The sequence below is a fragment of the Loxodonta africana genome, chromosome 9, assembly GCF_030014295.1.
Source record: "Loxodonta africana isolate mLoxAfr1 chromosome 9, mLoxAfr1.hap2, whole genome shotgun sequence".
Lineage (NCBI taxonomy): Eukaryota > Metazoa > Chordata > Mammalia > Proboscidea > Elephantidae > Loxodonta > Loxodonta africana.
Window position 1 is genome coordinate 50,244,251 of NC_087350.1, and position 1,153,433 is coordinate 51,397,683.

At 43.3% G+C, this 1,153,433-nt stretch overlaps 15 protein-coding genes, 3 long non-coding RNA genes and 2 pseudogenes across 41 annotated transcripts; 9 read left to right on the forward strand and 11 right to left on the reverse strand.

Annotated features, from left to right (window-relative positions):
* Positions 1-21,734: 21,734 nt before the first annotated feature.
* Positions 21,735-25,975, forward strand: HSPA5 (heat shock protein family A (Hsp70) member 5). The gene is made up of 9 exons (XM_003407736.4): positions 21,735-21,857; positions 21,941-22,160; positions 22,251-22,482; positions 22,908-23,045; positions 23,358-23,470; positions 23,566-23,956; positions 24,057-24,294; positions 24,552-24,719; positions 25,068-25,975. Exons 2-9 carry the CDS (start codon positions 22,039-22,041, stop codon positions 25,628-25,630), a joined length of 1,965 nt encoding a protein of 654 aa, XP_003407784.2. The 5' UTR covers positions 21,735-21,857; positions 21,941-22,038; the 3' UTR covers positions 25,631-25,975.
* A 1,925-nt stretch (positions 25,976-27,900) lies between these two features.
* Positions 27,901-45,398, reverse strand: RABEPK (Rab9 effector protein with kelch motifs). Of its 3 annotated transcripts, none has more exons than XM_003407737.4 (8): positions 45,338-45,398; positions 44,128-44,192; positions 39,736-39,893; positions 36,854-37,006; positions 33,012-33,173; positions 30,327-30,476; positions 28,493-28,642; positions 27,901-28,219 (listed from the first exon to the last, which is right to left on the reverse strand). In XM_003407737.4, the coding sequence occupies exons 2-8, from the start codon at positions 44,178-44,180 to the stop codon at positions 27,921-27,923; spliced, it is 1,125 nt and encodes a 374-aa protein (XP_003407785.1). In that variant the 5' UTR covers positions 44,181-44,192; positions 45,338-45,398; the 3' UTR covers positions 27,901-27,920. The 3 variants fall into 3 exon arrangements, with proteins under 3 accessions (XP_003407785.1, XP_010585932.1, XP_010585933.1); XM_010587630.3 differs by lacking the exon at positions 45,338-45,398 and adding an exon at positions 45,033-45,142; XM_010587631.2 differs by lacking the exon at positions 33,012-33,173.
* A 6,850-nt stretch (positions 45,399-52,248) lies between these two features.
* Positions 52,249-85,215, forward strand: PPP6C (protein phosphatase 6 catalytic subunit). Its single transcript, XM_003407740.4, has 7 exons — positions 52,249-52,411; positions 69,918-70,013; positions 76,739-76,804; positions 78,023-78,164; positions 81,011-81,090; positions 81,252-81,461; positions 82,544-85,215. The coding sequence occupies exons 1-7, from the start codon at positions 52,337-52,339 to the stop codon at positions 82,790-82,792; spliced, it is 918 nt and encodes a 305-aa protein (XP_003407788.1). The 5' UTR covers positions 52,249-52,336; the 3' UTR covers positions 82,793-85,215.
* A 3,318-nt stretch (positions 85,216-88,533) lies between these two features.
* SCAI (suppressor of cancer cell invasion) lies at positions 88,534-276,083 on the forward strand. Of its 3 annotated transcripts, XM_064291433.1 has the most exons (18): positions 88,534-88,683; positions 89,406-89,450; positions 164,059-164,190; positions 191,601-191,696; positions 192,249-192,335; positions 193,496-193,594; positions 201,573-201,669; positions 202,874-202,972; positions 203,123-203,275; positions 209,204-209,305; positions 209,556-209,657; positions 210,360-210,438; positions 212,557-212,656; positions 214,126-214,207; positions 247,875-247,947; positions 251,101-251,274; positions 251,464-251,564; positions 266,209-276,083. In XM_064291433.1, exons 1-18 carry the CDS (start codon positions 88,631-88,633, stop codon positions 266,353-266,355), a joined length of 1,821 nt encoding a protein of 606 aa, XP_064147503.1. In that variant the 5' UTR covers positions 88,534-88,630; the 3' UTR covers positions 266,356-276,083. The 3 variants fall into 3 exon arrangements, 2 of the variants coding, with proteins under 2 accessions (XP_064147503.1, XP_064147504.1); XR_010323020.1 differs by lacking the exons at positions 251,464-251,564; positions 266,209-276,083 and adding an exon at positions 248,668-248,810 and having other exon boundaries at positions 251,101-251,206; XM_064291434.1 differs by lacking the exon at positions 89,406-89,450.
* A 154-nt stretch (positions 276,084-276,237) lies between these two features.
* Positions 276,238-331,791, forward strand: GOLGA1 (golgin A1). Of its 11 annotated transcripts, none has more exons than XM_064291436.1 (23): positions 276,239-276,780; positions 277,185-277,234; positions 278,086-278,387; positions 287,623-287,713; positions 289,726-289,800; positions 290,749-290,846; positions 292,345-292,377; positions 295,013-295,141; positions 295,446-295,615; positions 296,116-296,227; positions 300,363-300,488; positions 302,344-302,439; positions 312,757-312,870; positions 313,810-313,959; positions 315,027-315,122; positions 321,642-321,731; positions 322,551-322,653; positions 322,758-322,918; positions 323,354-323,497; positions 328,346-328,405; positions 329,004-329,174; positions 329,704-329,790; positions 330,377-331,791. In XM_064291436.1, exons 3-23 carry the CDS (start codon positions 278,253-278,255, stop codon positions 330,455-330,457), a joined length of 2,322 nt encoding a protein of 773 aa, XP_064147506.1. In that variant the 5' UTR covers positions 276,239-276,780; positions 277,185-277,234; positions 278,086-278,252; the 3' UTR covers positions 330,458-331,791. The 11 variants fall into 11 exon arrangements, with proteins under 11 accessions (XP_064147509.1, XP_064147508.1, XP_064147511.1 ...); XM_064291435.1 differs by having other exon boundaries at positions 276,239-276,705; XM_064291437.1 differs by having other exon boundaries at positions 276,239-276,705; positions 312,775-312,870.
* Positions 319,099-321,646, reverse strand: LOC111749825 (ubiquitin-conjugating enzyme E2 variant 1-like; annotated as a pseudogene).
* A 1,671-nt stretch (positions 331,792-333,462) lies between the features above and the next one.
* Positions 333,463-341,269, reverse strand: ARPC5L (actin related protein 2/3 complex subunit 5 like). Its single transcript, XM_064291446.1, has 4 exons — positions 341,001-341,269; positions 336,364-336,435; positions 335,218-335,394; positions 333,463-334,007 (listed from the first exon to the last, which is right to left on the reverse strand). The coding sequence occupies exons 1-4, from the start codon at positions 341,148-341,150 to the stop codon at positions 333,945-333,947; spliced, it is 462 nt and encodes a 153-aa protein (XP_064147516.1). The 5' UTR covers positions 341,151-341,269; the 3' UTR covers positions 333,463-333,944.
* Positions 341,270-345,312: 4,043 nt separating this feature from the next.
* RPL35 (ribosomal protein L35) lies at positions 345,313-349,663 on the forward strand. The gene is made up of 4 exons (XM_010587632.2): positions 345,313-345,416; positions 345,814-345,950; positions 347,227-347,308; positions 349,481-349,663. Exons 1-4 carry the CDS (start codon positions 345,414-345,416, stop codon positions 349,628-349,630), a joined length of 372 nt encoding a protein of 123 aa, XP_010585934.1. The 5' UTR covers positions 345,313-345,413; the 3' UTR covers positions 349,631-349,663.
* A 196-nt stretch (positions 349,664-349,859) lies between these two features.
* WDR38 (WD repeat domain 38) lies at positions 349,860-354,096 on the reverse strand. Its single transcript, XM_064291447.1, has 9 exons — positions 353,663-354,096; positions 353,108-353,228; positions 352,098-352,214; positions 351,889-351,986; positions 351,388-351,468; positions 350,946-351,077; positions 350,664-350,813; positions 350,204-350,251; positions 349,860-350,103 (listed from the first exon to the last, which is right to left on the reverse strand). The coding sequence occupies exons 1-9, from the start codon at positions 353,729-353,731 to the stop codon at positions 350,020-350,022; spliced, it is 900 nt and encodes a 299-aa protein (XP_064147517.1). The 5' UTR covers positions 353,732-354,096; the 3' UTR covers positions 349,860-350,019.
* A 40,899-nt stretch (positions 354,097-394,995) lies between these two features.
* Positions 394,996-426,419, reverse strand: OLFML2A (olfactomedin like 2A). The gene is made up of 8 exons (XM_003407744.4): positions 426,318-426,419; positions 416,386-416,649; positions 410,532-410,639; positions 407,367-407,576; positions 404,493-404,742; positions 401,538-401,768; positions 400,307-400,492; positions 394,996-398,862 (listed from the first exon to the last, which is right to left on the reverse strand). The coding sequence occupies exons 1-8, from the start codon at positions 426,417-426,419 to the stop codon at positions 398,258-398,260; spliced, it is 1,956 nt and encodes a 651-aa protein (XP_003407792.1). The 3' UTR covers positions 394,996-398,257.
* Positions 426,420-434,199: 7,780 nt separating this feature from the next.
* NR6A1 (nuclear receptor subfamily 6 group A member 1) lies at positions 434,200-707,372 on the forward strand. The gene is made up of 10 exons (XM_064291448.1): positions 434,200-434,436; positions 474,837-474,878; positions 669,588-669,830; positions 676,051-676,106; positions 679,764-679,918; positions 681,725-681,949; positions 683,302-683,556; positions 695,344-695,465; positions 696,953-697,105; positions 698,812-707,372. The coding sequence occupies exons 1-10, from the start codon at positions 434,337-434,339 to the stop codon at positions 698,898-698,900; spliced, it is 1,440 nt and encodes a 479-aa protein (XP_064147518.1). The 5' UTR covers positions 434,200-434,336; the 3' UTR covers positions 698,901-707,372.
* LOC104845635 (uncharacterized) lies at positions 539,590-540,236 on the reverse strand. The gene is made up of 2 exons (XR_775610.3): positions 539,938-540,236; positions 539,590-539,781 (listed from the first exon to the last, which is right to left on the reverse strand). It is a non-coding gene; the product is annotated as an uncharacterized LOC104845635 (long non-coding RNA).
* On the reverse strand, positions 571,516-573,044 carry LOC100657808 (leucine-rich repeat-containing protein 57-like; annotated as a pseudogene).
* Positions 707,373-716,500: 9,128 nt separating the features above from the next.
* On the forward strand, positions 716,501-738,284 carry NR5A1 (nuclear receptor subfamily 5 group A member 1). Its single transcript, XM_003407745.4, has 6 exons — positions 716,501-716,602; positions 716,768-716,909; positions 718,594-719,219; positions 726,298-726,417; positions 728,342-728,489; positions 737,422-738,284. Exons 1-6 carry the CDS (start codon positions 716,501-716,503, stop codon positions 737,667-737,669), a joined length of 1,386 nt encoding a protein of 461 aa, XP_003407793.1. The 3' UTR covers positions 737,670-738,284.
* Positions 738,285-743,658: 5,374 nt separating this feature from the next.
* ADGRD2 (adhesion G protein-coupled receptor D2) lies at positions 743,659-763,111 on the reverse strand. Its single transcript, XM_064290837.1, is given in 21 exon segments — positions 743,659-743,721; positions 744,448-744,492; positions 744,619-744,660; positions 747,326-747,446; positions 748,376-748,491; positions 748,578-748,711; positions 749,428-749,581; positions 749,890-749,992; positions 750,274-750,377; positions 751,643-751,795; positions 756,068-756,173; positions 756,631-756,754; positions 757,282-757,416; positions 758,146-758,257; positions 759,549-759,830; positions 760,108-760,193; positions 760,554-760,652; positions 761,144-761,785; positions 762,072-762,284; positions 762,653-762,689; positions 763,076-763,111. Coding segments are annotated over 21 exon segments (2,907 nt in total).
* Positions 763,112-793,720: 30,609 nt separating this feature from the next.
* On the forward strand, positions 793,721-863,819 carry PSMB7 (proteasome 20S subunit beta 7). 3 transcript variants are annotated; one of them, XR_010323021.1, is made up of 9 exons: positions 793,721-793,833; positions 794,254-794,347; positions 796,573-796,670; positions 800,357-800,497; positions 803,624-803,739; positions 831,086-831,144; positions 858,645-858,796; positions 860,406-860,526; positions 862,566-862,678. XR_010323021.1 is itself a non-coding variant. In XM_003407747.4 (8 exons), exons 1-8 carry the CDS (start codon positions 793,772-793,774, stop codon positions 862,675-862,677), a joined length of 834 nt encoding a protein of 277 aa, XP_003407795.1. In that variant the 5' UTR covers positions 793,721-793,771; the 3' UTR covers positions 862,678-863,819. The 3 variants fall into 3 exon arrangements, 2 of the variants coding, with proteins under 2 accessions (XP_003407795.1, XP_064147521.1); XM_003407747.4 differs by lacking the exon at positions 860,406-860,526 and having other exon boundaries at positions 862,566-863,819; XM_064291451.1 differs by lacking the exons at positions 860,406-860,526; positions 862,566-862,678 and adding an exon at positions 859,160-860,397.
* A 91-nt stretch (positions 863,820-863,910) lies between these two features.
* On the reverse strand, positions 863,911-951,562 carry NEK6 (NIMA related kinase 6). 7 transcript variants are annotated; one of them, XM_010587635.3, is made up of 11 exons: positions 951,443-951,557; positions 940,590-940,725; positions 906,212-906,330; positions 895,482-895,622; positions 894,098-894,160; positions 889,912-890,022; positions 885,211-885,319; positions 883,990-884,097; positions 875,681-875,775; positions 868,618-868,731; positions 863,911-865,442 (listed from the first exon to the last, which is right to left on the reverse strand). In XM_010587635.3, exons 2-11 carry the CDS (start codon positions 940,681-940,683, stop codon positions 865,332-865,334), a joined length of 1,065 nt encoding a protein of 354 aa, XP_010585937.1. In that variant the 5' UTR covers positions 940,684-940,725; positions 951,443-951,557; the 3' UTR covers positions 863,911-865,331. The 7 variants fall into 7 exon arrangements, with proteins under 7 accessions (XP_010585937.1, XP_023400700.1, XP_010585938.1 ...); XM_023544932.2 differs by lacking the exon at positions 951,443-951,557 and adding an exon at positions 948,023-949,540 and having other exon boundaries at positions 940,590-947,814; XM_010587636.3 differs by lacking the exon at positions 940,590-940,725 and having other exon boundaries at positions 951,443-951,562.
* A 23,099-nt stretch (positions 951,563-974,661) lies between these two features.
* Positions 974,662-998,487, reverse strand: LOC135232438 (uncharacterized). The gene is made up of 3 exons (XR_010323023.1): positions 989,563-998,487; positions 981,576-981,668; positions 974,662-978,294 (listed from the first exon to the last, which is right to left on the reverse strand). It is a non-coding gene; the product is annotated as an uncharacterized LOC135232438 (long non-coding RNA).
* A 37-nt stretch (positions 998,488-998,524) lies between these two features.
* LOC135232437 (uncharacterized) lies at positions 998,525-1,014,161 on the forward strand. The gene is made up of 3 exons (XR_010323022.1): positions 998,525-1,006,395; positions 1,012,758-1,012,894; positions 1,013,806-1,014,161. It is a non-coding gene; the product is annotated as an uncharacterized LOC135232437 (long non-coding RNA).
* Positions 1,014,162-1,110,618: 96,457 nt separating this feature from the next.
* LHX2 (LIM homeobox 2) lies at positions 1,110,619-1,134,167 on the reverse strand. 2 transcript variants are annotated; one of them, XM_064290884.1, is made up of 6 exons: positions 1,134,080-1,134,167; positions 1,133,014-1,133,042; positions 1,132,331-1,132,533; positions 1,131,019-1,131,426; positions 1,124,826-1,125,024; positions 1,110,619-1,111,290 (listed from the first exon to the last, which is right to left on the reverse strand). In XM_064290884.1, exons 1-6 carry the CDS (start codon positions 1,134,165-1,134,167, stop codon positions 1,111,003-1,111,005), a joined length of 1,215 nt encoding a protein of 404 aa, XP_064146954.1. In that variant the 3' UTR covers positions 1,110,619-1,111,002. The 2 variants fall into 2 exon arrangements, with proteins under 2 accessions (XP_064146954.1, XP_064146953.1); XM_064290883.1 differs by lacking the exon at positions 1,133,014-1,133,042 and having other exon boundaries at positions 1,124,826-1,125,031; positions 1,131,023-1,131,426; positions 1,134,048-1,134,167.
* Between the last annotated feature and the right edge of the window lie 19,266 nt (positions 1,134,168-1,153,433).

Consider the following 1,153,433-nt stretch of genomic DNA (forward strand, 5'->3'; position numbering starts at 1 on the left):
AATGTGATCTTATCTACTTTGCCACACAGTTCGGGAAAGAATATACTTTGAAATTGTAGTACACACATGGCTGTGGAAATTCACAGCCATGTGGATTGATCTTAGTGTCTCATCTGAAAGAGCCGATTAAATGATAGACTGGGAGATAAGTAAATATAACAAAAACATAAATAGAAACCAATACAGCAGAGAATTCATAATTTTACCATGAAAGAACTCTGAGGCTATGTTTTCAACTGCAAAATAGATGTCACCAACCCTATCTATTCCATTCAGTTGTTATAAGGATATGATCAAAGGATGCAGTTCAAAACTCTGTTTACTTTAAAGCAATACACAAATGTAAGCTATTATACTGTGACATGGTTCGAACTCAAACAGCAGGCAGACATTTGAAACATTCACTGCTAAAGGCTAACTTAAACCATTTTTATTTCCCTTTCTTTTTTTTTTTTAATCTTCCCGTCGTGTGTGTGTGTGCGCACGCGCATTTTTGGTGAAAGTTTACAGCTCAAGCTAATTTCTCATTCAAAAATTTATATACATATTGTTCTGTGACATTGGTTACAATCCCCACAATGTGACAGCATGTTCCCTCTTTCCATCTCGGGTTCCCTGTGCCCATTCATCCAGTTCCTGTCACCTTCTGCTTTCTCATCCTGCTTTTGAACAAGAACTGCCCATTTTGTCTCATATGTTTGATTGAGCTAAGAAGCACATTTCCGTGTGTGTTATTGTTTTGTTTCATAGGCCTGTCTAATCTTTGTTTGAAAAGCAGTCTTTGGGAATGGTTTCAGTTGTGGTTTAGCAGAGCATCCAGGGCCATAGTTTTGGGGGGTTTTCCAGTCTCTGTTAGACCAGTGCGTCTGTTTTTGTTTGTTTTGTGAATTTGAGTTCTATTTTATATTTTAATCCCACTCTGGGTGGGACTCTGTTGTGATCACTGTCAGGACGGTTGTTGGTGGTAGCTGTTTTTCCCTCTTTTTGAAATTTATTTTCAACCAAAAAAAAAATACAAGAATACATTCTTATTTTTTTTTAAATGTATACAATACAAATAAGTCAAAAGTTCCCCTTGATTTCCATCCAGTTCTACCCAAAAGGAGCTACTCTTGTCAATTTGGTAGATATTTATCCAGACAGATACAAATAGGATCACATTATACATACTGTTCTGTTACTTGCTTTTTTCATTTAACAGCCTTTGGCATCTTTCCATATCAGTACATAAAATCTATGTCATTGTTTTCCAACTCTGTACGATATTTTCATAATATAGTCTACCATTGTATATTTAATATTCTGTAATGATGGACAATGAATAAGGAAGACCGAAGAAGAACTGATGCCTTTTAATTATGGTGTTGGTGAAGAATATTGAATATACCATGAACTGCCAAAAGAATGAAAAAATCTGTCTCAGAAGAGGTACAACCAGAATGCTCCTTAGAAAGAAGGATGGTGAGACTGCATCTTATGTACTTTGGACATGTTGTCAGGAGGGATCAGTCCCTGGAGGAGAACATCGTGCTTGGCAGAGTACAGGGTCAGCGGAAAAGAGGAAGACCCTCAAGAAGGAGGATTGACACAGTGGCTGCAACAATGAGCTCAAGCATAACAATGATTGCAAGGATGGCTCAGGACCGGGGCAGTGTTTCCTTCTGCTGTTTGTAGGGTCACTATGAGTCAGAATCGATTCAACGGCACCTAACAACAACAATAACGATGGGTATTTAACTCTGGTGTTGCAGTAGTTAAGAGCTCGGCTGCTAACAAAAATGTTGATAGTTCAAATCCACCCTCCACTCCTTGGAAACCCTATGGGGCAGTTCCTCTCTGTCCTATGAGGTTGCTATGAATTGGAATCGACTCAACGGCAACAGGTTTGGTTTTGGGTTTAATGATAGATATTTAGGTTGGCTCATCATATTCTGAATAACAAAAAATACAAATAAGTTAACTGTATGTTATTCTTTGAAAAAATTCTTTGAAGGAGCAATTTTTTCTAAAGCTGAGAATCCTGTACAAGAAAAAAAAAAAAAAACCAGAAAGGCATGCATGGAAGCTATCCTATGCCCAAGTGGTAGAAAGTATACCCTCATAAATTACTTTTGGTGCTTTTGAACAATCCAATTGAAAGTAAAGGGCAGGACTCAGTTATCACTTTAGTTCATGTTCTGGTGCCTTTGTTGTCCTGTACTGGCCCCCACTGGCAAGCTCTGAAATAGTGGTACTGAGAGGCCAATTTATCATGAAGCTGATGTAGCTTATGATTTAGGTCCCCTCACTTGCCTGGGCATATGGTTTTGTAACAACTGCCAAGGATTACTGGCTAAATTGTGGACAACAAATAAAAGCCTAAAACATGAGAGGACTAAAAATGTGGAAAGTGACTTCTGTAGAACAGGGTCATAAATTGTCCAACTCTCCTAACTCAGTCTAATAAAATCTATAGTAAACATTATTTTTCTACCAGTATCAAGGACGCTTAAACTGTTAGAAGCTGTAATACTAATGCAACATAAAAAATTGGTACATTAACTGTATTTACCTTGATTTGAATTTAGCCCTTGATTGATTATAATGTTTAAAATATCTTCGTGTCATTAGGTGCCGTTGAGTTGATTTAGACTCATAGCGACCCCATGTGACAGAGTAGAACTGCCCCATAGGATTTCATGGCTGTAATCGGTATGGAAGCAGTTCTTTCTACCGAGAAGCCAGTGGGTAGACTCCAAACTGCCAACATTTGGGTGACCAGCCGAGTGCTTAACCATTTGCGCCACCAGAGCTCCTTTGAAATGTCTTTTTTTTTTTTTTAATTCTGCTTTCAGTGTAAGTTTAGAAATCAAGTCAGTCTTTCATACAAAAGCTTATATATACCTTGCTATGCACTCCTGGAAACCCTGGTGGCGTAGCGGTTAAGAGCTATGGGTGCTAACCAAAAGGTAGGCAGTTTGAATCCACCAGGTATTCCTTGGAAACTCTATAGAGAGGCAGTTCTACTCTGTCCCATAGGATCGCTGTGTCGGTAATCGACTCGACAGCAGTGAGTGAGTTTTTACGCACTCCTAGATGGTCTCCCCCTAATGAGACAGCACACACCTCCTCTCCACCCTGTATTCCCTGTGTCCATTCATCCAGCTCCTGTCCCCCTCTGCCTTCTCATCTTGCCTCCAGACAGGAGCTGCCCACATAGTCTTATCAAAGATTTATCCGTATGACTCAAACAAATAGAGAGCAGCAAAAGAAGCCCTTGGGCACCAGAAGAAAGCAAATAATAAAAATTAGAGCAGAATTCAATGAAATAGAGAATAGAAAAACCTGGTTCTTTGAAAAGATCAACAAAATCGATAGACAATTGGCCAAACTGACAAAAGAAAAATGGAAGAGGAAGCAAATAACCCAAATGAGATGAGTGATATCACAACAAACCCAACTGAAATCAAAAGAATCATAACAGAATGCTATGAAAAATTGTACTCTAACAAATTTGAAAAGCTAGAGGAAATGCACAAATTTCTAGAAACACATAACCTACCTAAACTAACACAAACAGAAGTAGAACAACTAAATAAACCTATACAAAAGAAGAGATTGAAAAGGTAATCCAAAAACTCCCAACAACAACAAAAAAGCCCCGGCCCTGGTGGCTTCACTGGAGAATTCTATCCAAATTTCAGAGAGGAGTTAACACCACTATTACTAAAGGTATTTCAGAGCATAGAAAAGGATGGAATACACCCAAACTCATTCTATGATGCCAGCATATCCCTGATACCAAAACCAGGTAAAGACACCACAAAAAAGAAAATTACAGACCAATATCCCTCATGAACTTAGATGTAAAAATCCTCAACAAAGTTCTAGCCAATAGAATTCAACAACATATCAAAAAAATAATCCACCATGACTAAGTGGGATTTATACCAGGTATGCAGGGATGGTTTAACATTAGAAAAACAATCAAAGTAATCCATCACATAAATAAAACAAAAGACAAGAATCAGATGATCTTATCAATTGAAGCAGAATTTGAGAAAGTCCCACACCCATTCACGATAAAAACTCTCAGCAAAATAGGAATAGAGGGCAAATTCCTCAACATAATAAAGGGCATTTATACAAAGCCAACAGCCAACATCATCCTAAATGGAGACAATCTGAATGCATTCCCCTTGAGAAGGGGAACCAGATAAGGATGCTTTTTATCACCACCTTTTTAAAATTATTATTAATTTTTACTGTGCTTTAAGTGAAATTTATAAATCAAGTCAGTCTTTCATATAAAAATTTATATACATCTTGCTATATACTCCTTCTTTCCACTCTCTATTTTCATGTCCATCTGGCCAGCTTCTGACCCCCTCTGCCCTCTTATCTCCCCTCCAGGGAGGAGACACCCACATAGTCTCATGTGTCTACTTGATCCAAGAAGCTCACTCCTCACCAATATTATTTTCTATCCTGTAGTCCAGTCCAATCCCTGTCTGAAGAGTTGGCTTTTGAAATGGTTCCTGTCTTGGGTTAACAGAAGGTCTGGGGACCATGACCGCCGGGGACTCTTCTAGTCTCAGTCAGACCGTTAAGTCTGGTCTTTTTACAAAAATTTGAGGTCTGCATCCCACTGCTCTCCTGCTCCCTCAGGGGTTCTTTGTTGTGTTCCCCGTCAGGGCAGTCATCGGTGGTAGCCAGGCACCATCTAGTTCTTCTGGTCTCAGGCTGATGTAGTCTCTGGTTTATGTGGCCCTTTCTGTCTCTTGGGCTCATAATACCTTGTGTCTTTGGTGTTAGTCTCCTTCGCTCCAGGTGGGTTAAGACCCATTGATGCATCTTAGATGGCCGCTTGCTAGCGTTTAAAACCCCAGACACCACTCTCCAAAATGGGATGCAGAATGCTTTCTTAATAGATTTTATTATGCCAATTGACCTAGATGTCCCCTGAAACCATGGTCCCCAAACCCCCACCCCTGCTACACTGGTCTTTGAAGCATTCAGTTTATTCAGGAAATTTCTTTGCTTTTGGTTTAGTCCAGTTGTTTATCACCACTCTTATTCAACATTGTGCTGGAGGTTCAAACCAGAGCAAAGAGCCTAGAAAAAGAAATAAAAGGTGTCCAAATTGGTAAGGAAGAAATAAAATTATCACTATTGGCAGGTGATATGATCTTATACAGAGAAAATCATGAAGAATCCACAAGAAAACTACAGGAACTAATAGAAGAGCTTAGCAAAGTATCAGAATACAAGATAAACATACAAAAATCAGTTGGATTCCTCTACACCAACAAAGAGAACATTGAAGAGGGAATCACCAAATCAATACCATTTACAATAGCTCCCAAGAAGATAAAATACTTAGAAATAAATCTTACTGGAGATGTAAAAGACCTATACAAAGAAAACTACAAGACACTACTGCAAGAAACCAAAAGAGACCTACATAAGTGGAGAAACAAGTGTTGCTCATGGATAGAAAGACTCAACATTGTGAAAATGTCTATTCTACCCAAAGCAATCTGTAGATACAATGCAATCCCGATCCAAATTCCAATGACATTTTTTAATGAGATGGAGAAACAAATTACCAACTTCATATGGAAAGGGAAGAGGCCTCAAATAAGTAAAGCATTACTGAAGAAGAAGAACAAAGTGGGAGGCCTCATTTTATCTGATTTTAGAACCTATTATACCGCCACAGTAGTCAAAACAGCCTGGTACTGGTGCAATAACAGATACAAAGACCAATGGAATAGAATTGAGAATCCAGACCTAAATCTACCCACACATGAGCAGCTGCTATTTGACAAAGGACCAAAGCCTGTTAAATGGGGAAAAGACAGTAGCTTTAACAAATGGTGCTGGCATAACTGAATATCCATCTGCAAAAAAATGAAACGAGACCCATACCTCACATCATGCACAAAAACTAACTCAAAATGTATCAAAGACCTAAATATACAATCTAAAATGATAAAGATCATGGGAGTAAAAATAGGAACAATGCTAAAAGCCCAAATACACGGCATAAACAATGTACAAAATATAACTAACAATGCACAAACGCCAGAAGAGAAACTAGATAACTGGGAGCCCCTCAATAAAACTGTTAAAAAAATTTTTTTTTATTGTGCTTTAGATGAAGGTTTACAGAGCAAATCACTTTCTCATTGAACAATTAATTCAGATATTGCTTTGTGACACTGGCTGCCAACCCTGAGACATGGGAACACTCTCCCCTTCTTGACCTGGGCTTTCCCAATTCCATTCATCTACCTTTCCTGTCCCCTCCTGACTTCTTGTCCTTGTCCCTGGGCTGGTGTGTCCATTCAGTCTCATATACATGGTTGAGATATGTGTATTAATGTTTGTTTTATGGGCCTGTCTAATCTTTGGCTGGAGGGTGAACCCCAGAAGTGACTTCAGTACTGAGTTAAAAGGGTGTCCAGGGACCATACTCTTGGGGTTTCTCCAGTGTCTGTCAGAACAGCAAGTCTGGTCTTTTTTTGTGAGTTAGAATTTTGTTCTATATTTTTCTCCAGCTTTGTCTGGGACCCTCTATTGTGATCCCTGACAGAGCAGTCAGTGGTGGTAGCCAGGCACCACCTAGTCGTGCTAGACTCAGTCTGGTGGACGTCGTGGTAATTGTGGTCCATTCGTCCTTTTAACTAATCTTTCCCTTATGTCTTTTATTTTCTTCATTCTCCATTGCTCCAGACAGGGTGGAACCAATGTAGTATCTTAGATGGCCGCTCAAAAGCTTCTAAGACCCTAGACACCACTCTCCACAGTCGGATATAGAACATTTTATTTATAAACTATGTTACACCAATTGAGCTAATTATCCCCTGAGACTATGGTCACCAGCTCTTAGCCCAGTAAGCCGGTCCCTCAGGGAGTTTGGATGTGTCTATGAAGCTTCCATGACTTTGCCTTGGTCAAGTTGTGCTGACTTCCCCAGTATTGTGTATTGTCTTACCCTTCTCCAAAGTTATCACTTACCTAGCATCTAGTTAGTGTTTTTCCATGCCCACGCCTCCCCTCCCTCATACTCATCAAGGATTGTTTCTTTCTGTGTGTAAACCTTTTCATGAGTTTTTATAATAGTGGTTGTCTTAGTCATCGGGTGCTGTTCTAACAGAAATACCACAAGTGGACAGCTTTAACAAATAAAAATTTATTTTCTCACAGTCTAGTAGGCTAGAAGTCCAAATTCAGGGCGTCACCTCCAGGGGAAGTCTTTCTTCCTTTGTCGGCTTTGGTGGAAGGTCCTTGTCATCAATCTTCCTGTGGGCTAGGAGCTTCTCTGGGCAGGAACCTCGGGTCCAACGGACAGGCTCCACTCCTGGCTTTGCTTTCTTGGTAGTATAATGGTCCCCACTCTCTGCTTGCTTCCCTTTCCTTTTCTCTCTTGTAAGATAAAAGGTGGTGCAGGTCACACCCCAGGGAAACTCCCCTCACATTGGATCAGGGATATGACATTACTAAGGGTTTTACAATCCCACCCTAATGTCTTTAACATAAAATTACAATCACAAAATGGAGGACAACCACACAATACTGGGGATCGTGGCTTAATCAAGTTGACACATATTTTGGGGGGTACACAATTCAATCTTTGACATTCCACCATTTGACCCCCCAAAATTCACACATTCACCCCATCGTATCATAGCAAAAGTCTTAAATCAACTCCAAGTCCAAAATCCAAAAATTCATCTGTAAAATCTAGAATACAAGTTATCTGCTTCCAAAGTGCAATGGCAGAACAGGCACAAGTTAGACATTTCTATTACAAATGGGAGAAACTGGAGGGAAAGAAGGCATAACAGGCACTGGGAAGTCAGCAGAACGTGTTACATTAGCCCTCAAGGTTTTGAAAATAATCCTCTGTTCTGAGACGATTTGCACAACTGCCCTGCCTTCCAGACTAGGTATTCGCCACACTCTCTGGGTTCTGAGTAGAGGGCCCTCGTCTCTAGGCTTCAGCTCCACCTTCCAGGCTGTCTGAGACGGCAACTCTGCTCCCTTGGCTTTAGTCACACCATTCTCCTGGTCCATCTGTGTGGCAACTCCACCCTTAGAAACACCAGAGGCCATGGCTCCACCCTTTGAAACCCCAGAACTCAGGGCCATACCTTTTGAGACTGAGGTAGCTTAGCTTCATGTGTTCCTTGTCTCTTCAGCTTCTGCTTCCTAGTTCCTTGGCCTCTTTGCCCCTCAGGCCTATCCACCCACATCTGCCCTACTGGGGCAAGTGTTCTAAAGCTCTATAGCTCCAATGATAAGTGCTTGAAGGCACCCCACTCCGACAGTTAACTTTAACTGGAAGGCACTCAGCTTTCTTGCTGCCAGTCCTCTGCTGCTTCTAGCTGTCTACATCATCTCTAGTGCAAAAGCTCTCCTTATTCCCTTCTGAGTCCTCTACCCATTCACAGTTTCAAAACCACTTCCACATTTTAGATATCTGTTAGAGCAGCACCCCATTCTTGGTATCAAATTCTGTCTCAGTCATCTAGTGCTGCTGTAACAGAAATACCACAAGTGGATGGCTTTAACAAAGAGAAATTTATTTTCTCACAGTCTAGTAGGCTAGAAGTCCAAATTCAGGGCATCAGCTCCAAGGGAAGGCTTTCTCTGTCAGCTCTGGAGGAAGGTCTTTGTCATCAACCTTTCCCTGAACTAGAAGCTTCTCTGAGCAGGAACCTTGGGTCCAAAGAACACACTCTGCTGCTGGCATTGCTTGCTTGATGGTATAAGGTACCCCACTCTCTGCTTGCTCCCCTCTCCTTTTATCTCTTGTAAGATAAAAGATGGTACAGGTCACACCCCAGGGAAACTCCTTTTACATTGGATCAGGGATGTGATGTTAGTAAGGCTGTTGTGATCCCACCCTAATCCTCTTTAACATAAAATTATAATCACAAAATGGAGGACAACCACACAATACTGGGAATCATGGGCTAACCAAGTTGATACATTTTTTTAAAATAATTTTTATTGTGCTTTAAGTGAAAGTTTACAAATCAAGTCAGTCTCTCACACAAAAACCCATATACACCTTGCTACACACTCCCAATTTCTCTCCCCCTAATTTTTTTTTTTAATGACACAGCCTGCCCTCTCCCTCCTCTCTCTCTTTTCGTGTCCTTTTCGCCAGCTTCTAACCCCCTCCACCATCTCATCTCCCCTACAGGCAGGAGACGCCAACATAGTCTCAAGTGTCCACCTGATCCAAGAAGCTCACTCCTCACCAGCATCCCTCTCCAACCCATTGTCCAGTCCAAACCATGTCTGAAGAGTTGGCTTCGGGAATGGTTCCTGTCCTGGGCCAACAGAAGGTCTGGGGGCCATGACCACCGGGGTCCTTCTAGTCTCATTCAGGCCATTAAGTCTGGTCTTATTATGAGAATTTGGGGTCTGCATCCCACTGCTCTCCTGCTCCCTCAGGGGTTCTCTGTTGTGTTCCCTGTCATAGCAGTCATCGGTTGTAGTCAGGCACCATGTAGTTCTTCTGGTCTCAGGATGATGTAATCGCTGGTTCACGTGGCCTTTTCTGTCTCTTGGGCTCATAATCACCTTGTGTCCTTGGTGTTCTTCATTCTCCTTTGATCCGGGTGGGTTGAGACCAATTGATGCATCTTAGATGGCTGCTTGCTAGCGTTTAAGGCCCCAGACGCCACCCTTCAAAGTGGGATGCAGAACGTTTTCTTAATAGATTTTATCATGCCAGTTGACTTAGATGTCCCCTGAAACCATCGTCCCCAGACCCCTGCCCCTGCTACGCTGGCCTTCGAAGCATTCAGTTTACTCAGGAAACTTCTTTGCTTTTGGTTTAGTCCAATTGTGCTGACCTCCCCTATACTGTGTGCTGTTTTTCCCTTCACCTAAAGTAGTTCTTCTCTACTATCTAATTAGTAAATACCCCTCTCCCACCCTCCCACCCTACCCCCTCTTGTGACCACAAAAGAATGTTTTCTTCTCAGTGTAAACTGTTTCTCAAGTTCTTATAATAGCGGTCTTATACAATATTTGTCCTTTTGCAACTATTTTCACTCAGCATAATGCCTTCCAGGTTCCTCCTTGTTATGACAAGTTGACACATATTTTTGGGGACAGAAAATTCAGTCCATGACAGTGGTCTCCTATGGTATTTGTCCTTTTGTGATTGGCTTATTTCACTCAGCATAATGCCCTCCAGATTCATCCATGTTGTGAGTTGTTTCACAGATTCATCATCGTTCTTTATCATTGTGTAGTAGTCCATTGTGTGTATGTACCATAGTTTGTTTATCCATTTATCTGTTGACAGGTACTTAGGTTGTTTCCGTCTTTTTGCTATTGTGAATAATGCTTCAATGAACACGGGTATACATGTCTATTCATGTGATGGCTCTTACTTCTCTAAGATATATTCTCGGAGTGGGATTGCTGGATTGTATGGTATTTCTATTTCTAGCTCTTTGAGGAAGCACCATATCATTTTCCAAAATGGTTTTACCATTTTGCATTCCCACCAGCAGTGCATAAGTGTTCCAGTCTCCCTGTAGCCTCTCCAATGTTTATTATTTTCTGTTTTTTAATTTGTGCCAGTAATGTTTGGGTGAGATGGTATCTCATTGTGGTTTTGATTTGCATTTCTCTAACGGGCTAATGATCACAAGCATTTCCTCATATGTCTGTTAGCCACCTGAATGTCTTCTTTGGTGAAGTGTCTGTTCATATCCGTTGCCTGTTTTTTAATTAGATTGTTTGTCTTTTTGTTGTAGAGGTGTTGGATTTTCCTGTAGATTTTAGAGATTAAGCCTTTGTGGGATATGTCATAGCCAAAAATTTTTTCCCAGTCTGCTGGTTCTCTTTTAACTCTCTTGGTGAAGTCTTCAAATGAGCATAAGTGTTCAATTTTAGAAGATCCCAATTATCTAGTTTATCTTCTGGTGTTTGTGTATTGTTAGTTGTGGTTCGTATCCTATTTATGCTGTGTATTAGGGCCTCTAGCAGTGATCGTATTTTTTCTTCTATGATCTTTATAGTTTTTGTTTTTATATTTTGGTCTTTGACCATTTTGAATTAGTTTTTGTGTATGGTATGAGGTATAGGTGCTGTTTCATTTTTTTACAGATGGACATCCTTTTTTGCCAGCACCATTCGTTAAAAAGACTGTCTTTCCCCCTTTTAATGGACTGCGGGCCTATGTTGAAGATCAGGTGACCATGGCTGGGTGGATTGACATCTGGGTTCTTGACTCTGTTCCACTGGTCAATGTGTCTTTCATTGTACCGTTAACAGGCTGTTTTGACTACTGTAGCTGTATAGCAGGGTCTGAGTTCAGGTAGTGAGAGTCCTTCCACTTTACTTTTCTTCTTCAACAGTACTTTTCTTATCCGGGGCCTCTTTCCTTTCCGTACAAAGTTAATGATTAGTTTTCCATCTCGTTAAAGAATGCTGTTGGTATTTGGATCAGTATTGCATTGTTTTTGTAGATTGCTTTGGGTAAAACTGACATTTTCACAATGTTGAGTCTACTCATCCATGAGCATGTGTGTTTTTCCATTTAGTAGGTCTCTTTTGGTTTCTTGCAGTAGTGTTTTTTAGTTTTCTTTGTATAGGTCTTTTGTGTCCCTGGTTAGATTTACTCCTAAGTATTTATTTTATTAGGGGCTATTATAAATGATATTGCTTTCCTGGTTTCCTTTTCATAGTTCTCTTTATTGGTGTATAGGAATTCAACTGATTTTTGTATGTTTGTCTTGTATCCTGCGACTCTGCTGACTCTATTAGTTCCAGTAGTTTTCTTGTGGAGGCCTTTGGTTCTCTATGTATAGAATCATATCATCCACAAATGGGGATAGTTTTAATTCTTCATTACCAATTTGGATGCCCTTTATTTCTTTTTCTTGCTTTATTGCTCTAGCTAGGACTTCCAGTACTGTTAAAAAATTTTAAAATAATGGCTTACAACATCAACTAGGATTTATAACAATCAACATTCCAACACAATAGTTGACCTATTAGTAAGATTTGTCACAAATTTCTGTGACAGTCTCAATTTAACAAAAACAAACTTAGAATTGTTTGCTGCCATCAAGTTGGCCTTGACTCATGGCTACCTCACGCACATTGGAACAAAACACTGCCTAGTCCTGCTCTATCTCCATAATCAGTTGCGGGTTGGATTGTTTTGATCCACACGGTTTTCATTGCCTGATTTTTTGGAAGTAGACCACCAGGCATTTCTTCCCAGTCTACCTTAGTCTGGAAGCATTGCTGAAACCTGTTCAGCATCATAGCAACACACAAGCCTCCACTGACAGATAAGTGGTAGCTGCACATGAGGTACATTGGCCAGGAATCAAACCCAGGTCTCCCACATGGAAGGCAAGAACTCTACCACTGAACAACGAATCTCCACATAATTTATAATGTAAGATTTAAAATATGTAAAACATCCAGCACATAGTAGGTGCTCAATTAAGGCTAGCTACTATTTTTTTATTGTGGTAAATATATATGTAACATTTGCCATTTCAACTTTTTTTTTTAATTTATTGTGTTTTAGGTGAAAGTTTACAGCTCCAGTAAATTTCTCGTACAAAAATTTATACACACAGTTATGTGACCCTAGTTGCAATCCCTATAATGTGACAGCACATTCCCTCTTTCCACCCCAGGTTTCCCATGTCCACCCAGCCAGCTCCTGTACCTTTCTGCCTTCTCATCCTGCCTTCAGTCAGGAGCTGCCCATTTAGTCTTGTGTATCTACTTGAACTAAGAAGTACACTCTTCTAGTCCAGTCTAACCTTTGAAGAATTGTGTTCAGCAATGGCTCCAGCTCTGGGTTAACGGAGAGTCTGGGGACTATGTCTTCTGGGGTTCCTCTAGTCTCAGGCAGACCATTAAGCATGGTCTTTTGACTAGAATTTGAGTTCTGCACACTACTTTCCTCCATCTCCATCAGGGACTCTGTTGTGTTCCCTGTTAGAATGGTCATTGTTGGTAGCTGGGCATCATTTTGTTGTTCTGGTCTCAGGCTGATGAAGTCTCTGGTTTATGTGGCCCTTTTGTCTCTTGCGGTAGTATTTTCCTTGTGTCTCTGATGGTCTTCACTCTCCTTTGTTCCAGATGCATTTTAGATGGCCACTGGCAAGCTTTTAAGACCCCAGATGCCACTTACCAAAATAGGATGCAGAACATTTTCTTAATAAACTTTGTTATGCAAATTGACCTAGATGTCCCCTAAAACCATGGTCCCCAGACCCCTGCCCCTGCTACTCTGTCCCTTGAAGTGTTTGGTTGTGTTCAGGAAACTTCTTAGCTTTTGGTTTAGTACAGTTGTGCTGACTTCCCCTGTATTGTGTGCTGTCCATCCCTTCACATAATTCTAACCTACAATCTAGTTAGTGAATTCCCGTCTCCCTCCCTCCTCACCCTTGTAACCATCAAAGAATGTTTTTTTCTGTGCTTAAACATTTTCTTCAGTTCTTACAATAGTGGTCTCATACAATATTTGTCCTTTTGTGACCAACTAATTTTACTCAGCATAATACCTTTCTGGTTCATCCATGTTGTGAGATAATTCACAGAGTCATCATTGTTCTTTACCATTGTGTAGTAGTCCATTGTGTGTATGTACCATAGTTTGTTTATCCATTTATCTGTTGACAGGTAGTTAGGTTGTTTCTGTCTTTTTGCTATTGTGAATAATGCTGTGATGAACACGGGTATATATATGTCTATTCATGTGATGGCTCTTATTTCTCTAGGATATATTTTCAGAGTGGAATTGCTGGATCATATGGTATTTCTATTTCTAGCTTTTTAAGGAAGTGCCATATCATTTTCCAAAATGGTTTTTCCCATTTTGCATTCCCACAAGCAGTGCATAAGTGTTCCAGTCTTCCTGCAGCCTCTCCAATGTTTGTTATTTTCTGTTTTCTAATTTGTGCCAGTAATGTTTGGGTGAGATGGTGTCTCATTGTAGTTTTGACTTGCATTTCTCTAATGGCTAATAATGGTGAGCATTTCCTCGTGTATTTGTTAGCCACCTGAATGTCTTCTTTGGTGAAGCACCTATTCATATCCTTTGCCCATTTTTTAATTGGGTTGTCTTCTTGTTGTTGAGATGTTACAGTATCTTGTAGATTTTAGAGATTAGACCCTGATCAGATATGTCGTAGCCAAAATTTTTTTTCCCGTCCATAGTTTGTCTTTTTAATCTTTTGATGAGTTTAAATGGTTGATTTTTAGGTGCTCCCACTTATCTACTTTCTCTTCTGGTGTTTGTTTGTCATTAGTTATATTTTATATTCTGTTTATGCCATGTATTAGGGTTCCTAGCATTGTTCCTATTTTTTCTTCCATGATCTCCATCATTTTGGATTTTATATTTGGGTCTTTGATCCATTTTGAGTTAGTTTTTGTGCATGATATAAGACACGGGTCTTGTTTCATTTTTTTGCAGGTGGATATCCAGTTATGCCAGCACCACTTGTTAAAGAGACTGTCTTTTCCCCATTTAGGGGATTTTGGACCTTTGTCAAATATCAGCTGCTCATAGGGGGATGAATTAACATCTGGGTTCTCAATTCTGTTCCATTGGTCTATGTAGCTGTTGTTATACCAGTACCTTGACTTTTTTTTAATTGTGTTTTAAGTGAAAGTTTACAAATCAGGTCAGTCTCTCATACAAAAATTTACATTTTTTTGCTATACACTCCTAATTGCTCTCCCTCTGATGAGATAGCACAGTACTTCCCTCCCCTCTCTTTCCTCCTGTACATTTGGGTAGCTTCTGGACACTTCTGTCCTCTCATCTCCCCTCCAGACAGGCGACGCCAAGATAGCCTCATGTGTCTACTTGATCTAAGAAGCTTGTTCTTCACCAGTCTCATTTTCCATCCCCTATTCCAGTCCAATCCCTGTCTGAGGAGTTGGCTTTGGGAATGATTCCTGCCCTGGGGTAACAGAAGGTCTGGGGTCCATGGCCTCCGGGGTTCCTCCAGTCCAGTCTGACCATTAAGTCTGGTCTTCTTACGAGATTTTGGGGTCTGCATCCCACTGCTCTCTTGCCCCCTCAGGGTTTCTCTGTTGAGTTCCCTGTCAGGACAGTCATCGGTTGTGGCTAGGTACCATCTAGCTCTTCTGGTCTCAGGTTGATGTAGTCTCTGGTTTATGTGGTCCTTTTTGTCTCTTAGGCTCATAATTATTTTGTGCCTTTGATGTTCTTCATTCCTCCTTGTTCCAGGTGGGTTGAGACCCATTGATGCATCTTAGATGGCCACTTGTTAGCGTTTAAGACCACAGTCGCCACTCTCCAAAGTGGGATGCAGAATGTTTTCTTAATAGATTTTATTATGCCAATTGACTTAGATGTTCCCGGAAACCATGGTCCTCGAACCCCCGCCCCTGCTATGCTGGCCTTTGAAGTGTTCAGTTTTTTAAGGAAACTTCTTTGGTATTGGTTTAGTCCATTTATGTCGACCTCTCCTTTATTGTGTATTGTCTTTCCCTTCACCTTAAATAGAACTTATCTACTCTCTAATTAGTGAATACCCCTCTCCCTCCCTCCTGCCCTCCCCGTCTCGTAACCATCAAAGAGTATTTTCTTCTCTGCTTAAACTATTTCTCCAGTTCTTATAATAGTGGTCTTATATAATATTTGCCTTTTTGCATTTGACTGATTTCACTCAGCATAATATCCTCCAGATTTCTCCATGTTAAGAAATGTTTCATGGATTCAACACCATTCTTTATCAATGCATAGTATTCCACTGTGTGAATATCCATAGTTTATCCATGCATCCGTTGATGGGCACCTTGGTTGCTTCCAACTTTTTGCTATTGTAAACACTGCTGCCGTGAACATGGGTGTGCATATATCTGTTCGTGTAAAGGATCTTATTTCTCTAGGATATATTCCAAGGAGTGGAATTGCTGGATTGTATGGTAATTCTATTTCTAGTTTTTTAAGCAAGCACCAAATGAATTTCCAAAGCAGTTGTACCATTTTGCATTCTCACCAGCAGTGTGTAAGTGTTCCAATCTCTCCACAACCCCTCCAACATTTATTATTTTGTGTTTTTTGGATTAATGCCAGCCTTGTTGGGGTGAGATGGAATCTCATTGTAGCTTTGTTTTGCATTTCTCTAATGGCTAATGATGGTGAGCATTTCCTCCTGTGTCTGTTAGCCGCCTGAATGTCTTCTTTAGTGAAGTGCCTGTTCATATACTTTGCCCATTTTTTAATTGGGTTGTCTTTTTGTGGTTGAGTTTTAGCAGAATCATGTAGAGTTTAGAGATTAGGCGCTGGCCGGAGATGTCATGGCTGGAAACTTTTTTCCAGTCTGCAGGTGGTCTTTTTACTCTTTTGGTAAAGTATTTGGATGAGCATAGATGCTGGATTTTTAGGAGCTCCCAGTTATCTGGTTTGTCTTCGACATTTTTAGTAATGTTTTGTATACTGTTTATGCCATGTATTAGGGCTCCTAGCGTTGTTCCTATTTTTTCTTCTGTGATCTCTATCGTTTTGGATTTTATATTTAGGTCTTTGATCCATTTTGAGTTAGCTTTTGTGCATGGTGTGAGATATGGGTCTTGTTTCATTTTTTTGCAGGTGGATATCCAGTTATGCCAGCACCATTTGTTAAAGAGGCTGTCTTTTCCCCATGTAGTAGATTTTGGACCTTTGTCAAATATCAGCTGCTCATAGGGGGTTGAATTTACATCTGGGTTCTCAATTCTGTTCCATTTGTCTATTTATCTGTTGTTATACCAGTACCTCAACTTTTTTTATGTTGAAGTTATGTTATGGATGGCAAGACTTCATCTATGTACTTTGGACATGTTATTAGGAAGGACCAGTCTCTGGAGGACATCATGCTTGGTAAAATAGAGGGCCAGCAAAAAAGCGGAAGACCTTCAACGAGATGGATTGACACAGTGGCTGCAACAATAGGCTCAAGCAGAACGACTGTCCTGATGGCACAGGACTGGGCAGTGTTTTGTTCTATTATAATAGGGTTGCTATGAATCAGAACTAACTGACAGGATCTAACAATGATAATGATGTTAATTGTGTTGTTCAGCTACCACCACTATCTGTTTCCAATTTTTTTCCATCACCTTTAACAGAAGCTTAGTGTCCTCTAAGTAATGGCTTCCTCTCCTTCCCTCCCACTCCTGAACTATTAATAAACTTTGGTCTTTATATATAAGCAGGATCATACAATATTTTTTTCTTTTGTAACTGACTTGTTTCACTCAGCATAACGTTTTCAAGGTTCATCAAACATGTTGTAGCATGTTTTAGAACCTCATTTGTCTTTGTTGCTGTGTAATATTCTGTTGTATATATGTAGCACATTTTGTTTATCCATTCATCTTTGGCTAGACATTTGTTTCTGCTTTTGGGCTATTGTGAGCAGTACACAATGAACACTGGTGTACAAAAGAATAGCTACAATTGACATATTAAAAAAAAAGCAGCAGCTCTGTAGGTACTGATATGGGACAATCTCCAAGAAATATAGTGAAGTGAATAAAGAAGCAAAACTCTGTGTATAGTATGCCCATCACCGGTTTTAAAACAGGGAATACAGAGAGAGAGAGAGAAAAGAAAGTGGTAATAGTAGTTACTTGTACCAGTTTATGGGAAACTGGGCTGGACACTTAGTGGTAGGGGGATTATTTTCATTGTATATGTTTGCACCCTTTGAATTTCATATCATTTACATATATTTCCTACTAAAAAATTTAGAAATTTAAGATATAGGTCAAATAGTATCATTTAAATTCTATAGAGGTATCCTTTTATACTTGGCAGTTTATTTTACTTAAAAGGAAATTTTAAGACAGAAGAAACAACAATTAAAAGCTAGCATTTTATGTATGAAATTAACTGCCTTACAGTTAAAAAAAAAACTTTTACATATATTACCTTATTTAATCATAACAGCCTTGTAAGGAGGCAGAATTATATTCACTTTACAGACTACTAAATAGAGCCTCTGGGAGGTTAAGTGACTTGGCCTAAGTCACATAGCTAGTGACAGAACTCAAACTCACATACCGTTTTTCTCCTTCCAAAGGCCATAATATTTCCCCTTTCACTCTATCTGACACAGAGTGCCCTCCTCAGTGCTTTCCAACAACAACAGAAATATGTGAAGAATAGAAAATGCATTATATGTTACTTTTTCTTTTGTGTGTGGGGAAGCAAAAGTTCTTTTTTAATTATAGAATTCACTTTTAAAAATTGAAAACGAAAAAGGTGATTTACACAAAAAACAATGATTTATACCAAGTATTGTTCCTAGTTCAGGTATTAGGGAGACACTTTTATTTTACTCCAATGTTGTTTAGTGAAGGTTAAGGAAGTTAATTAATTATTCCCAGTCCCTTAATAAAATAAACATCTACATGATCAACACAAGAGAATAAATATAGCACTTCTAAAAACATTTCCAAAAATCTTTGTCAGATTCAAAGTAATCATCAAATTCTTTTTATTTCCCATTGAAAGAAATATTTGAAAATTGACTCTCAAGTGGTGGTTTACTTCAAGAGCTCCTAAAATTTCTTTTCATTGTATATTTCTGTTATTGACATTACCACTACTCTACAACTTTCAACATGCTTTCACATAGAACATCTCATCTGATTTTTGAAACAACCCAGTAAGATAGGCAGGACAGAAACCTCTGCTGTTTAATAGATGAAGAAACTAAGGTTTGGGAGGTTGGTTTTTTTCAAAGTCATATGTCCTTCTATCTTCTACCTGAATGTTCCCTCCAACAAGCCTTGTAGTAAGATCTCAATTATCTGGGTCTCAATATTCAATTTTTAATTACATACGTTCTTTTCCTTCCTGTTGTATGCCTTTCGATTATTTATTAATTCCTCTTTCAGAAAGGAAGACTTAGAAGCTAAGTCATATTCATTCCTAATCAGTCCTAACTCTTTTCAGCTTTCTGAGATCAGATGGGAAGCGGAAATCTATTTTCTTACGCATAGGAGCACAAGTGAAATGAACTGGCTTAAATTACTGGATAAAATCTACATTTGCCTCTTGCCTATTATCAAAATATTCATAAAATATATAATTACTCTATATCCTAAAACAAAATATAAGTCCTATAAACCCAAAGGAGCCCTGGTGGCACAGTGGTTAAGAGCTCAGCTGCTAACCAAAAGATCAGCAGTTTGAATCTACCAGCCGCTCCTTGGAAACCCTATGGGACAGTTCTGCTCTGTCCTACAGGGTCACTATGAGTTGGAATGAACTTGACAGGCAACAGGTTTGGTTTTTTTTTTTTTTTTAAATAAACCCAAAACTCAAGATGACAACTTAGACAATACAAGTTAAAAATCAAACTGCCAACACTCAAATCCTGGCTCCACATCTCCTCAGCTGTGTGACCTCCTGGTCAAGTTTCTTTATCACTTGGGGCTTCAGATTCCTCAGCTCTAAAGTAGGTATAAAAAAACACATTCACTAGGATTAAAATAGATAATGCACATATGGTGTTTGGTACAGTATCTGGTACTTGGTTAAGTATTGATAACTTGGCACTGATATTATTATAGGCACTTAACATTTAGTAAACTAGGTTTGCCTACGCATTTCCCTGTTCAATCCATTTCTATACTTTATATGAGAAACATATTAATGATCACACTTTGGAATATTTAGCATAAAATACTTGGTTTTAAACAAATGTTGCAACCACCAACACAATCTTCTTTGGAAGTTCACCAGATATCACTTTTATGGATTTAGAAAGAGAGTTCCAAAAGGTTACCACAATCAATTAAGGGTGAGGGTGAAACTGAGAGCTTTGTTTTTCAATGGAAATGAACTTCAATATATACATAAAATTTGCTTGAAATGACATGAACTTTTAATGTGGCCAAACTGTGATTTCTACCTTGATACTGGGCTGATGCAACCCAAAGGGTCAGTGTTGTGGTGGTATTACAAGCCCTGACGAGATGGATGATGCAACCACTATAGTAAGAATGGAGTCAACTCTGAGTCACCAGCATAAACTTTGAGGAGCACTAAAGGAGAAGGGAAAATTCTTGAGAACTGACTCATCATCTTAGTGAACTGTGTGTGAGATGTTTCAGTGCAATATGGACACTGTATTGCAAGTACCCATGAGTATCAAGGGTACATTAAGATGCCCAACATAGTGGGAAAAATATTGGGGTCATCAGTTCCTCACTATGATAATGCCCCTAGTATTTTCTGTAAGAATCTCAAAAATTTTATATCAGAGCTTTGGCCTACTTATAGTAGGTTATTCAAAAACATTTGTTGAATGAATGAATAGAACGAATGAGGAAGTTAAACGCACTGGCTATGGATTTAAGCAGATCTGGATATCAATCCGATTTAACTTTAACCCGTTATTAATCTTTTTCTGTCTCAGTTTTCTCAACTGCAAAATGGGAAATGCCTACCAAGTACTTAATGGTAAAGGCCAAACAAATCAGAAATAGCACATAGAACAATGCTTGGAATATGTTCTTGTTGCGTGCCATGGAGTCAATTCCTACTCATAGCAACCCTATAGGACAGAGTAGAGCTGGCCCACAGGGTTTTCAAGGCTGTGAACCTTTATGGGAGCAGACTGCCACATCTTTCTCCTGTGGATCAGTTGGTGGGTTCCAACCGCCACCTTTTATTAGCAGCTGAGTGCTTTAACCACTGTACCACCAAGACTTCTGCTCGGAATATTGTAAGCCTTTAAGTAAACAGTAGCCTCTTATTTCTTGCTGAAGGATGTTATACAAGAACAAGACACTATCAAGACTCCTTTTGTCTGTCAAATGCTTTTAGCACAATCAGACCTTTTCCAGAAGAATGAAGAGAGTTAAGACATCAAAAACAAGGGATGAGGAAGACCTTGTAAATGATACCCGGAACCACAAAAGGAAAGGATGGGTAAGGGAGAAGGGGTTACAAGCTATTAAGAGTGATATATCCAGGGTGGGGGCGGATAGCTTTAATAAGCTCTTTTTTTTTCTGGAGAGCGCTACCATAGTGGGGACTCAGGGCATGGAGGCAACTACTTTGGCCAGGTCGGTGCTGTGACTTACCGTGGGGCAGAGCAATTTTGAAAGGCCTGGTATAGACAAAGATACTGGGCAGGGGTAAAGCGAACATACAACTTTCTGAGAGGAGCCGTTATTAGCGGCCAGACAGAGCCCAGACCAGGATACGATGATCAACACTCTGGACCCGGCAGTGGCTGTGAAGGACAGAAGCACTGGACTGTTCTGATGTGAACCCAACATCTACCCTGAGACCCCGCAGTCTAGGACAAGATTGAGGCGGGGGAGAGGAGGGGACCTTTTGCGGCTTCTAGCTGAGACGGAGGAGCGGAGAGAGGGCAGCGGAAGAGGGAAGGCCTCAAGGCTCATAGCCCCGGGGGATCCCGCACTCCGGACAATCGCCTATCCCCTGGGGCCCAGCGTAAAGGCGGGACCTCAGCGGCGGAAACGGCCCTAGAGTGAGAGGTCGCGCGAGGGACAGGCAGCTGTTGAGCCAATGGTTCCCGCTCAGGGGGCGGATATTGCCGCCCATTGATGGTTAGTGGAGAGACATGCGGCCAATGAAACTGCCCAGGAGGCGTAACAGTGACGTTAATTGCGGAGGAGGCCGCTTCGAATCGGCGGTGGCCAGCTTAGTAGCCTGGGCCAATCAGCGGCCTCCAACGAGCAGCGCCTTCGCCAATCGGCGGCCTCCACGACAGGGCTGGGGGGAGGGTATATAAGGGGAGTCGGCGACGGCGCCGTCGACGCCGACCGAGACATCACTGACTGACCGATTTGGGTGTTTTGAGAGTGCCGGGGTAAGCGCCGCGGCCTTCTTCTCCAGCCTTATCTTTCGCTTCGGCACCTACGCCTCCTCACCTCAGGCTCCGGTCTTTTTCAGGTCGGTAATTCTCGTGCGCTTCCGTGCTGCGCCCTGTGAGTGAATTGCCAGCGACGTCCTGCCTGCCTGCTGACCGACTGGCCGACTGCGCCGGCAGAATGAAACTCTCCCTGGTGGCGGCGGTGATGCTGCTCCTCGGCGCGGCTCATGCCGAGGAGGAGGACAAGAAGGAGGACGTGGGCACGGTGGTCGGCATCGACCTGGGGACTACTTACTCCTGGTAAGTAGAATTTGTGGAAGGAGAGAATGGGGTGTGGCCTCCTGGGGTGGTGTGAGAAGTGCGGTGCTGATTTTGGTCGTTTTCCGTCAGCGTCGGGGTGTTCAAGAACGGCCGCGTGGAGATTATCGCCAACGATCAGGGCAACCGCATCACGCCGTCTTATGTGGCTTTCACCCCGGAAGGGGAGCGTTTAATCGGCGATGCAGCCAAGAACCAGCTAACTTCCAACCCTGAGAACACGGTCTTCGACGCCAAGCGGCTCATTGGCCGCACTTGGAACGACCCTTCTGTGCAGCAGGACATCAAGTTCTTGCCTTTCAAGGTCCGACCAGCTTTTTCTTTTTCGGAGAGAGGCTAGGAGGTGGTGGTGGTGGTGAAGAAGTAACTGAGGAAGTGTTGAGACAGCAAAAAAGGTCATAAAAACGGTCTATACAACTTTAAAACGACTTTTCTCGACAGTGTTCTTTAGTCCTTGAAGTTTTAATTAGTATGTTACAAAACATAAAACAGAGTAGTAGGGAAACAAAAAGAATTTAACACACATCTGTGTCTACAAAGTTTGAGACAGGTTAAAACTGAATACGTTTGTCTCTGTGGCACCTACCTAGGCTCTTTAGTAATCCTGGTCAATTTTCAGCTCCAAGATAAATCACACTATGAGGGGAGGAAATGAGTGTCAGACAGTCCTCTTTTTAGGGTTCAGAATGTCTTTGGTCTGTGTCTTAAAATTGTTGTTCTTTAAAATAGGTGGTTGAAAAGAAAACTAAACCATACATTCAAGTTGACATTGGAGGTGGGCAAACAAAGACCTTTGCTCCTGAAGAAATTTCTGCCATGGTTCTCACTAAAATGAAGGAAACTGCTGAGGCTTATTTGGGAAAAAAGGTAAATACTTCTAGAACAGTGTTAGGATTCCCTCCCCTCTTGGTTGACTGTTATGTATAGATGCCGTCATGATTTTAATATTTTTTGAATGACATCATTCAGGAAATATTTTCTGAATTACTGTATGCCAGACATTTTTCATGTGTAATCATTTAGTGCTTTCAGTTACGTGTTTAGAAATAAATGTAATTTCATACCCATCTTGGAAATAAACTAGCTTAGAGACTAAATTGATGGTTTATTTGTAATTTAAATAAAGGTTAAACCATCATGTGACAAGATATACCTAATAATCTTGTGTTACTTTCTTAGGTTACCCATGCAGTTGTTACTGTACCAGCCTATTTCAATGATGCCCAGCGCCAAGCAACCAAAGATGCTGGAACTATTGCTGGACTGAATGTTATGAGGATCATCAATGAGCCGTAAGTATTAAATTCATGGGTGTGGCATGTTTACCAAATCAAAGAAACGTGAACTTGACTAAGCATTTTTCTTTTTCCTTTTATCCACCTAACAGTACAGCAGCTGCTATTGCTTATGGCCTGGATAAGAGGGAGGGTGAGAAGAACATCCTGGTGTTTGACCTGGGTGGTGGAACCTTCGATGTGTCTCTTCTCACCATTGACAATGGTGTCTTTGAAGTCGTGGCCACTAACGGAGACACTCATCTGGGTGGAGAAGACTTCGATCAGCGTGTCATGGAACACTTCATCAAGCTGTATAAAAAGAAGACTGGCAAAGATGTTAGGAAAGACAACAGAGCTGTGCAGAAACTCAGGCGTGAGGTAGAAAAGGCCAAACGGGCCCTGTCTTCTCAGCATCAGGCAAGAATTGAAATTGAGTCTTTCTATGAAGGAGAAGACTTCTCTGAAACCCTAACTCGGGCCAAATTTGAAGAGTTAAACATGGTATGTTGTTTTTTTCTTTGCTAATGAGGATTAGTTATACTCTGAATTTAGGACAGTGCATCCAGGTGTCACAGGTATCATATTGTGTCTCTTTTTCTAGGACCTGTTCCGTTCTACCATGAAGCCTGTCCAGAAAGTGTTGGAGGATGCTGATTTGAAGAAGTCTGATATTGATGAAATTGTTCTTGTTGGTGGTTCTACCCGAATCCCGAAGATTCAACAACTGGTTAAAGAGTTCTTCAATGGCAAAGAGCCATCCCGAGGCATAAACCCAGATGAGGCTGTGGCATATGGTGCTGCTGTCCAGGCTGGTGTACTGTCTGGTGATCAAGATACAGGTAGGTCAATGTCACAGCATGTTCCATAATGGCTTCAGCAGCAATAGAATGTGAGCAGCTTGTCCAAGGTTACGTAGCTAGTAAAAACCTGTGGCAATCTTGGGAGACTTTACCTTACTGTGTGTATTGCACTGCCTCTAACACATAACCGAGTGGCAAAGAGATGGTGAACTCTTACACAGTTCATAGGGAGGTTGCTTAGTAGTGCTCCTTTGATTCTTGAATTAGAGCTTATCTTGGTTAACTTATTTTTGCAGGTGATCTGGTGCTGCTTGATGTATGTCCCCTTACACTTGGTATTGAAACTGTGGGAGGTGTCATGACCAAACTGATCCCAAGAAACACTGTGGTACCCACAAAGAAGTCTCAAATCTTTTCTACAGCTTCTGACAATCAGCCAACTGTTACAATCAAGGTCTATGAAGGTAATTACTTACATTTGTTAATACCGTGGTATACTTTAGAAAACATGATTTCTTTAATATACTGTACTGAAATGGCTAGGAAAGTATCTGCTAATTTTAGGTGAGGGTCTTACTTTGATTAGTGTGGGGTTTTGTGGTCAGCACTGAAATCTTCTCATTAAAAGTAACTTCTGAGTTGGCTTAGAATATAAGAATGAGATGAAATTCAGTTAAGTCCCAGTTGGTGCTTCTCGTAGTCTAGTAAGACCGAGCCACTTCTAGCTTGATATAGAGTGTCCTTGCCTCCTATACACTGTCAGGATTCAGATCTACCAATGTTTGTCAATAACAAGATTTTGTAACTTCTAGGTGAACGACCCCTGACGAAAGACAATCATCTTCTGGGTACATTTGATCTGACTGGAATTCCACCTGCTCCCCGTGGGGTCCCACAGATTGAGGTCACTTTTGAGATAGATGTGAATGGCATTCTTCGAGTGACAGCTGAAGACAAGGGTACAGGGAACAAAAATAAGATCACAATTACCAATGACCAAAATCGTCTGACACCTGAAGAAATTGAAAGGATGGTTAATGATGCTGAGAAGTTTGCTGAGGAGGACAAAAAGCTCAAGGAGCGAATTGATACTAGAAATGAATTGGAAAGTTATGCCTATTCTCTAAAGAATCAGATTGGAGATAAAGAAAAGCTGGGGGGTAAACTTTCTTCGGAAGATAAGGAAACCATGGAAAAAGCTGTAGAGGAAAAGATTGAATGGCTGGAAAGTCACCAAGATGCTGACATTGAAGACTTCAAAGCTAAAAAGAAGGAGCTAGAAGAAATTGTTCAGCCAATTATCAGCAAACTCTATGGAAGTGCAGGCCCTCCCCCAACTGGCGAAGATGAAACAGCAGACAAAGATGAGTTGTAGACACTGTTCTGCTAGTGCTGTAATATTGTAAATACTGGACTCAGGAACTTTCGTTAGGAGAAAATTGAGAGAACTTAAGTCTCGAATGTAATTGGAATCTTCACCTCTGAGTGGAGTTGAAAATGCTATAGCCTAAATGGCTGTTTACTGCTTTTCATTAGCAGTTGCTCACATGTCTTGGGGTGGGGGGAGAGAAGGAATTGGCAATCTTAAAACACTGGGTAAAAAACAATGGGTTGGGAGTGTGCTCACCTCGGAAATGTTCTATTTAACAATTGGGTCATGTACATCTGGTGTAGGAACTTTTTTCTACCATAAGTGACACCAATAAATGTTTGTTATTTACACTCGTCTAATTTTTGTGATAAGCTTTCATTAGGTTATCTATTTTAGGAATATAGCCAAAATGTAAGGTTATATTTTTTTTTGGAGGGGGTGGTAGATGCTTGGGACACTTGGGGATGGGATAAGGAAACATTTCTATTCGATACTTTAAAAGGCTTTGCCTGTCCTTGCGGAGGGGAGGTTCATCCACATCCTTACTTAGGCAAGGACTGTTTCACGGTGTCCATAAGTACTTTTCTGAAACCATTTGAAATTTTCTTTCTCCTTAAAACTCATTCTGGTGGCCTTCTATTTATAGCTGCTTGAATTCTTCTGTCTTAAGAATTGGTGGAGTGATTGCCCATGTTAACTTGACGTGTTGTCAGGTGCTGTGGAGTAGCTTCTGACTCAGTAACCCTACATTCAACAGAGCAGTGCCCTGTCCTGTGCCATCCTCATAATCGTTTGCTATGTTTGAGCCTATTGTGGAGCCACTGTGTTAATCCATCTTGTTGAGGGTGTTCTTTTTTGCTGACCCTCTACTAAGCATGATGTCCTCCAGCAACTGGTGACTGGTCCCTTCTGATAACATGCCCAAAGTACATGAGATGAAGTCTTGCCATCTTCATTTCTAAGGAGCACTCTGGCTGTATTTCCAAGACACATGTGTTCATTCTGGCAGTTCATGGTATATTCAATATTTTTTGTCAATGCTGTAATTCAAAGGCATTGATTTCACTGTCCAACTTTTGCATGCATATGAAAAAAACCCCCAAAGATCCGTTGCCATCGAGTTGATTTTGACTCATAGTGACCCTATAGAACACAGTAGAGCTGCCCCATATGGTTTCCAAGGACTACCTGGTAGATTCAAACTGCTGACCTTTTGGTTAGCAGCTGTAGCTCTTAACCACTATGCCAGGAGAATTTTTGCATGCATATGAAGCGATTGAAAATACCATTGCTTGGGTCAGGTGCTCCTTAGTCCTCAAAGTGACATCTTTGGTTTTTAACACTTTAAAGGAGGTCTTTTGCAGCAGATTTGCGTAATGTGCAATATGTACTGGGATTTATAATTTTAGGATGTTGTGTATTTTCAACCCTAGTTGTCAGAGTCTTTATCACTGGAATTTCATTGGTGGTAGTGGGGGGGACCCAGGATGATAACCATGAAACTACACTAAACCCCACTACAATTTTGGATTAAAGGCAGAGGTTTATATAAAAACAGGTTTATGATTACTTGGGTTGGCTTCCTAAGGAAGGGTGGTATAGGTGAGTCACTATGATCAGTGAAGGTTAGGCTATCGGATGGTAACTTGAAATCTGATATTGCCTGAGGGGTGGATACTACTTCATAGATAAATTTGATAAAGATGGTAGAATTGGGACCTAACACCAAGTTTGTCTTAATCTGAGGCCTGGACCTCTGTCTTACTGCCACAAAAGCATTTGGGCACCTGGAGCTTAGAACATTAGGTCTTCAGGCCAAGCTTAATACAAATAAAATTAACCTGACTGCCTTGTGCCCTGGGGCAGTGGGGTTGGCTTGGAAATGCAAAGGGCAGCCTTCAGCCCTATCTCCAATGACTGTCATTACCTTGTACCAAGACTCTGCACCTCTTTCTGAAGAGCAGATACTGAATATTAAAAAGATAGACTTCAACCTGCAAATGTCCACTCCCTGATTTCTCCATCTTCTGTTGTATCTAGCAATTGTGATTCTGCAACCTTTTGGTGATCGGTGTTCATAACAATCACACCTAGGTTGTATTGCTAGTAAAGCCCTTTAGATAAAGATCTTTTTTTCACTGGGCTATCCAGTTTATTTCTACACCTACCAAAGTGGATAAGAATAATATGGATAGATAGTCCAGAAAATATTTCAAAGGTATAAAACAGCTGAAGTGTCATTTAACTTTTCTGAAAGTAATTGATGCTTAAAAGTAATAAAACGTGGGTTTTATTAGTCAACTACAGTTACAATACAATCATCATAGATTTCTCCTTCTGTATTCATGCCACCAAACACAAAACAGAGGAGTATGTCAGCCTGTGATGTCAGTATGTCACTTTCCTGTGAGTCATCACTTTGGATCACTCCTTTGTCAGCAAAATCTTTTTCAGCTTCACAGTTCAGAGGAACAGAATTTGAATCTTCCTTTTCAGAAGATGTCACTGGCCATGGAATGATACACATGGAATGGTCCAATCGTCCAGGGGGTAGAAAAGTATCAAATTTAAGCAAAGTCCAAAGCTGCTTTTCTATGTTGGGGAAAAAGAAAACAAAGGTTTCATATTAAGAACCTTCCAGAAATGCTCAGTGATTTATTGTATCAGCTGAACTTTAACAGAAACAGAGGACCAAAGGAAAAAAGACTAACAGCAATATCACTGCTTTGATGATGTCATTCCCTACAAATCTGGCTATTCCTTTGGATTTGGATGTAGAGGGGCCAGTTTCAAAAACCAAACCAACTATCATTTCTAATCTGAGTGGTCACATTTGTTTGAAGATCCAAGGTGATACTTGCTTACCTATGTGGTATTGGTACATTGTGTCCAGTGCTCCTGTGGGAGCCATTCCTCCAAAGATATACACATGTTTCCCCACAGCCACAGCTGAATGGGCAGCACAGCCTGTGGGAGCAGCCCCAGTGGGACTTAGCTTCTGCCACCTCATGTCACCTGCCAAGAGAAAGGAAGTGTTTTGGCACAACATGGGCTAAAATGTGGTTTCAAACTTATCTTGTCAACTCTGCTGTAGCTTGCAAACCAGAGATAATACAGCAAGGTTTAGTGTGCAAAAGAATTACCTGGGGGAGCTTGAAATTCTAATTTGGTAATTCACAGAGGGAGGGGCTAAGTAACCTATAGTTCTAACAAGCATTCCAGGTGATTCCGAAGTAGGTAGAGCACACTGAAAAATGTGCTGTAATCTTTGTTGACCATCACCATTAACTGCTCTGAAACCCATAAGTGAGATTCTCTGTGTGTGTGTGGGTGGGTGGGTGTGCGCCCACACACATGCACACGCTTGTTTTAATACGAAAGCTTCCTTAGAAAGCAACTTTGTGGAATGCTGGCTGTACAACATTAAATACCTTACTTCACTTAATTGTCATAAGAGCCTTATGAAATTGCTATTACTTCTGCCTGCCTGCTTTCTTACAGATGAGGAAACTGAGGATTAGAGAGGGAGAGACTTGTCCTGCGATGCCACAGTTAGTAAGTGGCAGGGCTAGAATTGTACCTAAGTCTGACTCCAAAGCCTGTATTCTCTACACCATAAATGTGCTGCTTCAGTGACTACTCCCAATCTATTTTTGCAGGGAATGAGGCAGGATATCATTGGATTTTAGGTTTAGAGAACTACTTGGGTAGGCAAGAAAAACAGCTAGGAAGTAGTTCCTCAGCACAAGAGAAAAAAACTTTACTTTCTAAAAAGAAACATTATAACCCCATTGTTGGTGTAGGTTTTGCTGTGTATATTTTCGCTAAAAAAAAAAATTACACAAAAACATATATTTGACTGCCTGCAAGGAACATTTCATTGAAGATAGTTTCCATTTGTATTGGCAAGGAGGGAGCCCAGCATCGCAGAGGTGGAAGGGAGGATCACCCAGTCCAGCCAAAATTCTCGCCAATGTAGGAATCCCAGCCAGCATCACCTGGCCTAAGATGTCACCAAGCCAGAGAATCCACCGCTTGGCAAGGTACCACAGCAGTTCCCTGTGCCTTATGACCACTATTCCAATTTCTGAAGTCTGCAGCACTGTAGGACGTGCTCATTTGTTCATTCATCTGTCTACTCACTCATCCGAAAGACATGTACTTACCATCTATCTGCCAGACATTGTGCTAAGTGCAGGAAATACACTGGGGAACAAAAAAGACAAAGTCCTGTCTTAATGGAGCTCAGTCTGAAGGGCTGACAGATACTGAGTCCAGGCCCTACAGGGCACATTAGTCCTTCAGTGATGATTCTCATGTTATCCCTAACCCTCCTCTTCCCCAGTATTTTCAACCATGTTTGGCATGCAATTCTAGTCACCAATCTCAAAACACACTCTAGTAGTTATCCATGTTCCTCACAGCTCATGCCTGAAAGAAATCCACTTGGAGAATACAAAGAATAATGGATATTAAAGACAAGTTGTTGGGATAATCAAAGATAATGCTTGGACACATAGCAGGTGCTCATGAAATGTCTGCATTTATTGCTATTATTATTATTATTCAGGCCACACTTGACAGAACCCAGTGAAGAAATCTACAACCTTGTCAAGTTACCCACACCTATAAGCGTGGCTATATTCTATCAGAGCACATTCCATTTAATTTTAAGCTGATAAGCCCCTACTTTACCTACTTATATCAATACAATGGAGATCATCATAGAATTTGTCCCCTGCTAAGCCTCCATGGATGAAGAGCTTTGTCCCTGCTGCCACCATCACATGACCATGCCGGGGCGATGGGGGTTTTCCAAGTGTCTCTGGCTGTGACCAGGTCAGAGTATCTAGAAAAGTAAATTCATTGGCATTAGATGGCAAAGCCATGAAGCAAGAACATGAGAAATACATCCAAGCTTCTTTACCACTTGTCAGCAGAGGTGCTCCAAGCAGGAAGGGACTTTGCCGTCATTCGCTCAAACTCACCAACCCAATCCAGGCTTCCCTCCACAGCCTCTATAGCCTGGACAGCCTCTGCTTGGACACTTCCAGGGCTGGAGAGCTTATTTATTAACAGGCCTGCCCCTTCTTCTGGGCATTAGGAAGTCATTCCTTGCTTTGAATTAAAGAAGACCTCCCTTCAGCTTCAACCTACAACCGCCCCAAAGTTAAAAAGAATGAGTAGCCGTCATCTGTAACGGGCGTTTAGTTTTCCTTTTTAAAAGGATAATGTCTTTAATTGCTTTGTTAAAAGAATAAGGGGGGGGGGGAAGAATGAGAAAAAAATAGGTAACTATTAAAGTTAACAAGACTGCCACTGGGTTAGGGTTAGGGTTAGGTAATGGTTGGAACGAGGGCTTTGAAGTTTGAAATCTGGTTCTCTGACTAAATAACTATGTGGCCTTAGGCCAGTTTTTCTATAAACTGTATTTTCTACAGCTATAAAATGGGGATACAACAATACCTGAAAATACCTGCCTCTAAGGATTGAGGTGTAGATTAAAGGAGATAACACATGAACAAAGGTATTCAATAGATGAATTATTAATATTGCTATTATTCTAACAGTGCATTCTACTGTAGGCAGCTCTTCATATCTTCAAAGTTGTACATGTACAGAATTCTGGTAAATCAATGAATCATTTCAACATACCAGAAAAGTTTTAAAGGAGTGCTGCAAAAACTATTTGAGACAAAGACCTTCTAAACAATAAACAATTTACCTTTGAATTACCATTTATGACATGCCTGTTGGTTGTTCAAGGAGGCCTCCCCCCTCCATGTTCCAAGGAATACAATTTAAAATAATCTGAAAAGGTTTATACATAAATATATTTATCATAATGTTGTTGGTAATAGAGAAGAGTTGGAAATAGCGTAGGTCCAACAACAGGTTATCGGTACAGACACAATGAAATAGTATGCATTTATTAAAAACGTTAGTTTAGACTTTGTGATCGTATGAGGAAATGCTTAAATGAAAAATGTAAGATACAATTATTACGTATGGGATTATCTCTGCTATGTTAAAAAAAAAAGACTGGAAACGCTCTGAGATGTCAGTAATAAGCCCTGGTGGTGCAGTGGTTAAGCGTTTGGCTTCTAATCAAAAGGTCAGCAGCTCAAATCCACCAGCCGCTCCTTGGAAACCCTATGGGGAAGTCCTGTCGTGTCCTATACGGTCATGATGACTTGGAATTGACTCATCGGCAACAGGTTCATTTTTTTTTATGTATCTGTCTATACATGTATATACACACACACGTACAAACATATACATACACACATATTTATTTACTTCTTCCTTATAGTTTCATATATTTAAAGCCACTATCATCTAAATTTTTTTTCTTTTAATAATTTTTATTGAGCTTTAAGTGAACGTTTACAAATCAAGTCAGTCTGTCACATATAAGCTTATATACACCTTACTCCACACTCCCACTTACTCTCCCCCTAATGAGTCAGCCCTTCCAGTCTCTCCTTTCGTGACCGTTTTGCCAGTTTCTAACCCCCTCTATCCTCCCATCTCCCCTCCAGGCAGGAGATGCCAACACAGTCTCAAGTGTCCACCTGATGCAAGTAGCTCACTCTACATTAGCCTCTCTCTCCAACCCATTGTCCAGTCCCTTCCGTGTCTGATGAGTTGTCTTCGGGAATGGTTCCTGTCCATCTAAATTTTTTTAAAAACTGCTTTAGAAGAACCACAAAGTTCATTCTTTCTAGAGAGAGAAGAGTTTGACTGTGAAGTGTCTTAATTCTTCCAATTTTATACTGCAAGTATGAAATTTTGCTTAATGCATTTCCTCAAGACAAGTTGCATTTTACTGCAAAACAAATGAAAAGCATTTTTGTCAGATATTTTTTATAAAACATTATTTATAAATGCCCACTAGTAAGAGAAGGAGCCCTGGTGGTGCAGTGGTTAAGAGTTCGGCTGCTAACCAAAAGGTGGGCAGTTCGAATCTACCAGCTGCTCCTTGGAAACCCTATGGAGCAGTTCTACTCTGTCCTACAGGGTCGTTATCAGCAGGAATCCACTCAACAGCAATGGGTTTGGTTGGTTTTTAACAGTGTTTACCTCTGTCTGGGGAGCGGAAAGGAAAGGCTAAAAGGAAAACTTTTACTTTATAAACTTCATTGTTTAAACGTTTTAAAAATTTGATCATTTATACCTTTCTTAAATGCAAATTTTTTTTTTAATGTAAATTTTACTGTGTGAGGGAAGGTATCAGCCAAGGCATGTATCAAAGAAGTCTAGAATTGAGACACTCAATCAGGGTTTCATTTTCTAACCTCTGCTTCCTGCACCAAGTAAGCCACAAGCCAGTTGGCCCTGACCAGGTTAAAGTGGCAGCCCCAAGGTGCCTGCCAGTCCATACTTGCGTCAAACACGTGCAGCTTCACATCCTGTACAGGCTGGGCGCCTCTCTCTCCCCCTCCAAAGACATACAGCTGGTTTCCGATGGCTGCTGATGATGTGTGGAATGTTCTTGGGGATGGTGGGGGGCTGGTTACCTCTGGCGTGGTCCAGGTCCTGGTTTCTGGTCCAGAAGGAAGGCAAACACCTAAAACATCTGGGCTCAGAAGCCTCTGACCTTGACGCTGGGGCCGGGTAGGGTCACCTTCCAAACCCCAATCCCTAAGCCGTATCAAAGTCCCCAAGGTTGAAAAGCCACAGGTACAATTAAGAATGTGGTCAATCTGTTTTCAGAGGCCTTCAAGCACCCTTTCTAAACCCTCTTCCACTTTGCTGACTACCCTGCCCCAGGCCCATTCAGAAGAGTCCAACATCTTCTAAAAAAATTCATTCCCACTAGAAGCCACAGGCCAAATTTCCCAGGATATGTAGTCATTAACACAAAAGCAGGCAATGTTATTGCAGTTTTAAGCAAATAAGTGCTCAATAAATAGTAGCTTCCTCATTTTAGAGATAAGGAAACTAAAGATAGATTAGGTCACTTCTATTATAAGGTGTTACGGCTAGTAAACAGCTGAGATTGGTTTCAAACCCTGTTTTGATAACAGCAAGATCTCTGTATTTTCCATTCATCTGACCTGAGAATAAAATTTCACCAGCCGAATAGGCATATAGAAGATTATTTCTTCTAAGAATGAAACACAAATTGTTGAGATGGCATATATTTGCTAAGTATATTTTCATCACAACTAAAAACAAAAAAAGAATGAAGAATTTTATGGAAACAGATACTTTTATTGAGCACTTTCCTTGTACTGAATCATGTCCTGAGAACTCTTCCATCCTCACTATCCTCACTCACCCCTGGGAGTTGAGGGGCAAGTATTCCCATTTTGCAGATGAGAGAACTAAAGCTCAGAAAAATTATATCCTTTCCTCTGGGTCTCATTGCTGTGAGTAGCAGAGTAGAAATTTGGACTCATATCTCTTCAACTCCCATATTCACTATACCACACCACATCAGGAATTACTTCTTGCCTAGGAAGTTCTGTGTCTTACATATAGGTCTTCACTGGATGTACAAAGTGTCACATGAAGCATTTATACTATGTGTGGAACTCAAATACCTACCTGGAGATGAAACAAGTCTCAGTCTATATCTAAAACAAAATATAATCGTTTCTCTAGCTACAGATCTTGGAGAGCTTTTGGACCTTACGGGGGGTACCCAGGGTCAGAAGATCTTGGGTTTGTGTTGCTGCCAAGTCAAACACCAGCACAAATAACCACAAAGGAGTTCTAAGCCCTTTGAGGGATTTGCCTTAATAACACAAGTGACTAACGATTTCACTTACATTTTTCCTATTTCTTAGGCATGGGGTCAAACTATACTTTTTAGGAGAGAAAAAGAATCTAGTGGAAAATCAATTCCTTTGACAGAGGTTTCCAAATTTTCACTGTCTATATTTTATTCAAATGGATGCCATCACTGAAAATCAAAAGGGCAGGATCCCAGAGCTGATTTCCATTTGCTGAGCCATAAGCGTATCAGCCACAATGACTAATGATTACTGGACATTAACTATGTGCCAGACAGGCAATAAACAAATAAATCAAATTAATAGATACTTTTAAATACTATGAAGAAATTTAAACACCCGACACATAGGAAAATTCATTTCTATCTCCTGAAGGACCAATTGTCAAGCAAATGTATTGCTGCAATGAGTTCTGACACCAACTACCTGGAGTTAGGCTAAACTTCACAGGTTACAGGCGTAGTCCACAAGACTTTTCTCACTTCAGACAACAGCTGTAAGTTAAGGGGTTCCCAAACCACCTTCACTTCTGACCAGCTGGCTACAAATTGGGGAGTTCTCATTAGCTCCCTCAGGTTTGATAATTTATAGAACAGCTCATAGAACTCAAGAAAGCGTTATACTTACGTTTACAGTTTTTTTTTTTTGTAGCAAAATGATACAAATCAGAACCAGCCAAAGGCGAGACCCATAGGATGAGGTCTGGGCGGGTCTGAAATGGGAAGCTTCCATTGTCCTCTCTCAGTGGAGTTAGGATGTGTCACCCTCCGAACACCTCGATGTGTAACAATACACAATATTGCCAACCATAGAAGCTCCCCCAAGCTTTCATGTCCAAAGCCTTTTTGGGGTTTCCTTATGTGGGCTTGGTTGATTAAATCATAAGTCACATAACTGAACTCGATCTCCAGCCCTCTCTCTTCTTCCTCAGGTCGGCTGATGTCAAAACTCCAACTCTAATCATGTGGTTGGTCTTTCCAACATTGCCAGCTAAATTCCTTATCTCAAAGGTTTAGAGGTTACCTTCCAGGAACTGGGGATGACAAAGACCAGTCAAATTCTTTACTACACAATTGTTGGTAGAGGGAACTGGTCAAGAGTTGACTGACATGTGAAAAATCTCCAAGTTATTAGTAATTAACAAAATGCATATTTAAACAAATAGATGATTTTTTTTTGCCTATCAAATTTTCAAAGTGTTTAAAAATGATAGATCCAATGCTAGCCAAGGCAGAGTGAAACAAGCACTATCAAACACAGCTAGAGAGGGAATAAATTGGAAAAATCTTTCTGGAGAGCAACTTGGTAGCATGTACCAAAAACCTTAAAAAGGTTCATAATATTTTACCTAGTCTTTTTAATTTGGAGCATGAATTCTAAGAGAATAATTTGAAATACAGTCAGTGACTTCCGAACAATCATGTTCACGGCTTTGTTATTCACAACGGTAAATATTTGAAAACCTAAATGTCCAACTATAGGGGAATTATGGTATCATTATAAAATAGAGTAGTATACAGCCATAAAAAATGGTGTTCAAAGTATTGTTAATAGAAAGTAACTTCTGTAGTAACTACGAAATTGAAGGGAAAAGGGCACAAAACTGCATTTAGAGTATGCTCTCAGGCTGGTTAAAATACAGAGAAAAGACAGAAAGGAAGTACAAAGAAATGCTGTCAATAGCCTTAGCATAGTAGAATTGTAGATGACTTTTGTCTACTTATTTATACTTTACAAATATTTTACAATGAATATAAATTATATTTACAAAGAGAAGACAAAAACAAACTTTTTAAAATGACAACAAAGTAAGCCCACTTCCCAAACGTGGTTTAGCAATATCATCTCAGTAGTAACTACTAGTCCCCAAATTGCTTCTTTATTTTATGATAAAATTCTCTGTAAGACAAGAACCTTGCATTCTCCTGGCTTAATAAAAAACATACCAAGAAAATCTGGGTCAGGGTTTCTCAACCTCAGTATTTATTGACATTTTAGATTAAATCATTTGGTGGCTGACTTGTGTGTTCTAGGATTTTTAGTAGCATCCCTGGCCTATACCCACTAGGTGCCAGTATTATCCCTCCAGATGTGACAACCCAAAATGTCTCCAGATATTGCCAAAAGTCCCCTGGGGGGCAAAATTGTCTCTGTTTGAAAACGACTGATCTAGATGACTTGGGTTCGAGCTTGGCTCAGTCACTGACTCCTTGATAACTTTAAGTAAGTTACATCCCCTTGCTGGACCTGAGTTTTCCATATGACACAGCTGTTCTCTGAAGTCCCTTCCAGCTTTGGTATTTAAGAAGTTGATAACTGTACGTTACCTGAGGCGGGGAGGGGTAAATCTGTTATTCTCAGTTTCTGCTACAAGTTAAAGTTCCTATTTTCGGTGAGGTCGACAAAGTTAATAATCAGTACAATTCACAAATTGGATTGGACTTATTTACTTATTTAGGTAAATAAAATAACTTTAGTTACTTACCAGGATTCAGCACTTGTAGACAATTTCGATTTCCTGACTGATCGGCACCTCCAAACACCCAGATGCTGTCAGGTGTGCAAGAAGGAATGAAGCTGGCATGCTCATACCTGGGCAACAGGCCCTCCCAGGTGGCTAAATCCCATTGGTGTGTACCTAGAAAACATTTCACTCAGTTCCTCAATTGGGGTTGCCTCCTGCTTACAGTGATTGACAAACTTGGGGAGGGTAGTGAGAACAGGGTCAAAAGCATAAATGAACCACCAACCAATCACTTAAAGGGAATGTGGTCAACCTCCAAAAAGTTCCACTTAGTGGGCTATCCGCCCAGTCTATCACCCCTTTTCTATGAAAACAGCCCCACTCTCTAACCACAGGGCCAGATTCCAGAAGACTGTTTGTACTACAACACCTTGACTTTCTAGCCTTAGCTGATTGGGTCAGAGGTGGCCACTTGACCCAAGCTAGGCCAGTTGGGTCCTTCCTCTCAAGCATTTGCAATTCAAACAGATTTCTGGATTTGGATGGTCATCTTACACGATGTGTGGAGAAGCAGAGAAAGCCAAAATACAGAACAGAGAAGAATGAAACAGATCTGCATAAAGAAAGAAAGAGAGAGGGAGGAGACAGAAGGTTTTTGACAGCTTTCCAATACCTGCTTCTACTCTCTCCTGAGGCTGTATTTCTTTCCCTTGGATTCTGTGACACACCCTTGTATCTGTATAAATACATTCCCCTTTTTTGCTGGTTTAATTTGGTTTGTGTTACCTGAAACTAAATGATCTCTGACTAAAACAGGTTCACAGAATAATACTGAACCCATTCATTATTTTAGTTAGCAAGGCACTTACACAGGACTTTAAGGGCATTATCTTGTTAGATCATTATAAATGCCAAGTGAAGCAGGTTATTATTCCTATTTTACAGGACAGTGAGGCTCAGACAGTTTAGATGGTTTGGCCAGGATCACAGAGCTAGCAATAGGTGGCAATAAAGATGTAACTGAACTATATAGTGAGTTCTTGAAGAGTGGTGGGGACTGTTGCAAATTGAAGAATGACAGCCCCACTGATAGGTGGCAGCTACCACTCAGTTCTAAATCATCGTGGCCATATGTCAGATCTTCCAAAATCATCAAGAGAAGCCAAACCATTTCAATATTTATGTTGAAGCCTTCTGCACATTTAGTTGGCAGATTAAAACAGTAGCAACGTTATATGAATGTATCTAACAAAACATGCATGTGGGTCACCAGTTTTCAACTTCTGCTCTGGTGTGTAGTACACAGTAGTCACTCATTCATTTGTTCATTCATTCATTCATCAAAATACTTATAAAGCACCTATTCTGTGCCAGGTGCTGTGGTAGTAGTTAGGGATACAATGATAAGGAAAATAACCAGTTTCCCATTTTCAAGAAGCTTATACTTTTGTGGGGCAAACAGACAAGAAACAATCACGTGCAATAAGGGGAATAAGGATGGGAAAGTACAGGGTACTACAGAAATACAGCCATGTCCTGTATAACTTCCCTTTGGGCAATGTTGAACTGCATATACGGCCGTGGTCCCATACAGCTTTACTAAGTAAATACAGTATACACAGCTTAGTATATATACGGTTAAGTATATACACTGGACCCAAGAAGAAAGGGGCAGAGGAAGGAAGAAGGGAAAAAGGAGGGCGGGCAGGGAGTCCTGTGCAAATGTGGGGACAAGTTCATTGAAGGTCAGTGAACCTTGACAAGTCAGACTGAGTGGCTCCCTTACTCAGCAGAACCTCTGCAGCTGCTCTTCTGAATTGAGTTAGTGCAGCCGTGTTCCAGCAGGATGCGCAGTTTGGGAAGATGCGCATACTAGGGAACCGACCAAGAGGCAGGGGCAGCCAAAGGACTTAGGAAAGGGCATAGAGTGGGGGATCTGGGGCCAGAAAAGAGGAATCAGAGAGGTACCTGGAGAAGCCACTGAACTTGGGGAACTAGGAACAGAGGCAGAGGCTGAGGAAACATATATACTTTGCTGAGTAGTATGGTGTTCATACAACATCCAAATCACTTAACGTCTTATTTTATAGGACATTAAGCAATGCATGACTGTATAGGGCAGGGATGCCTAAACTATCCTAGGAGTATCAGGGAAAACTTCCCCATGAAAATGACATTTAATCTGGGATATGAAAGATGAATAGTGTACAGATGATAAGGAAAGTGCTTTCCAGGCACAGGGAACAGTATGTAAAGGCTTGAAGGACAAAGAGTACAAAGTGTGGTGTTCAAGGAACTGAAGGGTATTCAGTGTAGCAATTGAGAGTTGGGAACAGCCCAGAAATGATGTTGGGGGAGGTTTCAAACAAGGGAGTGACACAGTCTCATTTGTATTTCAGATAATACCCTCTGGCTAAATATGGATATTTGACTATATTGGCAGTAAACTTGGATTCAGGAAGAGAAGTGAGGATGCTATGGCAGTCTAGCTGAGAGATAATGGTGGCTTAGCCTATGGCAATAGCAGTGGAAGTGGTCAGACATAAATGAAGATAATACATATTCAGGACTTGGTGATGAATTACATGTGTGGATGAGGGAGAGAGGGGAAGTCATCAATGTTGCCCAGAGAAATATTTGATGAATGAATGCGTGGATGGCCAGGGCTCCATACACAGGCTCTTCCCCTCAAATCCAGGAGGTATCAGTGTGGTGGATGTGCTCCAGGATGTCAGCTGAGACCTTAGGGTCCTGTGAGTGATATGCATTTTTTTAGAGGAAAACCCTGCTGTCTGGTCTGAGCTGACGTTCTTGGGAATGCTCTAGTCATGGCGAGCAGCACAAAGCCCTGCTCTCTGGCCACAGGGTGCAAGCTCCATCACTCCCACCACTCCTAGTCTTACCCAGATCCATGGCATGCACATCCGAGAAGCTCCTGTTTGGATTTGCTCCCCCAACAATGAAGACTTTCCCTCTCTTGGCATCACCAACTGGGGGTAAATATGAGCAGCTATGGCCAACTCGAGCACAAGGGCTGTCTCCAGGGGGAGTTAAGGTGTACCTGCCAAAGGAAGGATATGTTCAGGAGGCCTGAGCATAGACCAAATCCAACAGTGTGTTCTTTCCATTCCTCATAAAATTCACCAGAATGAAGGATTTTACCCATATACAGACACTCATCCATTTGCACAGAATCTTTGGCTTTTCAAGTTTGTCACTACTTTCATTTCACAGTAATCAGTGGGGCTGGATTGGGCTCGTAATTGTCCCCATTTTCTAAACAGGGAAACTAAGACCCAGAAATGTTCAATGGCATGTCCAGGGGTAGGATAGTGGTTATCAGGGAAACTAAGACCCAGAAATGTTCAATGGCATGTCCAGGGGTAGGATAGTGGTTATCAGGGAAACTAAGACCCAGAAATGTTCAATGGCATGTCCAGGGGTAGGATAGTGGTTATAAGCATGGTTTGTGAATTCAGATAGGCCTGGTTCAAGTCCCAGCTCAGCTACTGTCTACATGTGTAAACTTTTGGAAGTCACTTCTAATCTTTCTGAACCTTAAAAAAAACAAAAAAACCCAGCGCCATCGAGTTGATTCTGACTCATAGCGACCCTATAGGACAGAGTAAAACTGCCCCATAGAGTTTCCAAGGAGCGCCTGGCGGATTCTGAACCTTAGCTTCCTCATTTCTAAAGTGAGGATGGCAATAATTCTTACCTAAAAAAGTGGTTGTAAAAACTAAGACTGATAACAGTGGATGGCAGGACTCAGTGAGTGGTGACTGGAGCTTTATGTGCACTCATATAGAGACCCCAAGGCCCTTGTCAATAGCCAGAGATGCTTCTCCCTGTCAATAAATAATCTCTTGAATTTATCGATTTTAAAAGTCTTTCCAGATTATTCAAAAAGTTCAATGAGATAGAAAGGCAAAGCTAGGACTCTGAAGAATAAAATACAGCATCTATTTATTCCTCTCTCTGAAGTTACTCTCAATGCTGATTGAGAGCTTCCTGATGGGAAAAGAAAATTCCCTAGCCATTTTCCAAGTCCTGTCACATTTGGGAGCCCTGGTGGTGCAGTGGTTAAGAGCTACGGCTGCTAACCAAAAGGTCAGCAGTTTGAATCCACCAGCTGCTCCTTGGAAACACTTTGGGCAGTTCTACTCTGTTCTATAGGGTCGCTATGAGTCAGAATTGACTGGATGGCAACGGATTTGGTTTTGTCTTATTTGACCTCTCTGGCATTTTGTACTCCTGACCCCTCGCTCCTTCCTGTACCTTTCTCCTTACCTGGCTTCCCCACACCCTTCTGTTTTAGTTTTCTATATACCTTTCTAGCTCCTCTTTCTGTTGTCTTCTCTGACTCCTTTCCTGTCAGTCTCCTCCTAACTCTCAGCGTCCTTGGAATTCTCTTCTCTTTTCTTCAGTCTATGTTTGGTTACCTGATCAATTTTACCTATACTGAGGGCTTCAATTACCACTCATCTATATACTTATCATTGATTTCCAATTCTCTATTTCTTGTCCAGGTCTCACTCCTTATATCCAAACTCACATATCCGATTACCACCTGAATAACTGTTAACAATGTACCAGGCATGCTGCTAACTATGCTTAGTCGACACAAAACCCCTTTGAGGATAGTACTATTACCATCATGGAATTTCACAACTGAGGAATTAGGGCTTTGAAATGTTAAATAACAAAACCACGAGAAGAGAACCATCTAGATACATGGTGAACAAGACAAAAAAGTCCATGCTTTCACGGCCCTTGCTGAATCTCTGGTAAGAGAGATATTAAACAGATAATTTCACAAATTACCTGTCTCATTTCACTTGTGCTATAAAGGAGAACAGGATATGTATAGTATGAGAATATCTCACAGGGGGATCTTACCCTGTAAGGAGAGGTGAGGTGGTGGTGGTGGGGTGGTCAGAGAAGGCTTCCTGAAGAAGCACCATTTGAACTGAGATCTGAAGTATGAAGAGAAATTAGCTACGCAAAGAGAGGGATAAAAGACAGAGGCAAAAAGTGATTCAGGTAAGGACTAGCATGTACAGTTCGTAAGTGGGATGCTGAAACGCATGCTAAAGGAACAGAAAGAAAACAAAAGAATGAGTGAGAAAATTTGAGGTTGGAAAGACAGGCAGGAATAGATTATGCAGGGCCCAGTGGGTCACTTTAAGGAGCTTGGTTTTATCCTAAGATCATGGGGGTGGCATGAAGGGTTTTTTTTTTTTAGCTATTTTTATTGTTGTAAAAATAGAGGCAACAAAACGGATGCCAATTCAACACATTTTGCTGGTACAATTCAATGAAAACAGTTAAATCAAGCATATTGTGCAACCGTCACCAACATCCACTACCATATTTTCCATTCCTGCAGACAAAAATTCAGTGCTAGCTAAACAAACATTCCCCTCTTTCCCCTTCTCTCCCAATCTGGTAACCGCCGTTTAATCTCTATACATTTGCCTATTCTGTTACATATTGGTGAGATCGTAAAATATATATATATACATACATATTTTTTTCTTTTTGTGATTGACTTATTTCACTCTGCATAGTGTATTCAATATTCATCTATGTTGTGGCATGTATCAAGACTTCATTTTCCTTATGGTTGAGTAATATTCCACTGTGTGTATATACCACATTTTGTTTATCCATTCATCTGCTGATGGACATTTCAGTTGTTTTCACCTTTCTGCCATTGTGAAGGCTGCTTGCAGTAAACTTTGGTGTGCATGTGCCTGTTGGTGCCCCTACTTTCATGTATCTTGGGTATATAACTAAGAGTGGCATTGCTCAGTCATATGGCCGTTCTATTTTTAACTTTTCAAGGAACCGTTTTCCACAGAGGCTATGCCATTTTGCATTCCCCTCAGCAAAAGATGAGATTTTTTATATCTCTACATTCTCACCAATATTTGTTATTTTCAACTTTTTTGATCTTAGCCGTACTAGTAGGAGTAAATTAGTATCTCCTTATGGTTTTAGTTGCATCTCCCTAATGGTGGTGCAGTGGTTAAGAGCTTGGCTGCTAACCAAAATATCAGCAGTTTAAATCCACCAGTCACTCCTTGGAAACCCTGTAGGGTAGCTATGAGTTGGAATCCACTCCATAGCAATGGGTTTAGTTCTTCATTTTTTAATACTTCTTTTATAGCATCGGAGCCCTGGTGGCACTATGGTTAAAAGCTATGATTGTTAACCAAAAGGGTGGCAGTTTGAATCCACTAGTCGCTCCTTGGAAACCCCATGGGGCAACTCTACTCTGTCCTAAAGAGTTGTTATAAGTCGGAATCAACTTGATGGCAATGGATTTGGTTTTAAGTTTTTATAGCATCCAGATCTAGTGTAATTTCTGTTCTTATGTTCTTATCTGAGATTAATTACAGTTCTTTTTTGAAAAAGTTCTCTTGTTCCTTGTGAACTCTATTTTTCCTTTTCCTCACCTTTCCCCCTTCCCCATTTTATTATCTTGGTTTCTGTCTTTTACTTTAAAAAAATTTTTTTTGAGTGAAAGTTTACAAATTCAAGTCAGTCTCTCATACAAAAATTTATACACACTTGCTATACACTCCTAATTGCTCTCCCCTTAATGAGACAGCACACTTCCTCCCTCCACTCTTTCTCCTCATGTCCATTCAGCCATGAAGGGGTTTTAAGGTAGGGCAGGTCATGGTCAGATTTGTGTTGGGTACAGAACAAGAATGGATGCAGGGAAATCAGAATGGAGGCTTCCTTCCGTGGTCCTGCAGAAACATTGCCTTCTCTCTACAGCCTTCCCTTAGCCCTGCTTCAGCACTGATCACATTTCATCACACTCATCTGCTTAGTCTGTCTCCCCCAGTACAGAGAGTATTCCCCTCTGCACCTCCAACACCTACACAGCAGCTGCTCACGTCAGGCCAGGGTTAGCTGTTGAGGGTTGGCTGAGCAAGTGGCTGAGAAACACTGAAGCCAGTTTAATCCAAATCCAATTCCCTGAAAATCTTAAAAATTGGTCATATCTTGGGGGAAGTCACTGTGTTGGAGAGGTTGCCAGATGGTCAGTGCTTTCCTCTTCCTGGTAAATGCATTTTAATAAAATCAACATCTGCTCTGTGATAATTATTGCCTCACTAGCTTTCCTCTGAAGACCTTCTCAGACAGTTTGGTTTAATTACCAGAAACTGCAGACAGTTTCATCTCTACTCTTTTTGTTGATGATAAAATATGTTAGTAAACGTCTTATAAATGAGACAAAAACTCATGTTTTTCTGTGTCTGAATCCTTTCCTTACAGACCATGTTGCTTTCCTGGGCTTGTCTCCAGGCTCCAAGACAGGCAGCAGCTTCATGGTGTCCTATGCCTAAAAAAAAAAACAGCACTTTTTAGACATTTACTTTTATCTTCTTCCTAAAACAAAGAACAAACCAGGTCACTCCTCTCCTTAAAACCTTTCTTGTTAAATGTATCAGTTTCATTTGAATAAGCACCAGTAACTTTTTGATAGAATCTCATATTTGGGAGGACAAGTCCTTAACACAACTACAGGAAATGTTTTTTTTTTTAGCTAAAGTTCTCTGTGTATCTGTGCTTCTCATGGGGGAAATGGCACATATCAAAATAAATTTTCAGAGATCACAAGATGTTTATCAAAAACAAAACATTTTAAAAGGCAGAAAAATAGTAAACTCTAGGATAAATCCTGGCCTCAGCATTGCATTCAAGGCCTTCTGGTCTCAACCTTCTTTCCATGGAAACACCTCCATAATCTCTTGCTATATTAAGCTTTTTTCTGTTCCTCTAACATGGCAGCCCCTTCATAACTTGTAATCTGTGCGGCTTCCCCTACTTGCAATCTCCCATCCTCCCTCGTCAACTCCTAGTCAATCTCCAAAGCCTACTTAAAATATCCCCTCCTCAGTGAGGTCTCACTTGATTTGTTACTTTTCCCTTCCACTCCCAAGTTACTTCCTTCTCCTTCTGGGCTCTGAAGGGCTCTAGTAAGCAATCATCATTTCAGGGATCAGTCTAGAGGAGATTCTAGACTACTTTCCGCTATCCTAAATTCCAAGAGGGCTAGGCCTGTCAGATTCAACCAGCTATCTCCAGAACCTACCCACGGGCCAGACAAAGTGTAGAAGAGAGAGAACGATGAATGAATAAAGAAAAGGGATTAATGGACAGACGAATGGACAAGTCTGACCTTCGGCCTAGGCCACTGACCGCCGTCCCCAAGGGCCAGAGGTCAGCCGGTGGGCTTCGCGTGGGCGGAAATCTCCCCCAGCCAACACTTTCCAGACCCATCACCGCAGCGCTTGCGGGGAAGGAGACAGGGTCGCAGGAGAACAGGCTGGCTCCTTTCCGTCCATGTGGCTGGGCCGGAACCGAGGAGCTCCTTCCCAGGCCCTTCCACCGGACCGGGCCCACTCCTCCAAAGGACCCGGCCACCCCTGCCCGGAATCGAGCCAGACCCTCGGCCTGGAGGGCCCCAGCACCGCACCTCCTTACCTGCGGCAGCTTGGCCCAGTTCCGGGCCCTGGCTCCGCCTCCTGGCGGGGGCGGAGTTGAGCCCGCGCCTCTCCCCCAGGCCCGGAAGGCGTCCCGGGCCAACCGCCCCTCAATTCTGTCCCCTCCGCCCGGCCCCAGAGCGAGGGCGCGGCCGTGGAAGGAGATGGGGAAGGGGCGCTACCGGCTTGGCGTGTGCATTTCTGGAGAACCAAACGAGACTGGCCGTCCCTGGTGTCCTCACTCCCCGGCGGAGTAAATAAGCCAGGGCTACTTAGGAACGATTTACACGCGGAACGCCTTGGTGGTTGGGCGTCTCTTCGGCTGACCCAAATTATTTCAGCTGAGAAACACCGAAGCCAGTTTAATCCAAATCCAATTCCCTGAAAATCTTAAAAATTGGTCATGTCTTGGGGGAAGTCACTTTGCTGGAGAGGAGGATGCCAGAGGCTAGAGAGGCTAACAATTCGTTTTTCAGTTATAGTGGTTGTTAGAACTGGTGTCTGAAGGCGAGAATTAACGGTGCTTTCCTAGGTGTGAAATCGCTCTCTGCAGTCCTTAGGGCCAGTTCAAGTTTTAAAAAAAAAAGCTAATTCCATAATTACCGTTGTGAGCGCCTGCTCAGTGCCAGGCACTGTACTGAACAAGACAAACATGGCCTCTGGCCTCCTGAAGGTTACAGCCTATAAAATATTAAACAAACACACAAAACCCCCAGATAACTAGATACAATTGTAAAAAGTGCAAGGGATAGAAAGTTCACGGATAAGAGTATCTATCTTGGTGAAGTTACTTTATGACTAAACGTCCTCCATCTGTAAAATGGACAGAATAAGCTATATCTCACAGGGAGTGGTGAGGCATCCCTGAAATAATGTATATAAACGGCTCAGTGCCCAGCAGCTAATGCCGAGTTGTCCTTCTGTAAAGGTGGGATATTGTTGGCTATGAAGTTGTTGTTGTTATGTGCCCTTGAGTTGGTTCCAACACATAGCCACCCCCGCCCCCCCACAGGACAGGGTAGAACTGCCTCATAGGGTTTCCAAGGAGTGGCTGGTGGATTTGAACTGCCAATCTTTTGGTTAGCAGCCAAGCTCTTAAGCACTGTGCCACCAGGGTTCCAGCTGTGGAGTTAGACATGTTCATCTGCATTATGTCTGGCTAGTTCATAACCACAGGCTCCCTGTGGCTTTCCTGCAAATAAAGGGGAGGCTCACCTATGTGTGTTTCACAGTCACCACTTATGAGAGCTGAGGCCAGTCATTGTGTCCTAGGAAGTAGGGGAAAAACCCAACGGCTGAAGATGGAAATCACAGGAGCTCCTGGAGTACAAAGCTGAAGTGAAGTACTATTGGGAGAGGCAGTCAGGCATAAACCTCCAAAACCAAACCCGTTGCCATCAAGTCAATTCCAACTCACAGCCACCGTACAGGACAGAGTGGAACTGCCCCACAAGGTTTCCAAGACTATAAATCTTTATGGAAGCACACTGCCACATCTTTCTCCCATGAAGCAGCTGGTGGGTTCAAACTACGGACCTTTTGGTTAGCAGCCCAGTACTTAACCACTACGTTGTCAAGACACTGGGGCTCAAATCCAGGCTCCAGCAGTAGTCATCCAACTCTATGACTTTTGGCAAGTTCATTACCTTCTCTGAGCCCTAGTTTCCTCATCTATAGAATGGGGATAGTAATACCTACCTTGCAGAGAGAGCTGTTGCGAGGATTTGATAATACAGGTGAAAGGCTAATCTGGTAAATATTTTTGCTACTGGAACCATGACAAAAATTTATTGACAAAATGGAATTTGAGGTCTGCAGGTCTCCTCACTGCTCAAATATCCTATTTCAAACACCAGGAATCTTTGTGAGTTCCCATGTTAATGGGAAAGTCCCCATTAACTGTCTGCCAAAGAGTTTAGGAGTAGTCATTCTGATCTCCTTCAGTAAAGAAAACCAAGGCCAGCTTGGCTCTGCCATGTATCCACATGCATCATAATGGAGATTTTTGCCCAGAGCTATAGAATGCTTTGATGCCCCCTGTGTTTTTTGGCTAGGTCTACTTCAAGGTGCTATGCTGGAGTCCCACATAAATGAGAAAAACTGGAAGAGGTTTGTGGGAGAAAATAGAAACCAATTTTCATTGCCCCCTGTGTTTTTTGGCTAGGTCTACTTCAAGGTGCTGTGCTGGAGTCACATATAAATGAGAAAAACTGGAAGAGGTTTCTGGGGGAAAATAGCAACCAATTTTCATCATAGGACCTATGCTTTTAGCCTAGAAATCACATTTAAGAAAGTGATGGAAACCAAAGCCCAGAGAAAGGAAAATGACTTAGCCTTGTAAGTGGCAGAACCAGGAGCCTGTAACCCCAGCTTTGGGCAAGGAACACTAAGAATGCATTCTAGTCACCAAGCTCTACACAATGTCTCCATGCCACAATACCAGATGTGACTATCACTTTTTGCAAGGACTCACCCAACAGTCCCGAGGATGCTTTTTTCTTTCCTTTCCATTGTGGATGTCAGGAATGAGGTTTGCTCAGTGAGATGGGTCAGCAGGAGGGAACGTCTTGCTTCCAGTTTGGTAACGTGATGACTGCCACCTATTTTTCACTAGAAGGGGATACCACCAGCTTTCATTACCTATCTGTTCACAGACCCATTAGCAAAGGAAGACAATGATGCTGGTGACACTTTCCTTTTAAGCACTTTACAGTCTATAAAGAATGTTCACATCCATCTCTCTATTTGCCCAGACGTTTAGAGATGAAAAGTGAATTGCCAGATCTCCAAAGAGGACTGTAATAAAATCAAACAACAGGAGCAACAAAAATTTCCAAATGGGGACATTTTTCTCCAAGAAACTCTTAGTATATTAGCTCTCTTAAATTCCTCAGTCTTAAATGTTACCTCATCTGAAGGACCTTCCTTCCCACCTAATACTCAGACCTAACACTCAAATTGTACTCTGTGCAAAACACTTTTAAGTACATATTAACTCTACTAAACCTCAATACTAGTCTCTTCATAAGAGGCTGGTACTATTATCCTCTCTATATTGAAGCTGAGAAAATTAAAGCATAAAGAGGATAAATACATTGCCCAAAATCACACAGTAATTGGTAGAGTCAGGATTTGAAATCAGGCCATTTGGTGTTAGAGTCTGTATACTTTATGTCTACCATATTGCCAACCTAAATTCGGTCTCTTCTACTCCATTTTTCTTACTCGCAATATCCCTTTTTTCCCTTTTTAGCAGTAATCATAATTTGCAATGAAATATTTGCTCATTTATTTGCTTATTATTTGTCTTCTAGAAAACTCTAAACTCCACAAGGGCAGGGACCATAGCTGTCTTATTCACATCATGGGCATTATATAACTATTTGTTTTATGAATGAAGAAATGAATGCTTATGGGCAGCATTCATTCTGCAACAACATTTATTTATTTCTTGTATAAGCTTCATTTCTATTAATCCAAATTAGTTTTTTTTTTTTTTTGAACTTTAGATGAAGGTTTATGGAACAAACTAGCTTCTCATTAAACAGTTAGTACACATACTGTTTTATGACATTGGTTAACAACTCCATGATGTCTCAACACTCTCCCTTCTTGACCTTGGGTTCCCTATTACCAGCTTTCCTGTCCTCTCCTGCCTTCTAGTCCTTGCCCCTGGGCTGGTGTGCCTCTTTAGTAATGTTTTGTTTTATGGGCCCATTTAATCTTTGGCTGAAGGATGAACTTCAGGAGCGACTTCACTACTGAGCTAAAAGGTTGTCCGGGGGCCACACTCCTGCGGTTTCTCCTGTCTCCCTCAGATCAGTAAGTCTGGTCGTTTTTTGTGAGTTAGAATTTGTTCTGCATTTTTTCTCCAGCTCTGTCTGGGGCCCTCTATTGTGATCCCTGTCAGAGCAGTCAGTCGTGGTAGATGGGCATCATTAGTTGTACTGGGCTCAGGCTGGTGGAGGCCATGATAGTTGTGGTCCGTTAGTCCTTTGGACTAATCTTTCTCTGTGTCTTTAGTTTTCTTCAATCTCCCTTGCTCCGAAGGGATGAGCCCAGTGGAGTATCTTAGATGGCTGCTCACAGGCTTTTAAGACCCCAGATGTTCCTCACCAAAGTAGAATGCAGAACATTTTCTTTATAAACTAAACAACACTTATTTTTAAAATTAATTTTATTTTGAAACAACTTCAAATTTACAGAACAGTTGGAAGAATAATACAAAGAACTTCACGCAGAGACCTCATTAAAGTTTACCTAATTGTACCAAAAATATACTTTAGAGCATGAGGATCCAGTCCAGGGTTACTTTAACAAGAAATACTCACTGAATACTACTGTATTATGTAACAGTCTTCTAACTGGTCTCTCAGCTGTAACCATTGCTCTCTACATTTTCATACAGCAGCCAGAGTGAGCCTTTAAAAAAACAAGTTAGATCATGTTATTCCTTTGCTCAAAGCCCTGCAATATTTTCCATTCCATTAAAAGTAAAATCAATGTTCTCCTTTCCTCCATTCCTCTGATCTTCTCTCCTACTCTTGCTCCGAGCACACACTTCCTGTTTCCCAAAGACTCTCGATACACTCTTGTCTTAGGGCTTCTGCACTAGCTCTTCCTATGAATTCACCGAAGTAGCTGCATGGCTAACTTCCCATCTCTTTGTTGGCTCTAAAAATACAATACTCTATCTCCCTTACCCTGTTTGTTTCTCCTCTATAGTACTTATCATTTTTTTTATAGTTATTTATTATGTTTATTGTTTATGTTCTGTTTTCCTCTGCTAAAATGTTGAGGGTAGGGATCTTTGTCTATTTTGTTCACTGAATATCCCAAACACCTACAACCCTACTGTTCTTGGTGCTAGGGATTAAAAAAAAAAAAAAAATATACACACACACACACACACACACACACACACATATATAAGCATGTGCTATGTCATGCATCATATATATATTATATACACACACATATACACATAGCCGTGAACCGTATAATGTCTGTTTGGGCAATGTTCAACCATATATATGCCCGCGGTCCCATAAGGTTATAATAGAGTTCAGAAATCCTGATTGTAGAACAGAACATTGTAGTGAATGCAATGGCTTCCAGTACATAACACATGTATCTCATGTCTCTTGTATACAACGCAATTGCTCTGCTAAGTGTATAATGGTACAGTACATACATAACATACAATATGTCTTGATAGTCATAGTAAACACCTGTTAATGGCTTATGTATGTACTGTACTTCCTATTGTCATTTTAATGTGAAGTTTCCCTACTTAGCAATAAAAACTTTATTATATAACATTGTATGCTTCAACTTGTAGGCAGCAGCATCCGATCTCATGTATCACACATCTCTGGAGTGTTGTACTGTTATCTGTTTAATTTTGTTTCAAAAATATTACCACACAGTGCATCATGGCTCCCAAATGCAACAAAACCAGTGCTAGTAATGGCAGCAGTAAGAGGCAAAGGAGAAGTATTGATTTGGAAGTGAAATAAAAGGTTACTTAACAACAACATTAAGGTGGAAAATCAGTGAATGCTCTTGCTCACGATTTAGCCATGTTGCTCTCAACAATCATGACGATCCTCACAAATAGAAAAAATTCTTCAAGCTGTTAAAGAATCAGTTCCACCGAAAGCTACAAGGCTAAAGAAAACGCAAGAGGGATCTACATCAGATATGGAAAAATTGCTAATGACATGGATTGAGGACCAAACACAAAAGTGAACCCCCCAGCACACTGATGATCACTGCTAAGGTACAAAGTTTGTTCGAGATGCTTAACGAAAAAGCAGGACCAGACTACAATGCTGAGTTTAGTGCTGGCTCTGGGTGGTTCACGTGCTTCAAACAATGGTTTTCGCCGCATAGTGTTAAAGTGAATGGTGAGTCTGTGAGTGCTGATACAAAGGCAGCAGAAGAATTTGTTGAAACCTTAGATAAACTAATAGTACAGGGAGGTTATTTGCCCCAGCAAAATTGTATTATGGACAAAACCTCTTTATTCTGGAAGCAAATGCCTGAATGGGCTTTCATCCTTAAGGAAACCAAGTCAGTGCCAGGCTTTAAGGTTTTTAAAAACAGAGTGACAGTATATAAAATGGTGTCTGCATGTCTAAATCATATAATGTGCTATTCCACAGAATGTACGGTGGACATTAAGCGATGAGTGACTCTCTGTATATATCTGTCCCTGCCCTCCTGAGACTCACACTGAAGTATGTTTAAGCCAGCAGACCTATTTTTCAATCTCGGCTCTGGCAGGTATTCCCTGTGCCATTTTGGGAAGGTTCCTTAACCTCTCCTGTTTCCTATGAATCATTATGAGGATTCAGTGGAATAACAGCATCTGTAAAGCATTTAGCATAAGAAATATTTGAATATTTTTTTTCCATTCTTCCAGGAAGGGAAGATTGGGAGCCTGACATCTCTGCCACAGGTTTAGGCAAGGTTTTCACAAGGCCTCGGAAAGGTGCAAACAGGTTACCATGGCTAAGCTTACCCAATTTTTAACTGGAGATGTTCTGGTAAGACAGAGAGGCAAGTACTTAGAATGGTCGGAATGAGAAACCAGGAAATGGATAGGGAAGCTTACTTTGCCGTTTTTCATTGGAAAATCCTTGCCGGGTACCCAGAGGTGAAAGTCTAGAGGGAGAGACGGGAAAGAAAAGAGGAATAGATGGTCACAAATACAAACTACAAACCCCAGCATTCCCCGCGGCAGACAACTACAACCCGGGCCACTTTCGGTCGCCGGGCCGGGGGCTCTAAGGTCCTGCAGCCTGCGTGCAGCCAGAGAGGGCGTGAGCCGTGCCCAGGCAGCAGGAGGAATCAGGTCGAGCTTTAACGTTGCTGCGCAGACGCCGCTCTCACGGCCGGACGTGACGTAGAAGAGTTCCGGCTTCGGCCTCTGCCGCTGCCGCCGCTGCTACAGTCGCCGCTGCCGCCGCCGCCTTTGCGGCTTCTTTTTTCTAAAATGGCGCCCCTAGACCTGGACAAGTATGTAGAGATAGCGCGACTGTGCAAGTACCTGCCGGAGAACGACCTGAAGGTGAGTCTGGCCAGGGCGGGAGCCCTGCTTGCGGGGCTCGCCCCTTCCGGCAGTGGGGCTCCCGCCGTCCCGCCCTTCCTCCGCGGTACACTGCCGGGTATCCCGTCCCGTCGCTGTGGACGGCCCGGTGCCGTACAAAGCTGCTCGGTTCGACCTGGCGTCACGCGGAAAGCCCAGGAGCCCAGGTCCCTCGAATGCCGTCCTGGTTCCCTCAGCAGGAATCCCGAGGGAAGTCGCGGCTCCTGCCCCAGAGTCACCCCTTCTGGCACCAGGGCTACCCCAGGACTCCGAGCCCTAACAGCCTTGTTTAGAAGACGGTTCCCCCCGACCTCCACCCCCGGGTTTCCCGGAGTCCGAACCGAGCCCTAGCCGGCAGTGTTCTCGGAATGGGGTCGTCTTTACTAGAGGTGACAGGAGCCCGGGGTGACTGGTGTTTGACGGGAGATACCGCCGGCGTCCCGGAACGCAGTCCTGGTGTGTTTAGGTTACTGAAGAGTGGGAAGGCGATTGGCCAGAGCGGTTTGGTACCGATGTGAGGGAACGTCAAGTTGTCCTCCATTCCAGTTGCTGTTTAGGAGTGTTGGTTTTGTTGTACTAATTCAAATGCGAATTAGGTTTATGAGTATATTACTGAGCTAAGTTAAGAGTTATCCTTAGTTGAGGTAGTAGGACCTCAGTAAATACAAGTACTTTTCTGTCCTTTAAGTCATTCGCCCACAATCTCCTTTTAACTCAAGATCTCATTTTCTTTGTTTTCTAAAGGAGGTGAGTTGTTCTTGTTAACTGCCCAGTCCTAGTAAGTAAGAGTAAAGGAATGAATGTCAAAGTAGAGGAGTATAAGTCTTTGTTGTACTGGTTTTTAAAAAAGTGTTTCTATGTGCTTGCTAAAATAAAACCAATACTTCGGTGTCTAGAAGTTATTTACCTGTTAGTGCTAATACCTGTTTTATTTGTTCACTAAACTTTGATCTCTTATGTGGTAAGGGGGTAGATAAATTGTTGGTCGTTTGAGTTCTTTTTATTCTTTAAGCTATGGGTTTAAAGCAATTTATCTCTGTTTTTGAATTCTTTATCGTAAAGAAGAGATTACTGTCTTTTTCTTCTGTTGTCTCCCTTGGTACAGAAAATTGATATTTAACATAACATCAATCAAACAAGTATGCAAAATGTTTAAGGTCACTTGTGCTGTTGGGAATGTACTTACGAAAACCAAACCCATTGCCCTCTGAGTTGATTCTGACTCATAGCAATCCTATAGGACAGAATACAACTGCCCCATAGGGTTTCCAAAGAGTGGCTGGTGGATTCGAACTGCCTACCTTTTAGTTAGCAGTCAAGCTCTTAACCACTGTGGCCACCAGGGCATGTTAATCATATATGCCATATGATAGAATTGTGGTGTTAGCGAAGAATACTACATATACCACGGACCGCCAAAAGCACGAAGAAATCTGTCTTGGAAGAAGTACAACCAGAATGTGCCTTAGAAGCAAGGATGACAAGACTATGTCTCACATACTTTGGACATGTTATCAGGAGGGATCAGTCCCTGGAGAAGGACATCACACTTGGTAAAACAGAGGGTCAGCAAAAAAGAGGAAGACCCTCAATGAGATGGAGTGACACAGTGGCTGCAACAAGGGACTTAAGCATAACAACGATTGTGAGGATGGTGCAGGACCAGGCAGTGTTGCACGACCAGTCAGTGTTTTGTTCTGTTGTGCATAGGGTCACTATGAGTCAAAACCAGCTCGATGGCAACAACAACAACATGATAGAGGAGTCATTCTTGTGTATTTTTTCCCTTTTTAATAGGACTGTTTAATTTAAATGAGAACAAAGCAGATATTAGTAGTGTAGCTTTCATGCTAATCAGAGTCCTTCAGATATTAGCTTTGTGACTTCTTTCTGCTATATGCTTTTTTGGGAAACAAGAATATAACCAACACTGGGACCCAATTTATGGGAAACTAAAAAAAAAAAAAAAAAAAATTTTTTTTTTTAACCATACCTCTTTTGGTAGTATTGTTAATCCCATAGCTGAAGTTGATCGTTGCATATCAATGAATTGATGTGAAATTTTGTTTTCTTTTTATTAATCATACTGGAAGTGTTTTAAACTTTGTGTCTATAAGAAGTGTTGTCTTTTATTAGGAAAATGTGTCTTAATATTGACTTGAAATTGGATACTAAAATGATTTGAAAAATAATCAGTTGGATTTTCTTTAGGCCTCTTAGTTTGATAAACATTAGCTTTTCTTCTCACTTAGGAAATAGTAAGCCATTTCATTTTCTTTAAAAAAAAATTGACAGCAACGAATTTCATTTTTTTTTTTTTTTTTTGGTTTGGTACTTAGCTTGCATGTTTATAAATAAACTTTTTTTTTTTTAATTTTGAATCTTCTGAGCAACTACTGAGGAAAAAGAACCTTAATTTTTCCATATAAGTAGAGGATTTCCATCTTTGTCTTGGTGTATTTAAGGAAATTTGATTTTATTTTTGTTTCTTGGCATGAAGTGCAAACCAAAATTAGTCTGACTAAGAAAGTATTTCAGGAGCACCTTTTCTTAGGCTTCAAAGCCAAGATACAAGATTCTGTCAGAGGAGGGAAAGAAGTTATGAGGGCCACTTAATGATCTTAATGGAAAAGATTTGTTCTAGTAAAAAAGAAAATAATGGAAATTTACCTGTATTAATTTTAGATTGACTAGAAGTTGGAGGTACTAATGAAATAGTAAACGCATAGCATGTTCTAGATCTGAGATTTCTCTTTAGCTAAATTGGAAGTGGTTATATCACTAGTACTGGATCAAATCTACAAAGAGATCCTGTGATTCTCAGCCAAAAGAAAGATTTCAGAAAGGACCTTAGAAGGTACAGATCACATATCTGACCAAGTGGGAGAAAGAATAATAAAAGGAAGGTTTACTGGGTACTTAAACTTTACTGGGTTTTTGGGGAAAGGATTCTATAGCTTGGAAATTGTCTGATCTCTTGGACAGTTCTTAAAAGTGATATCTAAGTTAAGTGCTCAACTGCTAACCGAAAGGTTGGCAGTTCAAACCTACCTGACAGCTCCACTGGAGAAAGACCTGGTGATCTGCTGCCATAAAGATTAAAAATCAAACCACCAAACCCAGTGCTGTCGAGTCAATTCCGACTCATAGTGACCCTATAGGACAGAGTAGAACTGCCCCATAGAGTTGCCAAGGAGTGCCTGGCAGATTCAAACTGCCGACCCTTTGATTAGCAGCCATAGCACTTAACTACTACGCCACCAGGGTTTCCCCATAAAGATTACAGCTTAGAAAATTCTGTGGGGGCAGTTCTACTCTGTCGCATGGGGTCGCTATGAGTCAAAATTGAATCTGTGGCACCTAACAAGTAAAGAAATTACAAAGCGAGTTAGAGCTTGGTGTTCAGTTTTTTACTGAGGAGCTGAAGGCAGTTATTGTAGAAGGGGTTGGGAGAATACTGGTGTCTACCTTAAAAATTAGCGATGCAACACAAGAAATTGTATAATTCTATAGTGACTACTTTTATGGATTAATAAATAATGTAATCTTTTTGGAACCTACTTTCATATTCAGTCTGAACTATCTCTGAGTTTTTCATGTAAGACTGCCTGCTCCGGAAAGTTGTACTTCTGTCTGAAATCCCTTCGTAAAACTTCAAAGAATTTGCCTTTGCTGTTTTATGAGATTTGGTGAATGGCCTTTTGCACCTCCTCATCGAGCTTCTATCTGATTTTATAAACTCTCCTTATATGTGGTAGTCTTTGTCTTTTCAGACTTGAAGCTTGTTTGTTTTGTCTCTTATTGCTTATCTTGTTCATCATTTGGAAACCCTGGTGGTGTTGTGGTTAAGTGCTACGACTGTTAACCAAGAGGCCGGCAGTTTGAATCCGCTAGGCGCTCCTTGGAAACACTATGGGGCAGTTCTACCCTGTCCTGTAGGGTCACTATGAGTCGGAATCGACTCGACGGCAGTGGGTTTTGCTTTTTGGGTTCATCATTCTACCTAGTACTGGATGGAATCTACCTAAATGTTTTGAAGGAGTAGGGATGAAATATGTGAAAGTGAGTGGACCAAAGTGCAACCTTCCATACAAAGAGTTTATGTGATTCTCATGAGTATTATATTTACCTGAGTTGTTTGGCTTTGGACTGTATCTTTCTTGAGGTACTGCAAGGAAATCTGAAAACAGTACAGCAATTTGGGACACACCATGGCTTTGTATAGTTCTAGAAGAGTGTTTTCAAGACCATTTCTGATAATGTCTGGCATTTTATTTTGTCCTTTTGGCCACAGAATAACATTCTCCTTTGTCTTCTGAAAATAGTCTATAATAGTACTGCCAGTAGAAATATAATGCTCGCAAAATGTGAGCTACAGATTTTCTGGTAGCCATATTAAAAAAAGGTAAAAAACAGGTGAAATTCATTTTAATAATATTTTGTTTAACCCAGTGTATATTTAAAATATTATCCTTTCAACATGCAATAAATGTAAAACTACTAATATAATGTTTTGAGCTTGTTTTTGTACTAAGTCTACAAAATTTAATGTGTGCAGCACGTTCAAGTTTGGATTAGCCATATTTCAGGTGTTCATTAGCCACATGTGGCTGGTAGCTACTGAATGCAGGTCTCTAATGACTCCCCAGCCCCTTTTTCTAGAATTTCAGAGCTGGAAGAGTATCAGAGTTCATGTAGTTCGGTATCCTTCATATTTTACTGAAAGGGAAACTGATCTTCACAGAGTTTATGATCTGCCTGAGAATGTCCAGCTGTCAATCACAGTCAGAACTAAGTTGGAAAGCCTCCCCGTGCAGGGCTCTTTCTGATATAGTTAATGGCCTTTTTAGCATGGCTAATAGCATGCTTTTTTTTTTTTCAATTGTGCTTTAAGTGAAAGTTTACAAATCAAGTCAGTCTCTCATACAAAAATTTATATACACCTTGTTATGTCCTCCTAGTTGCTCTCTCCCTAATGAGACAACACACTCCTCCTATCCACCCTGTATTCCCCGTGTCCATTCAGCCTGTTTCTGTCCCCTTTGGCCTTCTCATCTCAACTCTAGATGGGAGCTGCCCACACAGTCTCATTTGTCTACTTGAGCCAAGAAGTTCATTCCTCACCAGTATCATTTTCTGTCTTGTAGTCCAGTCTAATCCCTGTCTTAAGAGTTGGCTTTGGGAATGGTTCCAGTCTTGTGGTAACAGAAAATCTGGGGACCGTGACCTCCGGGGTCCTTCTAGTCCCATTCAGCCCTTTAAGTCTGGTCTTTTTACGAGAATTTGCGGTCTGCATCCCACTGTTCTCCTGCTCCATCAGGAATTCTGTGTTGTGTTTCCTGTCAGGACAGTCATCGGTTATAGCCGGCCACCATCTAGTTCTGGTCTCAGGCTGATGTAGTCTCTGATTTACGTGGCCTGTCCTGTCCCTTGGGCTCATAATTACCTTGTATCTTTGGTTTTCTTCAGTCTCCCTTGCTCTAGGTGGGTTGAGACCAATTGATGTATCTTAGATGGCTGCTTGCTAGGGTTTAAGACCCCAGGCGCCACTCACCAAAGTGGGATAGCATGCCTTTTTTGACCTAAGCACTTTGGTATCCTCTTCTGACAACATGCCCTGGACTTTCCTGATTCTCTGCTTTCATTCATTCAGCTTGGCACCTACTTACATAATTCACAACACAAATATTAATTCATTTACTATTCATAACAACCCTGTGAGGTGGGTACTGTTAGTTGCCCCATTTTACAGATGGGTAACTGAAGTACAGAGAGATTAAGTAACTTTCCAAAGTCATTCAGTTAGTAAGTAAGTGGAAGAGTTTGGATTCAAACCTAGGCAGCCTGGCTGAAGCATCCACATTCATGTCCACCACCTGTACTTCCTCTATAGTAGAATACCCTGTGTGGTGGTGGTGTTGTTAGGTGCCGTCAAGTCAGTTCCGACTGATAGTGACCCTGCGCACAACACAACAAAACACTGCCCGGTCCTGCGCCATCCTTACAATTGTTGTTACGCTTGAGCTTATTATTGTAGCCACTGTGTCAGTCCACCTCGTTGAGGGTCTTCCTCTTTTCCGCTGACCCTGTACTTTGCCAAGCATGATGCCCTTCTCCAGGGACTGATCCCTCCTGACAACATGTCCAAAGTGTCTAAGACACAGTCTAGCCATCTTTGCTTCTAAGGAGCATTCTGGTTGTACTTCTTCTAAGGAGCATTCTGGTGGTGCTTCTTCTAAGACAGATTTGTTCATTCTTTTGGCAGTCCATGGTATATTCAGTGTTCTTTGCCAGCACCGCAATTCAAAGGTGTAAGTTCTTTGGTTTTCCTTATTCATTGTCCAGCTTTCACATACATATGATGTGTCTGAAAATACCATGGCTTGGGTCAGGTGCACCTTAGTCTTCAAGGTGACGTCTTTGCTCTTCAACACTTTAAAGAGGTCCTTTGCAGCAAATTTACCCAGTGCAATGCGTCTTTTGATTTCTTGACTGCTGCTTCCATGGATGTTGATTGTGGATCCAAGTAAAATGAAATCCTTGACAACTTACATCTTTTTCTCCGTTTATCATGATGTTGCTCACTGGTCCAGTTGTGAGGATTTTTGTGTTCTTTATATTGAGATGCAATCCATACTGAAGGCTGTGGCCTTTGATCTTCATTAGTAAGTGCTTCAAGTCCTTTTCACTTTCAGCGAGCAAGGTTGTGTCACCTGCATAATGAAGGTTGTTAATGAGTCTTCCTCCAATCCTGATGTCCTGTTCTTCTTCATATAGTCCAGCTTCTTGTAATATTTGCTCAGCATACAGATTGAATAGATATGGTGGAAGAATACAACACTGAAACACACCTTTCCTGACTTTAAACCAATCAGTACCCCCTTGTTCTGTCTGAACAATTGCCTCTTGATACGTGTAAAGGTTCCTCATGAGCACAATTAAGTATTCTGGAATTCCCATTCTTCTCAATGTTATCCGTTATTTGTTATGATCCACACAGTTGAATGCCTTTGCATAGTCAATAAAACACAGGTAAACATCCTTCTGGTATTCTGTGCTTTCAGCCAGGATCTGTCTGATATCAGCAATGATATCCCTCTTCTGAAACTGGTCCAAATTTCTGGCAGTTCCCTGTCGATATATTCCTGCAGCCGTTTTTGAATGATCTTCAGCAAAATTTTGCCTGAGTGCTCGCTAATATCTCCCTCTTGAGCTCAGCCCAGGTACCGCTTTCATTCAGGGCTCCTGAATTCCACAGCCAGAGTTGTTCATAAAGCCTAGAATTTACATAGCTATTTACAGTTTTCAGAGCACCTTCATGTCCATTTTTTCATTTATACAATCCTTGTGATAGAACAGATATCAGAGCCATGACTTGGTGAGGTTTGAGTGACCCAGCAGAGTATATATCTGATTTTTATTTACCAGTTTTAAATTTCCATTATCTCTTTTCCACACTGACATTGTTTTGCCACGTAACGCTTTATTGCTCCATTTTACCACTTAAGAGTGTGTTTTTTTGTATGATAGCAAATATACGTTTCTCCACGATTAGATTGTAAGCTTTTTGAGGGCCAGGATCATGTTTATTTTTTGTATTCTCCACGATCTCCACTACCTTGTAGTGGTAGACAATAAAGGTTTGTTGAACTGAATAGTATACTGCTTTACAGCACACATTTCCTTGAATGGCTTCTTGTGTTAAGTCCTATTCCCAGTGGGTACCAGGGATAGAGTCAGATACTTCTCTCTGTTTTTGAGGGGCTATCAGTATCGTAAAGGAGATGGAGAGGTAAACAAATGATCATTATGAGTGTAGTGAGTGCTATAACCCAAGGTGTTGGGGAACGTTGAAGTAACATTTAACTCAGGAGTTAAAGATGGTTTCACAGTGGGAGGATGAGGAGAGTTTGTTCAGGTAGACAAAAGGGGAAGGAGAGAACATACAGACAGAATAAATACCACGTGCAATGGTATAGCTTAATCTGAAAGAAAATGACTGAGGGAACTTGATGTAGTTCAGGGAACTGGTGGTGTTGCTGGGAAGACAGGCAGAGGCCATATCATGGAAGACTAAGCCAGTAAACTTGGATTTTTATCTTTTACATGGGTAAACACTTTGAAATGTTTTTGTATTTTAGGGAAAAACAAATCACATCATAATTTTGCTATATTGTTTAAAATGCAACTAACTAAAAAAAAGTAGATTAAAAAAAAACTAAAGATTGACTGCTATATGTGGTAGAAATACGACAAAACCATAAGGATGGTATCTGAGTGGAGTTTAGTGTCTTTAGTTTCCTTGGGCTGTCATAACAAAATACCATAAAGTGGGTGGCTTTAAAGAACAGAAATTTATTTTCTCACAGTTCTAGAGGCTAAAAGTCTGAATTCAGGGTGTCGGTATAGTTATGCACTTTCTCTGTGGGCTCTAGGGGAAGACCCTTGTCTCCTTCAGTTTCTGGTAGCCCTGAGCATTTTTTGGCTTGTAGATGGAGCCTCACATGCTGTTTCCCCCATGTATGACTCTCTTTCCATGTCTGATCGCCCCTTTTGTAAAACCCTACTCAAGGAATTAGGAATAGGACCCACCCTACTCTAGTCTGACTTACTGCAATCTTCAAAGAAAGACTCCATTTCCCCAAACAAGATAACAGTCACAAGAACAGGGGTTAGGTCTTCAGTATATTTTTTGAGGGGCAGGGGGGCACTATTCAATCCATAACATTTGAAAACGCTACCATAGACAGAGGAGTCCTCTTGAGTGATTTTTTTCTCATGAAAATATTGTTTTATTGTGATAAAATATACACAACATAAAATTTACATTTTAGCCATTTTCAGGTTTATAATCCAGTGGCTTTAATCACACTTAGAGTATTGTGCAACCATCACCACTATTTGTTTCCAAAGCTTTTTCAATCTCAAAAGATTTTAAGGAGTGATGATAGGTTTCAGATATATTATTCTGGTAGCATTGTAGACCATGGATTGAAATGGGACAAAAATGTCATAGGAGCAATAGGCCAAGTGACACATTATGAGGGCCTGAAGTAAGGCAGTGACAAGTGAATCTGATGTAAGAAAGGATACGAAGGAGGAATAGCTGTTGACAGATTAGATTATGAAGGAGAGAGAAGTGTTCAGCATGTTCTCTTAGTCTCTAGCATGGATTACTTAGTAAGTAGTATACCTAGATTAAGGAATGCAAGGGAGTTTAGATTGGGTCTCACTGAGTTTGAGATGCTTCCAAGGGAAGACACAGAAGTATAGATGTTCAGAAAACTGTTGGATACACAGGTCAGTTAGGCAAAATATATTGGGGCCAAATGTGCTCCACATGCTGTTTTAATAATATTAAAGCTCAGGCAAGAAGAGGTCGAGTCCATTGGTTCTCAGTCAGGGCAGTTTTGCCCCTTGGGGGGACATTCGGCTATGTCTGGAGGCGTTTTGGACCCCTGCTGGCATACTGGTTAAGAGCTTGGCTGCTAACCAAAAAGTCAGCAGTCACCAGCTGCTCCTTGGGCACCCTATGGGACGATTCCACTCTATCCTATAGGGTTGATGTGAGTCTGATTCGGCTCAACTGCTATAGGCATCTAGTTGATGGAGAGGCCAGGGATGCTGCTAAACATCCTGAAATGCATAGGATAGCAGCCCCTCAAAATCAAGAATTACCAGTTCATGTTGTGGTTGAGAAACTCTGATACAGACTGAAGGCACAGATAATATTACCTTCTGGATTGTGAAGGTATGAATGGCATTGTCATGTCAAATCCCCACTCATTATTCCCAGTGTTTTGCATTATCGTACAAAGACTGTAAGATATAATTTTAAATAGGTTTTTATTTCTTAAGCTAAGGATATTTTGTAAATACCAGTGTGTAGAAGTAAAGAAAGAACATACTTGTTTTAGATAGCAAGATCAACTAAACAAAGAATTACAAAAGTTTAGAATCCAGGAGATTTGAGGGACAGGAGGGAACAGGGAGACAGGATGCAGTGAATGGAATGGAACTATGAGCAAATATCTTGAAAAAGGATAGAAATAGGGGCTGCTAAGAATGGGGGCCTTGAGAGTGCTCCTGATTCAAGGGTTGAGAATTAATTGGGCAAGGTGATGTGTGCAGTTTGACCTAAATTCAGGATAAGGTTGAGAATCTTGCTTTAGTGACTGTTTGAAGCCCTAAGAGAAGCCGTAAGGCTTTCTTACAAATTAAGCAGCAAAACAAGGCTGGAAAGGGGTTGGGAGGACTGGGGCATGTGTCTTGTCCATGGCAATGCTGGGCTCTGTGGAGGGCACTCTATGTGTGTAGTTGGCTGACCTACATGGAGTTTATACTGAGATTTCATAGGCTTTTCTTATTTGTGTGTGTGCTTGATTAGAATTTATAAGCTGCTGCTAAACTGAGGAGATGAGGGACAAGGGCTCTAGTTTAGAGACATACCTCTCCAAATCCTCTACTGGGATCTGCAGAAGTAGCAGTCATAGCAGGGGGCAGTTGCTATTTTACTCTAGTTATTGTGCCTGGGCTCAGGTAGAAGGATGCTACCTAAGTCGTTTATGTATGTTCTCCAGATACTCACCGGCCTTTGAGAGTGACAGGGTTTCACAGTGATGTTCTTCACCTTATGGTCCACTGTCATTTTCACATAATCCCCAGGGATGATGGGCCGGTCAAAAAGCTGACTTGCAGTTCAGGAGGCTATGGGCGGAGGTTTTTTTTAATTTTTTTAATTGTCCTTTAGATGAAGGTTTACAGAACAAACTAGTTTCTCATTGAATGGTACACATACTTTTTTATGACATTGGTTAACAACCCCACGACAGGTTAACACCTTCCCTTGTTGACATTGGGTTCTCTATTACCAGCTTTTCCGTCCCCTCCTGCCTTCTAGTCCTTGCCCCTGGGCTGGTGTGCCCCTTTAGTCTTGTTTTATTCTGTGGGCCTTTCTGATCTTTGGCTGAAGGGTGAACCTCAGGAGTGACTTCATTACTGAGCTGAAAGGGTGTCCGGGGGCCATACTCTTGGCGTTTCTCCAGTCTCTGTCAAGCCAGTAAGTCTGGTCTTCTTTTGTGTGAGTTACAATTTTGTTCTACGTTTTTCTCCAGCTCTGTCCAGGACCCTCTACTGTGATCCCTGTCAGAGCAGTCAGTGCTGGTAGCCAGGTACCAGCTAGTTGTACTGGACTCAGACTGGTGGAGGCCATGGTAGTTGTGGTCCATTAGTCCTTTAGACTAATCTTTCCCTTGCGTTTTTAATTTTCTTCATTCTCCCTTGCTCCCAAAGGGGTGAGACTAGTGGTGTATCTTAGATGGCCACTCACAGGCTTTTAAGACCCCAGATGCTACTCTATGGGTGCAGATTTTGGCAGGTTCACATATGGGAATCATGGAGTCCCTCAGGACTCTGTGCTGCAGTTAGTTTCAGAATGCAAATTAATTGATAACTCACTTTGTTCCAAAAAGCATATGGGGTGGTTTACCAAGATGTATTCAGTTTGGCAAGATAAGTTACATTTAGAATAAGTAAGAAAAATGAGATAAAGAGAAAGTAAAGATAGGAAACCAAGATGGAGCCAGCAGTTAAAGCAAGAATAGCATATAAAGTAAAAGCCATGATGACCAGGTTACTTCTTAGATATTAGACCCTAAGCTTTCCAGGAGCCTACAAAAAGATGGAAACAGATCAGTTTAAAAATTCAGAGTCTGAAAGGTGATAAAAACAAACTAGCTTCTCAGGGAAATCTCGTTTATACCTGAAAGAGGGAGCAAAGAGACGTCCCTCCTCTGGGTTCTCCTTGAAGGATATTGTTTAATCACAGTATCCTCTGTATCTTGTTTATAGTCTACACAGTGAAAAGCTCAGCAGAAGACTCTTCCTTATAATGTCCCCCACTGCAGATAGATGGCATGACATTAAGGTGCAATTTGGGAAAAAACAACTGGGGAGAGAGGGCAGTATAATTAAAGTAGGGTGAAGTCACGTCCCTTTAGAGGACCAAACCTGTTGCCATCGAGTCGATTCCCACTATAGCGACTCTCTAGGACAGAGTAGACCTACCCCCTAGGGTTTCCAAGGAGCAGCTGGTGGGTTTGAACTGCCGACATTTTGGTTAGGCTGTTTTAAACCACTGCGCCACTAGGATGCCCTCTAGAGGACAGTCTGCTTAATTCAGGATGGACTTTACAGTGGGTTTATTCTTTGGGTAACATTTTGATAATAGATCATTATAAAGAAGTGTACACAGTGGAACCCCCAAGTTTATAGGAAACACAGTTTCCTGAGAGTGGGCAAGTTGAGAGAGCAACAGTGTGAGAAATAGAGAACATTTCTTCTTCAGAGATGCAGTGTGGGAAGAAGAATGGAAGATGAGTTCCTTTGGTGGCTTGTATCAGAGAATATGTTAGGGGGGAAGTATACAAATGACATTCATGGTGTGATGGGCACAAACCCTCACTAATGGAAGTTAAGCATCTTCTTAAAAGATGTAAAGTCTGAAAGGTAGTGCAGATAGGACAAATGCTAACTAACAACATGCAGGTCTTATAGGCAATGGACTGGAAACAAAGCAGAAAACACTGCCCACCCTTGTACAAATTACAGCAAAGCACTTGTACAAACTCCACGGTGGAACTAGAACTAGAACAGTGGAGTAGAACTGCTCTTTAACACAAAGGGTTGCCGTGAGTTGAAATTGACTTAACAGCAGCTGGTTTTGTTTTTTTAGTATCAGAGAAGAAAAATATTTTCAAAATATTTGTGGCGGGTCTATGAAGCTAACCAAAAAGAACAGCACTCTTCATTTTGGGAAGATGGGGAGAGGGGAGGTTAGACTGTGATGAAAAATTATAATTAATACAGGCCAAATATAGAATTATTTTCTGGTTCCTGGCATACTTGTTCTTTGGAACTAACCTTAAACTAGATAGAAGGGAGTTAGGGTTACAGAAATAGCAGATTGTGAACTTTGAAACTAATTACTTTAAAAATAATAAATTGTATATCCTGACCTAATGGATTTTTAGCGGAAATAGGATGCTATACAAAGGTGATCTTTTTTTTTTAATCTTTATATCATAACAAAATTTATCATTTGAACTATTTTTGAGTGTACAATTCAGTGGCATTGTTTTTTCACAATGTTGTGTAACTGTCATTACCATCTATTTCCATATTTTTTTAATCATACCAAACAGAAACTGTACTCATTGAACAGTAACTCCTGTTTGCCCCCTCCCCGGAGCCCCTCTAGCCTGTTTTCTTTCTGTGTGAATTTGCCTATTCTAGATACCTCATGTAAGTGGTATCATACAATATTTGTCTTTTTGCAACTGGCTGATTTCCCTTACCATACTCTCTTCATGGTTCATCCATGTTGTAGAATATATCAGGATGTCATTCCTTTATATGAATGAATAATATTCCATTGTATGGATATACCATATTTCGTTTATACGTTTATCTGTTTAATGGACACTTAGGTTGTTTCCACCCTTTGACTATTTTGAATAATGCTGCTATGAACATTGGTATACAAGTATCTGTTTGAGTCCTTTCTTTCATTTCTTTTGGGTATACTCTTAAGAGTGGAATTGCCGGATTGTAATTTATGTTTAATTTTTTGAGAAACCACCAAACTTTTTTCTATAGTGGCTGCATGATTTTACATTTCCAATGCATTAGGGTTCCAATTTCTCCACATCCTTGTCAACACTTGCTATTTTTTTCTTTTTTTTAATAATTGTTGCCAGTAGGTGTGAAGTGGTATCTCATTGTGATTTTGATTTGCATTTCCCTAATGACTAATGATGTTGATCATGTTTTCACGTGCTATTTGATCATTTGTGTATCTTCTTTGGAGAAATATCATTCAAGTCCTTGCCTGCTTTTTAATTGGGTTATTTGTTTTTTTCTTCTTGAGTTATAGAAGCTCTCTATTCTGGATATTAATCCCTTGTCAGAAACATGATTTGTGAATATTTTCTCCCATTTTGTGGATTGTCTTTTCATTTTTTTGATAGTATCCTTTGAAGCACAAATGTTTTTAATTTTCATAGTATCCTATTTTTTTTCTTTTGTCAGTTGTGCTTTTTGTGCCTCATGTAAGAAATCATTGCCTAATTCAAGATCACAAAGATACTCGTGTTTTCTTCTAAGAGTTTTATAGTTTCAGTGCTTACGTTCAGGTCTATGATACGTTTTGAGTTAATTTTTATAGTATATGGAGTGAGATAGGGAGGGGTCCAACTGTGTTTTTCCCAGCACCATATGTTGAATTTCCCTACTGAATTGTCATGACACTGTCGTGGAAAATCAGTTGACCACAAGTGTAAGTTCTTAGTTATCTAGTGCTGCTGTAACAGAAGTACCACAAGTGGATGGTTTTAACAAACGGGTGTTTATTTTCTCACGGTTTAAACCAAACCCACTGCCATCGAGTTGATTTCGATTCATTGCAACCCTATAGGACAGAGTAGAACTGCACTGTAAGGTTTCGTGGCTGTAAATCTTTATGGACTGCCACATTGCTTTCCCGTCGAGCAGCTGGTAGGTTCAAACCACCGACCTTTTGGTTAGCGGCTGAGCACTTTAATCACTGTACCATCAGGGCTCCTTTATTCACAGTTTAGGCTAGAAATCAGAATTCAGGGAGCTGGCTCCAGGGGAAGGCTTTCACTCTCTGTCAACTCTGGGAGAGAAGGTCCTTGTCTCTTCACTTCTGTTTCCTGGTTCATTGGAGATCTCTGTGTGGCTTGGCACCTATCTTCCCCCATCTCTACTAGCCTAATCTGCTTCTTTTATATTTGTAAGAGATTGACTCAATACACACCCTACACAGGTCCTGCCTTATGAACGTAGCAAAGACAGCCCATCCCCAAATGGAATTATAACAACAGGCATAGAGGTTAAAATTTGCAGCACATATTTTTCGTTTATTTCTGGACTCTCAGTTCTGGTCCACTGAAATATTTGTTCTGACACCAGTACCGCACTGTCTTAATTAGTGTAATTTTGTACTAAGTTTTAAAATTGGAAAGTGTGAGTTCTCCAGCTTGGTCTCTTTTTTCAAGATTGTTTTGACTATTCTGGTTCTTTGCATTTTCATATAATTTTTAAATCAACTTGTCAGTTTCTGCAAAATTTCCTGGAATTTTGATAGGAATTGCATTGAATATATAGATCTATAGGTTTCACACACACATACACATGTATATTTTTTATTGTGGTGAAGTACATATAAAACAAAACATTTGCCATTTCGGCCTTTTTAATGTGTTCTTATTGCACAAGTGGTTAAGTATTCTATTGTTAACTGAAAGGTCGGTGATTCAGACCCACCCAGCAGGTCCAAGGGAGAATGACCTGGCAACCTGCTTTTGGAAGATTGTTATTGTCATGTGCCATTGAGTTGATTCCAGTTCCTCCAAGAAAACTATGCAGTCGTTCTGCTCTGTCACGTGGGATCACTATGAGTGAAAATCAGCTTGATGGCACCTAACAACAACAACGTGTAGAATAACCAAAAAAACCAAACCCATTGCCATTGAGTTGATTTCAACTCATAGCAACCCTATACAACAGAGTAGAACTGCCCCATAGGGTTTCCAGGGAGCACCTGGTGAATTCAAACTGTCGACATTTGGATTAGCAGCTGAACCCTTAACCACTACGCCACCAGGGTTTCCAGGTGTAGAATAGGTAGTATATTTTTAATAATTATTTTTGTATAGGCAATACAATCACGAGGTTCCAAACTTAATAAGTGTAAAAGACTAAGTGTTAAGTCTCTCTTCCATTCCTGTCCCCAGACACTGAGTTCTCTTCTTCATGTTGATAGCCAGTGTTCATTTCTTATGGAACCTTACAGAAGCAACAGTTCAGGCACGTACAAGTAAATGTAAGCAAGTATTTGTATGCGTGTGTATGGATATATATATGTTTTTTTCTTTTATACAAGTGGTAGCATATCATATATATTATTCTACATATTACATTCTGTCAGCTAAGGCTGTTTTATAGTTTCAGAACAGCATTTATTAAAAATTTTTAATGTAACTACAGAAAAGTATGAAGAATAACTTAATAACACATCTATAATTCCTTCCACCAAGAATCTAATTTTTCATGCTTTTTAACAAAGGTAAAAGAAATAAACAGAAATGAAATTGGAGTCCAATTTGTTTGACATCACTAGCAGCTACTATGACAGTTTTAGTGTATTTCCTTCTAAGCCACCTGGTATCAGATAGAAGGTTCCCCCTCTAGTTCCCTGTGCATAGCAGGGATGTATACTTCATACTCCAGAGCACTGTTATGAGACTCATTTGCTTGCTATGAAATCTTTTGATTTGAGCACTTTGAGAGGGCAAATATTTTTGAAATGCAAACGTTTAGAGTTCATTTTTAAAGAACAACTTTAGGTTTAGATTTTATAATTATTTATTTACTTAAATGAACCTTTTTATTTTGAGGTAATCATGGATTCACATGCAGTTGTAAGATATAATACAGAGAGATCCCATTTACCCTTTACTCAGTTTTGCTAATAGTAATATCTTGCAGAACTATAATATAGTTTCACAACCAGGATGTTGATACTGATATAATCCAAGATCTTGTTTCACATTTCTCCACATTTACTTGTACTTATTTGTGTATGTGTATTTAGTTCTCTGCTGTTACCACAAGGATTCCTCATACTACCTTTCTATAACCACACCCACCTCCCTCCTGCCACCCCTGGCCTGTGAAGCCCTGGCAACCTCTAATCTGTTCTCCATTTCTATAATTTTGTTATTTCAAGAATGTTACATAAATGGAATCATACAGTATGTAATTTTTGGGGATTGGCTTTTTTTCACTCAGCGTACTTCCCTCGAGATTCATCCAGGTTGTTGTGTGTCAATAGTTTGTTTCTTTTTATTGCCGAGTAGTAATGCATGGTACAGATGTATCACAAATTGTTTAACCATTGACTCGTTGAAGGACATCTGACTTGTTTCCAGTTTTGGCTGTTGTGAGTAAAGCCATCATGATCACTCATGTGCAGATTTTTATGTGAACATAAGTTTTCATTTGTCTGGGATAAATACCCAAGAGTGCAATTGCTGGGCCATATGGTAAGTGCATGGTTTACTTTTAAAATTAACAGATAAGAACCTTTTCCTGGTATAATTATTTATTCTTACATTTGTTACAGTGAAAAGCATCATTTCTCAGTCTTTGTAAAGCTATCTTTGTCCTACCTAAGTGGAGGAAACCTGTTTTCTGTGTGGTGAGGGAGTTTGAATTTTGGAGTAATTATTGTGTCGTTCTTACGCATTATGAACTATAGGTGAAAGCTGACAGAAATCTAGCCCCAGAATCATCATAGGATAATCTTTTCTCTCTTAGTCTTTCCAATTATTAGTTTTTTGTAATTTTTGCGTTTGATGCTTATTTTAATATTGTAGTAAAAGTTTGCATTTTTCTCTTGTTACAGCGGCTTTGTGACTATGTTTGTGACCTCCTCTTGGAAGAGTCAAATGTTCAGCCAGTATCGACACCAGTAACAGTGTGTGGAGATATACATGGACAGGTAAAATTTTGTGAGCAGATTTTTAGCTTTTGTACTGTCTATGGCCCATGTGTGTTTTGACTGTGTTGCAAAGTATACAAAAAAGAGTTTCAAAGCAGGCACACTTGTCTTTAGATTCTCACTGTCAGTATTCAGCCTAGTTGGAAACATTAGGTGTAGAAATTTTTTCACTGGCAAATGAGAGTTGAACAGAGCACTCATAGCATGTAACATGCATACAGTGTAGTTGGGGCTATAAAACGTATAAAAAAGTTAGTGAACAGCATAGCATTTATGGATGCCAGCAGGACTTACTATCATCTATGCAATTTCTTTGCCATATAAATGCCTAAAGGAGTAGACATTTGTGTAAATTGGCTTTGAATGAGGGCTGCTCCATGAGTTAAGTTCTGTTTTTAGCTACTCAGAGGGCTGTTTTCCTTTTGCTTTTTCAACCTGTTCTCTTGATGGTTGAAACTACAATAAATCTGACATCTACATGTTATCAACCTCTAAATACAGGCCCCATTATGTCATCTTTGATCTGTTAAAGTTATAGTTCCCTGAAGTAGACTTTAGCAATGGATTTCTCAAAATTTCCATGTAACTTCTCTCCAAAAAAAATAATAAACATTTGTATTTTGCTAATATAAAGGATATTGGGATAAGCAGTGCCTTAACACATTGCAGAAAACTGGAATAAAACTGGTTATAATATTAAAATTTAGGAGTTACCAGTGGAATCAAGGACTTTTCAATATATAAATCATAGTTGTAATCAAAGGTCAGGAAGTTAGAGACAACTTCAAATTACTGAAATTAACTAAAATTTTAAAATTGTACTTCTGTACTGTATATATCTTCAGTCAAATGTACTACTCTTGCTGACATTTATCTTGTGTTTTGAGGTTAACGAAGTTCTTTTTCACATGTACCATATCAATAACTTTTTCAAAAGCCTTATGAGATAGAACTGTTTTGTAGAGACGGAAACTGAGGCTGAAAGTGTGCAAAATTAGCCCAAACTCTCATAGCTACTAAGGGGCAGAGTAGAAATTTGAAACTCATTTTTGAGTTCCTGTGGCCCGTGGTATTTAAGACTACCACCAAATTGTAAACATTGTCTTGTACTTGACCCTTAAAAATAAGTGGACTTAAGGATGAGAAGGCAAGCGGGACAGGGAAGCCAGATGAATAAAAACATAACAGCCAAAATGGAAATAACAGGAAAGCTGATATATTGTGAAAAATGTAACCAATGTCACTGAACAGTATGTATATCCGTTGCCGTTGAGTCGATTCTGACTCATAGTGACCCTGCAGGACAAAGTAAAACTGCCACCTAGGATTTCCAAGGAGTAGCTGGTGGATTTGAACTGCTAACCTTTTGGTTAACCTTAACCACTACACCACCAGGGCTCCAACAATATGTATAGAAATTGTTAACAGAGAACCTTATTTCCTGTGTAAACTTTCCCCCCAAAATGCAACGAAATATTAAAAAACAAAAAGAAAACAACTAGTGGACTTGAAGAGCTTCTAAACATCTACTGACTGATTAAATCAAACCTATGATGTATACTTTGGGACTTGTACAGTTGTCTTGCCCTTGGAATTGCAGGATTGGGTTATGAATATGAATAAACGTGTTGGCATGCATGTAGTCTTGAGAAGCATTGAAGCATGGTAATCCAGTGAGGAGAATATAGACTTCAGCTTCAGGGTGTGATTTAAGTCCTGGCTTGGCCGCGTACTAGCTGTTTAGCAGATCATTTCAACAAGTTCAGGAGTTCTCTAAGTATGGTCCACAGACCCCTGAGCGTCCTTTAGGTGGTACAGAAGCCTTAGCACGTATAAGAGGAGTGGCACAAAACTATGCTGATCATTATTGTATTCTTCACCAGTTTGCACACCCTGTAAAAAAAAATGCAAGTTTCTCAAGAACATCCTTGATTAAGCAGTAAGGGTTATTAGCTTTCAACCCTTGAATATATCCATTTTTTTAATATTCCGTGTGATGAAATGGGAAGTATATATAAAGTATATCTGCTGGCTACTGAAGAAAGTTGGTTTACACAAGGAGAAATACTTGGGCAATTCTTTGAGTCACGAGCTGAAGTAGCCGCTTTTTTAATGGAACACCATTTTTACTTGAGAGAACAAATGACAAACTATTGTTATTCAGACTTGGATATTTGGCAGTCATTTCTGTGAAAATGAAGGAAGTGAGCCAGTCATTTCAAGGAAAACAATTGCTAGTGTTTGTTCCAGTGGTAAAAATTGAGCTTTCAGGTGAAAATTGAAATCTACCAAAATTTGAGTCGACCACCTTGAGCGAAACAGCTTCTAATACCTAAAAACTTTTCTGTTGAGATGGGTGGTGGTTATTAACAAATACAGTTTTTTGATGTTGTATAGTGAGATGGCATTTCCATTTTCCAAATGATCAATGTATCATCCACTCAAAGTGCAAGACAGATCACTGTGGCAGAGGATGAAAGATCATTGATGTGGTTTCAGATTTCACATTGCGACTAACCTGTAAGGTTCTTACACTACCACTTGTTGAATTTTGGTGTAATATTAAAGAAGAATACCGTATACACGATTATCTGAGAAGGCTATTAAAATACTACTCCCTTTTGCAACTGCATGTCTGTGAGGCTGAGTTTTCTTCATATACTTCAATTGGCATATCCCAACAAATTGAATAAAGAGGCAGGCATGAGAATCCAGCTGTATTCTATCTAAGCAGACATTAAAAAAAAAAAGAGACCTGCAAAATGTGAAATAATACCACACTTCTTATTAGATATTTTTGTTTTGTATTGAAAAAAAAAATAGTTTACTTTTCACTAAAAATACATGTTATTATTTAGTGGGTTTATTGTATTGATATTTTTAACTAATTTAAATATTTAAATTTTCAGTTTTAGTTTCTATTATGGTAATAGAATTGACTTAACTTCTATAAACAAGCTTTTTGGGGACTTCTAATTTTTAGGAATATGAATAGGTCCTCAAACCAAGAAGTCTGGGAACTATTGAGCTAGCTGTATCTTTGCCTCTAATGATGAAATAAAATCTACTTCTGAGGATTGTTTTTGGTTTAAAATGAGAACATATGCAGTGCGTCTGAGATAAGAGAAACATACTAATGGTAAATACTGTTTGTGAAAGATGATTTGAGCTGCCAGTAATGTAGGATAAGGATAATCGTCTACACACATTCCTAGTAAATGTTTATGATACGAATAAATTTTGGAAAAAAAATCCAATATGAACTAAGGGTCATGGAAACAGATTTAATCACCTAGCTATTAAGTATATTTGGATAAATGGAACCATAAGGAGTTTATTCAATGACAGATTTCTATAAATATCGATAGGAAAGTTTAAGGACTGTTGCTCTTCCATCACAGTTTTATATGCTGAGTAGATTATATACTGTCCTTTCCTCATATTCGTTGCTGTTGATTTTGTTTCTGTTGAGTTTCTCTTTTCTTCTTGTATTTTATTTTGATGAGTAGGATAGTTTGTCTCCGATGTGGTTACCTTATTATTTGCCCCTATTTTTCTAAGTTTAAACATAACTTTTATTTCTTTGTATTGCCGTATCTTGCTCTCCATATGGAAGGTCTATGATTACATTTCTTAGTCCCTCTTTATTGTTTTAATTTTGTCTTCTTTTATGTAATAACATTGCTGTTACCCTGTTCTGAGCTTTTTTTTTTTTTGATCTTTGTTTTTTTTATTTCCCTGTCTGGGTTGACTTCTGATTGCTCTGCCAAGTGTCCTAGTCTTGGGTTGATACGTGACATTATTGATTTTCTAACTGAAGAACTCCCTTCAGCATTTCCTGTAGTTTTGGTTTGGTTTTTATGAATTCCCTTAACTTCTGTTTATCTGGAAATGTCCTAATTTCACCTTCATATTTAAGAGACAGTTTTGCTGGATATATGATTCTTGGCTGGCAATCTTTTTCCTTCAGTTTTTTAAATAAGTCATCCCATTGCCTTCTTGCCTGCATAGTTTCTGCCGAGTAGTCCGAGTTTTTTCTTATTGACTCTCCTTTGTGGGTGACTTGTTTATCCCTAGCTGCTCTTAAAATTCTCTATCTTTGGTTTTGGCAAGTTTGATTATAACATGTCTTGGTGACTTTCTTTTAACATCTACCTTATGGGGAATTCGATGAGCATCTTGGATAGATATCTTCTCATCTTTCACGATATCAGGGAAGTTTTCTGCCAGCAAACCTTCAACATTTCTCTCTGTATTTTCTGTTATCCCTCCCTGTTCTGGTACTCTGGTCACTCATAGGTTATTTCTCTTGATAGAGTCCCACATGATTCTTAAGGTTTCTTCATTTTTTTAAAATCTTTTATCTGATTTTTCTTCAAATATATTAGTGCCAAGTGATTTATCTTCAAGTTCAGAAATTCTGGTTTCTACTTGCTCAATTCTGCTCCTCTGACTTTCTACTGAGTTGGCTACTTCTGTAATTTTATTGTTAATCTTCTGAATTTCTGATTGCTGTCTGTCTATAGATTTTTCCAGCTTACTGAATTTTTCATTCTGTCCCTGAATAATCTTTCTAATTTCTTCAGTTGCTTTATCTGTGTGCTCCTTGGCTTGTTCTGCTTATTGCCTCATTTCCTTCCTGATATCTTGAAGGGTTCTGTATATTATACTTTTGTATTCTGCCTCTGGTAATTCCAGGAATGCAGTTTCATCTAGAAGATCCCTGGATTCTTTGTTTTGAGAGCTTGTTCAGGTGATCATGGTCTGTTTCTTTATGTGAGTTGATATTGACTGTTGTCTCTGAGCCATCTGTAAATTATTGTATTAGTTTATGCTTGCTTACTGTGTTGTAGCTTCTTGCTTTGTTTTGTTTTGATATGTCCAGATGGGTTGCTTGAGTGAGCTAGCTTGATTATTTTCGCCTTTGGAGCTCTGAGGTCCTGTCCCCAGCTGGCTAGAGCTGTGATCAGGTATATCAGTCTAGGAGTCCATTCAGTTTTCTTGTATGAATTCAGCTCAGGTGTTCCAGGTAGCTGATCATCAAGTATGTGGTACAAGCTCTGTCCTATAGTCTTAGAGGGGCCTTCGCAGTTTTATAAAAGCAACTGTTTTATAAACTTTTTAAATGTTTCCTTCCTGACTTTATGTGTATACACACTCAATTTTTAAACAGTAAATTTTGTAGTTATATAGTTTGTGTTCCATTTTTTTCCCTAATTATTTTTTTCATTTTGCTACAGAATTTAGTCAGTCATGAGGGTTATTTCTTTTGTTATTATAAATAATGTTGTAATACATTTTTTTATAGTTTATATAACATTTGAGGTACATGTATATGCATATGTATATATTTTGCCTTTGGGCTATAGTCGTAGAAGTGGAATTACTAGGCCAGAGTTTAAAAACATTTAATAGGTCTACAAATGTTTTAACAGATTGCTTTCTAAAAAGATTATATATTATGGGAAGGTATATGTATATATGTGAATATATCTGTGTGTATATATTTCTTTCTACTGCTCATACTGTATATGTTATATATATGTGTGTGTATATATATATGAATGATAAATGATATACACACATTGTATATACATCAGTGGGGTGGGAAGTATCTTGCCCCAGGGAGGGCACCAGAGACTTCACCTAGAACAAAGAAGCAGCAAATATTTTTAACAAATAATAGTCTACCTCTTGACTGAGATTGAACATGTTTTGTTTATTTGCTTGCCAATTTTTTTAGAAGGTTGTAAAAATTTGTTTTAAATTTCCTGAAGTGTTTTTTTAATCTGAGCAAGTTGTGAGTGTTTAGGTTTATGGAACATTGTTATAAAGGGTATTGGTTCATTTCTGTCAGTAGTTAACATTTAAATGTCAGTTTTGTTTTTTTACTCTTAAGATTCCTCTACTGTTTTGTCTTAAGTGTTAGAAGTTTATGTTAATTTTATTTTCAAGTTTAAAAGATAAATGTTTTGGAAATTATTATTTGTTGTCATTACGGTGAATTTCCTTAATCTAAAATCCTTTTTCAGAAAAACAGTATTTACCTTGAATGACAGGCGATTAGAATAATCTAGTTGACTGACATTTACCAAATATACAGTTTGTCAATTACCAATTTTCAGTCAAACACAATATAATGAAATATACAATTCTTCTTTTTTACTGATTACTTCAGTGATTATTAAGAAGACACTCCACGTTTATGGAGCCTTAGGGTACATACTATGAATATCACTTCTCCGACACTAGAGTGTAAGAGGGTAGGTTGATCTGCAATGGCACTATGAAGTGTTATGTAAGTTCATTTTTGGAAAAAAAAAATCTTATCTATTTGTTTACTTTTGTCTTATTAAAATAGGTGCCGAATATAAGGGGGTGGTTAGCTTAATGAGAAGTTAGATAACTGATAAATTTATTTCAAAATTCTCAGGATATAGATGGTGAAATCTATGAAAGAAATTTGAGAGAGAGAGAGAGAAGAGCATATAACATTAATGATCTAGGAGCAACTTAATGGTAACTGTGTGAGTTTTATTTAGTGTTTTCTTTAGGCTTGGAAACTGTTGTGCTTTGCAGTATTGCTTATACTTTATTTCTTTTTATAAACGGGAATATTTGGAGTCCTCTTAATTAGCTACTTCTTTACAGATTTCACTCTCAATTTTGTTATTTTACTTCTTAACAGGAATTTGTAATCATCATATATTGCCTTTCTTTTATAGTTTTATGACCTTTGTGAACTATTCAGAACTGGAGGTCAGGTTCCTGACACAAACTACATATTTATGGTATGTAAACAGGAGTGATATCAGGTGCTTATTTATTGAAAGGATATGACTTACTACATGTAAATTGCATAATTTATTGCTATATGACAATTACTGTTTAAAATATGAAGAGATGACACTCAGTGGGCAGTGGAAGGCTTTTTTTAAAGAAAAATTTTTTTTGTAAGATTATACTTTTCTCCATTTTGCTTTGTCCCCTAGTTAAGAATCATTGCTTTAGTAGACTACTGTAGTGACGGGACTGGGTTGTAACCTTCAGTAATGATGGGGCAGAAAAATAGCCCAGAACCACTGGTTTAAGGCGTACATCTTCAGTTTACTGTTATTTTATCAAACTTTTTGAGCATTCGTTTTCATCTCGTACAGTATTAATCTGTGTCATTTGGTATTAAGGTGGATGTTTGCTTACTTTCTTTTTATAATGAAATGTTACTGTTGAACTTTTCCTGAATCCTCCTATCCTTTTTTTTTTTTTTTTTTTCTGAAAGTTTCTGGGTTACCTTCTTTTAGCTGTTTTCTTATTGGCCTAATATTGGCCCAAGTAAAACATTAATTGAAAATGCAAATATTTAAGTCATCATATGCTGTTATTAAATAGAAAGCAAAGTCTAGAGAATTGTTTTAATTTTGGTAACTGCTTTACAAAACTATATTCTTCAAGTAGGCAGCTTTTCTGATATAGTTAAGATGATTTTTAAAATTTAAAATTGATTTAAAAAACTTTGATTCACACGTGACCTTTTAGGAACTTCTAACGTAGTTAATGGAAACCCTGGTGGTGTAGTGGTTAAGTGCTATGGCTGCTAACCAAAGGGTCGGCAGTTCGAATCTGCCAGGTGCTCCTTGGAAGCTCTGTGGGGCAGTTCTACCCTGGCCTATAGTGTCGCTGTGAGTCGGAATCGACTCGACGGCACTTGGTTTGGTTTTTGGTTTTTGAACGTAGGTAATAGGATTTGAAAATGGTGGTTTTGCAGGGGAAATCCTTGAGAGAATTGCACAAGTTTCTTGTAAGCTTCTCCAGAACAAGACTAACACAAACATTTAGTAGAAACAGCTTATTTACTTCTGTTTGAATTTTTTGTTGAAACATAATTTGCAAGTAATTCAGTGTGTAATTCTTTATTGTTATTTTGGGCTATCTCTTGAGTTTATGCAGTTTGGTATAATTTTAAAAGAATAATTTGGCTGTTGTTTATAACTATAAATTTTGCCTTACAGGGTGATTTTGTAGACAGAGGTTACTATAGTTTGGAGACCTTCACTTACCTTCTTGCACTAAAGGCTAAATGGCCTGATCGTATTACACTCTTACGAGGAAATCACGAAAGTAGACAGATAACACAGGTGTATGGATTTTATGGTAAGACCTTCTGTTGTCTGATTCTGAGTATTTTCTTTTCCTCTTTGGAGAAAAAAGCTGCATAAGTTATGTGCTTTATAGTAAAATTAGAAAATACAGATAATCTTTTTCCATTTTTTTTTTTACCTCTTAACTACCGTATGTCCCCCAGTCAATTGAAAATCTTACCAGGGAGAGAAAACCACTGTTAGCTTTTTGGTGTAATTCTCAGTTCAGCTGTATTGAATCACCTGGAGTGCTTGTTAAAAGTGTAGATTGCTGTGCCCCACTGCAGACCTACAAATCCCAGGATCTGCTGAAGGTGAATGTTTTGCCAACATAAGTTTGAGAATCTGTCCTAATGTAATTCATTCACTCGCACACATACACACACACACACACACATACACACACACACACGCTACCATGGAGTCATGCTGTGATGTGCCTGCCTTTTTTTACTTCATTGACATTTTTATAGCTGCATCCTGTAACAGTGTATGATTGTACCATAGTTGATTTAACCAGTCCTTATTTATCATTGGAGTTGTTGTAAAGTTGCTGTTACGAACATAGCTGAGTGAGTATCTTTTTACATTTATCTTTTGCCCAAGAGAATGCCTGGATTGGAGGGGTCAGAAGCAGAAGAACTAAATCATTAAAAGCAAAGTAGCTGCTTCTATAAAACTTCCTTGCTCGAAAGTAAGAAAATGAGATTAAGAAGTTCTATGAAGGAAATAGAAGAACTGATGAGATTATGAATATAAATACTCCCTGAGCACAGTTGAGCCAGATAGTGTGAGATTTGCAAATATCGCTGTCAGAACCCTTTAGTTTTTAGAAGTTTTGTTTTGATATATCTTGTGTTATAGAGATAGGCTGCACTCTCTTACTCTTTAATTTGTCAACCATTACCAATTTATTAAATTGAGATATATTGATAATTTACTGTTTCAGTATAACTTTCTTATTATTAATTGCTATAGTAGATAATTCATATTTGTCTCCTTTCCATAAGTTATTATTTTCATTCACAATACTATATACCATTTGAAATACAAATTTTGATCCTTTTGCAAAATAATGTTTTGGATAACACGTTATGATGTGGTGCTTGAGCTCTGTAAAAGCAGCTAGCTCCAACTCTCTAAGAATGGTGTTTTACATATAATTTTACCCCAGAATTTGACCATATTTATCAGGGCAAAAGGAAAAGAATAGGGAGAGGAAGGAGAACGTTTTAATCAAGAAACCTTGACAGAGGGAAATGACAATAGCATGAAATCTAGTATTGAATTTTCTTGAACAAATTCAAAGCTCTGCTCACCTAGTGATTTTATGATTTGTTTTAGTAAAAGGAAGCCTATAGCATCTCAGGAAGGAGATAAATTTAGTAATCATAGGACTTTACGTTGATTTTAAAATAATAAAGATGTCCATATATGGTTATTTATTATATTGGCCCTTCAGTCCCAACTGACATTTACTGGACAGTTATTAACTAAGTGCTTTGCATATGTAATGAGGAAAAGGACAGGTTTCCTGCCAAGCAGAGATCAGCGTTAGAGTTCTTGAAACAAAAGTTTATGCAGGACACTGCTTCACAAAGAGATATAATTCAGAAAATCATAAGAATTGACCATGCCCCATAGTTTTCTTTCCTCTGTCAGTTTCAGCTACACTTGGGACAACAGTGAGATGTCAGTTTTTTCAAAAAATCGGGAGAAGCCAAAGAGCAGAACTTCATGGTGTTCACTGAAAGAAGAAATGTGTACCCTATTAATTGTGTAAACAGCAGAAAAAGTTTCTGTCCTCAGTGATGACTACAAACATCGGAGCTGAAGTATTTAGTTGTACAACTTGTGGAAAACCTCAGAAGAGACAACCTAGGCCTGAGAAATGTTGAGATAGGAATTACCCATGCTCCTATAAGTAAGGGTCCTCTAATTTGTTTGATTTGATTATCCTGCTAGGATAAGGAGTTGTTGTGACTCATAGAAGCCCTATAGGGCAGAGTAGAACTGCCCTATAGGGTTCCCTAGGCTGAAATCTTTATAGAAGCAGACTGCCACATCTTTCTCTTGCAGAGCAGCTGGTGGGTTTGAACTTCAGACCTTTTGATTGGCAGCTGAGTGCTTAACCATTGTGCCACCAGGGCTCCTAGGATAAGGTAGACACATTAAATAATCAGTTTGATAGAACTACCTAGTATCCATAACATAGTAAAGTCCTTAGGTAGCATAAGTGGTTTGCGCTTGGCTGCTAATCTAAAGGTTGGTGATTTGAACTCACCCAGCAGTACTGTGGAGGAAGAGTCCTGGTGATTTGCTTCCTTTAAAGTTATAGTCAGGAAAACCCAACGGAGCAATTCTGCTCTGAAACACATGGTGTTGCCATGAGTCACAATCAACTTGATGCATCTAACAACAGCAATAGCATAGTGGCCAAAAGCATTTGTTTTGGGTTGTGTCGAATTCCTACGTAGGTCTTCCTGATGGTAACATTTTGGCCAGTGATTTCAGTTGCTCCTTAGGACCACTCCTGGAATGAAAAGAAGGACCACATCCTTAGTGTGTGTATATGTGTGTGTATACACATACGTACACATACACACACACACATGCATAGTATGCGTCGGAATTGACTCAACGCCAGTGAGTGAAATGTATATATATATAGTGAGACACTAGTCTCCTTTTGACTTTACTTCATGGACCTGCCAGGGCTAAATATGTGTCATAACTTGCCATCCTAGTTGAAGCTGAGTTTCTGTTATCCTGAAGGCTGCTCTAGTATTGGGTGTATTATTTATTTTCATTTGCAGATTCAGAACTTCATTAATGAGAATACTTCTATTTCTTTCACAGATGAGTGCCAAACCAAATATGGAAATGCTAATGCATGGAGATACTGTACCAAAGTTTTTGACATGCTCACAGTAGCAGCTGTAAGTTTATATGAATCTTTTTTAATACCTCAAGTATTTTCCTGCCAATAACACAGTGCACCTTTTTATCTAATTGACATCTCAGTTATCTTGGGATCTTTAGCATTCATTGATGAATTTGAATATGACTGAGTTCAACTTGTTATCCTTTTTTTCCGCAGTTAATAGATGAGCAGATTTTGTGTGTTCATGGTGGTTTATCTCCTGATATCAAAACACTGGATCAGATTCGAACAATTGAACGGAATCAAGAAATTCCTCATAAAGGAGCATTTTGTGACCTGGTGTGGTCAGATCCTGAAGATGTGGATACTTGGGCAATCAGTCCTCGAGGAGCAGGCTGGCTTTTTGGGGCAAAGGTCACAAATGAGGTAAATTCACCAATTTTGAAAAGTGGTTTGTTGGTGCTCATGGATTGCATAAAGAACTATGGTGGCCATAGATAACACACTTTGTCTAGTTTACTCGAACAATTGTGGGCACGGATATCAAATTTCCAGTCTAGTTTACTTAAATATGTCTTTACTTAATGGTTAAATGTGATCATATAGTGAAAGCACCTATTCCAGCATCCATTTGGTAATATGTGTAAAATAAACGTTCCTTTCCTTTCCAAATACTGCTGTTAAATAACAGAATAGGAAGGGCAAGATAGGCAACTTTTTGAGGTTCAGTTATTTTCAGTTAACAAAAAAGTACACACGTGTACACAAATGTAGGGATGAGCTTGTATTGGGAAGTGATCCAGTATAATGTAGTCAAAGAACTGGGTTCTGATTCCACCGGTGCAACTTGGGTATATTATTTATCCTATTTGAACCTTTGTTTCTTTAAGTTGCAAAAGAAGGATAATAAATCTCTTTCAGAATTATTGCAAAAACTGCACATACTGAACCACTAAACATTCACTGAATGCTAGATGGAGCCCCTGGGTGTCGTGCAGTTAACACACTCAGCTACTAACCAAAAGGTTGGAGGTTTGAGTCCACCCACAGTCTCCTTAGAAGAAAGGCCTGACTTTCACTTCCAAAAAAATCAGCCATTGAAAACTTTATGGAGCACAGCTCTACTCTGACACAGCATGGGGTCACCATGAATCGGAATCTGCTGGGTGGCAGTGGTGTAAATGCTAGATATTAATAGTATTTATCTTTATTATTAAACTTAAAAAAAAAAAGAAAACTTTGTTTTATATCTCGATAATATTTACAGAACACTTTTCTTCCCAGAAATGTCTAATTATGTGACTCTATGATTTGATTGCTCTATCATTGAGTCAGGCCAGAGTGATTTGATTTGCTATTGAATTTACTGGCAATAACTGTAAAAAGGATTTTATAATCATGAGAACTTTAATCGTCAATAGAACTTGACATTTTATTTAAATGGTTGTTTCTATAGGCTGATTTTTTTTTAATGTGCTGGATTCTTACAAAGCTTTTCTAAATTACAGTTTGTTCATATCAACAACTTAAAACTCATCTGCAGAGCACACCAACTAGTGCATGAAGGCTATAAATTTATGTTTGATGAGAAGCTGGTAACAGTATGGTCTGCTCCTAATTACTGCTATCGTTGTGGAAATATTGCCTCGATTATGGTCTTCAAAGATGTAAATACAAGAGAACCAAAGTTATTCCGGGCAGTTCCAGATTCAGAACGTGTTATTCCTCCCAGAACAACGACGCCGTATTTTCTTTGAGGCCTTCGCCCATCCTGCTGACCTGTTTTCCAGCCCTCTTCTTACCCCAACTTTTCGTGTATTACCTTCTATAATATACTTTTTATTGAGCACTTTGCTGCTGAAATGCTGCCTCTTGCCTTTTTTTTATTTTAAATTATCTAAATTTATTGTTTGTTATGGTGTTTATAGCAATGTTTTTCTATCAGTTTTCTCCCCATCCCATCCCCACCTGGACTCATTTGAGAAGACTTGAGAAATGTCTTAATAACACTGCTGCATGTAGCTCTTGCTTATTTACTGGTCTGGGGGAAACAGGATATGTTTCCTTTGTTTAAAAAGCCAATTGACAGAACAGTCTACACCGAAATATTCCTCCTTTTGTATCATTCAGCTTTTTGTTTTAGTTTGGTAAGTTTTAAGAAATTTCAGCAGCAAAGTTGTTATTCAGTGGGCACGATGGACTGCAAATGCCTCGAGTTATGTATACCTGTTTCAGCTGTAAACTTCATTGTCCTTTGTTGGATGAGATTTTAAATGGATATAAAATAAATTGGTCTAAAGGGCTGCCCTCCTTGTTGTGTTTTTAAATTTTAGTTAAAAACTGCTACAGCTTATGACTTTGTACATTAAGATAATTGTACTGATCTTTTTTCAGATTTCTTGTATTTTTTAATAAAGTAATCTTAAACCCAGATAGGTTAAGTGATAGAAATTTTAAACAGCTTACATTGTTAGCTTAAAATGATTCTCTTTTTTTTCTTTCCTAATCAGAGTTCTTGACCCTTTGGTTATTGAGTTCAAAACTTCAATTGAAATTCAGCAGTATTTGTTTAAAAACAAAATCACTGAACTGTGCCTAAAGAACATAACTGCCATATTAATGTTTTGGTTTATATCCTCTATAGTAATAGGAAAACATTTAATACTTGTAATGCTGTCCTGTTCATTTGATACCAGTTGGGTAGAATGTGATCAATCCAGTTTACAATCTATCATGAATATCATTAAGTAAAATCTATGTATTTTTCAATAGGAGTCATTTCTTCTCTTGTTGTAACACTTGACCTTAACTTTTACAAAGTGTTCATTTTTTAACTACAACTGGAAAGGTTGAAAAGTCAGGCCTCTTGTATTTGTGAACTGTACTCTGAAACAGATTTTTAAAAGTGTAGAAAGAAACAAATTGTCCTTTTTATAAAGGCCTGTGATACCATGTTTCGGCTTTGTGTAAGTAATTTGAATGTCCAAAGGGTTGTGATGATCAGTTCTTGATATGCAACTGTCCGTTTAATAAGGACAAGCATTCCAGTATCTCTTACGACTGTGGTCATAAATGATGTTGGAATTTCACATTTTTTGAAATAGTTGGTATCCCTTTACTATGATTTTTATCATTCCAGGAAATCCTTGTGAAGCCAGCCAATTAATAAAGCACTTTAGCATCTGTTCAGGTAGTTTTGAAAACCAACTTTTCACCTTCAGGATAAGAACTTGCAGGTTACCTAAAAATGCAATAAAATCCTTAAAATCTAAGCTTCTCGGCACATAATTTTTCATCAGGGTTTGCTTTCATTAAATGAGCACAATACTGTTTTTATTTTATTTTTTTTTCCTTAACATCCAGCTTCTTGTGTAGTTTTTGATTGTATAGCTATGTGAAAGAAGAGGCTAAGACTCTTGCTGCACACACTTGAACTAATGTTGGGTCAGTAGCTTCATGTTAATGCCCTGATCCCAGTGTAATTCAGGGGGAAAGATATTTTTATCTTACAGGGATATGTAGCTGTGTATTTTACTAATTGTGAAACACTGGAAATTAATGATGCAGACAACTTGGTGTGGTCTTTGAACAGCTCTCTATGGTCTTTTTTCCGTTACCATAATTGTATTTAAGTGCTTGCTCTCCACCGCTTTTAAGTTGTACCAATAAAACTGGTAACCTTCAGCCCACTCTTCCCATTTGACATTCCTTAGCTTAGGCTGATGTAGTTGTTTTAGTTATCCCTGTAATGTGACTTTTAAGTCGTAGTATACTGCATTTGTTGTTACTAGTTGGGCACATGCCAATAATATTCTGTCCATTCCTTAACTGCCATCTGTTTTGCCTGATTTCTCTTCAACTGAATAATGACTTTTTGCATGGAAAAAAATAGTTTTTACTCTTAGATGTGTAAAGGGAAGAGAGAGTGAATGTATTGGACTTTGTAAGCCTAAGAGGAATATTTGGATCCCTCTAATAAATAAGGGCTATGTACTATGTAGCATAATCATGTGGTGGAAGATACTTGCAAGTCATAGATACGTAGGCAGGAGGATTTGTCATTCCCTGTACCTAGGCTGAATGTAAAATCCCTTATGTTGTATTAATGGGGGAGGCGGTAACTATTTTTATTTGCCTATGATATACTTGGTTTCTAATAAAGTGTCCTAGGCTCTAGTGAGTACTGCCTACTTTTAATTGCCATTTACTCCCTTTCCTCACTTGCCTGATATGCTCTTGGCTAGCTTTTTATAGCTTATTGCTTTTCCCTGAAAAATCTCACTACTTTAAATGTGCTCATCTGAGTGTGATCCTAAAAAGCCTGAATCAAGAGTGCGTACATCTAATATGCAACGTGCATCAGCTCCTACTCCATCTGGATGTCTAGAACTGTTGGAAGATTTTGACGTCTTAAACCCTGGGCTTTACTTTTGAAATAAGGTTTGAAATATTGTTAATTGCATTAAAATATGTATGTTTTTGCTTTGTAAGCCCAGAACCAGGTTTTGGAAAATACTTGTATTGTGAAAACAAAATGGGACTCTTTCTGAGCCTCTTCACTGTCAGGAATAGAATCACTTTCCATCAGCTTCCAGAAGTTGTATACCTGGAGTTGAAGAGATTTAACAGCAAGAATCCAGATTTTTTAATGTAATTGTTTTCTAAATGCTAATGTTTGTAAAGCACCTTCAGTTCTTTGGATGAAAGGTGCTATATATCCTCAGTGTAAATTAATAAAAAGATTATAGGAAGTTTGTGAAAGATAATTTTATCTAATGCAAAGTCTGTAGTATGTCTTGAAAAGAAGTTAGCTGTTTATATAACAATTTAAATTAAAAAATGTGTATTCCTTCACTTGGTTGCTTGACTTTGGTAAACAAAACTGAAATTTTTTGTAGTTCTCCATTTGACTCTGAGAGCCAAAGTATTCCAATCCTTTAAAGTCAACCAGTAGTCATTGTTACGCCCTGCATCCAGCATCCAGAACCATGCATCATGAGGTCGTCAAAATCTTTCAATTGTGTGTGTACAGCGTGCGGTGGTGCTGACAAAATATACAGTAGTAGAAAAACACCACATACACAAAAATCGTAAAGTCCCCTAACATGATGCCAGACACAGAGCAGATGCTCTGAGGAGGCTGATTCCTTATTCCCCTATTCCTGGTTTCCTATTGCCTTGTCAATCAGTTGGTGAATATGTACCTTTCTTACCCTCATGACGGTAAGCTTATGCTGGCTTGGATCATTCAGGTGTTTTCTTAATACAAAAAATGTGTGAAATTTATAGACGATTGTTTTTTTATATCAACAAACTTTATTACAAAAGCGTATTTCCACTCAGTCCCTGGGCACCCACTGTTCTCAGCCCTCTACTTTTGAGTATAAATAGAAAACGGAGTATAAAAGACTGCATGGAGACATGGAATAGTGGAAAGAATACAGGTTTTGGAATGAGATCTGATATAAAACACAGCTTTGTCATGCAATAATAGCAGCGAACCTGTATTGAGCATACTTAGCTATGCTGTACATGTCCTATTTTGTGAATGCTTACTGTGACCCTATAGTATCTTTTTCTTCAGATGAGGAAACAGGATAGTATAACTTGCTCAAGGTTGCACAAATGAACTGAAACTTTGAACCCCTAGGGGGCACACAAGAGTGCATCTTAAGCCCTTAAACTTAAGCGGTGTTGGTTATTGTAGCTGTATGACCCTGAGCAAATTGGATTCTCTGAGTTTTAAATTTCTTATGTATCAAATAAGAGCTAATACTATAAAGGGTTGTTCTCAGGACTAAAAATAGTGTACAGTCCGTGGCCCAAATGTGCCACTCACTGAGGGCTCATGCATATCATTTGCCAAATTCAGTGTAGTTGGAGAAGTAATAAAGAATATGTAATTACTAACAGTGTAGCATATGTAAGTACAACGGAAATTTGGAGAAGATAATGTTCAATGTAGGATGGAGTAAGTGAGGGAAGACTTTAAAGAGAAAGTGTGAATTAAACTTGGAATGGAGGTCTTTGCGCTTCTTACATAGGAAAAGCACAGAAGCAGAGGTTACTAGAATTTGTACACATACAGACTTTAGATAAGACTTGAGGGTACTTCTTGGGAAGACATGAGAAATAAATAGGTGCAGGTCTATAGGCAGAGTATCTACCATGTATCAGACATTGCGCAAATTAATGAAGACCTTGAAAATTAGGCAGAAGATCTTAATGTTTTAAGAAATGGGTAACAAGTGATATTTCAAGATTAGTCCGTTAGTGAGTTGATGATCCTTGCCCATTAGGACTCTTCCCTCCGTTCAGTCTTGTCTGATGCAAAGTACTCTGAGATTCTTTCCCCTTTCTGGTTTGGTGATGATAAGGGTGGATATTACTAGTTGGGATTGAGGTTTGTGGTTCTGTGACCTTGAGACTGCATAAAATATTAATTCGGAGGGCAACAGAAGTTTGGCGGCATTTTTTTCTTGGTCATAGCCATTAAAAAAATGTCACTACGATTTACCTCCTCACAGCTCCAAACATATGTTAAGGATCTACCAACAAAAACTACCTATACAAGGACTAGAGATGTAAAGAGGTCGAAAGGGTACACCTTGCAGGAAAAATTTTTAGAATATATTAATGAGCTGTGCCTTATTTCAAGGATAGTTTTGTATGTTTAGCTCTATCAACAACCACCAAAAAATGCAGTAAAGTTTATTTTAAAATTGATTAGCTGACAAAAATGGCAGTTATCTACAGTATACAGGACGGTTAGCGTACGCGGGGATCAATTCTGTTTAGGCCTTTCAAAATGGAACACTTGTTTTCAGTTATGGCATCAATTCTGTTTGCAGTGTTGATTTTTCTTTCATGGTGAAAATTTGAATCTGCCAAGAGGAAGTCTGCACTGAAGCTTGTGATCTTTCCTGCAGAGGGTTGGGAATCCAATCCAGGCTTTATTTTGGTGAATTTTTACAGTTTTCTGGCTGTGTCTTCCACGAAGAGTAGCTGTGAGCTGTGAGACCATTTCAGCTATGATGTAGAGAAACACATCGCATTCGAGGTGGTTCAAACGGAAGCTCGATTGGGAGAGTTGCCTCCCTGTCGCATCTGCCAAAGGAGTTTGGGAAATTACAGTGCTTGGGCTTTCCATCCCGGTGTGGTGCAGTAGTGCTGGTGGTGGTGCCAGCAGGTGTGTGGGATTAAGGACGCAGAACCTGGAGGACCTGTGGGCAGGTGTCTGGCGCCGCGCTGCAGTTCCTGCTTTCGAGCGCACGGTGGCACTTAGGCTACCCCGGTACTGCTAGCAGCCTCTCTAAAGCACCTCCGCCGCCACCTGCAGTCTCAACCAAACCTCTGGGTGGGTAGCGCGGAATATGACAGCCGGAGTGTCCAGTCGGATGCCAGGTTTCCGGCCACATACCGGCTCTAGCCAATCGGAGACGAGGAGAGGCGCGAAGGAGGCGGGCCCGCGGCAAGTCTTGCAGAGGCGCGAGGCCCTCCTCCCGCCCCTCCGCCTACTCCAGCCTCCGCCGCCTCAGCTTTCCGAGCGAGCCCTGCGGCCGCCGGAGCAGCTCCCGCGGCGGAGCCGGAGCCGGATGGTCAGAGGAGCCCGGCAGCAGCAGCAGCCGCGGAGTCGCCTGGTCCCCAGGTGGGGCGGGGGTTGTGTAGAGGTCGGGGACGCGGATGGGGCCGAGCGGGGCGGAGGGAGAGGGCCCAGAGGCAGCGGCTTGGGGCCGTGAAGCTTTCGGGGAGCCCAGACTGGAGGGGCGGGGGTACAAGCTGTGCGGGGCCTGGGGGGCGCCGAGGGTTGGGGGTGCAAGCTGCGTGGCGATCGCATCCGTGTGGCCAGACGAGTGGGGCGTGTTAGGGAAGGGGCGCCGAGGGGTGAGGCTGGGGGCGCTGGGCCGGGAGGGGCAGGGCGCGGGCGCCCCGCGGAGGGGCCGTGGACTGCGGGGAGCGCCAGGTCTGGAGGGGCGGGGTTCGGATGGGCAGTTCATGTTTGGGAGGGGGTGGTCATGGGAAAAAAAAGGTCAGAGGGGCTTGCGGAGGTGATGAGGCAAACAATGAGTAGGTGGAGGTGGGTGGCTTTGGGGAGGTGGCCTGGGACGAGTAGGGGCTTATAATAGGGTGAAAGACTAGCAGGAGGCAGAGCAGGTTTTGGACTAAGAGCATTAGAGAAACAGTGAGTCCCAGGGTTGCTTAATCTTGGTAAATAAGGGAAACCGGGCATAAGGCATTTGTAAGGTAAGGCATGGACTTAGCCTGTAATCCCAGAGTATGGTACCTTTCGTTCTAGATTGGTACAGTAGGTTCCAAAGATGTGTTCTTGTGAAGTACTTTTGGTTACTGTCTTATCTGTTCGGTCTGTAGACTGAGTGGCACAGTGGAGAAACCACCTCGAAAACGGAAAAGCAGGTAAGGCAAATGCCTTCCTAGTTTTCTTCGTGTTTTTCTGTTTGGCTGCACCTGTGTCATACTGCATAATCGTATTGTACGCTCTGTCAGTAGATGAAGTTGTTTATTTAGCTCCTTTGTTAATGAATATAACTACATGCAAGACCTTTCTTTTGAGGACATCAAAGTACTACCTATACACGTTTTTTAAAAATCTAATAGAATGTTGGCAAGAGACATGGATAATTGAAAAATGCTAGTTTTTTATTTACTTCGGCCATACTCTCACCAGCTCTGTTTAAAAAGCAAATATTTGTTGAACATCTACTATATGCCAGGTGCCAGTTGATTTATACGTATTATTTTATGTAATCCTTAAAGCATCTGAAGAAAGTATGTACCATCATCGCTATTTTTGAGAAGAGGAAACTGAGGCACAGAGAGGCCAAGTAATATCCCAAGATCACACAATTGATAGATGATAGAACCAGGATTTGAATCCAAGCAGTCTACTCCAGAGCTTAACCATTATGTATTTCCTCCAATAAACCATCGAAGATAGGTTTTCTTATTGCTTTTTCTTTCTTCGCTGTATTTGTTGGTGTGTGCCGTCAAGTCAGTTCTGGCTCATAAAAAACTTACATGACAGAGTAGAATTGTCCCGTAGGGTTTCATTGGCTGAAATCTTTATGGGAGCAGATCACCAAATTTTTTCTTCCAGAGCAGCTGATGGGCTTGAACCTGACCTTTCAGTTAGCAACTGAGCACTTAACCATTGTGCTGCTAGGGTTCCTTCATTGTATATAGAGTCTAATAAACAATGAAATGGCTGAACAGTAGGAAAGCAGAGAGAAACAAAGACCTTAAGTAGTCCACAAACTAGTGAATTATTCTTTGAGTAGTGAAGAAGAGCATATTTTCATTCCACAAACATTTTTGGTGCATTCCATGTGCCAGGTGCCTCACAGCAATTCTGTGTAGTCATTCGTTTTCACAGGTGTAGGCACTGGCCTAGAGAAAGTAAGCTACAGTAGTTAGGATGTGACCAACAGGGCTGCTGTCACAGTTATACTTGATAAGTTATTGCTGAAGGAGCCCTGCTGATGCAGTGGTTAAGCAAGCACTTGGCTGCTAACTGAAAGATCAGCCCACCAGCTGCTCCTCAGGAGAAAGATGGGGCAGTCTGCTTCTGTAAAGATTACAGCCTTGGAAACCCAGTGGGGCAGTTCTGTTCTGTCTTACAGGGTCACTGTGAGTTGGAATCGACTCGATGGCAGTGGGTTTGGTTTTTTGGTTTTAAGTTATTGCTGTTAGTACACAGAAAACTTCAACAGTACATAGATATGAAATGCTGATGGTGAAAGTGCCAACAGCTAAAAATGCCTTTGTCACTCTTGAGGCCTGTACTATCCAATATGGTAGCCACATGTGACTATCTGTCAAGACTGAGGAACTGAAACTTTAATTTTAAATCTAAATTTAAAAACTGATCCTCAGTTTAGTTACTGGAAAACATTAAAGTATGTTTGGAACAACTTAGGTATGGGAATTTATGTTTTCATTTGTAAATTTTATGAAATCTTAAATATAGATAGACCAAATATTTCCAATAAAAATTTAATGTCCAAATTAAGATGTGCTGTAAGTATAAAATACATACTGGATTTCAAGTTAGCACAAGAAAATGTAAAATTTCTCATTACTGATTTTTTATATTGATTACATGGTGAAATAATATTTTGGTTATGTTGGGTTAAATAAAAATATTACTAAATAGAATTAATTTAACGTGACTACTTTTTGTGACTACTAGAAATTTTTTTTAATGTGACTACTAGAAAATTTAAAATTTCATGTATGGTTTTGCATTATATTTCTTTTGGACAGCACTGGTTTAGCTCTCATTATTCCACTGCCATAGTCTTGCAGTAACCTCCTGACTGGTTTCCTGGCCTCCAATCTAATGTCTTGTAATTCATTTACTATTACTGTGCAAGTTGATCTTGTAATTCTCATTCTTAAGATCTTTCTATGATTCTCTGTTGCTTTTTGGACATAATTCAGACTTCTTAGCCTAGTCATATAAAAGGACTGCCTTTTTTTCACTCTGACCTACCTTTCTAAACAGTTGAGTACTGTGGTCATAGACTTCTTGATAATGGACCTGTTAAATATCTAATTTTAAATGATGTGATTTCCTGGTGAACCATTCAAGATGAAATGTAACTCTGTGTTTCATTTGCCTTTGCCTAAACTTTTTACATTCTCTCTTTGGTTTGGGTTTTTGCATACAATTTCTGTTTCTCTCTGGAGTACTTTCTCCTTGCTTCTTGACAACTCCCTCTTTTAAAACTCAGCTCCAACGTCATATCTTTAGTGAGGGCTTTTGCACCCTCTTCTCCTTCCCATATTTTACCTTGTTTACTCCCATGATAGCCTGTATATAAACTATGCGTAATGGTTTGGGCCGAATTTGAATCCCAGATCTTTAAATACTGGTTGTGAGATCATATGCAAGTTCATTAACCTCTCTGAGCCTCAGTTTCCTCATCTATGTAATGGAAATAGTAATAGTCCAATTCTCATAGGGTTGTAAAGTACTTAGTACACTGCCTGACATGTAGAAAGTAGTCAATAAATTTTAGGTTAAAAAGCATCCATCAAGGACCTTTTATTTCCCATCTTGTATATGCAGTGTAGGAGATTAAAAATAAAGATACTATAGCAAAGAAAAATGAGAAAAGAATAATATAATTAAACCAGTGGCAAAATTAGTATGTAGACCAGAAAGTACTTCACCGTTATTAATGGTGAATTCCGTATTTGGCTGAGTTTCTTAGAGCAAAGAAGAAAGTAATGCTCAGTTATCAGATTCATAGTGTTTATAAAATTAAACACATGTTGTTCAAGAGAAGCACGACTTTTTAAAACTGTTCAATTTGAGAGAAATATATCTCTCTGGTATTCATAATGGGGATACTGTGTGCTTTCGTGGACAAAATCTCAATGATAGAGTAGTAAGTTTTTTTAAGATTGCTTCTTCTAATGCTTCTCAATCCAAGTTGATTAAATGCCAGTGAAAATTCTCCAAAAGCCTAAGGTATACATCTGTGGTTTAGATATACATAGCTCTGATGGTTTGGCTTGGTTTAGAGGTAAAGAGTAAAGAATAAGCTACAGGGACTCTATTCGTTGTTTATCCCCAGCACCTAGAATAGTGCCACTTGGAAAGACAGTTATTGAATAAGGAGGCCTTAACTCTCCATGAGTACTATTTCTTGAGTAGTAAGTTTTGGTAAGTGCCAGGCAGCAGTGAGTTTAATATTCTCGGTCAGGAGTCATGAGGGCATGTATCTGCTTGTATGTTTCAGGTCAGACCTTGATCAGGTCCGGACTTTGACCTGAATGGACATTTAGTGTACATCTCTAAAGAGATCTTGTAGGCAAGATTTTCCTCAGCAAACAGTTCTGGGATTGCTGTTGGGGCATGGGGGAAGGCCCGTTAAGACTCTAAAAGTGGATTCTGGAGAAAGGGTGTAATGGTTGTAGACAGAAATTTTTACAGCGGTTATTACCAGTTTCATACTGTGGCCATAGAAATTCCTAGTATCAAATAGATAAATGATACAACTTTGAAATGAACTCTTCAAGATGAATTAATTGCTGAATATAGCCTTAAGTATCAAATCAAGTTGGGCTGCTGTATAGAGTTGTTGACTATAATATATCCTATTACATTTTGGAAAATAATTGCCAAAAGTATGACTTTGATTTCGGTGTAGTTAATGTCAAGTCATTCTTTCTGGTAGATGTTAGTGGCTGAATTATCTTTTGAGAGCATTGCTAGTGCAGACTTAACTGTAAGACAGTTGAGATAAGCACCTCTCTTCTACTGTTAGTATTTTTTTGTGTGTCTTTTTATTCCTTGAGGGCAGGAATGGTGTCTTCATTCATCTTTCTACCTGTAGTACTGAGGGGGTGCTCAATAAAACTATAATGAACCAGTAAATGAATTGGTGGCAAGAGGGAGTTAGTGTGGAATGGGGCTTTGGTGATTAAAAATAACGTAGTATTGTTTAATACTCTTGATAAACTGTACTAGATGACAAGAATTTTAAGATTAGGAAACTTGATATCTGTGTGGTTTTGGGAAATTCTGAAGACTTAAGTATGTCTATTAATAATGTTTGGGTTATGAGTTAGGGAATCTTTTCAGGTCCTATTATGAACAAGACTCATTTGGTTAGGATTCACGTTGATTAATGCTTTACCGTGCCATTTAGTTTTTTTTTTTTTTTTTTTGGTGATGTGTTTAAAGCAAGGGGTCCAGGCATTTTGGTGGCATATGTAATTTGTTTAAGAAACATTTGAATGCTTTCTAGTTCTGGGTACTAGGGATACAGATGTGAGTAAGATATGGCCTTTACTATGAAAAAGCTTATGTATTAGTGGGAATGACAGACACTAAAATATGAGACAGTGTAATGACTTTGTATATATACAAAGGTTTATACAGTATATACAAATGGTTTATAGTAATTCTGCATACCGGGAGTGAGGGAGGTTTCCAAGACATTTTATTTAGGTCTTGAAGATTTTGAAGATTAATTTTGGCAGTGGTGTGACTGTCAGAATGATAGGGAGTCTGGCTCTAGATGCACTAATTATGAGATCTTAGGTGAGCTACATTCAAGACCTGAACAAGGGCGGTGTCAGGTGTGGAGAGATATCTTTAAGAGCTTGGGCTATGATGTCAGACTAAGCAGTGGTTCTCAGCTGGGGCCAATATTGCTTTCCAAGGGACATTTGGCAATGTCTGGGAACAATATTGGTTGTTATAACTGGGAGCCTTTACTGGGTAGAGGCCAGGGATGCTGCTAAACCTCCTGCAGTGCACAGCACAACCTCCTAAAACAAAGAATTCTCTAGCTCAAAATCTCAATAGTGTTAAGGTTGAGAAATCCCGGACTGGAGTTTGAATCTCAGCTCTTCCGAATATGAGTTTTGGGCTCTAGGACAAAATATTTGAACTTTCAGTCTGTTTACTCTTCTGCAGAATGCTGTAATGTTAGCACCTACCTTGTAGGATTATTACTCTTCTGTAATAGAATGTTAACTCCTTGAGCGCAGAAATTTTTGTCTGTTTTGTTCACTACTATATTTCCAGCACCAAGCCAGTGCCTGACATCTAATAAGTACTCAATAACTGTTCGTTAGATGATTCAATGAATGGCTTATTGAGAGGATTCAATGAAATAATGTGCATACAGTACGTGGATTTCATTTTACTTGGATCCACAATCAACACCCCATGGAAGCAGCAGTCAGGAAATCAAATGACACATCGAATTGGGCAAATCCGCTGCAAAAGACCTCTTTAAAATGTTAAAAAGCAAAATGTCACCTTGAAGACTAAGGTATACCTGACGCAAGCCGTGGTGTTTGCAGTCTCCTCTTGTGCACGTGAAGGCTGAACAGTGAGTGAACAAGGAAGGTAGAAGAATTGATGCCTTTGTATTATGGTGTTAGTGAGGAATATTGACTGTATCATGGACTGCCAAAAGAATGAACAAATCTGCCTTAGAAGAAGTACAGCCAGAATGCTCCTTAAAAGCAAGGATGGCAAGACTACATCTCACATAGTTTGGACATATTATCAGGAGGAATCAGTCTGTGGTGAAGGACATGATACTTGATAAAGTAGAGGATCAGCAAAGAAGAGGAAGACCCTCAACGAGGTAGGTTGACACAGTGGCTGCAACAATGGGCTGAAGCATAACAACGATTGTGAGGACTGCATGGACTGGGTAGTGTTTCGTTCTGTCGTACATAGGGTCTCTGTGAGTTGGAACCAACTTGACGGTACCTAACAACAACAACACTACATGATACAGGTACCTAACACACAGTAAGGACTCAGTAAATGTAAAACTGTGACTAGATGGCACAGTGGTTAAGAGCTATAGCTGCTAACCAAAAAGGTCAGCAGTTCGAGTCCACCAGCCATTCCTTGGAGACCTGATGGGGCATTTCTGCTGTGTCCTGTAGGGTTGCTATGAGTCGGAACTGACACGATGGCAATGGGGTTATCATTAGTTTGGAGCCCTGGTGGTGCAGTGGTTAAGAGCTACTGCTGCTAACCAAAAGGTCGGCTGCTAACCAAAAAGGTCAGCAGTTAGAATGCACCGGCTGCTCCTTTGAAGCTGTTTGGGGCAGTTCTACTCTATCCTATAGGGTTGCTGTGAATTGAAATTGACTTGATGGCAACGGGTTTGCTTTTTTTTTCCTCTATTATTTTTTTCTTTTCTTTCTAGTCTTTTAATCTTGATTTATTTTTGTAATTTCTCTATCTGGCTTGGTATCTGGTTGCTCTGTCCTGTGTTGTAGCCTTGAGTTGGTATCTGGTATTAGTGATTTTCTAACCAGAGAACTCCCTTTAGTATTTCTTGCAGAATTTTGTTTTGGTTTTTACAAATTCCCTAAAGTTCTATTTATCTGGAGATGTCCTAATTTCATCTTCATATTTGAGAGACAATTTTACTGGATATGTGATTCTTGTCTGGCAGTTTTTTTCATTCAGTGCTTTATATAAGTTATCCCATTGCTTTCTTGCCTTCGTGGTTTCTGCCAAGTAGTCTGAGCTTATTTTTACTGACTCTCCTTTGTAGGTGACTTTTCATTTATCCCTAGCCGCTCTTAAAATTCTCTCTATATCTTTGGTTTTGACAAGTTTGATTCTAATATGTCTTGGTGACTTTCTTTTGAGATCTACCTTTTGTGGAGTTTGGTGAGCATCTTGGATAGATATCTTCTCATCTTTCATGATATCAGGGGAGTTTTCTGCCAACAAATCTTCAACAATTCTCTCTGTATTTTCTGTTGTCCCTCCCTGTTCTGGTACTCCAATCACTCGTAGGTTATTTTTCTTGATAGAGTCTCACATTATTTTTAGGGTTTCTTCATTTTTTAAAAAATTCTTTTATCTGATATTTCTTTGAATATATTGGTGCCAAGTGTTTTTATCTTCACTTGCCCTAATTCTGCCTTCCAGTTCCTATATTCTGCTCCTCTGACATTCTGTTGAGTTGTCTAATTCTGTAATTTTATTGTTAATCTTCTGAAATTTTTTTTTATTGTGCTTTAAGTGAAAGTTTACAATTCAAGTCAGATTCTTATACAGAAACTTATATACACATTGTTGTGACCCTAGTTGCTCTCCCTGTAATGTGACAGCACACTCCTCCACCCTCCTGTGTCCATTCAACCAGCTCCTGTCCCCCTCTACCTTCCATCTTGCCTCTGGACAGGAGCTGCCTGTGTAGTCTCACGTGTCTACTTGAGCTAAGAAGTGCACACCAGTATCATTTTATGTTTTATAGTCCAGCCTAATCTTTGTCTGAAGAGTTTGCTTAGGGAATGGTTTTGGTTTTGGGCTAACAGAGAGTCCAGGGGCCATGTCCTCTGGGGTCCCTCCAGTCTCAAACCATTAAGTCCGGTCTTTCTACTAGAACTTGAGATCTGTATCCCACTTTTCTCCTGCTCCATCAGGGATTCTCTGTTGTGTTCCCTGTCAGGGTGGTCATTGGTGGTAGCTGGGCACCGTCTAGTTCTTCTGGTCTCAGGCTGATAGAGTCTGTGGTTTATGTGGCTGTTTCTCTCTCTTGGACTCATATTTTCCTTGTGTCTTTAGTGTTCTTCATTCTTCTTTGCTCCAGATGGGTTGAGACTATTATAATCTTCTGAATTTCTGATTGTTGTCTCTCTATGGATTCTTGCAGCCTATTGAAATTTTAATTATGTTCTTGAATAACCTTTTGTATTTCTTTAGCTGCTTTATCTGTGTGTTCCTTGGCTTATCTATGTTTTGCCTGATCTCTTTCCTGATCTCTTGAAGAGTTCTGTATGTTAATCTTTCATATACTACATCTGGTAATTCCAGGACTACATCTTCATCCAGAAGATTTCATGATTCTTTGTTTTGAGAGCTTGTTGAAGTGATCATGGTCTGCTTCTTTATATGATTTGATATTGACTGTTCTCTCCAAGCCATTTATAAGTTATTGTGTTAATTTATGTTTGCTTACTGTATCCTAGCTTCTTGCTTTGTTTTGTTTTGATATGCCCAAATAGGCTGCTTGAGTGAGCTAGCTTGACTGTTTGTGCCTTTCAAGCTCTAACGTCCTGTCACCAGGTATATGAGCCTAGGAGTCTATTTGCTTTTCTTGTGTGGATTCAGCTCAGGTGTCCAGGTAGTTGGTCATCAAGTGTGTGGTACAGGCTCTGTCCTGCAGTCTTAGAAGGGCAGGGGTGATTGGTGTAGGCACAGGTATCTGCAGCAGGGAGGTCATGTTCTGAACAAGGCAGGGAGCTGACAACCATCCCCTGAGTGTCTGTGAGAAAAGCACATCCCTGTTTCCTAGAGCACATGGGTGGGTTCTGCAGCCAGACCATGGGCACCCAATGCTTTTGGTTGTAAAGACTGGGAGGCATCATTTATCCTTGGACCCCTGTTGCTGGTGGCTAGGTGACGTGGGTGGAGCCCCCAGTCCTCAGCCCCTGATGTGGGTAAGTGAGGACCCCGTTTAATAGGCAAAGTGGTATCAAATATCAAAAACCCACCTCTCCACCACACAGCTGAAGCAGTTGAAGTCAGATCTGAAGCACATACACCATTGCAGTCTGCCAGCAAGGGCCTAACGTACTGAAAGGGGCCCACACAGGTCCATGCAAGGGTGAAAGGTATTCAAAGTCTGGACCATTTATGCCTGGACAGGAGCCACTTCTGTCTTGAGCTCCCTAGCTTAGTGGAGGTGGCAGATTATCTTGTCCTCCAGTTGTTAATTTATTCTTTCTTCAAGGCCCGGAGAATGACTCAGGATGTGCAGCAGGACCTGTCTCAGGCCCAGGGAAATTGACAGCCACCGAAGCCGGTTTGGGGGCTGGGGGAGCGGAAAAATAAATGCAAGTACTTAGCTTTTGCCAAGAGCGCTGTTCTCCTCTGATTCTGGAGATGTGGGTAGACTGTGGCTTGCTGTTCCTCCCTGAAGAAACTGCGTCCAGGATGCTATCACCAGCCCCACCGTGATCACTCCAGAGGATCATGCTTGAGGCACCGGTTCTTGCGGGGTCAGGTCCGGCAGCTCCTCGCCACTTCTGAACTGTCTCTCTATCCCCCTGCCACTCAGTCCAATTTCCTAGCTTTGCCTTTTTGATGTTCAGGGTTCCTAGCTTGTCGTATATATAATTGTTTCACTTGTTTTGTTGCGTCTTTGTTGTAAGAGGGATCACCGGAAGCATCTGACTACTGTCTTGGCCCTGACTCTCCAGTCTTTTTAAAAATCAGCTCTATAGAGGTATTATTCACCGAATACAATCATGGTACAGAACATTGCCATCCCTGCCACCCTCACCCCCAAATAGTCTTGTATTCCCTTGCTTTCGTGGTCCATGGCACTGATCTTTTTTCTGTCACTATTGTTTTGCATGCTCTTGAATTTCATATATGTAGAATCACATATTATACAGCCTTATCATGTCTAGGTAGGTACCCTTGGCATAATGTTTTTGAGATTCATTCATGTTACTGCATGTAGCTGTAGTTAATTCCTTTCTGTTGCTGAGTCGCATTCCATTGTTTTTACCACAAATTGTTTATTCATTCACCAGTTGATGGGCATTTGGCTTGTGTCCACTTTTTGGCTGTTATGAATACTACTGTTATGAACATATGAGTACAAGTCTTTGTGTGGATGTATGTTTTTACTTTTCTGGAATAAATACCTAGGAGTGGACTTGCTGGGTCTTATGGTAAGTGTGTATTTAACTTTTTAAGGAATTACCAACTATTTTCCAAAATAGTTTACCATTTTGCGTTCCCACAACCACTGTCTGAGGGTTCTGTTTTCTCTACATTCTTGCCAATAGTTGGTATTGTCATTCTTTTTTTAAACAGCTTTATTGAGGTATAACTGACATACAATAAACTACACACATTTCAAGTTTACAGTTTGATAAGTTTTGACACACATGCACACCTTTGAAATCATCACCATTGTCATCCTTTTTAATGTTTGCTCTTCTATGTATGTATAATGATATATATCATTGTGGCTTGGAGCCAAGAAAAGAGATTAGGGCTTAAGATATAGATTTAGAAGTCATCAGCAAACATTTGCTTATTGAAGTCATGAAAATGTGAAGAGGACAATAGGATGATACAATAACACCTTGTGGAAAAAGACCAAACTGCTTTCTGTCTTTTGTGACTTCTCTTAGCAGGGTATTATCCCTTTCTTTGCAGTCTTATCCACTGCAGGGCCTTTCTGCAAGTAGCCATCAGACAGGTAGTGTTTATCTCTAGGAGACAGATCGGCTGTACTCCTTGGTGAGAAACTGACATTCTGGAGATAATTACGTGGAAAATTAGGGGAAGGGTTGCCATTTTTTAATAGAACACAGGAATATTCTCTAGTTACAGAGTTTCTTTATGATAGCGTTTGCAACATCTCTACAGCAAATACGCTGGTTTTGGTAAAGCTGTTTCTTGTATACGTGTCAGTGAAAACCTAGGGCATGATGCCAAATTCAATTCTTTGAAAGCAGATCCTGCAGGGGGCTGAGATAGCATGGGCGAAGTATTCAGCATTTTGATGGTAGTATTTTATTCAAGAGTAAAGCCTAGGATAGCTGGAGCAGTGATTTTCAAGGGTGTTCAAAAAGCGCAAAGGTTCCTTGGGTCTAATTTAGGGCCTCTGGAGGATGAGATGCCAGGAGTAGCCAGGGGGAGTTTAGCGTCTGAGGCTCTGGTTCTGTCTGTCTGTCCATCTATCTGTCTGTTTTTTAGTAGGTGAATTTTGAAATACAAACTTAGCATACTGCAATGAACCTGAATTATTCAGCTCCCAGATTCAACAATTATCAACTTAATCCTATTTCATCTATATGTCTTTTACTCCATCTGATGCATATTTCCATACATCGTATTATTCATCTGTAAATATTTCAGTATGTACTGCTGAAAGTTGAGGACTCTTATTTTTCTTGGCTGTAACCTTTATTTATTTATTATCTTATTTTTTAAGGACCCTTAGAAAACATAACTACAATACCAGTAACAATAACCTCAAAATTAATAATATCCTCTCAATATCATCAGATATCTAGTCAGTTTTCAGATTTTCCCGGTTGGTTAATCATTTAAAAAAAAAAAAAAATTTTTTTTTTCCAAGTCAGGATCTAGATAAGGTTCATACCTTGTACTTAGTTGACTAGATACTAAGTCTTTTTTTAATGTATAGTTTTCCCACTCCATCTCTTTTTTCTCATGTTATTTGTTTGATGAATAAAGCACATTTTCGACAATTTTCCACAGTCTGAATTTTTAATACCTTTAAAAAAATTGAAATATAGTTTACATACAGTAAAATTTACCTATTTTATTGTACAGTTCTGTGAATTTTGACAGATGCATACACTTACATTATCATCACTATAGTCATAACATAGAACAGTTGTATCACTCCCCAAAATTTCTTTCTGTCCCTACAGACCAGTTGACAGCCATAGATCAAATTTTCACAAAGTCTGTATTTTCAGATTCTGTCCCCATGTACCATTTAGCATGTTTCTGTATTCCCTGTGTGTCTTGTAAATTGGTAGTTAGATCTAGTTCTACAGACTTGATGAGATTCTGTTTTTGTTTGGTGTTTTTTTTTTTTTTTGGGAAAGAATACTTTTAGGGGATAGTGTGTAAGGCTCTCTCTTTTTTTTTTTTTATATATTAGCATCCCATAGTAATCAGTATCTAGGTTTATAATTTCATTAGGGGTTACAAATGGTAATTTTTAATTCTCTCATTCCTTTCTTATAGGCTGGAATATTTCTGTAAAGAGAAATTTCCCTTGCTGACTTTTTATTTTTAAAATTAACATATAGTAAAATTGACTTTTTTGTGTGTACAGTTCTATGAAATTGAACACATGTATAGATGCACCACTGCAACAAGGGTACAAAACATTTCTGTCACCCCAAAACACTCGTTTGGACTGTCCCATTGCAGTCACATCCTCCCTACACCCTTAGCCCCCTGGCAGAGTGATCTGTTCTCTCTCCCTTCATCGACTATTTGATTATCTTGAGGCACAGTTTGGAAAAGCAGGATAAATATTTCTTTTTCCTCCTTTGTTTAATAGTTTTTAATATAGATTGGTTCTATAGAATGCTCGAAAAACTACTGGCTTGCTTTCATCTTTGTCTTTTTTTTTTAATAATATTATCTGCTCATTGATTAAACGTATTTAGTGAGTTTCAGCCCATTATAATTATAATTCTTATTGATGCTCATATTAACCTAGTTTTGGTCAGTGGAAGCCTCTTCAAGTTGGCTCTGGAATCTTTTAGACACAATCTCAGTAGACTTTGATAGCTTTCTTCTGGGTTCGACAAGGTATCCCAGGCTCATCTGTACATTTTTTGCTCAGACTCGGAATTGGCCATTTCTCCAAGGAGACCTGTTCTTTTTAGCATCACCCTGGTTCTAACTAGAAAAATTCCATATGTGTCTGTTTTGTATCCTGAGGTTCTGTTTGTCTAGGATTTTGTTTGAAACAAAGGATTGTGGACAACTGAAAAGTAGGTTTTGAAAGCAACAAATCTAGAAGAATGAATGAATTATACTATGTTACTCAGTAACTATTATAAATGTAATTTCTTTTATGGAGTTTTGATAAAAGCTGAGTAATATGCAGTTGGGAGTTATATTTTTTGATAAAATCCTGTAATGCTGATTATGGCTGCATGTATTGAGAGATCAAGTGGCCAGGTGGTTGAATTTATTTTTTCTTTTTCAAGGAAATTGTGGATCCCTACCAAAAATTCTTGCCTAAATGAATGGCTTTCCTGCAAAGCCAAGATTTTTCTGGGTAGGAGAAAAACAGCCCAGTTGGATATACATGTGTATATGACAAATTGCTTAACTTTCTATACATTAGGAGAGTAAAGCCTGGAATATTTTGGGGGTAAAATGTTACTGATGAAAAAATCTTGATGTTTTCATGGAGCAGCTTTTTTGGAACTTTCTGTGAAACCACCAGGATTAATTAGTTGCAAAAGGTATCTGTGAGTAAGCAAATTAATTGACCATATAGCAAGTATGAATCTTACCCCACAAAAGCAAGAAGTATTATGGTATTTTATTTCCTTTAAATGAAATTAAATCCAACCTGAGACACTCCCCCTAATTTCACCAAACTGAGAAGAATTCAGTTTCTATGATTAATAATTCTTATATAACCACTTCTTGGGGTTATATAAGAATCTGAGAGGCTTATGAGGAACCAGGAGAAGGGTGGAAGGTTAATTTTCAGTTCATTGTGCCTGTGACTGATATTCTTATTGTCCAAAAGGATGTGCTTCCTTGAAGTTAGGTGGCTATGTTAGTTACGGCCAAGCTTGGGGACAAGATCTTTGCCAGATGTATGGGTTTTGGTATTCAGGTTTCAGCTTTCCATACCCATCCTCCTCTAAGGTCTTGCCATTGATCTAGAGCACTACTAAGAAGTGCCATGAAATTTAAAAAAGCTGTCTTCGGTGATTCACATGACCAGTCAAGTTCCGAAACCTCTGATCTGGCTTCCTCTCCTTAATGCTGGTGATTCTCAAACTTTTTTAAATGCCCCACCCAGGGGGGATGTACCATGATGCTACTGAAGCTTAAACTCCCAGTGCTTCCCAGATTATTCAGCCCCTGTCAAGGGCCTGGGAACTGTGTTCTTACGGTTATATGTTCTTGAAAAATCGTAAGAGTTAGCTATTTTAATCACAATTTCCAAACTGTAGAATTATCATGTATAGATTTTTGGAAAGGATCTGCCAAAAATAAACAGTTTAGATATATAGAATAGTTGCCATTAAGCCTGTCTTTCCAACAATAGATAGGCAAGTCATTTATCTAATGAGACAGCTCCTGGTTTGTAATAGTAAAATTGTCTTCAATAAATAGGAGGACTGTTACTTTTTTTATTAGACAGGAATATACACCTATATTGCCCAGAACCAGGTTTAAATAATTAAGATTTAAGTTAAAAAGAATAAAATGTTTTTCATCATTGATAAGAAAATTGTAGAGTCTGTGTTGGAAGAAGCTGATTATTGAGTCCAACTGCAAGCACAGCATAAGAAGTCCTAGTACTTTTTCTAGTGTAACATACCTGAAAAGGAAATGAGTAAAAATTTCTTAGTCTTTTCAAATATAATTTATTAACATTTTTGGTAGTCTAAAAAAAGTCCATTGCCCTTGAGTCAATTCTGCCCCGTAGAACTGCCCTATAGGGTTTCCAAGGAGCAACTGGTGGATTCAAACTGCCAACCTTTTGGTTGAGCACCAGGGCTCTGGTTGTTTGGTAATAACTTATGTATATTCAGTGCTTCATTAGAATTTTATCTAAATTGAATGCCTCACATACATACTATTGAATATAAATGTCCTTGTACGAACAAAATACAAATAACGTTTAGTAGAGGTATTATTGAATTCATGGTAGCTTCTGTCATTTCTCAATAATTTGATTATTTTTTCAATAATCAGATAATAAAATCACAGTTGTCATATGAATGTCCACAGAATTTTTTACTATTAGAAATTCTTCTACTTGAAAGTGTTGGAAACCCCTGGAGTCTTTTCTAGCTCTAGTATTTAAAACTGGAAAAAAAGACTGTGGTTTAAAGGTGAAGTCCTTATATGTGGACTTGTGTTTAAAGAGCATATTAGCATAGCATACTGGTGAAATCCCCAGAGCTTTGGCTGCTTCCTAGTCACGCCTTTTCTTTTCTCTACAGGCCCCAGGGATTTAATTCATCTTTTTTCCAACACCCATTGTGTAACCTGTTGTTCCTTTCTGCGCATAAACCTTTCTTTGAAACAGGTGCAGGTGCTTCAGCTTTTCCCTTACCTTGTTAACGTAGAGTATTTCATGCTTTCTCATTTTTAAGGGTTTTTCCTGCTAGTAACAATAGAGAAGGAAATGAATGAATAAAAATTTATACATTTTAGATTTTTACTAAAAAGTAAGAGCTTTCTCTGACCTTCCCTGAAAGGTAAATAAGAAAAGTTCAGTTTTCTAGTAGTTGCTGGAACAAAAGAAGTAGACTAAGTGATGTCAAAATTTTCTTCCAACTCTAATACTGTTTAATTTTTAGTGAATGATCACTAATTTTTCTTATTTTATCATACTTTTATTCTGGGAAGTACCTAACCATCCTTTCTCCTCTTCTTTTTCCCTGGCTCTTGAATTCAGTTCATCACAGAGAGGAAAACAGGTTACTGTCTCCAGCCTCTTTAGCCCTTGCTTTTTATAGGAAATGTCTACTTGAAAATCAATGAACACTATTAAAGAAAGTCACCTTAGGTATATTCTGACACATAACCATTCCATTGGTGTGACAGATTGTATTTTCCAAAGATGTCTACAACAGTATCTTTCATTGCGGATATTCTATTTACAATGTGACCTTGACACTCTGCCCATCTAGTGGTGAGGTCTGCTCTTAGTTAGGGCAGGCCTTTGTAACTGCCTTGACCGGAAGAGCATGGCTCAAGCGACACTATGTGATTTCTGGGGCCAGGTCATAAAAATGCCATGAACTTCCACCTTCCTCACTTTTGGAACCTAGCTACCATGCTGTGCTGTGTGGAGCCCAAGCAACTCATGAGAGGCCTGTGTAGAGAAGAACTGAAACTCCTGGCCCATAGCCCCAGCTGAGCTTCCAACTGACGTCTAGCATCAATCTGCCAGCATGTAAGTGAGCCATCCAGAAAGTGGATCCTAATCTTCTAGATCCCATCGAGCTGCCCCAGTGGATGCGCATGTGGAGCAGAGATGAGCTGTGCCTGCCATGCCCTCTCAATTTGTAGATTCATGAGCACAAAAATGATAGATGTTTTAAGCCACTAAATTATCCACCAATAGAAAACCAGATTGGTATTCCATTTTGCCAGAGCATAGAGTGAGACCATATTAAACCGCCTTAGCTTTGAGAATAAGATGTGTTTCTGCCATCAGGACTAGTTAGTTTCATAAAAGAAGAAAAGCAGATTCTTTGTTCTCATCCCTTATAAATTCTTCTTTTGTTGACTTTCATTTTACATATTTATTAAATTTTTTTTTTTTAATTGCAGCATGGTACAAAACAAGAAAGCAAATATTGAACAATACTATCCCTTTGTAGTTAACTCTATTCTAAAGTACTTCTAATTTAGAAGGCTGTGCATGTGTTAGTGGAGCCCTGGTGGTACAGTGGTTAAGAACTCCGTTTCTAACCAAAAGGTCAGCAGTTCAAATCCACCAGCTGCCCCTTGAAAACCCTATGGGGCAGTTCTACTCTATACTGTAGGGTCGCTAGGAGTTGGAATTGACTCAGTGGCAGTGGGTTTGGTTTCAGTTTGGTACATGTTAGTGAAGAGCAGTGACTTTCGAATGATATGGGGTAGGTGTGTGACTTTGGAAAGCAGCAGCCTCTTTGTAAGTCCGTTTCTTCATCTATAAAATGTTATGTACTTCATAGGGTTGTTGTGAGACTTCAGTGATATATACATATAAAATGTTTAGATAGTACCTGTCACAAAATGTTAGCTGTTCATTACTACTTTTCATCACTACCGCTACTGCTGCTACTATTAATTACTCTTACTGGCATTTTTTAAGGGGAAGGATAACCAGCAGAAAGGTTGCAATCTGAAATTGTGGAGGAAATATTCCTGAGAAGTTAAAGAGAGAAGAATATTGGAAAAGCTGAAGGAATAAGGAGTTAACAAACATGTTTTAGATCTTTCTAAACCTTTTGAGGCTAAAGGTTCACCTAAGAGGTGAAGACCAGGAATGACCTCTTTGGGAAAAAGGATTGGGAAGAAGGTGATGGAGAAATTTCAGAACCGTGGTGAGAGTGGGCTGGTGCTGGTTTCTGAACTTCTTGATAATGAGTGGGATTTACTGTGTCATAGAAGTTTAACAACGTTTATTGGTAAATGATAGATTAGGCAGTGATGTCTCAAATAAATTACCTGTTGTTTCTGTTTTTTTTTTTTTAGATCAACAAGCCCTTTAAATTTCTTAATGAATACTTTAGATGCAATAAAATGTATAAATCTTAAGCGTTTAGTTCACTATGAATTTTTATAAATTCTTAATTGTTTAATGTTCAGGCTGCTTGTACAGAATAGTGTATTAGCAGACATCAGACTAAATGGAAGGAGGGGACCAAGGGAGAATCACTTAATTCCCAGGTTACTGGTGTTTATAAACAGATGAAGTTTATATTTGTTACCTCATTAGAAGGCAGGTGGTATTATTTTCATTTTACAAGCAGAAATACTGAGGCTTAGGAAAGTGAATTGACTTTCCCAAAGTAACACAGCTAGGAAGTGGCATAATTAAGACAAACACAGTTTTGCCTGACTCTATAAAATTTTTTCTATTACAGGCTAAAATAATGACATCAAAATTATTAAAAAAAATTTTTTTTGTAGCAGTGATTTCCTATGAGGGCTTATTAAGGGCTCTCCAAGTGAAATAAAAACAGCCTTTAATAAGAATGTCTTCTGGTTTCAAATGCAGAACTTCTTCAAGGTACGAAAACCATTATTTTCAATTTCTTGACCAACTTCTGCAACTGAGGTAACGTAGTTTCATTAAACATATCTGTCTGATGGCTCAGGTGATTAGGTAAAAGTAGTTGTTTTGGATAATCTAGGTGCATTTTTACTGTTAAGTATCAGAGAAAATGATGATCATTAAGAATGTGAAGAATTTTGTTTCTAGGCAGTTCATGTTCTTGCGAGTGTTATAGATCGAAGATTTAACAGCACAGATGTAAGTAATGCGACTTAAATTTGCCGGATAACAAGCCACATACTTGAGACTCGATGAGGGACATGTGATTTGAAGTGTTGCTGAGTGGAGAACGTCTGCAGGTGCAGGAATGCAGTCTGATTCAGTCAGCACAGTCTTCTGAAGGCTGCAGATTTTCCTTTCTTCTCTCATATTTCAGATTCCTTTCTCCTTTGCAGTAGGGGAAAAAAAAATTTGTCTGTTTCAAAACTGACACCAGATAAAGAGATAACTGTAATAGATGAAAGGAGAAATGAAAATACATTTATATATGTTCTTTTTAAACATTTGTTTCTTCATTGTATAAAATGCTAGCTTAGAAAATGAGATAATCAAGACAGATTTTCGTGTGGAAAATAATAATTTGTTCAACAGATTTTTTTAAGCATCTAGATATACTGTTTTTTAAAATACATCTTGCAGACTTTTGGTGGATAATCTACTGGACATTTTCAAGAATACCGAAAGCAGAAAATAGCTTTCTCTTAATACCTTGTCGAAGGTTTCATCTTTTAGGTTTTTCCTAGTTTCTCATTAAACTGGTAAAAATCTAAGAGTTCTTATTTGTATAAAAATTTTATTTGTAGTAGAAAATGTAATCATCTAAAATTAAATTCAGTAAATATTTCATATTACAGTCTGCCCTGTACCCCTGATAGCATTTTCCCTGCTCTACTTCTTTTTTAAAATAAAAAGTATATAGATACATATGTATTTTTCCCATTTATTCACTTTAGTTTTTGCTTTCTGTCTTCCTTTCCCTGCTAGAATATAGGCTCTATGGCGGCAAAGATGTTTCTCTGTTCATAAAGTATTCTAAGCACAAGAAAATATCTGAAACACAGTAGGTGCTCAGTAAATATTTTGTTGAATGAATATTTTTATTTGATCATTTTTAGATGAAATATATCGTATATATGAAAAAAGCGTATTTAACACATGTATATTCTAAAGAATAGTAAAATAAACATCTTTGTTCCCACCAGTCAACTTAAAAAAAAAAAGGTACATTATCAATACCGTTAAAGTTCGATGTATGCCCCTCTCTCTTCTATGACATTCATCTCCTTTCCTCCCTGTCAGAGGAAAGCACTACTTTGACATTTTTTCATTCCATTATGTTCTTCTCATATGGTTTTGCAATATATGGATATAACTAGATATATTATCTAGTTTTAGATTTGTTAAATTACATGTATGTGAAATAATACTGAATGTATCCTTCTGCAGTTTGCTTTATTCATTCAGCATTAGGTTTTTGAGATTCGTTCATGTTGATGCATTTGGATGTGGTCCATTCGTTTTCACTGTTACGTAGTATTCTTATATGATTATGTCACAATTTATCTATTTTATCTATGGGTAATTGAGTTGTTTCTGAATCACAAACAGTATAGCCACAAACATTATTTGTATCTCCTCATGTACATGTGCAAGAGTTTTTTTAGAGCGTATGTCTAAAGAATTTCCGGATCATATAAAATGGGTATTGTCATCTAAATATTGACAGTTGTTTTTTTGAAGTGATTGTATCAGTTTGCACTCCCATCAGGTACTCGTGTGAGAGTTCCAGTTTCTCTGCTTCCTTGCCAGCACTTGGTATTTTTTAATTTTAGGCTTTCTGGTAGGTATATGGAAATCCTGGTAGCATAGCGGTTAAGTACTATGTCTACTATCCAGAAAGTTCGCAGTTTGAGTCTACCAGGCATTCCTTGGCAACTCTATGGGGGAGTTCTACTCTGTTCTGTAGGGTTGCTATGAGTCGGAATCACTTGATGGCAACGGGTTTGGTGTTTTTTTTTTTTTTGGTAGATGTATAATAATGTCACTATTTTTTTTAAGAAAAAAATTTTTTTTTTTTTTATTTCATTCCCCAATAACACAATTACTTATTAGTAAAATATGTGTTGGGTACTGCACAACTTCTCAAATCATATTAGACACCATTACTGCATTTCCTGTACCACAGTGATATGAGCCGTGGTGGCACAGTGGTTAATAGCTTGGCTGCTAACCGAAAGGTTGGCAGTTCGAACCCACAAGCCGCTCCCTGAATGAAAGTTGTGGCAATCTACTTCCGTAAAGATTACAGCCTTGGAAACCCTGCGGAGCAGCTCTGTTCTGTCCTGTAGGGTTGCTATGAGTTGGAATCGACTTGATGGCAGTGGTTTATATATATACATAATTAACTGAATGTATATATTATTAACTGAAGTCTGTACTTTATTCTGATTTCCATAGTATTTACCTCATGTTTCAGGATCCCATCCAGGATAATACATTACATTTAATTGTCTTATTTCCTTAGGCCTTTTTGGACTGTGACATTTTCCTTGTTTTTCAAGACCTTGACAGTTTTGAGGAGTATTGGCTAAGCATTTTATAGGATGTCCCTCAGTTAGGATTTGTCTGATGTTTTTCTCAGGATTAGACTGGGGTTGTGGATTTTATGCCTTTTCTGTCCTAGATATTTCATATAAAAAATCAAAAGCAAACCTGTTGGTGTCGAGTTGATTCCGACTCATAGCGACCATATAGGACAGAGTAGAACTGCCTCATAGGGTTTCCAAGTAGTGGTTGGTGAATTTGAACTGCTGGCCTTTTGGTTAGCAGCCGTAGCTTTTAACCATGTCACCACCAGGGCTCCAGATACTTCAAATAAGGGGGGTTATATGATATTTTCTCTTATGTGTTTGACATATTTCACTCAGCATACTATTTTCAAGGTTCATCCAGTCATAGCATGTATCAGAAGTTCATTTCTCTTTATGGCTGAATAATAATTCATTGTGTGTATATACCGCGTTTTGTTTATTCATTCATCTGTTGATGCACACTTGAGTTGGTGCCAGCTTTGGGGTATTGCGAATAATGCTGCAGTGAGCATTGTTGTGGAAGTGCCTGAGTCCCTGCTTTCAAGTCTTCTGGGTATATACTTAGGAGTGGAATTGCTGGGCCATGTGATAATTCTACGTTTAACTTCTTGAGGAACTACCAAACTTTTTCATAGCAGCTGTACCAGTTTACAGTCCCCTCCCAGAAGTGGATGAGGGTTCCAGTTTTTCCACCTCATCGCTAACACTTGTGATTTTCTGTTTTTCTGATAGTAAACGTCCTAGTGGGGGTGAAGTAGTAGCTCTTTGTGATTTTGATTTGCATTTTCCTAATGACTAACGAGAAACCCTGGTGGCATAGTTGTTAAGAGCTACAGCTGCTAACCAAAAGGTTGGAAATTCAAATCCATCAGGTGCTCCTTGGAAACTCTATGGGGCAGTTCTGCTCTGACTTACAGGGCTGCTATGAGTCAAAGTCAACTCGATGGCAATGGATTTTTTTTGAATGACCAGTGTGGTTGAGCATCTTTTCATATGCTTATTGGCCACTTGCATATCTTCTTTGGAGAAATGTCTATTAAAATTCTTTGCCCAGTTTTTGAATGAGTTGTTTATCATTTTCTTGTTGAGTTGTAGCAGTTCTTTATATATTCTGGATATTAAACCCTTATCAGATATGTTGTTCTCAAGTATTGTCTCCCATTTTGTAGGTAGTTTCTTCACTTCCTTGATTAAGTCCTTTGATGCACAAAAATTTTTTATTTTGATGTAGTCTAATTTATTGATTTTGTCCTTTATTGCTCATGCATTTGGTATGACATCTAAGAATCCATTTTTGAAAACTAGGTCCCAAAGCATTACTCCTGTTTTCTTCTAAGAGTTTTTTGGTTATAGTTCTTACATTTAGGTCTTTGATCCATTTTCAGTTAACTTTTATATATGGTGTGAGGTATTGGTCCAACTTCATTTTTTTTTTAAAGTGGAGATCCAGTTATCCCAGCACCATTTATTGAGGAGACTATTCTTTCCCTATTGGATGGACTTAGCACCCTTTTCAAAAAATCAGCTGATCGTAGATGTATGGGTTTGAGGGAAATTTAATGAATATGTAGCATTTTAATACAATAAATTTGTTCCTTTTTGTTATAGAAAACTTATTCACACGTTAGGGAAGAATGTGGACCTGAGTGGAGAGGGTTCAACTGAAGGTCTGTTTCTATAAAGTATGTAGTTTATTGCCAAAAGAAATATTACCTAGCAGCAGTTTACATGTGCCAAGAGAGGCCAGCGAAGTCTTGTAGTAGAAGTTGTACAGAGGAGTTGTCAAACTGGATCTCTGAGGACATCAGACAGGAAATAGAACTTAAGATAAATGTTACTGGATGGCCAGACCATTGAAAAATAATCATCTGATGCTTGTGTTTTTTACTATGCTTTATGTTGAATAGACAGTTACTTACACTTACATAATTTAAACTGTTTTTACAATTTTAAGCCAAAATTTTAAGAAATTTTCTAGGATCATATTGACTAAGTATTGACTCATTTCTTTTTCCTAGAAAGTGTTTATCCTCTGAGATTAAGATTTGAAAATTTATAAGAAGTGAGACTTTATGTTCTTAATAATAAAATACAGTTATTTAAGCAGTTTCCTTTCCATGACAAAAATGGGAATATAGAAAAAGTATACTAGCAATTGTGCCAGTCTGTCATTCTCTTTATTTTAAAAATGTAACATTTCCCATTTCTACTATACATGTTTGAATATAGATGGAATATACATAGAGTTACAGAATTATAGGGATTTTGAGCTTCAAGAACTTTTTTCGTTTTATTTTAGTAAAATATATATAACAGATGTTTGCCATTTTAACCGTTTTTAAGTGTACAATTCAGTGACATGACTCACCACTGTCTATCTCCAAACATTTCCCATCACCCTAAACAGAAACTTGGTACTGCTTTCCCAATAACTCCCATTCTCCCCTTCCCCTAGTTCCAGTAACCACTACTAAACTTTTGTCTCTCTGTTTGCCTATTGCAGACATATAAGTGGGATCATACAATATTTGTCCTTTTGTGTCTGACTTACTTTACTCAGCATAATGTTTTCAACGTTCATCTATGTCATAGCATGTATGAGAACTTTGTTTCTCTTTATGGCTGGATAATATTTCATTGTACGTATATATCATATTTTGTTTATCCATTCATCTGCCAATTCACACCTGGCTCGTTTCCTCCTTTTGAGCATCGCAAATAATGCTGCAATGAGCATTGGTATACAAGTAGCTGTTTGAGTCCCTGCTTTCAAGTCTTCTGGGTATACACCTAGGAGTGAGGCATATGGTGATTCTATGTTTTAACTTTTTGAGAAATTGCCAAGTGTTTTCCACAGCAGCTGCACCATTCCATCCCACCAACAATGGATGAGGATTCCAATTTCTCCATATCCCCTCCAGCACTTGTTGTTTTCTGTTTTTCTGATTATCGTCATCCTAGTGGGGTTTTTATTGTGGGGTGGCTATGACTCAGAATCCACTGGACAACAGTGGGTAGAAGTGAAGTGGTATCTCATTATGGTTTTAATTTGCATTTCCCTAATAACCAGTGACACTGAGCATCTTTTCATGTGCTTGTTGGCTATTTGCGTATCTTCTTTAGTAATACTTCTATTCAAGTCCTTTGCCCATGGGTTGTTTGTCTTTTTGTTGTTGAGTTGGAGTTCTTTATCTATTCTGGATTAAAAAAAGCAAACAAACTCATTGCTATCAAATCGATTCTGACACATGGCAACCCCACGTGTTACAGAGTAGAACTGCTCCATAGGCTTTTATAATCTTTACAGAAGCAGATCACCATGCCTTTCTTCTGTGGTGCCTCTGGTTGGTTTTGAACTGCCAGCTTTTAGATTACTAGTCAAGCGTGAACTGTGTGCACCCCCTAGGGGCTTCATATGTTATGGATATGAAACCCTTATTAGAGATGTGATTCTGTGTTGGATTCAGTCCAATTCTGCTGTTTTTCTGTTTCACATCTGTTCTGATACCAACTGCACATGTAGTACTTCTTCCTCTGATTCTAACCACCAGAGCTAGGTCATATCTCACAAATTAAAAGGACACACTCCTTTAGACTGCCTAGTCTGCCCAAGGCCTCAGATGCTGGCTACAAGCTCAGAGGTCCCTGTAACACCCTCACTTCTACCCTGCTGTCTACAAATTTGGAGGTTTCTCACTACCCCTCAGGATGCTAGCTGTGAGCTGGGGGGTTTCCAGGGCTCCTCTCACTTCTGACTTACTGGCTCCCACTATATCCTCAGCTTTGATAATTTGTTGCTAGAACAACTTAACAGAATTCTGGAAAGCTCTATACTTATAATTATAGTTCATTATAACAAAAAAGATACAAGTGAAGAGACATGCAGGGTGAGGTCTGGGAGGGTCTGATGCAGACCTTCCACATCCCAAAAAATGAACACGTCTTCATCCCGAGCACTGGTTGGACTTGCTCCAACCCAGAAGTCCATGGAACTTCTGTTTCCAGAGCCTTTATTGGGCCCTCATTACATAGGCATTGATTGAATCATTGCCTCATGTGGTTGAACTCAACCTTTGGTGCTCCACCCTCTTCTGAGGCCTGGTTGATATCAAATGGTGGATATTTCTGTCGTGGCCTACCCAAGAGTCATCTCATTCACATAAACCCTCAGATGTGATATGGAGTCCTCATAGATAAAAGACCCGTTAATCACTGGATAAATTCTAAGATTTTAGAGGTTATCTCTCAGGAATCAAGGACAAAGACCAAATTCTTTGGGTAAGTTAATTGTAGATCCCACAGATTCCCAGATATTTTCTCCCATTCTGTAGGTTGTCTCTTCGCTTTCTTGAAAAAGCTTTTAATGTACAAAACCTTTTTAATTTGATGAAGTGCAGTGTTTTTCCTTTTGTTGCTCATGCTTTTGATGTTGTATCTAAGAATCCATTGCCAAAAACAAAGTCTTCAAGTTTTATCCCTGTTTTCTTCTAAGAGTTTTATGGTTTTAGGTCATTGATCCACTTTGAGTTAATTTTTTAATATGGTGTAAGGTTTGAGTCCAACTTAATTATTTTACATGAAGCTCTCCAGTTTTCCCAGCACTTTTTATTGAAGAGACTGAAGGACTGTTAAAGAACATCTATTTAGATCCTTTTGTTTTGGGAGGAAGGGAAATGAGGCGGGTAAGGTTGAGATACAAGTAACTTTTCCAGTGTCATGAAGGGAATAGGCGCAGATTTAGCATTTGGGGAAATAAAACCTTTCCTTAATTACTGTTGCATTAGTGAGTTATGTGAAATTTACATATATGGTGATGACCTTAGTTTTCTCACTACCAAAGGAGTTAGAAAAGTTGGTGTATCAGCTTTTAGTTCACTGCCAACAAAAGTAAAAACTGTCAAACCCCTTTGAAGACCATTATAATTCAGGAAATAAAACAGTATGAATATTTTAAATATGAATAGCTTCAGTTTCTCAGAATTGAGAGAAAATTGTTATTGTTCAATTATTGCTTAATTATTCGATTTAAGCCTACTGGACTGCTTCTACATCTATTTGCTGTGCTCCTTAAAGTTCATAAATAATGCTTTAGACTGATGTTATTCAACTCTAGAAGAAGTAGTGTCCTGCCATTTCAGTTATATGCAGTCCTTTTAACTCTGCTGCATGTTGAAGCCTTCTGTAAGGTAAGACTACAAATTAATCAGTTTCGTTCACTTCTGGGTGATAAAATGTTGATAATAAAAATGAGTATAATTCATTACAGGAAAACCCAGTGGCAAAGTGGTTAAGAGCTATGGCTGCTAACCAAAAGGTCGGCAGTTAGAATCCACCAGCTGCTCCTTGGAAACTCTATGGGGCAGTTCTATTCTGTCCTATAGGGTCACTATGAGTCGGAATCAGCTCTGCAGCAATGAGTTGGGTATAATTCATTCAGCATTAAAGAACTATTTGAAGAAGCAAAAGAAGTTGCCACATACTTTGAGAAAAATGTCTTTTTACAGAAAAATTTTATTCTGAATTTAGATTGTATTCATCTCTAAAATGGGAATAATAATAGTGTAATATAATATACTTGATAATATAATTAATACATGGGAAGTGTTTAGAATAGTGCTTAACATGTGGTAAGTAATGAATAAGTGTTAATAATTGTTGTTGTTATAACATGTAAAATCTTCCTATAAAACTGTTACGAGAAAACAGGACTCAATGTTTGAGACCTTGGATTAGGCAGTGGTTTCTTAGATATGACACTAAAAGCATAAGCGACAAAAGAAAAAAATAGATAAATAGGTCTTAATCAAAATTATAAACTTTTTTGCTTTAAACCTTTAGAGGATACCATAAAGAAACTGAAAAGACAGCCCACTAAATAGGGGAATATATTTGAAATGATATATCTGATAAGGGACTTATATCCTGAATATATGAAGAATTCTTAGAACTCAACAATAAAAAGGCAAACCAATTTAAAAAGGAGCAAAGGATGTGAATAGACATTTCATAAACACATGATAAGATATTCAACATTATTATTCATTAGGGAAATGCAAATTAAAACTGTAATGAGACATCACTCCCACTTGGATGTCTGTAATCAAAAAGACAGACAATAACAAACATTGGTGAGGATGGTTGGTGAGAATGGGGAGAATTTGGAACCCTTATACGTTACTGGTGGCGTTATAAAATGGTGTAGTCTCTTTTGAAATAGTTTGGCAGTTCCTCAAAAAGTTAAACATAATGTTACCATAAAAACCAAACCTGTTGCTGTGAAGTCAATTCCAACTCATACCCTCGTACCAACCTTATATGACGGAGTAGAACTGCTCCATGGAGTTTCCAAGGAGCAACTGGTAGATTTGAACTGCTGACCCTTGGCTAGCAGCCAAGCTCTTAACCACTGAACCACCAGGGCTCCGGTGTTTGTTTTTTTTTAATGTTACCATGAACCAAAAAACCAAACCCTTTCCTGCCAAGTCAATTCTGACTCATGATGACTCTAGAGGACAGAGTAGAACTGCCCCGTAGAGTTTCCAAGGAGCACGTGGTGGATTCGAACTGCTGACCTTTTGGGTAGCAGCCGTAGCACTTAACCACCACGCCACCAGGGTTTCCAAATGTTACTGTATCACCCAGCAATTCCACACCTATATACTTAAGAGAAATGAAAACACATGCCCACTCAAAAATTTGTGCATGAGTGTTTTTAGCAATGTTATCGTCGGCAGTGGGTTATCTATGATAGCAAAAAAATAGAAACAACCCAAATGGGTAAACAAAATGTGATATATCCATACAATGTATGGGAATATTTTTTGGCCATAAAAAGAAATTAAATACTGATACATGCTACAACAAGGATGACCCTTGAAGACATTATGCTAAGGGAAAGAAGCCAGACGTAAAAGGCCACATATAATATAAATGTCCAGAATAGACAAATCCATAGAGACAGAAAGTAGATTCGTTGTTTTCAGGGCCTGGGATAGGGGTGAATGATGAGTGACTGCTAATGGGGATGGATGGGGTTTCTTTCTGGGGTGATGAAAATGTTCTGAAATTAGTGGTGATCCATGTAGAAATTCATGAATATACTAAAACCCATTGAATTGTACACCTTAAGAAGGTGAACTTTATGGTATATGAATTATATCTCAGTAAAGCTGTTAAGAAAAAACTTTATGGATTACTTACTTCAATAACAAATAGAAGATTGTTTTGTGATAAAACGTGAATTGGAATCATAAAGTAATTACGCACGTCTAGATCAGGGGATGACAGAGAAGCAGCTGGAAAAAAAATATTCCCCTTCACTATTATGTTTACATAAATGTTTTGGGAAACAACCTGAGTCACTTTCACCAAACTGTTTGGTGGTTTTGCCTGATAAGGGACAGGTCAGTATTTTTATCTTACCCTTGACATTTGCTATTTCTGATGAATATTTGTTTTAAAAAATGGTCAACCTTTTTATTGAAGAGTAACTGTATTCCTCTTTACTGACTGGCTTTTTTTTTTTTTTTTATTGAATTATACCAACACTACTATTGTAACTTTATAAAAACATTTTTTTAGCTTTATCAATTTGTATTTATTGCCAGTCTGTGCCAGATTTTAATGTGATGATGGAGGTCAACAGTTATAATTATGTGAATATGAGCTTTGCAGTTTCCTTTAATCGTTAAAACTAGTGAACTTAATTTTACAGCATGATGTGGCCCAGGGGATTGTGTGGTTGAAATAATACTAAAGTTCTTCTAATTTTGTGAAGGCGCATGCTCAAATGGTTGATTTGGGAAAGTATTTGACTTAGGGCCAATTAAACTTTTGTGTCAGGCCTAGTTAGTAGCTCTTCCAGAAATTATCTTAAAATGACTTGAGCTTTCTGCTGTAACAGACAGCATAAAAAGTTTTTTTTTTTAAAGTAAAACACACTGAAAGCTCTTCGTTTTCTGATATTTGTGAATGTTTTCTTTTGCATTGTTTTTTCTTTCATGTATTGAGGGCCAGCAGAGTTGGTCTGACAGGCAGAATTAGACCGAAATCTCTTTGGGAGATTGTGAAGTGTTTGGATTCTAAAGCCTAGAGCTAAGGGGAAGTAATGGCAAAGATATAATAATAAATCTTAAAGTCTAACTGACTTATGATGCATTCGTGACTTTTCTGCATTAAAGATTTAGAGAAACTAGTTACAGCCATGTAATATGTACGCAACATAAAAGAAACTCCTTTATCATTTTTCAGTTTTTTCTGCTAAACCAAACCAAACCAAACCAAACCAAACCTGTTGGCATCGGGTAGATTCTGACTCATAGCGACCCTATAGGACAGAGTAGAACTGCCCCCTAGAGTTTCTAAGGAGCGCCTGTTGGATTTGAACTGCCAGCCTTTTGGTTAGCAGCTGTAGCACTTAACCACTATGCAGCCAGGGTTTCCTACTTCTGCTAAAAAAGGTTTTAATATAATGGGAAAAGTTGTTATGGTGTCAGTCAGTTCCTTTGCACTCTGGACTAGGATTTTGTTGTCTTGTCACCTTGAAGAGTAATCGTATCCCTCTTTACTGATTGGCTTTTTTTTTTTTTTTTAATATTATTGTGTTTTAGGTGAAAGTTTATAGTGCAAATCAAGTTTCTCATTCAAAAATTTATACACAAATTGTTTTGTGACATTGGTTGCAATCTCCACAATGTGTCAGCACCCTCTCCCTTTCCACCCTGGGTTCCCCGTGTCCGTTTGTCCGGGTTTCCTGCCTCTTCCAGCTGTCTCATCTTTGCTTTTGGTCAGGTGTTGCCTGTTTGGTCTCGTATACTTGATTGATCTAAGAAGCACATTCCTCACGTGTATCACTGTTTATTTTATAGGTCTGTCTGGTCCTTGGTTGAAAGGTGGGCTTTGAGAGTGGCTTCACTTCTGAGTTAGGAGGATGTCCGGGGGCCATAGTCTCGGGGAGTCCTCCAGTGTCTGTCAGACCAGTAAGTCTGGTCTTTTTTTTGTGTATGTGAATTTGAATTTGAATTTTTTTTTTTTTTTTATGTATTTTCTCCTGCTCTATCTGAGACCCTCTATGGTGATCCTTGTTGGAGAGGTCGATAAATGTAGGCAGGCACAGTCTAGTTCTTCTGGGCTCAGTTTGTTGGAAGCTGTAGTTCATGGGGTACATTAGTCCTTTGGACTGATATTTTCCTTATGTCTTTGGTTTTCTTGATTTCCCTTTGCTCCACATGTGCCTCTTGCAAGCTTTTAAGACCCCAGAAGCTACTCACTAGAGTAGAATGTAGAACATTTTCTTTAGGAACTGTGTTATGCCAGTTGACCTAGATGTCCCCTGAGACCATGGTCCTCAGCCCCAGAAACCCAGTCCCTCAAGGTGTTTAGATGTGTCCAGGAAGCTTCTATGGCTTTGCCTTGGTCAAGTTGTGCTGACTTCCCGTATATTGTGTGTTGTCTTTCCTTTTACCGAAGTTAACACTCTGTCGTATAGGGTCACTATAAGTTGGAATCGACTCGATGGCAATGAGTTTTGGTTTTTGAAATATCTAGTTAGTGATTTCCCCTCCTTGCACCCCCTTGTAACCATAAAGATTGTTTTTTTCTGCATATAAACCTTTTCTTGGCTTTTTATAATAGTGGTCTCATACAATATTGGTCCTTTTTTGATTGACCTATTTCATTCAAAATAATGCCTTCCAGATTTGTCCATGTTGTGAGATGCTTTGCAAATTCATTGTTGTCCTTTATCATTGCAGTTTTCCATTGTGTGTATGTACTATAATTTTTTTTATTTAATTAAAAAAAATTTTTTTGTTATTTCTATCATTTTCAATAGTGGTTGTATCATCTTACATTCCCACCAACAGTGTATAAGAGTTCCAGTCTCCCCACAACTTCTCCAACATTCGTTATTTTGTTTTTTTGATTAGTGCCAACAATGTCGGGAAGAGATGGTATCCCATTGTAGTTTTTTTTTTTTTAATAATTTTTATTCTGCTTTAAGTGAAAGTTTACAAATCAAGTCAGTCTCTCACACAAAAACCCGTATACACCTTGCTACACACTCCCAATTTCTCTCCCCTTAATGACACAGCCTGCCCTCTCCCTCCACTCTCTCTTTTCGTGTCCTTTTTGCCAGCTTCTAACCCCTCCACCCTCTCATCTCCCCTCCAGGCAGGAAATGCCAGCATAGTCTCAAGTGTCCACCTGATCCAAGAAGCTCACTCCTCACCAGCATGCCTCTCCAACTCATTGTCCAGTCCAATCCATGTCTGAAGAGTTGGTTTCGGGAATGGTTCCTGTCCTGGGCCAACAGAAGGTCTGGGAGCCATGACCACCGGGGTGCTTCTAGTCTCAGTCAGACCATTAAGTCTGGTCTAATGAGAATTTGGGGTCTGCATCCCACTGCTCTCCTGCTCCCTCAGGGGTTCTCTGTTGTGTTCCCTGTCATAGCAGTCATTGGTTGTAGCCCGGCACCATCTAGCTCTTCTGGTCTCAGGATGATGTAGTCTCTGGTTCATGTGCCCTTTCTGTCTCTTGGGCTCATAATCACCTTGTGTCCTTGGTGTTCTTCATTCTCCTTTGATCCGGGTGGGTTGAGACCAATTGATGCATCTTAGACCCCAGACGCCACTCTTCAAAGTGGGAAGCAGAACGTTTTAATAGATTTTATTATGCCAGTTGACTTAGATGTCCCCTGAAACCATGATCCCCAGACCCCTGCCCCGGCTACACTGGCCTTGGAAGCGTTCAGTTTATTCAGGAAACTTCTTTGCTTTTGGTCCAGTCCAATTGTGCTGACCTCCCCTGTATTGCATTGTAGTTTTGACTTGTGTTTCTTTGCTGGCCAGTGATTGTAAGCGTTTCCTCATGTGTCTGTTAGAAATGTTGAATGTCTTCTTTGGTGAACTGTCTGTTCTTATCTATATACCATTTTTTAATTGGATTATTTGTCTTTTTATTATTGAGGTGTTGAAATGTTCTATAGATTTTGGAAATTAAACCCTCATTGGATCTGTTGTAGCCAAATTTTTTCCCCTGGTTTGTAGATTCTCTTTTTGCTCTTTTGGTGAAGTCTTTTGATTGAGCATAAGTGTTTCATTTTTAGGAGCTCCAAGTTATGTAGTTTATCTTTTGGTGTTTGTGTATCATTGTTACGTTTTGTATTGAATTTATGCCATGTACTAGGGCCCCTAGCATTGTCCCAATTTTTTCTTCTGTGATCTTTATCACTTTAGGTTTTATATTTAGGTCTTTGTTCTGTTTTGAGTTAGTTTTTGTGTATGGTGTGAAGTATGGGTCCTATTTCACTTTTTTTTTTTACAGATGGACATCCAGTTTTGCCAGAAGCCTTTATTAAAAACACTGTCTTTTCCCCATGTAATGAATGTTGGTCCTTTGTCAAAGGTTAGCTGACCATAGGTCATGGATCTACATCTGAGTTCTCAGTTCTGTTCCACTGGTCTATGTGTCTGTTGTTGTATCAGTACCAGGCTATTTTGGCTACTGTGACTGTATGTGGGTTCTGAGATCAGGTAGTGTGAGGCCTCCTACTTTGTTCTTTTTCTTCAATAATGCTTTTTTTTTTGGGGGGGGGGGGTTTGAATGCTTTGTTTATCCAGAGCTTCTTTCCTTTCCATATAAAGTTAGTGATTAGTCTTTCAGTCTAGTTGAAGGATGCTATTGGTATTTGGATCTGGATTGTATTGTATCTAGATCACTTTGTGTAGAATTGACATTTTCACAATGTTGAGTCTTCCTGTTCATAATCATGGTATTTTTCCACTTACGTAGATCTCTTTCGGTTTCTTGCAGTAGTGTTTTGTAGTTTTCTTTGTATAGGTCTTGTACATCCCTGGTTACATTTATTCCTAAGTGTTTTATCTTTTTAGGGGCAAAAAAAATATATATATATATATATAAAAATATATATATATATAAATGGTATTGTTTTCCTGATTTTTGATTTATTTTTTATTGTAGTTTTTAAGTGTGTCCATTTCTTCTTATGGTAATAATCCTGTTAGGACACATATTGCCAGCTGTATTTGAAGGTATAGCTATATGGAGCACAAAATTAGATATGCTTCTGTCCTTTGGCTCACAATCTAAATTTAGTAGATGAGAATCTTCTTTCCTAGATGTTGTTAAAAATAGGAGATACCCATCTGTCTGATGTGGTTTAGATAAAATTGTGCCTAAGGCTTGGAGATGAACTATATAACACTGACTTCCTTTTAGCCCTGTCATTCTTAGAAAAATGTTTTCTCGAATATAGATGTCAAGAGTGTACAGTTTATAGTGTTGAACTTAAATTATTCTGTAAGTTTATGAAAAACAGGAAGCCATAGGGAAATTGAACTTTGAGGAGAAATTTATATGATGAACTTGATTAAGAGAACTGGCTTTGAAATAAAATCTAGTTCCAGTTCTAGCTTTACAGTTTGCTAGTTATGTAACCCTGAGAAAGTGTCTTAACCTTTCTGAGATTGTAACCTAATTTCTACGGTCAGAATAGTAAGGTCTACTTCATAGGATTTTTAAGAGTAAATTAGATGAGTTAATACATGTAAAGTGCTTTTTTCAATCCAAGATGGACTGGTGTATGGAAGGCATTTTTTGTTGGTACTTTTAATATTGTCATTGATGTTAATATTACTTCTGGTTTCATTTTATTTACAAAAATCTGCCACCTCGCTATTAAAAATCAAGATATAATATAGGGTCAGACAGAACTAGGGAATTCATAGGGATATTTGGAGTCATGGAAGTCATTTAGTTACAGAATATAGCGTTAGAACAGGACTGAAAATCAATGCCAAAGGACTACCTACATCTAAGAGTTGCAGGGAAAACAGAGAAAGAGACTGAGAGAAAGCAATCAATGAGGTGAAAAGAGAGCTAGGAGAATAATATGTAATTGAAGGGATAGGTTGCTCACCAGATCACATATTTTCTTCAGAAGTTCATTCAAAAATATTTAAACACTCATTAATGTCAGGTAGTGGGAGGACTGAGAAAACCATTGAACTCGGCAAATTGAAGGTTTTAATCATCTTTGAGAGAGTAGAAAAATGATTGTACAGCTAGATTTCATTGGGCTGAGAAGTGAATGTGAAGGGAAGAAAAGTAGAGGCCATGAGTATAAGAGTGAACCTTATGAAAATTTAGTTGTATAGAGGAGAGATAATGGGGAGGAGAAAGGGTTTGGGTTTGTTTTGTTTATGAAAGAAAAAAATTAAGCACGTTTGGAGCCAGAGGGAGAAATTAAACATACCCTGGTGGTACAGTGATTAAGATCTTGGCTGCTAACTGAAAGGTTGACAGTTTGAATCCATCAGCTGGTTCTTGGAAACCCTATGGGGCGGTTCTACTCTGTCCTATAGGGTCGCAATGAGTCAGAATCGACTTGATGGCAACTGGTTGGTGAGAGGATAATTGATGGGCAGGGTTGTGGTATGAAGCAAGTGGGAATGGAATCCAGTGCACAGATGGAGGTGGCATGTTTGAGAGGAGCAGGTGTTCTTTTCGTAGAAGAGGAGGGACGGCAGGGTGAAGACAAGTAAGTTTGAGGTTGGAGGGGAAAATGAGCAAATTTATGTCTAATGGCCTCTATGGAAGTATTGAAGTAGGGAAATAGATAGTGAACTTGTCTTAGTTACCTAGTGCTCCTGTAACGGAAATACCACATGTGGATTCCTTTAACAAACAGAAATTTATTCTCTTGCAGTCTTAGAGGCTAGAAGCCCGAATTCAAGGTGCCAGCTCCAGGGGAAGGCTTTATCTCTCTGTTGGCCGTGGGGGAAAGTCCTTGTCATGAGTCTTCCCTTGGGTGTAGGAGTTTCTCAGCACGGGACTCCAGGTCCAAAGGACACGCTCTTCTCCTGGCTTTTCTTTCTTGGTGGTATGAAGTCTGTGTCCTCTCTGCTCAATTCTCTCTTTTATATCTCCAAAGAGATTGACTCATAATACAACTTAATCCTGTAGTTTGAGGCCAGACTCATTAACATAACTGTCTCTAATCCTGCCTCATTAACATCATAAAAACCAAAATCAAACCTGTTGTGCTGGAATTGATTCCAACTCGTAGAGACCCTGTAGGACAGAGTAGAACTACTCCATAAAGTTTCCAAAGAGTAGCTGGTGGATTCGAACTGCTGACTTTTTGGTTAGCAGCTGAGCTCATAACTGTTGCACCAGCAGAACTCACATTAACATCATAGAGATTAGGATTTATACCTCATAGGATAATCACATCAGATTACAGAATGGTGAACAACCACACAACACTGGGAATCATGGCCTAGCCAAGTTGATCCATAACACAACTTACTGAGATAATTAGGATAGATTGGTAGAGACTTTTCTGTTGCTGAGTAAATAAAAATATAATTAAATGAGAAAGGGATATTACTCTCTTTTTATGGGATCGTACATTATTATAACATTAGACTAGTGGTTCTCAACTGGAGCTTATCTCCACCTGTCGTCCCCCCCCCCCCCGAGACATTTGGAAATATTTGGAGACACTTCTGATTGTCACAGTGGGGGTGGGAAGGTGATGCTACTGGTATCTGGTGTCTAGAGGTCAGGGATGCTGCTACACATCCTACAAGGTACAGGCTAGTCCCCCACAACAAAGAATAATCTGGTCCCAAGTGTCACTAATGCTGCAGTTGAAAACCCTGCCCTAGATCAGAACATTCCTACAATAGGCTGTTCAACAAAAGCCTGTAATCCAAGAAGTTTGAATAGCAATTATATCCACTCATAGAGCGTCACAGTATATATTAGTTTATTAAAGGCAGAAAAATTCCTCAGAAGAAAATCTAAACTGTTTAGCCTGCTCATTTTTTTTTCTCTTCCGTAACAGCTATTAATACTCTAAAAAATACATTTAGGAAAAGGTTGTACTTTGATCTCTTGGCTGGCAGATAGTGTGTCTTCATGCTGTATTTCTAGTGTCTGGCATAGTTCCTGAGCTGTTTTGTTGAAGTGAATTAAGATTTTAAATTCAGCTTTTGCTTAATTTCATTATATTTATTTAAAACAATTTTATTTACTCTCTAGCACTTACTGTTTTCAGAGATAAGCATTAGGAGGCAATAATGGTTATAGGCTGGCATCTTCTAAATTTCAGACTCCAGCCTACCTTTCCCCTGAATTCTGGGCTCAGAATTCCAACTGCCTATTACAGGTTTCTACTTGATTGTCCAATAGCTTCTCAAACTTAACACATCCAAAATTAACTCCTGACAGGGCCTTCAGACCTGTAGAACCTGCAGTCTTCCTCATCTTAGCCACTGACTTTTTCGTTTTCCCAGTTGCTCAGACCAAAGGTCACTTTTTCTCATTACCAACATCCAGTCCATCAGTAAATATTGGCTCTACCTCTAGAAAATATTCAGAACTTAACCATTTCCCTCTATCTGCGCCGCTACCATACTGATTCAAGCTACCATCGGGATTTTGGCTGAATTGTTCTAACTGATCTCCTTGTTTCTGTCCTCCTTCAACACAATAGCCAGTGTGACCCTTTTAGAACATAAATCAGATCACGTCACTTCTGTCTTCAGAATGCTCCAGTGCCGCCTCATTTCCCTCAGCAAACAAGCCAGAGTCCTTTCAATGGTCCACAGGGCCCTATGCTAACTGGCTCTCCCATTACCTCTCTGAGCTCATCTTTTCATCAATCCTCGGCTTGCTCCACTTCAGTCAGACTTGATCTCTGTTGTTCCTTGGACACATTGGGCAGGCTCTCAACTCAGGGCCTTTGCACTTGGCGCTTTTCGCTGCCTGGAATAATCTAGCAGATTTCCCGCATGGTCTGTCCTCTCACCTCTTTTAAGTCTTTGCTTGGAAGTCATCTTGGTGAGGTCTTTTATGATCACTGTTTTTAGTTACAGCTCCCCTCCCTCACTCACTGTCTCCTTCTTTACTTTCTTTTTCTCCAGAGCACATATTGCCTTCTGATATACAATGTAGTTTTCTTATATAGTTGTACTGTCTGTCTCCCCCACAGTAGAGGTAAATTCTATTAGGCCAAGAATATTTTATGTGTGTTTTGTTCATTGCTGTGTCACAGGTAGGATTCTACCTGGCAGCATAGTAGGCCTTCAACAAATGTTAGTTGAAAAAATGAATTCCGGTTAACAACAAAGACTCATACTTAGATCTCAGCTTGAATCTTGGTACTGATGCATTTGTCAGCGACCTTTGTGACCTTGGGCCTTTTTGCTCATCCGTAAAATAGATTGTTGTTGTTAGCTGCCCTTGAGTTGGCCTCTGACTTACGGCGACCCCATGTACGACAGGATTGGACCATTGGACCATTGCGATCCATAAGGTTTTTGGTGGCTGATTTTTTTGGAGGTAGATCCCCAGGCCGTTCTTTCTAGTCTGAATAGTTGGAAGCTCTGCTGAAACCATTTCAGCATCATAGCAACACGAAAGCCACCAATGACAGACAGGTGGCGGCTGTGCATGAAGTGCATTGGCTGGGAATCAAATTTGGGTCTCCCACATGGAAGGCAAGAATTCTGCCACTGACCCACCAATGAATGCCTCAGAAAACGGAGATCAAAAACCTGTTGCCGTCAAGTTGATCCTGACTCATAGCGACCCTGGTGGGATAGTAATTAAGAGTTCAGCTGATAACCAAAAGGTCAGCAGTTCATATCCATCAGGCACTCCTTGAAAACCCTATGGGGCAGTTCTACTCTGTCTTATAGGGTCGCTATGAGTTGCTATGAGATGAAAATGGAGAGAGTAGGAGCAAACAGAGTCTTGAGGATTCAGTGTGAGAATGTATGTAAAGCTCTTAGCTAAGAATCTGGCACATAGTAAACAATCCACAAATGGTAGCTGCTATTATTTTTTCCCTCAAATGTGAAATCTTGGGCCTCCTTCTGACATACATTCACAAATTGTAAGTATAAGGTAAATGACAGGCCACGTTAACAATTAAGAGCTACTTCTCATAAATCTGTAGAATGCACTGGTATTTGTGTATTAAAATCTCTAAATAAATTAGGATAAATTTAACAATCATTGAAATGCTGCCAAAGGCTTTGATGAGGAGCTTTTTTAAAGTTTTCAGAAAGATCAGCAGACTAGTTTTAGACTATAGATACTTTGTCAGATGAAACAGTTGTAAAATACATAAATGAAAAATATGTTCATTTATTATTTCAGAATGATTAATAAAAATTTATCAGCCCTTATTGACAGGCGTTTAATTTCCCCACATTTATTACTCACCTCAAAAGTTTGGAATGTTCAGGTCCAGCCAGAGCCTAAGTCAAGGTACCAGTGATAATTCTTATATTTTGTTCAAGTAAAAAATGTGTATTTGTTTTTCTCAGGAGAAAAAAAATGCTTTCATAATAAAATTTTGTAGAAATTACATCATAGTTAGTTTGAATATTTGCAGACATATTTTTTCCAGGCTCTCCCAGGATTGAATATATTCTTAAAGGATGCCAGTAATACAGCTAGCAGTATCAGAAATAACCTTCGAGGAGATGGATCATTTCTCTACATCTCAACAAAATCCTCTATAAGTAAATCTGTTTTAAAAAATTGTCCAAAAATGTTTTCATCAAATGCAATATCAGAAACACTCACCTAGAGCAATGGTATTCTGTGATTTCGCCGATTGAGAAATAAATGGAAATAGGAGGGAGAGTTTTGATATTGTAGATGTACTTGTTGATTAAGGGATAAAAGCATATATACACAAACCCAGGAATTATCTTACTTCTCTTATAAAAACAACAACAAACTCCTCAGATCTCCAATTCTAGCCTGTGTAATTGCTTTTGACATAATACCTATTACCTCAGATAGACTGAGGGTTTAATAACTAGATGGGAGATTTCCCTTTGCAGTGCACAAATAGGAAAAACATTACAGAAGTTCTTGCCCACGTCTGACCTCCTACTTTCCTAATTTACTGCCAGTGTGATTGCATCTCGTTGCCATACCTCATCTTAACATTCCTAAATTATAATGTTATAGGTTATCAGTCCTGCCAATTTTTTGGTATGTAACATCGAACAGTACCAAATGAGATTAAAACAATCTTGTCACTCGTAAGTTTGTATTTTGAAGGCTTCTGCTTGATTCTGGACACTAGTTTAGTCATTTTTTGGAAAATAATGTTACACTGCTTTATTAAACCTGTTTTACACTTGTAATGCAGATTTATGATTCAGTAAGATATCATTTTTATTGTTATATTTTCAGTTATATTCTAAATAATGTTTTTATTCTTAGATAATGTTGGTGTTGAAATATTGAAATTTCTATTGTTGATTTTTTTTTTTTAATTTTTGGAGGTTCATGAAACATCTGTAATCCCTTCCATATTTCACTCAATGTGCCCCTTTGACATATCCAGAATATATTTTGCCATTAACAAAAGGATATTCCTTGGAAACACCAAACTTCTAAAAGAGTTAGAAACTTTCATACAATTCTTCTTTTTCCCTTCTCCCTGCCTCCTTAAACTGTAAGACCTTAGGAATATACAATACAGCACAGTCATAGAAGCTTGCTAGACAGATCCAAACACCCTGAGGCACTGGGTTACTGGGGCTGAGGGCTGGGGACTCTGGTCATGGGGACATCTAGGTTGATTGGCATAACAGAGTTCATAAAGAAAATGTTCTACGTCCAACTTTGGTGAGTAGCATCTGGGATCTTAAAAGCTTGTGAGCAGCCACCTAAAATACATCTATTGGTCCTATCCTGTCCCAGGCAAAGGAGAATGAAGAAAACCAAAGACACAAGGAAATTATTAGTCCAGAAGATGAATGGACCACTTGAACCACCAATCTCCGCCAGCTTGAGACCAGAAGAACTAGGTGGTACTCCAGCTACCACCACCGACTGCTCTGACAGGGATCATAGTAGAGGGTGTCATGGGTTGAATTGTGTCCCCCCAAAATATGTGTCAACTAGGTTGGGCTACGATTCCCAGAACTGTGTGATTGTCCTCCATTTTGTGATGTTAAAGAGAATTAGGGTGGGATTGTAACACCCTTACTAAGGTTGCATCCCTGATCCAATGTAAAGGGAGTTTCCGTGGGGTATGCCTACACCACCTTTTATCTTACAAGAGATGAAAGGAAATCAAGCAGAGAGGGGGACCTCATACCACCAAGAAAGAAGCACTGGGAGCAGAGTGCGTTCTTTGGATCCAGGGTTCCTGCATGGAGAAGCTCCTGGTCCAGGGGAAGATTGGTGGGAAGGACCTTCCTCCAGAGCTGACAGAGAGAGAAAGCCTTCCCCTGGAGCTGATGCCCTGAATTTAGACTTCTAGCCTACTAGACTGTGAGAAAATAAATTTCTCTTTGTTAAAGCCGTTCACTTGTGATATTTCTGTTACAGTAGCACTAGGTGACTAAGACGGGGGGTTCCAGACAGAACAGGAGAAAAATGTAGAACAAAATTCATATTCACAAAAAAAGACCACATTTACTGGTCTGACAGAGACTGGAGGAACCTTCGACACCGTGGCTCCCAGATACCCTCCTAACTCAGAACTCAAGCTACTCCCGAAGTTCACCTTTCAGCCAAAGACTTGACAGGCCTGTAAAACAAACAGTAACACACATGAGGAACCTGCTTCTTAGATCAATCAAGTATACAAGACCAAATGGGCAACACCTGCCCAAAAGCAACAATGAGAAGGCAAGATGGGACAGAAAAACTGGATGAACGGAAACGGGGAATTCAGGGAGGAAAAGAGGAGAGTGCTGACACATTGTGGGGATTGCAGCCAATGTCACTAAATAATTTGTGTGTAAATTTTTGAATGAGAAACTAATTTGTGCTGTAAACTTTCACCTAAAGCACAATTAAAAAAGACTGGAAGAAAAACTTGACAATTTTTAATATTAATTTTATATGTATTTAAATATATGTTTAAGTATTAGTGTATTGAATGTTATGTATACATACACACAGGTAGTCCCTGACTTATGACAGGGTTCCATTCCAACGACTAAGCTGAATACCCCTTTTCCTTTTTTTTAGTTTTTATTACTGTTTCCTTGTATTACCAGTATCTTTATAAATCTGATCTTTATTTGTCTTTGGGGGTTGGAAACTGTGATGGTTAAGGTTTTATGTCAACTAGGTGGGCCATGGTTCTCAGTGGTTTGGCAGTTATGTCATGATGTAATCTGACAGTTATGTGATGATGTAGTCATCCTTTGTGATGTGATCAGCCAATCAGTCATAAGGGAAGTTTCCCTGAGAGTGTGGCCTGCATCCAGTATATATATATATGGACGTTCTGGCATAGCTCGTTTGTGCGCTCTGGATCCTGCATCCAGCTTGTCATCATCTGATCTCAGGTTCTTGGGACTTGAGCTAGTGACCTGCCGTATTGCTTGCGTATCATGGGACTTGTCAGCCTCCGCAGCCTGTGAGCCAGTGCCTTCTTACCTGCTGATCTTGGGGTTCGTTGGCCTCTGCAGCCTGTAAACAAGAAGTTTGCTGTCTTACTTGCCGATTTTGGATTTGTTAGCCCCTGCAGCTTTGTGAGTCAGGAGAAGCCTCCAGCCTGACGCCTGACCCACAGACTTGGGACTTACCAGCCTGTGCAAACACATGAGCCATTTCCTTGAGATAAACCTCTCTCTCTATATATGCTTCTTTAGAGAACCCAGCCTAAGACAGAAACATGATATATAAACTTAGAGATAATGTATTTCAGTACATACAAACATAAACAATACACAAATCATAAAATGGATGGTCTTAAGTGCTGTTCGTTGTAACTCAAATACCTCATAAGTTGAGGACTACTTGTAATACATTAATCTATTTCAGGCCTGTTGTGGATTGAATTGTGTCCCCCAAAATACATATATCAATTTGGCTAGGTCATGATTCCCAGTATTGTGTGATTGTCTACCATTTTGTCATCTGATATGATTTTCCTGTCTGTTGTAAATCTTACTTCTGTGATGTTAATGATGTGGGAGAGGCGGCAGTTATGTTAATGAGGCAGGACTCAATCTACAAGATTGGATTCTGTCTTGAGCCAATCACTTTTGAGATATAAAAGAGAGAAACAAACAGAGAGACAGGGAGACTTCATACCACCAAGAAAGCAGTGCCAGGAGCAGAGTGCGTCCTTTGGACCTGAGGTTCCTGCACAGAGAAGATTAATGCCAAGACCTTCCTCCAGAGCTGACAGATCGAGAAAGCCTTCCCCTGAAGCTGATGCCCCGAATTTGGACTTCTAGCCTACTAGACTGTAAGAAAATAAATTTCTCTTTGTTAAAGCCATCCACTTGTATTTCTGTCATAGCCGTGCTAAATAGTTAGACAAGGCCTTTAAACTCCTTAGGAGTTTAAAGAACTAGAAGAAAAAAGATAAAATTTATCTACTTTTAACAGATTTTGTATTGCTTCTTTTTGGTGTTCTTAGAAGTCAATATTCATATAATTTTTATGGTTTAATCTTTCATCATTGATGAACAAAACTACAGGGGCAAATCAAAGCAATATCCATCTCTTTTTTCAACTCCTCCCCTACTTCTCTCCTCCAAATAGTGTTTGTGGTATTTGTTTAGACTTTAAATTTTAGCCAACCGTGCATCATCACAAATAATGAGGCTTATATGTATTTTGCTGTTATGGAATGTGATCCATGAAATATTTTAAGTGAAAAGGCAAGTTGCATAGTTTATATCATTTAATTCTGTTTTCATTTAAGAGAATCACCATAAGTTTGATTATGCAAAGTAAAAGGTTTAGAAGGATGTGCAAATTGTTAACAGGGATTAACCCTGGGGAATGAGATAGGAGTGGGTTACCGCCTCAGGTTGGGTTCCCCAGAAGGAGAGCTTGAGATGAGGATCCATGGGGAGGTGACTTACTAGAAAGAATTTCAGGGAGACCTGGCAGGGGTGTGGAAAAGTGGAACCAGGAAACGAGGAGGAGGCTGGAGGCAAAGCAAGGGCGTGATATTAAGCAAAGCTCCAGGGAGGATAACTTTGGCTCAGTCCCGGAAGACAGTTCTAGAGCTTACACCTAATAATTGTCACTGTCAGGGATAAAGGAGAAACTAGAGCCTTATACTCCCACACCAATCAGTCATTGCTTAAGGACCGCCCCTCATGGGGAGGTGGTGCATAAGTTTCCAGGAAGTGCTGGCAGTTTGAAAACTCCCTCCTCCAAAGACCTGCAGGTGCAAGTATAGGGTTGGGAGATGTGGGGAGATCACTGACAGCAATTGTAGCTGTCATTCAAGTTATAAAGATCTAAATAAGATAGAGGTTTTTTTCTTTCTTATGTAATAATTCAGTTTAAACAGACCAAGGCTAGAATGGTGGCTTCACAGGGATACAGGTTTCTTCTGTCTTGTTGCTCTGCCATCACTAGGCTATTGCCCTCATCTGCATGGTCCAGGATGTTTAATATTTTGTCCATGTTCCCATTAGAAGAAAGGGGGGAAGGTGGGATGAAAGACAGCACATTAAATCCTCTATGGGAAAATTCTTGAAGTTATACATATCCCTTCAACTGAAATCCCATTGGCTATAACTTAGTCAGATGGCCACATCCAGATGCAAATGAGAGCAGTTTTATTCTGGCTAGCGATATGCCCAGTGAAAAATAGGGGACTCTATTCTATGCAATAATTTCTGTAGAAGGAGATAGCACATTGGAGGACTGTTAAGTACAGGGTTGTTCATTTTCTACTTTACAGGAATATATTTTCCTTTTTTTAGTTTTAACAACAAGCATGTGTTTTTTCTATTGACTATATCACAGGTTGAGGTCTCTGGGGAGCAGAATTTGAGACAGAGTTACTGTACAAGATGTTAAGGAATGCCCTGTGTTCAACTCCTGTGGAGAAGAGAGGAAAGAAGCAGGATTTGGTGGGGAGAGAAGCTGAGCTGTGATACAGTCCTGAACAAGAGTCTTGGCTGATTTCACAGGACACTCGGGAGCTAAAGTGGCCATTTGGAGTTGTCTCTCACTGACCTGAAATGGCGGGACTTTTATTTCAATTGCTGTATATGGGTTACCTTGGGAAGGGCATGAACTTGGGCAAGGTGGCTCTGTAGAGGTGATTCCTGAAAGGGATGAGAGCACTCCCAGCAACTGGGTACCAGTTCTTCATTGAAAGGAGATCTGGGTGGCACATCTCTATGTTTATCAAAAAACATTTTTTTTTGGTAAAAGCAATTAATACAGCTTTATCATACTTTTATGTAAATAATGTGCACCATCTACGTTTGTTTGCCCTCCCCCCACAAGTTATTTTTGTAAGCATGATATGCTATTTTTTTTTTTTTACAGCAACATGTAAAAAAATTGACATAGTGACATTTATGAAAATACCTCGCTGGGGGGGAGGACGTGGTTGCGCAACAAACGTAGAAGGTGCATGCATAATATGTGTAAAAATTTGGTATGTATTTTATGATTTCGAGAAAGCTAAAATTATTCATTCAACAAACATTTATTGGGCAACTACTATGTTCCAGACTCCATTCTAGATGCTGGAGATAGGGAAATTACAAAACAAAGACCCTCCTTTAATGTAGTTTATATAAAAAAAATTTTTTTTTATATTGTATTTGGAGATAGATAATAAATTAATAAATAAAATTTAAATATGTGAGATGATGAAAAATACTTAGGAGAAAAATAATGCAGTGTTAAGGAGGAGTGTTGCTTTTTTACATAGAGAGGCCTGGGAAGGCCTCACTGATAAGTTGATTTGACCAGAGACATGGGTGAAATGATAGGACTATCTATGCAGATATTTTGGGGAAGAGCATTCAGGCTGAGGTTGCAGCACATGCCAAGGCAGCTCTGTGGCTGGAGTGTGTTGTGTATTTGTCATGTTTGAGGAACAGTAAGGAGGCCAGTGTGGTTAGACGAGAGTGAATGAGAATAGTGGGAGAAAGTCTGAACATAGTGGTGGTCAGATCACATGAGACCTTGTAAGCCATTGTAAAGACTTTGGCACCTTCTCAGAGTGAAATGGGAAGCGATTGAAAGGTTTTGAGCTGAGGAGTGATAGAATCTGATTTATGTTTTAAAAGGATCACTTTGTCTACTTTGTCTGGAATGAACTGTACTGAATAACTGGAAGAAGGGAGTTGCCGTTAACTGAGAAGGGGAAGGTGAAGAAGACTGTGAAGAGGAAATTTTTAGGAGGAATAGCTAGGATCAAGTTTTGGATATGTTATGTTTGAAATGCCAGTTAGACATCTAGATAGATGTCAAATAAGAAGTTGGATAATGGAGACTGGAGTTCAGGGGAAAGGTTCAGTCTGTAGATAAAAAAAAATTTGGAGTCATCATATATAATTGGTATTTAAAGCCATGTGAGTAGATACTATCACATCTGGAATGAGAAAAGAACATCTCAGAAGTTTGAGCCCTGGGACACTCCAACACTTCAAGCCTGCGAGATGAGGTGAACCACCAGTGGAGATTTGAAAAAGAACAACGAATGAGGTAAGGTGTCTTAGAGACGAATGGTTGTGTCTCAAGAAGAGAATGATCAGCTGTATCCAGTGCTATCTGTAAGTGACGTAAAATGAAGATCGAGAATTGTATTTGCCAGCATGAAGATCATTGATATAGACAAGAACTGCCACAGTTGAGTGGTGGGAACAGAGTGGATTGTTGTGTGTTTAAGAATGGGAAACTAATTGAAGACAGCTATATAGATAATTTTTTTATATAGACAAGTCTTCTAAAGAATTATGCTGTGAAGGGTAGCAGAGAAACAGGGTGATGGAGGAAGATGTGAGGTGGATAGAGGGTTTGTAAAGTTGGGAGATAATGATGATGGTAATTGTCTAGTAGAGAGGGGACAATTGGTGATACTGTAGAAAGGGAGCAGTTGCTGGATTGATGTCCATGAATAATGGTGGTGATATGAGAGCTAAAGCATAATGAAGAGATTGGCCTTGGATAGGAACGTTGCCAGTTCAGTCAAGGTAATAGGAGAGAAGACTGCTGTACAGGGAGTCCCTGGGTTATGAGTGTCTGACTTATGGGCAACTTGTACTTAAGGACAGTCTGCTATAAAGCCTATTGTATTAAAAATTTGAGTTAAATACGTATAGTGGTTTGTAATAATGAATGCATGCACTACTTTTTGTGATGCTCATGCAAATATTGTGTGATTTGGAAGTGTTTCTTAAGTGTTTATGTGCATAGAAAGATAAAATATGTACTATATGCTAAGACAGTCATTTCACTAACTGATGCTAAATAAGAACTGTATGTACCTGTTCCAATTTACCTAAAAATTCTACTTAAAGACAGACTTAAAAATGGATCTTGTTCATAACCCAGGGACTGCCTATATATATGCAGGTAGATGGGTAGATGTATGGCCGGGTGTGTGTGGAACATATATTCTGATTGCCTCCGATTTTTCCATTAAGAAACAGTTGCCATCAGCTGAAAAATCCATCAGTTGAGGATAGGGATGAGATGTATATGTTCGAGGAGAGAGGAGAAGGTGTGAAATAGTGCTCTAGGAAAGTAATGAGTGAATGGGCTGGGAAATGTAATGGGAGTGCCCATTTTGAGGTCATGAATTGAAAGTGAGACCAGTCAGCATGATTTTGTGTTTCTCCAGCCATACTTAGCTGCCCAGGTGCAGGCACAGAGCAGGTAAAAGGTTGGAAGTAATCAAGTAATAAAACTAGTTTTTCTCTTTGGAAGCTATTTTCAGGTGTTAGGTGATGTGAATGATGATATTTAGAATTTCATCTTTATAATTACATCCATTTTTGGAAGGATAAACTTAAGGAGTGACAGAATCTTAAAAAACAAAAAAGGCATGGCATTGTTACAGGAAAGGTTCTTCTTGGCTGAGAATTATAGGCCCTAATTCCATCCAGTTTAAGCAGAAAATAAACTTTTGGAAGGTTATCAGCTACCTCACAGCACTGATAAAAAAGACTGGAGAATCTGGTTCAGAAAACAGGCAGGAACCAAGGGAATCAAAGATGTGAAGTTACTGCCAGGGTCATAACACTGGAAGAGTGTGGTTAAGGATGCTGTTGCTGCCATTTCTGGACCCTGGTATTACCTCTCTCGGGAGAGTGACTTCTGAGCTATCCTTTATTATTTGAGTCACTGGTTCCATCTCAAAGACCTGGCTGTTGTGTCAAGAGTGGAGGTAGGGGTTCAAGAGTGAGAGTGTGGAGAACCAGTCATGAGGCTCCAAAAGATGATACTAGCTTGGATTAAGACAGTAGCAGTGGAGATGAAAAGAAATGCACAGATTCATGAAATAGTACATTAATTTGCTGCTGATATTCTTATCTAGGGAAAAATTGTCATTCTTCCTTTACTTGAAACCTAAATTTCTAGAGACCTTTATGAAATTTCATCTTGCACAGGGAAGTATAACTTATCTATCAAATAAAATCTTGTGCTTTTTTCTCTTTTTCCTTTTTCTCCAACTTACCCATATAATTATGGTGTCTAGAGTCATCGTTGTTCTTTAAAACTTTTCTCCTTGTCTCATTTCAGTTTGAACTACTTGGGCAATCCTTTCTAATGTGCCACTTTAGAGAAACTTTTCCTTGCTGATGTTTAATTGAAATTGAGTAGCTATAGGGGGAATAGATGTGTTACTTTGATTTCAACAGAATTTTTTTGATTTCAGAGCAAACAGATAATATGACTGTTAAGGAAAATGAGTTGCTAGTTATTTCCTGGGGGTGATCCTTCTTTATTCTCCAACTCCCTTATCCTTTGCTGCCTGTAGAAGTCTGGGTATTCTTCAGGAAAATAACCTCCTGTATTGACGTAAAACTTCATCAAGCTAAAAAAAAAGCACACATTAAATCATGAAATATCATTAGGACTCCCCTCCCCGTAAATGCCTACTTTTGCGCTATTGGAAACATAGCACACAATTATGGTTGCACACTTGAACTTTTGCCTATTCTGTGCTTTTTGGTTTACTTTTATGGGTGAGGGGCACTTGCTTTTAAGTGCATTTGACTTTTCATATGCAGTTGTTTTCCAAGTCTTTGTGTTGGTTCCCATATTTCAACAGCTTCTGGAGGAAGATAATCTTTGGCTTTTTAAAATTCTCAGCCCTGATTAAAATTGGCTGCAACTGAAGTTCAATATTCAGAAAGTCTTCTAGACTCTCTTCGGATTTTTAATGGAATGTTGAAATTTTAGAGTCTCTCCATTGAAGAAAATATATTTGGATTATAATAGTGTGGATGCTAGAATTTTGTTACACCTTTTTTTTTGTAAAATTCACATTTGATAGATCTCTTTAAAGGTAGCAAAAGCTAGATCTTTTGATTCCATGATGTTTACAAATTTAAAATTGTGATTGGCATAAACCCATTGCCATCGAGTTGATTCTGATTCCTAGTGACCCTATGAACAATTTCTTTATGAAATTCAGAAGAATAGCTTTACTCTTTACCTGGAGAGTTAATTCTTCTTTTTATCAGGAGCGATCTCATTATGTATGAATACTTGGATTTCTCAGACTTGATATTTTAAATACACTTTTTATAGTGGTAAAATATATATAATAAAAAATTGCCATTTTAACCATTTGTAGTTGTATAATTCACTATGTTGTGCAACCATCACTGCTATCTATTTCCAAAAGCTTTTCATCATCCCAAACAGAAATTCAGTACGACGTAAGCAGTAATTCCCCATTCTGTCATCCCCCTGCCCCCAGCCCAGCCCCTGGTAACCACTGTTAAACTTTTGTCTTCATACTTTTGCCTAATCTACATATTTTATATAAGTGGGATTATATAATATTTTCCCTTTTGTGTCTGACTTGTTTCACTCAGCGTGTTTTAAAGGTTGATCTGTGCTGTAGCATGTATCAGAATTTCATCCATGTTGTAGCATGTATCAGAATTTCATTTCTCTTTATGGCTGAATAATACTCTGTTGTGTGTATATACCACATTTTGTTTGTCCATTCATCTGCTGATAGATGCTTTAGCTTTTTCCACTTTCGACTGTTGTGAATAATGCTGCAGTGAACATTGGTGTACAAGTATCTGAGTCCCTACTTTCAGATCTTTTGGGTATATATCTAGGAGTGAAATTGTTGGGTCATGTCATGGATTGAATTGTGTCCCCCCAAAATATCTGTCAACTTGGCTAGGTTCTGATTTCCAGTATTACATGAGGGTCTAATATTTTGTCATCTGATGTGATTTCCCTGTATGTTGTAAATCCTGTCACTATGATGTAATAAAATGGATTAGCAGCAGTTATGTTGATGAGATCTACAAGATTAGTGTCTTAAGCTAGTCTCTTTTGAGATATAAAAGAGAGAAGCAGGCAGAGAGACAGGGGAACATCACACCACCAAGAAAGCAGTGCTGGGAGCAAAGTGTGTCCTTTGGGCCTGAGGTTCCTGCGCTGAGATGCTCTCAGACCAAGGGAAGACTGGTGCATCACAAGGACCTTCCTCCTGAGCTGACAGAGAGAGAAAGCCTTCCCCTGGAGCTGGTACCCTGAATTCGGACTTCTAACCTCCTGGATTGTGAGAGAATAAACTTCCCTTTGTTAAAGCCTCAACCAGGGGAAGATTGATGACAAGGACCTTCCTCCAGAGCTGACAGAGAAAGCCTTTCTCTGGAGCAGATGCCCTGAATTTGGACTTTTAGCCCACCAGACTGTGAGAGAATAAATTTCTCTTTGTTAAAGTCATCCATTTCTGGTATTTCTGTCAGAGCAGTACTAGATAACTAAGACAGGTCATATGAGAATTCTGTGTTTAATTCTTTGAGAAACCATCACACTATTTTCCGTAGCAGCTTCACTATTTTACAATGTAACCAGCAATGTTTGAGGGTTCCAATTTCTCCACACCCTTGTCAACACTTGTAATTTTCTGTTTTCTGATAATAGCGATTCTAGTTATGTGAAGTAATATCTCATTGTGGTTTTGATTTGCATTTTCCTAATGACTAATGACATTGGGCATCTTTTCGTGTGTTACTGGGCACTTGTATATCTTTGGCAAAATGTCTATTCAAGTCCTTTGACCAATTTTTCATTGGGTGGTTTTATCTTTTTCTTGTTGAGTCGTAGGAGTTCCTTATATATTCTGGATATTAAACCCTTATCAGATATACAGTTCCCAAATATTTTCTCCTGTTCTGAGATTGTCTCTTCGTTGATAAAGTCCTTTATGCACAAAAGTTTTAAATTTTAATGAAGCCCAATTTATCTATTTTGTCATTTGTTCCTTGTGCTTTTGGTGTCATATTTAAGCCCGTTGTCAAAGATTAGATCCTGAAGCATTGCTCATATGTTTTATTTTAAGAGTTTTATACTTGTAGGTTTTTGATCTATTTTGTGTTAATTTTCGTATATGGTATGAGATGTGGGTCCAACTTCATTCTTATATATATGGAGTTCCAGTTGTCGTGAACTGGGTAGACTTAGCACCTTTGTTGAAAATCAGTTTGCCATTGATGTATGGGCTTCTTTCTGGACTAATAATTCTATCTCATTGGTCTGTGTGTCTATTATTATTTTTCCAATATACTGTTTAATAGCAGTGGTGAGAATGGGCATCCTTATCTTGTTCCTGATTTTAAGGGGAAAACTCTGAGTCTTTCTCCATTGAGTATGATTTTAGCTGTGGGTTTTTCATAAATGGCCTTTATCGTATTGAGGAATTTCTCTTCTATTCCTGGTTTGTTGAGTGTTTTTATCAGGAAAGGGTGTTAGATTTTGTCATGTTTTCTCTGCATGGATTGAGATGATCATGTGGTTCTTTTCCTTTGTTCTATTAATACGGTAAGGAGCCCTGGTGGTGCAGTGGTTAATCGTTCAGCTGCTAACTTAAAGGTTGGTAGTTCGAGCCTACTAGCCGCTCTGCAGGAGAAAGATGTGGCTGTTCACTTCCGTAAAGATTAACTGCCTTGGAAACCCTGTGGGGTAGTTCTACACTGTCCTGTATGTTCGCTATGAGTCAGAATCAACTTGATGGCAATGGGTATTAATGTAGTGTATTACACTGGTTGGTTTTCTAATCTTGAACCACCCCTGAATTCCCATAATAAATCCCACTTGGTTATGGTGTATAATCCTTTAAATATGCTGTTGGGTTCAGTTTGTTAGTGTTGTGTTGAGTATTTTTGAACCTATATTCATAAGGGATATTGGTGTATAGTTTTCTTGTGGTACCTATGTCTGGCTTTGGTTTCAGGGTAATGCTGCCCTCATAGATTGAGTTAGGAAGTATTCCTTCTTTCTAATTTTTGGAAGAGTTGAGAAGGATTGGTGTTAATTTTTCTTAAGTGTTTAAAGCCATCCGGACTTTTCTTTTTGGAAGGGTTTTGATTACTGATTTAATCTCTTCACTTCTTATAGATCTGTTAATAATTTCTATTTCTTCTTGAGTCAATGTAGGTAGTTTATGTGTTTCTAGGAGTTTGTCCATTTTCTTAGACTTGATTTTAAAATATGGTATTTGTCTCATCTTTGAGACTAGCTTCATAAGATTATAGATTTTTTTTTAGGGGGGAGGGTAGAGGTAAATTTTATTTTTTGTCTTACTCTGTGGCTATGTTGTAATTGAATAGTATTAGAATTTGTAATTATATTATACATATGAAGTATAAGGATCTTATTCTCTATAATTTTATAGGAATAAAGCTCACTAAACTTTAGCTTCAAACAAGTTTGTGTAAAACTAGCTAGATCACTGGTTCTCATATTTTAATGTACGTACAGATCAGCCGAGGATCTTGTTAAAATGCAAATTATAATTTAGTAGTTCTGGCATGGGGCCCAGGATTCTGCATTTCTAATAAGTTCAGGGGTAATGCTGTTGCTTCTGGTCTGCAGATTGAATTTTAAGTAGCGAAAGGCTAAATAATAATTATATTATCCTTTGAGCTTTTATCTTTGTATGGGCTATGCTGCTTTGGGGCATGTTGTGGGGCCGTTGTGTTTGACGAAAGGTTGAATACTACATTTTAAGATTAGATTATAGAACCTGAATATACTGCTTTTCCTCATATTCTGGAAGGTTATGTACTATATATAGCCTAAGGTTTTTAGATTCAACCTTTGGAAATAGATAAAAGGAGGGAAGTGTCAGAAGCAATATAATTTTTATTCGATTATTAAATCTCCAGCAGCAAAATTGGTTTATCTACTTGGGGTAGTCTGAATTATAAACAGTATTAGTAGCTGAATTAAGAATACGAGAAAAATGATATAATGTTGAAAAGTATTATGAGATATACAGAATATACCTAAGAATTGGAGAATTTATATTTTGTAGGATTGAGGATGTTTCGGATAAGATATATGATATGTTAGAGCAGTGGTTCTTAGCTGGGGATGATTTTGCTTCCTGTGGGCATTTGGCAATGTCTGGACACATTTTTGTTTGTCACAAGGGAGGTGGGGGTTGCTACTGGCATCTAGTGGGTAAAGATCAGGGATGCTGCTAAACACAGTACGATGCACAAGACAGCCCCACAACAAAAAATTATCTGGCCCAAAATGTCAGTATTACTGAAGTTGAGAAACTCTGTGCTAGAGAATTTTCACAAGTATTTGATTAATTTTTTAATTAAAAATAATACAGAAAATACAAATAGAAAATATCCATATTTCTACAATCAAGTTTAACAAAAGTTAATATTTTAGCATATTTGATTCTAGGCCTTTGGTTTAAGAAATATCACTTTTTAGGGGGAGTGGGTGGGAAAACAATACACCATTATTATTTTGAGTTCAAACAATGTAGAAAGTTCAAAGATTAATGAAGCTATCCCAAATCTCACCACTCAGAAATGACCATCATTAGTACTAAAAAAAACTAGGTGAACATTATCCCACATATCTTTGTATTCATATATACAGGTGCAAGAATAGAGAGAAATCCTTTTATAAACGTGGGATCATACTGTAGAGGTATTAACAAAAAAATTTTTTATGAAAAATTTTAAACTTACGGAAAATTACATAACCCCCATGTACTTATCGCCCAGCTTCAAAAATCACCAGCTTACAGCCAGTATTATTTCATCTTTACTCACATCTACTTCCCTGACCCTGAGTATTTTGAATCAAATCCCAGACATCAGATATTTCATCTGTGTCTCTAAAATATGAGAGATCTTTTTTTAAAAAACCATTTTCACACACGTAATCAGCAATTTCCCTGATTTCTTTTCTCTTTTCCTTGGATTCTGTTTTCTTCCAAATTGGGTTTTTTGTTTCTAGTGCGATCGTATATTATGAAAGTGGTGTAATTCCATAAAGGATGGAAAATGTATGCAACATAGACAAAAGCAGTCTGCCTTAGATACTATTTGCAAATTTTGATTTTTCTTTCTAGAGTGTATTAGGCTATTTAGAGGTATCATGTAAAATAATATTTTCTTTCTCTTTTTCAGTATATCCATTTTCAAACCACTTTCCTTATCTTTTTTGATATTTCTCTGAAATATCTTCCTGCTTTGGTGTATTTGCTAGAATCAGTGGCCTCTGGGGGGCTATTAGCGGGAAAGTACTTGTGGGAATAGTTTACGTGTCTGGTAGTGAATTTCTTTTTTCTTATTGTAATTTAGGTGAAGGTTCACAGGACAAACTACCTACTACAGTCGAGTCGATTCCGACTCACAGCGACTTTATGAAACCCTGGTGGCATAGTGGTTAAGAGCTACTGCTGGTAACCAAAAGGTCATCAGTTCGAATCCTCCAGGCACTCCTTGGAAACTCTATGGGGCAGTTCTCCCCTGTCCTATAGGGTCGCTATAAGTCAGGACAAACTAGCTTCTCATTAAACAGTACACATATTGTTTTGTGACATTGGTTACCAACGCCACGACATGTCAACACCCTCCCTTCTTGACCTTGGGCTCCCTATTACCAGCTTTCTTGTTCCCCCCTGCCTTCTAGTCCTTGCCCCTGGGCTGGTGTGCCCCTTTAGTCTTGTTTTATTTTGTGGGCCTTTCTAATCTTTGGCTGAAGGGTGAACCTCAGGAGTGACTTCATTACTGAGCCAAAGGGGTATCCAGGGGTCATACTCTCAAGGTTTCTCCAGTCTCTGTCAGGCCAGTAGGCCTGATCGTTTTTTGTGAGTTTAGAATTTTGTTCTACAATTTTTTCCAGCTCTGTCTAGGACCTTCTGTTGTGTCCTCTGTCAGAGCAGTCAGTGGTGGTAGCCAGGCACCATCTTGTTGTACTGGACTCAGTCTGGTGGAGGCTGTGGTAGTCGTGGTCCATTAGTCCCTTGGACTAATCTTTCCCTTGTGTCTTTAGTTTTCTTCATTCTCCTTTGCACCCGAAGGGATGAGACCAGTGGAGTATCTTAGATGGCTTCTTCTGGTAGTAAATTTCTTGAATGCAAGGACCAAATGTTACCATCTTTCTGCCTGATATCATTACTATGTCCTCTATATTTGTTGGATGCTTGCTATCAATCTTGAGGGAATCATGCCAATATTGATTGGTATATCAGTTGAAATAATTTATTTACTAAAGCAAATAAACTAAAAATGTTCATTTCGCTCTAACACATGTGCGTACCGGGGAAGATAATTTAGATGTTAACATTTGGTACCTGCATGTATGGGTGGTCTCCACATGAGGTGAAGAAGAGGAATTCTACTTTTTCTGGTGACATTCTCTTGTTTCTTCATATTGGGTGATCATATGTCCTTGTTTGTCTTATACAATCTCAGGTTTTGCAGTCCTGGTATGATTATGAATAACATCCCTTTTCATTGACAGAATTGTTCTAGTTTAGATGATAAATAGCAATCCTACCTATGTAACATTTAACGTGTGCCAGGCTCTCTTCTAAACACATACATTCTATTTAATCTTTGTGACAATGCTAATGTTATCCCCATTTTATATATGCAGAAGTTGAGGCACAAAGGTTAAATAATTTGGTCAAGATCACACAGCTAGTAAGTAGCAGAAACAGAATTTAAGCCCAGGACAGTTTGCTGCCAGTGCTCTTAACTGCTCTGCTTTGTTGTGTCTATGCTGGTCCTTATATATCTGTCTTTGTAGAAAACATGCTCCTGGACTAGGATTCTCCTGATAATTAATCTGCATAGTTTTAGATCAGAAGTCTGGCTAAACCTTTAGTAATTTGGGGACCTGGAATTTCCTTTGTGTTCAAAAAATACTTGTAGGCTCTCTTGTATACCAACAGGCCAATGTGATTATAGACGTCTTTTTCAGAAGGCTGAACATTCACCTTTTGTCATGGATTGAATTGTGTCCCCCCAAAATATGTGTCAACTTGGTTAGGCCATGATTTCCAGTATTGTTTGGTTGTCCTCTATTTTGTGATTTTTCTATGCATTATAAATCATAATCTCTGCCTGTGGTTAAAGAGGATTAGGGTGGAATGTAACACCCTTGCTCAGGTCACATCCCTGATCCAATGTAAAGGGAGTTTCCTGCGGTGTGATCTGCACCACCTTTTTTCTTATAAGTGATAAAAGGAAAGGGAAGCAAGCAGAGGTGGGGGGGGCCTCATATCACCAAGAAAACAGTGGCAGGAGCAGAACATATCCTTCGGATCCTAAGTTCCTATGTGAAAAAGCTCCTAGTCCAGAGGAAGATTGAGGACAAGGACCTTCCTCTGGAGCCGGCAGAGAAAGCCCTTTCTCTGAAGCTGACACCCTCAATTTGAACTTCTAGCCTAGTAAACTGTGAAAAAATAAATTTTTCTTTGTTAAAGCCATCCATTTATGGTATTTCTGTTATGGCAGTACTAGACACCTTTTTTCATTTTCTTAAAGCCAGAGAGCTGTTTGGCATTCCCTCACAGACTCTTGGGTGATGAACATCCCCAGTGTTTGTAGATTCTCAAGTTCCTGCCACAGTTACTTTTTCTTACTTCTGGACATCATCGGTGTTATAAATTCACACAGACACAGACACAGACACAGACACAGACACAGACACAGACACAGACACAGACACAGACACACACACAGCATCCCTAGCACCTAGAACTAAACTTCTTCACTGCCTTTGATCAGTTCATGTTTGGGAGTTGTCTGGGAACAGTGTTCATGCACTTGCATGAGGTACTTTGAGGAAGGAGCTGTTTCAGACAATTCTGCTTTCAAGTAGCTTATAGTTTAGCAAGGGGGTAAATGAATGCACAGAAATAACTGTGACATAAGGCAGCTGAGCTGTATGAGTAAAGTAATTTACAGGTTCACAGAAAAACAAATTACCTTCTGATGATCCAGAAAAGTTTTAGGGAGGAGGTGATGCTTTAGCCAGTTCAGTAGCTTTTAAATTGACTAAAAAAATTACTACCTCCTTGTTCGAAGAACAAGGAGCCTGGGTGGTGCGAATAGTTTACAGTCGTCTACTAACTTAAAGGTTGGTGGTCTGAACCCACCTAGTGGCTCCACAGAAGAAAGGCCTGGTGAACTGCTTCCGAAAAGTTTAACCGAACCAAAAATCCAAACCTATTGCCGTTGAGTCCCATAGGGTTTCCAAGGCGAAGTGGTTAAGAGCTCAGGCTGCTAACCAAAGGTCGGCAGTTCAAATCCACTGGCCACTCCTTGGAAACCCTATGGGGCAGGCAGTTCTACTGTGTCCTGTAGGGTTGTTTTGAGTCGGAATCGACCTGATGGCACACAACAACAACAACAATTTTTACGGAAGCGGACTGCCACATCTTTCTCCTGTAGAGTGGCTGGTGGGTTCCAGTCACTGTCCTTTCAGTTAGCATCCAAGTGCTTAATCCGTAAAGATAACAGCCAAGAAAACCCTATGAAACAGCTCTACTCTGTAACACATGGGATTGCCATGAATTGGAATTAACTCGAAGGCAATGGGTTCTTTATTGTTGCACCAAAAACAGACCTTAAGCTTGCCAAGAGTAGGGGCTCTGACAGAGAGTAGGACTTGATCAGCACACTCCAGAAGATGACACCAATCGATTTGACCTTAGTCCTTTGTTAAAAATCCTTCATCAGCAGTATTGGTCTATTTTTATGACATCATCATTAGGATTCATTGTAACCCCTTAGGTGGGTTATAAGCAGCAGGAACAGATGGAACTCTTCAGCAGCGAAGAATTGTTTTTTTTTTTTTTTTTTTTATAATAACTTTTATTAAGCTTCAAGTGAACGTTTACAAATCCAATCAGTCTGTCACATATAAGTTTACATACATCACACTCCCTACTCCCACTTACTCTCCCCGTCTTGAGTCAGCCCTTTCAGTCTCTCCTTTCTTGACAATTTTGCCGGCTTCCCTCTCTCTCTATCCTCCCATCCCCCCTCCAGACAAGAGTTGCCAACACAATCTCAAGTGTCCACCTGATATAATTAGCTCACTCTTCATCAGCATCTCTCTCCCACCCGCTGACCAGTCCCTTTCATTTCTGATGAGTTGTCTTCGGGGATGGTTCCTGTCCTGTGTCAACTGAAGCTCTGGGGAGCATGGCCGCCGGGATTCCTCCAGTCTCAGTCAGACCATTAAGTTTGGTCTTCTTATGAGAATTTGGGGTCTGCATCCCACTGATCTCCTGCTCCCTCAGGGGTCCTGTGCTGAGCTCCCTGTCAGGGCAGTCATCAATTGTGGCCGGGCACCAACTAGTTCTTCTGGTCTCAGGATGATGTAGGTCTCTGGTTCATGCGGCCCTTTCTGTCTCTTGGGCTCTTAGTTGTCATGTGGGCTTGGTGTTCTTCATTTTTCTTTGCTCCAGGTGGGTTGAGACCAATTGCTGCATCTTAGATGGCTGCTTGTTAGCATTTAAGACCCCAGACGCCACATTTCAAAGTGGGATGCAGAATGATTTCATAATAGAATTATTTTGCCAATTGACTTAGAAGTCCCCGCAAACCATGCTCCCCAGACCCCCGCGCTTGCTCCGCTGACCTTTGAAGCATTCATTTTATCCCGGAAACTTCTTTGCTTTTGGTCCAGTCCATTTGAGCTGACCTTCCATGTATTGAGTGTTGTCTTTCCCTTCACCTAAAGCAGTTCTTATCTACTGATTAATCAATAAAAAAACCCTCTCCCACCCTCCCTCCCTCCCCCCCTCGTAACCACAAAAGTATGTGTTCTTCTCAGGTTTACTGTTTCTCAAGATCTTATAATAGTGGTCTTATACAATATTTGTCCTTTTGCCTCTGACTAATTTCGCTCAGCATAATGCCTTCCAGGTTCCTCCATGTTATGAAATGTTTCAGAGATTCGTCACTGTTCTTTATCAATGCGTAGTATTCCATTGTGTGAATATACCACAATTTATTTAACCATTCATCCGTTGATGGACACCTTGGTTGCTTCCAACTTTTTGCTATTGTAAACAGAGCTGCAATAAACATGGGTGTGCATATATCTGTTTGTATGCAGGCTCTTGTATCTCTAGGGTATATTCCTAGGAGTGGGATTTCTGGGTTGTATGGTAGTTCTATTTCTAACTGTTTAAGATAACGCCAGATAGATTTCCAAAGTGGTTGTACCATTTTACATTCCCACCAGCAGTGTATGAGAGTTCCAATCTCTCCGCAGCCTCTCCAACATTTATTATTTTGTGTTTTTTGGATTAATGCCAGCCTTGCTGGTGTGAGATGGAATCTCATCGTAGTTTTAATTTGCATTTCTCTAATGGCTAATGATCGAGAGCATTTTCTCATGTATCTGTTGGCTGCCTGAATATCTTCTTTAGAGAAATGTGTGTTCATATCCTTTGCCCACTTCTTGATTGGGTTGTTTGTCTTTTTGTGGTTGAGTTTTGACAGAATCATGTAGATTTTAGAGATCAGGCGCTGGTCGGAGATGTCATAGCTGAAAGTTCTTTCCCAATCTGTAGGTGGTCTTTTTACTCTTTTGGTGAAGTCTTTAGATGAGCATAGGTGTTTGATTTTTAGGAGCTCCCAGTTATCGGGTTTCTCTTCATCCTTTTTGGTAATGTTTTGTATTCTGTTTATACCTTGTATTAGGGCTCCTAGGGTTGTCCCAATTTTTTCTTCCATGATCTTTATCGTTTTAGTCTTTATGTTTAGGTCTTTGATCCACTTGGAGTTAGTTTTTGTGCATGGTGTGAGGTATGGGTCCTGTTTCATTTTTTTGCAAATGGATATCCAGTTATGCCAGCACCATTTGTTAAAAAGGCTGTCTTTTCCCCAGTTAATTGACACTGGTCCTTTGTCAAATATCAGCTGCTCATACGTGGATGGATCTATGTCTGGGTTCTCAATTCTGTTCCATTGGTCTATGTGTCTGTTGTTGTACCAATACCAGGCTGTTTTGACTACTGTGGCTGTATAATAGGTTCTGAAGTCAGGTAAGGTGAGGCCTCCCACTTTCTTCTTCTTTTTCAGTAGTGCTTTGCTTATCCGGGGGTTCTTTCCCTTCCATATGAAATTGGTGATTTGTTTCTCTATCCCCTTAAAATATGACATTGGAATTTGGATCGGAAGTGCGTTAAATGTATAGATGGCTTTTGGTAGAATAGACATTTTTACTATGTTAAGTCTTCCTATCCATGAGCAAGGTATGTTTTTCCACTTAAGTATGTCCTTTTGAATTTCTTGTAGTAGAGCTTTGTAGTTTTCTTTGTATAGGTCTTTTACATCCTTGGTAAGATTTATTCCTAAGTATCTTATCTTCTTGGGGGCTACTGTGAATGGTATTGATTTGGTTATTTCCTCTTCGGTGTTCTTTTTGTTGATGTAGAGGAATCCAAGTGATTTTTGTATGTTTATTTTATAACCTGAGACTCTGCCAAACTCTTCTATTAGTTTCAGTAGTTTTCTGGAGGATTCCTTAGGGTTTTCTGTGTATATAATCATGTCATCTGCAAATAGTGATAACTTTACTTCTTCCTTGCCAATCCGGATACCTTTTATTTCTTTGTCTAGCCTGATTGCCCTGGCTAAGACTTCCAACACGATGTTGAATAAGAGTGGTGATAAAGGGCATCCTTGTCTGGTTCCCGTTCTCAAGGGAAATGCTTTCAGGTTCTCTCCATTTAGAGTGATATTGGCTGTTGGCTTTGCATAGATGCCCTTTATTATGTTGAGGAATTTTCCTTCAATTCCTATTTTGGTAAGAGTTTTTATCATGAATGGGTGTTGGACTTTGTCAAATGCCTTTTCTGCATCAATTGATAAGATCATGTGGTTTTTGTCTTTTGTTTTATTTATGTGATGGATTACATTAATGGTTTTTCTGATATTAAACCAGCCTTGCATACCTGGTATAAATACCACTTGATCAGGGTGAATTATTTTTTTGATGTGTCGTTGGATTCTATTGGCTAGAATTTTGTTGAGGATTTTTGCATCAATGTTCATCAGGGATATAGGTCTATAATTTTCTTTTTTTGTAATGTCTTTACCTGGTTTTGGTATCAGGGAGATGGTGGCTTCATAGAATGAGTTGGGTAGTATTCCGTCATTTTCTATGCTTTGGAATACCTTTAGTAGTAGTGGTGTTAACTCTTCTCTGAAAATTTGGTAGAACTCTGCAGTGAAGCCGTCCGGGCCAGGACTATTTTTGTTGGGAGTTTTTTGATTACCGTTTCAATCTCTTTTTTTGTTATGGGTCTATTTAGTTGTTCTACTTCTGAATGTGTTAGTTTAGGTAGGTAGTGTTTTTCCAGGAATTCATCCATTTCTTCTAGGTTTTCAAATTTGTTAGAGTACAATTTTTCATAATAATCTGAAATGATTCTTTTAATTTCATTTGGTTCTGTTGTGATGTGGTCCTTCTCATTTCTTATTCGGGTTATTTGTTTCCTTTCCTGTATTTCTTTAGTCAGTCTAGCCAATGGTTTATCAATTTTGTTAATTTTTTCAAAGAACCAGCTTTTAGCTTTGTTAATTCTTTCGATTGTTTTTCTGTTCTCTAATTCATTTAGTTCAGCTCTAATTTTTATTATTTGTTTTCTTCTGGAGCCTGATGGATTCTTTTGTTGCTCACTTTCTATTTGTTCAAGTTGTCGGGACAGTTCTCTGATTTTGGCTCTTTCTTCTTTTTGTATGTGTGCATTTATTGATATAAATTGGCCTCTGAGCACTGCTTTTGCTGTGTCCCAGAGGTTTTGATAGGAAGTATTTTCATTCTCGTTGCTTTCTATGAATTTCCTTATTCCCTCCTTGATGTCTTCTATAACCCAGTCTTTTTTCAGGAGGGTATTGTTCATTTTCCAAGTATTTGATTTCTTTTCCCTCGTTTTTCTGTTATTGATCTCTAGTTTTATTGCCTTGTGGTCTGAGAAGATGCTTTGTAATATTTCGATGTTTTGGACTCTGCAAAGGTTTGTTTTATGACCTAATATGTGGTCTATTCTAGAGAATGTCCCATGTGCGCTGGAAAAAAAAAGTATATTTTGCAGCAGTTGGGTGGAGAGTTCTGTATAAGTCAATGAGGTCAAGTTGGTTGATTGTTGTAATTAGATCTTCCGTGTCTCTGTTTAGCTTCTTACTAGATGTCCTGTCCTTCTCCGAAAGTGGTGTGTTGAAGTCTCCTACTATAATTGTGGAGGTATCTATCTCGCTTTTCAGTTCTGTTAAAATTTGATTTATGTATCTTGCAGCCCTGTCATTGGGTGCGTAAATATTTAATATGGTTATGTCTTCCTGATCAATTGTCCCTTTTATCATTATATAGTGTCCTTCTTTATCCTTTGTGGTGGATTTAAGTCTAAAGTCTATTTTGTCAGAAATTAATATTGCTACTCCTCTTCTTTTTTGCTTATTGTTTGCTTGATATACTTTTTTCCATCCTTTGAGTTTTAGTTTGTTTGTGTCTCTAAGTCTAAGGTGTGTCTCTTGTAGGCAGCATATAGATGGATCGTGTTTCTTTATCCAGTCTGTGACTCTCTGTCTCTTTATTGGTGCATTTAGTCCATTTACATTCAGGGTAATTATAGATAAATAAGTTTTTAGTGCTGTCATTTTGATGCCTTTTTATGTGTGTTGTTGACAATTTCATTTTTCCACACACTTTTTTGTGCTGAGACGTTTTTCTTAGTAAATTGTGAGATCCTCATTTTCATAGTGTTTGACTTTATGTTAGTTGAGTCGTTACGTTTTTCTTGGTTTTTGTCTTGAGTTATAGAGTTGTTATGCCTTTTTGTGGTTACCTCATTATATACCCCTATTTTTCTAAGTAAAAACCTAACTTGTATTGTTCTATATCGCCTTGTATCACTCTCCATATGGCAGTTCAATGCCTCCTGTATTTAGTCCCTCTTTTTGATTATTGTGATCTTTTACCTATTGACTTCCATAATTCCCTGTTATGTGTATTTTTTTTTTTAATTAATCTTAATTTGTTTGTTTTTGTGATTTCCCTATTTGAGTTGATATCAGGACGTTCTGTTTTGTGACCTTGTGTTGTGCTGATATCTGATATTATTGGTTCTGTGACCAAACAATATCCTTTAGTATTTCTTGTAGCTTTGGTTTGGTTTTTGCAAATTCTCTAAACTTGTGTTTGTCTGTAAATATCTTAATTTCGCCTTCATATTTCAGAGAGAGTTTTGCTGGATATATGATCCTTGGTTGGCAGTTTTTCTCCTTCAGTGTTCTGTATATGTCGTCCCATTCCCTTCTTGCCTGCATGGTTTCTGCTGAGTAGTCAGAACATATTCTTATTGATTCTCCCTTGAAGGAAACCTTTCTTTTCTCCCTGGCTGCTTTTAAAATTTTCTGTTTATCTTTGGTTTTGGTGAGTTTGATGATAATATGTCTTGGTGTTTTTCTTTTTGTATCAATCTTAAATGGGGTTCGATGAGCATCTTGGATAGATATCCTTTCGTCTTTCATGATGTCAGGGAAGTTTTCTGTCAGAAGTTCTTCAACTATTTTCTCTGTGTTTTCTGTCCCCCCTCCCTGTTCTGGGACTCCAATCACCCGCAGGTTATCCTTCTTGATAGAGTCCCACATAATTCTTAGGGTTTCTTCATTTTTTTTAATTCTTTTATCTGATTTTTTTTCAGCTATGTTGGTGTTGATTCCCTGGTCCTCCAGATGTCCCAGTCTGCATTCTAATTGCTCGAGTCTGCTCCTCTGACTTCCTAGTGTGTTGTCTAATTCTGTTATTTTATTGTTAATCTTTTGGATTTCTACATGTTGTCTCTCTATAGATTCTTGCAACTTATTAATTTTTCCAGTATGTTCTTGAATAATCTTTTTGAGTTCTTCAACAGTTTTATCAGTGTGTTCCTTGGCTTTTTTCTGCAGATATCCTAATTTCATTTGTGATATCATTAAGCATTCTGTAAATTAGTTTTTTATATTCTGTATCTGATAATTCCAAAATTGTATCTTCATTTGGGAAAGATTTTGATTCTTTTGTTTGGGGGGTTGGAGAAGCTGTCACGGTCTGCTTCTTTAAGTGGTTTGATATGGATTGTTGTCTCCGAGCCATCACTGGGAAACTAGTTTTTCCAGAAAATCCGCTGCGAGCAGTCCAAATCCCTGCGGGACGGTTCCCCGGCTCGGATGCTGCTCTTTCTGCTCCAAGATCAGTCACTGCCTCCCGGGGACTTCTCCTACCGGCTGCGTCCCACGCCGCCCGTGGAACCGGCTGGTCCCCCTCCCGGGGTTAGTTCAGGGGGGTGGAGCAGGTCTCTGTGCTTGTGCCGTACCTGACTGGTACGCTGGCTCCAGGCTCTGGAAACTATCGCTGCTTCCCCGTATTAGTTCGTTCTCCGTCTCTAAATCCGTGTTTGTTGTTCAGGGTTCGTAGATTGTTATGTATGTGATCGATTCACTTGTTTTTCCGTGTCTTTGTTGTAAGAGGGATCCGAGGTAACGTCTGCCTAGTCCGCCATCTTGGCTCCGCCCCCTGAAAGAATTGTTTTTTAATATGGAAGCCTTATTTTTTTTTTAACCTTTTTAGTTTAAAGTCTGTTCATATTCACAAAACATTTTTCCTTAATAAAAACATTGTCTTTTATTACAAAAGAATTAACGTTTGCTTTTCGTTTTTATTTGATATCTTAATAAGAAAAAAATGGTTATATTTGAAAAGAATTGATCACAATAGCATGGTAAAATGGAACACTGTTCCTTATCTTCATTTTACAAATGAAGAGACTGAAGTCAGGCTAAACTCTAACCTGTGTGACTTTGGGAAAGTAAATGGCACAGTTGGGACTTGGACTTGAATCATCAGAATCCAAATCCAGTATATATCACCTGGCCTTATTTTAGTGTATTAGATTTTTTTTTTCATTTTATTAACAGCAGAATTAAAAACAATGAAAGTTGTGATTACTTCATGTTATAATCCCGTCTTAATGAATGCCATTATAGATAGAACCTAGTTCAATGTAATTAGGCTATTTCCATTTCTCAGTTGATAGCTCTATTATCACCACTTTGATGACTGTAGATAAAATAAATTCTACTGAAAGAAAATCTGTAAGAGCTGCAGGTGGCCTATATGGTACCTTTGTACACAGTAGAAAAAGCAGTCCCTATACGTAGGCCATGGTCACCTAGGATGGGTCAGTTAGAAAAAGGCGTACTTACTTAGAGGGAAGTTCAGCTCCACACCAGGATGCTGGGCTTGGGGAATGAGTATCTGGATTTTAGTTTCTACTCCCCCTTTTTATATAGTGCAGAAAAAGCACTAGTCATAAATTCTGCTCATATTTGTTTGTTTATGATGAGTTGGGTTTTTTTTTTTTTAAGTGTTGTATTTACTGACAGAACCTCTTGTTCCTCAGTACACCAAGTGCCTCAGTGCCTTTGACCTCATTCTTTGTGCCTAGAACCTACCTTTCCTTAATATATACTTGGCTCACTCCTTCATTTCATCCAGCTCTTCACTTTAAATGTTACCTCCTCAGATGTCACCTTATCTATTCTAACTAAAATATTACCCTTAGTCACTTTCTCGCCCTCTCCTGCTTTATTTTCTTCATAGTACTTCTTACCACTTAGAATATTAGATTTATTTTGTTTTTCCACTAGAAACTGTACTTGAAAGCAGAGATTTTGCCTGTTTCTCTCATTCTAGCATCTAGAAAAGTACCTGGCACATACAAAGCTCTTAATCAGTATTTGTTGAATCAATAAACTAACACTGGACTGTTTGTATTGTGATTGGTAGTACGAATTACCCTTTTAAACATTAACTGCCTTTTATTGACTGCATTTTATGTACTGTAGATTTATGAATGCCATCTAATTGAATCTGCACATGTTATTTGACGGACAAAGAGTATTCCCATTTTAGAGTTGAAGAAATCAAAGCTTAGAAAGTTAAGTAACATGTCCAAAGTCAAATATCTAGTAATTAGAATCCTTCCTTGACAGGTAGGTCTGTTAACCAAAGGCCATTAAAAAGTTATTTAGTAGAACTGTGCCCAAGGTGATGGCCTAGTCATATATACCATGCCGTTCCCTTTAGCAAAGACCCAAGAAACCAAGTGAAACATACAGATGACAGTCTTGGAAACTTGAGCAGCAAATGGAAGAATGAAGAATTAGATCAAACACTGAATGGAAAGAAAAACTGAATAAAAACAGCCAATGAGGAGATTTACAGATCGTAGGCACCCTGCCAACCTGCCTGGCACAGCGTGGCCATCTTGAAGTAAAGTGAGCAGTGTTCCTGGGTGAGGTGCACAGGAAGGCAACATCACAGAATTCCCAATAGGAGACAGAGAAACTGTGTAGACAAACCTGGAGTGAAACAAGGTAAGCAGAATATGAACTAGATCTAAGGAGGGAAAGTGTAGGAAGGCAGGCAAGAGCTCCAGAGCTCTACGTGACCAGAATGCAGGGAGGGAGCCAGAAACTAGGGACAGAACTACTTACCAGCAGTGGTCCCCTGATCTGCTACCCAACTGGACTCTGGGCAGCACCCCCCGCCCCCCATCCTGGAATGTGGTTGAGACCAGGTCATGAGAGCCAGTTGCAGCCTATGGAGAGTGCCCTGGCACCGATGCCACTGGCCAGAGAATCACTACATTCAGTTTTTCCCCATAGAATCCTTCGTTGCAACTCGAGGCTTGAATTTTCTCTTCAGTTCTTTTAGCTTTAGAAATGCCAAGTGTGTTCTTCCCTTTTGGCTTTTTAACTTTAGGTGTTTGCACATTTCGTTATAATACTTTGTCTTCTCAAGCCACCCTTTGAAATCTTCTATTCAGCTCTTTTACTTTATCACTTTTTCCTTTTGCTTTAGCCACTCTGAGTGCAGGAGGTAATTTCAGATTCCCTTCTGACATCCATTTTGGTCCCCCCCCCCTTTTTTTTTTCATTTCTGTCTTTTTCATGACACTTTGCTTTCTTTATGTATGATGTCCTTGCTCTCATGCCACAACTCATCTGGTCTTCGGTCATTGGTGTTCATTGTGTCAAATCTATTCTTGAGATGGTCTGTAAATTAAGGTGGGATATACTCACGGTCGTGCTTTTTCTCTTGTCAATTTGTTTTAATTTTCTTCAGCTTCAACTTGAACTTCATATGAGTAATTGATGGCCTATTCTGCATTTGGCCCCTGGCCTTGTTCTGACTGATGATATTGAGCTTCTCCATCATCTCTTTCCACAGATGTAGTCGTTTTGATTCCTGTGTATTCTATCCAGCAAAATTCATGCTTATAGTCACTGTTTGTGTTGTTGAAAAAAGGTATTTGCAATGAAGAAGTCATTGGTCATGCAAAATTCTATCATGAGCTCTCCAGGGTCATTTCTGTCATCAAGACCGTATTTTCCAATGACATATCCTTCTTCTTTGTTTCCAGCTTTCACGTTCCAATCGCCGGTAATTATCAATGCATCTTGATTGCATGTTTGATCGATTTCAGACTGCAAGTTGGTAAAAATCTTCAATTTCTTCATCTTTGACCTTGGTAGTTGGTACGTAAATTTGAATAGTAGTCACATTAACTGGTCTTTCTTGTAGGTGTATGGGTATTATCCTATCATCAGCAGTGTTGTATATCAGGATAGATCTCGCAATATTCTTTTTGACAATGAATGTGATGCCATTTGTCTTCAATCTGCCATTCCCAGCAGAGTAGTCCCTAATACTGTCTGATTTTAAATGGCCAGTACCAGTCCATTTCAGCTCACTGATGCCTAGGATATTGATCTTTATGTGTTCCATTTCATTTTTCACAACTTCCAATTTTCCTAGATTCATTCTTTGTACATTCTACGTTCTGGTTATTAATGAATCCTTAATTCTTCTCATTTTGAGTTGTGCCACATCAGCAAATGAAGGCCCTATAAGCTTTACTCCATCCATGTCATTAAGGTCGATTCTACTTTGAGGAGGCAGCTCTTCCCCAGTTGTACTTTGAGTGCCTTCCAACTTGAGGGGCTCAGCTTCTGGCACTATATCAGATGGTGTTCCGTTGCCATTCATAACATTTTCACTGTCCGGTTTCTTCAGAAGCAGACTGTCAGGTCCTTCTTCCCAGCCTGTCTTCATCTGAAGCTCTGCTGAAATCTGTCCACAATGGGTGGCCTTGCTGGTATTTGAAATACCAGTGATATAGGTTCCAGCATCCATAACAATACCCACGCCACCATAGCATGACAAACTGACAGATGGAACGTGGTTACCTATCATGCTTCCAGTTTATTTCAGTGAAAACATGCAAGTTAGGAAAGCAAAACTGTCACAGTGTAGATGATAAATATCTCCTAATGGTTTATCATTATTTATTTTGATAGTACAAATCAGGTGTATAACCTAACATTTTCATGACTAACTGCTTTCTCTCAGAGAATTCTGAGATGTTTCTTTTGATTTTCATGGTTAACTTTATTTGTCGTTGTTAGCTGTCACCAAGTTGGCCCCTGACTCATGGTGACCCCATGCACAGCAGAACGAAATGCTGCCCTATCCTGCAGCATCCCCATGATCAGTTGTGGATCAAAATGTTACAATTCATTGACTGATTTTCACAAGTAGGTCGCCAGGCCTTTTTTCTTAGCTTTTTTTTTTTTAGCATGCTTATATACATAGACCATTGACTGCTACTGCTATCATCTTTGTACGTAAATAAGAATTAAAAAACTGCGTCTAACACTTCTTTACATACTGCATTTTTTGTTCCTTCTTGAGTTTTTGTTGTGAATAAATGGCAACTTAAATTGAATTGAATTATTTTTGACTGCTGCCTCTGTGGATTCTCCACCAGAGAAGAGTGACAATTTTTAGGGATTGCTGGCAGAAGCTGATTCAGATTACATTTCCTTACATCATTCTCCAGGGTTCGTATTTTTGATGATTTCTTTCATTTTGTGTATTTTGGTGTTGACACCCCCCCGCCCCCGCCTTAGGTTCGTAAATTGCCCTTATTTGCATCTTGCTTATATTCATTCTTTTCAGGTGATTAACCAACTAACTAACTGGACCTCAGTTTCTCCTCTTGGTTATAGAGTCTGGATTTTATTGGGTTTACTCTTAGATTATGGTGGATCACATTGTAATATGCCTTTGGTTTGAACAAGGGGGCCAGCATGACTTCCAAGCCTGTAATTCATGTGGTGTTCTGTCTATTCTTTGCTACTGAAAAAAGTAGTAACTCTTTGTCCTGACAAAAAGAGAGAATGAGAGTGCATTTTACAACACTCAAGGAAATTGAGAACATTTGTAAGCATAGAAACTTGCAATCTCTGAAATACAAGCCCATTTTACTTATCACAGAGAAAAAATTTTTTTTCAAAGTGGTTACGTCATACAATCTTTACTTGATTTATAATTCTTAAAATATTTATACATATTATGTTCATAAAAATATTCAGGAGTAAATTTTCAAAAACTGTTTTCTGCGTTTTTCCATTGTTTTTCTGTTCTGTTCCTCTTTGCTCCCAATTAGCATGTTGTTATTTTATTTAGTTGCCGTCATAGTGACCCTATGTACAACAGAGCAAATCACTGTCCGGTCCTGTGCCATACTCACATTTGCTGTTATGTTTGAGCCCATTGTTGCAGCCAGTGTGTCAATCCATCTTATTGAGGGTCTTCCTCTTTTTCTCTGACCCTCTATGATTAACGTGTAATAAATACTGTTTTCTTCCTTTGCTTGTTTGATATTTTTATATATCAAAACGAGAAATCCTTAGTAAAGTTAGTTGGGCAAGAGAAAAAAAAGATAACCACATGTTTCCACAGTAATAAGAATCTCTTTTTTAGTATCCTCTGTCTCGTGCCTTCCCTTTTAGTTTTCCTTTCTGAAACTGGCACTGAAGCAGATACAGGCACACATGTATTCCCTAAGTATGGAAGATCATTTGTTCCTTTCCCCCAAAGACCTGAAGCTGGTCACAGCTCAGTTTCCTCAGTATCAGTGCACTGTGGTATGATTCTACCCACTGTTGTCGAGTTGATTCCAACTCATAATGACCCTATGGGATAGAGTAGAACTGCGCCATAGAATTTCCAAGGAGTGCCTGGGCGATTTGAATTGCTAACCTTTTGGTTAGTAGTCGTAGTTCTTAACCACTATACCACCAGGGTTTCTGTGGTGTGATTGAACTAGAGGAAATGCAGAATGTGGCTAGTGGAATCCTCACCTACTCTGATTAACTAGCACTCATTTGTTACCTTTCCTTCACTGCAGTGCTTTGCATTTAGGTTGTGTCATAGTTGAATTTGTATTTTTGATTTGCATGTCTATGTGTCTTAGGAGCACTGGTGATACTAGACTGCTTACTGAAAGGTTGGTAGTTCAGACCCACCCAGTGACCCTGAGGATCTCCTTCCATAAAGATTACAGCCAAGAAAATTCGGTGGGATAGCTCTGCTCTGTCATATGGGTCGCTATGAGCCTAAAGTCAACTCAGCAGCACCAAGCAAAAACAACAGCATGTGTATTAGATAAATACACTTCTTTCTCCACATGTGGTAGCAAAATGAATTCTTTATAGTCTCCTGGACAGTAATATACACATGGCATTCTGTGTGTATCACTGCTGCTCCATGCCTTTCTTCCTTTGGCGTCCTTTTCTTAAACTCTCTTTGCCTTCTTGGTGTTATTCAGTTTCCTTATGCATTGATCAATGAGACGTTTAGTACCTATGCATTTTTCTTAAAATAATTATTCCAGCATGTAATTTAACATCAAGAATATGTTGGAATAAGACAGAAAATTGTTCCTGGCGTCTAATTTGTGTATATTTCATGATAATTTTATGCTATTCTTGATATATGAAGATGCTTTACACTCTGGTAAGGACCAGCTTTTTGAGCTCTGACATTTGTTCATATTATATGAATACCATCTGCACCAAGCAGTAGCTTCCTTGTTGCTTTTGCTCTGGATGTGGCAAAACCATCATCATCATTCCCCACGAACACACATACGTTTAACGTTTTTTTGTACTTGGTATTTTTAAATTTATCCTCTGTTTTTCAAGGCATTTATAACAATTTTATAACTAACAGTTTTAGAGTACATTATAACTTGAAAGCCAATTTCATATCCATTAATTTTATTGTCCAACAGCCCTTGAGGTAGCTACTATTAATATTCCATTGTTACAGCTGAGAAAACATATGTGTGATACTCTTTTTTGTTCATTCTTAATTATATGACCATTCCATCTCTTTGCATGTCCTTTTAAAAATCTGAGTTTATAAGACGATTTCTTTACTAGTATGTGATTTCTATAAATGCTTTCTCTTCTTTATCAGAATAAGTTTTTTTCCTTGTATTTTGATTTAGTTTTCTGTGTTCTTTTCTCCGCTTCTTTCCTTCTTGAAAGGAGCCCTCGTGGCGCAGTGGGTAAGCGCTTGGCTGCTAGCCTAAAAGTTTGGTGTTTCAAACCCACCAACCGCTCTGCAGGAGAAAGATGTGGCAGTCTGCTTCCGTAAAGGCTATAGCCTTGGAAACCCTATGGGCAGTTCTACTCTGTCCTGTAAGGCTGCTGTGAGTCGGAATTGGCTCGGTACAGCAATGGATTTTGGGGTTTTTTCTTCTTGAGTCCTATCACAGGCTTGTTCCCTATCTTTTTGAAACATTACCAAACTACAAAGTAATAATGATGATATTTACATTATGTAGTGTTTTCAGTCTTTCACTTCTAATAATCTTATTTTATCTTCACAACAGTTACCTGAGGTAAGCAGCACAGGTGTAAATTGCTTGTTTTGTGGATTCAAAACCAAGGACACAGAGCGTTTGCTAAAGTTTTTTTTTAAGATCACATAACTAATAAGTGTTAAGAACCAGGAATACCTGGGCTTCTTTCTGTTCTTGTCCAGGGTTCTTTTCATTGCTGTTATACTCTGCATAGTGTTCCCTGGTATGAGGAAATACCGACTTACATCATTTTCCCTCAAGTTTCCTTTTAGGCTTTTATGTTACCAAACCACTTACTCAGAATTAAATCCAGAGTAGCAGTTTCCCTTGTTGCTTTGTCAAAAGACTTCCTATAAAAAGAAATTATCAACACGGCAGGTCAGTAATTTGCCAAATTCTCTGTATTTAGCACGGCAATTCTTTGATCACTTGTCCCCATGGCTCTATTTTCTTGTTTGCCCATTTTGTAATTTGTTAGAACTCTATCATATATATCCTTTTTTGTCTCTACTTTTATTCTTATTTATGTGGTATTTTTACCCCGTGCTTCCCACAAATATTAAATTGACCTTGTTTGTAGATTTCCGTGTGTGTGTGTATTTTTTTCCCCTGCATAGTTATTATATAGCCAGTTAAAACAGTTAAACTGATTCTAACTTATGGCCACTCAGTGTGTGTCAGGGTAGAACTGTGCTTTATAAGTTTTACAATGGCTAATTTTTCAAAAGGAGGTCATCACCAGGCCTTTCTTTTGAGGCACCTCTGGGTGGAACTATAGTGTTCCACCTGTTTATCTGTTTCATTATTAACGGATGTTTGATTGCTTCTAGATTTGGGCCATTACAAATTGTGCTTCTATGAGCATTCTTACATAGGTTGCATATCTGTTGCTATGTACCTAAATGAGTTAAAGTATACACTTTAGTGGATGCTGCTAAGTAGTTTCCTAAAGTAGTTCCTGTTGCTTTACATTTTTGTCAGCACTTGAGATTGTCAATTTTTTTTTTTTTTAGTATTTGAGACATTTTGGTACATGTGTAGTAGTATTTCATTTTGGTTTTAATTTTCATTTCTCTGATGACTAATGAAATTGAACACCTTTTCATGTATTTATTGGCCATTTGGCTCTCTCCTTTGTGAAGTGCCTTTTGGCCATTTTGAGATTGAATTGTCTTTTTCTTTTCCTTAATGATTTGTAGGTCTTATTTTGGTATCAAGTCCTTTGTTGGGTATATATTGCAAATACCTTTCTTCACTCCGTGGCTTGCCTTTTCACTTTCTTGTGTCTTTCAGTGAACAGAATTCTTATATTTACAGTGGTCTGATTTTTTCTTCATGATGATGTGACCTGTGTAATGATAATATGATCCTCATGATGTATCCTTTTTAAGAAATCTAACTTTACCCTAAGTTCACAAAAGTAGCCTTTCATCTCTGAACTTTTTTTTTTTTTACCTTTTACATTGGTATGTACAGTTCACCTGGAATTGATTTTTGTGTATGGCGTGATGTAGGGATCAAGATTATTATTATTTTCCAATTTAGATATCCAGTTGGCTTAGCATTTTTTTTTTTTTTGAGAAAGCCATCTTTTCTCATTGCTTTTGTGCCACCTTTGTAATAAATCAAATGTCCATGTACGTGAGTCTGTTTCTGAATTCTGTATGTGTTTCTTTGCTTTTTTTTCTATCCTTCCACCAAACACGACAGTCTTCATTCCTGGAGCTTTACAAAAGTCTTGATAAATTAGTGAAATAAGTCTTCATGCCTTGTTCTTCTTTAAGATTATCTTGGCTATTGTTGGGTCTTTGCATTTCCATATATGGTATAGAATTAATTTGTCTAGTTTCACAAATAAATCTGTTGAGATTTTGATTGACATTGCATTGAATCTGTAGACCAATTTATGGAGAATTGATGTCTTTATAATTTTGAGGCTTCCAGTCAATATACGTGGCATATTCTTAGTTTTATTTGTCTTCTTTAATTTATCTTTTTATTTTTTAATTATAGCTCTTTATATCTTTTACAGATATGGAAGATACATCTTTTCTATACCCTTTAGTTTTACAGTTTTCTTTGATGAGTTTAATTCTAGGTTTAGAGAATGGGGTTGAGGATTTGAGGGGAGGAGGAGAAGAAACATAGCCAGGGCCAAGAGTCTTTCTATTACAGTGTGAAACACCTTCTTGGGTGTAGTTCTTTCCAAAGTTTGTTTCCCTCCATTAAAATCACCTAGTCCATCGGGTGTAGAAAGAAGTGGTGAAAAGAGGGGACATATGAATATATAACGACCACCCAGTCCCATCTATGGATCTTGTAAACTACTCCTCATCAGCTGGCCCCAGTGCCACCCTTACGATACTCTACAGCCCTTGACAGCCCCAGGCTTACTGACAGTTTTCCTGTCCTGCAGCCAGAATCGCTTGTTCAACACAATGTTGGAGAGAAAAATATTCACCAAAATAACTACCACACCATGACTCCCACGGCTGGTGTCTGGCCCTTGACTAGTCTACTTACTTTTTCACCCCTGTACTAGGTCATGATTTCTCTGTGTTGTCCCAGGGACTTAACAAATAAATTTTTTGTTTAGTATAGGTCATACTATACATACTGTTCAGCAACTTGCTTTTTTTTTTTTTTTGATGGCTAATGAGTGTATTCAGTTGCATTTGGAAATAGGTTGGATTTAATAAAGTAAAGTTTTAATATATGCTCCTTTTTGTGCGTGTGTGATTTTATATCTGTCATGGATTAAATTGTGTCCCCCAGTATCTCAGTCATCTAGTGCTGCTATGATAGAAATACCACAAGTGGATGGCATTAACAAAGAGAAATTTATTTTTTCACAGTTTTTTAGTAGGCCAGAAGTCCAAATTCAGGGTGTTAGCTACAGAGGAAGACTTTCTTTCTCTGTCAGCTCAGGAGGAAGGTCCTTGTCAACAATATTCCTCTGGTTGAGGAATTTCTCAGCGCGGGGACCTCAGGTCCAAAGGACGCGCTGTTTTCCTGGCTCTTATTTCTTGGTGGTATGAGGTCCCCATGTCTCTCTGTGCGCTTCTCCCTTTTATAACTCAGAAGAGACTGGCTGAAGACACAATCCAGTCTTACAGGTTGAGTCCTGCCTCTTAACGTAACTGCTGATAATCCCGTCTCATCAACTTCATAGAGATAGGATTTACAATACACAGGAAAATCATATTAGATGACAAAATGCTGAACAGTTGCACAGTATTGGGAATCATGGCCTGTCCAAGTTGACACACATTTTTGAGGGACACAGTTCAATCCATAACACCCAGAAATGTGTATCAACTTGGGTAGGCCATGATTCCCAGTGTTGTGTGCTTGTCCACCATCTTGTGTTCTGATGTGATTATTCTGTGTGTTGTAAATCCTAACCTCTATGATGTTAATGAGGCAAGATTAGAGGCAGTTACTTTAATGAGTCAGGATTAGGTTGAACCTTGAGTCAGATAATATCTTTTGAGATATGAAAGAGAGAATTGAGCCGAGAGGAGAAGGACTTCATATTACCAAGAAAGAAGCGCCAGGAGTGGAGTGTGTCCTTTGGACCTGGAGTCGCTGCACTGAGAATATCCTAGACCAGGGGAAGATTGATGACAACAACATTCTCCTAGAGCCAACAGAGAGAGAAAGCCTTCTCCAGAAGCTGGTGCCCTGAATTCGGACTTCTAGCCTCCGAAACTGAGAGAATAAATTTCCGTTTGTTAAAGCCATCCACTTGTGGTATTTCTGTTATAGCACCACTAGATAACTAAGACAATATCCCTTTAAGTGTCTCCATATTATTGCTTTGTTGTCTTGAATGTAATTGTAAGTTAGTGATATGGTTGAGCACAGTGGTTAATATTCTGTGATGTAGTTAGACATTTCCCTCATTGGTGTCTTTAGGTTGTTTTTAAATATTATGATAATGAAATAAATGTCTTTATGGATAAGGTGTTTTCCATTTGTAGGATCATTTTTCAGGATGGCTTTCCAGAATGGATCAAATGAACAAATAGATCAAAGGGGATCAACATTTTTAGATTAACCACAGAGTGGTGCCTGGAACAAAATAGGCGTTCAAAAAATATTTATTAGATGAAAGCATATGATAAAAATTGCTTTCCAACATGTTTGTATCAAGTTTTATTCCCACCTACGTATGAGATTCTCTATTCTCCCATACAATCTTACACTTATGTTATTTTACTGATTTGATTGTAATCAGAAAAATTCTGTATCTATTTTGAAAAAAATGCTATCAGAGAATACCTAAGTTGTGTTTCTCTTTTATTTTCACCTAGTGGGTAAGTAAACATGCTTTCTTACAGGACTGAATTTGCTCTTAAAGAAATCATGTCCTCTGGAGGTGCTGAAGATGACATCCCACAGGGAGAGAGGAAGACGGTTACAGATTTTTGTTACCTCCTGGATAAATCTAAACAGCTGTTCAATGGGTTAAGGTTAGTGAACTCTGGGTATTTTAAACTTTTCTCTAGTTCTTTTTTTTTTTTTTCCTAGTTGATATCAGGTAAGTTTTTTTTTAAAGTTCGGGATAGAATGCTGTCTGTCTGTCTATGTATCTGTCTAATCTATCTGAATCGATCTAATCTGTCTATCTAATCTATGGTAGATGGTCATGATTTTTTTGGACACTATTCTTCATTCTTAAATGAAAAAACAATAACAAAGGAAGATTACTTGTATTGTTTCACCCAGTAGGGCATCTGTAAATAAATTTTGATGTGTCAGCCTTGGAAGCCCTATGAGGAGGTTCTGCCCTGTCCTGTAGTGTCTGTATGAGTCGGAATAGACTCATCAGTAATGGGTTTGTATACATAGGATAATATAGAGCTATTAAAAAGATTTTGGTAGGGAGGTAAATGAAAAGTTAAATAAGACATATAATTAAATGAAAAAATTATAAAATTAGTATGTATTGTATAATCTTGGTTTATGAAAAATTCTGTATGAAGTTTATTATCTGTATTCCATATTAACTTTGTTTTAGTGGGAGCTGTTTGCTCTATTCCCCTGCGTGTCTGTCAGTTTGTTGTACTGTGGGGGCTTGTGTGTTGCTGTGATGCTGGAAGCTATGCCACCAGTATTCAGATACCAGCAGGGTCACCCATGGAGGACACGTTTCAGCTGAGCTTCCAGACTAAGACAGACTAGGAAGAAGGACCCAGCAGTCTATTTCTTAAAAGCATTAGCCAGTGAAAACCGTATGAATAGCAGCAGAACATTGTCTGATATATGCTGGAAGATGAGCCCACCAGGTTGGAAGGCACTCAAAAGATGACTGGGGAAAAGCTGCCTCCTCAAAGTAGAGTTGACCTTAATGATACGGATGGAGTAAAGCTCTCAGGACCTTCGTCTGCTGATGTGGCATGACTCAAAATGAGAAGAAACAGCTGCAAACATCCATTAATACTCGGAACCTGGAATATACAAGGTATGGATATAGGAAAGTTGGAAATTGTCAAAAATGTAATGGAACACGTAAACATTGATATCCTAGGCATTAGTGAGCTGAAATGGACTGGTCTTGACCATTTTGAATCAGACAATCATATAGTCTACTATGCTGGGAATGACAACTTGAAGAGGAATGGTGTTGCATTCATCATCAAAAAGAACATTTCAAGATCTATCCTGAAGTACAACACCGTCAGTGATAGGATAATATCCATACTCCGGCAAAGAAGACCAGTTAATACGACTATTATTCAAATTTATGCACCACCCACTCTAACGCCAAAGATGAAAAAATTGAAGATTTTTATCAGATGCCCCAGTCTGAAATTGATCGAACATGGAATCGGGTTACATTGATAATTACTGGGGATTGGAATGCGAAAGTTGGAAACGAAGAAGGATCGGTAGTTGGAAAATATGGCATTGGTGATAGAAACAATGCCGGAGATCAAAGGATAGAGTTTTGCAAGACCAATGACATCTTCATTGCAAATACCTTCCTTCACCAATATAAATGGCGACTGCACACATGGACCTTGCCAGATGGAACACACAGGAATCAAACTGACTATATCTGTGGAAAGAGACGATGGCAAAGCTCAATATCATCAGTCAGAACAAGGCCAGGGGCCAACTGTGGAACAGACCATCAATTGCTCATATGCAAGTTCAAGCTGAAACTGAAGAAAATCAAAGCAAGTCCACAAGAGCCAAAATATGACCTTGAGTGTGCCCACCTGAATTTAGAGACCATCCGAAGAATAGATTTGATGCATTGAACACTAGAGACCGAAGACCAGACGAGTTGTGGAATGATATCAAGGACATCATCCATGAAGAAAGCAAGAGGTCACTGAAAAGCAGGAAAGAAAGAAAAGACCAAGATGGATGTCAAAGGAGACTCTGAAACTTGGTCACAAACGTCCAGCAGCTAAAGCAAAAGGAGGAAATGATGAAGTAAAAAAACTGAACAGAAGATTCAAAGGGCAGCTCGAGAAGACAGAGTAAAGTATTATGATGACATGTGCAAAGAGCTGGAGGTAGAAAACCGAAAGGGAAGAACACGCTCGGAGTTTCTCAAGCTGAAAGAACTGAAGAAAAAATTCCAAGCCTTGAGTTGCAATAGTAAGGATTCTATGGGGAAAATATTAAATGACGCAGGAAGCATCAAAAGAAGATGGAATACACAGAGTCATTATACCAAAAAGAATTAGTCCATTTTAAGAGGTAGCGTATGAACAGGAACCGATGGTACTGAAGGAGGAAGTCCAAACTGCTCTGAAGGCATTGGTGACAAACAAGGTTGCAGGAATTGACAGAATATCAATTGAGATGTTTCAACAAATGGATGCAGCACTGGAGGTGCTCACTCATCTACGCCAAGAAATATGGAAGATGGCTTCCTGGCCAACTCACTGGAAAAGACCCATATTTATGCCTACTCCCAAGAAAGGTGATCCAACCGAACGCGGAAATTGTAGAACAATATCATTAACGTCACATGCAAGCAAAATTTTGCTGAAGATCTTTCAAAACCGGCTGCGGCAGTATATCGACAGGGAACTGTCAGAAATTCAGGCTGGATTCAGAAGAGGACGTGGAACCAGGGATGTCATTGCTGAAAGCAGAGAATACCAGAAGAATGTTTACTTGCATTTTATTTACTAGGCAAAGGCATTAGACTGTGTGGATCAGAACAAATAATGTATGGCATTGAGAAGAATGGGAGTGCCAGAACACTTAATTGTGCTCATGAGGAACCTTTACATAGATGAAGGAGCAGTTGTTGGGATAGAGCAAGGAGATACTGATTGGTTTAAAGTCAGGAAAGGTGTGCGTCAGGTTTGTATCCTTTCACCATACCTGTTCAGTCTGTAGGAAATGCTGGTGGCGTAGTGGTTAAGTGCTACGGCTGCTAACCAAAGGATCAGTAGTTCAAACTCACCAGGTGCTTCTTGGAAACTCTATGGGGCAGTTTTACTCTGTCCTATAGGGTCGCTATGAGTCGGAATCAACTTGGTGGCACTGGGTTTGATTTTGGTTTGGTGTTCAGTCTGTATGCCAAGCAAATAATGCAAGAAGCTGGACTATATGAAGAAGAATGGGGCATCAGGATTGGAGGAAGACTCATAAACAACCTGCACTGTGCAGATGATACAACCTTGCTTGCTGAAAGTGAAGAGGACTTGAAGCACTTACTGATGAAGATCAAAGACCACAGCCATCAGTGTGGATTGCACCCCAACATAAAGAAAACAAAAATCCTCACAACTGGACCAGTGAGCAACATCATGATAAACAGAGAAAAGATTGAAGTTGTCAAGGATTTCATTTTACTTGGATCCACAATCAACAGCCATGGAAGCAGCAGCCAAGAAGTCAAAAGACGCATTGCATTGGGTAAATCTGCTGCAAAGGACCTCTTTAAAGTGTTGAAGAGCAAAAATGTCACCTTGAAGACTAAGGTGCACCTGACCCAAGCCATGGTATTTTCAATCACATCATATGCATGTGAAAGCTGGACTTGATATTGACTGTTGTCTTTGAGCCATGTATAAGTTATTGTATCAGTTTATTTTGTTTTCTTACTGTATCCTAGCTTCTTGCTTTGTTTTGTTTTGATATTCCCAAATGGGGTGCTTGTGTGAGCTAGCTTGGTTATTGTCATCTTTGACGCTCTGACGCCCTGTCACCGGATGGCTATAGCTGTCATCAGGTATATCAGTGTAGGAGTCCATTCACTTTTCTTGTATGAATTCAGCTCAGGTGTCCAGGTAGCCGATCATCAAGTGTGTGGTACAGACTCTGTCCTACAATCTTAGAGGGGAAGGAGTGATTGTGTAGGTACTGGTATCTGGTTGCAGCAGGGGGCCACACTCTGAACAAGGCAGGGGGCTGAGAACTGTCCCCCGAATGTCTGTGAAGAAAGCGCGTCCGTGTTCCCTAGAGTGTATAGGTGGGTGGGTTCTGCAGACGGACCATGGGCACCCAGCGCTTTTGTTTGTAAGAACTGGGAGGTACCAGTTATCCTTGGGCCCCTGTCGCAGTTGCCTGGGTTACCTGAGTGGTGCCACCAGTCCTTATGCCCCTGATGTGGGTAGGTGAGGACCCTGTTTAATAGGCAAAGTGGTGTCAAACATCAAAAACCCACCTCTCCACCACACAGGTGAAACAGTTGCAGGCTGTCAACAAGGGCCTATTCTCCTGAAATAGGCCCACACAGGTCCACACTTGGGGGAAAGGTATTCAGAGCCCACCGACCATTTATGCCTGGGTGGGAGCCTTTCCTGTCCAGAGCTGCCCCGGTTTGTAGAGCTGGCAAATTATCTTTTCCCCCAGTTGTGAATTTATTCCTACTCCAAGGCCAGGTGGATGGCTACGGGCGCTCAACACGGCCTATCTCAGGCCCAGGGAAATCAGCAGTCACCGAAGCCAGCTTGGGGCCTGGGGACAAGGTAAAATATACGCAAGTACTTAGCTTTTGCTGAGAGTGCCGTTCTTCTCTGGTTCCGGAGGTGCGAGTAGGCTGTGCTGCTGGCTGCTTCTCCCTAAGGAAACTGTGGCCTAACGCTACCACCAGCCCGCCGCTCCTGGTAATGGTGCCTGTGGGATCCTGCTGATTCAGGTCTGGTAACTCCTCTTTGTTTTTGAACCGTCTCTTTTCCTCCTGCGTCTCAGTCTGTTTTCTAACTTTGCCTTTGATGTTCAGGGCTCCTAGCTTGTCATAAATATAATCATTGCACTTGTTTTTTGGGGCCTTTGTTGTAAGAGAGATTGCAGGAAGTGTCTGGCTATTCCGCCATCTTGGCCCCGCTTTCCGGAATAGCATCAACTTTTTACTTTGAATCATTCCCATGAGCATTCTTTCTTTCACTCTTAGTGCTTTCATTTTTGGAGCTTCTTTTGTGTTTTATCTTTTTTCAGTTCTTAAATTGGTTATTAAACGGCTTATTGAAGTATAGGATACTTGTAGAAAAGTATACATATAATAAGTATACAGCTTGGCGCATTTTTACAAATTGATGATATCCTTGTGACTTGTACTTAGATCAAGAAAGAGAACAGACAGCACCTCAGAAAGCCCCTTGTGCACCCCATCACTTGGAGTTTTTAACTCTTTATGAACAGAATAAAAAAGTACATTTTAGTGTATGAAAGACTTCGGATTTTTCTTTATAACGTCCTTGGTGTATGTCTTAGTCATCTAGTGCTGACATAATGGAAGTACCACAAGTGGATGGTTTTAACCAACAGAAATTAATTTTCTCACAACCTAGTAGGCCAGAAGTCCAAATTCAGGGCATCAGCTCCAGAGGAAGGCTTTCTCTCTCTGCTGGCTCTGGAGAAAGATCCTTGTTGTCAATATTTCCCTGGGCCAGGAGCTTCTCCGTGCAGGAACCCTGGGTCCAAAGGACACGCTGTGCTCCTGGCACTGCTTTCTTAGTGGTATAAGGTCCCCAATTCTCTGCTTACTTCCCTTTCCTTTTATTTCTTAGAAAATAAAAGGTGGTGCAGGCCACACCCCAGGGAAACTCCCTTTAGATGACACTGAATCAGGAATGTGACCTGAACAAGGGTATTACATCCCACCCTAATCCTCTTTAACCACAGGAAGAGGTTATGGTTTATAACACATAGGAAAATCACAAAATGGAGGACAGGCACACAATACAGGGAATCATGGCCTAACCACGTTGACACATATTTTTGGGGGGGACACAGTTCAATCCATGATGGTGTACAATAAATTCCCATTTTACTCTTGGAGGTATGTGTCTTTCCACCTTATATTAAGCTGTTTATCTAAATTGTCAGAGTCATGAATATCTTAATGGAGTATTTGTCCTGTCTGAAAATACATTCTTATAATAAATTTGCTCTTCCTTCCACTCACTGTGTAAGAAAACAGTTTAAAGAGTAAGAAATGGATAAAATGAATGGTGTTTTGCTCAGAATAGCTCTTGCATGTAGTTATAATAGTAATGAAGTGAGAATAATGTTAGAAATAGCCTTGAATACTGACAGGAAATGATCAAAAGCCTAAGTACTTGCAGGGTTCTAGTTACCATGGTGACTCAGACTGTCGATGCAGAATGGAATACTTGGTGGGATTATATAAGGCAGCATCTTGAAACATGTATTTGAGATACCCAGCTGTGTCTATCAGTGATGTCCATAACTTGTGATGCTTTGCAAAAGCAGAGGTTACCAAGTCTGTCACTAATTATTTGATATCAGAGGAGCAAATACACAAAGCCAAGACAATCTTTGGAGACCATAAAAATATATTTTTCCTCAGGGGTTCCCCAATGTGAAGTGTAATGGTCTTAAAAAGTAATGAACGTAGAAATTACTTTTTATTAAATGTGCTTACTATATTCAAATGAAGAATGAAAGCATTTACAATGCTTCATTTCAAAACCCATTTTTAGAATGCCTTCATTCCTAAATAGGAGTGGATCACAGATATTAACAGTTTTGTTCCATTGTCTCCTTCCTCCCCTGCACTCCCTTCTCCTTCTCTCGTCATTCGGAAGCATGTTCTTCTCATTCAGAAAACCAGTATTCTCCTAGAGGCAACTCCTGCAAAGTATTAATAGTAAGGCACATGTTATTTCAGAGATTATACCCTAAACAATTTGTACAACCTTGTGATGTCTGCTTTCATTTTATATGGTTTCCCACTCAGAGGAATTGAACTTGCATTTGAGGTAGACTGCCACCAGAGGACAACAGATACCTTGATTGTGTTGTGTATTAGTTTCCTAGGGCTGCCTTAACATGCAATTCCCCAAAGTGGGTGGCTTATAAGAACAGAAATTTATTGTCTCAAAGTGCTGGAGGCTCGTGGTTTGAATTCAGGGTGTTGGCAAGGCCATGTTCACTCAGAAGGCTCTAGAGGAAGATCCTGGGCATTCCATGACTTGTAGCTGCAGCATCATAACTCTGTTGTCTCTGTTTCCTTTTCTCTTTCTCTCTTGTCTCTCTTTTGTAGGACACCACTTGGAATGGTTTAGAACCCAGCCCATTCCAGCATGTCCTCAGGTTAATTTAACTGATAACATCTTCAAAGACTTTTTCCAAACAAAGTCAGTTTTGTAGGTATCAGGGGTTAGGACTTCAACATAAATTTTTGGGAAACACAATTCAGTGCATGACACATGGCCTAGAGAAGTGTTGAACAAGAGAATTTTAATGTGAGCAACAAATATGATTTTAAATTTTCTAGCTGTCATGTCAAAAAATTAATTTTAATAAAATACTTTATTTGACCCAATAATATCTAAAGTACTTTGTTTTAATATGAATCAATATAAAAAAATTTTAATGACATTTTACATTATTTTTTTTTTAAAGTAAGTCTTTGAAATGCTGTGAATATTTTGTATTTACACACATTTCAATTCAGATTAGCCACATTTCAAGTGTTTAGTATGCATATGTGGCTGGTGGCTACTGTATTTGGACAGCACAGGTCTGTAGTTTACTGAGAGTTTAGTACTTTTCACTCTCTTCCTTTATCTTTTCGTTTTTCAAGAAAAATCAGTTTTTTTTTTCATTTGCATTGCATACATATGTAATATATATTTTCACATATATATACATATTTGGTTTGTATAATTGTAAATTGAACTAATAGTATAAGTAGCTAAGTAGAGCATAAAAAATTAGGCTATTTGGCATTAAAATCCTAGCTCTATAGCCAACTTGCTTGGTATACCTAAACAAATGACTTTGTTGTTGCCAAAATTTCATAGAACTTATATGTCTCAGATGTTCCCTTGGGCTAGGAGATTTTTTTTTTTTTAAATAATTTTTATTGTGCTTTAAGTGAAAGTTTACAAATCAAGTCAGTCTGTCACATATAAGCTTATATACACCTTACTCCATACTCCCACTTACTCTCCCCCTAATGAGTCAGCCCGCTCCCTCCTTCCAGTCTGTCCTTTCATGATGATTTTGCCAGTTTCTAATTCTCTCTACCCTCCTATCTCCCCTCCAGACAGGAGATGCCAACACAGTCTCAAGTGTCCACCTGATACAAGTAGCATCTCTCTCCAACCCGTTGTCCAGTCCTTTCCATGTCTGATGAGTTGTCTTCAGGAATGGTTCCTGTCCTGGGCCAACAGAAGGTTTGGGGACCATGACCGCCGGGATTCTTCTAGTCTCAGTCAGACCATTAAGTCTGGTCTTTTTATGAGAATTGGGGTCTGCATCCCACTGTTGTCCTGCTCCCTCAGGGGTTTTCTGTTGTGTTCCCTGTCAAGGCAGTCATCGGTTGTGGCTGGGCACCATCTAGTTCTTCTGGTCTCAGGATGATGTAAGTCTCTGGTTCATGTGGCCCTTTCTGTCTCTTGGGCTCTGAGTTATCGTGTGACCTTGGTGTTCTTCATTCTCCTTCGATCCAGGTGGGTTGAGACCAATTGATGCATCTTAGATGGCCGCTTGTTAGCATTTGAGACCCCAGACGTCACATTTCAAAGTGGAATGCAGAATGTTTTCATAATAGAATTATTTTGCCAATTGACTTAGAAGTCCCCTTAAGCCATAGTCCCCAAACCTCCGTCCTTGCTCCGCTGACCTTCGAAACATTCAGTTTATCCCGGAAACTTCTTTGCTTTTGGTCCTGTCTGGTTGAGCTGACCTTCCGTGTATTGAGTATTGTCCTTCCCTTCATCTAAAGTAGTTCTTATCTACTAACTAATCAGTAAATAACCCTCTTCCACCCTCCCTCCCTCCCTCCTCTCATAACCACAAAAGAATATGTTCTTCTCAGTTTATACTGTTTCTCAAGATCTTAAAATAGTGGTCTTATACAATATTTGTCCTTTTGCCTCTGACTAATTTCACTCAGTATAATGCCTTCCAGGTTCCTCCATGTTATGAAATGTTTCACAGATTCATCACTGTTCTGTATTGATGCTCAGTATTCCATTGTGTGAATATACCATAATTTATTTAACCATTCATCCGTTGATGGACACCTTGGCTGCTTCCAGCTTTTTGCTATTGTAAACAGAACTGCAATAAACATGGGTGTGCATATATCGGTTCGTGTAAAGGCTCTTATTTCTCTAGGGTATATTCTGAGGAGTGGGATTTCTGGGTTGTATGGTAGTTCTATTTTTAACTTTTTAAGACAATGCCAGATAGACTTCCAAAGTGGTTGTACCATTTTACATTCCCACCAGCAGTGTATAAGAGTTGCAATCTCTCCGCAGCCTCTCCAACATTTATTATTTTGTATTTTTTGGATTAATGCCAGCCTTGTTGGAGTGAGATAGAATCTCATCATAGTTTTATTTTGCATTTCTCTAAGAAAATCAGTTTTTAACTACCAGTTTTAAAATAAAACAAAACAAATGTATAACTTAAGAACTTATTGTAAGACAAACACCCTTATTGCCACAATGCCAGTCAAAAAATAAAACTTGGCCTGTATAGGTCAACAACAAAGAAATAAAACTTTGCCAGCTTCTTATATGTCCTCCATAAGCCTCATCTCAATCGTAATTGTCTTCCGTCATCTGCCGTTTGGTTAACCATTGACATTGTTTGTATAGGGAAAGGAGATGAATCAAGTGTTTGATGAATTGGAATAAAGATGTCCTTGTAATACAGTCCTGTCTGTATAAACAAGAATGTGTGAGTGATACAATGTGCTCCTTGACTGAAAAGCTTATTCAGAGAAGTTGGGTTATTCCTTGGCCTTTGACTGCGGCTTTGCTGGAGTTCAACAGCGTCCCAAGACTTGGGGATCAGAATGAACTACTAGAAAAGAATTTTACTCATGTAGAATCAAAATCTAGTTGTTTTCTTCATGGTAGAAAGGAAAGAACACTGGACTAAAAAAAAAAAAATAGGGTCCAGAAAGTCTGAATTTGAATCACAGCACTACAATTTACTGGCCATGAGTTCCCAGATAACTCACTTAAGCTCTCTGAGCCACAATTTAGTGTGTGTGTATGTGCACATATGCATTCATATACACCTACATATTTTGGGAAAGCCAAGTATTTAAGGACCAGATTGAGGAAATAGAAACCTTTGAAAGAGATTGTAAGAACAAAATTCTTAATTCTAGAGAGTTACGGTGGTGGTGAAGTGATGAACAGTGTTATGCCATAGAGAGGACTGATCAGAGGAGGATTGAAGTGTCGGTAGGACTTATGTTTTAGCTGGTAGGCATGAATGATCTCAATTGATTGCATTTTAGTAAATATGGAGGGTTTGAGAAAACTTGAAAGAAATTTCCTGAGTTTTAACATACCAAAGTTATATTTGGAACATCTCTGAAAATCAGTTTTAATTATTTGCACCTCATTACTTCCTTAGCCTCTGAACTTCTAAACTCAAGAACTGAGGATTTAAAAAAGAGCCGTTAGTGTTGTGCTTTTACTTTTTTTAAAGCCATGAAAAAATAATATAAGCAGCCAATTTATAACATAGGTGCATTTGCAAATGTGAAATATAAGATCATTTAACTTACGAGGGTAATTCACAGAGGTCCATTTAATTTAATTCTATGGACCATTAATTCCCCATCTCTTGGAAGAAGTGCAGCCGGAATGTTCCTTAGAGGCAAGGATGGTGAAACTGCGTCTTACATACTTTGGGCATGTTGTCAGGAGGGATCAGTCTCTGGTGAAGGACATCATGCTTGGCAGAGTATAGGGTCAGCGGAAAAGAGGAAGACCCTCAACGAGGTGGATTGACACAGTGGCTGCAACAATGAACCCAAGCATAACGACGATTGTAAGGATGGCACTGGACCGGGCAGTGTTTCATTCTGTTGTGCATAGGGTCGCTGTGAGTCGGAACCGACTCGACGGCACTTAACAACAACAACTGACTTGCTTACTGAAAGTGAAGAGGACTTGAAGCACTTACTGATTGTTATGGACTGAATTGTGTCCCCCAAAGTGTGTCAACTTGGCTATTCCATGACTCCCAGTATTGTGTGATTGTCCACTATTTTGTCATCTGATGTGATTTTCCTGTGTATTGTAAATCCTACCTCTATGATGTCAGTGAGGCAGGATTAGAGGCACTTGTGTTAATGACATGGGACTCAATCTATAAGATTAGGTTGTGTCTTAAGCCAGTTTCTTTTTGTGTGTGTGTGTGTTCTGATTTTTTTTTATTGTGCTTTAAGTAAAAGTTTACAAATAAACGCAGTCTCATACAAAAATTTATGTACGCTTTGCTATATACTCCTAATTGCTCCCCCCCTAATGAGACAGCCCTCTCCTTCCCTCTGCTCTCTCTTTTCGTGTGCATTCCGCCAGCTTCTGACCCCCTCTGCCCTCTCATCTGCCCTCCAGACAGGAGATGCCAACATAGTCTTGTATCTACTTGATCCAAGAAGCTCATTCTTCACCAGCATCTTTTTCTACCCCACTGTCCAGTCCAATCCCTGTCTGAAGAGTTGGCTTTGGGAAAGGTTCCAGTCTTGGGCTAACAGAAGGCCTGGGGACCATGACCTCTGGGGTCCTTCTAGTCTCGGTCAGACTATTAAGTCTGGTCTTTTTACGAGAATTTGAGGTCTGCATCCCACTGCTTTCCTGCTCCTGCAGGAGCTCTCTGTTGTGTTCCCTGTCAGGGCAGTCATCGGTTGTGGCTAGTTCTTCTGGTCTCAGGCTGATGTAGTCTGCTTTATGTGGCCCTTTCTGTCTCTTGGGCTCATAATTACATTGTGTCTTTGGTGTTCTTCATTCTCCTTCGCTCCAGGTGAGTTGAGACCAATTGATGCGTCTTAGATGGCCACTTGCTAGCATTTAAGACCCCAGACACCGCTCTCCAAAGTGGGATGCAGAATGTTTTCTTAATAGATTTTATTATGCCAGTTGACTTAGTTGTCCGCTGAAATCATGGTCCCCAAACCCCCGCTCCTGCCACACTGGCCTTCGAAGCATTCAGTTTATTGAGGAAACTTCTTTGCTTTTAGTTTGGTCCAGTTGTGCTGACCTCTCCTGTATTGTGTGTTGTCTTTCCCTTCATGTAAAGTAGTTCTTATCTACTATCTAATTAGTGAAACCCGTCTCCCTCCCTCCTTCCTTCCCCCATCTCGTAACCATTAGAGAATATTTTCATCTCTGTTTAAACTATTTCTCGAGTTCTCATGTTAGTGGTCTTATACAATATTTGTCCTTTTGCAACTAATTTCACTCAGCATAATGCTTTTCAGACTCCTCCATGTTATGAAATGTTTCACAGATTCATCACTGTTCTTTATCGATGGGTAATATTCCATTGTGTGAATATACCATAATTTATTTATCCATTCATCCATTGATGGGCACTTTACTTGCTTCCATCTTCTTGCTGTTGTAAACAGTGCTGCAGTGAACATGGGTGAGCATATATCTGTTTGCATAAAGGTTCTTATTTCTCTAAGGTATATTCCAAGGAGTGGGATTGCTGGATTGTATAGTAGTTCTATTTCTAGCTTTTTAAGGAAGCGCCAAATCTAATTCCAAAGTGGTTGTACCATTTTACATTCCCACCAGCAGTGTATAAGTGTTCCAATCTCTCCACAACCTTTCCAACTTTTATTATTTTGTGTTTTTTGGATTAATGCCAGCCTTGTTGGAATAAGATGCAATCTCATTGTGCTTTTGATTTGCATTTCTCTAATGGCTAATGATAGTGAGCGTTTTCTCATGTATCTGTTAGCTACCTGAATGTCTTCTTTAGTGAAGTGTCTGTTCCTATCTTTTGCCCATTTTTTAATTGGGTTATTTGTCTTTTTGTAGTTGAGTTTTTATAGTATCATATAGATTTTAGAGATCAGGTGCTGATCAGAAATGTCATAGCTAAAAACTTTTTCCCAGTCTGTAGGTAATCTTTTTACTCTATTGGTGAAGTCTTTGGCTGAGCATAGGTGTTTGATTTTTAGGAGCTCCCAGTTGTCTAGCTTTTCTTCTGCTTTGTTAGTAATGTTTTATATACTGTTTATGCCATGTTTAGGGCTCCTAGCCTTGTCCCTATTTTTTCTCCCGTGATGTTTATTGTTTCAGATTTTATTTTTAGATCTTTGATCCATTTTGAGTTCTTTTTGTGCACGGTGTGAGGTATGGGTCTTGTTTCATTTTTTTGCAGATGGATATCCCGTTATGCCAGCACCATTTGTTAAAAAGACTGTCTTTTCCCCATTTAACTGATTTGGGGCCTTTGTCAAGTATCACCTGCCCATATGTGGATGGATTTATGTCTGGATTCTCAATTCTGTTCCATTGGTCTATGTATCTGTTGTTGTACCAGTACCAGGGTGTTTTGACTACTGTGGCGGTATAATAGGTTCTAAAGTCAGGTAGAGTGAGGCCTCCGACTTTCTTCTTCTTTTTCAGTAATGCTTTACTTATCTGGGGCCTCTTTTCCTTCCATTTGAAGCTGGTGATTTGTTTCTCCATCTCATTAGAGAATGCCTTTGGAATTTCGATTGGAATTGCATTAAACGTATAGATCACTTTTGGTAGAATAGACATTTTTACAATGTTAGTCTTACTATCCATGAGCAAGGCATGTTTTTCCACTTAACGTGGGTCTCTTTTGGTTTCTTGCAGAAACGTTTTGTAGTTTTCTTTGTATAAGTCTTTTACATCTCTGGTAAGATTTATTCCTAAGTATTTTATCTTCTTAGGGGGTACTGTGAATGGTATTGATTTGTTGATTTCCTCTTCAATGTTCTTTTTATTGGTGTAGAGGAATCCAACTGATTTTTGTATGTTTATCTTGTATCCTGATATTCTACTGAACTCTTCTATTAGTTTCAGTAGTTTTCTTGAGGAAGGCCAATCTCTTTTGAGATATAAAAGAGAGAAGCCAGAAGAGAGACATGGGGACCTCATTACCACCAGCAAGAACAGCTAGGAGTGCACATCCTTTGGACCTGGGATTGCGTGCTCAAAAGCTGCTAAACCAGGGGAAAATTGATGACAAGGACCTTCCTCTGGTGATGATAGAGAGCGAAAGCCTTTCCCTGGAACTGGCACCTTGAATTCAGACGTCTAGCCTCCTAAATAGTGGGAGAATAAATTTCTGTGTGTTGAAGCCATACATTTCTGCTATTTCTTTTGTAGCAGTGCTACTCAACCAAGACGCTGATGAAGGTCAAAGACTACAGCCTTCAGTATGGATTGTTGTTGTTAGCGGTCGATTCGGTTATGACTCATAGTGACCCAGTGTACCACAGAATGACATACTGTCTGGTCCTGTGGCATCCTCAACAATCGTTGTTGTGCTTGAGCCCATTGTTGCAGCCACTGTGTCAGTCCGTCTCATTGAGAATCCTCCTCTTTTTCGCTGACCCTCTATTTTACCAAGCATGATGTGCTTCTTTCAGGACTGATCCCTCCTGATAATATGTCCAAAGTATGCAAGACGTAGTCTCACCATCCTTGCTTCTAAGCAGCATTCTGGCTCCACTTCTTCCAAGACAGACTTGTCCTTTCTTTTGGTATTCCATAGTATATTCAGTAGTTCTCCCCAGCAGCACAATTTGAATGTGTCAATGGTTCTGTCTTCCTTATTCATTTTCCTACTTTCACGTGCCTGTGAGGTGATTAAAAACACCGTGACTTGGGCCTGGTGCACCTTAGTTCTTAAGGTGACATCTTTGCTTTTCAGTACTTTGCAGGTCTTTTGCAGCTGATTTGTCCAATGCAATGTGTCTTTTGATTTCTTGACAGCTGCTTACATGAATGTTGATTGTGAATCCAAGTAAATGAAATCCTTGACAATCTCAATCTTTTCTCTGTTTATTGTGTTGTTGCTTATTGGTTGAGTTGTGAGGATTTTTTATTTCTTTATGTTAAGGTATAATCCATACTGAAGGCTGTGGTCTTTGATCTTCATCAGTAAGGGCTTCAAGTTCTTTTTCAGCAAGCAAGGTTGTGTCATCTGCATGATGAAGGTTGTTAATGAGCCTTCCTCCAATCCTGATGTCTGATTCTTCTTCATATAGGCCAGCTTCTCGGATTATTTGCTCAGCATACAGGTTGAATAAGTATGGTGAAAGGATATACCCCTGTCATAATTTGTTATGATTCACACAGCCGAATACCTTTGCATAGTCAATAAAACACACGTAAACATCCTTCTGGTATTCTCAGCTTTCAGCCAAGATCCATCTGACATCAGCAGTGATATCCCTGGTTCCACGTCCTCTTCTAAATCTGGCTTGGATTTCTGGCAGTTCACTCTTGATATACTGCTATAGCTGCTTTCGAATGCTCTTCAGCAAAATTTTGCTTGCATGTGATATTAATGATATTGTTCAATAATTTCTACATTTGTTGGGATCACCTTTCTTGGGAATGGGCATAAATATGGGTCTTTTCCAGTCAGTTGGCCCTGTAGCTCTTTTCCAAAATTCTTGGCATAGGTGAGTGAGCACTTCCAGCACTGCATCCATTGGTTAAAACATCTCAATTGGTATTCCGTCAACTCATGGAGCCTTGTGTTTTGTCAATGTCTTCAGTGCAGCTTGGACTTCTTCCTTCAGTACCATTGGCTCCTGCTCCTAAAATGGTTGAACTTAGACCAGTTCTTTTTGGTATAGTGACTCTTTGTATTCCTTCCATCTCCTTTTGATGCTTCCTGAGTCCTTTAATATTCTCCCTGTAGAATCCTTCAGTATTGCAACTGAAGGCCTGAATTTTTTGAGTTCTTACGGCTTTGATTTTCCATCTCCAGGTCTTTGCACATGTCATTATAATACTTTACTTCATTTTCTCCAGCTGCCCTTTGAAATCTTCTGTTCAGCTCTTTTACTTCATCGTTTTTTTGTTTTTGCTTTAGCTACTTGATGTTCAAGAGCAAGTTCCAGAGTCTCTTCTGGGATCTATTTAGGTCTTTTCTTTTTCTCCTGTCTTTTTGATGACGTCTTGCTTTCTTTATGTATGATGTCCTTGAACAACTCATCTGGTCTTCGGTCATTAGTGTTCAACATATCAAATCTGTTCTTGAGATGGTCTCTAAATTGAAGTGGGTTATACTCAAGATGGTACTTTGGCTTTCATCAACTTGTTCTAATTTTCTTCAGTTTCAACTTGAACTTACATCTGAGTAATTGATGGTCTGATCTGCAGTCTGCCCCTGGCCTTGTTCTGACTGATGGTATTGAGCTTTTCCATGGTCTGTTCCCACAGATGTAGTCCGTTTGATTCCTTTGTGCTCCATCTGGCAAAGTCCACGTGTATGGTTGCCATTTTAGTTGGTGAAAAGTTATTTGCAGTAAGAATCCGCTGACCTTAGAAAATTCCATCATGAGATTTCCGCCGTTGTTTCTGTCACAAAGGCCATATTTTCCACCTACTGCTCCTTCTTTCATTTCCAACTTTTGCATTCCGGCCTCCAGTAATTATCAGTTCATCCTGATTGCATGTTCTATCAATTTCAGACTGCAGAAGTTGGTAAAAATCTTCAATTTCTTTGTCTTTGGCCTAGTGGTTGGTGTGTACATTTGAATAATAATCATATTAAGTGGTCTTCTTTGTAGGCATATGGATATTATCCTGTCACTGACAGCGTTGCATTTCAGGATAGATCTTGAAATGTTCTTTTGATCATGAATGCAACGCCATTCCTCTTCAAGTTGTTTTTCCTGGCATAGTAGACCATATGATTGCCTAATTGGGAATGACCAAAACCAGTCCAGTTCAGTTCACTAATGACTACAGTTTTGATCTTTATACGTTCCATTTCGTTTTTGAAGATTTCCAATTTTCCTAGGTTCATACTTTGTACATTCCATGTTCCCATCATTAATGGATGTTTGCAGCTGTTTCTTCTCACTGCTCATCAGCAAATGAAGGTCCCAAAAACTTGGCTCCATTCATGTCATTGAGGTTGACTTAACTTTGAGAAGGCAGCTCTTACCAAGCCGTCTTTTGAGTGCCTTCCAACCTGAGGGGCTCACCTTTTGACACTATAGCAGACAATGTTCTGCTGCTATTCTTAAGGTTTTCACTGGTAAATTCTTTTCAGAAGTAGACCGCCAGGTCCTTCTTCTTAGTTTATCTTAGTCTGGAAGCTCAGCTGAAACCTTTCTGCTGTGGGTGACCCTGCTGGTGTTTGAATACCAGTGGCATAGCTTCCAGCATCACAGCAACACACAAGCCCCCTCAGTACGACAAACTGATAGACACGTGGGGGCCAGTATGGATTACACCTTAGCAATTCAAAACAAAAATCCTCACAACTGGACCAATAAGCAACATCATTATAAACAGAGAAATTGTTGAAGTTTTACAGGATTTCGTTTTTCTTGGATCCACGATCAATGCTCTCGGAAGCAGCAGTCAAGACATCAAGCAATGTATTGCACTGGGCTGATCTGCTACAAAAGACCTCTTTAAAACGTTAAAAAGCAAAGATATCACTGACGACTGAGGTGCGCTTTACCTAAGCTGTGGGATTTTCAACCACCTCTTATGATTGTGAAAGCTGGACAATGAATAAGGAAGACCAAAGAAGAATTGATGGCTTTGAATTATGATGCAGGTGAAGAATATTAAATGTACCATGGACTACCAGCAGAATGAACAAATCGGTCTAGGCAGAAGTACAGCCAGGATGCTGCTTAGAAGCAAGTATGGCGAGACTTCTTCTTGTTTACTTTGGACATGTTTTCTGGAGGGACCAGTCCCTGGAGAAGAACATCACGCTTGGTAAAGTCAGAGAAAAGGAGGAAGACCCTCAGTGAGATGGATTAACACAGTGACTGCAACAATGGGCTCAAACGTAGCAATGATTGTGAGGGTGGTGCAGGACCGGGCAGTGTTTCATTCTGTCATACATAGGGTTGCTATGAGTCAGAACCAACTCGGCACTGCCAACAACAATAACGACACAGACAGTAAGAATGACCAGATGACTTATTCAGAGTTTAAAAGCAGAGTCAGTTTCTGAATAGTATAAGGGATTTGTCCAAAACTCTTTACGAACTACCTTAGTTAATTTTAGACTCTAAAAAACCAAACTCATTTCTGTTAAGTCTGTTTTGACTCATGATAGTGGCTTGTATATTGGCTTCTATGATATGTGTCATTAGAAAAAGAATAATCATAGGACTTATACTTTAGCAAATTAAGAAAAAAATTTTTTAAACCCTATCTTGAAAAAGAAACTACTATCCTTATAGCTGATCTTTTAATTAATATAAAATTGCATATTATAACTTACTGTCAGGAGCCTTGTTCTAGCCTTTTAGATCTCCTCTTATGTACTTTTAACCCCCATACAAAATTTCTTTTCTCTAAAACCTTTCTACTGAAGAACCGAAAGTATGTAGTTGTGAAATAAAGCCCTGGGTTCTAGTTCTGTCTTTAACAAAATTTCTTACTGGAGACTTATTAAAATGGTCAGTTTCAGAAACTCAAAGGAACTTGTAGGCAAATGCACACTTGAAAATTTACATGAAGACTTTACACACTATCTTTAAAGAAGCACCAAGAGTTGTCATTTCTCTAAAAGTTGATATTGCCACCACGTACTTTTATATAATATTATGATGTCCCAGCAGCAGCTAATTGAAAAGAGTCTTAAGGGTTCTAGCAGCAGCTTCCGTTTCAAAATACGTGATTAGCTCTTCCTGATGTAGCCTCTCACTATAAAATCCATGGAGACATAAAGAAGAAAACTTGAAATAAATGTGGAAAATTAGTATTTATAGTTAAGCTACTTCTGTAATCTGAAATAAATTTCTACTTATCATAAGGATAATGGAAATGAATTAAAAAATGCAAATAGTTCATTTTTGCTACGACTGCCTGAACATTTGAGGATAGGAACACGTTTTGCTCTTTTACTCATTATCTTAACATCTAGGTGTAGAAATACAAATCATCTACCTATCTGTTCCATTTACAGATGTTACCTTTTGGTCATACCACATAACTAATCAAATTTGTTAGTATAAAGATGTTTATTGTAGCATTTCATAATAGGGGAAAGCTAGAAACAATATGAAAGTCCATTAGGAGGAACTGATTAAATGAATTACTTCATTATATGCTATAGTATACATATCAATAAATATTGCTGTGATTGTATATGAATTAAAGAAACCTGATGTATTATCAAATTTAAAAGACAAATTGCAGAACATTATATATAGTATGATCCTGTTTGTATAAAATAATAGAAAAAAAATCACATATGTACCTGAGTATGCCTAGAAAATTTCATTCTTAACTTATTTCTGGGGACTAGAATTGAGATGATGAGAAATAGTTGTACTTTATATTCTTTGTTGGTAATGAGATGGGGGAGGGAGGGAGGGAGAGTGGGAACGGGGTATTCACTAATTAGACAGTAGATAAGAACTACTTTAGGTGATGGGAAAGACAATACACAGTACAGGAGAAGTCAGCACAACTGGACTAAACCAAAAGCAAAGAAGTTTCCTGAATAAACTGAATGCTTCGAAGGCCAGCATAGCAGGGGCGGGGCGTTGGGGACCATGGTTTCAGGGGACAACTAAGTCAATTGGCATAATAAAATCTATTAAGAAAACATTCTGCATCCCAGTTTGGAGAGTGGCCTCTGGGGTTTTAAACGCTAGCAAGCGGCCATCTAAGATGCATCAATTGGTCTTAACCCACCTGGATCAAAGGAGAATGAAGAACACCAAGGAAACACGGTAATTACCAGCCCAAGAGACAGAAAGGGCGAGATAAACCAGAGACTACGTCAGCCTGAGACCAGAAAAACTAGATGGTGCCTGGCTACAACCAATGACTGCCCTGACAGGGAACACAACAGAGAGCCTCTGAGAGAGCAGGAGAGCAGTAGGATGCAGACCCCAAATTCTCGTAAAAAGACCAGACTTAATGGTCTGACAGAGACTAGAAGGACTCCAGTGGTCATGGCCCTCAGACCTTCTGTTGGCCCAGGACAGGAACCATTCCCAAAGCCAACTCTTCACATAGGAATTGGACTGGAAAATGGGATGGAGAGGGATGCTGATGAGGAGTTTCTTGGATCAGGTGGACACTTGAGACTATGTTGGCATCTCCTGCCTGGAGGGGAGATGAGAGGGTGGAGGGGGTTAGAAGCTGGTGAAATGGACATGAAAAGAGAGTGGAGGGAGGGAGTGGGCTGTCTCATTAGGGGGAGAGTGTTTGGGAGTATGTAGCAAGGTGTATATAAGTTTTTGTGTGAGAGATTGACTTGATTTGTAAACTTTCACTTAAAGCACGGTGAAAATTTTTAAAAAAGTTTTATTTTCTTTCTTGCCTTATGCTCTTTGTGATACTTTCGTTTCCTAAGAGGTGCACACTATTTTCAAAATTGAAAAAACAGATACATAAGGTCTCTGTGATAGATCGTTTGTAAAAATGCCTGCAGTAATTCCCTTTCTTGTGTCCATGCCCATGGATCGTCCCCTCCTACACTGGGCTTGGCCGTGAGATTTGTTTTGGCCAATGAGACAGTAGCAAACTTGATGGAAATAGACTTTAAAGGAAAAAGCACATTAGCGCTTGTCCTCTCTTTTGCTGGTCATGTGAACAAACCCAAGCTAGCCTGCTGGATGATGAGAAACATGTGACCTAGCACCCTCACTGCCAGCCCGGCAAGTAGTAAACATATGAAGGAGGCCATTGACCACCAGCTGTTCTCATTTGCATGAGTGAGTCTGGCTGAGCCCACTAGAAAATTTTCCAGCTGAATTCAGCTCAAATTGCCAACCCACAAAATTACAAGCTAATGAGGTTTTTGTTTTCAGCTGCTGAGTTTTGAAGTGGTTTGTTATGCAGCAAAAGTTTACTGATTAAGTCTTCTATCACAAAATCAGCACCTGCCCTTCTACTGTCTGATTACTGCTTTATGAGATAGTCAGACCACTACTTCTAAAAACCAGTTGAGCAAGAAGTGTGGGGAAGGACATGTTGTTACTGCACATTCTATATAGTGAGAGTTAAAAAACCCACCAAACCAAACCAAACCCACTGCTGTCAGTCGATTCCAACTCAGAGTGACCCTAACCCTATAGGACAGGGTAGAACTGCACCATAGAATTTCTAAGGAGCGCCTGGCGGATTTGAACTGCTGACCTCTTGGTGAGCAGCCATAGTACTTAACCATTACGCCACCAGGGTTTCCATAAAACCCACCAGTAAAGCATTATTGCTTGGGAGAGACATGAGAACTTTTCACAATTGGTCGGCTTTTATATATCCTTTGGCTCAGTGTGTCAGAGAACCAGGTTGCAGAGATACGTGAAGATCCCATCTATATCCAGCTGATCTGGTACCAGATATAAAACTGCTAGACTTTAAGAATGTGCTAGGAACTGCAATCCATATGTAGAGTAAAAAAAAAAAAAATGTAGAGTAGATCTGAGAAAATGATTAGACTCATCCTCCCTACTCACCCAAGAGACCTACAATAGGAAGGAGAGTTAGCATACATAGAAGCTGAGTAGATCGTGCCTTGTTCCAATAAGGATGAATCAAGTCCCCAAATGGGCTTATTCTAAAAACAAAAACAAGTACTCTTCCACCTTCACACACTACACACACCAGGGAATGGAGACCTCTTTTTCAAGACTCAGACTTCTGAAATTTATAACAGAAACCGTAAGAAATTTTTGGAAAATTGCTTCTGCAATAAAATGCCATACATGGATCGTGGCTTCTATGAAAAGAACATAAAACCATAAAGAGGAAACAGGCTAAGATGAAATGGGAGGAAAGGCTTTCAGGAAACCAAAAATGCAGTGTTTATGATCAAAAGTCTGATACTAGTCAGATTCTTACGTCCTTGACTTCTGTTCTTACTTTTCTGAAATTTCACAAAGCTGGGTAATTCTTTGAGACATATTCTGTCTCTTCTAGACTTAGTTACGGATACCTTGAGGTAATCTACTTACAGGCTTTAACAAAGAGTTTTTGCTGCAAATATGAGTCTTAATGGGCTTTTATAGCTAACAGTTTTCAATTGTGTCTTTCACAATTGTTATTTAGGTGCCCTTGTGTTGATTCCAACTCATAGCCACCCTTTGTACAACAGAACAAAACACTGCCCAGTCCTGCATCATTCTCACAATCGTTGCTTTGTTTGAGCCTATTGTTGCAGCCACTGTGTCAGTCCGTCTCGTTAAGGGTGTTCCTCTTTTTCGCCGACCTTCTACTTGACTGAGTTTGATGTCCTCCAGGGATTGGTGGCTCCTGATAACATGCCCAAAGTTCGTGAGACCAAGTCTCACCATCCTCGCTTCTGAGGAGCATTCTGGTTGTACTTCTTCCAAAACAGATTTGTTCGTTCTTCTGCCACTCCATGGTAACAGTATTCTTCACCAGCACCATAATTCAAAGGCATCTATTCTTTAGTCTTTTGTATTCATTGTCCATCTTCTGCATGCATATGAGGCAATTGAAGATACCTCAGTCCTTAAAGTGACATCTTTGCTTTTTAACACTTTAAAAAGGTCTTTTGCAGCAGATTTGCCCAGTGCACTGTGTCATTTGATTTCTTGACTGCTGCTTGCATGGGTGTTGATTGTGGATCCAAGCAGAATGAAATCCTTGACAACTTCAATCTTTTCTCTGTTTAACATGATATTGTTTATTGGTCCAGTTGTGAGGATTGTGATTTTCTTTATGTTGATGTGTAATCCATACTGAAGGCTGTGATCTTTCATCTTCAGCAGTAAGTGCTTCAAGTCCTCTTCACTTTCAGCAAGCAAGGTTGTGTCATCTGCATAATACAGGTTGTTAATGAGTCTTCCTTCAATTCTGTTGCCACATTCTTCTTCATACAGTTCCCCTTCTCAGATTATTTGCTCAGTATACGGATTGAATAGGTATGGTGAAAGAATACAACCCTAACACACATCTTTCTGGACTTTAAACCACATAGTATCTCTTTGTTCTGTTTGAACAACTGCCTCTTGGTCTATGTACAGGTTCCTCATGAGGACAATCAGGTGTTCTGGAATTCCCTTCTTCACAATGTTATCCATGATTCTGTTATAATCCACACAGATGCCTTTGCATAGTCAATAAAACACAGGTAAACATCTTTCTGGTATTCTCTGCTTTCAGCCAAGATCCATCTGACATCAGCAATAATATTACTTGTTCCACGTCCTCTTCTGAAGCTAGCATGAATTTCTGGCAATTTCCAGTCCATGTACTGCTGCAACCGCTTTTGAATGATATTCAGCAAAATTTTACTTGTGCATGATATTAATGACATTGTTCGATAATTTTTGCATTCTCTTAGATCACCTTTCTTTGGAATGTGTACAAATATGGATCTCTTCCAATTGGTTGGCCAGGTAACTGTCAACTGTCTTCCACATTTGTTGGCATAAATGAGTGACCACTTCCAGCGCTGCATCCGTTTGTCGAAACATCTCAACTGGTATTCTGTCAATTCCTGGAGCCTTGTTTTCACCATTGCCTTCAGTGCAGTTTGGATTTCTTCCTTCAGTACCATTGGTTGCTGATTATATGCTACCTCCTGAAATGGTTGAATATCAACCAGTGCTTATTGGTACAATGATTCTGTGTATTCCTTCCATCTTCTTTTGATGCTTCCTGAGTCATCTAATATTTTCCCCATAGAATCCTTCAGTATTGCAACTCAAGGCTTGAATTTTTTCTTCAGTTCTTTCAGTTTGAGAAATGCTGAGCTGGTTCTTCCTTTTGGTTTTCTATTTCCAGGTCTTTGCACATTTCGTTATAATTCTTTACTTTGTCTTCTTGAGGCACCCTTTGAAATCTTCTGTTCAGTTCTTTTACTTCATCATTCCTTCCTTTCACTTCAGTTACTCAACCTTCAATAGCAAGTTTCAGAGTCCCTTCTGACATCCATTTTGATCTTCTCTTTCTTTCCTGTCTTTTTAATGACCTCTTGCTTTCGTCATGAATGATGTCCTTGATGTCATACCACACTCATCTGGTCTTCAGTCATTAGTGTTCAGTGCATCAAATCTGTCTTAAGATGGTCTCTAAATTCAGGTGGGATATATTCAAGGTCCTGCTTTGGCTCTTGTGGACTTTGTTCTTATTTTCTTCAGCTTCCACTCAAACTTGTATATGGGCGGTTGATGAGCTCTTCCACAGTTGGCCCCTGGCTTTGTTCTGATGGATGATATTGAGCTTTTTCGTCTCACTTTCCATAGATGTAGTCAGTTTGATTCCTGTGTATTCCCTCTGGTGATGTCCACATGTTTAGTCACTGTTGATGTTGTTGAAAAAGCATTTTGCAGTGAAGAAATCACTGGTCTTGCAAAATTCTGTGATGTGATTTTCTGCATCATTCTTGTCACTAAGACCATATTTTCCAACTACCAATCCTTTGTTTCCAGCTTTTTCATTCCAATCACCGGTAATTATCAATGCATCCTGAATCCATGTTTGATCAGGTTCAGACTGCAGAAATTGGTAAAAGTCTTCAATTTCTTCATCTTTGGCCTTAGTGATTGGTGAGTAAATTTGAATAATATTCATATTAACTGGTCTTCCTTGTGGGCATATGGATAGTAGCCTATCACTGACAGCATTGTACTTCAGGATAGATCTTGAAATGTTCTTTTTATGATGAACGTGACGCTATTCCTCTTCAACTTGTCATTCTGAGCGCAATAGATCATATAATTGTCTCATTCAAAATGGCCAATACCAGTCCATTTCAGTTTACCAGTGCTTAGGATATTGATGTTTAAGCGTTCCATTTCATTTTTGACGATTTCTAATTTTTCTAGATTCATACTTTGTACATTCCACATTCAGATATTAATGATGTTTGCAGCTGTTTCGTCTAATTTTTAGTCATGCCACATCAGCAAATGAAGGCCCCAAAGCTTGACTCCATCTGCGTCATTAAGGTCGAGTATACTTTGAAGAGGCAGCTCTCTTCCCTAGTCATATTTTGAGTGCCTTCCAACCTGAGGGGCTCATCTTTGGGCACCATGTCAGACGATGTTCTGCAGCTGTTCATAAAGTTTTCACTGGCCAATTTTTTCAGAAGTAGACTGCCAAGTCCTTCTTCCTAGTCCGTCTTAGTCTGGAAGCTCTGCTGAAACCTGTCCACCAAAGGCAACCCTGCTAGTATCTGAAATACCAGTGCCAAAGCTTCCAGTATCAGAGCAGTGTGCAAGCCAGCACCGTATGATGAACTGATAGACATGTGGTGGCCCTTACAGTTAGGCATTAGGAATTATTATGTCTTTCATTTCTGGAATATCTGGATTCTCTCTTTTCCTTTTCAACTCTGCTTACCAACCAGCCAGTTCTTTTCTGATTTCATCTCTCTCACAGTCTCTTCTTAAATGCAGCAAATAGCCTCTGTGTTAGATTCCTAGGGCTAACCTGTAATAAAATACCACAAGGTGGGTGATTTATAAGAACAGAAATTTATTTTCTCACAGTTTTGGAGACTGAGAGTCTGAGGTGAAGATACTGGTCACATTGATTCCTTCTGAGACTTTGAAGGAGAATTTGTTCCATGCCTCTCCCGACTTCTTGTAGATCCATGTATTCTTGGCTTGCAGCTGCAGCGTCACAAGGCTGTCATCCCTTTCTGTCTTTCTGTGTCTCTTCTCTTTTATAGGACACCATTCAGATTGGATTAGAATCCACTCTACTCTGGTATGACCTCATTTTAACTTAACTGATAAAATCTTCAAAGACCTTATGTCCAAACAAGGCTGTGTTCACAGGTACTAAGAGTCAGGACTTCAATATATCTTTTAAATGTATATTCAATATATTCGATCCATTCCAGAATCCAAGGCTAGTAACATAGTATTTCTTTGTCAGCATCCACTAGTTTATTAGGTACATTAACTTCTTCCAAGTTATTGCAGGCAAATGCAGTTTTCCCACTATATTATATAGGTAATCACTTTTCCAGCCTCTAGTAACAGTTACTTGCTACTTGCCTTTAAAATCCAAAGCCAGTACCACATATTTTAGGTGTCTGTTACAGCAGTACCCCACTTCTTGTATTGGTTTCTATACTCTTTTGCTAAGGAAGGCTGATGTAACAAATAACCTCAATATTTTAGTGTCTTATTACAGTAAAGATTTGTTTCTAGCTCCTGTGTTAGCTACACGTTGGCAGCAGTTCTGGAGCTCCATTACATGTATCTTATTGTGGGTTCTAGGCTGAGGAGTAAACCTGTGGTCTTGGGTCAGAGGGAAAAGTGAAAATACTGAAGCATGTTACATCTCTTAGATCTTCTCTTCAAACCTGGTGTAGGTAACTTCCAATTATATTTCATTGACCAAAGCAAGTTGCATGGCCAAGCCCAGTGTGTTATTAGGGTAGGGAAATATCTGTCTTTCAAAGGCATGTACTGTAAGTCACCAAGCCCAAGGACAGGGATGTATATTTCTCTTATAGAGAAGGGGTAGAGTAGTTGAGAACAATAAAACTACCTGCACATCTACTTTAAGGCACATTCCCGTAACCGTATTTTTCAAACTGCAGAGCTCTGAGTTGAAGATAAACATTTGGAAGTTAGCAATATATAGGTGAGTATGAATAAGTTTACCCAGGGAGAGATAAGAGAGTGATAGAAACCTCTTAGGAAAGATATCTGCAAAGGAGTCTAAAAATGAGCCATCTGAGAGGTGGGGGGAAGATTAGGAAAGAACATATCCCGGACCCTTGTTATAGAACTATTTCTGTTCTACTAATTATAACTTTAAAAAAAAAAAAAGAAGAAAGCGTGAGTGCAAATGGTTTAAATCTATGCAGTTTTTACCGTCAGAAGACTTAATTACCAAATACAGGCTGTCACTGGCTTACCTCCAATTTAAAGACAACTCATACTTGCCCTTTAATGTTACGTAAATTTGCCCTCACTTTGAAATGATTGAACCAACCCCTACTTGCAACATATTCTTCATCACAGTCATCTTCACTTGCTGCACGTGTAGCTTTTTAATCATTGAAAAGACTTCTTTCACAAAACCAAAAAACCCATTGCCATCAAGTTGATCCCCACTTATAGTGACCCTATAGGGCAGAGTAGGGCTGCCCATAGGGTTTTCAAGGCTGTAAATCTTTACGGAAGCAGGCTGTCACATCTTTCTCCCATTCTTGCACTAATGTAAGACTAAATAAGAACCACATGCAACTGTTACTTACAATTTAAAGGTCCAGTTAGGAACAGATCTCGTTTGTAACCTGAGGACTGCCTGCAGCCAGGGATGGATTACCCAGTAAGCAAGGTACGCATGGCCTTACTTGTGCCTACTTGCTGATGTGTAGTGCACAGTTTCATCAAAGATGTGGTGAAACCCCTGTGAAATTGTGCAGTACAGATTAGTAAGTAAACAATTAAGTCTGTGCATAACTTGCTTACTGGTTAATCTGCCCCTGCCTGTAGATAAGAGATTTAAAATTAATATGTATTTATTTGTTATTACAGAGATTTGCCACAATATGGACAGAAGCAGTGGCAGTCCTATTTTGGAAGAACTTTTGATGTTTATACCAAACTCTGGAAGTTCCAGCAGCAGCATCGGTAAAGCAATTTTATAGTTAAAGGAGAATGAAAGGCTCATTTTACATTAGTCATCACTTTGACTTTACTACCTCGGTGCTTTCAGTGCTTTTTTTCTCTTGGTGCTTTTTAAATAATATATTTCATCTTCATGACCCAAATGGGAACAAATGGGTTTATTTTCTTATTTATTGAAGATTTTAAAATGTTCTTACCTGATTTTTTGAAGCTATATGTTATATCTAAAATGGTTCAGATTAACTCCAGCGTAGGTGGGATGATTCATAGTTTTATTCTAAAATAGATGTTGTTTATTGGCCAAAGTTTCTGGGGGGTATTGCTTTCAATTTTCATGAGCATAGCTCAAAGGAGTTTCTTTTTATATTTCTATTTACTTTAAATAGACTTTTAATTAATACTTTTGAATATAATTAAATAATTATGTTGAAATCTCATGAAAAATTCATGAGCCTTGCTGAATGGAATGGTATCTTATCCCACGAATTTACAGACTTGGTTTTATTTTTGAAATTTATAGTCTTACTTGTATTTCTTGTCCCCTATATAAAACAGACAAGTCCTCGATAATCGATATGGATTGAAGCGGTGGCAAATAGGGGAAATTGCTTCCAAAATTGGTCAGCTGTACTACCATTATTAGTAAGTAAATTGCACATGAAAAGAATAAAGTGTAGTCCTGATTAAAACACAGTATACCAGATCAGAGATACATAGAATGCTCACTTTCTAGGAGGGAAAACAGTGAGTTAGAAATGAAACTCTGATACTTCAGGTCAGATTGCTCAAGACAGCGTTATTAAAGGACCTTCCATAATTAACATTATTTGCATCAAAGGCTAGCCTTCCAAACAATTCAGTTCTTGTCAGACTCATTTATAACTTCAAGGAATTTGATCTTAGTCTTAGATAAATGACTAATGGTAAATGAACTTATGGCTTCGCTTACATTTTGATGATATGCAGAGACATACTATACCTTATATGCATGAATGAGTGGTTTTCAGTAGGGTACTTTAAGAACTCATACTAAAAAAAAAAAAGAATTCATACTAGTAGGGTGTATCTAAAAGGTAACATGAGGTGGATAAAGACAGTTTTGTTAGCTGATTATATCCTTAGAGCAATAATATCTCAATAGTCCTACCATCAGTCAAAGAAAGAAGTGAACTCCTTTGAGGAATCTAAATCTCATTATCATGAAGTAATATCAATTATACAAGAAAATGGTTTTATAATTTTTATATGTATATATTTATAATAAGCAAGAAAATTTCTTCTTCCTAGATATTTTTCTTTTGGTATGCCACCCAGAATTCCCACCATTAAAATAATTTTCTTGGGTAGAATATTTTCTTAAGAAGACTCTTGTAAAACAAGAAATGTTAAACAGGGAACATAACTCATCAGCATCCCCTGAAGTTTGATACGAATGAGTCTCTTTCTGAGTTCTGTGAGAACAGCTAAGGAAATGAGCCAAAGGACAAGTGACTGTGTATGAATTTGGGGAAGGTCATGAAGGGTCAGGTCCTGGGTGGAATGTTATTTGTAGAGTACCTTTGAAGAATGAGTAATACTTATATGCTGTGGGTTGGCATCAAAAAGGCTTGGAAGCAGTAAGAAGGCTTTTTTTAATCATTATTAATTTTATACATTTTAAGGTGATGTGATTATTGCTTTTGCTGATTCAAATTTAGGACAGTCATTCTTGTCCCCTCATGTACAGGAGTGGAACAGTATTTTCATGGTGAAAGTTTGAAGTTTTTTTCTCAAATTTGAAGTTCTTTTTTTTTCTTTCATAGCCTACGCACATCTGAGACCAGCTATCTGAATGAGGCCTTCTCCTTTTATTCTGCAATCAGACAGAGATCATATTATTCTCAAGTGAATAAAGAGGACAGGTATGCACCTATTATATTTTTAGAAAGATGAAGACACTCAAAATCTTTAGTTTGCATGGAAGTTGTGCTGAAAAGTACACATTATAACTTTTATTCATTTAACAGGCTTTATTGTGTGCCTACAATGTACTACTGACTTGAGTAAGCATACGGAGATATAAAATTACCTAAAAGCAATAAATATTATAGCTGTTAGAGCAGATGTCACAATACCAGGGTAGAGTCAGAACAAAAAGGAAGGTTGGGGTTGTTTCTTTATGAGAGAATGTAGTCACACAAGGCTTCATAGAAAAAAAACAACTCCAAAGTGAGGCTTAATTAATAGCCTTTGTTCTTTTTAGCATGTGTTTGACTTAATCTTAATTCATATATATTCAAAAACCTGTTAAAAATTGTTATGCGGTTTTAGAGAAAAGGCAGCTAATGCTATTTGAATTTTCTTGTATATACCCAATACTGTTTTGCAGTTGAGTAGCTCTATTGTTGAAAAAATGAATCATGTAAGATGTATTCATTGTCAGTAGAAATCTATTAGCACTTATTTTACATCTGACACTGTGGTACTTGCTAGTTTGGGAGAGGAAAATACAAAAGAGGAAGGTGTGCTGTTTTCCCTTCAAAGCTAACCTTCTAAGGGGGTTAGAGACATGTTTGGAGTACGGGTGGGTTATGATGTTGTTAGATCCAAATGAGGATGGAACTGTGTGAGAAATTTGGCATCAAATTCTATTCAGATGGAGTCTTCTGAAGGCTCTATTGCTAATATTCCAGGAATTCTTGGAAGAGGGTGTTCAGGCATAGAAGATCCGAATTTTCTCTCCACCTCCAGCAACAGAACTCACAGTTGTTATCTAGTTAAAAGATTATACTGTGTCTTAGCAGTGGAAGAAAACATAGTTTTGACACGTTTTTCTAGAGAACACTTTGTGGTTCACTATCATAAGCTTTCCAGCTAAGCAGCAACAATTTTGGAAAGTCCCACTCTTGTAAACCCCCTTCATTCCCTTGTACGTCTTGTTCTAACTTGTCTAGAGGAGTTCCCTCGATACAAGTAGGGGATGTAGGTGCTGAATTCTGCATTTTCCCCTTTGCTATCTTTTTGTCATCACCTCACTTCATTCTTCTTTCAGTTGTGTAAGTTCCATCAACTATTTTTCCTTCAGGTTTTCTTTATATACTTTACATATTTTCACTTAAATAATTTTACAGATTATGCATCCCTAATTTTTTGTTTTCATACATGTACAATTTGTCTTAATTTTCGGTGAGATAAATTGTGTTTCTTAAAAAAAAGTGTAAAAGGGCTTGTGTATGTTTTATCAGCATGAGAAATACATACATGCAGAGTATATTTTACGCAATAGCAAAATACCTTATATAGTTCACTTTTCTGCATTTTCTAGTTTGCCAAAGGGGAAATTGGCCCCGAACCCCTTGGTTTAAAACCCAAATTTGATTTATTGAAATAATTTTCTGCCTTGATAGCAAACACGACATATGAATTTTTCTCCTGTGCTGGCTCCTAGAGCAGGGTAGATTAACAAAGGTAGGATTATTTGGGATCAGGATGAAATATCTTCCCTTGGGCTAGTAAATCAGAATCAAAGGACAGTCCACAGCACAAAACTTTGACCTTAATCTCTGTGTTTAGGAAGGGCTTTGTTCAGTTGGTAGATTGCTTATTATGTTAGTTCAGAGAGGGTAAGAGAGCCACTCAAGGTAACAATCAACCACAGCTTCTGAAATTATCAGGAGTAGATAAAGCCAAGTAAGAGAAAGGATCCCACAATTTGCTATTCCATTTAAAATACAATTTTTTTCCTCCTTGAGGGGGAACAAGTTCTGCCTGCAGTGTCACACTACCTAAGGATATGTCAAGGCCAGGAAGAATAGTATGTTCCAGCATGGACACCTCTCAGAATGTTTCATTCCATGGTCCTATCCTGTTAAGTAGAGAAGTTATCACACAGTTGCTTTTCCCAGGAGGTGCAAATCCCAGCTCTGTTGCAAATGGTTAAGACTGAACTGGGTTGGAATTTGTTGTTAGGTTCCATCGAGTCAGTTCTGACTCATGTAGACCCTGTGTACAACACAATGAAACACTGCCTGGTCCTGTGCCATCCTCACAATTGTTTCCACTGTCAGTCCATCTCATTGAGGGTTTTCCTCTTCTTTGCTGACCCTCTATTTTACCAAGCATGATGTCATTCTCCAGGAACTGATCCCTCCTGACAACTTGTCCAAAGTATGCAAGACATAGTCTCTCCATCCTTGCTTCTAAGGAGCATTCTGGTTTTATTTCTTCCAAGACAGACTGGTTTGTTCTTTTGGCAGTCCATGTCGTATTCAGTATTCTCCAGCACCACAGTTCAAAGGCGTCAATTCTTTTTCAGCCTTCTTTATTCATCTTCCAGCTTTCACATGCATAGGAGGTGATCGAAAACACCATGGCTTGGGTCAGGCTCACCTTAGTCTTCAAGGTGACATCTTTGCTATTCAACACTTGAAAGAGGTCTTTTGTAGCAGATTTGCCCAATGTAATGCGTCTTTTGATTTCTTGACTGCTGTTTCCATGGGTGTTGATTGTGGATCCAAGTAAAATGAAATCCTTGACAGGTTCAATATTTTCTTTTTATCATCATGTTGCTTGTTGGTCCAACTGTGAGGATTTTTGTTGTCTTTATGTTAAGGTGTATTCCATACTGAAGGCTGTGGTCTTTGATCTTCATCAGGAAGCACTTCAAGTGCTCTTTACTTTCAGCAGTCAAGGTTGTGTCATTTGCATAATGCAGGTTGTTAATGAATCTTCCTGCAATCCTGATGCCCCGTTCTTCTTCATATAGCCCAGCGTATCGGATTATTTGTATAGCGTACAGATTGAATAGGTATGGTGAAAGGATACAACCCTGACACACACCTTTCCTGACTTGGTCTATGTAGGTTCCTTATGAGCACAATTAAGTGTTCCGGAATTCCCATTCTTCACAATGTTATCCATAATTTATTATCCGTACAGTTGAATGCCTTTGCATAGTCAGGAAAACATTTTTCTGCTGTTCTCTTGTTTTGAGCCATGATCCATCTGACACCAGCAGTGATAATCCCTGGTTCTGCCTCCTCTTCTGAATCCAGCTTGAATTTCTGGCAGTTCCCTGTTGATATGCTGCTGCAGCTGCTTTTGAATGCTCTTCAGCAAAATTTTGCTTGCACGCGATATTAATGATATTCAATAGTTTTCACATTCAGTGGGATCACCTTTCTTGGGAATAAACATAAATATAGATCTTTTCCAGTTGGTTGGCCCTGTAGCTGTCTTCCAAATTTCTTGGCATAGACAAGTGAGTACTTCTAGCACTGCATCCATTTGTTGAAACATCTCAATTGGTATTCCATCAATTTTGGGAGCCTTGTTTTTTGCCAATGCCTCCAGTGTAGCTTGGACTTCTTCCTTCGGTACCATTGGTTTCTGCTCCTATGGAACCTCCTGAAATGGTTGAACTTTGACAAGTTCTTTTTGGTATAGTGACTCTGTGTATTCCTCCCATCTTCTTTTGATGCTTCTGAGTTGTTTAATATTTTCCACATAGAATCCTTCAGTATTGCAACTCAAGGCTTGAATTTTTCTCCAGTTCTTTCAACTTGAGATATGCAGAGAATGTTCTTCTGCTTTGGTTTTCCATCTCCAGGTCTTTGTCCATGTCATTATAATACTTCACTTTGTCTTCTCTAGCCACCCTTTGAAATCTTCTGTTTAACTCTTTTACTTCATCATTTCTTCCTTTCACTTAGCTAGTCAACATTCTAGAGCAAGTTTCAGAGTCTCTTCTGACATCCATTTAGGTTTTTTATTTCTTTCCTGTCTTTTTAATGATCTCTTGCTTTCTTCATGTATGATGTCCTAGATGTCATTCACAACTTATCTGGTCTTCAGTCATTGGTGTTCAGTGAGTTAAATCTATCCTTGAGGTGGTCTCTAAATTCAGGTGGGGTATACTCAAGGTCATACCTTTAGCTCTTGTCGAATTGTTCTAATGTTCTTCAGTTTCAACTTGAATTTGGATATGGGCAATTGATGGTCCATTCCGCAGTCAGACCCTGGCCTTGTTCTGACTGATGATACTGAGCTTTTCCATCATCTCTTCCCACAGATGTAGTTGATTTGATTCCTGCGTATTCCATCTGGTGAGATCCACGTGTATAGTCACCATTTATGTTGCTGAAAAAAGGTATTTGCAATAAAGAAGTTGTTGTTCGTAAATAACCCAATTAAAAAATGGGCAGAAGATATGAACAGACACTTCACTAAAGAAGACATTCAGGTAGCTAACAGATTCATGTGGAAATGCTCACGATCATTAGCCATTAGTTTCAAATCAAAACTACAATGAGATTTCATCTCACTCCAACAAGGCTGGCATTAATCCAAAAAACACAAAATAATAAATGTTGGAGAGGCTGTGGAGAGATTTGAACACTTACACACTGCTGGTGGGAATGTAAAATCGTACAACCACCTTGGTAATCAATTTGGCTCTTCCTTAAAAAGCTAGAAATAGAACTACCATGTGATCCAGCAATCCTACTCCTTGGAATATATCCTAGAGAAATTAGAGCCTTTACATAAACAGATACATCCACACCCATGTTTATTACAGTACTGTTTACAATAGCAAAAAGATGGAAGCAACCAAGGTGCCCATCAACGGATGAATGGATGAAAAAATTATGGTATATTCACACAATGGAATACTATGCATTGATAAAGAACAGTGAGGAATCTGTGAAACATTTCATATCATAGAGGAATCTGGAAGGCATTATGCTGAGTGAAATTAGTTGCAAAAGGACAAATGTTGTATAAGACCACTAGTATAAGAACTTCAGAAATAATTTAAACTGAGAAGAAAACATTCTTTTGTGGTTACGAGAAGGGGGAGGGAGGGAGGGTGGGAGAGGGGTATTCACTAATTAGATAGCAGATAAGAACTGCTTTAGGTGAAGGGAAAGACAACACACAATAAAGGGGAGGTCAGCACAACTGGATAAAACCAAAAGCAAAGAAGTTTCCTGAATAAACTGAATGCTTCGAAGGCCAATGTAGCAGGGGCAGGGGTTTGGGGACCATGGTTCAGGGGACATCTAAGTCAATTGGCATAGTAAAATCTGTTAAGAAAACATTCTGCATCCCACTTTGAAGAGTGGCGTCTGGGGTCTTAAACGCTAGCAAGCGGCCATCTAAGATGCATCAATGAGTCTGAACCCACCTGGATCAAAGAAGAATAAAGAACACCAAGGACACAAGATAATTACGAGCCCAAGGAACAGAAAGGGCCACATGAACCAGAGACTACATCATCCTGAGACCAGAAGAACTAGATGGTGCCTGGTTACTACTGATGACTGCTATGACAGGGAACACAACAGAGAACCCCTGAGGAAGCAGGAGTGCAGTGGGATGCAGACCTCAAATTCTCGTAAAAAGACCAGACTTAATGGTCGGACTGAGACTAGAAGCACCCCAGTGGTCATGGCCCCCAGACCTTCTGTTGGCTCAGGACAGGAGCCATTCCCGAAGACAACTCTTCAGACATGGATTAGACTGGACAGTGGGTTGGAGAGGGATGCTGGTGAGGAGTGAGCTTCTTGGATCAGGTGGACACTTGAGACTATGTTGGCATCTCCTGCCTGGAGGAGAGAGGAGAGGGTAGAGGGAGTTAGAAGCTGGCAAAATGGACATGAAAAGAGAGAGTGGAGGGAGGGAGCGGGCTGTCTCGTTAGTGGGAGAGTAATTGGGAGTATGTAGCAAGGTGTCTATTTTTGTGGAGAGACTGACTTGACTTGTAAACTTTCACTTAAAGCACAATAAAAAGTATAAAAAAAAAGTTGTTGGTCTTACAAAATTATATCATGAGATCTCCGCCATCATTTCTGTCACCAAGGCCATATTTTCGAACTATCAATATTTCTTCTTTGTGTCCAACTTTTGTGTTCCAATCTCCAGTAATTATCAATGCATCCTGACTGCATGTTTGATCAGTTTCAGACTGCAGGAGTTGGTAAAAATATTCAGTTTCTTCATCTTTGGCCTTAGTGGTTGGTGCATAAATTTGAATAATAGTCATATTAACTGGTCTTCCTTGTAGGCATATGGATATTATCACTGACAGTGTTATACTTCAGGATAGATCTTGAAATGTTCTTTTTGGTGATGAATGCAATACCATTCCTCTTCAAGTTGTTGTTTCCGGCATAGTAGACCACAGGATTGTCCAATTCAAAATCGCCAATACCAGTCCATTTCATTTCACTAATGCCTAGGATATGCATGTTTATGTGTTCCAGTTCATTTTTGACAACTTCTAATTTTCTTAGGTTCATACTTCATACATTCCATGTTCTGATTATTAACGAATGTTTGCAACTGTTTATCATTTTGAGTCGTGCCTAGGAAGGACCCAGCAGTCTACTTCTGAAATGATTTAGCCAGTGAAAACCTTATGAATGGCAGCAGGTCAGAATTTTAGATATAGAGAAAATGAAATTTCCAGCTACACGAGAGGTTGGGGGTAGATGATGTAGTTTACAACCTGGAGGAACAGTTTCCTGGTTAAAGATTTACTGTCTTAGAAATAGTGGGCTTGGTGGGTTGGCCAAGGCTGATAATCTGGGGTGCCAGAAGTTCATCAGGAGAGTTATGATGTCAGTGTTAGTGGTGATAGTATTGAAGTTTTTTTTTTAGAATGGGAAATGTGAATGTAAAATTCCAGAGTGTGGCATTTTGTAGTGGGATTGGTGATGATAAGAAGAATTTGGTATGTACCTTTCCAGTGAGGGTAATGGGATGATTTTTTCTTCTGCCCTTTGATATGGAGTCAGCCAATAGCCTGTGGGCTATGGTTCGAACTTTCAAGCTTGATTGGGATGGTTTCTTATGTATATGAGTGGGTAGCACTGATGCATTTCATCAGTGCTTTGCTGCAGTTTAGCAAGTGGTTTCCAAAATAGAATTTACCCAGCCACTTCTGTATGTTTATTTTGTACACATGCCAAATTTTGGGGGGATAGATGACACAAGAATGGTGAAAAATTTGGTAGGTGTGGAATCTAGGTGATGGATAGATGTATGTTCTTTATATTGTGTTCTCTACTTTTGTAGAAATTTTCAAGATACATAATAAAATGTTTAGAAAAAAATGCATGACACCAATAGCATATATCTTTCATATCCCACATTTAATTTATTGCCAAATCCTCTTGATTCCTTCCTTTAAAATAAATTGACAATCTACTTCTTGCTACTTTTACTGCTACTTCCTTCATGTAGGCCACCATCCTCTCCTACCTGAGCAACTCCAATAGCTTCCTAACTGGTCTCCCTTCTTCTGCCCTTGTCTGTGCCAGGGTTCATTCTCAACAGAGCATCCAGAGATTCCTGTCTTGTTATTCTTCTCCTCAAAACCCTTCAGCACTTCTCTTTCTCATTTAGACAGGAGAAGAGTCTTGAGCTTGAAGACATTGAAAAACAAAGAGAAAAAAACATAAGAGTGCCTCAGGGAAAATACCAACCAGTTCAACTTACATGTAATTGGAGTCCCAGAAAAAGAAGAGAATGATACTGGGGAAGAAAAAAATATTTGAAGAAAAGTGGCTGAAATTTTCCCAAATTTGAGGAAAATCATTAACTTTTCTGATTGTAAGACCTGTAAAGAAACAGACTGTGTCTATAGAATTTTTTTCATTATACTCCTAGCACTTAGCCTAGTCTCGATAGATATTTATTGAATGAATGAATGAATGAACAAATGAATGAATCATTGAATACGAAATGTGTTAAAAGACCGTATGGTTATGGGTGGAAATGTTTACAACTGCAAAAAAGCATCAAAAGAGTTTTTAAGGCTGTTAGAAAATTGGAAAAATCAAAAAAGTGTATGTTCTTTTTTAATCTGATGAATAGTTTTCTATTTATCTGCCATAGGCCTGAGTTGGTAGTTAAGAAGCTACGATACTATGCAAGATTTATAGTAGTTTGTCTTCTTCTCAACAAAATGGATGTTGTGAAGGATCTTGTAAAGGTAAATGTACTTTAAAATAATTAAAATCCTAAATTCTAATTGTGCATGGATAATTTTGTTTTAAATAGATTTAAGACTAAAATATTTTTGATACATCTAAATAATATAACATTCAAAATATATTACCTTTTGACAAGGATAGTGATAAAATTTTTTCCATTTATCTTCATATTTCAAACATGCTTATACTAAACAGAGATAATCATCTCAGTTCCTTGCTTTTGTCCCTTCAACATGTTTTATATTTCACAGCCCATCAATAAATGGTTGGGAAATGGAAACAACAGTTAAAATATTTAGTTTAAGAGAAAATAATTAAAAAGCTAGATCAGGAAAAATCTAAATAATGTTTTACAAAGATATTGTGAGTGACTTTCGGTTTTTCTGCCACTTGTGAGTGTCTGCATCATTCGGGTAATTAAGCATTAACTGTCCTGAATTCACTTAATACCAGTAATTGCTGCTTACTAAATTCTGGTTTTAGTTTTTACTCCATAGTTTTGATGGCATACTTCCTAAATTTTGGTACTTAAACTTAACATGCATTGCTTTGACAAGGCCACCAGAAGTAGCTCTACATACAGCTCCTCTCTCTTCCCGAACCCCCGTTTGCTATTAAGACTATTTCCAAAAAAAAAAAAAACACCCAGCATGATTCAAATCCAAAGAGCTTCAGCTAGATAGTGTTCTTTTTTTTTTTTTTTTTTTAATGCTCACTCAGGTATTTCCATGCTTTCCTAAAATTTTTGGATTTTCTTTCTTCAAACATTTTTAATATGGGTTGGAGCCCTGGTGGCGCAGTGGTTAAGAATCATGGCGAGCTATAGCGGCTAACCAAAAGGTTGGCAGTTTGAATCAACCAGCTACTCCTTGGAACCCTGTGGGGCAGTTCTGCTCTGTCTTGTAGGGTCATTATGAGTTGGAATCGACTCGAAAGCAACGAGTTTTATATATGGGTCACCCTGGGTCTCTATAAAAATATTACTTGATGTGCATCAATCTGGAGTTCCTGCTTTTGAAGCACACCCATGTGGTTTCAGTTCTTTATTTTCTGTTGAAATTGGGACTGTGTATTTTTTTTTTTTTATTGATAATAATCAAACTTGTAAACTTTATCATTTTCTATCAGGAGTATGATACAGTATAGATATGTTTTAATGTTGTATTTTTGTCAACCTTTTGTTTTATGGTACTGTAAAATCAGGAACTGTCAGATGAAATTGAAGATTATACTCACCGCTTTAATACTGAAGATCAAGTAGAGTGGAACTTGGTGCTTCAAGAAGTGGCAGCTTTCATCGAGGTCAGTTTTTGACAAGGAAGGTTGTCATAATTATGGATAAGTAAACAGCTGTGTGGTATACTTATTTATTGTGTGTGTATATGAAGAAGAAGGAATAACTTAGTCTATTAATGTCTTGTGCCATTTGCTACTTATTGCTTCTTTTTTTAGGCGGACCCCGTCATGGTATTAAATGATGATAATACCATTGTTATCACATCTAATCGCCTTGCTGAAACAGGAGCCCCATTGCTGGAACAGGGCATGATTGTGGGACAGCTGTCTCTGGCTGATGCACTCATTATTGGTAATTGTAATAATCAGGTAAAGAACTGTGAAGGAATTATGCTTAAATTTTAAAAAATACTGCTTTTGATTATTACAGAGTTATTACCTTGTATATATCTTAACATCCATTTGCGAGGAACTGCTTTATTGTGCTTTGTCCATATGCGAAGTATAATATAGACATTTATTATACAAGGAATTTTTAATGATGCAGGAAGATGCTTATGATATGGTAAATGACAGAAAAAAAAAACCTGTTATGGAGCTGTGTCGACAGAATTATTTCATATGTGTTAGAATGTCTGTATACATATGTGCATAGGAAGAAGACTCAAGAAAACAAAAAAACCAAACCAGTTGCTGTCGAGTCAACTCATAGGGACCCTATAGGACAGAGTAAAACTGCCTCATAGGGTTTCCAAGGAGTGGCTGGTGGATTTAAACTGCCGGCCTTTTGTTAGCAGCCAAGTTCTTTAAATACTGCGCAACCAGTGGAAGAAGACTAGGAGGAAATTCATCAGTATTGTAAAATGTTTATCTCTGAATAGCAGATTTATAGTTGATTTTTATTTTCTTTATGGCTTTCTAAACTTTTCAAATTTCTGTGTATTAATTTTACAGTGATAAAAATAAGGTTTTCTTTTATTGAGGTAAAATTCACATAACATGAAATTTACCATTTCAAATATTTTAAAGTGTACTATTCAGTGACTTTTAGTACACAGTGTTGCGCAACTATGACCACTATTTAATTCCAGAACATTTCCATAGCCCCCCAAGCAAACCCTACCCATTAAGCAGTTGTGCCTTATTCCTCTTCCCACAGCCCCCAGCACCTGGCAACCATTAATCTATTTTCTGTCTCTCTAGATTTCCCTGGTGGTCCAGTGGTTAAGAGCTGGGCTGCTGACCAAAAGGTTGGCTGTTTGAATCCACCAGCTGCTCCTTAGAAACCCTATGGGGCAGTTCTACTCTGTCCTATAGGGTCATTATGAGTTGGAACCAACTCAACAGCACACAACAACATAGATTTCCCAAGGAGCCCTGGTTGCACAGTGGTTAAGTGCTTGGCTGTTAACTGAAAGGTTGGTGGTTCGAACTCACTAGCTGGTCTGTGGGAGAAAGATGTGGTCCCTTGCTTCCGTAAAGGTTACAGCCTTGGAAACGCTACGAGGCAGTTCTACTCTGTCCTCTAGGTTCACTCTGAGTTAGAGTCGACTTGACTGCAATAGGTGTATGGGTTATAGATTTCCCTGTGCTGGACATTTCGTATAAATGGAATCATGCAACATGTGACCTTTTGTGTCTGGCTTCTTTAACTTGGCATAATGTTATCAAGGTTCATCCACCTTGTAGCATGTATCAGTACTTCATTCTGTGAGGTGTTGTTTTTAAGTACATTCATCGAAGGTGAATTTCAAATGTTTTTCATAACAGACTAGCTCTATGGTGATGAATCTTTTTTACTGGAAATTTAATTTACTGGAAATTACAGGATGTTAGGAAAGCATTACTAATGAATGCATTTTTCTATCTTGTGTAGTCACATGTGCTGTAATTTTGGATTTTTCCCAGTCACGTATTGTTTCTGTTGTTGTTAATTTTTTCTAATACTCCTCCATTTTAGCATCTTATAGCCATCATTTTGCAAATTTCTAAATTAAAACATTTAAAAAACTATTATATACCTATCAATCGAGTGGACAAATTTTGAAACATATTTATGGTTTATAGAGTTACATTATCTGAAAGACTCCGGATTTTTTCTCACCCTTTTTTTTTTTTCATTCCAAGAAAAATTTTCTAATCAGAGGAATGTAAGTTAAAATCAGTCAAGATATCAGCCACCCAAAATGACTAAAAACAAGCAAAGCAGACAAAGAAACTGATGATACCAAATCCTGACAAGCTTGTGTAAAAATTGGACTGTAAATTGGTATATCCACTTTAGAATATTAAGCAGTATCTAATACAGCAAAATCTGTATCTCTGTAATCTAGCAATTCCAGTATTTCTTAGTGATTTGTAGGAGTTAACAATGTATTCTGCATAAGCATTTTTTGTCAGATTTATGTATTGGAAATATCTTCTTCTACTTTATGACTTGACTTTTACTCTCTACTGGTGTCTTTTGATGAGCAGAAGTACTTAATTTTAATGTAGTCCCATTTATAATGTTTTTTTATTTTGTGGTAAGTGCTTTTTTGTTTCCTAATTTGAGAAATCTTTTACTACTCCATGGTCATGAAGATAAACTCCTGTTTTTTTCGAAAGGCTTCGTTATGTTATCTTTCACATTTAGATTTGTAGTCCATCTGGAACTTATTTAGTTTTGGTGTGAGGTATAGGTCAAGATTCCCATGTGGATTTCCAATAGACCTAGCACAAGTATTGAAAAGACCCTCTTCTCCACTGCAGTGCAGTGTCACTTTTGTCATAAATATAATGACCAAATATGTGTGAATCTGTTTCTGTACTCTGATTCTGTTTTTTTTTTTTTTTGTTGTTCATTTATGTATTGTGCCAATACCACACTTGATTAATAAACATTGTTACAGGTCTTGATATCTTGTAGTGAATGAAATACTGATTTTCTCTACTGTTTTTTTTTTTTCCATTGATTTCTGCTACTTACTATTTTCTTCTTCCTACTTTGGATTTAATTTGGTCTTTTTCTACATTCTAAAGCTAGAGTCTTAGATAATTGATTTTAGAACTTTCTTCTCTTTTAATATAAGAATTTAAAGCTATAAAATTTGCTTTAAGCATTACTTGAACTTCGTTCCACAGATTTTGATAATTTGTTTTTATTTTCATGCAGTTCAAAATACTTTTTAATTTCCAATGATACCTTCTTTGTCTCTTACAACAGTATATTGCATACCAGTACCAGTTGAATTCAATTAGACTCTGATTCATGGTGACCCCATGTGTGTCCTAGTACAACTGTGCTCCATAGGGTTTTCAGTGGGGAATTTTTTGGATGTAGATTGCCAGGCCTTTCTTCTGAGGTATGCCTATGAGTAAGTCAAACCTCCCATCTTTCCATTAGTAGCTGAGCGCATTAACTGTTTGCACAACCTGGGGACTGCAGTATATTGCATACCCTCATTCTTTTTGCTGTTGTTGACACACTTTTACTTGTACATATGTTATAAATTTCATAACACATGCTATCTTTTATTAAATTTTATTAAAAACAAATTATCTTTTGGAGAAATTTTTTAAATCAGAAAAAAATATTTGATATATATTCACTTATTTACCATTTCCAATAGTCTTCATTTTTTGGTGTAGAATCATGTTTCTATCTATTAATATTTCCTTCCTTCTGAAGAATTTCCTTTAACACCTCTTACAGTACAGGTATGCTGATGACAAATTCTCTTGGCTTTTGTTTATCTAAAAAAAAGTTTTTACTTCAGCTTTCACTGGGTAAAATATTTTCGACTGACGGTTTTTTCCTTTTAGCACTTTAAAGATTTTGTTTTATTGTCTTCTGGCTTAACATTTTTTCGGGCAAGAACACTGTTGTGATTCTTTTCTTTGTTCCTATGTATGTAACTACATAATGTCTCCTTTTTCTTCTGGCTTGTTTTTTTGCACATTGATGACTTAGTTTTATTTGTCATAAGTGAGTAGGAGCTTAAATAGACAAGTAACCTATGATTGAATTACTGACAAAAGGGTTGATGGCCTTAGATCATCTGTATCAAAACCAAAGCTATTAGTGTTAATAGACACCTGCCAACACTTCCTTCATGTCTGCCCGGTATGTCCTTTTGTGCTTTTAGCTTTATTTGAGTATTGAGTAGAGCAGTTCTCGCAGCCAATTCTTTCCCAGCAGTGTTATGCTACCCTTACTGTAGGACAGCTGAAGGTATTAGTGCTCTCTTACTTTCCTAAACCCTTTTTTTCTCTTCCAATCCTGGCCTCTGAGGAAATTATTTTCTTTTAAGTTCTTCTGTATATCTCAAAGGGGAAGTGTTCATGGATACCTAACCCTTATATAACTGGAAGCAGAAGCTTTATTTCTTTTTTTATATATGTATATATAGAAATGATGGTTTTGATTCCGTATGTGAAAATATGACTTTGATAATGGTAATCTTTTTGATGTCTGGTATTGGGAGATTAGAGTTCAACAAAATGATTCATGCATTTAGTAAGTTAGTTTTTTTTGAGAACCAGTTATATACCAGGCACTGGTGTTGCATGGGAGAGAAAAGAAAAGATACGGTGCCTTCCCTGATGGAGGTTACAGTCTGGTTGTGAAGACAGACATTAATCAAGTAATCACCTGGATAAATATAAGATTGACACTTCACCAATGTGGCAAAAGAGACGTGCATGGTTCTGACTATTTATAATCGTGGGATTTGACCTAGTCCTGGAAGTCATTGAAAAATTTTTTGAGAACAGTAGCTTGAGCTAAGAACTAACAGGTAAATAGAACTTAATGGTCTAAACAACAGAGTGTGCCAGGCTGAGGGAAGAGCATGTGTCATGGGCTGGAGGACGAATGGGGTCATGGTGAGTATGAGAGATCAGAAGAAAGGTAAACTGACAGGAACCAAGAGAGCAAAGGGAAACACATAACAATGAGAGGTAGGTAGGGCTATATCAGCTTCACTTTGTAAAAATAAATAAATAATTTTTTTTTTTTTTTTCATGTTAAATAACTTGTCTGGAAAACCATTAAAGGGCTTAATGCAGGAGAGGAACGTGATGAGACCTGGATTTTGGAAATATCATTTTGGTTTTAGTTGTAGAGAACGGATTGGAGCCAGAATGGGTGTGGCAGTGCACTTAGGAAATTTGTTGAAATAATCTTGATGAGGGATGATAACATCTTCTATTAAAGCAGTGTGGTGCTAATAGATTAATGAGGTTAATTTCAAGAGATATATGGGAGTTCCAACCAACAGCATTTGGTATTGAGTTTGACATGCAAGTAAGGGAGAAGTAGATGTCAAAGATGATTTCTATGTTTTTGGCCTGTTGTGCAGGTAGGTATATGAAAATATCAGTCACTAAACCTGATTGTTCAGCTTGGGATGTAAGAAACCTATCTGCGGAGCAGAATGTATGAGAAAGAGAATTAAAAGGCTAGAAAGTAAGGAGCCAAAGAACTAAGGGAAAGTTAGGGAATAGGAAATAGAGAAGTACAAGTGATGTCGGGCATGAAATACCAGGTTAGGATCAACAAGCTTGAAGTAGAAAGAAGTATGATGTATTCTTGTGGCCTGAAAACAACCTTATTTAACAGGGGTAGCTATTATTGGTTTAAAACAGGTATCTATAAATCTCCTGTGTGTAGAGTTTGTTCCTTTAAACTCTCATGTGGCAGAAAGTGTTATACCTAGAGTGTGTGCTCTTATTTTTATGCCTCATTTTACACAAAGTGGAGAGGACAGATGAACTAGGTCATTTTCTCCAAGACCTAGTCTAAGGGATCTTCTCGTATTTCCTTGTGTAGAAGTTATAGGACTAACTGGTGATCAGCGTGTGGAACTTAAGAGCAGTCTTAACATTTCAGAAAATGTTCCACATGGTCAGAAAATCCCCTCTTTGTTACTTTGTGAAATTTTGAAGAGAATTTAACTGTTCTTTGAAAATTTTCACAGTGAAATAGTTGGAGAATAAAATACCCAATGTCATGAAGTATATCTGAATGTCAACAGTAATAACATGATTGGAGGGGAGACGGGAGGGTGGAGGGAGTCAGAAGCTGGCCAAATGGACACGAAAAGAGAGAGTGGAGGGAAGGAGTGTGCTGTTTCATTAGGGGGAGAGTAACTGGGAACATATAGCAAGGTGTGTATAAATTTTTGTATGAGAGACTGACTTATTTTGTAAACTTTCACTTAAAGCACAATAAAAATTTTTAAAAAAGAGTAACAACATGATGAAAGACTTCAAGCTCTGTGGGTTGCATTAATGGCCAGGTTTATGTGTTTGCAGGTTAAATTCAGTGAACTAACTGTTGACATGTTCCGGATGTTACAAGCTCTGGAAAGGGAGCCAATGAATTTAGCTTCCCAGATGAATAAACCAGGAATGCAGGTATTCTTCTCCCTACATCTGCAATTTTGGTAATAGCCTTGCTGCTTCTGTTCCTGTGCAGCCATTATTCACCTAATACTGCAAGTGCGAATAAAGTTCTCTTGATTTGGGAAACAGGAGAACTAGATAAACATAAAAATAACAGTGAGTAAAGAGAAAGATATTTAATAGAGGATAGCGAAAATAGGCACTGATAAGACATCTGTCAAATATGACTTGTATGTATGTTGTCTTCTGTCTGTAAATACAGGAATCAGCTGACAAGCCTACCAGACGAGAAAACCCCCACAAGTATCTGCTCTATAAACCAACCTTCAGCCAACTATACACATTCTTAGCAGCATCTTTTAAGGTATGTGTGATCCAGTGTTTTTTACTATATGGCAAAAGTGTGCCCTAGCTGGAATCTGTGAGGCACTCTTCTCTTTGAATATTTGAGTCAAGAATTTAGGTAGAATATTAAAATGAAAATCTGCCTTTAGAATAACTGCCCTAAACACAGCTGTTTTTGAAATGGAAATTGCTCCTAATGTTGTGAGTGTTCCTCGCTGTTAGTTAATGGGAATATTGATTAATTAGCATTCTCCTTCCTCCAGGTATTTATTACCAAAGTACCTTAGGTATAACAGTTACTGCAGAACTCAAACATAGGAGCACACATGCCCAGGCATATCATATATTCAAGAAGCTGTGTGAACATTTTGATCATCTCAAAGAACCTTGGGAAACAGGAGAATTCGCCCCAAAGATTATATAGAGAAAATCATGAGGGGTATTTGTCTTTTAGACCTGTGGTTGGGATCTTTACTTCTCATTTCAAGTTTTCAGAGAACATTCTCTAAGTGATGTAGTTTTTGAAGCAGAAAATGTCTTCTCAACTTTTGGTAATAGTTTTAGATTATAGGTAAACTGAGTGACTCTTCTCTTAGAAGAGACAACAGTACGTTAAATTAGGGGTTTTTTCCCCCTTCAACTTTAAAATGTCATGAAATTGAAATAAGCTATGTTGTTTTTACTGTTTGTTGTTTTGTGTATGTGATTTTCTTTGATTTAGGAGCTGCCTGCCAATAGCGTGCTTCTGATTTACCTGTCAGCCACTGGCGTTTTCCCCACAGGTCGTTCTGATAGTGAAGGTACAATAAAGGAATGCTCCCTGTCCTGAGCAGGGCTTGAATTCTCTTTATTTTCTACAAGACAATGGCCCGTAGCCCACAGACCATCTCAAGCTTTCTAGAGAGGCTTCCAATTTTGAAATCTCATCTATTTGTTGAATTAGTAATCATGTAGAGACCCCAGTCTGTTTTAAAGCCTATAAATCATCAGAAAATTCATATCTTAAATGCATGCCTCAGTTTCAAATTTTCCAAAAGCATATTTATATAAGGACTTCTATGTTTTGAAGTTGTAAAGGATGATTAAAAACCAAGCCTGAGTATCTACTTCACATTGTTGAATTTTTCTGAGCATATTAGGGAATCTGGTCAGTGCTACAGTGTGGCTGAAAGTCTTTGTAGAAATCAGTGCGCTTTTAGAACTATGAAAGTTCAAGTCTTTGTCATGATTTTGTTGTTTTTTTCTTTACATCGTTTTTATGAATTCAACCTGTGGAATATTGGGATGCTGTTTCAGAATAAAAACTTAAAACTGTCCAGAATATATGAGTCCAGAATTGCTCAGAATATGAGTAACTTGTATGTAAATAAGGCAATTAAATCTTTGGGGAAAAAAATAATTCTTAACATTCTTAACGTTTTCCTCCTCATCTGTTTGTTGAAATTTGCATTCCTTTATACAATGCATGTCCCTGTCATCTTCCTTGCATGACCAACAGATCTTCCTGAAATGTTAAAATGAAAACAAAACAAAACAAAACAAAAATCTCTGTAGTCTTTTCATTGCAGTGATTTTTTTTCCTAGGAAAAGAATATAACGTAACATTGAGTGACGCTAAATCTTAAACTGCTTGAGTTTTTTTTATAATAAAGTTAGTAATTTTATTTATAAGTAATCATATATTTTTTTTCTTGAAACACTGTTGAATCAGGATTTCTGGGCCATAGCTTAATTCTGGGCCATAGCTTATTCTTGTTTTACTTTTTTTCAAAGTGCGATAAGAACTGACTGGTCCTTGGAGAGAGATTATTCTGGACATCCCACAGTTGCTGTTCCATTTAGACAAGAGCTTAACTAACTAATATGACCAGCAGGGAAAAGTTAACTTGAAAACCAGAACTGCAGTGATCGATACAATAGTGATGATAATGGACTTTTCACATGCTGAAATTTGGCAGTGCTTTTGTTAAAAATTAAGTTTTTGTCAATAACAGTTTTCAAATTCTTTTCAAATATTTCCCTAAATACTATAATTAGTGACTCACTTAAGATTATATTTAAGAGATAATTGAGTACCATCAACTCCCGACTTCCTGGAGCCATTAAGATTGGATGTACCCCTGAAGCTATTGCCCTGAGATAATCTTTACACTTTCAACCAAAAATATTCCCTGAAGTCTCCTCAAAAACAGATGATAGTTTGTTTAGCTTAATTAGTGAAAAATGTCGGCATTGAGCATTATGCTGTTTTAAGAACTATCTGTATGGAATCAAATCCACGGCAGCAACTTGAAAGATTAGATAGGAATCTTGAGGGGCAGTGAGCTTGTGTTAATGTGGGAGAAATGACCCAGAGGAGGAAGACGAGAATGGTTGCACAACTCTAAGATTGTAATCAATGTCGCTGAATGGTACATGTAGAGGCAGTTGAATTGGTGTATGTTTTGCTGTGCATATTCTCAGCAACAACAACAAAATAAATTAAAAAAATTTAAAAAGAAGTAATTCAGTAAGATTTCATTCTGCAGTAATCTTATTTAAATAATTTTGTTAAACCTGAGATTTCCGTTTTGCTTGAAATGTAAAGATCATTTTGAGTATCTCAGATTCTCCATCCCTTTTATTACCTAGAATAAAGGATGCAGTAGATTCTTGTTTTGTTTTTCATTATATTGTGTTTGGTGAATAGATGAATAATTAAATAATATTTTAAAAAATGTCGAAGCAGGCAACATACTGAAATAATTTAAATACTGCTTTAAATGAAAGTGTTAAATTTTAAAGTAATTAAAATAATGAAATTTTTTGTAACTTGAATGTTTTGTCAATGAGATAGTCACACAATACTTTTACATTTAAACATCGGGTCAACATTACTTTCCAATTAAAGTCTAGGATCATTCCCTCTGTTTTTATAGGTCCTTATGATTTTGGAGGTGTACTTACTAACAGTAACCGGGATATTATAAATGGAGATGCCATACACAAACGTAATCAGTCTCACAAGGAAATGCACTGGTATGTATTCTGGTGTCTCCTCTATTCTAAAAGTTACAGCTATCTCTTTTTAAAACATTAAGTAAAATGGGGACTTCTTTCTAGTACTAGAAACGTTCCCCCAGACTACTATAACCTGTTGCTGTTGAGTCAATCCCGACACAGAGTGACACTGGAGGACAGAGTAGAACTGCCCCATAGAGTTTCAACATAAAGAAAACAAAAATCCTCACAACTGGACCAATAAGCAGCATGATAAATGGAGAAAAGATCAATGTTGTCAAGGATTTCATTTTTCTTGGATCCATATTCAACACCCACGGAAGCAGCAGCCAAGAAATCAAATGATACATTGCATTGGGCAAATCTGCAAAAGACTTCTTCAAAGTGTTGAAAAACAAAGATGTCACCTTAAGGACTAAGGTGCGCCTGACCCAAGTCATGGTGTTTGCAGTTGCCTTATATGCACGTGAAAGCTGGACAATGAATAAGGAAGACCAAAGAGGAATTGATGCATTTGAATTATGGTGTTGGAGAATATTGAATATACCATGGACTGCCAGAAGAACGAACAAATCTGTCTTGAAAAAAGTACAGCTAGAATGCTCTGTAGAAGCAAGGATGGCGAGACTTCATCTCACATACTTTGGAGATGTTGTCAGGAGAGACCAGTCCCTAGAGAAAGGCATCATGCTTGGTAAAGTAGAGGGTCAACAAAAAAGAGGAATATCCTCCAGGAGATGAATTGACACAGTTGCTGCAACAATGGGCTCAAACATGGCAACAATTGTGAGGATGGTGCAGGACCAGGCAGTGTTTCATTCTGTTGTACATAGTGTCACTATGAATCAGAACCAACTCAATGGCACCTAACAGCAACAATCCTTACGGGAGCTGACTGCCACATCTTTCTCCCACAGAGCAGCTAGTGGGTTAGAATTGCTCACCTCTTGGTTAGCAGGCAAGCACTTAACCACTGCCCCACCAGGGTTCCTTTGGACGACTATTAGTTACATTTATTGGAATTCCAGCAATATTTCAAATTCTATCATAGGAAATTAGGATTTTTGACTGATACTCGTTTATTAAACGGATATTTTATTGAGTATCTATTATGTATCTATGAGTTGGAATCAACTTGACAGCAACGGGTTTGATTTGGTTTTTTATTATATAGCAAAAACTAATCAATTATTGGAGATATATTGCGTTCTAGTTTGGAAGGTGACAATATGTACACGAATAAACAATATGCCAGGAGATGATACATGTTAATATCGGTACATTTAAGGGTTATTTTTCTTAAATAAAACTACTAATTGGCTATCCGAATAAATACAGGCTTTTTTTATTCTTTGCGTAATTGTTTTTCTCATAGTGCTATGATAAAAAGGAGTTGTGAGCAGACCAAACAGAGAAATAATATTTCTGAGACTTAGCCAATAAAATGAAACAGTTCTTCATTGTTATTGTTGTCGTTGCTTTCCCAGCCTTCATCCTGGCGATCTCTATCCTTTCACAAGGAAGCCCCTGTTTATCATTGTGGATTCATCCAATAGTGTTGCCTATAAGGTAAGCTCTGTGAACGAACGCTGTTGCACACTTTATACAGTATGGCACCAGCCTAAGGGTACCCACCCTTAATGTGTGCCTTTTTGTTTTGCTTTATTTTATTTCATTTTACAGTTTATATTTAGTCTTTCTTTTCTTTTGAGGTTGTGCATGCTAGTCAGGATCTGGTGCTATGAATAGAAACAAGAAGAAAACGCATGAATGGACACTCATTGGAAAGTAATTAATCCTCCTGCAGGAAAAAAAAAAAAATTCAAGATTTCCAAGATCTCTGGTGGGAGGCCTATTTTTGTTATATAACCCAGAATAATTTTCTTTTTTAGAGATAGGAGCATACGGGCAAATTTTATTTTCTATTTTTTAAATTTTTTCCTACTCTATACACTGAGCCCTTTTAGTTAAGTAAAATTTCTATCCCATGTTACATAGTTACAGTATTTGAATACTGATGTATGGTTTTAGATGCACTTAATTTTTTTTTTTTTTTTTTTTAAGTTATGATGACTCTGAATGCTGAAATAAACGACAGGGATCTAACTTTAAAATTTTTTGTTTCATACTTTTTGTTGAAGCAGTGGTTTTGAGTGATTCTGTAAACAATGCGAGCATCAGTAAAGACCTTTAAAGTTGAATACTAGAATTGAAACTATAGATAGTTTACAGAAAAATGCAAGCAGAATCTTTGTAGTCTTCTGTAATTGCATGGAATATTTCATTAGTGAATAACATTTTCAGAAAAATGCTAGGTAAACAGATCTCCCATTTACAACTGTTTCTGTCATGAGCATTCATATTTGCAGTTAGATGGAGAAGCAAACGTTAGTTTTATTTCAGGAGAGCTATGACAATGAGAGCCAAATGAGCTGACCTCAAGTGTCTGTTTTCCATTTAATTTTCATTTTTAGTGTCACTTTTCAAGGTTGAATTCTGAATTCTAAAACCATCGAATCCATCCTAGATTTTTCAGTATATTTCTTGATACCCATTTTGTCAAGTTTAATTGCTAGGAAAGTTTGCTTGAAATCTTATTACTAGCAATCAGTTTATTCCTATTAATTACATATCGTTGAATACCACCTTATATAATCTGAAGAATATCATTTACTGTATATACCTGCTATTTCCAGAGTGCTGCTTGGATGTAAAATGAGTATTGGATGCTGATTAAAAAAAAAAAAAAAATGCATGATTTGAAATGAGTTTACTCAATTATGCATAATGGTTTAAAGCTAAATTTCTGAAGCCGAGGACAGTTGTCAAGTGGAAAGTTCCCCCCCTACCCGCCGCCTGGTTGCTTTTGATGCCATATGCAGTGTCACCCTTCTAAATAATTAAATTGCCCAGAACATGCTGGTCTTCAGAAATTAAGAACCCATATACAGAAGGCAAATTAAAGCATGGCATAGACCAATTTGTCCTTTTAAAAAATTAGTATTATTTAATATATCTAAATCAATTATGCAGTTCTTTGGTAACATATAAGTATTTGCCTTTCCCATAAAGCATGTGTAAAGAAGTCGTAACCTACCATTTTGAAAGTTTCTTCTTGAAAAGGAAAAGATCTGAGGGACTGGTTCATATATATTTGAATATTTTCAGCATGTATATATTGCCAAAATGTTTCTTCATTTAAACATAAATCTTTAAAGTCCTACCACCCTTTCAGAGAAGAGTTAACACCACTACTACTAAAGGTATTTCAGAGCATAGAAAAGGGTGGAATACTCCCAGACTCATTCTTTGAAGCCAGCATATCCTTGATACCAAAACCAGGTAAGGACACCACAAACGAAGAAAATGCCAGACCTATATCCCTCATAAACTTAGATGCAAAAATCCTCAACAAAATTCTAGCCAGTAGAATTCAACAACATATCAAAAAAAATAATTCACATGACCAAGTGGGATTCATACCAGGTATTTAAGGATGGTTCAACATTAGAAAAATAATCAGTGTAATCCATCATATAAATAAAACAAAAGACAAGAACCACATGATCTTATCAGTTGATGCAGAAAAGGCATTTGACAAAGTCCAACACCCATTCATGATAAAAACTCTCAGCAAAATAGGAATAGATGGAAAATTCCTCAACATAATAAAGGGCTTTTATACAAAGCCAACAGCCAACATCATCCTAAACGGAGAGAGTCTGAAAGCATTCCCGCTGAGAACTGGAATCAGACAAAGATGCCCTTTATCACTACTCTTGTTCACCATTGTGCTGGAGGTCCTAGCCAGAGCAAATCAGCTAGATAAAGAAATAAAGGGCCTCCATATTGGTAAGGAAGAAATAAAAGTATCTCTATTTGCAGATGACATGATCTTATACACAGAAAACCCCAAAGGATCATCAAAATAACTACTGAAACTAATAGAAGAGTTCAGAGAATCAGGATACAAGATAAACATACAAAAATCAGTTGGATTCCTCTACAGCAGCAAAGAGAATGTCAAAGAGGAAATCACCAAATCAGTACCGTTTACAGTAACCCCCAAGAAGATAAAGTACATAGGAATAAATATATCCAGAGACATAAAAGACCTATACAAAGAAAACTACAAGGCACTGCTACCAGAAACCAAGAGAGACTTATATAAGTGGAAAAACATACCTTTCTCATGGATAGGAAGACCCAACATTATAAAAATTCTGTTCTACCTGAAGCAGCCTATAGATACAATGCCATTCCAATCCAAATTCCAGTGACTTTTTTAATGAGATAGAGAAACAAATCACCAACTTCATATGGAAGGGAAAGAGGCCCTGGATAAGTAGAGCATTACTAAAAAAGAATAACAAAGTGGGAGGCCTAACACTGCCTGGTTTTAGAATATATTTTACCTCCACAGTAGTCAAAACAGCCTGGTACTGGTACAACAGATACATACGCTAATGGAACAGAATTGAGAATCCAGACATAAATCCATCTGCATGTGAGCAGCTGATACTTGACAAAGGCCCGAAGTCAGTTAAATGGGGAAAAGACAGTCTCTTTAACAAATGGTGCTGGCATGACTGGATATCCATCTGCAAAAAAATGAAACAACACCCATACCTCACACCATGCACAAAAACGAACTCAAAATAGATCAAAGACCTAAATATACAATCTAAAATGATAAAGATCGTGGAAGAAAAAATATGTACAATGCTAGGAGTCCTAATATGGAGTAAACATTATTAACAATGCACAAACACCAGAAGAGAAACTAGATAACTGGGAGCTCCTAAAAATGGAACACCTATGCCCATCCAAAGACTTCACCAAGAGAATAAGAAGATTACCTACAGACTGGGAAAAGTTTTTAGCTATGACATTTCTGATCAGTGCCTGATCTCTAAAATCTACCTCAATAACAAAAAGACAACCCAATTAAAAAATGGGCAAATGACATGAACAGGCACTTCACCAAAGAAGACATTCAGGCAGCTAACAGATACATGAGGAAATGCTCACAATCATTAGCCATTAGAGAAATGCAAATCAAAACTACAATGAGATACCATCTCACTCCAACAAGGCTGGCATTACTCCAAAAAATACAAAATAATAAATGTTGGAGAGGTTGTGGAGAGACTGGAACACATATACTCTGCTGGTAGAAATGTAAAATGGTGCAACCACTTTGGAGATCAGTTTGGCGCTTCCTTAAGAAGCTAAAAGTAGAAATACCATACAATCCAGTGGTCCCACTCCTTGGAATATAGCCTAGAGAAATTAGAGCCTTCACATGAACAGATCAGTGCACATCCATGTTCATTGCAGCAGTGTTTACAATAGCAAAAAGATGGAAGCAACCAAGGTACCCATCAGCAGATGAATGGATAAATAAATTATTGTATATTCACACCACGGAATACTACTTATTGATAAAGAACAGTAATGAATCCTTGAAACATCTTATAACGTGGAGGAATCTGGAAAGCATTATGCTGAGAGAAACAATCAGTTGCAAAAGGACAAATATTGTGTGAGACCACTGTTATAAGAACTTAAATAGCTCAACAGAGAAGAAAATATTCTTTGATGGTTATGAGGGTCGGGAGGGAGGGAGGGAAAGGGGTATTCACTAATTACATAGTAGACAAGAGCTATTTCAGGTGAAGAGAAAGACAACATACAATACAGGAGAGGTCAGCACAACTGGACTAAACCAAAAGCAAAAAAATTTCCTGAATAAACCGAACGCTTTGAAGGCCAGCGTAGCAGGGGCAGGAGTCTGAGGACCATGGTTTCAGGGAACATCTAGGTCAATTGGCATAATAAAATCTATTAAGAAAACATTCTGCATCCCACTTTGGAGAGTGGCCTCTGGGGTCTTAATTGCTAGCAGGCGTCCATCTAAGATACATACATTTGTCTCAACTCACCTGGAGCAAAGGAGAATGAAGAACACCAAGGAAACACGGTAATTACCAGCCCAAGAGACAGAAAGGGTGAGATAAACCAGAGACTACATCAGCCTGAGACCAGAAGAACTAGATGGTGCCTAGCCACAACCGATGACTGCCCTGACAGGGAACACAATAGGAATTCCCTGACAGAGGAGGTAAGCAGTGGGATGCAGACCTCAAATTCTCATAAAAAGACCAGACTTAATGGTCTGACTGAGACTAGAAAGACCTTGGAGGTCATGGTCTCCAGACCTTTTGTTAGACCAAGACTGGAACTATTCCCAAAGCCAACTCTTCAGACAGGGATTGGATTGGACTATAAGATAGATGATGATACTGGTGAGGAGTGGGCTTCTTGGCTGAAGTAGACACATGAGACTATGTGGGCAGCTTCTGTCTGGAGGGGAGATGAGAAGACAGAGGGGAACAGAAGCTGGCTGAAAGGACACAGAGAATACAGGGTGGAGAGTAGGGATGTGCTGTCTCATTAGAAGAAGAGCAGCTAGGAGAACATAGCAAGGTATATACAAATTTTTGTATGAGAGACTGACTTGTAAATTTTCACATAAAGTACAATTAAAAAAATAAATGTTTCATACATATTTAATCATATATATTTTTTTAAGAAAGTAGCTCATACATATAGTTTAAAGCTATAGTTCTCAACTCTTTCTGTGTATCAGAAACATTCCAAGCACTTTTTAAAACTGCTGGTTCCCAGGCCCTACCTCCAGCAGTTCCGAGTCGCTTTGCCTGGGCTAGGTCTCAGACGTATATATATGTATATATGTGTGTGTGTATATGTATGTATATATGTATATACTGCTTTAAGTAAAAGTTTACCATTCAAGTCAGCCTCTCATACAAAAACTTCCACACATTTTTATGTGACCCTAATTGCCCTCCCTATTATGTGATAGCACACTCCTTTCCACCCTGTATTTTCTGTGTCCATTCAACTACCTCCTGTCCCCTCTGCCTTCTCATCTCACCCCCGGACGGGAGCTGCCCACTTAATCTCATGTGTCTACTTGAACTAAGAAGTACACTCCTCACCAGTATCATTATATGTCTTATATAATGATAGTCTAGTCTAATCTTCGTAGAGTTGGCTTCGGAAATGGTTATAGTTTTCGGCTAACAAAGAGTCCACGGGGACCATGTCCTCTGGGGTCCCTCCAGTCTCAGTCAGTCCATTAAGTCTGGTCTTTTTACTAGAATTTGAGTTCTACACCCCACTTTTCTCTTGCTCCATCAGGGACTCTCTGTTGTGTTCCCTGTCAGGGCAGTCACTGGTGGTAGCTGGGCACCATCTAGTTCTTCTGGTCTTGGGCAGATGAAACTCTGGTTTTTGTGGCCCTTTCTGTCTCTTGGGTATATGTTTTCTTTTTGTCTTTGGTGTTCTTCATTCTCCTTTGCTCCAGGTGGGTTGAGACCAACTGATGCATCTTAAGATGGCTGCTCCCCCACATGTCTGTCAGTTTGTCATACTGTGGGGACTTGTGTGTTGCTGTGATGCTGGAAGCTATGCCACCGGCATTCAGATACCAGCAGGGTCACCCAAGGAGGACAGATTTCAGCTGAGCTTCCACACTAAGACAGACTAGGAAGAAGGACCCGGCAGTCTATTTCTGAAAAGCGTTAGCCAGTGAAAGCCTTATGAATAGCAGCGGAACATTGTCTGATACAGTGCTGGAAGATGAGCCCCCCAGGTTGGAAGGCACTCAGAAGATGACTGGGGAAGATCTGCCTCCTCAAACTAGAGTTGACCTTAATGACGTGGATGGAGTAAAGCTTTCGGGACCTTCATTTGCTGATGTGGCATGACTGAAAATGAGAAGAAACAGCTGCAAACATCCATTAATAATCGGAACCTGGAATGTACGAAGTATAAATCTAGGAAAATTGGAAATCGTCAAAAATGAAATGGAATGCATAAACATCGATATCCTAGGCATTAGTGACCTGAAATGGACTGGTATTGACCATTTTGAATCAGACAATCATATAGTCTGCTATGCTGGGAATGACAGCTCAAAGAGGAATGGTGTTGCATTCATAGTCAAAAAGAACCTTCCAAGATCTATCCTGCAGTACAACGCTGTTAGTGATAGGAGAATATCCATACGCCTACAAGGAAGACCAGTTAATACGACTATTATTCAAATTTACACAAAAACCACTAGGGCCAAGGATGAAGAAATAGATGATTTTTATCAGCTGCCGCATTCTGAAATTGATCAAACATGTAATCAAGCTGCATTGATAATTACTGGCGATTGGAACGCGAAAGTTGGAAATAAAGAAGGATCAGTAGTTGGAAAATATGGCCTTGGTGATAGAAACAATGCTGAAAATCGAGTGATGTAGAATTTTGCAAGACCAACGACTTCTTCATTGCAAATACCTTCTTTCACCAACATGAACGGCGACTGTACACATGGACCTCGCCAGATGGAACACACAGAAATCAAATTGACTACATCTGTGGAAAGAGACGATGGAAAAGCTCAATATCATCAGTCAGAACAAGGCCAGGGGCCAACTGTGGAACAGACCATCAATTGCTCATATGCAAGTTCAAGCTGAAACTGAAGAAAATCAGAGCAGGTCCACGAGAGCCAAAATACGACCTTGAGTATATCCCACCTGAATTTAGAGACCGTCTGAAGAATAGATTTGACACATTGAACACTAGTGACCGAAGACCAGATGAGTTGTGGAATGATATCAAGGACATCATCCATGAAGAAAGCAAGAGGTCACTGAAAAGCAGGAAAGAAAGAAAAGACCAAGATGGATGTCTGAGGAGACTCTGAAACTTACTCTTGAGCGTTGAGCAGCTACAGCAAAAGGAAGAATTGATAAAGTAAAAGAACTGAACAGAAGATTTCAATGGGCCTCTCAAGAAGACAAAGTAAACTATTATAATGACATGTGCAAAGAGCTGGACATGGAAAACCAAAACGGAAGAACACGCTCGGCGTTTCTCAAACTGAAAGAACTGAGGAAAAAATTCAAGCCTCCAGTTGCAATACTGAAGGATTCCATGGGGAAAATATTAAATGACGCAGGAAGCATCAAAAGAAAATGTAAGGAGTACACAGAGTCATTATACCAAAAAGAATTAGTCGATATTCAACCATTTCAAGAGATGGCATATGATCAGGAACCGATGGTACTGAAGGAAGAAGTCCACGCTGCTCTGAAAAGAAGGCACTGGCAAAAAACAAGGCTCCAGGAACTGATGGAACATCAGTTGAGATGTTTCAACAAACAGATGCAGCGCTGAAGGTGCTCACTCGTCTATGCCAAGAAATATGGAAGGCAGCTTCCTGGCCAACTGACTGGAAGAGATCCATATTTATGCCTATTCCCAAGAAAAGTGATCCAACCGAATGTGGAAATTATACAACAATATCATTAATATCACACGCAAGCAAAATTTTGCTGAAGATCATTCAAAAATTGCTGCAGCAATTTATTGAAGGGGGACTGCCAGAAATTCCAGCCGGTTTCAGAAGAGGATGTGGAACCAGGGATATCATTGCTGATGTCAGATGGATCCTGGCTGAAAGCAGAGAATACCAGAAGGACGTTTACCTGTGTGTTATTGACTATGCAAAGGCATTCGACTGTGTGGATCATAACCAACTCTAGGTAACACTACAAAGAATGGGAATTCCAGAACACTTAATTGTGCTCATGAGGAACCTTTACATAGATCAAGAGGCAGTTGTTCGGACAGAACAAGGGGATACTGATTGGTTTAAAGTCAGGAAAGGTGTGCGTCAGGGTTGTATTCTTTCACCATACCTATTTAATCTGTACACTGAACAAATAATACGAGAGGCTGGACTATATGAAGAAGAACAGGGTATCAGGATTGGAGGAAGACTCATTTACAACCTGTGTTATGCAGATGACACAACCTTGTTTGCTGAAAGTGAAGAGGACTTGAAGCACTTACTAATGAAGATCAAAGACCACAGCCTTCAGTATGGATTACACCTCAACATAAAGAAAGCAAAAATCCTCACAACTCTGTACCAATGAGCAACATCATGATGAACGGAGAAAAGATTGAAGTTATCAAGGATTTCATTTTACTTGGATCCACAATCAACAGCCATGGAAGCAGCAGTCAAGAAATCAAAAGACACATTGCATTGGGCAAATTTGCTGCAAAGGACCTCTTCAAAGTGTTGAAGAGCAAAGATGTCACCCTGAAGACTAAGGTGCACCTGACCCAAGCCATGGTATTTTCAATCACATCATATGCATGTGAAAGCTGGACAATGAGTAAGAAAGACCGAAGAAGAGTTGACGTCTATACCGTGGACTGTCAGAAGCTCGAACAAATCTGTCTTAGAAGAAGTGTGGCCAAAATGCTCCTTAGGGGCAAGGATGGCGAGACTGCTTCTTACATACTTTGGACATGTTGTCAGGAGGGATGAGTCCCTGGAGAAGGACATCACGCTTGCCAGAGTACGGGGTCAGCAGAAAAGAGGAATACCCTCAACGAGGTGGATTGACACAGTGGCTACAACAATGGGCTCAAGCATAACAACAATTTTAAGGTTGGCGCAGGACCGAGTAGTGTTTCGTTCTGTTGTGCATAGGGCCGCTATGAGTCGGAACCGACTCCACGGCACCAAACAACAACAACAACAACAGGTGGCTACTTGCTAGCTTTTAAGACCCCAGACACCACTCACTGAAATTGGTTGCAGAACATTTTGTTAAGGAAGTTTGTTATGCCAGCTAACCTAGGTGTCTACAGAAACCATGGTACCCAGAACCCTACCCCTGCTACTCTGTCCGTTGTAGTGTTTGGTTGTATTTAGGAAACATCTTTGCTTTTGGTTTAGCCCAGTTGTGCTAATGTCTCCTGTATTGTGTGTTATCTTTGCCTTCACCTGAAAATAATTCTTCTCTACTGTCTAATTAGTGAATACTCTTCCCCTACCCTTGTAATCATCAAAGAATGTTTTCTTCTGTTTTTCTTGAGTTCTTATAATAGTGGCCTTCATACAATATTTGTCCTTTGCAACTAATTTCACTTAGCATAATGCTTTCCAGATTCTTCCATATTTATGAGATATTTCATAGATTCATCCTTTTTATCGTTGCGTAGTAGTCCATTGTGTGAATATACTTTGTTTATCCATTCGCCCCGTTGATGGGCATTTAGATTTTTTCCACCTTTTTGCTATTTTGAACAGTACTGCAAGGAACATGGGTATGCATGTATCTATTCATGTGAGGGCTCTTATTTCTCTAGGCCATATTCCAAGGAGTGGGATTATTGCATCATATGGTAGTTATATTTCCAGCTTTTTTTTTTTTAAATAATTTTCATTGTGCTTTAAGTGTAAGTTTACAAATCAAGTCAGTCTGTCACATATAAGCTTATTTACACCTTACTCCATGCTCCCACTGACTCTCCCCCTAATGTGTCAGCCCGCTCCCTCTTTCCAGTCTTTCCTTTCGTGACGATTTATCCAGTTTCTAACCCTCTCTACCCTCCTATCTCCCCTCCAGACAGCAGATGCCAACACAGTCTCAAGTGTCCACCTGATACAAGTAGCTCACTCTTCATCAGCATCTCTCTCTAACCCATTGTCCAGTCCCTTCCATGTCTGATGAGTTGTCTTCGGGAATGGTTCCTGTCCTGGGCCAACAGAAGGTTTGGGGGCCATGACCGCCGGGATTCTTCTAGTCTCAGTCAGACCATTAAGTCTGGTCTTTTTATGAGAATTTGGAGTTTGCATCCCACTGTTGTCCTGCTTCCTCAGGGGTTCTCTGTTGTGCTTCCTGTCAGGGCAGTCATCAGTTGTGGTCGAGCACCATCTAGTTCTTCTGGTCTCAGAATGATGTAAGTCTCTAGTTCATGTGGCCCTTTCTGTCTCTCGGGCTCATAGTTATCGTGTGATCTTGGTGTTCTTCATTCTCCTTTGATCCAGGTGGGTTGAGACCAATTGATGCATCTTAGATGTCCGCTTGTTAGCATTTAAGACCCCAGACGCCACATTTCAAAGTGGGATGCAGAACGTTTTCATAATAGAATTATTTTGCCAATTGACTTAGAAGTCCCCTTAAGCCGTAGTCCCCAAACCCCCGCCCTTGTTCCGCTGACCTTTGAAGCATTCATTTTATCCCGGAAACTTCTTTGCTTTTGGTCCAGTCAGGTTGAGCTGACCTTGCGTGTATTGAGTATTTGTCCTTCCCTTCACCTAAAGTAGCTCTTATCTACTAACTAATCATTACATAGCCCTCTCCCACCCTCCCTCCGTCCCCGCCTCGTAACCACAAAAGTATGTGTTCTTCTCAGTTTATACTATTTCTCAAGATCTTATAATAGTCATCTTGTATAATATTTGTCCTTTTGCCTCTGACTAATTTCACTCAGCATAATGCCTTCCAGGTTCCTCCGTGTTATGAAATGTTTCACAGGTTCGTCACTGTCCTTTATCGATGTGTAGTATTCTTATGTGTGAATATACCATAGTTTAACTATTCATCCGTTGATGGACACCTTGGTTGCTTCCAACTTTTTGCTATTGTAAATAGAGCTGCAATAAACATGGGTTTGCATATATCTGTTGGTATAAAGGCTCTTATTTCTCTAGGGTATATTCCGAGGAGTGGGATTTCTGGGTTGTATGGTAGTTCTGTTTCTAACTTTTGAAGAAAATGCCAGATAGATTTCCAAAGTGGTTGTACCATTTTACATTCCCACCAGCAGTGTATAAGAGTTGCAATCTCTCCGCAGCCTCTCCAACATTTATTATTTTGTGTGTTTTGGATTAATGCCAGCCTTGTTGGAGTGAGATGGAATCTCATCGTAGTTTTAATTTGCATTTCTCTAATGGCTAATGATCGAGAGCATTTTCTCATGTATCTGTTAGCTGCCTGAATATCTTCTATAATGAAGTGCGTGTTCATATCCTTTGCCCACTTTTTGATTGAGTTGTTTGTCTTTTTGTGGTTGAGTTTTAACAGAATCATAGATTTTAGAGATCAGGCGCTGGTCGGAGATGTCATAGCTGAAAATTCTTTCCCAGTCTGTAGGTGGTCTTTTTACTCTTTTGGTGAAGTCTTTAGATGAGCATAGGTGTTTGATTTTTAGGAGCTCCCAGTTATCTGGTTTCTCTTTGGCATTTTTGGTAATGTTTTGTATTCTATTTATGCCTTGTATTAGGGCTCCTAAGGTTGTCCCTATGTTTTCTTCCATGATCTTTATCGTTTTAGTCTTTATGTTTAGGTCTTTGATCCACTTGGAATTAGTTTTTGTGTGTGGTGTGAGGTATGGGTCCTGTTTCATTTTTTTGCAAATGCATATCCAGTTATGCCAGCACCGTTTGTTAAAAAGACTGTCTTCTCCCCAATTAACTGCCACTGGGCCTTTGTCAAATATCAGCTGCTCATATGTGGATGGATTTATATCTGGGTTCTCAATTCTGTTCCATTGGTCTATGTGCCTGTCGTTGTACCAGTACCAGGCTGTTTTGACTACTGTGGCTGTATAATAGGTTCTAAAATCAGGTAGAGTGAGGCCTCCCAATTTCTTCTTCTTTTTCAGTAATACTTTACTTATCCGTGGCTTCTTTCCCTTCCATATGAAGTTGGTGATTTGTTTCCCCATCACATTAAAAAATGTCATTGAAATTTGGATCAGAAGTGCATTGTATGTATAGATGGCTTTTGGTAGAATAGATATTTTTACTATGTTAAGGCTTCCTATGCATGAGCAAGGTATGTTTTTACACTTATGTAGGTACTTTTTAGTTTCTTGCACTAGTACTTTGTAGTTTTCTTTGTATAGGTCTTTCACATGTTTGGTAAGGTTTATTCCTAAGTATTTTATGTTCTTGGGGGCTACTGTGAATGGTATTGATTTGGTGATTTCCTCTTCGATGTTCTTTTTGTTGATGTAGAGGAATCCAAGTGATTTTTGTATGTTTATCTTATAACCTGAGACTCTGCCAAACTCTTCTATTAGTTTTAGTAGTTTTCTGGAGGATTCCTTAGGGTTTTCTGTGTATAAGATCATGTCATCTGGAAATGGATGTAATTTTACTTCCTCCTTGCCAATCCAGATGCCCTTTATTTCTTTGTCTAGCCTAATTGCTCTGGCTAGGACCTCTAGGAGAATGTTAAATAAGAGCGGTGATAAAGGGCATCCTTGTCTGGTTCCCGTTCTCAAGGGGAATGCTTTCAGGCTCTCTCCATTTAGGGCGATGTTGGCTGTTGGCTTTGTATAGATGCCCTTTATTATGTTGAGGAATTTTCCTTCAATTCCTATTTTGCTGAGAGTTTTTATCATGAATGGGTGTTGGACTTTGTCAAATGCCTTTTCTGCATCTATTGATAAGATCATGTGGTTTTTGTCTTTTGTTTTATTTATATGGTAGATTACATTAATGGTTTTTCTAATATTAAACCAGCCTTGCATACCTGGCATAAATCCCATTTGGTCGTGGTGGACTATTTTTTTGATATTTTGTTGAATTCAATTGGCTAGAATTTTGTTGAGGATTTTTGCATCTATGTTCATGAGGGATATAGGTCTGTAATTTTCTTTTTTTTTTTTTGGTGTCTTTACCTGGTTTTGGTATCAGTGATATGGTGGCTTCATAGAATGAGTTAGGTAGTATTCCATCATTTTCTATGCTTTGAAATACCTTTAGTAGTAGTGGTGTTAACTCTTCTCTGAAGATTTGGTAGAACTCTGCAGTGAAGCTGTCCAGGCCAGGACTTTTTTGATTACCATTTCAATCTCTTTTTTTGTTATGAGTCCATTTAGTTGTTCTACTTCTGATTGTGTTAGTTTAGGTAGGTAGTGTTTTCTAGGAATTCATCCATTTCTTCTAGGTTTTCAAATTTGTTAGAGTACAATTTTTTGTAATAATCTGATATGATTCTTTTAATTTTAGTTGGGTCTGTTGTGATGTGGCTCATCTTGTTTCTTACTCGGGTTATTTGTTTCCTTTGCTGTATTTCTTTAGTCAGTCTGGGCAATGGTTTTATTAATTTTGTTATTTTTTACAGACAACTAGCTTTTGGCTTTGTTAATTCTTTCAATTGTTTTTCCGTTCTCTAATTCATTTAGTTCAGCTCTAATTTTTATTATTTGTTTTCTTAATATTTCAATGTTTTGGATTCTGCAGAGGTTTGTTTTATGACCTAATATGTGGTCTATTCTAGAGAATGTTCCATGTGTGCTAGAAGAAAAAGTATACTTTGCAGCTGTTGGGTGGAGTGTTCTGTATAAGTCTATGAGGTCAAGTTGGTTGATTGTAGCAATTAGTTCTTCCGTGTCTTTATTGAGCTTCTTACTGGAAGTGCTGTCCTTCTCCGAAAGTGGTGTGTTGAAGTCTCCTACTATAATTGTGGAGGTGTCTATCTCACTTTTCAGTTCTGTTAAAGTTTGTTTTATGTATCTTGCAGCCCTGTCATTGGGTGCATAAATATTTAATATGGTTATATCGCCCTGGTCTATTGTCCCTTTAATCATTATGTAGTGTTCTTCTTTATCCTTTGTGGTGGATTTAACTTTAAAGTGTATTTTGTCAGAAATTAATATTGCTGCTCCTGCTCTTTTTTGCCTGTTGTTTGCTTGATATATTTTTTTCCATCCTTTGAGTTTTAGTTTGTGTCTCTAATTCTAAGGTGTGTCTCTTGTAGGCAGCATGTAGACGGATCGTGTTTCTTTATCCAGTCCGAGACTCTCTCTTTATTGGTGCATTTAGTCCCTTTACATTCAGCATAATTATAGATAAGTATGGTTTTAGTGCTGTCATTTTGATGCTTTTTTGTGTGTGTTGCTGGCAATTTCATTTTTCCACTTTTTTGTGCTGAGACTTTTTCATTGTAAATTGGGTGTTCCTCATTTTCATAGCAGTTGAATTTATGTTTGCTGAGTTGGTTTTTATTTTGAGTTATGGAGTTGTTATACCTCTTTGTGGTTACCTTAATATTTACCCCTATTTTTCTAAGTAAAAACCTAACTCGTATTGTCCTATATTGCCTTGTTTCCCTCTCTGTATGGCAGTTCTATGCCTCCCGTATTTAGTCCCTCTTTTTGATTATTGTGATCTTTTACATATTGACATCAATGATTCACTGTTTTGAGCATTTTTTTCTTTTTAAAATTAATCTTAATTTGTTTTTGTGATTTCCCTATTTGAGTTGATATCAGGATGTTCTGTTCTGTGACCTTGTCTTGTGCTGGTAGCTGATATTATTGATTTTCTGACCAATCAATTTCCTTTAGTATTTCTTGTATCTTTGGTTTGGTTTTTGCAAATTCTGTAAGCTTGTGTTTATCTGTGTTTTAATTTCACCTTCATATTCGAGAGAGAGTTTTGCTGGATATATGATCCTTGGCTGGCAGTTTTTCTCCTTCAGTGCTCTATATCTGTCATCCCGTTGCCTTCTTGACTGCATGGTTTCTGCTGAGTAGTCTGGACTTATTCTTACTTATTTTCCTTTGTAGGAAACCTTTCTTTTATCCCTGGCTGCTTTTAAAATTTTCTCTTTATCTTTGGTTTTGGCAAGTTTCATGATAATAATACTTGGTGATTTTCTTTTCGGATCAATCTTATATGGGGTTCGATGAGCATCTTGGATAGATATCCTTTCATCTTTCATGATGTCAGGGAAGTTTTCTGCCAACAGATCTTCAACTATTCTCTCTGTATTTTCTGTCATCCCTCCCTGTTCTGAGACTCCAATCACACACAAGTTATTCTTCTTGATAGAGTCCCACATGATTCTTAGGGTTTTTTCATTTTTTTTAATTCTTTCATTTGATTTTTTTTCCAGCTGTATTAGTGTCAACTCCCTTGTCCTCCAGGTCCCCCACTGTGCAATCCAATTGCTCGAGTCTGCACCTCTGACTTGCTATTGTGTTGTCTAATTCTGTAATTTTACTGTTAATCTTTTGGATTTTTGAATGCTGTCTCTCTGTGGATTCTTGCATCTTATTAATTTTTCCTCTATGTTCTTGAATAATCTTTTTGATTTCTTCAACTGCTTTATCAATGTGTTCCTTGGTTTTTTCTGTAGGTTGCCCTTTTTCATTTCTGAGGTCATCTCTGATGTCTTGAAGCGTTCTGTAAATTAGTTTTTTATATTCTGCATCTGGCAATTCCAGGATTGTATCTTCATTTGGGAAAGATTTTGATTCTTTAGTTTGGGGAGTTGTAGAAGAAATCATGGTCAGCTTCTTTATGTGGTTTGAAATCAACTGCTGTCTCTGAGCCATCTATAAGATATTGTAGTGATTTATTTTATATTTGCTCACTGAGTCTTGTCTTGTTTTCTTTCAATATATGTAGATGGGCTACAAGATTGCGCTGTCTTGTTTGTTGTAGACCTTGAATCACTTATGTCCGATTACCAGGTGGTTTGGGCTGTTACCAGATACATAAGCCAAAGAGTCCGTTCACTATTCTTGAGTAGAATCTGATTTTGGGTCATCAAGTGTGTGGTGCAAGCTGTCACCTATCCATCTAGAGGAGTAGTGGTGATAGTTGTGTGCACCAGATTCTAGTAGCAGGAGGGGTTCACACTCCAGGGGGGGCAGGATGCTGACAGGCTTCGCCCAAGTGCCATTGAGGTAGGTGTGTCTCTATTCCTAAAGCACTTTGGTGGGTGGGCTCTGCAGCTGTACCTTAGGCCCCCAATGCAAGTACCTCTACAGATTGGTGGGTGTCACCCTCATTAGACCCCTAAGGCAGGAGGCTAGGTGGTCTGGGGGGAGCTTCAGCCCTTAGTTCCCCGTTGTGGGTCAGTGAGGGCTCTGTTGAATACGCAGAGATATCAGACCTGGGAAACTTGTCTTTCCAGTAATTCGCTAAAACAATTACAGTCAGATCCCTATCAGCATTACCTTTGCATTATAATAGCCACCTTGTTCCCTATAGGGATGAAAGCCCAAGAGTGTGGATCTCATATGCTTGTCTGGAGCTGGTTCTGTATTTTTAGTCCAATTAGGGAAGGATTTTTGGTCCCTGGGTTTTTTGTAGCTGCTTCTCTCAGGCCAGGAGAATGGATTAGGAAAAGACTAAAAAAGAAAGAAAAACTGCAGCGCACTTCACTGTCTGGCTCCTAAAATTCCAATGTTAAGGAAGCCGCCTGGGAAGGGGAGGGGAGGGACCAGATAAATAGGAGAGAGGAGCACCCCGGAATATAGACAAAGTTACTTATGTTGTTTGGTGATGAATGTTTTATCTGAGGTTCCCGAGGGGTGTGTAGCCTGTGTGCGTTGGCTGGGTCGAGATTGCCCCCGAGGGTCAGGCCCACGTCCTGTGCTTGTGCTGTCTCAGAAGCCGTGGTCAGTTCCTCTGCTCCCAGTCCAAAGCCCAGTGCCAAGGTTTCCCGGCTGGGATGCTGCACTCCAGGCTCCAAAATCAGTCGCTGCCTCCCGGTGACTTCTCCTCCTGTCAGGCGGGTTGCTGCGCTGCCTGCGTGCACTGGCTGGGCTTCCCCCGAGGTCGCTCCTGGGGGCTAGGGCTGCGTCCTGTGTTTGCGCCGTCTCCGGATGCTGTGCTCAGCTCCCTGTGCCCAGTCCAAAGCCTGGTATCAAGGTTTTCTTACTGGGACGCTGGCTCCAGGCTCCGAAAGCAGTCGTTGCTTCCCCGTGGTTGTTCGTTCTGTCTCTGTCACTCAGGTCTACTCTTTAGATCTGTGTTTGATGGTCAGGGTTCATAGATTGTCATGTATGTGATCGATTCACTTTTTTCTCCGAGTGTTGCAAGAGGGATCCGAGGTAGCGTCTAACTAGTCAGCCATCTTGGCCCCGCCTCTATTTCCAGCTTTTTAAGGAAGCACCAGATTGATTTCCAAAGTTGTTTTTCCATTTACATTCACAACAGCAGTGTATAAGTGTTCCAGTCTCTCCACGACCTCACCAACATCTGTTATTTTGTGTTTCTTGGATTAGTGCTAGCCTTGTTGGGGTGACATGGATTTGCGTTTCTCTTTTTAATGGCTAAAGATCATAAGCATTTCCTCGTGTATCTGTTAGCCGCATGAATTTCTTTTTAGGTGAAGTGCCTGTTTGTATCCTTTGCCCACTTCTTAATTGGGTTATTTGTCTTTTTGTTGTTGAGGTTTTGCAGTATCTTGTAGATTTTAGAGATTGGATGCTGATTGGATTTGTTGGAGCCAAAATTTTTTTCCTAGTCTATAGGTGGTCTTTTTACTCATTTGATGAAGGTTTTGAATGAGCACAAGTGTTTGACTTTTTGGAGCTCCCAATTGTCTAGTTTCTCTTCTGGTGCTTGTGCATTGTTAGTAATATTTTGTATACTGTTTATGCCATGTATTAGGGTTCCTAGTATTGTCCCTAGCTTTTCTTTCATGATCTTTATCATTTTAGATTTTATATTCAGGTCTTTAATCCATTTTGAGTTAGTTTCTGTGTGTGGTGTGAGGTGTGGGTCTTGTTTCATTTTTTTGTAGATGGATATACATTTATGCTAGCACCATTTTTTTTCCAGAGACTGTCTTTTCCCCATTTAATGGACTTTGGGCCTTTGTCAAATATCAGTTGCTTATAAGTGGGTGAATTTCTTTCTGGATTCTCAATTCTTTTCCTTTGGTCTGTGTCTGTGTTGTACCAGTACCAGGTTGTTTTGACTATCATTGCAGTATAAACAGTTCTAAAATCAGGTAGTGTGAAGCCTCCCACTTTGTTCTTCAGTAGTGCTCTACTTATCTGGGGTCTCTTTCCTTTCCATGTGAAGTTGGTGATATGTTTCTCCATCTCATTGAAAATGCCATTGGAATTTGGATCAGGGTTACATTTTATCTATAAATTGCTTTCGGTGTAACAGACATTTTCACAATGTTGAGTCTTCCTATACATGAGCAAGGTATGTTTCTCCACTTATGTAGGTCTCTTTTGGTTTCTTGCAGTAGTGTCTTGTAGTTTTCTTTGTATAGGTCTTTTATGTCTTTGGTTAGATTTATTCCTATGTATTTTATTTTCTTGGGGCTATTGTAAATGGCATTGATTTGATTTCCTCTTCGGTGTTCTCTTTGTTGGTGTAGAGGAATCCAACTAAGGTTTATTTGTTTATCTTCTGTCCTGATACCCTGCTGAACTCTTCTATTAGTCCCAGTAGTTTTCTTGTGGATTTCTTTAGGGTTGTCTGTGTGTAAGATCATATCATCTGCAAATAGAGACACTTTTACTTCTTCCTTACCAATGTGAATGTCCTTTATTTCTTTTTCTAGCCTAATTGATCTGGCCAGGACCTCCAGCACAATGTTGAATAAAAGTTGTGATAAAGTTCATCCTTGTCTGGTTCTTAGTCTCAGGAGGAATGCTTTCAGACTCTTCATTTAGGATGATGTTGTCTGTTGGCTTTGTATAAATGCCCCTTATTATGTTGAGGAATTTCCTTTCTATTCCTATTTTGCTGAGAGTTTTTATCATGAATGGATGTTGGACTTTGTCAGTTGCCTTTTCTGCATCAGTTGATAGGAGTTTGTGGTTCTTGATTTTTGTTTTATTTATGTAGTGGATTACTTTGTTTTTCTAATTTCACACCATCCCTGTGTACCTGGTATGGATCACAGTTGGTCACAGTGAATTATTTTTTTGATATGTTGTTGAATTCTGTTTGCTAGAATTTTGTTGAGGATTTTTACGTCTAAGTTCCTGAGAGATACTGGTCAGTAATTTTCTTTTTTCTTTTTTGTGGTGTCTTTACCTGGTTTTGTTGGCTATAGAATGAGTTTGGGGAGTATTCTATCCTTTTTTACACTCTGAAATACCTTTAATCATAGTGGTGTTAACTCTTCTCACAAGTTTGGTAGAATTCTTCAGTGAAGCCATCAGAGCCAGGGCTTTTTGTTGTTGTTGTTGGGAGTTTTTTAATTACCTTTCAATTTCTTTTGTTATTGGTTTATTAACGTTCTTCTATCTCTGTTTGTGTTAGTTTAGGTAGATAGTGTGTTTTCAGAAATTTGTCCATTTCCTCTAGGTTTTCTAATTTGTTAAGAGTACAGTTTTTCATAGTATTCTGTTACTATTCTTTCAGTTTCAATTGGGTTTGTTGTGATATCGCCCATCTCATTTCTTATTCAGGTTATTTGCTTCCTCTCCTGTTTTTCTTTTCTCAGTTTGGCCAGTGGTTTATCGATTTTATTAACCTTTTCAAAGAACCAGTTTTGGTCTTGTTAACTCTCTCAATTCTTTTTCTATTCTCTAATTTTTATTATGTTCTTTTTTCTGGTTCCCAAGGGCTTTTTATTTGTTAGAGCTATAGGGTTAATGCTTCGATTTTGGACATTCTTGAATGTGTGCATTTACTGCTATAAATTGACCTCTGAGGACTGCTTTTGCTGTGCCCCAAAGGTTCTGGTAGGATGTGTTTTCATTCTTATTTGATTCTGTGAATTTCTTCTGTCCTTAATTTCTTGTATAACCCAGTAGTTTTTGAGCAAGGTGTTGTTAAGTTTTCATGTGTTCGATTTTTTTTCCTTACTTTTTCTGTTATTGATTTCTTCTTTTGTGGCTTTATGGTCAGAAAAGATGCTTTGTAATATTTTGAGGTTTTGTGTTCCATTAAGGCTTGCTTTATGGCCTAATACGTGGTCTATTGTACAGAGTGTTCCATGCGTGTTGGAAAAGAACATATACTTGGCTGCTGTTGGGTAGAGTGTTCTCTATATGTGTATCGGGTCAAGTTGGTTGATCGTGGCATTTAGATCTTCTGTGTCTTTATTGAGATTCTTTCTGGATGTGATGTCTTTCACTGGAAGTGGTGTGTTTGCATTTCCTAGTATTACTGTGGAGTTGTCTATCTCTCTTTTTAATGTTGTTAGAGTTTGTTTTATATGTTTTGAAGCCCTGTCGTTGGGAGGAGGGGAAATATTTCTTAAGGTTCTGTCTTCCTGGTGTATTGACCCTTTAATCATTATGTAGTGTCCTTCTTTATCCTTTGTGGTATATTTTACTTTAAAGTCTATTTTGTCAGCAATTACTGTTGCCACTCCTGCTCTTTTTTGATTGTTGTTTGCATGATATGTTTTTTTCCATCATTTGAGTTTTAGTTTGTTTATGTCTTTAAGTCTATGGTGTGTCTCTTGTAGGCAGCATATAGATGGATTGTGTTTTTTTTATCCATTCTTCCACCGTCTCTTTATTGGTATATTTAGTCCATTTACATTCAGTGTGATTATTGAAAAGTATGAGTTTAGTGCTGTCATTTTGATATCTTTTTTTGTGTGTGTGTGTTGTTGACAGTTTCTTTGTTCCACTTAATTTTCTGTGCTGTCGTTTTTCTTTATATATTTTCGTTTTCTCTTTTTCATTGTTGTTGATTTTGTATTTGGTGAGTCTTAATGTTTTTCTTGTTTTTTCTTTTGATGTGTACGATTGTTACTTTCCTTTGTGATGACCCTATTATTTACCCCTATTTTTCTAAGTTTAAACTAATCTCGTATTTCTTATATCGTCCTGACTTCCTGTCCATATGAAAGATCTATGACTACATTTTTAGTCCCTGTTTTTTGTTTTAATATTGTTATCTTTTACATAATGACATCTTTGTTTTCCTGTTTTTAACATTGTAGCTTTGATTTATTTTTGCGATTTCTCTATCTGGGTTGATACCTTGTTCTGTCCTGTGTTCTAATATTGGGTTGTTATCTGATGTTACTGATTTTCTAACCAGAGGACTCCCTTTAGTACTTCTTGTAAATTTGGTTTGGTTTTTGCATATTCTGTAAACTTATATTTATCTGGAAATGTCCTTATTTCACCATCATATTTGAGAGACTTTTGCTGGATATATAATTCTCGGCTGGCAATTTTTTTTCCTTCAAGGCTTTATATATATCATCCTATTACCTTCTTGCCTGCATGGTTTCTGCTGAGTAGTCCAACCTTAGTCTTATTGACTTGCTTTTGTAGGTGACTTCCCCTTTATCCCTAGCTACTCTTAAAATTCTCTATCTTTGGTTTGGGTAAGTATGAGTGTAATATGTCTTGGTGACTTTCTTTTGGAATCTACCTTGTGTGGGGTTCGATGAACATCTTGCATAGCTATCTTCTCATCTTTCACGATATCAGGGAAAATTTCTGCTAACAAATCTTCAACAATTCTCTCTGTATTTTCTGTTATTTCCTGATGTTCTGGTACTCTGATCACTCATAGGTCATTCCTTTTGATAGAGTCCCACATAATTCTTAGTGTTTCTTCATTTTTTTAAATTCTTTTATCTGATTTTTTCTCAAATCTGTTGGTGTCAAGTGCTTTATATTCAGCCTCACTAATTCTGGCTTCCATTGCCTCAGTTCTGCTCCTATGACTTTCTATTGAGTTGTCTGGTTCTAAAATTTTATTGTTAATCTTCTGGAGTTCTTTTTGCTGTGTCTCTGTGTTTTCTTGCAGCCTATTAATTTTTTGATTATGCTCTCCTCTAATCTTCTTACATTCCTCCATTGCTTTGTCTGTGTGCTCCTTGGCTTGTGTTGTATTTTGCCTGATCTCCTTCCTGTTCTCTTGAAGAATTCTGTATATCAGTCTTTCGTATTGTACCTGTGGTAACTCCAGGAAGTTCTCTTCATTCAGAAGATTTTTTTTCTTTATTGTACTCATCAGACAGTTAGTACACACATTGTTCTATGACATTGGTGTTAACAATGCCATGACATGTCAACACTCTCCCTTCTCAACCTTCGGTTCCCTATTACCAGCTTTTCTGTTCCCTCCTGCTTTCCAGTCTGTGTCCCAGGGCTGGTGCACCCCTTTAGTCTTGTTGTGTTCCATGGGCCTATTCAATCTTTGGCGGAAGGGTGAACCTCAGGAGTGACTTCATTACTGAGCTGAAAGTGTGTCCCAGGGCCATAGTCTGAGGGTTTTTCCAGCCTCTGACAGGCCAGGAAGTCTCGTCTTTCTTTCTGAGTTAGAATTTTTCCTACATTTTTCTCCAGCTCTTGCTGGGACCCTCTATTGTGATCCCTGTCAGAGCAGTCAGTGGTGGTGGCTGGGCACCATCTCGTTGTTCTGGACTCAGTGTTGTGGAGGCTGTGGTAGATGTGGTCCATTAGTCCTTTGGACTAATCTTTCCCTTGTATCTTTAGTTTTCTTTATTCTTCCATGTTCTGAAGGGGTGAGACCAGTGGAGTATCCTAGATAGCCATTCACAGGCTTTTAAGACCCCAGACAGTACTCATCAAAGTAGAACATGGAACATATTCTTTATAAAGTATGTTATGCCAGTTGAGCTAGATATTCCCTGAGATCATGGTCCCCACAGACTTGAGCCCAGCAGTTTGGTTCCTCAGGGAGTTTGGAGGTTTATATGGAGCTACCATGACCTTGCCTTGTACAGGTTGTGCTGACTTCCCTAGTATTGTGTACTGTCTTACCCTTCACCAAAATTTCTGCTTATCTATTGTCTATGAAGTGTTTTTCCATCCCCACCCCTTCCCTCCCTCATAACCATCAAAGATTGTTCCTTTTTATATGTAAACCTTTTCATGAGTTTTTACAGTAGTGGGTGCATACAATATTTGTCCTTTTGTGATTGACTTATTTCACTGAGCATAATGCCCTCCAGATTCATCCATGTTATGAGATGTTTTCCACATTCATCATTGTTCTTTATCCTTGCATAATACTCCATCGTGTGTATGTACTACAGTTTATCCATTTATCTGTTGATGGACATCTAGGTTGTTTCCATCTTTTTGCAGTTGTGCATAATGCTGCTGTGAACATGAGTGTGCATATCTCTACTCGTGTGACGGTTCTTATTTCTCTAGGATATGTTCCTTTAGAAGTGGGATTGCTGGATTATTTGGTATTCCTATTTCTAGCTTTCTAAGGAAGCACCATGTCACTTTGAAAATGGTTGTATCATTTTGTATTCCTACCAGCAGTGCATGAGAGTTCCGATCTCCCTGCAGCCTCTCCAACATTTTTTATTTCTGTTCTATTGATGAATGCCAGTAGTGCCGGGGATGAGATTGTATCTCATTGTGGTTTTGATATGCATATCTCTAATGGCTAGAGATCATGAGCTTTTCCTCATGTGTCTTGGCCACTTGAATGTCTTCTTTGGTGAAGTGTGTGTTCATTTTGGAAGATTTCTTGATTCCTTGTTTTGGGAGGTTGCTAAAGCTATTGTTGTCTGCTTCCTTATGTGTTTTGATATTGATTTTTTGTCTCCAGGCCATCAATAAGTTATTGTATTTATTTATTTTATGTTTGCTTACTGTGTCCTAGCTTCTTGTTTTGTTATGCCCAAATAGGCTGCTTGAATGAGGTAGTTTTATTACTGGAGCCTTTGAAGCTTTAACATCCTGTCACCAGGTGGTTAGAACTGTTACTAAGTATATGAGCCCATTAATCTGTTTACTTTTCTTGTATGGATTCAGCTCAGGTGTTCAGGTAGTCAGTCAATAAGTGTGTGTTGCAGGGTCTTAGCTATAGTCCTAAATGAGCAGGGGTGATTCGTGTAGGCACAGGTGTCTGGCTACAGTGGGGGGTCACGTGCTGAGCAAGGCAGGGGGCTGCCCTGAATTCCCTGCTTAGGAGAGTCGGCAGATTATTTTCTCCCTGTTTATTAATCTGTTCCCTCTCCGAGGCTGGGAAAATGGCTCTGGGTGCATGATGGGTCCTACTTCCGGTCCAGGGGATGGGGCAGTCTCTGAAGCTGGCTCAGACCCAGCGCCCAGCAAGAATGGGGCAGGTAAGTGGGAGAGAGGTTTTTCCCAAAGGGGTGTTTTTTGATCCGTGTGGTAGGTTAGACACGTGCACTTATCTTTTGCCGATGGAGCGCCCCTTTTTGCTGATTCTAGAGGCCTGAGTAGACCCTCTGCTGCTTGGTCTCTTCCAATGTGGAAAACGTGTCCTGAATGCCACTACTTGCCTCACCGCTGGCACCAGTCAATCCCAGCCTGCGGGGTGCCAGTTCCAGCCGGACCTGGTCTTGGCAAGTCCTTGCTGCTTCTGAGCCGTCTCTGCCTCCCCCTGCCACTGAGGCCAATACTTCAGCTTTGATGTTGAGGGCCCCTAGATTGTCATACATAATCAATTCACTTGTGTTTTAAGAGGAACCACAGAAAGCATCCTACTACTCTGCCATCTTGGCCCCGCCACCATTGATTTTTCTAGGATTAATTCCAGCATGCTACTTGGATGAGAACTACTCAGTCAGAAAGTTCCACGAGGTTATTAAAAACAGCGTTCTCCTGCTCTCTTTCCCCATCTCCATTTACGTCTTCCCAGAGGGCACTGCTTACGTCTTTTTTAGCTGATTATTTTGGCCTAGACATATTCACCAGAGAACACTTAACTATTCTCCTGCTTGGAATATAAAGGTCTGACTACCAGCATTATGCTTTGCTTTCCCGGAAATCTGTATGTATGTGTGTATACATGTATTTGTATTTATATGTACATGTAGCTTTATGTTCCCAGTGCCTCACACTTAAAATATTCTTAATAAGTACGTGCTGAATGAATAAATGAAGGTAGGGGCCATTATCCTTATTTTACAGATGAGGAAATGGCCTATGGAGGATAACTTGTGTTATTGATACCTGCACAGGTCTTTGTCATTTTGAAGCCCATGCTCGTTCCACGTTTACAAAAAGAGAATTTCTGCATGCTAGTCTGAACCTCATTTCAGAGAGGAATAGTGATTGAAATACCAAGACTTACGTAAAAAAGTATGGTCCCTATTTTGGCTTTCAAATTTCCATCATGGGTAGACTAGGAAAATGTAGTAAGTGTAGCAGTGGTAAGAGTAGAAGAAAAAAAATGACCTTAGTTGTCTCGGTAAATCCTTCTTTTTGCTTTGCTTTCTTTTCTTTGAAACAAGAAAATCCTTTCAAGCATTTAAATATTGATGACACAGCTGCATCCCTGTACATGAAAATGACTTACATGTTCGTCGAAACAGGCATATTTATCTAAACAGCCTTGTCCTAAAGTGTTTGACTGAAGTCTGCAGATTCCTGCAGTCTGTTCAGGCATTTACCTTCATAACAGGATTAAGGTATACGGGAGTTCTTCTGCCAGTCAGGCTCTTATTCCATGTTTTTTGCTGTTTTGGAAGACCTTCTCTTAGCTCTTAGTGTTGTGCAGTTATACTGTGATATATCTAAATTTGGTTACTTTATATTTATCCCGTGTGAGATTTGTTGGATTTCTTGAATTGCTAGGTTGGAGCCTTTCATTATTGCTGGAAAATTCTTAGCCATTATCTCTTCAGATATTAGATGTGCCTCAGCCTTTCTCTCATCTTCTTCTGAAACCGATTAAACATTAATTAGGCATTCTCACTATGTCTTCTACGTCTCTTAACCTCTCCTATATTTTCACCTTTTTGTTTCTCTGAGATTTGGATAATTTCTTCTGATCTTTTAGTTCACAAATTCTGTATTAGTTGTGCCTGATTTGTTATTAAATCCATCTATTGAGTTTTATATTGGTTATGCTATTTTTCATTTCCTTAAGCTCTGTTTATTTCTTTTTCAAATATTCCGTGCCACTTTTTATAATTTTCTATTTTTGTTTTCACACTTGTTTTTTTAATAACTTAATGAGCATATTTATTTTATAATCTATATCCGATCATTCTTATATCTAAAATCTGCTTTTGCTGTTTAAAAACTCCCTTTGCTGTTCATGTGTCTTTGTATGCGTGATGTTCTTCTCCTTATCCTTAAATATTTTTGTGGGAAATTCATTGACACTAGGATGAAGGTGTCTTCATCTGGAGAGGATCTGCATTTACTTCTGAAAGACACTTAGAGGTACTACTAGTTTAAGACCAGGTTTTTGCAATCACCTAGGTATGTGAATTTGGGCTACAAATATGCAGGAAGGCTGATTTATAGTTACAGCCCTGGGGGACTGAGTTTTTTTTTTTTTTTTTCCCTCTCTTTTGAGCAGCACCAAGAAAATTTCCTCGTAGTCTCCTAGGGGATAGTCGTTGGAGGAGGGAAGGTGTCAGGTTTATTTTTCATTCGCCCTTACACTGAGGGTATAGCCCTTTGGTATTCCAACTTAAGGTGGGGTGGGTCTCCTATTAGACTCCCATTTGGGTAGGCACTAAGCTCTGACTGTCCCCTTCTCCAACTGAGGCGTTCAAAACCTAGATTCAAGTTGCTGGATTGCCTGAGGGCAAAGGAGATTTGGAGTTTGCTTATTTTCTCAGTCTACTCTGCTGGTTTTTCCTCACCTCTCACTTTTTATTATTGGTGTGCTCTGAGACTCAATCCTTGTTCCTCTTCTCTTCTAGCTACAACTGACTGCCTTGATGCTCTTACTTATTCTCATGACTTTAATTATGATCTCTATGCTGACAGTTTCCAAATTTATATCCCTAGCCTAGACCTCTCACTGGAGTTCCAGGCTCTAATATCATCTACCTACTCTACATCTCCTGGAGCCCTATTGGTGTAGTGGTTAAGAGATACAGCTGCTAACCAAAAAGTCAGCAGTTTGAATCCACCAGCCACTCCTTGGAAACCCTATGGAGCAGTTATACTCTGTCCTATAGGGTCGCTATGAGTCAGAATGGACTCGATGACAACTGGTTTGGTTTTTGGAGCCCTGGTAGCGGAGTAGTTAAGAGCTTGGCTGCTAACCAAAAGGTCAGCACTTTGAATCCACCAGCCATTCCTTGGAAATCCTATGGGGCAGTTCTCATCTGTCCTTTAGGGTCACTATGAGTCAGAACTGACCTGATGGCAGCAGGTAGGTAAGCACTCCACATCTCAAATTGGTAATTCTGATAGGGATTGAAAACTGAGCATGCTCAAGACAAAATTCCTGGACCTCTTTCACTCAAAATTTTCCCCGTTTCAGTTAATGATTATTGTGCTTTCACAGTTGCTCCAGCCAAAATCCTTGGTTTCATACTTGACTCCTCTTTCTCTCACACTCTGTATCCATTTCAGAAAATCCTGTTGACTCTAACTTCATAATATATCCAGAATCCCACCACATATTACCACTTCCACTGCCGTTACCCTGTTCCATGCTACCATTATCTTGCACCTGAATTCTTGCCATAACCTCCTAGTCTTCCACTTTCTGCCTTTGCTGCTCTGTAGAGTGTGCCTGCTGCTAAGATCATGTCACCTCAGTACTTAAAATTTCCAATCTTCATCTCACCCAGAATAAAGGCCTTATGTTGTCTGTCCTTGTCTCTCCTCCCAAAAGCCTCCCTGATTATCTTGCCAGTATCCTGATCATTCCATTCTCTTCCACGCACTGACCTCATGGCTGTTCCTCAAACACAGCAGGCAGTCTTCTGCTCAGGGTCTTTGCATTCTGTTTTCTGTGCCTGAAATCCTCTTCCAAAGATGTGTATCTGCTTTGTTCTTCAAGTGTTTGATCAAATATAAGCCCCTTAATAAGGTCTTTCCTAAAAGCCCTATTCATTCTGTAGCAATTAGGTATGACTTTGAGCCTGTCATTTGCCTTTTCTGAGTCTCTTTTTCCTCCTCTGTAAAATGGGGTTGACAATACTGATCTAACAGGATTGTTACGGTTAGAGGTTAGGATCTAAGAAAGCTAGAATAGTCCCTGGCATGTAGTTACCCAAAAAAACCACACCAAACCTGTTGTTGTCAAGTCAGTTCTGAGTCATGGCAACCCCGTGTATTAGCACTCAGTAAATGGTAGGAATTATTATAATAATGACACTATTTCAAGACAAAAATAGCACACACAAAAGAAAACTCTACTTCAGATCATTTGATGAATATAGATTGAAAGTTTTTAATAAAAGAATAGTAAATAGACTAATTAATAGAATAATCTACCAAAAAAGTTTATCTGAATCATGCATAAAGATTAAGTATAGCACTATCAGTTGATATTATATGTCAGTAGGATAAATAGGAAAGATCACATGGTTATATCTCAATTTTCATTTATAAAATCTAATAAAATTCATTGCCCATTTTAATTAAAATACTGAACTTATAATGAAGAGCTTCTGTATTTACTTTGTACTTATTGAGAAACACTAGAAGTATCCTTAATTAAAATAAGCAAGAAAAAGAGAATGCCTGTTATTACCGTTGTGATATAATCTTGTTTTAGTCCTGACCAGAATTTCGTAGCATAATAAAACAAAATAATAAAAGTTATACAGAATGTAAAAGAGGACACAAAACAGGAATAAGAGATGAAAATATTATAAAGAAAAAGATGAAAATCATTAATTACAGATGATATGACTTTATGTTTAGAAAATCTAAAAGAATTACAGAAAAATTAATATGAATACAAATTCACCATAGTGGTTAGATATGGAATGAATACTCAAAAGTCAGTGACAGTCTTATATATGAGCTATAATCAGTTAAAAGTTCCTCAATACATATTTTATGTCTGTACATTTACCATAATTTTTCTTAAACATAAGAGCATCAGATGGTAAAATCCAAATATGGTACAATCTTGAGACATTCCCCCAAAACTTGCAAATAAGGAAATAAGATTATACCACAAAAATTACTGAATAATGAAGACTAACAAAGACATGTACCCTGAGAGTATGGCCCATCGATACCTTTTAACTAAGCACTGAAGTCACTCCTGAGGCTCAACCTTCAGCCACAGATTAGACAGGCCTATAAAACAAACACTAACACATGTAGTTCAGCCAAGTATACAAGACTAAATGGGCACACCAACCCAGGGGCTAGAATGAGAAAGGAGGAGGGGACAGAAGAGCGGGATGAATGGAAATGGGGAACCCAAGGTCGAGAAGGAGAGAGTGTTGACATGTCACGAGGTTGGGAACCAGTGTCACAAAACAGTACGTGTATTCATTGTTCAAAAAAAAAAAAGTGTAGTGCACTATACAAATTTAAGTTAATCTCTTTCTAAAAAAAAAAATCTCTTTCTACTGATGTGTAATTATTATACCTCAAATGTTCTCTAGGGGAGAATAATCAACAAAATTAAAATTTATTCCCTCTCTTTAGTGCCAGTAAAAAATATATATATATATCATTTAATAAAATAATTTTTTAATTAAAAAAGAAGGACTTGTAAAGCATCCTTAAAGAAACTATTCAAATATAATCTGATAGAAGGATTAAAGTATAAGCGTCAGAGTTCCCCAGGACTGTGCCTATATTCAGTGATTCACGAGGAGAACTCATAGGGCTCAACATAAAGTCATACTCACTGCTAAGATTTATTGCAGCAAATGGACACAGCAAAATCAGCAAAGGGAAAAGGCACATGGGTGAAGTCCAGAGGGACTCAAGAGCAAGCTTCCAAGGGTCCTTTCTTAGTGAAGTCACACAGGATGTACTTAATTCCTCCACCAACAAGTTGTAACAACGTACGTGAAATGAAATGTTGTTTACCAGGAAGCTAATTAGGGACTCAGCGCCCAGAGTTTTTACTGGGGGCTAATCACTTAGCCCTTTCTGCTTAACAGGTACCAAAATGCCAGACTCCCAGAAGAAAGCAGGTTAAACATAAACCATATTATTTGCACAGATTAGGCATACTGAACTACCATCAGTTCTGCTAGTGGTGAGAACCTTCCCAAAATTCAAGTTCCCGACACCAGCCAAAGGCCAACCTTGTAGGCAGGCCTTTAAAAGGATGTTAACATTTTTCTGTACAGTATTAAAAAAAAGAAGAGAGGTTGGTCAGTAATGAAAGCAAAGAAAAATGAGAACTTGGGAAATAATAGCCACATCATTTTAGCATAATCTGAGAGAGAACGTGCCATGGCCAAGGATTCATAAGCAGTCTCTACAGTGTGAAGGATTTCCTAAAACTGCCTTATCTTGGGAATACTCCTTAATATCATCCAACTTACTCCTTTATTTGCTTATAAGAAATTTCTAATTTATCTTAACTGTTTAATTTCTTGTTGTTATATTCACAAAGTTGGGAAAAAAATTTTTTAAAATGTTGTGTGAACTCTCTTTCCTCCCACCCCGCCTCCAATTCATTCAGTTCCCATCTTTCCCTATAAGGCTATACACACACTTCTGTATCTTGCTTTTTTCCACTTAACAAGAAATGTTGGAGATCTTTTCCCATCTGTTCATGAAGACTTTCTTCATTCTCTCTCTCTTTTTTTTTTTTTTTTTAATTATAGTATCTCATCATATGGTTGTGTCTTAGGCATCTAGTGCTGCTGTAACAGAAATACCACAAGTGGATGGCTTTAACAAAGAGAAGTTTATACTCTCACAGTCCAGTAGGCCAGAAGTCTGAATTCAGGGCACTGGGCTCCAGGGGAAGGCTTTCTATCTCTGTCGGCTCTGGAGGAAGGTCCACGTGATGCATCAGTCTTCCTTGGTCTGGGGGCATCTCAGCACAGGAACCTCAGGTTCAAAGGATGCGCTTTGCTTCCGTCCCTTCTTTCTTGGTGATATGAGGTCCCCACTCTGCTAGCTTCCTTTTCCTTTTATCTCTTGAGAGATAAAAGGTGGTACAAGGCACACCCCAGGGAAACCCCCTTTACATTGGATCAGGGATGTGACCTGGTAAGGTGTCACAATCCCTCCCTAATCCTTTTTAACATAAAATCACAATTCTACCCTAATCCTCTCTAACATAAAATTCCCATCACAAAATAGAGGACAACCACACAATATGGGGAATCATGGCCCAGCCAGATTGATACATACGTTTTTGGGGGACATAATTCAGTCCCTAACGGGTTGTGTCATAATATACTGTACCAGTCCCTTAATGCTGGTCATTTGGTTGTTTATAGCCCTTCACTATTACTAAGAATGCTGCAGGGAATAACTTTGAACTTATGTTCTATTACAGGTTTGAGAATATATCTGTAAGTTAAACTCCTAGTTGTGAAATTGCTGTGTTAATGGAATATGCATTTGAACTTAACAGATACTACCAAGTTGTCAGTGGTTACGAGCTATGGCTGCTAACCAAAAGGTCAGCAGTTTGAATACACCAGGCACTCCTTGGAAACCCCATGGGGCAGTTCTGCTCTGCTCTGTAGGGTTGCTGTGAGTTGGAATTGAGTCGACGGCAACAGGTTTTGTTTTGGTTTCACCAAGTTGTCTTCTAAAGATTATACTAATTTATATTCCTGTCATTTACATATCATATTTTAGTGTTTCCTCATATTCTTGCCAACAGTGTGTATTCTTAAACTTTTGGAAATTTTGCTAAACTGATAGGTTAAAAAATGGTATCTTAGTATACTTTGATTTCCTCTTATTATCAGTAAGGCTAAGCATCTTGTCTTATATTTGAGCCAGTTGTATTCCCTTTTCTATTATCTTCCTCCCACTTTTCTATTGGGTCAATGATCATTTTCTTATAGATTTAGAGAAATTCTGTCTATATTAAAGAGATTAACCATTTGTCAGATGAGTTACAAATATTTTCCCCAGTTTATCATTTGCTTTTCATTTAGTTTATGCTGTATTTTACCATGCAGAAGCTTTAGGTTTTTATTCTAATTGAGTTTATTAATATTAGTTAATTGTAATATTCAGAAAGGTCTTCTAGGTTAAAAAAATAATTTGCTTGTTTGCTTATATTTTCTTTCAGTTATTGGTTAATGCTTTACTTTTAAATCTTTGATGTATTTTAAATTTATCCTAGTGTATGGCAAGAAGTATGGAGCCAACTTAATTTTTTTCTAGAATGGCTATTCAGTTTTTCTCACCAGTTTCAACTGTCATCTTTATCATATATACAGTAGTTCTGTATGTTTGAGGGTCTAATTCTGGACTTTTGATGCTGTTCCGTTGGTCTCCTGCCTACTCTTGTGCTATCTTTTTTTAAAAAATGGTGGCGAAAATATATACACCAAAAATTCACCAATACAACACCTGCCTCCTTTAAAATTCATTGACACTGATTACATTTTACATGTTGTACCACCATTATTGCTTTCCTTTTCCAAAATTTTCCACCACCATTAACATAAACTCAGTGCCCCCAAAACAAAAGCTCCCCCTTTACTCCTGCCTCCCATTACTAATCTTTTGGTTTCTGTATATTTGCTTATTTCATATAAGTGAGATGTTATCCTTTTGTGACTGGCTTATTTCACTCAGCATCATGTTTTCAAGGTTCATGTTGTGATATGCATCAGAACTTCATTTCTCTTTATGGCTGCATAATATTCCAACATGTATATATACCACATTTTGTTTATTCATCAATCTGTTGATTGACATTTTGGTTGCTTCCAACTTTTGGCTCCTGTGGAAAGTGCTGCAGTGTACACTGGTGTACAGGTTTCTCTTTGTGTTCCTACCTTCACTCCCGGGTATATACTTAGGATTGGGATTGCTGGGTCATAGGATAGTTCTATGTCCAACTTTTTGGGGAACTGTGTGCCACCTGTTTTTAATTACTAAGACTTTCTACGTCTTATCATCTTGTTCTTTTTCAGAATTTTCCGGAATATTCTTTTCCCGTATGAACTTTAGATTTAGCTTTTTCAGTTGCAGAGTAAAAGTACATTTGTGGCTATTTTTATTGAGATAGGGTTAAATTTAAATAAACTAATGACATCTTTAGAATGGGTTCTTCTCTAAGAACATAGCATGTCTATTTGTTCATGTCTTTATTATTAACATTCAGCAGTATTTTAAAGTAATTTTTGTTTTTTTCATTTCTTATTAATCCTAGGAGTTGCTATATAAATGGTAGGAGTTTTCACTTCCTTATTGCTTTGCCGAATAGTCAGATTATGAGTTTACTTCCCAGATAGATCTGCCTTTAGGGAAAGAATATCCTTAACCATGAAAAGAATATTCTAGTTTGAGTGTCAGTTTAATTCTTTCTGTAAATTAACATATAGACATTCTGGTTTTTATGCATCATTTTATGTGAATGGTTAGTATGACCCACATTACGAGATGGATCCAATCCTTACATACCAGTAAATCAGGTTTTGGAGCCTGTAAGGCTGGCCGAGAGCCAAATCCTAGATCTTGGAAAATTCCCCGTTGTAAATACTAGTATATGTCGCCCAATGAGGTGGCCTCTTGGCAGACAGCCAGATGACCTCACCCTGCAGACATGTGTATTTTTATTTTAAAAATCAGTAATTCACTTAGTAAACTCTCCTGTATTAACTGAGAGCCTTTAAGAAAGCCTACTATGCATAGTGGATATATATGAATGGCAGTTTCTTCATCTGTAACTGGTATTTCTCTAGCTGGTTATGAGTAAAAGGGCCTAATCTGTGAGTAACTACCATTGGTCCAATTTTTAATGAATATTTTAAATTCTTATCTGTTACAGAATTTCACAAACTTATTTGGTCAGCCACTAGTCTGCTTGCTTTCTCCTACAGCATATCCAAAAGCTTTACAAGGTATGTTTTGTTATTATGTGTTATATCCATAGGTTGCAAATGAACAATGACTATTAAATAATACTGATCTTTGTTTTTCCCTCTCATAATGATCACTTGTGTTTAATGTGGCAGGTGTCAATCTGAAGTACACTCAGAAGCCTTGCCAACAGCCATACTTCCTTAATTTGTGCTACGGTTAAGCCTTGAGATAATTTTAAGAGATATGATAAATCATCCCTGAGAAAAGGGTGGTTTTGTCCCCTGCTGTTGGGGAATTCATGATTTGTGAGTTTTAAAATTTGTTTTACAGGTGTTTGTCCAAAAGCTAAGATATCATCTATCTAGCATGATTCCTTGTGTTTTTAGCTACATATTTTAGGCATCTTTTAAGACTGTTAGATTTCTGGTCTGGAAAGCTTCTCACCCTGTGCCTAAGAGTTAGGATAACATAACTGGCACCACTTCAAGGGTTTCTTTTATTCACATTTTTACTTTGTTGTACTTTGGAAATAAAAGAACCTCTTGTAAGTCTGCCAGAGAGACAGGTCAGTGTTGTAGCCATTTCTCGGATGGCTGAGAAATGAAATACTTTTTGTCCTTAACAATTTATCCTTAATAAATAACACATAAAATCTAATTCTAACTCCCAGTCATTTAGCTAGGTAAAATACTAAACAAACCTTAACGCTGTTTTAGCAGTACTTGTCACTGTTTCACTATCTCCCTAACTGTGAATAGTGCTGATGTCTCTCTGTGGGAGATGGCATTTTACTGCTACTTCCCAGCCAGAAGTCCTGTCTGCTGACATAGTTTGACACAGGAAGTGATGGTCAGCATTTGAATGCCTGAGAGAAGCTGGAGACTTTCACCGTTGTTTTAAGGTAAGTTCTGCTATTTAACAGGGAAAAACATGTAGAAATATTAAGTTCATGTATTCAAAAGTCAAATTATCCTGTATTAAGGAATAGAACTTACCTTCAAACAACGGTAAAATTCTCCTGCTTTGAGGACTTGTTATCCTGTTTCTTATTTCTGGGTGAATGTAACACCTCCCTACTATTTGAGAGTACTTTTTGCTATTAATTTGTCCTGTTAAAATACACCTTTATTTAAAATCACGTGGTCTAATGCATTAATACCAAGATTATTTAGTCCGAAAGGCTTACAATACAGACTCCGGAGGCAAACTGACTGAATTTGAATATCAACTCAGCCACCTATTAGCTGTGTGACCCTGGGAAGTTAACTTAACCATTCTGTGCCTCAGTTTCTTCATCTATCAAATGGGGTTAATAATAGTACCTAACTCATAGAATACTAGGTACATAATATATACCTATTATATTTTAACTATCATTATTATTAATATACTTATTTGTATTACATGTCCTTAACTTATTTTGGTCCAGTAGCCTATCTTTTGTGCTATAAAACTTAGACCTCTAATACCTTAGATGAGTTGTTTAATTACATAAACAGATTCAAAATTCTTTTTTGAGAAATCTTTTGGATTTATCCACAGACATTATTGCGAATCATTTTTGCAAAAGGGAGTTGGCCCTCCATCTGAGTGCAAAACTAGCAGATACCAAGTATTTGGAATATCAGATTGGGTTCCTGTACCTTTGGCATCTAAAGCCTACTGTTCTCTCTTTAGCCAAGAGTTACTTTACTCATTCTACAGACATTACTGGAGATGACACACCAACCAGACAAGCACAGTTATTGTTCTCACAAAGCCAAATGTCTAGTAAGAGATATAGACAACAGTGTAAGTATGATATGTTTCATAGTAGGAAGCTCATGGAACACAGAAGAGGAATACCTAGCCAGCACGTGAGGGTGAAGGAAGTGGATAAAATGATATGTAAAATGAATGTGAAGGATATGTGGAATTAGTTGGGAATGGGGGGATATGGTTTAGCAAGAGTGTCCCAGCAGAGAAATAGCATGTTGCTAAGGCCCTAAGGTGAGAGACTTTATGATACATTTAGAGAAATTAAAGTAGTTCCTTCTAGCTAAAGGGTAGAGTTGTAGATTGTGTAGCTGCATTATTAAAAAGCCTTTTAAGGTTTATTAAGAGGCTTAAGTGGAGGACAGTGGGTGCCATCAAAAGATTCTAAACAGAGGAGTGCCATGAAAGGACATCGAGCTAACCTTGTAGAAAATGAATTGGAGAGAGGCATTGATGCAAACACGGAGATGGTGGTGGCTGGAGCTAGTACTACGACTGGGTAGCTGGCTCCAAAAAATATGAAGGCCATGTAAGCAACAGGACTTGTTGATGGACTTGAGGCAGTGATGGATTCCTAGTTTTCTAGCTGGGGTGTTGGAAGAAATGAACTTGATGAGAAGCAGATTTGCAGAGAACAAAAGGGGAAAGAATTTGTTTTCAATTTTTGACATGTTAAGTTTGAGAGCTAGGTTGACTATGTGGTCTAGAGCAATGTTGTCCAGTAGAAATATAATGTGAGTCACATGTTAATTTAAAATGTTCTAGTAGCCACATTAAAAAAAGCAAAAAGAAACAGGTGAAATTAGTGTTGTTAATACATCGTTCTGTACTAAGTCTTTGAAATCCAGCGTATGTTTTACACTTACCAGTGCATCTCAATTTGGACTAGTCACATTTTAAGTGTCCAGTAGCTACTGTAGGACAGCACAGTTCTAGACCTAGGGAGTTCTATCTAGGCTGCAGAGAGAAAATTGGGAATCATTAGGAAAATAGAATGACATCATGGGAGTAGGTGAGATCAGCAATGTGTGTGGACAATGAAAGAAAATGCTGACATTTAAGGACTATGCAGAGAAAGAGCAACTATCAAGGGAAATGAAGAAGATTGGCTATTCTGGTATACACCAGGCATTTCCATCGTGAATTGTCTCTGATCCAGCACTTTCTGTTTTGGTGAAATTTGTTACTTGGGTAAAAAGTACTAAGGAATATGTTCGCTTTCCATTTCTCTTAAGTTTACTAGGTTCTAATGTTCAGCAGAAAGCAACATACCTGGGCTATGTTCTTGTAGTTCCATGCAGAATCTGCTTTGTTGGCTTATGATTTAATGATACAGCTTTAATTTTATAGGTTGTCAGTATGTAAAAATGTTCCTCAAATGTGTCTCTTATAGTTTATAAAACTGTTGTCTATATATAACATGTTTGTTATTACAGATCAGTCTCAACGAGGTAGTCTCTTCACTCTCTTTTTGAACAATCCTCTCATGGCCTTCCTGTTTGTCTCTGGATTGTCAAGCATGCGTAGAGGCCTATGGGAAAAGTGTCAAGAATATCTTCGAAAAATCAACCGAGATATTGCTCAGCTACTGACTCATTCACGTTCAATAGGTACCCTACTAATCTAACTGAACACTGAACAGAATGTACCATTATGGCTTAATCTTGTTACTTATTTTAAATTGTTTGACTTTTTAAAGGTATTTGTCCCAGGCAGGAAAATTGGGAAGGTTTTCCTCCTCTTTGACATTTATTTTTCATTTAAGCTTCCTTTTACTGTCACCTTTTTCCTCTTTGCAGATCAGGCATTTCTTCAGTTTTTTGGAGATGAATTTCTTCGCTTGCTTCTCACAAGATTTATCTTTTGTTCAGCCACCATGAGGATGCACAAGATTTTTCGGGTAGGCAAAGAGTATCATTAAAGACCAATTTTACCATTTAAGTTAGGTATTTAAGAATTATGTGTTATAGTTTACCTGAATTGAATAAAGTTTGGACAAATCCAAAATAATATTTACAAATTAATATATAAGGTATAAAGATTAACAATATAAGTCACATCCGAGTAGCTCCCACCCAGTCAAGGAGTAGAACATTTTCATTACCTTTGAGGCCCTCTGTAGGTCCTCTCTGGTGCTATCCCTGTCCCTCTTCCTTTCAAATGAAACTGCCATCCTGAATTTTATGATTATGATTCACTTTTCTTTATAGTTTTGTCACATGTATTTCTACATGACTTATGATGGATCCATATTGTATATTTTCTTTTACAGCTTGATTTCACTCAGCATTAATATTCCTGAGACTGAGCCATATTGATGACTGTAACTTTCATTCATTTCTTTTCACTGCTACATGGAGTTCCCTTATTTGACAATATATCACAAATTACTTATCCATTTTACTGATAATGGGTATTTGGATTGTTTCTAGTTTTTTATTATTACAAATGATGCCACTGTGAAATTCTTATATCAGTTTACTGGTGCACGTGTGTAAGATTTTCTCTGGGAAATATACCCAGTAGTGGAATTGCCAGGTTAGAGGATATAGGCATGTAAGTGGTTGTATCAATTTACATTCCGATCAGCAGCGTGTAAGAGTTGCTGTTGCTCTAATCCTTGTCTACATTTGTTGCAGTCATATATTCAGTTTTATGTGAATCTTGTAGGTGTAAAGTAGTAGCTCATTGTGGTTCTAATTTTCATTTCCCTGATTACCGTTCAGGTTGAGCAGCTTTTCATATGTGTTATCCTGTGTTCCTCTTCTTTGAACAGTGTATGCAAGTATTTTGTCTCTTTTGCTGTTGAGTTTGTTTCATTCTGTGTATTCATGTATCTATATAACATTGCTCATTGAGGTTTACAAATGTTGACCGTTATATTTTCACTTCCATAAGTAAAGCTTGGTTCGTTTTCAAATATATTTGAACATTTATAGAAGTCTTTTGTAACTTAGTTTCAAAGCATTGTTATTTTTTCATCATTATGATAATTTTAATATGTGAAATAATGATACAGTAGGTACCCATATACTCACCATGTAGATAGTGCAGTTAACATTTTGGTATATTTGCTTTCTCACATATTTGTCCATCTGTCCATCCCTCTTCCCATCTATCATTGTATCTTATTTTTATTCATTTTGAAGTAAATTGTGAACATCAATAGATTTTACCCTTAAATACTTCAGCATGCCTGTAAATAACTAAATTACGTAAAAATTTACTTTTTTATGTAAAGTTTACATACAATGAAATGCACAAAACTAAATACCATTAGATGAGTTTTTGACAAATACATACACCTGTGTTACCCAAGCCCCTACCAAGATGTAGAACACATTATCACTCCAGAAAGGTCTCAGTCAGTCCCAACCCACCCCAGAGGCAAACACTGATTATTTTCACTAAAGTTTCACTTAGTCAAGAACGTGAATCATATAGTATACATCTTTTGTGTAAGCCTTCTTTGAGCATAACGTTCTTAAGATTCATCCATGTTGTTACATGTATCAGTAGCTGATTCCTTTTTATTACTGAGTAGTATTCCGTTGTTAGAATATACAATGTTTATTTAATCATTTTCCTGTTGATGAACACCAGGTCAGTTTCCAAAGTGACTATTAACATTCTTGTTCAAGTCTTTGCATAGACATTTCTTCTGGATTTTCTCATTTATAGCATAGGTGTGTGCTTAGTTTTATAAAAAATTGCCAAACCTTTTCTTATAGTGGTTGTAACATTTTACACGCCCACCAACAGTATACAGAAGTACCTGTTGTTCTGCATCTTTGCAGACATTTGGTATTGTCAGTCTTTGCCATTCTGGTAGGTGTCTAGTGGTATCTCATTATGGTTCAATTTGTGTTTTGTTGGTGGATAATGGTACTGAACATCCTTTCATGTGTTTCTTAGGTATTCATATAATTTACTTCGTGAATTATCTGTTGAAATCTTTTCCCATTTCTTTAATTGGGTTGTTTGTCTTTTTATTCCTGAGTGTTATTATTTTTAAGAATTTTTTTTGTGTGTGTATTCTATATGAGAAATCTTTGTCTATTCTAAGCCATAAAGATTTTCTCCTATATTTTCTTCTAGAAGTTTTATAGTTCTAGCTTTTACATTTAGGCCTGTGATACATTTTCAGTTAGTTTTCATTTAGGATGTAAGGAAAAGGTTAAAGTTTTGTTTTGTTTTTTTTTCCTTTTTATGAATATGCGGTTGTTCTAGTATCATTTGTTGAAAAGATAATTCTTTTCCTGCTGAATTACATTGGCACCTTTGTCAAAAGTCAGTCAACCATATGTATGTAGAGATATTTCTGGACACTCAATTCTGTTCTGTTGATGTTTGAATTTTATCTTCCTCTGATACAATACATCCTTGATTATTCTAGCTATATAATAAGTCTTAAAATCAAGTAGTATGAGTCCTCCAAAAATTTTTTTCAGTGTTTTGGTTGTACTAGGTCCTTTGGATTTCTACATGAGTTTTAAAATCAGCTTCCCGATTTCTACAAAAAAGTTCTGCTAGGATTTTGATTGGGATTACATTGAACCTGAAAGGAACTCTGGTGGTGCAATGGTTAAGTGCTTGATTGCTAACAAAAGATTGGCAGTTTGAACCCACCCACCCAGTGGCTTTGGGGGAAAAAGACCTGATAATCTGCTTCTGTAAGGACTACAGCCAAGAAACCACTGTGGGGAGGTTCTGCACTGTCACATGTGGTCGTGATCAGTCAGAGTTGAATAAACAGCTACAACGAGGACATCGAATCTATGTAATTAATTTGTGGAGAATTACCAGTATATACATCGAATCTATGTAATTAATTTGTGGAGAATTACCAGTATAATAGTAGAGCCTTTCAATCAATAATATGACATTATATCATATCGCAAAGGATTATCCATTATCCTTTTAATCCCTGTAGGCTATCTAGTGATCTTAACGCTTCATATTTATAATTTGTTTCCTTTCTCTTTTTTCTTTTGCAGTCTAGCTAAAGGTTTATCAATTTTCCCAATCTTTTCAAAGAACCAGCTTTTAATTTCATCGATTTTGCACTACCATTTGTTTCTTGCGTTTCATTTCCAGTCATACCTTTATTGTTATTTTTTTATTTGCTATGATTTTTTTTTTAAGATTTTAATTTGCTCTTGTTAATCCAGTTTTTTTAAGCTTAGATCTGAAACCTTCCTTCTCTTCAAATATAAGCATTTACCCTTTACGCACTGCTTTAGCTGTATGATTTCAATACTTTTAAATTTAAGATGTGTTTTATATTTTTATGTGAATTATCTTGAGGAAGGTTCCATTTGTACTTCAAAAGAATATGCATTTCTGTTATAATTAGATGTAGTGATATGTAAATGTCAATTTGTTTAATTTGATCTTGAACTAATTTAAAAAGTGTTCTTTAAGTCTTCTGTATTCTTACTGATTTTCTGTTACCTTGTACGATACTTGAGAGGAGTGTCTAAATTGTAAACTGGTCCATTTCTCTTTTCAATTGTTTTTTCTTCCTGTATGTTAATCTGTGGTATTGGGTTCATACACATATAGGACTGTTATGTCTCCTTCTTAAAATGACCCAGGCATTGTTATGAAATATCTGTCTTTATCCTTGGCAATATTCCTTCGTCTGCAGTCTTAGTTTGCTTGATATAAATATAGTCATACCAGTTTTCTTCTGATTTGTCTTTGAATCGCAAATCTGTTGTCATTGTTTTGCTTTAACCTCATATCTTCATATTTAAAGTGGATTCTTTTCAGTATCATTAGTTTGGTCCTGCTTTTTTATCTAGTTTGACAGTAAAGTTTTACATTCAGTACTATTTTAATGTGGTTTAGTTTAAACCTATGAGTTGGAATCAACTCCATGGCACTGGGTTTGGGTGGGGTTTAAATCTACCATTTTGTTATTTGTTTTCTATTTTTCCTTTCTGACATTTGTACCTTTTTTCTTCCTTCCCGGCCTCATCTCCATTTCAGGTGAGATTTTGTTTTGCTTTTAGAATTTTATTTTAGCTCCAGTATTGGTTTATATATCTTTTATTTTACATTTTTATACTATTTCACATATAGGAATTTTAACAACAGTATACTTCCATTTTCTCCCTCCTATAATCTGTATCATTATTGTCACACATTTTACTTCTGCATATGATATTTACCATACAACTTTGTGATTATTATGGCATTAAACAGTCAATTATTTATCTATATATATATATAGATATATATATTTAATTTTAAATAAGTGAAAAAGGTATTTTGTATTTATCCATGTAGTTACCATTTCTGGCACTCTGTTTCTTCCTGTAGATTTAATTTACCATGTGGAATAAATTTTATTACTACAAAAGAATTTTGTTTCTAACATTTCTTGTAGAGTACGTTTGCTGGTGATCGGAAACAGTATTTCTTTCTCTCTCTCTCTCGTTTTAAATCTATGGCAATTTAGAAAAGTGTTGTTTAGTATTCAGATAATTAGGAATTTTCCAGATATCTTTCTCTTATTGATTTCTAATTTAATTCCTTTGTGGTCAAAGAATATACTTTGTGTGATTTGAATCTTTTTAAATGTATTGATACTTGTTTTATTCCAGAATGTTGTCTGTCTTGGTAAATGTCCTTAAAATGAATGTCTATGCTGCTGTTTGGTTGGGAGAAGTGTCATATGAATATATGTTAGATCAAGTTGATTTATAATGTTCAGGTTTTCTATATCCTTACTGATTTCTCTGTCCACTGGTTCTATTAATGATGGGAATGTATAATGTGTCTTCTCTTTTCCTCTGGTTGCTTTTAAGATTTTCTCTTTATATTGGTTTCCTGCAGTTTGATTATGATGTACCTTGATGTGGTTTTCTTCTGGATTTTTGTTTATCTTGCTTGGGGTTCATTGAGCATCTTGAATCTTTGGGTTATAGCTTTCAACCAATTTGGAATTTTTTCCAGCCATGATTTCTTCAGCTGCTTCCTTCCTTCCTACTCTGTTTCTACGATGTCAATTACATATATGTTAAACAATGTTGTCCCATAGATAAGAGCTGTACTCTTCATTTTTTATTTTTTAAGTCTTTTTTCTTTCTGTGTCTCAGTTTGGATAGTTTCTACTACTGTGTCTTCAGGGTCACTGAGTTTTTCTTCTCAAATGTATGGTTTACTATTAATCCTACCCAGTTAATTTTTTATTTCAGGTGTTGTATTTTTCATCTTTAGAAGTTCTGTTTGGTTCTTTTTTTAACATCTTCCATTTTTTTCATTATATTCATGTTTCCTTGAATTCTTGAACATATATGTAATAGCTAAAGACCTATGTGATAATCTTTTTTTTTTTGCTTGTTTTTTGTGAAGGAAACTTCTTTTTTTAATTGTGCTGTAAGTGAAAGTTTACAAATCAAGTCAGTCTCATACAAAATCTTATATACACCTTACCATATACTCCTAGTTGCTCTCCCCGCAATGAGACAGCACATTCCTTCTCTCCACGCTGTGTTTCCATGTCCATTGAGCCAGCTTCTGTCCCCCTCGGCCTTCACATCCTCCCCTCCAGACAGAAGCTGCCGAGATATTCTCATGTGTCTACTTGATCCAAGAAGCCTACTCCTCACCAGTATCATCTTCTGCCTTGTAGTCCAGTCTAATCCTTGTCCGAAAAGTTGGCTTCGAGAATGGTTCGTGTTTTGGGCTAAGAAAAGGTGTGGGGATCATGACCTTCAGGGTCCCTCTGGTCTCAGTCAAACCATTAAGTCTGGTCTTTTTATGAGAATTTGGGGTCTGCATCCCACTGCTCTCCTGCTCCTTCAGGGATTCTCTGTTGTGCTCCCTGTCATGGCAGTTCATCGGCTGTAGCTGGGCAGCATCTAGTTCTTCTGGTCTCAGGCTGATGGAGTCTTTGATTTGTGTAGCCCATTCTGACTCTTGGGCTCATACTTAACCTTTTGTCTTTGCAGATCTTCATTCTCCTTTGCTCTAGGTGAGTTGAGACCAATTGTTGCATCTTAGATGGCTGCATGCTAGCATTTAAGACCCCAGATGCCACTCTCCAAAATGGGATGCAGAATGTTTTCTTAATAGTTTTTATTATTCCAGTTGACCTAGATGTCCCCTGAAACCATGGTCCCCAAACCCCTGCCCCTGCTACTCTGGACTTCAAAGCGTTCGGTTTATTCAGGAGATTTCTTTGCTTTTGGTATAGTCCAGTTGTGCTGACCTCTCCTGTATTGTGTGTTGTCTTTCTCTTCACCTAAATTACTTCTCGTCTACTATCTACCTCTCCCTCCCTCTCTCCCTCCCCCCGTCTGGTAACTATCAAAGAAAACTTCTCTGTTTAAACTGTTCTTGAGTTCTTATAGTAGTGATCTCATACAATATTTGTCCTTTTGCAACTAATTTCAGTCAGCATGATGCCTTCCAGGTTCCTCCATGTTATGAAATGTTTCACAGATTCATTGTTGTTCTTTATCGATGCATAGTATTCCATTATGTGAATATACCATAATTTATTTATCTGTTCATCCGTTGATAGGCACCTTGGTTGCTTCCAGCTTTTTCCTATTGTAAAGTGCTGCAGTGAACATGGGTGTGCATATATCTGTTCATGTAAAGGCCGTTACTTCTCTAGGATATATTCCAAGGAGTGGGATTGCTGTTTCGTATGGTAGTTCTATTTCTAGATTTTAAGGAAGCACCAAATTGATTCCAAAGTGGTTGTACCATTTTACATTCCCACCAGCAGTGTATAAGTACTCCAGTCTCTCCACAATCTCTCCAACGTTTATTATTCTGTGTTTTTTGAATCAATGCCAGCCTTGTTGAAATGAGATGGAATCTCATAGTAGTTTTGATTTCCATTTCTCTAATGGCTAATGAATGTGAGCATTTCCTCATGTGTCTGTTAGCTACCTGAATGTCTTCTTTAATGAAGTACCTGTTCATATCTTTGCCCATTTTTTAACTGGGTTTTTTGTCTTTTTATAGTTGAGTTTTTACAGTATCATGTAGATTTTAGAGATCAGCTGCTGATCGGAGTTGTCATAGCTAAAAACTTTTTTCCAATCTGTAGGTAATCTTTTTACTCTTTTGGTGAAGTCTTTGGATGAGCATAGGTGTTGGACTTTTGGGAGCTCCCAGTTATCTAATTTCTCTTTTGCTGTTTTTGCAGTTCTAATAATGTTTTGTATACTGTTTATGCCATATATTAGGGCTTCTAGCATTGTTCCTATTTTTCGTCCATGAACTTTATTGTTTTAGATTTTATATTTAGGTCTTTGGTCCATTTTGAGTTGGTTTTCGTGCATGGTGTGAGGTATGGGTCTTGTTTCATTTCTTTGCAGATGGATATCCAGTTATGCCAATACCATTTGTTAAAGAGACTGTCTTTTCCCCTTTTAACAGACTTTGGGCCTTTGTCAAATATCAGTTGCTCATATGTGGATGGATTTATGTCTGGATTCTCAATTCAGTTCCATTGGTCTGTGTATCTGTTGTTGTACCACTACCAGGCTGTTTTGCCTACTGTGGCGGTATAATATGTTCTAAAGTCAGGTAGTGTGAGGCTTCCCACTTTGTTGTTCTTTTTCAGTAATGCTTTACTTATCCAGGGCCTCTTCCCCTTCCGTATGAAGTTGGTGATTTGTTTCTCCATCTCATTAAAAAATGTCAGTGGTATTTGGATTGGGATTGCATTGTATCTATAAATCACCTTGGGCCCAATGGGAATGGTTTCAGTCTATCTCTGTTTAGGGCGATGTTGGCTGTTGGCTTTGTATAAATGCCCTTTATATATAATGTTTAGGAATTTTCCTTCTATTCCTATTTTGCTGAGAGTTTTTGTCATGAATGGATGTTGGACTTTGTCAAATGCCTTTTCTGCATCAACTGATAGGATCATGTGGTTCTTATCTTTTGTTTTATTTATGTGATGGATTACACTGATTGTTGTTCTGGTGTCGAACCATCCCTGCATACCTGGTATGAATCCCTCTTGGTCACGGTGAGTTGTTTTTTTGATATGTCGAATTCTGTTGGCTAAAATTTTGTTTAGGATTTTTGCATCTAAGTTCATGAAGGATATTGGCCTGTAATTTTCTTTTTTTGTGGGGTCTTTACCTGGTTTTGGTATCAGGGTTATGCTGGCATCATAGAATGATTTTGGGAGTATTCCATCCTTTTCTATTCTCTGAAATACCTTTAGCAGTAGTGGTGTTAACTTGTCTCTGAAAGTTTGGTAGAATTCTCCAGTGAAGCTGTCAGGGCCAGGGCTTTTCTTTGTGGGGAATTTTTTGATTACTTTTTCAGTCTCTTCTTTTGTTATAGGTTTATTTAGTTGTTCTGTTTCTGTTTGTGTTAGTTAAGGTTAGGTAGTGTGTTTCTAGAGATTTGCCCATTTTCTTTAGGTTTTCAAATTTGTCAGAGTACAGCTTTTCATAGTACTCTGTTGTGATTCTTTTAATTTCAGTTGAGTCTGTTGTGATAGCGCCTATCTCATTTCTTATTCGGGTTATTTGCTTCGTCTGCTGTTTTTCTTTTGTCAGTCTGGCGAATGGTTTATTGATTTTCTTAACCTTTTCAAAGAACCAGCTTTTGGTCTTTGTTAACTCTTTCAATTGTTTTTATGTTTTCTACTTCATTTAATTCTGCTCTAATTTTTATTATTTGTTTTCCTCTGGTGCCTGAAGGTTTCTTTTGTTGCTTTCTTTCTATTTGTTCACGTTGTAGACATAATTCTTTGATTTTTGCCCTTTCTTCTTTTTGTATGTGTGCATTTATTGATATAAATTGACCTCTGAGGACTGCTTTCGCTGTGTCCCAGAGGTTCTGATAGGAAGTGTTTTCATCCTCATTGGATTCTATGAATTCTTTATTCCATCCTTGATATCTTCTATAACCCAGTCAGTTTTAAGCAGGGTATTGTTCAGTTTCCAAGTGTTTGATTTCTTTTCCCTGCTTTTTCTGACTTTCCGTGACCTCTGCTTTTATGGCCTTATGGTCAGAGAAGATGCTTTGTAATATTTCAATGTTTTGGATTCTGTTAAGGCTTGCTTTATGGCCTAATATGTGGTCTATTCTGGATAATGTTCCATGTGCACTGGAAAAGAGAGTATACTTGGCTTCTGTTGGGTGGAGTGTTCTGTATATGTCTATGAGGTCAAGTTAGTTAATTGTGGCATTTAGCTCTTCCGTGTCTTTATTGAGCTTCTTTCTGGATGTCCTGTCCTTCACTGAAAGTGGTGTGTTGAAGTCTTCTACTATTATTGTGGATCTGTCTGTCTCACTTTCCAATGTTGTTCGAGTTCATTTTATGTATCTTGAAGCCCTGTTGTTGGGTGCATAAATATTTAATATGGAAATATCCTCCTGGTTTATTGTCCCTTTAATCATTATATAGTGTCCTTCTTTATCCTTTGTGGTAGATTTAAGTTTGATGTCTGTTTTGTCAGAAATTAGTACAGCCATTCCTGCTCTTTTTTTGATTGTTGTTTGTTTGATGTATTTTTTTTCCATTCTTTGAATTTTAGCTTGTTTGTGTCTTTAAGTCTAAGGTGCATCTCTTGTAGGCAGCATATATCCGGATCGTGTTTATTAATCCATTCTCCAACTTTCTGTCTCTTTACTGGTGCATTTAGTCCATTTACATTCAGCGTAATTATAGATAGGTATGAGTTTAGTGCTGTCATTTTGATACCTTTTTTTTGTCTTTTGTTGACGGTTTCATTTTTCCACTTACTTTTTGGTGCTGAGAAGCTTTTCTTTGTAAATTGTGTGTTCCTCTTTTTCCTTGTGGTTGAATTTGTTTTTGCTGAGTCTTTATGTTTATCTTGTTTTTTATTTTGAAGTGTAGGATTGTTAGTCTTCTTTGTGGTTACCTTGATATTTACCCCTATTTTTCTAAGTTTAAACCTAACTTGTATCTCCTTAATCACCTTGATTTCCTCTCCATATGGAAGATCTGTGCCTACTTTATTTAGTCGCTCTTTATTGATTACTGTGATCTTTTACATAGTGATATCACTGATTCCCTATTTTGAGTTTTTTTTTTAAATCTTGATTTATATTTATGATTTCCTTGTCTGAGTTAATATCTAGTTGCTCTGTTTTGTGTTCTAGTGTTGGGTTGATATCTGATATAATTGACTTTCTATCCAGAGAATTCCATTTAGTATTTCTTGTAGTTTTGGTTTGGTTTTTGCAGATTCCCTAAGCTTCTGTTTATCTGTACATGTCTTAATTTCGAGTTCATATTTGAGAGACAGTTTTGCTGGATATATGATTCTTGACTGGCAGTTTTTCTTCTTCAATGCTTTGTATATATGTCATCCCATTGCCTTGTGGCCTGCATGGTTTCTGCCGAGTAGTCTGAATTTATTCTTATCGATTCTCCTTTGTAGGTGACTTTTAGCTTATCCCTGGCTGCTCTTAAAATTTATCCTTATCTTTGATTTTGGCAAGTTTGACGATAATATGTCTTAGTGACTTTCTTTTGGAATCTACCTGGTATGGGGTTTGATGAGCATCTTGGATAGATATCCTTTCATCTTTGACGATATCAGGGAAGTTTTCTGCCAACTAATCTTCAACAATTCTCTCTGTATTTTCTGTTACCCCTCCCTTTTCTGATACTCCAATCACTCTCAAGTTATTCTTCTTGATAGAGTCCCACGTGATTCTTAGGGTTTCTTCATTTTTTAAAACCCTTTTGTCTGATTTTTTTCAAATGTATTGGTGCCAAGTGATTTATCTTCAGTCTCACAAATTCAGCATTCTAGCTCCTCAATTCTGCTCCTCTTACTTTCTATTGAGTTGTCTAATTCTGTAATTTTATTGTTAATCTTGTAAATTTCTGAATGCTGTCTCTCTGTGGATTCTTGCAGTTTATTAAATATTTCATTATGTTCTTGCATAATCTTTTTAATTTCTTCAACTGTTTTATCTTTGTGTTCCTTGACTTTTTCTGTTTGTTGCCTGATGTCATTCCTGATGTCTTGAAGTGTTCTGTATATTAATCTTTTGTATTCAACATCTGGTAATTCCAGGAACACATCTTCATCCAGGAGAGTCCTTGATTCTCTGTTTTGGGAGTTTGTTGAAGCAATCATGGCCTGCTTCTTTATGTGACTTGATATTGACTGTTGTCTCCAAGGCATTTATAAGTTATTGTATTAATTTATTTTATGTTTGCTCACTGTGTCCTAGTTTCTTGCTTTAGTTTGTTTCGATATAGCTAAATAGATGACTGGAGTGAGCTAACTTGGTTATTGGAGCTTTTGAAGCACTAATGTCCTGTTACCAGATGGCTAGAGCTGTTACCAGGTATATGAGCCTATGAGTCCATTCACTATTCTTGTACTGATTCAGCTCAGGTGTCCTGATAGTTGGTCACCTAGTGTGTAGTGTAGGCTGTCACCTACTATCTTACCTCTAAGTGGTGATGGGTATATGCACTGGTTTCTGGTAGCAGCAGGGGGTCACAGTCTGAAGAAGGCAGGGGGCTGACAGCCTTCCCCCAAGTGTCAGTGAGGAAGGAACGTCTTTGTTCTTTAGAGCACTCTGGTGGGTAGGCTCTGCAGCTGTGCCTTAGGCACGCAATGCTTATACCCGTAAGGACTGGTAGGCACCACTGTACTTTTGTGGGTGGCTAGGTGGTGTGGATGGAGCCTCCAGTCCTCAGGTCCCTGCTGTGGGTAGGTGAAGGCCCTGTTTAATAGGCAGAGCGGTCTCAGACCTCCAAAACCTGCCTCTTCACTGCACAGCTGAAACAGTTAGTCAGACCTCAGACAGATTTGCCCTTGCAATATAATAGCCACCTGGATCTATGTAGGGGTGAGAGACAAAGTCTGTGGATCACTTTTGCTTGGACTGGAGCTGCTTTTGCTCCAAGATTCCAGATTAGGGGAGACTACAGAGTATTTTTCCCCCTGTTCGTTAATTTGTTTCTTCTCCCAAGTCAGGAGAATAGCAGCAAGTTCTATCTCAGGCCCAGGGAAATCAACTGTTAATGAAGCTCGCTGGGGCAGAGGGGGGAAGGATCAGAAAGATAGGAGAGAGTTCTTTCAAAAGAAGGAGCTACTAGATCCATGCACGTGATAAATTAGACAAAATCACTTGCGCTGAGAGCCCGTTTTATCTCAGGATCTAGAGGCATGTGTAGCCTGTGTGCAGCTGGCTGTGTCCCCGCCAAGATTGCCCCAGGGGGTTAGGGCTGCATCCCTTGCTTGCCTTCTTTTCCTGAAGCAGCTGTGTCCTAAACTCCACTGCTAGTCCCACAGCCATCACACCAGGGGGCCGGGGTGCCGGCTTCGGTTGCCTTCTTTCGCTGCCGCTTCCTAAACACCGCAGCCTGCCCCGTTGTAGACACACCACGGGGTCAGGGGTGCGCCACTCTGCTTGCCTCCTTTGGTTGAAGCTGTCGTGTCTCGGAACTACCATCAGCCCTGCTGCAGTCATGCCAAAAGAACGGCGCCAAGGAATCAGAGCTGAGGCGCTGCGCGGGCTTGGCTACTCGTTACTGCTTCTGCACCATCCCTCCCTCCCCCATCACTCAGACCAATTCCTTAATTTTGCCTTTGATGCTCAGGGTTTCTAGCTTGTCTGACATATAATCAATTCACTTGTTTTTTCGGGTCTTTGTTTTAAGAGGGATCAGATGAAGCTTCTGGCTAGTTTGCCATCTTGGCCCTGCACCCTATGTGATAATCTTATCTTCATCATTTCTAGGTATGTTTCTATTGTTTTTATGTGTCTCCTACTCCTGGTTCTTTGTATGTCTAGAAATTTTCTGTTGGATTGTAGGCATTATGAAATATGTGATGTTGAGTTCTAGATTTTTTCTCCCTTTAAAGAGTGTCTATATTCAACATTTTACTGGAAGACCTAGCCAGTGCAGTAAAGGCTCTAAGTTATTTACAAATCTCTTTGATCTTTTCATGGCTTGTTTTTAAGCTTTTTAGGGGTGGATTTACAGTAGCCTGAGGTAGGCTTATTTAGGCCTTATACTAAGGCTTGACTCTTCTAAAGTCTCTTGTATGTCCTCCGTTTCAACAAATGTTCTTCATTCTGGGAGATGTTTGATTTGTGTGAGCTGAAATGTTTATTCAGCTTATAGATTCCCAATAGTTTTGTTTATTATTAAAGTTATTGCTTTGTTTTCTATTTTAGGGTTTTTGAGCATTTCCTTTTTGTCCATTATATAATTTTGTATCATGAAACTTTGGTCTTTCTAATGTATAATGAGTGAGGCCTATTGGCCAAAGGGACATAGAAGTAACATTTTAATATATGAACTCTTGTGTGAAATGCATAGAGAACTAGTCACGTGTTTCTTCAGAGAATTTTAAATGTGCCACAATTAAAGAGTGTAGAAATTACCAAATGGAGCAGGACTTTTCAAATGAGACTTACCTGATTCATAAAATGGTTCATTCTTTTGTTTTCATGTTATTACAAAAGAGCTTTCTTTCTTCAATTTTTCCTTTCCTACCTTTTTTTCCTGATTTTTTTAGTATCCCTCTCAACTCTTTTTCACTCTCTGCTAATATCCTTAAAATCTTGTCTATTTTTATAGCTTCAGTTTTTATCTCTATGCAGATTATTTTGATGTTTACATATAGTGCTCAAACCTATCTATCTGAGCTACAACTCTGACTTTTTAAATATTAATCGAAGGGCATTTCTATTACTCTATTACCTCAACTAAAATACACCTAAAACCTGAAACTTTATCCTGCCCCCAAATTAACTGCTCCTTAACTTCTTTTTTTCTCCTAGTAGTTCCCAGCATTTCTGTCAGCCATGCATTCCTGAAATCTTACAATCATCTTTGATACCTCCATTTTCTGTAATTAATTGTCAAACCAAAACCCAAACCCACTGCCGTCAAGTTGATTCCAACTCATCACGACCCTATAGGACACAGTAGAACTGCCCATATTGTTTCCAAGGCTGTAAATCTTCATGGAAGCAAACTGCCACATCTTTCTCCAGCAGAGTGACTGGTGGGTTCGAATTGCTAACCTTTCAGTTAGCAGCTGAGCATTGTAACCATTGTGTCACCAGGGCTCCCTAATTAATTGCTAATGCCCATTAATTTGATCTCTTTGGTGCTTCTTATGTGTTTTCCCTCATTTTAATTTCCCCTGTAGCAAATCAGTTTTAAATCCTTGCAGCATTTATTTAAGAAGTATTTGTTAAAATTCTGTATGTGCTAGGATTTTTTTTTTTCCTCAGCAGGCAGGAGTTATATGGTTTCCACACAATATAGCATAGTGTGCCTAGCAATAATAAGCCTCAAGAAATATTTATGGAATGATTCACCAAATGAATATATTAGGTTAAACCTTATGGAATTGTAATTTTTAAGGTCTAAGTGGACAAATAGCAGCAATTTCAGCAACAAATATATTACCAGTAAGAACCACAGCAATATGAAAAAGAAAAGTATATATTAAGATATTCTTTAATACTATGTCTGTTAATGTTGGCTGTAATTTGCTTTCATCTGACTGTAAAACTTAACTTTTCTCTTCTTTACCTACCAGGAAACACGAAATTATCCAGAAACATATCCGCAACTGCCGAGGGATGAAACAGTGGAGAACCCTCTTCTCCAGAAGCACATTTTGGAATTAGCATCCATTCTGGATGTTCGAAACGTGTTCCTTGAGAATACCATAGATGACTATTAAAACAAAAACCCACTTATTGAAATAATTTTTCATTTGCCACAGATTTTAAATGGTGCAGTTTTCTAATGTAATGACAGACACATAGTGGTGTTACTGAGTTTTTATTTTTTAATTTAGGATCACCATTTTAAAGATAAACTGAAAATAATTGTTCAAACTTTTAGGGTAACTGTTTTAAAATACAGTCTTTCAGGTCTTTTAAAAAAAAAACTAGATTAATCTTAGAATTTTTAAATTTTGGCTTTGAGTTATAGATACCTACCTTTAACATCTAATCTTACACTTAAAGAGTCACTGTTCTCACCCTGAGAAGAGTTAAATCATTTATTTTTGTATAATGAAGAAAATCCAACTCTTATACTTTGATCTTAAATGTCTGGATTTGGAAAATATATAATTAGAATGAAACTAGCCAGCATGGACTACTGAAAATCAAGAACAGGGTCCTTCCATAATCTCTTTTCATTCCGAGTTAGTTGGTAGAAAAATTATGATTCATTGACACATGATCAAGGCAGTTCCTGAAATCATTCAGTCCTTTTAAATACTGTCAAAATTTCAGAAACTGTATAGGATTGATTTGCATCTGAAAACTAAATCTTTAATTGGGAGGTTGAGATGATAAATATTATTTGGAATATGTGAGTCCTGTGTTATCATAAGATACGTGTTTATATTTTGCTTCCTTTGTGGTCTTTGAATGCTGGACATTAACAACCTTGAAATATTTCCATCAAAAATATCAAGCTTTGGTTTCATAATACAATGTGTACAATAAGAAATCTAAATTTTTAATACATGAAATCAAGTGTAAAGACTGGGTTGATGACCATGACATACAGTACAGAGTTGGTAATCTTTTTGTCTAGTTCAAATATATGAGACTTCAAAAGTCAGAGATGTTTTTCACTGTAGTTGAGGGCGACTATTACGAAACCCAAAAGGAAGTTGTTTTTGCATTTACAATTTAAGAAGAAGGTTTTTCAAAACTTCCATGTATTTAATGTATTCATGTACAACTTTTTTTTAATGTATAACGTAAAGATTTTTGTTTTTCTTCCCTGTCATCCCCTTTGTATTTTCACCAGAATTAGTTATGAAGGTTTTTTTCCCCTCTTCTCTTTTGATTCCATGCCATTGAAGTTCAGAAATCTATGAATCAAAAGGCTTTGCACCTAATTTTCTGTACAGGCTCGCAGTCTACCTCTGGCAATCCCAGGGGAAATGGGGTGATTGCTTTTGGTGCCTCTTTCCTGTGTCCCTAGGGAAGTTTTACTGTAATATTTTTTAATTGTTTTTAAGTTCTGGCGGAGAGAATTGTTTGGATCTGAATTATTCATGTACCTGTTCCAATTTGCTGATTTTTTCATCAGAAGCCTTGAAGTTATTGTTCTTGGGTTTGGAGAGCTTTGGAGTTTTTGTTTAATTTTGTATTATTTTGTTTATTCTTTGGAGCAATATTGCAGGAAGTATGGGGAAAGTTACCCTGGAGAGAGATTTCCTTTGTTAGTGGATTTTTTTTTTCCAGATAAAAACAGCTTTTCTTTCAGTAACTTAATAAACTTCATAGCTTTCCTTTCATAACAGTGTCACATAGAGTACAGCAATAGTCTGTCATTAAGTGTCTGGTTTCTTGTTGCAATTCCCCTGAAGTTCTGTGACAGTAATGTCCCTAGCAGCATATATTTTTCTGTTCTCCGAAGCTGAAAATAATATTTATTGCTCTGAGCGTTATCCTCATCAGAACACTGGGCTGGAACTAGGAGACCTGAGTATTCTTCCGGCTTTCCTGGGAACTAGCTTTATGCCCTTTGACAACTATCTTAATATCTCTGCTTTTTAATACTCTCATCTGTAAAATGAGGGCCTGGCCAAGATCCCTTCCAACTCTATGGTTATGTAATTTAAGTTCTTGGTTCCAAAAGATGTTGATGTCCCCACCCATACCACAAGGAAAACTAGTTTCCCTGGTTTTACAACATTGTCTGTTCCAGATTATATTTACCTAGCTAGTTGTAGAAACTAATTCAGAGAGAGACTCTCCTGAAGAAACAAGAGCTTTTGTGATTAGAAACATGTTTGCCCAAGGACAAGAGGTCTTAGAAATCACAACTAGGATTTAGATGATGACATTTCTCCTTGAGGTAATAGTAGTGTAATCCCTTACTGGTAGTTAAAAATTAAAGTGATTTCGAATCTTCAAAGAAAAAAAAAAAATGTGTATTTAACAACCACTGTACTCCAGATCTTGTTCTAGGCACTGGAGAAGCAAAACAAAAAGTCAAAAAATTCCTGTCTTCGAAAAGCTTACATTCTAGTAAAAGGAGTCAGGAAGTAAACATAATAAGTAAGTGAATTTATGTTACAAAATGATAAATACTATGGGGAAAAGTTGAGAGTTCAGTAAGGGATTTTTTTGTTTTTGTTTTGAGGGAACAGTGTTTAAAAGAATGATCAGGTTAGGTCTCATTGAGAAGGTGACATTTCTTTTTTCCTTTTTTTTTTACTTTTATTGTGAAAGTTTTTAAACATACACAGAGTATAATGTACCCTCATGTACCGATCACCCAGCTTCTACATTTTAAAGCATTACTTCAATCAAGGAAAAAGAAATGTAAAGGGCCAATACCAATGAGCTTAAGGTGGCAGTGGCAAAGAATTTTATTTTTTAAATGCATACTACCCGTGTATAAATATAAAAATTTTAAGCCCTTATTTATTGTTAGAATTGATAGAAATCTAAATATCGGAACTAAGAACTGAGTGATGGGAAAAGAGCACTTCGTTTTCAAATTGTACAAACTCCCCCTGGAGATTCTGATACAGTCTTTCTCCTCCCTTAACAATCACTGTAGACAAAATAGAAAGATTGCAAAAGTCAGCTGTACACAAAATTAAGCACAGTGGAATTATTTACTCTCTTATTATCCATATAGTTCTGAAGTTGGTAAAGCAACTATTTTCCCTGTTTTACAGAAGAGAAAACTGAGACTCAAAAGAGCTGTCAATTTATACATAGTGATAGAGCTAGAAATAAAACTCAAATCTCCTTAATTTCAGCCCAGTCTTTCTGATAGCTCAAGTTGCTTTCAGTAATGGACAAGAAAGAATGAATTAGAGATATATATTGTGGCACAAAATGCTATGGTATTTTTTTTAATATGTCAGATATTGAAACCAGCAAATCAATCAGCGCTAGCAACCTTAATTCCTAAAAATCCAAAAGTCAGACATTTTATCTTTGAGTTTAGCCAGTATATATTTTTTGTATATTTTCCTCCTAGAAAGTGGTGCTCTTAAAATCTCTCAAAGCACATAGAATTTATTGTACCCTTTATATTTTTACCAACTTGAAATGTTTTGAGATTATAGAAGCAAAGTGCAATCCAATTATGAGTTAAGGTTTTCCTAATATGGACTCTGGGTTTCCCCCCCCCCCCCCTTGTTACTACTTCCCTTTATTTTCTTCTTGCAATAGAATTTCCTGAAACAGATTAGGCAATTGTACTGAATTTAGGTAAAGAGAAAAGCAGAAAATATGGCTTGTGTATCAATTACAGAGCTTTCTTTATCATCCTTCTCCAACTCCAAGTTTAACCTCTGACGTGTGTGACTTTAGCTACTTTCTGTCTCTGAGAAGGAGTTTGAACTCCATTGAAAAAAACTGGTACTTAATTATCCATGGAGACTTGTAGTCAGCCCAATATACAGAGAACATTCTGGACTAGAAATATAGTAAAGTGCCAAGGTCTGCAAATGCGGCCACTGCCATTGTTCAGAACCACCCCCCACACTAAGTGAGCAAAATGACTTGATATGAATATGAATGGTATTATGAGTCTCTTGGTGATAATATTTTTGGTGTACTGTATATGTTTCTGTGGGTTTGTTTGGAGAGTATAAAGGATATTTACATTAAGGTTCTTTTTGTTGACCTTATTTATTTGAAATTCTTATTTGTAATGGCATGTGTATATTTTTGTGATGCTAAATGCAATCTCTGAGTAAACTTTTTGTACATACATATGTATATATTTGTAAATATATTGGTATGCAATGTTATAGTATGTGTATATTATATACCCATACCCATTGTGGGCTGAATTTATTTAAGTTCTGTGAGGACATCATAGTGGCATTGTTCATGCTGCTCTAATTAGGTTGTGGCAGAATCTCAATCATAAGCCTCTATTTTCAGGGGCTTGTATTTGGGTAAAATGGGCTGATTTGGTGTTGAAATTAGGATATGAAGAGCTTAACAGAAAGCTGGATGTTCATGGTTTTTAAAATCATCTGCAAATTTCCATTTAAACTGATGATAAATTAGTGATAGAAACGTGAAAAACCTAAGTATGTGAAAGTGAGACACCAGCAGGTTCTTAAACTATATTAGTCCTTTATTTTCTTGACTCATGGTCGTGTATTATTTTGTACTCAGCACATTCTTTATATTGGGACTTAATCAAGGGACTGTGGAAAAAAATTACTTTGATCACATTTCAAAATATATAGGAAAATATCCTTTAAATGGGTAAAATATATTCCTATTTGCCATTTCAGTACATGATATTAAATTTTAATTTTCTAACAATTTTTTTCATCAGTGTGCCTCTTTTATATGTCTCTGTGAGGCAGAAAAAGGGGAATAGCTAGGGGGATACTTAACCTAGTGGGGTGGGAGTTAACATGGAATGAGAACCAGGAGGTTGTTATCTGCAGCAGCTGTAATTAATTTAGCCCTGTTTGGCTTTTCTAACATAGATTTTTCTTATTGGAGTTTCACATCAAAGATGGGTGTGCTCATCTGAGAAAATACTTCCCGTGAATAAAATGCCTCCAGTTGTATTGCTGTGTCTCTATGAGACCACTTGTGTTCTGCAATTTGATTACATGTTCGCACATGAAGTAAAATTCTTAATATTAGGTGCATGGTGGCTTGCTATAAAATCTGGGCCTTCAGTTCTCTACTAATGATTTGGGAAAGGGGGGAAGGAAAAGGGTAGTAAATATATGCAGTACCAACTTGTGAACCTATGGAATATGGAAGAGTATCAATGCTCGGTTACTCCTGTCTTCTTTTGGCATGTTTATTTGCATGAAAGAGTGTCAGAGAAGTTGAATATACGTTTGGATACATTCATTGCAGAAATTAACCTGGAGATTATTTCTGCATGATAAAATATAACTGCAGAGCAGCTTTTTGCCCCATTATTCTCCAGAAGGTTAAATCTATGTGATTCAACGTTAAATTATCTTAAAGAAAGAAGTTAGGTTCAGGAGTCAGTTTTACCACCGAAAATGTTACATTCGCATCTTCGCTTTTTTTTTTTTTTCGACAGAACATCCAACTATCCATCATATTTTTCAACTATAGTAGTGAATTTAAAGTAAAATTATAATAACGTTTTTCTTAAATGTTAAAACTTGATAAACTATATTTCTGAAAAAATCGGTTAAAATGTCCATAGTAGTGGATATTTTTAGTAACAGGATTGCTTATTGCAATTGGATAGTAGCAGAGCACATGTTACGCTATTTAAAAATCATGGATCTGCAGCAGGCTCAATGTGCACATTAATATGAGGAGAGTAGAAGCAATATGAAGCTATGGTAGCGCAGTGGTTAAGAGCTCTGCTGCTAAACAAAAGATCAGCAGTTCAGTCCACCAGCTGCTCCTTGGAAACCCTATGGGGCAGTTCTACCCTGTCCTATAAGGTTGCTTGTGAGTCAGTCTACTAGACTGCAATATGTTTTTTTTAGAAGCAGTATAAAGTACAGTAGATAATACTGACATTGTAAATTGACCTCTGACCCTAACAATTGTAAAGCCAGTTACCTTGCAGTGAAACAAGAATTGCTTAGAAAACCAGGCTTTTACCCCTTTATTATATTTTCCTGCAGTCTTATACATTGATAGTTTATATATACTTATTTGTGTCTCCCAGTCTTTCCTGGATACTGTGACTGCTTTGCCTTTTTTTTTTTTTCTTTTCTTTTAAACAATTCATCTTCCCCAAACTAGGATTTTAAAACACATTACACTATGTCCCAGCTTCACTAACTTTAGAGACTTATTTAAGCATTATGTTGAAGAAAAGATAATTGATGTGTGAATGGAATAAATCACCTACTGAAGGGAAGGATGTCAGGATGATGTAGGGGTGAAGCTAAATGTATTAACTTCAGTATAATTACTTTGTTGGTGACATAGAAATATTTCCTTTGGAATCCTGTAGATTACAAAATTCTTTTTAAAGCTGAGATTGCTGTTTTTCACTTACTAGTTTGGTATAATATTGACTTGAGAAGAATTCTGTTTCTTCTTAACATAATCACTTGATTGAAACATTTCTTAATTTTAAAATATTTTGTTAATTTCTTTTGAGGTTTTAAAATTAGTTATCAAACTACTCTAACCAGTGTGATTTTTAACATATTTGAACTGTAGATTCAGAGTTCTTTAATAGTTTGAAGTATATTAATTACCCAGTCCAGATTTATTTGGTCAAGTCTAAATCTGGTCATAGAACAGACAGTAAGCTGGGAATATTTCTCCTATTCAGTGGACAATTCTAGTCTATATCCTAAGACAATCATCTTTTTAGGTGTGACTAATTGCTTATTGAAATATTGGTGATTTCAGGGTTTAGATTTGTTACTTTTCTGATAGGCTTATGAAATGAAAGTTAATAGACTGAGTAATCATATCAGTTCAGACTGATAAAAGGAATTGTGGCTAGCCTTCGTATAGATTTGCAGTAAACTATTTAAACTTTTGTGTTATCACTAATACTCTTCTCTTTTGAAGTTATTATGAATGTCTGCCTGTTCATGATTGGAACTTAAGATTTGCAGACATCACAATTTGAACCATAAATTTTCTCAATCCTCAGATCATTATGATCAACCCTTGTAAAATATGAAATGATCATGTATAATAATCCCAAAGCAAATAATTCCAAACCATAGAGAAATAACTACTGTATTTTTAAAAATCTTATTCCCACTCATTTGCATGCTATTAATTTTTTTCTAAATTAAAAGTATGTGTTGTGCTGCATTAAAAATCTGCAGGAAATAATTGCTTAAAATGTTTTAGGGCAATAAGAATTCTTATTATTTTCTTTGAAGAATGGCTTGTTTTTACTGTTGATTCCTTATTATATCATGAAAAAGCCTACAATAGTTCAGCAAAATACTTTAGAACTCAATTTTCATGGTTTATTAGTTATCTGGATGAATTACTTTTGCCTCATGGACCATGTGGCTAGTTCTCCAAATGTTTTTTGTGTTTTTAATAAACCGAGCCGTTCAACAATCAGAGAGTCCTGTATTTTGGAGGACTCTTCCAGTTGAGGTAGAAAGGTCTTAGAAAATAAGAAAGGCAGATGCACTGTCCTAACATTTTCATAGTAGAATTTACAAAGAATTTACCTAACTAGGCTCTCGGCATTGTGTAGGAACAATATAAATAGTGGCTTAATTAATCACTGAATCAGATGAAGCAGTTATAAATCATGTTGTACTTTGCTCTAAAGATTATTGTAATTTCAGACCACATTATTTTCTCTGAGCAGTTTCCATTGTAAGGTTGAATATCTTCTTTATTCAAATCTTCACTAAAGATTATCAAATAGGAGTTAAAATACATTATGTTTGATCTTTTTTCCCTGAAAATAATGGTGAACATACTTTCTGCATTATGGATATTAGACAGAAATGCACTTGTTTAAATCATAGCAGAAATTACATTTAGAGGATGTAATTACTTGATTTTCTAGTGTGAAATACTTTTTGAAAAATTGTGCTTGTCTGTAACTGACATGTTAAGTTGTAACACTCTAGGGATTATAGAGTTATATTTATTAGCTCTTCTCCAGACATTGAAGCACAATAATTTTCACCTAAGAATTCTTATCCAAGTGCTGCTAATCTGTTGTGCAAATAATAAAGTTATTTGGTTGCCTATCTAGCTATTCAGGAATCACTGTAATCCTTGAGACATTGTCCTGTTGCTCATTTGTATTAAAATTTGGGTGATGTGGGCTAATACTTTAGAACAAAATCCATCAATTCAGCTCTGTTAGACAGCAAAGCATTTGGGCTCACTAGTTTTTATATGTGTTATCAGTAGAATAAATTTTGAAGGGACTATTTACTACCAGTGACTAAGGGGGAAAATTATATTGTCCGTATCATTTGACTTGAACATTTGTGGTATTGTGGAAGTCTTGTCTGTTGTGCTTCTAAATTGCTTAATCCATACATGCTGTTAAAGAGGGCTCTTTTGTTCTTTCCAACAGCCTTTTTCTGCTTTGTCTTTTATGGTTAATACTTAATAGATTTTAGAAATTGAGAAGTTATTGAAACACTTTATTTTCTTGAGTTCATGAGATATGTGATTTGTCATAAAGGATAGCAAGCCTTTCACTAGCTACTTCACTAAATGAATTTCAGAGTAAACACTGTGATTCACAGAGGATTCAGTAGGCCCTTGTCTTTCAATGTTTTCTTCTGTTGTGCAGTGCCTACCACCTTGAGGGCGCTTAAATTCTAGCAGAAAGTTAAAAATTGTTTTGATGCTTGTTGAATAACATGATTACAGAATATATGATTTTTGTTGTCAGTGTATTGAAACATTTTTGCATTGATAAATGTTCTTTAGGAATGTGATTACGTTCATCAGGTGTGAACTCTTGTAAATGAATTTTGTATCCTGAATCCACGTATATATTAAGTGTACCATCAATATAAAAATAAACATATTTGCTTAAAGTTTTTGGTAATTCTTCAATATGTTTAACAATTGTGCTAAACTGTTATGGTTTGCTTCTTTCGAATAATACTTAAGATGCTTTAAACTATCTTGGGGTTGTGGAATAGACGGTATTCTAGTTTGTAAATTTCTTCTGCATCCTAGTCTCTGCCCTGCTCGTGGTGGTCAGAGCTAGAACCCATGGAGGGAAGGGGGTGTTTTCAGTTGATTTAGGTGGACTCTGCTAACCCGTGATTGAGCCTGGTGTTTGGTGTGGGACAAGAACAAGAGCTCCTTTAACGTGGGAAGCCTGGCAGAGGTCGGGTCCGGAAACTTGACATCAGCTACTAAGTTGTAGTGCAATCTCGAACAAGGCAGTTTACCTCCCTGGACGTTCTTCTTCTATCCAAAGGAGACAGCCCATTATTTTATAGTGAAATTAATGTGTGCCGGCGAGTTTTAAAATAATCAGAGTGCAAATTATAGTAAGGGTATGATTTTAGAAACTTCTCTCTCAGTTATACATTGTGTATATTGTTGCAATTATAAAATGTATAACCTACAGTAGGTCAAAAAGCACATAAGTTAAAACGAGGTTCGAGATCCCAGTACTAGTTCCTGGAGCCACAGGCTTCTGTGCGGGGAGGGAGGCACAGACTTTCAGTGATTATCTACTACATAGCCTGGAGTACAGCGGGAAGCGGAATGGAAGCTCCCTGTTGTCCTCTGAGGCTGGCGCGCAAGCCAAGCAGCCTTAACTATGGCGAGGTATCTATCCAGCACAGCAGACGCTGGCTCAGCTGGACCAGTTAGGTTCTTTCCCCTTTGCCATGAAGTTCCTCCCGCTTTTACCGCTCCGTACCGCCCCCTCAAAAAAAAAAAGGCTATTCCCCGTCCAAGTTGTCATCCACAGGACCCGCCTCTCGCTGACGTGGCAAACCGGCCGGAGCGTGGGCCCAACCTCGCGCTCGCGCCCGCGCCCTCCACCAGCTCTAGCCCAACCGCCGCCCGTGGGCTGGCGCTTTTGGCCGTGGAGGCAGCATGCGGGCGCATGCGCGCGGTGGGTCGGCCCCCGCGCTCAGCCACTTCCGGCGTGCCGGTGGAAGTGCGGTTCCGGGTCGCTGCTCGGCTCGCCCGCCGGCTGTGGGGGCTGGTGACGCGTGCCGGCGCTCACGAGAGGTCCGGGAGGCGGGGCCCTGCCGGCTGCCCCGAGAGCAGCAGATGCGCGAGCGGGGGCTCTAGGGACGTGAACAGGCCTCTCATTTGCCCGGTGGCCTTGGTCTGCCCCAGAGCGGCCCGGACGGGGTGCCCAAGATTCTGGGCAGGGGGCGGTACCGGGGTATTAAAAGGGCGGTGGGAGTGGAGGTGGTCCGGACGGCGAGTTGCCGTGGCCGGAGAATCTGGAGCCTAGGGTTCTGGGATTCATCCCTTCGCGACCTTGGACAGACAAGTAACTCCGCCTCTCAGGGTCTCAGTTTTCATACTGTCAAATGGGAGAGACGTTGGACCCCTCCCTTCTTTGACAGTTCGAGCGCGGGCGAGTCCGAAGGGAGCGAGGGAGTGGGATCCAAACTGCTGCAGCTGGCCGTGGCCAGGTACCTGCCTGCCTCCCTGGGAGTTGGACATCTTTCTTTTACCAAGTTGCTGTCCTTCTTAGCGACTTTCTTAGTGTGAGTCAAGGGTCCGTGACCAGACAGTCCAGTCTGGCCAGGTGAATGGTGTGTAGCTGTCATTATCAACTGAAAAATAAATATCGGCACTCGGAAATCTTAACATCATTCAAGTTGTTTTGCTCATGGCTCCCTAGAAGTGGGATTTAGGAACTTACTACAGTAAGAGATTCTATCCTTTGTGCCTGTAAGCGAAGCTCTTAAGCAAATCAAAAATGCAAAGGAGACTGGAATGGGGGTGTGGGGAGCAATAGTCCACTGAGTTGTGGTAGTGACAGGTTTTCTTCCCTGCTTGACGCCCCTTCTGTTCTCTTCCTCCTCTTTTTCTCCCCCTCCCCCCAAAATATTGAGGCCTCACACTTGAAAGGAAATATCCAATGTATTTTATCTTTGTTTTTATGCAGGGCAGAATGCTTTGACCTCCAAGCTGTTTTAAATCTAGTAGATAAGCCAGGTGAGTAGGTGGTTTACAGACATTGAAAGTAAAGTTTTTGAAAAATTGCACAGACTTGATGAGCTGAAGTGGTAAGAAGTCATTCATAGATCTTAGAGCATAGGTATCTTTCACAAAACAGGAAAAGTTAAGGTTGAAACCATATTATCAATGTTTTATCCACCTTTGGGGGAAAAGATGTTTGAATCTCATGTTGAATATCATTTCAAACATTTCTGATGAAAAGAAAAATGATTTGAGATAATTTTATCAAACTCCAAAGAAAACTACACTGCATTTCCAGGAGAAAAAGCTCAAGGATATCTGATATACACAATATAGTTGCCTGACTTTTCTAGGTTGTCAGTCTTTGCTAGGAAACAGCTGATTGCAAACCCTTCTCAACCATCCTATGTTCATATGCTTTTGCTTTCCTTTAAAAAACAAAAGGCACTAAGTACAGTTAAACTTAAATTACATTTTATTGGGGGCAGGGTTCAAAAGTATTATATGAGAGTAATGTTTGCCTTGGGAAATTTTACTAAATGTGTCATATACCATAGCCAACATGTTGTAATAAAAAAAAGAGTAGGCACTTGTGAGTCAGAGAGACCTGAGTTCGAATACTAACTCTGCAACTTAGCCAAGCAATCTTGGGCAGGTTTCTTACCTCCCTGAGACTGGATTTGCTCATCTGTATACGCATATGAAGCACCTGAGTGCCTTTTTAATTGTTTAGTAACTGTGTTCTAGTAAGCATACATACAAAGTTATGAAACTTCATTTTGAAACCTGAAGGTTAACATAGCAATTCAGGTGTGGAATCTTTCCAGTGTTTAACTTAGAGTTTATCTCTTTCATCTGATTTATAGATACTGTGTTGCCATAAACCCTTGGCCCAAATTTAAATGGGAATGCAGCTGGCTTGGCTATCGGGAACTTTCTAGGCTCCTGTTACTGAATCCCTGGTCACTGGTCTTAAGGAGTACTGTGGTGGTTTCAGAGCTGGTCAGCAGTGCAGGATAGCCACACAGCAAAAATGTTCGCAAAACTAAAGAAGAAAATTGCAGAAGAGAGTGCTGTTGCTCAGAGACCAGGAGGTGCTACTAGGATCCCACGGTCGGTGAGCAAGGAATCAGTTGCCTCTATGGGAGCTGACTCAGGAGATGACTTTGTAAGTATCTTCAGTAGTTTTGAGTATTTGGTTCATGCCAATATATTTTTTAAATAATATTGGGAATCCTTTTAATATTTTCTTTTAAAATTATGGGATTATTTCATAGCTTTTGTGATTTGTAACTATACAAGATCCTGCACATCTGATTCTTCTTACTCAGGTGCTTTTCTATTTCTTTTTTACTTATTTTTCTGAGTCCCTTTCCATAGCCTCTACACTGTCCTTTTGTAGTTTTTTTTTTTTTTTTCATCTATATGCCTAGTGGAAACCCTGGTGGCGTAGTGATTAAATGCTACGGCTGCTAAACAAAAAGTCAGCAGTTCGAATCCACTGGGCGCTCCTTGGAAACTCTATGGGGTAGTTCTACTCTGACCTATAGGGTCGCTATGAGTCAGAATCTACTCGACGGCAACATGTTTTTTGGATATATGCCTAGTGTGTCTTCTTTTACATTTCATGTCTCAAAATGCCAGGGCCTGTTTTTTCCACATGCACGTAACTTTAAGCCATTGTTACTTAACAAGGTCTATGAGTTGTGGTGGGGGTTAGCCAGAGTTTCGTTTTATTGGAAAAGTTGATGGAAAATTTCCAAAGATGTAACTGATGACAATAGTAGGTCCTTTTTAAAGTACCTTTGTGGCTGTAAAGATTTAAAAAAATGAGGGTGCTGCCATGTTAGGGAAATGTCAAGCCTAAGGATTAAAGTATGTCTTTAGCATGTGACAGGATCCTCTTAAGTAAGATGGCCTTTTAAAAAATGATATGATGTAAAGCTGATATATATAAAGGAATGTATGTGATATATATGTAAAGGATAAAGCATAAAAATATTATTCAATGTTGCTTATTTTTGACATTTATAAAAATGGTCTACCATAGGTAGTTCTCTTAGACTTGCTTTTTTTTTTTTAAACTTAACCTGTTTCTAACATGAAGTCGTGGTTCTTTTTTTCACTGCTGTATAAGATGCCAGCATTTGAGAAGAGCATAATTTATCTCTCTCTTCTCCTGGCAGTAGACATTTGAGTTGTTTCCATGGTCAGATGAGTCTTCCTTCTTCTTTCTTATACTGCCTGAAACCCAGCTTATATTATGTGGCAGGAGCTATTAGGTTATTGGGGTGAAGCAGTAGATTACCAGATCTAAGTTATCATTGGCTCCTATATTTAACAGGAAATATAAGTGCACATTTGAATACCATGCTGAAGGATACAGTTTTAATGCTGAGTTCTACACTAGAACAACCTCCTTTGCCTTCACGCTGACATGCTAGAGGAAGTTTATCATCTAGAATGTATTGTAGATACAGAGATTGGCCTGAATTCAGGACTTTGAGACTTCTAAAGTAATCTGTTTGAATTTTCTAAGTAAACAATCTGATCGTTTTTATCTGCATACCCTTGTATCCAACTGCATGTATTTCTGCACCTAGATGCCTTCCTTTAATCATCTCCAATTCTAAATATACAAAACTGGATTCATTAACTCCATCTCCAATTGTGTACTTTCATCTTCCCAAGTCACCAGCTAGAAAGAAACCTTGGAGACACGTTAGACTCTTCCCTCATTCATTTCTTGGTGTCCAGTCAGTCCCTAAGTGTTTCGGGTTCTGTCATGGATTGAATTGTGTTCTCAAAAATTATCTGTCAACTTGGCTAGGTCATGATTTCCAGTTCTGAATGATTGTCCACCATTTTGTCATCTAATGTGATTTCCCTGTGTTGTAGATTCTGTCACTATAATGTTAATGGGATGGATTATTGGCAGTTATATTGACGAGATCTACAAGATTAGAAGTGTTTTAAGCCAATCTCTTTTGAGATATAAAAAAGAGAAGCAAGCAAAGAGACAGGGGGACCTTTACCACCAAGAAAGCAATGCTGGGAGCAGAGCACATCCTTTGGACCCCAGTTTCCTTCTCAGAGAAGCTCCTTGTCCAGGGAAAGATTGATGACAAGGACCTTCCTCCAGAGTCAACAGAAAAAGTCTTCCCCTGGAGCTGATGCTCTGAATTTGGACTTTTAGCCTACTAGACTGTGAGAAAATAAATTTCTCTTTGTTAAAGCCATCCATTTGTGGTATTTCTGTTACAGCAGCACTAGATAACTAAGACAGAATTTGGTACTGGGAGTGGGGTGCTGCTGTAACAGATACCTAAAATGTGGAAGTGGTTTTGAAACTGTGAATGGATAGAGGACTCAGAAGGAAGTGAGGAGAACTTTTAACACTGGAGATGGTGCAGATGGTGAGAAGCAGCAGCAGAGTACCAGCAGCAGCAGAACTAGGAGACCAGTGCCAGACAGTGCTAGAGCCCACCCACAGAGCAAGAGAGCTGAGTGCCTTTGTGGAGGAGGCTTCCTGGTGGAGTGGGGTGCCTCCAGGTACTTATTGGTGGAGCTGGGCTTGCCACGACCCATGGAGCAAGAGAGCTGAGTGCCTCCCAGCCAAAGTTTACTGGCAGAGTGGGGTGCCTCTAGGCACTTAGTGGCAGAGCTACAGATCTTTGGAACACTTGCCCCAGCTGGGCAGATACAGGTGTGAGGCCCAAGGGGCTGAGAGGCCATGGAACTAGGAAGCAGAAGCTGAAGAGTCAAGGAACACAGGAAGCCGAGTCTCAAAGGGTATAGCCACAACCTCTGGGGTTTCAAAGGGTAGAGCCATGGCCTCTGATGTATCTAAAGGTGGAGTCGCCACTCATATGGATTTGGAGAATGGTGCACCTAAAGCGGAGGGAACCGAGTTGCCGTTCCAGTGGGCCTGAAAGGTGGAGCTGAAGCCCAGAGCTGAGGGGCCTCCACTCAGAATCCAGAGAGTGTGGTCAATACCTAGAGTCTGGAGGGCAGGGCCATTGTGTAAATTGTCTCGGAGAATAGAGGATCATTTTCAAAGCCTTAAGGGCTAATGTAATATGTTCTGCTGACTCACTTGATGCCTGTTATCCCTTTTTTCCTTCCAGTTTCTCCCGTTTGTATTGGAAATGCCTACCTTGTGCCTGTTCTGCCATCGTACCTTTGGAAGCAGATAACTTGTATTCTAGATTTCACAGATGCAGAGGAATTTCTGAGTTTTGGACTTGGAGTTAAGACTTTTGCTTAATGATATGATGGGGTAAATATGTTTTACGTGTGGTAAAGACATGAACTTTTAGGGGCCAAAGAGTGGAATGTCTTGGATTGAATTGGGTCCCCCAAAAATATCTGTCAACTTGGTGAGGTTGTGATTCCAAGTTTTCAATGATTGTCCACCATTTTGTCATCTGATGTGATTTCCCTGTGCGTTGTAAATCCTATCACTATAATGTTAATGAGGTAGATTAGCAGCAGTTATATTGATGAGATCTACGAAATTAGATAGTGTTTTAACAATCTCTTTTGAAATATGAAAAAGAGAAGCAAGCAAAGCGACAGGGGGACCTTATACTACCAAGAAAGCAGTGCTGGGAGCAGAGCATATCCTTTGGACCCAAGGTTCCTGTACAGAGAAGCTCCTAGTCCAGGGGAAGACTGATGACAAGGACCTTCCCCCAGAGCCAGCAGAGACGGAAAGCCTTCCCCTGGAGCTGATGCCCTCAATGTGGACTTCTAGCTTACTAAAAAAACACTAGACTGAGAATATAAATTTTTGTTTGTTAAATCCATCCACTTGTATTTCTGTTACAGCGGCAGTAGACAACTAAGACAGGTTCCATCTTGTAATTATCTCTCAAACTTGCTCTCTCTACTCCATCTACTAGTAGGACATGTACTAGTACTGCCATTTTAGTTCAGGCTGTCTTTCTCTCTAGAACTCTCTCTTTGTTGGACAAATGTGGCAGCCTTTCTGGGCTCCATGCCTCCAGTAGCTCCCCAAAGTGATCTTTCTAAAAAGCAGATCTTTTTATGGCTCTGCAGTGCTCAGAACCCCTCAGTGGCTTCCCCATCATCTTCAGGATGAAGCATAAACTCAGTATTTTAATATAATGGTAAATTGTTAGGGTCTCATTACAGCTTACCTATTCAGCCTCACCTCACTCCACTTTCCTATCCTGTGCTCCTGGAATGGACCACATTCCTTCATGCCTGCAAATGTTTCATATGCTGTTTCTTCTCTCTGGAACGTCTCCTGTCTCCTTTCTCCCTGTGTACTTCTTCAAGACTCAGCTTACATTTTATTTCCAGAAATCCCCTTTGACCCAACCTGCCCCTCTCCCACACGCCTACTCTTTACCCCTCCTGGCTGATTTTGATGCCTTGTCTTCTGCTTACCTCTATAATAACATCTATTATACTGCGTTGTTATTGGTGATTTACTTGTTTGTTTCTTCCTCTAAACTGGGAGATTCATGAGAGACATTAGAATATAGTAGTAAGGTACCAAAGATGTAAAAGACCTATACAAAGAAAACTACAAAGCACTACTACAAAAAATTAAAAAGGACATACTTGAGTGGAAAAACATACCTTCCTCATGGATAGGAAGCCTTAACATGGTAAAAATGTCTATTCTACCAAAAGCCATCTATACATACAATGCACTTCCGATCCAAATTCCAATGTCATTTTTTAATGTGATAGAGAAACAAATCACCAACTTCATATGGAAGGGAAAGAAGCCTCGGATAAGCAAAGCATTACTGAAAAAGAAGAAAAAAGTGGGAGGCCTCACTCTACCTGACTTCAGAACCTATTATACAGCCACAGTAGTGAAAACAGCCTGGTACTGGTACAACAACAGACACATAGACCAGTGGAACAGAATTGAGAACCCAGATATAAATCCATCCACATATGAGCAGCTGATATTTGACAAAGGCCCAGTGTCAGTTAATTGGGGAAAAGATAGTCTTTTTAACAAACGGTGCTGGCATAACTGGATATCCATTTGCAAAAAAATGAAACAGGACCCATACCTCACACCAAGCACAAAAACTAACTCCAAGTGGATCAAAGACCTAAACATAAAGACTAAAACGATAAAGATCATGGAAGAAAAAATAGGGACAACCTTAGGAGCCCTAATACAAGGCATAAACAGAATACAAAACATTACCAAAAATGACGAAGAGAAACCAGATAACTGGGAGCTCCTAAAAATCAACACCTATGCTCATCTAAAGACTTCACCAAAAGAGTAAAAAGACCGCCTACAGACTGGGAAAGAATTTTCAGCTATGACATCTCCGACCAATGCCTGATCTCTAAAATCTATATGATTCTGTCAAAACTCAAGCACAAAAAGACAGACAACCCAATCAAGAAGTGGGCAAAGGATATGAACACACACTTCTCTAAAGAAGATACTCAGGCAGCTAACAGATACATGAGAAAATGCTCTCGATCATTAGCCATTAGAGAAATGCAAATTAAAACTACGATGAGATTCCATCTCACTCCAACAAGGCTGGCATTAATCCAAAAAACACAAAATAATAAATGTTGGAGAGGCTGCGGAGAGATTGGAACTCTTATACACTGCTGGTGGGAATGTAAAATGCTACAACCACTTTGGAAATCCATCTGGCGTTATCTTAAACAGTTAGAAATAGAACTACCATACAACCCAGAAATCCCGCTTCTCGGAATATACCCTAGAGAAATAAGAGCCTTCACACAAACAGATATATGCACACCCATGTTTATTGCAGCTCTGTTTACAATAGCAAAAAGCTGGAAGCAACCAAGGTGTCCATCAACGGATGAATGGTTAAATAAATTGTGGTATAGTCACACAATGGAATACTACGCATTGATACAGAACAGTGAGGAATCTGTGAAACATTTCATAACATGGAGGAACCTGGAAGGCATTATGCTGAGAGTAATTAGTCAGAGGCAAAAGGACAAATATTGTATAAGACCACTATTATAAGATCTTGAGAAATAGTATAAACTGAGAAGAACACATACTTTTGTGGTTACGAGGGGGGAGGGAGGGAGAGTGGGAGAGGGTTTTTATTGATTAATTAGTAGATAAGAACTGCTTTAGGTGAAGGGAAGGACAATACTCAATACATGGAAGGTCAGCTCAACTGGACTGGACCAAAAGCAAAGAAGTTTCCGGGATAAACTGAATGCTTCAAAGGTCAGCGGAGCAAGGGCGGGGGTTTGGGGACCATGGTTTAAGGGGACTTCTAAGTCAATTGGCAAAATAATTCTATTATGAAAACATTCTGCATCCCACTTTGAAATGTGGCGTCTGGAGTCTTAAATGCTAACAAGCGGCCATCTAAGATGCATCAATTGGTCTCAACCCACCTGGATCAAAGGAGAATGAAGAACACCAAGGTCACACGATAACTATGAGCCCAAGAGACAGAAAGGGCCACATGAACCAGAGACCTACATCATCCTGAGACCAGAAGAACTAGTTGGTGCCTGGCCACAATCGATGACTGCCCTGACAGGGAGCACAACAGAGAACCCCTGAGGGAGCAGGAGATCAGTGGGATGCAGACCCCAGATTCTCACAAAAAGACCAGACTTAATGGTCTGACTGAGACTAGAGGAATCCCAGCGGTCATGGTCCCCAAACCTTCTGTTGGCCCAGGACAAACCATTTCCGAAAACAACTCATCAGACATGAAAGGGACTGGACAGTGGGTAGGAGACAGATGCTGATGAAGAGTAAGCTAATTATATCAGGTGGACACTTGAGACTGTGTTGGCATCTCCTGTCTGGAGGGGGGATGGGAGGATAGAGAGTTGGAAGCTGGCAAAATTGTCACGAAAAGGAGAGACTGGAAGGGCTGACTCATTAGGGGGAGAGCAAGTGGGAGTACGGAGTGAGGTGTATATGAACTTATATGTGACAGTCTGACTTGATTTGTAAACGTTCACTTGAAGCTCAATAAAAGTTAATAAAAAAAAAAAGAATATAGTAGTTAGGAGCTTGGGTCACATTATGGAGTCAGACCTGGGTTTGATTGCTGGCTACATCATTATTGTGTAACTTTGGTTGAGTTCCTTCACTTTTCTATGCCTTAGTTTCCATATCTGTAAAATGGAGATAGGAACTGTCCTTACCTTTATTAAAATATGTGTGTTGGGGATCCCCAGGATCACCTCAAGTTTCGATGATTCACTAGGGGGACTCGCAAGACTCAGCATATAGTAGTATTCATGTCTATGATTTTTTATAGGGAAAGGATGCAAAACAAAATCAGCAAAGAGAAAGAACTCATGGGGCAACCCAACCAAACCCACTGGTTAGCTGTTGTAGCTCTTAACCACTACGCCACCAGGGTTTCCTCATGGGGGAAAGTCTGGAGGAAACCAGATCCACACTTCTAAAAGCTCTCTCCCAGTGGAGTCACACAGGATGTGCTGATTCCCCCAGCAACGAGGTGTGACAACACATGTGAAATGTTGTCTACCAGGAAGCTCATTAGAGACGCAGTGTCCAGGGTTTTTATTGGGGGCTGATCATGTAGGCATCCTCTGCGTTACACATCCCAAAATGCCAGACTCATAGAAGGAAAGCAAGGGTTCAGTGTAAACCATATTACTTGTCCAAATAGTTCAGGCATAGTGAGCCACTATTATCGATGGGAACCCTCCTGAAATCTTAAGTTCCCAGATGCCAGCCAAGGGCCAACTTTACAAGCAGACATTCTAAGGATAGCAGTCTTAGGCCTTTGATGTTAACTCTTTTCTGTGTAATTTATAAAGCACTTAGCATAGTGCCTGACTCTTAGTAGGCATTTCATAATTAGTAGTTAACTGCCGCTGCCACTGTTTTAGGCCAGAACTCTGTTACACCACTATTCCTGGTGCGTAGTACAGTGCTGAGACATAGGATGTCTCACTGATGGTAATAATCATAACAATTTCTTATACTACTAGTAATAGATGACATTTATTAAAACTAGTTATATATTAGGCTCGTTTTGTGAACGTGACAAGTATTACTTAATCCTCATTACAACTCTGTGAGGTAGATAATATTCATTACCACAGTGTAAACCAAAAACCTGTTACCATCTAGTTGATTGCAACTCCTAGTGACCCTGTAGGACAGAGTAGAACTGCCCCATAGGGTTTCCAAGGAGCGCCTAGTGAATTTGAACTGCTGACCTTTTGGTTAGCAGCTGTAACTCTTAACCACTACACCTCCAGGGTTTCCTATCACAATTTATATATAAGAAAATAAATTCACAGAAAAGTTGAATAATTTGCCCAAGTTCTAACAGCTTATAAGTGGTGAAGCTGGGACTTTAACTCACATCTTCTGACTCAAAAGTCCTCTCCTTTAACTACGTACTGACTCTTAGTACATATAGAACGGGCAAGTGACTGGATGGGCAAATGAACATTTGATGTGAATTGCTCAACCACCTTTAAAGACGTTTTGGGGATAAAATAGAGAAATGTGATTAAAGACTGGGTATTAGATAATATTTTTAATTTTGTTAAGTTTGATAATGACATTGTGCTTGTAAAGGAAAAGTGTCCTTATTTTTTACAGATGTTTATCAAAGTAGGATGAAAGGTGATGATGTCTGTTATTTAAAGTACTTTAGCAAAATAAAAATCGTGATAAAGCAAATTTGGGAAAATGTAAGCAATCATTAAAGTAGATGGAGAATGTTCATTAAACCATTCTCCCTACTTTTCTGTATGTTTGAAAACATTTTATAATAAAAAGTAAAAAGATAAATAATGTTGGTTAGTTAATAGTAGTAACAGTGTCAAACTAATAGTAGTTCCCTTATGTCTTAAGATCATCTGGATTGTTGGAGGAAATTGATGTCTCATTAATGCATTGATTTATTGAAAGCATGTTATGTGCTAAAGCCTGTGATGCATCTTAGAGCTTTTGTTTTATGGATGAGGATACCGAAGCCTCAATATCAGTGATAGGTTCTTAGTCACAGACACAGCTTTTAATCCATTACTACTTACTTACCCTGGGACCTTATTTTTGGAAAAATAAAGTGATTCTCTATTTTTATCATTGTAAATATATCTATATTATGTACTTAGTGTAGTAGATCATGATGAATTTATTTACCACTGATAGAGTGTGTGTGTATAAAATCTGTTTAGCATTCTTATATCTCCTTTATATTATAGAGGGAGAAGACAGAGTTGTTCGCACTTTACAAATAAAGAGGCTAGGACCAAGTGATCACAGATAGTTTAAATGTAACCAAGCCTAAAATAAGAGTTGTGTGCCTTTTTGGTTCAGTGTTTTGGTATCACACTGATGAGAGCCCACGTGTGAATATGACCTTTCCTTGTGTTTATTTCAACAGGCTTCCGATGGAAGCAGCTCCAGAGAAGATCTTTCATCCCAGCTTTTAAGAAGGAATGAACAGATACGGAAGTTAGAGGCCAGACTTTCTGGTATGTGTAAGATCTTGTAAAAAAGCAAACAACAGGAAACTTGCCTAGCTCTCTCTTCCTATAAAATAGCCATATGGAATAACCCTACAGTTATTTTAACATATCATTTTTATCTTTTTAGTCAAAAAGGAACAATTTCTACCCACTTTGTTCTCTTCTCTTTTTAGCGTACTGCGTAAATATAAATTGAAAACTGAGTATGAAAGTTAAAAAAATATATAGCAATTTATGTTTTTCTGCTCCTGAGGTTTCTAGCCATAGATATAAAACGTGTTAAAAGTGTATGTAGAATAGATTTGACCATCTTTCACCTATTAGCATAGCTTGCTTTCGGGTGGAGAGGGGTAGGAGATACTATTTTCAGGGAATAGCAAACAGATGTTGTATTCATCAGCACCAGAGAGGGTTTGGTGCTGTGTTGCCACTTGCTACAGCTACGTATCACCTGCGTAAGTGTCTTGTTGGGTCTTTGGGCAACTTTTCAATGGTATTTCTAACTTTACCACCTGTATAAAGGCTGTAAATCTCATTATATCATTTGTGTGCAAAAGCTTACAATTTATGCAATTCCTGTTATATCTTTTGTTTGAGCAGGGTATGATCGTGTTAGAAATTGTGAATCTTATTTTGGTTTCTGCCAGGGGATACGTTTTGAAAGCTTCATCCTGTGAAGTGGTCCAAAGCTTTTGAGTCTCTTTTTGTCCCTTGGCCTTATGCCCATTTTATTGGAATGAAAGCAGTAGATCACCAAATTGTATGTGAATTATTTGTGTTTGTGACATTATCAAAGGTCCGTAGTGTAGCTCACAGCTGCCAGTTAATCCATAATTTTATTTAGTCCTCACTGCTGCCTTGCTGGGCTTAGCAAGGGTAAGGTCACACAAGTAGCAAGTGGTAGAGCTGGAATCCACATTCATACTTGTTTGATGCTAGAGTCCATACTGTAAACTACAATGAGCTTTAAATTTGTTGCTATTGTATCACCCCTACTCATAAACAGTTTTAATAATAGAGGTCAAATAACTTTAAATTTGTTTAATTTGGGGGGAAATATCTACAAAAAAATACATACCTTCCCTAAAACAGAGAGAAAAATAGTTGGGCTTGACTTATATTAGAGAAGGGACAGGGAAGAGAACTGGTGTTTATTGAGCCCTTTTATGTCCTGGTTACTGTCCTATGGCTTGGTGTGAATAATAACAATAATAGCAATAGCAGCTACCATTTACTGATACTGTGTGCCACGTGCTTAAGGCATATAAGACACTTAGTTATTACCTAATGCATCCTTTGAGGTAGGTACAATTAATATCCTCTGATAAATGAAGAAACTAATACTCAGAATCAATAATTTGCTTAAGGTCTCCCAGCTAAGGACTAACAGAGCTGGGCTTTGAACTTAAGTCTGCTTTTCTACTATGCCATGCTATCTTCTTTGGCCACCCAGGTAATTAATTCTGACTTTCGCCTTTGATATGGCATAGGCAGCTCAGTTCCCAGTTCCTGTGTAGGAAGGAACTTGATTTTTTTAGAGAATTAAGTACTTGTACCATAAAGATGGTGAAGTGCTAAAGTGTTTGCTGTTGCTCCAACCATTGTTAGCTTAGTTGAGTGGACTAAAAACCGGATGTTTAGTGAGTTCCCTTTGATCTACCCTACTGCAATGGCTGGAAGGAAAAGTGGGAAAGTGAGATTTGAAATAAAGAAGCTGACAGTGTATTCTTCATATCAGGGCATTTCTGATGACCAGACCAGGCCCAGTTCTCATTCTCTATGAAGGCTGAACAAATCTGCCCGTTTGTATTCACTGTTTACTCCGTGGATAGTTTGTACTATACATGTTCGCCTGTGTTGTTCATTGTTAACGGGAGGCTGTCTGCCTAGCTTTCCTTAACAGGAATGGTTTTCAGGTTGAGAAAATCATCATCATTTTTCACTCATTTTTTGTTTAATTAACTTCCTTTCCTGATGTTTGTCCATTCCTGGTATGTGCATCACCCTCCTCACCCAAGACTATGCTGAACAGGTCCGAAACTTACAGAAGATAAAAGAGAAGCTTGAAATTGCATTAGAAAAACACCAGGATTGTACGTATCTTTTCCTGCTTTTTTTAATCTTTTCAGGGTATAGTTTTTCTATATGAAACAATAGTGTATATATGTTTGCCCCCATCAGAATTCAGATTTTCATTTTATAAGTAGTATGCTGCTTAAACAGGTTGATGCATAATATTTGTCTGATATTTATAAGTGCACAACTCTTATGTATGTTGCCTTATGAGCATGCTTCTTAGGAGGAAGCCTTTATCTGTGTGTATCAGCTTATCAGCACCCAATTGACCAGCTTATTGGCTGCCCTTTAGGTTTAATGAAATCTGGTACCTGGCCCATGAGCCTAGGTTAGGAGACTTGGGTTCTAGCCGTAGCTTCATTGCTCTGTGTTCAGTAACTGGGGGAAATGTGTGACTGTCATCATTTCCCCAACAAGAGAACATACATTTTGTTTAGTCTACCTTAAATTGTATGTTCTACTTTGGGTTCTATCCAAGAAGAATGCTAACGAAAGTAGAAAGTTATTCGTTGTTGATATATATTAAAAATTTTTAAAGAAAAACAAAGTGAAAGAAAGGTTTCTTTGTTTTGTTGTGAAATTTTTTTTTTTTTAATTCTGATAAAGTGGTAGTAGCCATCATTTAGCAACAGCATTGGTGTTTTCTGGCAATGTATCTAGTGTTCTGGCATTGTACTGTTTAAAAAATTGCCTTTGGGATCTTCCTAAATATATTTACTTGACTATTAGAAAAAGTAAAACCAACAGGAAACAAACAACAAAGAAAACTGTGGTCCGTTACTAAGGCCAAAAGATTCTTCTGGGAAAGTCAGGATGGATCGGGCTTTTCCCAGTCTCGTAACCTACTTACGTACCCTTGGCCTTTTATGTTAGCTGACGGTTGTAAAGTAAATAGAAAAATTTTTTATTTGTCATACTGTTTCTGGAATATTTCCATATCTCAAATAGAGCCTCCTTATTAACAGCTTCCATGCGGAAATTTCAAGAGCAGAATGAGACATTCCAAGCCAGCAGAGCCAAAATGGCAGAAGGGCTGACTTTGGCATTAGCCAGAAAGGACCAGGTACTGTATATGTGGCAGTGCCCAAAACTGGTGTAGAGATTTCACTTGGTGACATGATTTCAAAAATCATGACATAAACCTGGTAGAAAATATTTACAACCTAGGGGAAAAGGAATGATAAGTGCTGTAAAGTTTCATTTGATCTTAGTGTTTGAAATCATCAAGAAATTTTATATTTTTAACCATGAAATATGCCCAAAATGCAAGAGTATCATTTTCATATCTGTAGTCTGGTGGAGAGCCCCAAATAAGAAGCGAGGGCTCAGCCTTCTAAAAACCTAGGCCCCTAAACACTTGCCTGTTATAGTGGAGAAGATGCTGTCAAGCTAGCCATCATTTGTAATGCACAGTTCTTACAGACTCTGTTCCCAAATTTCCTCAACCCTTAGCAAGCTAGACAGAAGGAAACCCCTATTAGTGGCAATCCCAACAGAACCATCCATCGAAATATTCTGAATGAATAACAGCAAGAAAGAAAACGATAGTATTACTGGCTGTTACAATAATTAGAAAATATATTTTGTTCATAATATCAATAACATTTAAAATTTAAGATTAAAAAAACCCTAACCCATTGCCATCGAGCCCATTCTGCCTTATAGCAACACTATAAAAAAAGGACACAGTAAACTGTCCCCTAGAGTTTCCAAGGAGCGGCTGGTGGATTCAAACTGCCGACCTTTCAGTTAGCAGCCGAAGTCTTAACCATTGATATAAGTATCAATATATTATTAAAATGATAATCCTGATTTATTAAGACAGGGTCAATTTATTATATTCTATTTAAGAAAATGTGTTATTTATTTCATCTGTAATATGTGGGTGGTTGGCTGGTTTGGTTTAAAGTGTGTATTAGTCATCTAAGAATTTACTTAATGGGAAAAAACTCCCTTCACCCAAACTCAGTGGATAATTATGGTATGAGTGTATGTAGATGAGGTAAATAATCTAAAATCAGTGCATTTTGGTTGTAGGCAATTGAGATACGGCCTTTATTCCCCTTTTCTGTGGTTTGTGAATACCAGGTTACTCATACTGGGTTCCATAAAGCATCTTGGTAAAATCAGAAGGGGAAAGAAAATAATTATCAGGGACTGCTGGAGACAGTAAACTAATTTCTCAGTAATTGCAGGGTTGCCCAACTCAGCTGATCCCAGCTACCCATTCCCAAGAAATAATAATAATACTAATGGGAAACCACTTAGTAATAAGCTGAACAGTTGCATAAGAACAGAACATACAGCTTTGCTTGGATGTCCTGCTTAGTAAAAATCTGTAGACTTATACTTCTGCCCTAGAATTTTATGTAGAATTCATTTTCCTCTCCTTTCAGGACTTTTTAGCATTCTTAATATTAGCCAAGTTCATGGGTTTTTTGGTTTGGTTTGGTTTTGGGCGGGGGGGTAGTTATGCTTTTTGTCTGGTTTTGTTTTCTGAAAATCTTGGCATTGTTGATGCTCTTCCCTGGAAACTATATTTTTTTGTTGTTTTGTTTTAGGAATGGTCAGAAAAAGTGGATCAGCTTGAAAAGGTTAGTTCATCTTCATTTTTTTCTCGTTAATGTTGACCTCTTCTCTAGGGCTTGGGAAGTGTTTTATTCAGTAGCCAGTGTATTGATGCTGTACTGCCCCCTGGAAGCAGGGCCTTGTATGACTAGACACTAACTTAAAAAGCTCAAGTCTTGTCCCTTCTTGGTGGGTCTGCTGTATTTCTTTCACTTGTCCCTTCTGATGTCTCTCCACCCCTCTCTTCCCTTTCACTGTATTCCTGGAGGCTGATAGATAGGGACTGCTTCAGCAGAGCTCTCTCTGGCCTCCTGTTGGGTTGAGTACACCAAAAGAACTCTTGTGGAAGAAGAGTGTGATTAGGACGTTTGAATTTTTTTTATCCCCAGCTTTCTCCATGTGGGATCCTTTTGGGTTAATTGCATCCCATGACCGAAGATCACAGCTTCAGTTGGACAGCCCTCGTTTGGGCAGAGACAGAGTTTCTATCTCTGGGTTTTTTATAATCTCTTCACCTCTTTTCCCCTTCATGCCCACCCTTGCTAACACATTATCTCTTTGGTTTTTCTTATCTAGCCCACAGCTTCGATAAACCCCTTTATTGGAAAAAAAAAAAAAAAATTTTTTTTTTTTTTTTTTTTTTTAAATGCCTAATTTGAGTGTGCCTTCTGTTTCTGCTGGGGCCCTGATTGATACTGTGGGTAATATTAGGAATACTTCTTAAAGAAGAGTGGGGAAGGTGGACATTTCTCAGGGGTCAGCATTGACAGGTAAGAGAATCATTTGACTGGAGACAGATCAGAGAATTGATTGTTCTGTAATGCTGTGTAGGTACCTTAAGTAGTTTGTTCCTGGTTCTGGAAATGAACAGGAAGACCAAATTTCAGGTCTACAGTTGAAAAGCATTTATGGTAGAAGTAGACACTTATTTCTTAGGTTGATGTACTGAATTCCAAAATATATATTTACTGTTAATTTTATTCAGTAGAAGAGTTTTATCACTGTTCCATTCTTTCCACAAAACACCAAGTTGAACTATCGATTCTCTTTGTATGTGCTGTAGACGTCTGATCAAACTATCAGAATACTTTAATATATCTGTGTAAGAAAAGCCTTGCAAAAAAGTTAACCTGTCTCCCAAAGAAATTTGTACTTAAAAAAATCCCCAAACTTACTATGTTAATGATGGTCTTTTTAAATATGGGCGCATGTGAGTTAAAGTTTTTTTGTCTTAAAAGAAACACTTTAAGATTGTGATGGTCAAAGTTCACTTTTTTTTTTTTTTAAATCTTTTAAAATTATGGTAAGGGGTATCTGTATAGGACTGAACCAAATATAACCTACTTTTTTTTTTTTATTCAAATATAACCTGCTTTGGTTTATTAAGGTGATTTCCCTTTTTTCTTTATTCCTTTTCAAAGAACGGGTTGGAGAATATTTTAAACTGAGAAAAAATAATGAGACGTCTGTGTAGGTCTTTGAAGCTAATTTGATTTTTTGGAAATGTTATTTTTACATTGTTTTACCTTCTCTTCAATGAGGAATTAGAAACTGCAGCAGCAGGCTTCATCGCAAGTGATCGTGAGAAGCTATCATTTAGTAAATTGTAAGCTGCTGACATCGGTCATATCTAATTTTTGTCAACTTGCTAACTGAAATCAGTTCAGCTTCCGAAGGGTTACTCAGTCTTACTTAATCCTGTTATTCTCGCCAGTTCAGGGTGTCTTGAGAATAGACATGTAAAATGCATATTTGAAATTGCTGATCAAATTTAAGAACTTTAAACGTTTAAGTAATTGTTGCTCTGGTTCCACGTATTCACAACTAACATTTGAAACACTTTAAAAAATGTTTTTACTGAGGTGAAATTCACTAACATACAATAAACAATTTAAAAGTACAATTCAGTAGTATGTAGTACATTCACAATATTGTGCAACCACCGGCTCTGTCATTTAAAAACTTTTCATCACTCCATAAAAGTACTTTGTATCCATTTAAGTAAGTACTCTACTTCTTTCTCTCTCTCTCCCTATCCCCTGGTAACGTCTAATCTGCCTATTCTATTTCATATACAGTGAAACCTGTGAGAGAGCCGAATTTGAGGGGACTGCCTTGTTTTTCTGGGTCTCACAAGTTTTTCATCTTACCACTTTTCTGTCGCTCTGACAGGTTTCTGCCTTTTACAGGTTCTGGCTTCCACAGATTTTACTGTAAAAGGAATCATACAGTATGGGACCTTTTATGTGTAGCTTCTTCCATTAGCAAAATGTTTTCAAGGTACATCCAAGTTTTAGCATGGATCCATACTTTGTTTCTTTTTATGACTGAATACTATTCTATTGTATGTATATACCACATTTTGCTTATCCATTCGTCCATTGATGGACCTTCAGGTTGTTTCAGCCTTTTTGGCTATTATAAACAATGCTGCTATAAACATTCGTCTACAAGTATAACATTTATTTTTAACTTAAAGAATTTGTAGATAATTCCATATTGGTCCATATTACTATAAAACTTCCCGTTATTAATATATTATTGTCTACTGATAATATATTTCCTTGAGATTTTTCTTTAGTTAAGAATTCCGCTTGCATAATACAAATGCCAATTAAAAAGTTTTAGTTGCCTCAATTGGTGTCTTCTTTTTCTAAATAGGAAAAAAGGTTTCTCACAGCTCAGCTACAGGAAATGAAGAACCAGAGCTTGAATCTTTTCCAAAAGAGAGATGAAATGGATGAATTAGAGGGCTTCCAGCAGCAGGAACTAAGTAAAGTAAAGCACATGGTGCGCAGTTTTGTTTTAGTAGCTAAATGCGGAATAGGTGATTAATTACTCTGCTTTTGCTGGTCATTACTCTTTAATTGCTGATAAACAGACTTTAGTAATCTTTGGTAGTAATCATATTTGTATGTTTTTCAGTTTATTAAAATGGAAAAGCTCTGTTTGAAATCTAGTCTTTTTTTTTCCTTAACTACTAGGCATATTTTGTCCTTACTGGCCCTAAAAAGTATTATAAATGTTTGGCTTATTGGTCTAGATTTCTTTTAATTGTCAAGTGGCCCAATGAAACTTTACATTTTTGTGTCAGCTTTTAAAAAAAGAAGAAAGTCTAGGGAAAATGGAGCAAGAGTTGGAGGCCCGAACCAGAGAACTTAGTCACACCCAGGAGGAGTTGATGATCTCCAATCAGATGTCTTCAGACTTAAGCCAGAAGTTAGAAGAATTGCAGAGACACTACTCAACGCTGGAAGAACAGAGGTTCTTGCTTGGTCTGTGGGGCCCATGGGAAGCGGTGTTAGCGTAGCTCTGGCTATAGCCCACCTGCCTTTCCCTGTCGCTCATTGCAACACTTATATCTGATATTAGTGCTGGCAAAGCCTTCTGGACTGGTCCTCACCTGGCTGGGGCTCAGGAAACCCCCCTCTCAACCCTCTCATCAGTCTCTCCCCTCTTCCCCTGCCTAGACTCAGAACCACTCCACCCAGAGTTGAATTCTGAGCAACTCAGTATGGTTTTAGCTTGTCAGCTATTGAGAAACCAAAGGCAGATGAGGATTTCTTGCTTAAACTTGGGTGGAATTTTTCTCTTTGGACTTCTGCTTCAGTGAAAGCCAAGGAATATTCTCCATTGATAATTCATATGGGCTAATAATATTTGCAGCCCTGGCGTATGAAGAGCCATCTGTATTTTTCCTTTGGAAGAGTGTGTCTTAGATGAGATATCCAAATTTTTTCATTGTCTGCTTTCTTTCAATGAAGAGATCATGTGACAGCTTCAAAAACAGGTGCAGAAAATAAGATCACAGCCCTGGAGCAAAAGGAACAAGAGCTCCAAGCATTCATTCGGCAGCTTTCCATTGACTTGCAAAAGGTAAGTAGAGTACTAGGAGTGGACCTGGATTTCTAGGATTCATGAATTGGGGTAAAAACTCATTCTATCAGAAACTTCAGCCTAAGAGTGGCTGCTGAAACTTCTGATTCTCGTGCAGTCCACATTGCCCTAGTTCCTGGTCTAGCCAGGCTGCACTAAGATGGAAATGGCCACCCTAGCTGAACAAGAGTTGCATAACAGAAGAGGTCAGTATTGTCCTGATAGGAATTCTCAAACGTACACCATTGGGCCTAGTTACATATGTCTTAAGGTACGTTATGATGGACCTTGAGCATAAGAAAACTTAACAATCTTGGTTAACATGGCCAGGGTTGTACCTTTGTCATGTTGTTGTTAGGTGCTGTTGAATCCTTTCTGACTCTTAGTGACCCTGTGTACAACAGAACAAAATGCTGCCTGGTCCTGTGCTATCCTCACAGTCATTGCTGTGTTTGAGCCCATTACTACAGCCACTGTGTCAGTCCATCTCGTTGAGGGTCTTCCTCTTTTTCACCAACCCTCTATTTTACCAAGCATGGTATCCTTCTCCAGGGAGTGGTGCCTCCTGATAACATGTCCAAAGTGAGACAGAGTCTTACTATTTTTGCTTCTAAGAAACATTTGGGCTTTACATGTTTCAAAACAGATGTGTTTGTTCTTCTGGCAGTCCATGGTATATTCGGTATCCTTTGCCAGCACCATGATTTGAAGGTATCAGTTCCTCTTCGGTCTTCCTTATTCATTGTCCAGCTTTCGCATGCTTATGAGGCAGTTGAAAATACCGTGGCCTGGGTCAGGTGCATCTTAGTCCTCAGAGTGGCATCTTTGCTTTTTAACACTTTAAAGAGGTCTTTTGCAGGGGATTGCTCAATGCGGTATGTCATTTGAGTTCTTGACTGCTGCTGCTATGAGCATTGATTGTAGATGCAAGCAAAATGAAATCCTTGGTAACTTCAGTCTTTTCTCTGTTTATCATGATATTGCTTATTTGTCCAGTTGTGAGGATTTTTGTTTTCTTTATGTTGAGGTGCAATCCATACTGAAAGCTGTAGTCTTTGATCTTCATCGGTAAGTGCTTCAAGTCCTCGTCACTTTCAGCAAGCAAGGCTGTGTCATCAGCATATTGCAGGTTATTAATGAATCTTCCTCCAATCATGATGCCGCATTCTTCTTCATATAGTCCACCTTCTTGGATTATTTGCTCAGCATACAGATTGAATAGGTATGATGAAAGGATACAAACCTGTGAGCATTTGTCTGTACCTGAGCAGGAGTTACTCTAGGGTATATACAAGATGTGAAAAGGTTGAGCCACAAGATATGTACATGTTCAGCTTTACCAGATAATGCCCAATTGTTTTTCATCGTAATTGTAATAATTTAAACACTCCTACCAGCAGTGTGTAAGAGTTTGAGTTATTCTGCTTTTTTGCAAACATGTGGTATTGTCAGACTTTTAATTTTTGCCAGTCTGGTGGGTATGAAATAATTACTGAGATTTTATTTTGCATTTTTCATATTACCAATGAGGTGTGTCATCTTTTCATGTTTATTGGTCAGTGATGGTCTTCTGTGAAGTGCTGGCTCAAATCTTTTGTCCATTTTTCTGTTTAGTTTTCTTTTTCTCATTGATTGTAGAAGCTCTTTATATATATCCTGGGTGCCATCCATTTGTCTTTGTCAGTTATATGGGTCGCAAATATCTTCTCCCAGTTTTGGCTTATCTTCACACTCTTTATGATGTCTTCTGATGAATATATGCTCTTAGTATATATTAGTTGAAATTTAAGTTTGTGCTTTTATCTTTTTAAAGGAATCTTTCCTTACCCGGGATCATAACTGTATTCTTCCATATTATTATATTAAAGTCTTATAGTTTGGCGTGGTCTTTATTATACCTAAAATTCAATTTTGGTATAAGAAAGGGACCCTTTCTTTTTTTTTTTTTTTTTTGCGGGGGGGTAGGGGGGTTACCATTTATTTAAAAATCTGTTTTTTTCTTGGTGGTAGTGATGTTGTGTGCCATCGAGTCGATTCCAACTCATAGCCACCCTGTATTCAAGAGTAGAACTGCACCATAAGGTTTCCATGAAAGCTGTAATTTTCATGGAAGCAGACTGCCACATCTTTCTCCTGCAGAGGACCTGGTGGGTTTGAACCACCATCCTTTTCGTTAGCAGCTGCGCGCTTAACCATTGCATCACCATTGCTCCTTGTTCTTTCCTTACTGATACACAATTTCAGTTTTGTCACAATTCCAGTTTCCATATGTACATGGGACTGCTCCTAGGTTTTCTGATATGTGCTGCTTCAGTATTGTACCAAATACTATACACTGCCTTATTAGCTGTATTATTAGGACAAGTCCTAGTATCTCCCTATCTAGTGCTCTTTTTAGGAGTGTCTTGGATATTCTTGGCCCATTGCTCTTCTACAGAACAGCTTATCAGTTTCCTCAGAAAAACCTGTTGGGTTGTTAATTAGAACTGCATTGAATCTACAGATCCGTTTGGGGATCTTTGATTGCTTTATGATGTAAATTTTCTTATCCAAGAATGTAGCCTCTCTCCAACTATTTAGTGTTGGTTTTTATTTTTAATGTCTATCAATAAGGTTCTGTAATTGTCCCCATAAAGGTTTGTTATCTCTTGTCAAGTTTATTCCAGGTGCTTTAATTTTTATACCGATTGTAAATTGTGTCATTTTAAAAGTTATTTTTCTATGTGTTACTGGCATATAGAAATATTTTTATATATTGATTTTTTGTATAACTTATTAACTCTAATAATGAATCTATAGATTCTCTTGAGTTTCTTTAATAGCAGTCATATAATCTGTGAATAATGACAATTTTGTTTTTTTCCAATTCTTACACCTTTTTTTTACTTGCCTTATTCTGCTAGATAAGATGTCAGGTATAGCAGTGACCGTAATTTCAAAAGGCAAGCTATCTTATTCTCAAACTTCAGTGTTTTACCAACAAGTATTGTATTTCCTGTCGATTTTTATCAGGTTAAAGAAATTGCTTTGTGTTTTTTTAAATCAATTTTATGAGGTGTGATTTACATATAACAAAATGCACACTTTTCAGATGTGTAATGTAATGAGATTTGGCAAATATGTACCCACGAAACCACTACTACCACAATCAAGATACAGAAAATTTCTGTCACCCCAAATGGTTCTCTTACGCCTCTTCCAGTGAATCCCCACTCCCAACTCCTACCAGCCACTAATCTTCAATCACTATAGATTAGACTTGCCTTAGAGTTTCCACCAGTTCATTAGTACATTTAAAAAATTTTTTTTTAATATTTTTTCAGCATTTTTTTGTTACTTTGAACAGGAGGGTTAGTCAGGGTACCTTGATCTGGCATGCCACTGAGCATAGAAGCATCAATTCCATTTTGGCTATGTTGAGTTTGAGTTATAATAAATCCAAGTGGGCATAGCCAGCAGGCCATGGATACGTAAGTGTGGAATACAGTGGAGAGCTTTAGAGTGTCTCAGATTTTAGAATCGCTGTATGCCTGTGGTAATTGAAGCCAAGGATGTGAATAGAAGAAACTGAGAGAGGGAAGAGAGGGGGAGGCTTAGAATTACTCCTTGAGGAACTTCAGAATTTAAATGCAGGTAAAGGAGAAGGAGCCCAGCAAAGAAGAATTAGGGAGAGTGTCCAGAGTTAGTAATTAAAAAAAAAAAAAAACAACTTGTCATCAAGTCGATTCCACTATAGCAACCCTATAGTTAGTAATAAAAAAAAAAAAAAAAAAACCCAGTGCCGTCGAGACGATTCCGACTCAAAGCGACCCTATAGGACAGAGTAGAACTGCCCAAAGTTAGTAATAAAAAAAAAAAATTGATGGGTGCAAATTTGTGGCTTCTGACTTCAAATCTTACACCTTTTCTAGCAGGTGAATCTGTCGCTTGAATTGGGGAGAGCATTTGCCTCTTGCTGTGTTAGATCTGAACTGGATCTCTGAAGGTTGCTGGGTTCTGATCCTGCATCTTTTATGTTCTTATAGGATACAGTTGAGAACAGAATCTCAGGGAAACATGATGGTCCCACCGGAGACAGAAAGGGAGGTGGAGAAGGTTTTTAGTGTAATATGATCTCCTCTGCTTTCACTTGTAGGTCACTGCTGAAGCTCAAGAGAAGGAAAACTTCATCACCCATTTGCAGGAGAAGGTCACATCGTTGGAGAAGAGACTGGAACAGAATTTATCAGGGGAAGAGCATGTGCAAGAACTCCTAAAAGAGGTGATTTTACTTCTCTTTATACCACCAGGGTTGGAAAGGCAGTGGTGACACTTAAGATTTCATGAAATCCTAGAATTTTAGAGCTAGAGAGCTGGAAAACGGCTTAAGTTTCATCAGATCTGAGCTCATCCTCCTGCATTCTACTCCTCTTCCTCTTTGTATCCCAGTGAATGGCATCACCATGACAAAGGTGACCCAGCTAAAACCTAGGGGGATTATCCTAGATTAAACACTCGCTTTCTGTCTTCAGGTAGTTTCAACTAAATATCTTCATCCCTCTGCCACTTCGGAGCCCTGATGGCGCAGTGGTTAAGAGCTTGGCTGCTAACCAAAAGGTCAGCAGTTTGAATCTACCAGCTGCTCCTTTGAAACCCTGTGGGGCAGTTCTACTCTTTCCTGTAGGGTTGCTGTGAGTTGGAATTGACTCAACAGCAATGGGTTAGTTTTTTTTTTTTTTTTTTTTTAACAGCCACTGCTGTACTTCAGGGCTTCCAGCAACTCTAACCTAGTCTGTATTAACTGTCTCCAGAATGGTCTACCAGCAGCAGTGTCTTCCTTCGCCCTCTAGCACAGTCTTCTACACACAACTGCCAAACTAAGCTTCTTAAACAGCATTTCTGATCATATCACTCCCTTAAACATCTTCCCTAGCTCCCCTACAGTGAACATAATGTTGGTTCTTAGGGTGTAAATTGATTTCTAGAATCAAACTGCCTTGGTTGGTATCTTGCCTCTTCTTCTTACTAGCTTGCAACTTAGAGCAAGTAGCTTAATCTCTTTGTGTATGTTTTGTCATCTGTAAAGTAGGGTTAATGATACCAAACTCATAAAATTGTTGTTAGGATTAAATGAGTTACAATATGTGACATGCTTAAAGGTCCCTGGTTGGTGCAGATGGTTTGCACTTGACTAGTAACCAAAAGGTTGGCAATTCAAACCCACCCAGCGGCACCACAGAAGAAAAAGGCCTGGAAATCTGCTTCTGTAAAGATTATAGCCAAGAAAACCCTATAGAGCAATTTTATTCTGTAGCACAGTCACAAACAAAATCAGCACTATGTGAAGTGCTTAGAATGGTACTTGCAACATAGTAGGAAATCAGTGTATGTCAGCTCTTAATATTATTGTTGTGCCATCACCATTATTATAACAGTGGTTTACTAAGTTTAGTGTGCATAAGAATTACTTGGAGAATTTGCTTAAGATATGTATCTCTGGCCCTACCCTCAGAAAGTCCCGTTTCAGTAAGCCTGGAGTTAGGCCTTAAGTTTAACAATACCCAAGGTAAGTATAATGCCAGTGTTGAGAAGACCCCACTTTGAAAAATATTGGCTACAGAATGAAGTTCAAACTCCTTTTTGCAGCATAGAGATCCTCCATGATTTGGCCTTTTGCCTAGCTTTCTAGTCTCAGTTCTTGACATAAACCCACCATCTTTTTGACTTTTAACAAGTTGTAGTCCTGGGAAGGCCCCAGGTTGTTTCACTTCTCCATTCTATTGGTCATGCTGCTTCCTCTGCCTGGGATGATTCCCCACCCTCCAGCCACCTGGGAATTGTGAAGCCTCCCCCTTCCCCTGAGGCAGTGAGTACCTCCGTCCCTGTGCTTCCTCTTTAGGACACTTGTTGCACTATATTTTCTTGGTCTTAGTCTTTTGTCCCAGCAATTAGCATAAGGAGCTGTGTCAAATTTATCTGTGCATACCTTATGATATGTGAATTTTTTCCGAATAATGTTATTTAAAAAGTAAAAAAGTGTTCCTTGTGCCTAGCACAAATCATAGTGTCATAAATATCAATAAATACTTATTCATTGGAAAAATGACTATTTTCTTTTACCCGCCTTCAACTTAAAGAAAATAGTTGCTGAGCAGAATTTGGAGGATACCAGACAGAAGCTGTCGGCCACCAGAAACATCCAGGCCACCACCATTGGCATCCTGGAGACTCGGGTACTGACCTCATTCCCAGTGTTTTCCTGTGTTTGGGTGGCAGCCTGGTTGGATGACATGGCTATGATTGACAATCTCCTTGGGTCAGAGTTTTTCCTTTTGGAGGGACTGTTTTTTGGATCTTACTGTTGAGTTAGTCATTTTCTTCATTCTTCCCACTTTATCATCATTGTTCCATCCAAAGTTATTCAACCAATCTATCCGTCTTAGATATTGCCACCACTCTTACCACCAATTGCTGTGGACTTGATTCCGACTCACAATGACCGTGTGTGAGGGTAGAACTGTGCCCATAGGGTTTTCAGTGACTGCTTTGTCGGACTTAGATTGCCAGGCTTTTTTTCCAAGGTGCCTCTGGGTTAAATCAAACTGCCAACTTTTTAGTTAGCAGCCAAGCCCATTATCTGTTTGCATTAGATACTTCAACCCTGCCGAATTCTCTTATTCTAATATTGTTTTTTTTTTCCCCTAGCAGATAATCGTTGTTGTTGTTGTTAGGTGCCATCGAGTCGGTTCCGACTCATAGCGACCCTATGCACAACAGAATGAAACACTGCCCGGTCCCACACGATCTTTACAATCATTGTTATGCTTGAGTTCATTGTTGGAGCCACTGTGTCAATCCACCTTGTTGAGGGTCTTCCTCTTTTCCCTTGACCCTGTGCTCTGCCAAGCATGATGTCCTTCTCCAGGGACTGATCCCTCCTGACAACATGTCCAAAGTATGTAAGACCCAGTCTCGCCATCCTTGCCTCTAAGGAGCATTCTGGCTGCACTTCTTCCAAGGCATATTTGTTCATTCTTTTGGCAGTCCATGGTATATTCAATATTCTTCACCAATACCACAATTCGAAGGCGTCAACTCTTCTTCCAGTCTTTCTTATTCATTGCCCAGCTTTCACATGCATATGATGTGGTTGAAAATAACATGACTTGGGTCAGCTGCACCTTAGTCTTCAAGGTGACATCTTTGTTCTTCAACACTTTGAAGAGGTCCTTTGCAGCAGATTTGCCCAATCCAATGTGTCTTTTGATTTCTTGACTGCTGCTTCCATGGCTGTTGATTGTGGATCCAAGTAAAATGAAATCCTTGACAACTTCAGTCTTTTCTCCGTTTATCATGATGTTGCTCATTGGTCCAGTTGTGAGGATTTTTGTTTTCTTTATGTTGAGGTGTAATCCATACTGAAGGCTGTGGTCTTTGATCTTCATTAGTAAGTGCTTCAAGTCCTTTTCACTTTCAGCAAGCAAGGTGTGTCATCTGCATAACGCAGGTTGTTAGTAAGTCTTCCTCCAATCCTGATGCCCCGTTTTTCTTCATATAGTCCCGCCTCTCGTATTATTTGTTCAGTGTACAGATTAAATAGGTTTGGTGAAAGAATACAACCCTGGCACACACCTTTCCTGACTTTAAACCAATCAGTATCCCCTTGTTCTGTCCGAACAACTGCCTCTTGATCTATGTAAAGGTTCCTCATGAGCACAGTTAAGTGTTCTGGAATTCCCATTCTTTGTAGTGTTATCCATAGTTTGTTATGATCCACACAGTCGAATGCCTTTGCATAGTCAATGAAACACAGGTAAACGTCCTTCTGGTATTTTCTGCTTTCAGCCAGGATCCATCTGACATCAGCAATGATATCCCTGGTTCCACATCCTCTTCTGAAACCTGTCTGAATTTCTGGCAGTTCCCTGTCGATATACTGCTGCAGCCGTTTTTGAATGATCTTCAGCAAAATTTTGCTTGCATGTGATATTAATGATATTGTTCTATAATTTCCATATTCGGTTGGATCATCTTCTTGGGAATAGGCATAAATATGGATCTCTTCCAGTCAGTTGGCCAGGTAGCTGTCTTCCATTTTTCTTGGCATAGACGAGTGAGCACCTTCAGCGCTGCATCTGTTTGTTGAAACATCTCAATTGATATTCCATCAATTCCTGGAACCTTGTTTTTTGCCAGTGCCTTCAGAGCAGCGTGGACTTCTTCCTTCAGTACCATCGGTTCCTGATCATATGCCATCTCTTGAAATGGTTGAATATCGACTAATTCTTTTTGGTATAATGACTCTGTGTACTCCTTCCATCTTCTTTTGATGCCTCCTGTGTTGTTTAATATTTTCCCCATGGACTCCTTCACTATTGCAACTCGAGGCCTGAATTTTTTCTCCAGTTCTTTCAGCTTGAGAAACGCCGAGCGTGTTCTTCCTGTTTGGTTTTCCATGTCCAGCTCTTTGCACATACCATTATAATGCTTTATGTAAGTATTATATAAAGCAGATAATCGTATCTTCCATAAATAATGACAGCTTTTTTTTCCCTTCAATCCTTGTACCTCTTATTCCTTTCTCCATCCTTAAACCATTGGGGGGGGCCTCCAGCGCTGTATTAACAGGAGCAGTGATAGTGACAGCCTTGCTTTGTTTTTAATCTTAAAGAGAATGCACCTGAAGTTTCTTCATTTGCTAGGAAGTTTGCAGTAGGTTTTGGTATTTAATTTTTACAGAGTTAAGGAAGTTCCCCTCCAGTTTGCTAAGAATTTTTTTTTTTTAATTGTGCTTTAGGTGAAAGTTTACAGCGCAAATTAGTTTCTCATTCAGAAATTTATATAGTAATTGTTTTTGTGGTATTGGTTGCAGTCTCCTCAGTGTGTCAGCAGTCTCCCCTTTTCTACCTCGGGTTCCCCGTGTCCATTTGTCCAGTTTTCCTGCCCTTTCCTGTCTTCTCATCTTTGCTTTTGTGTTTGTTTTTTAAAATCATAGCTATGTGGAACTCTATCAAATGTTTCAACTGCATTGGTTGAAAAAAAATCATAAAATTTTTATTGTTTAGTCTATTAATGTGGTGAATCACATTCATAGATTTTCTGATGTTGAACCGTCATTGCATTGCACTCCTGGGATAACTACTACTCAATGTATTATTTTTGTAGTAAGCTTCCAGATTTGGTTAGCTAATCCTTTATTTACAATTTTTATATCTGTTTATAAATCGAATAGATTTTAGAATCATGTTACACTAGCCTTGCATAAAGAGCTGGGCAGCTTTTGGTTTTTCTATTTTCTGAAAGAATTTAGGTTAAAATACAGTGTATTCAAAATTACTATCTTGTGTAAATTTGGCAGAATTCAACTGTAAAACCATCTGGACCATTTTTCGGGAAAGAAATGGATTACCATTTCAATGTTTATTCCTATTAGACACTTCAGATTCTCCATTTCTTCTGCAATGATTTTGACATTTTTTTCTCTTCAAAAAACTCATCCATTTCATCTTGGTTTACCAATTTATTAGCATATGATACTCTTAAAATGTATTAGCATTTAATACTGTATTTGCATGTCATAATACATGTAATACTGCTTTCTCTTAATTTCTGCTGTGTTTCCCTGTTTCTGTATTTTGTTCATTTGCATATTCATTCCTTTTTTTCTTGATTAATGATGCCAGAGATCTATCTCAGGAGTCGGCAAAGTCCAACCCTCAGGCTAAGTGTTTCGGAAGGGCATACCCGTTTACGTACGGATTGTCTATGGCTGCTTTCTTGCTACAGTGGCACAGCCGAGTAGTTGTCGCGGAGACCAAATGGCCTAAAAACCCAAAAACAAACCCATTGCCATCACCTTGATTCCGACTCATCCTACAAAGCCTAAAATATTTATCTGGTCCTTTACATAAAAAATACACCAACCCCTGGTCTAGCTTATTAATCCTTTGAAAGAACTAGCTTTTGATTTTGTTATCTACTCAAATATTTATTCCCTTTTTTATTTATTTCTACCTGTTATTATTTTTTCCTTCCTATTTTTTTTTTATTTCTTTAGGTCTGCTTCATCGTTTTTCTCATTTTTTGAGTTGAATGCTTAGCTTATTTTTTTAATCTGTCTTGTTTCCTGGTAACTTTACTTGAAGGTTTCTTTTTTTCACTAAACGTTGTTTTATATGTATCCCATAAATTTTGACATTAAGTATTTTCATTATAATTCAGTTGTAACTATTTCTGAATATCCGTCATGATTTATTTTTAACTCAAAGATTATTTTTAACTAAGTTATTTGACTTCCAAACAGACTATTTTGGGCTTCTTTTTATTAAAAATTTTAGATACAAAAGTAAAGAGAATAATATGAACAGTCATGGGCCTGTAGCTATTTTATTAATTCCTAACTTTATTACTTTAAATTTAGAGAACATAGTTTGTATGGCATCAGTTTTCTGTGTCTTTTATGAGCTAATACGTGGTCTACTTTTATAAATTTTCTTTATGCACACAAAAAGAAAGTGTATTGTGTGTATGTGTATAAAATAGCTTGATCAAAACCAAATTTTTCAGGTCTTCAGAATTTGTCTTTTGTCAGTTTGAGCATTCCATTCAAGAGGTGTATATTTTAAATCTCCAACTACTTTTGTTGCTTTATCTATTTCTTATTGCAGATTTGTCAGTTGTTGCTTGATATATAGTGAAGCCTAGCAGTAAGCATCCTTTGGTAACATGAATTTGGATATACCTCAGTAGTTTCCTGTCTTCTCTCCAGTCCCTATTCTCAAGTGGTAAAAGGTCTTTTCTTCTGCATGGCAAGGAGACATGGAGGAGAAGGCAAGACTGGGTAGGGAATCCCCAGGCAACCCCCCTTGAGGAGGCAGAGGGTGGGTCCCTGCAACCCTGGATTGTTGGTGCCAGGCACAGCCTGGTCTCCTTATACTGGGCTGAGAAAATGGAAGCCAGCTAACTGGGAGACAAGGCAGTAAATTCAGTTGTCCTGCAAGTCCTAGCCAGCCACAGCACGCAGGATATGTAGAGTACACAGCTGTCTTCAACTGTTGCCAAATCTCACCTGGGACCAGGATGGATTTGAGGGGCACAACAGGATTCCCAGGATTCCCACCAAAGAGCTATACAAGCTTGCCCTGGTCATGCCATTAAGCTTGTGATCGTGCAGCCTCGTGTTTTGTATGACTTGAGATGTTTGGACCTTTCTTTATTATTTTTTAGGCTGTCTTTTTAAGTGTATGTTTGCTCAAAAGGTCTAATCTTCTTGTTCCTTTACCGGTATATAATGTTCTTTGCCTCTTGTGGTATATCTTTCAGTTTTTAGTTATGCAGTATTTTTTTTTTTTTTTGTAGATTTTTGTATAGTATTTTTTACATAGTATTTATTTTTCCATTCTGTCATATTCAGCCTTTTGATGTTATTTGTTTCCTTAAATATGTTCCAGTTAGCATGTTGTTGTATATTTTGGTTCTGATTTTTTTTTTTTTTAAGCCAATCTGAGAATCTTTGTCATATACATTTGCATTGTAATTTATTGTAATTAATGTTTCATTAGAACTATTTCTGCCATTTTTTTATTTCACATTTTCTATTTACTGTACTATTTGTTTCTTTTTCTCCCCCTTTCCATTTCACAGGGTAGAGTTTTCTTCTAGTTGAACAATTATGCATTCTGCTTTGTTTTTTATGGTGTTTGCCATTAACGTAGCACATACCTATATATATACATGTCTGTTTACCACTATGGAGTTCTTAAACCTTTCAAATCTGATTTCTCTCCCCTGACATTTCTTCTCTCCCCCTAGGATTTCAGTTTTGAGATGTAACATACATAGTGCTCATTTTTTTAAATATATTTCTTTATTTCCTCCTTTTTTTTTTTTTTTTGCTAATAGCTTCTGTCAAGGTACTTGATCAGCCTTACTTCCTATATCTTTTGCATCTTCTGGATTTGTTTTCCTTGTGATTTGAACACTTACTCAGAAGTGTTCTTAGTGTGTTACTTTGTGTGGCAAACCTTCTACAGTCTTGTGTCCCTAAGGAATGACTGGGTATAAAATTTTTTGTTCTGTTTTTGGTTTTTTTTTTTTTTTCTCTCAGTAGTGTATTGTTTCATTGTCTTCCTCTTTGCAGTCAGTATTGCTATTGATAAGTCTTAAGTCAGTTGAATTATTGTACCTTTGTAGGCGAGCCATTCTTTCTCTCTGGAACCTTGCACCCTTTAAATTCTTTTATGTCAATATAATGTGTTTGTTATTGTTGCCCTCAAGTAGGCTGACTTCTGGGGCTCTTATGTAAGACAACAAAATGTTGTCTGGTCCTGTACCATTTTCATGATCTTTGATATATTTGAGCCCATTGTTGTGGCTGTTGTGTCAATCCATCTCATTGAGAGTTCTCTCGTTTTTCCTGCCCCTCTGCTTACTTTACCAAACAGGCTGTCTTTTTCTTGGGATTGGTCTTTCCTGATGATGTGTCCAAAGTAAGCAAGACAAAGTTTCGCCATCCTCACTTCTAAGAAGCATTCCAGTTTTATTTCTTCTAAGACTGACTTTTTGTTCCTTAAGTAGTCCATTCAGTAGTCTTTGCCAACACCGCAATTCAAGTGCATGACTACTGCTTCTGTCTTCTTTTTTCATTGCCCAGCTTTCACATGCATAGGAGGCAGTTGAAAAGATCATGGTTTCCGTCACACACACCTTAGTCATCAAAGTGACATCTTTGCTTTTTAAAACTTCAAAGACATCTTTTGATATAGATTTGTCCAATACAATTCATCATTTGATTTCTTAACTGCTGCTTCCAAGGGCATTGATTATTGATCCAAGTAGAATGAAATTCTTGACAACTTCAATATTTTCTCCATTTATCATGATGTTGCTTATTGGTCCAGTTGTGAGGATTTTTCTTTTCTTTACATTCAGGTGTAATCCATACTGAAGGCTGCAGTCTTCTACTTTGATCAGTAAGTGCAAGGAGTGAGTTTTTCCCTCCTTCTCTTTTTTGTCACCTGAGCTCTTTTCTTCTCGCACCTGAGATGACGATGTTTTCATCTTTCTTTAACTTTGGGAAATTTATCTCCATTTACATCTTCAAATGTTTCCTCCTCTCCATTTTTATCCTCTGCTTACAGGATTCCTGTTGTCTAAAGCAGTGGTTCTCAACTGGGAACCATTTGGTCTCCCAGAGAAAATTTGAAAATATTTGGAGACATTTTTGATTGTTGCAAAACTGGAAGGGTACTACTGGCATCTAGTGAGTTGAGGCTAAGGGTGCTGCTGAACATCCTGCAGTGCACCAGGAAGCCCCACCCAACGAAGAATTATCTAGTCCCAAGTGTCAGTGGTGCCAAGGTTGAGAACTCTGGTCTAGAGTTTGGTACTTCTGCTCTGTCTTCCAGACTTCTTAACTTTGCTTATCTGTTTTCTGTCTCCTTACCTTTTCCTGCTACTTTCTTGGGAGAATAGCTCAGTCTGATTTTCCACCTCACGAGTTTGTGTTTTACCACTTTCCAGTCTATTTATTCCATTCCATTGATCCCATCCTTTGTGTTCTTTATTTCAGTACTTACATTTTTACTACCTAATATTTCCACTTGCTTTTGTATTTTTCTTGTTTCATATTTCTAAGATTTTCCTTTGTCTCTTAAAAACATTTATTGTACTTATTTAAATTTTTGTCCCCTCTGTTCCAGTAATTCTAAGATGGTGTGTGTTGTTCTATATGTTATCTTTTATGGTAACTGTACTCCTCTCATTGGCCTGTGAACTTACGTTCCCTAAGTGTATCAATACTCTGGTATTACAAACTGGGAAAGGCCCAACAACCAGACCCTAGTATTTGTCAGTCCAGGTGACTTTAAAGAGAAGGGAGGGGTGAGTGCTGGGCAGAGTTCCGGGCACCAAAGGAGCTCTTGAGATCATTCTCATTTGCTGCCAGTGCACTAGCCAACTCCTCTGATCAGAATTTCATGTTTAAAGAGCACTTGGAGCACTGGGAGGAAGTGGTTTCCCACATTGTAATCCACCAGACCTGATGTTTGGAAGGAGAGGGTGTAGAGGAGAGAGAGCTCAGGATGACTGATCAGTCCTCTCCTATTTTCAACAGCTGCCTTCACAAGTAGGGCTTCATGCTGCTCTGGTGTTACCCTCCAGATACTGCACACTGGTGGCTTAGGATTGCTGTGGTAAAGGGACAGAAATGACTATCCCAGGACAAGCGGGGGAGAAATAAGGACAGAGAGCAAAGCTTTCCTTCAATCTGCTGTCTTGCTGCTGCCTCTGGCTGCCCTCCACTATAGCCTATAGCTGTCTGTCCCTCACTTACACACGGTGGTTTCTCACGGGCTTTCTTTGTCATTACATTTTTGGAATTCATGTTTCCATTTTGCTTCTGTTATTATTTCAGGGTTGATTCTGTGGGAGGCAGCCAGCAGTCCAGGCTAATTTGCTGACTTGGCAGGAACCAGAAGCTCTCTTAATAGAATTTTTATCAGAGATGTATCTCCCTAAAGGATTTTTCTGAATTTTTCATATGTTTTTATATATATATGTATCTCTTTATTGAGATATAATTCACATCATACAATTCACCCATTTAAAGTATACAGTTTAATGGCTTTTAATATAATCAAAAATTGTGTAACCGTCATCACCACAATCAATTTTAGAACATAGTCACATGCCAAAAAGAAACCCTGTACCTATTAGCATTCACTGCCCTTTTACCTCCAACCCCTTCCCCTAGCCCTAGAAAACCACTAATCTACATTCTGTGTCTATGGATTTACCTATTCTGGACATTTCGTACAAATGGAATCATATAATATGTGGCCTTTTGTAACTGGCTTCTTTCAGTTAGCATAGTGTTTTCAGGGTTCATCCAATGTTGTAGCATGTAACAGTACCCTCATTCCTTTTTATGTCTGAATAATATTCCATTGTATGGTTATAAACCAAAAAAAAAAAACCAAACCCATTGCCATTGAATCGATTCCAACTCATAGTAACTCTATAGAAGAGAGTAGAACTGCCCTATGGGGTTTCCAAGGTGCAGCTGGTGGATCTGAACTGCCTACGACTTGAGGGCACTGGGTATTTTGGGTTATCTTTTGGTTAGCAGCTGAACTTTTAACCACTCGCCCACCATATGACATCTTATTTATCCATTCATCACTGGGACATTTGGGTTGTTGTCATTTTTAGTTTATTATGAAAAATGCCGCTCTGAACATTTGTGTGCGAGGTTTTTGTGTGGACATGTGTTTTCATTTCTCTTAGGTATATACCCAGTAGTAGAATTGCTTGGTCGTTTGGAAACCCTGGTGGCATGGTGGTTAAGAGCTACGTCTGCTAACCAAAAGGTTGGCAGTTCGAATCCACCAGGCACCCCTCGGAAACTCCATGGGGCAGTTCTACTCTGTCCTACAGGGTTGGTATGAGTTGGAATCGACGTCAACGGGTTTTATTTATTTATTTTTTTTATGGTAGCTCCATGTTTAATTTTTTGAGAATTCTGCATCTTTCTTGAGCTCTACCTATAAATTGGGTATTTGGGGGATGTTTTTCTGTACCCAGTATTTAAAAAGTCTATATATTAGTCCTGGCTCTACCACTAATAAAATTTATGATCATAGACAAGTAATAATACTGTTCTCTTCTACAGAGTTGGGGTTGTTCTCGTAGAGTTGTTTTTGTTAAACTGTACATGTGAATGAACGAATGTGAGGAACCATGAAACTTAAAAACCCCCTTCTCTCATTCGATACCTAACTCTTCTTCACCAAGCTACAACTTTCTCTGTGCATATGTTTTAGTAATAAAGATCCCCAAGTCAAATCTTATTCAGTAAGCAAGAGGCCTTTATAAGAGCAATTGGCAAAGATAGCTGGAGTGTGATGAATATGCCACCTTAGAGAGCCAAGTCTAGTCAGTACTGGACACTGACTTCCTTGAGGACAGGCCTGTGTCTGTCCTGTTCACTGCTCTAGCATCATGTCCTAGTGCAGTATCAGGAGCCTCGTCAGACTTGGTCAGTATGTGTAGACTGAGTAAAACCTGAGTTTGCAACATGAGCCGTAATGATGTTTGACCTAGTAGTCCCATTTCCAGGAACCTGTCCTGAGGAAGCGATTCAAGCCAGGTCAGAAGATTTTGCATGAAGATGTTAACTGCTGCATTATTTTAGTTGGGGAAAAAAAATGCTTAAGTGGTTCAGAAAATTATAAAGAAATAATAGAATTATAGAAGAAATAATCGATAGCCCCCCCAAAAACTGATCTAAAGACTACGTAGAAGCATAGAAGAAAACTTAAGAGTGAGGAAAAAATACAAAACTTTATAAAGTTTCATTTAAAGTATATACAGACTTGTTAAAAACATCATAAAAATACTGAAAGGAAATACATTAGAATGCTAGTATTTTATAATGGTACTTATGAGTATTTTCTAATTTTTATTTTTTATGTAATATTTATGATTTAAATTGATTTGATTTTTTAAGTCATTTGTTTCTACTCTTCAGCTACTTTTTAACAGAAAGAAAGCTTCTGTTTCCCCTTCAGGTGAAAGAACTAGAGCAGACCCTGCAGGCTTCTGAGGAGAAGTTAAAGCAGAGCAGTGAAATCGTGGCTTCCCAGGAGGCTCAGATTCAGGCACTTGTAAGTGCTTCTTATAGGGGCTGTGTTCTACGCCCTTGATGCTTTCCCCTTTATGCCATTGTAGATGTCCCATCCTCACACCCAGCTTCTGAAACCTTAGAATCAGTTGTTGTGCTGCATGGGAGCAGGTGAGCAGCAGTAGGCAGAGGAAGTCCTGCCCTGCTGGAAGGTCTGAGTTACCCAGAGAGGTGGAGTGACTGGCTGACACCCACCTGTCATGTGGCATTAGGGCCAAGTCCAGTTCTGGGGCTCTTAGAGGTGGTAGCTCCATGAGAAGTCAAAATCCCGCTTGCAACCAGGGGCATGGAGAGTAGTCCTGGCTCTGGGGAGAGGATATCAAGGGCTTGGCGGGTCATCACAGCCCAGGTGGGGATGTTAAGTTTAGAAACTGGAGAAATAAAAAACAGTTAACATGGATTGCATGTTTGCCATGTCCGAGGCACTGTGCTACCGTGTTTTCATTTAATCTTCGCAGCTGACTTAAGACATATGTACTATTATCCTCATTCTTTAGAAGAAGTAGGCTCAGAAAAATTGAGTCTCTAGCCTGTGGCTTCAAAACCAGTAAATGGCTAAACTCATATCTTTCTGTATCAAAGCCCTTGTTCTTAACCACTGTTTTATACTGCCTCTCCAAGGAGACGCTTCATCCGTAGAGGGCAACACAGAATGAAGTAAGGGAGGGCTGTGTCTTAGGACAGGATGGTACCCAGGACTGTCCCTAGATACCCTGAGGATGAAGGCCATTACACCAAGAGCAACCCCAGACTCCACTTCTTGGCCAGGCCAGGGTCCAGAGCAACAGGCAGAGCCTGCAGGTAGGGAGAAAAGTTGCTTCAATTGGACATTGATCCATCTTGGGGTCACCTAGGACCAGAAGATGGCTTCCCTCTGAAAACCATTCTCTGCATGAGTAACTGTCCCCTGTTGTCCCCGCAGTCCAGCGCAAACGAGGAAAGCAGATGTGCACAGCAACAGGCCCTCACCGTGCAGCAGCAGTGCACAGAGCACATCCACGCGCTGGAGGCCCAGATTGCTGCCCTGGAGAGAGCGCAGGCGGCCAACAAGACAGCCACAGAGCACGAGATGGTGAGTGAAATACAGGGATGAGGCCGAGCACAGAAGCTCCCAGTTGATGCAGAGCTAGGTCTGTGTTTTAGTTATCTAGTGCTGCTATAACAGAAATACCACAAGTGGATGGTTTTAGCAAACAAATTTATTCTCTCTTTAAGAGGCTAGAAATCCAAATTCAGGGTGCCAGCTCCAGGGGAAGCCTTTCTCTCTGTTTCAGCTGTGGGGAAAGGTCCTTGTCATCAGTTTTCCCCTGGTCTAGGAGTCTTTCAGCTCAGGGGACCCTGGGTCCAAAGAACACGTGCTCTTGGCTCTTCTTGCTTGGTGGTAATGAAGTCCCCCTTTCTCTCTGCTTGCTTCTGTCTTTTATATCTCAAAAGAGATTGACTCAAGATACAACCTAATCTTGTAGATTCAGTCCTACCTCATTAACATAACTGCCTCTAATCCTGCCTCATTAACATCATAGAGGTAGGATTTACAACACACAGGAAAATCACATCAGATGACAAAACGGTGGACAGTCACACAGTACTGGTAATCATGGCCTAGCTAAGTTGACACACATTTTGGGGGGACACAATTCAGTCCCTAACAGTCTGCCAGATAGTTTGACAGGAAAAGCAGTTCCTTCTCTGAACTAGGGAACAACTTCACAGAGTAGTTTTTATCTTTCCAACAAGACACTTACTTATGAGACCAGGTGTAAAAAAAGACTCCTGATTTAACAGAGGAGTTTACTTTTTCCTTGGGCCCCCCCAGGGACTTCCTGGTGATTTCTGACCATCTCACTCAGCTTCTTCCTGTCCAAAATTTGTTTTTCCTCCCTAATGGCCTCTCCTCTCCCATGGTCCCCTCACACACTTCCACAGTCTTGAGAATTATGTGCCTGTTTCTCTTGATGAGTTTTTCAGGTGGTTCTTTCTTTCTCACCCCCACTCCATTCTCATCTCCCACCCTGCAGTGACAAAAAAATAAAAGGTATTTCAAAAGTAGAATGTCAAAGATATAGGACTGAGCCCAGGGGAAATAATGGCATTTAAGACCTTTTATTAATATATGTATATATTCTTCTGAATTTGCAGAGAGAGCTAGAGCAAGAAAATGCAGCCCTTAAAGAAAGTAGGAATGAATGTGAACGTTCTTTACAACATCACCAACTTGAACTAAAGACGCTAAAGGTATTTGTCTAATGAAATAGTTTTACACAAGTGTTGGTACCTTTTATCCATCATGTGTATTTGAAGTGGCCCTAGCATTTGTTCCGTAGTTCTCATAGGCATTTGCTAGAAACTGTCACATCATTAAGTCCTCTCAGTGGCTCAGAACAGCAGTAAGAATTATGCGCATTTTATAATTAACATCATTGAGATTCTGAGTATATATAATTTGTCCAAGTTCACATAGCTAGGCAAGACTGGCCTGTCTGACTTCCAAGTCCAAGCTCTTGCCATTCCACAAGAGAGGCCCAGCCCTTCCTCTCTATCATCAGCAACAGCTGCCTTGAAGTAATGCTATCAGAGTATGACTCTTGCTCATTTTTCCAGGACTAGTAGTTTTTTTTTTTAGTAAAGCAAGGCCTTAGAAGGTCATGAGAACCTTTGTTTGCTTGTTTGTTTGTATCAGGGACCATGTACAGGTATGAAATAACAACCTGTTAGTTCATTTGTTACCCTTACTCTTACTAGAACTTGGAGCTTTAATCAGGTGCTGCCTCATTCTTCTCTGGACCTAACGGGATGCAGAGGAGAGAGATTCTGCCACTGTCCTACAGGCCTCCGGTCTTCCCTGACCCCTTTCATAGCAACCCTTGGATGGTGGGTCATTGCTGTGCTTGTCCAGCTTGGGACCATTAGATAATGACAGAAAGATCTTGTGGGCTTCTGGTAGAGATCTCCTCTGAGGTCACACCTAGACCATCTATAGCTGAGTGCCTGCACCTAGTAAGCTTTCAGTTACATTATCTGATAAGTTACTTAGGTATTAATGCAGTAGTGCTTGCTGATTGCAGGAAGCATGTACTGTGGAATCAGATAGTTTTTCATTTACTCCTTCAACAAACATGTGAGTACCTGTAAGTACCAGGCACTGCTGTAGATTCTGGGATACAGCAATGGACAAAACAAAGTTTCTCCCCTGTGGAGTTTATAATATAGAGATAATAAACAAGTGATAAAATGGTGATAAATGGTACAAAGAAAATAATGCAGGGAGAGTGGGGAGGGGAGGGAAGGTGTTGGTGACATTTGAGCAACATATAAATAATGAGAAGGAGCCAGCAGTGTGGATATTTGGGGAAGAAATAACAAATATAAAGGCTCTGAGGCAGAAAAGAGTTTGTTTTTTTCAAAGAACAGCACAAAGGCCTCTGTGATTGAAGCTTAGTGAACTGGGAGAGAATGGAAAATGGTATTCTAAAGATGATAAAGAGGAAGCAAGAAGTGATGTGAGAAGTTTTGTTTCATAGATTGCTCTGCGTCCACATGGTGAATGTTCTATAAGGGAGGCAAGGATAGAAGCAAGAAGGACTTTTTGGAGGTTTTAGTAATCTTGGCTAGAAGTGACTGACTAGCATGTTAGTGGGAAGCTGTATTCAGATTGAGGATATATGGTAGATATGAAGACTTTAGGACTTGCCATTGATTAAAATGAAAGGAATGAATGAAAAAGGAATTGGAGATGACTCCTGGGTTTGGTTTGTGTAACTCGAGGTTTCTCAATCTCAGCACTGTTAACATTTGGGGCCAGATAATTCTTTGTTGTTGCGGGGAGGGTTGTGCTGTGCATTGTAGGATGTTTAGCTGCATCTTGGCTTCTACCCACTAGATGTCAGGAGCAACCACACTTGCAACAACCAAAAATGTCTTCAGACATGGCCAAATATTCCCTGGGATGGGGCAAAATTGCCCCCAGCTGAGAACCACTTGGAAACCCTGGTGGCGTAGTGGTTAAGTACTACGCTCCTAACCAAAGGGTCGGCAGTTGGAATCTGCCCGGTGCTCCTTGGAAACTCAATGGGGTAGTTCTACTCTATCCTATAGGGTCGCTATGAGTTGGAATCGACTCGACAGCACTGGGTTTGGTTTGTTTTTTTTGAGAACCACTTGGGTAACTGAATGAATAGTGATGCCATTCACTGAGATGAAGAGGTTTGAGGTGATATATCAAGAGTAATTCTAAAATTAAAACCATAGTGAGATACCACTTCACCTCCCGTAGGATGGCTATGATCAAAAAACAACAGCTGTTATTGATTTCCACTTTTTTTTTCTTTTATTTCCTTTGGGTTTAATTTGCTGCACTTTTTCTGGCTTCTTAAGATGGATATTTAGAGCATTGATTTTATACCTTCATTGCCAATATAGGCATTTAAAGCTGTAAAATTCCCTCTAAGCATTGCTTAAATTGTACTGTGTTGTGTTTTCATTATCATTCAGTTCAAAATATTTTATGATTTTCTTATGATTTCTTCTTTGAATCATAGTGTGCACTCACAGTCTAGTCAGGAGATAGAAACCACACCAGTTATTCGAACAAGGTGAATATATAGAATTTTTAATTAACGTAATGTTTTTATAACCAAGTGCTAAAATGGTAAAAAGATTTCATGGAGGTAAAAACGCAGAAAGTAGTTTCTAACTCTAGGACCAAGGGAACCCAGTGAAGAGGCTGGAATTATTAAACTTAGAAATTAAGAGGAGGGGCCCAGGGAGCTGACACTCACAGCTCTGAGGAGGGGACACTGGTCTGTGTTTTAGGGGAGGGGGCAACGAATGGGTTCTGCTGCAAGTGTTGGAAGAACTGCAAAGTGGATACAACTGTTGGTTCAGGAAGGCATTTCTGCTGCCAGGGCAAGAAAGCATTGCTGGAATAATGCTTACCAAAACAGGAAGCAGACAGGAAGAAGCAGGTCTATTTCTCCCTCCTCTTGCCTTCCAAAGGAGCCCTGGTGGCACAGTGGTTAAGTGCACAGCTGCTAACCGAAAGGTCAGTGGTTCGAACTCACCAGCTGCTCCATAGGAGAAATATGTGACAGTGAGCTTCTATAAAGATTACAGCCTTGGAAACCCTGTGGGGGCAGTTCTACTCTGTCCTGTAGGATCACTGTGAGTCAGAAATTGACTTGATGGCTACAGGTTTGGTTTCGTTTGGTTTCTTGCCTTCCGGTCTTCCTCGAGCAGCCCCTGGTGGCAGCGATTAATGTAGAGCCAGCCAAAAAGCAGAAATCCAAATATGAAAGGATGAGTGTGGGACTAAGAGGGAATAACTTTAAAACCAGCACACACAAGCTATTTAGAATTGTGGTCAATTTTTAAACACTTGGGGGATTTTCTGGATATCTCGAATTTCTAGTTTAATACAGTTCTGGTCAGGTAATACTCTGAAGGATATGACCACCCTATGGACTATTGTGGTGAATATTTCTGTACACTTGAAAGGAATATATATTCTATTGCTCTTAGAGTAGGAATACGCCAACTAACAGCAGCAGAATAAAAATTGACCTCAATGTTACTTAGGCCAAGTAGTTGATAGTTCTGTTCAAATCTTGTATATACTTTCTGATTTTTTTGTCTACTTGTTGCATCAGTTTTTTTTTAGTGGGTTTGTTTCATCAGTTACTGAAATGATTGTGCTAAATCGTCAACTGTGATGGTGGATTTGTCTGTCCCTCCCTTTATTTTTATCAGTCTTTGCTTCCTGTATTTTGAAAAAGCACTGTTATTAGATGCACACATATGTAGAATTGCTACGATCCATGTTTTTCTAAATGGCTATTCCCCAAACCTCTCCCAGGAAATGGTTCCCAGGTGCCAGAGCTGCTGCCCGTGGGTAGCCTGGTGATTCCTGTGTAGTGCAGGCTGTGGGTTTCTGGTGCAGCAAATCTGAGCTTTGCCAGTAAACTTGAAATCCCACAGTCCTGGCTTTTATGTGACTCTGTGGCAATAGCACAGACGTTAGAGCCACATAGACTTCTGTCCCATGTCCCAGCCTTGACCCCACAAGCTGGAGATCTGTAGGGAATCTCTTTTCTTTTCTCTAAACTGAAGCTGACAATCCTTGACCTCCAAGTATTACTCTGAGGGTCAAGCACAACCACAGATAAAAAATACCAGGCACAGTTGCCTAGCATGAAGGTGATTTGAGCTTCTGCATCCTGTCCTGGCCTGATGTCCTGCCTTCTGGCTCCTGGTCAGCCTCCTGTCTTAGACATCCAGGAGTCCTAAGTGTCTTTTCTAAACTTCCTCAGAAAAGGCTTCCGAGAAGGCATGGCATTCCTGTCATCCCCTTCACCTGGGCATGGAGGGTCAGGGTGTTGTAGCTTTTCTGAGCCTGGAACCTCTTGTTCTTTCTCCTGTATGAACAGAACCACCCTCTAAATCTCAGTTTGGGAGTAGGAGGTAGTTGGAGAACCTTGATGGCGAGGGGCATTGTTTGGAGTATTCCCAAGTCCTGTCCTCAGCCTCTTGAGTTCAGGTGCCAAGTGTTCCTCAGCCACCACAGGTGGACTCAAATAAATAAAGTCAGTTCTTCTTTTATTTTTAATAGCACAACTTATATTTTTCAAATGGACAAAAAATTAGTATCATTTACAGTATCTTAAGATTAATTACCTTTGAGCGGGAGCTTCCTTTTGAGTACTTTGAGGTCTGTAAGATGTATCTAGAAATTTTACTACTATGAAAAATGAAGACTGCTTAAATCGAATTGGGGGAAAGGGGAGGGCCTGTGGTTTTTCTTTTTGATTAATTGCTGTAACACTCTCCTTCAGGCGGTTGGGAGAGTTTCACATTTAGACATCATTAGGTGCCAAAGCTCTTGCAGGACAACTTTGATGCTATATGAATTCTGCCATTTTTGCTAACACTGATATGGCTCTTGGGCCCACCACTCCATTAGAACTATTAACTCCATAAATTTTTGTTACAAATCTTACAAAGGGGGGTGCTTCTGGGTATTTAGGTCCATATTCTATTTTAAGGCTGTGTATCTGGTTTTCATAAATTGTTCTTGAAGGCACAATTATCATCCCTGTCCATATTGTAAGCATCATGTCCTCATCATCTTCTAGACACCAGCCAAGTGTGCCATCTCCTACTCCTTTCTGGCCTTCTTCGAGTTCTTCCAGCAGTCGGACGTTGCGAGGGACTTTTACTCCTCCAAATAAGAAGAAGCAAAGCTGACCTATAGATCTTCAAGAGCCATTGCTACTATCTAAAGTCAATTCTTGATAATTCCAGGGTAGCAGTCAGGATGCTGCTGGTCATGAGCTGATGTCTCTTTCCATTAACCCAGCTTGTACTGGATCAGTGGACTGTCCTAGAGCCAGGGCGTCCCATCAGATCTGTTCTGTTTCTGTATCAGTCTGTCTCTTGCCCTGTCAGTCTCCCAGCTCTTATCCTTACTTTGTGGTATTCTCATCCCCCTCTTATTGACACTGCTTCCTCCAGATTGGGTAGACATTGCCACAGCAGCTTCAAGCTGGCAACATCCCAGCTTAGTGACCCCAGGGAAGAGAGGCTTCTCCCCCTTAGCTTCACCATATGAAAAGGATTCTGATATAAAGAAGGATTCTGATTGGTCTATCTTGGTAACCAAAGCCACGTTTTGGACAAATTGCCTTGGCCAAGAGGATGAGGTACTATGATTAAACCCATTGCCGTCAAGTTGATTCTGACTCATAGCAGCTCTATAGGACAGAGTACAACTGCCCCATAGGGTTTCCAAGGAATGGCTGGTAGATTCAAACTGCTGACCTTTTGGTTAGCAGCCTCTTAACCACTGCGCCACCAGGGCTCTAGACAGGTCTAAATCACATGCTTATCCCCGTAGCCTTAGTTGGGGGTATCGTGATTGGCAGCCCTGCCAGAACCATGTGTAATTGTGGGGAGAGAATGGGGATCAGTAATGATGACTCTTAACCAAAAAAAAGGAGACCCTGGGTAGACATCTGCCTGACCAGTATCCAGGCACCTAAAAAATCATTGTTCATCTGGGGGTGATTGGCAAGCATGGGCAGCAGTATCAGGGAAGAGGTTTGGTGTGTAGGTTGTTTTGGGGGGGATATTCCCCATGCTCTGGAGAAGGCCAGGGAGGCAGGCCTGCTCATGGCAGAAAATATTCTGGGTGGTAGAACTTAGTATCCAAAAGCTCTGGCTCTAGCTCCGATGAATACTGGCTTTGAATTTGGTGATGCCACTTACTAGCTCCAGGACCTTGGGTAAACTCCTTAATCTCTCAGAGCCTCAGTTTTCTCTCCCGTAAAGTGGGGTACTTTTGTTGAGATAGTGACATTTTGCTCTGTTAAGCATTCAATAATTGCTTATTATTGCTTCTGTAACTGGATTGCTCCAGTCCACCAACCCATTCATGTGGGCCTGAGAATCTTTTTTCTTGTTCTGTGTTGATTCAAAGAGCAGCTCTTCAAATTCTGGGCCTCCACTCTCCTAGCCTGGGCCTGAGTACTAGCTGGTGTGCCCATTTCTAAAGAGCTTGGTGGGTTGTCCACCAGGACAGCTATCAGAAGGATACAGAAGGCTTTGGAGCGAGAGGGCAGCCTAGGAACTTCAAGAAGCAGGAAGAGTGTTAGATCCTGCAGGGCAGTACTCCCTCTGCTAGGCTTCATGTGAAAGTCTGCAGCTAAGAAAATATGAACAGATTTTTGGGGCTCAATCTCCTACCTGTTTGCTGGGTTGCAGGAAGAATGGAGCCAAAGAGAAATTGTGAGTGTGGCGATGGCTCAAGCCCTGGAGGAAGTGCGGAAACAAAGGGAAGAGTTCCAGCAACAGGTCGGTCCCAGGCAGGACCAGCCTACCTCCCTGCTTGGGGGGTAGCAGAGAGGTCCCATCTGTCCAGATTAGGGGGTGGACACAGTCATAGGGAATGGTGTCAGCTGTGTGATACCTCTGTAGTGCCCCGGAAGGTGGGAGAAATGTTATACAAAACCCCAGAGGATGCCCTTTTCTAATTTGGATGGTCAGTTATTGTTAGATAAAAATATCACCTGGAAAAAAGTCCATACCCAGGTACCTTCTGGGCTCTAATTGTGTGAGGCACTCAATCGCTGCCCATAGGCCTGGAGGCCACAGTAAGGCTGCACAGACACTTTGGATTGAGCAGGAAGTGTGGGAGCTCACTTTGGAGATAGATTGAGCCTCAGGCCCCGGATCTTCTAGTTATTGTCTCTGAAGCCTTTTGTAAGTCCTCAGAGTCACCTCTGAGAAGGTCTCCAGGATAATCACATCCTTCAGGTTATTATAATGAGGTAATGTATGTCAAATGCCCACCCAGTGCTGGGCATGACGCAAGCGCTTAGGAAATGGAAGTATGGTTTTGACAGCTTGTTGGAAGGCTGGGCACAACAGCCACATCTGTAGTTGGCCCACTGCAGGGCAGAGACGCAGTGAGAGACAGTTGCCCCTGTGCAGGGCCCCTGGCCAAGGAAAATTGATTTATTCATGTTTATAGGAGCAGGGGTTAGCTTAGGGTATGTTCTAGGCTGTAGGCTTGAGGGAGGGACTAATAGGTAGTGGAAAAAGTGGCGATTCCTTTGGGGGATGGGGTTACCACTGCTGACCTTCTTTCGTGTTGGTTCTTCTCTCCCCAAGGCTGCTAACCTGACAGCAGTAATAGATAACAAGGAGCAGAGTCTGCAGGAAAAAACTGAAGTGATTCTCCAGAAAGAGCAGGAGATTCTCCAACTGAAGGAAGGTGAGGACCCGAGCATATTCACCTTTTCCTGCCCTGAGACCTGGCCCAGTCATGGGCCATGTGGGTTCGGCTCACTGTGTACCCCTGCCCTCTGCCTGGTCTAGGTCATGACTCTGCCCTGCTGCAGATGCACCAGCTGCAGAGTGAGCTGGAGGCCCTGAGGAGTCTGAGGGCAGAGGAGCCCGGGGCACCTGCTGCACCGGAGGACCTGCAGAGGCTGCCAGGCCGGGAGCAGGGGATGGTGCTCTCAGTCAGCGAGCCTCACGTAAGTCCCATCTGTGCTGCCAGGCCCTGTGGCAGGTCGGCAGTGTGTGCTGCAGCTGTAACTTGGGAAGAGCTCTGGTGATCACTAGCTATGGGATCTTGGGCAAGTCACTTTTCCCTCAGGTTCTTTTTTCCTTCAAGTGGGGTGCTCCACTGATAGGAGCTTGTCAGGCTTCACGGTATCTGGTGCCACCTATTAATGTTCAGATGTAAAATTCCTTCCGAGCAAAAACCTGTTGCATGGAAAGCTAATTGTTCCTCTGGAAGGCACTGAATGGGATCTTCTTTGTATTTTAAATTTGGTTTCTGGCTAACTGCCCATTGGAGCACAGGGTCCACATGTTTGGAAGAGTCTGGCTCCCCTTCCCCACGTGCCTGTGGCTTAGCATGAGCATTACCTGTCATGGCTCCTCAATTTGCTGCCACCACCCCGTAGGTGACCCTGAAGGCCATGAAGGCCCCTGTGTTCCAGCTTTCAGCTGCGGAGGGAACACCAAACGGTGAGGTCGGGACCATGGATCTAGGGCAGCTACAGAAGGAAAAACAGGACTTGGAGCAGCAGCTTATAGAGAAAAACAAGGTGAGGAAATTCTTTGCCTGGCTGTTTACATCTGCACTCTTCCCCAGCCCCTGGGCCTAAACCATTTCAGTCCCTTCTTAGAGGGCTTTGCTGATGCCCTGGGCACCTCTCAAGGAGGATATTACCCCTTTCATCAAAAGGACTTCTTCCTAATTTTCCTCTTCTGTTTACCTCCTCGCGTGGTCTTCCTTTCACACTCCCTCTCTCTCCCCGTCCCCGGCCCGGTTGAGATGGTGTCCAGAGTAGGAGAGCCTGAGCAGCTGTGAGTGGCGGGATGATGTGAAGGTGTCTGTCCTGTACAGGTTCTGGTATTTGGTAAAGGGTTCATAAATGTCACGGTGCTGCCCACCCTGGCCAGGCCTCTGTACCTCTAAATGCAGGTCTTGTGTGATTCTGATTTTTAAAGTGAAGTTTAGTATGCTGGCTAGTTACAGCTCTGGCCTGAAATTCTGCCCCCAAATTGTATGTGTATATAATTCTTTCAGATCTTTAATAAAGGAAAAAAGTTCATATTCATCCTCTCTCACTCACTCTTACTGTCACTCTCTTACTCTCATTTACCATCCTCTTATGAAATATAAAATACATATGGAAAAGTGCACAAAACAAATGTATGGCTCAGTAGACGATCAAAAAGCAAACACATGTGTAACCACCCCCTTGGACAGGAATTTCCTCTCTAGTTTGACCACTTCAGCTTGTATCTCTCAACACTGGAGTTTAGTTTTACCTGTTATTTAATTACCTTTAAACTCCCCACCAGGACCTACCATCAGTTCTCCTCTGACCTCACTGACTTTACATTTTTACTCCCCTCTTTACGAGCTGCTTCCACAGGCCATCGTCATAATCACTGCCTTCTTGACACTCAGTTCTCTGACCTGTCCGCCTTTCCTCATCCTGTGCTGGCAAAGCCCCAACTCTGGTTAAATCCAGCTCTTGCCTACTTTGTACCTGCTGTCACGGAATCAAATGTAGTTTCAGAATAAACAGTCACACTCACTGGTCTCCTTTGAAATTCAGAACTACTGTCTTCCGGGTAGCCCCGGTGCCACTCTGCAATCCTGTCACATTTAGTTAGGCCTTTACACTCCACTCCCCCTGATCACAATTTCATTTCTACCTTCTCTTCTCTCTTCAACGCCCAACCCCTCCTCTTCCATCCTCACTCTTCCACTGATATCCCTGAATTCTGGTTCACTGAGAAAATAAAAACAGAAGAGAATTTCCACACACCCCCAGCACCCTTGGGCCTGGAGACCCTGCCTGCCTTCCTGTTACTGTGGTGAACAGTCTGCACAGCCTCTCTCCCATGCATTACATCCCTTGCCACTCCTCTCCTCTCTGGCCTACATCATCGTTTGTCTCTCCCTCCTGGGTCATCCCTTCCACTTACAAGTGTGCTGTAATGTAAATCATCTTACAAAAGCACTCTGGACCCCAGTCCCTCTCTAGCTACTGCCATATTTCTCGGCTCTCCTTGATAGCAAAACTTTCTATGTTTGCCGTCTCTATTTCCACTTCTCTTATTCTCTCTTGAATCCAGTCCAGTCAGACTTTTACGCCTACTACTGCACAAAAAAAAAACCCCGTCAAGCTCATTAGTGACATCCACACTGCTAGATCCAAAGATAAATCCTTATATTTCCTTCTAATCTGACCTATCACCAGCATTAGACAGACAACATCTCTCCATCCTTGCCTGCTCCCTCTCTGTCCCCTCTCATGGTTAGGTCTCCTCTCCCTACCTCCAAACACTAGTGGTCCAGAGTTTGGAGCCCTTTCTCAGTCACATGCACTCCCTTGATGATCTTATCCAGAACCGTCCACTGCTGTCTCCCACATGCATGTCTCCTCTCCCAGGAATTCTGCATCCTAACGTCTGCTCTACATCTGAACGTCTAAAAGGCATCTCAAACGTAAAACATCCAAAACCAAACATAAGATTTACCATGCTTCCCTGCTTCTCCTGCTATCTTTCTCATCTCAGTAAATGAGAGAAACCTGGAGTCATCCTCAGCACCCTTCTTTCTTTGACAGCCAACATCCAGACCATCAGCAAATCCTTTTGGCCCTACCCTCAAACTATACACAGAATCAGCTGCTTCTCCTCACCACCTCTGCTACTCCCTCGTCCAGGTGACCATCATCATCTCTTCTCTGGAGGATGGTGTAATACTAGCCTTGTGATTGGAATCCCCATCACTCCTCTGCTCCAGCCCTCTGATGACTTCCTAGCTCAGTAAAAGCCAGAGTCCCTAGTAGCCTGCAAAGCCCTACATAGTCAGGCCTGCTTCTTACCCGTTTCACCTCATCTCCTTCTACTATACCCATCATTTCCTCTCAGCCACACTGGCCTTGCCTTTATGTGAATGTATCAAGCATCTTCCCCCCTCGGGGTCTTTGCACTTGTGGAGCCTTCCTTCTGGAAGCTTCTTCCCCATTACCCCTGCCAGTGCCTACCCTCACCGCCAGAACTTCCTACCTCTCTTACTTTGATGTGTTTTTTCTTCATAGCTCTTAATACCTTCTGATTAAAAAAAAAAAAAAAAAAAAAACCTTCTGATATGCTATGTTTATTGACTTTTTTCCCTCACGAGGGCAGATATATTGTCCTTTTTTGTTTATTGCTGTTTTCCTAGCCTCTAGGAGAATGTCTGGAAACCCTGTTGGCATAGTGGTTAAGTGCTAAGGGTTTGGTTTTTTTTGGTAGGAGAATGTCTGGCACATAGTAGAGACTCAGTCAATAATTGTGGAATGTATTAATGAATGAACAGAAAACTCAACTAAATAAATACAAATTGAAACAACTAGTTACCATTTTATAAAACTAGGTGGGTTGGAAGTAGTTTGAGTTTTATATGTTACTGTGTTTAACAGGAACTATAAAGAGTGTTCTGGCTCCGTGGTTCTCTGACTCAGCAGTCTCATTCCTCAAGAGACAGTGAAGACACCTTTCATGGGGAAACAAAGCTTATCACAGTGTTGTTTAAAAAAAAAATACTGTGCATCCTGTTTATAGGAATGCATATGCGAGTAAATGCACGTGTATGTATTGTATCTGTAGGCACAAGTATACACACACTTGTGTGTCCTGCCTGCATATATCCACATACATAGCAAATCACATGGGGCCACAGTTACACAGGCTTCCTAGATGTATCCAAACACCTCGAGAGATTGGTTTACTGGGTCACAAGGCTTGGGACCATAGTCTCGGGGGACAGCTTAGTCAACTGGCACAATATAGTTCACAAAGATAATGTTCTACACCTCAGTTTGGTGAGTAGTGTCTGGGGTCTTAAAAGCTTACGGGTGGCCCTCTAAGATATACGTATTGGTTTCTACTCGTATGGGACAAAAGAGAATGAAGGAAATCAAACACTCAAAGAAGAAACCAGTCCTTAGGACTAATAGCCCACAGGAACCACAACCTCTTCAAACCTGAGACCAGAACTAGGTGGTGCCCAGCTACCACTACAGACCATTCTGACAAGGAACACAGTAGAAGGTCCTGGATAGAACGGGACTAAAATACAGAACAAACCTTAAATTTGTATATAAAGGCCAGACCCACTGGACTGATAGAGACCAGAGGAACCCCCGAGACTTGTCACCCTAAGATACCCTTTGAACTTGGAATTGAAGTTATTTCTGTAGGTCACCTTCCAGCCAAATAGTTGGGCTTATAAAATAAACAATATCACCCATGAGTAATATGCTCCCATAAACAATTAACTATATGAGACCACTGGTCAACAGTTACCCAAAAGCAAAGAAGAGATGGCAAGGAGAGGAAGGGAAGCTAGATCAATGGAAATAGAACAAATGGGAATAAATGAGAATGCTGACACATTATAAAAGTTGTAACCAATACAATCTGTATAAAGATTGTTAAAGGGGAACCTAATTTGCTGTGTAAATTTTCACTTAAAACACAATAAAATATTATTAAAAACAAAAATGTGGTGCATCCCCCTAGAGTTACTGTTAGGAAAACTATAGAAAGCTGTAAAAACTCGATAGATGAAAAACTTCAAAATTCTACCCACTCAATGGAAGAATATGAACACACACTAGAAATACACAGGAAAAAAATTTTTTGGTATGTTACAGTTGTGAGACTTTGGATAGAATTTAAAATTTTTTCCTGTATTGCTATTATACAGTAATTTTTCTAATTGGGAAAATCAAGTTCAGTGTTTCTAGTGACTAATACCATGTATAATAAATTACTCTTACAGCTCATAATACTAAGAAACTCCCTAGTTAAAAATAAATAAAAGAGATAAAACCCCAAGTTAGTGGGGGTTATGTAGAAAAGCCATGAACTTTTACACTGTTCAGAGTAAGTATTGGAAGTTATGGTATTTCACAAGAGCAATGGTGATGAGAACCATAAGTCTTGAACTGAACTGTCTATTTTAGGATCATAGCACACATGTAATTCTGAAGGACAAAATATATGGTACAAAGATGCTTATAGCTATACTATTTATGGTGGCAAGAGCTGGACACAGTCCTGAGGACTGAGACCATGGGTCGAGCAACATTGGGGCATTCATAGATTACACAGAAAGGTTTGTAATGGCCTACACTGCTTTGTGGGGCCGAAAGTCCTGAAGTATGCAAGACGCAGGATCACATAAGGAAAACACAGCCCATGGTAGCAGGCACATGGATATGAAAACTGCCCATGAGCCTCTCAGGAGGACAAGGGACAAGGGCAGACTTCTAACAGGTGTTCAGGGGGCATGAGGGGTGTCTTTCTGTTCTGTTTTCCTTTACATCTTAAAGATGGTTGAAATGTGCATTTAACAAATGGCTTTTTGCGGGGGTTTATCTCAGATCATAAAGCAGATGCAGCAGAGGATGCTGGAACTCAAAAAGACTCTGCAGAAGGAACTGGTGAGTGCTCACGCAGTGACCAGCCTAGGCTGCTGAGCCCCTCCTCTCTCCCACTGCCTGTGCCTCCCTGGCTCTCTGGTCCTCCTGGGCTCCCTCCCTGCCTGATGGTGCCCCTCTCCCCCAGTTGATTGCAAGGGGTCTCTGGGAAGTCAGATGATGGCTGTGACCCTGAGCATGTGCCCTCTTTCTCTGATCCTGTATCCTCATCTGAAAATGGAGATGATCCCTACCTCATGGGGTTGTTCTGAGAATTGTACAGGACCTGTAGAGTGCCTGGCCCATACCCAGAATGAGAGCAGCATGTCTGCTCCTGGCTGAGCTGTGCATTGCCCTGGGGAGATGTGTCCTTGATGTGGATAAAGAAAATGTAAAATGACCTCTCTCCCCCTCTCAGCTGGCAGCCCCGCCTGGAGGAGCTGAGCCTGCCTCATACTTTGGCGCTTCCTTCCCAAGTGGGACCCTTTTTGCTCTATGATGTGCCAGATGTGGCACGGGAACAGCAGGTGATCACAGCTTGGGCTAGGTGAACCTTCCATGGCATGATGGTTACACCTATCTGGAAGGGTTCAACAAAGCATCTTTCCATTGTTTTTTTCAGAAAATCAGACCTGATAATGAGCCTTTTGAGGTCCGGGAGAAGCCTGGCCCTGAGATGCCAAACCTGGCCCCATCTGTCACCAATAATGCTGACCTGACTGATGCTCGCGAGATCAACTTTGAGTACCTGAAACACGTTGTTCTAAAATTCATGTCCTGTCGAGAATCCGAGGTAAAGGGCTTCCAAGCTGGCTTTGGGTATTGAGTTCCAGGCCAGGGCCTGGCGTGTTTATTCTAGCCCTGCATCTGCCCCACATGGTTTCCCACCCAATCCACTTCTCTCTTGTTCTCCCACATTCCAGTTTTACCACCAGTGTGGACCCTTAGTCATTTCTTCAGCTGGCACTGACCTGCTGACAGGATAGCAGTGGGGAGACCGTGTGGGAAACTGGCTCCTGGTGGGAGATGTAGGCAGCACTTCTAAATCCTGACTTGTATGCTAAGGCCAGGGTCCATGGAACTGATTGTGCCCAGCGTTCCTGCATCCCACTGAAGAGCAGGAGAGCTGCTGAGGACGTCCCCAGAGTAAAGATGGAGGGGGAGAAAGAGATCTCAGAATGCCTGACTTCACCCACCACCCTGTCCTTGCTAACCAAGTCAGGAGCATACACAAAGGAAATGCTGCCATTTAGCCTCCTAACTTCTTGCCCCGCTTCCTCCTGCCACCAAGGTCCATGGCAGCAAAACTTACTTTGTTTCAGGCTTTTCATCTCATAAAAGCTGTGTCAGTGTTGTTAAACTTTTCTCAAGAGGAAGAGAATATGCTCAAAGAAACTCTGGAGTATAAGGTAGGAGTTCCCTGGTCTGTTGTTCCAGCCTCCAAATAGTATTATTAGTAATCCCAGCCCTGGCAAAGGAGACTGGCCCCTGGAGGCAGGTCAGCAGCCAGAGCTGCATTGTCAGCTTAGAAGTTGCTTTTGGATAATGAATTTGATTTAGCCAGTATTTAGGATATCACCAACCAACAAGCCTTGTACCTTCCAAAGCCTTTTCACTGATATCACTTCATCAACATCCCAAGTCTGGCCCAATGCCCAGACTTTAAAAAAAACAAAGAAGGAAAAATGTTCAAAAGCAGCTGCATAAAACACTTTTTTTTTTTTTAACTAAGGAAAAATTACCTACATTTCCACGCCTTGTTCTTGTCAATTAAGCTTTTTCTCCCATTTCCACCCTATACTTAGACTGGGCTCTTAGCCCCGCAGACAGGTTACTGGAACCATCTTCTTCACCCTTCTGTTTAAAGCCAGAGTCAGGATACACAGAAGGTGGGAGGGGGAGGCCCAGGGATGGGGATGGGGGTGTGGCTGTTTCAGGTTCTTCTGCACCAAGTCCTGATTCTCATCTCAGGAGCCTTTTCTCTTTCAAATACAGATGTCTTGGTTTGGATCCAAACCAGCTCCCAAGGGCAGCATCCGGCCATCTATCTCAAACCCTCGGATACCATGGTCCTAGAAGGAACTACCCAAGGATGGAGCTCCATGGGGTGACACTTTTTCTGTGAAAAGAACACTAACACACCAGTCTGGATGGGTTTTTAATCACCATATCTGCAGTATTTTGTACAAGCATCTAAACATTGTTTACAAAACTTAAGGCCCACTTCCCTGCTGACTGTCATTCTGGTCACCAAATAGGAAGGTCCCAGCACTACCCACATTTCCACAGTGCTGCTAAAATCTCAGCTCTGGCCAGCACCCGACTGTACCTGAATCCTCTAACTTTAAATGTTAGTACTTAAAGCTGAAGCTGTCAGCATCTGTCAGCGAGGAGGCGACCAATTCATCATGTAGTGAATGATGCTGGAGGAAGAGACAGCCCTTTGAAGTGTGTCTGCAGGCCAGTTCCACCTGCTGCTGCTGCTAACAGCCAACTCTGTGGGGGTGCTCCTTAAAAACTCCCCCTCCCTGTTAGCGTTTTTTGGGTTCAGATGAGAAGATGCTTCTTAACCCTTCCTCTGAAGACGTTTGACCTTGTTTCTGAAGCCACCTAGAACTTCCGATGTGTACATCTTGAAGGTACTCCAGGCCAGTGGATTAATGAATGTGCAGCTTTCGGATGGTATCCCGTTTTACCCACAGAAAATTAACACATATATAAAAATCATAAGGATAGTACCAAATATACTCAATTGCCTTTTTAACAAATGTACTGTCTTGGATGGGTTGCTGGTAAACCATTTTAAACTTTTTTATAGCTGACGTTCTTCACTAAACATGTCTTCTGTATTATAAAGTCCATTTAACTGGTTCTTAAAGGAAAGTCAGAGCATTGAGAGGAAATTATTTCTAAAATTGGGGTTCCTGTCCCTTTGTAATTTCACTGGCATTTGGTGGCATCTGCTTCTCTCTGAAGCCGTGGTGGTGGTTTTATCTGCTTTGCTCTTAATTCTGTGTTGTACTAACACTGAGCAAGTGCTAATCACATTTTTTCTACTGTTAAGGACAGTGTGGCATTTTCAAAGGAAGCAGCAGCTGACCCTCCCCCAGCCTTGACCAAAACATGGGAAGCAGTCTGCCTTGTATATAGAACCACCACCTCTCTCCCCACCTCACCCTGCATTCACACATGGAGTCCAAATGGCCCCCAGCTGGCTGCAGTACTTGGCAGCTTTCCGATGGCTCTGATAGTGACTGCTAGAAAACTTGTGTTCGCATTACTACGGGCAAGGGAATATGCTTGTCCTGGATAAGCCACAATATCAAATCTAAAGGCAAACCATTTATGGATTTATAGTTTGATGAAAGTTTCACTGTTAAATAAAAAACTGAATGACTGAAGCTCCTAAATTTGTTACCAGTTATCCAATGATGTAAAGTTGTTTCTCAATTACACTTAGGGTTAAAACACACACGTCTCACAGAAAAACAAAGATTTGCAAGGTTGACCTACTAAATTTCTGTGAATCTGGGCAGCATCACCTTAGTCCCAGCTCAGCTCTCTGCCATCCAGATGAACCTCTCTAGTTACCTACCTCCTCATGTGGCTCTTCCTTAGATGTCTGTCCCTCATTTAGAATGCTGTTTTCCGTTCACCTGGTGGGCGTATGAAATGAGTCTTTGTGTTTTGTAATTCTGACAAGTGGTCGCTTTAAAAAAAAAAAAAAAAGGATTTCCTCCTTTTCATCTGTTCCAGGAGAGAATCCTCAGAGGTTTGGGTAGGTCAAGGCTTGCCAGAAGCAGCTACACCACTCCTGTGGAAGCCAGGTCCACCTCCTTCATGGCTTCTCCAGCCCTTGAGCTGGTCTCATGCCCCGCCCCCAGCTGGCAGTTTTAGGTGTGGTTGTGGGGCCCATCACTAAGTCTGTACCTCCTTAGGGAGTATTCACTCTGATTAGGCTTTCCTCCTGCATGTTGAATTTCCTTCAGCTTGAACAGGAAGAGTGAAGTAAATATTCTAAGTGATTTAATGCACTTTTACTTGTATAAAACTTTCTGTGATAGACAGTATATATATATAGCCCTTTATATGAGCATTGGATCTTGATCTCTTGATATTGTAAATAGGAATTGTATTATCTAAAACTGCTGTAGAAAATTCATTTGCAGTGCAATACACTTTTTGATTAAAGCTCTTCAATCCAGATGTAGCTACAGTGAGTTTTATTTGATATAGTTTGGGATGCCAGTATTTTTTGACTTGTTAAATTGTGTGCACTGTGTCTTGTACTTAATACCTCAAAGGCCAACTTCAAGGGCTGCAGAACATTTGTCTTTCAGAAAGAACCTCCCAGGATTGGGTCTGAATAAATACGTGTAGTTTAACGAAGCCCACAGCCCAGTCCCACTTCCTAATAATTGTGGTGGTTCTGCAAAGGAGCTGTGGGGGTAGGAGGAGGATCGTGTCCCTTCCCGGTAAGTCTGTATCCCAGGCCCCATGACTGGGAGGAGCTTCAGGAATATAAATGGAGTCCTTAACTTTCACAGAATGCAAGTAGCAGTTACATGTGCTGTCACTGTTAGTAGTTAAGGGAACATCATCTTGCTTTTATATGTATAGTGAGGTGGCTACCTGTTTTCTGGTTTTTTATTCTTTAAAGAAAACTTGTCAATATAGTGGTAAGGGTATTCCTGCAACACAGCAGAATCCACGGCCCCCAGACGAGCATCAGGAGGTAGTGACCAGGCACATCTGAGGCCCACTGCAAAAGACTCCCAAGTGCAGTCACACAAACTGAAGACTTTTAAAGCCTGGATCAATTATTAAATGTTTGGCACTTTATTAAATAAGCTTCAAAATTACATACAAATCAAAGGAGTAAGAAACAATAAATACTCAGCAAAACGCCTCTCTGTAGCAGCCAGCAGCACTGTGCCAAGAGGGCCTGTGGATTGCCACGCTCGCTCCCTGGGAATGGCTAAACGGGGACACACTACCTCAATTTCCCTGAACGGTTAACCTCTCACGCCCGTCCACTCATTAGCATTTTTTAACATACATGAAACACACCGCAATGTATATACTAATAAGCCAAGAGCTTTATTGATGCAGCAGGCACTTTACAATGAACCCAAGAGTCCGCCTTCTCTGGGAGGACGGGATGTCTGTAGAAACCCTCGGGTTTTTTCCACTTCATAAAAACAAGCTCTCCCTTTTACCACAGCCCTTGGATCTGTACCTGCCAAATCACCCCTCCCCCATTTTAAACAGGCAGTGTACACAGGTACACCTGACCAAGGCTGGCCAGCCACTATGGTAGACAGTCAAGAATGTCAGTTCTGCGTTACTCATAGACAAAGGCAGACTATCAGATCCTGCAAAGGATTTAGGAAACAGTAAGACAAATTCTCCCTCCACCTTGAAAATAAAATACATTTCAGAGGACACATGTCCTGAAAAGTTTAGTTGGGAGTTCCTAGGAAGATGGTCCATGTCAATCCCTTCTTCACCAGCCTGTGCATCCAAAATTCTTATCTTCTCAAGGTAACATGAGTCTCTTTTATTAAACAGTCTTTCTTGCTGTAAGAACTCTTATAATGGAGCCTAGTCCTCCTACTGCTAATGCCTGTGGGGGCAGGAAAAGAAAATGTGTCAAATGAGACCTGGCTAGCCACGAGGAAGGAGCCTGGCTTGCCAGGGAGATGGGACCGTGCACTCCCGGACATAGGTCCCACTGCACAGACTCTCTGAAAAAGGATTCCTGTAAGAACACAGTAGGCAGCAACAGAGACCACATTCTAGGGAAGAAGCCCTGACCGGAACTAAGGATCCCGAAGAGCTCCTAGCTCTCCAGGCAGAACTCGGCTTGAGGACATTGTTACCAACCACACCCAGCAGAGCCCTTCAAGTTTCCCTCTTGAAAAACACATTGTTCCCAGCCTGCCAGCACTGCTCTAGACACTTAAATGCACACTAGCCCACTAGAAAGCTGCTTCCTGGCACCCTCAATACATGCCAGACAGGACTGGGCACTGAATCACCTTAAAGGGATGAAAGGGCCTGGCCTCCTCCGGCTGCTTAGCTTCCCTGAGCACCACAGCCACCCTCACCTGCTAAGCCCAGGAGCTTATCTTCAGAGGAGAGGCTGAGAACAGAGACCCAAAAGGCCACAGCCCAGCACCTAGGCTGCCTGAAGTAAGTGACCCATCAGTAAGGGAACCACTCTCTGAAATGCAACACTGAGCCTTTTAGAAAGGACTTTGTGTTAGTAATATCCAGCCCTCCCCGCTCCACCCCATGGTAGGCATGCTTATTGTAGTTCTACAGAGCAAGGGGGAGTAGGGAGGATTGAGTCAGGGAAGGACACAGGCTCTGCAAAAGGCCTTGCTCTTGTACCTGACTCAAGCAAAGGGAAGACATGGCGTTTTTTGCTTCAGGTAGATGAAGTGCCTGTCAAGGTTTCTGTCCACCGTCCCCCTTCTGCCTGGTATCCCTAAGACCACCCAAAGCAGCTGTTTCCACCAGTGCAGAGAAAGTATTACAGAGCCCCAGCCAACCAGAAAGCCTCCCTCCTACCCTTGGACTGCCCTGTTGTCCCTACCATGCCAAGTCACCTGCCCCCATGTCTGGCATAAATCAACAGCTAAAGGGCAGAAGCAACTGCAATTATACTGGAGATGAAATCCTTACCAGGTGCTCCCTTGGGAGAGGTAAGTGGTCTGATGTCCCAGGTTGTTACAGGTTTGTCCCCTTATTCTCACATGCCTATCAGATTGTCCTGTTTTGGACTCTGGGTAAGTCAGGGGGCTGCCTGCCACGGCAACACGTTCACATACCTTTTCATGCCACTGCAGTAACACCGCGCTGCTGTTTTCTGTGGGCTTCTCAAACCCTTTATAAATGTACTTCATTAACAAGTCAATGCCGTTTCTGTCCAGTGACTGCACAGCCTGCTCAATTTCGCTGCTCTTAAAATTTGTGAGCACCTTCAGCACCACACCCTGGGCTCGTTCCTACAGGGGAAAAGAGAAAGGGTGTGAGGCCCAGGGCCACACCCCAAGCACAGCCATGTCCCCCACTGCAGGCACAGGATCACCAAACCAAGTGATCAGAACTCACCGCAAGTATGGTCCAATTTTTAATTTATCTAGGATGGTTTAAAAAAAAAGTGGGCTAAAGTTTTAATTTAAATTTCAAAGTATTCCTTATTTATACTGGTAAATTATTCCACTTACTTTCTGGGAGGTAAAAGTGATTTACAGGGGAGAAGCATCACTATTTTTGATGATACCAACAAGACCTTAGAGTTCATAGGATCACAATTGTGGAGATCTATTTTTTTTTTAAATCGGTTTACTTGGCTGCAGCTTCCGTCTTGTTCACCCAGTCACAGAGGAGCCATTCCCCTCCACCTGAGGAGGTGCAGCCGTTGGTTACACTGTGACGTGGCACAAGACCCCAGCTTCAGGGAGATCCCTTTCCCTGAGCCAACTTTTAGTCAGCCTCAGTGGTGTGAGATTAAGCACAGCTTTAACTTCTCACCTAATTTTTAAAAGGTGGGAGATTTTAAAAAAGAACTTAAAATCCTTATGCAGATAAAACCTATTCAATAAGCCTATAAAAGCATAACCACTGCTAAGACCCACATGGCAAGCTAATTTATCTGGTTTTTGCTAATCGGCAAGTGCTGGGCAGACTTCTCACCCCATGAGGCCCTGGGGAGGAGTGAACATTTCTTTGGGGAGCTTTTACTATAAACACTGACAGCTTTGATGTCAGAGGAGCCTCCAAGTCTGTGAGCACCAAGCGGCTTCCATGGAAGCACTGCCTAGTGCCAACTGACTCTCTTGGCAGCTACTCACTGATGTGGAGATGAAACAGACACTGCCCCGAGCCCCAGGAAACTCAGGCTCCAGCTAAGAAGATGGACAACCACAGCCCTGGTCCCAACACCCAGCAGAGCTTCGGCACGACCCCTTTACCTTCACAGCTTGATTCTTGGTGTTGACGGGAGAGTTCCGCAAGGCTGCATGAAAGGCCCGAAGCATGTCCCCTGTGCATCACCACCAGTTAAGGCTGGTTAGGCTCAAGGTACGTTCATGCTTTCATTAATGAACTCATTTCAAAACCAGCTCAAGAAAAGAGGTAAACAGGATTTCCCATCACCCACATCCCCCACCTCTCCCTACCTTGGCTTCCAGGTGGGCAGTGCCTGTTCAGAGGATAGCAGGTAGCCTCCCTGAGCCATAGGGTGCAGAGCACCTCTGCCAACCCTAAAAAATCTTTCTGCCCCCGCCCCCCGCCCCAACCTTCTCCCTCAAAGCAAGTTTCAACAGTCACTCGGGAAGGTATCAGTAAAGCAAATGCCCTTACAGCGTAACTTCCAACAAAATCTGACTCAACTCACTTGCACCTGGTTGGTGCTGGCCACTGTATCTACACGTGGATCCTCATGACACTGGGGGTTATCGTTCCCATTCTATAAGTGATACCACAAAAGCACAAATAGAGATCTCCTAACTCTTCAATCCCGTGCTTTTTATCAGTAAAACTACTGAAGTAATTAAGATGTGCTAACACATCCTCATCTTCCAAGACCCTGAAGTCCCTGGGTGGTAGCAAATGGTTAATGCACTCAGATGCTAACCTAAAGTTGGTAGTTTGAGTCCACTCAGAGGTAGCCTCACAAGAAAGGCCTGGTGACCTACTTCTGAAAAATAAGCCATTGAAAACCCTATGGAGCAGAGTTCTACTCTGACACATATGGGGTCGCCATGAGTCAGAATCAACTTGACAGCAACTGAGTGGCTTTTCAAGACCTTCCCAGGTCAGTGAGGTCCAAAAGTGCTACCAGAATAGGATCTGTTATCTAAAAGAACCTTTTGCTAACAAAATAGGCCAATCCCCACCCTCCAAACTTTAGTTGCAATCCTGCCACCACATTCTTTGCTGAGTTCTGAATACCCAGCACTCAAGAGAAAACTGCAATCTGGGTTAGGTCCCCAAAGGTGACACCTATTTTAAACTGAATTACATCAGCCAACTTTCATTTCCTCATCTGAAACACTGGCTTCAGCCAAAAAGCTTCAAAAATAGAACAAGGAATGGCTTCTGCCCAACCGGGTCTCTATGCCTGTTCAAGCAGAGATACCCTCATGTGCACAGACAGAAAAAAGTGAAGCCTCTCAGTCGACCCAAGTGTGGCTCCATTTTGACTGAGCTGGGCCCATGCCACCAGTGACCACCCCTAACCCCAAGTCCCTAGGCCCCCACCTTGGCTCTAATCCACCTTCTATATTCAAGAGGCAGCCCATCCCCTTTATCGCTCAGCTTTTAAATTCCTTTTCTCCAGCCAAACAAGGGACAGTCTGATATCACTCACTGAAATCCTCTCTCATAATCCTTTTAATTTGGGGTCCCCAAAGCAATAAAAAGTCCTTGGATGGTGCACAGGAGCCTGGGTTACACAAGCGGTTTACGACTGGCCACTAACCTAAAGGCTGGTGGTTCAAATCGACCCAGCAGCTCTGTGGAAGAAAGCACTTGCGGTCTGCTGTAAAAATTATAGCCAAGAAAACTCTATGGAGCAATTCTACTCTGATACACAAGGAGGCACCATGAGTTGGACTGGACTCGATGGCACTTGGTTTAAAGCAATAAGCAGGACTCCAGAGCTTAACAGGAAATGTAGGCTAGCATCTCATAAGGCTGCATGCTCTTCACCTGAACACAGCATGACTGGCAAACAAAGTCATTCAGCGAGGGCAAAAAGAGTCATTGCTTTACAGTTACTTTTCTTACCGCCAATCTGCCAAGCATTCACTATAGGCTTTGATGGAAAGGGGACCTTCAGCAGCTGGGGAGAACTGGGGAGCAGGGAGGGCATCCCTGCAATCACACGTCATCTACTAAGCTGGTCTCTGCACGTTAGGCCCTTTCAGAGAACAGGCTGTGAGAACCCTGCCCAGTCCCTGGTCTCCTCTAGACCAGGGTTTCTCAACTGCGGCACTACTGATATTTTGGATTGGATGATTCTTTGTTGCGTGGTCTGTCCTGTGTATTGCAGGATGTTTAGCCGCATCCTTGGCCTCTACCCACTAGGTTCCAGTAGCAACCCCAAGTTGCTAGGGAATGTCCCTAGGGAAGAGGGAGTGCAATATTGCTCAAAATCACTATTCTAGACAGCTTCCTGCTTCAGCGAGGAGGAAAAGGAACTGTTTAAATGCACCTACAAGGCCTCAGATCCCACGGCAGGTGCTTTCACATGTCATCTCATTACTGCTAACAACCCTTTGCAATGAGGATCATTATGCCCACTTTAAAGACAATGAAACTGAGACTCAGAAGAAGAGAAAATACCTGTCTAAGGTCACAAAGCTAAATTGTCCAGCGGGCCTTCAAACCCAAGTTGCCCACTTCCAAAACCAAGCTCTACAGTCCCCTGCAGACCCAACTGGTATGTCTGGAACACCTGCTGTGGGCCCAGCACTGTGCCAGACCTTTTTGGGGTATTGTCCTGTTCTGTTCCCATGGAACCTCTGAGGCCAGCATGGTTCTCAACAAAGAAGATAAAGAGAAGGGTATGTAACCTGCCCAAGGTCACAAAGCAAGAGCTAATAGGGCTGGGTCTGTGTGAATGCACAGCTCATGCTCTTTCTACTTCAGCTATGTAATCTCCCACCATGAACTGCTTTCTAATACTGCCTTAGGACAGGTCCCATCCACCTTCTCTCATGCCAATCAATCCCTCCTGTGTCCTAAGACGCCTAGAGATCTCTTCTATAGCTTAACTTCAATGATCTAGTGTAAGTCCAATAACTGGCACATTATAGGGATTCAATAAAAATTAGTTCCCTTCACCTTCCTCCCTTGGCCCCTTCTTTGCCAGGATTTCAGTTCTTCACATCTGCTAACCTCCCCTTCCCCACTCCCCAAAAACTAAACTCTCCACAGTAACAAGGTTTCTGACACTCTTGTTAGTGGAAAAACTACCATCCACAGGATGTGCTAAGCCTAAGCCTCCAAGCTGTCTTAAGGAACCTACCACTAATCAGAGGCGGACCCAGACATGACCTTCAATGAGCTCCTGCAGCAACAAAACCAAGTCAGCAGCTTACGGGGCCTTGGTCTCCCCATCTGTGGAATGAAGCTACTTCACCAAAGGCCTGACCCTGGAGCCCATGAGCCAGGTCATGTACCAAACTACAGAACGAACCTTGTCTCCTGGGTGTCCTTCCCATGACCCCATTTCACCAGTGGGGTAAGCAGGTGATCCTGATGGTGCAGGAAATACAAGTTTAAATCCCCACCTTTGAAAACACATTCTTCTTCAAGGAAAGTCTGAAGGTTTCTGTTTTAAAGGCACATTGGAGGAGCACCACAGGGCGCCTCCCAATGGTAGAGTATGAGGCCCAACTACCCAGGCTGAGTCAGTCAACTGATTAAACACCAAGAACCTGATTTACATACAGCAGGAGCCTCCAACCCTGCCCCTCCGTAAGTTCGGGGGGTGGGAGGGGACACTTCCTGTAACACCATTTGAATAAAGAAAAATTCTTCCTGTGAGAACATGTCAGTTTCCTGTGCTAAACTGTTAAGAGACCAAGCTGGCTGTGACAACCATCTCTATTTTTAATCTTGTTTTCTAAATTCTTGTTTTCTGTGGGCACAAGAGCAGTTATTTCCAGTCTTGGGCTCTCTTTTTACATTTCACTTCGCACTGTCTGGTTTTTCTTAGCTCTAAACTACTAGGTTTTGCCTCTGCGTCCTGCACAACCTACAGAGGAAGGCTACTGGGGAAGCCAAAACTCACTTGTTGAGTGTGGCTGAGACCAGGCCCAAGGTGTTTAGAAGGGGCCGAGAATAGGTTTGAAAGGGCAGCACTAAACTGAGGGTCGACTGACTTGGAGCTGGGGGGAGCAGAATCTCAGACCTCAAGGATGGACTAAGGCTGCAGCTTTCACTCCCCCATGGGTCCTTTCTTCCCTGCGGCCATTCACCCACCTATTTTCATGTTGTGCTGCAATCAGGCCCAAGAAGGCCAGTAGGGCAGGTCCAGGAGCCGCCCTAGCCGCTCAATTACTCAGCGGAGGCTCACCTCGGCCCCTCCCGCCGACCAAGCCCGTGAATGGCCCCGTTTCCGGGAGGGAGGGATGGAGTGATGGGGCGCTCAAGGAAGGGACTTCCTGAGGGGCTGAGAAGGCAAAGAGGAGAAAAGGGGAGAGGCCGCGCTGAGGAGTGAGGGATGTGGGGCCTCTGGAACCAGGAGGGTACACCAGGACCGAGGAGGATCCGGCATGCTCCTGGATGAGGCCAACCACCTGGGACTTGGGGCCCCGCTGCTAAGGAGGGAGGCTCCGGGGACGGAGCCAGGGACGAGGAGAATGGGGAGACCATATCTGAGGGGAGCTGAGCTGGGGCTGAGGTAAATGAGGAGACCGGGACCAAAGGAAACCCGGCCTCAGAAGAATATTGGGAGACTGACCTGAGGGGGACGGGGTCATGGGGATTGGGGAGCCTGAGCCTGAGGGGCCAGAGTCGAGGATGGGCAAGTGGGAAGACCTGACCAAAGGGGAGCCCAGGCCGTAGGGCCCCTGGGCCGCCGCACCGGGAAAGGATATTGCCGCAGGAGACCGTCCACCTCGCTCGGGTCCGGGCCTGGCTCGGCCGCCACCGCTGCCGCCTCCTCCTGTTCGTCCACGAATTTGTTCTCGTCAAACTCGTCGATGTCCACCCGGCGGAAGCGCGAGGACAGTGTGTTCCGGGCCATGGCGGGAGCTCGGCGCCGGCTCAGCCGGCTCCGCTCTGTCCCACAGCACTGCTCTGCTCACCTCCAGCTCCGGCTCGGGGGCGGGAAGCAACCGACCGACACCTCCTCCACCTCCTCCACGCGCAGCCGCCGGCCGCCCGCCCACTTCCGGACTACGCCGGAACCGGAAACAAAGGCGGCGGCGGAGCCCGAAGGGCTCGTTCTCCGCGCGGCGGATAAACGCTAGGAAGCTGCCTTGCTGGTGCCGGTGCTCTGCGGCCAGACTGTGGTCTTCAAGGAACCTCAAGTCTTCCCGTCTGGGGAGTGGGAGCCTCGTCCCTTTCTAGGCCTTCCCGGTTTCCTTCCTCTCCCCGAGGAGCCCCTGGCTCTAAGAAGGGCCAGCGTGAACTCAGCCGCGGACTCCGAGGTGATCGCTACCAAGACTGAGGGGTCACGGATCCTCAGGAGAAGGGACCTGGCTCTGCCTGTTGAGTGCTGGCTAGGCTTCTTGGAGAAAAAACCTTCGAGCTAAGCCCTGAGGGATGAGGAGTTCTCATGCCCGAGGAGTGTAGGTCTCTGATCTTGGGGGCTTTGAATGCCACCGCGCTGAGCTTTGAGGAGCCTGCCTCTGCCTTGTACACAGAAGTCATCCCATTGCTAAAGAAGTGGGAGGCTTTAGACGTGTGACAAGACGTTGAAGACGTTTGGGTTTGAAGGTGTGGTGACCCAGCATGTGTGACAGTTACTTTGACCTGGCAGGTGGATGGGAGAGGGCATGATGAGAAGTGGGGCCCAGCTGGAAAAGTGTGCCCTGGTACAGAGCAGAATCCCCAGAATCAGAGCTAGAAGGTCAGCGCAGAGTCAAGGAAGACTCCAGGGCATCAAGAATTAGGTGCCTGGGCTGGTGCCTGAGAGTTCTGTTAACCAACAAGCTAATTGGTAGCTGAATCGGGTCTTTGTTTTCATGTAATATTTTTTTAATAAAGGCTGGTATTAAATATGACTCATTTTCATTGTTTTGAATACTTCTCATTGAACTGTGCCTACAGATCAAAAAAATATTGCCAGACTATAATGCTACTTAATCTTGGGTGCTAAAAATACAGACTCCCACAGAGGTAAATAGGTGCTGAATCAAAATTTTGGGAGTCCTGGAAGCAGATAAAGCCTACCTGAATTTCAGCTCTGCAGCTAGAAAGAAATCTTTGTGACCCAGGCAGGCCACAAGACAGCAAAGGTTCATACACACAGAACATCCTGGTCAGAAGAGACTTTACACCAGAAACACCCATTTTACAAGTAAAACAGCTCCCAAATAAACTGGTGAACAAAATAATGTCCTTGGTCATGGACTTCCATTTCAGTCAAGGAGGCAGTGAAAAAATTCATTTTATACTATGTCAGGGATGATTAAGAGCTGAGGGAAGAAAAATCACACAGTGCCTGGGAGTGTTACCTCAGATATGATGGTGTAAAAATTGGTGAGGCGTCCGACCTCGTCTAATGTCATGATTTCTATGAGGTGGAGGTCAGACATATCTCCACTCTCCAACTGTTTTACCAATTCTGACATCAGCTGTTCCTCCCACAGCACTCCTCTGCTGGTTTTGATAATCGTTGCAATGGCTACACAAAACTCAGCATACTCACAAATACAGGGTTTATTAGGGAAGTAACAGGTTTCAATTCAGGATCAGGATCAACTTGGAAGTAATGGGAACAACTCAGGACACAATTCTTTGACAGCTTCTTGGCTGCTGCCGCCATTTCCTCACTCTTGCTTGGGCTCTGCCCTGCTTGGGCAAGTGTCACAAAGCTCTTTTGCTCTGCTGAGTGCCCGGAGGCACCCCACTCTGCCAGCAAGCCTCCTGCCCAAAGGTGTTCAGCATTTGCTCTGTGGGTTGGTGCCCACTGTAGCCACCTCACTACAGTACTGCCTTGCTCTGGTCTCCTGATTCTACTGCCTTTTATCTGCTGCTGGACTCTGCCGTGCTTGCCACCACTTCTCTTGCAACAACTCTGTCTCCTGGGTCTAGGAGGTTCTCACTGCAGGGACCTTGGGTCCAAAAGACACACTCTGCTTCCGACTCTTCTTGATAGTGAGGTCCCCCTCAACCTCTGGGATTGGTCCCCTTTAAGCCTAGCAGGATGGCAAAACTGACCAATACCCTACAAGGGTTCCATGCACCTTATTTACATGGTGCCACCCCCACAAGGATCCCATGCACCTTATTTGCATTAGCAAAACTGTCCAATTCCTTTGGTGAGCCACAGTACTCCATTTGCACAGACCCACCTAATTACCGCACACGAGCTACAAGACCATGACTAGAAGGGCCATACAACAGCAAACCACTGCACCCAGATAGATGGTCCAAAAATGCATCCCTGAGGAGGTGACACTGAACAAAGACCTGAAGGAAGTGGAAGAGGGGGCCAAGCAACGGCCCAGAGGCAGGGCAGGTTTGGCATATTCCAGAAATAACAATGCCATGATGGAGCAGAAGAATGAAAAGAGATGCGATAGATGGGGGCAGGGGAGGTGGTGGTCTTAACTCAGATGGGACAGCCCTGGAAGTTTGAGCAGAGCTGTGACATGTCTGACATAAGTTTGAAAAGGGTCCTTCGAGCAACGGTATTGAGAACATATCTTGGAGCGAGGGCTGAAGCAGGGAGGCAATTGAGGAGGTGCTCCAATGGTCCGAGTGACCGGCAAGAATAGCTCAGACCAGGGGGGTGCCAATGGGGGTGATGAGAAGAGGCTGGATATATTTTGACGGTTGAGCTGTCAAGATTTGCTGATAGATTTGGTATGGCATGTGAGAGAAACAGGGAAATCACAGATGACTTCAAGTCCAGGAAGTTCTGTACCCAACAGCTCTAGTAGCAATAGAAGTTTTTGGAACATATAGCAGGGAAGCCCCCATGCATCATTACACTTCCATTTAAGGCTTATCCATGCTAGGATTACTCTCTGTCTGCCCTCTCTTGCCCATATTCCTCCACCTCCTGGAAGTCTGTCTCACTGTGGTCTGAGGCAAGGCTCAGTCATCATTCAACCAACAATCATTCATGTGCTGGGCCTGGGGATTAAAAAGACCAGATCAGGTGTTGGCCATGGTTCTACCTTACCCAGACATCTGAGAGTTGTCTTTGTTAATAGCACTGGAGCAGCACTGAACACTGATTCACACTTGCTGGCTGGGGGGCCAGTAAGGAAGCCTGGGGCACCTCCCTTGATTTGTTAATTTCCCTTTAACTTTCAGGGCCCAACTTGTTCCACTGGGAACATAAATACAGATAATATTTTGAGCATCATTATGCACCAGGTCTTGTGCTAAGAGCTAATCTCGTGCTAATCGTCATGAGGAGTCCCTGGGCTTCAAAAGGGTTAAGTGCTTGACTACTAGCCAAAAGGTTGGTGGTTGGAACCCACAGAGAGGCACCTCAGAAGACAGGTCTAGCGATCTCTTTCCAAAAAGGTCACAGCTTTGAAAACGCAATGGAGCAGTTCCACTATGCACACATGCGGTTGCCATGGATTCGAGTGGACAGTAGCTAACAACATAATCTTCATAAACATCCCATTTCACAGGTGAGAAAACTGAGGCTCAGAGAGATGAAGGGATTTGCCAAAGGTCCCAGCTAGCACTTGGCAAAAGAACAAGAATTTGAAACCAGGTGGGGCTCACTAAATAAAGGGGCACTCCACCGCAGCATGCTGTCTCCATTAGAACATTATGGAGATGGATGGCACTGTAGCTGTCTGACCCCGCCACTCCCCGCCCACCTCGGACATTAAGTTCCTCCAAGGCAGGGACAGGGTTAATTCATCTTTGAAAACCCTCACCCCTCATACCTTCCGCATCCCCGAGGCGGGGCACCTAGCTCAGAGCGGCATAGACGGAGCTACCTGCAAAGGTTTACAAAATAAATTAACGAACGAATGAATTACTGAATAGACGAATTCGAGTCCTGTTATGCCATCTCCGGTAAGCCCTAAGGCTCGATTTCCCCCGCTGCACTGCCAACCAGAAGAGCCTCCAGTGCCGGGTCGAGGGCAGGGAGGACGACTCGGACACGAAAATACAGAGCGCCGACCCCTCCTGGCAGGGCTGGACTAGTCGTACCAAGGCACACCGGAGGGGCGGAGCCGGGGCTCTCCTGCCTCGGCGTCATTGGCCTAGCCCGCGGTCACCCCGGCAGTAGTTGCGGAGGTCAGCCCCGCCCCCTTCCTTTCCCTCGGCCTGGAATCCGGCGGCGGTGGTGTTCTAACGCTCAGCCATGGTGAGGGCAATGACATCGAGCGCCATCCGCGAGCCATAGGGCTGTGGGGCTGGGGTGGCGGGTGCGGGGTGAACCCCAGAGTCCCCTCTGCGGGTCGAGCCAGTGGGGGTGCCGCGCGGAGCTGCCTTGCGGAGCTACAGCCGGCTTCCCGCTTTCTCCCACTGACGGGCAGGGACCGGGAGCGGGAGAGACGCGCGCGCACCTTTCGGGTCCTCAGTCTTCCAGGCTGCGGAATGGGAGTAGCGGCCCCGTCGTGGCCTCGGACGAGGCGCGCGCCTTACCCCGGCTGGCCGCGGCGCGGGTGGAGGAGGAGGGATGGCCCGTGGCGGTCTCGGCGGGCGGCAGAGGGGGAGATACTCTCTCCAAATGTCTGACTCCAACCCCTTCTCGCCCGCAGGCCAAGATCAAGGCTCGGGACCTTCGCGGCAAGAAGAAGGAGGAGCTGCTGAAGCAGCTGGACGATCTGAAGGTGGAGCTGTCTCAGCTGCGCGTCGCCAAAGTGACAGGCGGTGCGGCGTCCAAGCTTTCCAAAATGTAAGTCAGTCGGTCAAACCTTGGCCCTCTCGGGATGGCAGGTACGTGTGCATCAGAAGAAGCGATTGCGGCTTTTTGGAATTGGCTTAAGGAGGTATTCATTTACGTGCCCGTTCAGTGGTTTTGCAGGCCAAAATGCCACACCCTTCCTCACCGGCCTCGCCAGGCTCACCTTGCCCACCCTCAGCAGCATGGCACCCTCTGTGTGCATTTCTTTTTACCTGACTTGGCCAGTGCAGGTCCTTTTACCTGAACTGCCGTTGCTCAGCTTCTCTGGCTGGAGAAAGAACTGGGTCTCCTTGAAGACTCATTTTAAATGCTTCAAAAAGCACGAGTGGATCCTTTCCTTCCACCTCCTGCCAGCAGTTGATTTTTTTTCCTTATCACTTCCCCCCCACCCCACCCCACCCCACGGATGGATGCATTGCATCTCTTAAGTTATAGTGTAACTTTTTGATTTGCATGGATAAGAATCAGGCTTGTGGAAGGAATGTAGGTTTGGAGCTAGCAGATCTGGGTACAAACCCTAGTTCTGCCACATCCTACTTGATGGGGACGTTGCATCACCTCCCCAGTCTTTCCTCTTACATAAAATCCTTGCCTACACACAACCTTAAAGGCACGGGGATGGTGGAATTGAATGAGTGGGGGAACATGTAGGCAAGTCGTATGCTGGATTCCCAGATCTTGTTTACCTACTAGGTGATGTGCCCTGATCCCCCAAGACACCTTAGGCTCAGCATGACTACAAACTTAACTTCTCCCCAGCTTACTCCCAGTTTCAGCTAATCCCTCCTTCCCCCGATGGTGTTTCTACTTCCCAAATGTCTCATTTCTCCCTCCCATGATTCCTGTAGCTCACCTGGTTGCCCAGTTTGTGGCTTGGTTCCCTCTAGCCAGCCTGTTCTCATGGCTGACTGAATCTGCTTGTAAAATGCTCATCTGATGGGGCCTCTGATTAGGTTGACATTGATAGGTCTTCTTCATGACCGTCAGGATAAATTCCTTGGCTTGAAATTGAAGGTTTTTCTTGATCCGCTCCCACCTCACCAGTTGGCAGTTCTGCCTTAAGCCCCTTCTGCAGCTGTCACAGCAGTGGGCTCTCCACATCCTTCAATGCTTTGCTCAAACTTCACTTCCAGGAAGTCTTCCTCTTAGGCTAGGTCAGGTGTCTCCTAGGTGAATCTGGGCTGCTACCCTATGGCAGACCCCGAATGAGCTGCCTTGGGAAGTGCTGTGCGTCTTCCTCATTTTCACTGACATCCGTGTTTTGTAGCCGAGTTGTCCGCAAGTCCATTGCCCGAGTTCTCACTGTCATCAACCAGACTCAGAAAGAGAACCTCAGGAAGTTCTACAAGGTAAATTTAAAGCTGGAACGTGGAGGGTGGTGGGGGGCTGCAGGGAGCACAGTTCCAGCCCTCACCCTGGCCAGAAGGGCAGTGTGAAGTGGTTCTGCTAAAGTGCATGGAACTAGGTTTTGCCCAGACTTAGTTGGGCTTTCCAAAGTAGTCATGGTGCCACCCCCACCCCCCTTTACCAGCATGTTACACTGGCGTGTGGCACTTCCTCGTTGTTGCAGATGTCAAGAAATCAGTTGTGTGATGGAAGTCTGGCTGGAGACATGGGTTCAAATCCACTGTTACCAGCTGAGTGACCTTGGGCAGTTTATGAGGATTGAACATTTTAAATCTTTCTCTCTTAGTAGCACTTACCAGTTGGTCACTGCCAAGCACTTGGCATTCTCCTTTTTAAGACAGTCCCGAGGCTTGCAGAGGTTACATTGACTAGGGACACCTAGAAGTAATGGAATGATGGGCCTGGATTCCAAAGCATGTCTTGGGGAGCAGGGAGGATTGGATTGAGTGCTCCTGGGAGATTTCCACAAGTGTCTCTCTGGTCCCTCAGCCTTGGGCATTGGTAACCATTTTCTGGTCTTGTCTTTAAAATTAGTGTATTAGGACTCAAGTAGAGAAGCAGAACCAGTAAGAGGCATACATATATTAAAAGGATTTATTGCAAAGAATTTCCTGTGGGGTTTGGCTGAGGAAGTCTGACATCTCTAGGGCCAGCTGTCAAAAGGGAAGATCCTGGGCACAGGTTGAAGCTTCTGTCCACAGGTGGGGTTTCTTTTGGGGGGTGCTTCTAAGGTGTTTTCACCTGATGGAATGAGGGCTGCCCAGATTACTCAGGATAGCTCCCTTAGTCAACTGATCATGGGCTTTAACAGCAAAATTGTTTCACATCAACACCCGGATTGGTGTTTGAATAATTAGGGGCTGTGGCCACCCAGGCTTGACACATCAAAACAATTATCGCAGTCTGCCTGGGCTAGTAGTCCAGGGCATCAGTGCTGCCGTTCCAGAATGTGTACGCATTTGTATGTGGGAACAATTTTCTGAGAAAAGTGTCTGAAGCCTTCATCAAGCTCTGAGGGGCCCTTGCAGGACTGGTGGCCTGGAAGAATTGGTCTTCACGACCATCCAGTGAGTGCCCTGTGTGCCCATGTCAGGCCCCCCAAACGGCCAGCCTGGTGGGGGAAGACAGCCCAGGCACTACTCGGTCAGGGAGGTAGGGGTGAGTACTTTCTGTGATGATGGTTGTGCTGTCCGATACAGTAGCCACATGTGCGATGTGCGAAGGGGCAAATATTTTCATGCCTCCAAGTCCCCACCAGAGTTTGTCCTGCCTAGCTTTCTTCAGTTCTCTGCCTGCAAGCTGTTCATGACCCGATCCCTACTTGCTTCTGCACATGCCTATCCTTGCCTGTGCTCTCTGGGCTGTTACTAGGTTTTTCTTAAGTGAAACCTTGATTCCCACCACCATCACTGTTGGCCCACATGTTATCTGTTGAGGTCTTCTTAAGCGGGGACTGGGTCTGATTCATCACTAAGCCAGCAGCTAACAGAGGGCTATATCCCAAAGACGAGCCAGCGGACCTTTGAAGAACAAAGGGAAGATCAGTGAGAGCTGCATTAATCTAGAGCCCTTCAGTGGGGATCCCATGGGGAAGGGAGTACTCTAAGCCAGCGAGGAGACAATGGCCCACTCTGGGCAGGAGGGGGAGGACTTTGCCCCTTACAGCAGGATGACCTTGGCCAAGCCAGATCATCCCCCTGAGGCTCCCATGTTAGTGTGGGCAGGTTATTGCAGGTGACACCACAGGCAGACTCTAAGCGGGCACTGGCTTAAGCCCCCATAGGCACCATCTTGTGTAACCTAAAGCCAAGGTAGCAGTAACCACCCCCAGGATTGACGAGTGCTGCACACCCCTTACTTGGGTTGTGGTGTGACTTTGATTCCATGGCCAGGAATCAGGCAGGTGGAAGGAGCACTATGTTAGGAGTCGGTTGACTTGAACACAAGCCCCAGCTTCGCCAGTCAGTCTCACTGAAATCAGCACCTCCTCTGGCCACTTCTCAACATCTTCTCAAGGTCTCCTGTCAGACTTTTTCTCAGGCTTCCGCAGCTACTGCAGGAGCTCTTAAACCCTGGTCCTCAGACTCACCCTGCTTTTTCCCGCCCTCATCCAGGGCAAGAAGTACAAGCCACTGGATCTGCGGCCCAAGAAAACGCGTGCCATGCGCCGCAGGCTCAACAAGCACGAGGAGAACCTGAAGACCAAGAAACAGCAGCGGAAGGAGCGGCTGTACCCACTACGGAAATACGCAGTCAAGGCCTGAGCATCTCGCGTCAATAAAACACAAACTGGCTGACCTGTTGCTTTGTATTTGAAGGTGGTTCCATCAACTGGGCTGGAATGATTAGGGAGGGAGCTGAGGCCAGCTTGGCCCTGGTTGTCATTACCAGGTGTCTGATGGATTCTAGCAAGCTTCCTGGTGTTGGGCTGTAGGAGTCTGCTGGGTGCTCTGTTACAGTCACTTTGGGCCCACGGCATGGGACTGCCTTGCTTGTCCTCTACTAGTTCATTTTGCCGGGCCCACAGCTTCATTCTTCCCAGGCAGGGGATGGGGCAGGAGGCAGGGCTGAGGGCTAGACAGCCATTTATCTTGGTGTAGTGATGTTACATTCCAGAGGTCACCTGGTCAGCACTTGGCTCTGGGTGATTGGATCAGCATGCCTGATCAGCAGCTCCAGACACTAGGAGTTTCCCATCTGGGGTGAAGGCACAGGAATGGGCCACATCCAGGATTCCCTGCCAAAAGCATAGCACTGGGCTCTGAGGGTCCTTCCTGCTCCCAGCCTTCCCTGGGGGCCTTCTCTGCAACCTGAGTGCTACATCCACCAGCCCTCACCTTCAGGGTCTCAATGCACTTCCCTGTGTTGCAGTCCCAGACTTTGATCTGGAAATAAAAATTCCAGAAGATTAGGGAGGTCTCACCAGGCAGATTTAGCATCTTTGTAATCATCCAGGGATGAGTCCTGACCGATATCTTAAACTCTGGGTCTGGGTTTGGTTGTGGGTACATTTTAAAATGCCAGGCACAGTATCTGTGATAATAGAAATATCATTGACATTTGGGCCAGCTCAGACTTTGGTGCCAGGCACTTAAGTACAGAGGAGGCTACTGCCTGGATCCTGCCCTTTGGTACCCTTGCAGTTAAGGCAGATGGGAATGTGGACATTTCTGGATTGCTGAGGCCTCTGGTAGCAGGGGCTGTGAGGGTGGAAGGGTTTCAGAAGGGAAGCTTTGCTGGAACAGGAATTGGTCAGGAGGAGACCTGGGTTTGGGACTGCTGGGGGAGAGGAATTACCAGGCGGGAGTAACCAGCGCTGACCAGCCACAACTCATTGGGGGAAAAAGCTATGCTCTTCACCCAGGTGACGTGGCCCTTGAGCTGGACGAGCAAGCTGGCTGGCTGGGGCTTCCAGATGCGGATGGTCTTGTCCCAGGAACCGGATGCCTGAAAAGCAGACAGTTCTGAGCCCGTGGGTGTGGGGTCTCCATGCTCATGGCCTCAAAATGCCCTGTGACCCTCAAAAGGGACTTGCAGTAAGCAAGGGGCTAGCCCACACTCCAGGGCAATCCAGCTCACCAGGAGGCCAGATGGTGAGTAGCACACACAGCTGATGTTACCACTGTGACCCTCCAGCTTATGGTGGAAGGTCTTTGGCGTCCCAGCCCGCAGGTCCCAGATGCGCACGGTAGAGTCCCAGGAGCCAGTGGCCTAGAGGCAGGCTGCCATGAGCATAGACCAGCTGACCCACACCACCCTTCTAGTGCCTAGGCTGAACTACTCTGCAAGGCTTCTGTAAAGCATCACTGAGCCCTGCTGAATCCCCATCTTACAGATGAGGAATTGCTCGGCAGAGTTGTCCATCTAAAGTCTGGAATTCTAACCCATCCATCCAACTCAGCAGTGCATGCTATTTCCACTATTTGGTCCAGGATAGAAAAGTGAGCATGGGCCTCCAGCTGCCCTCATCCTGCAGGGCCACTGAGGTGGGGGCGGGGGGAGGGAGGTGGTATGGGCTCACCAGGCAGTCCGCACTGGGTGAGAAGTCACTGCTCTGGACGGAGTCACGGTGCCCAAGTAAGAGGCGCAGCATCTGGCCTGACTGGAGAAGAGAGGCCTGAGCTGCAGGAGGCAGTGGAGGGCAGCCAAGAAACCTTAGGGTGCCAGGTTCTAGGCCTCTGAGACCCAGGCCCTCCTTGCAGGGCTGCCAGGCTAATATGACACACAACACAATCTGGGGAGGCTTCCAGTGCCTTGAAGACAAGGAGAGGAAGGGCAGCCCAGGTAGGAGGAATCTCATATGCAGAGGTCTTAAGGCATGAGGGCTGGTATGTGCAGGGAGGCCTGGAGAGGTGGCCGCAGACATATGGGCGTGGGTGATGCGGAACCACAGAAGGGTTTGAGCCAAAAGGACAAAGCTGTGTAGGAACAACCTGGAGCCAGTGTGGAGGGTGTGCGTCTCCGTATCCCAGGCTGCTGGCTGCCCCTCCAGGACTGGCTGGACCCCAGCCCTTCCACGTACCTGCACCTCCCAGAGCATCACCCTCTTGTCCCAGCCACCTGATGCTAGCTGCCTCGAGTCAGGACTGAAGCTGACTGTCTCCACACTCCGTTGGTGACCTGCAGGCACCAGCCCAGCGTTGGGGAGGAGAAGAGGTGGCATAAGACATGAGGGCCAAAAGAGAACTCAGGTCTAGCTGCTTGGCTCCCAGTCCCACCCAGCCCACTCACCTTTCAGGACCTGCAGACACTTGGCTCTTGCCACATCCCACAGGCGGATGGTGCAGTCACAGGATGTGCTGGCAAAGAGGCGGCCATCAGGGGAGAAGCGGCAGAACTTCACGGCGCCTGGGGCAGCAGCCATGGTCAGGGAACAGGACACTGCCCTCCACCCCCTGCTCCTGGGGTCTAACACCTGCTAACTTCTCCAGCCTCTTCACCTAAATCCCCTCACCCACTCCCACCTTTCCCAATACCTGGACCTCCATTACTTTGCCTATGCTGAACTCTCAGCCTGGAACCCCAACCCCAGCTTACCCATCTGAAAAATCCCTGATGGCCCAGCCTAGGTTCATTGCTTCCTTTGAGCTCCCCTGAACTTTCCCCCATTATAGCATTTATCAGCGTGTCCTGTAATTGTCTTTTTTGGTGGGGGGGGGGGCAGGGGAAGTCTCCTTAATAATAATATTTACATCTACTGAATCCTCACTGCGTACCAGGCACTTTATTTGCATTACCTCACCCTTAGGTACTATTATCCCCATTCTGGAAAAAAAAAAAAATTGCCCTTGAGTGGATTCTGACTCATAGCAACCCTACAGTAGAACTGTCCCATAGGGTTTCCAAGGCTGTAAATCTTTACAGAAGCAGACTGCCACAACTTTCTCCTGAGGAATGGCTGGTAGGTTCGAACCACTGATCTTTCGGTGAGCAGCCAACTGCTTAACCACTGTACTACCAGGGCTCCTTATCCCCATTCTATAGAGGAGGAAATAGAGGCTCAAAGAAGTGATATGATTTGACCAATATACAAAGAGGTGGTAGGATCTAAGCCCAGGTCTGTTAGACTTGGAAGCCCCAGGGACCAGGTTCTATATTCCTGACCTCCTGCCCCAGCCCTGTCCATGCTGACATGCACTGATGCCCACTCAAAAGCCAGAGGTCGTTGTGGTGGGCTGTGCAGAATGCCAGAATAGACCCATGCGCCTCCGTCTCCCAATTCAGGCTGCAGAAGTCCCCACCTGTGTGGCCACCCAGCTTCCACAACAGCTGCCCAGTCTGTGTCTCCCAGCCATACACACAGCCATCATCTGAGGCTGTGAGCAGCGTCTGGCCGTTGGGGGAGAAGGCAGAGGAGTTGACCTGGAAGCAGAGAATGAAAGTTGTCCAACCTTGGGGCAGGAAACACCTGTCTACTCATCCCTGATCCCAGACTCCTGGGCCAACCCTAAACACTGCCCCAGAAGCCTAAGGTTGGAGCTTGTCCTCAGTCTAGAACCAGAGCCCAGAACTCAAAGCCCTCTCTGGAGCCAGTGTCCAAAGCCTGGAGCCCTTTCTAGAACCAGAGTGTAGAACTCAGAGTCCTTTGTGAAACCATAATGGAGCTGGAGGCCAGACCCAGGGCTTTAGAGTCTACTTTGAGCCTTCTCAGTCAACAAAGTCTACTCTAGGCTCAAGGTCCAAAGCTGGACCCAGAGAATACTCGGGAGACCCCAGGACACACAACCAGCAACTTACTCAAACCTAGACCCAAAGCCAGGAGCCTAGATTCTGGGCTAAGGGAGGCTATACCTCACCTCTCCGTGGTGCCTGCCGAAATATTTCACTCTCCCCACAGCCAGCGTCCCCGGGGCCCTGTTGTTCATGGGCCCCGGCCATCCAGCCCCAGCGGGGTCGCTACAAGGTGGCTCCTGAGGTGGCCCTCCCTCGGATGAAGGGGAAAGCGTGGGAGTAATACTGTGTACAAGCGGTCTCTATGGTAATCGGGGTGGGGCGAGCAGCTTCGGTGGGGTCTATGGGAAGCCATTAGAAGGGACAGGCAGGGGATACCTCACACGTCTGGGGCGGTGGGACCACGGCAGACAACCGGTGCGCGGCTCCGAAAAAGGCCTTGCCCTCCTGGCCACTGCCGCGTCCCGGATTGCGGGACAAGATGGTGCTCATGGTGGCCGCTAGAGGGTGCGCCAGTCCCACACACCGCACCCTGCTCTGCGTCTGCCCAGAACTGCTGCCTTGCACCATGCACTTCACAGAGCCAGGCAGGCCCCTTTGAGGTAGGGCGAAAATAAGCCCATTTTCCCATCTGGACGATGGAAAGAATCATCTCTGCCCCACAAGACTCCAGGGTTGAACCCAGCATAGGGGCTGGCATATGGTACGGGCCCAGGAGGACCTGCACCAGGAGCAAAGACCCCTTTCCTCCAGGAGTGACCAGTCCCAACTGAGGCTGAGGAATTCCCAAGAAGAGAGGTAAGGACCATAATCATCCCTGCCCTTCAGGTAGGGGAGCAAGAGGTAGTGTGTGTAAAATGTGAGGCATTAAAAAGTGGGGTCACTATATCTGTTAAGCATCAAGTATCCAGAATATATAAAGAACTCCTACAACTCCACAACCAAAAGACAAACCACCCAATCCAAAATTGGGCAAAGGACTTGAACAGACAATTCTCCAAAGAAAATGCACACATGTCCAACAAGCACATGAAAAGATGTTCAACGTCCTTAGGGAAATTCAAATTAAAGCCACAACTGAGACACCACTTCACATTCAGTAGGATGGCTAGAATAAAAAAAAAAAAAATTGAAGATAAGTATTGGCAAGAATGTTAAGAAATTGGAACCCTCAGCTATTGCTGGTGGGAATATAAAATGGTACAGTCTCTGTGGAAATAGTTTGGCAGTTCCTCAATAAGCTAAACATAGTATTACCATGTTATTGTTGTTGGGTGCCATCAACCCTAACTCACAGTGACCCCATGTGACATAGGGTTTTCTTGGTTATAATCCTTATGGAAGCAGATCACCAGATCTTCCTCTCTTGGAGCTGCTGCTGAGCGTTTAACCATTGTGCCACCAGGGCTTCTTATATTACCATAAAAATGACCCAGCAATTCCATACCTCCTTACATACTCAAAAGAATTGAAAATATGTGCTCAAAAACAAAAACTTATACACAGTGTTCATAGCAGCGCTATTCACAGTAGCCAAAAAGTGAAAACAATGCAGCTACCCGTCATGTTTTGCAGTGATGAAAATGTTCTGGAACTAGATAGCGGTGAAACATTGTGGATGTTCTACACGTCGCTAATGGTTAATGTTATATGTTATGTGTATTTTACCACACTTTTTTAAAAAGCTTTAAAAAAAAGAAGGAAAAAGTAGGGTCGCTACTGTTAACATTCCTGGCATCATAAAATGTGCCATCTGAGGATGTGGAGGCCTGGAAGGACACCCCAGGGAGCTGCCAAATCCTTGAATAGCTTAACATGAAGCCTGGAGAGAACAGGACTTGGTTTCAACGTGCATTTTACAGATGAGGAAACTGAGGCTCCAAGACGTGGAGGAACTAGTCCAAGGCCAATCAGCTGGTAGGAGCGGAACTGGGGTTTTATCCTGTATCTGTCTGCCTAAGGGGGTCTGTGCTAGAACCACCCGCCTTGAATTCCAGGGGGCTCACAGCAGGCGGCAAGGACCCTGGCTCCTGGCAGGAGACCTGGTGGCGCAATGGTTAAAACACTCGGCTGCCAACCAAAAGGCTGGCAGTTTGAACCCACCAGCCACTCCTTGGGCTCTCCTAAAGATTACAGCCTAGGAAAACCTATGGGGCAGTTCTACTCTGTCCTATAGTGATTATATGAGTCAGAATCGACTTGACAGCATGCAACAACAACTGGCTCCTGGTACCTCTGGGAAACTGAGGCCCACAGGGTAGGACTTGGCCCAGTCACTCAGTGCCTCTGTAGCAGAGCTAGGGCTAGGACCCAGTTCCCTCTCCACAGCTGGGCAGGGTGGGACAGAGACACACCTCCACCCCCACAACTCCCCACTGTTCCTTGGATTCCAGGCTGCTTGGGGGCAGGGGAGGGGCAGCTAGGCTTTGGGAACTCAAGGGTTCCCAGCAATGACTCACACCACACCCCCCCCCCCCCCCGCCCAGCCCCGCCAGACCTCTTTGCCAGAAACGCTTCTCACGAGATCCAGATCCATCCGTGGTACTCCTGCTCTATTTTAGGCCCCAGACTGTCAGTGGAGACAGCGACAATGGCAGCTTTGAGGCAGGCCTCACCCCCTCCCCAGCTCCCAGAGGGCCCTCGTCACTGAGCTGGCTCCTCAGGGACAGTCTGAGCTGGACCCCCCACAACACGGCTTCCAGGCCTGGTTTCCGGTTTCCATAAGACCAGCTCCCCAGACTCTCTCCCTGTCCCTCTGCCTAGGCACTCCCACCCCATGCCATCTCTGGACATAGTCTCCAACTACCTGGTTGCCCCTGCTATACCCTGGAAGCCCAGAGCCACCTAGCTCAGCCCAGTCCATCACTCCGAGAACCCTCTGGATAAAACTCATCCACCAGGCCTTGTGGTCATTTAGACAGCAGGGGTGGAGTGGGGTTAAAATCTGTCAGCTCAACTCAGGAATCTGTGGTTGGAACCACTTCCATGAATCCCAAGGGCCTCAGGGGCCCGAGCACCATGCCCACCTCTCCTGCCTCATCCTGCCCCCATGACCTTGCTCCCTCAGCTCAGCCACGCTGCCCTTCTTCCCCTCCCTTCATCTTCTCTCCCACCTTGGACTGCCTGGACTGCCCTTCTCCTACACTCTTGGCCTCTCACTTACCCTTCCGATCTAATTGGAACATCGCTTTCTCAGGGAGGCCTCCCCTTGCCCACTTCCCCAGGTTCAGTCAGAGCCGTTGCCCCAGAGACAGGGCATTGGACACATAGGGCCTGGGTTAAACCCTGTGCCTACCAACAGCAGCTCTGTAACCTTGGACACACCCCCGATCACTCAGTGCCTCAGTTTCCTCATCTGTAAAATGGGGTACTCACAGTGGTTGCCTCATGCAGTCATTGTGAAGAGTCGGTGAGATGATGCCCATCAAGGGCACCTGAGAAGGCGCTCAGAGACAGGAGCAGCTGCTGTTGTCCTGGAGCTTTGGCTCCAACCTTAGCAGGCCTCTCCATCAGGGGAAGGAGGTGTGGAAAGGAGGCTGTAACATCTGCCTTTGTCCCAGCAGCTTAAAACCTAGACACAAAGCTCTGTGTGCCCTTTGTCACAGCCTAGAGATGCCGCAGCCTAGATATGCCGCAGCCTAGATATGCCACATGGCATAGGGAGGGCCTGGTGATCAGGGGCCGCCCAACTTCAAGCCCAGCAGGGACTGAGAGTGTGGCCAACCCTGGGTTTAGGCAGGGGCTGCACCTGCAGGGTTCAATCCATTTGTGGAGGCACGAGAGGGTTGTATCATGGTGGCAGCAGAACAGTCTTGCTGGGGTACCGAGATCCAAGCCTCTCCCACTGGGTCTCTGGAGCATTTACCACCCTTGACTGTCTCCTCCTTCTCCTGAGGGAGCCTGCCACGTTCTCTCCTCCGTCAGCCTAGGATGCTGAGGGAGGAGAGAATGCCGCACAGTTCTTTCCCACCGGTAGGTACCCCACCGCCTACAGGTGAATCACCATCCGGGCACTAGCCTTGGACTTCTTCTCTTTTCCTCGAAGTGCCTGCCTCCCCAGGAGGCTTCTTGGTTTCCTCTGAATCTGCCATGGGTACACAACCTACCACACTTCAAAAGAGAAAACTGGAGTTTCAGAGAGGGAAGTGACCAGCTCAAGGTCACACAGCTAGTAAGTAATGGAGCTAAGATTCAAACCCACAGCATCCAGCTCATTGCTTATATCAGACCCCCTCTTTTATATGGATCGAATGAGCAACCGGAAGGTTGGGAAATGGGCTCCTGCCCCCCTGCAACCCACACCTCTGTGAATGGGACCTCACTGCCCCATAAACCAAAAAACCAAACCTGTGGACCAGGCATCAATGTTTCACTTTAAAACCCATTGCCATCAAGTAGATTCCGACTCATAGCAACCCTATAGGACACTGTTGAGCTGCCCCATAGGGTTTCCAAGGAGTGGCTGGTGGACTCGAACTGCCGACCTTTTGATTGGCAGCTGAGCTCTTAACCACTGCACTGCCAGGTCTCCTCACTGCCCCATAGGACAGCCTATTCCATCAAAGGGGCGACTCCCACTGTTGAGAAGTTCTCAAGTCAGAATCTGCTTTGCATTATCCAGGAGTTGAAGATGGGTACACCCTACATCCTTGCAATTCCACTTGCAGTGACACCTACAAGCCTGTGCCCACCAGCGCTGTAGTTCTGAAGGCTGGAAACAACCCAAATAGTCAAAGATGGTAGAAATAAATGACTGAATAGCTAAACAATGGAGCACTACCCAGCCACAAAAATTAACAAGCTACAGCTGTGCACATCCACATGCGACCATCTCACAAACATATATGCTAAGCAAAAAAGAACATTGCAGAAGGTGCTATAAAAAAGATAAAAACACACTGCCGAAGAGTCAATTCCAACTTATATCAACCCCATAAGGCTTCCAAGGCTGTGTAAATCTTTACAGAAGCAGACTGCCACACCTTTCTTCCACAGAGCAGCTGGTGGGTTAAAACTACCGACCCTTCAGGTAGCACAGGCATGATACCCCCGTATAAAAATCAAGACATGTAAAAGGAAGCTCTCCATTTCTTAGGTATACATACATCCATACATAGTGAAGCTATAAAGAAAAGCAGAGGAACAAGAAACCCTCAAATTACCAGAGTGGCTAAGTGGGGGCAAGACATACTGGGCCTTAAAGAGTACTTACTCCTGGTGATATTCTGGCTCTTAGGTGGGGTGGTGGGCACCCAGGTATTTGTTCGCTTATTCTTTAATCATTGTCCCTACCTGTTGGGCCCCTGCCCACCTCTCCTGTCTCTTCCTGGCTTCCTTGCCCCTCCCTTATTTCCTGTCCTCCCCCATCATCCTGGACAATTGAGTGGCAGGAGGGGGCTATGCAGTGCCAGGGCTGGGGCAGCGTTTCTACTGGTGCCTGGAGAAACAGAGGAAGCTGCTCTGTGACAAGAAAGCAAGCAGAGAGGAGAGGGAGTTGGAAAGTCAGATTGCTCTGGTTCCTGCCAGCTTTCTAGCTCCCAGCTCCAGTCCCTGGGGTGGCCCCACCTGCCCTCAGGTCCTGAAACACACCTGCTTCCCTAGAATAAATTCCTTTTTGCTGAGCAAGCTCCAGTAAGCTTCTGTTACTTGCCACCCAAGGGGCTTTGACTAAAACATCTCTCTGTAATTTGCACAAGCTGGTCCTTTAGCACTGCACTTTGGTGCTTTTTCTCTGGGACCTCCCCTGCAGTTCTTTGCATGCAGGGATCATGGCTCCCCAAGGGTTCCCTAGCCTGTAATCAACATCTTCTAGTCTCAGTGGTTGCCTATAACCTGGGCCACCCTTATAGGAATGCTCCATAATTTGTTATTGTCCCTCCTAAAGTGTGGAGACCAGAACTGGAAACATGTTCCCAGTATAGACTGACAAGGGCCAAGTTGAAAGATACTGTCATCTCCACTTTTCTAGACACTTGATCTCTAGTACTGCAGCCTGCATTACTGGAGGCATTTGTGTTTTCAACAGCTACATTATTCTGGTGACTCATTAAATTTGCAGTGAGAGCTTTTTCCCATGAACTGCTGTCCAGCCACCACTCCCTCTCCTATCTGGTACTTGCATAATGGATTCTTCGGATGCACATGCAAGACCCTTACATTATGCTGGTTAAATGTCATCTTCTTGGATTCCATCCAGCCTTCTAGTCTTGTAAAGCCTGCTTCTATTGCACAAAGCATTGATTCTGCCACTGTGGCAGCTGCAAATTTTATGAGCAGGCCTTCTGTGTTCTAAATTCAAATTGTGAAAGTGATGATCAACAAGATAGGGGTAAGGGTTAAGAGCCCTACAATCTATCACTAGAGACTAGAGACTAGAGACCTCCACTGATTCTCAGACTTTCTCTGTACCCATCAGGACTAACAGTGGGATGCCGAGTGGACACACTCCTTTAGGAGCAGATCTGGGTAGGGAGGAGGGTGATACCTCTCCTATGTCCATCAGTGCTCTCTGGTTGCAAACCACAGAAACCACCAATGGCCCAAAGGGATCCTATGGCAAGGGGCTGGATCGTGGATAGGAAGGACAGCAGCACTGCCAGGTCAGGTAAGCTTAGGAAGCCAGGATGGCCCAGCCAAGAGAGAAGCCTAGCCATGGCAGAATCCTTGGAGGAGATATGATCGGCCATTTGGGGTCACATAGCCACTCCTGGGCTAGGGGTGGGTGGGTCATCTTGATTGGTAATGGGGATAAGAACCAGGCTTCTACTTCTACCTCCAACTGTGTACCTGCAGCCTCATGAGCCAGACAGCTGTGTTCAAATTTGACTCCATCACCTACCAAGCAAGTTGCTTAATTGTTTCATGCCTCAGTTTCCTCATCTCTAAAATGGAGATAGCCATAGAACCTACCTCAAAGAATTTGCTTTGAGGATTAGTTGAGTTCATACATGTAAAGCATTTTGCACATAGTAAGACTCTGTGTTAGTCGTATGTTATTATTAAAGCATTATCGTATCATGCCTATCTGTCAGTGGAGGCTGGTGTGTTGCTATGGTGTGGAACACATTTCAGCAGAGCTTTCAGATTAAGACACTAGGAAAGAAAGGCCTGGTGATCTACTTCCAAAAATCAGCCAGCGAAAACCCTATACATCACGAGGGTTCGATTCACAATGGATCGTGGGAATGACACAGGACCGGGCAGCTCTTTGTTCCCTTGTGCATGGGGTCGCCACGAGTCAGAGGCCTACTAGGCAGCAGCTAGCAACACCGTTATAACATGAGCCCATATTTTTCCATCTTTGCCCAAAAAATATCATGAAAACTCTTCCATGCTTTACAGAAATTCAGGAAGCTCTTGTGTCTGGATTGAGTCCAGCTGTCCTGTTATTAAAAGAAAGGATCGAGAGCGACTCCCAGCAACCCACATTGGTGTTTCTGATGGCTATTTTATTTTTTGAGCACTCTCAAATCATCTACTTAATAATCTGTCCTAGAACGTGCTTGACAGTCAACATTGGGGCTAACTAGTCTATAGTTGCTAGACTCACCTTTTTCACCTTCTAGAAAAGTGGGACGATTGCCTTTCTTTCCCTGGCTTCTGGCTGTTCCTTCTGGTGTCCAATTCACACCTTTAACTTCTGAATCTCTTGGGGTACAATTTGCTAGACCTAGAAATTCAGTCTTATTTATTTTTTCTTATTGCATTTTTTGGAGCCCTGATGGCACAGTGGTTAAGATCTTGGCCACTAACCAAAAAAAGGTAAGCAGTTTGAATCCACCAGCCGCTCCTGGAAAAGCCTAGGAGGCAGTTCTACTCTGTCCTGTAGGATCACTACTAGTAGGAGTTGACTCCACGGCAATGGGTTTGGCTTTTCGTTTTTTATTATATTTTTTAATATTTTTTTTCTAAGATGTTTATTCTATTTGAGTAGCTAAGTAGCCCTGACGCCAGAAGGAATCCATGAAGCTCCGGGGGCCTGAGCACCACCCACTCTCCCCAGCGTGGGCCCATGGCCCTGAGCCTGCCTTTCATGCTCTGGGTTCAATGCTTCTTACCTAGGCCTCCTCCGGCCTTTCTCATGTTCCCGTGACTTATGAAGGAGGAGAAATATCTGAGGCTCTAGGACGAGCACGTGGGTTGCCAGAGCTGGAAGCCGCCACCAGTGGAAGTCTTGGAACACATCACCCTCCTGATGCCAGCCTTAGATTCTCTGGGTTCAAGTGAGCTGGCTGGGGGCCGGCCAGGCAGGGCCTCTGCGACAGGCCTACCTGGCTTTCGGGGGCGGTGCAAGTATAAAATACTGTTATGGTATTTCATTTATTTAATTTTTCTTAAAAAATAAAAAGAAGCCCTGGTAATACAGTGGTTAAAGTGCTTAACTGCTAACCAAAAAGGTCGGCCATTTGAACCCACCAGCCACTCTGTGGGAGAAAGATGTGGCAGCCTGCTTCTGTAAAGATTTACAGCCTTGGAAACTCTATGGGGCAGTTCTATCCTATCCTATAGGGTTGCTATGAGTTGAAATCAACTCAACGGCAATGGGTTTCATTTTTGTAATTACAGGTAGTCCCCAGGTTATGAACAAGATCCAATCTTAAGTCTGACTTTAAGTCAAATTTGTAGGTAAGTCAGAACAGGTACATATGGTTCTTATTTAGCATCAGTTAGTCAAATGTTTGTCTTAGTATATAGTATATATTTTACCTTTCTATGCATATAAAACACTTAAGAGACATTTCTAAGCCATGCGATGTTTTCATGACTGTCACAAAGTAGTCCATTTCTTTGTTATTATGAACCATTGAATTTAACTCAAAATTTTAATACAATAGGCTTTATGGCAGCCCATTCTTAAGTACTAGTCTGATGTTTGTAACCCAGGAACTGCCTGTATTCAAAAGCTCTGGACGCAACAATGTAAAAGAACAGTTTGATGACAGAGGGATACTGACCTGTCATACCACACTGTCAGTGTGGTCCAGGGCTAGTTTTCAGGTGAGGCCTGTGCCTGCATAACCCATTCCCCAAAATCCCCATGTGGAGCGTGGCCCCTCCACAGATGGGGAAGGGATGGGTGCAGGTCACACAGCAAGTGAAAATTACATCCGGGCTTCAAACCCCGGTCTGTCTGATTTCTCCATCCCTCTTCTGGTCCCTTTCACATTTCTACATAGCTTTATTCCTAGCACACAAACCAATGTTTTTAATTAAAAAAAAAAAAAAATTTTTTTTAATTACTTAAAAAAAAAATTACTTGGTGCAAAATATATATATATGTATATATAGAAGGGTAAAAAATAAAAAGCACAAATATCCTCTCACGCCCCCACACTGCCAACTTCTCTCACTCCTTAAAAGGGACCACTGTGGACGGTTTGGGGTAGGGGGTGAGTCCTTCTAAAGACTTCTCCTTTGAACCCTGTTTTCCCTCTGTAAAGTGAAACATGGAGCCCTGGTGGCTCAGTTGGTAAGAGCTCAGCTGCTAACCAAAAGTTCGGCAGTTCGAATCCACCAGCTGCTTTTTGGAAACCCTATGGGGCAGTTCTATTCTGTTCTATAGGGTCGCTGTGAGTCAGAATCAACTTGATGGCATCGGGTTTTAAAGTGAAACATTGATGCCTGGTCCACAGGGCTGTGGGAAGGGAGACGTTGCCCGGTTAAATGAGACAAAATAAACAGGGTGTCTAGCTTAGGGCCTAAACCTGTTGAAACCAAACCTGTCTATTCCAACTCATAGCAATCCTGTAGCTAGGACCTAGCACATAACCGATAGGTGGTCAGAAATGACTACTTTTTCCTTGGTGGCTACCGATAGCTCACTGTGTGACCATACCCCTGAGGCCTCAGGTGTCCCGTCTGTTTCCCCACCTACTGCCCTCTCACTGCACACAGAAGAAATGAGTCCCAGCCCAAAAAAAATCAGGGGAGAAAGGAGGAAGAGGGTGAAACTCCCAGCCCTCCAGGGCCTGCTTGTGTTGCAGGTGATGGATCTAAATAGATTTTCAAAACAGGAGTTCAATTCTTGATTCCTGCTTTTCATATGAAGAAATTGAGGGTCAGAAAAAAAAAATAGGGAAGTAATTACTCAAGACTACATAATTGATGGGCAGCAGAGCCAGGATAGACACCAGGCCTGAGTTCCAAACGTTGACCTTGAGTCAGTGATTCATCCCTGTGCTCAGGCTGGGGCCAGAGAAGCTCCTTGAAAACACTCTTTGGATGAATGAATATTAACAAAATAAATAAATACTTTGGATGAATGAATATACAAATGAATAAATAGCTGCAATATGTAGGTCCCATCTGTGCAGCTTTGGTTTCCCTTTCACATCCCTTACTTCCTGTGATTTTCACAATGACCCTGCCTGGTTGCCTTCTCCACGGTGCCAGGCCCAGCTCCAGGGCCAGGCATAAAGTAAGTGCTCAATAAAAGTTGAACACCCAGGTGCTAGCGTGAATAAAAAGGCCTGCAGTGTTTCCTCAGATCCAGATAAATGCTGAGACGCAGGGACACCTTCCCAAGTACCCCAGACATCCATCCCCACCCCTTCCTGAGTTCATCCTCCCCTGAGCCCTGTACAGGGAGGTTGCAGATGAAGTTGACACCCAGGTCCATGGCCTTTCTGTCCATCTATTCTGGCTCTGGGAGAGAAGGGTGGGATTGGGGGATCCAAGGAGCCCCTGGATACCTGGCCCAGGCTCTGAGGCCTCTGTGAAGGCAACAGACCAAGGCCTGCCTTCTGGTGGCCCTACCCCACCTCCTGGGGCCTCGGGGTGACCTGGCCCATCCTGTGGAAGTAGCCCAGGTAGGCAGACCATCTGGGAGTGGAGCCCTGAGATGCAGAACCCGCAGCATCCAAGCTGGCTGAGCCAATAACATCAGCAGAATGCCTGCAGCCCTCACAGTCACAGCTCTGCTCACTGAGTAGGACTAAGCCCTGTCCTACCTCTTTGCATCCATTCAGCGTGGTCTCAGGTAGGACTTGGATCAGTCCTGGCTTGACACTTTACCTAGAGGACTGCGGGACAAGATCCCCAGGGTGGGAAAGATTAGTCCAAAGAACGAATGCATCACAACTACCAGAACCTCCACCAGACTGAGTCCAGCACAACCAGATGGTGCTCAGCTACCCCCACCAAACGTTCTGTCAGGGGTGACAGTAGAGGGCCCCAGTCAGAGCTGGAGAGAAATGCATAACAGAATTCTAACTCCCCTGCAAAAAGACTAGGCTTACTGATCTGACGGAAACCGGAGAAACCCCGAGAATATGGCCCCCAGACATCCTTATAGCTCAGTAATGAAGTCACTCCTGAGGTTCACCCTTCAGCCAAAGATTAGACATAATAAAATGAGACTAAATGGGCATGCCAACCCAGGGACAAGGATGAGACGGCAGGAAGGGACAGGAAAGCTGGTAATGGGAAACCCAAGATTGAGAAGGGGAGAGTGTTGACATGTCTTGGGGTTGGCAACCAATGTTACGAAACAATATGTGTATTGTTTAATGAGAAACTAGTTTGCTCTGTAAACTTTCATCTGAAGTACAATTTTAAAAAAGGAATAACAAAACAATATATTATAAAAGCAAAGAAAATATATTCAATTTATTTTTAAACAGTAATAAAATATTTCAAGTAACACAAACAAACAAAAAAAAGATCCCCAGGGTGGGTGGCAGCTCATGCCTGCTGTCTCCTGTTTCTGGATTCCCTGGGCTGGTGGCCACGTTAGGCCCTGAAATGGGGCTCCTCCAATCCCCTTCCCCACCCAAGCCTAGGGGGGATGAGCTTGGCCCCCAGGTGAGGCGTGTGAACTCTGAGGGGTGAGGGGAGGGGGCATGTTGCCAGGCCTTGCTCCAGTCCCTTCTCTTCTCTTGTTTCCCCTCTTTCCTTCATTCTTTCTTTGTTTCTCTTCTCCATCCCCATTGCCTTTCTTCCATCTAGGTCCCTTCCTCCTTCCTTCCCTTCTTCCCTACCTCCCCTACACCTTCCTCCTTGTTCCCTCCTAACCCCCCTCATTGTGCTTTTCCTGCCACCTGAGCTCTACAGGGCCTGAGGGAGCTCAGGGAGGTGCGATGGCCCCCATGGGCAGTCACAGAGGCCATCTGGGAGGAGGCAATGGGCTTCTAGGCCTCGAGTTGAGGAGGCGTTTGTCAGAAGCAAAACAGAGAGGAGGATTCTGGAAAGAAGAAATGGCATCTGTAAAGTCCCTGAGGGGTGAAGTTGCAGAGCCTGTTTCTGGGACAGTCAGGAGTGGGATATGGTGGGGCTTGGGCCACCCAGTAGACCCCTATGGAAAACAAGAATGACAGGCTGAGGAAAAGTACAGGGACTGAAGGCCTTGAATGCCAGACTACAACTTTTAGACTGCATTCCATGAGCAGTGGTTCTCAAACTGGGTGTTATGGAACACTGAGGGTCCAAGAGGGCACCTCAGAGCTACCTTGAGGGACCCAGGGGTGTAATCCTGAGCCCCTTGTCCCACTCTAGTTGGATGATTCCAATTTCATAAGCAGCTTGTGCTGCCACAAGCAGTGGGTGAGCAGTGGGGAGCCACGCAGAGTATTCAGCAGTAGCAAGGGGTCATCCAAATTGGGCTTAGGAAGCATGATCTGGCTGCTAGCCAGGAAGAACTGAGGCTCCAGGAGTCAAGCAGCTTGCCAGGCCTCCCTGCACGGGATCTCTGGCCTTCTGACCTTTTCCTGGCTACCAGAAGGTAATATAATAACCCAATCATCACAGTGCCACCAGGCGCTGAGCTGTGAAGGCCACATTATGTCATCACATCAAGTGGGTACCAGTGCAGATGGGGAAATCAAGGGTCCTTGAGAGGAAGGGACTCAACCAGGTCCAGAAGCCAGTTTCAGTGACAGAGCTGGGAACGTGGGCCCAGGATCTGGTCTACCAGGGATGCCTGCCTCCCTTCAGACAGCCCAGAGCAGGTGTGGGGCAGCTGCTGTCATGTCCATTGCTGGCTGAAGCCTCTTTCAGCTACCAGCCCCTCTGCCCACCTGCCCTCCCAGCTGTCCCAGCTACACCTGGCTCCCTTGTGTTCTGTGGAAATCTGACCAGCCTTGCACTGCCCTCCAAGTAGACAGCTGGTGAGTGGGGGCCTGAGGCAGTGGGGGTGGGGTGGGAAACAGAGCTGAGGCCCAAAAGTGGAGCAGTCCTGGCAGGGCAGGGTGATACCAGCAGCTTCCACTTGCTGTGTGATCTTAAGCACCTTGCTGGACTTCTCTGGATTAGGGGCTGCTCTGAGCCACCTGGAGTTGGCAACCTGTGGGTTCTTGGGCGTATCTGAAGGAGCCCTGGTGGCGCAGTTGTTAAGTGCTAGGCTGCTAACTGAAAGGTTGGCAGTTCAAATCCACCAGCGCTTCTGTGGGTAAAAGATGTGCTGATCTGTTTTCGTGAAGATTTACAGCTTTGGAAATCCTACGGCACAGTTCTACTCTGTCCTATAGGATTGCTATGAGTTGGAATTGGCTTGAGGGCAATGGGTTTGATTTTTTGGTTTGGGCTCATCTGCTTATGCCTGAAACATCACATCGGCCCCCAATGGGTGCCGCCCAGTTCTCCATCTAGCAGTCAGAGTAATGGGTGCTGACTGGCTGCATGATCCCAGGCCAGTGTCTTAGCTTGTCTGGGCCTCGCCTTCCTCAGCAGCAAGTTGAGAGGGTTGGTGGCTTGCATACCCGGCAGAGAGCCCCTCCCTCATCCACTCAGAGCCTGATCACAGCAGCTCCCTCTCAGGCCCTGTACTTCCTCAATGGTTGTTTTGTGTAGGTTCTAGGGGCCCGGCTTCTTGCTCAGCTGCCCCCACCCCAAGACCTCATGATAATGGGCTCCTGTCAGCCCTGCCAGCCAGGCCGCTATGTCTCCCAGGCAGGGGGCTGGGGGCAAGCCCTCTCCTTCAGTCTGTTTGGGGTATTGTTCTTCCTTTCCTGTCTGGGTGGGGGTGGAAGACATTTGTGGTCATTTCCTCTCAGTCTTGTTTCCCTTTCCGGAAGCTCAGGCCTGAATCTCAGCCTCTTACCACTACCAGCTCTGGGTTCCTAAGAGGTTCTAGCAGCACCTCGGCCTCACTTTTTCTCTCTGTAAAGGCCTAACACTCATCTAGACAAAAAAAAAAAAAAAAAAAACCAAAGCAGCTGCCGTGGAGTCAATTCCAACATATAGTAGGACAAAGTAGACTGCCCCACAGGGCTTCTGAGGGGCAAGTGGTAGATATGAACCGCAGACCTTTTGGTTAGCAGCCAAGCTCTTAACCACTGCACCAGCAGGGCTTGGGATCAAATCTCAGTCCTACCACTTAATTAGCCTTGTGCCATAAGCCTCAGTTTTCTTATCTGAAAAACGGGAGTATTAATTGTACCAGCCTAGCAGGTAATTAAAAACATGGAATCTGACAGCCCTGGGCTACTTTTTAGCTGGGCAATTTCAGGTGAGTTGCCCTCTCCAAGCCTCAGTTTTCTCCTCTATGGAACGCCGATGATAACTGGACCTACCACAGTGAGCAGTAACAGGAGAGTGCAAAAGGCCTGGCACACACTAGGTGCTCAGTAAACTCTGGCTTAGAAACACAAATCAGTAAAAAGGCAAGACAGCCACACATTGCACTGTTTCCACAAATCAGGGCAGATGGGGTTTCCAGGCAGCTGCCCCTCTCCCAGATCCTGAGTTCCTCTACTTTTGAATGTTTTTGAGTTTTTCGTCATGATTTCTTCTCTGAAGTGTGTTTCTTGATTTCCGAATGTATGGGGATTTTCTAGTTTTTAGTTTCCTTCTTTTGTAATTTATTTCTAGATTGAATGTGGTCAAAACATGCTCAGAACAATTTCAAGCCTTTGAAATTTGTTGGGACTTGCTTTACAGCCCAGCATGTGGTAAGTTTTTGTAATGTTGCGTCACAAATAAGGCTGTGCCTTCTGCAGGTGTGGGCTGTAGGGTTCTAGATGAGTCCATTAGGTCAGATTTGTCTACCTTGTTTACTCTTCTAGATTCTCACTGATTTTGTTTTTCCTGCCTTTTCTATCAAATACTGAGAAAAATATATTACCCTCGTGGTGTAGTGGTTAAGAGCTACAGCTGCTAATCAAAAGGTGGGCAGTTCAAATCCACCATGTGCTCCTTGAAGACCCTGTGGGGCAGTTCTTCTCTGCTATATAGGGTCTCTATGAGTCGGAATCAACTGGACAGCAATGGGTATGATGATTATGGGGACCCTGTTGGCACAGCGTTTATATAAGAGCTCAGGCTGCTAACCAAAAGGTCGGCGGTTCAAATTCAACAGCTGCTCCTTGGAGACCCTAGGGGGCAGTTCTATTCTGTCCTATAGGGTTGCTATGAGTTGGAATTGACAGCAACAGGTTTGGTTTTGGTTTATTATGATTTGAAGTTTGCCTGTTTATCCTTGTTTTTCTTCCAATATTTGCTTTATATATTTTGAAGTTACTTTATTAGGTGCATATAATTTAAAAATTAATTTTTCTGGCAAATAACCTCTTGTCAATATAAATTTCCTTCTTCTAGTAAAAGTTCCGGCCTTAAAGTTTATTTTGTCTGCTACTAAAAAAGCAATACCAGTTTTCTATTGGATATTATTTGCATGGTATATCTTTTTTCCATCTGTTTACTTTCGATCTTTCTGTATCTTTTTTTAATAATGAAAATATACACAACAGAACATTCACTAATTCAACATTTTCTACATGCATAATTCAGTGGTATTAATTACATTCTTCATGTCGTACAACCATTATCGCTATCCTTTTCCAAATTATTCCACCACCATTAACGTAAACTCAATGTCCCCTAAGCAAAACCTCCCACTTTGCCCCTCCCTCCCACCCCTGGTAACCGCTAATAATCTTTGGTTTCTCTATATTTGCTTATTTCACATAAGTGAGGTTATATATTATTCGTCATTTTACAACTGACTTAGTTCGCTCAACATGTTTTTAAGGTTCACCTATATTGTGGCATGCACCAGCATTTCAATATCATTTGATTTTGAAATGCCTTTTTTAATTCGATCGTTTAGCCCATTCACACTTAATGTAATTACTGCTTTACTTGAGTATTTAAAGCTACCTTTTGTGCCGTCTATTTTTCTTATTCGCTCTACAGTTCTCTTTCTGTCCTTTCTTTTCTTATTCTGATTATCTGTTTCTCCCTCTAGTAGTTTGGAAAGTCTCTGGGTAGTGCAAATGATTAAGCGCTGGGTGACTAACTGAAATTTTGGCAGTTTGAACCCACCCAGAGGCACTGTGGAAGAAAGGCCTGGCAATATGCTTTCAAAAGGTCACAGCCATGAAAACCCTATAGAGTGCAGTTCAACTTTGAAACATATGGAGTCGCCATGAGTTGTAATTGACTTGTTAGGTGCCGTCGAGTCAGTTCCGACTCATAGTGACCCTATGCACAACAGAACAAAACACTGCCTGGTCCTGTGCCATCCTTACAATTGTTATCATGCTTGAGTTCATTGTTGCAGCCACTGTGTCAATCCACCTCGTTGAGGGTCTTCCTCTTTTCCGCTGACCCTGTACTCTGCCAAGCAAGATGTCCTTCTCCAGGGACTGATCCTCCCTGACAACATGTCCAAAGTATGTAAGACGCAGTTTCGCCATCCTTGCCTCTAAGGAGCATTCTGGCCGCACTTCTTCCAAGAAAGATTTGTTCGTTCTTTTGGCAGTCCATGGTATACTCAATAGTCTTTGCCAACACAATTCAAAGGCGTCAACTCTTCTTCGGTCTTCCTTATTCATTGTCCAGCTTTCACATGCATATAATGCGATTGAAAATACCATGGCTTGGGTCAGGCGCACCTTAGTCTTCAGGGTGACATCTTTGCTCTTCAACACTTTGAAGGGGTCCTTTGCAGCAGATTTACCCAATGCAATGTGTCTTTTGATTTCTTGACTGCTGCTTCCATGGCTGTTGATTGTGGATCCAAGTAAAATGAAATCTTTGACAACTTCAATATTTTCTCTGTTTATCATGATGTTGCTCATTGATCCAGTTGTGAGAATTTTGTTTTCTTTATGTTGAGGTGCAATCCATACTGAAGGCTGTGGTCTTTGATCTTCATCAGTAAGTGCTTCAAGTCCTCTTCACTTTCAGCAAGCAAGGTTGTGTCATCTGCATAACGCAAGTTGTTAATAAGTCTTCCTCCAATCCTGATGCCCCGTTCAGGATTGACAACAACTAGTAGTTTGGAAATTACACATGGTCTGTTTTCTTAGTGATTGCCCTAGAAATTGTTAGTTGCCATCGACTCAAGTCCAACTCAAGGTGACTTTATGTGACGTTTTTTCCCCACCTACCCATCACCTAAGTTAGGTGGATGGCCCGTCTATATAGCCATCCACTTCCCCCTCTGGTTATTTTTAATTTTTATCCCCCAGACCAACTTTTTATTTAGAACAATGAATGTCAAACTCACAGAGAAGTTCCAAGTGTCACTAGAATGAACATCCATTTATCTTCCACCTAGATTCACCAATAGTTTAGCTCTTATAGCATTTGTTTTATCTATTGTCTTTTTTTTTTTTTATTGTCTTAGTTATCCAGTGTTGCTATAACAGAAATGCCACCAGTCGGTGGCTTTAAGGAACAGAAACTTATTTGCTCACTGTTTAGGAGGCTGGAAGTCTGAATTCAGGCTGGAAGTCTGAATTCAGGGTGCAGGCTCTAGGGGAAGGCTTTCTCTTTCTCTTCGAACTAGGGGAAGGGCCTTGTCTCTCTGCAGCTTGTGCTTCTTGGTTCCTTGGGGATCTCATGTGCCATGTCTTCCGCCTACTCTACTTTTTGCTACTTGCATAATCTGCTCTTTTATATCTCAAAAGGGATTGATTTGAGAAACACCCTACGCTGATACTGCCTAATTAACATAACAAAGAAAACCCATTCCCAAATGGGGTTATAACCACAGGTATATAAACCCATTGCCTATGAGTGGATTCTGAATCATAGGGAAACTGCAGGACAGAGCAGAACTGCCCCATAGGGTTTCCAGGGCTGTAATCTTTTATGGAAGCGGACTGTCTTATCTTTCTCCCAAGGAGCGGCTGATTGGTTCAAACTGCCAACTTTTTGGTTAGCGGCCAAGTGCTTAATCACTGCGCCACCAGGGCTCCTAACCACAGGTATAAGGGTTAGGGTTTACAACACATATTTTGAGGGGACACAATGTAACTCGTAATAACATCCATCCATCTATCATCTATCACCTTAAACCCAAACCCATTGCTGTCGAGTTGATTCCGACTCAAAGCTGACCCTATAGAACAGAATAGAACTGCCCCATAGAGTTTTCAAGGAGCTCCTGATGGATTCAAACTGCTTACCTTTTGGTTAGCAGCCTTAACCACTGCACCGCCAGGCTTTCCATCTATCCTCTACTTACTTTTTTTTTTCTGAATCTTTTGACAGTTATAGCTTCTTCAGCGCTTTGAAGAACAAGGGTTTTTTTTTTTTTTTTCCAATGTCTTGTCTATTTAGCAAGAACAAACCCATCGCCGTTGAGCTGATTCTGGCTCATAGTGACCCTATACGACAGAGTAGAACTGCCCCATAGAGTTTCCAAGGATCGTCTGGTGGATTCGAAATGCTGACCTTTTGGTTAACAGCCGTAGCACTTAACCACTACCCCATCAGGGTTTCCTTTGTGTATTTAGGTTGACATTTTCTCAGAAAAGAAGTCTCATTTTGTTCAAAATGAAAATCATTTAATATTTTTTGTGATTATAAGTTATACATGTACAATTTTAGAAAATACTAGACAGTAAGAAAAAGATAAAAGACACCCCAAATTCTGCTCCCCAAAGATGATAACATTCTGGGGTGTACATTTAGACACATCTATGAACAAAGGTCATATTTCCCACTTTCCCAGATGTATCTTTAGGACCCAGGCTGCTCTTTCACCTGTCCAGGTCTGTTTCCCTAGCTATGAAGTGGGGGTCGTAGTCCCTACACAAGATCCCATCTAGAGCAGGCTGTGCAGGACTCATCTTTGCTGTAGGAAAGTGGTCCAAGGTCGCCCAGGCCTATGGACTCCCAAACCAGTGCTCTTTCCACGGAATCAAAGACAGAGTGGTCCCTGAGCGAGGGGCATCTGGTGTTAGACTGGGTTGAACCCTCACTGTGTGGCCCTAGGTAAGGCATTGGATGTGTCTGAGCCTGGTCTCCTTGTTTAGGAATGGGGTCATGGGACCCACCTCACAGGGGCTATGGGAATTTTCTATGCAGGTAAGAGCTTAGTTCAGTGCCTGGCACACAATAAATGCAAAATTACTGTTGTTATTAATAAAAGTCTTTGGAATGAATTCCCCCAAAGATAAAGTTGGGCTATGTGCCAGGCCCAGACAGGGCCCCTGTGGCTGGAGACTGCAGTCCCAGCACTGGGAGGGGAGCAAGGCTACTGGCAGAACTCCCAGCACAGCAAGACCGAGTCTGAGCCCTGGTGAGGAGCGTTTAATGATCCTGATACCAGCTGGGCAGAGGAGGGGCCCCTGTAAGTCTCAGCAAGAAATGGTTTGCAGGGCACAGAGGGGTGCAGAAGGCTGCCAGGTGGGCAGCCTCAATCACAGGGCCCCTCTCCAGCACCTGCTGGCACCACAACCGTGCCCATCCCTATTCTGGGAAATTCACCTCCTCATTTGAGCTCCCTGGGAACCCAGGGAACTTGGGCCTGCTCAGACTAAGGAGGCAGCCGAGCAGGGAGGCACAAGACATCCCATAAAGGCCAGGTTCAGGGGGACCTCCACCAAATGCCTCTTGCTTGGGGCTTGTGTCAAGCGCAGTTACGTGGGTCTGTATTCCACTTCTGCCCTACACCTGATCAGGCTTCCAGGTTCTCATAATGGCCCTGTTATTGAGCACCTACTTTGCGCCTGACACGGAGTTCTCACTGTGTTCCCTGGCAGGAAGTGTGCATGTGTTGTCTGAGTCACCGAATGCATCGTTGGCCCCATTTGACAGATAAGGAAAGTGCAGCTCAGGTGGGCAGTAACTCATTGAGTTTACAGCCAGATTGGAACCCTGCACCCCTCCTACCCACCAGCTCAGGTTCCAGGCTGCTCAATCCTCCACACCCTAGGTCTTGCTGTCTGCCCTCCCCGCCCCGAGTCCAGTCCTCTAACCCCACAACTAACACCCTCCCAGCCTCCTCCTCTCCCAGAATTCCCTGCTGCCAAGTCCCTTGCTCTTTACCAGAGCAAGCTGCTTTCCCACCCTTCCATTGGCCCAAGTTGTGTGCCATCTGTGTGTGCCGTTTAGGAAAGCTCTTACAGAGCCTCAGGGCTCCTGGCCACCCTTGCTCTGGGAATGATTAAATGCTGTGTCTTTGCTTCCTTCTCAGGCAGTTTTGCCAGAGTATGAGGCTCCCAGAAGGGCCGTAGGATAATATAAATAATTGCTAATAATGTGCTAAGCATTTACTAATTACCATACACCGGTGCCAAGTGCGTTGCATGCATAGCCTCATCTAGTCAGCCCATCGGCACTCTGGAGGTAGGTCTAGTATCATTCCCATTTTACAGATGGGGAAGCTGAGACTCAGGAAGGAAAGTGGCACTGTTCAAAAACAGTTAGCAATGGCAATATCCTACATTTACTGGCTCTCAGTCTATGCCAGACCTTGTTCTGAACGCTTTATACATATTGGGTCAGCTAATGACCACCACAACCCTGTGAGGTCAGTGCCATTCTCACCGTCATATGAGAGGTGAGGAAACTGAAGTGCAGAGGGCCAGGAGCTACCCAAGGCCACGAAGCTGGGAAGTGGCAGAGTCCGAATTCTATACCAGGGTCTGGTTCCATAGCCCACACTCAGGTCTCATGGGCCTGTAGGAGGTGGAGCTAGGATTTGAACCTATGATCTGCTGCATCCAGGCCTCAGTTCTCCCCTATCTTTCCCTGGGAGACAAGGAACCAGCCAAAGCCAGGCCTCAGACCGTGGGATGGCTCCTGGCACACCAGGACTCAAACCGCAGCTGGGAAGCCAGCCAGCTTCCAGGCAGGCTCAGAGCTTGGGCCTTGTCCGCGGAAGTGGCTTTGGCCAGGACCTCTGAGGGGGTGGGGGGTCCCTAAGGGCCGCGCTAGGGCAGGGCCTGGGCTCCCCAGATGGCCTAGGGAATTGGCAGGCATTTGTACTGACAAAGTCTTTTGCAGTAATTATTGTTTCCTGCTTCCATGGGCTTCCAAGTTCTTATGCTTAAATATTTTTAGCAGATGAACCATGCAACCTCTTTCTAAAAAAATAAATTCTGAAACAAAGTTCAGAAATACATGTGTACCTCTCTTTACGTAATCTCCATGTTCTCTAGAAGTTATGGTGAAAGTATATGCGGGTCATCCAAGGCCTCTTTGAACGAAATTTTGGAATGACACCTGCTATTAGATTGGGCAGGACCGGACAGGCCTGTCTGACGAGCTGCATGTTCCAGGAGAAGTCACTTCACCTCGCTCAGCCTCAGGTTCCTCATCTGTAAAGTGGAGAAGACCAAGTTTTTCCCTCATAGACCTGAATGTGAAGTCTTAGCACAGCACCCAGAGCAGATATTTGACACTGCATGGTGAACATTTTTGTCATCACCAGGAGTAAAAGAGAGGCCAAAGTAAACCACCACTTTGGGCCAGGCCAGCTGCAAGGTGGTGAGCAGTATCCTGGTGACCAGGCTGTTTTCCTGAAAGGATGGGTGCCCTTGGCCTTATTGATGGGGCTGCTGCTTCGGGTGGGCATCGTTTCCTTCCATTTCCTCATGCTGAGGCAATGCCCAGCTGGCAGCGGCACACCCAGGCCATACTTGGGCTGAGTATGAAAGCATCTGTCACCAGCACATGTAGCTGCCCAGTCCTTCCTGCAGGCCAAGCTGCAGCACCTGGCAGAGCTGTGACCAGGCCTGGGAGCCAGGGGTCTCAAATTCTAAGAGGCAGGAGATGGGAGAGTTGGAAACTGGAGCAGGGTCTCAGCTTTGACCTGCAGGCCCAAATAACCAGTGACCTGCTGGGCATTTTCCCTTATGTTTTGTATCATGGATGTCTCTATAAGCATGAAACACAATTCACCTTTTTCTGCCCCAACTCAGCAATGACACCTCCTTCCACCTCTTGTGTTGGCAAGAATCCGGAGGTTGTGTTCTCTATCCCTCAGCTCCCACATCTAATCCTCCCCCCAGTCTCTTGACTCTACCCTCGGACTCTCTCTCAGATCCTCCATCTGTCCCACCCTCATGCCCTGCTGGGTCCAGCTGTGTTGGTTTGCCCTCTCACTGCAGTGTCGGCTCTTTCTCACCCTTCCAGGCCACCCAACCTTGCAGACAGGGAGTCTCTCTAACACCCAGATCTGATCATGTCATTCTCCTGTTGAAAACTTGCCATAGCCCCCACTAGCTTCTGCAGACCCCAGTCTTACCTGCCTTCATGCCCAACACCCATCACACCAAAACCAGGAGCTAAACATTACTGAATGTTTTAATCAAGGGTCCAATAGATGGGACCTGATCAAAAAGAGGAAAAATGCGGAACAGAATTTCAAATTCTTATATAAACCAGACTTACTAAACCCATTGAGACTGGGGAAACCCCCAGATCTATTGCCCTGAGATAATTACAAGCCTTGAACTGAAACTATCCCGTGAAGTCATCTTTAAACTAAATAGCAGTTTAGTTCAACTAGTAAAGAATGCTCACCCTGAGCAGCGTGCTCTTTTAAAGCATTAGCTATATGAGATTGTGCAAGGGTTCCAAAACTGAGGTGCCTGGCATGCCTAGGGTGGCTGGCTCAGGTGTAGGCTGACTCCAGATCACTGGTTTTCACTTTGTGAGATCCAGTGTGTCCCAGCTTGAGCTGCGTTTGTTCTCAATAAATCTCTTTACTTTCAATTTAAACAGATGAAAATCAAACTGACAACAGTAACTCTAAACACAGAGGAGACATTTAGGGGACAGAGAGTCTAAGTTAGTGGTGGTGAAACAAAATGGGTAGAGATAGCAAAAATGGTGTCACGGTATTAAGAATGTAACCAGTGTCATTGATCTGTACGTGTAGAAAAATCTGAATGTGTGTATGTTTTGTTGTATATACTTTTACACACACACACACATACACACGAACCCCAAAAAACCCTTCCCAACCTCTGCATCAGTGCAGTAGGAGTTCAGACAGTTCTGGCCTCTTTCTCCCCATTGTGATGGTCCCCTACCATTCTAATGTTCTTTTTTTCCTTCCTCTCCCTTCCCTTAGCCCTCTCCCCTTCCTTAAAATAATCCTTTTTGAATAGATTTTCCTTGCCTGTTTAAAAACAAAAAACCAGGAGCTAACAATTTACCAAATGCTTACTCTGGGTAGCGGCTGGTGGTCTAAGCTTCTTACCTGGTTTATCCGAATTAATCTTCATCAACCCTATGGGGTAGGTGCTGTCATTGCTGCTAACAGAGGAAGAAGCAGAGGCACAGAGAGAGTAAAAATCTTGCTCAGCATCAAACTGCCAAGAAATGGGCAAGGCAGGACTTAAAACCATCCATGCTCTTGACCACTGCATCCAATGCACTATGCTGTCTCAGCCTCTGTGCCTTGGCACAAGCTGTTCCCTCTGCCTGGAATGCCTTTGTACCCATCCACCCTTTCTCTGCTTGGCAAACGTCTATGTATCCTTCAAACCCATCTTAAATATCCCCTCCCTTCGATGGTCATCAATCTCTGCTCCACACGGTGCCCACTCAGCTCTCATTAGATCACCAATGATAATTTAAAGTGATTGTCATGACAGTGTCTGTCTCCCTGGGGACAGGGATCAGATCTGATTCATAGCTATATAATCCATACTCGGGATGCGTCAGGCAGACACCAGTGAATGAACAAATGAATGAATGAACACATCATCCCGTACAAATTATTAGCCTGGTCATATCTTTGAGAATAGATTCCAAGATGTTATTTAAAAAGCCAGATGTTTCAAATCTCCCAAATTCCTGCTTTTAGAGAAAAAGAAAAGTAAAACACAAACGCCTGTATCATTTTCTCATGAAAATTTATTTTTTAGCCTCACTTTTAATCCTGAGCTCAGCACAGCCTTTTGGGTTTTTATAACAAACTCTCAGCTACCCCCCTGGAGGGAGGAGGAGAGTATCTAAAACTCCAGGAGGCCAGAAGAGGAAGGGAAAATGAAAACAAGGGCAGGAAGGAATTCTTAGCACCCCACAGGTTCCTTCCAGATCCTGAAAAGTTGAAAATGAAAATGGCAAACTTCTTTGTTGAAAAAAAACAAGGCATTATTTTTATAAAAATGACACAGACCCTTGTAAGAGACGCTCATCACATCACTGAAAAAGACTTAAACCACCCAGAAGAGGATAAAGAGGAAATTAATCCACATCACACCTCCTAGCTGCTTACTGGTTAGTATATTCATTTGTAAAGGCATTGGTTGAGCTATGCCAAGATGGGAGCACTCTGCTGTTTGTGTTAAACGGTAATAAATCATCTCACCACCCAGAAAAGTCCCTGATATCTTCTAGACCTCCCCATCTGCCTTCTGTAACACACGGATTCATTTGTCTATTGTTGGGAGTCACTGATTTTGACTCATAGTGACCTTAGATGAGAGGGTAGAACTGCCCCATAGGGTTTTCTTGGCTGTAATCTTTACAGAATCAGACTGCCAGGCCTTTCTCCCACAGAGCTGCTGGATGGGTTTGAACTGCCAACCTTTCAGGTAGCAGCTGACTGCTTACTCACTGAGCCACCAGGGTTCCTTATTTCATTTGTCTAGTCATAAATATTTATTGAGTATCTGCTCTGTGTTCTGGCTGCATCCTGGGGATAAAGAGTGGAGCTGCCTCCATGGGAGAGACTTTAATCAAATAATGACACAAGTAATTATTTAGTTGCAACTGTGGTCAGAGCTAGACAGGGGTACTGGTTCTTTGACCTAGCCAAGACGGACAGGGAGGTCTTTCTGGAGGAGGTGATGGTTGATCTGGTAAAAGAGGAGGTGTCAACCTGTGGAGGTTGAAGAAGAGCACACCAGGCAGAGGGCAAAGCCTGTGGGGAAGGAATCCCGATGTGGCTGCCACATCTGGCTGCCAGCTCCCCTTCCTCGGTTGCTGGAGAGATCTGATTTTGTTTTGGTGTCTACCCCCCATCAGTTGAAGCTTCACTCATGTAAATCCTGATGGGTCTGATCTAACCACAGTGTCCGTCCTCCCCTTGCTGGTGATTGGTTGGAGAGGGCATATGACCCAGTTTTGACAAAAGAAAAGAGGAAGGAACAGTCTGCAGGGGACTTCTGGGAAGGCAGCTGTTATGGGTTGAATTGTATCCCCCAAAAATACGTGCTGAAAATTGTAACATCTATACCTGTGGTTACATGGAATTGTTCTGTTGCACATAGGGTCGCTATGAGTCAGAACTGACCTGATGGCACCTAAGAACAATGACATACCTGTATTATGGAGCCCTGATGGTACAGTGGTTAAAATGCTCAGCAGCTAACCAAAAGTCAGTGATTCGAACCCACCAGCTCTTCTGAAGGAGAAAGATGAGGTAGTCTGCTTCCCTAAATATTTACATCCTTGCAAACCTATGGGGCAGTTCTGCCCTGTCCTATAGGTCACTATGAGTCACAATCAATTCGATGACAACGGTTTTGTTTTTTATATTCGTGGTTATAATCCCATTTGGCAATGGGCCTTCCTTGTTGATGAGAAAGTATTAGAGTAGGGAATGTCTTAAATCAATTTATTTTGAGATATTAAAGAGATTAAACAAGCAAGCAAGAAAGCAGAGATGGAAGAAGAGAGATGCCAAGCCACATGAAGATTGCCCAGGAGCAGAAGCTGAAAAGAGACAAGGACCTTCCTCTAGAACTGACCAAGAGAGAAAGGCTTCCCCTAGAGCTGGCACTCAAAGCCATACTTTGGTTCTCGCGGACTTGTTCTAATTTTCTTCAGTTTCAACTTGAACTTTCATATGAACATTTGATGGTCTGTTCCGCAGTTCGCCCCTGGCCTTGTTCTGACTGATGATATTGAGCTTTTTCATCTTCTCTTTCCTCAGATGTAGTCAATTTGATTCCTGTGTATTCTATCTGGTGAGGTCCGTGCGTATAGTCGCTGTTTATGTTGGTAAAACCATCTCAAAAATAGATTTGATACGTTGAACACTAATGACCGAAGACCAGACAAGTTGTGGAATGATCAAGGACATCATACATAAAGAAAGCAAGAGATCATTAAAAGATAGGAAAGAAAAAAAAAAAAAGACCAAAATGGATGTCAAAAGAGACTCCGAAACCTGCTTTTGAACATCGAGTAGCTAAATTGAAAGTAAGAAAATATGAAGTAAAAGAGCTGAACAGAATATTTCAAAGGGCGACTCAAGAAGACAAAGTATTATAATGACATGTGCAAAGACCTGGAGATAGAAAGCCAAAGGGGAAGAACACAGTCGGCGTTTCTCAAGCTGAAAGAACAGAAGAAAAAATTCAAGCCTTGAGTTGCAACATTGAAGGATTCTACAGGGAAAATATTAAACAATGCAGGAAACATCAAAAGAAGATGGAAGGAATACAGAGTCACTACACCAAAAAGAACTAGTCGACATTCAACCATCTCAGGAGGTATCATATGATCAGGAACCGATGGTACTGAAGGAAGAAGTCCAAACTGCACTGAAGGCATTGGCAAAAAACAAGGCTCCAGGAATTGATGGAATACCAACTGAGATGTTTCACCAAACAGATGCAGCACTGGAAGTGCTCATTGGTCTATGCCACGAAATTTGGAAGACAGCTACCTGGCCATCAGAGTGGAAGAGATCCATATTTATGCCTATTCCCAAGAAAGCTGATCCAAATCTGTCTTGGACAAAGTACAACCAGAATGCTCCTTAGAGGCAAGAATGGTGAGACTACATCTCACATACTTCGGACATGTTATCAGAAAAGATCAATCCCTGGAGAAGGACGTCATCATGCTTGGTAAAATAGAGGGTCACTATGTCAATCCAATCAATGATATGGATTGACACAGTGACTGCTACAATGGGCTTAAACATAACAATGATTGGAGGATAGTGCAGGACCAGGCAGTGTTTCGTTCTGTAGTACATAGGATCTCTATGAGTCGCAACTGACTCAGTGGCACCTAACTACAACAACAGAGAAGGCACCCTGAATTTGAACTTCTAGGCTCCTAAACTATGAAAAAATAAACTTCTGTTTGTTAAAGCCATCCACTTGTGGTATTTCTGTTACAGCAGCACTAGATAACTAAGGCAGCAGCCAACTCCTTTTCTGCCTCTGGCCACCGATGGGGAAGATAAGATATCCAGAATTGCTTCAGCCGTCTTGTACCGCTGAGGATGAGGACAGCATGTGAGTGTGGCTGAGCAAAAAGAGAGCAAGAATCTGGGTCCTCAATGATGTCATGGAGCCTTCGAAGAAACAGTCCTGGGCTTCCCTACCCAGGACTTCTTGTTACCTGAAGAAAACAAAAGCCCTTATTGTTTAAGCAATTTTGAGTTGGGTTTCGGGGATGTCGGTCTAGTTGAAAGTGGAGGATAGGAGGTTTGTCCTGCAGTAATTGCTAGCTGCTGTTTTCACTTGGATTGTGGGCTTACTAGAGATGGGGGAGGGCTGGTAGAGATTAGGAGGGGGAGGGTGGAGCTTCCTCCCCATGCCATCCATTACAGCCCATGAAAGGGAATAGCCTCTAACCCAAGAGGTCCTGGTGCTTGAATGCAGAGAGTAATGAAGAGTGCTAGGAGATGTGGCCAGGAAGGTGGGTACACATCTGTGTACATGTAAGCCACGTGTCAGCCCTGGCTGTCCCCAAATTGTCCTGCCACTCTTCAACATTCAACAAACTTGCAGCTGTGGGAACTGCCCCTTCAATAGTCCCGTGGATTCCTGGGGTGCTAAACTCCCTACAGGTGCCTGGGTGGCACAAACGGCTTGCACTAGAGAGCTAACCTAAAGGTTGGCTGTTAAAACCCACACAGCGACACCACAGAAGAAAGTCCTGGTGATCTGCTTCCAAAAAGATCATAGCCAAGAAAATCCTATGGGACAGTTCTACTCTGTAACACATGGTGTTGCTATGATCTGGAATCAACAGGACGGCAACAGGTTTTTGTTTTTGTTTTTTTTTTAACTCTCTGTAATGTCTTTGGCTTCCTAATTATCGCCCTGTTGTTGTTAGTTGCTGTTGAGTCAGTTCTGACTCATAGTGATCCTATGTACAACGGAACAGAACGCTGCCTGATCCTGTGCCATCCTTACAGTCATTGCTATGCTTGAGCCCATCATTGCAGCAACCGTGTCAATCCATCTCGTTGAGCGTCTTCCTCCCTTTCACTGACCGTCTACTTTACCAAACATGATGTCCTTCTCCAGGGACTGGTCCCTCCTGATAACACGTCCAAAGTGTGTGAGATGAAGTCTTGCCGTTCTCACTTCTAAGGGACGTTCTGGCTGTACTTCTTCCAAGATGGATTTATTCGTTCTTCTGGCAGTCCACGGTATATTCAGTATTCTTCGCCAACACCATAATTTAAATTCTTCGGCCTTCTTTATTCATTGTCCACTTTTCACATGTATATGAGGCAATTGAAGATACCATGATTTGGGTCAGGTGCACCTTAGTTCTCAAAGTAACATCTCTGCTTTTTAACACTTTAAAAAGTCTTTTGCAGAAGATTTGTCCAGTGCACTATGTTGTTAGATTTCTTGACTGCTGCTTCCATGGGCGTTGATTGTACATCCAAGTAAAATGAAATCCTTGACAACTTCAATCTTTTTTCCATTTATCATGCTGTTGCTTATGGATCCAGTTGTGAGGATTTTTGTTTTCTTTATGTTGATGTGTAATCCATACTGAAGGCTGTGGTCTTTGATTTTCATCAGTAAGTGCTCCAAGTCCTCTTCACTTGCAGCAAGCAAAGTGTGTCATCTGCATATCGCAGGTTGTTAATGAGTCCTTCCAATCCTGATGCTGCATTATTTTCATATAGTCCAGCTTCTTGGATTATTTGCTCAGTATACAGATTGAATAAGTATGGTGAAAGGATACAACCTTGACACACTTCTTTCTTGATTTTAAATCATGCAGTATGCCCTTGTTCTGTTCGAATGACTGCCTCTTGATCTATGTACAGGTTCCTTGTGAGCATAATTAAGTATTCTGGAATTCCCATTCTATGTAATGTTATCCACAATTTGTTGTGATCCACACAGTCAACTGCCTTTGCATAGTCAATAAAATAGTTCCATCAATTTTTTTTTCTTGAGCCATCATTCGTATACTACAAAATTTACCTTCTAAAGTGTAAAGTCAGTGGTTTTTAGTGTATTCATGGGGCTGTCTAACCATCGCCACTATCTTATTCCAGAACAGTTTCATCACCCCAAAAGAGACTCTGTACCCATTAGTAGTCACTCCTCATTTCCTCTTCCTTTCACCCCCTGGAAAGCACTAACCTATTTTCTATCTCTATGAATTTGCCTTTTCTGGACTTTCCATATAAACGGAATCATATAATATGTGACCTTTTGTGACTGGCCTCCCTTTCACACCAAGTGTTCTATCAGGTCATATTCTACACAGTTGTCTCTCTGGACATACACTAAGCCATGCCTCCATGTGCAAGAGCTGCTTCAGTCACCTCTTTTTAAAAAGCACTCTTTCATCTCTCTAACCCTGGTGGCGTAGTGGTTAAGAACTACAGCTGCTATCCAAAAGGCCAGTGATTTGAATCCACCAGGCACTCCTTGGAAGCCCTATGGGGCAGTTCTACTCTGTCCTATATGGTCACTATGAGTTGGAATTGGCTCGATGGCAAGGGGTTTGGTTTTTGGTATATGTACATGAAATTTTATAGAAATAAAACCATGTTGTACATGTAATTTTTAATCCGGTTTTTTAAAATTCAATAAAGTACAATGAACATCTTTCTCTGTCGCTACAGATCTGCGTAGCCCTTTTTCACTGTCTGCAGAGTAAATCACGTGGTTAAAAAAGTAAGCTCTGGCTCAGCCCAGTGGTCAGGCGCTTAGGTCCAGGAGGAAGGGTGACTAGTACCCTCTGGATGGATCTTCACTGCATTTCCATGTTTTCGTGAGTATAAACAATGATGAGATGAACATCTTTGTGCATGTATTTCCTTAGAGTAAATTCCTCAACATGGGATTGCAGGTCAAATGGTATACATGTTTACTTTTAAAATATTCTCTCAAATTGTTCTTTAAAAAGGTCAGATCAGAAAGGCTGTGCACTGTGGCCTCTAGACTCAGACTGCTTAGGTTTAAAAAAATTTTTTTTATTGTGTATCAGGTGAAAGTTTACAGAGCAAATTAGTTTCCCATTTGATAGTTGGTACATAAAGTGTTTCGTGACATTGGTTTCGTTCCCCACAATGTGCCTGCGCTCCCCGCATTTCCATCCTAGTTTCCCTGTTTCCTTTGGTCTTGAGTTGTTACCCCTTACTGCCTTCTCACCTTTGCCCCTGTAAAATGTTGCCCTTTTGATCTCATATAATTGCTTGTTCGAAGAAGCACATTCCTCTCAGGTGTTATCGTTTATTTTGTGGGCTTGTCTATGGCTTGGCTGAAGGATGGACTCCAGGAACGGCTTCAGTTCCAATTCAGAAGTGTGTCTTCGGGCCATGGTCTCGGAAATTCCTCCAGTCTCTGTCAGATCAGTAAATCTGGCCTTTTTCGTGAATTTGATTTTTTGTTCTGCAATTTTTCTCCTACTCTCTCCGAGACCCTCTGTTGTCATTTCAGTCAGAGCGGTCAGTAGTGGTAGCTGGGCACCATCTAGTTCTCCTGGTCTCGGGGTCATGTACGCTGTGATTCATGTGGTCCACCAGACCCCTGGACTGATTGCTCCCTTGGTCTTTGGTTTTCTTGATTCTGCTTTGCTCAGGGTGGTAAGAGACCAGTAGCTGTGTCTTAGATGGCCACTACCAAGCTTTTAAGACCCCAAACACTACTCACCAAAGTAGGATGCAGAACTTTGTCTTTATGAACTATGCTGTGCCAATTTATATAGGTGTCCCCCAAGTCTATGATACTTCATCTTCGAGCCTAGGAACTTCGTCTCATGAGGTATTTGGTTGTGTCTGTGGCCCTTGTGTGCTCTATTGTCTATATTAATATATAAGCAGCATCTACAGTTATACATGTAGAAATAGCCATCACCAAACCTATATTTGCAGGTGGATGTTTTCCCTTATACCCTCCCACACCTCTTAGCGTATCTACCTATGTATCCATTTGTGAATTAGTGTTTGCTAATACTGTTGCTGCACGATTGTCCATGCTATAGTAATTTTCATTGTTGCTTTTTTTCTTTCATTTCTCTTAATGTCCTTCCATGCCTTGGTCATTTTTTTTTTTTTTTACTTCACTCGTATTATGTATTGCCTTTCCCTTCACCAACATTAGCATGTGTCTTCTACCTATTTGATAATTTCCCCTCCCTCCCCACCCTACATTCCTGGTAACCATAAAAGAAAGGTTTTTTTTTGTGTGTGTAAACCTTTTCTTGATTTTTTATAATAGTGATCTCATAAAATATTTGTCCTTTTGTGATTGACTTATTTCACTCAGCAGAGTGTCCTCCAAATTCATCCATGCTGTGAGAAGTTTTGCAGATTTGTCATTATTTTTTATCATTATGTGCTATTCCATTGTGTGTATGTACCACAGTTTGTTAATCCATTCATCTGTTGGTGGGCACTTAGATTGTCTCCATCTTTTTGCTATTGTGAATAATGCTGCAATAAACATGGGTGTGCATATGTCTATTTGTGTAATGACTCTTATTTCTTTAGGGTATACACCTGGGAGTGAGATTGCTGGGTCGCAGGGACTGCTTAGGTTTTAATCCCTTCTCTACTGTTAATTAACGAAGGACCTTAACCTATCTGCATCTCAGTTTCCTTACTTATGGAATGGGGATGATGAAAGTACCAATGACAACGAATTGTTGTGAGAATTAAATTAGGGTAATGCATGTAAAACCAGTTGCTATTGATTTGATTACAACCCATGACGACCCCATGTGTGTCAGAGTAAAAATGTGCTCTGTAGGGTTTTTAATGGTTGACTTTTTAGAAGTAGATTTCCAGGCTTTTCTTCCAAGGCACCTCTGGATAGACTCCAACCTCCAACCTTTCAGTCAGCAGCCCAGTGTGTTAACAGTTTATATCACTCATTGCCTTGGAAGAAAGGCCTGGTGATCTACTTCTGAAAAATCAGCCACTAAAAACCTTATGCAACACAATTCTACTCTGACACACATGGGGTCTCCACGAGTCAGAATAAACTCCACAGCAATTTTTTTTTTAAGAGACTTGACAATTAAATGCAATGTGTTATCCTGAATTATATCATGGACTAGAAAAAAATTGCTCTAATGGACATTATTGGAACAGTTAGCCAAATTCAAAGGAGCCCTGGTTGCACAATGGTTAAGAGCTTGGCTGCTAACCAAAAGGTCACAGTTTGAATCCACCAGTCACTTCTTGGAAACCCTGAGTGGGGTAGTTCTACTCTGTCCTATAGGCTTGCTATGAGTCGAAATCGACTGGATGGCAGTGGGTTTTTTTTTTTTTTTTTTAATAATTTTTACTGTGCTTTAAGTGAAAGTTTGCAAATCAAGTCAGTCTGTCACACAAAAACTTATGTACACCTTGCTACATACTCCCAATTACTCTCCCACTAATGAGACAGCCCGCTCCCTCCCTCCACTCTCTCTTTTCATGTCCATTCCACCAGCTTCTAACCCCCTCTACCTTCTCATCTCCCCTCCGGGCAGGAGATGCCAACACAGTCTCAAGTGTCCACCTGATCCAAGTAGCTCACTCCTCACCAGCATCCCTCTCCAACCCATTGTCCAGTCCAATCCATGTCTGAAGAGTTGGCTTCGGGAATGGTTCCTGTCCTGGGCCAACAGAAGATCTCAGGGCCATGACCACCAGGACCCTTCTAGTCTCATTCAGGCCATTAAGCCTGGTCTTTTTATGAAAATTTGGGGTCTGCATCCCACTGTTCTCCTGCTCCCGTAGGGATTCTCTGTTGTGTTCCCTGTCAGGGCAGTCATTGGTTGTGGCCGGGTACCATCTAGTTCTTCTGGTCTCAGGATGATGTAGTCTCTGGTTCATGTGGCCCTTTCTGTCTCTTGGACTCATAGTTATCGTGTGTCCTTGGTGTTCTTCATTCTCCTTTGATCCAGGTGGGTTGAGATTCATTGATGAATCTTAGATGGCCTCTTGCTAGCGTTTAAGACCCCAGACGCCACTCTTCAAAGTGGGATGCAGAATGGGTTTTTTGTTTGTTTTAGCCAAATTCAAATAAGATCTGAAGTCTGTTGTTTTTAGGTACCATTGGGTCGATTTTGACTCATAGCAACACTATGTTATAGAGTAGAACTGCCCCATAGGGTTTTCCAGGCTGTGTGTGGCACAGTGGTTAAGCACTTTGCTGCTAATCGAAAGATTGGCAGTTCGAACCCACCAGCTGCTCCTTGGTAACGCTATGGGGCAGTTCTATTCCATGAGTCGGAATTGACTTGATGGCAATGGGTACAGGTATATATGTGTGTATATATATATATATATATATATATATTTATATACACACACACGTATATGTATATTTGTTGTTGTTGCTATTAGTTGCTGTTGAGTTGGCTCTGACTCGTGGTGACCGCATGTGTATAGAGTAGAAGCTGCTCCATAGGGTTTTCAAGACTGTGACCTTTTGAAGCAGATCGCCAGGCCTATCTTCTGAGGTCTCTCTGGGTGGGTTCGAACCACCAACATTTTGGTTAGTAGTTAAGCATTTAACTGTTTGGGCCGCCACACACACACAGACAGAAACAGAGAGAGGGAAATCAGGTTAGGTTTTTGGTAAATTGAAAGATTAAATAACTGATTGCCTTTAGGAGAGGAGGGATGGGGGAAGCCCCATAGGCCTCTGGTGGGGCAGAGACACTCGTGAGTGCCTGGCCTTTGAAGAAGCCAAGCTCTGCACACAGCAGTGCCTGGAAGCCTCTCCTGTGTCTTGCTGACAAGGGAATTTGTCTTGGAGTGGCCAATTAGGAGAGAGCACAGGGAGAACTCCCCTCTGCTAGGGCAGCTTAGAACTAATCCCATCAGTGTGGTTGGGGGTGAGCAGGATAACAGTTTTGCTAAGCTGTACTTCAGGGTTCATTGGAAGTTTACCAGCTCCCTCTGGTTTGTTAAACTCACTCATGGCAAAGGAAGTGAGGTCTCTGGACAGGCTCTTCTAATCTTGTGAGTCTCAGAACAGGGTTTTCAGTTTGACTTTCCAAGCTTCGTTGAATCCTCACATCTTGGTTTTTGAAAGTCCTCAGGTTGATGGGGCTTGATGTTGGGACGTTTGGAAGTGAGTGGCCATGGACAAGACTGGGAAGGTGAGCAGAACCCAGATCAAGGAGGTCTTGAAAGTCATCCTCAGAGCAATGTGAGGCATCTGTGGGACAGTGATAGGTAATGCAGTAAATTGGTCAAATTCTCATGTTAGAAAATTCACTCTAGCAGCTGAAGTTGCAGATCAGAGGGTGAAGAGAGACTAGAAGCAGAAAGGTCTGTGCAGAGGCTGTCACACAAATTTAGGCAAAAACTAGAGTGAGAAGTGCCATCATTTAGACCTTGTTCTATAATAGAAATGGCCAAATACAGCACATATTTTACACCTAAACTTCTTATACTCACGACAGACATTGCTAATTGTTCAGAATCCCCCCTTTGCACTGGGCCAGAGCGGTCAGCTCACATCACAGCCACTGCCAATTGATTGGAGTAGGCACACTCTGTGAAAGAACTTGCCCTCCCTGATCTCTGTTATAGGAGCCCTGGTGGTGCAGTGGTTAAGAGCTGGGTTGCTAACCGAAAGATCAGTTTTTCTAAGCCACCAGCCACTCTATGGCAGACTACTTCTGTAAAGATTACAGCCTCGAAAACTATGGCAATGGGTTTGGTTTTTTGGTTTTTGCTCTCTGTTATTTAAGGCAAAGAGAGTCATGAGTTTTTTTTTTTTTTTAACTTTTATTGAGCTTCAGGTGAACGTTTACAAATCAAGTCAGACTGTCACATGTAAGTTTATATACACCTTACTCCGTACTCCCACTTGCTCTCCCCCAATGAGTCAGCCCTTCCAGTCTCTCCTTTCTTGACCGTTTTGCCAGCTTCTAACCCTCTCTATCCTCCCATCCCCCCTCCAGACAGGAGATGCCAACACAGTCTCAAGTGTCCGCCTGATATAATTAGCTCACTCTTCATCAGCATCTCTCTCCCACCCACTGTCCAGTCCCTTCCATGTCTGATGAGTTGTCTTCGGGGATGGTTCCTGTCCTGTGCCAACAGAAGGTTTGGGGACCATGACCGCCGGGATTCCTCTAGTCTCAGTCAGACCATTAAGTATGTTTTTTTTATGAGAATTTGGGGTCTGCATCCCACTGATCTCCTGCTCCCTCAGGGGTTCTCTGTTGTGCTCCCTGTCAGGGCAGTCATCGACTGTGGCTGGGCACCAGAGAGTCATAAGTTTTGAGGGAGCACTGTGCTTGCTGACAATTCACTTTGGGTCTGATTGGTCAGATCCTAAGGCCCTGAGGGTCAGTGTGAGGGTGATAACTTAAGCCCGTCTGCCAAGTCGTCCTTCTATGTGCCCTGCATGTTCCCATTTACAGAGATTTTTCACATCCCTTATTTCATTTCAACCTCACAACATTCCTGGAAGGTCAAGGTTGTCATCCTCATTTTACAGATGAGGAAACTAAGGTCAGAGATGTCAGGTATTGAGCCGAGGTCCCACAGGTGTTAGGTGGCAGAACTGGGATTCAAACCGAGATCTGTCTGACTGCAAAAGCCCCAGCCTCTTCCATAGGAAGCTTGTTCCAGGCTGCAGCAGCCGTTTGCATCTGTCGGGGCCTCATGCAGAAAAGCCAGGAGAGGTTAGGGCTGACACCGTAGTTACAATGACCTTCCCTGTCAATAAAATTCCTGGCTTAAAAAGACCTGGGAAACTTGATTTTTTTGAATCACCCTTGCCTAATCTACTCTGGCTCCTGAACCATGGGGGAGGGGTGGGAGTCCTCTGCAGGGGTGAGGGTGGTGGGGGTGGGGAGAGTATGCACAGATGGTGATGGGTGGAGAGGCCTCTTGCTGATGAAGAGAATGAAGTTTCTGTCCCTGCACAGTTGGAATAAGGGCCCTGAAGCCAAGCAGCCAGGGCCAGGGTGGGGCCAGCCAACCTCTGGCATGTGAAATGCCACCCCACGCTCATGGCAGATAGTCTTGGTGATAATTCTTCCTGCTGGCAGGCGTACATTCTGAAAGCCCTGTCTGTTCCTGTCCTACGGGGTCCCTGCAGGAATGTGGGGGGTCAAGGGGCTGGTCCTCAAGGGATGTGGGCAAAGTTCAGACTGGGCCGGGTGGGTGGGGCAGCGTCTGGGCACTACTCGGGGGCACAGGGAGCCTTTGTGTACTGTGCCCTGACCTCCCTCCACAGATGCCCCATTGGCGGGCACAGCTGACACGCCAGGCTAAGACCGGCTTTCTCTGCTCTCTCTTCTGGGCCAGCTGTGGTGGGGGATGCTTTCCTGAGTCCAGCCTGGCATCTGACCGGCCTCCTCTTTCTCTGGCCTTTCCTGGTGCCCTAAAACAGTCTCCAGGTTGTGCTCATCATGTCCAGTTCATGCTAGCTTCGGGGTGCTCCTTCTGAGCAGCAGTAGCGGGTGGGCAGGGTGGATTAGCTAATAGACAAGGTAAGCAGGGTGTTTACCTTGCTTAGGAAATCATCTGTAGTGAGCAATTGTTCACTACAGATCAATACATAAGCACAAGTAAGCCTGTGCTTACTTTGCTTACTGGATTATCTGTCTCTGGGTGTAGGGCAGGGTTCTTTCAACCCCGGATGCACAGCACAATCACCTGGGGAGCTCTTAAAGCATACCAAATTTTTGATTGAAAGACTAATTTGTGCTGTAAACTTTCACCTTAAGCACAAAGCAAAAAACAAACAACAACAACAAAAAACCCACACCAAAGCCTGGGCCTCGCCCCCAGAGACTCTGGTATATCGGTCTGGGGTGGCGTCTGGGCATTGATATCTTTTAAATCTCCCCAACGATTCTGATGTGAGCCAGGGTTGAGAACTACTGACGTGGTGTTTTGAGAGCATAGTGCTGCGGCTCAGTGACCTTGAACACATGATGTAGCCATCTGTGCCTCAGCTTCCTCGTTTGTGAAATGGTGATGACAACAGTACCTATTTTACAGGGATCTTGGGAGGATTTAATGAGATAATGCCATAAAGACATAGCACCATACCTGGCATAAAACAAACACTCAGATGTTGTAGTTCCTATGGATAAAAATGGATAGTTATTATTATTTCTTCCTTTCGCACCCCAGCCAAAGGGAGATTTTAGGGCCTTGAAGTTCTAGAAAGAAAGTCAGGGGGTGAGGATTCAAAGCCTCTTCAAGGACCGTTTTATTAGAGGTGAACCAGAGGGGGTGCTTTGCTGTGCCACTGAGGCTTGTCGGGAGGTGTTGGGTCTTCTATGGCTCTGTGGCTCTAGGAGAAGCCCATACTCTAAGCAAAGCCTGTGGAGCGCCTTAGTACTCATGGCTCTTGGAGCACCAAAAACACTGGCGGGGGAGTGTGGTCTTGTCTGGTGCCCCACTGCCTTGCAATCCCTCCAGGGTAGGTCTCAGCTTGGTGGCCCTGCACCTGGCACACAATTGTTCTTGTGTTGTGTGTTGTCGAGTCGATTCTAACTCAAAGTGACCCTATAGGGAGCCCTGGTGGTGCAGTGGTTAAGAGCTCGGCTACTAACCAAAAGGTCGGCGATTTGAATCCACCAGCCACTCCTTGGAAACCCTGTGGGGGAGTTCTACTCTGTCCTATAGGGTCTCTATCAGTTGGAATTGACTCAACAGCAACAGGTTTGGTTTGATTTTGGTTAGTGACCCTATATGACAGAGTAGAACTGCCCTATAGGGTTTCCTAGAGTGTAATCTTTATGGGAGAAGATCATTAGGTCTTTTCTCCCTTGGAGCAGCTGATGAGTTCGAACCGACCTCCTTTAGGTTAGCAGCCGAGCACTTAACCATTGCACCACAAGGGGTCAATGTCAGTATTGTGTAGTCAACAGGGCATAGTATGAAGACCTGCCAAGGGAGCTGGTCATTTCTCTGAGAAGGGAATTAACTGTTCACAATACAGTAGCTACTGCTTCCTGAATGCCTACTCTGTGCTAGGCATCATGCTAAGAACTTACACCTCATGACTGCTCTATGTGGCAGGTGATGTTGTCAATTGAGCGGGTGAGGGTCAGAGATAAGTCTGCCTGGTGGCTGAACCCACTGCTCCCTATGGCCTTGGGGTTCTGTTGGCCACTAGCTGCCTTGAACAAGAGGAATCTGGACACAGAGTTACGGGCCATTCCCATCCAGCGCCGTGAGAGTATTGTCTCCACGGACAACAGAAATGCTCTCATTTTCTTTGCTGCATTTTTCTCTGAAGATGGATTTTCTCTTTTTCATAGAACTGCAGGGTGGAGAGTCATTGAATATATCCTTTCTGCTTTCCAGCCTTAATCTGTGATTGCATTCTAGAGAGCTCTGTATGGAACCTGACTTACGGATGAGTGCAACAAATATTGTTAGGTGCTGTCGAGTCAGTTCTGATTCATTGCGACCCTATGAATGACAGAACAAAACACTGCCTGACCCTGCGCCATCCTCACAATTGTTGCTATGTTTGAGCCCATTGTTGCAGTCACTGTGTCAATCCAAATATTGCTGCTTAAATAAATAAAAGAAGTGTTATTTCTCCAGTGGCCATGACTTCAGAGCCAAGGTTGGCTTTCTCAGGAGATCACGTATGAACTTGCCTAAGGTTCTGACACAGAGTACTCAGTTATTCTGTAGACATTTGTTAAGAGTTTCCTGTGTGTCAACAGCTTGTGGTAGACATAGCTGGGAATATGCTCCGCTGTCATGGAGAGAGACCCTATAAGCAAGTAAACTAATAAATGTTCGTTAGTGAAAAGAGATCCTCCACCTGTCAGTTTGTTGTACTGTGGTGGCTTGCATGTTGCTATGATGCTGGAAGCTATGACACTGGTATTTCAAATACCAGCAAGGTCACCCACAGTAGACATTTCAGTGCAGCTTCCAGACTAAGACAGACTAGGAAGAAAGACCTGGAGATTTACTGCTGAAAATTAGCCAATGAAGCAGCACAACAGGACACTATGTTGTCCAATATAGTGCTTGAAGACGAGCCCCCTATGCTGGAAGGCCCTCAAAATACACAGTGGCCACAACAATGGACTCTAGATATTGTGGAGATGGTACAGGACCAGGCAATGTTTCATTCTGTTGTCCATGGGGTTGCCATGAGTCAGAGCTGACTCAACAGCAACCAACGGCAGTGAAAAAGAGATGAAGGAATGCGTGACTGGGAACACCTTTATATTCAGCCTTGAGGGACAGCCTTCCTAAAGAGGTGACATTTCAGCAGAGACCTGAATGACCAGAAAGAGGCACCCATGCACAGGTGTGGGTACCAATGTACCAGGCAGAAGGAGCAGCTGATCCAAAGACCCTACTGGTCGAGGTCTTGGGCCAGGGAAGATGGGGCAGTGGGGAACAGATGGGACTGGGGCTGGAGAAAGGGCCTGAAGGAAGAGGCTACAGTTCAGGCTACCTAAAGCTCAGCCATGTTTGGCCTACTTGGACCAGGGTAAGCCCCAGTGGGATCTGTGGCAGGCATGGCACTGAGCTTCTGGCTGGTCTGTCCCCTGGGGAGTGGGACTCTGTCATTGCCAGAAGCCACCTGGACCATGCCCAGCTCCCAGGTGAGGGAGGGGGTCTGCAGAGGCTGGGTAGCTTAGTGGAGAGCTGTGTGTGTATGTATACGTGCCTGTGGAGGAGGAAGAGGGAGTTGATCCGAATCCACATTGGCCATGGGTGGTACCTAAGTCGCCTTCTGAAGGGACCTTGAGTCATTCCCTTTCAATCTCATCCATCTGATTACATCGAGGACAAAGTCTATGTGTGCTGGTTTGCCCTTAATATCTCTCGAACACTTGCTACTTGCTAATCCTCCCTTTTAACAAAGGACCATCATGGGGCCTGGGGCTCAGGGAGGCACAGTATCTACCTAAATGCATCAGCACTGTTTTGCTTTCAATGTACCATCCTGATTACTTCTACTTGTAGTCATTGATACTGGTTTTCGTTTCACTGTCGTAATATAAAGCTTCCTTTATGTCGTAATATAAAGCTTCCTTTAAAACAAAAAATAAAATTTTTTTTGGTAATAGCTTATAAAGCTTCCTTTTCAAATAAAATTAGTTTAGTAAAACGAATAGAATCATTTAAAAGAGATTTAGTAAATCATACTGCAGATGGTAAAGGGAAATGGCAAAGATCATAGAGAGGGTGCCTGAGGGATTAAAGTTTGGGAAACATGGGACTAAATGTTTTCCAAGCCTCCCTCCCCAACTCCATGCCAGTCTCTTGGTCCCAGGAAAACATTTCTTTTTGTTCTTACTTCTCCCTCAGCCCCGCCTTCTCTGAACCAGGAGCAGTGCACATGTTGACTCTCTCTCTGGGGAAAGGGGCAGCAGACAGTGCCTGAAACCCTTGGAAATGGGCTCATTGTTCCTCTCCACCCAGAAGGGTCTGGTTTTCAGCCTGGGTTGGATTTTTCCACAATAGCTCATCATTCAGATCAGCTTCCAGCAACGGTATAGAGACGAGGCCAATTCTTAGCTCATAACAACAACAACAAAGTATTAAACATATGCGTTATGATAAAGATGCAGACCACAACATTTAGTGAAGAAATTTAAACCAAGCTTTTCATTATGTTTTATTTTGGTATATGACACCTTGTTGCAAAAAGGTATTGTGGCAACTTATAAAAACACACAAAATACAATAGAATAAAAATAAAGAGTAAAGGTAAAATCAGAATGCCAAAATGAAGCCAGAGCCCAGGAGAAGCCTCAGTACAATTTTTAAAAACCATCTCAGATTTGAGTTTGCACTTCCCAGTGGCCAAAGTAAAGAAAATGACTGGTTACAAATTCCCAACAACAGTTAGTTTAGGGCTTTGGTATGAACAGACCTGGTTTAAATCTTGACTGAACTACTTATTAGATACATGACCCTGAGCAGGTTGCTTAACCTCCTGAACTTCAGGTTGATCACCTGTAATGGAGAAAGTAATGCCAACCTTGGGGGTTCCTGTGGATGAGCGATATGTCCGTAAAGGTGCCTTCTAGCTCTAGGAGGGTGCTGCTTAGGCTCTCCGCTGCCCCTTGACCTAAGTCATATGTCCTCAGTGGTAAAAGAGTTAACATCCCTACTCTCCGTGTGCAGCATGTTAAGGCAGAACCACATTCAAACCCAGGGCTCCCTGACTCCGCCCAGTGCTGTGTCCTTCTGTCACCAGAATGGTTTCCAGTGCCACAGGCAGTCATGGAGGAAGAGATGGTTTGGAACACATGGGCTTTCAGGAGCCCTCAAATCATTCCCAGGGAAACCACTGGCCTCACCTTTTGTCCTGCCCTCCAAGGCAGGGGCTCCCTGGTTTCCTCCCCAGACAGAGCAGATTAAGTTCAGAGCCTGGGAATGTCCAAGAAGGAGTCAAAGGTGGTAGCCAGACCCCCTTCATGTATCATGTTGTTCAGGAAACACCAGAGCCAGCTTCTTATGCCCTGACAATGGAGGTCAGTAGAGAAACACTGGCCCTTCCCACTCTAGGTCTTTCCTTATTTGAGGTACCTGTTGCCAAAGGTAAGAAAGCCCAGGGGTGGGTTAAAAAAAGCTTTAGAGCTTACGAGTCCTCCCACAACAGATACCCTTCCCTGCCTCCCCTCACTGACAGGACAAAATCAGTTGTCTTAGAATTTTCATTTCTCTGTTAATTTATACTCAGCTTTGTTCCAAACATGTTTGGAGGCAGTCACTCCTTGGCTAGGCATTCAAGGCTTTTTACACACTGGCCCCTACCTCCTCCTTGGATGTGATTTGTGGTCTGGCCACACTGGATGAAAACAATGGCCACTTCTGGAGTTGCTACTAGAGCGGTGCCATATAGTGGCAAAGAACTTGCTACAACCAGCCCTGAAATCCTGACTGCCATGGACTAAGCTGCTGTGTGACCCTCAGTAAAGTTCTTCACCTCAGTTTTCTCATCTGTCAAATGGGCACATTCAGAGTATATACCTTCCACTGTTGTGAAGATACCAAAAGAACATACATGCAGTAGCATATCATAGGTGCTCAATCGACAATGGCAGTCATGTTCTCTGACTTGACAACCTGGCTCTCCACTTCCTGCCTACATGATAAGCGATTTAACTTCTCTGGGCTCCAGTTTGACTATCTGTAAAATGAGGACAACTATACCTACCCCATAACCCACGTTCAAGGGTCTGAAAGCAGAAGGGGCTTAGCGAATGTTTGGGGGCTGAAACCCACACCATTTCTGATGCTGCTCACCTCCCCCATAAAGCAACTCTTTAGGTTTCAAAATCTGCCCATTCTAACTTTCCCTTTTTTTGGACTAATGAAGAGGGGCCTGAATACTTCTCACATGGCTGGGCTGTGATATCACGGAGGCACAGTCTTGTAAAACCCACACCCAGAGCCAAGGGAAGCACCGTAGCCTCGCAGCCCTCTTCAGAGCCTGTAAGTGGAAACACGGTGCCGGTTGGGTGGGGGAGCTGGATGTGTCTGCCACTATGAGTCAGGCCGTGCTCCACTGGGTGTCATCCTCCTTTATTTCAGGGGTTAGTTACAGCTTCAACAGAACCTCACCTGACAATGCTTGAAAGAAATGTATTCTGCACAAAATTCATTTCTTTCCACATTGCAGCCTTCCTCTCACAAAGGCTGTCATCTTTCACAGCCCAGAGGGTTGTGCAGCTGAATTTACTAACATGGCAGCTGGTGTACAAATATTCAGATGTCCCGGAAGCCAGCACGGTAGCAGAGTGGGGGGAGCAGGGAAGGTCCAGGGGATGTGCAGGGATTAGCAGTAAATACCCTTCCAAGGTGCTGGGTGGTCTATTTGCCTTCCCAGGCAGAGCTGCCCCTAGGTCATAGACAAAGCCCTTCTGAAAACAAGAGTGCTGTGTCCTGTTCCCAGTGTGACCTCCAGCAGCCTGCTAAACCTTCTGGGCCTGTTCCCCTGTTGGTGAAACAGGGAATTGGATTAGAGAATTTCTTTCCAGCTGTAAAGCTACTGTTCAAAGCAGACAAGGGGCAGTCTTGAAGGTCTTGTCCTTGTGGGGCCGCCTGGGTCTATGGCTCCAGGGGCCCATCAGCAGTACCTGGTGAGGTGGTCCTCTTGTACATCCTCAACCCCACGTCCTGGGCTTGGGCAGCCCTGTCTGTGACGCCACTCCAATATCTCTGAAACCAGGAAAAGCCCTACCCATGTACCTCCACTCCTTCCCTTTTTAATCCTACCCTCTGGTCTGTAACCAGAAGATTCAATGCCTCCCCTGGACCCTCTGCCTTCCCCAACTTCCCCAGGCAGCTGGGCCACCCCCGAGATGACCAGGTTAGGCCTGACAAAGAGGGAACCTGCTCCATCCTGGCCCACCCCAGCTTCAGGCCTAGCTTACAGCAGACCTGGAGGTATCCCTGAGTGTGTAGAGGTTGTAAGCTCAAAGGCCCAGAGAGGAAGGACAAGGTGGACCCCAGGCACAGAGGCTCTAAGAGGGACCAGGGAGGAGACCTAAGCACTGGGTATGTGGCCAAAACCAGCACTTCTGGGTGGAGAGGGAGCCTCAGGGCCCAGCCCATCTCCCCACCCTGGTGGAGTTGCTGCTGGCAAGCAGCTGCCTACAGCCTTCTCAGCTGCTGCTGCAGAAACAAATGACGGCACTGATGAAGAATAAGAGAAAAATAAAAATGAGTACTGAAGGGAGGGGGCCTTGGAAAGGGGGCCAATATTTTCTCTTGGGATGTGGTTTCTACTCAGTGGTTGAGTGACGGTGGAGGTTTGGAATGTGGCCGGACAGCCGTTGGAGTGGAGTGGGGTGGAGTAGGGGTGGGGGGCTGGCCAAAGGGGCCTGAAGTCCAGGGCCACCAACAGCTCAGCTGGAATTGGGGCCTGCGGTAGCGGGCATAGCCAGGGTCTCCACCCAACACTAGTGCATTGGCCCCAAATGTCTCTGGTTTTGCAAGGTCCTGGGGAGTGAGAGAGAATTGTGAGAACAAGACAGACTCAGGGGATAGGGCTGGAGAGTAGGAGAGACCATGGTCAAATCTCCTCTGTAAAATGAAGCTGTTGTGAGCGCCTGGATTCACCTGCTTGATCCAAACTGAGAAGTTAGGCAAGGGGCAATGTCTCCCTGAGCCTCAGTCTCCTCATCTGTTAAATGGGGAAAACGATCTCTACCTCCAAGGGTGGTGTTGGGAGGATTAAATGGGTAAATGCATGTAAAGCTCTGGGCACAGTGCTATAAGTGGAAGCGAGTATTATTCCACTGGGTGCTAAGGAAGCTCTATTTGGCTACCGCCACATGCCTAGCACCTAGCTCTGGGCCTGGCACCCAATAAATATTTGTTGACAGGGTCCTTTGCAGGAGTTGCTGTGGGTAACCCCTACCCTCCACTGTCACCCCCGTCCTGGGAGGGCAGGTGTTCCCGCTCAGACCACAAAGTGAAGGGTGTAGGTAAGTTGGTGGCCATTGTCCCAGGCATACAGCACCCGTTCCTTGGGGTTGTAGTCGATCTGGGTGGTGTAGGCGTGCTCGTTGAGGAACGGCAGCTGGGGGCGAGCGTCGGTGCCTGTGTGTGTGTCGAAGGCGTAGGCGACGTGGCCTTCATGCTGGTTGTACGTGTCCACCGCATACAGGATGCCGCACACCAGGAAGCAGTTCCCATACGAGTTGCGTCGCAGCCGCGTCTTCCACGTGGTCTCCCGGTGCACAGAGAGGTCGCCGGGATCCAGGCGGCTCAGCACGATCACCTCGGGCTGGGCCTCGTCGTGGTCATCCACGGTGGGGTAGATAACCCACAGGCCACTCTCGTCCACTGCGAAGTCGATGTCCGAGTGGCCGCGCCACTTCCAGGGCGTAGTGTCCTCGTACACCACGTCTGGCAGGAGCGCCCAGGAGGCCACGAAGCGCTGCCGCAGGTCGTACTTTATAATGTTCTTGGTGAAGGCACGGTTGTAGTAGAAGGCGCCCTGGTATACCACATGGCCCGTGCCGATCCAATTGTAGGGCAGCTTGTACATGTTGCTCCAGCGGCCTGTGTATGGAGGGCGGATGGTTACACCAGTCTGCCTACCAAGCCCCAGTCCACCCCACATACCTGTGAAGCCGCCAAGAGCTCCCGAGTAGCCCTGCCAGCAATTGACACTGAGCTGTACTTTAAGTCTGGAGCTGTGCTAATCATCTTAGTACATCAGAACAGCCCCACGAGGGAGGTCCTATTATCATCTTCTTGGCCTATGAAGAAAATGAGGCTCACAGGGCTCAAAATCCCCCCGTTACAGGATGGCCCAGCCAGAATTTAGACACAGGCTGATGTCAGGATCCATGTTTTGTCTCAGAGCCTTTGTGCGTGCTGTTCCTTCTGTTGACTGCCATTCCCCATCCAATTTGCCTGGAGAATTTCTACTTATATTTCAGAGCCCTCAGCCAATGCTACCTCCTCCAGGAAGCCTTTCCTGACCTCCCCAGGCTGAGGAAGGGGCTGCTCCTCCGGATTCACATAACCTTTTGTCTTGGCACTTATCACCTGCTTCCTCCACCAGCCTCGGGCAGGAACCAGGACTATTTTGACCTGGTAGAGGAAGAACTTTAGCTGTTCTGGCCCATACCTTGTGACTCCATGGCTCTCAGGTAAGTCCAGACTCCTTCATGTGGCTTATGAGGACTGTCCCACCCTACTCTCTCACCGTTAGCCTTCTCTCTATGCCGCTACACTTCCTCCCATCACAGGGCCTTTGCACATGCTGAGGCTTCTGCCTGGAACACCCTTCTTTCTCCCTTCTGCATGGCTTACTCCTGCTCTTCCTCAGGGCTCAGCTCAGCATCACTTCTTCTGGGAAGCCTTCCCTGACCTCCAGGCTATGTTTCCACAGCCCGGGAGCTCTCCCTCTACAGCTGTGCTGAAATTATCTTTAAGCCTTTGCCTCCTCACCAGACTGTATGTTTCTGAAGGGTGGGGCCATGTCTCAATGTCAGCCCTTCCTATCATGCACCAGATCTGGTAACCACAATCTTGCCCTTCCCTGTGCTAACAGCCCTCGCTCAGACCTGCAGCTCCTCTAAGGCCTGGGGCCCTGCTGTTAATGGGGTGATGACCCCTAGCTCATGGAGTTATGAGGATACCATGAGCCAGCGCACACAGGGCGATTAGCACATGTAAGCACTCAAAAAGCGGAAACTGTAATTACTGTTCTCCTCAAGGTTAAGTTATATCCATAAGGGCAGGACCAGGTCCATTTTGTTTGTGGCTGAATTCCAGCTCCTGAAACAGTGCTAGCTTATGGGGTGCCGTGGGGTCTGGCTGGGTCCCCAGCTCAGTATCCCCTGACTCCCTCGTTGGGGTGCTGGCCATCCCGAGTTAGGTCAGGCTGGGGTCCTGGACCACATGAAACCACAAGGCAAAGGAGGGCCAAGTCTCCATGGGGACCCTCCCCAGGTCACCCACATCTTGCTCCCTTCCCATTTCTGGGGACCCCAACCTTGCTTGAAGTTTTCCAGGTTGCGGAATTCCACCAGGTTGTTTCCATAGTAGTAGTTGGTGATGTAGATCCTGTCGTCTCGCGCTGTGGGGTCCTTCATCCAGGCACCCTCGTGGCGCCCGTAACTGTGGTGCCTCACAGGGGGGTCCACGGCCCGGAGGGTGCCCTCACAACTCACCTCTCTGCCTGTGGGGGGTGAGGGGCACAGCATTTGGTGCATAGACTCAAAAGCCCCAAACTAGGGCAACAATCCCAGGAACATGATCTGGGTCTAACTTAAATCCCTCTTAATGCTTTGTTTGTGGTGGTGTTTTGTTTTTTTTTTCTTTTCACTATTAAAGCAAGCCTGATCATTGTAGAAAACATGGAAAATTCAGAAAAGGAGAATGGAGAAAATAAAAATAATTCAAAATTCCATTAGCCAAAGATATTTTTAAACATATCTTATTTGCTTTCTTTTCTTTTTTTGCATGTATAGTCATGCAGACATACTTTTAAAAGCTGTGATTCTTCTGAATATACAATTTTATGTATCCTGTTTTTTCCCCTCCACTGAGCAATTTGTCACATCATTAAATAGCCCTTTAATGATGTGATTTCAACGTTCTACCAGGGCTACCAGACAGCCCTGTCCTTTAACTTATTTAACCAGTCCCTGAGTGTTAGACCTTTAGGTTATTTCCATTTTCTGACGTTAGAAATAGCACTGGTTAAACCAGTTAGAGCTTCAGCTGTTGTCCATATCGCTGATGGAGTGATCCTTCAGGAAAGATTGCTCAAAGTGGAAGGCACTCCGCCTAGAGCAGGAAATGTTTTTAAGGCTTGTTCTTACAGGTAGCCAAGATGCCTTCCAGAAAGATGGAAATCAATGACTTAATAATGAGCAAGGTTTTGACTGTTTCCAAAAGCCAAAACTATAAATGTGGACATAAAAACAGAGGGCCAAAGGCTGGACAGAGGAAATAAAGACATGAAAACTGATAGGAATTTGATGATGGAATTCCAGGTAACACGTTAAGAAAAATTTGAAGGTACGCTTGCTTTACAGCCATTTTAAATCTTGGCACATTTTCTTGTAAAAGGTCAGGTGATAAATGTTTTAGGTTTGCGGCCACACGTTCTTTTTTTTTTTTTTAAATGCTTTTAAAATGTAAAAACTATTCTTAGCTTAAAAGCTGGGCAAAAACAGGTTGCAGGCTATAATTTGCTGACCCCTGTGAAGCTCACTCACCTTGGCTGGAGACTTCTGGGTGTGAAGGCAGCACAGTGGGCAGGGGACCGGTGGGACGAGTCGGGGCAGGGGTGGTAGCGGGGTCTGAAGAGGGGGTGCTGGGGACCACGTCTGCTCCCTCGGAGGCCCTGGGCCCTGCCTCGCCCTGCTCTGCTGAATTGGGCTCAGGTGGTCTGCCCTCTGCCTTGGGTGGCAGCTGCTCCAGCCAGGAAGTGCCCTTGAGGGTGTTGTCTGAGGAGAGAAGACCCCAAGCTAATATCCCAGCACCTGCTATCCCCTGGGGCCCTGCCCAGGCCCACTGGGCTCCCAGCAGCTCTGGGCACCTTTTTTTTTTTTTAAATCTTTTTATAATTTTCATTGTGCTTTAAGTGAAAGTTTATAAATCAAGTCAGTCTCTCACACAAAAACCCATATACACCTTGCTACACACTCCCAATTACTCTCCTCCTAATAAGACAGCCCGCTCTCTCCCTCCACTCTCTCTTTTCGTGTCCATTTTGCCAGCTTCTAACCCCCTCCATCCTCTCATCTCCCTTCCAGGCAGAAGATGCCAACATAGTCTCAAGTGTCCACCTGATTCTGGGCACCTTTTGAAGGAGGTGAAGGGAAGGACCCCAAGGGAGTGAAAGGCCTTGAAGTGAGAGGTGGGGAGGACTTCACATCCACTAGGCTGAGCTCTCAGCCTGACTCTGCACTCTCCAGCTGGGTGACCTCAGCAAGTCCCCCTGCCTCTGTGGGCCTCAGCTTCCTCCTCTGTGAAATGGGAGTAATAAGGTTCACTGTGTTAGGCTGTTGTGCCAATTAGAGGAAACTATATAAAATGTTTGCATAGATCCTGGCACATAAAAGCATATGAGGTACTAAATATGAGAGCCTTTTCCCTCCTAAGAGGAGCCCTGGTGATGCAGTGGTTAAAGCACTCGGCTAATGGAAATGTCGGCAGTTTGAACTCACCAGCTGCTCCATGGGAGAAAGATGTGGCAGTCTCCTTCTGTAAAGATTTACAACCTTGGAAACCCTACGGGGCAGTTCTACTCTGTCCTAGAGTCACTACGAGTCGGCATCGACTCGAAAGCAGTGGGTTTTGGTTTTGGTTCCCTCCTAAGCATTAAGCACTTTGTGCCAATTCTCTCATTTCCTAGATTTAATTCCAGAAGGTAGAAACCCTTGCTCCATTTTATAGGCTTCCTCCTATTCCTCTCTCCTGGAATCTACCCTTCAGTTTCACTCACCCAAGTGTTTGCCACCTCAGACAGGAGGGGCAGGGGTGGCCAGCTTCCTGTCACCTCTGACCTAGGTCTGTCCGTTTCTCCATGCCCTAGCTTACCTCCTGTCTCTCAGGTCTCAGGTATTCCTGGAATCCCCCTCCCTTATCCCACCCCAACTGGCAGGGGGAAGGCTTTTTCAGTTCCCATGTAGCCTGGTTTGGGGGCTATCTCTGGGTCACCTCCAACCCACACATCTTTCTGGTCCAGGACAAATGGGGGTCTGGGTAGGGAAAACAGGAAGATTCAACACACGCAGCCAAGGGACAAAGACTTCTCAGCTCCAGGGATAGAGTGGAGTAGGGGGTTCCAGCCCCGCTCCACTACCTCCTCAATGTGAAACCCAGGGCCAGTCACTTCAACTCTTTAAGTTTGTTTCCTCACCTGTAAAATATGGTTGCCTTCAGGTTCCAATGAGACAGCATATGTTAAGCATTAGAAAATTGTGATGCCAGAGACAAGGGAATGGCAATGTTGTTGTGATGATGGCCTGTCCCCCAGGGGACAGCCTAGTCAGTTGAGGAGTAGCACAGAGGTCCTGTGACTTGAGGACCATTATGTAACTAACTATACCCCCAACCCCGTGTTGGGCTTCCTCTTTGTCCAGGGGCTTAGCCAGGCCCTGCTGTAGGAGCAGACCCTCTGAGGAGTTTGGTCTTGGCAGCCTGCCGGGCCAGAGGGTTTGTTCCCACAGCCCTTGCTGGCATAGTCAGATGCCTGCAGCTGTTCTGGGACTGTACATTGGCCAGCGGTCAGAGGCTCTGGCACAGCTCAGGGCCAGCAGTTGGCACCAGGAGCTAGGGGAGAGATAATGGCTGAGGGTAGTCCTCCAGGAGGCCCCTGAGAGGACAAGAAACAAAGAGGTTCTTGAAGGAGACTGTCTCTACCTATCCTACTTCTCTTCCCCTTTGGATGTGGGCTGGGCAGAGAGCTTCACTGAAGGAAGTGGTCAGCAGAGTCCAGGAAGTAGGGAGCAGGGGTCCTCCTCAGAGACATCAGAGAAGAGCGGGCATCTGGGGAGACTCTCAGAGGAGGAATCAAGAGCCACAACCAGCAGGGCCAGATAGAAATTTGGGGACTCATGGAGCCTTTGTCTCTTTCATTTCTTAGTGAATTACTGTGTTGCCCTTCACTGGAATCCTACAGGGAATTGCTGAGAGAATACAAGAGTCCATGGGCTTTTCTTTGGGACATATGAAGTGGGAGGAGCTAGCAAGGCCATCCATTCCAAGGCTAGTCTGCAAATGAGGTGCCTCAAGGCCCCATGCCACTTCCCAGATGCCTTGGCCTGGCTGCAGCCCCTATGTTCTCCTGCCCCCACCTGTGGCAATTGCCTGGTTATAGGTGTTTTTCCCACTAGACTGAAAGTTTCATGGAGGCAGGGACTGTGTCTATCTTATAGTAGACCTTCAGCAAACATTTGAATGAATAGGGAGAGGCCCAATGAGGGTGGAGATAGCTTTAAATACAGGAGAGGAACTGAGTGACCCTTCATGTTGGTTATATCATTCCATCCTCGACAGCCCCATGAGGAGGGTATTGCCCCCATTTCACGGATGAGCAAAGAGCACCAGTAGAGCTGAAATCTGAGACTGTCTGGCTGCACAGAAGATGAGGGGGTCCCTGGAGCATCATAGTCCATCCATCAGCAAACTCCCACCCCCAAGGTTTCAATTCCCTTCAAACTCACCAGCCACAGCCTCTGTCGCCTCCTGCCTGCCTGCCTTGTAGTAGGTGATGCCTCGGATCACAGCCTGCTGCTGGGCCAGGGCCCGGGGCTTGGTTGTGGGCTGGGGTAATCGGCCTTTGCCACTCTCTTTCCTCAGCCTCTCTGTCTTCAGCAGCTTCTCCTTAGGGGGTTTTGCGAGGCCTCTGTCTACAAAGCTCTTCTGCATGCTGCCATATTTGTTGATGTCCTTGCCTTTCCCCTCAGCTGTATCCTGGGAGAGAAAGGAAGTCTGAGACTTGTGGGGTGGTAGAAGAGATGTAGGAGCCCTAGTGGCTTAGTGGTTAAGTGCTCGCCTGTTAACTAGAAGGTCAGCAGTTTGAACCCACCAGCTGCTCCACAGTAGAAAGATGTGAGAGTCTGCCTTCCGTAAAGATTACAGCCTTGGAAACCCTATGGGTCAGTTCTATTCTAGGGTCACTATTAAGTCAGAATCATCTTGACAGCAACAAGCTTAGTTTTTTTTTTTCAGAAGGGATGCTGGGGGTAGTCAGTGTGGACCCCACCCAGGAGCTCATGGAGGCTCAGCATGTGGGGGCTAGAATCAGTCATGCTGCTCCAGGCCCTACATCTCAGATGTTCATGAAGTCACAGCTTCCTTTACCCATCACCCCCATGGCTGCTCCATCCATGACTGGGGTGCCTCGGCTTCTCCACTCAGCTCTCTTGCTCCCCTGCAGGCTTGAAGCTCAGCCTGATAAAGTAGATTCCTGACGCATTTCTCAGCTCCTGCTTATTCCTCCCCGGGGGATAGTCTGTTATGATCAGCTCCCTGGGAAGTTAGCCTCACCAGCTGGTGAGGGTACCAGCCCAGTTTCTCTAACTCATTCGTCTTATTGTATAGGCAGTGGAGAGGTTCTCAGGCTCCTGGATAGGCTGACCAACTCATCCCAGAGTGTCCAGAACTCTCCCAGTTTTATCACTAGAAGTCCTGCATCCTGCAAAACCCTTCAGTCCTGAGAAACCAAGGTGGTTGGCCACCCTACCCCTAGGACATGCAGTTTCTAACATTTTACAAATTTTGTTATTTTTCACTTCCTTTTAAGTGCCTTTGATGCTGGCTTGGCACAAGAACACAGGGCCCACGACATCATCCACTGTCAGGCAGAACCTCTGGGAGATATAGTAAGTACAGTATCTAGACGTGCTGCTGTGCCATTGCCCAACTGGCACTGGAATAAACAGGAAGCCAGTCCTTCTTGCTTTATCTGCATCTAGGTGGTTCCAGCTGCAGACACAAATGGCCTATTATTGCAGTGTCAGCACAGAAGCTGAAGAGGTGGTGAGGAAGAACACAGGTTTAGCAGTTACGCAAATCTGAGTTCCAATCCCAGCCCAACCACCCTCTCTCTCTCTCCATGTTTCATTGCCTGACAACTGGGTAATGATTATCCATCCACACAGGTGACTATGGGATTAACTGAGATAATGTCTTTAACGTTAAGGTGTTAAAAAGCAAAGATGTCACTTTAAGGACTAATGTGTGCCTGATCTAAGCCATGGTTTTGTCAATCACCTCATATGCATGAGAAAGCTGGGCAGTGAATAAGACCAAGGAAGAATTGATGTCTTTGAATTATGGTGTTGGTGAGGAATATTGAATACTGAATATACCAAGGACTGCCAAAAGAATGAATAAATCTGTCTTGAATACAGCCAGAATACTCCTTAGAAGTGAAGATAGGGAGACTTCGTCTCACATACTTTGGACATGTTATCAGGAGACACCAATCCCTGGAGAAGGACATCATGCTTTTTAAAGCCGAGGGTCAACGAAAAAGAGGAAGACCCTCAACGAGATGGATTGACATAGTGGCTAGAACAAAGGGCTCAAGCATAACAACGATCATGAGGAAGGCACAGACTGAGCTGTGTTTCGTTCTGTTGTACACAGGGTCGCTGTGCGTCGGAAACGACTTGACGGCACCTGACAACAACAACAACATCTGTAAAAAAAAAGTCAGGTTTAAAGTAGGGATTCTACAAATGTCATATTCCTTCTTCCCCTGCTAACCTAAAAACAAGGCCACTGTGGATGGTTGTGTAGGTTGTGTCCTGCACATGGGCGACTGGCTGGAGAGACAGGAGTGGGGCTGAAATCTAGTCTGCACTCCATTTGCCAAGACACACACCCTGGCATGTGTCTATCACAGGAAGTAGCCTTTTTTATAATTTATCCACCCAAAGCGAGCTCCTCTTTCCAATTTATCTGCTCAGGGCGGGAGTCATTTTTGTACCATCTGTCTGCCTAAAGAAAGTACCTTTTTCAAATTTGTACAAAGGTGTGTTATATGTCATGGGTGACTCTAGCTAATGATAAAACCAGTGCCTCTGCTCCCTTTCTGCTCTGAGCTTGAATATGCAACGTTTGGATGTTTGCAGCAGGAGCTTCCCCACCCCAGGTTGGGTTGGATGAGCAGGTATTAGTCTGCAGGGGTCCCTGAGGCATTGCCTGACCTAGACAGGGGTCTAGCCACAGCAGGGGAGGCTAGAAGTGATTTTTCTGCAGCAGGCCTGGTCTCCTAGGGCCAAGCAGGAAGGGTCATCTCCACAGCCTCATTCTCACTAGTTTGGAAACCTAGGAATGAGAATACCTGCCCAACACCTGGCTTTGAGACCAGGCCCATTGGCTAGAACCCTACATCTGCCCCCAGCTTACCTGTCCTTACTGCATTATAAGTTAATTCCCCCTTCTATCCTGCCATGGACTTTTTAGCCCCTCAGCCCTGTTCTACAGCTCCAAACCCCCATTAAGCTGCTCTTAGGATGGAGGTGCCGGCATGCTGTGCTCCCAAGCCCACCCACCTTCTGGGCCTGTAAGCAGAGGTATGGCCTCACCTGAGCCTTGCTATCAAGGCCTGTGGCAAGGGCGGTGGCAGGGGCAGTGGCTTGGTCCTTCTGCAACAGCTGGAGGCCCAGGCTGGAGAGCTCCTTCTTGATGCTCATCATGATGGCCGAGTGGTTCTCATAGTGCTTCAGCTGGTCACTGAGGTGGCGCATGCTCTCCCTCACCACCTCATTCTCCCGGCTCAGGTTGGTCTTGATGCTCTGTGGGGGCAGGACCCAAAGTCTTTCCTCTACCAGCTCAGACACCCCACCCAGGCAGACACCACAGCTTTTGTCATGAGGCTTTGCTGCCCAATCTCTGACCAGGGCTCATAGGTAGAGGTAGGGGTGGTACCAGCAAGCATGTATGGAACAAAAGATGCTGCTACGGACCCTATAGCTATTTTTCTTTTAAAGGTACTAAGTGAATTAATTAAAAAATAGAAAATGCATGGTCATGGTGCTAGGTTAAAAAGATACAAAAAGGTATTAAAAAATGTTTTCTTCCCACCTTTGTTTCTCAGTATCAACCATTGTTCTGAGTTTCTCATGTATTCTTCCAAAGAGAATCTGTACATTTATAGGGACAAATATATATATATATATATTTTAATATTTTGCTTTTTCACTTAACAGCGTATATGGGAGCTCTTCCATATCTGGATGTCTAGTGCTCCCTATTCCTTTCAATGGCCGCCTAGTACGCCATTGTATGGATGGGCCATAACATATTTAGCCAGCTCCTTATTGATGGTCATTTAGGTTGTTTCCAATCTTTTGCCACTTTAAAATCACTTTTTCATTTAATAAGTAATATATAACTACTTTCTCTTTATAAAATGCTCAAACAACGTAGATGGAGTGAAACGCTGGGGTTTTATCGTAGGTGAGTCTCTGATTGCTCCTAGTCTCCATGTCTCGGACTTCTCTCCTGGGCTATGTTGGCTCCGCCTGAGGCCTCAGCCCTGCCTTACTCCCAGTTTTGTTCTCCTGCCCTGCTTCATAGCCCTCTTGCTGAGGGCCTGGCTCCCTGCCTAGCTCTTACCAGTCCCCGCCCCCTGGATCTACTCCTGGTCCTGAGTCCTGTTAGGAACAGACCAACTGCTCAGAACCACAATGTTCTTTCTGTGTATCCCCCACTACCCCGGAATTCCCCGTTGCTGGGCCAACAATCCCTGCTTCCTACTGTGTCCAGACTGGGCCTTGTACACGGGGCACGCTCAGGAAACCCAGGTGACCTGGCAGGGATAAGCCATAGATTCCCAAAGCCCCAGCAGATCTAGGGTATGTCTGAGATTCCTCTAGCTTCCTAGCTGAAGCAAAAGAGACTAGAGTCAAAGATGGGAAGCACCTCTTTGTCGTGAAGCTGAGGAGCAGCAGATTCATGAATTCAGAATCTCATTCCCAGAATTTCTCACAGAGAAGACAACCTAAAAGTGGTTTACGTCCGGTTAGCCTTTGGTGTGAACACAAACCAGAGACCAAGAGGCAGCTGGGAAGGAATTGAACAGACCTCGGTTCAAATTCTTGCTCTTCACTTCCTGGCTGGGTAACCTTAGACTAGTGACTTTACCCCTCTGAGCCTCAGTTTCCTTGCCTGTAAAATGGTGATCCTCATCATAACAATAACTAAATTGCAGGGCTACTACAAGGATCAGAAAGACCAAGGAAGGTGAAAGTGCATTCTAAATTAGGTTGCACGGAAGAAAGATGTCAAAGTGTATAAGGTAGGGTTTCTCAACCTCAACACTATGGAAGATTGTCCTGTGGGTTCTAAGATGTTTACCAGCATCCCTGACCTCTATCCCACCCCCCGAAGTTGTGGCAACCAAAAATGTCACTAGACATTGCCAAATGTCCCCTCGGGGGCAAAATCACTCCTGGCTGAGAACCACTGGTATAAGGGAAGAAAGCAGAGGGAAACTGGGGCCTCAAATTGCTGCTCGACCCCCTGGAATGTTTTCACTTTGGCTGAGGAAGCCAGCATCTCCAGAGTGAGGCTGCTCTCCCCACCTCCTTGTAGGGTTAGCAAAAAGCTTTTTTTTCCACAGGGTTATCACTTAGTAAAGCACAGTTAACAGAAGCAGAACACAGATAATGCAAAACAGAAGATAATTAAAAAATCATTTCTCTGTGGCTTTGGAAATCATTTCTAATTTGTTCCAGGCCCAGCAGGCGTACCCTCCAGACCATCTGGCTCAGAGTTATGTGAAGTGAGTTAGTATTTCCTGAGAATGCAAGATAAAGGTCAGAGGAGAGTAACTTCAGAGCCAACAACCGTGAGCCTGGCATGTACAGGAAATACTGGTGCACGGTAGAAATTCAACAAATGTTAGCTTTCTCCCATGCAGGCATGGACTTGGCACATGGCAGGTACTCACGAAACACATTTTGAATAATTGTGACCTCAACTTTAGGATTAGTAAAGGGTCAGTCTCCCACCCTGGGGCACAGGATGCCCAGGTGCCCCCTCCCTCTGGAAAGGAAGTTGGGAAAGGAAGCCCCCACGCCTGCTCCTGGCAGCTGCAAGTCCCCAGGTTCCGAGCGGCCCAGTAGAGGCCGGATGCAGGAAACAGGCGGAGGCCAGGCTGTGCCAGCAGATGTATAAACCTCAAACCTGGAGCCTGGACCCCCGCACTTACTCAACTCTGCTCCATCCACAAGGGACAGTCCCAGCCACCCACCCAAGCCGCAGCATACTCACCCTGATCAGGAGAAGATGCTCAGCACCTCTACCTCCACTGGCGGGGGGCACTGGGATAGTCATGCAGCCTGGCCCTTGTAGGCTTGTGCAGCCTGGCCCTTGTGGGCTTGTGTAGTCCTGCCATGCTGCACGACCCCAGCGGGCACCACTCACGTGGCATTCTATATGAATGGTGTCTCAGGAGTTGTGCAATGTACAGCCCCTGGTCCTGGTGAACTGAGAGCACCTGAGAGTTCCAGCCTCTTTCAAACTCTTTCCATACCACCAGCAGGAGCTTTGGTTTCTCCAGCCCTCAAGCTTCCTACAAGTCCCTGAGCAACAGGCAGATCTCTTCCCCAAAGGCTAGACCTGTGACTTGCACCCCCTTCCCAGTTCCTGCTGGAGTTTGGCTTCAGTGACAACCAGGGTCAAGCTAGAATGGCCTAGGCCCCCTCAGACACTGCCCTTGGCCTCCGGCTTCAGCCCACCCTTACCTCTTCCAGCGTGTTCATCTGGGAGGCCACCTTGTGTACGTAGGCGTGCACTTTCATCAGGTCCATGCTATACAGGGTGCCCTCCAGGAGGTCTACCATGGACTGCAGCTGCCCAAGACAGGGTTAGAGTTAGGGAAAGAGTAAAAGAGGACCCCCACAGCAGCTAAGATTGCCAGAATCCTGAGCCTCAGAATAGCCTGCTTTGACCTTCAGCGAGTGCTCACTACACCCCGGTGGTAATTATCAGGAGAAAAGCAACAGATTACATCTTTTGGGCACTTATGATGTACAAGGCACCATGCTAGGGCTTTAATGAGTTATTTCACTTAATCCTCACAACACCATGAGGTACATCGTGGGCCTTGACGGAGGTCCATCCAGATCCCCTGGGATCCCTCTTACTGTATCTGTGCCCATCCCTGGCTTCCGGTGCCTAATGGCCTGCAACTGTGACTCTCTTTGGAAGACCACCCTTGGGCTACTACAGTCATTGTGCCCCAGAAGTGCATGGGGGTGTATATCCTCCTTGGGTGGCCCTTAGGCAATGACTGACTGGTGTAGGCATCTAAAAGCCCAGCTCCCCATAGCCCCCGTGGGGACAAACTGAGCTGTGATTCACACTCCAGGCTCCCCTGGGGATGGGGCTGAGGTTGGGACTCTGTCTTCAATCACAACCTTCTGGGCTTCTGCCCCTTGCCTGTCCTGTTTATCCCTGGGAGCTCTCTCAAAATAAATCACTTGCACACAAATCCTTGCCTCAGGGTCTGCTTGTAGGCACCCAACCTAAGTCAAGATATGAACTAATTTTATCTTCATTTTACAGTAAAGCCCAAGGCCACCCAGCTGTTAAATAGTGGAGCCAGGAGCAGAACCAGATGGTGTACACAAAAGCCTCTTTCCTATCACACATTACTGCTCCTTTCTTGTGTTCATATGGGGAAACTGAGGCCTGGGGAGGGGAAAGGGTTTGCATAGCAGGTCAGCGGCAGATCCTGGAGCAGACTCCAGTCTCCCCTGCCTAGTCCTGGGCTCTTCTCTGCAGCTGCCCCTCCCCTCTCCCCTTCAGTTGTACCTCATCAGGATGTAACACTTCCCTCCAGATGGCCAAGATGCCAGCCGGAGTGTCAGAGAAAACTTGGCACAAGGGGCTGGTTGGGAAATCAGCGTTCCCTGGCTTCTAGGGAAGGGCAGTTCCTCTGGCCCACCCTCTACCCATTCTGAGCCCTGCAGCATTTCTCAGGGCTATTTCCAAAACAATTCTACTCCCACCCTCCCAGGGGTGTTCAAACTGTTTTAAGTCAGGGAGTAAATTAAACCAGGGAGCTTTTCTCTGAGCAGAATCTGATCTCTAAAACAGAAGAAGGGGGTGGAGGGCTCTGATGGAAGCAGAGGTAGGGCCCAGAGCCTTCCTTTTCTGCTCCCCACAACCCTGCTTACGCCCTTGCGGGAGCTGACATGAAACCCCTAGGGGTCTGTGAGCACAGCTGGAGAACCGTGCACATACACCCCTCTGTACCTCAGCTTCCTTCTCAGTAAAACAGGGCAATAGGGCGTGTAAAGAGCACCAACATCTGGACAGGGCTTAGCACAGAGTCGGCACACAGCAAGAGGTTCATGGATATCAGCAACAATGATTACTGTTTTGAGGGGTTAAGTGGGAACCTCGCAGGTTTGCTCTGCTGCCTTCATCACTACCAAAACTAGTTTCTCCAAGCACAGCTTTGACGATGGGTAGATAACTTTCTAAGGAGCCCTGGTGGTACAATGGTTAAGCGTTGTTAACCAAAAAGTCAGTGGTTGAACCCACTAGCTGCTCCATGGGAGAAAAGACCTGGCAATCTGCTCCTGTAAAGATTTCAGCCTAGGAAACCCTATGGGGCAGCTCTACTGTGTTCCATGGGGTCGCTATGGCTTGGAATCGACTTAATGGCATACGACAATAGATAACTTTCTGAGGCTCCCCACAGCCCACATGTGGCCTGTCATCTTCTGAGCCTGGCAGCCAAGCCCTCTATGATCTGCCCCTGTCACCCTTTTCAGCCTCAGCAGATGTTTACTCGGGGCAGGCCTTGGGCCAGGCACTAAAGACAATGATGAGCAGGACAGACATGGACCTTTATCATCCTTCATAGGCTATAAGAGAACACAAGACAGTAACACACAGGTGCCCAGACCAGGGAACACAGATAATAACACATAGGTGCCCAGACCAGGGAACACAGACGATAACACATAGGTGCCCAGACCAGGGAACACAGACAATAACACACAGATGCCCAGACCAGGGAACACAGACACTAACACATAGGTGCCTAGACCAGGGAACACAGACAATAACACATAGGTGCCCAGACCAGGGAACACAGATAATAACACATAGGTGCCCAGACCAGGGAATACAGATGATAACACATAGGTGCCCAGACCAGAGAACACAGACAATAACATAGGTGCCCAGATCATTAATGACAGGGGCACTGACCTTATCTGGGAGTGGGTGTGGATTAGGGAAGGATGCCAGGATTAGGAAGTTTTATTTGAGTTCTGAAGAAGGAGCACAAATTAGGCAAAGATGGCAGAGGAAGGACATTCCCGGCAAAGGACACAGTGTGTGCAAAGGGCTGGAAGTAAGAAGAAACATGCTGAGTTAGAGCAGCACCACTCCAGCTGTGGTCTGTGGACCAGCATCGGTCCGAACCGCACATTACCAGTCCTTCTCATCACAGAAATGAGAGCACGAGTTTAGAAACCTTTATAGCCAATTGACAGAGTAATTTTACATGTGTTGACTCTAATAATAAAACATTGGACTTGTATTCTGTATATCTGTTTTTGTTTTGTTTCATTTTTCCAATAATTCATTTTTATAGAATTTTATAAAGTTATTGGTTCATGACAGATTGGAAATTTTTAAACCAATCCTTCAGCACAGGTGGTTTGACAAGCACCGTGTTAGAGGAGTTGACAGGCAGCCTGTGGACTGGGGCACGGAGGCATCCTGCGCCACACTCACTTGACTTGCTCTCACTGAGAATGCCCTCATTCCTTCTCTGCCTGGTGGACTTCTATACAACCTTCAAGGCCCAGCTCTAATGTTACTCCCTCCTTGGGGCTTACAGTCCCTGGGATATCCCCAGCCCAGCAGCGGTCACTATGCCATTATTGGGGTTAGGAGCTGTGTTCCCCACAAGCCTGGGGATTCTTCAAGGGCAGGGACGAAGTGAAGAGGTAACAGGCATGTCCCTGAAGCCTGCCTGCCCAAGAAAGGGGGAGTTCCAGAATCCCCTCCCTTCTACACAGAGCCATGTAACTAAGGTGAAATCACAACTAGAGTTATTAACTCTAGAGGAAGGGCTGAGGCACAGCATGGGTGCCCCCCCCGCCCCCCCGCCCCATCCTGCACTACAGGCTCCCTTTAGCTCCTCCCCTGAGAGTTGCCCACAGAGAGACTCCTGCTGGTTGGTAGTAGGGGGCGAAGTGAACAGGAGAGGACCTTGTCCTGTCTCCTACTGTCTGCATCCCCTTCTCCTTTTGGGGTTCTTTGGGTACCCCTCAGGTATCAACTCTGCTCCTGGGGTACCACTGAGGTAGGGTATTCGCTCCCCCTCCTCTAACGCCACCTGCTGAGTCTGTACGACCATCACCCCACTCCAGTTCTGTAAGGATGGATAAAGATCCCCCAGCTGTTAGTACACCTAAAAGGCCTAAGTGACAACAGGCTCCTGGCTGAGAGGGCTGCCGGGTGATACCTCCACTGGGCAAGGGGACAGAGCAGAGAATTCCTGGGTTCAAATCTTAGTTCCATCACTTTCTTGCTGCATGATCTTAGGCAACTCACAGCCCTTTCTGGGCCTGAGATTCCTCCTGAGTAAAGCTGAGACCCCAGATTCCTCCCGAGTAAAGCTGAGACCCTAAGTTATTTCTCCAAAGAGTTGTGGCAAGAATTAAATTAGCCAGCGCTTATGAAAGGGCTTTGCATATATGCATATGAAGCATATTTACAATTTGATTATTAAGAGGTTGACTTGAGAAGTGGGGCTTGTCCCTGTAACTGAGGACTGGCTTAAGGCCTGTGTGCCTGGAGTTTGCAGGACCCCAGCAAGGCCCCAGGGAGATAGTATAGCTTAGGAACCTCCAAGTTGTCAAGAGGCCACTTGGCCTAAAATTCAACATCATAACCCCATCCTACCCTCGAACTTCAAGAGTTTTGTATCCATTCAGGTGTTACAAAAATAAAACTAAAGTTAAATTTAAAGAAAACATCTTTAGCCAAATGTTGGAAGACAATTCTCTACAAGACTCTTGCTTTTTCTGGGTGTCTTGCATGCAGAAACACTGACTGCCTTTGTTCCAGGCTATCTGGTTGAAAGATAGAGATAGTGCTTCCTTCTGGGACAAAGGGTAGGCATGCTTCCAAAAAACCAAACTCACCGCCATTGAATCGATTCTGGCATGCTTAGTGCCCATTATAAAGGATCTGGGTTCCCTAAGCTCAGGGTTTCTCTCTTATAACGCACCTCAGTGTGTATGCCGGTGTTAGCTAGCCCTCATTGCACTGCCTTGTGGGAATCGGAGCTGGGAGAAGTGGCATGTACTCTGGCTACTGCTATTGCTGTGAGTAATAAAATCCTGTGTCCCTGACCCAAGGGACTCATGTCTTCTGCCAGCCTCCATGAAACTCTGGCAGGCTAACTTGTTAGCTTGCAAGTAAGGTAATATGACAGACCCTTCACAGTACTTGATACCCAACAGGCAAAAAAGACACTCAAGTGTTTGGAAGAGGTTACAAGATAAAAAGATATTCTCAAAAGACACCAAACAATCCAGTCCTTTACAAAAAGGAAGGCAGGAGAGCAAAGTTGTTTATAATATGCTTTGGACACAAGAGGACCTGGGATTAAATCCTAGCCGCACTAGGTTCACACAGAACTGAGCATGGTACGCATTGCACAAAGGTGTCTGGCTGGCTGTGGGAACTGAGATGTAGCTAGCATGCACTTAACCAAGGCGTGGGTCTTGATGGTGGGCCCTGGCAAGGGGCTGTGTTTCAGAGGTGGTGCCTCTTTCTCATCTGCCTACCTAGAGTGAGGACTTCTAATTCACACAGAAGTATGGTATAGACACAAAGCTGCCTATCATGTGAGTTTGGGCAAGTTCCCTAACTTCTCCAAACCTCAGTTTTCTCACCTATAAAATGAGGACCTGTTAAAAACCCGTTGCTGTCAAGTCAATTCGGACTCATGGCGACCCTAAAGGACAGAGTAGAACTGCCCCATACAAGTTTCCAAGGAGCTCATGGTAGATTCAAACTGCAGACCTCTTGGTTAGCAGCCATAGCTCTTAACCACTATGCCGCTAGGGTTTTCAAAATGAAGACAATGAGCCTATATTTCACAGAACGGTTTAAGGATTTAGAGAAATAATGTGTAAAAGGGGCTTAGCCCAGCATCTGGCATGCAGGTAGTGCTTGAATATAGAAAATGTTATTACTACATTCAAAACTGTAAAATGCCACAATATTTAAAACTTACTAAAAATACACAAGAGAGAGGTGCTGGCAGATGAAATTGGTTTCGGTAAAACACAGGGCGCTGGGATGTGTCAAAGGGACTGGATTGAGGTAAACTAGCCATTAACTAAGGAATCCTGCTACCATCACTTGCTGGCTGAATGGTCTTGGGCAAGAGGTGTCTTCCCCTCATGGAGCCTCAGTTTCCCTACCTGTAAAAGGAGGATGATAACAGCACCTGCCTCACAGAGTGTGTGGAATTTTCACTAGAGAGACAGGGTGGTACCTGATAAGCACCTGCATAGGTGGCGTTCCTGCCCCACACCCTCACCCCAGATAGGCTACCTTAAGGAGCTCCGGCGCCTGCTTCTTGAGCTTCTCCATCTTCCACTCGTTTTCGCAGGGGTTGAGAGAGGAGGGTGGCGCCATACACGAGCAGCGGCAGTCAGAGCCGGAGCTCACTGTCTCCACTGTGTAGAAGTCCTCCACCCGCGCCCGCCCGCTGCGCACCCGGCTGCACGCGTCCTTGCTCAGCGGCCGCAAGATGCACTTGCAGCGGCAGTCCGAGCCCTCCGATGTCATCCGCACCTGGTCCACGTCGCCGAACACCTGCGAGGGAGGTGTGGTTGGGGGGGGAGATGGCAAGAGGGTCTCTGGTGAGTAGCCGGACAGTGTATCCAGCATCCCTGGTGGTGGGCGTCGTTGGAGAAGGCCAATAAGGGAGTAGCTCTTATAGGGAAACAGAAGCTTTACAATAATAGTAACAAAATATTAATAGCTGCTTTGTCAGTTCCTCAAAAAGTTAAATACAGAATTGCTATACCAAAAACCAAACCCATTACCACCCAGTCAATTCCGACTCATAGCAACCTTATAGGACAGAGTAGAACTGCCCCAAGTTTTCAAGGCTGTATATCTTTACTGAAGCAGACTGCCTGCCACATCTTTCTCCCCTGGAGCGGCTGGCAGGTTCCAACTGCCAACCTTTCATTAGCAGCCAAGTGCTTAAGCACGGTGCCACCAGGGCTCCTAGAATTGCTACATGACCCAGCAATTCCACTCCAAAAGAATTTAAAGCAGGGGCTCAGATACTTGTACACCAGTGTTCACCGCAGCATTATTCACAATAGTCCAAAGGGGGAAACAACATAGCATGCATTAGTAGATGAACAGATAAGCTATGATATAGCCATACAAGGGAATATTATTTAGCCATAAAAAAGGAATGAAGTTCTGAGTCCCTGGGTGGTGCAAATGGTTAAGCTCTTGACTATTAGGCAAAAGGTTGGCTGTTTGAGCTCATCCAGACATGCCTTTGAAAGACAGGCCTGGCCATCTGTTTCCGAAAGGTTACAACCTTGAAAACCCTATGGAGCAGTTCTACTCTGCACATGTGAGGTCTCCATGAGTTGGAATCGAATCAACTCGACAACATTACCATGTAACCTAGTAATTCTACTCTTAGGAATTTACCCAGGAGAAATGAAAGCAAATGTCTATATAAAAATTTGTACCCAAAAAGGACTGAACTTCTGATACCTGTTACAATACAATGGGCTCTGAAAATATTATGTTGAGTGAAATGTTCGATACAAAAGGACAAATATTATATGATTCTACTTATGTGAAATACATAAAATAGGCAAATTCACAGAGGAGGAAAATAGATTAGAAGTTACCAGCGGCTGGCGGGGGCGGGGGGGGGGAGGTAGAAAAGAGGGAGTTATTGCTTAATGGGTACAGAGTTTCTTGATGAAAAATTTTAGAAATAGTGGTAATGGTTGTACAACATTGTGAATGTAACTAATGCCACTGAGTCGTCACTTAAATAAATGGTTAAAATGGCAAATTTTATGTTATATATATTTTACCACAATAAAAAATTTTCTAAACTAAAAAAAGGAATGAATTACTGATACATTCTTACATACAACAGGGATAAACCTTGAAAACATTATGTTAATTGAAATAAGCCAGACACAAAAGGCCACACACATATTGTATGATTCCATTTGTATGAAATATCCAAAACAGGCAAATCCATGGAGACAGAAAGCAGACTAGGGGTTGCTGGGAACTGGAGGAGCGGGAAGTGACCACTTCAGGGTACAAGATTTCCTTTTGGGGTGACGAATACATTTTGGAGCTAGAGAGTGGTGATCGCTGCGTTGTGAATGTACTAAATGCCACTGAATTATACACTTTAAAACTGTTAAAATGGTAACTTTTATGTTATGTATTTTACCACAATAAAAACATATATATTAATAATGACCTTTTATTGAGTATTTACTACATCCTAGCTACTTTGCTAAGGTTTCACATGCCTTACAGCCTATAATAATACCTGTGTATGGGAGGGTACTGTTACCTCCAAAATCTTTGCCTCGACCTTTAAGGCCCAAGTGAGCTGACCTTTCCCCCAACTCCTCTTCTTACCACCCTTCCTTTCTGATGGCTCATTCCATTCCAGCCTTAAGGCCTTTGCACGTGTAGTTCCCTTAGCCTGAAACCCTCATCCCCCTGATACTCCCATGGTTTATTCCCTCACATCACTTACTTCTCTGTTCACATGTCATTGCCTCTGAGAAGACTTCCCTGACCACCCACCTCCCATTACTCTTTCTTCTTATCCACTTTGTTTTTCTTTATTACACCTATTACTACCTGAAATATATCTGTATTTACTCATTTTCTGTCTCCCTTACTTCACTGTAGCCACATTAGAGACAGGGACTTCGTCTTGTTCCTTCCTATAACCCCAAAACAATGCCTGCCTAGCCCATGGTGGGTTTTCTACAAATATCTGTTGGATAAATGAGCCTGCATTTTGCAGACGCACTACAGCACAGGCATCTGGAGTCTGGGTTACTAGCTATAAGACCGTGGACACCCCAAACTTTCTGTGCCTCTGTTTCTTCACCTGTAAAACGGGCTCTTGCTTCATGGGGTTTTGTGAAGATTAAATGAGTTAATAATAAAGTTAATAATAAAGGAGAGGGTTGGCATAGTGAGGACTTTTTAAGTGTGAGCCTTTATTAACACAGGTAAAGAAATGGAGACTCAGAGAGGTGAGGTCATATCCCCAAGGTCACACAGCTTCAACATGGCAGATCTGGCTCTGGATCCGGCTACAGATCACAATTGTTGCTCTATGTTCCTTCTCCTATAGACCTGTTTCTCCATGCCCTGTGTGACTTAAACAGGTTGTAAAACCTCCTGGAGTTTCAGTTCCCTCGATGATAAAATGATGGGATGCCACATGCCCAGGTCCAAGTATGCTTAATTGGCCACTGGGGGTAGAAGGATTTTGTGCTTGCAGGAGTCAGCTGCAGGTACCAGGATCAGTCATCACCTCCTGACTGCCTTGCCCTGACATGCCAACTGTGCTCTGGAAGCCCCAATCAGTTTCTCCCCTTGCTGGCTTAGCCATCCCCACCCTGGGCTCCAGGCCCTTGGGATACAGTTATTCACGGCTTGATCAACCACCACCCCAGGACTCAGGGCTAGGAAGCCACCAGAGCCAGGTGAGCTCACTATCCCCTTACGCTTTCTGGCAAGCTCAATGCTCACTGGTGTCTGAGGTCCTCTGGGGAAGAGCCTTAGGCATTTGTTTCTGCTCTAAGTTCTCAGATACCTGTTTGAGCCCTTGGCCTCTGCCACACCCTGGGTGAGAACTGGGGGTGCAGAAGAAATAGATTGAGGTGGGTTCTTGACCTTCTTAGCCATAGTGAACTCTGGAAGATGGAGGAGGACATGCATGAAGACTGTCCGGAAAAGGGTGCCCTTGGAGGTCATCTTTATTGAGAAGGGCATTCCAGGGAGAGCAAATAAGATGTGCAAAGGCAAGTGGGAGCCTGGCACTTTGGGGGGCCTAGAGGTGGTTCACTGTGGCTGGTGCTTGTGGGGAGCCTGGAATGGCAGGATGTGAGGCTGGGGGTGGAGGTGATAGATCCCAGCCATGGAGAGTCCTGAAAACTGGCTGCAGATTTTTGCTGCTTCCTAAAAACACTGGGGAGCCACAGGAGGAATTTAGGCTGGGAGAGTCAGGGTGAGATCTGCATCATAGCAAGTTTACTCAGGCTGCAGTATAGATGGTGGATGGAAGGGGCAAGTCTGGAAGCCGGGAGCCCAGGAAGGAGACATCCACTGGGCACCTACTGAGTGCCGGGGAAGTAGGGGGAGTGTTAGGAATAAACCTTGGGCCATCTACAGCTTTGTGCCCTTGGGTGGATTACTTAACTCTCTGCGCCTGTTATCTGTAAAATGAGGTACTATTTGTGGCTACCCGACAAAGAACTGTGGGAGGACTGGAGAGAATACCGGTGCTCATTCCACTCCAGTCTCTGAATAATATTCCATAATAATAACAGAGTATAGTTGTTATTTTTATTAATCCTGAAAGCGGGTAGGGAATGTTTATCCATTTGTTTCTCCATGTGGGTACATTGGTAGGTATTCTTACCTACCTACTATGTAGCAGGGCCCCACAGATGAGGAAACAAGCTATCAAATCACCTGTTCAAGGAGATTAGAATCCAGGTGGGCTAGACTCCCAGGCCCCTGCTTTTTCTGCAGCCCTGGGCCTCCCACCTGAGGAAGCGGCAAGGCAAAGTAGAGACGGAGGTGGGGAAGGGGGAGGTGGGGAAGGGGACCAGCTATTGGTAGAAGCTTTGTCCTGGGCCCCCTGTGGGCAAAGTGTATTCTGGGTACTGTGGGGGCAATTCTCCCCACCTGTGAACACTGACACAGCCAGGCTGAGGGTCCTGTACATTCCTTAGGCTGCTGCTAGCACCCAGTGGAGTCCTTTCCTTTCAGGATTCCTGGAGTCCCCACCTCTGCTCTGCTAGGATCCTTTGCCACTCCCCGCTCCACTCCTTTAGGTAGGAATGAGGATCCAATGGGTAGATGTAGGTGTGTTCTTAATGGCCAGGCAAGAGAGGCCTCCTTGGGATCTACCCGGACCCCTAACATCCCCCTATCCAGCAGCAGCCTCCATATCAGCCCACAACATTCCTTTTCTCTTCAGATGAGGTGCTACGTCCTGATGAGGAGCTGCCAGGGCCCTGACACCAGCCAGGAGTTGGAAGAGGGCCTGTGCTCCCAGCCTTGGCTGCCAGGAGGCCAGGCCTCGCAAGTGTCCCACCACTGCCCATTCACCACAGTCACCCCCACTTCTGTGGCTGTCTCAGACATGGCCCTACATCCTGTGATTACCAAATTATGTGGTTCTTGTTTGGGGAGGCAGCAGGGTGCCAGGGCTCAAATCCCTGCTCCCACTCCTCTTCCCTGCGTAGCCTTAAGTAGACCTTAAATCTCTCTGAGCCTCAGCGTCCTCATCTCTAAAATGGGGAGAATAAGTCTCTCCTTCTAAAGGTTGTCATGAGGCTGAAACAAGTCAATTCACGCAGAGTGCCTGGCATGGAGCTTGGCACAGAATAACTGCTCTCTATGAGTCAGAATCAACTCGATGGTACTGGGTTTTTTTTTTTTTTAAATGTAGTACATAAAGGAGCCCAGATGGCACAGTGTTTAAAAGCACTTGGCTGTTAACTGAAAGGTCAGTGGTTCAAACCCACCAGCCACTCCATGGGAGAAATATGTGGCAGTCTGCTTCCTTAAAGATTTACAGCCTTGGAAACCCTATGGAGCAGTTCTACCCTGTGTTATAGGGTCGCTATAAGTCGGAATCAACTCAATGACAATGGGTTATGCAGTATCTGCTATGAAAATTGCTGCCAACAACCTTTCCTCGCATTTGCACTTCATTTTCTCTCTTTGCTTGCACCACAACCCCATTTAGAGAGGAGAAATCTGAGCATCAGAGAAGACTAGGAGCTTGGCCAGGGTCACACAGCACAGTCTGACTCCAAAATTTGGTTTACATGTTATTCCTTCCATGGCCACCCACAGCTACCAGGCAAGGTCTTTTCTACCAGCAACTGAGCTGGCCAAACAGATCTACAGAGGAGGAGTCCCTGAACTGGGTGGTGAGGGCAGAAGACCTGGGGATTCCTCTGGGCCTGGCCCACCCTGCCTTTAGCGTGAGGACTAGAGCTGCTGAAGAGCAGAAAAGCCCCCACCTAAGCTCCTCATCTCTCCCTGCAGCTACCTTCAGCACACACTGCTGCCAAATCCCCCAGAAGTGTGGGTGGTTTGAGCTTAAAAAGGTCCTTAGGCATTTGCAAGAAAATCCCACAATAAGAGGGCAAGAGGGAATGCTTGAGGTTTTTCTGAAGACAGATGGCTAAACCTGGCTGGGGTTGGAAAGGAGGTGTCAAGCTGGGAAATGTTTCAGAAGCTGAAAAGGCTCAAACTGTGCCAGCTTGAGGTTGCGTCTTTGCTGTCTTCTCTTGCAGCCAGCCCAGCCTCTTGGCAGGAAATTTTCCATGAGCTTCTGTAGGCAACAACCTCACCTAGAGTCTGTTGCTAGCTGGACACCTCCGCTAGAGGCCCGCAGGCAGCCCAAACTTAATCCACTCAAAATTGGACCCAGGATCTTCTGTCTTCTCCCAAACCTGTGTTCACCTACCTTCTTACCCAAACGAGATCTCTGAGCCTCCTCCCTCTTACCCTGGACAACCTGTCGGTCGCCATGTCCTTTCAATTCTCCCTCCTAAATATCTCCCATTTCTGTTTCCTGCTCCTCCCACTCTGTGGCCATATCCCTTGTTCAGGCTGTACTAACTGTTGCCTCGACAATACAGCAGCCTCCTCTCTGCTGGACTGACCTTGCAAAAACTCCTTTTTGATGATCTATACTACTCTCTTGCTCTACAAATCTCCATGATTCCCTGTCACTTCCACCAGTTTTTAACTGGAGGATTTGCCTCAGAATTATTTGGGGTGCCTCTAGAAAATGAAAATGCTTAGGCCCTCCTCCACACCCCCTGACTCAGACTTCTCCAGGTGACGGTCTAGGCATGTATATTGTTTATAAAGCTCTCAAGGCCATTTGGATGCCCACTTAAGGCATCGCCAAGCTTCCTTAGCTCTCTTTGTCTAGAATATTTGAGCAGCCCCAACCTGACACTTTCAAGCCTCAGTGTTTAAGTCTGTCAAATGGGAGCAATCACTGAAGCCTCAGGGGTTTCCAAAAGGGCTGTGTAAGCTCCTGAATATAAGTGAGGGCATGGGGATGCTCCTCAGGGGATGCTGAGCACACTGAATGCTCCTCGGGACTTTGTTCTGAGTTTACCAGCCAAGGAAATTGTTGGGGCAAGACCTTCCCTGCAGGGAAGGATCCTGTGGGCCTGGATCGGCCCAGCCCTACACTCTTCATGTGCACTACCGTGTAGCCCTTGCCTGCTTCTGAGCTTGTTCCCAATTATGCCCACAGGCAGAAACCCTGGCGCTAAGGCACAGCAACACCTAAGCTCTGGGGACCAGCCTGGCTTGGAACATCTGATCCATCCGGAGGCACCATTGCCCGCCTACTCCAGTCCCTCCTGCTCCCCTGGCCCAGCTCCCACAGGCCTGGCCTTCCATCTATCCTCAAGCCCCAGTCAGCAGGTGGCAGACCGAAGACCTACTTCCCATCTCTGAGCCCTGAATGCATGGAAGAAGCAGGGTACCAGCAACCCTTTTACAGATGAGGAAACTATGAAGAAGAGATGGGGAACTCTCAGCCATATTCTAAGGTCACACAGCAAAAAATGGGTCCCTAGAAGTCTCTGGCACCATACCTGGGTGTGATGTGGATACCTGTCTGTCCATCCCAACTTCCATGCTGGGTAAGCTCCTCAGGAATACCAGGGAAGCTATGAGCTTTCTCTCTCACCCCCAAGCTGGACAAAGCGCTTCCTTAGATGGAAACTCAAATCCTGTTTAGGAGAAACCTTGCTATAAACATGACATTAAAATGCACTGAGTGAGGAACTGGCCGAGACCATAATGTTCTGTGGCAAGTAGCGGGGCAAGCTGTGGGGGCAAGCTACCCTGGTACCCCTAAGCCTCTTAGGCAGGAGAGGGGCTGGATCTCCCAGGAACAAGAAGGCTGAGGAGGAGGCCAGCTTAATCTTTTTGGGCCCTAGATAGGCTTTAAGCCCCAAGCTGGCCCAACCTCCACCCCCACTCCAGGGAAAACAGGACAGGCTTGGAGAGGAAGGAGGAATTGTTATGGGGGAGGGAGAGGGTGATAATGAAAACAGCTCTCTCTGCAGAGCCATCAGAAGTCCGGCTGTGCTAAGGAATGTGGAGTAAATTTACCCATCACTTGATTTTTATTTTTCCCAGCTGGCTGAAGTAGAGGGGAGGTGTCTAGGCAGGAGCTGTGCTGAGTCCCCAGCTGCTTCATCCTCTAAACTCTAGGATGCACCTCTCTGCCCCACCAGCCCCAGCTCGCCCCAGGACAACTAAACACACACACCCCCAACCTAGCAAGTGTTTGGCTGCCTCACTACATAAACAGGGTGTTGGGTTTTCTTTGTCTTTGCTTTGTTTTGAATGTGAGCCCTCCCCCACAAACTCTCCAGCCCCTTTGTGCCTTAAAGGATGCCCAAGACCACATCCCTTCCAGTCTTAGATATCAGGTCACCTGGGGTTTTTGGCTCCGTTGTTCCTCTACCTGAGCCAGGTCGGGGAATACTAGAAGGCAAGGCCCCATATGGAAGGGAAGTTGGGGAGACGTTATTTTTCAGGTGGAGGAACTGAGGCCCAGAGAGGGGCAGGGACTTGCCCAAGGTTGTACAATGAAAGAATGGCAAAGGAAAGGCCAGAACCTAGGTCTTCTGATTCACAAGCAAGCTGCTTGCTGTTCTATATACCCTAGTTTCTCCATCTGTAAAATGTGAATGATATGCATTTCCCTCCTGGTCCCTAGAGTACATGGTGGAGAATACTGCCCATGTGCTTTCCCACCCCAGGCTGAACCTTCAGGCTGAGGGTCTGCTGGTGCATATTGCTCAGTTGCCTGTCACGTGGCTAATGGCTTCTGCTCTTTACCTGTATGTGAATAGGGCAGTTCCACCTTCCACCAGGAAAGAGGCTGGAAAGACACCAAGAGAAGCCACTCCCTTGGTCTCATGCTCTCATGCTCTGAAAGCACTGAAGCTGGGGGGTGGGGGGTGAGGTGGGGGTGGGGGTGGGGGGGTGGAATGTCCAAGACCAAATATCCCTCCCAGCCTGAGAGGTGAGAGACAAAAAGCACTGATCAAGTGGTCTCTGTCACTCTCTCTTCCTCACTGGGTCATTCCTAGAACATGTTTAAGGTGTTCCTGCTCTGATTGACTCCCAGTGCTTACATTCTGGATCTCACACCCTCATTTGAGGGCCCTGTGATAAGATCCCAAATACTCTGCCATAATCACAGTATCATTTATTGGACACCTAACAGGTGCTAAGCACTTCACAGGCATGATCTCATTAAATCCATAGGGCTTCAACTGTGGGGAGTGAGTACTATTATTAACCATACATTTACAGGCTAGGAAGTGGAGGCTCAGAGAGGTGAAGGCACCAGCCCAAGGTCACACAGCTATGAATAGTACATGTGGGATTTGAGCCCAGGTATGCTCCTTGGAAACTCTACGGGACAGTTCTACTCTGTCCTATAGGGTCGCTATGAGTCAGAATCGACTCGACGGCACTGGGTTTGGTTTTTTTTTTTTATGGTTGGCACCAGAGCAGATCCTCTTAGTCACAACAGAGAACAGCTCAGCTCACTTCTGTAGACACCTAGTCCTCCAGAGGGTGCAACCAATCCCTGGCAGGAGTCAGGAGAGTGGCCAGCCCAGTTGGGTACACTGGGGAACGATTCTAGGTCCCCAGCACGGCCTGAAAGCCTTGGCCCAGGGCCTGCTGCAAACCCAGGAGTCATTGGTAGCAGTTACCCAGGGGTCTGTTCCCATCTGGGTCAGCCTCTCAAAGAAATCCGGAGCCAGTTCTCCAGGCTGCCCTGCCCAATGCTCCTGGGAGCCCCTTACCTAGGCTGGGGACTGCGTCTCCTGCCTGCACCCCTCCCTAGCTTCTAGCTCCCCCTCCCTGGTTCTGGGTTTCAGTGCTGATCTTCCCCCGCACCGGACTGGGTCTCAGAGCCCTTCCCTCAGGTTCCAGGTCTCAAGCACCACTACCATCTCCAGCGCGTCTCACCCCACGCGCTCCTCTCCCGGAGTCCTAGCCCCTGCGGCTTCTGCACTAAGCCCCAAGTCAGTCTCCCTTCTCCTTGGTCCTCCGCTCCTGGCCCCGGAGCACGCTCCTCGGCTCAGACCCCCCGGGACAGCGCCCTCTTGCGCTGGGCTCCCCGCCGAGAAGCGCCCGGGTCTGCCCGGAGCGCGTACCTTACTGTCGGCGCGCAACAGGCCGGCGCGCAGCAGCAGCAGCAGCGGCAGCAGAAACAGGCGCAGCGGCCGCGGCCGGGGCGCGAGGGCGGCCGCGGTCATGGCGGGACGAGCACAGCGAGCACAGGCGAACGGGCGCGAACGCTGGGAAGCACCGGCCGCACTATGAGCTCGGCGGTGAGGCCGGCCCTTACCGCCAGGCGCGCCCCCCCGCCTGCCCCCTGCTCTCCTCTCCCCCGCCCCTTGGGGCTGCCGGGGGCGGAGCTGCGGCCGGGGTGGGGTGGCACTCTTTCCGCCCCGCCCCGCCCTGCCCTGCCCGCTTTCGGTGTGGCCTTCCCGGCTTCGGGTGGCTCTCCAAGGGCATCCCTGCAAGGACTTAAAAATTGGTCTTTCTAGAGTCCGCGGGAACCCAGGGAGCAATAGGAGGAGCGGGGGTTCCCCACATGGATCAAGGTCCCGTTCTGGCAGCTGTTTGACCTTGGGCGTGTCCCTTCACCTCTCTGAGCCTTGGTTTCCTCATCTGTAAAATGGAGGGGTGGAGGGGTGGAAAGTATTTTTCTTTGAAGTGGTTGTAAAATTCAAGTAATGTTTCCAGAGCAGGCGAGCTCTTCCGCTCTCCGAGGCCATCCCCGTCTCTCGCCGGGGATTCCCTCCATTCCTGCTTTTCCGGAGCTCGGCCCTCTCTCTCCCCAGCGTTTTACATTTCTCCCTCCGAATCGCTTCTGTCAGCCCCCAACCGCACTGCAGAAGCCAGTAGCTCCTACTCTTTAACATCCCCCCTCCTCCCCATCCTCCAGCTAGCACCTCATTTCTCTGCACCCTATGGAGCAAAACTTTCCGAAGGAGACTGAGGTTGTGCGATCCTCAGGTTCCCCTTCCATCTCCTTGCTCCAGGGGCCTTGGGTCTCACTACTTGTCTTGTTAGGGTTATCCGAGTCCAAGGCGGCACCTCTCTAAATTGCAGGTTCAAGAATCCACAGCTCTTGATCAGGCCTCCTTTTCAAACCCTTGTCCTCTCTCGTAACTCACCTGGGGTTCCTTCCCAGTCTCAGTCCTCTTAAGGGACAGGACTTTAGGCCTTTGCACACACTCCCTTCTCTTCCTTCACCACACTGTCTCTGTAAGTGGCTCTTCCACTGAGGGGTCTGTTTACCTGCCCTTGTAACCTTCAACTGCTCAAAAATGTTACCATCCTCTCTCCTACCCCACCACTTACTCTCAGGCACTTTCTGGGGTTCATTTTGTCCACAAAATTTGTCACTCTATGAAATTGTCATGTTTGCTGTTGTTACAGTATTTTGTTGTTGGGTGCTGTCGTGCATTGAGTTGTGTCCCCCTAAAATATGTGTCAACTTGGCTAGGCCATGATTCCCAGTATCGTGTGATTGTCCACCATTTCATTTCCTCATCTGATCTGATTTTCCTATGTGTTGCAAGTCCTACCTCTATGATGTTAATGAGGTAGGATTAGAGGCAGTTATGTTAATAAGGCAGGACTCAATCTACAAGATTAGGTTGTATTTTAAGCCAATCTCTTGAGATATAAAAGAGAGAGACGAGAGCAGAGAGACAGAGGGACCTCATACCACCAAGAAACAAGAGCCCAGAGAATAGTGTGTCCTTTGGATCTGGGGTCCCTGTGCTGAGAAGCTCTCCGACCAGGAGAAGATTGATGACAAGGACCTTCCCCCAGAGCCTACAGAAACAGAAAGCCTTTTCTTGGAGCTGGCACTCTGAATTTGGACTTCTAGCCTTCTAGACTATGAAAGAATAAATCTCTTTGTTACAGCCATCCATTTGTGGTATTTCCATTATAGCAGCCCTGGATAGCTAAGACAGGTGCCTTTGAGTTGATTTCTACTCAGTGATCCCATGTGACAGAGTGGAATTGCCCCATAAGGCTTTCTAGGCTGTAATGTTTAGGGGAATAGATCACTGGGTCTTTCCTCCCTTGGCGATGCTGGTGGGAAGACTGTTGCGCCGCCAGTTTTCCTGTCTTGTTTGTTGTTATGTGTGTTTCCTTGTGTCCTCAGTGCACCCAGGTGGGCTGGACACTCGCTGCGTATGCCTTCCCTTGTGGGAGAGAAATAATGCCACCAGTGTACCTACTTTACATTTCCTCTTCATCTAGCTCAGTGGTTCTCAAAGTGGGGCACACAGACCAGCAGGCTCAGCATCACATAGAAACCTGTTAGAAATGCAAATTCTCTGGCCCCACCACACACCTACTGAATCAGACACTCTGGGGTTAGAGTCCAGCAACCAGTGATTTAACAAGCCTCCAAGTGATCCTGAGGCCCGCTTAAGCCACAGGGTCTGGCGCTCCATAATTCTCATCGGAATTAAAGAATGATGTGCAATAAGAGTTCAGGACAAATTACTTTCTTTCATAACTAGAAACTTTTGACTGGGGAGGCATCAAAACCTGGGCTGGATTAGTGTAAAAACATATTGCTCATGTTGGTATCTGCTTAAATAATCTCTGGAAGGACATACAATAAACTGGTATGGTGGTTATCTCTAAAGGGCACCCAGCTAGCAGGAGTCAGAGGAAGGAGAAAGGCTTACTTTACAATGAGTATCTTTTTACATACGTGAATTTTGTCAAGTGTGTCCTAAATTAAAAAAAAACTAGACAAAAAGTACTTAAAACAAAAGGAAGGTGGAACCCACAGATTGGGAAAAAATTTTAAACTATGATATCTCCGACCAGTGCCTGATCTCTAAAATCTATATGATTCTGTTAAAACTCAACCACAAAAAGACAAACAACCCAATCAAAAAGTGGGCAAAGGATATGAACACGCACTTCACTAAAGAAGATATTCAGGCAGCTAACAGATACATGAGAAAATGCCCTCGATCATTAGCCATTAGAGAAATGCAAATTAAAACTACGATGAGATTCCATCTCACTCCAACAAGGCTGGCATTAATCCAAAAAACACAAAATAATAAATGTTAGAGAGGCTGCGGAGAGATTGGAACTCTTATACACTGCTGGTGGGAATGTAAAATGGTACAAGCACTTTGGAAATCTATCTGGTGTTTTCTTAAAAAGTTAGAAATAGAACTACCATACAACCCAGAAATCCCACTCCTCGGAATATATCCTAGAGAAATAAGAGCCTTTACACGAACAGATATATGCACACCCATGTTTACTGCAGCACTGTTTACAATAGCAAAAAGCTGGAAGCAACCAAGGTGTCCATCAACAGATGAATGGTTAAATAAATTATGGTACATTCACACAATGGAATACTATGCATCGATAAAGAACAGTGACGAATCTGTGAAACATTTCATAACATGGAGAAACCTGGAAGGCATTATGCTGAGTGAAATTAGTCAGACGCAAAAGGATAAATATTGTATAAGACCACTATTATAAGATCTTGAGAAATAGTATAAACTGAGAAGAACATATTCTTTTGTGGTTACGAGAGGGGGGAGGGAGGGAGGGTGGAAGAGGGTTATTTACTGATTAGATAGCAGATAAGAACTACTTTAGGTGAAGGGAAGGACAATATACAGGGAAGGTCAGCTCAACTGGACTGGACCAAAAGCAAAGAAGTTTCCTGGATAAACTGAATGCTTTGAAGGTCAGCGGAGAAAGGGTGGGGGTTTGGGGACTATGGCTTAAGGGGACTTCTAAGTCAACTGGCAAAATAAATTGTATTAAGAAAACATTCTGCATCCCACTTTGAAGTGCGGCGTCTGGGGTCTTAAATGCTAACAAGCGGCCATCTAAGATGCATCTATGAGTCTCAACCCACCTGGATCAAAGGAGAATGAAGAACACCAAGGTAACAAGGTAATTATGAGCCCAAGAGACAAAAAGGGCTACATGAACTGGAGACTATATCATCCTGAGACCAGAAGAACTAGATGGTGCCCAGCCACAACCGATGACTGCCCTGACAGGGAGCACAACAGAGAACCCCTGAGGGAGCAGGACAACAGTGGGATGCAGACCCCAAATTCTCATAAAAAGACCAGACTTAATGGTCTGACTGAGACTAGAAGAATCCCAGCGGTCATGGACCCCAAACCTTCTGTTGGCCCAGGACAGGAACCATTCCCGAAGACAACTCATCAGACGTGTAAAGGACTGGACAATGGGTTGGAGAGAGATGCTGATGAAGAGTGAGCTACTTGTATCAGGTGGACACTTGAGACTGTGTTGGCATCTCCTGTCTGGAGGGGAGATGGGAGGGTAGAGAGGGTTAAAAACTGGCAAAACGGTCACGAAAGGAGAGACTGGAAGGAGGGAGCAGGCTGACTTATTAGAGGGAGAGTAAATGGGAGTATGTAGTAAGGTGTATATAAGTTTATATGTGACAGACTGACTTGATTTGTAAACTTTCACTTAAAGCACAATAAAGACTATTTAAAAAAAAAAAAAAAAAGGAAGGTGGTGGAGTTTCCCTTTCGCAGCTCTTTCTCCCTGCTGCAGACTGGTTCTCTCTGGCTAAAAAACTGGCTAGACCCTAGAATAGCAAAGCAGAGGTGTTACCAGAGAAACTCTGCCCCCTGCTGGCCATCTCCCACATGGCCAGATGGTCTCTGTAGCTTGCCCCCCCTTCACCCTTCTCTCCTGGCCAGCTTTCCCATAGTGTGAGCTCCATTCAGTGGCTTCTCTCAGTTTGTAGAAAGCACCAAACTCCAACTTGACTTCAGGACCTTTACACACACTGTTCCTTTCCACCTGAAACTCTCCTTGCCACCCTCCCAACCCAGCGTACTTCACTCCTACTCATTCTTCCCGTCTTATTTCAGTGCTTCTTATCCCACAAAGCACTGACCCCAACTAGGCTAAGCCCCGTCACACACTCTCACCCATCGCCTTCAAGTCAATTCTAACTCATAGCGACCCTATAGGACAGAGTAGAACTGCCCCAGAGAGTTTTCAAGGAGCATGTGGTGGATTCAAACTGGTTAACAGCCAAACTCTTAACCATTATGCCACCAGAGTTTCCCACACTCTCACATACCCGGAATTCTCAGTTCTCGGAGATATTTATGTGCAAATGTGGGTTTGTGTGATTATTTGATTTGATTAGTGACTGCCTCCCCCACCAAAGGGCAAGGTCCCTATGATGGGGCTCGTATCTGCTTTGTTCTTAGTTGCACACCCATCTGATCCTGTTTGTTTGCCTCTGACCTCAGGACCACTCCCTTCTCAGATTCTCCTTATTATTAGGTACTTTCCTTTCCAGTTCTTGCACCATGAGTCCTAGAGGTGATGGGAATCTTTTTCATCTCTCTCTCTGGGCCTGTTTCCTCATTTGTAAATTGGGGGAAAAGTAATGACCTCTCAGGATTGTTTGGAGACAACGTAGAGAAAAGACTTCATAGTTGGTGCTGGACTCAGAGTAGATGCCTCCCTCACAGTGGCTAGAGACTTAGTACAGAGTCATTTCCCTCGTCTTTCTCATTTTTGTTGTAGCTGGCTCTTCCCAGAAGAATTTTCAGAAGACAGGTGATCAGGAGTTAGAGACCACTCTTTAAATAACATTAGTAACAGATTCCATTTACGAAGCCAGACCTAATATTAATTGCTTTGCATGAACCATCTCATTTAATTTTCACAACAGACCTGTGAGGTAGCAGGTATTGTTATCACCCCTGCCCCCTTACAAACCAAGACACTGAGGCTTAGAAGTAATTTGCCGAAGGTCATATTGTTATCAAATAAAAAAGACATTCGTTTATTCATTTTTTTATCCATTCAGCAATTATTTATTGAGTGTCTACTATGTGCAGGCCCTATGCTTAGCAGTTGGCTCAGTGCTCTTATAAAAAGAGTGAGAATAAAGGGATTTGACTAGTCAGGGAGATCTGGGAAGGCTTTTGGGAGGAAAGAGCAATAGAGTTAGAGTCTGAAGCATGAGGAATTGTTTCCAGGGCCTGAGATTTTAGCCAAACTCTTGTCTGCCACTAAAACCACAGGGCTGCAGGAGGTTTCTGCAGAGCCACCTGGCCCCTGATTGGATAGCCACACATGGGGAACTACCTTCAGAGGCCTGTGATAGAAAGAGAAGCTATGGTCTCAGGAAGGCTACATGATCCCGACACATCTTAGAACTCAGTCTTAGTGATTGGCCTAAAGGACATGGCTCTACCCCTACCCCCCTAGCTGAAGGTTCTCCTCTCAAGGTCGAGGAGACCTTTTGCTGCAAAGACCACCTCTGGAAGCATTGCTCCTTGTCGCTGGGGAGCTGCCTTGCCACTGGGGCTGGGGAATAGTAGTGGGGAGCAATCACCAACAGATCATTTCTTAGAGCATGCAGAGCTCTCAACAGAGCCATGTGGGAACAGAGGGGATCTAGTCGTCCCCTGGTGGAGGTATGAAGGAGATGATATTTGAACTGGGTGGAGTGGCGGAAACTGGGACATTCCAGTTTGAAAGCGGCAAGGGTTTAGGCTTTGGTGTCTGACCAACTGGGGTTCCCCTATCACTGTTGGATAACTTCATCAGTGTATGATAAGGACAATATTGGAACTGCCTTATAGAGTGGTTGTGAGGATTAGATGACGTTAATGTAAATCTCTTAGAACAGCGGCCAGCACAGATTAAGGATGCAATACAGGTTAATCAATGCTGGCAAGGGCCGTAAATGCAGTGCAGCATTGCAAAATTTCCAGCGTGGCAGGGTCTGTGGTTAGAAATGTGGGCAGAGGTCAGACCAGGATGGGATGAGAGTGCCAGGATGAGGGTTTTTAAAGAAAATTAAGCAAGGAATGACATGGACGAGCCAACGGACTGGCACGAAATAGGAGAGAAAATTGGCAGTCAGTGAGAAAGCTGCAACATAACCTGGCAGAGGGGGGGAAAGCACCAGTGTTCTTTGTCTTCAAGCCTGTCAGGTAAGGCGTAGACCTAGGGCGGCAGCAAGACGAGTCCTTCCCCAGGGGTCCCTGAAGGCAGACGTCCCAACACGCCCCAAAGGCTGGTTGTGGCGCGCGCCATCTGGTGGCTGCAGGAGGTGGGCTCAGCCGGGAGCACCGGAGATGCTGTAAAATCGGAGCTCCAGGAAAACTGCAGCGCGGGACAGGGGTTTCGGAATCTTCCGATTAGACCTCGTCCATACTCCACCCCCATTTTACAGGTTAGAAGAACTGAGAAGGAAGGGCGAAAGAGGCCGAGGTAATAACCGAAGAACTTCATGACACCTGGAGGCAAGAGCCTGAGGGTTTCTGTAATGGCTTCAACGGTCTGGTTCTTAGTTTGCCCTTCTGTTCTATGGGAAGGTTACATGAAAGAAAAGAGGGGGAAGAGAAACTTTAGTATTTCCCGCCCACCGGAGGTAAAAGACTTTAAAGACTTCCCAGAAAAGCAGAGTTTTATAGATTCTATTTGCATACGAACGCAGGCCCCTAAAGTTAAACTCCGGTCCTTTAATCTCCGGTCCAATTTGTCCCGCAGCCACAGAGGAAGGCCCTTGTGAATACCCTCAAATCCCGCCCCCTCGGGGCCCCGCCTACAGGGCTGGGCTTCATTACACGTGCTCACCCGGCTTCTTCGCCTCGTTGGAAAGACTCACTGTCGGGCGGGGATATAAAAGGAGTCGTGGGGAGTATTTATCATGGATAGATCACAATAAAGAGAAAAACATGAAATAATCGTTTATTAAATATTTATTAGAAGTATTATCAGGGTTCATGATGTCGAAAAGCCTTGATCTTTCCTTCTCAGGGCTGCTTATCCTTTCTCTCACCCCTTTAGTTGCCGGGGCCCCGCGTGATCGGCCTCGCTGGGCGGACTCTAATTCCCAGCGTGCTCCGCAAGGCCGTGCGTGGCAGCGGCGCGTGACGTCAGGGGAGGGAGCTAGCCAGTGCTGAGGGGGCGCGGCGCGGAGGGGCGCGGACCCCGGCGGCTCGGGGCCCAGAGAGCGCCGCGGCCGGGAGCCGGCCGGCCCCTGACAGCCCCCTTCCCCCGGCGGGCCAAGACGACGACGAGAGCACCGGTCATGGCGGAGCAGCGGACCCAGCGCGGGCCCTAAGCACCACCGCATGGAGCGGGACGAACGGCCGCCCAGCGGAGGGGGAGGCGGCGGGGGCTCGGCGGGGTTCCTGGAGCCGCCCGCCGCGCTCCCTCCGCCGCCGCGCAACGGTAGGTGAGAGGCCCGCTAAGCCAAGAACCGGCTCCCCTGTCCCCAACGCCAGCGATTCTCCTTCTCTCAGACGACTCTCACTCTGGGAAGCCTAAGCTTTTGCGAACTCCTGCCCCGGGTCGTATCGGCCCCGGGTCCCCTCGGAGTGAACCTTCAGCCCGGTCCCCTTCAGCGTGGACCCTTCCTCTCCTCCTCTGTCTTACTCAGTGTGGAGCCTCCCTCCCCGTCCCGCTCAGCGCGGACCCTCCCCCTCCTGTCTCCTCGGTATAGGCCTCCCCTCCCCCCGTCCGCTCGGCGCGGGCCCCCCCCAAGTGCTCTCAGCGAGTACCCCTCTCCCGCTCTCCGGGTCTTCTCGCGCCGAGCCCTCCCCTCCCCCCGAGCCCTCAGCGCGGATTTCCCCCTTCTCCTCTCGTCCCCTCAGCGCAGGGCTTCTCCGCCTCCCAGGGTCCCCTCTGTGAGGGCCTTTCTCCCCAAGGGTCCCTTCAGCGCCAAATCCTCCCCTCCCCCCTTGTCCCCTCAGCGTCCGGCAGATCCCTCCTCTCTCCGCGGACGCTCCCTTCTCTTCCTGCGGACCGACGCCACACCCTCGGCCCCCTTCGTTCTCTCTGCCCTCACCTTTCTAGAGCCCTTGCCGTCGCTTCCTGAGCTGCCCCCTTAGTACTGCGAGCCGCCGGCTCCGCGCGGAGCCCAGGTCGCTAGGTTCGCCCCGTCATTTCCTTTTTCGGACATCTTCATGCCTGCTCCGGACCCGCTTTCCCTCGGCCCCCGCTCCCCTCCCCCCCTTTCCTCGCCCCCCCCCCCCCCCCCCCCCGCGTACCTCCGCCGCCGCTCGGCCGCTGCCCGGGGGCCCGGGTCACCTGCCTCTCGGTAGTCCCCTTCACACGCTTTCACCGGTCCAGCCTCAGTTGTCCTCTCCCTTCGCGGATCCTGGACCCCAGGCCCTGAGAATTCCTCACCTGGCCCGGCCCTAGGGCCGGTTCTCTCCCTGCCTCACGTCCGGGCCAAATCCTCAGGTTTCTCTGGGCTGTCTCCTGGGCACACTCTTCTTCCTTCCTCCTGCTGCCTCCTCTTGCAGGGTGTTTTATTTGTATCTGTTTGATATTTTCCCCCTCGGTGTTTGCCGTGGAATGTTTTTATTGGTAACGTGTAAGGAGCTTTTGTGAGGTCGTAAAAGGTGAACTTTTGAACTTGGAAAGCGCCCTGGAGCAATTAGCGCAGGCGATAGCCCCGGGAGGCCTGCTTTACAAAGGGTGCTCGTACTGGCCAGCAAACGCTCCGGCGGCAAACCCGATTTATTTATTTATTTGCCCTGCCTTCCACCTTTCACATCTCCTCATTTCCCAATAAAGGGCAGGCTCTCGAAGATCCGTGCCTCCTCCTCTCTCTGCGCCATAAACTCGCAATTCTCTGAAAGATCTAGGACCGAACAGTGTCTAACAAGTAACAGATTTCAAACTGAATGCAAACACCCGGGACAGTTAGGAGGCACTAAAAATTAATTGCTTCAGCAAGAAGTTTCTCGATCAGGATAGTGACCTGGCAGGTGTGAGGAAAGTAACCTGAAAATAGGTCATTTAGAAATGGACTCAGTTGTTGCATGAGTTGCTGCAGAACGGGAGAGATCTTGGGATGGATCTGTCTGTACCTTCACACATATATTAACTCATCAAACATTTATTGCTGATTCAGAGGATCTGGTATTTTTCCCAGTTAAGGGAAAAGTGTATTTAGAATAGAACCCGGTAATTTTGTTTGATGTTGCTGACCACATAGTGATACGTTTCAGAGCTCTTGCGCTTTTTAAAGATGTGTATGATGTGCGGTTTCTAGGTGCTGGCAGTCCGCAGGGTGTCTTTGGAGACTAATTTCTGAATGTGTACATGTTTGAGATCAATAAAACCCCGTGTCACAAAGAAGGAGGCTGGAATTCAGTTAGGGTGGAAAGGGACAGTATCAGAGGAACAAAGGATTTCATCAATGCTTTTGACTTTTTAAGCTAGTTTCTGTGGTGATTTGGTTTGTGGTTCATGTGTGAATATTGTAAATCCTGATCTAAAATGTACGATGTGGATATTTTACGCAAACCTCATATTTATCTTATAGTGCATATTATCGTGTGTATTTTTATAATGCCTTCCTATGTGTGAATACTTCTGTACCCACCTGTGCATAACACGAAGATGATTAATTTTGCTGTAGACAGTACTTTCAGTTCTACTTGAGAATATTTTAAGGCAAGTCTAGGAATTACATTTGCTATTAATTATTCATTAGTACATTTTAAAGAACTCAATGGTTACTTTAACTCTTAAATCAAATTTCCCATTCATAGTCTCATTTCCTGAATTGGTCAGAACCATTTAAAAGAATGTTATTGGGCAAGCAATCCATTTAGGCTAAGGTGGCTTTAATATTTTACATCGGTCTAATTTAGTGCCTCAGAAACTTCCTTTTTTGCTGAAAACGCAATGGGAACTTTTGGCAGTTTGTATAGAAGGAAATACATGAGGTACTAGACTTGGGAGATTTTATTTTTCAGTGTAAAAACTAGCATTATATAGTGTTTTACAATTTGTGTTCATTAGCTCTAATGAACTTAACATGCTCAGAAGAATTACAAAAATTGTTAGCTTACCCATGGAATGGGGGAACACTTTTTTTTTCCTACTTCCTAATTAATATTTTTCTTCAAAGTAAATGAAATTGCTTAAGTTCTAAGCAGAGAAAGTTACTTTGCCATACTTTTTATCCTAGTGACTGATTTCCATTTTGTTCAAAATATTTGCAGTAGGCAACTGTATAGATAGAAGGTCTTTTGGTTTATGTCGTGAAGAAATAAACTGGAGGTGGGATTTTAGAAATGTCTTACTGCCGGAAACGCCATGGATACCGAATTTGTTGTTGTTGTTGTGTGCCATCGAGTGCTGAATTTACAGTCCTTTAAATGGTCTTTATTATTCTGTTGGAACAGAGTTGCCAGCCTTTTGATGCACCATCACCCTTCCAGGAATTCCCTGTACTAACTCTGCCGTAGATATTTTCAGTTGTTACTTGTGGATTTTCATAACATTTAGTCATAATAGAGGACTGCTCCCTTTTGGGGTTTCAGAGGAAGATGAATGATTTGAGGAAGCATGTGCTGAATATTGCATTTGTTCATTTTGCTTTAAGAGAGTGAGTGGACTTTTAAATATTTAAAGCAAAGGAAGGTTATAAACCATTTTAAGTAATTAAAAGCATATTTTATATAATTTCACTTTGGAGGAGATGGGGAAATTTAACTGAATGTTTTTTTCCTGCTGTGACCATACCATCCAAATGTTCATCCCTGAAAATAAATTAGCATTTTTTCCGTGACAGTTTAACCCTTCAGCTTTGTGACTTTAAAAATGAAGTTAATTCTGAGTTACCTCAGAATTTCCTACTTTCACTTAAAAAAAAAAAAAGCATACTGTAGTACTGTGGTTCTTTAGTACAAACAGCACACAGTTGTTTTGTTAAGTTATGTGACCTCCGAAGAACACTGAAAGGCAACAATGAACAATTTCACTAGTAATTTTGAGTAGCTTAGGTGGGAGATGACCAGACCACACTTCCGTTCTCAGATATAAAATTCACCAAATTCTTTCTGAGCGTTCTAGAGCATGTAATCAAAACCTGATCATGACATGCTTCTTAATCGATAAGTCATCATGAATTCTGTAGCAAAATTGTATGTGTGTGCATGTGTTAACATGTGAAAAGGGACATAAAGGGGAAGAAGGGGAGCCAAGGAAGGGGGCACTGCTGGTAAATTTCCTAAACTATGCCCAAATTATGCATTTTCATGTTTTATTCATAACTTCTTGATTTCTCAAAATTTTCCCCCTTTTCCTGGGGCTGTGGGGCAAGGGTAGAAAATGGACTTTAGATTAAAATACCTAATTTTAGGGTAGTGAAGGATGATGAGTAGGAACGTCAGCTGCTACTGTAGTGTTGGTAAAGAGGCTTTTCCAGCGTTTACTGGGGGCTTTTTAGTGCTTGTTATGTAAGTTGGCTTTAGATTGCCCATGATACTTCCATGTCTTGGGGCCTGGGTTAGTGAGTTTTATCTTCTATCCACACACCATTACTTTATTTTTACAACCAAATAGATGTATTTATCAGTTTGTGTTAAATAAGGTGGTCTGTTAATGAATTGTGTGTAAGTGGCAAGTTCTGGCTTCTGAATTTCAAGATCTTGAGACTCTTCTCATAATTTTTACTTCTTAGGTTAACTTTTGTGTTGTACTCAGGGTAAATGGCACTTCTCTGCTTAGTATTTTTTCCGTGCATATAATTAGGTTGAAAATTAAATTTGGGAAGATGCTCTTAAGAGTAAATTTTACATTCCTGGTCAAATCAGTTCTTTTAAAGTAGGACAGTAAAAATGCCTTATTTTGTGTGAACCAGTTTCTAATCATTTTGTGTGAACCAGTTTCTAATCATTTTGTATGTGGAAAGGGGTCAGCTTTAGAAAAATCAAAGTTCTGAATCAATAGATGAGCAAGGTTGCCTTTTAGCAAAGAATCAAAGTGTCCTTGAAACAGTTTTAAACAGAAGGTAGCTATCTAATAAGCCCACACAAGTAGCAACCTAATAATACCCAATTCTTTGTAATACTTTCAGGGTATTTCCAAACCAACATGTTGCAAAGAAAAATATTTTCTTTCAAATTTTTGTCTTAAGATTAATTTTTTAAAAGCTTTTTTTCTGGCACAGGTAACATCTTAAGGGTCTATGGGTGCCTTTGATTAATGTCTAGAGTTCAGAAATATAGAATTATTAAAACTGGGCAGAACGGGGATTTGGTACTGAGCAGATAATTCTTTTTCTGATATTGAGCTTTTAACCCCTATTAGAGCAGAAGTTTTAGATTCAGCTGAGGTTAGTTTTAAATTAAAATATATGTATATGTGTATGTAACTTTAAAATGCAATACAGCATATTCCTAAAATCAAGCCCAGTCTTCAGTTGATCGCTTGTTTTCCAGCATGGCTTATTTTTACGAAAAAGATAAGGCTGTTGACTGTATGTACTGGAGAATTAGAAGAAAACCATTGTGAGATTTCTAACCTGCTTTTCAGTGTGGTTTATTTATATAGAATAGAGAACTTCATCCAAAAAAGTGAAGTATTTCCTACTTTATTTAGTTATTCATTCTTTATTACCTGCTGTTTAACAGCAGCCTGTGTAGAACAGCTTCTCAAGAAAAAAGGTTTTTTCGCTGGTTACATTTACTTAAATAAGACTCTCGTAGTGTAACCCGGTAATTCTAATTAACAGTGATTTCGTTTCGGAGCAGACCAGGATTTCCTCAGCTGGCTGCTGGGGAGCTGAATTGCTTTTTTCCCCACCCCCAGCTACACCAAATCTTTTGATCCCCAAGCTACCGTGGTTGTCATTTGAGAAAGCAAACTGAGAAAAAATAAGTTGTGAAAATAGTCTACTCTGAGGCTTTGTTTGCAATTTGGAATTTTTGTCCTAAAAAATTGTGGTAATAATTGAGCCCTCAAATTTTTGTCTGGAAGGGAGAAAACTGACTCTCATATCTAAGCTGAAAAATTCTGAATCTTCTTACAGTTATAGTTACCATTAAAAAAAAATTTGGGGCTGTTATAATATTGACAATCACCGTGTCAAAAGAAGCCGGCCTAGTTGTAAATTCACAGAAGGCATTCAAGTGTTTTGAATTTCTTTAGGAGTGGTTGTGTGGTAAAACAAAAGTTAGCCTTTGTGCAGTAGAAAAATTTTCATTCAAGGCTGTTTGTGGTTTCTTCATCAGCATTATATAAGTTCAAATAGAAAATCACAAATTTTGTCTTACACAAAATACATTTTAAGTGTTGTTCTATTAAGAATTAACTTTAAAATGTGTCTTCAAATGATGAGGTCTTTGGTTCCTAATTGCAAACCCCACACCCTTCAATTTGTTTACACCAGAGAAGCTATTCAAGCATAAACCACAGATGGCAGTAGTAATATATTTTTCTGTTTTGTGGAGCTATTCTTCCTTTAAGTTGGTGTCAATTGTATGGGCACTGTTGATAAGTCAGCTGGCAGGTGTAATGTTTCCAAAACCAATTCCCTGGGCAGCAACATGTAATGTATTCGGGGAAACAAATCCGGGCATTTGATTTGAAGATAATGCTCTGTGGGTGGTTTGAGCCAGAATTGTGACTTTTCTCTTACAGCCCAAATGAGAAATTTTCATAAAAAGAATTTAGCCATAGTGATAGAGGGAATTGTTACAGTAATAAGCTAGAACACAATGGAACTGTAGTGATTATTAGTAAAAGATGTCTTTAACATAGATATTTCCATGAGCTGTTTTCATTGGAAGTAATTTATAATTCGTTAAAAAATATATTCAAGAAACATAGTTTTGAGAGAGAAAAATGCACAGCAACATTTCTCATGTGAAAGAGGTGGATAGCCTTTTTGGCTTTTTATTTCCAACTCCTTCAGTTCATAGTTATGTGAAGTTAAAGTATTGTATTCCATTGTATTCAATTCATATTTTTAGAGGAAAAAATAGAGAACACGAATTTTGAGTGGGTTCTACTTACTCATCCAATCCATCGTTGCAGTGCCAAAATTTCTGTGTTCTCTAAAAAATGAATTGAATATAATTAATTAATTAGATAAAGAATATTATGATTTCTGTGATATTTTACCTGTAATGTTTCCTTTCATCCCAAAGAAACAGATATAATCCCATAGTTCAGGACCCAGGAAACATCTAAGTAACTAATCTATACCAGGACAAAGGACAGACTCATTTAGTGAAGGGGACTAGCTTAATCTGTATCTAGATTTCATTTAAAAATGAGTATTTGATTCATGTTTATTTTAATCCTGAAATTGTATTGCCTTGGAAGAATTAAGAATTCGGTCTTGACCGTTTTTTGTTAATTCCTTATGCTCTACTGACCAGTGTTTTTTTCCCCCCCCATCATAGTTAACTCAGAGGACAGAACACTTCTGTGTAGCCTTATATAGTTTTTATCTTGCTTCCTCATCTCTTAGCTTTAAAAATTAATAATTAAGTAGTACTCAGTCAGGCTATATTACTTTTTTTATCATTCATCATTTTTTTAATCATTCATTAGTGGAATGTTTGCTTCAGGCTTAATCTCTTCCCATTTATTGCGTCCTTAAATTTGTTGTAATCTCTAAACTGGTGATTTTCAAAGTGTGGTCTTTTTGGGCCCTTAATAAATTTTAAGAGTGTAAAATGGGTCCAGAGACCACTTGGACCAAAATCTGTGAAAACCCCCCGTCGAAACCATCCAGCTTAATGTGTAAGAAAATGGTGACTTCACCAGGCACTCTTGTTACTTTGGGCTTTTTCTTTTTAAAAAATTTTATAATGGAGCTACCTTTTATTGAAAATGATTTTATATCAGTGTAAGTTTTCTTTGCTTGAGATTAAATGAAACCTGTAGTAGTTCACCCTCACTGAGTTCACTGATAAAGCTTTTGTTACCTGCTACGATAAACCTGTTACTTAGCTATTAATTATCTTGTGGCAGCAGTTTTCCTTCCCAAGGGTAGACTTATAATTGTGGAAATAAATCTGACAACACAAACATAATTTCTTAGTAAGAATCATTGTTATAAAAATAATGAAATATTTATAAAAGATAAAGGTCTTGCTTTTAAAAATTTCCATCCATATAATAGCTTGCTTACTTGCTTTCATTAGACATGTTTGGCTTTTACTAAGTCTTCTCAAGTTGTGATTTTGGCAGTGTCATTTTATACGTTGATTTGCTTTTAACCTGGTTTTCACTGAGGTAGTAATAAAATCTGTATAGGAGAAACACCTCCGCTTCTAGTTTAAGAATACCTTTCCCGGTGTGAGTAACATTTTAGTGTAAGTCAATTACTGTGTTGTTAAAGAGTTACTCCTTAGGGTAGTTGCTAGGTAGAACTCCTCCTGTAGTGAGCTTGCTGGCTGAAGAAATGTCTGGGAACAATGTGAATAACAATAAGGAGTTACTGGAACAGAATTTAAGATGAAACTTGGTGGGTAATGAAAGATCTGTGAGATATCTGGGCTTCCTTCCTGAGAGTTCTGTGATTATCTTGATGTTCTTGAAGTTTCACATAGTGTACCTTTTAAGGAATTTTTGTGTTTTGTGGGGTTGCAGCTTAGTCATGAGGAAAAAAACGAGTCTTTCCTTTTTCATTTTAATGCCTGGATTTTACTTCAGGTTTTAGAAGAAATCTTCAAATGCATTCTTCCTCAATTGAGTTAAATAGCTTTAATTACTAAACCTAATAACTGAGGTAGATTTGTTTTCTTTCTTCTATATTCCTGTTGTACTCTTGAAATCTAACCTGTCAGGACACTTCCTCTCTAGCCTTACAGTCCTTCCCCCAACTTGCCTTTTTAGCAGGATAATAAACCACCTGGGGGGGAACTCCCCATTGGCATCCATTTAGAGGGCTTTGTTTTTTGGAAATGGCAGTAGTAGTCCCAGCCTGGGAGGAAGCATTTTGGTTAGATGGTGGGAGAGGGATAGAGCAGGCACTCTGGAGTCTTGCAGAACAAAGATCACAGCCATGTGACTTCGTCACTTGACTTCTCTGAACTTTAGTTTTCTCATTTAAAAGTAACAGCGGTTAACATTAATATAGTGCTTATTACATAACATTCGATAACATTCTAAGCACTTTTCATATATTAATTCACTTTATCCATATAACCCTATGGAGGTAGGTGTTCTATTATCATCCCCATTTTACAGATGAGAAAATTGAGGTCCAGAGAGCTTAAATCCCAGATTACCCAGCTAGTAACAGTATTAATAATTTGTTTCCTCAATTTAATATTTCCCCCACCCTTCCACACATAGAAACTCTAATGTTTCTAAAATCAACTGTAGGATGATTAGGATTACTGATAAACTCTATGAAGTATGAAGCATAGTGCTGCCCCAAAGCAGACGCTGGAGGATCCAGGCCACTTACAGCTGTTGAGGAAGCCCAGAACTCAACTCCTGGGGATTAAAACTAGTTGCCATCGAGTTGATTGCAGTTTATGGCGACCCCGATGCACCTCTGGGTGGACTGGAACTTCCAGCTTTTTGCTTCGCAGCTGAGGGCCTTAACTGTTTGCATCATTCAGGGATTCCTGGAGATTAGAGAGTTGCAAGGATCCACTTTTAGAGTTGCAAGTGGCTTTTTTCTTTTCGTGTTGGCTTTAAAAAGTGATTGACCAGAGAGCAGTTTTACTTAATCAGCGGTCCAAAACCAAACCAAACCCATTACCATCAAATCTATTCCTACTCATAGAGACCTTGTAGGGCAGAGTAGAACTGCTCCATAGGGTTTCCAGGGAGCAGCTGGTGGTTTCTAACTGCCGACCTTTTGGTTAGCAGCTGAGCTCTTAACCACCGTGCTGCCAGGGCCCCTAATTAGGGATAAAAAAAAAAAAATTAGGGATAGCTCTTGGTAAAACTAAAGGGTACTAAAGAAAGAAGGGTTTTGAGTTACTCAAGACAGGAATATCATGTCTTAGACCTGTATCCTCAGCATCAGGCACAGGAAATTAACGTTTCATAAATGTTGGATGAATGAAAGAAGGTAAGGTGAGGAATCGGAGTCCTTTGCTTTTATCAGAGTCCTTTGAATCTGTGTCCTTTGTTGTTAGCCAAAGAAAAGTGTACAAAACATAAAGGAAGGGAAAATTGAGGCCAGTATCTAAGTCAAGAAGTGTGTTGAAGCTCAGTCCAAGGTTTGATGGACCCTACTGGAACCAGAATGTAGTTTCCTTTTGGAAGTATGCCGTCCTTGTGACTAAAGTGACTAGATAAACCAGATTAAGATGAGATAGCCAATAAACTTCTGACTGTTTGCTTGGCTACCTTGGGGAATGCAGATTAGGAAAAGGTGGCCTTTGTCCCCTGTAACTTTTATTTCTGCCACAGAAAGTTGAAAGGGAAGAATCTACCCAAGAAGGCTGATGTGGCCTTTTGAAATGGAAATGTAAGAGTCAGTTGTCCAAAGTTTGTAAAACATAGAAAGTGATTGCTAAGCAAAGAAAGAAATAGTGAGAAAGATGTGGAAGAGGATAGGCAGTGTGGGTTAGTCGATTATGGGAATAATGTAGTTTGAGTAGGAAAGGCCTCCTCCTCAGAGAGAAGGCCAGTTACATTATTTGAGGAGGTAATAGGCCCAAGGAATAGTTGATAGACCTGGGTTATGCCTGAGTTCTGATTTTAGCTCTGTCGCAGAGTGTGTCTCTAATTTAAATTAGATCATCTGAGGGATTTTCAAGCTTTATGATGAAATGAATTTGGGTAACGGGAAAGTGCAACTTAGAAAGGCCTTGCCTAAAGCAAATAACTGTGGTACTCACAGACCAGATTTTCTGGGATAATTTTGATTTCAGGTATTCTCTATCCCTCTAAAAACATTTACACTTCTGTTTATCTGTTTTCATTTTAAAACACCTGGCTGCTTTAAAGTCTGTAAATTCCATTCTCTGGATGGATTTTATAGACATGTTTGGGATTAAACTTTGAACGTTATGATAATTTGTAATATAAGCTCGAAATTGGATATCTTTTTTTTTTTTAAAAAAAAACATGATTGCTTTTCTTTCCATTTATAATTCCTCGATGCAACACTTTCTCTCTTGTGACTTCAGTTTCACTCACTGAGTCAAATTTATAGTTAATTTCAGAGTTTTCCCTCATTTTTTAAAGAGATTTTTATCTGCAAAACTCATTCAACATTGACAAGAGTCCTGTCCTGTTAAGATAAATGTCCTGCTTTTGAGAACGTGGATTCATTAAAGGAAATTGCAAAACAGGAGAACCTCCTGAAATGTTTCTGGTCTGTAAAGAGGGAACCCAGCAGGAAAGGGGCAGCAATGCAAGGGAGCGGGTGTAGGGGGGCAGGGAATGGGGGGGTAGGGAGTTAGCAGGGGAGCTGCAGTTTAAATATTCATCAATCATTTTACTGGCACCAGGAAACCAATCAGCCTTTTAGAGGGGAGAACTTAGTCACCTGATGTGGAAAATTACAATTGCTTTCCCACCAAAAAATATTCCTTTTCATGCTTACACATCAAATCTGAAAACTAGTTGGGCTGGGTGAAATTCAGAGCTAAGCGGTTGCAAGCAGTTTCTGAAAGTACTGCTGTGAAAAAGAAAAGAATTTAACGTTTGAAGATAAAATTTCATATCTGCTGTGAGCCTTTTCAAAATATTTCAAAGTAAGTGTGATTTTGATATAGTATGCCCAATAATAAAAAACAGTTCCGGAGAATTTATGGGCAATTTTTTTTTTTTACTCTGTGTGTTAAATACTGTAAATTTATCTTCGAGGCTAGTTTCAGGAGCATAGAAGGGGCTTCTGGCTGAGGAATGCTCAATTTCCAATGCCTTGTTTGGAAAGCAACTTTAGAGCATCAGGAACACGTCCTGGAGAACACAGTTGAAAGTGCTTGCATATAAATAAAAGCAGGAGGGATGGGATTACTCTTGTGTTTAGGTTTTAAGTGATTGTGACGTTGGAACACCTGTACTTGAATTGGAGCCCTGGTGGTGCAATGGTTAAGCTTTCGGACCTAAAGGTCCGCAGTTCGGAATCCACCAGCTGCTCCTTGGAAACCTTGTGGGGCAATTCTCTTCTGTCCCAGAGGGTCAGTGTGAGTCGGAATTGACTCGGCGACACTTGGTTTGCTTTGGTGCTTGAATTATCTGTGGCCCTTAGGTATGAGCTGCTTAAGAATCTAATGTTTTTAGAAATAAAAATGCAGGATCACTATATAAAATGTGGAAGATGAAGGAAGAAATTACCTATAATCTTACCTCCAGGCAACTTTTAACATTTTCTTTTTTTTTCTAGACTTTCTTCAGATTCTAATTTCTTGCTTGTTAAGATCATATAATATATATGTGTGTGCGTGTATATATATATCATTATGTATTCTGCTTTTTTATTTAACCTTAAGCTTTTTTCTCAGGTTATAAACTTCACTTGTTCAACATGAATTTATTTAAAACTTTTAATAGCTGTATGATGGCCCATTATTTTTCATTGTTGGACATTTAGATAGTTTTTAGTTTCTCACGGTTAATAAACAAGGCTGCCCAGACCATTCTTGTGCTTGCTTTTGTTTTAACATTTCTTAGAGTTAGATTTTTAGAAGTATGTGTCTCTACCTTAATGTACCTTTACTAACAACCAGTTAATTTATACTGAGATACCTTGTATACTAACATCCAGGGCTGCGAGCAGTACTTATTTTTATTACAATTTTTTTTAAATAAATGCCTGGTGTTTGAGATAGAATTGAGACACTGTGGTAAGACTGCTCTGTTCTCATTTTTTAGAGTGATAAAATCAATTTCAGTGCCTTTTGTTCCTTGAACCTTTTAGATTCCTAGCATCAGTCCTCCTACACAAGTTGCCTTCAACCCCCGCCCCCACCTCAGTCTCCCCAGCCTGGTCATGGCAGTGTTCAGGGACCATTTTTAGGCTGCTGTCTTTCTCTTCCTATGGGTTATCGGGAAATGGGTGGGAGAGAAACCCTGGAGCCTTCTTTGGTTGCCCCTAAAAATCTCGGGTGGATTTATGCATGCATGCATGTATGTATATTTGTACGTATGTCTCTTCCAGTACAACTATATCACCTTCTACAGAGTCTTTAGTATGTCTTGAAACTTAAAAATGAGGTACATGGAGTTGTTGGGTGGAGGGAGAAGTTAAACTTGCATTCCTTTAGAAGTCTGCATAATTTTGGCACGAGAAGCCTGCATAATTTTGGCACGAGTTCCTCAGTGGCTAGCTTCTATCCTAATCCTACATAGAGTTTGATGGTGAAAAGACCTAAATAAATCTTGTGCTAATTTGAAAGACATTTGCATTTTTCAACAGGGCTGGTTTCAGTGCAGAGCCTGGCTATCTGCTAATTTTGAATGAAAGCATAAGTTACATTCGCTGAAATATTAGTCCTCTGGTCATTTTTAAAGTTTATGTTGATTGAGGGTTAACAGTGAATGTTTGAAGATCGTTGGCTCTGCTTCTTTGTGCTCACCACTGGTGGTCAGAGGATTTGCAATTTGCCAAGACAGTTTTTTTATAATGCTCTTTAATAAGAAAGTGAATAAGCCAGCTGCTCTTTCCCTCGACTATACTGAATATAAACCTCCTCAAATCCTGGTTATAGTAATTAAAAGCCTTGAGATGACCTTGAATTTCACTGAACTACAAAAGCTGTCTTGAGTTGAATTTGTAGTGTTTGTTGATTTCAAAAGTGGTTAGGTAGAATTTGAATTTATAGCTTTTGTGGATTTCAAAGGAGGTTAGGTAGAATCATATTCTATTTACTAAAATATTAAGCAGTAGCCTTGAACGTACATTGAAGATCAGAAATAATAAGAGGTGCTATTAAAATGCAAAAGAGAATCGCAGAATGGACCACAAAAATAATTAAGTTTGTTTTCTATTCATTGACCATATAAAATATGTACTTGAAAAGGTTTAAGGTAGAATGGCATTTTTCAAAGTGTCAGTTTGCTCTATTCAGATTTACTTAAAAGATTCTATCTTTTCCCCACCATAACATGAAAGAGATTTTTTGACATTTTTTTTATTGTACTTTAAGTGAAAGTTTACAAATCAAGTCAGTTATAAAAGAGATTTTTGAACCCAGTGAGGAGTCAGAACAAATATTTAGTACTTTTTTAAAGTAACAATTTAATTGGTTCTTAAGATATTTTCCAGGAGGGAGTTTTGTTGGTTAAAACTTGTTGATTACACTCCGGCAGTGTAAAAGTAGAAATACTACTATTTCAAAAATACTTTATATATGGGTCACACCATAAGACCTGTGAGCAGAGAATTCTTTTGCTTATCAAAAAGGGCAGAATATATTCTTAGTTGTTTAGAAAGCCTTGAACTACTATTTTATTGATAGAAGAAACCTTGAAATTGTTGCTATAAGATCTTATGTTAATAGGTGAGATAATCCATGCCCTCTAGCATCACAAATGTGATAAATACCTGAAGTAAATCGTTTGAGCAAGCACTGTCGTATATAGATATTGTAGATTTTAAGATTGTTTCAGTTTTTACATTTATTTAATAAAGCTAGCTTAGTCAAACTTTGATCAGAATAGTTGATAATAAAATTGTATGCCTGTGTGTGTGTGAAGGAAACAAACATAATTAAAGAAAAAAGTTGTAATAGACAGTAGGGATTGCAGGCTGAGATCCCTAAAGATGGTAATGGGGGCTCTGAAGCAATTTCAGTTTTGCAAAAATCGATCTGAAATTATGTGAGCAATATGGATGTCTAGGTTAGGTAAAATAATACAACCTCTAAAATTTTGACTTTTGCCTGAAATTATTTCGATTCAGTCTGGCAACAATGCATTCAACCCATGAATAGTAACTACAAATCTTTGCGGGAGAAAGGTAAAATAAATACTTACTTTAGTTTGGTAGACAAACTGCAGAGCCGGGAGTGGCAGTTAAAGTTATTTCAGTGAAGTATTTTATAATGTAGTGACAACTAGATGTGTTAGAACATGAGTTTTAGAGTAGACCATGGTTTAGATTCTGTCTTTCTGCCTTTTATTTTTTTGGAGGCAGGTGGGGGTTGTTAGCGGTGATGAAAGGACCTAGAATCACTGCACAGAGATGTTTGGGGAATGAATGAGGTAGTGCGTGAAGAACCTGGAGGATGGCTGTTACTTTAGGAAGTTACTTAATATTTCTGAGTCAATTTCGTTATCTGTAAGAAAGGTTAATACCACCTACTTCAAAGGTAAGCAAGCCTGTTCACTGAAATGAAATTCAGGTCAATGAAAAGCAGTTTGCCAGTTACTCAGTTTGCCCAATATTCTCTTCAATAAAAATCGCTTTACTGAATCTAGTTTGTAGAACTTAGAGAATTCATTGTCATTCTCCTTCTCGTTGTTTTTGTTAGCTGCTGTGAAGTCCGCCTCTGACTCATGGCCATGCACAACAGGATTGACTGTTGTAATCCATAAGGTTTTCATTGACTGATTTTTGGAAGTAGATCACCAGGCCTTTCTTCCTAGTCTGTCTTAGTGCAGAAGCTTCTCTGGAAACTGTTTAGCATCGTAGCAGCTCGCAAGCCTCTACTGGCAGATCAGTGGTGGCTGTGGTTGAGGTGCATTGGATGGATTTGAACCTGGATTTCCTGCTTGGAAGGTGAGAATTTTACCACTGAATCAACACTGCCCTCCTCCTTCTCCTTAGTCACTATTTTTTCTCCTCCCCATTTTTCTGTACCCTGTATCTTCCCCTGGAAACCGTGGTGGCGTAGTGGTTAAGTGCTACGGCTGCTAACCAAAGGGCTGGCAGTTCGAATCTGCCAGGCGCTCCTTGGAAACTCTATGGGGCAGTTCTACTCTGTCTTATAGGGTCGCTATGAGTTGGAATTGACTTGATGGCACTGGGCTTGGTTTTTTGGTTTTCTGTCTTCCCCCATGGCCTGCAGCTCAGGCAAGACTGTATCTTTCGGCTAGCAGAGGTCCCCTCTCTGCCCCAGTTCTCTCTGTCTGCAGCAGCAGAGAGCTGGGGTAGAGATAAATTGAACATTCCTGAAAATGCTGCTATCTGGTCAATTCTAATTGGGCAGAAATCTTTAAAAACTAATTAAACTGTCCCATTGGTTTGAATTGTTATAAACTGTCTGTTATGGATCGAATTATGTCCCCCTAAAATATGTGTTGTAAACCCTAACCTCTATGCCTGTGGTTATAATCCCTTTTGGGAATGGGTTGTCTGTTATGTTAATGAGGCAGGATTAGCATAGGGTGTATCTTGGAATCAGTCTCTTTTGAGATATAAAAGAGATTAAATAAGGGAGCAGAAGAGAGTTAGGGAGAGACACATGCCAAATAACAAGAGCCAAGGAATAAGGACCTTCCCCCAGAGCCTGAACCCTGAGTTTGGACTCCTAGCCTTCTAAACTGTGAGGAAACAAATTTCTGTTTGTTAAAGTCACCGTCTTGTATTCTTGTTATAACAGCTCTGGATAATTAAGACACTGAGTTAAAATATGTAGTTAAACAGACTTTTTGGTAAATTTAGAGATTTGGCCGTTTGGTGAATTGACTTGAAAGTACCTCGTAGATATATTTGGAGAATGAAATTAATAAAGTGCCTACCACTATACAATAGTTGGACTGGAGTATGTATTCAGTTGCTGTTTCTCGACTCACTCCTGCTAAGGGAACTGGGAACCACCTCTTCTCCCCACAAAGGTTTCCTCATCTGTGAGCTCTAGTTGGGCAATAGCAGATGATGAAGTGATCAAGACTGATTTTATGGACTACCTAGTGACTTTCCCTTCCATCATAAGCTTGTTGAATTTGCCCAAATGAGATGCCATCTTTTAGCTTGGGTATCTGCTATTATAAAATGGCCCTGCCTTCCTTAGTAATCTTTGGGGCTGACTTCTCAATGATTTAAGGTATGTACCACTTTTCTATAGCACTTTATTCCTAGCCATTTGCTTTTAACTAGGATTTCTGAGCATTAGGAGAATAGACTTTGATTTTATCAGGGTAGAAAGCAAGGCCAGGTCCCTGGAGATCCTTGGTGGGGAGCATCACAACCAGTGCAAATACTCCTGTGCTTTATGCACAAGACGCCTGGCTTACCCTGTCTCCCCTGGAAAGCCTTTCTCTGGAGGTCTTTAAAAGAACTTTCTGGTAATATCCTTAAAAAAGGAAGGGAACAAAGAGTTGCTAAACACTCACTGTGTGCCAGGCCCTGTGTTAAACTGTCTCATATAATCCTTTCTACACCTTTTCTGGGTAGGTGGAGATATTCCCATATTACGTATGAGTAAACTGAGGCTTAGAATTGAAAATAATTTACCACTACTTACACCACAACTCCACTAAACCAGTATTTTCCAAACTTCACAGTCTTTCCTGTAAAACCATCAACCTTTTTGCCATTTCCTAATATATTGTTTAATACTTTTAATGTTGACGGTAGTTAATACTTTTAAACCAAAATTTATTTAGAAGGAATTTTTGTCATTCTAAATGGAAAAACTATTTGCCATAAATAGAAGGTAACAGTAAAAATGAATTTAATGAAAATAAAATTGTGTTAAAATTGGGCTAGATGCTCTTGTCTGCCCAAGTGTCTGAGCCTTTGTTAGAGAGATTAACAGGTATTAGAGAGGCAATAGATAAACTAACATCAAAGTGAGATTTTTCTTCTGACGCAATCAGAATTGAAAGACAGTTGAAAAGGCAGTAACTTGGAAATGTTTTAAAATCCTTTCTCTTTGTACCTCTTAAAATCTTCCAGTGGTCTCCTCACTTTGCAAAACACTGATTTAGGTGATAGTGTGTTCAATTTACAGATGGATAAACGGAGGCTTACACAGACACAGACAGACACAGACAGACACACACGTTGCCGTCGAGTCCATTCTGACTAATAACGACCGTATAGGACAGAGTAGAGCTGCCCCATAGGGTTTCCAAGGAGCATGTGGTGGATTCGAACTGCCGACCTTGCGGTTAGCAGAAGTAGCTCTTAACTACTACGCCACCAGGTTTTCCAGCTGAGGCTTAAAGGGGAGAAAATTTGATGAAAGTTGAACCACTAGTTTCATAGAACTTATTGCTTGTGCCTTCCCCACCACCTCCCTCCTCCTCCCTTTTCTGCTTCTTACTCCTTTCCTTTCATCCTTCCTCTCTCTTTGCCCCTCTTCTAGGACAGTTTGGCCGAGTCCAAGGTACTGTAGAGATTTTTAGATGCATTTTTCTGATTTTTTTTTCTTCCATTTAACCGTAAGGAGCCATGGTGGCACTGTGGGTAAGCGTTTGGCTGCTAACCAAAAGGTCGGCAGTTCAAATCCACAGGCTGCTTCTTGGGAAGTCTATGGGGCAGTTCTTCTCTGTCCTGTAGGGCCACTGAGTCAGAATTGACTCAATGGCAATGGGTTTGGTTTTGGTTTTTTGGCTATGAGGTAGGCTTTCAACTTAAGGAACTCAAGTCTTTCTCCAAACATTGCATTTCTTGGTGTTTACTAAACTCTGGAAGTTGGGTGTAAAATATACAGTAATTTTATAGGCACTTATCGACACTGGTTTCTGGGTTATACCTCTACATAAAGTGTTTGTTGAAATATCTATAAAAGACATCATAAACTTTCTTGACTCCTGATAAGATAATGTTGGAAAAGTGAGTTTGAAACAGATGTTATCGCAAGCGCAAAAAAAAAAAAATTCTTTGATTTTATTCTTTTTAATTCATGTTTTATAATAATTATAAATTTAATTAGCATTATTGCATTATGTTCCAATGGAGACAGTAGGACCCTGATATAACTTTACCATAATTGGAGCCTAGATTGTAATTAATAATTTTAAAATATAGTTCTTTTTGAAAAGTAGTTTATATTTAATTTGAATTTTGTTATCTTTAGAACTTCCTGAAAAACTAAAAAAGTTTCTATTGTCATTTTTTATTATTTAATTTTGTATTGTGATAATTGCTTCTTCAAATACAAAAAGAGGTATTCTGTAATCCTATTGTTTAAAAAATTTGTGCCACAAGGATATGAACAGGCACTTTACCAAAGAAGACATTCAAGCGGCTAACAGATGCATGAGGAAATGCTCATGATCATTAGCCATTAGAGAAATGCAAATCAGCACTGCAATGAGATACCATCTCACTCCAGCAAGGCTGGCATTAATCCAAAAAAACACAAAATAATAAATGTTGGAGAGGTTGTAGAGAGACTAGAACAAGTACACACTGCTGGTGGGAATGTAAAATGGTACATCCACTTTGGAAATCAATTTGTTGCTTCCTTAAAAAGCTAGAAATAGAACTACCATATAATCCAGCGGTCCCACTCCTTGGAATATATCCTAGAGAAATAAGAGCCTTCACACGAATAGATATATGCACACCCATGTTCATTGTAGCACTGTTTACAGTAGCAAAAAGATGGAAGCAACCCAGGTGCCCATCAACGGATGAATGGATAAATAAATTATGGTATATTCACAAATGGAATACTATGCAACGATTAAGAACAATGATGAAGCCATGAAACATCTCATAACATGGAGTAATCTGGAAGGCATTAGGCTGAGTGAAATTAGTCAGTCACAAAAGGACAAATATTGTGTAAGACCAGTGTTATAAGAACTCAAGAAATAGTTTAAGCACAGAAGAAAGTAATCTTTGGTGGTTACGAGGGTTGGTAGGGAGGGAGAGGGGTATTCACTAATTAGATAGTAGACAAGAACTGTTTTGGGTGAAGGGAAAGACAACACACAGTACGGGAGAGGTTAGCACAACTGGGCCAAACCAAAAGCAGTTTCCTGAATAAACCAAGCACTTCAAAGGCCAGACTAGCAGGGATGGGGGTCTGGGGACCATGGTTTCAGGGGACATCTAGGTCAATTGGCATAACAAAATGTATTAAGAAAATATTCTGCATCCCAATTTGGTGATGCGTCCGGAGTCTTAAATGCTAGCAAGTGGCCACCTAAGATGCATCAATTGGTCTCAACCCACCTGGAGCAAAGGAGAATGATGAACACCAAAGACACAAGGTAAATATTAGCCCAAGAGACGGAAAGGGCCATATAAACCAGAGAATACACCAGCCTGAGACCAGAAGAACTAGATGGTGCCTGGCTACAAATGATGACTGCCTTGACAGGGAACACAACAGAGAATCCCTGATGGAGCAAGAAAATAGTGGGATGCAGGCCTCAAAGTCTAGTAAAAAGACCAGAATTAATGGTCTGACTGAGACTAGAGGGACCCTGGAAGTCATGGGCCCCAGACCTTCTGTTAGCCCAAGACAAGGAACCATTCCCAAAGCCAACTCTTTAGACAGGGATTGCACTGGACTATAAGATAGAAAATGGTACAGGAGAGGAGTGAGCTTCTTGGCTTAAGTAGAGACATGAGACTATGTTGGCATCTCCTGTCTGTAGGCAAGGTGAGAAGACAGGGAGACAGGAGCTGGTTGAATGGACACGGGGAATACAGGGAGGAGAGGAGGAGTGAGCTGTCTCATTAGGGGGAGAGAGCTAGGAATACGAAGCAAGGTGTATATAAGTTTTCGTGTGAGAGACTGACTTGATTTGTAAACTTAAAGCACGATTTAAAAAAATGTGCCACTAGTTCTAATAGAAGAAAAAGACTCAGTTCTGAAATATTTTAAATAGCCTCTTTAAAAATTCTTCATAGAAACATTTTATACTTAGAAAAAAATTATGAGGGATTTTTCTTGAAATCACAGTTACGATATTGTTCACACCCAGAAGATTAGAATAGTTCTCATTCAAGGGGTTTACTTGGTGAGTCAATTTTCCTATATTTAATTTTTTGTACTTTATGCTAGGTTTAGCTTTGAATACTGTGAATTCTTGATAAATCATCTTGTGTAACCTATTCCTAATAGGATTGTGATTCCTGGGGCATGACTGGTGATAGCCTAGTATAGTGTATGGTGTGCCAGACTTGGTTTAATTGATATTTTAATAAAAAATTTCTACAAACATATATGCAAACCCATGTTCATTGTAGCACTGTTTACAATAGCAAAAAGATGGAAACAACCAAGATGCCCATCAATGGATGAATGGATAAATTATGGTATATTCACACAATGGAATACTATGCATCGATAAAGAACAGTGATGAATCTGTGAAACATTTCATAACATGGAGGAATCTAGAAAGCATTATGCTGAGTGAAATTAGTTGCAAAAGGACAAATATTGTATAAGACCACTATTATAAGAATTCGAGAAATAGTTCAAACAAAGAAGAATACATTCTTTGATGGTTATGAGAAGGGGGAGGGAGGGAAGGAGGGAGAGGAATATTCGGTAATCAGATAGTAGATAAGAACTACTTTAGGTGAAGGGAAAGACAACACACAATACAAGAGAGGTCAGCACAACTGGATTAAACCAAAAGCAAAGAAATTTCCTGAATAAACTGAATGCTTCGAAAGTCAGCGTAGCAGGGGCGGGGGTTTGGGGACCATGGTCTCAGGGGACATCTAAGTCAATTGACATAGTAAAATCTATTAAGAAAACATTCTGCATCCCACTTTGGAGAGTGGCGTCGAGGGTCTTAAATGCTAGCAGGTGGCCATCTAAGATGCATGAATTGGTCTCAATCCACCTGGAGCAAAGAAGAATGAAGAACACCAAAGACAAAAGGTAATTAAGAGCCCAAGAGACAGAAAGGGCCCCATAAACCAGAGACTACATCATCCTGAGACCAGAAGAACTAGATGGTGCCCGGCTGTTACTGATGACTGCCCTGACAGGAAACACAACAGATGAACCCCTGAGGGAGCAGGAGAGCAGTGAGATGCAGACTCCAGATGCTCCTAAAAAGACCAGACTTAATGGTCTGACTGAGACTAGAATGACCCCAGTGGTCACGGTCCTCAGACCTTCTGTTAGCCCAAGACAAGGAACCATTCCCAAAGCCAACTCTTCAGACAGGGATTGGACTGGACAATGGGATAGAAAATGATGCTGGTGAAGAATGAGCTTCTTGGCTTAAGTAGTTACATGAGATTATGTTGGCATCTCCTGTCTGGAGGGGAGATGAGAAGGCAGAGGGGGTCAGAAGCTGCCCGAATGCACACGAAAAGAGAGAGTGGAGGGAAGGAGTGCGCTGTCTCTTTAGGGGGAGAGCAATTAGGAGTATATACCAAGGTGTATATAAATTTTAATTTTGTATGAGAGACTGACTTGATTTGTAAACTTTGACTTACACCACAATAAGAATAAAAAAAAAGGTTTCTAATACTTGACATAAACCAAAGTATATAATTCAATGTTATGTGGCACTCTGAACCCAGGGTTTCAACCCAGAGCTTAGGCCAGGCTGAGGAAAATATGCACAGCAAAAATATGTACTGATTTCAAATTTCTACATGTACATTTTAGTGACATTGATTACATTTTTCCAGGTGCGTAACCATTCTCACTCTACTTTTCAGGGTTGTTCCTCCCCCATTAACATAAATTCACTGCCCCTAAATTTTCTATAAAATCTTTTGAGTTGACCGTTGTCAGTTTGATCTGATGTAGATCTTAAAAGAGCATAATGATTAATGCAGACATTCTTTACTAGTTAAGCTGAACTCTTGGTTTTAAGAGGACTTCAGAGCATATTTTTGACTTAAGGTTTAAAGATTATCTCAGGGCAATAGTTTCAGGGGTCCATCTAGACTCAGTGGCTCCAGAAAGTGTGGGTTCCATGAGAATGTGAAATTCTGGTCTGCATTTTCCTCCTTTTGTTCAGAATTCTTTTATAGAATCTTTGATCGAAATATTCAGTGATGGTAGCTGGGCACCATCCAGTTCTTCTGGTCTCATGGCAAAGAAGGCAGTTGTTCATGGAGGCAGTCAGCCACGCATTCTGTTTCCCCCTCCTGTTCCTGACTCTCCTTCTTCCTCTGTTGCTCTACGTGACTAGAGACCAATTGTTGTGCTTCCAAGGGCCACTTGCAACCTTTTAAGACCCCAGGCACCACTCAAGGAACTAGAAGGTAGAATAGAAGCAGTATACACGTTATTAGGCTAATTAACTGGGATGTCCCATGAAACCATGACCTAAAACCTCTAAATCAAGGAACAAAATCCCATGAGCAGCCTAGAAGCTACTTTTTTTTTTGGTCCTTGTAAATATATCTATCACACAACATTTGCCAGTTCACCTTTCTGCAGGTGTACAACTTAATTGACAGCAATTACATTAATAGGCTGTGTAACCCTACCCTTAATCAGTGTGATATTTCTGTCACCGTAAACCAAAAGGCAATATTCCATAGACAATAACTACCTCTTTCCCCTGCCCTCCTGCCCCTGGTAACCAGTAATAAACTTTGGTCTCTATGCATTTGCTTGTTCTTCTCTTTTTATGTAAGTGAGGTCATAATGGTATTTGCTCTTTTGTGGTTGACTTATTTGACATATTTCACTCAGCATAATGCCTTCAAGCTCCATCCATATTGTAGCATGTATCAAGATTTCATTTCACTTAGTGGCTGAGTAGTTCCATTTTATGTATGTATCACATTTTGTTTATTCATTCTTTTGTTGATGGGCATTTAGTTTTTTTCCACCTTTTGGGTATTGTGAATAGTACTGCAATGAACATTGGTGTACACATATCTGTTTGAATCTCGACTTTCAAGTCTTTTGGGCATATACATAGGAGTGGAATTCCTGGGTCATATGGTAGTTCTAAAAGGAGCCCTGGTGCTGTAGTGGTTAAGTGCTGGTCTGCTAACCAAAAGGTGGGCAGTTCGAACCCACCAGCTGCTCCACAGGAGAAAAATGTGACAGTCTGCTTTTGTAAAGATTTACAGCCTCGTAAAGCCTAAATGGACTCAACACCAGTGGGTTTGGTTTGGCTTTATGGTAGTTCTATTTTTAGTTTTTTGAGGAACCGCCACTGTTTTCCACAACAGCTGTACTGTTTTGCATTTCCACCAGCAATGGACAAGGTTTCCAATTTCCCTGTATTCTCACCAGTATTTATTGTTTTCTTTTTCTTTTCCTTAGCCATCCTAGTGGAAGTGAAATGGTACCTCATTGTGGTTTTGATTTGCATCTCTCTGATGGCTTATGATGTTGAGCATCTTTTCATGTGTTTGGTGGCCATTTGAATGTTTTCTTTGGTGAAATGTCTATTGAAGTCCTTTGCCCATTTTATAATTGGACTGTTTTTGTCTTTTTGTTGTTAGGAAAGTTGGTAGTTTAATGTTTGCCTTTTTATCTTAAAATGAAATTTATTGTATGCTTACTGTATGCAGCAATCTTACAGGGAGAATAAAATTATTATTGTCATTTTGCAGATGCAAGAACTGAGAGCAGTTAAGTGACATGGCCCAAGGTACATAGCTGGTAAATGTCAGGGATAGGATTCAGATGCAGGTCTGTCTGACTCCAGGGCACACACTCTTGGAATTTCAGCTTCAGCTTCAGGTAGAATAGGATCCTAAGGATACGTGACCTTTTTCAGGAATGTGAGGCATATTCAGAGAGAGGATTACTACAGTTAGATCAAAATAGCAGTATATCAAATAACGATCTCTTACCCTGGGAGCCTGAATGCTCTCAGCATTGTACTTAGTTTTGAGATGTAGAATAGAATGCATCTCTAGCAGTAAATGCTAGGGATGGCCATGATAATGTTAGAAGAGAGCGTTTCCCTCTCAGCTGGTGGAATTTATAGCAGGTACCAAAAACTATAAGGAAGCATGTTATTATACAAGTAGAGTTGTGATTTTGGGGGGTCCAGGGCAGGGTAGCTCTTAAACTTGCCCCAGACATTTATTTCATTGCTCTGGTGCTCCCAGTGGTTGACCTAGAGGTCAGTTTTCACATGAATGCTGAAGGCTCATCAAGAAACTAACATCTCAGTAATAGGACTGAGTGATGACTTAATAAAAGGTCCTATTCCCTATGTGTTCTCAGAGTGGAACAGTTTCCTAGAGCTGCTGCTGCAAAGTGGTTTACATTTTTAAGCCAAGAAGTGTCTTTCCCAAGTAAAATAATATTTGTGTTTTGGAGGATGATGATTGGAAGGACATTACCAGTTGTGATAATAATGGCTTATTGAACATTTGTTATGTGCCAGGTACTGTTATAAGTGCTTTACATGTATGATTTCACTTAATCCTCACAACAGCCCTATGGAGCATAAGTACTGTTGTTTCCATTTTTAGATCAGGAAAATGATGAAGCCTTTGTGACCATGGTTAGTGTTTAAGTTGCAGAAAGATGCTCTAAATGTTATTTCCTTTACCCAATTTCTCTCTTGTAAAATGGAGGGTAGAGTGAGATGGAGAGATTAGGAATGATTTGTAAGTTTCCTTCTAGTTTTTTTTTTTTTAACACCTAAGAATCTTGGCAACCCGTCAAGTAGTAATATCGTTTGATTTTCCCTGCTCTAGTAGGCACAGTTGCAACTTTTGATAGACCCATAGACTTTAGAGCTGAAAGGGATCCTAAGAAAATTGGCGAAACCTTCTTCTTTCACTGAAGAGAAAATGGAGGCACAGAGAGGGTAGATCACTCAGCATTATACACATAGTTTAGTACCAGAGCAAGGCTAGTGTTCAGGTGTCTTGCCTCCTTAGTATATCACTTTATTAATGTCTCTGTATTGGGATATTGCTTTAACATCAAAGTTGGTATAGACATTTTTATTTATGTATAAAGAGTTTGAGTCTGGAAATAGAAATTTATGTTTTGCCCTTTTTAAGCTGCAGGGTATATTTGGGAAATAAGGCTGCAAAAAGTAGCTGAAGGGGTTCTTTTCAAATGTTGGATTTGTTTATTTCTGTAATTTAATGCCATGAATGTCATGCTAAAGAGTTGAAAAGGGGGAGCCAATAGGATTTTTGAGAGGATTAGAAAATCTACATTCCAGAAGTGAGAGACATGGCAGGGAGAACAGTTATAATAGTCTAGGATTCTAGGATGGTTTAGAAGGCATGAACTATTGGTCTCTGGAGATTTGTTAGAGAATAAAACTCCTTGGTGACTGATTGGATTGATTGAGGTAGGCAGTTGGGGGAGAGTGGTAAAGTGGGAGCCTAGGAGGTATGCTTGAGATTCTCTGGCTTGGGGCACGAGAGTTGATGGTACCAGAAACCTGAGTGTGGAGAACCCAGGAGAAGCAGGGTTCGAAGAGAATAATAATGGGTTCAATTTGACATGTTGAATTTGATGGAGCCTTTGGGATATGCTGCTGAGTCTCTGGATGGTGCAAATAGTTGACGTGCTTGGCTGCTAACCAAAAGCTTGGAAGTTTGAGACCACCCAAAGGCTCCTTGGAAGAAAGGCCTGGGTGACCTACTTCTAAAAATTCAGCCATTGAAAACCCTACGCTGACACACATAGGGCCACCGCCGTGAGTTGGAATTAATTCGAGGGCAACTGATTTATGGGGTATCCCAGTAGATATTTACAGTAGGCATTTGGATAGATGGGTGCATGGTTCAGGAGACCAGTCTAATCTGGAATTGAGAGTTTAGGGGTCATCAGTTGTGAAGTGGAGGTGAAGCCATGTGTGTGGATGAGACCACCCAACCTAGGATGAATGGGTAGTGTGTGGGCAATGGGATAGGCCTTTCTTGCCCTTGACTTCATTTAGGAAAGAACATGTGACATAGACCTGTATAATCTGCATCTGTTAGCATGTGAACAGTGGATGAGGACATGCAAAGGAAATGTATGGTTTACTGAGTATTATTGGCAATCTGTCTGTATTACATTCTCCCTTCCTTCCTGACTAACCCGATTAAACTTTTGCCATCTTTGGCTTTTGCCATCAAGTCTTTTCCATTTCCTCCTTGGAAGAAATAAGCACTGTTTGTCCACTGTTGCAGTCTCTGGTAGAGCATATGTCATAATTCCCTGTATCCAGTTTTCTCTTTTCCTTATTACATTGTAAGACTCTGGGAGTAGGCAGCTTTATTCATCTTCGTAACTTTTATGTAATCTAGCATAGTGCCTTATGTATAGAATACACTAGATAAATATTTGTGGGATTTAATTTTTTAAAATACAAGAAAGTTTGAAATCTAAGAAAAAGCAGAAGGTTTTTTCCTTAATTCTGTTTGTGGAATATCTTTACATTTGTGTAGTACTATAAACATGTTGGTTACTGCTGTTCTATCTTGACTCACCAGGTTTGAATAGTTTTTAACATTTTCTTCTGGGATTGTTTCATAGGTATATTAGCAAGCTTTGCTTCAGATTCGAAAGATCTTGGAGTGAAACCTTTAAAGATGTTGTGTCTCTTCGTTACCAACAATAGATTTTTGAAGCTGGAAGATGGGTGACGGTACTGAGCTTCAGGCATTAATGACTAACTAGTATGTCAGGAAGACTCGTTTCCAGAATCGTGTTTCCAATAAGATGGCAATTTAAAAGTCATTTAGAGAATGTCTGGTAGTTTGTTTTTTTTCTTTCCCCTTTAGTTGAAGTGGTCCAATTTAGAAAGTATAGCTAAATCATTTTGTTCTTAGGATTTTTTTTAAAGTATGTGTTTCTGTTCATAAAAATGATGTATCTTCAATTGGAAAAGTGGAATGGAGGGAAGATAGACCAAAATGTGATTTTTCATGTATATGTGTATTGAAATATAGTTGAGTACATTCCAAGAGTTTAATTTCGCATCGTTTTTTTCCTATGACATTTGTCCGTGTTTTTATAAACTCTTTGGTAAACATTTACAGTCTTATCGAGACACTCACTTAAATAGGTGTTTTTCAGTTTTGTACTATTTTATTTCTGACCCATTTCTTAGGATAGATTTCCAGAATTGATCCAAAGGGACAGATACCTTCAAGGCCCTTGATGCTTTTATGTTGTTTATTTTTATGTGGAGATTTTCAAAAGATAAGGAAAAGATACACTGCTGCTTGTGGGACATCTCTTTGCTTGTATCTGCTCCTCACTAGTGGATTTCCTGAGCAGAAGTGGCTTCTATTATTCTGTCAAACCATCTGTTGAGGATAGTATGGGGTTACTTTCTGGAATAACCTCAAATCTCTCTGACCATGTTCAGGCAAACTCCTTAGTCTGTAAGTCTCTTCCCAGTTAGTCTTTGAAATGACAATGAGCAAATTTTAAGTTTTATACATTGGTATGATCTGGACGGTGAAGTTTTGCTCTAGCTACTTTGTCACGGGCATCTTGCATTATTCAAGAGGAAGCTTGTACGCGGGCTGAACTAAGGTGTAATATCTCCTTTTGGACTCTGAGGTCCTACTTTTGTGTTGTCAGGGCTTGTTTATTGAAATAACACCAAATTCCCTTCTCTTTGACTGTTGCAAAGCAGTGCACCTTGCAAAGGTGAGGCTTTATTAGCTAAACTGCTGTGAACAGAAGTTCTTTTGCTTTGACTTTTATGACTCTTTCCGTGTAATAGAATATAATAATCTCTTTAAATCTATAAAATGGGGGTAATAGTAGCTACTTTATAAGATTGTTGTGAGGATTCAGTTAAATTCTTGTAAGCTACAAGCTAATGCCTGGCATATAGTAAGGATTCAATAAATGGCGACTAGTAAATTATTTTATATATTTTCTTGTATGTGTGCATTTTGAAATTTCTTTAACCTCCAAGCTGAATGAAGAATTACCAACAACCCCGTTTGTTCCTCCAAGAGAGAACCAGAAATTGTGAATAAAAAATGTCAGAGGCTCATCAATGCATGCAGTTTTCTGAGAAATACCTGTATTATAATTTCCTTAGAAACACTAATGACCTCTGGCTCATCAAACTGAATTACCTTCTTAATCTGTTTTCACCTTCTGATTCTGTAGTCACAGCATTGAAGCTGTGTACTATTTTTATTTTATTTTTTTTAATGCTTTAAAATTGGAATTTCATAACCTTGGATTGGCTTTTCTCCCTTCAGTCTGATTTCAAGGCTATAATTACAAAGCTAGAATCCTGAAAAACTGTGTGAAAGATGATATAGGTTGATCAGGTGGAAGTTATTAATCTTTCCCTAGGAATATAAACACTTCTTGTAAACTGCATTTAAGCTGAGCAAATACGTGGGCATGATAGGTTTATATAATTGAGAATCCTTGGCTTCTCTACCCCTCTCCTTTTTTTGCCCCTAAGATTTCACGTTAAGAAAATGACATTAGGAAAAGGGCATTGTTCTTGTTGCAGTTTTTTCAGTGTGACCTTGACATTTGTAGGTGAAGTAAGGGAAATATGACTTGAAGCTGTGCCAGCTAGCGTTTGCTGTGTGACTTCCAGTGCTGTGTCCCTACATTGAAAAGCATTTTCTGTTATTCTTGAAGTATGGTTTGTCAGATTGCCTATGAGAAACAAAAACTATTGGCCCAAGGGGTACCTCACTGGATAGAAAGGCAAGAGGCAGATGTGAATTTAATGCTCAGCCAATCCAAAGAAAAGTGTTCCTGTGTTTGCTTGGGTCTGGAGTCATTTTGCAGGTTGTAAACCTGGCAGGCCATGGTCTGGCGAGCTGAGGTTTGTTACAAAAAAAAAAAAAAAGCTACCTTCTTTCTCAACCTCTACCTAAGCCATTCATTGTATCAAAAAGAACCTAGAAAGTGGAGTTGGGAGAAGGTCTTGAAAAACGGAAAGGGTACCTAAAATTTGAGGGGCTGCAGATGGTTTGCTATTTATATGTTGGCTATCTCCAAAGAACTCTTTTTTTTTTTTAAATTTTTAAACTCCTTGTGCTTTTAGCTTCCTGGTTAAAATTTCAGAGCCACCGTATTGAAGTAGGTGGAGTTAGGCTGGTATTGACAAATATAAATTGTATACTTATATTTCCTTTTCTCGGGGACTCTCTATTGCCTATAGGATAAAAGCCAAACAACTCCTTATGTATGGCATTTAAAGCCCTTGATGATATGACCCTGCTGAGGCCCGACTCCAGCCAATTCAAGTTGCCCAGTGACATTCTCTTTCGTCTCTATGTTCATGTCTTTCACATTCTGCTTCCTCTGAGTATGTCACTTTCTCAGATAGCCCTGTTTGCCTGGTGAATGCCTGTCTCTTCCCCTTGTCCCTGGCCTTATGGTTGCTGCTTCTGCTTTCTCACTAATATTGATCATGACTACCAAGCCAGGCACAGACCTAAGTGCATCATCTTATTGAATGCTCAGAACAATCTACAGATGAGGAAATTAGCTCAGAGAGGTGAAGTCACTTCCTGAACTAATGCAAACCTATTCTGATATTAAAATTTATGCTCTTACTACTTTATATGACTTCCCAGTTGCATTATGTCCATTTGTCCACATCTATCTGACCATTATTCACTTTCTACTGTAAATTTTTGTCTGTCTGTGCCCATCTAGACTACTCATTCCCTGCCAGTAGTGTTAGCCTTATTTATAGCTGTATCTTTCAGGCAGGTTCTTAATAACACTTGAAGGAACAAGTGACTGTTTGTATTTGCAGGCTGATGGAAATAAATTGGATAGTAAATAACACCAGCTTAGGTATTTTCATATTTCATATTCTTTAAATTTGCAACAGAATTCAAAACCTGTGGCATAACAAATTTAGAAGGAAGAAAAACTTCTAGTCCTGTATTGTCCAATACGATAGCCACTGGCCTTGTATTCCATTCCAATCCCATTGCTGTCGAGTCAATTCCAACTCATAGTCACCCTATAAGACCGAGTAGAACTGCCCCATAGGGCTTCCAGGGAGCGGCTGGTAGATTTGAACTGCCAACCTTTTGGTTAGCAGCCGAGCTCTTAACTACTAGCCTTTTACGGCTACTTAAATTAATTACAGTTAAGTAAAGTTAAAAATTCACTTCCTCAGGACAGTTACAGATACTTCTCAGACATAACCAAACACCTTATGAGACTGGTTTTCTGGGTTTGAAGGTATAGGACCTTCGTCTCATGGAACAACTCAGTCAGTTGGCATAATATAGTGCACAAAGTTCATGTTCTGCATCCTAGTGAAGTAGTGTTTGGGGTCTTAAAAGCTTGCCAGAAGCCATCTAAGTTACAGTTATTGGTCTCTACTCGTCAGGAGCAAAGAGAAAGAAGGAAACCAACATTTCGGAGAAGAAACTAGCCCACAGGGCTAATAGCCTACACAAGGCACATCCTCATCTGCTCTGAGACCAGAAGAACTAGATGGTGCCTGGCTGCCACAACTGACCATTCTGATCAGGGCCACAATAGATGGACCCTGACAGAAGGGGAGAAAAATGTGGAACAAAACTCAAATTCTAAAAAAGTTAAGACTTACCGACCAGTTGAAACTAGGGGACTCCCTAAGACTGTCACCCTGAGATACATTCTTTAAACCTTAAACTGAAACTATGCCCTGAGGTCAACTTTAGCAAAATAACAGATTGGCACACAAGTTATAGGATATTACCTGTGAGTATGGGGCTCAGTTAAAAAAACCATCTATATGAGACCAAAAGGTCAACAATTACTCTAAAGCAAAGGGCAGGAAAACTAGAATACTGGAAATGGAACAACCAGAATGCAGTTAAGAGAATGTTGACACATTGTGAAAAGTGTTAACTAATGTCACTGACCAGTTTGTGTAGAAATTGTCAAATGGGAACCTAATTTGCTATTTAAACTTTCACCAAAAACACAGTGAAAATATTATTAAAAAAAATTCAGTTATTCAGTCACACTAGCCACATTATAAGCACTCAATAGCCACATGTGGCTAATGGCTACTGTATTGGACAGTGTAGATACAGAACATTTCCATCGTTGTAGAAATTTCTATCAGACAGCAGTGTTCTAGACTTTAAAAGCCAAAAATAGTCAAACCGTTATTTTCTCTTAGAACTTGCCCTTTTGGCAAGAAATTAATTATGGTGACATTGTTTTTTGGGTAGTGAAAGCAGCTTCTCAAACAACTTTTTTGGGACATGACCTAGGCCTGGGATTGGGGATATGGTTGGGGCTGAGGTCAGATCTGACTGCGAGGACACAAAGTTTCATTGGGGGTCCAGTCACGATCAGGGAAGACAGGCTAGTGGGAAACTGATACAGATGATCAGAGCTGGCTGGTCCAGAAAGGACCAGTGAATGACTGTTGTGTTATGAGTGTTTTAATTTAGTTTATCAGCCTTTGTCGGGGAGCCTGGAAAACCAATATCACTGGAACCTGAATTCACTGGCAGTGGCCCGGATCATGATGAGGATGGGGAGCCCAGGGACCTGCGGGAGCACAGAGGAGGGGCGGCTGACTAACCAGAGCAGTTATAGGCCCTTTTTAGACTCTTGTTTCTTACTTCTAGAAATCCCCTTTTACATCATATGAAGTAAAAGTGTATTTACAGCTCACATTTAAAACTATATAAAATTTGAATTGCAGTTGGCTAGGCAGTGAAATGTTATATTGTATTTGATTAAAAAATTTTAACTTCAAATTTGTGGGTTTTTTTTTAGCCAGTTTTTTTTTTTTTTTTTACCTTTCATTCTTCAAAGGTCCCTGAAAAGCTAATAGGTCCAGTCACTGTGTTTATAATGCCTAAACCAGACTTGAATGTGTATGGGAGAGGGAAGGGAAAGGATTAGTTAGAGGAGACTTGATCTGAGTCCAGATGTCAGAATAGTGTCTTAGGCTCGGTTCTCTAAAGAAGCAAAACCAGTAAAGCATATAAATACCTATATAAAGAAATTTATATCAAGGAAATGGCTCATACTTTTGTAGGGGCTGGAATGTCACAAAATCATAGGTCAGGCTTAAGGCTTCTTCTGATTCACGTAGCCTCAGGGGCTGTGAACCCATTGGCAGGTCAGACGGCAGGGCTCTTGCGCACAGGCTGTGAAGATCTATGAATCCCAAGATCAGCAGGCAAAAATGCAAGTAAGCTGCTAGCTCAAGTCCTAAGAACGGGAGGTCATACAAACAGGAGCCAGCTGCAGGATCCAGAGTAAGCAGAAGCCCGAGAGCTTTGCCAAAGACTCCGCCTATGTTTAATGCAGGCCACACCACCAAGGAAACTCCCTTTCAGCTGATTGGCTGCTCACAACAGATTTCATCATGGGGGTGATCACGTTATATCAAATCTTATTATAGAAGCGATCACATCATAGTACGACTGCCAGACTACATCATAACTTCGAAACCATTGAGAATCATGGCCCAGCCAAGTTGACACACAACCTTAACGTTGACAAATAGTAAGGGTGGGTTCATATGGAGAAAATAGCACGTGCAAAGAAATGGAGGCTAAAGAGCATACTGAATGCAGGAAGCTGCAGTGTAGTTCAGTGGGGATGGATGGAGTGTACAGTGTTGGGTGACATGGTGGGAAGCAAGAGATAAAGTTGAAGAAGCAGGCAGATTATGAAGGATATATATGATTTCTAATTTGGAGAAAGATATGATATGAAATGAATTTTGCCTGTGGGCTTCTAAGGCTTCAAAATTGACTGACTAGTGCAGTCCTGACCAGGACCCAGCTCCCTATTGCACAACGTTGCTTTTCTACCGTCAAATTAAATTAAAACATTCCTAGAGTAACATTTACCTCTTTTTGTAAAAGAGTCATTATAGATTATATGCAATTAGTGTTTCAGGCCTGAATTTATTGACTGGTATCACCCATAAGCCTTTGTTGTTCACATTTGGAAAAAAGGAGTACTCAGAAGCTTATTTAAGATCCTTTCATGGTAAATGTAAAATTGTATTGTCAAAAAGAAAAGACCAGTGACTCCTTAATCTGTTGTTACAGTCAATCACAGATCGAAGAGTCACTGCTCTTTTTCTTTTTGCCAGATGCCTGTTGGAGAAGAGCTTGTCAGCTGAAACTTCCTCTTATATTAAGACTATTCCCAGATTTAGAGCCATTTATTGATTATTTTTGCCATCTAGTAGGTGATTTACATATATTCTTCAAATCTCAAACACAGGAACCAATTGTCCGTCAGTCCCTTTTGAAAGCAATTTAAGTTACTAGGCAAAGACCCTGGATTTTTCAAAATAATTCCTACTCTATTTAATGTGTTATATTCTGTGAAACAGGTGGCTTTTGTGAGTATGAGCCCTGGTGGCATAGTGGTTAAGTGCTCGGCTGTTAACCTAAAAGTCTGCAGTTCAAACCCACCAGCCGCTTTGTGGGAGAAAGATGTGGCAGTCTGCTTCTGTAGATTGCAGCCTTGGAAATCCTATGGGGCAGTTCTACTCTGTCCTATAGGGTCGCTATGAATCAGAATAGATTAGATGGCAACTTTTTTTTTCCTTTTGTGTATTTACGGGGCCTAGGAGTCTATTTTTTTGCTGAACAGCTCTGATATCCTTTGCCTTTGTGTTGAATCTAAACAGAAGTCTAATTGGACACAATTTGGGGTTACTTTTAGCAATTGTTTGGATTCTTCTGTCTAGGATTATATTACTAGGTAGATCTGGCTGTTGAGAATGGGAGCTAGATCTGGCTATTCCATTGAATTGACTTGTCATCAGGAGGCATGTGGTTTGTAGGTAGGATTAACATTCTCCATATCTCGTCTAGGTCTCCTGCACTAGTGATGATTTGTGTAAAGCCGGAGACAACATTATTAGCAAGTGGTCTCAGGGGAGGGAATTTAGGCATAATTACTGAATTCTATAATCCGGGCTGTTTGTAACTCTTGGAGGAGTTTGTTTTAGGGCAGATAAAAAGCCCTTCTTTGCTCAGTGGGGAGCAAACAGCTGGAATTACCATACCAGTTTACAGTATGAAAATATAAAAAGGTTCCAGAATGAAAGCATGTGACATTAGTGATGTCATGGTCTTTTAAGGGTGATGTCATGAGTGGCACGATAGGTATCCACCTACAATCTACTCTTTGCTGCCACAGACACAACACTAGAATGGATGGACCCTAAGGCTTAGTTAGAAAAATCAAATACCAAATCTGTTGCCCTTGAGTCGATTAGACTCATGGCAACCTCATGTGTTACAGAGTAGAACTGCTCCATCTCCATAGGATTTTCTTGGCTGTACTCTTTACGGAAACTCTGGTGGCATAGTAGTTAAGAGCTATGGCTGCCAACAAAAAGGTTGACAGTTCAAATCCACCAGGTGCTTCTTGAAGACTTTATAGGGCAGTTCTACTCTGTCCTATAGGGTTGCTATGAGTCGAGATCGACTCAATGGCAATGAGTTGTGTTTTTTTTGGTACTCTTTATGGAAGCATTTTGGCAGGCCTTCTTCCACAGCACTATTGGGTAGGTTTGAACCACAAACCTTGAGGTCAGTAGCGAGATGGAAACCATTTGCGCCACTCATGGATGTAGTTAGTGTTGTTAGTTACCATTAGTCAGTAGTAGCTCACATATGTGTGATGATGAGTTATTTCCTCATTGCCTGGCATCTCTCCATGGCTTTTCTGATTCTCATTGCCTTTATGGAGAGAGGCTTTAAAGTAGTTCAGAGATGAGCCATCTTAGGTGTCTCAGGCGCTTTCAACAGCTCTGAAACTTTTGTGTTCCAGATTCAATCCTCTCATTCAGACCTTCCATACTTCCTGGGCTGGACTAAGCTTTTCTAATTCTATGACTTTCTTCTAGACTGTGACCTAGAGGCAGGGATATGTTTTCTGTTTACTTCATCCTGCATATGAGCACCTTCTATAATGTGACAGGAACTGCCCTGGGCATAAAAGTAGCTTTCCAGATGGATAAGGCATGGTCCCTACCCTTGAAGAGCTCACTTTCTAGTGCAGGAGACAGATATTTAAATCATTCCTTTATCCTTTGGTGAATGCAGGAGGGACCTCCTGTTTTCCATGGTTCACAGTGGTGGTGATATTTGAGCTGGTTATCTTGACTTTGAAGAAGTCCTTTGCAGATGTGCCCAATGCAATGAGTCTTTTGATTTCTTGACTGCTGCTTCCATGGCTGTTGATTGTGGATCCAAGTTAAATGAAATCCTTGACAGCTTCAGTCTTTTCTCCATTTATCACGATGTTGTTCATTGGTCCAGTTGATCTGTGTAGAGGTTCCTCACGAGCACAATTAAGTGTTCTGGAATTCCCGTTTTTTGCATTGTTATCCATAATTTGTTATGATCCACCCAGTCGAATGCTTTTGCGTAGCCAGTAAAGCACAGGTAAACATCCTTCTGTCCAAAGTTCCCCACGTGTTTGTCAGTTTGTCGTACTGCGGGGGCTTGTGTGTTGCTGTGATGCTAGAAGCTATGCCACCGGTATCCAGATACCAGCAGGGTCACCCATGGAGAACAGGTTTCAGCTGAGTTTCCAGACTAAGACAGACTAGGAAGAAGGACCCGGCAGTCTACTTCTGAAAAGCATTAGCCAGTGAAAACCTTAAGAATAGCCGCTTTGGACTGGACTATGGGATAGAAAAGAATACTAGTGAAGAGTGAGCTTCCTGGATCAAGTAGACACATGGAACTATGTGGGCAGCTCCTGTCTGGAGGGGAGATGAGAGGGCAGAGGGGGTCAGAAGCTAGCTGAATGGACATGAAAATAGAGGGTGGAGAGGAGTGTGCCGTATCAATAGGGGCAGAGCAACTGGAAGTATACAGCAAGGTGTATATACATTTTTATATGAGAGACTGACTTGATTTGTAAACTTTCACTTAAAGCACAAAAAAAATTTAAAAAATTTGTGATGTTTAAATAGCGTACCTGTGACTTGAATCCTTCCTCTCTTACACGACTGCCAGTTGCTAATCTGACTTCTGGGTGCCCAACTCTGATGAAAGAAAATGCTCCTATGCCCCCTGGTCCTAGGTTTGCTCCAATATGTGTATATATACATATATAAAATAGACTTTTTCAAAGCAGTTTTAGGTTTACAGAAAAATTGTGCAGAAAATACAGAGAATTCTCGTATACTCCCTCTCTTCCCTGCACACAATTTCTTTTGCATTCTTGTGGTACATTTATTATAATTGATGAACCAATATTGATGCATTATTCTTAACTAAAACAACAATAACAAAAAACCCAAACGTGTTGTCATTGAGTAGATTCCGACTCATGGCAACCGTATTTGTTACAGAATAGAACTTCTCCTTGGGTTTTTCTTTGCTGTAATCTTTGCAGAAGCAAATTGTCAGACCTTTCTTTCATGGTACCACTGGGTGAGTTTAAACTGCCAGCCTTTAAGTTAGTGATTGAACGCAAATCATTTGTGCCAGTTAGGGTTCAGTCTGTGTTGTACAGCCCTGTGGGTTTTGACAGATGCTTAATATCATGTATCTACCATTATAGTGTCATGTAGAATAATTTTCACTGCCCTAAAAATGTCCTGGGAAACCCTGGTGGCGTAGTGGTTAAGTGCTACGGCTGCTAGGCTGCTAACCAAAGGGTCGGCAGTTCAGACCTGCCAGGTGCTTCTTGGAAACTCTGTGGCACAGTTCTACTCTGTCCTATAGGGTTGCTGTGGGTCAGAATTGACTCAACGGCGATGGGTTTGGTTTTTTTGGTTTTGAAAATGTCCTGTGCTCCACCTATTCGTCCTTCCCCTCTTCTTGAACCCCTGGCAACTACTGATATATATATATTTTTAATTTTGTTTTTGTTGAGAATGTGCACAGCAAAACACCAATTTAACAGTTTCTACATGTACCATTTAGTGACATTGCTTACATTCTTTGAGTTGTGTAACCATTCTGGCTCTCATTTTCTGAGTTGTTTCTCCCCCATTAACATAAACTCACCAACCCCTTAAGGTTCCAGTCTAATCTTTCAAGTTGCTATTGTCAGTTTGATCCCATATAGATAGTTCTTAAAAGAGCGTAATGCTCAAGGCAGACATTTTTTGCTAATTTAAGCTAAACTACCGTTTGGTTTTAAGAAGACTTAAGGGGATTTTTTTTTTTTTTTTTTTAATTCTTATTGTGCTTTAAGTGAAAGTTTACAGATCAGGTCAGTCTCTCATACAAAAATTTACATACACCTTGCCATACACTCCTAATTGCACTTCCTCCAGTGAGACAGCACAGTTCTTCCCTCCACTCTCCTTGTGTCCATTTGGGTATCTTCTGGCCCCCTCTGCCCTCTCATCCCCCCTCCAGACAGGAGATGCCAACATTATTTCGTGTCCACTTGATCCAAGAAGCTCGTTCTTCACCAGTATCACTTTCCATCCCCTATTTCCATCCGATCCCTGTCTGAAGAGTTGGCTTTGGGTATGGTTCCTGTCCTGGGCTAACAGAAGCTCAGGGGACCATGGACTCCGGGGTCCCTTCAGTCCCATTCTGACCACTAAGTCTGGTCTTTTTAGGAGAATTTGGGGTCTGCATCCCACTGCTCTCCTGCTGCCTCAGGGTTTCTCTGTTGAGTGCCCTGTCAGGGCAGTCATCAGTTGTGGCCGGGCGCCATCTAGTTCTTCTGGTCTCAGGCTGATGTAGCCTCTGGTTTAAGTGGTCCTTTCTTTCTCTTAGGCTTATTATTACCTTGTGTCTTTGGTGTTCTTCATTCTTCCTTGCTCCAGGTGGGTTGAGACCAGTTGATGCATCTTAGATGGCCACTTTCTAGTGTTTAAGACCCCAGACGCCATTCTCTAAAGTGGGATATAGAATGTTTTCTTAATTGATTTTATTATGCCAGCTGACTTAGATGCCCCCTGAAACCGTGGTCCTCAAACCCCCACCTTCAGGGGATATTTTTGATTTAAAGTTTAAAGATTATCTCAGGGCAGTATATTCAGGGGTTCATCCAACCTTCATGGCTCCATGAAGTCTGGAGTCCATAGGAACTTGAAATTCTGTTCTGCATTTTCCCCCTTTTAAATCAGGATTCTTCTATAGAATCTTTGATCAAAATGTTCAGTAATGCTAGCCAGGCACCATCCAGTCCTAGTCTCATGGCAAAGAAGTCAGTTGTTCATTCCATTTCCTCATCATATTCCTGACTCTCCTTCTTCCTCTGTTGCTTCAGGTGAATAGAGACTAATTGTTGTGCCTTGGGTGACCACTTGCAACCTTTTAAGACCCCAGTTTCTATGCAACAAACAAGGAGATAGAAGAGAAGCACTAAACATGTTATTAGACTAATTAACTTTGATGTCCCATGAAACCATGACCCTAAACCTCCAAACCAGAAAATCAAATCCCATGAGGTTTTTGGTTGTACATAAACAGCCTCAGCAGCTATTCTTTTTTTTGTTTGTTTGTCATGTATGTAAATATATCTATCACACAGCTTTTGCTAATTCAGCTTTTTACAGGTGTACAACTTATTAACAGCAGTTACAATAATTGGCTGTGCAACCCTACGCTTAATCAATGCACTGTTTCCATCGCAGTTAATCCCTCCTTTCCCCCTCTTTCCCACCCCTGGTAACTACTAATAAACTTTGTTCTTTATACATTTGCCTTTTCTTGTGTTTTTATATATGTGAGGTTGTACAATATTTGTCCTTTTGTGATTGACTTACTCCCCTCAGTATAATGTCTTCCAGCTCCATCCGAATTGTAGCATGTATCAAAACTTCATGACTTCTGCTGAGTAGTATTCCGTTGTCTGTATGTACCACATTTTGTTTATCCATTCATCTGTTGATGGGCATTTAAGTTGTTTCCACCTTTTGGCTACTGTGACTAGTGCTGCAGTGAACATTGGTGGCTCCAATATTTTTTATTTTCCCATTTAGATACTATAGTTGATGTTTATTGAATGCTAGGCTTGTGAGAGGTACAAGGATACAGTTGTGAATTAGACAGGCCAGGTCCCTGCTCCATAGAGCAGTCTAATAGTAGACACATAATTGAACAAGTAATTCCTTGTTGATGAGTGCTATAAAGGAGAAGTACAAGGTGTTGGTTGGAGATAGTTTTATCAGGGGGTAAAGGAGTAAGGGAGGCAGCGGAAAACTTTTCAGAGGAAATATTTAAACTGAGGATGAGTAGAAAGCAAATAGGAGAAAGGAGACAGTTGTTCCAGAGGGGAGGAAAAAAAAAACTTTTATCAATTATGTATAGAACACCGACTATGTGTTTGTCATTCTCTGTGCTTGATTTTTCTCTCAAGTGTGGTAGTTACACACTAATGAGACAGATATAGCTCAGACATTTTTGGGTATGAAATGTGCTTTGACAGTATTTACTCCAACCTGAATAGCATACTTAATTAATGGAAGAATTTCCTCTATTTGTGTGTATGGTTAGAACTCTTCAGCATCTGTGAAACTAAATAAAATTACACTGTTCGAGGTAATTGTTGTAAGTTAATATTTCATATATTTACTTTCTTTTGGAAAATAATAACATGAAGTGTAGAACATGATAGGTATTAAATGAATTGTAGGAGCTCTTATGGTACAGTGGTTAAGCACTCAGCTGCTAACCGGAAGGTTGGAAGTTTGAACCCACCGACCGCTCCAGCGGGAGAAAGATGTGGCAGTCTGCTTCTGTAAAGATTTACAGCCTTGGAAACCCTATAGGCCAGTTCTACCCTGTCCTGTAGGGTTGCTGTGAGTTGGAATCCATTTGACGGCAATGGGTATGAATCAGAATTGACAGCGCACAACAACAGCAACACATGAACTGTAATTTTTCTGTGAAATTTTAACTAACATTAGTATTCTATTAATTTTATTTAATTTGTACTATTGCTTATAGAGCGTCTGTTGTGTGCCAAGAACTATGTTAAATGTTTTATATAGGCATCTAATTTAATGTTGATTTCAATTCTGTGGTATCTTCATTTTTATATTATGATGGTAAAATGGAGGCTCAGAGAAGCATACATAGTAGTTAAATGTTGAGCTAGGATTCAAACCTGAATTTGATTTCTGAGAATGGATTTTTTTCCTGCTAAATTATACTTCTTTTTTTGTATTTGGAGTCAGCTTGGAGTAATTCACAAACCTTAATCTTTTCTCCCTATTGTTTTCTTTTTAGGATTTTGTCAGGATGAATTGGCAGAGCTTGACCCAGGCACTAGTAAGTTCTGAATATTCCCTGATGTTCATTGGTAAGAAAAGGGTGTGTAAACTTTTAAATGCATGACATGTTATTGACAAGCCTTATTCTTTTGACTCTCAGATTTTATTTCACTTCAATTTATAATTATGGGAAGAGTGTTTCATTTTTGTAGCTATACTTTCCTTTTCTCCTCCTAATACTGTTCAATGGCCAGAATCTGTCCATTTAATAGAAAGTCAGTTTGCTGAAAATTTCTGTTTAATATCCATCTCCTTGCTCTGTTTTCATCCTCCTCCAAAATCAGTAACAACAAAAAACTTCTATTTTCATTCATGCACACATACAGCTATATTTTCTCAACCATTTTCCTGAAACGTTAACTAGTTTTAGACATAATTTCTTTGCAAAGAAGCATTGTGCTTGGTTGAGAAACTTATAATTGGTCATCTTTGTACCACAGTTTAATTTCTAAAGCACTTTCATTTACATTCTTAAGATCATGGTATGAGGGTCACCATTTCAAGATCTAATTAAATGATGCTTTTCGGGACTATGTAAGTCTTGACCATAGATAATCATTTAAGTTCCTGATGCTACCAAAATTTGGCATGTACCTTTCTGGGACATGGTTATAATTGTTAGAAATAGAACATGTATATGGGAATGCTCAGTATATGGGAATGCCAGAAGGTCAAGTGATAGCTCAACTGGGAATCCATGAAATGGTCTAGAGCTGTTTCTCTGATTCTAATACATTTTAAGGTCGTGGGGCTGGCTATTTATTTGCCACCAGCCTGGTGCTGAGGCAAGTGTTAAAGCTTACCTTCCTACCATCCTGGCTGATTTCAGCTTTCTGAGGGCATGGACCTTCTCACAGATCTTATATTTTCCCCACAGACCTTATATAGCGTAAACATCCATGTTTGTTCAACTAATACTTATTAGTTGAGAGACAAAATAAGTCTCACAATACTTATCAAACACCAGGGCAATGGATCAGTCTTTTTAAAAGTTGTAAAGTTCAAAAGCAGTGTTGTGTTAGGTGGTATAGCCCCAGCTTTGCCTGCCACCTAGTCCGTTGTCCCAGTACATATGAGTAAATACACAATTTTTTCTCTGTCCTTCTCTTTTAAAAAAACTTTACTTAGGAGGAGGAAAAGGTAAAGTGAGTTATTTTCTTGAGTTCTTTCTTAGAAGCATTTTTGAGCACTAGGAAGGACATCAAGATATCCCCTGTAGTTTTCTGACAGAACTACACATAAAACATGCCAGATAGTTGAAAACTGTTTGTTAAACACTGAATATATTTTTATCTGCTCCTGGCCCAGTTCTGGGCACCAGGGGTAGCTCCTGCCTTCGCGGATTAGTAGTCTGGTGGAAAATATTTCCTTGTCTAGAATTATTTGAAAAGACATTTTTACTACCACTAATTTGGCACTTAGTACTCAAATTTATTCTCCTTTTCTGAACTTATTAGCCTTTGAAAATAGTTCATGCCCAACTTCTGAGAAAGGCCTTTGATATTCTCATAAAGATTCTTATTGAATTATTCTTCTTCCTGGGTCAAATAATCCTAGCTCATTTAACATTTCTGCATAGACTCCCTAGCTAGATGCAGTGATTTATAGACCTCTCCATTCCATGAGAATTAACACACATTGAATCATGATTTTATATATCAGTATAGAATGGGAGTAACTTTTAGAAAATCACTTTTAAAAAATCATACGTAGTTTATGTGGGGAGTATTCTCAGTAACTTCTGTATTTTCTTTGTGAAGTTAATAGTGTTTTTATTCTTTGTCTGAAGAAATACAGAGAATCTGATTCTTATAATATTAAATGGGCATGTATGAAATTTTATCATCTCAGTCAGCACCAGTCTTGGAGTTCAAATGAGCATGCTTAGCCCTACCAAGTGATAGGAGGCCTCAAGAGTGAGATGGCTTGTATGTGTTGTGTTTAGTTATAGGTGTTGCTACTGCAAAGTCTGTGGCTTCAGACTGGGAAGGACTGCCTCCTATGTTAATACCTCATAACTTTTGTACATTAGATTGAGAATAGTAAGGAATTTCTCTTTGTTGCATATCCGGAATTTGAAGGCCCTAATGTCTTTCTGCCACAACTCCCCCCTCACCACTCCCCCATTCTTGTTAGGGAAAGCCTGCTCACAGTTGTTTATTTTGGAATAGGAAATACTATTGTTGCTAATTTCCCACTGTGCTCAGCAATGATTGTGGACAGCAGGTTTGGGACAACAAGTGGGATGTGTTGGAACTAGTTGGGGAGAGACTGACCTGTTCAAATCAAATGGCCTTTTACAGTTTTCTGTGATAGAGCAGATGGGCAGCCATGCTTAGAATATGGACAACTGTTGACACTCTGGCTGCCTTCCTATAATTCCTGGGCTTCCTGGAGTCCAATGTTATGGCACAGGTTCAGGCTAAGTTCATTTCTACAAGAAGCCTCCCTGTACCCATCTTATTAGCATAGCTAAGGACAAGAGCAGTCAAAGGTCAAGAGAAGTTCAAAACAGCATAACCTTTCTGTGCTTCTGTCTCCAAATAACCCGAGTCTCCCCTACTCCCCAAGTTTTTTCCTCAGCCATCATGTTTACTGTGTAGTTGTAAAACTCAAGGGAACAAGAACCAACTTGATACAAGGGGAGTTAGAGAATAGAAGTCATTGTTGCTTAAAACAGGAGAAATAATTGATTTATGTTTGAGGACCAATTAGGCTATAAAACAGGAACAGTAAATGGACCTATGACTTCAGGACAGCTACTTGCTCTGATTTCTGTCCCATAGACAAGGGGCTCCCCAATAAAGGCTGTCAGCTTTCTAGGCTAAATTATGAATTCCTTTCATGCCTCACAGGGATTGTAAACAGCACATAATACAGGAAAACAATTGATACTGTTCAGTTATTGGCCAGATAGAGGGTCAAAGGGTAAAGAGTTGGATTAGCAACAGCTGTTCTTCCTCCTCAGTCAAATTTTTGTTCCTTTTTTTATCTATTTCAGCAAAGTCATTTCTGAATTTTGGCCTATCTATAGTTTTTTTTTTTTTATAGTTAAATTCATGTCTCTTATTGTAAAATAATTTTACGAAAAATTAAATGGAGAGTAAATGTTGACCAAAATTGAAAATACTCATGTTTTAATTCAGTTTCTAAAATTGGAGATGAATATTCTTTTCAGTATGTGTTCACTATGGTGTCTGATGTGCAAAGTATATTATTTATTAACGCAAGGTAAGTAACTTTTCAAAGTTAAACAGATTAAAAACTTTTTAGCAGTTTTTATCAGTTGGTTGAGAATCTTGGTGCCGGTTGAGTAAAAAAAATGCCTTTCTTTAAATTGATAGTAGAATAATGCATGCTCATTGTGAAAAATGTGGAAAATATACTGAAAGAAAAATACGAATACCCATAATCCCACAGCCTAGAAATAACCATTGTGTTTTATTTGAGAATGAGAGTATATCCATTCAGTTTGTGTCTGAGCTTATTTTTTTTAAACATAATTAGGAATCATAATATATATGCAATCTTGTGTCCGATTTTCCCTGCTCAGCATTACATTGGGATCATTGTCCCAGCATAGTCATGAAACATTTTTCATAAACATTTTTAATGAAAGGATACTATTTCATTATAATTGGATAGCTTTACCATGATTTATTTATTGTTGGGCATTTAGATTGTTTCCAGTTTTTTCTTCATCATAAATAGTGCTACAGTGAATACTTTTATGTACAAATTTTTTGTCTGCATTTCAGATGAGTGCGTTAGCTTTTCATGTAAGTCAGAATTCTTCTGAATTAAGAGTGTGGATTTTGGCTTATGATTGCTTGGGTTCATCTTGTCTTCAATGTTTACCAGCTCTGAGATCTTGATTATTTAATCACTCTTTAAATGCCTCAATCTTCTAATCTGTAAAATGGGGATGGTAAAAATTTATTCCTACTTTATTAGGCTGTTGTGAGGATTAAATGAACTAATATGTGTAACGTGTTTAGAACAGTTAGCAAATGGTAAACGCTATTAAGTGTATGCTCTTCTAGACTGTAGTATAATGTTGAAATTCATAGTGTTTCTGCGTTAATGGGCAGTTGTAACTGCACTTTATTCAATTGAACTAGCCCGTGTTTCTTAATGACACAAAGAGAAATCGTTCCAGATGTTAGCAGGTATAAGTTACTGCTTCAAGTAAACAGTTTAGTTAGAGGAGCAGAATTCATATACTGGTGACTACTTTGGCCAAGACTGTTCTTTACTGTCTGGTTGACTGTTAGATTGTTTTAGTTTCCTGCCCCCACCCAGCAGCAGGTAACCTTCCAAATGACCATCTGCCAGCCCATTTATTTAACCTCTAAGGAGACTAAAGAAGTTAACCTCTGCTTATTTAAAACAAATACTCAAGAGTATGTGCTTTCACTTTAGTCAATAACGAGGTCTTAGAGAAAGCGTGCTGAGGAAAAAAATTGTACAGCTTAAAACTTGACCATTACCATTTTAAAAACATGGCGTATTTGGAGTTCTTGCTGACTCAGACTTTAAAAAATAAAATATATTCTGCTGTTCAAGGACCTAGATAAATGAGCATTTTAAAAGAGACTTGAAAGTTAATCCTAGGGCTCTCTTGCTATCTAACAGTGCTGGTAGATGCCTACAAAGTAGGGATACATAGGTGATGGTGGGATAAATAGTAAAGATATAAAACAGTTTCAGACTAAGTCTTCCTGATATCACTAGCTTGCTCTAGCTTTATGTTCAGCTGTCAAGTATCTTGTGATCCCAAGGAGACTTTTTGTGATTCTTCAAACTACAAAAGAGAAATGTACATCCCAGCTAAAATACCTATGTAGGTCCTATCTAAAATCCCAGTATTCTGTCCCATGTCTGAATGGGTTCATTCCTAGTTGTCAAATTATATGTTGTAATTTTTGGCCTCAGAGCTCAGTTTATGTAAGTCCAAGTGTGATCTTCAGAGGATGAATTTGAGGCTATTAGTGATCAAGGAAGAAAAAGAAATTACCATTTTGGGCATTATGTGCCAGGCCCTAGGTATGTATTCAGTAGGGTGGAAAGAGTTACGTAAAATTCTTTTTTTTTTTTTTTGCTTTGTAATACCTAGTTTATTTAACACAGTTATTGTTCTTTTCTTTCTTCCCCCCTTCCTCCCTTTTGCTGTGTGTGTCAAGCTAAGACACAGTGTCTGCCCTCAAGGGACTCTGGTTTAGTCAGGAAGGCAGACACGAAACTTCATGGTATGTGACTTTTGCCACAAAATAATAAAGATAGCTAATATATCTTATGCACTAAGTGCATTATGCATTTTCTTATTAAGCACTCATAAAACCTTAATGAAGACAATTCCTATCCCCATTTTATAGATGAGAACTCTGAGGCCTGGAGAGGTTAAATAACTCATCACAGAGTATGTAATGGAGAAGTGTCTGAGACTTCAGAGCCTTTTTTAACTAATCTTCTGTCCTGTCTCTAGCCCTCTTGACCAATGACAAGTCTCAAAGATGATTTACAACATAAAGAATGGGACTCTTTGTATATAAAAGAATAAAATCTATTTTATGAGTGTCATTAGAACTCTTCTTTTGCATAAATTAGGATGATTTGGGGTATGAAATGGAATAATTCACCATGTAATAAATTTCCAAAGAGATTTTTTCTATGACTCAGGCTCAAATTATTCCACTATTTGTCAGACAGGTTCTTTCCTGAAGCAAATGAAGATAAACTTACGATTGCCCCACTTTTTTTCCCTTTTTGTCTCCTTTCCTCCATAACTTTCTGCTAGTGATTTAGGTATTTTGCATTCTTAACATTTCCAAGAGCCTGCTTCCAAAGCTTCAGCCAAATCTGCAAGATCAAGTCTCTTGTGCAAGTGGCCTTTTGCTGGGGAGTTCCCTTTTGATAAGGATTCTTTTGAACAGGGTAGGGGTGGAACAAGAACCAGAGTTTAGTTTGAGCCCTCATCCCCTTGACCTCTGCCCCTATTTCAGAGTTTATACTGACATGGTAGGTACTGCCTGTGGAGCCAAGAGTTTAACACTTGTTTACAATTACTGTAAAGATAGTTGCATTCAAAGGCAGTTGTTGGGTCCTGGGAGAGTCATAGCTCCCTGCCACTATCTCTCTTGAGTTCAGGGAATGCTTGAACATCTCTAGGCCTGGAGATTTGTAATGGGTGACTAGGAAGGAATCAAACAACATATTCCAATGGGTAGATATGCTGCAAAAGACCTCTTTGAAGTGTTAAAAAGCAAAGATGTCATTATGGGGACTAAGGTAAGCCTGACCCAAGCCATGATATTTTCAGTTACCTCATATGCATGTGAAAGGTGGATGATGAATAAGGAAGACGGAAGAAGAATTGACGCCTTTGAATTATGGTGTTGGCGAAGAATATTGAATATAGCATGGACTGCCAGAAGAACAAACAAATCTGGCTTGGAAGAAGTACAGTGCTCCTTAGAAGCAAGGATGGTGAGACTTAGCCTAATCTGCTTTGGACACGTTATCAGGAGGGAACTGTCCCTGGAGAAGATATCATGCTTGGTAAAGTAGAGGGGTCAGTAAATGAGGAAGATTCTTAATGAGATGGGATTGACACAGTGTCTACAACGATAGGCTCAAACATAACAATGATTGTGAGGATGGTGCAGGACGTGGCGGTGTTTTGTTCTGTTGTATAGAGGATTGCTATGAGTTGGAACCAACTCAGCAGCACCTAACAATAACAACGAGATAGAATGAGAAGAAATTTTGAGGCCAGATACATTGCTGCAGTTATTCTTTCTATGGGAGTATTATTGCAGTAACATTTTGAGGAGCAGAGAAAAATTATTATTTTGTATATATGGAAACCCTGGTGGTGTACTGGTTAAGAGCTACACGCCTGCTAACCAAAAGATCGGCAGTTCGAATCAACCAGGTGCTTCTTGGAAACTCTGTGAGGCAGTTCCACTCTGTCCTGTAGGGTCGCTATGAGTCGGAATTGACTCGATGGCAGTGGGTTTGGTTTTTTTTGGTTTGTGTGTGTGTGTGTATATATATATAAAGCCAGAAATGATTGTTTAAATTCAGTGTATGATAACAAGGGGCTATGTGGGAATACTTCTCTTCCTTTTTCGATATCTCACCAAAGAGAAAATTTGCTGTGTAAGGCAGATTTATCAAGTAGTGGAAGAAAATCCTACATTAAAAACACCTTCTTCAAAGTTATGCATAGTTTACAAATTAGAGTTTTCTCTAAAAACTTTATGGAGCTCTAAGAGAGTACTGCAACTCATTCCCCAAATCAGTCCTCATATACCTTTTCTAGGCATGCTTCGGCCATCTAGGATACCGCTCTTTAGCCCCTCTATCTGAAGTTATATATCTTTTTTTTGCTCCAGTATTGGTTGTGCATATGAATTTGGAAAAAAAAAAAAAAGCCTCTTCTTTGTAAAGGGAGCTGACAGTCACTGTCAACCAAAATCGAATGATGAATGCATGCTGTGCTTTGTAAGCATAGGAAAAGATGAACTGCATGAATAATAAAATTCAAAGTGAAAATACGGTATTATATCTTGTCTTAGGCTGGGTTCCCTAGAGAAGCAAAACCAGTAAAGCATATAAATATATATATAGAGAGAGATTTATATCAAAGAAATGGCTCATGAGACTGTAGAGCTGGAACGTCCCAAGTCCGTGGAGTAGGATAGAGGCTTCTCCTGATTCATGTAGCTGCAGGGGCTGGCAAACCCAAGACTGGTAGGTCAGAAGCAGGGCTCTTGCTCATAGGCTGTGAATATCAACGAATCCCAAGATTGCTAGAAAAGACCGCAAGGCTTCTCCTGATTCATGTAGCTGCAGGGGCTGGTGAGCCCAAATCAGCAGGTGAGCTGATAGCTCAAGTCCCAAGAACTGGAGATCAGACAAATGGGAGGCAGCCGCAAGATCCAGCGTGAAGAGAAAGCCAGAATGTCTGCTTATATTCAGATGCAGGCCACACCTCCAAGGAAACGCCCTTTAAACTAACTGGCTACTCAGAGTAGATTCCATCATGGAAATGATCACATATAAACACTGAGAATCATGGTCCAGCCAAGTTGCCACATAATCTTAACCATCACATATCTTTTCACCTATTAGTACAAACTCCTATGTGCTAAAAGTAGTTTGGCTTATAGATGTATTTTGACTTATAGAATGTCTAACATATATTGTCAACATCAAAAACCTATAAGAGTTTCATAAAAATTTGGAATTTCAACTTTGTTGATAAGTTGAAAAATCTGACAACACTTATTTTTGGATATTTTATTGTGTTTTAGATGGAAGTTTACACAGCAGATTAAATCCTCCTTCAACAATTCATATACTAATTGTTCTGAGACATTGGCTGCAATCCCCAATGTCAACATTCTCACCATTTCCACCACATCTGCCCTGATTCCATCCGTACAGTTTCCCCGCCCCTTCTTGCCTTCTCATCTTTGGTTTTGTGTAGATGTTGACTGTTTGGTCTCCTATAGTGACTGTTTAAAAGAGCACGTTCCTCATGGGTATTATCCTTTATTTTATAGGCCAATCCATTATTTGGCTGAATGGTGACTTCTGGGAGTGGCCTCAGTTCCAAGTTAAAAGTGTATCTTAGGTCAATAGTGTTGGGGATTCCTCTAGTCTCTATCAGTCCAGTAAGTCTGTGGCCTTTTTTAGGAATTTGAGTTTTGTTTCTACGTTTTTCTCCCATTCTATAAGGGACCTAATATTGTGTCCCTGATCAGAACAATCTAGTAGCAGCAGCTGGGCATCATCTAGTTCTTCTGGTCTCGGGGTAGCAGAGGCTGTCGTTTTGTGGGCCATTAGCACTCTGGACGATTTCTTTCTTGATTCTTTGGTTTCCTTCACTCTCTTCTGCTCCAGACAGGAAGAGACCAACAGTTGTATCTTAGATGGCCAGTTGGAAGCTTTTAAGACCCCAGATGCTACTCACCAAAGTAGGATGTAGAACATTATCTTTATGAACCTAAGTTATACCAGTTGACCTAGTTGTCCCACGAGACTGTGGTCCTGGTGGCTGCCCTCTTTAGATGAGCATGTGCTCTCCAGTTTGTCACAGAACCCTGTGACCTCCTTTATCCATGTATGCTTCCTGACAGTCTTATGTAGGTATGTATTCAAGTTTATAACTTTGACATTAAAGAATGGTAGTTGTCAGTGCTGGTGAGAATATGGGAAAATGGGAACTCTTATAAATGTAATCTAACAGTGTCTGTCAAAACTGAAAATATGCAGGCCTAAGCACTCAGCTGCTAACCAAGAGATTGGTGGTTTGAACCCACCAGTTGCTCCACAGGAGAAAGAACTGGCGGTCTCCTTCTGTAAAGATTACTGTATAGCCTTGGAAACCCTATGGGCCAGTTCTGCTTTGTCCTGTAGGGTCGCTATGAGTCAGAATCGACTCGACGTTCAACTCAATGGCAGCAGGTTAGATTTAGCAATTCACACGTCTAGGAATTTATACTAAAGAAATGACAGGTCTGCAAGATGTATATTCAAAGATATGCCTTTCAGAGTTTATGATAGCAAAAAAAAAAAAAAAAAAGCAACAACATGAAAGTGTGATAGGGAGCTTGGTTAAATGGGTTATGGTTGCCCATGCAATGGAATTACTATAGTATTAAGGAACCCCACCCCAGTGCCAGTCGATTCTGAAGAAGGTGGATTTTTAATGATGTAGAGAAATGTATACAATATAGTGAAAGAAAAAAACAACGTACCAAATGATGTATGTGTGTGTGTATAAACGTATAGAAATAATTTTATTTATATTAAAATACATCTGTTTATATAGGTATAAAGAAAGTCTGGAAGAAGATACACTGAACTATATCTTTGGGAGAATGGGATTACAGAGTGACTATCTCTGTTTTAATTTTTTGCAAGGATTTATATTATTAAAGAAAAATGTATTTAAAAAAAAATCTCTGATTTCTCATTTCTGCTGCCAAATTTCCAGGGCTGTTCTGCCAAATTGAGCCACTCAGGCTCCAACTTCCCGCGTAGATCACACATTTTACATTCCGAATTCTGTTATCTTGAAATTGTTTTAAGGAAGGGGAGTCGGTACTCTTAAGTAGCAGGAGCCAACGTGAAGCCCAAGAACAGGGTAGAAGCCCAGGGCAGCATTCTCAGGCTTCCACTTGAAGCCCTGCCTCCATTCACTAATGAGGCCATTAGAATTGGTCTCCTTTTCAGTGTCAGGAGGCTTGAACCAGTACTGTCAAGAATGAAGGGAGCCTTCAGTAGCTTCTGTATGAATTGTGCTTTCTAGCAATTGCGAGGTTATATTGCTGAAAGTGACAGCATGGTGCGGTGGGAAGAACATGAGTAGTGAGAGTTTGCATCCTGGCTTTGGTGTTTCTTAGCTGAGTGACCATAGGTAACCTATGAAGCACATTTCTTCATCTATAAAACAGTAATTAATATTTTTTTACTAGGTTTAAAAATTAAGTGAGATAATAAATGTGAACTGCCCAGCGTTTATCTCTACAGCCATTCCTGCATATTTCTCCTTTCCTGAAGTATATGACCAGAGTTTGTAACTTGTTTTTGTTAATATTTAATGAGCAGTTACTGTATACTAATGACTTTAAAACATTGTCATTTATTCTCCCGGCAATTCTATGAGGTAACTACTCTTGTTCTCCTCGTTTTACAAGTGAAACTGACAGTTTAACACTTGGATAAGGTCACACAGCAGGCAAGTGGCAGAGCAAAGCCTATGTCATACCAAAGCCCGTGCCACACCCCCCTTTTTTAAATTGAGGTACGATTTATGTACAATGAAATGCACAGATCTTAAGTGTAAAGTTCAAGCAGCTTTCACAAGTGCATACACTGTTAAAATCCCTATTCCATCAAGATAGAGAACATTTCTGTTACTTCAGAAAGTTCCCTTATCCTTTTTCCTAGTCAGTCCCATTCCTCTACTCCAAAAAGTAATAACTTCTGACTTCTGTCACAATAAATTAATTTTACCTGCTCTAAAATACATAAATGGAATCAGGCATGTGCTTTTTTGTGTGTCTAGATTTTTTCAGCATAATGTTTGAGACATATCTTTGTATGTTTTTGTAGCTGTCAGTAGCTCATTCCTTTCTATTGCAGTACTCCATTGACTGTATCAGTTCAGCTGTTGATACCTGGGCTTTTTCGAGTTTTTGACTATTATGAATATAACTTTCTAATAAATCTCGAAATCAGGTAGTGCTAGTCCTCTGACTCTGATCTTAGTTTTCAGTTATTTTGACTATCTAAAGTGTTGTTTTTTTTACCCTCTCCTTTTTTCTTTTGCCTTTCCATATAACTTTTAGAATCAGCTTGTTAAACTTTTTTAAACAAACAAAAAACCTGAGATTTTGATTGTATTGCATTGACTCTGTCAATTGGAGGAGTATCATAACAGTATTGAGTCTTCTGATCCATGAATTCTGTGTATATTTCCATTTATTTAGATCTTTATTTTTTCTCAGTAATCTTTTTAAAATTTTAATGGTCTTGTACATCTTTTTAAAAACTTATCTCTAATATGTTATTTTTTTAATGATACGGTAAATGGTGTTGCTTTTTAAATTTTATTTTCCAGTTGTTTGTAGTATATAGAAACACAGTTGATTTTTGTGTATTGAGTTTGTATCCCATAACATTGTTAAATTCATTTACTAGCTTTAGTAACTTTAAAAAAGAAATTCCTTAGGGTTTTTTTTATGTGCACGTGTGTGAATAAAAACAGTTTTACCTCTTTTTGGCGTTTATGACTTTTATTTGTTTTTCTAACCTTATGGCAGTAGCTAAGGTTTCCAAAATACTGATCCATAGAAGTGATGAGAATGACATTTTTGCCTTGTTCTTGATCATAGGAGGAAAGAGTTCAGTATTTCATTGTCAAGTATCATGTTAGCTGTAGGTTTTTTTTAGATATCCTTTACCAGGTTGAGGAAGTTCTCTTCTATTCCTAGTTTGCTAAGAGTTTTTATCATGAATTGGTGTTGAGTTTTTCAAATATTTTTCTGCATCTATTTCGACATTAATATGGGAATTGCATTGATTTTCAAAGGTTGAACCAGTTTTGCAATCCTGGGATAAACCCCACCTGGTCATTATGTATTATCATTTTTAGATATTATTGAATTCAACTTGATAATATTTAGTTACGAATTTTTGTGATTATGTTCACAAGAGCCAAACCTTTGTTCTTAACCCCAGTGCCATACTGCCTCCAAAAGATAATTATTTTTATTTAGCTCATCGTTATGGATACATTCCCTCGTATTCTATTTGTGTGAATGTGTATTAGTTTTTGGTGTAGTCATAAATCACCTTTCTAGCTAACTTTAGGAACTCTCCTCCTCCTTCAAATTTGAAGTCTCCATCTAGTGGTCCTTTCTAGAAAGCACAATGATAAGAGCTTGTGATAATGCATTGGTGTTTATTCTCATTTAGTCCGCTAGGTGGCAACAGGCCCTAACTGAAGAGCAAAGAGAGCATCATCTGAAAAATAGAACACAGTGTTTGCAAACTCATAATTAAACAGGATCCTAAAATGGGATTTTCTGAAAGTAGTACAGCTAGGCTTCAGAAACTGAGAGAAAGGAATTATACCTTTAGCTTATTCTAAGAGCATATAGGAAGATTAATTAGAAATACGTGACTTTTGTGTATCGAAGGACTTTATTAATAAAGTGAAGAGACAACCTACAGAATGGGAGAAAATATTTGAGAACCATATATCAGATTAGGGTTTAATGTCCAGAATATATAAAGAACTCCTACAGTTCAACAAAAAGACAAACAACCCAATCAAAAAGTGGGCAAAGAACTCGAGTAGGAATTTCACCAAAGAAGATATACAAATGGGTGATAAACGCATGAAAAATGCTCAAAGTCATTAGTCATTAGGGAAATGCAAATCAAAACCACAATGAGATACCAGTTCACCCCCACTAAAAAAAAAAACTAGGAAGACTATTATTAGAAAAATGGAAAACAAGAAGCACTGGTGAGGATGTGGAGAAATTGCTAGTAGGAATGTAAAATGGTGCTGCAATGTTATCATCAGTAGCCAAAAGGTAGAAACAACCCAAGTGTCAGTCAGCAGACGAATGGATAAACAAAATGTGGTATACACATTCAATGGAGTATTAGTCATAAAGAAAAATGGAGTTCTGACACATGGATGAACCTTGAAAACATTATGCTGAGTGAAAGAAGTCAGACATAAAAGGACAAATATGATCCCACTTATAGGAAATACCTTGAATAAACAAATGCATAGAGACAGAAGTTGATTAGAGGTTTCCAGGGGCTGAAGGGAGGAGGAAATGGGAGCTATTGTTGAAGGGGTACTTACTGACTTACTGTTTGGGGCGACGAAAAACTTTTGGAAATGGATGGTGGTAATGGCAGTACAACATGATGAATATAATTAATGTCCCTGAATTATACATATAAAAATGCTTGAAATGGCAAATGTTATGTATATTTTACCATTTTTTTTATATATACCAAAAAAAAAAAAAAAAAAAAAACCCAGTGCCGTCAAGTCGATTCCGACTCCTAGTGACCCTATAGGAAAAGGTAGAACTGCCCCATAGGGTTTCCAAGGAGCACCTGGCGGATTCGAACTGCCGACCCTTTGGTTATTTGGTTAGCAGCCGTAGTACTTAACCACTATGCCACCAGGGTTTCCAGAATTATATATATACACATACATGTTCATACATATATATATGAATCCATTTTTCTGCCTCCCTTCCCTTGTTCTCTTAAACTATAAATTCTTGGCTTATTTAGTGGAGATCCAGTCATTTTGCTACTAAAATGTGTCTACGTTCAGAATATTGAGTGGGGAGGGGTAGGGATGGAGGAGTTAGGTGATAAAGTAGTCTCTTAACATAAAGGGATCTGAGTTTGGGGAGTGGTGAAAAGAAGGAATGTGCTCGTCTGCCTGAGAGCTGAAATTTACTTTCAGGGAGACTACAGGAAGAGGCATTGGTGGCTCCATGCTGTTGCCTGGGTTTGGGGCTCCTTTCTTGGGCATGAAGAAAGGAACTTTTATATGAATGCGATAGGCTAAGGTATGGGTTTTCCTTATAAAAGCGGAAGTTGGAAGAGCAGAGATTTTCCTGGACGGGGAATTAAGATAGTAGTGAGGTAAGAAGGACTGTTAAGAGCATGTGAGAATCCAGGAATTCATGAATGGAATTTATGGGCCTGTGAGAATGAAAAGAAAGCAGTGAGCAGAGTTTCTAATGCTCCCTGAAGTTGAGAAGGGATAAGTTTGGGGGAGACAATGAGACTGGAAGCAGTGTGACCTGGCAGCCTAGAATAGTTTGCTTGGTTATAGCAGTGGCTTCAACTTTTTTGACATCCAACTTTTTTACTTGGGTAGGTAAAAGACCCCACTACCTACTTAACTTTCCTGTTCTTGCTTTCCCGTTGGAAATAATTGATAATTGATAATGGGGTGTTACTGTCCAAATAAACTTTGGGGAAAGATGATAATATGTACTTTAGTAATTGAGGTATGATTCATATTTGAAACATGGAATGTACATGTCGAAGTCTAGTACTGGAAATTTTTAAAATAAAGATACTGTTGATACAAATACCTATCATCATACACAACATGTATCAAACTAAATTGAAAATGGTGGTGGTAAATGAGCCGTAATTAAAGATTAAAAAGCAAGAATAACAGCAATTGAAAACATCACTAATTCCCTCAACAGTGATAATGGACTTCTATTGGGAAACTGAAAGATTTCCACCTGATTTTATGTGTATGTGTGTAGTAGAATCTTTGCCACACATTTTGTGACAGCTAGGCTTAGAATACCAAAGCATCTCATATTAATTTTAGTTTATAAAAGCTGAATTTTGTTAACAGTCACCTAACAAGTTACTTGCAAGTAGCTTTTATAGGAAGAAATGAACATTAGTCACCCATTAGATGGATGAATGTTGGATTAGTTCATTAGGAGAGGATCCTTTAAATTCATACCTTGAGAATCATGGGGCTAAGGGGTTGGGAAGGAGGGGGAGAAGGTGGAAAATAGCCACAGGCTAGCTAGAAAGCAGAGCCTTGGTGGTACAGTGGTTAAGCACTAGGCTGCTAACCAAAAGGTAGACAGTTCGAACCCACCAGTGGCTCTGTGAGAGAAAGGACCTGGTGTTCTGCTCCCGTAAAGATTTCAGCCTAGGAAGCTCTGTGAGTTAGTTCTCCTCTGTCCTAGGGGGTTGATACTGAGTCGGAATCAACTTGATGGCACACAGCAATAGCTAGAAAGAGGCTCAGTGCAGTGGGCCATAGGTATTAGGTACAGAATAGAAAGAGAGTGTTTCTTCTGTGACTTAAAGCAAAACCTCAGCACTGAATGCGTGTTCACTATGTGTGCAAAATGCTCATGATAATAGTTCTAATACTGTTGGTAGGATTAACAACTGTGTTAATTACATCTATAAAATACCTTCATTGCGATATTTAGACTAGTATTTGACTAAACAACTGGGCACAGTAACCTAGCCAAGTTGATACATAAAATTAACCATCGCAGACTCTATTTTTTTTTTCTTTGCTTATTTTTTTTAAAAAAGACATAGAATTACATAAAGCAATAAGTATAACATAGTATTACTGACTTTATGATATGTTGTGTGCTGTCAAGTCAATTCCGACTGATAGGAATCCTATAGGACAGACTAGAACTGCCCCATAGGGTTTCCTAGCTGTAATCTTTACTGGACCAGATTGCCAGGCCTTTTTTCCTACATAGTGGTTAGTGTGGTCAAACTGCTGACCTTTCAGTTAGCAGCCGAGTGCTTAACCATTGCGCCACCAGAGCTCCTTAGTTTATAATATATATAGGTGTAATGTATATAGAGCAATAATAGCGTAAGGGGAGTGTATAGGAGATATATTGGAGCAAGTTTCTATGTTTTACTGGAATTAAGTTAGAAGTTGTTAGGTTCTGTCAAGTTAGTCCCAACTGATAGAGACCCTGTGTACCACAGAAAGAAACACTGCCTGATCTTGCGCCATCCTCACAATCATTGCTATATTTGAGCCTGTTGTTGTAGCCACTGTGTCAGGTAGATTGTGATAAGTGAAGATGCATATGGTAATCCCTAGAACAACCACTAAGAACCTACAAAAAATATATGTAGTAAAAAAATTAACAGGAATTAAAATGGTAAAAATATTTAACACAAAAAAAAGATAGTAAAGGAGCAACAGGGTTAAAAAAAAGAAAAAGACATGAGACAAACAGCAGATGTCATTCATGAATCCAACCATATCAGTAATTATATTAAATGTGAATGGACTGGTGTGAAGTTTACACTGTCTGCTCTGGCAGACAGGAAGATCATTAATGCTGGAGGCTGCACACTTGGGGTCTCTCTGGAACAGGAAGCTTAATCCAGTTGAAGAAGCCTCTGGGAACGGATATCAGAAGATTTGGCCTTAATATATTTCCACTGTGACGGACCAGCAGGTTCCCCCCGACCCCCCCACCAAGAGGGTGATCAAGACAAAGGATTATTTTAACAAGAGCTGTATTTTAAATATTTAGGCAGTTACTTGTTAGCTGGTTTCTAGTCAGATTGGTTATCTATCTAGTTACCAGTGCTGCAGTAGTGCAGTCATCTATACATTATTTAAATGTATTTAACTGTTAAGTGTGCTACCCACTGATAATGAAATAGAGCTTTATGTAAACTGGAAAAAAATGCGAATGGACCAACCACCCTATTGAAAAGATTGTCAGACAGGAGAAAGACAAAATCCAATTCTATGATATCAGTAAGAAATATATCTTAGATTCAAAGGTGCAAATAAGTTGAAAGTAAAAGGATTGTAAAAATAGATCATGAAAACTGCACCTATAGGAGAGCTGAAGTGGCTATATTAATATCTGACAAAATATTACTAAAGACAGAGGAATATTTCATAATGACAAAAGGGCCAATACATCAGGAAAATAGAACAATAATTTAAAAATAAATCTAACAAGAGAGCTCCAAAATGCACAAAGGAAAAACTGAAAGAAATTAAAGGAGAAATAGCTAATTCAATAATAATAGTTGTGAATTTCCATACCTCACTCCCAATAATTGATAGAATGGAAAATCAGCAAGTGTCTAGAAGACTTTAAACACTGTCAACCAACCTTCCGTAACTGATACTTGTGGAACAGTCCATGCACTGTGCACATTCTTTTCAAATGCAGTGGAATGTTTTTAGGAATATTTGGGCCACAAACAAGTCAATTGTTTTTAAAGATTGAAATCATATAAAGTATATTCTATACATAACACAATTAAACTAGAGATCCATAACAGAAAGAAATCTAGGAAAACCTCAAATATTTGAAATTAAACAACAAACTTCTAAATAACCCATTGGTCAAAGAAGAAATCACAAGGCAAATTAAAAAAAATATTTAGAAGTAAATTAAAAGAAAACTATATGTAAAAAAATTCTGGCATCAGCTAACACAAAAATGCTTAGAGGAAATTTTATAGCTTTAAATGCCTGTATATTAGAAAAGAAGAAAGATCTCAAATCAATAACCTACGTATCCACCTTAGAAAACCAGAAAAAGAGAAAACTGAAACCAAAGATTAGAATGGAAAACAATGAAATAGAAAACAGAAAAACAATAGAGAAAAACATTGAAACCAAAAGTTGGTTCTCTGAAAATATCTAGCTAGACTGACCAAGAAAATAAGAACACAAATTACCAAAATTAGGAAAGAAAGAGAGGGCATCACTACCAACCCTACAGAAATTAAAAGGATTATAAGAGCATGTTATATAAACAATTTTATTCCAGCAAATTAGACAATTTAAGACAAATTGAACAAATTTTTAGAGAGACAAAAATTATCAAAACTGACTCAAGAAGAAACGGAAAATTTGAATAGACCTATAAGTAAAGAAATTGAATTAGTAGTGAAAAATATTCCTACAAAGAAAAGCCTAGGAACAGGTGGCTTCATGGTTGAATTATATCAAACATTTAAAGAAGAAATAATACCAGTCCTTTCTTTACAAACTCTATCACAAAGTAGAGGAGGAGAGAACACTTCCTAACTCATTCTATGAGTATAGTATCCTAACAACAAAGCCAGACAAAGATATCCGAAGAAAACTCTGGACCAATATGTCTTATAAACACAGACACAAAAATATGTAACAAAATACTGCAAACCAAATTCAGCAACATAAAAATGGATTATATACCATGACTAAGGAGCCCTGGCAGCACAATGGTTAAGAGCTACAGGTGCTAACCAAAAGGTTGACAGTTTGAATCTGCCAGGCACTTCTTGGAAGCCCTGTGGGGCAGTTCTGCTCTGTCTTATAGGGTCCCTATGAGTTGGTATCAACTCGATGGCAGTGGGTTTGGTTTTTTGTTTATACCATTACCAAACCAAAAAAACCAAACCCGTTGCAGTTGAGCTGATTCTGACTCATAGCTACCCTACTCTATAGGACAGAGTAGAACTGCCCCGTATAGTTTCCAGGGAGTGGCTGGTGGATTCAAACTACCAACCTTTTGGTTAGGAGCCTGAGCTTGTAACCACTTTGCCATGAGGGCTCCATACCATAACCAACTGGTATTTGTTCTAGGAGTGCAAAGCTGGATTAACATGTAAAAATCAATTGGTATAATATACCAGGGGCTGGTAAACATTTTCTTAAAAGGCTGTTTTTGTTAGGTGTTGTCAAGTCAATTCTGACTCACAGCAACCTCTTATGATAGAGGATAACTGTCTAACAGGGCTTTCTAGGCTGCAGTCTTTACAGGAGCAGATTGCCAGGTCTTTCTCCAGTGGAGCTGCTGAATGGGTTCAAACTGCCAAACTTTTGGTTAGCAGCCACGCACTTAACCATTGCACCATCAGAGCTCTTTCTTAAAAGACTATATATGGTAAATATTTTAGGCTTTTGAACCATACAGTTTCTGTTGCAGCTACTTAACTTTGCTGTTGTGATGCAAAGCTGCCATAGACAATATGTAAATAAATGGGCATGGCTGTGTTCCAATAAAATTTTATTTACAGAAATAAGTGCTAGCCCTAGGAAGTTAAAAAAAAAAAAAACCAAAACAAAACACTACATGGTCATCTCAGTAGACACAGAAAAAGCATTTGACAAAACCGAACATGAGTTCATGATTAAAAACTCTCAACAAACTAGGACTAGAAGGCAACTTTCACGACCCAAAAAGGGACACCTATGAAAACCCTATAGCTAACTCATACTTAATGATGAGACACTGAATATTTTTCCCTAAGATCACTCTTACTGCCTTTATTCAACATTTCTTTGGAGGTTCTAGCCAGTGTGATAAGGGAGAAAAGAAAGGCATCCAGATTGGAAAGGAAGAAATGAAACTGTCTTTACTCATAGATACCACAACCCTGTATATACAAAATCCTAAGCAATAAAAAAAAAAAAATAAATAGAACTAATAATTGAGTTTAGCAAGGTCATAATACACAAAATACAAAAACCAGTTGTATTTTTATATACTGCCAACAATCCAAAAATAAAATTAAGAAAATAATTCTATTCATAATAGAATCAAGAGTAAAATACTAAGAAATAAATTTAACAAAAGAAGTACAAGATTTGTACACCGAAAACGATAACATATTGCTGAAATCTAAATAAATGGAGAAACATTCCATGTTCATGGATTCCATGTTCTTGGAATATTGTTAACATGGCATTTTCTCCCTAAGTTGATGTATTGATTCAGTGGATGTCTATAAAAAAAATCCTCAGCAGACTATACTCAAAAGACTTGAAAGCAAGAGACTCAAACAGATACTTGCACACCAGTGTTCATTGCAGCCCTATTCATAATAGCCAAAAGTGGAAGCACCCTAAATGTCCATTGGTGGATGAATAGATAAGCAAAAATGTGACACATGTGTACAGTGAAATACTACCCAGCTAGTAAGAAAAATGAAGTCTTGATACATGCTACAGTATGGACAGAACTTGAAGACATGCTGAGTAAAATAAATCAATCACAAAAGGCCAAATATTGTATGACCTCACTTACATAAAAAGATAAGAACAGGTAAATGTACAGAGACCAAAGTTTATTAGTGGTTACCAGGGGCAAGAGGGAAGGGGAAAGGAGGGGTGTTATTGCTTATAGATCACTGATTTTTTGTTTACATGATGGAAAAATCACATTGATTAAGGGTAGGATTATAAAACTTATTATCGTAATTTCTCTCAATAAGTTGTACACCTGTAGAAAGCTAAATTGGCACAGGCTGTGTGACACGTATATTTACAACAGTGACCAAAAAAAAAAAAAAAACCTGCTGAGGCTGCTTTTGTACAATCAAATTTGGTTCCTTGGTTTGGAGGTTTAGGGTCATGGTTTCATGGAATATCCCAGTTAATTGGCCTAATGTGTTTACTGCTTCTGTTCTACCTCCTACTTCATTGTGTAGTGCCTGGGTTCTTAAAAATTTGCAGGTGGCCATTCAAGGCACAATAGTTGATCTCTATTCACCTGGTGAAACAGGGGAAGAAGGAGAGTCAAGAATAGGAGGAGGAAATGGAACTTGTGGCTAATTGCCTCCATGAATAACTGCCTCCTTTTTTTTTTTTTTTGCCATGAGACCAAAAGAACTGGATGGTGCCTGACTTCCATTACTGAACATTTTGATCAAAGATTCTGTAGAAGAATCCTGATCAAAGGGGGAAAATGCAGAACAGAATTTCAAATTCTCATGGACACCAGGTTTTCTGGAGCCATTGAGTTTGGGTGAACCCCTGAAACTACTGCCCTGTAATAATCTTAAAACCTTAAATCAGAAATATCCCCTTAAGTCTTCTTAAAACAATAATTTAGCTTAACTAATCAAGAATGTCTGCCTTAGACATTGTGTACTTTTAAGATCCATCTATATGGAATCAAATTGACAACTGCAACTTGAAAGATTAGATAGAAGCCTTAGGAGGCAGTGAGTTTATGTTAGTGAGGAAGGAACAACTTGAAAAGGAGGATGAGAATGGTTGTACAACTAGAAGAATGTAATCAGTCATCGAATCATACATGTAGAAATTGTTGAACTGGTGTATGTTCTGTGTATAGCCTCAACAAGAGCAACAAAAATGAATTACATATGTGTGTGTGTATATATATATTATATATACATATATAATATATATATATATGTATATACCAAACGAAAACCAAATCTGTTGCCGTTGATTCGATTCTGACCCAATAGGACAGAATACAACTGCCCCATATGGTTTCCAAGGAGTGCTTTGTGGATTCAAACTGCTGACCTTTTAATTAGCAGGCAAGCACTTAACCACTGTGCCACTAGGGCTTCGTGTGTATACGCATAGATATTTTTGTATACGTACATCTATCCCAGCAGATTTTTTTGTAGAAATTGACAAGCTGATCCTAAAATTCATATGGAAATGCAAAGGACCTAAAATAACCAATACAATTTTGAACAACAAGAACAAAGTTGTAGGGTTTCCATTACCCAGTTTCAAAAATTGTTATGAAGTCAGAGTAATCAAGACTGCGTGATATTGATATAAGGAAAGGCACTGGAACTGGGTTGAGAGTCCAGAAATAAATGCTTACATATATGGTCAATTGATTTTTCACAAAGGTGCTAAGAAAATTCAATGGGACGGTTAGTCTTCTCAACAAATGATGGTGGGAAAATTGGATAGCTGTATGCAGAAAATGAACTCAATACCCTTACTTTACACTAGACACAAAAATTAACTCAAAATGGATCATACCCGTAAATGAAAGAGCTGATGCTACAGACTTCTGGAAGAATAATTTTGTGACCTTGGGTTAGGCCAAGAGCCCTTAATCACAATGCCAATGGCCCAAACCATGAGAGAAGCATATTGATAAATTGAAACTTATTAAAACTTTTATGCTTCAAAAGACATACTTAAGAAAATGGGAAGACGAGCTACCAGTTGGGAGAAAAATATTTGCAAATCAAATATCTGATAAAGGAATTATATCCAAAATATATAAAGAACTCCTACAACTCAATAAGACAACCCAGTTTAAAAAATGGACAAAAGATTTGAACAGACATATAATCAAAGAAGACATTTGTGTGGTTAAAAAGCACATGAAAAAAAAAGTACTCAACATCATTAGTCATTAGAGAAATGCAAATTAAAATCACAATGAATTTCTGCCACACACCCTCTGGAATGATAATACCAAGGGTTGGGAGGATGTATAGAAACTGGAACCCTTGTGCATTGCTGTGGGAATATAAAATGGTACGGTCACTTTAGAAATCAGTTTGGCAGCTTATTAAAAAGTTAAACTAACTACATGATCCAGCAATTCTGCTTCTATATATCTACCCAAGAGGAATGAAAACATATGTCTACATAAAAACTTTTAAGTGTATGTTCCTACTGACATTATTGATAATAGCCCAGACCTGGGAACAGTCCAATGTCTGTCAACTGGTTAATGGGTAAACAAAATATGGAATATCCATATAATGGAATGCCATTCAACGATAAAAAGAATGAACTACTGATGCATATTAGAGCATGGTTAAACCTGAAAAACATGCTAAGTGAGAGAAGCCAGTTTCCACTTACATGAAATGTCCAGATCAGTGGTTGCCTTGGGTAGGAATGGGGATTGATTGGGAACAGGGTCAAGGGTTTTTTTTTTTTTTTTGCGGGGGGTGGGGGGGGTGATACTCCAAAGTTGGATTGTGGTGATGGTTGTGCAACTTTATAAATGAATAAAGTTACTGAATTGTACACTTCCAATGGGTGAATTTTATAGTATGTAAATTGTACCTAAATAAAGCTATATAAAAGAACAGAAAGTACCTGTGATTGGTTGGAAGGAGGAAAAGGAAGAAACTTTTGGATAAAACGGTACAAGTTCATCAGTCAGGTGGTGCCCTTCTGATGATTTCTGATGTCTCTCATTAGTCTTTGCCTTGGATGCCTATACTCTTCTTGCTCCCAAAGCTGTACCCTGTGCCCTGCCCTACTAAGTGTCTGCCAGAAAGAACCTTCTCCTTGTTTGAGAGTGTTAACTGTTTGCAATGCAGCTCTGATGGACCCAGAGTTAATGATATGTCTCATTTAGGCTGATGATACTTACATGTAGAGAAAGGCCTTCTGTGTCTGCCAGAAAGAACCTTCTCCTTGTTTGAGAGTGTTAACTGTTTGGAATGCAGCTCTGATGGACCCAGAGTTAATGATATGTCTCATTTAGGCTGATGATACTTACATGTAGAGAAAGGCCTTCTTTCAGCCCCAGGTTATGGGTTAATTCCATTTTGACATCTTGCAAACATGTGCAGTGGTTGACAAGCAGCAGATGAGAGTTTGGGGAGTGAGGGGGTCTTGTTTACACTACTGAAGTGGAGAACCCATGGAATGGTACCATCAAAGACCAGCATACTTGGGGCTGTTCTGCTGTTTGGAAAGCATTTTTCACTTGTGTTCTTACTGAGTTCTCAGAATGATCCTGTGAGATAGGGGAGGTACTCTTAATCCTTCTTTTACAGAGTAAGGCTCACAGAGGAGCTCTGGTGGTACACTGAGTGGTTAAAGCGCTCAGCTGCTAACTGAAAGGTTGGTATTTCAAACTCATCGGCCGCTCCACAGGAGAAATATGTGGCGGTCTGCTCTGTAAAGATTACAGCTTTGGAAACCCTATGGGGCAGTTCTACTCAGTTGTATAGGGTTGCTGTGAGTCGGAATTGACTCTATGACAACAGGCTTTTTTTCTTTAAGGCTCACAGGGGGACTGACTTGTCTAAGAGCACTGAGCCATCATATGGCAGGGCTGGACTTAAACTCAGGTTTTCTGGCTCCTTATCCCAAACCATTTTTCCTATACTCTATTGTTTTGCCCCAACTATTTACCAGAAAGAGGAGAGAAAGGGGCATGTGATTTTGGTTGTGCCAGGAATCATAGGCAACAAGAGGGGACTCATTTGATAAACATTTATTGAGTATCTGCTCCATGCCAGACCCCTTGCCAGGATACGAGATCACAAAGTCCCAGTTGGATCCTATTGAGGTACAGCCTGAGAGGAATACAGGAGTAGGCTGGAATTTCCTTTGTCATCTTCATTCTCTGAGGGTGATGTTTCTACCCTCCAAAGTGACCACCTCTTCTGCTGGACCTGGAGCCCATTGCTTTCTATCATCCTTGCAGTTGTGGTTTCCATAGGGCCCCTTTCTTGATAAAAATAGCCCATCTTTCCTTTTCCACTGTGGATTCTTCCATCTGCTTTTTAGTCAAATATAGGTAGATCCTGCATCTAAATCTTTGCTTTTAAGAAAAAAATAATTTTAAAATTTTTCTTAATTGTTGAAATGGTTCATGGTTATTGCTAAACACTTGAAAAATATGGGAGAGTTATAAATAATAAACATAAAAGCACCTGTAATTCTATAACCCAGAGATTAGAACTGTTAACATTTTTGCTTCAAGTATGTTTGAGCTTTTAGTCTGCTTTTTACTTCCTAGCAGCCAACATATGCTTGTATAGATGTGTACTCACATGCACGTGCATACACACACACACACACACACGTTAGCACTTGTGTCAGGCCCTAAGTGAAATACTTTACATGTATTCTTGTGAAGCAGATACTGTTGTTATATTATCATGGTATCATATTATTGTTGCCTTCTTTGGCCAGGTCTCGTAACCTCTTCATCATCCTCTCATTGCTTTAACCACATTTTCAGTTTTGTGAAAGCACCATGCTTCTTTGGCCTGTACACACGCCATCCTTTCCTTCTGCTTGGAATGCTTACCCCACCTATTTCACTTAGGTAGTTATATTTATCCTACAAGCCTTCACTCACATGTCACTTCTTCAAGGAAGTCTTCCCTGATCCCTCTTACCTCTGGACCGGATTGGTGCGTACTGTTATTTGCTCCAGTGGTGCCTTTTTTCTCTTCTGTAAAAGTTTTCACATTTGTAGTTAATGTTTTGTTAATTATCACCTTGTCTGTCCTTTTCACTATATACCTTTCATTTCTCCTGTTGCAGTCCAGGTACACCGTAGGTGTTCAATAACTATTTGTCACCCGACTACCTTTTCCTCCCTGCAGTTATTTGTTCACTCAGTTCCATGCTCTTGAATCACAAATGTGCATCCTGTGTTTTGATATCTGTTCAAAAAATTTGATTCTCTTTCTTCTAATTTAAAATTGCCCATTTCTTTCTTAATGCACACCAGACTTCTTCGTATCTCCTAGCCAGGAAAGTTTGGCATGATTCTTGACTCCTCACTATCTTTTCTCTTTGATCCAGTTCCTTGGAAGGTGGATCCTGGTATATTTACCTGGAAGATGGTCACAATATTTTAAATGCAAAAAGTTACAGAACATTGTATATGATCTGTGATGTTATTTTCTTGAAAATATGTATACTTGATATCACTGAAATATCTGGGAGGACATACAGGTAACAGAATGATGGGAAGGTGTCTCTGTCTTTTGTATGAATTTTCCAGTGACCACATAACCAAAAACCAAACCCATTGCTGGCAAGTTGAGTCCAACTCATAGTGACCCCATAGGACAGAGCAGAACTGCCCCATAGGATTGATTTCCAAGGAGCGGCTGGTAGATTCAAACTGCTGACCTTTTGGTTAGCAGCCATAGTTTGCAGTAGCTCTTAATCACCGTGCCAACAGGGCTCCAGTGATCACATAGTACTAAAAAAAAAAAAAAAAAAAAAATTCTATTTTGAAAAACAACCAGTCAAAAACAAAAGCTAAAATTAGCCTTTTTGAAATACCCTATCCGTTCTCTCCACTCCTACTGCCTCTGTTCTATCCCCGCTCTTTTGTCCAGCAGATTTCTCTTTCAGTTTTTTCCTCCTCCTACTTCATCTGCTTGGTGAATCTTCTCAAGGCCTTGCTGTTATTATCTTCTTCTAGAGCTCAGCACTTAAAATGGCTCTCTGTTGCATTAAGTCTAAATTTTCTGCCTAGCTCACAGCGTCTTCTGTAATTTGTTCTTTTACCTTTCTTATACTGTTCCCCATGACTCCCTAACACAGTCTCTGAACTGTTTTCCTCCTGTCCCATATACATGCAACATATTCTCTCCGTTCCCTGTATTTATTTTCACTCTCATGTGCAGAAAACACCCTTAAGCTCATATAATTGTTGCTCTTCCTGTAGCACTTAGTTTTTTCAATGAAAAACTGCATAGGATTTTGGTGTTTGAGATATGTAATTGTTCCACTGGCATATTTAAAGACTACAACAAGCATAAATGGCATGCTTGTTCAAGTGTACATTTTTCAAAGAATACGTCAGACATTCTTTTAATGATTTCAGAAAATTTGGAAATAATTGGTGGTTGAAAATAAATGCCTAGTATACATGGCATCCTGAAAAACAGCAGTACAAGGAGTACCTTCTATGTGTCCACCAGTATGATGGAAAACTCCTCGATTTCTATAAAGACTGAGGGATGGAACAATTACCTTACTTTAACCTTGTTCATTCATTAGATTGTTTAGGTAGGTTTTAGTTTTTGAGAGAATGTAAACCCCAATGCATATTATGTGCCTGGCCACTACAACATGGTGCGAAGTATTATGTATTCTGGAGAAGACTCAATAAGCAACACAAGTGTGGCTGTAATTATTTGCACTCAGAAAAGTAGAGGCAGTATCAGATGGTGGCAGAAGAGGTTGGGCAGTAGTTGAAAAGTACATGGCATGAAGTGTAGTGGGGGGGCGGCAATAGGGATGGGGTAGCCAGTATTAAGCTGGTGGGCTTGGCTTTGCTTTGGACCAGCCTTCAGTGGCTCTTAGATCTGTCTCTGCAACCAAAATCACCTAGAGAACTTGTTGAAGATTCTAGGACCCTCTCCCTGGCCTAGAGTGGGACTCAGGAATCTGTATTTTTAAAAACAGCACCAGATGATTCTGGTGCACAACCAGGTTTTGGAAACACTGGCCTGAACTCGAAATTTTCCCTGAATTCTTGCCATTTTTCACATTTTTATATTGGCTTTGATTTCTCTTTTTAGTTCTTGTCTCACTGTACCTGCACTTCTCTTCCTTCCCATCCCTGAGAAAAAAAATTTTGGAAGGCTAAGTTGACAAGACTGTTCTGTTGCTTTATTTAGTTTGACTTTTGCTATGAGAATCTCTGTTTCTATCTCAGGCTTAAGTGTGTGATAACATGACCAAGGCCCTTGTTTTCCTTTCATTAGCATGAAAGATTTAGTGGCTTGCCTTATAGGATTCAGACTTGATACGTTTTAGTTTTTGTTAAGAAGAATGTTAGGTATCTCCCATCTCACTTAGGTATTTTTCTTGTTTGAGGGACATGGTGTGCAAAGGTCGGAATGAATGGCCTTCATAGTTTTGATCAATAGAGAATGTTTAGGTACATTTGAACAACCATGATATTTAAAAGAATGGGAAAGATAATAGCAAGATTGTTATGGAAGCAGGTTGTAGAGCAGTAGGTATAAAGTGATCTTTTTTGTTTGTTTAAAGCCCCTTTGGCCCCTCAAAATAACGAACTATAGATAATATACCTATTTGTATGTGCATAGATAAAGGCCTCCAAGGATATAAAATAATTTTTTAATGGTGATTTCTGCTGCAGAAATGGATTGCAGATGAGTAAAGAGATTTTCAGGTTTTACTTTATTTATTTGTATTCCAACTTTTAAATCACGAATACGTGATTCTCTTTAATTAAAAAAAATTGTAAAAGCATCAGTTTTTAAATGTGTGGTATCAAGGTATGTAGTTTATCTCCCTATAAAATATCGTTTTCTTAAATCTAGAACATCTCAAAAGAGAAAGAAAGAAAAGTAAGTACTAGGCATTTGGGAGCTTACTCCGTATTAGAACCAAAGAGGGCAAGGGAGGCTTTAGCCAGCATAATGAAGACAATGGCAGCTCTAACCCAGAACAGTGGCTGATGCACTCAGGTGACTCTCTGCACGTGTTCTTGCTTCCCTTGGGTTATTTGGTCCGCAGTTTGCATTCATTGATCAGTGAGTTGGTTTAGACTGAAACCCACCGACAGCAATGAATGTTGAGCGCGGCCATCAGTGTTTCCAGCTGGGTGAAGTTGTTTTTGCTCTCCCCAACTCCTGGTTCCTGTTTTCCACATCAGTTCTTTGAGGTATGTGTCTGCCTTCTCCCTTAGGAACCAGTCATCTGTATGACTGAGGACCTACATAATTACAGGTAACATTGACACTAGAGATGGGAGGTTCTTAAAGAAGGTAGAACTATGGTTCAGAGAAGGGAAGGAGTTCCTGAGAAGGCAACACGTAGCTCTGTAACCACACAGGCTGTGCTTTTGCATACTCTAACCAGGTCTGAGGACCCTGGTTCTTCTCTGTTTTGAAACTAGAAGTATGAGTGATTTTTTTTGAGATGCATTAGCACAGATTATGTTTTGTGTTAGTGATGATAATAACATATTTTGAACACTGACTGCGTGCTACGGATTGTACCAAGCACCTTACATATTATCTTATAACTGCACGAAGTAGTGTATACTCTTATTATCCCCATTTTATACGTGAGAAAACTGAGAGTCAGATACTTGGCTAAGGTCTCACAGCTAGTTAGAGGACTGAGCCAAGATTCAGCCTAGATCTGTCTGATTCCAAAGCTGGCTCTTTACTTGAATTTAATGAACATTTAAGTAAGCATATGTGGGGGATGGAAATGGCGAGGCAATAGCTGCTCTCAAACAGCATATACTCTAGCTGAGCTGTCAAAACTTAATTACATAATCTGTAATTAGAGGAGGAATGTCTTGAGAGCTGTGCGGACGTTGGATAGTTTTTTGCCATTTTTGGTTTTTACATCTTCCCCTTCCTCCTAATTAAAAATTTTGAGGCAATAAGGGAGTAAAGTATTTAACTGAATTTCACTCTAAAATGAAATATGTGTTTTTAATAAACCTCTCCTCTCTATATTCTATTTCTGACCAGAATGATGTACTTCTAGGGGACATTTAAGTACATTAGGTATTATGAAGCTGCCTTATCTTGTGGAAACAAAACACGTTTGTTAAAAATACAATAAAAAGCAAGGCACAATAGAAATAGGGGAAAGCTTTTAAAAAATTCACTGGAGCATCTTTGAGGGACAGGCAGCGGGACAGTTTCTGGTGATCTCATACAACATGTGAAGGTACAGCCTGCTTTTCTGCTTCTGGAAATGTGGCGTTGTCTGTTAAGGACCGCAAGGTACAGTCAACGGTCAGTGGTTTTTTCAAATCCCAAACTCACCGACAGCGTTGAATGTTCTTTGGAGTCCTCTGAAGGCTGGATCTTGGCCCTCCCTGATGGCCCTTCAGCTTGCACTCGTGTTCCAAGAGCCAGTGAACAGTGGGATCAATGCTGATAGAGGATCTCATATTCTTTTCCAGGTTTCAGGTTGGTGTCAGATGCTGTCGAGTAGGTTCCAACTCAACAGCGACCCTATATACTACAGAATGAAACACTGCCCGATCCTGTGCCATCCTCACAATCGTTATGCTTGAGCTCATTTTGTAGTCACTGTGTCAGTCCATCTCATTGAGGGTCTTCCTCTCTTTCTCTGACCCTCCACTTTACCAAGCATGATGTCCTCCTCCAGGGAGTGCCTCCTGATAACATGTCCAAAGTACATGAGACGAAGTCTCGCCATCCTTGCTTCTAAGGAGCATTCTGGCTGTACTTCTTCCAAGACAGATTCAATGTAAGTTAGGAATACTTTAATTATGAAATTGATCTATGTACAGCAGAGAGCTAATGAATTGCAGGATTATGAAACTGTGTTTATACAAGCAGACTCAAAAGAATGTCTGAGAAAGTGGCTTTGAATGGTATCATTTTATAATTCAGGAAGTGTCAAATACCCGATTTTATAGTAGCATTTTAATCACTAAAGGGTGGGGTAAGAAAGAAATTAACATATCATGGGAATCTACTGTGTGTTGGGATTTATATATATTTTATCTCATTTAATTCTCAACAACTTTCATTTTCCTGATGAGACAACTGAGTCTTAAAGAGTTGACATGATTTGCCTAAGATTTCATGACCAGGAGCCCAAGTTATAAGACAGAACTTGAATACCAGACTTTCTGATTCCATAGCTCACTGATAGTACTGCTTCTCTCTTTTGTCCACCGCAAAACTTTATGTTGTGTATCTGGTGGTAGAACCTTCAGTGTAGAACTAAGTCAAACATGTAAACTTCGTTAGAGAAAAAAACACTTTTCTTGTTTGCCTGTCATAATAGCAGGTGTATCTGTAGGTGAAACGTTTCCTAGGGGAAGATGAAAAGAAAATTGATAAATCACCTCCATGAATAATGATTTCCCTGGCTGAGATTCTGGGTCACGAAGTTATGACAGAGGTGTCAGTGGTAGTCCACAAGTTATTTTGCATATTGAAAAAGCAAAAAATAAAAAATCCCACTACCTAACAGACTCTGTTCCTCCTCTTTAAGGTCACAGAGAATACTGAGATGTCAGGTGTCTTTGGTTTTGGCTGAAAGAGGTATCAGAGCATTGTCATACTGATTATTTTTTATTGGTTGTCATATGTCCTTGGTGAAAAATTTGGAAACTGAATTAATAATACGAACATTTTCAGAATGTGGGATTTATAACGGGAGGGGTCCAGGAGTGTGCAATAGGAAAAGAGCTTATAAAACTGCTGGCTGAATTGAGTTTAATCTCTAATTGGGGATCAAAAACCCATTGCCGTGGAGTCGATTCTGGCTCATAGTGACCCTATGAGACAGAGTAGAACTGCCCCATAGAGTTTCCAAGGAGTGCCTTGTGGATTTGAACTGCTGACCTTCTGGTTAGCAGCCATAGCACTTAACCACTATGCCAGTTGGGGATAGTTATTACCATTTGTTTTAGGTTTAAATATTAAAGTGTGACTGTTATCAACTTCATTTTTTAAAGTAGCTAAGTGGTACACATTAAAAAAAAAAAAAAAAGAACCACTAAGAATTTGGTTTGAATGTAAACTATTTACATTCTAGCATGTTTAGTTATTTCACCCTCTGTAAAAACACTCTAGTTAGCCAGCTTTGTTGAGCTCTCAGTGTTAGGACAATTAAGTTGTATACAAATAAACAAGCAAGCAACTGTTTCTTCTGTAGTATTTTGAAACTCTTTAATGGGTTTATTTTAAACCATCTTCCCCTGGGTCTGATAACATGAAGAGATGTCAATGAGTTATTTGAATTTACTGTATAACTTAAAAAAATACTTCTACTGCCCCCAACTGTTGAATGCTTACAGAATACCATTCCTTAAATTCATAACATTCTAAGAATAATGCTTTTCATACCTTTTTATACCTTTCACTCTTCAAAGTATGGAAGAGTGAAAGGTAGGACTCTAGAATGACATAAGTATATTTCTCATTATGTTTGAGATCATAAACTTTCATGGCAGTAAAGGCCTTCATTATCCCCATTCCTTTTGTTCACCGTAAGTCCTTAACTTAGTTTTTTTTTTATCATCAAGCAAGTTTAAGGCACACATCTGATCTTTTAAATGAGTTTGGCTAAGAGGCTGATATACTCAATGCAAGGATAAAGTCTAAAGGTTAAAAAAACTAGAGATTAAATAAGCCAAACAATAAGTCAGTCTGGCTGTTTACTTCTTGATTTAGACTGGTTTTGAGTTTGTCGAAACTGACCATTCCATCCCTTTATCATCTCACTTACCTCCCTTCTTTCCTTTTACAAAAGTATCACAAAATACTGAAACCCACTTTGCCCAACTTTGAGATGCAAATGTTTTCGTAGTCCTCCTGGAGCATCTTGATTATACTTGGGGCACCTGGAAGAAACGAAAAGCATAAACTCAATAAAACAATGTATTTGAATGTTTAGTAACTACTAGTTTTTTTTTAGTAGAGGAGTCACTGTCTAAGATGGCTGCCTGCCCAGAGACTTTCCAGGCACTATGCTGGGAGCATAGTATTTCTAGAAGTGTTTGGAGTAATGCTGCCAGCCTTGAGGACACATTCTTATGTTATCAAGATGACAGAAAGCATTCGTTCATGTTCCTCTTAGCCAAACTGTGCTAGTTTTTGCTTCATCCTTTTACTAATTCAGTAGTGGAATCCTAGGGATCCTTTCTTCTACATATAGCCCTTGCCATCAGAGAGCCCAATATCTATCCAGAAAAGTAGACATAGACACAGCTGAGGACAAATAAAGGAGATGACCCCTATGCTGGGAGAATGTTTTGAAACACATGAAGGGAGAACAGAGAAGAGAAGGATTAATTCTGCCTAGAAGTGCCAGTACCTTACTAAGTAGTAGGTCACATCTGATCTGGGTCTTGAAGGTTTAGTTGAATTTTTACTAGGCAGAGGAGAGAAAGATATTCCAAATAGAGCAATACCATGAGCAGGAAATCCTGGAGGCAGGAAAATTCAGGTAATAGTGAGTAATGAGATTAACCTCTGAGGGTGTCAGTTAACTCATCTTTAAGGTACAGGGCAAAGAGCACTGTTCACTTCTTGCGAGCACAGGTGTGAAGATCAAATGAGGTTATGTATGTGAAAGTAGCATGCAAATCAAATGTAATTGCTAGGTTCTCTCCTCTCCCATTGTTTCTAGTTTATATGGGCTAAAATAGAATAAATGAAACACATTATTACAAACTTTTCCAAATTGGATTCTTATTTGGTTTTCTCTTTTTTTCTTCTTTAAAGTGACCATAGTTTAAAATTTTTATATATTAAATAATTGGAGCAGTATCAGCATAGTAAACAGCACAGACTTTGGATTTAGCATCTTAACTTTGCAACTTACTGGCTATATGACCATAGGCAAATTACTTAACCTCTCAGTTTGTTTCCTCATCTATAAAATGGAGATAATGATAGTATCTACCTCATAAGACTGTTGTGAGGACTAAATGAATTGATATATGTAAAATCTTTAGAGCAGCTCATGACATTTTAAAAGGTATAAAACCCAGTATTAAAAGGTATATGTGTTTTTATATGTTATTTCAAAATTATTAAAACCATTTACAACGATTATTTACATGTTACAAAATAAAATTGCATGTTTTTCCCAGAATTTGGCTTCTGGTTCATATACACTAAAGTAGAAATCTGTTCTTTTATGGTTAAAACAATCTCTGACTAGCTAGTGCACTGTATATGTACATATGTATATGTGTATTTTGAGGAGCCTGGGTGGTGCAATGGTTAAGCGCTTGGCAGCTAGCCGAAAGGTTGGCACTTCAAACCCATCCAGTGGTTCAGCAGGAGAAGGACCTGGCAATAGGCTGCCATAAAGATTACCACAGCCATAAAGATTACAACCTGTGAGGCAGTGCTGTTCCCTCACATGAGGTTGATATGAGTTGAAATCGACTTGACAGCACCGAACAACAACATATGTATATTTTAAAGAAAAATTTTAAATTAATGCTCTACCACTTTATTTGTGACCTCGGGTAAGGCTTTTTATCCCCCATAAGTTTCAATTCCCTCCATCCGTAATAATGAGAATAATATTAGCACTTACTTCTTACTGATGGTGAGGATTAAGTTAAATAATATAATTTAAAATTCTCTGGAAAGCTATGGATTCTCTCCCTAAATGCATACGTGTAAACACAACATTTTGAAAGTAATTTCAGGGATGTTGTGGAACCCAAGATCCATTTATAACTTCCATGGGGGTTCAGTCTATGAACTTCTGGTTAAAAAATTTGGACCAGGGCTTCAGACAAGGTTTCTCATCCCGGTCTTGTCACTGGTTTAATGTTGCTACTTTTCAAAATCCAGTTCTCCACCTTGTTAGGAGTGGCTGCTTGCCAGCAGTATGCAAACTGTCACCATCATCCAGTCGAATCCTTCCCTGTAGCATATGCATGCTATAACCAACAATGAGGGAACAGTAGTTATTTAGACTTCACCGAGCTCTATACTAATTACAGACCCCGACCATTAATTAGTAACTGTGTGCTTATACGACTTTTAAAATAAGTTGCCAAACACAAATATTTGAATGAATTTTAATTATCTTATTTTGCAGTGGCTCTCCACCTCCCCAGCACCGTTTGGTTTGTATCTGATCCCAGAACTATGACTACTAATTCTGGCGTTAAGTTCGGCTGAAAGACTGTGTTGTTTCAAGGAGATACTTACAAAGGAGCCTGGTAAATCCAGAGTGTTTGTATTATTAAGAAGGGGAAAAAAGAAAACCCCCCAAATTGCAGCTGTTTATGGGACTATTAGTCATCTTTTTTTAGTTGGCTTGGTGTTTTACCAAGGTGTTGAGAGAGAGGATTAGAAATTCAAATGCAGTAGCTTGGAACATTTTACAATTTGACATGACACCTTTATATCAGGTTACTTCAGGTAACTTGGACAAGTTTGGAGGACAAGTGGAGATGGGCACTGGAGACAGGCCAAGTCAGTGAGATAGCAAATTGGCCTAGTGCCAAAGGCAACAGTTCTTTTCAAATGGAACTCATACTTCAAAGCCATTAAAATATTCTAAGAGCCACCTGAGTTCTTCATCCCGTAGTTACAATGACTTCATGTGTTTGAGATCTTACTATTTTGGATTATTTTGCAAACCTGCAGGAAAGCAGAACTTCATTTTTGCATGGGAAATTAATTCATAGGGTTTCTGTAACCAGTGAACAACTCTTCTAAGTAACTCTGAGCCAGGGACTGTTGTTCAGCTGAACTGAATGCATAAGCGAGTTAGGAATATAAAGCCATAAAAGAAATAGGAACCCAAATCCTGCAGTAGCTGTAATTAATGGGAATTAAGGAATGAGCTGGAGAGAATTTTGGGTTTTATTGCAGTATGTTGAAAGTGTTGGCCGAGATTTTTAAAAGTCCTTTAAAGCCAACGGGCATGTGTTTTGCAACAACCAGTGAATGAAATAAACAAGAACAGTGACCAAAGGACTCAATCTTTCCTTTTTCGCAATAACAAAACCCTGATGATGTATCAGTTATACAATATACTATATTTCTTCCACTGACCTGTTTTCATTTGTTAGGTTAAATTTAATTATATGGCACTCTGTGCTTTAAAAACTTGATCTCTATTGTTAAGAATTTTATTATTGCCTTAAGTAGGTTATAGCTTCATCATAAGTTATGGGTAAGTAGACATTTATTCTATAACTAGTTTTTTATAACATTTAGGGGGAAAACTCTTTAAATACTGCTTTTCTTGGCTATTTCCAGAAAACAGCTGAATCTTTGTAAAATATGATGTCTTAGAAGCTTTAGTTTTGAATGCGTTTTTAAGAAAACCTATGCTTAGATCTAGCTCATACTTTCTTAAAAGAACTAAAAGTAGTGGATTAGACAACCTGTAATACCAGACATATTGCTTTTAGAATTATGTCTCCATTGCTAATCTGAAACTGGACAATTTCCATTGAGTGGGAATGCTAATAGTGGGTGGGGGAGAAATTTGAGGGTGAAAGAGTAGAAATTAAGTTCCAACTCATAGTTTTATAACTTTCAAAACCGTCAGGAGTCTTAGAGATCATTTGGTCCAGTGATTTCCAAACCTGGCTTTGTGTCAGAATTAAAAGTGGCATTGGGGGAAAATGTGGGTTGCCAAAAATACAAATTCCTAGGCAGCATCCCAGACTTAGTAAATCAGATCCTCTGTGAGTAGGATCTGTAGTTTTCAAAACCCCCCAGGTGATTCTGATGCAGCCATTTCATGAACATTTGGGAATCTCTTATTTAGCTTAAGATCTTTCTTTATCAAATGAGAAAACAGGCCCAGAAGGGAAATGAAGATTCTAAGTCACACAGCAGGGTCAGAATTGAAATCCTTGACACTGTGTGTGTGTGTGTGTGTGAGGGAGAGAAACCCGTGCATACTTAATTATACCACACTGCCTCTCCATGGGGGGGGGGAGGCGGGGAAAGCATGCTTTTTTGCAGGAACTTCCTAATGTCCTATTGGCCACCTGCAAAGTACATATAACCTCCTTCAAGTCAATCTGCCTAACAGGGCAAACATTTTAGCCTTAGGGACACACCCAAAACTAGTGACTTGGATTTGGTGCAGAGTTGGTATGCTGACCTGAAGCATTTGACTGAGAAGCTGAGCAGTGGCTTAAAATCTGTCCATGGTAGGAAATGAAAAATAGCTCTAAGTGATCAAACTCTGTAATGCCCCTCCAGGCTCTGACATTTATCAGTTGCTGCTACATTTTACCACTATTCTCTAATCAAAGGTGACTACCACTGGATGGAAGAGGCTTATAGAACCCCTAGTTGGTCTCTGGGGAGAAATTTATTTTAATTGCCAGTGAGAAGGTAGGAAAGATTTTAATAAAGATCAAGAACCTCCAAATCCACTTTAGCTTGGGCTCCTGGCCAAGTGTCCATCCTCAGGAGGGAGTTGGTGTCAGCTGCTGTCTTGTTACTTTGAAGGTATTTCCAAAAAAGCCAAAAGCATTTTGGAAGCCTTTCCTGAGTTGGCAGGCAGGAATGACACCAGGAATCAAGGTCTGACATGTCATCAGCCTGGAAAAAGTAGAGTTTGGACACTAATGATGGCCCTTGTCAAGGCTTAGTGTGATAAAGCCAGGAGGATTGAGCTGGGGGTTGGTTTGCATATGAGGGGAGTTACAGTTTAGAGGACATCTGCCAGGAGTTTTTACTGTCCCGGCTGTATGTCAGTGCCAGATCCTTCACCCTTGACTCCTGCAATTCCCTTTTTAATGGGGAATGGTAGAGACACCAGGTGGACAAGAAAGAGAGGCAGCTTGGTATATCTAGCACATCTCCCTGTTTGCTTTTTTTCTGCCACTCTCTCTGTAGAACTAAATTTGTATGGCTTTTTTATGCTCCAGGCTATTTTTTTTTTTTTTTTTCTGTACCTATGTGAAGTCATACTGGGTCAGAGTCACAGGCTTCTTATTGCCATAAATGCCATTTTCCTGGTAGCCACACAAATGTTTTGAATGGCAGTGGTGAGAAGGCTTTTTTGCTAATGTCTCTCTCTTTTAGAAGGGTTGTTTTTAAATTTCAGCTTTGCCATTTAGTAGTTGTCTGGCTCTTGGCAAATTGTTTAACCTCACTTTCTCATCTGTAAAATGAAGGTTAGTAATTAATTGTACCTGTATCATGGACTTGTTGTGATATTTAAATAAAAGCAAAAATGTAAAAATATCTGGCACTAGTAAACACTCAAAAGTCAGTTACTATTATTGTAATTATTTGGTTGAACTTCCAGCTCCCTAGGAAGAATGGAATGTGTTTCTCAACCATTGTCTTAGTGAATAGAGGAATTGTGGTATAGAATGAACATGAAGTCAGGAGACCCAGATTCAAGTCTTACCTGTATACGTGTTACTTCAGTTTCTGTACAAAATGTAAACAAAGCATACCACCCAAAGACAGACAAAGACAAGGACTCTCTAAGATTCCTTGCTCTACAAAAAATCTTTGTGGAGTGGTGGTTTTTCCAACTTTTTGGTCTTAGGACCTCTTTACACTCATAAAAATTGTTGATTCCCAAAAGTTTCTATTTTTTAGTCTTAGAAATTAAAACTGAGAGATTAAAAAATATTTAATCCATTTAAAAATAAAAAATAAGCCTATTAAATGTTAACATTTTAAATAAAAATAACTATTTTTCAAAACAAAAATAATTAGTGAGAAGAGTGGCATATTGTTTTACATTTTTGCTGATCTCTTTAAGGTCTGGCTTCATAATAGACACTTGGATTCTCATATCTGCATCTGTACTTCAGTCTGTTGCAATATGTTGTTTTGGTTGAAGGATATGAAGAAAATCTGGCCTTACCCAGATACATATGGAAAAAGGAGGAGAATTTTAATAACTTCTTCAGATAATTGTACATATTCTTTGATACTATGCCATACCTCAACACTTGGTAGTTTGCTAAAGGTTCGTTGCAATGTGGAATCTGAAACCATATCAGTGAACTTTTCATTCTGTGTTAAAATCCATTGGCCTGATACTTGGAATGAATCTTTTACCCATGCTTGGTTTCGTAACGTCGTGCATTGGTCATTGGAAAAAACTCGTTCATTGACTTGTGAAGATCTTCTAAATATTGACATTTTATTTTATAATATCAAGAAAATAATAATTGTTAATATCATCACTGATATTATTGAAACGTGTTTAAATGTTAAGAAGCTGCCAAGCTCACGGTAGCAGATACAAGTTTTCCAAAATTTTAATTCCTGCTTAAAAGCCTTGAATTTTATCCTTGGTGACAAATGTTGTTAGTTGTTTTCCTTGAAGTGACTTGCTCATTTTATTCATTTTGAAGAAAATATATGTCAGATATCCATGTCTGAATAACCATAATTTGTTAAGTCATTCTTTCAAGTAAAACTGTGTGGTCCATGAAAAAAAGTGGTTCGTTCAAATGGTAGTGCAAGTGCTTTTACTTGAGACAGCCAGTGTACAGCAGAAGTGATTTATGAATAACTTCCTATTTTGTCACACAGAATATTAAAAATGCATGTACTCATGGGCTGATATTTGATAAAAATCAACATGTCATACTGCTTCAAGGACATTCTTACGTTAGAAGTGACCTTTTTTCCTTTTTTGTGCTGGAGCATGTGGCAGTGACAAATATAATGACTACGAGTACAAGTTTGATGCCAGTGCTTTGATTAGTGCTAAGGCCAGCAGTTTAACCTAACATTGGCTTTGCACCATCAGTGCAAATGTCAACGTAATGAAAAAGGCAATGTCTTAGAACTAGTAGACCTAATTTTGACCTTGCAGACTCCCTGAAAGGGTCTCGAGGACCCTTATGCATATGTTGACCACACTTTGAAAACCACTGCTCTGGGGTCCATATGTTTGGAAACTCTAGGCAAATGGTGGAAACTTCCCTAGTCCTTTCAGAGTTAAGTCTCACATGGCTGTAGTAGGGTATAGGAGGAAAAACAACCCCCTGGCATGTTGTTTTTGTATTATAGCCCTAGCACTGGAAACCCTGGTGGCATGGTAGTTAAGAGCTCCTGCTGCTAACCAAAAGGTCGGCAGTTCAAATCCACCAGGTGCTCCTTGGAAACCCTATGGGGCAGTTCTACCCTGTCCTGTAGGTCACTGTAAGTCAGAATTGACTTGATGGCAATGGGCTTGGTATAGTCCTAGCATAATATTTAGGAGTTTAGTTTGCATGCAGTGGAGCTCAGTAAAGGTCGATCAGTCAATGCAGATTACCTAACCATTAAGTTTAGCAACTTCTTTTTCCTCTCTAGTTTATAAACTCAGGTTTTTTTATGTTCACATATCTCATAGTAAACACCATGTTATTTTCTGAGTCTTGGTGATCCCTCTGTTTGCCCCAGCTTGTCTTTTTATAATTAAGTTAATTAAATTTATTTAACAGGTACTGATTGGACAATATTGTTACAGTGAAACATGTGAGAGCCAAAACTCCATGGAACTACCTTGTTTTTCCTGGTCTTGCAAGTTTTTCACCTTTGACAGGGTGTGGTCTTACCACTTTTCCATCATTTGTTCTAGTGGAAAATATTTGAGTTTTCCCCTTTCTGACAGGTTTCCACCTTACACAGTTTCCGGCTTTCATAGCTTTTACTGTACTATATGTGTTTTACTCTGGTTGTGGAAGGATAAGAAGTAAACCACATGACATTTGCTCTTTTATGGTCTTGGGGAAAATAAGCCGTTAAGCAACATACTAAACAGTGTCCAGGTCCAGAGGTTAATAGTGCCGAGTATAGGTTAAGTATTTAGTAGATATTTATAAGAAATAGCTCCTTTTTTTGAGCATCCTTTCAGTGTTAGTCATTATGTGTGTGTGTATGTGTGTGTATCATTCTCATTTAATCTTCACAGTAGGCCTGCCAGATGTATGGTATTATACTCAGTTTGTACATGAGGAATGAAACTGTGATAGGGAACATGTTTTGTACAAGGTTGTTGTCTTAGTGCTCTAGTGCTGCTTTAACATAAATACCACAAGTGAGTGGCTGTGAAGAAAAGAAATTTATTTTCTCACAGTTCAGAAGGCTAGAAGTTTGTATTTAGGGCACTGGCTATTGGGGAAGGCTCTTTCTCCCTCTCTCTCTATTGGCTCTAGGGGAAGATCTTTGTCTCTTCAGCTTTTCTGTTCCTTCGTTCCTTGGCAATCTCTAGATGGCATCTGTCTTCCCTCAGTTTGTGCCTGCTTCTTGGTGCCTAATCTGTTTTTTATATATCTCAAAAATGATTAGACATACCCTACACCGATACAGCCTCGTTAGAATAACAAAGAAAACCCTATTCTCAAATGGGATTACATCCACAGGTATGGGGGTTAGGATTCCAGTATATATTTTGGAGGGACACAATTCAATCTGTAACAGTCACAGGGCCTTGGTTTGTCTGGCGCCAAACTTATTAATAAACACCTTACTGCTCAGAGAAGTGAAAGCAGAGTGAGCTGGACTGGGTAGAATTCATTATCTTCCCAATGCCAGATTCTTCATGAAGGCTTCCCAGATGTCTTCCCAACATTTCTTCTTTCCTCCTTGATTCTATAGCATTTCTCATGCTCCTTGTGTTATAATCATGTGCAAGGCTTATCCTACTACAGTTTGTAAATTTTGTTTGGGTATGTAGAAGGCACTTGATAAATGTTTAGATTGAACTCAAGTGTGCCTTGCTTAATTCATTGTTTATCTAAAACATTAAATGTACTAAGTTAATTTTTAGATAAACTATTTCTTTTTGAGATATGAATATCACCCTATACCTATTCTAGAAGTTTCAGTGTGCATGTGTATTTTTTGGAGGTACTAGATGTTTTTTGTCCAACTCCTAAGTTTGAAAGGCAGTGAAAAATGTGAACATTTTTTCAAGTCCACATTGCTAATGTTGATTAAGTAGTACCTTCTTTGGCTTCTTTGGCTTTTTGCCCTCTTTGGTTCTATGACAGGATGAGGGCAGGGGGGCTGACTTGAGTTGAATAACTATATTTATTTTTTAGATCAAGGCAGATGGAAGAAAGTTGTAAATGTTCAGCTTGCCAGTTTGTAGCTTAATAAATCAATTAGTAGATTAAAGCATCCTCCATTAGTCACAATAAAACCAGTAACTGGCATAACTCCAAATCAGTGATCAGAAACAGCCAGTTATGGTAATTGCTCTATTTTCATATAGTGTCTATACAAAGATTATTTAAAGAGCAACATCTCTATAGGGGACTAGCCATAAATGCCCAGCTAGCATCTCAAGTGGGAACTTGAGGTCTGGATAGAGGAAAGAGTCTTGTAGGTTCTTGGTAAACTACATGCATTTTGGTGCCTTTGCTTTTTAGAACACCCTCGGCATACTTTTTGCTTCTAGGAAGTTCTTAGGACTGGATCTTTCCTCTTTGGGGCTTTCTTAGTACCCTCTCAAAATTTTATTTCCTCAGTGGGGTCTTAACTAGGCTATGTGAAAGCAAACTGATTAAAAGAATTTGTCTTAAATTTTCCTTCTTAACCCTTTCAAGGATATTTGGTTACACAAATGAATTAGTGAAAGATTTGGCTATTAGGAGAAAAATATTTGTGCCGCTTCAGGTGATTGAGGTGAGGAGAGGACATTTCTTTGAATTCACAGCTTAGTCCATATAATTATAAAGGCGTGGGGAGTGGTGAGGAGGTGAGAGAAGTAACACCCTTTCTTTGTGTTACTTTAGCTAATGCTTCCAACTACCTAGTGCTTCCAGCAACCCCTGAGATAAGGTAGTAGTGATTGCAGTGTCACTGTACTTAGATATTCTGTTCCAATTCGCTGTTCTCCACTTGATCCTAGAGGTACTTGGTTTGCATGTAGCAAAGTAATTTACAGTCGTATATAGCTCAGTTGCATGAACATATTAACAATGGTGGGTATGGCTAAATATGTCAGATCAACGTGGTTGTGTTGCTTGATTGAAATACTAAATTCTATAGTTAATGAAGCATGGTGATATGTTCATTGTTCATAGAAGACATTACTCCATGAGAAAGTTATTGATCAGGGCACTGTTTTCATTTGATTTATTTAAAGTTGTGTGTATACTGGACTAGGATTGTAGGGATCTGGCTCATTTAGGAAGAATGTCAGTCTCTAGGCCTGGAAGCATGGTTGCAGACTTTAAAGAAAACGTAATCACGATGCGGTTTATCAGACACTGACAGCAAAAAATTAGCATATTAAAGGTTTAAATTTTCAGGTGAATATTCTCTTAAAAATGGTTTAGAAATGTACAGCCTAGTGCATTTTCCCTAAAATTTATTTAAATCAAAATGAATTCTACTTTTCCCTTTGGTCTTTTACATCAACTTTCTAAGTCTTCTGGCGTTTCTAGTGTTGAGAGCTCATGTGTATTCTAAATAGGTAGAATTTTCTACTAAGGTTTTTAGGTCTTTTACCTGTTTTTATCATTACCATTGGTATTAAGAGTCTTATGTAGGCATAGCCTCTCCGTGTAATGGGCCCTAATAGGGTCAAAATATGTATGATTGGAATAGATATTGGCAAACTGTTTAAGAATCAGAGAAGTAAAAGCTGGATATAATTATCAGAGGTAAAAGGAAAGCCTTTACCCGGTGAAGAGTAATACATTCTGAGGTCAGCATAGAAGATATTTTTTTGAGAAGAAAAGTCATGAGGGAAGGAGTCTTGTGGACTGCTATAAATGTCCCGTAGTTTGATCTAGATAGTGGATACTAGGTATGTAAAAATTCATCAAATTTCAACTTAAGATTTGTTTACCTAACCATATCTATATTGTACCTCAAAAAGTAAAAATAATAATACTGTTGGAAGCAAATTTGATAAAACCTTGAGTTGAAACTCCTGTCACTCTAAATGTGCAAATTATATCTAGTTTATGAGAGGAGGTTTTTTTTTTTCTTCTTGTTTAACTTACAGTTTTTCTGGTTTGGAATTTTGTGTTTTTCTTGGAGGGGGATAAGAATAAAGTACTGTTTTTGTGATATTAATCACTTGTTGAAAGGGGACAAACCCAGTCTTGATCTTGAAACCAGCTTATAATACATTCTTTTCATTCTTAACTCTGAGTAGTCAGATTATTTAGCTATTAAATGAAGATGGTGCAGGAACAAGCCAAGTCTCATTCTGTTATACATAGGCGCACCCTGAGTTAGAGCTGAATCGATGGCAACTAACACCAGCAACAACAAAGTTCAGGTTAAATACCAATTTTAAAGGTTCTGTTTTTCATAGCTAATACTTATTGAGGACTTGCGGTGTGTCTGATATTGTGGGAAGAACTATCTTGCAGGGTGATATTACTATTTCATTTTGCATTTGAGGACACTGAGGATCTGAGGTCAAGTAACTTGTCTAAGCTCTCATAGCTGAAGGAGAGAGGACACCCCATTCTTAGCCTGTAAAATATACTCAAGCTTTCAATATCAGTATAAATACAAAGGTAATTACCACTCTTTGTAATTGACTCCTTATTGCCACTAATGGATAATTACTGTTTTAAGAGACATTCATATACTGTTTTAGAAGTCTTTTTAGAGCTTGCGTTGAATGGCCTTTAAAATCTCAGAATCATTTCTAATGCTTTCTTAATTACTTGGCAATATGGCTTTGTCCTTTAAAACAAAATCTAGAGTAAGGAGAAATATGTGTTTCTCTATGGCATGAAAAAGGCCTATTTGTAGGTCATCTTTAAAAAAAAAAAAGGCAAGAAATTTCCTCTTTAAACCACTTTAGAGCCCATGCCAACTTGGTACAGGGCCCTTACCAGAGTAATGATGTAAGAATTTGAAAGAGTACATAGTACGGCTGCCAAAGCTCACAGTGTTTAATTTCAACACCATCTGCCAGAGTGTACAGCTCGATATTTTTTTTCTGTATGTACCAAGTTTCAGCCACATATATTTAACACATTGGGACAGAGGAAATGAAGAGTTATAGTTAGATAAACTTGCTGCTTTTTAAGGTAATGATGCTGTTTTGTCTCTCATATACTTCTGAACATTATTCCCACACTAGTTTACTCTCTTGGGTAAGTTCTTCTAATACGTGGCAGAAAGGGGCAGTTCACACCTTGCCAGGTTTATGTTCTGCTAGGAAACCCTCCCCTTTGCATGATTATCTATTCAGATAGTTTGGTGTGGTATATTCCATTCATTTATCAAGTCTCGGACTCTTATCCAAAGTATAGTATTTGAGTATGCAATTACACATACTGGCAACAGCATACTTTTCCCTGGCTTGACTTGGGAAAGCTCAGAGCCAGAGGAGCAAATCCAGATGTTTTTGAGTCTGGCACCCTCAGCTCAGAATTCTAGATGGCAAGACTTCATTTGGAAGTATACCAGGCTTACTCAGCACTTGCTCTTGCTAACCATCGTATTTTTATGGCCAAAGATCTTGAAGTTTACCTCCTTTGCTGAAAAAAAAAAAAAAAAAAGGAAAATAAAAAGAACTCCACAAACAGAGCTGCGTGGGAAGTGCCTGCCTATCATTTGAGAGAATTATTTGCTTCAGCAAGCATGCAGAGAAGGATAGCCTTACTGCTGGGAATTAAGTGTAGGATGAGAGCAGGTGCGTATGCAGCTGCAACTCCTTAACCAGACCTGGCCTTGTTTAACCTTTAAATAAATAGTCAGCAACGTTTGGCATGAACCTAAGTGAACCATTATGGGCTGTCTGGCATGTGATATAATACTTTGCACAAGGGGGAGGTGCTCACTGATTATGTTCAGTCGACATTTATTGAATACCTTCTGTGTGTACCAGGCACTGTGCTAGATGCTGGTGACGAATCAGCTTTTTTTCAAGAAGCCTACAGGCTGGTAGGAGGCACAGACTATTAAAGAGATAAATTACAATTCATTGATTTTGTTGTTGCTGATATAATTCAGTATTTTGTTCACTTTGTAAGTTAGCTACAGAAGCCAGTCTACAAGACTGACTCCATGACTTTCCAAGAACAAGCATGAAATTTCCTTTCAATTCTAAAGTGTGCTTGCTTGCATATGTTTTTTGCCTCTTTAGACACCTCTTCTGACTTGCCCAGGGATTAAGGTTTGTGGAGTGTGGAAAGAAAAAGACTAGTATAATGCGGAAAGCCGTTTCTAAGAAGGCTCCCAGAGTTGATTACTCTGTTCTAAATAATGTTTATCTAAAAAAGATAAGAGAATGCAGAAGTCCTTCTAGCTATGTTGGTTATCAGGCTGTTGTAAGGTGAGTTGATTTCTTTTTTTCTGTGGAATGTAGGCCTCCTTCATCTGATTTGTTGCCCAGTTAGAGTGAAGACAGAAAACACATTTTTTCCCCTAACTTTCTGGACAGGAGTGGTTATATGTACTTAGTAGTGATACAGTTCCTGTGTTGTGACTTGTTGCTCGCTCCTTCAGCCTTTCTTTTTTTAACTATCTTAGAGGCTGGATATTTGAATATTTCCATCGGCCCTCTCTTAACTATTAAGAAGAATATTGAATCGTTTGCCTCCAGACTCATTTTCTCCCTTTCTGTGAATCAAAGTAGTATCAAGCAAAACATGCATATTGCTGTGATTAAAATAATAATAGCTAGTATTTATATAACACTGTGTTCTGTTTTTTTTTTTCCCCCTTTGAACAGGGCTTTGTATGTAAAGTACTTAGAATAAACCAAAACCAAAACCAGTGCCGTCGAGTTGATTCCGACTCATAGTGACCCTATAGGCCAGAATAGAACTGCCGCATAGAGTTTCCAAGGAGCGCCTGGCGGATTAGAACTGCCAACCCCTTGGTTAGCAGCCGTAGCACTTAACCACTATGCCACCAGGGTTTCCAAGTACTTAGAATAGGGCTTGTCCATTCCTCACAACAATATTATTTTTCCCATTTAACAGTTGAAAACTGGAAGGCAAACTAAGGTAAATAACTTGCTGAAGATCCCACAGCTAATAAATGGCAAAGCTAGGGTTTGAACGTAGGAGTTCCAGCTCTAGAATGTTCTTAATCACAACACTATACCATTTCACATTGTTTGATACTTTTGAAAGATTCAGAGTTGCCCAACAGTTGTTGTTTTTAGATTAGGTGCTACTGATTTAATTCCGACTCATAGCAACCCTATGTGACAGAGTAGAACTGCCCTGTTTTCTAGGTTGTGATCTTTATGGGAGCAGATCATCAGGTCTTTCTCCCATAGCGCTGCTGGTTAAGGTTGAACTGTCAACCTTTCAGTTAGCTGCTGCATGCTTAACCATTGTGCCACCAAGGCTCCTAAAGATAGGATGTAATAATATTTACCATTTGAGTGCCTCCTCTGTAGCTAGGCATTGCATATGTCATTTCATTTCTTCAGTCTTCTGGGTACGTAGACTGGTGTCCGTTTTACAGATGGTAGTATCAACTAACCTTTATAGAGCACTTACTTTGTATGGATCAAGCTTTACTTACATTGTCTCATTTAATGTATGCAATAGTTCTATAGGGATAATTACTATTATTATTTCCATTTTAGAAAACAGAAAACTAAAGCTGGAAAAGATCGCTTGCCTGTAGTCACATAGTTAAGGAAGGACAGAGCTTTACTTTGTATACAGATCTGTCTGACTCCAGACCCCAAGCTCTTAACCATCACATAATACTGGTGGGAAGCAGTTATTACCTAGAGATTCAACGATGAAGTGAATCACAGAGGACAGAGAGAAGCTTCAAATTTTGTTTCTCATCCTTATTCCTCACATATTTTGTTGATTAATCACATCCTCACTTTTCTCTCCAGGTGTGCATAATAGAGAAACCTGATAGATGTCAGAGATGGCCACCTTCTTCAAAAACAGGATATGCATGTCTAAATGATGTCTTCGTGAAATCATGACATTTAGTGTATTTGTCTTTTATTAAGGCCTTGACTTTTTTTTTTTAATTCCACATGCTGGGACTTATTACTCTTCATAGATGTCTTTTTGATATCTTCAGGGGGATTCCTGGGAGCTACAGTGGGGAGATCTTAAGCATCTATGAGGCTCTGTTTTTGAAGTACTATAGTTTATCTTTAATCTTGCCTCTTTAGGTTTGTGAATTTATTTTCTTCACCACCTGAGAGATGGTTAATATTGAAGGTTTTTGTTTTTTAATTATTTCTTACGTGGGAACTTTTGTATGTCCCACTAAATCTCAACAGTTTCAGTTAACAGTTAAATCTCACATTCACTCATTAGGGGGCAAACTCAAACCTCATTGTTTCAGAAATGAGCATGTTTTCTGTCTCTTCTCTCTTCCCCTAAATGTCTTTTTTTCTGTCATTCTGGGTTTTCTCTTCTTTCCAACCAGTTGTTCACTAAGGTCTATTAAGTCTACCTTTGAAATATCTATCAAAATCTGATCCAGGGTATTCAACATTAGTTGTCAGGAAAATGAAAATTAAAAACACAATGAGATACTATTTGCATACCCACCAAAATGACTAGAATTAAAAAACAAAGAACCTGGCCATTCAAAGTGTTGATAAGAACAACTGGAACACTCAAACCCTTGTTGTCGGGAACGGAATGTAAATTGGTACAAACACTTTTGAAAACTCTTCAGTAGTATCTGTAAAAGCCGAACATAAGCAATTTCATTTCTAAGCGTATACCCAAAAAAATGCATAAAGTGTGCACCAAAAGACATGTACAAGAATGTTCATAACAGCATTATTTGTAATAATCCCAAACTGGAAACTAAATATCTATCAACATAAATAAATTGTGGTATAATCCATAAAATGAAATACTATATTGCAATAAGGACAAACTATTGCAAAACATAGCATGAATGAATCTCCTAGACAAAATATTGTGCAAAAGAAGTCAGATACAGAAGTTATATACTATGTAAGGTTCAAAAATAGGCAAAACTAATATGTGGTGTTAGAAGTCAGAATAGTGGTTACTTTTGTTGAAGAAGATGTAATGACTGGGAGGGGTTACAAGGGTAGGTTTTGAGGTGTTAGTAATGTTCTATATCTTGGTTTGGGTATTGGTTCCCAGGTGTATTCACTTTGTAAAAATTCACTGAACTGTACGTTTGATATTTGTATACTTTCTACTTGAATAAAAAAAAAATCTAGATAGTAGTAGTTGGTTTAAAAGCTTGAGGGAAAGCATGAGGCTCAAGGACTTGTGTTAAAATACACATCTCTAGCTAATGGCTTTGGGTAAATCACTTTAAAAGTGACCTTAAAGAATGACTTTTTTCCTATGTTGTTATTGTTGTTAGGTTCCATCCAGTCAGTTCTGACTCATAGCAACCCAGTGTACCACAGAATGAAACACTGCCTGGTCCTGTGCCATCCTTAAAATTGTTATGCTTGAGCCCATTGTTGCAGCCACTGTGTCAGTCCATCTCGTTGAGGGTGTTCCTCTTTTCTGGTGACCCTGTACGTTAGCAAGCATGATGTCCTTCTCCAGGGACTGTTCCCTCCTGACAACATGTCCAAAGTATGTAAGACCCAGTCTCACCATCCTTGCTGGTTGTACTTCTTTCAAGACAGTTTTGTTTGTTCTTTTGGTAGTCCATAGTATGTTCAGTATTCTTCACCAACGCCACAATTCAAAGGTGTCGATTCTTCTTCTGTCTTCCTTATTCATTGTCCAGGTTTCGCGTTCATATGATGTGATTGAAAATACCGTGGCTTGGGTCAGGCTTACCTTATTAGTCTTCAAGGTAACATCTTTGCTTTTCAGCGCTTTAAAGAGGTCCTTTGCAGCAGATTTGCCCAATGCAATGCGTCTTTTGATTTCTTGACTGCTGCTTCCATGGGTATTGATTGTGAATCCAAGTAAAATGAAATCCTTGACAACTTCAGTCTTTTCTCCATTTATCATGATGTTGCTTATTGGTCCAGTTGTGAGGATTTTTGTTTTCTTTATGTTGAAGTGTAATCCATACTGAAGGCCGTAGTCTTCGATCTTCATCAGTAAGTGCTTCAAGTCCTCTTCACTTTCAGCAAGAAAGGTTGTGTCATCTGCATAACGCAAGTTATTAATGAGTTTTCTTCCAGTCTTGATGCCCCGTTCTTCTTCATATAGTCCAGTTTCTCGGATTATTTGCTCAGCATAGAGATTGAATAAGTATGGTGAAAGGATACAACCCTGATGCACACCTTTCCTGACTTTAAACCACACAGTATCCCCTTGTTCTGTCTGAACAACTCCCTCTTGATCTATGTACAGTTCCCTCATGAGCACAAATAAGTGTTCTGGAATTCCCATTCTTTGCAATGTTATCCTTAATTTGTTATGCTCCACAGTCGAATGCCTTTGCGTAGTCAGTAACAGGTGAACATCCTTCTGGTATTCTCTGCTTTCAGCTAGCATCTGTCTCACATTAGAAGTGATATCCCTGGTTCCATGTCCTCTTCTGAATCCGACCTGAATTTCTGGCAGTTCCCTGTCGATATGCTGCTGCAGCAGCTTTTGAATGATCTTCAGCAAAATTTTGCCTGCATGAGATATTAGTGATATTGTTTGATAATTTCCACATTCAGTTGGATAACCTTTCTTGGGAATAGACGTAAATATGGACCTCTTCCAGTTGATTGGTCAGGTAGCTGTTTTCCAAATTTCTTGGCATAAATGAGTGTGCACCTCCAGCGCTGCATCTGTTTGTTGAAACATCTCAACTGATATTCCATCAATTCCTGGAGCCTTGTTTTTCACCATTGCCTTCAGTGCAGCTTGGACTTCTTTCTTCAGTACTGTTGGTTCCTGATCATATACTACCTCTTGAAATGGTTGAACGTGGACTAATTCTTTTTGGTCTAATGACTGCATATTCCTTCCATTTTCTTTTGATGCTTCCTTCGTCCTTTAATATTTTCCCCATAGAATCCTTCACCGTTGGAACTCGAGGCTTGAGTTTTTTTTTTTTTTCCGTTCTTTCAGCTTGAGAAACACTGAGCGATTTCTTCCCTTTTGGTTTTCTATCTCCAGCTCTTTGCACATGTTATTATAATACTTTGTCTTCTCCAGCTGCCCGTTGAAATCTTCTGTTTATTTATTTTACTTCATTATTTCTTCCTTTGCTTTAGTTGCCTGATGTTTGAGAGCAAGTTTCAAAGTCTCATCTGACATTCATCTTGTTTTTTTCTTTCTTTCCTGTCTTTTCAATGACCTCTTGCTTTTTTCATGTGTGATGTCTTTGATGGCATTCCACAACTTGTCTGGTCTTTGGTCATTAGTGTTCAACACGTCAAACCTATTCTTGAGATGGCCTCTAAATTCAAGTGGGATATACTCAAGGTCGTACTTTGGCTCTCATGGACTTGCTCTGATTTTCTTCAGTTTCAACTTGCAAATGAGCAATTGATGGTCTGTTCCACAGTTGGCCCCTGGTTTTGTTCTCACTAATGATATTGAGCTTTTCCATCGTCTCTTTTCACAGACGTAGTCGATTTGATTCCTGTGTATTCCATCTGGTGAGGTACATGTGTATAGTCGCTGTTCATGCTTTTGAAGGAAGGTATTTGCAATGAAGAAGTCATTGGACTTGCAAAATTCTATCATTCATTCTCCAGCATTGTTTCTGTCACCAAGGCCATATTTTCCAACCACTTATCCTTCTTTGTTTCCAACTTTTGCTTTCCATTCCCCAGTAATTATCAATGCATCCTGATGGTATGTTCGATAATTTCAGACTGCAGAAGTTGGTAAAAATCTTCCATTTCTTCATCTTTGGCCTTAGTGGTTGGTACGTAAATTTGAATGATAGTCATGTTAACTGGTCTTCCTTGTAGGGGTATGAATATTACCCTGTTACTGACAGCGTTGTACTGCAGGATAGATCTTAAAATGTTCTTTTTGACGATGAATGCAACACCATTCCTCTTTAAGTTGTCATTCCCGACATCGTAGACTATATGATTGTCCAATTCAAAATGGCCAATATCAGTCTACTTGAGCTCATTAATGCCTAGAATATCAGTGTTTATGCCTTCTATTTTATTTTTGATGACTTCCAATTTTCCTAGATTCATACTTCATACTTTCCAGGTTCCCATTATTAATGGATGTTTGCAGCCATTTCTTCTCATTTTGAGTCATGCCACATCAGCACATGAAGGTCCTGAAAGCTTGTCTCCATCCATGTCATTAAGGTCGACTCCACTTTGAGGAGGCAGCTTTTCCCCACTTGTGTTTTGAGTGCCTGCCAACCTGGGGGGCTCGTCTTCCAGCATTATATCAGACAATGTTCCATTGTTTTTCATAAGGTTTTCACTGGCTAATTCTTTTCAGAAGTAGACTGCCAGGTCTGTCTTCCTAGTCTGTCTTAGTCTGGAAGCTCAGCTGAAACCTGTTTGCCATGGGTGACCCTGCTGGTATCTGAATAACAGTGGCATAGCTTCCAGTATCACAGCAACACACAAGCCCCCACAGTACAACAAACTGACAGACATGTGGGGGTTTTTTTTTTTTGCATTTACATTAAAGTTCTAGCACAGTTTCACCGTTTATATAATACTTCTTAATATTTTGAATTTTTCTCCAATTAATATTTTAAGCGTGCTTTTTTTTTTTTTTAAATAATGACTTTAATTGTAAAAATGTTAAGTAGCATGACAAGTAATAGGGTAAGATATTGAAGCCGTGTGGAACATTATGGTGTCTTTCAAATCAGAACCTATATAGCCATATTCATTTTATAATTCAGGAAAATAGCAAGAAACGTTGCTCAGAGGCTGAACAGAGCAAAAAATAAAACAAAAAAAAACCTAGTCTTCCCTTTGCATCTTTACTGCCACCACTGGTCAAAACCATCATCTTTTCATATGAATAACTGCAATAGTGCAAGTGGTTGTCTTGCCTCTAGCCTTGTTCACCTCTGTTCCCTCTTCTACCCAGTGGCTAAATGCAAATTTGACTTCACTTGAAAGCCTGATAACCTCACTACCCTTAGATAAACTCTAAATGCTATAATTTGACATGAGTTTTCACAATTGGGCCCCAGTACCCTTCCTCCTAAGCCACATCTTTTCTTCACTGCTCCGAAATTAGACATGTCCTTTGCTTCATCCACTCGGAATTTCTTCCTTGACCATGCTGACTAGCTCATGTTCCTAGTCAGCGTTTGTTGACAGTGAATCATGAGCGAATCGTGACTTTGGTGAAGCTAAGTATGTTTGTCAGCTGCTTCTGCATGGAGCTAACTTACTGTCAGAATGTAATAATTTAATAATAAAATACAGACTTTCCATTTCCTAGCTTTTTTAGGCCTTTCCCAATGACTAAAAATAGTATGATCTGAAAACAAATCTGCAAACAAAAGAATTTCAGGAAATATGTTGACCAGATTTATGTAAGGGGAAAAGTAGGGGGAAAAAAAGATAGGGAAGCTTTTTATTTTAAAGTCTGTTTTCCACTTGGCCCTTTAACAAGACATTAAAGGTTTCACTCCATCATTGTAATTTGTTGTAGGTATTTATTGAGGACCTACTATGTATTCAACCCTGTGAGTCAACAAGGTAAAAGTCTACCAGAGTAGCTTGCATATCTTGAGCAGCTATATGTACTACTTGGAAAATTACCCAGTTCATGATTTCTCAAGCAGTGTTTTCTGAATGCTAGATGGAAAGTGGCTAGTATTTGGAGTTCATATATCTGTCATGAAACCAAATTTTTGTTTGTTTAGTCATATTGAGGGTTAACTAGCATACTTGACTCTCTAATGGGACTGAAACCATTCTCTTTACACAGGCTTAGGAATTATTACATCAGGATTAGATTGAATTTCACAGTTTGAGCGTGACAGTGCCCCTAACCTACCTTGTTAGCCTTCTCTACTCCCCCTAAGTTCCAGCCACATTGCACACGTGGTTTGTTGAATATGCATTATGGGTCTTTCACATCCATGCTTTTGCTTATGCTGTTCCTGATGCCTGAAAAGCTTCTTAAATCTTTCTTTGTCTCTATAAATTCTCCTTATCTTTCAAGGCACATCTTAGGCATCCTTCCTCAAGAAGTCTTCCCCTTACCAGATTAAGTGCTTCTTCTTTGTGCTTCCATAACATCCTGGGCTTTCCTTTATTATAGCACTTAGAGTACTATGTTATCTGTTTATAGATTTGTCTCTTCTGCTAGATTGTGAGCTTCTTCAGGGTAGGTTTTAGGCGTTTTTGTGCTTGGCTTATTGCAGAGTAGGTGCTTAGACTCAGAATGAATAAATTGTACTCTTGTTGAATGCTTGATAAAAGAATGATTGGCTGAATGAATAGCAGAAGACCAATGCCAAACCTACTAAAAAAGCCAATTGGTTTCCAGGTACACATTTTGGGCAATGCAGTCTTCATTCCTTTGTAGGCCATATTTACTAGCAGACTTGGAGCTTAGAGAAAAAAAATCCCTGAGGAGAAGAGACTGAATAATAATTGAGCACTGCTTTGTGTTGGGTACTAGGCACTTTGTCATTTAAGCTTCTTATTTAGTTGTATGAGAAACTTAGTAGTTTCCCATTTTATAGCCAAAGCAACTGAGGGTCTGAGTTTTGGTTAGAAATTTCGTAATGAAGCTGTGATTAAACTCATGTTGTCAGACTCTGTTTTTTTCTTTGCATTTTGCTATAGGACCAAAAGTAAAGATCCTGTCTAGTGAATTCCTAGTTATCTGTCATTAAAAAGATACATGGATGAAGCATGAAAACATCATGCTGAGTGGAGTAAGTCACAAAAGGACAAATATTGTATGGTCCTACTTATATGAGAGATCTAGAATAGGCAAACATATAGAGACCAAAGTTTATTAATGGTTATTTAATAAAAATAACCATTATAACAGTTTATTAATGTTATGATCCACCATGTGGATTGTAACAGGTTTTGGATGACATTGTGGAGAGTGGGAATTCAGAACACTTAATTGTGCTCATGAGGAATCTGTACGTGGATCAAGAGGCAGTTGTTCGAACAGAACAAGGGGTTACTGCCTGTTTTAAAGTCAGGAAAGGTGTGCGTCAGGGTTGTGTCCTTTCACGATACCTCTTCCATCTGTGTGCTGAGCAGATAATCTGAGAAACTGGATTATATGAAGAAGAGTGCGGCATCAGGATTGGAGGAAGATTCAACCTTGCTTGCTGAAAGTGAAGAGGACTTGAAGCACTTACTGAAGAAGACCAAAGACCACAGCCTTCAGCATGGATTACACCTCAACATAAAGAAAACAAAAATCCTCACAATTGAACCAATAAGCAACATCATGATAAATGGAGAAAAGATTGAAGTTGTCAAGGGTTTCATTTTACTTGGATCCAGAATCAATGCCAATGGAAGCAGCAGTCAGGAAGTCAAACAATGCATTGCATTGGGCAAATCTGCTGCAAAAGACCTCTTGAAAGTGTTAAAAAACAAAGATGTCACTTTAAGGACTAAGGTGTGCCTGACCCAAGCCATGGTGTTTTTCAGTCACCTCATGCATGCAAAAGCTGGGCAGTGAATTAGGAAGACTGAAGAAGAATTGATGCCTTTGAATTGTGGTGTTGGCAAAGAATATCGAATTTACCATGGAGTGCCAGAAGAACGAACAGATCTTAGATGCAAGGATGGTAAGCCTTAGTCTCACGTACTTTGGACATGTTATCAGGAGGTATCAGTCCCTGGAGAAGGACATCATGCTTGGTAAAGTAGAGAGTCAGTGAAAAAGGGGAAGACCCTCAACAAGATTGACTGACACAGTGGCTGCAACAGTGGGCTGAAGCATAAGAGTGATTATGAGGATGGTGCAGGACGAGGCAGTGTTTCGTTTTGTCGTACTTAGGGTTGTTATGAGTTGCAAACAGACTTGACGGCACCTAACAACAACAACAAGAGGTGAGAGGGAGAGGGAAAGAGGGAAGCATCGCTTAGGGGGCAGTAAGCTCCTGTTAAGCGTGATGGAAACATTTAGAAATGGGTAGCGGTGATGGTTGCACAACGTGATGAACATAATTGTCACTGAGTTATACTTGTAAAAAATGTTGAAATGGCAGTTTTTTGCTGTATGTATACTTAACCACAATTAAAAAAAAAAAGATAACCACAAATGAAACAAAGTTGGCATTCAATAATTATTTGTCAAATGAATGATATTCTTAAATAAATTTTTTATTATATTTGGGAAACCAAATACGTGTATATATCCATTTTTAATAGTCTTTGCTGACTACTGAAATTAGAAAAGGATTTAAATATGAAAACATCGATTTTTGTACGTCTTAATTTATCAACACAATTTCAATGTCATTTTTTCCCCAGTGATGGGACTGATTCTTGATTCATTTTATTGGTTCCAAATAATAGGACACACACGTGAAATAAAGAATCATTTGTTTTGTTTTAATTTCATTTGTTCTTTCATTTGTTCTTACTTCTGAGATTTCTGGAGCCTAATAATGTTAAACTTCTGCTCTGTCCTGTAGATGGGTTTTCCAAGTTGTCATCAACTGCCAAGGATTTGTAGGGGTGTATATTTTGTCTTACTAGGGAGATCCTCCTACTTTCTTGTCCTTAATTCACTTTAAGTTTTCCTTTAAAACTCTCTTCTTTTTTCACGATTGCGCAAACACAAACTTTCTTACATTTGGGTACCAGCTAATTATGTATAGCACGTTCTCAGTGTTTGTGAGCTTAGGGTGAGACAGGTGCTATCAGTTCCTGCTGGTAGGGGTGCAGATTGGTCCAATTTTCTGATAGTGTTCATACTTTTTTTTTTTTTTAATAATATTTTCTTGTTTTCAGTGAAGGTTTGCACAGCAGTTTAGGTTCCCATTTGTGTTTGTACTCTTTTGATTTGGTTTTTCTACCTCTAAGATGCTATACCAAAAAAATTATCAGAAATATGGATAGCGATTTCTGATTAAATATGTTCATTGCAGCATTATTTATAATAGATAAAAATTGGAAACCACACAGATAGCTACAAGTCATTTTTAATGACCGGAAAAGATGCTTATTAGTGAACAAATCAGTATATAAAAGTATATATAGAAAATTGACTCCATTGTATATGAACTACACCAAGATATTTATAGGATTTTTTTCTGTGAGTGGAATTATAAGTGACAAATTTTCTCTTATCTAAATTTTCCATATAAATCAGGTGTTACTTGTATAATGACAGAAACTTAAGTCTCAAATAAATAAAAATGAATACCTATAAAATGAGACTAAAAAAAAAAAGACTAGAATGTACCAAATGTTGACAATGGTTATCTTTAGGTAGTGGGATTATTAGTAACTTTTTGTCTTTTATTCTTCCCATTCTGTAGTAAGCGTATTTTATAAGATGAAAAAAGTTATTTTGTAAAGTATATCATCATAATCGACCTAAGAATTTGCCTTCTGAGAAATTTCTTTATGTGACTTTTACAGTCATCTTCAGAGGGAAGATTCACTTTCCTTACCCAGCTTGATGTCTGTCATAGGACTCAGGACCCCAGATCTTTCAGATATGTTTTTTTCTATGTAATTTCTGATTAAATTGTTTGGAATAGTAATGTTATTAGAGATAGAGTGCCCTACTCTTTGAAATCTGTGTAAGTGCAGCGATCCACTTTGCTATTAAGATCCCAACTTCAAAGTAGTTGTCTCATTATATTCTTGCTATTTTGTGTTTGGCATATACAGCTAGAAGCTTTCTAATAACCAGAAGTACTCAACAACAACAAAAAATGAAATAAATTGTATTAAAAAAAAAAAAAAAACAGAGGTAGTATTTGTCCTTTAATGGTTCTTATTCTGCTTAGCTCTTAACACCTGAAAAAAAATATTATAGATATACTTAAGCCTTTGAAACCTGTTATTTTGAAAACTAGATTGATTCTCTTGTACAGAGATATGAAAGCAGAATGTATAATAGTGTTATCTGCAATTTGTAAAACTGTCGCTGCCATTTATCGAGTGTCTGTGATGTTCCAGGCACCACGCTAAACACTGACAAACATGTAATTCTCACAACAGCTCTATGAAGTGGTGTGTTTTCCCTTTTCTCCACCCCCCACCAGAGGTTCAGAGGGCCAAATTCATTTTAGGTGACACAGTGAGTGTTCAAGTTGAGACTGGATTCAAGTTTTCGTGACTGTACTGCCCAGGGACCTTTGTTTTGGACTGTTGTGTGTCCAGTGCCTAGAACGGGGCTTGGCATATGCTAAACACCAACAGATATCTCTTGAGTGAATGAACTGTCTAATTAGAAGCTCTTAAATGGACAAGCAAAACACACTGTTCTGTTCCGGTAATACAGGATTATGTAGAGAAGTGAGCCTGACAAAATGCAGTGCTATCAGGAGGCCAAACAGAGATAATTCCACCAAAATGTAGGTCATAGTAAGAGATGACCGGATCAGAGTCCTCCTTTTTGATGTACTGTATTTTTGCACAGATAACACACACCTCCTACATTCGTTTGCCAACTGTGCCCTCCCCTCCACGAGGTATTTTCATAAGTGTACTATGTTAATTTTTTTTTTTTTTTACGGCGAGGTTGGCAAACATAGAAGGCCCTTGTTATTTGCCTAAAAATACGTAACTGTCTGATTTGATCTGAGTGTATTTGCCAAGGTCATTTGTGGTTCAGTGGTACAATTTTTGCCTTCCACGCAGGAGACCAAGGTTTGATTCCAGGCCAATTCACTTCATGCATAGCTACCACCCATCTGTCAGTGGTGGCTTGCGTGTTGCTGTGATGCTTAACAGGTTTCAGTGGAGCTTCCAGACAAAGATGGGCTGGGAAGAAAGCCCTGGTGATCTGCTTCTGAAAATCAGCCAGTGAAAACCCTGTGGATCACAATGGTCCCAACTGCAAGCTATCATGGACAGCATTTCATTCTGTTGTACGTAGGGTAGCCATGAGTTGGGGGCCGACTTGACAGCAGATAACAACAACAACAACATAGTTGCCAGACCTCTTTTCTACTTGACCTTGATAATTCAATGAACAAAGAAAAGGAAAAGCCAAATCATTTACCAGTGGAGAAAAATTCAGGTAGAAACCCAAGCTCTATTAAGTGTCAAGGAATTAGAATGAGAATTTCTTGATTGGGATTTTGGGTTGTGGGAGCCTCAGGTTCTTGGAGATAACATTGTGCCATCATGGCACACGGACATACTTCATCCCATTGGTAACAGCAACTTCTCTGTATAACCCTATAACAGCAAAGAGTACATTCCAATTGGAAGAAGGATTAATACTTAGACACCTTGTAGACATAAGTGGTTCTAGTTTTTGAGATGAATTGCCACAGAAACCCAGTTGTGACTCCCCTTCTCTTCATGTTTATCATCCCTGTCTCAGATATTCTTGTTTGCCAATAGTCAGTTTAGTCATGGGGTGAGTACTAGCTAGCTGTGTAATCATAATGATCATAACGTGTTGTTAAAGGAAGGGGAAGGGAGTGCAGGAAATATGTGTCACATTCAATGCTCCGGTGTATCACATTATGCTTCTGCATTGTCATTCCATGTCCAGATCCTTTTATTCTACTCCTTCCAGAAATTATCTTGTTCTTAATAATCCATCAAAAGGAGACTGAGTTTTTGTATGAGATAGTGGTTTAGCACAGTAATGGTCATAGTGAAACTAGTCCATGTGTTTGAAAATATTTCATTTCCTTAATTGTTTAAAGACCCCACTGAAAAAGCTATTAAGATCTTATAGTTTAACATGTCTTTTTGTTTAAATCAAATAGAGCTGAGTGTGTACATTCTTCCATTATATTATGAACTGTTTTAGCTCTGCTTCAACAGATGGCAAGGCGGTTTCCCCAAATCATTGGAACCATTCTCAAAGTTTCTAAACCCAGCTCTCTACCATTCTTTGCATGATATGGCCTTCTAGCTCATGATTATCCTAGTTTATAGCTTGACAGCTCCATGAGGGCAGGTAATATATCTGTTTTGTTCACCCAACCTGGGTTAGGCACTGTGCCTAATACATATTGGGAGTTTAATATTTGTTAGATGAATGACTAGGGGAAAGAGGGCTGTGTTTGATCAGCATTTGATAAGAGCTAGAAACATCTGCTGAAGGTCTTTAGGAGCCTTTCCTTTGGAAACCTTTCATGATTTATCAGTGGCATCTATGGAAGTCCTTGCAATCATGCCCTTTTTATTTACTTATTTTTCTCCTTAAGCAGTCCTGCCAATCATTTTATGGTAGCTAGGCATTGAAGGATACCCTCTGACAAATTTCTCACCTTTTAAATGCTACCTGTTCATTAGCCTCCAGCATGAATATGTTCTTTGGACCCCATTGGTAACAGAGAATGAGAAGTGATTTGTTAAAAGTGAGCTAGCTAGAGGTAGCAGAGCTGAGATTTGAAGTCAGATCTATTCTGGCCAGTTTCTAGGAGGTAAACTTATACTTTCTAAAATTTTCTTCTACGGCACACTATCTCCCTTATAGTTCTGCTGTTTGCTTTATAAAATCTACTGTTTTACATACTCTTAAAGGTTATGCGGCATGTAGAATATTTTTTAGTTACTTGACATCATTAAGAAACACCTTCTATGTCTAGCCGCTCCTGGATGATTTCCAGCTTTAAAATGAGTCTGCAGATATAGCAGGAGAACGTTTGGCCGGAAATTCCTTCTTTGGCTTTGATTTTAAAAGACATAAATTTTCTTTCCCATACCTGAGTAGGCTATTTTAATTTGTTACTAATAGCAACATTTTAGAACTTTCATGTTTTTGTTTTAATCACCAAGAGGAATTACTAATCTTATTCTAAAAGAGTCTATAGGAAATATTGCTTCCTAATTTAAGAAAGAGTCTTATGTTTTTATATCTAATAGTTTTAAATTAGTATAGTATTACATCGTAGATTATTAAAACCTGGTGTTCCACCTCACTTTTCAAATAATCTCCTATATTCATCAGTTCATTCAATACTATATTGCTAAGATATAAAATTATTTGTGCAGTGTTGACACTTTTTATGTACATATGTTTGTTTTAATTTAAATTTTAAACAGAGGACAGCCTGTGCTAGAGCCCTTCTATTTCTATTCTGTGTGCCTGGAAGAGTCTCAGACAATGAACTGGACCTTAAGCCTTTACTGTGTTTTCACAGAATTGAAATTTCCAGAGTATTTTTCCATGTATGAGGAACAGTGCTAGATGTTTTATATACGTGGGCCTTGAGCCTTAAAACAACCTGCCAGGGAGGGAATAATATTCTTATTTTATGAATAAAGAGTCTGAGATAAAGAGAGGAAGGGACTTAAGTATTCAAGATCACATAGTAATTAAGTGACAGATCCAGGATTCCAATCCCTATCTCTTGACCCTAAGGCCCATTCTTGCGCCCAGCAGGCACAGAATGGCTTAAAAAAATGCCATCAACATCTAAGAACCTTATGTCAAGTGCTAGTTTATCACATCAAGTTCATTTTATGATATAAATTTGGGGTTTGCATGTGATCATGATGGAAATCTGTTGACTTTTTTTTTTTTTTTAAACCACTGAAGCCTTGAGGAGGCACCACTTGTTGTATCTGGTCTTGCCCATAAACCAAGTTCACAGTAATTGAAAGCCGTAAAGAACTGATTTTTTTTGCCAGTCTGTTACTGCTGTAATTATAATCTTGGTTGTTTAGATATTCCTTGAAAAAAGTTCTAATATTTCTTTAAAGATTTCCATCTAAAGTTTTTCTGTGTACTGCAAGTCATCTCAACAAAGGAGAACGAGGCATCTTTATGATTGCATTTCTAAAATAGCCTTTTTCCATTTTCCTGAACAGGCATATCAGGTTCCCAGTGTTTGGAGACTATTGTTTTGTACTCACTTAACTAGGTGCATGGACCCCTTAGCAGAATAGATTTTACTTTTTGGCTGTAGAACATTGTCCTTCCATCCAAAACCTAAGCCCAGACCCATAGATATAAGACTTTGAATATACAGGGACCATACTAGTTATTTGAGCCAAATATGACATGAGACTGTTTAAAATCCAGGCTGCCTGGAGTGGTATGGCCACATACTGGCTGGGAAAAGCTGTGTAGTATTCATAAATTTCCATTTCATTCCAGTCGAATTGCTGACATGGCCAGTTTTAGTATTTTAGGATACTTGTTTATGATGGCTTGCCTTGTGTTTCAAATAGTGTTTGTCAGTCTACAAGGAGTCACATTATGAAGCTGTAAGTAGGAAAAGGGTAATAATAAATAATAGCTGCTGTTTTTTGAGCCTCTGCTATGTGTTTGGACCTTGGACCTTACTTTATGATTTACGTGCTTTATTGTGGGTCCTTCCATACATCTTGTAGGATGGCTGTTTCTCAAATTTGTAGGAAAGGATGCTAAGCCTCAGAGATGTCAACTAATTTGCCTAATATCATCTAGCTAGTAAAGTAAAAAAAAAAAAATTTTTTTTTAAAGTAGATGCCGGTCATCAAACCCAGATCTGACTGACTTCAAGCCCGTATGCTTTCTGTTATTCTGTATTGTCCATGACAGTAATACTGCGAGAGAGAGCATGGAATTACGTAGTTGCCTCAGTTGTTTAGGAAGAACTTTTTGACATAAGTTAATGACATTCGGGAACATTTCACTTATCTGGGTGCTACTGCCTGTCTGCTGTCGCTGTCTTAATATTCTTTATAACCTCTTCATTGCAGACCAAGGAAAAAATGGCTCTGAACCTCCTTTCTCACCCTTGGTTTTAAATTCCTTTATATCCACTTCTCAAGTATGATGGTGCTGGCTACCTTGTCATTGTTATTTTTTACTTAGAAACTAATTTCTTTCATGTTCACCTGGATGTGTACTTGAAGATAGGTGTGCTGGTTATGAGTATGTTCTAGATCAGCACTGTCCAAAGAACTTTCTGCAAAGATGAAAATGTCCTATTATCTGTGTTGTCCAGGATGATAGCCACTAGCCACATGGGGCTGTTGAGTGCTTGAAATGTGGCTAGTGCATCTAAGGAACTAAGTTTTTAGTTTTATATAATTTTGATTAAATTAAAATAACCACATGTGTCTAGTGGCTAATGTATTGGACAGCACAGCTGTAGATAGCATTTGATGAGTAATCATAAAATTTAAGGAAACCTAATCATTGGTAGCTTAAAAGTTACTGACTTGTTTTCCAGCCGCATTAAATTTGGCATGTGTTCAACTTATAGCCATATTATCATAGGACCAAGTAGTATAGAACAGTTCATGTTTCCAAAGCACTTTCTGATCATTCGTGGTCTCATTTGATGAGTCTTTCAGATATGATATCATTTAGGACTTGTTTTTGCTAAAGTATCATAGAAGAAGGGAAGAAGATTAAAACCATTTACGGTTTCCTTGTGCAGGGCCTCCTTCTCCTGTTGAAATGAAGCATCATTCTGGCCTGTTGGCGCTCAGGTTATAGCATGATGATCTGGACAGGAACCCATGGTTTTTCCCTGCTCATTGATTGAGATTGGAGAGTTTTATCTGTCTTTCCTCACCTAGAACATCCGTTAATTTTATTTTTTAGGTGTCAGGAGAGGGAAGTAAAGGTAATTTCCAAATTGTAGTCAGGGAGCCACAATAATTTGATAATCAACAAAAGAAAATACTAGTTTTTCTTTCTAACATGCCAAAATAAGTCCTTGAAGCACTAGTTTTAATTTTTTATTTTAGAAAGTATAACCCAGAAATCAAAAGTTTTCAATGTAAAATTAGTTTTTAAACTCTGATATGTGTCATCTGAAAAGACTTTTGATAAAATTAAATAGATTTCATATGACATTTTGGAGAAAAAATAATTTCCCTCGAGTCTTGATACAGTTGTTTTCATTTTGATTGTCTGGTCTTTTGAAATAATTTTAAAAGACATTAATTTTATTATGTCACTTATGTTACTAAGCATATTTTTTCTCTGATATTTTATCTGTAAAATATTCCTCTTTTTTCCTACCAGAGCATACAGCTAATCAACTCTGGATCTTTTAATTTCTCTGGCTATGCCAGGACATTGAATGAAGTTCCCTGTAGTGAGAAAAGAGAGCACATGGGACTCGTGACTTTATGTACTCCAACAATAGAGCTTTTATGACATTAGAGATGGTTAAAAAAGCCAGAAGTAGCTCTTAAACATGGCATTGCTGTGTTGCTTTTTTTTGTTTTTTATATTCTCAGAGCTGCCAGGAGTGCACCAAGCCTGTAATTTCCTGTTTTGAATCCCCCATCTTTCTGCAGCTCCAAGCTTTGTGTCCCATAGCCTGTGACGCTGTGCTAACAAATCGCTATTGTCCAGTGGGGCGAATGGTGGCTGGAACTAAAGAATTGCTGTCTGGTTTCTATTCAAATCCAGGTAGTGAGATATATGAATGGACTTTTCGAATCGTCATGTGAATAACGTCTGCTCGGCATGAAGGCTCAGAGCCACGCTAGGAAAGATTAACTCCTAGGCTGACCACTAACGTCCTTTGTGGTAGGAGGTAGAAACATTCCCAAGTATTTTGTTCACACTTAATTTTCCATTTCTTTCCCAGAAGTAGAGTTAGCTATTTAATTATTTGGCTACTTTTCTCTCAAGTTTTAGTGTTTCTGTTGATAATACAGAAGTTTGAGAAAATGTTATTCACTTAGAACACGAAGTTAATTTTCTTTGAAAAGTTTTCTACCTTGTATTATAGCATAAAGTTATCTTTAGAGCATGCATGCAAAAATGAGAGCTGTATTATCTAAGAAACCAACCCTTTAAATATTTTCTAACTAATGAAGGGGAAATCCTCTTTAAAAAAAAAAAAAAAAGCATATTCTGGTTATTTCCTCACATTTTTTCACCCAAAGTCCAAATTTATATAAAGAAAGTAGAAACAACTTCACATGCAATATACCAACCAAACAAAACAAACCTTCAAATTAGGAATCAATTTAAGTATTTGTAAGTATAATAGAATCAGGATTTTTGTTTTTTAAATCAGATTTGAAAGCTGGAGTATAATTCACAATTCTCATTTATCCATGGAAAATTATTATTTTATCTTTTTCTAGTATACTTAGAAAAATTTCCACAGCCTTGAAGGACCGTGATTTTATATTCCTGCCATATCGCAGGTACTGTGGAACTGGGAGCCTTTATGTTTCTTTTTGTCTTTAACTCAGACAGCTTTGTAAGCAGTAGTGTGTAGATTACAAGAGTTAGACAAAAGCAGGCGCGACTGAGAAGATTGGGGGGGGATTTGGCTTGGGGCACTTCCTGTCACTCAACACATTCCAGATCACTAAAAAATTTCCACACCCTCTGCATTCCCTCATGCCCACCCTAGATCCCAATATATTTCCTGTGTTATGGTATTTATCACACTTCATTCTTTCACTGGACTAGATCTAGCAAGACTGCCTCAGAGGAGATGCATTCCTTTAGATTGCACAAAGCATAGCTGGGAAAATGGCTGGCAGTTTCAGAATCTAGTCACGATCGCACGCATGAGCACCTCACACATCCATGCCCCCTTTACTCCCCCCCAACCCCTGCAGCTGGCTGACCTGTCTCACCCACTGCTGGCCTATCGAACGGCCAGGACTGTCTGGTTTTGGCTCATGCCTTTGTCCATGTCTGGCTTAGTTCCTCTCTGTCTACGCTTGCCTCTACCCCCACCGCCCCAGGCGGCACAAGTGTTTGACCACACAAAACTACAGATAGAAAAAGATGGTAAAAACTTCAAAGTTTGCTAGATTCTCCCAACAGTTTATTCTTTTGTGGATTTCTTCCTTCTTTAAATATTCCATTTTAAGAAAACAAATACAAAATTAGTTACCTAAAGGCAGAGAATGCAGAGCAACGTTTGTGTTCCTTATAATAACTGACTTCATAACTCTCTCCAGCTGCCTTATGGGGTGTGTATAAAAAGCTTCTGTTCTGAGAACAAAGGAGCACGTGCAGAAATGAGACTAAAAAATCCACTGACAGTATTTAACTATACAAACTACTCAAAAGATTTTAGTCAAGCTTCTCAACAGATTCAATTTTAAAATGGTTTTTAGTTTTTTAAAAAAAAAATTTGAAAGTGCTTACCCAGTAAAAGAACCGAAGTAGTCCTGAACTGTTACGTAAGACTTTTTACAGTTGGATCTTTGTCAAAAGGGGGTGGGGGTGGTGAGAGAAAGCAGCAACAACAATCAAAAAAGTTCAAGCTGCTGTGGCTAGAGGACAACTTCTGTGTTTCCAGATAGGATTCTTGCTGTAGAAATGGAACTTCCAGCAGCACAACATTCTGTCCCGGTAGAGAAATGAGTTTGTCAGTTAAAAAAAAAAAAAAAAAGATACTGGAACCCAGGCTAGATGAGCTATTGAACCGCGCCAGATTTCCTTGCAGCCCTGTCTGCTCTGCTCGCATTGAACTATATATGACCCAGATGATGGACAGAAGCACATTCAGTCATGTGCACACTGGAAGAAAGCGGATTTGTTGGTCCCTGGCAGTGCAGGGGTTTGTCTTCTGATTGGGCTGTGCCCTGATCGGTGAAATGTGAAGCCCTCACCATTCTGAGGCTGTAATTCAGGACTGGCAGTTTGAGTGTCTGGCTGCCTCTAGTCACTGAGAGAGACTTTGAAGGTGTTGCTTTTGTTTGGTGGCATTACCCACCCAGAGATTGCTCACATCTATGTACTTGTGTGAGGAGAAATGCTAGTCTTTCTGAAATACAAGAAGACAGGCGACTTTGCCTGAATTCCAAGTAATCCTCTTGTTGATTAACGTGGCTCTGACTTAAACTAGTTATTTGATTTGAGCATTATTTTGCGATCCTAACCAAAGCTGATGTGCAGACCACTGCCTAGCCCTCATAGTTTGGGTTTGATAAAATAAAAGCAAAAGTAACATTTGACTTTGCAGTTTCTAGATGATGTAAATTAGTCCTAATGAGAGTTGGATGGATGGGGAGCAAAGAATTTAAGTTTTGGATTCTGGGGTTTTTGGACATACTAAGAAGAAACTTTATCTCGCATTGTCCTCTTTGTGAGGCTGTCACTCTTATTCCTGTCCTTAGTCACATAGGAAACTGCTTGTGGTGAGCGAGAGGGGTAGGTACCAAAGTGTAGACCCCACTGAGTGTGACGTAGCCTTTAATCATGTAAGACAGCCACAGTCTGCTTTCTTCAGCATGTTTGAACTGAAGTCCTTGGGATTTATATCTCATCTTTCTGGGGCACTAGGAAACCAGGACATCAATCGTGACATTTTGTTTAGTATATGAAAGTTGCTTTGTTTAATGTAAGTTGACATTACTATTTTTTTTTTTAATTTGAAGCAATAAAACTATACCACTTTAGTAGCAATATATTAAATCTCTTCTGTATGGACCAATCATTTTTTTTTTCTATGAACTGTCGTGCCCCTCTAGGAATTTTCTGATACAATCCTAAAATGGTATTTAGACTTATAGACTCTTCAGTATATTTTCTGCCTCTGTCACATTTGTTGCAATAGTTCCATGGTTGTAATTTGCTATAAATCCTGTAGAGGTTTGTGTACTTGTAATTTCTTAGGTGTTGGACTCTTCTTATGTCTTAACTTGGGAACAGCTGGGTTGATCTAGAACAACTGTTATATTTTTATCTTCAAAAATACAGTGTCTGTGCCTTCCCGATCTCAAAGTACACAGTAACCGAAATAGTCTGGTGCTGGTATAGTGATTGACCATTGCAATGGAATTGAAAGTCCAGAAATAAACTTGCGCATCTGTGGCTAACTGATTTCCAACAAAGGTGCTATTCCATTCAATGGGGAAAGAATAGTCCCTTTCATAAATGATGCTGGGACAGTTGGATTTCCACATGCAAAAAATAAAGCTGAATCCATACCTCATACCATATACTTAAAATGTACATCAACTTAAAATGTATCAAGAACCTAAATTTAGCAACCAAAACCATAAAACGCCTTAGAATAAAACAGGGATAATGCTTCGAGACTTCGTATTTAACAATGGATTCTTAGATATGACAACAAAAGCACAAGCAACAAAAGACAAGATAGATAAAACGGACTTCATCAAAATTAAAAACTTTTGTTGATCAAAGAACTTTATCAAGGAAGTGAAGAGATAACCTACAGAATGGGAAAAATTTGAGGGGGGAACCGTATATCTGGTAAGGGTTTAATATCCAGCACATATAAAGAGTTCCTACAAATTACCAACAAAAAGACAAAAATAACCCAGTTAAAAAATGGGCAAAGAACTTGAAGACATTTACCAAAATGTCAACAAGCATGTGAAAAGTTACTCAGTGTCATTAGTCATTCCCCTTGCCGTTGAGTCAATTCCAATTAACAGCAATCCTATGGGACAGAGTAGAACTGCCCCATAGGGTTTCCATTACTCACTAGGGAAATGCAAATCAAAACGACAATGAGATGACATTTTACCACACTAAGATGGCTATGATTAAAAAAATGGAAAACACAAGATGTTGGCAAAGATTTGGAGAAATTGCTGATGGGAATGTAAAATGGTTCAGCTGCTGTGGAAAACAGTTTTGAGGTTCCTTAGAAAGTTAAACATAGAATTACCACATGATCCAGCAATTCCACTCCTAACCATATACCTAAAAAAAAAAAAATTAAAAGTGGGGACACAAACAGATACATGTACACTAATGTTCATTGCAGCACTATTCACAATAGCCAAAAGGTGGAAACAACGTAAATGTTCATCAGCAGATGAATAGATAAACAAAATGTGGTACATACATACAATGGTGTACTGCTGTACCATAAAGAGAAATGAAGTCCTCGTACTGGTAACAACATGGATGAACCTTGAAAACATTATGCTGAGTGAAATAAGTTGGTCATAAAAGGACAAATATTAGATGATCTCACTTATTTGAAATGTATAGAATAGACAAATATGTAGAGATAAGTCTATTAGTGGTTACCAGGGCTGAGAGGAAAGGGTAAGAAGGAGTCATTGCATGGAGGGTACTGAGCTTCTGTTAAGGGTGATGGAAATTTGGAAATGGATAGTGGTGATGACTGTATAACATGATGAACATAGTTAATGTCACTTAACTGTATATGTTAAAAATGTTGAAACGACAAATGTTTTTTAATACACACACCACAATTATTTTTATATATATATATTTTATAGGGTTGTTGGGGGTGTGTGTGTGTGTGTGTGTATATATATATATGATGAGTGTGTTTTAGTCATGAGGAAGCTTTAGCAATTGAGAGGGACTTTTTGGTATACATTTCTGAATGTTAATTTCATACTCAGTGTTATTTACTAAGTGTCTTAGTTATTTAGTGCTGCTATAACAGAAATACCACAAGTGCATGGCTTTAACAAACAAATTTATTCTCTTACAGTCTAGCAGGCTAGAAGTCCAAATTAGGGTGCCAGCTCCAGGGAAGGCTTTTTCTTTCTAACAGCTCTGGAGGAATGTCCTTGTCTTCAGTCTTCCCCTGATACAGGAGCTTCTCAGCATAGGGACCCCAGATCCAAAGGATGTACTCTCCTCCTGGTTCTTCATTCTTGGTGGTAGGAGATCTCCTTGACTCTCTGCTTGCTTCTCTCTTTTATATTTAAAAAGAGATTGACTTAAGATACAACCTTATCTTGTAGACTGAGTCCTACCTCATTAATGTAACTGTCTCTAACCCTGTCTCATTAACATCATAGAGGCAGGATTTACAACACATCATAGGAAAATCACATCAGTTGACAAAATGGTAGATAATCACAGAATACTGGGAATCAATGGCCTAGCCAAGTTTATGTACAATTGTGGGGGATATAATTCAATCCATGACACTAGGACATCCAAAATTGTGCCATCTGTTTTTAATTCTCTCATTTTGCAGACTATCCCAAATCTGTTTGGCAATGAGGTGGGGTGTAAATAGAAAACTTGCAGTTTATCTTAGCACGCTCTCCTTAGATGCCTTTCTTTGACAAGATCACTTACTGTCTTTTGTCTGGAATGAGGCACATAGGGAAGTAACACCTCCTGAACTAAATATATGGTCATACAGTCCGACATACAGGCAGACACCAACAAGTGGAGTGAGTATGCTTGTGGGGACAGTAGAACTAAAATAAGTATTTGAAATCAACAGTTCTCAAATTTTTTAAATGAATATTTCCTATATCGATAATTCTGTAAGCAGGAGAAAGGACTTAAATTTATCAAGCATCTACTTGTGTGACAAGCATTATGCTAGGTATTTTGCTTAAGTTATTTAATTTTGTATTCCCAACTATTTTTTTTTTTTTTTTTAACTATTATACACAAAATCTTCATTTTATAGATGAGGAAACTGAGACTCAGAAACTTGCAGTCGTTTATGCCAGGTTATACTGCTGGTAAGATTCAAATCCAGGCCATTCTCCATTGCATTCCTCCGCATCAAGATCCAACACATTGAAATGGCTACATCTTAGGACTCACCTAAAATGCTTTTGAAGCCTTTTCTTCTTTTGCAAGTGAATGGAGTCACTTCTAGCACAGAAATTTTAGTATCCCAATCTAAGAAATGAGGATAGAGCAATCAAGTTATTGGACAGAGTGAATCTGTTGGTCTTGCGAGCCTATGTCTTATTTTTAGGTTGGACAGATTTAGGCAAAAGGATGAGTCATTTGCCATTGTTGTGAACTGTCAATTCTACAAAAAGTGATAAGCTATCAGATATAAGAATGATTAGAGTCAGAAAAGGTAGGAAGTGTTTTCTCCCTTTGTAAGCCACAAGAATATATATATATTTGTGTGTGTGTGTGTGGTAAAGTATATAACAAAAGTTTTACCATTTTAAGTGTACAATTCAGTGACATTAATTACATTCATCACGTTGTACAACTATGACCACTGTCCATTTCCAAAAGTTTTTCATCACCCCAAACAGAAATTCAGTATCCCTAAAGCAATAACTCTCCATTACTGTCCCTCAGCCCCTGATAACCACTAATAACTTTTTGTCTCTATGAGTTTGCCTATTCTAGATACTTCATATAAGTAGGATCATACAGTACTTGCCTGTGTTTGACTTCATTTAACATGTTTTCAAAGTTCATCCATTTCGTTGCATGTTGGAACTTCACTTCTCTTTATGACTGGATAATATTCCATTTTATGTATATAGCACATTTTGTTTATCCGTTCATCTGTTGAGGAACACTTAGGTTGTTTCCACCTTTTAGCTATTGTGAATAATGCGACAATGAACATTGGTGTACAAGTATCAGTTTGAGTATCTGCTTTCAAGTCTTTTGGGTATATACCTAGGCATGGAATTGCTGGGACATATGGTATTTTCCCTCACGTGTCTGTCAGTTTGTTATACTGTGGGGGCTTGTGTGTTGCTATCATGCTGGAAGCTATGCCACCAGTGTTCAAGTACCAACAGGATCACCCATGGCACACAGGTTTCAGCTGAGCTTCCAAACTAAGACTAGGAAGAAGGACCTGACAGTCTAATTCTGAAAAGAATTAGCCCGTGAAAACTTTATGAATAGGTGCAGAACATTGTCTGATATAGTGCCAGAAGATGAGCCCCCCAGGTGGGAAGGCACTCAAAAGATAGCTAGCAAAGAGCTGCCTCCTCAGAGTAGAGTTGACCTTAATGACATGGATGGAGCCAAGCTTTCAGGATCTTCATTTGCTGATGTGGCATGACTCAAAATGAGAAGAAATAGCTGCAAACATCCATTAATAATGGGAACCTGGAACGTGCGAAGTATGAATATAGGAAAATTGGAAATCATAAAAAAGGAAATGGACTGCATAAAGATCGATATCCTAGGCATTAGTGAGCTGAAATGGACTGGTACTGGTCATTTCAAATCAGACAATCCTATAGTCTATTATGCCAGGAATGACAACTTGAAGAGGAATGGTGTTGCATGCATTGTCAAAAAGAACATTTCAAGATCTATCCTGAAGTACAGTACTGTCAGTGAAGGGTAATATCCGTATGCCTACAAGGAAGACCAGTTAATACAGCTATGATTCAAATGTACACACCGACCACTAAGGCCAAAGGTGAAGAAATTGGAGATTTTTACCAGCTTATGCAGTCCAAAATTGATCGAACATGGAATCAGGATGCAGTGATTATTACTGGTGATTGAAATGCGAAAGTTGGAAATGGAGAAGGATTGGTAGTTGGAAAACATGGCCTTTGTGGTAGAAACGGTGCCGGAGATCACATGATTGAATTTTGCAAGACCAACAACTTCTTCATTGCAAATACCTTTTTTCAGCAACGTAAACAGTGACTGTACACGTGGAACTCGCCAGATGGAATACATAGGAATCAAATTGACTGCATCTGTGGAAAGAGATGATGGAAAAGCTCAGTATCATCAGTCAGAACAAGGCCAGGGGCCAACTGTGGAACAGACCATCAATCACTCATATGCAAGTTCAAGTTAAAATTGAAGAAAATCGGAGCAAGTCCACAAGAGCCAAAGTACGACCTTGAATATATCCCATCTGAATTTAGAGGCCACCTCAAGAATAGATTTGATGCTTTGAACACTGATGGTAGAAGACCAGACGAGTTGTGGGATGACATCAAGGACATCATCCAAGGAGAAAGCAAAAGTCATTAAAAAGACAAGAAAATAAAAGACCAAAATGGATGTCAGAAGAGACTCTGAAACTTGTTTTTGAATGTTGAGTAGCTAAAGCAAAAGGAAGAAATGTTGAAGTAAAAGAACTGAGCAAAAGATTTCAAAGGCCTGCTCGAGAGGACAAAGTAAAGTATTATAATGACGTGCATCAAGAGCTGGAGATAGAAAACCAAAAGGGAAGAACACACTCAATGTTTCTCAGGCTGAAAGAACTGAAGAAAAAATTCAGGTCTTAAGTTATAATAAGGATTCCAGGGGGAAAATATTAAATGACACAGGAAGCATCAAAAGAACATGGAAAGAATACAGAGTCATTATACCAAAAAGAATTGGTTGACATTCAACCATTTCAAGAGGCAGCATATGATCAGGAACCGATGGTACTGATGGAAGAAGTCCAAGCTCTACTGAAGGCATTGGTGAAGAACAGAGCCCCAAGAATTGACGGAATATCAATTGAGATGTTTCAACAAACGGATGTAGTGCTGAAAGCGCTCACTTTATGCCAGGAGATTTAGAAGACAGCTCCCTGGCCAACTGACTGAAAGAGATCCATATTTATGCCTATTCTCAAGAAAGATGATCCAACTGAATGTGGAAATCAAACAATATCATTAATATCACACACAAGTAAAATTTTGCTGAAGATATTTCAAAAGAGACTGCAGCAGTATATCAACAGGGAACTGCCAGAAATTCAGGCCAGATTTAGAAGAGGACATGGAACCAGGGATATCATTGCTGATGTCAGATGGATCCTGGCTAAAAGCAGAGAATACCAGAAAGATGTTTACCTCTGTTTTGTTGACTATGCAAAGGCATTCGACTCTGTGCATCATAACAAATTATGGATAACATTGTGAAGAATGGGAATTCCAGAACACTTAATTGTGCTTATGAGGAATCTGTGCATAGATCAAGAGGCAGTCGTTTGAACAGAACAAGGGGATACTGCGTGGTTTAAAGTCAGGGAGGGTGTGTGTCAGGGTTGTATCCTTTCGCCATACCTGTTCAGTCTGTATGCTGAGCAGATAATCTGAGAGGCTGCACTGTATGAAGAAGAACGGGGCATCAGGATCGGAGGAAGACTCATTAACAACCTTTGATATGCAGATGTCACAACCTTGCTTGCTGAAAGTGAAGAGGACTTGAAGCACTTACTGGTAAAGATCAGAGACCACAGCTGTCAATGTGGATTACACCTCAACATAAAGAGAACAACAATTCCCACAACTGGACCAATGAGCAACATCATGATAAACAGAGAGAAGATTGAGGTTGTCAAGGATTTCATTTTACTTGAATCCACAATCAACACCCATGGAAGCAGTAGTGAAGAAGTCAAGAGACGCCTTGTGTTGGGCAAATCTGCTGCAAAAGACCTCTTTAAAGTGTCAAAAAGCAAAGATGTCACCTGGAAGACTAGGGTGCATCTGACCCAAGCCATGGTATTTTCAACTGCATTTTATGCATGTGAAAGCTGGACGATGAATGAGGAAGACCGAAGAAGAGTTGATGCCTTTGAATTGTGGTGCTGGTGAATAATATTGAATATACCACGGACTCCCGAAAGAAAGAACAAATCTGTCTTGGAAGAAGCACAACCAGAATGCTCCTTAGATGCAAGGATGATGAGACTGTGCCTTACATAATTTGGACATGTTATCAGGAGGGATCAGTCCCTGGAGAACAACATCATGCCTGGTAGAGTACAGGGTCAGTGGAAAAGAGGAAGACCCTCAACCAGATGGATTGACACAGTGGCTGCCACAATGAGCTTAAGCATAACAACGATTGTGAGCATGGCAAAGGACTGGGCAGTGTTTTGTTATGTAGTACATAGGGTTGCTATAAGTCAGAACCAACTCGACGTCACCTAACAACAACAACATGGTATTTCTATGTTCAGTGTTTTGAAGACCAGCCAAACTGTTTTCCACAGCTTCTGTAAAGATTTACAGCCATTGGAAGCCCTATGGGACCATTCTGTCCTGTCCTATAGAGTTGCAGTCAACTCAGTGACAGCGGGTTTGGTTTGGGTTGTTAGGCACATATATATTTATAATTGTTACACATCCATGATGAATTGACTCTTTTAATCATGATGTAATGTCCTTCTTTGCCTCTTAAAACAGATTTTTACTCAAAGTGTATTTTGTCTGATATTGTTTTAGTTATCTAGTGTTGCTATAGCAGAAATACTGCAAGTGGTTGGCTTTAACAAATAGAAATTTATTTTCTCTCAGTTTAGGAGGCCAGAAGTCCAAATTCAGGGTGCTGGCTCTAGGGGATGGGTTTCTCTCTCCATAGGCTGTGGAAGAAGGTCCTTGTCTGTTTAGCTTCTGCTTCCAGGTTCCATGTGTCCTGGCATCTGTCTTACCCCATCTCTCTTTGCTCCCTTATTTAATCTCCTTTATGTCTCAAAAGAGATTGACACAAGACACACGCTACACTAATCCTGCCTCATTAACATAACAAAGACAGCCCATTCCCAAATGGCATTGTAACTACAGGCTTGGAGGTTAGGGTTTACAATACATATATTGGGGGGGACACAATTCAATCCATAACATTCCACCCTTTGACCTCCAAAATTCATGTCTTTCCCAACATGCAAAACACATTCACTCCATCACATCATCCCAAAAGTCTTAAATCAGTTCCAAGCCCAAGATCTCATCTTGGGAATCATCTAAATCAAATATGGGTGAGATTTTAGGCATATTTCATTGTGGGGCAAAATTCCTCTTAATCTATGAATGTGAAATCTAGAATACAGATTACCTGCTCCCAAAGAATGATGGTATAACAGGCACAAGGTAGACATTCCCATTACAAATAGGAGAAATTGGAGGGAAAAAAGGGATAATAGGCACTGAGCAAGTCCAAAACCCAGCAAAACAAATTACATTAGCTCTCAAGGCTTGAAAATAATCCTGTGCTCTCTAAGACCATCTGGGCAATGGCTCTGCCCTGTGGATTCTGGGCGGAGGCCCCTTGACCCTGGTCTTCAGCTCTGCCTTCACCTTCCAGGGCCCCTGGAATGGCAACTCTGCTCCCTCTGCATTAGGCGGCCCCGTTCTCCTAGTCCATCTGAGTGTTGACCCCGACCCCATAACTCCAGCGGCGACACTCTTCTGCCTCTAGGGTTTTTTTTTCTTTTTTAAATTGTTGAAGGCTATAATAGTTCATTAGTGATTTTTCAAAAAAAAAAATTTTTCCCCCTAAAGATTGTATGCCTTGTTGTGTGTGGTCACTGAAGTCTATTTGTTTAGCTTGTGTTCAGCTAGTGTTTTCACAGAGCTTTTCTGGAATGCCCGGAGCATTTTTAAGTTGCCTTTTTTTTTTTGATTCATTTGTTCACTTGGTGACTGTTTCCCTGAGTTCTGACAGAGTTGGTTCTGACAGTTTCTGCTTGTTTTTTGATGTTTCTCTGGGGATTGGGAGCTTGGAGCAGCTTACTTTGCCATCTTGCTGACATGTATTATCCCCATTTTGCTGAGACTCAGAAAAGAAATGCTGTGGCTCAGAGAGACGAAATAATAAACAATCACACAACTAGGTTGTGGTTAAGGTTGGGGCAAAACCTTTACTAAGCCTTAATTTAAAAAAGCATATCGTTCTCTTTAGAGTTGTCCTGGAGTCCAAGCCAATGAGATAGTTCAGAGGAGGGGATATTCCTAGGTCATTGAAATGAGGAATGTCATAGGGCAGAAGCTTGTGAAAACCCAGCAGTGGAGAAGTAAAATTATTTTCTTGTTCCTGTGCAGTCTGAGGTTTGCTTGGAATACCTCCACCACTTTTAAGCAAACCAGACTCAGGGATTTTGGACCAGTTATACATCTTCATATAGTGGCTTTTGGAAACCCTGGTGGTGTAGTGGTTAAGAGCTATGGCTGCTAACCAAAAGGTCTGCAGTTCAAATCCGCCAGCTGCTCCTTGGAAACTCTGGGTCTATGGGGCAGTTCTACTCTGTCCCATAGGGTTGCTATGAGTCAGAATTGACTCAGTGGTAATGGGTTTGGCTTTTTGGTTTTTATAGTAGCTTTTCAATAAAAAACAGGTGTTTAATCTTCTCCTTGTTTCACTTATTAACCAGGGCTGACTCAGCTGATTATTTTTTGTTTTTAGCTTTCTTCTGCCATTTACTTGGGCATGGTTTTTTTTTTTTTTTCTTCCTCTGGCTTAGACTGGGTTGGCTCTCCAAGGCTTCTAGACTTCATCCCCTCTTTGGAGAGGTTGAAATGGTCAGATGCCAATGCCTGCTAGAGAAAAGGGTCAAATCATGTTGGTAGGATTGGGTTGAAGACACAAACAATAAACCCTTGCTCATGTTGATGCCAGGTAAGTGCTTAGTTTCTGTGAAGAAGATACTGGCCCAGTGTTTATTTCTTGATTGTGTAATTAAAGCCAGGAATTTTGGATAGTTTTTCAGATGTGTGGTGAGGCCTATTTTGGTGTTTAATCAGGTATATTGTTGAACTTTGTATCATTACTTTTTTTTATCCCCAGATTTGTCTTCCATTGGGTCACATCAGAGGTAAAGATGGCAAGATATATTGGGCAAAAAAGAAGAGAGAAGAGAGCCACCATGGGCCAGAGCCTGTGGCACATGGCTTTGCAAAATTCTTTGGATTCTCACAACATCGTTATGAATTCATTAGTATTGTCATTTCCTCATTGATACATATGAGGAAATTTAGGTATGCAGAGGTTAAGTAACTTCTCCAGGGTTTGTAAGAGCCGCAGCCAGTAATATAAGTTTGTTTGGCTCCAAACCCCTCTGTTTTTATTACCTGTGCACTGTCTTCACTCAGTCATTGCCAGTGCTTCATAGAGTCATTGTCAGGGTTTGCAGAATGATGTGGTGATTATACCTTTTAGGATGGACATTTCCTGCCCCTAAAGTGACAAGCCATTCCTGAATGTTCCAAGTTTAAAAAGAGATACAGTTCAGAGTTGGGTTGTGGTGCTTTAGCATCAATTAAAATTCTGGCCATCAAAACTTTTGTCACATGAAAGGACCTAGGTCTATTGAGACCAGAATATCTACCAATCCAGAGCCTCAGAGTAACTGGGAAAAAGGTAACTGGGCAGAATAAGTTTATGGCTGTGGGATGAACTCACATAGTGTCAGGCTCTATCACAGGTAGAAGTTCCAGGTCACAGAGAACAGAACCTAGGCAGATATCAGGGATCCCAATGGCCAGCTCCTCTCATTAAACAATTAATACACGTATTGTTTTGTGATATTGGTTGCCAACCCAGCGGTGTGTCAACACTCTCCTTGACCTTGGGTTCCCCATTTCCATTCATCCAGCTTTCCTTTCCCTTCCTGCCTTCTTGTATTTGCTTTTGGGCTGGTGTGCCCATTTAACTGCATATACATGATTGAACTGCTTGTGTTATTGTTTGTTTTATAGGCCTGTCTAATCTGTGGCTGGAGCTCTGGTGGCACAGTGGTTCAGAGGTCAACCTTTAACTAAAAGGTCGGTAGTTTGAATCTACCAGCTGCTCCTTGGGAACACTATGGGGCAGTTCTACTCTGTCCTATAGGGTCGCTACGAGTCAGAATTAACTCAACAACAATGAGTTGTTTTTTTTTTTTTAAACCTTTGGCCAAAGGGTGAACTTCAAGAGGAACCACTATTGGGTTGAAAGGGTGTCTAGGGGCCTTATTCTTGGGATTTCTCTTGTCTCTGTCAGACCAGTAAGTCTGGTCTTTTTTGTGAGTTTGAATTTTGTTCTACATTTTTCTCCCACTTTGTCTGGGACCCTCTATTGTGATCACTGTCAGAGCAGTTGGTGTTTGTAGCCAGGCACCATCTAGGTGTGCTAGACTCAGTCTGGTGGAGGCTGTGGTAGTTGTGATCCATTAGTCCTTTGGACTAATCTTGTCCTTTTGTCTTTGATTTTCTTCATTCTCCCTTGCTCCAGATGGGATGGGACCACTAGATGTATATTAAATGGCCCCTCACAGGCGTGTAAGAGCCCAGATACTACTTACCAAAGTAGGATGTGTAGAGCGTTTTCTTTGTAAACTACATTATACCAATTGAGCTATAGGTCTCCCCAGACCATGGTCTCCAACCCTCAGCTCAGTAACTCGGTCCGTCAGGGAGTTTGGATGTGTCTGTGAAGCTTCTATGGCTTTGCTTTGGTCCAGTTGTGCTGACTTCCCCGGTATTGTGTACTGTCTTACCCTTCACCAAAGTTACCACTTACCTATTGTCTAGTTAGTGTTTTTCCTTCCCCACTCCTCCCCTTCCTCGTAACCCATCAAAGATTGTTTCTTTGCTGTGTAGAAACCTTTTCATGAGTTTTTATAATAGTGGTCTTATACAGTATTTGTCCTTTTGCAGTTGACTTATTTCACTCAGCATAATCCCCTTCAGTGTAATCTCATAACTGTCTATCAGATATCCAAATCTTACTTGGCCTTACACTAGCCTGAACGCTACTGCCTGCTACTGAACCAGAGAGCAGAGAAGTTAAGAGCATATGCTTTAGAAACTGACGGGGCTAAGTGTGAGATGTGGTTCTTCTGGTAACCCAGCAATTAACTGAACCTCACTTAGTCTGTTGCCTTATCTGTGAAGTTAGAATGGTATCTAGATCACAGAAAGTTTTGGGGATTCATTGAGAGCTGGCGTGTAAAGTGCTTAGCAGAGTCTGGCATAGTATGAGTGCTCAGTGAATGTTAGAGACTATGTTATTGTTGTTATTATTTCTCTGCTTCTTTAGTTCACACCTCTGAATCTCCAATCATATGAACTCTAGAGTGAGAATTCTTTTTTCTACTTAGAATATTTATTTATTTAGTTGTATATAAAGCAAAAATAAACCAAACCCACTGCCGTCGAGTCGATTCTGACATGTAACAATCCTGTATCAACCATATAGGGCAGAGTAGAACTGTCCCATAGGGTTTCTGAGGCCGTAAATCTTTGTGGAAGCTGACTGCCACATCTTTCTTCCATGGAGCAGCTGGTGGTTTGAACCGCTGACCTTTTTGGTTCACAGCCGGCTTTAACCACTGTGTCACCAGGGCTCCTTTTGGTTATATATGCATTTTTTAAATTGTATATTACATGAAGTCACACATTAATTTAGAAATACCACTTTTATTTCCTTCACATTTCATGAAACAGGTTTATGCAAGCTCTTCACATGTATCTTTTGTAAGTGATAACTTGAGACACTTAAAACTTTTTATTTGGAAATACTTCTGTATTAGTTTCCTAGGGCAGCCATAACAAATTACCACAACTTGGTGACTTAGGACAGCAGAAATGTATTCTCTCGCAATTCTGGAGGCCAGAAGTCTGAAAGCAAGATGTTAGCCGTGTTGCACCCCTTCTGAAGACTTAGGGGAGAATCTTGCCTTGCCTCTTCCAACTCCTGGTGGCTGTTGGCATTCTTTATGGCTGCAGCCTCTCTGCCCTGTCTTCGCATAGCTTTCTCTTTACATGTCTGTGTCTTCTCCGCTTCTGTCTTTTATAAGGACATTTGTCATTGGATTTAGGGTCTACCTAGGTAACCCAGGATGGTCACATCTCAATATTGTTAACTTAATTATACCTGCAAAGACTCTGTTTCCAAATAAGGTCACATTTACAGGGTATGAATATTGGGATATGAACATATCTTTTGGAGGGGTCATCATTCAATCCACTGTAACTTTCAAACTTATAGATAAGTTGCAAGAGTCAGAATAGAAGACGGGACAGCTAATTAGTTTTGACCCAGATTCATCTGTTGCTAGCATTTTGCCCCATTTGCCTTATCATTTGCCTTCTTTCTCTATATATACAAAATACATTTTTTCTAAACCATTTACTTATCTCTAAATACTTCAGTGTTTATTTCCTAAGAGAAAAGGGATTCTCATACATAAACACCAAAACAAAACCTCTTGCTGTAGAGTCCATTCCAACTCATGGTAACCCCAGAGTAGAGCTGCTTCATAGGATTTTCTTGGCTGTAATCTGAATCAAATCGACGGCACTGGGTTTAATCTTTACGGAAGCAGATCACCAGGCCTTTCTTCTCTGATACTAGAGTAAGAATTCTTGAATTTAAATCCTGGCTGCACCACTTACTACTTGTATAAATTTAAGCAAATTACCTAGCCATTGTGTGCTTCAGTTTCTACATCTATAAGTGTAATAGTACTTCTTCCACAGGGTTTATTTAAGGATTAAGTGAGACAGTAAAGCACCTAGGCTAAGTTTGGCCCATGGTAAGTGCTCAATTATGTTAGTTATTATTACCATTCTTCTAGCACTTGTATACTTGTAGCTCCCTTATTAGAAGGATAGCTCCTTGAAGACAAGGATTATAAAATATTTATTCTTGTAAGCAGTTAATTTATACTCAGTTATAATGACATAGTTATATTTTACTTGATTAAGGTCTTTCACATATCACCTATTTGAACCTTATGGAAATCATGTGAGGAATGCAGACAGGGTCTAGCTAAGTAGAAGAGATAAGTTTAGGTGTCTGGCATACTGTAGGCGCTGGGTTCTTTCTTCACTTTATCCTATTTAGCTTTCACAGCTATCCTGAAAGGTGGTGCTTATCACTACATTTTAAAGATAAGGATCCTGAGGCTCAGAAAGGTTAAGTAATGTGACCAATTCAACCAGCATGTAAGCTTCAGTGGCTGGACTCATGTTTCCACAAAGCCTTATTCCCTCACTGCTGAATTTTCACAGGGATCAGGTTTGGTGATATCTAAGCCATAATCTCATTGTGCTCCTGAATCTGCTTTGGAGACTCTGGGTCTCTTGACCTTGTCTCCTAAAATAGCTGTTGCTGTCAAATGCTGTAGTAGTATCAGGAGAGAGAAAACCTTTAGACAAAGATCATTTGGGAAGATTGGTCTTAGACTTCTTAGCATCCCTGTGTTTTAGAGATTGCTAAGCAAGAGTAAGTTGACCTGATTTGAGAAAGTTACCTAACCTTTCTTGAGTCTTTTTCTTTGCAAGAACAAAAGGATAAAAAACCATAGGGAACACAACAGAGAATCCCTAATAGAGCAGGAGAAAAGTGGGATGCAGAACACAAAATCTAATAAAAAGACCAGACTTAATGGTCTGACTTAGACTGGAGGGACCCCAGAGGCCATGGCCCCTGGACTCTCTGTTAGCCCAGAACTAAAACCATTCCCGAAGCCAACTTTTCAGACAAAGATTAGACTGGACTATGAGACATAAAATGATACTGGCGAGGAGTGTGCTTCTTAGCTCAAGTAGACGCATGAAGCTATGTGGCCAGCTCCTGTCCAGAGGAGAGATAAGTAGGCAGAGGGGAACAGAAGCTGGTTGAATGGGCATGGGGAATACAGGGTGGAGAGGAGAAGTTTGTTGTCACATTGTAGGGAAAGCAACTAGGGTCACGTGACAATGTGTGTATAAGCTTTTGTATGAGAAACTGACTTGAACTGTAAACTTTCACTTAAAGCAAAAGAAAAAAGCCCATATGGCAGAGCTTAAAACATTAAATTCAGTAAAGCATGTAAAACAACAAGCCTGTGATATGATAAAAACCAAACCCAACCCGTTTCTGTCGAGTCAATTCCAATTGATAGGTATTTAGTAAGTAGTAGCTGCAATAATATAAATGTATGTTACTCCCACTTACAGGAAGAGGTCTAGCCACTTAGCCTGGTACAAAACCATTCCCAATCTGGCCCTCTTGAATATTCCTAAATCTCTTCTCCTGCCACTCGCTGTCATGTACACCGTACAAAATTACTATATAATCTGGCTACACAAAATTACTCATGTTTCCAGAACACCCCATGCTCTTATGTTGCCATGTCTTTGTATATGCTATTGCTTCCGCCTAGAATGCACTTTCCACTTCTTTCCTGTCTCTGCCTGTTGGGAGACTACTCCTTCAAAACTGAGCTCAAATGCCGCTTCAGATTAATTAAGAAGTTTTCATTGTATTCCCAGAGAGATTTATTACTCCTGCCTCTGTTTTCCCTTTAATACTTTGTTCATGCTTTTCTCATGGCACTTTAGCACACTACACTGTAGTTTATCCATTTCCTTGTCTGCCTCCCCTACAAATTCTAGAGAACAGTAACCTTGTCTTAGTGTTTCTCTACAATTCTGAGGTAGCAGAGTGCATTACTGTATATCATTTGGGGCTTCCTTTTTGGTTTGAGTTCTAGATGTGGACAATGTGATGGCCAATCTCTGTATAATACCTATATGAGGTATAGCCCACAAAGAGGTTAATGTCATTGCTCACATTTGGACCTCACCGTGTATAATCCTCCTTTAGCTATCAAAAAGGATTTAGCAGTTAGCATCCTCTTCTTCTTCTTTTTTTTTTTTTTTTTAATTAAGTGGGAAATTAGAGCTTTGTAGAATTTGGAGCAGTGGCTTTACTGCCCAATTTAGAATGACCCTGGAGCATAGTACTGGATGTCAGTGAAGACCTAGCATGGCCCCAGTGTGACCAGAGATAATACCAGGGGCACTACTTAAGTTTATTCAGGATACCATGAATAACATGCTGCCTCTGATTTAATTTTCTGTGACACATCGAGTCTGTTTTAGCCTACAGAACACTACAGCTGTGTCCTAATTGTCTTCACTCTATCCCTTCCCTACGTTGTGATCATAATATCACTGCCTTTTCAGGCATCGCTGTTCTTGGCTGATAGTCTTGGTGTTGGAGGTAACCACAGCATGGTGGAAAAGTCAACTCTGTATAATCCATGTAAACAACAAGCAAAATTTACTACAACAAAGGAACTGAGAGCAATGTTACGTTTTGGGTTCAGTGACAAGAGGTGTACTGCTAGGACTCACTGGAGGAACTTTGTTGGTATTTCTTTTACCATTTAGGAGAGAGATCTCAATTAATAGGACAGAGTTACATAATTTGTAATGAACAGTCTGAAGAGCAGTAATTATAATGACAATAACCATCATTTTCTGAGGGCCTATTCTGTGTCTATGGATCCCTGGTGGTACAATGGTTAGGTGCTCAACTGCTAAATGAAAGATTGCTGGTTTGAACCCATCAGCCACACCACAGGAGAAAAGACATGGTAATCTGCTCCTGTAAAGATTACAGCCCGGGAAACCTTTACCCATAGTAATTGGCCCCATGCTTCTTTTTCGTAAACTTTATTTGGTTGTTATTGTTGAGAATATATACAGAAAAACATACACCAATTCAGCAGTTTCTATAGGTACAATCTAGTGCCATCGATTACATTCTTTGAGTTGTGCAACCATTCTCACCCTCCTTTTCCAAGTTGTTCCTCCCCCATTAACATAAACTCACTGCTCCCTAAGGTTCTTACCTTCTAAATTGCTGTTGTCAATTTGATTCCATCTAGATAGTTCTTAAAAGACCATAATGCTCAAGGCAGACCTTCTCCCCCCTCCCCCACACTAGTTAAGCTAAACTGTTCGGTTTTAAGATGATTTCATTGGATGGTTGGGCTCATGCTTCTTTAGCAGTCAAAATTAAAGGAATTGAAATTTGTTCTAGTCACCCTTCTAGGGTTGCTGAGCCCTTGGTCAGGTGGAAGGATTGATTATGCAATTGGGACTGGAGCAGCTCACAACACAGGATAGAATCAGTGGGTGCTACTCTTTCTTCTCCTCATCCTGTCTAGAAATTTTGAGGCTCAGAATATCCTAGAACATCATAACCGAAAGATGTTTTTACGTGAATAACTCATACAGTCTCACTATGCAAATGGGAAAACTAAGGCCCACAATGGAGACATACTTTGCGTAAGATTACCCAGCAAATTAGTGGCAGAGTCTGTACTAGAAACCAGTCCTTGTCACATTGCATTTTTTTTTTAATGAGATTATGTTGAAGGGGTAATTCCAGATCAAGCATAACACTTGTGTTATAAGCCTGTTAGAAAAGCATGTTGTTCAGGTGACTGACAGACACATGAGTAAATGCTTGTGATCATTAGCCATTAGAGAAATGAAAACCAAAACTACAGTGAGATACCGTCTCATCCTGACATTACTGGTACTAATCAAAGAAACAGAAAATAATAAATGTTGGAGAGATTGTGGGGAGATTGGAACTTTTATGCATTGCTGGTGGGAATGTAAAATGGTACAACCGCTATGGAAAATGATCTGGCACCTCCTTAAAAAGCTGGAAATAGAAATAACACCGTTATGGATTGAATTATATCCCCCAAAAATGTGTGTCAATTTGGTTAGGCCATAATTTGCAGCATTGTGTGATTGTCCACCATTTTGACATCTGATGTGGTTATCCTATGTGTTGTAAATTCTACCTCTATGATGTTAATGAGACAGGATTACAGGCAGTATGTTAGTGAGCCAGAACTCAATCTACAAAATTAGGTTGTGTTTCGAGTCAATCTCTTTTGAGATATAAAAAGAGAGAAGCAAGCGGAGAGACAGGGGGACCTCGTTTCACCAAAAGAGCAGCATCAGGAGCAAAGTGTGTCCTTTGGACCTGGGGTTCCTGCACTGAGAAACTCCTAGACCAGGGGAAGATTGATGACAAGGACCTTCCCCTAGAACTGACAGAGCAAGAAAGCCTTCCCCTAGAGCTGGCTCCCTGAATTTGGACTTCTAGCCTCCTAAACTGTGAGAAAATAAATTTCTCTTTGTTAAAGTTATCCACTTGTGGTATTTCTCTTATAGCAGCACTAGATAACTAAAAAAAAATTTAAGACACATACAATCCAGCAATTCCAAACCTAGGGATATATTCTAGAGAAATAAGAGCTGCCACACAAATAGACATAGCCATACCCATGATCATTGCAGCATTATTCACAGTAACAAAAAGATCTAAGTACCCATCAGCAGATGAATGGATAAACAAATTATGGTGCATATACACAATGGAATACTACACAACAATAAAGAACAATGATGAATCCATGAAACATCTCACAACATGGATGAATCTGGAAGACATGCTCAGTGAAAAAAGTCAATCACAAAAGGACAAATATCGTATGAGACCACTATTATAAAAACTCAAGAAAAGGTTTACATACAGAGAAAAACAACCTTTGATGTTTATGAGGGAGGGGAGGGTTGGGAAGGCGAGATCACTAACTAGATAGTAGACTAAGTTTTAACTTTTGTGAAGGGAAAGACAATGCATAATCTAGAGGAAGTCAGCACAATTTGACCAAGGCAAAGTCATAGAAGCTTCCTAAACCAAAAAAAACCAAACCTACTGCTGTCGAGTTGATTCCAACTCATAGCGACACCATAGGGTTTCCAAGGAGTAAATTTTTGTGGAAGCAGACTGCCACGTATTTCTCCCTAGAAGCCGCTGGTGGTTTCAAACCGACAACCTCTTGGTTAACAATTGAACATTTTAACCACTGTGCCACCACAGCTCCTTTGAAGCTTCCCAGACGTATCCAGACACCTTGAGGGACCAAGTTACTGGGGCTGAGGGCTGGGGACCATAGTCTTTGGGGGAGACCTAGGTCAGTTGGCATAACATAGTTCGTAAAGAAAATGTTCTACATCCTACTTTGGTGAGTAGCATCTGGGGTTTTAAACGAGCGGCCATCTAAGATACATCTATTGGTCCCATCCCATCCAGAGAAAAGGAGAATGAAAAAAAGCAAAGACACAAGGAAAATACTAAGTCAAAAGATTAACAGACCACAGCCTCCACTAGCCAGAGCCCAAAAGAACTAGATGGTGCCTGGCTACCGCTGCCGACCACTCTGACGGGGATTACAATACAGGTTCCTACACAGAGTGAGAAAAAATGTAGAACAAAATTTGAATTTACAAAAAAAGACCAGAATTACTGGTCTGTCAGAGGCTGGAGGAACCCTCGGAGACTGTGGCTACTGGACACTTTGTTAACTTAGAACTGAAGCCACTCCTGAAGTCCACCTTTCAGCCAAAGATTAGACAGGCCTATAAAACAAACAATAATACACACAAGGAACATGCTTCTTAGTTCAGTCAGTCAAGTATAGGAGACCAAATGGGCAACTCCTGCCCAAAAGCAAAGACAAAAAGGCAGGAAGGGACAGGAAAATGCAACAAATGGACAGAGGAAACCCTGGGTGGGAAGGGAGAGAATGCTGACACATTGTGGGGATTGTAACCAATGCCACAAAATAATTTGTGTGTAAATTTTTGAATGAGAAACTAATTTGCATGGTAAACTTTCACCTAAAGCACAGTAACAAAAAAAAAGCAGCAGAAGTAGCAGCATGGTGCAAATTTGGAGAGATTTCCTAAGAGGCTTCATAAATCTTCAGAATTCGAAACTCTTATCCTGACCCCAAAAGAAAGCAATATTGCTGAAATTGAATACATTTCAACTTTTCATCTTTAGGGAGCAAATACCAGAAGAATTACAGTGATCTTTGGAGAGAGATTTTTGGCCCATTTTTCCCTACAATGTATGCATCTGACAGCTGGCTCATGATTGTATTTTTTAGACATAATCTATGGGATTACAGAGTGGTTTCATTGCTTTTAAAGCTATGGTGCAGAAATGTAAGCTGTGTAGAAAATGGCTTTTCTTTGTAGCAATTTGGAAAGTACCAAGTACTTGGATTAGGGAAAAAAAAAAACATTTAATCAACTGATGTAGATTCCTTTATCCTAATATTTCATTTTAAAGTCACTTCTAAATGTGACCATTTTCTAACTAATTCAGGAGAAAAGTATGCTAAAATGCAGAATTACTAAAAGTGGAAATAAATTTTTGTTACTTTATATCACTTCATTGATCTTCATTTCTCTCAGTGGGTCATGGCAGGAATAATAGATGTATTCGCTACAGGGCTTTAAAAATGATTCATGAAAAACAATAAGTATCTACTGTCATTTACCTAACACCATTTTTGCCCCAGGAATTGAGCTTCCCTGATGTGTTAGCTCACTTATTATTTTTTTAAATAACATTTTATTGTGTTTTAGGTGAAAGTTTACACAGCAAATTGTTGTTAGATGTGATCGAGTTGGTTCCAACTCATAGCGACCCTATGTCCTGCGCCATCTTCATGATTGTTGTTATGCTTGAACCCACTGTTGCAGCCACAGAGTCAATCCATATGGTTAAGGGTCTTCCTCTTTTTTGATGATCCCCTACTTTACCAAGCATGATGTCCTTCTCCAAGGACTGGTTCCTCCTGATAACATGTCCAAAGTATGTGAGACAAAGTCTTAACATCCTTGCTTCTAAAGAGCATTCTGGCTGTACTTCTTCTAAGACATATTTGTTCATTTCTTCCGGCAGTCCATGGTATATTCAGTATTCTTTGCCAACACCGTAATTCAAAGGCATCAATTGTTATTCCATCTTCCTTCATCATTGTCCAGCTTTCACATGCATATGAGGTGATTGAAAACACCGTAGCTTGGGTCAGGCACACCTTAGTCCCCAAAGTGACATCTTTGCTTTTTTAACACTTTTAAAGAGGTATTTTGGAGCACATTTGCCCAATGCAGTATGTTGGTTGAGCTCTTGACTGCTGCTTCCATGGGCATTGATTGTGAATTCAAGTAAAATGAAATCCTTGAAAACTTCAGTCTTTTCTCTGTTTATCATGATGTGGCTTATTGGTCTAGTTGTGAGGATTTTTGTTTTCTTTATATTGAGGTGTAATCCATACTGAAGGGGTGGTTGTCTTTGATTTTCATCAATATGTGGTGCTTCAGGTCTTCTTCACTTTCAGCAAGCAAGGCTGTGTCATCTGCATAGCAAAGGTTGTTAATGATTCTTCCTCTAATCCTGATACCACACACTCTTCTTCATATAGTTCAGTTGCTTGGATTATTTGCTCAGCATATAGATTGAATAAGTATGGTGAAAGAATACAACCCTGACGCACACCTTTCCTGACTTTAAACCATGCAGTATCTCCTTGTTCTGTTCGAACAGCTGTCTCTTGGTCTATGTACAGGTTCTTCTTGAACACCATTAAGTGTTCTGGGATTACCATTCTTTGCAGTGTTATCAGTAATTTGTTATGATCAACACAGTTGAATGCCTTGGCATAGTCAATAAAACACAGGTAAACATCTTTCTGGTATTCTCTGCTTTCAGCCAAGATCCATCTGATATCAGCAGTGATAGCCCTTGTTCCATGTCCTCTTCTGAATCCAGCTTGAATTTCTGGCAGTTCCTTGTAAATGTACTGCTGCAACCGCTTTTGAATGAACTTCAGAAAAATTTTACTTGCATGTGATATTGATGGTATTGTTCAATAATTTCCACATTCTGTTGGATCACCGTTTGTCTTAGTCATCTAGTGTTACCGTGACAGAAATACTGCGAGTGGATGGCTTTAACAAAGAGAAATTTATTTCCTCACAGTAAAGTCGGGTAAAAGTCCAAATTCAAGACGTCAGCTCCAGGGGAAGGCGTTCTCTCTCTTTCAGCTCTGGAAGAAGGTCCTTGTCCTCAGTCTTCCCGTGGTCGAGGAGCGTCTCAGGCGCAGGGACCCCAGGTCCAAAGGATGCACTCTGCTCCTGGCACTGCTTTCTTGGTGTTGGGAAGTCCTCCTGTCTCTCTGCTTGCTTCTGTCTTTTATATCTCAAGAGATTGCTTCTAGACACAATCCAATCCTGTAGGTTGAGTCCTGCCTCACTAACAAAACTGCTGCCCATCTTCCCTCATTAATATCATAGAGGCAGGATTTACAACATTTAGGGAAAATCACCCAATACTGGGAATCATGGCCCAGCCCGAGTGATACACATATTTTTGGGGGGACGTAATTCAATCCATGATACCTTTCTTTGGAATAGGCACAAATATGGATCTCCTCTAGTCAGTTGGCCAGGTAGCTGTCTTCCAAATTAGGTTCCCATTTAACAATTTTTCCACAAATCGTTCTGTGACGTCGGTTACATTTTTCACAACGTGTCAGCATTCTAATTATTTCCATTCTTTTTGTTCTGTTTACATTAATCTAGCTTCCCTGCCCCTCCTTACCTTCTCATCTTTGTTTTAGGGTAAATGTTGACTCTTTGGTCTCATATAGTTGATTGTTTAAGGGAGTACAGTACTCATGGGTGATGCTGTTTATTTCATAAGCCAATCTATTATTTGGTTGAAAGGTGACCACTAGAAGTAGCTTCAGTTCCAAGTTTAGAGAGTATCTTGGAACAGTACTCTTGAACGGTTTCTCTAGCCTCTAACAGTCCCTAAGTCCGGCTTTTTTAAAGAATGAGTTTTGTTCTGCTAGCTCATTTATTTTATACCTCACAACAACTATGAAAGGTAAGGGATGGTATCCCCATGGTATATGAGAAAAATGAGACTTCAAGCAGTTGAATAACTTGTCCCGTGGTCACAAGTATGAAGTAGTAAAGCAAGAATAGGAACCCAGGTCCCTCTGACCTCTGAATCCGTGCTCTTTCCGCTATGGTACTCAGCCTCTGCTGGCTTTAAGAAGAAGCTGATTGGAGGAGGTGGAGGGGCTACATTCAGAAATGTGTAGTAATTCTAAACATAATTTTAGGGGAATTTTATGTAGGTATCGTACTATAAAGTAGAATTCACATATGGGTATGTTTTTATAAACATTCATTTTGATGTAGAACTTTCATTTTGCTCATTCTATTATTTTCTCTCTTGAATGAAAAATATTTGAAAATATGGGTTAGTTCTTTAGGATCTCAAAATATTCACCTGGAAAAGGCTCTTTAGTTCACAAAATGTTTACACTTTAACAAATAGTTAACAAGATAAAGTTGCCCTAAAATTTGGAGGAAAAAAAAAGTCAGTATCACTTGAGGTTCTTACCCTTTGCTAATGACTGTTTTATCTAGAAAAACCATGCCAGTGATTTAAAACTTGGCAAATGTGACTGCCAGAAGAATGAACAAATTTGTCTTAGAAGAAGCACAGTCAGAATGCTCCTTAGAAGCAAGGATGGTGAGACTTCATTTCATGTACTTTGGACATGTTATCAGGAGGGGCCCCTCCCTGGAGAAGGACATCATGCTTGTTAAAGTAGAGGGTCAGCACAAAAGAGGAAGACCCTCAATGAGATGAATAAACACAGTGAATGCAACAGCGGGTTCAAATATAGTAACATTTATGACAATGGTGCAAGTCCAGGCAGTGTTTTATTCTGTTTTACATAGGGTTGCTATGAGTCAGAACCAACTCAAGGTCACCTAACAACAGATGTGACTCTGTTGTTCTTCAGATTGGAATGTCTAAAAAGCTGCAACTACAGTAATGTTTATCCAACATTGTACACAGAACACTGTGCTAAGACACCAAGAAGAAACAATTCTACCCTCCTAGGAAGTGAGGGAAGTTTTAAAAAGCGGGACAAAAGTGAGAGGCCCAACAGACAAGACTTTGATAGCTTTGGGAAATGGCCTCAAGAAAGAAAAAACACTTAAAACTTGGAGTTAGGCCCTAGCTCTCCTAACTTGGACATTCGACTTCCATTGCCTGAACCTCAGTTTCTTTTTTTCTGAGCCTCAGTTTCTTCACTGATATAATAGGGGTAGGGATACCTTCTCACAGAGTTATTCTGAAGTCATGGTCGTAAGTAGATTTAGTTTTTAAATGATCAAGTTCAAGGAGTATGTTTTGAAACTACTTGAATTACAACATTTTACCAGTAAGATAATTCCAACAATAATTACATTTAAATATTCTACTGTCACACTTTATTGTAGGAGAACACTTCTCATTATACTGCTGTTTTCTACTTGGTCTGTATTAATGTAGTTAAAATTGGGTGGTGTAGTGGTTAAGAGCTACAGCCACTAACCAAAAGGTCGGCAGTTTCAATCCATCAGGTGCAGTTCTACTCTGTCCCTTAGGGCCGCTGAGTCAGGATTGACTCGACGGCAATGGGTTTAATAGCCAGCAATTTTTGTTTTATTACTGATCATTCTGCAGTTTCCTGCCCTTGGTTGGTAGGCTCTGCACAATGGTAGAAAATAAAGAATTGCAGTACTTTCCCTTTAAGTGTATGTATTTGTGCAGAAGAAAAGTGAATTAAAGATGGATCCTGATAGGCCATCTGAGATGGGAAAAGAGAAGCACTGCAGGAAACAGCTCTTTGTCCTGGCTTTAGCTTGACTTGTCATTTGCAACTGAGGTGGTCAACAAGGAGAGCATGTGCTTGCTGACTTGTTAATATTAAAAACAAAGGCCACTCAGGGGACATCTAGCTCAACTGGTGTAACAGTTTATAAAGGAAATGGTCTACGTTCTACTTTGGTGAGTAGCATCTAGGATTTTAAAAGCTTGCTAGTGGCCATCTAATATACATTTACTGGTCTAGCCCCGTCTGGAGCAAGGGAGAATGAAGAAAACCAAAGACACAAGGGAAAGATTAGTCTAAGGGACCAATGGACTACAACTACCACAGCCTCCACCAGACTGAGTCCAGCACAGCTAGACGGTGTCCAGCTACCACCACTGACTGCTCTGACGGGGATTACAATAGAGGGTACTAGATAGGGTTGGAGAAAGATGTAGCACAAAGTTCTAACTCAAAAAAAAAAAACCAAACTTACTGGTCTGACAGAGACTGGAGAAACCCCGAGAGTATAGCCCACAGATACCCTTTTAGCTCAGTAATGAAATCACTCCTGAGGTTCACCCTTCAGCCAAAGATTAGACAGGCCCATAAAACAAAACAAGACTAAATGGACACCAGCCCAGGGGCAAGGATGAGAAGGCACGAGGGGACACTAAAGCTGGTAATGGAGAACCCAAGGTCAAGAAGGGGAGAGTGTTAATGTGTCTGGGTTGGCAGCCAATTTCACAGAACAGTAAATGTATTAATTGTTTAATGAAAAGGTATTTTGCTTTGTAAACCTTCATCCAGTATAATTTTCTGTCCCATTGTCCAGTCCAATCCCTGTCTGAGCAGTTGTCTTGGGCTAACAGAAGGCCTGGGGACCATGACCACTGGGGTGCTTCTAGTCTCAGTCAGACCATTAAGTCTGGTCTTTTTAGGAGAATTTGGGGTCTGCGTCCTACTGCTCTCCTGCTCCCTTAGGGGTTCTCTGTTGTGTTCCCTGTCAGGGCAGTCATCGGTTGTAGCCAGGCACCATCTAGTTCTTCTGGTCTCAGGCTGATGTAGTCTCTGCTTTATGTGGCCCTTTCTATCTCTTGGGCTCATAATTACCTTGTGTCTTTGGTTGTTCTTCATTCTTTTTTGCTCCAGGTGGGTTGAAACCAATGGATGCATCTTAGATGGCTGCTTGCTAGCGTTTAAGAAGGGTCTTCCTCTTTTTTGATGATCCTCTACTTTACTGAACATGATCCCTTCTGATAACATGTCCCAAGTATGAGACAGAGTCTGGCCATCCTTGCTTCTAAGGAGCATTCTGGCTGTACTTCTTCCAAGACAGATTTGTCCATTCTTCTGGAAGTCCGTGGTATAGTCAATATTCTTCGCCAGCACCACAGTTGAAAGGCATCAATTCTTCTTTGGTCTTCCTTAATCATTGTCCACCTTTCACATGCACAGGAGGTGATTGAAAGCACCATGGCTTGGGTCAGGCGTACCACAGTCCCCAAAGTGACATCTTTGCTTTTTAACACTTTAAAGAGGTCTTTTGCAGCAGATTTGCCCAATGCATTATGTTGTTTCAGTTCTTGACTGCTGCTTCCATGGGCATTTGATTGTGGTTCCAAGTAAAATGAAATCCTTGACAACTTCAGTCTTTTCTCTGTTTATCATGATGTGGCTTATTGGTCCTGTTGTGAGGATTTTTGTTTTCCTTATGTTGAGGTGTAATCCATACTGAAGGCTGGTGTCTTTGATCTTCATTGGTAAGTGCTTCAAGTCCCCTTCACTTTCAGCGAGCAGGGTTGTGTCATCTGCATAATGCAGGTTGCTCATGAATCTTCCTCCAATTCTGATGCTGTGTTCTTCTTCATATAGCCCAGCTTCTTGGATTGTTTGCTCAGCATACAGATTGAATAGGTATGGCGAAAGGATACAACCTTGACGCACAGCTTTCCTGACTTTAAACCAATCAGTATCCCCTTGTTCTGTATACCTTGTAGGCGTATGGATATTACCTTATCACTGACAGCACTGTACTTCAGGATAGATCTTGAAATGTTCTTTTTGACAATAAATGAAATGTCATTCCTCTTCAAGTTGTCATTCCCGGCATAGTAGATCATATGATTGTCCGATTCAAAATAACCAATACCAGTCCATTTCAGCTCACTAACGCCTAGGATATTGACCTTTATGTGTTCCATTTCATTTCCAATTTCCTAGATTCATACTTCTATGAATAGGTATGGGAAAATACCTATTCAATCTGTATGCTGAGCAAATAATACGAGAAGCTGGACTATATGAAGAAGAACGGGGTATCAGGATTGGAGGAAGACTCATTAACAACCTGCGTTATGCAGATGACACAACCTTGCTTGCTGAAAGTGAGGAGGACTTGAAGCACTTACTAATGAAGATCAAAGACCACAGCCTTCAGTATGGAAGAAAAGAAAACAAAAATCCTCACAGCTGGACCAGTTAGCAACATCATGATAAATGGAGAAAAGATTGAAGTTGTTAAGGATCTCATTTTACTTGCATCCACAATCAACATCCATGGAAGCAGCAGTCAAGAAATCAAAAGATGCATTGCGTTGGGTAAATCTGCGGCAAAGGACCTCTTCAAAGTGTCGAAGAGCAAAGATGTCACCTTGAAGACTAAGGTGCGCTTGACCCAAGCCATGGTATTTTCAATTGCATCATATGCATGTGAAAGTGGGACAATGAATAAGGAAGACCCAAGAAGAATTGACGCCTTTGAATTGTGGTGTTGGCAGAGGATATTGAATATACCATGGACTGCCAAAAGAATGAACAAATGCCTTAGAAGAAGTACAACCAGAATGCTCCTTAGAAGCATGGATGGTAAGACTGCCTCCCACATACATTGGACATGTTGTCAGGAGGGACCAGTCCCTGGAGAAGGACATCACGCTTGACAGAGTACAGGGTCAGTGGAAAAGAGGAAGACCCTCAATGAGGTGGATTGACACAGTGGCTTCAACAATGGGCTGAAGCATAACAACCATTGTAAGGATGGCTCGGGACCGGGCAGTGTTTCATCGTGTTGTGCATAGGGTCACTATGAGTCGGAACCGACTCGACGGCACCTAACAACAACACAAGGAAAACCAGTTAATATGACTATTATTCAGATTTACCCACTAACCACTAAGAACCAAAGATGAAGAAATTGAGGATTTTTACCAACTTCCACAGTGTGAAATTGATCGAACATGCAATCAGGATGCACTGATAATTACTGGTGATTGGAATGCAAAAGTTAGAAACAAAGAAGAAGGATCAGTATTTGGAAAATATGGCCTTGGTGATAGAAACAGTGCCAGAGATCACATGATTGAATTTTACAAGACCAACGACTTCTTCATTGCAAATACATAAACGATGACCATACGCTTGGACCTCTCCAGATGGAATACACAGGAATCACATTGACTGCATCTGTGGAAAGTGACGATGGAAAAGCTTAATATCATCGGTCAGAACAAGGCCAGGGGCCGACTGTGAATCAGACCATCAATTACTTATATGCAAGTTCCAGTTGAAACTGAAGAAAATTAGAACACGTCCACAAGAGCCAAAGTAGACCCTGAGCATATCCCACCTGAATTTAGAGATGATCTCAAAAATTGATTTGACATGTTGAACACTAATGACCAAAGACCAGATGAATTGTGGAATGGCGTCAGAACATCATACATGAAGAAAGCAAGAGGTCATTAAAAAGGAGAGAAAGAAAAGACCTAAACGGATGTCAGAAGAGACTCTGAAACTTCCTCTTGAACATCAAGTAGGTAAAGCAAAAGGAAAAAATGATGAAGTAGAAGAGCTGAACTGAACCTTTCAAAGGGTGGCTCCAGAAGACAAAATAAAGAATTATGATGACATGTGCAAAGACCTTGGAGATACACAATCAAAAGGAAAGAACATGCTCAACATTTCTCAAGCTGAAAGAACTGAAGAAAAAATTCACTTGTTGAGTTGCAGTGATGAAGGATATTACAGGGAAAATATTAAATGATACAGGAAGCATCAAAAGAAGATGGAAGGAATACACAGTGTCACTATACCAGAAAGAATTGACTGATGTTCAGCCGTTTCAGGAGGTAACGTGGTCAGGAACCAACGATACTAAAGGAAGAAGTCCAAGCTGCACTGAAGGCATTGGTGAAAAACAAGGCTCCAGGAATTGACGAAATAGCAATTAAGATATTGCAGCAAACGGATGTAGCACTGGGAATGTTCACTCATCTTGGCCAAGAAATTTGGAGGACAGCTACCTGGTCAAGCAACTGGGGGAGAGCCATATTTATGCCTATTTCCAAGAAAGGTGATCCAATCGAATGCAGAAATTATTGAACAGTATCATTAATATCACATGCAAGGAAAATTTTGCTGAAGAGCGTTCAAAAGCAGCTGCAACAGTATATTGACAGGGAACTGCCAGAAATTTAAGCCAGATTTAGAAGAGGTCGTGGACCCAGGGATATCATTACTGATGTCAGATGGATCCTGGCTGAAAGCAGAGAATACCAGAAATATGTTTTCCTGTGTTTTATTGACTATGCCAGAGCATTCAACTGTGTCGATCATAACAAGTTACGGATAACATTGTGGAGAATGGGAATTCCAGAACAGTTGTCCTCATGAGGAGTCTGTACATGGATCAAGAGGCAGCCGTTAGAACAGAACAAGGGGATACTACCTGTTTTAAGGTCAAGGAAGATGTGCGTTAGGGTTATATCCTTTCACAATACCTATTCAATCCAAGAAGCTGGACTATATGAAGAAGAACGGGACATCAGGATTGGAGGAAGACTCATTAACAACCTGCATTAAGCAGTTGACATAACCTTGCTTGCTGAAGGTGAAGAGGACTTGAAGCACTTACTGATGAAGATCAAAGACCAGAGCCTTCAGTATGGATTACACCTCAACATAAAAAAAAGGAAAAATCCTCACAACTGGACCAATAAGCATCATCATGATAAATGGAGAAAAGATTAAGATTGTCAAGGATTTCGTTTCGCTTGGATCCACAGTCCACACCCATGGAAGCACCAGTCAAGAATTCAGAAGATGCATTGCATTGGGCAAATCAGCTGCAAGAGATCTCTTTAAAGTGTTAAAAAGCAAAGATGTTGCCTTGAGGACTAAGGTGTGCCATGACCCAAGCCGTGGTGTTTGCAATCATCTCATATGCATGCGAAAGCTGGACAATGCATAAGGAAGGCCAAAGGAGAATTGACGCCTTTGAATTGTGGTGTAGGCGAAGGATATTGAATGCACCGTGGACTGCCAAAGGAACTGAACAAATCTGCCTTGGAAGAAGTACAACCAGAATGCTCCTGGGAAGCACGGATGGTGAGACTGCGTCCCACATACATTGAGCATGTTGTCAGGAAGGATCAGTCCCTGGAGAAGGACATCATGCTTGGTAAAGTAGAGGGTCATCGAAAAAGAGGAAGATCCTCAACGAGATGGATTGACACAGTGGCTGCAACAGTGGGCTGAAGCATAGCAGCAATTGTGAAGATGGCGCAGGACTGGGCACTGTTTTGTTTTGTTGTGCATAGCGTCGCTATGAGTTGGAATTTACTCAGTGGCACCTAAAAACAACAACATCCCCTTGTTCTAACGATTACCTCTTGGCTTATGTATAGGTTCCTCATGAGCACAATTAAGTGTTCTGGAATTCTCATTCTTTGCAACATTATCCATAATTTGTCATGATCCACACAGTCGAATGCCTTGGCGTAGTCAACAAAACACAGGTAAATATCTAGCAACTAGTTACTGGTTTCTTAAAGCCAAACTAATGATGGTTTTAAAAACCAACATTGTCCATTGCCTTTTCCATGACGGCCTCTTCTTATGTCCTAATCCTTTTTCTTTTGGCTTATCATAAGTGAGCCCTGAAAACGACAAAGATTGTTAAGTGAACTGTCTCCTGGAACATCATCTCCTTACTGCAGATATCCCTGACAATGAATAAGAGCCTTTGATTTAGCCAGGTTCCGACAGAGGTTCCAAGTCAGTGTCCTATAAGGTTCCCATGTTCCTGGAGAACATGTAAACTTCTTCTTGGTGGCCATGAACCTCTCCATGTGCTTATCATAGCCTTCCAGTTCTAGAAGTTTCTTTATCTCAAAAAGATTGCCTTCCACAGCAAGCAGACATGCCTGGGAATCACTAAGGATGCCCTGCGGAAGTATGCTGAGCTCAAGACAGTTCTCTCCAGATGACGAACTTTGAGACAAGGACAGCAAGATATCTTCACTGAGATTTGAGATATCTGGTTCTGGTTGAGGTTGAGTTCAGTGACCTGCAGCTCCTCCACTATGTCAGGCATACTCCGAATCTGGTTCTTAGCAAGATCCATCACATCCAGGTGCCGTAGGCTACAAAGTTGGGGTGGCAGTGCTCAGAGTTGGTTTCCAGAGAGGTTCAGGTTCTTTTTTTTTTTTTACCCTTGATACCTGTTTTCCTCAGAGATGGGTGAAGTACCCATCTTTCTTTTTAAAAATTTTATTGTGTTTTAGGTGAAAGTTTACAGTGCAAATTCGTTTTTCATTCAAAAATTTATACTGAAATTATTTTGTTACTTTGGTCTTAGTCCCTGCAATGTGTGAGCACTCTCCCCCTTTCCCTTTCCACTCTGGTTCTCTTTGTACATTCATCAATTTTCCTGTCCCTTCCTGCCTTCTTGTCTTTGATCTTGGGTAGGTGTTGCCCATTTGGTCCCATATATTGATAGAACTTTGAAACATGGAGGCTCAGGGTCTTGAGAGTAGAGAGTTGTCCTAAGGTAGATAGTACCTCTATCAGGTGATTTTTGTTTAGGTTTAGCATCTCTCTAGTTTTTTCAGATTGCATAACTCATAAGGCAGAACAGTCAGTTTGTTGTTACTCAGGAAGAGGCTATTCAGCAGAGTGAACTTCCCTATCTGCATAGGCGGTAGGCTCTGTATTCTGTTGTTAGACAAGTCAGTGGTCCTGAGATTGCTTGTCAGCTTCTGCAACTCTGAGGGGAACTCGTTCAGCCCATGATCCTTGAGCTGAAAGACACTCCTTTTGTGTAATTTCCACAGGAGTGCAGACAGCACTGTTCCCCATCCTAGTGCCATGGTTCAGGTACCCCCTCATCTTACAGACAGCTTGGCTGAGGAAGACCCAGGACCTATGCTCGTCTGTGATGCACTCCTTGGGCTTCCACTCTAATCGCCTTTTTTTTATTAGTTTTTATTGTGCTTTAAGTGAAAGTTTACAAATCAAGTCAGTCTCTCACACAAAAACTTATTTACACCTTGCTACATACTCCCAGTTACTCTCCCCCTAATGATACAGCCCACTCCCTCCCTCTGCTCTCTCTTTTCGTGTCCATTTCGACAGCTTCTAACCCCCTCTACCCTCTGGTCTCCTCTCCAGGCAGGAGATACCAACATAGTCTCAAGTGTCCACCTGATCCAAGAAGCTCACTCCTCACCAGCATCCCTCTCCAACCCACTGTCCAGTCCAATCCATGTCTGAAGAGTTGGCCTCGGGCATGGTTCCCGTCCTGGGCCAACAGAAGGTCTGGGGGCCATGACCTCTGGGGTCCTTCTAGTCTCAGACCATTAAGTCTGGTCTTTTTATGAGAATTTGGGGTCTGCATCCCACTGCTCTCCTGTTCCCTCAGGGGTCCTCTGTTGTGTTCCCTGTCAGGGCAGTCATCGGTTGTAGCTGGGCACCATCTAGTTCTTCTGGTCTCAGGATGATGTAGTCTCTGGTTCATATGGCCCTTTCTGTCTCTTGGGCTCATGATTACCTTGTGTCCTTGGTGTTCTTCATTCTCTTTTGATCCAGGTAGGTTGAGACTCATTGATGCATCTTAGATGGCCGCTTGATAGTGTTTAAGACCCCAGATACCTCTCTTCAAAGTGGGGTGCAGAATGTTTTCTTAATAGATTTTATTATGCCAGTTGACTTACATGTCCCCTAAGACCATGGTCCTCAAACCCCTGTGTATGCTACGCTGGCCTTCGAAGCATTCAGTTTATTCAGGAAACTTCATTGCTTTTGGTTTAGTCCTCTGATTGCTTTTTGACATTACTTTTTTTTTTTTTAACTGCTGATGTGCATTTCTTTCTTGCTTTCAATGTCGGGGCATTACAGAGTTATCTGAAAATAAAATCTTTAGGTTCTGCCAATATATATTTTGTTTATGTTCTATAGCAAAATGGCTCCAAGGAAGAGTGGGATACTAGTAGCAAGAAGAAAAGCCACAAGGCACTCAAAATTATTTACAAAATTCCCCACCTGCCCCAGAGAGCGTGGCCAAGGGGGAAATGTCTGGGCTTAAAGTTACAGGATCTGGGCAAGTTTCAGCTCTGCCACTTACTAACTGTGATACTTTGAGCAAGTCTCCTTAATCTCTCAGAAGTATCCTGTTCTGACAAATGGGGTTATATCTCTACTCTGTTAATTTGTAAGAGTTGCTGTGAAGACCGATTGAGATAATGGATGTGAAAATAATTTGGAAGGAACCACAGTCATTATTATTAAAAGGCACAAAAATGATGATGAATGGAACAAGAATCTCAAGGGCTTATGTTCTTCATTAAGTGTAGGTCCTAGTTTTATTTAGGATTGGTAGCAACCAACTTGTGCTCTAATAATAAGGGGCAGAAATGTCATGAATAAATTAAATCCAGAGTCTTATCTCCAGAGTTGTTTTTTTTTTGCTTCAGCATGACAGATTTCTGATTTATAAATTACATGTTTCCAAAGGCCACTTTCAGGCTAGTTATCTGGAATTTAAAAGGCTTTCCCCAATAATAAAATGGAGCTCAAGGACAAAGGATTAAAGGATTATTGAGAAACTATCCTTATAGGAGGTGATTAACACATTTCTTGAATAAGTGCGAGAATTAATGTTCTATTTAGAAAATGCTTTTTGGAAGAAAATACACAGAATTTATTGAGTTTTTTAAAATTGAACCCACTTGTACACTGTGCCCTGTCAGTGCAGGATCTGCACCTCTGTACCCATTGTGGTCCAGTCAATTCTGACTCATAGCAACCCTATAGGACAGGGTAGAACTGCTCCATATGGTTTCCAAGGAGTGGCTGGTGGATTCAAACTGCTTACCTTTTTGGTTTGCAGCTGTAGTTCTTAACCACTGCGTTGCCAGTGCTCCACATCTCTATAAGAAGGCCAGAAAGGTAGTGCCCCTGGAGCCAAAAGTGAGCTCAGTTTCCTGCTTTTTTGTTAGATTTTCCAGTACTTTTCTTGGACCAAGAACTCCAAAGCCATGTTTTTTTGTAGTTTGTGGGTTTTTCCTGATAGCCTGTCTCTAGGTCCCCAAATCCTGAAGAATATAATATCAGGTATGAAGACAGAAATCCCAAGTTTGTTATAGAGGTCCAGGGTTCATCATCTGCTCATCTTACATCTTTTTAGTTTACCAGTGTGTTTCTAAAGGCTTTGGCTTCTGAGAATGTGATTAGACAAAGTTCTCTCAATTCTGCATCAAGATTTGTTACAAAGCACTTCAATTAGCAGTTCAAGAGCCCTGATCTTTTCATCAGAGATCAACAGAAAATGCCAAGAAAACTTTACCATTTTGCCTGTGTGAGCCTATTTTCCCATCTGTACAATGGGAGGGAGATAACCCACACTGTCACCCTAGTGTAGAGGGACAGAAGCAGGATTTTTCACACATAACCAGTTCTTTCAGCTACAGTTCTCTACATCTAGTGAGTAAAAGAGAAAGCTGTGAGGAAATATTGGTTGATCCTGCCAAGCTTTTGTTGTCGTTGTTTTAGTTGCTTGTCTGGTGCTGGGAAGGTCTTTTGAGACTGCAGGTGCAGGCAGGCTTTTGTACTTTTTAGCAAAACGAATGCCAAAACTTAATAATTTGGCCCCCCAATTCCATATGGCTTACGGTTTAAATTTTATCTTTTGTAATTTTTCTCCATTTTTTCAGTACAAATGAAATGCAGGATGCATTTAGAATAACGTTCAAATTAAGTTTTAAAAAATATACAGTATTTCATAGAACTCCAAAGCATTCATTGAATCCCCACTGCGTGCCACGCATTTTATGAGCTACTGAAAGGGAAATTTCTTGTTGCCTCTGGGAGCTGGCGTGTGTCCATAATGATGTCACTATAATCTAGACAGTATAAGCAAAAAGCAACTTTTATATAAAATTAAAAAAAAATTATTTAAAAATTAAAGAATGAAAACAGCAGTGTTCTTTGGGGGAAAACCCCTGTCTGTCCTGCATACAGCTATAGTGTGATCTGGGTGATTACCCTTGAAATCTTTTTTACTACCACATTTACTGATTTAGTTATGTTTTAGAGCTGGGCTCCGGCTGTCTTAATTGGGAGAAGTAGCTGTGGGCTAGTCACTTAACTTCTCTGAGCAGCCTTTTCCTTTTCTCTCCAAAGAGCATGATTCTTACTCTCTACTTCACATGATGTTTGTGAGGATCAGATTGGATAATGCAAATGAAAGTCCTTTTCCAAGGGCAGAGTATTATATAAACATGATATAATGCAAGATTTATAAGGCTATATCCCTTTTTTAACCTTTATATATATATATATTTATATATCTTTATTGAGGCATATTTTACATATCGTATAATTCATTCTGATAATACAATTAAATGCTCTTTAGTAAATTTACCAAGTTGTGTAACTATTACCATGAATCAGTTTTAGAACATTTTCATGACCCCAGAGTAAGAGCCTTCATGTCCCTTTACTGTTAATCCCATTCCCAGCCCCTACTGTAGGCAATTCTTTATTTTTCTCTATAGATTTGCCTTTTCTAGACATATCATACAAATGGAATCATACAATATGTTTTCTCTTTTGTCTTGCGTCCTTCACTTTGCATGTTATTTTTGAAATTTTCCGCGTTATAATACGCATGAGTAGCTCATGCCTTTTTATTGTTGAATAGTATTCCATTATACGGGTATACCCTACATTTTGTCTGTCCGTTCACCAGTTAGTGGACTTTTGAGTTGTTTCCAGTTTTTGATTAGTATGAATAATGCCGCTAAGAACATTTGCGTGCAAGTTGTTGCATGGATATGTGTTTTCATTTCTCTTTGGCATACCAGGTATATTTTTTAATTATAGAAGTAGTACATGCTTCTTCTGAAAAATTCTTTATACATAAAAATATGTTGTTGTTAGCTGCCGTTGAGTCGACTCCACCTCACGATGACCTTATGTACAACAGAATGAAATATTACCTGTTCCTGCATCATCCTCAAAATCGGCAGCATGGTCAAGTCCATCATTGTAGCTGTTGTGCCAGTCCATCTCACTGAGGGTCTCCCATACCTTCATTGGCCGTCTGTGTCACCAAACATAACGTCATTCTGTTGCTGTTGATCTCTCCTGATGACATGTCCAAAGCAAGTGATTTGGATAATGTTTCATTGTAATCCATAAGATTTTCATTGACTAATTTTCTGAACCCAGTGGCTCTGAGGGAGAAAGACTTGGCAATCTGCTTCTGTAAAGGTTACAGACTAGGAAACCCTAAGGGGCAGTTCTGTTCTGTCACGTGGGGTCACTCTGAGTCAAAATCAACCTGCTGGCACCTGACAACGACAATAATTTTCGGAAGTAGGTCTCTAGGCCTTTCTTGTTAGAGAGGCCTGTCCAACCTGGGTGACCCTGCTGCTTCTAGCATCATAGCAACATGTAAGCCACCACAGTATGGCAAACTGAGAGGTGGTAGATATAAAAACATAAAATTTGGTAAATCAAAGTCACCTCCCTAATTCCACTTTCCAGATGTTAAGATGATAATAATAATCATCATCATCATCATCTGCTGACATTTCTGAGCATTTACTATATACCAGGCACTGTGCTGCCTTTTTAAATATCTTTTATGTATATATCTGCAATAATTGTGTTTTCATCATAATCCTTTGTGATTGATCTTGTTTTTCCCCATTTAATGGGTGAGGAAACTGAGGTTTGAGGATTAACTGGTAAAGTCAGACTTTTAGTAAGTGGCAGAGACAAAATCTTAACCTGGGCATTCAAGTGTGTATTCTTCCAGACTTTCCAAGATAGGCAAAATTCTTCAAGCAAAAACGATGTGTTTGTTTATTCTGAAACTTTGTTTCACTTAATTTATTTTAAAAATTATTCCATGATAGGATTTGTAGATCTGTCTCATTATTTTTAATGTTTGCATGTACAGATATGCCAAGATTTGTTTACTTCACCTTTTTTTAAAATTGATCTTTTGTTAGCGGATATTTAGGTTTTTTTAATTTCTTCTCTATTATGAGAAGGGAAACCCTGGTGGTGTAGTGGTTAAGTGCTATGGCTGCTAACCAAAAGGTCAGCAGTTCGAATCCACCTGGCGCTCCTTGGAAACTCTACGGGGCAGTTCTACTCTATCCTATAGGGTTCCTATGAGTCGGAATCGACTCGATGGCAGAGCGTTTTTATGAGAAGTGCTACAGTGAATATACTTGTGTGATAAATTTGCTTTTTGTAAAATTACTTTCGTACCGTAAGATCCTAGAAGTACAATTGCCAGGTGAAACGGCCTATACATTTAAATTTTGATGTTGTTAAATTCCCCTCCAGAAAGGTGATAAATAACTTTGCTACCTCCATTGTTCCTTCTCCACAATCAGGGTGTAAGAGAGCCTATTTTTCCACCCTCACCAATGCTGCATTATTATCTCTGTAATGTGGACTATGATGATGATGATGTTAGCTGCTGTTGAGTTGGTCCCTACTCAGAAACCTCATGCATAGTGGAACAAAACACTGCTCAGTCCTGCACCACCCCCATGATCTGTTGTGGACTGGATCATTGCGATCCATAGGGTTTTCATTGGCTAATTTTCAAAAGTAGATCACCAGGTCTTTCTTCCTCGTCCATCTTACTCTGGAAGCTCCACTGGAGCCTGTTTAGTTAGCGTTGTAGCAACACACAAGCCTCGACAGACAAGTGGTAGATGCACATCAGGTTCGTTGGTCAGGTTCAAACCTGGGCCTCCTGCATGGAAGGTGAGAATTCTACCACTGAACCATCAAAGCCTCAGGCTATGATATAGGTCACATAAATGTTCCAGAGAAAAGTTAACTTATCAGAAAGAGTCACTGGTCATCAGGGCTAAAACACCAGTATTTCCAGCCTTTTGATACATGAGGATTTGGCATTTATCTAGGCTCTTAAGAGCTACAATATTGGAGTAGCCCAAGTTCGCATTTAGAATGACTCACTTAGTTGCTGATCCAAAACGAACACCGTTTGAGACATCTCAGCCACAACAGTTTTCTATTTTCTTAGGCCTGTAACCTAACTGCCTTGGATTGGTGGTTACCTCTGACCTACTGTACCCCTCCTTGCCTCCAACTCAGTTTAAAGTAAAGCCAAGAAAAGGGCAGATGGGAACTTGAACATCTGTGATATATGAACTTAGTGTTTTTGCCCTTGTTAGTGTGCTTGCCTTTTCCACTCTTTCTGTCAACAGAAATTGTTCCAGTTGCCTCTGTTGCCAACAAGATCCAAGTTGATAAGGGCTTGGCATGGTCAGTGTAGCCTGTATAGTAGTACATACACTTACTGAAAGGGAGGTAAGTTTCCCATCATGGTGCCAGTAAATGAATCAAAGACACAGGGCTCTTAAGAGTGTTGGATGTTGCTAGCTGTGGGTGATCCCCGACTGTCCTACAGGAGACAGGGCCTTTTGCACATCACAGATCTCAGGAGCCCTGGTTAGCGCTGCCCTGTGGATGTTGCTATTCTTCTCTGACTGTCCTTTGTCTTTCCTCTCTTCTCATGCTTGGTGTCTGCATCCTGAGGCCCCGTTAGTCTAGGGGATGCTGCCCTCTACTGGTGAGCTGTAGGGTGCCCACAGTAGTTTGGGTGGGTCTGATGACTAGGGAGAACATGGCCATACAGAGCCAAAGTCATAAAGCTTTCTATAGTCTCCAACTTTATGACCCACTCCTAAGACTTTGTCCTATGAAAGTAATTCAGATGATTTTAGAAAAGAGACTTTCATTTTAGTATTATCTGTAGTGGCAAAAGTGAATAGTACCTAAATGTCCAACACTTAAAAAAAAAAAAGGGCTTAGCTAATTGTGGTGTTCCCGCTCAGTGGAGTTGTCTAGAGCCACTCAAAATGGCCATATAAAAGGCAACATAGAAGAATTAAAATATTTATCACAAAACAAAAACCAGGCAGAACATATTAATCCAGCCATGGAAGATGGATGGATGGATGGGTGGTGGGCGACTGGGTGAATGGATGAATGGATGGATGGATGGATGGGTAGATAGGTAGGTAGATAGATATGTGGTGGGGTAATGGGTACTCTGGAATCTTCAAAGCCAGTTGTCAAAGCTAAGATCATTTCCTTTGATGTTTCGTTAAGTATCATTAATAAAACATTATGCCCATACCTTTCTTTAGTACTGTTATGTATCTGTTTTCTCTTCAGAAACAAATACTTGACGTTGGAGTGGCCTGCTGCAAACTTTGGTGCTTTGTCCTCCCCCAGATCTGATTTTCTAGGACAGTAAGGTGGTGCCTGAAGTAACAGTGGGTTAAAACAAGCTTCCCAGCTGTGATGGGAGTGTCCTAGGCAACCTCTCCACCTGTCACATCTTTTATAATAAATGAGGCCAGATATAATATAGACATTATGTGATATGATAAGGCAGGGCGTGACTTGCTTCTTTGGTATGAGTATCTACGTAAAATTGTTCCTACTGGGATGGTAACAGCCATTTTTTTGCTATTTTTGAAAAATTTCCTTTTCATAAAGAGCCTTAAGGAGGGGAAGGAGTTTTTTGAAACACCAAAACTTCTGCTTTCTAAAAACAAAGCTCCTCATCATGCAATATTTGAATGAGGATAAAAAGAATTGACTCATATGTCTTGATCTTTTCCATTTAACAAGTAAACTACTCAGTCATCAACAGAGCCCGGACTAGAATGAGGCAAGTGAGACATTTATGGAGCAAAAGTTAAGAAGGCAGTCACTGTCAGCGTCCTGCAAGTGCAGGGTTGGCCCTGGTTTGCAAACAGTCCCTGAGTGCCTACTGTAGCAGACCCTGTACTCCACTCTGGGAAAAAACAGTACTTGCAGTGTGCTGGAATAGATTGTTCATTATTCTTTCTCAGACTTAGCATGGACCTAGAGCCCTGGAAGCAATGGCCTGGCTGAGTAGATTTTGATCAACCGCTTGGCTTTCAGCTCTTGAGTTTAGCACAAGGGGCACTAGCCCACTAATGAGTTAATTTTTACAAGTATGCTTTGTACTTGAGATGGTCTGACTGATTCTGTAAAGTCAAGATTGTTTATGCCTTTCTCTGTGTATCACTGCCTTACTCCCTGCCCCAAGGAAATACTTGGCTGACCTTCATTCAGTTTCAGTAAGGATCTTAGTACCAGGAGAAATGCCTACACTGGTATGTTGGAGATTCTGTCCAAATTATTGAGGGTGGGGGAAGATGGTGAGGCCTGTGCAGGTGACCAGGAATGGATTTGCTTGCTTGCTTACCACTGTGTGACTTCACCTAGGCACATAGCAACAGGCTTGACTAACTACCAAAAAAAAAAAAAAGGAAAAAACAAACCAGTTGCCATTGAGTCAATTCTGACTCATGGCGACCCGTGTGTTGCAGAGTAGAATTGTGTTCCATAGGGTTTTCATGGCTATGACATTTTGGAAGCGAGTTGCCAGGCCAGTCTTCCGAGGCACCTCTGGATGGGTTTGAACCACCGACCTTTCCATAATCGAGCACTTAATTGTTTGCTTTACCCAGGGACTCTGTCTGACTGGTCTGACTAAAATTCAGAACAAGCCTTGCATAGTGGCTAGGCACAGTCTAAAAAGTCTTGTTTTGTATCTCCTTAACCATCTCTCTATAGGGTTGCTATGAGTTGGAATGACTCCACGGCAACGTGTTTTTTTAAACCATCTCCCTATTTTGTGGCTATTCCTGTTTTGATAAATGTTTAGGTTACTTGCGGCTTTTAAAATTGTAACAAATGTTACAGTAAACGTCATTATACAGTAAACGTCTTTGGGAACATGTGTATTTCTGTAAGGTAGAGTAGTAGAAGTAGGATTCTTGGGTCAAAAGGTGTGTGTAGTTTAAATTTTGATGTATATTGTAAGCTGTATTCAAGCTGTACTTCAGCCACCTGTATCATATGAGCATACCCATTAATGGATTAAATTGTCTTCTCCAGAAATATATGTTGTAAATCCTAACCTCTGTGCCTCTGGTTATAATCCCATTTGGGAATGGGTTGTCTTTGTTATGTTAATGTGACAGGATTAGTATAAATGTATCTTAAATCAATCTCTTTGGGGTATAAAAGAGATTAAACAAGCCATCGAAAGAAGGAGAGATGGAGAAAGAGAGATTCCATGCCACATGAAGATTGCCCAGGAGCAGAAGGTCAAATAGACAACCTTCCTCCAGAGCTGATAGAGAGAGAAAGCCTTCCCCTAGAGCTGGCACCCTGAGTTTAGACTTATACCCTCCTAAACTGAGAGAAAATAAATTTCTGTTGGTTAAGGCCACCCATTTATGGTATTTCTGTTTTACCAGCACTAGATAACTAAGACAATACCCATTTTCTTTTTTAAAAATATTTTATTATGTTTTAGGTGAAAGTTTACACAGCAAATTAAGTTTTCATTTAACAATTTTTATACGTATTGCTCCAGGACATTGGTTATATTTTTCACAGTGTGTCAGTATTCATATTATTTCCATTCTGTTTGTTCTGTTTCCGTTAATCTAGCTTGCTTGCTGTACTTTCCCTTCTCATCTTTGCTTTAAAGTAAAAATGTTGACCGTTTGGTCTCATATAGTTGATTATTTAAGGAAGCACAGTACTCAGGGTGATATTGTTTATTTTATGTGCCAATCTATTATTTAGATGAAAGGGGGCCTCCAGGAGTGACTTGTGGTTTAAAGCTTAAAGGGAATCTTAGGGTAATAATTTCAGGGGTTCCTTTAGTCTCTATTGGTCTGGTAAGTCTGACCTTTTTTTAGGAATGTGAGTTTTGTTCTACATTTTTCTCCCATTCTATCCGGGACCACTCACAAGCTTTTAAGACTCCAGATGCTACTCTCCATAGTAGGATGTAGAACATCTTCATGAACTGTGTTGTGCCTTGACCAGTTGTCTCACCAGACTATGGTCCTAAGCCTTTTAACCCAGTAAGCCAATCCCACGAGGTGTTTTAATATGTCTAGAAAGTCTCTGTAACTGTGCCACCTATGTGTTTTATTATATATATGAATATATATGCAGTACACACAAACGTGTATACATATGCTTACAGATACACCTGTACATGCATGTATGTGTACTCATGTATGCCTTTCTATACACATATATGCATACAGATCTACCAGTATAACCACAGACATATTTTTTGGTTGTTATTACTGTTGTCGCAAAATTGTATATTATATAGCATTTACTGAAATTATCCCTTATTCTTGTGCTCTTCTTAGTGTCTTCATTTACGTATATTTCCTTAAACCTTCTCCAGCACTGAAATATTATTTTATTTTTTAATTGTACTTTAGGTGGAAGTTTGAAATATTCTTAGTAATTTTTTTTTGCCAGTCTGTTAGATGACAAATGATGCATAATAGATTCTTTAATTTGCATTTTTATTAGTGACCTTTGTAAATATTTGTGTGCATGTATTTAGGGTCCTGTCTTTCAGAAGTTAGACATGTGTATAAATGCAAACCTGATCATCTTTTCCTTTTAGGATGCCTGGGTTTCATGTTAGAAAGATTTTTCCCCACCTCCAATAGTTAAGTATATGTATATAAAATCCAATTTTTTTCTTCTAATACTTTCCAGCTTAATTTTTTGTTCATGTGATTACTTCTTTTATATTTCAGGAGATTCTCGTTTCATGAACCATAGACAAATTTTATGGTCAACCAAAAAAGAATACCTTTTCAATTCAGGAAAGTAATTAACGCAGTACGCCCTTTTGGTGGTGATTACTTTTGGTTGTAGACTTGGGACCAAGTTCCCTTCCCCCAAAGTTATATTTGTCCTTTTCTTAGCCATCTTTTTTAAAGTTATCGTTTTTGTTAGGTACTGTCAAGTCAGTTCTGACTCACAGTCACCCTTTGTACAACAGAACGAAACGCTTCCTGGTCCTGCCTTATCCTCTTGATGTACCTATTACTGTAAAATGCCTATTATTTTTAGTAACAATAATAACTATAAACATTTATAAAATATTTCTATATATATTCTAACTTGTTCCTGAGAACAGTCCTGAGTTAGAGGATAGATATGATTATTCTCGATGTCATTCTGCAGGTGAAAAAAATAAGATGTACAGGTAACAAGTTGAAGCTTCCTAAATCTAGACATTGTAGCCACTGCCCTTTTTAGTGATCTGAATTCCAAGAACGTTTGAATGTTGACCTGCGATCATCCTTCTGTTACTCATCTCATAAGAAGGCTTGTGGTTCAGCATTTGCCTATAGGCTTTTATATCCGGGGGCGGGCGGGGTGGGGGAGGGATAAAAGTTTTATGATGTTTCACAAGGATTGGTTAAGTGCCTTGTGAGAGGCAGGGATAAAGTTAGAGAGTTGGGATAATTAGAATTTAATGAAATTGAAATAAAATGTACTGTGTTGCTGTTTGTTTGATAGATTTTTTTCAGTTTCCAGTGTCTGGCTTCTGTAGAATTCACCGTACACATATTCAGGGTCAAAGGAGTTGAATGAGACTTTAATAGACCAGGATTTTACCTTCAGTTCTGTATTTTACCTTCAGTTCTGTACCTGGCTCCCGCTCCAGAACCCCAACTATGTACCTGCCCCAATTGACTTTCAGATCAAGTCATTATCATTTTGCTGGGTGTTGATTTTCACATCATTCTAACTCTGGAAGGGAAGCACTTACTGTAAAGAGTACCCTACCCATTTTTTCCCCCTTAATTTCTCTTTTTAATAAGTTCATTGTAATAATAACGAGACTGAATTCATTCCAATTTTTAATGTCTTAGCCTGAAAGCTTAGCAATTTCTTTTTATGCTGCATTCATCTCAGCAGTGTAAGCGCTTCAATTTTGTATTAAATTGATCTGAACAGAGATGTTCAGTGGAATCCAAATATCTTATTTGTTTGAAAAGTGAACTTTACCAGGACTGAGTAAACACCATTAAAAGGACAATGGTAGACTTTGAATCTACAGTTAAATCTTTGGGTCCTAAAAGGGCAAGTAAGATTGTGAAGAGCCCTTTTCCAGGAATAAGCTCAAATTGGTTGCCTTAATGCATTTGAGTGTCTCTTGCAAAGAAGGCATGGTATTTTAGACAGAGTTGTAGAGGCTTGAAAATCATACAAGAAAAAAGGAAAAATTTCGGTGTGGCAGCCAGTTCACTGAGGAGGGGTTATGATGATGGTATCTTTATAGTTATATTTGTGCTAAGCTAATTTGCAGAGGGGACTTCTACTTACGACAGTCAATTCTGTCTATGCCAAGGTGAGCCTGAGGCAAAGTTTATTTTTAAGATCTACTGCCTCAACCTGTTAGACTTGCTTCTCCTGATTTTATCCATCCCTCATCCCACAAATCCACCATCACCACCTGTTCCTTATGGATTGAATATGTCAAGTAGCTAATCTGACAAACCAATCAGTGCTCTTAGGAGAATACCAGAAAGCCAGGTGTTGGGGTATATGTGTATGGTAATCAGAAGCTTCAGAAAATAAATTGCCTAACCTTGAAAGCTTTCCACTGTGACTGGTGGGAACAAGAACTATTCCTGGCCCGTGTGAACCCCAAAGATTATTCCTTCTAGTCACTTTGGGTGGTTCTGTCACCGGCCTTGTGTAATTTCTTCACATATATGCACTGACCATCCTCAACTGAAGACTCAGAGGACCCTCTCTAAATCTTGGTTGGGCTCTCTCTATGTAGCCATCTTGGCTTCCCAGACTCCCAGCTCCAAATCCTCAACTTAAGAGAGATTGTTAGGCTCTACCAGGTTTCCTCCTTTCTGTGCTCTGACCTGGAAACTATCTGGGCAGTTAGGTAGGGACTTTGCAGGGCTTACCTTGTTTGTTTTCCTTCTTTTAGAAATTATTGTCTTTTGCTTCCTATTTTTATGTACTGTGTCCACTTCCTTGATTGCCATAATCAGGAGGCCCAATCTGGTCTCGATTACTTCATTTTAGCCAGAGGCAGAAGTCCATGCACAAACTTCTACATATTTCTATATGCTTTTAAACATACTTCCGTTTTCACAAAAGGAATCAAACTGATCTTTTTCTTTTTTAAAATTAATATATTTTGGACTTCTTTACATGCTAATATATTAACTCATTTTTTTGTAATAACTAGCTACATAACATTATGGATTTATTAGCCATACCCCTGTTGATTAGAAAATTTTATTTGCTATTGTATATGGTATTGCAATAAGTATCTTCTCATCCTTGTGCAAGTATTTCCGTAGGATTCATTCCTAGACGTGGAATTGCTGGGTTAAGTGGTCTGTGCATTTTAAAGGACGTGTCAAAAGTGACCTATCAAAATGTACCAATTTGTATAATCAACATGAGATAATACTTTCCTTGTTCTTTTCCCAACACTGGATGTTGTTGATATCTTTAATCAGGAGTGGGGATGTAAAAATTCCATGACCCTCCTCTCTCAGCAGTTCATTGTCTCTGACTTACCTGGCTCTTGGATTTCACTTTCTTGCCCACAGAGTATTTACTGCTGTGCCTTGTAAGCATTGGAAGTTGGCAAGAGAAGTTCTGTTGCTCTTGACATTGGTTCTTTGTTCATTCCTGTTTGTGTAGAGACTTTAAAGCAGGGAGTTCAGCCATGAGTCTGACATGCTGCAGGAAAACCATGTGAGGTGATACATAATTGGTGAGGCTGACTGTTAATTCATTAACTTCATGTACTGCCCACTTCAACTTACAAGGACATGTTAAGGCCATATCCTTGGTGTAGGGATGTGCAGAGAGAATTTGTACTTACTGGGTGCTTATTATCAGGAACAGGGACTAAGTGCATGTTCACTACAAAACAATATCAGGGTATAGCCGTATAGCTCCTTGGAAACTATACGGGGCGGTTGTACTCTGTCCTATAGGGTCGCTATGAGTCGGAATTGAATCGACGGCACTGGGCTGAGGATTATCAAGCAAGGAGCTTGTTTGAAGAGAAACAGGGATATGGTTAGGCTACTTGACATTAAGCTAATAGAGCAAGCACATGTTTATTTGGGTTAGCTGGGGAGAGATGATGGAAGATGCTAAAGAATCCCCCAAACTACTTCTTGACGTTGACACTGATAGGATACATTGAGGAGTTTTCCTTTCCCATAATATAAGAATAGTCTTGAAATTGGATCATTTTTCAGGGTATGATTTCTTGTCAGGCAAATTCTTGATTGGTATGATTGGCAGCTGGCCCATTTGCTAACCCAGTTAAATAACTTTACAAGATGTGAGTATCTGTGAGGTTACTATGTATAGTGCCCAGATAGGAGCTGTCTGTGTCTATAGCCTTGATGTTACTCTTTGGCTGCAGTGCCATTTGAGCCCTGTGCAGATGCTTGTGTTTAGGTCCAGGTAGTATGACCAAAAGGGATCCGTGGGCAAGTCTGAAGAAAGCATTTCCTGGAAATCACTGGTCTCTCCTCAGGCCTCCAGTTCTTTCTCTGCTTTTCACACGTTTGTCCTCATACAGTTGAGTCCAGGGTGAGTTCTATGAAGAGTCTGCCCAAGTAACTACTTTTGTTCTAAATGAAGGTTGACTCTTGCAGTATGGGTGGGCTCTGAGAATGAGGGGAGAAAAAGAGGAGTACTAAAATTTACCAGATGGAAATCTACCTTTCCTTACTTAACATCTAGTTTTAATTCCTTGTTTAACTTTATTTGGAAACCTTATCATAAAGCAAGAATCTCTGGGATACAGTTAGTTGAGCAGTATAGCTGCTCAACTTAGTTATCACTTCATCTTAGAAGCCCTTCCAGACTTGCCATTCAGTCCATCAAATATTTGTTAGGCACCAAGAACACAATGGTGAGCTGCCCCCACTCCAGCTTTAAATTATGCAACACCCATGAATGGAATACTTTGCTGCTGTGAAATATAATCTTTACAAATAATTATTATAAAAGATATTATTATACTATAATAATGTCTTTAACGATAAAATAATAAGTGCCTCTCCTCTGAGCACACTCTGTGTTTGCCCCTCTTCTATTGTATATCCCATTGTCTCGCACACTGGCTTGAGCTCCTCCAGGACAGAATCTTGACTCATTCATCTTTACACCACCCCATCCTACCCCCACACACACACCCTGGCACAAAACAGAAATTGTTCAATATTGACCTGCTTTAAATGCTGAATTCTTTGTATTTAATTTTGTAGCAAAGAAGGGAGGGTATGTATTTTGATGGCTACTCTGGGGGACTTCTCTCATATTGAAGCCTGAGCAAGCACTCTATCTTGCTAATAGGCTTGTAGACCAAGATTCCTATGGAGAACTGACTCATTGTGCCGGAGAGTAAGGAAAATAATAAGAATTGCTAAGTTTGTGGGGCCCATGATAGGTACTTAGTAATATGGTATTTTCCATACATTTCCAAAGACATCAGCCCCATCCCAGTTTTTCTTTTTTTTTTTAATTGTGTTTTAGATGAAGGTTTACAGAACACATTATTTCTCATCAAATAGTGCACACATTGTTTTGTGACATTGGTTAACAACCCCATGACATGTCAACACTCTCCTTTCTCAACCCTGGGTTCGCTGTTACTGGCTTTCCTGTTCCCTCCTGCCTTCCACTCCCTGCTTCACGGCTGATGCGCCCCTTTAGTCTTGTTTTGTTCCATAGACCTATTCAGTCTTTGGGTGAGGGGTAAACCTCAGGGTGACCTTATTACTGAGCTGAAAGGGTGTCCAGGGGCCATACTCTCAGTGTTTCTCCAGTCTCTGTCAGACCAGCAAGTCTGGTCTTTCTTTCTGAGTTAGAATTTTGTCTTAAATTTTTCTCCAGCTCTGTCAGGGACCCTCTATTGTGGGTCACTCAGTCTGGTGGAGGCCATGGTAGATGTGGCCCGTTAGTCCTTTGGACTAATCTTTCCCTTCTATCTTTAGTTTTCTTCATTCTTCCTTGCTCCCGAAGGGGTAAGACTAGTGGAGTATCCTAGATGGCTGCTCACAGGCTTTTAAGACCCCATTCTCCAAAGTAGAATGTAGAACATTTTCTTTATAAACTGTGTTATGCCAGTTGAGCTAGATGTTCCTGAGACCATGGTCTACACAGCCCTCAGCCCGACAGTTCGGTCCCTCAGGGAGTTTCGATGTGTCCATGGAGTTTCCGTGACCTTGCCTTGTATATAGGTTGTGCAGGCTTCCCCAGTATTGTGTACTATCTTACACTTCACCAAAGTTACCAGTTACCTATTGTCTATTAAGTGTTTTTCTATCACCACCTCTCCCCTCCCTTGTAACCATCAAAGATTGTTTCTTTTAGTGTGTAAACCTTCTCATGAGTTTTTACAGTAGTGGTCTCATACAATATTTGACCTTTTGTGATTGACTTATTTCACTCAACATAAGGCCCTCCAGATTCATGCATGTTATGAGATGCTTCACAGATTCATCATTGTTCTTTATCGTTGCGTGATATTCCATTGTGTGTATGTACCACATTTTGTTTATTCATCTGTTTATGGGCATCTAGGTTGTTTCCATCTTTTTGCTATTGTGAACAATGCTGCAGTGAAAATGATTGTGCATATGTCTATTTGTGTGATGACTCTTCTCTAGGATATATTCCTAGGAGTAGGATTGCTGATATATGGTATTTCTATTTCTGGCTTTCTAAGGATATGCCATATCGTTTTCCAGTTTTTCTTATAAGAGAAGTGAGACTTAGAGTGATGAAAAAACTTACTGTTCTTATGGTGAGACCTTGAAAATGTTTAACTCCAAAGCCCAAGCTTTTTCCACTATACCAGCCTCCCCTTCCCTCTCAGTGAATCTGGATGAAGACCAAACTACTAAATGGGGCAGGAAGAAGACAATTCTGGGTGGAACCCCCAAATCGCACTCTGACCTGAAATTCAGAAAGGAAAGTTATTTAGCATAAAAAGTACTTTTCCCGGCAGCTTGGTATTAGTTTGTTAGAAATGTTCATTTCGAGTTAAAGCAGTCTTCCTACTTCGTCTCTCCCTCCCCAGATGGCAAGTTTTTTTCCAACTTCTTATCCAGAGTGCTTATGAATTACCCACTCCTTCCCTTCAGAACGGTCATTGTCCTGAGTTGGCTACTACCATCAATAACGTTAACCACATGCTTAGGGTACTACCTCATACCCTCCACAGAAAAGTTTAATGAGAAATAGCTCAGCATATGAGATGGGCATTTATACACTCTTGGTACGCCTTTTCTGGTAGGTATTTTGACAGTCACTATGAAAATTTTAAATGTGCATGTATTGATTTAGCTGTCTACCTCTAAGAAATATGTCCGAAGAAACTAACCAGTTAGTCGAAGAATAATGTGTAAGGCTCTTTGTCATAGATGTTTTTAAAATATTGAAAAATTAGAAGTAGCTCAAATGTCCAGCAAAATGTTGTTTAAATTATGCAACATCCATTAATGGAATACTTTGCTGCTGTAAAATATAATCTTTACAAATAAATTATTAAAAATATTGTATAATACATATTCAATGATATATTTAGTACTATATCTCACAAAATTATATAGAAAAGATTATACATAATATAATTACTAAAATATTACTAAAGAATATTTAATAGCAGTGGAGAACCTAATATGCTGAGTGGAAAGGGGGAGCAAGAACTATGAACAATATGTTCCAGGTTTATAAAAAAAGGTATATGCATACACCAAAAAAAGATGGCAGGGGGTTTACCAAAATGTATTATCTGTGTAGTGGAATTAAAAGTTTTTAATTTTCTAAAAAAGAAAAACATAAAGACTCAGCAAATACAAAATCAACACCAATGGAAAAAGATTAAAAGAAAATACATAAAGGAAAAACATCTCAGCACAGAAAACTAAGTGGAACAAAGAAACTGTCAACAACGCACACAAAAAAATACATCAGAATGACAGCACTAAACAGTAATTACACTGAATGTAAATGGACTAAATGCATCAGTAAAGACACAGAGTGGCAAAATGGATAAAAAAGCACAATCCATCTATATGCTGCCTACAGGAGACACACTCTAGACTCAAAGACACGAACTAAAACTCAAAGGATGGAAAAAAATACATCAAGCAAACAACAACCATAAAAGGGCAGGAGTGGCAATATTAATCTCTGACAGAATAGACTTTAAAGCTAAATTCACCACAAAAGGTTAGGAAAGGCACTATATAACAATTAAAGTGTCGATACACCAGGAGGGCATAACCATATAAATATTTATGCACCCAATGACAGGGCTCCAGAATACATAAAACAAGCTCTAACAGCATTGAAAAGAGAAATAGACAGCTCCACAACTGTAGTAGGAGACTTCAACATACCACTTTTGGTGAAGGACAGAACATCTAGAAAGAAGCTCAATAAAGACAAAAAAAAAAAAAAAAAAAGCCAAAACCACTGCCATCGAGTCGATTCTTACTCACAGCAACCCTAAAGGACAGGGTAGAACTGCCCCATAGAGTTTCCAAGGAGTGCCTCGTAGATTCGAACTGCCGACCTTTTGGTTAGCAGCCATAGCTCTTAGCCACTATGCCACCAGCATTTCCCCCAATGAAGACATGGAAGATGTAAATGCTGCAATCAGCCAACTTGATCTCATAGACATATACAGACCGCTGCACCCAACAGCAGCCAAGTATACTTTCTTTTCCAACACTTATGGAACATGCTCTAGAATAGACCATATATTAGGCTACAAAGCAAGCCTTAAAAGAAACCAAAATGTCGAAATATTACAAAGCATCCTTTCTTACTATAAAGCCATGAAAGTAGAAATCAAACAGAAAAAGAAAGGAAAAAACAAAATAAAACAGGGAAACAACACCACCTTGCTCAGAAACTGTCTGGTTATAGAAGAAATCAAGGCCAGAATAAAGAAATTCATAGAATCAAATGAGAATGAAAACACATACTACCAGAACCTTTGAGACACAGCAAAAGCATTGCTCAAAGGTCAATTTATAGCAATGAAAGCACACATCCAGAAAGAAGAAAGGGCCAAAGTCAAAACATTAGCCCTACAACTCCAACAAATAGAGCAGCAAAAGAAGCCCTCAGGCACCATAATAAAGAAAATAATAAAAATTAGAGCCTGGAGTCTTAAACTCTAGCAGGTGGCCATCCAAGATGCATCAATTGGTCTCAACTCACTTGGAGCAAATGAGAATGAAGAACACCAAAGACACAAGGTAATTACGAGCCCAAGAGACAGAAAGGGCCACATAAATCAGAAACTACATCAGTCTGAGACCAGAAGAACCAGATGGTGCCTGGCTACAACCGATGACTGTCCTGACAGGGACCACAACAGAAAATTCCTGATGGAGCAGGAGAGCAGTGGGATGCAGACCTCAAATTCTCCTAAAAAGACCAGACCTAATGGTCTGACTGAGACTAGAAGGACCCCAGAGGTCATGGCCCCCAGACCTTCTGTTAGCCCAAGACTGAAACTATTCCCAAAGCCAACTCTTCAGACAGTGATTGGATTGGACTATAAGATAGAAAATGATACAGGTGAGGGGTGAGCTTCTTGGCACAAGTAGACACATGAGACTACATGGGCAGCTCCTGTCTGGAGGCGACATGAGAAGGCAGAGGGGGACAGAAGCTGGCTGGATGGACACAGAGAATACAGAGTGGAGAGAAGGAGTATGCTGTCTTATCTGGGGAAAGCAGCTAGGAGTACATAAACCAACCAAACCAAACCCACCTGCCGTCAAGTCGATTCCGACTCATAGCGACCCCATAGGACAGAGTAGAACTGCCTCATAGAGTTTCCAAGGAGGGCCTCGTGGATTTGAACTGCTGGCCTCTTGGTTAGCAGCTGTAGCACTTAACCACTATGCCACCAGCATTTCCAAGGTGTGTATAAATTTTTGTGTGAGAGACTGACTTGATTTGTTAATTTTCACTTAAAGCACAAGAAAAATAATAACAAAATTTTTTAAAGGAAATTAAATGAGGAAACAAATTAGAGCAGAAATAAATGAAATAGAGAATAGAAAAAACAATTGAAAGAGTCAGCAAGACCAACAGCTGGTTCTTGGAAACGATCAACAAAATCGATAAATCATTGGGCAAACTGACAAAAGAAAAACAGGAGAGGAAGCAAATAACCTGAATAAGAAATGAGATAGGCAATATCGTAACAGACCCAACTGCAATTAAAAGAATCATAACAGAGTACTAAGAGAAATTGTACTCCAGTAAATTTGAAAACCTAGAGGAAATGGACAAATTTCTAGAAACACACTTCCTACCTAAACTAACACAAACCAAGGTAGAACAAATAAACCTGTAACAAAAGAAGATTGAAGAGGCAATAAAAATATTCCCAACAACAACAACAAAACTGGCCCTGGCAGTTTCCCTGGAGAATTCTACCAAACTTTCAGAGAAGAGTTAACATCATTACTACTAAAGGTATTTCAGAGCATAGAAAATGGTGGAATACTTTCAAACTCATTCTATGAAGCCAGCATAACCCTGATACCAAAACCAGGTTAAAAAAAAAAAAATTACAGACCAATATCCCTCATGAACATAAATGCAAAAATCCTCAATAAAATTCTAGCTAATAGAATTCAGCAACATACCAAAAAAATAATTCACCATGACCAAGTGGGATTCATACCAGGTGGTTCAGCATTAGAAAAGCAAATCAGTGTAATCCATCACATAAATAAAACAAAAGATGAGAACCACATGTTATCAAGTAATGCAGGAAAGGGATCTGATAAAGTTCAACACCCATTCATGATAAAAACTCTTAGCAAAATAGGAATAGAAGGGAAATTCCTCAACATAATAAAGAGAATTTATACAAAGCCAACAGCCAACATCATCCTAAATGGAGAGAGTCTGAAGGCATTTGCCTTGAGAACGGGAACCAGACAAGGATGCCCTTTATCACCACCACTCTTATTCAACATTGTGCTGGAGGTCCTAGCCAGAGCAGTTAGGCTAGAAAAAGAAATAAAGGAAATCCAAATTGGTAAGGAAGAAGTAAAAGTATCCCTGTTTGCAGATGATATGATCTTATACACAGAAGATCCCATAGAATCCACAAGAAAACTATTGAAACTAATAGAAGTTTCAGCAGGGTATCAGGACACAAGATAAACATACAAAATTCAGTTGAATTCCTCTACACCAACAAAGAGACTTTGAAAAGGAAATCACCAAATCTATACCATTTACAGTAGCCCCCAAGAAGATAAAATGGTTAGGAATAAATCTAACCAGAGACGTAAAAGACCTATACAAAGAAAATTGCAAGACAGTACTGCAAGAAACCGAAAGTGGAAAAACATACCTTGCTCATGGATAGGAAGACTTAACATTGTGAAAATGTCAGTTCTACCCAAAGCAATCTACAGATACAATGGAATCCCGATTCAAATTCCAATGACATTTTTTAACAAGGTGGAGAAACAAACCACCAACTTCATATGGAAAGGAAAGAGGCCCTGGGTAAGTAAAGCATTAGTGAAGAACAAGAACAAAATGGGAGGCCTCACACTACCTGATTTTAGAACCTATTATACTGCCATGGTAGTCAAAATAGCCTGGTAGTGGCACAATAACAGATACATAGGCCAGTGGAACAGAATTGAGAATCCAGACATAAATTCATCCACTTATGAGCAGCTGATATTTGACAAAGGCCCAAAGTCTGTTAAATGGGGAAAAGACAGTCTCTTTAACAAATGGTGCTGGCATAACTGGATATCCATCTGCAAAAAAATGAAATAAGACCCATACCTCACACCGTACACAAAAATAAGCTCAAAATGGATCAAAGACCTAAATGTAAAATCTAAAACAATAAAGATCATGGAAGAAAAAAAAAGGGACAACACTAGGAGCCCTAATACATGGCATAAACAGAATACAAACTGTAACTAACATTGTACAAACACCAGAAGAGAAACTATATAACGGGGAGCTCCTAAAAATCAAACGCTTATGCTCATCCAAAGACTTCACCAAAAGAGTAAAAGGAGAACCTACAGACGGAAAAAATTTTGGCTATGCCATATCCAGTAAGGGTCTAATTTCTAAAATCTACAAGATACTGCAACACCTCAACAACAAAAAGACAAATAACCCAATTGAAAACTGGCAAAGGATTTGAATAGACATTTCACCAAAGAAGACAATCAGACAGCCAGACACATGAGGAAATGCTTATGGTCATGAGCCATTACCCAAAAACCCAGTGCCATCGAGTCGATTCTGATTAGAGAAGTGCAATCCAGAACTACTATGAGATACCATCTCACCCCAACGAGGCTGGCACTAATCCAGAAAACACAAATAGTAAATGTTGGAGAGGTTGTGGAGAGACTGAAACACTTAGCTGCTGCTGGTGGGAACGTAAAATGGTAAACCACTTTGGAAATCATTTTGGTGCTTCCTTAAAAAACTAGATGTAGAAGTACTGTGAGGTCCAGCAGTCCCACTCCTTGGAACATGTCCTAGAGAAATAAGAGCCATTACATGAATAGGTATATGCACATCCATGTTCATTGCAGCACTGTTCACAATAGCAAAAAGATGGAAACAGCCTAGGTGCTCATCAGCGGACAAATGGATAAACAAATTATGGGACATACAGTGGAATACTACGCAACGATAAAGAACAATGGTAAATCTGTGACACATCTCACAACATGGGTGAATCTGGAAGGCATGTTGAGTGAAATTAGTTGCAAAAGGGCAAATATTGTATGAGATCGCTATTGTAAGAACTCAAGAAAAGGTTTAAACACAGATGAAAATATTCTTTGATGGTAAGGAGGGTGGGAAGGGAGGGAGAGGGGAATTCACTAGATAGTAGGCAAGAATCATCTTAAGTAAAGGGAAGGACAACACACAGTACAGGGGAAGTCAGCGCAACTGGTCTAAACCAAAAGCTAAGAAGTTTTCTAAACAGAACCAAACACGTTGAGGGACAGGGTAGCAGGGGCTGGGGTCTGGGGACCATGGTTTCAGGGGACATCTAGGTCAATTGGCATAACAAAGTTTATTAGGGAAATGTTCTGCATTCCACTTTGGTGAGTGGCGTCTGGGGTCTTAAAAGCTTGCTAGCACCGATCTAAGATGCATGAATTGGTCCCAGCTAACATGGAGCAAAGGAGAATGAAGAACACCAAAGACACAAGGACGTTATTAGTCCAAGAGACAAAAGGGCCACATAAACCATAGTCTCCATCAACCTGAGACCAGAAGAACTAGATGGTGCCCAGCTACCACCAATGACCGCTCTAACAGGGAACACAAAAGAGAGTCCTTGACGGAGCAGAAGAAAAGTGTGGAGCAGAACTCAAATTCACATAAAAAGAGCAGACTTAATGGTCTGATTGAGCCTGGAGGAACCTCCGAAGCCATGGCCCCCAGAGGCTCTGTTAACCTTGAACTAAAATCATTCCCAAAGCCCCTCTTCAGATAAAGATTAGACTGGGCTATAAAACATAAAATAATACTCGTGAAGAGCGTGCTGCTTAGTTCAGGCAGATACATGAGATCAAATGTACAGCTCTTGTCCAGAGGCAGGATGAGAAGGCGGGAAGGGACAGGAGCTGGTTGTATGGACACAGAAAACCCGGGGTGGAAAGGGAGGCGTGTGCTGTCACGTTATAGGGGTTGCAGTTAGTCTCACATAACAATATGTGCATAAATTCTTGTATGAGAAATTAACTTGAGCTATAAACTTTGGCCTAAAGAACAATAAAAATAATTTTTTTTAATTTTCTTTACACATTTTTTGTTCTTTTTTGGTTGTTTCTATTGAATATGCATTACTTTTATAAAAGAATAAATGCTGTTCTTAATAACATTAACTATAAGTTTATTAAGAATTTGCTGTATGCTAGGCATTGTGATGAACATTTTTTTATAAGATTATTTCTTTCAATTCTCAGCGCAACTTTATGAGGTACATACTATTAACAAGCTATTTTACAAATAAGGAAATTGAGACAGAAGTTATGCAGTTTACCTAAGGTCACAAAGCTATTTAGTGCAGGAGCCAAATTTTGAATCTAGATTTAATCCCAGAACTTGCTCACTAACCTCTCTTTTGTTCCATCTTCCTATAAAAGAAGTAGTTCTGACCATGAGAGAATGGGAGCTGAGTTCCAGCTCCAGGATGCTCAGGAGCACCGTGAAAGGGTTATTGTTCTTTGTACTGGAGTGCATATCCTAGCCTCTAATATCTCTTTTTCCTTTACCGAACATGTTTTAAGGTCAGCCTGTCAAAAATCTGAGTTCCAGTGTCTTGGATCGGGTAATAGTTCGGAATTTTTCTTCCAGAGAGGAAGCAGACTGAACATATACTAAAAGAATAGCAAGGAAGCAATGCCCCCTTTCCTTATCCTACCAAGCAGTGGAGTCCTTGAGCCTATTGATCAGAAGGTACCTAAGGCCTTTGGTGTTAGACAGGCTGCCAGTAGGGGAGTAAGAGGGCAGACCTGATGGCCCTGGAGTTTACTAAATTCTCTTCCTGACACGGGAGCATAACATTATGTTGTGTTGTTAAAGGTAATTTTAGTTTCTGTGCACTTAATCTTATTTAATCAAGAACCCTAGGGAGTACTGTATTTTTACACAAGTAACGCATACGTCACAGGCTCTGTGCAAACTGCGCAACCCCCGCTGTGTGCGTTATTTTCATGAGCACAATATACCAATATTTTTTACATGTTGCTTACTTCAATGTCAGTTTTTTTTTTTTTTTTTTTTCTGTCCAATGGATTTTATGTTACCAGAATAAAACTGATCTAATGGAAACTTCATTTAAGGTAGGTTATTTTCCTAAACCGAGTGCAACCAGTGGTGAACTGAATGGGCTCGTGATGGAAATGGGACGCCATGTTGAAGCCAAAGAGTATGAATACATGAAGAGCTAGAAATTAGTAAGAAATGATCCTAGGCCTAAAACTACAAGAACAAGATGGTGTTTATATTTTATTGCTTTCATAAATCTTAAATTGAAACATAATTTTTAATAATGAACGTCTTTGAAATCAGCAAATAAACATCACCAGAAGAAATTGTTATCATCTTAAAATAGGCCATTTTAGTTTATTCATCATTCATTATCGTCATCATAATCTGACTGCCTGAACCCTTCAAAGTCTGATCCCTCCTCACTATTATCGTTGAAATATCTCAGAGCTGCCTGTAGGTACCTACAGTCCTAGTGGCCAGAATGTCGAAAGATGTAGGAACTTGTCCATATTAATGGCCTGAAGCTGACCTAACATACCTTAATGGTTTCACTAAAGATAATCTGATAAGGTTTTCAGATTCAGCCATTGAGCCAGAAACAATCGTGTATCAGTTTTGCTTTGTTTACTTCTCCAATTAAAAGCCAGAGTCAAAAGAGGACTGTTAATTTTGTCATTGCAGATTGAACCGAGATTCCTATTGATAGCTACCCAACCCACTGCCGTCGAGTCAATTCCGACTCATAGCAACTCTACTGGATGCCATTTTTGCCAGTGCAAGCATCACAATTCATAGCATGTGATTTATGGACAGGCTTCAGGAGGTTCAAGGTTCCAATTGATAACTCAAAAGTGACAGGGATATAATTATGAACTTAATAGAAACAAATGCAGTTTCAGTTGTTTATTTTCCGAACATTGGGGCATTACCAAACTCAACCTGTGACTTCTTGACCATAGCTTATATTTTTTTGTGTACAAATATGATCAAAAGTAACATTTTGGACTACTGAATGGGGGTGAATGAGGCCAAAATTCACCTCTGGAATGTCATGAAACATGCGCAGTATATGCCTAGGTGTACTATGCTAGAACTTTTTTACGTAATTTCGTCATTTTTTGCATGTTATATGTGTTCTGTTCTTTATGTGGGCAAGTTATTTGCAAAAATGCGGTAACTGTCCCCATTTAACTGATGTGGAAGCTGAGTTCAGAGAATTGAAATGCCTTGCCCAACTTCACAAAGCTAGTTAGGTTCTATAGTTGGTATTTGATTGGAGGTATGTCTGACTTCAAAGCAGCTGATTCCAGTCTGCCTCTTTGCTTTAGCTACCTGTTTCTGTAAACATAGGGATTCCTTGGGATCCTAGACCCTTTTTTTTAATTCATCAAACATGAATTCAGTATCCATTTTGTGCTAGATGCTCTGTTCCCCACTGTTGTCAAATGGATTCTGACTCATAGTGACCCTATAGGACAGAGTAGAATGGCCTCTAGGGTTTCCAAGGCTATAAATCTTTACAGAAGCAGATTGCCACATCTTTCTCCTGTGGAGCAGCTCTTGGTTAGCAGCTGAGTGCTTAGCCACTGCACCACCAGGGTTCCTTAGATTCTGTGTTAGGTGCCAGCAATCCAGAGATGAATCTGGCCTTATCCCTATTCTTGGAATACTCACAGACCAGTGGGCAGGAGGCATACAGAGAGATGAAACTGGAAATTTATGGATTTGGAGCCTTTAGAATAAGGAGGAATTAAGGAAGATTTCTTAGAGGAAATAATGCCTGAATTAGCTGAGAATTAAAGAATTCGTGGAAACTATCCAGGCAAAAGAAACAGTACATGCAGATGCACATTTGGGAAAATACAAATAGCACTATCAGTTGAGAGCACTGGGCATATGAGAAAGGAGAGTAGAGAGGTTAGCAAGGGGCTCAATCAGGAAGATCCTTGTAAATTTTAAAAAGGTGGTTTATTCTAAAGACAGTAAAGGATTTTAAGTAGGAGAGTGACATGGCTTTATTTGAGTTTTATAAAGCAGCCAGGGTGGAGGATGAATGCGGGGGGTTGTGGGGGAGAAGCAGGAGAAAAAGAGGTGGGGAAAAATAGGAGCTAGCAAGACAGATTCTGTAAGGAAGCTCTTTAAATTAAGCCAAGTGAGAGATAATAGTGGCCAAGTCTGGGACGGTGAAGATGGAAATAAATAGATGGATTCAGGAGCATTTATTTGTTTTCTTGCTTTACTTTCTATTGTGAAATATTACATGCCTGGAAATACATAAAGTAGTCTAATGAACCCCATGTAACCAGCCTCAACAACTAGCAACCAATGTTTAATCCTATCTACCTTTATCTCTATCCACTTCTTCCCCTTCCATATTATTTTGAAGTTAATCTCAGGTATCGTGTATCATTTCATCCGTTAATATTTCTTTTAATGTATAGGTTTTTCCTCTACCTTTTCTTTCCCCTTTTAATTTGTTTAAGAGATGAGGTGGTTTTTCTTAAAGAATTTACCATACAGCCTGGATGGATTTTTACTGATTACATCCTTGTGATTTAGATGAAAGCATTCCTCTAAATTCTGTAGACCTTTTTTTTTTTCCTTATATTTTAGTAGTTGTATCTAGAGGCTTGATAACCTTCAGATTCAACTTTTTTGGCAAAATTACTTCATATTGGGTGTTGAGGTCTTTCATCAGAAAGTACATAATGTTTTGTTCTTTTTGTAATGTTGGCAGCTGTTGATGACCAGTGTCTAAGATCTATTATTTAGGAAAGGCAGGGTAAATATTTGATTTTTTCCCCCTAGTTTTCAGAATTTCCCCCTAGCAGCCTTCAGTGGTGACTATAATATTTTTAGTGTTATTATTAGCTCATTTAAACATATTTGTTTCATGTAATTGAAATTATTTTTTAAAGAATGCTAAAACTACCCCATCTTTGGTTAATGAGTACCTCTTCCAAGGTGGCTGATTAAGCAGCCCCCCCCCCTTTTTTAACAGCTTTATTCAGATATAATTCACAGCAAACAATGCACCCATTTGAAGTGTACAATTCAGTGGTTTTTAGTATAGTCACAGATACATACAACTACTGTTAACAATTTTAGGACATTTTCATCACCTCAAAAAGAAGCCCCACTGTGGGGACCATGGTTTCAGGGAATATCTAGCTCAGTTGGCATAACACAGTTTATAAAGAAAATGGTCTACATTCTCCTTTGGTGAGTAACATCTGGAGTCTTAAAAGCCTGTGAGCAGCCATCTAAGATTACTGGTCTCACGCCTTAGCAAGGGAGAATGAAGAAAACTAAAGATCCAAAGGAAGGATTAGTCCAAAGGACTAATGGATCACATCTGCCACCGCCTCCATCAGACTGAGTCCAATACAACTAGATGGTGCCTGGCAACCACCACTGGCTGCTCTGACAGAGATCGCAATAGAGGGTCCTGAACAGAGCTGGAGAAAAATGTAGAACAAAATCCTAACTCACAAAAAAAAAAAAAAAAAAACAGACTTATTGGCCTGACAGAGACTGGAGAAGCCCTGAGAGTATGGCCTCTGGAAGCCTTTTAGCTCAGTAATGAAGTCACTGCAGAGGTTCACCCTCCAGCCAAAGATTAGACAGGCACATAAAACAAAATGAGACTACAGGGGTACAGCAGCCCGGGGGCAAGGGCTAGAAGGCAGGAGGCGAGAGGAAAGCTGGTAATAGGGAACTCAAGTTTGAGAAGGGAGTGTTGACCTGTTGTGGGGTTGTTGACCAGTGTCGTAAAACAATATGTGTACTAAATGTTTAATGAAAAACTAATTTGTTCTGCAAACCTTCATCTAAAGTACAATTAAAAAAAAAAGAAGACCCATAATCTTCAGGTATTGCCCCTGTATCTTCCTGTGCCCCCACCCCACCCCCCATTCACTAACCAACCCCCATTCACTGACCAACCACTAATCTGCTTTCAGTCTATAGATTTTCCTATTCTGGACTTTTAGATGAGTCGAGTCATACAGTATCTTGTTTTTTATGACCGGCTTCTTTCACTTAGCATAATGTTTTCAAGATTCATCGATAATGTAGCATGTACCAGTACTTTCCACCATGCATCTGTCAGTTTGTTGTACTGTGGTGGCTTGCGTGTTGTTGTGATGCTGGAGACTATGCCACCGGTATTTCAAATACCAGCAGAGTCACCCTTAGTGGACAGGTTTCAGTGGAGCTTCCAGACTAAGACAGACTAGGAAGAAGGATCTGGTGGTCTGCTTCTGAAAAAATTGGGCAATGAAAACCTTATGAATAGCAGAAAACATTGTCTGATACAGTGCTGGAAGATGAGCCAATAAGATTGGAAGGCACTCAAAACGTGACTTGGGAATAGCCGCCTCCTCAAAGCAGAGTCGACCTTGATGACTAGATGGAGTTAAGCTTTCAGGACCTTCATTTGCTGATGTGCACGACTCAAAATGAGAAGAAATAGCTACAAACATCCATTAATAATCAGAACATAGAGTGTATGAAATGTGAACCTAGGAAAACTGGAAGTCGTTAGAAATGAAATGGAACACATAAAGATTGACGTCCTAGGCATTTGTGAGCTGAAATGGACTAGTATTGGCTGTTTTGACTCAGACAGTCATATAGTTTACTATCCTAGGAATGACAAATTGAAGAGGAATGGCCTCGCGTTTATTGTGAAAAAGAACATTTCAAGATCTATCCTGAAGTGCAGCGTTGTCAATGATAGGATAATATCCATACACCTACAAGGAAAACCAGTTCAAATTTATGCACCAACCACTAATGCCAAAGATGAAGAAACTGAAGATGTTTACCAACTTCTGCAGCCTGAAATTGATCAAACATTGCAATCATAATGCATTGATAGTTGCTGACAATTGGAATGTGAAAGTTGGAAACAAAGAAAAAAGATTGGTAATTGGAAAATACGGCCTTGGTGATAACTGGAAGTCACGTGATAGAATTTTGCAAGACCAACGACTTCTTCATTGCAGACACCTTTTTTCAACAACATAAATGGTGACTATACACGTGGACCTCACCAGATTAAAAACACCAGAAAACACAGGAATCAAATTGACTACATCCGTGGAAAGAGATGATGGAAAACCTCAAATCAGTCAGAACAAGGCCAGGGGCCAGCTGCAGAACGGACCATCAACTGCTCATATGTAAGTTCAAGTTGAAGCTGAAGCAAATTAAAACAAGTCCATAAGAGCCAAAATACGAACTTGGATATATCCCACCTTAATTTAGAGACCATCTCAAGAATAGATTTGACTCTTTGCACACTGATGACTGAGGACCGGAAGAGTTGTAGGACGACATCAAGGACATTATACCTGAAGAAAGCAAAAGGTCATTAAAAAGGCAAGAAAGAAAAGACCAAAATGGATGTCAGAAGAGTCTCTGAAACTTGCTTTTCGGTGTAGAGCAGCTAAACCGAATGGAAGAAATGATGAAGTAAAAGACCTGAACAGAGGATTTCAAAGGGCAGCTTGAGAAGGCAAAGTAAAATAGTATAGTGAAATGTGCAAAAACCTGGAGTTAGAAAACCAAAAGGGAAGAACATGGCATTTCTCAAGCTTAAAGAACTGAAGAAAAAATTCAAGCCTTGATTTGCAATTTTGTAGGATTCTATGGGCAAAATATTGAATGACCCAGGAAGCATCAAAAGCGGATGGAAGAAATACACAGATTCACTGTAACTAAAAGATTTGGTCAACATTCAGCCATTTCAGGAGATTGCATATGATCAAGAACCAATGGTATTGAAGGAAGAAGCCCATCCTGCACTGAAGGCATTAGTGAAAAACAAGGCTCCAGGAATTGATGGAATACCAACAGAGATGTTTCAACAAATAGAGGGAGCACTGGAAGTGCTCACTCGTCCATGCCAAGAAATTTGGAAGACAGCTACCTGGCCAACTGACCGGAAGAGATCCATATTTATGCCTATTCCAAAGAAAGGTTATCCAACAGAATGCAGAAATTATCGAACATCTTCATTAATATCACATGCAAGTAAAATTTTGCTAAAGATTATTCAGAAGCAGTTGCAGCAGTATATCGACTTGGAACTGCCAGAAATTCAAGCCGGATTCAGAAGAGGATGTGGAATGAGGAATATCATTACTGATGTCAGATGGATCTTGGCTAGAAGCAGAGAATACCAGAAAGGTGTTTACCTATGTTTTATTGACTATGCCAAGGCATTTTACTGTGTGGATCATAACAAATTACGGATAACATTGCAAAGAATGGGAATTTAGAACATTTAATTGTGCTCATGAGGAACTTGTACATAGATCAAGAGCCAGTCATTTGAACAGAACAAGGGGATACTGCATGATTTAAAGTCAGGAAAGGTGTATGTCAGGGTTGTATCCTTTCACCATACTATTCAGTCTGTATGCTGAGCAAGTAATCTGAGAAGCTGGACTATATGAGGTATCAGGATTGGAGGAAAACTCATTAACAACCTGCGTTATGCAGATGACAACAACCTTGCTTGCTGAAAGTGAAGAGGGCTTGAAGCACTTACTGGTGAAGATCAAAGACTGCAGCCTCAGTATGGATTACACCTCAACATAAAGGAAACAAAAATCTTCACAACTGGACCAATAAGCAACATCACGATAAACAGAAAAAACTGAGGTTGTCAAGGATTTCATTTTACGTGGTTCCACAATCAATGCCCATGGAATCAGCAATCAGGAAATCAAAAGACGGATTGCACTGGGCAATCTTCTGCAAAAGACCTCTTTAAAAGTGTTAAAAAGCAAAGATGTCATCTTGAAGACTAAGGTGCGCCTGACCCAAGCCATGGTATTTTCAGTCACCTCATATGCATGTGAAAGCTAGGCAATGATGAAAGAAGACCAGAGAAGAATTGACCCCTTTGAATTGTGTTGGCGAGGAATATTGAATATACCGTGGACTGCCAAAAGAACAAACAAATCTGTCTTGGAAGAAGTACAGCCAGAATGCTCCCCTTAGATGCGAGGATGGCGAGACTTCCTTACACATGCTTTGGGCATGTTATCAGGAGGAATGAGCCCCTGGAGAAGGACATTATGCTTGGTAAAGTAGAGGGTCATTGAAAAAGAGGAAGACCCTCAACAAGATGGATTGACACAGTGGCTTCAACAATGGGCTCATGCATAATAGCAATAGTGAAGATGGCGTAGGACCCGGCAGTGTTTCGTTCTGTTGTACGTAGGGTCACTATGAGTCAGAACCGACTCCATGGCACCTAGCAACAACATTCCAGATGTCCTAGCATCATTTGTTGAAAAGACTGTTCGTTCCCCTTTAGATGGTGTTGTTGCCCTTGTTGAAAAAATGTTGACAGTAGGTGTAGGTTGACTCACCAGCTGTTGAGTGGGTAGAAAAAACAGGAATTAGTGACAGGTTAAATATGAGTGACCTTGAAGGAAAAAGAAGAGCTAAACAAAGTGTCCCAGGTTTTTGGCATGGGGCGGACCACAGAAAGAGGAACAGGCTTTAAAGGGAAGACATGTCCGGACATGTCTGAAGTATTTATGATGCATTTAAATGGAGATGACTAGTGGGCAGTTGGATATCAGTATGTGAGGCTTGGGGAGCTGTTGTGTTACTCCAGGACAAGGCTAAATCGCTATGTGTAGTTGACTCAAATTAGGATTATGTGCTTTGTATCTTGTTTGATAAAAATCAATCCCTTAAAGCTTAGAATATTTGCTAAGTTCTGTTTTTTACCTCAAAATAAGACTGCTAAGTCTTCTCTTTTCCTTGTGACCATCCTTTGAGTGTCAGGTTCAATCTCTAGTAGGGTAGGAAGGATAGGGTTGGTTGCTGGTAGGATTGCCACTTGGCCGGTTTGCAACCAGTCCGGCAGGTTTTCAGATTTATTACACCCAGTCCAGTCCCTTAATTAGAGGAGAGCTCTCCGTATGGGTAGGATTTATTAGAATTGGAATTGGGGTTGGCAGAACTTGTTTTGGCTTTGTAGTAATAGCCTAGGGTAATCCTTTTGTGAATATTTGTATTCTGGAGGGATTTTCTCCCTTTCTTATGCTCCTGTCCTCTGAAGCAGTTCCTTTCCTTCCTTCGTTATTTCAGTCAACAAATATTCATTGAGCACCTGCTTTGTGTCAGGCACTGTGCAAGGCACATGGTGAGCCAGAATACAGTGGACATAGGCCCTGCCCTCATAAAGCTTGGTATCAAGTGGGAGATATATATATATATATATATATATATATATATATATATATATATATATATATATATATGTTAATTAAAAGATCACTTAATAGCATGTGATTCCACACTAACACAGGAACCCATGAAATAGGATGTATCGGTCAGGAATAGAGACCAGTGCTAGAGTTTCATTTTTAGAAGATTCACTGTCAGATAGGCTTACAAATCAAAAAATTTGTGTAAAATGCAGGGCCTAATACATGGGGCACCCTGAAGCGGAGTTTGTCTATGGGGAAAAAAAAAAAAAAAAACCTCCTCTCAAGGTAAGATGGAGTTTGAGAATATGAAAATGAAGTAGAATATGAATGTATCGTTAAGAACATACACACCAATAGTCTTCTAATTGCTTTAGCATATTATGAATGCCTGCTATGTGCTAAACCCAGGGGTGGACCCTGGGATTACTAAAGCATAAATTTATAGTGCACACTCAGATTAATAAGGAAGACAGAATTGTAAAAAAAAATAATACTAGGTAATATGTATTGTTATGGCACATTTTAGGGATTCAGGCATCGTGGAGGAGAGTGTGATTTGATTCTGCCTGGTTTGAGGGCTGGGAGGATAGAGTCTTAGAATACTTCATAGAGAAGGTGATAAATTTTGTCCAGAAAGATGAGTAAGTAGGAGTGGGAGCTATAAGGAAGTAGTGAGAAGAGTTATTCCAGGGCAATGGAGTAGCTTAGAGCATTTGCACAACAAGCAGGTCAGTATGGTTGGAGTGATGGGTACTTGTGGGGAGTGGTAGAAAATGAAGTTGGAGAGGTCAGCAGGGGCTGGACTGTAAAGGGCCTTGGGAGTATGGACCTTTATACCATCGGTGTTTGGGAGCCATTGATTGGGCTCAGCGAGGTCATGCCACAGTCACTGGGGCTTTATCTTTCAGGCCTTTGCCCAGAGTCCTCACTCACACAGAGCTGAGTTCCCTGTGTACCACTCTAGGGGAAGGATCACATAATTTCTGTCATGTGTCATCTGATTTTGTCTCTAAATGAGACGGATGGATAGATAAACAACCTGAACCATCAGGGGTGAGGCCAGAGTCAGCCTGGAAACTACTCAGCTTTAAGGACACCAAAGGAAAAAGGCTGTCTGTCCCTTTACCCTTCCCCTGAGTCTGGGACTGCTTTTTGGTACTTTGATCTTTTTACTTCACCTGCAGATGTTGCTCAACAGCAGTTTGAGCTCTGGTATATCCAGAGCTACAGTATTTATTTGCTTTAATCTCTGGGCTGATCTGGGTCATAATTGTGAAGAAGGTAAACAGGCAGGGGTGCCATATGGGATGAATCAAGTCCCAACTTGTCCAGATCTCTCAGGAGAAACAATAGTTGGCTGTATTTGTTTGCATTCTATATATCTACTTCCTTTTTCTTTTCATTCAAAGGTGGCAGATTTTCATACTGTAATCTGCCCTTGATTGTAATACTTTAAAATTCATACACACAGTCTTTATTGGGGAGTTGAGATTTTGTCAAATGGAGGGAGGGGAGCACTCATCTTTTCCAGGTTCCTGAATTTGCAGTTGGGAAACTGTAAATACCCTGTCCATATTTAAATTTCTTCAGTTGTCTTAAAAATGGATTTTTACAGTTGATTTGCTCAAATCAGTATCCAAACAAGATACATACATCGGCATTTGGTTGGTATATGTAAGACTATCCTTAAAGCACACAATGCAGGCTTTTCTTCCGCAGCCAATCATGTTATTCTTACGCATACAGAAGTCAGTCCTGACTTCATAGCATTGACGTTACAAAGCCTTTTAAGATCTGCCTCTTTCTACTTATTCTTTCAGTTCCAGAAATACCAGTTTGCTTGTAGGACTCCAAGGTCCAGTTCAAATAAAATGCATTCTCTGTGGCAGCCTTCCCATATCTAATGAGTTGTTCTTTTGTCTGTGGTTAATACTTAGTATCCATCTCTGTTAAACCACAAACCAAATCCTTTGCCGTCAAGTCAATTCCAACTTATAGCAACCCTACAGGACAGAGTAGAGCTACCCCACAGGGTTTCCAAGGAGTGGCTGGTGGATTCCAACTGCCAGCCTTTTGATTAGCAGCCAAATGCTTAACCGTTGTGCCACCAGGGTTACAGGGCCGATAGCATCATATTGTCATTTATCTATTTAGCATATTTGTACTTCATAACTGTAAAGAAGGTAAACAGGCAGGGGTGCCATATGGGATGAATCAAGTCCCAACTTGTTCAGATCTCTCAGGAGAAACAATAGTTGGCGTAGTGGTTAAGTGCTTACGGCTGCTAACCAAAGGGCTGCTAAGCAAAGCGTCGGCAATTCGAATCCACCAGGCGCTCCTTGGAAACTCTATGGGCCAGCTCTACTCTGTCCTGTAGGGTCACTTATTAGTCAGAATCGAATCGACAGCACTGGGTTTGGTTTCTTTTTTGGTTTGGTACTTCAAGTAGATTATTATGGAGTGGTGGAAAATGGAGAGATTAGCAGATGGTGAGCCACTTCAGGGCACAGATCATGTAATTTTCTGTCACCTCAGCTAGCAACTACCTAATTTACAGGAGATGTTCAATAAACGTTTATAGAACTAGATAAAAACAAAAAAAAAATTCTGGAATATTTTATCTTAGTTTCCAGCTCTGAGTTTTTTCTCTTAACTATGAATTTCTTTTCAACTCTGGAAGTAGAAGGCATAACTGGAAATCATATCTAAGTATTCTTTGTTTTTCTTGTTCTTTTTCTGTACTCAGGAGGTTTGCTTGTAAGTCCCAAGATTGTATGGACTTTATTTAGCTGTGATTCATTATTCATGCTTTGTTAAATTAAACTCCTCCCCTTGCCATAGGGAATGTCTGTAGCAAGGATATGACAGATGAGAACCAGAGACCTTGGACTCTTATTTCTTGTGGTTTGCAAGGTTGAATAGGAATTTAAAATATTTTCTGCATATTTCTGGTTTTCTAAAATGGGTAGAGATTCTTGGACTAGTCCCCTTTCATCATTGTGGTCACATGGCTTTCACTTTGCATCAGACTTTCTTGAAAGCTATCTTAAAAATAAAGCTGAAATTATTCCACTGTGGACACCAGAATTGCTGTCTTTCATGTTGGAGAACTAAACTTACATTACATTTTGATACCCTTCAGCTTCAAAATCTGCAGTCTTCTTCGAAAGCTACCCTTTAAATGAACAGACAAGTGGGAAATGAATGGTAACCTCTAAAAAGAGGCTTTGCTTGTTTCTGCCCAAGGCATATGGTATAATGGAAGGAACTAAGATACTTGGTATCTTTCTCAGTTGGTTTAATGACTCCTGCTTCTTATGTATTAGGGCCTCAATTTTCCCATCTTTAAAATGAAAGTGGAATCAGTCTCTTACATGGTTAATTAAGGTTCTGCCATTCATAATGTGGATTCAACTTGTGAATTCTGTTAGATTCACAGTATGAACATACTCCAGATACTGGTCGAATATAGAATTTTGTTCATCTACTTTTTCTGTATTTCAAGCAGGTATTAGCAAATAGAAAGTGTTGCTGACTTCTTCTTTTCTTTTCTTCCCTTTCCACTGACAAATTCAAGTATTCCTTTTAATCTTTATAACTGAATTTTTTTTTTTTTTTTTTGGTCTTTTCTGTGGTGGTTTTTAATAATCTTACTGGGAGCCCTAGTTAAGGTTTAGTTTGTCTTTGTGTTCATGTGGGCAATGAGATGCATGTTCACTCACATTCTCATCCCTCTTCCTCCCAGTAGATCCTATAAAGGGCTATCAAAAAACCTATGGGACTGAGGATGTTGAAGAAATATGGCTATATATGCAAAGATAAGACTTACATGTCTTCTTAAACTATGTTAAAGGTTTGTTCTCAGGTGTATGGGTGCAACAAGGATTATTACTGAGACTCACCCTTAAAAATCAAGGGCTCTACTTCAGTCCTGAGACCAGGAGCTGAACCAATAGTTCTCCATTTCATCTTTTCCTCCAAAGGTTGGTGCAATAAAGCAAAGAGGCTTACTACACCTCTGTTGTGTGCAGATACTGAATTCTGATAAACATCCGCCAGGGAGGCAGAGAGCTGCCCTTTGAATGAGTGTTTCCAAATGAATAGCTTTTTGCTGGTGGACTTTCCCCCGCTCAGATTTTTTCCCCTCATTCTATTTATAGTCACTTTACTAAAATTACAGGAACTACATTAAGTTCCACAGGGACTGAAAAGGAAATCTTTGTTAAATTCTTGTCTGTGTGGGGATGGGGAGGAAAAACTGGTGGATGTTTGTGTTGGGGTGAGTATTTGTGGTGGGTAGTGAAACAGTTCTTTTTAGGCAAATTATAGACGTCTCCTCTGAATCATTGGTCACTTTCTCTTCAGGCCCTACTTTGTAAAATGACCCTAATGTTATCTATTGGTTAGAAAAGCCTGCTAGTAATGGTGGTAGCAATATTTGCCATTGAATTATATATATGGCTGCCAAGTGGCACATTCCACTCCCACCCCCAAGAAGGATCTCTTTTTTTCTGGAATACTGCTGTAAAATGTGCCTGGCCTTAAAGTTATTCCCAAGACTAACTAGAAAAAAAAAAAGAGTGGAGGAAATTTTTAGTAGAATGGAACACTTTGCACGGTTAAAAAGCACTTATTCCTGGGAGTCAGTCTCTTTTTTGGCCCATCCCACTTTCTCAGTGAAACTTGGCCTTTTATTGTGTTCTGATATCTGAATGGATATCTGCATGTTAAACATCATGTATCATTACCATATGGCTCAGATTTGCCAGCCTCTGCAGATCTGTGGCAAGGTATGAGTATATACATGCACACCCACTGGTATGCATTCTGCTCTGAGTTGCTGGTATGGTTCTTGAATCAGGGAGGCTGTAGCACGATGATTGCTTAAGATCTTAGGAGTTTTAGAGGAATGAAGCAAGAAGCTTACTTAAAGATGTAAGCTTTTGGCTGGGGGTGGGCGATAAAATGTCTAACCTTTGCTTTCTAAAGATTTTGCAGACCTAGTTACCTTTCTCCTCATTCTTTAAAAGTTACCCTTCTCCACATTCTTTAAAAGTAGTATGTATAACCATAGCATGAAAGTTAAGTGCCAGAGTTAAAGTGATTCCTGCAAATTACTCATAGCTCTAGATTTTAATTTTCTCAGAAGAATTTGCCTTGTCATTCTTTATTATAATGACAAAAAGCAGGGAATTCCCTCCCCCCCAACATATGCATAACACAGAATTTTGTTTTTTCCTTGGGCTAAAGGTTTTAGCACTAAACTTTCTAATCTAGAGTATAAAAGAATATAGTATAGAATAGCTCTTGAAAAGAAAAGCTCCACCTAACGCACATACTAGAACCCTTTGAAATTAAAAGAAAACTAAGTCTTTTTAAAATGCTGTATTTTAATTTTACAATCTCAGTTTAGAGAAGACTGAAGGAGTGTTTTCTGTTAAATGTTCCCCATAATAGTTTTCAGAGAGATGTGCTAGGTAGTATTGTTAACTAAAGAAAATAAGTCTATCAGTTCCACTAAGATAACCTTTGGTAATAAATGAACTCCATACACATTGTGACCTTAGAGCCTGAACTTTCTAATCACATGACCGGCTTGTAAACTGACCTGTGAGGATGACTGTCGTAGTCCCAGTTTAGAGAGAAATTGGCCAAGTGTCGGAAGGGTAGTCATCAAACTGGACTTGTCCTGTAACCTCTGTTTCTTCATGGCTGCGATAGAACTTCTCAACAGACTCGGAGAAGCATGAAATGGAGACATGGGAAGGTAAGAGAGCTGACTGTTTAAATCTGGGGCCCACACCTAAGGCTTAGAAAATTTCTTTGAAGGTTTAGAGCAAGCTGTAGCCTTGAGGGAGAAGGGAGGCAGTCCACAGGCAACTATTTTTGTGTGTGTGTTGGCAGCATGGAGCCAACAAGTTTTTATGTACATAGCAACTGTCTGTAAATGTTAGGGAATTTCTCTTGAAAAGAAGTGAGGGAGAATGGTAGTGAATTGTTGTGGTTGATTTTTTTTTTTTTTTTTTAGAGAAAGCAGAAAAAAGGGAAAGAGAAAATGCTTTAAATTTTATAGTAAGTTGAAAAAATGTTTTAACTTCATTTTACATCCTAGTATGTAGATAAAGTTTTAAGTAAAAAAAAATTATTCTGTTTATTTCCTGATAGATTGGTTTTATATTTTAAATTCCTGAAACCAGTTCACCATCTGCCTAAGCCTTACTTAGTACTGTTAATTATTGATAGTATTGGGGTCATAAGACTCTTGATAAGGCAGCCTCATCCCCCTTGGGGGAACTAATACCAGGATACAACTAGTATTAGGATAGATACTTTACAGCATTGGGTATAATACCAAGCCATTGCTAATTTCTTTTAAGTGCGTTGTTTTAAAAAATGGGTAAATTGTGTTGAATTTGTATGTTTTTAAGAATGACGTGTTAGTGGGAGAGGTTCCTACCCCATTGCCCTACCACTTTATTATTTAGATCAAGAAAGACACAGCCGATGAAATAGCTAGAAGATTAGTCTTTAATATTGTTTGCTGTATTTAAAGTACAGTATTTAAGAGTTTGCTCTGGTTTCTTTATTAGGCAAGCTCTACTTTTTTTACTGAGCCATATATCCAGAAGAGTTCCAGACTCTTCGAGGTAGTTGGTAAATTTCTAGGAATGGCATTAACCCTATGAAATAATAGCTAGGCCTGGGAAAGCTTCCCAGCTCCTTGCAGCAGGGCTAATGTCGGCCATAGGCAGCTTTGCAGTTTCATTCTCACTCTGGGGATGCACAAGCCAGGGAGTGGGACCCCCTCTGGCAACACCATTCTTTTTTGTGGTAATACCAGCTCTCTTCCTCCGCTCTCTGTTCTTCCCAGCACTTTATATGCCAGAATTACCTTACTGGTTTTTATTGTAAATTAGTGGTAACTAAAGTTTGTAAGTTACCAGTTATATGCAAGACCTGTTATTTTTTATCTTGAACGGCCTCCTCTCCTTCCCCCAGTATGCACAAAAATTCTTTATTAAACTATTCTGAATATACCAGCTTTTCCAGGAAGGAGTAGTTTAAGAAGCAAGATTTCCATTGAAACAGAATTCAGGGGTGGCAGAGGTACCAGAGCATTGGTTTCATGAGTTTTGGAAGGGATAGGTCTGAAGGATTTGGAGTTTTTCAAGCAGCTTGAATCTCTTAATGATATGTAGCGCGCTAACTCTGAAAGAAGAAAAAGGTTTGCACAGAAAGTTTCCCCGTGATTCATATTTAATTAAGTATTGAAGTTTTTGGTTTTTCTTAGCAGTTCAATGGTAGAAAACAACTTCTAGTACTTAAAACAAGAACTTATATAGAACAAGAAAGTGGAATTTTTAAATTTACTCCTGAATCTTGCATATTAAATTTTTGTAAAACAAAATCAGTTAACGCAGCTGAAGGAGGTCTTGAGAAGCTTAAGGTCTTTGGAATCTTAAAAAGCAAAATCAAACTGCTTACAAAAGAGGTCAGTGAAAAAGCTACTGTAAAAAAGCATTGCCTGATTTTAGATATTAGGCCCTTGTCCATTTAAATTAACCTTTGTCACAGCTGGGCATACAAATGTTTTGTTTTAGTTCACAGAGGGTTAACTCTATTCAAGCTTTCACTGTGGCAGGCCTGATCTGTGGAGTCATACAATCTGGTCTTTCAGCCCTGCCAGTCGCTAGGCAGGAAGTCTTATTTCTTAAGCTATCTTTCAGAATGGGGGTTGGGATTTGGAGAAGGGTGGGGGAAGGGCCTTGGAGCATCTGTAAGGATCAATAACAGAGAGAGCCGCGCGAGAGTCCATTGTGCACACTTCAAGATAGATGCAGCCCTTGTGCGTGGCCCCTGCCTGGCAGGATAGACACCTAAAACCAAAACAATGCCACTGAATGAATTCCCTGTGAAAATTAGATTGCTGTTTAAGGGAGAAAAAGTACTTTTAAGAGTGCCCTTTCAATGTTCAGGAATACTCTCATTCCTCAACTTGCAGGGATCAGGCAGTCCTCCCTCGAAATAACTCCAAATTGAATTTTAAACATCTTTTGTCCCCATGCTAATACTGTATTGAAATGGAAAGGGTGATCATTTTGATCCCGGTCACATGCATCAAAGCATTGAATAATCTATTTGTTTCTTTCTTTCTCTCTCTCCCTTCTTCCTCTCCTCTCTCCCCCTTCCTTCCATCCTTCCCTCTTTTCCTTGCTTCCTTCCTTTTTTTATTCTAACAGTTGCTTTATCATATTGGTGTTGAAGGCGTCATTGAGGGAATGAAAAAACCAAGATTTGGTTAGGATTTGAGTAACACATGTGTGAAATCCCTCCCCCAACAGCTGGTATTGACCCTTGAAACTTCAACTGAGATAAACAGATGCTCCTAGTGTGTTATACTGAGATCCTTTAAAGCAGACGTGTAGCCAAGAAATCTACAAAAATCATAGGTATTATTTTAAAATGCATATAGTGTACTGTCATGCCACATCTTAATGCATAATTATGTGGGTGTTAAACAGAGATACCTGAGCTTGGGAAGTGAGCAATTCTGCATAGGATTTTAAAAGCATTACCAAGTTTTTTTTTTTTTTTTTCTCCAGCCCAGATTTTCATTTTCCAAATTTCCCTTTCCTTAGCCCCGCTGTAACGTCCCTGTTTTACTGTACCCTTTTCCAGAGAACTAAGGCAGTAATTCAGTCAATACTTTTATAATGCAAATTCTTTATGGCAGCTGGGAAGAGTAACGGAGTCATTGCTGCCTCTCTTCCACTACCCCCAAAGTATTGATGACAGCTGATGGTAACAGCTGAGGAAAATGGAATCATAAATAGCCTCTAATATCCTTCTTCTAATTTGAAATCTCCCAGGACGAAATGCATAAACCAACTGGGGGTCTATAATATGAATTACAAACAAATGAATGGAGTAAAGAAAGAAAAATAAACCTGCATTTGAAATTAGCAAATTTAATTTATTTTAGGCCTCTTGAGACCTGGCATATTCTCCTGGACAATTTTGAAACTAGGGAGATCACTTGGACACTTCATAGATCACCTGGATATTTTTAACCCTTCTCTAACCTACATCTTTTTTCTGGGGAAACTGATGCATAAAAAGAAAATCTCATTTAATCATCAAAAACAGTGCCTTCTGATATCATTGTTTCAGCTTGTCTAATTATAATTTTGCATTAATATTTAAACCAAGGAATCAATTTTTTTAACAGGCATTTTCCAGAGATACAGATATTACTAACAAAACTTGGAAGTTTAGTTACCATTTACATTGTGTTAAAATGGGGTATGAAACTTGCCATGACCTTTTTGAACAATGTGGTCTTTAATGTGAATTAGGGGGAGGGCCTAGTGAAGAAGCAGCCATAAAAGTCTTCAGGGTTCAAGATGAGGTTGGGATTTTGGCCCGTTGCTTTTGTCATTTTCACACACAAACATTACTGCAATCATGTTTGATTTAGCATCCTTAATACAATGAGTTGGGAGAACAAAAGGATATCAGAGGCACAAGTATGGAAACCAAACAATTCCTCTTCTCTCCCAAATTTTTTCCAATCATTCTCTTTTTCTCTGTCACCAGGGTTTCTTTTTAAGCCAAGGAAATCAATCCATTTGCAAGTATTTTTTTTGCATGCCTCAATGGTTTTCTTGGGCAGTTGAAAAACAAGCCACTCCTCAGATATTTTTTAGCTATGTAAAAAGGTTTTTTTTGTTGTTATGTAAAAAGTTATGCCCCAAAGACTTGGTAAAAGCGCTGTAATTAGGAAAAATGCATCTACCCATATTTCAAGGTTGAGAGTTTGGGGGTGTTTCCAAGGCACAGCTGTTTTACATATTTTGAAAAGCCTGATATATGTAAAGGTCATTGCTAACTCTTAACAGGGTCTTAATGTTCATACTGTGATCTGAGGACCTTGCATTAATTAGGGTGAGAAGCATGGAAGGTCAGGAGTCAACCAGCTGGTAGGCCTCGGTGGATTGTTTGTGGGGCCAATCAGAATTCCTGTAGGATTTTAAAATCATTAAAAACAACTGCAGCAAAAATCCTGCTGTTGCTTCCGTGGCCTCTGAGCAGATCCCTTGGCCTGTATGGTAAGGATTCATCCCGTGCTGCCCAGATGGCTCATAAAAACTTGGCTACATGTATTGCCTTGCTACAGGCTTCCTGATGTAGGGGAAAGAACTTTATCACCCTGACTCTGTCACTTGGCCAAGTCACTTGGCCTTTGTGAGCCTCTGTCTTCTCATATGTACAAGGAATAGTAAGTAATACTAATCTCACAGGGTTGGTATAGGTATTGAAGAAGAGTATCTCTGTCAGAGTGCCCAGCACATGCTTAATATGGCTTAAAATTGTAAAGAGTTTCAAAGAGCAGCAAATTTAGGGAGATGAGGAAGAAAAGATGATTCTTGGGTAAGCCTGTAGCTGCTATTTGTACTCCAAGTAGAAAAGTCCCCAGGGAATGCCTTCATTCAATAGGCAGCAGTCAGGGTGGGGCCTTTTGGAAATTTAGTCTTGAAAATGTTGTACAACCAGAGGGACAAGCCCCTGATCTGCCTTCTTCTAAAACCAGTTGCTGTGTTAATATGATGTTTCTGGGCTAGTGAAAATAATGAGTGGCTCCCTGCAAATCTTGTGGCCTTTTCCCTACAGAAGAGTCTTACCAGTTGTGTTGAAGGAGAGGTGATAGGCTCGAAGAGCAGAGAGGTTAAATCATAGTCAGGAAAGGCATGGTAGTAAAGTTAGTCTGATTACTTTCCATGTGTTTTGGTAAATGAATAGATGTTAAGACAATTTTGCTGGGGCCGTGTGTATAGTAGCCCATTCTCAGAAGCATTACGTGAAGTGGTAAAGTTGGAAATGTTGTTAGCATGCTTATCATTGTTCTACTTAACTTTGGAGTATTCAGTTCCCCTGCCTTGAATGGCTCACTATTTCAACATCTGTATATAAAATTATAATTTCTGCAGCCAATATTCATTGAGCATTCACTGTGTTCTAGGCCCTGGGAGCACAGGTGAATCAGATACAGTCTCTCACTTGAACTGCAGATCGCCTTTTTGAACTACAAAGAAGAAAAAATAATCTTAATTAATGTTGCTTAACAGATGTTGAATATTCATCACTTAAAAAGTGAATTTTTTGAGAGTGATTCAGGGGTGAGGAAGAACATTATTCACAGCTGATGACAGACTTTTTGTTTTCACTTTGGGGCTCTATATTTGTTTAGTTTTTCACTGCTTTTGCTAACATTTCCTGAAATTTTTTTGCTCTTCCAAATGTATAATTGTGAAACAGAATGTTTAAATATTTTTCTTAACATAATAAAATTAGAGGCCTTGGTTTCAATCGGTCAGAGTTCAGAGGGGCTCTGAACTCTGTTTCCCTGTTAGTATCTTTGTTAGCAAAAAGTTCTCCTTTCATGAGGTTTCTTCACGTAACTTTACTGTGATGGGTACAGCAATTTAGCATTGCTTTTCAAAGGAGCTGATAAGTTATGAAGAACTTATTAAATGTCAGATATATCTAATTACAGTTTACTAAATAACCACTCTACAGCAAATTCATGCTTTGGATTTAAATTAAAAAAAAAAAGCAAAGGCCATCTTAGTGGGTGTTTAATCCCAAAAGATGTGCAGATGAGTCAGTGTGGAAAGAAGAGAAGTATAAATAAAAAGCTTGAAAGGCTTGACACCCTGTAAGTACTAGCCATTAAGTCATTGCTGTTGTCGTTACTATGAGAGTATGTGTACATGGACACACACACTCATATGCATTCATGGTTTTTTATTTTGTTTCTGTTCTGTCGTTAATTGTTAATTAAATTGGTGGCTAGGCCTCCTCCTAGACAACAATGTCTGCTTTTAAGTAGCCCAGAGCCTTTTCACCAGTTAGTGCAGTTTTCATGATAATACATCACATACTTTAAGTTTGCCGTGAGCTAGTTCTTAATTGCTGCTGACAAGAAAATTTACCTTTTCCCCACCCCACTTTTATTTGATTGGGGGCTGGGTAAGGGTGAGGTAATGAAGCGCCACAATTAGTCTTTCCCTGTCACTAGATGTAGCCCAGCCATACCATTAGTTTAACTATATCCTGTATTAAGACGGTACTTTGAGAAAGTAACCATGATATTGTACTGTTAAGCGTATAGGTTCTTTTTGAATATGTAGAAAGTGTTGAGCTGCTAACCAAAAGATTGGCCATTGGAACCCATTAGCCACTCCACGGGAAAAAAAGACCTGGCGATCTGTTTCCATAAAGATTAAAAAAAATTACAGCCTAGGAAACTCTATGGGGCAGTTCTCCTCTGTTCCACTGTGAATCAGAATTGACTTGACAGCATACAATAAGAACAGCAGCACACACATCCTGATCTTCACAGGTCTTTTGAAATCATGGTCTGTATAACACTTGCCATGAAGTTACCAATCTTATACTTCAGAAATACTAACTACCATAAAATAGTTTTAGTACAGAAAGTCCTTAATATATCACATGCTGAAAAAAATTTTAAACTCTTAGTTTTTTATTTTCACCAGCAACCAAAGTGAGTATTTTGGAAAATGATGCATAGCTAGGGAGTCTTGAGGGATGGAGGGAAAGGAGTATTAGTTTTATGGAAGTATTGTTACAGTGCCTCAGGAAAGCAGAACCCTTCGGTTCTGATGGGCATAGTAGTAAAATCATGTGAGTGTAATGTGTGAAAAAGAGTGCTCGTATGCATTGTTTAAGCTGATAATTTACAGTCTTAGTAATGAATGCAGAGAGACTCCAGTACTTATTGTGAACATTGTTTTATACATAGAAGGAGTTACAAAAGCACTTTTGACAAATAGAATAGGGATACCCAATAGTGCACATGTTCATGTTTGGGACATATTATACTAAACCTGGTCAGAATTCTGGAGAAAGTGGTCTTTTTGTAAAGTAGTATAGCGACTATATATACCATCCTCATAATCGAAACAAAACCAAACCCATTGCTACTGAATCGATTCTGTCTCATAGCAACTGTATAGGACAGAGTAGAACTGCCCCAAAGGGTTTCCAAGGATTCAAACTGCCAACCTTTTGGTTAGCAGCTGAGCTCTTAACCACTGTGCTACCATGGCTCCAATACCCTCATAGAATGTGTGATTTCACTTAAAGCATGCTAATTGTTCTTACCTTCACTTGGAACTTAGAACCTAGAGAGCTGATTACTGAGCTTTGAGCATTGGCACAAGGTCTCTGCTGACCCAGAAGTTAATTGTCAGGAGTTCTTGTAAACTATGCACTTTGAAATGCAAGTAGAGAAGCTATATACTATTCGGTCATTGAACCAACATTCACTAAAGGTTGCTCTGTGCTCTGTGCTCTGTCCCTGCCCTGTGGAGCCCACAGTATATGAGGGGAGATAGCCCCACAGGTAAACAAGTGCAATGAAGTGTTGGAGGCACAATAATAGCAACCCTGCAAGGTCTAGGGGTTGTGTAGAGTAGGAGTGCTGTTTGTACTTGGGCTGTCAGGTTAGGCTTCAACCAGAAGAGCATAGCATATGAGAGATTGATAGGTGTTTGCCAGGTTGATGAAGTGGGAAAGGGTCTCCAAGGCAGAAGGAATAGCATAAGCAAAGGCATGCAAATGTAAAAGGAGATGGGGGTGAGTTATAAGGCCTATATATGACAGAAAGATTGGTTGGTTTGAGATGCAAGAGAAACTGCAGAGAGAGCTTTGATCTGTGAATGAGTAATGCCCCTACCCATGTAACCAAAAGAGAGGTCTCTTCACATTCCTACCAGTCTTCCCCTTGCAAATATGTCCCAAGCTGTATTGAAAGAGATTGATATACTTTACTAGAAAGGAGCACAGGTCCACCCAAGAGCTAGAAGCCTGGACACTGGGTGTTTAACACTTCAAGAAACCTGCAGGGATTTGGCAGAGCCTGCTGTAAACTTACTTGACCTTGTTACAAATTGTAGAGGGAGAGGCTTACATTTAACATAGATTCTAAGAAGTTGCACTCTCTGCTTAGGGGCCAGCTGAGCTCCTGGGGAATGTTACAAACTGAGAAATGGGGTTTATTTTATAATTTTTTTATTGAATGAAGAAATAGAGTCTTAATAATATCTTATCCAGACTTTTTCCACTAGTTTAGAGCATAGATATTTTCTGGGTTTTTAGGGCAACTTGTGTTTGATTTTACTGATATCTTGGTGAAATTTTTTTTTTCTTACATTTTGGTGAAATAGTTGATGACCTAGTACTGAAGCATTATAATATTTTTGGATAGGTAGTATCAGCAGTTTCTATCTTATGAACTTTTTTTTTAATTAGCATACAATTTTGACTTTTGGGGGGGAGTACAGTTCTATGAATATCGATTTGCGTAACCACCATCACAGTCAAGGTAAACTCAATAAACTCCCTTATGCTATTGCTTTTTTTATTGTTTTATGTATTTTGTTGTCATTATTATTGAGAATATACACAGCAGAACATACACCAACTAAACAGTTTCTACATGTACAATTCAGTGCCATTGATTACAGTCTTTGAGTTGTACAACCATTCTCACCCTCCTTATCTCAGTTGTTCCTCCTCCAGAAACATAAACTTACTACCCCCTAAGGTTCCCGTTTCATCTTTTGAGTTGCTGTTTCAGTTTGATCCCATAAAGATAGTTCATTAAAGATCATAATGCTCAAGGCAGATATTTTTTACTAGTTAAGCTAAACTAGTGTTTGATTTTAAGAAGACTTAAAGGAATATTTTTGGTTTAAGCTTTAAAGATGATCTCAGGGTGATAGTTTTGGGGTTCATCCAGCCTGCATGACTCCAGAAAGTGTGTTGTTGTTTTGTGGTCACATTCTTGCCTTACTCCTAATCCCAGGCAATCACTGATCTTTTCTGTTACTATAAGTTTGTCTTTCAAGAATGTCGTATAAATGGAATCATACAGTATGTATCCTTTTGAGACTGGCTGTTTTCACTTAGTATAATGCTTTTGAGATTCATCCAGATTGTTACGTGTGTCAGTAGTGTGTCGTTTTTATTACCATTGTGTGTTTGTTGATCCATTCACTTATTGAAGGACATTAGGGTTGTTTCTGATTTTGTAATAAAGCTGCTATAAACATTCAGGGAGCCCTGGTGGCTCAGTGGTTAAGCAGTCAGCTGCTAATTGAAAGGTCAGTTGTTCAAACCCACCAGCCACTCTGAAGGAGGAATATGTGGCATTCTGCTTCCGTAAAGATTACAGCTTTGTAAACCATATGGGGCAGTTCTACTCTGTCGTATAGGGTCGCTGTGAGTCGGAATTGACTCCATGGCAGTGAGTTTGGTTTTTTGGTTTTTGTCACCCTTTTGCATTCTCACCAGCAATGTATGAGAATTCTAGTTGCACCTTATCTTTTGCTGAAGATCATCCAAAAGTGGTTGCAGCAGTACATCGACAGGGAACTGCCAGAAACTGAAGCCGAATTCAGAAGAGGATGTGGAACGAGGAATATCATTGCTGACTCAGATAGATCTTGGCTGAAAGCAGAGAATACCAGACAGATGTTTGCCTGTGTTTTATGGACTATGTAAAGGCATTTGACTATGCGGATCATAACAAATTATGGATAATATTGTGAAGAATGGAAATTCCAGAACACTATTGTGCTCAGACAGAACCTGTACAAAGACCAAGAAGCAGTCATTCGAATAGAACAAGGGGATACTGAGGGGCTTAAAATCAGGAAAGGTGTGCTTCAGGGTTGTATTCTTTCACCATACTTATCCAGTCTGTGTACTAAGCAAATAATCGTAGAAGCTGGACTATATATATAAAGAAGAACATGACCTCGAGATTGGAGGAAGACTCATTAACCTGCATTATGCAGATGATACAGCCTTACTTGCCGAAGGTGAACAGGACTTAAAGCACTTAACTGGTGAAGATGAAAGACTACAGCCTTCAGTATGGATTACATCTTAACATAAAGAAAACAGAAATCCTCACAACTGGACCAATAACCAACATCATGATAAACAGAAAAAATATTGAAGTTGTCAAGGATTTCGTCTTACTTGAATCCACAACCAACACCCATGGAAGCTGCAGTCAAGAAATCAAGCGATGCATTACATCGGGCAAATCTGTTGAAAAGACCTCTTAAAAGTGTTAAAAAGCAAAGACATCACTTTGACGACTAAGTTGCACCTGACCCAAGCCATGGTGTTTCATTTGCCCCATATGCATGTGAAAGCTAGACAACGAATAAGGAAGATTGAAGGAGAATTGATACCTTTGGATTACAGTATTGGGGAAGAATATTAGATATACCGTGGTCTTCCAGAAGAAGGAACAAATCTGTCTTGGAACTAGTAACCAGAATGCTCGTTAGAAGCAAAGATGGCAGGTGGAGGGTCAGCAAAGAAGAGGAAGACCCTCAATAAGATGGATTGACACAGTGGCTGCATCAGTGGCTCAAGCCTAACAACAATTTTAAGGATGGTGCAGGACTGGGCAGTGTTTCAATCTGTTCTACATAATTTGTACATAGGGTTTTTATGAGTTGGAACCTACTAACAACAGCCTCATCTTCACCATCATTTGATATTGTCAGTATTTTTTATTTTATCCATTCTAATGTGTTGTGGTATCTCATTGTGGTTTTAGTTTACATTTATACTGAACATCTTTTCATATGATTACTTCCAGCCTCTTTGTTGAAATGTCTGATCGTTTCTTTTGTCCATGTTTTAATTGGGTTGTTTTCTAATTGTTGAGTTTTGAGAGTTCATTATATAAATTCTGGATACAAGTTCTTCTTTGGACATTTTTTCTTTACCAAAGTTAAATGAATATGGAAAGAGGATACAATATCTAGTTATTGAAATAATTTGCTTGTATTTCCAGATAATTCAAAATTCATAGCTTATGCCTTTGTACCTTCTAGCATTCTTAACCCTTTTCCTTAATAGACAACCTGTACTTTGACACAAGGGGTTTCTCACAATTCTACAGTGCCTTGTGGAATTAGTGATGTTAATCTGTTGAATTGATGCATCGGGATCTAGCCCTCAGTAACCCTCTTCCTAGATGTAAATTGCTCTTTTAACACTGAGAAACGGTTATTTCCAATGTATGGCATAGTGAATGTGAGGAGGGTAGAATTGGATAAGATCAGAGAATTAGGCTAGGGTCACATATAGGCCATGGATTTTATTTCACGAAGAAGTACTGAGAGTGTTTTGAATCAAAGGATTTTTTTTTTTTTTAATTTTTATTGTGCTTTCAGTGAAAGTTTACAAATCAAGTCAGTCTCTCACACAAAAACTTACATACACCTTGCTACATACTCCCAGTTACTCTCCCCCTAATGAGACAGCCCGCTCCCTCCCTCCACTCTCTCTTTTCGTGTCCATTTCGCCAGTTTCTAACCCCCTCTACCCTCTCATCTCCCCTCCAGGCAGGAGATGCCAGCATAGTCTCAAGTGTCCATCTGATCCAAGAAGCTCACTCCTCACCAGCATCCCTCTCCAACCCATTGTCCAGTCCAATCCATGTCTAAAGGGTTGGCTTCGGGAATGGTTCCTATCCTGGGCCAACAGAGGGTCTGGGGCCCATGACCACTGGGGTCCTTCTAGTCTCAGTCAGACCATTAAGTCTGGTCTTGTTACAAGAATTTGGGGTCTGCATCCCACTGCTGTCCTGCTCCCTCAGGGGTTCTCTGTTGTGTTCCCTGTCAGGGCAGTCATCGGTTGTAGCCAGATACCATCTAGTTCTTCTGGTCTCAGGATGATGTAGTCTCTGGTTCATGTGGCCCTTTCTGTCTCTTGGGCTCGTAATTACCTTCCGTCCTTGGTGTTCTTCATTCTCCTTTGATCCAGGTGGGTTGAGGCCAATTGTTGCATTTTAGATGGCTGCTTATTAGCATTTAAGACCCCAGACGCCACTCTTCAAAGTGGGGTGCAGAATGTTTTCTTAATAGATTTTATTATGCCGGTTGACTTAGCTGTTCCCTGAAACCATGGTCCCCAAATCTCTGCCCCTGCCACACCAGCCCTCGAAGCATTCGGTTTGCTCAGTAAACTTCTTTACTTCTGGTTTAGTCCAGCTGTGCTGACCTCCCCTGTATTGTGTGTTGTCTTTTCCTTCACCTAAAGTAGTTCTTATCTACTATCTAATTAGTGAATACCCCTCTCGCGCCTTCCCTCCCTTTCCCCATCGTAACCACAAAAGAATGTTTTCTTCTCAGTGTAAACTGTTTCTCAAGTTCTTACAATAGTGGTCTTATACAATATTTGTCCTTTTGCAACTGACTAATTTCACTCAGCATAATGCCTTCCAAATTCCTCCATGTTATTAAATGTTTCACAGATTCATCACTGTTCTTTATTAAGGCGTAGTATTCCATTGTGTGACTATACCATAATTTATTTATCCATTCATCCGTTGATGGGCACCTTGGTTGCTTCCATCTTTTTGCTATTGTAAACAATGCTGCAGTAAACATGGGTGTGCATATATCTGTTCGTGTAAAGGCTCTTATTTCTCTAGGATATATTCGGAGGAGTGGGATTGGGGGATCATATGGTAGTTCTATTTCTAGCTTTTTAAGGAAGCGCCAAATCAATTTCCAACGTGGTTGTACCATTTGACATTCCCACCAGCAGTGTATAAGTGTTCCAGTCTCTCCACAGCCTCTCCAACATTTATTAGTTTGTGTTTTTTTGAATTAATGCCAGCCTTTTTGGAGTGAGATGAAATCTCATTGTAGTTTTGATCTGCATTTCTCTAATGGCTAATGATCGTGAGCATTTCCTCATGTATCTGTTAGCTACCTGAATGTCTTCTTTAGTGAAGTGTCTATTCATATCTTTTACCCATTTTTTAATTGGGTTATTTGTTTTTTTGTAGTTGAGTTTTTGCAGTATCATGTAGATTTTAGAGGTCAGAAGCTGATTGGAAATGTCATAGCTAAAAACTTTTTCCCAGTCCTTAGGTAGTCCTTTTACTCTTTTGGTGAAGTCTTTGGACTTCACACCTGAAATGGCTGGAGTGTACCAACAAGGGCCTGTTCTCCGAAATAGGCCCACACCGGTCCATGCAGAAGAGAAAGGTGCTCAAGGTCCACGGACGGTTTATGCCTGGACAGGAGCCGCTTCTGTCCTGAGCTCCCCTGATTAGAAGAACTAGCAAATTATCTTTTCCCCCAATTGCAAATTTTTTTCCTTCCCCAAGGCCAGGAGGATGGCTCTAGGTGCTCAACAGGGCCTATCTCAAGCCAGAGAATTCAGCCGCTGAAGCTGGCTTAGGGGTGGGGGGGTGCGCGGTAAAATATACACAAGTCCATAGCTTTTGCCAAGAGCGGCATTCTTCTCAGGTTCCAGAGGTGTAAGTATGCTGTGTGGCTGGCTGCTTCTCCCTGAGGAAACTGTGACTGAATGCTAGTACCAGCCCACCGCTGCCCCTGCTCCAGGAATGGTGCCTGAGGGCTCCCTGTGATTCAGGTCTGGTAACTCCTCTCTGCTTCTGAATGGTCTCTTCCTCCTCCCCTGCCCCTCAGTTCGTTTTCTAAGCTTGCCTTTGAAGCTCAGGGCTCCCAGCTTGTCACAAATACACTGGTTTCACTTGGTTTTTTGGGTCTTTGTTGTAAAGAGAGCTCGCCGGAAGCGGCTGTCTATTCCGCCATCTTGGCTCCGTTAATCAAAGAATTTTAAAGACCTCTCTGACCACATTGTAGGATGGATTGGAAAGTGGATTTTAGGAACAACCTAAGAGAAAGTAAGGAGACCAGTTAGTTGACTAGATGGTCATCCAGGTGCGAGATGATGGAACCTTAGGCTAGGGTTGGTAGTAGTAGAGATGGAAAGTGGATAGATTTGAGATGAAATGCAGAGGCAGCTGTGGTGTACGGTCTACTTATGTGAACATGCACAAATTCCTTCTCTGGGTTCAATTTCTTCGTCTCTAAAATAAGAAGGAGGAACTAGCTTATCTAAAGCCTCTTCTAGCTCTGAAATTCGTAATCAAGAACCAAGTCATTAGAGAGGTGAAAAAAGTGTTTGAGATACGTACCATGTTGTTGCTGTTGTTAGGTGCCGTCAAGCCGGTTCCGACTCATAGCAACCCTATGCACAACAGAATGAAACACTGCCCGGTCCTGAGCCATCCTTACAATCATTGCTATGCTTGAGCTCACCGTTGCAGCCACTGTGTCAACTCACCTCGTTGAGGGTCTTCCTCTTTTCCGCCGACCCTGTACTCTGTCAAGCATGATGTCCTTCTCCAGGGACTGATCCCTCCTGACAACATGTCCAAAGTATGTAACATGCAGTCTCGCCATCCCTGCCTCTAAGGAGCTTTCTGGTTGTGCTTCTGAGACAGCTTTGTTCGTTCTTTTGGCAGTCCATGGTATATTCAATATTCTTTGCCAACACCACAATTCAAAGGCATCAACTCTTCTTCTGTCTTCCTTATTCATTGTCCAGCTTTCACATGCATATGATGCGGTTGAAAATACCATGGCTTGGGTCAGGCACACCTTAGTCTTCAGGGTGACATCTTTGCTCTTCAACACTTTAAAGAGGTCCTTTGCAGCAGATTTACCCAATGCAATGAGTCTTTTGATTTCTTGACTGCTGCTTTCATGGCTATTGATTGTGGATCCAAGTAAAATGAAATCCTTGACAACTTCAATCTTTTCTCCGTTTATCATAATGTTGCTCATTGATCCAGTTGTGAGGATTTTTGTTTTCTTTATGTTGAGGTGCAGTCCGTACTGAAGGCTGTGGTCTTCGATCTTCATCAGTAAGCACTTCAAGTCCTCTTCACTTTCAGCAAGAAAGGTTGTGTCATCTGCATAATGCGGGTTGTTAATAAGTCTTCTTCCTCCAATCCTGATGCCCCGTTCTTCATATACTCCAGCTTCTTGGATTATTATTTAGCATACAGGTTGAATAGGTATGGTGAAGGAATACAACCCTGGCGCACACCTTTCCTAACTTTAAACCAATCAGCATACCCTTGTTCTGTCCAAACAACTGCCTCTTGATCTATGTAAAGGCTCCTCACATGCACAATTAAGTGTTCTGGAATTCCCATTCTTCGCAGTGTTGTCCATAGTTTGTTATGATCCACACAGTCGAATGCCTTTCCATAATCAATAAAGCACAGGTAAACATCCTTCTGGTATTCTCTACTTTCAGCCAGGATCCATCTGACATCAGCAATGATATTCCTGGTTCCACGTCCTCTTCTGAAACCGGCCTGAGTTTCTGGTAGTTCCCTGTCGATATACTGTTGCAGCCATTTTTGAATGATCTTCAGAAAAATTTTGCTTGCGTGTGATATTAATGATATTGTTCTATAATTTCCACATTCGGTTGGATCACCTTTCTTGGGAATAGGCATAAATATGGATCTCTTCCAGTCGGTTGGCCAGGAAGCTGTCTTCCATATTTCTTGGCATAGACGAGTGAGTACCTCCAGTGCTGCATCTGTTTATTGAAACATCTCGATTGATATTCCATGAATTCCTGGAGCCTTGTTTTTCGCCAGTGCCTTCAGAGCAGCTTGGACTTCTTCCATCAGTACCATCGGTTCCTGATCATATGCCACCTCTTGAAATGGTTGAATATCGACTAATTCTTTTTGGTATAATGACTCTGTGTATTCCTTCCATCTTCTTTTGATGCTTCCTGCGTTGTTTAATATTTTCCCCATAGAATCCTTCACTATTGCAACTCGAGGCTTAAATTTTTTCTTCAGTTTTTTCAGCTTGAAAAATGTCGAGCGTATTCTTCCCTTTTGGTTTTCCATCTCCAGCTCTTTGCACATGTCATTATAATACTTCAAAGTAATATGTAGCATATCAACTGTTAAAGTCAGTGATACCCTTTGTCACTGATATCCTTTGCAGTGAGTAACCCTAATAGCCAAATCAACCTGTAATTCAGTGTTTGATGAAAGCACAGAGTTTTGACAGTTGGAAGCCACGTCAGTGAAGTTTCTGGGAATCTATTTGAAATAAATCCAAAGACAATTTTGTGTGTGGACATACTTTCTTAAAGGAAATTTTGATAACTCTGATTTAACTGTTTGGTATGCTTACATTGTATGTATTTTCATCTCTGTAATAGTGTTTGTTATTAGTTGAAATCAACTCAATGTCAACGGGTTTCATTTTTTTTCAGTAGAGGCCTGAGGTGCCCTGGTGGTTCAGTGGTTAAAGCACTCGGCTGCTGAAGATGTGTCTGCTTCTGTAAAGATTCACAGTCTTGGAAACCCTATGGGACAGTTCTGTTCTGTCCTCTAGGGTCACTAAGAGTCAGAATCAACTTGACAGCAGTGGGTTTAGGTTTTTTTGTCTGTTTGTTTAATAGAGGACTGCAAGTTAAGCTCAAATTTATGGAAGATAGTACTAAAAATAACCGTGATACTTAGGTGGAGAAATAATAATCATAATTAAAATATAGCTAGATTGCTTAAGCCACATCTTGATGTCAGGTACTATACATAGTCTTTTATGTATTTTAGTCTGTTTTCACAACAGTCCTGTAAGTGGGTATTTTTATCTTTATTTACAGATGAGGAAACTGAAGCTCAGAGAGATTGAGTTACCCAAGGTAACATAGCTAAAATAATGTCTAGCTGGTATGCCAACATGGAGTTGCTTTTGCTTTCGACTTTACAATTACAGTTAAAAAAAAAAAAAAGGCCAACAAAACTTCAAGGGCAATTTACTTCAAAAGCTCAACAAATTTTTGGTTTTCTAACCCACATAATAATCTCCAAACGACAGGTGGTTGTGAGGGGAAGTCAGGCTGCTGGAGACAGCCAGATATGTGAAACTAGTATAAGAAGGTACTTTTCTGTACCTGAGTGGTAGGCAAACTACATGGATCCCAGGCTCGCGAGAGTTAGAAGCTTACTCAGGTGAATCACACCCCTTTATCATAGGAACCCACAACTTTAGAATTTGTGGGACACTTTCTCATATATTCCTATTTAATCTTCATAGAACTAAGGAATCATTGTCCTGATTTTATTGATGAGTGTCCTGAGATAAAATGGTGGTGATATGATAATTATAATAATAGCTCACATTTTTGAGCATTTACTATGTGCCAAGCACTTTACATGTATTAACTCTGTTCTAAGTACTTTATATATGTTAGCACAATCTTTATAACATCCTTATGAGAGAGGTACTGTTATTATCCTTGTTTTATAGATGAGGGAACTAAGGCATAAAGATGTTAAGCAGTACGGTCATATATTTAGTAAGTGTCAAAGCTGAGGTTTGAATCCAGACAATTTAACTTATAGCTCATGCTCTTAAACACTGTGTTACTTTTTGATATAGAGAGAAGTGAACAATCTGAGATCATAGGCCTAGCTTTATCCTCTCTATATAAAGGCGGGGAATACAGAAGCGGAGTGTGGGTTGTGGGTTTCTATATGATGATGATCATATTAGGGAAGCTCAAATGATTTCAATAGGCAGGAGAGTCAGGGTGACTCAGACAAGTCAATAAACAAAGTCTTGTGTTTGGGGCTGTCTTAGGCTGGGTTCTCTAGAGAAGCAAAACCAGTGAAGCATAATAGAGAGAGATTTATCTCAAGGAAATGGCTCACACAGTTGTAGAAACTGCAAGTTCCAATTCTGTGGGTCAGGCATCAGCCTGGAGGCTTCTCCTGACTCACGTAGCTGCAGAGGCTGATGAACCCAAGATCAGCAGGTCAGACAGCAGGCTGCTGGCTCACAGGCTGCGGAGACTGAAGAATCCCAGGATTGGCAGATAAGCTGCTAGCTCAAGCCCTAAAAACCAGAGGTCAGATGATAACGAGCCAGATGCAGGATCCAGAGCAGCAGCCTTGATGAAAACATCAGTTTATATACTAGAGGCAGCAGTACACACCCCCAAGAAAACTCACTTTCAACTGATTGACTGCTCGTAGCGTATCTCATCATGGAGTTGATGAGATTATTACATAACTGTCAAATTATGTGATAACTGCCAAATCACTGAGAATCATGGCCCAGCCAAGTTGACACACAACCTTAACCATCACAGGAACCAAGGCCAAGCTTGCCATTACAGAATGTGAATGAGGCAGTTTAGCAGCAGAACGTGATTAAAGACTAAGAGGTTTGAGTGACTATATGCTCAGGACTGATTAATAATGTTAGTCCACTATTTTTAATACAATTGTGTAGTAGTATATACTTTCACAAATACATTATGGATGCCCTAAAGGTTGTAAGTAAACCCAATTTTCATCCATTAAAAACATAGTATCTAAAAGAACTTAGAATAGTCTTTCTCTCTATTCTATACTCCTTAAGCCACACTAGATTCTGAACACATTTCATATGGTCCTACCAAGCAGGAACATATCCAGAGGGAAAGGCCAGTGTAATGAGGGGACTGAAAACCATATGACATACAAGTCAGTTGTTGGGACTCGTTCAGGCTTGTTCAGGCTGGACAGTGTCTACAGGTTGAATTAAGACCAGTATGTTTTTATTCCCCCCACCGTGTCTGTCAGTTTATCGTACTATGGGGGCTTGTGTGTTGCTGTGATCACTGGTATTCAGATACCAGCAGGGTCACCCATGGAGGACAGGTTTCAGCTGAGCTTCCAGACTAAGACAGATTAGGAAGAAGGACCCAGCCATCTACTTCTGAAAAACATTAGCCAGTGAAAATCTTATGAATAGCAGTGGAACATTGTCTGATATAGTGCTAGAAGATGAGCCTCCCAGGTTGGAAGGCACTCAAAAGATGACTAGGAAAGAGCTGCCTCCTCAAAGTAGACTCGACCTTAATGAAGTGGATGGAGTAGAGCTTTCGGGACCTTCATTTGCCGATGTGGCAGGACTCAAAATTAGAAGAAACAGCTGCAAACATCCATTTTAATAATCAGAACCTGGAATGTACGAAGTATGAATCTAGGAAAATTGGGAATCATCAAAATTGAAATGGAACGTACAAACATCGATATCCTAGGCATTAGTGAGCTGAAACGGACTGGTATTGGCCATTTTCAGTCGGACAATCATATAGTCTACTATTCTGGGAATGACAGCTTGAAGAGGAATGGTGTTGCATTCATCGTCAAAAAGAACATTTCAAGACCTATCCTGAAGTACAGTGCTGTCAGTGACAGGATATTATCTATATGGCTATAAGGCAGACCAGTTAATACAACTATCACTTAAATTTACGCACCAACCACTAGGGCCAAAGATGAAGAAATAGAAGATTCTTATCAGCTGCTGCAGTCTGAAATTGCTCGAACATGCAATCAAGATGCATTGATAATTACTGGCGATTGGAATGCGAAAGTTGGAAACGAAGAAGGATCAGTAGTTGGAAAATATGGCCTTGGCAATAGAAACAATGCCAGAGATCGAATGATAGAATTTTGCAAGACCAACGATTTCTTCATAGCAAATACCTTCTTTCACCAACATAAACGGCGACTATACACATGGACCTCGCCAGATGGAACACACAGAAATCAAATAGACTACATCTGTGGAAAGAGATGGTGGAAAAGCTCAATATTATCAGTTAGAACAAGGCCAGAGGCCAACTGTAGGAGAGACCATCAATTGCTCATATGCAAGTTCAAGCTGAAACTGAAGAAAATCAGAGCAAGTCCACGAGAGCCAAAATATGACCTTGACTATATCCCACCTGAATTTAGAAACCATCTCAAGAATAGATTTGATGCATTGAACACTAGTGACCGAAGACCAGATGAGTTGTGGAAGGACATCATCTGTGAAGAAAGCAAGAGGTCACTGAAAAGACAGGAAAGAAAGAAAAGACCAAGGTGGATGTCAGAGGAAACTCTGAAACTTGCTCTTGATCATCGAGCAGCTGAAGCAAAAGGAAGAATCGATGAAGTCAAAGAACTGAACAGAAGATTTCAAAGGGCCTCTCGAGAAGACAAAATACAGTATAATAATGACATGTGCAAAGAGCTGGAAATGGAAAACCTAAAGGGAAGAACACACTCGGCGTTTCTCAAGCTGAAAGAACTGAAGAAAAAATTCAAGCCTCGAGTTGCAATAGTGAAGGATTCCATAGGGAAAATATTAAATGATGCAGGAAGGATCAAAAGAAGGTGGAAGGAATACACAGAGTCATTATGCCAAAAAGAATTAGTCGATATTCATCCATTTCAAGAGGTGGCATATGATCAGGAACCGATGGTTCTGCAGGAAGAAGTCCAAGCTGCTCTGAAGGCATTGGCAAAAAACAAGGCTCCAGAAGTTCATGGCATATCAATTGAGATGTTTCAACAAACAGATGTAGTGCTGGAGATGCTCACTTGTCTGTTCCAAGAAGTATGGAAGACAGCTTCCTAGCCAATTGACTGGAAGAGATCGATATTTATGCCTATTCCCAAGAAAGGTGATCCAATCGAATGTGGAAACTATAGAAAAGTATCATTAATATCACACGCAAGCAAAAATTTGCCGAAGATCATTCAAAAACGGCTGTGGCAGTATATCAACAGGGAACTGCCAGAAATTCAGGCCTGTTTCAGAAGAGGATGTGGAACCAGGGATATCATTGCTGATGTCAGATGGATCCTGGCTGAAAGCAGAGAATACCAGAAGGATATTTACCTGTGTTTTATTGATTATGGGATGGCATTCAACTGTGTGGATCATAACAAACTATGGATAACATTGTGAAGAATGAGAATTCCAGAACGCTTAATTGTGCTCATGAGCAACCTTTATATAGATCAAGAGGCAGTTGTTCAGACAGAACAAGGGGATACGGATTGGTTTAAAGTCAGGAAGGGTGTGTGTCATTGTTGTATTCTTTCACCATACCTATTTAATCTGTATGCTGAACAAATAATCCAAGAAGCTGGAGTATATGAAGAACGGGGCATCAGGATTGGAGGAAGACTTATTAACAACCCGCATTATGCAGATAACACAACCTTGCTTACTGAAAGTGAAGAGGACTTGAAGTGCTTACTGATGAAGATCGAAGACCACAGCCTTCAGTACGGACTGCACCTCAACATAAAGAAAACAAAAAATCCTCACAACTGGATCAATGAGCAACATTATGATAAACGGAGAAAAGATTGAAGTTGTCAAGGATTTCATTTTACTTGGATCCACAATCAATAGCCATGAAAGCAGCAGTCAAGAAATCAAAAGACTCATTGCATTGGGAAATCTGCTGCAAAGGACCTCTTTAAAGTGTTGAAGAGCAAAGATGTCACCCTGAAGACTAAGGTGTGCCTGACCCAAGCCATGGTATTTTCAACCGCATCATATGCATGTGAAAGCTGGACAATGAATAAGGAAGACAGAAGAAGAGTTGATGCCTTTGAATTGTGGTGTTGGCAAAGAATATTGAATATACCATGGACTGCCAAAAGAACGAACAAATCTGTCTCAGAAGCACAACCAGAAAGCTCCTTAGAGGCAGGGATGGCGAGACTGCATGTTACATACTTTGGACATGTTGTCAGGAGGGATCAGTCCCTGGAGGAGGACATCATGCTTGACAGAGTACAGGGTCGGCGGAAAAGAGGAAGACCCTCAACGAGGTGAGTTGACACAGTGGCTGCAACGGTGAGCTCAAGCATAGCAATGATTGTAAGGATGGCTCAGGACCGGGCAGTGTTTCGTTCTGTTATGCCTAGGGTCACTATGAGTCGGAACCGACTCGACGGCACGGAACAACAACAACAACAACATGTTTTTATTACAGAGAGTCAGATTTTAGCTTCAAAATGAGGACATAAGCTCTTCATCATCACTGGAGGTATTCAAGCCAATGTAGGAAAGTTACTTTTGAAAAATATAGTTAAATTGAAGCATCAGATGGAGGAACTAAACATATAACTCTTCTAAGACACTTACAGTAATGTTAAGTTAGGACCATGTTCTTGCTTCTTGTGTTTTTTTCCTGCTGCCTCCTGTTTCTGAGCATAGTGGTATCTAACAAATTTGACATCTGGGCATTAGCTTAAAACTCTGAAATCAATTTCCTAATGCCGTCTGTCCATCCATCTTCCATCCATCCATCCACTCATCCACCTACCTATTTAACGATATTTATTGAGCAGCTATTTTGCTAGGTCTGAGGATACAAAAGCACACAGGACATAGTCCCTGTCCTCATGGAATTTACATTCCAGGTGGAGGGGAGGGAGAGGTTAATACCTGCTTTTATCACTCAGCAATATGAAGACATATTCCACCATCAGTACATATTTTCATATTGATCTTTTTTGGTCTTTGATTTTTTTCTAACAGAAAAGTAGTACACATGTGTGCTAAAAAGATAATAGAGTAAAATGTCTTCTTGTCTGTCGTCTTGTGTCCCTACCTCCCTTCTCCTTCCCCGCTCCAATCATCAGTAGTAATGTTTACTAAATATGCTTCCGAGCTTTTATCTATGTATGTGTCTAAGCATATATATATATACGCACATGTATAATATACACATATGTGTATATGTTGTAGTTTTTAAAAACAGAAATGGGATCACACCACCCTGTTTTCCTTTCGCTGGCTTTTTATGACAGTACATGTTGATTTGCCTTAAGCTTTTTCAATGATTATACCTATGTTAGTTTAACCAATCTCCTATTAATATTTTAAGTTGCCCAACTTTTCACTATTATAAATAATGTAGATGCTATATTTAAAAGGAATTCTGACACAAGAATGCAAAGGAAGGTCATGAAGATAGGTGTCAGGAAAGCATAACCTATGAAGCGCTTTAAAAGGAACTGGAATGTTGGCCTACTCAAATATTTCTTGCATTAAAGAGGAAGCTGAAAGCTTAGGGATCTGTGGTTGCTCTCTTTATCTATGAAAGCTGTCCAGTGGACCCCCAGAGAATGGATTTACATCTAGTGTGCAGAAAGCTACAGAGTGAAAGACTTCAAATCACAATAATGAAGAACTTAATAGTCAAAGCTGTTGTGTAGTGGTGAGGTAATGGGTACCTCATTTATAGAAGTATGCAGCATTTGTTCTTTAGGCTGAATAGATGACCTCTTGGAGCCTCAACCCATGTAGGAGAAATTACAGCCTTCACAGAACCCTTCAGACAAAAGAGCAAAGGGCTTCCTATGTTGTTCATTTACCGTTTTCAAAGATGAATTTCTGTTTTTATTACCTGGTGGTTGAGGATTCAGAGATAATTTTCCTTCCAAAGATTAGACCCTTCAGGTCTTCTATCCTTTTTCCTTTCCTTTTGTCCCTGCTAGGACATCATGTGTTGGCAGCTATTTTTGGTTGTAAAAGTTTTAGCTTAAACCTTGTATCACAAACTTCTCAGAACAGATAAATTGCAAAGACCATTAAATCTCATGTTATATCAAATGCATGTAAAAAGACCAGACTTAATGGTCTGACTGAGACTGGAGGAATCCTGGAAGCCATGGCCCCTGGACGCTCTGTTAACCCAGAACTAAAACAATTCCCGAAGCCCACTTTCAGACGAAGATTAGACTGGACTATAAAACAAAATAATACTCGTAAAGAGTGTGCTTCTCAGTTCAAGCAGATACACGAGACCAAAGGGGTGGTTCCTGTCGAGAGGCATGATGAGAAGAAAGGGACAGGAACTGGTTGAATAGACACAGGAAACCTGGGGTGAAAAGGGGGGAGTGTGCTGTCACATTATAGGGATTGAAACTAGTGTAACATGACAATGTGTATAAATTTTTATATGAGAAATTAACTTGAGCTGTAAACTTTCACTTAAAGTACAATTAAAAAATAAAAATCATGTAGTCAGTCTTCCTCATGCCAAAACCGTACTTAGTGTCCTTCAGGCCTCCGTTTGGTACCTTTTGATGCTCACTCCTTGGGAAAACAGTCGTTTATAATCTTTCATACTTTCCAAAGCCCAGGTTTAGGGATTTCTGGTGTTCTTCAGACCCTGGAGAAGCACATCATAATGTCATGCCCGTATTACTCTTCCCACAGCTTCTTGGATTTTCAGTTTGGCTATATACTTAGTACCTTGCCCTTAGGAGTTCCTGGAAAATTGGTTTTACCTGTTTTGCCTCATTGTAGAAATATGGCTATTACCCAGTTAATTTGCTAGTATTTTTTCCACTGACATGTGTGAACATACCACAGATCTCTTCCTATAAACCAAACCCACTGTGCAGCAGAAAAGAACAAGAAACCTCAGTTTTATTCTCAGTTATTTCATGTGTTTCCTATCTGTGTGATGTTGTGTTTCCTATTTGTGTGATGTTGGGTAAGTCATTTCTCTGAGTTTCAGTTTCTTTACTTGCAGAGTGGGAGTTCCTTCATCAACAAATCATTTTCCAAAGAGTGTTCTGTAGCAGTTGTCTCTACCCTTTTCTTGACCCCTTGAAATCCAGTCCGTTTTCTCCGTATTGCAGAAGTTGTCTTCAGATGACTCTCTTTTCTTTTTTTTTTAATTGTACTGTAGATTAAAGTTTACAAAGCAAACTACTTTCTCATTAAACAGTACGCATATTATTTTATGACATTAACAACCCCATGACATATCAACACTCTCCCTTCTCTACCTTGGGTACCCTATTACCAGCTCTCCTGTCCCCTTCTGCTTTCTAGTCCTTGCCCCTGAGCTGGTGTGTCCCTTTAGTCTTGTTTTGTTTTATGAGCCTGTCTAATCTTTGGCTGAAGGTTGAACCTCAGGAGTGACTTCATTACTGAGCTAAAAGAATGTCCGGGGGTCATACTCTTTTTTTTTTTTTAATTTTTATTAAGCTTCAAGTGAACATTTACCATTCCAATCACTCTGTCACATGTAGGTTTACATACATCTTACTCCCTTCTCCCACTTGCTCTCCCCCTATTGAGTCAGCCCTTTCAGTCTCTGGTTTCGTGCCAATTTTGCCATCTTCTCTCTCTCTCTATCTTCCCATCCCCCCTCCAGTCAAGAGTTGCCAACACACTCTCCAGTGTCCACCTAATTTAATTGGCTCACTCTTCATCAGCATCTCTCTCCCCCCGCTGACCAGTCCTTTTCATGCCTGATGAGTTGTCTTCGGGGATGGTTCATGTCTTGTGCCATCAGAAGTTCTGGGGAGCATTGTCTCTGGGATTCCTCTAGTCGCATTCATATCATTAGGTATGGTCTTTTTAGGAGAATTTGGGATCTGTGTCCCATTGGCCTCCTGCTCCCTCAGGAGTTGTCTGTTGTTGTGCTCCCTAGCAGGGCAGACATCGATTGTGGCCGGGCACCAACTAGTTCTTCTGGTCTCAGGGTAATGTAGGTCTCTGGTTCATGTGGCCCTTTCTGTGTCTTGGGTTCTTAGTTGTCGTGTGGCCTTGGTGTTCTTCCTTTGCCTTTGCTCCAGGTGGGTTGAGACCAATTGATGTATCTTAGATGGCCGCTTGTTGGCATTTAGGACCCTAGGCGCCACAATTCAAAGTGGGATGCAGAATGTTTTCATAATAGAATTATTTTGCCCGTTGACTTAGAAGTCTCCTCAAACCATGTTCCCCAGACCCCAGCCCCTGCTCCGCTGACCTTTGAAACTTTCATTTTATCCTGGAAACCTCTTTGCTTTTAGTCCAGTCCAATTAGGCTGACCTTCCTTGTATTGTGTGTTGTCTTTCCCTTCACCCAAAGCAGTTCTTATCTACTGATTGGTCAATAAAAAACCCTCTCCCTCCCTCCCTCCCTCCCTCCCTCCCTCCTCCCTTTGTAACCACAAAAGTTTGTGTTCTTCTCCGTTTTTTCTATTTCTCAAGATCTTATAATAGTGGTCTTATACAATATTTATCCTTTTGCCTCTGACTCATTTCGCTCAGCATAATGTCTTCCAGATTCCTCCATGTTATGAAATGTTTCAGCGATTCGTCACTGTTCTTTATCGATGTGTAGTATTCCATTGTGTGACTATACCACAATTTATTTACCCATTCATCCGTTGAGGGACATCTTGGTTGCTTCCAGCTTTTTGCTATTGTAAACAGAGCTGCAATAAACATGGTTGTGCATATGTCTGTTTGTGTGAAGGCTCTTGTATCTCTAGGGTATATTCCTAGGAGTGGGATTTCTGGGTTGTATGGTAGTTCTATTTCTAACTGTTTAAGATAACGCCAGATGGATTTCCAAAGTGGTTGTACCGGGGGTCATACTCTTGAGCTGTCTCCAGTCTCTGGAGTCTGGAGTCTTTTCTGTAGTTTGGTCTCTTTTTGTGAGTTAGACTTTTCTACATTTTTCTCCAGCTCTGTCCAGGACCCTCTACTGTGATCCCTATCAGAGCAGCCAGTGGTGGTAGCTGTGTACCATCTAGTTGTACTGGACTCAGCCTGGTGGAGGCCATGGTAGATGTGGTCCATTAGTGCTTTGGACTAATCTTTCCCTTCTCTCTTTAGTTTTCTTCATTATCCCTTGCTCCCAAAGGGGTGAGACCAGTAGAGTATCTTAGATGACTGCTTACAGGTTTTTAAGACCCCAGACACTACTCACCAAATATAGAACATTTTCTTTATGAACTATGTTATGCCGTTTGAGATAGTTGTTCCCCGAGACCATGGTCCCCACAGCCCTCAGCTCACTAATTCAGTCCTTCAGTGAGTTAGGATGTGTCTATGGAGCTTCCATGACTTTGCCTTGTAAAAGTTGTGCTGGCTTCCCTGTATTGTGTAATGTCTTACCCTTCACCAAAGTTAACACTTATTTCGTGTTCATTTAGTTTTTTTCCATCCCTACCTCTCCCCTCCCTTGTAATCATCAAAGATTGTTTCTTTTTGTGTGTAAACCTTCTCATGAGTTTTTACAGTAGTGGTCTCATGCAATATTTGTCGTTTTGTGATTGACTTACTTCACTCAGCATAATGCCCTACAGATTCGTCTACGTTATGAAATGCTTTCCAGATTCATCATTATTCTTTATCGTTGGGTAATACTCTGTTGTGTGTATGTACCATAGTTTGTTTATCCATTCATCTGTTGATGGGCATGTAGGTTGTTTCCATATTTTTGCTATTGTGAACAATGCTGTGGTGAACATGGGTGTGCATATGTCTATTTGTGTGATGACTCATTTCTCTAGGATATATTCCTAGGCGTGGAATTGCTGGATCATATGGTATTTCTATTTCTAGCTTTCTAAGAAAGCACCATATTGTCTTCCAAAATGGTTGTATCATTTTGCATTCCTATCAACAGTGCATAAGAGTTCCGATCTCCCGCAGCCTCTCCAACATTTGTTACTGATTCGTGCCAGTAGTGCTGGGGTGAGATGTTATCTCATGGTGGTTTTAATTTGCATTCTGTAATGGCTAGTGATCAGGGGCATTTCCTCACATGTCTGTTGGTGTCTTTTTTGGTGAAGTGTCTATTTGTTTCCTTTGCCTATATTTTAATTGGATTATTTGTCTTTTTGTTGTAGAGGTGTTGGATTTTCTTGTAGATTTTGTCAGATTTGTAATAGCCAAAAATTTTTTCCCAACCTGTAGGTTCTCTTTTTATTGCAACAATGAGCTCAAGCACAACAACGATTGTAAGGATGGCTCAGGACTGGGCAGTGTTTCATTCTGTTGTGTATAGGGTCACTATGAGTTGGAACCGACTCAACGGCACCTAACAACAACAAGGTTCTCTTTTTACTCTTCTTGGAGAAGTCTTTCAATGAACATAAAGTGTTTAATTTTTAGAAGATCCTAGTTACCTAGATTATCTTCTGGAGTTTGTGTATTGTTGGTTATGATTTGTGTCCTGTTAATGCTGTGTACTGGGGCCTCTAGTGTTAATCCTATTTTTTTCTTCTGTGAACTTTATAGTTTTTGGCTTTATATTTAGGTCTTTGATCCATTTTGAATTAGTTTTTGTATATGGTGTGAAGTTTGGGTCCTGTTTCATTTTTTTGCAGATGGACATCCAGTTTTGCCAGCACTGTTTATTAAAAAGACTGCCTTTTCCCCGTTTGATGGGCTTTGGGCCCTTGTCGAATATCAGGTGACTACAGGTGGATGAATTTACATCTGGGTTCTCAATTCTGTTCCATTGGTCAGTGTATCTGTCGTTGTACCAGTACCAAGCTATTTTGACTACTGTAGCTGAATAGTAGCTTCTGATGTCAAGTAGTGTGAGTCCTCCTACTTTTTTCTTCTTCAGTAGTGCTTTACTTATCCAGGGCTTCTTCCCTCTCAGTATAAAGTTAATGATTAGTTTTTCCATCTCTTTAAAGAATGTTGTTTTTATTTGGAATGGAATTGGATTGTGTTTGTAAATTGCTTTGGGTAGATTTGTCATTTTTACAATGTTGAGCTTACCTATCCATGAGCATGGTATGTTTTTCTATTTATGTATATCCCTTTGGGTTTCTTGTAGTAGTGTTTTGTAGTTTTCTTTGTATAGGTCTTGTACATCTCTGGTTAGATTTATTTCTAAGTTTTTTTTTTTTTATGGTCTGTTATAAATGATATTGTTTTCCTGATTTCATCATTCTCTTTATTGGTGTATAGGTGTATGTTTATCTCATATCCTGCCCCTCTGCTGAATCTTGGTTAGTTCCAGTAGTTTTCTTGTGGAGTCTTTTTGGTTTTCTATCTATATCATCTGCAAATAGGGACAGTTTAACTTCTTCATTACCAATTTGGATGCCCTTATTTCTTTTTCTTGCCTTACTGCTCTAGCTAGGACTGCCAGCACAATGTTAAATGGAGTGGTGATAAAGGGCATTCTTATCCTGTTCCTGTTCTCAAGGGGAATGTTTTCAGCCTTTCTCTGTTAAGGATGATGTTGGCCATTGGTTTTGCATAGATTCCCTTTATTATGTTGAGAAGCTTTCTTCTGTACCTATTTTATTGAGAGTTTTTATCAGGAATGGGTGTTGGACTTTGTCGGATGCCTTTTCTGCATTGATTGAGATGATCATGTGATTCTTTTATTTATGTGGTGTATTACGTTGATTGATTTTCTAATGTTGAATCATCCTTGCATAACTGGTATGTATCCAACTTGGTTGTGGTGTATTATTTTTTTGAGATGATGCTGAATTCTGTTGGCTGGAATTTTGTTGAGAATTTTTGCATCTATATTCATGAGAAATATTGGTCTGTAATTTTCTTTTTTCCTGGTGTCTTTGCCTGGTTTTAGTATTGGGGTTATGCTGGCTTCATAGAATGAATTCAGAAGCATCACTTCCTTTTTCTGTGTTGTGAAATACTTTGAGTAGCACCGCTGTAAGCTCTTCTCTGAATGTTTGGTAGAATTCTCCTGTGAAGCCATCTGGGCCAGGGCTTTTTTCATTGCGAGTTTTTTTAACTACCTTTTCAATCTCTTCTCTAGTTATGGATCTGTTCAGATTTTCAACATCATTTTGTCTTAGTTTGGGTATGTTGTGTGTTTATAGAAATTTGTCCCGTTTCCTCTACGGTTTCAAATTTGTTATAGTTTTTCGTAATACTCTATTATGATCTTTTTTATTTTGGTTGGGTCTGTTGTAATGTCCCCCATTTCATTTCTTATTTGGGTTATTTGCATCCTCTCCTGTTTTTCTTTTGTCAGTTTGGCCAGTGGTTTGTCGATTTTGTTGATCCTTTCAAAGAACCAACTTCTGGTTTTGTTGATTCTTTCTATTCTTTTTCTGTTCTCTATTTCATTTGTTTTTGCTCTGATCTTTGTTACTTCCTTTCTTTTGGTGGCTGTGGGCCTCTTTTGTGGTTCTCTTTCTATTTGTTCAAGTTGTGTAGCTAATGTTTTTATTTTGTCCCTTTCTTCTGTTTCAATGTGTGCCATCTATTGCTATAAATTGACCCTGAGGACTACCTTTGCTGTGTCCCAAAGGTTTTGCTGTGATGTGTTTTCATTTTCATTTGATTCTAGGAATTTTCTTATTCCATCTCTGATTTCTTGTACTACACAGTGGTTTTTTAAGCAGGGTGTTATTCAGATACCATATAATTGATTTTTTTTCCCCCTGCTCTTCCTGTTGTTAATTTCTACCTTGTTGGTGTTGTGGTCAGAGGAGATACTTTGTATCATCTCAGTGTTTTAGATTTTGTTGAGGGTTGCTCTGTCATCTAAGATATGGTCTGTTCTGGAGAACATTCCATGTGCATTGGAAAAGAATGTGTGCTTTGCAGCTGTTGGGTGGAGTGTTCCATATATGAGGTCCAGTTGGCTGATTGTGCCCTGTAGCTCTTCTGTATCTTTGTTGAGTTTCTTGCTTAGATGTTCTGTCCTTTACTGAGAGTGGTATGTTGAAGTTTCCTACTATTATTGTAGAACTGTCAGTTCTCTTTTCAGTGCTGTTAGAGTTTGTTCTGTGTATTTTGGAGCCTTGTCATTGGATGTGTAGATGTTTATTATGGTTATGTCTTCATGTGGAATCGTCCCTTTAATCATTATATAGTGCCTTTCTTTGTCTTTTATGGTGGATTTTGTTTTAAAGTCTGTTTTATCTGAGATTAGTATTGCCTCTCCTGCTGTTTTTTGGTAGCTGTTTGCTTGATATATTTTTTCCACCCTTTGATTTTTAATAAATTTACACCTTTGTTTCTAAGGTTTGTCTCTTGTAGACAACATATTGATAGATCCTTTATTTATTTATTTATTTTAATCCATTCTGTCATTCTCTGTCTCTTTATGGGTGCATTTAGGCCATTTACATTCAGTGTAATTATTGATAGGTGTGAGTTTATTGCTGCCATTTTGTACTGCTTTATTTTTGTGGTGCTAACATTTTCTTTGTTCCTCTTACTCTCCTGTGCTGAATTCCTTTTGTTTGTGGATTTTTTGTTTTCATTTCTTTTGTTTTTGTAGATTTTGTTTTTACTGAGACTTTATGTTTTTCTTCTTTATTTTGATGAGTAGCTTTGTTAACTTTATTTGTGGTTACCTTGAAATTTACCCTTATCTTCCTAGGTTTGAACCAGTCTATTATTACTTGGTATCAACTTGCCTTCCTTTCCATTAGAAAGTTCTCTACCTACACTGCTTATTGCCTCTTTTGTTCTGACATTGTTATCATTTACAGATTAACCTCTCTGGTTCCCTGTTGCAATTCTTTTGGTTTTGGATAGTCCTTGAGAGTTCATTTCCTAGGTTGGTATCTGGCTAGTACAGTCTTGCATCCTGGATTCAGGCTGTGGTCTGATGTTGTTTGTTCTTAGACCAAAGCACTCCCTTTAATAATTCTTGTAAATTTGGTTTGGTTTTTACATATTCCCTTAATTTCTGTTAATCTGGAAATGTCCTAATTTCACCATCATATTTGAACAAGAGTTTTGCAGAATATATTATTCCTGGTTGGCATTTTTTTTCCTTCAAGGTTTTACATTGCCTTCTTGCCTGCATGGTTTCTGCCAGATTATCTTATTGTTTCTCCTCCGTTTGTGACTTTTTGTTTTTCTCAAGCTGCTCAACAGATTTTTTGTCTTTGTCTTTGATTTTAGTGAGTGTGATTGTGATATGCCTTGGTGATTTCTTTCGGGGTCTATCCTATGTGCGGTTCTTGGATGGTCAGCTTTTCATCTTTCATATTAGGGAAGTTTTCTGTCAGCAATTCTTCAATGATCCTCTCTGTGTTTTCTGTTTTGTCCCTGTTCTGCAACTCCGATCACACATAATTCTCAGGGATTCTTCGTTTTTCTTTGTTCTTTTTTCTGATTTTTCCTTGAACAGATTTGTATTTGAATGTTTGCCTTCAACTCCACTGATCCTGTCTTCCATTGTATCAAACCTGCTCCTCAGCCCTTCTGTGCTACTGTCCATTTCTGAAATCTTGTTATTTATCTTTTGAATTTCTGGTTGTTATTTTTGTATGATTTCTATTTGTGAATTTATTTTAATGTTCTTGTATTTTCCTGAATTTTTCCATTTTTTGTCTGTATTTTCATTAGTCTATTTTTTCCTCATTTTTGTCTGCTTTTTTCATCAACTCTTGGATAACTCTGAATATTAGAGATTTGAATTCCCTGTTAGGTAGTTCTAGTGCCTTTTCTTCTACTGGAAGGTGATCTAGTGTTTTATTTTGAACGCCTACTAGAACCATTCTGTCCTGTTTTTTGTTTGTTTGTTTTTTTAATGTTTTGATATTGTCTGCTGTCTTCAGGACATTCAGTATTTTCATTTGTTGGTTGTAGATTTGATTGTTTTGTCCTGCTTTTTTGTTTTATTTGGTTAAGTCTGAGCAGGTGGGCTGTGCGTTCTTTGTTGTTGCTCATCTGTGGGCATGATATTTTTCATCTTATTGTCCAATAGGCAGGGCCAGTTGCTCAGCTATGGTGCAGCACTGCAGGTCCAGCTGAAGGGGAGGAGCTGGGCTAGGTTGTTCGTGGCACATACTAGGGCTGACGGGGCAGGCCAGGATTCAGTGCAGGGTGGGTTCTAATAGGCTGCGCCTTTGCTGCTCAGGGTTGTGATGTTCAGTGCACAGTGCAGGTAGGCAGGAAGAAGGGGGGAAGTTGTGATGTGTGGAGATAAGATGGGTATGGGAAAGACGAGAGAGAAACAGGAGCCAAAAACAAACAAAATTTTAAAAAAAAGTGTTGAGGGAGCTTGCCGTTGTAGTGGTGAGATGAGAAACTGAGAACTGGAGAAAAAAAAGAAAAAGGGATAAAGAAAAATAAGTAAATAAAAATTAGAACACAAGAACAAGAAAAGCCCCCAGGGATCCCACCATCATGGCTGCCAAGACTGGGGAAACGGCTTCCAGGCCATACAGTACAGCCTGGCTAGAAGGGGTAGAGATGTCACACAGTACCAGGTATTCAGGAGACAGGAAATGAAGGTAAATGTAGAGAGAAGAGAAACTGAGAAATGAAGAAAGACAAATAGAAAAAGGAAATGTCCCCAAAGACTCCAGCGGCTCAGCTGAGCAGAACAAGAAAGTGGGTTCCAAGCTGTGCAGTACAGCGCAGCAAGAAAGGGCTCCCAATCTGCAAAAAGAAAACAAACAGAACAAAACAGAGAGAAAGAAAACAAAGCAAAACGACAAAAAAGCCCTGAGAATCCCAACAGCGCTGCAGTGCAGGCCAGGGAAGCAGTCCCCCAGTCAAGCAGCACTTCACAGCCTTTCAAGAAGAAGCAAAGTCGGCACACAGAGCCAGGTGCTTGAAAGAAAGGAGGGGGAGGTGGTGAGAGGCACAGAAGAAATAAAAAAGCAACAGCAGCAACAAACAAATGGCACTCTGGGAGCCAGCCAGTGTGGGCGGGGCAAATCCAGGTGGCAAGGGGCCAAAGCCAGTGCCTCCTGGCCAGGAGACTGTGGCCAGCAGGAAGCAGAGGAGGCTGATAGCAGAGGGGAGAAGGATGCGGGTAGATGCGAAAGCGTGTATCGCTGGTTACCGGATGCTCTGTCTCCTGCTGGGAGATTCTTGAAGCTACCTTCCGGTACTCCCTGTCCACCAATCTCCGATGTGGGCAGGGCAAATCCAAGCATTATAGACCTTGCCCTTCCTGGCCAGATGAGCAACTGCAGCCAGCTTTGAAGTGGGGGAGCTTTAGCAGGGGGATGAAGATTGGTGGGTGGGAAAGCGTATATTGCTGGTTATCGAACGTTCCATCTCCTGCTGAGAGCTCCGTGAAGGTGCTTTCCTGTACTCCCTGTCTGCCCATCTCTGACAGGAGTCCAAGATGGTGAATCCGCGCTGTGTTAGCTGATAGGGGACCTCCACACGTCTCTCTCCTTGATGTCTGTTCTCTCTCAGTTTCTTATTTCATTCAGTGCTTGGCTGAGTTCTTTATCTCTTCATTTGACATTTAGGGTTACAAGATTGACGTTTGTCTCTGTTTTACTTAGTTTTTCGGGTCTTTGCTATGGAGAGATGCCAAGGTACTTCTGAAAATTGCGTTGTGTTGGTCAAAGTCTTCAGATGATTCTTGATGATCAGTGATGATCAGTATTAGTTATATGCCAAGCCATTATTTGAGCCTGAGGCAAAAGGAAAAAATATAGTAATACTAACCTTTATGTTAAATTTTAGCTTTTGTTTATCATGAATTTTCTCACATTAATTTTGACTTTAAAAAATAATGCATGAAAATAGTATTTACCTTGATTACTGAATGTTTTCGCACTCTTAAATTTTGCACAGTGGTGTTATCCTGGCCCCACCTATCACTTTACCCTCACTCTGTACCTAGTTCATAGCCTATGTTTCTCTGCACTGTTGACTGCCCCTGTTTTGTACAGCTTTCTATTTCCTTGATTTCCCTGCCATGGACAAGCATCCTCTGCTTTTGTGCAACAAGGCTATCTCACTGTTCATATTCACAGTTCCATTGTCATCAGAGGCTAGCAATCCCTGAATCCCCATTACAAAATCTTGGGAACAGGACATTTCATTGTACCAGTTTGGGCTGGTGTCTTTTTCCAGTCCAGTTAGCAGTGGGTAATATCTGTTCATGGTCTAGTCAACTTGTCTAGCAGTTTAAAGCTAGCACTTTCTGGTGGGGACAGTGGATGTTCTTCAAGAAAGGGTTGGTGCAAGCTGAGCAAGCAATCCAAAAGATACCTACTGCAGCTTGTGCTCTCTCACCATACACTGTCCTCTGGCAATCTTATCTATCTCTACAGCCTGTCGACAGAAGATTCCCAAGTCAATCTAACTCCACAATTGCATGTTCTAGTGTTCATTGCCTCAGATACCACACTCCCAAAACACGTTTAAATACCCACGGCCAGGAAGCTTCTTTGTCTTTGCCTGTGCTGTTCTCTTTTGCTGAAATTCACTTTGAAATACTTCTACTCTTAGACCTAGTTCAGATGATACCTCTTAAATAATCTTTGCTTCTGCCTCCCCATCTGGCTTCAGAGTCACTCACTTCTCTGTGCCTACCACGTTTTCTCTTAGCATTGACTGCTCTGTATTGAAATTATGTGATTGATATCTGTCTTCCCCGCTACTGTGAGTTACTTGATGGGCACAGAGGAGCCCTCAAATATTTATTCAGTGAATAAATGTCAAGAGATGATTCTTAGCGAGAAGTAATAATTATTAAAGAGCAAATCACTCTCCAGTTTATACTTCCATCTTCAAAAGTAGTTACTTGTTTCAAATTATAGTGCATGGGTCCAGACTATTAATGAAAAACCTTTGTGTATATATATATATATATATTTTTTTTTTCCCCACGGAGAAGACTTCTCAGACTGAATCAGTTCTTTTTTTTCTAAGTGAAGAAGGAACCCTTAAAAGTTCCCAATAACAGTACAAACAGGACAAACCACAGATTTGCAGATCATTTTCTCCAGCTGTACAACAGGGAGTATGAGTGGTAGTTGTATAGTTGCACAACATGATTAATGTAATTGATACCACTAAATTGTACACCTGAAAAAATGTTGAATTGGCAAATGTTTACATATGTATATTTCACAAAATAAGAAAGAGAGATAGGAAAGAACTAGAGATTGAGGTGTGGATTTTTATCTTGTCCCCACTTCCCTTTGGGATGTTGAATAATGGGAGTAACCTTTTCCCTGAATTCATTTTCTTGACTTCAGCTAATTGTGATTTGTGAACCATTTCATTTTTGTTTTCGATCCAAAGCAGTTAATGATGTTGGTTACATTTTGTCTTTATCCCATCTATCATTTATTAAAAAAAAAATAATAATTTTTCTTTTATCCAGTGACAAGGAAGGATAACTCCCAAACATTCAGTTCATTCCAGTCTTCTGAATTGCTCACTTGTTTTCACTCAACTAATACTATTTTTTAGAAATGTTCTCTGAGGAACTCCATGTGTGGTCTCTGGAAATGGATTTTTATAGTAGTACGTGCAGTGGAGGAGGGATTAAAAAAAAAAAATCCTATGATATTTCTTTTTAAATCTGTGTTTGCAAATTAAATCTCGAGGGTACCTGTTCTCAGTTTCACTTATGCCACACCATGATCTGAGGCCTTCATTTTAGACATTGGCAACCTATAGAACTGAGCAGAGTCAGTACACAGAATGTGCAACCTATCAGGGAGTTGGAACCAGTAATCCAGTTGAAACAGGTTCTCTTTGTTTTAAATACTCTTTAGTCAGGCAAGTTTCAGATTGCCTTAGTTGTCAGTATAACTTTGGTCAAGTGAGTAGCTGTACTCTCCATTTCTTAAATCTGGCCTTCATCACGCTCTGAAAAACAGGTTTTGATAAAAATCAGTTTACAAAATGTAATTTGTGTAACCTGAGCCCTTGGAATGGGTAAAACGCCCTTCTTGGGTCGGGAGAGGTATTTTTGTAAAAGCAGGCTGAGTGGAGGTATGAGAATCATAAAAAGCCTTTTCGTAACTGGCATTGGCCTGTATTTAACCAAATTATTAAAGTAGAAGTGGTTTCTGATATGAAGGATGGTAAGAATACATCCCATTTGTTCTTTGTTTCAGAGATTTTGTTGTTGCAACTGCTATTGTTTCTTTAGTTAAAAAAATAAGTAAAGGTGGCTGTCTTCATACATACTATCTTTGTGTTTCTACACCCTATCCCCATAGGAGGTAGCATGATATAATGGAAAGTCTGTCTTTGGAAAAATAGTGAGGTTGAAATTCAGCTCTGTCACTTCCTTGCTTGTGACTTTTGGGCAAGTCACTTTACTGTTCAACCCTGGGCAAGTCACTTTATTTTTTTCTTAGTAAAAATAAAATACGTAAGAATAATTAAAATGTTTGATTTTTTTTTTTTTTTTACTTTTCACACAAGTTTTTATTCTGAAAATATGTCAGTTACATTTCATTCTCTTAAAAGTCTTTGTTCTTATATTCATCTTTTTTAAATGCACGTGAATCTTCCCTAGTTAAAAAGTAAACATACTTTATTGCATTTTCCTGCAAAATAATGTTTCTCTGTCCCTTATGAGTGGAGTGTGATCTGTAACTATTATTTCTTTACCACTCACCTATTCTTCACTCAGGATTTTTGTCTGACCAGGTTCACTGAAATTGTTTTCAGCAGTGACCTTTAACTTTTTCTTATTCCTCACACTTTTTGACCTGTGTTACATTTGACAATGCTGTCTTCTCTGTGAAATCTTCTTATCCCTTATTTTTCTGATAGTCACAGATTTATATTCTTTCTCTTTCTTCTTTGACCATGTCATCTCACTTTCTTTCCCTAACTTCCCTCCTCTATGTCTAGGTTTTATCCTGCTGCTGCTTCTCCACACATCACCTCCCCACTTGAAGTTCCAGTCCGTTGCCGCAGCTTCTACTCTTCCATGTGATGATGACTCTCAAATCCCTAATTCTAACCTAACCATTGTTCCCTAAATAGCTGCCTTTAGAATATTTTCTGCTTGACTTACCCATTATTCTCTCTTGAACTACAGCCATTGATTTTGCCCATCTCTCAGCCTTTTCTTCCTTTTTTTTGTCAGTGATAACCATATTTCTCACAGCCACCTAAGTTTAGAATCATGAGTTCATCTCTGACACTTTCTTATCCCCTTCTCCTCTCATTCCCCCTCTGCAATCCAGTCAATCAGCAAGCCCTCTGTAGGCTCACTAAGCTTTCTTTCAACTTGTATTCTTTCATTCTTTTCCATTCCTGTTACTGAGATCCCCTACTGTCCATCTTTCCTTGCTGTTAAACCCTGAGCATCACTGTGAGGTTAATATTTCTAGAACACTACTCTTTTCAAAAATCTCAGTAGCCTTTTTTCAGTAGGATAAAATCTATTACAGTCTAGTCTAGTTTTCTAGACATTATCTCCTCCGCCCCTACATAAGATCTCCCTACTTCAATGTCTCCTGCCGTTCCTGTAAATACACCTTGCATTCGTCTTCCTATTTTTTTCCATTGTTGGTGTTGTTTCCCTTTCCTGAAGTGCCCTGCTGTCTTTTGTTTTCAGCCTTTTTATTGTGACGTATAACACTTAGAGAAAGTATATAAAATATAAATGTACTGCTTAATGATCTGTTATAAAGCAAGCACCACCCAGGTCAAGAAATAGAACATTGCCAGCACCCAAGAGTCTTGTGTCCTCCCTCTGCCAACATCTCCCACACCCCGCACTCTCCACACTATATGCCACTTTCCCCTCTTTGCTTTTTTTAAACTTAATGTAAATTTTCTTTCTGAGTTCTTCCATCCAACATTGTATAAGTCATCTATGTTGTTGCGGTAGTCATATGTTTCATAGTATTCCATCATGTGAATATACACTGTTTATCTGTAGTAATATTCTTGGACATTTGGGTTATTCTTTTTATATATAATCTATTTTGCTGTTGTTGTTGAGAATATATATGGCAGAACATACACCAGTTCAACAATTTCTATATGTTCAGTTCAGTAACATTAATTACATACATTCTTGGAGCTATGCAACTATCTACACCTTCCTTTTTCTAGTTGTTCCTCACCCATTAACATAAACTCACTCACTGCCCCCTAAGTTTCCTACTAATCTTTTGAGTTGCTGTTGTCAATTTGATCCCATATAGATAGATCTTAAAAGAGCAGTGTTCCACCCATGTTCATTGCAGCAGTGTTTACAATAGCAAAAAGATGGAAGCAACCAAGGTGCCCATCGACGGATGAATAGATAAATCAATTATGGTATATTCACACAACGGAATACTATGCATTGATAAAGAACAGTGATGAATCTGTGACATTTCATAACGTGGAGGAATCTGGAAGGCATTATGCTGAGTGAATTTAGTTGCAAAAGGACAAATATTGTATAAGACAACTATTTTAAGAACTCGAGAAATAGTTTAAACAAAGAAGAAAATATTCTTTGATGGTTACGAGAGGAGAGAGGGTGGAAGACGGGTATTCACTAATTAGATAGTAGATAAGAACTACTTTAGGTGAAGGGAAAGACAACACACAATACAGGAGAGGTCAGCACAACTGGACTAAACGAAAAGCAAAGAAGTTTCCTGAATAAACTGAATGCTTCGAAGGCCAGTGTAGCAGGGGCGGGGACTTGGGGACTGTGGTTTCAGGGGACATCTAAGTCAATTGGCATAATAAAATCTTTTAAGAAAACATTCTGCAACCCACTTTGGAGAGTGGCGTCTGGGGTCTTAAACGCTAGCAAGCAGCCATCTAAGATACATCAGTTGGTCTCAACCCACCTGAACCAAAGGAGAATGAAGACCACCAAGGACACAAGGTAATTATGAGCCCAAGAGACAGAAAGGGCCCCATAAACCAGAGACCGCGCCAGCTTGGGACCAGAAGAACTAGATGGTGCCTGGCTAGTACCTATGACTGCCCTTACAGGGAACACAACAGAGAACCCCTGAGGGAGCACGCGAGCAGTGGGATGCAGACCCCAAATTCTCGTAACAAGACCAGACTTAATGGTCTGACTGAGACTAGAAGGACCCCGGTGGTCATGGCCCCCAGACGTTCTGTTGGCCCAGGACAGAAACCATTCCCAAAGCCAACTCTTCAGACAGTGATTGGACTGGACAATGGGATGGAGAGGGATGCTGGTGAGGAGCGAGCTTCTTGGATCAGGTGGACACTTGAGACTATGTTGGCATCTCTTGTCTGGAGGGGAAGTGAGAGGGTAGAGGGGGTAGAATCTGGTGAAATGGACGTGAAAAGAGAGAGTAGAGGGAGGGAGTGGGCTGTCTCATTAGGAGAAGAGCAGTTGGGAGTATTTAGCAAGGTGTATATAAGTTTTCTTTGCGAGAGACTAACTTGATTTGTAAACTTTCACTTAAAGCACAATAAAAATTAAAAAATAGATATATTTGACAAATTAAAAAAAAAGCAATGTTCAAAGCAGACATTCTTAACTAGTTAAGCTAAACTATTGTTTGCTTTCAAGAAGATTTCAGGGAATATTTTTGGTTTAAGCTTTAAAGATGATCTCAGGGCAATAGACGCAGTGACTCCAGAAAGTCTGGAGTCCATGAGATTTGAAAATCTCTACATTTTCCCCCTTTTGATCAGGACTCTTCTGTAGAATTTTAGAACAAAATGCCTAGTAATAGTAGCTGAGCATGATTCCAGTTCTAGTCAGTTGTCAATGGAAGCAATTAACCATGCATTCTATATCCTCCTCCTGTGCCTGACTCTCCTTCTTCCTCTGTTGCTTCAGCAAATAGAGACCAATTGTTGTACCTTGAATGGCCGCTTCCAAGCGTTTAAGACCCCAGGCACTGCAAAATGAACTAGGAGGTAGTACAGAAGCAGTAAATACATCATTAGACCAGTTAACTGGGGTGTCCCTTGAAACCGTGGCCCTACACCTCCAAACCAAGGAACCAAATCCCTTGAAATGTTTAATTGTACATAAGCACCCTCAGCAGCTATTCTTTTTTTTTTTTTTTTGTCTTTTTGTAAATATATCTGTCACACAATTTTTACCAATTCAAGTTTTTACAGATGGTACAACTTATTGACAGCAATTACATTAATTGGCTGCGCAACCCTAACCTTAATGCAATTTTTTCATCACCGTAAACTGAAAGTACTTTATAAGCAATAACTCCCTCTCACCTCCCCGCCCCCTGCCCCTGGCAACCACTAATAAACTTTGAGTCTCTCTACATTTTTCTGTTCTTATCTTTTTATGTAAGTGAGGTAATAGAATATTTGTCCTTTTCTCATTGACTTATTTCAGTCAGCATAATGTCTTTTGGGGCAGGGTAGAACTTCCTCATAGGATTTCCAGGGCTGTAATTTTTATGGAAACAGACTACCACACCTTTATCCCACATAGCAGCAGGTGGGTTTGAACTGCCAACCTTTTGGTTAGCAGCCAAACACTTTACCACTGCGCCACTAGGGCTCCTTAGTGTCTTCAAGTTCCACCCATTCTGTAGCATTTTTCCTACTGAGTAGTGTTCCGCTGTATTATGTACCACATTTTGTTTATTCATCTGTTGATGGGCGTTTAGGTTGTTTCTACCTTTTGGTTATTGTGAATAGTGCTGCAGTGAACACTGGTATCCAAGTATCTGTTTGAGTTTCTGCTTCCAAGTCTTTTGGGTATATACCTAGATGTGAAATTGCTGGGTCATCTGGTAGTTCTATTTTTAGTTTTTGTGGCACCACCACACTGCTTTCCACAACGGCTGTACCATTTTGCATTCCCACCAGCAATGGATAAGGGTTCCAATTTCCCCACATCCTTGCCAACATTTCTTATTTTCTGTTTTTTTTTTTTTTTGTCTTAGCCATCCTGTTGTTTTTGTGTGCCACTGAGTTGATTATGACTCATAGCAGGCCTATGGGACAGAGTAGACCTGCCCCATAGGGTAGGGTTTACTAGGCTATAATCTTCATGGAAGCAGATTGCTACATCTTTTTCCTTGGTAGCAGCTGGTAAGTTCAAACTGCCAACCAGTTGGTTGGCAGCCCAGCACTTTAACCACTCTGTATCACCAGGGGTCCTCCCCTCCCCCGCCCGCCTCCCACCGCCACCCCCCCCCCCACACACCCCATTCTACCCAGTGCCATCCTGGTGGGAGTGAAATGGTATCTCCTGGCTTTGATTGGCATCTCTCTGATAGCTAATGACATTGAACATCTTTTCATGTGTTTGGTAGCCATTTGAATGTCCTCTTTGGTGAAGATTCAAGTCCTTTGCCCATTTTATGATGGTTACTTGTCTTTTTGTTTTTAAGGTGTATGTATATTTTGGTTATTAGATTCTTATCAGGTATATGGTTTCCAAAGATATTCTCCCAGTCGGTAGCTTGTCTTTTCATATTTTTTGGTAAAGTCTTTTGATGTACAAAATTTTTTAATTTTTCTGAGGTTCCATTTATTTAATTTTGTTTTTTGCTGTTTGTGCTTTTGTTATTATATTTGATAATCCATTGTTAAAAGCTAGGCCTGACAGCATTGCTCCTGCATTTTCTTCTAAGAATTTTATGGTTTTATTTTCACATGTAGATCTTTAATCCATTTTTAATTTGTTTTTGTGTATGGTATGAGGCATGGATCCTATTTTGTTTTTCTGCGTGTGGAAATAGAATTTTCACAACACGATTTATTGAAGAGACTCTTCTTTCCCCATCAAATAGACTTAGCACCCTTGACAAAAATAGGCTGACCACAGACGTATAGGTTTATTTCTGGGCTGTCAATTCTGTTCCATTGGCCTGTGTGTCTATTGTTATACCAGTTCCAAGCTGTTTTGATTACTATAGCTGTATAATATGTTTTAAAAATCAGGAAGTGTGAGTCCTCCTGCTTTGTTCTTCTCTTCCAACATTGTTTTACCTATTCATAGCCTTGTACCATTCCGTATAAAGTTGAGAATTGATTTTTCCATTTCATTTGGGTTATTCTGAATTTGGGGCTTTTACAAAGCATGCTTATATGAATATCCTTGAACTTGTCTCCTGATACACATGTGCATGCATTTCTGTTGGGTATACCTGGAAATTGGGTCATAGGATAGGTATGCCATCAACTTTAATAGATAATGACACAGTGTTTTCTATAGTGGTTGTACTAGTAGATGCTCCTGCCAGCAGTGTATTAAAGTTAGTTATTCCACATCATTACCATCACTTGAAGGCTTTTAAAATTTTAGCCATTCTAATAAATGTATAATAGTATATCATTGTGGTTTTAATTTGCATGCCCTGGTTAATAGGTTTGAACATCATTTTTATAAGTTTACTGATTACCTGGATATCCTCCTTTGTGAAATGCCCATTCAAGTCTCTTGCCCATTTTTCTACTGGATTGCCTTTTTTTTTTTTTAATTCTATTTTGTTGTTTTTGAGAATGTACACAGCAAAACATAACACGAGTTACAACCATTTATTTCTACACATACAATTCTGTGACATTGATTACATTCTTCAAGTTATGCAACCATTCTCACCATCTTTTTCTTAGTTGTTCTTCCCCCTTAACATAAACTCACTGCCCCCTAAGGTTCCTATCTAATCTTGTTGCCTTTTCCTTATTGATATACAGGTGTTTTATATATTTTGGATATGAGCTCTTGGTGGGCATATATCTTCTCACACGCCATGGCTTGCCTTTTCACTCTCTTGAAGTTCTTCATTTTAATGCCATCCAATTTTATTAGTCTTTTCTTTTATGGTTAGTAGAACTGCCCCATAGGGTTTCCAAGGCTGTAATCTTTATGGAGCAGATGGCCATATCTTTCTTCCGGGAGAGGCTGGTGGGTTTGAACTACTGACTTTTCAGTTAGCAGCCAAGCTCTTAACCACTGTGCCACCAGGCTCCTCTCATTTTAATGTAGTCTAGTTTTATTAATCTTTTCCTTTATGGTTAGTACTTTTTACATCCTGTTTTAAAAATCTATTCCTAATATAAGGTCATGAAGATATTTTCCTTCATTATCTTCTAAGAGCTGTATTATTTTTGCCTTTGATAGTTAGGTATTCAGTCTACTTTGACTTACATTTTTTATATGGTGCGAGGTAGGATCAAGTGTCATTTTTTTTCCCATATCGGTATCCAATCATCTGAACACTGGGTACAGAAAACACTGTCTTTTACTCACTACTCTGCAATGACACCTTTATTATAAATTAAATAACCATAGATGCACAGTAATGACATTTCCAGTCTATGAACATAGCGTATCTCTCCGTTTATTTAAACATCTTCCAGATTATTTTAGTGGTATTTTATGTTACGGTATATTACAGTTTCTCCATAGATAACTTATATGTCTTTATGAGATTGATTACGAGGTATTTTATGGTTTTTGATGCTATTATAAATGGCATCTTTTAAAATTTTCATTTCTGCTTGTGACTGGTTTGTGGAAATATGGTTAATTTTTGCATATTTCTTCGTTTACTGCACTGTCTAGAACCTTTAGTATAATGTTGAATGAATATTTGATAATGGGTTATTGTTGTCTTATTTCTAATCTCAAAAGAAAAGTGTTTAGCATTTCACCATTAAATATAATATTTGGTACAAGTGTGCTTAGATAACCCTTATCATATTAAAGACGTTCCCTCCTATCCCTGATTTGTTCAGAGGTTTTATAATGAATGAATGTTGAATCTTATCAAAGCTTATTTTTAAGCACTATTTGTTACTTTAAGATAGAATTAAAAAAAAAAAACTTAACAATGTTTCATAAAGTTGTAAATTTTTATCAGGTTCTCATCTGACAGAACACCTGTCTTTAATAACAATAACAACAACTAATATTTAATATATGCCAGTTGCTGTCAAGTTGACTCCAACTCATGGCGACCCCATGTGTGTCAGGGTAGAACTGTGCTCTGTAGAATTTTTGAATGGCTAATTTTTCAGAAGTAGAACGCCAGGCCTTTCTTCCAGGGTGCCTCTGGGTGGACTCAAACCACCAACCTTTCAGTTAGCAACAGAGTATGTTAACCGTACCACGCAGGGGCTCCAACATTTATTATATACTTACTATGTAGTAGACATTTTGCTAAGAAGTACAGTATCATTTGAAAGGTTTTAGATCCTGGTGTAAGACTATCTACTTAGAATCCTGCTTCTGCTGTCTGCTAGCTTTGGGATCTTGGGTATATTTCTTAGCCTCTGCAGGTCTCAGTTTCCTACTCTGTAAAATGGGAATAATAATAGTATCTATTACATAGAATTCCTGTGAAGGATGAGTAAATTATTATACATGATACATTTAGAGCAGACCTTGTTACATAGCAGGTACCATGGACATGTTAGCTATTATCAGGTTCTCATCTGACAGAACATCTTAATGGAGTTGCTGGGAATTAAATGTGTCATTAAATCTGAAGTTTAAAAAAGTATTGAGGCTTAAAGAAGTAGATCGCTTGCCCATAGTCAGGCAAAAAGCTAGGAAGTAGCAGACCTGTGATTTATACCCAGTCTGTCTTAACCACCAGGCCGATGTATTTCAGACTTTTTACACCACAATCCATAGTACATTGTGACCCTATGCCCCACCACACACATGTACACACAGACATAAAAATGCACATACTTAAATGGAAACAAAGTTTTCACGGCAATATTTTATCTTTACTACATGTGATGTACTTTGATATTTTTTTCTCGTTCTTTTTCCAGAAACAGTAGTCATGATGCCCTAACCATGTGTCCATGAATTCATTCATTCAACAAAATGAGCCTCTTATGTGTAACACGAATGGTGCCAGATGTTAGTGTCTTTGATTGAGGCTTACCTATAAAGTTAACCTTGACTTGATGATATGTTTGGTTAGGTGTAACTGAGGGATTCTGTAACTTTTTAAAAAATAAGAACCTAAGTGTTGTAAAATTCCGGTCAGATTTAATGACGAGGTTTGGTTGTAAATATCTTTGTTCTTATTTACTTTTTTTCTTCGTAAATGATGTGGAAATGGGAATATTCATTTATTTGAGCAAACATATGTCAGTGACTTTCTGAAAAGATGTTGCTAGGGTTCTGTACCTGCTTCAGATTGTTATTAATTGTCTAGGTCAGTAACATCAGATGCTTATTCATCATTTCCATTATTTCACCTTGGCATTTCTGCCTCTGAAAATTAATGTGTCCACAGAGATCCAGACCAAGGTCTGCATCTGCTTTTGTCTGTGTCAGTAAAAAAAAAAGTGTCAGTAGGAGTCCTTAAATCTGAAGAAATGAAATTTAGTATGACAGTTCCTGTTAAAACATTTTCTGTCTGCCTCTCCTCCCTGCCTGTCTCCCCTTCCTACTTCTACCTTCCTCCTTTCCTTTGGACTATTCCTCACCTTTGGAAGATTATAGCAAAGACCAAGCATGTTACCTTTTTTCTAATAATGCTCCTGTATAGTTACATTTATTTTATCCTGGGTAACGGGCAAGCTCCTTTTAGATCATTTTGCAGGAATAAAATCACGAATAGACCATGACTCTTCTACATATGGAGAGGTGGACGTAACCTGATATTGTATCTTTGGCTATTTCTGTGTATCTCATCTTCATAGTTTTGCTGAAGCTTAGTGAACTATATTGGATGTTTTAGAAAAGAATGAGATTCTTCTTAAAGGAAACCCAAGTTAGAGAGGGGTTTCCAACACCAAACCTAAGACACAACTTTATATGCTCATTGTTTGTTCTGTCTGTGCCCTCTCCTCCACCTTCACTTGACTAACTGGTATGCATGCTTTGGAACTCACCTTCTTTATGGAATCTGTCATCATCTTCCCTTGCCATCCGACTGACTGAAGTACTCCTCTTCTGTGCTAGCATAATTTTAAGTTGTTTTTTTTTTTAGGTTAAAAAAGAAAGATAATTAAGCAACAATATTGTCTAGCAATTTATATTTTGAAAAGCCATTTTATTCTGATACAAACTAGGAGGAAACTTACGTGCCATTCCATTTATAGGTCATCTGTTAACTCACTGATTCTCACAACAGTTCTTTGAAAAAAGGTAATATTATCCACATTTATTGATGCGGAAACCGAGGCACCTCTAGAGAGGTTAAGAAACTCTCAAAGTCACGCAGCTAGCAAGTGACGGATCCTAGATTTGAACCCAAGGAATCTGACTCTAGAGCCCAAATTCTTAATCTCTGTGTTCTGCTGCTCTGCACAAGAGATTCATACGGCCAATAGTTGCCACTTCTCATATTCCTGAGCTGAGGTTTACCTTGCCAGAGTCCCTGAGATTAACTCTACCTCCCCAGCCAAGCCTGCTCCCTTGACTGCCAGGTAGATCTGTCCACCTGATTCCAATCTTTTCCACTAAAGTTTCCTACTGTTATCGTAGAGCTGTCTATCTCGCTTTTCAATGCTGTTAGAGTTCGTTTTATGTATCCTGAAGCCCTGTGTTTGGGTGTGTAAATGTTTAATGTGGTTATGTCCTCCTGGTATATTGTCATTTTAATCATTATATAATGTCTCTCCTTATCCTTTGTGGTGGATTTAGCTTTAAAGTTTTTTTTGTCAGAAATTATATTGCCACTCCTGCTCTTTTTTGATTGTTTGCTTGATATATATTTTTTTCATCCTTTGAGTTTTAGTTTGTGTCATTAAGTCTAAGGTATGTCTCTTGTAGACAGCATATAGACGGATCGTGTTTTTTAATCCATTCTACCACTCTGTCTCTTTACTGGTACATTTAGTCCTCCATTAAAATTTAAAGTTTCTTAAAAGCTGTCTTGGTTTCCACCTGCTCTCTTCTCTTACTCTTGGCCAGGGGCGGGAGGGGGGGACATAGAGGAAGATTCTAATACTTTTTGTATTAATATTTGATTTTTCTCCTTTTATTTATCAATTTTCAGAATTTGTGTCCTAGAAACCTCCAGTGGTAATGAGGTTTTTCTTTTTAATATTATTATGAACTCACTGGTTTTTATATTTTGAAACATTTTAACCCATTGCTGTCATTATTCTGTTGCTTAAATTGCTCTTCTTTAGGATAATAAGGAAGCTTTTTATGTTGCCTCCTGTATCCTTTTGACCCCATTATTAGGCATGGATAACTCAGCTAGGCTGATCTTGAATATACCCTGCTTCAAACCTGGAATCACCTTTTTTTCCTATGGAGTCTTGTTCTTTTGGTACTGCTGACCAAGACGAACATTCAGTTTCTCTGATAAATTAGGAAGAGTCTTCTCTTTACCCACACTGTCTTATATCCATTTTGTTTTTGTAGATAGCAAACTACCTTGTTCAGGATTTCAAATACCTATCATTTTTCACATCTTCAGCTTTTTATCAACTCTTCCCTCTTATTTATGGGCACTGCAGTTACCATGAGCAATAGTCTTCACTTTGAAGTGCTGTTTGCCTGATTTTCTCCTGTTATATTTTAGGTAGATTAATATAGATTGGAGGCCTGGTGGTGTAGTGGTTAAGAGCTCGTTTGCTAACCAAAAGGTGACAGTTCGAATTCACCAGCTGCTCCTTGAAAACTGTATGGGGCAGTTCTACTCTGTCCTATAGGGTCGCTGTGAGTCAGAATCAGCTCGACAGCAATGGCTTAATATAGGTTAAGAACACTGAATGAAGAGCACTAAATTAATAGATTAAGAGCACTGAATTAGGGATGGTTGTTAGCATTTCCTTTTGTGATAGGCTCACTAGTCAAGGGGATACTGTAGATGTAATGAATCTGACATATGACAGTCTTTTGGGACATCTTTATGTATGAAAGACTGGAGTGTCTGGCCTAGTGAAGTGACACAACTAGTTTAGCAACCATTTCTAGAATGCTAATGATTTTTTTTTTTTTTTTTTTAATGATTAAGTCAGACTGGAAAAGGGGCTCCAGCAGCTTGCCCGAAGGCTACATCCTGTTCAATATTGCTTTCAGGATGGAAATGGAAATAATGTCATACTGACCATTTTTGTAGAGAAGGAAGTAGGAGAAATAACTAACATACTGGGTGGCAAGCAAGGATCACCAAAGATTTCAGTAGACTAGAATGACATATAGAATTTATTTATATAAAGATAAAAATTGATCAGGGACAAATGTGAAATTCTGCCATTGGTTTCCCAAGAATGGAATAAGAAAGACATGAATTATTGTTTTAAAAAAGAATAAAAAGAAAGATGAGTTAGTGGTACCTTGTGAGATAAAATACTTTGGATTTTAGATGACTGTGAACCAGATGTGAAATGTGTGATGAATTGGAAGTAAAACAGCCTTAAAATTGGAAGGTCTTGAATTCTAATTTCATCTCCACTCTTGACTGGTTGTATAACCAAGATTAAGTTTCTTTATCTCTCTGAGCTTTAGTTCTCTCATTATAAAATGTGTAGCATATCACAAAGGTTTAGTAATTATAGTGCTTAGTGGTATGTTGGCACCTGCAGAAACGTAACCAAAACCAAAAACCAAACCCACTGCCGTCAAGTCGATTCCGACTCATAGTGACCGTATAGGACAGATTAGAACTGCACCATAGAGTTTCCAAGGAGCGCCTGGTGGATCCGAACTGCTGACCTCTTGGCCACTACACCACCAGGGTTTCCAGAAACATAACAGGCACAGCTAATTCAATCTTATATTGTATTAAGAAAAACAAACTGTTCCATTTTCAATACTTAGTTTTAAGAGTGATTCTGACACTGTACGATTCATTAATAGTAGGGAATGGAAAAATAAAAATCACAGTTGGGAACTCTATTATTATCTTTAAATCTCTGAGTGATTGGTATATGAACTAGGTTGTACATTTACTTTTGTCCATGAGCGCATAGCTCAGGGCAGTGGGGAAAGCTTTTGTACCATTTGAGCTGTCTAAAAGTGGAATTAAGTTCCCTACTGTATTGAGTTACTAGAGATGTGTAAGTAGAGTGTGTGACAATCCCTTGTCTTGGAATATTTTAGAGAGAATTTATGCCTTGGGTACAGCATGTTCAAGGCAGTTTCTAAGGCTCTTTCTAACCCTAAGATTCCAGATCTGTAATATGGAATAATAATACCTCTCACAGTTACTGTAATGAATAAATTAATAATACAACACGTGGAAACTTGCACATTGCATAGTACACAGTTGGTGCTTACTGAATGTGCTTTGCCTTATGTGTAAGATAGGAATAATCCTTGGCCCAACCTTGTGCAAGTGCGATCATGGATGTAAACATGTTTTAAATACCCTTCAAGTCCTTTAGAACAATAGAAGGTGCAGAAATCTACATCTCACATCTGGCCGGACACTATTAGTGTCATTTTGCTTTAGCTTGTTCATTTACAGAGGGAGACCTTGCTCTGAGCTTCCAGCCCTGGCTCCCTCGCTAACTAGCTAGGTGGCTGTTGGGGAGAAATATCACTTCATGAGCCTCAGTTTCCTCATATGTGAAATGAGAGCTCCTCACTTAGGCTTGTTATGGTGGTTTAGCACAATAATATATATTAAGTGCTTGGCACAAAGGCCCACACCTAATTCCTCGTTTAACAATAGCTGCTCCTGTTATTGTGATCTTTTTCCTCATACTGTGAGAGAAATTTGCCAAATGCTTCTTTCAAGGTATAATCCTTGATTGATCTGGAGAAGTCCTTTCTCTTGCACCTTTGAGAAGCTCCCTTTTGAATACGTTCTTGATCTGTGGCATAGGCCAGTGCTGTTTATGGAAACAGAGCTTGGCAATAAGAGTAGCTGTGGCCAAACAGAGAAACAGTCATAGAGCTCAGAGGGAATCTAATCTCTTCGTGCCCATCTAGTCTAGTGTGGCCTTTTTGAACTATGATGAAAAGTACAAGAAGTGTTACAAGATAAGCATGTTCTTAACTCTGTCATTACCATTGAGTTAACAGCATACCAGCCACTTTTTATGCCTCTGAACCTCGTAGGTAAGGTGTTATTCCGGTTCTAACATGTTTATTGTCAAAGTGGTCCCTTTTGACATGTGTGAAGCTCAACAGAGCTGAGTTGAAGCCTGATTGTTATGTAAGTTGAACATTCTATTAGGTGATGCTTCCTGGATGTGTTAGTTTTATAAGCTTTTGCCTTTTTTTTTTTCTTTTGTGAGATAAGGCTTTCAAGCATAATTATGACTTTTCTCTGTGATAGTTAGGGAGCCCTGATTGGTTTGTTTTGGTTTTTCTGTGTCACATTTGGAAAACCAGAGGTTCCCCATGTATCCTAATGGAAAAAAATGGAAAGGTGCCTGCAATAAATTATTATGTAGCTCTCATTGGTATATTGCCATACCAACAGATCAGTGGCACCACAGTGCCACTTGCCTCCTTGGTGGCTTGTATTACCAGATCATATTTCTCAAAATTGATACTGAAACCAAAACCAAACCCGTTGCCATCGAGTCGATTCTGACTCAGCGATCCTATAGGACAGAGTAGAATTGCCCCATCGAGTTTCCAAGGAACGGCTGGTGGATTTGAGCTGCCGACCTTTTGGTTAGCACCTGGCTTTTAACCACTATGGCACCAGGGCTCCCAAAATTCACATTACCAACCAGAAATTTAAACACACTCAATTAGTAAGCATGCATTCCAATACTGAAAACATACGCCATCAAAAATAAGGAAAAAGAATGTAGTAAGCAAGTTAACAGGTTTGTATTTGATGACCATTTAGTGGGATCCTTTGCTCCAGATCCAGATGCTGTAGAGAATGTCCTGTGAATGCTTTATGAAGAGGTTATTGTAGTCCAGTTCTGATATAAGCAGATCAGGGTCAGCCACTTTCTAGATGAACAAATTACTTAACCTTTTTTGAGCCTCTGTTTTTACACATCTAAGGGTCACTGTGAGTTAGAATCAACTTGACAGAAATGGGTTTCGCTTTGGTTTTATGGGGTTATGCAGATCATTTGACTGCAATCAAGAGGTCCCTGGTTCATATCCCAGTGCTCCCTCTCTGTTCTTTAAACCTCATGTTTTGGAGCCCTTGTGACACAGTGATTAAGAGATCAGCTGCTAACCGAAAGGTTGGCAGTTTGAATTCACCAGCCATTCCTTGGAAACCCTATGGGGCAGTTCTACTCTGTCCTGTAGGGTGGCTATGAGTAGGAATCAGCTCGAGGCAACGGGTTATGGGGCTATGAGAATTATGTGAGTTAATGCAAATAAAGCACAGTGCCTAGTTGTGGTTGGTGTTCAGCGAAGTCATATCAGTAAAGAAAGGGAGGTATGGTCCTTGTGGAAATTAACTGTAACTATTCTTAAAGTATATTCTAGTGGCACTGTGGTTTGTACTATAATGTATATATCTAATGAAATATTGAAGATTTTAACTTAAAATAAGAAAATTTAGATTTTTCGGACTCGACAGCAGTGGGCTGGTTGGTTGGTTGGTAGCCTATCATGACTTCCCAGAAGTGTTCCATGTCGAGACGTGCCCAAGCCATGGAGTTGATTCCAACTTATAGTGACCCTATAGGACAGAGTAAAACTGCCCCACAGGGTTTCCAAGAAGCGCCTGGTGTATTCTAACTGCCGACGTTTCAGCTAGCAGCCATAACTCTTAACCACTATGTCACCAGTGTTTCCTGCCCAGACACAGTGCTATTGTTACACCATTTGTTTTGCCTGTTGGCCTTTCCTGGTTCATTTTTAAATTTGCTGTTGTGACTTTGGTCTAATGTTTATGTTTAGTTTTCTTTGTGTTTTCAAAAGGAAAAGAAAAGGAATGCTCATTACACTGGGACCATTTTTATAGGTTATCTTAGCTGAGTTTCTTTTAGTTGCAAATAACGGAAACTCACTTAAGTTAGCTTAAGCAAAAAAAAAAAAAAAAAGTATTACAAGAACACAGGAGCATCAGTTTGTCAATTTGCTCAAGTTAGGAAGTACAACTAAGCCTCAGAAAGGTCAGTAACTAGAAACTAGTCCTCAAGAAACTAGGCAATTATTCCTCTTTGCGTGTCTTTCTCTTCTTTCCTAGCTGTTGTTAGGTGCCATCAAGTCAGTTCTGACTCACAGCGACCCTATGTACGTTGACCCTATGTATAGCAACCCTGTGCTATCCTCACAGTTGTTGCTATGCTGAGCCCATTATTGCAGCAACTGTGTCACCCCATCCTGTTGAGGGTTTTCCTCTCTTTCCCTGAACCTCTACTTTACCAAGCATGATGCCCCTCCCCAGGGAGTGGTCCTTCCTGATAACATGTCCAAAGTACATAAGATGAAGTCTCACCATCCTCACTACTAAGCATTCTGGCTATACTTCCTCCAAGACTGATTTGTTAGTTCTTCTGGCAGTTCATGGAATATTCAACATTCTTCACCAACATGGTAATGCAAAGGCATTGATTCTTCTGTTTTCCTTATTCATTGTCCAGCTTTCACATACATATGAGGCCATTGAAAATTTCATGGCTTAGGTCAGGCACACCTTGCTCTTCAAAGTGACATCTTTGCATTTTAACACTTTTAAGAGATCTTTTGCAGCAGATTTGCCCAATACAGTACATCACTTGATTTGTTGACTGCTGCTCTCATGGGTATTGATTGTGGATCTAAGTAAAATGAAATCCTTGACAGCTTCAGTATTTTCTCTGTTTATCACGATGTTGCTTATTGGTACAGTTGTGAGGATTTTTCTTTTCTTTATGTTGAAGTGCAATCCATACCGAAGGCTGTAGTCTTTGATCTTCATCAGTAAGTGCTTCAAGTCGTCTTCACTTTGAGCAAGCAAGTTTGTGTCATCTGCAGAATGCAGGTTGTTAATGAGTCTTCCTCCAATCCTGATGCCACATTCTTCTTTGTATAGTCCAGCTTCTTGAATTTTTTGCTTAGCATATGGATTGAATAAGTATGGTGAAAGGATACAACCTTGACACACACCTTTCCTGATTTTAAACCACACAGCATCCCCTTGTTCTGTTCAAACGACTGCCTCTTGGTCTATGTAAGTTAAGTGTATAGTTAAGTGAAACACAATTAATATTATGTACAGTTAAGTTTAACACAATTAAGTGTTCTGGAATTCCCATCCTTCACAGTGTTATCCATAATTTGTTATGATCCACTCAGTTGAATGCCTTTGCACAGTCAATAAAACACGGGTAAACATCTTCTGGTATTCTCTGCTTTCAGCCAAGGTCCGTCTGACATCAGCAATGATACCCCTGGTTCCTCTTCTGAATCTGGCTTGAATTTCTGATAGTTCCCTGTCGATGTACTGCTGCAACTGCTTTTGAATGATCTTCAGCAAAATTTTACTTGCATGTGATATTAATGATGTTGTTTGATAATTTCTGCATTCTGTTGGATCACCTTTTTTTTGAATGGGCACAAATATGGATCTCTTCCAGTCAGTTGGCCAGGTAACTGTCTTCTGAATTTCTTGGCATAGACAAATGAGCATTTGTAGCACTGCATTGGTTTGTTGAAATATCTCAGTTGGTATTCCGTTAATTCCTGGAGCCTTGTTTTTTGCCAGTGCCTTCAGCACAGATTGGACATCTTCCTTCAATACCATTGTTTCTTGATCATATGCTGCCTCTTGAAATGGTGGAATGTCAACCAAATCTTTTTGTTACAGTGACTCCGTATTCCTTCCATCTTCTTTTGATGCTTCCTGCGTCATTTAGTATTTTGCCCACAGAATCCTTCAGTATTGCAACTCGAGGTTTGAATGTTTTCTTCGGTTCTTTCAGCTTGAGAAATGCTGAGAGTGTTCTTCCCTTTTGGTTTTCTAACTGTATGTCTTTGCACATTTCATTATAATAGTTTGTCTTCTCAAGCCGCTTTTTGAAATCTTCTTAGCTTTTTTACTTCATCATTTCTTCCTTTCACTTTAGCTGCTCTCCTTTCAAGAGCAAGTTTCACAGTTTCTTCTGACATCCATTTTGTTCTTTTCTTTCTTTCCTGTCTCTTTAATGACCTTTGGTTTTCTTCATGTTTGATGCCCTTGATATCATCCCACAGTGCGTCTGGTCTTCGGTCATTAGTGTTCAATGCATCAAATCTATTCTTGAGATGGTCTCTAAAATTCAGGTGGGATATACTCAAGGTCGTAATTTGGCTGACGTGGACTTGTTTTAATTTTCTTCAGCTTCAACTTGGACTTGCATAGGAGCAATTGATGGTCTGTTCTGCAGTCAACCCCTGGCTTTGTTCTGACTGATGGTATTTAGCTTTCCAATTGTCTTTTTCCACAGATACAGTTGATTTGATTCCTTTGTATTCCATCTGGTGAGGCCAACATGTATAGTCAGTCACCATTTATGTTGTTGAAAAAAGATATTTGCCATGAAGAAGTCGTTGGTCTTAAAATTCTATCATGTGATCTCCAGGGTCGTTTTTGACACCAAGGCCCTATTTTCCGGCTACTGATCCTTCTTTGTTTCCAACTTTCGCATTCCTATCACCAGTAATTATCAGTGCATCTTGATTGCATGTTTGATCAATTTCAGACTAGAAGTGGTAAACATCTTCAATATCTTCGTATTTGGCATTCGTAGTTGATACATAAATTGGAATAATAGTCATACTTACTGATCTTCCTTGTAGGCGTAAGGATATTATCACTGACAGTGTTGTACTTCAGGATAGGTCTTGGGGTTTTTTTTTTTTTTTTTTTAAATGATGAACGTGACACCGTTCCTCTTCAATTAGTCATCCCTGGCATAGTAGACAATATCATTTTCTGATTCAGAATGGCCACTACCAGTCCATTTCAGCTCACCAGTGCCTAGAGATATCAATCTTTAAGCATTCCATTTAATTTTTGACAGTTACAGTTTTCCTAGATTCATAGTTCATACATTCCGTGTTCTGATTATTAATGGATATTTGCAGGTGTTTCTTCTTACTTTGAGTTGTGTCACATCAGCAAATGAGGGTCCCGAAAGCTATTCTCCATCAACATCATTAAAGCCATCTCTACTTTGAGAAGGTAGCTCTTCCCCTGTCATATTTTGAGTGCCTTCCAACCTAAGGGGCTCATCTCCTGGCCCTATATTAGACAATGTTCGCTGCTATTCATAACATTCTCACTAGCCAATACTTTCAGGAGTAGACCACCTTCAGGAGTAGGTCCTTCTTTCTAGTCTGTATTAGTCTGGAAGCTCCGCTGAAACCTGTCCACCAAGGGTGACCCTCCTGGTATTTGAAATACCAGTGACATAGCTTTCAGCATCACAGCAACATGCAAGCCACCACACGGTACGAAAAACTGACGGATGAGTGGTGGTTTCCCTAGTTGTGTGGTCATGTATCTGCTTCTCTGCATACCTGCCATTTGCTCTGTGACTTTAGACAAGAGCCTTAATATGTCTGTTTTCCCATCTGAAAAAAATGGTGTATTAGTTTCTTTTGTTGCTGTAACATATTACTACAAACTAGATGGCTTAAAACTACAAAATTTATTCTCTCACAGTTCTGGATGCCAAAAGTCCAAAATTAGTACCACTGAGCCAAAATCAAGGTGTTAGTAGGTAGGACTGCACTGCCTCCAGAGGCCTTAGAAGAGAATCTATTCTTTGCCTTTTCCAGCTTCTGGTGGCTGCTGCCATTCCTTGGCTTGTGGCTAGTCGCTGCTTCTGTCTTCACATCACCTTCTTCTCTGTGTACGTGTGTCTTCTCTTTGTATCAAATATCCCTTTGCTTCTGTCTCTTAAGGACACTGGTGATTGCATTTAGGGCCCATTCAGGTAACATCAGATAATCTCCTCATCTCAACATCTTCAATTTAATCACATCTATAAAGAACCTTTTTCTTTATAAGGTAACTTTTACAGGTTCCAGGGATTAGGTGGCCATGACTTAACCTATTACAAATGGAAATCATATAGTTAAAAAAAAAAAGCTATCAAATTGATTTTGACTCATGGTGACCTTATATGTGTGAGAGTAGAACTATGCTCCATTAGATGCGCAATGGCTTATTTTTCAGAAGTAGATGGCCAGGCCTTTCTTCCAAGGTGCCTCTGGGTGGATGTAAACCACCAGTTTTCTGGTTAGCAGCCAAGTGCATTAACCATTTGCACCTGACATATAATGACCCAAAAAAAAAAAAAAAAAACATTGCTGTCAAGTTGATTCTGACTCATAGAGACCCTGTAAGATAGAGTAGAACTGCCCCATAGGATTTCCAGGGCTGTAAGATTTTCACAAGGAGATTGTCATAACTTTCTCCCGCAGAACAGCTTGTGGGTTTGAACCACTAACCTTTTGATTGCCAAACGAGCGCTTTAACCACTGCACCACCAGGACTCCTTGGCATATAACAAGGGTTCCATAAATGCTAGCTTCTTTCCTTTTCAACATCCCTCCTATATACACTGCCACGCCCCTCCTTTCACATTGCCTTCAAATGCTTTTAAGACTGTCGTCATATTAAGTGTACACCTGCTAGGATAATGACAATGAAAATTAATAGCTAACATTTATTTGCTGTCTACTGTAACCCCAGCACTGTGCTGAGTACTTTATCCATGAGTTATAAAAAATATAGGTATCATATAATCCCTATTTTACAGATGAGAGAAACTAGACTCAGAGAGGTAAAGAAATTCAATTTTCCCAATTCACCCACCTGGTAAGTAGCAGAGCTGGGGTTCAGATTATGATCTCTCTAGTTTTGAGGGCTATGTTCTCAGTCATTAGACCTTGCTTCATACTCAGGAGTGAGGTTCAAATCTCTGATTTCCTGCTTTGGCCTCTGGTCAAAATCTTCCCTGGAGATTCCTTGGTCTGACGCCACAGTGTTCTCACCAGGGTGCTTTTTTGTCACATGCCTGTTCTTTGGTAGTTGCTTGGTCCTGAGCAAGTGGAATTTGAGGAAAGAAGAAATGGAGAGCTATATGCATCCTGAATTCCCTCCTTAACTAACTTGTGTGTTGCTAATCAGTGAGCCCCTTAACTATGGGGGTCATGCCTGAATTATTTCTAAGTACCTAGCGCAGGGCCTGGACACAGAGTAGATGTTCTACTAGAATGTAAGCTTCACCAGGGCCTTTTTGTTCACTCCTCTATCCACACTTTAGAACAGTGCCTGGAATGGAATAATTGCTCAAAAAACATCTGTTGGATGGATGGCTGTCTGGCTTAGCTGAGCACGGTTAAAACCTCTGTACTTGTTAACACTTGCAACAGTCATTTATTAGGTGTATACCATGTGCTGGGCTCTTATATACATTGTCAGCAATCCTTACCACTTTCCTATAGGGTAGAATTGATGTGCTGTGGATGAGGAAGATAAGGAAGAGGGACAAGTCAAAGATACCCCCAGGTTTCTCACTTGGATATTGGTCCAATTATGATGAAACCCGCAGAGAGGCACATGAGTTCTATTTTTACATTGGCTATGTTTGTGGTATCTCTGGGTTATCCTAGTGGAATGGCCAGCTGGTGGGCAGTTGGATGCAGGAGTCTCTTCCTGAGATAAAGGCTCCAAAGACGCCCCAAGTTTGCCAGTGAGCGTGCAGAGGGTGGTGTCCTTGATCTAGCCAGAGCAGGATTGCTTGTTTCAGAACCAGAGGTTTAAAGCTGTTATTTCTACTGAGTTCTAACTTGAACATGTTCAGTTTCTGTTCCAGATGATCGGGCTGAACAACGAACCTGTCTCATTTGTGGGGACCGCGCCACAGGCTTGCACTATGGGATCATCTCCTGTGAGGGCTGCAAAGGGTTTTTCAAGCGGAGCATTTGCAACAAGCGGGTGTATCGATGCAGTCGTGACAAGAACTGTGTCATGTCTCGGAAGCAGAGGAACAGGTGCCAATACTGCCGCCTGCTCAAATGCCTCCAGATGGGGATGAACCGGAAGGGTGAGTGGTGCTGGTGGCCCTCGCTGTCTGCCCTTCGCCCATCACTTTACCTTTAGTGTCAGTTTTTCACTAAGCCTTGGATTTATTTATTTTTCAAGCCCATGTTATGTGCCAGGCCTTATACTGGGTACTGGTAACCTAAAAATGAATCTGGCACAGTCCCTGCCTACGGGGAATTCCCATTCTAGGCAGAAAGACTGGTAAGATGTTAAGAATTTTGTGAGAATGAATCACAGGCCCCATGTGGAAAGACCACAGTTAACAGTCAGGTCCTGACTGAGATTAATAAGCTCCACAATTCTTTGATGGAATAATGATAGGAAGTATGAATTTTGGATGGTGAGGCAGGAGATCCCTTAAATGTGATATCATTTTGTTTGCTGGAATCATTGAATATTCAGAGGCTAGGCAGCCCAAAAGTCTGTGTCCAGGTTAGTGAGAGGTTTGGGACTTCCTGGGGAGTTTTTTGAGAGCCATTAGCCTGAGATGACATGAATAAACCAATATTTTAAGAAGTTTAATCTGGAGGACAGCTTTGAAGAATGGATTGGGGTCAGGAAAGCAGGAAAGCAGAAACCTTTTAGAAGAGTCCAAAAGGAAGGTATGAAGGCTCTGAAGGCGGGGCGGGAAAAGAATTGCTCAAGTAGGGAGATGGTGGAGGAAGCTCAGTGGATAAGCATTGATGACTGGGTATGGAACAGCACCAGAAGGCAAACCTGAGGATTTGTACTAATAGTAAGGACACTACTAGGAAAAAAGTTGGGTTAACAAGTTGAGTGGGGCAAAGTGTTGGCCTTGACAGTTCTGATTTTGAGGTACCTTGGAAGCTCTATGGGGCAGTTCTACTATGTCTTATAGGGTCGCTATGAGCTGGAATCGACTCGATGGCACTGGGTTGGGGGACACAGGTAGCAAGCCCTGGTAACGTAGTGGTTAGGAGCTACAGCTGCTAACCAGAACGTCAGCAGATCAAATTTGTTTCTTGAAAACCCTATGGGGCAGTTCTACTCTGTCTTATATGGTTTCTTTGAGTCAGAATCGACTTGGTGGCAGTGGCAAGGGGGACACAAGAGCCTTGGTGGCACAGTGGTTAAAAGCTCGGCTGCTAACCAAAAGGTCGGCAAGTTCGATCCACGAGCTGCTCCCTGGAAACCCTATAGGGCAGTTCTGCTCTGTCCTGTAGGGCCACTATGAGTTGCAGTTGACACCAATGCATTTGGTTTGATTTTGGAGGGGTACACAAAGAAACGCCCAACAAAGACGTTGGATATATGGAATTGAAACTGAGATGAAAAGTTCTGCCTGCAGGTAGAGGTTTGTGGATCTGTTGGCATAGAGACAGTAGAGTTTTGTGAGTGGGTAGAAATCACCTACAGAGAGAGTTTAGATACAGAAGAGAGGGAGGGTCAGTGGCAGAACCCTAGGGTCTTTCTTATGAGAGGTGGGGAATAGAACAGTGTAGTTCAGTAGAAAGAATAGAGGCTGCAGCGGTAGACAGACTAGGTCTGTGACCTTGGACAGTTTGCTTTATGTCTCTAATACTCAATTACCTTACCTTTAAGATGGGTATAATAATACTTACTTTTCAGAATTTTCTAGAGCATTAAATATAATACATATAAAATACTCAGCAAGGTATTAGGGGTTCATAGTAGTAGTGTTCAGGGGTAAGTGTGGGAGTTAGATTTAGTGAACTATTTAGACAGACTGATTTTGTAGCCTTAATGAATGCAGACATCAAAATGTACTCCAGATTGGTTTTATTGTGAGTGGGTATATGGTGGGATAAGAAGCATCTTTTGGAAACTTGCCCATTACGAAGATAAGCAGAAGCACATTTAGATAAACTTAGGTGGTTTATTATTTTATATAATACTAATATTTATTGAGCTCTTACATCTACCAGAAACTGTTATGTACTTTCCATTCATTATCCCACTGAATAGCCTGAACAACCGTGTTATGAATTATTAACTCCCAGTTTACAGATGAGGCTTGGGGAAGTAAAATGACTTACCAATAATTAGTTAAGTGGTAGTTATGTTGACAGTTAATCAGTATTATAATTTGTTATTGATCAGTCAGAGCTTATACCTAACTACATAAGCAATGTACTGTTTTGCATGTAGGCCATATAACGTAGTTAATTGGATGTTGGAATGTTTTGTGTTTACTGGATGATAAATACCATATTAGGGCGTTTAAAGTATTACCTAGTCTGATCCCTGCTTTTCTTTATAACCTCATCTTCTGCCCAGGCCCTACTTACTGTGCTTCAAACATGCCTTGCATTACCCTGCCTTTGCTCAGGTTCTTTCCTCTACCTGGAAATCCTTTCCCTCCCCCACTATCAGTTTCCTCTTACAGAAATCCTTCCAAGCCACCACTACCAAACAAGCATTGTTTTGAAGAGAGAGTCTGTTGTCACCTGCCTACCCTCATCCTGATTTGATTTTGATCCCTAGTTTTCTCTTTTCCTTTTGTGCCTCACAATGAGTATCTTATCAAAGCATATTTGTGGGTGGCCTTCTTGACTACTTTGATGAATCATCCTGCTTATTCAATTAAAAGAAGACGTTCTGAGGCTTCCAGCCGACCTTACCTATTTTAGGGAATAAGAAACTTAACTTTATAAGCCCTCTAACCATATAATCAGGAGAAGATGACACATGGGGGGTATAGCGATAGGGAGCTTGCCTGCTAGGCTTGTTTGCATGCAGAGCTGGTAGGCTGCCTTGCTTGTTGAAGGCAGCCTCTCTCAGAGAGAAACCCTGCCATCTCCTGGTTGGTGCTGAGAGAGCAGGATTAAAATTGCAGCTGCCATGAAATTTGAGGGGTGATGGAATTGTTCTGTATGGAACTGTGGTGGACACTCAGTTCTATGCATTTGTCAGAACCCATAGAACTATACACCACAAAAAAAGGAAATTTTACTCTATGTAAATTTTTTAAAAATTAGGATGGGGGAAAGATGGAATGCAAACTGACAAATGGATCTAACTGGTATTACAAATGAATCACATAACCACACTGAAGGGAATGGGGAAGAAAGGAGCTGAGCTAAATAACTTTGGAAACATCTTTAGAATCAGAAGAGCTAAAATGAAATCCCAGTTCTATTAGTTCTTCTCTAAGTGAGCTTAAGCAAATTTCTTTACCTCTCTGAGTTTCAGTGTCCTCATCTCTCAAATGCATATGATGTACACCTTTTAAGATTGTAAGTATCAAATGAGGTAACATATGTGAGTATATTACAAGCTTTAAAATATCCAAATTTTGTTGTAACTGAGGCACTATGACAAATTGTATTGTTTCCCACACTTTAGGCAGTGTCATGCCAACTTGACATGTTTTACCATCTCTGACTAAACCAGTACAATTGTTTATTTTGTATTCTTTTTTAAATAACCTTTTTTAAAAAATCAAAGTTAATTTTCAAAGGGAATTTTTTTACTACCTCAGTGAATGGAAAATCAGTAAATAAATGAGTAAGAGTTATCTGTGTACTGCTTAAGATTATCTTCTTTTTCTCCAATGGGATGCATGCATACTTTGGAAAATAGCAGTAGTGGAAAGAAGGCAGGTCTTGGAGTCTTGATAGCCAGGGTTCCAACCCTGATTCTGCTGTCTAGTTTCTGTCACCTCAAGCAAAGTACTTCATTTCTCTGAGTCTTAGATTCATCTGTTCAGTGAGAGCAATACTAATACTTCCCTCGTGAGTTTATTTTACCCAAGATAGTACCTAACACATAGTAGATGTCCATAATATGTGACTTTCCTTTCTCAAGGTAGAATTGAGGGAAGAACTCAAGCTTTTAAATTTCAGAACAAGAAATTGGCAAGATGTAAATCTTTGAGATCTGTGGCCCTTTAAATAAAAAAGGAAAACGTGTTGAGTTCCCTCCTCACCTCCCAGACAGTGAGAGTCAGATACCCAGTGCCGTGAGAGTCAGATATTAGCTGGAATATATTCAGTGTTATATCTGCCTGTGACGGATTTCTATTCTGTACCTGTGAGCTGAGGCAAAGGCATGTGAGCTGTCAGTAATGGAAATAGCAGTGTCAGAAATTGTCATTGACCCTGGAATAGCAGAAAAGGAATTTTAGGGATTTTTAGAACTTGGAATTAAGCTGAATGAGAGCTCTCAGACAGCAGCCAGCATGAATCTAGCCTTAACATAGGCTTTGCATGCTTCTCACTCCAAATTCAGAAGTCTTGAAGGAACCTTATAAAGCTGACCATGTTGCCACCATTTCACAGATGAAGATAATGAGAACCTAGCAAGTTGAGAATGGAACCTTGGTTTTATAACTCCAGTGTGGGGAGAGGGGGAAGTATTAGTTGCTGAGCTCCTAGTTAATATGTCAGGCTGTCTGCTTTGTGCTTTATCTGTATTATTGTATGTAATCCTCACAACACCGCATAAGGTAGATATTAGTATCCTCTCTTTACTCTTCAGTAAACCGAGGTTCAGAGGGATTAAAAAATCTCTTAATAACTGTAGAAACCAGGCAGAGACAGGATTTTGACCCAGCTTGTATAATTCTGATCTGTGTAATCTTAGGATAGCAAGAATGATGTCTACTTGAAGGAAAATGAACTTTCTGTCAGCCTTTCAGTTACCACAGGAACCGATTGTTATACTTCTTGGGACATTCACCTTTTGAGCCAACCAACCCTGCCCTAAAGGACTTTCTAGATTCCTCATGTTAATTTTTTTGAGACAGGTCTGTTATAGCAAAGCTTGATCTTACATAACGCCAGTAACTTATCCGCTGTCATTGTTAACAATACACCCTCCAGACCACCCTCTACAGTGGCCATCACAGAGATTTTTCAAAAATACCAACCTGGCCACATTCCTCACCTGCATTCCATCTTGTCTTCAGGCCCCCCAGCTAAAGTCTGTACCCTTAGCCTGGCATTCAAGGCTACCTATGATCTAGCCCTAGCTAGTCTCTCCAACCTCTTCTCTTGTTACTCTTCCCCTACATATTGCATTACTTTAACCAGATTTAACCACTTGGGAGTTCCCAGAACACTCCTTGCTTGTTTTTCAACTTGAAACTTTTCTGTACATTGTCACTCAACCTGGTGCACCCTTTTTCTGCCTGTCTAATTCCTATTTGTCCTTTAAGACTCAATTCAGAAGTTGCCTTTTCCATTGAGCTTTTCCTGACACCAGAGTCCTCCTGTAACTGTAAATCAGGAGCCCCTTCTCTGTGACCCTATATTATGTGCTCCACAAACAGTGGTGGTCCTAATATTAGTAGTTGTTTTTCTCAGTGTGGCTGGTACTATATAAAATCAAAAAAACCAAACCAAACCCAGTGCCGTCGAGTCAATTCTGACTCATAGCGACCCTAAAGGACAGAGTAGAACTGCCCCATAGAGTTTCCAAGGAGCACCTGGCAGATTTGAACTGCCGACCGTTTGGTTAGCAGCCACAGCACTTAACCACTACACCACCAGCATACTATATAAAGGGTACTTTTTATAGCTGGAGCCACAGTGGCACAGTGGTTAAGAGTTCGGCTGGTAATCAAAAGGTCAGTAGTCGAAGCCACTAACTGCTCCTTGGAAACTCTATGGGGCAGTTCTACTTTGTCCTATGGGGATGCTATGAGTCGAAATCAACTCGACGGCAACAGGTTCAGTTTGGTTTGGGTTTTTATAGTTAGAAAATGCTCACTAACTTACTTCTGTTGTAGAATCACCGGAGTGGGAATTTGAACTGTAAAGGTACTAAACTTCAGGGAGGAACCAGTAATGTCAAAATTCTGATTAATAGAAGAAAAACCTGATCTCCTGGTCCTACAAATTAGACTCAAATTTAGTCAGACGGGGAATAAAAAGATTTTATTTAAAAACAGAAATATTCTTTGTTTTGCCCCTCAAATCTGTCAAAGCCTTCAGATGTATCATCTTGGTGGAATATTGGTAAATATAGGACTAACTAATAACACTCTCATCTTTGTTGAGTACATTGAGTGTATATAGTGTTTATAATATATACCCAATGTCGTGGGGGCCCAAAATTATCTGCGGTCTGTGAGGTAGCCTGAAACAATAGAGTATAAGCTTTGCCTCTAGAAAGACCTGTGTTTTAATCTTGGCTTCACCAGTTACTACCTTGTGTCTTTGGCAAAATAAATTAATCCCCCTTTTGTGCCTAGATTCCTGTGGGCTTGCTTCTGACTGTCTTATGTTTCCTTCCAGCAATCAGAGAAGATGGCATGCCTGGAGGCCGGAACAAGAGCATAGGACCAGTCCAGGTAAGTTGTAGAACTCACTCTCTGTGGTCCATCCTGGAAGTGTAGGGCTGCAGACGCTCCTGTAGCTGCTTACTTTGATCCTCTTGTCTGCTGCTGGGGGGAGCCATCTTTACTTTCATTCCTGCTTAACTACTTATAAGCATCCTTTTAGACCCTGGGTATGAAAGTGCTTTGAAAATCTTAAATATAAAGGATAATGATTTAAAAGCTCTGTGATCTCTCAATCCTTCATAAGGATTTCACAGGCAGTGAACCTTATTCCGGTTCTGAGCCATCCAGAGAATTTTTTTAGTGTCATCACTTTAGCATGTAGATAACTTAGCATGGCAGAAATCATAAGAGAACTCAGTTATGGGTATTCCCCATTCAATCCAACAAGCATTCACAGAGTACCTACTCTGTGCCAGGCCCTAACACCGTGAAATCAGTCCAGTGGGAAAGACACATGTGGAAACATGCATCGCAGTACAGTAAGAGCACAGGATGCCCGGGGAATACAGAGGAAAGGGGCTTCTAAGTCTTTTGTTGGCTGGAGCAATGGTTAAGGACTGGAGACACTCAGAGGAGGATTCCTAGAGAAAGCAAAGTTTGAACTGTGTTTGGAAGGAGGAGGAGGCATTACCTATGTTGGGAAGGAGTGGGGAACCAAGCTATTTTTATTTTCTTTAGGCAGAATAGACTGCGTAAAGGCCCGAAGATGAACCTTTGAGGAATGACAAGGCGTTCAGTAAGGTTGGAGCATTGGACATATGTGCTGGAGTAGCAAGAGATAAGGCAGATTCTTGACTTGGGAATGAGTCCTCTAAAGAGTGGCCTTCAACTGCCTTTGATTAGAGCTCCTTAGGTAAAGTGTTTGTGGAGCCAGCCTATATACCACTTGCTCTTACTTGCCAGCAGAAGAAGAACTTTATGAGACTGAAGAATTGAATCTGCTTATGACTCATCAAGTAGATCCCTCAGCATGCTAGTGCCCAGGGACCATGCCTTAAGATTATTAGCGTGAACCAAGAGTCAGGCACTAAAAGGTTTTGAGTAGGGAGAGGGACATGGTCATATTTGCATTTTAGAAACAACATTCTAGCAGTGAAAATGGTTTATGACGAGCAGTGTGAGGGTGATATACAAGTTTAATTGTTGCACAAGTTGAGTGATTTGGTTGGGAAATTGCAGAGAGACATCAGTTAAAAGGATTTTGTAGAAGTCCAGGCAAGAGATGATAGATAGTGGTTTTAACTAGGGCAGTGACATTGCAGGCTGGGAGGAGGGAATAGATTCAAGGGATATTTAATAGGTAAAATTGTATGTGCTTAATCTGTGTGTGTGTGTGTGTGTGTGTATGTGTGTATGTAAGACTTCCAACTCTGCTGTATTCATTCTTTCTATATTTAGATGCAGTAGAAAGGTTATCCATTGGGAAGAATTCTTAAACATTTTCCTCAGTGAACAACAAAGGTCTCCTGTGCTTATGGTTCTTTGATCCCTTACCTTTCCAGATTCTGTGTTCTCTCCAGGATCGAGAGAGCTGTTGATATTCAGAGAAACCTATTTCATCTGTCATTGCATTTGACTTTTTGAGGCTGAGCGTATACTTTCCGTTCTAGTCTTTCACTGTTTATGGGTGGTGTGTTAGGAAAAAAGAGCTGTGATCTGCAAGTTCTTAATTGTGTGTAATAATAACAAGGAGCACATATTGTGCACTTGACCTTTATAATTTTATCTTAGATTAACCTCCCAAATCTCTCATTTGCAAACCTGCATACTTTTTTGCTCTAGCACCCTGTGAGGGAACCCTGAGATATGAGAGATTTGGATTTATGTCCATTTTACAGATGAGTGAGCTGAGGCTCAGGGAGTTTTTGAGTGACTTCCCCAACAGTACCCAGCTAGGAAATGACAAATTGGATTTGAACCCAGGTTCCAGCACTACCAACATACTGTATCCTCAATATCCCATGGAACTCTCAGAGAGAGACAGGTGCAACCTGACTTTGGCTCCCAGCTGGAGTAAGCTGATTTCACCAGGACCGGCCCTTTTCACTCAGCCCAAGTACTTCTTTACCCTCCAAGCTCTTCATCCCACCTATCTGGGACGATCTGCTGTCACCACTGTCACTGAGGCTTATTCATTCAGGGCCTTAGTAGATGTCTTGCAGTTTGAAATGGCACCATTTGTCTTTGAAAACAATAATTTCAGAGTACTAAGGACCCCTAATAGGAATGACATGGTTTTTTGTTGTTGTTGTTGTTACAGTAAGTGAATAAGGAAAGAAAACGCCTCCAGTCCAATATGCAGTCCAAGCTATTGCCAAACAACCACTCAATTTGCGTACCAATTAAACCCTTATTTCCCATCTAACTCCTGTGTGCTGGCTAGCTTCCAGTTCTAAATGCTCCTGTATTTATTATCAGAGTAGATCAGGGTTCCCTCACAGGCTGCTGGAGCAAAGAAGTATGCAGGTTTAAGTCAAACAGACTTGGAAAAACACATCCTTCCATGCTTTCCATGTGAACAAGAAATAAAAACTCATCTGGACCCTCTCCTTAACACTCAGTCCCATTCTATGTGCTAAGTTTAGCTAGTTAGACCTCAACTCTGGGTTAGACACTTGATAGATGTTTTTATTCACTCCCAATATGGTTTAATAGCTAGATCACTGGACTTGGAGCCTGAATACTTGGACACCTTGGCCTTTTCCTCAAACTGTTACCTAAGCATGGGCACACCGTGTGATCTTAGGGAAGTAGGTCACTTGTCTGAGCTGCAGTTTCTTCTGTTATTTAATAAGCTTAGGAATGTTCTCTTACTTAGAAAATCCATGTGGAGGTACATGGTTGGTACTTAATGAGTGACATTTGTTTATACAACATGTATTTAATGAGTAGCTACTCTTTTTTAGATTCTATCATGACCCTAGGTCTTGTAGAGGGTGTATTTATGATACATTACAATAAGTATTAGAAAGAATAACGATGATGATGTCATCAGCAGCATTTTCGTAATAGTTGCTATGTGCCAGGCCCTTTTCTAAGCACTTGATATATATTTACTAATTTAATCCTCACAACAATCCTATGAGATAGATACTACTATTCTCTCCCACCATAAAAATGAAGGAACTTAGGTTCAAATAGTTAAATGACTTGCCCAAGATTATACAGCTAGAGAGTGACAGAACCTGTATTTGGTGTGACTCTTAACTACTGTGCTATCCTGCCCTTCTCAGAATATACAATATTATAAGTGGATAGAAGGACCTGCAATTCTGTTTGTTTGGTGATAGAGGTTTTCACAAAGGAGGTGACATTTTAATTGGGTCTTAAAGGCCAAGAAGGAGTTTGTCATTGAGGAGTGGTGTTTCAGGGGTAGGAAAAAATAGGCGCAAGGACAAAGAGGAGTTTTGAAGACCACAGAGGCTTTGTGGCTTGAGAGTAGGATAGATAGGCAGGAAGAAGACAATGGTGGGCCATGGTTTTTGGAGGCAAGCAACCAAGCTACCCTAAGATTAGTGAGAGGCCTGGAGTATGGGGGTGGATGTGAAGAAATTTGTGTTTCTCTCTAGAGAGCCCTGGGAATCCCTGTGGAGTTTGAATAAGCTCTCGGTCTTGAGGAAGGGACAGAGATTGAGCAGCCTAACATGTATTGATTCCTTATCAAAGATATCAGAGGAAGAGATCGAAAGGATCATGTCTGGGCAGGAGTTTGAGGAAGAGGCTAATCACTGGAGCAACCATGGTGACAGCGACCACAGCTCCCCTGGGAACAGGGCTTCAGAGAGCAACCAGCCCTCGCCAGGCTCCACACTGTCCTCCAGGTGAGCTTCCAGGAAAGCCCAGCATTACTTAGGGGCTGCCCCAAGAGTGGGCCCAGGAAGGAACCTCTGGGCTAGGAATTCCTGCCAGGCTCTCATTCATTGTACTCTTGCTCCCTCAGGCTCTTGGGATAAGGGTCAGGATGACACAAAGCAGAATTTCCAAACCAGTTTTATGCTAAGGACCTTGCAGATGTCCACAGTCTCTTCTACAGACTGATAAAGTGCTATAGCTGTTATCCATGCCCATACAATCTTCCCCTAACAGAATATAATTTTAAATGTAGTTCTTTTCTCTCATTTATTTTATCACTGAAATAAGAAAAACCGCATAAACAATATCGAATTAAGGTATAGTTTCTCCGCCTCGGCAAGAGTTAGGTTTTTCACTTCATAAATTTTAAGGAAGAAGGAAAGCTTTTTAAGCCAGTCAGATTTGCTGCTACAAGAAAATACCAGGTTAGAGGCTCTTGGTTCAAGCAGGGTGTCTTTAAATTCTTAAGTGTGAAATAGCTAGGTGTGTTTTCTTCAGGGCTTCAAACAGGTTCTTCCTGGTTCAGTCATGGCCAATGAAGGAAAACCAGAACATACTCGAATTTTTACAATTTGGGTGATCTGGAACGGTAACCAGAATGGGAAAAATTACAGGTCAAAGCCCTGGAATGGGAGACTTGGAAGAGGTGTAGTGAGCCCTTTCAGAAGCCTGATGTGTGAGGACTAGATTATTAACAAGACTGGAGAGTGACACACATTCAAAGAGGCATGGTCGGCTGCCATCTTTGAGCAGGATAGCACTGTTTCCAACTTTATGCAAAATCTGACAGGCAAGAGATTTGGTTGCTGTGCAGTGCGTATGCTGCCAATTGTTTTTTAAGAGGGAGATAAAGGTTCTAGCAGGGTTTCCTGTAATTTGTCCCATTCGGTTACCATTCTGATTTACCCAGCTTCTAAAAATTCGGATCTTTTCTAGTGTCACCTCCTTGGCCATAACTGAACTGGGAAGAACTGGTTCAAAGCCCTAGTTTTCTTTGAGTAGTTGGTTACCAGGGGAGGTTTCCTTTCCCCAAAAAACCTTTCTTATAGGGCAAGGACTGACAAGTTTTTTTTTAAAAGGGCCACATAGTAAATATCTTAGGCTTTGCGGGCCACACAGTGTAGGTCGTAACTATTCAGTCCTGCCATTGTAGTGTGAAAGCAGCCATAGACAATATGTAAAGAAATAAATGTGACTGTGTTCTAGTAGAACTTTATTTACCAAAAGAGGCCGTGGGTTAGATTTGGCCTGTGGGGCCATACTTTGTCAACTCCTTTTATAGGAGATGCATCTAAGTAAAAGCGAAAAGAATCTTTTTTTTTTTTTAATGGACAAAGTGGTTAGATTTCTCCAAGAAAGGGGAGGAGATAAGACTCTTCATATTTCATTATAACCTTTATTCATTCTGTTGTCCCTTAGTGTATACCTTCATTTGAATGTTTGGGAGTTGTTGTCACATGCCACATTCCATTGAAAACTCTCTAGATATGGCATCTGCGAAAGTAATTTATTTAACAAATATTTATTCAGTACCTACTTTGCCAGGCACTAGGTGTAATAAGCCACACACACACACATCTGCACAGAGTCCCTTTCTCACAGATTGGAATTTAGTACAAAAGTCATGTATTTGGCCATTACTTATATCCCCTGGCTTGAGGAAGACACAGACCTCATGCCCACAAAACACCTGAGCCACCTCCTGGCTCATTTCCTTTGAATAGGCATTAAACCTGTCATGTTTCTGTTTGACATGAGACTTTTCTCTCCATTAGGTCTGTGGAGCTAAACGGATTCATGGCATTCAGGGAACAATACATGGGGATGCCTATGCCTCCACACTATCAATACATACCGCACCTTTTCAGCTATTCTGGCCACTCGCCACTTCTGCCCCCACAAGCTCGCAGCCTGGATCCCCAGTCATACAGTCTGATTCACCAGCTCGTGTCAGCGGAGGACCTGGAGCCACTGGGCACACCTATGTTGATTGAAGATGGGTGAGTGAGCCCTGCCCTGTTTGGCCCCTTTAGCCTCAGAATGTTCTCCTACCCCACACCAGTCTGCAGCCCTGGCTGCTATACCTCACGCTTCAGAATGAGTGAGGGAGGATAGTGAGCAACGACTGAAGCATCAGAGGACAAATCCATACTTATCCCTGAAGTCAGCGTACCCTCAATTTTTTTCTTGTGTGTCTTTTCTTATAGAGTTGAAGCTATTTATCAGTCCCTATGGAACTGGGATTGAAAGGCCTTTGCTCCTGCTTGGGCCTAGGTAAGCCAGGCCCTGGCTTGGGTCTAAGCGCTTCTATGCTAGAGATGAGCTATACTTCGTGGGATATTCATACATCAATTCTAAGCCTTTTAACAGCCCCTAATTGGTTGTGGCCTTCGACATTCCCAGCCAGCACACTCACGGTTACCCCTGGTAGCATGTGACTGCTGTGTGTGCAGGCCTGAGTGAAAGGAAAAGCTTTCATTGCTCAGCAGGCTCTACCTCAGATAATAGTTCAGCCTTCCGGCCTACCCATTGCTTGCATCCATTACTCCTTTGGCCTGGAGCATAGGCTGTTTGAGAATAATCAAGCTTAGATCCCCAAAAGGTATCCTGAGGTTTCTTAAGCAAATCTCTGGTTTCAAAACAAGACTCAAATATCCACCCACAAGAAGGCCTTACAAAGCCTTTATAAATCTGAGCATAGGGGCTTGGGGAGGAGTCATATCAATGGTCCTTGAAGGGAAAAAGCTGGGACCCCTGAGTCAGTGGCCTCAGAGGACCCCTCTAGCCCAGAGACACAAAATGCCCTGCTCCTTCCACAGTAGCGTAGAGGAAGGGCTGAGCAATTCTGGCTCCTGAACTCTTGCCACCAGGGGGTGCAGTGAGAGCAGGAAAAGCCTCTGGCCACGTTCCATTCTCCTCAGCCATCTGCCTGGAAGCTCTTTTTTTGTGCCAGCTCCTGTGTTGGGTGGGTATGAGATCTACTGCATTGGAGCTCTCATTGTCAAAACTAGAACAGGAATGACTGGTAATTTTCTCTAAGACATGGAACGTTAGAGGACACCAACTTTAAAAGTCATATTCCTTGGTACTTATACAAATTTCTAAGCCTCCTTATCCCTTAGCAACTCTTTCTCACTAAACCTGCCCTTCCAGCTCTGAGGGGCAGCTGCAGGCTTCAGTCCTGTCCCTTATCAAAAGCCTGAGTTGAGTGGAGCTGGAGATCCATGGTCAAGGGCAAGGAGCCCGCTGCAACAACCATTTGTGCCCTCAGAAGTACCTTCTCCTTATACCCCTGTCCTCACCCTCCAGCCAATGGAAGTGACTTTTCCCTATCCCCACCCCCACCCCCCAGATATGCTGTGACACAGGCAGAGCTGTTTGCTCTGCTTTGCCGCCTGGCCGATGAGCTGCTCTTTAGACAGATCGCCTGGATCAAGAAACTGCCCTTCTTCTGCGAGCTCTCAATCAAGGATTACACATGCCTCCTGAGCTCCACCTGGCAGGAGTTAATTCTGCTATCCTCCCTCACCGTTTATAGCAAGCAGATCTTTGGAGAGCTGGCTGATGTCACCGCCAAGTACTCACCATCAGATGAAGAACTACACAGGTGAGGGCTGCTGGCTGGGGAGGAAATCTCAGGCAACCAAACCATTATCATCCTTGCGAGCAAGGTTTACTGGCATTCCAAAGGATGGGCATTAAAGCCCTGCAGGCCTGGATTTGAATCCTCACTTAGTCAGTAACTAGCTCTGTGACCTTGGCCAAGTCTTTGATCCTTAGTATCTGACTTCATAAAATGAGGATGATGACAGTACCTCCTCAACCAGGTAGTTGTGTGGAATAAATGGTATTGTACAGTAAAGCTTAGCACAGTAGTAAACTCTTATTTTTATCCATCTACATCACTGAGGTAAAATAGTGCATCTGGGAAAACAAAAATCTAAATTTTGCCTAAAATGTGAGGAGGGGCTCTGAGCTATAGTGTATAATCCAAGAAAGAGACCTCCTATGAGCCATCATAGTACCTATTGTGTGCCAGGCACTGAGCTAGGTAGTTCATATTACTGTCTCTTTCATGCTCACAGCTTCCAGCATTATTTTGCCTATTTTGTAGACAAGGAAACAAATTCTGAAAGACATGCCCTTGAGGGTTTTGGATTTGAACCCGTAGCCTAGATTTGAGTGCTGAGATCCCAACCCATAGTGTTTCATTAGCCAGGCCTTGCTCTGCCCAGAAGAGGGGAACAAGGAGAGGTACAAAGCATTGTGAGCTGTGATCTGTACAGGGTGGCAGCTCCTTCTGGGTCTACATGGCCTCGGGCTTAGTCGGGGGCCCCGGAAATGTAACTTTGAGGCTGCTGCGAGGCCCCTGCTGCCCTCTGCCCAGAGCCAGGGATGGTTGGTGTTGGTGACCCCAAGTCCTGACCTCTGTGCCATTCTCCTCTGGTCCTGCACGTGTCTTTGGACCCCTGTCCCCACTACCAGCACAGTGACCCACAGTAGCCCCGCAGTAAATAGGGCTGAAAGAATAAGTCAGCAGTAATTAAGTCCTTTGGGGGGGTCTCAGTTCCCATATTCATTCAAACAAGATGGAGCACACCTAACATGTGCCAGCCACTGTTCCAAGCCCAGGGGATACAGCAGTGAAGAGAACACACACAAATCTGTGTCCTCATCAAGCTTATGTTTTTTAGTGGCATTGACTGGTAATAAATGCCTGCAAAGCTTGAGCTTTCACTGCATCTTAGCTGCCTATTGTAGATGGTTCCCTGAATGGTGAGGTGTTAAGAGCATAGGACTAGGAGATTAAGCTGTTTTCCCCACTGTTTTCTGGCATAAAGTCTCATCCCAGCTGGTCAGGATCCTTCTAACCTACTTGTCTAGAGCAGATCTTCTCTCTCCCTCCTGCTCCATGGCCTGTCCAAGCGCTCTTTTTACTTACTCACTTTGGACATATGGGGCACATTTTCTGACCCCAAAATCAGGATAAATGACCTGTTGAGATTTTCCTGGCTTATAAGTTTATGCATATGAAAAGTCTTATAAAGCTTAAATCACATTTAAATAGACATTTTAGGAAACCACCTTTATTAAACAGTATAAAATAATGGAAGCCATGGGATTCCAGGACGCCAAGAATGAAGAAAGAAAAGGTGCCCCATCGGTGAAAGTTAGCCTCCATGCTTCTCTACACATGACTGGGGTGCATCACCCCTCTGACATGTAATCATGGTATAAATACAAGCCAAGGCTCAAGTTCAAAGGCCCTTTGTGCAGCGGAGGGAGGGAAGAATGAGTCTGGGTGCTGGCTCTTCTCCCTGGTTTTCTAATATTTCCTTATTAATAGTGCTTACTAGTTTCAGAGTAATGTATAAATGACACAGTTTTGAAGTCAGCTGACACTTTGTCCTATATACAGAGCTACTTGACTTTGCAGATGACCTAACCCCTTGTCCAGAGACTCCGATTCATTGTTTCCATTAAGTTCCTGTCTCCTGCTCTACATGTAAATCTGGGCCGACAGAGTATTTGGATAGCAGTCAGCCTGCTCTGATATTGTCAGGATTTGCAGAGCTGGCCCCAGAAACCCACACTCCCATTTGCCTTGAATCCATCAGTTCATCCTGGGCTGCCTACAGTGTCAGCCTCTGAGCTCTACTCTCCTGTAGAGTGATAGATTTTCCCAGGCTCTCTACACTTATCTGTCAGTTTATTGTACAGTGGTGGCTTGCGTGTTGCTGTGATGCTGGAAACTATGCCACTGGTATTTCAAATACCAGTAGGGTCACCCACAGTGGACAGGTTTCAATAGAGCTTCCAGACTAAGACAGACTAGGAAGAAGGACCTGGCGATATATTTCTGAAAAAATTGGCCAGTGAAAACCTTACAGGTAGCAGAGGAACATTGTCTGAGTGCCAGAAGATGAACCCCTCGGGTTAGAAGGCACTTAGAATATGACTGAGTCAACCTTAGTGATGTGAGTGAAGTAAGGCTTTTGGTACCTTCATCTGCTGATGTGGTATGACTCAGAATGAGAAGAAACAACTGCAAACATCCATGAATAATCGGAACATAGAATGTACGAAGTATAAATCAAGGAAAATTGGAAGTTGTCAAAAAAGAAATGGAACTCCTGAAGATCAATATTCTAGGCCTTTAGTGAGCTGAAGTGGACTGATATTGGCCATTTTGAATTGAACAATCATGCATTCTGTTATGCCAGGAATGACAAATTGAAGAGGAATAGAATCGCATTCATTGTCAAAAAGAACATTTGAAGATCTCTTCTGAAATACAGCGCTGCCAGTGATATAATAATATCCATAGGCTTACAAGGAAGACCAGTTAATATGATTATTATTTAAATTTATGCACCAGCCACTAATGCCAAAGAAGAAAAAATTGAAGATTTTTACCAACTTCTACAGTCTGAAATGGATCAAACATGCCATCAAGGTGCGTTGATAATTGCCGGTGCTTGGAATGCAAAAGTTGGAAACAAAGTAGAATCGGTAGTCTTGGTGATAGAAACAGCATGGGAGATCACGTGATAGAATTTTGCAAGACCTTTTTTCAGCAGCATAAACGGCAGCTATACACATGGACCTCACCAAATTTAAAACACAGGAATCAAATTGACTATATCTGTGAAAAGAAACAATGGAGAAGCTTAATATCATTGATCAAAACAAGCCTAGGGGCCAGCAGCAGAACAGACTGTCTTAGTTATCTAGTGCTGCTATAACAGAAATACCACAAGTGGATAACTTCAACAAACAGAAGTTTATTCTTTCATAGTCTAGTGGGCTAGAATCCGAATTCAGGACGTCGGCTCCAGGCAAAGGCTTTCTGTCCGTTGGCTCTGGGTGAAAGTCCTTGTCGTCAGTCTTCCCCTGGTAGAGGAGCTTTTCAGTACAGGGATCCCAGGTCCAAAGGATGCACTATGGTACCGGTGCTTCTTTCTTGGTGATATGAGGTTCCCCATGTCTGTTAGTTTTCTCCCTTTTATATCTTAAAAGAGATTGGCTTAAGACACAACCTAATCTTGTAGACTGAGTCTTGCCTTAACATCACTGCCACTAATCCCATTAACATCATATAGTATTTACAATACATAGGAAAAAACACATCAGATGACAAAATGATGGACTTTTGTTAAAAAAATGATGACAAAATGATGGAAGCTAAAGAAAATTAAAACAAGTCCACAAGAGCCAACGGACGACCTAGAGTGTATCCCACCTGAATTTAGAGACCACCACAAGAATAGACTTGACGCATTGAACACTAATGACGAGACCGGGTGAGTTGTGAAATGACATCAAAGACATCATACGTGATGAAAGCAAAAGGTCATTAAAAAGACAGAAAAGAAAAAAAAAGGGGGTCAAAATGGATGTCAGAAGAGACTCTGAAACTTAACTCCTGAACATAAAGTAGCTAAAGCAAAAGGAGGAAATAATGAAGTAAAAGAGCTGAACAGAAGATTTCAAAGGGCAGCTTGAGAAGACAAAGTAAAGTATCATAATGAAATGTGCAAAGATCTGGAGTTAGAAAACCAAAAGGGAAGCACGCTCAGCATTTCTTAAGCCGAAAGAACAGAAGAAAACTTGATTCAAGCCTCGAATTGCAATATCGAAGGATTCTATGGGCAAAAAATTCAACGATGCAGGAAGCATCAAAAGAAGATGGAAGTAATACAGAGTCACTGTACCAAAAGAATTGGTCAACGTTCAACCATTTCAGGAGATAGCACATATCATAGACTGAATTCTGTCCCCCCAAACGTGTGCATCAGTTGGGCTGGGCCACGATTCCCAGTATTGTGTGATTTCCCTGTCTGTTGTAAATCCTGTCTCTGTGATGTTAATGAGGGAGGATGGGCGGCAGTTGTGTTAGTGAGGCAGGACTCACTCGGGCTACAAAATTGGATTGTGTCTTGAGGCAGTCTCTTGAGATATAAAAGAAAGAAGCAAGCAGAGAGACAGGGGACCTCATACCACCAGGAGCAGAGCATGTCCTTTGGCTATGGAGTCCCTGTGCCCGAGAACCTCCTCGACCAGGGGAAGACTGGGGACAAGGACCTTCCTCCAGAGCCGACAGAGAGAAAACCTTACCCTGGAGCCGATGCCCTGAATTTGGACTTGTAACCTACTGGACTGGGAGAGAATAGATTTCCCTTTGTCAAAGCCATTCACTTGTGGTATTTCTGTTAGAGCAGTGCTAGATGATTAAGACAGCATATAATCAAGAACTCGTGGTATCGAAGGAAGATGTCCAACCTGTACTGAAAGCATTGGCGAAAAACGAGGCTCCAGGAACTGACTGAATACTAACGGAGATGTTTCAACAAATGGAATCGATGCTGGAAGCGCTTACTCATCTATGCCAAGAAATTTGGAAGACAGCTACCTGGCCAACTGACTGGAAGAAATCCATGTTCGTGCCCATTTTAAAGAAAGATCCAACAGAATGCAGAAATTATCAAACAATATCATTAATATCACATGCAAGTAAAATTATGCTGAAGATAATTCAAAAGTGGCTGCAGCAGTTCATTGACAGGGAACTGCCAGAACTTCAAGCCGGATTCAGAAGAGGATGTAGAATGAGGGATGTCATTGCTTACGTCAGATGGATCTTGACTGAAAGCAAAGAATACCAGAAAGATGTTTACCAGTGCTTTATTGACTATGCAAAGGCATTCAACTCTGTGGATCATAACAAATTATGGATAACGTTACAAAAAATGGGAATCCCAGAACACTTAACTGTGCTTATGTGGAACCTGTACATAGGCCAAGAGGCAGATGTTCAAACAAAACAAGGGCATATTACATGGTTTAAAATGAGGGCAGGTGTGCATCAAGGTTGTATCCTTTCACCATATTTATTCAATCTGTATGCTGAGCAAAAAATCCAAGAAGCTGGACTATATGAAGAAGAACGCAGCACCAGGATTGAAGGAAGACTCATTAACAACCTGCAGTACGCAGATGACACAGCCTTGCTTGCTGAGAGTGAAGAGGACTTGAAGCACTTACCGATGAAGATCAAAGACTACAGCCTTCAGTATGAATTACACTTCAACATAAAGAAGACAAAAATCCTCACAACTGAACCAATAAACAACATCACATAAGTGGATGAAATATTGACGTCATCAAGGATTTCATTTTACTTGGATCCACAATCACTGCCCATGGAAAAAAAGTCAAGAAGTCAAGTGAAGTATTGCATTGGACAAATCTGTTGCAAAAGACCTCTTTAAAATGTTAGAAAGCAAAGTTGTCACCTTGAGGACTAAGGTACACCTGGCCCAAGCCATGGTATTTTCAGTGCCTCGTATGCATGCGAAAGCTGAACAATGAATAAGGAAAGATGGAAGAAGAATTGATGAATTTGAATTATGGCATTGGTGAAGAATATTGACTGTACCATGGACTGCCAGGACAACAAACAAATCTGTCTTAGAGGAAGTACAGCCAGAATGCTTCTTAAAAGAGAGGATGGCGAGACTTCATCTCACCTATTTTGGATGTGTATCAGGAGGGATCAGTCTGTGGAAAAGGAGGACATCATGCTTGGTTAAGTAGAGGTTCAGCAAAAAAGAGGCAGACCCTCGACAAGATGTATTAACAGAATGATTGTAAGGATGGCATAGGACCGCACGTGTTTTTTTCTGTTGTGCATGAGGTCGCTATGAGTCAGAACTGACTCGATGGCACCGAATAATAACTCAGCAGGTAGATAGGAATCGTTAGAAGTGCAGGGCTTTCTATGGCTTTGAGCTCCATAAGGCACCCCATCCCACTGCTGCCAGTCCTTTGAGCCCCTAAGACCAAAGTAGGGGCCTGTAAAATCTAAATTTTTGAGGGAATTTTTACTTCCTGGGGCAGCATCTTGCCAAGGATGATCTAGAGCTGCACTGTCCAGTGTAGTAGCCACTAGCCTAATGTGGTTGTTAAAATTGAAAGTTATGAAAATTAAAAATAGAATTCCTCATTTCCACTAGCCCGTTCCAAGTGCTCAGTAGCTACATGTTGCTTGTGGCTACTGGATTGGACAGAACAGATATAAATCATTTCCATCATTACAGAAAGTACTATTGAACAGTCCCAACTCTAGAACATGTGTTGCTGCTGACTGGGTTCTAAGGAAAAGGAATAGATTTGTCATTAAGAATCTCACTCTGCTATGGGATCCTTCATTGGAAAAATAAGAGTTAAACTTCAACATATTAGGTCAGATTCCACGGCCATTTACTGAGTAGCTATTGTTTGTGTTGGGGGGAGGGGTGCTGGGGTCACAAATTATACAGACATGGTTGCTGACCTTGAGAGTCCTTAGTCTTGGCTTTGGAGTTTGGGAGGCAAATAGAAGCAGATACAGAAGTACAATCCAGAGTAATAATGGTGGAAGTTGAAGAGTGTATGAGGAACTCTACAAGTATAGAATAGGGAGTGAGGTGAGTGCCTCTATTTGCAGAATCAAGGAAGGCTTACCAGAATAGACATTTGAATTGCACCTTAAGCTGGGATTTTTCTAGGTAGGTTCTAGAGAAAAAGAGAAAGGCAGGAGGATAACACAAAGCCGTAGAAGTTAGAGATCCTGCATGACTCGTGTACGGGAAGCCAGAAGCAATCCTGTGAATTAGGATAGAGAGAGAATGTATTTGAAAGAGATTAAGAGGGAAATGAGGGAAGAAATGACTGGAGAGAAAGGTATAGACAAGACAGGTCATGAAGGTGCTCAAATGCCAGTCTGAAGAGTTTGGATTTTATTGTGTAAATAGTTTTAGGTCATAGGCAGTTTTTAAGCAAAGGAATTACATGATCAGGTTGCATTTTAGAAAGATCCTTAAGTAGGAAGCTGTTCCATAGCCCAGGTAAAAGGAAACAAGGCCCGAACAAGGCAGCCGTGACCAGGGAATAGAGAGGGCACCACAAAGCTAAGAAATGTCAAGGAGGTAAAGTCAATGGAAATGGAAAGTCAGAGATGACTCCTGGGTTTTTGGCCTATGCAGCTAGGTGGGCACCAATTCTTTTAACCATGATAATGGAGCCTGGGGAGGAACAGCCACTCTTGAGCCATTCTGACTTTGGTTTGTTGAGTTTAAGGTGCATTTGGGGACTGCCCAGAAGGCCATGGGAAATAGGAGCACAAGAATCTCCGGAATCAGGTTCATCACTGTAAAGCAGCAGCCCCAAATTTGCTAGAAACCTGGGGTGTGTAGTCTGTAATTGGCCATAGCTCTTTCCTACCGCGCCTGCTCATCCATTACTCCCACTCCTCTAAAATGCCGTTACTTTTTCACAACTCTTGAGTGCAAGTGAGTTTCTGCTGTCATGAAAAGGCTTTTCCCAGATGATACATGACCACCTCCTTTTCTCTTCTCAAATATTGAATCAAATTTATGGTGCCCATTTTCCTTAATCAGTCTGTTATCAGACAGTGAGCCTGGTGAATTTGATTTAAAGCAGATTGTAGCACCAGCCAGAGACTGCTCCTGGCCCTAATCAAGACTCCTTCACTCTCAAGAGAAGATGCTTTGCACTACATGGGCTTTAGTGGACACGTCTCTTTCCTGAGCACTATCTCCATTTCTGCCAGATCTCTGGAAAGTTGCCTCCTGGCCTCCCTGTCCAGACCCTAGCTATAAGGCGCAGGAAACCCATACAATTTTTTCTTTTTGCTGCAGTCATAGAAGAGATGATGCTGATGCTATTGGTAACAATAATAGCTAACAATTTCTGAGCATTTATCATGCCAAATTCCATATTAAATACTTTACATATATTATTTGTTTAGTCTTCAGGACTGTCCTGTGAGACTGGCACTAATATTATTCTTGTTCTATAGATGAGGAACATAAGATTCAGAAAACTGAAAACTCAAGGCTACAAAGCTAGAAAGAAATGGAGTTAAGATTATCACATGGGTCTGTTGTGCTCCAAAGCCCAGACTTCTTTATCATTACTCTAAATACCAGTTGCTGTCAAGGTGATTCCAACTCATGGTGACCTGATATGTGTTAGAATAGAACTGTGCTCCATAGAGTTTTCAGTGGCTCATTTTTTTAAAGTAAATCGACAGGCCTTTCTTCCAAGGTGCCCCTGGATGGACTCAAACCTCCAGTCTTTTGGTTACCAGCCAGGTGCCTTAACCATTTGCACCACCTAGGGAGTCCACCATTGCCCTATACTAAATTTTTGTTCTTCCAGAGCCTTCTTAAAAGGTTTGAATTTGTCCTGAAGCTTCAGTCTGACTTTTAGTCTGCGCATGGGTGCTGAGGTTGCAGTTTCTCTCAGGTTGCAGCTGATGACTGCTCCAGGGGGTAGGTGTATTTAGATGAATGAAAAAGAGAGAACTGGACCTCTCAGACCCCTTAATGGGACATAACTTACATAGTGTCAACTTCAGTTGCTGACTGAATGGTCCATTGGTTTGGGGGATCCTGGCAGGAATGTTTTCCTTGTCCTAGCATGTTTGTGTAATGGGAACCTAGAAGAAGAATGGGTGTGTTTGTCCAGCTTTCTGGCTTGAGTACTGATAATTTGTAGACAGGGAATACAGGGGCGTCAGAACTGTGGAGTGGGCAGATGTGGAGGAGGCACGGCTACAGGAGAAAGTAGGCCCGTAGAACAGAGAACAACTTTGTTTATCAAGGGGTGGGATGTGGGGTGTAAAGGGAAGCTTTGCAGTCAGGCTGATGGAGGCTGAGTGGGGGCTGCTGGCTGGCCGCCAGCCGCTCACCACTTCCGGGGCTTCATGGTGGTTGCTTGCCTTAGGAAATATGAAAAAGAGGGCATGTGCTAGGGTATATGCTCTGGCCAGGCACTTGGGAACTCCTTTGTGTACCTCAGGTCAAGATTTGGCCAGGAACAGGTTTGGCACGGCTGGCTAGGGGTCTGGCTGATGGCCACACACCTGCATGCTCTGCAGTGCCAGAGTGAGCACTTGGGGCAAGAGGTTGCTGATTAAGGGGCAGAGCATTATCTTTGCTTACTACACTGCTCCGCCACCAAACAGATGCTAACGCTGCTTCTCCCCTTGCAGCCTCCTTTTTTATGCCCTACCCTTTCCCATCCCCACTTATCCCACCCCACCCCACCAAGCGAATACTAGCAGGAATTTGAAGTAAACACTTTTTTTCTCCTCAAGAACAGAAGTAGCCAACAAAGTACCCTGATGAGGTGTGGTTTTCACAGGCACGCACATGGCCTTCTATCAGTCTCAGCATCATGGAGGCATTGTGGGAGCAGTTGTGTGCACTGCAGCAAACCCAACACTCACTTAGAGCCGGGCCCTGGCCTGAGTTGCTGTGGGAACACAGATCCTGAGGTCCTCTGTGGTACCAAGTGGTAGCCTTTCCCAGTTACCAGTTAAGAACAAAACAGGATCAAGGCATCACAATGTAGTGCTAAGAAAAGCAACAGGCTCGGAATTAGAAAACCTGAGTTTGAACCTTGGCATCATCACCAATTATTTGCTGTGTATCCTTGGGGAAGTCACATCTTCTGCTTTTACGTCCCTAATGTGAAGGTGGTATTACTTGTCTCACAGGCTATCAACACACATGAAAGGGCCTAATATATAATAAAAAAATAGGGGCACATAAATAACCTCTCTGAGCTTTAGTTTCCGTGTGCGAACAAAGAGGATTATAATTAAGATCCATTTCACAGAATTAGTAGGAGTATCCAGCGAGTGCACATATGTGGAATACTTATGAAGTAACTGACAAAGAGCAAATATTCAACAAGTGGTAGAATGGTAAATAATGTTGATAAAGTGGTTATTCAATATGAATTTGTCTGTCAGCCAGTCTGAGAATGCATTAGTAAGTTAAAAGCTGTTGGGCTAGGCATAGAGGAAACTGAGTCTGCGATCATAGCTCAAATCAGCAGGCCTAAAAGAAACCCCAGCTCAGGCTGACTGGAAGCCATGCCATGAGGCAGAGGGTCAGAGCCCCGCATTGCAGGTACTTGCTGCTGTGGCTCCCCCTGGTGCGTAAGAAGTGCAGGTGCCTTTGGCCCTAACCACAGCTGGGCTTTTTCCTCAGGAAAGAGAAAATGTCCAGCTTGCCCTAGAAGCCAAGCTCTAGCAAAGCCTTCAAAGTTATCACAGAAAGCAGTAGATCCCAGAAAGCAATAGTAAGTACATCCCCAGGTGTTTTGAGTCCTACCTAGATAGGGCCTTCTTGCCTGGCACGGAACTACAGTGCCCAGATCGGAATCTTTCACCAAGCAGCAGCCCTGGGGCTGAGCATTTTATGTCAGTGACCAAGCTACACCTGAGGCCCATCTGGAGCCCTCCTTGGCCCACTGTCAAGCCCTGACCTAGAATGGCTGAGGCCAGGCCTGATCCTCGCTTTCATAAACTCCCACACTTCTGCTTGTCCATTAAGACTTTATCTCTTTGGTTTGGTGGTATCTCGATCTCTGGTATGAAGTATTCCTCACCATTAGGTCCCTGGGGTGGTATAACCTGAGGTTCCTTTGCCTAAAACTCTCCCAAGGAGCTCACTCCTAATCCAAAGAAATGATCGTGGCCAGCTTTTAGCCCCCTTTGCTAAGGCATGCCAACTTAGATATTGGAAAAATCAAGGCCTTGGGAAGTTAGCCCAGGTTTCCAGCTCTAACTCTACCAGTGACTAGCTATGTGCTTTGTGGACCAATCGCCTTCCTTCTTTGAACTTCAGCTTCTTATCTGAACAGTGATGATAATCTCATCTAGCTCATAGATTTTAGGGAATTAAATGAGATAATGCACACAAAGTGTCCGGTACAGAGGTTGGCATGGCATGGTGACTCAGTTAATGTTTCCCTCTCTCCCTAACTAAAGTCAGGGATACCAATATAATATAAACTTGCACTGTGCATAAGCCTTGGCCCTGTTGGAAACAGCGAACCTAAATAAATACAATCAGCAGCTTTCTCTGCATTGTGGCAGAGGCTCACATAGAGTCACCATGGTAGCTGCCATTGATACTGGAGGCAGCTATCTTAATAACCATACTTCACATTCACATCCCAAACCTCCTTTGGCCTTTGTAACCCTTAGCAGGCAAGCATTATCACTCCCATTTTATAGATGAGGACTCCAAAGCTGAGAGGGATCAAATGACCTTCCCAAGGTCTCATAGCTTGTAAGTGATGAAGCTGGATTTGAACCAAGATTTGATTGACTCTGCCTGACTTTGGAAACAGCAGCTTGCATAGACAAACCATGGAGCTGTCTGTCCATCACGAATGGCTCTGGATTCCATTTCCCCCAGTCGCAGCCCCTTTTCTCAGATGCCTTAAGGAGCTGTAGGAAGCCTTCTGTCTGCCTTTCTCTGGCCTCCATTGGTATCAGAGCCCACTGTTAACAGCTATGTCCATTTCCCAGATTTAGTGATGAAGGGATGGAGGTGATCGAGCGGCTCATCTACCTATATCACAAGTTCCATCAACTAAAGGTCAGCAACGAGGAGTACGCTTGCATGAAAGCAATTAACTTCCTCAATCAAGGTGAGAGACTGGGGGCGGGAAGAAGGGTCTGATTTTTTTGCCAGTGAGCACTTGGCCTTCTGTTTTGTCCTCTCCCCTCAGGACTGTCGTATAGAATCTGTACATCATGTTGGTGCCAACTTGGAAGGCTTGTGCTCCCCCTCATCACCATCCTGCCCCTCTGTGGCACACAGGAATGCTTTGGATTTTTTTCTTCAAGCCTAAATGCCACAATCTCTGTAACTCATAGAGGAAGGAAGAGGATTCACTTTGTTTAGTCAGTTTTAATGCATTTAAACACAGACACCAAGGACAGTACATGCGTCATTTAAAATATGTACCAAGTTTACCAGTGACTAAAGAAGAGCAGAGTGACTGATGAAACTATTGGAGATAAGACCTCTGACAGGCTGGCAGTGGTTCTGACGGCCCCTTCAGGGCAGAGTGGGGGTGCACAAACTCACATTCACATATTCATGCCAAGCATGGCTTTTAATTAGAAGAGTGCTAGGTGGGATTTCTATTACCTGCGTAGTGGCACATGGTGGCTGCTGGTAACCAGAGTATGAAGGTGAATTTGTATGTTTTTTTCCAAAGTAGCATATGAGTGCCCTGCTCTCAGAGTGGAACTGGGCTGTTTTGCTGCCTATGGCACTGAAAGTGCTCTCTTCCCGTGTTCACTTTCCTAGTCCAGAGGCTCTTGATCCCCTCCTCTTTGCCCATTCTTCCCGTGACACTGGCCAAACCTCCCCCTCCTGCTTCTGCACCATTCATGCAATTACCTAGTGTTCCGTATCCCTCCCCTAGGCTAGCCCTGTGCTGAGCTCTAAAGACATTGAAATAAATTAGACCCCAGGTCCCTGGCCTCAAGAAAATTATACTCTGATGACACTTGACACATTACTTAAACCTCAGATAGGGGAGAAAACATATGAGCTGGGCCTTAAAGGCTGAGTAAGATTTACATATAGAATATTCCTTTATGTTCTATATATAAAAAAGATGTGTATATATATGTGTGTGTGTGTGTGTATATATATACGTAGAGAGAGAAATATACATACACACACATATATAAAATGGAGGGATGGCACAGGTCACAGGTAGAATAGTAAGAGCAGAGGTACATAGGAGATCATGTATAGTGTGTATAAGCATGAATGTGTAGGTAACAGCAAGGTTTCTGACTGGCTTCAGCAAAGGGCAAATTTAAAGATATTTTGAAGAATGCATTTGAGAAGGTAGGTTATTCAGTCATTTGTTCAACATTCACTAGTGCCTGTTTTGTGTGAAACCCTGTGCTAGGGCTCAGTCAGGTGACTGTCCTTTATATTCTCCCTCTTTTATTTCTCTTCCCTTTTTCAGAGCTTAGTTCCTCCATATGAGAAAGAGGAGAAAAAAAGATCCCCAGTTGTGACAAGGTTTAGTAACTTTGAATTGAATTCAAGAAGCTAGTATTTCTTCCACATTAGAAATCCCTTCCCATCCCCTGTGTGATTTTTTTACAGATATCAGGGGTCTGACCAGTGCCTCACAGCTGGAACAGTTGAACAAGCGATACTGGTACATTTGCCAGGATTTCACTGAATATAAATATACACATCAGCCGAACCGCTTTCCTGACCTCATGATGTGCTTGCCTGAGATTCGATATATTGCAGGTAACATTCTGAGACCCTGGCTTCCAACCCTTCCTTGCTTCTCTTAGCTCGTAAAGGGAATGAGGCAAGCATTGTTATCAGGCCCATCATTACCTGCTTAAAAGAGGTACTACCCTTGCCCTCAGAAAAGTTATAATGGAAAGTTTGTGTTTTCTTTGCAGGGAAAAGAAACTAAGATTTCCTGAGCTCCTATAATGTGCTTTGTGGCCTTAAGTCATTTAATCTCAGGACAGTCTCTGCAAGCTGGTAGTTGGTGGTATGAATGGGGACACAGAGGCTCAGAGTATCTCAAATTAATTTCATTTCCTGAGTTGTACACTTCATTTTTAAAAGGGTGAATTTTATGATATGTAAATCATATCCCAATTTTAAAAATTAATTTTATTTCATAGAACTGCTTATGGGTTTTCAAAGATCATTCATTTTAAAGTGATAGAATAATTCTTAAAAATTCCATATTTGCAAAGGATTTATTTATTTACTTATTTTGGTGGCCTTGACCCCCTGTCGAGCTCCTTGACATTTAAATAGGTGAATTTCAGTATAAAATCTTGGCTTTTTTGTTGTCATTGCTTTACTTCATTTAGTAAAAACTCTTGTTTATAGCTGTCCAGCACTTAATGAGGGGCAGCTCAGAAATGCAACCTCTAGGTTGACATTGTTTCTTTAAAGTTCAGCCATATGATTTCTGAAAGAAAAAGTTTTTGGACAAGGAAATTTCTTTTTCTACTACTAGGGCCAGAGCAGTCTACCAGGTGTGAGCTGAGCCTAAATTATTTAAATATTAGGGGTATTTTGACTTAAGTATCAGCATTTTCAAAACTGTGTTCTACGGAACAGGAGATATTGATTAGGTGCTCTGTGAAATAAAGGCAAATGAATAATTGTACCCTACCCTCACCCCATAGAGCAGGGTTTTCAACCCTGGCTGTATTTTGTATCACCTAGGAAGCTTTTAAAATATATCAGGTTCTTCCTCAGAGATTCTGATTTAATTAATATGGGGTGGGGCCCCAGCATCTGTTTAGCTTTGTTTTTTTGACAGTGCTCCCCAGGTGATTCTAAGGTACTGTAAGGAAGAAGAACCCCAGTCTTAGATATTTACAAAGTATACTAACACACTAAATGCTCTTGAGAAGTCCTTCAATAAAGAAACCCTGAATTTTTCAAATTTATTTGCCCCTGTTAACCCCCCTCCCCTTTTTCCCCCAGTGCTTTTATTAACTTTTTATACTGTTCTGAAGAGCAATTTTCTGTAGAATGCTAGTTAAAGAATCTACCAGGAAAAAAAGGATATAAATTTCCAGTGGTATTTTAATTCTTTGGAGCATTTGAGAATAACGGAATACCTCTCAGTTTCAGGTTCCTCATTTATAAAATGGGAGTAAACAGTAGTGCCTATCCCACAGAAAAATACTGTGAGAATTAAATGAAGTAATTTTATTTAAACACCTCGCACAGAGTACTCTCTCACCAGAAGCAGTGACTGTGAGTTGGCACCATTACTAGATTCCCTGGGGCACCTTAACGGGTCTAGGTATCAGGACCTTAGCCCAGTCTGTCTGTCCTTTCTGATGTTTCTTGTACTTACCTTGTCCCAGTCACTCAAGAAGGCAGTATTCTCCCTTCACCAACCCAAGAGGAGGTAGATATACCCTTCCAACTAGCAACCACTGCTAACTCTTTTTTTCTCACATTGTTCCCAGGAAAGATGGTGAATGTGCCCCTGGAGCAGCTGCCCCTCCTCTTTAAGGTGGTGCTCCATTCCTGCAAGACAAGCGTGGGCAAGGAATGACCTGTTCCCAGTGCCCCTCCTTAGGCCGGCCACAGCGCCTTGGGTGGGCAGAACAGGCTTCAGAGAAAAGAGCCAGAGAGACCAAGATGGAGACTGTGGAGCGTTGTTTCCAGCTGCTTCCATAGCAGGAAGAGTTTTTGTTTGTTTGTCCGTTTTTTTAACCTCATTTTTCTATATATTTATTTCACGACAGAGTTGAATGTATGGCCTTCAACATGGTGCACATGCTTTTGTGTGAATGCAGCCGATGCATTTCCCTGCAGTTTACAGAATGTGAAGATGTTTAATGTTACAGTGTTGTCATTGTTTAGAGATAGTTCTTTTGTATTTTGAGGGAGAGGGTGGGATGGGGCTGAGATGACTATTTCCATAATATTGACAAAGACGACTACCTCAATGGAAAGGGAGGGGTGTGACCATCCCTACTTTTTCCACATTTTCTCAGCAGACCTCGTACATTTGTCTGTCAGAGAGCAAAATGCCTTTTTCTAACCACGGAATTGCCAGGTGAAAGAGCACATGATAGAGGGACAAAGCATTGTTAGGAGGGTTTACCAAGCAAGACAGGTGAGACATTGGGAACAGGACAAGAGATGAGGATTCAGTCATCTCTTTTCTTTGGAAAGCATGAATGATGAGAGAGTTGGGCACAGTGACCACATCTAAGCTAGGTGTCCTCCCGCCAAACAAGTCCTTGCGGTAGAAGGGTGCTACCAGTTTCTGCCACTGTCAACTTTTCCTCCAGGCATAGTTCTGGGAATAAGCCAATCCTTGGGACTTGCCTTGGGTTTCATAGCTACCCAGTTCCCTTACCTGGATCTACTAAGGCCTACCTTCCTCAGACTCCTTTCCTCTCCCTTGTAAATTTGATTTCCTGTTGGCCCTTAGAAAAACTAACTGAGCAAAATGCCATGCTCTGAATCCTGGTGCCCACTACTGATTTATTCTCTTTTCACCTTGCTTTCTTCAAAGGGTAGTGGGACAAAGTCCAGACTACTGAAAACTAAACACTCCTCCTTGAAATCCTCTGTTCCTTCCCACACCCCATCCTACCCTTACCCCCATGACTGAATCTAAAACAACAGTCTTTTTTTAACCGGTGGGAAGGACCGTTTATCTATCTGCTAGCCAGAAATTTTGCCCCTAAATTCTACTCCTTCCAGTATCTCCAGAATGAGACCAGGTTTCCTTAGGACTACAGAGCACAAAGCTTAGAGTGGCCCCACTGCCCCTACAACATCAGTGGCCTGGCCAACCAAGACCCAGAGGGCTGGAGCTAAAAGTACCTGAAAGGAAGGCGGGGGGGGGAGCTTAAAACTACCTCATGTTCCTAAGGGCCTGGCTGCTACCTCTGCAGATATGGCCTGGACCCCTTGTTCTTTCACTACCTGCCTCACCCAGCCCCAGGGAGTGTGCCTTCCCTCTTGGCTTTGGCCAGTGGCCACACCAGGTCTGTTTTGGAACTCTTTCAGGTGTTTTTCCCTTCTCTACCTTACTATAGAAGTTGCCCCCGCCTATATGCAGGTACCCCCCGCGGCAAATGGAGCAGACAGATCGTATAGCTGGGTGCATCCTGGGTAGGCTTGAGGGGCCCACAGTACCTCCTCCTGCCTGTTTAGTCAAAGGCTATTTGCTCTCTCCCCAACTGAGCCTAGCAAACTTTCCCAGTGGGCTGCCACATCGTGTGCTTACCGGGTAGTCTGTTTCTGATTGTAATTTTTTCTCTCCAGTGAAATGTTACGGGTACCAGCAAAGTGATGACATTGTCCGTTGGTGGACCTAAAGCTCAGAGCGTTACTCCTCAGTACCATTTTCCCAGCTGCTCTGAGGAAAAAAAAAAAGAAGGAAAAGACTTATTCCTCAGGAAAAGCTCCAACTAGCATGTTCCTCACATGTCAATGGCAAGATTTTTGTGTATGTGTCTGTTTATTTCTAAGTTCACAGTGTTTTTCTTATTTCCCTGAATTTTTATTTAACCAAACTAGATCACATTCTTTGGCTACAGGTCAGAGCTCGGAGCTGCTTCCCTCAAAATAGGGGAGGAGACACATATCAGAAACTCCTTTCTCCAAGATGGCTTCTGTGTGCAGGATTTTTCTTTGCTTAGATCTCCATCTGTCAAATTACTATTATTTTTTTGAAATTGCTTTTCTTTTAAATTAAGCATTTTACCTGTTGTATTGGGCATCAAAGGAAATTGCTCTCCAGTGAGGCAAGAACATGTCTCTTCAATCATCCAATATTAAACAGAGCAAGTTGTTAATTTGATGAGTGGGGGAAAGGTTCTGCAAGTTGCCATTGTACAAATCCATTTCTACAAATGTTTGCAGCAGATTCCACAGAACAAAGAGCCCATTCATTGCCAAGAGCCCTGCAGAATCTCTGAGCCAAGTGGCCGTGTGTTCCAAGCTGGAGCCTGACCTGTGGACCGCCTTTAATGTCTTCTGCACCCAGTCCTTTTATGACTTGGGCTTTTTTTAAACAGGGTAAAGTGAATGTGTTGCATTGCAAACTCAGGTATTATGAGGAGAAGGTAGGAGTATAGCTAGCAGCGTGGAGACATTAGGTCAGCCACTAGATGTATTTGTGAATTTGGTTTGAAGGACACAGAGAAAGGTTGGAGGGGGAGGTTTGGTGTGTTTGTTTTTGGCCTTTCTTCCCATAATGTTTGGTTAACAGGTAGCCTTTTTGCTAGTGGAGGAAGAAAAAAGCTGTGCATGTTGTCTCTAATTCCTCTCTCTCTCTCCTGTCCTCTGCCACCAACAGCACTCACTTTGAGTGAGACTTTTTCCACCATAAAAGTATGATTCTGAAAGCTGTGTGGAAAAGGAGAGACCCACCTCATTGCACTGTGTTGAAACATACAAGCTTTTCCCTTCCTTTCCCTTTGATTATTTTCTTGACCTAAAACAAGATTGGAATCCTGGAACTTCAGCTACAGCTCATGCTCTCTGGCTCCTTTGTAGACTTTTGGAGTCCTTCACAAGGCTTGGTGGTCTTGCCCTTTGTCTGGGGAAATCCCCCAGAACCTATCTCAAAGCGCTCCACCTGGCTCAGCAGACACTTGGCCCACAAATGAGGTGGGTTAGCCTCCCAGGATAGATAGGCAGGCACCACCCTGTCCTGCCCCCAAACACAGAGGAAGGTTGGAGAGAATCTAAGGGTCTTGATAGCATTACTGAAAGTCACCCACTGCACACCGACCTGCCTCTCACTTAGCACCCTTTCTCAGGGAGGCAAGTACTTGGCTATGGTCAGTGTCACCAGAGCCTTAAAACTCAGGGAACTGAGAGCTAGCTGCCTCGCTCTGCTATCCGTTTCCTTCATGTGTTTGTGCTTGATTTCCTGGAGAGTAAGACAGATGGATACAGACGGACAAACCCAGCATGGGCAGCGTCTAAGCCATGTCCAAGATTGGCCAAAGTAAGGGGACACCTGGCCTCCCAGGAGGGCAGGAATTTGAGCAGTGGTTCCGAGCCTTTGGCTCTGGGTTCCTGGTCTTTGTCTTTTTTTTCTTGTTGCTTTTTAAAATTTTGTAATTGTTTTAAGAAATCCAGTCTTTCAGACCAACCCTTTTATTAAACTTTGTTCTTTATCGATTTTTTTTTTAAGTAAAAAAAAAAACACCACTACTCTTACTCCCCGCCCCCCCCCCACCTTGATCCACGAGTGCCCCGCTGCCCCGCACTCCCCTCTGTCTTTGCAGTTGATAATTCCTCCCTTTTTCTTGGCTTGAAGCATCTATGTCCAGGGTCTGTGAAATGATGTTTTATCTGTGTCTCAGAATGAGAAACGGCAATCATTCCACCAGGTGCTGGAAACTAGTTAGCCTTGAGGCAAGGGTTTCTAGGGCCACAGCTCAGGGATGTGTATTTAATTACAGGGTCCTCAGAAACCCCTCTCTTGGCTGCCACAGGCAACTTTTTTCTTGGGCTTGGGAGCCAGACCTGGTCTGTTTCCTCATAGGCGGGAGTCCACTCCTCTGGCCAGAGAGCCTGCTGAGTCTGGGAGTAAGCGGAGGCTTCCTCTCTGGCCAGACTTGAAGACTTACGGCTATCCTGTGACATAACCATGATGGCCCTGTCTCTACCAGCTCATAAGAAGCCTACTCCCTCTGCTTAGCCCAGTCCCCATCTGGCGTACCCCTTCTGGGCCACAGCCTGCTCAGGAATCAACTGTGGGCTCAAAAGGAAGCTGTGAGTCAGATCAGAGCCTGCTCCAAGCCTAAGAAGAAAAGTCATGTTACTGGTGGAGGCCAGTCTTCCAAATCCTGGAGCCAGCCCTGCTAGCCAAAGGATCATCTTTGCCCTTTGGTTACCATTGTTTTCTTTCTCTGAAATGTCTTGTAATAGGTGATAATGTTGTTGCTTCAAATTTTCATGAAAAAGAAGAAGAAGAAAAAAAAAAACTACCTCTTAAATGGCATCCTGGTCGATTCCTTTCTGAGGAATCCTGTGGGAAAAGAATACTGTAGCTCCTTCTCTGTTTACATGTTTCTGTCGGGAAAGAAACGCCGCCTGCTCTGGGGTGTTGGTGTTTTTGTCTGTGTTACCATCCCAGGCCTGCGATAGGGGCTTGTGGCTGCATTGTAATGTCTGGGCTGTGTCTGGGCAGTCCTTCCCACCTGCCTGGCCAGGGAGTAGCCACCCCCTTGTAGAGGCCTCCATTTCCTTCCTATGCTCCAAGGCATAAGGAGCACCACCCCTCACAAACACCACCTTTAGGGGCTCTTTTAGCACGTGCATCCATGAGCCTGCCCCCGGGCTACCCCAGGCCCACTTCCACCCACAGTCTTGTATAGGAATCGAGTAAACGGGATGTCTCTGAGCCCTTGTCCCCAAAGGGCCGGCCAAGGGCTGCCCGCCAGCCTGGCTGTATCAACCCTGCATGACCAAATGATAGTTGGCGGGTTCTGCAGGCTACCCAGGCCCTCTGCTACCTCCCATCCTGCCAGCTGGCGAGGAATGGGCCCTGTTCTGTGAATTGACTACCTGTGGAAATGTGACCGATTAGTGTGAAGTGCATGTTTAGCAAGTGTTAGGTACTGTATTTGAACCAATAAATGTGAATCCTGCACATGGCATCAGTCTGTGATACTTGTCTGGGTTCTTGGGAGGGATGGTGGGGTATCCTAAAGAGCTGGCTCATGTGTTCAAATCTGCTGCTCCTGCTTGTAGCTGACACCCACCCCAATTCCTATTGCTAAAGGTCTGGCAGAAGAGATGTCTCAGAATTGCGTGAGTAAACAGGTTAAGAGGTGAAGGGACTCACCCAGAGGAACTGAGTCTTGTGAGTGGCAAACAGACCTTTGCAGTACAGTGGGACCAGGGTAGTAATATTAGGGATGTTTACAGGGTCTTAATGGCCCAGAGGAGGGAGAGGCTTGTTCTACTTAGGATAGTCAGGGCTTCACAGGTGAGTGTTTAAAGGTGGGATTTGAAGGAAGTCACCAGGCAGAAAGGGGAGGATATACTAGGTGGGAGAACCAGCAGCATTTGCAGAGACTCATCTGTGGGTCTAAAAAATCTGAACTATTCAGGTGTAACAAGGGACTGCTATGGTAGGAATGGTAGCAGATGGGATTAGAAAGAGTTGAGGCTGGAGAAGCAGGTGGGAACCTTGAATGCCACATTCAGGAGTTTGGGGGTGGGGGTGGGAAGCCATCTGCTAAGTCTCAGGAAAGAAAGCTACACCTCAGTGATGGCAGTGTACTGATGAATGGCCTGCCTAGTGTGTCACACTATGATGCAGCAGATTGTAATACCTGTCTTTCTAGAAAAGCAATGAAGTCTATTAATAGACTTCGTTTTTCTATGAGAAAACGAAGACTCTGAGAGGTCAAGGGACTTGCCCAAAGTCACACAGGAAATGGTAGAGTCAGGACTTGAACCTCCATCTGCCCAACACAAAAGCCCAACTCTCCTGTTATCCGGCTGCTCATATAATCAGAAGTGGTAGAGTTTAGGTTGAGGGTTGTGAGAATATATGGGTAACATGAAGGCTCTTCATTCTGGGAAGATAAAGGCTGAGAACAGTCTGATCAAAGTCTATTAAATTCTCATATGCTGAATGAGGGACAGACAGCCCAGCTGCCTTCCTATACCTCAGTCTCCAGCACAAGAGACTAGAGAGCCCTTGAGGTTTGAAAGAGGTGGTTTTAGAACAAAGGGAACAGCGCAAAACAGATTAAGAGACTGTCTTCCTTGACCAACAAGAAAGAACAGATAAGACACAGAGGTGTCAGGAAGAGAAGGAACATGTTTGCTGAACATCTATATGGTGTCATGTAATCCTCATAACCTTGCAAGGTGTCTGTTTCAGCCCAGTTTTACTCATAAGCAAACCGAGGCTCAAGGAAGTTAAGCCATTTGCCTAAAATGACATGAGTAAGAGGCAGAATTGGCTTTTGAATCCAGGTCTATCTAATACCAAAGTTACAACAGGCTTCCTCCCTGCTCAGCCATAGCAATTCAGTAGTGCTGAATATGAATGAATGGAGTTTGTAACAAAGCTCAGTAATGGCCTTTGGTTGAACTTTTTGCTACTAAAAACAAAACTACAAAAAAAGAATTTCTGTGAGAGGTAGATGAACAGACCCAACCGAATTGAGCTGAAAAGCAGTGCTGTCCCAAACACATACAATGCTGTAGATGCTAAATCTGTTTGGGTTCTTAGAACATCCCACGAGGTGGCTCCAAGGGAGAAGAAGTACTGTTGATTCCCAACCTTCGTTGGCATATTAAAGGCTCTACGAAGTTCTACTTGAAGTGTGATTTTGTTTAACCAGCATCTACCAAAAGTATTTGAGCATGGAACATTTTTTCCCCCAGGTTAGCTGTTAAAATTCTGTTGGGACAATATTGCATGGAATAAAATTTAGGACACTGCTCTGAATTTATAAATTGCTACTACTTAACATTGAGCTTTTGGTTTCCTTGAGTCCCAGGCAGTAATCTGAAAGAAAAGAAGAATAAATTTATAGACAAATACAGAGCAAGGCAAAGCATTATGCTAAACATTTTATGTGTGTTAGATTACTGATTTCTCAGCAACCTGAGGAGGTTGGTGCTGTAATACCATTTTACAGATAAGAAAAGTGAGGTCCGGATCATTAGTAGTAACTTGCCTAAGGTTACGTAACTAGTATGACCTCAAAGATGAATATAAACCAGCATTGAATGAGGGCCTACTATTTGACAGGATCTGTGCTGAGACCCTTACCCTTATGCAAACCCTCTAAGTGGAGCATCTCTATGTAACTGAAGAGGAAACAATGCTGGCAGCATTTCTGGTTTCTCCAGAAATCCACAGAAATGATGCCAGGGCAGGGTGTTGGGGTGAGATTGAGTGTGGCAGCATGAAGCCCTCTTCCAGGAATCACTTCCTTACAGGCAGCTTGTGTGGTAGTAGGCACATCAACTAGGGGTCTCCACCACCTGAGTAATCCCAGCTCTTCCTCTCACCAGTTGTGTTGTGGCCTTGACCTAGATACCTCTCTAAGCCTCACTTTCCCTGTAAGATAAATGGAGATGCCAGTGTCTGTGTCTCAGGCTTAACGAAGATTCGTTATGGCTAGCTCAAAGAAGGGGCTCGATGAAGCCAATCCGTAGCCCCTCACACCCTGACCGTAGAAACCAGCAGAGCCAGCAGCCGTTTCTGGCTTTACCTGGCCTTGGTCTGGCTGCCCATCGGGGTTTTAAGTCCACAGTGATAATCAGCCTCTCTGGGATCCTGTGGCAAAAGTGCCCAACTGCAGACCCAGGACTCTTGGAGTTTTGTTCCCTTGGCAACGAGTCTCACCATGGAGACCACAGCCCCATCCTTGCCTGCCCTGCAAGCTCCCTCTCCATAGACCTTCCCTTCTTAACACCTAGTCCTAGGAGCAGTTTAGGTACTGAGGAAAGTTCCCAGGATGCTCTTCCTCAGGGTGAGGAGTTTGAGGTACAGCCCAGAAAGAAAGGCAAAAGGAACTCCCATTGTTTGAAGGTTCACTTCATGCCTGGCAACGTTTTGAGGAGTCTACATATGTGGTCTTAGGTTGAAAGCCACACATGCCCTATTTTAAGTAATGGAAACTGAGGCACGGGGAAGCAACATGGACCAGCCCAAAGTCTTGCAGCTGGTCAGTGTTGGAGCTGAGATTTGAATCCAAGGCTTCTGACTCAGGAACCCATGCTTTCTCTGCAACTGTGCTCCCCCGCCACCCCCCACACACACCCATATTGCCAACACACAGGCTCCAGCCTTAATGTGGGAAGGGTTGGATTAGTTGGGTGCATCTCCACCCCAGGCCTGGGGGGTGCAAGCGGTGGTGCTTCCACCACAAGCAGCAGCCGGTAGTCCTTTGAGATTGGGGCTGGGCCCAGCAGCAGGAGCGGAGGAACTGCACTATTTTAAGCCAGGGCCGGAGGCCCCCATGTGGGCACAGGGAGGGTGGCCTCGGGCCTTTGGCCAGCTTCCTGGAAGTCGCCATGGCCTCCCTCCTCTCCCCTGAGCAGCTTTCTGAGGCAGTCACTTCCCTACAAACAGGAAGGAGGCCCTCAGGCCTGGAGACCTCCAGCCCCAGCTTCCTCCCCCTACCCTCCCACCCCAGTCTTCTACACCAGGGAACCCACCAGCTCCAGACCCTGACCAATGTCCGTTATCTGGGCTGACTCTAAGGGGTGGCAGGGGGAGGGTCTGGGAGTCTGATCAGGCTGCCCAGCTCACTCATGACAAGTCCAAGGCCTCCGCTTGCCCAGGCCCTAATTTCTTATACATTCCCATTGAGGCTGGCCAGTATGAGCCCAAAAAAAGAGCAGAGATATCTATATATTTTGTCCCACTCAAGGACCCCCCAAGAGAGACTAAAACAGAAACAAACTGGGGCATTCCAAGAGAAAGATTGAAGCAAAAACAGTGACAGTCGCAGATGCATCGTGACAGAGGCATAATTAGAGAGAGGCTCAGAGACAAATGCTGAGGGCTGGGGCCAAGAGGCAGGGGGTGGCTCTGAGTAGTGGCTCCTGCCTACCCCCCAAGCACAGGCCCACCGGCTGCACAGCTGAAAAGGAATGTGGGGAGCAAGGCTGGGTCACCCCTTGAGGGCCAAGAGTGTGCACCGTGAGATAAGCTACCCCAGGCAAGGGGCTCCAGCTGTGGCTGCACACTCCAGGAGCATGGTGGGGCGGCCCAGTCCCAAGGCTGCAGCCCAGCCCTGCAGACACCCAGCTCCTGCATCTCCTCCTGAGGGTCTTCACTAGGAGACGCTCATATACTTGAGTTTCCCAGGTCCCTCAGCCCAGCCCTGGAACTTTGAGAGCACCCAGAGTCTGAGTGTCCTGTTCACAGAGGCACAAGGTGGGTCCTGGGGACCCAGCCAACCTCACAGAGCCTCTGATCTCGCTTCTCCAGCTCTGGCTGCAGCCCTGGTTCAGGTGAGGGGCTATGGGGCCACTGAGCTGACTGTGGAGACCAGGAGCTCCAGTAGGCTGTGGGTGCAGAGGGGATGCTGTGGCACAGCGACCAGGCACAGGACTGTGAGTTGTCCCTGTGTGGCTTTGCACACTCATGTGCATGAGGGTGCGTCTATGTGCATGTGTCCACATGCTTCCTCGCATGTGGGGACGTGCAAAAACGTAGTATCCACACATTACCGGGTCCTCCCCAGGTCCCCATGTCCGAGGGACTAGACCTTCTTTAGTCCCTTAGAGAAGTGGCCCCCAGAGGCATGTGGTCTCTCCCACCCCCACCAGGTGGTGCAGCCCGAGGTCCAAGGGGCAGAGGGGGAAGAGCGTGCAGGTCTACTGCAGGCCCCTGGCTCCCCTCCCCACACTGCAGCTGAGGCTCCCGCGGCCACGGCCTTGACCCAGCACTATGGACTTCTCTGACATTGGCATCGGATCTGAACATCTGGCAGCAGGCTGATAAGGGGTGCAGCGGAAACAGCCTCTGCTGCTGCCAGTAGGCCCACCCCCTCCGCTGCCCTGCTAGGGTCTTCACACTCCCTCTGCCTCCAGCTCGTGGGCCCCAGCCCCTCTCTCTTTCCTCATTTTCTGCCTCAGTCTCTCATTCTCTTTCTTTGTTGCTTGCTTGCTCTGACCATCTCTGGGTCTGTTTTGCTGTCAGTGCATGTCTGTCCCTTTTCCTTCTCTTTCTTATTTTCTGCCTCGGTCTCTCTATGGCTTTTCTCTTTTTCTGTTTCTCCCCTTTCTATATCATATCCCAGCCCCGACTGGGGGATTCTGCCTCTCTCCTCTCCTTTTCAGTTTCTGGGTATCTGGTTTGTTTGTTCCTTGTTCCACCTCCAGGAAATAGGCCTGGCACTTTGGGAAAGTCCCCACTTAGGAAAGAGACCCTGGGCTTTGTTTGCCTGGGGAGGGAGGGAAACAGGAGCCTAGATCCCTTCTTCTCCTCTTCCAGGTGGGTCTCATGGCCTGGGACCACCTGGGCTGGAGTTTGAAGAAGAGGACAAATAGACAGGCCACCCAGGGGAAGAGTGGGGAAGACTGAGCCTTGAAGCCAGGCTCCAGACTCCTGTTGACTGGACTTGAACCCTGGCCCCACTACATCCTCGCTTTGGGACTTTGGGAAGTCTCATCTCTCAAATGCTGCTCACGGGGGTGGGAGGAGGGAAGGAGGAAAATACTACCTACTGCCCTAGAGTGGTGGAGAGGGTTCAAGACTGATTGCAGGTGAGAATGGTTAGTAGAGGACCAGGCACACAGGAGGCACTTTGGTTTTAGAGCCTTGTCATTCTCAGCTTTGTGGCAACTCTGACTCCTCCTGTGCCCATGGAGCACCCAGTATGGCTGTGGGCAGGGCAGCAGCATAGAGTAGGGCGGTAAGCAAATGCAGGCTTCATTAGAAATTTGGGGTGGAGGGTGAGGAGTGCCCAGCCTGAGTGGTCACTTTCTTCCTACAGAGAAGGGGACAGGACAATGGAGGGGCAAGTGGCAGACCTCTATACCCACAGGCAGCATCTGGAGCCCTCAGTGCAGGGCATGCAGTCATTCAACAAATACTTGCTCTGTGGTTGCTGCTGTGGACCCAGAGACAAATCAGCCCAAGCCTTCTCTTGAGGGTTCCCCAGGCTGGGGTGAGTCACTCTATCATCTCAGTTCATGATAATGTTGCACTCTCAGACTCAACACAGAAAGGGCCCCTAAGGACAGATCTGTCAGGCCTTCAGCTTGTTGTTTGTGTTTTGTTAACCTTTGCTGAGCACACACTATGTGCCAAGCAGTCACTGAGTATGTTACATGTCTTGTCTCATTTCATCCCTATTTTTCAGAGCATATGAGGTCCAGAGAGGTGAAGTGACTGATAGAAGGTCACACAGCTAGAAAGTGGAAGGAAGGAGATTCAATTGAGAGCCTCCATCGCTAGTCCTTCAGCAAGTCTCTTTCTCAGGGCGAGGACTCACCAAGAGACTGTGACCAAGCCAGCCTGGTCCCTTCCATGGCGTCATGGCGTTAAGAGACCCTGTCTGCCCTGTGTAAGAAGGCAGGGAAAGTGGACACTATTTTACAAAATCTCCCATGAAAAGAGTGCAAAGAAGTATGATTTGTTGTTGTTGTTGCTGTTACATGTATGTGACATGTTGGTGGTACAGGGTTTTTGCTGGGATGTTTCTTCCTTAAATCTGGAAGATGAGTGGTATTAATCCAGAAACAAAATCAATACATTAAAATGGAGAGACTCGTTAGGTTCAGTCATATGCAAGACTTGTAAGAACTTCTGTAGGTGAAGAAGATAATTACGAGTTTGTGCGTGTAGGGAAATAAGTTGTATGCTATATTGTAAGTAGAGTTAAGATATATTTAATCAGTTGTTATTAGGTGCTCTCGAGTCAGTTCTGACTCACTGCGACTGTATGCACAACGGGACAAAACACTGCCCAGTCCTGCGCCATTCTCACAATTGTTGCAGCCACTGTGTCAATCCATATCGCTGAGGGTCTTCCTCTTTTTTGCTGTCCTTCTCTAGGGCCTGATCCCTCCTGACAGCATGTCCAAAGTATGTGAGACACAGTCTTGAATCAGCTAATTATGACTGCCAGCAAAATAATTGTCTTGTATGTATTTCACAATAAAACATTTTTTTAAAAATGGCACTGCGGAAAAAAAAAAAAGACAAGCTAGATTTTAAATATAGTTGGCTTTAGTTATCTAGAAAAATCCCTCTCACCCCAAGCCAGGTAAGTACGATGTTCTTTGTGATTTGCCCATTTCCTCAAATGAAGGTGGTTGTTTGTGTATGGGGCGGTTCTCAACATAAATTGCCCCATGGCCAACCTGTGTTCCTTCTCATTTCCCAGGCCTAATGGGTGGAAGGTACATCCTCTGAGGACAGAGACTTCTTCCCTTTTCTTCACTGCAGGCTCCCCAGTGCCACTGGATGGGTGTGCCTGGAATAGTGCCTAGTGTACACTCAGCAAACATCAGATGGATGAAGGGATATACAGATGAGCATGTCATGCATGGGAGGGTACAGGGCAGAGTAATCTGGGCCCCATGGGACCAGGTCAGTTTGGGACCTGTGTGGGTCTGCAGATTAGATGGGGTCATCCCAGGCTTCTGCAAGAGACCGAGATTTCTAGATAAAACCCCTTTCCCTTTGCCCTGCCTATCCTGGCCTAGCTGCCCACTTGGCCCAAACTAGGGCCCACATAGCCAACCACCTGGCCCAGAAGGCAGTCTGAGCCCAGCCTCAGTTTTCACAGCTATCGACTAGGAGCAGCAGCCCAGGATAAATGAAGACATTCAGAGAAGCCAACAGTGAATGCACACGGGAGGTGTTCAGTCAGCTCACCTGCTTGTCTTCGGTTCCCCTCTTCTTTTCTTCACCTTTTGGAAGAGTAAAAGGACCAGGCCAAAGTAGAAGAGTCCCCTGGTCAAGTCGTTCATGCCCCTGTCTCCTTGCCAGCCTGGCCTGAGTCTACTCCCATAACTGGGCCAGGCCGGACCAAGCTGGGCCAGGCCCCAGGGAGGTAGCCATTCAAGGGGAGAGAGGCCAGGCTGCAGGCTGGGTGGGGGAGCAGCCCATAAATCAAACCCCACTCCCACCCAGTCACTAACAAGCGGGCTGCCTACCCGCCTACGTGGGGTCCCTGCCTCTGGGCTCCCACAGCGGCTTGCAATAGCCAGCCGGCCAAGGCCTACAGAGTGCCTTGGCCTCCGCCCCCACCCGCGGCCCCCAGATAGATAGGGGTATTTTTTTTTTTCTTTTAGGAGATGAAAAAAATAGACCTAAATGAAGAGAAACACCAACAAAGAAGGAGAGAGGCCTGCAGAGTCACGTGGGGGCAGAGACCAATTGGGCCTCCGGTGGCCCCCCCCCCAGGGCGGGGAGGAGGAGGAGGACGAACGGACAGGGCCAGTCTGCTATCCGCCCGCTGTCCGCCGTGGCGAGAAGGAGTTCCTGTGTGCCCACGACTGCCACTGCTCCACCTGGGCCGCTGGAGCCTCCTTCTGGACCCCCGGTGTCCACTGTCCACTCTCATCTGGTATAATTGCTCGCCTTCCGCTCCGTAAGTGAGGGCCTGGGCCCAGGCCTCTAATGGCCAGCCTCTCTCCTCAGTGCCTCCCTGCGGCCTGGGCTGGCCACTGCCTGCTTTGCTGAGTGACTGGTGCCTGCTGCCCTGGGCAAAGAAGGGGCCACGGGTCTCCTCAGACCTGCCCTCCCACCATGTTAGCCCTCTTCTTCCCTGAGCGGCTGATGGGAGGAGCTAGGCCTGTGGGGACAGGCCTTATGGGGGTCTGCGGGTGTTCCACTGTCTATCCATGGCCGAGTGTCCACAGGGATGTATCGGTCTGAGTCTAGTACTTTGTGAGTACGTCCATGGATCTCTGGGCCCCGGTCTTCGGGCTCTGGATCTCCCTGCCTATGTGTCTGTGTGACTCTGTGATGTCTCTGAGCTGTGTGTTCCGTGGCTCAGTCTATAGTGTCCATCTGTCAGTCCCAGTCTGTGGCTAGGCCAGGTGTATGTGGAAAGGAGAGGGTCCTCTCTCTGCTTCCCTGAGCATGTGGGTGGAGGGCTGCAGTCACCCACATGTTGCTCTGACACTTGGAGCTGTGGCAGGAGGGCGGTGCACAATGGAGCCTTGAAGGCTAACCCTAGGGCCCCAACCTGGAGGAAAAGGGAGTGAGGCAGAGGGAGAAGGGAAGAACTAGCCCAGCTCCCCCTCCACCCAAACTGGCCCCCCAGCCCAGACTTGTTCTCACACTGCTTGGGTCTTCTTCCTGGGTCAAGATACCCCAGGTGGGCTCTAACCTAGGGAAGCCTACCAGTGCCCTCCCAGCCCAGCTCTCTCCCCCAGTAGCCCCCCTGCCTTCCCCTACAGAGGTAGTACCTCTCCTGTTTTCCATTTTCTGAGGGCTCCTCCCCTCATGGGGGCCTGTTCAGTGGCAGTAGTAGTCCACCCCCACCCTCTTGTAAATGATGTTTTTTCTTAGGGGTTTGGAGTGTGGGTGGGAGCCTGCAACTAACTCCCTCCGACTCTCTCTCGCTCCCCACCAAGATTTACGCTCATTGACTCATGGAAACCGCAGAGCCCCGTCTGTTGCGCCCATCTTTTCCATTTTATAGACGGAGAAACTGAGGCTCAGAGAGGTGACATGACCTGCCTGAGTTTGCACAGCAAGTCAGCAGCAGATTCTGGCCCTCATTTCGCGGGGTGAGCGGGATAAGGGCTGATCTGCGCAGGTTCGCTAGGCCTTGGCTCCCAGGACTAAGGAGCCAGCTCTGGCAGAAGTCGGAGGCGTCGCGGGTTCAGGAGGGGCAGGCCGTGGCCAAGGGTCCGAGCCTACCGGCCTCGGCGTTTAGGTTGGATGCGTCGCTGCGGCAGCATAATTGCAGCATTTCTCAGCATATAGAAAGCAGCTTCTTGGCCTCACCACCACCAACCCTCACCTTCCGACTCCAGGTGCTCGGTGAAGCCGGAGTAGGATGTCAGCGGACCCCTTCCTATCTAGAGTCTCAACCTCTTCACTGAAAAATGAGAGTGGTCCGGTGGTTGTTCCCAACTGCTTCGCCGGGTTGGCCCAGAGACCCTTTTGTCCCCAAGGCTGCAGGGCGCTCCCTTCCCCCGCCCCCAGCCCGGCTGGGAGCGCAGAGCCGGAGGAAGTGGGGACGGGGTTTCTTCCGCGCCAGGCTCTGTCTTCCCAATGCGCCCGCTCCCCGTGTGGCTTCCGGCCCTCAAGAGACCCTGGAAGACTTGCAGAGTGGGATCACCACTATTCCCAATGAGCGAGCTGAGGCGCATGGAGGAGAAAGGGCTTGCCCCAGCTCTCCCAGCTGAACGCGTTGTTGGGCGCTTCCTCCATGCCCCGAGTGTGCTTTGCTAACACCACTCGGGTTCATCAGCACGACCACCCTTACGGAAGAACAGTCAACATTCCCATTTCACAGATGAGGAAATTGAGGACCAGAAAGGAGGGAGGTTTTTGCTTAAGGCTCGAATGAAATAATGGGGCTGGGCCAGGGCGAGACTCTGGTTTCCAGCCTTGAACCCCTGCCTTAGCCACCGTTTCCCCCACGCTCGTCCTCGCCCACATCCATGCTGCACAACGACCAGAGAGCCCCGAGCGTGACCCTCGCCACAACTAAGCTGAACATGCAAACAGGGGCCCGCTTCCTCCCACCGCAGGCGGGTGGCCCAAGGCTCCCCGGCGCGAGGCACCTGCCCGGATCCCCTGTCGCCTGGATTCTGCCACCTCCTGGCCGCGCGTGGGCTCGGGGATGGGCTGGGACTGGGAAGCTGAGGATGAGGATGAGGGCGCCGGCCGGGCCGGGGCGGGCCTCCACCCCCGGATAACGCACACCGAGATATAGAGTGGCGGGTCCCCGGCCCCGTGCGGAGGCTTCGCGCAGCAAGCATAGGCTGCGGAGGGGCCCGGGTCCCAGGTGCGCCTTGGTTCGGCCCTGGTGGCGCGGGGGTGGGGGTGGCGAGGAGGCGGGGGGTGGGGAGCGCCGCGGCCCCGCGCCCCGGCTTCCCCGCCCCCGGCCCGAGCGGCCGTCATCGCGGGCGGGCGGCGCTGCACCCGGGTGCGGCTCATCGCCAGCGGCGGCGCGGCCGGGAGGTGCGGGGCTCCACGCGGGCGGGACGTGGGGCGCTGCTGCTCCCAGGAGCCGCCAGGTGGGCGCTGCGCGGGCCGCGGCAGCCGTCGGCCCCGTCTCGCGTCCCCGCCCGGGTTCTGCACCCTTCCCTCGTCCGGACTTCGACTCTCCGCCCGAGGTTGCTCCTCTGCCTCGGGCTCGGCCTTCCGGAGCCCGCGGGGTCTCCGCCCGAGGTCTCCGTGGCTCCCCGCTCGGCGCCCGCGGTCTCCGCTCCGCCCTCCTCACCATCTCTCCGCCCGACGTCTCGGTCTCTGGGGCGCGGGCTGCGTCTCCCGTTGCCGTCGCTGCCGCGGGCTTTGTCTCTCCCAGCCCAGGGGTCCCGGCGACAGTGCTCTCGGGCTCTCTGTCCCGGGCGCCGTCGTTTTCCGCCTCTCTCGGCTCGGGCCCACTCGGTGCCCGACTCTGCAGGGCCCCGGGTCCGGCTCGTTTTCCGTGCGTCTCCCTGTCCCCGACCCTTTTGCTGGGCACCTCCGTTTCTCCAGGTTTCTCTCAGTGTCTCTGTCACTCTCTGTCTGCCTTGGTCACTCCCAGGTTGTCCTCATCTCTCTGTGTCTCTGTCTCTTGTCTATCATTGTGTCTCTGATTCTGCGTCTGTCTCTCCCGGGATTTCTCTTTGGGCCTCTGTCTCTCGGTGTCTCTGATCCTGCCTTTCTCTTTTTTGCTCGCTTTCTCCCCCCCCCACCCAGATTTTCTCTGTCTCTCAGTGTCTCTGATCCCGCCTCTCTCTTTTTAGTTCTCTCTCTGCCTCTCCCTCCCCCAGCCTTTCTCTGTCTCTTCTTGTCTCTGATCCTGCCTCTCTCTTTTTCGTTCTCTCTCAACCTCTCTCTCCCCTAGGTTTTCTCTGCCTCTCAGTGTCTCTGACTGGGCATCAATGTGTCTCTGTCTCTCTCGATTTTCGTTGTCTCTTTCTCCCCGGGGTTCTCTCACCGTTGACCCGCGTCGGTCGGTGTCTCTCGCTCTCGTTTCTGCTCATTTCTGTTTCTCCCAGTCTCTGTCTCCCTCGTCTCTGTTGGGCCCCCAGAATATTCGGGCCCTGAGCCCCACTCCGCTCAGGTTCATTGGCGTGACCCCTGCGGCCGAGCCAATCTCTTTTTCTCAGAATCTGGGTTTTGTTTTCAGACAAACGAATCCGGGTCAAAGCGAATCGAATCCAAGCGTCCAGGATCGGGTGCAGCGGGGGCGGCCCCAGGCCTGGGTGGGGACGGGAGTGCGTGGAGTGGAGCGCGGGGACCGGGTCTGTAAAGGCCCAGGATGGGGGCTGCACCGGGCATATCCTAATGGGGGGGCTGCTCCAGTGCCCCCTAACGGGTGGCCCACAACAGGCGGCCTTGACCAGGGCGCTGTCATGGGGGCAACGGAACAGGCCCTTGAGGAGGGCGCTGCGGGGGAGCTAGGCCCTGGTGCTGCGGGACGGACACGCAGGACCCGGGTCGGCACCGCTGTGAATCGCCGTCAGGTCGCGGTGACTCCTTTCCCCCCTTCTCAGGCAGACGCCGCGGGCATGGACTATTCGTACGACGAGGACCTGGACGAGCTGTGCCCCGTGTGTGGGGACAAGGTGTCCGGATACCACTACGGACTGCTCACGTGCGAGAGCTGCAAGGTGAGCTGGTGAGCGGGAGGCTGGGAGGGGTACGGCGTGGAAGACCACAGGCGGGCGGAACCGGGTGCAGGTCCCTGCTGGGAGATGCAGAGAGGGAGGTCGGGGTGCGGGGAGGCGGGGAGGCAGAGCCCGCCCCCCTTCCGCGCTGATTTCTCTCTCCCCTAGGGCTTCTTCAAGCGCACAGTGCAGAACAACAAGCACTACACGTGCACGGAGAGCCAGAGCTGCAAGATCGACAAGACGCAGCGGAAGCGCTGTCCCTTCTGCCGCTTCCAGAAGTGCCTGACGGTGGGGATGCGCCTGGAAGGTGCGCGTGCTGCGGGTCTTCGACCCCTAACCTCTGACGCTGGGGGATGGGTGCGTGGGGGATTGGGTAGGAGAGGTGGTGCAGAAAGGGCACCATTGGCCTTCTCGAAGCTTCTAGGGCTGGGCGATTGGCCCTTCAAGTGATGTCTTGGCCCCATCTCTGTGGTGTGGGGCTGGTGCTGGGAGGGAGTGGGGTCAAGAGAGGGGATACCTTCAGACCCAGCCTGGGTTGAGAAATATCTGGAAGTGAACCCCAGGAAAATGACCCTTTCCCTAGTACCTAAAAGGGACCCCATCACAGGCTGTGGAGCTGAGCCCTGAGTCTGCCCTCCTCCTGCCTGGAGTTCCACTCCCCACCCACACATACACAAACACAACCTCAGCACCAGCCAGAACCAAGGCTTTCAACATCTTTACCAGGGATCAAATCCCAATGCTAACATTTACAGATTGGGTGATATTGGACAAGTTCCTTGACCTCTCTGGGCTACAGATTCCCTCTCTAAAAAATGACTTAGTAGTGCCGTCCTCCTTGAGTTAGTGTGAGGACTGGGAGAATGTATAAAAAGCCCTTAGTAAATGCTCAGCAGGTGAGCTATTATTATGATCAGTCTTTATGCTACCGTCTGTCCACCATCACTGTCCAGCCCTCCCTCATCCAGCCCGCCCCTCATTCTGTCCATTCATGCATCCATCCAAATCGTTCAACTCAGTTCGTTTCTTCAGAGTGGGTGAGATTCTTTCCCACCCTGTTCTTAGCCAGGCCCTGGGGAGTGGGGAACAATTGCCCCCCGAAGGCCCAGGTCCAATCTTGCCTCCCTGCCCCCACCCTCCAGCTCCCAGTCCAGAGGGGAGGAAGGATGTCATCAGGAAAGACTCTTGGAGGGTGAACAGTTGTAGGCTTCCACCCTGCTGGCCCCAGCCGGGCTATGCGCCGAGCAGGCAGCTGTTAGCCAAAGTTTTTTAACAGTTTAGAAGGCCCCAAGTGGATCTAAGAGCTGCATACCACGTATCCTGGCACCTATAGGGACTCCTGGGTGGGAGGGGGATACCCTGTCCTGTCCCTGGAGGCCACATCCCCAACTCCAGGTGGTGGAGGGCCACGAGAGCTGGTTGGTGTGGACAGCAGAAACCCCCTAGAGCAGCCAGAGAGCACAGAGCAGGGCTTGCTCATGCTGGTGGCAGGCAGATTGGCTAGTCCTCAGGCCACCATCTCTTGCTGAGTGCCTAGCCTTTGCCTCCTGCTCTCTTCCTTCTCCCAGAGCCCAGGGTGGGGCCCTATCTGAGCAGGGGCTGGGGCCTTGATACAGCTGCAGAGACACACCTGTTGTGTCCAGCTGGTGACACATTCTTGGCTAGCAGGAGGAACATCTGGTCGACAAGAGAGGTCCCCTCCTCCCTGAGCACAGAGCCCGAGCCAGCCCTAACCTCAGCTTCAAACTCCAAGCCAGTGGGGGAAGTCTAAGTCATTTTGCACCAGGGTTTCAACAGTCAGGCCATCTGTCAACGAGCAACTATGAATGAGGGATAATCTGGAGAGGTGGGCAGGGCCTTGAATGCCAGGCTAAGAAGACTGATTTCACCCAGGGCCAGTGGGAGCCATGTAAAGGTATTGAGTAGGGGAGTGGGGCAGTGTGGAGGGTTGCTTGGAGAGGTTGAGCCTGACTCTCTGCCCCTATCCACAGCTGTGCGTGCTGACCGCATGCGGGGAGGCCGGAACAAGTTTGGGCCCATGTACAAGCGGGACAGAGCCCTTAAGCAGCAGAAGAAGGCACAGATTCGGGCTAATGGCTTCAAGCTGGAGACAGGCACCCCGATGGGAGTCCCCCCACCACCCCCTCCCCCACAGGACTATATGCTGCCCCCTGCCTTGCATGCACCTGAGCCCAAGGGCCTGCCCTCTGGCCCACCTGCTGGGCCACTGGGTGACTTTGGAGCCCCAGCGTTGCCCATGGCTGCGCCCAGCACCCATGGGCCTCTGGCCGGCTACCTCTATCCTGCCTTCCCTGGCCGCACCATCAAGTCTGAATACCCAGAGCCCTACGCCAGCCCCCCACAGCCTGGACCGCCCTACGGCTACCCCGAGCCTTTCTCTGGAGGGCCCGGCGTGCCCGAGCTCATTCTGCAACTGCTGCAGCTGGAGCCGGATGAGGACCAGGTGCGGGCACGCATCGTAGGTTGCCTGCAGGAGCCGGCCAAAGGCCGCCCCGACCAGCCTGCGCCCTTTGGCCTCCTGTGTAGGATGGCTGACCAGACTTTCATCTCCATCGTGGACTGGGCACGCAGGTGCATGGTCTTCAAGGAGCTGGAGGTGAGTCCCCTTCTCCTCCTGCCTGGCTGGCCGCTGGATCTGGGATGTCCCTTTGGCTGCCTGAGCCTCAGCCTTGGCCTTCCCTTGCAATGGGGCCATCTTGCCTGATTGGCTTCAGGCATTGTCTGGGGACAGAGAGAAGCGTTTCTGGACTATTTTCCCCACCTTCTGCTGCCTTCCTCCTTGCTCCCCACTCACACCTCCCTCCTTCTCCTCTCTTTCTGGAGACTCTATCTCTCACAGCATCTGCTTTTTTTTTTCCCTGCCTCCATCTTTCTCCATTCTCTCTCTCGACATGCAGTCTCTGCTTCTCTGTGTTTTCCAGCCCCTTCTATCTCTGTTTCTCCCCCAGCCTCCATCTCTGTAGGTATTTATTTATCTCTCTCTTAGACCCTGGACTGCTCCAAAGGACTAGCCAAGTCCTTGGGAGACTGTCTCTGGTTGCCCCAGCCCTATGTCAGAAAGGGGGTTGAGCCTATCCTCTTGTCCCACTCAAGGAGACCATTAGTCTCCATCAGCCTCAAATGTTGTAGATGTGGGTCTTAGTGTCTCAGAGTTAGGGGTGCCTGCAGGCCCTTCTCCTTCCCAGCTAAGGTGAAAGACCTTACTGTCCCTGCATCTCCAGTGCATGATGGTAGGTCCCACGTGTACGTGTGTGTGTGTGTGTGTGTAGGAGAAGAGCTAGGTGGGTGGGTAGATGGGATGTTGCATGATCTGCCTCTGATCTTGGATGAGATAGCCTTCTCCTACTGCAGGGCCTTCTCTCCCCTGGGACTAGGTACCTGAAGCTAAAGAAAGCAGGACAACAGCAGGAGAAACTGAGGCCAGACATAGGGAAGAACTTCCCAGTCATCCTGCCTACAAGGGCCTGATGCCTGGAATCTGCCCCTCTAACGCCCTGGCTTCCTACGATCAGGGTGTTCTGCCAACCCCAAAGGCCCCCCAACCCCAGCCAAGGCCCATTTCTCCCTGGCTTGGGCACAGGCACTCTTTGGCCCAGGCCTATCGGTGTTTGCCTTTCCCAGGCCAACCCCCCTGGGCTGTTCTGGAGGTGGATGTAAACAGCGGGACCCACTGCCCTCTCTGCTAGGGCCACTGCAGCCTTGAGCAGCACTGTCAGTGCTGACGCCACTGGGCTTGGGCTTCCTCCAGGGCTTGTGGCCAGACGGGCTGGGGGCACTGCCTGTCCAGGCTGGGCCTGGGGGTGGGTTAGGTAGGGCTTGGGCACTGTGAGCCCTGGGGGCAACATAGGGCTGGAGACCTGATAGTTCTGGGAGTCAAGAATTGGTGGCAATGGCTCCTGCTTCTACTACGGAGGGCCTGTCATGCCTGAGGCCTGGGGATGTGCCATGTATCTATCATGGAGTGGGTTTTCTCCATTTCACCACTGCCCCCACTCCAGGCAGACCTCATGGATGAGGGCCTTGAGCATTCCCATCTGTCTTCCACTCATGGCTGGAGGCCCTGGTGGAGAGTGAGGAATCTAGGACCCTTGAGTGGGTAACTGGCTTCCCCGTCAGACTTCCCATGAACCCCTGTGTAGAGAGAAGGAGGAGTGAAGCATTCCTGGACTTCCAGAACCCTGGATCCACGGGCAGGGCACTTCCTCTGACCGCCATCCTTGTCTCCTGGGGTTTTTCACGCAGGATGGGAAGGGCCTTTGTCCCAGCTTTGCTGAGTGTTTTTTCCTGCTTCTGGATTTTCTGTGGTCCAAACCTTCCTGCTTCCCCTTCCCAGAGTCTCTGAATTAAGCCTAGGAACATGAGCCATGGTCACCACTTTCTGTAAAGAAGCCTTGCAGATACGTACCAGCCCAGCCCTTAGCTGGACTGTTGTCAGCCTGGGCCAAGTGGAAACTCTTTCCCACTAGTCCAGTGGACTCCAGGCTAGTGTTTGTTTGCAAAGCCAGAGGTGGGGAGGCAGAAAAATGGAAAGGGTGCTGAATGACTCTGCTGTCCCCTTTGACCGACCATTCGTTCCTCCACCTCCAGGCAGGACACATCATTGCAGACAAAAGAGGGCTCTGAGAATAGGGCAGGCCTTGGGCCAGGCACTGGGAATCTTGAAATGAATTGAGCTCAGGAAGCTGCCAGGCTAGAAGAGGAGGAAGATGTACATAGATAATGCCAATGCAAAGTGTCCAGGTCTCTGAGAGCGATGGAAAGGGGCAGAGGAACCCTAGCCAGAGAGCATATGGCTGTATCTGAGGAAGCCAGGGCGTGTTCTTTGATCTGTGCCTTTCACAGACATTCTAGGCAGTGGGAATAGTAGAGGCTAAGGTCCCGAAGAAACCTTCTGAGGTGGAAACCAGCCCCCTTTGGTTAAGTGAGCCTTTTAGCCACCTGCTTTCTCCCAGAGAGGTCCAGGAGTGTGGAAACATCATGTGTGCAGGGAGTTTCACATGGTTCTGTGAGGCAGGGCTAGAGAGGTTAGCAGGGTCAGAAGGCAGAACTTAGAACGGGAATGGGTCCTTTGGCAGTGGGTGATGGGGCCCCACATCCTGGGGTAGGGCTTGAGCTCTCACAGAGGTCCCCTCTGATGCTGATGACGCCTGGCTGCTCTGGGGGAAGTCCTTGGGTCTTACCTGAGCTGCCAGGGTTGCTGGGAGCCAGGATGTATCTGAGCCTGGGCTCTGGATGCCTTCTTGGGCTTTTGCTCCTCGACTCTATTTCCCAGTTAGATGGCTGTCCCTCTGTGTCTATTTTTTCATCTCACGCAATCATAGCATGGTAGATCTGACAATGGTACAGAAATTAATAACAAAATCCAGAATCAGAAAAACCTGGGTTCAAGTTCCGGCTCTGCCACTTCCCAGGTGTGTGGCTTTGGGCAAGTAACTTTACTCCTTTGGGCCTCAGTTTCCTCATCTATAAAATGGAAGGTGTTTAAATAATATATACCTTGCAGGGTTGATGTAAGTGTTTGGGAAGTTAGGACAGGAAAAGAATTTAGTACAGGGCCTGGCACAAAGTCAGTGTTGGAGCAACGGTAGCAGCAACACCCTTCCCGACTGCTCCCCTCTGCTGCTACGCAATTTAATCTATACTTGCAGGTGGTAAGACCCCTGGGTGGCGCAACCTGTTTGTGCTCGACTACCAACCAAAAGGCGATCTGCTGCCTTAAAGATTACAGCTCAGAAAACCCTGTGGGGCAGTTCTATTCTGTAACACACAGGGTCAATGTGAGTAAGAATCAACTCGACAGCAACATTTTATTGATTTATTTTTGGTTATCCATGCTCCCCTGAGCACACTATAGTTCTGAGAGAAGCTGGGGCCACACCTTGCCCTGGGCTTATAAAGCAAATTCTTACCTGCAAGGTAGCAGAAACCCACCTCTATCTGCTGCTTAGTGGGGGCAGTGGCCAGAGCCCAGGCAGTAAGCGTCCCTGGACAGTTACCATGAAGGACAGGTTGGGTGGATGGAAGATAGGAATCAGGGAGGGGGAGGAGAGGGCCAAGAGTGCCTAATGACCCATCTTGACATTTCACCCTAGACGAGTAGCTCCTAGGCCCTGATTGGCAACAGATTTAACTGCCCAGATATATGGTTTCATTTAAGTGGCAGTAACTCTGTCAGTCCTGTGCTGACAAACGCCGACCCGCTGACCACTTGGCTGGCAGAGTGCCGTGGTCAGCCTGTGGCGTGTCAGCCGCAGGAGAATTACAGAGCCTTCCGCCGCCAGACCCATCAGACCCCAGGGGGCTCCGGAGGGGGCCCTTCTGGGAGGGAGGTCAGCTCGGCACCCATAAATACCCTGTCTTCCAGGCAGGCTGCAAAGTGTCAAGGCTCCAGGAAGATTTGTGGCGGGCCAGCAGGAGGGGTGGGCAGCTGGGAGGCCGGGAGGACAGGAAGGGCTGGCAAGGAACCCCCCGAGCTGGGACTGCAAATGTCCTTGTTTCTGGGGTGACAGGGAGGCCTGAGGGTAGAGGAGGAACTTTAGCTTCAGGAGAAACCTTCTGAGGTGGAAACCAGCCCCCTTTGGTTAAGTGAGCCTCTTAGCCACCTGCTTTCTCCCAGAGAGGGGCTGGCGGCTGCAGCCCTCTGTTTTTCTTTTTAAATGAAAAGAGAAGTGTGTGTGTGTGTGCGCGCGCACGTGTGTATATGTGTGTGTGCTAATCCATGAGGTGGTATTTTGGAGTTTAGTGTCTTTGTGGTCTGTCTGTCTATCCAGGCAGAGAAGCAAGGGCAGAGTCTGGCAGAGAAAATTGGTTGGCCAGGGGAACAAATGGGAGCCGGGGCTGGGGCCACATCCCCAGGGAGCCGATAGTGGGTCCACAGAACCTTCTGTGACTAACAACATGTGTTCATAAATTTGGTCCAGCCAAAAGGGGGAGGAATTATTTTTCCCATTTCTCAGAACAGAAAATTGTGGCAGAGGACGGCACATGGCAGAGTTGGGAGTTGAACACAGGGCTATTGGATGTGGAAACTTTTGCCACCATATTGCAGCTCTTTGCCACTGGCACCCCTATCAGCCATACAGAGCAGGGCTGCCCCACTCACAGGGTCTGAGGTCTGGGTACAGAGACTGCTACCAGGGCTTGGCCAGCCGGGTCACTGTGACCCCTTCTGCTTTTTGCCTGAAGCTCGGGCTGCTTCTCTCCTAATCCTCCACACTTATCTTTTGCTCTTCTACCTCCCCACCTTCTTGTTTCTTCCATCTAGGCCCAAGGGTGTCTGCTCTCAAGGGCCCACAATGGGTAGGGGGTCAGAACACTGCCCAGTATATCTGAGTCAGTCGAGGTGGGTCTGAGTTTTTCTCGATCTGAGCAGGGATCTCCTACCTGGGTCTCAAGCAGTTCCCAGAACCCCCAGGGGACAGGCCTGGTAGGGGGCATCTGAGGAGAGCCCAGCTTCCCTTATGTTTCCTTATCTGTAGTATGGGCAGATGAGCCTCAGTTTCCTTATCTGTAGTATGGGCAGAACTCCGGTGCCTCACAGGGGAGGGATGACGAGTCCCTGAGAGTGCTGTGAGCTGTGCCTGGTACTGGGTGCTCACAGGCCTGCCTCCCTCCTTGGGAACTGTGGTGGTGGGGTTCCTGCCAACGGCTCCCTGGGGACTGTCCACTCGCTGTCCCCTTCCCAAAGAGAGTTAAGGAGAGGTGTCTTTGTGATTCACCCCACCCTAGTTCTCAATCTCTACCGACGCTTCTCACCCAGGGCTAATTGTGGCTGAGCCTAGAGGTCCGCATGCCTCAGTTTTCTGCTCTGACTTAACGGGACTCTAGGAAGAACTTTCTGCTGGGAGAGGGAGAGCAAGGGAGAGGTGTGCGCTTGTGACACAGAGATGAGGTGAGGAAGGGAGGACAGGAGGCTGGTGGCTCAGAGAGGGACAAAGACAGACCCTCCCTCCTATTCTTCCACCATGTGGGCTGGGGCAGGGGTGGGCAGGGATGCTAGGGGAAGCCTGTCTACGTATCTGTCCACTCACTGTTCTCTTTGTCCACTTTGCCTTTTCTCTTCCTCTACCTGCCTGAGGACAGCCCCAGGGAGCCCCCCAGGAGGGGAGTGGGCACAGAGAGGTGGGGCGCTTCTGCTCTACACAAGAGAGAGCCAGTTTTTAGACCTGGGCCAGTTGCCGTCAGGCCAGGAGCTGCCTCGACTCCGTGGGGCTCCGGGTTGCAGGTGGCTGCTCTGTGCTGTCCCCACATGGCTTGGTGATTATAATTTGTCCATCAACTTCTCCCTGGCCCTTCCTCTCAGGGCCTAGAGATGAGTTGTGTGCAGCTCCTGCCTTCCCAGACCCCACAGGTACTGGGGGAGACAGAGGCATGATTCGGTGCCATTATATGTTTTGGCTTCTATGTCCAGAGGGTAGTGAGGGCACTAAGGAAGGAGGAGGGATCGGGGAGGGCTTCATAAAGGAGATGACAGGAGTGTAAGAGACTCTAAACTCCTGGATGGCAAGGGCGACTCTTCTTCCGTGGCCTGGTGGTTAAGAGCCAGATAGGGCTGTGTGACCTTGGGCAAGTTGCATGTTCTCTCTGTGCTCAGTTTCCTGTCTACTTAGAAAGGGGTTAACAACTGTACCAACCTTATAGGGTTGTAGAGCAACAACCATTAGCCATCATGAGTTGCCGTTGCTATAGTGCATGGCCCAGGAAGATGCTCAGGAAGTATCTGTAGGGGAGATGGGTAGCTGATGAGCTGGGGATTCTAGGAGGGACTGGAGTCTGTATTGTGTCTCCCTTGGATCACCCACAGCGCCCAGTTCAGTTCTGAACACCCAGAGCCTCAGTATTTGTTACTGTGGAGAGTTGTGGACTGGGAGGGCCAGCCATGGCCAGGGGATCCCTGAGGGCTCTCTGGCTCTGATGTTCCAAAGATTTGGGTCCTGCTTGTTATTGTCACAAGCGTCCACCCTTCCTGTGCTGGATGATTCCCCCAGAGTTGAAGGACACTGCACAGGGCAGTCTCTACCCTGCCCCAGGTGCCCTGGCTGCGGCTAACAGAGTCCACCCCTTGCCGTTGTTCTGTTCCTGCTCAGATGGCACACCATTGCTGTCCACCTGCTCACTCTCTGGGCCTGACCTCAGGGAGGTCCTCCTTTCTTCCCAGCAGAAGCCCTCTGCTTCTTCTTCATGGCTCCGTTTTGAATGGTTGAGGCTTCCAGGGTGTGACCGTGGGCTAAATGGGCACACTGGTAGTTTGAATGATGCTCTTCCTCACATTTGAAGCAATCTTTCACAAACCACTCCCCTGCACTTTGTTACCATTTGAGTGCTTAGTACATGCAAGACCATTGTCTAAGTACTTTGCCCACTTTACAGATGAGAAAACTGAGGCACAGAAAGGTTAGAGAACTTGCTTAAGGTCATACAACTTTTAAGAGGCAGAGCTGGGGCCTGGGGCAAGGCCCATCTGCGTCTGGAGCCCCTGTGTTGGGCCCTCGCTCATTGTTTTGCTCGACCCCTGCCACACCTTTATAAAGTTGGCAGCTGAGAATACTGGGGACAGAGAAGTTAGGTAGCCTGCCCAAGGGCACAGAGCCAGTTGGGCCTCTGAACTGAGAGTTGGGAGGAGGAGGGGTGGGGGTAGGTCCCCAGTGGGATGCCCGCATGCCTCTTACTTCTAGGTGGCCGACCAGATGACACTGCTGCAGAACTGCTGGAGCGAGCTGCTGGTCTTCGACCACATCTACCGCCAGATCCAACATGGCAAAGAGGGCAGCATCCTGCTGGTCACCGGGCAGGAGGTGACCACCCTGCTGTGCCCCGCCCTGCTCCTCACAGAACACTTCCAGAATTCTGGGCCCAGAAGAGGTCTCTAGGCCTCTTCAAGCCTGGCCCTTCCCCAAGCTCATGACCTGACTTCCTCGTGACCAGCCCTGTGCTGAGCACTGGGGACTTGGGAAGAGCCAGCTGTGGCCCTGGCCTCAGAAGAGCCATGTTGTAGGGGCGCCAAGAGGCTCAGGGGAGGCTCTTGGAGGAGGTGACATGGTGTAGGAATTTGAAAGAATGAACAGGGGTTGGTCAGGTAGGGAAAGTCTCCACCTCCATCGCAGGCAAGGGGACAGCATGGGCAAGGGCTCAGGGAGGGAACTCAGAGAGGGACAGCTGGTATGTGGGTTGAGGGGCTGAGCACTGCATGGGGTGGGTTGAGGTGAGAGATAAGCCTGGAGGGTTGGTAAAGGCTGGGTAGGCTCAAAGGTCCTAAATCCTGGGCACTGGGGAGCCACGGGAGGGTTTTAAGTGGTGCGGAACACGGCCGGGTTGTATTTGAGAAAGTATGTTGAGGGGCAAGATGGGAGACAGGGAGAAGTGGGGGAAGTTACACAACATTCAGGGTGCTGGGGATCTGGGGGGACACATTCAAGGAGGAAGACCCCCCCACCTGGGGAGAGGAGGTATAGGGGAAAGAGAGGGAGGGAGGAGGAGGAGGAGGAGGAAGGTTGGAACTTAGGATCTAGCTGGTGGGGGGGGTCTCACTCCTGGGGTGGAGATACAGGAGGAAGAGTGGGCTTGATAGTTGGGAGGAGGATGAGACTGAGGCTCTGGGCCCTCCCCACTAGCTCACCCTAGTCTCTCCTCATCCTCAGTTTTCACCCTTAGAGGCTCAGGCCATTGGGGGGTGGGGGATGGGGAACGCCAGTGCAAAGAATGTGACTTTGGGGCCACATGTAAGTGCAAATGGGGGGAGCATGTGCAGTGTATGTTATTGCTTTTGGCTGTGTTGACGTGCTGGTTGATGTCTCTGTGGCCATGGGAATGTCCAGTGCATGTGTTTGCCTGTATTTTATTGTGCAGATATGTCCTTGCACATGGGTGTGTGGGTGTTTGTATCTGCCTGTCACCATGTAAGTGTGAACACTTATATGAATGTGTGTCTATCACCCTGTGAATGTCTTTACTTGGGGTGAGTCTGTGTGTCTGTCTCCTTGTGAATGTGTCTGTTACTCTGTGAATGTGACCATGCAAGGGTGTGTGTCTGTCTATCTGTCTCTGTGTTCACCTCTTGAAGTGGGTGCACTACCCTGCATATGTGTGCATGTGTGTGCGTGTGTGTGTGTGTGTGTGTGAATGTGAGCTGAGGTGTGAACACATCCTCTACTCCAAGTGTCCACGTGTGAGTGTGTGGGGCCCTGGGTAGTCATGTGGACAGGTCCGCGTGTATCTAGGCCAGCTTGCCCCCCTCCCCAACACCCAGCATGACGTGGTACTCACTGCAGGCGGCCGCACAAAAGCCGTTTGTATCATTGGGCCCAGCGGCAGCTCTTTGTGTGTGAAGGACCCTTCAGTTCTCCTGCCACCCACCTGCCCAGTGTCTGCTCCACTGGCGTGGCGAGAAGGGGCAGATGGCAGGCAGACCGTGGGTGCCCTCAACAGGAGCCATGGAGGCTGCAGCCCTGGGCCAAGCAGTCTGAGGAGAGCTGTGAAGCGTGGGCCCTGAATATTTGTGGGACTGGGAGAGTGGGCCCTGAGGAGACGGTGCCATGATGTTGCCCCACATCAGGCTCAGTCCCAGGGCTAGGCACACGCTCCCTGACCCCAGCCCATCTGACCCACACCCCCTGACTCATGCCTTCTCACCTACATCCCTGATTAGAACGTCCAGCCCTGTGCTCATTGACTTGAGCCTCCCACCTGCTGCCTCCTGACCCATGCCCTTTGACTGCCCAGGTGGAGCTGACCACAGTGGCTGCCCAGGCAGGCTCCCTGCTGCACAGCCTGGTGTTGCGGGCGCAGGAGCTTGTACTGCAGCTGCACGCGCTACAGCTGGACCGCCAGGAGTTTGTCTGCCTCAAGTTCCTCATCCTCTTCAGCCTCGGTGAGTGGGCTAAAGTGAAGCCTCGGGATGGGAGGGTGGGTGAGGGGGAGGGGTGGGTGGAGCATTGAGAGGTGGCTGGGGCAGAGCCTCATCAAGGGTGTGGCCAGAGTGGCTAAGATGGTGACATGCCCCAGGGGCCTCAGTGGGGACAAGGACTCCCTCCCTCAACGAATAAGGGTGTGAGGGGATCTGGCTCTTAAAATGGGACTGCTCTCTCTGTGGGCCTCAGCTTCTCACTTCAGAAGTTCAGAGAGCCAGGATAAGGCTGAAGGCAGTGGGCTTGCCCTTTATGGACAAGGACCCCATCTGAGAATCTGGTAAATTCCTTACTGAAAGCCCTAGAAAAGTACCTATGCCACTCAATTTCAGGAGTTTCTCCTCCCCGGCTCCCACCCAGGGGCCCCCATTATTCCTAATTCTCTGCTCTAAGGGGGGGCCCACAGTCTTACTCTGAGCTCTTTGGAATTCAAATCTCTTTTTCCATCCACCCACCCACCCACCCATCCCTCCAACCACCCACCCATCCACCCATCCACCCACCCACCCACCCATCCATCTACCCATCTACCCACCACCCACCCATCCTACAAACCTTTGCTGAGCATCTGCACTGTGCAAGGCACTGGGGATACAGCAGTGAACAAAAAAGACCCAAAGATCCCTGCCTTCCTGGAGCTGATGTTTTCATGGGAAGAGAGACAAAAAGCATAAATATGAGTAATAAAATACATAAATAATTAGTGAAATAAAAGATTAGAAGACTATGTAGCCTGGAAGATGGTGATAAGTGCTAAGGAGGAAAATAAATTAGGGAAGGCACAGAGGGCAAGCACAGCCCCCAGGTCTCCCCAGCCCCTAAATATCTGGCAGCTCCCTCCCATTGCCCTCTTGACTGCAGCCCAGCCTGACTTCACCCTCCCTCTGGGCTCCTATCCGGCCAGCCCTGTTCTGTCCTCCTTCACCCAGCAAGCGATCTCCGGTACCCGCTCTCTGCCCAGTGATCCTGTGGACATAGAGGTATTTCTTGTTTCCAGAAGACACCTCCAGCCCTGTGCAGCCAGGGCTGGGACAAAGGATGGGCATGGGTGGGGCAACCCAGGTGAAGAGCAAGGGCTCAGCCTGGAAGGCTTCCTGGGAGAGGAATATCTGAGTAGGGTCTTAGAAAATGAGGAGGAGTTTGCTGGGTGGATAAATCTTTTAGCAGAGGTGCAGATGAGATGGAAGGTTGGAACAGAGCAGCCTGAGTGCCTTGTCACCTGGGGAGGAGACAGCATTGAGATGGCAGCTTTGTGGCAGATGGCATCATAGCCAGGCTGGTAAGGGTGTGCCTGCCTGAGAGTGAGAGAAATGGGAGGAACGGGAGAGATGGAAGGAAGAAGGAAACTGGGAGGGGGAACGATCCATGAAGTATTGATGGCGGAAGCCCAGTACTCAGGTGGGATTGAGGGCATCTCAATGGCCAAGTGACTGAGTGTAGTGGGCTGGATCTCCTGACTCCAACAGAAAGTCCTGGACGTTTATCTGAAAGGCTGTGTTAGGAGTCCTCTTTGGACACCAGCTGTTCTGTGGACGTTGGCAGGAGACAACCATGGTGGTGGGGGTGGGGATCTTGGGCAGCCAGTTAGGAGCTGAAGACTGAAGCCCTCGTGGGAGCCTCAGGGTGCAGGCCAGGCTGGCTTCAGCTGGGAGAAGTCCCTTCCCACCTCTGCCACTAGCCAGTACCCCCTCCCAACCTTGTCTTTGAGAGTAGCCGGGCTCAGGAAACAGAAAGCCACTGATGTGCGTGGTTGTAGGTATGGAGACCCCAGGAGTTTACTGACTGTTCGTTACTGTGTTTTTGCGTCTGTATCTTTGTTTCTGCCTGTGTGTGTGTGCTTGCATGTGCAGACCACTAACTTTAATTTACATCCTTATGGTTTTTCATGTGTCACGATGCGTAAACAATTTTTGCATGGTTGGAGAGTGGGGAGATTTAGGGACCTGAGGGATTTGGAGGAGTAGGCAGGGCTTGGAGGCACACAGCATTGCAGTGGGCAATCTGTGGGGGTCTGGGTGGTTTGTGAGGTGATAGTTCCTAACCTGACTGAGGGTCCTATGGAGGGTCAGGTGGAGGGTGGGCTTCCAGCCACCCGTTTTCTTGGCCAGGGCTCAAGCTATCCTTGGGTGCCTCCTGCAGAACAGGGACAATGCCTCGGCTTCCCAGATCCCAGGGGCCTGTGACACATGCCCTACAGCCACAGTCTCTCTTCCCACCAAGGCCCCAGGCGCTCAGGCCTACTAGGCCCAGCATAGCTCTGGCCCTCTGTCTGGTGATAAACCCAGGACTCTGCCTTCCATGGGGTGTAAGGAAGGCAACAAAGTTGAGCCCCGTTTTTCTCATGCTGAGGGATCAGCCTTTATCCTGTTTTCCAGATGAGGCCACTGAGGCCTGAGAGACCAGGAAATGAGCACAGTGGTTGGTTGGAATGGGCTAGAGGGGTGGGATAGGGAAGTGAGAGAGAGAGGAGAGTGTGTGTGTGTGTGTGTGTGTGTGCATACACGTGGCAGGGTGGAGCAGTGGTTAGGAATGGGGGCGAGGGATGGACACCCTGGGTTCTACATCTGGGCTCTCTCTCTGGCTATGTGCACTTGAGCAAGTCATTCCCCTCTCTGAGCAGTCATCTGTAAAATGGCCGTCATAATAGTCCTTACCTCATGGGGTTGCTATGAGGATTTAATGAGAGAATTCCCAAAAGTGCTTAGTACGTGGCCTGGCCCCTTGTAAATGTGCATTAGTTTTGTTTTATTGTAATCATCAATATTAAGTAAATGAGCAAATGAACATGTTAATGAATGAACGAAAGAGGTCACAGTCTCTTGTCTTCCAGTGCTGTGTATCTCCATGACGCCCTGGCTCATACTTGCCATCTGAACCTCACACAGTGAAGTTGGCATGGTACCTTATCTTTGGGGCAGGGGCGATGGTTTTTCTGAGGTGGATGGAGAAACCCCTAGCCCAGCTGGCCAGAACTCTAGTGAGGTGGGCTGCCAGGGGAGCCTAGCAATCATAGGATCTGGACCTGCTTAGCTCATGGGAGAGTAGTAAAGGGGGGCCAGGTGGACCCCAGATGCTTTGGTTGGTGGGTTCCAGGTTGGGAAAGGAGTCTGAATAGTCCAGTGTGGTCAGGGTTGGGCCAGAGAGGAGAGGAGAAACCAGTTCCGCCTGGGAAGGCGTCTTGGAGGAGGAGCCTCTGGGCTGAGCCTTGGAGTATAAGTAGGAATTTTCTGGGTGAAAAAAGGCAGGCAAGCAGCAGTAAGGGCATTCCAGACTGAAGGCATGGGGAAAGGGATGGGGAATCCTGAAAGTTCTCTTTGGCTGTAGGGGTTGTGGAAGGGATTGAGAGGTGGGCAGAGGGCTGAGCTGTGCAGAGCCCTGAATGCCAGGCCAAGTAGCTTGAACCTTCTCTGGGGAAGGACTTTAAAGTGGGAGTAACATGATCGGATTTGCATTTTAGCAAGGTCCCTCCAACTGCAGCTTGGGAAAAGGATGGCAAGTGGGCAGCTGGGAGCTGTGCAGGAGGCTAGACTTGGGGCTGGGATGAAGTGGACAAATACAGGCAAGGTCTGTGCAGAGTCTGGAAGGTGGGTCCCTCTCAGGATTCCACTCAGACCACCAGAGCTGGGACCTCAATGAAAACTGGGCCTGGAGAGGGGCCGGCATTTGCCTGTAGACTTCCAGCCGGCACGCTGGGTGTCACTCTCAGGCAGCACCTCCCTGGTCTGGGCAGCCTGGATTCATGGGATAACTCCCCCCCACCCCATCCTGCTTCCCCCCAGCTCACTCAGTGCCTCCTTCTCGCCTGCCTCCGCATAAAGGTGCCATTTGGCGTCTAAATAGCAGTCTCGGGCAGGCGCAGAGGCAGGTAAGGAGGTTTAATTAAAATTAGTGCCTCTCTCCTGGCAATTACGGTGTTTATGAAGATGGGCCAGGCCGGCATTGTTCTGCCGAGGACTTAATCGAAGCTTAATGGATTGACCTAACATTCGATTTCCTGATTTCCATTGAGGCGGCGGCAGCAGCATTCCCTTAAGCGTTTGCAATTTACCCACTGCTCCGCGCCAACAAAAGGCGGCCTGAATAGCAGCCCCACTCGAGGGGCCATTGTGCGCGGGGGCGCCTGCCTGAGTCACTGCTATTGGGACAACATTCTTTATGCCTCGCTGGAATGAAAGGATTATTCAAATATTCAATTAAACCGTGAAAAGGGGGCTTTTCTGAGAACCTGGGGGCCCCCAGCTCCACAGAGCTAGCAGGATGCTCTCCAAGGTGGTGCGGGGGGGGGTACCATCTCCCAGCCCCCTCCCACCTCCAGGATTGCTGGGAGCCAAGCAGGCTGGTGCATGCAGGCTTGTCTCCATCTTTCACTCCTGTCTCCAACCTGAGAGTGGCTCAGGGACCGGAGCCAGGCACACAGATTATCTCCAGTTCCTGGCTTCCCTGTGTGAGGTAATTCATTTGCCCCCACTTTGCAGATGACCAAAAACAGGCTGAGAGGGGAGGTGACTTGTGCAAAGTCACCCAGCTGGTGGTGGAGCTGGGACTTGAACGTCTGACACACTGTGTGGAGGAGGGGAGCTCCAGGTTTGTTTGGTCCCTGCTCCCAGGCCTAAAGTAGAGGTCATAGTGTCTCTGGGACGGTGGCTTGGAGGCTCAGAGAAGGGATCCGAATTGTCCAAGGTCTCAAGTGAGGAGGAGGTTGAGGCTGGAGTCCAGAGTAGCCTCTCTGGGGAAACCTAGGACTCCAGGATTTGGGGGTCGGGGCGGGCTTAGAAGAGACTCCTAAATTGGAAGGTACGTGAAGTTATCGTGTCCATTTGCCCAGAAGCCAGTGTCCAAGTTCCATCTAGTTGCCCTGGCAGGGGCTACCCAGCTCCTATTTCCCTACAGGTGAGGGCTAGACTTCGGAGTCAGTGAGATCAGGGTTTGAATCCAGGCCCTGGCATCTAGTGTGTGTCCCAGACACCACCCTAACTCTCTGAGCTTGGGACCTGCACTTGTAAAATGGGATGCCCTTCCCTGTCTCTCCGGATGTCTGTGGGGCTTCACTGAGCTGGGTGCAAGGTGCCTGATTGGTGGCCAGGAAATTGGGTCCATAGTCTGTACTGTGGCGACTGGGGCTCAGTTACACACTGTGCTCTTGGTCCTAGCCCCGTAGCCTACCTCATGGGGGCCGTGGGGGTCTCTAGCCTGCCAGGAGCTGAAGGATCCATAGAGCTGTAGGAGACGGGGCCCATCCTTGAAACCTGCTTTGTTCTGCACCTACTCTCCTGTGTCTCCTTGACCCTGTTGTCCCTGGCTCAGTGCTGCTGAGGACAGTAAATCCTGGTCAAGCCAAGGCCCTGGTTCTCCCCAGGCCTGCCCAGCCTGGCCCCTACTCCAGCACCCCAGCCTGTCCTCCCTACCCCCTCACCCAGCTGTTGCCTCTGGGCTCCTGGACTGGTGTGTGGCCTTGAGCTGGTCCTTACCCCTCTCTGCGCCCCCAGCCTCATATTGTGAATATCAGGAGAATTGCACAGTCCCAGAGAAGGTGAGGGATGAATAACAGGATGGCAGATGGGACAGGATTGGGATGGAAAGATGTTGGGATAAGGATAGGGCCAGGAGGCACTCCTTGCCCCCAGAAAGCTAGCTAGTGGGAGGATTTCCCTTGACCTTTTGAGTGTGTCTGGAATAGGCCAGGCTAGGGGGCAGGACTGCTGCATACAGTTGGGCAGGTTGTTCATTGCACAAGGGCACCTAGTCAGGGGATGAATAGGGGCTAAAATCCAGCCTGCATGCCCCTTGCCAAGCTGTGTCTCTGTGGACAAGAAGGACTCTTTCTAATTGGCACAATGATGTATTCTTGGCTAATGGCAGTCCTGGTGGGATGAGGAAGAAATGACCCTCGGTGCCTACTGAAGGGAGAATGAAGGGGCTGGGGGTGGAGGCTCAGGCTCAATCCTGCCATAAGCCCTCGACCCAGCTCGGGTTTCCTCAAATCCAACCTTGGACAACGCTGGCCTAGGCAGGCGTACTGGGGGCGGCTGGGGATCAGGGTTGCTAAGAGCATCGAGCCCTCCTGGCGCAGTGGGTGTTAAGAGAGATTAGAGGGGCCAAGGGCTGCACATGCTGGGTTCTGGACTCCCCTGCAAAAGCAGGGCTGAGGGTGGTGGGGGCAGAAGGGACACAGATGGATCACCATTTTCTGAGCCACTGAATGCCATATCCCAGGCAAGGCTAGGCTAGGACATGGAGATTGGGGACTCATTGTGTTGTTCAACTCCTGCTGACCCTGAGCCCCAGGCAGAGCACCAGCTGGACATGCTGCCCAGGAGCTGAAAGAGGCCTGAAGGCTGACAAGGACTTGAGTGACAACAAACCCACTCTCCTTGGGCACCCTTGGGTGCCAGGCATGGTGCAGGCCCCCATTATCCAAGCTGTCCGTGATTCCCACCCCTTTCTTCAAGGTAGACACTGACCCTTTCATGACAAGGAAGGCCTTTCGAGCCAGGGTGGGGCAGGGACTCATCCATAGGGCCACTGCTCCTAAATGGTGGAGCTGGGATTTGAACCCAGGCCTGTCTCACTCCAGAGATAATTTCTTTTTTATCCCTTCACTGGACCGCGGGTGCAGGGGATAAATTAGTGACACTCCTCCGTTCATGGCACAAATGATTTTTGGTCCACACAGAGCCAATCTCCTGCCTCTCCCTCCTATCAGTAACCACTCCTTCACGTTAATGTGGATCTTCCTGTTTGTCCCTGCGCTTACATAAGGTGCATGGTTTGCGCACGAGCATTTTTTATTTATATAAGTGGCTTTGCCTTATAAATCTCATTTAGTATCTTTAATTTTTTCCATTTCTTTCCTTTTTTTCTCCATGCTTTGAAAGATCCGCCCATTTGTTCTGTGTCATACCTACTCCGTTTCTTTGGCATATTGCCTAGACACCATAGGGTGCAGCCCCCAGTGATCATCAAGGCCACCTCCCCACCACCATAAATGCTGCTGCAGTGAACATCCTTGCTCTTGTCTTCCCGTGGCCCCAGGAGAGAATTTCCTTGGGTACTGGGGCCTCTTTTGTTTTTTTTCTTTTGCTTAGGGTGGTTATCTCTTTTTTAAAAATTATTGTGATAAAATATATATAACAAAACATTTGCCATTTCAACCACTTTATGTGTACAATTCAGTGACATTAATTACATTCACCACAGTCCATTTCCAAATTTTTCATCACCCTTCACAGAAACTCAGTGCCCGTTAGCAAGAGCTCCCCATTTCCCCCTCCCACCCGCCCTGTTCATAAACTTGTGGTCTCTATGCCTTTCCCTATTCTGGATATTTCATATAAGTGGAATCATACAATATTTGTCTTTTTGTGTCTCACTTATCCCACTCAGCATAAATGTTTTCAAGATTCCTCCATGTCATAGCATGTCTGAGAGCTTCATTTCCCTTTATGGCTGAGTAATATTTCATTGTATGTAAGTACCACATTGCGTTTATTCATTCATCTGTTGATGGACATTTAGGTTGTTTCCACCTTTTGGCTATTGTGAACGATGCTGCATTGAACATTAGTGTACACGTATTTGAGTCCCTGCTTTCAAGTCTTTTGGGTTTATATCTAGGAGTAGAATTTCTGGCTCATTTGGTGATTCTATGTTTAGCTTTTTGAAGAACTGTCAAAATGTTTTCCACAGTGGCTGCACCATTTTACAATTCCACCAACGATGGATGAGAGTTCCAATTTCTCCACAACCTGCCAACACTTATTTCCATTTTTCTGATAATAGCCATCCTAGTGGGGGTAAAGTGATACCTTACTGTGAGTTTGATTTGCATTTCCCTAATGTCCAATGACATCGAGCATCTTTTCATGTGCTTATTGACTGTTTGTCTTTCTTTGTGAGATGCCTATTCAAGTCCTTTGCCCATTTTTTGATTGGGTTGTTTGTCTTGTTGTTGAGTTCTTTATTTTTTATATTAAATCCTTATCAGATATATAGTTCTCAAATGTTTTTTCTTATTCTGTAGGTTGTCTATTCACTTTGTTGATATGGAGCCTCTTCACTGGTCATAGGGTAGACCAAAGGAGTGCCTGTAGCTCTCCAAAGGGGGCCACCAGTCCACATGCCTTACAGGTGTGAGGTGGGGTCCTTCCACCCACAGTGCATGGTGGTGATGAGGCTGATGGTGCAGTGCTGATGATGTGTCCCTGCTGGAGATGGTACTCATGGGAGGGACGGTGATGACTGTGGCAGGTTGATGCTGATGGTGATGACCACAGGGATGATGACAACAGGATGGTTTTGACCATGGATATGGGGATGGTGTTGGTTATGGCAGCAATGGTGTTGATAGTAAGAGTAATAATAACGACCAACATTTTGAGCCTTATTGTGTGTCAGACACTATTCTTCTAAGCACTTTCCATGTATCAACTCCCTAAATCCTAATGACAATCTTGTGAAGTAGCCACAATTGTCACCCCAATTTACTGATGAGGAAATCGAGTGGTTAAGTAACATGTCCAAGGATATACTTGGTAGGGTTGCTGTTGGTGTTGTTGATTGATGGTGGTGTTCATGGTGACCATTGTGATGATGACAGTGGTAATAATGATGGTGACACAGATAACTGTGGTCTAGTTGATGGTGACAGTGGCCATGTTTGTAAAAAACACAGAGATGTCAGTATTGGTGATTGGTAATGGTGGCGGTATTCATCAACTATGGTGATGACAAGGTGATGGTGATACAGTGGTGATGGGGAAATTGTGGTTGCATTGTTGATGGTGGTAGTGTCCATGCATTTGATGACCGTGGGGATGTTGGTGATGCCAGAGACAGTGTTGGCCCAACCCTGATGGTGATAGTGACAGGATGGTGACAGAGCTCCTCCCTTTGCAGATGTGAAGTTCCTGAATAACCACAGCCTGGTGAAGGATGCTCAGGAGAAGGCCAACGCTGCCCTGCTCGATTATACCCTGTGCCACTACCCGCACTGCGGGGACAAGTTCCAGCAGCTGCTGCTGTGCCTGGTGGAGGTGCGGGCACTTAGCATGCAGGCCAAAGAATACCTGTACCACAAGCACCTGGGCAATGAGATGCCTCGCAACAATCTGCTCATTGAGATGCTGCAAGCTAAGCAGACTTGAGCCTGGGCCAGCTGGGGCAGGGACTGGGGCCAGGGGAGGGGCCAAAGTCACCCCTTTGGCCGTCCCAGATGGTTTATTTTATTATGCCAACCCAGGAGCCCCACCCCGTAGGCCCCTGCCCCTGAACTCTCTGAAGCTGTGTGTTTGGGAAGGTGGGTGAGGATGAGCAGGGCCTGGTTGAGGTGGGGATGACCCCCACTAGCCAGTGGCACTTGCCTACTACTCAGAGTGCCCCAAGGAGGCAGCTGCTAACCACTCCCTCCATCCCCCTGCTCCCAGTTGTCTGTCCTGGAGACTGGAACTCAGGTCCAGAGAGGAGGTTTGGGATTCCCTGGTGGGCCTCAATGTCCCTTGGGTCAGAGGTCATCCCTTCCCCCTCTCCTGGAAGCAGAGGCAGGCAGGCAGAAGTCGACTGAACATCAAATGGGGAAGAAGAGAGGGTCCCCAGAACTCCCTTATAGAGGGAAGCCCTCTGTTTTATAAACTAGGGATAACTGAGTTTGCTAAACTGGGCAGAGGCTTTTGGGCCTCAGAGGACACTGGGAGACTGGTTAGGACAAAAAGACCCCCTCCCTAGCACTTCCGCTCTATCTGACTTCTGTAGGGGGAGAACTTTGACACATCACCTGAAAATAATTTTGCTACAATTGTCTTTCTATCCTTCTCCTACCAGAGAAGTCTGGCACAATCAACATCCTATCTCCCCTCACGCACCACCCCACCCCAGTTGGCCAGGCCAGGCTGGTGTTATCTGCAAAGCTGTAGTCAAGAAGTTTGTTGCTTTAGTTTTTTTGTTTGTTTTTTAATCTTATACGCTCCTCGAAAGGTGTGTGTGGTGTGGGGCAGGAGACAGATTTGAGGACGGAGGCTGGGATTTGGGGATTAGCACTAAGTACGACCCATGGTTTCACCCCAGATACCCTCATACCAACTACCCTGTGGTGGTGCTGGGTCATTATTTCTGAGGCCCCACCCTAGTCCAGAGAAGAGCTGTTGCTTGTCACTTTCCCCACTAAGCAAACACTAGGATGCTTTGGGATGGGGGGCCTCAGATGGGCAAACTTGGGCAAGGGTGTAGCTCTAGATCAGGGACAATGCTGATGAGCCCCTCACTGGCTGCTGTCCCACTGGGCCCCCTGCTGCATACCCTTGAACCTGGGCCTCAGCTTGGTGGCCTTCTGCTGTAGACCCTGAAAGACACTCTCCAGGGCCAAGCACTAGGGAGAGGCCTCGGATGTCAGACTGGGCACCCACCGTCTGTCCTGCCTCATGTTGCCGCTGCAGCTTGTGCTAAGCCTGCCCAGTTGGGGAGACCGGGCATCCCTGACCCCTGCCCTCCACTCCCGTCTTAGTCCCCACCCCTGCCCCCCAGATGTGTGCCCCCGCCAAGGCCGGAGACTCATAGTCCTGAAGCGAGAAGTGTCCTTAAGAATCTCCCCAGCGCCCGCAGCCTTGGAATAAATTCAGCAATTAGTTTCCAGCTACCTTTGCCTGTTTACACTCTGGGGCCAAAGCAGAACCTTCTGGGTGGGTGTGGAGTGGTCCAGGGAGGGGCAGTATTCCAACTGCGAAGTGAAACTCAGACACCTTTGGGTCACAGTTTGGGGGCAGGAGGGGTTGTGGGGGCCAGGGTGAGGGGACACTAGCTGCTGCTGGCAGGGTTGGGAGAGTGGGGCTTGGACCCTACCTCATCCTGGGACCCTGCCACACCCTGGAGGTCTGGAAGATGTTTCGGCTTTCTGGGACCTCAGTCTCAGTTCTACCCTGGCCATGCCAGCTCAGTGCCCATCCTGGGCCAAAGGGAGCCGTTATTTATTGAGCACCAACTGTGTGCCATCCTTCATCTCACTGTCCCTACAGCTGCCCTGTGTGGTAGGAGTAATAATCTAGAATGGGAAGACACATCCCAAGGGCCACACAGCATGTGATTTGGGAGAGCAGATTCAAAACCTGGGTCCACTTGACTCCAGAGCACTAGCCCTTTCCTCTGTCCATTCAGTGGCCACCCACTGACCCCACTTCTGCCTCCCCCACAGCCTGGCCTATTCCCATCACCCTCACTAATTCCCTTGTTTCCACCTCTACCTCTCCCAACGCTTGGTGGCAGCAGTGAGCACAGCTGACTTCTTCGCTTCAGTAAGGTGAAGGAACATTTTCACTTGAGATTACTGATGAGGAAACTGAGGCACAGAAGTGAAATGGCCTGTCCAAAGTCACATAGCTGAGAAAGGCCATCACGCAAACCTCTATCACCCTGACCTTCCCTGACCACCTTAACTAGTTCACCTTCAGGTCCATTCCTGGTCCATCTGGTGACTCTGCAAATTAGAAAAAAGTGTCCCCTTGTGGCTAAGAGTCGTAATTTGACTCCATGGCAATGGGTTTGGTTTTGGTTCCAGGCCACCGCAGCCCTAAGCACATAACTCAGCAATGGCTTTTATGCAAAGAAAAAGGTGTGCCTCTCTCTCTTAGCACCCCCGGCTCCTGCTCCTTTGTGAGAGGAGACTGTCTTAATTAGATCATAATCTGACGAGACACATCATGAAACTGAGCCAGGTAAGATGAGGACATGATTAATTTGGCGGGGGGTGGGGGGGTGTTGGGGGAAACAGGAAGGCTTCAGAGCAGAGGTGTCCTCCAAACTGGGTTTTGAAAGATGATCAGTTCATCAGCTAGACAAGAGTTGGGGGCATCCCAGGGAAAGGGATGGAGGGGTGTCCAGCCAGTAGTGTGTGGTGACTGAAAATTGGTTCTTTTGGCTGGAGATTAAAGGGTGTGTGTGAGGGGACGAAGGGTATAGGAGCAGGGAGAGGGGACAGTGAAAAGGACCCCTTGGTCCCCACTTCCGGGCCTCTCCCCTCCCACCAAAACCCACACCTGTTGCCTTTGAGTCGATTCCAACTCATAGCGACACTATCGGACAGAGCAGAACTGCCCCACAGGGTTTCCAAGGCTGTAATCTTTACAGGAGCAGACTGCCATCTTTCTCCAGCAGAGTGGCTGGTGGGTTCTAACTGCTGACATTCCGGCTAGCAGCCAAGCACTTAATCACTGCACCACCAGGGCTCCCCGCCCACAAGTCCCTATGATTAGTGTCGGGGAGACAAGAGCCCTCTGAAGGTAAGGAGAAGAAGAACACTGAAAATGCAGGCAGTAGGGGACCATCGCCTGCTCCGCCCAGGTCAGCACCACCTCGGCTGCCCCTCCAGGCTCCCGCCCCTCTATCTTCACCCAGAAGCAGCAAGGAGGGGGTGCCGCCTAACTTCAGACAGAGAGAGTTGTTCTCCCACTGAAATTCAGCAGTGGCCCCTGCCCTGCCCGGGATAGGGTGACCCAGGCTCAGCTTCCTTTCTACATCTGCCTTTCTGCTGCCTCCCTATCTGGGACCTCTGAACCAGGTTCCTCCACTGAGGAGGGCTGATGGGCTCAGAGCTGAGGCAAGGACTTGAAGCTTTAAGGCAGTAAAAGGCTTAGCACCCAGCCTAGCACATAGTAGCTGCTGATAAAAGTTGGCTGTGCCTACCCTGATGATGAACCTGGGGATGTCTTGAGTCCCAAAGCCAAGAGGCAGCTTCCCTTTCTCCCTCCCTCTTCCAAGAGCTGCCTGGCATCCACCCCCCCTCCCCAGGCTAGGGGACACCAGAGAGACAGGTAGAACCTCAACAGTACCCTTTATTACCAAAGACACTGCAGGCACATTGGAACTTCAGAGTAGGCGGGGGCGAGGTGGAGAGGAGCAAATCACAGGCAGACAGAAAGATAAGGGACAGAGCTGTGGGCCCTGGTGGGGATGGCGGGAGCACCAGGGCTGGAGTTCATGCCCCCATTCAGAAGGAGGAGAGGCTAAGGCCGGTAGTTGCAGGAGGTGGACAAGGTGCTGCTGCTTACTCGGGGGCTGCCAGCTGGGCCTTTCATCCTATCTAGGGTTGAATCCAGTCCCCAGGCCCGAGGTACCCTGGCAGAGCTGTCCAGTTGGGGCAAGGTTTGGAGGAAAGTCCCGGATGCACCGTCTCTACAATCCTAGGAAGAAAATGTGCCCCTTGGGCTGGGCTGGCAGAGACTCAGGGCGGGGACCCCAGGATGTGAAAGAGGCTGGGGGAGACCTTTGGTGAGAATCCTGGCCTGGCTTGTCCTGGGCAATCTTCTTGATTCCCTCTCTGAGCCTCAGTTCCCCCTTCCTAAGAACTGCATGTCCCTGGTGGTCTGGGTGGGCTTTTAGGAGAGGCAGTGGCAGGTGCCATAAGGGACACAGAGCCAGCAGCCTCCTTCCACTCCCTGGCAGCTCTTACTCAGGCCACCTGAGCTGGTCGAAGGTGTGGAGGGGGATCTGTAAAATGGGGTTGGAGTTGGGGTCTGGAGGGTGGGGCCAGGGCCTTGGGCCGAAGTGGAAGCAGCTCTGTTGCTAAGAGGGGCCTTAGCAACGCACCCATTCAATGAAGACAAAGGCGCTGTCACTTGAGCGCAGAGGCGCTGCTGTGGCTCTCTTGTTCCTGCAGACGTGCTGCGCCTGCAGGGGTGGGGGTATGGGAGCCTGCAGGGAGTGGGAGGGGGCAGCTAGGGTCCCCTTGAAAGCCTACCCTGGGCGCTGGGTGCCTGCACCCTCCCAACAGGCCTGCAGGGGGTGCCACCAGCCCATTTTGCAGAAGGGGAAGCTGAGGCTCCCAGGGACTGAGACAGCAGCCAGTGGTGGAGGCTAGCTGGGAGTCTGGGCTAGGGATCAGACAGACCTGGGTTCTAATGCGCCCATGGGTATGCCCATGTAACTAATGCTGTGCCTTAGTTTCATCTGTGGGTGCATGGGCCTGACCCCAACTCTGCCCCTGACCCTGGCAAGTCGTCACCCCTCTCTGTGCCTCAGCTGCTCATCTGCAGGATGGAACGCTAACAGCACCTCCATTTTCCTAGGTCGCCAGATTAGATGCCTGGAGTTTAGCTCAGAGCCCCAATAAGAGCTCGATCGACAGTCCTCCAGCCCCTCACTGGATTTGATTGTGTGGTTTGGGGCTGGGCGGTACTGGGCCAGCCCCTCATAGGGTTGTCTCTGTTTTAAGATTGTGGGAACTCAGGATCAGAGAGACTGAAGACAGCATGCTGGGTCCCTACGACTTCCCTCCAGCCAAGCTGAGCTCTCCAGGCCTGAGGGCCCTCCCTGAGTAAGGCCTGGGGTGGACCCAGCCTTGCCAGCTGCCCACAAGGCCCCCACCATTCCATCAGCTGTCCAGCTAGGGAAACTGAGGCCCTAGAGGAAAGACCTTGCTCCTCACTGGGCCTGCAAGGCCTCTCAGATCACAAGACATCAGGATAGGGGCCCTCAGAGGAAGATAAGTATAGGAGGTTGGGCTGGGGGGGCCAGAAGGTAGGCTCTGGGCTTCCTGCTCACTGCCCTTCCCAGTGCACCAGCTCCAGAAAGGGGTCCCACAGATTTATTCCTTAACTAACCTTCTCCCAGGGTGCACTACATTTTCACTGACAGAGCCCACAGCGTGCTAATGGAGCACCTTCTGGCACCAGCAAGGAAAGAGAGTAGGGAGGGCCCCTTAAATGGTGGGAGGTAGGGTGTGGTTGCTTCTTAATCATTTCCATCCTGATATAGTAGGGCAGAGGGGGTGTCCAGACCAAAGGGATCCCCTGAGGTGGGAACTATACCTGAAGTTTTGAATGCTGTCAGCTCCACAGCCTGAAGACAGAAGAGGTCTGTCAGGGGGTGTGGGTCTCCACTCCTGCCCCCCCTTGCCCTGGGGCCCTCTGCTACCATGGTGATGACTCCTCCCTCCCCACAGTGGCCTTGGCATTCAGGTTCTGCCAGCATACAGAGATTACGCTCAGTCCTCATCAGTCAGCAAGTTCCAGTGCTCTTTAACCCAGTAACTGAAGAACAGAGGCCTCTTGAATCCCCATAGGAAGGCCCCCACCCCAGCCCCACCCCTAGCCACTGTGGCTTCCCCAACTCTCCCAGCCACACTTGGCAGAGCCCTTCTCTGTCCCAGCCTCACCGGTCTCTCGGGCTCTGCAATGGAGGAGAAGGTCATGGGGATTCTGGGGCCATGGGTCCCTAGTGGGGAGAAAACACTCAAGTTGGTGAGTTTTTGGAGACTGAGGTAGGAAGCCACTCTCAGAGACCCTAAGAATCCACCCAGAGGCTTACGCCACAGATTAGTAATGAGGAAATGGAGGCCCAGAGAAGGAAGGTGACTTACCCAAGGATGCAAAGAAAGTGAACTGGGATTGGAGCTCCTGACCTAGTCACTCAGTCCACACCCTACCGCAGGGCCCTGGAACCCCATCCACCCACCTGTCTTCAGAATACCCCAATCTTCTGCCCCATGGAGACAGGGAAGATGTCAGGGGCCAGCCCCACTTCTGGATTGAGCGTTAGGGGTCCCTATTCTTTGGCTGGCTGGGGGTGGAAGGAGGATGGATGTGCCGTTTCTAAGGAATCTAAGGCCTAGTTTCCTGGCCCTGTTTCTTTTTCTTTGGAAGGAGCTAACAGAATTAGCTGTTGCCCTCCCAGTTTTGCCTGAGCACTGGGGAAACTGAGGCACTGGATAGCGCGGTAATGGAAGGTGGTGAGGCCTGTACCTCTGACAGCCACATGCCTCCGGGGTGGGGCTAAAGCCGGGGAGCTGCCCTGGGCCGCCTCCCAGGGACCTGGGGGCCAAGGGCTGGAGGCCCTGCCGTTGAGGCTAGAGCGGGTCTGAAAGGAGAACGTATTGGCAGCACTCGGACTGGAACCGTGCACCGGGCCTCCCGCCCCCGCGACGGCCCGCACAGTGATCGCCTGGGCCGCCGTCTTCTCCGTCATCCTTTGTAGGGCGCTGCGGACCTGGGGGGCGGGCGTCGAGGTCAGGCCCGGGGCCGTCCCTGACCCCAAGGGCCGCGCAGCCTGCAGATAAGCCGCGCCCGCGGCCTGACCCCGCCCCTCGCAGCCGGCTCCCCCTCCCCGACTCACCGCCCGGTTGCAGGCGGCGTAGACCAGGAAGATGTACGGTCCCTGGGGACAGACCCGGAGGGCGGTCGTCACTGCAGGAGAACCCCCGCCCGACCTCTCGCCTTGCCTGGGGACACGGCGCCCCCCAGTGGTCGCCAGGCCTCAGCCGAGTCACGCCCAGGGATACCCAAAGAGACACATCCAGAGTCATCCGGAGACACAGAAAGATGGCCTCAAACCCTGCCCTGTTCCCCTCCCCTACTGGAAGGGTGTAGCCCAGAGCGGTGGCTTTCTACGAGACAGACAGAGAGAGAGAGCACGTGTGCCAGGAGGGGACTTGTCACACTCGAACCCACGCCTTTAGCCTCTTGGCCACCAGGCAGCCTCTCTGATCTCTATCCTTCCGTGCCCCACGCCGCAGGCCACAATATGGCCCAACAGATGGGATCTGAAGCCCAGGACTCCCTTGGTGCCAAGTGGACAATGCCAAAACAACAGCCCCTTCCCTGAGGCTCAGACTGGGGGACACAGGAGGAACCTTAAGAACCCTGCTGCTCTCCCTGGGTCACAGACACCAACTGGGATGATACCCCCCCCACCCCCTGTCACCAAGACAGGCCCTGGCACCTCCCAGCCCTCCACGTCCAGTCTGTCCTCTCTCTCTGCAGTCCGAACTGCCTTTCCCATCCTGTCTCCTCCTACCCACTACTAATCGTCCCAAGGCATTTTTCCAAACTCTAACCCAACTATACCAGCACCTGCTTAACACCCTTCATGGCTCCCCAGTACCCTTGGAATGATGTCTGCACAGTCTGACCCCTGCCCTCCTTTCTGCCCCCTCCATTTGATCCCACCATGCTCCCTGGCTTAAAGCATACTCTTTTCTCTCCTCCCACCCAGTCTTCAGGTCTTAGCAGAGAATCCTCCCCTCCAGGAAGTGCCCAGACTAAGCATCCCTTAAGTGGCTCCTCTGTCCCCACACTGCCCCCAACTCTTCCCCAGTCTCTCAGCAGTTGTGTAGTTTTGGTGTCTGTCTCTCCCTAAGGTCATGACCTTCAAAAGGTGGATTCTTTGTTTCCATACACCACCGTATTCCCCAGTATGTAGGCACAGGGGAGACACTGGGAAAGAATTTATTGAGTGAATAAATGAATAAAAGCTCACTTCATGGGGCTCCTAGCACGTGCAAAGTACTGTGCTTAGTCCTTTGCAAATATCTCAATTGAACCCCAATGGTCCCATGAGGTGGCTATATGATTCCTTTATATAGATGTGGAGTCCCTGGGTGACACGAATGATTAACACAGTTGGTGGCTAACAGAAAGGTTGGAGGCTCAAGTCCACCCAGGGGTACCTTGAAAGAAAGGCCTGGTGATCTACTTCCAAAGAAACAGCATTTGAAAACCCTATGATGCACAGTTCTATTCTGACACACATGGCGTCGCCATGAGTCAGAACCAACTTGACAGCAACTGGTTTCTATAGATGTAGAAACTGAGGCCTATTCAACTTGTCTAGGCTTCACAGGCCTCTCTTAGCCAGGGAAGTATGAGCTACAGCTGGTTGTAGGAGTGAGGGTTTGATCTCCTTCCAGAAACCCGGCACAGGGGGTCAGAAGGAAACAAATCACCCAAAAGAGTGATTTCTAAGGCTGGGCCGATTCCTTCCAGCACAAGCCTACTCCCTGGCCTCCTTGACAGGGAAAGGGGAGGAGGGAGGTCTGAGACCGATAAGACAGTGAGTGAGAGAGGGACAGGGCTGGAGGGGAGTGGGGAGAGACGGCATGTGGCAGAAAAGAGAGAAGAAGGGAAAGGCCAGGTCTGGGGTGAGAAGCAGGGGAGAGAGTCCCAGAGAAGGAAGCCCTGAGCCTGAGTCAGGGACCTGCCTGAGAGGGTCACAGCAACGTCAGCAGCACACCAGACCCAGGTTTTCCTACTCTCCACAAGGCAGCCTCTCCCCTCCTTTTACCAGGAGACCCTCAAGGAAAGCCTGAGGCTGACTGGGAGTGGGCAAGAGAGGGTCACACCTGTGGACATGAAGAGGCAGGGCCTGAGACAGAGACAGAGACAGAAAGACAGGGGTGCCAGAGATAAAGAGACAGAAGGAGAGACATAAAGAGAGGCCAAGGAAGAGAAGTAGGTGGGTCAATGACAGAAAATAGATATGTCCAAGAGGGGGAAGGGACAAGGAGAGGGAGACAGTGAGAGATAGAACCTGGGAGACAGAGAAAGAATTTCTCAGATAATTCAGAGACAGAGACAAAGAACTGAGACTGAGAGAGAAAAAATGAGAGGGGAAGGGAGGGTGGTAGAAATGGCAGTGATGGTGACATTGGCCCCTGGCTGCATCTTGGCCCACTTAAGGGGCACACACAGGGATGGAGTGCATCGGAGACCTACCCCACCCTGGGGTGGGGGCTGCCGGGCAAAGAGCTGGAGAAATCGCCACGGCAGTGGGGTACTGCTGCCCTCACCACCCTGTGTCAGGGTGGAGAAACTCAGCCAGGGCCACACAGCTAAGAAGGCAGAGCTAGGACTCAAGCCCCACAGAGCTCTGGGAGCACAGGGCTTGGAGGAAGGGCTTGTCTCTGTCAGGGAAGGGGGTGCAGCGGCCTCCCGCCCCACCACCCACCCCAGACTGCTGCTAGGTGCCTCCCAGGACAGAGAGCTCGCTGCCTCACAGTGTGTGTCAGAGCTCCAATCCCAAACTGCCCAGGGCCTGGAGGTACCTGGAAGGAATTGAGGCCCACGGCGGTATAGGCCGAGGCTGGGCTGAGGTGCACCAGGATGCCTACCAGCCAGGTCAGTCCCAGGATGGGCAGCAGAACCAGCACCGGCTTCACTGTGGCCCTGTGGGAGAGTGGGCAGGGCCGTGGGAGGCCAGGGTGGCCTGGGGGGCTCTTCTCAGGGCTCCAAGGGGAGGGGAGTATCTGCGGAGGGGCTGGAGCTGCAGACCAGGCACCACAGCTCAAGACTCAGGTGCAGCTGGAATCTTTGGCTCGACTTTGCTGCCCCTTCTCAAAGATCCAGAGGTGGCAGGAAGGGGGTACTGGGTACTGGGGACATGGGGTCCTACTCCCAAGCCTGGTTTAAAGAAAGGGGGTGGCAGCTACCCAGAAGGAGGGCTGAGGCCTGGGCAGTAGGACCAGAGGTCACCAAGTCAGGAAGGGCTCTCTTTCTCCATCTCTAAGAAGACCTGGGTCTTCCTGGCTTTTCAGAGACCTATGGGCTTGGGTTCCTCTGCCCTTGGTAAAGGATGAGGGTGGCAGAGGAAGGCCAGAGAGGAGGCGGAGCTGCGGGCAGAAGGCCAGAGGTGTTCCCTCTAAAGCAGGATGTGGCTCTGGACAGTGAAGGGGGTTCTTGGCAGGGGCAGGGATCCAGATACTCACCCTGAACCTGGGCTCCTGGGGACTATCTGATTTTGAGGTCTCCCCACCTTGCCGTCCTTACCTGACCATCAGTGAGCCCCTAGGACAGTGGCTATTGTACACACCACCCCCCACACTCATATACATGCAGGATCAACTACCATCCCCCAGGACATGCTACGTACGAGCGTGCCTGTTACGCACAGGCCACATGTATGAGTGTCAGGCACACAAAGCCAGGACATGTGTGAACACACGTGCTCATGTACATGTGAGCACACACAGCCATAGGTGCACACCTCCTCAGCATGGACTCACATGTGCTCACACTCAAGGACCCTCACACCTGGCACCAGCTCACCTTATGCTCCCCTCCCCTTCCTTCTTGGACTCCCCCAATCTCAGCCTCACCACAACTGGATCCTGATCTGCTGCTACAGGCGGGGCTGCGGGCTCAGCATAAGGGCACGGCGGCGGGCACTGGACACGGTGACCATCACCACGCGGACCAGGATGCAGGTATTGGCCTGCAGACTTGGTGTCAGTGGGTAAAAGGGACTTCCCCGGCTCTGACACATCCCTTCCCTCCAGGCTCCCAGACCTCCCAGCTCACAGTCAGCACGAAGAGCACAGGCCCCACAAAGGCCCAGATGGTGTCTGTGTGCACGTTGAGCCAGCAGTGCCCAGAGGCCACGTAGTCATGGGGGGACATGGCCAGGGTGATGGCCACGATAACCACAGGCACACCTAGGGGAGGAAGAAGGGACCTCAGGACCAAGTCACCTGCTCTTTCCTCTCCAGGACCCAGCGCCCCTCCAGAACTGTAGCCCGCGGCTGTGCCATAGTAGCGGTTATACTGGGGAGAATTGGGGAGATCTGGGGAGCAAGGTAGGGAGAGCCTGATACTGTTTGGGGTAGCATTGGGGCCATAAGTAGTTGGGGAGTAGGGAGTGCTGTGATTGGGTTGAGGGCTTAGGGCTGGGAATCAAGAGAGATGGATGGTTGGCCATTGGCATGGGGGTTAGTTGTTCAAGGATTCAGTGGGGGGATGATGGCACTAGAGGCAATGAGAGACAGTTGAAATGCAGGAAGATTTAGAAAAATTGGGGTTGGAGGTTGACAGAGCTCAGAAAATTGAGTTTGTGTCAGAGATGGGTGCTGGGTGGAGATGAGTGCCATGGTATTGGGCACCAGGCAGTGCTGGGTGCCAGGCAGAGATGGGTGCCAGGTGGTGTTGGGTGCCGGGCAGTGATGGTGCTGGGTGGAGATTTGCGTTGGGTGGTGTTGGGTGCTGGGTGGTAATGGTGCTGGGTGGAGATTTGTAGTGGGTGCCAGGCAGTGCTGGGGGCCGAGTGATGGGTGCCAGGCAGTGTTGAGTGCTGGGCAGTGATGGACAGCAATGGACGCAGTGTAAGGCAGAGTTGAGGAGAACCAAGAAAGGGCAGGGAGCAGAGGAGCCTCACCCCAGCCTGTGGCATAGTAGAGCCTCATCCTCAGCCCCGCGCCCATGTTCACAGCCACCACCTTGCTCCACAGCAGCAGCCCCTCCACCAGCATCCAGGAGAATGCGACCAAGAAGAGGAGATGCATCACAGCTGTGACGGCCACACATGCCACCTATAGGGGTTGGGGGATTCCCACCATGGTCAGTCGTGGGTACAGTCTGCCCTGGGACTGCATGTCCACACCTTACCTTGCCATTCCAAGGAGGTATCAATGGGTAAGGTTTCTGGGCAGTGCCTTGGGTCCAGTCCACCCACTCGTGAGCTTTCTTCTCTGGGCCTTTCTCCTCCCCAGGGAAATGGATCCGAGTTAAGATGGGGGCCACCCAGAGAAGAGGCAGGGCCTGCAGGCATCTATGAGCATGGGTGGCTGTGCCTGTCCAGGTCCCTCTGAGCTCACAAGCCCACCTGCTGGCTGCCCACCTTATTGGCCTTTGCCCACTCACTGGCCATGAGGATGCCTTCTGCAGAGGCTAGGGAGAAGGTGAGGTTCTTGTGGACCGTGACTCGCTCTGACTTAGGGACCCTGGACAGGCAGAGGAATCAGTTAACAAGGATACTACCAGCAGCCCCTATGCCCTTTCAGGCCCCAGCCCCTCCCCTGTGGGTCTCCTGTGGCTGGGCTAACGATCTGGGACACAGACAGAGAGGGCAGCTCTGGAGGGGGTGCGGGACAACTTAAGAGGAGGCCTAGGACCAAAGGCCTCCTGGGGTCAGGGATGGACACCTGACCTGAGGTGGGCGTGGGGACTTATGAGGGGCAGGCAGGGCCCAGGGTGCCAGGTGACTGTGGTGAGCTGTCCTCACCCGGCTGCCAGGAAGAGCACGAAGGTGGTAGCGAGGGCGCAGAAGGACACCCCACAGCCCACATATGAGAGAGTCCTCAGCAGTGACTCCTCCTCAGGGCCTCTCTGTAAGAAGCAACAGAGACCTCAGAGTACTGTCACCCTGTCACTACCTTGACATGACCCAGACCAGACCTCACCCCCAGCCCAGGGTCTCTGAGGCCCCCCCAGGGCATTCTCTGCAGTAAAGTGGGATGGTGATGGCATCAGCTGGCAGGGTGGAGGCCTGCACACAGTAGGACTGAACAAACGTGCCTTCAGGTATCATTCTGTCCGGCAGACTCTCCCTAAATGGGCCCCAATCGGCCCAGCTCCCACTGATTTGACAGCTACTAAGAGCACTAGATTGGAAGCAACCGATATGCCTGTTGGGAGGAGTCAGGTGTGACCACCGCATGCAGGTGGATGCCACTAGAAACGGGGCTGCACGTGGATTGTTTTAAACATGGTAAATATCCATGCTCTGTTTTTTATAAGCATGTATTTGAGAATACGTTTTTCCAGTGTGCTCCTCAACATGCCTAGTCACCCCAGTATTCTTGGGCTCAGGTCACTGAGCAAGTGACCACTCACAGCCCTTCACTGGCTTCAGTGAGCCCACCCTGTCCTGATCTCCCCCTGTAGTCTAGTTTTCACGCAAGTCCTAAAAAGCTGGCGCTCATCCAGATCGTGTCTCCTCTTACTTTTCCGCCCTCATCTTGGCCCACAGTGCTACCTACCAGCTCTCCACTTCCTCTCCAGCAGAGACCCCCTTCCTGAACACCAGACCCACAGACCCAGAGGTGTCTCAGAACCCCGTGTCCCAGCTGAACCCATTTCCTCTGTGTCCCCCTCAGAGATGAGTCCCTCATCCCCGAGTAGCCCAGGCCTTCATCCCTGACCTGCCTCCTCTTCCTCCCTCAATCCAGTCTCCTCCCTATCCCCCTCAGTTCTGTCTGGGCCCCTCCCTCTGCCTAGACCAGGCCCATATTCCCCTCCATGTTCTCTCTGCCTCACTCACTCCCTGGCACCAGAGGGTGCTCTGGAGGCAAATCCAACGCCTGCTTAACACTATTCCAAGGCTGCCTCGTAATAGGATCATGATTCAAGCTTGTGAGCTGCATCCAAGGCCCTATGTAGTCTGGTCCATGCTTACCTTACTACTTCATCTTGGTCAACTCTGGGGCCTTGCATGGGAAGCTTCGTGTGACAAGTCTACCATGCAGCCCCTCCAGTCCTTAAAAGCTAGTGCTCCTCAGCTTTCACCAGGGGATGCCTTTTTGCTTAACTCCCATGCGTCCTCTAAGATTTGGTTCTGAAATCACCTCCCTCTGCCAGCCCCAGGTGCTCACCTGGATGTCATACACCTGTAACAGGATGGCAAAGTTGGTGCTGTGGTTACAGAAGCAGGCAGTGGAGTCCTGGTACAGGGCAGCTATGGAACACCCAGTAGTGGCCCAGGAGCCACCTGTGTCCGGGCTTGTGGGGGATGGAACAGAAAGGCTCTTGAATGGGGTGGACATGGTGGTGGGGGGCAGGGGCAGGCGGCAAGCGGGGGAAAGCCTTTCTCCTCTACCAGCTATGTGACCTTGGCCAAGTCACTGGGCCTCTGTTTCCCATCTGTAAAATGTACTTAACCCTCTCAGGGATGGTGGGAGGACAGGGCTGATACCAGTGACTGATTATCGTTGATTAATTGCAGTAATTACTAAGCAAAGTGATCAATGCTCACTCCCTCAGCTCAAGGTCCTCGCAGGAGGATGGGATTAATCTCTGTACCCTCCTCTGACCCTGTACCCTCCCCTAGGACCCTGGCCTCAGATAGAATCAAGTCTGACACTCATTTGAGATGAGTCTCTTCCTAGGCACTCCACGGAGTGGGCTTGCATACCTCATATGACAGGGATCTCACTACCTCCTGGGTAATAAATTCTGCTGCCCCAGCTTGAGTGGGACCTGGAGTCACCTCTGCGAGGGGGTTGGTGAGTGAAGACCAAAAATACACCTGAGCCCTACCTCATCCCTGAGTGGGGTGGATGTCCTTAAGAAACAAAAACAAATGCCTTCTTTAAAGAAACTCACCTACTGCTGAAGTTCCAGAAAGCACAGATGGGCTCCACCAGCTTCTGAGGGAAGGCCTAGGAGCAGGAAAAAGGGCAGGTGTGAGCTGTGAGAGTGTGTGTGGGAGGCACAGGGCAGGTACAAGTGTGAGGAGGAACAGGGACATATGTGAGTTTATATGGGGGTCACAGGGCAGGTGTGAGTATGTATGCAGGTAGCATAGGACAGGTGTGAGTGTGTATGGGGTAGGCAAAGGGCAGGGGTGAGTGTGTATGGGGGCATGGGTAGGCATGAGTGTGTATGGGGACACGGGGCAGGCGTCAGTGTGTATGGGGGAGGCACAGGGCAGGTGTGTGTGTATGGGGGCATGGGCAGATATGACTGTGTATGGGGACATGGGGGCAGGCATCAGTGTGTATGGGGGCATGGAGCAGGCATGGAAAAGGAGGGAGCAACCAGAAGGACGGTGGGGAATGCTGAGGTTTCTCTGTGTGAAGCACCAGGGGCTGTCAGCATAAGTCATGGGTGAAGAAGCTGGACTAAAAAGCCAGTGGGGAAGTGAAAGGGAAGGCGCGGTGAGTGGACTTTCACGCTAGCGTCATGCATAATATTGAAAACCTGGGAGCAAGCTAAATGTTCATCAGTAGGAGGAGGCTCTGCATCTGTTAAAAGGAACAAGCAGGGCTCTATATGCTGATGTGGGAAGGTCTCTGTGATACATTGTTCAGTACAGGAAAAAGCCACAGAACATTATGTACGGTATGAGCCCATTTATGTAACCAACTAAGGTCTGTGTAATTGTGAAAACACACACACAAAAAGCCTGGAAACAAACACACAGCAAACTTAACAATGGTTAAGTCTGAGTTTGAATGTGTTACGATGAACCTGTTATTTCTTTTGTAATTAAAAATGACAATATAGATTTTTAAAAGATGCCACTTAGCAGTGAGGACACATTAGGTGGCCAGTGGTACCAGACCAAATCCAGGCAGGGAAGGCAGCTTGAACTTGGAACTTGGGCTATTTGTCCCAACTAGTGAGGGTAATGGCAACATCATCTCACTAAAATATGACACTTTGTGTTTTGCAAAGCATTTTCACGCCCTTTATTATGGTTGATCCTCATAGCAACCTAGGAGGCAGCTGTAAATTCATGTATTTTCGAATGAGGAAATCGAGGCTCAGAGAGGTGAATTAATCTGCTGAAGATCACACAGCCAGGCTGTGATAGAACTGAGACTGAGTTCTGGCATGGCCAACTCCGTGCTCTTCCTAGCATTCCGTGATGATGGATGATGCCTCCAGAAAACATATTATTTCTAGGGTTGACTGAATTTATTGGCATCCTACTACATTAGGAGCCAGGAACACAGATACAGCCTTCTCTGTATGTTTTAAATGGATGATTATTACACCAATGGTGGCATTTTAAAGTGATACAACCAGAAATATAGGTATAGTTGTACACTTAAAAGTCACACAACTAATTGTGTCCAGTAACCCCATACCTGGCCATTATCCCCAGGAAATAGTTACCAGAATCAAAACATATTGTGAGTGAGGATTTTCACAGGGTTAGGCAGAGTTAGTTGTAATAAATAAAAAAACCTGCAGATATTCTAGACACATGGCCGGGACAGGGTCATGCTCATTGTGGAACATCCCCCATGAAGGTGGTGGTCATGAACTTGAGTCATAGCATGGGCCTACCAATGTTAAGGTTGCACAGCAAGTGATAAAAGATAGGATGGCAAAGGGGCATCTGTGACTCAAACAATGCAGAAAACATCAGCAGGGAAATGAAATGTTTGTATGACTCAGGTGAAAAATCAATTTCGTAATTAAAAAAAAATATATATATATAATTTTATATGGCCAGAATAAGGCTGGCAGGAAATACACCAAAATGTTCACAGTGTTATCTCTGGGTGATAGAATTTTGTCTTCTTTATCTTTTCTTTATTTTCCATATTTGCTACAATGATGACTTATTTATTTTTAATTTAAGTCATACAATTAATATATAACTACCTTCTCAAAATTTAGTTCTTTGAAAATATAAACAAAATTGATAAGCTTTTAGCTAGACCAATCCATGAAAATGCAAGCATCACTACAGATCCTACAGATGGTAAAAAGATAAGGGAGTATTACTGACATTATGCTAGAAATTTGACAACCTAGGTGAAATAGACAAATTCCTCAAAATGCACAAACCATTAAAACTATTTCAAAAAGAAATAAAACACTCGAATAATCCTATATCAACTTAAGAAATAGAATTCATAATTTAAAACCACCCCACAAAGAAAACACCAGGCCCAGTTGGCTTCACTGGTGAATCCTATCAGACATTTATACCAACAATACCAAGAAATAATAATATCAATCCTAAAAAACTCAGGAAAAAAAAAAAAAGGAAGACAGAATACTTTCCAACTCATTTTATGAGGCCAGGATTACCAATACCAAAATCAGGCAAAGACATTACAAAAAAAGAAAACCACAGAAAACCACAGACCACATTATTCATGAGCAAAACCACAAAAATCCTTAACAAAATATTAGCAAATTGAATCCAGCAATATATATAAAAGATAATGCATCATGAGCAAAAAAAGTTTACCCCAAGAATCCAAGGTTAGTTTAACATTTGAAAATCAATCAATATAATTTACTGTATTAACAGAATAAAAGAGAAAACCATATGTTCACGTTAATACGGAAGAAGCATTTGGCAAAATTCAATAGCCATTCGTGATAAAATTCTCAGCCAACCAGGAAGAGAAAGGAACTTACACAATCTGATGAAGGGCCTCTACAAAAGCCCCCCCACTTAATAGTGAAAGACTGTATGTCTTTCCCTGGGGTGTGAGTGAAGGCCGATGAACTGGGAAGGGGCACAAAGGAACCCTTTGGGATGGTGGAAATGTTCTATATCTTGACTAGGGTGGTGATACACTGGTCAAAACTCATCAAACTGTACACTTCAAATGGATGTATTTTATCATATGTAGATTCATACACCTTAGTCAAGTTGATTTTGTAAAAGTCTTGGGAGGATATACGAAAACTGTTAAACTGTGGGGTATGCATATAAGTGTGTGTATATCCAGGATTAATAGTCGTGAGCAAAGACTTTAGCTTTCTCTGAAATGTTCTAAGGTGTCCAAAGGAAGAATGAATTTATGTATTAAAGGTAATGAATTTACCTAACTTCAGCAGGCTATCCCATTGTATAAATCTACATGATTCTTTAAGGAATCCCCTATTAATGGACACTTAGGTTATTTTTACTCTTAAGAAGCATACTGCATGTCTCCATGTGCACACTCCTTGGTATATAATAATGGGAGACACCAGTTTTTCGAGTCATCCAGACCTAGAATGAAATCCCAGCTCTGCCATGTACAAACTGGGGCCAATCACGTCACTTCTCTCAGGCTCACTTTTCGCCTATGAGAAATGGGGGGTGAGATTGAAGGATTAAATTCATGCTGCTAATTTAAGGCACCTGGCATAAGGTGAATGTGCAATAAATTACTTCCCTTTGCTTTCCCTTGAAGACCATGGGGAGGGGTTGGGGATGAATATTTTCCTTAAAAGTTTTTAGCCTTGGTTGTCCAACAAATAAATATTAAGGAGTTCAGGTGGAGGGCCCTATTGTGACAAGGGTACTATGGTGGTTGTTTCCCAGAGGTCCCACCCAGTACCTGAGCCTGGTGTTTCAGGTGAAAGGTGACGGCTGTGTTGACCTCCCCGGTGGGATCCCACACATCAGAGGAAATGATGGCTGACCCTACCTGTGTGCTTAGGAACCTGTGGGAAGAAAGAGCTTTTAAGGGGATCACTTGGCTGGATGGGGTGGGGAAAAGTGATGCATGGCTGGGTTCATTTCATACAGACCCCTGTGGTAGAGATGGCACCCCCATGTCCAGATACCAGGAAAGTCCAGAGCTGGGACTTAGGGTAGTGAGTTCCAGTTTAGCCTCAGGGGCTTGCTGGTGACTTGGGTAAGCTGCATTCCCTCCCTAAGTATCAACACTGAAGCCAGGGTCCCAGACAGGAGCTGAGCCATGTGCCTACCAGCCACATCTTTGGCAGGACCAGAAATGTATACCTATGTGTGTGTGTTGGGGGGTGGGGGGTATATGTATTGTCTGGGCTGCTAAATACAATTTTTCCTACCAGAATGGAGGTTCTGGAAGGGATGAGGGCCTGGCCTTCCCTGGGGAGGGAAATGCAGGCCCTCAGCAGCCTACTGGGGCCTACTTACCTCTGCATCCTGCCCACCTCCTCTGAGCTGTCAGGAGCCTGGGGTTCTCGGCCAGGACCTCCCATGGTGTACTGGAAGACACTTGAGGTGAACCAGCTGTGGATCAGGGTGACTCCAGAGAGGCCTGGATGAGTGGAAGGGGAGGCCAAGACCCCACCCAGTGACGGAGCAAGCACCATGGAAAAGCCCCAAGGGAAATTCTCTCCTCACTTTAGAGATGGGGAAACTGAGGTTCAGAGAGGTTGAATGACCTGGCCAAGATCACACAGCTAACAAGTGGCAAAGGCAGAATTCCAACCAGCCTTAATCCTTGTGCCCTGTGCTTAACCTCACAGCTCCAAAGCCCTTTGCCCTAATTCTTCACCCCTGCATGGCACCAATGAGGGTAGAAGGGGGTCCCCCCACCACCCACTTCAGAGGGGAAGTGTGTGAGGTTCAGCAGTGGAGACTAAGTGAATACCTGCTATGTGGCAGGTGCTTTGCTTGGGGCATTATTTAATCTCATAATAACCCATAAGGCAGGTACTAGCTCCCCTTCTTACAGATGAGGAAACTGAGGTTCTGAAAGGTAAGGTGACTTATTCAAAGTAGCACAGCTAGCAACTGTCAGAGCTGAGGTTTGACCCAGAGCACCCCCTCACCTTCACTCACCTTTCCCAAAGAGTCGCTTCACTTCACCTGCGGGGATGTGGATGTGACCAGGCCCCTCTGGATACCCGTCAGGCATTGTGAATGTGTAGCCCCCTATGCTGGCCTCTCTCAAGCATAGGCTCCGCACCTCCAGGCCTGGGATTAAATGGGACTGGGTGGCTGGACATCAGGAGGGAGGTCTTTCCGCCAAGCTGGCACAGCTAGCAGGGTCTGCTTCCCCCTCTCCCTGCCACAGGGTCTAGGGGGCCACTGCTCCTGCTCAGACAGCTTCAGCAACTTGTCCAAGGGACATCTGACCTCTCCAAGTCTGGGGAAAGGGAGACCACTGAGAAGGGTGTCACCAGGAGGCAATGAGCCACCAGAAACCAGTGGGCACCTGAAGGACACATGTTTGTGCCTTGAGGTCCAGGATAAGTGCCTCCCCGCTCAGTATGCAGACATTCACTGAGTATGTACTCGGGCCTGGCCCTGAGATAGGGATGACTTAGAAACGTCCTAGGCCTTCAGGGAGCTTCAGGTGGAGGGAGGCAATCCCATTATACATATACAGCTACCACAAATGCAGTGAGAGCCGTACAGGAGAGAGGAACTGACTGTCAGGAGAGAGGAGAAACTGGGGAAGGCTTCCTGGAGGAGTTAGTGCTCAAGCACGGTTTTGAAGCATGTATAGATAGGAGTCTTCCAGGAGCTCAAGAGAGAGGGCATTCTGGATTGAGCGCACCACATCGGCAAAGGCAGAAAACCAAATGCAGTGCCTATAGCAGTGCAGGGAGCTCCCAGTGACCAGGACTGAGGGAGGAGCTGTCTCAGCCCTGACCCCAACCCAGGGCCCAGCTGTGTGGGATGGGCAGGTGGCAGGCTCACCCGCATGGGGGCGCTGGATGTACATTCGGGATCGTTCAGAGGTTAGTATGGTGCTCAGCAGGGGTGCCAGGTGGTGCACACTTGCCACCAGAGCCATGGGTCCACCAACCACCTAGAAGGAAGCTGCACCTCAGTAGGCAAGCTCAGCACCCCCACATCCCTCTCACATTCCATATACCCCGCTGCCATCTGTGCTGATCACTGGGGTTCACACACTCTCTATGATCTGTGAAGGATGTAGTTGGCCTGGTGACTCTGTCAGCTCCGGAATCCTCAATGGCTCCCTGGGGCCTCCAGATCAAGTCCTGAGTCCTGCCTGACCCAGCGTTGAGGCCCTGCCTGATGCAGCCTCCTCCGACCATTCCAACCCTGCCTCCCAAGCTGCCCCATCCTCCAGTCAAGCTGAAGGCCTTACAGCACTCTGTCCTTGCTGGTCTGTCATTTGCCCCCAGGGACACACTCCGAAGGCTGGGCCAGGCTTTCCTCTTCTTCAGGCTGACTCAGTGCTAGATCTATAGTAGGTGCTCAACTCTGAGATTCCAAAAGGAAATCCACATGGAGGATGGGGGCAGGGCAGGGAGGGCAGAGTGCACCTTAACAGGACACCTACACTGTACTGGGCAATTCACCCATCTACTCCTCTCCACTGCCTTAGTGAGGCAGGTGTGAAAATCTCCATTCTCTAGGGAGGAAAACTGAAGTTCAGGGGCCATCTTTTCCCACTCTGCCAAAGTGCCTTAGATGCCCAGTCAAATGCTTGCAGCCCCTCTGTGGCAGCCTGATCATAAGCTTGCACCCTTCCCAGGATGGGGAGTTCATCACCTGTTCAGGTGAACCACTCCACGGAAACAGTCGCCTGTGCTGTGCCATCCCCATGCTACCCCCAAGCCCTGGTTCCAGTTTGTCCCTGAGACCACAGAGGGACCACGTGTGCTTTCTCAGCCCCCGAGATCTCCAGGCAATGTTCACTGCCCCTTGTTCCCTTCCTTCTCTGGGGTGATCACTTCCAGGCCTACAGCCATTTCTGCCAGGATGAGGTCTCCAACACCTCTCCATCTAGTAGCATCTCTCATGTCCTCCAGAGTATTTGGACTGTTTTGGCAGACAAGATGGGCTGAACGCTCAGCACAGAGGACATCCCACTTAAGTTGGTCAGCAGATTCTTAGATATGGGGAAGTCCTTATTGATGAGTGGCTCTTAATATTTAGTTGCAGAAGTTGTTCAAGTGCAGTTGTATGTGGAAGTTCAACTTATAAAACAGACAAAAAAGGAGCTGCTCCAGATGAATGGTGTAACGGAGCCCAGAGATGGCTGTTGACTTGCTCACTGCCACACAACAAGCTGGTGGTAAGGCTGGAACCAGAGCCCAGGCCCCTGCCCCACCCATCCGTGCCAGCCTCACCTTGCTGACTGACAGCCACGTGTTGGCCAACTGCTCCTCCAGAACCAGGCTGGCCACAGACAGGACGCCCTGGCCCAGCTGCTCCCAGGGCCCAGTCAGGGGCTCCGGTTCCCCAGCCCCGAGGGCCGCCACCCTCTTCAGAAAGTGCACGATAGCCAGTAGCACAGCTGGCCCTAGTGGAGCTACCTCCTTTGCCAGGACTCTCTCCAGGATGCCCAGGAAGTAGGAGGCCTCGGTCAGCGACAGGGCCCCGTGGACTTCAGAAAGGGGGTCAGGGGGCAGCTGTGGACAGAGAAACCACTGGCTGCTGGTCTGTCTGTCACAGTGGGACTCCCCAGGGGTCATCACTTTTGCTCTGTCAGGGTCCTCTTGGTGGGTGCAGGTCTACCTTGTTACAAGCCCCCAGCTGTTAAGCGCTCCAAATTAGGGTGCATGAAGAACTTTAATTTCTGCAGACACAATATCTGGGTTATCTCTTTTACGTATGAGAAAACTGAGGCTCAGGGAGATGACCTACAGTGCCCCTAGACTCCCCAGGGCTCTTGGGAGAGTGACTCACCACAGTGGCATTGGCCAAGGCATTGACTCGTCTGATAATATCCTGGCCGGGCCACGACTGGGCATCCTGCAGCTGCCGATAGATCTCTGCAAAGCAGCAGATGCCAGACGAGGCCCTGGGCAACCCGGCTGCATAGAGGTGCCAGTCTACCCAGTGACCACCCAGACAGCTCAACTGCCTCACGGAGGGAGGCCCAAAGGAGGAAGAGCACATTTCAAGCTGTGTGTCTGGAACCTCACACATGTGTTCTAGATGGGAAAACTGAAGCACAAAATGGCCAAATCACTTCCCTAAGGTCACATAGCTAGAATCACCACCCTCCTGTGATCTGGACTCTGTGGAAGCCCTGAGAAGATTCTGAATTCCCAGGCTTTGCCAACCTTTCACTGTCCCCTCATTCTGCACTGGTCTGCACCTGACTTCCCCTTCCACACGTAGGGGCGCACCTGTCTGGTAGCAGCAGAGGAAGGGCCGCGGCTGCAGGCAGGGCTCGGAGCCCTCAGTGCCGGGTCTTGGGTCCCACGTGGGGCACTCCTCCGAGGGCACTGACCGGTGTGAGAGAATTGTCAGGGCTGCGCCCTGGCTCCCCAGCGGTCACGGTGACTCACCCAACCACCCGGGCCTGGAAGGCGCCTGTACACCTGAGGGGGCGCCAGGACGCAAGGTCCTGGATTTAGCGGATGATACGGGAACCTGGGGGAGGGGTCAGCACGGGGCGGGACGGGGCGGGGCGGGGCGGGGCGGGGCAGGGCGGCCAGGGGGCGAGGCCAGACGTCCTCCTACAGGGACTGGGCGGATGCCAGAGGGTGTGGGCACAGACCGTCTAAAGGCAGGGTGAGACATCGCAGCTAGTAGGCGGAGTAGCCAGAAGTTGGGTGGGTCCAGGTTGCTAAGGAGTGGCCTAGGTCCAGGGGTCAGAAGGGAAGTGTACCAGAGCCAGGGGGGCGAGGATTGGGAAGGGGACTGCTGGTCAGAGGGCGGGACCGGGCGGCCAGAAGGCAGGATCTGGGGACCAAAAGGGCGGGCTGGGCCGTACCGGGACAAAGAAGGCGCACCCGCACGGTGGGTAGCAGCGAGGGAGTGACGTCTAGGGCGCCCGGGTCCCAACCGAACAGCAGACCGCCGGGGGGTGGTGCGCAGGTTCTTGCCCGGCGCAATTGCGCGGGATTTAGCGTCCGCGCCCACAAGTGAAAGTCGGTGAGGTTGCCGCTGAAGGCGTCTCGCACTGAGAAGCCGCCACCTAGAGAGTCCTGGTCTTGGCCCAGCACAAGGACGCCGCCGGGGGGCACCGGGCGGCCAGCGCCCAGACCCCGGGCTCCGGATCGCCGCCGCCCGTCGGCGAACAGTGCCCAGCTCCCGCCGCGCTGCTCCCAAGTGACGCACACGTGGTGCCAGCGGCCGTCAGCGCGGAAGGCGGTGAGGAAGGGCGCATGGTGCCCGCGTACTACTAGCGCGGCGCGCACCGCACCCCCGGGCTCGGCGAAGGCGCGCAGCTGCAGCGCGTTGGCTAGCGAGGGCACCGCAAGAGAGAAGAGAGTGGCCGCGTCGGGCCAGGCGGTGTCCTACTGCACGTGAGCGCACGCCGTAAGTGCCCCCAGCGCTGGCAGGGGCGTCCGCAGCCACGCCGCCCTGTCCGCTGTCTTCTCGCCGAACACCAGAGCGAGCATGGTGCGCGCGCCTGCGGGAGCACAAGGGTCCAAGCCTTAATTTCCCCAGCTACTACACACACGGTCCTGCCTCTTACTGCCCTTCGGCGCAGCTACGGACTTTGTGGTGCCTCCCCACACAGGGAAAAAAAAGGGGGCTCCAACGCTATACCTGGGGCCAGCCGTCTATATCTATCTATTCAAGGCAGGGGAACATGGAGGTGCAAAGAGGACTAATTCTGTGGCGCTGCCGCTGTGGACACTCATCTCTCCAGGACACCAGAGCCTCTGCCCCCCACATCTGGGGTCCACACTCACGCCTCTGCGGGGGTCTCCGCAGAAGAGCATTTTTCTGGCCCATCCAGACTTGGTCGTGCAGCTGCAGAGCAAGGACCCCATCTGGGGGCCCCAGTGCCAGGTGGCCGAACTGCTGTTCGCAGGACTCTTGGGCCTGCCACCAGCTTAGCCTCCGCTGTGGGAATTTGCACACCCCAGCTGCTGTCTCCATCACTTCGCTAGGGGCCACTGGAGCTGGAAGTGGAGAGCAGAGGGTATGAGAGAGCACATGGGTGGGCATCTGACCCTTCTGGGGAGTGGGCAGGACCAAGGGCACTGGTCTTAGAGTCATTCACGCCTGGATGGGCTGAGCCCTGGTCATGTTCTACGACCTGGCAAGTTGTGTCCACTTGCTGAGCCTGTTTCTTCATCCATAAAATGGCGGGAAAGGGGACAGACCGAGTGATGCTTTCAGCACAGGGCCAGGTATGGTAGTGACAACTCAAGTGGCCTTTCTCCCTTCCTTTGCACTGGAGGCCAGTGCATGCATGGACCTCAAGCTGGCGGAGCTGGGAGAGAGGGAACTCCTTGAGGCAGCAGAGGAAGGGATTCCTCATACTTACCTGGGGAGTTGGAGGGTGTCCCAGAGAGACTCCTGATCTGAGAGAGAAGGAGCTAGGTGAGGGCTGGGACAGGTGCACCCAAGTGTGCAGTTTATTGAATGCCTACTGCGTGCTGAGAGGAGGTCTGGTGAAAGCTGTAGGCTCTGCAGTCAGACCTGAGTTCAAGTCCCACACAGATTGTCACATTGGGCAGGTCGCTTCACTGCCTTGAGCCTGCTTCCTCCTTGTGAGGAATAAGCAAGCAGATAAGTGAATGTAAGAGGTGTAGCACCTAGTGGTGCTTTTACTTCTATGTCTATGCCAGGGGCTTATCTTATATAACCTTTGCAGTGATCTTGTGGTGTGGGATGGTCACTTGGAGCCCTAATAGCCTCAAGTCCCCTCCACCTCCTCCCCTGCATCCACCTCCCGAAGTTCAGGTACCAAGAGGTAGAGGAAGCAGTGGCTCCAAGGGGCCATTCTGGGTCCAGCTGGAGCAGGTGGGGAAAAACAGTGGTCACAGGTCTGGCCAGTGTGAGCTGAGGAAGAAAAAAAAAAACAGCAGAAAAATGGCTCAGCGTCCTGCCTGGCTACCCTCTTCTGACTCCTGAAGGGTCATCTTGCTCCTTGTTTGCTCCCCGGAACCATGGGGCAGGGAGCCAATTCACTGGGCTGAGAGCCCAGGCTGCAGCCCTGGGCGGGATGGCCCACCCACTGGGGATGACATTTACTTGCACAAAGGAATAGTCTCCAGGAGTTCCTTCCAGGACTGAAGCCTGAAAATGCTGTACCCCTGGTGAGTTGAGGGGGGAGGAGAGCAACAGTTCAAGGGCCAGAGAGGGGTGGAGACAGAGCTCATCATCCTTGCCAGTGGCGGTGGTGATGCTGGTGGTGTTTTCAGGCATGGGGGTTTCCTCGTGTTCTTTGGAATTCATAGCTTGGCATTCAAGACTCCCCATCCTCACCTGTCCCACCAGTCCCCCATGCAGCCACCTTTTGCTCCTGCTCCCCAAGCTGCTTCAGTTCTCCAGACAGCATCCCTTCTCCAAACCTTTAACCATGCTGGCCTCCTGCCTGGACTGGCCTCCCACTCCCTCAGTGCCACCTCTTCATGGTCAGTTTTCAATCCCTTCATTCGCCCAGCATTGATAAGGGGTCTGCAGTCCCACCACCTGGTGCTGTGCTAAGCTAGGGATATCCAGTAATAGGTGGTCTTGGGGTCGCTCTCGGCAGCCTGGGGAAGCTCTGCAGGCCAGGAGGAGGCTCTTTGGTCTCTGCTCCAGCCCTGGTCAAGACAATGGGCTTCGGAAAACACTGGTGCTGAAATAATGCTCCAGGTTGGAGGTTGGAGTCCACCCAAAAGCACCTTGGGAGAAAGACCTGGTGATCTACATGTGGAAAATCAGCCATCCACGTGGAGCACAGTCCTATTGTGACACACATGGGGTCGCCATGAGCCAGAGTTGACGCCAGGGCAACTGGTTGGTGTCCCAGCAGCAGGGCCTTATGCCACTTGGGAGTCTGGAGCCATCACAAAATGATGGCACAGGACACAGAGGTTCACGCTTCTTGAACTCTAAAAAGTAAAAATGTATTCTCCCCCACTTTTAAATAGCACCTGAGTCCACCTGAGGGTGGGCGGGGAGGTTGTAAAAGTCCAGTCCAGGGCTGTGGCCCCGGCCCCTAGCACTTGCTGGACACACAGCATGGGCTCAGGAAATGCTGACTCCACCACTGCCTTGTTCACGTCTTCCAGTATTTGCCCCTCAACTTCCTTGGCTCCCACCGTCTTGCTCTCTCATACCTGCCTTGTCAACACTGGTTGACACTCAGAGAGATACGCAAAGTTTCTTCGCCACTACGCGTCCCCGCTCCGAGGGGCCAGTGGGGAAACCCAGCTAGGTGGATGGGACCGGGACAGGGACCTCTCCTTCGCCCGCGCTGCCCCCTCCCCCAGCCCGAGGGATCCGTCCCCTGTTCGTAGCCCCCGGATCTCACCTGCTTCGCCCAGCTTGGTGCCCGTGGTCGGTTTGTCGCCTGCGAGGTGTCCGCGGGACCGAAGTCTGGCAGCGGCAGAAGCAGGCTCAAGGTCTCGCAGCCCGACCCTGCTCTGAGCGGCACCGCCTCGGGGGCGGGTCTAGGAGACCCCGCCCCTCGGGCCCCGCCCTCTGGGGAGGCCAGAGACCTGCCTGCTTTTGGAAGCGCAGTGACTGTTAGGTCCTAGACAAGGCCTATTGTCACTGCCCACACCCCCCACCTCTAACACACAGGTAAAGTCACCAGATAAGTAGGGGCACCTTGTGAGATTTGGTTTCCAAATAAAACTTGCGGAAGCTGAAGAATTCTGTCCTAAGCTAGGGTGGTGGCGGAGGATGGAGCACTCGGTACCGAGCTTTTACTACTTGCCCGGAGCTGGCCCCATGCAGGCCTCATCTCTTTTACTTGAGGGAGGGCTATGAAACCCGTTTTCCAGATGAGGACTCGGAGAGCTGAGGGCTCTCGCCAAAGTTAGACAGCTGCCTAGTGGCAGAGACGGCCTTGCACCCCGGGTCTTTGGGTCTTCATCCTGGCCATTCAAAAGGTAACGGAGCAAGGTGGGGCAGGGTTGGGGGCACTGTTTCTGGGGAGAAAACACAGAGGTTTTGGCAGAGCCTGGGCCAGGCGGTGGGACCAGGGGTGCAGGAGGAGACTGAAGGTTTGGGGAGGATGCAGAGGCGGTGAGCTCTCCCGCTTGGGAAGTGTGTAGCAGGGCGGGATGCATGCTATTCATGACGTAGTACCGCCGGGGATTCTTAATTGGGAGGGAGGTCAGACGGAGTGGCCCCAGGGCTAAGGCTTCGGGGTCAGACAGAACTCTCTGATCTGAGACCATTACTTAATTTCTTTGCACCTTAGTTTCCCCAACCACGTAGTGTGGATGATAACAGTACACAACGTATGGAGTTGCTACCAGATTTAAATGACTTTGACTTAATAAATGTCCATGTAGCTTGTACATAGTGCCTGGCACACAGTCAGTTTAATATTCTTTTCAAAACTTAATTTACACTTGTTAAAATAGCTTCCTGACAACAGGATGGCTTATTTATTTACACACACCAAAACATCTGCCAACACAATGAACAATGGTTTGTTTTTTTAGAAGAAGGAGGGGATCAAAGTGGCCAGAGATACAGCACTATTCAATGTGTTATTCTTTCAGCTTTTCTCTAGGTTTGAGAATTTTCAGAGTAAAATTTTGGGGATAAGAGGCCCCCACTTGGGGCAGAGCTCTGAGCACCTCCCAGGTTCCTCAGCCTGTAAAGCATTATGCAGGACTTGGTTCTCCTGTGTTTGTGACCTAGCCACCCCCTCAACCAAGTGCCAACCTTCAGAGCCATCTAGAGAGGTGGATAGGAGAAGCCTGCAATGGACCCCTTGCTCTACAGCTCCCTGGGAGGGGTCTTTCCACACTTGCATGTCTCATTCAAGGCAGGGACTTTTGGGGATCCCACTTTACATACATGCAAACTGAGGCCCAAAAAGGAAAGACTTGCCCAAGGTCATATAGTGAGGAAGGGGTGGACTCCAGGCCTGCCTCCTATGCCCATGCTCTTTCTCTCTGTGGGTGGGAGTGGAGTTTGCATCAACCCTAATGCTGCCAATCTCCTTTGAATGTCTTCTGGTCCTTTTTGCCCCCTTCATGTCCCACCCCAAATCTCTACCCAGTAACCTGAGTAATGACTTTCCCATGCTTAGCAATGCCCCTGCTCCTGAGACCCCCAATTCAATCCCTCCCTTCCATGCAGTCACATTTCCTAGGAGTCATCCTGGAGACAGCCAAGTGGCATGGTGGGGGGGGCACTCCATGGACCTGATTTGAGGCTCCTGAGCAGCTGGAACTGGTTTGGGCTTGTGGCCTGGCCTAATCTCTTCTCGCCAGAGCCTGGGCATTGTCCGGCTGGCAGCCAAGGACCATTCATTGGCTTTATAGCCAGGCACCTCTTGACAGGCACTTTTTCTCTGAAGACAAGGCCTGGGTGAGTGATAGCTGCTGGGGGCCCCAGGCTTATTGTCTGGGGAGACAGAAGGGGGGGTCGTGAGGGTGGCTGGGGCCCAGGGGACCCTTGAGGGTGGCCTGAGGATGACTCATTCCTCATCACCGGGTCCTGATCCTGCCCTAAAAACCAAACCCGTTGCTGTCAAGTTGATTCCGACTCATAGTGACCCTATAGTACAGAGAAGAACTGACCCATAGGGTTTCCAAGCGGTTTCTGGTAGATTTGAACTGCCGACCTTTTGGTTAGCAGCTGAACTCTTAACCAATACACCACCAGGTTTTCCGGTTTTCCCTAGCAACCCCAGAAACAGGGTCTCAGCCAAACCTCACATAGCCCAGGGCCACAGTTAGGTATTTTAGAAGGAGGAACTGGCCAAGGTGAAGTTTTTGCTTTGGGGTTGCCTCAAACCCCACAGAATCTAGGCCTTTTTGTGACTTAGACAAGTCTCCATACCTCTGTTTCTTCTTCCACAGAATGGGGAGAATCACTCTTTTCTCTCAGGGACATGAAGGGGACCTGAGAGAATAGATTTGTGAGTATTTTGGGTTGGGGGAGTCCTACAACCCAGCCCCATTGCCATTTTTCTCTGGGGAAAATGGCTTCTACTCTGTAGACACCTCCCCACATACCCTGGGTCCTGAGAAACTTGGACAGGCCCAGAGCCAGCCCTGCCTCCCCTCTTGCCTACTTGAATCCCCTTTCCATATAGGAGTTAGAGTGATATTTCTAAAATTTCCTTTTTATCCTGTCTTCCCATTGCTCAAAACCCTTCCATGCCTCCCTGGTACCTCCAGGAGAAAGTCCAACTTTCCTCATATGGTGTTATAGAGGAGCCCTGTTGGTGCAGTAGTTAAGTGTATGGCTGCTAACCAAAAGGTCGGCGATTCGAAACTGCCAGACGCTCCATGGGAGAAAGATATGGCAGTCTGTTTTACATAAAGATTTACAGCCTTGGAAACCCTATGGGGCAGTTCTACCATACCCGATAGAGTCACTATGAGTCAGAATTGACTCAATGGCAATTTTTTTTTTTTTTTTGGTGGGTGTTATGGATTGAATTATGTTCCCCAAAAACATGTGTTGTAAATCTTAACCTCTATGCCTGTGGTTATAATTCCATTTGGGAATGGGTTGTCTTTGCTATGTTAACGACACAGGATTAGTATAGGGTGTGTCTTAAATCAATCTCCTTTGAGATATAAAAGAGATTAAACAAGCAAGAGAAAGAGATGGGGAAAAGAGATGCCAAGCCTCATGAAGATCACCCAGAAGCAGAAGCTCAAAGAGACAAGGACCTTCCTCCAGAGCTGGCAGAGAAAGAAAGCCTTCTCCTAGAGCCGACACTCTGAATTTGGACTTCTAGCCTCCTAAACTGTGAGCAAATAGATTTCTGTTTGTTAAAGCCAGCCACTTATGGTATTCCTGCCGTCTTTCTTCCCTCACTGAACCTCTTCCCTCTCATGCTCTAACCAGAGTGAACATCCTTCCGTTCTCACATCTGGTCCTTTGTACATCCTGTTCCCTCCACCTGGAATATGGCTACTCCAAATCTTTTCCGGTTCATTTCTACTTCTCTCTCAGGCCTCAGCTTAGACATTTCAGGATGCCTCCTCTGCCCACCCCGCTAAGACTAGGTCAGGACTCCCTGATCACTATAAATTTCAGGGAATTTTCTGCCAGCCCCTCCAGCCTGGGAGCCCTGTGTCCCCAGCATCCAGATCAGGTCTTGCCAAAGTGAGTACTTGATAAGTTTTGAGCTACTGAAGGAAGGAAGGATTCAGCAGATCTAAACACACCCAGACAAATACATTGTGACTCTAATGTTTGTGTGTGAGTATGTGTTTGAGGAGTTTGTGTGGAGTAACGGGAAGGGGACCCCTCTTAGTGGGCCCCCAAAGCCTGACACTTGCACTTCTGATTGTGGTCACTTGAGGGCGAAATAACTATTTAGCGCCAACCTGCAGTCCTCCCCCTTCCCCCGACGAGTGAGAAAGAGCAGCCTCTTCTACTTCCCATCTGTCTCCACCTGTTGCTAGGGGAGCCCCTGGAGCCAGACGCAGTTGATGCAGTGACCTTGAACTAGGAGTCAGAAGCCCCAGCCCCAATTCCAAGACCTTCCGTGCCACCAACCAGTGTAGGGACCTGAATGAGTCATGTCTTCGTTCTTGGCCTCAGTTTCCTCTTCTGTAAGGCGGGGCTTCTTACCCCTATTGAGAGAAGGGTTGTAAATATCTGTAACATGCTCAACCCGGAGCCTGATACACAGCAGGCACTGAATACTTATTTGTATTAGGAGGAAACCAAGAACCAGAGAGGGCAAGTGTGGCCTGTGGATCACATAGCAAGTCCATGGCACAGCCCAAGCCTTCTCAGCTTTCGTCACACAGCCCACCCCAGCTGTCTCTTTTGTCCAAGCTTAAACATATTTTGACCTTTACCAGGTGTAAAAGAGCTATGGTGAGTGACTACTAACGAGCACTGGGTATCTTTTTGGGGTGGTGAGAAAGTTCTAAAGTTGATTGTAGTAATGGTTGCACAACTCTGAGTATACTAAAAGCCACTGAGTTGCACACTTCGAAGGTGAATTATATCTTAATAAAGCTCTTATTTAAAAAAAAAAAATCAAGAACAACTACTTGGAGTCAAAGGACCTGCCTCTTTGTAGCTGTATGAACTTCTTGAGCCCCAACCCCTCCATCTGTGAATCAGAGCCCTATTTCCTGCCCAGCCTTCCTCCCAGGAACTAGGGAGGATCAAAATGAGAAAGTTGAGTTGCAATTTGCCCAAAGTTGATACCAGTATTTCTGTAAAAATGGGTCTCCTACTCTGAAAAAGGATTGAATAAGGAAATGAGCAAATACTTCTCCAAACAGGAAATATAAAGTAAAAAATACACGGGGAAAAATGTTCCTCTTTGGTTTTTACAAGAAATAAGAACAACAGCAACTTTAAGTTATCATTTTATGATACTTATCTGGCAAAACCTTTTTTATAATGGTAACACTCTGTGCTGGCACAGCTGCAGTGAAATCAATATACGTACTGTTACACAGTGTAAAATAGTACAACCATCCTGGAAATCAATAGGGTAATATATTAGAGCACAAAATATGTTAAAATATTTGACCTATGTAATTTTAGTCTATGAAATTTATGCTTAGGAGACACACAACTTAATGAAAATTCTTTGCGTGTTAAGATGTTAATTATAATATTATATAATATTGGAAAAAAATGGAAGCTACCTAAACATCCAACGAATACATTATGATTTGTCTGCTTGAAAAAATACTATTAGACTGTTAAAAATGAGGATTACAAAGACAACATAATAATCACGAAACTATAAATGACATAATAATAATAGAAGAAAGTAGGAAACAACTCTATGTGGTACTACTGCAACTAAGTACAACTTTCAAGGGTGTGGCAGAAACGGTTGTGATTGACAGCATTGGTTCCTACCAATCTTCTCCTTTGTCCACTAAATGCTCACTTTCCCAGTCTCTCTTGCAGCTGTGGGTGTTCCCCAGTTCTGGCCACTGAGATATAAACCAGTCTTCTGTGGGAAATTCAGGAAAACCTTTTTGTTTTCTTGATAAAAGAGATTGTCATAGCTTGCACACCTCTCTCCGCTATGTCCTTCCTGCCTTGAATGCAGGTGAGATACCTGGAGCTACAGTTGCCTCCTTGTGACCATGAGGCAGCAAGCATGTCAAAAGACAACCTATCAAAGATGGTGGAGCAGCAAAATCAAAAGATCCTGGGTTCCTGACATCACTGAGCTGTCCCCCAACCTGGAAACCACCCACCACTGGTCTTCTTTGTGTGTGAGAAAAATAAGTCCCAATTTATTTAAAGCATTGTTATTGTTACTTGCAGCCAAGAACATTCCTAACAGTTACATGGACAAAGACAATAAAATACTGTGGATAGTGCTCAAGATTTGGGTCAAGCACACTAGGGTTCAAATCCCATTTTTCCCACTTTGTTATTGTGTAATTTCAGGTAAGCCACTTCCCTTCTGTGAGCCCTAGCTATAAAATGGAGTTAATGACACTCACCTCGGGTTTTTCAAGGATAGAACAGCATGACAGACCTGGAAATGATTTGATAACAGTGAAGTAGTGTTCAGATTTAATCTTATAAAATGAAAAATCTGAACTGAAACAAAAAGAAGAATTAGCCATTGTATCAGAGGAGGGGAATTGGTCAGGAAATTTTTTTCCCTCTTTTTTGTTTCAAATTTCTCTGGGACTGCTCTGGCTTCCTCCCTTTCTGGGCAGCAGCCCACCCTGAGGTGGAAGGGCCTGGGCCCAAAGCTGGGGCTGTTTCTCTGTCCTGTGTGGAGGTGGCGGTAGGTGGAGCTCGCAGCTCATGGCAGAGCTGGGCCAGGGCTTTGGGCCCTTCACCTGGCCCTGGCAGGCAGGCGGGCGCTTGGGAGGCTCAGCAGCAGTGGCTATGACTCGAGGTAAAAATAATCAGAGAAGGACAGCTGCTTCCTTGTCAGCAACCAAGAGGGAAATAAAGCTCACGTCCCCTCTAGCAAAAACCTGCTCTCCAGGTCCCCTGGCTCCTGCCACCAACTGCTCGACGTCCGTGTGCCAATCCAATTTGAACGCCTGAGATTCACCCCAGAGAGGGCTTATTTTAACTTCATCAAGCACGGAGAAAAACATCCAGGCTGGAATAAGTGGGAGGGGGAGGAGCAGCTGCTTGGGGGCCCAGACAGAGGGAGGGGTCCTGGAGCTTCTGGCCCCTCCAGTGGATGGACTTGGGCCCCCCACCTCCTAATCTGTTTCCGCAATTGACCAAGTCATCAATTCAACCAAAGCTTAGTAAACACCTACTGGGTGTTCCCTGAAATCAATGGGATCAATTCCAAACTCCTCAGCACTGCTCACAAAGTCCTTTCCAGTGTCCTCAACTTCTTTTCCTGTCCTCATTCTTCTCCAAACACCCTCTTCTTGGATTGTCCCAGGCTTTTCATGGAGGCCAAGGAGCCCTGGTGGTGCAGTGGTTAAGAGTTCAGCTGCTAGTCAAAAGGTCAGCAGTGCAGTTCAAATTCACAAGCCACTCCTTGGAAACTGCCATATGGGGCAGTTCTACTCTGTCCTGTAGAATTGCCGTGAGACAGAATCAACTGGACTCAACGGGTGAATGGGTAACCATGCTGTATTCTTTCACGTCTCCATGCCTTTGCACAGGCCATGCCTTCTGCCTGAACTCCCTTTCCTCTGTTTCTCTGCCTGGTGGATATCTAGAAATTCTAGAGAGTTCTGTCATGCCTCAGGCCCAGTTCAGTCTCACCAACTGCTTCCCCACTGCCCCAGGCAGAGTGTGGTGTTCCCTCTGGCTTCCAGCAGGATTTCGTATATCCCTCTCTCTTCACGTGGAAGTGGGAGTCTCCTTCCCTTGTTTCTAAGAAACACACTAAACGCCTGCTCTCCACCAGGCCCTGTGCTGGGTGCTAGGACCGGTCCTGTGTAGGTGGGGTCAGTGTGAGAACAGGTAATCCCAGGCCATGGTGGCAGTGCAAAAAACAGAGTGGCCCAGAAACAGCTGCATCCAAAAGGCCAAGTGAAGAATCGCATTTGTTTCTTGTGGCTTGATTTTTTTTATGAGCGTGTAGTATTTTAATTAAAAAAAAAAAAGTCTTTCTTTTGTTGTCTGTTAGAACCGGCTTAGCCTTAAGGGGCTATTGGTACTGCTAGCAGAGAGCCATGAGTGTCCTGGGCAGCCTGGAATGGGTGACAAAGGGAGGAACAGGTCAGTCCCTACCTTTTCCGTCTGGGGCTCCAGATGGACCTCCTTGCGAGGGGCCAGACAGACCCCACTGTGCTTCCTCTGCAAGGGAGAAGGTGGGGACTGTGGAATGCGGCCCCCGGGGCAGGAGCTTGTTGTTGTTGGGTGCTGAATGTCAATTTTCCACTCATGGTGATCCCATGTGACAGAGTAGAACTGTCCCCACAGAGTTTCATAGGCTGCCACATCTTTCTCCCGCAGAGCTGGTGGGTGGGTTCAAATTGCCAACCTTCTGGTTAGCAGCCAGATGCTTAACCTTTGCACCACCAGGGCTCCTTGGGGGCAGAAGCAGGGGTTATTTATTGAGCCCAGGCCTCTGACCTCCATCCTTAACTCCTTAGGGTGGGGTCGACAGTACAGGAGAGCAGGGGGAAGGCCACTTAGGACTGGGTGGAAGTTATTTTTTTCATAATTAAAAAAAATTTTATTGTGGTAAAATATATATAACATAAAATTTGCCATTTTAAGTGTTCTTAACTGTATAGTTGAACAGAACAAATTATATTCACAATGTTGTACAACCATTACCGCTATCTATTTCCGAGTTTCTTCATCACCCCAAACAGAAACTCTATGAATTAAGCACTAACTCCCTATTCTCCTTTCCCCAGCCCCTGGTAACCTCTAATCTGCTTTCTGCTTCTATGCGTTTGTCTCTTTCGTATAAGTGGAATTCTTTTGTTCTGGCTTGTTTCACTCATTCAGCACGATGTTTTCAAGGTTCATCCATGTCGTAGCATGTATTAGAATTTCATTCCTTTTTATGGCTGGATAATATAAAATAGAGGTTATTTTGCACTTTCGGTCATTTTGAAAATCTGCAAGTTTAATATTTTGTTTCTTAGGCCACGCTGGAATGTCTTGGTGTCAAGGTGAGTGTGTCAGCACATCTCTGGGGTTAATGTGTCAATAAGCTAAGTCTCTGGCTGGGCTGAGATGGAGCTGCTGAGGTGGGCCTTTTGGAGAATGGGTAGATGGCCCAAGAGAAAGAAAACAGAATTCTGGGTGTGTGTAGTGGCGGTAGAGAAGGAGTACAGCCCTTGAGGCAGAAGTGAGGGAATCGATGTGGCAGCTCAGAGGGGTAAAACAACTTGCCCAAGGCCACACAGTTGGAGTAGCTGAGGCTGGCTTTGACCCAGGTCTGTATGACTCCATCACTCATCTCCCATGAGTAACTGGCAGTGCTGGCTACAGACATGCTTCCTGGGGTGAACCTTGGAGCCCTTTATCCTCTTGGCTCCACATACTATGGCCTCCAGATAGACCTCTTTGCCAAGGATCAGATAGATCCCAGTTGGCTCCTTCATGGACCTTGCATCTGAAAGGATGAAGAAGGAAGCCCCTTCTGCTAAAATGAAACAATGCATAGTGGGGTGGACAGAGCCCAGCCTGTGAGTCACATACTAGTTGTGGTGGATACAAGTCACTTCCTTTGTGTCCAGCCCCACTGCCTTCTTCTGATTCCACTCAGGCCGCTTCTCTCAAAAGCGAATAAACGAGTTACCCAAAATATACATGGGTCACTGTTGGGCCATTCTGGCCATGTGCATGAGGCCCCAGCTGTGCCATTCAGAGCTCTGGCTTGGATGCCTTGTTGTGGAGTGAGAAAAGTAGGGGTCTTGACTCTGGGGTTTCTGAGTTGGAAAGATGTGAAAGTGGAACTGCTTGTGGAGGTGCTTGTGGCCACATGTTAAGTTTGGTTGCACCTAACAAAAAGTTCCAAGTAACAGTGGCTTAAACATGCAAGGGTTAATTTTCTTACATGTAAAAGTAGACTGGTAGTGGTTAGTCCAGGTCTCATACGTTGGGCGTACAAAATCATTATGGACTCAGATTCCTTCTTTCTTTCTATTTCACTATTCTTCAGTGTGGGCATCAATCTTCTCCTCATTTATCCTCACCAAAATGGCTGCCAGAGCCCCAGCCATTACACCCACATTTTAGGCAACAGGAAGGGGAGAAGAGGAAGGGCAAAAGAGTTCCCTTTAGGCAACCTTCCCAGAACTACTATAGAATAGTGATTTCATATTGCTGGTTGCCAGGGAATTTGAGAAATGTCACTTATCATCTGGGCACTTTGCTGCCCCCAAATAAAACCAGCTTCTGTCACTGCCACAGTCTGCAATTCCTGGCATATCTATATGCAGTGAAAGTTTACTGAACAAATATTGCTCCAAGCTTTAATGACAATTACAGCAATGTTTTCAGTTTTTTTATATTGAATAGGATGACCATTGAGGATTTCTGCAAAATTTAAGTTGACTGGTTTTGATTTTGTCACCATACCATAGCAGTATTTTAAGGAATGTTCAATTTGGTACAAGATAGGATGATTTAGTCTTCTTATAAAACAGTTTTTATTCAGAAAGTGTATTTTCTCATGAATCTTCATAAATTTCCTTGTATCAGTCAGGATATTCTAGGTTGTGCTGCAGTAACAACCTCAAAATCTTAGTGACTTAATAGATTTTTTTTTTTTTGCTCATGCAACATGTCTGTTGTGGGTCAAATAGGGGTTTGGTTCTTGTGTCATAAGTGTCCTCACTGTGGAACTCAGGCTGACAGAGCATCCACCAACTCAAATATTGGGAGTCACTGTGGCTGGGGTGAAAAAGAGCTCTGGAGGGACTCATACTGGCGTTTAAATGTTCCAGCCATGAAGTTCCACAGTTTGCTTCTTCTCACAGTTCCTTGGCCCCACCCAACCACAAAGAACCCAGGAAGTTTAATCCTATCATGTACTTGAAAGACAGATCTAGAACTATTTAGTGAACAGACTAATTACTACTATAATAACCAGGAGACCCTGGTGGTGTAGTGGTTAAGAGCTTTGGCAGCTAACCAAGAGGCTGGCAGTTTGAATCCACCAGGCACTCCTTGGAAACCCTATGGGGCAGTTCTACTCTGTCCTATGGGGTCGCTATGAGTTGGAATCGACTCAATGGCAATGAGTTTGGTTTTTCAGGTTTGTAATAACCAACACTTTATTCAGCATTTTGTATGGGAGTTTTTCCATTTATATATATATTTTCAACTTGTTCCATTGTTTTCTTTTTTGCTAAAACTTTATTATTTTAGATCATTTCACCAATTTCTCACATATTAAATCAACCTTGGTTTATTATTCTAGAAATGAGAAATATACATCAAGAATTCAATTCATTAGAGTAACTATTCTCTTATAGATATTCTTAGTTCCTTTCCCTTGATTTTAACTGTTTTGTTCTTTTGTGGATAATTTTTCTACAAAGAACCAACATGGTTGGTACAGGAAGTGGCCCGCTAGAAAACAGACCCCAAGAATGAGATTCTGAAATTGAATCACTCACCAATCAGATAGCAACAAAAAACTATTTCTAGAGGTAAGGGGGGTAGTGGCAATTTGAGGCAAAACTGGCATGCTGTGGCATCACATGTCCTTGGATGGCACAAATGGTTTGCTCTTAACCGAAAGGTTGGCGGTTCGAAGCCACTCAGAGGCACCTTGGAGGAAAGGCCTGGTGATCTGCTCCTGTAAAGATTACAAAAAATCCTTTGGAGCCCAGTTCTACCTTGTAATATAGAGTCGCCATGAGTTGGAATCATCTCTGTGGCAATGAGCTTGGTTTCGGTTTGGTGGCATCACAATTACTTAGATGCTTAGCTGTGATGAATTGAGATGAAGTGTAGGTGGAAGGGGTTATACGGAAGCTCTGGCATTTGCACAATGTGGGGGCACTGTCAGTTATAAGAGTTAGCTGGTTGTGTTAATTGCCTTGAAAACCTTAGAGAAAGAGAGTGGCTGGCTCAGGTCAGACAACTCAGGGCATTCTGTGGAAACCAGAAAGCCAACATAGCGGTGTTTAAAGGAAACCTAGTTTCTTAATGGTATGAAAATCAGGCCCAGGGTTTGGCTATAAGTGTGGCACAGCTTAAAGGAGGTTGAATGTGCAGTCTCAGCAGGTGTCCTATTCTAAATTCAGATCCTGATAGGGCAGGAGTAGGTCTTGAGACCTGTGATGCTCCTGAAAACCTTAACCCCCCATTTCTCCTGAACCCTCTGGGCCAGCAAAAGTAGTCCTTTCCTTCTTGCTAAGTACAGCAGCCTTTTCTTGCCTGCAGACCTTGCAAAGACCTTACGTGAGGTAGATGCCTTGCAAAACACTTGTCCTCCTCAAAATCTAAACTTGCCCCTAGATTGGTTTCCTATGGCCGCTGTAACACATTACCATAAAACATCACACATGTATTCTCTTCCAGTTCTGGAAGCCGGAAGTCCCAAGTCAGTTTCTCTGGGTTAAAGTCAAAAGTGTTGGCCTTCTGGAGGCTCTCAGGGGAGGATCTGTTTCCTTGCCTTTTTCAGCTTCCTTGGCTGTGGCCCTTTCCTCCATCTTCAACGCCACTTCTTTCATCACGTTTCCTTCTTTCCTCTATAGCCAAATCTCCCCCCTGCCTCCCTCTTACAAGGAAAATTGTGGTTACATTAGGGTCCATCTGAATAATCCTGGGTACTCTCTCCATCTTAAAGTCCCTAACTTAATCACATCTGATGAGTCCCTTTTATCATATAAGGTAACATCCATGGGCTCCAGGAATTAGGACCTGGATGTCTTTGGGGGCTATGATTCAGATTACCACACTTGCCTTTCTTGCCTCCTGGCTAATAATGACTGAGAACAAATTTTAGCACAGTCCAAATGAGGGGATACACTCCGGAAGGAAATAGTTTACATACTAAGAGAACTGCAGGACCTGGCTACTATGCAGGTATCCATGATAAAAAAAAAGATAAGGATATTGGTGCAGTCTCTTCCAGACCCTAGTAGGAGTCAGAGCATAGACTCTTAGGGTTTAGGAGCAAGTCCGTGATTTCTACAGTGGAGAACTACTCACCCTTAGAAATTTCAGCTCTTTACATCCTACTGGACCCAGTACAGACTGAGCACTTGAACATGGGACATCAAGTAACTATGAGATTTGAGCTACCTGTCATGAGCTGGTATTTTCCGATCCTCCACGTCCTAAGATCAGGTGGGTGCAGTAGTACTCCATCATACAATGAAAATAGTGCATTGGAGTTTGGCCCAAACAGGATCAGAGGACAGAGGTTACATGACTGTGAGGTTCAGATTTCGGTGACACCTATGTCTGTTGCACAGGTGTTTCTCCTTCTACTCACACCTAAGAGCTCAACATCGAAGGATTCCCTATGAACTTCTGAGGGAGGCAGAAGATACTCAGGCCTGATTCACAGATGAATTGGATTGATATGTTGATGCGATCTAAAAATGCACTGCTACTACAATATAGCCCCAATTTGAGTGGAGTTGTTGGCCTAAAGGACAGTGGTGAGAGGAAATTCCCCCAGTCCCTAGAGCTGAGAACAATGCACACGGTCATCGTCTTTGTCTGGAGAAAGAAGTCACTTGAAGTAAAGATTTATATGGATTCTTGGGCAGTTACAAACGTCTTAGGTGGCTGGTCAGGCTGGCAAAGAACAAGACTGGAGACAAGGAGGTCTGGAGTAAGGGCACATGGATAGGCTTATGGTAATGGACAGAAGACGTGCAAATATTTGTGCCTCATATTAGTGCCCGTCATAGGACATCTACTGCAGGGGAGGCACAGAGCAACTATGTGAACGGGACTTTTGTTCAGAGGACATGAGCCAGCCTCTGTCTTTGGCCACCCACCACTTGTGCAATGGGCCCCTAATGGAGTAGCCATGGTGGTGGGAACAGAGGTTATGCCTGGGCCAAGAGCATGAACATCCTCTTACCAAAGCTGATCTAGGCAATGCTGCTGCTGAATGTCAGCTCTGCCAGCAACAGAGACCATCACTGAACCCTCAATAAGATATTATTGTTTGAAGAAACCAGCCAGATTTGCAGTGGCAAGTTGGTTACATCAGTTCATGATACCCTGGAGGGAGCAATAATTCTTCCTTACTGGAACTGATAACAACTCCATATATGGGTTTGCCTTGCCTGTCTGCGGTGCCTCTACAAGCACCACTGCCTGAGGGCTTATGCGCACCTAACTTTGGCCTAGGAACAACGAGAAGGGAAGGAAAGGAGTGGTTGTACTGGCAGGGGTAATCAATACTGATTATCATGAGGAGCTAGGTTTTTTTGCTGCATAATGGAGGAAAAAAAACAGCTGCTGTTGCATCGATTCCAACTTATGGTGACCCCACGTGTGTCAGAGTAGAACTGGGCTCCACTGGGTTTTCAATGGATTTTTTTTTTTTTTTTAATTAGATCTCCCAGCCTTTCTTCTGAGGTACCTCTGGGTGGACTTGAACCTCCAACCTTTTAGTTAGCAGTTGAGCACATTAACCATTTGCACAAGAGGAGTATACCTGAAACTTGGAGGATTCACCAGGCGTGAAAGCATCTCTTGGTGCTTTTACGCCTAGTGATAATAGAGAGCTGACAATTTCAGCAACTAAAGCCTAACAAAGGAAGGCAACCAAGGTGCCAGATCTCAGAAAAGAGGTCTGGGGCACCGCCAGGGGAGCAACCTAGACCAGCTGAAGTGCCAAGAGTAACAGAAACCTATAACAAATGGTGGAGGAAGATGCTTATTATCAATTACAGTCTTAGGACCTTTGCAACACAGTGGAGGTTGTATCTTTTGCCTTTAACCCTCTTGTGCTTAATCTTTCATAAAGATTGTGGTCAGCCATGAACTTGATGACTCATTGACTAAGCAAACTTATTGTAGGACATGAGGTACCTGGACAGTGCAAAGGGTGGACAGTAGCAGGAGCCCCTGGAGCTTGTGGCATACACCTTCATCCTACTTCTGATTTCAGCACAGATAAAGTGACTTGCTCAAGCTGACCACATCCCACTTCAAGCATATTTTGGGTGTCTTTCTGATTTCTTCCCCAGAGCCTTCTCTAATGCCATGAGAGCCCAGCTGGCTTGCATACAAACCTGGGTGTGGGATTTAAATCCCTATCCCTGGGGTAACCCTCAAAAATAGGGGATCAGAATTGGTGGATAAATGCTTCAGTCTCCTGTCATTCTGTAAGACAATTCTGGTAGGCCTTCTGAATGCTTCTCAGGAGGTACCTTAATTTGATCACATCTGCGAAGTCCCTTTTATTATGTAAAATAGCATATTCACAGGTTCTGGGGATTAGGATGTGAACATCTTTGGGAGGCCATTATTCAGGTTACCGCATCTACCAATGGTGTGGGCATACATTCATTAGCTAACTCATTAATTAGTTCATTCATTCGTCTACTGGTTCATTCATCTGCCAGAGCCTTGTAGGAGATGGCAAGGACTCCTGACCCAGGGAAAACCAGACGCTGCTATGTCCTGTCACCCTCTGCCCCTAGCTGCTCCAGCTACAGCCCGACTCTTGTGGCTCAGCCATGACCTCACTCAGGACATGCATGTGTAGGTAACTTTGGGCTCACTTCTCTCAGCTGCGAAATGAAATAAATACAGTCTGTGACTGATCCAGCAATACTCACAGAGCATCTGTTAGGCGCCTAACGCTTCACATGCACTTGCTTTTTGCCAAACAGAGGCATGGAGCTTCTTATCCCCTTTATTGGCACGGAAACTGAGGCTCAGAGAGGCAAATGGCTTACCCATGGTCACACACAGAGTGGGAGTGGCAGATTGGAACCCAGGTCTAGGGCACTCCAGATCCTGCCTCCTTCTCCTTCATGAAGCCACACACAGGAATCCAGGATGGCCATCTCTTCTCATCTGAGTCAGTTTTCCATAGCCCTGAAAGTTAGAGTTCTAGCTCAGTTCTCTCAGAGCCAATGTGCTCAGCAGGAGTCAGCTGATGGCACTTGGGAAATGGGAGACATTAGGCTTCCTGTTCTGGGGGCCCCTGGCTACCTGCCCCCCAAATTGCTGTCCCCTTTTAATAGATTTCTCGGGGAACGGGTAATTTGTTCCTGGTGCGGGCTCAGCATTCAGCAGGAAGTCCCTGCAGGCCTGGAAGGTCAGCATGGAGCGACTCAAAGGCAAATGCTGAAGGAAGATACTGGGTCAGTGCTGGCCACTCAGCATGGCCGCGCCACCAATTACTGCCCAGCCTGCTTCCTGCCGCAGACGTGCCCAGGGCCAGGGCTTTGAACCCTTGCAGGGAGGCCAGCTTCCAGTAAACAACCCAGGGCAGCAGGCAGATTGACAGCGGAAACGCAGAAGGACGGGCCAGCCGCTGGTGCTGGTTGCACTCCTCCTGGCAGACAGACAGGACCATAGTCCCCTGGGAATTCCCACAGTCCGGGCCTCAGAGGGCCATCGGAGTGGCTGCGCCTCACTTCTGGGTAGACAGGCTTCTGCCACGTCCAGTGAATTTCTTGACTATTGTTTCTGGGCCAGAGAAGATGATTTTTTCTTGGGTAATGGAATGAGCCTGGCGTGTGTCTCCTTCTCAGCCTGGGAGCAGGTATCTGGAGAGAGAAACCACAGAGGGACATCAGCACCCACCTTTTTCCTTCTCTCCAAGAAGACTTCAGAAATATTTTGGGGCAGAAGGAGGCACTGCTGGGCCTTCCACCATATCTTTATTAGACAGTTAAAAGAAAGGAGGTGTGCCCACTGCGTGATTCCATCTGAATCACTATATGAAGTTCTAGAATTTTTAAAAATGAGAAAATGGTTGCCTTTATGGGGGATTGGCTGGAAAGTGGCACGTGGGAACTTTCTGGGGTGGTAAAAATATTCAGTATCTTGGTTGGCGTGGTGGTTACACATTTGTCAAAACTCCTTCACCTGAATCTTTAGAGTATGTGCATTTTACTGTATACACATTATACCTCAGTAACAAATGGAGACACAGAGACTTTGGAGGACCTGGGGGCACACGCACTCTCAGTCCTCCCCCTGCTCGCAGCCTGTTTGTTGTCATTTTTTAGTGTTAAAAAAAATTGAGATACACTTTACGTAACATAAAACTCACTGTGTTAAAGTATACATATACTTCAGTTATTTTTAGTATATTCACAAGGCTGTGCAACCATCTACCACTATCTAATTCCAGAACATTTCCATCATTCCCCAAAGAAGCTCCATACCTCTTAGCAGTCAGTCCCTACTCCCTCCTCTGTCCATCCCCTGGAAATCTATTTTCTGTTTTCATGAATTTGCCTATTCTGGGCATTTCATGTAAACAGAATCACACAATATGTTGTCTTTTGTGTCTGGCTTCTCTCCCTTAGCATAACGTTTTCAAGGTTCATACATGTTGTAGTCTGTATCGGTACTTCATTCTTTTTTGTAGCTGAATAATATTCCATTGTGTGGATAGACCACATTTTGTTTATTCATTCATCAGGTGATGTGCACTTAGGATGTGGAATTTCCAGTGTTTGACCATAATGGACAATGCTGCTATCAACATTCACATGCAAGTTTTTGTGTGAACGTATATATATAGATCCTTCCCGCCCCACCCAACCTCTGGTAAGCACTAATCTACTTTCTGGCTCTAGGCATTTGCCTATTCTAGGCATTTCATATAAGTGGGATCATAACACTGTTTGCCCTGTGTGAACATAGGCTTTTGATTCTCTTGGAGGTAACCATACCTAACTGTATGGTAATTCTCTACAGGCACACATATGCTTTTTCCTCCCCAAATCAGGGCATTCTTTCCTGCTTTTCCCCTATCTCCTGCGATTTCAAAAACAAACAGATTTTTTCTTCATCTTTGGATTATAATGAATATCATTGCATGTCAATGTATGAGATGTGAAATGAGGATGCACAGGCAGGCTGGTGCCCAGTAACCAAACAGCCAGCACAAGGCAGCTGGCCCTGTCCCCCTGGGGTGAGGCCATTAATTAAAGCTGTTGATGCTTTTGAGAGAAAGTGGTCGCTAATGGCCACCTACCTAACCCTTGCTGCTTTCTTCACTGCCTGCTGACCTTCAAGCCCCTATGGGTCTAGAGTTGAGTGGCCATTTCTGTTGTCCAAGTGGCTGGATGGACCTAGCAATTGCATGCCCGTCTCACAGGAGGGTAGACTGAGGACCACCCACTTCAATGGCTACACTTGGGACCTTGTCATCCTACACCGCAGCTCTGTGTGCACCATGCCCCATTCTTTCTGCACTGGCTTCTCAGTGCTAGCGGCATCACTCAGCCCTCAGCCCCTCCTTTTTTCTCCCATTCTGTCACCCTGGAATGGTATCTCCTCCTTCCAAATTCTCTTGGACTCCTGGCTGGACACTCATCTTTCTTGCCTATCAAGTTCTGACTTGGGCCAATCCATCATCTCTATTCTCTTCTCCATATGCTTGAGCTGCCAAGCACTGATCGGGGAGCACAGAGTCTGCCCAGGGGCCCAGGGCAGTCAGGGCCTCCCACCTCATCTCAGCAGGCCTTCTGGTGCACCTGGAAGCTCCCTGGCTGACCCTTGTCAGCTGCATCTCCTGTTCCCAAGTTGGCCACTTTAGGCTTCACCCTCCCTTCAGATGCTCCTATCCCAACTATACTACCCAGGGCTCTTCTGGCTGCCAATGACAGAAACCCAGCTGACACCAGCTAAACAAAAAGGGACAAGGATGGGCTCCCAGGGTGGGAGTGGCTCACAGTGCTCAAGGGTGGCTGAGGAGTTGGTGCCTCAGGGACTGGGAGCAGGGAATCACGCCACCAGGACTTCCTCTTGCCTTGTTTCTAGTTGTCTTTTCCTTTCTGCTTTTCTGCCTATTGTTCTCACCCTCCCCTGTGGGGATCAGGCTCCCTCCCTGGGACGTGACTACCAGCAGCTCCAGCTTAGCCATGGAAGACAGCCTGTCTCCAAGGCCAAAAACAGTTCCAGGGAAGGACTCTGATGGCCCAGCTGGGTCATGTGACTATCCTGGTGATGACCTAGAGAGCAGAGCCTATAACCAGGAGAAGGGGAACCAAGAAAAACAATAGCTACCACAGTCCATGATACCAACCAGTTGTCAGGCAGAACAGTCCTCCAGGCTTTAGTTCATTTTTCATAAAGAGCCCAGGCCAGTTGTTCTGAAGAATGTTTCTCACTTTGGGCTTGTCTAATGATCTCCTCATGATTGTATTTGAGTTAAGCATTTTTTTAGCAGAAGTGACTTGTAGTGATGCTGTGTCATTGTCAGGGCGTGACATCAAGGAGGGCACAAGATATTGGTTCTTTCCAAAATTAGTGGGTTTCTCAAAAAGTTAAAAGTAGAGCTACCATCTGACCTAGAAATTTTACTCCTAGGTATATACCCAAAAGATTGGAAAGAAGAGACTCAAACAGGTACTGATATACCCGTGTTCACTGCAGCATTATTCGAAATAGCCAAAAGGTGGAAACAGCCCAAGTGTCCATCAGAAGATGAATGGATAAACAAAATGTGGTGCATACATACAACGGAGCACTATTCAGCCATAAAAAGGAATAAAGCCTGATACCTGCTACCACATGGATGAGCCTAGGAAGCATTATGCTAAGTGAAATAAGCCAGACACAAAAGGACAAACATTGTATGATTTCACTTATATGAAATATCTAAAATAGGCAAATGTATAAAGACAGAAAGTAGATCAGAGATTACCAGGGGTTGGGGAAGGAGGGCCCAAGGAGAACCCACTGCCGTCAAGTCAATTCTGACTGGTAGCAACCCTATAGGTCTGTAGAACTGCCCCTATAAGTTTCTCAAGACTGTAACCCTTTACGGACACAGGCTGCTACATGTTGCTTCTGCAGAGTAACTGGTAGGTTCCAACCGTCGACCTTAACCACTGCACCAGCAGGCCTCCCAGGGGAAGGAGAACACGGAGTTCTTGTGAAATGGGTAGAGTTTCTGTTTGGGGTGATGAAAAAGTTTTCGAAATAGATACTAGTGATTGTTATACAACATTGTAAATATAATTAATGCCCCAAATTACACACTTAAAAGTGATTAAAACAGCAAATTTTATGTTATAGATATTAAGCACAATACATTTAAAAAAAATGAATGTGGTAGAAGACAAAATTTGGAAAAAAAACCAAAGTCATGAAGGGAAAAATAAGAATAACCTGGTATCCCATCCGTGAGGAGTTAACACTATTAATCGTAGGATTTGTTTCTTCCATATCTAAGGCACTCACACACATTATAAAGCTGGAACCATTTTATTGTGCCCTTTCTTCTGTGTAGTTAGGCATGCCTTGGCCTTGAAAACACAGTTTTAATGGCCTTACATATTCCATCATAAATTATTTAGCCATTCTCCTGTTGCTTGACATTAAAGTGGTTTCCAGCTTTTCACCATTATAAAACAAGCTACAATGAACATCTTCACATATCGACCTTTGTCTTAGGTCAAATGTTCTGAACTTTTTCGGAATCTTGAAATATTCTGGCAAATGGGCTTTGTAGAAAGCTTGTACTACTCTACACTCTCACCAGCAAACTATGAAAGTTCTCATATCATCCCGCCATTGCTAACATAGAGTGTTATCATAAGAATAAGATTCTGTTAGGTTTGGTAGGGAAAACAGTGTAATAGGTGATAATGCTCCCACAGACACATTTCTGTCATTGTCTTGCTTGTTGGAGAATTCCTACATCTCTTTACCCAGCCCAGATCCCTCTCTTGAGCTCCAGGCCCACATGACCAATTCTGGACCTCAAATATAACACGTCCCAAGGGGACCCATGTGGACCTTCATGCTGCCATCCATCTTGCCACCCAAGTCAGATACTTGGAGAACAACGTTGACTCCTCCTTTCCTTGGTCTTGTCACCCAACTTTCGACCATATCCTGTCTTCACGAACTTCTATAATACTTCTTGGGACTGTTCCCTTCTTGTCATTGTCACTGCCACTACCCTAGTTCAGCCTACCATCCTCTCCTCCGATCATGGCCATAGTTCCCTTTCTGCTCTCTTTGTTTCCAGTCCTTCCCTGTCCAACCAGCTGCCAGATTGATTTTCACAACAGGCAAATGTATTCATATCATTCCCCTGCTTAATACCCTTGGATTGGTTCACCAGCTCTGCCGGCCTTGGGCCCTGCTGTGTTTCCAGCTTTACCTCTTATTATTTCCACTCTAACTCCTCTCTTCAGGCCCTCCAACCTGCCAGGCTGTTTAGGCCTCTGGAAAACTGCTCAGACTAACTGATCTGGCCTTCTGGAATGCCCCTTCTCACCTCCCTGCAACTCCAGCTAGTCAACCTCTACTTATCTTTTGAGTTTTGCTTACAATTCCACTTCTTCTTTAAAGCATTTGCTGCTACTTGTCTTTCTCTGGGGGAGTTGACTTTTCTCTCTCCTTTGAGCCTCTTTGTACCCCACGTAGTCTCTATCGGAACCCTCTGATTCCTTAACTTTCTTATTTATTTTTCAAAAATATTTTATTGTATGTGTTTTCGAAGGAAGTTTATACAGCAAATTAAGTTCCCACTTAACAATTACTACACAAATTGTTCCGTGACATTGGTTACATTTTTTTTCTTGGTTATTTCGGCATTCATTCCCTTCGAGGGCAGAGTCTGTGCTCCTGGGCCTGGCACAGTGACAGAGACAGAACTGGCTTTTGCTTAAGGAATCATATGAATGAATGAAGCAGCATGTGCTTAGCCATGGAAGGATGAGACAGGTCTAGAATCATGGATAATCTGAAACTGGCCATTCCTGGGGTACGTGTTCAGAGGGGGGACTGCAAGGGACAGATGAAGAACACATCTGGCGGCTGCAGTCCAGCAGCCTTGACGGTACCTTGACCTTGGGTGACATGCTCTCCTCAAACTCTCTTTGCCAAGTGGGCAGCCCATTTTCCTGAGAGAGGTCATGTTGCTTCTCTGCTTAAAGTCTTCCATGGCTCCCTGGTGCCCTTGGGACAGGCCCAGGCTTCTAAGCCAGCACACAAGCCCCTTCATAACTAGGGCCTGCCCAGCTCACCAGTCTCATCTTCCCCTGCCCCTGGCACACAGCCCCACTACCTAGCTGCTGTTCTGCAGACCTTACATTCTCTATCAAACCTCCAAGCTTTGATATGAGCTGCTGCCTCTGCCTGGACTGCTTTTCCCCTCCTTGCCACTGTCATCCTTTAAGATCCTGTTTTAGCTTCATCTCCTCCAGGAAGCCTGCCCTGACCCACCAGGTAATCATGTCTCCCTCAATCTTTCCCTCTGCAGGGAAAACACTCCTATTTCCTGCAGCCCACCCTCCGGGGATCCAAGTTCAAGTCTCAGCTTTGGCTGTTCCTTACTTTGTGGCTACAGACCCATGCCTGCTCCCTTAATAACCCTCCATCATGAGTCACTAAAAGAATCAGATATACAGAAAGGAAAGGCTGGGGTTAAAAGCAAGGGCTTTGGACAGGATAGGCCTGGGTTCAAATCCCAGCTCCCTTGCTTACTGGCTGTGTGGCCTTGGACCAGTCACCTCCCCCCTCCAAGCTGCCAGTTCCCCATCTGTAGGCTGGAAATCATAGCAGCAAACCCCCTGTAGGATGACTGGGAGAATTAATGGGGATGTGGTGGGTTGGCATATAAAATGCTTAACAGTGCTGGGCACCTCAAAAAGTTTCAGTAAGTAGATGTCACCCATGATGATTAAACAGGTTGGGGAGAGGATTTATAAGTTCTAACATGCTATGGAAGTAGGAGGTATTCTTATGGTGTCATTGTGACCTGCACAGGCCCCAGATGGGAAGAAGGGAGGGATGCCCACTCCTCCTCACCATCAGCTGGGGTTGGCCAACTTCAGGGCTCATCTCATTACCTGGGTTTAAGCAGTTAATGTCTATCCCCAGACCCCATTCACAGCAACTGGGAGTCTGTGGGTCTCAGGTGGGCCCCAGAATCTGCTAAGTGCCCCAAAAGAGTCTGGAGCAAGTGGGCAGATTCCACACTTGGAGACGTTGCCCTGCGGCCCTCTGTATCCCTCTCACCTGAGCTGTGTTTCTGTGGCCTGTGCAAGTAGGCTCTGCACCTGGGTGTTGTGCCAGGGACCCTGGAGCCTGCAGCAGCTGCTCTAATTCATGCAAAGGAAGGCACCCAGGTTTGCCCTGTCTATTTATAGCTTATTTATGAAGAAGGAAAAACAAAGGCCTGGTTGCCTTAGCAACCAGGAGCATCATGGGCTGCGTTCCCTGCTGTGGGAAGACGGACAAGTCTCCTTGTGGGGGGCACCCTCGATGTGTGTGTATCCTGACAGAGGATGGGGTGGGCCCCTGGGGCATGACCCACACTGGGTTCCTGGGCAGCCTGCAGGGGGTGAGGTAGTCAGTCCTGTCAGCCCACACTGCTTGCCGGGCCCTTAAAAAATCCAGGTGATACTAGGGCTATGCACAGCTGAGGTCTCTGCTTGGCATGTGCCCTCTTGTCTCCTGGTCTTGGTATAATTCCTGCTTCTCTGGGTACCACACCTGCTGCCTCAGGCACACTTAGGAGCCCTTTCCCTGGCTGTATGCTGCCGTGTCTCCTTTAGGATACTTAGTACAAAAAACTGGAGATGTATTCCCCAGACCAACAGCTCCTTGAAGGCCAGCCAAGGGCTGGCACAGAGCCTGGCACCAAGAAGGGGCTTAATAAACAGTAAATGAATGAATGAAGTGCTTTACAATTTACAATGCATGGTCTCACTGATGTGCATGAAGTAAGGTAAGCACTGTAATTTCTCTCATTTTTTGCTCATGCTGTCCTCCTGCCTGGAGTGTCTTCATCCTGATGAGCTCACACTTATTCCTTCATTTTATACACTGGCCTAAGGTCACATAGCTGGTAGCTAGCGAGCTGGGATGAGAGTACTGTAGGAGGAACCTAGCTTTTGCTCTGGTGAAGCCCCAGGAACATGGGAGTTTGGGTTCCACCTGGTCAATACTTATTGGGGGTGGTGTGGCTGTATGGTCTCTGGTCTGGGGCTGGGAGGGATGTGGCTTATATCTTGACTCTGCCACTTATCACCATGTGACCTTGAGCCAGTGACTTCACCTCTCTGGACCTTGGTTGCTTCATCCGTATAGTGGAGAAATGATGCCCGATCTTTAGGGACTGTCTGCACCCTGAGGGCAGGCACTCACTGTGTGTCTCTTGCTCATCTGTTTTCCTGATGCTTGGCACATTTAGGTGGGATTATCTCACGAGACTCTGTATATAAGGTGGTTAGGACAGAGCCCAGGATGCTGGGTGCTGTCAGAGAATGTTGGTTGTTACCGTATTATTGGGACACAGAGAGGCTGATGGCTCCCCTGAGGTCACAACCACAGCCAGAGCAGAGGTGTTGGCCTCACTGGTCATTCGGGTTTGGTGGCACTGCCAGGGGTTGAGTAGGACTGTGTCTAGGACTGTGTCAAGGCCTTGGGGAGGGCATTCTGGGCTGGGCTGCAGTCCTGGAGGGGCAGCAGCCATACTGAGGCAAGGTCTCTGAGCACTGGGGACCCATGGCTGCCCCCAACAAGGCTGGAGGGCTGGTGGCACTGAGGCTGCAGCCTGGTGCTGTCCTGAGCTGAGTGGGGTTTTCTTGGCCTTTGATTCACAGGCCGGGCCTGGGCTGCCCGGGCTGCTTGGAGGCTCTCGGTCGCCCTCTGCTGGACTCTGGTCGCCTCTGCTGGGCTACTTCCGGAGGCCATAAGATGAAGCTTTGCTACCTCCTCAGCTCAGTCTGGGTGTGAAAACGATACCAAGGAAGTCCAATTAAGAAGAGAAACGCCCTGTGGACAAACCGTGGTCACAAGTCATTTCCACACGCTTCTTTGACTCCTCCAGCTCCCACCCAGACCCTCTGGTGGGCCACAGGTGCCCTGTCACCATCCTCTGGAGTCTACAGTCTGCTCTGCTTTCCTTCCCTGCAGCCACACCAGACCCCCACTTCTGCCCTGTGCCCCCTTCTGTCCAGCCCTTAGCCCGCAGGGCCGTGAGTCTTTCTGGGGACTTTCTCTTCTCCCTGGGATTGTGAGCTCAAGAGAGGAGGAACTACCTCTGATTCATCTTTGTGTCTATTCCCCAAAGGCTGAACCCAGAGCAGCAGTAAGAGGGTTTGATGAACGCTGTGGAGGCAGTCACTCATTCTACAATTATCAGGGCATGTCAAATTATGACCCCTCCTTCCTAGATTCTGTGGTGTCAAGTATCTCTTATCGGCAAGTGGACTTATTTAGAACAGGTCCCAAATCTTTTTACTCTTTTTTTTTTTTTTTTTGCCCTCACCAAAGTAGAAAGTTGGTTACACAGGAGGTAGACAAACTTTTCCAATAGTAGATTTTCATCACGGCAGCTGGAAAAGGCTTTATTGTCCTCATTCCCCACAAAAGACCCAGAATGGTAATGAAAGGGAATTCAACCTCTGACAAATATTTGTTGAACGCGTAATGGTGACAGGTCCCAGGCACCTGCAGTGCTATTTGTTCATTTGTACCTAGAACTATGCCTGACACATAGTGGGTGCTCAATAAATATTTTTTGAGTAAATAAATTCATCCCACAGTCACTGAGGCTGTCATTTACTTGCTATGTAAATTTGTGCAAGTCACTTCACTTCAATGAGCCTCAATTTCCATCAGTAAAATTGGTTGGATTATATACCTTCCTCTTTGGGTTATTGACAAAATGAAATGACTGTTTCAATAACTAATTTTCAAGCAGCTGTTATGCACTAGGATAGGTGTGTTATACGTATAATCAAATCCCACTGCAGCCTTTCGAGAAAATTGAGATAAAATTCAAATAACATAAAATTCACCACTTTAACCATTTTAAAGTGTACAATCAGCGGTTTTTAGTATATTCACAATATTCTGCAAACATCACAACTACCTAATTCCAGAACATTCTCATCACTCTAAAAAGAAACTCTTTACCCATTAAATAGCCACTCTCCATTTTGCCCTCCTTGTAGCCTCCGGAAACCACTAATTTACTTTCTGTGTCCAAAGACTTGCTTATTAAGGACATTTCATATAAATGGAACCACACAATATGTGGCCTTTTGTGTCTGGCTTCTTTCACTTAGCATAATCTTTTCAAGGTTCATCCATGTGATAGCACGTATCAGTACCTAATTCTTTTTTAGGGCTGAAATAATAAATAGTCTATTGAATGGACATACCACACTTTATCATTTCATGAGCTGATGGACATTTGGGTTGTTTTCACTATTTGGAGATTATGAATAATGCTGCCATGAATGTTTGTGTACAAGTTTTTGTGTGAACATATGTGTTATGCATGGAATTATGTCCCCCTAAAATGTGTGTCAACTTGGCTAGGCCATGAGCCACAGTATTGTTTTGTCGTCCTCCATTTTGTGACCTGATCTAATTACCTATGTGTCGTAAATCCTAACCTCTCTGATGTTACTGATTCAGGGTTAGAGGCAGTTATATTAATGAGGTAGGACACAATCTACAGGATCAGCTTGTATCTTGAGTCAATCTCTTTTGAGACATAAAAGAGGGAATTGAGCAGAGAGAAGAGGGAACCTCATTACCACCAAACAAGAGCCAGGAGCAGAGGTGGTGCTTTGGACCTGGGGTCCCTGGGCTGAGAAACTCCTAGACCAGGGGAAGATTGATGACAAGGACCTTCCCCCAGGGCTGACAGAGAGAGAAAGCCTTGCCCTGGAGCTGACACCCTGAGTTAGGACTTCTAGCCTCCTATACTGTGAGAGAATAAATTTGTTTGTTAAAGCCATCCATCTGTGGGATTTCTGTTATAGCAGCACTAGATAACTAAGACAATATGCTTTCAATTCTTTTGTGTATATACCTAGGAATCGAATTGCTGGGTCATATGTTAAGTTTGTATTTAACTTTTTGAGGAATTACCACATTGTTTTCCAGAGCACTTGCACCACTTTACATTCCCACAAACAATGTATGAGGGTTCCAATTCCGCCACGTCATGGGTAACACTAGTTTTTTTTTTTTTTGTATTATAGCCATTCTAATTGAAAACCCTGTGGAAGACAGTTCTATTCTGAAGCACATGGGGTCACCATGAGTCAGAATCAACTCTACAGCAAAGGGTTGGTTTTTCCAGTTAGCATGTGAACGATGAAGGAAGCATTAAAAGAAGATAGAAGGAATATCCAGAGTCACTACACCAAAAAGAATTGGTTGACGTTCAACCATTTCAGGAGGGAGCATATGATCAAGAAATGATGACACTGAAGAAAGAAGTCCAAACTGCGCTGAAGGCATTGGTGAAAAACAAGGCTCCAGGAATTGATGGAATATCAACTGAGATGTTTCAACAAATGGATGTAACGCTGGAAGTACCCACTCATCTATGCCAAGAAATTTGGCACTAAATGGAAGAGATCTGTATTTGTGCCCAATCTAAAGAAAGGTGAGCCAACAGAATGTAGAAATCATTGAACAATATCATTAATGTAACACACAAGTAAAATTTTTGCTGTGGATAATTAAAAAAATGGTTGCAGCAGTACATTGAAAGGAACTGCCAGAAATTCAAGCTGGATTCAGAAGGGGATGTGGAATGAGTGATATCATTGCCGATGTCAGAAGGATCATGGCTGAAAGCAGAGAATACTAGAAAGATGTTTACCTGTGTTTTATTGACTATGCAAAGGCATTTGATTGTGTGGATAATAACAAATTATGAATAAGATGTCGAAGAATGGGAATTCCAGAACACTTAATTGTGCTCATGAGGAACCTGTACATAGAAAAAGAGGCAGTCGTTTGAACAGAACAAGGGGATATTGTGTGGTTTAAAATCAGGAAAGGTGTGCATCAGGGTTGTATCCTTTCACTATACTTATTCAATCTGTATGCTAAGCAAATAATCCAAGAAGCTGGACTGTATGAAGAAGAATGCGGCATTAGGACTGAAGGAAGAGTCATTAACAACCTTTGATATGCAAATGTAACAACCTTGCTTGCTGAAAGTGTAAAGGACTTGAAGCGCTTACTGATGAAAATCAAAGATTTTCCGTATGGATTACACCTCAACATAAAGAAAACAAAAATCCTCACTACTGGACCAATAAGCAATATCCTGATAAATGGAGAAAGTATAGAAGTTGTCAAGGATTTCATTTTTCTTGGATCCACAATCAACCCCCATTGAAGCAGCAGTCAAGAAATCAAACGATGTATTGCATTGGGGAAATTGGCTACAAAAGACCTCTTTAAAGTGTTAAAAGCAAAGATGTCACTTTGAGGACTAAGGCACACCTGACCCAAGTCATGTTATTTTCAATTGCATCTTACACATGTGAAAGCTGGAGGATGAATGACGAAGGAATAATTGACGCCTTTGAATTATGGTGTTGGCAAAGTATATTGAATAGACCATGGGCCTGCTGGTGCCGTGGTTAAGAGCTAGGCTGCTAACCAAAAGATTGGCAGTTGGTTTCCACCAGCTGCTCCTAGGAAACCCTATGGGGCAGTTCTACTTTGTCTTATAGAGTCCCTATTAGTCAGAATCGACTCCATGGCAACGTTTTTTTTTTTTTTTGCTTGAAGAATGAACAAATCTATCTTGGAAGAAGTACAGCCAGAATGCTGCTTGGAATCAAGGATGGTGAGTTTTCCTCTCATGCACTTTGGATATGGTATCAGGAAGGACTAGTCCCTGGAGAAGAAGGACATCATGATTGGCAAAGTAGAGGGTCAACGCAAAAGGAAGACCCTCGTGAGATGGACTGACACAGTGGCTACATCAATGGGCTCAAACACAGCAATGATTTTGAGGATGGTGCAGAGCTGGCCGGTGCTTTCTTCAGTCGCTATGAGTCAGGGCCAACTGGACAGCACCTAAGAACGACATGTGTAAAGTGGCATTTCACTGTGGTTTTGATTTGTGTTTCCCTGATAACTAAGGATGTCCAGCATCTTTTTATGTGCTTATTGGCCATTTCACAAGAGTCTTTTGAGGTAGGTGTCATCTCCATTTTACAGCGGAAGAAACACGAGAGTGGAGCTGACTTGCTCAATGCAAGGAGGTAGTGGGACTGGGCCTGGAGCCTGGTTGTGTCTGTCTCTGAAGCCCATGCCCTTCCTTTCCTCTGCTCCCCGCTTCCAAAAAAAAAAAAACCCAAATCCATTGACGTCTTATCAAATCCGGCTCAGCCCAGCGGAGCTAAATTAACGATAAAAACAAGTCTGGTCTGGGCGGCTGGGGACTGGTCTCTGGTCTGTTCATCTTGTTCAAGTCCTTCTCCCGCTCCGGGAATAAGGGTCTCCTCCCCGCCACTGGGGGCGATATATCGCAAATATCTCCGGGCTTGTCTAGGAATTAATAACGCTAAGATAATTGTCCTTGCTCTGAGTTGACCCGCCTGTTAAGCCCGAGTCGCCTGCGGTGCCGGAAGTACTCGGCTCTTTTTGTTTGTCCCCGCCCTCGGCCCGGAAGTGCTTACTCGGGAAGATGGCGGCTGTGTCGGTGTATGAGCGACCGGTTGGAGGTTTCTCTTTTGATAACTGCCGAAGGTGCGGCCTTTGCGGGTCGGGGTCCGGGGCGGAAGTGGGAGTACGGTGCCCCGGTCGGAGCTTTGCCGCGGCCTGGTCTGGAAAGACCGAGTGTGCGGGAGACTACGGGGCCTGCGGCTCGCGGCTCGGGTGACTCAGGGCAACCTGGGCCTCAGCGTGGGTTTCTCTTGAGGCCGGATTAGCCCTCACACCTCTCCAGCTCCCACGGACACCGTCTCCTTAGACGAATCGCGGCCATTCTTTGAGGCGGTTTTCTTAAAAAAAAAAAAAAAGAACAATATTCCTGATATTGGGAGGATTCAGTGAACAGATGGGCGAGAAAGAGTTTTTCTATTCCTGAGTTAACTATTAAGTACTTTTCGTGCCATTGCGGCTCAGTGTCGTCCTGCCCTTCAGCATTTTTTTCTTTTTTGCACTTAGGAATGCCTTCTTGGAAGCCGAATTTGCAAAGAAAGGTTACAAGCTTCCAGCAGCCCGGAAAACTGGCACGACCATTGCGGGAGTGGTCTATAAGGTAACCTGGAGTAGAAATGACTGGATTGATAACAGGATATAGATCTCTCTTTGCTGGATCAGGAAGGGCTGATGTTACAGAGTACATCAGGAAAAGGCCCTTTAGGAGCGATTGCTTTTGTCGCTAGATTATGTGCGTTTGTTAACACTTCATATTCTTTTCATTCTTTGCAGAGTCATTGACAGGAGAGCAATTTACTTTTTTAAAATAATTTTAAAAAATTCAGTTGTTAAGATATATACAGCAGAACATACACCAATTCGATAATTTCTGCATGCACAATTTGTTGACGTTAATTGCATTCTTCCGTTTGTGCAACCATTCTTACCCTTCTTTTCCGAGTTGTTCCCTCTTTCATTAACATAAACTCACTTCCCCCTAAGGTTCCTATCTCATCTTTTGAGTTGCTGTTGTCAGTTTTATCCCATATGGCTGGATCTTAAAAGAGCACAATGCTCAAGGCAGACATTCTTTACTAGTTAAGCTAAATTACTGTTTGGTTTTAAGAAGACTTCAGGGGATATTTTTGGTTTAAGATTTAATGTTTAAAGATTACCTCAGGACAATAGTTTCAGGGGATCATCCAGCCTCCATGGCTCCAGGAAGTCTGGATTCTGTGAGTTGGTACCATTTTAATCCCAATACCTTTCTTCACATGAGACCAGTGTGAACCTGACATGAAATATTTTAGAACACTAAGTTATAGGATTGTGTTTCAGTTACCATTTGCTCCCACTGCCAGAATAGTACCTGACAGATAGAAGGTATTCATTAAAAATTGATTGACCAGTCAGGGGTCAGGTTTCATCTGAAACCTGTACATGTGTATATACACACAGGTTGTACTGTAAATCCCAAGCAGTCATGAAACTGTTAGGGCTAAGGACTATACTCTCTGATCCAGTTGGGTTGCATACAAAAAGACATTTTACAAAGTGTTGGTAATGGAAAGCCATTATTATTTATAGAAGGAAAAAAACAACAGAAACAGATTACTTATAGAAAGCAAACAGTAAAGAACAGCAATAGATTAGAGGTGAACTGGTCCCCTCCACCACCACAAGTACCCCTGCTTAGCATCATAGAAGAGGAACCTGCTTACCCTTCTCAGATTACTCATGTCCATTTCTGTGTCACTGGGCAAGCACGCCATGGATCAGGAGTTACCAGGTGTGTTTCTTTCAGCAGGTGTGTTGTCACTTCAGGTCAGGTGCAGTGTGGCTTTTTTTGGTTGTGTCTGGCCCCCTGTGCTTACTGGTCCACCTCTCAACCAGCAGCTTTGGGACAACCGTGGGCCAGTGACATCACTGGGGAGGGGGGAGGTACAAGGGATGCAGACTGTACTCAGTGACAGTGTTAGAGGGGGTGACACCAAAATGTCTGTAAATTTTTTGTGCAGTGTTTCAGTAGAAATTTATTTTTTTTAGTAAAAATATTCCTGTGGTTGTAACAACAAAAATATTTTTTCATAAACCCAGCTTACATGTATCAGTATACCTACAAGGCTAAAACTCTATGCTAATTTACTTTTTGAACATTATAATGTGCTCCGTCAGAGCTGTCTTTTTACCCAGTTACAATGCCGCTTCAAATCATGTGGTTTCGTCTGCACAGGCTACAAGCACGCCCTGTTGTCTTTTTTGTTTTAAGTTAACTGCTGTAGGAGGCAGGGTGATATAATGGGAGAACCGAAGATTTGGCGTCAGACATTTATTCATTGAGCTTCTGTGCTGCTTCCAACCTTGGTTGGGCCACTTCTCACAGCCACCCTTTCCTCATCCAGCAAATGGAGATAATAACTCCTGCCTTAAATTGTTGTAAGGGTCAAGAGATAATGATTACTGTTGTTGAAGGTAAAGAATGACTTATTTAAAAAAAATTGACAGAGGTGTCTCTTTTATTGGAAGGATTTCTGGATCTTAATCCAGGCTTTTCCAAGATTAGCTTTGTGATTTATAAGAAATCACTGAATCTCTGAGCCCCATTTTTAAAATCTGAAAATGGGGATGGCGGTTCCTACCACCTACTCAGGATTCAACTAATAAGGTTTATTAATGAGCCTTTTCTTGAACTCTGAAAGTGTGGCACAGTATTTTTGGTAGGAGATTTACCTGGGGGTGTGGGGTTGGGGGAGCAGGAGATGGCTAACGTTGTTTTCCCTAAGCTAGAGAGCTGTGGTTTATATATCTAAAATTATTTCTAAACTTTTTTTTTCCCTCCAATAGGATGGCATAGTTCTTGGAGCAGATACAAGGGCAACTGAAGGAATGGTTGTTGCTGACAAGAACTGTTCAAAAATACACTTCATATCTCCTAACATTTAGTAAGTATTGGTTAGTGTGAATAGCTTGTGTATTTTCAAATATTTTGTTGTTCTTGGATGCTGTTAATTCTAGCTCGTAGTGACTCCATGTGACAGTAGAACTGCCCTACAGGGTTTTCTTGGCTTTAATCTTTACGAAAGTAGAAACCTACAGGGACCAAAGCTGAACTTACTACCCTCCTTACTAAAACTTAACATTCACCCTATATTTTCTGTCTTCCTTATTGGAATTTTCATCTACCCTGTCACCTAAGCCATGTATCCTCAAGTCCTTTCTTTGCTTCAGTCTCTAATTCAGTTGGTGGCCAGTTTTGCTTTCCATGTGCTTCTTGAATCCATTTCCTCCTAGCCTTTCTACTGGTAAGGCATTTTAGTTCAGGTTTTTTGTTTTCTCAGTTGAACTCTCTCAGTTCTCAGTTGTTATTAAATTGTCTCTGTGTCTCGGTCTCTTCTTTTCATTGTCCACTCTTCCGCCATATTGGATTTTTAAAATACAGATCTGATTATGTCCCTTATGTCTTTAAAATTTTTTTGAAGAGTCTTTTCACGTTTTCACTCTGCTTTTAGAATAAAGTCGAAACTCTGTAGCATGATATTTAAGGCCTTGCACGATCTCACAACAGCTTATGTTTTTACTCTTTTTCAGCTGTCATCACCCCATGCTACAGGTACACTGGGACCATCCTGATGTCCCCCCAGGCCCTCTGCTTAGAAGTGCTCTTTCCCTTTTCTTTGCATGTAGAGGCTTTTTATCCATCCCAATCCACCTTCTGTGAAACTTCCTCTCCGAGATCAGAATTGCTCTCTTTCCCATAGCATTTTGTTCCAGTGCTACTATATATTGTATCATATGAGGTATTATAATTTTTTGTTTACCTATGTCTCCTCCACTCGTCTTTGAATTCGTATGCCAGGACCATGTTACTGTTATTATTATTTTTAATTTCCAGCACTTAGTATAATGATTGGTATGTGGCAAATATTTGATAAATGTTGAATTGCCGAATTTTTCATTTATATATATTTTTAGTATCTTGTACCTAAATGAATGCACAGGAACCTTCCTCATGCTTTTTTACCATTACATATTCCTCTGTTGTAAGGATATATTGTTGTTGGGTGCCATCAGATCAGTTTTTTTTTCTTTTTTAGCACACTTATTGTTTTATGACATTGGTTAACAACCCCATGACATGTCAACACTCTCCCTTCTCAACCTTGGTTCCCTATTACCAGCTTTCCTGTCCCCTCCTGCCTTCTAGTCCTTGTCCCTGGGCTGTTCTGCCCCTTTAGTCTTGTTTTGTTTGATGTGCCTGTCTAATCTTTGGCTTCAGGGTGAACCTCAGGAGTTAACTCATTACTGAGTTAGAGGGTGTCCAGGGGGCATACTCTTGGGGTTTCTCCAGTCTCTTTCAGGCCAGTAAGTCTGCTCTCTTTTTTTTTTTTTTTCTGTGAGTTAGAATTTTGTTCTACATTTTCCTCCAGCTCTGTCTGGGACCCTCTACTGTGATCCCTGTCAGAGCAGTCAGTGGCGGTAGCTGGGTACCATCTAGTTGCACTGGACTCAGCCTGGTGGAGGCTGTGGTAGATGTGGTCCGTTAGTCCTTTGGACTCATCTTTCCCTTGTGTCTTTAGTTTTGTTCTTTCTCCCTTGCTCCTGAAGGGGTGAGACCAGTGGAGTAACTTACATGATTGCTCACAGGCTTTTAAGACCTCAGATGCTACTCACCAAAGTACAGTGTAAATCATTTTCTTTATAAACTGTTATGCCAGTTGAGCTAGATGTTCCCTGAGACCATAGTGCCCACAACCCTATGCAATTTGGTCCCTTAGGGAGTTTGGATGGGTCTGTGGAGCTTCCATGACCTTGCCTGCCATCAAGTCAATTTTGACTCATAGTGACCCCATGTGACAAAGTAGAACTGACCCATAAAGATTTTCTTCTAATTGTGTTTAGGTGAAAGTTTACAGAGCAAATTAGTTTCTCATTAAAAAATTCATACACAAATTGTTTCGTGACATTGGTTGCAATCCCCACCTGCGTCAGCACTCTTGCTCTTTCTACCCTGGGCTCCTTGTTTCTGTTTGTCCAGCTTTCCTGTCCCTTCATGCCTAGTCATATTTGCTTCTGGGTAGGTATTGCGCGTTTGGTCTCAGATACTTGGTAGATCTAAGAGGCATGTTCCTCAATGTGTGTAATGGCTTGTTTTATAGGCCTTTCTAATCTTTGGCTTGTTTTAAATGCTGAGGTTGTAGGTAACTTTTTGCTTCTTTTAAATTAAAAAATTTTTTTTTCTAAGTTCCGTATCGTGAAGATATATCACTTTGATAATAAAAAAAAGAAATTATTAAAATATGTATATATAATAACCTTTACCACAAAAAATGCAGTATCAGTTATCACATCAATGAATTATGGCAAGAGAAGTGTGATTTCTGTACAAATATGTATGTGTATATATATACATATGCATATACATATATGTATATATATATACACACATGTATGGAAACCCTGGTGGTGTAGTGGTTAAAAGCTGCAGCTGCTAACCAAAGGTCGGCAGTTCCAATCCACCAGGCACTCCTTGGAAACTCTATGGGGTAGTTCTGCTCTGTCCTGTAGGGTCGCTATGAGTCGGAATCGACATGATGGTAATGGGTTTTTTTTTTTTTTTTTGAATGAATGAAAGGTGTACTTTGGAAGTGGCTTCATTTCTGAGTTGGAAGGCTGTCTGGGGACCATAGTCTCAGGGGACCCCACAAAGTCTTCTAGGCTATCATCTTTATTGGACTTTAGGGCTTTGAATCAGTTCTTCCCGGTTCAGCCATGGCTGTGGAAGTGAAGCTGGAACAGACCGGAATTTTTTAAAATTTGAACTGGAACGATAACCGGAATAGAAAAAATTTCTGTTAGAAACCTTGTGTCCCTCTTGAAACCAAGGGCAGCATACATGTTGTGTAACAACCAAATCTCTTGCCTGTCAGATTTTGAGTAGAGTTGCAAACAGCGATGCCGTGCTCAAAGATGGTGGCCGACTGTGCCACTTTGAATGTGTGTTGCACTTTACAGTCCTGCCAGTAATCCAGTCTTATGCATCAGGCTCCTAAAAGGGCTTACTATACTTCTTTCAGGTCTCCCATTCAAGGGCTTCAGCCAGCAATTTTTCCCATTCTGGGTCACCCAAGTTGTAAAAATTCGGGTCTGTTTGTTTCGCATCATTAGCCGTGACCAAACTGGTTCAGAGCCCTGGACCAGATCTCCAGGTCTTTCTCCCATGGAGCTGCTGGGTGGGTTCAAACCACCAACCTTTCAGTTAGCTTCTGAGTGCTTAACCGTTGTGCCATCAGGGTTCCTTGGAATTGCAAGATTTTTAAGAGCACCCGTTCTTTTGTAAAATTTGGATATATTTGTGGGATTAGTAAAATGCATGTTCTGTTAGTACAGAAACTAATGACTTGAAATGTTCCATTGAGCCACAAAGAATGTACTCACGTGTAAGTAGATGAGCACGTACAGCTTTAATGCTAATTGTAAGATTGGTTAGACAGAACAGTTAACAATCCCTGTACGTACTCAGAACATCTTTGTGTACCTGAACTTTGTGGAAGCTATCCAAGAAGCTTCACTTCTAATTGTGCCTTGTGGTAATTGAATTTCAGCTAAGTTTCTAATCATGTTTTTTCAGTTGTTGTGGTGCTGGGACAGCTGCAGATACAGATATGACAACCCAGCTCATTTCTTCTAACTTGGAACTCCACTCCCTCTCCACTGGCCGCCTTCCCAGAGTTGTGACAGCCAATCGGATGCTGAAGCAGATGCTTTTCAGGTAAGGCTTCAAGATGGGGGTTTCTGTAGCATTTTCTCACGTTTTAGTAGATTTTTAGCAAAGGGGAGCCTAGAAGCTAGGGAAAAGGCATTAAAAAATATACATTTTATTTCAGGAATCAATTATTATTAAAAAGCCATTTTAATTTCATAAGGTTTTTAATAGTACATTTGCGTTTATGGGATCAGGTGTTTGTCATGGATAAATTGCACGTGCCCAATAGAGTCATTTCATGAGATATAGTGATATTATTGGATATGAGGAACTTTCTTGCTTATAGTTAGAAAAGCTGGAAGGAACCTTTGAGTTCATTTTGTGCGACCCCCCCGTGTGGAACCTCTTCACCCCCTGCCCACATACGTGTAAACACACAAATGATTTTTTCCTTTTACATTTTTTGTTGTGCTTTAGGTGAAAGTTTACAGAGCAAATTAGTTTCCCATTCGGTAGTTTGTACAGAAAGTGTTCCATGACATGGGTTGCATTCCCCACAATGTTTCAGCACTCTCCCTATTTCTGCTCTGGGTTCCCTGTTTCCTTTCCTCTAGATTTTGTACCCCTGCCCTGCCTTCTCGTCTTTGCTTTTGGGCAGATGTTGCCCTTTTGATCTTGTATAATTGATTGGTCTAAGGAGCACTTTCCTCTTGGATGTTATTGTTTATTTTATGAACCTGTCTATTGTTTGGCTGAAAGTTGTCACTGGGAATGGCTTCAGTTCCAGGTCAGAAGGGTGTCTTAGGGCTGTAGTCGCAGGGGTTCTTCCAGTCTCTGTCAGATGACTAAGTCTGGTCTTTTTTTGTGAATTTGATTTTTTGTTCTGCATTTTTCTCCCACTCTGTCCAGGACTCTGTGCTGTGATCTCAGCCAGAACAGTCTGTAGTAGTACCCAGGCATCATCTAGTTCTGGTCTTGTGGTCCTATAGGCTGTGGTATATGTGGTCCGTTAGTCCTTTGGACTAATTATTCCTTGAGTCTTTGGTTTTCTTCACTTTCTTTTACTCCAGATAGGAAGAGACCAATAGTTGTATCTTAGATGGTTGCTTGCAAGCTTTTAAGACCCCAGATGCTACTCACCAAAGTAGGATGTAGAACTTTGTCTTCATCATTTATATTGTGCTAATTAATGTAGATGTCCCCCGAGTCTGTGGTACTTTGCTTTGAGCCTAGGAACTTCATCCCACAAGGTGTTTGGTTATGTCTAAGTAGAGTGTCCGTGACTGTGCCCCTGTGTGCTCTATTGTTTATATTAATATACCCGCAGCACCTACAATTCTGTGTGTAGAAATATCCACAACTAAACCTGTATCTGCAGGTGGGTGTGCTCCCTTATTCCCTCCCATACCTCTTTAGCATGCCTATCTACCTGTGTATCTATTAGTAAATTATTGTTTGTTGATACTATTGTTGCAGGGTTGTCTATGTTATAGTAATTACTTGCTCCTCCTAAGAGAAACCCAGACCCAAACCCATTGCCTGTTGAGTCCATTCTGACTCATAGTGACCCTATAGAACAGAGTAGAACTGCCCCACGGGGTATCTAAGGAGCAGCTGGTGGATTCCAACTGCAGACCTTTTGGTTAGCAGCCAAGGACTTGCATTATCTTTAACAAATTCTTTCCTCTTTTCCTTATCTATAGAATGGATTTTTTTATAGAATGGATGTTGTGAAAGTTACAGGGCAGCAGGAATAGAGAGCAAAGGTTGTAAACTGGCAGCTCATAGACTACATTAAGCCTGTAGAGAAATTTTACTTGGGTCACATGATACTTAAAAAAAATAGTGGCCTATAATTATCAGTTGGGAGATTTTAATTAGAAAGTCTGCATTTCCAGCTTCTTCTGAATAATTCAGAAAGAAGGTGGGATAATGCATGGCCGTAATCTTTGGGAGCTGAGTGTGTCTCTTGCCTTTAGAGGACGTCTGTATGTTCTGGTTTGCCATGCCCTGCCTGGCTGACTTCACCCTCTTTCCTGCCTGGTCCCTGCATTTCTGTGAATTTGCAGCTCCTCATATATCTGGTTGGCATAACTCCCAGTCATATAGTTCCTGTTTTACTAATGAGGAGATCAAGACTTTAGTCATACGGGAGGAAGTCTAGTTCTATCTACCTAATTCCTGCTCTGGCTGAACTCAGCCCTTATGTCAGTGATTTCCATTTATTAGTGTACACAGTCATAATTCTGAATTATTGCCAATCAACTACGTTCTCCCAGTACAGTCTGAGTAGAACTTGTTAAAAGCACTCCTATTGACCAGAGATTTCTGTAGACTTTTGTGGATTTTGACTTTAAATATAAAGCTCCCTCTGGTGGTTTACATGGTGCATTGCATTTAAAACCATTTTTAAACTTGTAAAATTGTTGCAAATAGAATATTTCAAGGTTTTCCTTGCAGTGTTGTTTAAAGCATTTGGTTGAATAATCTAGCACGTTTCTGTTAATCTCTTTAGAATGTCTTAGAAATCCTAAGTTTTGTTTTTTCAGTATTTTGTCAGTTTTAGTTTAATAGACTTTGTAAAGGTTAAAATTAATAAGTTTTGAGGGGAAATTTAAAAAATTAAACCAGGAAATTTATGGTCCTTTATGTCTTCTGACATTTTTGGTGAGTTACATAAAATGAGAGCGGTGTAAAAAAAAAAAAAAAAGTACAGAATTTGACTTCAGAACTTTGGTTTAAGTCTCATCTGTAGCACTTACGGAAACCCTGGTGGCACAGCAGTTAAGAGCTACGACTGCTAGCCAGAAGGTCAGCAGTTTGAATTCACCAGGTGCTCCTTGGAAACCCTATGGGGGCAGCTCTACTCTGTCCTTTAGGGTTGCTATGAGTCGGAATCGACTTGACAGCAATGAGTTTGGTTTTGGCTTTTTTTTAAAGGTGATTATGAAGGATTAGGTGAGATAAGGTATGTGGAGCACCTCACACGATTTATGTTTATATTAGCTGATAGTAAGTGTTCAAATAATGTTAGTTCTCTTCCTAATTGTTCTCATCAAACTAATAACCCCTTAATGAAACAACCTCAATATAAGAAGCTTTTTGTTGTCATTCTCATGTAGCTTTTGGTTAAGTTACAGTGATGCAATGCATAGACTCATTTTATTTTCTTATGCATATTCTGATCACCAGGTATCAAGGATACATTGGTGCAGCCCTAGTTTTAGGAGGAGTAGATATTACTGGACCTCACCTCTACAGCATCTATCCTCATGGATCAACTGATAAATTGCCTTATGTCACCATGGGTGAGTGTAATGTTTCTCTGTTGTTTCAGATTCTCTTGTTTACCAGGATGGTCTCTTACATAGCTGGTCTGGTTCCTGTTAGAGGAGGCAGTACAATACAGCGCTTTGATTCATTCAACAAATATGGTATTTATTGAATACCTGTTATGTATTAGGCCTGGTTCCAGGTGCTTGGGATATACCAGTGAACAAAATATAGAAAAAAATTCCTGCCTATGAGGAGGTTATATTTTAATGAGCGTAGATAGATAGTAAACAACAACTGTAATAATTATTTAGGAAGAAAAGCCAGGTGATCTGCTTCCAAAAATGAGCCAGTGAAACCCCATGGATCAGTACTGTCCAATCCTTAACCAATCGTAGAGGTGGCACAGGACCGGGCAGCATTTCATTTTGTTGTGCATGGGGTCACCATGAGACGGCAGTGAACAACAACAACATAATAAGTATATTTGTAATATGTTAGAAAGTGACAAATACTAGGGAAAAAAAAGTAACACAGTGATATAGTACAAGATTTTATAGTTATACAGGATTTTACCATTGGGGGAATTGGGTGAAGGATACAAGGGATCTCTCTGTATTATTTCTTACATCTGCATGTGAATGAACAAGCATCTTAAAACAAAAAGTTAAAAAAATTAAAGCAGCATAAGGGGACTTGGAAGTGGTGGGCAGAGGGTGGAGTGGGGTACAGATTACAGTATTAAATAGGAAAGTTAGGGTAGTCTTGTGAGTGAAGAAGGTGAGATTTGAGTGAAGAGCCTGCCAGGCAGAGGCAAAGTGGCAGGTGTATGCATAGGTGTTTTTTTTTTGGTGAGCTAGAGTGACTAGGGTCCCTATTTACCGCTTAACTTCTGAGGGATTGTGGGTATCATTTAACTCTTCTGTGGTTGTTGGCTCCTTATCTTTGAAATGGTATCAGTAATGTATATGAAGCATCTGGTCTCATGCCTGGCCTGTAAATAGATGCTCCTCTTTATAGACCAGCTTTTTATTTTTGTTTTTTAACTCTAACTGCTAGATAAGAGTATTTCTTTTAATGACCTCTCCCCCATGATAAAATTATATTTAGAAGAATTGAGATTTGCAAATTCCAACCTTTGTGCTAAATTTCTGAGTCACGTTGTATAAGGTCCAGAAATTTGAACAGGTCTTGTGTAGCTGGTGTTTTTCCAGCTGTCATTTATAGCTTACATTTTTTGCCTTGGTATTGTGGCTGCCTTGGCTAGTTTAGGAATTACCGGTTGGAGACTTTGCCGTTCCATTGTGTTATCTTGCCTCTTACGAGGTTTTAGACAACACGTGTTCCCTGTCTCTTGGGGAGAATGATTTGCCCTCAGCATAAGGATGAATCTTTGTAATTATCTTAAAATGAAAATACAGTAATTTTAGAGTTGTTCTGATTTGCATTATCGAAATGTATTTGTTTTCTTCATCAAAGTATTGTTTTTATTTCTCCTCATATGATTCCTTTAAATGATAGTAAAGGTGAGATAACCTTTTCTCTTAAGAAATTTTATTACTTTTTTTTTTTTTACTTGAAAAGATTTCAGACTTGCAGAAAAGTTACAGTATTGTAAAATGAACGGTCACATACCCTTTATTCAGGTTTGTCAGTTAACATTTTACCACATCTCACACAAGTTGTTTGTTGCATTTTTTAAATGGAAAAATTGGTTTCTTTTGCTTTTGAACTGTAGTAATTTGTCTTCTGAGCTTAACACTGAATTTAGGAGAAGTTGTTGGAAGTGAATAGTCAAGCAGATTTGTTTCTGCACATTTTACTCTGCATCCCCACTTTATGCTTCATTGTGGCTGGTGGTGATCTTGTATCTCTTCATGTCTAGTGTGAGTCCAGGGTGGTGGTTCCACACTCTGTGGGTTTATAGGACACTTCTGTTTAGAAACTACTTATTCAACACAATCTGGTTTTGCTATCATTAAAAGATCAGATCAAGAAGAATGAGACTTCAGTAAAGTGATGCTGATTTTGAATACACAAATAAATTATTACTTTGAGGTTTTATTTGTTCAGCTATTCCTTCATTTATTAAATATTTATTGAGTGCCTTCTTTGTAAAGACACTGTAGCAAGTACCACAGGTAGAGATACGAATATGAGAGTTCTTGCCCTCAAGATACAGTTTAATGGGAGAGGTAGGTATATGAACGGACAAGGGCGGTAGGTACAAAGGCCAGTTGGAGATGATGGGCGTTCAGGAAGAGCCTCACTTCACTTAAGGTGAGTCTTAAAAGAAGAATAAGATATTTTTCATTTATCAGCTATTAAGCATCTGTTATATTTGTGCCCCCCCACACATCTGTCAGTTTGTTGTACTGTGGTGGCTTGTATGTTGGCGTGATGCTGGAATGTGTGCTACTGGTATTTCAAATACCAGTAGGGTCACCCTTGTTGGACGGGTTTCAGCTGAGCTTCCAGACCAAGACACACTAGGGAGGAGGACCTGGCAGCCTACTTCTGAAAAAATTAGCCAGTGAAAACCTTCTGAATGGCAGTGGAACATTGCTGTAGTATTGGAAGATGAGCCCCTCAAGTTGGAAGACAGTCAAAACATGACTGGGGAAGAGTTGCCTTCTCAAAGTAGAATCAACTTTAATGATGTGGGTGGAGTCAAGCTTTTGGGACCTTCATTTGCTGATGTAGCATGACTCAAGATGAGAAGAAACAGCTATAAACATCCATTAATAATGGGAATAATGTACAAATTTATGAATCTAGGAAAACTGGAAGTCGTCAAAAATGAAATGGACCACATAAAGATCGATATCCTAGGCATTAGTGAGCTGACATGGACTGGTATTGGTGATTTTGAATCAGACAATCATTGGTTTACTATGCAGGGAATGACCAAGTGAAGAGGAACGATGTATTCATCGTCAAAAAGAACGTTTCAGGATCTGTCCTGAAGTACAGTGCTGTCAGTGATAGGATAATACCCATATGCCTACAAGGAAGACCAGTTAATATGACTGTTCTACCACTAATGCCAAAGATGAAGAAATTGAAGTTTTTTACTAACTTCTGCAGTCTGAAATCGATCAAGATGCATCGATAATTACTGGTGATTGGAATGTGAAAGTTGGAAACGAAGGAGAAGGAACAGTAGTTGGAAAATATGGCCTTGGTGATAGAAATGACGCCAGAGATCACGTAATGGAATTTTTCAAGGCCAACGATTTCTTCATTGCAGATACCTTTTTTCACCAACATAAACGGCGACTACACATGTGGACCTCGCCAGATGGAATACACAGGAATCAAATTGACTACATCTCTGGAAAAAGATGATGGGAAAGCTGTATGTTATTAGTCAGAACAAGGCCCGGGGCCAACTGTAAATACACAGAGTCACTGTACCATAAGGAATTGGTAGGCTTTCAGCCATTTCAGGAGGTAGCATGTGATCAATAACTGCTGGTACTGAAGGAAGAGGTCCAAGCTGCACTGAAGGCATTGGAGAAAAACAAGGCTCCAGGAATTGCCGGAATACCAATTGAGATGTTTCAACAAATGATTGCAGCACTGGAAGCCCTCACTTGTCTATACCAAGAAATTTGGAAGAGAGCCACCTAGCATACTGACTGGAAGAGATCTGTATTTGTGCTATTCCAAAGGAAGGTGATTCAACAGAATGCGGATATCATCGAAACCGTATTGTTAAATATCACACACAAGTAAAATTTTGCCGAAGATCATTCTAAAAAGCAGTTGCAGTAGTACATCGACAGGGAACTGCCGGAAATTCACGCTGGGTTCAGAAGAGGATGTGGAACAAGGGATATTGCTGATGTCAGATGGATCTTTGCTGAAAACAGAGAATACCAGCAAGATGTTTACCTGTGTTTTATTGACTGTGTGTTCGAGTGTGGATCATAACAAATTATGGATAGCATAACAAAGAACGGGAATTCTGGAACACTTAATCCTGCTCACGTGAACCTGTGCATAGACCAGAGGCAATTGTTTGAACAGAACAAACCACTGTGTGGTTTAAAATCAAGAAAGGTGTGCGTCAGGGTTTACCCCTTCACCATGCTTGTTCAATCTGTATGCTGAGTGTGATGGTTAAGATTGTGTGTCAACTTGGTTGGGCCATGATTCTCAGTGGTTATATGTGATCACTCCCATGATTGAATCTGCTGTGAGTAGCCAGTCAGTTGAATGGGAGTTTCTTTGTAGGTGTGGCTTGTATCCAAATATAAGCAGAGTTTGACTTGGGCGGAGCCAAGATGGCGGAATAGACAGACAAAGACCTGAAAAAACAAGTGAAACCAGTGTATTTGTGACAAGCTGGGAGCCCTGAGCTTCAAAGGCAAGCTTAGAAAATGAACTGAGGGGCAGGGGGAGGAAGAGACCGTTCAGAAGTGGAGAGGAGTTACAGGACCTGAATCACGGGAAGCCCTCAGGCACCATTCCCAGAGTGGTGGTGGCGGGCTGGTACTAGCGTTCGGCCTCAGTTTCCTCAGGGAGAAGCAGCCAGCTGCACAGCCTACTCACACCTCCAGAACCTGAGGAGAACGGTGCTCTCGGCAAAAGCTAAGTACTTGTGTATATTTTACCGTGCCCCCCACCCCCAAGCCGGCTTCAGCGGCTGAATTCCCTGGGCCCGAGATAGGCCCTCTTGAGCACCTAGAACGATCCTCCCGGCCTCAGGGAAGGAAAAAATTTGCAATTGGGGGAAAACGTAATTTGACAGCTTCACTAACCGGGGGAGCTCAGGACAGAAGCGGCTCCTGTCCAGGCATAAGTGGTCCGTGGACTTTCAGCACCTTTCCCTTCTGCATGGACCAGTGTGGGCCTATTTCGGGAGAATGGGCCCTTGTTGGCAGACTCCAACCGTTTGAGCTTTGTGGTGGAGAGATGGGTGTTTGATGTTTGACATTGCTTTGCCTATTAAACAAGGTCCTCATCTATCCACATCAGGGACCTAAGGACTGGTAACTCCACTCAGATCACTCAGCCACCCACGACAGGGGTCCAAGGATAACTGGTACCTCCCAGTCCTTACAACCAAAAACTTTGGGTGCTCATGGTCCGTCTGCAGAACCCACCCACTTGCACGCTCTAGGCAACAGGGACACGCTTTCCTCAGAGACACTCGGCGGTTCTCAGCCCTCTGCCTTGTTCAGAGCATGACCTCCTGCTGTAATCAGATACCAGTACATACACTAATCACTCCTGCCCCTTTAAGACTGTAGGACAGAGCCTGTACCACACACTTGATGATCAGCTACTTGGACACCTGAGCTGAATTCATACAAGAAGAGTGAATGGACTCCTGGACTGATATACCTGATAACAGCTCTAGCCATCAGGGGACAGGATGTCAGAGCTCCAAAGGTGAAAATAATCAAGCTAGCTCACTCAAGCAACCTGTGGGGGTATATCAAAACAAAACAAAGCAAGAAGCTAAGACACAGTAAGCAAGCATAAACTAATACAAAAACTTACAGATGGCTTGGAGACAACAGTCAATATCAACTCACATAAAGAAATAGACCATGATCACCTCAACAAGCACTCAGATCAAAGAATCCAGGGATCTTCTAGATGGAAGTACATTCCCGGAATTACCAGAGGCAAAATACAAAAGATTAATTTACAGAACCGTTCAAGACATCAGGAAGGAAATGAGGCAATACACAGAACAAACCAAGGAACATACAGATAAAGCAATTGAAGAAATTAGAAAGATTATTCAGGAACATAAAGAAAAATTTAATAAGCTGGAAAAATCCATAAGACAGACAGCAATCAGAAATTCAGAATATTAACAATAAAATTACAGAAGTAGACAACTCAATAGAAAGTCAGAGGAGCAGAATCGAGCAAGTAGAAGCCAGAATTTCTGATCTCGAAGACAAATATAAGCAGACATTCTGTTTTTTTTGCTCACTCTGGATCCTGTGTCTGCATCTTGTTTGGCTGACCTCTGGCTCTTGGGACTTGAGCTGTCAGCTTATCTGCAGGTCTTAGAATTCATTGGTCTTCACACTCTGAGAGCAGGAGCCCTGTCGTTGTTAGGTTCACCAGCCTCTATCCTGATCCACAGACTTGGGATGGTCTAGCCTCTACAATCGCGTTAGCCATTTCCTTGATGTAAATCTCTCTGTATATATTTATACACTTCGCAGGTTTTGCTTCTCTAGAGAACCCAGCCTAAGACACTGAGCAAATAGGGTAGCTGAACTATGTGAAGAAGAGTGCAGCATCAGGATTGAGGCAGTACTCATTAACAGCCTGGGATATGCAGATAACATAACCTTGCTTGTTGAAAGTGAAGAGGACTTGAAGGATTTACTGATGAGGATTAAAGGCTACAGCCGTCAGTATGTATTACACTTTAACGTAAAGAAAACAAAAATCCTCACAGCTGTACCAGCAATCAACATTCATTATAAATGGAGAAAATATTGAAGTTGTCAAGGATTTCATTTTGCTTGGATCCATAATCAACCCCCAAGGAAGCAGCAGTCAGGAAATCAAAGGATGCATTGCATTGGTCAAATCTGCTGCAAAAGACCTCTTTAAAGTGTTAAAAAGCAAAGATGTCACTTCAAGGACTAAGGTGCACCTGATTCAAGGCATGGTGTTTTCAGTCACCTCATATGCATGTGAAAGCTGGACAAAGAAAAAGGAAGACTGAAGAAAAATTGACATCTTTGAATTGTGGTGTTGGCAAAGAATATTGAATATACCATGGACTGCCAGAAGAATGAGTAAATCTGTCTTGGAAGAAGTACAGTCAGAATGCTCCTTAGAAGCAAGGATGGCAAGACTTTGTCGCACATACTTTGGATGTGTTATCAGGATGGACCAGTCCCTGGAGAAGGACAGCATGCTTGGAAAAGTGGAGGGTCGGCGAAAAAGAGGAAGACCCTCAACTAGGTGGATTGGCACAGTGGTAGCAACAATGGGCTCAAGTGTAACAATTGTGAGGATGGTGCAGAACTGGGCAGTGTTTTGTTCTGTTGTATGTAGGGTTGCTATGAGTCGAAGTGACTCGATGGCACCTAACAACAGTAACAAATGTGCTAGGCGCTGGGAATATAGTGGTAAACATACCACCTTCCCTGAATTTATAGTCTCACGGTGGGGAGCAGGCATTAAACAAGTGAATACACAAATTAATATAAAAGAACATGTAAATGCCCTAGAAGAAAATAACAGTAAAAAGGAGAATAACAGGAAGGGATATGTATGTGGATGATGGGTATTTGGGAAGCCCTCACTGCATAAGTGACTTTAAATTATTTCCTAATGCATGTAACCTATGGACCTGAAAAAACATTCAAGCAGGACAAAGATTACATGAAATATGTATCTCTGTTCCGTATCCCTCCCCCAAAGTAACCACTGTTAAGAGTTAACTGTTAACTGTTAAGAAAATGTTTTATGAGTACACATCCATCCATCCATCCATCCTTCAGTCTGTCATCTCTCCCTTTCAAAAATACATAAAGTCGTATTATACGTAGTAGTCTTCATTTTATAATTTATTTTGGAGACATTTTTGTATCAGCATATGTAGATTTGTATCATTTATGTAATAAGAGCTGTATATTGCATTACGTATAATGCAGTGCCCGGGTTACAAATGTCTGACTTGGATAACTAAGAGAACGGACTGCTGTAAAGCCTGTTGTATTAAAAATCGGAGTTAAATACAATGGTTCGTAATAATGTAATAATGAACACGCTCACTACTTTGTGATGCGCATGAAAACATTGTACGGCTTCACTGGTTTTGTCTGAACTGTTTAAGAGCCATTTCTTTAACATTTTTTTACAGTGCTGTATAGCTACACACATTCTCTCTCTCCAGTATGATACCAATATCTGGTTACTTTTAATATTCACTTATTGTTATGTACTCTGTTATTTCATTTTAGATGTTGTAGTGTATTTGGAAGCGTTTCTTAAGTGTTCCATATGCATACCCCACTGCCGTCGAGTTGATTCCAACTCATAGCAACCCCGTAGGGATTCCAAGGCTGTAAATCTTTATGGAAAGAGGCAGCCATTTTTTCTCCCCTGGAGTGGCTGGTGGGTTCCAGCTGCTGACCTTTCTGTTAGCAGCTGAGCACTTTAACCACTGTGCCACCAAGGCTCCTTTTATATGCACAGAAAGGTAAAGTATATACTGTAAAGATAAACATTTGACTAACTGATGCTAAATAAGAACCAGATGTACCAATTCTAACTTACAAATTGAATTTAAAGACACTGAGAAATAAATCTTATTTGTAACTGCCGGTACATGGCTGTACCCATGATTTACTGACCCATTCTCCTATTGATGGATTTTTGATTTTCAGATTTTTGTACCCAATGCGTCTTGGTATACTCGTGTAAATACATACCTTAGAACAGTTCCTAGTAGTGGAGTTTCTGTAGTAGGGTATATGTATGTATAGATCATAATTTTCTGTTGCAAGCAATGGAATCACTGGATGATTTAAGGAAAAGACGATTTTTTTTTTTTTTTTAAGATTGCAAGTGGCTCACAGAATAACAGGATGACAACTGAGTTTGGGGCCACATGGCCAGGAACAGTGTCACAAATCATGCTGCAGAGTGGGCTGTTCAAGTCTAACTACTGACACTCTGCTCACTCTGCTGCCCTGGCAGCTTTTGGGACGGAGTCTTCCTGCCATGACTTTCACCGCCAGGGTTCCTTATCCGAGAGGGTGGGTCCTTCTAATTGGTGAAGCTCCATCTCCCACTCATAAGGTTCCCCAGACATAAGAAGGAAGTACAGATGTAAGGCAGCCCAAAAGAATGTCAGATGGCCATACAGTTGCACTTTACCTTTTGAGAGTTGTTGCCAAAATGCCCTCCAAAAGGATCGCACTAGTTTTACACTCCTACCAACAGATTATAAGAATGCCTTTCTCTCACAGCCTCACCCACAGCGGTTATTTTCATCAATCTTGTTGGTGAAAAATGGGAAAAAGTAACACTTAAGCTGAGACCTGAATGATAAGTAGGAGTGATGAAGCCAGAAATTTCCCTCCCCTCTCCGTTAAGGGAAAGTTTACTTCAGGCCCTGCGGTGCACAAGGGATCAGTGTGATCAAGGAGGAGAGAGGCCAGCATTTCTGGATGGGTGAGGCAAGTGTAACATTTATGGGGGAAGGTGTCGGGACGAAGCGTTGCATGCAGGAGGCACAGCAGAAGCACAGACATGGAAGGACGAAGGGGAATGCCTTGGTCGGGGGGTGAGCTGAGGCAAGGCTGTAAAGAGGCCAGAGAGGGTCCAGGTGATACAGGCTGTTGTTTTGATTTTGTCCCGGAGATTCTTATCTACTGTTTTTAGGCTAGGGAGTGATAGGGTTAGGTTTGCTTGTTAGAAAGAGCAGTCTAACAGCTGTGGGGAGGAGGATTGGCCTGAGGGGGAACAGGGTGGTGTGTCCTGGCCAGAAATGTCCAGGGTTTGGAGGGGTCCATTGCAGTAGTGGTGGCCACTGTCATAACAGAGAGCCTTCAAAGAAACCAGCCAACCCCTAGGCCAGATCCCAGGTCTCTGGCTTTCCTTGCTGGCTCTTGGGTGCAGTGTTACAGTACCTCTTCACCTGGTGCTACCTGCTTTCTTAGTTGGGCTGTAGACCTTTTTTCCAGTCTTATTTTCTGTTCCTCCTCCACTTGCACCCTGGGCCTCTGTGGCAACAGGCCCCTTGCCTTCCCTGAATAGGCCTTCACATCTCACTGCTGCAGTGCTGCCTTCTTTCAGAAGTGCCTTTTCTGCTTTGAGCGCTGCTACTCATCATCTAGCCCAGAAGCTACTCCCAGGTCAGTTATCAAGTCCCTCCAGTGGCATTTGGTATGAAACACAGATTCCAGGATTCCAGCCTTGGCTGTACTCCACCGTCCCCAGCCCTTGTCCTTCCCACCCCAGTGGAATTTTGAGATCTCTAAGAATAGAACCTGGGTCATATTCACTTCCAGTGTCCGACAGAGTCCTGTGTGGTTCAATGAATACGTTATTAAAGGTGAATTAATTTTCCGATTCTCATACTTGCTTGTGCCAAAGAATGCCTGAAACTTAGTGTTGGAAACCGTAGCTATTGTTTATTGTGTGTGATCAACCACTTTACAGTACTCCTGGAAAAGCATTAGTTTAATTTGTGTTCATTTGTCTGGCCCCAGTGTAGCTATAATAGCACAAAGCATTGTATGGACTATAGGTCCTTTAAAAAAAAAAAAAAAAAATGTTTGATGTTGTTTTAAATATAAAGCATATTTATGGAGTGTCTCTGTACCAGTCTGTGGGTGTTGTCATATTGTTTTCAGTTAAAATTTTACAAGGGATGCTATTTTATTGTTGAGAAACCTAAAGTTGAGAGAAATGCAATAATTTACCTATTATCACTCAGCCTTTAAGTGGCAAAGTTGGGATTTGAACTCTTGTCTTCCAGCTCCAGCAAGCCCCTATACGACACAGCTGCTGTGATTTTACCATTTTACAAATGTTATTTCATTAAACTATTAAACCATGCTTCTGAATACTAAAAATACTTCTACAAATTCCTGATGAGCATTTATGATTTTTTTTTTGCAGATTTTTGGCTGCACAATATGCAGATTTTTCTATCCTTGTTAAGAACAGTATTTACTGAAGCAGCTTTGTAGTATCAAATAATAAAAAAAAAAGTTACAATCCCTACCACCCCAAGACAACATGATTTTTATTTGTTTCTAATCCAAGTCCATTGCGAAGAGAAGCCCTTTACTAGGGAATGTAAAATACAATTTTTCTATTGCCCTGGGCTTTGTCTTTGTTGCTCTGTAAGCCTCTTTTAGCCATTGTTCACTTCTGAGTGGCCTACATACATCTTTCCCTGAGGTAGCAGTAGTTCAAGGCTGCCTTTCTTCCTAATGATTGAATGCTTCTAATTCTGGGTTTTTATTGTTTTTCTTGCAATCTTTCCTTTTTTTTTTTGAGGTGGGTGGCAGCTTGATATTGAGAACTTTAGAATTGCCAAAATTTGGTGTCTTTTTTTTTTTTTTGGCCCATTTTAACCAATTTTAAGCTTGTAATTCAGTGACATTAATTACATTTACCATATTCTACCATCACCACTATCCATTTCCAAAAGTTCTACGTCACCATGGTGGCTTTTGTTTTAATTCATGTTATTTTGGGTGAGCTAGAAACCAAACCTCAAAATACAGATAAAATAGAAAACCAAAAACTAAACCGGCTGCCATCAAGTCAGTTCTGACTTGTGGCGACCCAATGTGGCGACCCAATGAGTAGAACTGTGCCCTCTGAAGTGACATGCTCCCGTGGAGCAGTAACATTCAGTGTGGGATTGAGGCTTTCCATAAGTGTAACTTCAATGAGAAAATGAATATTTCATCTATAGTCCCATGTTTTAGTTAAATTGTGAGTTTTTTACTATGAGAAATAAAAGTGAAGCTTTATAATTAATCTTTTTTTTCTCGAGTGATTTGACAGAGCTGGAAGCTACAAATTATCTGTAAGACAAGGGTGTCTAAATTTTGTCTACCCATGGGCCTCTACTGGCGACTAGCCAGGTGCTTGAAGGCTACTCTTAATTTACATTGAATATAAGACACCTGTCTTGTCTTGCTCATCTTTAACATGCTGCCACACGTCCTTGCCACATTGAGCACAGGTCTAGGAACCTCCTCTCTGAGGGCTCCCCTTCCCAAGGGCTTACTTGGGAGAAGAATGTATTGAACTCTGTGGTGTGGCCCTTAGCTTCTGTCCTAAAACCTTTGTAGACATGATGTTAACAATAACAATAGCAACATTCATCCAGCAGCTTTCCAGCTATAACACCAGCAACTCTTGTGAGGTGGTTTACTGATTTAATCTTAATGACACTCTGTGAGGTAGGTACAACCATCCCTGTCTTACAGATGGAGAAACTGAGGCTCAGAGAGGTTGCTTGCCAAGGTCACACAGCCACGAAGTACATGAGTTGGGATGGTAACCCCAGCCCCTGTGAGTTTCCTCCCTTGACTGTGTTATTGCTACAAGTGGCCTGTGACCTGTGGTCCAGGCCAAATGTGACTTGGTCTGTTCTCACAGGAGGAGAAAGGGCCCCTTAGATTTCATGTAATTATTTCTTTTTTAAGAGAATAATGTGGAAGAGACTGCAGATGATTGTTGAAGGCTGGGCAAGATTCTTTGAGTTTCCTTTATTGAGAAAGGGAAAAGAGTTTTAGTCATATTTTTTTTAGGCAAAATGTAGGTTCTTTTAATTCTCAGATTAATTAGCTTATTCGTTTAACTTGCCAGTTCTTTATTAGGCAAACCAAAGTGTCAAAAGAAGCCTGGGGACCATCCTTTGCTATTAGTTTGGCAGTGCTCCTGGTAGCAGCATTGGCAAGGTATATAAAATTTTTATTTTTGCCCACTTATTCACATGGAGAATTAACATGAATAAAATTTCAAGCACGGCATTCCTGGAAATGAGGCCCTTGGACAATTTAGGAATACTAAGTTAAGGAATAAACATTGGTATGCACCATTAGGGAAGACCTGGGGTCACTGCCAGGGCCATCTAGGTAAAATTCTATCTGCAGGTAAACTGGTTATACAATTTCCTAATTACTGGAATGCATCTACTAAATCCCAGTTTACAGGGCCCCCTAGCAATTAAAAAGATTTGGGACAGGGTACCACACACACTGAATGTTTCACCTTGTGAGCAAGAGTGTTAGAATTAAGTTGGAACACAGGAACATCGATAGGGAATTTAGACCTGCCATTTTCTCTGTATTTGTACACTAAATTGCAACCTTTTTGTAGACATTTTAATATCTCCAAATGACTTTTTTTTGAAAGTTACCTTGCACTGGATCAAATTAGTACCTTACAAGATGGCAAATGTTTCTTCCATATTCAAGTCTTAAATCAGGTGTGAATTTAGCAGTGGCTGTGTTTAGTTTCTAGGCCTATATGAAAGCCATACTCTGAGGACGTGTAGACTTCTTGGTCTTTAGTCTTAGTGAAAATTCTTTTTCCTGAACCAGTGTGGGCTGTGTGACTGACTGTGTATAGGAGGCTCCCTAGGCACGTGTCTCCATCAGCCCTGGATTGAGTCTATGCTTCTGCTCTCTGTAGATCAGGTGCTATGGAATGGACGAGCTGGCTGGTCTAGGTGTCACCACTTTGGTGGGAGCTTTGGTGGGACCAAAGCGATCGTCAAAGCAGACTTTTCTATAACCACTTGAGGTATAATGTAGAATCCTAGAAAAAGAAATGGAAGCCCTGGCTTCGGTCTCAGCTCTGCTTGACCAGTTCCTAGTCACCCAACATCTTTAAACCTCAAATTCCTTATTTCTAAAAAGAAGCTAATGGCTTGTTGACTTGGGAAGTTCACAGGGCTTTGGGGATGCTGGAATGTCCCGTGGCATGTGAACATGCTCTGTAAAGCACCATTTGCTCTTTACATGCTGTTGCTCTTGACATTATTTTTGAGGCAGTATGGCATAGTGGAAAGAGCTGGCCTTTGGGGTCAAATTGGGTTCAGACCTTAGGTCCAACATTTCTTAGCTGTTTTACCGTGAGCACTGATTTCTTCGTAAAATGGTGGTTAGAAAAACTGGGAGATATGTGAGGGTTAAATGAGATAATATACATAAAAATCTTTGTATTGAGCACGTGGTAGATATTTGATGCATGGTGTTTTCATAATGTTAGTGCTAGCACATTCTCTGTATGCAGTTCTGTGTACTAAGATTTCTCTGACAGTTTTTTCTGCTTTGATTAATATAACTAGAGTGTATTTTAGAAAATTTAAAATGTGCAGTACTTGAATTTCATATGTGTGCTGCTGTGGAATGCCAGGAATAAACAATTGGGAACCAGAACCCCTCGAAAGTTGAATTATGTATCTAGATTCCTGATTGCTGCAAAGGTGGTACTAAGCCAATAGATGGTGCCATTATGTTAGGAAATGAGAAAATATTTACTTCTAAAATTTGATCGTGTTGTTACAGGGAATGTAGGATAGCTAGCCCTTGCCAATTCTTAAGCTGTTCTAATTAGAGATGGACTTTGTTCTTGATTTTGCAAAAAAAAAATACTAGATGTATCTTGTAGGTAAAATGGTGAGGTATTGAGTTAATGTATAGGGTCTTATTTCTTCTTATTCTTTTTTTTTCACTAATGTTTTACAGTGGAGTCTGTTCTGACTTTGAGTTCAGTCCTTAGTCTGTAACTAATAAAACTCCTTGCCAGGAGTACTTTTCAGAACAGTTAAATGCTCGCAGTTTGAAGTTTTTTACTTTAAATCCTACTTCAGAGTGAGGTTAACTAATTCATCTTTATTTGCTCTTGTTTCATAATTGGACAGAATTGGCTTTGCCTAAAAAAAAGTGCCTTTATACTCATATAACCTAGGGCTTGATGTTCTTTTAGTTTGTTATGTTGGTCAGACTAACTGGAAAGTCATTCTGTGTATCAGAAGACTTTTCATTGTGTAGTTCATAGGACTAGAGATTTGCTGTTAACCAGATCTGGGTTCAGATTTCTACTCTGTGATTACTAGCTGCGTGACTTGGCGTTGGTTCTGTTGCTTCTCTGAACTTGGTATTTTTCATCTAAAAATGGAGATAATACCATCTCCTAGAGGGTCGCTATGAGTCGGAATTGACGGCACTGGGTTTGGGTAGCCCACAGAGGAAGTAAGTGAGAAAATATATGTTCGTAGAAGTGCTCACACACCATTTTCAATAAGCAGGATTTCTCATTGTTTGCACATAGGCACTGTAGACAAGACAAAACCTTTACCTGTGATTAAAACTGGGTGTGCATTATAAATTATTAAAACCTGTTCCTTTTGTCCTTGAGGGTTCTAAGGGACATGAAAACTTGGAAAAGGCCTACAAAGTGAAATAGTCTGCAATTTGGGAAGCTATTTTGAAATGTGGGCCAGAGTCAAGGGTGCCTTTGAGAGGCTTGTCGGCTAGGACTGCCCTGAGCTTCTGCATCTGGAGGGAGAAGTAAGCACCCCGCACTCAGCAGACTGCTGAGAGCTTGGTTCCTGGCAGAGCCTAATGATGGCGGAGACTAAGAGAGCCATATCGTAAGGTAATTTTCATCTTCCCATCTTCTCTTTTAAACATAGGGCTAGGTGACGGCTCTGTTTTAAGGAGAACAATTTTCTCTCAATACCTTGTGGCATATCAATAAAATGCAATAATAAAACCTTTCACTTTTTAGACCTGGATGCCCCTGGTTGTTTGTCTTTTCTTAAGAGTGTTCATAATCTGTCAGGTAAATGAGACGTTGCAGTTGCAATTATAAGAAAAATCCCTGTTCCCTGCAAGTGATGTTTTAAATTATTTAGAGTGAAATTTAGCTCCTTTTTTGTCTACATTATATAACGTTTAGGAAAAAAGCTACATATTTTGAGAATTTAGTTTTTGAGTGAAAATGCCTTTGGATGCTTCAAAAATATATTTCTAAGCATATTGAATGGAATATTCTTTATTGTTATTCATTGGGAATAAAAGGTAGACTCTGACACTGAGGTGTATTTGCTGATGAAAAGGAAGCATTCTTCCCCTCACGAGGGGTTTAAATGTACTTCTCGGTGCTTACTCAGGAGTGAAAACATCGAATTAAACTGTTTATGCTGACAAAGGACAAATCTGGATTTCAGCAAGCCATGCAAGATTGTCTGATTGCTTGGCTTGCCTCACCTTGGAAAGCTCTTGGCCAAGACTTACAATGAAATGCATGCATAAAATTAAACCATTTCAAGTCTGTGTCTCAGTTTTACCGAGCGGTGAGAGGTGCTCCAGTGCTCTCTAGTGGCTGAACATGGTCCCCCGGCACCAACATTTTTTTATATTCATAAATCAGCTCTTCACACATTGGCAATGTTGCCCTCCAGAGCAAGCACCAACACCAGGAGACCAGGCCTGGTAGACAGGAATGGAGTGAAAAATGATCCCAATCTGAGAATCTGTAGAAAGCACCAAATTTTACTCAGGACAAGTGGCCAGTTGACTAACAATGAGCAAGTGTGAGTAAGCACTCTGTCAGGGGGAGCTGACACTGATGGATTATATAGTTCTGCTTGTTACTCTTTTAACGCAGCATACGTCTTATACCTTGGCAGGCCACGGTGGCAAACAGGTCCTTGGGTGCTTAAAATGGACCGATCCTTAGCAAAAGGAACAGCTTTTTTTCCTGAAAACATCTGGTTAGATTGATTGGGGAAGAGCAGTAGAAATCCACTTCCTGTGGTCTCTCAGAACTTAATGACATTGAGAGAAGAAATTTTGAAGACCTTTGTTTCCATTAAAGCTGCCAATTCTTGAGCTTGTTGAGAATGACTGCATAAAATAGCTCCTGGAGGGCAGGGACCTTGTCTTAGAATAATGACAATAGCTGGCTTTTATTGAGCTTCTGCTATGTGCTGGGCATTTTGCTTTATATGCATCATCTCATTAAACCTCACAGCCACCTTATGAGGTACATACTATTATCATCCCCTTTGTGTGGGTGAGAGGACTAGTGCTGTAGGGCTGCTGCGCAGCACAGTTTCAGGGCAGTGTTCACATTGTGCTAATATGATGATGCCTCCTAGAGTGGCATGGCAGCCTTGTAGGGCTCAGGCCTTCAGTGATGTGCTGAGGGAAAACAGCTAGGAGACATCAGAGCTGTCCTACTCATGCATCTTTGTGTTCCCAGAGCCTGATACCAAGTGGGCACCAGGGAATGGTTTGTTTGAAGAAATGAGTGGGAAGTTGCTCTTCAGAAAGGTCCGTGGACTTAAGAACCATAAGATAATAGATTTGAATCTTGGCTCCACTACTTATTGACTGTTACTTTGGAAAAAATTACTTAAACCAGTTGAGCCTCAGTTCCCTTGTCTGTGAAGTGGGGAAATTCCTACACCACTTGAGATCAGGGTCTGGGACATAAAAGACTCAATCTGAGAGTTTGTGAGCATAGACCTTTTTAGAAAAAGCAAAATTTCCACCTGCTAGTTTTTGGATCCTTCTTAAAGTTTGACTTTGAGCAGCAGATTTTAGAAAATTATTTCATTCTTTTAATGTTTCCTTAGCATATCTAATAGCATTGATTATAGAATTGCTAGGCTTGATGTTAGTCCTTTAGTGAATGCTAACATAAAAACATGTTACAAAAACACTATTCCCAAGCCATATTAATGCAAGTGTTTTTAAATGTAATAGCAAATAAAAACAGCATCTAGAGAAAGACTGTAAAGTTCTCTTGATATATTTCAGATTTTGTCCTGAGTTGGATTGTTCTCTGAGAAGAAGTGAGGTTCAGGTTGAACCAATAATGTTGATAAGCTAAGATCAAGAATACTTTGAGAGGCTTTAGAAATGACTTTTTTTTCTTTGACGAGTCCATTTTTAGGTTTAGCTATTTTAAAATAAATGTCTTTACAACTGATACTTGAGTGGCATTGCTAAACAGTAAATGGCATATGTTTAATCACTTAAAACATTTAACTAAAACTCCACTCTCATTTGAGTTTTTAAACAAAGAAAACAGATTAACTATTTCCAGATGTGTGGTAATCATTCTGCTGAAATCTGAAGAAAAAACAAGTTTGAAAGGATGCTTTTTGGAGTGGAAAACTAAGAAAAGATAGCTGCTGCTTCTAGGCTGACTTGCTAATCTTGATTTCAGGTGTTTGTGTTTGCTATTGAAGAGACAGCATGCTGGAATGGAAAGAATGTAGCACACTTTAAATTGAGAAAGATTTGAAAATCCCAGATTTGCTTCTCACTTGCTGTGTGATCTGGGCAAGTTCCTCCTCTCTGAGTTTCAGGCTCCCCTTTTGTAAAATGGGACTAATCCTACTTATTCTTTTTTTTTCTTCCCCCCTTTAAATAATGATAAACACATACCAGAACACAACCACCCATCATTTTCTACATGTACAATTAATTCAGTGACATTGATTACATTCTTCAAGTTGTGGAACCAGTCTCACTATCTCTTTCCAAATTATCCCACCACCATTAAGAACATAACTGGTGCACTCTAAGCGGAAAACTCCGTATTTTCCCCTCCTTCCTGACCCTGGTAACTACTAATTACTTATGGCTTCTATATATTTGCTTATTTTATATGAGTGATAGCAGACAGTATTTGTCTTTTTGTGAGTGACTTTGTTCGGTCAGCATAATGTCCTCTAGTTTCATCCATGTTGTGGTGTGCATGAGGACTTCATTCCTCTTTCTGGCGCTTTGTCTGTTTTTGTATGGGCAAACAAAACAGATGTGGCTTGTGCTTTGAAATTTCTTAAATACCATGTGCACATACTGTAGCTATAGTTGCAGTAGTCTGGTTAGTACTTTGCCACAGAGTAGACTTCTGGAAAAGTGGGGTCTGGCTCGGTGCTTATAACGCTCAGAGAACTTTATTATTAAGATGATCTTAACCTCTAAAGCGGGTCCTAAGGAAGCCCTCGTATGGGCGGTGGCAAAGAGAGACATGGTATATTTATTTGTTTGTAATGACTGATTGCTGTCGTTCCTTGGAACTATTGACCCATACATGGATTGACCTTGAGGCCCCTGTCTAAAAATTTAAGGCATAAGCTGCATGCTGCTGCTGTTGCACAGGAAGACTGTGACAGCAGCTAGCAAGGTCTTGCTTGGTTTGTTTGCATTTTTTTTAATCCCTTCAAAATGATGGACTCTTATGTCCCCAAGTTCCTACTTAACTTGGCAAAAAAATTGCAAAGTAATGTATGCTCTTTGAAGAAAAATGAGAAAATACAGATAAACGAAAAGGAAATGGTACACCCAGAAATAAGCATAATATTGTGATTTATACTCTCTGGATTTGCATAATATATGTTGCATAAACATGGCTATTCCTATTGCTTTGGAACATGTTTTCCCCCACTAGATGTATATCATGGTTATGTGTTTATGGCTTAGAAATATGTATCTACTTCGTTGCTTTTAATGACTGCTTATATAAAACCCATTGCTGTCGAGTTGATTCCGACTCATAGCGAGCCTAAAGGACAGAGTAGAACTGCCCCATAGAGCTTCCAAGGAGTGCCTGCAGTATTCGAACTGCCGACCTTTTCGTTAGCAGCTGTAACTCTTAACCACTATACCACCGGGGTTTCCGACTGCTTATATAGTATGTTATTATTTACTTTCTGTATCTCCTTATTGTTGGACCTTTATATTTACCTCCAGGGTTTTTTTGTTTTTTTTTTTTTACCAGTTTAAACAATAATTTTTTTTTAAATAATTTTTATTGTGCTTTAAGTGAAAGTTTACAAATCAAGTCAGTCTGTCACATATAAACTTATATACACTTTACTACATACTCCCGTTTATTCTCCCCCTAATGAGTCAGCCCGCTCCCTCCTTCCAGTCTCTCCTTTTGTGACCGTTTTTGCCAGTTTCTAGCCCTCTCTACCCTCCCATCTCCCCTCCAGACAGGAGATGCCAACACAGTCTCAAGTGTCCACCTGATACAAGTAGCTCACTCTTTATGAGCATCTCTTTCCGACCCATTGTCTAGCCCCTTCCCTGTCTGATGAGTTGCCTTTGGGAATGGTTCCTGTCCTGGGCCAAGAGAAGGTTTGGGGACCATGACTGCTGGGATTCTTCTAGTCTCAGTCAGACCATTAAGTCTGTTCTTTTTATGAGAATTTGGGGTCTGCATCCCACTGTTGTCCTGCTCCTTCAGGGTTTCTCCATTATGCTCCCTGTCAGGGCAGTCATCAGTTGTGGCCGGGCACCATCTAGTTCTTCTGTTCTCAGGATGATGTAAGTCTCCAGTTCATGTGGCCCTTTCTGTCTCTTGGGCTCACAGTTATCGTGTGACCTTGGTGTTCTTCATTCTCCTTTGATCCAGGTGAGTTGAGACCAATTGATGCATCTTAGATGACCGCTTTTTAGCATTTAAGACCCCAGACGCCACACTTCAAAGTGGGATGCAGAATGTTTTCTTAATAGAATTTATTTTGCCAATTGACTTAGAAGTCCCCTTAAGCCATAGTCCCCAAACCCCCGCCCTTGCTCCGCTGACCTTCGAAGCGTTCAATTTATCCTGGAAAATTCTTTGCTTTTGGTCCAGTCCAGTTGAGCTGACCTTCCCTGTATTGAGTGTTGTCTTTCCCTTCACCTAAAGTAGTTCTTATCTACTAACTAATCAGTAAATAACCCTCTCGCACCCTCCGTCCCTCTCCCCTCTTGTAACCAAAAAAGAATGTGTTCTCCTCAGTTTATACTATTTCTCAAGATCTTACAGTAGTGGTCTTATACAATATTTGTCCTTTTGCATCTGACTAATTTCACTCAGCATAATGCCTTCCAGGTTCCTCCATTAATAATTTTTAAAAAAACTTTTATTTATTTTGTTGTTGTTGAGACTATACACAGCAAAACATTCACCAGTCCACTGAATGTACCATTCAGTGACAGTGATTATATTCTTTGAGTTGTGTAACCATTCTCACCCTCCTTTTCTGAGTTGTTCTTTGTCCATTAACATAAATTCACTGCCCCCAAGGTTCCTATCTTTCCAGTTGCTGTTTTTGTATAGATTGTTTTTAAAAGCATAGTGCTCAAGGCAGACTTTTTTAATAAGTTAAGCTAAACAATTATTTGATTGTAATATGACTTCAGGGGATATTTTTGGTGTAAGGTTTAAAGATTATCTCAGGGCAATAGTTTCAGGGGCTCATCCAACCTTCTTGGCTCCAGGAAGTCTGGAGTGCATGAGAATTTGAAATTTCATTCTGCATTTTCCCCCTTTTGATCAAAATTCTTCTATGGATTCTTTAATCAAAATGTTCAGTAATGGTAGTTGTGTACCATCCAGTTGTTCTGGTCTCATTCCTGACTCTCCTTCTTCCTGTGTTGCTCCAGGCAAATAGAGACTAATTGTTGTACCTTGAATGGCTGCTTGCAAGCTTTTAAGACAGACCCCAGGCATTATGCGTTGAACTAGGAGATAGAACAGAAGCACTGAACATATTATTAGGCCAGTTAACTAGAATGTCCCATGAAACCAAGACCCTAAACCTCCAAACCAAGAAACCAAATCCCCTGAAGTTTTGGGTTGTACATAAGAAGCCTCAGCAGCTACTCTTTTTTTTGGTCATTGTTGAAAATGTATCTATCATACAACTTTTGCCAATTAACTGTTTACAGGTGTATAACTTATTGATAGCACTTAAAATAATTGGCTGTGCAACCCTGCCCTTAATCAATGTGATATTTCCATCACTGTTAGCTCCCCTCCATTGCAGCCTCTGGTAACCACTAATGAACTTTGTTCTCTGTACATTTGCCTTTTCTTGTCTTTTTATGTAAATGAGGTCATAAAATATTTGTCCTTTTGTGATTGACTTATCTCACTCAGCATAATGTCTTCCAGTTCTGTTCATATTGTAGCATGTATCAAGACTTCGTTTCTCCTCCTGGCTGAGTGGTATTCCATTGTATATATATACCACATTTTCTTTGTCTGTTCATTTGTTGATGGGCATTTAGGTTGTTTCCACCTTTTGGCCATTGTGACTAGTGCTGCAGTGAACATTGGTATACAAGTTTCTGTTTGAGTCTCTGCTTTCAAGTCTTTTGGGTATATACCCAAGAGTGGAATTGCTGGGTCATATGGTAGTTCCTTTTTTTTTTTTTTTTTTAGCATTTTGAGGAACTGTCACACTGTTTTCCACAATGGCTGTACCATTTGCATTCCCACCTGCAGTGGGTAAGGGTTCTCATTTCCCCACATCCTCACCAACGATTGTTATTTTCAGTTTTTTTAATCTTAGCCATCATAGTGGGAGTGAAATGGTATCTCGTTGTGGTTTTGATTTGCATCTCTCTTGTCCATTTATTTCTTCAGAATAACTCCCTAGCAGTAGAATTGCTGGCTTGGTGGACATGTACAGCTCTGTGATTTCTGATTGATGCTTCTAAATTGAGCATTTGAAAAGTTCTGTCGATTTGCTTCTACTAGTGTGTTAGAGGGCCCATTTCACCACATGTTTGTTAGCACTGGGTATTGTTAGTCTTTTTGATCCTTGCTAATCTAAAAGGTAAAAAGTGGCCTTTTTATTGTAGTTTATATTTCTTTGATTACTAGTGACTTGAACAATGCTTCCAAGTGTTTTAGGCTGCTGCCTTTTCTTTTTTTTGTAATTGCTGTGCCCTTTTTTCTCTTATGATGATGATGTTGTTTAATCTGTGAATTTTTTTTAAGTTATTAATTTTCTGCATGTTTTACATTTTTCTGAGTTTCAAGGCTTATGTTAGTTACAGGAGTTAATGTTTTTTTAAAGCTGGTGGCCTGCTATTAATAAGAACAGATATGTCATTTTAAAAGATTGGCTTGGTTGTTAAAGACAAAACCAAGTGGAGATATGGCCCTGTGGCACTTGTGCTTGGGACCCCCTTCTCCTGGGGCAGCAGACATTGGTCACCCACAGTGTCATCTTGCAGGCCTGTGGGTGACACCTTGGCAGTCAGAGATGGTGAGCAGGTCAGATTTCTTTCCAGGGCTTGTAGGAGGAATTCTTTTAATGAGCATGTAGCAGGAGCAGTGGTGCCTAACAGAGTGGGCTGTAGTGACCCGGGAAGTGCAGAGCGTTCCTGGAGCCCCACTGGTTAGAGAGGCCTGTGTGTGCATCCAAGCCCCTCATTCCTGTTCTCTCCACAGCCTGGCTCCTGGGTGGGTTAGGAGTCAGGCGTGGTTAAGCAGAGTGGGTGGGTGGGTGTAGGTGTGTGTGGGAGGCATGGGTGAGCTTGGGAGAGGACATTGGATGTAGCAGGTAAGTCAGAGGGCAGCAAGGTAGCCATTCTCAGTGTCTTGCACGTAGCCATCTCTCTAAATGCTTGCTGGTCACTGAATCACAGCTTGTTTTTCTGTTTTAAAGAGCTTTGTTCTAGAAGCAACACCGGCTACTCAGAAACTGTGGGTGGGCTGAAAAAGGCAGACTTGGTGGAGGTTGCTAAGGAGCAGCTACGTGGAAACTACTGATGAGACAGAGAGCTTTGGTAGTAGAAAGCAGAAATCTAAGGAGGGCATTTCACTTCTCTGATACTCTCTGATATCACCGCCGTGTGGACCAGACTGGGACATGTAATAGGATGTGGTTTTGTGGTTTTAAAGCCTTTATTTCTTTTTGAAAATTGAACTTGCTTTGCATTTGAGTTTGTCTTATATTCAGCGCAGTATGGTAGATTAGGCAATAAATGTTTTTTGTACTTTATCAAGGCATTTCCTGCTATCATCACTCCTTTAGGGCCAGCTCAGAGTTTTCCTGGCTCCTCCATTTGGACAGTTGTTCTTACAATTCATTGCAGCTTAAGTCAACAAATATCTATTCAGTGCTTACAGTGTGCCAGAGATTGCTAGATATGGGGAATGCAGATGATGAAAAGATGGACAGGTAGTAGGGATCATAGTGATAAATTTTTTTGGAGTGGGGGTGTGTTGTGGTGGCCAGGGAAGGCTTCTAGGAAAACCTTATCTATTAGCTATGGTTTGAAGGGTGACAAGGATTTGTATACTGTCAAGGAGGCAAAGGGAATACCATGTGCCAATGTGGGCTAGGCTTAAAGTAGCATGAAGATTTAGTATTGGTGGAGCTTGGCATTGACGGAATATAAAGTGTGTGTGTATTAGGGAGGAAACCCTGGTGGTGTAGTGGTTAAATGCTACGGCTGCTAACCAAGAGGTCGGCAGTTTGAATCCACCAGGTGCTCCTTGGAAGCTCTATGGGGCAGTTCTACTCTGTCCTGCCAGGTCGCTATGAGTCGGAATTGACTTGACGGCAGCAGGTTTGGTTTTGGTTTTTGGTGTATTAGGGAAGAGGAGGGGGCTGAGGGAGGCAGAGACCTGGTCGTAGAAAGTTGTAAGTGTCCTCTCTGAACCATATTGTGGCATGTAGAACTTTCTGTATGAGGGAGTGACACTGGGTTACCCCTGAGGCAGAGATCCTACGTCTGTGCTCATTAGCTCTCTAATCCTAGACAGGAATCCTCACCATATTAAAGGGCTGTTACGAGGATAACTAAATGACAAACAATGCTTGGCACTTGGTGGGTGCTCAACAAAATGCCCTTATTCCTTCTCCTCCTTACTATAGTATAAGTTCTTTGAGGGCAAGCCTCAGAGGATTTTTGTCTTGGTTTTAAATCTGAGAGAGAGTCCTAGGTTAGGTAGTTTAGATGCTGAAATAATGTCATGTCTCAGGATATTATTATGGCTTGTGGGAAAAATGGGATATAATATTTCAATGTTTTGTAGGTCACATGGCTGCTGTACTAATTATGGAGTTTGTCTGATGTCTTATTGTATATAATTTTGGGTGTTGGACCATTATGTAAGCAGCCTGAATGAAAATATTAAGAAGTATTGGTTTCATTAAATGTACCTATTTTAAAAATGACCAGTTCTCCTTATTCCTTCCCCCAGTTGCATTGCTTTGAATTTATGTGAGAATTTGCATCTTGTTCTCTTGCCGCTTTGGGCAATTGCAGCCATATTTGGAAGTCTCATTCCAGTTTTCTAAATAGCAGGCACACATCCAGAGTTACCTAGAGACCTGTTGACAAAGTCAGTTCTCTCATTTCCTAGCACTTCCCTGTCTTTCTGAAAGGGCTGTACCAAAACGCCTCCTTTCCTAATAAAGCTAGGAGCAGGAGCTCACGTGCAGGTGACTTAGAAATTGTTTTTAATGTTGAATTTCTCTTTGACCTCAGGGGAACCATAGCCAGGTAGATTAGGAAGCTCCTGCCTTTCAGAAAATTTTTCAGCTTTGTGCGTGTACGTGTGTGTGTGTGTGTGTGTGTGTTTTGGGGGGCATGGTGTAAAAAAGAAGAAATTAGAACTACAAGAGCGCCAGTGCCCCTTCTCTGTTTACCTGTCCTATACTGTACAGTGCTTAAAAAAAAAAAAAAATCACTGGTTTCTGGTAGTGTGGAGGGGATCCCATACTAGATAGTCCCTTTTGTTCTATAAGAGTCTATGGATTTAGTATATAATTTCCACTTTGAGAAAATCTATGTGCAGTGTTGTTTCTAAGTAGGAAAAAACATTTGATACAGGAAGAATTATTATATTGGGGGAAATATTTTTCATTTCTTAAAATATTGGATGAAGCTGAGCAGAAGGGTATGTATATACCTAGGAAAAATAAAAGAATAAAAGTGATTTATTTTCTATGAAACGACCAAAGAAAGGATGGCCTGGGAGGAAAAACAGGGCCGGTAATTTTCAAGGAAAAATGCTTTTAAGGTAAGCTTGGTTTTTCCTTTTAACAATAATTCTTATGTATTATTCCTCAAAGTCGTTACCTCTTATGTAAATACTCACCCTTCCCCTGGCCTTTTTAATGTTTATTTCTGGCCTTTGGTTTTTTTACCCTGGGGAGAGATATTCCTGGACCAGCTTGGAAAAGGCACGCCTGCTGTTGGACTCTCTGCAGGAGTATCTAGCATTTAGAAGGTTTTTTTCCTGAGATTTCCTCATTTGCAATTTTCTTGCGTCTTCGTAACAGCTGTCCTTTGTTTTCCACACAAAATCAACTCATTTTTATTATTAAGTCCAAGACTGGTTCTCACCTGTTCCTTAAAACAGAAACATAGGTCACTTTTTTACTTTGACCTCTGAATCTCAAACGTGTGACTCACAAATGCAGGTAGAATTTGGTCTTTTCTCCAGACTTTCAAAGACATGTTTACTTTAAATTAACAGGTTTGGTTTTGGTGAATTTACTCTTGCATGTGTGCTAGTTTTATATGAATGCATGGGGTTTATATCTGTTTAATTTCCGTCTCCTTTCCAAAGGTTTTTTTTTTTTTAATATCTCTTTAGATTCTCATTTTAGTTTTTTTTTTAATGGAAAAAAAAAAGTGTGAGAGGGGAAGTGGGGTTGCCTTTTGCTCCCACAGCCTAAATGAATAGTCATTGCTTGTAATGCTGGTCTACACTTGACGCTTCCTACTGCTTTAGATGTGATGTATCCGGTACTGGGAAGGTAATGATCCTCAACCGCAGCAATATTCCGTAACAGGAGTATCTGTCATATTCATCGGGATTACCATGTTCATTGATTTGTGTCTGTGAATCTGCTGTTTCTACCCTTTAAATTTGATCTATAATTGGACCTCCTTAAATGGTTCAGATAAGGTAGTCTGTATTTTCTCAATGCAGCATTGCTGTCAGCTTCCCCTTTTTCATTATACATTCAGCAGACTTGAGAAAATCAGCAGGACACCTCATTTGAAACTGTTTAATCGCTGCCTTTTTCTTTTGCTAAACCATTGAGGTGGTCAAGCGATATACACAAATCATTTTAAATAGAAAATATGGTTTTCTCTGTGACCCAGCTAAATAGATAGTGTTATGCAAAACAAGTTAAAAAGTAATAAATGCCAAAAAAATCTTCTAATTGGAGTAAAAAATTGTGGGCAACTCTATCCTCTCTCCAAAAGTAAAGTAACCTGAAATATTGCCAGGACCCTGTAAAGACAAACTGATGGTTTTCTGAAGATTCTCTGGTTTCTGAACGAAGCAAGTTTACATTTTCAAATAGTGCTGAGCTGCTTTTTACTTCCGTTCAAAGGAAGCCCATACTTATTTGTAATACCTTTATATCCTATTTTTGTAAGGATAAATTTGCTATCTGTTAATATCTGTGCAGCATAACCTTTCAGCCATTCGCTATTGTGATAATAAATTTTTGTTTCTTTGTCTGTCATTTTGTCTACTCAGCTGTTACTCTTCAAAGTACAAACTAAAAATAATAGCTCCAAATAAATGCCACATAATAAAGTGTTTTACAGTTGTAGGTGGAATAACCTGGTGACTGTGGCTCGCAGTCCTATTACCATTGCTGGTGCGGTAGTTTCTTCCCTGTGTGTCAAGATGACTGTACCAGGACCAGCTCATTAAAACAATCTATTCTTTCTTACTGGCTTGGTATTTAACTCTCTACCCAGCAGCCTGCCAAGGCACAATTGTGGAACACAAGACTCAGCATAGGATATGTGAAATTACGTGGCATTCACTTTTTGAAAAAAAATACAAATTCTCCATAACCTCATTTTCATGCTTCAGCATTTTACTGTGAATAATTTACAATTATTTGTGTCAGTAGTAGGAGTAGGGCCAGTTGCAGGTTTACCCGAGATGTATAAGTGTGAGTCTAGGCTTTTGAAGAACACTGTTTGCCTGGTTTATATATTTACATTGTACTTGAATGTGACACCAGGAGTATTTTTGCCATTTTTGCAGCCCCGAGGTAAACTTGAGATGGAGAAGCTGGGAGTTGGTAAAATATACTAAAAGTGCATCTTTTCCTTACAGGTTCTGGCTCCTTGGCAGCAATGGCTGTATTCGAAGATAAGTTTAGGCCAGATATGGAGGTATGTAAAGTCCCTGCAGTTTTATTGTTTTCCATATATTTTCCAGCTGTATGTTAAACATTTACAAATTGATTGCTGATTCCTCCAAAGCTTGTACAGCACTGTTGTTAGTCGGAATGCTCTCTGGTGCAGATACTATGTTTGCTGAGACCAGTTGCTCGGGAAAGCTTCATTTGTAGTGGCCCTGCCCTTGCCTCCCTTGGCCTGGAGGAGCCAGCACTGTTCAGCTTTTTGCATTGAACTGTTTAGAAGCCTTCTTGGCTGTAAATGCTGCTGCAGCGTAGACTGTTTTCTTGTGCTCTAAGCTTTCTGTGTCAAGATACCTCAAAATGACAGGTTTTTCTGTTCTCTCACTAAGAATGGAAAAATTATATATGTTTTCGTATGTTACACAGACCTGACCAGAAAATGGGGGCAGTTTTAAAAACCCCTATAGGTTGTTCTGCATTTGGCAGAAGACTGGAACGAGATCACGTGTGTGGTGAATTCTTCTCAGTGATAAATCTACTATCTCAAATGTATCTCTAAGATACAGGTAGTCCCTGACTTATGATGGGATTCCGTTCCAGTGACTCTGTCAGTTCTGACATAAGTCGAATACCTCTATAAAAATGGCATAGAGGAGGCATCTGACCTCCTCTAATTTCACAAGGGGGGAGGCGAATCAAGATCAGCAGCCCAAGGCTGCTTGCTCTGAGGCAGAGATCAGACGTACCTCCCCTCACCAGCCTGTTTTACCCGTCCTGATACCATCTGTCCCTCCCGCCCATGGTGCACTCTACTTCTCTGCTGAGTTCGGTAATTCATTGCAGTAGCCACATGGAACTCAGAGACAATACTCATGATTATGGGGTTTATTAGGGAAGTAACAGGTTACAATTCAGGTTCAGCAATGCTCAGGATGCAGTTCTTGGATCAGGACATCCTCTTCTCACCTGTGCCCACAGACAAGCCTCTTCCTGGCCCTTGGCCCCTCGGCCTCTGCCCTGCTCTGGCAAGTGTTACAAAGCTCTTTTAGCTCTGCCGATAAGTGCCCAGAGGCACCCCACTCTGCCAGTAAGCCGTGGCCTGAAAGCACTCAGCTTTAGCTCTGTGGGTCAGCAAACCTAGCTCTAACAAGTGCCTAGAGGCACCCTATTCTACCAGTAAGCCTCCTGCCCGAAGGCACTCAGCTCTCTTACTCCATGGGCCAGAAAGCCCACTGTGCCATCTCCTGCCACTGCTTCTTGCTGTCTCTGGCGTTAATAGCTCGCAGTCTCTGTTTTCCGTGTTACAGCTCCTACTCTTTCAGTGTCTCCCATTAAGCCCCACAGGATGGCGAAACTGACCGATCTCCTTGTTAGGGTTCCATACACCTCATTTGCATAACCCCACCCAATCATTTGTTGGGAGTTACAAAGACAATGGCTAGAAGGGTCATATTAAGTAATTCACTGCACCACAACCTTCTTTTTTAGTTTCATAGCCTGCTATATGGTGGTGTTTAAACAGTAAATCATAACATTAAACATTTGCGAGTGAACATCTGAGAGTAACATCAGCAAATTACGTGTTGCAACATTATATGTGGTGCATATTACTAATGATGAGATGTACCCCCCCCCAAAAAAAAATTAGTGCAGTTCGTTGTAACTGGAATACGTTGCAAGTTGGGGACTACCTATATTATTTTCTTTGATAGTAGTGGAGGTGGTGTCTTCTGAATGGACCTGCTACCTCAGTCTGCCTTAATACAGGTGTGCCGCCATTAAGCAACTCGTCCCAAACTCTTTTGAGAACGGATCTATAGGTCTTCCATTCACATCTTTAAAGGAGTGTAGCCGATGTATTTGGATATTTTTTGGTACCAAATTATTCCTCTGCTGTGTTTCATCCTTGCCAGTAGCAAGCATGTAGACACGTAAGTCCTGAAGGCAGCCTTCCCTAGCTCTTACTTTTTTTTTTTTTTTTAATTATTGTACTTTAGATGAAGGTTTACAGAACAAACTAGCTTCTCATTAAACAGTTAGTACACATACTGTTTTGTGACATTGGTTTACCAACCCCACGGCATGTCCACACTCTCCACTCTCTCGATCTCGGATTCCCTCTTACCAGCTTTCTTATCTCCTTCTGCCTTCTAGTCTTTGCCCCTGGGCTGGTGTGCCCCTTTAGTCTCGTTTTGTTTTATGAGCTTGTCTAATCTATGGCTAGGAAACCCTGGTGGCGTAGCGGTTAAGAGTTTGGCTGCTAACCAAAAGGTCAGCAGTTCGAATCTACCAGGCGCTCTCTGGAAACCCTGTGGGCAGTTCTACTCTGTCCTGTAGGGTTGCTATGAGTCAGAATTGACTCGACGGCAGTGGGTTTGGTTTTGGGTTTAATCTGCGGCTGAAGGGTGAACGTCAGGAGTGACTTCATTACTGAGCTAAAAGGGTGTCTGGAGGCGCCAGCTCTTAGGTTTTTGATGGGTATTACTTTTTTGATGGGGTGTATCAACTTCTTTTCAGCAATTGATAGGCAGTTTATGAAGTACCTTACTCTTTTTTTAATGGGTAGGTTTCTGCCATTTCTGACTTTGTAGTGTTGTTTTCTTTAAGCACCAGAGAAAGAATGTCTCTGGGAATTACTTTTTGACAATGCTTTATGCCTAATTATCTTTGGAGAAGATCACATAATTTTCTTCTTCTACCATTTCATTGTCATTAGAGCTCTGAAACTGTCTCTGACCTTTAGGTTTGGGGCAAGTGCTATGAGAGCCCTAGAATGTAGGGTTGTGGATGCTGCTTGACCAGGACAGGGTCTCCTGCTGGAAACCACTACATCCTTGGTACATGAGGCTAGCACAGATAAGTGATTTGGTCACTGATGGCCAGATTTCTTACCTTTCTTGACATCTACAGGAATTAAAACACGTGACTAAAGATATGATTTAGCTAGGTATTTTATACTAAAAACAATAGTGTCTTGCTGCAATTAAGAACAGTAAACAGGTCCAAGTATCAGCTATAAATGAGATTAGGATTCAGTTTTCATTTCTCAATGTGAGAATTTATTCCCATATCAGCATTATTTTCTGTTTGGAGTTCTTAAGTACATAGTGAAAAAAATAAGATATACTAGGTCACTTAAAGAAAAAAAAGTCTTCTAGTCATCTAACTGAAGGAGAGGTATTCCTAAGGCTCTACAGATCCATTAGAACTAGGTATAGGGAGAGAGAAGGACTCTGATTTTTGTTTAGAAAATTTTCTCAGTAATATCAGGCCCTCCTTTAAGCCACATTAATCTTTTCAAGTTTTTTTTAAAAGCTTTGTCTGTTTTCAATTGATTGGGACCTCCATATGTTCAAGAAAAATGGGAATTTGCAGACAAAGTTGAAAGTACGAGGTATAATAAATAACTTAATACTCTACTAAAGTAATTTTGTATTAGTTAAGATTTTGAATTTGAAATAATTCAAAGGCCGTGAATTTAATATTGATATCATTTTGGTGAAGTAAAGGGCAATGTGAACGTCCTTCAGGAAAACTCTTCTGATATTATCCATCTGGTGAATGTGCTCTTTAAATGAATTTTATCTGTAACTCAGATTACTTCGTGTTCTGTGTTAGCTGGGAGACTTTCAGGCAGGTCGACCAGAATCCCATTTCAGGGTGATTATTTATAATTTCCGGTGACTGTTTTCTATTCCCTTAAGTTTCTGAAATTTGACGTAGACTAACAATTGGAATCTCTGTGTGGTGCAAATGGTTAACATGCTCAGCTTCTAACTGAAAGGTTGACGGTTCGAGTCCACCCAGAGGCACCTCAGAAGAAAAGCCTAGTGGTCTCCTTCCGAAAAATAAGCCATTAAAAATCTTATGGAGTACAGTTCTAATCTCACACACATGGGGGTTGCCATAAGTCAGAATCAGCTGGACAGCAACTGGCAACAACTGGCAAGTCAATTAAAATCGCTTTATTAAGGTTAAGGTGGTATCTGCTTCTGCAGTGGTTGAGTTTAGAAGTAAACAAAGCAAGTAATAGTATAACAGCTGTCAGTAGATAATACTTTAGAAAGCTACAAAGATGTTAATAGTTACTGAAAAAGTTTACTGTGAAGACCTTAGCAAGTGACTGTGCTGACTACATTACTTGGTTGAGTACACATGAAATGATGTGGTGTCAGTGCAAGGCTGAGACTGCCTAGGAGAAGTGAGAGGGAACTGAGTCAGTGGACCTCTATTACAAAAGAACATTGGCCAAGGTGTCATGTCTAGCTCTACATTTTTGCATAAAATTTGTGGAAACAGACACATTGGTTTCAAGTTTCTAAACTTTTTCTTTTCTCCCTTTCCAGGGAGGCTTTCTGCTTTCCTGTGGCAAGAAGCCCTCCATAACTTTTCTTTCTTGCCTATTTTGAGTTACCTATTTGGTGACTATGTCTGTTATGGGAACAAACTCTGGGCGTGCCTCCAACAGAAACCCAGGAGAACAACGTTCCTCTCACGGCTTGGGTGGATTGCTGGAGCAGTAACTGCTGCAGACTTCACAGAGAACTGCATTGGGAGGGGCTGGTTTTAGGCTTTTATAATTAGGAATTGTTTGCCAAACACAATTTTTAGGCCAGGCTCATGAAACAAACCCTTGGCTTTATTGTTAAGACAAATTAATGGAGGCTCCAAGTCTTTTTATTTTTTTCCTTTTGAACTACAAACCTGTGCCTTGGACTATAGTATTTGTAGAATGGAGGTCCCTCCATACTTAAAAACCTGTAGTGTTTTCCCATGAGTCTAGTTGCACTGTCCAACATGTTAGCCAATAGCCACATGTGGCTATTGAGTGCTTGAAATGTGACTAGTCTGAATTGAGAGATGCTTTATGTGTATGACCCAGACCAGGTTTTGAAGACTTAGTCCAACCAAAAAAAGAATTTAAAATGTCTCATTAATAATTTCCATATTGATTGCATCTTGATACTGTTTTTAATATACTGAATTAAGTAAAAATATTATTAAAATTAATGTTACCTATTTTACTGTTTAAAATGTATTTACTAGAAAATTGAAATTTGCATCTGTGGCTCTCATATTTTTATTGGACAGTGCTGGTCTAGTATGTTTAATGAGCTCGTTATTTGCTCACTACAGTTAAGGTTTCTGCCATATCTAGGTGTTACTGGTACTGTGATTTTTCTGGAAAAATTTTTAAAAATTAACTTATTTTTAAAAAATAAATTCAGGTATAATTTGTATATAATAAAATGTACAGATCTTAAATGTACAGTTCGATGGGTTCTGGCATTTGTAATTACCCCAGTAACGGTCATTCATGTTAAGATACAGAACATTTCCTTCAACTCAGAAAGTACCCTTTTCCGGTTAATTCCCTTCTTCCTCACTCCTGCAACCAATTCAGTTAACCTTTTTAATTTAAATCTATTTTTAAATACAGTTTATGTCTATGAAATCCTGAATTTGATGCGCTGGTCATATTTTTTTCTAAGACACATGAATATGAGTACATACTACTAATATACATAAAAATATGTTACTGTACCACCATTGTGTGTAACCTTAGTAGGCATGAATATTAAACCTTGGGAGACATAGGCCTACAGTCCTGCTCTACTTTAACTGTTCTTGCCTGTTTACTGTTCTTTGAATATACAGGTAGTCCCCAACTTACCACATATTTGAGTTACGACATACATAACTTTTTTTTTTGCACATCTTACCTTTAGTAATATGTACTACATACAGTGTTGCAGTGCGTAATTTGCTGATGTTATCAGATGTTCAAAATCGAACTTATAAAGATACTGATAATGAAAGGCAATAATAATCAACTTAAAAAAGAGGTATACAGTTTACATCAGAACCTATGTGTGTCAGAGTTGTTGGATGGAACCCCCTTGTAAGTCAGGGAGTACCTGTAGAGTGCCCTTGCTTGTCTTTGAATCCTTCTTACTGCTGGTGTCTGCCAGAAATGCCTTCAGTTGCTTCCTCATTTGTGTCCCTACAGTCCATTGTACATGCCTGTCCCATTTTGTTTTATGGCTTTTTTCAGGGGCAAATCCCTCACTTGCCAGTGAGAGAGGGAGCTTCTTGAAGGCAGGGATCATGAAATCATCTCTTCTTCAACTCCTGATGTTTGATTTGTGTTTCTTGAATTGAGACAGGATAACTCTGAGCCAAAGAGAAATCTGAGTTGTCAAAACCACCTGGGAGATAGAGTAGATTTTTCTCTTGCCCCTCTGGAAAGTACTGAACATCTTTTTGAGATAACAGAGGAAGGTAACTAGTACACTTCTCAAATAATGCACGGTATTGGGGAGAGCATCAACAAAGCAAACACTGCATTAAGTACACTGGCTAAACAAACGCTCGTTTAGAAATTGGAGGCCAAAACAGAACAGTGAAACCCGGCTGGGATTCATAAATGCCTAGGATGAGCTGCTGCTGTTTCAAGTTGTTGGAGCCAGTGACTTGCCTCAGGTAAAAGCCCTTGGTTCAGGGTTTCAGAGAAACCGCCTGTTAAACCATGTGGGTTTAATGCACTCAAATTAAAAATCTTAAAAAAACAGAAACAAAAAAATTCTCCCCTGATTGCAACCCTAACGCTGCCTTTAGTGTTCTTATAATCTGTTTTTTTCCTTCTAGCAGCTAGTCTGCAAATTCTTTGAGGAAAGGGACTGTACTTCTTTCTGTTTCCTTACACCTAACATGGTAGCAGGTACATAGTGGGTATTCAGCCAGTATTTGTTGAATGAGTAGATAGAAAGATGTCAGAAGCAGCTTCACTCAGGGTTTACTGGCTCAGTGGCTGGATCCTGAGACAGTCACACTCCTCCCGTAGTTTGCAGATTAACCTCCTTGTGAAACAGTTTGGAAACTTCACCTTCAGTGCTCATCGTACTGAGTTCTGATAGGCATGAAGGCATAAAAATTTGTGTTACTTACTGGTGATAAATTTCAGGCTTTATTTTTATCAGCAAAGGTGCTTATTCAGATACTGTACCAGTGTATTAGTAGAACAGTGAATTGTGAAATGCGAGTTGACCTAATGGCAAGGGGTAAGTTATGTGAGAGGTTTTTTTTTGGGTGGTGATGAATTACGCAGAGCCATTCCTCTAGATTTTTTTTTTTTTCCTTCTGCTGTTAAGGCTGGTATGAGAGTTAAGCCCCTGATCCTGGTTGTTATCCACAGACTAGCTGAACCGAAAACTGGTGATAACTACACTAAGGCCCTTTCGTTCCATTTCCAGTTAAGTGTAAGGAATTGGACCATAGTACCCAGAAATGTAAATTCAGGGTGTTAGCTTGGTCGGGCTATGTATTTTGAAAATTGCTGAAATAAAATACAGATTTTATTTTAGGTTGTGGAGGGAATTAAGGCAATGAATCAGATCACTTAGGTTAGTTTTACTTTCATTCTGTTTTTTGTAAGAAGGAATGTTTCAGTTGGGCCCAGCGAGAAATTTAAACTCTTGAAGATTATGATTCATTAAAATGGGTAGAAGATTAATATTTAGTCTGTCTAGATCAATACTGTCCCCCTTTGCACTAATTGTCAGAATATCGTGTGAGGGCCGCTGAAGGGTAGTAGTGTGCGGCAGGACCCTCACATCACAGGGAGATGATTCAAAGGCAAACTGTCCTGCACCCTCTGGTATCGACTTGCAAATTAGTATCTGGAATCTAATTAAACAAGCTTAATGAAAGTAGCAGCTGAATGCTGCTGGAAAAGACAATCAGCTTTTTTCCTCCTCTCTGATAGATATTCTGTACTATTGAAGTTGGTCACCAAACACATTGTGTGAGCACAGTTAAAAAAATTAGCATTTATTTGAAGAATAGAAACTGTTTTTCATTCTGTTATGCATTTGGCATGCTCTGGCGTCCCATGAGAGCCATGCCACAGCAGATAGTGCACAATATTTATAAATCCATGACAGGCAATAATAGCAACTTGAAAAATTCTTTTGCTAGAATCTCAAGTTGAGAGCTGCCAAAAGCTGAGAGGATCAGATCTGCAGTGGCAGCTGCTGTGCCCTAGAGTTAGAATTCTAGACTTTGAAGATGCTCAACTTAAAGAAATGAAGACTGCAGGCTTAGCCAATTTTTGCAGGTTTCTAGAGCTCTGGCTCTTTGCCTTTTGAAGATGAGTTGCTGAAGCTTCTACCACTGCCTGAGGCGTGCTAACACCAGCAGGATCTTTTTTTCTCCCCACTAGTCTTAGTGTGTCTTCAGTTTTAAGTAGCACATGTTTAGTCAGTGCCAACTGTGATGGTCCTTTCTCTGGTTGCAATACCAGGGGATGAGCTCTTACCCCTGTACCCTTCAGAGAGAAGCTACGAAGATAGATGGTGACGCATACAAGTGCCACTTCAGCTGTCTGATTTATGGAGTCATATTTCATCACTTGGCAAGTGCTGGCCTCTAGAGAAGCTCTTATAGATTGCTAAAAATGTGAGCAGCTATCACCCTAAAGGCTTGTGGTTACCTCACAAACGTGATGCCAAATGCCTAGCTACCAAGGAAACAGAATTAATCTGTCATTGCAGGCAGCTATAGATCCACCTTAAATATGAAAGAATTGATAGCAGTCAGGTGTTCTGACAGCAAATCTTAGAGGCAGCTGTAGGTTTTTTAGAAGTCCAGTATTAGATTCATTTGTGCTTTGCAAGTGGACAATAGTGTGAGAGATCTGCATTATTTCGTTTAAAAAAAAAAAACCTATTCGGTTTGACACATACGGTGGTCCCCAAGGAAAAATAAGAGCAGAGTGTGGTTGTGATCAGACGGGAAAAGGAGCATGAACTGCAGTCGACTTCCTCTGTATGCTCACGGCCTGACTTTGGGCCAACCATAGCCCTAAGACTCTGCTCACCTGTAACATGGGTATCCAGATACCCACCTCCAAATTGCTGTGAGGATCCGATATGGTCTGTAAAACACCTTATACGATGGCTCGCACAAAGTAGGCTCTAAAATGTGGCAGCTGCTTTTATTTTTTATTGATTACCATACCATACCCATTGCCATCAAGTCAATTCTGACTTATAGTGACCCTAAGAGAGTAGAACTGCCCCATAGGGTTTCTAAGGAGCACCTGGTGGATTTGAACTGCCAACCTTTTGGTTAGCAGCCGTAGTTCTTAACCACTACACCACCAGGGTTTCCTTTTATTCATTAGTAGGATACACATATCACATAACCAATGACTAATGCAATTATTTGCACTGGCATCAGGCTTGGTGATTTATAGCATGATGTAGATAGATATGTTCCTTCTTTCCCATCTGAAAACTTAAAATCAGAGGTAGACCTATGTAATGGTCATAATGACAGTTGAAGAAGCCTGTTTAACACATTGTACAGGCCACAAAAGTATTTGCCTTTTTACTGTGAGGGGAGGGTTTTGAAAACACGGTAGTCGTAAGAGCTGATGCTCTTTGAGTGCTTATGATGTGCCAGGTTCTGTTCTAACAGCTTCTTATGGGTTATCTCATTTACTTTTCAACAGTCTGTGAAGTGCTGGTACTTTGTTATCCCCATTTTAGAAAAGAAAATTGAGTCATGAGGAAGTTAAATAACCTGTCTGAGATCACACAGCTAGTAAGTGGTGGAATCAGGATTTGAACCCTGGTCTGTCTGACTTTAGAGCCCTCTGACATAATCAGTCACTATTCTATTTTGTCTCTTTTTGAAGCCTGCAGTTCTTTGACAACAGCTTGGGGAGGACATCTTATTCCAGGTTAGCAGAGGTATAGGTTGCTCAGGCTGTTTTTTTTTTTTTTTTTCCTCTGATGAGGTCTTGTGAAGATGGCAGAAAGCCAAACAAGTATCAGAGGAGGTGTATAAACTTCTTTGGTAAGCTCAGTGATAGGAAGGAGCCCAGGAATAGATAGGTGCAAAGAAGTCAGAAATAAAGAGATACCAGTAAATAAAATTGTCATTTCGTTATGGGAGATATAGAATTCACTTTGAATTATAGATTTCTTTTTTTTTTTTCATCTTTTAATTGTTCTGCACCCCAGATATCCTGTGATTGTTTTTCCCCACAAAGTTTTCAAATATTCTTTGCAAGAGAGCTGTTTTTCTCTATGTAGCTAATATTCAAATGGCATAGCCCTTCTCAGATTTAGTAATGAGACCAAGAAGTCTTTAAATATTGGTGGATGGCATTTGTCCATTTGAGGCAAATCATGAATAACTTGAACAAAAATAAAAAAAATAAGCAAGACTATCATATTTGAATAATGAGGTGCTCTTTTTTTCCCAACTGCCCAAACTTTTTAATCTTCGTCAACAATTGTTCTGTCCTCGGTCTTATTTAGGTTGCATCTGTGAGACTCTGAGCTCAGGAGCCCTGACAAGCGGCATATGAATTCTGTATTCATTAGTGATCTTGATCCAAATGCCTCTGTCCCTGCCACAGGGGCTCAGGTGTAGAAGCTGCTGGCTAATCCCACCAGCTGACATTCAGAGGTTTAATGACTCCATAGGAAGGTGACCACTTGCTGGGAGGTTTGCTGGCGGAACCCACACAGCAGACAATGGAGATCAAGGAAGACTATCAGTGTTTAGCTGAAGCACCTTCCTGTACGACTTGAACCCTGTTGGCATCAAACAGAGTTTTAAGTAAATGCGAAATTAAAAAAAGAAATCTGACCTTCGGTAACTAGCATAAACAGTAGTTTTCTTATCTGTATTGATGCCGTTTAAGATTGTTTTTCTTATAGCGCTTTAATAGGTGTCGGCTTAATGAGCTGAATTTGACTTACTTTTCCAGATTTTAGATTTTAAGGTTATGTTTGTCTAGTTGTTGCATCTGCTTAGGCATCTTGTATGTCTGGGAAGAACACATAGTTAAAGTTAAAATTCCTTTTTCATAAATGCTCTTAAGGATTTATCGTGACAGGTTTGTTTATTTTGATCTCTAGCTTTTAAAACATTACTTTTAGAATGTGAATTCTTGACTGACTTGGGACATGTCACTAGACGTTTTGACTTTTTTAGGTCTCATATTCTAAAAATGTTAGATACTGTTGTTATTTTAATAATAGCTTCATTGAAATATAACTTCACATACCATATGTCCTAGTCATCTAGTGCTGCTATAACAGAAATACCACAAGTGGATGGCTTTAACAAAGTAAAATTAATTTTCTCACAGTCTAATAGGCTAGAAGTCCAAATTCAGGGTGTCAGCTTCAGGGGAAGGCTTTCTCTCTCTGTCGGCTTTCTCATCAGTCTTCCCCTGGACTAGGGGCTTCTCTCTGCAGGGACCCTGGGTCCAAAGGATGTGTCCTGCTCCCGGCACTGCTTTCTTAGTGGGATGAGGTCCCCCCCTCTGCTCGCTTCCCTTTCCTTTTTATCTCTTGAGAGATAAAAGGTGGTGCAGGCCACACTGCAGGGAAACTCTCTTTACATTGGATCAGGGATGTGACCTGGGTAAGGGTGTTAGAATCCCACTCTAATCCTCTTTAACATAAAATTACAATCACGAAATGGAGTACAACCACTCAATACTGGGAATCATGGCCTAAGCAAGTTGACACATACTTTGGGGGGACACAATTGAACCCATGACACTGTATAATTCACCTGTTTTAGGTGTACAATTCAATGGTTTTGAGTATAATCACAGAGTTCTACAGTTATCACCAATTTTAGAACATTTTCATCACCCCCAAAACAAATCTTGTACCCATTAGCAATTACTCTCCATTTTCCCTCAACCCTCCTGGCCCTAGGCAACCATTAATCTTTCTATCTCTAAAGATTTATCTACACTGGACTTTTAATGTAAATGGACTCATACAATATGTAACCTTTTGTGTCTGAATTCTTTCACTTAGCATGATGTTTTCCAGGTTTATCCATGTTGTAGCATGTATCGGCTTCATTTCTTTTTATGGTTGAATAATATTCCATTGTATGGATATATCACATTTTATTTATGAATTCATTAGTTGATAGGTATTTGAATTGTTTTCACTTTTTGGCTATTATGAATAATATTGCTGTGAACATTCATGGTACAGGTTTTTGTGTGGACATATGTTTTCACTTATTTTGGAGTAGAATTCCTAGATTTTATGGTAACGCTATGTTTAACCTTTTGAAGAACTACCAGACTGCTTTTCAAAGCAGCTTTACCACCAGCAGTATGTGAGGGCTCCTATTTCTCTGTATCTTCTCCAACTCTTGTTATTTTTCATTTTTGGTGTTTTTTAATTAAAAAAGAATTTTTTTTATAGCCATCCTAGTGCGTGTGAAGTGGTATCTCCTTGTGGTTTAAATGGATTCCATATTGATTAAGAACTGATAACAACTATGGAAATGTTTAGATTGAAACACTCGACAGGTCTTTATACGAAGGGTTTGAGCAGTTATTTATTTATAGTTGAGTGGGTGACTTGGAGAATTACCTGTTAAATCTTTAGAATAGATGATAATGAGACACCAGCATCTTCAGAATAGATGATAATGAGACAGCAGCATCAAATATTTTCAGTTTCCCCCTTTTGAAAAATGAGTTTGTTTTGAATTTGAGCCCCCTGGTGGGCCAACTTTGGAGACAGAGAAAGGAACTTCTTGAGTTATGGTTACTCCTTCGATCTTCTTGCTCATATTTTCATTTTGTGATATTCTATAGGGCAGACAAGAGTTTTCCTGGGTTCTTCACCCAATGATTGAAGAGGAGGACTTTGTTTCATACCACACAAAGTTTGGAATTTCAGGACATTGGTTCTCTCACTTTGATTCTCAAGCGTTCATTAGTCTTCTTTGAATTAGAAATGGCAACTTAAATGTCTTTTTCTCTGGTAGAGCCTGTGTCTTCCTCATTGCCGTGCCTCCAGAGCCCCAGTTTATGTTGGTGGCTGGTTATCCTCTCTACCCCTGCCCTCAGGTTCTGTCTTTGATAAAGTTGAAGTTGAAAGTAGGCTATTTTTGGGAACTGTAGAAGGAAATTTTAGAAAGTGTGTCTTATTCTTCCCATTTAGTCTCAACAACTAAAAGGCGTTAGATGGGAGGAGGTCATCATAGAAAGTTAGAGTTCACCAAAATCTGCAGTGACCTGGGAATGGATTTCTTCAGGGGCCAGGGCCCTGGAATTTAAGAATCAGCAAATCTTAGGAAAGTGATCCTGCGTAAGTTTTGGAGGTTTCTATTTCCAATTATTTAAGGAATAATGAAAATCCTTTCATTCTGCAAATGGTATACTGACTTTGAGAATTCTTTGTTGATTCTTCCGCCAAAAAAATGTTTTTGTGCAGAAATTTTCCATGTCTTCTACCTTGCTATATAAACATTGAATTTCATTTTCTTACATAATCAGTATGCACTCAATAAGCAGTTATTTGTTGAGTACCACCCGAGTGCAAGGTGTTACACTTGATGCTGTAATCCAGGGATAGCATTGAAAGAGGCCATTCCATACAACAGCAGAAATTCCTTATACAGCTGTTGTTAAAGTCTGTTGAAAATAAGGGATTATTTTACTCTGTAGTAGATAGGTAATTATTTATGATGCATTTCTTTGTAGCAGCTGTTTGAAATGTTTTTCGTTTACATATTTCTTGTAACTGTGAAATGTAGGGGGAGAAACATCATATAGAAATATTTCACAAAGTATATTGCTTGTTGCACCTGTTGAAAAGATTCAGCAGACAAAATGTAACCTTTGTGACTAGAGACTCTTCCATCAGAAAGAGGCAAGATCTAGAGTCAAGGTAACATTGAACAGAATAAAGGTTTTGTGACTTTCAACTGTACGGGTAGAGTTAAAAAGAAGATATTATTGTTAATAAAATATTCTGCATAATGATTTCAAACAGATAGTGGACTTCGTAACCCATCTCTTATCAAATTGAGTTGCCTTTGCTAACTTGGGTCTCAGGTACACAATTTAAGGCATTAAAAATGCTCCCTTTATTTAGGTTTTCGTTTTCCATTACTCCAGCCAAGAGTTGGAATGTCATAAGCTCCTTAAGAAAAGAAAGAAAAGAATCTCTTTGGTTCACTGATTTTATTCCATTCTAGAAATCTGTTTTATAAAATTTTTAAATCATAACCACTTATTGAACAGTGGCTTTTAGAGAAAGAGGAGAAAACCTCCATGAATTTTACTGTCAAAAGTAAGGTTCTGTGTTATAGATCTAAGAGGTTATCTGTAGTTAGAGACTTGCTGGCTCTTGAACAATGGGTTTCCACTTTTCTTGTATAAAGGCTAGAGAAATACAAGAAGTGAAATATAGGACTGAGTGTTACTGGATGGTAGGTTAGAATCTTATAAGTTTTGCGTTGGCAGGTAATTTGGCATAAATTCTTAATGTAAATCTGAGTTAGTGGTGAAGACATTATTTTAGTAAAAAAGATAAACTGCTGATTAATTCAGCATAGAACTCGATTACAAATTGAAAGTGTCTCTGCGGGACTCCTGGACCCTGAAGACAGCAGATGTTGAGTTGATACTCCAGCACATTTCACAGTGGTATGAAATATTAACACGGTTTATTATACTTGTGTGGTGTGCGATATCACAACGGGGGAGGTGATGGGCATGTGGGTGTGCAAAGCAGCCACACATTACACATTCACTAATATACACTAAAGTGTGATTAAGAATTTTAGGAAAGTTTCTTCTTTTTTTTCTTCTAAATCAAATAGCTCTGTGGAAAAATTAAGTTTAAAATAAGATTTGGGGCTAAATATTTTAATGTACCTATGTAGGTTTACATTGTACATGCAAATGAACATAAAATAAAAACCATAAACTTACTAACACATTGCATTTTTAAATATTAAGTGAAACCACTACCTAGAAGAGTGGGGGAACTTGAGGGCATGAACTGTATTTTAGTGAGTTAATTGTCAGTTTTCATTGTTGGAAAATTTTAAATTGCTGCTGTACTGTTTTTTACTTTCTGATCTAAAACATATGGTAATTTTAAAATGCCCCTGCAATTTGCCCAGGCAGAGAAGTTTTGTTTCTAGCCCAAAAAAGCTTCACAGTTTTCAGATATCTGTATCATCTCAAGGGGGAAAAGTCAGCAAATTTTCATGTATCAAAAGATCTGAGTAAATGTAACTGCCAATATTTGAAGGGATTGAAAATTCTTAAGTACAGAGGGATGAGAATAAAGTTAGCTTAGATATTTGAAAGCCATTACTACTTTTATGACTGTCACTGTTTTTGTATGGCAGCCTATATCAAATCTAGGTTTTGCTAGCTGAAGTAAGAACAGTTCTAAAAATAACCAAATGATTATGGTTAGAATGAATATACTCTGGATACCTTCTGCTACTGTGAAGGCTTAAAAAAATGATGCTGCTTTTCAAAAACTCCTAGGACATATCAAAATTTGCAAAGGCAAAAGGGCAGTGGGCGGAAGTTTCTTGGTACCTGCATCACCAGAGGAACGTCTTCGATTTCAGCGTTGGAGTTGCCATTAAGGGCTTTGTAAGCTGTATTGATAGGTTGTGGTCACTCAGAGATGTGTGATGGCCGGGCTTGCATCCTGTTCACCTGAGTTTTAGCAGTCTTCAGCTGTGTGCCAACCTCTGTTCCTGGTTATATATACAGAAATGAGAAGTAGTCCTTTTCTTAGAGACATTTACAATCTAGTAGGAGTGGACAGATGGAATCTATCTTGGGGGTTGAAGATGGCCTCGAGGAGCAAGTGACTTCTCCCATGAACATTTTTCTCTTGGGGTTTGGGGAACGGGTAGGACAGGGAGATGGAAGAGAGGAGAGGAGACCATTCCAGCCACAGAGCATCATGTACAGAGGCATATGGGCTCCTGCCCTAACTTTCGGTTGCGTAATCCTGGAAGTTTGGACAGCTGAAACATACTGGGAAATGGGAAAACAAAACTCCAGACAGTGTCTAAAGTTGTCTGGGTGGTCGCTTCCTGAGTCAGTGTGGCCTTTTAATTAGCATTCGTTCTTCAGTGTGAGATAAGGTCGGAGCTTAGCATCCCTGTCCCTGTGTGTGAATATTTAGTTTAGAAAGCTGCCACCTTCCATTAGAGGTGGTTGTGTTTTGGCTGTGGGTGCAGGGGCTGTATTGACTTTTCAGATGTCCTTTGAGATTTACGTTGCAATGTAATTGGGAGATGCTGGTACTTAGTGTGTTGTGCATGGCGGAATTTGAGATTACCTGCTGTAATGAGACCCCAGCAGTATACCTCAGGAAGGTAGTTAAAGTTTTAACCTTAACAGATAATGTTACTTGTGGGTTTCTGTGAGGTAATTTATACTACTCTCAACTAACATTGAAATTGCGCAGAAACAAAATTTTTTAAATGATAGGAAATTGTGCAAAATACGTATTTGAAAATTCCACCTAGTAATACAGATTTTTGAAATGAATTTTTGCAGTGAACATTGTATCCGCAGAACACAATTAAACTTGTAGTCGTCATCACACCTGTCGTGATGGTGGAATATAGTTCTTCTAAAGCCAGAAATTGTCGCCTTGAGAACTAAGCCCTGATATTTTCAGTTGCCTCATATGCATGCAAAACTGGGTAATGAATAAGGAAGACTGAAGAAGAATTGACGCCTTTAAATTATGGTGCTGGTGAAGAATATTGAATATGTCGTGGACTGCCAGAAGAATGAACAAGTTTGTCCTGGAAGAAGTATAGCCAGAGGATGGTGAAACTTTGTCTCACATACTTTGGACATGTTATCGGGAGGGACCAGTCCCTGGAGAAGGACATCATGCTTGGCAGGGTAGAGGGTCAGTGAAAAAGTGGAAGATCCTTGACGAGATGGATTGACACAGTGGCTGCAGCAGTGAGCTCAAACATAGCAACCACTGTGAGGATGGCAGAGGCCTGGGCAGTATTTCATTCTATTGTACATAGGGTCTCTGAGTCGAAACTGAACCGACAGCACCTAACAAACAATAAAACCAGAAGGGGTAACGTTCACTACAGCGAGATCAGAATATTAAAAAGATATAAGGACACATTTACTTTGGTTCGTTGATACATATATTGCCTTTTAGCTCAGATGAATTGGGGTGATAGAGAACTGAAAACAGGGGCATGATGGAAAGTACATGCATGAGCTTTGAAGAAATCTGAGTTTGTAGATTGATTTTTGTCTCTTGTGTATCCTCTGTAGTCTCAGTTTATAAAATAAGAAGCCCACTTGTAAAATGGGCTTACCTCAGTACTTCAGGGGACTGTTAGGAAGGACCATGTTCATAAATTTCTAGACAGGCTTAACAAAATTTTGCCCTTATCCTCTAACTTGTTGTTAGGTGCTGTCAGGTTGGTTCCGGCTAGAGTCGGTTCCGACTAGAGTCGGTTCCGACTAGAGTCGGTTCCTCTTCCTTTGAAAAAATTAAAGAAAATTAAAATGTGTTAGCGTTTTCTTGGTCAGTTTTATTTAAGATTTACAATCAACAAATGGTCTGATGGAAAAATGAAGTTAAATGGTATCTTTTCTGACATACAATGTGGTCACAAAATAAGTTGATGTCCTGTTTTCTGAGAGGTTTTATGTATGTATATTTTTAGGGCCACCACCTGTCTGTCAATTTGTCATACCGTGATGGCTTGCATGTTGCTATGATGCTGGAAGCTATGCCACCAATATTTCAAGTACCAACAAGATCTTCATGCTAGAAGGTTTCAGCAGAGCTTCCAGACTAAGAGAAAACTAGAAAGAAAGGCCTGGTGATCTACTTCTGAAAATTAGCCAATGAAAACCTTATGGATCACAACAGAACGTTATCTGACTTGCTTTCTTTGGACAAAGCAGACCCAACCAAAGCAAACAAGCAGAGAAGAGCTGAATGGGGGTGGGGGCGGGGAGGTGTGAATCATGAGAGGCTACTGATGCCACACTTCTCCACGAGGCCCCTGGCTGATCATCTTTCCTGGGACCTCAGGCACACAAAGCCTTCCAACAAACAGTTACTTAAGGTTTAAAAAGAGGAAAGACTACCAAGGGGCATAAGAAAACTTTTGGGGCTAACAGATAAATTCACTATCACATTCAACTATTCTCTGCTTATCTTTTTTGATTGAGTCTGCTTTGTCTACTTCTACTTCCTTGTAACTTTATGTTGCACATGGCCAGCCCAACATGAGATTCTCCCTTAAGGCTTCTAACTCTTCACTTTCTTTCAGGTCTTACCCCCATAGTTAACCAGTCCCTTATACTCTTTCCCCAACACTGTCAGTGCCAGGTAGGTGTATCCTGAGAGCCCCACCATTGATGAAATGGGATTTACAAGTTGGTTCAACGTGGATATGATTTCCAGCATAACCTGAGTATTCTTTCACTGACTTTATTTTGTCCTTTCTTGGTAACAACACCCTTTAGGGTTCCTACTGCAGAAGCTTACCAATGTCTAGAAAAATTAAGTTAATCATTTTCTTCCCCTCCACCCACCAGAGAAATAAATAGCTGCCAAGAAGTTACAAAAGGCCTTTCTGTGAAGGCTGGGTTTGTTAGGAAGAGTAATTGGTGCCCAAGACTGATGGTGCAAACCCAGGTGGCACCTTGTGCTTCTCTCTCTCCTGTACTCCCACCCGATTGCTTCTTCCTCCTCTTCCACATCTAGTCTCTTAGTCCTGTTGATGGTCTGTGCCCGTCCCAGTCTGTCCTTTCCTCCCTGTCACCCAACCACCATCTTTCATTGGGGATATTAAAATCGCCTACCCTCCTGTCTCCCTGCTCTTGGCTTCTGTCCCCACTGCTTCCAAGTTGTAGTTTCTAAAAATACAAATCTAACTGCGTCATTCCCCAGCTTAAAATTTCCCGCAGCTTCCCACTGCCTAGCATGAAGGGCTGGCTCTCTGTGTGGCCCTGCCAACACCACCAACCTCCCCTTAGGCCACTCACTGCCTCATGGTTTGCGCTTCAGCTATACTTTCCTCTTTCCCGTTTTCATGCGTTTACTCCTGCTATCACTTCTGCCTCTTCACTTGGCTACCCTTATTTGCATTTCAAGACTTGGGCCAGTCATCTTCCCCTGCATCCAGCGGAACCTCTGTATACCTGTAGTAGTTCCTTTGGCTAGCCTGGCTCTGTATAGTGAGATTATCTTCTTGTTTCCCCCTCGGGACTATAGTTGGGTCTGTGCTTGCGTATACCTCGTCCCCAGTGTTCAGTACACTGTCTCAGAGAGTATCAGTATCAGGGCATTAGTAAATGCTTGCTAAACTAAACTGATCTGTGTATTTCTTTCAGGGTTTTGCATCTTCTGAAATTTGGTTCATTTGTGGCCACTTTTTACACTTCCTAGAGCAAGGGTGCTCTGTACTTCCTTGGATTTCCTTCCTGTCCTTCCTTATCCTTTCAAGGTTATAGAAGCAAGATCATACAATATAACATAGTCCCTAGAATAGCCTTCCCACACACGCCCTGCACGTTGCAGTGGTTTTCCATCCTCCAGACTGGCGGTGGACAGGCTCCATGTGAACATGGCTCTTCTGCTTGTCTCAGACTCTGGCTTCAGTCTCTACTTCTGACAGGACTGAATTTCTGTCATCGCTTCCTTTCCTTTTCCCAGGAAACCCTAGTGCTGGCTTCTTTTATCTTTGTTGTGACCCAAGGAACAAATTCACTTCATTCTTTCCCCTTCTCTTTTCAGGTCATAGTCCTTTCAGTGTCTCTAGTCACTTATTGGCAGAGTTGTCACTGATCACATTGTCTTATGGAAAGAGAGAAATATTATTAAGATCTTATTAGTATCTGAGGCAGCTTGGTTTTCATTTTGAGGATTCTTGAGCCTACTTCTCACTCTTTAAATCCAGACGTCTGTGTTTTTTTTTTTCTCTGATTACATTTAATTCAATGCAGCCTTGGAAATATATATTTGTATACACATATGCTATGAACACTGATTTCTTTTCCTTGTAGAAAGCAATATGTTCTCATCTCTTTTGGTCCTTTTCCCTCTGGAAGCTTAGGTATTTTTTTCTTTCATTTGCTGTCACAGAATCCAGTGAAACCACTTGCCTGCCACTGATTTTCCTAATGGTGGGATAGGAGGACATAGGTTTTGGTGATGCCAGGCACTAACTTGGCCCAAATCCCTGGCTCTCCCACTTACACAGTCGTGTGCCTTTGGGTGCATCAGACAACCTTCCTGAGAGCCTCAGTTCTTCATCTGTAGTGGGGATAAGAGGCCCTGCCTCACACAGTGATTGTAAGGATTGAGTGAGTAGCATCAGTGTTTGGCTCATACCCAGGGATGAGCTGGGTGCTCCCACGCCCTTGCCTCTTTCCCTCTACCCTAGAACTTGCTAATAGTTCCAATACTGTTTCTAAATCTATGTGTCAGGGGCATTCCTATCCCTTTATTCCTCACAACAGCCTTTAGATGGAGGCATTATCCCCCTTCTTCGGATGGGCACCTTGTGGCTCAGAGAGAGTTAAGTGCTGTGTTCATTACTGACCCAGCTCTCCTGGGGCCTGTCTCATTTTGTGACAGCCTTTTCTGGTCCATTGTGGTTATATAGCCTCTGATGTCTCCTTTCCTAGCCACGAGTTGTGAGTAGGCTTTTGCCTCATCGGTGATCTCGGACAGGACTAGTGATCCAGGTGGCAATTCCTTGAACATGAACGCCCTTTCCTCTACTTTCTAACCAAACTTGTTGCTGTCCAGTCGATTCCAACTCATAGTGACCCTGTAGGGCGGAGTAGAACTGCCCCATAGGGTTTCCAAGGCTGTAAATCTTTATGGAAGCAGACTGCCACATCTTTCTCCCATGGAATGGCTGGTGGGTTCGAATCACTGACCTTTTGGTTAGCAGCTGAGAGCGTAACCACTATGCCACCAAGGTTCTTTGCCTAAAACCCTTTAAATCACCCTACACCCACCGCAGGTTTTCCCTCTGTTATTTGTATCACCCAGATCTTGTTACAAAAAAGCTATTGAGGAAAGAAATGGCAGCACCATGTAGAACTTAAAAGACACGGTCACTCACTCCCCACTGTATGGGCCCACTCAGCTCACTCAGCACCAGCTGCAGTTCAGTTGCGCTTACAATTCCCAGGTGTTCACACAGGCAGACCATGTTTACCCAGACAGCTCAAGCCAAAACCAAAACTCAGACACCTTTGCATTTGTCACACAGCCCAGTCTGGAAAAAAAAAATTAAATTAACTTTTTCCGTTATAAAATATGTAGCTACACATGGGATACGTCAGGTCTGTTACACAGTGCAGGAAGCATACTGCTTTTAGGGGGGGACTGTTCTAAACACTTTTTTGAGCTCTTTAAATTTTATTCAACTGTCGGCTATTAATGACTCCTTCAGGCCACATCAGTGGCATAGAGAACCTCAACATGTCAAAGGCCTCTCCAAGATGTTGTATTTAAACTTCTCTTTCGAGTGTTTAACTGTCTTCCGATGCCGTTGTTCTCTGGCCCCAGTTGGGACTGATGAGATTTTTGAATTACACCATTCTGAAATTGACCTGTCTCATAATTTTGTTTTTTAGCTTGGCAAAGCTGTGAGTGTATTTGAAGTTAATGTTTCACTTACTCATTTGCTGACAAGCACTGTGCTAGCTGTCTGGGATACAAAGATGGAGAAGGTGTGAGACCCACCCCTAAGCTGCAAAATTTTGGTGCTCTCTCTCTCTTTTTTTTTTTTTTTTGAGTCCAAACTCTACTCACACCCAGACTTTTATCTACTGTGCTGCAGATCACTAGAGCAATGGAATTTTTTGCTGTTTCAAGTAAAAGAGACAACACAGATTTTCCAAGGTGAATTTGGGCTGCTTCAGTTCTTGTTGAATAAAATTCTTAGTTGTTAATAAAGGAGCAGACTGTAACGATCTAAATCGTCTTTATAGATTCAGTAGCAAATAGGAGAATTGATGAACGTTGTGTGAGAGTTAAGCCATGATGCCACCCACATTCTTGGTCCCCTGGAGCAAAAGTAGGAAGGGCCACTACCCTTTGACTTCTGGTGTGGCAGGAGGACGGAAGGCAAAGGGATACCTTGGCAATGCCCCGAAAAGTGGTAGAGCCAGGGGAGCTCCGTTCTTCATGAAAAGAGGCTGAACATTTCTTCCCTTTTCTACCCCTTAATGTCATCTCCTCAGTGACATAAATGGAGTGTGTTTTCCAGCAAACGACCAATTTTATTTGCCTTTAAATTCTTTTAAAATTTTAGTTACAAATTGGTTGTCTGAACTGACTTGCTGTGTATATGTATTTTTACATTCCGAAGCTGTATCTAAAATACTGTGTTAGGTTTTCAGTCAGATGCATATTTAATATCTCGCCTGCCACCAGTGTAAGTACAGTGCTGTTCGCTATGCATAACTGAACAGTCAGATGTGGAGGGTTTATTTAAAGAGTATTAATTTGGTGCTGAACTGTCCAGGATGCCATTGGCTGGGGCACCTGCATTTTACTCTGATGACATTCCCTATTTAAAAATCACTTAAGTGAGAAGAGAAATTCAGTTGTAGCTGTAGACAAAAATAATGTGGAAAAGTTTCTTTGCAGTACTGTTTTGGACCTACACCATAGCGGATGCCGAGGTAATCCATCAGCTTGTGAGTGTCTACAAAACGCAACTCTCCAGATAACAGGTTTAAAGTAAAGATTTAATACAGTCTCCATCTCCTATGATGTTGCAGTGACAGTTTAAAACTCATTCTCTAAATCTCAGCAGACTTTATAGCTAGCAGTGGGCCAATATAAAGTTTAATAGCATTACAACACATAAATCATCTTTTAAAGATGCTGCTAGTAGCTCCAATATTAAATGCAGACAATCGCCTGTGTTATAAATAATTTATCAAACACCATTTCAGATTAGCCCTCCATGCTGAGTTATTTATTTTAGCCTTTTCTGTACGATTCCTAAGGCACTTTTTGAAAGATCCATTACTGGTCAGTTTAATGAACTTGGGGGTCTGTTTTGTCCCCTCAAGCACTCGGGTACAGCTGTGGTGACCATTACATGGCCGACGTGGACCTCTTTGTGCCTTTTACAAGTGCTGCCCATTTGTCATGTAGCGGTAAATGGAGCTGCACATTGGAGTCCAGGGACACATTGTGCGATGCAGTGATGGAGACAAACAGATAGCTCTATAAAGTGCTGCTTGTCACAGCTGACTTGTAGTACAGTACATCACTCTTATTGTAATCTCATTTAAGAAGCAGGGGTGGCCCGGGGGACTGATATTCCCAGTTAGTTTGGTCTTTGTAGCTATAAAGCAGGAAGTGTTCCTTTTATATTCTCTGAACTTTTAGGGAGTGTGCTTTTTGCTTGGATTAATTATTATAGAAACTTCTGCGTGGCACTGCATGAAGATTTGTCAGCAGATTCGTTCGGACCTCCTTCTCCTGGCCTGGGGCCTGGTACAGGCTGCTTAGAAATAAACTGTGCTTTTAGGAGCCCTTTGACTTGCTTTATTAAATAAGTCACCATTTATTAAGCATCAGCTATGTGCCAGATGCTGTAGTAGGTGCTTTTATTTCTAATACTTGCAGCAATCTTGTGAGGCAGGATTTATTATTAATATATTGCAGAGAAGGAGAGTGAACTCAAAGGGGTGTAGCGACTTGCCAGAGGTTGCACAGCAGTAGGTATGAGCCTGGGGATTCAAACCCAATCTGTCTGCCTCCACATCTACCAGGATGAACTTGAATCTGGGTCCACCAGCTAGCTTTCAATCACCAGGGTCATGGTGGTCTTTTAGCCGAGCATCTCAAAATAAAAGGAGGTTACCAGTAGCTTGCAGGGCCATTTTTCGAGTAGCGAGGATGAGACATTGAATCCACATTGCCTTGTGACTAGCAGCGTAATCCACGAGCAGCTGGCCATGGGAGGATGCTGGCCCCAGCAGTGGGAGAGGCATTGCACCTGGGCCTGACCAGCTGGGGTCACGGGCTCTGCAGGACCCTAGTCAGAGCCCCTCTGTAGCAGCTGTCCCCAGGCAGATGCTGCCCAGGATGCAGGCCGCTCTGCATCTTCCAGAAAAGGGAGGTGCAGTTTCTCTATGAAGAATGAGAGGCAGAAACAATGCTTCCTGCCTTTATTGTGGGCCAGAAACAGAGAAAAATGTGGTGTTTTCCCCACCCTTGCTTTTATTTGTAGTTTTTCTTGATGGTTTTCCTAAATATTTGGTAGCACGTGTTAAAGACAAAACTTGTTTAATTGTGAAATTCCATCATAAAGAAAACACAGAACAAATATGCCCAGCAGTGTATTTGCATATGCATCTAGAATTATGGGTATGGAAATACTGTAATCAAAGACAGTATTCGGCATATGAAGCATTTCCCAGAACATAGTAGGTCTCCATAAATAGCTGTTGAAGACATTAACTACATAAAAGTGGTAATTTTCACAGTTTTGAGAGTTTGTTTTTTGCTTTATGGAATATGTGAAATAAGACCTTAGATCTTAATACTGATCTCTGACATAATTAGACTGTAGAAATGTTACTCTAACCTGGTAGAGAGTGAAGAAGGCTCTTTATTTAGGTGGTGGTCTGTAGGCAGTTTGGGAAACACAGCCCTCCCTCCCCTCTCCCAATGGAAATGACCTGCAGAGATGCTGCTAGTTGACCCAAAGAGAGTTGGCAACCATCTTTCCCTAATTTGCCCCATTCTGAGCATCCTGGTGATGGGGGAGTGACACAGCCCTGAATCAGGTAACCTGCTCTCCCCTGTCTGCGAGTAGCTTAGGAGCCCAAGGCTGAGGCAGGCTGCTTGTGAGCTGATGTGGCTTGTGGTGTTCTGGCTGTGGAGCCCCGGGGACCTGGATTTGAATAGCAGCTCCCTATTTCTACTTGTGAGACCCTGGGTGGGTCATTGAATCTCAGTCCTAGTTTCTGACAATACCAACCTCACAGGATGGTTGTGGGGGTAAAAATAAATAACGACTTGGCACATTGTATGTAGTAGGTGCTCCGTAAATGTCAGGTTAATTTCATTTCATGACATCTTTAGCCCTGTGTATATGAGAGGGGAGTGGGACCTGGGGGCGGGGGGGGATAGGTTGTTGCGAGATGTTCTTTCTTGAGATTTTGCCCTTAAAATTGGTGGGGAGGAAAGGAATTAAAAGGTATATTTTTCCTAATTTTTAAAAAAGCCTTTACATTTAAATAATAGCAAGCATAATAGTTTTATGAGTAAATCAGGCTATACATGATATAGTTCAAAATTCGCACATTTTTAAGTTTTATAAGTTATCTACTCACATTACTGAGTATTTGCAAAATAGAAGAAGAATCACCTGTAATCTCATAGCCCTGTCAGCATTCTGGGATTTATGTGCCCAGTCTAATTGACTGACATTAGATCTGCACATCTAATACCATGTATCTATTTCAGTTTCTTCTAAATCTTCTCCATCCCCATACCCCAGGAAAAAATAATTTGGGAAATTTAAATCTGTAGTCCTAAATGCTACTAGCAGGAGTTGTGATGTCCGCCAGGTACCATTGGCTGGTTCAAGGCACCAACAGCAATGATGAGAAAAGACAAAGCAGAGGAAGTAGTACAACAAAGGAGAGAAGGGAAAGGGGAGATGGTAGGTCAGGAGTAGAGGAATGCAGGGGATCCTCCTACACACAGACAGACACACGGGTGCAGAGGGTCATTTTCATTTAATAAGTTCTAAATTTCTAGGGCTTTGCTTTTTAAAAATGTAACCATGAAAAGTCTACTGACCATTTTCAAAGAAACAAGTTGGAATGAGGTTGCGTTGTTAAAGCAGCTGGGTTTTGTGGTCCGTATTAAAAAAAAAAAAAAATTTTTTTTTTTTTTTAATCTAGTAGCAGCACCAGCAGCCATTTCTTTATCTCTGTTCTAAGTAATACTTTCTTTGCTACCACCTTCACTGGTTTCTGGCAAGGCTTTTGGCCTCATAGATTATTAGGAATCCCAGGAGAGAATACTGACTAGGGGAATTCTCGGCTGAAATAATTCTTAAAGGACTGTATATATACTGTATATGCCTTCATTGGTCCCGCTCAGGTGACACTCAGGAAGTGAAGAGTGAGGGGATAAAGATTAAAGTAACTCCCTTGCCACTGCTACTAGGTTGCTGAGGATCCCCCTTCCAGTAGAGCCTTTTCTGTCCTCTGAGTCTGCTGAGAGTGCTCATGTCAGTGGAGTCTCAATTCCCGGCTTGGGGCAGTCAGAGGAGCAGGAGCCCTGAGTGGTCTCCCAGATCTTCTGACAACTTGAAGTCAGTGAATCTACCTTTGGAGGATCTAAAGAATGGAATTTTAGGCAGGGAGTGTATATTTCTCAAAGGGTGTTACTTAGATGAGCTCTCCTTAGTTCAGCTAGCATGGTTTATGGACTCTCCTGTCCTGGTGGTTTGGGAAGGGCTGCAGAACAGGTCGGATTCCCTTCTTTGGGAATTTGGTTCATTTTTATTCTTACTGCATAAAGGGTTTTAACTTGATGTTCCCTGGACCCTACCCTGTTTCCTTCACTTGCCTGCCTTCTGTTTCGCTACCTCGTTTTCTGGGGTGCTTGGTGTGCCTGGCCTTCAACCCTACCTAAAGCCTTCGCTGACCTAGCCAGTGTTCCCACAGCTTCCTGTTGGTTTCCCATTGGCCCTTATCACATTGCATTGTAGTTACTTGGGTCTCATGCCCGTTCTGAACTTTAAGCCCCTACAGGGCAGGGACCTGGGGCCCTATCTGTCTCTGCAGCCCCAGCTCCTAGCACAGGGCCTGGCACATGATAGGCCTTCTGGGATGAGAGATGAATTAATCCGCTTGTACACTGGTAACTGTTGGAGTCTTAGACCTGCTTCCAAAAGTAGAGCAGAGGAGAGAGTGTTTCAAAGAAATGAATCACTTCAGTGAACTTGTAGGCTCATTAGTAGGAGGAGATAGATTCTCTTGGGCAAGGGGTTCCATCCTTATCTGCAAACATTTTCCTAGATCACTGTTGTGTTTTGGTGTTAGTGTTTTTCTGGGTGATAATGACTGTCCATTATGGGACCAGGAAGCAAATTTCAGCTGTTGTTGGACATTTTAGGTCAGAGGTCAACAAACTACATATAGCCTGTTATCCAAATCTGACCCACCACCTGTTTTTGCTAATAAAGTTTTATTGGAACTTTATTATCATGCCCATTTGTTTACGTATTGTCTATGGTTGTTTTTATGCTATGATGACAGAATTGAGTAGTTGTGACAGAAACTGCATGCTTACAAAGCCTAAAATATTTACTGTCTGGGCCTTTATAAGGAAAGTTTGCTGACCCCTATTTTAGATGGTAAATTGTCCTCTGTTAGCCCAGAGTCCCCAGTTTTTAAATGATTGACCTTTAAGCAGCGTGGTGAAGAGAGGACACATGCATAAAGGGGTTGAAAGGCCCATTTACCAGCTAAGAGACCTTGGGTAAATCACTCGGGTACTTTGAGTCATTTTCTTCATCATAAGATGAGTATTGAAACAAATGCCTACTCCACAGGTGGTTTTGAGCACTGCCTGTGAAAGCACTTTGTGAACTAACAGAGCAAGGCCACAGTCTGGCTATGGACACTACTGTTGCCATTCTCTTTTTCAGGAGGAGGACGCCAAGAAGCTGGTGAGTGAAGCCATTGCAGCTGGCATCTTCAATGACTTGGGGTCTGGAAGCAACATTGATCTCTGTGTTATCAGCAAGAGCAAGCTGGATTTTCTCCGCCCATTCTCAGTGCCTAATAAGAAGGGCACCAGGTAAATGAAGCAGATTACATTCTCCCCTGTGTCCACTGCCTTCCATGGCCACCTTTGATATCTCCATGGCATCTGGACAGGGTTTTCTTGATTTTTCCCCACATTAAGTAAATCTAGTGTACCCCAGGCCAGCCATGCACAACAGACCTTTGAATCATTTGCTTTATGACTGTGGGCTGGTATCAGGTGTAGAAAAGTTATTTAATTCGTAAAATATTGATGGGAGAGGTGGGGCAGGGGTGCCAGGAAGGAGCTGTAAGCTGGGAATTGGGGAGGAAAGGTGTGTCTCTTAAAGAATCCCCTGAAATTCTGTGAGAAGGTGTGTTTTTCAGGGCAGACAGCTCGTATCTTTTTTTTTTTCAGAGTGGTCCATGCCTCCTAAAAGATTATAAACCACTGATGACGCATATCCAAAAGTTAGGCTTGGGAGTGTTTCTGGGGTTCCCTGCTCTATGGAGAGTCCTGCCATTTAGCCCGTGTCACGTGCTGAGCAGATGCCATATTCTCAGCATGTGACCCAGGTGAAGAGCTGTGGGATATGGATCTAGTTGCTGAACGAAACTGAAAGGTTTCAGACCTGGTGGCTGGGGAGTGTGCAGATGAGCAGCTCATTTGTAATTCCCCTCATGGTTGTCCAGCTGCTTGGCCATCCTCTGTCTTCTGACCTCTTCCTGGAACCTGAACAGCTCAAGATGTGGCTCCTGAGCTCTGCTTGTGGCTGCATTCATCAGAGTGTGGCAGGGCCGAGAGGGCTGGTGTAGGACAACAGGACTTATAAACTGGACCACCTCCCATTCAGCCCCACAGCTAAGGCCAGAGGATAGCAAGCACATCATCTTCTGGAAGGCTTGCTTTAACCCCTCTTCATATACTCATGCTCTAAATCTCCTGATTTATAAGGAAAGAATGGAGCATTCAAAACCAGCAAGTATTTGTTGCTGCTTTCACTCAAAATTGTGACAGCTCACTGTGTTCTCGCATGGTAGAGCAGCCCAGCAGCAGAGAGCCGTGGCTCAGTGGTGGAGGAAATGTCAGCAGCTAGCTTGGGACTTGAGGCAAGTTAGTCTCCCTGCCTTTGAGATGATAGAACTGGACTAGGTGATTGTTAATGATTCCATGCAGTTCCTCGGGCCTTTAGCAGCAGGAAGGGGAGCAACTTTTGAGGCTCAGAGCTATGTTGGAGGAGTGAGCTTTGCTGAGCTTCCTGAGGACCTGAGCCAAGTATCCCTGCATGGCCTGCTTCACCAGTCACCTACAAGGTACTGCATGACTTGGGCAAGTCCATGATGAAGAGATGATGGTAGGAGGGGGTAGTGGTTACACTCTATTCAGACTGAACCCAGTGTCCTGGGTGAGAATTCTGAAAACCACATTTGAGCTGTTGAGAGATAGTATGTATTCTTGTACATGACTTGTAAGAAATACAGCCAGAGTTCTCCTTGGAAGTGAGGATGGTGGTTCCTCAAAAAACTAAAAATAGAATTACCATATGACCCAGTAGTTCCCCTCCTAGATATATACCCAAAATACTTGAAAACAGAGACTTGTAGACCGATGTTCACTGAAGCAATAGCCAAAAGGTGGAAGGAACCTAAATATCTGTCAACAGATGAATGGATAAAGAAAATGTGTACATACATAGAATGGAATACTACTCAGCCAGTAGGAGAAATGAAGCCTTGATACATGCTACAGTATAGATGGAGCTGGAAGACATTATGCTGAATGAAGTAAGTCAGTCACGATACAGCAAATATTGTATGACCTAACATATAAAAGACAAGAAAAGGCAAATGTATAGAGAACAAAGTTTATTAGTGGTTACCAGGGACAGGAGGGAGGGTTTAATGGTGATGGAAGTAACGCATTAAGGGTGGGGATACACAGCCAGTTATTGTAATTGCTGTCAATAAGTTGTATACGTATAGAAAGTTGAATTGGCAAAAGTTGTGTGATAGATATATTTACAACAATGACCAAAAAAAAATAGAGTAGCTGTTGAGACTGCTTTTGAACAACCAAAAACCTCATGGGATTTGATTTCTTGGTTTGGAGGTATAGGGCCATGGTTTCATGGGATATCCTATTTAATTTGGCCTAATAACATGTTCAGTGCTTCTGTTCTACCTCCTAGATCGATGCATAGTGCCTGGAGTCTTATAACCTTGCAAGTGGCCTTCAGGCTACAATAATTGGTCTTTATTTTCCTGGAGCAACAGAGGAAGAAGGAGAGTCAGGAATAGGAGGAAGAAATGGAATGCATGGCTAATTACCTCTACAAAAAACTGCCTCCTTCGCCATGAAACCAGAACAGCTGGATGGTGCTCAACTACCATTACTGAACATTTTGATCAAAGATTCCATAGATGAATCCTGATCAAAAGGGGGAAAATGAAGAACAGAATTTCCAATTCTTATAGACTCTAGACTTTCTGGAGCCCTGGAAGGTGGATGGACTCCTGAAACTATTGCCCTGAGATAATCTTTAAACCTAAATCAAAAATATCCCCTCAAGTCTTCTTAAAACCAAACAGTAGTTTAGCTTAATGTCTGCCTTGAGCATTATGCTCTTTTAAGAACTAACTGTATGAGATCAAATTGACAACAGCAACTCGAAGGATTAGATAGGAACCTTAAAGGACAGAGAATTTATGTTAAAAGGGGAGGAACAGCTCAGCAAAGGAGGTGAAAATGGTTACACAACTCAGTGCAATCACTGTCACTAAATGGTACATGTAGAAACTGTTGGATTGGTCTGTGTTTTGCTGTGTATATTCTCAATGACAAAATAAGTAAAATTATATATTTACAAAGAATAGAGTGTGGTGGTATGAGAAAGTTTTGCAGAAATGATGGTAAGCCGTTCTTTGCTGCCCAAGCTCCTGAGTTGGATACAGAGCTCTGCAAATCTCCCTCCCTTTTTTCTGCACCTTTGTTCCTCTTTGAGGCCAAGTTCCCATTTGGGACGGTAGGTTTCTGAGGAACACATGGCCATGGCACAGCCAAGCAGCCTTCTGTTAGTCCATGCCCCTTGTGCCAGGTTGACAAATAATGCCCCAGCTAGGGACAGACCAGAAAAACCTGTGGGCTTGTGCTGCTGCTTGACCATATCGTCACTCCTGGCCCCACTGTGAGAATTAATGAATGGTTCAAATATATATCTTACAGACTGCCTTGTGCTCAGATTCACTCCAGGAAAAGGTGTTGGGTGTGTCGTTCTGGTAATCTGCCTTGTCCCTGTGGTGGCAACTGTCTTGAGTCTCGAGGCTGTGGTCTAAAGTGACAAGCCCACAGTTTGGCTATGGATTGTGTTACATTGTTTATGCTTCCAGGCATTTTAAAAATGTTTAAGGTAATAGTTATTTCATTCTTGTTGCTTCTGAAGAAACTTAAAGGTTTTACTTCCTGTTGGTTACTGAAGGATGCTTTAGCAAGATTGAAGCTTAAATCAAATGACCAGATACTTTCCGGCATCTGCTGGGGATATGAGATGGGGAAGGAAATTTGAATGCCAGGTGCTTTCTCTGCATTATCTCTTTTAAGGTGTATTATACCTTCCAGGGGTCCCCATTTCATAGCACTTCAGAGATGAGGAAAGTGAACCTTAGGGAAGTTGTGTTCCTCCCAGGGTCACCAAGCTGGGAACTAGGGGAGCCCATATTCCAGACCAGACCTGCTTGCTGCCTCTTCTGAATATTTTTCACTCTCTCCTGCCCTCTGCAGGACACCTTAGGGGAATCCTAATATACTTTCGTTTTTCTCTCCCTAGGTCTGGCCGCTACAGGTGTGAGAAAGGGACCACTGCCGTCCTCACCGAGAAAGTCACTAACCTGGAAATAGAGGTCCTGGAAGAAACAGTCCAAACGATGGACACTTCCTGAATGGTGTCATTGGATGCCTGGCTGGTTATTGCTTTAGAAGACGGGCATCGGAGGGTCTCCTCCGCATAAGAGATTCATTTGGCTAATGTTTGCTGAATGAAACTAAATAAATAATAATTAAAAAAAAAAACAGATCGGGTGGTCGAGGCCTGGGGGCTGTGTGTTTTGGGGGGTTGCTAAGACCCGTCAGCCTGGCCTCTTTTAGGATGTGAATTTCTCCCTGAGCACCAGTCTAGGTTGTGGTGGGTGTAAAGAGTGATGTAACTCTCCTAAACCCAGCAGTGTGATGCCTCATCTGTTGCAGAAAGTCAGATTGGGCTACTTTGACTCTTCACGTGAACATTTACACCCACCCCTTGTGCTAACTTGTTTTTGTTCAGGGTGGCTCTCGTTTTGTTTTGTTTTAGGTTGAGTGCAACACAGCCTTCTACTCCAGCAGCCAAGTAAGAAAGAAAGAAAGATGAATCTCCCAGTTTGATTTCTAGAGCCCAAGAAAAGGGAGGAGGGGCAGACCATTTGCTTTGCTTGTAGCTGCATGAACTTGAGTGAACTCCACTTTGTCTAGTGCCACAGAAATCGGAAGGAATGTTTTTGGGTTTACTGTTTTGTAATAATTAAGACACAATCATTTCACAAACATGAGGCCTGGTGAATGGTTGAAATTGTATGTCTCCAGAGGGTCCTATTAGTCAAGCAGAATTGTTCTCATGATGTTGAAAAGGGATGGAGTAGAGAAAGCAAGTTCATCTGTGTTCTCAGGCTGGTTTTTCCAAGGGAGACGCAATAGGGGTTCTGAGAGCCATAAGAGGAATATTGGCTAAATATCTGTCTGGACCTGGAACAACTTTCAGTGGTGAGTGCTAGGCAGGAGACAGACACTTGACTTTCCCCTGGGGAGAGCATTGCTGGGGGACACATGAAAGAGGCCTGGCACCAGTCTTCTAGAGTGGACCCACTGGTAGCCAGCGTCCCTTGTCACAACTGCCAGGAGTTGGGTGGGGAGAACAGTGGAATTATTTAGGGCAGCAACTTGGCTGATGATTATTATCTGGGGAGCTTAAAAAAATTCCAGGATTACTCAGAATGTCTGGGGCCTGGGAAACTGTGTTTTTAAAGACTCTTCAAGAAATGGTGCTTCTGACACGGTTTTAAGTGTAGGGCCCACTGGTTTGGAAGGGGAAAGTATGAAACTTTTAAAATTATCCATGAATCAGACTCATTCACAGAAGTAACCCCTCTTACCCCATTTTATTTCAAACATGGAGAACAAGTACAAAGCAAAGGTTGCATCTGAAGAAAATCTCTGAAAACCTACAGTGTTACAGTAGAACAGAGTTCACACGGAAACACAGCAGTGCCTCCTTCCCAAGTCCTTTATTCCTGTGGAGGCTAGGAGAGTCAAGAAACACCGGACACCAACGAACAGGTGGGCGTGTGTGCTCTGGTCTTGAGGGCTGAACTGTCACCAAGTCAGTGGACGTCAACTTAGACCATTTGAGGATTAATTTGAGTATAAAGACAAAATTCAAACTATTTCCTTCAGAGCTTGAATTCACATTTATAAATTAATCTTCACAGTTAATCCTGTTTGGGAATAAGAAATAAATGAACACATGTCTGGTTTCCTACACATAGTACAGCTGTACATGAATTCTTACATGATCTGTGGACTTCAGTTCTGTGAGGTGGGGAGTGGCTACCATTTTTGGAACGTCTACTATGTGCTGGATAACTTGCATGTTTTATTTCAAATTCTGTCACAACCCTAAAGGTAGGTATTATTAATCCCATTTTACAGGTAAGGAAACTAAGGCTCAGAAAGTTAAGAAATTTGTCCAAGATCACACTAGGAAGTTGCAGAATCAGAATTCGTAGAGAGGACAGCCTGAGGGGAAAGGCCTTGTCTTTTTTGTATCCCGCGATTCCACGGCTTAACACTGATAGTGAAATGAAGTCTCAGCATTCAAGCAGATGATGAAGTGCCTGGTACATAGCGGGTGGTCAGTAGAAGATGGCTGAACCGGACTGCAAGGAAAACCCCCATGGCTTTCAGATATTTGCCTTCTGGAGCTCTATGCCAGATGCTGAGTTCTCCTCACTGTCATTCATCAAGTTATAATATAGATAAAAAATATTAGCAAAATCTCCATTCTATGTGAAAAAAGTCATTTCCACTTTATCCCTTTACAACAGACTAAATTAAGCTCACAGATTGTTGGAAAAGACTCTAAGAACTAAACTGAACTTGCTGCTAACCATTTTCAAAGGCTCACTGTACAAATCACAGTCTCTTGCAGTTCTGTTAGTATGAACGTTGACAAGTCACTGAAGAAATTCTCCAAAGGATTCACATTACAATCCTGATACAAGGGGCACTTCAGGGGCTTACTCAGTCAACCCCTCCTTATTAACAACCCAGCCTAGATTGTCTACAACACTTACAGAACTTTTGAATTTGACCATCAGTAACATGTGACCAATGCCCTCCCCAGATGCCGTCTTCAGCATGTCTGCTGTAAAGCCTGGCCCCCTTTGGGGAACCTGCTGAACCCTCTTGTCTTAGTTCTAGGCTACCAGGTGGCCACTTCTGAGAGAGGATGACTCAAGTAAGGCAAAATGGTGCTGGCTTTTCATAAGGCACGGTGCATCCAAGTTCAGCTGCTTGAAGTCCAGCCGTGCATCTGTTTGGCAACCTGGTGCACATATCCAATGTCCGGTCTTTGGTTGGGGTCAGGGTAGATGCACATGCTGACCAGTTCTCGTAACTGCAAGGGAGAGAACGGTTTGTGTTATTAAGAAAGCAGCCTTACCAAGGCACTGCACTCAGTACTTGTATCTGCATTAACCCATTTAATCCTTGTAGCAACTAGAAGACTGTATGTACAGCCCCCACAGCTACCAAGGGATAGCCAGGACCAATCCTAGGCCTGTCTGGCCCCAAAGGCCACGCTTTGACACTCTCAGAGTGGTTACCTCTAAATAACTTTGAACTCTCAACTGTCCTCCACAGCACTGGGCGGCAAAGCTATTCTTGTGCGTGTATCTCTGCTGTCAGTCATGCAGATGCCCAAACCAGAGGACAGAACTCAAGGAAGGGCTTATTGATCATAATAAAGGCATTAACATGCAGCAGGGCTGCAGTCTGCCCACCCTCTGGCCTCTTTATTGTGCTCATGAAAGACAGAGCTTTTAATTATACAGGCACTGAAGGCTGTTCCTGCCTCGAGGTGGGGGAGGGGGTGCCTTGAGCCTCTGATCGCCTCACGTTCTGATAGCCAGAGTGCCAATTATTTTAATGGTAATTAAAATAATGACCTTAAAAAGCCTGCATCTTAACTTGCATCACTGGGCTCACCACAATGTTTTTCATTTAAATACCTGCTGCTGGAGGGGCTGGCTCACCCTGTGGGGTCATGGGCAGCAGCAGGGAGAGGGAAGGTCCTGAATAAGAGGGGTCTCAAGTGGCCTCCAGTTGCCACGCTCAGGGATGCTGGGGAGGGCCAAAGGGGCATCCTGGAGGCCCAGGGGTGACTGTATAGACTGCCGGATGAGGTGTTTCAGGCTGAGTGGGCCCGGGCCTCCTGCAAACAGGGTTCATCTGGACAGGCAATTTTCTAACTGGTCTACGGAGCCTTAGGGCATACCTTCAACCTGCATGTGCTCCGTTTTGGGGATCCCGGTGCTTATAAAAACCCTGAACAGATGACAGCTGAGCCTACAGCCTGCTCACATTCCTGGAGTCAGGTCTTAACAATACTCAAAGTAAGGTAGCTGTGGCTGAACTCTGACAGGTTAAAACACTCAAGAAACCCAGTTTAAGGCAAAGTCTGTGTGACCTGAATTGCTCACTTGTGAGTAGCCCACACAGTACAATGAATACATATTTGAAATTTTCAGAAATCCAGGGAAACAAGAACAAAATAAAAATGAAGTGCCTTCCTTATTTCCATTTCTAACAGGTGATAAAACTTGAAATGAGGCGTGCTGAGGGGCTACAGTGCCAAGATGCACATCTTACGTCTGTACTGAACTGGTGAGGTCCCAGCACTTTGGGGAGTAGTAGCTCAGGAACACAGGACGACTGACTTGGGAGAGAAGGGGGCTGACGGCTTTATCTTTTTCAGCCTTTTAACTGAGATTCGGGTTTCCATTTACAGATGGGAAACTGAGGCACAGAAGTCATTTGCTCCAAGTTGCATGGCGTCTTGTCTCTGAGTAGTACTGAATTTGAAATTTAAACAAAAGATGAGAAAATAGAAAAACCAAATGGCAACTGTTAACTTTTTGGTAAAGAATTTAGTTTTTCCTTTCCTACTAACTTTCACTTCAGAGCATTAAGTACTTCCCCCAAAGGTACTTGGAGAATTTTGCATGCCATTGAAACAAGCTGTGGCTGAGAGGAAGTACACTGTACAACTTTATGGGGAAGTGCATTCCTGACCCGAACTTTGTCCTCTGGGAGTCTGCAAAGCCAGCGAGCAATGTGTTAAGTACAAAGATGGCTGAGAGAAGGCCAGTGACCACGGGGGCCTCTGGTTGGCTAGGCTTGCCCAACCACAGGGTCTGAGCACATCAGGGGATCTGGTCTCTGCAGCCTGGCCTGCAAAGGCCCGGCCCTTGGGGGGCAGGGGCTGCTCCTTCCAAAGCCTTCAGAGCCTTCAGGGTGGTGATTCCAGCAAGCTGCAGGAGGGCACCTTACTCCACCTGCTGGGTTATTGGCTACTGAAGAGATGTGCCATCAAAAACAGGATGGCACAGTGGCCAGATGCAGTGTGCAGGCTCAGGCGGCTGTCATTTGGGTTTGAATCCTGTCTACACAACTTACAAGTTACGTGACCTTGGGCAAGTTACTTAACCCATCTGTGTCTCAGTTTCTTCATGGGTAAAATGGGGTGACGGGAGGACTCAACACAGTAAGTCTAATAAATGTGAGCTGTTATTGTGAGGTAATGGCCTGTGGTCCTGCAGGTTGGGCTTCGGAAGGTCTCAAACGCCACTTTACACCCACTAGCATTGCCCTTGAGCACTCTGAGCCAGATCCAATGCTACTTTCCGTAGCTATTTCAGACGATGGTGGGAAGTGCTCATGTGTTAGCCTGGTGTTTGGCTGAGCACGTCAAATGCATAGCCTTAATTAATCCTTACACTGACCCTGTGAAGTAGATTCTAGTATTATCCCCATTTTACAGATGAGGAAACAGACTCAGAGAGGTTAAGTGACTCGCTCAAGAAGAGTGGAGGAAGTGTGTGAACCTGTCTACATTCTGAACCACTACTGTGCTGTAAAACCTATCATTTCATCATATCCATGAAGGAGAAGTACTAGCTCTTTTTTCCAGATGATGGAACTGAGGAGGATGATGCTGTCACACAGCTAGAAACCAGCACAGCCCAGTGCCAGACCTGTCAGAGTCTGTCTCCAGAGCCCCTGCACCAAACGTACAGTGCCGAAACTAAAAGCCCAAGGTGCGACTTAGGTCCCTTACAGTAGGAAGGAGACGCGTTCGCTGACCCTGGTTTCACGTCATGGGATGAGGAGCGGCAGTCAGCAGTGGTGTCAGGTTAGCCAGGGCCTGCCCGCCTCCTGCCTCTGTGACTGGTTCACGGTGCCTCTGGGACCTACGGCAGCGAGCCCCAAACTCAAGCCAAAACGTGCTGGCAGAAGTGTGCCGGTGGGCCGCATCTGCCAACTCCCGCTGTTCCTGCTGCTGTCGAGGGTCCACACAGCTGTCCGTGAAGCCCCTTCTTTGGTAAAATTAATTTACCTGTCACCCCTCTGGGTCACTTTCCCAGACTCTTCTCCAACCTGTTAAGTGAACCCAAGCTAAACCTCACAGCTGTGGCATATTGGAACTGCCTCTCCTCTTGAGCCGCTGCTGGCTATGTGGGGCCCAGTGGGTCTGGCCCCTGGCTTCAGTCATGCCCAGACGGCAAACTCACCTTCTCAGAGTAATGTTCTCCCGGGAGAGGCGGGTAGTCACATTGTTCGATCTTCTGGCAGAGGGAGAAAAGGTTCATTTTATCTCCATAGAAGGGGCTCTGGAGAGCTGCCATCTGCAAGGGAGGAGGACAAGAGAGTTTTCAGCTGTGAGACGAGGGTAACTCGAGGGGCAAGAGGGGCCACTCCAGACTGAGGTGTGGTCTGGTCCTCACTGCAGCGACTGCCCAGAAGGGCTTCTCCCCCTAAACCCTGAGAAGTTGGGATTCACAAGAAAGGAGCTATTTTAACATGATCTTTGAGACCTCCTTTCCCTGCCCGCCCCCGTGCCCTCGTGGTGCAGTGTTTAAAGCACTCAACTGCGAACTGAAAGGTTGGTTTGAACCCACCAGCTGCTGTGCTGGAGAAAGACGTGCCAGTCTGCTTCAGTGAAGATTTACAGCCTAGGAAGCCCTTTGGGGCAGTTCTATTCTCCTGTAGGGTCGCTATGAGTCAGAATTAACTTGACGGCAGTGGTTTTGTTTTGTTTTGTTTTCTCTCCCTCTTACATAAACGAATCAAATGTGGACAAGGGTTTCAGTGACAAAACTTCCAAGGCAGTGAGGAAGGGGCAGCTGAATACCGAGGGCCAGCCGTGTGCCCCCATCTCATGCCTCAGCACTCAAGGAATGATTTTGGCCACGTGCATGTGGCAGATGGGGAAACAGAGGCACTGCTCCCTGGAGGATCTGTGCCTGGGCCCGGCAGGTTCTCTCTAGCGTGCTGTTGTATTTAAAAAGAAATTCCAAAGACACTCAAGGGGGATGTCTATTTCATACTAAGGACTAACTTTTGAGGGGGAGGGGTAGAGAGAAGTGAAACATTTCATTTCTGGTTTTTTAACCCCTTGGCTATTCTTGCTAGCTTGTTACAGAGCTGCTGTCTGAAGGACGGGAGTTCAGGGTGGTGACTGCTGCCGTCTGCGAAAGCCAGATGCCTAGATGTCAGGGACCAAAGGCGGGAGGGAGGAAGGCCTGTCAGCTCCCCCGCGTGCAGGGAGCCTGGGGCCTTCCTCTTCAGGGAAGCTCCAGAGAGGAAAGGAAGCACTTGGCTCTGCAGCCAGCCACATCTCTGCCTGAATCTCAGTTCTGCCACTCACTTGCTGTGTGACAGGCCTTGGGCAAATCTCTTTGATCTCCTCATGTGTAAAATGGGAAGGGGTCCCTCCCCGCAGGGCTGCGTTGAGCTTAGACTGGCATGGGCAGGAGGCCCCATAAGCAAAACTGTCATCCTCAATGAGCCCGTGGCACCCAGCTCCACCCTGAGAGCAGGCCCTTTCCTGGGCACTTGCTCAGGACACTGGGAAGGGAAAGAATGGGTTTGCACCCAGTCAGGGAACTACCAGGCCTCCCCCTTCTGGAGGGTGCCAGACTCCCTTACCCCACCATTCAGAGCACTAATGGGAGGATGCCTTAAAAGAAGGTGCAGCAGGAGCCATGGAGGGGCTCCGTGAGGCAGTGGTGTGACAGCCCAGCACGGTGCCCGCCAGCCCCATCTGCTGATTAATCCATAATGGGATTCAAGTGTTTCTTGTCACTCCCTGTCACTGTCGCCTGCCACTGAACAACAGCCCAATGCCTCCTGCTAATGAAGTGCCACCAGGTAATTGTGCCCGCCCATCCGTTTGGCCCTGGTTCTCTTCCGAGGAGATGGGCTGCCAGGGCCACCTGCACAGTTTCCTGACCGCAGGTCCTGGCAACGACTGTGGTAGGGCACTGAAGACTCAAGGAGTCCTCTTGGCCTCGTGCACAGGGAGTGGGAGGAGCCCTTGGCAGCTGGGTCTGGGGGTATGTATCACCTTCTGTTTCCCAGTCTGTCCCCATCCTCTGCTCACCCCTCTGAACAGGTCTGGTGACCCCAGAGCAGGGCCTGCCTCCTTAGAAGGACCAAGGAGGGCTTCAGAGCCCCATGTAGCATCCTTGAGTTTGGAAATAGCCTTTGGGGGGGTCTGGAGATTTTGGGGTTCCTTCAGAACCAGGCCCTGGAGTCTGCCTCAGGGCAGCACCCTTGTGCCCAGGTGCCTGGGTCATGCCAAGGTTGTCTTCAGGTGGGCGTTTAGGGGCAGCATCACTTCCTCCTCCTGCTGGCTGACCATAGGCTCCGTCCCCTCTGAGGAGGGGTGGGACCTGTCTGGACCATGACACGTACCCCCCCACCCCCGCTGGCAGAAGGCGCAGAGAGTGGCTCTGGCATTTTGCTTGTGAAGGATGACGTGTGTGCCCAAGCTGGTCAGGAGCTGGCTTTACCAGCAAGTTTGAAAAGCGGCATCACTTGGGTGATGCATTTCCAATAATTAAAATGAGAATCTCGGGTGCAAAGGGTTAATTCGGCAGTTTCAAAAGGACATCTGTTGCCACAGCAGAGAGCAGCTGAGACTCCAGGGTGGCCACCCAGCATGATCGGGTGCCCTCCAAGTCGTGGCTGAAGGATTAAGATGGATTCTCCTGGAAACAGTTACTGTTCAGAGTTGAAAGGTGGGACAGTCTAAATGTTGGCCCTGCTAGTGCAGGCCCTAGATTTTCCTGTACTTGATTGGGAGAGGGACAGAGTGATCCTTGAAATGAGCCCATCTGATCTGGCTTTCACAAGCCTCACAGCTTTGGACTCCAAAAGGACCCCAGAAATGGGAAGTGACAATGAGCCCTCTTATCTGTCACTCCTAGATCATTTCTCCATCCTTTCCGGCACCTTCCCTACATCATTTCAGAAAAGCTTCTTTCTGGGGAGGGTCAGCAGTGGCCCATACCAGGGCTCCCTCGAAGCCCTCCCTGCTAATGGCAACATCTCCATCCACAAATACAGATTCTGGCAAAAGCAGCATTCCCGCCTGTCCCCTCTCCAGCTGCCGGCCACGGGCCTTCCACCCAGATCAGAGCGGCGGGCTGTGACGGGACCTCTGGGGCTGTTCTCGACACTGGGATTAGAACGATTACACTGGATGGCAAGATTGCCTCGTTCAGGTGTCCACCCAGCCTCTGATGGTCAAAGCAGAATAGGCGCTGCCGTTTGGGCTGCTGCTGGTGCCTCATTAGAACTGCCAAAGCCATGGCTCTCAGTGCCGCTCCTCAAATACAAAACTTTTTTCTCTCTAGTGTTATTGGGATGACACATACCCAAGGAAGAGGGAGAGTGTGGGTACTTGGGCCCACTGGGAGGACTCAGAGAAGCTGGTATGTGATCTGAGATGTCAGAGGGAGAAGAGGGAATTTGACTTCAGACAGAACAATGATCGTGTTTGACTCCAGCCCTGGCAGGGTCTCAGACACCCATCTTGCTGCCCAGTATTTCCCAGGCATGTCCTGGAGTGAAGGGTGAGCCCAGGGGCAAATTGCCAAACGGTCTGCAGCCCTACTCCCCCACAAGGTAAGGGGCATCCAGAATGTTCCACCAGCTCCGACTAGTATTCCCAAAACAGGATTCTGTACAAGGCACGGCTGATCCTTGGTCTTTCCCCCCCAGCCTACTTTCTTGCTAGATCTCAATCCTAGGCGGCCCCTTCGAGGCTGCAGTGAGATGGCCCCCCACCGAAGATCCTGAGGCTAGCACCGAGAAAGCCAATTCCTTCAACGCTGTTCCTGGGGCTGAGTTCCCATGTAAATAAATAAATTCTGCAGAGCCCAGGCAGCCTGCTGGGTACCTCCACAGGGCAGGTTGGGTAATGAAAATAAAGCACCGGCTTTCCTGCACGGCCATGCTCAGGCATCTCTGCTGGGATCTCTGGGGACAGAGAAACAGCTGCTATGGCCCAGGGATGAGGCCAGGGCGCCTAGGGTCACTCAGGCTCCTCACCACTGAGCCTTAGTTTCTTTCTTTATAGTGATGTTGGGACCTGCCTGGTACAAGTCTTATGATTTGCTCCAGCATCTGGGGCAGTGTTGCTCCCAGCTGCTGAGGCTTTGGCACATTATTCGTGATGCCGACCTCTTCAGGACAGACTCCACCTGGCCCCCACCCCAGTGGTTCCTCACTAGCTATGGGTCAACATCAGCATCTTGAGGTGACCTCAGAAGGCCCTCAGTGGAGATCTGGATGCCCAGGTGAAAGGAATGTGGTAGCTTTGGGACCACGGCTCCCAAAGATGTCCATGTCCTAAACCCTGGAACCTGTGAATGCTGCCTCATGTGGCAAAAGGGACTTTGCAGATGAGATTAAGTGAAGTTAAAGATCTTGAGATGGGAGGATTATCCTGGATTACCCAGGTGGACCCTAAATAAAACCACAAGTATCCTTATAAAAGGTAGGCAGAGGGAGGTTTGACTACAGAACAGATTTGTGATGAGGGAAGCAAGAGGTTTGAGTGGTGTGAACAAGGGGTCACGAGCCAAGGAGCACAGGCAGCCCCCAAGAAGCTAGAAAAGGCAAGGAAATGGATTCTCCCCTAGAGACTTCAGAAGGAACCAGCCCTGCTGACACCTTGACCAGGCCAGTGAAACTGACTTCAGACTTCCAGTCCCCAGAATTGTAAGAGAATAAATCTGTGTTGTTTGAAGCCACCAAGTTTGTGGTAATTTGCTACAGCAGCCGGTGGGGCTTTTGAGACTTCCAAACCCATGCTGGTACTTCAGGGCAGAGCTGAATCTTCTGCCGTGGTCTGGCGAGGGTGGGCGGGGGGCTTTGTCACAACTCTTCAGGCTGGCGCCCTCGGGAGACACGGCAGGCTGCCTAACGGGAGGCTCCAGTCGTGTCTTCGGGATGCATCCTTCCAATTACCACGGCCTGGGCTCAGATGCGGCTCCCCTTGCTCTCTGCTGGGAAAACACCTACTTCCCCTTCCCCGTAGGGCTGGGGGAGTGGGGTGAGCCCGCCAGCCTGGGATTTGGCCACTCAGGCTGGGCTGAGGCAGAGCCCCGTCCATCAGCCTCAGAGGGGCTGATGTGCTGCCACGACAGCCACAGTGGGTCTCGTCTGTGGGAGGCCCAGGGCTGTTAGGTTTAGATCAGTGCCCACTGTCCCCAAGGACACCCAATCTCTCTGCAGGACTTTATCGATTTATTTCCTTGACTTCCCACTGCTGATATCTCCCTCCCTGGCTGCAAGCAGCTCGGTCCCACATGCTGCCGACAAATAAATTGATGTGGTTGAACCAGAGCCTCAGTGCTGGGGATCCATGAACACGGATGCTGCCTTCCTATATGTGTGCTTAGTTCTGGAGGAGGACGCCTGACTGGGAACCCAAAGGGGCTGGCGCTGAAGGGGCCCAGGCTCAGCAGCTTGGCCTCAAAGTGGCCGAAACAAAGGCTTGGGCGGTAACAGGGCTGACGGCTGCAGGGCCGGGTCTCTGGTGGGAGTCTTGGCACAACCAGCGAGAACCAGGTGCAACACTCCCCCCGCCAAGCTCTGGGTAGATGAACGCAGCTCTGTCACACCCTGGTCTGCCTGTTTCTGTTTGTTTACATTTGGAGACCCTCAGATTCAAAGAGGGCAGAAAGTGACTCACGAAAATACAAAACAGAAAACGGACTAATAAAAGGAAAAACCATCTGGACCAGGAACAATATAAATGAGGGTAGAAGGACAAAGTTGAATTCTCCACAGGGATTGAATATGAGCTGCACTTTGGCTTCCTACTGGCCACAGCAACAAGGGAAAGGGGCAAGCTAAGCTAAGAAGCCTCACTGCTGGGGGCTGGGAGCAATCACTCCAGTCCCCGAGGGCCTTTCTGAGCCAGAGGCCTCACTCACAGGGTCTCCTTTACCCCTTACAAGGCAGAGTATGACCCCATTTTATTTGTGGGGTAACTGAAGCTGGGGGTGAGCGGCGGGACTGCCTTAGATCCTTTAGTGGGTGAGTGCCTGGGCTCACTCGAGGACCCTGCATCTCTCTCACCCTAATTCCCACAGCTAGTGAGCTGCATCCTCACACATGCGCACACACACACAAAGCACACTTTCTCACACATACACACGTACATACAAAAAAAATCTAACTTAAAACTGTACTCTCTGGCTGCCTACTACACTTGAGGACATTTGCTTGGTCCTTCAAAGACCCAGAGCAGCAGTTCCCACCCATCAGGACTTGACACCTGGGTGGACTTGCTTGGTGTCTGCATAGCCCTTGGGGTTTTCAAAGCCCTTTCATGTCTGTTATTTCACTTATCTGGACTATGACAAGGTAGAACAAGGACTAATCTTCCCATTTTACAGATGGGCAGACTGGGGCTCAGCAAGTAGACGAATCCCAGAGGCACCAGCACAAGGTGGTCCAGGGTGGGTGATGGGAAGTTGTGGCCACCAGACTTGGAAACGCCAGAGGGTACAGGCCTCCCTCCCTTGGCTACAACAGCTTCACGGCCGCGAGTGGCTTGTGCTCCCCTGTTCCCCAGGGCTCCTGGGGTGGCCGGCCTAAATGGGTGGGGGCTTCCACTTATTCAGGCTGTCTTCTGTCTGAGCCCACCAAAACTCAGAAATGTTCCTGTCCCTCGGTCCAGGCTGGCTCCCAAATCTGGAAATGGCCACTCGGTGGCTCCATTTCACGGCTTGAGGCGGGGGCTGTGGTCTTTAATGAGACCCACAGTCCTGGGCCAGGAAGAACGTGGATACCACTCAGCAGGAAGCATTTCTCGGGGCATGAGCCAGGTCTGATTCTCTCTGGTCCCTGGGGCCAGTGTGTTAATGGCGTTACCAGGGAAACCAGGGCTGCTGGGGATTGGCAAACACAGGCCACCTGAGCAACCAGATTCCCCTGCCTGTGCTCCTGCCTGTGCTCCCTCCACTGCTCAAGTAGACACTGGACTCCCTCTGTCTGCTTCTAGTCTGTCTCCAGTTCCAGACGCAGAGCAGCCCAAGGGTGAGACGGCACCCAGCCTGCCACTGTCCACCCCTCTGATAGCCACCTCCAGCTTGGTATTGCTAATAGCAGATGCTGGGCTGAGGGGTGAAGGACAGGTCCCTGATGGTACCAATGCTGCAGGCGGACATGACTCACCCTTGCGTCCTACCCTGAGCTAGGCAAGGCCCTGGCCTGACCAGGTGCCCAGCATGGGTGTCCTACTAAAAGCCACCAAGCTTTGGGCCAGAGACTCACCTCATACAGCAAACAGCCCAGAGACCAGATGTCGGACTTGAAGTTGTAGCCGTTCTCGTGGATCCTCTCTGGTGACATGTAGTACGGTGTCCCAACTGAAACACAGCAAGGGTGTGGTGTTTATGCTCCATGCACAGGCAGGACACAGGGGCAAGGGGAAGAGGCAACATGTGGGGGTAGGGGAGAGACCCAGCCTTAGTCTCCCTGGGAATCTGGGCATCTCCGTCTCCCCCTCTGAGATTGTCCCCTCTCTGTCAAAGGAGGGGGAATAGGCCAGATCAGAGGTTCCACTGCTGGTAAGGCATGAGAATTACCTGGAGAACTTTAAAACAGTAGATTTCCAGGACCTAGCCAGACCTAAGGATCAGTCTGGGGATCGGGCAGCTGACATCAGTATTTCTGCCCACTGCTAACAGAAATTCAGCAGGAAAAGCTGTCAGTCAATTTATGAATGTGTGTGGGATTCTTTGGGAAAGCATATTTTGACTCCAAGTAGTAACCACGTATATATTCTGATCATGAGGGTGCAAAAGTAAAATGAACGGCCAAGTGTGAAATGGATAACTTGTCATACGCAAAGCACAGGAGGAAATCCAAACAGTTCACAGTTAACAGTGGGAATCATGGGACAAACTGTAAGTGGATTCTAGCACCCTGGGTACCACAGAGGTGTCCACAAGGCATAAAGCATCTCCCACATTGAAAAATGACAAGGAGTTGATGGGATACACACAGAGACGGTGGGGAGAGATGGAGGTCTGAGGCCTTGTCCTCAGTGAGGGGCTGCACCAAAACCCCTGGCCGCGTTCCCTCCTGGCTGGGAGTATGGGGCCTGGCCCTGACACTGCTCCCTTCCTCAGTCTTATCCTCTGCTAGTTTTAGATCTTCCTGGGCCTCCAGAGCAGGAACTCTGTGGGGGAGAGATGGCCTGCAAAGTGGTCATGGCTTTGGCCTGGGGCTGCCTTGGCCTGGCCCATCCAAAAGCCCTGACATTGGGCTGAACTTTACTAGGATTGGGCCCATCAGGAGAGAGTGAGTTGCTTGTCCCAGGAAGGATCTGTAAGAAGCCTGTTAACCACATATATCAAAGAAAGGCTGGACTGAATAGTGGACACAGCAGACCCCTGTAGGATCCTGTTAAAAGTCTTGACCCCTGATTCAATCCCACTTCTGTGGGGTCAGAAGCTCCAGGAGTGGAGCTTGGACAGTGCATGTCCCACAAGCCTCTGGGAGGCTCTGATGCATGTTACTGTCTGAGCAGGGCCACTGCAACGTCTTACTTGTCCACCTGCTCATTCTTTCAGATGTTCAATAAACATCTGTGGAGCAAATGAATAAATGAATTTATGAAAACTTATCAGAGAGAGGCTTAGCCCATCTGTTCTGGGTACTGGGTCCTCAGTGTCCCTGCCCCAGGGGAGGGCCTGCTTCCCCTTGGTATGTGCCTCTTAAACTAGGGTACTCTGCCTCACCTTGAGGGTCCCCAGCTGTGTGTCAGGGCCTATGAGGACACAGCACCTCTTCCTGTCATGCCAGCTTTTCCTGAGGGTAAGTCACTTAAAATCTTATATTGACAACAAATACTCAAATACTAGGAAGCACGACACACAACTTGCATGAGTTTTAAAGATAAAACGAGACTCTTCAAAGAAATTCCGAGCTTGCAGTGGGGCACTGGAGGACATGTCCCCAAGCCTCGAGGGAGGCCTGATACTGGGGAAGAGAAGGTGGCAGGAGGGGGTGCCTCCACGGACGTGGGCCCTGAAGTCAGGCCCGGCACTGGCCCCCGTCTGTCCCAGGGACCTCTGCGAGCACTTCCGGAAGGCCCAGCCACAGCCCGGAGCGGCGTCTCCCCGCCCGGCCTCACGGCGGCGCTCTGACGCAGAGGCTTCCAGCAAGGCTCCCGTTCCTCTCCTCTCAGTGGGGGATGGAGCTATGGACATGAAAGAGGAGCCTCAGCAGCCCTGACCGTCCCGCATCTGCACCTACACCTCCCAGATTTCAAACCCGGCAGATATCAGAGGAGGACGCGGGACCTCAAAGTGGGAGGCTGATTAAAGCGGCCACTTCCCCGAGATGCGCCGCCCCTGTCAAAACAAACTTCGCCGTGTTTTGAAACGATCGCGGTGCTTGAAACATGTTCATTAGATATGAAAAAGCCAAAGATTTCACAGAAAGGAGAAACTGACGTGGGTGCGCATGTGTGAGCTGCAACGCTTCCCCAAACTGCAGTTTCAGAAATGGCTGGAGAAGCGTGGCTCGTTGCAGACATCATCCACCGCGCCGGAGTTTGGCCGGGACGTCTGCGCTTCGGTGTAGAATCCTGACTGCACGGGCAAGCGGATGTGAAAAGCAGGGTCTGAACCCGATTCAGTCACTCACTAGCTGGGAGTTTATATTCCTTCCTGACCTCGGTTTCCCCATCAACAGAATGGAGGGCTGAACTCCCTGGGAGTCCCTCCTTTCAATTCTCTGAGCCTTGGTTTTCCTCTCTGGAAAACGGGGATCATAAAATCGACCTTACAGGGATCTTCGGTTGAAAGGGCTCTGTGAAGACTCCGCTGCCCACAGACCCCGAAATGGAGAGGGTAAATTGAGTGAGAGAAAGGAAGAGCTGAAGGTGGGGAGATGAGGGAAAGGGAAGAACAAAGGGAAGGATGAAGACCAGATTCTGGAGCTCAGGAACGCTTCACCTCTACAGTGTGACCCAGTACTGTTAAACTCCCTGCCGCCTCCCCAACATTCCATCAGGCTCCAGGTCTTGAGGACACTAACTTGTAGCTTCCTTCCCTCCTCTCCATCCCTGCACCTGCCCTAGTAGGCCCCAGCTAACTGCCTGGACCAGTGCTTCGCTGCATCCCCATTCCCACCCATCCTCCACCCTCCATTCAAGGCAGAGGCCACGCCCTATCCCCCCCACCTCTCCCATCCCTAAGGGAGAAAAGTCAGATCCTCAGCCTCGCATCTGAGACTCCTCCACTCATCTGCCCCCTAAATATCAGCATTGGATCTTGGCAGCAACATGCACACCACCACCAGCACCATGCTTGCCTTAAGCCAAAACCAAACCCTTTTCCTTGGAGTCCATTCTGACTCATGGTGACCCCATGTGTTTCAGATTAAAACTGCGTTCCACAGGGTTTTCAATGACTGCGACCGTTCAGGAGTACATGGCCCGGCCTTTCTTCTGAGGCACCTCTAGATGGATTTGAACCAACCAAGCTGGCCCATGCCGAGCTAAGCAAAGACCACAGGAGAAGTGGGGATTTCGAAAAAACTTTGTACTTTTATCAACATTGACTTAATTTCAGATTGTTTTTGTCGTACAAATCCCTACCCATGTCTAGTTCTCATATTGAGTATCTTTAACCAATGTGAATCAGATAGAGCAAACCTGTGATTCTACACAGCATCCTGTGTTTTCGTGGTACAAGGGTTTTTCATCCAAAAAAGCTCAGGGAATCACAGATTGATTTTGGCCTCCCCAGGGCCCTGACTGTAGATGCCTCAGGCATGTAGCAATGGAGCTTCACTTTACTGTGTCTTCTTTCGCACCTGGGTCTGGTAATGCTCACCTGCAACTGAGTGTGGTAATGCTTACCCGAGAGATACTACCTGGGAAGCACTAATGAGATACTACTTGGCAAGTGATCATTAGAATAGTGCTTGGCTCAGTGAGAACTCTAATGGATTTTCTTCCCAAATTGAGGGTCCTGTGAAGGCAGGGGCCAAGAAAATCTCCCCAGTGAGCAGAGTGGGGCCTTGATGAACAAACCAAACAACTGTGGTTGGCATCCTAGGCCCAGGCCCATTCCTCACTTGCTGTCCCCTTGAGTTCCTCCCCTTCCCCCTTCTGGCATCAGCTTGCCTCTTTAACACTGTGTGCCCTGAAAATGCCAGGAACATGGCAGACAAGCCAGGCACCACTCCCCAGCCATGTGTGACCTCCCTCCCAGGTGTCAGTACTCAGAGCATCCCCTGAAAACTCAGGCTTGAGCTCTATCTGTTGACAAAGGTGTTTTGGGCTAGAAGACAGTATTCCCAAGGATTGTTCCCAGGTGCCCTGTGCTGCTGGAAGGGGGTGTGAGAGGCTGGATGGAGACCCAGGGATGCATCTCATGGCCCTTTGTGCCCACCCAATGAGCACTACCACCAGAAGCGCCTGGGCATGAGCACAGTCCATCCCCCTATGCAGGTCGGGTGGGGGGCAAACACCACAGCACAGGGTAGCCCACACTGGACTCCCGTTGGCCCAGGGGCCAGTGGGAGTGCTTGTACACAACACGAGAAGGCTCCATGCTCCCTACCTGTGGGGCCCAGGACAAGCCCTCCTGGTCCCAGCTCATCTCTCACTGGTGTGAAATGGAATGGGCTTTCCCTGTCTGGTTCGGCGCTGGGCATCCTCTCCAGTCAGAAAGCTTGTGGGGCGTCCCATCTCGGCCCCTTCTCTGGGCACCCACAACCCAAGCCTACTTCCTGCCATGCTGTGGGCTGATGCATGGGAGAAGAGCTCTTGGAGCTGGGCTGACATGCAGCTTCAGTATCCTTTTTCAGTATTCTTTTGCTGGGTGACCCTAGGCATGGGTTATCACCTTTGAGCCTCAGTTTCCTCATCTGTAAAATGGAAATTATAAGCCTATTGTGATGATTTTTTTTGTTTTTTTAAATGTTTTTATATGTGATGATATTTTTATATAGCATGTTTTCCAAACATTTTTTAAGCGTCATCTTCTTTGTTAACTCACCTCTTCAGTGACAACCGACATAACTGACAGCCCTGGGAGGGGCTGAAGCGGCCCCAGACCTTAAGTGGATCCTGGGCTCCTCAGGGTTTAGAACCACTGAGCCCTGCACCGTGCCTGCACACAGGAGGCCCTCAGGAAAGAGTTCCATCTGTCCCCTTACCTGCCACCAGGGACTGACTGTGTCTGTCTCCCCATTTCTTCCAGTATGGGGGTCCCTTGATGGCAGAATGGCTGCATAGCCCCCATGTCCCCTAAACCCAACTCAGGGCCAGGGCAGTCAGCTCAGGGAATTTGCACCCCATGGGCTAGCCACGAGCTGGGGGCCTGGAAAAACCAGAGTTCCTGACTGCTTGGACCAGATGGAGGTTTTCCCAACCGGACCTGTCCCCCACCCTCCAGACCTGGGAGGTGGCACGGGGCCCTACAGGGGCCTGGGTGCGAGTGGGCCTCCCTTCCCAGCCCTGCTCCCACCCGCGGCCTCCCTGTCACCACCGAATGAACAGGGCCTGCTCTCCCAGCCCTACAATTTGTCTTGCAGCTGCTGCCGTTGCTCGGAGCGAGACACTTGCTTGTAGCTTGTGAGCTGTGTATAGGCAAATCTTTCATTTTTCTTTCATTATGCCGGCGTGTACTGTCACTTAATTTTTATGTATGCAATCCTTCCTGACAAATATGATCTGCTGCCTGGTAATTCGTCTGACGCTCATTCTGTTCTGCACTCTAATTACGGCTCCTATTCCTGACACCGAGGCAGCCGCTCTGCCACCGCTGGGTACCGCACCTGTCAGCCCGGCCATGGCACTGACTAATGCCCTTTCATGCCAGCCTCATGTTAGCAAATACAGAGGCGGGGAGGGGGCCGGCAGAAGGGGAGGTAGGAGGAGATTGGATTTGCATATGCCTGGCTCCTGGGTCAGCAGTCTTAGGAGCAGAGGTGGTTGCCGGGGCAACATGGCTGCCCTCACAGCATCCCCACATAGTAGGTGTGCGTTAGATGGGGCAGATGCATAATTCATACCCACGCACAGAGTGTGAAGGTGCCCTGCCCTCTGCATCCTTCCTGAGTCACAATGCAAGGCAATTAGTCCAATCTCTTGCCCGATTAAATGCGTGTGCAAGTCTTAGCCATTTTCCAGAACCTCACTGTGAAAAGGAGGTCTTTCCCCTTGTGTCTTGGGGACTGCAGGCCCCAGGCTTTGGTTTTGCACTGTCACTGTCACAGAGCCTGGGTCAGTGCAGGGACAGGCCCTCAATTTCGTGGGCTCGTACTTGCCAGCAGGGCCTGCTCTCAGCTCAGTGGGCGTCTCCTGGACACTGGGCACTTGGCATGGCCTGGAGGGAGGGCAGGTCCCAGGAGAGCTCCTTCCACCCATCACGAGGGCTGGGCAGCTGCTCAGAGGCCTCGGGAAGAGCCCAGCTTCCGAGGGCGGCCCTTCCCCAAGTTCCAATTCCTTCTCATTAATATAATAAGTGCACCAGTCGAAGTCGATAAAATCACACTGTCGGATGAGGCCGTATTTTTTGCCCGTTGCTAATGATGTGATTGTAACTGGCTCTGACGGAGCACGGCAGTCTTTTCTGGAGCAGGACAGAGAAGGGCTGGAACCTGACTGACAGGGACAGGAGCAGTGGATTTTACTCTCCTCTTTGACAGTTTCCCTTGAATTTTTGGCCTTTTCGAAGCTCTTAAACTAGAGAAGTAAACACAGTACCAAACCACAGACATACTTTGATTTTAACAAGAGAAGTATCTCAGAGGCAGGTCTCTTCCCAGCAACGGAAAAGTTGGTGCAGGGGTTCCCAGAGGGAGACCCCAGCATTACCTTCCAAGGCCCCCAACCCTGATCTGGAATAAGCTCTAGCTCTGGAATTAGAGGCCTGAGTTCAAGGCCTGGCTCTGCCACTATGTAGCCTCAGAAAAAAATGGCTCAACCTTCCTGAACTTCAGAGTCTTCATCTGCAAACAGCAAGGATCCTATGACCTCTCACAGCCATTGTGAGGCCATCATAAAGCTCAACAATGGTGGGGCCTCGTACATTCTTTCCTTTTGAGCTGAAAGGAAAGCCACAACGTGCCCAGCTTCCGAGGTGGCCTAGCCGGGGCCTCTCTGGAGCCAGGTAACAAGAACCCTCCTGACAGGGGCCAAAGCAGCTGCACTGGCATCCTGAGGGTCAGATGGTGATGAGAGTTTTGAAACAACCACACACACGTGAACACACCCCACATACTACACACAAACACACACACCACCACACACACACGCACACTCCTGAAGCAGCTCCAACCACTGGTCTCTAGAGGCGTACATTTCTCCTAATCCTGTGCTCTACACTGAGTCTCCAAGCCATTGGGATCTGTATGAATAGTGACAGATTCCATCAGGAAAGCGTGTCTTTCAGAAAGCCCCTCCACATCACCAGAAGCTACTGTTGGCATACACAACATGCCACAGGCACACAGGTGTCGGAAGACAGGAGACACGCTGGCTGAGCCCTGGAGTGTGGCGAGATGAATGGAGAGCAGTGGTTTCCAAGGGAAGTGGCCAGCCTGCACAGGGAGGACCAGGTCCCTCCTGTCCACATGGGGTGCGTGTCTGCCCACATCTAGGGCAGCACCCAGGGAGATGACCACGGGAGTAACTTCCTCTGTAAACACCACATCAAAGAACTGGCTCTGAAGAAAACAGGGTGCCCTGCCCACCCCATGGGCTGCTGGGAAGTGTTCCCGCACAAGCCCAGTGGTTAAACTCTGACACGCCTGTTTATAACGCACAAGGGGTCCTATTTTGGTGTTCCACTGGGGGGCTTTGGTGGTTCCTATAGTCTAATGAAAAATTCCCATCGTCCATCATTTCAAATTTCACTATAAGTTACAGACCTGACAATGGATTCTGAAGCCCACCACCGTTTTACGCCAGGGGAGAGTCCAGACCACTGAGCTTGATGTTCGAGGCCTATCTGCCTCTCTTGCCACACCTCCTGCAGCCATCTCTCGAGGGCCCTGCTCTCCAGCCAGATCAGGCCACCTACTCACCTCTGCACACCCTGTTCCCTTTCCTGGAACGCTGTTCTCACCCTCCCTGCCCTGCCATCTCCTGGTCACACTTCATGGCCCAGCTACAATGTCATCTTCTCTGGGTGAGTACCCCCAATGTCCACTACCAGGAAGAATGGACAAAGTGCAGCCCAGCCATACAGTGGAATACTACTGAGCAATAAAGAGGGAATTACTGCTGTGTGCAACAACAAAGACTCATCTCCGCACTCCACAGCATCGGCCCAGTCAGTCTTTTCCGGCTGTGAGGTAACTTGAGGGCGTAGGGCAAGTCCTCGACTGGGCCTCATTTCATTCCCTCTGGTTCCTTGTTCTTGGCACAGAGCAGGTGCTCAGGGAGCATTTGGGGAGTGAAGGAGATGAGGGAAATCTGGTCTTCCAAAGTGCCATTTTCCTGCACTAACTGGAGGGACAAGGGCACTGTAGGAGAATGTCTGGATCTTCACACGGTAGCCCAGGACGGTGAAGGGGGCAGAGATACTGGTGGGGTGCAGGCAGACTCCGCTTACCTAGGGAGTGGGCCGCGGTGGTCTCAGAGCTGAAGAAGCGGCCCAGGCCGAGGTCACCCAGCTTCACGACACCCGTGGCCGTGATGAACACGTTGGCTGGCTTGATGTCTGCCGGCGAAGGAGGAGGGGTTGGTGTGGGGACAAGGAGTTCTGAGTGGGGCAGGAAGAAGGAGGAGGCCTGGTGGTGGCCACGGAGAGCATGGGATGGAAGGCCCTTCAAGTGAGGGTGGGCCCTTCCCTTGGGCTCATTCCTTCAGGGCAAGATCCCAGGCCTGGCTCTCTCCCATACTGGCCATGGGACCGTGGGAAATTCACCTTCCTTCTCTGAGCCTCAGTTTCCACACCTGTAAAATGGATCTAACTTTATCTACTTCCAAAGGCTGCTGGAGATCTGTGAGGGTGGGGGATTTTTGTGCTGTTGTTTTCTTTTTCACAGCTGTATCCTTGGTGCCTAGAATAGTACCTAGCATATAGTAAAAACTGTGTAACTCAAGAAAAATTTGTGTAACTAATGGATGGGGAACTCAGTGAGGGAACCTGTGTCGTAACCCAGTGGTAAGGGCACTGCCTCTCACACAGTGGACACTGATGAATACAGGTGGAATGAATGAATGGGGGAATCAGTGGAGTGAACTGTGTCACGTATCCAGATCCTGCCTGGCACCCAGCAGGTGCTCAGAACAGGCGGCTCCTTTCTAACCACTCAGAGAGGATGACAACTTTTCGATGCACTCTTTTGTAGCTGTCTCACCTCCTTTGCCCAGCCAACTCCTACTAAGACTTCAAAGCCCATATTAAAAGTTCCCTTCCCTGGGATGCTTCCCTTGACCTCCCCACATGGAGCTGGCAGCAGTATTGTAACTGGTCACACCAGGCTGTCCCCCCAGTCAGCCTCTTAGGCCCTGCTGCTGCACCCCTTCTGTGCTGGTGTCAGAAGCTGGGGATGACGGGCTGAGCATAGCCCCTGTTCCCTGGGATTTACGTGACTACCTGACACTTGGTGCCCCTTCCCCCATGGGGAGGTCCCTGACATGGGGCACAAGGCGTGTGTGTACAGTCGTGCCTGGGACCTCATACCCGCCTACTCTCCGACCCCACTAAAGGTAGCGAGAGGCACTCGACAGGCAGGGCCGGGGTCTTTCCCAAGGAGCAGAGGAGAGAGCTGTGTCGTGGGGCCCAGGGGATGCCTGGGCTCCCACAGGGGGTGGGGGCAGCATGTACCTCGGTGCATGACCCGGCGTGAGTGCATGTGCTCCACGGCGCTGCACAGCTGCACAAAGTACTTCCACACCGTCCTCTCGGGGATGAGCCGCTTCTGCTTCTTAAAGTACTGTGGGGGTGGGGGGGAGGGGGACACGAGAGAGACAGACAGACATATAGGCCTAGGTGTGAGGCCATAGGGGAAGGGGGCAACCGGCACTGTCTCCAACGGGCTGCCCGGCACCTGGCCCGGGTCAGGCTGCTGAGCAAACAATACAAACAGGTCGAGAGCCTTCACACCCCTGCTTTTGTCCAAATAGTGCTCTGTGGGCCACCCGTCCACCCCCTACACAATCGCGCTCCCTGAGGGTGGGGCGGGTCGTGTCTGTCCCCAAGCCTGCCCAGAGTGGTATCCAGGACGGGTCTGCTGAACGCATGCCTGGGCTGCATTTGGTGAAGACTGTTTCCAATCACACTTTTTCTGGAATATTCTGGGCACACATCCATCTCCTCCCCCTAATTCCCTGACATGGAGCTCCTACCAGAGTGGCCTGGGGTAGACTCAGGCCTAGCCCAGGAGGTGGGCACTAGGACACAACCGGTGGTTGAATCAGGACTCCAGGGGCCTGCCCCCACCTCCTCAGAGCTGTCAAGTTGTCTGTGCCACGTGATCATTTACAGCTGGCAAGGATCTCACGTAAAAGACCTCAGCATTCTCAGACGGACCCCCTAGTTTCAACAGGCATCAATCTACTTCACTGCCTGGATAAACATATTCAATGCACCAGAAAACTTAAAAACAAAATCAAAACAGGATGCTCCAAGTGTGCAGTAAGTAACACAAGGTCCTGGGAGGAGTAAAAGGGAACATGACCTCGTCCACAGTTCAGGTAAACAAGCCCTCAGTAGGGGCTCCTAGGTGCCAGGCCCAGAACTGGGGGCTGGGCTTGTAGGGAGGGGGCAGGGTCATGATGACTTGTACACCAGTAACCTGAGTAACAGGTTTTTGTCCAGGGACTTTCCATTCAGAGCAACCCAGAAGTGAAGCTGTGAATGGAAAGCTGCCATTTGTCAGGGCAGCTGCTCTGACACAGGTTCCATTGCTCTGGTCCGGGAAGACAGGAACCAACCCAGGACGTCCTCCCTGACCTGGGAAAGGCGCCTTGGGGTGGAAGACAGGACCCGAGCTCACATTTGCTGAGCACCTAGTGTGTGCCAGGCACTGTACGAGACCCTAAATAGGGATGACTGTGCCCATCTTACAGATGAGGAAACTGAGGGTCACACACTAGCAAGTAAGGGGCAGAGTCACAGCTCAATCCCAGGCCTCCTGCCAGCAACTAAGCTCAGAGAGGATCAGGAACATGCCCAAGGTCACACAGCTGGAAAGGCAGAGCTGGGATCCTGATCCTGCATCTCCAACAGTGGAGCAGTCACAGCTGGCAGCCCCTGACTTGTGATGAAGCCCTGCGAGGCTCTCCCAAGGCTCCATTCTGGGAAAGGGACCTCGAATGTGAGCCATCCCAGGCTCCCAGCACAGAACCCCCACCCTGGGCCACCCTGGGCCTCTGTGGTAGGCTGGGGCTGGAATGTTATTTACACTGTGATGTTGGTTAATCCTCATTACAGCATTTAAGCGGGACGCGCATGACTGTGAGTGGTGCTTTCTAAATGTCATGTCCTATAAGCACCGCCTGACATTTAGCAGGAAGGCGCAGAGTCTCTGGTGGCTTCCAGGTGGTGGCAGCTCCTGGCTTCACCATCTCTCATAAATAATCCTGGCACTGTGGCCATAGTGGAGCTGCCTGGCTCCTGAGGCTGCAGGCCCTTGGGACACAGTTCCTGCTGCTCAGCAGGCTCCCAGGCCAGCCCGGCATGCTGAAGGCCATGGAGGGGCCAGCTGGGCCCTGGCAAGGCCCTCGTTCCCTTTGAAGCTCAGAGGCAGCTGGAGTGAAAAAGACCAGGAAAACTGAGCTCCTGCTAAGCACCAGGGACTGTGTTGGGAACATTACAGATGAAGAAACTGAGGCACAGGCACCTGTCCAAGGTCACTCACTGGGTATGTCTGACCCTGGGTCTGGGGTCTCTCCACTACCCAACCCTGTCTTTCTCACTTGCTGGGGCCAGCAACAAGCCAGGTTGTGCTGGTGAGCTGGACCAGAGGCCCAGGGAAGGAGAAGGGATAGGCAGAGGAAGGGAAGGAAGAGTGGGACTCCTGAGCCAGGAGGGCAGAAGGAGGGTGTCAAGCCAGCCTGAGGAGCTGGGAAGCCCAGAAACCCAATCTGCACATCGCTGGCAGTCAAAGCCCTGATGGGGTTAGGAGACTGATTTGAAGCCAGGGGACCCAGGGAAGGGGCACAGGGTAAAGGGGAGTGTGGAAGGGGGTCCCTCATCCCACCCGACCCCAGGCCAGGCAGAAGGGGGTATTGGACACCCACGTGCCTCCTCCTCTCTTTTTTAAGCTGGAAGGAGCTTGCACCAGGCCCTGCAGTTCCCATAGTGCTCTCATCCCCGGAACAGGATGGAAACCGAGGTGCAGGACAGAGACAGGGAGGGATTTGACCAGGACTGTCTGACTGTCTGACTCCAGCCCCACAAGGGTGTCTGGGGTCCACTGGCACTGAGTGGGTGCAATGCCCTCACTGCGGGACACATCCCAGGGTGACGGCAGGAGGGGCCTTTCCTCTACCTCCTGCTCCTCCTCTCCATCCAGCCAGCACTGCTGGGCAGAGCCTGGAGCTGCATCCCCACCACTGCAAGTCTTCCCCACTGGCCTCCCCAACGCCTTCCCAAACCCTCCACTGGGCACCCAGTCTTTCTTCTAGAACAGAAAGCCAGCCATATTGCTGCCCTGCCACGGGTCTTAGGGAGCTTCTTGCTGACTTTGGGGCAAAGTTCTGAGTCTTGAGGCTGGACCTCAAGACCCTGCATGATCCGACTCCCCTTACCTCATGCTCTCCCCCATTCCCTCACCTAATGGTCTCAGTGGCAAGAGCCAAACTACTTGGGGGACTCCTGAGGTTTTCATGCCCCTGGGCTCTTGCACAAGCTGTTTAGGCCACTAGACTGCATTGGCCCTCAGGTCTCAGCTCAGGTGTCACCTCCAGGAAGCTCCCCTGGCTCTCACAGGGCTGGCTCACACTGCTCATTTATGGGCCTGCCTTCCCATTAGAACATGAGTGCCTAGGGGCAGAGCCCAAGCCAGCGGCCCCCCAGATCTTGGCACAGAACTGGCACGCAGTGGGCACTCGATGCATGCGTGTTCAGCGTGAGAACAACACATGAAGGAGAAACAAGTAAAGTTGGGGTAGGGGAGGAGAGAAGGAGGACCTAAGACATGATATACCACATCTGTTCCCACCTGGGGTCTGTGTGAAGATTAACATCTCTGCAAATGCATTAATATGTCAACGAAAATATAAAAGCAGGTGATAACAGCTCAAGTAATGACACTTCCCAATGATGCCCGTATTCCTTGGAGCCAAATTTCAGAAGAGCAAGTGCGAGCAATCGCTCACTCCCCAGTGCCTGGTGGGAAAGACAGAGAACCTTCTCCTGACCCCATTTTCAAGTGTGGTTGGGACCGGGTGGGGGGATTGAGGGTGGCCCAGACTTGCTCAGGAGCCAGACAGACTGGGCTCTGGCGGAAGGACAATGGAGGCCCGCAATGGTGGCCTGGAGACATGGTCTAGGCCAGCAGGGAGGTGAGATCCTTGAAGGAGCAGAAGGGAGCTGGCCTGAGGGTGGACCTGAGGGTCAGGCAGACCTGGACTCCTCTACTTTGACGCTGTCCTGCCCCAGGAAGGTGGCTCAACCTCTCTGAGCTCTGCTCTCCTCTTCTGAGGACAGTGTGGTGTGCTGCATGTGTGTGCGTGATCTGGGTGTGGCCCACAGCAGGTGCCAGATCAATCCAGCCTCACCCAGTAGGTGGCGGAAGGGGGCAGAGCAACGTGGGGGTTGCCATGGGGTGTACAGCAAGAACCAGACCTGGCACTGAGCTGGCCGTGAGACCTGGCAAGTGGCTCAAACTCTCTGAGAGCCCCTGGCTCGGCCACTAATGGCAACGATGATGCCCCCTTAGGGCTGGAGGGGCCTTAGGGGGTCATCTTGGGGATGGTATCCACTATGGGTGCCAGGCTGGGAAACAGAGAACTCCGCCACAGGCATGGCTCTGTCCCCACATTGCTGGGAACCCTCAGGCAATTTTCTTAACCTCCCTGAGCTGAGTTTTCCTTTGTGTAAAATGAGGCACAAGACGCATCTCCTGATCCCATGGGCTGCGGCCTGACTTAGGCTGGGGTGCTGTCCCTGCTCCTTCCGTGAGGTGGGAGAGGTGGCCAATGTGCCTGTGGGCAGGCTGGGGCAACAGGGAACGGCCAGAGGGTCTTTCTGGCCATGGCTGGCCCTCTTCCAGCCACCTGCCCATCTAAGCATCATCGGTGCCTCGCTCGTGTGGACCAGGCTCTCGTGGGTTGAGCTTCCCTGAGGCTGATGGGAAGGAAAAGGAACACCCAGCAATGGCAACTGGGACAGAGTCCGAGAGGGCACTCATGGGGCCATGGCTGAGGCCTCTGGGCATCGGCAAGGAGGGCTGATGTCCCTGAGCAGCCACCTCCACTAAGGCCAGAGCAGTGAGGAGCTAGGGCTGGGAGGAGGCTGCCTGGCCCTGGGCTCCTGTCAGGGGCAGCCCCTAGGCCCTGCCCTCCGGCCACACACCCTCACCTTGATCATCTGCGAGAGGTCGCCTGCGTCAGCCAGCTCCAGCACAATGTTCAGCTCATTGTCCTCAATAAACGAGTCCAGATACTTGATGATGTTCGGATGATTCAATTGCTGCGCAAGGAGAGAAAGAGGGAGGGGGAACCAATCAAAGATAGCACAGCCCCAGCATCTGCCCCCTGTTGGTGTCCAGCTGGCACCCAATAATGGGACCCTGGGGATTTGCTGGCGAGGCAGTTGCTGAGGGGGGAAGGCCTGCCCTTGGGAGTCAGGTATACCTGGTGGTGACATTACCCACTGGTGTCGAATCGATTCTGACTCACAGCGACCCTATAGAACAGAATAGAACTGCCCCATAGGGTTTCCAAGGAGCAGCTGGTGGATTTGAACGGCTGACCTTTTGGTTAGAAGCCGAAAACTAACCAGTGAGCCACCAGGGCTCCTGGGTGACATTTGGAAAGCCATTTTGCACCCGAGTCTCAGTTTCCTCATCTATAAAATGGGCATAATGTTCTGAAGCGCAGCTGTGAGAATTAGATGGGCTAATGCCCCTGAAGTGCTTGACCCTGAGCTACAACTCAACAGACTGTTGTGGAAATCACTGTCATCATCATAGTTGTCACTATCATCACTACCCAGGGCCCTCAAGGAAGGGCCAGGCCCCCACAGCTCTGTGCTCATGCTCAGCACGTGGCAGGCTGCATCTGGTGCTCAAGAGTGCTCATCTCCTTCCTTCTTCCTTCCCACTTTTATTCAGTTGCTGACCCACAACCGTGGAATCCTGGCAGGAGAGCCTCCCTGACAAATTTGCATTTCGCCTCCCCATTAAGCCCATGTGTTTGCTGAGGTTGCCACAGGGATCCCAGATATGAGGGTGCCCCGGCTGTTAAACGTCAGCCCCTGCCTGGCCGAGGGGATACCCTGGAAACTGTTTTGGTTTGTTAAATCAAAACAGGGACTGTTGATAAACAAAATTGACTATTTGCACCAAAACCTGGGGGAAGCAGAGAGGACTCAACTATTCTGTCATAATCTGGGGTCCAATCCACAAGGCTCTGTCCGCCGACAACCAGAGGCCAATTTAGAGCCTATTTTCTAAAAGGCCCAATGTTGATGGGAGGGGGCAGGCATTGATGCTGCATGCCATCCTGTGCCCGTCCTTGACCTTGGCTCCTAAGGCAAGGGAGGCTGGCAGACGGCACACAGCCACACACACTCCTCATTCTTTGATTTCCCAAACCAGCTCTGGTGGCCCTCAGTCAGCCTCCTCTCTGTGTCTCACACCTCATTCCCATCCCTCTTCTGACGACAAAATCTCTCTCTGCCACACTCTGAGCTCCTGGGAGTGGAGTCGACCCTGAGGCCCAGGGGCAGCCCTGGCTGTGGAGGCGGCTGCTGAGGGCTGGACGGGTAGGCAGAGCAAACTGCCCACAACGTCAGGCCCCCTCTTGTTTGACTCTCTGCTGTCAGGGCTTTGCTCTCTGGGACCCATGGCCCTTCCTGACACAATAGGGAACGGGTCTGTCTGTCTACAGTCTCCCTCGCTGGGCTGCATTCCCGTGTCTAGCTCTCGGTGGTGTTGAAACGACGTGCTGACTGTACGCCTATGTTCAAACAGGCCGTCACGTTCCTGCCCCATGTGTGGCCACCACCAACCTCACCACCGTGGTGGGAAGTTTCGGTTTTGGGGTCCTGGCATGAATGATAGGACTGAGGTCGCCCACTGTCCCCTCTGAGAACTGCATTTCCCTTTGTTTTGTAGGAAGCACCTCATGCCCCTGGCACATCCTGTTGACTTCCTATGGGCAGCCGGGGAGGTGGATCGGTGTTCCAGAAAGGGGTTGGGGTTGCGGGACAGAACTTATAACGTTGCAAAAGCCGCCTGTGACTGAGCGTTTCAGCTCTTTAAACTCATTTGCATACTGACTCTCCAAAACCTCTGAAGACACCCTGTCATCATCGCCCTCTTTTTACAGCAGCTTGTCCATGGTCACGTGGCTGGTGAGCTGGAGTGAGGGTGTGCCCGCCTCTGAAGCCCAGGCTTCGCCGTACTGGGCTGCATGGCAGCGCTGGAGAAGGGGACAGAATCCCCTCTGCACCCAGGCCCGGCTCAGGCCAGGAGGAAACAAGGTGGCCTGGGCTCCGCACTGGGTGGAGGCCACTTAAAGGTGGGGGCTGTGGTTACACATCTCTGTGCTCAGAGACCTGGAACAGGCTGGCTCAGAAAGGGCACTCAGTACCTCCACTGTGTAATTCCTTCATTCAGTGTCAGCAGCACAGGTGGGTTCTTGGTCACCAGGTGGGAGGGAGGAGGGGTGGGTGGTCGGGACAACTGTTCCCAGAGTTTGGAAAATCAGATCTCCTGAGACCACAACTGGGCCTGAAAGCTGACCATTACTTTAGATTTTTAAATGTTAGTACTTGAAGGCTATTTTTCGAACTATAATGTTAATTAAGTACCCCTCCCTCGGTCCTCCTGGTCTCCAGACTGGCCTCTGTGACCCACTGTCGGCAGTCACAACAGGGGCTCAAAGCTCACATCTGGCCACGCCCCCACCCTGGCTCAAACACCTCTTTAGTGGCTCCCCTTTGTTCCCACCTTCAAGTTTGTTGTCCTGAGCCTGGCATTTAAGGCCATCACAATCTGGCCCTGCCAACCTCTCCAGCTCTTCTTCCCATTCACACTGTTGGGTTCCCTGCAGCAGGCTCATCTCAGACTTCTAGATGATTCCAGGACAGTGCTCTGGCCTCTGCAGGGTCTGCCCAGAAAGTGGGTTTTCCCCTGGGCTCCCTGGCTCACAGCACCCCAGACAGTCACCATCTGCTGCCCACCTGTTCCCACCAGCCTGGAAGGCAGGGCCCAGGCCTGAGAACCCAGGACAACGTCTGGCAGGCTCAACTGCTGATCTGAAGTTCTGCAGCTGCTGCTCTGGTGGGCCTCCCTGCCATAGGCAGTCCCAGTTTACCATAAGCTGCCAAGCAAACACTGTGTGTGTTTCGTGGGAAGCAAGGAGGATACTGAGTGAGCACCTACTGTGTGCTCTACTGCACTGGGCCCTTGTAGATATTATTTAATCCTCTCAATCCTCCCAGTTCCCATGTGCCAGGTATTCTTGCCATTGAGCAGATGGGCAAACCAAGGCTCAGAGAGGTTAAGTCACTTGCTTAAGGTCACACAGCTCATACATCAGGATTTGAACTCAGGCCGCTGTTCCTCCAAGACTCACATGATTTACCCACTCCCAGTCTCCTTTATCACCTCTGAGGTCCCAGACAGAATCCTAAGAACGGGGAGTAAGGAGGAATCTCCAGGAGAGTGCTGTCCCTAGTCAGGGCTAAAGTCTAGTCCAGGAAGTTATCTCTGATTCTGGGGAGACTAACATGGAAGCCAGCGGGGAAGAAGAAAGGGACAACCACAGACCCCACCCCCTGCCCCATTGCATGCCTCGCCCGGGGCAGGCCTTGCACATCTGTCACTCATTACAACCCTGTCCAGTCAGCCCACCTCGCCTGAACCAGGATTCTGCCCACGAAAGGGTGGGCACATCTGCTGTACCCTTGGGGGAGCCTGTCCCGTAGCCAAGGAGCCTCCAGCTGTGTGGCCTGTTTTCTCCTTGTGGAAGGCCTGGGGAAGAGCCCAACAGCATGGCCATACAGGGGCCCCTTCAGCCCCCAGATGACCTTGACTGTGAACCTCCCTAGGCCCTCAGGTTGGCATTGCTGACCCACCCCCAACAGAGAGGCATGTCCTGCAGGACAAACACATCCCCATGGCTGAATATTCACATGTGGTGTGCTCTGTCACAATGGAAATAGAAGAATAAAAGCTGAGAGGAAGGATGAAAGAGAGACAGGCAGACAAAACCACTGTCTGGTCAGATGTCCACACGCGACTCCTTCGTCAGTCAAGTGGGTGCTCAGGTCACCGTGTGGCACTGATTTGGGCAAGGATAGCTGAATCTGGTACAGAGGGATGGTGAGGGCTGGGCAGAGAGGTAAGGCAGGGCCCCCCACCCCCCACCCAGCCATGAGAAAATGGGCTGCTGCCCCTGAACGGGGTCCTTTTTGAACTTCATGGAGACTCTGGATCCCTGCCATCCGTGGGCTATGTTGGACATGACGCGGCCCAGCCTGGAGCCTGGGTTACTCCCAGGAGGCAAGGGGCAGCCGCTCAGCTTAGGACACTCACCTTCAGGAGGCCAATCTCCTTGACACAGTCCTGCCTTGCCTTGGCGTCCATCATCTCAAATATCTTGAGAGGGAGGAAAAGAAAAACCGAGCAGTTAAAACATGGTGTCTGGCACCACTACAGGAAACCATGAGGACCGGGGTTCAAGTTCTGCTCCCCCACCTCCTCACTAAGAGGCTCTCATACTGAGCACTCACTGTGCACCAGGCACTGCCCCAGCTCCCGTGAGGTGGGAGTTACCACCTCCAACTTACAGAGGAGGAGACTGAGGCCCAGAGAAGTCAAGTCACTTAGTGAGGTGACATAGCAGGTAAGGTGCAGGCCAGGAAACATGCCTAGAGCCTCAGTTTTCATCTCTGTAATGGGGACAATAGCCTGACCTCACAGGGTAGTTGTGGGGATTGAGTAAGAAAAAGATGTGGGTAAAGCACCCAGCATGGGGCCCTTCCCCCTCCAGCCTCACAGCGCTCATGGAATGTGAGCTCCTTCCAGCACCTTCTGATGTACAGCTCAAACAAAAGGTCGACATTATAACAGCCCCATCACAAAACACACTATGGCATGAAAAAACCAAGATAAAAAGAACCCAGGTGATAGCCTCCTTGGAAGACGCACAGCAGAAAGTAGGCCTTTCCTGGACCGAGGACCCAATCATTCCCCAGCCAGCCAGGGCCATCAGAAGTTGCATGTGACATTCGTAACAAAGAAATGAGCAAGCTGGCCTCTTTGCCCCCGTCTGCCCCACCCGTGACTTCGTCTGAACTGCCTTCTCTCTCCTGGGCACCCTTGGCCCGGGCTGTTAATCTCCTTCTTTAAGGACAAATGAGCAAATTGAGGGACTCAGAAAGCTTTGCTGGAGGATTTAAAGCCAATTTCCTCCAGCAAAATAGGCCCAGTGGCTCTCCCTTAAATGCTTCCTGGCCTGACTTGGCTGCTTACACCCCATCTGTTCAACACTTCTTCCTCCACCTGGGAAGGACAAGGAGGTCGGGAAAGATACTCAGAGCCCGGAAGTGCGGTACGAACACAGGCATCCAGGTGAGTCAGACGTGGGTTTGAATCTTGCCACCCTCTTAACTCACTCTGTGGCTTTGGTGAGTTATTGGACTCTGCAGTGTGTCCTCGGCTGAAAAATGGCATAATGATTCCCGCCCATGGGGCGGCTGTCGTGAAGTACTTAATGCACCCTGGTATACTGCAGGTGCTCAACACATACTCATTTTTCCTTTTCTTTATGTTTGATACTCTCCTTGGCTCAGTGGGCTGGGTACTTCCCTCATGCACAGAGGTAGAAAAGAGAAGGGGCTAGCCCAGGGCCACACCATTCAGATAATGGGAGCCACTCCCGGGACATGGTTTTGACCCTACGGGTTTGTCAGCTCACCTGCACCTTCTTCAGAGCCACTGTCTTCCTGTCCAACAGGCAGGTGGCCTTGTACACCTCACTGAACTGCCCACGGCCTATCTTCTTTTCAATCTGGAAGTCTGCCAGTGAGCAGCGAAAAGATAGGGTGGTCGGGTGCCTCTGGAAGGGAGCGACAGAGGAAGTTGAGCAACAAGGTGAAGATGGGACTTTTGTTACCAGCACTGCTATTGAGGGTATCCCAATGCCCGCCAGGTCCTTTACCCACCCAGCCCCATTTAATCCCCACAACTACCCGACGCTGCAAATGAGAACCAAGGCTATTCACCTCCTCTGTCGCGCTTTCGCCATCTTTAATTACAGGATTTACTTGTAGGTTAGCTTGTTCTCTGTCTGTCTCTCACGCCCAGAAGGCTGGCTCCGTGCAGCCAGGGCCTCATCTGCCTTGTTCACTCTTTGCCCAGGTGCACAATGGACGTCTGAATGAGAGGTGTGATGTGACTTGCCAAGGTCAAGGATGTGGAGGAACCATGAGGGCTGGACAGCACAGTCTCATCAGTCCCACAGTCCAGCCCTTCAGCCCCCACACTCTAATGCCCCAACTCTAGCCCTTCAGGCCATCACAAAAAATGGCAAGTTCCCCTTAGGGTGGCCATCCCTCATCTCAGAGATGAGAAAAACAAGGCAACGCTTGAACTCCTTGGCTTAGCCAACACTGTAGCCTTACATCTGAGCCCGTTCTCTGGATAAACTGACCCTTTTACCATGACATGAAGAAACCAAAGACTTCAGGATGACTCTGCAGGGCCAGCATTGAAACCCATGATTAAACTGTAGGACCTGCCCAGGGATGGAGCTGCCAGGTGAGGTGGCAAGTGGCCATGAACCCTCCTGCCCCATAACACATGCACAAACATGCTTTCAAGAAAGGGAGAGGAGGGGGTGCCAATGCCAGCCTTTGGAAAAGGGAGGAGGGGAGGGCAGAGGGTGACCTGGCCAGACAGTTCCTGTTAACTCTCCATTTGACAGATGAAGAAACTGAGGCAGAGGGGCCAGCCCTGCCCACAGCTCACAGCTCCATGCAGCCTTCCCTGATGGCTTTGGGCACCACCTCTTCCCACCCAAGTTCCTAGGAGTTCCAGAACTCACTTCTGCTATAGCCCTACTCTCCATTCTGGGGAAGGGGGTCATTAACAATAGGGACCACCTCCCCAGCTAGATGGTAGCACAAGGATAGGAACTGGGTTTTCACAATTGTTGAATAAAAAAAAAAAAAAATTTTTTTTTTTTTCTTACATAGTAGCTACATAGAAATGTTTGTTAAGTTCAGTTGGGGATAGGTCAAGAAACACTGAGAGCCCCATTAAAGCAGGAGCCAGCAGCTGAATTTTCTGAGACGAAAATGCCTCTCACAGAAGCATTCGCCAGGCTGGAAGATTCAGGGATTGGGTTGCATTGTGGAATTCTCCCTTAGCCCAAATACAAGCATTTAGACCAATATAACCCGGAAGCAGCCTTTGGAACCATGTGTGATTGGCAGTGGAGTGTGGGGCTCAGACCAGGGGTTCCAGTCCTGGCCCACCCATGCACTGCTGGTAACCTTGGGGAATTGCACACACCACTCTGTGCCTCAGTTTCTTCATCTATAAAGTGGAGATAATAGAAGCACACACATCTCATAGGGTTGTTATGAGGGTCATGTGAGAGAGTAATGAAAATAACTTCTCAGCACACGGCAGGTGCTGCTGTTACTGACAGGAGTGGGCAGGGCAGGCAGGAGGTGCCACGGAGACCCCAAATGCCCGATTTCTCGGTCCCTGCACCCAGCCCTTCATTGCTGGGCAGCTCTGTGCCAACAAAACTGTAGTGTGTGCTCGCCTGCCAGGAGTCGTGAGAGTCCGAGTCTTGCAGCCCTGTAGTCATGCTTCCTCCTTCCCTTGGCAAGATAAAAAACTTGGGCCAACTGTGACTTTGAAGTCCTGAGGCATAATTCCCTCCATATGGGTGATCTGAAGGCACCTCCTGGTAAAGGAAGAAGATGATGATCTACCCACCATGTGCCCAGTGTGTGTTGGGAAATTCCTTCTGTAGCAATTAACCTGCCTATACACTGAGTCCCCTGAGAAGAGTGGGCATTTACAGAGTGCTCACTGTGTGCCAGGCACTGTGCATACCCTTTCCAAACACCATCTCGTGGAGTCCTCAGAAGGAAACCCAGGCCCAGAGATGGGGGCAGTGACTTGCTCCAGATCCTGCAGTGAGAATTGGCAGAGCTGGGATCTGAACCCGGGACTGGGGAATACGAAGCCTAAGCCCTTCACTCTCTACCTGGTAGCCTCCCAGTTCAGATTCTGCTTTTCCTCCAAGGCCCCAGAACTAGCAAGGCCTGCTACTTCCTGCTCCAGATGTGTTTCTTTCAGCTACCTGAGCCAGGGGCCTGTGTCCACCTGGCCTGAGACCACAGGGCCCCTGTCTTAGTGCCCTCTACGTCCCCTCACTGCACTGCTCAGGCAGTGTTGGTTGAATGGTACGAAAGAAGGCACTCAGAACAGCCTGATGTGCAGTGGGACTCTGAGGTCCAGCCGCAGCGGCCTCTAAATGTAGCCAGAATCTCACGCCCTCACAAAAAGCCAAGGCTCCTTTCTTGGCACATGGAAGAATCAGAGATACTCATGAAAATAACAACACGGTGCTATGTAGTAGGCACCTATTATGTGTCAGTCACTAGACTAGCTACTTAGATTTTATGACTTAAATCTCCTAACAGCCTTGTAAAGCAAGGGCTACTAATCCCATTTTAAATAAACAAACTGAGGCACAGGTCACCTGGCTAGTTGAGGGGGGAGCTGGGACTTGAACTCTGTCCCATCTAGAGTCCCAGCTCCTAACCACACAGCTGTGTTACAAGGTGACGCGGGGTGGGGCCCTGGCCCTCTCAGTGCCTCAGTTTTCCCCCTTGTGCAGTGAAGGGCTTGAAGGATGTGACCTTCAAGGGTCTTTGGAGTGGGTTGGCCAGAGTCCCTACCACTCACCTCCCACCCCAGGGATGTGCCCGGGAGGCCTCCGCCCAGCTCCATGATGGGGGATGGGGCCAAAGCTGCTCATTGATGTGGGTGACATCACAGCCAATATCCTGCGACTCCAGCTGCACATCTGCATATGCAATGACCCAGATTTGCATTTCCTGTCATAACCTATTCGACCTAATTAAAGGAAGGAGCCTCTGTGGTAGGGGCAGGTTATGGGGTAGCAGCAATGCATGCACGAGGTCAGGTCTGCGTCTGGGCATCAGGCAGGCTCCAGAGGCAACCACTGCCCTCGCAGGGGTTGGGGTGAGGCCCTGTCCCCAGGGGGGTCATGCTGGTCAGGAGAGGGTACCGCGGGACACAGGGACTCCTGGTCACAGCCACCTGAGCCAGCAGAGTCCTGGCCCCGATTCAACTCAGGGCTCTGAGCAGAAAAGGGAAAAGTGATTGCCCTCAAAGGCCAGGTCTCCCTCTCCTCCTGGGTCAGCCCTTGGCACGGCACGTTCTGCCTTGCAGCCAAGTGAGCCTGGGCCCATTGTCTGTAACATAGGGACGTTAGTAACACGGGCACCCAGGATTTCTCTGAGGATCCCATGATACAATGTTGGTGAAAAGGGTCCGTGAAGCTTTAAATTGCAGGGCGAACATGGGCTGGCATCACTGCAGGGATCTCAGGGTTCAATAAGATACACATCCCAAAGCTCCCACGGCAGGGCGGGCCCCAGAACAGCTCTTGCAACGGTGAACCCAATAATAATAATTAACTAATGATCTACCACACTGATCACCCGTCAGAAAACTATTCAACTAATTTTAATGCTTACTGTCCCCTGCTATTCCGAGACCCGTGTGCTGGCTCCTGGGGAAAATAAACACAAGCCCTGGGGCACAGTCAGCAAACGGTAACCACTGCTCTGGCTCCACGAGTTAAGACACTGGGGCCTAGAGGCTTGGGTTTAAATCCTGGCCCCACCACTTCCTGGCTATGGGCCTTGGGCAAGCCTTTCTGAGCCTCGGGTTCCTCATCTGTACAATGGAGACAATGATAGTAACCCCTTCAGAGCGTTGCTGGGGGTGGGTGGCTAAATAAGTTAATGAATGAAAGGTCTCAGAACACAATATCTTAGTTATTATTGGAATCAGCATGGTGTGTCTGTAGAATGGGTATAACAACGGCAACTACTTCCTAGAGGTCTGGGGATGAGTCGAGACAGGTGTGCACAGTGCCCAGCCTGGCGCAGTGCCTGGCCCACCCAGGGAAAAAGCTCAGGGAATTCTCAGCTGCTGCTAATACCACCCTCATCGTTCTCACCCCTATCAAAGGTCTGCTGACCAGAAGGGGTTGGTAGTAACCTCAGGGAACGCAGTATAGCCATGGGGTGGACTTGCACTTGTGCACAGGAGTTGCATCCTATGGCTCCATCATCATTTATCTTATTACTATCTTTATGATATCATCTTTCTTATTACTATTTACCTATTATTATGGCAGTGCTGGCTTTATTATTATGGCTATCATCATTATGTCATCTATCTTATTCCTATCAACGTCACCTGCACAGGCTATCCAGGACTGCACGTCAGGGGAGAGTGCTAGACAGTGGGTCCACCTCAGGTTCCCTTCCTAGGGGCTGTGCTATGGGAATGACTGTCCACCACGAGGCCATATCTGACTCCTCGTCCCCCTTCCCCAGGGTGTTTGAGCCCCTTAGTTCTCCATCTCCCCCTCCAAGGTAGAGGTGATCAGGCCAGGAGGCTGGAAGGAGAAGACAGGGACGCTGGCCCTGTAGCACCCCTTCTACCCTCTGCAGTGGGCCTGAGGGCTGAAGGTCTGGGCTTCCCCAGGGATGACACACAGGGTTTCAGAGAGAGGAGGAGCCTCTGGACAGCAGGAGGAGTCTGGCAAAACAAGAGGCTGTGGAGACAGCCAAGGCCTTTAAGCTACCTCTGTCCCCAGTCCCACACTCCCCCCAAAAATGCCACTAGCCTTCTCAGACCAAGGCGGGGCATACCCAGGAGGTCTTGGACCACACCACGACACTCCCTCCCTTGCAAAAGGCTCAGAGAAATCCAGTCTCCCTTCTCGAGTCAGATCAAATTAGGCCACAAACACCCCCCATACTGCAGTAATTTGAGTGTAAAACATTTGAACTACAAGAAGCCTCAGCCATCGACAAATCCTTAAAAAAAAAAAAAAAAAAAGAAGCATAAAATTATATGTTCAAAGAAGAAAAATGCATTCGCCCAATTAATTTTCTGAAATCTCATTAAAAAATTTAGCCTGACTAAGTCAGACTTCTGACCTGAATTTTAATCATCTTTACACTGGATGGGGCTTTTTCTCTCTGATATTTGCAATGCATCATTAATTTTAAGGCAACCGTTTCTATGATTTTAAAAAGCACACTTCATCGGGATGACATTTCCTGTAAACGACTTTCACCTTTCAAGACATCTGACACCGTGTGTAGGGAACTTAGAATGGATTAAGCGTACGTGTATACAGCGATATGTTTTAAATCTGTGTGCGCGAGAGAAGGGCATACTTTACAAACAGTCCACATTGTCAGACTCTTATGAGACCAGCCCTGCTCGGCTCCTCCTGATTCGGCTAATTTTAAACCAAGACTCAAACTGCACTCTCACAGACCTAAACACAAGAAGCCAGACTATGCAGCCACACACACACAAAAAAAACCAACACCAAGCCTGTAGCTGTGGAGTCGATTCTGACTCATGGTGATCCTAACGTGTTACAGAGACGCTGAGTTCCGTAAGATTTTCTTAACAGTAATTTTATAGATGTGGATCACCAGGTCCTTCTTCTGCAGTGCTACTGGGTGGGTTCGAACCACCAACCTTTTGGTTAGTAGTTGAGTGCAAACTGCTTGTACCACCCAGGGACCTATGCAGCCACAATGACTTACACAAATCCTGACTCAAGTGCAAAATGGGCAAGTTCCTCATCTCAGTCTTCTCACCTGCAAGCAGAGGGAATAAGAGCTCCTTCTGGGAGCTGGCAGGAGGACCAAATGAGATAAATGCCAGGCATCATATGCTTATCACAGCCATCAGCCATCACCACCATGGTCTCAACTCCTAAGTATACACTCGGCTGGATGGGCCATCCGCTCATGGGAACTGGCGGCAAGACTCCCAGAGCATGGAAGATGCCTGACAACAAAACCTAAAATAATCTAGATTGTAGTGGCTCCCCCAGGAAAACCTCAGAGAAAATCGAGCTTAAACACACGGATGAGAGAATCTGGTACAAGCTCTAATGGCCAACAAGCAAAGGCTCGAAGGGTGAAAACCATGAAGAGATCTAGACACCAAGCCGGAAGGTGGATGCATCCTTGATGTCTCCCTCTCCCTCACTCCTTCAATTACCAAGTGCAGTTGATTCTTCCCTGGGGAAGTTTCTGGACCTTTCCTCCCTGTGTTCAGCCTGACAGCTGGAGATTCATTTCAGACTGAGGCGGCATCTTACTTGGGGTGATTGCAGCCACCTTCTCACTTCCTCCTGTTCACCTTTCTCCCTGGCTAAAGGTGATCTTAGGTGTTCCTGGGTGGTGCAAACAGTTAAGCGCTCGACTACTAACCGAAAGATTGGCAGTTCAAACCCACTCGGAGGTACCTCAGAAGAAAGACCTGGTAGAGATCTGCTTCTGAAGGATCCCAGCCTTGAAAACCCCATGGCGTGCAGTTCTACTCTGCACCACACGAGGTCGCCGTGAGTCGGAATTGACTAGATGGCAACTGGTATTGGTAACAGTGATCTTTTTAAAACCCAAACCCAAGTGTGTCCCTTGTCAACTTAAAACCCGTGGTGGGCTCCCCATTAGCTACAGATTCAATGCCAAATGATCTAGCAGGATTCAAGGCTTGTCATAACACCAGCCACTCTTCTACCTTACCTAACCCAGCTGGCTGTGCACCTTCGGGAACACCCTCCTCACCCTGTCCTGCCCAAACTCCTGATCACCTGTCAGCCCACATGGCATCTTTCTAGAGCTTCCCTGCCCGCGTCCCCACGCCCCGGGCGGAACTGGCCGCTCCATTCCCTGTGGTTCCGAAATCCTCTGTCTGTCCCTCTGACGTGGCTTCCATCTCTCTGTGCCATCTTTGTCTATCTACACGGAGGGCTCCCTGGCAGACCACCAGCCTCCCAGAGGGCAAGCCCCAGGTACCAGGTCAGATAATTGCTAAATTTACAACACTTGGCAAGAATTTCTTGAATTTTCATGATGTTAGTCTTTGGCTGGAGTTCCTGGGTGGTGCAAAGGATCCACTAGGCTGGTTACTGGAAGGCTGGTAGTTCGAGTCCACCCAGAGGTGCCTCCGAAGAAAGCCCTGGCAATCTACTTCTACAAAATCAGCCACCGAAAACACTATGGAGCACGTATCTACTCTGACCCACATGGGGTCACTGAGAGTCGAAACTGGCTTGACAGCACCGGGTTTCTTTTAATTTTTGCTCATTAACACTTATCCAACTTCATCATCTCTCTGGGAAGATTTTCGTAAAGATTTTAGCCTGTACCATGCAGGCCTCATACAGCAACAGCTGCCCCCACCCCCTGCAAAGTTATGCGCATTCCTCTCTCAAAATAGTGCCCGAATATAACCGAACTTGGCAGGTCGCAAGCAGGTTTGCAAAGACTTTCCAGATGGAAGACACATTAGCTGGGGCTTTCGCAGGCAAGGACACCTTTTTCCTTCTTGGAAATACACGTGGTTCTTAGCAAGTCAGACAAGCCTGTGTTTCATTCCTGATGAAAATGGTCTCCAGCAAATTGGTAAAATTATAAAATATGGGGCCCTTTAAGCTCCTTTTCTCAATTTCACTCACTCATTCATTAAAAACTTCAATAAGAACAAGCATTTTCAGCTTTTCCAAGTATATCTGAATTTCGCATATGATTCTGCCGAGTTCAACAAATATATTTTCATGTGCTGACAACTCTCAAGGCTGGAAAGCTTCCTGAAATGAACAAACCACTAGCCTTGGGCATAGATGGTTAACAAAACCCACAATTCGAGTGTTTGCTAAATCATCTTCCTACACTGGGGGTATTATCCAGCTCTGGGGTCTTTTGCTGTGAAAATGAAAATGAGAAACAGAATTAAAAAATATAAGATCAATGGCACGTCATTTCCTCAATACCCACGACATTAGACACCATGTTGGATGTTTAAACTGTATCATTTCACTTAGTCCTCATGTTCACCTCATGATAGAGGTACCTGTATTATTCCCACTTTACAGATGAGGAAACTGAGGCTCAGAGAGGTCATCTGGCTAGTGAGGGGTGTAGTCGGGAACTGAACCCAGCCTGGGCCATATCAAAGCACTCTTGCTGTCCATGAAGCCTGGCCCTGCTTCTTAGGGTGGTTCTAGGAAACATCAGTGCCTCCTGTCATAAAGAAAGTACCTCTGCTGTCAATTCGAGGCATTTCTATGTCCTGAAACAGGCCCATGATGTCTCCCCAGATGGCGTTTAAATACTGGTGCTTCATGAAAGCAGGAGTGAGAAAGTGCCTAACCGTCCTCCATTCCCTGCCCCAACCTGGAGCGGTCCCAGAGCAAACGCTGCTCTGGACCCCTATTATACAAACCCAGCCAGATGCTGGCGGGGCTGGGGGCATCTTTGCCCAACAGCCGCTGCTGGGAGCAGCCCAACGCCGAGTAATTGTATCTAATTACACTTAACTATGTCATTACCCCTTCCAACATGTGCGACGAGACGCTGTGGACGTTGCTGCCGGCGCACCCCACTGCTTCCTAGCCTTGTTTGTGAAATAATTACGGGGCTCTCTCCTCTGCCAAATGAGGCTGTAATTAACCCTAATTGCTCGAAATGCAACTGGCTAATTCTGAGAGATTAATCAAGGGGGATTCAATTGTTAGTGAATGACTTAATATGACAAATTGCTACATTACCCAAGGAGGCCCCACTGCCCCCAGCCATCAGCTTGATGTCCTAGTGGACTCTGGACCAATAGTGTCCACGGGCTTCCCAGCTTTCTGGGATCTACCTTCCCAAATTCCACCTATCAAAAGGGCCCTGCCTCCTGACCAGGAATGGAAATGGAGTATTATGAATAGTATAGGTGCCCATGAGGCCTCCGTGTGGTTGCCTGAGCATGAACACGTAGACACACAGTGTTCACTAGCTCATATGGTGCCTCTGTGTAGAATCAGCAAAGGTGCCCTTTCCCCTGGGCTGACGCAGCCCTGTCCCAGGGAGCACAGTTTGGTGAAAGTATGGAAGGAAGATTTCAGAACCACCTGCTTCCTTGGACAGGCACCTTTGTGCAGTGCATAACCTATACAACTGTATGTGGCAGTCCTGCCCGAACAAGTCAAATACCACTCAACCTGAAGTCCTTGAACTGGAACTAAGGAGTTAAGAGCCTTGGCAAGCCTTCCATAGCCCAGGAAGGTGGTTCTCTGAGACTTCCCTCTGACCTGGAATTCACAGCCCTGAGACAAAAAACTCACTCTGGACAATTACTTTTCATACACTTCAGGCTGATAGGCCCAAAGGACCCTACAGCATCTGGCTCCGGTTGAGCTCCCCAGCCCAGCTCTCTGGCTCCTCCAGCCTTTGCCTGCCGCTTCCTCCAGTAAGCCCTCCTGGTTCACCTAGTTTGGACCCAGTGCCTAGTTGTGGCTCAACAGACCCCTGAGCTTCTCCTTCTACCCTGTCTCTTATCTTTATCTCGTGCAAGGCTACGTGCTCCCTGAGAGCAGGCCTGCGGCTGCCTCACACACAACCGTGTCCCAGGAAGGTGCTCTACACGTGTCTGTGGTTCGTTAGGTTTGCAAGCATTTAGGGACTCATTCCTCTGTGCGTGGCCTGGGCCTGGTGTGTCCAGTGCAAGCACCACCCCAGAGGAGTTCTCTATCTGGGAAGTGAGGCCAATCAGAAACAAATGCCCCCGTGTGATGTGATCATGGCCATGAGCTAGGGGCACACAGATGTGGTGGCAGCACATAGGTGGCCTCTCAACTGGCAGGAAGTAGAAGTGGGATGGGAAAACTCCTCAAAGCAGCGGCATTTGAGCTGAGACTTGGAGGAGGAGTGAGGCAGGGGTATTCCAGGTCCAAGGAACAGCATGTGCAAAAGCATGGGAGGGCATTTGAAGTGGCTCAGAAACCCAGAAGGCACTTTCAGAAAAGCTGCAGAAGATTGCCTGGCTCTCCGAGGTACCTACGGAGAGGGTGAGGCAGGCATGGCGAAACCACTGTTCCTCGAGGCTCTCCTGGTTCTAGATAGAGGCTGAAGGGGAACAGATGCAGTTAAGACCAAAGAGGGGGCTAACTTTGTCTCAATGTAAAGAACTTTCTGCCAGTGAATATGCCCCCAACCCCACTCTCTGCCTTCCCCCAAATCCCTTACTCTCTCCTCTGGGTGCTCAGAGCCAGCTCAGTGTCCCTCTAACCTGCACCAGTCCCTCTGAAATAAAGCTATGCTGTTCACATGGAAATGCCCTGCCTTGAGTCTGCCACAGAGGAGGCTTCTGTGAGCGGTGTTGAATTAAATAAAGAATTCATTCGATGAGGTAATGAGCTCCCCATCACTGGAAGCAACCAAGAAAAAGCTTTGCAGGCTGCCAAGGGGCTTCCTCCAGTGAATGGGAACTTATAGAAAGCAACCTTGGGGATCTATATTCCTCAGAGATTCTTCAATACACTGCAGACAAAGGAAAAGGGCTTACCTGTGGGTCGGAAGGGTGTGCAGGCCCTGGACTGTGGCAGAGGTTGTTTGGGCTCCCTCCATGCGGAATGGGGCTGGGCTGTCCTGCCATCCTGCATGCCAGCTTCACGAGGGCACAGGCTGCAACAGAGAATGAGAGCATTCTTATACACATGCCGTTCCATCTTCTCCGAGCATTTTCACTTGCCCCATTTTATAGATGTGCGAGCTGAGGTACAGAACAGCCAAGTGACTTGCTCATGGTCACCCAGTTCAAAAGTGACAGGGCTAGGACTTGAACACAAGCCTGATGCCAAAGGCTGTGGTCTTTCACACTATCTCCTTGCCAGAGGAAGCCCCAGCTACAACCCAAGCCTCCCCAGCTGGGAGCTGGTTAACAGTGGGGACAAACGGGCCGACAGCGCTTGGAGCACTACTGCCAGTCACAGCCCAGCATCTGCTGTGAGCTTAGCCACCCTGACCATGACCGTGACCCTCACTGATAATACTGATACACTGCTGCAGTGTGTTACGTACTGCTCTGCATACTTTACACGATTGACTCAGTTCATCCTCACCCAGGAGGCAGTAGTGTTTTCATTCTCTGGATTTCATAGACGAGGACACCTAGGCACAAAGAGGTTAGGTAACCTGCCTGAGACTGCAGGAGGAACTGGATCCCAACCCCAGCAAGCTGGCTCCACAGTCTTTGTTGTTAACCACTTCACCACAGCTGTGGTATTTACTGAGCCAGGCATATGCTTTACCCATAGCACGAGGCAGATGTTATTATGGGACTCCAAAGATATTCATGTCCTAATCCCTGGAACCTGTGAGTACGTTAGGTTATATGGCGCAGGGAAATGAGAACCGTAGATGGAATTAAGGCTGCCAATCAGCTGACCTTATAATACTGAGACTGTCCTGGATTTATCAGGGTAGGTCCAATAAGGGTCCTTAAAAGTGCAAGGGGGAGACAGGAGAGGAAGTCAGTGTGATGGGATGTGAGAAGGACTTGACTCGCCATTGCTAGCTTTGAAGAAAGAGGATGGGGCCACAAGCCAAGGAATGCAGGTAGCTTCTAGAAGCTGGAAAAGTCAAGGAAATAGATTCTCCCCTAGAGCCTCCAAAATGGAATACAGCCCTACTGACACCTTAATTTTAGCCTAGCGGTGTTTGTGGTGGACTTCTAACCAATAGAACTGTAAAATAATAAGTTGTTGTTTTAAGCCCCAGAATTTGTGGTAATTTGTTACAGCAGCCATAGAAAATGAATATACCCCATTTCACAGAGTAAGTGTGGCTGGGAGGTCCAGGCAGGAGGACAGGGCACCGGAGGACACGGTTTGAGCTGGGCTCTGGAATCACTGCAGGCTCTGCCCTCTGGCCTGGCAGCAGTCTTTCACCAGCTGGCGGTGAAGATGGGGGCTGGGACAGTTTTGAGCCTTAGACTCTGGGGAGAGATGAGACGGGTGTGGGCTGAAGGGCCCTGCAGAGGGCCTGGGAGGAGCTGAGCCGGGAGCCTCTTCCACAGGGTAGTCCTATGGGGGATCCATGCCGACCCCGCAGCTGGTCCTCGGACCTGAGCTCTCGATGGGAAATCTGAGCAGAGGTGGGGAAGGAAGAGGACACAGTCTGGCCCCAAAGTGAGGGCTCAGCCCTAAGGGACAGACTTTCTCTCATTATGCTGTCCTGACTAGGTAGCTGTGATTATCACCAGTGGATAGAGGAGAAAACAGGCTCTGAGGAGGGAAAATATCTACTGGCCTGGCGGTCTCCCCACTGACGAGGCAGGTGCTGGATGTCCCCCACATGTGCCCGCTCTTTCCACAGCCCCATCCTCACATCTCTTGATGTCCAACACCCCCCGCAACCCTTTGTTGTTTACTGTTAGCTGCCCAAGAGTTGCCTACAACTCACGGTGACACCATGTACAACGGACCAAAACACTGCCCAGTCCTGCACCATCCCTGTGATAGGCTGTGGACAGTATCATTGTGAGCCAAAAGGGTTTCCACTGGTTGATTGTTTGTCTTAGTCTGGAAGCTCCGCTAAAACCTGTTCAACATCATAGCAACATACAAGCCTCCACTAACAGACTGTTGGCTCTGCACTCTGCATGAGGTTCGACGGCCAGGAATTGAACCTGATCTCCTGCGTGGAAAGGATGTCTACCAAGGACGCCCACTGAGCTTGACCCTCGGTCTCCCCAGCTTAGCATGAAGGCACCAAGTCTCCTAGAACCTGAATGCTGGTGTCCAGAGCTCGTTCTTCTCTGTGTCCATGGGGCAGACCCAGCTCCCCTCTCACCAGCTGTTTTGAGGGTAAAACCACTCTCCAGAACACACGTCAAATGGCAGAAAGTGAGGGCATCGGGGAGCAGATACCATAGACGCAGGATGCACTCAACGCAGGGCAGCAGGAGACGGCGCTGGATGAGAGGTCCACCAGGCAGCCGCCTCAGGAGAGGCTGCTTGAGCCGTCTGAAATTGCCAAAACTCAACCAGTTCAGATCCACAAACATGGCAGTTTTATATGGCGCATCCTGATGTTTGTAGACAAACAGATCTCTTGCTTTCTCTGTGAATATATTTCTCTTAAGGAAACCAGTCAGAGACATGGGCATTATCTCAAGTCAGTGCCCCGTGGAGGGGCATTATGGGCTGTGGTTCGCAGGCCTCTCTTCCCCATACCCCACCTCTGCCTCACTGCAGACCTCGTCTCCAGGAAGGGATTACCCAATAAACAATGCACACACGGGCTTACTTGTGCTTATTCACTAATCTGTACTGCACAATTTTTTTGATGTGGTAAAACCCATGTGAAATTGTGCCCTACAGATTAGTAAGTAAGCCTGTACATACCTTGCTTACTGGTTGATCCACCCCTGCTCACTTCCCACCACTGGGACCCCTGGCACCAGGGCCTCTCCCCACCAAGCCTACTCGTCCACATGGGTGACTGAGGCCACCTTTCTGTCATACAGATGGGACCACAGCTCCCTCTGCATCCCCACCATTTGTGGCTGTGCTTGTGCACTGGAACACACCCCTGAGGCTGACACAGCCAGGGACCTGGGGTTAGAAAACCCCAGGATAAACAAAGAAACATGGAGCAGCTTCCCGAGGCATGCTGTTACTCAGGAGGGAATGTGTACACGACAGGCCGGATGAGAGAGGGAGCAGAATGTAAGATGTGCATGAATTTTAAGATAAAACTGGAGACTCCTGCAGGCTTTGTGACAGCTTCCGGCTGCATCCCAGACCCCTTGGGGTGACACGTTCACTGTCCTCTGCCCTTAGGTAGACCTCCAGGGAAAGGCTGGAGAACTGTCTTCAGCAGAAAGTTTCCACCTTTATCTCAGAAGGCACCAGACTCGGCCCACATGGCTCCGAGTGGCAGTCATACACTACTTACTCCATCTGCCCACTGGCTCACAGGCATCCCACATACTAGAAACTGAGGCAGCGTCCATCTCTGAATCCCTCCTTCCTCACCCCACCTTACTTAGCCTCCAAGTCCCAGGGGCTATGGGACCAGTGGGCCTGGGTTTGAATCTGGACCCTGTCACTCACCCGCTGGGACCTTGGGCAAGTCTCACTGGGCAGAGACCTAGCAGGTGTTTACAAACGTGGTCCCTCACCTTCCCCATGTGGCATTAGCCAGGTCGCCCAACATCTGCACCCAGAGGCAGCAGTCTGAGTGCTCTCAGTAACTCACTCTGCGGTCTCGGGTGGGGTCTCCAGGAGCATCGTGAGGGGAGCCCAGGCTCCATCAGAAATAATAGCAATTATAATGATAATAGCAGCTAACAATCATCGTTCCCTTATTATGCTAGGCCCTGCTCTAAACACATTACCTGTGTTAGCCCATCCCATTTTAACAACATCTCCATGAGACAGGGCCTACTGTTGTCCCCCATTTTATAGATGAGGAAACTGAGGCACAGGGAAGTTAAGAGATTTACCCAGGTACACAGATTCTAGGCAGTGGAGCCAGGACTTGGACCTATGACATCTTTGCCCATAACCACCGTACTCCACTCCTCAAAAGTTCTTACGCAGCAATACACATGCTGGCCACCAGCATCTTCCTATCTAGGCGGTTCTCCCATAGAACAAGCCCTTTCTCCACTCAAGACCAGGGCCTGTGCTGAATGTGGAGGAGCGATCCCAGGGCTGGCAGGCCATGAGGGGTCATTTCCCCGTACAGGGTTCCCATGGGCAGAAGCCCCCCAGAGACTTTGCCCTCTGAGACATGACCAGGTTGATGGTCTGGTAAGTTACTGTTACTAAGAGCTGATCAGTCCAGAACCAAGTGGAACCTGCTGTACCAAGCTTCCCAGTAAAAACAGAGGCCTTTGTCCAGGAGACAGGCAGCCCAGGATGGCTCCACAAGTCACTGCCTACCAAGTGCCAGAGAGGACCATGTATAAAGGGAATGGAGGACGGGAGGAAAGACAGCGGGCAGGCAGGGGGTCCTCTGCACACTTCTGATGGGCCAGGTCTTTTCTGTTCATCCTCAGGCTGCCGGTAGTCTCATTTTACAGATGGGGAAACTGAGGTTCAGGAACAGGAGACTCAATGTCACATAGCTAGTAAGCTGCAGAAGGGGGATCAGAACCCAGGTCTCACTGACCCCCGCTCTTTCCAAGACAGCTACTGCCTCCTGGTGTGCTCCACAGTGTCAGGTGTTAGGGAATCTGTATTCCTGTTTCTCCATGACCCAACCGAAACTCATCCCTCCAACTGCGAAAATTCCTGCCACAATCTGCTTTTTAGGGCCTTCCGATGCAGGAAGACCAAGGCAAAGGGATTTGGAGGGAAGCAACCTGGACAGCAGGCTAAAGACTCTCAGCACATGCTGGCAGACACCTCTGGGTAACTGGGGTTGCTGCCTGACCCTGGGATCCCTTGGCTCCTGCTAGGTTGAAGAACAATGAAGCAGTGGCTGCCAGTCCCAAGTCAGGGGCCAAATATTTGTGGAATGCAAGACCCGGAGCCACAGGCCCACATCGAACGCCACCTCAAAGAGGGCCTTTCTTCTGGAGGGAACATAGGCCTTGCATTCCCAAGGCACTGTGGAGACACAGCGCTGTTTCCCAACCTGGATTTCCAATTTTGGTGTGAACAGCAACTACGCGCCACCACATGTACATGTCTGCCAGGTGACCAGGAACTGTATCAGGAGGAGCTCGGGAGCCAGACTGCCTGGGTTCAACTCCTGGCCTGGTTTCATTTAATCATGTTGCAACTCAGTTTCCTAATCTGGAAAATGGGGCGTTTAATGAGATCTATTTCTTAGGGTGGAAACCCTGGTGTCGTAGTCGTTAAGAGCTACGGCTGCGAACCAAAAGGTCAGCAGTTCGAATCTACCAGGCGCTCCTTCGAAACTCTGTGGAGCAGTTCTACTGTGTCCTATAGGGTTGCTATGAGTCAGAATTGACTTGACAGCAATGGGTTTATGGGTTATTTCTTACGGTATTAGGGAGGAATGATCACCTCCATGTGACCAATGCTGGAACTGAGGTTCAGAGATAGGAAGGGACTTGCCAGGGTCACACAGCTGGTATGCAATAGAGCAGGAGCTGTCAGTTCTCAGAGCGCCTGCTCCACCTACCACCTCACCTGGCCTCTTGGGATCGCTCTGAGCAAACACCTTTCTCATCACTTCCTGCACTGTGGCTTCTTATGCAAAGCCCTCTGATTTGCTCCTCCCTGCCCTGCCCCTCGCCAAGGCTCTTACTAATGTGGGATGTGAGCTTAGGGAGACACAGGGGCTCGGATTTAATGCAGATGCTCCCAGGAAGGAATCAGCTGCTGAACTGGGCTGGGATCTGTGGTTCCAAGTGGGCTTTCTGACCGAGGCTGTTGCCTGAGCCTTCCCTCCCAATCTCTTGAAACTTCATCTAGTGGGAAGTCGTGCCGCTCCTTTTCCCTTGCCAACTGTCATGCCTCAGGGGGCCAACAGCTCAAGGAGACCCTCCCAGTGAAAGAAGACTCCCAGACACTGGGAAGGCTCAGGAAGGCTCTGGCCAACGTGTTGTAAGGAGGTGTATTCGCATACTGTGCGGGGGCAGTACCTATTTACATCTCGTCTTACACCAAAATCCTGCTTTGGTAACAAGGACTGTGTCCTGCCTGGTGTATTTTCTGCACATGTGTGCATGTGTTTGTGTGTGTGTACATGCACATGTATGGTCAGGATTCACCTGATGTCCACAAAGCTTGGAGCCCAGGCATACTCTCAGTCCATCCACTGAGGCAGAGGCATCATTGCCCCTCATTTTGGGGGCGGGGGTTGGTGAAGGCCTGTGTGGCTCCTGGGCCAACAGGTTCTGCCAAGGCCTTGGGAGAACCACAGAGACAGCCTTGGGCAGCTCAGCTTCAAGAGGATATAGTACTCCAGGCCAGTTTCTCTGGGAAAGTTCCTTCTTAGTTGCTCCAGCTTAATGAATGGCTTCACAAGTTGTTCTCCCAAAGAAGGAAATCATCTTGTGGCTTCACAATGTCATACACACACAGGTTCTTTCCTCCTCCGGTGACTGAATAACCCAACACCAGTGCCAGGCACCAGGGGGCTATTTCTGCTCACCCAGCCGGCTCCTAAAGAACAACTGAGCTGGCAGCAGAAGCCCTGGTGGAGCCCACTGCCCGGAGTCTTCAACCAGCCTGGAATGGTACCACAGGCCAGTACTGCCCAACACCCCCCAGGTGGAGACCTGAGGCCCAGCAGGAGGGCACAACCACTCCCAGTGCCCAGCCGGACCAGGTTCAACATCAGCCAACATCTACATCAAACACCTCCCAAGAGCTGGGTAATTTGATACCTCCCAAGACACCCAAGTGGTGCCATCACCCCCACTTTGCAGATGAGGAAACCGAGGCTCTGAGGAGAAACTTGTCAAAATAAGTTTCCACAGTGGTGAGAGCTTCCATATGACCGTGCTTTGCAGACTAGTAAGACCATGAGTAACTAGAGAAAGAAAACTGACTTAGTGCCCCAGCACAAGGCCTGAGGCAGAAAGGGTGTTCCACCCACACAGACTGGCTGGTGGACAGGGTGGTGAGAAATAAAAACAGCCCTATCAGTAACAGGGCATGTACTATGCATGGCCAAATGCTGTACATACAGCATCTTGTTCAACCTTATAGTCACCCTGGGCAGGGGCCACTATAATCCCATTGTGCAGAGGAGGAAACCACAGTTCAGAGGGGTTAAAGTGATGGGCTCAAGGCCATGCAGCAGGTGACAGGGAGGACTGACACTTGTAACCAAGTCTGTCAGACAGCGCCAGCTCATTCTGCCTTGGAAGAGGGAATGAATGGGTGAATTCTGGCCCAGAGGTATGGGTCTGGTGCTGTGTCCCGCCCCCACTCCAGACCCACTTCTTGCTAGGTCTTGGGACAAGCAGACATTGCCCTGTCATCACTTGACAGGAAGCAGCCAGACCTCAGGCCAGAGTCATGGGGGCCTAGCAAGCCAGCAGGGATCAACCACAGATGGTGTCTGATTTTTGACTAGTCCTGTGCCCCCCACCCAGATTCCATGGTTCCACAGCCAGTGGAAGCTTGGTAAAGCACAGAGAGGCTCCCAAACGGTCCTCTCTTCCTCAGGGCAGCAGGTCTTCCCACAGGTGGGCCTGCAGAAACTGGGGGTCGGCAGGTGGGGGTGATGGCGTGCCCATCCAGCTCACAGGCCACCACAGCACAATGCCCGCATGGGCATCAGGCCTTCCGCCCACCTAACTCACCTCCCTGGCATCCCTCTCCCACTCTCATCTTTCCCTTCCAACTCAGCTCTCTTCACCCACCTCTGCCCTCATCTTCCCTCTCCAGCCTGGAACCTCTCTCTGGAGCTCTAGACCCAGGCTGTCAACAACCAGAGGCACTGCTGACCCAACTCATCCTGAGCTTGACTCCCTGCCTGAGTTCCAATCTCCATGATGGGGTCAGCTTCCCTGCCTACCTGGGGACCAAGCAGGAACCCAGGCTCACCCCCAGACTCCTCACCCTCCCTCTCGGCTTACACCTGGTCTTTATCGAGTCCTGCTGATTCTTCCCCCAAGTACATCTCCGTCCTCCCCAGAGCCCCTGCCCTTGCCCTGGCCTCGCCTGCTCTCTGTGGGGTCCCTGCAATCCTCATCCCTGCTTTCCTAGCCGCCATGTCCCCTCCAGCCCAGCACAAGACAGGTTTACCTGACACAGATATGAACCACCACTCCCTGCTGAAGCTCTACTGGAGAAGATCTCTGCTTCTAAGCAGGAGGTTCCAGCCTCTTCCTACCTGGCACTGGCCTGCCCTCCTGTATTTCCCCACCTCCCCTGGCCCCACCCTGCAGCCCACTGGAGAAGAGCACCCCCCCAAGAGGCACTAGGGGAGAGCCTGCGCTTCCCCAGGACACAGAACCTGCCTCCCCACCGCCACCTCAGGCCTTTCCACATGCAGCCTGGAACACCCACCCACCCAGGACCTCTCACTGGGCCAAGCCCCATTGCTCTCCAAGGACCAGGACCTATTTTGGCTGGCACTTATTGTGGTATCTTGGGAAGTCCTATGCCTTTCCTGGGCCTCAATGTCCTCACCTTGCAGGGGGCTAGGAGGATTCCGTGGGCACACAGTGGGTGTCAGGCAATACCAAGGACCCTCCTCTCCCCACCTCATGGCATCCACGCAAGTTTCTCCCTAAAGTCAGGCTGTTGGGAGCACTGTCATTGTCTCTTCCTCTGCCAGCATGTAAAGGTGGGGACTGAACTCCGCTGGCATCTCTAAATCTCCAGTGCCTGGCCCAGGGCACCCGGGTGGGGGGGTTGTTTGGATACACAGCTGACCAATCTGTGAAAGAGGGCCCCTTTCGTCTCTGGAACCCCAACTGAGAAACCTCTGCCTTCAAGCTTAGAATCCCCACGGTCAGAGCTCAGACAAAAATCACCATGCAATTCCAAACAAACTGCACCTCACAGGCAGGGCTTCTAAGAGTCTTGTTTAAAATGAGGCGGCCCCGATGGCCTTTCACTTCCTCCTTCTCAGGTAATAGAACCCGATTCTGGAAGGAAAAAAAATGTAGGAGCCTTAAATGTTTTATCTCTCAGTTGATGCAGCAACAACAAATTTGGTTTCTGTCCTTGGACGTCCCCTGGCTCCAGAAATCTGGCAAGATGGCCTCATCCAGTTCCAACCCACACTGTCCGCTCAGAGATGAAGCTGAGACCTGCTGAGTGATTCCTCTGTGCCAGGGCTTTACACCAAATCATTGCCATGACACCTGTAACCCCTCCACCCCCACTCCCCCAATGTTATAGAAGAGGAACCCGAGGTGCAGAGAAGTACAGTGACTTGCCTGGCTCACATAGCCCAGTATGTGGTGGGGCCAAATGTGAGTATCTCCAAAGCCTGGACATAATCCCATTTGCCTGGGGTGATCCACGAACACCCCACAGAGACCCCATGGAGGAGGGGAAGCTCGGCTCTCACTCCGCTTGGAGCCTCAGACCCCCTAGGCAGGCCCTTTGCCATGCCAAGGGCCCCTGCCTTCCCTCCAGGGAGATGAACTTCTCTCCTCCAGGTCTTGGCCACACTCTGCTCCCCCTTCCTGGAATGAACTACCTCCCGGCAAACCTCTCTGCCCCCAACACAAGGCACCTCCTCCAGGCAGCCTTGACTGCCTGGGGCAGTCAGTCACTAACCTTCCACAGCCCTGATTCCCCTCTTTGATGTATCACTGCCTGGCCATGTATTTTCCTGTCCATATCTTCCTCTCCCTCAATAGGGAGAGTTCCTTGAGGGCAGAGAGCAAACCACTTACCTCCATGGCCCCAGTGGGTGGCAAAGGGAGGTAGGGCCAGGTAAATGGCTGCTGACCAGAGGCAGATGTGAGAAGCTTGGGGCTCCTGGCCAGCTTGCCCCCAGGGCCACTGGGGAGCGTTGGGGTTTAAGGGAGGGCATGGGTGTTCAGAGCAGAACTTACTCTCAAAACCTGTTTCACACATGGCCACAGCTGATGGTGGAGGGTGGAAACCCAGCGGAACAGCCCCCAGAGAGAATTATAATCCTACCTATCGGCCTCTATACAGGTGAGGTTCTCATGGCCTCCCTTAATTTTCTCTCCTGCCCCTGTTTAAAGGTTTGAAGGAGTGAATCTTCATGGTGGGAGAAAGTTCTATGGAGAAGTCACTGCCCAGACATCAGTAAGGAACCCAGGCCATACAAACCCACCCCAGAGACATAGGAATTACTTTTTCTGCTTCCCTGGTAACCTTAGCATAGGTTTCTGCATGGCACAAATGGTTTGCTCTAGGCTACTAACTAAAAGGTCAGTGGTTCGAACCCATCTAGCACTGCCATGGAAGAAAGGCCTGGTGATCTGCTTCTGTAAAGATTACTGCTGAGAAAACCCTATGGCTCAGTTCTACTCTGTAACGTATGTGAAACCAGATGTCTGCACCAACCCCCCATGACCAGGGTGGTGGCAAAGGTCATGCTAGCCTGATAGCGAGGCCCTACTGGCAGCACTCCCCAAGCAGGTAGGTGGTCAAGCGGGCCGGGGATGGGGTGGTGGTGGCAAAAGTGTAGCCTGGCCCAGGTGCACCCATGAGACCAGTCCCAGGAAGTCGCACAGCCCTGAGGGCAAACACCAGGAAAGGTGAACAGGTCTCCACAGCGAGAGGGAGGGTAGGTGCCAGGTACCTTGGGATATACTCCTGAGAAGCTCCAGGAAAGGTCTGCTCGGCTGGGTACTGAGGGTCGATGCACTGTGCTGGGGGCCTCCCGGGACCTGGGGGGCCTCTTGGTATGGCCACCACAGGAGAAGCCTCTGCAGGGTGGGTGAAGGAAGAGAGGCTCTCCTCCCCCATCTCTGTACGGGACTTCTCTACGCAAGACTCCAGTCCCCAGCCACGCACTGCTCCAAAAATAGCTCCACTGCCACCTCCATGGTGAATGGAAGTTGTCACAGTCGCCGCAGAGCCCAGTGCTCACCAGGGGCTGGACTTTGAGGGCAGTGGCCACTAGACAGTCTTGGAAAGGGTATGTGGCTCCAAGCCAGTGCAGCTGGGAACACAGAGTCTACTCTGGGATCTCCCAGTCCTGTTACCCCGCTTCACCCACCAGGAAATGGAGGCAGGAGGGCAAGAGGCTTGCTCAAGGCCACAGGCACAGCAGGGCAGTACCTGGCCTGGGACTCAGGCCTCCTTACCCCCACTATGCTCTCCACAGTGCTCAGGAGAAGGGATTTACCCTCCAGGCTCTATTCGTCCCCCACCCTAGAACCAAGGACACAGCCAGATAGCAGGCACTGGATCAAGCCAGCCTGGGCTCTGTGGGGACGAGGGGTCCTTTCTCTTGTCTCTCGTGCTCCATCTCTACCCGTCTCCACTTGTTAAGTGCCTCGAGTGGGTTCTGACTCATAGTGACCCTACGTACAATAGAATGAAATGCTGCCCTGTCCTGTACCATTCTCAGAGCTGCTGCCATGCTTCAGCCCATTGTTGCAGTCACTGTGTCAAACCGTCTTGTTGAGGGTCCTCTTCTTTTTTGCTGACCTTCTACTTTAGAGGGTTTCTTTCTCCAGGAATTGGTCTCTCCTGATAACATGTCCAAAGCACATGAGACAAAGTCCCGCCAGCCTCACTTCTAAGGAGCATTCTGGCTGTATTTCTTCCAAGACAGATGTGTTCATTCTCCACTGGGACAGCTGTGTTCTCCATCTCCACTGGGTCCTGCAAATGCTAAGAAGAACACCCGTTCCTGCTGTTCGTAAAAGCTTAACCTGTGGTGCAAACGATTAATGCACTAAGCTGCTAACTGAAAGGTTGAAGGTTCGAGTCCACTCAGAGAAAGGCCTGGCAATCTACAGCTGAAAAATCAGCCACTGAAAAACTCTGTGGAGCACAGTTCTACTCTGACACACATGAGGTCGCCACGAGTTGAAGTCGGTTCAACGGCAACTGGTTATCCTCTCCTATATAAGCTGGGTCCAAGATGTTTATTGACCATGAGATGAGAGCCTTGGGAAGTAGTGGCCCTGGGTTGAAGTCCTGGCTCCAGCTCGCCTCAGCTGTGTGTACCCCAGTGTTCTCATATGTAAAACAGGCATGAGAATAGTATTTACTGTCCTGGGCTGCTGGAGGCTTACATGGCATTATATGACTCAAAAGTGCTGGCAGCTAACAGACACCCAATCAATGCAGTAGTTATTTTCATTATTATCACATTCTTACTCAGGCCCTACTCTCTCTAAAACAAGACCTTGGGTCCATGAACCAAGGATTCTGACTGTCCTGCCTTTCCTTCCTTCCACACGTGCCTTCTCCAAGCAGGGCTTGTGCTGACAACTGGGGACCCACGCTGACTCAGATGAAACCCCTGCTCTTATAGGATCCCCAGGAGAGAACAGATGACTCCAAGCCAGAAAAGAACCCCTAAGAAAAGGACTGTTGGGCTCCTGCTCCCAGCCAAGCAAGGTCTGAGACAACTTCCAGCAACAGGTAAAGTATGAGATGGCCTCGAAGGATGGGCAGGATTTGGACTGAGGAGAAGGGACTTCTGGCAGAGGACACAATGGGGTCAAAATGTGGAGGCTGGACAGGCCTGAGGGTCTGGCTGGACATAAGAAGGAGCATGTGGGAGGCACATGTGGGAAGGCTCCCCAGGCCAGGCCCAGCCCCCACTCCCTAAAAAGAGCTCTCTGTGGCCAGCACCTGCCTCCTCCTTCAGAACAAGAGCCACCTCTACCCTGGGCAGACCACCCTCTGTGCCCATCTGCAGTGTGACCAGTGGGACTGACACAGGCATATGGCAGCTGAGGCCCCAGAGGATGTACCAAGCCAGATCCTGGCACAGGAGCCTGGCCACCTGCCAGCACACCTTCCCATCGTCCTGTCTCAACTGTCGGGCATATGCCAGGTGCCAACCCCCTCGGTGGCTGTGATGGCTGAATTGCAGGGCTGGACTCCTGGCCCAGGCCCTATGTGGGTGGTGCTCCTGGAGGAGAAGGAGGAGGTGGCGATAGGTCCATGACCTGCCACAGCCCTGTTAGGTGGCGTCATCAACCCTGATTTACAGAGGAGGCTCCAGCACGTTCCTCTTGAAGGGCCGTGGGAATCTCAGAGCTTCGTGAGAGTCACCGCGGGCTTCCAGCAAATCTCAGTGAGGCTGAGCATGGCTCGGTCTGTTGGGCGACAGTGTCTCTTCTGGCACCCCGCACAGTGTTATAGGCCAGCCAAGAGTCACAGCTTCTGGGGCCACACCCTGGCGTCCCCCTTCCTGTGCCACTTTCCCGACCAGACCCTCTTGAACCACCAGAGTCACGCCTGGGAAGCATGTGGCCACTTTTAATTCTGTGTGGGTGATTTTTGCCCTGAGCTGTCGAACGTGTGGTTGTTACTCACAGACCTTGGGCAAGTCATAGTCTGTTTCTGAGCCTCAGTTTCCCCACCTACAACACGGGTGGGTTGGATTCCACAGTCTAGGAGGGCCCTTCCTGTGTGATGCTTTTTATAAGGCTGATGGAGGATTTGTGACCAGCTAGGGCACCCTGAAACCAAGATACTGTATCTCATCATGGGCTCATTTCTGGGAGGAAATCCAGTTCTCCCGAGTCTGGAACTGCTCTGCCCCGGAAATACTTTTTGAACCCTCCAGTCTCCCTGCACTCTGCCCTCCCCATTCACAGCAAGCCATGGCCACGCTGGGGTATGGCTCAGATGCCTCCCAGACAAGCAGCCAGGGAGCATATATTTACTGAGGGGGCATTGTATGTGGGGAGGTCACTCACAGAACACCCTCTAAATGCCAGGTGCTGGGCCGCATCCTTCCGGGATATTGGCAGTTCATCTGCTCACAGAACCCTGCAAGGCAGACAGCATGTCCATTTGACAGATGAGAAAACTGAGGTTCAAAGTGGTTATATGACTTTCTAAAGGAGTCCCAACCAGGGAAAGGCTGAGCTTGGGTGGGATGCAGGCCTGAGTCCTTGCTTGGATACTCTCTGCAGTATACAGACTGGGCTCTTCCCCTCAGGGAAGAAGCAAACTAGAAAAAAAAAAAAAAAAAAACAAACAGGTCAAAGTATACAACTGTGTTGCAGAATCACAGAGAACGCAGCCATTAATTTCAAGATAGGGCATTCAAGGGGGCTTCGGGGAGGCAGCAGCACTGGATCCTTGAATAAAGAGCCAAGCAGTGAGGAGGCAGCTCGATACAGACTCTGGAGTTTGAGAACTCCAAGTTCAAATCCTGCACTGTCTGTGTCCTGCCACGTGGTCGCCTCTTTGCAGTTCTGGGGCTATTGTGAGGACTCGGTAAGAAAATGCAGGCAAAGTGCCAGCCCGGATGATCAAGGCCCGGGTGCACACAAGAGCTCAGTAAACGTGGCTGCCACTACTATTATGACTCCTATTCAAAAGCAACATCCCTGCAACAAGTATTTCTGGCAGCCGACTTTGCAAACCCATTGTTCACAATAAGCCAGTCCCCACTCTCAAGGAGATCCCAGACTGATGGTCAACCAGGCCCTTGGGCCCGTGGACATGACTGGAGGCCTCGAGGTTGCCGGGGGCCCCCCTTTTAGGAGGATGCAAGAGGTCACACTGTCTCCTGCTTCAGCCTCTCAGAAGCTGGGAAGTGATGGCAAAGCATTTTACAAAGCTACCAGGATGATGAGCCTGAGCCTCTCCCTCCCTCCAACTGTCTCAATAAAATAAATTTCGGCCTGAGTTTGGCGAGAGACCTTATACATTTACATGACGATCATGCTTCAGGATCACGAGGCTTGTGGTTCTGGCAGGCGGCGTGTGGCAGGGATGACAGCGGTCTTGGGAGAGTCACTATTTTCCAGAGACTTTTATTGTCCATTATATCCCGGCGTTTACAGGGCTTTGCTCCGGGTGCTGGCAGAAATACTGCACACAGTGGGGCTGGCAGGCCTTAATATTCCGGTCGCGGTGCTGCAGATCCATCTTCAGGTTTCATCCACCCTGTCCAAGCCTTTTGTGTGACACTGAAACCCCAGGGGACTCCAGGGCCTCTGCTGGGGGAAGCTGGGGGTCCAGAAGACAGGTATGGGCCTGATCGCCACCGAAGCCCATTTGTTTCATTTCAGTCTGCTGTTCCGGGCTAGGGGACACTCCTAACTCTGGCCTTGGGCATTCGAGGGGCTGTGCAGCGCGGAGGGGTGCAGAGGTGTGCTGGAGCTGCTCGTGACAGCTGATTGTTAAATTTTGAGGAATCCTGCCGAGCAGCTGGTATCTCGTTGGTTACTTGAAATCACCCATGGTAGGAATATTTACACCACAGAAACTGGCAAAGACTACAAATCAGGGCTTTACTTTCCTTCAGAAACCCTTCGTTAAAACATTTACCAGCATACTCTGGGAGGTGGTAACTTTAATTATTTCAGCTTTTTGAGTGTTACCTTCTGTAAAATGAGGACATACCTAAACTCCTGGGGTTGTTATGAGGATTAGAGCACCCACGTAAAGTGCCTGTTGACGTCTGGTGTATAGCAAAAACAAAAACAACCTGTTGAGGTCGATTCTGACTTATGGTGACCCCCGTGTTACAGAGTACAATTGCTCCATGGGGTTTTCTTGGCTGTGATCTTTAGGGAAACAGGTTGCTAGGTCTTTCTCCTGCAGAGCTACCGGGTGGGTTCGAACCACCAACTTTTCAGTTAGCAGCTGAGTGTTTTCGCCATTCAGGGACCTTCCTAGTGTGCTGTCAAGTCAATTCCAACTCACAATGACCCCATGTGACACAGTAGAACTCCCCACAGGGTCTTCTTGGCTGTAATCTTCACGGATGCAGACCAACAGGTCTTTCTCCCGCAGAGTTACTGGGTGCGTTCAAACTGCCAACTTTTCGGTTAGCAGCGGAGCACTTAACACCTTTCTGGTGTATTCCCCATATCCATTACCATCAATTCTGACTCATAGCAATCCTATAGGATAGAGTAGAACTGCTCTATAGGGTTTCCAAGGAGAGGCTGGTGGATTCGAGCTGTCAAACTTTTGGTTAGCAGCTATGCCCTAAACCCCTGCACCACCAGGGCTTCTCTGGTGCTTAATAAATAACCATTCGTTCAACACTTAATTGAGCACATACTCTGTACCTGACAATATCTGAGTGGTAGGGTTACAAAATGTCTGAGACACAGTCCTGCTCCAGAGGAAGTGACAAATTCTTCACATCTGGGCAACTCTTCAATGTCTGCAGGGGAGTTTTTACAAGTACTTTTTTTTTCCCCTCTCTAAATTTTATTTATTTTGTTGTTACACGCACTATCTTATGGAGTCTCAAGTCAACCTTGAAAGGTGGGCAGAGTGGGAGCCACACCCATTTTTGGCTGGTTCGGGGATGGGTGACTTGCCTAAGGCCCTGCCAGTGGGTAGCAGGGCAGGGCTCAGCCCTGGATCCGGCTACCTCCTGCTCCAGGCCCACTGTGGAACCCACCTCTGAGTTCTCAGGCCTGACCAGGATGGCCTCCCTGATGGTGCCGGTGTGACCTGGAAGTGAGCTCGCGCATGGAGGACAGGGAAGGGTGAGGGGGTTGCGGCAGCCAGGCCTAAGACCCTCGGTTGTAGTCTCAGCTCCATCACCTCCTTGCTATGGAGGCCTGGGCAGGCTCTTCACTTTCTGGGCCCCAGGGCTCCCCATCGAGAGGGCTGCACTCAGGATGCTCTAGGCCCTGATGGGTGAGGGTCTGTCTCCAGGCTTCCTGGCTCAGCCAAGCGTCCCTCTGTCCCTCATGACCAGGGAGAAGTCAAGCACGTGGACATCTGCATGGCCTAGCTGGACTGCAGGCAAGCCAGGGCCTCTGGGGCAGGAAGGAAGGGGGGAAAGATATAGGACATGACTCCCATTAACCTATGCTGGGTGCCCCATCTCTCCCTGCCAGGCAGGCCTCATCCACCCATTGCACAGATGAGGAAACTGATGATCAGAGAGGGGAAGTTCCTCTCCCAGTGTCCCGGGGGCTGGGACTCACACCCAGGCTGGCAGTCTCTAGAGCTCGTGGCTGCAGGGTGCCCAGCAAAATCAGGGTACTACCAAGCCCCTCGATTCTGACACCCTGAGTCTACAAATGGGACACTCCTGGCCACCCCTGCCTCGGAGCAGCTGAGCCCAGAGTGGCTCAGAGAGCTTTGCTGAAACAAGAGAGAGAGAAAAGTGCAGGCAACACTGATGACTCAAATAACCTTTGAAATTAGGAGGTAGGCGGAAGCGGGCAGCATTTCTGGTGGGTTTCACCTCACTTCCTAGAAGGATGCGTCACCAGCTTTTGTTGAGTCAGCACTCACCCCGACCATCAACACAGACCCATGTGCAGGGTGGCATCTCTCGGCTCACCTAACCCCACAGCAATCACAGGTTGGAAGGTGGGGGCCGCCCACCTGTCAACAGGGGCATTTCACAGACAAACTCAGGCCCAGACAGGGGGGTTTCTGTTCAGAGATGCAAAGCAGGAACCTAAGTCTTCAAACACCCTTGCCAAGAGGTTAATTTTTCTATTTGAGGGGACAGGAAGGAAGACAGTCTATAAAGTTATTTTAAAAAGAAGTACTAACAGTTGAATAGAATTGCAACAAGGCCTCCAGCCAGCCCAAGGAGGTTTCAGAAATTCTGTGCAGTCTGAATTCTTGCGGGCTGAAGGGTCACGCGATTTCCTTTGCAAAAGGCAAGTCTGACTGAGGGGGAGGAGGCAAACGTCCACGAGACTAGGAATCATGAGGCTTGGGTTTCAGCCCTGGCTGTCCCAACGATTTGCTGGGTGACCACAGACAAAGCCCTTACTCTCTCTGGGCCTCGGTTTACCCTTACTTATTTACTATGTACCAAGTGCTGTTCTAATGCATACTGGTGATGGTAATCTATTTCACCCTTAAAAAAGCCCTGTGAGGATACAGGTACATTACTATCTCCATTGTACAGAGGGGCAAGCTGAGGCATAAAGAGCTAAGGTGCACTGTCCAGTACAGGTGGAGAAACTGGGATTGGAAGGAAGGCAGTGCAGCCCCAGAATCCACGCTCACAACCCCTGAGCCACGCGGCCCTCCAGCCTGCAGGTCTGCACCGTGAATGGGCTGAACTCTAGGATCTTTCCTTCTCGAACAGACTTTATGTCTGTGGCTCGGAGGATGTTGAGCCAGCAGGCCTGTTTCTGGAGATGCTGAACCATGCTCTTCAAGCTCAGCTGCAGCTCCAGTCTGCTGCTTTTTCCATGTACTCTGGTTTCTTCAGTTCCCTCAGCAGCCTTTATAAACCTCAGCCCAAGAGACCCTCGGGAGGCTCCCTGGGTCACACAGCCATCGACCCACCTCTTTGAGCCTTGCTGGGAGCCACGAGTCTGAAAAAGAATGGACGACCCTGCTCTGATGTCCGTTTTGGAGTTTTACACTCCGACCGGCCTCTGGGACCGCAGGAGGGAGACTGCCCATTCAGGCGTCCAAGAAAGAGGAAAAAAACATCTATTCATAGCCAGACAGAGCCCGCTCTGTGAAAACGATGCTACCGACGCGACAAGCAGCCCAGCTGCGCGAGAGATTCCCAAAAAGCCTGACCTCGGAACATCCACGTGGAAGACTCAAAGGCTTGGGTGGCCACCAAGCTTTTAAGATATGCCTGAATCCTCACCCGTGAAATTCCCGAGGGAATACGGTTCTGCCCCAAAAGCCGAGCTTGTCTTCCAAAGCAAAATTCTTCAGACAACAGACATTTTTTGGCTTAAACAAACAGGCTGCTGATCTCCGTTCTGCTCGAATGTCCAGAGTAAGAAACACTCATGCTGAGAATAACCGCCACCATATCATGGGCTCCCACCTAGCGCCATGCACTGGGAACACCAGCTCACGAAGTGGGCATGACTTGTCTCCATTTTGCAGATGAGATAACCAAGGCTCAGGGAGGTGCAAAGTTGCACTGCTGGGAGGCAGGGGGCATGGGAGTTGGAAATCCCATGCCTACCTAGCGCGTAGAAAGTTGGGGACGAGCCCAACAGACCCTGACACGTGCTAAGAGACTTCCATGGGGCAGTGCATGTCAAGTCCTGGGCCTGGGTGCGCACATTCTCCCCCTGCAAGCATCAGAAGAATTCTCGCAGAGGGGCAAGTGGGGACGGGCAGGGCTCGAGCTGCCTGGCGGGCCGGCCCAGCTGCAGTGAAAATAACTCCACAGAGGGGGCCTCAGTCCTACCTTTCAAAGACACCAGAATCCATTAACTGGGAATGTGTTACACACCCAGAAAGTCCTCCGAGCTTCGTTCATATGGTTGCATCAATGGCTGGGAACCATTAAATGCACAGGTGTGCAGTCAACACCACGCTCCCATTCTCTTCTTGGGAGCAGGAAAAGGCCACAAGTCTACTCATTCAAGGTCTCGTGTCTCACCAGAGACCCCAGGAAGGGCCCTGAAGAATGCACCCGTGCACATCTTTTTATTTAAAGATGAGGAAACTGAAGCACTGAGCAGAGATTTGTCCAAGAACATTCCACCGTTGGCTCATTCAATCAATAGACACATATGGGTATCTACCTTATGCCAGGTGCCATGACAGGCCAAGGGGACCAGTCTTCATCCTCAATGGGACTCCTTGTAACCAAGAATAACAACCCAGTGTGACCACTGCTGTGCACACCCAGGGCGTGGAAACTGGGAAAGTTCTGTGCAATCTGTCTGGGGATGTGGGGGTGTTTCCGCAGAACAGGGAGCCTTGGGTAGGCACCTCAGGCAGAGGGCACAGCATGTGCAAAGGCCTGGAGGCCAGGAAAGTCCAGCAGTGGGCTGTGGGACTGAGGCCCGAACAACAGTAGTGGCATCAGGTCTGAAGAAGGGACGGGGGCTCAGGCAGGAGGATCGACAGCATGCAGCAAGCCTCTGCACACAGCAGGTAAGAGCTGCAGAGCTGGGGCAAGAACTCTGATCTCCAGACTCCCCTTCCAGTGCTCTTCTGCACACTGCCTTATTCCAGTTACCAAGCCCAGGTATAATTTTATTTGATGGGTCATATGATGAATCAAAGCCCAAGATCCAGCTTGTTACCTTTCCTCCTCCAACCCTGCGAACACACACGTGACCTCCCCACTCCTGCCCTGATCACCTCTAACAGTGCACCTCCTTCTGAAGGAGGAAGGAAATGCCTATAGAATCTCCTTCTCAAAAGACCACACTGAGGCCGTATTTCAGGAGCTCCATGCTCCTGTCTTTTACTCAATCAGTACTTATTGAGCACCTACTGTTTGCCAGATCCCATGCTGGACACCAGAAGGAGTCACAAAAGGTTGTTATAACCTTTAAACCTTTAATTCATTAGTTGTCCCCTAATCCTTCTGAGATAAGCAGGGCTGGAATTGTTATTTCTGTTTCATGGGAGGGAGAAAGTGAGGCTTGGAGAGGCTCTGGGACTTGCTTGCTCAAGATCACTTGGCTAGGAGGTGTCAGGGCTGCGATGCTAACCGGAAACGTCTGACCACAGAGCCTTTGCCAAAATAGATAAGGGCCACTGAGGGAACAGATCCTGGATCCACTCCCTTCCCGTCCCACAGCCTCCTTTATCCACAGGGCAGGCAGGCGCCGTCGGGGAATGGCGGTGCCCTGTCATTACTGGGAGGGGCCGCTCTCACGGCCCCACGAGCAGGAGCAGGACCAGGGCCGGCAGCTTCTGCTGAGCGCCGAGCGGCTCTCGGCCCTCAGCTATCTTGGCCAATGACGCCAAAAGACCAAATACTGATGGTCTGTGTTTAAAAAAAGGTGTGATGAAGTGAACCAATCTACTCGTCTTTGGTGCCTGTATTGAAGTGTAATAACAAGTCCAGGATGCAAAGCATGGGTTCTGGAATCAGAGAGCTTGGCCAGGTCACCTCCCCTGAGTTCCTGTGTATATTTAGTGGGCAGGACATGACCTGCTTCCCTTAGCACCACTGTGGCCTCAGTAAGAGTACAACTCACAGGAGCTGTGACGACGACTCTCCCTCCCTGAACTTAGATCTTTGTGTGCATCTCTGTCCTCCATGGGAATGTCAGGAAGCTCCCTGTTACCAAGTCCTTTTGTACACCATCCTGCCTCCCACGGTACTAAGCCCTTTTGCATACCATCCTGTCTCCCACTGAACTAAGCCCTTTTGCACATCACCCTGCCTCGAGTGGTACCAAGCCCAGGTATAACTTTACTCACTGGGTCACGTGATGATGCGTCTTAGCAGCATCCTTCCTCCCCCAATGCGGTCCCAGTTCAATCTGCGGCCCCAAAGCCCTGCCGGGACCTGGCACAGAGCAGGCCCAGCACAAATACCTTTCCATGCCACCGCTCCTATGCTGACTACACGTCATTCCCGTCTGCACAGGAGCAGGCAGCCTGGTGGTCCCTTCTTGGGACAGTTTTAACCCAACTCAGCTGCAGACACCCCGAAGTACTAACACTCAGCAACACCCTACCCAGACAGGCCTTCCTTCTCACTCCTCGGGCCCCCTCCCAAAGCAGAGCAGGGAGTTCACGTGTGGCCTCGGCTCCCCAAGTTCTCTAGGCATTGCAGACTTTGGCAAAGACTCCGTGACCCTCAACTTCAGTTTCTGGTGCTGCAGAAGAATTAAATCAGTGGTTCCCAGGCCTGGGGATTTCAGAGGCCTATAAAGCTTCCACCCCAGATTTTGACAGACATAAGGCTGCCAACTTTTTCTGGCACTTACAATTACCATTATCACCATCACGAGCCACTGGTGGTTCAGTGGTAGAATTCTCGCCTTCCATACAGAAGACCTGGGTTTGATTCCTGGCCAATGCACTTCATGTGCAGCCACCACCCGTCTGTCAGTGGAGTCATGCATGTTGCTATAATGCTAAACAGGTTTCAGCAGAGCTTCCAGACTAAGACGGACTGGAAAAAAAGTCTGGCGACCTACTTCCAAAAATCAGCCAATAAAAATCCTATGGATCACAACAGTCTGACACACAACCGATCATGGCAACGGCACAGGACCGGGCAGTGTTTTGCTCTGTTGTGTGTGGGGTTGCAGAGTTGGCGAAGCCAACAACAACAACAGTGGTTATTATCACCATCCTCTACAAAAGAAAGGTCACTTGACATAAAAGAAGTAGCCAATGCCTGCCTTGACCTTATGTTTTCTCATTTCATCATGGATGGGTGAGAATTTCACACAGCCTGGTGCCTGGCCTCAGTCTGGCATTAAGGACCCAGCAAACTCGAGCAGCTGTGTCCTGGTTGGTGACTTTTTTCAATCCTGGCTTAGGAGAAGTAACGCGGGCCTCCTCCAATCTCCTACAAGCATAAAAAAGTAGGTTTTCTCCCCCTCAGAAATTTGGTCAGTATGTTCCAGAGAACCCCCTGTGGGGACTGGATGATCTCCCAGCCCAAGAAAGGAGGCACCCCAGGCCAGCCAACAAGGCAGCCCCTTGGTCACGAGGGAAAGAAAATAAAAACGGAAAGTGGGAGAGGGAAGCACTGACCCTTCTTGTGAAAAGAGAACCCCATTGTGAAATTACACAACATGCAGACATCACGCCCGATGATTCCAGCTCTCTTCAAAGACACCTCGTAAACCCACGCCTGGCCCACGGAGTGAGAGGCCAGATGCCGCTGCTCCGGGAGGAGCTTTCGAAACATCTGGCCCTGGCAGCTTGATGACCCAAAAGAAGCCAGTCACCCTGTGCCTTGTGAATGTCCCACCCACGTCCTAACCAGCGAGGCGTGCTGGGAGTGTGGCCCCAGGGTATGAGCTTGGAGCATTTTTCTTTTCCATTAAGTAACTCAAGAGCGCTAATCCCATCTCAGAGGATGTTTCTTCCCTGGGAAGCTGTCGCCCAGGGGGGTGCTCAGGCAAAGGGCTAAGCTGGGTGGCCTTGCTGGGACCATCTCGGGGTGCAGGGGAGCGTGAACCTCAGGTGGTAAGGTCTCACGCTGTCGCCTTCCAGGGCTGGAGCCCATCTCTCCCTCCCTCCCTGCACTCCCAGACTGGGGGTGGGGTGGGCCTCAGCTCTCGGGAAGCCAGGAAACACACTCTTTTCTGGGCTAAATGCCCAGATTCTTTGAGCAGTCACAGGACACGCTTTTTCTGAGCCGATCCATAGCCACAGCGTGGACTGGAAGTTTCTTTAGGCAATGTGAACCTGCTGGTAATTCCGACTGGAGGCACAGACAGGCGCACCTGGAATTCCAGGCTGTCAGCTCCAGAGAGAGTGAGAGAGGTCCCAGCTGACCACTAGACAGGCAGGGGCTCCTACCCGGCCTTTTCAGAGTGAATGTGGCATTTATGTTCTACGGGTCTCAGTTTCCTTTTCTAGAAAAAAGGGGTTTATTCATCCCATCCTCAATCATTAAGCATTTCTTGAGAGGCTCATTGAGCCAGGCACTGTCCGAGGCACTGGGGACACAGGAGTGGAGAAGGTGGCAAGGCCCTCCCCTCCCAGAGCACTCAGACCAATCGGGGTAGCCACAAACATGGAAACAAACAGTTGTTTCAGACAGCAACAAGTGCTGGGAAGGAGAGGAAGCCGAGGAATGGGGTCAGACGGTGTGAATAAGAGGACCTGGCTTTACAGTGTTGCTGGGACAATTAAATCAGATCGTGCAGCAAATTGGGTAGTACATAATTAGCACTCAGTAGATAATGGGGTCGTTCCACCCTCTCATGCACAGGTGGGGTAACCGAAGCCAGAAAGAGAAGGGCTGGCCTGGGGCCAATCCAGTCCTCATACTTCCCAGGGGTCCAAGGGGCAAGCCCCACTCCCCCACCCCCACTTAACCCCCCACCCCCACAAACTCCCAGCTCTTTCTTGACAGGAAAGCTCTGCCTCAGACATCATGCCCCAGGCTAGTTCACCAAAAGGGTCTAGCCTTCTCTGTCACCTGTTCTCCTGCCAACCGGACTGTTGCAGCTGGTGAGTATCCTCCCTGGGGCCAGATTGGAATTTAAATCCAGGCTCCACTGCCTATTTGCTGGGAAATTTTTCTGGAATTTTGTTGCCCCTATTAAGTCTTAATTTCCTCATCTGAAAAATGAGGAGAAGGCCCACCTAAAAGGACCTCAGTGAAATGCTCAATGAGAATGTACAGGCAAAATGTCCAGCATGGGCCTGGCATACCTGGTCCCTTTCCACTTGACCCTGTCTCTGCTGTCCCTCCCCAGCACAGAGGGGAGGGGGTAAAGGGGGACTCTAGATGAGGGGAACGGTCTCAGGCGAAGAAGTGAGAGGAAAGGGGCATGGGGACACTGGCCCAGGGCGTGCCAGGTCCAGCCCTCGGAGAGCTTGATGTCTGGAGGGAAAGGCAAGGCAGGGAGGACTAGCACTCTAAGGGGAGGGGGTCCTATTCAGGTCCCAGGGTCAGGAGAACCCTGAAAGGGGGCGCCCAACCCATTCCTGAGGGGAAATGACAATTAGCAAACCCAAGACTTGACACCTTAGCTATCACAGGTCTCTAATCAGACAGCTCTAGAGGTCAGAGTAAATGAGGGAGTGTCAGATGTTCCCAGGCAGAGGATAATTTTCCAGGTTTCTCTGTGCAGATGTGTGTGCAGACCCAGTCTCTCTCTGCAGATGGAAATGTCCGAGTTTCAGAGACAAAGCTAGGGAGGACTTGACCATTAGCTCTGGAAGGGACAAGGAAAACGCTGGAACACTTCCTTCCTGATCCAGGGGACAATGTACCCACCAGGATCAGGATGGCAGGCAGAAGAGGTGGTGCTGGCTCTGCCTCTGCCACTTACCCTCCACATAGCACCGTGTGATACCCTCAAATATACCCAAGCTCTTCCAAGGGCTGTGTCTCTGCCCTTGATATCCCCCTACCTGAAATGCCATTCTCCCTCCCTGTTACCTCCAGAGCAACTTCTACTTTGCTTTCAAGATGCAAGGGAAACCACCCTCTCTGGGGTACCCTCACTGACTGCCCAACCCCCAGGATTCTGAGTAATTGGCCTGGGGTGGAGCTTGGCTTCAGGATTTTAAAAGTTCCCTAGGCCACTCTAATGGACACCCAGGCCTCTGGAGCCCTGGGCTCTATCCTGGGTGGCCCTTCTCCACATGCATTCTGCGAAATCATCCAGGCCCACAGGCAAGATGGAGATCTTATTCACTCTCTGTCAGAGGGTCCTCATTCCTCCACAGGATCCTCCTCCGGGCTGCAGAGCCTAGCCCTCTGCTTCCTGGTGCTTCCTCATAGGGCCCCACCCCCTCCCAACCCTTCTACTACCCGCCCACCTGGGGAGCAGAACCAGATGTGAAGACCAGCCCTGAGGTGTCTTTGCTGAAGTGTCCCTTGCCTCATCCTCAGCCTCTCTGGATCTCAGTCTCCTCGGCTGTAAAATAGGTTCTGGTGACGATAAAATGAGACTCAAGATAGGTGACCGCATTCAGCCAGTAACTGACACATTCAAGCTACAAATATTTGGACTGTGTCCCAAGCAGGTGCTAGGCTCCATGGCTGGCCAGGCGAAAGGGGTGTCACTGAGCCCCTTCTTAGCAGAAAGAATCCAGTCTCTTCTGGAACCACCTTGGCGTTTCCTGGCTCTGTGAGGGGGTGAGCAGGGGCACCCATGAGCTAGCCAGGTCTCACCTTCCTGAGCAACCTCACCACCATGGAAAAGATCCTGAGAACGGTCAGTCAGCTCATCCGCTGGGTGCTGCCCCACCTTGCACAAATCTGAGAGCAGCAAGGCTGTGACCCCCACCCCTGGCTGCATGGCCTATTCTGGCTCCAAAACAGGCCTGGTTCCTGCGAGCCTGGGGAACTGCAGACCTCAGCCCACCCTTAAAACACACACACATACACATACCTTTGCACACCACACAGGCACAGACATTAAAATTCAAGTTGCTCGTTTTCACAGCTTCCCCTCTGACTTCTCTAGACCCGAAAAATAAATAAATAAATAACGGAAGTATCAGAATTCAGTCAAAGTGACAACACAATTTGCTCCCAGGAAGCACGTTAGAACTGGGGCTCTTGCAGATTAATGAGACAGCCTGGAAATCGGGGGAAATAAATGTATTCTGTGGCGGATGACTTGAACGGAGGTGGGCCTGGGCTGAGGCACTCCCATTAACTCTGGCTTCTCTCGTCCCTGGCAGTCAGAACAGCTTCTCTGACGGGGGCGGGGGGGGCGGGGACACGGAGGAATCGGATTTAGGGAAAATAACACATCCGTGGCACTCCCCCCCTGCCCCCCCACAGTGCTTGCAAGCTTTACATATTTTATCATTTATTTTCACATTGTCCCCAGCAAGTTGGGAGGCGCTGGCCTTGTCTTTCACAAGAAAACTGTGAGAGAGGCTGAGAGTATGGAGGTGAGGGGCCTCCCACCCCAACACCCAGAAGGAAAGGGCTGGGGTGAGGTGGGGGGCAAAGCCAAAGTTTCTCTGTGGGTGGAAATGGGGCCTAGGCAGCCAACAGGCTCAGGTAACATCCCCCCAGTATCACAGCTATCCTTTTAGTCTCCTGGCCATTTTTCACAACTTCCTAAAACATCATCTGACCATATCTCCCGTCCCTATCAACCCTCAAGATAATGTCAACACTCCAGAGCTAAGCATCCAAGGCCTCCCTACCGCTCTGACCCAATTCCCAGGTGACACATGTCACTCCACCTTGCCAAGTCCACAGAGCGGCTTACAGCTTCCTGCTCCATACATCTGGGGCCCTGCACACACTATTTCCTCTCCCTAGCATGCCCTTTCCACCTGGCTAACTCCTGCTGATCCTTGAAGGCATCGTCTCAGGGGCGTCCAGGGGAGGCAGATCTAGGTTCAAATCCTTGCTGTGTGATCTTGGGTAAGTCACTTTACCTCTCTGAGCCCTGGATTCCTTATCTATAAAATGGAGCCAGTAAAGGCAAGAACTAGCTGATGATAGCATACGTATGTAAACTGCTAAGTAGTAAGAGCTGTAAGAGGAGTTGTTCTTGTTTAAAAAAGAAAGAGATAATATGTCTACATTAAAGAATAACATTCTGATTAAGAGGGAATTGGCACTTGTGAAGGAGAGGCTCCACCCCTCAGTAGTTGGAGGTCCAGGTTCTTCCATCCCTAGGGAGGGAAGCACAGGGGGTTGCTGGGACACAGAGCAGGGGTCCCTTAAGTAGGGTTCTGGGGTCAGAGGAGACTTCTCACAGGCAATGATATTTGAGAAGTGAGAAGAAAGGCATTATGGGCCAAGAGAGCCTAGGGTTCAGCAAAACAGAGGGGAGAGGCCTAGCGTGTGCTGGCAGCAGGTGGCAGAGGGAAGCAGCTGGAGCTGACATTTCTGAATGCCAAATCCTGTTACCTACAGGCTCTGGGCTATGTGACCGTCATCTCCTTGGTCAACCATCACCACAGTCCCATAAGGAAAGAATGACCTTCATTTCAAAGACTTGGAAACCAAGGCTTAGGGAGGTTAAGTTACTGATGCAAAGACACCCAGCGAATCAGTGACACAGAGGGGAGGGCCCCAGTTTAAATATGTGGGCAGCTAAATCTCATCCTTAGAAGTTTAAAAATATGTTTTAAAAAGCATTCACTTTAAAAGAATTCCAATTGATAGCTCTTTCAGGGACTCTGGAACCTTCATCAATCTTTCCTTACGGTAATTGCATATTTGTGGAATTCATACCATGTGCTGGGCACTGTGCTGCTGAGCACACGGGAAGCAAGAAGGACATGGTCCTGCCCTTCCCAAGTTCACAGTGTGGTCAGGTACACAATTACCTAATTAACATAATTAACTATAATTAGAAGAAAGCCTGATCAGTGACCTTGGAGTCAGAGTTCAGGTTAAAAATTTAATTAACTTAGGTCCGGCCCCTCTCATGTCCCCTTTTCTAATTATTGTGCATACAGCAGACATTGCTAATCAATCCCAAAGCCTTTTCAACATGCCCCTCAAGCAGCCACTACCAATCTATCAGAGGTGGCACCTGAGATGACAGTTATTGCCATCACTGCTCCAAACATGCATATATGACTATAGGCCTAGAGTTCAGCAAAGCAGAGGGAGCAGGGTAAAGAAAATCCCCTCCCCACTTTCCTCCTCATTCTCAGGGCCCAATGCCTAAAATTCCACCATCAGACATCCAGAGCTTGTGTTCAGCACTGCATCCAGTCAGCAGCGCTGTTTTATAACAGCAGTCACCCTAGATGTTGGCTCATTCTGACGTGGAATCAGGGGGTGAGGCAGGGGCAGGGTGGTGACAGGCATTTGTACTGTGAGTCCTTGCTCTGCTGCTTCCTGTAGCCTCAAGGAGGGGCCCTGCTGGCTCCCTGGAGGGCATCCCAGGAAAATGGACCGACTGGGTTTTAAACTCCTGTCCCACTGATGTATGGCCTGAAGCAAGTTACTTGACTCTCTGGGCCTCCGCTGTTTCATCTGAAAACAGGACCAATGACAAGGAACCCTAAGACACATCCAAAGCAGCCAGCACAGTGCTGGGCATATGTCACTGCTGTTGTCAGCTGCCATCGCGCCAGCCCCCGACTCATGGCCACCTCAGCTCATAGCGACCCAATGCACAACGGAATGAAATGCTGTCCAATCCTGTGCTATCCCCAGAATCAGCTGAGGATTAGAACTTCGTGATTTATAAGGTTTTCATTGGCTGATTTTTCAGAAACAGATCACCAGGTCTTTCTTCCTCATCCTTCTTACTCTAGAAGCTTTGCTGAAACCTGTTCAGCATCATAGAAACAGACCTCCACTGACTGACAGGTGGTGACTGCGCATGAGATACACTGGCTGGAAATCAAACTCAGGCCTTCCACATGGAAGAGGAGAATTCTACCACTGACCCATCAAGTGCCCCATAAAGTTGAGTCTCACGTCCTTTCCCTCCTCTGAACCCAAGGGGCAGATGCCTATGGTCAGAGCCACTCCACACATGGGGTGGCTGCAAAGAGCCCATGCTCTGCCACACTGCACAGGTGACAAGGCCTGTTCACCTCCATCAGGTGCCCTGGGCCATCACATATTCACTGCACTCTTCTCTGAGAGGTGTCACGACTCTGTTCAGGAGGATGTGAGGAGGGATGTGGGATTGAACTCACACTGCTGCCCCCTTCTTCTGCCATCAAGGCAGAAGCACCAAGGAATCATCCATTTGTAAGAGTGTGGTTTTTTCACCCCCCTCTCTCTTTTGCTCTTTTCCTTCCCCTCTAAACAAAACTGCTTGGCGGCCAATCCTGCCTGCCTTTCCAAGGCAGTTCCAAAGGGCCCATCTCGTCCTCCAGAAGTGATGGCGGCAATTCCATTAATGGGAAGCAAGACGAATGGTACACTGTGCCCAAAGAGTTTGAGGCAAGGCGGAATGGAGCCTGCCTCTGGGGGGAAGGAAAGTGTTGCCGGAACACACCCTCCTTTGGGGCCTTATTAGATCTTGAAAGAGCCGCTGCACTCGCTAAAACCTGCTTTTGCCAGCAGAAGCCTCATTTTACAAATATACAACAAAAAAAACCATAAATGGGAAGAAAGCCCTGAAGATTACGGTCCCCTGCTGCAGCGGGGCGGTGAGCTGCCGCTCAGAGCTGAAGTCTTTAGCCTTCTCGACTCCTGGCTTAAATAAATGGGCCTAAATGCCAGTTTGCCATTTTGTGAATATGAAGCATGGCTGTTTCTTCGCTGTTTAAAGACTGTTTGCCCATGGTGGGATGGGACAGCTTTGAAAACATTTTCTTTTAAAAGGCCTGTCTGTTCCAGATGCTGTAAAAAAACCCTATCGCCCTTGTGGTCAGCCCTAAGAGGCATCTCTGACAGAGGCTCCCCTCCCCAAGCAGACACACATCCCCAGTTGCACGCTAGTAGCATCTTTTTAGTCTTCTTCTGTCCTGAGTGCCTGGCATTTAGAAGGCTATTTCACTGTCGGATGAGTGTCCATTTCTACAATTACCCAAAAGCTCCCCACTCCTCCCCAGTTCAGGGTCAAGCTGCTGGATTCTTCTTTGGGGCTCAGTTTGCCCAAGAGCAAAATGAGGACAGAGGCCAAGCTGGTCGCAGAGACGGACGACGGCAGGCAGAGTCAGCCTCCAGGGGCTGGGTGACCTCGGCAAGCGTGGATCCCCTCTGGGGCCTCAACTTTCTCATTCATAAAAAGGGGCTCATCCCACTCACCTCACTGCCCCGGAGCAAGGAGCAAATGCGATCCCTGCTCACGTGTTAAATGGTAGCTTTTCAGACCAATTTGAGCATCAATGTCCTGTTTCTATTCTCAGCTGCGACCTTTTGCAGCACCCAGCTCTGTTCTGACCCACAGTAAGTGCTGGCTGAGCACCCGCTGCCTTGAGCAGAACCTAAAGTTTTTATGCTGCCTGGAATAACAAAAAAAATCCATTCATGCTAGAGCACAGTGGGTCAGAGAGGCATTCCCTGGGGGTAGAAGACCTTGGTTCAAATCCTGTCTCAGCTTCGGACTTACTGCATGGCATTGGACGAACAGCTCAGCCTCGCTCAGCCTCCCTTTCATTGTCTGCAAAACGGGACCAAAAGAACCTGCCCTGGAGGTCACCATGAGGAGTCAAAGTAGCGATATGTGGAAAATACACAGGCTAGAATCTGGCTCGGGTCAGTGTGAATCCTGGGAGAGCCTGAGAAAAACCACAATCCAACTGGGAAAACTGCTTTCTCAAAGATGTCCTGAGCCAAAGCAAAGCCCCTGGGAGAGCTGGAGCCTCCAACAAATGGCAGGATGCTAAATCCCCAATGACTGCCCTTCGAAGGAAAAGGGAGTTTCACTCCACGAGGCAGGCCTAGGACACCCACGCTCTCTCACACCACTGCCCAAACAGATGCTGCTTGCCCATTCAATGATCTCCAACACTCTTCTTGCCAGTCACACTGCACATATTTTCCTCATTTCTTTTATGACTCACTATCCCTCAGCGGGAATGCCAGCTCCATGAGGGCAGGGTTTTTATCTTTCTTGTTCAGTGCCGACTCTGAGAATAGTGCCTGACACTGTTGGATAAATCGATGGCCAAATGAAAGAAGGAATGAATGAATTCCTTGGTGGGGGCAAGAGGAGGCTGTGAGCTGAGTGATTCCCAACATGTCCCAGCACGGAGAGGTACTTCTGAGTGTTACAGACACGGCCAGGCTCCAGTCCTACCCCACACATTGTCGTTTATCATCAATCCAATAAATAACAGCTGCCAATTGTTGAATGCCTCCAGGAGACAGGAGCTGATAGTACTCTTACCTTTACAAATGAGGGAGTCCCTGAGTGGGGCAAATGGCTAAAATGCTCAGCTACTAACTGAAAGGTTGGAGGTTCAAGTCTACCCAGAGGCACCTCGAAAGAAAAGTCTGGTGATCCACTGAAAAATCAGCCACTGAAAACCCTACGGAGCACAGTTCTACTCTGACACACATGAGGTCTCCATGAGTCAGAATCAACTTGATGGCAACTGGTTTTACAAACGAAAAAACTGAGGCCCCAAGCAGGAAGTGGTGTGCCATGGAGACATGGTGAGTAAAAGGCAGAGGTACAGTTTGAATCCAGGTCTGTCCAATCCCGTCACATCCCTCCTCTCTCTCTGGGCATAGGAATGGCCACGAGGCTGGCTCAGTCTTGGAAAAGAAAAGCTGGAGTCATAGCCCTGAGACTGCTCTCTGCCAAGAATGAGGGTGATGGCTCAGAGGCAGGAGCTGACACCAGTAGCAGCCGAGATCTGGCTCCAGTCCTGTCCTCAGGCACACACAGTAGACAGTGGGGGCAGAAGGCTCAGCCACGGAGTGATCCTAGTCACCCAGCACTCCTGGGATTGTGCATAGAGCACTGGCTTTGGAGATAACTGGGCCTGGGTTCAAATTTTAGTTTTCAAACCATGTGGCTTGTAGCTTTGGACCAGTGACTTCATTCTCCAAGTCTGTTATCTTCACCCAAAAAATGGGGTCAGCCTAAAATTGTCGTGAACTCGGGCAACACGTACGCAGCACTTAGCCGGTTCCTTGGCCCAGAGTAGGTACTAAGAAAGCATTAGTTTCCTCTTCGGAGCCTCCTCCCTTATTCATATTTTCAAAAATGGCCAGACATCTATATCCTGTGGCTGCCAGGCCCCAATTTCAGGGCTGGGAACAGAGTGGGTGGTGGAATCCGAGCTCCCCACCCTCCCTGATCTCTCTGCACCACCTGCTTGGCGTGTTTCCCAAGCAAGCAGGTCAGCACCTTGTCATTTGATTTCTGACCCTTGTCACTCAAGGACAGGAAGTCAGAGGGGATGGGTTTGTCAATGCAATAACATCCGGCCACAGTGTGAGGGATTAAAACAGGGAGGGCATTTCCAAGGAGGGCCCTGTCCACGGCATGTCCTTGGCACCAGAGGCCCAGGGGTGCAAAAGCGGGGACAGGCAGCAAGGAGAGAGACCAGCTGGCCAGACTGACAGCAGTCACACCCGGGGCAGTGGTCTGCAGACATTGCTTAACGGCAGAACTTTTCCTCCTGACAAAATCTGGCACGAAAACCCCATGTAGAGAACAGATAAAGGGGCCTTGTTCTGTCTGAAATGTGTACTCGTGTGAGGAGGCTACAGCCCTCCCATCAGGGCCAGCTTCACGAACAAGCGACCAGTGCAGTCAGCCAGGGCCCCATGCTCAGATGGGAACCCCATGCTTGGGGTTTAATGGTCTGTGCATTCACTATCTTGAAATTCTTAATAATTTTATCTTTGAATTTGTGTTGTATAAATGAAGCCTGATGGAACAATGGAGAATGTGCAGGGGCTTGGAGCCTAGGCTTATATGCCATCTCCCCTTCCACCGCCTCCCCTGGACAGGCTCTTGGATGCCCGCACCCCCAACCAGCAGCCTCTGCCCCCACCCCCCGCCCTTGGTGAAGACCTGGGTGATGGTGGGGGAGGGTCAGGATCACACCGAGTCACAGGGTGGGGCCCTGGACACCTGTGAGGGTCTGTACTTGTCTGCCAAGTATCCCCCTGCCCAAGGGAGCATGACATTAAACAGCAAATCAAAAACAGTGTGACAGGTAGAGAGAGAGGCTGCAGAGGAGAGGAAAAAGCTTTTTTCCTGCTTTTTGAGCAAAGGGTCCCTCAATTTCATTTTGCACTGGGTCCCGCCAATTATGTAGCTGACTCTGCCTCCCATTTACATACCCCTCTGCCCACCCCACCCTGAGGGACCTGAGGGAGAGCCCTAGGGATCTGCAGAACACGGTTTAGAAGCCTTGGCTCTGGAAGAGGCCACTGGGTCTGAGACCGTCACTGCTGAGAAGCTTCTCAGACGCTCAGGCCCCCTTGCACCCTGCCCCGCTCCCACCCTTTACCCTGTATTTGTGAAGATGGCACAAGACTGGGCAGTGTTTCATTCTGTTGTACATAAGGTCGTTATGAGTTGGAGCTGACTGGACGGCACCTAACAATACCATCGCCCTGGAGGAGCTCCAGGGACACGGTGGTAATGAAACAGAACCGATGGCGACACGGTCTGGGACGAGCTAAGCCCTGCACATCTCACAAACAGCAGCAGGATGGGTGTGGAAGGAAGGGCAGCCCAGTGGGCACACGCAGGGGGCAGCCTGAGGACAGGCAGCTGGGGCGATGTCAGAGTCAGCTCTAGGCGGCAAGCAGGAGCCCCTCACCTATAAAGTGCAGACGTCCTGACTTAACTCACTGCACTCTCGGATACTGAATGGGTCACAGGAAGCTCTTCCATACTGCCCACCGCCCTTCCCCTCCCACATACATGCCTGGCGTGATCGCTCCTGCTGGGTTAGATATTTACTCCTTGTGCTTGCTACTCCCTCCACCCCACAGCGTGTTACAGACACCACCTTCCTCTCCCTTGAAGTAGAAAGTCCAGTTAGAGGTACTGAGCAAAGGAAGGGGTTGACCAGGCGAGGGTGAGGGATCTTTCTAACATGACTCGTCACTAATGGAGCGGAATAGCAGAATCACTGAGAGCTTAGATTGCAGTCCAGCTGACCTGGCTTTGAGCCTGAGCCACTCACAAGCTTTGGGGTCTTGGGCAGATCGCTGACCAGCCCTGCACCTCTGTTTGCCATCTGTAACTTGGGGTTAATAACTGTCCCATCTTCATGACCAGATGCTGATGTGATGAGTAAATGAAATGATGTCAGTGAAGGGTCTAGCACGTGGTGAGTGCTCAACAAATGTCAGTCCTTGCTACTGCCACGAAACCTCCAAACATCACATTAGAAACGCGGGCATCGCTTCTTGGGCTCTGGCGTATTTGCTCCCTCCTTTCTAGCATCTGCCACAACTCTGCTCCTAGCCTCCTCTCTCCCCCCATTGTCATATCGCATCAGTCCGTAAATATTTAAACAACATGTCATCAAATTATTATAACATATGATCTATAGCCCTGATGTGCTGCAGCTCTGCACATTTGGGCTTCGTTTTCAGAATATCGAGACATAAAATATTTATGTATTTAGCCAACCACGAGATCTCACATTCTGTCTCAAAATGCTGGGTGGTGGCAAGACGCTGAACTGAGACACGACGTGTGAAGGGGATGCCTTGTTCTGACGTTGGTTCCTGGGGCATCTGGATTGTTCCCGGTTCGTTCCAGGGATGTTATCGTGCGGCCTGTGAACAGGAAGGGCAGATGGTTGGGACCAAGAGACCCCATCAAAATGGGGCAAGAGTTCAGACCGCTGGGGGCTGTATCATTTCCATTTCTGCATCTCCACAGATCTGGGCATAGTAGGTGCTCAGCAAATGTGTGCTGAGAAGTGAATTAATGCACCTGTACCATGCTGCACCACCCAGTGGGCACACAGTGGGGATGCAGTAACATTTGTTCTGTTTCATTCTATCCCCAGTGCCCAGTACTGGGCCAGGCCCTTACTAGGAACCCAGTGAACATTGCTGGATGAACAGTGACTGAAGGAATAAATGCATGACTGGGTAAATCACTTAATTAGCTAATAAATTAATGAGGGATAATGACTCCCAGTCTGCTGGTTCAGAGTACACTGTGTAAGACCCTCCTCCTGAGAAATAAAGGCTCTCCAGTAACCCTTGGTGGGTAGGAAAAGGAGTTTTTCTGGGTAATTAAATATCTCGATTGCTAACATTAGCACATCACAGGGACCATATGTTCCGGAATTTTCAGCACTGAGCAATTTCAAAGATGCCACCCACATTCGAATATCCAGGAACTTCTCACACATCAGTGACCAAACAGGGTCTTCCAAACTACCTCTTTGCCCCAAGTGACACTAAAATGCTTTTACAGACCGCTGCCCCTTGGGGAGTTTGGAAACCATGGTTATCACGTGCCTACCGTACAGATGACCGACGTCTGAACACCTAGGATACCACGAAGTATGTTGAAAAGAAAGTTGCTAGCTTGGATTGAAGTATTTCCTTTGCGTGCTTTCCCAAGAAGATGAGGCAGGGACCCTGCCTGAATCCTGTGTGTTTTTCCTGGTGGCCGGCAAAGGGCTAGGCCCCGAGTGGTACTTGGCTGCTGCTTGCAGAATGGCCCCATGAAACCTGGACACGAGTCTTATTCATCTCAGTGGCCCACAGCCCCATCCAGGGGCCAAGACAGCACCCACTGTGCCCATCACCCTTAGAGCAAGCTGAAGAATGTTTCCCAAACGCCTCTCTGTCACCATCAAGCCGTCCCAAGAGCAGGAGGTCCCCACCCTTGTTCCCAGCCTCTACACAGACAAAAACCTTGTCTGCATTTCCTTCTGGGCTAGCTGAGGCGGTTGGCATTTAAAACAAGCACAAAAGGCCACGAAAATTCCTGGGGGAGATGAACAAAGGAAGTACACACACACACACACACAGAGTCAGCCTTGCCAAGTCCACACTTGAGAGCCTGCTGTAACCGAATCCAGCTGGGGGCTCACCAGACCTGCTGAGCCTAGGGCGTGGATGCCCTCTCCCCGCTCCCTGTCTGTCTGCCATGTGGTGCCTAGTGATCCCGCCATCTGGGCACCCACCCTGGTGGCCTGCCAAGGCCACACCAGCTGGGGAATCGTTTCCTCTTTCAACTCTGGGACTCCCTGTTTTCTGGCCTGGGGCAGAATCTGAGGTCCACCTCATTCACTGAACAGCAGTGTCTGCGTCCAGAGATGGCTTGGGGGGACCTAGCACCTTCTTCTTTCCAAAGCACCCCCAAAATATATACCCTCTTAAAAAAAAGTGTGGTTGGTACAAAAATGCAGCTTTAAGACATGATTCTCGGCACCTACCCATTTCATCGCCAAAGCCCCTCTTAGACAAACATTCAGCAGCTGCCTCTGCGAAAAGGGGCAAAAGAAGGAGACCCTGGAACCAGAGGCTGGAGAAGCCCTCTGGGCTATGGTTTGGCAATAGAGTTCCTCCTACCTGAAGTAACTCAAGGATAAGCCCTTTCTCTAGAAAAACCTCTTCTCCAGAGGGGGTCGGTTGGGCACAACTCAGCCCTTTGCTGTCCAAGGGGCCTCCTTGCAGCTAACAAAGTTGACTAACAGATCTGTTAACTCCGTATTAACATTCTCCAAGAATCCTGCCACTTGCCCACCTGAAACTTCTCATTCATTCAATAAATCCTAAGAACCTACTATGTGCCAGGCATGGTGCTAGGCACTAAGGATGCAGTTGTGGTCCACAGACCAAGTCCTTACACTCTAGACTGGGAGGCACATGACAAACATATGATGTCAGGGAAGGGTATGGGCCACAAAGAAAAAAAAAAGTCAGGTCAGGGAACGGAGAGAGAGGCAAGGGGTTAATTTTGATCAGGTGGGCTCGGTGTAGCCCCTCTGGAGAAATGACATTGGCAGTGAATATCTGGGGAATAACTGGGGAAAAGGATTCCAGGAAGAGGGGGTAGCAAGGTAAGAGTGCACTGAGCTTAGGTGAGGAAAGGTAAGAGGCCAGTGAGCTGGAGCAGTGAGCAGGGAGGAAACTGTTAAGAAGGGAGGTTGGTGAAGTAAACGTGCCCTATTGCTCTTACCACAAAGACCAAATCTCACCCAGTCTCTGACGGGCCTCTGCAGCTCAGTGTTTTCTGCAGCTGAGCTTCTTGGCCTTTCTTCTCTTAGGTACTGGACAGGCTGTGCCCCTAGCGCAGTACCTTGGTACCTGCTGTTCGTTCCGGCTGCCTGGGAGGCCCTCTCCCAGGTCCTGGGCCTGGCTGTCTCTTCCTGCATCAGCTCATAGCCTGCATAATGGGCTCTTCCAGAGGGCAGCCTCTGCCCTCTGTCTCCTAACCCACCATAGTTACACTAAGGATAATTTGTTGTTATTGTTGTTAGGTGCCGTCAAATTGATTTCGACTCATAGCGACACCGTGTGACAGAACAGAACTGCCCTATAGAGTTTTCTAGGCTGTAATCTTTACAGGAACAGATCACCAAGTCTTTCTCCTATGGAGCCGCTGGGTGCTCAGCTCCTTATGGATAATGACAAGCTTTGAATCCTGGACTCTGTGCCTCTGTTTTTTCATCCATAAAATGGGCATAATGGTACCTACGTTCCACAGCCCAGAACCTCATTTCTGCACCCAGCTCCCCATCCCACATCTCCCTACCTACGCACTCTTCCTGTGGTCTGCCTGCCCTTTACTCCAACCCTTTTAGGCCTCTGGCCTCCAAACACCCTCTCTCTATCCAGCAAACCTCACATCTCCATCAAGGCTGCCTCAGACACCCCTCACTCCTGGAGGTACTCCTATTTCCCCAGAAAGCAAGTCCCAAAGGATGCCTGCTGCAAATTGTTCACAAGCACCTACAAAGTGGTCATTCACAACTTCTGTCCCCACCAGGTGGTCAGAGGCTGAGGACCAAGGCTGTTAGAGTATCTCTGTCCCAGCTCCCAGCACAATGCCTGACCCCAAATATAGGAACATATTTCTTGAATGAATGAGTGAATGAATATGCTCCATACCAGCCACCACAGACATGCCTGGTTAACAGGATATAGACTCTACTCAACTCACATGGCAGTGAATTGTCTGTGTTTCTACAGCACCAGCAGCCCAGCCCATGAACAGGTTCTTGGTCTGAAAGTTGGGACGGTGATCTGATTTAAGCTGCACTGCAGCTACAGGCTGCATGGGGGAACTTTATGCCGGTCATGGTCGCTCTCTGAGCCTCAGTGTCCCATGTACAAAATGAGGAACTTTTACCCTTTGCAATTTTTAAGCATCAGGGCCTTTTCTTAAATTAACTCCTATGCAAACCTCCTTATATCTAACAGGTAACAAGAGAAGAGCTTGCATCCCTCATTCTTAGTGGACTTTCGGGGAAGGCTATGATCCCAGGCTTCTTTCTTTCCAGGGTTCAAATTCTAAAGTTCGATTTTAAGGCAAATCACCCCAAATGGTACCCAAGAATCAAGGGCCATGAGCCTGGGGTTACTCTCCCATTTTCCAGATGAGGAAGTGGAAGCTGTGCTCGTGAGAGGCCCTTGCATGAGGTGACTCAGCTGGGGAGTGGAAGTCCTGGATTCAAAGATCCCCAGAACCTGCTGAGGTTTTTCTCCCACCACATAAACCATGGTGGTGTCTCGGGTGAGACACCAGCCTGAATAGCTAATTCCAGCAGAATCCCAGCAGAAGTTGCCTCAGAAGGGGTGGCCATTTCCAGAGAACAAGGATCACTTTCCTCCCCCTCAAGGAAAAGAACCAGTCTGAGGGAACCCCAAATAGTTTAGGAGGGAGTGCAAAACAGGCAGGGACTTCCTTGGGCCTCTCGGGTGGGCCCTCCACAAGGTCTCCTTATAGGGAGTGGGCCTCTTGCTCACTTCTGACCAAGAACTGCCAGCCCCACTGCCTGCCCGAGTCTGTGACAGCCACTCCTGTCAGTACAGACCTCTGATGGGGCCAAGGCTGTGTAAATAATTAACAAAACATCTGCCTTGCTTAATAAAACGCCTCGGCTGACACAGCTCTCAGGTGTCCCGAGACTCTCCAACTCTGAGAAGATGCACCAAAACTTATGGCTCACTTTCCCCACCTTGTGGGGGGTGGGTGGGGAGGAAAGCAAAACACTGATTTACAAACATTTTCCTCTGGCTTTACAGGGCCATCCTGCCATTCAAATCTTGCCTCTTTCCAAACTGCCACTGTCTCCTTCCCCTCTAATTTGGGATCACGGTCATTGAAAAGCACTTCAGCAGTACTTGGAGGGGGCCCCCCATACCCCACTCACCCTGTGTAAGGCCTCAATGCAGTGGTATTGAAAACCCTCTGGACAAAGAGCCAACCTTTCTGGCTCTGTGCCCCTGGGAAGTCCTTAGTAATTAGTTTGTAACATTTCTTACAAGAAGCCCTGGTGGAGCAGTGGTTAAGGTGTTTGGCTGCTAACTGAAAGGTCGATGGTTCGAGCCTACCAGTGGGAGAAAAGTCTTGTCAATCTGCTCCTGTAAAGATTACAGCCTAGGAATCCCTATGGGGCAGTGGTACTCTGTCTTCTAGGGTCACTATGAGTTGGAATCAACTCAGTGGCATACAACAACATCTCACAAAATTTGGGTAGTGCCATCAAGTACTTGCTAGGTGCTACCCCAGTGCTGAGCACTTCATGTGCATTATTTCATTTACTTCCCCCAAACCTTATGAGGTCATAGTATTAACCCTTTTTTCCAGAGGAGGAAACTGAGGCCCAAAGAGATGTGACTTGCTCACAAGTGGCAAGTCTGGGACTCAAGCCTTGCCAAAGCTCAAGTTCTTAATGTGGTTGTCGGTAAGCATCTTCCCTTCTCTGGGTCTCAGTTTCTATTCTGTAAAATGGGTGATTGTGGTAGATGGTGAGTGTTTTCCCAACTCCAAAAGTCCACAACAATGTATTCTCTCGCAAAGCTCGTCATTGGATTGTGAGCCTGCTGAATTCCTTATCTATGATCAGAGTGTTAGTTCACTGGTAAAGTAACTCCAAGTCTTTGCTGATCTCTTCTCAACAATTCCAGTTTCTTGGGCAACAAGGAACAAGAGAGGGCAGGCGTTGGAGAAGGGGGCACTGGACAAATCCCAACTCTATCATTCACCTGCAGTAAGGACGTGTGTGAGGAGCTAAGCCCAGCAGCCTCAACTAGGACACGGGGGTAGAGGAACTGTCCCTTAAGTGGATTTCTGTTCCCTGTGGTCAAGCACTGCCTAATTTTGAAATGTGAGGGTTAAATGTGAGGGTTAAACAAGTAAAATGCAGACACTCCAGGCTCCCAGTGGCGACTTCCCTCCCCCTCCCCTTGTCAGAATTCCTTCACACTCTATGGAATTCCTACATAAAGCCCCCTTTTTCTTTTCTATGAGGTCACCACCATGCAGATGTCTAAAAGAAAGAACAGCCGTTGGAACTGAATGCATTTCAGATCACGGTTACGCCACCTTTCAACTCCAATGGCCTCCCCTCAGATAGAGCGCACAGCGGGGTGCTGTGATCCAGCCAGTGAAGGCCAACACGGCCTGGTTAGAAGTTTGGTGCCTTTGCAACCAGACCACCCGAGAAGCTGCCTGTGGAAAAATCCAGAACTGGAGACAACGGTGCAGCCTGGAGCAAACCCGGGTCCTGCGTGTGTGAGTCTGTCCACACAAGCAAGTCCTATTAGAGGGACAGATGTCAAAATGCTAGATCACACTCCAAGTTCAAGTTCCCAGATTTGACGTCACAGGAAATTACACCACCACTGATCTGCCCAAACGTTGGCTCCTGTCTGGAAGACAAGTCTGAGAAGGCTGTTGGCTTAATCCAGGTTTGGCCAAAGGACAGGACTGCGTGTACGTCACCCAGTTTGGACAGGAATGAGTAAAGTCACTGACCTGAATTTTTCTTTTTAAACTAAAATTTTCCCAAAAAGCTATCTCATCACTACCCAAGAGTCAGAAATGAGGAGATGGCCAGATACCAAGGAGCCACTGAGGCCTCTAAGAGCCTGTCCCTGGTTTACATCCAAGCTCAGCCATCCACTGCCTGCTCAATTCAAAACAACTTCATAGACACCTGGGGTGCCCACACCACCGCAGACAATCCCCTCGTTCCAGGAGCACCCTTGCTCCCCAGAGCTCTGATGCCCAAGGAAAGTTCAGCGTGGCATGTGCACACTGCTTCCTAAGAATGATGTCAGCAAAAAAAAAAAAAAGATAAAAATGTGGAAACAAGGACTATTTTTACCTCCCTAAATCACAGGCCAGACGGGAGAGAAATCCATCAATGCCAGAAATGTGGCTGAGCCTTCACACAAGATCTATTATTTCACACCTTAAATTAACGCATCTCAAAGCAATTTGCAAATGTTCATCAATTTGCAGAACATGCTTGGAAAGGAGAGAAATACCTTTTCCTTTCAACACCAAAGGAAACTTGTAGAGGCACAACACAGCCCAAACCACACAGGTCCTCACACACACTCACACACATTCCTTTCAAGTACAACGTAGTATAAACCGTGAGACAAATGGAAATGAACAAGGAAAAGAGACAGGCACGGGACTAAAGTGACAAGTGACAAGAGGCATACGTAAAAATGATCATGTCAGATATTCAGATGTGAGAATCAGGCTCTTTGGAGGTGATCTCCATCATCAGAGGTCAGGACGCTGGGCTCTTCCTGGGAGCAGTGTCCCAGCTTGCTTCCTCTGCACACGAGCTTGGCCGTGGCGACCTGTATTTAATCTTGAATGAGTCCATCAGGGTCCTCCTCCACTCTCTACCCTCTAGCCCCCTTGCTTGGCCTGACCTGAGAAGAGAAAGGAAATAGTGTACATACAATGGTTTGTAACAAGGAACGTATGCATAACTTTGTGATGCTCATGAAAACAATGGAGCTTGGAAGTGTTTCTTAAGTATTTTATGAGCATAGAAAGGTAAAAGATATAGTACATACTAAGACAAACATTCGACTAACTGATGCTAAATAAGAACCATAGGTACCTGTTTGAACTCACCTACAAATTCGGCTTAAAGACAGACTTAGGAACGGATCTTGTTCGTAACTCGTGGGCTGCCTATAGTCTCTTTTGACAATTGTTTTGATGCTTCCCTTATGAAACCAATCCTTGGCACTTGGGGAAGAAAGAGAAATGTGAACTGCAGCCTTTTCCATCTGATAACTCTGGCCCTGGGCATTGCTCACCCACACCACAGGTACAAGAGGGACAAGGAAGGACAGTGGTGCCTTCAGAAAGACCTTTCCCAGAAGGCCAGAGCCAAGCCAGGGCAGGAACCTGCAGGAACCTGGAGTGCCTCAACCCACTTGGCTTTTCAGCATTCAAGAGGCAAAAAGCTCAACAAAGATAGCCAGACCTGGTTTGAGGTTACGAACCTCAACTCTAACGTAAGAGATGTGGGTTTGAATCCTGACTTTGCCACTTACCAGCTTATGACCCAACCCAAGTTCCTTAACCTTCCTGAGTCTTCGTCTTCCCCTCTATAAAATCAAGGTAGCAATACTGGACCTTAGTATCAGGCCAGACACACAGTATGTAGTGACAGTTACTTTCCAGGTACAGCAGGAAGACTATGGGCTCTGCTCAGACAGGCCTAGGTTCAAAACTACTGCATATTAGCGCGTGATCTTCAACACGTTATTTAATCTCTCTGTACCCCAGTTGGAAACCCTGGGGGCGTAGTGGTTAAGAGCTATGGCTGCTAATCAAAGGGTCGGCAGTTTGAATCCTCTAGGCGCTCCTTAGAAACTCTATGAAGCAGTTCTACTTTGCCCTATAGGGTCGCTATGAGTCAAAATCTACTATGAGTTAAAATCGACTCAGTTGCGACAGCTTTGTTTTTTTTTGGCTTGGTACCCCACTTTTCTCATCTGTAAAATGGTAATCATGACAGTTTCCATTTCATAGTGTTGGTTAGTGGACTGAATGAAATAAGGCACTTAAAGTTCTTAATCTGGTGCCTGGCACACAGTATGCCCTCAATAAATGATGGCCATTAGTTGCAGTGCTACTTTGACAAAATTATGCAAGTCGTTTCATCTCTCTGAGCCTCAGTTTTCTCATCTGTAAAATGGAGATAGCCCTTACCTCAAGGTGAGAATGCAATGAGTGGATGTGTGTAAAGCACTCAGCACCGAGTCTATACATCTGAGGAAGTCAAATGTCACATCCCTGGTGCAATGGACAGAGGACAGGCTGCAGGGTCAGGCAGGCAGCTTGAGAGTCTGCCTCCACCTCCTTTCAGCTGTCCCAGGATACAGGGTGTATCTCTCCAAGCCTCAGTTTCCTCATGCATAAAACCAAAGGCCATTTTCTGCAGCATAAGACTATAGGGAGGATTAACAACAGCACCCAGGATGGTTCCTGGCACATGGTAGGTGTTCCACAAATGTGAGTCCCCTTCCCCTCTCCCTGCTCTCCTTTCTTGTTCAAACCCACCGAAATGCCCATCTGGCAAAGCCAGGAACTACATTTCTTGAACCCTGAACAGCCCTAAGCCCAAACCCAAACCAACCTGGGATAAAAAAAATAGTGAGACTTTATTTTGTAAAGATAGAAACTTCTTTTTAGTCATTTCCAAAGCAGACGGGACAGCAGAGGCTGACAAACCACAGGGACCATTTTAAATCCTGGGCCTTTTCTTCTGGGAAGTTAGGCAAGAACCTTCCCAAATGTTTGCCCGTGAGGCCCTCTGCCAGGGAGTGACTCATTCCACAGCTCCCCAGGCGTATTTTATTTGGGGGTGGGGGATTGAGGGAGGGCCTGGCCTTGATGGGGGAAGGGAAAGGCCACGTTTCCAGCAAACCCAGAAGGTGTGTGTCTTTTTTTTTTTTCCATTTTTCAGACAAAAAAGCAAAAGAATGTGGGTCTTTTTTGTTTCCTTCCAGGTTTTGTTTGTCTAAAAGAAGACGTCCAAAGTTCACTTGGTGAGCTTGCTGCGTTGGGAGCAGGCGCTTCCAGCCGGCTCTGTGTCCCTTTCAATGAAATTCTTCTTCCATTAGCTACGGGGTTTTTAAACGTGCCTCCAAAGTTTGCCTGCGCGTACGCCGAGCTTCTAAGACGACATTTTCCCCCTCAGAAAGGCAAGCTGAATTTTGAAAATGCAGAGGAAATGGGGATCCACAGAGTTTCTCAAGTTTGCCTTAGAGCAATAAAGACTTTGGACTACAAAGATTTTCAGCATTTATAAAGCACAAAACACTGTCACTCAAAGCTCCAAGGAGAGACACCTTGGAAGATGGTGTCCCAAGCCTGCTGTGATGAATTTGTTACTGTCTTGGAGACTTGTGCTTGGAGCCCAGGTGCCATACATATCAATCAGACAAATATCTATCTGTTTAGCAGGACAGGCAGAGACAGATCCCATAGGCACAGACAAATGTCTTAGTACTGCTGGACTCACCAGGGTCAACCTCCAGACCTGGGAAAGGGTTAAAAGCCAGCCAGGCCAGAGAGAGCCAAGACAAAGTGGAGACCCAGAAGGGTCTTTAAGAAAACCAGGCACACATCCTCTGGTGCCCGGCCAAAGGGCTCTGCCAGCCTACCACATCTCCTGCCCAGCCTGTGTGTCCTGGATCCTGCCAGTGGTCCTGCCCAGGCCTGGCTAAGAGGCTTCGACCTCTGCCCAGGCTCAATGGGGCTCTGGGAGTCTGTCCTCTGGTCCCTCATTCACCAAGTGAGGCCCTGGCACCCACCCCATGCTCACACCAGGTCAACTTCTCTCCACGGGCTCCCTGACATCTGGGCCAGCAACAGGCATATCACACATATAGACCTGGTGGGCCCAGAGGAACCATCACCCTTGATAATAAACATACCCACACACTCCTGTACACAAATCACACACTCACATCCACATATGCACACTTTTGTCTTCTCGGGCTCGTAAATGCACACACAAATCATTTGTGAATACCACATTCATACATGTGCATACACACACATACTCCCTACGATCCACACATACTACGTCACAAAAATGAGATCACAGTGAAGGGCCTGGCACAGTCCTGGGCACATAGTAAACATCCCCTAAGTGGATAAACGAGAGCGATGGTCGTTTTCCAGCACTCATTCACACCAAAAATCACAACCCAGAAACTGATGTGCACACGCACAAACTCCGGCGCAGGCATGCACACACTCCTGAGAACACACTGAGGAACTGAGGACAGCGGGACACACGCAGCCCTCACACGCTCGGACGCGTACCGACGCAGACACGCTCAGATTTTCACTTTCACAAGCGCACCCCCAACTTCACGCATGCACACCCTCCGGCTCTTCCCCGCGGAGCCTCGGGCGCGCGCGTGTGCACGCGCACTCGCCTGGGCCCGGGTGTGGGGTGACGGCCCCGCGGCCCAGCCCCCGCCCCCTCCCCGACCCCTACCCAGCCCGGCCCAGGCCCAGGCCACTCACCGGCGCGCGGACGGGATCGGCGGCCCGGCGGAAGGACCCGCGCGCGGACTTGCGGGCCAGCCGGAGTGGCGGGTCTCACACGAGTTGGCCGCGCGGCGGCCACACTCTCGTCCGCTCGGTTCCGCCACCGCTGGCTGCGCGGGCCCGAGCGCGCGCTCCCGCCCCTCCCCGCCGCGGGGCCGCGCCGCCCCCTGTGCTCGCGCGCGCTGCCGCCACGCAGGCTGAGGGGGGTGGGGGGGGGCGCGCCCGGGCAGCGCCTTCGTTGCTCCTGGACCCTTCGGCTCCCCAGCAGACCTTCTGAATGGCGAATAAGCCACTCAGCCGGCCCCCTCCCCCATTTCACAGATGGGGAAACTGAGGCGCAAGCTTACACAGCAAGTCAGGCCCAGCATCTTCTAGGCACTTAGGATGAGGGGCTGCAATCAGCCAACCCATGAACCCCTCCCACGCGCTTCTTGGGGTCCCCTATCACCTAGCATTTTCCCCATCACGGCACTGGTCATATTGAAATTGGGCAAGCCACAAGAACTTATTGTGTGCCAGCTGAAGGCAGGCAGTGAAGTAGGAGCCAAGAATAAGGTGGTGCAACGATGACTGCTTCCTGCCCTTAAAGCACAAAAGTCTTCTCCGCTGGAGCTCCCGGCCTCCTGTGGACCCGGGTCCAGACAGAGTCAGTGTGCAGAGTTGAGAAGTAAAAGACCCCACTAATGAATACCCAACACTCCCTTCAAGGAGATCAGCCTCCATGGGGATCCAAAGGTTGGAGAAACTCAGTTCCCTGCTTCCCTTACTAGGGGAACCCCGTGAAGGTGAGGACTCTCCTGGGTCGGATAGTTCCTCTCACCACACTTGCTGCCTCTTCTCCACGTACCTCTGGCTCTTTCCCCCAGGATGGCTGAGAGCAGGGACCAACCCTGCCTGCCAGATACTCAGCTTGGCCACAGCACTGTGCTGAGCAGAGTGGATGTCCATAGGGCCTCCATCTGCCCAGCGAGTGGGCATGCTTCCACTGGGAATGACCTACGTCAATAATTAGCACCAGCCAAGCATCCACTGTATGCTGGACCCCTTACTGCACGCTTGGCCTGCATTGTGTTGTTCAGTCCCACAGCTGCCCTGTGAAGAGGTTATGCTACCACTGTGCCCATTTCACAGATGGGGCAAATGAGACTTAGAGTGAAGCTTAGAAAAGTGAATTCCCTTATTCAAAGTCATACCGCTGGTAAGTGGTTGAGCTGGAGGGTGGACAGCAGGCTGCCTAATTCCAGTGCTTGCGAGCCTGATCACCGGGCAGTCTTGCCTTATGAGCAACATAGTTCTGGGCTGGGGATCTGCAGAAGCTGCAGACGGTGCAGCAGCTGGCTCAGAGTTGCCAGCACAGTCCCAGCTCCCCGTCAATGAAAAACAGAGACTTCGCAAATTGACAGGGAAGAAGTGGATCATTCTGCAAATTGTTTAGCTGTTTAGTTCCATTTATAGCCTTGCCTCACGTGATATATACCACAAAAAACGTCAGATAAATCAAAGAGCTAAGGGTAAGAAAATGTTGTTGTTATTACCTGCCATTGGATAAGGCCCTGACTAGTGGTGACCCCATGCACAACCAAACAAAATGTTGACCACTCCTGTGCGATCCCCAGGATTGGCTGTGGGTCAGGCTGTTGCAATCCATAGGATTTTCATTGGCTGATTTTCAGAAATAGATGGCCAGGCTTTTCTTCCTAGTCTGTCTTAGTCTTAAAGCTCCACTGAAACCTGTTCAGCGTCATAGCAAGACGCAAGCCTCCACTGACAGACGGCTGGTGGCTGCGCATGAGGTGCGTTGGTCAGGCATCAAACTCAGATCTACCACATGGAAGACAGAATTTTCCCACCGAGCCATAAGTATAAGAAATAAGCAGTGCAAAAAAGTAATAGAAAGAAACAGAAGTTCTGGGGCAATATATTGCAGTACTACTAGCAGGATCCATGATATTGGTCATAGTCATGCAGCAAACATTAGTTCATTCATTCATTCACCTGACACATATCTGTGAGTATTTTCTATGGGCCAGGTAATGTACAGTAATAAACAAAATACACCCCCGACTCTCTTGGGGCTTCAGGCTGGGATGGGAGAGAGAGAAAACAAACAACCATAAGTATCTGGCATCTTAGGAAGATAAGGTTGGTAGAGAAAATAAAACAGGGAAGGGTTAGGAGAGCCCAGGAGGGCTTTTTCGTAGAGGCTGTTTGGAGCAAGCCTCATTGATGAGGTGCCGTCTGAACAGAGGCCTGCCTAAAGAAGTGAGAGAATCAGCCACAGGCTTACTGTGTGTCAGGTAGGCCCACGCTCCCCAAGGATGCATGCCTCATCTTGGTAAGCTATGGAGCAAGAACCTCAAGCCCTTAAAAGACTTTGGGAGCAGCACTAGACCACTGAGAAGAGAAAGACCCGGCCCCACGCACAGATCTGCATAAGCCTCTACCATTTGCAAAACCCTTCCCTGACTCTCAGGGACCCAGTAATGTGTGCTTGCAATGCCCTCATTTTCCAGTTGAGGAGAAACTGAGGCTCAGAGAGGTCAAGTGTTATATCCCAGGTCATAGAGACAGCAATCAGCGCAGATGAGTCTGACTGCAGCTGAGCTGATGTTAGGGGAATGAGGAGGCCTTGCCCCCCTCCCCCCACTGTTCCCACTGGCCCTCGAACTCTAATTGAGGAATGGGAGGAGGTGGGGGGTTCACTAAAGTCTTCTAGAGACAGAAGGATACAGCAATAGGACTTGGAGGAGGACGGAAGTCATCCAGGCCTTCCTCCTTCTGGCCTCCACTTCCTTCACTCAGACAGTCCCAACCCCTGGTGGTATACTTGGGGAAAAAAAACGGTTAAATTGCACCCAAAGATTCCCCCACTCCCCACCAAATCCCTGCACTACTGTCACCACCCAGGCCAGGGTGTGAGTAGAGGGAAACGGCACAAGGCAACCTGAGCCCCACTCAACTTTTGATTTTAACTCAAAGGATTTTTTAGTGAGTCCCCGAATGAGTCACTGCATAGAGGTGCTTCCCTAAATGACTCCTAGAATTAGAAATCCACGTCCCCCTGCGCACCGTGCCCAGACTCTTCCTCCCATGGGGGTGTTTGTGAATCTGGTCTCTCTGTTCACCCCCCAAGAGTTTCAGAATTAAGCCTGCGTCGTTTCACTATTTCTCTACATGAGGGGAAGAGAAACTCCAGCTTGCGGAGACCTTCTCCGTGCCCGGTTAGGTGCAAGACATTTAATTCTCACAGCTACCCTTTGAGATCAGAGTCATGATTTATGTTTTATTGATAAGGAAACTCAGAAGTGGTTTGAATACAGACAGGATTTGAACCCGGGTCTGCCCAAAACCTATGTTATTGTCAGCATTTTGGGGAAAGAGTTGTGGGGAGGAGGGGACACATGAAGAAGAGGAATCAGGTCAAGTTCCTTTGACGGTACTTAGTTCAAAATGTCTCTTTGCCAGCTTCCAGATGGTAGGATTTTGGTAGGGAGGCTAGAGCCCAGGAAGTCTGTTTCGTTTGTTGTTTGGGTGTGATTAGTAATGGCACCATCTTTCACTCTCAAAGTGCCTTGGTTTGGATGATAGACTTCGGTTGTTTTTGAAGGGCACTGAATTGGGGGATTCATGTCTTTTTATTGAGATGAAATTCACATGACATAAAATGAATCATTTTAAAGTGAATAATTCAGTGGCATTTAGTTCATTCACAGCGTTGCGCAATCACTATGCTGGATTCATTTTTGACATGATACCAAGGACATAATTGGGGCCTCTTGTCTGCTGGGCCTGCCTTCACATCCTAATGTCTGCGGATCTGGCCAAGGACTCCACAAGAGTTTCTGAAGCTCCAGTCACATTTTCATTAGCAGCAAACCTGGCTGGCTTGTGGACAGGACTGGGCGGCTGCTGGCTTGGAAAGAGTCAGGGCTACAGTTTGGGACGCCCCCTCCCTCCAACCTCAGCTCTGCCATTCCGTCCCCGTGTGACTCTGGGCCTAGTTTCCCTACTGGCAAAATGGGGGTGGGTATCTAAGAGCCTGCCAACCTTGACTTTCTAGGATTTTAATTTGCCGGTGCACCCTGGGAAATCGAACTGGCCATATTTAGCTATTTTAACTTTTTACAATATGAATTTGATTTCTTTGTTGAATAGATAATACTTGCCCGTGGTTCAAAATTCAACAGGTACAGAAGGGTATGTGGTAAAAATTTCCTTTCCACCCCTACCCCCAGACACCTGGTTCCTTTTCCAGGAGGGAACCAATGTTGCCAATGAGCTCTGTGCCCAGCCATACAGCTGTGTTTTGTGTGGGTATGCATTCATGTAAATACGTATATATATTTTTTTCTTTTCTTATTTTTGGCACAAATGGTAGCATATACCCACTTGTGTTTTCTTCACTTGTTGAAGACAATTTCCTATCAGTTCATAAAGAGTGCCTCCCTTTTTTATGACTGCATAGCATTACAAAATCTTCCCATTTAAACCATATCTAGCATTGTACTGGTCTAGTACTGTGAGAGATAACAGAAGTTCCAGCAGTGGCCCCTGTCCTGAAGGACTTATACAAAACAAGAAAAACAAAACTTTGCAGAGGCAAGGAAGAACAACGGCCTGAATGGCCCCCATGCTCATGTGTGAGGTTTGGCTCTGGAGTGAGTAGTTTTTGACTCTCAGCTTCAGGCACCTATAATAACAACCACTTGCCATCGAGTCAAACCATATTCATGGCAACTTCACATGTGTCAGAGTAACACTGTGCTCCATGGGGTTTCCAAAGGCTGGTTTTTCGGAAGTAGATTGCCAAACTTTCTTCTAAGGCATGTCTGAGTGGGCTCAAACCTCCAACCTTTCAGCTAGCAGCTGAGCTTATTAAGCATTTGCACTACCCGGGGACTCCTCTGGGCATCTATAGCGCTGTGGAAAGAGCCCAGACATGAATTTTTTTTTTAATTAATTTTGACTTTGTTTATTTATTTATTATTGTACTTTAGATGAAGGTTTACAGAACAAACTAGCTTCTCATTAAACAATTAGTACACATATTGTTTTGTGACATTGGCTACCAACCACACCGCATGTCAGCACTCTCCCTTCTTGACCTTGGGTTCCCTGATACCAATTTTCCTGTCCCCTCCTGCCTGCTAGTCCTTGCCTCTCATTTTGTTTTATGGGCCTGGCTGAAGGGTGAACCTGAGGAGTGACTTCATTACTGAGCTAAAAGGGTGCCATACTCTTGGGGTTTCTCCAGTCTCTGTTAGGCTAGTAAGTCTGGTCTTTTTTGTGAGTCAGAATTTTGTTCTACATTTTTCTCCAGCTCTGTCTGGGGCCCTCTAAGATTGTGGTGCCTGTCAGAGCAGTCAGTGGTAGTAGCTGGGTGCCATCTAGTTGTGCTGGAGTCAGTCTTGTGAAGGCTGCGGTAGTTGTGATCCATTAGTCCTTTGGACTAACCTTTCCGTTGTGTCTCTGATTTTCTTCATTCTCCTTTGCTTCCGATGGGGTGAGGTCAATGGAGTATCTTAGATGGCCGCTCACAAGCTTTTAAGACCCCAGATGCTACTCACACCAAAGTAGAATGTAGAACTTTTTTTTATAAACTATGTTATGCCAATTAAGCTAGATGTTCCCTGAGACCGTGGTCCCCACAGCCCTCAGGCCAGTAATTCAGTCCCTCAGAGAGTTTGGTTGTGACCAGACATGAATTCTTCTGAGACTTGAAAACCCAGCTCTGTATCTGCTTTGCCATGTGAGTTGGACAATCCACTTCCCCATTCGGGGCCTCGGTTTCCTCATCTGTAAAATGAGGAAATCAGCCTCTCTCACAAGATTGGCAGTGAGATGGCCATAAGACTGCATTCCTGGAAATGCTCAGTGGAGAGCTGAATGCTGGGCTCAGAGGTTAGAGGCTCTGCAGAGGCCGAAGCGAGGCTCTTGGGGTTGGTACATTAAGTGCAGGGTGTCAGCTGCCCTTCCTGCCCAGAGGGAAGCATTTCGTAAGTGCTTCATGATTTGTTGATTCCTGTGGGAGGGCCTGCTAAATGATTATCTCCTCCGCCTTTGGCAGGATAGCCACCAACTTTAAGTTCTTGCTACAGGCTAAATAGGGGAGACCCCACACCCAGGAGGTACCCAGAAGGTAGAAACAACACAAATTAACCAGCTGAAATTAAGGCAGGGAGGGTCTTGGAGGTCATCTTTCCAACTCCTCACTTTACAGGTGGAACTTGCCCAAGGCTACACAGCCACTGAGAGGCAGAGATGTGTTTGCCTCTCCACAGCCACCACCTCCCCAACTACCCTGCACCCTCGCCCCCATCCCATACTTTCTGTTTCAGTTAATAGATTCAAATTCTACTGATTCCTGAGGAGTGCCAAGAACTGTGTCGTCCCCTTTCACGTACTGATTTTCTCAACTACCGTTTGAGGTAGGGATCATCGTCCCCATTTTAAAGATGAGGAAACTGAGGTTTAGAGACCTTCGATACTAAAATAACAAAGGAGTTGGTGCTGTGTCAGGCCCCACTGAAAACACTCAAAATCATTGTGTTCCTAGGTAAAAGGGTTGGTGTTTGAGGCTGCTGAGAGACAACAAATACGGAGGCAGGGGACTGTAAAAATGTTATTTTTGGCTTCTGAAAAAATTTCATAAGCTCACGAAATACAAATACTGGGGCTTTGACCCCACTTTGCTTTCTGGACACCTGTTCTCTCCTGATATTGAGCTGAATATCCAGGATACTTTTGAGAGCGTCTGGGGCCTCTCTCTCTCCTCCCCTGGGGTAGGAAGTACTGGATTCACCTGGGCCTCCTGCATCCTCCCAGAGCCTGGCACAGGGAAAACAAAACTCATGGCATGAACAGACATGCTCGCGTGCCCAGGATGGTCCTGGATTACCTGCATTCCCAGCATAAACAGTGTCACTTTTCACTCTCAAAAGTGTCCCAGACTGGACAATAAATTTTGTGGCCACCCTATTATTCATGTCAAATGAAACAATAACTGGCCTTGTAAGTAAATACATAAATGAATGAATAGATAATCTTTACTGAATTGTTGGAGTCCCTGGGCGATCCAAACAACTAGCATGCTAGGTGACCAATCGAAAGTTTGGAGGTTTGAACCCACCCAGAGGTACCTCGAAAGAAAAGTCTGTCTGGCCATCTAAGTCCGAAAAATCAGTCACTGAAAACCGAGCAGAGCACAGTTCTACTCTGACACACGAGGTCTCATGAGTCAGAGTCAACTCGATGGTGCCCAGTTAACTGAGTTGTTACGAATTGGAACTGATTTGACTGCAGAGGATTTGGTTCTTTTTTTTGTTTGTTTGGGCATGCACGGAGTTATCTACTAGGCAGTCCACACATCAGCTCTGTTTTGTAAACAGCTCCTGTTTTACAGATGAGAAGATTGAGACTTGGAGAAGCTAACCAATTTGTCTAAAACACAATATATAATGAGGAGAGGTCTGACCAGTCCAGAACCAGTCTCTGTTCTACTAAGCATGAGGGAGTGGGGGTGAATGAACCAAGTTAGTGGGCTCTGCTCTGGCCAGATTTCTACCCTGGGCATCCAGGCATCTCTTGGCTTTAGGAGGGTAGTGAGGGGCCTGAGTGCCCTTCTTGAAACTCCTGGAACATGCAGCCGAAATGAGTCTCCTCCCCTGGGCTGAGGCCTCCCCAGCACACCCTGCAGGACTGGCTGCTCTCAGGGCAGAGGGAGGCAGGGAGCCCCTGGATTTAGGGCTGATGACATCATCTGTCCATCAACCCCAAACCCCAAACCAGAGGGAAGTGCTCGAAAGCAAGAGATTGGCATTTGGTTGTTGGGTTTCTCAGCCCTGTCCCTGGTTTACTGGGAATGGGTGTAATTTTTCCAGGCACCAGAACATGCCAGGCTTGCCTTGGGTGTAGGGCAGGCAGAGGGGGGCACCAGACAGAGATCCACAAAGCAAGGCTGGGAGTGGAGGGGAAGCTCTGTTCAGAGGGTAGGGATTTAGAAAGAGTTGGATTAGGTTTCTCTGAGAAGGGGCTTGCAGGGTCCTGGACATTGTCGCCCTCTATTCCCCCACCTCAAACCAGCACTCCAGACCACGACTGGGAGCAGCAAAGCCTAACCCACCATCAGGAAAGAAAATCTATTTTTCCTGCTCAAATGATGTTCTGAGGGACTTGGCCGTGGTGGCCATTGCCGTTTTGAGTAAGGCAGGGTGCAGAAGGGCCTACCAGAGGAGGGGAAGTGAGTCTAGGGTCTTTGGAGCCCTTAAGAAAGAGGTGTGTATGACCGCTGCACGGCTTAAAACAGCAGGCTGTGGGCTCTGAGCCCAGTTGCTCAGGCAGATCCTTGAGACAGGCAGCCATTTTGACCCCATATGTTCTGCGTGAAGCCTGTTGCCAAATACCACAACCCATGCTCTGCAATCAGCCCCGAGAACTGGGCTGGGGCCAAGGGGCCTTGGCAGACACTCAGAATTGGAGCCAATCCAACAAGGAAGGGTCCAAAGCCTGACTCTGCCACCCACTAGCAGCGTGGCCTTGAATAAGTCACTTTGCGTCTCTGAGACTCAGCTTTCCTCATCAGGAAATTAGACATGATAACATGTTTCTCACCAAGTTGTGAATAGCTATGTGAAGACACCAAGCCAATGCCTAGCTGAAAATAATATTAATACTGACAGTTTGTGGGGGCTCAAAGCGTAGCATTTTACATATATCATCTCATTCACATCCCAACAAGCCTATTAGGTGGGTGCCAGTATTGCCTTACTTTACAGATACCCACACAGCTGTTCGTCTCAGTGCCTGACATAAAAATGCTCAGAGAGGTATAATGACTTGCTCAAGGTTATGCAGCTGGGAAACAGTGAAGCTGCAATTCCTAATAGTTTTGCAGATATATTCAGCTGGCATGGCTAGCCAGCCCTAGTGTCTCAACTGTAAAATGGGAATAATGATGTCATGGATCACTTCCTACTTCTGGCAAATCCCATATTCTAGGCCTTCACCTGAAAAAAAAAGAAAAACACCAAAAACAAACAAACAAAAACCCCCAACGCCTTGGTTTGTTACACTTGTCAATTACTGTAGTGTAAACACTCCCACTCTGGCTGATTTCTAGCTACCAACGATTGCCTTGCAACTCCCAAATATTTAACAATCCAGTAAAAAAAAAAAAAAAAAAAAAAGTTGCCATCAAGTTGACCCCAATTCACGGGAGCCCGAGGTGTCAGAGTAGCACTGTGGTCTGTAAAGTTTTCGATGGCTGATTTTTTGCAGTAGGTTGCCAAGCCCTTCTTCCAAAATACACGTTCATGGACTCGAACCTCCAACCTTTTGGGTTAGCAGCCCAGTGCATTAACTGTTTGCGCCACCCAGGGACTCCATTTAACAATCAGCTCTCACTAGACAATCAGCTCTCACTGTTGCAACCAGTACATGCCAGCTCTATCACACCACAGGTCCTATTTATTCCCCCTCCCCAGACCCTACAAAGGGGCAGCCCTGGCCTTAGAGCCTTAAGATCTAATTTTCCTTTACTAGGGAAGAAGAAAGAGAGCCAGGCTATACTGAGTACCTACTGTGTACCAAGTACTATGTTGCTGTATCCAAACCAAGGGCCTCATTTAATCTTTGTGATAACTCTTCAATGAAGGTATTATTCCCATTTAGCAGGTGGGGAAACTGAGGCTCAAAAAGGTAACATTCACTGGTGAAGGTCACCCAGAAAGTAAATGACAGAGCCAGGATGCAAACCCCAGTCTGCCTGAGAAGGCTTGTACTCTTTCAACTGAAGCACACTGGGGCTCAGGAAGTCTGAGTCTGACCTAAGCATGATGCTTACTTGTTCGGTAGCCACAAGCAAGTCATGTCCTTTCACTGGGCCTCAGCTTTCTAATCTGTAAGAGAGGGATTGGACAAATTCATTTCTAACGATCCTTTAAGGTCTAATGAACCAGAATTTTAAGGTTCCACGATTCCAGGTGGGGGTAAGAGGGGCTTATATCAACGAAACAAATAAAATCCTTAAAGGAGGAATTGCACACATCAACAGGGAGAGGCGTGCAGGAAGGGAGATACTTCCAACTGTATCCAGTACACTCGTACTTAGAGGCAGCGTGGTGCTGTGGAACCAACCTGGATTTGAACCCCAGCCCCTTTACTTATTGATTGTGTGACCCTGGGCTAGTAGCTTCATCTCTCTTGTTGCTTTTGGTCCTGCTGATAGGACTGGAAGCCTAAGGGGCGGTGAAGTGTTCCCCATGTGAAAACCTTTGCACTAGGTCAAACCTAAACCAAATCCATTGCCGTTGTGTCAATTTCGACTCATAGCAACCCTATCAGACAGAGTTTAACTGACCCGTAGGGTTTCCAAGGAGCGGCTGGTAGATTTGAACTGCCAACCTTTAGGTTAGTAGCTGTAGCCCTTAACCACTGTGCGACCAGGGCTCCTTGCACTAAGTAAACCAAAAAAAACCATAACTGTTGCCATGTAGCCAATTCTAACTCATAGTGAGCCTATAGGACAGGGTAGAACTGCCCCAGAAAGTTTACAAGAAGCACCTGGTGGATTCAAACTGCCAACCCTTTGGTTAGCGGCCATAGCACTTAACCACTGCACCACCAGAGTTGCACTAGGTAGATGTGATTGAAGTCACTCTACCTTTACAAACAACCGTGACTTCTTTCCTTCTCCAGCTCCGTCTCCCTAAATGAGTTTAGCAAAAGCCAGTGCTCTTTGCTCCCTGGCCTGGAAGCCCACAGCAGCTGAAAGGGTGGGAGAGGCCTACGGTTTCTGTTTCCAGCAAAGGCAAAAGCCAAGCCCTCCACCCCCTCCCATCTGGGATCTGGGTACACCTCCCTCCTGCCTGCACTGGTTGGACGTCTCAGGTTTCTGAAAGCCTGCATTCCCACAGGAGGTATTAAGGACGCAGGAATGCAGGCCCTCGTGTGACGAGTTAAGGAGGCTGTGCAGAGCAGCAATCTGGGGTAGAGCTCCCCCCACCCCGCCAGCTGCATTCCAGCCCAGCCCCCACTGGAGAGGAAGAGAAAGGAAGCGGAAAGGAAACCAATCCAGCAGGCTCTCTAGGGAGTTCCCATGCCGGTAGGTTAAAAATTCCTGAATGGAGAGGTGTGGAGAGGCATCAGGAGTTGGGAGGACTCGGACTACATGGAGAACATGAAGGAGGTGGTTAGTGTGAAGGCTTCAAACAATCATGGACCAGCGTCCCAGTGCAAGGCACGGGTGGTGAAGATGGAAGGGGATGGATATTTATTGAACAAATACTGCCTTCTAGGCATCGTACCAGTTGCCTGCCTACCAGCTGCCATCAAGTTAATTCAGGCTCATGGCAACCCCATGAGTAGAGCTGCTCCATAGGGGTTTTAAGGTATGACCTTTCGGAAGCAGATTGTCAGGCCTTTCTTCCAAGACACCTATGAGTGGTTTTGAATTGCCAACCTTTCTGTTAGTAGCTGAGTGCTTAACTGTGCCAACCAGGGCCCTTTATCTGGATAACTCAACTATAATTGGACTTTCCTGCTCCCAGGTAAAGCAGTCCTGGTGGTGCAGTGGTTAAGCATTTGACTGCTAACCAAAAGGTTTGGTGGTTTGAACCCATTAGCCACTCTGTGTGTGAAAGATGTGGCAGTCTGCTTCTGTAAAGATTCATAGTCTTGGAAACCCTATGGGGCAGTTCTACTCTGTCTTATAGGGTCACTATGAGTCAGAATCAACTCCACAGCAATGAGTAGTCTCCCAGGTAAAGACCAGCCTCAGCAGGGAGTCATATATGAAAAAAAAACCAACCAACCAGCAAGCAAATGCATGAAAACAAATAAAAAAAAGTGTCCTACACAAATCCAACTCTTAAACTGATGAAAAGCAGAACAGCTCTTTATTGAAGTTCTTTTGGGACACTGGAGAGGAGACTAAACAGCACATCCTGCAAAAAACTTTCTAAAGCAGCTTGAGACATCACTCCCTAGCTCCAAAATTTGCTCCTGGTGGCACCTGTTCAAGTCTCACCTTGACCATGACCCCCTTCCTGTCTGTCTTGATTTCTCTATCTCCTTCATCACCAGGGGGTCATATATTCTGGTTTCCTCAAGACAGCCCCGGTTTACGGCTGTTGATCATTAATAGTGCCCTCCTTCGTGCTCAAAAGTGTCCTACGAGAGCAGGAAGTTATGTGGTCACCCTCCTCACTCTCACTGACCCACCCCTTCAGCAGGGGAGGCCCCGCAGCAGAGCAGGCTTGCAAACAAATGACACCCCTTAGAAGGGGAGGGAGGGTGAAGGCTCTTCTGGCCAGTACTTTATGATTTTTTAAAATAATATTTTATTGTGTTTTAGGTGAAAGTTTATACTGCAAATTAGGTTCCCTTTCAAAAAAATTTTTTTGTTTTTTTTTAAACAATTTTTACAAAAATTGTTCTGTGTCATTTGTTACAATTTTTAAAATGTGTCAGCCTTCTCAGTATTTCCATTCTGTTTGTTCTGTTTCCTTTGATCTAGCTTATAAAATGTTCTTTATTTTATAAGCTAATCTATTATTTGGCTGAAAGGTGGCCTGCAGAAGTAGCTTCAATTCCAAGGTCAAAAGGTACCTTAGGCGGTAGTCTCAGGGGTTCCTCTCGCCTCTACTGGTCCAGTAGGTCTGGCCTTTTTTAGGAATTTGAGTTTCGTTCTACGATTTTCTCCCATTCTATCTGGGACCTTCTATAGTGTCTCTTATCAGAACTGTCGGTAGTGGTAGCCGGGCACCAGCTAGTTCTGGTCTCAGGTTTGAAGAGGTTGTGGCTGGTGTAGGCTATTAGTACTGTGGACTAGTTTCTTCTTTGAGTCTTTTATTTCCTTCATTTTTTTTCTGCTCCATATGAGTACAGACCAATAGTTTTATCTTAGATGGCCGCTGACAAGCTTTTAAGATGCTGGAAGCTATGCCACAAGTATTTCAGATACCAGCAGGGTCACCCATGGTGGACAGGTTTCAGCAGAGCTTCTAGACTAGGACAGACTAGGAAGAAGGACCTAGTGGTCTACTTCTGAAAAGGATTGGCCAGTGAAAACCTATAGCAGTGGAATATTGTCTGATACAGTGCCGAAAGATGAGCCCCTCAGGTTGGAAAGCACTCAAAATACCACTGGGAAAGAGTCGCCTCCTCAAAGTAGAGTTGACCTTAATGACATGGATGGAGTAAAGCTTCTGGGACTTTCATTTGTGGATGTGGCATGGCTCAAAATGAGAAGAAAGAGCCACAAACATCCGTTAAAAATCAGAACGTGGAATGTAAGAGGTATGAATCGAGGAAAATTGATAGTAGTCAAAAATGAAATAGAACACATAAACATTGATATCCTAGGCATTAGTGAGCTGAAATGGACTGGTATTGGCCATTTTCAATCAAACAACCACTGGTCTACTATGATGGGAATGACAAAGTGAAGAACGGTGTCTTAGGCTGGGTTCTCTAGAGAAACAAAACCAGTAAAGCATATAAATATATATATAGATAGATTTATATCAAGAAAATGGCTCACACAGTTGTAGAGACTGTAACATCCCAAGACCATGGGTTACCATAGAGGCTTCTCCTGATTCATGTAGCTGCAGGGGCTGGCGAACCCAAGATCTGCAGGTCAGAGAGCGGGGCTGTAAAGACTGACGCATCCTAAGATCGGCAGGCAAGACTGCAGGTGAGCTGCTAACTCAAGTCCCAAGAACCAGGGGCCAGACAAACAGGAGCCAGCTGCAGGATCCAGAACGAGTAAAAGCCCCCAAGCCCTGCCAGAACGTCTGACTACACTCAGTTCAGGCCACATGTCCAAGGAAACTCCCCTTCAACAGATTGGCTACTCACAGCACATCCCATCATGGGATCCCATCGTGGGTGATCACATATCAAATCTCAACAGGGAAGTGACCACAACATCACACGACTGCCAAAACACTGAGAATCATGGCCCAGCCAAGCTGATGCACAGTCTTAACCATCAAAAACTGTGCCCCATTCTTTGTCAAAAAGATCATTTCAAGATCTATCCTGAAGTACAACGCTGTCAGTGATATGATAATATTCATACACCTACAAGGAAGACCAGTTAATATGACTATTAGTCAAAGTTATGTACCAACCACTAAGGCCAAAGATGAAGAAATTGAAGTTCATTTTTTACCACCTTCTGAAATCTGAAATTGATCAAACATGCAATTAAGATGCATTCATAATTACTGGTGATTTGAATGGAAAAGTTGGAAACAAAAAGAAGGATTGATAACTGGAAAACATGGCCTTGGTGATAGAAACGATGCCAGAGATCACATGATAGAGTTTTGCAAGACCAATGACTTATTCATTGCAAATACCTTTTATTCAACAACATAAACAGTGACTATACACAAGGACCTTGTGTACACATGGAATACACATGAATCAAATTGACTACATCTGTGGAAAGAGATGATGGAAAAGCTCAATATCATCAGTCAGAACACGCCAGAGGCTGGATGTGGAACAGGCCATCAATTGCTTATATGCAAGTTCAAGTTGAAGCTAAAGAAAATTAAAACAAGTCCACGATAGTCAAAGTACGACCTTGAGTACATTCTTACCAGAATTTGAAGGCCATCTCAAGAATAGATCTGATGCATTGAGCACTAATGACTGAAAACCAGACAAGTTGTGGGATGACATCAAGGACATCATACATGAAGAAAGCAAAAAGTCATTAAAAAGACAGGAATGAAAAGACTAAAATGGATGTCAGAAGAGACTCTAAAACTTGCCCTTGAATGTAGAGCAGCTAACACAAATGGAAGAAATTACGAAGTAAAACGGATGAACAGAAGATTTCAAAGGGCATCTCAAGAGTTAGAAAACCAAAACAGAAAAACACACTCGGCATTTCTCAAGGTGAAGGAACTGAAGAAAAAACTCAAGCCTCGAGCTGCAATATTGGAGGATTCTATGGAAACCCTGTGGGGCAGTTCTACTCTGTCTGGAAGAGTTGCTATGAGTGGGAATTGACACAACAGCAACAGGGTTTTTTTGTTTTTGTTTTTTAATGAGCAAACTATTGAAAGATGCAGGAAGCATCAAAAGGAGATGGAAGGAATATACACAATCACTGTACCAAAAAGAATTGATTGGCATTCAGCCATTTTAAGAGGTAGCATATGATCAAGAACCAATAGTATTGAAGGAAAAAGTCCAAGCTGCACTGAAGACATTGGTGAAAAACAAGGCTCCAGGAGTCGATGGAATACCAACTGACATGTTTCAACAAACGAATGCAGCTCTGGAGGTGCTCACTTGTCTATGCCAAGAAATTTGGAAGACAGCTACCTGGCCAACTGACTGGAAGATATCTGTATTTGTGTGCCCATTCCAAAGAAAGGTTACCCAACAGAACGTGGAAATTATCCAACAATATCAGTAATATCACACCCAAGTGAAATTTTGCTAAAAATAATTCAAAAGCGGTTGCAGCAGTGCATTGACCAGGAACTGCCAGAACTTCAAGCTGGGTTCAGAAGAGGCTATGAAATGAGAGATATCATGGATCTTGGCTGAAAACAGAGAATACCAGAAAGATGTTTACCTGTGTTTTATTGACTATGCAAAGGCATTCGACTGTGTGGATCATAACAACATATGGATAACATCGGGGAGAATGGGAATTCCAGAACACCTAATTGTGCTCATGAGGAACCTGTACATAGACCAAGAGGTAGTCGTTTGAATAGAGCAAAGGGATACTGCATGGTTTAAAATTCAAACTGTATGCGGAGCAAATAATCCGAGAAACTGGACCGTGAAGAAGAATGTGGCATCAGAATTGATGGAAGACTCATTTACAACCTTCAAAGTGCGAATAACACAACCTTGTTTGCTGAAAGGGAAGAGGACTTGAAGCACTTACTGATGGAGATCAAAGACGGCAGCATTCAGTATGGATTACACCTGAACATAAAGAAAACAAAAATCCTCACAACTGAAGCAACAAGCAACATCAAGAAAAACAGAGAAAATATTGAAGTTGTCAAGGATTTCATTTTACTTGGATCCACAATCAACGCCTATGGAAGCAGCAGTCAAGAAATCAAGCAACATATTGCTTTGGGCGAATCTGCCGCAAAAGACTTCTATGCCTAACTCAAGCCATGGTATTTTCAATCGTCTCATATGCATGTTGGCGAAGTCGCTAAGAGTACAGCTGCTAACAAAAAGATCAGCAGTTCCAATCCACCAGCCGCTCCTTGGAAACCCTATGGGGCAGCTCTGCTCTGTCCTATAGGGTCACTATGAGTAGGAATTGACTCGATGGCACCTAACAACAACAACAACCACAACAACAACAACGTAGTGAGGAAACAAAGACCCAGAGCTTAACACTTGCTCAAAGGCAAATATCCAGGAAGTCTCAAAGCCAAGATTCAAACTCAGCTCTGCCTAAGTCCCAAACCCTCACATTTCGCAGGAGGCCAGATCAGGGTAGCTAGTAGGAGAACATCAGCTTGACACACCCTAATTTCCAAGGGAGAATTCAACAGGCTCCCTCACGTTGCATGAAGAGATCCTGAGGCCCAGAGAGAGTTTGTGTCTTCCTCAAGGTTAAAAAACACAAAAAAAGCTGTTGTCAAGTTGTTTTGGAAGCAGATTACCAGGCCTTTCTTCCAAGGTGTCTCTGGGTAGGTTTGAACTGCCAACCTTTTGGTTAATAGTCAAGCACTTAGCTGTTTGTGCCACCCAAGGACTCCTTCTTCAAGGTTACAAAATACATAAGTAGCAGAGTTTACGTCAGAACCAGGCTCCTAGTCCCAAAACATTCTTGAGTTTTCCCTGAGCGGACAAGAATCCTCTGTGCCAAAAGCAGACAGGGCTGGGATGAAAGCCCGGAAGCTTGGGCTACCAGTGTCTACACCTCCCACTCTGTTGATTCCACCCATACAGCTGAATATCTGCCTCAGTTTCTTGCCCAACAGACTCTCTAGAGCCCCTTGACTGAGCCTTCCCTCCTGACCTATCCTTGCAGGTCCTATCCCCAAAAAATGCGACCTGAGCCCAAACCCCTAGGCAACAGCCCTGCCTCAAGTAGATGTGTGCCTGGGATGAGAGTAGTGTCCAGACCCTGGAAACACCCACTGCAGTGCCTGTTCATTATCCTGGGGCACTAGTGTGGAATGAAACATCAGAAGTGCCCTAACCATGCTGCCCAAACTTAGTCTGGCATTCAAGACCCTCTCCATCCCTATGTCCTCCCCCTTCCCCACATGTATCCTATGCTCCAAACTCACTGTTCCTAGCATACCATGCTTTTTCTTGTCATCACACCTTAGCACATGCTGTTCCCCCTGCCTGGTGTACCCTTTCTCCCCATTTGTCTGAAGAATTCTTACTCATTTTTCAACACCCAAATCAAATGCCCCTTCCCAGGGCTTGAATGGTCAGCTCATAGGCACTAATGGATTGTTTACAGATGGTGTCCTTTCTGATTGGTCAGTGACTGTGACAAGCAGGCTGATAAATGTCTAGACTCCCCCCAGTCTCTTCCCCTGAGAAGTCTTCTTTGATCCCAGGCAAAGTTATTTTTCCCTTTTCTGGGGTTTTTTGTGCATCCCTCTGCTGCAGCCCTTATCCCATATCTTGCCCCTGCCAGGCTTGGATCTGCCTCCCTAGACCATGAGCTTCCAAAGGGCAAAGGCCATGATGGCCCATGATGGTGTGTCCCCAGGACTCAGCCAGCACCCAGGCAGAATGGGTATGGCAGGATGGGTGAAACATGACTCCTGAAGTCAGTGGTCCAGGGTAGACCGCCCAGGAGCCAGAGCACTTTGAGCAGAGGACCTACTCCTTGGAAGGGAACTGCCAGAACCTGGGGGAGGAATCAGAAGCCAGTGGGAAGCTGGGACATAATAGATCCCATTTCTCCGTGGAAGGCGTTTGCTATGGGTTTTCACATCTACATATGTTCTCGTATCACCTTACCCCTTCCCTCTGGTGAGTATTGGTCCCACTTTACAGACGGAAAGACCAAGGTGCAAAAAGGTGAGGGAATTGGCTGAGGTCCCACAATGAGTAATTGATGGAACTAGGATTTGAACCCAGGTCTAACCAAAACCTCTGCTGTTTCCATGTAGTCTCTTAGAATCCCAGGAAGCCCCTTTGGGGACAAGGGCAATCTTAGCTTGGAGGCTGGCCCCAGGCCCATCATATCTTGACTTAGGATGATGTGTGTGGTGGGGGTGATGAACATAAATTTATTCCACCCACCTGCAGGGGCCCAAGGCCAGGAAGTCTACACAGGTTGAACTGACCCTTTGCCCTGAGCCCCCTTCTCAGGGCTCTAAGTCAAGCCTGGCCTTTGGTTGCTGTCAGTATAAATTCCAGATAAGGATGCTAGGAAACAGTTGTGCAGAATATGTGGGACTTTCCAGAATTGTGATGGTAAAGGCTATGTGTCATTTTGACTGGGCCGTGATTCTCAGTGGCTTGGCAGTTATGTAATGATGTAATCATCTTCCAAGATGTGATCTGATGTGATCAGACGATCAGTTGTAAGGGAAGTTTCCCACAGGGTGTGGCCTGCATTCAAAATATATATGGACTTTCTGGCAAAGCTCACTTGCTTGTTCTGGATCCTGCATCTGGCTCATCATCTGACCTCTCATTCTTGGCACTTGAGCCACTGGCCTTCTGTATTGCCTGCCAATCTTGGGAATCGTCAGCCTCTGAAGCCTGTGAGCCAGCAGTCTGCCGTCTGACCTGCCCATCTTGTGTTCATCAGCCTCTGTAGCTACGTGAGTCAGGAGAAGCCTCCAGCCTGATACCTGACCCACAGACTTGGGACTAGCCAGCCTCTAAACTTTGTGAGCCATTTCCTTGAGATAAATTTCTCTCTCTCTCTCTGTATATATGCCTCATTGATTTTGCTTCTCTGGAGAACCCAGCCTAAGACAAGGAAAAACCAACAAGAGAAGGCACAAGAGTCTCTTCCACAGGGTTACATTAGCACTGGTGGCTAGGAAGGTCCTCCCTGACCCAGATGTCATCCACATGCCCAACTCTTTGTTGATTTCAATAGGACTTTAAGGTGGGTGGGTGGTTCCACCAGCCCCAAGCTGGTCATGAGATCTGTCTTCAAATCCTGACTTCAGTGCTTAATTTTCCCTGTGACTTTGGGAAGGCAATTTACCTTTCTGATTCTTGCTGGCTTCGTCTGTTAATTAAGGGATTTGGGGGAAAATTAAATGGGATAATAAGTACCAAGTGCTCGGTACAGAATTGATGTTCCCTCTATAAAGAGAGATTGAATCAGAGTCTAAAACATCCCCATTCCCCTCCAGAGAAAGTCCCTCCTGCCCTTCTCTGCCAGTCGTGGTCACCAACGAATTCCCCAGGTAAGATCACCACACCCTCTTACCCTGACATGATCTAGTTTGACTTTCAGTTTCCGTGGGTGGGGAAAACACAGTTTCCACTTTCCTCTGCTGTCCAGAGCCTTCTGCCTCCAAGGCCACGTGGGAGGTCCTGGGCCTCTTTTAGGTGAAATTATTGCCCTGGAGAAAGTTCCTGTACCCTGAAAACCATAGAACTCTGAGTCCTACCACCTCCACCTTCACATGGTTTAGACTAACACTTTTCAGAACTTGGCTGAGCTGCAAACCCCATACATGAAAATTCCCATTGACTGAACACAATTGATTGAACATGAAAGTCATGTTGGAGGATCCGCTGCTGGGTTAAGAGTCAGCTCCCCCGTGTGTATTATAATTAGGTCTCACTTTATAGAACTTTGAGCTGCATACAACTTCTCAGAAGCCTCAGTGATGTCAAATAAAGTAAGGTTGACCTGAAGTCAGAGGGTATTAGTGGTTCAGTGGTAGAATTCTTGCCTTCTATACAGGAGATCTGGGTTCAATGCCTGGCCAATGAACTTCATGTACAGTTACCATCCACCTGTCAGTAGAGACTTATGGGTTGCTATGATGCAGAACAGGTTTCAGCAGAGCTTCCAGACTAAGACAAACTGGGAAGAAAGGCCTGGTGATCTACTTCCAAAAATCAGCCAATAAAACTCTATAGATCACAACAGTCCAATCTGCAACCAATCATGGGGATGGTGCAGGATAGGGCAGCACTTCGTTCCATAATGCCTGGGGTCACCAAGAGTTAGGGGCTGACTCAATGGAAGCTAACAACAACCTGAAATCATGCCATGCTCCAGAAGCTACCTGAGCAGGCATTTCAAGTGGAAGCTTCTACCCTGAGCTTCACAGATCATGAAACCAGCTCACACCCAGAATCTCATCTATGACTGGCAGAAGAAACTTATTCCCATTTGACAATCTGAGAAACCAAGGCCCCTGGGGTGGAAGTGGCTCTCACCTCAGCTTCTCCATGGAGGTAGGGTAGAACTAGATTAGAATGACCTCTTTCTGCATCCTTCGCTCTCTCAGAAAGAGTTCCCTCAATGATTTTTCTTCTCTTGGCTCCTTGCAACCAACAGCATGAAGTTTCAACTCCTAAGAATGATGTCCAAAGTCCTTCATGTTCTGGCTTCTGCCAACTTCTCCAGTCCCAACTTCCAGCATTCCCCTTCTGTTCCACCTTCATAGGATGCCTCCCAACCCTGAATATGACTTAGAATTGTCCATGTCAACCCCTGTGCCTTAGTCACTAATGAGGATGGGGATAGTGGTGACACAAGGATGAATGTTTTAAATGGGTTAGTGTCCACCAGGGCTGAGGCTAGCATGAGGAAAGCAAGGAGCCCAGGGTGCAAAATATAAGGAAGTGCTCACTCTCGGGTCACTTAACATTTTGTGCCCTAGGAGCCTCATTTGCCTCACCCTAGTCCCGGTCCTAAAGTCCTCCAAGAATAAAGAGAATTCAGTGCTTGCTCTGTAACTTCTCCTTCCCACTCCCATTCCCTGGAAGAATGCTTCCTTTGACAGTTCAGTTCATGGTCTGATGCAGAATAGGGACATTTGGTAAAAAAAAAAAAAAAAAAAAAACAAGCAAACAAACAAAAAGAGATAGAGAATTGGGAATAGGAATTGCTTGGGAAAGGCCAAGAAATATATTTTTTTTCCACTCTTTCCCCCCCTCAAGAAATACTTGTTGAAAAGAGAGAAGAAAAACTATGGGAATAGGAAATGAAGAAAAAAAAAGGAGAGGAAAAGGAAGGATCTCCAGGTTCAGCTCTTGGGAATCTTTTTGACTCGACAACTACTGGTGAGAAGTACAATCTGAGGCACTGGAGTGACCTTAGTAGGTGAGGGACATTGAGAGTGACAATAGTGGGGAAAGAGAATTTTAAGAATATTTTCTGTGGGTTATAAGTGGAATTTCTTTGCCAGTCTTCAAAAATCTTTTTCCAAACAGTGTACCACAAAGAGCTCCACCTTCTTTGTGAAAGTGAGAATGGTGAGAATGGAGATGGTAATGGTGGCTCAGTGGATCATGGTGGGAGGTGATGGCTATAATGGCCATGACGGTGTTAGCAGAGCGATGGCAATGATCACAAAGGTGGAGAGAGTGAGACTGATCATGGTGGTGATGATAGCAGGTATGGACCAGTGAAGGCCATTGTAATGAGTGGCGATGGTGGTGATGGTTATGGTAATATGATGGTTATGTTAAAGGGTAATAATGCCTTTAAGGTAAAATGTTTTCACTCCTAATGTTTGAGAAACTTTCAGAATGTATTGCACTTGGGGGCACTGTCATGGATTGAATTGTGTCCCCCCCAAAATATGTGTCAACTTGGCTGAGCCATGATTCACAGTATTGTGTGATTGTCCACCATTTTGTCATCTGATGTGATTTTCCTTTGTGTTGTAAATCCTGTCTCTATGAGGTTGACGAGTTGGGATTAGCAGCACTTATGTTAATGATGCAAGACTCAATCTACACGATTGAATTGTGTCTTCAGTCAATCTCTTTTGAGATATAAAAGAGAGAAGCAAACAAAGAGACAGGGGGGCCGGGACCTCATACCACCAAAAGCAGCACTAGGAGCAGAGAGAGTCCTTAGGACCCGAGGTTCCTGTCTAGAGAAGCCCCTAGACCAGGGGAAGACTGATGACAAGGAACTTCCTCCAGAGCCAACAGAGAGAGAAAGCCTTCCCCTGGAGCTAGCACTGTGAATTCAGACTTCTAGCCTCCTAGACAGTGAGAGAATAAACTGCTGTTTGTTAAAGCCACCCACTTATGGTATTTCTGTTATAGGAGCACTAGATGACTGAGACAGGCACTAATCAACTAGGACCACCAGGCTGGTCTGGAAGAAACCAGCCATTGTGAAATATAACTAAGATTTTGATTCAGTGAGCCCAACAGCCCCTCCCTTCATTTCCTTTTGACCACCCAGAATTTTGGGAGCAGGTGGGAGAGATATTCACAGCCTTTCCTCTCCCCTGGCAGAAAAAGAAAATCCTACCTCACAGACCAGCCCCCAGAGTCCTTGGACAGGGAGGTGTCATGGTCATCCTGACTGTAAGGAATTGCCTGTACATTTTCAGAGGGATGTGTCCTTTCAACACTAGGGTGGACCCAAGGGCTCCAGGTCTGGCGACCCTGGAACCCCTTGTCTGAGACCCTGGTGTCAGGTCTCCAATTTCTGCCCCAAGGTCAGGAGAATATTAAGAGGCTTTTCTCAGGTCAGCCCAGTGAGTATCAAAACAGAAAGCCATAAACACAAATCCCAAAACAACACCCTTGGTTATTGCTCTGAGGAGTCAGGGTCAATGTCCGTGCCCACAGGGGTAAGGATCTCTGGAAGGAGGGAGTAAGGCCAAGACTCTGATGGAGTACAGCAGCAAAAGGCCCAAGCAGAGTCATGATGTGGAGTGGGTATTTGGTATAACCACTCTGGAGAGCAACCTCACAGTCCTTAGTAAAGTCAAGGATTTGCATATCTAACAACCCAGTAATTCCACTCCTAGAAAGACTTTACACTTGTGCACAGAAAACTAAGCAAGGCTGTTGGTTGCAGCAGTTTGTAATAGGGGGAAGGGAAACAACCTAAACGCCCCTCAACAGGGTAAAGGATACATAATACTGTGGAACGTGCCTACAGTGGGGTATTATATAACAGTGAAAATAAATGAACCACATGCACACTTATCAACATAGATTTCAAAAACATGATGTTGTATGAAAAAATCAAGTTGTAAAAGAAAGTATATAGTCAAAATCTACATACGCAAAATTTTTATTATGTAAAAATAATCATATGCAATTTTTGACTTTTTATTTTGAAACATTTTCAGACTTACAGAAAAGTTGCAAAAATAGTATAAAAAATTTCTATACACCTTCACACTAATTTCCCAAATGTTAACATTTTACCACATTTGCTTTATCATTATTTCTCTCTCTTGTTTCTTTCTCTGTTTCTCTCTATGTGTGTGTGTATACATATGTGTATATATACATATATGTGTGTGTATGTGTGTACATAACCAAAATCCACTGCTGTCAAGTTGATTCCAACTCATAACAACCCTATAGGACAGATTAAAACTGCCCCAAAGGATTTCTAAGGTTGTAAATCTTTAGGGAAGCAGACTGCCACTTCTTTCTCCCAAGGAGCCTCTGGCAGGTTCGAACCATCAACCTTTTGGTTGGCAGCTGAGCACTTTAACCACTGTGCCACCAGGGCTCCTATGTGTTTACAAACACGTAAGTAAATATTATTTTGTTCTGAGCCATTTGAAAATTGCAGACATAGTTCTCCTTTACTCATCTCAGTGTGTTTTTACCCCTAAACAAGTACATTCTCTTACATAGTTACAGTATGATTATCAAAATTGAGAAGTTAACCTTGTTAAAAAGAATTCCATATATTCTTTTTTAAAAATTCAGTTTATCGAGATATAGTTTGTGTGTGATAAATTTAATCCTTTCTGAACGTAGAGTTTGATGAGTTTTGAATGTTGAATACACTCGTGTAGCTACCGCCACAATGAAGTTATAGAGCATTGCCATCTCTCCAAAAGTTCTTTGGCATCCCCTTGTATGCAGCGCTCCCCCAATTCCCAGCCCTGGCCACTACTGATCTGGTTTCGGCCCTTACAGTTTTGCCTTTTCCAGAATGCTATATAAATGGAATCATACAGCATGACGTCTTTTGCGTCTGACTTTTTTAATTAGCAGAAGGCTTTTGAGATTCATCCACATTGTTCCACATTTCAGTAGTTCTTTGTACTTTGTTGGTCAGAAGTATTCCATTGTAGGGATGTACCAAAATTTATCTGTTCACCACTTGATGTACATTTGGGTTGTTTCCACTTTTTTACTATTAGGAATAAAGCTGCTCTGAGCATTCATATACAAGTCTTTGCATGAACATTAGTGTTTATTCTCTTGAATAAATACCTGGAGATGGAATTATTAGTCATACGTTTAACTTAATAAGAAACTTGTGAACTATTTTCCAATATAGTTATATAATTTTGAAATCTCACCAGTCATGTATGTGAGTTTGCTCCAACTCTTCACCAGCACTTGGTAGTGCCATTTTAAAAATTTTTAGCATTCTATCGGTGTATAGTGGTTACTCATTGTTTAATTTACATTTCCCTAGTGACTAACGATCTTGGATCTTGAGCACCTCTTTATGCACTTATGTGCCATTCATATGTCTTCTTTAGGGAAGCTGTTCAAATCTGTTGTCCGTTTTATAACTGGATTGTTGGCCTTTGTACTGAGCTATAAGAGTTTTTAACAAATTTGGGATACCAGTTCTTTATCAGAATTTTTTCTCAGTCTTTGGCTTGTCTTTTCCTTTTCTTAACAGTGACTTTCAAAGAGTAAATCTTTACATTTTGAAGAAGTCCAATTCATCAATCTTTGTCTTTTATTTTACTGTTTGTGCTATCTCTGTCCTGTCCAAGAAATCATTACCTATCGAGATCAGAAAGATATTCTCCCATATGATCTTCTAGAAGTTTTATAGTTTGACATTTTACATTTAAGTCTATGATCTATTTCAAATTAATTTTTATATGTTATGAGAAGTAAAGGTTGAGGCTTTAGGTTTTTTTTTTTTGGCGTATGAATGTCCAATTGTTTCAGCCCTATTTGTTGAAAAGACTATTGTTTCTCCACTAAATTACTTCAGCCCCTTTGTCAAAAATCATTTGACCATAGATTATGGGTCTATTTACGGACTCTCTGTTCTGTTCCATTGATCCACAGGCCCAATATTATGCCACTACCACATTGTCTAGCTTACTGTAGTTTTATAGGAAGTCTTGAAATAAGGTAGTTTAAGTCTGCCAATTTCCTTCTTTTTCAAAATTGTTTTGGCTATTCTAGGTCCTTTACATTTCCATTTATAATTTAGAATCAGCTTGTCAGTATCTACAAAGAAGCCGGCTGAGATTTTGTTGGTATCGTGTTGAATCTATAGATTAACTGGGGAAAAATTAACATCTTAAAATACTGAGTCTCCTGATTCATCAACACAGTATATCTCTCCATTTATTAGGTCTTCTTTAATTTCTCTTGGCAACAATTTGTAGTTTTCAATGTATAAATCATATTTTGTTAGATTTATCCATATATTTTTCATTTTTATAAATGACATTGATTTTAATTTCAATTTCAAATTGTTTATTACTACTATATAGAAATACAATGTACTTTTAGTTTAATTAACTCCTCTTGTGGTGTTTTGGGTTTGTCTAGTTTCTTAAGGTTGAAGCTTAGATAATTGATTTGGGGACTTTATTCTTTTTGAATGTAGCTAGCTGAGGCAACACGTTTTCCTCTATAAATTGCTTTAGCTGCATCACAGAAATTTTTGTATGTAGTATTTTCATTTTTATTCAGTTCAAACTACTTTCTAATTTCCTTTGTGATTTCTTTCCATATACTATTTATTGATGCATACAGATGTATTAAAAAAATTTTTAAACACAGATGAGAAGAAAACACAACAACTTCCAGATAAGTCTTATACCTGGGAGCAAAGGATATAGGAAAATGGAATGGAGAAAGTAGCAGATATTAAGAATGCTCACCATACAATGGAAAGCTTAGTCCAAAGGACTAATGGACCACATCTACCACAGCCTCCACCAGACTGAGTCCAGAACAGTGAGATGGTGCCCAGCTACCACTACTGACTGCTCTGACAGGGACCACAATAGAGGTCCCAGACAGAGCTGGAGAGGAATGTAGAACAAAAGTTTAACTCAAAAGGAAAGAACAGACTTGCTGGCCTGACAGAGTCTGAGAAACCCTGAGAGTAAAGCCCCCAGACACCCTTTCAGCTCAGTAATGAGGTCACTCCTGAGAGTCACCCTTCAGCCAAAGATTGAGCGGCCCATGGAACAAAGCAAGACTGAAGGGATGCACCAGCCCTGGGGCAGGGACTGGAAGGCAGTAGGGAACGGAAAAGTTGGAAATGGAGAACCCAGGGTTGAGAGAGGGGAGTGTTGTCATGTTGTGGGGTTGTTAACCAATGTCATAGAACAATGTGTGTACTGATTGTTTGATGAGAAACTAGTTTGTTCTGTAAACCTTCATCTAAAGAACAATAATAAAAAAAAAAGAATACTCACCAAAATTTCAATTTTCCTCTTATTTTGAATACATGGCATGATTATACTTCCCTGCCCCCTTGAAGTTGGACGTGGCCACATGATTTGCTTTAGCCAACAAAGCATGAATAAAAACAACATATGCCACTTCTAAATGGAAACATCTAAACATCAGGGCATGAGCCTTCATGCTTTCTTTCCATGGTACACCCTGAAGCTTCTGGTTGAGACCACAGTATCATAAGATGGTAGATCATCCATCAGCCTGGTTTCCTGAGAAAATACAATAAATACAATCCTCTCCATTTAAGCTGCATTGGATACAGAGAGTGAGAGAGAAATAGACCTTTGTTGTTTAAGCTGCTGAGGTTTGGAGTTTGTTGGCTACTATAGAGAACCTAGCCTATCTTGACTAATACAGGGAGCTTTGATTATATCTGTAGATTTTTGTTTGTTTACTTGTTTAGAATCCAAAGTAATGATTCATTTTTTAAATGTAGTTAGTGGGTATGTGTTTGTCATATAATTTTCTATGCTTTCTGTATGTTTTAAATATTTAATATTTTAAAAAGAAAAGCAATAGTAGAGGAGGAGGAAGTGATAGAAATTAAAAGGAAGCAACTGGGGTGATGGACTCCTTTGTCCTGTTCCCCCTCCAGTTTTTTCTTTATCTCTCTTTTTGGAGATTGGCCTGACTATTGCTGTAACTGGGTCATTGTCTCTAGGCAGGTGCTCCTCAACTTTGCCCTGTTTCTTCATACCATTTATCAACACTTGTACATTATATATTTATGAGTATGTTTATTATGGGTTTTTCGTTTAGAAAATAAACTTCTTGAGAACGGGGACTTTATTTCCTTTTCTAACCCTAGTGCCTAGCACAATGCCTGGCACAAAGAAGGCACTCAATACATGCTTATTAAATGGACACATGCAAGCTGTTGCTTCCACTGGCATCTTCCCCAAAGCAAGCAGATAATGAAGCTGATGAAAGTGTGAATGGCTCTTTACTCAGAGGTTCAAGTAAATGTTCTGAAACCATGTTTCTATGTATGTATGTGTGCCTGTGTCTGTCTGGGGGTGGGATGAGGGGGATTTGGAGCTGATCCCCTCATGTAGCCATCTTCTGCTCCACTCCCTGCCTAGGTGGAAGTCTGGCTGAGAACATCCAGAGAGGTGTCCACTGACTGCTCCTCCCACCAAGGCCTTCCCCACAGACTCAGAGAGGGGCCTGGAGTTTAGCTTTTTTGTCACAATTTCTCCGTGGAGAATGTGGGCCTTGATCCCAGGGCTGTTTTGAAGGCTCTTTAGCAGCGCCTGCCCCACCACTGAGTTACAAAAATTCCATGGCCACATGGGCACGGAGACACTCTGGCTCCATCGGCCCACGTAGAAGCCTGAACTCATGTAATTAAACATAATGACACACTGGAGAGCTTCCAGCATCTCATGCTCTGATGACATACCCGCCTCCCAGCCCATCACAGGGGCCAGCGAGGCTTTAATTACGTCTGGCGCCGAAAGGTGGGAAATCCGAGGGGTGAGGGATAAGCAGAGAAAGCTGGCCTTGGAGTTTGTCGACCTTTGTGTTAAGTCCAGCTTGGCTACTTTTTGAACTATGAGGCCTTTGGCAAGTCAGTTCATTTCTCCAACCCTCTCTTTCCTCACCTATAAAAGGGCGTTAAGTATTTATATCACACAGGGCTGTTGGGAGATGTATGAGTGTTCATTACGATGTCTACCTAGAATTAACCTGATGAGTGTTTGTTGCTTTTCTGTTATGAACCAGACGTTGGTCTTAACCTGCAGGCTTTCTCAGGCTAGTGGAGGAGAAGGAGAAATGAAGAAAGAGTGATGGGAGTACCAGAGAAGGAAGGCCTTCTTAAAGGAGGGAACATTTTGAGTTGGATTTTGAAGGATGAATAGGAGTTCACCAGGTGAATAAGCAAGCATTCCAGACAGAGGGAAGTTGCATGTGTAAAAACCTGAGGTTGTCTGTGGAACAGAGGGAGTTTCTGGGAGGTTGGAGCTTAGGGTATGTGCAATTAGGGAACGTGTTGGTGTGTGTATGTGGGACAGGGTACTGGAGAAGAGGGGCAAGGAGAGAGGATGGAGAGGTTAGCAGGGCATCCCAGCTACCAGCTGGGAAGTAGGGAGCAGTGGTCAAATATCATGCCTGATGCTGGAAATGGGACCAGAGCTGCCAAAAGCCTCATGGTGGGGGGATGTCAGAGGCAGGGGGAGGAGAGGACAGAACCACAACCGGGAACTGTCTCCAACTGCTTCCAAGGGTGGCAATTTTGCCAAGGGGATATGTCAGTTCCTTCAGAAGGACCAGAGCATTCCTACTGTGTTGACCTGCAATTTCTCAGAAAGGCATTTCCACGTCTGATTTTGCCACTCTGGGCATCCTGAAAGAGGAAAAAGTGGGAGGTAGAGGGTGCAAGGGAAGTCCTCTCCTCCAGGGAAGCTGCTGATGGGAGTGGGCTGGGCCTGGGTGGGGCTAGGCTGCACTGTACCACGCATGGGCCCTGGTCCTGCAGAGGGGTCTGGGTGCAGGAACCCTCCAAACCTTCAAAGGCTCATTTGGCAAAAGCCAGTTCTCCAAAGGATCCCTGAATGACCACTGCCCCGTATTACCGAATTAACTGATTTTCAAAAAATTCATTAAAAAAATATTTTTTGATTATGTTCAATAATCAAATTATGTTCAATATATACAAATACATTTTTCTAATTACTATGTTCCCTTCCTATGAATGTCTCAAATTGAATATATATACATATAATATATACGTATTCAATTTGTCCAAAGATAAAGGTCATAAGACATTTATTCTTCTAGTGCCTTTATTCTTCTTCTTAAACAATATCCTATGTATATGATTTTCTCAGTATCACACGGGAAATTTTCGCTTTAGACCAATTTTTTAAAAAATCCCTTTATGAGGTAGTTTTCTGTTTTATCAGCACTTCAGCATTTGGGGAATTCTTTTGCAGATTTCACTAAAAAGTCAACTCAACAAATTGTCTAAATTTACTGATTTGCTGTAATTGTACTACAGTTGAATTTTTCTGTTTTTATTTTAACTTTTATTGAAGTCATAGATGAGTTTCATTCTGCAAGTCTTAGCAGTCTTCTATGTCATCTGTCCTTGCCCTAATTCCCAGCCAACAGAAGCAACCACTTGGAACAAGAAACAAGAGTTTCTTTTTTATTTGCCTTCATACTCCTAAATAATGTCCTTATACTGACATTTCTTGATTTTCAGTTTTAGATATAATCTACTGTCTCCCTACTCTGGAAGATAAGAATTGCCTCCTCACACAAGCTTCTCCTCCCTCATCGTGCCATGTTTTAAAAATATAGTCATACCATAACTTTTGGATAGGTAAACATTCAGAGTTTATTTTGTGACAATGTAAATATTGTAGACAGCCCAGCCACATAGAGTACTATAATTACATTTTTTTTTCTTGTTTGAATTTCTATTGTCCCTGAAGTTGTCAATTTTCCTGTTTTTTGTTTGTTTGCTAGGTTTCTACATACCTACCCCTGATTCATCTCGAACACTCTACCAGAAGAGTTTATCCTTTTCTTGGAGACATCCATCTAGGAACATCCTTTGGCACATTATGAAGTTGTACTGTATGGGATTAAAAATAATTTTATTTAAAAATATTTCAACTTAGAAGAAGCATGCAAGAATAGTATAAAGAGGTCCCATATACTCTTCATCCAGATAGCTCATTCAAGTTTCACTATTCGTCCCCACGCAGGGGTGGATTATCCAATAGACTTACCTTGCTTACTGGATCATCTGTAGTGATTGTTCACTACAGATTAGTAAGTAAGCACAAATAAGCCAGTGCTTACCTTGCTTACTGGGTCATCTACCTCTGTTACGGATTGTAAATTTGAAAAAGGGCTTTGATTCTGTAGGAAGGCGCTGTGGGATTAGGAGGGAGACAGATGCCAGCAGACTCTTTGATGCAGTGAAAAAATGTGAAATTGTTCACTACAGATGATCTGGTAAGCAAAGTAAGCACCATGCTTATGTTGCCTGTTGGATAATTTGCCCCTGCCCCCATGACGTCGTTTATAGGAAGTGACCCAACCCAGCATTTCATGTGGTCATGTCTCTCCATTCCCCTTCAATCTGGAATGGTTCCTTTATCTTGCCTTGAGTTTCGCGCTCTTCACCAAGAAGATGAAGATAACAGGGCAATCATTTGATTAAAATATCTCTCAATTTGTGTTTGTCCAATTTTTTTTTTTTATGATTATTCCCAGATTCTGTGTCTCTGGCAAGAATATTACAGAAGGGATATTGTGGTCTTCTCACTGCATTCTGTCAGGTGGCTCATAGTATCGATTTGTCCCACACCTGGTGGTGTTAACTTTGAAAATTGGCCGTTTGTTCTGGTTTCTCAACTGTTAAGTTACTTTGCTAGGCATTTTCTATGGAGATGCGTTAGCACTGTGTAAATATTTCATTCCTCATCCCATTTCCACCCACTAGTTTTAACATTAGAAGCTAAATTATAATGCTCCTTAGAAGCGAGGATGGCGAGACTTCGTCTCCTATACTTTGGACATGTTATCAAAAGGGACCAGTCCCTGGAGAAGGACGTTGTGATAGGTAGAGAGTCTGTGAAAAAGTAGACCCTTGACAGGATGGACTGACACCTTGTCTGCAACAAGGGGCTCAAACATAGCAACAATTGTGAGGATGGGCTAAATTATAATGCTCCTTAGAAGCGAGGATGGTGAGACTTCGTCTCCTATACTTTGGACATGTTATCAAAAGGGACCAGTCCCTGGAGAAGGATGTTGTGATAGGTAGAGAGTCTGTGAAAAAGTAGACCCTTGACAGGATGGACTGACACCTTGTCTGCAACAAGGGGCTCAAACATAGCAACAATTGTGAGGATGGTGCAGGACTGGGTAGTGTCTCATTCTGTTGTACATAGGGGGTTGCTATGAGTCGGAACTGACTCAGTGGCACCTAACAACAATAAGAACACTGTTCTGGCATTCGTTGATGCTTCTTACCTGAATTCATCATTATTATAATAGTTGCCAAATGGTGATTTTCCTTCATTTATTATTTGGCATTGTACTGTAAGGAAGAGCTTTCTATCCTGTCCATTTATTTACTTATTTGTTTGTGTATAACAGTGTGGATTCATTGATTCCTCTTTTATTCAATGGGTTATAATTCACTACTATCGTTATTTATTTTAATGTTCAAATTACACCAGGTTTGGCCAGGAAGACCTCCTTCAAGCTGGTTCTTGTGTCTTTTTGATACGTCTCCGTTGTTCTTTGAGCACTTATTTACTTTCTGACACAGGATGTTCTAGGTTTATATTGTACTTTCTTTTCCCCAGCCTGAGAATCAGCCATTCCTCCAAAGAGCCTGATACCTTTATAAGGAAGAATTATATTTTAAAACCAAGATCTCAGCACTAGGTACGCTCATTGCTACTAGGGTGTTGATGCTTCTGGACCTTCTCAGTGAACACAGCTGGGGAATACATGTACAAACACACACACATACATATCATATATAAAAAAACATATGTTAAATATGTGTGTAGGCATACCTGCACTTATCATATACATACATGTATACACACATACATAAAAAAAAAAAAAGACATACACACATATATATTTACACAGGTCATTCCATCTATATTTATCTCTCTGTATCTTTTTTAAACCATGTGTTTAAACCATAGAGTTTCCTGACAGCTTCAATTCCAGTGTACCATCACAGGGTTTGTTTCATTTCCTCCTTTCCATATTTGTACCTCCCTTCCTTATCCATAAGAAACATGGCTCCCCTTATCTATGATGGAGCCCTGTTGGTGCAGTGGTTAAGAGCTCAGCTGCTAACCAAAAGTTTGGCAGTTAGAATCCACCAGCCTCTCCTTGGAAACCTTAGGGGGCAGTTCTACGCTGTACTATAGGGTCACTATAAGTGAGAATCAGCTTGATGGCAATTTTTTTTTTTTTTTAATCTGTGATGGGTTATTTATTTGTTCAATCCCCATCTTCATACCCTACCAGGCTAGGTCCCACCCCACTTTATATCTGACCTAGCAAGGGCCACCATTACCACCCGACTCAGGCCTGCCTAACGATTTTCAACTGAATGAATTGAGGAAGGAAGTTAGGAGGGGAGGAAGGAAAGAAGGAAGAAGGGGAAGGAGAGAGGGAGGGAGGGTGGAAAATGCAGGCAGGCACAGATGGTTTTCAACAGCTTTCAAAGATGTCTGGGAGATTGGTCCGCCAGTATTTGCAGGAATGTTCGGCAAAACCCCACCTTACTGCTGCTGCCACTGGAGGAAACTGGAAAAAAGACTCTGGGAAAGTCATCCACTTCCCAGCCTGGAGTGCAGGACCTAGTGACGGAGAGAAATCTGAGGCTCCAGAGCGTCAGCATCCTGCTTTCCCATGGCCCCCAAGTGCTTTGCCATTCATATTATACACATTGTTGCAAACTTTATTAATAAAAATACTTTTGAGTCTGGGTAAATTTGTTAAGTTCAATGAGTTGTTGGTGATATGGCAAACTGATGCTTCAATGAATTGACAGCAGAAGTAGGGAGTGGGGTGTATGTGTGGTCCCTGTCCCCAGGCTCCTACGTTCCCTCTTTCTACACTCAGAGTAGCTCTGTTCATCTGTGTTAGAACTCATTTCTGCTACTTTTGAAAGAAAACTGAGCCAGGGTGCATGCCTTGCTGCACTTCTAGGTTGCTGTGTGGCTCTGAGCAAGCCCACTACCTTCTCTGGGCTTCAGTTTCCCACTGGGGAAAGAAGCTGGTTCTAAGTTCTGTGTATCTCAGCCTCAGCCTGTGGCACATGTAGCTGGGGACCGGTGGAGTCCTTGCTCACCAGGCTGTTTCCCAGGCAGGGGAGGGAGGAATTACCTTCCTCACCCACCGCCAGAGAAACAGGTCTGGTGGCTGGGCCTGCAGCCAAGGGGAAGCCAGAGACAATAAACCAGGGTCACCCCTGCCTGCTGGGGCAGGTTGTGCAACTTCCGCCCAACGCCTGCAAACAAGACTTTGGCCCCAGGACTTTGAGCTCTGAGGAGCCCTCTCCCCTCCCCAGTGACCCAGGCCACCTAGCTTAGGGGAAAGGGACGAGAGGTGGGCAGGGCACTTTCCTAGTCCCAAGAGCAACCAGGTGCCTGTGGGTTCCTTGAGGAGGGTCCCATCAAAGAGGAGTCAGAGCACACAGCTACAGGGGGATCAGGGGGTTCGTAAGGAGGCCCACCAAGGGGGAGCGCTTTGTGTGTGTGATCACGTGTGCCTGGGGCTGCATGTGGGCAGGCAGCACATGTGGGAGGAGGAAACAGGAGACTATGCATGAGGCTGTGGTCATCCTCATGGGAATGATAACAGAGGGTTGCCTGCTATTGCCGCTATGTGCCCATGCATGTATGGGGGTGGACACGTATCCACAGGTGTGTGTGAGGTGCATCCCTGTGTGTGATGGCACCTTACTGAATTGATGTGTGTGTATGTTAGACGTTTACATGCATGCATGTTGTGAACCATGTAGCAAGCGCACACATGTGGGATTGTGCACACAGGTATGATTCTGTGAGGGCATGTGCGGATGTGTGGGCTGGGCTCCATGTGCTTGGCTATGACTGTGTACTGGTGAGTATGCATGTGGATATGGGTGGGCATGTCTGCCCATTGGGGTGCACATGTGTGGCCAAGTTTATGCTGTGTGAGCCCTAGATGCTAAGCCTATGGTCTCAGGGGAGTATGGTGGTTTATAAACACGTGTGATCTCTCTGGTGTATATGAGTACACATAGAGTATTGATGTTCACACATGTGCTTGTGTAGGACACATGTCTCTGGGGCTTTGGTTCGCTGGGACATAAGCTTTGCCCCCCTCTCCACTCCCCCCACCAACCTGCCAATGACTTTACATGCTTTCAGGCAAGACTCTTCTGAGCCCCAGTCTCCCCACCTGTATCATAAAGGGTGAGATTGGATTTGATTAGCTCTCAGGTTCCTTCTACCTTTCTGGTGACTTGTCTACAGTACTCCAAAGAACATGCAAATATGGGGAAATGGAAAGTCCAAAAATCATGGAATTTAACTTAGTCCCTGAGTGAGGGGCAGGAGGCTTTAAAATGACAGACTAAGCCAGAGACTCAGAGCCAGGACAGGGGTGAATCCCAGAAAGGGCTCTCAAGACCTCTGGGGCCCTTGGGGAGGCCATACTGGAGCCTCCCATCTGGCCAAGAAGCAGGAGGCTGGCTGGAGTGACCTATGCCCAGGGCTCTGGAGGGGAGGGGGGAAGTGGGGCGGCCAAGGTGGGAGGATCTCTGTGAGCAGTTCCCAAAAGGAGTCCCAGTGGCACTGGCTGGTAGCAGGGTGACACCTTTCTACTTCCTGGAAGGAGTCTGTCCCTGGCTCCTTTCCTCCTTAAGAAGTGGGGCCCTGGGGCAACTGTCCTAACACAAATAAGGGTCTTCATTCCCCTTAGGGCTGGTTTTAAAATTGAGGCTTTGTCCTGGGCCTCAGGGAAGATGGTGAAGGGGGAGGAAAAGGTACATTTTTTGAATACCTACTATGTGCCAGGTTCTTTGCAAGTGTGGCAGGATGGCATTTCAGTTACCCCTTCACAAGTATCCTCTCTCCAGTTCCTAACAGCTCCTCCCCACCCTTTGTGCAAATGAGTCTTTGGTCAGGCAAAGTAAAAAGACAGCATAATAATGTAAAAACACATTCACTTTATGCCATGAGACAGCCAGTGTCAGCATGACAAAGCTTTATTTGTCTTGGAGCCGGTTCACTGAGAAGAGCTAGAAGGAGCTAGAGTCTTACCTGTGACATAAACTCATGGGCCTATCTCTGACCCTCAGGGATAAAGATCCTGGCGATAAAAGGAAGGGGAAAAAAAGGAGGAAAGTCGAGGAGAGAAGGGAAGTTTTGGAAGCCTATTAAGGCTAAGATAGTAAGACAGAAACCACTTTAGGTATTTCAAACACAGGAAATTTAATACAGGGAAATGGTTCCATGGGCCAGAGAAGAGCGGAAAAGTCAAACAGCAAATGGTGAGGCATTCTAGGGTTCAGCAATAGCAGGAAGCTGCTACCATCCCAGAAAAGGAGGAGGAGGTGATGATACTGCATCCCAGAAAAGGAGGAGGAAGTGATGATACCGCCTGCAGGTAGTGAGAACCCTGGCAGGAGCCACCTGAGAGGAGCTGGGCGGCAGAGGGATGGGTGATTCCATCGGAGCTGAAGGCACAAGAGAGAGTGCCACTGCCATAAAACTCCTCGACTCCCCTCCACAGCCCCAAGCAGAGAGAGAGAGGGAAAAATACTCTGGCTTCTCCCCTCCTCCTATCCTTCAATGTCCTGCCGATGCTTCCCATTGGCCCAAACTAGCCGGAAGCTTGTTGGCAAAGGATCCTGGGAAAAGTAGTTTTCAGGATGTTATGGATTGAATTTTGTCACCCCAAAATGTGTGTCAACTTGGCCAGGCCATGATTCCCAGTATTGTGTGATTGTCCACCATTTTGTCATCTGACATGATTTTCCTATGTGCTGTAAATCCTGCAACTCTGGTGTTAATGAAGCAGGATTAAAGGAAGTTATGTTAATGAGGCAGGCCTCAATCTGTAAGGTTAGGTTGTGTCTTAAATCAATCTCCTTTGAGATATAAAAAAGAGAAGTGAGCAGAGAGACATGGGGACCTCATACCACCAAGAAACCAGAGCCAGGAGAATACCGGGTCCTTTATATCTGGGGTCCCTGTGCTGAGAAACTCCTGGACCAGGGAAGTTTGATGACAAGGACCTTCCTTCAGAACTGGCATAGAAAGAAAGCCTTCCCCTGGAGCTGGCACCCTGAATCTGGACATAGCCTCCTAGACTGTGAGGGGATAAATTTCTCTTTGTTATAGCAGCACTAGATAACTAAGACACAGGAAAAGGGCAATTGTATGTGAAAGCAAACGGACAATGCCCAGGTCACTCTCCCATGATGCACTCTACATGGGCTGAGAACTTGTTGGGAAAAGCAAAGAAATACTTGGCACCATCCCCAGGACTCTGTGTACGTGATCGATAGACTGAACACACATACCTTTCCCAGTGCCACATGCTCCCTAAATGAGGGTTCATTTTTCCTCGCCACAGCCCAGAAAACTAAGGACAAGGCTCCCATGTTGCAATAGAAGAAACCAAGACTTTAGGGAGGGAAATGGCTTCTCCAAGGTCACATAGCTAGAAAATGGCAGAGCCAGGGCAGAAAGCTAGGTCAGAGTGACTCCAGACACCCCAGGCCTAGGAGAACTGTTATATATCTAGTGTCAGGTATTACAATTGGAAGCAGATGCTGATTATCAATCTGGTTAGAAGGGACCGGGTAAAATTCTGAGAAAGAGGTTGGCATTGAACCAGGATGAGGCTGGCTGGGCAGACAGCTGTTGATGGTAAAATCAGGGCACCATAGTATAATGGTTAAAAGCAGGACTTTAGAGCCCAACAGCCTGGCTCTGCCACTTACTAGTTGTGTAAGCTGATTTCTTTGTGACTCAGTTTCCTCATCTGTAAAATGGGAGTACCTGCTTCACAGGACTGTTGTGAAGGCTAAAGAACTATGTAAGTGTTTGCTACTATTATTGCTGAGTCCTTAACCCGAGCCAACGTTGTACCAAGCACTTCACATACATTATCTTACTTAACCTTAAAAGCAAGACACGTATTATCATTTTTATTTGTTTTACATGTGAGGAAATTGAGGCCCCAAGAGGTAAAGCAACTAAATTAAGATGGCATTACTAGAAAGTAAAATATGACTGAAGTCTGGTCCTTGTCCGTAGCACTCCCTTGGACCTCTTCATTCTCTCCTTGCCCCCTTTCCAGACTCTTTTCTCACCCTCGTGGACTCACACAACCCATCACCATCATGCGGATTCTCTCACTTTAATTTCTCTCCTCCTCACCATACTCTGGAAACTCTGGTGGCGTAGTGGTTAAGAGCTTGGCTGCCAACCAAAAGGTTGGCAGTTCAAGTCTACGAGGTGCTCCTTGGAAACTGTATGGCGCAGTTCTACTCTGTCCTATAGAGTCACTATGAGTCAGAATGGACTTGACGTAACAGGTTTTTTTTTTTTTTTTTTTTCCCTGCCATACTGCCAACACCATTCTGATAGCCCACCTCCTCTCTCTGGCCTCCAGGCACCAGCTTCCTGCTTTGCTAATCTCTGGGTTGCTGCATCATCCTCTACATTGTTTCTTAGCTCTACTACCATTGTGTAACAACTCCCTGTATTAAATTCCTTCTATTCAAAAGACCTAGGATGTTTCACTTTTCTTGACTAGACTCTGCTTGGTACGTTAGTCATTCTTTATTGCAGGCTTCCTTGGACCAGGCACTCTTCTAAGCCCTGTACATATGTTAATGTATTTAATCATCATACTTCTATGGATTAGGTACTGTTCTCTCACTTTACAAGAAAAAATAGGAGATATGGAAAATTGACTTCACTTGCCTGAGGTCATGCAGCTAAAGTGGAGCAGAGCTGGGATTCCAAGTCAGGAAGTCCAAATCCAGAGTCCTGAGCACTGAACAGTGCTGCCTCACTTGCTATTGACCATCATTATTACCAGGCGACTGCCATAGCATCAGAGTCCTGCTCTGACTGCTGGAAATTGGCCTCCTTGACGTTTCCTAGCTGACTCCAGAAGCCCTCGCTGCTGCACAGACCACATCTGATTTCTACCCCCTCAACAGCCTTTCAGAGACATGAGGACAGAGATGGTCTCCCACGGATTGCCTTCTCCAAGCTGAAGACTCCGGAGTTTGGGGAGCAGCCAGGAAATGGTTTCAGCCCTCTCCATTCAGGCCACCTCCCAGGTCTTCCTTCTTATTCTGGCATCTCTTCTGAGCCAGGCTTCTCCCTCCATGCTGCTCCTGTGCCAGCTTCTTCCCAGGGGACCCTCTGATGACTCACCCATAGCAGGACTTTCACTTCCTCCTTCTCTAGAGGGAACTTTTGACCTCCTGAAGCTACAGAAAGAAAACTCTCTCCGTGGGGGGCTTGAAAGGCCATGAGGGGTGGCCTTGGCTCCTGGCCTCCTTGCCAGACATGGCCTGAGCTGAATTCTTCCCTACATAGGGTTCACACACAGGAAGACTGACTTAGGATTTTTAAGCTGAAATTCTATCTCTCACACTTACTGATGACAATAAAGGGATCCATCTTCTTTCATTCATTCATGCATTTATTCATTCATTCTCTCATTCAACAAATCCATCCTGCCCTTCTATGTACCAGCAGGCTCAAGAGTATCAAGAAACCAAGGCTTGCATTCTGTCCGTGAGAAGCTCACTGTCGATGTGAGCGGTGGATGGAATAAGGTGCGGAAGGGAGGGCAGATTCATAAACAGAAAACCCCAATAGAGTGAAAACAGGACATGGAGAGGGTTGGGCATGAGGCAGGCAGGGCAGTGGTTAAGTCATAGGGCATCGCCAGAGCAGGTTTAGGGTTTGTGGGGCCTGAAACTTTCCAAATTTAGGGGTCCTTCTTTTAGAAATAAAATACAAAATTAGACTTGAAAGTATTTACAACACAGCACTGAAGCTTTGGAGATACTTCTGAGGTCTCTTTACACCGTTGACCAGAAACGTTTACACAAGAAATGCTTCCTCATTACAACCTGGTTTCCTCTCCCCACTTAGAGCACTCTATAGCTCCCAGCCACTCCATGGGCACAGTCAAGGGAGGAGTCCTGACGGTTAGGCTCATTCAGCATCATGGTGCAGCCTCCTCTGCACGGCTCCCGTGGCACCGTTCACACCTAGTCTATGAGGATGGCACCTCATTAAATGGCCAGGCTGTGGAGTCAGACCTGAGTTACACTCCCGGTTCAGCCATTTTCTGGCTGTGTGACCTCAGGGAGAGTTGTTTGTCTTCTCTGCACCTTGGTTTACTCTTCTATAAAACAAAGCTATTGATAGAACCCACAGCATGTTTTTGTAAGAATCAAATGAGATCATCCATGCAGAGCAGTATTCGCACGTAGTAAACACCAATCATCCAATAAACGTTAGCCGTCATGATAAACACTACTTCTGATGAGAGTCTGTGGGCACCTGATCCTGCCCGTGTGTGTGTCTGTGTGTGTGTTTAGGGGTGGTCAGAGAAGGCTTCCCTGGATAAGCGACATTAGCATTGGATATTAAAGTCAAAGGTGGGAAGGACATTTCAGGCCAAGAGAATGGCACATGCCAAGGCACAGATACATGAAAAGGCCCAACATGGTCAGAAAGTGGGGAGTGGTTTCGGAGGGAAGAAGGAGCCAGGCCAAGGACCATCTAGAAGGATTCTCTGTAGCCTCAGGGCTGTGATATTAGGGCTGGGCCGAAGCTCCCTGGACCCTCCTGGTTGTAGGCCCCAAGGCTGCAGCCTGGCTGGGGCCAGCTGTTGTATCTAGTGGGTGGGGGATGCCCCGAGCTTGGTCTCTGAGTTGCTGGCAACAGTTTCAGGCCTCTCACCCTTCTGCCCCCTCCTGCTTCTGGGCCTCCACTTCCTTCCCCTGCGCAGACCACAGAAGGCGTTTCAGAGGAAGCCACTACTTATTTTAGCAGCAGTCCCTGGACACCCCCACCCACAGCTGCCCCTGCTCCTGGCCCCTTTAAGAAGCACTGAGTCACTCTCTGAACCATAGCCCAAAGCCCTCATGGGTGAGGAGCAGGTCCCACCCCCAAGCCAGCCCTCTGCACCCCCTTCTCTAGCTCCAGAACGAAGAGCACTGGTCTTGGAGTAGGAAGACATGGGTTCGAAGCAGAGCTGTGATGCTAACTTGCTGTGTGATCTACAAGTTCCCTCACCCATGCAGGCCTCTGTATCTCCACTTTTGCGATGGGAACTGACCTCTGTGCAGAGTGTGTGTGTGGGGCTGAGGGTTGGTTGCCTCCCTTCCCCGGCCTCCTGGCCATGCTGTCCTGGTTGGAAGGACCTCAAAAAGAATCTGAGGTTTGGGAGGCCTGAAGCTTGTATCTTGGAGGACCATCTTTAAAAAAATACATCACAAAGACCAATTGACTTATGAAAGTGAATTCTTATTTGGAAGGGGCCAGTGAAAGTTAGGTGCCCTGAAGCTTAAGAATTTTCAGCATCATGACAAATCTGCCTTTGGAGAGGGTCCCCAAACTCCTTCAGGACACAAGTGGAGAAACTGAGGCTCAGGGAGTAGATGCCACAGGCCCAAGGCAATCACATAGCAGGCAAGTAGATGGCCAGGATTTGAACCCCATTTTGTTAATCATAAATGTTATGTTTTACTTACTACCCCTGGCAGCCTTTCATAGCCTCATCAAGGTCACAAGGCAGGATGGATGGGTGTGGGGAGTATTAGCGAGGAGGGAAAAGAGACACACAGTGATAGAAAGAGACAGAGCCAGCTGCAGAGGGGTGCAGGGGAGAATACCAGCACTCTGGTCAAACAACCTGGATTCAAGTCCCAGCTCTGCCCCTTTCTATCTGTGTCACTTTTTCTGAGCCTCAGTATCCTCACCTGTAAAATGGGGGTGATACAACAGCTGGCACAAAGGAGACGCTCAATAAATGGTAGTTTCATTTTCTGTTTCTCCTTTTGCACTAGTTCTCCAAGCTTTTATTCTGAACCACATTGATAATAACAATGGATAACACTTGACTAACACTTACCCAGTGCCAGGCACAGTTCTAAGTACAGCAAAGTAGACATATTAACTCATTTAACCCTCACAACACCATGATGAGGCAGGTGCTATGATCACCCCCATGTTTCAGATGAGGACTAAAGCACTGAATCTATTCCAGGCTCTGCGTTGGACATTGGGGAAACAGTGGAGACATTGACATGGTCTTTGTCCTTGAGGAGCCCAAGGGGAACAGAGACATCAGCACATACATTATTATAACACCAGATGCAAGTCCCCAGGAGCAGAGGGGAAGAAGGAATTCCTTCTGAGCAGAGGCTTGTGCAGGAGGTGGCATTTGAGCAGAGCCCTAAAGGATGGGTTGGAATTTTCCAGGTTGATACTAAGGAAGGGCTTTCCAGGCAGAGGGAACAGCATATGCAAGCTCATGAGGACAGGGAGTCCATGTGGGGAACGGAAAGGAGCAGGAGCTTGTTAAACCTGGGGTGTGTGGTGGGAGTAGTGCAGATGAGGCTGAAGAAGTATCTCCCCTGGTTTTCCCTCTTGGGTTCCAATTCCTAAGATGCAGCTTCAGTCCTGGAGGAGATGCGTTATCTGTGAGGTGCAGGCCTACTTCTGGGCTGGGCAAGGACAGTGCTGTGTCTCAGACATCAGTTCTTAGGGTAGGGAGCCCTTGGGAAGGTCCTAGAATGGCCCTTGGCTGTCTCTTGCCCTTCTGTCTTTGATGACTTGGGGCCTTTGCCAGATCTACGGGGGAAGATGTGGGCCTCATGGCCACCCCACTGGACCAGCTCCTTCCCCCCAGCCAGAGAAAGCTCATTGACCACCATGTGTCTACGTCTCCATCCACCCTCACATCCATCCCTGAATCCATCTGCCCAACACTTCCCTGGAGCAGATGCTGTCAATGCACTGCCTATATCCCCTGGCCCTCCTCTGCAGCCCGTAGACTATAGTGGACTGTCTCCACGCAATGCGCATCTTCCCACCCCTAGCACCCGTGTCTCCATTTCTCTGCCTGGGGCTCTGTCTGGTACCACAGCACTCTCTCAGACTTCACAGAGGGCAGCCCAGGAATGCCAGGTCTTTAAATGTCCCCAGGGGAAGCCCTCACCCAATGCTGGATAGTGGGTGGTGAATCGACACACCAGCTTGCCTAAGGCTTGGTGGGACAGCTCTGAGTCACCTTGCACACAGCTACTCAGAGGGTCTCATGTGGGACTGAGTCCCAGGTGCCCCAGAGCAGCCAGCTCATTTGCACAGCCCTCATTGGCTTTTTTTCCCCCTCCCTGTCACATTTTCCCAACTCCTTCACTCCCACTGGCTCTGGTCATCGCCTCCCAGATAAGCCACCCTCACCCATTGCCCTGGTGGCACAGTGGTTAAGAGCTACGGCAAGCTATGGCCACCAACCGCTCCTTGGAAACCCTATGGGGTAGTTCTACCCTGTCCAATAGGGTCGCTTTGAGTCAGAATCAACTCAATGGCAATGGGTCCCTATCGCCCCTCCTGTTCATCTGTCCAAGTGTTCATCCACACAGCAAACATTCTGTAGTGTCCACTTTGACGGGCTCTGTGCTGGGGACCACACAAGCAGGGATGAAGTGGGCACGGGCTAGCCCTAGAGAGCCCACAAACTTGTGTAGCTGGATGTGGACCTCAAGGAGGCCATTGCAGAACTGGGTCCTCTCCCCTCCTTCTGCCACTGTCCCCCACCAGATGAGCTGGGACAGGGGGAGGATAGGAGCTGAGCTAAGCTACTTCCTCATCAGTTGTTTCCCCACCCTTGGCTCTCTCCTGCTTGTAACTTTCCAAGCAGATTACAGCAGACTGTGCCTTGTCCTCTGGCAGGAAGGAAGGAAGGAAGAACAATAGTTAACACTTGTACTTACTACGTGTGAGGCGCTTTACACACATTAAACTCATTAATCTTCCCAGCACCTCTATGAGGTACTCTTATTATGAGTCCTATTTTACAGATGGGGAAACTGAGGTACAGAGAGCCTTGCTAATAAGAGGCGGAGCTGAGATTTGAACCTAGGCAGTCACTGTGTTTTACTGTTCGAGGAAGGAGGGAAGGTGGAAGGAGAGCTGGTTCATTGCAGAAGGAAGAATTCAAATGCACCTGAGGTCTGGGAAGAGAAGACAGATCAGCATAAAAAAACATGCCTGAACATACACTTCCAACCAGTGTGCTTCTGACATGCACAGATCCATGCATGCCCATGTATGCACACAAAGAGGTCCACACAAAAATGCATGCTTAGCCAATGCACATGGATCCACATAAAAGCGCACATTCATGCATGCCCGACACACTCAGGAAGTGTGTGCAACACACGCATGGATCTGTGCATGCACAAGCTGTCGCGTGTGCACACATGCTGGTACATGGGAACAGACATTCAGTGTGCAAGCTTATTCACAAACAGACACACTACATGGCTGCTTGCACACATGCATCTTGCCTCACCACCCATGGGTACACACACAGGCACTCACATGCATATGCCCTTGCACACACTGGCACCTACAAATACAAAATTAGTGGCCACTTCTAACTCCTTGCTTAAAGAAAACTTGTGACTGTATTAAAAATGTAGGACACATCAGCCAAATAATTAAAGTGAGGAGCGAGGCAGTGGGACTTCTCTGTGCTCTCTTGGGGCCACCTGTGCTGGGTTGTGCTCATCGTGGCTTTGTCCTATATATTTGAGGAAGAGGCACTTTATTACAGTAATTTATCACCCCCATAAATGTGGCTTCTCTGTAACATGGAATAATTTGGGAAGAAATATGTTTTAAAAATTAAAAATGCAGTCGGCATGCGCCCTGTCAGGTCTGCAGGGAGACATTGCTGCAACTCCGGTAACTGCCCGTGTAGCTCTAATACCTACAACTTCCATTATTTAAAGTGTGATTATATTTTTCCTGCTTGGAGCTTTGTCAGCTATAAATAAAAGATAAGGGTGAATTGTTGTGGGGCCTAGTAAGCACTTCCATTATTGGTACTTAAGGGGACTTGGGGATGGAGGGAATGGGCAGAGAGTGGGGAAGAAAGGGAAGGCCATTTGCTGGGGTATGGACCGGGCTTGGAAGCTCAGCTGTTGGCCTGGGTGGGCCCAGTCATTTTTCTGCTTGAATTTTCCTTTGGATCCCAAGTGACATGACCCCATGAACCTCAGCTTAATTGCCCACAGCCACCATGGACCATGGTCAGAACTGCCCATGGAGATTGCTACCTGCATTGACTCCTTACATACCTGACCCTTCTTGGCCTCCCCATGGGCTCCATGATTATGAGACACCTAGGGAGCTGGGTCTCATAGGAGAAAGGGATTCATACATTTGAGGACTTTTGTTGTCCACAGCCAGGAGTTGTTGCTTCTAAACCAGTCCAGAGATGTGGCTGGGTAAGGAATGGGATTCATAAGAATGTGTGTGTATGGGGGCGGGGGTCTTTATTAGTCAAAAGTAGGTCAGTTGCTTCTGACTCAGAGAGCCATTCCAATTAAACAGAGAACAACTGGGAAGGAAAAAAAACTCCTCCACGAATAAAATCTGAAAACAAATTTGTTTTGTCAAAAGGAAAAAGGAGCGAGGCAAAGATGAATGAAAAATAAACAAAATAATCTACTTGCCCACTTTCCCGAGTCCTGCACTTTTCTCTAAATTTAAAAACTCAGATTGGCATCCTGGCTCTGCCAGTACATAGATATGTGACTATGGGCAAGTTTTATCCCTTCCTGAGCCTCAGTTTGCTCATCCGTAATTTGGGGACAATAGCACTTGCCTTGCATCTTTACAAACCCCCTCCCTTGGGCCCCATTCCCTCCTTCTATCCCACCATTTACATAAGGTAACATATGTAGAGCACTGGTTGTAGCGCTTACCTTGCTCCAGGTGCTCAATAATGTTGTGAAATAAAGTTGGAAGAAGGTAAACATTGGTCTTTTTCTTAGCATTTAAAACTACAGACAACCAGGAATGGAAAGCATTTCAGCAATCATTCCACTCAATGGTTTCCAAAACCTTTTTTTCCCAAGCAAAAATTTACAGGTACCTCTCAACAACAAAAAGACAAACAACCTGCTTAGTTATCTAGTGCTGCTATAACAGAAATACTATAAGTGGATGGCCTCAGCAAAGAGAAATTTATTTCCTCACAGTAAAATAGGCTAGAAGTCCAAATTCAGGGCATCAGCTCCAGGGGAAGGCTTTCTCTGTCAGCTCTGAAGGAAGGTTCTTCTCATCAATCTTCTCCTGACTAGGAGCTTCTCCGTGAAGGAACCCCGGGTCCAAAGGATGTGCTCTGCTCCCGGCACTGTTTTCTTGGTGGTATGAGGTCCCCCTGACTCTCTGCTTGCTTCTCTCTTTTATATCTCAAAAGAGATTGGCTGAAGACACAATCCAATCTTGCAGATTGAGTCCTGCCTCATTAACATAACTGCCGCCTATCCCACCTCATTAACATCATAGAGGTAGAATTTACAACACATAGGAAAATTGCATCAGATGACAAAATGGTGGACAGTCACACAATACTGGGAATCATGGCCTAGCCAAATTGATACACATATTTTTGGGAGACACAATTCAATCTATGACATTCCATCCTTTGACCCCCCCAAATTCATGTCCTTGCCACATGTAAAACATATTCACTCCATCATATCATAGCAAAAATCTTAACTCCAAGTTCAAAATCCAAAAGTTCCTCTTCATCGGTGAAATCTAATATACAAGTTATCTTCTTCCAAAGGTACAATGGCAGAACAGGCACAAGCTAGACATTTCCAATACAAATGGGAGAAACTGGAGGGAAAGAAGGGATAACAGGCACCAAGTTAGCAGAACACATTACGTTAGCCCTCAAGGCTTGAAAATAATCCTCTGTTCTCTAAGACCATTTACACAATGGCCCAGCCCTTCAGACTCTAGGTATTGTCCACACTTTCTGGATTCTGATTGGAGGTCCCTTGGCTCTGGGCTTCAGCTCTGCCTTCCAGGCCCACTGGGTTAGCAACTGCATTCCCTCCGCTTTAGGAACATCATTCTCTTAGTCCATCTCAGTGGCAACTCCACCCTTAGAAACACCAGAGGCCGTGGCTCCACCCTTTGAAACCCCAGAGGTTGTGGCCATACCCTTTGAGACTGAGGCAGCTCAGCTTCCTGGTTCCTTGGTCTCTTGGCCCCTTGGGCCTCTGCTCTGCTGGGGCAAGTATTCCAAAGTTCTGTAGCTCCACTGATCAGTGCCTGGAGGCACCAAACTCCACCAGTAAGCTTCAGCAGGAAGGTACTCATCTCTCTAACTCCATGGGTCAGCTCCAGTGCTATCTGGTGCTGGTCTCCTGGTTCTGCAGCTGCCAGTTCTCTGCTGCTGCTTCTCACCATCTGCACTATCTCCAGTGTTAACAGTTCTCCTCACTTCTGAGTCCTCTATCTATTCACAGTTTCAAAACCACTTCCATATTTTAGCTATCTGTTAGAGCAGCACCTCACTCCCAGTACCAAATTCTGTCTTAGTTATGTAGTGCTGCTATAACAGAAATACCTCAAGTGAATGGCTTTTACAAGGTGAAATTTATTCCCTCATTGTAAAGTAGGCTAGATGTCAACCCAAATAAAAAATGGGCAAAACTCTTGAATAGATATCTTCTCCAGAGAAGATATACCAATAAAAGAATGAAAGGGCACACAACATCATTAGCCATTAAGGAAATGCAAGTCAAAACCACAATGAGATATCAGTTCACAACCACTAGGATGATTTTGATTAAAAAAAAAAAAAAAAAAAACAGAAATAACAAGTGTTGGTAAGGATGTGGAGAAATTGGAACTTTTCCTGATGAGAATGTAAAATAGCGCAGCTGCTACGGAAAAGTTTTGTAGTTCCTCAAAAAGTTAAACACAGAATTACCATAGGACCTAGCAATTCCACTCCCAGGTGTATACCCAAAAGACTTGAATGCAAGAGTGCAAACAGATACTTGTACACCAATATTCATTGCAGCATTATTCACAATAACTGAAAGGTGGAAACAACCCGTGTGTCCATGAATTAATAAACAAAATGTGGTATATACATACAATGGAATAGTATTCAGCTATAAAGAGAGATGAAGTTTTGACACATGTTACCACATCGATGAACCCCCAAAACGTTATGCTAAGTGAAATAAGCCAGATGCAAAAGGGGGAATATTGTAGGACCTCACTTACACAAATATCTAAAATAGGGAAATGCATAGAGACCAAAGTGGATTAATGGTTACCCGGAACTGGAGGGAAAGGAGAATGAGAAGTTATTGCTTAATGGGTACTGGTTTCTGTTTGGGGTGATTAAAAAGTTTTGCAAATAGCCAGGGGTGATGGTTATACAACCTTGTGAATGTAATTAATGTCATTGAATTGTAAACTTAAAAGCGGTTAGAATGGCAAACTTTCTGTCATATATTTTTTCCACAATAAAAAAAAATTTTTTTGTTTTTTAATTTATAGGGACGCTCACTATTGGCCATAGCAAACCAAATGGAACCAACAAATAGGTTTGTACTGGCTCAAGCTACGTCATGTCTGCCGGGGCTCCCTCACTGTACCTGACCACCACTCCCCAGTTTGACCTATTTTAGCCGAGCTGGACCCACAAAGGAAAGCTTGGTGGCGTAGTGGCTAAGAGCTATGGCTGCTAACCAAAATGTCGGCAGTTTGAATCCACCAGGTGCTCCTTGGGAACTCTATGGGGCAGTTATACTCTGTCCTATAGGGTCGCTACGAGTCGGAATCGACTCAACGGCAACAGGTTTTTTAGTTTTCTAGACCCACAAAATTTGTCTAAGCTACATAAACCAATGTAGTTGGTTTAAACCATTTTGAGCTGGTACTACCAGTACCCAGATTCCAACTGAGCTGGTACTGGCTAGTTGCATTCGTCCTAAACCAGCTGAAACCACTTTGGATTAGCTGAAATCAGACTCAACCCAAGAGTCAAATGGTGTGCCCCCAAACAGCCCAAAGGGAAGTGCAAGCTGAGATTCTAAATGAAACAATAAATAGGAAGTCTAGGTGGCTCCAGCTGGATTAGACTTGTTAGGACAGACGAACATTTTGCAGTTGAGGACAGAGAGAAAGTGGAGGGCACAGACACTCCCCAAGCCCTGCTCCTGCCGCAGCTCTTGGAGTGCCTCTGTGGAAACCTAGGACTCCAAGAAACAGAGGTCATTTGGGAGAGCTATGGAAGTAAGGAGGAGGAGGCAGTGTGTGGACTACTCTCCTGAGAACCCAAAGGTTGGAGGTTTGAGTCCACCCACAGGTGCTTTAGAAGAAAGGCCTGGTGATCTATTTCCAAAAAATCAACCATCGAAAACTCTATGGAACGTGGTTCTACTCTGATACACTTGGGATCACCATGAGTCAGAATCAGCTTGATTATGACTAGTGGTTGAGGATCCTTTTTAGACATTTTTTCCATACATATACCGTATATCTGCTTTATGTACTATATGCATATCTGTGCTTTATAGATAAAAAGTGTAAGTTTTTTTGTCCCTCAAGAACAGTTTTTCTCCCTTGGGGATGATATCACCCACACTGAGAACGCATTGCCTAAGTCTAACCAGGAGAGTAAATCCAAGGGTCTATTTGGTCACCTTTAGCTGACCAAGTACCTGTCTTTCACAGTTGCTTAATCTTCTGTTCTACTGTTTCTGAAGTAACTATGGTGCAACAAGAGGTGTTAGCTATTTCATAGACTTTGTCTTGACTGATTGTCTAAATTAATCCTAAATAATAAAAATTACCTGTACTTGATTTGCTAGTCCATGGAGCCTTAAAGTTTGAGTTATCTTAGTTTCTATTTGAGTCATGGTTAGAAATAAATCACACATTATATTTTTTGTTTAGGGGTTTTTAGTTAGAGTGGAGATATCTGAAAAAATCAGCAACATTCAGTGTCCTGAATCCCTTCTGATCAGTACCATCTCGGGCTCTTAATGAAATGTCTTAATGAAATGGACAGTTTTTATTCGAATGCTGCGAAAGGCCAGGTAACAAATTTTACAGTAAGAAATTGTCAGTGGAACAAAGGACAAAAATAAGGTAAATACAATAGGCCAGAAGTAAAAGGGGGAAGACAAATAATAAAATTTAAGTCCAAATGTAAATCTGTTGTCTTGCTTTGAATCTTGATTTGAGGATCTTAGAAGAAAGCTTTCTACTCCCAATGTCATCTTCTCAATCCACAGAATCCAGGGAAGAAATTGTCTACTTTTTAGTGAACCTCAGGGTCAGCTCTCCACTGGGACTGGATGTCCTCGTTATGAGGTACTTGGGATGTTTACACTGGAGGTATCTTCTCTTGGGCGTGTGCCTAGATTTTAAGTGTAGTATTTGTAGTTAAAAGTATTGAATTGATCCTTTCCAGGGTGGTGTTAAGGCTGATTTTTACTGGTGTCTTTTCCAATTAACCTACTCTTCTAGCTACATATCATGTGTGTGTGTATCTGGTGATGTTTTCTTTGGAAAGATAGCTTGAATTTGTCAGGTATGTAATGTCTCGGGCTGTACCCCTGAGAATACCCACATCTGCAACTGGGTGAACACCGTGACTGTTTGGATGGAAGAACACTCTGAGGCTGGAGAGAACATCTGCAAAGACTCCTCTAAGACAATGGTAGCAACAGCCAGAACTGGTTGCCTAATTTGGGTAACTCCTTGACCCAGTAATTTCATCTCAAAAATTTTCCCTGAAGAAAACTCAGATGATGCCAAAATATACATACCAAGATATAATAGTAAGAGTAAAAGATACACTGTAATAGTTAAAAATTGGTTAATGCATGTTATATCTGTACAGTGGAATATTACAGAGCTGTTAAATAAGAACAAAGTAGTGTCACATACAATGACATGAAAAAGTATCCATCATATATTTAATGAAGACCAAACGTTGTAATAATAGTAGCCAACATGTATGGAGTGCTTACTACATGCTAGGTGTGGTTTTAAGAGCTTTACATATATCATGTCAGTTAACTATCACAACAAACCTTCGAGGTAGGTAACACCATCTCCATTTTACAGATGAGAAAATTGAGTCAAAGGAAGGTTGAGTACTGTGCCCCAGGTCACACCACTGGTAAGTGGGAGATTTGGGATTTGAACTTAAACAGTCTGACTCCAGAATTGTACTTGTTTTTTCCCCTTTCAGCAAATATTTTATTGCTCGCATCTGTGTGCCAGACTCTGTTGCAGGTGCTGGGGATATGGCAAAAAAGGCAAAGCTCTTGCCGTTGTTGACTTACATTCTGCTGGAGGTTGGTGAGGAAGATAGAAAGTGCCTCAACAACAAATGCTCCATAGCAGAGCCTATACTTTTAACCCTGTTCTAAACTACCTCTCAGAACAGTGGATGGTATGATCTCATTGTTGTGTTTAGAACTATCAACTCTATTCCAATCTTCCCATCTCTCTATTGCTATTCATCTTAATCTCTGCCTTTACCTATTTCTTCTGGTTTCTATATGCAACGGAGAAAATACAGAAAGACACACTCAGAACCATAACAGTGGTTATTTCTGAGAAATGAAATTGGGAAGGAGGGTTTTCCTGTTTATTCTACATACAACTGAGGCAAAGAGAGATTAAGTAACATGCCAAAGGTCGCACAACTGGTAGGTGGCAGAACTGGGACCCTGTCTCTGGTTATGAACACTGCACTGCACACACCACATTTCCATTCATGACTAGGACTGTCCTCTGCCTTTCTCAACCCTTCTGGCAATGCCGCAGCCTCCAGACTTCCAACCAGACTTTCCCCTGAAAAGCCCCCGTGTCGTCACTGCCTTCCTCCTGGCTCCGTGGTGAGACAGAATTAGAACTTGACTCATGGTGGGAGGTGGTGGTGATGGCTGCAGAAGAGGAGAAGTAACTTTCAACTTCTAGGAACTGACTTTGAAAATCAGATAGGACAAGGGGCTGAGTCACTGGCAGGGCCTCCCGTGGCTGAGTTTTAATCAGGTCAGATGGTGGGGGCAGTGTGGGGTTGGGGTGGTACGGCAGAGGGCTCCAGTTTCACTTCCTCTCTTGAGGCCCAGGCTCTTCAATATTGGCCCTGTCTCATCCATGACGAGGACTTGCCCAGCAGGTGTCAGGCAGGCCAGCTGGGCAGCTGGGGTGGGCTAAATTTAGGTCCTAGAATGTCAAAGCCATTTAGGATCCAAAGTTTCATTTTGCAGATAAAGAAACTGAGTCCAAGTGAGGTCAAGAGACTTGTCCAAGGTCACATAGCCAGTTAAAGTCACAGTTGGAACTTAAAACCAGGCCTCTCCAAAAGTCACCACGTGACTCTAAAATGTGTGCTTTTCTCAATACACCCCACTGCCAACTCAGGGCACTGTCCCGAGGCCAGCCCTCAGCCAGGGTAGGGGGTGCAGGCAAGGACACAGCTCTGTATCTTAGACCTAACACTGGTTTTGGACACGGACATCTGGTTTCCAGTCCTGGCTCTACCCCTTACCATATGGCTTTAGGCAATGACTTCATCTCTCTTTGTTGTTGTTAGTTGCTGTCAAGTGGATTCCGACTCACAGTGACCTCACGTGTTAGAGTAGAACTGCTCTGAATGGTTTTCTTGGCTGTAATCTTAACGAAGAACTCCACTCTAGGTTGGTGAATCCACCCAGAGGCACCTTGGAAGACAGTCCTGCCGATCTACTTCTGAAAGATCAGAGCCTTGAAAATCTTACGGAGCAGTCCTTCTACCCTGCATGCATGGGGTCCCCATGAGTCAGAATCGACTTTACAGCATCTAACAACAACAAACAAATCTTAAGGTAAGCAGACTGCCAGGTCTTTTCTTCTGGGGTACTGCCGGGTGGGTTCGAACCACCAACCTTTAGGTTTGCAGTCAAGCACCAATCATTTGTACTACCTAGGAACCTTCAACTCTTTAAAATGAGCGTTAAAGGATATTGTTGGATTCAAGAAGTGAATGTATGCACAATTGCCTGGAATATAGTAGATACCCAATATATGGAAATTCCTTTTTCTTTCTACAGTGATTCCCTAGCCGACTTTGGCAGAATCCTGTGCTCTTTGACAATGTCTCAGGGGTCCTGGTGGGAGAGAATGAAGAGAAAGGCAGAGCAAATTGGGCTTAGAGCCCCTCCACCCACCACCCGCTGTGCACACAACCAGAGTATTTTTATTTTGTCTGTCTGTTAACCAGAATATTTTTCTTTATCTACTTTATTTTGGAGTTCTGTCTAAAATTTTGGGTTTGAAAATGATTCTATTACAAACTTTCTGACAGTCAACAACTGCCTTAAGGTTGAAAATTCTGAGAAGACCTCCTATAATCACAGAAAAACAAGAATACCAGTGCTGCTTTTACATCTATGAGATTGCATTTGATTGCTGGCTTCCTTGGGCAGTAGGAGTCTGGGGGGAGACACTGTGTTCCCACCCAATTGCCATGGCCCACTTTCGTCCTTGCTAATGGCACCCTGACTTTGGTTGACCGTTGGGCACTCTGTGATTCACAGAGCCCCTTCCTTGCCCCAAGGAGGGAGGAAAGGTTCACGAATCTGAACCAATCATGGTGATCCATTCCTCTTGCCAGGGACTGGTTTGGGCATGGGTGGCAGAGCTGTGACATGACCCCGCCTATTACACAGAAGTTAATGGGAGAGATGAGCTTCTGGGGAAAGAGGCCCTCTTCAATTAAAAAAAAAGGTACATGAAGAAAAATGTTGGCAGTGGTGTCCTTTCCATACCTGTTCTAGGCTAAGTCCTGGCCACCCAGCTTCCTTTTGCTCCTGCCCACTGTCTAAGCCCGATTCCTCAGCCAGGCCTCCTAAAGATTCCGGGACCTGCACAGCATCCTTTCAATACCTTGCTTTTCTCCTTCCATCGGTCAGAATTGGTTTCAGGTGTCTGCACAGAAGGTCCCATCAGGTCCTGGCATCTTAGTGGAGATATCAGGCATGCCGTTGGGCTTAGGGGAGCAACCGGGGCCTGAAACATACATTTCAAAACCATACAGATGAGATTTAAAACCATGGAATCAGGTGAAAACACCTGGGAAGAGAGAAAACTCTGCGGGATAGTGTTAACCTGCAGTCCTCGTGAGAAATACAGGTGTGAAGTCACTGATACTTGGGGGAGGGTGGGAAAGGGCTGTTTGTTATGCAATATTTAGTATAATATTTATAATAATAGTGACATATATTGAATACTTCTTATTGTAAAACACTTTCTCTCTATATATATAGTCTCTAATCCTAGTAAAAAAAAAAAAAATTGCGACCTAGGGATTATTACTTCCATTTTAGAGATGAACAAACTGAGGCTCAAAGAGGTGAAGAAACAACTAGCCAAAGTCACACTTGGAGTGGCAGAGCTGGGATTCAACCTGAAGTCTGTCTGAGTCCAAAGCTCTTCACCCCACGTCTGAGCCCTCCTGTCTCCTCCCCTTCCCCCTCCCCATCTCTCGCCTTCATTCTCTACTAGCATCAGTCTGAAGTGCAACCTGTTGGCCGCAACTGACATAGGTAATATTTAATTCACTTTAATTAAAATACATTTTAGTGGATTTTTTCTTTCCCTGGGACATAACTCACTTTGATGGGAACCCATTGAATTTTAACGGGAAACCTATTAAAGGAACATATTGTGATCTTTAATGAAGCTGGGCTGCGATTCTGTGGAGAACCACCTACAGGTAATTAGAAGCCCTCCAGGCCATTTGGGAATAAGGTGAAATGAACTTCAGTTTGTTTAAGACAATTAGTGCAGACAAAGATCTGGGAATGAATTAAATGGTCCTTGATTAAGAGCAGCTGTGCAGGTGGCGTTCTCAGGAAAATGGGACAAGTAAGTGGGGCCTTTAAGAAAAAGTAATTATTAGTGCTTATCTGTTTATATTGGCAGTTGGTACTTCCACCAGGCTGTTGGTTTTGATCAAGTGGCTCCACCTCCCCCCAACTCTCCCTGCTGCCCTCCCTTATTGATACACAACTCCTTCTGGGTCTGCTGGTTATCTCAAGGGGCCTTTCTGCCTCTGGCAGCAGATAGGTGTAACCACACTGGCACCCTCCCACAGGTAGGTGCTTCCATTTTGACAGGCACTTGTACGCTGGTTCAGATAGATACTTTCATGCTGGCAAGATGGGGAGCCTCCATGTCCTCAAGGATGGATGTTTCTACACTAGCAGGAATGGGTATTTCTATGCTCATAGGGATGCATGTTTTATATCTGCAGCCCTAGGAGCCACTGTCCTCCTTAAAGGAGGCATTTCTCCAGCTCTAGGCTGGACTCGTCCACGCTGGAATCCTGGGCACCTCCACAGTGGGAGGAATGATAATAAAGAACTGACAGTGCCAAATTGCTTTATGCTCTAGAGGGAAGCACGTTTCTGCTTGGGCTGAATGAGGGCCTTTGTACATGCAGGGAGGGTACGTATTTGCTGGAAGAATGGGAGGACTGCTTGGAAGAAGGGACATTTCAACTGAGTCATGATGGAAGTTAACAAGGGGGCATTCCTATATTGACAGGAATGGAGAGCCCACTTCACAAGTATGAATGCTTCTACACTGATAGGAATGAAAGCCTCTGCAGTGTTTGTGCTGGGCATATCGACCAGGACAGGCAGGGGTATGATTATCCTTAAAGAACCGGTGAGTCTATATTGGCAAAGAGGGGGGTTTTACCCATGCAGGTAGACATAGGTGCTTCTGCATTGGTATAAATAGTTATCCCTACATTTTCTAGAATACGTGTTTCTATAGATGAGTGTGTCTACTCTAGCAAGGATGGGCACTTCTAAGCAAGCAGGGATAAATCCTAGAAAAGAATGGAGCTATTGCACTGACAGGGATGGGCATTTCTTCTTTGGCGAGAATGAGTGCTTTATACTGCTCTCTGGCATTTCCTAACACTTGACCAGTAAAACTAGAGGAATTCTTGTCTTCAGTCTCAGACCATTCCCTGAGCATAGGGTCTCTCGGCTCACAACACAGGGCTACCTGCCGGTAGATGGAGGAGGCAGCCACACTGTGGATGAGTGAGGCAGGGAGAGATGATGGAGATAGTAAACAGGACCACTAGTGACCTACCTGCCCAGAAGTAGATTAGGAAAAGAAGAGCCCCTGTCCTGGGAAAGCCCAGAGGAACTCAGTTCAGCTCAGAGCCCAGAGTAGACTCCTGGCAAATTTTCTGGTACCCAGAATCAGTGAGGCCAGAGAAGGTGGCAGCCAGGACCACCCATCAACACCCAGCAGCCCAGAGCCCCCTTCCCTCATCCATTCACTGCTCTAGCTCCTGGCAGGGGCTGCTGCGAGATTCCCCATGCAACCCTGACACGGGGCTGTAGCTAAAACATTGGTCTGGCAGTTTTCCCTCTTTAAGTTGAAGTGTGATGTTGGCAGGCAGTGAGCTGTGGTGGCAGGCTGCCAGGGGGAGCATGTGTTGGAAATCCTTGCTCCACGTTGCAGCAATCTGGGGCTCCCCCACCCACAAACTGCTCCAGAGCCAGGCAGCCATGGGGGCCAGAGCCTCCCACTGATAGGGAGCAGCCACTGAGATTGGGGAGATCATAAGGCAGGGGGGCTTAGAGAAACAGTAAGAGACAGACATGAATAGAAATAATCAGAACTGAGTTAAAGCCACAGAAAGACGTAGAAACAGAACCACAGCCAGAAAGAGGGACACACACACAAACACTGCCAGAGAAAAAACTGAAAGAGGCTGAGGCTAAAGGTCAGAGAAACCTAAGAAAGACAGAGAGAAGACAGAATTTAAAGAGGATGAAGGAGCACAAGAGATTGGATAAAAATGACAGACTGGATATAGAGTCCTATCTCTCCAATCTCTAGTTTAAAGAAAAATATGTATAAATGTAAATGTATACTATATATAACAGTTGTAGAAAACACTAGAATGCTATTATTTTTAAAAAAGGAAAATAACAAGTGTTGGCGAGAATGTGGAGAAATTGGAACATTTGTACATTGCTGATAGGAATGTAAAATGGTACAGCGCTGTGGAAAACAGTTTGGCGGTTCCTAAAAAAGTTAAACATAGAAATACCATATGACCCAGCAATTCCACTCCCAGGTATCTACCCAAAAGAACAGAAAGCAGCAGCTCAAACAGACACATGTATACCAATGTTCATTGCAGCATTATTCACAACAGTCAAAAGGTGGAAGCAATCCAAATGCCCATCAACAGAAGAACAGATAAACAATATGTGGTATATACATACAATGGAGTATTATTCCTTATAAAGAGAAATGAAGTTCTGCTGAATCTTGAAAACCTTATATTAAATGAAATAAGCCAGACGCGAAAGGCAAATATGTTATGATCCCACGTATATGAAGTATCTACCCGTTGCCATTAAGTTGTTTTGGACTCATAGCTGTCCTATAGGACAGAGTAGAACTGTCCCATAGTGTTTACAATGAGCAACCAGCGGATTCGAACTGCTAACCTTTGGTTAGCATCTGAGCTCTTAACCACTGTGCCACCAGGGCTCCATAAAATACCTAGAAGAGATGAATCATTGAGACAAAAGAAAATTAGTGGTTACCAGGGGGTGGAGGGAGGGGAGAATGGGAAGTATATATATATATATATATATACACGCACACACACACACACACACACACACAGATTCTTTGACCTAATAAGTTAGTGAATTTCGTAATAGAGCAATAGAAATTATCCAGTCTGAGGAACAGAGCCTCAGATACCTGTGGGATAATATCAAAAGGATTAACACACATGTAATCAGAAAGAGAGAAGGAGAGGGAGAAAATGGGGCAGAAAACATATTTGATAGAAAATATCCCAAAATTTTGTGAAAAACGTAAGCTTGCATACTCAAGAATTTCAGTAAACAACTAGCAAGATAAATACAAAGAAAACTACACCTAGGCACGTCATAGTCAACCTGCTGGAAACCAAAAATAAAATCTTGAAAGGAGCACTCCCAAAATGATACATTACATGTAAGGGAACAATGATTTTAATGAACATTGAATTTTTATGCAAAATCACGGAGGCAAGAAGAGAGTGGAGAAAAATGCTGAAAGAAAAAACTATCAACTTATAATTTCACATCTAGTGAAAATATGCTCCAAGAATAGAGATGAAATAAAATATTCCAAAAAAGAAAAGAGAATTCTTTACAAATAGATTTTTCACTACATGAAATGCTAAAAGAAGTTCCCAGGATGAAGGAAAATGATACCGGATGAAAACTTGGATGTTTACGAAGAAATTAAGAGTACCATAAATGGTAAATATGTGGTAAATATAAAAGACTATTTTTCCTCTTAACTTTTTAAAATACATATAACCAGTCAAAGCAAAAATGATAACATCATATTACGGGGTTTATAACATATGTAGCTGTAATACATATGACAGCCATGGCTTAAATGATGGAAGGGGAGGGCGTAAATGGTTCTACATAGTTGCAAGAAAATGAAATTAAAGAAGTCTAGTCTAATCTTTAGCATAACCATTAAAAAATAATGTCAAGAAATAAAGCCCAAAATTTAATAGATTAATTAAATTAGAATTATGAAATAAATTCAGTCAACCCAAAACAGCAGAAAGGGAGAAACAGAGAGAACAAATAGAAATTAAATGGTAAACTGCTAGACCTAAATCCAACCATATCAATAATTACGCTAAATGTTACGCTCTAAACACTCCAATTAAAAGGCAGGATTAAAAAAAAAAGACCCATACATATGCTGTGTACAAGAAACCTACTTTAAATATAGGTTGAAAGTAAATGGAAGGAACATGATATACCGTGCAAAAAAATAGCATTTGAAACCCAGAGGGTTATATTAATATCAGATAAAGTAGATTCTAAGACAAAGCATATTGCCAAAGATAAAAAGGAGCATTTCATCATGATGTAGAGGCCAATTTGTTAGAAAAACACAACAATCATAAACGTTTATGTGCCTGAGAATTGTTGTTGTTGTTAGTTGCCATTGAGTCGATTCAGACTCACGGCGACTCATAGTGACTCTATAGGACAGAGTAGAACTACCCCATAGGGTTTCCAAGGCTTGCCATCCTCCATCTAAAGAGCATTCCAGTTGTATTTCTTCTGATCTGTTTGTTCTTCTAACAATCCATGGTATAGTCAATATTTTACACCAACACAACAATTCAAATATATAAATTCTTCTTCTGTCTTCTTTTTTCATTGTCCAACTTTCACACGCATATGAGGCGATTGAAAAGACCACAGCTTGAGTCAGCAGCCCTTTGTCACCAAAGTGACATCTTTGGTTTTTGGAACTTTAAAGTCGTCTTTTGCAACAGATTTGCCCAATGCAATACATCATTTGATTTCATAAATGCGGCCTCCCTGGACATTAATTGTTGATTACGGTAGAAAGAAATTCTTGACAACATCATTTTTTTTTTTTATCATGACATTGTTTATCAATCCAGTTATATGTAGCCTCATCATAAAATGTTAGGTATCAATTAAAAAGATTGAGAGAGAACTATGGAAAGAAATCTTCAAGATACATTGTTATGTAAAAAAATCAAGTTGCAAATCTATAAATATGATACAATCACAGTTATGTAAAAACAAATATATATATATATATATATAGTGAAAGAAATGGCTATTTAGTTAGTATCCATTTTCCTTTCCTCCTTGGTAATCTAACCTTACTTTTTTTCAAAGTAGAATGCAACTAGCTAAAAGACCACATATCCCAGCCTCCCTTGTAGCTGGGTGAGGGGCATATGATTAATTTAGGCCAATAATATGTAGAAGTTGTGGAAACAGTTTTCTGGGAAGTATCTTTAAAAGGGAAACAGCTGAGGCACTCTCTTTTTCTCCTACCATCTTTCCTTCTTCTCGTATCTTAAATAAAGACATGTGGCTAGAACTTCAGCAGCCATCCTGGATAACAAAGTGACGGGAGACAATAAGGATTATAGAGCAGAAAGTTCACAGGAGCCTCCGTGTCTGATAACCATGGAGCTGCCATAGTACTTACCTTCAGATTGCTTTTACATGAGAAAACAATAAACATGTACTTTGTTTATGCCACTATTGATTTCAGTCTCTCTTACTAGAGACTGAACACAATTACCAACTAATACGAAAGCAGGTAAAAACATAAATAAATGCCCAGAGTATGTGCACCCAAAAGATAACACTGATTACCTCTGAGAAGGAGTTGAAGTTGGAGGAGTATGAAGAAACATTCAAATTTTACTCTCTATATTTCTATTGCTTAAACGTTTTATAACCAGTGTGGCTTCATTTGTTTTTGTGTCTAATAAACAAATTTGAAATCATTATAGCAAAAAAGAAAACAAAGAAAAGAGATTGGAAGAATATTATAAGGTGTTAATAGTGGGTGTCTCTAGATGATGGGGTTATTAGTTATATTTTCTTACTTTTTCTAGATTTTCTAAATAAAAAATTACTTTAAATTAAGAACAAAATTCATTAAAAGTCACTTTTTAAAAGGAAGAACAGCAGAAGAGAACAGAAAGGAGGGGTGAGAATAGAACAGAGAGAAGAGATGGAGCCCGGAGTTCTGAAAGAGGCAGAAAAAAAAAAAAGAAAGAGCAACAGTGACGGCAGTTGAACCTGGAGCTGGCAGTGCAGCCCTGTGCTCAGACTCTCCCTTAAAAGCACCTGCAAATCAAACATTCTACTCAGGTTCCCACAGGGCCAAAAGGTCTCTGACCCAATCAGCAGCCCACCTTGCCTGTTACGAATTTGAAGCCAAGACAATACCAGAGTCATTAATTATATGTTAAACTCCCTCCTTCTATAAGGACCGCATCCCTAGTCTTGAGCCCTTAAACTCCCTGGAGGTCTCTCAGTGGATGGCTGGGTTGAGAAGGGGTTCTTCCTAGCTGTGGGTAGAGTCCTGAGCGTAGGTCCCCAGAAAGAAACCAGAAATGATGTTCAGGTCCATGGGGTTTATTTGTGTTTGTGGCCTAAGCATCCTGCCTATATAGGAGACAGATGAGATGGCGTTATATTTGAAGTATGTCCTCTATGTAACCTTCTCAAGTTGAAAAGTCCTCAATAATTTGGGATAATGAAAAAGAGGAAGCAGGAGGAAGCTAGGACTCAGCATGGACAGAGCTGAAGAGACTAATGGAGAAGCAGAACAGAAGGAAGGGAGAAGATCAAATCAAAGAATCTAAAAGCACCTAGGAGCTCAGCCCTAGTCTGGGATAGAATTGATGTTCTTAGGGCCTGATCCTTTGATTTTGACAGAAACAAGCCTCTGAGGGAATGTCACAGTTCTGGTAAGTAGGTGGAGGTGGAGGGAATAGAAGTGGTGGGATTCCATCTGGGTTGAAGTTGGACCACTCTTAGATGGTGAACAGCCATAGACAATGCCAGAGACCTGGGAAAGGAGGTTGGCAAAACCCAAGTAGGGATTCAGGATCTCAACTAGGTGGATTAGGATTCAGGGAGCCAGAATATTAGGCAGGAAAAGTGAGGCAGATAGTCAACTGATGGGAGCTAATGAAGCATACTATGATTAAATGAAGCACAAAGTTCAAATTTCTAGCAAGATATATACTAGATGCCACCTTGAATATGAAGAATTTGAATTCCTGGAGGAGTGGGCTTGCTTTACCCAGTTAAGAATCAAGGTACCATAAAGGCTATACTAGAATTGTCAGATGCATAACAAATATCCAATGGCTCTCATTTTTCATCTGTGGCAGACATTATTAATCTATCTTGGCACAATTTCCTGTTGAACCTATACAAGGCTTCACAGTTCTTCCCAACAGAGCACATTGTGTAGCCAGTACCAGTCAATTATACTTAGCATAGAAGATGAAACCATTTGACACCCTAGGGATATACAATTCTTTCCTGTGGATGTAACCTACAGGGATATCCATGAGATATTCAGTATAAAAGGCATCTGTCACCAAGAGATTATCCTGGAGCACAGCTCCTTTGGAGCTCTCCTTGGTGCTGAAAATTGACCAGCATTCCCTACAGGTCCCTGGATCCTACCACTTTCCACCCTGCTGCCATTGTTCCCACGAAACAAAGGATAAACCCTTGTAAATAAACAGAAGCCAGGCTCTTCTAAAAGTAGAGCGAAAAACAGTTTTGAAATTAAACAATTCTGTAAGGTAAGTGTTAGTATTAGCTATGAGGTTGGGTCTAACAAAACAAGAACCCAGGGATCTGTGGGAGTCAGGATCAGAGAAGCTGTGAGTGAATAGACATTAGAGCATCACGTGAATCATGAGTGAAGTTAGGGAGTAAATTCACAACTACAAGCCTCAAGCACACCTAGCATAGAGTGAAGATGGGGCAGGTTTCAGAGGTGGGAAATTAGAGCCAAATTTAGTCACTGGGAAAGGCAAGTAAAAAAAAAAACCACATGCACATTGATTAAATTCTAGCGAACAAACAGAAACTCAAAAGATTAGATAGGAAGCTTGTGGGACAGTAAGTTTATTTTAATGGAGGAGGAAGAATTTGGAAAAGGAAGGTGAGAATGGTTGCACAATTCGAAGAATGTAACCAATGTCAACTGTACATGTAGAAACTGTCAAATTGCTGTATGTTCTGCTGTGTATATTCTCAGCAACAACAAAATAAAATAAATAATTAAAAAAATTCTAGTGGACAAACACTTGCTAGCTCATGGATACTTATTTTTTCATGGATACTTTTTTAACAGCACATTTTGTCTTATTTTAAATATAATATATAGTCATTTATGAAAAATGGAAAGCAATCAAAAATGGAAATAATCCCATAATTCCACCACTCAGTGACAACCACAGTTACCATTTTGGTATACTTCTTTTCAGACTTCTTTCCTTCCATGTGACATAATTGAGATGATCCTTTTACATCCTGATTTTTCATTTAACATTACATTATTAGCATTTTCTTATGTTGTAAAAAAATTCTATATAAAAATCATTTGTATTGATATAACATTGTTAGTGAATGAAACATAAGCTATTAATCACTTCCTTATTGTTGTATTTTTAAGATTGTTCTTATTTATTATTTTTATTTTAAAAAGAGCAATGAACTCCTCGGAATATACCCTAGAGATACAAGAGCCTTCACACAAACAGATATATGCACACCCATGTTTATTGCAGCTCTGTTTACAATAGCAAAAAGCTGGAAGCAACTAAGGTGTCCATCAACGGATGAATGGGTAAATAAATTGTGGTATATTCACACGATGGAATACTACGCATCGATAAAGAACAGTGACGAATCTGTGAAACGTTTCATAACATGGAGGAACCTGGAAGGCATTACGCTGAGCGAAATTAGTCAGAGGCAAAAGGACAAATATTGTATAAGACCACTGTTATAAGATCTTGAGAAATAGTAAAAACTGAGAAGAACACATACTTTTGTGGTTACGAAGCAGGGAGGGAGGGAGGGAGGGAGAGGGTTTTTTATTGATTAATCAGTAGATAAGAACTGCTTTGGGTGAAGGGAAAGACAACACTCAATACATGGAAGGTCAGCTCAATTGGACTGGACCAAAAGCAAAGAAGTTTCCGGGATAAACTGAATGCTTCAAAGGTCAGCGGAGCAGGGGCGGGGGTCTGGGGAACATGGTTTGAGGGGACTTCTAAGTCAATTGGCAAAATAATTCTATTATGAAAACAGTCTGCATTCTATTTTGAAATGTGGCGTCTGGGATCTTAAATGGTAACAAGTGGCCATCTAAGATGCATCAATTGGTCTCAACCCACCTGGAGCAAAGGAAAATGAAGAACACCAAGGTCACACGACAACTAAGAGCCCAAGAGACAGAAAGGGCCACATGAACCAGAGACCTACATCATCCTGAGACCAGAAGAACTAGTTGGTGCCCGGCCACAATCGATGACTGCCCTGACAGGGAGCACAACACAGAACTCCTGAGGGAACAGGAGATCAGTGGGATGCAGACCCCAAATTCTCATAAAAAGACCATACTTAATGGTCTGACTGAGACTAGAGGAATCCCGGCGGCCATGCTCCCCAGTCCTTCTGTCGGCACAGGACAGGAACCATCCCCGAAGACAACTCATCAGACATGACAGGGACTGGTCAGCGGGTGGGAGAGAGATGCTGATGAAGAGTGAGCTAATTATATCAGGTGGACACTTAAGAGTGTGTTGGCAACTCTTGTCTGGAGGGGGGATGGGAGGATAGAGAGAGAGGGAAGCTGGCAAAATTGTCACGAAAGGAGAGACTGAAAGGGCTGACTCAATAGGGGAAGAGCAAGTGGGAGTACGGAGTAAGATGTATGTAAACTTATATGTGACAGACTGATTGGATTTGTAAAAGTTCACCTGAAGCTTAATAAAAGTTAATAAAAAAAAAGAGCAATGAGTATATACCATATTTTCACACCAATAACGTGAGACTTCTGCATTTGTTTGCTGCTGCGCCCTCCCCCCACCCCACCCCAGGGGTATGTGTGCTATGCTTAATTTTTTTACAGCAACATGTGGAAGAGGACTGGCATGGCGGCACTTGTGAGGGTGCCTTACGGGGGGGGAGAGCACAGCTGGCAAACAAGCTCAGAAGGTATGCATTATTTGCATAAAAATACAGTATTTGAATAAGCTTGTGTCAATATTTTTGACTATTTTCTTAAAATAAACTTGAAGAAGTAGAATCATGCAGTCAAAGTATCTGAACTTTTAAAGCTCCCAATATGTCCTGTTGAATTGCCTTTGAGAAATATTATACCCACTTACCTTCTCTCCAACAGTGTGTCAGACAGCCTGATTATTACTCCTTTGCCAATGATATCAGTTAGGGTATAGGCTAAGGTGCTGTGTCAAAAAATATCAGAAAATATGAAGTTACTCAAACAAGGTGAACTTTTTTTTTTCATGTAATAACCAAGGTGAGAACAATCAATGCAAGAATGTTCAGGAACTGTAGTTACTTACATCTTCTTCTGCCATCCCTGGGGGATTGTCTCTAATTCTATGGCAAAGATGACCCCAGTCCTCATTTCCTTTCATCCTGCAAGAAGGGAGAAACAGAGGCAGTAGAGAGCATGCAAATTTTTTTTTTTTGGCAGGGGTGCTGGGTATTGGGCTGAATATTCACCCCTCCAGATCCACTGTCTACCCTCTTATGCTCTGCTGTGTCCACTGGGAAGCTGACCTGTATAGGTTCCCTTGCCCTCTGGCTTCCAGTTTATTCAGTCAATGGGAAACACCAGCAAGAGATCATAGGATGGAAGAAAGAGATCAGGGTGTCTGTTTCCCTGGCTCCCTCCCTGCCAGATCCCCACAGGTTGCCTTTGCTCCTTTTCTGAAGATGACGGCTTCTGTCTGTTGGCCCACTCCATGCAGTTTTCTCTTCGGATGTGTATTTGCTGCCTTCTCCTGCCTTTCAGGCCTAGAAAAGATAATAGCTCCCTATTATTGCTAGCCTTGGACTTTCTCATCTTTCGTTGCTTTTCCTAAACCCTGCCCATACCTTTGTAAATAGCCCTTTTATTTAACTCTCTAAAATTTACCAAATTCAAGACTGCCATCACTTTCCTTCTAGAACCCTAACTAGCATAACTAATGAAGCTAAGATTGAATACGTCATTTTTCCCACATTCTAATGGTAGAATTTAGTCATGTGGTCAAACCTAGCTGCAAAGGAGTCTGAGAAGTACAGTCTCTAGCTGGGTATCCGCTTGTGCACCTAAAGCCTTATTACTGTGGAAGAAGGAAAGAGTGTATTTGAGGGAATAAATAATAGCCTGGCACACTGTGATAAAAAAAAAAATTTTTTTTTGATAGACACTAACATTTAAAAATCTTTGCCAGTTTGATAGACAAAGGGCCATATTTCATCATTTTAATTTGCATTTTTTGTTCACTAGTAAGAATGAGCGTAATTTCATTTTTTATTAGCTATTTGTCTTTATTTTACTTTGATGTATTTTTTCAGGTTTTCGGTTCATTTTTCCATTGGCTTTTTGAATTTCTTATTGATCAAATAAGGTCTTTTAAGTTTAAAGGCTACTCTTTCCTATCAAAGGGATTAAAAAAAAAAACATAGTTTAAAACTGAAATGAAGAAATAAGTGTAAAAATCATACAAAAGACAAACTCCACTAAGCTCAAATTATAAGGTGATTCTCCTCTGGCTCTGTCCCTTTCCTCTAGCTCCAGGTGTCACCGTAGAAATTTTATGTGCCACCATCTGAGAACAGTCAAGTTAAACATTCTGCTCAGTTGTCAAATAAATGACAAGGTTCAAACCTCACGTTCAGGGAGGGTAGGATACGGGCACCTAATCTGAAGCCTGTTTCCAAAGCACGGGAGGTGTCGTCACTATATAGGGTTGCTATGAGTCGAAATAGACTCAAGGGCAATGGGTTTGTTTTTCCTTTTTTGGATAGAGCTTCAGTGAACGTTGACCCCTTTGTTGTAGGTTCTCAAGCTGCCCAATTCTAGAGAATTCTGGTTAACCCAGTCACCAGGCTAACCAGTCACTGTTGAATAGATTCATCATAGTGACCCTATGTGTGTCAGAGCAGAACTGAGTCCCATAGGGTTTTCAGTGGCTGATTTTTCAGAACTAGATTTCTAGGCCTTTCTTCTAAGCTCTGGGTGAACTTGAACCAACAATCTTTTGGTCAGCAGCTGAGCACGCAACCATTTGTGCCACCCTGAGATGTCTGTTACCAGGCTAGGACTTCACAAAACACTAACCTTACATGTCTTATTTGAGTTGTTCCCCCAAACAAACCTTGAGACAAGGACTTGGGAACTGGGAGTTTAGTTGCAAGGTAATACTAGGAAACTGAAGTAAGGGAAAAGGAGAAATGAGACTGGGAAGGAGGAAAACCCAGGGAAGGATGCATTACTGAGCTGGGCAAATAATGGTCAATGTTGCTGAGGATCTAAAGAACCATATAGAGTATCTCTGAGAATTGTTCCTCTAAAAGACAGTAGACACTGGCCCCCACCACCACTGCCTATTGGTTGAAAGTTGACCAGGGGGTATTAACTCCCTGGACTTCCCAGCTGCCTTGGAAAACCCCTAAGTGTCCATCACAGCTGCAGATGGAATTCGAAGTGGGCCAAGCAGATATGGCATGGGCTACAAATAGCATTGGCTGTAATGCATTTTCTCAATATGTAGTAAATACTTCAACTGCGTACTGAGCATAAATTTTGTTGTTGTTTTTGTTGGATGCTGTCGAGTTGCTTTTGACTCCTAGTGACTCCATGTGACCGAGTAGAATTGCCCTGCAAGGTTTCCTAGGCTGTAATCTTTATGGGAGGAGTTTCCAGGTGGTGAAATTGGTTAAGTGCTTAACTACTAACTGAAAGGTTGGCGATTCAAGCCTACCCAGAGGCACTTCAGCAATCTGCTTCTTAAGGTCACAGTGATGAGAACCCTGTGGAGTACAGTTGTAGTCTGCACTCATGGTTTCTCCACGAGTCTGAATCAATTCATGACAACTGTTTGTTTTGGAGCCCTGGTGGTGCAGTTGTTAAGAGCTCGTCTTGCTAACCAAGAGGTCCGAAGTTCGAATCCACCAGCTGCTCCTTGGAAACCCTACGGGGGCAGTTCTACTCTGTTCTACGTGGTCGCTGTGAGTCGGAATTGACTCGACGGCAAAGAGTTTTTTAATCCTTATGGTGGGAGATTGCCAGGTCATTTCTCCTGAGGAGTGGCTGGTGGGTTCAAACTGCCAACCTTTCAGATAGCAGATGAGTACTTAGCCATTGTACCACCAAGGCTCCTGAAGAAAAATATGCTATTCTTGTTAGGTGCTATTGAGTTGGCTCTGACTCATAACTACCCCATGTATAACAGAATGAAAAGTCGCCAGGTCTTGTGCCACCCCCACAATCGTTGCTATGTTTGAACCCAGTGTTGCAACCACTGTGTTAATCCATCTTGTTGAGGGTCTTCCTCTTTTTCTGTACGTGTTTTAATTTGGAGACACTCATTCCCAAAACAACCTAAATCAAAAACAAACTCACTGCCGTCCACTCAATTCCTACATAGTGATCCTTTGGGACAGAGTAGTACTGCCCCATAGGGTTACCAAGGAGCAGCTGGTGGATTCAAACTGCCAAGCTTTTCATTAGCAGCCAAGTTCTTAACCACTATACCACCAGGGCTCGCAAAGGATACTAGGACCTCAGAAATACAGGCTGGGGGAAGGGCTAAGAAGCTGGACCACATGGAAGGAGTCTCCAGGATGTATCAAACTCAGAAGGGGGTGGGACATAGAGTGTGGGAAATGGAGCTCTGGACAGCAGCCTGGCCAGTTCTAGCTCCACCTGCTGGTGGGCCAAGGCTGCTGATACAGCACTCAAACACTAGACAGGCAGACCCAAAGGGAAGACCACATTGTTCCCAACTGGGAGACTCTGGGGTAGGAGATGGTGACACGCCCCATAAGAACAAGGTATCCACACACACACACATACATACATATATATATATAAACACACACACACGCACAAGGATGTTCATCTCAGTGGTATTTATATAGCAAATTAGAAAACATAAGCTGAGTAACCAAAATGTGTTGGTCACAAAATTATGCTATGACCGTTAAAAATAAAGCTAGTTTTCAGGAAATACAGGAGACATGTTGCACCGCACTGGGCAACATCCAGACTGTGGGAAATTCAACAGGTCAAACAGCCAACGTTCCTCAACAGATCAATTTTAAGGAAAAGAATGGGATGGAGGGAGAAGCTGGGGATTAAAAGAACTTAAAAGACGTATCGAATTTTTTTAACGGCCAAGACTAAACTATAGTATCTAAGTATATTCATCTGGGTGATAAAGCGACAAAGAAACTCAAAGAAGTAATTGACATAAAAATGAAAATAGTGGTTATTTTGGGGAGAAGGAAACAGTTGTGACTGGGCAGAGCTCAGGGAGGCCTCCAGGAGACCTAGCAAATTTCCAGCTCCTGAAGTGGGCTGTGGTTATGAGGATGTTTGCTCTATTATAATTCATTAAGCTACTCATTTATTTTATGTGACTTTCTGTATCTATACTTTATTTTATAATAAAAAGGTTAAAAATAAAGAAGCCGTAGATCTATGCATAAAAATGGGCAAAAATGGTACAGAGAATGTTAAATAACATGGGAAGCACTCACACATAACAGTAGGTGAAAAGACAGATTTCAAATCATCAAGTGTATTATGATGCTATTTTATAGCTAGACACCAAACCAATTGCAATAGAGTGGATTCCAAGTCATAGAGACCCTATAATAGGCCAGAGTAGAACTGGCCCATAGGGTTTCCAAGGCTGTAATCTTTACAGGAGCAGACTGCCCCCGCAGAGAGGCTGGTGGGTTTGAACCACTCACCTTTTGATTAGCAGCCAAGCATTTAACCACTGCGCCACCAAGGCTCCTTTATAGATAGATAAATAGATAATGGAAAAGAAATAATTACAGAGGAAAATACACCACGATATTACTAGTGGTTAACTTTTTTTTTTATTTGTGGTAAATATATATGTAACGAAACATTTACCATGTTAGCAGTTCTTACGTGCATAACTTGGTGATATCCGTGGTTAACCTTTGGTGGTGAGCTTTTTCTGCCCCTCCATTTTTTTTTCCTTTTCCTTTACCAAATTTTCTACATCTTGTAGTACTCAAAAAGGTCAGACAGAGGTTGCTGCCCCTGCTGGGCCCTCAGGCCCTGCGTCCAATCTCAGAGATACTCCCAAGTAGTATACTGTACAATGAATCTGTCTCCACAATGTATCTTCTCAATAAATGTTTCTTTTATTTATTTAAAGCTGCTTTTGCTTTAACCAAAACCAAACCCGTTGCTGTGCCAATCCTGACTTATAGGGACCCTATAAGACAGAGTAGAATTGCCCCATAGGATTTCCAAGGAGTGGCTGGTGGATTTGAACTGCCGACCTTTTGGTTAAGCAGCCAAGCCCTTAACCACTGCGCCACCAGAGCTCCAAAAAATGCCTGGACAGGGACTTGAACCTTGGACCCTCAGACTGAAAGTCCAATGCTCTACTGACTGAGCTACCCAGACTCTTGTTTTTGCTTTAGGGGGGGAAAAAAAGAATAAGGCACATAGAGTAACCATGCCAACCCCATGCTTCCTAACCTCAGTTGCTGAGCAGCCCTGCCCTCCTGCCCTCGTCTCTGCTGACCACGTGGCTCCAGCAGATATGTCCCTGCTCCCAGCATTTCATAGTATCCCACATTCATGGAACACTCACTCTGGGGCTCATCCTCCTGCATCGTCTTCTTTACTCATATCTATAATGTCAGGAAGATATTTCCATACCCATTTAGAGGATGAAGAAACTGAGGCCTCATGAGATGAAAGTAGCTTGCCTGTGGTGACATGGAGAGACCAAGCGGGAAATCGAAACCAGGTTCTTAATCCCTAAATTATACAACCCAATGGACCACATCTACCACAGCCTCCACCAGACTGAATCCAGCACTACTAGGTGGTGCCTGGTTACCACCACTGACTGCTCTGACAGGGATCACAATAGAGGGTCCTGGACAGAGTTGGAGAAAAATGTAGAACAAAATTCTAACTCACAAAAAAAGACCAGACTTACTGGTCTGACAGAGACTGGAGAAACCCTGAGAGTATGACTCCCAGACAGCCTTTTAACTCAGTACTGAAGTCACTCCTGAAGTTCACCCTTCAGCCAAAGATGAGACAGACCCATAAAACAAAATGGGACTAAATGGGCACACTAGCCCAGGGGCAAGGATGAGAAGGCAGGAAGGGACAGGAAACTGGTAAAGGGGAACCCAAGGTCGAAAAAGGGAGAGTGTTGACATGTCATGAGGTTGGCAACCAATGTCGCAAAACAATATGTGTGTTACTTGTTTAATAAGAAACTAATTTGCTCTGTAAACCTTCATCTAAAGTACAATTTAAAAGAATGCTTTAAAAAAGTTATACAACACAGCCTGCAGGAACTCCTGTTTGGTGCATTTTGCCTTGTTTTTTAATTTTGAAAAATGGAATTTATAGCACTGTGTGCTCAAAAGAAAGAAACATATGTGTGACCAGTTTTGTTTTTTTTCTGCTAATATATAGATTTTTCCTAAAACACTGAAAAGGTGTTGACATCCTAAATACCGCCAAAATTACATACTTGGAGGAAAACTCATATTTTTAAAGAAGGTCTTACTTTTCTGGTAGTGGTATTAATGGAGATTCAGGAGGCTGCACAAATCCAGTCAGAGCCTGGGAGTGTCTCTGGGGGTGGATGCAGGGCCTGGGGACCTGGAAGGGGCAGCAACCTCTGGCTGACCTTGGTGAAAACTGATCAGTCCCTGGACTCTGCTGGGGACATTGGGCTTTCTCGGAAGACTCTGCTCAGAGTAGTCATTTGTCTGAATGAGGATCAGAGCAGGGGCAGAAGTTTGCAGGGTGTCCTCCCAGGTCAAAGAGGCAGGTGGGGAGAAGGAATGGCTCAGAGATGCTGCAGACCACTAATATGTGCAAGTTGAGCTGAGCATCCTTTCCTGAACCTGCTCATCCTTGGGGGTCTGCCAACTGATTGACCAACCCTGCTGCCCACCCAGGGCCCCAGGGCAGAACAAGGCCACATCCTTGACTCCTCTCTACCATTCCTTCCCCACCACATCCCACCCACTCTGCCCCCGGAATCTCTCTTGACTTCTTCTACTTCCTTCTGTTCCAAACTGGCTTTCCCTGTCCAGGCCTTCAGTGGATTGCTTATAGCTGTGGCTTCCTCCACGGATAGATAACATGTGCTCATTAAAGACACCAACACAGAGAGTTTTCACCGCCTACTAGTGCTGGGCTAAGCACTTTGCATATATGAAGTCAGGGCAGTCCTATGAGGTAGATGCTATTATGAACCCCATTTTACAGATGAGGGCACTGAGACCCAGAGATACCATGCCAGTTGCCCAATGTCACATCCTGTTAGAGGTAAAGACAGGATGTAAACCCAGGCAGCCTGGATCCAAAGCCTACGTGCTTTACCCCAGGCTTGGAAATTAAGAGTGAGGGCTCTGGGACTAGATGGGTCTGAGTTTGAGGCTCACAGGAGCCACTTGCCAACTGTGTGACCTTAGGAAGTTCACTTCATCTCTCTAGTTCCAGTTTCTTCATCAGTAAAATGTCTAGGGTTGCCTAAAGGAGCCCTGGTAGCACAGTGGTTAAGCACTCCACTGCTAACCAAAAGGTCAGTGATTCGAACCCACAAGCCCCTCCATGGGAGAAAGATGTGGCAGCTGGCTTCTGTAAAGATTACAGCCTTGGAAACTCTATGCAGAATGACCTATAGACACAAATAGATGCATGCATGCACAGGGCCCTACAGGGGCAAGCACGCTTATCCGAGCACACACATCCACACACAAACATAGGCTCTCAAACAGCACATGTGTGTATGCACTGCTAGAAAAACGCCATTAATGTGGATAAGAGAAAAGGGGCTCAACTCTACTACTCCCTAATGTGTTCTTCCCTGGCCACTGACCTCTGCTCAGGAACCGCTCCTCGAGCACCATGGCCTGCCCCTGCCTTAGTTCCTCCCACGCCCTCTTCCTCCTGCACAGTCTTACATTGTGCCCCTTCCTGAACTCAGCTCTGCCACCATGCTCTGCTGGGACCTTGTTATTTTTACAGCTTCGGGGAGCAAACTCTCAGAGAGAAGTTTGCTAAGAGGGAGGGTTCCTGATGCCCTGAGTCTCTGCCAGCCCAGCTCCCTAGGGGCAAAATTTCCCTGGCTCGGTGGGGATGGTGGCTCTGGTCAGCCAGGACCAGCCCCACAGCCTGCCAGAGGGACCTTTCCTGGCAATCCAGCTCAATGCCACTGCCAACTCTCCCCTCAGGGCTGGGAACACCCTGGGCTGGTGCTGGGCTCTGTGCCTGGAAATATCCTTAGGCCGGTGTGTAGAGGGAGGGGATTCTACATCAGGGAAGATGTGGGCAGATCCCTGGAATTCTCCCAGTTTCACTCCCTGCATTAGGGCAGGGAGCTTGAAGGTTCTGCCCATTTGTATGGATCAGAGAATTTGTAGGCTGGTACACAAGATCAAGGGGCTTACCCAGGAGAGGGGACGCTAGTTCTGCAGATCTTTGCATGAGGAAAGGAGAGAGAGAAATAGAGAGATTTTGAGATTGGGGACAAAAGGAGTGTGTCTTCTCATAGGTGGATCTCCTGGTGGGTGCAAAGTCCAGCAAAGATCACCTCCTGAAGACACTTTCGTCTTGCTCGTGCCTCCATGACCTCTAGCCCAAAAACCTGCCAAAGCAGCAGACAGATTCTTCAGACTCGTACTGCTAATTCCTACCCTCCTCGTTGCCGTCAGTTTAGCTAAAATGAAGTCCTTTCTGCCTGACTGGACAACTGGTTGGAAAGACCCAAGACAACATCAGATGTTCCCCTTCCAGGGCCTCTTGCTCCCCTGCCTCTTAGTCCCACACCCAGCTCCTAGACCATAAGGCCTCCGCCAAGAGCTCTCTATAAGGTTGGACACCTTTGAGTCCTTGCTTGTGCAAGGAGTGTCTCCTGGGAAAGCCAGAGGTCACCTCTCCTGGCACAGAGACTGGGGAGAGGCCTCGGAGGGCTCTCTAACATACCCACCCCTCTCTCTGCTGCAGAGCAGGAATGTTGTTGAGTTCGGTGCAAATAACTCATTATTTCGCTTTCCAGACCAGAAAGCCCCAAATGTGGAGTTAATTCCCCATGCTAACATAGAGCTAGTGCCAGCCAGAATTGAGAGTTTTGCTTAATACCCACTGGGCACCATCGTTTCCATTGCAGGGTTAATTAGTTCCCAGGAGCCCCAAGACAAGGGAAGCTGCTTTGGGCTGGAAGTCCAGAGACCCAGATTTTGAATCTGCATCTGCCACTGATTGTGTGAGCCTCGCTAGATAAGGCCCTTCTCCACTCTGGGCCTCAGTTTTCCCATCTGCAAAATGAGTGTATGAGCCCGGATGATCCTCAAAGTCTTTTTCAGCTCCAAGCTTCCATGACTTTCTGTGATGCTGACAGGCTGGAACAGCCTATTGCACCCCATGATAACTTTCTAAATCATTTCATGACATTTACAACCATCTACAACATTCTATGATGACTTTGGAAGGCAGTCCTTGACACTCGATGACATTTACAACAGTCTACAGCATTCTGTGACATCCTTTGACATTTACAACAGTCTATGACATTTACACGAACTCACGATATTCCGTGACATTCTTTGACATTCCAGAGCATTTTACGACATTCCTTGACACTCAACAGCACTCTTCGGCATTCTAGCCATGATATTCTGTGGCATTCTGTGACATGTGGGCTTATCTCTTCCAAGAGGCCTCTTAACATAGCCATACCCCCATCCCAAGACCCTTCCCTGTAGTCCCACCCAAGGTTCATGGCCCTTCTGTGGTCAAGAGTCCTTGAAATTGAACATCTGACCACTCCAGGATCCTGATCTGATCTCTGAGGCTGGGGATAGAATCTCTCCAGCAACAGAGATCACCTCAGGATGTTTTGCTCCCAGAGAAATCCACCCAACCATACCCTACCCCGGTTGCCACTAGAATAGTCCAATTAATGCCTCCTTTCTTTTTTTTTTTTTTTTTCTTCAGAAGAGGGTCTCTTTGACATGGCATTATGTTTAACCACACAAAATATCTGAAGAATTTTGACCTACGGGAATGGCCATTTTATATGATTCCATGTAATACAACAGAAAGAATGCAGATTTTGGAATCAGACAGTCTTGGGGACAAATATTGACACTATTTCTTAGCTGTGAAATTTCAGATGACCTCACTGAGCCTCACTTTCCTTGCCCATAAATGGAGATAATAACTTCTTCAAGGGGTTGCTAGATTCAACGGAATAATGTAGGTAAAGAGTAAGACCAAGAAGCTAGAACAGAATAAGAATCTCACAAAGATTTTCTTCTTGCCTTCTTTTTCCTTCTCCTAGAACAATATCAAAACAATCTTTGAGTGAAATGGCACAGGAATTAGATTTTGGCCTTGGCCCGGACCCCTCCTCACTGTGTATCTTTGAGAAAATGCTTCTGTTATGTGGACCTCAGCTTTCCCATCTGTAAAATGGGGTGAGGGAGAACCAGATCAACTTGAAGACCCTTCTGGCTCTGACAGCCTGGGCTTCTCTGACTGGGGGTAGGGAAGAGTGACAAAACAAGGAATCTAGAGCAGCGGGTCACCATAGTTATAAGGACTGGCCCCTGGAAAGTGTATTAAAATCACCATAGGAGGATCAGATCAGACCCAAAGAAGCACCTCTTTCTAACTTTCATAAGATAATGGACTTGGTAGTAAATGTTGCTCCTCTACAGTTTTAAGAGAACTGCCCCTGGTTGATCTCTGGTTGAGGGGTGGAGAGGTACCTCCACCTGGTGGGCAGAGCCTCTCCAGGCCACTGCTGGTGGGAAGGACCTGAGCTGGTGTGGAAACCTTAAGAGACTGTGCCCCCTGGTGGCCAGGCCTTGTCATTGCAGGACAGGGTTCCTAGCCCAGAAAGGCTGACTGTGGCTCCAGACCAGTGGCTTTTGGCCTTAACCAAAACAAACCAAGCCCATTGTCGGCCAGTCAGTTCCAACTCATAGCGACCCTATAGGACAGAGTAGAACTGCCCCATAGGGTTTCTAAGGCTGTAATCTTTATGCAAGCAGACCGTCACATTTTTCTCCTGTGGTGCAGCTGGTGGGTTCGAATTGCTGAACTTTCAGTTAGCAGCTAAATGCTTTAACCAGTGCGCCACCAGCGTTCCTTGGCTTAGTCCAAATTTTCTTTCCCAGAGGACAATGGGGAGCACGGACTGGAAAAAGATAACTCAAGTTGGGGCAAGCCTGTAGGGCTGAAGGCTGGTAAGAAGCCTGAATTAATGTCTTTGACAAATATTTATTGAACATCTGCTATATGCCAGGCAATGTGTTGGGCTCTGGGATCCAACATTGAACAAGACAAGGCCCTTGCTCCATGAAGAGCTCACAGTTCAAGGCTCTTGGGCTGGTCGAGGACCTACTATGTGCCTAGTTCTTATCCCCTGGTATCCTCACAACCCTGGGAGGTGTGAATTATTGTCTTCATTTTACAGCTGTAAAAGGCAGATCTGGGATTCAAACTTAAGTCTGGGTGACTCCAAAGTTGCCCATCTACATGAAGCTCGTGGAATAGGATGAATTCATGGAATAGAATGAGCCCTCACTCACTCGAGGTATCCTTCTCCGTATCCTCCTCTACACAGAGTCACTATACCAGAAAGAATTGGTCAACGTTCAACCATTTCAGGAGGTAGCATATGATCAAAAACCAATGGTACTGAAGGAAGAAGTCCAAGCTGCACTGAAAGCGTTGGTGAAAAACAAGGCTCCAGGAATTGACAGAATACCAATTGAGATGTTTCAACAAATGAGTGCAACACTGGAAGCGCTCACTTATTTATACCAAGAAATTTGGAAGACAGCTTCTTGGACAACCAACTGGAAGAGATCCATATACATGCCTATTCCAAAGGAAGGTGATCCAATGGAATGCAGAAATTATTGAACAATGTCATTAATATCACATGCAAGTAAAATTATGCTAAAGATAATTCAAAAACAGTTGCAGCAGTACATCGATAGGGAACCACCAGAAATTCAAGCCAGATTCAGAAGAGATGGAACGAGGGATATCATTGCTGATGTCAGATGGATCCTGGCTGAAAGCAGAGAATACCAGAAGGATGCTTACCTGTGTTTTACTGACTATGCAAAGGCATTCGCCTGTGCGGATCATAACAAATTATGGATAACATTTCTAAGAATGGGAGTTCCAGAACACTTAATTGTGCTCATGCAGAACCTGTACATAAACCAAAAGGCAATTATTCGAACAGAACAAGGGGATTAAAGTAGTTTAAAGTCAGGAAAGGTGTGCCTCAGTGTTGTATTCTTTCACCATACTTATTCAAGCTGTATGCTTAGCAAATACGCCAAGAAGTTGGACTATATGAAGATGAATGCAGCATCAGGGTTGGAGGAAGACTCATTAACAACCTGCAGTATACAGGTGATGCAACTTTGTTTGCTGAAAGTGAAGAGGACTTGAAGCACTTACTGATGAAGATCAATGACTACAGTCTTCAGCATGGATTACACCTTAACATAAGACAAAAATCCTCACAACTGGACCAATAAGCAACATCATGGTAAATGGAGAAAAGATTGAAGTTGTGAAGGATTTCATTTTACTTGGATTCACAATCAATATTCATGGAAGCCGCAGTCAAGAAATCAAAAGTCACATTGCATTGGGTAAATCTGTTGCAAAAGACCCTTAAAGATTATTTTAACCCCTTAAAGTGTTAAAAAGCAAAGATGTCACTTTAAGGGCTAAGGTGTGCCTGGCTTAAGCCATGGTGCTTTCAATCGCCTTATACGCGTGTGAAAGCTGGACAATGAATAAGGAAGACTGAAGAAGAATTGATGCATTTGATTTGTGGTGTTGGTAACGAATATTGAACATACCCTGGACTGCCAGAAGAATGAACAAATCTGTCTTGGAAGAAGTACAGCCAGAACGCTCCTTAGAAGTGAGGATGGTGAGACTTCATCTGACGTACTTGGGACATGTTATCAGGAGGGACCAGTCCCTGGAGAAGGACATCGTGCCTGGTTAAGTGGAGGGTCAGCGAAAAAGAGGAAGACCCTCAATGAGATCGACTGACAATGAGCTCAAGCATAACAACCATTGTGAGGATGGCACAGAACGGGGCAGTGTTTCGTTCTGTTGTACATAGGGTTGCTATGAGTCGGAACCAACTAGAGGGCACCTAACTACAACCTTCCTCTGGAAAATGGATCCCATGCCTTACTTGGTGGGCTAAACAAGGTGTTGGTTGTCCTGGGGGCTGTGACCTGTGCTCAGTGGGACCCCCTTCCAAAGAGTGGGCAATGCTCCCCAGGAAGCAGGCATCCCGGAATCAGGGTATTGTTCTCATTGTCTTGGCCTTCTCTTTGTCTCAGGAACACCCAAGCCTCGCTCCTCCCCCAGCGGAGATGGGGCCAGCTGTCTGGAGAGGGGTAGCTGATGTGCTTGCTGGAGCTGGGGCCTGCACTGCTGCTGCTCATTAGAGCCCTCACAAATGCCTCTCTCACAGGACTCCCCACCCCCAGGTCTGAGAGAGCAGTTTGACACAAATCTAAAAATAGCTGCTGTTTTGTTCCTTTGTTGGAGGGGAGGTGCTGGCAGAGGGGCTCCAGCTCCCCTTAATGACCTGCCCACAAAGAACAAAGCCTTTTCTTTGGGTTTGCTCTGCTTCCGGCAGCGTGGCCCGGCCTCCTCAGCTCACTGAGATGAAGCCAACGATGCCCCTGAATGGTGGCCCTACTGGCAGAGGCAGGTTCCAGGCCCAGGCCTCCGAGCAGAACAATCCGGGCCCCAGGCTGGACTGAAGCAGCACAGTGTGGAGTGAGGTCTGTGGGCAGGGTAAGGGGTTCTGCACGTGTCATGTGACATTGTGTATGATGTCATATCCCACCCAGTGACGACTGGTGGGATGTGGACTGTGAATGGACATGTGGGGCTGGTTGTCAGCAGGTGACTCTGGGATAGTGTGTGACTGAGCAGGTGACACTGGGTGAAGGGGACATAAGTGACTGGGTCACACTGTGTGGTAGGACTGGCTGTGAATAGGTGAGGTTGAGGGTGACTGTGTGTCTGTACAGGTAATACTGTAGAGACTGCAGCCCTGACTGTGCAGGTGACACCAAGAGTGAGTGCTGACTGCTCATAGTGAGACTCACTCTGTGCAGGTGACACTGCACAGGTGACACGAGGGTGGTGGGGCTGACCGTACAGGTGATATCACATGTGGCCATGTGACTGTGCGCAGGTGACCGTGACTAATCAAATGTCAGAAAGCTGTAGCCGCTCCTGTAGCCCGTCACGAGCCTAACATGGCTTTCTACTCTTCTTTCTCCTCTCCTTTCTCTCTGGGAAGCTAATGGAACCCCCCTTCTTAGAGTTTCTCTTGTCTCCTAGCTTCAGTTTACCTTCTGCTCACCTGCTGCCTGGCTATCTGGGCGTCTCTCTGCGTCTGCACCATCCGTAGTGTGTCTGACTCTCAGGCTTTGATAGATAGGGCCCTTCCTGCCCAGCATGGGTAGCAGCAGTCAGGAAAAAAAACGATGAGAAGTCAACACTCCTCGTTCCTGCTGGTCCAGGGGAAAGGAGGCAGGGTGGGACTTGGGGGAGTGGTCAGGAAGCACTCAGCTGTGTCTGTAATGTTTGGGTTCTTTCTTAAAAGGAAGAACATATGCGTGTATTTTGTTGTTGTGGTTAGGTTCTGACTCACAGAGACCTTACGTATAACAGAACCAAAATGTTACCTGGACCTGCACCATCCTCACAGTCGTTGCTACGCGTCTACTACTTGTATCATTTAAGAATGAATTAAAACCAATGTGACAAAAAGTTATTTGTTGTTAATCTAGATGGTATGATCACGGATAATTATTGTACCATTGTTTTGATTTTTTTAATTTTGCAGAATATTTAAGCAAAAGTACATGCTAATGATAGAACTTGCCCTATTCAGAAGTTAACACTGGCTTCACGTCAGGTGCTGTGCTGAGTGCTTTACATGGATTATCTCACTGGGTATTTACCACAAACCTAGGAAGGAAGTACTTTGAGCATCCCCCATTTTATAGGTTGAGAAACCAAGGCTCAAAGTGGTTTATTAAATCGCCTCTAGTCACACAACTGCTATAGTGGAGCCAGAATTCAAATCCAGATCTAACTAACCTGAGGGTAGTTTTCATATACATAGAGACACATATACACATATATGGAAACCCCGGTGGCATAGTGGTTAGGAGCGAACCAAAAGTTCAGCAGTTTGAATTCATTGGGTGCTCCTTGGGTAACACTATGGGGCAGTCCTACTCTGTCCAACAGGGTTGCTATGAGTCGGCATCAACTCGACAGCAATGTTTTTTTTTTTTTAATATATATGTATATATATATATATATATATATATATATATATATATATATATATATATATATATAAACCTGTTGCTGTCGAGTCACTTCTGACTCATAGCAGCCCTATAGGACAGAGTAGAACTGCCCCATAGGGTTTGCAAGGAGCAGCTGGTGGATGTGAACTGTCGACCTTTGGGTTAGCAGCCGAGCTCCACCAGGGCTCCACACATGTGCGCACACACACACACACAAGTATACATATATGTATATATGCATATGTTATATATTCTATGTACATACACTCTTAGTTAAAAAAGAAGTTAAACAGGCAAAGAGTAAAAAAAAAAAAATCCCCCTTGCACACACAATCAGTCCGCCCCTCCCAGTCCCATTCCTTTCCTCAGCGATAACTACTGTTTACAGTTGAGTAGGATCCTCCCAAACATTTTTCAATCTATTTACACATGGATTTGTGATTCTCTGAATGTGTGTGTATCTCACAAGGTCACAAATATTAACTCACACCACAACTTCGAAATGTGGAAAAATGTTTATTTTACCCTCTTCCTGAGCTCTATAGCCGTTGATCAGACGCTTTCCTTGTCCTGCTGCTTTCCCAATGGTTGTACCTGAATGTATGGAGAAAGGATGGGGGACAGTGTGGCTTAGGTCGCCTTGCGGAAGGGGAGGAGAAGTTGGGATCTTAGGACTCAGTGCCACCATCTGCTTTCTGTGGCTTCGGGGGTCTGTCCCTTCCAACCACTTGTTGGGTGCCCTACAGGTTTTCAGGCTAAAAGTCTGAGGCTGCTGTAATTTCCAGGCTATTCCAGGAGCCTCTCCCATCCTCCATCCAGCCCATGAACCAGTAGTCCATGGCCAGCTTCTCTCTGCTCCTAAGTGACCCTGTGGCAGGTCTGCCGACTTTCATCTCAGCTTCTATACCACATGGGAGTGAAGAGCAGCTCAGGAAAGTCCAGAGCCTCTGCCCACTGGATGACACTGCCATTAAGGGGAGGAGGGCTGTGCTCCCTGTATTTATTTTCTAGGCTGCATAACAAATCGTTCCAAAATGTAGTGGCTTGCAACAACAATAATCATTTATTATCTCTCAAAATTTCTCTGAGTTAGGAATCTGGGAGTGGCTTAGCCGGGCAGTTCTGGCTGAGGTACCCCTGAGATTGCTATAAAATGTAAGCCAGGACTGCAACTGCCTGCAGGTCTGACAGGAGTGATAGTCCACTTCCAAGCTGGCTCACTCAGATTTCTGGCAAGCTGGTGCTGGTTGTCAGATCTTCTCTATGTGGACCTCTCCGCAGGTCAACTTGGACTTCCTCACAGCGTGTTGACTGGGATTCAAGACTGAGCATCCCAAGACAGTCAAGCAGAAATTATATTGTCTTTTAAAACTTAGGCCTGAAGTCACATAGCATGTCTTCTGCCATATTCGATTGGCCACACGGTCAGTCCTGATTCAGTGTAGGAAAGAACTGCCAAGATTTTGCCCTACTTGGAAGTTAACCAGTTAGCCTGCCACAACTTCATAGATGCTAGTAGAAGACACAAGATTACTGGTCAGAGATGAGGGACAGTTTATTATCATTCACCAAAACACATCAGTATTTTGCGCCAGTTCCCTGAGCCCCAGTTCCCACAGGGAAATACGAAGAGAGCCAGATATCATCTGCGCACACAGTGGATTGTGTTATAGGAGAGGAGCCCTGAGTTTAGGGAAACTAAATCTTTTATAATGGGCAGTAAGCACGCCTGCCATTTACTCTAGAGAGATACTATCTCTGTCTTCCGAGGCTGTTTGCTATACAAATATCCTTGAAAAGATAGCCCAGAACAAAGGGCAGTCAGTGCCTGGCTCACAAATCCTGCAGAAATGTGAGGAATCCATGGAGAATTATCTCCCAATGAGGACCCAAAGAGGTGAGGATCATTGGGGTTATATTGAAGGGTGACTCCCACAGTCCAGGTTTTGCTTTTTACGCTGGAAAACAGGTTTTGTGGTAGCATCCTCAGACATTCTCTTCCTGAGGAGAAAACGGGGAATAGAGGTCAGAGCCTGTCTGCGCATAGTGATAAGATTCCTTTCTAACACTCTTGAAATTGGGCCCTCGTGTCTCATGGTCTTGCTGCCTTTCCTGCCTTTCTCTCCCCATCTCCGTCTTTGGGGCGGGCTTTCCCCAATGACACATCCTTCCTCCCAACTCTAACCACGTGGCTAAAAATTTCATTGATAAATAGGAGCTAAAGGAACTAGACTATCATCTGGCTGCAAATTCCTATTTTTGAATGGCAGCAGCTGAATTTGCCAGGGCTTCTATTTTTTTTCTATTTTTATTTCTTCCGTAACCTTGCTAACCTCCCCCCTCCCCCTCCCCTTCCCCTCCCCCTCCCTAGGGAGATAAACGTCCCGGCCAACTAATGCAAAGATCATGTATTCAAATAAAAAAGGAAAACACATAAATAACTTTCAAAACATTATACACAGAAAATTTTTTCAGAAACAAAAGTGGAATTAGCTAATACATATTGTTTAGAATTTTGCTTTTTAAGTTGGCAAACATATTGTGGATATCTTTCTATGTCAGCAGTATAGATCTACTTCACTCATTTTTAATAGCACCACAGTATTCCAGAGTATACATATAGCACAGTTTATTCAATCATATTTCTTTTGAAGGACATTTAAGTTGTTTCTAAAATTCTTTGTATCACTGACAATGCTCTGGGGAATAACCTTGCAAATATATCTCTGCACGCATGTACTAGTAATCTTGTAGGACAAATCTTTACAAGTGGAATTACAAGGGGGGTAGAGTATGCATACTTTATATTTTAATAGACATTGCTAAATTACCCCCCTCCCAAGTGATATCAATTTCTATTTCCACCAACAGCATATGAGTGTGTTCATTTCCCCCACATCTTCTCAATCATTGCATATTATCAATTTGTTTAGATTCATAAATCTATTTAGGTTAGTATAATAATGAGTTTAAGTTTCTCTATTTATTGGCCACTGATGATATTTCTTTTTGAAATGCCTGCATTTTTATTTTCTTATTTGTTAGCGAGACTCTTTGTATGCGATAGGTGTTATTCTTTGTTGACAATATAGGCATTTATTTCCAGCCAATTGGCTTGTCTTTTACATTTGTTTGATTCCTTTCACTGCACAGAATTCTTTTACTTGTATAGAGTCGAATCTGCCCATCATTTTCTATACAACTTCTGGGTTTCATGTCTTGTTTGCATGAGCCTTTTATGGAGTAAAGATGTTAAACCTATCAGTAAGGGTAGGTCTTGCTCTCTGAACGTTGTATGATGCTACCAAGGGACTTGAGGCTTTGAGACTGCAGCCAGAGGTCACCTTTGCCCAGCCTGGCACAGACAGGGCATCCCAGAGGGTAATACTGGAGGCAGCGAAGGCCCCTCAGTGATGTTTTTTGAACAAAACAAGCTGAGCTCCTGGGAGAAGGTCTCTTTGGAGAGGTAAAGCTTCTTAAGAGGCCCCAAGGGGGAGCCTGGGAGGAGCTTCTGTGGGATACATGGCTGCCTGGAAGCCCACAGAAGCCTGTGCCTGCAACTATCAGGACTCCTCCCTGATTCTGGCTTTGCCAGCGCACGTACTTGTAGCCACACACCATCATCCCTGCCTGACAGATCCCACCCCAAAAGACACGCACACAGACACACCAAACACAGCTGAAATGTACACCTATGAACAGGCAGAAACATACATGCATTTGTGTCCACATTCATAAATGGTCACATGTGCACATATAAGGATGCCCATATGTACAAGGCACAAGCACACATGTACACAAATACACACTGATGTGCACGCAGGTTCATCCAGGTACTGCCCCACCAAGAGACACAGGTATGCACGTAGGCACACAAAGACAAATGTGCACACCTGTTGTCTCAGTCAGGATCCAGCAGGGAAGCAGTTGGCAAACTCAAAAGAGGTGAGAAGAATTTAATAAAGGGAGCATTTACAAAGGTGAGGGTGGGGTTAAAGGAAACCAAGAAGCAATGATGAAGAGCCAAGGGGCTAGCAATAGCAGGGAGCCGTTAGAAGCCCTGGAACGAGTGGTCAAGGGGAGCAAGCAACTATGGAAATCAGTAAGAACTGTAGCTGTTGGCCCTACAGAGATTGTGGCAGATGGAGGGAAACCCAGCTGATTCACTGCCTGATGGGGAGGGGGCCAACCTGTCCCAACCTGTCCCAACCTGTCCCAACCTGTCCCATGTCCCATCCCCTGTCCTAGGATCTCCTGCCCAGGCCTCCCATTAGCCAATTCAACTAGAAGTCGGTGGTTGATGTGGTCCACAGGGTAAGCCTCCTTGGGGTGTAGAGGAGGGCAGAGAGGGGAAGTGAAGGGCAGAGAGAGACTATCCAACATCATGCATGTATCAAGATGGGCTCACGCTCAAATGTGCACACAGCGGGCTCAGTTGCATGCAGAGAGAGATGCTCAGTGCACACTCCAGCGCCTCCACACAGTTTAGAGCCACAAGCACGTGAGCGCAAACATCTACAGACCCACACAAGAGGAAGGCTTAAAGCAACGTCCCCAGCTGGGCCTGGGCCAGACATAAGCCCCTCCCCCTCTTCCTCCTTCCTCCCCTCCCCCCGCCCCAAGCCCAGAGCCAGCTCTTCGCTGAGCTCTTTGTTACTCTTGGCAAAGACCGAATCCTAGCAGGACAATGGGTCGGCCAGGCCTGCACAAATCAGCAGCTCTTTGGGGACCTTTCTGAGGCCTGGCCTGCCTGAATGACAGCTAAATCTGGTCCGATTGGGCAGGGGAGGCACTTCTGAAGGCAGGCCCTGCAGCCTCTGAGCTGGGAGGTCTCCTCTCTCTGCCTGACTCCCACCACCATAGGCTCCTCTCCATCCCATTGCCTCCCCTAAAGGGGCACCCAGTCCAAGCGAGGGAAGCTGGACCCCCTCACCTCATTCCAAGCTTTACTCTCCACCCATATCTAGCCCACCCCCAAAGCCTGTCCATTTTACCTTCTGAGCCCCGCTACTGCCACCACCCTAATCCAGGTGTCCCATCTCTGGCCTGGATGCCTGCAAGAGCCTCCCTGCCTCCAGGGAGCTGCCACTCCCAACCAGAGAGGCATTTTTGAAATGTAAATCAAATCATTTTCCTCTCCAGCTTAAGATCCTTCAATGGTCCTACATCCACCCTCCAGATAAAGTCTCAACTCAGCCTCCAACAGCTTGTACTGTCTAGCCCCTGCCCCATTTCCCAGCCTCACAGCTCACCGAACACCTCCCTTCCACCCTCCCACACTCCATTTGAGCTGAAAGTTTCCACTGCAGTTCTCTGGGTGCATAACGCCCCCTCCTTGCTCCGGGCCTTTGCACAAGCTGTTCTCTCTGCCAGGAGGCTTTGCTCCCAATGCTTCATCTGCTGACTCTTCCCAAGCTATCTATGGGGTAGGACCGGCTGGCTTTTTTTTCCCCCTTCCAATCCATCGTGGTCCAATGCTTTTGTAAAATAAAATAAAAATGAGCTACAAGAAAAAAAAAATTAAATAAAGAGAGAGGTATTACCACCTCCGTAAACAGTTTAGCCATTTCTTACAGTTAAACATTCACTTGCCAACAGTCCCAGCAATCCCACCCCAAATAAATGAAATCATATGTCCACACAAAAATCTATGTGAATGTTTATGGTGATTTTATTCATAACTACCAAAAACTAGAATCAACTCAAATGTCCTTCAGTGGTGAATGGAGAAACAAACTGCGGTACATCCATACCATGGGCTACTACTCAGCGATACAAAGTACAGAGCAGCTGATACACATGACAGCATGGATGAATCTCACATGCATTGTGCTGAGTGAAAGAAGCCAGCTTCAAAAGACTGCAATCTGTATCATTCCATTTAAATGACATTCTGGAAAAACCAAAACTATAGGAACAGAAAGCAGATCAGTAGTTTCTGGGGGCTGGGAACTGATGGCAAAGGAGCATGATGGAACTTTTGAGAACGATGGAAGCGTTCCATATGTTGATTGTGGTGGTAGCTACATGACCATATGTGTTTGTCAAAATTCATAGAATTGTACTCAAAAAGTGTAAATTTTACTGCAAGGAATTTATACCCTAATAAATCTGATTTTCAAAAAAAAAAAATACAAATATAAGCTCCATTTGTAAAAATTATTAGATTGAACATACATAAAATTGCTTTGTGAAATTGCTAAGCACTTGCTGTTGATTTCATTATTCATCTCTCTGGCCCATATTTGGAGTAGCAGAGCTCGCCTGCTTCCTCTTCTAGGCCAGACTCTTCCTTCCCTGAGTCCCCAGGCTGATTTACCTCCCTCCCCAGTCATGCCCCACAATTCCCTGAGCCAAGTCACACCCTGCTGGGGAGGCCTGGTTGGGATCTGGAGCTCCTTGAAGGTATGACTTGAGTTGAGTCTCCTCTATCTACAGCACTGTGATGGGAGGCAGGCCCAGGCAAGGGGCTCAGAGAAAGTGTAGTCCTCCTTGGTCTGATGGACCAATGGAGGAGAAAGAATTGAACCAATGTCCATCTGACTCCAAGCCCAAGCTCTTTGCTCTAAGATACATGCCGTAGCCTCCTCCTCTTTGGCCTCCAAGTTGGAGGCAGAATTCAGGGCCAGGCCCTCTCTAGTTGTCAGGCTCAGGATGCTTTTAGCTTGCAGAGATTTCCAGCCCCTTCTGAGATGGAGACACTGAGTCAAGAGGTATGAATTTGTCCCCATCTGTGTTGGCTCCTGGGCTGATGGCTGTGGATACACAGGTGAGCCATGGACAATCATGGATGCTAACGTGTGTATGTGTGTACACATGGGTACCACATACATGTTACCTGGGTATGAGAGGTTTGGTGTATGTGTGTCTGGGCTCTAGACTACTCAAAACTTGATTTTTGGAAAAAACAATCATCTCTTTTCAAAGACTAAAGGTCAAGGATTGAGAAGGTTGAAAGAGCATTAGGAACTTAAAATCTCATTCTTGTGGTCACTCTGGCACCTGAGCTCAAAGCTCAAAGCTAAAATATAGACATACTCATGCTAACACACAGGCTTACACATAAACACACAAAGTTACACACTTAGCCCCAGACTGTCACATAAACACATGCTTAAATAGACACAAAAACCCATAGGCTGCCACATAGCCATGAACACACGTAACTGTAATTGTCAACCAGGTACTGTGCTACATTGCTACGAACGACATACATTGTTTTACCTAATGCCTTTGCAAAAACCAATCAAGATGGAAATTATAATTTTTATCCCCATTTTAATGAGAAAAATAAGACTCAGAGAAGTGAAGTGACTTGCCTGAGGTCACAGAGCTAGGAAGTGGTTGAACTGGAATTTCAACTCCCAGTGCAAGAAAGCACAAGGCCAAAGTACATAATCATTAGACTATTTAGACTATTTGTTAAAACACAATTGCCTACATCATATACACATGAATTTACATATGCTGACACTTCAAGAATACCGATAGGTACACATATACACAGGGACCACCACAGATGGTATAGTTGTGCACAGAAACACGAAGCTACACATACATGCACAGTCAGATACCAGCCAACTCACACACATACATGTTAACATAGGCCACATGCAGTTGTACACACTGTTTAGTGACATGAACATATACAGAGCTAAGTCCTAGACTTAGATCTGCCCTGTCTTGGCACAGACTTCCCTCTCTCCCTTCCTGCCCTGCCCCCTCTTGGCAGGAAAGAGTTTGAGGTTGACAGTGCTGTGTTGAGCCCTGCCAGCTGGTGGCTGAGATCCTCCAGGGACAAGATGCTGTCTCTGGCTCCCATCTACCAGGTAAGTAGAGCCACCCTTGGGGCCAGGATCACAAAGCCCCACACCTGGGCCCTTCCCAGGAGAGGCTGAGCTCAGGAAAAGTCCAGGTGGCCACCACAGTGGTACAGCCCAGCCCAGCCCATGCCTCCCCCGGCTCCCAACTCCCTCTCTTGCCACAGGTGTGGGATATGTACAGGAGGCCATGACCCTCTACCTCTCCTGCTCATCTTCTGTTTACACCCCCAAGACATCCCAAATGCCAGTCCACATGGATCTGGGGAGCACACAGGAGGAGCACCTACCCAGTCTGGGGTTCAGGAAGGCTTCCTGAAGGAAGAGGTATGTAAGCTGAGCTCTGAACCCAAAGGTTGAATAGGAATTAGCAGGGTGAGTCAGACTAGAAGAGAGCTTTTGCCTGTAGGCAACGTGTCAAAGTCCCAGAAGTAAGAGAAAATAGCATGTTTAGGGACTTGCAATTGATTCATCATGACTGGAGGGAACAAAAAAGATTCCAGAGAGAACAAAAGACTTAGTTGGAGGGGTGCTTTGAACCTTACGAGACTAAGTCTTCTTGAGGGGCATGGGTTGGACCAGAACTACGAAGGCCTAGGGCAGCTGTCTGAAAAAAGCAGCCACAAATTCAGGCCTCTCTTCCATGGTGGCCAGGTCATGCAGCACAGCCACAGATGCTGTCTCAGACAGAGGACACAGGCTTGCTGTCCTGAGGCCACCTGGTAGCCCAGGGCTTCTCCAGGCAATCTCACTGACCATGTCTCATCCTCCAGAGAAAGGCCATTGGCACCGCTGGGTGGATATTACTATTCCCATTTTACAAGTAAAGAAGCTGAGATTTGCAGAGGTGACTTTGAAGCAAGGGTGTGATCTGTACAGAGCTGGCCATGACAGGGAAGGTCCCTTTGGGAGTGGTTGGGGAAAACAGCCTGACTGGATTTTCTCAAGGTCTGGGAGAAGCAGGAGACAATTAGAGGGGCTGAGGGGCCTGGGAAAGAGAAACTCAAAGACTTTAAGGCCAGAATCCCTTGGATAGGACTGAGTATTTCTGGCCTTTGGAATGACCTCTAAGGCCCTCCTTGCCTTGTCTCCTTCTGTTCCTAGCTTCAGCCCCCTCCTTGAAAGTCCAGAGCCCCTCGTGCCCATGTGGGCAGCCTCCAATAAATATTTCTAAGGATCCTAGAAAATGCGTTTTTTATTTTATTATGGTAAAATATATGTAACAAAAAATTTGGTATTTTAACCATTTTAAGTGTACAGTTCAGTGACATTAATTACATTCACCATGTTCACCATCACCACTATGCATCTTCAAAAGTTTTTCACCACCCCAAACAGAAACACAGTATCCCTTAAGCAATAACTTCCCATTCCCCTTTTCCCCTTAAGCCCCTGGTAGCCACTAGTAAACTTCTATCTCTGTACATTTGTGTAGTCTAGATATTCCACGTAAGTGGGATCATACAATCTTTGTCCTTTTGTGTCTGACATTTTACTTAGCATAATATTTTCAAGGTTCACTTATCTCTTTATGGAAGATTGATATTCCATTTTGTTTATATACCACATTTTGTTTATCCAGTCATCAGTTGATGGACACTTGGGTTGTTTCCACCTTGTGGCTATTGTGAATAGTGTTGTAATGAGCACTGGATTGCCATTAGCTTTTATGGTTCCCAAGTAATTTCCCTGTGAGATAGGTTTAAGGCTGCAACTGTGGTGACTCCACACCTAATGAGACAAGGAAAATAATTTTCTACCAGCCCTCTCTGCCCAGCATCCAGTTCAGACCTTCTCGGCCCTCAGAAGTTCAACAGACTGCTGGCCACAAGAAAGTGAGTGTGAGATTAGGAATCACAGAAACCACTGTTTTTATCCTGGTTTTTCTCCCTTATCTGGGGCTTGTTTTATCACCTGTAAGAATGGAGATAATGATTATAACAACCTCACATGGCCGTAATGAAGATTAAATGAGAAAATGTATAGAAAGTGTCAAACACAATGCCTGGCCTTTAGCAGAGACTCTAAAAATGAATATTGATTTTTAGGTGGCTCCGTATTTTTTGTGGGAAAGAATCTAAATTCCGTAGTTCAGAATTCAAGGCCCTTCTAAAGCATTCTTTGCCCAGCTCTTCAGCCTTATCTTTCCTGCAGCAGGCCTGGTAGCGGGGCTCAGGGAGTAGGTAACTAGAAGTCAACAGGGCAGCACTACTGGGGAGAAGGCCTAAGGCCGCTGATTTCCCCTAACCTGGGTCTGAAAGGACTGGTCTGAAAAGACCCTAAGATGAGGGATGAGTGCCTGTGGCTCTAGCTTAGGTGGCTGCATGACACTTCCTCTCCTTTATCAATTAAGGTTGCTGCTGTCTCCCCTTGACCGAAGTCTTGGCCATGGAGGGAAGGCAGGCACATGGCTGGAAGTTAAATGGGCACTTCATTCCCCAGATGCCCTGCTCCCAGCACTAAAGAGAACCCACAAATCAGCTCGTCACTGGGCTCAGCCCAAGATCACTGTGTTTGATGACTTCCCTAGAGAGTTACAGAATGGACTCCCCAACATGGTAAGAATGATGAGTGAGAGGTCCTAGGGGATGTGTGTAGGCAGCATGGAAGCAGGACTAGAACACCAGCTAGATAGTTGCAGATTCAAATCCCAGGTCTATCACTTGCTGTGTGCCCTTGGACAAATTGCTCTCTGTCACTGATCTTCAAGCTTTGCATCTGTAAAATGTGGAAAATGATGCCTACATTGAAGACCTATTGGGCATATTAAATGAGATGACATATGTACAGCACTGGAATGGTGCCTGGCCTAAACTAAAAAGAATACTTGAAAAATACCCACTTCTTCCAGTTGTTAACACTAGCACCCAGGACAGCTCCCTGAGCAGGAACAGCTTGGCTGCTGTCCACGGTGCTGATTGAAAATCTTCATTTGCCCTCCTTCCCACCCTCCAAACCATCGCCCTCTGTAACATTCCCAGGGATCAAGATGAGGTGCTTAGGTCTTTCACAATTTTTTTTCTCAGACATACATCATGAGGCTTAAAGTTGTAGAACCAGAGCTATTGGTTCCACAGTGGGTAGATGTATTTCTTTTTTTCTTCCTGTGTGTTCCATTGGGTGCCCTTCATATTGCATCCATGAGCTCCAGATTAATAGAGTTATAACAAAAACAAGAACAAATTACAATAATTTCTATATGCCAGTGATTGTTTAGCTTTCCAATCATTCCAGTCTCATAAACCACTGGTCAAAAATCTAGATATTTTCAACAGCACCTGAAAAATTCTTGGTCCCTCCTCTTCTTTAAGTCCTTATATCTGTAAAACTAAAGGATGGAAAAAACATTAGGGCTCCCAAGTCTCTCAGTTTTTTCCCATTACTCCAGGTAGGGATGTTTTCAAAGCTGTTATACTTCTCAGCACATCTCCAGCAGAATGAGTCAGGTACTCAGCACTGCAGAAAAAAAGCATGGGATTTGAAATCCCAGCTCTGTAACTCACTAGCTCTATGACTTTGGAAAGTCATTTAACTTCTATTGGCCTCAGTTTTCTCATTTATAAAGTGACTTTAGTAGTTGCACCTCCTTATAACATTAGTGGGAGGACCAAAGGAGACATTGTGTCTTAAGTGTTTAGCAATATCTCAGTAAATGCTCCATTAAATGGTTGTTGTTGTTGTTGTTAGGGGCCGCCGAATCAGTTCTGACTCATAGCGATCCTATGCACAACAGCACAAAACACTGCCCAGTCCTGCGCCATCCTTACAATCATTGTTATGCTTGAGCTCATTGTCACAGCCACTGTGTCAATCCACCTCGGTGAGGATCTTCCTCTTTTCTGCTGACCCTGTACTCTGCCAAGCATAATGTCCTCCTCCAGGGACTCATCCCTCCTGACAACATGTCCAAAGTATGTAAGACGCAGTCTTGCCATCCTTGCTTCTAAGGAGGATTCTGGCTGCACTTCTTCCAAGGCAGATTTGTTCATTCTTTTGGCAGTCCATGGTATATTCAATATTCTTCGCCAACACCACAATTCAAAGGCGTCAACTCTTCTTCAGTCTTCCTTATTCATTGTCCAGCTTTCACATGCATATGATGTGATTGAAAATACCATGGTTTGGGTCAGGTGCACCTTAGTCTTCAGGGTAACATCTTTGCTCTTCAACACTTTGAAAAGGTCCCTTGCAGCAGATTTGCCCAATGCAACGCATCTTTTGATTTCTTGACTGCTGCTTCCATGGCTGTTGATTGTTGATCCAAGTAAAATGAAGTCCTTGACAAATTCAATCTTTTCTCCGTTTATCATGATGTTGCTCATTGGTCCAGTTGTGAGGATTTTTGTTTTCTTTATGTTGAGGTGCAATCCATACTGAAGGCTGTGGTCTTTAATCTTCATTAGTAAGTGCTTCAGGGCCTCTTCACTTTCAGCAAGCAAGGTTGTGTCATCTGCATAACACGGGTTGTTAATGAGACTTGCTCCAATCTTGATGCCCCGTTCTTCTTCATATAGTCCAGCTTCTTGTATTATATGCTCAGCATACAGATTAAATAGGTATGGTGAAAGAATACAACCCTGACGCACACCTTTTCTGACTTTAAACCAATTGGTATCCCTTTGTTCTGTTCGAACAACTGCCTCTTGATCTATGTAAAGGTTCCTCATGAGCACAACGAAGTGTTCTGCAATTCCCATTCTTCACAGTGTTATCCATAGTTTGTTATGATCCACACAGTCGAATGCCTTTGCATAGTCAATAAAACACAGGTAAACATCCTTCTGGTATTCTCTGCTTTCAGCCAGGATCCATCTGACATCAGCAATGATATCCCTGGTACCACGTCCTCTCCTGAACCCAGGAATTTCTGGCAGTTCCCTGTCGACACACTGCTGCAGCCATTTTTGAATGATCTTTAGCAAAATTTTGCTTGCGTGTGACATTAATGATACTGTTCTATAATTTCAGGAATCTGACTCTGGGTCTCTTGAAAGGCCAACACCAACCACCTTGTGTCCTTTCCTTTAAAGTCAGTTACAGACTCTTAATGTTCAGGCTGTCCTAGGAAGCCTGGCTTCCCTTCTGCAGCCATGGGCTGTTGTACCTCCCACAGCCCCGTGTTCCTCTTCTTTCTCTCCCTAGTCAGTATAACACCTTCCACACACTGTTCACTTCAATTCTTATTTGATTAGAGTCCACTTCTTCTGACTCTCATAGAGAGTTTGGTCAAGAGGGTAGATACTTGAGATGACAGGCAAACCTAGATTTGAATGCTGAATCAACACTTATTAACTGTGGCACTTCTAGCAGAAGACTTAACCTCTCTAGCCTCAGTTTCCTCATCTGTAAAATAGTGATGATGATAGCCCCTTCCTCTGAGATTGTTTTAAGGAAAAAGGAAAAAATGCATTATTAAAGGTCTCAGCACAGATGCATATGGTGAGTATCCAATATATATTAGTCATTATTGTTATTTTTCTTGGTTTCCTGACTTTTTTTTTCTGTCATTCTTTTCTAGGGATGCTCAGCCTCCTATCTGAAAATTTGGAGAGTAAAGACTCATATCTCAAGCTACTGTCACCTCTTTGGAAGCAGGGTGAATACCTGTATTTGGAACCCATCTCACGTACTCTCATCTCTGGGTGGGGAGACATACATGGTGCACAACTTGTGGGCCTTAAGATCAGTCCTCTAGGACCCTTTCTGTCTTATCTAGGACTGGGATCCCAAGCAGGATATCTAGTCTTTGTGACTGTCCTTGCTATATTGAGCATTTATGTATGCATAAGGTCCAGTATATATATATCTGTGAGTGTGGCTATAGGTGTGAAGTCCCTGGGTAGTGCAAATGGTTAAGCATTCAACTACTAACCAAAAGGTTGGCTGTTCAAACTCACCCAAAGACACCTTGGAAGAAAGGCCTGGTGATCTGCTTCTGAAAGGTCACAGCCTTGAAAACCCTATGGAGTGCAGTTCTACTCTGAAACAGATGAGTCAGAATCTACTCAATGGCAACTGGTTTGGGTTTTTTTTGGAATGGGGAATAGGTGTACTATGTGATCGTGTGAGATTTTTAAGGAAATGAAAGTGTAATTGGGTATGTAAGAATATATGCAAATGAGAAATGGTGGTGTGTGTAACGTTGTGCATATGTATGTGGTGGGGGTGGGGCTGTTGGACGTGAAGCCAGCCCAGACTCTTCAGCCATCTGCAGGCTTGGAGGGTACTGGCCAATTCACGAGGTTGCTAGTTGCCGGCACCTGCCACTCTGAACAGCATCAAATTCAATGATTCAAAATCACGCTTGTTCAGAATTTTTTACAATGTGACATAATGTGATTATGAAAAGATTTGCCAAGCACAAAAATGGTACTGGGAGGATGGTTAGCTTTTTTAAGAAAAAGTTTTTTCAGTACTTTGAAAACCACTTGGTTTGAACCCCTTTGTTTACAATGGGTGTTTAATTACCAGCGATTTTTATCTGTTCATTAAAGAAGCTCTCCTAAGGGACCATGTCTGGACAATACAGGGTTAGTCATTAATTCACATTAATTTGAAAGAAATAAAATTTTTGCAATGTCCCATAATTCAGACTTATCACTAATTCATGAAGTACCCCCCTCCCCAATTATTCCAAATCAGGAAAGTTCTATTATTTAACAGTAATGTATACTATACTCAGGGGAAATAACTTCTATGTCATCATTTAGAACTCAATAACAATAGCATAACCTCTTATAATCCCCTCAGTTGAACAGAGTTGAATTCTTTTCAAAGCGCTTAGCCACCCATTGTTTTATCAGACTTCCATAACAGGTCAGGAATTAGGACAACTATTGATGCTCATGGTGGTGAAGTGAGCTGCCAATCAGCTTACAAAGCCAGTTAGTGACAGGAGCCAGGATCAAACCCAGGGGCACTCAGGAGCCTCAGTTTCTCAAAACACAGTTAGATGCCCCCAGAAAAAGCCAAGAAGGGACTCTCACCCTTGGCCAGGGAAGCAGGAAAAAGTCGTAACTCCCAGCAGTTGGCATGCCATGCGCCCTCAGGGTGCTGTTCTCAGAAATAGTAAGAAGCAAAGAGATTTTAGCAACAGGAAGAAATTCCTAAACAACGTGTTTATTCCCTGCCTGTTTGCATTTCTTCCACCCATTCTCAGGCATATCCTTAACAACTACTGTGTGCCAGGCCTTGTGCTGGTGACACTGAGAGACTCAGGAACCCTAGTGGACCTGTCAGCTGGACTCAAGGACCTCTTAGTCCAATGGGGAAGAGGGAGAGACATACAAAACAATTCTTCCAGCCCAGCATAGGGCATGGTGGGCAGTGCCAGGGACTGTGAGAGCCCAGAAGAGGGTGGTTGGTGCAGCCCACAGGGTGGGCAGTCAGGGAAGAGGTAGTAGCGATCTGAGTTAACCAGGTGAAGACAGAATCTGGCATGCTTGGGGAGTTGCAAATGCTCAGCTGGTTGTGGGGTGCACCTGGTGGCAGGGGGTGGGGTGGGGGGAGGGGCAGTAAGATTAGTATGCCAGGATCATATGGTGGGCTGTATAGTCCAGGTTGAAGTTTTTAGATTGTTTTCTAAAGGCCACGGGGTGCCATGAAAATTTTAAAGCAAGAGAGAAACAGGTCTCTAACTACAGGTGCCCAAAACAAACAAACGAACAGACAAAAAAATCAACAAGATCATAACAGAACAAACAAATGTTAGGAATGCGTCTGTCATGGATTGAACTGTGTCCCCCCAAAATATGTGTCAACTTGGTTAGGCCATGATTCCCAGTATTCTGTGGTTGTTCTCCATTTTGTGATAGTAATTTTATGTTAAAGAGGATTAGGGTGGGAATGTAGCACCACCCTTACCCAGGTCACAACCCTGATCCAGTGTAAAGGGACTTTCCCTGGGGTGTGGCCTGCATCACCTTTTATCTTTCAAGAAATAAAAAGGAAAGGGGAGCAAGCAGAGAGTTGGGGACCTCATACCACCAAGAAAGCAGTGCTGGGAACAGAGCACATTCTTTGGACCTGGGGTTCCTGTGTGGAGAAGCTCCTGGTCCGTGGGAAGACTGAGGACAAAGACCTTTCTCCAGAGCCAACAGAGAGAGAAAGCCTTCTCCTGGACCTGATGCCCTAAATTTGGACTTTTAGCTTACTTTACTGTGAGGAAATAAATTTCTCTTTGTTAAAGCTATCCACTTGTATTTTTGTTATAGCAGCACTAGATAACTAAGACAGCCCCCTTCAGCCTGGGCACATAGAAACAGCTCCAGAGAAGGCCGTGTAACAGACAGAAAAGCAAACAGGCTGTCCAGCCAAACAGATTTGTGTTTGAATGTCAGTGCCACCCTTTTATTCATTCACTCAGTTAACAAATATTTACTAAACACCTACTATGTGCCATGTACCATTGTAGGCACTGGGGTGATAGCAGTGACCAGAGTAGGAAGCCCTTGCTCTCCCAGAGCATACATTCTGCCATAAACAATACACAAATTGATAAAAATACATAATATTTCAGGCAATGGTAAGTGTTGTAAAGAGAAACAAAGCAAGGAAAAAGGCACAGAGGGAAGGGGCATTCTTTTAGACCAGGTAGTCAGGAGAAGTGACATTTAAGCAGAAACGTGGAAGAAGTAAAGGACTGAGTTATGCAAAGATCCGGGGCAACAGTGTCCCAGGCAATAGAATAAGAAGGGCAAAATTTTGAGGAACTGGAAAAAGGCCAGTGAGTGGGGGGAAGTAGGGGAGAATGAGGCAGGATGGGGCCAGGTCACCAGACTTACAGGCCATGTTAGCAGGTGGGATAGATGGGGCAGAGGCTAAAAAGCCAGAAGTCACTGTTCCCAGGCACCTTTGGTGACTTTGACCAGGATGTCCTCTCTAGAGATGGGGATGAAAACCTACTGGAGTAGGTTGGGAGGTGAATGAGAGAAGACAGAGTGGAGACAGAAACTACAGACATCTCTTCAAGAATCTCAGCTGAAAGGGGGATCAGCTAAATGGTCTGGCACCTGGAGAGGAATGTGGGGTAACAGAAGAGTTTCTTGCCAGCACATTTGTGTGATGATGGGATGAATTGGGTAGAGGGATAAATTGTTGCCACAGGAAGGAGAGGAGCTAACTGCAGGAAACAAATCCTTGTTGGGTGGGGCGGGGGGAGTGTCTAGGGCCCCTTGCAGGTAGCAGTCTTACGAAGGTGCAGGGGCATATCACCTTTGTGAGAGCAGAGAAGGTAAAGAACATGCAAGTACACTGAGGCAGGAAGGTCTGAGGGGCTGGGTCAGCCTGGTGATGCTCTGGAACCAGCTCGGGAGAACAGATGGCTGCATTTTCAGGAGTAGCTTGAAAGAAGTTATGACGAGAACATTTACACCACAGAAATTGGCAAGCGCTACAAATCAGGACCTTTTAACCCAGAGAGCTGTTTGTTAAACATTTCCCAGTATGCCTGGATGAAGTAGCTCTCTTCTGATTATCTCACGTTCTCAGTGAAATAAGAAGGCAAGGGCATCAGCTGAGCATGAGAAGCGGGGAAGGGGTTAGAGAAATGAACAGGGAGATAAAGCTAGGCAACAGTCATCTTGGAGTCGTGTAAGAGTCATTAGAAACTCTTTCTGGTCTGGATCGCCAGACAGAGTTGAGAGCCCCTTCCTAGCCAAGTTCCCTTGAACCACTTTGAGCCTCGGTTTGCACATGTGTAAAACTGGGATCCTAATTCCTATTCTGCAAGGTTGTTGGCCAGAGGAGGTGCCAGTGTGCTTGACTGAATGGGCTGTGTTCTGGATCTTGGATTTGCAGAGGAAGAAAAAGCCTAGGGCGGCTCTCACTTTTGGCCACTTGGGGAGGTTTGCTGAACCCCTCCCACTCCTCCACCTATCTCCTCCGTGATCTGGAAGGGATGGAGTCTAGCTCCAGGCCCAGGACACATTACCTCAACTTCCCTCTATCTACATATTTATCACAATACAGGAACTGAATAATTTAAAGTGGGTGTTAAAAAATATTCCAATGTGTTATGTGATTTTGCATTCCTGGGTGAAGAAAAATTGCTGCAAGAGGGTGGTTAATTATTTTAAAAGATAAATTCCATGAAATAAAATAAAAATAGACTCCTTGTCCAGAGAGAAAGTGAGAAAAAAGGGGGAGACATGAAGAATGTTCCCCCCTAAATAGAATGTGGAAGTTTCTCCCAGTAGTGAGTACATGAAAAGGAAGCGCACTCTTTGTGCACTTGTCACCTGGCCAGGAGCAGAGAGGACAAGGCCAGAGACTGAAGGCAGGGACATTGGTGAGGAGGCTGTGATGGTTCAGGGGATGATGGTGGCCTATACAAAAGAGGCAACGTGGTGATGGAGCAAAGTGGTTAGACCTGAGAGAAAATGTTCAGGTTGGATTGACCTGCATTGTTAAAGGTAGGGGGTGGTGGTGAGGGAAGAGACATGGTAGGCTTTTTATATAAGGGAAATGTTCATGGTGGTACCTTTGGTTGGGAGTCCTTAATAAATTCCAATAAAGGATCACTCTCTTCCCCACCTGAGTCCTGATCAATTCGTAATAAAACCAAGACTGGAAGTCCAAATGCCACATTAGTTCCCGATGAAGGCCAGGTGAAGGGACATAGCCTTGGCTGAAAGCCAAATGGGTCTGCAAGCTGAACCCCAGAATATGGCACACCAACTTCCTGGAAAGTGCTGAACTTGGGGTCTTGCCCAGGAAATCTGAATGGCACAGAGAAACTCCATGTGGGGAACTTGCTCCTAGGGAAGAAAGGGAAACACCAAGCCCAGTTTATTCTTTCCAGTTTTATCAATCAGAAAAGTAACTGGGGTAAAATGAGCAAAGGGAGGAAGGGAGGCCAGGACTTACACTCACTAAGCTCCTGCCACATGGTGCACCAGGCATTACCCCAGAACACCTTTCATGGAAATGGGGAACCCAGGAGGGCAAGCAGGGTGAGGGAAGGTGACGAATCCAATGTCAGCTGTGAGAGACTGAGGTGCCTATGGGATGGGTATGTGGAGACGTTCAATTTGCCATTGAATATATCAGTCTGGAACTTGCAAAAGACCCTGGGACATTAGTGCCAGTGACTGTATTTTGCTCTCACTTTCGAATGTGACTTCTGACGTAGAAGAGAAAAAGGGGCTTTTTGCCAGGAACTTTGCCTAGATCCTCCCAGGTCTAGGCTACTCCTTGCTCAGTCTGAACTCCTCTGAGACACCTTGCCGAAGCCTTCCTTGGTCCCCACGGCTTCTCCCATCCCTCCCTCACTGCATGGCCTTCTCTGCATTGTATCTGTTGTTGCTCAACCATCAGCTCTTCAGGTTCTGATTCTTCTCCAATCCCTTCACTGGTTGCGGAGGAGGAGTCTCCCAGGGTTTGCTGAATGAATGAAGTCAATTTATCCCCAGTCAAAACAGAGAGGCAATTCCTCTCTCCATGGCAGTGTTTGTGATTTAATTCTCAACATTAATTTTTCCCTCTGGAATGGGATGGGTCCTCACTAAGTACAGACTTGCTTGCCCTTCCTGCAGACGGGTGTGGGTTCATGCCCCAGTTACTTTTCCAACTCACGGCATGGCCTTGGGCAGGTGACTCCTTCAATTAGTACTTCTCAACTACACCATGATCACTGTGTAGTGTGTGGCGAGTCGTTCATACTGATGTAATGGCACAGGGAAACTGCCTTTATGAAAGATGGCAGGAACATGAGCCGGCTGGCCTAGGAGAGGGTGCAGAAGCTGTTTTGGGGAGAGCGTTGCTCCTTTATTTAGGAAAATACTCTCGTGGGTCTGTTTGGTCACATCAGGCAAGGCCTCTGGGCAGGCCAAGGGGTAGGGGACAGGAGTTCAGACAGGGAAGAGTCCAATGGCCCTGCCTGGAATCAGGAATTTCAGAGTTGCCCATGGGCACTGTTAGGGACTTGTGACCTCCAAAAGTTTATGTTGAAGTCCTAACCCCTGGTACCTGTGTATGTGCTCTTGTTTGGAAATAAGGCCTTTGAAGAGGTTAACAGTTAACATGAGGTCATACCAGAGTAGGATAGGTTCTAATCCAATCTGATTATCTGTCCTATAAAAGAGAAGAGACACAGAGAGACAGACAGAGGGAAAACAACCTAGTGATAAGGGAGTTGTGCTGAAGCTGCAAACCAAAGAATGCCTGGGGCTACCAGAAGCCGGAAAAAGTACGGATCTTCCTTTAGAGCCTTCAGAGACAACATGGCCCCACCAACACCCTGAATCCAGACTTTTAGCCTCCAGAACTTTGAGAGGATAAGTTTCTGTTCTTACATGCCGCCCATTTTATGGTACTTTGTAATGGCAGCCCTAGGAAGCTAACTGAGCATTGAGAAGGAAGGGAATTTAGAAGAGGAGAAGGGTATAGAGGAGGGTGCTACATGAAGACATAGTCAGTGAGAAGTTCTCCATGGGCAGCGAGTCTGATGTCTGTCTATGGGCGAGGATGAGTGACTTCCACGCAAAGTTGCTTCCTGCTTGGGCTGGGAGTTCCTTGGTTTTTCTTCAATCACCAAACTCCATTACACTCAACAGCCTTGAGTGAGCCATTCCTTAGGGAACAAAGGAGGAGGGCTGGCAGTACCAGGGTGCCATGCTGTGCCCAGCAGCCTGGGGATCAGTGGCCTATGAGGGAGCTGGTCACAAAGACATGGAGCTATCCAAGAAACAGGCTGCAACACAAACTTGGTCAGGAGAGGGTTTGGCTTGAGAGAACCCCTTCCCCAAGTAGAGTGAAGTAAAGTGACAAGGTGACCCTGATGGGCTGGCCTGATGTGGAGGGAGAGGTAGAAGGGAGGCTAGATCCTACTATTTGTAGGATGTTTAGATATTAATGTTAAGGTGACCTCAGAATTGGGAAGGACGCAGAAAGCACTAATAATAATTCAGGGGCTGGGTTATTTAAGCTTATCCATATGATGAGATCATCCCCATTCACATGTCTTCTGTTGTGGTTTCTTGAATGGAAGAGAAAGGGTGGGCATTTCATCAAGTGCCCACATGTGCAAGGGTGTGAGTGAATGGCTCACGCAAATGCCATACATCATTTTTGTTACAGGGAAAAAAAGCTCAAGCGTTGCTGGCATGGATGTAGACAATGAAGCGGATTGATGGTAGATGGTGGACAGGAGTAGGCCATCTCCTAAGGGTCCTGAAAGGCCCCACCACACCTGGCTCCTGCAGACCGGGGTTTCTGAGAGCAGCAAAAATTTACACAGTCTACCAGGGCCATCTGTGTGCTGCATGCTGTAGGGCAAAAAGAAGCAAACACAGCTCTTGCCTTCAGGGAGTGGGTTGGGGGTGCAGATCTATGTGGGGGTACATGTCCGTGGTGAGTACAGACCTGTGAGGGGTACATATATGTGGGTGTACAGATCTGTGGAGGTGCAGATCAGTGGGGATGCATTGTCTATTTTTGAGAATTGTAAGATTATGAGCTTTTGAGGGGTTTTGAGATCCTGTACAAGCATACGTACTTTACCATAATTGGGGTTAGTGTGAGTGGCTGGGTCTATATTGGGAGGTTCTTCAAGGGAAGATATGGGTCTGTTTGTGTTTGAGGGTTAGGAGCAGGTGTGTGCTTGTATATGGGTGGTGGATACACATGTGTGCTTAACTCTCTTAGCCTGGGTTCCCTAGAGAAGCAAAACTAGTTAAGTATAGATACATATATGGCTAGGGAGAGAGAGATTTATCTCAAGGAAATGGCTCACGCAATTGTGGAGGCTGGCAAATCTCAAAGTCCATGGGTCAGGCATTGGCTGGAGACTTCTTCTAACTCATGTGGTTGCAGGGGGTGATGAATCACAGGACTGTGGAGATGGCGAACACCGAAGTCGGCAAGTCAGACAACAAGCTGCTGGCTCAAGTCCCAAGAACTGGAGGTCACGTGATGACAAGCCCAAAACATGATCCAGAGCAAGCAGGTAAGCTTTGCCAGAATGTCTATATACATATTGGGTGCAGGCCACACTCCCAAGGAAACTGATTAGCTGATCACATCACGGAGGTGATTACATTTTGCTATTTATGGGAGATCACAAAATGGAGGATATTACGTCGGATCACAAAGAGGAGGATAATTACAAAATTACATATTACTGAGAGTCATGGCCTAGCCAAGCTGACACATAACATTAACCATCACACTGAGCGTATGCATTTGCATGTGTAATTATGCACGTGTGTGTGTACATGTGAGTGCCCATTAGAACATATGAACATTGTGAGGTCAGGTATTTGACTTTTTGTCAAATGCAGTTGAATAGCTATAAGTGTGAACAGGTGGAATATAACTGGAAGGTGCAGGTGTGCGCAAGTTTGTGGATGTGCCTGTGTGAGAGTGTGCACAGGTCAGTGCACCTGTGACTGTGCATTCACTAACTGTGGGACCTCGGAGAGGCTCCTTAACTTCTTTGTGCCTTAGTTTCCACGTGGGTAAAATGGGGATAATCTGTACCAACCTCATGGGTTGTTGCAAGGATTTGGTGAGATCATGTATGTACAGCACTTAGAAAAGTGCCTGGCACGTGGTAAGCACTGTATCAACAGTTGCTGTTATTATTATCACTAATGCCAGAGTTTTTGTATGTGAACATTGTGTGAGTGTGTGCGTACGCGCGCGTATACACAGGAGTGGAAGTGCCCAGGTTTCAGGTGGGTGATTCCTGGCACAGGGCAGTCAGAGACAGGGAAATGGGAGACCGAGGACTGCAGTAAGACCAAAGCTTGATGTGACCCAGGCCCAGCTTGCCTCCCAAAGGCACTGAGCCCCTTCCTGCTGCCTCCTGGGAGGACTAAGGTTGCTGGGCCAGAGCAGGGTGCAAGGAGCCATCCCACCCTCCTGCCCCTGCCATCTACCCAAAGATCTGACAGTAGGTAGGGGCTGGGGACAGGCACGCCAAGGGACCAGCCCCTCCCGCTCCACAACCTGACAGCTGCGGCCCAATTAAAATCAACAGTTCACAGGTGTTCCTGGTAATGACTCAGGCACAAAAAGCTCCACTCCCTTTAGAGCTCTTTTAAAAAAATTAGAGCTATTTAAATTTTATTCACCACAACATCAAACCAAGGAGGAAGTAATAAAAGAAGATGGAGGAGGGGAGCACACGTGCACACAAACACACACACATACACACGCTTGCTCACGCATAAACATACCCACACCAACACTCTGGCACTCACATTCACGCCCCTTGGCCACTTGAACATGCAATGACACACATGCACAGACCCAAATATTCACTTGCCCAGACACACAAACATATAAACACACATTCTAAATCCATATCCGCATTCACATACCTTGCACACACTCATATACTCCCCAACTGTGTTAATTTTCTATTGCCGTGTAACAAATTACCACAAACTTAGCAATTTAAAACAACTCATATTTGTTATCTCAGTTTCCATGGGTTAGGAGTCCCAGCACGGCTTAGCTGGGTCCTCCACTCAGAGTCTCACAAGGCTGCAGTCAAGGTGTCATCTGGGCTGCATTCTCATCTGGAGGCTCTGCTGGGGAAGAATCCTCTTCCAAACTCCTTCAAGTTGTTGGCAGAATTCATTGCCTTAAGGCTGTATGACTGACGGCCCAGCTCTTGCTGGCTGTTGCTGGAGGCTACCTGCAGTTCCTGGCACCATGAGTTTGCTCAATATGGCTATTTCCATCATCAAGCCAGCAAGGAAAATTTCTCTAGTTCAGGCTAGCAAGACAGAGATATGTTTATAGATATGGCAACCTAATCATGGGAGTGATTTTCCTATTTCTTTTGCTATATCCCATTGGTTAGAAGTAACTCAGAGGTCCCACCTACATTCAAAAGTAAGAGATTATACAGGTGTGAATGGGGGCCACCCTTCTGTCTGTCCATCACACCAGTTCACATGCATTTATCCATCCATGGATGCACACACTCAAAGATCACATACCCTCGTTCACTAAGTCTTTTACCAACACTTATCCACACACTCAGCAGTCTCTAGCCACCCTTGCAGGTTCCACATAGCCTGGTCAGACAGGTCAGACCTGACCACTAAAACAGCCCTGAATCCAGATACTCTCAGAAACTGGAATCAAACCCCACTGTCCAACTTCTGCTCCCCGTATCACTGCCTCTTATGGCCTTTTCTGGTTTTCCAGCTCCTGATCCCACCTTGGTCCCACTTCTCTCCTCCACCTTCTGCTCATACTCCAGCATCTACACCAGCTTTTTCCCTCAACTCAGACCTGGGTCCTAGACAGGACTGATGTCTGCTCACTACCACCCAACCCTGGACCCACATGGCTCCCATTTGGTTTTTCCACAGCCTGGACCTCACTCAGTGTGACCAGTGATTCCTATTAAAGTAAAATCCACAACACTTTTTTATTTCCCAGCCCTAGCACCATCCCTCCCAGTTTCCAGTCTGCACAGGTCGTTTTTCTGCATGTCTTTGATAAAACCAAAACCAAACCCAGTGCTGTCGAGTCGATTCCGGCTCATAGCAACCCTATAGGACAGAGTAGAACTGCCCCATAGAGTTTCCAAGGAGCACCTGGTGGATTCGAACTGCCGACCCTTTGGTTAGCAGCCATAGTGCCTAACCACTACGCCACCAGGGTTTCCATGTCTTTGACAACTTTATTAAATTGTTTGAAAAATGTTAATTAACGATGCAGAGCCCTGTAGCATCCACTAGCGTTTTCTCCAAAGGCGGATACTGTGGGAGGAAATGGCAGAAGTTTTGGAGCCCCAAGAACCTTAGTATCCTTGGGCAAGTCACTTCCCTTTGTTTATAAAATGTGAATAAGAATTATGCCTAATCTATATCAACTAAAGCTACTGTTATGAATTGGATTGTGTCTCCAAAAAAGATATGTTGAAGTCCTGATCCTTGTACCTGTGAAGGGGATTTTATTTGAAAACAAGGTCTCTGAAGAAGTTATCAGTTAGGTTAATTATAGTAAGGATGTACTGGAGTAGGGTGGGTCCTAATACAAAATCCAATATGAGTGGTGTCTTTATAAAGAGGAGAGGATACACAGAGATAGGGACACAGAGGAAGGATGCCATGTGATGCTGTAGCTGCAAGCCAAGGATTCCCTGGTGATACCAGAAGCTAAAAGAGAAGCATGGAACAGATTCTCCCTCTGTTGCTTCAGAAGGAATCAGCGTGGCTGATACCCTAATACGGTTTTCTAGCCTCCAGAACTTGAAACAATAAATTTTTGTTCTTATAAGTCACCCAATTTGTTACAGCAGCCCTTCGAAACTAAGACACCTACCCTCTGGTTCAGCAACTCCACTTCTAATTATACACCATGGAAATGCAAACATGCTGGTCTGACAGAGACTGAGAAACTCCAAGAGTATGGCCCCCGGACACTCTTTTACCTCAGTACTGAAGTCACTCCTGAGGTTCACCCTTCAGTCAAAGATTAGACAGGTCTATAGGGCCAACAATAATACACGTGAGGGACGTGCTTCATAGTTCAACCATGTATACTAGACTAATGGGCATACCAGCCCAAAAACAAAGTCGAGAAGGCAGGAAGGGACAGGAAAACTGGACGAATGGAAACAGGAAACCTGGGGTGGGGAACTGGAGAGTGTTGACACATCGCAGGGTTGGCAACCAACCTCACAAAACAATTTGTGTGTTAACTGTTCAATGAGAAACTTATTTGCTCTGTAAACTTTTACGTAAAGCAAAATCAGAGCCCTGGTGGCATAGTAGTTAAGAGCTAAGGCTGCTAACCAAAAGGTCACAGCCACTCCTTGGAAACCCTACACAGCAGTTCTACCCTGTCATATAGGGTCGCTGTGAGTCAACAACAATGAATCACAATTAAAAAAAAATGTAAACACATGTCCATGAAGCACAATTCTAGAAAGCTCATATCAGAACTATTCATAACAGCCTTAAACTGGAAACTACTCAAATGCCCATCAGAATAGAATGGATACATAAATTGTGGCATGGCCACACAGTACAGCAATGAAAAAGAACAGACTACAACTGCACGCACCAACGTAGGTGGATCTCACAATGTTGAGTGAAAGAAGCCTGACACAAAAGTGAACATACTTTATAATTCCATTTATGGGAAGTTCAAAAACAGGGAAAACCAATTGTGGGATTAGAAGTTAGCATAGTGGCCACTTTGGGAGAGACTGACTGGAAAAGGGACCCAAGGGGTGCAGGTTACCTGGGTGTGTTCAACTTGTGAAAACCCGTTGAGCTGTACACTTATGACAGGTACACTTTTCTGTGTGTTTTGAGAAAAAAAAAAAAAAAAACCTTTAAAATAACAAAAGAATATCCAACGTTTGATGTGTACCTGGTACATAATAGCCACTCCATCAAGACTAGCTCTTCCTCCTCCTTCCTAAAGAACATTCTCCTTCGTGAGGGGTCAGGAAGAAACTCAGAACATTCTATCCTCTGTTAGCATCACACTCGCACCAGGCATGAGTCTCCCTCTCTCTCTCTTTCTCGTCTCACACCTTTGAAGCACCTAAACATTTTTCAGAAGGCTTGACTTCTCCCTCAGCCTTCCGACTTTCCAGCTCTTATTCCTACCCTCTTGTGCTCCTCTGGAATTCTTCCCGAGTATGCTCCTCCTTCCACCATAACTGAACTCGGTAACTCTGCCTGGGGAGTCAGCACTGTTATCTCCAACTGCCCCTCCCTTCCTGGTCGGCCCCCTCACAGTTTTATTGTCAGAATTTCCTCTCTGAGAGTCTGCCATCCCTTTCTGCAACTTAATAATCAGCCCCAGCTTTCCTGTGAATTCTTTGACATCTATTCTCCAAGGGAAGGAGGAGCACAGTCTGATCTAGGTGCTTCAGGGAATGCTGGGATATCAGGAGACACCCAGGAATCCTATTTGCATGAGGATTCACCAGGCCTCCTGGGATGTAACAAAGTAATGACAGGTGGGTCCTGGGAAACCAGGATTCACACTCTTGGATTACAAGGAGAGATCAAGGCTATCTGAGGTCTGAAGGAATTTCCTTGTTGAATAGTGTACCCACCCTGTGGGAGAAGAGAGTTGCAGACCCTGGGTTCTGGGGCTAGGTGGCAATGGACAATGAGAAAGGAGTTTGGGTCAACTGATACGGAACAGAGGTCAGTAAACTTTTTTCTGTAAAGGGCCAGATGTTAAATGTTGCAGGCTTTGCAAGCAAAACAATATGTAAATGAATGACCATGGCTGTAGTAAAACTGTATCAGCAAGACAGGCATAGTTTCCCAACCCCATGATATAGAAGATAGCCCAGTCTGAGAAATTCCTTGAGCCCTTTGGCAAAGGTAGCTGTGAAAATATAAGACCCAAGACCACTTTAAGAGATGAACAAAATCATGCCAACTGCTTCCTCCTTGTAATGAGAAATAATCCCAGATTCCCTCCCCTTTTCTGCTGCCCCAGGAAGAGATTCAGGTGGATTCCAAACATGAAATTTTGGCCTTTTCCAGTGATCGTCCCCAGTATCATCACAGCAATGAGTCCCAAATAATGAATGGGCCCAAGTCAACAAGACCACAGATGGGATTCATTCTGCTCCTTCCTGTCACTCATGCCCCATCGTTTTCCTGCATTCTGCACCTTTCTTCCCTACTTCATTACCCTTAAGGTAGGTCATCATCACTTCTCGCCTGGACAACTGCAATGGCCTCCACTGATCTTCCTGTCTCCTCTATCCTTCTACATCACTACTAGAATAATCTTTCCTAAATCCGATCATGCCCTGTCTCCCCAGCCTTCAGTGCCTCTCATGGCCTGTTTATAAAGCCCACACTCCTTGGTTTAGTGTAGTGTATATTGATTGTTGGGCTTCCCAGCGTCCTCCCATTTCTAAGACTCCTGTTCTCCTTCCGGAAAGTTCCTGTCAATCCCACTCTCCCAACACACACACACACACACACACGTACTATTCATCCATCGGATGATGGCATGAGCAACCATGTTAGTCAACATGACCTGAGTCACAGTTGATTGCTCCAGGGGTGGCAAGTAACAGAAGCCGGATCAATCAGAGGACTTACCTAGAATTTTGGACCTGGAACTGAAATGAGAGGTTAGGTTTTTCAGGGTGGTTCACCTTAAGACACGTAAACTCAAGTGGCCTTGGTAGCCATAGCCATGACCTGCCATGTGGACCCAGGAAAAAGAAAAGTCAGTTATCAGAAGGGGCGAGGGAGTGGGCTGGAGCATGAGACAGAGAGAACATTTCCCAGGTTGGCTACTGGGAGATTCAGGCCCTGGTTCTGTCTGCTCGAAGACCCAAACCTTGGTCTGTGGGAGCTAGCCCATAGCCTCCAACTCATCCTCATTGGGACTTGAGTTTCCCAGAGTTGGTTTCTGTTACTAGCAGCCACGAGTGAGAATCTAAATATTTAACCACTAGGTGATGTGGCCCTGACAACCAGCTGCATTAGCCCTGGAGTAGGATCCCAAAGGTCTCCCGTTGTTCAGGACATTAACCCTTTAATTGCTGGAGAGTGAAGAGGTCCAGGGTCCCCAGGGGAGGACTGAGGTGGGCTGGACTCAGGTGTGGCAGTGACAGGCTCTCCAGGGACTTGAGCCTGCAGCTACTTATCAACCAAATAGTAGTATTTTAGTATCGTGGGAAGATGCCAGCTGAACATAAGCCCTGCTTGCCAGCAGAATGGACCTATCCAATATAGCCAGACACTTTACACTCGGACCCCACCGCTCTTCCCAGCCTTAGATTTCACCCCACCCCACCTTCAATATTCACTCAACAAACATTCATTGAGTGACACCTCTGTGCCAGGCATGGAGGAGTCATCAACAGCAATGAATATAGCTCCGTCCCAGTCCTCCCATCCTTACAGTCTCATCTCAGCATGCCCCACTGTGCTGCAGAGCAGATCTGTTTAGGCCAGTCCCTCTGCCTCAAATGCCCTTTCCTTTCTTCTCTGATCAGTTGAAGTTCCACCAGCCTCCAAGACTCCTCTTCCTCTCAGAAAACTTCTCAGACCTCCAGTCTGTTTGGACCCCTCCCTGGGCCCCTATCACTCCCATGGGCCTTTGTACTGCTCTCCCTACACCTACCAGAACCCATCTCATATTCGAGGTCTCCGTGCCTGTCTCTCAGCCCCCCACTCCCACAGGTTGAGAGCTATCAGAGGAACAGGATGGAGTCAGGATTACCTCTGTGTCTCCCAGCAGCAGCTAGCCCTGACCTCTGCACAGAGTAGGGGCTTTAGTTGCCCTTCTTGTCGATCACTGGTAATCCAGCCTTATTCTGCAAAGGTGCTTCGCTGATGGGGGCTGGGTGAGAAGCAGGAAAGAATGGAAGGACTGATAATTCTACAAGGCGAAGCTGATTGCTTCTCTCTCTCCTTAAAACTTTCACTGCATTCCTCGTCTGTTTCCATCAGGATGAAGGTCAAGCCCCATAGCAGGGCTGATAAGCTGCTTCCTGACCTGGGCCCCACTTACTGCTCCAGCTTCACCTCAAAATTCCAGTCACCCTGAACCACATGCTCTCGTACCCTTCTCTCGCCTCTGAGCTTTGCATATGCTGTTCCCTCTGCCTACATCAATTTCCCCACTATCTCTCCCCTTACTTCTGGCTAACAGTTTGCCATCCTCCCAGCCTTAGCATGCTCTAGGAAGTCACTCCTGAGGGAATTCCCATCTCCACCCCCAAAGCCTGGTCACATGGTCTCTTATGAGCTCCCATGGGGCACTATACTTCTTTCATTAAGACCTAGCAGAGTGCCTAAAACCACTTGCCATCAAATCGACTCTGACTCATGGTGACCCTGTGTGTGTCAGAGCAGAACTGTGCTCTGTAGGGTTTTCAGTCGCTGATTTTTTCAGAAGTAGATCTCCAGGCCTTTCTTCCAAGGCGCCTCTGGGTGAATTCAAAACTTCAATCTTTAGGTTAGTAACTGAGTGTGTTAACCATTCGCACCTAGGCAGGGTGCTTACAACCTTGCTATGCAACATGTTGTCCATGGACCTGCAGCAACAGCAGCATCACCTGGACGCTTGTTAGAAATATAAACTCTCAGGCTCTCCAAGACCTACTCTATGCGAATCTGTGTTTCAACAAATCCCAGGGGATCTGTGTGCACGTAAAGGCTGAGAAGCACTTATCTAGGTCAGTTGTTCTCAAACTTGGTTGCACATGGGAAACGCTCAGGGAATTTTTCAAACTGCTGATTCCTGGTCCCACCGCAAAGATTCTGCTGTACTTGGCCTGGGTGGGGCCTGGACATCTGGATTAATTACAGCTCCACCGCATGATTCTAATGTGCTGCTGAGTTTGAGAACCCTGGTCTGTTGTTGTTATGTGCCATTGAGTCAATTTCAACTCATAGCAACCCCATGTGACACTGTAGAACTGCCCCACAGGGCTCTCATGGCTGTAATTTTTATAGCAGCAGATCACCAGATCTTTCTCCAGGAGAGCCACTGGGTGTATTCGAACCACCAACCTTTTGGTTAGCAGCTGAATGCTTAACCATTTGCTCCACAGGGCTCATCCAGTGCTCAGTAAATACCTACTGAATGAATGAACCAAAATCTGTTGTGCATTTCACATAATCCTCACAACAACCCTGGGAGGTATGAACTAATATCATCCCCATTTCACAGATAAAGAAAGTAAGGCTCAGGTAGGGGAAAAAACTGTGAAAGTAAGCAGCAGAGTCACTTATTCTTTGCCCTGCCACCCTGGACAAGGATAGAGTGCTCGGAAATCAAACTCTCCTCTGTCCTGGCTCCTCTCACTTGAGCAAGCAGAAGCCCCTGTAGGCACATGGGAAAGCAAGCCCCTTGGGGCACCAGGAGGCAAAAACACACATAAATAAAACTTGAACCCCAGCACCCGCCGTGAAGATTAGGCTTATATTTATAAAAATCACCAGAGCCACTGTTCCTGGGTTTCGTGTTTCATTTACGGCGCACACAAATAGCTTCGGCACGAATATCTGGGATGAAAACAGAGCTGCAGGTTCCGGAGCATCTGTGCTATAGGAGGTGCAGTACGCACTGAGATAATTTTAGCTGAATGTGTTATAAACAAGATCTGCAGAACCGCGCGGCGGGCTGAGTTTTGAAAACTTAGGATTCTAAATGTATAAATTGTTTGGAACATTTAACATCTAGTCATTAAGCAGTCACCCCCTTGCCCTCCGTTTTCAGTGCGAAGCTTGCAGCACGGCAGCCTCCAGCTGACACCCCCTTCCCAAGTATTAAATAGGGACCACTAGGCTGTGATACACACACACACACACACACACACACACACACACACAGAGGCGTGCAGACGCACACCAGCTGGTCCAGACCGTTCGTTGGAAGGCAGGAGCAGCACCGAGGCAAAACATCTGTTCACCACTGTGCTACAGAACGTTTCTCAGGGACCGGGGCCTTTTTTCCTACTGCATTTTTTTTTTTTTTTTAACTCAGTCTTACACCTCAGATTCTAAACACCCCCTTAGGACAGAAGGAGGGAGGGCGGCAGGAAGGGAGGCAGGCAGGGAAAAAGGAAGGCAGGAAACTAGCTTTTATTGAGCACCTATTATGTACCAGGCCCTGGGATGTTTGTCATGTCACCTGCACCACAAACTGGCCAGAGAGGGATATTACCCCCTTTTCACAGGGACTAAAAACCAAGGCTCACGGGGAAGTGACCGCCCAAGCCAAAGAGCTGTAGGAGGTAACACTGGTATTTCAACAGCAAGGGAAAGTGTTAAAATGGCAGCCATGTGGCAGACAAGAACTCCTGATACCCACTGAGTTGTTTCTTTTAGGATATCAGGAATCTTTCTTTTTCCTGTTCAACAATCCCTTTTGAGTCATAGCACACTGTATGTGCATAGTAACAAATGGTACAGAAGGAGTTGTGGTAAAAAGCGACAGTCTTCTACCCCACCCCACCCCCAACCCACTCCACCCCACCGCACCCACCCCCAACCTGGGAACAACAACTTTTTTTTTTTCTTTAACGGTTTGTCTTACTCCCTGATGGGTAACTTCGTATCTCTAGCTAATTTGCTTTTCTGTTTCTTGTTTTATCGTTATTATATAATATCAACTCCATGATCTGAAAGATGAGAATTTAACTCATTTTCACTGTCTTTTCTTCTTTTTTGTCCAATGTATGATATATAAATAATTATTTTTAAATCTTCTATTGATTGCCTTTGAAACTTTAAATGGTATGTAAATAATTTACTTATAACCATTGTTTCTTGTTTACAACACCTAAACAATTTTTTAAAAATATTTCTTTGGTCCCCAGACCTTCTGTTAGCCCAAGACAGGAACCATTCTCGAAGCCAACTCTTCAGACAGGGATTGGACTGACTACAAGACAGAAAATGATACTGGTGAGGAGTGGGCTTCTTGGATCAAGCAGACACATGAGACTATCTGGGCAGCTCCTGTCTGGAGGGGAGATGTGAAGGCTGAGGGGGACAGAAGCTGGCTGAATGGACACGGAAACACAGGGTGGAGAGAAGGAGTGTGCTGTCTCATTAGGGGGAGAGCAACTAGGAGTATATAGCAAGGTGTACATAAGGTTTTATATGAGAGACTGACTTGATTTGTAAACTTTCACTTAAAGCACAATAAAAAAATTTTTTTTTAATTTCTTTACTCTCCACTTTGAAAATGAGAATATTTGTACCACTATCCTTCCACCTCCTTTCTGCCAGCTACACTTTTCTTTTCATATTGTTAAGGTCCTTATATTCTGGTATTCAACCACAACCAGTACCTGCATGCTTTGCCCATAGTTTGACCCTAAAAGTTTAAAATTAATAAGCCGCGTTTACATTATTATGACTGTGTAAATATTGCTCATTGCTGAGTCAAATAATATCTTAGGATTTCATTTCTTATCTTAAAACCCAACATCAGGACCGTTGATCAGTAGTAGGAGACTTTTCCTAGCATCATGGTCAAATCAATTCTCTTTTCTTATGCTCTATCAAACGCTCAGAGCGCTGGTGGCACAGTGGTAGAGAGCTATAGCTGCTAACCAAAAGGTCAGCAGTTCAAATCCACTAGCTGCTCCTTGGAAACCCTATGGGGCAGTTCTACTCTATTCTGTAGGGGGTCGCTATGAGTCAGGGTCAACTTCAAGGCAACGGGTTTGAATTAAACACTCAAAAAGATTGCCACAGTTTCATATTTGGACCATGACTTTCTTACAAAGTTTTGATTTTCCTGGAATTTCTGATTGCCTTTCCTTACTTTCTTGCACTTTATCACATCTTCACTTTCTTCAAATTTTCTATTGCTCCACTAATCTATCAAATTCCCCCTTTCCTCAGAAACTTCCTTATCAGATCCCTCAAGTCTTTCACTCCCATCTGGACAGGTTGCTTCCTAACCCTGCAGCCCAACAGCCATCCTGGGACTTTCCAAGTCTATTCTCTTGGGTTGAACCCACTGTTCCTAGGTACCATGTCTTATTCCTTCTTGGTTTATTCCCTTATTTTACTAGACTACATCTTCAAATAGCCTGCTAAAAAGGGTGCATGGAATATAAACTTTTTGAATCATTGCATGCCTGAAAATATTCTCTGTCTCACATTTGAATGATAGTTAAGATGAATCTAGAGACCCTGAGTTGTGCAAATGGTTAAAGGCGCTGGGCTGCTAACCAAAAGGCTGGAGGTTCAAGTTCACCCAAAAGAACCTCTGAAGAAAATCCTGGTGATCCACTTCTGAAAAATCAGCCATTGAAAACACTCTGGAGCACAGTTCTACTCTGAGACATATGGGGTCACCGTGAGTCCGAATTGACTCAACAGCAATCATCTGAAGATGAGTCTAGAATCTAAGTCGAAAATCATTTTCCTTCAGAATTTTTAAAGTATTTCTCCTTCATCGTTTAGAATCCAGTATTGGGAGGGCTAAAGCTACTCTGATTTCATTGCTTTGTAAGTGGACTGCTTTTTTTCTCTGAAAATGTTTAGGGTTTCCTCTGTGGCCTGATGTTTCACAAAGAGGTGTCTGGGTGCAGCTGTTTTCTTATTCATCATAATGTTTTCTTATCCTTCCCAGTGCGGACTTTTCAAATGTACATATTCTGTCCTTCTTCAGCTTTGGAAAATTCCCTGATGCTATTTTTTTTGACTAAGGAGCCCTGGTGGAGAAACGGCTAAGCGCTCAGCTGCTAACTGAAAAGTCAATGGTTTGAACCCACCAGCCACTCTGCTCCATGGGAGAAAAGACCAGACAATCTGCTTCTGTAAAGACTACAGCCTAGGAAATTCTACCGGGCTGTTCTACTCTGTCATATAGGGTCGCTGTGAGTCAGAATCAAATCAACGGCACACAACAAGAGCAACTACAGTTCTTTGACTATTTCATCCCCTCCATTATCTTCACTCTTTCTAGGGCTCAAACGGGTCCATATAGCACTCATCTTTTCTGTATTTTCCATCTCTTTGATTTTTTGCTCTATATTCTGGAAGATATCTTCAACTGTTCCAGTCTTTCTGCTTTTTTTTTTTTTAATTATTATATTTTTAATCTTTCAGAGCTATTTTTTATCCTCTGATTGTTCATTTTTTGTGACAAACTCCTTGTTTTATGGCTATAATATTTTCTAATCTGAGTAGATTAATTAGAGGTTTTGTTTTTAAAGTTCTGTTCTCTGAATTAGTTCTATTTCCTCCCAGGTCAGTTTTTCTGTTTGTCCTGACCTTTCTGTTTCATGGTGCTCTCCTCATATGTCTGTCTGTTAATTTTTATAAAAGCACAGGGTAGCTGGTGTTGATTTCTCTGCTCTTTTGTAAGTAGGATTAGTCTTCTACTAGGCCTCTGACCAACTAAAGATTGGGTCTGTGTAGTCTGTGTGGCGTGGGGTAGGGTGTGTGACTGGTAGGCTTTGTCTTAAGGCAAGTATGCACAAAGCAAGGACCCTCACTTGCCAGAATGAGGAGGCCTTCTCTCTAGGTCACCAAAATGTGCACTAGGAGCCTCAGGTTTTCTAAAACATATTGCTTAGTTTCTTTTTTTCTGCTTTTTTGGCCTGGGGGTAAATGCTGCTGTCTGCTTTCTATACAAGGTAAGGATAAGGCTGGAGAGACAAACAGGGAGTGTGACCCCATAAATAGACCTGTAGGTAATGCCCCGCCTTCAGCCACCTCACTGCCCTCCACCAACCTGTCGACTGGAGGGCAGACTCTCTCCAGGGCCCTCCTCTCCTACTTCCTCTGCAGCCCTCTTGGAACATATTCTAAGCTGGTCCTATTCCATCCGTCAGCCCACTCCCATCTGTTTTCCACCTTTCACACATTTGCTGAAATCTCTTGTTTCAAGAGAAAGATGGTGAAACCACCCCCCAACACATACATTTGTTATTATGGATTTATTCCTTTTTTAACTTCTCTACTTTTATTTTGGTGGTGTGTCAGGAAGGATAGACAAAGGCCTGGGCCTAGTGATCCATCTTGAACTGGGGGTGCAGAATGCCTGGATTCCAGTAAGGATCATTTGTGTATACCACATTTTACAGATCTTAAACAGTAATAAAGTAATTTTGCATAATAAGTAATTTAATATCATACAATTTACATTAAGTAAATGACTTTCCATTTAATGGTAATGTTTTCACAGATTTTAAATAGACTTAAAGTAGATTCTAATTATAATGGCTGTTGGGAGCTACATTTTAAAGGCAACTTTCATTTCCTTAACATGTCTGTTTCTCACAATGACTCAGAGAGGCAGGCATCATTGCCCACCCTTTGCATATGAGGCAACTGGAAATTCATGGCTGTCCCATTCCAGACTCAGTTCCACCCTGGCACTGAAATAATAATGACTATAACAATGGCTATCATCAACTAGGCCTTTACTAAATGCCTGGCACTGTACAAATAAGGAAATTGAGGGTCAGAGAGAGGAAGTGTTGTGCTTCTGTCACCTTCCACTTGAACAATAAGCCAGAGATTCCCACAGGCAGATGTCAAGATAAATTCTGGTTCTTAAATCTCTGATCACACCACCCTTTGGCAGCCAAAGTGAAGCACCCTATGATACGGAAATGAAAACTTGTGGGAGATCTTAGAGGAGGAAAACTCATATTTGGTGAGAGCATTAAACACTTTGCATGCATTCAACCTTGGGAGAGGAATGATTACCTTTATGTGGCAGATTGTGTCCCTAAATATGACTCCCACAATATCTCCCATCCCCTACACTCTTTTGAAATGTTATCTTGACCCTTGCCCATCAAAAGATGATATTAGTTTCCTCTTGTCTTGACTCTGAACTTGCCTGTGTCTTACTTTGACTGATGGAATGATCAGAAGTAACATTGTATGATTTCCTAGACTAAGCTTTAGGAGATCTGCATCTTCCACCTTCATCTCTTGAAATACTTCTTCTTGGAACTCAGCCACCGTGCTGTGAGGAAGCCCAAGCATCCACTTGGAGAGGTTCATGTGATAGAAAACCAAGGTTCCTAGTCAACAGACTTTGCAGAGCTTCTAGCCAGTATCAATTGCCAGCTCTGTAAGTGAGACAATTTTGGATCTTCCACCCTTCCCAAAGCTTCAGTTTATACCATGTGGAGCACAGTTACTGCTTAGTCAACCCATAGAATCATGAGAAATAATAAATAGCTATGGTTTTAAGCCACTAAGTCTTGGAGTGGTTTTTATGCAGTAATAGATATCCAAAATATCCTATTTAATGATGTGTAAATTGAAGCTTAACAGCCTGGTACTGATACAATGACAGACACATAGACCAATGGAACAGAATTGAGAGCCCAGAAGTAAATCCATTCAGCTATAGACAGCTGAACTTTGACAAAGGGTTGAAGTCCATTCAAGGTGGAAGAGGTAGTCCCTAAATGGTGCTGGCAAAACTATATATCTATTTGCAGAAAAATGAAACAGGATCCATACCTCACACCATACACAGAAACTAACTCAAAATGAATCAAAGACCTACATGTTAAACCTAAAACTATAAAGTTCCTGAAAGATAACATAGGGACAAAGCTAGGGGTCCTACTTATGGAACAAATACACTATCAAACATAATTAAAAATGCACAAACAACAGAAGATAAACTGGATAACTGGAAACTCCCAAAAATTAAGTACATACGCTCATCAAAAGACTTTACCAAGAGTAAAAACAGAACCTACAAACTGAGGGAAAAAATTGGCAATGACATATCTGACAAAAGTCCAATCTCTAAAATATACAGAAAATTTCAATACCTCAACAACAAAAAGACAAATAATCCAATCAAAAAATGAGCAAAAGTACTACCAACCACTCTGACAGGGATCACAATAATGGGTCCCGGACAGAGCTGGAGAAAAATGTAGAACAAAATTCAAACTTACACACACACACAAAAAAGACCATACTTATCGATCTGACAGAGACTGGAAGAACCTCCAGAGCATGGCCCCTGGACACCCTTATAGCTCAGTAATGAAGTCACTCCTGAGGTTCACCCTTCAGCCTATGATTAGACAGGCCCATGAAACACAATGAGACTAAATGAGTACACCAGCCCAGGGGCAAGGATGAGATGGCAGGAGGGGACAGGAAAGCTGGTAACTGGGAAACCAAGGTCGAGAAAGGGAGAGTGTTGACATGTTGTAAAATTGGTAACCAATGTCACAAAACTATATATGTATTAATTGTTTAATGAGAAGCTAGTTTGCTCTGTAAACCTTCATCTCAACTATAATAAATTTTTTTTTTTTTAATGAGCGAAGGACATGAACAGACACTTCACTAAAGAAGACATTCGGGGGCTAACCATTAACCATTAGAGAGATGCAAATCAAAACTACAATGAGATACCATTTCACCCCTGCAAAAATGGCACTGATCAGAAAACAACAAATGCTGGCAAGGTTATAGGGAGACTGGAACTCTTATACACTGCTGATGGGGCTGTGGAATAGTACAACCACTGTGGAAAATGCTATGGACTTCCTCAAAAAGCTAGAAATAGAAATACCATATGATCCAGCAATGCCACTCCTCGGTATATATCCTAGAAAACTAAGAGCAGTGATACGAATAGACATGTGCATACCCATGTTCATTGTATCATTATTCACAATAGCAAAAAGGTGGAAACAATGTAAGTGTCCATGAACAGATGAATGGATAAACCAAATGTATTACATACATACAATGGAATACTACGCAACAATAAAGAATAATGATGAATCCACAAAACATGACGTGGATGAATCTGGAGGACATTATGCTGAGTGAAATAACTTAATCACAAAAGGACAAATATTATATGATACCACTTTTATAAAAGTCAAGAATAGGCTTACACACTGAAAGCAACATTCTTTGAGGGTGACCAGAGATGGGAGAGGGAGAGAGAATCACTTACTAGATAGACAAACACTAATTCTGGGAAGAGAAAGGCAATACACACTATGGAGGAAGTCAGCACAACATGACCAAGGTAAATGAATACACTGAGAGGATGCAAGAATAAAAGATGACTATAGCAAATGCTGCAACATATACAGTTCTGCAACAACAGTAATGACCACCAAAAGTTTGTGAGTGGTTTCATCAGTAGATATGTATGCTATACAGGTGTGAGAGGGCACAGGGGAGTACATGTGTGCACGTATATATAGGTATGCAACCAAAACCCGTTGTTGTTGAGTAGATTCCGACTCATAACGATCCTGTAGCACAGGGTAGAACTGCCCCACAGGGTTTCCAAGGCATGGCTGGTGGATTCAAATTGCTGACCTTTTGGTTAGCAGTCGAGCTCTTAACCACTGTGCCACCAGGGCTCCATGTATAGGTACAGTTGTGGGCATTTGTATATACATATTTGTATGTGCTGCATGTATATTCATATATATAATAGAGGACATAAGGGGCATTACTTACAGAAATTTCCTAGACATATCTAAACACCTCATGAGACTGAGTTACTGGGTTTGAAGGCTCAGGACCGTAGACTTTTGGGACATCTAAGTAAACTGGCATAACATAAAAAACCACCAGAAAAGGCATAACATAGTTCATAAATAAAATGTTCTACACCCTAGTTTGGTGAGTAGCATCTGGAGTCTTAAAAGCGAGAGGCCATCTAAAATACAACTATTGGTCTCATCCCATCTGGAGCAAAGGAGAGTGAAGGAAACCAAAGCCTCAATGAAACAATACTACTCCACAGGACCAATGGCCCACACAAACCACAGCCTGTTCCAGTCTGAGACCAGAAGCACTAGATGGTACCCACCTACCACTACCTACCGTTCTGACCAGGGACGCAATAGAAGGTCCCGGTTAAAATGGGATAAAAATGTAGAACAAAACTCTAATTCATAAAAAAGACCAGACTTACTAGACTGATAGAGTTTGGAGAAACCCCATAGAATACCTAGGATACCCTTTTAATGTGGAACTGAAGCCAATCTCAGAGGTCAACTTTCAGCCAAATAATAGATCGGCCTATAATATAAACAATAACACCCATAAGGAATGTACTCCTTAGAACAATAAACTATACGAGACCAAATGGACGTTATTTTCCCAAAAGCAAAGGTGAGAAGGCAAGCAGAGGCAGGGAAACTGGACTATGGAAATGGGGAAGGCAGGGTGGAAATGGGGAAAGTGCCGGCACATTGCAGGGATAGCAACCAATGTCACAGAACAATTCGTGTATGAATGGTTGAATGGGAAATAATTTGGTTCATCTAAAACACAATAAAATGTTACAGAAAAAAAAAAAAAATGAGGCCCAGACTAGTTAAATATGCCAAGAGTCATAGCTAGAATTTGTGGAGTCTGGACTCAATTTAAGTCTTCTTAACTCCAAAGCCTGGGATCTGGAATAAGACACTGCGTCTGCTGTTCAGTCCTTGAAACAGACATATGATTAGATGGTTGTTATTGTTTTTAGGAGCCGTTGAGTAGATTTCAAGTAGAACTGTTCCATACGGTTTTCTAGACTATAATCTTTACAGGAACAAATTGCCAGGTCTTTATCCTGCAGAGCTGCTGGGTAGGTTTGAACCACCAACATTTTGGTTAGCAACGAAGCACTTAACCGTTGCGCCACCAGGGCTCCTGTAATTAGATGGTACAACACCCATTTTAGAGAAGAAACAGACTCAGAGAGGAAGGGGAAAGGTCAGATTATATACTTTAGGACTTATAGCTTCTTTCTCATCCCAACTTCTGTGTCCTTACTTAAATGTATATATGCTATGCGGCTGTATGTATGTACCACGGAAATATTCATGTGGGTCTATATGTGTCTCTCTGGGTATCTGTGTATCTGTGAGCCTGTGTGCTGTCAGTGTGGCACTGTTGTGATGTGTTTGTGTGTTTGTATGTGGTGTGCGTGTATGGAGAGTATTACAATATGTGTTTTTATGTTTGCGTGTGTACGTGAGGGGGTGTGGTATATGTCAAGATCTGTTTGTGTTGAGTAGTGTGGATTTGTAGGGGTGTTGTGTGCTGTATTGTGTATAAGGGACAGGGGTGTGAGGTGTGTGGCACAGTTTGTGTTCCAAGACAGGAGACCCAGTGACTGGTCTCAGGCGTGCTTTCCTTCCTCGAACATCCCAGCATCTTGCTAACACTGATCTGGGTCTGGCAACGTCTTTCCTGAATAAACATGATGTCATTTCCATTCCATTCAGCCTGTGCCGGGACAGCTGCTGTCAGCATCACTGAGGGAAATGCCACCTCGGCCCTGACAGCTGCCACTTGGCACACTTTGTAGAGAGCTTCTCTGGGAAGAAAAAAAAACCAGCCAGTCATGCAGATGCTATTTAAAGTATGTTGCATCTTGATGAGAAATGTAGAGGAAGCTAAAGTGTGCTGGGGACATGGCTTGGGACCTTGGGCTGTTGGGAGGGCGAGACTTGGGTGACCCTTGCACAGCTCCATTTGTCTTGAGCTAAATCTATCCCCACATCCCACTTTACAGATGAGGAAACTGAGGTCTAGAAAGGGGAAGAGGATTGCCCAAGATCATGGAGAAAGTCAGAGTCACAGAACATGAAAGTTGAAAGTAACCATTATACTTTTCAAATATAACTTCCACTTTGTCTTATTGGGGAAACTGAGGCCCAGAAAGAAGAGATTTGCCCAAGCCCATGTGGCAAGTAATGGCAGAGCTTGGACTAGAACCCAAGTCTCGGGCATGGGTATTTGACCTTTGGCTTGAACACATTGATAGTACCTGTTTTGCAAACAGTTGGAGCTAAGCAAATATTTGTTAAATGACTTGCATTGATTTGGACTAGTTGGAAATGCATTGAACTATTCTGCCATCCCTGCCCTTTGCTCCCCTTCCAGCCAGGAGCACCGTGTGCCTGTTCCATCTGACTGCTCTGGGGGCTTTGCGTACTCTGGAATACTCCAGCAGAAAGTGTGTAAGATGCTCCTGGTAAGGGCAGGGGACTTTTCACTATCATCTCTTTTTAAGTTGGTGCCTTGAGTGTTCAGCAAATCCAGGCTTGAGTTTGATCCCCTACTATCTGTCTAACCTCTCTGCCCTGTCCAGACTCCTTACAGTGGTATTCAAGGCTTTTCACCATCTGGCCTCTTTCCACCTTTCCAAGGTTATCCCTCGTCTCTTTCCATTAACTAGTGATCTTGTGATTTCTCATTCTTCCCTAACTAAGTCATGTTCTTTCACACTGCCACATACTTTCCATGTGCTTTAGCCTGTAAGAACCTTTCTCTGCCTGTCAAACTCCTACTCATCCTTCAGTACCCCATTCTAATCACTTCGTTTGTTGAGCAGAGTAGCTGATCTATCCTTTGGACTCACAGCTTCTTGGCCATCCCTTGGTCATAATCCTTAACACAATGAGTTAAAATTATGTCTACAATTCAAGATCAAGTCCCCCACAGATCAAGAACTCATCAAAGTCAGAAACTGAGACTAAGCAATGTTTGTATCCCCAGCACCTAACACAGAACTGAAATGGAGAGAAATGTTTATTGAATGAATGCCTTGCTCAGTGACTCACTGATAGGCCATGGCAGAAACCCTGACTCAGAAGGCCCAGCTTGTTCCTGGAAAAGCAGAGGGAAAGGATAGCACCATTATGGCATGAGCTTTAGGACAAATTAAGAAGCCAACCTCTAGCAATTCATAGAAATCACCCAAGTGTGCCTTTGAGATCTTACCTTTACCATTTCTGGTCCACGCCCCCACCCCCACTGTCTGGCAACTCCAGTCTCCAATCTAGTCCTGCTTCCTCTCTGATGCCTAAAGCATCTACCAGGCTTGCTCTTTTGTTGACCCAAAGCTCTAAACTTCTTCCTTACTTAACTACCAGAAAAATTCCCTTACTCTCATTGAGGCTGATTGCCTTGGATGCTGGGAAAGCAATCTGATTAAACATATTCATAATAACATGTAAAGGACTAGCATCCCATCCAACTTTCTTCTAGATGTCTGCAAAGGAAGAAGGAAGGAGGGAGGGAAGGAGTTGAGAAATATTAGTAATAATGAGATTTAATAATAAAGCAGAACTGGAAGTGAACTCAGACAAGAAACACTTTCCTAATGTTTACAAAAGCTTTGAATGGCCATACATTTTCATACTGGATTCCCTGTGGTTCCTTTGCTCTCTCTGTCATTCTGTCTAACTGCTTTAGAATACTGCTGTTATTGGCATCCCTCTGATAGAAACACGCCTGTTTAGGTAAAGTTCAGCTAACTTGGAAATTTCAAAGTGCTTACACTTAACTTATTGAGAACATTATTTTAACTTTTAATTTACTGAAAGCACAGCATAAGGCCTTGAACAAGATGGCAATAGGAATCCCTCCTCCTGCTTCGTTTTATGTGGATTATCATGATGACAAGAGGGCAGAATTGGGAGAAGATTAAAGAGTGTATTCTAAGAGTGAGGCTTATGAAATATTTATGGAAGTATCTTTCTCAGAATCAGATTAGGACTCAGACATTGTCCAGTTCCAACAATATGGATCATTATATGATCAAAGAAACCTCCATAGATTTTGTGAGCCAAACAACCTCATAGCTCCTTTAGGGCTCCCTAGGTCTCCTGAAGACCTGACCACCAAATGCGGGAGGGTGGATGATGGGCAAGACTGGTCCCATTATTTCTAACTAATGGAATAAAGGGAGGGGTTGACTAATAATCCTCTTAAAGAAGGGGTCATTGGGGCATAGCTGGAGAAGAAAAGAAAACAACTTAGGTTGAGCATCTACATCTTGCCAAGCACTGTATCATGCATTTAAATATATTATCACAGTTAAATTATTATAACATCTTAATAAGGTCAGTGATTTTCAAGGTGTGATTTTCAGACCCCAGACATCCCCCAAGACTCTTTTGGAGGGTTTGCAAGTCAAAATATTTCATAACAACTTTGAGAAGTTATTCGCCTTTTTTTCATGGCTTGACATTTGCACTGATGGTGCACAAGCAAAAGTGGTTTAAAACGAATTAAGGCAGGGGCACCAAACTGTACTAATAGTCTTTGTATTCTTCATTGCCACACGATATAGTTGAAGAAATGTCCTTGACTAATCAGTTAAAAAAAAAAAAAGACACACACACACATATACATATATATATATGGAACCCTGGTGATGAGCTTATAGGACAGAGTAGAACTGCCCCATAGGGTTTCCAAGGAGCAGCTGGTGAATTAGAACTATCGACCTTTGGTTAGCAGTCGAGCTCTTAACCATTGTGCCACTAGGGCTCTGTATGTATGTATGAATGTGTATATATATACATATATATATATGTATATATATGATTAAATCTCAGCCCTGGAGTACCAGACTTTTTAATAAGCTGTGTGAAAAATTGGGCAGCGTACATAAAGCCCTTCTACTGCGTATTTCGGCACGATGGTTGTCTTGAGGAAAATCATTTGTGTGATTGAGTTGTGGACTGAATTATCCACTTTTTTCATACAACACCACTTTTACTTGAGAGAAGATCTGAAGAACAAATTTTAGTTAATCAGACTTGGATACTCAGAGACATTTTCTCAAAAATGAAGTGAAATTTTCCTTGTCACTTCAGAGAAAATATCTGTGGATATTTGTTGCCAATGAAAAAATTTGAGGTTGCCATAACCTTTCCATAATTAAAGATTGATGAGATCAGATATTATCAAGTGTGATTTTTTTATATTACATAACGAGATGTGTCCATATTTTGGAAGGTCTGCATAACTAAATCAGTCAATATTTTCCAAATGATAATGCATGATGTTACAAAATCATGCATAGGTAAGAGATCAATTCAAAGTGCAAGATTGACCAATGCATTTTTATGAAACAGATTATGAAAGTTCAGTGATATTTCAGATTCTACATGGCAACTAAGCTTTAGAAAACTACCATTTGTTGAGTTTTGGTGTAGTAACAAAGAACAATATCCACAGTTAGTTGAAAGGGCTATTAAAATGTTCCTCCCTTTTCCAACTACATATTTACATGAGACCAGGTTTTCATATACTTCAACCAAAGAATATATCACAACAGACTGAATGCCCAAGCAGTATAAGAATCTAGTTTTCTTCTAATAAGCCAAACGTTAAAGACATTTGCAAAAATATAAAACGACATTACACTTAGTAAACTTGTGTTTTGAAAAATGGTTATTTTTCATAAAAATTATTTATGTAAACAGGTTAGTGGATTTATTATTGTTATTTTCAATGAATTCTAAATAAATATTTTAAATATTTTTACTTTTAATGTTAGTATAGTACATATCAATAAATATAACCACCATAATAAATAAAAACTCTTAGATCTGCAATAATTTTCAAGTATGTAAAGGTCCTGAGGCCAAAATGTTTGAAATCTCCCTGTCTTAGTTATCTACTGCCACTATAACAGGAATACCATAAGTGGATGTCTTTATCAAACAGAAGTTTATTCTTTCAGTCTAGGAAGCTAGAAGTCCGAATTCAGGGGAGGGCTTTCTCTGTCACTTCTGGAGGAAGGTCTTTGTCATCAAACTTAGTCTGGTCTAGGAGCTTCTCAGCACAGAAACCTTGAGTCCAAAGGATGCACTCTGCTCCCAGTGCTGCTTTCTTGGTGGTATGAGATCCCCCTGTCTCTCTGCTCCCCTCTCTCATTTATATCTCAAAAGAGATTGACTTAAAACATAACCTAATCTTGTAGATTGAGTTCTGCCTCATTAACATAACTGCCTCTAATCCTGCCTCATTAACATCAGAGAGGTAGGATTTACAACACATAGGAAAATCACATCAGATGACAAAATGGCAGACAATCACACAGTACTGGGAATCATGGCCTAGACAAGTTGACATACATTCCTTAGGGACACAGTTCAATCCATACCATTCCACCCTTTGGCCCCGAAATTCATATCCTTGTCACACGTACAACACATTCATATTATAGCAGAAGCCTTAAATCAACTCCAAGTCCAAAATCCAAAAATTTCCCTTCATCTGTGAAATCTAAAATACAAGTTATCTGATCCCAAAGTACAGTGGTGGGACAGGCACAGGCTAGAGCTTTCCATTACAAATGAGAGAAACTGGAGTGAAAGAAGGGGTAACAGGTACTAAGCAAGTCAGCAGAACACATTACTTTAGCCCTCAAGGCTTCAAAATAATCCTCTGTTCTCTGAGACCATTTACACAATGGCCCTGCCCTCCAGACTCTCGATATTGGCCACACTGTCAGGATTCTGAGTGGAAGCCCCTTTGCCCTGGGCTTCAGCTCTGCCTTCCAGACCCACTGGAAAAGCAAGTCTGTTCCCTCAAGTTTGGGTGGCCCCATTCTCCTAGTTCATCTGAGTGGTGGCTCCACCTTTTGAGGCCCCAGATGTCATGGCCCTCCCCTTTGAGGCTGAGGCAGCTCTGCTTCCTTGTCTCTTCAGCTTTTGGTTCCTGGTTCCTTGAACTTTCATCCCCTCGGGGCTCCCTGCTTATGCCTCCCCCACTGGGGCAAGTGTTCCAAAGCTCTGTAGCTCCACCAGTATGTGCTCAGAGGTACCCCTCTCTACCAAGAAGCCTCCTGAGCAAAGGCACTCAGGTCTCTCGATCCGTTGGTTGGCTTCAGTGCTCTCTCACGCTAGTCTCCTGGTTCTGCTGCTGCCGTTTCTCTGCTGCTGCTTCTCTCTATCTGCACTGTCTCCAGTGTAACAGCAGTCCTCACTTCCTTCTGAGTCCTCACCAGAATTGTCTTTGATGTCCATAATTCCACCAACAGTCTCTTTAAGGCAATCTAGGCTTTTACTATTAGGCACTTTAAAACTCTTGCAGCCTCTATTCATTCTGTTTCAAAGCTGCTTCCACATTTTAGGTATCTGTTAGAACAATACCCCAGTCTCAGTACCAAATTCTGTCTTAGTTATCTAGTGCTGCTATAAAATAAATACCAGAAGTGGGTGGCTTTACCAAACAGAAGTTTATAGTTCCTTATGTTCAGTTGACTGAGGAAGAGAAAACTTGTACCTAGCTTACAGATGGTTCTGTGTGATATGCAGGCACCACTTGAAAGTGGACAATGGCAGCATTACAGCCCCTTTCTGGGACCTCCCTGAAGGACAGTGGTGATGGAAATTCCTCCCAATGGGTAGAACTTTGAGCAGTGTACCTGGTTGTTCACTTTGCTTGGAAAGAAAAATGGCCTGATGTGCAATTGTATACTGATTCTTGGGCTGTGGCCAATGGTTTTGCTCAATGGTCAGGGACTTGGAAGGAGCAGGATTGGAAAACTGGAGACAAGGAGGTATGGGGAAGAGGTATGTGGATACCCTCTCTGAATGGGCCAAAGAAGTAAAGATATTTGTGTCTCATGTGAATGCTCATCAAAGGGTGACCTCAGCAGAAGAAGATTTTAACAACCAAGTGGATAGGATGACACATTCTGTGGAAACCAGTCACCCTCTTTCCCCAGCTACTCCCATCATTGCTCAATGGGCTCATGAACGCAGTGGCCATGGTGGCAGGGATGGAGGTTATGCATGGGCTCAGCAACATGGATGTTCACTCACCAAGGCCGATTTGGCTACAGCCTCTGCTGAGTGACCAATCTGCCGGCAGCAGAGACCAACATTGAGTCCCTGATATGGTACTGCCCCTCAAGGTGATCAGCCAGCAACCTGGTGGCAAGCTGATTACACTGGACCACCTCCATCATTGAAAGAGTAGTGTTTTGTTCTTACTGGAATAGACTCTCTGAATATGGATTTGCCTTCCCTGCACATAATGTTTCTGCCAAAACTACCATCTGAGGACTTACAGAGTACATTATCCACCATCATGGTATCCCACACAGCATTGCCTTGGATCAAAGGACTCGCTTCAGAGCAGATGTCGTGTGGCATTAGGCCCACGCTTATGGAATTAACTGGTATTACCATATTCTCCATCATCCTGAAGCAGTTGGCTTGATGTTGTTGTAGCTATTGTTGTTGTTAGTTGCCATCGAATTGGTTCTGACTCATAGCAATCCTATGCACAACAGAATGAAACATATGGTCGGTCCTGCACCGTCCTCACAATTGTTGCTATGCTTGAGCCCATTGCTGCAGCCACTGTGTCAATCCATCTTGTTGAGGGTCTTCCTCTTTTTCACTGACCCTCTACTTAACCAAGCATGTCCTTCTCCAGGGACTGACCCTTCCTGACAACATGTCCAACATATGTGAGACTCAGTCTCATCATCCTTGCTTCTAAGGAGCATTCTGGCAGTACTTCTTCCCAAAGAAGTTTGTTGGTTCTTTTGGCAGACCATAGTATATTCAATATTCTGCGCCAGCACCACAACTCAAAGGTGTCAATTCTTCTTCAGTCTTCCTTATTCATTGTCCAGCTTTTGCACGCATATGAGGCTATTGGAAACACCATGGCTTGATAGAACAATGGAATGGCCTTCTAAAGACACAATTACGGTGCCAACTAGGTGGCAATGCCTTGCAGGGTTGGGGCAATGTTCTCCAGGAAGCTGTATATGCTCTAAACCAGTGTCCAATATATGGTGCTGTTTCTCCCATAGCCAGGATTCACGAATCCAGGAATCAAGGGGTGGAAATGGGAATGGCCCCACTCATTCTTACCCCTAGTGACCCACTCACAAAGTTTTTGCTTCCTATCCCAGAAACCCTATGCTCTGAGGGTCTAGAGGTTTTAGAGGAATGCTTCCACCTGGAGACACATAACTGATTCCATTGAACTGGAAGCTAAGAATGTCACCTGGCCACTTTGAGCTCCTTATGCCTCTGGATCAACAGGCAAAGAAGGGAGTTACCATAATGACTGGTAGGATTGACCCTGGTTACCAAGAGGAAATCAGGTTGATAGTATATAATGGAGATAAAAAAAGTATGTCTGGAATGCAGGAGATCCCTTAGGGCACCTCTTAGTACTACCATGCCCTGTGATTAAAGTCAACAGAAAACTATAGCAACCCAATTCCGACATGACTACTAATGGCCCAGACTCTTCAAGAATGAAGGTTTGGGTCACTCCACCAGCAAAGAACCACAACTAGCTGAGGTGCTTGCCGGGGGCAAAGGGAATACAGAATGGGTGATGGAAAAAGGTAATTCTAAATACCAGTTACGACCATGTGACCAGTTACAGAAATGAGGACTGTAATTGGTATGAGTATTTCTGCTTCATATGTGTGCATCAAATATTTTTGTTTTCTTCACTTATGAAATATAAGATGTAAACAGGACTAGTGCATGTTCGGTTGTATGTGTGTTCGTTGTATCATGTTAGGCACAAGTATGACTTTATAATTGTCCGTGTTCAGAGATTATGTATGGTTTAAGGAGATGTGTACAGGTGCCAAGTTGATAATGGGTAGACTGTGATAGTTAAGGTTGTGTGTCAACTTGGCTAGGCCACGATTCCCGGTATTGTGTGACTGCCCACCATTTTGTCATCTGATGTGATTTTACTACCACAAAAGCCGGTCTCTTTTGAGATATAAAAGGAAGAAGGGAGCAGAGAGACAGGAGGACTTCATACCACCAAGAAACAAGAGCCAGGAAAATAGCACGTCCTTTGGACCCGGAGTCCCTGCACTCAGAAGCTCCTCAGCTGGGGAAAATTGATGACAAGGACCTTCTCCCAGAACCAACAGAGTAAGCCTTCCCCTGGGCCTGGCACCCTGAATTTAGACTTCTAGCCTACTAGACTGTGAGAGAATAAATTTCTCTTTGTTAAAGCCATCCACTTGTGATAGCTCTGTTACAGCAGCACTAGGTTACTAAGACGCTTCTGAATGGGTTATTATTCTCACTTTATAGATGAGGAAACTGAGGTGCAGGAGGCAAAGGGACTTCTCATCAGTCACCCGACTAAAACTAAAAACCAACCAGTTGCCATCTAGTCAATTCTGAGTCATGGCAAGCCCATGTGTTGCAGAGTAGAACTGCTCCATAGGTTTTCAAGGCTGTGAATTTTTGGTCAGCTATTGCTACAATAAAGCTGCATAACGAACAACCCCAAACTCAGTGGCTAATAAGAACTGACATTTACTTTTTACTCAAGTGTCTGTGGCTTTGCCAGACTCTGCTAAGCTTTTGTTGGGTTGGCTGGGCTTGGCTCCAGGCTGCAGGTCTGCTCCACAGGGCTCTCATTCTTGGAGCAGCAGCTATGCAGGGCATGCTCTTCTCATGAAGGAAGGCAGATGCCCAGGAGGCCAAGCAACCAACACAGTACCTTTAAAGCTCCACTCCCATCATAACTGCTAACTTTTCACTGGCTGAAGCAGATCACAGGGGCAAAATCTAAATCAATAGATGAAAATGCACACTCTGCCTGCTCTACCAGAAGGCTCTGCAAAGTCATGTGGTAAAGGGTGTGATTGTGTAATCCCATCACAAAGAGAGGGTGAAGGGCTGGGAGCAATAATCCAGTCTTTGATAGGCCCATATGGGAGAGGGATCAGTCCAAGAAGCTGAAGGAACTGGGTTTGGAATATTAGATCAAATGAGGTACGTGGGCTCAGGTAGTACTACTTCTGTACCCAGAAGACAAAGAGTGGCCCAGAAACCCAGGTGTGGGGACAGAGCAATCTTGCTCCCCTTCCCTTGGCCCCAACTTCTCCACCACAGGCTAGAGTGCAGCTTGGACACCTTGAGGGCCCCTGGTAGTAGGGGACCAGCAAAGGACAACCTTGCTGTGCCTGATAGCTGAGGAAACGTGAGAGGCACTCGCAGCACAGGGTGGCTGCCATTCCACTGAGTCCCAGGCAAATGACCGGCGAAGTGGTACCTAGAGCAGAAGAATGTGCTCCTGAGCACTTGTCGGTGCTCCCTACCCTGGGAACACTCCAAAAAATTAGAGCAACTGGTGGCATGGCTGAGGCCTTGAAGGCATGTAGGCAGGAACCAGGACAAGTTAGGGTTTGGGGGCTAATGTCAATGGGATAGCCAATGGAGTCTGGGGCAGCCAGACTGCCATTAAAGTTCAGCTGTAAAGATAGCTATTAAAATTAAAATGCATATGTCCTTGGACCCAGAAGTGTCGCTTTTAAAAATCTAACCTATAGAAATAACTTACGAAAAAGACCAAAAGTCTGTGTTTAAGGATATTCATTGCAGCATTGCTTATAACAATAAGATTGGAAAAAACTTAAACATCCCTCAATAGGGAGATGGTTACATTCATTTTGATACATCCGTACCATGGAATACTCTGCAGCAATTTTATTTAAATGTGGTCAATACTGAAATAGTATACTGACAATGACATATCGTTTCGTGAAAAAAAAAGAAAGTCAAAAAATAGTAATTATAGAATGATGATGCCATTTTTTAAAAAATTATTAGTACTACTACAGGTCTTAATTATGCACAGAAAAAACTGGAAGAATAGGTAGCAAAATATTCACAGAGGCTCCCTGGGTAAAAAAAAAAAAAAAAAATTTTTTTTTTTTTTTTTTATCTGGATAGCGAGGGGAAACTACAGGAAACTTTTGGTTACTCCACTTGCATGTGTAGGCAGCCTACGTGGTGGTTGAGACAGCCAATGTTGTAGTCACAATGAGACAGCACCCAGGTAGTGCCACTGACCAGCAGAATGACCTCGGTAAGCCATCTGACGATTGTCTGCCTCCGTGCTTCCTCCTCTGTAAAATGCAGACAATGATACTTACCTCAGAGAGTGGTGAAGGTTAAATGAGATGGTAGAACAAGAGGCTGCAGAGCCTGGAGGTTATATACGTAGTCTCTGGTGCTGGGCAGCCTGGGTCAGATCCCCTGTTCCACCACTCAGCAACCTTCTTAAGCAAGTTACTAAAATTTTTGTGTCTCATTTTACTCATCCACAAAATAGGAATTGATTTAACTACCTTGATATAACTACCTTATAGATGATGAGGTCTGGCATACAGTATACTAACATGTTGGTTAGTATATTGTTGTGTAATGTTTGCATTTTTTATTATGAATATGCATTTTACTTTTAAAAACAATTTTATTGAGGTATATTTTTACATCATCAAATTCACCCATTTCTACTGTACAATTCAGAGATTTTTAGTAACTTTACCAAGTGGTGCAACCATCACGAAAAATCAGTTTTAGAACATTTTCACCCCCTAGTAAGGTCCTTCAAGCCCATTTACAGTTAATCTTGTTCCCATTCCAAGCCACAGGCAACCACTAATCTACTTTCTGTCTCTATATTTTTGCCTTTTCTGGACATTTCATATAAATGGAATCATACAATATGTGGTCTCTTGTATCTGGTGTCTTTCACTTAGCACAATGTTTTTGAGGTTCATCCATAATGTAGCATGTGTCAGTATTCTGTCCTTTTAATTGCTAAATAATATTCCATTGTATAGAAACACCTCATTTTGTCTACCATTCACTGGTTGATGGAAATTCAGGTTGCTTCCAGTTTGGGGTTATTATGAATAATGCTGCTATGAATATTCACATGCAAGTCTTTGTGCGGACATTTGTTTTCACTTAACTTCAGTAGAAGATACCTAGGAGAGGAATTGCTGAGTCATATGGTAGTTTTATGTTTAACCTTTTGAGAAACTCCAAAACTGTTTTCCAAAGTGGCTGTACCTTTCTACATTTCCACCAACAATGGATGAGGATTCCCATTTCTCCATGTCCTTGCCAATTTTTGTAATTGTCTGTCTTGTTTATTCCATTCTTGGGGGTGTGAAGTGGTATCTCGTTGGGGTTTTAATTTGCATTTCCCTAATAACTAATGATTAGGATGTTCAGTGGATAACAGCTCAGCTGCTAACCAAAAGGTTGGCAGTTCAAATCCACCAGCCACTCCTTGGAAACTCTATGGGGCAGTTCCACTCTGTCCTATCTGGTTGCTATGAGTCGGAATCAATTCAACAGCAATTTTTTTTTTTTAATGACTAATGATGTTGAGCATTTTTCATGCACTTATTGGCTGCATTTTATTTTTGTAATCAGAAATATGTACATTACATATACATAAGTATATATTTTAAATATATATAAATATATTTCTGATTATATATATGTAAAATATATATTTTTAAAATATATCTATTTCTGATTACAAAAGTAAAATGCGGTCAATGAGTGCATAAAAAGATACTCAACATCATTTATATATATAAAATAAGAGCTCAGATGACTAACCATCCCTCTCTCATGAGCACAAGTCCCCCCCCACAACACAGGCAAACACCCCCATACAACTGGAGGAGGAGGGCAAGGCAGGCCCAACAATACCAGCACCTGTTCCCCTGCAAAGGGACCCTAGAGGCTGGGGCTGTTGAATATAATGGAACCACTTCCCCTCCCCAGACTGCCTCCTCTCACTAGGCACCTGCCCAGGGTCATCCAGTGGGAGCCCAGGCCATGCCAGCTGGCATCTTGAAGGGTCACAGGAAGGGCATGGGCCCCAGGGACCACTGTAGGGGTGCCCAGATGGAGGGTTTGGCCCACCTGCCACCTTCCCACCATTCAGGGCTGGGAGCACAGCCCTGGACATGAGGTCAGCTCAGCCTGCAGCTGCTTGGGCCTGGCCTGCTGGGCAGCAAGCCCCTCCCATGGAGCACATACAAGGGCATTAAGGCAAGGTTCTTCCCTGGTCTCCAGAAGGGTGCCTGGCACTGGTCTGTGTCCCCACCAGGTAGCTGTGCCTATGTGTGTTCATCATGTAATGTGGTAGCAAAGAGCATGGGCTTTGGAACCAGACACCACGTTGCAGCCCAGCTTGGGCTCTGGAGAGACAGAGATGAAAGAGGCCCTATCCTTGCCCTCAAGAAGGTCTCACAGTGCCAGGGTGACAAGTGTTAGGACAGAATGTGCAAGGGGCCTGGGAGTACAGGACAAAACAGCCAGAGTCACAGTTCGTCGAGTGTCCCCCAAGTGCTGGGCTCACTCTCTAATTGTTTCTGATCCTCCCAGTAGCCTTGAGGTATGGGTCCAGTGAAAGTTATCCTACCTGATTTGCACTTAACTAACTCACTGGATTAAGGCCTGCCCTCCATTCCTGGGCCAGAACATGCTGACGTTACCTATGCACGCTGACGTTACCTACGCATGCTGATGGCTCAAGCTTCTGGGGCATTCTCCACCTGCCCCAGCCCTTCTACTCCTGCTGGCCGAGGTGTGAGCTACCAGAGCCAGGAGAGTTTGTTCCCCAAAAAGTTTGGCCAATTTGAATTTATCGTTGTAATTATATGATTTAACTAAATAAAATAATGAAACCTGACAGCCAAAAAAAAAAAAAAAGAAAGTAATGTTTTGAGAAAAACTAAGTCTAAGGCTTTGGAAATGTGCAATAAAGATGAGTTGCTAAAAATAAATCTGTTGATTTAGTTTGGGAGAGATTTGGGGGAGGTGGATAGTAAAATGTAGAATTCTAAATTCAATTTGCCTCACAAGTATCCTTGCCTTCCGCTTAAAAAAAAAAGAAAAGCTCTGTGCAGGCAAAACAGATTCAGCACATTTCCAACCAGAGGACTTAAACAAAGCAGCAGACTGGCCTGCACCTCTTATTTTACGTCAGAACAAAATGTTTAAGGTGTTCATGAATGCATTTTTTATGATTCCCTTTCTTAGCCAACCTTTTCAACAACCTCATCAACTACTTAGAATGAATCAGGGCAGCTGAGAGGTTTCTACCACATCATTATCCCCATTTTACAGATAAGGAGAGCAAGGCTGGGGAAGATAAAGTGCCTTGCTCAAGGTCACACAGCTGAGAAGTGTGGCTATTAGAACCTGGGGTTGGGTGGTTCCTGAGCCAGGATTTTCCCACCCAACTCATGGCTTCTGGTGAGTGGGTATATGAGTTTAAGCCTGAAACTGAGTGTGAGGGCACTGGTGTGAGCATGCATGTGTGGGGATTGTGTGGTGACTGAGAGTGCCTGTGGGTGAGAGTGTGAGGAGGGTGTTTGTGTGTCTGTCTGTCTGTCTGTGTATGTGCCTGTGCACACGTGTTTCTGACATGGGCTCAGTGCCAGCCTGGCCCAATCCTGAAGCTTCTCCTGATAATTATGCTCAGAAGTCAGTTCTAATCCCACCAGTGTGGCCTCCGTGGGGGCATCCACTCAGCTAGTGTGCAGGGATCTTGGCTCTAAGGAGGCGGCTTGTATATGAACACTAAAGACACAGCCCAGAAATGGCTCCACCTCGTCCATCTTCTTGGTCCTCAGAGGCAAGAGGGGGTCAGCCTTGCACACCCCTAAACTCTAAAAAGGGGGCTGCCACACTAGCCATCTCACACTCTGCCCCCTCCTCAGCCCCAAGGAGGCAGCCCACGTGGGCCTCACTGGGGACCACCATCCTTCCCTGTGGGAATCTCACCCTTTCCTGGGGGGCAGTGGGCCTAGGTTCAGTCTAGGACACCGGCAGGCTCAAAGAACCTCAGTTTGGAGCCTGAGCTCTGCTGTACCTCCCGAGAACATGAAGGGGCTGGGGCAAACTGGGATGGTGCAGGGAAAAAGCCAGGCAGGTTGGGTTTAAATCACCGCTGCTCACTCAGTGGTCTGGGCAACTTGCCCTCTCATAGCTCAGTTTCCTGAGCTCTTGGTGTGGTGGCACCCACCTTATGAAAGACAGGAAGGGTTCAGATTCAGGACTATCTGGGTCCAGACTTTTATTCTGACACTTGGTAGTAGTGTGAGCTTGGGCAAGTGGCTTAACCACACTGTGCTTCAGTTTTTCTCATCTATAAAGTGGGGATGATAACAGTACCTATCTCCTAGGGTGGTTGTGAGGGTTAAATAAGTTAACATATGTAAAGCACTTAGAATATAGCACATGAGACACATGCATGCTGTATGCGTTTGCTATTATCACAATTTCAATTATTATTTTATTTAAAATATTATTTGTAATAATTTTTTTTCAACCTGGCAGGTTTTGGTTGAGCATCAAATGAAATGCACTGACTGCAGTGCCTGTAGGAGTCCAGGACATCTCAGCTGCCCCTCCCAGCCTGGGGAGAGGTGGGGGAAGACACAGTGAGGACGGATATGGGAACCTCCCATTTATTGTACCAACCTCATCTCTACATTCTAGAACATAAAAATCCTTCTCGTGTGCTTTGTAGTGTTTGCTGTGAAAGTATTTCGTATCTCCTGCCTCATTTAGTCTATCAGCAGACCTCAGAACAGGGACAGAGGGATTTTTATTCCCATTTTCCAGATGAAGTAACTGAGGAACTTTCCAGGGTGTTTTACTGCCCTCCCCCAGGTTGCAGCCCCAGAGCGTTAAAGTAGAAAAGACCCTGCTGGGTGGTTTCAAATCCCAGAGCTCTGGTTGAGAAGGATTTTGAGCCTATATGGGACCTCAGACAGAAAACATACTGTGATTGATTAGTGATGTCTGCCACAGATACAGTAGTGTGAAATAGTAACACATGACATTGTTCAACCTGTTCTCCTCTATCTCCCTCACTTAGTATATGGATTAGAGATGGGGAGCCACTTGCCCATGTTATGCACTCAAATGGAGACACTGAGTGCACAGTTGAGATAGGCCCTGCCCCATCCAGGCTCTTTCCCTGCCTGGCACTGGAGCATTTCTGCTTTCTTGGGGAGACATTTACTCAGTGCCTCTGACATTTGTGGACTCAGCTGCTATGAATCAAGTAATTTAGAGAGGACCGAGGAGCTTGCGTGTGTCTGCTGGTGCCTCTGCCAGGTCCAGATACTCATGCCCCCATGACCTCCCACTTCAGAAGTATTTGTGTTATACAGGAAGAGTCAGGGAGAAAGCAAGTCTCTGACAGAGCATCAAGCCGTACTTGTCACCAATGGTCCCTCGTTGCAGCCCCACAAGGCAGCTCCTGCCATGCCAGGGGAGCCCAAGTGAGTTGTACAACAGAAGATGCCAGAGCAAGGAGGGTCATGGGAAATACACACATATGCTATAGTGCACACACATATGCACACAGCCATTAAACAAATGTTTGAAATTGACATGTACTCAGGTACATATATGGTCATAGACATGCACTCAATAACAACATCAAATAATAAGAATACAGCGTAGATACCCATGCACTCACCACCCACCAACATATGTTGACTATTTGCCATGTTTGCTTTAGGCATTTTTTAATAAAAGAAACATATCTTAGGGATTTTTTTTTTAATGGAAGTCCCTTTTATAACTAGTTCCATTTCCTTTCCTTATTCAAAAGCAACTACCATCAGGAATTTGGTGTGTATACTCTCAGCCCATTTTTTAAAATCCATAAGCAATACATAATATTATTATTTGTGTTTTAAAATTTTACATAAATGTGTCATACTACTGACCTTTCGGTTAGCAGCTAAGCACTTAACCATTGTGCCACCAAGGTACCTGATCATACAGTAAGGTCCCAAATAACTCAGATTTATTTGAGGGCTCTCTTCTTGTTCCATTGACCAATTTGCCCACCCTTGTTCTAATAACCAGGATGTCTTCATTACTAAAGTGTTATACTAAATCAGGATATTTGTTAGGGCAAGACGTCTGATATACCTCTTTTTCAACTTGCTTTTTAAAATCAAAATTATACTTTTAAGATATTTATTCACTGTTGATAAATGTGACTCAAGGCCATTTTGTTTATTTACTGTATGGTGTTCTACTTTATAAATAGGTCACACCAATTTATTCAGTTATTCTACTGATGTACATTTGGGTTATTTCTAAATTTAACACCCATGATGTCTCCTTGGCCAATGTGCAAGTATTTCTCCAGAGTTCATTCTTAGGAGTGGAATTCCTGGTCACATGGTATGCATATTTTCCAACTTTTATAGATATTGCCAAATTGTAGTATCTGATAATTCACATTTCCTCACATCCTCACCAGCACTTAATAGTGTCAGACCTTCCAACTTTTGCCAATATTATGGGTGTGAAATAGAACTTCTTTGTTGTTTAATTTATATTTATTTGATAAGTAGTGACATTAAGCATATTTTCTTACACTTACTCACTGTCTTAGGCTGGGTTCTCTAGAGAAGCAAAACCAGTGACGCGTCTATAGAGAGAGAAAGAGAGAAATTTATATCAAGGAAATGGCTCACATGGTTGATGAGGCTGAAAGTTCAAAGTCTGTGGGTCAGGCTGGAGGCTTCTCCTGACTCATGTAGCTGCAGGCGCTGGCCAATCCAAGAGTCTCAAGTCAGACAACAGACCTCTGGCTCACAGGCTGGGGAGGCCGACAAATCCCAAGATAGGCAGGAAACCTGGCAGGCTGCTAGCTCACAGGCTGCAGAGGCTGACAAATCTCAAGACTAGCAGGTAAGCTGCTAGCTCAAGTCCCAAGAACTGGAGGTCAGGTGAACAGGAGCCAGCTGCAGGATCCAGAGGGAGAAAAGCCCACAAGCCTTACCAGAAAGTCTACCTATATTGGATGCAGGCCACACCCCCAAGGAAACTGCCTTTCGACTAATTGGCTACTACAGCAGATCCTATCATGGAGGTGATCACATTATATCAGATCTCATCATGGAAATGATTACATCATTATACGACTGCCAAACTACATCATAACTGCCAAACCACTGAGAATCATGGCCCAGCCAAGTTGACACACAACCTTAATGATCACAGTCCACTCCTTGTCAACCTGGCACCTGCACATATCTCCTTAAACCATACATAATCTCTGGATACAATTATAAAGTCATACTTGCACCTAACATTATACAACTAGCACACATACAACTTAAAACACACTAGCCGTGTTTACATCTTGTATTTTATAAGTGAAGAAAACAAAAATATTTGATGCACACATATGAAGCAGAAATACTCATACCAATTGCAGTCCTCATTTCTGCAACTGGTCACATGGTCATAACTGGTATTTAGAACTACCTTCTTCCATCACCCCTTGCATATTCCTTTTGCCCCCGGTAAGCACCTTGGCTGGTTGTGGTTCTTTGCCTGGTGGGGTGGCCCAAATCTTCATTCCTGAAGGGTCTGGGCCATTAGTAGTCATGTCTGGATTGTGTTGCTATAGTTTTCCATTGACTTTAGTCACAGGGCATGGTAGTACTAAGAGATGCCCTAAGGGATCTCCTGCATTCCAGACATACTCTTCTTTACCTCCATTATGTAATATCAATCTGACTTCCTCTTGGTAGTCAGGATCATTCACACCAGCCAGTATGGTAACTCCCTTCTTTGCCTGTTGATCCAGAGGCATAAGGAGCCCAAAGTGGCTGGGTGACTTTCTTAGCTTCCAGTTCATTAGATCAGTGATGGCTCTCCAGGTGGGAGCATTCCTCTCTTTGGAACTAAAACCTCTAGACCCATAGAGCATAGCATTGCAAGGACAGGAAGCAAAAACTTTCTGAGTGGGTCACTAGTGGTAATAATGAGTGGGGCCACTCCCATTTCCACCCCTTGATTCCTGGACCAATGAATCCTGGCTCCAGGAAAAACAGCACCATATATTGGACACAGAAACCCTGGTGGCATGGTGATTAAGTACTACAGCTGCTAACCAAAGGGTTGGCAGTTTGAATCCGCCAGGTGCTCCTTGGAAGCTCTATGGGGCAGTTCTACTCTGTCCTATAGGGTTGCTATGAGTCAGAATTGACTCGACGGCACTGGGTTTGGTTTGGTTTGGTTTAGTTTAGTTTTATATTGGACACTGGTTTACAGTATATACAGCCTCCTGGAGAACAATTGCCCCAACCTAGCAAGGTACTGCCACCTAGCTGGTGTTGTAATTGTGTCTTTAGAAGGCCATTCCATTGTTCCATCAAGCCAGGATGATGGACGACATGGTAAGACCAGTGAATTCCATGAGAATGGGCCCATTGCAACACTTCATTTGCTGTGAAGTCAGTCCCTTGATCCGAGGCAATGCCATGTGGGATACCATGATGGTGGGTAAGGCATTCTGTAAGTCCATGAATGGTAGTTCTGGCAGAAGCATTGTATGCAGGGAAGGGAAATTTGTATTCAGAGTAAGGGTCTACTCCAGTACGAACAAAGAGCTGCCCTTTCCATGATGGAAGCAATCCAATGTAGACATCTAGCCACCAGGTGGTTGGCTGAATCACCTTGAGGAATGGTGCCATATCAGGGACTCAGTGTTGGTCTCTGCTGCTGGCAGATGGGCAGTCAGCAGTGGCTGTAGCCAAGTCAGATTTGGTTAGTGGAAATCCATGTTGCTGAACCCATGCATAACCTCCATCCCTGCCACAGTGGCCACTTCATTCATAGACCCATTGAGCAATGATGGGAGTGGCTGGAGAAAGAAGATGACTGGTTTCCATAGAATGCATCATCCTATCACGGCCCAGCCAAGTTGACACACAACCTTAACAATCACATTCACCATTCCTGTTTAGTTTTCTGTGAATTGTTCATATCCTCTGTTCGTTTTTCTCTTGGGTTATTTGTCTTTTTCGTATTGGTTTGCAGAAATCTTCTTTATATATTTTGGGCATTAATCCCATGTCTGTTATGAACGCAGAAGATGTCTCTCCACAGAATCTTGCTTGAACTTTAACTTTGTAAATGGTGTCTTTTATTGTACAGGGTATTTGATTTGGTTGAGCTTAAACTTAACAATATTCTCCATTATGATTTTTAGCTTGTTTTATTTGTTTAAGAACTCCTCCATCACAATCCATAAAGGAATTCTCTTTATTCTTTTAAGCTTTTGAGATGGTTTTTCACATTAATCCATTAATTTATTTCTTAATTAATTTCATTAATTCATCTGAAGTTTATTTTCATGTATGGTATAAGATAGGGTCTAATTTTATTTTTTCCATATGGAAAGTTACTTGCATAGAGTCCATTTTTGAATGGTCCATCTTTCCCCCCACCAGACTGGTAATGTCTTCTGATCATACAGTAAACCCAAAAAACCAAATCCGTTGCTGTTGAGTCAATTTTGACTCACAGTGACCCTATAGCCTGCTGTCATCAAGTAGATTCCAGCTCTTAGCGACCCTAAAGAACAGAGTAAAACTGCTTCATAGGGTTCCTGAGGCTGTAATATTCACAGATTGTAATCAGGATTGGAGGAAGACTCCTAAACAATCTTGCTTCCTGAAAGTGAAGAGAACTTGAATCACTTGCTGATGAATATCAAAGACCACAGCCTTCAGTATGGATTACACCTCAACATAAAGAAAACAAAAATCCTCACAACTGGACCAAGAAACATGATAAACAGAGAAAAGATTGAAGCAGTCAAGGGTTTCATTTCACTTGGGTCCACAATCAATGCCCATGGAAGCCGCAGTCAAGAAATCCAAAGACATATTGTATTGGGCAAATTTGCTGCAAAAGGCCTCTTTAAAGCATTAAAAAGCAAAGATGTCACTTTGAGGACTAAGTTGCACCTGACTCAAGCCATTGTATTTTCAATCACCTCATATGCATGTGAAAACTGGACAGTGAGTAAGGAAGACCAAAGAAAAATGGACTCCTTTGAATTACAGCGTTGACAAAGAATATTGAATATACCATGGACTGCCAAAAACCCCAAAGAGAACTAACAAATCTGTCTTGGAAGAAGTACACCTGGAATGTTCCTTGGAAGGGAGGATGGTGAGACTTCGTCTCACGTACTTTGGACGTATTGTCAAGAGGGACTATTCCCCGGAGAAGGACATCATACTTGGTAGAGGGTCAGAGTAAAAGAGGAAGACCCTCAACAAGATGGATGTACACAGTGGCTGCAACAATGAGCTTAAGCATAAGGATTGTGCGGATGGCACAGGACCAGGCAGTGTTCCATTCTGTTGTACATAGGGTCGCTATAAGTTGGAACCAACTCGATGGCACCTAACAACGACAACAATTTTTACAGGAGCAGAGCGTCACATCTTTCTTCCAAGGAGTGACTGGTAGGTTTGAACTGCTAGTGAGTACTTCTGCTCACCTTCTGGGTATGGGAACAAGCTTCTGAGCTCATCTGCAGGGTGATTTGTTGGCCTATCTGTGGCCAGAACCCTGGCGTCCTGGCCCTGGCTCTGGCATTTCCCTTGGGGTGCCCCCCTGGCAGAACAACAACTTCCCAAACTGCAGGCAGCAGCTGTTATGACTTCATGGAAATAGCCAGGGCTGGCTCACCCCACCGTTTCTCCCCCCAGTTCCCAGAGAACCTGAGTCACGGCTGGGCTAGAGATGGGGATAGGGATAGGAGAAGGCCTTTAGGGCCCCATTCTCAGAGTTCACACTAGCAGAAGCTTTGGGGGTCATAAACCTTCCCCGCCCCAAAACCTGCTAGAGCCAGTACTGCTACAGATAACAATCTGTAGGGTCAGGAGAAGGCCTGTAAAAGGATGCTCCCAGACAGACGCCAAAGACACCAGAGGCTCAGAGGCTATGGAGTCCGCCGCTGCCCAGCCCAATGCACAGAGGGAGGAAGTGAGGCCTCAAATCAAACTCGTTACAGAAATACCCACTGGATCTGGATACTTACCTTGGCAAACCTTATCTTTCCTCCTCTGGGAGGGGGACAGAGGGCCCAGGTGGAGCCTACATCCTTTCCTCCCTCACCCAACACCTGTATTTCATTTTCCCCTCTGGAGTCTAAGCCACACACCCTAGAAGCTGGAACTGGGGCCCCAGAAAGCTGCAGGTTCACTTCCCACATGACTCTCTTTATGTACTTTTCTTAAAGTTGTAATAAATCACTTGCCAGTTTTTCCAAATTTCCTTTAGTACATGCTTTGCTAAACATTCAGCCTCCCTATGACCCAGCAATTCCACTCCTGGCTATATACCCAAGAGCCATGAGTGCATATGATCACCAAAAAACCTGGCACACGTGCATATAGCAGCCTTGCTCATAATAGCCCCAAACTGGAAGGAATTCAAACGACCATCCACAAGAGAATGGGTAGAAAAATGACGGCACATTTCTACGATGGAATACTACCCAGCAGTAAAAAAAGGAATGAACTCCTGGCTTGTGCAACAACAGGATCAGTCAGATCATTATTGCGTTGAGTGAAAGAAGCCAAACACAAATGAGGACTTACTGCTTTATTCCATGTATATAAAGTTCAAGAACAGACGAATCTATTCAAGACTATAAAAGATCAGGTGGACACTTGAGACTATGTTGGCATCTCCTGCCTGGAGGGGAGATGAGAGGGTGGAGGGGGTTAGAAGCTGGTGAAAACGACATGAAAAAAGAGAGTGGAGGGAGAGAGCAGGGTGTCTCATTAGGGGGAGAGTAATTGGGAGTGTGTAGCAAGGTGTATATGGGTTGTTGTGTGAGAGACTGACTTGATTTGTAAACTTTCACTGAAAGCACAGTAAAAATTATTTTTTAAAAAAAGACTAAAAAAGACAGGATAGTGGTACCTCTGAGGGTAGATATAGACTGGGAAGGGGCAAAAGGAACCTACCAGGGCATGGGTATACATATATAAGTTCATTAAGCTATCCACTTATGCATATACTTTACCACATGTATGTTATGCCACACTCAAAAACAAAAATTTTAGAAGTACGTAGGAGTCAAAAAGAAAAATGTATACTCACTGTAAAGAATCAAGAAGTGAAAGGGTCCTAAACCAGCCACTTTTCTCCCTTTATCCCTATGTGCCCATCCTCACCTGTCACCCAGAGGCACCATATTTGAGCCCAGTCCCCACCCCAGGCCTACTCAAGTAGCATTTGTTCATTCATACACTTATTTACAGCCTTTCAGAATGGCCTAGAGGCTAAAAGACGGCAACCTGGAGCCAGACAAACCTGGGTTCACATCCTGGCTGTGTGACTTCACACATGTTACTTAACCTCTCTGAGCTTCCATTTGCTCATCTCAAAGTAGAGACAATAAGCATCTACCACACAGGGCTATTGTAAGTAGTAAGTGAGATAATGAATATAAAGTGCTTAGTACAGGGCCTGGCACCTAGTGAATTACTTGGTGAATGTTAGCTGTTACTCTATTATTTACTCATCCAAAAATCATTTATCATGCATTTATTTTGTTTGGGCTCTAGTCTAGGCACTGAGGACACAGAAATAACATAGACATGCCACACACACGCACATACACACCAAGATGCTCACAGGCTGGATGGGAAGCAAAGCAGGGTGGAAGCACTTGTAGTCCAGCATGAAAAGGGCCATTAGAGAATAAAAGGGAGGGACTAACTCAGCCTGGGAAGGTTTTCAGGGAAGGTGACATTGTTTTGGGCTTTGCCTGGGAGAAGCCAGGGGGAAGGGTAGTCCATAAAGAAGAACTAACATAGACTAGGAAGCATGAAGCAGCAGAACCTGTTCAGGGAGTAACAAGTAATTCAGTCCTGCAGAGTCTGGGCTGTACGTGGAGGAGGCCAGAGATGTAGCCAATTTAGAAAGAACTTTTTTTTTCTTAATAAAATAAAAAATGATTAAACACAAGAAAATATATTTATTTCAGCCCAAAAGCTAGCATCTTGCTTAACGGGGAAACACTAAAGACATTCCCGTTATGATGAAGAATGAGAGAAGTGTGTCTGGTTTCAGCACAATTATTTAACACTGTTCTGGAAGTACCAGCCCACACAATTAGACAAGAAAAAGAAATAAGTATAAATATCAGAAAGGAGAAGGAAAGTGTTAGTTATTTATAGAATTAACTGAAAAACCATTAGAAATAATGAGAGGACTTAGTAGGCTGACTGGGTGCAAAAGAAATATACTGATATTAATAGCCTTCATAAATACAAACAACCAGTTAGAAGAGATAATGAAAGAGAGGTCCCTGCTTACAATAGCAGCAAGAAAAGATAAAATATTTATTAATATATTTAACAAAAATAATGTACAGAATTTATTGGAAGTGAACGTAATAAATTGCTGAGGGGCACAAAAGAAGATGTGAACATATAGAATGTTAGAATGGTTTTGGATAAGATAACTCAACATTATAAATATGCCAATTCCCTCCTGGTTTACCAATTAATTAATCTAGTTAATTTCCTTGTTAATATAATCTGATAAAAAAAATCAATAGGATTTTTAAAAATAAGTAAGCTGATTCCAAATTCTATATGGCAATACAAGCAAGGACATTCTGAAAAAAAAAGTAATGAGTGGGGACTAGTCTTAACACATATTTAAAAAGAAAAAGAAAACAACCAGTTTTCATCTAGTCAATTCCAATTCACGGAGACACCAGGTGTAGAGTAGAGCTGCACTCCGTAGAGTTTTAAGCTAATCTTTTGGAAATAGATCGCCAGGCCTTTCTTCCAGTACACTTCTAGGTGGATTCAAACCACCAACCTTTCAGTTTATAGCTGAGCACTTAACCGTTTGTACCATCCAGGAACTCCTGACAGATATTAGAACATAGTATAAAGCTACAATAATTTAAACAATGTGATAACTGGTGCATTTTAGACAGATGGTTCATTAGTACAGAATAGAAAATTTGGAAAGTATACCCAAGTGTCTTTAGGAATTGAGTATATGACAAGAGAGGCATTTCTAATCAATAGCAAAAAGATAGATTATTAAATAAACAGTGTTGGAAAAACTAGATAGCATTCAGAAAGAAAGAAAGCTGAATGCCTATCTCATACCTTACACCAAAACAAATTCTTAAATGAAGAAAACCTGGGGGTATGTTAAAAAATATTCTAGAGTAAGGGACATTTTTTTTTTTCTTCTCTTTTAAAAGAAGTCTTTTAAAGTGTGAATTAAAAAAAAAGAAGAACCCATAAATGAAAAGATTGATTAAATTTGGCCACATAAAATTATTTTTAATTCTTCATGAAAAAATAATACAAACAAAGTGAAAAGGCACATATATTATCGACAGCTTGCTATTTTAAGAGCTTCTACATATCAGGAAGTAAAAAACCCAACAACTTAATTAAAAGATAGGCAAAGGATATAAATAAACAGTTCCCAGCAAAGGAAATGCAAATGATTCTTAGTCTTATGAAAACATGGTCAACCTCCCTTGTAGTAGGAGAAATGAAATTACAGCTCTGAGATATCATTTTGTCTCTAACAGATTGACAAAGATCAAAAAGTTTGATAACATGCTGTGTTGGCAAGGATGTGAGAAACAGGCACGCTCATTCCCTGCAAGTGGGACGGCAAATTGGTACAACCTCCCTGAAGAGCAGTTTGGCAATATCTAAGTGAATTAAAAATCCACATACCCTTTAAACGGGCAATTCCATTTCTAGGAATTTATCACGCAAATATATTTGCACATGTGTATGTTTATGGCAGCTTTGCTTATAAGAACAATAGGGAACAATCTAATTTCCCATCAATAGGTGACTGGTGAAATAAATTATGGAACCTCCATTCAGTGTAACACTATGCACTGGTTTAAAAGAATGGAGCAGATTTAGATTTCTAACATGAAAAAAAATCTCCATAATATATAGTTAAGTGGGGAAGCAATGAGCAGAACAAGGTATCCCATACAATACCATTTATGCAAAAAATATATTTGTGGACATGCTTTCATAGGCATAGCATGTCTCTGGAAAGATATACAATAGGTAACTGGGATGGCCTCTGAGTAAGGAACTAGGATGCTAGGGAAAAGAAAAAGCAGGGACACTGCATACTTAATAACTGCATATACTATGTGCAGGTGTTAACTATTCATAAAAAGATAAATATATTTAACAACAGCAACTAAAATCACAAAGAGCAAAAAAAGCAAAAGTTTTCAAGACAGACTTATCTGAGATTAAATGTCAGTCTCCCCCCCTCCCCTTTTTCTTGGGCAAGTTATTTTAGCTCTCTAAACCTTGATTTCCCCATCTCTAAATGGGAGTTGTATTACCCACCTCACAGAGCTGTGTGTATTAAATGCAATAATGCCTGTCGGCCATCATCATCTTCCTCATCATCATTAATAATGGCTTCTTGTAATGAAGGGCTCTTAAAGACAGGCTAAGAGGCTTGAACTGGACCCTGAAAATCAAGGGTCACAGTGCTACATTTAGAAAGATCCCTGTCAGGGCGATGTGTAGGGTAGGTTCCATGGAGAGCCTCTCAGAGGGGTCTCAAGACCACTTAGGGGAGTTACCTGGGGATGTGTTTCAGATGCTGACCCCAGGGCAACTAAATGCAATGAATGACCTGGAATTGGACCTTGGATTGGGCTGGGGGAGGGAGAAATGATATAAAGGACTTTATTGGGACACTCGCAAAATTTGACTGTGAGTTGTATATCACATATTAAAACAAAAACCCGTTGCCATTGAGTCCATTCTGATTCATGGTGACCCCAATGGGTTTTAGAGTAGAACTGCGCATAGGGTTTTCAATGGCTGTAATCTTATGAAAAGGAGTCTCTGGGGTTGTAACAAATGTTTAACCCCTTGACTACTAACAGAAAGGTTGATGGTTCTAGCCCACCCAGAGGCACCGCAGAAGACAGGCCTGGTGATCTTCTTCCAAAAGGTCACAGCTTGAGAACCCTATGGAGCTGCTCTACTCGCAATGACTCCACAGCAACAAACAACAATCTGATGGAAGTAGATAGGCAGGCCTTTCTTCTGTGGCACCACAACCTTTTGGTTAGTAGTTCTGAAGCTGATAATTGTACTGTGGTTACATAAGAGTATGTCCTTGTTCCTAGCACACAATGTGTTCAGAAGGAAAAGATCATGATGTCGGCAACTTACTCGTAAACAATATGTATGTATAAATATGTGTGCCGGTATATGCATAGAGAGAGAGAAAGCAAATGTGGCGAAATGTTCACAGTTGGTGAATCTAGGAAGGGTATATGGAAGTTGATTACACTATTGCATCTGTTGTGTAATTTTGAAATTTTTTCAAAATGAAATTGTGGATTCCTGGTCCCACCCCAGACCTATTAAATCAGAACAGCTAAGGTTTGTGAATCAACCTTTTCTCCAAGCACGCTGTACTCTGAGCACCACTGGACTAGCACAAAGCAGGGGTTGGGAGCCAGGTGACCCTGGTGACTGGGCCACCCAACTCCTCACTGCAGTCCCCGTCCCTCCCTACCTCCCTGGGGCTCAGGTAAAGATGAGATTCCCGGATGCCTGCGGGTCAAGGAAGCGGAGATCTTCTCCTCACGTCTCAGAAGAGAAGAGCCTGCTCTTTCCCTCTCCGGCATTAGGCAGTAGGGAGAGCAGCTGAGCCCCCCAACCCAGGGGTGCCAAACCCCGCCCCCCATCCACTGCTAGGGCTCTCTCCGCGGGGCCTGTGCCGGAACACGCAGGGAACCACGGCCCTGGCTGAGTCCCCATCAGATAAGGCGGCCTCCCCAGTGCTGGCAGCCCTCCGAGCCGGCGAGGAGTTTACGTAAGCCTGTTGTTGATGGAAAAACAAATGCACTAGCAGGCGTTTCCTGGCCTGCTCGGAGCCGCGGGGCCCCAGACGCTGGCTCACCCCAGAGAGGCCCAGTACTGACAGCTCCCCAGGGGGGCTCGGGCTAGACTCGGGGGGTCCCACGCGCTGGAAGACGGGATCTCAGGGGGCCACCCAGAGCCCTCCCTCCCTCTAAGCCCAGGCCACCCTGCACGTGGCCTCAGCATTTAGTTTACGCTTGTTCTTAACCTCTGTCTTGTCCTTCCCCCCACACCCCCCGCCCCCCGCCCCAGCACCAGCACCAGCCTGAGCACCAGCCCGGGCCTCCCTGGACCTAGCTCTTGTCCCGCCCTTGCCCTGGGCCCAGAGCCCAGGAGGGGCCCATCCAGGCATCCATCAGCACCACTCCATTGAGTCCCTGCTGCATGCCCGGCCCTGCTCAGGGGCAGCGGGGGTGATGGAGGTATGGGAACCAGGAAAGAACCACTGGGACTGGGCATGTGCTAGGAGGAAATTAGAGGGAAATCTCTCTACATGGAGCCTCCTCTCCTGATTTTCCAGCTGAAGGAGGGCTAAGGCTGACCTCCACAGAACTGTTGGAAGAATGAAATGATACAACTGAGGGTGATTCTTACTACTGCCCCCCGCCCCCATATCTGTCTTTGCCTAGAGAGAGGCAGATGATGAGGGTTCAAATCCTCACTCTGCCACTCACTCCCTTTTTGACCTCATTGCCTTATGCTCAAGTCTCTTTAGCTGTAAAATGGGGATAATAATTGTACCAACCTTAAGTTCTGAGAATTGAGACATTTTGGGGATTAAATGAGATAACAAATATAAAACCTTGAAATCATGCCTACCATAATGACTGGCACAAAACATCACACATGAAAATGTCACTATAGATGTAAATATATTATTTCCATTTTTCCCACCTGAAGGAACCCAGTGGAATTGGGAATCCAGTGTTATAAGGAATACAAAGGATCATGCAGGCACAGTGCTACCATGATGCACAATAGCTATACCCCAAAATCATAATTACATAAAATACTATCTGTTGGTGGAAAGATCTGAATTCAAATGCTGGCTCCGCCACTTACTTGCTGGGTAATCTTGGGCTAGACACTGACTCTCTGTGGGCCTCAATTTCCCCACTGACCCAAAGAAAATACAAATATTAAATACTAACATCGTTGGTGAGATTCAAATAAGTTAGTGCATGTGGAGGCATTTTGTGGACTATCAGAGGGCTAATCCTATCAGCTACAAGCTATCCCACCAATGCCAGTTGGGGGTATATAGTCTGGGACACAGGCTTTGGTATTGGTCTAGAGTCAGGACCCAGCCTGGATACTTCCTTGTTTTGTGACCTAAGGCCAATGGCTCAGCCTCAATTACCTCATCTGTAAAGTGGGGATAACAGTACCTGCCTCCTAGATTACCCATGAGGAGCCAAGGAGATCACAATAGTAAGAGTTAATACTTGTTGCTCACTTATTCAGTGCTGGACATTGTTTCTAAGTGATTTATATGTATGAACTCATCTACTATTATTTTACAGCTGGGAAAGTTGGGGTATAGAGAGATTAAGCAATTTACCTAAGGTCACACAGCTAGAAAGTTTTGCTGAAATAATCCTAGCAGTATGGCTGGCACTGGAGCCCAAGGTCCTAACCACCCTTCATCACTGCCTCCCCAGAGCCTGTGTAAAGAGCTTCACATTGGCACATAGTCAGGCCTCAGCAAACAGTAGCCATTTATTATGATTCTATTAATATATTGTTTTGGTATCATCATGATCTTAATTACTCATCACTCCCTTCTCAGAGCAGGACAAGCTGAAGCTCTTTGGGCCTGGATGACTGCCAGCTGAGAGCTGGCACCAGGAGCCCAAAATGCGGGTGGGGCTTTGTTTCCTGGTCACACCCAACAAGAGTCAGTTTATGGGAGTTGGGGGCTGGTGGGTCCACTGCTGGAGCTGGGCCCAAGTGAGAATACATGTCACAGGTCATCCTCTTTGTCCAGCCTGTCACTGGACACCCACCTGGCTCCTGGAGCAGGGCAGGGCCAGGAGGGGGAGGCAGGGGCAGACACTGAGCCTTTTGTGTCCTGCTCTCATGCAGCCCAGCCCAGAAACCTGTCCCCACCCCCGCCCCAAGCTGGATGAAGGGTGCATAGTGCCAGAGAAAGAACTCTCAGGTTGGAGCTGGGAGACTGGCCAACACACTGCTTATTGGCCAAGTGTCCTTGGGCCAGTCCTTCCCGGCTTTATACCTCAGTTTCCTCATCTCTAAAATGAGCAATGGAGAGCTAGACTTAGGTACAGGCAGGGGCTGGGGAAGGAAGAGGAAAGGAAAAAGCTGGTCCTGAAGGGCTAAAGGTAGAGAATGGCACAGGGGCCCGGCCACCCCCCTATTGGGTTGAAACTCAATTAGGGTTATTCATCCTTTCTTGCACGGGCCCGGATCACCCCTCAGTCCCCAACACACACACACACCAACCTGTCTCTACGAGCAGACACCATCTTGAACGCCCATGCACACCAGAACACTTGCCTTTGTGTGAACACACAGATTTACACAAACCTCTGAAAACAGACACACACACCTGATCATAGACACACACGGACACACAGGCTTGAACCAAACTTCCAGCACCCAGAACCTGACACTCACAGACACAACATGGCACAATGAACACCTGTGCCTTGTGAACACAAACTTACATTCTGAACACAGACACACGTGGATACACATGCCTGATCACAAACACACACACCTCAACCAACACCCCCACACTAACACCCACGCCAATATGGCCAGATACACAGATACAGTGACACCAGAGCATACCCACTGACCTGCCCACTGCACACCTCGACGCACCCCACCCCCCCCATCACCCACCACACAGACAGGCTCCAATCCTCATGCAGGCCACTAGGGGGCAGTGTGAGCCCCTAAGGGAGCCCAAGATGGGTGCCTGGAGCTGCACGCCCCCCATCTCTTTCCATACTCAGGGAGTCCCTCAGGCTTCGGCTCCACATCTCCCAGAGGCGCTAGGAATGAGCCTAAAGGAAAGGAGGGCATCTGGGGAATACCTACTGTGTGCCAATCCCTGTGCTGTACACTTCCGCCGTCACAGCCGCTCAGCCCTCCCTAACGCAGTACCTGGAGCACATTTAGTTACTCAAAATGATCACTCCACTTCCCAGTTGAAGAAAGCGCCCAGACAGCCCCTGTCTGGAGGGGAGGTGAGAAGGCAGAGGGGGACAGAAGCGAGCTGAATGGGCACGGGGAGACAGAGTGGAGGGAAGGAGTGTGCTGTCTCATTAGCGGGAGAGCAACTAGGAGTACATAAAAAAAACAAAACCAAACCCAGTGCCGTCGAGTCGATTCCAACTCATAGCGACCCTATAGGACAGAGTAGAACTGCCCCATAGAGTTTCCAAGGAGCGCCTGGCGGATTTGAACTGCCAACCCTTGGGTTAGCAGCTGTAGCACTTAACCACTACACCACCAGGGTTTCCAGGAGTACATAGCAAGGTGTATATAAACTTTTGTATGAGAGACTGATTTGATTTTTAAACTTTCACTTAAAGCACAATAAAAAGAAAAAAGAAAGCGCCCAGAGTCAGAGTCGATCCTCTCTCTGACCTCCCTCCGGGAATTTCATCAATGCCAACCCGGAACTGGTAAGAAGGAAGAGGTGAGGGAGTTCCTTGCCTGGTGGTACACCGCCAGGGGGCGCCCTCTGCCAGGCCCCAACGGGGGCGCTGCAGCCCTAGACCCGGCATTCCTTCTCCAACCCTCCTGATGTCCTGGCCGTCTCCCCCGGCACCTCCCCTAGGACTAGGCAGGCGCCCCCGCAGGATGTCTCGGCTCCCCACCCCACCGGATCCGGCCTCAGCTCCGGCTTCCGCCCCCTCCCCGGTCCCCAGGGGCCTCCTCCAACAGCTCCAGGGCCCCTTAGCCACCCCCTTTGCCTGAAACAGTCCCATAGCCCGCCCCATCCTAGGTTTCAGCCATTGGCTCTGAGAACAACTGAGGCCACCTCAGAGTAGGGGTCTCCTCCCTCCTCTCTTAAGGAGCAAAGACTCAAGAAGGTATCTGAATAGCAACACTGAATGGAATAAATAACAGCAGCTCTGGGTTACAAAGTACTCCTGTGTGCCAGGCACTCTGCTAAACGCTGTTGCTGCATGAGTTATGTCATTCAATGTCCACGAAGATCTTTGAAATAGGGGTTATCGCCACCCCATTTTATAGATAATAAAAATGGAAGCTCAGAGAAGTAATTTTCCCAGGATCCCACAGCAGTAAGTGGCAGGACAGGGTCTAGCACCAAAGCTCTAAGAACTTAACCTTAGTAAAGCACATGCTAACATTTATTCCCTCTGGGATTTAAGAAATATTTACCAGACACTGCACTGGGCATGATATGAAGGTGGAGACAGAGACTGAGTCACAGGGCTTACAGCACCAAGAAAAAGAAGGAATAAAATAGTCGCCAAGCACGCACCTACAGATTCATTACTAATTTGCTCACCAGGGACCCCGTGCCCAGCACTGTGCTGAACCAAAAAGGCACAGGCCAGCCCAGGGTTGAGGGTAGGGAGGGCATGGACAGACAGATAATTACAGCCCAGCAGGGCCAGGAGGGGAAAGGGCTAAGCAGGAAAGGCTCCACAGAGAAAGGCGCATTTGAGCAGGAGGTTTTGAGAAGAAGAGAGGCAGGACCCCCAGGTAGAGGGCCTGGACCATACGATAAGCTTGGTGCACCTGGCTGGCTTTAGGCCCAGAAATGAGCAGGTCCCAAGTCATGCACCAGAGGGATGTACAGGGACCAACTTGTGACCAAGCCTCAAATGCCATCTTAAGGATCAACTTGCTCTGGAGGGCTGGGAAACTCAAGAAAGAAAAGCAATGGGCAAATGCCCCAGGTTCTTTTAATGCCTCCCCGTTCTGACTAGATTCCTTTGAGGGCAAGGACTAGACCAGCATTTTGATGTTCTAAAGGCATCAAAATCTCAACAAGTCCAAGCCCCAAAATCCTGATCATCTTCCCTTATCCTCCTCCTGATGACTTTTCCCATCACAGTGAAGGGTCTACCATCTACCCAGTTGTGGTCCTTCTCCCTCCTTCTTCCCCCTCCCCCTACAGCCAGTTAATTTCCTCTGCCTTCACCTAGTCAGATGCTCCATCATCTGGGTGACTTCCAGAGCCTCCTCACACCTACCCTGTCCCTTCCTGCCCCCTCCATCTGGCAACCAGAGAGATCTGAAGACAGGAACCTAATTGACTCATCACTCCCTGCTTCCTGGTGCTCTTGGAATAAAGCTGGAAAACACCTGGCCACTTCTCCAGCCCCACCTCCCATCACCCTGGCCCTCTCTCTCAAAGGTCCGGCTACACTAGTCACCTTGTAGTGCCTTGGACCTGCTGGACCTTGTACATGCTATTTATTTTCTGCCATCTTCCCTTCTTTTTACTGAGTTAACTCCCATTCGTTCATCAATGATACTTTTCTCCAGGAAGCAATCCTTTCCCTCCTCTGTGTATATGCTGTCATGGTCCCTCATAGATTTCATCACAGACATCATTAAGTAGTTACTTTTGAGGCTATTTAACATTTGTCTCCCCCACTAGACTCTGAGCTCTATGAGAACAGCGACTGTCTTAGTCACTGGTATCCCCAGTGCCCAGCACAGGACCTAGCACTCGGTAAATGTCCTTTGGCTAGATGAACCCAGCTCAACCGCCTCCTGGCTGGGTGCCCTTGCGTGAATTTCTTCCCCTTTCTGAGCTCACACTGCTCATCCCTAAAATGGAGGGCCAGATGGGTAGTTCCCAACTCAGGCTGCCTATCAGAACCCCCGAGGGACTTTTTTTTTAAATGTACAGGTCATTGTCATCATCATCATTATTGAGTTGGGGGCAGGGAATGGATGGACGTATAGATGTTACAAGAGTGAATGCATATTGGTAACTATGGAAGCTGGGCTATGGGTACATGGGGTTCCCTGTATTCTTTTGTTTACTTTGCATATGTCTGAAATTTCCCTTAATAAAAAGTTAAAAAATGAAACAATGTAGGCCCCTCCCCAGTCTCACAGAATCTGGACCTAGGAAGTGGGGAGCCTGTGAGGGAAAACCTGCTGGCATGGTCCTGATGTGCAGCTCCCGGCTAGACGCTGTCCAAGGCTATTGCCAGCTCTAAAGAATCAGCAGTGGCCATGGGGCTGCTGTTCATTGCTGAAAAACACCACAACCTGAGCATACTCTCTGACCTATTTTTAATCCCCTGCTTCCTCAAACACTTCTAAGTCGTTGCCTGATCTTCTAACTCATAAAGTCCCCTGAAACACAAATCCCTTTTAGCTGCCTTTTCTGGGCTCCCTGGCCTCTCGAGCCCCTAGTCCCAGCTGCACTCACACCTGGTCTGTTGCTGGGTCAGCTTCCTCAAGACCCGGTCATGGACCTGCATCACCTAGGTGCTCCAGCCACAGTGCCTAGAATGCAGGAAGGGATTGATAAATGGTTGTTGTTGTTAGGTGCCACTGAGTCAGTTTCAATTCATAGTAACCCCTACGTACAACAGAAATGAAACACCGCCCAGTCCTGTGCCATTCACAATTGCTGTTGTATTTGAACCCATTGTTGCAGCCACTGTGTCAATTCATCTCATTGAGGGTGTTGCTCTTTTTTGCTTTAACAAGCATGATGTCCTTCTCCAGGGACTGGTCCCTCCTGATAACATGTACAAAGTGTGTCAGATCAAGTCTAGCCATCCTTGCTTCTAAGGAGCATCCTGGCTGTACTTCTTCCAAGACATATCTGTTTGTTCTTCTAGAAGTCCATGGTATATTCAATATTCTTAGCCAACACCATAATTCAAAGGTGTCAATTCTTCTTCAGTCTTCCTTATGCACTGTCCAGTTTTCACATGCATAAAAAAAAAAACCCAAACCCAGTGCCATCGAGTTGATTCCAATTCATAGTGACCCTATAGGACAGAATAGAACTGCCCCGTAGAGTTTTCAAGGAGCACCTGGCAGATTCAAACTGCCAACCCTTTGGTTCACAGCCATAGCACTTAACCACTACACCACCAGGGTTTCGTTCACATGCATATGAGATTGAAAATACCATGACTTGGGTCAGGTACACCTTAGTCCTCAAAATGACATCTTTGCTTTTTTAATACTTTAAAGAGGTCTTTTGCAGCAGAGTTGCCCAGTGCAATACATCTTTGGGTTTATTGACTGCTGCTTCCCTGGGCACTGATTGTGGATCCAAGTAAAATGAAATCCTTGACAGCTTCAGTCTTTTCTCCATTTATCATGATGTTGCTCATTGGTCCAGTTGTGAGGATTTTTGTTTTCTTTATGTTGAGGTGTAATCCACACTGAAGGTTGTAGTCTTTGATTCTCATCAGTAAGTGCTTCAAGTCCTCTTTACTTTCAGCAAGCAAGGTTGTGTTATCTGCATGTCTCAGGTTGTTAATGAGTCTTCCTCCAATCCTGATGCCCCGTTCTTCCTCATATAGTCTAGCTTCTCGGATTATTTGCTCAGTATACAGATTAAATAAATATGGTAAAAAGATACAACCCTGACGTACACTTTTTCTTACTTTACACCATGCATTATTCCTTGCTCTGTTGGAACAACTGCCTCTTGGTCTGTGTACAGCTGAATTGAATTGAATTGCAATGAGAATATCTTCATGGCTTCCAAGCTGTGTGACCCTGTCTAAGTAACTTCTTGGCTTCCTTCTCTGTGAAATGGGATGTAATCCCTGCCTCATAGAGTGATGGGAAGGATCCAATGAGATAACGAATGTGAAAAGGCATTGCAAGTTGCAGAGTGTTGTATAGGACTTCTACTTCATGCAGAGCCAGACTCTTTCTCCTTGAGGCTTCTGTAACCCGCCAGGATTTCTTCAGTAGTCAGTGGCTGGCTGTTGATACATCTGTCTCCCAGAGAGCCCTGAAGCTGGATAAAGGGGCACTGGGCCAGAAAGAGAAAGAGGGAGGGATGAGGAGGGAAGAGGAGGAAGGGAAGGTGTGAAGGGCCTGCAACAGATAGTCCCACTCCAGGAAAAGTGGCGGGGTGGGGGGGGGGCTACTCTGCAATATAATGGGCCTGTAGCCCAGGAAAGAGCAGTAGAGTCATGCTGGACCATGTGTACCCCTGGCCTCATCTCACTTCCCCTGGCTGACTGCCCTAGTTTCTCCGTGTCACTCTCCCTGACCACAACCCTAACGGTCCAAGGAAGCTCTCCATAGTCCCTAGGAAAAAGTTCAAGTTGTCAGTCAAGGCCTCCATGAGCTGAACCTCAACCACCTCTCCAGGACATCCCCAGCCATTAAACTACTCTTTACTCCTGACCATGCTATGTTCCCTCTTGCTTTTATCCTGGCTATTCCCTCTGCAGGGAATACCCACATTTCCTCCCCTTCTCCACCCAGCCATCATTTGTGGTTTGTTCATTCAAGATCTCAAATATCACCTCTCAACTTCTCAAGACAATTCCTTACACCTCCTCTGTGGCTCCCCTAGTATTTAGTCAAACCACAAATAAAATATGTACATGTTCTCTTATTGAATCCTAATAGTATCCTTGCAAAGGCCCCCTTTTACAGATTGGGAAACTGAGATTCAAAGAGGCTAAGTACCTTGCTTAAGCTTTTTCAGGGCAAAGAAACCCATAGAAGTTCTGGTCTATCTGCCCCAGAGTTCCCCAACTACCTGTGGGGAAAACAAGACATGGCAGGGTCAGGCAGGACAGGTGATAGCCATGGCAGAGACCGAAGACCCTGAAAACTGCCCCATGCCAGCCCTAGATGTGGGTCCTAAGAACCAGGGAGCTTCCCTTAATCATAGCAAGTTGAAGCCCAAAAGGGTCTCAGAGATGGAGCTCAGTCCCCTCTGTGGCCAGTGTGTTGAGAGGTGCATACAGTGCCCCAAGGCTGCAGGTGACGGTAGTGTTAACACCTTCTCCCTCTCATCACTAGCAGGCAGAGCTGGCTGGCCAGCCTCAGCCAGCCTCAGCTCCTTCCCCATCAAGCACCTGCCTTCCTTTCCTGTCTCTTACTCAATCTGATCCTCTTATTTCCATCTCTTTGGCTCTCGGTTTTACCTTGCCCTTCTCTTTCCCAGCTTCAGAAGGACCATCTCTGTCTTTCAGTCTTAGTCTCAGTCTCTGAATCTGTCCCAGGGTCTCCTTTTATCTCTGAGTCTTCCCTTCTCACTCTGTCTTTGTCTCTCTGTGTCTCTCTATCTCATCATCTCTCTCCCTGTCTTTGACACTCTCTTAATCTGTGACTTTATCTCTCAGTTTCTTTGTCTCTTCCACTCAGCTCTTTCTGTCTCTGTTCCTCTCCCTCTCTTTCCATCTCTCTCCCTGTTACCCATCTATCTCTGTCTCTCTGCTTCTGTGCTTTGTCACTATTGCTGTCTCTCCAGGTCTCTGACTTTCTCTGTCTCTTCCCCTTCCTGTCTCTGTGCTCCACTCTGTATCTCTTTTTCTGTCTCCCAGACTCATTTTCTCTTTCTCCCTCTCTCCGACTCTGTCTTCTCTCTCTTTCTGAGTTTCTCACTACGCACTGTGTGTGTCTCTCTCAGCCTCTGAATCTGGGGAGTGAAGTACCTCCTCCTCAGTGCCCCCATCCCTGGCCCAATAGCAGGCCTTGCTTCTAAACTAGCTCCTGTGTAGGGGTGGGGGGACCCCCGGGCACCATTCCAGGGCCGGCTCCATCTGGTTGGCAGTGCTGACAGACAAGATAGGGATCAGACTCTGTTCTGTCCGGGCCTGAGCAAAGGGCACGGCCGGGCTATGTGGGGGCGTCTGGGTGCCTGTAAACGTCTGCATGTGTGCACGTCTGGGTTTGTGTGCGGGGCTCCCTGTGTGGGGTGGTCTGGGTGTTTGGTCTAGTGTATTTGGGAGGGTCTGTGCCTGTTTATGTCTGTCTGCGAGCATCTGTGTATGTGTGCCTTTGTGTGGTGCTGTCTGGTGTGAGCACCTGAGCCTGTGGGTCTATCCTTCTATGAGTGTCTCCAGAGTGTTCATGTGTGCAGGTCTCTGGGTGCGTGTATGAGTCCCTGGGGGTACCTGCAGGTGCGGTGTACCTGTGGCTGTCCACGTGCCAGGCCCTCTGCTTGCATTCTCTCATGTAGGCATCAAAGATGGACAGAGTAGATTACCCATTTGACAGGTGAAAAAGTTGAGGCTCTTAACCCCCATACTGCAGTGGGTGACTGAACATTTGTGTCTGCTTAAGGTTGAGAACTTGGAGTCTAGAGGCAGACAGATCTGTGTTCAAATCCTGGCTTCTCCACTGACAAGCTACATGACCCCATGCAAGTTGGCTAATCTTGCTGAGTCTCCTGAATTCATTCAGCAAAAATGTTATTGATCAAAAACAGATCTATGGTGCTACAAGTCAGAAGAGTAGCTGCCTTGGGAAGGACTAATAGGGAGGGGCCCCAAGGGAGCTTTCTAGTGCTGAAAATGTCCTATATCTTGATTTGGTGGTGGTTACATGGGTGTGTTCATTTGGAAAAAATTAATCAAGCTGTTCATTTCCAATGTATGCACTTTATGTAAGTTATATGTCAATATAAATGTTTACAAAAAATTATTGCTCTCCTACTATTTGCCAGGCATTAAAAAGAAATAACACAGTAGTGTACTTGTGTGTATGTGCTTGTGTGTGTTTAACATTTCAGTCTGTTGGGCTTTAAGCATTCTCAGATCATTCTTGCCTCACTCCCTGCCTCCACTCTGTCTCAACCTTGAGGGCAGAAGAGGAAGGGAGACTCTGGTCCTAGGCTGGGCTGATTCCCTGCCCAATCTTGCCTGGCTGTTTTCTCCTCAAGGCAGCCATGATTTTTCCCTCTGGGCTTTCAAATTGCTGGGCACTGGGGATTACTTTGGTGAGTAACTGCTGCATTCAGGGAAGCTGGGAACAAAGCACTCTGCAGTGGGGCTCAAGGGGAGAAACCAGGGGTGCAAATGCCCAGTGGACAGGCACATCTATTTGATGCATTCAACAATGACAGGCAATGCCTGGATACACACATTCCTGCTCTCCCCCTGCAAAGTCCTCAAGGGTCACTTGCTTGTCATTCAACAAAATGCATTGAGCCCCTAATATATCCCAAGCCCCTTTAACATATCTTAGTTCACCCTCACCACAGTCTTACCATGTAAGGGTCATTGTCTTCATCTTAAAAAACCAAACCCATTACCATTGAGTTGATTCTAACTCATAGTGACCCTGTAGGACAGGGTAGAACTGCCCCATAGGGTTTCCAAGGGGCACCTGGTGAATTCGAACTGCTACCTTTTAGTTAGCAGCCATAACTCTTAACCACTACTCCACCAAGGTTTCCATCTTCAGCTTAGAGCTGAGGAAACTGAGACGCAAAGAGGTGAAATGACTTGCCTCAGGTCACGCTGCTCAGTAGTAGTAATTCCAACCTCTGCCTGCTCTGAACTTTCACCTTCTCTGCATGTGTCTTTTCTCTAGTATAGTCTGAGATTACCTGAAGCTTTAGCAAAGGAACCAAGTTCATTTCAGCCCCCTTGGAAGATTTTAAAATTTTGTGTCATTATGAAAACCAGAGCTTAAGCTGCCCTGTGGTGAAAGAATTCATTTCTTATATGGAAAACCTGCATGTTTTTCAGAAGGCTTCCCTCATTTATTGAATATAAAATTAAAATTTTTATGTTCTCTAACTGGCTATTATCTTCCAGACACAGGCAGAAAAGGCAGGTATAAGGACCTTTGGCCTCTGTATCCCAAATATTCATCAGGTTGTGTTTATAAAATATTTGAAAGAACCAATGAATGAATTAATGGAAGTTTACATATCCTCCACTTGAGCCTGTATCACAGTTAGGATTGTTTCTTGCCTGTGTCTGCCTCTAAACTCTGAATTCCTTGAGGACAGTAATCCTGATCACCAGCCCAAAACCTGGCACAGGAGAGAAGCCCCTAAAACATTTGATTAATAAGTGGAGGCCTAAGGATTTATCTCTGGGTTTCAATAAGACCCTTAAGTCCTGTGAATTTCACACCCAACAGCAGTGGCGCCAAGTAGTTTCGATAAGTGGTTTTATTACTGGTTAGATTTTACAAATTCTGATATTCGAACAGACTTCCACCTTAAAATTCTAAAACAACAAAGCGACCGTTGAAGGGGGTTTGATTTTACTTTTTTTTTTTTTTCTTTTTAGGACTATTCAAAGTAACAAACTTTTTTTTTTTTTTTTTTTAACATTTTTGCTCTGGTCATAAATATACAGAGAAAAAGAGGGAGAGAAAAATGAACAAGTCATCCAAAGTATGGAGATAAAACAGTATTCCTAAGGCACGTGGCAGTCTTTGAAAATACAGAAGCTCTAGCCAACTTAAATTATTTGTTGTTTTTCCTCGCTCAGTCCACAAAACTGTACAGTGACACAAATGTTGTGTTGCAGATAGATCTTCCAAGTAATTCCTCAGTCCACACCGCTGCGTTAGCCGAAGACGCAATTATTTTTTTCCTCTGTCCCCAGGCGAGATCCTAAAATGTGGTTAGTTAGTTGCTCAAAGCCTCTATTTTAAAATACACTTGGAATTCAACTAAAGATAATTTCTTTTTTAAAGAAATTGTGGGGCGGGGGAAGGGGCGCGAGTCATTAGAAAAGGTTGGTAAGAGTCGTTTGTGAGGGGCTGTGAGGCTCGTGGCCCTCCAGGTTGCCAGGCACAGAAGTTAAGACGGACGTCACAGTTGGCAGGGTAGGGCTAGTCAAGTCTGTGAGGGTGGTGGGCGTGCTCGAGGGGCTGAGCGAGGCGTTGGAGAGCTCCGAGGCAGGGCCCGACGGTGTCCCAGTCTGCAGCGCCGCATCCGTCGACTTGTCCACGCCCGTATTTTCCTGCCGTAAGAGGTTGCGCCTGAACTTGGCCCGGGCGTTCTGAAACCAGACCTGCAGCGGGGCGGAGGGAAGGGCTGGTTAGGGGAAGGCAGACAGAGGGTGGAGGGTGAAGGAAGGATGGCGATAGCAGAGCATTCCCCAGACTGTTTAACTCAGAGCTCCGTTGTTTCTGTGAGACAATAATCAGTGTTTTGTGGAAGGTTAGGGGGGAGATTGGCAATATTTTGTTCTTAATAAAATAAAATAAAAATTTCACTTTCTCTAATTGGCTGTTACCAAATTTCTCTTTTGTTTTGAGAACTGAGCTGCATTCTCCCGTATGGACCGTAGCCACTAGTCACATCTGAAATGTGACTAGTTTATGGGTGAAAATACATACCACATGTGAAGGCTTAGTATGAAAAAAAGAACGTAGAATAATCTCAAGAATTATTTTTATATTGAATACATGTTGAAAAGATAATATTCTAGGTATATTAAATTAAATAAAATATACTATTAAATGTAATGGTTTCTTTTTACTTTTTGAATGTGGCTACAAGAAAATTTAAGAAGCCTTGGTAAAACAACGGTTAAGTGCTTCACTGCTAACTGAAAGATCTGAAGTTTGAACCCACCAGCAGCTCTCCAGGAGAAAAGACTTGAAAGACCTGACGATCTGCTCCCATGAAGATTACAGCCTAGGAAACCCTATGGGGCAGTTCTACTCTGTCCTAAAGAGTCGCTGTCAGTTGGATCAACAAGATGACACAGAACAACTAGAAAATTTTTAATTAAATATGTGGCTTACATATTTCTACTGGCCAGCACAGTTCCAGAACCAAATCTTCACCGTTTTTCACAGTGATTGTTTGAGAAACCTTTTTTTTTTTTTTTTGGCGGTCACCTTTAAGTACCCATTAAAGATAGATTCCACGAGTTCTTGTTGGTATAATTTTTAATGTGTTTTGAGGTCAGTAAGTCTGGGAAATACGAGAATGATGTAAAGAACACACATAGGTATCAGTCAATAAATAGTTATCTAAAAACAAACAAACACCGATCCTCATCCCTGCCACCAACAGTTGGAGAAGCCACTGTGTATTCTGGGCCACTGGATTTCAGGTGTCAGGGCGGAGGTGGGCAGAGTGGGAACAGCTGCCCTATTAAATCAAGGCCTAGGAGGTTATAGCGTGGGCCTGGCTTCCCCTTGCACAGATTCGTTCTCCCAACCTGCCACATCCAAATATCCATTTATGAGTGAGGTGGGGCGGGGACAGAATTAGAACTGAGCTTGGTGCTCAAATAACGCCAAGGAAAGAAAATATGTGTTTACTTTCATTTTTCCTTGGGCACAGATACATGCACACATCCATGCACATACCTATGCACACATGCCTGTTCACACTTGTACATACGAAGAAACTGACTTACACAGCCCCACACACATGAACATCCACCCATCTAACTGCACAGACAGACTCAGCTGTACCCAGAGGTCTGTGAAGTACTTTGGGGAGAAGTCTAGGAAATCAGGCTACTGTGGGGGTTTGTACCTCCCCAAGAAAAAAAGCCCACAATGGAGGGCCCCTTCACTTCCCTTTGGATGAGGAAAACACCCTCCATAAGCCTCCCCATAAAACAAACGGCCTGGGGAATTCTAGGGATTCTGGGATGTCCGTTTGTGCATTTCCAGATGTGTTTGCATCTGCCTGTCTTCCCAGTGTCTCAGGCAAGGGTGGGTAGGGCCAGCTTCTGGCCCAACCCTTCCCTGGGAACTACCCCGCCACAGGCCCCTGCAGCCTCAAACCAGTCATTTTGGTGGCCTGACACAATTTGGGCTCAATTAAAAGCACAGCTGCGGCGAGAATCTTGGAGTAAGGAGGGAGAAACAGCCCTGTGAAGTCAGGGAACAAAGCTCTCTCCCCAGAAGAAGAAAGCACATTTTCCCTGGCCTTCTGCCCAAAGGAAGCCTATCACCTCTTCTGGGTGCTTGCAAATAAGTAGAGCGCTTCCAAGACCACCCCCAGCATGCTCTCCTGGCTGGGGGAGTAGAGTGAGGGGTGGTCCTTCCCTGTCCGGCCTACAGAAATCTGTACTGGTGAGACTGTCTTTGGTCCTTAGAATGACTGATGAAGAAAGCCCCCTGAGGTGCTCAGAGAGAGGAATTGACTTGTCCAAGAACACACAGCAGGATGAGGAAGGCTGGAGCCTTGGTGCCACTCCCTTGCTACTGTCCTGACCTGTGCACATGCAAGCCAGTGAGTGCACCTATGCAACTGTGGTAGCTGAAGTGGGGAGCCCCTGGGGTGGGGGGGGCATTGCTCATTGATCTGGGGTTCTAAGACCTTAGGAAGGGCTGGGAGTGGTCAGCTGCTGGCTGTTTGCTACTCTCCAGGCATTTCCCCTAACAGTAGGTTTGGAAACAACGACCACATCTTCCACAACTGCCTTGTCTGCTTTACTGGATCTGAGGAGCTGGGAATCTCCTGGATGAAAATTCAACAACTCAGCTAAGAGTCAGGCTGCTCTGGGGCTTTGTGTTAGGGTTTGTTTTTCACCGTAAGTAGGGTTTCACCAGGGTTCTTTCCCAGGTATCTTAGCAAGTCCCTTTCCAAGAGGTAACTGAGGGCAGAGACCCTAATCGAAGTCATCTCTGTGTCCCCAGAGCCTGGTACCAGGACTGGCAAAGAAAAAAGATCAGTAATCTATGTTGAGTTTATAGCAGCTAATATTTATGGACCTCTTACTATGTGCCAGGAACCTCTAAATGTACCATCACGGGTTATCCTCATGATAAGCCAAGTAGGCAGGAACTATCATTATCCCCATTTTTGTAGAATTAAAAAACAGGCTCAGAGTGTTGAAGTCACTTGGCCAAGGTCATCTAGAGGCCAAGCCGAGAGTGGAATCCAGGACTGCCTGCCATACAGAATCCATCCTCTCACCTACCACATTATTCTGATAAGTCAGCCAGTGAATGAATAAATGAACAAACAGGTGAGTAAGCAGGTAAGCAACTGTGGTGCAGTGGAAAGAGCACTGGACGTAGCTTTCAGTTCTGGTTCTGCTACTGACCAGTCAAGAAGTGACCATGGGCTAGTCCCTTTCCTCTGGGCTTGCTTCAGTTTCCCCACCTGTACAACCAGGGAACTGAACATGATCTCTGTGGCCTCTTGGGGTTCTAACAGGCTGGGATTCTACAGCAGATGCAAGGTGGAAGGAGGTGATCTACTCTACCCACCTTCTTAAATTGGAAGCCCTCTCTGTCTCCCTTCAATCCTTGCTCTTACCCATAATAGCTCTGTAGTTGTCAGAGATCTGTCCTTGGGACAATGAGACCCAGCTCAGGTATGGAATCACCAGGACACAACACCAGGCCAGGTGCCCCAGCCTGATGCATAGTGGGTACCAGAAAAGTCCTGGGTGGATAAGGAAGCACAAGTCCACACTGCTATTTGCCCCTTCTTCCTGCACCAACTGGCCCTGCAAGCTGTGTTTTTTCTCATAAACACTCTTCCCCAGAATCTTTTTCATCAAGAAAACCCATTTGGCCTTAGCAAGTCCCCTCCTAGGACTCTAAGGAAGCCACCCAAAAGACAAAAGCTTCATGCCCAAAGATGTCCATCATGGTATTTTTTTAAATAACATCAAACCAATGGCTGCATGCAAAATGTCCAACCAGATGGAGCAAACTGGAGGTCATGACACAGCCACTTCACACAGCCACAAAGGAAAAGTGATGAATGTCATATGATAAAAGAGGATAAAAATGTATATCCTCTGGTATTGCAATTTCATAAAGAAAATATTATTCACTCACTAAGTTCCAGACATTGTCTAAGCAAAAGTTCTAAGCATTTTACACATATTAAGTCATTTAGTCTTCATAATAACACTACAAGGTAGGTACTATTATTACTGTCAGTTTACAAGTGAGGACACTAAGGCCTGCCTCAGTTTCCCTACCTGTCCAACAAGCATACAAAAGAAGGTACCGTAAAAGGTGGAACTGAGATGTGAACTCCAGCAGGCTGGGTCCATGCCTTTAACCATTTATTAACCTCTGAACTACATGACTGGATTACTGGGTTCCCAGGGCCCTGGTGGCACAGTGATTAAGAGCTCAGGCTGCTAATCAAAAGGTCGGCAGTTCGAATCCACCAGCTGCTCCTTGGAAACCCTGTGGGGCAGATCTACTCTGTCCTATAGAGTCGCTATGAGTCAGAATCAACTCAATGGCAACAGTTTCGGTTTGTTTTGATGGTCATATATGGGTATACGATGTTCTACTATTTGTAAACTTTTTAAATAACTTTTCTTTAAAGAAGCAAAAATAATAAGCACTGGACTGGAAATCAGGAATCCTTGGTTCTAGTCCCAGGACTACAACTACTTTGCCGTGGGATCTTAGGCAAGTCACTCCATCTCTCTGAACCTTGGTTTCTTGTCTAAAATGAGAGATTCAGGCCAAACCATCTATAAAACTCCATCCAGTTTAGGCCGCCCATGACTGGATTGGAAACCCACCACGGCTCTGTGCAAATGACAGGCAGGGTCATGCTCACTTTCCTTGTTTTATAGCTAGGGCAACTGAGGCTCAAATGAAATACCCAGCCCTGACCACCCCCTTCACCAGGTAAGTTCCTATGTTACATGCTCTCACTGCACCCCTGTTATTTTTCCTTCCTAGCACTTCTTCAAAGGACCCCTGATGGCACAGTGGTTAAGTGGTCAGCTGCTAACTGAAAGGTTGCTGGTTTGAACCCACTAGTTGGTCTGCAGAAGAAAGATGTGACAGTCTGCTTCTGTTAAGATTACAGTCTTGCAGTACACAATATGGGGGAAATCAACACAACATGACCAAGGCAAGAGAAGACACTGAGAGAGGTACACAAGAATAAAAGGCAATGACATTAAACACTATAGCAGATGCAATCCTGCAACAACAGTGATACAAACAAGAAATTATGAGTGGATATATAGGTAGACAGATATGCTGAATGGATATGAGAGGGCGTACGGGAATATAAACCCATTGCCGAAGAGTCGATTCCAACTCACAGCAACTGTATAGGACAGAGTGGAACTGCCCCATAGTTTTCAAGGAACATCTGATGGATTCGAACTGCTGCCCTTTTGGTTAGTAGACATAGTTCTTAACCACTATACCACCAGGGTTTCCATGAGCATATACTCATGTGCATATCTAGGTTTGGCTATGGATATTTCTACACACAAATTTGTATGTGCTGTATGTACATTCATATATATAATAGAGCACACGGGGGCACAGTCATGGAAACATCCTAGACATAGCCAATCACCTCGCAAGGCTGAGTTATTGGGCTTGAAGGCAAGGATCATAGACTTGGGGGACATCTAGTTCAACTGGTATAACAGTTCATAAAGACAATGTTCTACATCCTACTTTGGTGAGTAGCATCTGGGGTCCTCAAAGCTCACGAGTGGCCATCTAAGATACAACTATTCGTCTCTTTCCATCTGAAGCAAAGGGAAGTGAAGAAAACCAAAGACTCAAGGAAACAATCAATCCAAAGGACTAATGGAGCGCAGGAACCACAGCCTCCAGTAGCCTAAGACCAGAAGAACTAGATGGTGCCTGGCTACCACCATCAACCACTCTGACCAGAATCACAATAGAAGGTCCTGGTTAGAGTGGGGAAAAAATAGAACAAAATTAAAATTCATAAAAAACACTAGATTTACTGGTCTGAGAGAGATTGGAGGAGCCCCCGAGACTATGGCCCTTACATACTCTTCTAACTTGGAACTGAAACCACTCCCAGAGAACACTTTTCAGCCAAATAGTAGATGGGCCTATAAAATAAACAATAATACCCATGAGGAAAGTGCTTCTTAGAACAGTCATCTATATGAGACCAAAAGGGCAACATCAGCCTAAAAGCAAAGATGAGAAGGAAGGAAGGGGCAGGAAAACCAGACAAATAGAAATGGGGAATTCAGGGTGGCAACAGGGAGAGTGCTGACACATTGCAGGATTGCAACCAATGCTACAAAACAATTTGTGTATAAACTATTGAAAGAGAAACTAATATGCTCTGTAAGCCTTCACCTAAAGCCCCCACCAAAAAAAATAAACAACTGAAAAAAATGGGTAGAGGATGTGAATAGTTTATAGAAACAAATACAAAAGGCCAATAAACATATGAAAATATGCTCAATCTCTCATAATCAATGCAAAGCAACAATAGAATTAAATTTGCAAATGATCAGGCTGGCAAAAATTAAAGTCTGATAAAATCCAGCGCTGGCAAGGATATGGCAAAACAGGCACTTGCATATATGGCTGATGAAAGTGGAAACTGCTGCAATATATTTGAAGGATAGTTTAAAATTTCTACCAAAATTTTAAATGCATATGTCTTTGCCCTTAAAGATCTGACCACAAAGCTCAAATATGTGTACTAAAATACTCACTGCAGAATTGTTTAAGCACTGGAAACAAGTTAAAGATTTGTCATGAGGAAGCCGGTCACAATGACAAACCTATAAAATGAACTACCATTCAACCATTAGAAAGAAAGAAGGAGACCTACATGGACTGATACAAAAAGACCTTCGAGACACATTAAGTGGAAAAAACAAAGTGTAGAACAGTCAGGCAGTATGTGAACATATTTATACTTATACACGTTTGTGTGTGTGTGTATATATACACATACGTACATGTACGTGTGTGTGTGTTTGCTTATGGATTCATAAAAACTTCTTGAAGGATGTATAAGAAACCATATTACCTCTGGAGTATAGGACCAGGGCTTGGGGAACGGGTGAGAAATCTTGATTTTTATATCTTTGTATATGGTTTTAATTTCTTTACGAAGTGCACGTGTTTGCTTCATAATTAAAAAAAATAAAAAGTTGGTACCAAAAGAAAAAAAAAAAGATTACAGCCTTGGAAACTCTATGGGGCAGTTCTACTCTGTCCTATAGGGTTGCTATGAGTCAGAATCAACTCAACGGCAACAGGTTTCGTTTTGGTTTAGCACTTCTTCAATTTTATTTTTTTTCAAGGGTTACATGGAAATAAGGTTTCTCTAGTCAAATAAATTTGGGAAATGTTAGACTAGAAAAAGTTGAGTCTCTTCAAGATTTCTCAATGTCTATATTAATGCTAGCACGCTCTGATCTCCAAGACAAAGACATTAGCAGATCTTCTTTTGCCCAAACTTATTTGGTCTCAGAATCATTTTACAAATACTTTTGTTATGAGATATTCAAATATACAGAAAAATAAAGACAGCAATCTTACCCTTATTTTAATTATTTATACATCACTTTGTTGCACAACTGTCTCCCCCTAAATTGTATGCTCCAGAGGGGTCCTGTTCCCTGTCCTGCTCACCAGTGACTACTCAGTGTCTCATGCCCCACTCAGCACAGGGCAGGAGGTCAGTATATCTGTTAAACAGGTCAGAAAACAGAGAACAGCTACAGTTCTCTGTTCCTGAGTCCTCTCACAGGCCAGTGATGACTAACTGGTCATCCTAAGAATGTTTTTAAATTGCTGGTGGTTAAAATGCATCACACCACAAACCCCTAAGGAGAACTTCACCTTCCAAATAAATCAGCTCACCTTTCCCACCCCCTGTGCCACTAAGCCCAGAGCATCTTAATATTCTGCCTTCCTGGCCCTTCCCCAGGAAGGGAGAGAAGCATCTATGGGCTAAGGAATGGTCTCCATGCATTTGCAAGGCTTCACGTCTTAATGGACCTCTGTTCAAGGAGCCATTCTGTCTCCTAGCCATGTTGGCCACTGATGAAAAGTCAGTATTGTAGCTGTCATGCTGCTGCTGCTGACAAATTTGAGCACTTTTTATTCACCAAGTTCTTTACAACAGGGTTCCTGCTTTCCTACCAAGACATGGCATCTATGACCCACTCCTTCTCTTTTCTCTATTTTCACTGCTGCATTCTGCAGATAGATCAAAGGGGAAAAAAGATCACAATCCCTACACTGTGCTATGCTGGAAAGAGCTTTGGAATCAGAGCCATCTGGGCTTGACTCCTGGCTCCACCACTTACCAGCTGTGAGACTCAGGGCTAGGATCCTAGCCTTCAGTCTCTGAACTTCAGTCTCCTCATCTGCAAACTGGAGATAATTACATTTTTTAAATGTGTCCAGAAGAGCTTATTACACTGAACGCTGAACACAACTGTGTATGTATGTGTGTGTGCGTGTATATGACAGAAACATGAAAGTCCCTAATATACACTTTATAAATTATACTGTATACCATCTCATTTATTCCTCACAACTACCCAAAGAGGTAGGTATTACTATTATTCCCATTTGTTAGTGGAAGCCACTGAGGGTCAGAGAGGTTAAGTCACTTGTCCAGGGTCACTTAGTAAGTGGGAAAGCTGAGTCTGGACCTCCAAATCCCCACAGGGGTGGTCATCCCAGGCCTGCCATGATGTTCACGCATTGCCGACAAGATTCAATAACACCCTAGAAACCCCCAGACACAAACACACACACACACATACACACACGTGCGTGCATGCACATACATGTGCACGTACATGCACACATGCGTACGCACACTCGCACAGGCACGCTGCACCATCTCCCTCTGGGAACACAGCCTCAACCTCAAGCCCTGCCCCATGCCCTGGAGGCTCTTTCAGAAGGGTTTCAGTTGTGCCACAAGTTTGGGGGTGAGGACCTGCAGGGGGCGCCCAAGGCCTAGTACCATTAAGCCAGCATAGACCCAGTGATGGAAAAAAAAAAAAAAGTGATGAGGAACTATTAAATGGGCATTCACTGTGTACCAGCAGGCATCATGCTGGAACCTTCCCATTCACTGTACCAATCCTTAGGTATCCTCAAGGTAGGAACTATTATTCTTCCCAATTCAGAGTTAAGGAGTCAAGCTCAGAGCAAAGAAGTTAACGTGCCCAAATCACACAGCTAGTAAATCAGAGAGGATCTAAACCAGTCTTTATACTTTCCAAAGCCACACCACCAGCTGCCTCCCCGAAAACTGCTCCCACCTCATCTCCCCCAACTGACCCATCAGTAGTCAGGACACCTGGGAGCAAACCCCACCCTGCCAGTTCCTGGCTCCTGTAACCTATTGCAAATCACTTTATCTCACTAGGACTGGAGTGTCTCATCTTTAAAATGGACATGAAAATATTAAGGTAAGTTAGATGAGTGGTGGAAAAGACAACGCTTTGCAAACTGCTGCACAGTCATGAGCAGTTGTGTTGTTAGTGGATACTAAGGATTTGGGCAGGAGATTTGGAGGTCTGGGAAGAAGGAAAAACAGTGGTCTGGAATGCCTTAAGAGTGTGCCCTCCACCTCAAAATTGTTGTTAGGTGCTGTAGAGTCAGAGCAAACCTAGGTGACCCCATGTGACTGAGTAGAACTGCTCCATAGGGTTTTCTCGGCTGTAATCTTTATGGAAGCACATCGCTGGGACTTTCTCCTGAGCCGCTAGGTAGATGGGTTTGAATCAGCAATCTTTGGGTTAACAGCCAAGCACTTAACTTTTTGTGCCACCAGGGCTCCTTATCTACAGGCTGTAAGTGATACTCACACTCAAAGACAGTGCTGGGTTGGCTTAGAGGAGAAAGAGCAATGTCCTTTGATCAGACAGACCTGGATTTCGATCAGCTGTGCTATTTACTAGCAAAGGGTGACTTTGGGCAAGTGGGAATTATTTGCACCTCAATGTTCTCATCTATGGAGCCTTAGTGGTTCAGCATTTAAGCATTCAACTGCTAACTAAAAGGTCGGCAGTTCAAATCCACCAGCCACTCCCTGGAAACCCTATGGTGCAGTTCTACTCTGTCCTATAGGGTCGCTATGAGTAAGAATCAACCGGACGGCAACAGGTTTGGTTTCTTTTTGGTCCTCATCTACACAGTAAGGAGAGGGGATGGTGATGTCTGACAGTGAGAGCTCAATGAGCAAATGTATTTCACAGGCTGAGCCAAGTATCTGCCTGATATATAATAAACCCATTGCCATCGAGTCAATTCTGACTCATGGTAACCCCATGTGTTACAGCATAGAGCTCTCCATGGCATTTTCTTGGCTGTAATCTTTACAGAAGATTGCCAGGCCTTTTTTCCTCAGCGTATCTGGGTGGGTTCAAACCTCCAACCTTGAGGTTCGTAGTCAAGCACAAACCATTTGTGCCACCTAGGGACCTCCAGACCAGTTGCTGTCAATTCCAATTCATGACAACCCTATGTGTGTCAGAGTACAATTACTCCATAGGGTTTTCAATGGCTGTGATCTTTGGGAAATAGATTGCCAAGGCTTTCCTCCAAGGAGCCATTGGGTAGACTTGAACTACCCACCTATTGGTTAGCAGCGAGCACATTACATATTTGTGCCACCTGGGGACTCCTGATACACAGTAGGCATGCAAACATTTGTTGACCAGTAGACACACCATAACCAGCAGTGCTTTTCTCCTCAAATGGGCCATACCCTTGGTTTTTCTGAGACCCCATGGTGGAGAGAGTGGGTAACTATGAGCAGTTCTGGCTCAGGGTTCTGAGGGAGGAGGGTACAGGGAAATCATTCACTCAGGCCTCTTAGAGGAACATTTTCTCACACATAGAGTGGTTGGTACCTCTTCTGGGCTCCCACAATAACCCCCTGCTGATGGATTACACTATGGGGAAATTGGTTATCTGTGATCTGGATATACACCTAATAGATGATTTCTTTCATAGCCAGGCTTATGGTTCATTCACCTCTGTGTCTCCAGCTTCCTCCACCACAAGGCCTGGTGCCAATAGGTGCTTAACAGATACCTGGTCAGATGAAAAAATGAAAGGTGACTCTGCTGGAAATCTTATTTGCCCCTAAATCAGGCAACTAAATTTTGGGCCTTACCAAGGCCAGCAGAGACTGGGTCCTCACTCCAGATTGAGACTCAACTAGTAAGGAACTTCATTTCATTTAATCTGGGTAACTAGGAAAGACATATGCTCTTATGGCACCCATTTTACAGATGGGAAAACTATGACTTGGAAAAAGTAAGTTGACAAAGACACCGAGCCACTGAGCAGGGTACCTAAGGAACCCAGGTCTTCCTGAATCCAGCTCTACCTGACTTCAAGTCCCTGTTCATACTCCTGTCCGCTTTACCACCCCTGTCCCCTCCCCCCTCCCCAAAATAAAGGACTATGGTTAGTGGGAGGGACGAAACCTCCTACTAACTAGAAAAAAGGCCGATGACACCAAGGTCCCCAGGCCAGAGTCCTCAAGGAAGCATCAAGTCCCAGTTTCAGAGCCAGTTCAGAGCTGAGGAAGGGATGGGGAGGCAAGGAGGTTCCCCCGACATAACCCAAAAAGCTAGAGTCTGAGGAAAGCGGACCAGGGGGCCAGGAAGGCGTAGCACTATCGCTCCCACCCACGCTCCCAGACCAGCCGGACCTAGGCCGTGGGCAAGACGGACTCGAGGAGGAGGGGCTGGGCCAACGCGGGAAGCTCCAGGCCCAGGGGGCGGATCCAGAGAGGCGCACTAGCTCCCCATTGGCTGGCTCCTACCTCCCGCGGCTGCGTCACGGAGCCCGCAGGAGCCGGAGCTGCCCCTGAGCTGCCGCTGAGCTGCCCTAGTAGTGCAGAGGCCAGGCCCGCCTGGAGATGCAGACTCTCTACTCCCCCGGTAGGTTCCAGGACCCGCGCCTTAGTCACAGGCCCCTCCCTTCACCGCGGTCACAACACGCTTTTTGTTTTTTTCTGACAGGCTCACTGTGAAACTTTTCTAGGATGGCTGCGTACCCGTCCGTGTCTGTCACTGTTACCCTCATCCCTTCGATGTCGCCTCGCAGACCTCAACCCCCACCCGGGGGCTGGAGCGTGGGTCAGGCTGCCCTAGACTTGTATCCCAGCACCTCCCCTCCTGTTGCGAAACCCTGGTCATGTCACTTCATCTGTTTTCTTACCTAAAAATATTTCTATAATCACACGTTCTGAAGAATAAAGGGGAGGAACTTTCCTGCCTTGTCATTGTATGGATGGGAAAACTGAGGTTCAGCAACCAGAATAATTGTTGATCCCATCAAAACCCATTGCCTTCGAGCTGATTCCAACTCAAAGCAACCCTATAGGACAAAGTAGAACTGCCCCATAGAGTTTCCAAGGAGTGCCTGGTCCATTCAAACTGCCGACCTATTGGTTAGCAGCCACAGCACTTAACCATTATGCCACCAGGGTTTCCAATTGTTCATTCTAGATAATTAATTAAAAAAACAACAACAAAAAAAAAAACCCATTGCCCTCAAGTGGATTCCAACACATAGCGACTCCATAGGACAGAGTGGAACTGTCCTATAGGGTTTCCAAGGAGTGCCTGGTGGATTCAAATTGCCGATCTTTTGGTTAGCAGCTGAACTCTTAACCAGTGTGCCATCAGGGCGCCACCTGGGAAAAAAGGCCTGGTGATCTATTTCCCCAAAACCAGCCCTTGAAAACCCTATGGACTACTACTCTGACACAGATGGGATCTCTGTGAGTCAGAATCAACTTGATGACAACTGGTTTTACCATCCACTGAGCAGTTAAGTGTCAGGCACTGTGATGAACACTTTACATCATTTCAGTGGCTCCTCCAATAACCCTGTGGTATAGTTTCTTGTGCCCATTTTACAGATGAGGAAACAGGCTCAGAGGAGTTAAGTGACTTGCCCAGGACCATGAATCAAGTAAGAGTAGTAGAAGCTAAAGATTCAGAAGTGGCGGCCCAAGGCTTGTGAGTTTGAGCCACCCAGGGTCCTGAAACCCCCAGAATGGGGTTCTTAATACCTTTGTCATCATGGACAGACCCTTTGGAATCTGATAAGAGCTCTGTATCCCCTCCCTATCAAGAAAACACTTTCATATACAAGTACAATTCTGCTCAGTTTCAGAGGCAATCACCTCTTCCCCCACCTGCTTCCCCCACTGCCCTTTGGGCAGACCTGTGAAAGCCTCTCTTGCCCACCCCATAGGACCTGCCTGCAACCCTTCCAAACCTTGCTTCCAGGGGAGTTTGGAAGACAGCAAAAAGAGACAGAAGAATAATATAGAGAGATGCCAGTACAAATAAAAGAGAGGGGGAGAGAGTAGAGAGACAGAGACAAAAAAAAAAAAGAGAGACAAACTTGGGAAAGTGAGTGAGAAGCGAGGAGAAAGGCAAGCAGCTAACAGCTGCCTCCTATGAGGAACAACCTGGGATGAGGGATTGAAGGGGGACTCTGGATGTACCTGAAATGCTTGGACCTTTCACAGTGTGAACATATTTGAGTGTCACATGAGTAATAAATAGTAACTAAGAATTATTTGCAAGAAAGGAAAGAGACTTGTGTAGACAAAGAGGACAGAGAAGGACAAAGAGAAAAAACTGAGAAAAGCTGAAAAAGAGAGAGAAGATGTAAAGTTAGAAGAAAAGATTAAAAGACAGATAAAGAAACAGACCGAGTAGACGGAAGTGGAAAACAAGAAAGATAAATGCAGATACAGGGGCCAAAAGTCCTCCCACGGTCCGTGGCTGGTGTGGGGTACTGTCCCAGGCCCTGGCAGTTGCCCCCATTCCTTGCCCTGGCCCTGGCTGACCTGGAGAACTCGCTTGGTAAGGCCCGTCTTCTGCGCCAGCTGCTTCAAGTCCTTGGCATCGGGGTTGTGGTTAATGGCAAAGTAAGACTTCATGGTCCGAAGCTGGTGGTGCTTGAAGGAGGTGCGCATGCGCTTCGTCTTCTGGCTGCTGGGGTAAGGCTGGTCGCGGTCCAGGTGCTCCGCATCATTCTCGTTGCAGCTCAGCGCTAGGGAAGGGATGCAGAGTAGGCAGGTGAACCTTCTGATTCAGCCCCGGCCGCCAGGTCCACACCAACGCCACCCACCACCAAATGTGTCCATCCTTGGGACCAAGGTGGGATGAGGGTTATTACCCCCATTTATAGATGGGGAAACTGAGGCTGAGAGAGAGAAAGCAACCTGCCCAGGGTCAGAGAGCTAGCAAATGCAGGATTCGAGATTCAAACCTAGCTCTTTGAGAATCCAAAAACCATTCTGAGCCATCATCTTATAGTAACAATGATTATGATAATAACAACCGCAACTTGTCGATTGCTTTACTTCACTCCAGTTGGTGTGCTAAGGAACTTTACAAGCACATTCTCACTGAATCCTCAAAACAAACCTATGGAGCCAGGCATTATTTTTCCCCTTTTTACACATGTTGACACTGAGACTCAGAGACACAAGTTACTTGACTGAGACACTGTAACGCAGGGACTCCGGCCCACACTCTTCCCATTTCCCACTACACTCCCTAAGGAGAAGTGGTTATGGCTCGGCTCTCCCCGTGGTGTCTAGGATAGGCATCTGGAAGGCGCTGACTGAAAGAGATATTCGTTTTTATTTTGCCCTCATCAGTTCCCACAACCAAAAGTACTGAATGCCCCTGGGCCAGGGCACTGGACGGGCACTGCATTTTGTAGTTTAATCCTCACTGTGAGCTGTGAGGCAGTTTTCCAGTTTAGCAAATGGGGTAAATGAGGCTCAGGGATGTTAAGTGCTCTGCCTCAAACTCTCAGAGAGTGGCAGAGTTGGAACTGGAAAAGAGAAGGAAGTTGGAAGAAAAAAGGAACATGTATTAGACACTTCCGTATGCCTCTGCCTTTTCATACATCATTGGACCTTCATTCACAACAGTTCTGAGAGGTGGCTACTACTGTTCACCCCATTTTAGAGATGAGGAAGCTCAGGGAAATGAAGCCACTTGCACATGGCCACACCATTGATAATGGCTGAGCCTACATTCAACACTGGAGTCCTCATCTGTTTCCTTCCACCACATCACAAAGGGGAGGGGAGATGACTCTTTGAGGAGCCTGACTCCATTCAGAAAGGGTCCAACTGGGGCCTGGCTGCCAATGCTTGGATGAGATGGGGGGGGGATGCCGCAGGGGTGAAAACCTCAAGAAGTTACTCCCCAGCTTGGCATTGATAGGGACAGGGCAAGACTCCAAGTCGCAGGCCCCTCATCACATCCTGAGGCAATCCATACACAATGTCTTGCCTTGAGGCAAGCCTCCCAGGAGGTTCAAATTCAGCCCCTATAAAGTGGGGACCTGGAAAGATGTCTAATACCCATTATACCCCTATAAAAGAGTGGCCATATTTTGTGCAAAAAAATGCAGGACTTCCTGCTCAATTTGAATTTCACATAAAGAACAAATAAGTTTTTAGTAAAAAGACATTACCATCAAGCCGATAACGACTCATGGTGACCCTATAGGATAGAGTTGAACTGCCTCATAGGGTTTCCAAGGACGGGCTGGTGGATCCGAACTGCTGAACTTTTAGGTAGCAGCCGAGGTCTTAACCACTGAGCCACCAGGGCTCTAGTTTTAGTAAAAGACGTCCCAAATAATTCACAGGAATACTATAGTAAAATTTTATTTGTTTATCTGAAATTGCAGTATAACAGGACGTCCTGCATTTTATTTGACAACCCTACCCCCAAGTACTGCTCTCTGGATGACCTATCCCTCCCCCTGCCCAGGTGGGAAGTAGTCCCTATTGAGAGAATTTGCAAGATACAGGTCTTGCCCCGCCCTTAGAGCTGACAGCAAAGGGCTACTCCTCTTAAGGGCCCCTACCCACACGTATCCAGGTCCTCCACCCCTGTCGTGCTCCCACTGAGAGCACCCAGGGTGGGCAATAGGAGGTCCATAAATTTAAGGGGATCAGAGTATGGATGACTCCCAACCCGCTCCGCAGAAACTGCCCCGCCCCCGCCACACAGTGGGGAGCGACCCTCTTCTTGCCCTAGGCCCAAGCTCCACCCGGGTGGGGCAAGCCTCCCCAAGGGGATCTCTGGGCCCATCCGTCAGCCCAGCCTCTGCAGGGGCCTCACTGCTGTTAATGAGCTCCATGGGGACCCCGGCGCCCTGTGCACGTCCCTTGGGCTCACGGGGCGCGCCCTGACTGCGGCCTAGGTGGGGGGAGGTAGCGCGGGGGAGGGAGACAGAAAGAGCAGAGATAGGAGAAAAACGAGGCAGGAATAGAAAGCCAGAGAATGGAGAGAGAAAAAAAGGAGAGGGGGTAGGGAGGGAAAATGGACAGAGCCAGGAAAAAAGAGACAGGAGGAAAAAAAAAAAAAGCAATAGAGATGGTAAAGAACTGCAGAGAGACAGCTACAAAGACTGAGAAATAAATCAAAGAGCCTGAGAAGAAAGCGAGGCCGGAAGTAAAGGGAATGTGTGGCGGAGGGTTCGGGTGAGAGTACCGTACCGAATCCTAGGTCTCACGGAGACCGGTCCCTGCACGGAAGGCCTTTTCGGAAGCCGTTACAGGCGGGGGAGTGGAAAGGTGGGAAGAGGAGGGGAGGGGAGCTAGGGAGCCTGCCGGATGGAGCGAGGCCGAGGGCGGGCCAGTGACCAGGGCAGGGGGCTGTGCTGTGGGAAGGGAGAGAAGACGGTGGGAATAGGTGGCCCCTTGGGCCCAGGTCTGGCCCGTACCCCAGACACCCTCAATCCTAGGGTGGGGCCCAGATTCCCCAGGATCGGATCCGGGGAGGGGTGAGAGGCCAAGGGGAAGAGGAGGACCCGGCCTTTCTCTCTCTCTCTCTTTTTTTTTTTTCTTTTCTTTTCCTCTCAATTAGGCCGATTCAATGGAGCTAAAGAGCTCGTAAAATCATGAATAATTTACTCGTGATCTGTTATTAACCCATCGGGTTTCGAGCTCTTGTCGCTGGAACTGAACCTGTAATCAAATCTGACTTCGCCTCATTTTACTAAAGACGAGATTGTAGGTTCAATTGTCTAAATAATGGATTGGAATCAAATCAGTAATTACGCCGCTAGGCACACACACACAGAAAGCTGGGACTGGGGGAGGCCCTGGCGTCCAGCCGGTCCGCGCGGGACTCCTGCGGCCGTGGCGCGCAAACCCGGCGCAAAGTTCGTGGCCTGGGCCCCGCGCCGGCTCTGGCCGTCCTTCCCGCACCCCTGGCCCCGCAGGCAGTCCCGCTGGGGTGTGCGTTTGGAGGGGAGCAGTTCAGTTCCACCTCCAATGCTGTGCAGCGCGCTCGGACCAGCAGGGCAGCAGGAGGAGGGGCACAGCGGACCCCCGCCCCGGAAGGACTTTCCGACCCTGCGGCCCTGCGGCCCAGGCTGTCCTCCCCTAAACCAAGGGCCCCACGCACCGACCGCGCCTCCTCCCCACTCTGGCCGGAGCTCACCACCCTTTAATAACGTGCCGCGGCTCCTCGGCTGGACTGTCCCCTAGACTGAGGGCTTTTCAAGGGATCCATGTTGCTGGGCCCTTAGGTGTGGGACACTTACACAAACAAGCTCACGTCCTTATAGTAGGAAACATGAGTGCAAGCGCGCGCACACACACGAACACACACACACACAACGCACACAGCCCTAAGTCAGACCCTGGTCGGTTCTCTATTTTCAGTCCCTGTCTCCCCAAAGCCTGGGGTTGTGGTCTCCCCAAAGCCCACACTACCGCCATTTCCCTGCCGCCGGTGCCCTGAAGGGTGGGGCAAAAGCCAGAACTGACAAGCCTGGATGAGCCCGGTGCCCCCTTTTCCCAACCTAGCCCGGAATAAGCAAGCCGCAGAGCCACCAGCGGCGCGCTCTGCGCTGTTTCAGCGAGTCCGGAGAGCCTGGGCCAAGGCCTGAGACCCGTGCACCGGGACAGAGAAATAGACACGCAAACAGAGATCCAGAGACAAGAATAAGAGAGACGAAGAGAAAGGGGGACTGAGAGAAGGCAGAAAAGAAAAAAAGGACGGGCCAAAGAGCACCTAAGAAGACAGTGAGTGGCGGCGTTCTGTGGAGGTGCCAGATATCCTCAAACTCAGTCTTCAGTCACATCTCCCCGCTCAGGGCAGAGAGGCCTCTCGCGGGTAGGATGGGGGTGGGGGTACGGAGGCCTAGGAGTAGCAAAAACCAGAAATAAATCTCTGCACCTTCTACCGGTCAGTTCCAAACCAGGCTCCTAATGTGCGTCCCGAGAAAACAATCCCGCTCCCTACCCACCGTGCGCCTTGGGGCTGCAGAGAGCCGGCTGATTCCTATCAGAAGCAGACCCCACTTAGTAAACAGATGCGGCTTTGTTGGGGGGGGGGTTGGCCTAGACTCAGTTTAGTCTTTATTTTCCGGGCGGTGGGAGATGAGGGAGGAAACTTCAGGAAAGCGGCATCTTTGGTACACCCATCAACAAATCCTAAATCCTCCTCTGCCGCGGTTCCGGTGGACCCGCTTGCGTCCACCTCACCATTTGCTAAACTGGGGGCTGCATTTTCCTCCCAGCTCCGCACAGCCACATACACAATCCACGATCCAGAAGTATAGCGAGGTTAACAAGCGCCCAGGAGCCATCTCTCAGTTTGTGCCCCCTCCCACCCGGTCGACGATGGCGGGTAGTTGTGGCGGGGTGGGGGGGAGTTGTGATTCGCCGGCCTGCCTCGTCGGGTGCTCCCTTGGACTTGCGCCCGGGGGCAAATGCCCCCTCTAATCCCTCCTCGCTACGCTTCTGCCAGGATCCTCCAACAAGCAACTTCGGTGGAGCGAACAGGAGCCCCACCCGCATCACATCCGATTTCCCTCGCCAGCCAGGTCACACTTTTTAAGATTAAAATAACTCTGATTTCTCTGACTTCTTCTCCACCGCCGTCTCCTCCCCATAGTTCATAGAGTTGGGTTTGCTTTTGTTTTTGGTTTTTTCCCCCCAAGTTGTGCATTTGACTGAGGGGAAAAGGAGGAAGAAAACAAAACCTCCCCAATCCGATTCTCTCACAAACCAAAGAAAGAAAATACTTGCAAATAAATTCTATCTAGTTCGGAAGCCCGGGACGTCATAAACCTTTCCAGGCCGTCCAGACTTCAGGCAGATGTTGACGGTTCAATTTGCTGGGCCTCAGAACCCCAGCAGCTGTCCAAAGCAGGGAGGGGCGCGGGAGGGGTAGAGCCTCGCGGAAAACTGCCGGGCGAGGGGGGGGTTCAAAGACTCCGGAAATGTGAAACGAGCCCCCTCTTCCCTCCCGCCACCTCCTCCCCCCCGCTCTGCGCGAGGCCCGGCCTCCTCCACTCTCAACCCCCAGCGCCGGGTTCCAAGGGTCGCGGCCCTCACCCTAGTACCCCCAGGCCCCGGGAACTTGGGGGAAAGAGCCCGGGAAAAGCGAGACCTGGCCGAGCAGGAGAATCGAGCTGGGCACAATGACCCGCAACTCTTCCTCAGAAAAGGCTCCAGGGGCTCCAGTCCCCCTAGCCTGCTGCCCTCGGGACATTTTATCCAACCGGGCTGCATGCCAGGGCAAGCTCGGTGCCCCCGGCCACTGCCAGCTCTTTCTCTTGGGACCCTTGCCACCCTGCCTCTCTCCTCAGCTCCCCAGCTCCCTGTCTTCAGCCGCGCCAACTCAGAGCCTCTTTAGTGTTTGGCGCCGCCTTGCTTTCCTACTCCTGCACTTTGAGCCCAGCAAAGCGGAGGAAAGGCCCAAATCAAATAGCCGCCCCCGAAAACCCATCTCTCAGCGACAAGCCTTTGCACCAGGGGCAGCGCAGCCAGGGATTAATGCGCCCTTTCTTGTTTTTCTTCCTGCTGCAGCCATAGGCACGTGGGCTGATGCTTGGAAGGCTAATGTTCCTCCTCCCGGGGCTGTCCAAGGCTTAAGGCGCAGGGAAGCTGAGGACTAAAGTACCCCCTCCCCATATGCCCACCACACTGAGATTCACTCTGCACGCCGCACACTACCTCCCAACCCGATGGGGGCGCTCGGCGCGCCTCACACTCACCAGCGTTGTAGGCCGCTAGATCCGCCCCGGGGCCGGGGCTCTTGCGCTTTCTGGGCCGCCCCTTCTGCACCGTGCCCACGCCATTGTAGTAGGGAAGACCCAGCGGGTTGGCCCCCGCTGCGCCCAGCCCCGCACTCTTGGCCGCAGCTGCCGCCGCAGCCGCCGCTGCTACATCGGCGTGGTTGAAGTGCGTAGGGTACTCGCCCTGCAGCAAAGCCTCGAAGTGCAAGCGGCAGTAGACTAGGCTGTCCTTCATGCCGAAGTGGTCGCCCGTAGTCAGCATCTTGTTACACGTGGTGCAAGTGAAGCAGTTGAGGTGATAAACCAAGTCCCGGGCGCGCATCACCATCTCCGAGGCCGAGATGCCCAAGTGGCAGCGGGCGCAGCGCTGCACAGAGAACCGCCTGTAGGGACCATCGAGGGAGGGGCTGTGGGGACACATGGTCGCATAACCCCTCTCCCACATCCCGCCTTCAGGTGCCACTGCTGTTGCTGGGGTCAATCCCTCCTCAAGATGGACAACCTAGCCTTTACTTGGAGTATGGGGCAAGAGGGGACTAAATGTTTACCCAGGCCTGAGGCTGGTTCTGCCCTGAAAAAAAAAAAAAGCTCCCCTTAAACATTTTCATGCCTCCAAAGGCTTCTACTTGACTCAGAGAGTGAGCAAGTCCTAGGACAGCCTTTGCTTGGGAGGGAAGGAGGGCTTCCCCACTTGCCCCTTTTCCACCCTTTACTCCTACCCTCCACACCAGCACCTGGAAAACCTACAGACCTTTGTAACTTGGGAAAAAGACAGACAGAGAGAGAGAAACAGACCTTAACCCTATATCCTAAAAGAAGGAGAAACAGGGAGCTTGGGGTCTGTTAGTGGTGATTCCAGTCCTTTGATCCTGGCCAGCTTTCACTCCCATCTTGCCCAAAGACTCCTCAATGCACCCACTCCCCCAGTTCTCCCTCCAACTTTGCTGCACACCAGCCAAGGGTGCCTGGGTTTGGTGGTACCTGTTTCTGTCTCCTCTGATACACCCAAGAAACTTCGAAGGGTAGAGGGTGCAAGAACCCCAGCCCAAGCTCGCTTATGGGCTAAGCTGAGACTAGAGAGCAGCTTCCTGTTTTCTCTGAGTCACTACCCTTTCCAAGAGCTCCCAATTTGTCTCTGAAAAGGGCTGTCACCCATTTAGCATTTCCTTGAAGTAGGGGGTTCCTGAGTAGGGAGCCCTCCCCCAGGACTGGAGGTAAAAGAGAAGAACAGGATTGGTCCTGAGGTGGGGGTCCTGAGTGGCAGGGGGTCCTGGGGTAGGGGGCTACCTGTAGTAGTCTTCCTTGCAGTAGATGCTGCCGTCCTTGCTGAAACAGGTGAGCTCCGATTCCAGATTGAGCTTGCACTCGCAGCACTTGAGGCAGCGCATATGCCACTGCTTGTCCACCGCCAGCAGGTAATAGCGGTCCGAGATCTTGCCCCCGCAGCCGGCGCAAAGCGCGGCGCGGTCACTGCTGATGGACGGCATGGTCTGCGGAGGGAGGGAGGCGAGAGACCGCAGCGCCTGCATCAGGCTGCGGCCAGCCGCCGCCGCCGCTGCGAAAGGGGCACCCGCAGCTCCCTTCGTGGCCCCAGCTGGCCCTAAACGTGGAGGGGGCTGCCTGCAGAAAGGCACAACACTCTACCCCTACCCCAAAAGGCCGGTATCCGGGCAGCTCGGAACCCAGGCCCGCCTTCACAGCCCAAGCCGGCCACAGGCCCAGGCCGGGCTCCTGGCCTAGATGGCTCTCCTGCCTTACTTATCTCCCCTCCTCTTCTCCCTGCCCATTCCCCAGAAAGACTCAGGCTGTGTTTGGGGACTGCAGCAGCGGTGGCTACTCCAGTCAAGCTCTCCAACAGCTTCCCAAAATTGTTTCTTAAAGGAGCCACTTGGCTGAGCCCCCAAAAAGTGGCAGAGTGACCATTGGAAGTCACCCTCCACACACACAGGCTCCCCTCCTGAGACCCGCACTGAGTCCCTGACCTCCAGCCTAGAGATCTCTGGATCCTTAAGCCAAAGGTTTAGGCCAGGGCAGGTCCCACCGACTCCTGCTCTTCTGCCACCTCTACCACACCGGCTGGGGCTCTCTTGAATCCTCAGTGCAGGTCAAAGGGCTAAGAGATGGTTAATGGGGCGCAGGGGCACCCTCGAAGTGTCCGAGTGCCGGACAGGCCCTACTCAAATTCGTCGCTAACCTGAGCACTCTGCGGGCTCCTAAGCAAGAGGCGACTGGAGCTGCCGCTCTTGCTCTTGGAGCAAAGAAGCTTCGCCCATGTCCCCGCCTCCTCGGTTTCTAAAGGTCATCTCTGGGTTCGGCTTGGGCAGCGTCTGCTCGTGCAGTCTCTGGGGAGATTTGAGGCGAGGAACTGGCTATTTGGGGCTGGGCCGGCGGAGCCAGTCGTGAAGATCCTAATGGACTCTCCTTCCGCAAGAGCCAGGCCAGAGCCTGAACTCTGAGCTCCTGGCTTGGCCAAGTCCGGTGGGCAAGGAGGCCAGAAGACCGGGGATCAACGAAAAGCACTGGCCGCGAAGACTCCGGCCTCAGAAACCAGCTACGGAGGGAGCCCGGTCTGCGGGGAGGTGGGGAGCGGCCCAAGCCGGCGGAAGCCCCAAGATTCCCAGTTGGTTGCTCTTCCCCGGCGCCGCAGGCGGCACCGCCAGCACCCGAGCCGAAGAGAGCAGGGCGCGGGTCCGGCGGCCAGAGGTGAGGTGAGAGCCGCCTGCGCCGTGAGTCAGACTTCGCTCCCACTTCGGGAGAAATGGTCTCCTCCACCCTCCCGGTCAGACATTTCGGTTTCAACCGTGTTTCCCTCCTTCGTCCCAGCAGCCGAGTTTTCCCCAGGCCAGGAGCTCTGGGCCCTGCATCCTGCCCGTGGATTCTCAGCGCCCTGTCCCGTGCGGCACGAAAGACTCTCGCTCCCCAAAGTGCCCCTAAACTTCGAGAAGCCGAGACGCAGATCGGCCCGGCCCAGCTCTCAGTCCCGACCCCTCAGCCGACCGCCTACCGTCTCTGTGTCGCCGCGGTCGATGGCGGAGCTGATAGCCGGGGCCTCGCTCTTGGCCCTTCGGTCCATCTCGTCGATGACCCCGTGCACCTCGGGGCCTGACAGACTGTGGAACAGCATCACGGCGGCACCGGCGGGGCCGGGGGCGCGGCTCCTCCGCGGAAGGGCTTGCCCCCGGCCTCAGCTGCCTGGCGCTCCCAGCGCTAACGGGCCCGGTGCATCGCCACCGCGGCCCCGGCCCCGCCCGAGCTCGGCTGCGCCCCCAGGCCGGGCTCCGGGCCCCGGGCGCCAGTGGGCCAGGACGACTCCCGCCAAGACGCAGGGGTAGCTACATCGCGGGGCGCCTGGGCGGCGGCGCCAAAGCCGGAGTCACAAGGGCACCGGGCGGTAGGCGGGGGTGGGGTGGGGTGGGGTGGTGGGAGACAAGGGCAGGGGTCGGCGCCCGCTGCGGGTGCTTTCACGCCGCGGGCATCGTCCACCCGGTTTCGGCGCCCGGGGCGCAAAGCAGGGGCGCAAACTCTGCCCGAAGCAGGGACGGCTGGGTCTGGGCTCACCCCGGAGCGGCTAGGTGCCCACGGCGGCCCAGCTGCCTGGACCCCTCCCCTCCCCGGGGTGCGCCCCCAGCCCAGGGCGACCCGTTTGGGCGCTGAGTTGGCTACTGGAGTAGGGGTTTCTCCGAAGCCAGCGAGCCGAGTCGAGCCACCGGGAGAATTGAAGAGGAGGAAGAAGAGGAGGAGGAGGAGGAGGTGAAGGAGGAGGAGGAGGGAAAGGAGGAGGAGGTGGAGGAGGAGAAAAAGGAGGAGGAGCAGAGTGGGAGGAGGAGCCGCCGGCCGCCAGCCCAGCCGCGCGCAACGCTCTCCAAGCGCGCGCCGAGCCCAGCCCCGGCTCTGCAGTCCGCGCCAGCGCAAGCCTCCGCGCCTTTTCTACAGCCACGCCTGACATCACGTCCTGCCGCCACGCCATTGGCCGCCCGGAGCCCCGGGCCCGGGCAGCGCGTGCTCTCGGAAGGCGGGAGACTCGAGAGGGAGGGGAGAGTCAGGAGAAGAGACGAGATGGTGGGAGCTGGTGGGCGAGGTTGGAAGGAGGCGGCGGAAGGGAGGGAGGAGGGAGAGCTCAGGGTTCGGAGTTTCAAAGCTACGAAAACAGTTGCCTGAGATTTCTTCAGGAAGGAAAATTAAACCCTCTTTCCCTGTAGTCTCTCTGCCAAGAAGGCGCAGCCAGAGGTTGCTCGAGATCTCACTCCGGGCTGTCCAGCCGAGGTGCAGGCTCCGGAGCCGCGGCCTCCTCCAGCAGGAGCTGGGAAGGCTGGGGGAAAGCAGGCCTGGGACAGAGAGCTTCGGAAGCCTTTGGCCGCTTCCCGCCAAACTCGGCCTTCGGGCCAGGCTCCGCGCCCTGGGTTGAGGGCGGCCGCGCAGGCCTCCTGGGGACCCGGCAGGGCCAGAGAGGCGAGAGCCAGCAGGAGAGTCGTGACTCCCGGGGGTGGGGGGTGAAGGTGGACAGCCGGCATCTCATGGCACCAAACGAGCCAGGGCTCGGTCTACGTATGGCACAGGGGCGGTTTAACCAGTAAGCAAGGTACGCACGGGCTTAATAGTATTTATTTACTAATCTGTAATGCACAACTTCATATGGGTTTCACCACATGAAGATGAAATTGTGCACTACACATTAGTAAGTAAACAGAAGCCCGTGCTAGTTTGCTTATTGGGTAATCCGCTATAATATGGCCCAGGGAGTAGCAACTTCTCACCCTTTCCAGTCTCTCTCCGGCCTGAAAGAATGGGGCAAGCATGTCTTTAGGAATTTGGATAGTCATGAGTTCGAATCCTAGCTCTGCTGTTTATATGCAAGGTAACCTTAGGCAAGTAACTTAATCTCTCTTAGCCTATTTTAACCTCTCAGCCTGTTTCTGATCTTTTCACGGGGGACAAACAGCCTCTCCACAGGGATGTGGTGAAGAACAACAGATCATGGATGTAAAACGCCTGCAATATAAAAGTAATAGGCGCTCAGCAAACTCATCGATCCCTCATTTCTCTCATCACCCCCTCCTCCTATTAAAAACTTTCCCTCTCCCAAGATACACTGGGCATCCACAGGGTGCCTAAACCCCAAAGCCCACAGGCCGGTTCTCTGCTCCCCTGGGCTCACCATGCACACAGACCACTGACATAGAGTCGACCCCTGCCTCCTGGCTGCACCACTCCTGGAAGAAACAACAACCCAGCCTTCAGGAAAATCCTGGCTGCCACCTCATCCCCCAGGCCTCAGGCTGAACCTAGAGTTTCTTGGGTGGTCGAAGGCCATTCCTAGGTATGTAGTGATGGGGGATTTCAGAAATAGTGATGGCGGCGAAAAACTACATAGTCAGTTACTGGGTCCCCATATCTTGGGTGTGAGGCTACTTTGGAGGCTGGCTTGGTTCATTTTGTGGATGGGGGCACCAGCCTGAGATGGCCTGCTTGCCAGAACAGGGTAAGGGGATAAACAGGATCTCTGAAGTTTATATTGGAGGGCACAAAGTTGAGGCGGCAAAAATCATACTTTCCACATGTGCACATAGCTTTTAAACACACATATAACTGTGCATGGAAGGCCCAAGCAGGAGCACTCCTGTACGTGTGTGCAAATGCATATGTTCATCTCCGTTGGCAAAAAACACGGCCAGCACGAATGGAGAACCACAGTCTACACGTGCTTATCAGGTATGTGTCCAGTGAGGCGCAGGAAGAGGCAACTGTAGAGCAGTAATGCACGTATACCTATGCAGACTTGGGTGTTACAGCAACTCTACCGAAATCCGTGCGCGTGCTTTCTCTCAGGCAGTGTTTTGCGTGTAGGTAGAAACTCTCCAAGTTAAAAGTGTGTTTGTACACGTTGCAGTGCACAGATGCCCAACGCAAGGAAGGACCATCAACCCAAAGACGCGCATACGCTTATGTTCAGAAAGACGTGTGTGCTTCGACGCCTGCACACCGCCCGCGCCCAGGCACTGGGACGCCTACACGTATACGCAGGCATGTTTTACTGACGCATCTGGGACACTTTGTTTAAGAAAGTAGGGAATGAAAATCTAATCTGAGAGTCACTAGAGTTCATCTGGAGGTCGCCTAAGAGGTAGAAAAAAATAATTTGCAACAAAGCTGGAGTGTTGGTCCTTGATGGAGCTCGCGCTCAGGCTGGATGGATACAGTAAGTTTTCGAGAGCTCGAGGGGCTGCTGTGAAAGCTGTGGACGTGTATGGGGAGGAGCGGAGTTGAGTGGGAAATGGGTAGCTCAGTAACTCTTGCTGCAGGCTTCTCAAGAAATGTGAAAACGCATTCTAGGGCTCTTCACTCCCCCATACATATATGCACCATGATTCCTACGCCACGTCTCTGACCAGGAGCCCACACCTATCCCTGGACGGACCTCAAATTCCCAGGCAGTCAGGATTCCCACTCGAGTACACCCGTCTGTTTACCCCTCTGCGCCAGGCTAGGACGCTCTCGGGTCTGCAAGAGGCTCAAATACATCTCCCGCCGCGGTGCACGATCAGGGCGCTTCGGCCCGGGGTTCAGATGCCGGTAACTCTGCTAATCTTCCCCCATTGGCTGGGGGACGTCGCGCAGTCGCTAAGTCCTGTCCGCGGACACGAAACAAGGAGAGGAACTGGCTGTAAACACACATCCTGACAAGTGAGTGACATTTACACGATGTGAGAAGCCGCAGCCGAGGGGAAAGCGGGGGGTGGGGGGGAGCGGGGAAGGCAAGCCCCTACAGGTAAATGGACCTTGGCGGGGGGGCTCCGGAAACTGCAGCCCCTCGGCTCTCTCCCCCTAATAAGGGAAACGAACCCCTAAGTCCCTTGAACCTGCCTTTTGTGGAAGGTGACAGGTGAACGGAATTCAGGTCTGGACACTCGCGGCTGCCTACCTCCCCACCATCTGCTTCCTCGCAGACAAGCAGATCGGGCGCATAATGAGGTAGCAGCCTCCAGCCGGCCACCGTGACTAACTCTGAACAAAAGCGCTCCCTCCACGCCTTCTCCAACAAAGGGGCCACCAGCCCCGGCGCTCCCCTAAGGCTGCGGGGCTCCCGGCTGCCGGCTGCGGAGCTGCAGCGCGCAAACTTCCCGGGGCTCCCGGGGCAGCCGGCGCCACAGAGCCGGGGCCGCGGAGGGAGGAAGCGCCTGACGCCCGGAGAAAGTGAGGCCGATCCGGGCGGGGGAAGAGAGGGAGGGAGAGGGGGAGCCACGGAAGGAGGGTGATTGATCAGTGCGCTGTTCCCCACGCTCTGTCCCGTTATTAGAGGCGGCCAAAGCAGGGCCACGCAATAACCTCCGAATCGCCAACTAATTGACGCTGCAGGCAACTACTTCATTGTGCGCGCTGGTTTTATGTCTTCATAGCCAGTGATTGACAAGGTGTAATTAGTCATCTCACTCGGTGATAAACATGGGCACCCTCCTCCCGCGGCATCAGGCCGTGTGTACCAGCAGAGGAAGCGATAGTTGACGCTGATATACCATTAAATCAAAATGAAGACGTTCAGAAGTGTGTGTTTGCTGTGACGCTCTGATGGTTTATTTCTCAAATACGGCACCAACAGATTTACTTGATTTGCAAGTTAACTACAACATTAACTGGTTTTATTTATTTTGCCTCTTCCTTCCTCTTCCCAGGCAAAGGCAGGGATGTTGCTCTTGGAGACTGTGGAGACAGTTTGCTTCTTGACAAGCGAGCGGGCGCCCAGATTTTTGCAGCCTCTCCGAGTCTCCCCCGAGGGAAAGACAGGCAGAGAAAATGCCGGATTTGGGAGCCACCAGGGAAGGATTCCGCACAGGGTAGCCGGCCTCCTTGGCCCCAGCCGGATCTGCGTGGGGCCCCCCTTTGGGCACGGCAATGGATGGCCTGAAACTCTGAGTATGGTGCTAGGGATTGGGGGAGGGAGGCTCTTGAATAATAACTGTAAAGAAGAAGGAGGCAAAAAACGTTTCTTCCTTGCCTTGAAGCAGAAAGGGCTGTGTTCTTAAAACTGCTGCAGTCACAGGGCCAGCTGCCCGCCTCCATTCCCTGAAGTATAACGTGTCCTGTCTTTAGGACTTGCTTGCACCATTCAGCAAATTATAGTCCTTACTCACCAAAGTGGATCTTGCTCAGGGAAGTGTGTGTGTGTTTCCTCCTCTGTAGTGAGGCTGCTGCTAGAGGTGCTAGTTACTCATTCCAGAAACCTGAAGGTTTAAATTTTAAAAGCAGGGGGCACCCCTGGTTGGGCTCCCTGGGATTACTAAACTCTGTCTTGACTCTAATTCTGGTTAGAGAATGGCAGGGACTGAAGAAAGCCACCAACACCTGAAAGTCCATTTCCAGGTATCACATGTGCCCCAGGAGTCCCCAGTGGGGTCTACTGCCTGTCCTTTCCTGTCCTCTCTAACCTCTGTTTCCTGTTTGTAGAGGAGAGGAATGGTGATTCCTTGCTACTGCACAGGCATGTGTGTTTGTGAGCATCTCCAAGCAAAGGTGGGGTTAGGGTGAATCATAGGCATGGCAGAAAAGCCCAGCATCTTCACTGAGGACCCCCTCTTTCCCAGCGTATGCTTGTGCGCCTCGCTCAGCAAAGGAGGGTGTTTTATACTGATGTGCAAGGCTATCAGTCAGCAGCAAATCAGCTTAGGCATGGCTGTCTTTATGAAATCAGCTCATTGCCTCGGTCACACCGTGCAGAAAACCTGCTGATTACCACTGTCGACAAAACATACTAGTGGGGCCTTAGTTGTTTCGAAGAGGAACACCATGTCTGGCACTAGGATAGATAACTGGCTTGGGCCATCTCAGGTAGAGCGGAGCCCAATACCTCCTCCTCCTCTTCTTGCAGCTATCTGAACAATTTCGAAACTGCCTCCGCGGGCGTCAACTGAGCAGGTTGGGGAACTAACCAGGGCCCTCTCTCTAGGGCCCTGTTAAATGCACTGAACTTAAAATGAAACATGAAGTGTGAATTTCAGGTTTGAACATGATGCATGTGGAAACGTGGAGGTTGGCAGCCCTTTTCTTCCCTCCTGCCTTTCGGTAGCAAGTATTAATATTGTATTAAATGTTATGAAAGAGTATCGGCTATGGAGAGGAATGTGCTCAGATGCAATTTTGTCAAGGTTTTTAATCTGTGATTATGATTCCAGATGTAGAAACTCCCAGAGGAGGGAAATGAGGGGCTGCTGGCGTGTGACATGTGTTTTAAGGTGTTTGGCTGTGTTTCTCAAAGTGGTGACAAAATGTTCAATTTTATCGCAGTGGATTGGTAAAAGTAATATGAATACTAGGTCAGAGATTGCTCACTTCAGCAAAGGGATTTACAATTATTGATTGGGGTGGAGAAAGTTTGTATCTGGGCCCTGCTTAAATCACATTGTCAACAATGTAAATCTGTCAGGTCAGATTACATGTTCTTAAAGAACAATTTAACAAAACACACAATAGCTAATTGCACCCCCCCCATACACCAGTAAATTTCCATGCAAAGATATAAATTGCCCCAGGGCAAATACACGCATATACATTCATATATATATATTTTTTTATGTGTGTGTATATATATGTTGACAAGATGTCGAATTTTTTTTTCCCGTTGGTAGAACTACAGCCATTCCTTGACAGTAATTTCTTTTTAATCTAGCCTAGAGTACTATGGGTATTTGAAGGGCTGTTTTCCTAACCTGACTATTCTGTAAACCTTTTGGGTTGAAACACAAGTAACAGCAATACATTTCCTCACACTGGGAACTACATTTTGTTTAAAGGGGAATCGAGAAGATTTTGTATGGAAAAAAGCGGGGGTAGAGGGGGAGGAAGCCGCTGAACTCTTCACTAGCTGACAATTCTTATATTCACATGCATTTGAGACTGCAAATTTTTTCTACCACAGCCGTTCTCCTTTCAAAGGCATCTCTACCATCCCTTTCTGACAGCAGGACACCCCTCAACTCCATTTCTAAGCAACGGGTTCCTCATAAACCTTTTATGAGCTTCGCATACACTAATCAACGCTGCTGCCCAGCCAGCGCTGACTGGACTGGAGGTGGGTTTGGTAAACATTTTCACAGAATAAAAAGAGGAGTTTTTGGCTAAAGATGCTGGACTTGGCTCCTCCTTTGGTCCCCTATCACAGGACGAGAGTCTCTACCTACTCGCTGGAGCCGTTTCCACACAGACTGCCCCATATCTAGTATACTCGGTGTGTCTCTCAGCCCAGTCCACGAAGCCCACACAGACTCAGCTCCAGCCTTTCCTTAATCCAGGCTAAAGAATGTTGATTTTGGCTTCTCTGCCGCTGGCAGTATTTTACCATCACAAAGAGTACTAGGCTCCTAGCACAATTTTCTTCATCCTTGGAAATAAGAAGGTTCCTCTCTTATGAGGTGATATTAGACATGGTCCATTTCTAAGGGGACTAGTGAGGTTGTAGGGGAAGGAAAATGCCCAGTGCGGCCATCGTCTTTCACCCTGCACTTTCAGCACTTCCCCTATCCCCATCCAACTTTCCACTGGCCCGATTAACAAATCTCTGCTGCTAGTTGGGAAGCTGGCATTGTCTCTTTAGGTGATGAACAAGTTTCTTCCTACATACACTTCACCTGAAGCCAGCCTCCTTTGCGCCCCCCCTCAATATTTTTATTCTTCCATTAATTAAAACAGACTAATGTCCCATCGGTTATCTTTGCATGAATGAAAATCATTGTGGACCTTTGCAGGTATATGGGAAATTCTGTTTGCTTTAATATACACACTCTGATTTCCTATAGGCTCATTTTCTTAGAAATTCAAGCATAACGAAACAAAAACAAAATCGCGATCTCCTGACAATTTGCAATAAAATACGAAGACTAGTCATAACGAGCTCGTGCCAATCTCTTGCAGGAAGAAATGCTCAGATGGCCCCATTTTAGAGCTGAATTTTACTATCTGGTAAAGGATTCTAGACAGTAAAGGCAAAGACTCAGAGGTCATCAGACTCGGATTTTGAATGTGTGCTTGTGTTGAGTCAGATGAGCTCACCCAAATTGACTTCTAAGCTATGCATGTCAGCCCTCGCAAGTAAAAAAGGCAAGGGGCCATCAGCCCTATTTGAAATTTCCTAGCTAGTTGGCCATTTCAGCTTCCATCTCCATTTCTGGGGGCTGCCATAATTAGAGCAATCTATTTTGCATTTACTTCTCTTTGCAAGCACTACATTATTCACTCTTTCCTGTGCTTATTAAACAGTGCCACCTGCACCAAATTCAACAAAGCTCTCCCATCAGTCGGGCCCAGCTAAGGATCCCGGACCATATATTATCATTAATTGAAGCTCAATTGAATAGTTGATGATAAGAGGCATGAGTAAAAGCAATACATTTTGTAGGACCTGTTTCTAAAAATGTTTCAAGCAGAAAACATTTATTCCAAAATAGTCATCTTTTACGAACTCATTTCATTCTCTGTGCACAGTAATTCAAGCAGCAATTAGCAAGTCTTTTAATTAATGAACTATTCCCTGCATGTCACCAAGGTGCCTCCAGCACAAATGTCCTCCTTCATAAGGTACGAGCAAATGCAGTCAATATTTTGTCACCCAAAGCCTTTGCAGCTGACCACCTCGATAGCCCTAATGCTATAAAAAGGAACAGAAGAGTCAGAAACGAGGCTGGAAAACAGAGGACAATTTTCAGGAAACTAGTCTAAATCCGAAGAGAGAGAGGCAGAAGAAAGGGAACAAGAGACAGACAGGGAAGAGGCAGAAAACGAACGTTATCAGTGGCTCTGAGAGGCACAGAAAGTTTCTACCAAAGATGGGAGCATCTCTGAGCTCGAGCTATGTTATAACAAACTACATCAAATGCGGATGATTTACATACACTTTTAAGAGCCTCAAACCTCACTGTGGCTTGTTCTTTTAAAAGCTTCCTGCTTTGTTGAAAATACCGCTTATCTTTGGCATTGTCAACAGCTCTGCATCTGGGAGAGATTAATTAAGTGATAGGTCAGACACAATGAGGTGAAAGGGCATGTCCTCCCAATCAGGACTGATTCATCCATTCCTAGGTGGATCAACTTTTTTGAGAGATGCTAATTTTAGTTCCATTTCTGGGGGGGTTCATTAGGAGGGATGCCTGAACTCCTCAGTGAGGGGCATTTAGCTGGAAAAGATTTTTGTGTCAACAGAAAAATCTAAAACCTACACTCCGTCTTTTTAAGATGTGAAAGCAAAATATAACTGCAAATCACACATATGCTTAAGTTTCATCAATCTGGGTGAAGTTTGATATTTTTACATATAATCCTTCTACAAATTATCGAATAAGATTGCCCCGCAATACAATAAAAAACATTAAAAGTTCGTTTTCTCTTCTCTGTGCTCTCAACTGTTTCTTATTGCCCTTTCCTGTCAAAGTTCACTTTTAATTTCAGGAAAGGCTTTTAGAAGGCAAAATGAGAGAGACAGGAAAGGGAGTAGGAGAGGAAGAGAGAGAATATGACTATGAAAGAGAAAGAGGTTTTCTAGGTGTCCTCAACTAAATTTTTGCATACCAATTAGAGGTTATCTTTAAATCTCCATCCCCTACTCCCTCCACACCTTTCTAAATAGACCTTTAGATTAGCGAGAAATTAGTTAATTGGGAAAGGCAATGTGGCCAGTTCACCCTATTCCTAACCAGAAGGGTTTCCAGGACCTTAGACGCCACCTCCCAGAAATGACACCCTCCCCATCTCCTCAGCAGCATGTCAGTCTGGGTCAAAATTATAGCTGCCTCGTGTGTGTGTGTGTGTGTGTGTGTCTGTCTGTCTGTCTGTCTGAGAGACAGAGAGAGACTCCCAGCCTGTGTACAAGGCTAGGCTCAGGTAAAGTGACTTCTTGGCAGATCTCAAACTTTTGAAAGATTTTCACTCTATTCTTGAACCCTTGTGCAAATAAAGTTCACCTTTTCCAAGATATTTTCTTGGCGGGGGAAGGAGTATGGAGTAAACAATGATTTGTTTTTTGCAACTGACCAGCCATTTCCCCTTCCCCAAAGAAACGTAGGATGCTAGTTTCTTAACTATCTAATTCTTTAAATCATCTGGGGTTTATCTATATTTATAAAACTGAGCAGAAATACTTAACAGCCTGATCAATAGCCATTGACCGTCAGCACATCTCGCACCCTAACATGCACAGCTTGATCATGTATATTTGATCATTGAAAATATCAAAGCATCTTGTGGCAGTGTATCAAGCTTCCCATAAAACAGTCTCTCTTCCTGTGGTTTTAAAAAGAGTGAGTTTTTCTTCCCTGGCTATCCATCCATCTATCTATGTACACACAGACACACACACACACACACCACCTCCACACCTTCTTGGAGAATTTATTGCTCATATATTTGATGAAGAACAAGGTAATTAACTGCGAGGCTGTACATCTGGGAGGCACTTCATATCCATTGCAATAATAAAACACTTTTTTTGCATTTTAGCAGAAGAAAGGCTTGTCCTGCCCACAGATTCAGAGGACCCCAGAGTCTCCGTTTGCAAAGCCTCCTTGTTATAAATTCTGCCTCCCTCTTAAGTGATGGCATGTACAATTGCACCAAGGGGCACTAAGTTTATCTGTGCAAAAGCATCATTCGAGGAGCTTGTCCCTTCTCAGAGCTTCAGCATCAGCTTGTGGGGCATTGAAATAGACGCAGTCGGCTACCCGTCCCCAGTCTGCTTGGCAGCAAATGGGGACAAAAGTCCAGGGACTTGTCCTCCGAAGGGCCATGGGTAGAAGAGGTGTATTTTGGGATCCCATGGGCTGGTGTCCTGTGCACCTGCCACTAAGGTCCAGTACCCCAAAAAGGACCCAGTCCTTCAGACTTTTCTGATACCCTCCAGTCAAAAGGCTGATTCTAAGTTTCTTTATTAGGTATCCCAGATATATCTTGATTATTCCAAGTGTCTGGCCAGAAGAATATAAGCTGGCAGGTCCACTCCAAGTCCCCAGCACTGTCCTTTTAACCGCAACCCCAGAGACAGTCCCACTCCCAACCAGCAAAACAAATTACCTGCAGAACCTCCCATCTTGGGAGTCCCCTGCTCTGTATTCACCGTGCCCAGCACAAATTACTCGGGGCCCTTCCTTCTAAAAGCAGCAGCATCTGGGCTGAGGCGCCCTCCTTTATATTGTGTGTGTGGGGGGGGAAGACTTCATATGATAATACGTGTAATATGATATGGAATGACAGAATGCATGACAGTTGCCCATAATACGGAGAAGTCAGTCAAAGGACAGAGGGGACATTTGGATAATTACCATCCATTGGCTAGTCAATCACGCGAACAGAGAGAAACTGCACAAAACCCACAATGGAGTTGGGAAACAAAAGAGACCCGAGCCAGACTCAGGATTAACCGGTCTAAAGCGATCTAAATGCTTTTGTATCTGAAGAACTGAGGCTCCCGGGTTGCCCCCCCCCCCCATCCCAGGGAACTAATTGCAGGGATCAGAGTTAAAGCTCTCTCCCTCCTTTCCCCCTTTCTCTTTGTAGACTGCTCACCACGCAGAAAAAAAAAAAATGATTTCTCTTTCCCTGTTCATTAAACTATTTTAAAGTTAAAGGGGTGGGGGAAGGGGACTAGATGTGGCCCCTCAGCCCAGAAGCTGGGATTCTTCAGCCTTCGAAAAGGCGGACTCAATTCTTAATTCTTTGTTTCAGGGTAGTCTTCCCTCCTTGCCTCTTGGAAACAAATGCCTGTCCATGGTCCACCTAAGCTGAGGCTGTGCAGCCGCCTGTGCCTGGAGACTGACATGGATGACTCACACCCTGCTTTATGAGGGGTCCGCATAGCTGGCCTTGCCCCAGAAAAACACGAGGTCCACCTCCCACTCGAAGGTCCAAATTGAGTCTGCACACCCAGGATTAAGTGAAGTAAAACGGTGATAGAGAAGGGGGTCTAGCCTTCAAAATGGGGGGATGAGATTGAAGGAGATGGTTGTAAATTGCGGGGAGAGAGAATTTTCTTCTAAATTGGAGCATGAGAAAGAGAAAAAAAACTAAATTGGGAGAGAGAGAATATGTTTAATTGGGGGAGACTCCTTCTGCCTAAGAAAGAGAGGGAGAGTGGTGATTCCTCAAAAGAGACATAGAAAAATGATGCCTATCAATTTTTAGAGATCCAGAGAGAAAAGGAATTCCTTAAAAGAGAAAAGATACGGGCAGAAGGTCTCTGTACGCGAGAGTGAGGCTCCTCCACTCTCAGGACAGGAAGGAGGATAACTACCTCACCCAATTCCCACCAGGTCTTCCTCTACAAATTCCAACTCGCCCCGAGCCCTTCGCCGCTGCCCCAGCCGGGCCCTCGCCTCTGTTCCTGGCCGAGTGGCCGCGGCATTTCCCGGGCGGGTCGGGATTGGTGAGAACCGGAAGGCACAGCTGGCTGCGCCGCCAGGCGGGCGGCCCGGTGCCCGCCGAGCCCCTACCCGCGCCCCAACGCAGCCCGCCCGGCCCTTCGGGGCGCGTAAGGCGCCCGCTTACCTTTCCGAGTCCTCCGCAGCGGGTGTGGCCGGTTCTGCGGGCAGCCCCGGGCCAGGGCCGAGGGGCTGGGGGCGGGGGTGCTGGGCTGGGGGGGAGCGGCAGGGTGAGGGCTGGGGGGGCTGGCACGGTGCCAAGGGGGGGCGAGGGGGCAGTTGGCAGCCCCAGGGCCTGCGGGCGGGCCCGGCCGACCCGGAGGAGCTGCGAGATGTGGGGGGCCGGGGCCGGGCGCAGGACCCCGGGCCGGGGGGCGGTGGGTTTCCTCGGGCCGGCGGGGCGCTCCAGCCTGCAGGGCCCGCCCGGGAGCCGGGCGAGGCGCGCGCGAGGGAGCCTCGGCGGGCACCGGGGAGCCGAGGACTGGGCGCACAGATTAGAGGGGCTGTTTCCTCGGCTCCGCTGACAAATCAATCAGGGCTGGCCGAGCCGGGGGAGCTGCCACCCTGGCTGCGGCGCTCGCGGCTCCTCAGCTTGCCCGGCGCTGCCAGCTGACCGCGGCCTCGAGTCCTGGCGGGCCGCGCGTCGCAGGTTGGGCTGCGGTCATTAGGCTGCGGTCATTAGGCTGCGGGCGCGTGCGGCCGGGGGCGGAGGCGCGGGCGGGGGCGGCGGCGGAGCCGGGGAGGCGGCCGTGCAGCTCAGCAGCGCTCGGCCTCCCTCCCCCTCCCGCCGCCGTCCCGAGTCCTCTCCGCGCGCTCCTCGCCTCCCACCTCCACCCCGCCCCGCCGCGCTCTGTCACTGTCACTAGCTCTCGTTTTTCTCTCTGTCCGTCTCTGTTCGTCTCCTTCTGTCTCTCTCCATCTCCTTATCTCTGTCACATTTCTCTGTCTCCTCTCCTCTCTCGGTCTCTCCTTGCGTCCCGTGTTCTCTTGCTTACTGCATCTTTTTCTCTCTGTGGGTCCGTGCTGCGGACTCTCTTACCCTTTCTATACTCGGTCGCTCTCCCCATTTTCTCCCTCCCGCTCTTATTTCTTCCTACCTCCCCTCACACTCCACCCCTTTCTGTCTTCGTTCTGGTGGGCTCGCTCTCCCTCCCTCCGTCCCTCCTTGGAACAGCGGTTGCAGAACCTAGCCTAAGCCATTTCCCTACTCTGAGACCTCGGACAAGTCACTTTCTCCCTCTTGGTTGCAGTTTCCTTGTCCGAACGAACTAATGAACCGCCTTTTGTGGAGTGGTTGAGAGGAGCACTGGGGGGGCACGCGGGAGATACCCAATAACTGCTCATCTCCCCTCGCCTACTCAAGTGCAGCAACCACTGTGGCAGCTGCGTGGCGACCAGGGCTCATTGGGTCCCACGTGTGCCCCACAAAATCCTTGTATCCAGCTGGGAGGACCAGGACAGGTACCAGAAGGCAAGTTCAGCACGGAATATCACGGGTGGTTTCCTCTGGGGTCCCTAAAGCTCCTTCAGAGAACCGGCTGTGTCTGGCTCCCCATCTCCACCGCCGCCCCCTCTCCCGTTTCTGATGATCATACCGAGGGCTAGTTCTGCCGTCTCGTCTCAGGCCCAGTCACCTGCTGGCTCCTCTTCCCTTGATAACACAGATCAGAGGGGCAATACTTTCTCCTGTCCTTTCACCCAAGCAGGAAGAATCTTACTTTGCAACTCCCCTCCCCGCCACACACACCGTGTTTGGCTTTCAAGATTCAAAGATGCTTCCTGATAAAATATGAGTTCAGAGTCAGACAGAGGTAGGTTCAAGAATGCTTACTTTGTGTAGGTCTTGGGCAAGTCACGTGATTCTGAGCTTCCACTTCCTTATCTGTGAAATGGGAACAATAACCACTTCCCTGATGAGATTGTAGAGCCCTGGTGGCACAGTGGTTAAGAGTTTGGCTGCTAAACAAAAGGTCAGCAGTTCAAATCCACCAGCCACTCTTGGAAACCCTATGGGGCAGTTCTACTCTGTCCTGTAGGGTAGGGTAACCTTGAGTCAGAATTGACTCGACAGCAACAGGTTTTGGTTTTTATAAGATCGTGGTTGAAGGAGCTTTGATGGAGCTGTGGCCAGAGCGCTGATCTGCTAACCAAAAGTTCCACAGTTCAAACCCACCTAAACAGTCAGCAGTTCGAACTCACCAGTGTCTCCACGGGAGATAGATGTGGCAGTCTGCTTGCATAAAGATCTGAAGCCTTGGAAACCCTGCGGGGCAGTTCTACTCTGTCCTATAGGATGGCTATGAGCCAGAATCGACTCCACAGCAACAGGTTTGGTTTGGTTTTGATTTGTGAGATTGTGGTTAGGATCATCTAGGGTATGGCACAAACGGCTAGAGTCCAGGGAAGGTTTTTCATTCTGTTTACTTTTATTATCATGGGCTTTTTGCTTGGCACCAAGGATACGGCAATGCACAAGGCAGGCATGGTCTTTGCCTTCATGCAACTTTAGTGTCTACCTGGGGAGACAGACAGTGAACAGCAATTGTATCATTCATTGTTTCATGACAGTTGTGCAAGTGCTATGGAGAGTGTGATGAGAAACTGACCTAGGCTGGGGGCTCAGGAAAGGTTTGCTCAAGGTGGTGATGTCAAAACTGAGACTTAAAGCCAAGCATGGGGCCAGGGTCAAAGTTGGCAGGAGGTGGAAAGGACTACTGAAGAGGGTGTTGGGGAGAGGAATGTTCCTGGCAGAGGGACCAGTATGTACTAGCTACCTGAGGCAGGAGGGAGCATGACCAGTAGGAAAGACAGTGTGGCTGGACCAGAAGGAAGGAGGGAGATAAGACTGGAGAGAAGGAGTCTGGGCCAGTGCATTGGAAACTGCTCTTATACCCCTCAACCATGTGAGTCCTGATTTCCTCTTTTCTGAACTGGAAGGAGGAAGCCAGGACCAGCTCCCAGATACATTTTGCCTTTGATCCTTCTTCAGGGTTGTCATCTCTTGTCCCCTCCCCTGTTCTGCCCCAGCGCTGCCCACCCCACAGTATTTGCACTCTTGGTATCTGTGCCTGCTTTGGCATCTACACCTCCAGCAGAGTGTGGCCTCCCTGAGAGCACGCACCCATCTCTGTGCCCTGAGAGTCAGGCTCACAGCAGGTGTTCTCAGCTGCTATTTGCTGGTGTCCACTGTGTCTCACCCTGTGCTGGGCATGCCCTGCCTGCCCAAAGCGCTCGCTCTATGGGAAGACAGCCTTTGAACAGACTGGACCTTGATGACCACTATGAAGGAGCCTGTTAGGGGACTTGCATGTGGGCCTGGAAGTGCTTTGAGGGCAGGCCCATCCTGGGTTTTCTCACCTGCTCTAGTCCTCAGGGGGTGGCAGAGCAATCGGCACAAGGGAGGTACTCAGTAATGTGTGGTGAGAGGATGAAAAAGAAAAACGAAGTTTAACTGAAAGAGTGAAGGATAAGAGTGAAGGAAGGGCAAGGAGACTCACCTGGCAAGATCTAGGAGTGGCAACATGCAGATGGGAGGAGATGGGGGAGAGGGGATCTGAAGAGAGGGAGGAAGCCAATGCTTATTGAGCTCCTCTTCTGGGCCAGGCTGGGCACTTTTGTGCAGTTACCTTGGCCAGCCCTCACAGCACCCTTGCCTCATGGGCACCTCTGCCCTCCCTTTTCTGATAAAGCCCCAGGGTCCAGGAGGCTTAAGTCACTGGCCTGAGGTCACACAGTTACTAAGAAGCTGTGCCGGGATTTGAGCCCAGATCTGTCTGCTCCTCTTCACTAAAATGAGGAAGCAAAGGAGGAGGAAAAGGCAGAGGAAGGAGAGGACTAAGAACAAAAGAAGAGCGGTGGCAAAGGAGTGAGCTCAATGAATCATTTTTTCAGCTTGAAAACAATTCCCATTTCCCAGCCCTGCCGAGGGAGCTGCGGCAGATCTGAGGCAAGGCTGGCCCTCTGACTCGCAGGAGCTTGCTGAGGGGCCCCAGCAAGCTGCTTCAAAGCTGGCCTGTTCAGCACAGGCGCTTTTAAACTTAGCTCGGGAAACTTTCCAGGGCTGACTTTTTGCACTTTGTTTCCAAATCAAGAGATGGGGAAGTCCCTCTCAGCTCAGTAGGGTGGAGAGCTCACCTAGCCAGCTTGCCCTGAGGTTCCAGGTGTGGCACATCCCAGGGCAGCCAGCTTGTCCCTAGATGCCTGGGGGGCAGCCTGCCCCCTACCCTCATCTGGGTTCCTGAGGAGAATTCAGGGTATAGGCTTGGCATCCGGTCTCTCCTGGGCCTCTCTTCTTGTGCCTCCCTGAGTCTGTTTTCTACCTGGCTTCTGGGTAGCACTTGCCGACAAGGCGAGAGCATCTCACCAATGTCACATGTGCTCCTCGCTCTTTTCAGCACAGCAGTCTCGCAACTATCATCCTCTGATGACCATTTTGAGAGGTGGATGAGGATCTCCCCAACCCTCAACTCTCTCTAATTTTTGGAATTCAGATTTGGATTTTGGATGTACACCAAGAGGCTGGCTCCATGCATTTTAATTAAGCTGTCTTTTTTCATTTATTAATAATATGCTCCTCTTAACTATGATTTATTTGTTAAACAAAGCACCATAAGCCATCACTTATTCATCTTAATTTCAACAAAATTAAAGTAGTCACTGTTAGATTGCACCTAATTGCACTTGCAATGAAAAGAACGGAGATGTTAATCAAAATAAATTGAAGATAAACAATAAAATCATTACATCTTTGCAGCGGTTAAGTATAACTAATCAGCTTTGACTCGAAGCGACCGAACAGGAATAATGAATGTGTCACTGAAGAAGCACTCTTTAAGGGAAGCCGCTACGGCCTGGGTCCTCAGGGCAGGAGATGGCCACCCTGCTCATGTGGCCCTGAAGGTTCCTGTCCCCTGGGCTGGGCAGAGGGGCCCTGAGGAGCAAGGGGAGCAGGGAAAAAGAGGCTCATAGACTGGGAGAGAGTCATGGGTAGGGGTCCTGAGAAAGTGAGAGGTCCCAGGCTCATTTCTGAACACTCAGGTAACTAAGGGTAGGGGAAGAGAGGCTGGGAGAGAAACACAGACAGACAGGCCTTCAGTGGACACAAACAAACAGACACACCCCAGTAGAGAAGAGTCAAAGAGAAAGAGAGACAAGCAGAGAGAAAGAGACCAGGAAGAGAAATAAGGACAAAGAGGTAGAACAAGGCCAGAGATGGATGGACGGACAAGGAGAAAGAGAGTGAAGAAGCTCTGAGGAACAGAAAGTGAGGTGGCTCTGACAAAGTGATGGAGTAGGGATGGAAAAGCCTAGTGGAAAGAGGGAGGCAGGAGAGAGAGAACCAGGCAGACCCACAAGGTGGAGGCTGGTCAGTCTTAATTAAGTAATCTCTTCTGTGAGGACAAGACAAGCAGATTTTAATTTTGAGCCAGTGAAAGCTCAGATTTCAGGTTAGGACTCTGAGGACAAAGTGGTCCTCAGGAGTCTGTTCAGGTAAATGAATACCAGATGGTGATCCCTGGACTGGAAAGGGACAGCTGAGGTAGAGGGAAGCAGAGGGCTACCTGAGCGTCTCCTGGGCTTGTCCTCTAATCACAGAGATTTCACAGGCCAGAAGGGTCCAGATTGGGGTCCTATCCCCATGTCTCAGGCCTCTGTGCCAGCCCTTGTGGTGCTGGCCTGGACATAAGACACAGAGCCAGAGAGAGATCAGCCTGGGCTTCTCTGGGTGTGGCTGCCTCAGCAGCACCCCCTTTCCAGGCTGGGAAGACTCAGAATTTGGGCAACCCTGGGAAATGAGAAAATCATGCCATCTTGGCAAGATCGGGAACAGAGACCAGGAGAGAACAGCCTGAAAGACACCTGTATTTTCTGAATACTTACCGTGTTCCTAGATCTGGGCTGGGCCCAGGAAACAAAACAGATATGACTTCTCTGTGACTCAATTTCCCTCTTTAAAGTAGGATTAATTAATAACAGAACCTACTTCATAGGTTTATTATGAAGATTAAATGAGTTAATATTTACAAAGAACTTAGAACAGTGGTTGGATTTTGGTAAGGGCTTTATATGTTTGTTAAATAAAATTAATTCCTGCCCTCATGGAGTGCAAGATCTAGTAGAGGAGAGACTCATTAGCAGTTAAGTTCAGTCCATTGGGATGAGGGCCAAAATAGATGCTTCAAGATGCTTTGGGAGCCCAGAGTGAAGAGAGAACTTCCATCTGAGCAAAGTCTTGAAATAGGAATAATAATTAGCCAAATGGAGGGAGAGGAGAAGGAAGAAAGGGTTTTCTAGGCAGAGGGGGCCACAAGAGCAAAGGCAGGTAGGCAAGACACAGCAGGATATATCTTGGGGATGTCAAGGAGAGTGTGAAGAAGCAGGGATCAGAATCAAGATGATGCTAGAAACCAGGGACCCAGGTCTTGATGTGTATCAGAAGGAACCACCGAAGAGCATCTGGGTGGACACTTACTGGGTGTTGTTTGTTTTTGCTGTTCAGCATGCATTCACTGTATTTGGAGTGGGGCTTTTCTTTTGGGATTATGTTCTCCTCCCCTTTCTCCATTCCCCTTTCTGGTCCACGCCAAGCAAACAAAAAAACCCATTGTGGTCAAGTCTATTCATGGCAACCCCACGTGCTACAGAGTAGAATCGTGTTTCACAGGGTTTTCGTGCCTGTAATTTTTACATAAGCAGATTTCTAGGTCTCTCTTCCACAGCACCAATCTTTTGGTTAGTAACCGAGAGCAAATCGTTTGTGCCACCCAGAGTACTTCTGGTAGAGCCAACTCCACCATAATGCCAGGAGAAGGAACATGTGACACAGACCTAAGCCAATTGGTGCAGTTCATTCCTGTGGCCACAGTGATTGGTTGAGGAATAGGTCCAATGGGAGTCAGGTCCATAGGGGCCAATCCAGAGCTTCGTCTAGAGGACCTGGGAGAGGTCTTTGATCCTTTCTGCTGGTCTCTAATCTAATGAGATGTAAGGGCTGGGCTGCT

What these genes read in the sequence shown, in the direction of transcription:
- HSPA5 (XM_003407736.4), top strand. Translation starts at nt 22,039, where the DNA reads ATGAAACTCTCCCTGGTGGCGGCGGTGATGCTGCTCCTCGGCGCGGCT. An exon ending in TCAAGTTCTTGCCTTTCAAG is followed by an intron (nt 22,483 to 22,907) that starts GTCCGACCAGCT and finishes TCTTTAAAATAG; the next exon opens with GTGGTTGAAAAGAAAACTAA. An exon ending in AGGCTTATTTGGGAAAAAAG is followed by an intron (nt 23,046 to 23,357) that starts GTAAATACTTCT and finishes TTACTTTCTTAG; the next exon opens with GTTACCCATGCAGTTGTTAC.
- RABEPK (XM_003407737.4), bottom strand. Translation starts at nt 44,180, where the DNA reads ATGAAGCTGCTGCCTGTCTTGGAGCCTGGAGACAAGCCCAGGAAAGCA. An exon ending in TGTGCATGCCATGGATCTGG is followed by an intron (nt 37,007 to 39,735) that starts GTAAGACTAGGA and finishes AATGTTTTCTAG; the next exon opens with GTACACACCAATGGGATTTA. An exon ending in GCTGCACGTGTTTGACGCAA is followed by an intron (nt 30,477 to 33,011) that starts GTATGGACTGGC and finishes TTACTTTTCTAG; the next exon opens with ATACTCTGACCTGGTCACAG.
- PPP6C (XM_003407740.4), top strand. Translation starts at nt 52,337, where the DNA reads ATGGCGCCCCTAGACCTGGACAAGTATGTAGAGATAGCGCGACTGTGC. An exon ending in TGCCGGAGAACGACCTGAAG is followed by an intron (nt 52,412 to 69,917) that starts GTGAGTCTGGCC and finishes CTCTTGTTACAG; the next exon opens with CGGCTTTGTGACTATGTTTG. An exon ending in ACATGCTCACAGTAGCAGCT is followed by an intron (nt 81,091 to 81,251) that starts GTAAGTTTATAT and finishes TTTTTTCCGCAG; the next exon opens with TTAATAGATGAGCAGATTTT.
- SCAI (XM_064291433.1), top strand. Translation starts at nt 88,631, where the DNA reads ATGGTCAGAGGAGCCCGGCAGCAGCAGCAGCCGCGGAGTCGCCTGGTC. An exon ending in CAGCTGTACTACCATTATTA is followed by an intron (nt 192,336 to 193,495) that starts GTAAGTAAATTG and finishes TTTCTTTCATAG; the next exon opens with CCTACGCACATCTGAGACCA. An exon ending in TCTCACAAGGAAATGCACTG is followed by an intron (nt 212,657 to 214,125) that starts GTATGTATTCTG and finishes TTGCTTTCCCAG; the next exon opens with CCTTCATCCTGGCGATCTCT.
- GOLGA1 (XM_064291436.1), top strand. Translation starts at nt 278,253, where the DNA reads ATGTTCGCAAAACTAAAGAAGAAAATTGCAGAAGAGAGTGCTGTTGCT. An exon ending in TCAACGCTGGAAGAACAGAG is followed by an intron (nt 295,616 to 296,115) that starts GTTCTTGCTTGG and finishes CTTTCAATGAAG; the next exon opens with AGATCATGTGACAGCTTCAA. An exon ending in GATTCTCCAACTGAAGGAAG is followed by an intron (nt 322,654 to 322,757) that starts GTGAGGACCCGA and finishes TGCCTGGTCTAG; the next exon opens with GTCATGACTCTGCCCTGCTG.
- ARPC5L (XM_064291446.1), bottom strand. Translation starts at nt 341,150, where the DNA reads ATGGCCCGGAACACACTGTCCTCGCGCTTCCGCCGGGTGGACATCGAC. An exon ending in CCAAGAATCAAGCTGTGAAG is followed by an intron (nt 335,395 to 336,363) that starts GTAAAGGGGTCG and finishes TTTCCCCTGTAG; the next exon opens with GAACGAGCCCAGGGTGTGGT. An exon ending in TACTGCAGTGGCATGAAAAG is followed by an intron (nt 334,008 to 335,217) that starts GTATGTGAACGT and finishes CTGCCCCCACAG; the next exon opens with GCATTAGCAGTAGGAGGACT.
- RPL35 (XM_010587632.2), top strand. An exon ending in GCGTCCAAGCTTTCCAAAAT is followed by an intron (nt 345,951 to 347,226) that starts GTAAGTCAGTCG and finishes CGTGTTTTGTAG; the next exon opens with CCGAGTTGTCCGCAAGTCCA. An exon ending in ACCTCAGGAAGTTCTACAAG is followed by an intron (nt 347,309 to 349,480) that starts GTAAATTTAAAG and finishes GCCCTCATCCAG; the next exon opens with GGCAAGAAGTACAAGCCACT.
- WDR38 (XM_064291447.1), bottom strand. Translation starts at nt 353,731, where the DNA reads ATGAACAACAGGGCCCCGGGGACGCTGGCTGTGGGGAGAGTGAAATAT. An exon ending in GAAGCTGGGTGGCCACACAG is followed by an intron (nt 352,215 to 353,107) that starts GTGGGGACTTCT and finishes CTGCTGCCCCAG; the next exon opens with GCGCCGTGAAGTTCTGCCGC. An exon ending in TGATGCTCTGGGAGGTGCAG is followed by an intron (nt 351,469 to 351,888) that starts GTACGTGGAAGG and finishes TCTCTTCTCCAG; the next exon opens with TCAGGCCAGATGCTGCGCCT.
- OLFML2A (XM_003407744.4), bottom strand. Translation starts at nt 426,419, where the DNA reads ATGACCGCGGCCGCCCTCGCGCCCCGGCCGCGGCCGCTGCGCCTGTTT. An exon ending in TGTTGCGCGCCGACAGTAAG is followed by an intron (nt 416,650 to 426,317) that starts GTACGCGCTCCG and finishes CCTCCCTCGCAG; the next exon opens with GTGTTCGGCGACGTGGACCA. An exon ending in AGATGAACACGCTGGAAGAG is followed by an intron (nt 407,577 to 410,531) that starts GTAAGGGTGGGC and finishes CTGCCCCCACAG; the next exon opens with AGCATCAAGACCAACCTGAG.
- NR6A1 (XM_064291448.1), top strand. Translation starts at nt 434,337, where the DNA reads ATGGAGCGGGACGAACGGCCGCCCAGCGGAGGGGGAGGCGGCGGGGGC. An exon ending in GATGGGGATGAACCGGAAGG is followed by an intron (nt 669,831 to 676,050) that starts GTGAGTGGTGCT and finishes GTTTCCTTCCAG; the next exon opens with CAATCAGAGAAGATGGCATG. An exon ending in TGAGATTCGATATATTGCAG is followed by an intron (nt 697,106 to 698,811) that starts GTAACATTCTGA and finishes CATTGTTCCCAG; the next exon opens with GAAAGATGGTGAATGTGCCC.
- NR5A1 (XM_003407745.4), top strand. Translation starts at nt 716,501, where the DNA reads ATGGACTATTCGTACGACGAGGACCTGGACGAGCTGTGCCCCGTGTGT. An exon ending in TGCTGGTCACCGGGCAGGAG is followed by an intron (nt 726,418 to 728,341) that starts GTGACCACCCTG and finishes TTGACTGCCCAG; the next exon opens with GTGGAGCTGACCACAGTGGC. An exon ending in CCTCATCCTCTTCAGCCTCG is followed by an intron (nt 728,490 to 737,421) that starts GTGAGTGGGCTA and finishes CTCCCTTTGCAG; the next exon opens with ATGTGAAGTTCCTGAATAAC.
- PSMB7 (XM_003407747.4), top strand. Translation starts at nt 793,772, where the DNA reads ATGGCGGCTGTGTCGGTGTATGAGCGACCGGTTGGAGGTTTCTCTTTT. An exon ending in CTGAAGCAGATGCTTTTCAG is followed by an intron (nt 800,498 to 803,623) that starts GTAAGGCTTCAA and finishes TCTGATCACCAG; the next exon opens with GTATCAAGGATACATTGGTG. An exon ending in CCTAATAAGAAGGGCACCAG is followed by an intron (nt 858,797 to 862,565) that starts GTAAATGAAGCA and finishes TTCTCTCCCTAG; the next exon opens with GTCTGGCCGCTACAGGTGTG.
- NEK6 (XM_010587635.3), bottom strand. Translation starts at nt 940,683, where the DNA reads ATGCCCCAGGAACCAACGTCAGAACAAGGCATCCCCTTCACACGTCGT. An exon ending in AGGAGATTGGCCTCCTGAAG is followed by an intron (nt 890,023 to 894,097) that starts GTGAGTGTCCTA and finishes CTCCTTGCGCAG; the next exon opens with CAATTGAATCATCCGAACAT. An exon ending in ACCTCTCGCAGATGATCAAG is followed by an intron (nt 885,320 to 889,911) that starts GTGAGGGTGTGT and finishes CCACCCCCACAG; the next exon opens with TACTTTAAGAAGCAGAAGCG.
- LHX2 (XM_064290883.1), bottom strand. Translation starts at nt 1,134,167, where the DNA reads ATGCTGTTCCACAGTCTGTCAGGCCCCGAGGTGCACGGGGTCATCGAC. An exon ending in ACCGCGGCGACACAGAGACG is followed by an intron (nt 1,132,534 to 1,134,047) that starts GTAGGCGGTCGG and finishes CTCCCTCCGCAG; the next exon opens with ACCATGCCGTCCATCAGCAG. An exon ending in TGCAAGGAAGACTACTACAG is followed by an intron (nt 1,131,427 to 1,132,330) that starts GTAGCCCCCTAC and finishes TGGTCCCTACAG; the next exon opens with GCGGTTCTCTGTGCAGCGCT.